General features: G+C 37.6%; 2 protein-coding genes and 1 pseudogene across 3 annotated transcripts; all 3 read left to right on the forward strand.

The window, feature by feature from the left end:
• The first annotated feature begins 62,738 nt into the window (after positions 1–62,738).
• Positions 62,739–63,588, forward strand: LOC114693950 (annotated as a pseudogene).
• A 115,701-nt stretch (positions 63,589–179,289) lies between these two features.
• On the forward strand, positions 179,290–763,721 carry Malrd1 (MAM and LDL receptor class A domain containing 1). 2 transcript variants are annotated; one of them, XM_037205982.1, is made up of 40 exons: positions 179,290–179,597; positions 197,447–197,584; positions 218,425–218,519; positions 218,607–218,768; positions 226,588–226,684; positions 241,859–241,966; positions 242,721–242,867; positions 246,300–246,466; positions 253,241–253,333; positions 256,195–256,402; positions 263,735–263,875; positions 268,524–268,621; positions 278,297–278,470; positions 285,822–285,942; positions 314,120–314,272; positions 314,652–314,757; positions 315,210–315,577; positions 322,426–322,838; positions 358,981–359,068; positions 380,948–381,124; positions 383,998–384,160; positions 409,246–409,402; positions 414,709–414,819; positions 417,536–417,749; positions 448,729–448,976; positions 452,229–452,520; positions 509,554–509,799; positions 511,342–511,499; positions 558,039–558,222; positions 581,497–581,625; positions 597,014–597,175; positions 629,503–629,660; positions 644,484–644,685; positions 659,281–659,544; positions 672,494–672,619; positions 680,609–680,675; positions 734,014–734,093; positions 734,182–734,278; positions 761,238–761,313; positions 763,428–763,721. In XM_037205982.1, exons 1-40 carry the CDS (start codon positions 179,420–179,422, stop codon positions 763,509–763,511), a joined length of 6,450 nt encoding a protein of 2,149 aa, XP_037061877.1. In that variant the 5' UTR covers positions 179,290–179,419; the 3' UTR covers positions 763,512–763,721. The 2 variants fall into 2 exon arrangements, with proteins under 2 accessions (XP_037061877.1, XP_037061876.1); XM_037205981.1 differs by lacking the exon at positions 241,859–241,966 and having other exon boundaries at positions 179,391–179,597.
• A 43,482-nt stretch (positions 763,722–807,203) lies between these two features.
• On the forward strand, positions 807,204–811,059 carry LOC114693949 (the record flags this gene model as incomplete). Its single annotated transcript, XM_028870534.2, is given in 4 exon segments — positions 807,204–808,223; positions 808,267–808,408; positions 808,411–809,813; positions 809,815–811,059. Coding segments are annotated over 4 exon segments (3,810 nt in total), but the record flags the coding sequence as incomplete, so codon positions are not given.
• Positions 811,060–838,926: the final 27,867 nt, after the last annotated feature.

The following is an 838,926-nucleotide window of genomic DNA, read 5'->3' on the forward strand; positions in this document are numbered from 1 at the left end:
ATTGAATGATCTAAGTGCAATCAAATGAGAGCTGGATGGACTCCAGAAGTTTTAAAAGAATGTTTTGAAGTGTTAGTTTTCATTATATTTCTGGAGTATTATTATGTTTCTTTTTTGTAGTGCTGGGAACTGAACACAGTGTCTCGTCTAAGCCTGCTGTGAACTTTTTTCTGAGGAGATGGGGAGCAAATGCCTACTCACCCCCAAATGACACCAGTGACAGACTAAAGGGCCAATTCCAAAAACACAAATGGGTGAATCAAGTTTCCTGGATTTACTTACAGAACATAGGTGGGTGACCCCAAAGTATCTGCACCATTGAAAAATCTCACTCCATCATGTGTTGACGACCTCATGATAGCTGCACAAGCTAATTCTCTCACTTCTGTGACCCTTTCTCCCTCCTTATGTATGCTCTCCTTCCTGAGATTTCTAGACCATGCAAAACTTAGGGAGAATTATAGAAACTGGGAGGAGCTGTGAGCAGGCATGCCTGGAATCTCAGCTGAGGATCTACTGATCCTCCTTACTCAATATTTCTGTGAGGGAAACATCAGTGGGATGGACCGTGAAGGGTGGACCATTGCTGGGAAATGTGCATAACATCTTTAGATTTTAATACAAGTATACTGCAAGCCCTTTGTCAGAAACAGTTCACTTAGGAGCTCCTAGAATATTTTCACCAAGTCCCAAAGCATCTCCATCTATACTGCAAGAGCATTTCTGCTACATAATTCATTTATTTGCCAGTATAGTTGACTGGAACTAATCTGCATCCTTCTATGCCCAGAGACACATTTATTAGGCATGTATGTTCTTGTATTCTTACCTTAGTGGACATAACTTTCTTTTACAATGTAGTATTGTTTATAGTGTTTTTGAAGAATGAAATACAATGAGATTTATGCTGGTCATGTGTACTTACTTTTAAAGATATTTCTACTCAGATAGACTTACATTTACATTTTTTGTTATTGCTCTAAGACTTCTTGCATTTTCTTCAATTTAAATGTATAGCACATGTTTTCTCTCTAGTGTTTGTGGTTATTGATTTATTTTCTATACAAAGCTTCAGTAAACATTGTTAATATTCTCAGTGAATATACTTGAGTATGTTTTGATTGTTGCTATAATTTCCCATTTTCTAGAAAATTCCCATTTATATTTCATATAAACTGAGTTATAGGCAACTTAGGAAATTTGCCTATATCAAATCAAATGCAAAATCATTGTGTCAAACCAGCACAAGTATCATTGGACATTTTTTATACATCATAACACAAACAAGTGCTGCAATGGTAGAAATGAATGCACAGAGTCGAGAGATACTTAGCTAGTCAAAGTGTTAGGGTTTGGTGTGCCATTTTATCACTTTAAATGTAATTAATGACTTTTTAGTGTATTTCTTTTTTCCCCTCAAAGCTTGGTCCTCAGTCCCTATGTCCTGAAGAACATGATGCCAGTGATTCCATGTCTCTGATGCCAAGTGTTATAACAAGTTGTCAGTTACATAAGAAGTGTAAACATATGAGATACTGTTTGCCCAGCATTTACAGTGTGCTGTGCCTGTAAACATGTTATGTCATAGGTTTCAAACTGCTTTGCAAGAAGGCTGTTACTACTATTATTTTTATTTAAAGATTTTATTTTGTCTGTACATGTATGTAAGTATATGTTTGTGCATCTTGTGTGTGCAGGTGCCTATGGAAGTGAGAAAGGGGCATTGGGTCTCCTAGAACTGAGCTGCAGGTTGTTTGAGCCACCTGATGTGTGTGCTGGGGATGGAATCTGGGTCTTCTTCAAGAGCAGCACATGCTCTTAACTAATGAGCTATCTCTCCAGCCCTTTGCTGTTATTATTTTATAAGTGGATAAAATAAATAAGATAATCCTATTTGTTTGTTTGGTTTGTTTGTTTGTTTAAATTTTACTATGGAAATATTCAATGATACAGAAAATAAAATGGAGAAAAGAAATAGTTTGGAATCAAACTAGAGAGTGACCCTTTGGCAGTCTTGTTTCATCCATGCTCCCCATCCCCTGTCCTTCTCTAATACACACTGTTATTTCTCATAGTCTTGAGGAATTTAAATGTCCTGCTCAAGACCACACAGCTAACAGGCTTTTAAACTGTCACCTGATACCATGTGAATACTGATAGCAGAAGTGTCAGAGGCCATGGGGGTATACAGCAGGTGACAACTAGTGTTCAGCAAGTTGAGCTACCAGAAGAAGGGCTCTCTGATGGGGAGCCCCACTTGGCAAGGCCGTGGGGTCACTGACTCTAAATGACTGGTTGCTTCTATCGGTAGTTTTTCTCATATGCCACTACATTTCTTCCCTAAAAACAGCTATGGGTATTCTTTCCTCTGCTTGTGTGTTTATCTCATGAATATATTCCATCTATTGGGCACACATGTAGCTGGGGACAGTCAGGAAGATGATTTCTACTTAGGCTGTATAATTTTGATGAATAGAATATATTAGGACATGCTTCGTAACTGGATCTATTGTTCTACGGAGACCGTAAGACACTTAGAACCCTGCTTTGTTCCTTTAACTCAGCCTAACATAAGAAAACAACAGTTTCTCCCCAGTCTAAGACAACCTCCACACAATTAGCTCATTTTTACCTCAGAGCAAGTTCAAACTGGACTGAGTGTCTCAGGAATTGGATCGTAAGTTAAAACTTGACAGATATGCACCAGGACAGAGTTGCAGATGTCTAACCAAGGTTATTAGCACAAAGCAACCGAAGATACTATGCCAATTTGATCCTTGCTAAAGTCTAGCTGATAAAGACCTGACTCTCTGTGTAGATCTCTGGGCAGCTTGTCTCATTGGGCACTGTGCCCCTGCCTCTGGTCACAGTCTTACACCAGGAACCTTAAAACCTTGCGTTGCCATGGTAAATGGCTCTGCCCCTTATCATTTACTCAAGGAATATGCTGTGACCTTCAGAGGTAGCTTTGCACCTCTTCTTATTATTGAAAAAGCCTCCTGTAAAATACGTATATAGCTGTGTAGAACAGAGGAGAACTAGAAGGAATTAGAGCTTAGAAGGAATTAGAAACTTGTAGAAATTGTAACTTAGGTAGAATTGAAGCTGTAGAGGTAGAATCAGAGCTATAACAGAAGAATATAGCACAGAAGAATAAAAGAGCATGACCGGAACAGTTCGTGTGTGCATTTATTCTATTTCCAGAAATAACCCTCAGATGAAAAAGATCCTAAGTTTCACTATGCTGTGGCCCTTTTCTCTGAACCCTGTTTTGTAGCCTTTGGAGCTGGTCTCCACGGGCTACATTAAGAAAGAATATCTGATCCATTTTAATACCAACACCAATATCAACAATGATTTGCTACCCTGTTTTTGTTTTTGTTTTTTTTTTTTGGTGTGTGTGTGTGTGTGTGTGTGTGTGTGTGTGTGTTTTAAATAAGAAATGACTCAGTCATTACAAAAATCCTACATGATTAATAAGTTCAACCCCATTTTCCAATTTGGAAACTGAGTCACAGAGAGGGTTGAAGAACTTGCCTGAGAGTGGTAAAACTAGAATTCCGATCCAAATAGATGGGCCCCAGAGGCAGGGAGAACAACCTCAAAGTAATTTGTGGTGGCAAAACCAATATCTCCAAAGTAAAGCCCTTTGGTCTCATTGGTCAGCCAGCAGCCCTCTCTGCTGACATTTTGATGTCCTTTTCCAGTTTTAATACTTCTCAAGGAGAGTGAACATTTGAGTGACAGCACACTTATCAGCAGTGTGGCCCGACCGGGAGCCTTTATGATGCTTTGCATGATCAAGTTAAAAAGAGAATTCAGACGTTAATGGTTGCATTCAGCCTGCTTATGTTTAAAAGTCCGCTACCAGAATTATGTGTCTGATTGAACACATTTAGTATGAATCCACAGGGTCAGCCTCTAAAAAGTCTACAGGGAACTAAGATTTGTTTTAAATGCCAGCCAGACTTTGTTTCAGCCACACTGAGTTAGTTTCAGCATGTTGGACTTTTATCTGGAGTATGTTCACCATGTCACCACGTTATTTTAAATGTTATCACACTCATTAATACACATTGTTCTTTTATCAGTAGCAGTGAAGAGGAGGCATTTGTATCAGGAAGGAGACCTTTTCTTTAGAGTCACCTTTTTTTTTTTTTTTTTTTAAAGCTCCCTAAGGATATTCAGGGAGCATGTGACATACACTCAGATTAACTGCTATGTGATTAGCAGAGATTTTCTTCCCTGCTCTTGGGCCTGAAATGGCATCTCTGTTACCTACAATTCAAGTGCATCAGAATGCAAATGTGTAGCCACAGTATTGGTAGAATACAGAAAGGAGAAAAATGACAGGAAATAGCGTGAGTCAGGAATAGAATACATTTCCCCCATTTGTTAAGAGTCAAGATACTGTGAGTTAAGATATTGAACATGCTTCAGTAAAAACTCAGAAAAGATTCTGTAGTGCAGAATTGTGAAGTTGCTGCATTTTTATTTTGTCCTGAATGTCTTTTCTTAGAAACCCAAGTAAAACTGTTCCTGCCTAAGAGCAAAGGTCCGTAGCTCTGGCTGGCATTCTGTGTGTACTAGGGGGTGCAGGTTGTTTGGACTGACGAAGTATGGTGGAGTGGTATAGTGTTCTCAATGGCTTCTGAGTTTATTTTGTAAACTGCTTTTGAAGGTTGTGTTTTCTGGATGCTTGGCAAGCTGTTGGATAGCTCCTGTTCAGTCGTGAACCTTTTACTTAGTCATCAAAGCAATCTCCCACTCCCACTCGCCTTGTAAACTCTCACTGAGCTTTTGATGGACAGAAACCATGACGCCCACTGAGCTCACTTTCCTTTTAAAAGAAGGAAGGAAAGCAGACTCTGTGGCAATGATTCATTAGATGCAACCACACATATCTCAGTTTGTCTAAAGTTCATCAAGTCCCAGTTCCTCCCAAATGCCAACTTCCAACAACGGTGTAATCCAGGAGGCAAAGGAACAATTTATTCCATCGGGTTCTAAACGTGTAAATGCCTTGCTAGATTTGTGACACCGGCCATTGTGTAGGGTTCATTAGTGTGCCTGACAAGTTTAAGTGTTAACTTTTGACAAATAGAAATTTTTACATTATCATCAATTGGTCATATAATGACTAGCCAGCTATATGAATTTTACGTTGTTTTGCACAATTGCAAGGTTCGAAGTTATTTTTCAAGGCCGCTCACAACACTTTTAGAAATATTCAGAGTCAATTTGAAGAGCTAAGTGCAACTTTTACCCCCCTGCTTTGCATGCTTCTTTAAAAAAAGCACATTGAAGTGTGATTGACACATAGAAGCTGTACATGTTTAATATATACAACTCGATGAGTTTGAAGTACATGGCTCTCAATTATTTTAAAGAGAAATTAGGCATCCTTATGTATCTAATGAAGATGAGAAGACAGCACAGTGAAGGATTCACATTTGTTTTTCTATATCATGGTTATTAAGGAGCACAGGAAAAGGTAAGTTGATCTTGAGGCAAAATAAATTACATTATTGATGAGGTTTAATTTATATCCTAGGAAATTTAATAAATAAGTGCTATCAATTATGTAAAATGTTTTGTTTCTGTTGAGTACTAAATTTGAGAGAGAACTACTCTTGAATTTGTATTTGTTTGAGATGTTGAAATTGTTTTTATTTTTCTGACATTAATATAGAGTCAGTTTTTATAGAGGATTAACTTTTTCAGATTGGAACTCTGAGATCATAACTGAGCAGATCGCTACAAATATTAGTTGTTTTCTGAGAGAGAAAAGAATTATATTACAGTATGGTAGAGTTTTTCAATAAAGCAGAAGTTTTCACAGATAGGCAGATAGAAATAAAATATGGAAGTTTATGTATGTAATTATAGGAGGAGAATTCTGGGAGGTGGAAGGCTGAGGCAGGAGATGCTGCCAGCTGCCACGAGGAAAAGCATGATGTAAGATACCGGTAAGCCACGAGCCACGTGGCAACTTATAGATTAATAAAAATGGGTTAATTTAAGATATAAGAACAGATAGCAAGAAGCCTGCCATGGCCATACAGTTTATAAGTAATATAAGTGTCTGAGTGTTTACTTGGGGGACTCCTCAAGTGGGAGAGATTTGTCCCGACTGCCGGCAGGCCGGGACATAGGAAAACTTCAGCTACAAATGGTGCCCAACCACAAGCTGTTTGCAAGTTGATGTGTGTGATTCACCCCAGAATAAAGACCTGGAGATAGGAGATAGGAAGCCAGTCCTCAAATTTCTAGTCTGAGGCTGGTGGCTTATATACAGTGATGGGCATGAGGTAGCCAGAGGGTTGAGAGAAGGTGGTCTAAGAACAACAGCACAGATATTCATGAAGAGAAGCAGGAGGGACTCCTAGACATGATTCCTTCTCCTTCTAGGCTCAAGTCTTCCTTACATAGGAGGGACAGGCCCTGCCTTGAAGGGCATGCATCCTGCCCTTGTAGGACATCAGATATCCCAGGTCCTCCTGGTCCTTTGAGATGGGATGCTCTGTGAGTCTCAGTTTTGGTATCTTTGCTTCTTTCCTAACCTTACTTAGAGATCCCTCAAACAGGGCTGTTTGCAGCTGCAGGTGATTCAAGCATTAGGTCTGACATGGCTACTTGGGAAAGAGTTGTAGCCAGAGCTATGAATGCCCATGTAAAGAACATGCCAACTTCTCAAAAATTAGGTAATTAAAATTAGATGTTTAAGCTACTCTGATGCGGGATCCCCTGACCAGAGTCCTGTGGAATATGAGGGAGCAATTTGCAGAATACCTAAAAGAGCATGTTCTAGGCAGAGGAGCAGACCTTGAGATGGAAGTGGGTTCAGCGTGCTTGAGGGCCATGAAGGCCGTTAATGCACTACAAAGGAACAGCAGTTGAAAGGGCAAGGGCCACAGAGGATCAGGAAGGCTTATTATACAGGATCCTAGGGCTTTTGAAAGGCTTAGGTTTTTATGTGGGAAAAGATAAGAGGATATGAGACTTTTGTTCAGGCATGACATGTTTTATATTTTAATAGGATTGTTTTTTATTGCACCATAGAAATAGGGTATAAGGTAAAATAAATCAAGGCATATACCTGTTTAAAAAACAAACTACTGCAATAATGCACTTGACAGACATGGGTGGATAAGAGGAAGGTGGTAAGGAAAAGAAAAGTATTCCTTCTTGATGCTTGTTGGGTCCTCTGCAGCATTCAGGCTTTCTGAAGCCTTTGTATGTTCTGTCCTCTGGACATACCCCTCAGGGTGCAGAGGCGCTGTTCACTGCTTGTCCTCAGGCATTGCTATGGGACGCTGGGCAAGATGTTCCTTTCCTCTTCCTAGACTCTGATGGTGGCCAGCATCCTTGCTGTGTGTGCGGCTCTGCACTTGTTTGTTTCACACAGTCATGTTCTCATGTGTCTCTATCCTTTCCTTTTCTAAAAGGGACATTGATCACTCACATTGGATTAGGGACTCACCCTAGTCCAGAAGGGCCTCATCTTAGCTGGTAACGTCGGAAGCCACTGTATTCCAAGTGTGGTCACAGTCTGAAGTGCGGGGACTTGTGTTTAAACATATCATGTGATGGTGGCAGGACCTTTTTCCTCCCAGAAGTTTTTGTTTTAGTTATTTTATTTTTGAAGTTTTATAAGTATCCATCTTTCTACCCCAAAAGATTCTTTTCAGAATGAAAGTAATAATAAAAAAAGTAATACTATCTTAAAAATTATTATTTTTACTATTTCTAACTTTGTATGTGCAGTATCAGTGAAGGCCAGAAGAGGGCATCAGATCCCCTGGAACTGGAGTTAGCAGGTTGTTGTGAGGTGCCTGACTTCAGTGTTAGAAACTGATCAAACGTCCTCTGCAAGACCTGTACACAGAGTTAACAGGGGGTCATCTCCTTCTCCCTAGTCTCAATATTCACCCTCCCCCAAATCTCCAGAACATTTTCTTAGAGCTGTTTCAAACTTAATATGCAAGATCTTGGGAAGAAGTCCAGTCAGTGACTGTTCCTTAGAAACTGACAATGGTACAGTTGTGTGTGAGCCTCAGAGAAACCACAGCAGAGAGCATTTCCAGGAAACACATGTCTGTCACTGTTTTGTTTTTAGAAATTTGATATGGAAAATAAATTGTCATCACTTCATCCCTGGAAACAGTCTATTAGCTGATGAAATTGTTGGGCTATAGCCATCAGTAAATGGGAACTCTAAATTTATATATTAAATTAACCTCGTTCTCATCTGCCAGAACAGGATGCAAAAAAGGGACAGAGAGGGGCATTCTTTTTTGCTTTCCTAATCAGAAGGTAGGAAGCTCCCTAGTTCTTTGGCTTCATGTAGGGGTGAGCAAGGCTCAGGTGTTTTGGTTGAGCATATACATGAGATTTACAGACTGTATCTATTTCTCCTTTGTGGCCTTGACTTTGTCAAGTTTTTCTAATTTTTTTCCATTGGGCATTTTCTCCTCCTCCTCCCCCTCTTTTCCCTCCTCCTCCTCCTCCTCCTCCTCCTCCTCCTCCTCCTTTTCCTTCAGTTTATGTTGAGTATGGATGAAATGTGAGCTTTGAAGAAAATGTACATTGCATAGGATTCCTCCCATGTCAGTTTTCTATAGAGATGGAAAAAAAATCAAATGGTCACTTCTAGGATACCAAGTGGTTATTTCTTACTTGAATTGTAAAGGTGGCTCAGAATATTCTCAGGTTTATATCCAGTTAGAGCCTGTTCATGTTGCTCAACTTTAAAACTTCAGTTTGGTTGACTGTTATTTTATGTGTTTATGGGTGTTTATGTTGCCCAGCTCTCTTTGCTTAATGGTATAATTGATGGTACTACCCAGATGTTGGATAGAGTGTGGTTGCCAGTAATTAATAAATACTGTTCCTTAAGGCTATGGAAGGAACTTTGATCATAAAATAAATGTTTACACTGGGGACATGCATTTGCCTTCCACTGTGATGTGAGTTTCCTTTGCCTTGATTAGCACTGGAATTACTGTTTGAAGAATGCCAATTAGGTACAGACCTTCTCAAGAAGACAAATGCCTTTCAAACACAGGCTGTGTATAAGGGGGCACAGGCTACTGGCAAACCATCCAAGTCAGCAGCTGGAGGACTGCATTTGAATCTTAATGCCACTCCTCATTAAAGCCCTTATTGTGGGAAAATCTTTTAACTTCCTGATGGCCATCTTATGCACAAGAATAACTCAGAAGCATTTCAAAATTGAGCTCTGCATATGATTACATCTGTTACTTATTACTATTATTTATGTTTAACATTTATGTATGGTTTAAGTTTACATTAAATTATTTTACAAAATTCTGTGTTTATGTTTCCACTGGCATAAACAAAACATATATATAATTTGTTGTGGACCTACAAACTGGATTGAACTTGACAGTACAGTGCTTACCTGTCCTCAGGGCAGCTGGGACTGCTAAGGTGGTAACTAGTGGGTCAGTTTTCAAGATGTTCATTTGCAAGGGGGTGTCTGTCATGACTGGAAACTCAGCTGCGGAGCTGGGGTTTGGCTGCTTGCTCTTTCTTCCCTTGGAAGTCTTCATGTACAGCTCATAGTTGCTTGCAGCTTAGCATCATAGTTATAGACCAAGTGCCCAAGTGTCCTAAAAGAATGGCAGGAGAAGCTGGCAGTTTCTTGAAGACTATGTTCAGAGACACTCAGAAAGAGTGCTATCTTGTTATAAGTTTTTAAGCACTTGCAGAGCCTAAATTTAAAGGAAGGAAACATATCCTTCAGTGATAGATGTGTCAAAAGTTTAAGTGAAATTTAAAAGCCATTTAAGTCCATAGTTCATTCCCAAATAGCAGACAACATATCATGGATCATTTAAACATTATTTTCAATATTTGATTAAGTATTTTCCTTAAATTAAGTATTTCATTAAATATGTATTTAAATTAAGTATTTCTCCCCTGATTGCCTATATCTTTCGTCACCACTCTAGCCACTCTTCATGTATTTATATCATAATTGGAGTAATTATGTTTATTTATTTGTGTATGTGTGTCAGGGGCCTAGGCATGCCATGCTGGTTGGGTTCCAAGGGTCCAACTCTGGTCATTATGCTTGACAGCAAGCTCCTTTACTCTCTAAGCCACCTTGCCAGTTCTGCATTATATATATATTCTGCATTATATATATATATATATATAAAACAGATGCACAAAGACCTAGACCACATGAAAAAAATCCCATTTGCTGTCACTTGCCTCTAAAAGTGCTGGTGAAAATATGTGCTAAACAACTTGAATTAAGGGGAAAAAACCCCACATAACGGAGGAATTCTCAATGGACACCCGCATAGTGTCAAAAAGAATGCCTGTTATACAGCTAGAGGTGCATGTCTGGTGATGTGTAAGCATAACGACATGATGCATGGGGACTCACCACTCTTTTCAGTGTCACTCATGGAGGAGTAGGGAGCAGGGTGGTGAAATCAGTAACAGAGAGGAGGGGAGGCAGCACGATGTGTTAGCAGCACCGGTTAGAGGGTGCAAAGAAAGTCTCCTCCAGCAGCCCGCGCAGCACCTTCTGCTACCATGAAAACTAGTCATCGAGGAAAAAGCTTTCCAGCATCGTCCAACTCTCTTCCTCTTTGTCCTACGGCCAAAGTGTGTGGTGTCTTCAGTGAAGAGTTCTTTCCATCAAGTTCTGGTGGGCAACAAAGAGCAATGGGGCCCGTCAAAACACAAAGTCCTGCAACAGGTCCACAGCAAGCTCCTCTGCTTCTTAAACCGTGGGATTCAGCACGTCCAATGGGGACTCGGATTGTTAGTGGGGATAGGGATTCTGCGTGTATCTTTAAGTGAATCATAAGACTTCTAACATTTAGAAGGGATGTCCTGCTTTCCTCTGTGTATGACTCATCTTTTGCGAGGCAGTTCTCTATCTGCTATTGGACATGAAGGGCTGAATTCTTAGCCACAGGCAAGCCAATTACAGTGTATCCCGAGATATTCATCATGAACTAGGCATTGTATCATCTACCATTGGATGTGTGTGGAGCACTCTGTCACAGCAGAAAGTGGTTGCATGTTTATGAAGTAGACCCTGAAGGCTGAAGCAAATTACATGAAAAAGGTACCCAAATGCCTTTGGTCTCCACTGCAGCTGGGCCCCCTTTTCTCTCTAAGGCTGCACCTGTGGCTGTGAGGAGCTCACTCTGATCAGCTGACAGAGAGTTTACAGATGGCTGCGCACGATATATAGGCACTAACCACAAGTGCACAGCTGCAACCGCTTCTTCCTGGAACTCACCTGAAGGACAACAGTGAAGGAAAATCCTTCCTGGGCAGAAAGTCAAGCAGCACATCTGGTTGTTCCATTTTCTTGGAAGGAGAAAGGACCAGACATGTAATTATATGCTGATTAATGGGCCGTGGCCAATGGCTTAGCCAGATGGTCAGGGATTTAGGAGGAACATAAATGAAACGATGACAGGCAAGAAGTAGGTAAGTTAGACTTCTCTAATTGGTAAATGAAGATTTCTGTGCTGCATATGAATACTCACTATAGACTAAATCTAATAGAAGGGGATTTTAATAATTAAGTGAAGAGTATGGTTCATTCTGTGGTCACTAGTCATTCTTCCCTTTTAGGCTTTCTTGTTATTGCCCATTGGGCTTGTGAACAGAGTGGCCAGCATGGCAGGATAGAATTAGCTATGACTTCAGCAACACACCCATATTCACCTACCAAGACCAAACTGAATTATATCCACTATTAAGTGTCCAATATGCTGACAGCAAAGACAAATGCTCAGTTCCTGATAAGGCATCATCCCCTGAAATGATCAACCAGCTACCTGAGGACAGTTTATTACAATGGACTGCTTCTGTCATTGGAGAAGACCTTCTGTAAGGGGACTGGCCTCCCATGCGTACAATTGTATTTGCCAAATCCAGTACCTGTGGATTTAAAAAATGCCTTCTTTAGTATCATGGAAGTCTACATAGCTCTGTTTCTGATCAAGAAGAAGACCACATTCCTGACAATGAAATATGGCAATGGGTCTGTGATCATAGTCTTCACTGGTCCTACCAGATTTTTTTTCACCCTGAACCAGTTATCTACATAGAATTGTGAATAAGGCCTTTTGAAGACTCACTGTATCAATGAGGTGGCGATACCTTGCAGGGCTGAAGTTGTTCAGAAAGTCAGTTAGCATTTGAGATATGGTGCTATTTTTCCCAGAGTCAAGATTGACAGGTTCAAGAAACCAGAAGTGGAAATGAGAGTCATATCATTAATGATCTCCTCATGACCTACTAACAGAAATTTTGCTTTATAGTACCATGACTTTATTTTCTGTTGATCTTGGAGTCTTAGGTCCAGAGGGAAAAATGCTTTTACCAGGACATCAACCAATAAAATTTCATTGATTTAGGACTGCTACTGTGACATTTTGGGTTCCTTACCCACCCGAGTCAATTGCCCAAGAAGGAACTTTTGGCTGGGGTTACTAATTCTAACTTCCCAATGGAAATTGTGTACTAGGAAGTAAAGAAGAATGTCTGAAATATAAACAGATTATTTATGCATCTCTCAGTGTTACTCTATTATGCAAATGGGACAAAGGAAATAGAATGGGTGACAGAAACAGTATCATCTAGGATCATGTGACATGCACAGCCAAGAGAACTGCAATGCTTTTGGCAGTGCAGAACTCAGGGCCTCATACATACCAGGTAAGTGATTTTATGCTGAACTGTGTCGCAAGACCATGAAGACTGTGTGATTCTATTATTCTTGCTCATTTGTTGTCAACATATATGCATGTATGCAGTATCTGTTTTATTCTATTACCTACCTATCATTAAGCCTGGGATATATTGACTTTATATTATAGCATTTAAGTACTCTTAAATCTACTACTTAATATTTAATTTGTAATATATTAAAATATTGATACCACTCATGAACCTTGCGTCTTTTTCAGAGAAGAGGGTGTCAGTGTGATTTTGGTTGTGTATAGGTTAATTGCATTGTGTTAAGAGGAGATGTAGGCTTATTAAAATTTAGAGATTAATGTACTCAAGAAGGATGTACATTGGTATAAAATATAAAGGGGTAAGTGTAGTGATTACTGTGACTTGAGTATGAAATGAGCCCCCATAAGCCCATTATTTGAGTTCTTGGCCCTTAGCTGTTAATGTTTTGGGAAGTTTGTGGAACCTTTCACATGTAAAGTCTAGTTCATTAATGTAACACACAAGGAGAATCCTTGAGGGTTATAGCTGTTCTCAGCTGTGTTTCTGCTTGGCCTTGTGCTCTGTTTCCTGCTTGCACAAGATGTGAACAAGCCATGTTGCAAACTTGTCACCACAGACAGCCACTTTAGCCACCACACCATTATACACCGTTGTTTCTGTTATTAGCTATTTTGCTGAGAGTTGATTGCATATGTCCAGTTGGCTGGGCCATGGGTTGCTTAGATGCATGCACAACCAATCTGGATCTTTAGAAGCTTTTGCCTGAGATTAACATTAACATTAACATTAGACATGTGAATAAAGTTGAGTGTTCTCCATAAAGCAGATACATCCCATACAATCAACTGATGGGCTCAGTAGAGTAGAAGATCGACCTCCCTTAAGTAAGAGTGAATATTGCCAGCTAATGGTCTTAAAAGTGGCTGAACATCAGCTTTTCCTGTGACTCTGGCCCTCAGTCTCCAGGGGTCCAACCAGAAAGCCTTCAAACTTGAAGTAAAGCCTGGCTGTCTCCTTGTCTCCTGCATGATGGCTGCTGAGATGGACATGCCATACTCTATAATCATCTGAACCAATTCCTTCAGTCTCTATACAAACTTCATTTGGTTCTTTTCTTTTGAAAACTCTAGTTTGCCTTCTAACCTCTTCTCTAAGGCAGCAGCAGTGGATGAGGAGGAAGAAGTGGAAGAGGAGGAGTTTACTATTGACTAATAGTTTGATGCATATCACAACAATTCTCTACACTGTAAAGACAAAAACGAACCCCCTCTCTTTTTATAGCCCTATAGCTATAGCTTTCTCTTTAAAAACATTATGTAAAGGAGAAACAAACTTCTCATATCTTCATGACGGGTAGTTATGAATTGAGGTGCACACCTAAGTTGACATCCCACTCTTCCTCTGAGACCAGAAATCAGGGTGCTGCCTTTTTCATATTTCCATTTCAGATAGATGGCTCTCAGCTCCCTAAGAAACTCATTAAGTTGCAGAGTTGACAGCAGTTTATTTAGGGTTTAAGAAGATTTACATACATTTCAGAGAGACATGGCAAGAATTTACAATAAGTTTATTAAATAAAATGATCTAAAACAAAAAGGCAGGTGTCTCCTTTGCTGTTGGAAGGCAGGAAAATAAACCTTTTCTCTCCTGACTTGAATTTACATTTGGAATACTCATCATTGTGTTTGTAGATTAATTTTTGATCGTAGGAAGATGCAATCCCTTTGTTTTCACAACTCACAGTTCATTTTGTAGCTAGCACACTTTATATTATGTGTCTCTCCTCTGGACATGGGGCTCACTTGCAGGTTTTTTTCATGTGTGGCTGTTGAAAGTAACCTTCTGTTATAAATGTAAAAGGAGGAACTCAAAGTTATTCACACATAAGTGGAATAACATGATAGAAGAGACATTTTATAACAATGACAATTTTTTTCTTACTTTTAACTCATTTCCCTTACTCTAAAATTTATTTTTGCTATATACTTTGCCAATACTTGCTAAAGTTTGAGTTTCAAATGACCATCAATCTGATGTACATAGAAAATCTTAAATTTTTATGTTTCTGATTACAATTGAGAAGGGATATGCTTTCATTTACTTATTATACATTCATGCTTTTCTTTTTGCTCATTTAGTTATTTGTCTCTTTATTTATTTATTTATTTATTTATTTATTTATTTATTTATTGCATTGTAAGAATTGTTTATTTTTATGTTTTATCTCAATTACAAAATATGTTCTAGGTTTGGTATTTGGTTTTACATTTTCTTTAAATTAAAATTGTGATGTGACAATATCACATATCACAATATGGTGTGTGTGTGTGTATGCTTACGCTTGTGCCACAGCATGTTTGTGGTGGCCAGAATTCATCTTGCAGGAGTTGACTCTCTCCTTCCCTCACATGGAGCCTGGGGATTGAATGAAGGACATCAGTCAGGGGATCAAGCATCTTCACTGTTGAGCTATGTTGCTGTCCCATTTTTGCATTTTATTTTCTTTAAACATATTTTTGGATGAATAAACCTTAAATTTCAAGGAGTCAAGTTTATTTACATTTTTCTGTCATGATTCATGTTTGAGAAAGGCTTCTTAACAAGGTGTACAGCTGGTTTTGTGTGTCAACTTGACACAAGCCAGAGTCATCAGAGAGGAAGGTGCCTCAGTGAGGAAGTGCCTTCATGAGATCGATCTCATGATTGCTAATTATCTTAGTGATCAGTGTGGGAGGACTCAGCCCATGGTGGGTGGGCCAATGTTTGGGCTGGTGGTCCTGTGTTCTATAACAAAGCAGACTGAGCAAGCCAAGTGAAGCAAGCCAGTAAGCAGCACCCTTCATGGCCTCTGCATCAGCTCCTGCCTCCAGAATCCTGCCCGGTTTGAGTTCTTGTCCTGACTTCCTTCAGTGATGAATAGAAATATGGAAGTGTAAGCCAAATAAACCTCTTTCTCCCCAACTTGAGTTTTGGTCATGTTTTGTCACAGCAATAGAAACCCTAACTAAGATTCAAGGTATTGAAGACAACATATACTTAAATATATATATATATATATATATATATATATATATATATATATATATATATATGTCTTTAATCTCATAGACATGATTGCCACGTGATGGCATTTTACTTGTTTTTTTAACATTATAAGTATTTATTTTTTTATTTTCTTTTTATTAATTAAATTTTTTCATTTACTTTACATCCCTCCTCTCCTTCCATTCCCTCCCCTTTGTTCCTACCCCCACTCCCATCCACTCCTCCTCTGTCTCCATTCAGTAAGAGGCAGGCCTCCCATGGGCATAAACAAAGCATGGCACACCAAGTTGAGGCAGGACCAAGCTCCTCCCCCTGCATCAAGGCTGGGCAAGACAACCCAGCATGGGGAACAGGTTCCTAAAAGCCAGTTCAAGCACCAGGGACAGACCCTGATTCCACTGCTAGGAGCCCCACAAACAGACCAAGCTACACAAACACCCAGAAGCAGAGGACCTAGATCAGTCCCATGCAGGCTCCCTAGCTGTCAGTCCAGAGTCCCTGAGTTCCTAGGAGCCCAAGTCAGCTGTCCCTGCAGGTTCCTGTGTAATGACCTTGAACTCCTTCCCGCATCCCTACAATTCCTCTTCCCTCTCTTCCATAGGACTCCTGGAGCTTATCCAGTGCTTGGCTGTGGATATCTGCATCTACTTCCTTCAGTTACTGAATAAAGGCTCTCTGATGACAATTAGGGTAGTCACCAATCTGATTGCAGAGGATGGCCAGTCTCTGCTATTGCTAGGAGTCTTAGCTGGGGTCATCCTTATGGATTCCTGGGGGTTTCCCTGGCACCAGGTTTTCCCCTAACCATGAAATGCCCTCCCCACATCAAGACGTCTTTTTCATTACATTCACTTTCTGTCCCACTCCAACCTGACTCCTGCACTCAGCCTACCCAACCTGCTCCCTAAAGTTCTCTCCATCCCTGACCCCCAGTTTACTCAGGAGATCTCTTCTATTTCCCCTTCCCAGGGCATCCCTCTTTGGGGCCTCCTTGTTACCTAGCCTCACTGGGGCTGTGGATTGTAGCCTGGTTATCCTTTATAGCTAATATCCGCTTATGAGTGAGTAGACACCATGTTTGTCTTTCTGGGTCTGGGTTACCTCATGCAATGATTTTTTTTTCCTAGTTCCATCCATTTGTCTGCAAATTTTATGATGTCATTTTTTTAACACCTGAGTGATACTGCATTGTGTAAATGTACCACATTTTCTTTATGCAGAGGGGCATCTAGTTTGTTTACAGATTCTGGCTATTATGAATAAAGCTGCCATGGACATAGTTGAGCAAGTGTCCTTCTGGTATGATTGAGCATCCTTTGGGTATATGCTCAAGATGGCATGGCTGGGTCTTGAGGAAGATTAATTCCCAATTTTCTGAGAAACTGCCATATCAATTTCCAAAGTGGCAGTACAGGTTTGTACTCCCATCAGCAATGGAGGAGTGTTTCCCCTACTCCACATTCTCTCCAACATAAGCTGTCATCAGTATTTTTGATCTTAGCCATTCTGACAGGTGTAAGATGGTATTTCAGAGTCATTTTGATTTGCATTTTCCTGATGGCTAAGGATGTTGAACAATTCTTTAAGTGTATCTTGGCCATTTGAGATTCTTCTGTTGAGAATTCTCTGTTTAGATCAGTACCCCAATTTTTAAAATTGAATTAGTTGATATTTTGATGTCTAGTTTCTTTAGTTCCTTATGTATTTTGAAGATCAGCCCTCTGTCAGATTCACTTCTTTGTTTTTAAAGTATGCTTAAACAGTTAGTCTAAATAATTATTTTGTTAATCCATTCTCTTACATTGCTAATTATTTTCATTGCCTTTCCTGTCCTGTGCCATATTTACATTTGTGCAAGTCTATTTCACCCTCTTTATTCCAGAGTGTGGCTGTTTTGAGTCACTGATGTGACAGTTGACACATTGTATTTCTACTTTGATACCACTGTTTAATCCTGCTCTTGATTCTCTTTGATCTTTCTCTTTGTTTTATTCTTTTGACCTTTCATGATTTCCTAAAGAATCTGACCTGTGTCTTTACTTTTCAAATATTTTACTGTTGTTTACATAGTTTGCAGTTTTTCTGTTTTTTTAAAAGTCTGCTTGAGTATTTCCATGTTTTATTATCTAAATGAAATTCTTAGATATTCTTTTGTATGATGTTTCATACATTTATTCATCTATTTAGTGTTGTGTGTGTGTGTGTGTGTGTGTGTGTGTGTGTGTGTGTGCATGAGCCATGGGTTGCATCTGGTGGTCAGAGGACAACTTGTATGAAGCAGTTCTCTCCTTCACTGTGGGTCCTGGGGATTGAACTTTGGCTGTTAGGTTTGGCAGCAGGTACCTTCACTGACTGAGCCATCTTTCCAGCATGAGGTAGTCTTTAGCTATTGTCTATGCCCTCATCTTTGGTATTTTCATCTGGAGCAATAGTTGGGCATGTAAATCTTCTCATTCTATTCTCTGGAGTTAAACATTATCTCAATTATTCATTCTGTACTTGTCTAATTTCTCTGCATGCCTTTTATTCAGTTTCTCTCTGGTTTTGTTTCTTGTACTATTTATCTCACCCCCTGAGTTTTGAGCTTCAGTTTCGGCACTTCTTTTCAAGACTTCTGGCTTTCTAGACATTGATTCTTTGTTAAGTCTTCTCAGTTATTTTCAATATTCCCTTGATCCTTGCCTGCCTGTGACTTGATCTTTATTCTTTAAACATTGGATTCCTTGGCTAACTTACATACTATGCATTTTAGTGTTAGAATCCTTTGAGATCTAAATACATTGTTTATAATTCTCCACAGATTCCCACACAAGATGGCTTGTTTTCTCATGCATTTGATCATTATTTGGGCTGATACGTGACTGTGAGGAAACTATGTGCCAGTTTAGTATAAGACATATTCTTCTCAAGAGGTTGTATTGTTATGGGAAGTTCACCGGTATCTGCATCTCCCTTCATCCCTGTGTAGTATGATGTTCAGCCCCAGATGCATATGGCAATAGTACTATACTTAGGCTTTCAAATAAGAGATTGTTTTCCTTTGCTGTATCTCTGCCATCCTGGAACAGAGGGCTGGCTCAGGCAGGTGTTTCATTAGCTCTCTCAGCTTCCTGTATGCAGGACTGGGTTGCATGCTGTGTTCATACTCTAGGGGTCCTATATCCAGCAATTTCTCTCTTGGCAATCCCTACAACCTTATCCTAAGTGTCCAATATCACAAGAGTTTAGTTTTCAAAGGTCGCACTCCTGTGATTGACATTTGCCCAGCATACATTGGCAACTTCATCTCTTTTTGGCCAAATTGTAATTTTTTTTTTTAATTATCTTTGTCATCATCGTTAGGGTGATGCCTTTAGGGTTCTTCCCAGATATTTTTACATTAGCATTGCTTTAAAAATATGGGGTTTGGGGAGATGATTTAGTTAGTGTCTGCTTTTAAAAACACTATGCACTGGTAGAGGAAATTTGGAGTACTAATTCCCAAATGGCTAGATGCAAAAGTTCAACACAATTTCAGAAAAACAAATGCCCAATATTTAAACTACTTTGCACTTATAATGGAAAATGAAATACATGATGTGAGAAGTTCTATTGAAACAACTGCAAGTTTGGATGGGCAGAGGTGTGGAGTGTGATAAATATTACTAACAGGTTATACTTTAGTGATAGCTTCTGCAGGATAGAGGAAAACTGATTTATCAACTTGATTCTCTAAGTGTGAAGATTCTATTATGTTTTAAATTTTTATTTGTAAAAATTGTGGGTATGTGTATGTGTCTGTGTGTAGGTATGTGCATGTGAAACCAGAAGTAGGCAACTGATTCAATGGAGTTTGATTTCCAGGATGCTGTGAGTTCCTGGATGCTGGGAACTGGGCGCAGGTCCTCAGCAAGAGCAATCCACACTCCTAACTTCTGAAGCATTTCTCCAGCCACTCTATGTTTTAAAAGCTGTATATCATGGCCAATCTACATACAAGGGTTTAAGAGAAAAATATCTTCCATAGATTTCCTAGTCCAACTTTCTCACCAAAGTTTCTGTTCTAAGACTCTTCAATGCAACTGTATCTACAGTGAGATTCTTAGATATAACTTCAGTATTTGCTGATGAATTCATAGTTACAATGTACTAATTTCATTTTAGTAATGAACCAAGTAAGCCCACTCTGGTAGTGGAAATGAAGTATTTTCTATAAGTCTTGTTAAGTATTTAATACTCAAGGGAAGTTGAAAAGATTTTTTCTAGTGAAATTTCTTCATAACACTGGAAAATTTAGATGGTCTCCTATTCTTTTGTTCAATTTTTCCTACTGGCAACTGTTAGAATATTTTCTTGAAGAAAATAAATGTCAGTATCTGGTCCTTTTTCTACTAAAGAAGCTTGAGTTAATTGCTGTTTTCACTATTTGGTAGACGTTCTTTCCTGTCTGGATGTTCAGCTTGAGATCAATTGTTCCCAATCTGGATCTAGAGCTCTTTGCCATCATTAAGCCTGATTATGGAAGCCTTCCTTTATCACTGTATTTTGTATATAGCAAGATGAAGATGAAGTAGCAATGATTCTAACATTTCTAGTGCTGTTCAGTCAGTGGAATGAGGGAAACAGAAAGGAGGGAGCAAAAATTATGTGAAAAAAATCATATGATAATTAATATAAGGACCATAACAGAAGCTTAGGCATATAATCAATTCTCTTTCTAATTTTCAAAAACACTTTATATGTCTTATATGACATTATTATTGCATAACTTCAGTACACTTCTCCTTGGATAGCAAAAATTTTGAAAGGTAAGCCATGAATGTTGTGTTTGTAATGTCTCTTTCTGATCCTCTAGCACATTTAGCAGAGTGCCATGCCGGGAAAATCCAGGAAGGCATGGTAAAGACAACATAAACAGTAACAAGAGATGGTATAATCCACTTAAATGTTATTAATCAGTTGCTTGTCTTTGGTCTGGAGTTCTATATTTGACCTACAATGACCTGTGAGGACAGTATGTATCATTTCTGATTTCCATGATACTCTCTCAGAGTAAATGGCTTAAAGAGGGAAAGCTTTTGGCTGAGGGTGTTGTGGATTTCAGTCCATTATGGTGAAGGTGCAGAGGAAAATGTGAGCCTTCCATCATGGCAGTATAAGAAGGCAGCTGCTTCTTTACGCGATGACAGGCAGAAACAAGCATAGAAGCCAGAACTGGAAGTGGGTTCGGTCTTCAAAGGCATACTTCAAGTAGACTATGTCTGCCAGCTAGACCCCTGAGCCCCATACCCCAAAAGTTCCTTAACTTCCCCAAACTCCATTACCAGATGGGAAGTGAGTGTCTAAACATGATCCCAGGGAGGACTTTTCAGACTGAGAGCACGGCACGGAGGGAACTGACCACAAAGACATCCAATCAGTAATTCAAGTTTACATAGGTAGTCATAGAACCCAGAGGTGGGTATAGGGGGAACCCAGGAAATATAGATTGAAGTCATAATGAACTAATTTCAGGTAGCTTTCCAAAGAAAGAACTTAAATACAATAGTCTTGGGAACTCTACATCTAATACTAACACGCTTCTTTTTGTTTTTCAGACTGCATCACTGATGGAGACTACAAAATTCTGTCTGCATTAGAAGACTTTCTTTATGTCTGGTAAGAAGCCCTTTAATGTCCTTACCTTAAGACATAAAAGATTGACATATTTTACCTCCAGCAATTTGTGGTTTTGTTGTCTTGTTTTTTTTTCTTCAAGCTAGGCAGGCCTCAAAGGACAGAAACTTCATTGGTATGCTAGCTATTTCTTATGTTTTACAGGGAATTTTCCCCAATGCTCAGAATATGAATACGTTTTACCTGCAATGCATAACAACCACTTTATAGCTTGCATATTAATAGAATGCACTGATTGAAAGCCATTTGGAAACTTGGACTCCACTCTCCCCTTTATCTACACCGTCCCTTTTACCTTCGGGCCTTGAGATAATCTCCACTAACCAGAGTTAGAAAGGACTTTAGTATAATCACACGGTCCAAGGAAACTTCAATTTAGAGATGCTCTGAGTCACTCTGTGCCACGGGAGAAAGTGAAGGAGATAGAGATGAGAATAGTTCTGCTCAGAGATGAAACTGTCAGACACCAAGTAATCAGACGCATGATTAGAGGATGGCATGGGTTACTGCAGTGGAAAGAAAGTCGCATAAACTGTTCCCTGCGTTCCAGTCAAATGTAGTGAGCAGAGAACAAAGGGGCACAAGTAGGTCCCGCAGTGTTCTGGTGGGGCCTAAGCTGTGACACAGACTGGACGATGGGGGCCGCAGAGGAGCAGAGGGCGGGCAGGAGCATGCTGACTGCTGTCTTCAGGAACGCCGCTTGTTTATTTATTCATGTGGTACCTCTCTGTCTGGTACATCTTCCAGGATGATGGAGCAGAATTCAGATTTAATAGAGACCCTGTGGTCTGGGGATAGGGTAAATCAACAATAGGGAAAATAATCTAGGGAAAATGGCAAAAAAAAAATGTAGCTTTTTAACCTTTTTTTAAAATTGAAAATAGTTTTTTTTTTCATACAATATATTCTGCTTATGGTTTCTCCTCCCTCTACTCCTCCCAGTTCCTCCCCACCTCCCCTCCCATTCAGATCCACACCCTTGCTGTCTCTCATTAAAAAGCAAAGAGGCATCTAAGGAATAACAATAAATAAAATAAAACGAAATAAAGATGTGGCTTTACTAATTAAGAAGTAGGCATCTGTTAGGAGAATAACTAAATTAAATGCTTGGTCTATTTCTTCATTGGTCCACAATGGGCAAGGGAGGTAGAATGTCTCAGCTAGTAACCACTGTGCTAAAGTACTTCCAAAGACATTGTCGGAATGGTGAAATGGAAGTCATTGGGTCGAAGCGGTGGCTTTTATTGTAGATCCAAGACTTCTGAGACTGAAGAGATTATTTTAGCACAGGGAATAAATTCAAGCTCATACATTTTGGCACACTTTTATAGTAGCAAACAGCTTTGAACACTAGTGGTTATCATAGGACCATGCATAGAAACCAACAATGAGCAATGAGATTCTGGACGATGAAGCAAGTCTTTCAGGAACATTCAGCTCAGTAGAATCAATGCCCCTGCCTAAAGCAAGGAAGATCTAAGATACTTTATGTGTCCTACAGGAGAAACTGTATGGGAAGGCATAGGTCACTTTTCAAAGGACATTTTTACTTCTGTTATATTCACTGTTCATTTTTAAACAATGAGGTTTGACTGTGGATTGAAATTGGATTCTTATTCATTAGGATATGTTAGGATTATTTTTGAGGCATAAAATCTCCCAGTAAGTATGTTTTAAAGTCGTATTCTTATTTTTATATGTCACCTCTTTGTTAAAACTTCAAATTACTCCTTCAGGATATTCTAAGTATTTTTGTTCCTAACAGCTCACAAGTTACCCTTGAGAATGGAGGAAACCCTAGAGGTGTGTGTGTGGGGTCTTTGGTATTTCTTTAGGGTGCAAATGTGAGAAGTTTCATGGACTATAGAAACACAGTCATGACTGACAGACTGACTGACAGACTGACATGACAGTTACCATTTGAGTGACTAATGGCTAATATTAGAGTTTTTATGTCTTATCAAGTGTAAGTTTTCAGGCAGTTGTGAAATACTTTGCCCTTTGCAAATGTGGAAACTGAGGCTGTGAACATCAGCCCACAGTCTTCCAACTCCTGTGTTTGACTTCTTAGGATCTGTTTTTAATCTGGTGAGACAAATAAGTCAAAGCAATAACCTGCCTGGATAGACCCACGGCTCTCCTGACTAAGGGTTTCCTTCTGCCTGTGGAAGGAACTATTCCTTAACCTTAAAACACCCCTTGCAACTTTGCTTTCAGTTTTAACTATTCTACTCCAACTGTTTACCTCAGTTTCCTTGTCATTCTCTACAACTGTCTTCTACCTTTGAGGGCATTAACATCAAGAATACTAACAGTGTCGCTGGACTCTGGTGCAGTATATCTAAGATAGATTAACTCACCATATACAATTATCCCTCAGAACCCACAGTGGATTGTTTTCAGAACCTCCTCCTCCTTCTGTAAAAACAAGAATCCGAACATGGTCAAGTAACTTACAAAAATGCTGTAGCTTTCACACTGCCCAGGGAGGGGATCACACAACATTGTTTTTGATTCTCCTTGGGACTCAAAAGTAAAAATTCACATGAAGTTCAGAGCTTTTGATGTCTTGCAAATGACAGGAGAGGATATCCCTATATTCCTTGCAGCACCTAGTTGATACCAACCCCCCATTTCCAGATGACATGGAACACTGACAAAAGGAGAAGTGACATAAACCTGAAGAAGATCTGGGAGAAGCAGCTGCTGACAGTCACAGTCATCATCGCCATTGGAAGTCCCGCTGAGATCAGCATCTGGGACACTGGCCATTTGCCTGTGTGACTAGAGCCACTCCACTTGCTGTCCACATGATTCTTGAGGTCTTCACTGACCAGCATGCAGCCTTATGAGAACTATATCTTCTGCTGGTGCCTGACTCTATGGGTGACCACTAATGCCTCACTGAGGCATCTTATTTCATCCTGCCTACCATTGTTCTGAGTGACACAAATTCTCCTATGTACTATGTGGATATTGTCACCCCATGCAACAAGAAGAGAACTCACTCATTACATCTGATGTGGTGGATGCTGGGCAGGAAGCTCTTTATATGTGTGTGACACCATCTCCTTAAGCATCCATGGAAAGCCATGCCTAATTTTTGCTTCTATAAACATCCTGAAACAGTGGAGAAGGAAGAGAAAGCCACTGGTGTCTGTAACCAAGGAGGATTTTAGAGCAAATAGAGTGTGCCAGTTCCTGAGTTCACTGCTGCTCAATCTGGGGGACAGACTGATTCAAAGGTTTGCAGGTCCCACTCTGTGCCTATTCAGTAGCTCCTAACCAAAGAATGGAGTACCCTGTTTGCCCATTGAGGACTACTCTGTAGCCCCCATTGTTCAGGCCAATGAATGGGCAAGAATAACACTCAGTTGTCACAGGCCATTGAGCAGACACTGATGCAAAATGGAAAGAATGCTGATGAAACAGAGTTTAAAGGAAAAGCTGCAACATTGCATACATCCCACTCAGATCCTCATGTGCTTGCAATGATCCTTAGATTCCTTAAAACCTCTAATAGTATGTCAATACTCTGGAAACAATTACACTATATTGTGAGAAAAGCCTGTGCACGTTTAGTACAGCCACATTTGCTTTTTCCTTAAAAGAGTTTCTTGATTCATTTGGTTGGATACATGGCTGTTGAACCTATGGATAGTTTTGAAGAAATAATTTTGTTATCATCATAAAGCTACACATCCAGAAGACCTTAGGGATTAAGCTTTCTCCTAATGATCTTGGCAAACTTTTTGTCTCTAGATATGCCTTCATCTCCCTCTTTCCACTTGGTACTCTCCACAGCTGTGGAACTGTGGATTCTAATCTGAAGGTCTGCCCCAAGGTTAGCACAACTTGTTTCTTAGAAGCTTCTGAGAAACTGAGCAACAAACAATTCCCAGAACAGAATTTAACGGGGCTTGCTTTTCTTCATAAAAGATTTTTCTGAAGATATTGTAAGGACATACACAGCTTGAAGCTTAGTTTATCTGCTTGGCATTGAAGTGACTTGTGTTAGGGACACATTAGATAATTAGGGATTATGTGACTTTATCTCTCAATAGCCACATAAAATGATAGTGAAGTAGTTTTCTTTTCAAAAACTAGTTGTGAAATTTAACTGTCTCATGACAGTATTGTAAGATAAATCCTTGGAGAGATGATTAGAATGTGAAACTTTTGCCTTGATAATCAGATTAAGGCTGTTAATCACAGGGGTGAGTTAGTTATAAAAGAGGGAAGTTGAGCTACTTTTCTTTCTCATCATGTTGTTTGCCACATGATGCTTTTCATTGTATGATACTGTAGGCAGAATGTCTCTATGTCTTGGCAGCCACTCCCAAACCACCACGAAGAGTCTTAATATTAATTATAAATACTCAGTCAGTAGCTCAGGCTTATTACTAGCTAACTCTTACATTTTCACTTAATTCATATTTCTTATCTATGCTCTGCCATGTGGCTTGATACTTTTTCTCAGTACAACAGGTTCATCTTCTCTCCATGTCTCCTCCAGATTCTGAGAGACTCCTCTTCTTCCTCACACTTTCTTTTTTCTGCAAGTCCCACCTAATCTCTACCCATCAAGCTATTGGCCAGTCAGCTTCTTTATTAACCTAGTCACAGTGACACCTATTCACACAGTGTAAAGGAATATGCCATACGATACAGCAACTGAAAGGTCACTAGACGTACCCCTTCATCTTTGGACTTCTCCAGCTTTAGAACCAAGGCATGTAAATATTGTTTGTAATTTTTCTAATGTGTTTTATTGTAGTAGCCAAACATAGACAAAGACACTGACTGATTAATATCATGCTTTGAGCAGTGTATATACACTAGGCCATCCATTTCTCAGAGGAAAAGCATGGAGTGTAGCTATAGTCCCATTTGAAAATTACTGAAATCACAGTTTAGTGTAGGTCACTTTTAAGGTTACAAGCATTAAATGTTAGAGCTCAGTTTGGAATTCAAGTGTACTTACTTCTAAAGCGTGGTATTCTAACCTCTACAGAGCATATTCATGCAACCCATTCCTTAAAAACACAACAACCACAGCCACAATAAGCTGTTCACACCAAAGGCATAATCCATTCACTAAACCATTATGCAACCAAGTGTCATCATGTGTAGCAAAATTTCTTATTCTATCACAAATATAATTATGGTTCAAATAGTTTTTTTCATCAGTTCTCCTGAGTTTTAGAAGTTTTTAAAACAAGACAAATGTGAATATCGCTTATTTCTACAAATAACAGGGACAAGGAGATCTGAACTAGACTTAAAATCCTGTTAATTTGTGCTTCTCTTTTGCTATCAGAGGCAAAAAAGAAAAAAAATCAGGGTTCAAACATATCTCTTTTGTAGTCATGAAAGCATGAGATAACGTTGCTTATTTAAATTTAAAGAAGATATTCAAGATGGCTTGACAGTGGATTTGTCTAAATGTCTCCCCTTTTCTCGATAATTCTTACTGAAAGATCATTTTCTTGATACTCTCTATAAATGTCACCATTAAGCAGTTACTGGCCATTTGTTTCACTATTTATTTATAATGCTACCGGGACTGAGGGAAACATCAGCAAAGGCTTCACTGGTGAAGAAGATGACAACCCCTGCATTTCTGCTGCCTATCAAGTCTTCAGGATCTGAAGGGGAGCATTTACATGCCACCTTTGTTGTCCAGTGATAACTGGATAACCCTGCGACGTCTGCTAAGGAGAAAACTAATTACCCGTTAGAGCATAAGTCGTTCAGCAAGTCCGTCTTAGTCACATCATTTGGTCCCATTATCCTGCATGTTAGGTCACTGTTATTAAAGTTCACAACATCACCACAATCCTAATAATTTGTGGCCATCATTCCAGGGGTGGGTTTGTATGAAAGACTTTTGAATACCAGTAAACATTTAAAACAGGGAAGGAGCAAAAATGCTGGCATGAGTTCAGAATGCAGAGGGTTTACCTTGCCTGGGAGTCCGTTTCTTCAAAGCTCTTTTCATTATAGCCTTTTAAATTAATGGATATACCCTTTCACTCATATTATAGATACTTCATAATACATCACACTGCTAATATTTCCAGACCCCTCAGATCCATGTGTGGTGAAAACACATTTTTACTGTGTTTACAGAGTCAGAATCAATGAAATACTTTAGTTTTGTGCAAAAAGCTCTAGTCTGAATATATGAGTGACATTTTTCAATGAAGATATGTTCCACACTTTTTAGTTTACTTAATTCCAGTGAGGAGGAAGGGGAACATTTATGTTTATAGTTTTCACACACCCCCATTTATTAATGTACTACAGAAAAGAAATGCTTTCTATAAACATAAAAGAAGCCTAGAGATGAGGTCAGATTAGAAAGCTGGTGTTTAGACTCCTAGACCAGTGTAACATTTGTCATATTGTGCTATACACAGTAATTGGCAGAAGAAAACTAATCTCTTCTAAGGCTTTTCCTAAGTCCATGAAATAAGTTTAATTAGATGGTTGGTTTAAAAATAAAAAAATTATTTTTTGAGATTATAATACAATTACATCATTCTCCACTCCTTTTCCTCCCTCCAAACCCTCCCATTTACCCCTCCTTTGCTCTCCTTCAAACTCATGGCCTTGTTTGCTTACTCTTGTTCCATATTTGTGTATGTGTATATATATACATATATTCCTAAATGCACAAGTGATTAGTCTGTATAATGTTGTAACTCATGTTTTCAGGGCCGACCGTTTGGTATTGGATAACTAATTGGTGTGCTCTGTTCTTCGTAGGGAAAACTATTTCTTCTGCTTTCAGCATTCCTTCATTGGCTAAGTAGTTTTTTTTTTGTGGACAGTTGGGGGTCTTGTGGGCATTCCTCTTCCCACTTTAATAAAGCAAAATTTCATGTCAGGGAAGAAACTAAACACAGCCCACATCTCCAGGCTCACGTCTTAGATGTCTTAGAAGTCTGGTAATTTATTTCAAGGAGAACCTTTCCTTGTTCCCCCTGAGAGAAGCATTATCCTCCATGTAGTCATGTCAGGTAATTCCATGTACTCTCATTCATTTTTTTAAATGTATTTATGTATGAATGTATGTCTATCTCTCTGAGTGTATATGTATATATGAAAGTTTATAAAATAGTAGGTTTCTGCACAGTTTTTACAAACATCCTTCGTCTTAGCTATCCTTCCCCCAGCCTCGCCTCCTCCCCACTCTTCCACTTCCTCCCCTTCATGATTTCCCTTGTGGCTTTCTACCAACTGTGTTCTCCTCTCCCTTCTCCCTTTCAGGAGCATCTTGAGAGTGTGCTTGAAGCAAGCTTACTTTTTTGCAGTATTGACAACCAAGTGCATTTTGGCTTGTAGAGAACCACTTGACCTCCACTCCCTTGTTTGTGTCTAGCATCAGACTGTGGAGACACCTTGTGAGTACATCACTACCACTCCAGTTCCCTCCAGCCACAAGTCTTCACTTAGGAATACTGAAAGTTCTTCTAGTTTACATTCCTCACTTCCGAGACTGTGATGCAGCAAGCCTGGACAAGCTTAGACAAACCAGATCTTGGCCTGCAGCTGAAATTAGCTCATGTCCTAGGGGGATGGCTGTGTGGTGCAGATCTGGGTATTATTAGCTTCCCTCAGGATGTCTCCCCCTTTACATATGTCTCCTTAATTTTTTCTTATTTTTTATCTCATTTTGCTTATTTATTATTTTGATTTCCAGTGCCTAGAGAACATGATTTGATTCATTTACTTATCTTTTTTTTTTGTAGTCACTGATGTAGGAGTAGTGGTCCTCTACAAATTAGTATCCCAGACATAGATCTCAAGTTTGTGTGAATTGGATATCTTTAATGCTGTCTTTTTTCCCATTAGCTTTTTAATGATATAGCCATTCTCCTTTCATTTAGAGGTGACCTAAGATGTTACAACACACATTTGTATTCTTGTTACTTAGGAAACACAAGATATTTCTGCTATCGATTTTTGCACAAAAAATTGCCACCAAATTTAATGCCATAAGCCAGTATTTTTGGGTTCCTTACATTTCTGAGGTGACTGTGGCTTATGTGGCCATTCTATTGTGGCCTCTCATTCGTGACTCTGGTAGATGAGTGGAGCTCATGCCACCCAAAGACTCAGCTGGGCTGAACTTTTGTTTGTATTTGACAAGTACATTTTTTAAATATTTTAATTCATTTTCCAATTTTCTTTTTTTCTAGGTTTGCTTAAATCACTTTTGATATTCTCACTCTGAGGGATAGTAATTAAGGGTATTTCTCTCTTGGTGTTTATAGCTTTATCAGGATATAATTGACAAATAAAAATTACACGTACTTGTAGATTATAGCATTACCCATTCATACATTATGAAGGATAATCACCACATTTATCACTTAGCATAGGGCTCATTATTTATTAGCAATACTGAGCAAACAATCCATTATTGTTAACTACTGTCACCTTGTTGTACAAGAGATCTTGAGTTAATTTGTTATAGCTGAAGCTTTGTCCTTCTTGACCAATGTTTCCCCATTCTCAGCTGTCTCCACTTGGGCTGAATCTTCTTGGTGGCTCTCTCGTGTATTCCCTCTTCTGAAGTTGATCTGACCTCACTAGGACCGATCTTCCCCAGGAGAATATGGAAAACATCATACTGCATAGCTGTTGAAGTGGAGCTGCAAGGAGACTTCCGGTATTTTCCTGGACTTCTTACTGTGTTTACTCCACAGCCGCCTCCTTTTGGGGTGCAATTGATGTGACATGCCAGGTGGGAAGTCACGGAGAAGCTCCCAGCTTTATAGTCTTTTTTACTTGCCTTTTATGTCTGAGTTTTTGTTTTCTAGTCCCATGAACCTTCATCATGCTCTGCTCAATGAGGCTGCTTCTTATAGTTTGCCTCTCCTGGGCCACCAAGTGTCTCCAGGGAAAAGGGGAAAAGTAACCTCAAGTATGAGGTCCCCCTCTTTGGATAACTTTCCTTTTCAAGTCTCAGCAATGCAATCTGTTATTGGCTTAGTGTTTGTTTTTGTGTACTGGCCTATTTTTTGTTGTTAAAGACACAGTACCATAGATCGTGTGATCTGAAAAAAAACTAAGTTTATTTTTGGCCCACAGTTCTGGACCAACGCTAAACGGGCTACACCTGAGTGTGGTGTTCTTGCTGGCAGAGCCCTGCTGTAGCACCAGAAATCATGCGTCAAGAGATTAGGGAGCCTACCTCTCTCTCTCCTGGTTTGTCCTCCTCTTACTTGTCAAAATTCTCTAATCACATCTCAAGGAACTGTAGTCTAAATTTCCACCCTCATAATGCCTCACCATGATGGTTCAACTCAAAAATGGCTTTTGGAGAAGATGGAGCACATCAGACCATACAAGCTGCTGATGCAGATCTTAGGGATATGTGTGTGTGGTCTTGTTTCTCTTATTCAGATAGATTTGGATTGTCAGTATATAAGGTAACATTTCTACCTGTCTGGTTGTTTGATTTACAATGCTGAACCAACAAATCTAAATAAGGGATTTTTCTCAACCTAATTTAATATCATCAGCCATTTCATGGGCTGTATGGGCCTTCCATGCTGTGCAGAGATAGGACTTGGTGGGGGGTGGGAGTACAGTAACAGGAAAATAACTGTGAATTTTTTACTTCTAATTTCGTTCTGAAATTAGCTCATCTTGAATATATATATTCTTGAATATATACAGAATATATGTATTTATTCTCCATATATATATATATATATTCTGATGTAGAATACATCAGCTTATATTGGCAAAGTGGTATATTTTTAATACCAAGAGGATCATATGGAAATATTTCTGATAAGTCCCAGAAAACCAATCTATCCTCTATAGATGTTCCCTATAATGTAAGCACTAAATCATTGTAGTTGTGTCTTCTGCTTTCTTGTACTGTAATATTTATATCGGAATGATTCGCTTAAGTGTGTGTCCAAGCTCCTTATGAGTATGTACTAGCTCACAGTGCAGATGCAGTTTCAAGGACAATGACCACTCCCATTTATCCTCTATCCTCAGTACCTAAATATGATCATTCCATAGTCAGAACTCAATATATGGATATTGATCTGGTCAGAAATGAAGCACAAGCTGAAAATTTAAGATAGTATATTTTCTAAGGTTATATATATTTAACAGTTTATGTCTCGTGGATTTCAGTTATTAAAAAACCATGTATGAGGAGAATCATTCTAGTTTGCTTGTTATCTTTAGGATAAAATGCTGTGAACAAAAGCACCTTAGAGAGGAAAAGGTTTATTTGGCTTACACTTCCGTGTCACTGTCCATCATTGAGGGAGGTTGAGGCAGGCACCTGGAGGCAGGAACTTGAGCAGGGATCACGGCAGAATATTGCTTATTCTCTTATCCTCATGCTCACATTCAGCTGCCTTCCTTAATCCATGACCACATGCCCAGGGATCACACTACCCAGAGTGGATTGGGCCCTCCAACATCCATCATTAATTAATAAAATGTCTCACAGACTTGCCTACAGGCCAGTATGGTAAAGGTATTTTCTTAATCTAAGTATTTTCTTCCAAAGAAGTTCTACTTTGTGTCACACTGAGAAAAGTAACCAATTAATCAGTACAAGTTTAAATATTGAGCTTGAATATTTTGTTCAACTATAACTACAAATTAGATAGTATTATCTCATATAAATCAGGGTTTATTTTAATATGAAATTATTACAATAGTCATCAGGTAAAAGGAAAAAATCTGTCACTGTGTGTCACTGAAAATATCAGATTTTTTGCTATATCTTCTTCTTTTCCATTTTTTTCTTTTTCTAATCATTATCATATGAAGATGATGCCACTTGATTTCTATCAAGGCTTATGTTTTAGAAATAGCAAGGAAGGCTATATTTGGAGTCAAATATTAATTTATAGCTTGCTGTTTTTCAGGTATTATTTGTGACCCCTGTGATATTTTAGTGAGCCCACACAGACCATGTTTTTGTTTTCACAGCAGCTAGGAGGTCAACCTTATTCTTGGTGGGGTATGTAATTGGAAATGATTACTATTAAGCTGTATGGATTCAAGGTAAGTCATCACAACTAATGACAATTTGAGCCAGTCTCCGGGTAGAGGTATTTGAAGAGTGGCATGGGGAATATCCTGTTTATTAGAATCCTTGGATTTGTGATCTCTTGTGTGAGAAGTATAGTCTGAATGGAGCAGAAATTTTAGCATAGATTGAATGGTGAAAAGACTGAAAGATAGAGATTAGATCGTTAAAGATAAGCAACTGTTTGTAGCCCTCCACCCCCACACAAAATGTTATACAATGTTATACAATTAAATTAACATGCTAAAGTAGAACCATGTATGTGTGGACACAGGATTTTCTACAAAGATCAAGCCTCCTATTGCTCTCTAGCCATTCCATACCTAAATACCTACCCACGACAAACTCGCATCTGTCTACACAATTCCTTTCACTGTCAGAGCACTTTGCTTTGCAATAGTCTCTAAATTGAAGCAACCTATCACAGACGGGTAAATCATGATATATCTGCATAATAGAATATCACAGGTAGTAAAAAGAATTACTGGTATACTCAACAGCACAGATGAATCACAAATTTAAATTGACTGAAAGTTCCTAGAGGAAAGGAATACAAGCTTGTGTTCCCTTTTATATAACATTCTAGAAACACAAAATAATACATGGTACCATATTAGTGCATACTTGGTATTAGTTAGGGTTTTTTCAAAGAAAGAGAATCACTAGGGCAGATAAATACTGACTGGTAAATAGATTCATTGGAAGGACTAGCTTATGCAATTTTGAAGGCTGAGGAATGTCACAATCTGTAGTTGTAAAATTGAAGACCCAAGAAAACTGATAACTTAAGTTTTCTCTCTAAGGAAATCACTAATGCTCCAGTTCAGCAATCATGGAGAGAGCTAGAAGGCCAGAGAGCAGTGAGAATGATGGAATTCTTTCTCTGTCTTTTGCTCTACTCAGGTACTAAAAAATCTGTTGATGCCTACCACCCCCCCTAATACTGGGGAGTACAATCTGTTTGACTTAGTCTCCCAGGTAAATTCTAATGTTATATGCAAAGATATACTTCAAATGAAATATTCTTTTTAGATAAAACTATTAATAAGTTTATGCTTAATGTGACCGTATCTTGTGTTTGACTGAACATATGCTAATTCCTAAAAGTGGAAATAAGGTCTTCAATAATGTTTACTCTTGCTTTTGACCTGTCATAACTGAAACATGGTGATATAGAGTCAATGTCTTAGATTACTTGGTGAAACAATGAGTGGAAAGAACACAAGGTAACTGGCCATTGTACTTGAATGCAATTCCTAACAAAACAAGGAGGAGATGATCATGGCCACTACAGTCCTTTTTTCTAACTACTGGTTAGATGTTGCTGAAATTTACCATTATCTTCTTTCACTCTCAATGCTATGTTTATTTGCTTTCAGCAAATGCCTAAGCTGAGGATAATTGTTTGCCCAGGTGGCAGACCCAAAGTTTGACTTTTGAAGAGCCTATATTGACTTGAATGAGTTGTTGCCATTTTTTTACTGGCTTTAATCACCTCTTAATGTTGCCTTTTCCTCTTAATAGTTGATCTAGTTTTAAACAGGTGATTATTGGGGTCCAAAATCCAAAATAAATGTGGTGATACTCAGAGGCGCCCTAAGAACCTCTGGCATTTGAGACATGATTTTTCTTATGTCCCTTGAAAAGGATTCTGATTTTCATTGGAAATTAAGGGTTAGTCACCTTAGCAAGTTCAATTACTCCTTGACTTGCCTGTTGATTCCGAGTCATGAAGACCCACACGGAAAGTGGTCTAGTGGCAACTTTCCCTTTTAGTTCAGTGGAATCATTGTTATATGTTTTAGTTTAAACATATCAAAGTCTGCAACAAAGACCAGTAGACCAGCAGAACACATGGGTGTGGGAACAGGAAATAAATGTTTGTTAATGAGTCACTGGGGGAGATAGAGGGAGGTGTGTTGTTTCCCTCTCATTCTGTGTGTTGGACCTGTGAATCATGGCTCTAGGAGGAACAGGAGCACATATTAGACATTGAGTCAGAGCACCTACAAGATTTTCCCTTTGGAGAATCCTGCCCTGGCCCAGAGGTTTCATGACTTAGTTGGTGCTGTAACTCAATATTCAAAAGCCCCACCCCCAATTAAATATTCATATCTGGTATATTAGTTTGCTATTGCTGTTGCTATGTAACACATTACTCAAATCAGCTGCTTACATAGCACACATTTATTATGTTACAGTTTCCATGGGTTAATAATTAGGGTAGATTTGACATGGGTCCTTTGAAAGACTTTAAGGTGTTGGCAAGAGCAGGGTCTTCATCTGAAGAATAACTTTGGTGTCCTGTAGTCCCCAGGAGGATACAGTTTCATGAGAGTTGCTGCACTCTTGGTATGGTTTTATTTTGTTTGCTCATGACTTGCTCAAGATGGCCACTTACATAGTCATAGTTAACTTTCTCAAAATAAGCAAAATAAAGATTCTTCTGACAAGACTGACATTGCAATATATGTAGCCAAGTATATACTGCTGCCTTTGCTGTATTCTTTTGGTGATCACCAATCAGAAGTTGAGCTCACACTTATCTGGGGATAGTGATACAAAGGCATGGTCAATAAGATCCTCTTCAGAGTCCTTCTGCCACATTTGGAGATGTAATGGGACCAAAATGGATAAAAGATGGATAGTTATAAAGGAGATCAAGGATGCTGTTGAGGATGATAGATACATTCACTGTCATGACCATAGTGATAATTTCAAGAGCAGCTTCATGACTGTAAACATGTTCCAACGTTTCAAGCAGCTCAGTTAGTAGAAAGCTTTCCTAACTTGCATGAGATCCTGGGTTCGATCCCCAATATTACAAATACTGGGTGTAATGGACACACCTATAATCTCAGCATTTGGTAGGTAGACACAGGTGAATCAACAATTCAAGATTATTCTTGGCTACGTAATGAGTTTAAGGACAACCTAGGATATAGAAGACTGTCTCAGTTAACAAATCAGAAATGCAAAACACATTAAATAATAGCCATCCTCCAATATCCATTGAAGTTAAATTCAGGACTCCTGATGTCTTTCCAAATTTAAGGATGCTCAAGAGCATCATGTAATATATGAACACAACATATAAATTCCTCTTGTATTGTGTATGTATTATAAATCACCCCCATGTTCCTTATAAAATCCAATTAAATGTAACTGACATGTAAATAGGTGTTTTATCAATTTGTTCAGGGAATTATGATAAGGAGGAAATTCCTCACAAGTTCAGATGTAATTTTTATCTTCAAATATTTTAAATACATGGTTAGTTAAACATTTACACATGATACCCATAGATATGTAGGGAAAATTATATGGAGTCAAATTGTGAAATTTATTGTATATCAGTGATATACCAATAAAGCTATCTTTTAAAAAAGAATCACACTTCATTATGTAGTTAGACTAAAATCGATGCCAAGCAAGGACCAGGGAGAAAAATGATTGGCATTTCCTCAGCAGTAGCCAAGGAGCCCACCAACATACTTTTCATGCTTTCCATATGAAAGTGTGGTAATGATGCTGCAATTGCCAGCTTTATGTAAACAAATACAAGGTGCACAAGCATTAATGCACCTGACATCAATTCAATTGTTATACAGTTATGAGATGCTATAGTTTATGTCTTCTCAGGAATAACAAAGAACAATGCAACTTGTGTATTTTTCAACTGGCAAGTTAATTCCCTGCATAAAGCATGAACAGAATTTGAAAATCATCTGTCACATTTGTTAAAGCGGAGGTAGAGCTGCTAGACAAGTACATTATTTTAATGGCAGAATGCAAGTTCTTTTTACAGTTTTTCATGATAGTGGAATTACAAAAATTTGTTTTATAACATGGGCAAACATGGTGTAATGACAGAAATATGGATATTAAACTAAATTGTTGCTATGTTCCCTACTAAGTCTGAATGTACATGGAATATCTATCAGATAAAGTCAATGAGAGAGACACCATAATCTTATATTACCTTCTGATAAAGATAACTTTTGGTAGATTAACATAGTCCATACATAAGGAAACAGAATCCATAAAAAAATTTTCTCTTTCTTCTCCTCTGCCTCCTCCTTCTTCCTTCTTTTCCCTCTCCCTTCTCTTGGGATTGAATCTAAGGCTTTGCACATACTCTGTATACATTATACCACTGAGTTATATCTGCAGCCCTCAGGGAATTTGCATCAATAACGAGAAAATGATGAACCAATTGTTGAGTAGTAGCTGTGTGGTAAGAAAGAATGGTAGGGCTGGGGAGATGGCTCAGTGGTTAAGAGCATTACCTGCTCTTCCAGAGGATCTAGGTTCAATTCTTAGTTTTCTTTCTTCTTAGGTTTCAGCTACTTTCAATATCATGTCAATACACTTTTTATTTCTTTATTTCTTTTCTTTTCTTTTTTTTTCTTTTTTTTTTTTGGTTTTTCGAGACAGGGTTTCTCTGTGTAGCTTTGCGCCTTTCCTGGAACTCACTTGGTAGCCCAGGCTGGCCTCGAACTCACAGAGATCCGCCTGCCTCTGCCTCCCGAGTGCTGGGATTAAAGGCGTGCGCCACCACCGCCCAGCTTATTTCTTTATTTCTAACTCTTAAATTTGCAATCAATTTATTGGGTTCCAATGCTTTGTTTTCCTCCTCTTTGTTCCTCCTTTCTAGTTTTATGACCTATACATCAACACCCCCCACCCCCACCCCACCCCCCACACCATACTCTCCACACCCCATCACTTACGCGCACATATAACACACCAATACACTCCCAACAATATCCCTGCACATGTGTAATTGTTACCTACATTAATAATATTTTCAAGATCCACCCTTTTCCTGAAAATGTCATAACTACATCTTTTTCTTCATTGCTGAATGATATTGTACTGTGTCTGTACCATAATTATTTCATTATCATGTACTGCTACATTTGTAGCTCCCTGGATGTACTCTACTTCATCATACGTTGCCATGTGTGTCCCTTGCTTCTTCCATTCTTTACCTGCTTCCCCTTTGCCCACCCTTGCTTGTTCTTCAAATCTCCCCAGGGGGCAAATTCTTTGGTATGGGTAGCATGTGTCTCGTGACAGGCATGAGACATGTAAGTGACATAGTCTCTATTCTATGTGGCCTACCGGTTAAGAATAATTTTTATATGTTCAAATAGTTGAAAAAAAAATCAAAAGTAAAGTAACATTGCAGCACCTGAGAATTGTGTGAAAGTTGAGTATCAGTGACCTTGAATATGATTTGATTGAATGCAGCCACACCCATTGTTTATGCCTCATAGTTGTGACAGAGATCATAGTCTTATAAAGACTGAGATATTTACGTTCTGACCTTTTATAGACACATCATGCTGATCCCTCTCTAGGGCAATGCTTTCTAATGAACAGTTCTGTGTTGACAGAAATGTTAAGAATTACACTTTTAATATAAGATCAACTGGCATCTTATAGTGATTTAAATTTAAATTTACATTAAAGTAAAATGAAAAATGTTTTTTATTCACATTACTCATATATAGCTGATGGCTGTGCTATGTGTGGGGGTGCATTTAGAAATTGAGGGTTTTTTATGCTGGTAACTTCTATAGTTGCATAGCACCCTGAACGTAATTATCTGTGCATGATTGAATGTAATATATTATTTAATGACTTCCCATTCCTCCATTTTTTTTTCTGGCTTACAGTGAATGTTTTGGAGACAGTGATTTTTATTTTATTTGAATTTGGGTTTTAGAACTTTTGTGGCACTTGCCAGAGGGCAAGACCTTAATGAGGTCTGCTTTAGCATGTCGTCAATCATCCTTATGCTTGAAGTCCACATCCACATGTTTACCAGTGATGAGTTAAAAACACTAAGAAAGTTTTCATTTGTTGAACACATACAGACTTAGTTTTTTGTAATTATTTCTTAAACAGTACAGTACAACAACCATTTACATATCACTTAAATTGTATTAGATATATGTAATCTACAAATGATTTTGTTGGAGGATAGGTGTACGTTATCTCAAAACCATGTAATTTTATTTTTTATTAATAAAATAAAATATAATAAAACAAAAACTACCACATCAGAATTGGACAAAACAAACAGAGGAAAAAGAGGTTGAGAGAAGGTACCAGAAACAGAGAGCCACTCATTTGCATATTCAGGATCCCATAAAAACATTAAGCTGGAAGCCATAATATATATGTAAAGGACCTATAGCATAAAAAGACAAGAAAAATATACATAAATAAAATTAAATTAAAATAAAAGCACAACAAAAATAGTAAGATAAATTTTTTTAAAAGGAGGAGTCCTGCCTCAACATTAAGAGACAAGGAACCCCTTAAGGTGTCATTGAGTTTGCTCTCTGTTGGCTGCCTACTGCTGATCATACCGCCTACCCTTAAGAGTGGTTTGTTTTTCCAGTGAGACTCCCTTGGAGGAAACTACATTTTCGTCTGCAAGTGCTTATCAACTGGAGATAGTTTATGTCTTGTGGATGAATGGGACATGTGTAAACTTCTCCTTTCAGCTCTAAGACCCCAATCTGGTGCAGAACCATGCAGGCCCTGTGCATGCTGCCTCCATCTTTGTGAGCTCATATGAGCTTGCTCATGTTGATCAGAAGGTTTTGTTTTCTTGGTGTCATCCACCCTCTGAGGCTCTTACACTCTTTCCATCTCCTCTTCTGCAGTGTTCTCCAAGCCTTTACGGGAGGGATTTGATGGAGACATCCCCTTTAAGGTTGAATGTTCCAAGTTCTCTCACTCTATCCATAACGTCTACTGTGGGTCTCTGTATTTGTTCCCATCTGCTGTAGAAGGAAGCTTCTCTGATGATAGCTGAGCAAGGCGTTGATTTATGAGTATAGCAAAATGTCACAAGGAATGATTTTATTGATACACACACACACACACACACACACACACACACACACACACACACACACATTTTTTTTTTTAAAGAATGGTAGTATTTGGTATAACCCTAGGTCCCTGGGCTGTCTAGTATCAGGTTCTTGGTAACCCAAGCTGTGTCCAGTATGGGTTCTATCTCGTGGAGTGGGCCTTAATCAAATCAGTTATTGTTTGCTTACTCCCACAAGCTTTGTGCCACCATTGCACTAGCATATCTTCCAGATAGGTCACTATGGTATATCAAAGGCTTTGAGGCTGGGTTGGTGTTTACATTTCTCCTTTGGTAGCATGCAGAGTACCTTCCTGTACCAAATGCTAGAATGTAGGAGTGAAGAATCAATGCAGGCATCAGCTTAACTTCTCCAAGTTCAGTGAGTTGTGTAGGTGTCTTCAGCAATGGGGCCTTGCTATCAGTTTGTGGAGAATAACCTATAGTCTTGGCAACAGCTTGGCTTGTTTAGAGATTCCCATAGGACCCCATTGGCCAACAACTCAATAAGATGTAACCCAGTGCTTCTGGTACTGCAAGCTTCATTTGGTGACAAGAGATGTCCAGTTGGGACTCTGTTTCCCCCATTATTTAGCACTCTCATTTAGATCCTGTTCATATATGTATATACTTTAGGAAACTTCTATTGTGTTAGATTTCCATACTACCACTCAAATGGCCCAAAATTGCCTGAAAATTTTATGGTTTTATTTTTAATTGTTGAATAATGCTATATTGTATAAACTTACATTAAAAATCCATTCTTCTTCTGTTGAAGGACATCTAGGTTGTTTCCAATTTCTGGATATTATGAATAGAGCAGCAATGAACATGGTTGAACAAGTGTCTCTCTGGTAGGATGAAGCAATCTTTGGGTATATGCCCATCTAAGGATTTCTATTGCTGTGAAGAGACACCATTACCATGGCAACTTTTATAAAGGAAAAAATTTGATTGGGGTGGATTGCAGTTTCAGAGATTTAGTCCATTATCATCATATCATGGTGGAATTCAGCAGCATGCAGACAGATATGGTGCTGGAGAAATATCTGAGAGTTCTACATTGACCTGCAGGCAAAAGGAAGTGAATTATGTCACTAGGCATGGCTTAAGTATAGAAGACCTCAAAGTCCACCCCCACTGTGACACATATCCTTTAACTAGACCATACCTACCCCAACAAAGCCACCTAATAGTACTCCTAATAGTACCACTCCTATGAGCTTATGGGTGCCAATTACATTCAAACTACCATAATGCCCAAGAGTGGTATAGCTGGATTTTGAGGTAGACTGATTCCCATCTTCCTGAGGAGCTGCCACACAGATTTCCATAGTGGCTGTTCAAATGTATACTCCTACCAGTAAGGGATGAGTGTTCTTTTTGCTCCACATTCTTACTAGCATGAGCTGTCACTTGTTTATTGATAAGCCATTCTGTTGGGTGTAGATCTCAAAGTAGTTTTGATTTCCATATCCCTCATGATCAAGGATGTTGAATATTTTTAAGGGTTTCTCAACCATTTGATAATCTTCTTTTGAGAATTCTCTGTTTAGATCCATACCCCATGTTTTAATTGGGTTATATGGGGGGTTGATATCAAGTTTTGAGTTCTTTATATTTATATTTATATATTTTTGCATATTAGCCCTTTAAAAGATGTATAGCTGATAAAAATCTTTTCTCATTCTATAGGCTACTGCTTTTTCTGAATGACAATATCCTTTGCCATGCAGAAGCTTTTCGATTTCATTAAGTCCCATTATTACTTGTTGAACTTAGTGCCTATGCTAATAGTGTTCTGTTCAGAAAGTCTTCTCTTATGCCAATGGATTAAACTATCCACCGCTTTCTCTTCTATGAGGTTCAGTCCATCTGATTTTGTGGTCTTTTATCCATTTGGAGTTGAGTTTTGTGCAGGATGATAAGTATAGATCTATTTTTATTCTTTTACATGCAGCCCATCCAATTTGAACAACACCATTTGCTGAAAATACTCTTTATTTCTGGCTTCTTTATTAAAAAACAGATATCCATATGTGTATGGATTTATTTCTGGGTCTTCAATTTGATTTCCTTGATCAATGTTCTATTAATACCAGGCTGTTTTTATTACTGTACCTCTGCAGTATAACTTGAAATCAGGGATGGTGATATCTCCAGTAGTTATTTTATTATACAGGATTGTTTTAGCTATCCTGTTTTGTTGTTGTTGTTTTCATATGAAGTTGAAGATTGTCCTTTCAATATTTGTAAAGAATTGTTGGATGGGGATTGTGTTGAATCTGTAGATTGCTTTTGGTAGGATGGTCTTTTTTAGTATATTAATTTTACTGATCTATGAGCCTGGGAGATCTTTACATTTTCTGATATCTTCTTCAATTTATTTCTTCAATATGGTAGAGGTTTTTTTTTTATCATACAAGTACTTCATTTGTTTGGTTAGAGTTATGCTCAAATAATTTATGTTATTTGAGGCTATTGTGAAAGGTATTGTTTTCCAGATTTCTTTCTCAGTCTATTTGTCACTTGTATACAGGATGGCTACTGATTTTTCTGAGTTAAATTTTGTATTCAGCTACTTTGCTGAAAGTGTTTATCAACTGTAGGAGTTTCCTGGTGGGTTTTTTTTTTGGCTCCCTTATGCATACTATCACATTGCCTATCAATAATGGTACTTAGCTTTCTTTCTTTCTTTCCAATTTGTATCCCCTGATCTCATTAAGTTGTCTTATTGCTGTAGCTAAGACTTTAAATATTATATTACAAAGATATGGAGAGTGGAAAACCTTGTCTTATTCCTTGTTTTAGTGAAATTGCCTTGAGTTCTCTCCATTTAAGTTGATGTCTGTGAGAATGCTATAAACACATTTTATTATGTTTAGGTATACCCCTTGCATCCCTAATCTCTCCAGGTCTTTTATTATGAAAGGGTGTTGGATTTTGTTAAAGGCATTTTCTGCATCTAAAAGATAATCATGTGGGTTTTTTTATTTCAGTTTGTTTAGATGATGGATTACATTTATCAATGTATACATATTGACTGTCCCTGAATCCCTGAGATGAAGCCTACATGATCACAGGGTGGTGGTGGTGGTGGTGATATTTTTTGATGTGTTCTTGTATTTGCAATGAGTATGGCAAGTATTTTATTGAAAAATTTTACCTCCATGTTCATAAAGAAAATTGGTCTGTAATTTTCTTTCTTCGATGGGTTGTTATACGGTTTGGGTATCAGATAACTCTGGTCTCGCTATACAAATTGGACAATGTTCCCTCTGTTTATATTTGTGGAATAATTTGAGAAGTATTGGAATTAACTCTTCTTTAAAAATCTGGTAGAATTCTAGGCTAAAACCATCTGACTCTGGGCTTTTTTTTGGTTTGTAGACTGTTAACTACTACTTCTATTTCACTAGTGATTATAAGTCTGTTTAAATTGCTTGTCTAAGTTTGATTTAACTTTGGTAAGTAGAATATATTGAGAAAATCATCCCTTTCTTTTAGATCTGATAGGAACTGGAAGGGAGGAAGAAGGGTAAAAATCTACAGTAATACTACCTGTTTCCCTGGCCAGAGTGGCTTTTGGGTTCCAAAGGAATGTCTGCTGGAGTTGAGGACTCGGACAAAGTAGTGAGTAGGATTGGGGTGGGGTAGGGTGGGGTGAGGTTTGAGGGGTTGACCTGTGTGTTTCACAAATTTTCTGCTCTAATAACTAGAGATACTATGCATATAAATCCCAATGTTCTAACTTTTATTGTTGGAAAAAATGATATAATTAAAATGAAGTGTTATGTTCACAGACTATGGTGGATAATCTTGGTTATCAACTTTATATATACCTGGGAAGAAGGAACTTTAATTGAAGGAATTTCTTTCCCCTACATTGGTCTGTGGGCAGCCATTGGATACATTTTCTTGATTTTTAATTGTTGTAGTGGTCCCAGCCCACTGTGAGTGGTACCATCCCTAGGCAGATGATCCTGGACTGTATAAGAAAAGTAGCTGAATGTAAGCTTGGAGGCAGGCCAGTAAATAGCCTTTCTCCTTGGTCTCTGCTTTAGTTTCTGCCACCAGGTTCCTGCCTTGAGCTCCTGCCCTGGCTTCCTTGGAGGTATATTGGGACCTAGAAGTTTAATATGAAATAGACCCTTCCTTCCACAAGTTGCTTTTGGCCATCAGGTTTATCATACCAACAGTAAACAAAACTAGGACACAGATCTAATGAAGAGGTTAGTATAAAGCATCATATACATCATATAATAGTGGATGCTAGATCTGCATTGCTTTGAAGTCGTGTAGATAAAGGCTAACCTGCTATATATTCTCTCTCTTGTATTTACATCTTATGAACCTAAAAACACTTAATAGATACCTTTAAAAATAGTTTTAAAAAGCCCAGGAGAGTCAGAGTTATGGTTTTCAGTACCAAAACATCCTGATCTCTAGGATTTTGTTGCCATGGACATGACAAAATGGAATTATAATTATGGTTACAAAGAATGCCAAACAGCCATCTTTCATATGTCACTATTTTGGGTTGTTTGGACTAACTAAGCTGATCTCATTTAGGCTTCCAAGTAATAGAAAAACTGCTGTGGGATGTTCTGTATGGCAAATGTGTTAATAAATAAAACACTGATTGGCCAGTAGCCAGACAGGAAGTATAGGCAGGACTAACAGAGAGGAGAATTGAGGGAACAGGAAGGGAAGGGAGAGACTGCCTGCAGCTGCTGCCAGGACAAGCAAGATATAAGGTACCAGTAAGCCATGAGCCACGTGGCAAAGTATAGATTAATAGAAATGGGCTGAATATAAGAGTAAGAGCTAGACAATGATAGGCCTGAACTAATGGCCAAGCAGTTTAAATAATATAAGCATCTGCATGTTTATTTTATAAGTGGGCTAAGGGACTGCCAGGGTTTGGCGGGACTCAGAAAGAAAACTCCAGCTACAAATGTCAGATGTCAGAAGGATGCAAGCAAGATGTGACCCACAGATGCTTTCATTGAAGATGGAGTAAAATATTCTGAGCCAAACAATGAGATGGCCTCTAACATCTGAATGGTCAATATAGAAATCCTTCAGATAGAAAATTAGTCTAACCCAACACCTTGACATTAGCCTGAAATAGAAGTGACATACATCTGACCTATGGAAGTATAAAGTACTGAATTTATGCTGTCTCAAGGAACCAAAAAAATAACGTGAGCAAGACTTCATGCTATGCATGGTTATTTTCAGTGTTATATCTGGTTCCTACAATTGTGCAGGGGAATTTTTCATTTCATTAAATTGTCATTATTACTAGATACTTCCTAAAGGTCAGCATCTCTAGTTTTACATGAAGATTTGAATTATTCCAGGGGATTTTTAGAATAGAACAGATTTTAAGCAAAGTGAATGCTTCTTTGATGCAAAATGTCAGCAATCCAAGATAAATGAAAAGGATATGTATTTAGAGTGAAGAAAATAATCCCAGGCTTTCTTGAAATCTTGCTCCATGGGTGGTCATGTGTTGCACACCTTATTGGTTAACTTCCAAGGTGTTTAAGCAACACAACTTCATTTACTTATATGGTATGGAAGGACTCTTACTTAGTTATAATTATTCTTTGTTGTTAGTGTAGAACAACACTAACACTTAGCTGAATTAACAACATTGATTTCCTAACTCAAAAGTGGTAAGTGTCAATCAATGGCTGCTGGGAGAATGAGTTTTCAAGGATGAGCTCCTGATAGGTTTTCCAATCCCAAGTGCTCATCCCCAAACACATGCACATACAAAGACGACTAAATGGAGTCAGTAGGGGTGTGTGTGTGTGTGTGTGTGTGTGTGTGTGTGTGTGTGTGTGTGTGTAAAACAATAATTATTACAGTCTCAAAGATCATGAATTTGAGAGGAAGTGGTGGGGCAAGAGGGAGTGATGGAAATGATGTAAAATACAGTACTGACATATGGAATGCTCAACAAAAATAAACTTTAATTTAAAAATGTGATGACTTCTTAATCAGAATGTGTTCAACAAAGATGCTTTCGAATTAAGTTCTCCTAAATGATGCATTTCCAGGTGAAGGTCAGTGACCAATTCTGGGATCAGGGAAATAGTATTTATACCTGAAATGTAGCAGGGTGGAGCCTCTTCAGGGCTTCAACAAGATTCTGATGTGGTTCTTTTCTCTGTGCCATTAGTAGTAACACATTTAATAGCATCAAGAATGCAGTAAGACAGGGATCTACTTTTAGGCTCACTGTGTTTGCATTTATCTTATTTCCACTTTCTAAAGGGCCTAGAATTCCAAAGTGTTTTTGCAAGTCAGATAACTTTTCACCCAAGTATTTATCATCCACAGCATAATGTCCTTTTAGCAAATGAGTGGAACAGAGAGAAAATATATTTTGTTGCAGTAATTTCCTATAGCTATGTTCTAATTTGAAGATGTTCTTTATATTATATGAGTAACATTGAGGAAAAAATTAATTGCTGAGATTATGTACGTCTAGAGTGCAAAATCTACCATAGCATCTATATTAAATCTACTCTCTCCCTTGACACAAATATTATAAATGTGCTACATGTAGCATGAATTTCTGAAGGCCTTTAATAAAAAACCCAGAACCAGATATTGAGGTAAATGCTAAAAGAGCAGAGGGACAATGGAACAAGCCACTGCCATGTCTCACCTCTCCAATTCCACAAATCTCTGTTTGAATGTCTCTGAGTTCTCAGCCAAAAGGGGTCCTCTCAGCTGAAAGGCTTCAGCCCAAAGAGCATAGTCAAAAGGCCTCTAGCCAAAAGGGCTTCCTCAGTTGAAAAGTCTTTAGTTCCTGTCTCCTCAGGCCTTATATATCTCTCCCTGCCCAGCCATATTACTTCCTTCTTAGTTCTAGGGTTAAAGGTGTGCATTCCCAAGTAGTTGGGATTAAAGGTGTGTGCCAACCCAGCCTGGCTCTGTTTCTCTCCTAGACAGAGTTAATATCATGTAGCCCAGTGTGGCCTTGAACTCACAGAGATCCAGACAGATCTCTGCCTCCCGAGTGCTAGGATTAAAGGTGTATGCCACCACTGCCTGGCTTCTATGTTTGATTTAGTGGCTTGTTCTGTCCTCTGATCTTCAGGCAAGCTTTATTTGACACACAATATATCACCACAGCTATACACCTTCTAGAAAAGTTCTTTTATTTCTACACATGTTGGACACAGTTTTAATGTAGTGTGATCATTCTGTAATCATTTCCCTGTGATGTGCTTTTATGACAATGAAAGATTAAATATGCTTCATGTTACCACACCTTGATTTTCTATTACCAGCTTAATTCTGTGCAATAATTTGTATTTTGTATTCCACACATGAGGGGATCAGCTTTTCTAGGGCACCCCCTCTTGCTGTGACTTGCTGCCTTACCCGACCCATGGCCTAAAGTCAAAGGTCTCATCACCTCAGTAACCAACTAGGACCTTGTCACTGTGGGTCAAAACAAGCTTTTCCTTTTATTTACCTGCTTCATCTCAGACATTTGTTGTAGCATTAGACAGTAAACTAACACACAGTATGTAACGAAATACCTCTAAATTTGATGACTTTAAATGATAACGACTTACTTTTTATTTTAAAGATATTTTAATTATTATTTTATGTATACTGAGGTTTTGTCTGCATGTATGTCTTGCACTGACTACATTTGTGCCTGGTATGTATGGAGGCCAGAAGAGAGCATCAGATTCCCCCAGAACAAGAGTTACAGACAGATGTAAGACACCATGTGGGTGTTTAGAATCAAACCTGGGTTTTCTGGAAGAGTAGCCAGCACTCTTAACATCTCTCCAGCCCTCATTCCTTATTTCTTATGAGTGGATAGTCAGTTGGAGATTCTTTGGATAGTTTGCTCATTTGTTTATTTTTTTAATATGTATCTATTGGCATGTTGGTAACAAGATGGCAGACCTATGATCCCACAGCTGGAAAACTTGGCTATGTCTCTTTCACATCTCCTGTGCACAGTGTTATAAAGGCATGTTGCAATGATTCAGGAAGGGCTCCAGGGGTTCATATAGATATATACAAGAAGTTCATCAAGCTTGTATGACCGTAAAATTTACTACAGTACTATCATATCACTAGGTCAAGCCCAGACCAGCAGGAACATATAGGAATAAAGTGTGTTAATAATGGAAATGTGAAAAAGGGGTCTGTAGTGGATACCTGTTCCACCTATGATCTTGAGGTACCAGCCCCTAGGGCGTGGCCTTGGGGCTAGCTTAAGACCTGAGGGGCACATATTCCTCAGTCTCTTTTCTCCCTCTTGGGCTTGGATGGTGCAGATTGATTCAGGCAGCCTGAGCAGTGTGGGGCAGAACATCAGCCTTCCAGGACTCTGCATGACTTTGCTTTATCTGTTTAGTGGGTTGTTCTCCTCAAAATAATTTCTAAATAAATAAATCCTTTATCAGTATCTGCAATAGCAGTCATCAATACAGTTTATCATAGTGGCATGTTATTGATTCCATGTAGCATAATCCAGTAGTGTCATACCCAACTTGATTAATTCAGAAACCCTGGTTAGACATTTAGGGTACCACTAGCTTCTACTGAGGCAGACACTACTTCAAAAAGCATCTGGTAGCATGAAACTTATGTTCATGTTTAATTTTGGAATAGTAATGCATTTTTAAAAAAATCTGGTATTTTTTTTTCATTGAAAGAAAAATAAAGTGTGAAATATAGTCTTTCTTTTTTTTCTCCCAAAATGTGACAAGAAAGCTGTCCCCTCAAACTCACTCACTGCTCTCTGTCTTTGGAACTAATACTTTATGCCCCACAGTTAAGGGTTTGTCTTGTTGTGAAGGGCAAAGGGCAAAGGGCAAAGGGCAAAAGGCATGCTTCTGTTACTTCTTATCTAACCCTTTTAGTGATTTGAAGTAGGTCCAGTAAGAAGGGGTTAAGGAGCTACTGATCTATAATTTTAGGTGAATGTTTTTGTGTGATGTTTTTGTTTTCTCTATTCACCTAGAATCTTAGGGGGATGGAGAGACATAGCCCCGAGGCACCTTGAGAGGATGAAGATTCAAATCCTAACACCCACATGGCAGCTCACAATCTTCTATAACCCAAGTCTCAGGGGATCTGATACCTTCTTCTGGCCTCTGTGGGCACTGCATGCATGTGGTGCACAGACATACATGTAGACAAATCCCCATACACATAGAATAAATGGTTAAGGTATTTTTTAGTTATCATAGGTAGTTATTTCCTTTGAATCAAGTAAATATGACATTGGGGCATTCAGAATCAATAAAAATCCTACATATCCTGTTCATGCCCTAAACAGAGGGTTTGGATCACTTCTTACCATACAGTAGGTATTTAATACATTTTTGCTCAATTAATATTGAAAATTTGTTGTACCATATGCAGTTAGTTCTGAGCATAAGGGAGATTATGTGACAAAAAAAAAAAGTGAACTGATACCCTAGATCTAGAAAATTCTGACATTTTGGCTTCTTGGGATAGTATTCCATAGACAAGGATTCTGTTTTTCTTGGTCATCTAGTCAGCGCTTAAAATGCTAGAATAATAATTCTCTGCCATTCCATAGTTCCATTCATGCTCAGCTATGAATCTGTCACATGACTGAAACATTGTAAATGGATTTGTAAAGAGCTCAAGGCCTTGTGTGTGTGGTCACACAATTCAAGAAAATTTTCCTAGCTATAAATGAGAATCACTGATGCCTAAAAGCGAAGAATTTAAAGGGAACAGACTTATGCAAGGGTGATAAACATCATCATTCCGTGAAGAATATACTTTCCCCCTACTTTCAAATTGAATTTACTAATAAGTCAAGGATCAATTTCTTTGACTTATTCCTAAATAGACACTTGTGCCCTGCCTTCTCCTTCTTTTATTGTCAAATTTGGTTCAAGGAATAGAGAAAAAATAAAGTCCCATTTTTCCTTAGAGGAGTGATGATTATACAATCACCAAACTTAATTAGGACTGTAGAAAACATCTCTTTAAATCTGTCATCTGTAAAAGCAGCATGCTTTCATTGTAACTGGAAAGAAAAAAATCTAAAACAAGATAACATATTAGCACTTTTTTTTTACATCCTGGAAAAATTGTTAAAATAAAGCTGATTTTTCTATTAGCTATAAACATTACCACTAGCAACATATAAATCATTCTACTAGATTTGTGCTTTCCAGTGGACAAATTGGTTAAATTCATAGAAACTCCTTTCTTCCAGAAATTTAGAAGCTGCTGCTGAGAAATAATGACTTAGTTGCATTTAGGCAGTGTTTAGAAGAACTCCTTTTCCTAAGAAATGCTGCATAGTAATATATTTCTCCAGGTATCACAAGGTCCAAGAGGTAGCATTTGAGAATCACTGGTCCATATTGGCCTATTCAACACCATCTGTTCATGAGGAGCCCAGGGCCCGCTGCTGGTACTTTGGCAAAATCCCACACATGTCTGGAAACTAAGGTTTTCCTCCTCTGATGCACAACTGTTGTTCTTCCATATTCCCAGCACTTCTTCCTTGACGCTGGCTGCTTAAATGTTACCCAGGGCTGTCAGAGCAGCCACTGGTACAGGGGCACTGACAACCAATGCCCTGTGCAGGTAGCCTGATGATCCTTCCTCCCAGTGGATGCTCTTTTTATTTTATAGTATTTTTATTTTATAATTAACTTAGTTTCACATATCAGCCATGGATTCCTCTGTCCTCCCTCCTACCACCACCCATTCCATGCCCCCCTAATCCACACCCCACTCCCACCTCCTCCAAGGCAAGGTCTCCCCTGGGGAGTCAACCCAGTCTGGCAGACTCAGCCAAGGCAGGTCCAGTTCCCTCCTCCCTACACCAAGGCTGAGCAAAGTGTCTCAGCATAGGCCCCAGGCTCCAAAAAGCCAGCCCATGTACCAAGGACAGGTCCTGGCTCCACTGCCTGGGGCCCTCCCAAACAGTTCAAGCTAATCAACTGTCTCACTTATCCAGAGGGCCTGGTCCAGTTCCATGGGGGTTCCTCCACCATTGGTTCATAGTTCATGTGTGCTTCCACTAGTTTGGCTATTTGTCCCTGTGCTTCCTCCATCCATGGTCTCGACATCTCTCACTCATACAATCCTTCCTCTCTCTGGGGAGAGGGAGGTCCCAGCTGGATCAGGAGCAGAGTGGGAAAACGGGAAGGGAGATACCATGATGAATGAAGACCCCAGGGTAATAGGAAGAAGCAAAGTGCTAGAGAGGTCCCCAGAAATCCACAAAGATACTTCCACTGCAGACTACTGGCAATGGTCGAAAGAGTGCCTGAGCTGACCTGCTCTGGTGATCAGATAGCCAAACACCCTGGCTGTCATGATAGAACTCTCATCCAGTGTCTGATGGAAGTGGATGCAGAGATCCATGGCAGAGATCCATGGCCGAGCCCCAGGTGGAGCTCCTGGAGTCCAGTGGATGCTCTTACAAGTCACCTGATGACATTACGGGCTGGAGAGATGGCTCAGAGGTTAAGAGCACTGCTTGCTCTTCCAAAGGTCCTGAGTTCAATTCCCAGCAACCATATGGTGGCTCACAACCATCTGTAATTAGATCTGGTGCCCTCTTCTGGCCTGCAGGCATATGTGCAGACAGAACACTGTATACATATAAATAAATAAATCTTAAAAACAACAACAACAACAAAACAATACTCAGCTCCATGCAGAATCTAAATACAGCCTTTCTCTTTGTTCTGACGTTTTGCCACCCAGAAGCAAAGCCACTCTACTTGTGTACTGTTGTGCTTGCCCCTAGGGTACCCAGTGGCTGGAACTGTGGCTTTGACTGAAAGTTCTCTCCTTAGCAGTTAGAAATACGTCTGTAGGCCTTTGCAGGCTACAGCAAGCAGCTGCTGAGTCCTTTTCGCCTTAGTTCCTTATCTGAATCCACCACACACACTGTGTACGTGGACACGCACCGTCTTCAGACTTTATTCACGAAGGATTCCTTCAAATTGTTTCAGGAAAACCAGCTTCTGGCGTGTCCTTCCCATAGGTCAGGCATTAATGCTCAGATGCGTGGCATGTAACCTTCCACAACATGGCTTAGGCATCTTTTCACACTTTAGTACACAAAAGAACCATCCAGGGAATCTAGTCAGAATGCAGACTCTTCCGTCCTCACGGGTTCTTAATTGCTGCTGATACTGCTGCTTCATGGATCATGAGATGGGGACCAAGACCACCAAGGCAATGGAAACTTTCGCTCTGTCAGCAGTTGGTCAATGCAGGGTGACACCTGCTGTTTATAGTGATATGTGGAAAATGTGTCAGTCTTTATTATTCTTGATTTTTCATGCTTATTTAAATAGACAAGAAAGCAGTCTTTATGCAGAATCATAAAATAATACCTGCTTAGTATTTTGCTGCATAATTACTATGATCAAATATAAATGGTGAGTACAGACCTTTTTGAAGAAATATAGGCTGGCCTAGATTGGTAGGCTATGATAATAATGGTGATGGCTACAGGGAAACTTTATAATAAATTAAATCTACTCATGCAGTTAAGATTTTTACCATTCTTCTCCATTTTGGCCTTACTTTGAAATAATGAATAATTTCTGCATAGTGCTAATGTGAATGGCTTATGGAAAGTCAGAATAAAGTATATAATTCATGACACTAATTATAAGACAACAATAACAATAGTTGTGTGCTGTGAATTTTATAATCTGTTAAAATTTAATGCATGTTCTAGACTTTAACCCTGGTAGCAATCCTGTGAAAGTAGACGACTTTGCACTTTATAAATGAAGAGAAAGAGGCTCAGGACAGTTACTAACTTGTGCAAAATTGCACAGTTAGTAATTGGTGAAGGGAAAATTCAAGAGTTGGTCACTGAGCTTAATTAAAATGAAACCATTTCCCAGTTAACCACAATGACTTAATGAACTAATTGTTGTCTGAAAAGTGGTTCAAATGGTCCTTGTTGTCTAATGGTTAGATTCTACACATAATAGACACATGCCTACATCCTGCAAATTTATATTATCATAGTATGCATTCTCCATTCTTTATTATAATTGGACATTTCCTGTCCCTATTGTCTGCTCCCCATCCTGGCAGCCACTTCCAAATTACCACACAGATGCTTCATATTATTTATAAATGCCCAGCCAATAGCTCAGGCTTGTTACTAGCTAGCTCTTACACTTAAATTAACCCATATTTGTGTTTATGCTTTGCCATGTGGCTCATGGCTTGTTATCTCATTTTCTACATGTCTTGCTTGGTTGGTGGATGCCTGGTGTCTCCTCTGACTCTGCTCTTCTCCTTCCCATCATCCTCAGTTTGGTCACTCTGCTATACTTCCCAGCAGCATTTTATTAAACCAATTCGAGTGACGAATCTTTACAGTATACAAGAGGATTATTTCACAGCAGTTTATGCCTAGCTTCTTCCCTCTTCTATCAAATTGCCTTGATCCTTTGGTTTTGTTTTCTTTTGGTTTCATGCTAAATCACACAAAATATATGCATACTGTTTGTGGGAATGGTTAAACATTTTATATACATTTCTGCATTTTGTTTTCTTTTTTCACTTAACAGTTTCAAATGTCGAAACTCAAAGGTTTAATTCTTACTCATTCTTTCGATTAGCCATGAACTGTACCATGGTCATGTACAACCTTAAGTTGTCCAGAATTTCTATGATAGTGGCCCCCTATTTGTTTGCAATTTAAGTCATTCTGAGCAATGCTTTAATTAACTTGCTTTGAGACAAGGTTTCATTGTGGGGTCTAGACTAAGCTTAGGAATTTCTATGTAGCCTATGCTGCTCTTGAACTTGTGACTTTGCTTCTTCTGCCTCCCTTGGGCCACTGCTGTAATGTGAGCCACCATGCTGAGAACTGATTATTTTTGTATGTTTATCTTTTCATGGCTGTTGCTTTGGAAGGGTGCAGAAATACATTATTTTGAATAATTATTGATGGAGTCCTTTCCAAAGGATTGCAATAAGCCTATTTCCCATAGGAGGTGTATATGAGTGCTCTTTGCCTCTCATTCTATGTGTAAAGAATGATAAAATAATGTTTTATTTTCACCTTTGGGAATAATATTATATCTCTCAGCATATTTAGTATGGACTTCTATCCCTGCTATTATATTTGGCTTTTTATAATATATGAACATATATATTTTATATAAATAAATATTTTTGGTAGAGTTTTCTGAAGATTGCCTTTCCATATTCTTACTGTAGTTTATATCAGCCTTAGCTATTTAAGTCTCCTAGCATATTATCATATCCTTTTATAATATAGTTGTAGTTTTGTTTACATGAAATATTTTCAGACTCATTCTGTTGGTTGGATTATGATATCTCTGTCTTTCATATAAAATATTTAGCTTCAAATAATTTTTATAGTATCCGTTTTCTACCTTCATTAAAATGTTTCTCACATTTTATGTGATATACAAATCTTACATTTTTGTTCTCAAATTTATTTTTGTTCCTGGTGAAAGAATGGATTGGCTTTAGTTTTCTTCCAGATGAAGAGCTGGTAATTGGATACCACTTTAAGTTTTTTATTTATTTAAATTTAGTTATTTAAATTTATTCATTTATGTTTATGAGAAAAAAATCTCTTGTAACCCGTGATGGCATTGAACTTGCTATGTAGCATCAGAAGTAATCAAATTCATAGAATCAGAAGTATAAAGATGATTACCATGGGCCAGACAGATAAATAACTAGTAATTAATGTTCAACGGAGATAAAATTTAATTACCAAATGATAAAAATGTTGTAGAGATTGTTGTATGAAACTTGAAAGTCCTCAACAGTACACTTTAAAAAGGTTTAGATGGCAAGTTAAATGTTACATGCTGTTAACAGAACAAAGCAAAGCAGAAAGTGTCAGAAAAATAAGGAACTTAAAAAATAAGGGTTTCATAAATGAGATGACAATGATTGTCATTTGCTAGCTTTGCCAGAATTGAGTAGTATTAACTTGTTTGTTATTGGTTTTATGTCTCTGTATGCCATTTTCTTAATTTTGGGGTTATTGTAATTTTCACAAATTTTCTTCTATTTCAGCTATAACTGTTTCAAAGTTTATTTTCTTCCTCTTTCTGACCCCTTTTTGGTGGGCTGATTCTAGCTGTTTTGCATGACTTAGTGCTGTTTGATTTGTTCCCAAAAATCATTTTCATCTTTTTTTTTGTTCTCTGTTCCTTACATTAGAGCTTACTCATGTAGTTCATGTTTTTTCATCATTTTCACCACTCTGGGATTTCAGACCCCTTCTTCTGAATATATATGCATATACATATATTTGTTTTTTCTTCTTTTCTTTCTTTTTTTAAACTCTTTACTTTTTTGGGTTCTACCACCAAGCTCTCATATAAATACACTGAGACTTATTCTTACTTATGAATGCCTGGCCTTAGCTTGGCTTATTTATAACCAGCTCTTCTTAAATTATCATGTTTAGCTTTTGCCTCTGGGCACTTATCTTTCTCTATTTCTGCATATGTTTTCTTTCCTTCTTATTCTGTGTCTGACTGTGTGGCTGGCCCTGGTGTCCTCTTTCCTTCTCCTTCCTCACTCTTCCCTGTTTTCTTTTTTTCTACTTCTATTTACTCTCTCTGCCTGGCAGCTTTGTCTATCCCTCTCCTGTCTTGTTATTGGCCATTCATCTCTTTATTAGACCAATCAGATGTTTTAGACAGGCAAAGTAACAGTTTCACAGACTTAAACAAATATGACATAAAAGAATGCAACATATCTTTGCATAAGTAAACCAATGTTCCACAGCATAAATGAATGCAACACATCTGCAACTAATATTCCACAACACACACACACACACACACACACACACACACACACACGCACGCACACACGCACGCACGCACGCACGCACGCGCGCACACACACACACACACACACACACATTCTGAGTGTGTGTATGTCCTATTGAGTCCATTTAGTGTTCTTTGCATGTCCATGTATTAAGGGCCGAGCACTTGGGATTAGAGTAGGGCTATCTGGGGACTCGTGCCTGGAATTGACCAATTCTCCCTCTCTAGCTGCCCTTGACCTAGTTCTTCATCTTGAGGTTGGACCCTGTAGATTTCTCTCTATTCCCATTGGCACACTAGCTGGGCTGGTCATTATTTGGGTCTTATTTAGGCAAACATATTGTTGAAGTTTCATTGGTGCAGCTTCCCTGTCTTGAAGATGCTATCACATAGCAGGCATCCTGGTCCTCTGACTCTAGCAATCTTTCTGTACCCTCTTCTGTGATGTTCCTTGAGGCCTGGGTATAGGGCTTGTAGTCTTTTGGGGGGCAGGGAGAAAATCAGATCTACTAATTATGGTGGTATTATATTTGTACTGAAATGTGATTTTCATTGTATGTTAATAAATAAAGTTGCCTGGGGGTCAGAGCTATTAGAGCCATAGCAAGAGTGTGGTGGTGGTGGTGGTGGTGCATGCCTTTAATCCCAGCACTTGGTAGAAGAGCTAGGTAGATCTCTGTGTGTTCAGGGATACAGCCAGCATTGGAGACATATGCCATTAAGACCTGGAGGGCGGTACTTACAGGCAGTGACGAGGCAGTCATGTGTTTGGGTTTACAACCAATGAGAAGGCAGAACAGAAAGACTATTTAAAGACAGACACACAGGAAGTAGCTCTCTTTCAGGGAAGCTAGGAGCACTGCAGGAGGTAAGATTTTAGCTCTGAGCTCTGACCTCTCGGCTTTCTCTTTTACATTGGTTCGGTGTTTTTTATTTTAATAAGATGGTTGGTTACATCTACAACTAATGGTCTATGTTTTCAGATGTAACACATGTAGAAAACAATTTTCATACATATGTACACCATCATCACTTGTAGTCAAAAATACCATGTCTTAAGCTTAGCGCATATTTTAAGCTTCCTGTGACTAGTCACATTCAAAATACAAAGGTAACAGGAAGGAAAAAAAAGGAGTGTTTATTAGTTAGGATGGCTGTAACCAAACTAGAAGAAAAACAATAGAAATTTATGTTTTTGCAAGTCCATGATCAAGTTATCCGCAGTTGTCTTCTTCTGAGCCCATCTTCATAACTTCTGCATGGCCATGTTTAGCATGTCTTCTTCACTGAGTCTTCTCTCTGTACTTGACAGTACCCAAATATCTTTTTCTTATGGGAACACACACCACACTGGATATGGACCCACTTTAATGACATCTTTTAACTCATTCACTGTTTCAACAACCTATCTGTAAATTCAGTCAAATTCTGAGTCATGACTACTGGGGAGAAACTACCCAACCTACACAGAAAGGAACATGACAAATGATATCCAAATATGAGGTTGCCTATGCCCACTGATGACTTGTTAGGGAATGATGTAGAACTTATTGAACCATTGAGAAATGGGAAGTTAGCACCTAAGGTAAAATATTCAAGGATATTACCATGGTTACATAAACAAATATTAAAAACATCCTTAGAGGGGTCTGAACAGTGGTGGAACACTGATCTAACATGGGAAAAGCCCTGAGTTCAATGGCCAGTACCACAAAAATGAATCAGTAACTACATCATTTAAATTTGGTAACGGTTTGCTGTCCATTTCATAGACAGGAAGATAAGTTTAAGAAAGCACATATGATTTATTTAGGGCTTGTATTGTGTATGCATCAGTTGGTATTGGGAAATTCACAGCCCCTCATTCTCTGCATTTTGGCCAGTTGTAAATCTCTGTAGTAGCCTCCATCTGCAGCAGAAAGAAGTATCTTTGATGAGGGGTGAGAGTTACACTTATTTATGGGTATAATATTGGTGAGCAAAGTTGACTAGTTGGGTCTCTGCTGCCCATGTTTATAAGTATAATATTGTGCTAAACATAATTATGTAAAATTCACATTCTTCTTTTGTGTTCAAATGTTTGTAGATGGGGTATTATAAAATTCTACATTTTAGAGACATGGTGCTTTGTGGAATTATTTTTTTTAAAAAGTATTTGAAAACCATTTTCACTTACTGAAAGTTTTTAAGCTTTTAGGGAAGCAGGGAAAATAATATGAAATCTTAGTATCTACTATCTAATTTACTTCAGAATTTGAAAATAATTTTGAAGATAAGAACAAAACAAAATGAGTAGTAACTCTTAGTATGTAATTAGATGACTTTTTTAAAAAACAAATTTTCTTGAATTGATACTTTAATCCTACATCTGGTCTAGAAATAGTGAATGTTAGTTTTTTAAACAATTTCCCAAGGGCACCATGTATTGTCATTTCATTCTCATTAACTCAGTCTTGTTTGTGGAAAATTCAAGTTTTCAGGAAGAACTATATGTAAAACCCTAAAACAGCACTTCTCAACCTGAGGGTCATGATCCCTTAGGGGTTGAATGACCCTTTCACAGGGGTCACCTAAGATCATCGGAAAACACAGATATTTACATTATGAGTCATAACAGTAGCAAAATTGCAGCTATAAAGTAACAATGAAAATAATTTTATGGATGAGGGGTCACGACAACATGAGGAACTGTATTAAAGGGTTGCAGCATTAGGAAGGTTGAGGACTGCTGCCCTAGAACCATTACTTAAATGAAAGTTAAAACAAGTGCATCTTTGTGCACATAATATTTACACGGAAAATAAGCATGTTTTCCAGCATGTGGCTGAGGCATTTTCAGATGCCACAGAATTGTGTCATTGGAATAAAGCTATAAATCTTTATTCAGATGAGTGAAGGATTATATGGTTCTTTATGCAGAAAATACCCCCAGTTTCTCTTGCTCTGTTCTCTCGTTCTGTTTGAGATGAAGGATGTCAGGGTGTATAATGAGGAAGTCGGTTCTCATTTTCACCAAGACTGCCCAAATTTAATACATGTGCTTCAGGCTTCAGTGTCCTTCTAAGTAATAAGCTGCTGGGTGTCTTACTTTGTATTTGTCAAATGTGTGCAAGGGCATTATGAGGCTTATATTTGCTTTGTTCAACCACCTGTAATAATATTAATTGAAGGGGCAATTATTTACTACGATCATTAAAAAGTTTTAATGTTCGGCTGTTCTTGTGTGATTTTATAAGATTTTTCATATTTATTGGAGTTATTAGAGTCAGCACCCCAAGACACTTCTGAGAATATTTCTAACATATTCATAAATTGTAAAATTCATAATCAGGAGTTAAATTCTAGAATGAACTATGTCTAGGCTAGGGTTATGAAGGCCTTCTCTCTCCAACAGAATCACTTCAAAGTAAATTATTTACTATCTACACTTTAAATGCTTTTGTAGGTTATTCTACATCTGTTTGGATTTCAGTCAAAGAAGAAGGATAACTTAAGGCTATTGTAGAATTATATTTTATGTCCTTCCCAAATAGTGCATACACAGTCATGCCCACATGCGCGCGCGCGCGCGCGCGTGCGCACACACACACACACACACACACACACACCTGCATAAGCACACAGATACATAGGCATACACAACAACACATAGGTGTTCATGAGCTGTCTCATCGGCTAGTCTGCATTTTACATCTGAGAAGAATAGAGTAATACTGATAAATGTGAAAAAAGTAGCTTTATCTCATTGACCATTTCTGGGAATAAAAAGAGCAGAGGCATTTTGAATAGTTTTCAATAGAAGTAGAATTGAAATTCCTTTATTTCATAATACGTTAACAAAGATATTTAAAATTTTATTTCTTAGAAAGAGTAACATAATTTGATTCACATATTTAATTAAATTAGGCCACCATTTACCTGGATATGCATGCAGGAAATAAAATGGCTTCAAGAAGGAATTATCGTGAGAGAGTATCAGTCACAAGGGATTTCTCAATTGTCCATTTCCAGGTGAGGCATTCAGACATGCAAATGAGATGAAGGATTCAATTGTAAAGGTGAGGGACTATGGAAATTATAAAATAATGTGTACTTTGGGACCACGGTCTGATATCATTAGAAGACTTGACATTTATCTGCAGGATAAGCCTTGTGCTAAGAGCAGCAGGTGGAGAGTTATGAAGGAGGCAGGTGGGGGAAAATGGGTGGAAATGAGAGTTAGGAGTGAGTGAACCGTATAAGGAAAAGGCCTGGTGACACCCAAGTCCTCAGTATTTGCTTTTGATCTGATTTATAGGAAAAGTTCATTCAAGAGATAAAGGTTAAAAACAGAGGCAGGGCTGACCCACCAGCTGTTGGGGAGACAGGCTATTCGCTGAGAAATCACTGAGCAAAATTATCAGAACCTCAGAACATCGCGGTGATAAAGACAAGGGCTGAAAAGCTGAAACTGAAACCAGACTGTGACATTTACAAGGATCGACTTATGCATGTATTTATTGTCCTCTTTTATTCTCCAATCAATCTGTTTGCTACTTTAGTCTCTGGAAGACATAAAAAGATTACTTAAAATTGGCAAAGATGAAGACTTTTTCCCCTTCATTTAAGAAGATTTATTTAATTTATTTTATATGTATGAGTGTTTTACCTGTGTGTGTGTGTGTGTGTGTGTGTGTGTGTGTGTGTGTGTGTATCATGTATGTACCAGTAACCACGCAGGTCAGAAGAGGGCATTGGATCCCCTGAAACTGGAGTTACCGATGGTTGTGAGCCACTATGTGGGTTCTGGGAACTGGACTCAGGTCCTGTGCAAGAACAAGTCCTCTTAACTCCCGAGCCATCCCTCCAGCTCTGAGAAGACATTTCTTAGGAATGGAAAAGTCCACTCCCCACCCCTGGTAGAGTATAGTGGAAATGAACTCTTTCCGTATGCACTACTTTCAAACTTTCTCATTATGTGCCCCCGTGATCCTTCTGCCTGGACCTAGGAGTCCTTATGTGTAAGAGAGAGGAAGTCCTGGGCAGCAGAACCCAGTTCTCTGATTTCCTGTGATCAATCTTTGTATTAAAATGAGTAGAATTTAGTAGTTTTTGTTCTTTGTGTTTTATATAGTTTTGATCCTTTTGAAATTCTCATTCTTTCATTTTCTTCTTTTCAAATATTCCTGACAAAAAATTATAGAAAGCAAAAATCTAGTGATCTCCAAAGTGAGAATTAAATGGCCGAGGGTAAATTTCTTTTTAAATGAGTAGGAGGCCGCATTCTTGATGTCTCTATATTAACACAGTTGTTAAATAGTCGGATGTGCCTTATGCAAGACCCTTGAAGGTGGTGGACATTGGTATCTTCACTTGGAATGACGATAACTTTGCTGAATAAAAATTAAAAGACGCCATCGTTTTGGGATGAATTTAAAACCAGGCTAAAACTAAAGTGTGGTCACTCATAAAACAGTTCCCCAGGAAGCTGAAACTAAATGTCTTATTTGACATTCTAAGAAATTAGGTTAGAGTAGCAGCTCCCAGTTCCCCACCTGGCATGACAGGGAAGTTCCTCCTGTCTCTGTCCGGTCACACAGAAAACTGAGCAGCCTGGTGCTGACCAGTCAGTTGCTTTTCTGTTGCTCTGCCTTCCTGCTCTGGACACATGAGGAAAATAACATTTTTGCTTCCATATTCTTTTTGGTTCTCTTCAGGTTATTGGAATATTTATTTATTCGGTTTTATGAATGTATAGCCTGATTCTAGAATAAAAAATAAAGCCAATCAGATTGTTAACTCAGTGATAATTTTGTTCTTTGACATTTGTGTTACTTTATATGCCAATTACCAGACTAGAACATAATAGAGCCCGCTAAAGCCATGCTGAGTTTTTATCTGTATTTGCACACAGTGGACTCTGCAAGTGACAAGGACTCGTAAAATGGATATATGGGATAGATTTTTCCTGTATCATTGGCTACTGTTATAGGACCATAAATAGATACTATTACCTTTCTATACTAATAGCTCTTTTGCTCACTGATGTATTTTCATAATCTTTCCTATTCAATTTATTTTCACCTCAAAGTATCAATACTTCATTATTTTACTGCTGTCAAGAAATTTGAAAAAAACGAGAAAAAAGATCTTATTGTAAGACTTTTCATTTGATGCATAGGTAAATCTAATGGGCAAAACTAATTACAGGTAAAATGATATCACCATGTTTTTCAAATTAACTCTTCAGCTATAACCAGGGATGGTAAAGTTTAGAAATCAACAGAGATTGTTGGAAGGGATAGTGTATCAGTAAAATGGGAAATTTTAATAGAAACCACTTTCCAAAATCTCTTCTAGTGATTGTTGTAATTGGAGATGCTGGATTGAAAATGTGATAAAAATGTTGAACAACAGGCAGTGTGCCAGCCTTCAGAATGAATTTATCCAGGCACTTTACGACATTAGCTCTTTTGAATGGTCTGTCTCTTCGTTATTTGTTCATGAGCTCATTATTTTCTTTATACAGTAATGCTGACAAAAATTTGATCTGACCATCTCATACTGCAAATTCCCTTAAATACATAGCTACTGGCAATATTGCTGCATGCATATTGAGCAAGTTGACAATAAAACTGTATTTGAGTAATGCAGCAGCTTCCAATTTTCAGTAAGAAAGAATTGTAGTCATTGGAGCATGAAGATGATATGCCCACCAGTGCAGAATGTTAGTGTCTTGCATGTTAAAAGTTTAAATCTTCAGTTAAAATAGTTACAAATGCTTCCAAGTGAACAGAACACATTCTCATGTAGTTCCTCAAATTCAGTCCCAGTAGCTCTCCTGGAGGTATTTGTATTCCGAAAAGGCTTAAGTGATGGCATGGTGATAGCATGCTTTCCCATTTTGTGCTTTTATTTTTTTAAAGATTTATTTATTTATTATGTATACAGTATTCTGCCTCCATGTATGTCTATAGGCCAGAAGAGGGCACCAGATCTCATTACAGATGGTTGTGAGCCACCATGTGGTTGCTAGGAATTGAACTCAGGACCTCTGGAAGAGCAGTCAGTGCTCTTATCCTCTGAGCCATCCCTCCAGCCCCCATTTTGTGCTTTTGTGGGGTTTGTGTGTGTGTGTGTGTGTGTGTGTGTGTGTGTGTGTGTGTGTGTGTGTATGTGTGGTGGTGGTTGGGGGGTTGTATTATTTTTCCCTGCTTGTTTTATGGAGAGAGAGAGAGAGAGAGAGACAGAGAGAGAGACAGAGAGAGAGACAGAGAGAGAGACAGAGAGAGTTGGGTGGGTGAGAAGTATCTGGGAGGAATTAGAGCAGAGGAGAACATGATCAGAATGTACTATATGAAATTTTTTTTTAAGCTGCTATTTTTCTGGAAAGGAAAAACTCGATAGAAAGGAAGATTAAATTCAGGTTTCTTAGTTTGTTCAAAACATCTCTCTTTATCTGTTATTTAAGGTTGTGATGGTGAAGGTAGAATTTCAGAAGGCCAGGCCTCCCCAGTTGCTGTATGAGAACAAACTGTATATGATTCTTCACATTGGGGTTGGCATCTCTCACATATGGTGTTCCTCACATATGTGTTCATCATGGATCTTCTTGGGACACGCTCTGCAGATCTCTTCAGTTTCTGTTTAAGAAGGTTCACAATGAAGACTACTTTTGTTAGCTGACCAGATGATCAGTAGAATTGAACACGTGCATACAAATAATCTTCTACACAGAGGCATTAAACCAGATAATTTCTTAATGGGTATTGGGCATCACTGTAAGTTTACTTACTTCTTACTGATTTTGGTTTGACCAAAAAGTACAGAAGCCACAGTACAAGGCTACACATCCCATTCAGACAAGATAAAAAAACCTCGATGGCACTGCTCAATATGCTAGCATCAATACACATTTTGGTCTTGAGCAGAGTCACCAAGATGACATGGAATCTTTAGGGTATGTCTTGATGTATTTTAATAGGACCAGTCTGCCAGTCAAGGGCTAAAGGCTGCAACAAAGGAACAAAAATATGAAAAGATTAGTGAAAAGTCCACTGGTGTTGAAGTTTTGTGTATGTGGTTTCCTGCAGAATTTGGCATGTACTTAAACTACTGTTGTGGGTTGTGCTTTGAGGAAGCTCCAGATTGCATGTATCTAAGACAGTATTCAGCATCCTCCTCAGGACCCTGAACTACCAATATTTGATTGGACAGTGTTAAAGCAGAAAGCGGCACAGCAGACAATCTCTTCCAGGAGGTGGGGTCAGCAGGCTCAACCCAGCCAAGCAAACTGTCAGTCAGGCAAGCAATCTGACAAGCTAAGAGTAACATGAACATTGTCTGGGTGTAAATTGAGGGGGAGAAGCAGCAGCGTAGGTGATTAAAGCAGCATTTGTTTCTCCTCAAACCTAGAACTTTTAGTTCATATGTACAGTGCTGGTGGTTGTGGACAACCATTTACTAGGAGTAAAGAACTTAATTTCCATATAAACTGGCTCCAGGCAGCATTGCTGATGCTGGTCCTGAGCTGTAGTTGCAGTAATAATGAATACTAAGTGAGCTATCGAAATATGGTGTCTGATGTTCTATAGCATTTATTTTCCCCAAGTGGAAAAGTTAACTAAATGTTTGACATGGGAATTGGTGGAGAAATTGTGAATATGCCAGTTTTTTTGGGGTGGTTGTTGTTAAAAGCTTTTTTTTTTTTTTTTTGAACCATACTGCTTTGAGATATCAGCCACAGTTGTGATGGTTGTTCATGTGCAAAACTGTGCATTCTTAGACTTTTTCCATGCCTGGGGTTCCTAAGTTGTCCACTTAGAACATCCTTTAAATAGCTGGCTTCTTGTTTGCAAGCCAAAGATTCCAGTGTTTGAGCATTAGAAAGACTGTGCCTGCTTATCTGTGCTAGAAATAACGACATCTAAAGTGAAGACCACAAGAAAAAAAATGTGGAGACTACTAGATTCTACTGAGGACTTGGCATTAACTCTATAATGTTCTTGGTATTAAAAAACAAAAGCATATTTGTCACAGGAATTTAGTTACCATATTACAAGTGAACATGTATTTGTGTTGCCTAGATAAATGTAGTCACTGTAAACATTAAAAAAAAGAAAAAATTCAATTAAAAAAAAAGAAAAAGAAGAGATAGTATGGTAAATACCTGTAATCCAATCACTCCGAGTGTTGAGGCAGTGGTATCACTGTGAGTTCAAAGCTAACATGGTGAGTAAATTGAAGGTCAGCCTGGTCTACCATTGAGAACATGTCTCAAATCTCCAAAATAAATAAATGTTAATGCTAATAGTTTCTCATGTGTCTCCTTGTCTGTTTGTGTCTTGATAGTTCATTTCTCTGTATTACTGGATCATATGCCACTGTATGATGTTTGCCTATTCACTTACTGAAGGGTACTGTTGTTTACAGTGATTGAAAATGATGAATGAAACTGCTATAAATATTCATGTGTGAGTTTAGTGTGGATTAAGTTTTCAACACATTGGGCTAAACACATACACATGTGCTTGATGGATAATTTCAATGAGGTTGAATTTAATTTTTCTCTTCACGGATTGTGCTTTGGTTATCTTAGCTAAAGAGCCATCACCAACTTACGACTATCATTTGAGTTTCTCCCTGTGCCTTATTTTATGGAAAAATTTATAGTGTTTTTTTATTTAGGCTTCTGATCTCTTTTGAGTTAATATTTTTGAAACTGGTAGAAATTGTTTTGTATAGTTTTATGTAGAAACTGCTGATATATTTTTGTGCATGCCCCGGTGTCATTTGTTGGAAACACCACCCTTTGGCTCTGGAGTTGGTTTGGTTCCTTTGCAGAAGCTCAGTTGGTCATATTTGTCAAGGCTAGTGTGGGCTGTTTATTTTCTGTTGATCTATTTGCCTTTTCCTGTCTGCTCCCTGCTGTCTTGATAGCTGTAGCCTTACACTACCTTGATGCCAGGCCGTACCAGTTCCCCACCTATATTCTCCCCTTCAGCAATGTGTTTTTACTCAAGTTCTTTGTACAATTTTGCTGCTTTAAAGTCTGGCTTGATCTATATCTCTGCCTTGTCTGCAGTGTGTTTCATTACCAGTCTGTGTTTTCACCGTTCAGTATGTCTTGACATGTTTGGTTGATAGAGAGCGTATAATAAATGGAAGTTAAACAGGCCTCTAGTTCCAACGTCTCTGCTGATTGGACTGGAAGTTCCATGTCTGCTGTTGGCTGAGATGCAAATATTCCCTCCGCTAAGGCAGAACCCAGGGCTTCACGAATGCAGGTGAGGACTCTTTTGCTGAGCCTACTTCAGTCCTTGTCCCTCTGCCTGCCTGGGATAAGGGTCTGAACAGAGAATCATGTGTTTGGTGCTTTCAGCTGCAGTTCCTGTTGCACAGGAGGCTGGTTGATGTGGTTACCTGTGAGGTAAGCGGAACATCTTGATGTCTTTGGAATAGGTCTGGGGCTTTTGGGGAGCCCACTCATCTGGGAAGCAAAGTTCTCAAGTGCTTCTCAGCCTTCCATACTTCTTCACCCAAGACATGACTGATGTTGAGGGTCCTCACCCCCTTGCTATGAATGATAGACTGGGCGGGGCCTGGGGATTGGTTAGACTCTGGGGCAAAGCCCCATTGGATAGAATCTGGAAAAAACAGTTCTTGCTGAGGACAGAACCTGAGGAGGGTAGGGAGGATAGACTTTAGGGATCTATTAGAAGCTTACTTTTCTCCTTCCTGTTCCTGTGAAGTGTGAGGATTTTCCTCCAGTCTTCCCTTTGTGACCTGACCATCTCCCAGGGGAACACTTACAAAAGTGCCAGTCTCCCACAGGACCAGTTCCAAGTGTATACATGGCTTTCTCTCTGACTTGTTCTTGCATCCTCATAATTGCCTTTTCAGTTTCCCTGCCAGCCCCCTGCCTCAGATAGTTCTGGTCCTAGAATCCTCTGCTTCTCTGTGCTTGCTCGTCCCTCCCATTTTTAAATGACAACTTCAACTGAGGGTTTTGAGTTCATTGGATCTAAAGTTAATATTCAGATTTTTTTTTTTACTTATAAACTGTATGGCTGTGGCTCAGGCTTCTTGCTAGCTAGATCTTACAACTTAAATTAACCCATTTCTATAAATCTATACTTTGCCACATGGCTCGTGGCTTACCAGTGTCTTTACATCATGCTTCCTCTGTGTCTGGCTGGCAGCATCTCCTGACTCAACCTTCCTGTTCCCAGCATTCTCCTCTCTCTTTGTCCTGCCTATACTTCCTGCCTGGATACTGGCCAATCAGCATTTTATTTATTAACCAATCAAAGCAACACATTCCCAGCACACAGAGCGATATCCACAGCACTTCCCCTTTTCTTTTTTTATTCAAAAAGGAAGGTTTTAACTTTAACATAGTAAAATTATATATAACAAAACAATTATCAAGCAAGAATCAGTTATAATATCTAGTCTATTTGTATTTGGCAAAATTAAAGAAGATATTTTATTTATCCTATATTTGTGAGTCTAAAGTTTCATATCTCACTTATCTTTTATCATAATTAAGCAAAATTATAACTATCTAGTCTTCAACTATATCAAAGACCTCAGAAGGATATACTATTACCTAAAAAACAGGAGAAGGATGCAAGCAACTTTCGGGAGTCCTGTGAGAGTAGACAGAACAGCTGGCAGCCTGGACAGTCATCCAAAAATTAGTTTGTTGATACAAGTTTAAACTTAAATTTATTATACTGTATGTATATTGCTACTCTCATTTGAGGTATTATGTTTATGTAACTCATTTAGATTGTAATGGGTAAATAAAATACACAGATTAATAATTAGTCTTCTATGATAGTCAAACTTATAGTCATGTTAAGTTTTCTAGGTTTACATAGATATAATTCAATTAGGTATGTAATCTTCAAACACTTCAAAGACCTACAGAATATGGCATTTAAAATATTTTAACAATTTAGACTTTCTGGAGCCTGAGACATGTCTGCTCCTGGAAGCACTCATTTACTTCAGAGAGGAGGATGGGCATCAAAGACACCCTATATGGAGTGTATCTTCTTCTTGGCAAAAATAGCCATTTGGGCAAGAAACTATTCCTGCCTGGACTGCTTGAAAAACTGTATCACCTGGAAATGCAGGACCCATAAGAAGGTGACCACTGAACTTTGTAAGCCGAAATGGTCCTTCAGGTTCCTGCTTCGCAGAGGAAACTGCCAGACATTCTACAGAACACAGAGAGAAGTGAATATTCAGATATTTTAGATGACTTTGTAAGTATTGTTCCCAGCATGCATTTGACAATTTTGTCAGTGTTTTTCAAGATCCCCTAGGTTGTTGGCTGAATGAACAGTCATTCAAAATAAAAGTCACTATTCATAAAACTAATGTACGTGGTCTATTAATTATATTTACATCTGATCTACATAGAAGAAAAGATAACTTTCAGAATCCACAGAAGAATATATGGTTTTAATAAACTGAAGCATGTGGGGGAGAGATGAGGAAGATCATGAATCTGTTTAATATAGTTGCTACCTCCATACACATTTTGAAACCTCTAAATTGTAGAATTTCCTTGTATCATAACCTTTAGCCTAATAACACTTCCTTCCCTTTGTGGTTGTTTGCAATACAAACATACTGTTCCTTGTTCTACTCATTCCACACCCACCACACCTCATAACTGCTGACCCTCACAACATCGAAGGCTCAGCACTGAGGTCAGGTACATAAATCCCCCCTTTGCATATATTGCTTTTAAAACAGTCCTCAGCCCCTTGGGAAAAGCTAAGAAAAATGCCTATGGACTTTTAATAAGAGTGCATCCCCACAGTATTCTCTGTCCTTGTCTGCTGGCAAAGCTGTCACTACCAGACTTCCAATTGGCAGGCTCTTCTCTGCAATTTCTAAGTATTGCATTGTTCTGTTTCATGCTGTTTGGTTTCATCGTTTCCTTATCCCATCCAACTCACCATACAAAAAGCCCTCAAGATTGGATTAGGATGAATCCCTAACAACACAAAACCCTAACAGCTGTGCTGATTCATCAAGTTTCTGTGTAGCATGAATCTTAAAAGTTCTTATTAATAAAATCAAACCTGAGGCCAGTTATTGGGGTGAATGCTGGAAGAACAGAGAACCAGAGCAAGCCACAGCTACCTCACCTCACCAACTTCTCAGCTGGTCTGGTTTCCTCAGACTGGAGGCTTCTGTGTCCTCATCCCAATGGCTCTCACCTGAATTGCTGCTTGAAAGCCTGAAGCTTGACCAGCTAAAAGCTTAACCAGGCCAAATGCTTCTAATTTCTGGTCCTCACACCTTATATACCTTTCTGCTTTCTACCATCACTCCCTAGAATTAAAGGCTTGCTTCCTGGGATTAAAGGCGTGAGTCACCATCTTGGCTGTATCCTTGAACACATGGATTTCTGCCTCTGGAATGCTAGGATTAAAGGCGTGTGCTACCACTGCCTATCCTCTTTGTTTAATATTGTGGCTGTTCTGTCTCTGACCCCAGATAAGTTTATTAGAGTACACAATATTTTGGGGAACACAATACCACCATATTCCTGTGTAGCTGCCTGTCACACTTACTCTGTTTTTCACCTACTGTTTCAGTTACAGAGTATCTGCAGCCATGCCAGGACCTGCACTCACAGCTGAGCACAGCATGATGTTTCCTTTCTCAGTGTGTCTCTTGTCTCCAGGCCTTCCTGATGGTGATCCAGTGCTTTACTGGGGAAGGGGAAGTTGAAATAGATATTTTCACCGAAATCTTCAGAACCTCTTTCTCACTCTTCTATTTTTCAGTGTATGAGAAATGCCTATAGGTTTAAAAATAACAAAATCAGTCAATGTAATATTAACTTCTTAAAACATATTTTCCCCCATCCTAACCACCCCAGCAACTACTGGCACAGTATTCCATCTAGACTAACCCAATTACCATCCTTCCCTAGGCTTGTGGTTCAAGTGATGAGTTTTGTCAAATAAAATCAGACAGACTTAAATCACAAATGCCACTCTTATGGGTTGATTTAGGAAGCAAGTTTTAGTCTTCAGTTTGTTCCAGGTGTCAGCAGCTGCCACGCTACTGCTTACTGCACCCTTTAATGTTTTTATTATTAGTGTGTGTGTGTGTGTGTGTGTGTGTGTGTGTGTGTGTGTGTGCACATTTGCATGCAACGTCACAGGTGATGGGAGGTCAGAGAACAACTTTTGAGAGTAGGTTTCCTTATACTATGTGAGTCCTGGGGAAATCAATCCCTGGTCCTCAGGTGTGGCAGCGATGACCTTTAACCTCTCACTAGTTTGACATTTTTGAAGTCACTTCTTTGAAGTGACTTTGAAGATCTTCTGAGATCCATGCAGTCTTTTCTTACTTTACCACCCACTCCTCAGTTGTCTTTTCTTTTTCTTTGTTTTGCTAAATATCACTCTGTATGCTATGAATGTGTTGCACTGATTAGTTAATAAATAAAATGCTGCTTGGCCAGTAGCCAGGCAGGAAATATAGGCAGGACAAGCAGAGAAGAGAATTCTGGGAACAGGAAGGCTGGGTCAGAAGTCACCAGCCAGACACAGAGGAAGCAAGATGTAAAAGTACCAGTAAGCCACAAGACATGTGGCAATTTATAGATTAATATAAATGGGTTAATTTAATATATAAGAACTAGATAACAAGAAGCCTGCCAGGGCCATACAGTTTATAAGTAATATAAGGCTCTGTGTGTTTACTTGGGTCTGAGTGGCTGCAGGAACCAGGTGAACACAGGAAAATTCCAGCTACATTGTTTTATTATTTATTTAGTGTGTGTTTGTGTGGATGTGCCATAGTGCATATGAAGAGGTCAGAGGACAACTTGCTAGAGTGAGTTCTTACATTCTACTGTGTGGGTCCAGGGATCAAAGTCAGCTTATCAGGCTTGATGGCAAGTATCTTACCATACTGAGCCACCTCACCAGCCCTCCCCAGTTTCCCATATTGCTCATTCACAGCATTTTCCCTGAGTATTAAGTAGAGAATCCTGTGCTGCTGGGTCCCAAGTCATCTGCCATTTTCCTTGTCTTACTATAGAATAGAAATTTCTAGGCTATCTTCTGTATCTTCTGAGTTCCAGATGAATACATCCTCTTACCTGCATTGCATCTCATTGGTTGATATATGCCATTCATCACGTCATTATAGGAGTGTGGTCTGAGAAATACAGTATTATGTGCTTTTGTTACTGTGTGAACAGCATGGAGTCCAATTACCTGAACAACACTAGCAGTGATACCACTAGGCAGCATAAATCTTAAGAGGCCAGAATTATATAATGCAATTCCCCCATCAACTGAAAAGTATTATGTGGTACATATCTGCATTCAAATATGAACTCATCATATTGAATCACCTCATCTCCTCTTGCTTCTTATTATCTTCTTATGTATTCAGCAATGAATAGCAGTTTCTCTGAACTTTTTTGTTCAGGAAACATGAGCACCCAATAACTCCTTCTCCTTTCAAGTGTACAAATGTCCCCAGTGCCTTCTAGGTGTGACACACAGATTGCTGTAATCTGCTCCATAATCATTTTAGAATTCCATATATGAGATGTTGGAGGGAAAGGCTGCTTCATTGGTTATTTATAACCAGAGAAATGATTTGTTTATTCCAAATGATCTGTAGTTTGAAGTCACATATGTACTTACAAGCATGTCCCCTGGGAAAAGGAGCCACCCATGAACATTACTTCATTAAGGAACCTGTGAGATGGAGTCCAGAAATATTCTAAAACTTGGCTTCTTAACCTGTCTCCTTTGTCTTGAGTCCCACACTGGGGTGAGAGAGGGCGTTAGATAGAAAGCGTGTGTGAGAAAATAGCTAAGAAAGAAAGAAGCCGACCACACACCCATACAGTTGGATTTACTGAATGTAAACAGAGAAGGTCCTACCTTGTATCCTGTTAAGTAATCACATGCCAGAATACTGAAAAATACCTAGAGATTTCCCACATAAAACATTTTAAAATTTTCTCTCTGTAAACTCCATTTCTTTTACTCTAGTTCAAACCAGTAATATTTTCTCTTGGATACTGCAGTAATATTTTCTACTGTTATTTTTATCAAGTGTTTGAAAGAACTGTCAAGTTCCTCATCTGTGGTCTTTACTCATTTATGTTTTCTGGTTGGTTACACTGAGCAGAGAATTTCTTCCATAGAATGTCCCCACAATGAAGCTACCAGGTAAGGACAGGGCACAAATGTACTGAAGGTCTTGCAAAAGTCATAGTGTTGCGTTCTTGTCATGTGTATGCAAAAGGCAGACTTGCAGACTTAGCTGATGTTATATACCTTGAGGTAATGTTGCATAAACAATCATTTGAGTCATGAAATCATCTTTAGCATGTAGGGGTAAATGTTTCCTTTGTTGTGAATATATTTCTTTTCCTTTTTTTAAATAATAGTCTCTTCCTGTCTTCCTGTGTCTTCTCATATCAATTAGTGTTTTCTAGTCCCCATGTTGCCATGGTTTCAGTTATCATTTGGAAAGTGTCCTGAATATTGTGATTTCCTTGAAGAAATTCTGAAGTGTTTTCCCATTGATGTTAGAGTATAGAGATCCGTAACATGTCACACAAATGCTGCATGTACTTGCCTTGCACCTACTTGACCAGCCACGTGGAGCAGCCTTTCTCTGCACTTGGTATGTTTCAGATTACATGTGTTAGTTTTCCAATTTGGATCCTTTGCACAGATTTCTTTTTTGCCCTTTGGTGGACTCTGATAAATCATTCAGTACATTCATGAAACCTAACATTACCTACCCCTACATTCCTTTCTCTTACCCTCCCCCACAAATTTACAGTAAGGCTTCTTATTTTTTTTTAAAATATATTCCTTCATTCCTTGAGCTTATACTTCATGGAATTACAGACTCACCGATGTTCATTACATCTCTTGCCATTCCAATGAGGATAGAGGCAGGGTCTTCCCTTGTGTTCTGGGACAGACTCTAGGAGAGAATACAGTACACACTTGCTTCAGGAAAGGACCTTATGAATAAATCATCAAAGAACTGATGAGAGATATTTGTATGTATACAATCAAAATTTCCTAACTAGAAAGAAAAAACATTGGCAATAGGCATTAAAAAATACAACTGAAATAGAGTTCTCACCACATATTAACATGCTAAGAGAAGAATTCAGTAGCATTTAATGCTTTTGCATTAGTTTTAATTTACCATCTCTGTCTAGTTCTATTTTGTTCATTACCTCCTGCCCCACAAAGACATGAATCCTATTATGTACTTGTTTCCTATTTGGCTCTATGGTAGTCATTGATATGATTTGTGTCTTGACATATTTTTGTCTGATTGTTTGTTTGCTGTTCTTCTGAATATCTCCATGATACTCCTATCATAGGTAATACATAACATTGTGTAAGGTGTGACCTTTAGAGTTGACCACTCTGATTTGGAATAGTATCTTCAAGGTTCATCTAAGTTGTCACATTTATCTGTACTAAATTTCTTTGAAAGGCTGAATAATATTCCATTGATATGTAGGTCTATCTCATCTATATTTATTCTACAGCATCTTTATCTTTATCTATATCACCTATGTATGTATTTTTTCAATCTGTGCCACAATTATTTCTTCCATAAGACTTAACATTAGGACAGATATATTTTCTTAGTTTATTTTGAGTAGCAGTATATCTGTTTACAGTTTACAGAGAATTGAGAGCTATCTAGCCTAAGAAGCTAAAGTTCCTGTCTGATGCAAAAAATAAGTAAAATTATCAAACATTATATTCTGTGGTTCTTAAAGAAATATGAAAACTCATATTCAATTCATTTAAGCTTCAAATAGCCAACTTAAATTGGTTTAATGAGTGCTACAGTACTGTAATAACTCTAGGGAAAATATTGGCACACGAATCTCGTTTATTTTCTGTGTTTGTAAATAAATTTAGAAAACAGCTCTATCCATTTATTCCCATGTTGCCTGTGATATTTTCATATTGCAACAGAATAGAGTAGCTCTGACAGAGACTGATAGCCCACATAGCAGAAAGTCATCCTATCTGACCCTACATAGAACGAGCTGGCTACCTTGTTCTGGATTACTCAAATGCCCACGGAATTCCCTTTCAGACAGGATCTCATTGGCTTGGATTTCTTCCAGAGAAAAGCTCAACACAAATGATATGTTTCTTCTTCTGCTGTGGGAGCTATGGATGAATAATAGTAAAAATAAGAATGTAGAATTTTGGTCTGGTGAGAACATCCAAACCATGAGAGCTGCATAACGCTTTGGGGATGATTCCAAAGCATGGGGAGCCAGGAGAATTGAGATTGGCCACCATAAATTTTTGAATTAAAAAAATGTGCCCCAAATATGTCCTTGTAAAGTTAAGAATAATGACTTCATATTTGGAGAGAGAAACTAGGTGTTTCTCTGAATAAAAAGAGCATATTGGGGGTTGGTTATTGAACAATATCTTTGAGTTATCACTTCAATTATCATTGACTCTCACCTCACCTTCTGCTACAATCAGTTTTGGAGGGAATAGCTATGAAATAAAACTCTTCGACTTTCTGAACCATTTTGTCCAATTAGTTTTCAACACACTGTCTAAATGTCACCATGCTGACATCAGAGGCAAACAGTCCTCATCTGTTCTTTGACTTGGATAAAATTGCTTTTCTTCCCAATATTATTTTCAAGGTCCTGTTGTTTCAGAAGAAAATGGATTTCAGCTGAAGGTAGATGACATGATATCTCGGAAGAAACTTGCTTTGGGTCTGCAAGTCTAAGATAGTATAGAAATTGAATTTCTTATCCTGAATTGAGTCTATAAATTAATAATAGTTTTCAGAGTCTTTTAACTTCACAAATATATACTCTAAAAGCCCAAAAGACAATAACAGTATTTCCATCAGGCCATAGTGATGATGCAGTTTCCATTATTTTCCTTTAGTGTGTATTGTGTGGTGTATGCACATGTATATATGTAAATACATGCCTGTGTTCACATGGAAGCCAGGGGAAGATGTCAGGTGTCCTGCTCTGTCATTTCTCTGCCTTATTCCTTTGAGACAGGGGATCACACTGAACATGGGGCTAGGCTGGCAGTTGGTAAGACCAAGCAACCTTCCTGTCTCAGTCCCTGACAGTGCTGGGGTTATAAACCCAAGCTGTCATGCCTCAAAGTTTTTGAATGTGGCTGCTTGGGACTGAACTCAGGTTCCTATGTTTTTGCAGCAAGTCTCTCTCTCTCTCTCTCTCTCTCTCTCTCTCTCTCTCTCAAGTAGATTCTTTTCTCAAGTAGTATATCCTGATTACAGTTTTCCCTTTCTCTATTCCTTTCAGTTCCTTCCCACCTCTCCTCGCATCCAGATCTATGCCCTTTCTGCCTCTCATTAGAAAAGAACAGGCTTCAAGAAGATAACAACCAAACATGACAAAATAAAATATAAGATGAAGCAAAAACTTTCACATTGGAGTTGGACATGACAAACCAACAGGAGGATGAATCCTAAGAGCAGACAAATGTGTCAGAGATCTCTTGTTCTCACAGTCAGGAGTCCCATAAAAATACTGAGCTGATAGCTATGATATATATGCAAAGAACCCGGTGCTTGCCTCTTCAGTCTCTGAGCACGTATTCACCTTGCTTAGTTGATTCAGAGGGCCTTGTTCTTCTGTTTTTTTTTCCATGTCCTCTGACTCTTCCAATCTTTACACCTCCTCTTCTGTAGGGTTCTCTGAGCTCTTAGGGAAGGGATTTGATGGAGACCTTCCACTTAAACTCTTTCTCTGCATAATGTCTGGCTGTGGGTCTCTGCATCTGTTCCCATCTCAGCAAGTAATTTTACCCACTAAGCCATATACCTGGACCCAGGATGTTGTTTTCAAACAGGCTGATTCAGTTGCATTGTTTGTTTTTCAGGGTTCCAGGATTAGAAAAAAATAACACTATTCAGTTCTTTGCTTATTTTTTTTTCTGTGTAAGCAACTAGAGCAATTGTAGGCAAACTTTTGCTTTGCCCGAGATGATTACACAGTCTGAATTTCTTATGATTCTCTCATCTGGTTGCTCCTTTTAAAAATGTTTCTTGGTCCCTGTAGTCGTTTGAATCAGAACTGCCCCCCACAAAGGTTCATATATTTGAATTCTTGGTCTCCTGGTGGTGGTGTCCATTTAGGGAGGTCCTGGAATGGAAGTGTGTCACTGGGCATGGGCTTTGGAGCTCACAGCCTCTCCTCACTCCCCCTTTGGTTCCTCTGCTTTCTGTGTGTGTTGTTGGAGATGTGTTTGCTCAGCTTCTGGCTCCGACTGCTGCTGCCATGCTTCCTTCCCTCTCCAGAATGGACTCTCCTGAAATCATAGCACAACGAAAACCTTTCTTCCATAAGTTGCTTTGGTCACGGAATTGAATCACAGCAACAAAAAGTAACCAGTCTCTTTATTAAAAACTGGAAAATAAGGAAAAATTAAATTATATTTATTGCTATTACTAAGACTACTTAAGAAAAACAGATTGGAAGGTTACTGTGCCTATGCTATCAGAGTTTTTAGAAAGACATTTTCAGGTTTTTAGAGGCTGATATGTTACAATGAAGGTGAATTTACAAAAGGCATACTTTAGTTTTCCTAATAAACAATTCAAAATGACATTTGCCACTTTTTAAAATTCATAAGACAATTGTTCTTAAACTCAAAAAATTAAAATGTGTTGTCTCTGAAGATTAGTGTTAATGGACTTAGAAATGATCCATTGATAATGGGTTTATACTATGTGGCATGCATAGGTAATTTCTGTTTCCTTGGACTCAGGCTGAGTTCCTGTGGCTGCAGAATTCCCTGTCTTAAATCACTTCCTTCCTGTTACGTAGGGTTGATTTTCTCAGTGAAGAAACAATTGTCCCTCTTTCTAGAGTCAGTTTAACCTCCCCAGCCAATACCTAATGTTTTTCACAGTGGGAATATAAGATTTTTCTGATTAATTTTTATATTTCATCTCGGTAATTCACGATTTTATGATCAACAGTATTGGGATTCATAGGAGTATATGTTTTAAGTGTTATTTCACACAATAATATTTCACTTGCAATCAATAGAAACTAATCTGGAAAACCTAAAAAATTGGGACATTCATGGGAAGGATAACGGGTATGAAAGAGTTCACAGACTAATGAAAAGTTTCGACACCAGGGCTTGGCGAGGGATGGAGGCTGCAATGGCTAGGTGGGTGGAGCATCTGTTCATCAGATGAAGTAGCACCAGACCCTGCTTTGCCTCGGCTGGAATGAATAAGCTTTGTCTGGTCCAGTCTTCAGAACACTGCTAAGTTCACAGTCTGGGATGGAATCTCGATTACGCCTTGGATTCACAGTCTCACCCGTAGGTTACAGGAGAGAGTGATTCAGTGTTTTAAAATCCCTTTTTGACTATCTCCAAACAGTAGAAGTTAATTCTGTAATGAAAAGTAAGTTGCTTTTGTTAAGAATAGAGAATGATTGTAACTGGGGGAAGACTTAGTATAGATCCGCTTTAGACTCTGTAGTTGTAAAAACAGTGCAGTTTTTTTTTTCAACTTACTTCCACCTTTAAACTTTGGTATTTTTGTTAGATTTTTGTAATTTGGTTAATTTTATTGATTTTTAAGATTATATGACTTGATACTTCTCACATTTACATCTTTGGAAATATGAGAAATATTGTATGATTACAGTTGCTATAAGAATGAATATGAAGGCTTGTGTTAATTGTTTTTAAATTATACTTAAAATTAAATATTTCAGGGACTATTCTAATACAAAATGACATTTTTTAAATGTCTAGATTTTCATTTTATTTTTATCTAAGAAGAAGTTGCAGCTAAATTAATAATTTCACAGTTGAAACTGTGAAAATTTCAAACCAAACTGCAATTACCATGTTGAAACGCCCCCAAAATATCATCCTTGCTTTCAGATGTTGCTCCATTAACTTCCTGGAAGTATCTTTAGTATCACTATTGCTGTTCAGGGCTTGGACAGCTCCTGCTCTCCACACACTTGCTTCTAACATGGCTGGTCTATGTCCTTAGCATTGTTAACTGCTTGCTGAGATAGCTTCAATTTCAGTGTCCACAAAAACCTGTGCAGGTATCTGCAATCTTCTCTCTTTGTGAGGACAGAGGGGATGCCCTTAGATTTCTGATAAGTGATGCTAGAACCCTCTCTAGTTTTCTTAAGAACACAGTTTAGATAGAGCCTCCCACTTCTTTCCTTTTTTTTTTTTTTTCTATCAACTTTGCCACTGGCTTTTCTTCTTCTTTTTTTTTTTTTAGCTGGATCTTGGGGGAGATTGATTCCCAATTTTCTAAGAAAGCGCCATATTGATTTCCAAAGTGGTTGTACAAGCTTGCATTCCCACCAGCAATGGAGGAGAGTTCCCCTAGTTCCACATCCTCTCCAGCATAAAGTGTCTTCAGTTTTTTTTTAAATTGCTTTCTTAATTTAATTTTTTTATTAAGGAATTTTTTATTCATTTTACATACCAACCACAGATCCCCCTCTCTTCCCTCCTCCCACCCCTCCAGTCACCTCCCCTGCAACCTACTCCCCATTCCCTCTTCCAACAAGTTATGGCCTCCCATGGGGAGTCAGCAGAGCCTGGTACATTCAGCAGAGGCAGGTCCAAGCCCCTCCCCCTGCATCAAAGCTGCACAAGGTGTCCTACTATAGGTAATGGGCTCCAAAAAGCCAGCTCATGTACCAGGGATGGAACCTGATCAAACTGCCAGAGGGATCCTTAAGCAGATCAAGCTATACAACTGTCTTACTATGCAGAGGGCCTAGTCCAGTCACATGGACTAGTTTGGGTATGTTGTAATTTCATTTTCATTGAATTCTAGGAAGTCTTTAATTTCTTTATTTCTTCATTGGCCCATTGGTGAGTCAGTTGAGCATTGTTCAGTTTCCATGAGATTGTAAGCTTTCTGTATTTCTTGTTGTTGTCTGACAAAATACAGGAGGTTATTCCATTTTTTTGGTAGCTTTTGATATTTGCTTGTGACCAAGTATGTGGTCGGATTTTAGAGAAGATTCCATGGGGTGCTGAGAAGAAGGTATATTCTTTTCTGTTAGGGTGGAATATTCTGTAGCTATCTATTAAGTCCATTTGATTTATAACATCTGTTAGATCCCTTATTTATCCATTAAGTTTCTATCTGGCAAATCTGTCCATTGGTCAGAGTGGAGTGTTGAAGTCTCCTACTACTAGTGTGTGGGGTTTGAGGTGTGATTTAAGCTTTAGTAATGTTTCTTTTACATATGTGGGTGCCCTTATCTTTGGGGAATAAATGTTCAGAATTGAGACTTCATCTTGGTGGATTTTTCCTGTGATGAATATGTAATGTCCTTCCTGATCTCTTTTGATTGATTTTAGTTTGAAGTCTATTTTGTTAGATATTAGGATAGCTACACCAGCTTGCTTCTTAAGTCCATTTGATTGGAAAGTATTTCCTAGCCTTTTACTCTGGGGTAGTGTATGTCTTGGAAGTTGAGGTGTGTTTCTTGTATGCAGCAGAAAGCTGGATTCTTTGTCTTTTTATGGGTGAACTGAGTCCATTGATATTAAGGGATATTAATGACCAGTGATAGTTGATTCCTGTTATCTTTTGGTGGCAGTGTGTGTGGATTTTACTTCTTTGGAATTTGCAGCTGTGGGGTTATCTATTGCCTGTGTTTTCATGTGTGCATCTAACTTCCTTAGATTGGAGTTTTCCTTCAAGTGCTTTCTGTAGGGCTGGATTTGCGGATAGGCATAGTTTAAATCTGGTCTTGTCTTGGAATGTCTCATTCACTCCATCTCTGGTTATTGAAAGTTTTTCTAGGTATAGTAGTCTGGGTTGGCATCCATGATCTCTTAATGTCTGCATTATGTCTGTCCAGTTCCTTCTGGCTTTCAGAGTCTCCATTGAGAAGTAGGGTGTTATTCTGATGGGTCTGCCTTTGTAAGTCACTTGGTCTTTTTCCTTTGCTGCTCTTAATATTCTTTCTTTATTCTGTATGTTTAGTGGTTTAATTATTATATGGTGAGGGGACTTTTTGGGGGGAGTCTAGTCTATTTGGTGTTCTATAAGCTTCTTGTATCTTCATAGGTATTTCTTTCTTTAAGTTGGGAATGTTTTCTTCTATGATTTTGTTGAATATATTTTCTGTGCTTTTGAGTTGGTACTCTCCTTCTTCTACTTATTCTTAGGTTTGGCCTTTTCATGGTATCCTAGATTTACTGGATGTTTTGTGTCATGACTTTTTTGGTTTTAGTGTTTTCTTTGACTGACAAATCTATTTCCTCTATTGTATCATCCATGCCCAAAATTCTCTCCTCCATCTCTTGTACTCTGTTGGTTGTACTTGCATTTGTAGTTCCTGTTTGTTTACACAGAATTTCTATTTCCAGCATTCCCTCAGTTTTTGTCTTCATTGATTCTATTTCAATTTTTCAGGTCTTGAACTGTTTCCTTCACCTGTTTAATTGCTTTTTCTTGGTGTTCTTAGCTTTCTTCAAGGGATTTATCCATTTTTTGTTTGTCTTTTCCTCAATTTCTTTAATGGAATTTTTCATTTCCTCTTTAAAGACTTCTGTCATCTTTGTAAAGTTATTTTTAAGGTTGCTTTCTTCTGCTTCTTCTATGTTGTGATGTTCAGGTCTTGCTGTTGTAGGTTCTGGTGGTGCCATCCTGCTCTTTATGCTGTTGTATGTATTTTCCACTGGTGTCTACCCATCTCTTCTTTCAAAAGGTGCAAGAGGTGCCTGTGTTTAGCAAGCTGCTCTTGGTCCAATCTGTGCTCACGGTGTCTGTGTCTCAGAGGGCCACTCTTGAGCCAGTTGTATATCTGGTCTAATTGGAGCGGGCAGATTCTGTGTTTCAGAGAGCTGCTCTTGGTCCAATCTGAGCTGGTGGTTCTCTGTCTTAGGGAACTGCTCTTGGTCCAGTCAGGGTTGGTGGATTTTGTGTCTCAAGAAGCCACTGAGGTTGCAGGGGAATTGGTGGATTTGGGGTAGGGAGTGGGTCTTGTAGATTGCAGGGTCCAATGGGGGTGTTGGTAGAGAAGCCTGCTCAAAGGAGTCTTCCCTGCTGGCTGGCAACTTGGGCAGCAAGGGGTGGGGGTTCCTGGGCATGGGTTGTGTCCGCCAACTTGTCTTTCATTGATTTCAGTTGCTGCTGCCAGCTGGGTTTGTTGAGCTGTTGCTTGTGTGAAATCATGATCCTTGACTTCTTGTACTCATTCATCACTATCTGGTTCTGTTCCACACTTGTGTGGAGAACCCAGAACCAAGATCCTGACAGCAAGAGTTTAATACTCTCCTTAGAAATTATTATGTTCTTCATATCTTACAGATATTCTGAAGGTTTTTCTGCTGGTACTCTCAGCAAATGTGACCAGAGACATTATTGTATAGGAAGACAGTCACTGTAGTTGCCTAGAAGAATGGTAGACAGTCGTTTGTCTATTGAATGCTGCTTATCCAGAGAATAAAGTAAAGTGCAGTGTCATGAGGTCGTCCTATACTAGAAAAAAGTATTTAAAAAACCATGACAAACATAACATTTAAACTTCTTTTGTTATTCTGAAATGAGTAAACTTTAACAAATAAACTGCATGTGTATAAACTACAGCTTCAAGAATGTAAGAAAGGTAGAAAAACTCTAGCAAATGTGAGCAAACTAAGGGCAGGCATAAGGAGAAGGCTGTCTTTCTGTTTTTGGAACCCCATAAACAAACCACTGTGTCTTTTTCATTGTTTCTGATCCTAAATCTATATGGCATCCTTTGAGTCTTTTCTCATGTCTGCATTTCAGATTAAACCCAATTAGTCTTAGAAATCACTCCGTTGTTCCAATAGTTCCTTAAACATATAGTCACAAGCCTCATACATCTCCTCTTTGTGAATAGCTTGTCTTATCTTTTCAAATTTCTTTCTGTCACCTTGAAATAGGTCCAAAATTTTTTTGTCCTTGACCTTTGAGCTACTACCAGTGTTGCAAATCTCTCCTGTCATCGCCCTATCGACCCAGCCACTCCTGGGAAGTCTATTTATATGTCAAGTTATTTCGTATCTGAGCCCTAAGGTGGCCATCATCAATCAGTTTGTCAAGTATTTATCAACTTCACAATAAAACATCAAATTTTAGGGCCCCAGTCCCATGCCACACTTTCTTAATATGTGCAGAACCTCAGTAGATTTCTTCTGAGAACTGCCAGCTAGTTAATTTTATCCAACCTCTTATAATGCTTCCTGAGTTAAGCTAAGATTGGCTCTTGCTACTCATGTATGTTGACTCTTATTTTTCTCAGGGATGTACCAACTCTCTAAGGACTCATGGCTATAAGAGTTTATTGTCTTAAAAAAATCTGTTGATGCAGATACCCTCCAGGGCAGGGATGGGAGCAAGGATTAAGAGAGTGTAACTGAAATTGAAAAGGAAGAAGCAATCTGCTCTGTACTGCTCTTGGCTCTGTAGAAATGAAAAAATGATGCACACTCCCAGGATGAATTCTTTGGCACCAAATGCATCTATCACAAATACTATAGGCTAGACTTTACCTTGTATACATTCAGGAAAATTTGATTGCGAAGTCTATTTTGCTTTAAATGTAATTTGTAATCTAGTGAGATGTTTAATGTTTAAAGGTGTCGAATGGGGGAAACTGAAATATCATTAGCACCAGAAAGTCGTGAAAAGTCTCAGTCATGGTGTTTTGGGTCACAGAGCAGTCACAGAGACTTCTGGATACTTACAGTGATTCCCTCAGAGAAATTTATGACTTTTTTTTTTAAATGTAAGAACTTTGTAGTGTCAGGTGTAAAATACCCTTAAATTGTTGTTTCTTTGACTGATACTGCTTTCTTGCCTGGAAGCTCTTCTTTATAAAGTATAAACAGCTTAAACTGGTGCTATTTGGCTTTATTTTCTGATTTTATATCTGACCACTGCTTGCCAAATGGAAGAAATCATTTCTATCTTCTGTACTGAGTGAAGAATTCTGGGTCCTGCAGGAGTGTATGTGCTTCTTGGGTACCTTTGATTTTGAGGCAAATATTAATTCAAAATGCTAAATTAGTAACTATATGAAGTTCAGTTCAGTTTGCAAGCAACCAGGTTTGTGGTTTTTCCTGGTTTTGTATCTCTTTGGATTTGGTTACCTTTTGCAATGGTTGTTTTTTGACATCAACCTTAGATGTCCATGCTTTCAAGAAACGTTTTGCCTCCCTCCATACCCCATCCTCTCATTTTTTTTTTCCTTCCACAAGAGCCTTTGTGGAGTACCTAGTCTATCCCAGGCCACACCCAGTGTACAGTGATGAGCAAAAACATCTCCACTTTTCATTATCTCTTTCAAATGAAACACATAAATTGACAAATAGTGTCAACAGTTTATAGCTCTCTAAAATAAAACAACCCCAAAATAAGGACAGGATGAGGAAGGTAGAAGAGCATGTGAGGGTTCTATGCTGGGTTCCCTCAAGGCACCAGAGACCCCCAACTCTGGCTCCTACTCTGGTAAGTCCCTGGACCAGAGAACTTTACCTTAGAACAACACAGTGCAATAGTGCTAACAATTCACACCAGAGGGATTCTTTTTATTTCAAACCATTTATTGTTTTGTCTCCATGGTGTTGCCATTTATAAATTGATCAGTTGGGTTTTAGGACTGATGCGTTTTCTATAAAGCCTTCTTTGCCATACTTGTTATTGACATCTCTTAAACGTTTCCCCTTATTTCTACATCTTTTCCTTTTCCACTGTTCCTTTTGCTCCCTAAATAAATGTCCACAACTTTAATGATCTCTACAATCTGAGAGTATAACAGTATCTCAACTTGCTTTCTCCTAGCAACTTTCCCCACATTGGCTTTTTTCTTTTCAAAGATAATCTCTTTATCTCTATCCTTACCCATCCTACTTCTCTCTCATTCTTAATTTTATTAAATGAAATCCGAGTATACAACATACTATCCTTTGTTACTTATCCTTCAGTAGTTATTTAAGTTAAGTCGAAGAGGTCACTGTTGTAAATAGATTAGCACAACATTGGTATGGTGGTAATATATAGCCAGGGGTGGTTAATGGTTAATATTTACTCAGAGAATAATGTAGTCAGCACCAGGTACTCTGAGTTACTAGACTTAGAAACTGCTGAACTATAAGCCTCAACTCGACCATATCCATATCCCACTTGAACACTGCAAATACTTCAACTGAAAAAAATACAGCTATTAAAAATTCAAGCAAAGAAATAACTCCAATTCATAAATCCAATGTAGTAAAGTAAATATGAAAATCCATAACTCCTCCAAAAACTAAGCCTACAGTAGTGACATCCATTGAGAATGATATAGACAAAATCCCAGACAAAACTACAAAAAATGATTATAAGTGTGTTCAAGGAAGTCAGGGAAAACAAAAAGCTCCTGATGGAAAACACAGACAGCTAAATGGACTAAAGAAGGTGATATAAGATATAAAAGATGAATTTATGTAATAGAAATACTGAAGAAAAATAAATTTGAAATGCTGGAAATGAAAAATATAATACACAAAATAAAAAGCTTTGTAGAAAATTTTAACAATAACTTGGATCTAGGAGAACACAGAATAGCTGATCTTTTTAAGTTGTAGGAGTTGGAAAAATTCAACAAGGACAAAGGTAGAATAAGAAGGTATGAGTAAGAATTCTCATATATTCACAAACATTATGAAAATACCAATCTATGGGTTATGGGATTAGAAGGGGAAGAATCTTTCTAAAGGCATAGAGAATATTTTTGTACGAGTCATAGTGGGAAATTTCCCAGAGTTAGGAAAAGAGATGTCAATCTAGATCATGGAGATATTTAGGGTACCAAACAGACAAAACCATAAAAAAAACTCTTATAAGAAAACAGCAAAAACAAAAACAAAAATAGTATACCGAAAGTGGCAAGAGAGAAACCCCAGGTCACCCACAAAGGCAGGCTCATCAGAATGATAGTAGGTTTTTTTCAACATAAACTTTAAAGTATAGAAAGGCCTAAAAACTATATTTTAACTTCTGAAAGATAATTGCCAACCCAGACTACTACACATAGCAAAGATATCTGTCAGAATATTAATGCTTTCAAACTTTGCCCCCCAAAGACACAGAGTAATAAATTGGATTAGGAATCAGAAACTATATACTTGTTGCCTCCAAGGAATTACATCACTATAAAAGACAGACAGTGCTTTAGGGTGAAAGGATAGAAAATGGTCTTTTAAGAAAATGAACCTTAAAATCAAGCAAGGGTCACTATTATAATATCTGACAAAAAAGACTTTAAAATAAAAACCATTGAGAAAATCTCATAGTGACAATGTCACCAATCTGCACATCCCTGAAACAGGGACAGGTACACACACACATTCTTGTAGAGCTTATCAAAGTGCCAGTGCTTTTGGATGTGGTTATACAGTCCCTGTGGAAAACAGTGGTCCTCTGCATCTTCATCTTGGTCATGACACCAGACAGGATCTGACCTCTGATGGAGACATTGGCAGTGAAGGGGCATTTCTTGTCTATGCAGCACCCTCAGTGGCTGCTTGCGACATCTCCATGCTTAGACGGATGTTCTGGTAGTACTGAGGGAGCTTCTCCTTGCCAGTTTCTTCCAGCAGAACTCCCTTCTTGTTTTTAAAGATTGTGGGCTGCTTTTAGCATGCATACTTGGTCTGAACGTCTGCCATTTTCCTGCCAGCCTGAGAAAAAAGAGACAAACCTATTATTGTCAGGGCAGAAATTAATGAAATAGAAAGAAAACCAAACAAATAATTCAAAATATAAATGAAATAAAGATTTTTTAAAAGATTCCATGTTTGTAGCCAAACTAACCTAAAGAGAGAAGACCTACATTGATAAAATCAGAAATGAAAAGAGAGTTGTGCTGCTAGTCTTAATGTCAACTTGATACATGGAATATAGTTATCTGAAAGGAGGGATCCTCATCTGAGTGAATGCCTCCATAAAGATCCAGCTTTAAGGCATTTCTTACTTAGTGATTGATGGGGGAAGGTCCTGGGTTCTATAAGTAAGCCAGTAAGCAGCATGCCTCTATGGCCTCTGTATCAGCTCCTGCCTCCAGTTTCTTGCCCTGCTTGAGTTCCTGCTCTGACTTCCTTAGGTGATAAACACCAATGTGGAAGTATAGACCAAATAAACCCTTTCCGTCCCAAACTGCATTTTGGTCATGGTGTTTCATTGCAGCAATAGAAACCCTAACTAAGGCGGGAGTCATTATGACAGATATGATATCTCCTAATCCTTTCAGATAATGCCACTCCCTTGATCACTCCCTTGCGATCAAGGATTTAGATCTATGAGTCTGTGGGGGACTATTCTCATTCAAACCGTTACATTTCAATCCCTGGTCCCCATTAGATTGGGGCCATATCATAATACAAAATACAGTTAGTTCACCTTCAAAATTCCCCATAATCTATCACAATCTCAACACTGTTTAAAAGTTCAAAGTTCAAATTATTTTCCAAGACACATGGGAATCTCTTAGCTGTAAACCCCTGTAAAATCAAAAGAAAAAAGCAGATTCCATACTTCTAACACATAATGGTACAGAATTTACTTTACCATTCCAAAAAAAGGGAGAAAAGGGCACATAGTGAGGAAATAATAGACCAAAGCAAGACCAAAAGTCAGTAGGGCAAATTCTAATTCCTGCATTTCCATGTTTGATGTTAAAGCATTCTTCAGCTCTCCAACTCCTTTCAGCTTTGTTCACTGAAATCACTTCCCTCCTCTCCTTGACAGGTATCTCATGACTCTGGCTTCTCCAGCATCCTGGGGTCTTCAGTGAAATCCCAGCCTCACTTTCACAGCTTCACAGAATGGCCTCTCTGGGCCTCCATGCAGGGACACCTCTGACATACACCTGGCCTCAGTGGCTTTCTTTAGCTGCAGGTAGATTCCACAACCCTTTCCTTGTACCCTTGACTCTAAATCTAGAAGCAAGTGGCTGGAGCCGCCATGTTCTGCTGCTTGCTGCCACTGGAACTTGCCCCCCACTCTTTCAATTACATTTGCATCAGCTTTCTGTTAGTGGTTTACTTCATTGCTTAAGTTTTTTTTTTTTTCTTGCCCTCAGTTACCACTCCCTTTATTCCATCTAGCATCAGGCTTTTCTTTAACATTTTATCTCTTTGAGTACTAAACTTAGTTCCAATACACTTCCTGGTACTCCTCTTATCCTCAAACTGTACATTTTTGTATATTTCCTTTCTCAGTTTACTCCTCTTCATTATAGATCTGCATAAGCATGACCACTAATAACCACACGACAAAGTAAATATTAGGCTGTCTTGAAATCTCTTCTGCCAACACCAGTAATCCAGAACTCTTCAATTTAACTAAAGGCAGAGTTTTTGGACAAGGCAGAAAGCAGCCACGTTCTTCACCAAAATGTCACAAGAATAGTCTCTAGGCTACTTCTCCTCTGAAACCTCTTGATGTGGGACACCATAATCTATATTGCTCTCAGCACTACTGCTTTCCATGCTCCTTCTGTTGTCACCCACTAAGCCCTGCTTAAAGTCTTTAACTTTTTCTTGTCCAAAGTCCCAAAGTCCACATTCTGCCAACAAACAACACAGTTAGTCCCGTCACAGCAATACCCAAGTCCCTGGTAGCAACTTCTGTCTTAGTCACTGTTCTATTGCTGTGAAGAGACACCATGACCAAGACAACTCTTATAAATAAAGCATTTAATTGGTGCTCCTTTACAGTTTCAGAGGTTTACTGCATTATCATTATGGTGGCAAACAGAAAGACACTATGCTGGAGAAGAAGCTGAGAACTACATCCTGATCCATTGTCTGAGAAAGATTTTGGGCTTGGCATGGGCTTTTCAAACCTCAAAACTCACCTCCAGTGACACACTTCCTCCAACAAGACCACATCTTCTAATCCTTTCAAACAGTGTTATTTCCCATCGACAAAACCTCCAAATCTATAAGCCTCTGGGTACCGTTCTCATTCAAGCCACCACAATACATAAATGAACACATGTTATGAATTACATAAATGGACTCAAGGTCAGAAATCACTCAGTCATCTCTGCAGATACAGAAGAGGCTTTTGACAAATCCATCATCTTTCATAACAACCCTGAAGAAACTTGGAATAGAAGATATGTGTATCAACAAAGTAAAGGCTAGACACAACAAATCTCTCACCACATTATATCAGCTGGAGAAAAGCGTGAAATCATTTCCACTAAAATGAAGAACAAAAGATGGTGTCCACTGCCTCTATTTTTATTCAATATGATGTTTGAAGATTTTTGCTGGGGCAGTAGAACAAGAGAAGTAACCAAAATGATATGACTAGGAAAAGAGCTGAAAGTACCATTATGTTAAGATATGATTCTATACACAAAAGACTTTAGAGGCCACCAGAAGACCCTTAGAACCAACAAATGGCAGGTTATAAAACTAGCATACATTAGTCAGTAGCCTCCAATAGACCAATGACAGCAGAATGGAAAAGAAATCAGGGAAATAATTCCATTGATAATAAACTCAAAACTACCTTGGCTGAAACCTAGGTAAGGAAATGGAAGACCTCTATGATAAAAGGAATGAAAAAACAACAACTGGAGAACAAAGTTGGGGAAGACACTAAAAGATGGGAAGCACCATCCTCATGGATCAGAAGAATTAATGTTGTGAAAGTGGTCATTCTAACAAAAGGAATCTACAGATCTATTCATTACCAACCAAAAGTTCAGAGCCATTCTTCATAGGAACAACAAAAAATTAACAAATTCATATGGTAGGAAAAAAGACCCCAGATAGCAAATGAATAAATAAATAAATAAATAAATAAATAAATAAATAAATAAATAAATCCTGAACAAAAAGGGAAACTGGAGGTGTGACCACACCTGATTTTAAGATAGACTATAGAGCAATGTTAGAAAAACAGCATGGTGTTTGCCTAAAAACAGACACACAGATGAATGGAATAGAATAGAGGACCCACATATAAGTATCTACAGCTATAGCCACTGTTTTTGACAAAGAGACCCAAAATCTTCAACAAATGGTACTGATCAAACTGGATGGCAGCACGTGTAGAAGAATGGAACAAAGTCCTTCTCTCTCTGCAAGAGAGGCTGCTTTCCAGGGAAGGCCCCACTCCCGGGGCTAGCTGGGCAACATAAATGGGGCTTGAAGTTTTTTTTTTTTTTTTTTGAAAAAACTTGAATTTGGTTGGTAGGATTGACATCGGAGGAACTGGATGAGTTAGGTGCTGAATATGATCACAGTACTTTGTATGAAATTCTCAAAGAATTAATAAAATTTCAGTAAAAACATTGACTTTTATGTCACCCAGAGTTCCATGTGGCTTGCAATAGCAAGACCAATTCTACCCATCTCAGTTGTAGTCTATGTTGTAGTTATTGATGATGGTTTAGAGATACTTCCTTGCAGAGGCTATTCACCACCATGCTGTGAATCATCATTCCAGATACCAACTTGGCTCCCTCTTAACTTTTTATATCATTTCCCATCAATTTTTAAAGGGATTTATTCTTTAGAACATATTTAGGCTTACAGCAATCATGAACAGAAGTGAGATAAATAGAATTTGTCCTTATCCTTCCAACTCCCCACAGGTACTGCTGCCCCAACTGTCAACATCCCCTATCTGGCAATGCATTTTTTTTTCATATTTGATTAAACTCCATGGAGAAACTGTAAATGATGTATATAAGGGCTCACTGTTGGTGTTGAATATTTTATATGTTTGGACAAATGTATAAATATGCATCAGCCATTGTAGTAATGGGCAGAGTAGTTCAATGTGCCTTAAGAGTCTATGCTCTTTCTATTTTTCATCTCTTTTCTCCTCACACTTGAAAATTTTGACAACTTTAGTCAAAGCTGCTGTAACTATCCACATACAAGCTTTTTTTGGGGGGTGGGGTGGGTGGGTTTCAAGCAGGGTTTCTCTGTACAGCTTTGCGCCTTTCCTGGAGCTCACTTGGTAGCCCAGGCTGGCCTCGAACTCACAGAGATCCACCTGGCTCTGCCTCCCGAGTGCTGGGATTAAAGGTGTGCACCACCAACGCCCGGCAACAAGCTTTTATATTAGCATAATTTTTCAATTACTTTTGTTACCAAAAAGCATAATTGCTGGATTATATGGCAGAAGTGTATCTAGTTTTGTAAGAAACTATCAAATTGTCTTCCAAATTAGCTATGAAATTTTGCAATCCCACTAGTACTGTAGGAGCTATGGCTGTTCCTCATTCTTGCCAGCATCCTTGTCCTTGGTGTTCGGAGTTTGGCCACTCTCATTGTTATTTTAATTAGCATTTCTCAGGTGGCATATGAGCCAAAATTGTTTCATAGGCTATTTACTATTTGTATGTATCTTCATTGGTGAGATATCTGCTATGCTTCTGGTTCATTTTTTCTACTTGTTGAGTATTAAGGATTCTTGTTCATTCTGATAACAGTAACCTCGAAAATAATTTCACATACTTTTTCTCTCATTGGTGACTTGTCCTCTCATTCTGACAGTGTTCTCTATTACAAACACTGTTATGATTTTAAAGAAATTGCTTGATGATTCATTCATGGATTGTGCTGTTAGTATACTAGCCAAAGAGTCATTATCAAACCAATGTCATCTATATTCTCTCCTGTGTTATCCTCTTTGGTTTAGGTCCACAGCCCAACCTGTGTCTAGATTCATTTATTTGAAGGTAGCTGTTCAGTAGTTTTGGCACAGGTGGTTGAAAAAACTGTCTTTCCTGGGGCTGTAAATTTGCAGCTGAGTTGTAAAATGGTTGCCCAGTATATGAGTACATGGGTTTAGCCTGCTGTACAGACAAAAAGACCAGTTGATCATATTACTATGCATTCCTTTCTAGGGTCTTTAGTCTGTCTCACTGACTTTGTGTAGCAAGCATATGGCTCACTGTACTATCTCCCCAGCTCTTCATTTTTTAAATTCTTTTATGTTTTCGTGATTACCCTTGAGTTTACAAACTACATTTATGATTAATCTAAGTTTATTCTTAAATAAATGTACTGCTTCATGGACATGAATAAGTATGAGTCTTATTAATAACAAAATAATCCTAATTTTGTTTCCCATCCTTGTATAATTTTATTGCATTTATCTACAATAATATGTATACATAGTCCTATAACCACAGATATTTATATAAAGTCAGATCATTTGTATAACATAGAGTCATATTCATAACATATTTGAATTTACCATAATTCAAATGAATATTTGAGTATATTGCTATTTTAAATAATTTGTTCTGTCAACTCGATAAAAAATAAGAAAGCTAAATTTATATTTTATCTTCACTTATTCTTTCATTGTTTCCCCCTTTTCCATGTATATATGAGTTTATGAATTGTATCATTTTTTTTTTCTCTTAAAGTACGTCAGCCGGGCGGTGGTGGCGCACGCCTTTAATCCCAGCACTCGGGAGGCAGAGCCAGGCGGATCTCTGTGAGTTCGAGGCCAGCCTGGGCTACCAAGTGAGTTCCAGGAAAGGCGCAAAGCTACACAGAGAAACCCTGTCTCGAAAAAACCAAAAAAAAAAAAAAAAAAAAAAAAGTACTTCTAATACTTCTTGTAACTCAGGTTTACAGGCTACTGAGTTTCTGCTTGTCTGGAGTGTCTTACATTCTGTTTAAAATTTTAGAGACCATTTCACAGGTTTTAGAATTCTACATTGGTGGGCTTTAATTGTCTTGGATTTTTTGTTTGTTTTTTATTGTCTTATAATGTTTTAGATAGTCCTTTTGCTTGCATGGGGATTTGAGGAAGTTAATGTTGTTGTTGGTATTTTACTCTTTTGGGGGGCCTGCCACCCAGTTCCCAAATAAATCACACACAGAGGCTTATTCTTACTTATCAATGTGTGACCTTAGCTTGGCTTAGCTTTCATTAACTTACTATCTTGTCAATCTTTTGCCTTCTGGGCTTTCATGTAAATCTTACTCTTACTCTGTGGCTTGCTGTGTAGTTGGATGGCTGGCCCCTGGAGTCCTTCTCCTTTTCTGACTCCTAGCTCTCTCTTCTCCTCCCAGATTTCTCCTTCTATACATTCTCTCTGCCTTCCAGCCCTGCCTATCCTTTCTTTTGCCTTGCCATTGGCCATTCAGTTCTTTATTAGATGATCAGGTGTTTTAGTCAGACACAGTAACACAGCTTCACAGAGTTAAACAAATGCAACATAAACAAAAATAACTCACCTTAAAATAATATTCTCTAACAAGTTAACTGTAATTCCTCTCTATAGATCAGTTTTTTTCCTCACCTCTGGTTCATTTCAAGATTTACTTACAGAACACTAAATAAAACCAAAATAAAAACAGGATACTAGGTTTGTTCTTTTTTAAAAATTAAGTGAATTATGTAACTTCCTAAAAATTGTATTTGGAAGAAGTCAATGAGGTCCTATTTCCCCATTAAAACTTATATTTGACTGATCTTGTTGATCAGGTCTTCCTGCAGTGGAAGAATTTGGGAGAGGATTATACACCCTTTAAGACATAAGTTTTTAGGTTGTAGTTACATGGAGAACTAGACTTTTCTGGCTGTGACAAATATCTGAGAGAAGCAGGAGTGATATATTTTGCTCAGTTTTAGAGGTTTCCATCAATGGTTACCTGATTGCATTGCTGTGGGCCTGAGGCAAGGTTGGACATCATGGCTCAAGAGCTAGTCCAATGCTGCAACTCACTGGGTAGACAGGAAGCAGAAAAAAATAGAGGCATACGGTAAAGGGTCCAAGATCATTCCTAAGAACATGTCCCCAATGACTCATTTCTTCCATCTAGGCTCTGTCTTCTAAACTTTTACCACCTTCTATGCTTTAGTAAAGAATATATTCAGTCACAATGTCTCTTTTTTTCTCCTTCCTGCTTTAGTTAGTTTTTTTGTTTGTTTGCTTTTTTGAGACAGGGTCTCTCTGTGTAGTCCTGAATGTTCTGGGGCTCAGTTATGTAGACCAAGCTACCCTTGAACTCAAACCAAGCTGCCTCTACTTCCAGAGTACTGGGACTAAAGGTGTGGGCCACCATGACTAGCTCTCAGTTAGGTTTCTATTACTGTGATAAAACACCATGACCAAAAGCAATGTGGGGAGGAAAAAGTTCATGTCAGCTTATATTTTATGGTTCATTATGATGTTTCAATAAGAATATCCACCATATGGATATGTTTGAATACTTGGTCCCCAGTTGGGAAACTCTTTGGGAAAGATTAGGAGATGTGGCCTTGTTGGAGGAGGTGTGTCACTGGGGGTGAGTTTTAAGGTTTCAGAAGTCCATGCCATTCCCAGTTTGTTCTCTCTGCCTGGTGGTTGTATCTCAATATGTTTTAGCTACTGCTCCAACACAATTCCTCCCTGCTCACCAGATTCACTCTGTGAAACTGTAAGCCCCCAATAAACTCTTTCTTTTGTAAGTTTCTCTGATCATGATATCTTGTCACAGAAATAGAAAAGTAACTAAGGCATCTGTTATAGGAGGAAGTCAGGACAGGAACTTAGGGCAAGAATATGGAGTCAGAAAATTAAAGAGAGGCCATGGGGAAACCCTGTTTCCTGTCTTTCCCCACCCCTGACTTGCTTAGTTCTTTATTATATACCCAGGACCACCTGTCCATGGATAGCTCCACCTACAATGGAGTGGGCCTTCCCATATGAATCATTAATGAAGAAAATTCCTCATAAGCTTTCCTATAGGCCATTCTTTGGTGTGGGATGACTCAGCCCTAACAAGACCAAGGGCCAGATGGCCCAAACCAGTAATGAGAGCATAGGCATATGATACTTCCTAATAGCCAACCTGGGTCTGCCTAAGGGCCTTAGCAACAGCAGCTGAGCCATGATGTGAGATGACCTGGACCAATGAAAGGCAGCCATGTCCCAACAGCAGATGCATATTTATCAGACCTCCCCTCCCACCTCTACCGGCCTCCCCTGAGGTAGGGTAGAGGGTATAGAAGGCTTGCCTCTTCCTGAATAAACTGAACATGTTGTTTTGATATCTTCCCAGAGTCTGGGCCAGTTGACTCTGTACCTACTCACCCCCTCCCCAAAAGGGAACTTCACAGGACCCTGCCACACATATGGATGCATCTTCTCAGTTGAGACTTTCCTTGGATGACTCTAGCTTGTGTCAAGTTGATCCAAAAGCTAATAAACACAACTACTCTTCACCAAATGTGTCAATTAATTGTAATTTTTACTAATTTAAATAAATCTAGAGAGGATATGCTGTGGTTTAAAGAGAATTATATGGCATTTAAAATTGCCTAGTACACTTGTTTAAGTGCTGGGTAAAGGAAATCAATGCACTTTTTAACAGTTTCTCTAGTGTGACTATTAACACTGATGTCAACTCTAGGTTTTTCTTCCTTTCTGCCATTGTTTGCAACTTCTAGATTGTTTTAAAAAGGACTTATTTGTTTAGTTTTAATTATGTGTAAATGTGTGTGTGTGAGTTTATGTGAACCACATTTTTACAGACAGAAGAGGAGGTCAGAAGAGGATATTGGAGTTACAGAAGGTTGTGAACTGCCTAATGCCAGTCCTGGAAACTGAACTGGGGTCCTACACAAGAGCAATCAGCACTCTTAACTACAGAACTATTTTTCCAGCCTTCCTAATTTCTATTCATGTGTATTAACTGTACAGGGTTATGAATTTTGCTGATGTTTCCCATCTGCATATAATATACTTTTATCACATTCACACATCTTTTATTCTTTCCTAATTATGAACAAATTACTAAAAGGTAAATGATAACATTTGCACTTAACAAGTCATATAAGTTACTATGCTATTGACCTTGGCTTTTCTTTCGACATTGGCATTAACATACACTGTAAATGGTAATGTATTTTCAGAAGACTTTGGATGTGGCAGAGGTTTGGGGGCCACATGAGTCCTTTGGTGAGTTAAGTAAGATCATTTTAAAATAGGTAAAATACAAATACATTTAGAGGAATTGTTTATAAGGAGTGAAACTCAAAATGAATGACCATGATCAGGTTCACTACTCGGGGAGAGAAATAAGATTACAATGATAAAGAATACTCAAGAATACTATCTATCAAAATATTGCATGTATGTCTATGCATTTAGATACTGGGAACTATGTCCTATGAGAAATAGTCTCTGAAACTCACATATCTGTTAAAGGACATCATACATAATAGATATGAATCCATGCTTACTAATCTGATAAATTAAAGGAAGAGCTTGTGGATGACATTGAAATGCAACTTTATTGTTTTTATAAACTTATGTGCAGCATATATAATCAAATGCTGTTTGTGATAGTGTGTCAACTTTATAGAGTCTAGAATTACATGGGAAGCAAACCTCTGGACATGTAAGTAGGGGATTATATTAAATTATTATTTTGATTATATTAATGGATGTGAGAAGAACTATCTTAATTGTGGATGGGACCATTTCGTAGAAGTCCTGGATTGTGTTAGTAGAGAAACAGATTGAGTAGAGGCTGCATTCAATCGATGCCCTCTATTTCTTCATTGTGGATTGAAAGTCATTAGCCACTTCAAGCTCTGGCTGCCATAAGTTTTCTACTGTGATAGACTGTATCCTGGAATTGTGAGCTCAACCACTTCTCTCTTAAGTTGCTTTGGCAGACTATCTTATGATGGCAGCAGGAAAGAAGCTAAGATAGTGTTAGAAACTAGAACACTGACGTAGAGTTTTACTCTAGGAAAAATTGATCATCATGCATCTAAATTTGAAACTCATTTTCTTTCTAGTAAGGACTCACTGGAGTCTTTTTACATCCCAACTAAATAATCCAAACACAGAACAATAGGTCTTCCTCATTTTTTTTATCAGTGATTTTGCCAAATTATCTGAAAAGTTGTCATAATTTTAAATGCAGTTTAACCTCAGTTTAGTTTTTTCTTATTGTGAGAAAATACTAAGGCAAAAAGTATTAATGGGGAAAGAACTTCTTCACGTTCCCCCCACCATTATCAGTAAATATTTATTGTTGTTATTATTGTGTACAAAGCAATTCAGACTCTGGAGTGGAGTGTAGAAAACACCTTTCCCTGGAAAGTTAACCTTGGGACGATTCAATTAAAACAGAAGCTATTTGCATGGACCAACTTTTGGTAGATTTAATTATAATTTTTGAAAAAAAAAACTAATTTAGGGACGAAGAAAATGACACATTAATTGTTTAAAAACCCTAGTGGGGTATCTAAAGATGTGAAAGGATTTGACAACATAAAATTACATTTAAGCAATTATGATAGAAATAGAACTGTAATATGGAGGATAGTGTTTAATGGCAGATGGAAAAATATGGACAGTGTTATCTTGGTTGAAGTAAGATTGGCCATTGTTTATTCTTAGTTGCTATAATGCTGAATTATTACTCAGTTTCAAAAATGAAAGGTATGTCCTGCTGAGATATGGCCTCAATCATCCAGGGGCCTGGCTGATAACTTGATTGCAGGTAGAGAGTACATTTACGTGTGGAATGCTAACAGATGCCCTTGGCTTCTTGTGGTAAGAGTGAAATTAATAGCATGGACAATATGAATTTCTCTCCAAGCATTTCTCTTTATGCTGGCATTTCTATTGAATGAAATATTGACAGGGTGGCCAATTCAATCCTCTCTATCAGACACTTGAAACAGTATATGAAGAATCGTATCCCTAGTGCATTTCTCCCTCATTTCCAGCTCATTTAGTTTCCATCTACAAATCCATTTGGTGCCTCTATTACACAGTGAATGATTTTCCAATTTAAACCATATTCATTCATATTTTACTGAGTTTTGTTTTGTTCCAAAAGAAATATTCTTTAGAATATGACTTAATGATCACTGCTAATTAAAATTTTACAAAAATTCCACTTAATTCTTTTGAAGTTTACATTTGCTTGGGGAATCAGGGATTTTGTACTTTTGCAATATTCTTGAAGAAACATGACTTCAATCACTATAGAGAGGGATAATATTCAAGTCTGTCCTTGATACAAAGGTTGAGGTCTTAGGGCTTTGTATGGCTAAACAAGAAGGTTAATGAACTGAGATAATGGTCTGTTCCTTTGCATAATTATGTTTGGTTGGGGTCTTATTACTATGATGTACTAACTTGGGTCCTAAGATTTATATATTAAAGACCTGAGCCCCAGTGTGATAGTATTTAGAGATGAAATCTCTGGGAAATAATTAGCTTTAGATAAGTTCATGAGGGTAGATCTCTCATGACATAGGATTTAAGAAAAGACACCAAAAAGCTTTCGTTCTCTCCATTTTCTAGCCATGTGAGGACACATAGCCAGAAGGTGGCCACTGTTTATGTGAATCATCTGTTAGTACACAGCTACACTTTAGAACCAGTAACTAAGAAGTTGCTTTCTTAATAGTCTTAGTCTTCAGTGTCTTTTATATCTCTTCCTTCTAACTGAAGAGCTATTTAGATAGTATTATCTCCTAGTATGACAACTGAAAATTTATGCTATGTACTGCTTTAAATTTTAGCCCCATAGATAATTCAAGATGAAATAACTCTTATTTTTAAAGATTAATTTAGTATTTATGTGTATGTGTACACATGAAGGTACGTGTACATGTGTCTGCTGGTGCCGTTTGAGAACAGACAAGAGCATCAGATTTTGTGGAGCTGGTATTATGGCTGGTTGTAAGCCACTCAGAGTGTGTGCTAGGAACTGAACTGTGGACCTGTGGAAGAGCAACAAGTATTCTTAACTGCTGAGCTCTTGATCCATCTCTCCAGCTCCAAATACGGAAACTTAAAGACAATCTAATGATTAGCCAAATGACTGAGCTTAGCCAATGAAATAAGATCTATTCATTTTTGCTTATAATTACTTTATTACTGTCAGCCATCTAATTGAAAATTGCATATATATATATCACATTCATATACACAGACATGCATATAAATATACACATACAAATCATATCCACCAATTCATACATACACACACTCTGTTTAGCATATTTGTTGTTATCATGGATGACTCAGTATTGTGTACTCTGGCCCCATTTTTCTAGTCCTGATTTTGTGCCATCCATCTCTGATCCTCTTTTTTATTCCATATAGTCCCAAATTTTTGTCTATTTTTAGTAGATAGGAAATATGTGCTAAAATATATACTTGTAGGAAATATCAACTTTGGCTCATTTTTTCAGATGCTAGGATCCACATGCCTGGGTACCTGTAGCAGTGTGGTGGAGTTGTCCCCTTGCCAGCTAGACACGTGCCTTCTTAGTTCTGATGACTCCTGTCAATCCATGAGCAAATGCAGGTCATTATCAGAATCTTCCTCCTTATTAAAGTTCCTGACCTACTCCTGGAGTCTGTTGCCTAGGAACACTTTCCATATACTCCAGAGGTTTTAATCTCTAGCCTGTGAACTCTCTGACTGTTGCTGTGCCTGGGGATGCAGGGGTGGGGGAGTCTATGGGATTTGGAGAAGAAAAGGGCAAGTTCTGGGGTTGACAGTAATCAAGGAAATGTCTGTTTTGGTATGCAGACTTTATGACACTACTTTTCCATAGAAAATAAGTTTCTTGACTTAGTGACCCCATTGCTTTCTCTCTTTATTTATAGCAAGCTTAGAGTACAACATATGCTCTATTTTCAAATGTATCATCTTATTTGATTTCTCTAGCATCAAGGTAAGTTAAGATGCCAGAGAGTCTACATTTTTACATTTACAGATGAGGGCAGTCAGGTACAGACTAAATATACCCTCAACAATATAAATACACAGCATAATAACAGCAACAGCAAGAGCAGTGTCAGCTCTCTTTAGTGTCCTACCATAAATGCAAATCCCTGGAGCTGTAGCCAAAGGCAGGAGATTTTCTGAGTGGGGAAATATGGAGATTCTGATCTTAGAAATTATTGACTGTTGTGAGGTGTGTTTCAGCAGTGTTTCTGATCACGAAGCATCCAGTCCAGCCCTGATTGCATGCTTCTGACTTTCCTCATCTCTGTTTATTTTACCTCTTCCTTGCATCATTTTTACTTATTTTTTCTTGCTGTTGCTTTTCCTCTGTTTTCCTACTTTCCTCAGATATCATTTTGTACCTGCAGAACTATTCTTTGGGTTTTTAGAGAGCCAGAAATTCCCATTCTTTCCCTCCCTTGCACTTATTTACATGACTTGCTCAGAAGACATCTGGAGTGCATTGATAAGACCTTGGGGTAGAAGACATCTGGAGTGCATTGATAAGATCTTGGAGTAATTTTTCAGTGGTGGCAACTGTGCCATTTTGAGCCTCCTTAGCATCTAGCGAGTCTTTACTTGGACACAAGTATATGCTTGTTCATGCTCAAAGGGGAGAAGAAGAGGAACAATTGGGGCTTATACCCTTCAACAATAGCAACATCAATGAAGAAAATGAAAAAAAAATAGAAGTAACAGTCATAAAACAACAGAAAGCACTCAGGAACATATCCTTATCATTACTGTATTATGCATAAAATATTAAGTAGTCAAAAGACATTAGAATAGAATGGGAAGATCTATCATTTTTACTCCGTTAAAAAGAAATACCATTTTTACTTACTTAGTCTATTCATTGATTCAGTAAACAGTGAATTGCTATTCTATGAATGTCATTTTGATGGATACTAGGGATGTTACTTTGAGTGACAAACAGATACAGCTTTTGCATTTATAGTGTGTGGACTACTGGGATATAAAAATAATGAGGAACAGCAGTATGATAGAATGCTTCAGATTGTGCTATGGTTTGCAGTTTGAGTGCCCCACCCCAACAAGAGCTCATATATTGAAGACTTAGTCACCCATGGAGTACTATTAGTAGATTGGGAAGCTTCTAAAATATGACTTCATTTTTAGTCAGTAGGGTCAATGGGATATATCCTTGAAAAGGTTACTGACTTTGATTCCTTCTCTCTTTGCTGCTTCCTGGCCACCACAAGGGAAGCAGTTCCCTTTTTGATGTGCTCCTATCATGATGTTCTGTTCTGCACCAAGTCCAAAGCAACAGAGCCAAGTGACCATGGACTGAAAGCTGGGGAGATGTGAACTGTTTATTTCCTCCTTTAAACGTGATTGTCTCAGTATTCTTAACAGTGAAGCAAAGCTGATCAACTTGGTGATGGTACAAGCAGGAGAGAGGTAGGAATATTGAGTACCAGTTACTTAAATAAGGAGGTTAATTCTTAGGCATGGCATGTGTAGGGAGCTCAGGAGCTTCCACCCTCTAGTTCCTGCTTTTGCATTCCTGTTGGAGAGCTGATTCTCATGCAGGCTTCATCCTCTTCTTGGTAAAAGTGGCTCATTTTAATTTTAGGCTTACATGCACCTAAAGTGTATGGTATAATTTTACAAAAAAAAGATTTATTAGTTTTTTTATGTGTATGAGTGTTTTATCTATATGTATATGTGTATGTATATGTATATGTCCAAGTGCACCACATGCATGCAGTGCTTGCAAAGGCCCGAAGAGGGTGTCAGATTTCATGGAACTGGAGTATCAGTCACTATGTGGGTCCTGGAAACTGAACCCTGATCCTCTACAAAAGCAACAGGTGCTCTTAATCCTTGAACTGTCTTTCTAGTCCCACTATCTCAGTTTTTGCAGTTAGTGTGATTTCCTTATGTGTTTGGTATGGCTTGGAAATAACTGGACAGATTTTCAGGTCTCTGCTTTTGTGGATATTTTTGCGTATGTGTGTTGGTTGGGTTTTTGTTTCTTTTCTTTTTTCCTTTTTGGGAGAGAGGTAAAGTTGTTTCTTTTTTGGGAGAGAGGTAAAGTTGTGTGGACAGAGAGATGAAGTGAATCTGGGAGGAATTGAGGGGAGGGGAAAACATGACCAAAATATACTGTATGATTTTTTTCAATAAAAAGATCATTTAAATAGTTCTATTAGTTAATATACAAATACAAATGCAGTGAGTGTCTCTCTGTCCCACCAGCCAGTTCTCAAATAACTACATGAAGACTTATTATTAATTTTAAAAGCTTGACCAATAGCTTAGGCTTGTTTTGAACTATCTCTTGTAACTTAAATTAACCCATTTCTATTAATTTGCATGCTGCCACATGGCTCATGGTTTACTACTTCATCTCCAGCATGTCATGCTTCCTATATGTCTCCTTGTGACTCCTCCTTTCTTCTTTCCCGTGTCCTATCTGCCTAGAAATTATACCTAGGTCATCTAGCTTTTGGTTATACCTATTGGTCATTTAGCTTTTTATTAAACCAATCATAGTGACATATCTTCACACAGTGCAAAGGAATAGTCTACAACATTTCCCCCTTTTGTCTAAATAAAAAGGAAGGGCTTTGATTGTAACATAATTAACTATGAACAATGAGAATAATTATCAGGTAAGAATTACATCACATTTACAATGTCCAGTCCATTTGCATTTGGCATATTTGGAGAAAATACTCCATTATTTATCCTATCTTGGTGAGTCCAAAGTTTTTTACCCAATTTACCTTCTATCATAACTAAAGAAAACTGTAACTATAATTATCTAGTCTACAACTTCATCAAAGGCCCAAGAAGAATATAATATTACTTGACTAAACAGGAAGTACAGTGAAAGCTACTTCCAAACCTATAGAAATAACAGATACATCTGGTTGCCTGGACAGTCACCCAAGGTTCCTCTGAAATATTGGAGAATCCATCTACAGCCTAAGCACCTAGAATAAATGACAGACATTTCTATGAACCAGAATTTTTTGAAGGACTGTCCTACCCTGTCTTGGCAAAGTTTAGCAGTTGCTTTCTTTTGTGTCCTGCTTGTCCAGTTTGGACAGTGTACTGTCAGCAGTTGAAGCAAGGGCAGTTTCTTGGCCAAATGGCTAGTTTTTGCCACAAAGAAAGCAAACTCCATATGGAGGTTCTTCAATGCCCATCATCCTTTTATGGAGTAGATTGGTGCTGCCAGGAGCAGAGGTATCTCACCATCATCAAAAGCCCTATGTTATTAAAACATTAAAATGCCATATTCTGTGGGTCTCTGAAGTGTTTGAAGACCATTTATCTATTTAAACTATGTCTCTGATTGACCTTGAAAATATACCTAACATGAGTATAAGTTTGATTGTTATAGATGACTAACTACTAATCTGTATTACTTTATTATCCTAAATAGCTTTTAAGAACTAAAGCTCTATATTACATTTTTAAATGAGCTGTATAGGTACAATATCTTAAACAAGAATACAAACATATATACAGTATAACAAAAATAAGCTTAAATTTGTATCAATATACAAAAATCCATACCAGTGTAAAATATTTGAGACTAGTGGTCGTTTAAAAGTAGACTCAACAATCTACCCTTTCATCCCATAATTTTTATACTAGATCCCCCTTTTTTCAGAAAGAGATCCTTGAATCCGATCTCCTTTTTTTTAGATTTTTTTTCCTGATCATGACCATTAACAACTTCTAACCAACCCCTCTAAATAATGACAAACATTCATAACACCATGACTGACTGAAAACTGTCTACCCTACCTCTTGGGAATGTGAGCATTGTAGTCTTTAGACTGCTTCTTATTGTCTGGGGTTCTGGTGTCTTTGGAGAACCCTGAGAAAATTGAGATAATGGTCAAGTCCTAGGTGAGTTAGCTGTATTATTTGTTGTTCAGTCTCTGTGTAATGGGAAAGTTCAAGGCTTATCTGAAGTCCTGCCTTGAATAGTATGTGAAGTTGGACTATCTCAGCCAGCAGCCTTGAAGCTGTTCTGGGTGCAGAACTCTGAGGAAACTGCAACAGAGGCACTCTGAGAGGCTGGATCACCTAGGCCACCAGTTTTTATTGGTTGTCTGGTCCCCTTGCTCTGAAAACACCTAAACTTTCAAAGGTAACATACACATCTGCATTAACACAAGTATATACTGTATGTTGTACATAAGACAGCCAAAGTTGATACTTTAATTATGTTTGAGCAGGTAAAATATACATCACCTGTCTTGTAGTTTTTCTAGGTTTATTTCTTTATGTCTGTAGCCAGGATTTTCAGGGGGGGTTCTTCCCCAATCAAATCTGATCTCCAACAACCTTGAATGAATCCACATCCTTTTATTTTCTGTGGAAACAAACTAAATTCTTCCCTAACATAGCCAATTTTTTGACTTCCATTTTGAAGTGTGAAGACATTTTAAAATATATAGGTTGGTTTAGTTTAGTAGTTTTTATATTCCAATGTCTCTCATCAGCTGTTGTTTGTTTATCAGCAATAAAAAAATTTAAAGTCAATACAATACCATACAGGATTCAGACTCACTGTGTATTTCCCGTCTCTACATGGCTTATCCTTTTTATATATTATTTTAAATTCTGTTTAAAGTTTTTATCTTATTACTTATAAACTTTTTTCTATGACTGTCTATCCCCATTTTCTTTTCTTTTTTAAGCCTACACATATTTTTTTAAACACACTGTAACTTGTTTAGAGTTTTCCATCTGGCTCTCTCTTTACTGATCATCTGCAGCATTCTCTGTCAGCCATTGCACAGTTCAGTTTAGTGCATGGCACTGTCATATGGTACCATGTGTAGGTAGACTTTTCTTTGGGCCACCAGCTCACAAATAATGACATGGAGACTTACTATTAATTATGAAAGTTTGGCTGATAAGTTATGTTTGTTTCTAACTAACTCATAACTTAAATTAACACATAACCATTAATTTGCATGGTACCACATGACTCATGGGTTGTTACCTCATTTCCTATACATCATGCTTCCTCTGTGTCTCCTTGTGACTCCTCCTTTCTTCCTCCCAGCATCCTTTGTTCCTGGAAATACTGCCTAGCTATTGGCCATTTAGCTTTTTATTAAACCAATCACAATGACATATCTTCACACAGTGTAAAGGAACATTTCACAACATATAAATATTGAAACATCATAGACAGAGACACTCCTGCTGTCCACAATCAACTATAGCACTAAGTTGTGGACAACTGCACCCTCTATATATTGAAAAGCAATGATGATCTAAACACTCAGTCAAAGCATTCACAAAATGCTATTGAGAAAAGGCAAACACCAAGACATTAGCATAGAAGTGACATCAAATGCTACAGGAAGTTCTTCTGATGGAGGATCCAAACTAAGCTTTGAAGGTAACTTTTAGTGCAGAGGAGGCAGATCATCTGGAATCTCGGGGAAGGAAGGGCTAGCCTATGTGCTTGCTGATATACCTCTGAGACAGGATGCTAGGTTCCTACACACTTCATTAAAGGTAACCTGATAATTAAAATGATTACAAAACACACAATGAAGGAACCGTTATACAAATAGAGTTAGCATATATAATAATGGGAGAATGGATACTCTGAAAATTGGAAATAAAAAATAATCTGGTAATTTAGCTGAGCAGAAGAGTACCTCTTTAGCAGCCATTCAGTTCTTGGTTAGATTTCTACCACCACTAACACACACACACACACACACACACACACACACACACACACACACAACCTAAGTGTATGCATGGTAAGTCATATTATTCAAGGAATAAAAATGAAATTGAAGGAATAAATTAAAAACTGAGAAGGAAAAACAGAGCTGGCATTGTTTGTTAACATTGTCCATCTAATAGAATGACAGAAAGATGGTTAGACACAGCCATAAAGAAATAGTGGATTGAGGTACATGAAGAAATCTAGATGCGGTACAGGCATAGTCAAGTGTAGCACATTAGAAGCCCAGGAAGAGAAAGTAGAGGGTAGAGGTGAGACAAAACTCAGAGGTAATGGATAGAGAATATTTTTTAAAAAAATGACAAGAGTCAGAACTGAAGATACTCATTGATTCTTCAGCTGGATACATGGAACAGATCCCACATAGCCACAAATGCACACACAGAACATTTGGCACAGGAGAAACTTTTAATACAAGCAGAGAGAAAAGATAACTATCGAAAAAGACTGACAGTTGTGCTGGTAGCACACTTTTATCTCAAGCCTCTCCAAACGAAGACTATATTTAGAAGCTATAACCTAAAATTCAAAACTCTGCCAGACTTTCATTTGCAAGTGAAGTTTAAGTAAAAGGATAAGCAGATCCTAGGCTGGTTTCGTTTTTATCTCAAATCACTGCTGAAAGTGCTGCTGGAGGATGCATGTCGAGAATCAGGGTCTTACATCTAGAAGAAGGGTATTCAGGAAGCAAATAAGTGAGCTGATGGAGGTGTGAGGAATTCTATGTAACCACCAACTATGACAGTCAGCAATAGCAAAACTCTCACAGCAACAATAATATAGAAATGGCCACTTCTCCCCCTTTTATTAACGTATCTTGCAAGTGTTCATTGCAAAGAGTGACTGGACTTGTTTGAGGCCTCCAATTGCTGCTATACTATCAATACTGGGCCCTCACTGGGACTCCTCTTGGTTATTATGCTATTGCCCTGCGTTATGGAAATCCTACAGCTTTGGGTCTGCAGGACTTGTCCCTTCAAGTGCTCCAGCAGATCATAGATGGGGTGGATGTTGGAGTCGGCCAACACATAACTGTGGTTCTGGATCTGGGTAGTTGCAGGATTGGTGTAGGGGCCACTTTCCTGATTGCTGCAGCTGCTAAGGGGCTGGGACAGGTCTTCTGGTCTTATGACCTCAGGCCAGCTCACCTACCTGCTTCAGGCATTGATGGGTGGGGTTGGTGGCTGGGGAAGTAGGGGAGGTCATCTCCCCCACCCATGCCACCATGTGACAGATGAGTAATAGGGATAGTTCTCCCCTGCTCACAACTTTAGAACTGGCTCACTATTATGTCCACCAGTGGGGTTGGGTCTAAGAATATTTTTAAAACATGTGAATAATACATAAACATATAAATTTCTGTTTAATTTCAAAATGTAGGCTGGTGAGATGGTTCACTGGGCAAGAATATTTGCTCTTCAAGCATAGAGGACATAGATATGGATCTTCTGCATCCATGTAAAAAGTTGGGAGTGGCTATGCAGGTCGTTACTTAGACACTGGGGTGAGGTAGCTGAGATAGGAGAATCACTGAAGCTTACTGAGCACCACTCTAGCTGAAATATGTTCAAGTGCACTGATACACAACAAATGAACACACACACACACACACACACACACACACACACTTAAATATCAAAATGTCATTGTTTTCCAACCCAATGTGCAGTCTAGCCAGAATGGTATTAAGCCAGAAGAAAGTGCTTTTTATTACAATATGATTGTAAACAGTAAGATCATTTAACTAATAAAAAAGTGAGATGCTATCAAGAGTTATCAGAAAATGAGAGAAGTTACAAGCAAAATTGTACAGAATTAAAAAGTGATCATACATATAGACATTTTGGAAATTTCAAAAATAATAAAATATCAAGTAGATTTTTTTCTGAAATTTAATAAAAAAATTAAATACAGAAAAATATCAATTACAAATTTCTTTCAAGGAGAAAGAAAAAACATAATCTAATACCATTTTTGGTAAAGCTTTGATATTTAACATCTTCTTAACAATTTGTATAAACTACTCCAAAGTTTGAAACCTCCTCAACAGTCAGGTGTCCCATGTTCAAGGAAAGAGAAGGAAACAGGGCATCTTGATTTGTATGTGCTCATCTGCAGGGCATGAATTCTGCCTAGGTCATTTTCCAGGTAGCAACAGAAAGTCACCAGAGTTGGGTTTGGGAGGAAATGTGTCCTTTGAATGTCTGCTGAGTCAGTAGGAGCCAACCCTAGTACACCAGTGCTTGTGTTTCTATTGTTTTCATCTGAAATGATCATCAAAGGCCCAAATGCTAAAGGTTTGGGCACCTGCCAGAGCATTACTGGGATCCGTCGGATCCTTTAAAAAGTGAAGCCCATGAGAAGGAAGTCAGGTTACTGGGAGCATACCCTGGAAGGATGCTTAGGGCCCTTCTGATCTTTTTGCTTCCTGACCACAGTGAGGGGAATATGTTGGTCCAACACACGGGCCATGCTATTATAGATAGCTCAGGACTAAAGCAACACAGCCGAGCAATTATAGGCTAATACACTGAAATGCTGGGCACCTTCCTTCCTGATAAGCTGATTTGCTCAGGTAGTACTGTCACAGCAGAAGGAAGGTGACCAACACACCTGGTCTTTGAGGGTAGAAGGGTTGACTGACTGGAGGCTGAGAGATGAAGGACTTCTTTAGATTTGCTGTCCTTCTAGTTTATGGAGTAAATACTACAGATGAACATACATTCTTAATTGAAATACTTGTCTTTTTTTCTCTCTACTACTAAAGTATAAGGAATAATTACATAGTAATTTCAAGACTTTGCTGTCAGCAGCCAAGAGGACAATTAATTTCCTCAGGGAGGGAAATCATATGGGTTCAGAAAACTCTAGTTTAATAAGCAGCCAAGGATAGACGTGATAAGAACCACCTACAGAGGACAACGGGAAAAGCTGCTATCAATGTTGTTTGGGATTCTTTTATCTTTAACAACACCAATTGAAGCCTTATCTGGAAATTGATCTTCCCTGTGATTTACAGCTGTGCTGGGGATTATTAGGCCAAAGTGCAGACCCAAGGAACAAAGAACAAACAGCACACATTTGAACTTTGATGTGGGGCTGCTTCCCCTGTAGTTTCAAGTGGCAAGCGCAGTGACACCAGGCGGAAAAGCCATGTGTGGGAGGCAGGAAGAAAGGCAAAGGAAAGCTATGCCATAGCCAGGAGCTGCAGAGAAAATTCCGGAGCACGTCAGCAGCATTTCAGCCTAAGGATTCTTTCTTCACATCTTGTAGACGTTAATATTTCAAGGAATCTATACTATCCCCAAATTAACTATTTCCATCCTTTAAACATAAATAGTTTGGTAATTAGGAAGGTATATCACCTGCATTTCTAGTTTATCTTTTACTGAAACTTAGTGTGAAAACTATTTTCTCATTTTACCCTGTATACTTAGTTAAGCCAGAAAAGAGTTATTCCAGATGCTTAAGTGGATTTTTTTTAACCTAATCTAAGGCTTTTAATAGCTTAATGGTACTCCCTCATCTACAGTTAAGAAAAAAAATATCTTTAATATAAGGAGACTTGAGATAATTCAAAGCCATCATTGGGCACATATTTTAATTTTAGGTATTTACTGACTGTCTTTCACCTGGACTGAGAAGGAGACAGCAATATGGAAGCTTGTTTACAAATATACTTTCCACTCCAGATTGGGCTCCAAGCCGTAAGTGTGAGTTCCTAGAATATTATTGGGTTTGAGGCATCAGAAGTGCTTTAGAGAGGATTGAACTTTTCACCTAATTGTTGTAGAGCTTGCAATTTGTCAATGAACTGGGAAAAAATCAAATTAGATGGCTTCCAAAGACTAGAGTATGACAAGACGTCACATACTGACCTCTGATGTATTTTCCTAAATCCTCCAAAATAGAGTTGAGACATAAGACAATGGAAAATAAAGCACATTTTGTTCAAATCTTTAAAATAAACCATCAGATGGAAAGATGACAATGAAAGTTTTGAAAAAAAATAAATTCAGAAAATGTTGGTTTACATTGTGTAGAGAATGTAAAAACACTATAAAATGTTAAAGATAGATTTTAGTAGTCAGAGAGGAGATATGGTCTTCCCCCTCCTCTCCCTCTTCTGTCTCTGTATTCTCTTTTTGCTTTTCCTCTGCTTCTTCTACCTCCTCCTCTTCTCCCCCTCTTCCCCTCTTTTCTGCTCTTCCCCTTCTCTTCCTCCTCCTCCTTTTCCTTGTCTTCACAGTTTCTTTTCTTTCTTTCTTTTTTTTTTTTTGAGTCACAGTCTTACTCTGTTGTCCAGGGTGTCCTCTTCTGTCTCCAAGTACTGAGATGATAAGCATATACCACAAATAGCCAACTGATTTATGTGTACTTGAAAAGTAATACTTTCAGTGTTTTGTAGCCATTCACAGACATGTAGTATTAGGAAATTTGAATTGCCCAGTACATGTATTTCTGGGTAAGGTAGGATTAGGCAACATTCTGATTTCTTGTTTCAGTGTCTATAAGCAAGTGATTTTGTGAGTTGTATTTAGTATTACTTTTTTTGTTTTGTTTTTTATTTCTGTCATCTTCATTGTTTTCATCAGAAGAAGAAACTGCACATTAGATAAATTTCCTTCAGGGGTGAGTTACCATGTGAATGGTTATATTTTCAATGCTAATCAGTCAACTCTATATATGCAAGCACATATATAAGGAAGCAAGAGGAATTTGAAAGCATCTGAACAGAAAGACAAGAACAAGGCTATCTCTGAATTAGTTGAGTGTGGTGGTATTATGTTCCCCAAAATATTGTGCACCCTAATAAACTTATCTAGGGTCAGAGACAGAACAGCCACTAGAAAGTAGTGGCACACACACCTTTAATCCTAGCATTCCAGAGGCAGAGATCCACCTGGATCTCTGTGAGTTCAAGGCCACACTGGAAACAGCTAGGCATGGTGACTCACGCCTTTAATCCCAGGAAGTGATGGCAGCAAGCAGAAAAGTATATAAGGCATGAGGACCAGGAACTAGCCTGGTTAAGCTTTTAGGCTTTTGAGTAGCACAGTTCAGCTGAGAGGCATCCAGTCTGAGGAAACAAGATCAGCTGAGAAGTTGGCCAGGTGAGGTTAGCTGTGGCCTGTTCTGTCTCTCTGATCTTCCAGTGTTCACCCCAATACTTGGCTATGGGTTTGTTTTATTAATAAGACCTTTTAAGATTCGTACTACAGTTGAGTGAAGGAAGTTGTGATTAGAGATTCACATGAATTTATTGCTGTGTCTCTTTCAGGTATCTTCACTATTTTCTAATTATTGGCTTTCTAGAACACAACTACAGAGAACAATGAGACTAAACTGAATATACAGAGTGATGTGGGGAAAGCTTGTGCATTTAGATGTGTCTGTAAAGTTTTCAGGTTGTTTTAGGGGGTTGTGCCATATGAAAATCAGTTGGAATTATGGAATAAAAAAAGACTGAATTCCTAGATAGTTGCAGGGGGCAAAATTGTTGTTTTTAAAGAATTAATTTGAAAGAAGGAGGTAGCCAAAAATCCAGAGTCCTATTTGAATAATGGCAATCCATGGAAGTCATCTCTTTGGGAGCATGGATGGATCCTAAGGTTGGAAAGGCCATTGGAATCTACTTTGTAAAGGGATCTGAGAACAAAATATGGATACTATTTGCCCTTCCCAAGTTATCATTGATTAGATAGAAATAAAAAAATTAATGGTTAATAAACAAATAAAGTAATATTTACAATTATGAGGGCACCAGTACTGTAGTTTATGGTAGAATAGTTGCCGAGCATGCACAAAGCCCTGGATTAATTCTTGCTCATTACCCAAAATTAGCAAGCTCAGGCAATCATACAGAACCTTAGACCAAAACCAACCCAACAAACAAACAAATGAGAATAACAAACCAACCTAAAATCAAACCAAGGGAATATTTTCAGTAATTTGAATTACCTTTTCAAGATACTTCTAAAGTATCTTTGAAACTCTGAAAGAGGGAACTGCTGATTACCTCTGTCAAAGGTACTCTGGCTGTTTTCAGGAGATGCACCTCATCCACCTGTTTTCCATCCATGTGGCGCCCCAGCTGAGCCTGGGACACTCCAAAGTACCACTTTCGCCTGGCCATAGGAATTAGCTTACTAATGGATTTGATCTCATGTGGAGCCAAGGGCATATGTCCAGAGACTATTGAAAAAGGGAAACATGTCTTCCTAGACCTATTAACTCCCTGTCACCAAGAATGAGGCATGCCTGCTCTGTGCACAACTTTTGATAAAATCTGATAATGAGGCCAGAGCAAGGGCCAGCAGAGCTGAGTGAAGGAGAAAGGAGCCTAGGACTGGCTGACATCTGGTTAGGCAGCTCAGCTGTGTAAGCAATACTTTCCTTATATTTTTGGTTTCATTGTAAAATGCCAATTTGAAATAAGGTTTTTTTTCTCTTATGGCTAACGATGTTCTAAAGGGCAGATGCTCTATCATTTAAAGTTCTGAGGTTCTGGACTGATGAGAGTACTCAGCTTCAAATCTTGTTTCTCATATGCCAATCATGATGTGAAAGTAAGAGCTGTAATCTTTTTAATTATACTTTTATTATTTAAAACAATTTCAAATTTAAATGTATTTTGATCATATTCTTCTATTCCCCCAAGTACCAGATTTTATCCTTGTCTCTTCCCACCCATGTTAAGTTCTTTCTCAACTAACAAAACCTTAATATAACAACACCCCCAAACCAGAAAAACAAAATAAAATACCTCTACCCCACAAAAAACAAAGAAACACCAATTGTAACCACACACACACACACACACACACACACACACACACGCACACACACACACAACAAATGAACAAAAAAGCTGTGGAGTCCATTGTACATTGGTCCACTACTCCTGAACATGAGGCCTGCCCTGGAGTGGTTGATAATCAACTACTCCAGCAGGTGTATACTTGAGACAGGATCTCATGTAACCCAGCCTAAATAATACTTATTTTTAAACAAGGTATATAATAGGTATTTCCGTTTTTGACAGGTTTCCCATGGCCCAGTAGAGGCTTGCTAAATAGAACATGCCAAAGAGTTGCTCAAATAGAGTTTTCATTACCTAAATTTTTACTTGTGACTGAAAGCACTTAAAATAATATGCCATGGATTATTTTGATAACAAAAATACAGTAGTTACATTTTCATCATGCTTTTAAACTTATTTTTTATTTTAGGGAAAATATTGTATTCATTGTGTTAAAAATAACTTGATTGAATTAGAAATAAAATGTGGGAAAACTCAAATGACCATCTCCATATTACACACTTGTTACAACAGGAAGGTCAAGATGTAATTGGTCTGTTTCTATGATGCTCCATATAAAAAGAAAGTTTATAGACTATAAAAGATTTTATGCTTATCTTTGCCAAATCAGTTCTGCCTTTTAAGCTTTACTGTCTGTTAGGAGAATGTAATTTAGTGTTAGCTAATACTCCTTGTAGGGGAATATACTACCTAGATGACCTGCCAATCAAAGTACAGAATCTGTACATTTAGCTCTTATCTGGTCAAGTCCAGAGGGAGAACTGTGGCTTCAGGAAACATTTTGTAAATTTGGCCTTATCATGAAAAAACAGATTTTTGTCACTTTGATTTCAGAATTCTTTTTATGACAAGGAAGGCTCCCTTGTACTATACCAGAAAAGGCTACCTGTACTATATACAGTTCTGCCCAAAAGTTATTTTAAAAAATATAGCTTTGTAATACATTCAGGAAAAAAAACATTTAGAAAATCATCTAGAGAGAATATGGGCAAGTTCAGGGATGGGCACTGCTAAGTGTTGGGGGCCAAATCCTTAAAAAGTCAGTTTATCATAAAATCCACTGGGCACTCACGAGCTTTTACATTATGCTGATTTTGAAGGCCTGAGGTGCAAAAATGGACACCAGTTAAATTACACTAGCTATTAATTTAGTAAACATGATATTTGAGGAATAGTGAAAAATATGAATCATAGTGCTTATAATTCTTTACAAACAATAATCCATAATTCCATCGTTTTTAACCAGCATAACAAAATAGATAATATCTACAGACATATAGATTCAAAGAAAAAGTAAATTAAGAGGTAACATAGAAAACTGGGCTAAGTTAATTTTATTATTTATTTGCATGTGTGTGTGTGTGTGTTGTGTGTTGTGTGTGTGTGTGTTGTGTGTTGTGTATGTGTGTTGTGTGTGTGTGTATGTGTGTGTGTGTTGTGTGTGTATGTGTGTGTGTTGTGTGTGTTGTGTGTGTGTGTGTGTGTGTGCGTGTATGTGTGTGTGTGGGGGGGGTACATTCATGCCAGGGAGCTCATGGACAGGTCAGAACACAACTTTCTGGAATTGCTTCTCTCCTCTGACCATGTGGTTACTGGGCATTAAACTTAGATTGTCAGGCTTGGTTCACCTTCAACTTGCTGACAATATTAATAATGATAATAATAACAATAATTCCATATTCATGTGTACATGTTTGTGTGTACATGCATATGTGGGTGGATAGTTGTGCACATGTGTGAAGACCAGAGGTTAAGTTTAAGTGTTGTTCTCATCAACTGTTTTTTATTTTTTATTTTTATTTTGAGACAGAGTTTCCCCATATCCCTCATTCTTGTCTTTGGGTCTTCCTTTTTCCCCCTGAGTCTTAAGAGTCTCATGTTCTACATCTTTACAGAGTGACCTTTCCTCCCTTCAGGATTAGAGGTGTTAGAAATATGGACTGTGTCTTTAACAAGTCATCATTCAGTCATATGCAGCCTCCCTCTTTCTAAGTCTCCACTGCTCTGCTTTGTGATGGAAATTGGTTTTCGTACTATTGGACTCTTGTAGGAGGTTGATTTACCTCCTGCTGTCAATTACTGCTTTTCCATCTGCTGTCCATCTCCAATGTTATGTGGACCTATCCCATGTGCTATAATTCCCGTTTCTCCTCTTTTAAATTTTTATTTTCAAATTTTCTTTTATTGAAAATAGATTCTTTTCTCATATGATCTATTCTGATCATTTTTCCCCTCCCAGTTATGTGGTGGTAATCTAATTGTACTGAAATGTGATTTTGATTGTATGTTAATAAATAAAGTTGCCCGGGGGTCAGAGCTATTAGAGCCATAGCAAGAGTGTGGCAGTGGTGGTACACGCCTTTAATCCCATAGATTTCTGTGTGTTCAGGGATATAGCCAGCATTGGAGACATATGCCTTTAAGACCTAGGGGGCTGTACATTCAGACAGTGACAAGGCAGTCACGTGTTTGGGTTTGCAACCAATGAGAAGGCAGAACAAAATACTTTATTTATTTATTTATTTATTTATTTATTTATTTATTTATTTATTTATTTTTTGGTTTTTCGAGACAGGGTCTCTCTGTGTAGCTTTGTGCCTTTCCTGGAACTCACTTGGTAGCCCAGGCTGGCCTCGAACTCACAGAGATCCACCTGGCTCTGCCTCCCGAGTGCTGGGATTAAAGGCGTGCGCCACCACCACCCGGCCAAAATACTTTAAATAGACAAACCGACAGGAAATAGAGTCTCCTTCGGGAAGCTGGGACACCGCAGGCGGAAGGGTGAGATTTTAGCTCTGAGCTCTGACCTCTCGGCTTTCTCTTTTGCATTATTTCTGTGTTTCTTATTTAATAAGACGGTTGGTTACATCTATACAGTTATTCCTCTTAGTTCCTCCCCTTCTCCCCTCTGATCTGGATCCACTCCCTTTCTGTCTCTCATTAGAAAAGAACAGGCTTCCAAGGGATAATAATAAAATGTAACCAAAGAAAATATTACAAGAAAAACCAAAAACTTTCACATTGGTTTTGGGTAAGACAAACAGAAGAAAAAGAGCCCAAGAGAAGGCACGAGGAGGCACAAGGGACCCACATGTTTGCCCACTCAGGAATCCCATAAAAAACATTAAACCAGACGCCATAACACATATGCAGAGAATCTAGTGTAGACTTGTGCAGGCCCAGTGTGTACTGCTGCAGTCTCTGTGATTTCACACGAGCTTTACTCAGCTGACTTAGAGGGCTTTGTTTTACATCCCCTTTAGCCCTTACACTCTTTCTCCCTCCTCTTCCACAGGTTTCCCTGAACCCTGAGGAGAAGGATTTGATTAAGACATCCCATTTAGGGGTGAGTCTTCATTATCTGCATAATGTCTGGCTGCGGGTCTCTGTATTTGTTTCTATCTGCTGCAGGAGGAAGCTTCTCTGGTGATGGCCAAGCAAAACACTGATCTGTGAGTAGAGCAGAATGCCATTAGAAGTCTGTTTTTTTTCCCCACTACAGTTTTTGTTTTCTTTTAGACCAGAAGTGTTTGAGTTTTTATTATTATTTTATTTTACAATATAATTTAATTCTACATACCAGCCACGGATTCCCTTGTTCTCCCCCCTCCCGAACCCTCTCCTTCACCCCAGCCTACCCCCCCATTCCCATCTCCTCCAGGGCAAAGACTCCCCCAAGGATTGAGATCAACCTGGTAGACTCAGTCCAGTCCCCTCCTCCCAGGCCGAGCCAACCATCCCTGCATAAGCCCCAGGTTTCAAACAGCCAACTCATGCACTGAGCACAGGACCAGGTCCCACTGCCTGGATGCCTCCCAAACAGATCAAGACAATCAACTGTCTCACCTATTCAGAGGGCCTGATCTAGTTGGGGGCCCTTCAGCCATTGGTTCATGTGTTTCCATTTATTTGGCTATTTGTCCCGTGCTTTATCCAACCTTGGTTTCAACAATTCTCGCTCATATAAACCCTCCTCTTTCTCGAAAATTGGACTCCCGGAGCTCCACCTGGGGCCTGGCCATGGATCTCTGCATCCAGTTCCTCAGTCGTTGGATGGGGTTTCTAGCACGACAATTAGGGTACTTGGCCATCCTATCACCAAAGTAGGTCAGTTCAGCCTGTCACTCGACCATTGCCAGCAGTCTATTGTGGCGGCATCTTTGTGGATTTCTGTGGGCCTCTCTAGCACTTTGCTTCTTCCTATTCTCATGTGGTCTTCATTTACCATGGTCTCCTATTCCTTGTTCTCCCTCTCTGTTCTTGATCCAGGTGGGATCTCCCGCTCCCCCAAGCTCTCTTTCCCTCAACCCTCGTCCTTCATTACCCCCACTCACGTCCAGGCTGTTCATGTAGATCTCATCCATTTCTCTGTCATTGGGCCATCCCCGTGCCTTTCTTGGGGTCCTGTTTTCCAGGTAGCCTCCCTGGTGTTGTGAGTAGCAGTCCAGTCATCCTTGTTCCACATCTAGTATCCTCCTATGAGTGAGTACATACCATGTTTGTCTTTCTGAGTCTGGGTTACCTCACTCAGGATGATTTTTTTCTAGATCCATCCATTTGCCTGCAAAACTCATGATGTCATTGTTTTTCTCTGCTGAGTAGTATTCCATTGTGTATATGTACCACATTTTATTTATCCATTCTTCAGTTGAAGGGCATCTAGGTTCTGGCTATTACAAACAATGCTGATATGAACATAGCTGAGCAAGTGCCCTTGTGCTATGATTGAGCATTCCTTGGGTATATGCCCAAGAGTGGTATCGCTGGATTTTGGGGGAGATTGATTCTCAATCTTCTAAGAAAGCACCATATTGATTTCCAAAGTGGTTGTACAAGCTTGCATTCCCACCAGCAGTGGAGGAGAGTTCCCCTAGCTCCACATCCTCTCCAGCATAAGGTGTCTTAAGTGTTTTTGATCTTAGCCATTCTGACAGGCATAAGGTGGTATGTTTTGATTTGTATTTTCCTGATAATTAGGGATAATTCCTTAAATGTCTTTCAGCCATTTGAGTTTCCTCTGTGAGAATTCTCTGTTTACTTCTATAGCCCATTTCTTAATTGGACTGTTGGTCATTTTGATGTCTAATTTCTTGAGTTCCTTATATATTCTGGATATCAGTCCTCTGTCAGATGTGGGGTTGGTAATGACCTTTTCCCATTCTGTAGCAGAAAGATGGGTCCTGCTTTCGTATCCATTCTGTATGCCTGTATCTTTTTATAAGTGAATTAAGTCCATTGATATTAAGGGATATTAATGGCCAGTGATTGTTCATTCCTGTTATTTTTTTGGTGGTAATGTGTGTGCACTTCTCTTCTTTGGGGTTTACTGTTGTGGCTTTATCTATTGCCTGTGTTTTTGAGGGTATATCTGAATTCCTTAGGTTGGAATTTTCCTTCTAGTGCTTTCTGTAGGCCTGGGTTTGGGGATAAGTATTGTTTAAATCTGGCTTTGTCTTGGAATGTCTTGTTCCCTCCATCTATGATGATTGAAAGTTTTACTGGGTATATTAGCCTAGGCTGGCATCCATGGTCTCTTAGTGTCTGCATTACATCTGTCCAGGTCCTTCTGGCTTTCAAAGTCTCCATTGAGAAATTGGGTGTTATTCTGATGGATTTGCCTTTATAAGTCACTTGACCTTTTTCCTTTGCTGCTCTTAATATTCTTTCTTTATTCTGTACATTTAGTTGTTTAATTATTATGTGGCAAGAGGACTTTTGGGGGGGGTCTAGTCTGTTTGGTGTTCTATAGGCTTCTTGTATCTTTATAGGTATTTCCTCCTTTACGTTGGGAAAGTTTTCTTCTATGATCTTGTTGAGTATATTTTCTGTGCCTTTGAGTTGGTATACTTCTCCTTCCTCTATCCCTATTATTTGTAGATTTGGTCTTTCATGGTGTCCCAAATTTCTTGGACATTTTGGGTCATGACTTTGTTGGCTTTAGTGTTTTCTTTGACTGATCAATCTATTTCTTCTACTGTATCTTCAATGCTAGAGATCCTTTCTTCCATCTCTTGCATTCTTTTGGTTATACTTGCATCTGAAGTTCCCATTCATTAACTCAGATTTTCTATTTCCAGCATTCCTTCTGTTTCTGTTTGTGTCTTCTTCATTTTTTCTATTTCCCTTTTCAGATCTTGGACTGTTTCCTTCATCTGTTTCATTGTTTTTTTTCATAATTTTCTTTCAGGGCTTTATTATTTTCTTCCAGGACTTTATTGTTTTCTCCTGCTTTATTTGTCCTTTCCTCTAGTTTTTTTTTTTTTTATAGCGTTCTTCCTATTTTTTGTTTGTCTTTTCCTCTATATAAGCCTCTACCTTCTTCATGATGTTATTCTGCTTCTTCCAATTTTTGATGTTCAGGTCTAGATTTTGGAGGAGGGCTAGGTTCTGGTGATGCTGTATTGATCTTCATTTTGTTGTATGAACTTCTGCCTTGACATCTGCCCATCTCCTTGTGGTTTTGTTCTTGGTCTTATCAGCCCACTTGGTCCAGACAGAGCTGACAGATCCAGGAAGTCTCGCTCTCTTGTCCAGATGGGAAGTCCGGGGCAGGATGGGAGCTCTTTTCCAGATGGGAAGTCTGGGGCAGAATGGGAGCTGGGTGCCAGTCTATAAGTCTCAGGAGGTGGCTGGGGTCTTGGGCGATGATGGGCGTGTGGGCAGGGCTTGGAGATTGCAGGATCTGCTGGGGGTCTTGGAGAAGGGGAGCCTTCCTGGTGGGGGTAGAAGGGATCTTGCCCAATGGCCCAAACCTCTTGTCCAGATGAGAAGTCCGGGGCAGGATGGGAGCTGGGTGCAAGTCTCTAAGTCTCAGGAAGTGCCTGGGGTATCGGGTGATGATGGGCATGGGGGCAGGGCTTGGAGATTGCAGGGTGTGCCGGGGGTCTTGGAGAAGGGGAGCCTTCCCGGGGTAGTGGGGGTAGAAGGGATCCTGCCCGATGGCCAGAATCTGGGGCCAAGTTGGGTAGGTCTTCCTGGATTGGCTGGTGCCCAGGGATGGGATCTAGACTGAGCCCAGGCACTCACCTCTTGTCCAGATGGGAAGTGTAGGGTAGGATGAGAGCTGGGGGCCTGTCTCTTAAGTCTCAGGAAGTGGCTGGGGTCTCAGGCAGATGGGCATGAGGGCAGGGCATGGAGATTGCAGGGTCTGCTGGGGGTCTTGGAGAAGGGGAGCCTTCCCGGTGGGGATAGGGGTAGAAGGGATCCTGCCTGATGGCCAGAACCTGGTGTCAAGTTGGGCAGGTCTTCCTGGAGTGGCTGGTGCCCAGGGATGTGATCTAGGCTGATCCCAGGCACTCACCCCTTGTCCAGAAGGGAAGTCCGGGGCAACCAGAAGTGTTTGGTTTTATCTTAGGTACCTGTGCTCTCTAGTCTGTGGTTCTTGGTCACCCAAGCCATGTTAGGAATAGGTTTCATCTCATGGAGTGGTCCTTAAGTCAAATCAGATATTGACTGGTTACTCCCACAAGCTTTGTACCACTGTTGCCCTTCCATAACTTGCAGGAAAGCCACTGTTGTAGGTCAAAGGGGTTGTGTCTGGGTTGGTGTTTATGTTTCTCTTTTGGTAGTATGCTGAGTACTATACTGTACTAAAGATGCTAGAACATATGGGTAAAGGCTCTATATAGGAACCAGTTGGACTTCTCCATGTTCAATAGGTTGTGTAGGTGCTGTCTTCAGTAATGTGGCCTTGCTGTCTCTTTGTGGAGAGCAACTTCTTTGTCCTGGCAACAGCCTGGTTTGTTTGGGGATTCCTGTGGGGCCACTTTGGCCAACAACTCAATTAGATGTAACCCAGTGCCAGTACTGGAAGCTTCATTTGGTGACAATAGATGGCCAGTTGGGATTCTGACTCCTTCTTTATTTGGAAATTTAATTTAGATCTTATTAATATATGTATATATATTAGGAAGCTTCTACTGTATTAGGTTTTCATACTACTCCTCAAATGGCCCTTAATTGTAGTTGTCACTTCCCTTGTTCCCTCCCTCATGCCACTCCCTCCACCTCTCACCTCCCTCTCACCTCTTGATCTTCCTGTTCCATCACTCCCCTCTCCATCCATAATTATCTATTCTGTTTTCCTCTCCTAACATGATCTATCTGTACCCTCTACTCCATTATTCCATACCTATCCTCTGGGTTCTATGGATTGTTACTTAGTTATCACTGTCTTAACACCTAATATCTACATATAAGCAAATTACCATATTTGTCTTTCTGTGTCTGAGATACCTCACTCAGTCAGAATGTTTTATTTCTAGTTCCATCCAATTACCTGCAAATTTCACAATGCCTTGTTTTTAATGGCTGAGTAATGCTCCATTTTTGAGTAATGCTCCACATTTTCTTTAGCCATTATTTTGTTGTGGTACATCTAGGTTGTTTCCAGTTTCTGGCTATTATGACTAGAGCAGCAATAAACATAGTTGAGCAAGGTTCTCTGTGGTAGGATGAAGCTTCTTTTTGGATATATGCCTGAGTTGTATAGCTGGATCTTGAGGGAGAGTGATTCCTATCTTCCTGAGGAATTGCCACACTGATTTCCTAGCGACTATAAAAGCTTGTAGTCCCACCAGCAAAAGATGAGCATTCCACTTATTCCATATCCTTGCTGGCATGAGCTGTCAATTGTTTTTTATTGACTTTAGCCATTCTGATGGGTGTAAGATGAGGTCTCAAAGTAGTTTTGATTTGCATTTCTCTGATGGCTAAGGAGTTGAATATTTCTTTAAGTGTTTCTCAGCCACTCGAGTTTCCTTTATCCTGATCTAAACTTTGTTTAGATCTATACCCCATTTTTTTGTTTTTCGAGACAGGGTTTCTCTGTGTAGCTTTGTGCCTTTCCTGGAGCTCACTTGGTAGCCCAGGCTGGCCTCGAACTCACAGAGATCTGCCTGCCTCTGCCTCCTGAGTGCTGGGATTAAAGGCGTGTGCCACCAACGCCCAGCTTTTACCCCATTTTTTAATTGGGTTGTTTTCTTGTTATGTAATTTATTGAGTTCTTTATATATTTTGGATATTAGACCTCTATTGGACATGTAGCTGGTAAAAAATTTTCCCACCAGGAGGTGGTGGTACATGCCTTTAATCCCAGCACTCAGGAGGCAGAGGCAGGCAGATTTCTGTGAGTTTGAGGCCAGCCTGGTTTGCAGAGTGAGTTCTAGGACAGGCTCCAAAGCTACATAGAGAAACCCTGTCTCAAAAAAAAAATAACAACAAAAAAATCTTTTCCCATTATGAAGACTGTGAATTTGTCCAAATGATAGTGTCCTTTGCTGTGCAAAAGCTCCTAGGTTTTATAAAGTCCCCTTTATTAATTGTTGACCTCAGTGCCTATGCCGTGTTCTGTTCAGAATGTTTCCTGTGCCAATGAGTTCAAGGCTATTCCCTACTTCTCTTCTATTAGGTTCAATGTAGCCGGCTTTATGTTGAGGTTTTTGGTCCATTTGGAGTTGAGTTTCATACAGGGTGATAATTATGGTTCTATTTGGATTCTTCTACATGCAGCTATCCAGTTTGGTCAGCACCATTTGTTTAAGATGCTGCCTTTTTTTCCAGCATGTATTTCTGGCTTCTTTATCAAAACTCAGATGTTCATAGGCATACAGATTTATGTCTGGGTCAAGTCAATTCCAATGATCAATATGTCTCTGTTTGTGTCAATACCATGCTGTTTTTATTAATATAGCTCTGTAGTACAACTTGAAATTGGAAATAGTGATACCTTCTCAGTTCTTTAATTATTCAGGATTATTTTAACTATCATTTTTTTGTTGTTGTTATGGTTTGTTTTGGTTTTGTTTCCATTTGAAGCTAAAAATTGTCCTTTCATAGTCTTGAAGAATTGTATTGAATCTTAATGTAAATAGCATTGAATTTGTAGACTGCTTTTGGTGAGATGGGCAATTTTTAAAATAAAGATTATCTATCTATCTATCTATCTATCATCTATCTAGCTAGCTATCATCTATCTATTTATTTATTATGCATGCGGAGTTCTGCCTACATGTATGCTTGCATGCCAGAAGAGGCCATCTGATCTCATTATAGATGGCTGGGAGCCTCCATGTTGCTGGTAATTGAACTCAGGACCTCTGGAATAACAACCAGTGCTCTTAACCACTGAGCCACCTCTCCAGCCTTAGGATGGGTATTATTATGGCATGTTTGAATTTTCTTTTTGAAAAGTTCTTTAGCTTCATGCTAATATATACTAGGACAAGATAGAGGTGACTAACACCTCAGTTTAGCTGTAGGAGTCTTCTCTCCCTCATTATTGGAGGAGGAGTTATTTTGTACTACCTGAAACAGATCTCCAAATCCTAAATCTACAGTGTTCTCAGGAGCAATTTCTGCCTCTCAAATCCTTCGCCAAGTGATTTTAGACTGAGTTCATAATTCTTAGGTTTATAATAAGCTAGCCAAGGGAATAGTAACAGAGATTTTTCTTTATGTGTTTCCACAGTGCTGTTGGTCCCATTTTTCATTTTTATATTAAAATGATGTATAGTTCTTGGAGATTTCTAGTTCAAGGTGAGATGGGAATCCAGAAAACAACAGCATCGTTTTCTTGTTCTATCTAAACAAAAGGCTAGAAAAGAAGAAGTTTCAACAAATAAGCCTCAAACAAAAATTATTCTATTTAGAGTTTATAATTATGCATTAATGTGGATTACACATTAATAAATATTGGTATAAATTATTTCTGATTAGAAAACACCTTTCTAATTCATAAAATATGTCTTCTTTGAACAGATGATAAAATTTGATTTAAAAAGTACTTTGACCTTATCTACTCCTTTGCTTTTCCTTTTCAAATGATAAATACATGTTCATTCTCTCAGCTACCACATGAAATAAAGGATATTTTAGTGCTAATCCCCTTACTTATCTTATGCTAAGAAATTAAGACACCAACATGGAATAGAATTTGAAGTTACATTTATATTGGAAAATGAACTATTTTCACATTTCTCAGTTTTTCCTTTATATCTCAAAGTTTTCCTACTAAAATTTTCCAGAAAAAAATTCCACCATTCAGAATAGTAGATAGTGATTTCCTTCATTAGCATTCTGGCCAGCTTAACACAGTAAACTCAGTTGGCATACTTATTTCAGAAAGCAAGAAAACTTGCTCTCACTAAAATGATAGTTATTTGTTAGGGCAAACACACTACCCTTATTTGCATTTAGAACTCGATAGCTATCTTTTGTTAACTTTTGATTGCTTCAGAAGTGAACTTTCTACACCTTGGTAGAAAGACTTAAAAATGCAGAACATTTGGAATGAGTCGGTTATCCAGGCAGAGAGAAGAATATTAAGTTTTCAATAAAGAATTCAGATTTGATTTTAGTTAGAAAGCATTGGGAATTCACATGTGAACAATAATACCCAGAATGCTGTCACAAAAGCAAACTCTAAAATTGATGGACAGCCTAGGAAAACCAATTTACTCATGTGTGTTCCACTGACTATTGCTGTGTAACACCTCCCCTCATACTGAGCAACTTAAAACATCAAGCAGCTTATCCTATCTCATGCATTATATAGTTAAGGCCATCATGCAGAGCTCAATTATGTAATTCTTCTGCACTGTGTGCTGGCAGCTGAACCTCTGATACTGAACTGATTGACCGGTTGATCTAAAGTCTCCAAGTTGGCTTTTTTTTTTTCACTCTTGGCTCTTGACACCTGTTCCTGATAAGATGGGTTAACTGGGGAGGTCAGGATGTTGCCATAACCTCTCCAGTAGAGTTTCAGAGTATTTCAAGTTCTTACATGGTAGCAGAATTCCCTTAATAAAGCTCTCAGAATAACCAAACAGTAGCTATGTTGCCTGGTAAATTTCATCTCAGAAGTCATAGGCATCCACTTTGCCATATTCTCTGGGTTTTAGTGGACCCACATGCCAAATCCAAGTTCATGTATTAATGAGAAACTTGTCAAATCATGTTGTTAATGTGTCGTGGGATATGTTTCTGTGGTCAGATTTGGAAAACCTAAGCTGCCACAATATCCTAAAGGGTGATTAGTTTTATTTATCTTGGTAGCTATGTGACTTTGGCTGACTTAATCTTTCATTCTTCATTTTATTATCTCTAAAGTAGTATGTACTTTAGAGATGGAATGGGAAATAAAATAGAAGTGTGTACAGAACTATTAGTTTCCAAATGCTCAAAAGAATGGCTAATGCTATTGTTGGTGTAAGCCTAAAAATGTTCACTGAAGGGAAAGACTACAATTTGGGCAATTATCAAAAGAGAGAACTCTCTTATTAGTACGAAAGTTAAGAAATAGTATTACTTTAGATTCATCTTTATTCAATACTACCACTTTAATGAATGCTAACTCTATCAATGATGTTTGTCTCATGCTTTTACAAATGTTATACATGTTTTACATTTTTCCTACCATATCCTAATAATGTAGGTCCTGTTATTATTCTTGCTTTACACTGAAGAAACAGAGGCAAAGGAGTTGAAGTCACTAGCCTAAAGTGTGCTGAGAACAAGCAGAGAAATGGCTTGAGTTTGATTTCAGAACCCATGTTCTATGTACCTACTCTTAATCCTTTATTATTGATATTCACAATGCTATTCCAATTTTCTAGAGACTAGAGGAAATACTGCTCATATAAGTTACTTGACTTGCATATAAAGAAATTAGAGAACTTGTGACTTTACCTAATTATTGAGTTAATCTTGTTTCTTACACAGTTTATAATCATCACAGACTCAACATCCAGAGTATAAACAAAAAACATATAGTGTAAATTTGATGGACTTTGTCTATACAAAATATTTGATATATCATTAGCAATTAGCTTAGTTTAGATTTTTGATCTTCCTCCTATTTCTGGGGTATGGGGTAAATGCTTCCTAATGATTAAAATGAGGCATACTCCAAGGAAAGGAGAAAGTTGTAAATATTCTTCATTAATAAAATATAATTGATGTATTTAATCAAGTAATGTTTTGATATAATTATATCCTTAAATATATTTAGGAAATTTTTAACATTTAAAAAATCATTGTAATTGTTATGCGAGCATAATTCTTTTGTCTACATTCTGTTTTATCCCTGTTGATGGTACATTGATTGTTTTATGGAGATTTTAATTCACTTTATAACATTGACTTTGTTATACTACCAAGAAAATCATTTTCAAATGTATGTTTTTAGCACTACCTCTAGTTCCTGAGTTGTTAGCAGGTATTTAATGAAAGAAAAATATGCTGCTCAAAAATCTTTGGAAAGTGAACTACTACATCCATTTCTCCTGGAGATGTCCTAAGGCCTTCAAGCATGACACAGCTTGGAATCTGTGGCGTGCTCTGGCTGCTGTAGTGTTCCTTGCACTAACACAAACATGTTTTAAGTGGGCACTTGTTGGTACCCACCTCATGAGCTATATAAGCATGAGAAGAAGTGCTCTGCACCTCAGGGCAAAGAGGCTCCAGGATTTCATTAGTTTCAGATTTGAAAGCTTGGCATGACTCCAAGCAATGTTTTCCTTTTACATTTTGTTCAGAGTTTATAGTTGTTTATGGAAGAACTGGTCAATAAATGACTAGACTATCATCCTAAAAATAGAATTCCCCCAGAGTTTATTTCTGGTGAACTCTGAAAACAACTTTATATGCTGTGATTGACATTTATAAAGTTGTACACATTTAATACAGACAACTTGATGAGTTTGGCAACAATATACATCCATAAAACCATCTCCTCCATAAACATATCCAGCATCTCTAAAATTCGTTATCCCCTTTTTTCACATGTGACAAGATTATTTTGGTGCCAAGTAAGCATTTAAATAAACCTTAACAAAATTTTGGATACTACTAACTATAGACACTAAGCTAGATATCAGATCTATATAATATATTTATGTTCTACAGTTGAAACATTTTCCCTTCAGTCGTTTCCTCTTTCCCTACCCCTTAATCCCAAGTCTTGGTAGCTAACACTCCTACTCATACTTCTATCATGTTGAGAGTTTTAGAATCCTCATACAAATGTGTCCATGGCAATTTTGTCTATAGAAAGAAATTGAAATGAGCACATTGCAGTTATCTTCCTTCCCTGTGTTCACTGTAGCATTATTCATAATATTTAATGTCATAAATACATTCTCAGTTCATTGATGAATGAATGAATAATTAAAAGTATAGTAGTTACAAACAATGAAAGCTAAGTTCACAAAGAAGAAAATGCTAATTCTACCAGTTATGATAAGTACATGAACCTAGGGGACATCATAGTAACATTTGTAATTGATGGATAGCTTCACTAGAGATAGCGTCTTAGCTCATCAATTATCGTCTTTCATCTATTGAAAGATATTACTCCATTGTCTTCTTAGTTTCATTATTTGATAATTTTAAGATAATTCATTTCAATTTGTCTTTTCTTGGACAGTGACATTTGGTAGGGCATATGACATCATCTAATATTGTTTTGCAATTATTTATATGCCTTCCCTTGACTACACATGTGACATCAGGCTTGCCTACATGACTTGTTCTGGCTAGTGAAATTTCGGGGGACTTTCTCCATGGATGTTACATATACAATTTTGTTTTTGTTTTTTCAAGACAGGGTTTCTCTGTGTAGCTTTGCGCCTTTCCTGGAACTCACTCTGTAGTCCAGGCTGGCCTTGAACTCACAGAGATCCCTCTGCCTCTGCCTCCTGAGTGCTGGGATTAAAGGCGTGTGCCACTACTGCCTGGCCACATATACAATTTTAAGAGTAGTTGTGTGGCTTTCTTATTTTTGCTCTAATAATGCTCATAGAATGAGGTAACCACAGAGAAGACACAGAATGGGTATGCAACACAAATGAGAGGTGATCTTGTGTTGTCACAAGCTGGGAGAACTGGGCGTACATAGTTTTGTTTCCATTGTAAATCTTACCAAAGCTGAGTAATGCCAGGTTCCTCTTCTTTTACTGAGTGGATATGGTATACACCTATGAATTTTTATTTTTATTTTTATAAATTTTTGTTGTTTTTGTAAAAGTAGACACTAAATATTTTGGGTTAAAATGAGAATGTCATTTTTGAGTGGATTTAGTTCTGTTATAAAAATTGCCATTTCTGTTTGGCCTGCACAAGCAGGAAGTTAAAGGTGAAAAGTTTCCTTGGCCCTGGTCTGTTGTAGAGCTTAATTTAGTTCATCAAAGACAGAGTGTGTCTTCCTAATATGTCTTTGACAGTACCAACTTTATTATTTCCCCACAGTTACTTAATGATGCTGCCAGGTATTCCCAAGGCTCCTTGCTCTCTTGTCCACACCATGAAGGAGAAAAATCTTTCTATAAACTTTTCAGGAGAATGGGAACACTTCTTTCTAAGATTTTCCAATATGCTCTTTCTTATATTGTAATTTTAGAAATTTAGTTAATCACTTATTCAAGCTCTAATAACTCTAACAAATCAGGCTAGAGCCCAGACATCTAATGAACCTCCATACAGGGGTGGTTAAGCCACTCCCAAGACACATAGGAAAGATAATTTTCCCAAGAAAACAACAGTCGATATTTACATGTATTGGGCAAAATTATAGTGCTCATCATATATGAATATGACTTTCATCCTCTCCAATATATGAGCATGTGACACATTTATAAGCATCAGTTAACTTATCATATTTTTAAACAAACCTATACACTTCATAACATGAGGGGAATTATAATCAAAGAAGTATGGTCTGGGTAACTCATAACCCATTCCATATCACTGTATTCAACTAATGGGTTTATGACATATCATTTAGCATATTCACATATGGTAGACTTTATGGTCTTCTTTCATTCACCCATCCATCCATCCATTCATCCACAAATCTATACATTTAAAATGTTTCTATCTGTAACTCTATGAAATGTCTATCTATGTGTCTGTGGATATGTTATATGTCTGACCGTCATCCATCTGTCGTCTATCTCTATCTATCTATCTATCTATCTATCTATCTATCTATCTATCTGTCAATCATCACTCATCTATCAATGTTGAGAAGAGAATAGAAGTAGAATAGGAAAGAATGAGGGAGAGAGAATATTAAGGAATTAACTGATTGAAATCTGTTGGGATTTTTTTTTCCTTTTTTCATAAATACCATTTGTGCTTTTTAAAAAAAATATATCTTTAGGTATATCAAAGTTCACCCTAATATGCTATATATTAGTTTCCTGAGAAGGTGATTTATTTTAACATAAAATCCTCAGAATAAATCATTTTTCAGGCTTTTTCCAGATAACCTCAGAATTCCTTTTCTTCAATCAAATATAAGAAAATTAATATAAACACCCGGGCTTGTTTCAATATTGTTTTTATTGAGCACTAACCCCTAACCAGGTGTCCAAAATATTGTACAAACCCAACCACGACAAATTCACTTAAAACCTTGATTTTTCTTCTTTCTTATTTACTTAATTCTTAGAGATGATCTAAAGATTTTTTTTTTTTGCTGAGACACTATTTCATTTTGAATAATTTATAATCAATGTGGTTTTTCTGGTTGTGCTAGGTGGCTGATCATTTATTTATTACTTGTTGGAGTGTTTTATATTTCAAAATAGAATTTTAATAGACATTAAATCAATTGGAGCACTTTTGACAATTATTGCAGATTAACTCTATGTGGGCACCTACACTTTTTATTTTGAATGGATGTGCATTGATAAACACTGTACTGAGAACTGGGGAGAATCTTATTAAGATGAAGGAAATGTTGTAACAAAAATTTCACATCTTGATATATGAAGTAGACTTTTCAATACATCCTAGAATTTCAGAAGTTCCAGTTTGTAAGGGAAAGAAAGGATGGTATGCAATTTAGTAGTTTCTTCATAAAAACATACATATGATACTTAAAGTTGGCCAATTTGTAATTAATATTCTGATTTAATACATATATGTAAAAGGGAGTCACAGTTAACTTCCCAATCATAATAATGCAAACATCTTTGGTGGATTGTTTTCTTTTCTAACCTTAGTCATTCACAGTGCATCTGTCAGGGAAGATGCCCAGGGGAAATTAACACCGGGAAAACTCAACCACGGAGTTCTGTAGCAGAGAGATAGGGGAGGCATAGGAGTAAAAGTGCTTAGCTAAAAATGGAGTCTTCAAGTGATGCAGTATGTATTTTTCACTATAAATAGGAACCAAAGGAAGCATTTGTCTACAGCATGGGGATTGGGAGGTTCTATATTGCCTGAGATTCTATATGAGGATCCTGCCCCCCCCAGGAATATGGAGGAGGCAGTAAATATATCCTGAAATTATGCCAGGAAAAGCAATTGCTTTGGATCAAGCAAAAATGAATTTTAATTCCAATTGCACCTAAATAGTCCTGCAACCTGTAGGTAAATTACCTCACCAGCCTGACTCAGAGTCATCCCTGGGACAAATATCTGCTTCTCCTTGCTGTTGGGAGAATGATAGGTATTGGAATAATGTGTAAGAATGATTTAGTGCTTCTCTACTGTGTGTAAAAGACTGGTTGAATCCTTGTCCTCCTCTAGCCCCCTCTGCCCATTAAAGGAAGTGGGAGGATTCTTGAGGGTAATGAAACCATTTATGGTTTGGTTGAGCACTGGCCTGCAGTTATATTACACCTTCTAAAACTTAGAGTGGAATGTGGCAGATGTGTTTATTTCTTCTTCCACATTGGGATGTAGGCTTATCACCCAACTCTTTCAAGAATTAGGTAAATCATTTATATGTAACCATAAATATGCTCTGCCAGGAAGAAACTTTGGAGTCAGAGAGTTGAATACACTTCATTCTAAAGCTCTGAGAAAACACTTTGTCCTCTCTGAGTTCTAGTTGCCTCTTTTCGAAGTTGTAGGAGATGAAGTATATAAATTGATGTAGTTCAGAGCCTGGCACTGGGTGGGCTCTCAATGGATTTTACACCCTGGGGCTCCATTATAAGACATAAAGGAGAGCTGCCTCAACTGTGTCCAATTTTATTCCCATCCCTGTCAGCCCAGAGTTGACGCTGTGCAGGTCTTGCTTGGTGTATCCCCGAAGCTCCAGCTGTCACAGGTAATTGTATAATCACTCAGTCTGCACACTTCAGTTGTGCTTCCAGACAACTTGTATATTTGGGAAAAGACTTCAAATCATTTTAGAGAAGGTGCCTGCATTTCAATTAATTCTAAAAGGTGTCTGAAGCACTCTGATGACCTTGGGTTTGAATTTTTATTTAAAGTATCTGACAGAAGCTGCTCCCTTTTCAAAAAAAAGTTTTATATATAGTATATAATGAATCCATTTTGACACCAGAATATACAGGGGTAATTGTATTACATGTTCCATCAGTCAGGAAAGCAATAAGAGTTTATTGCTGCATTTAAAAATCTGATGCTAGACATAACCATTAAATTAGTTTCAAATGTTTTAAATTCAGAGTATTATGGAATGTGATTGGCCATGCTTAACCACCCTAGCTGCTGCTGGCACCTGATATATAAATTTAGCAGTAGGGGCCCAGTTTGAGGATTATAGATAAAGTAGTTAAAAAAATATGAATATAGAAATGGTATTAGCAATGGCTGTGAAATTAGCTTTGACTGTGATGTGGGATGTTGAGGGATGGGGTTGTTCTCCAGCCTATAGCAGGGTAACAAGCCTCCCTCTGCCCTCAATAACTGAGTTTTCTGCATTACTCATGAATAATTAGTCATAAGATGCTGAAGCAGTGGTGAAGGCCAAATAGAGGCTTCAAACTTTTTGTGATCACGAGCATAGATTTACTTTCTGAGATGTTAGCATACGTCTTTTAAATTGAAGCTGATTCTCACTGATCTCAGAGCATCTGCTTCTGGTAGTCAGAGTTTAGGGGGATCAAGAGAAAAATTTTGAGTACATTTTTCTCCTGTTTATTAAGGTACAAAAGCAGTGGTTCTCAAACTATACTATACCATACCATACCATACTATACTATACTATACCACAGCATATAACATATATGCTAATATTACTAGCATCTAGCTGCCACAAAGAGACTCAATGATACATGGGAAATGCTTCCAATGGGATGTGTTATGTGTCAAGTAATAGGACAGCTGACTTGGGTGATTTAACACAAAAATAATCTCTCACAGACTCCAGAACCTGTAAAGAAAGGTCCAAGAGCATCCAATGGCACAATGGGTCATTAAGTGTCTTCTGACATGTTTTTTAAACATCTTCATTGCCATTTATGACTGCATCACTTTTAGCCAAGAATGGTGAGGAGAAGCAACTGGAATGTTGCCTTTAGGAACTCAACAAACATCAGAGACAAACCTGCATGTAATATTAGGAAAAGGTCCTTTGGCTCTTGTTTCACCCAAAGTGTTTGAAATAGCACAAAATATATCCATTACTCCTTTCATCCTGGTTCCTTCCCTCCCCCTGGACCTTCTGTCCACCATTCCTCCTGCTCATCCTTTTAATCATTTGCACAGTATACTCTTGTTTCCACCACCTCTTCATACTAATTGCTTTCGCCCACCTTCTTTCTCCCCATCTACACAGAATTTGGAGTTACATTTAGGACATAGATAATTGTAGTTCTGTTTTCAGAGTCACCTGCCTCTTCTTTTCCTTCTATGGGACAGAGGTGCTGTTTCTCTCTTCTTTGTTCCATTCTGAATTTCCCATGGTTACTCTTTTGGGAAACAAGGTTTGGGTAAGGCAGGAAAGCTTGGTGCATCTTGCAGAGATCCACTTGTAAGAAATGGAATGCTTCACTGACTACCAGATCAGGTGCCCAGTCTTCAGAAGAACAAATGTTTAGAACTCCCAGACTTCCCCCTGACCTGCTGGATTATGCCTCCACAAGGCTCTCCTTCTTGCACTCTTCCCATTTCTGCAAAGACAGTCTCATATTTGACTCGTTTCTATTTCCTCCCTACTCTCATATTCCTGAAATAATTTGCAACTTTGACTTCAGAACATGCTGCAAATCTGATTATTTCTCACACTTCACAGCCATGACAGTGGTCCAATCCAACGTTCTCTTATCTGGTTTCCCTCTTATCTAAGTGTTCTCCCTGCTCTCACCTTGGACTTCTTAAATTTATGCTCAACACAGGAGCCAGAGCAATTCTATTAAAATGTAAATAAGACCAAGCCACTACTCTGTTTATAATCCCTCAGTGGCTTCATATCTTATTACAATTAAGAGGCAAAGTTGTGACACTGGCCTCCAGGGTTCATCAGTGATCTGTGCTCTTTCTTCCTCACCTCTTTGCTTCCTCGTGCCAGGAGTGCCATCACCTTGGGGGCCTTGCTCCTGCTGCTACCTACCTACTGTGATCTATCCTTTACTCTCTTCAGGCTTCACCTAATATACTGCCTTCTCAGGGAGTCTTTCTTCACTCTGTTTACAATTGCATACTTTACCTCTGTCCCTCACCTGTTCTCACTACTGTCTCTTTTTCTGTTAAAGGTGTTATGAGCATCTGCCATGCTTTATTTTTTATATTGCCACATATTTATCTACTATTTAATTAATTCATTCTTCTATTCTTCCACAAGAATGCAAGTTCTGTGCATCTTATTATCATTAGAAATGAGAAGAGTACTTCGTACAGAGAAATCATGAGGGAAATGAGCCAACTACATAAATGATCATCATATGGTAACATAAAATTCATAACAAACACATGTGATATAAAAATACGAATTCTATGCCACTTACTTGACTCATCTAAGGTTTCTCCCTTCCTCCTTCACCATAGGTCAACCTGGGTTCAAACTCAGGCTATCAGGTTGACAGAAAGTGGCTTTGGTCACTGTGCCATCTAGCTGGCCTTGTACAGTTTTTATATATGGAGTGAAATACCATTGCTTATTAGCATTTAGACGCCATTTTCAAATATTATTAATTGAATTATATTTTTCCCATTTCAAATGTAACTAATGTCATCAGCTGACTTACGCTGAACATTTCATCTGCCTAGACATTTCTCTCAGATTTCATGCAAGGCAAGCATTTCTGGCCCCCTCACCCCACCAGGCCAAGTAGTAATTATTCCAATGTCTCTTCACCACAACTTAGCTTTCCCTGCTCTGGAGCATTATGTAAGGTGAATCCTACCACAGGTCTCTTCATTTCTTTCTGTCTCCATTTATGCAAATAATACCTGTGATATTCACTCATGCTTCTCTATGTGTTAGAAATTAGTTCCTTTACACTGAAAAATAGTATTTTATTATATCAGTATAAGGTGATTTATCATTCTATTTTATCAGTGATGGACATCTGACATGTTTCATGACCCAGAAAATGGCCTGTCCAGCTGAATTATTAATGATAAGTTGAAAACAAATTATTTTCAACTGTTATCCAAAAGCCAGCATAAATGTTTTTGTACAAGTCCTTTGGGGAGGCATGTGTTTTCATTTTTCCTTCGATAAATACTTGGAAGTGTAATAACTGTTAGGCCCAAGTGTGTGTTTAGCTGTACAACAAATACTAAACGTATTTACAAAGTAGTTGTAGCATTTTTACATTTCCATTAGCAATGCTTTATGGCTTTAATTTATTTCCCTGCTGGAAAATGATATTGAGCATTTTTTTCAAGTGTTACCACTTGCTCCCTTGTTAAGTGTCTTTGTAAAAGTACCCATTGTGTTCTGTTTATAAGACTTTCATTAACTGTGTGGTCACAAGTATTTGTCTCCTTTGTGGCCTGTGGTGAACTTTCTAAATGACATCTCTTAATGAGGATTTTCTAAATTTGAGAGAGTATAGCCTGCAATTTTGCCTAATATTTCTGTTTCCTAAGAAAGTTTTTTCTAACCATACTCTGCAAAGAAATTTCTTTGTTTTCTCTTAAATGTATTAGGATGAGATCCTTCATATTTTGGCTTCTGCTTTATCTATGCATTATTTCAAGTTAAAAATTACATTTTGTCAGCAGAAAGTGTGCCCAAGCCCACTTATGGAGGCCAGAAGACAAACTGTGGAAGTTGATTTTGTCTTTCTAACATGGGGATACAAGGGGTCAATCTCAGGTCATCAGGTTTGGCCACGAGTAAGTTTACCCCTGAGCCATTTTGCTAGTCCTATATGATTTTATGTATGGCATGAAATTGGGATAGAGATTACTTATTATCATTTAGATACCCATATTCCAAAATTACTGGTTGAGTGACATTTTCCCCTTTCAGGTATACCTTTGTCAATGATCAATTATCCATAAATTTGGGTCTGTTTCTGGGCTTCTTATTGTCTTCAACAATCCATTTCTTTTCCTAATTCATGTGAAGTCCTTGAGTATCATTGTAAATCATGAAGTCAGGTTATACATGCTTTCCCACTTTTTTTGCTAAATTATTATTTTTTACACAATTTGCATTTCTATATATCTTATCAATTCCTATGAAAATTCTTTTGTGGATATATGATTGATAATTCTTATACGGCTCAATACATGGCTTACTTAGCACAGAGCTGAAAATAAATATGTCCGTCTGACTCCAGCATACTGCCTTCGGGCAGCAATTCCTACTCTCACAGAGCCCCCAGCCCTGCTGCCTAGTGACTGCCCTGTGGACCTCCTCTACATAGCAATCTCCTTTACAAACACAATCCCAGTCCTGATGCCTGAGGACTGCTTTCCTCTCTTCTCTTTTCTTACCTTATGTTTTCTTCTCGACTTCTTCACCAATTTTAGGGCTAGCAGATTTCCCTGTGACTTCCCTGAGTGAGCTGGGAAGAGACATTGACTTTTTCATTCATTCCGCTTTTAATTGGTTGCAAGTGATGATCATCGCGCTCTGTTCATGATAGTCTGGAAATCAGTAGTCAGCCAACAACTGAAAGAGGCACCAACAACTCAACTGATAGAGCCTTTGTGGGCAGCATGGCTTTGCCAGCACCTTGACTTTGGAACGTTAGCCCATGGAGCTGTTGGACAAAGATTTCTATGGCTTAAGCCACTCAGCTTGTGATACATGAAGTTTATTCACACATAAATGCAAGGTTATGTTGAGTATTGTGTAACTTTTTTCTGTATCCTGTTGGGTCCAAGGAAACACTAAAGGAAGAGCCCACCCTCAAATAGTGTATAAAAATGAAGGGCATTTATCGCAGCATGCATATGGGATTGTTTGCCTGTACAAAATGGTGACAGCCCTGAGAGGAACATGTAGGCTCCCTTTTCGCACAGCTAAGGGGAGTTTCAGGGTCAACTACATAGTGGGTTTAAGCAAACAGCAGTTATATTAGTATGTTTTTAATTGGCTGAGGTTTAGTCTTACCATTTTTGGACACAGCTGCACAAGCTTGGACGGGACTCAGAAAGGGGCTGCTGGGTTTGTCCTTGAGATACTGTGAGGCTGACTTAGACCCTCTGTGTTCGTTCTCTCCTTCGACCCTGAATGTAAGGGCCTTGTAGATAAATGGCCCTTTGTTGGAAAAGACATCTATTTGTCCTTCTCAGAGAACTGGAACCTAAATTCAGTTGTGAAAGTGAGAGAGTTTTAACCCCTTCATTTCTAACATAGGCAACATTCATCTGACCAAACTATTCTGATATCACTCTGCATTAATATAGAAGAACTCTTCAGACACCCTATTTTTTCTGAAAGAGTATTAGCTCTTAGAAATTGTGCTAAAATTATATTTACAGAGATGATTATTTTTATAATTCTATCACTTTCAGCCCTAGCAATTTCTCACTGTGTGATGACTGTTTTCCTACAATTGCTTATCTTAGATATTTGGAAACATTTGGGACAAACTTGACCTTTCTTTTCTAGTTGGCACAATATCTACATTCCTTTTATGAGAAAAAGTTTTGTTTATTATATTATGAATGGACTATGTATAATAGGATTGAGAGAAATAAGCCCATGCTGTATTTGTTGATTCATCTAAGAAATAGTAAACAGTATGTATAGCATGACCTCATACTTCTGGGTAAAGTAAGGTAATCTGAGCTTGTTTCCAAACCAAAGAGCTAAACAATGAGTGCTCAGAGCAGAAAATAAGACAAGACCACATTGTAATACAGGACATGATGAAAGCAAAATGAGGAATATGGTAGAGAGTTAGTGCAGGGACTTTATATGTGTCTGCTCAGATTGCATGTTGGAGAGTTTAGTGTATTGCTCACATAGCCTTCAGTGTCAAGGGTACTTACTGTTGGGTAATTCAGCAGGCCCAGCTGGTCATCATGTTCTCTTGGGTCAGATACAATGTCTCTAGAAAGTATATCTTAGTCAGCTTTGCAGAGATTTATGGAAATGGACACATTTATGGAAATGGACTCACAGCATCAGGAAGAGCTGATAAAATGGTCTTTGTGAACTGAAATAGAGTGAGTGTCAGAAGTGTTGCCCAGGTCCAGTTTACAGAGGAACTGTAATTTTGTTCTATGCACCACTGAAAGCCTTTAAAAGGGTTAAAGCAGAAGCAACTGATTGTGATTTGTAACTTAAATAGATTATTATTTTTCAGGTTCCATATATAACTGAGTAATATAGTATTTGTATCTCTGCATCTGGCTTATTTCACTTATCATGATGTTTCCCAGGCTCACTTTGAAGATTCCGCTCACGGAAATCGAGGATAGAATGGGAGCTCCCAGAGTTTAGGAGCTGCAAGAGGTAAGGGGTAATGGTGGCCACATGGAACACAGTTTTGTCAGAAGGAATACATTTTCTTTGTAGTTGTCTTGTATTAGCCATCTCCTGTGACCATGGCAGACTATCTGAGATAATGAACATATGGGTCACAGATTTAGTCCACACTGTGGTGACTCCATTGTGTTTAGTCATGTGGCGGGAAAGAACATTATGAGAAGCAGTTAGTGGTTGAACAAAGTTGCTTACCTCATGGTGCCTGGGAAGGAGAAAGAGAGAGGGGGAAGGGGGACATGGAAAAGGAGAGAGAAAGGAAGAATAGAGAAAGGCCCAGAGTCCCACAATTACCCCCTCCAAATGCATATCTTCAATGACTCAAGTTTCTTCTAGTACAGCCCAGCTTTGGAAACATTCTACCACATCCTAATGGCATCAAGCCAGAGATTAAGCCTTTAATACAGAAGCCTTTGGTGATATTCAAGAAACAAACTATAACAGAATTATGGCATAATGTGGTGGCTGTAGTTAACATAGATTATGAAATTATTAAAAGGGTATATTTCAAGTATTCTCACTGCACATACAAAAGGGATTAGCAATTGAGGCTATAGATATGCTAATTAGCTAGATTTAGTAGATAGAAAGTTACACGTAGGTCAAAACAACTCCAATCAATGTGCAACTATTATCTGTCAGTTGAAGAGACTCTTTTCACCATCTCATGGATAGAATGTAGGATGGTAGGTAGAACAGACATAGAAGTTGTCACGTAAATGGCAGTCATGTAAATGAGTGCTGAGACTCTGCTAGGCAACCACTTTGTTTTAGAATTAGAGTATTTACAAAAAGAGACAGAAATGACTTTCTGCTTGTCCATGGGTATTGAAGCAATCGATCCTTAGTGCTCCAACACAGTTCCTTGGAATGAATGCAGCAAGGCAGTCAGCAACACCATTACATTTGGCTTCATTTTCATCAACTCTGCAGTCCAGCTAAAAGAAATGCCACCTCCTGAACTTGATACTTAGTTTTCAAGTTTCTGTTTTTTTTTTTTTCTTGCATAAAAGTCATTTTTCTTAACAGTTAAGTATTTGTTTTTGGGATCTTATCCAAACACTACTAAGATCATTTCCCCCCCAAGCATGTGTGATGACCTGCTGTCTGTTATATTTCTCATGAACTGTATTCTGTGCTGTTCTATACATTAATGGCTATTTCTTATTGTCGAGTATGAGCAGATTGACAATTTATCTTAATTTCAAGATAACATTTGTGATTCTCAATTTCACGCATGCTGATCTGCAATTCCCAAAGCCCAGGAGACAGCTGACACTTAGGTTTGAGACATGGCCTTAGTGATTCATGGATTCTTTGTTTCCTTGGGACCTGAAGAGCCTGGGTGAATACAGTGTGTCCAATAGCTTTATCACAATGGTGAGAAAACTCAAAACTTAAAAAACTGAATCTATTGTAATGGGCTAGATGTCTTTCAAAGAGTTTTTAGATAAAGGGAGGTATTATATTTTTAATACTGGATAGTTAACAAACCTCATTTCTGTTCTCACTAATGGTTACTGTTTACTCTGAAAACTTCCTCAGAGAAAGTAGGTGACAGCAAGAACTTGCCTAGTTTAGTGGCTTTAGTGCAACGATCAAGTCTCATTTATGATTGTGTTACACATGTTCCTATTCTAGTGCACATACAGGCTTCAGAGATAAATACAAAATATTTATTAAGTGAAAGTAGGTAATTACATTGCATCTGCCCGAGTGCTATCAAACTGGATTAGTGCCGATTTAGTATATTTGTTTCAAAAACTTATTTAAGAAACTAAGTTGTCCATTTTGTCATCTTAATTGCTTTGGAGGTCAGTTGATATGGGTAAACTTGATTTGTCAGTTATTACATATTGTTGTGTACTTAAATGCATCAGATATACAATGTTTCTTAAGCAAAAATAATCAGTGGTAAGAAAGGAAACATTTTTCATTTGAATATAAACTTAGAAGCAGAGGAAAGAGAATCCCTAGCTAGACAGTAAACAGATAAGTTGTTTCAGAATGGGAGCCCATGTTCTCAGACTCCCAGCAGAGTATGCCCTGAAGATAAGCCCTGTAGTGTCTCTGCTGTAAACTTTTACTCAGTGATATTCTTCACTGTGAAGGATATTCTTCATTTTCCCAGTGCATTTCAGAGCATCTAGAATCTCTCATTCTCAGGCCCATGAGCCAACCAAACTCTCTAGATACTATTCTCTCTCTCTCTCTCTCTCTCTCTCTCTCTCTCTATATATATATATATATATATATATATATATATATATATGTGTGTGTGTGTGTGTGTGTGTGTGTGTGTGTGTGTGTGTGTTTGTCAAAACATACCCTACGGCCCAAACAAAATATAATGAAAAAATATGCCCAAAGGGGTCATATTGTCCCTGGTTAGGAACTACTGGGTCAGATGAAAAAGTTTCTAGGTTGATGAACCGTCTGTCATGATCAAGATAAATTCTAATGATGCATGGGGAGCAGCTAGTAGATTTGAGGGCACAAGAATCCTAGACAGAATATTATTCTCCTTAAAATGAACTCCACAGATTGCAATCCATGTAGATGCAAACTTCCCTATGAAACAATTTATTCTATGTATTTTACTTATACTTTTAAAATACAATAGCATTTAATCATTCATTTGTCCAAACTGTTTCCCAAGTTGCAGCTGGATTATAGATACCATTTTTTTCCTGGGTATTAGAATGAGACACTAGATGAAGAAATATCTTGAGTCTGGGAGTTGTTTATTAGGAGGTTGTGCTGGTTAGCTTTTTCAACTTGACACAAACTGGAGTCCTCTGGGAAGAGAAAACCTCTATTGAAGAATTGATACCCCAGATTGTCCTTTGGACATGTCTGTGGGGAGATTTGCTTGATTGATGATTTATTTAGGAGGGCCCAGCCTTCTGGGGTGGTACCATCCCTGGACAGGTGGTCCTAAGCTGTATAAGAAAGCAAGCCAATTGAGTCATGGAGAGCAAGTCCAGAAGCTGTGTTCTTCCAAGGTCTTTGCTTCAGTTCTTTTCTCCTGTGTTGACTTCCTACCTTGATTTCCCTTACTGATGAACTATAGCCACTGAGTCTTATGAACCCTTTCTTCTCTAAGTTTCTTTTGGTCATGATGGTTATTTGAATAATAAAAGCCAAGTAGGACAGAGGAGATACGTTGTGGAATATTACTTTAACTATGTAAAGATGTGTTACATTTGTTTATGTTGTGGAATGTTACTTTAACTATGTAAAGGTGTGTTACATTTGATTATACTGTATTTGTTTTATGATATAAAGATGTGTTACATTTGTTTAATTATGTAAATATGTGTTGCTGTTTTACCTTGTGTGATTAAGGCACCTGATTGTCTAATAAACAGCTGAATGGTGAAGAGCTAGGTGGAAAAGGGATAGGTGGGGTTGGTGGGTAGAAAGAATAAGTAGTAGGAGAAATCTAGGCTCAAGAGAGAGGAAAGAATTAGGGAGAAAAAAAGGGAGATATCCTGGGCCAGCCAGCCAGTAGCCAGCCAGATAGACATGGAAGAAGCAGGAAAAGTAGAACATACAGAATGAAAGAAAGGTAAAAGGCCCTGAGACAAAACATAGATGAAGGGAAAGAGGTTAAAATAAACTATGAGAGCTAGTGGGGACAAGCATAAGATAAGGCTGAGCATTCATAATTAATAATACATCTCAGTGTCATGATTGGTAGCCGGTGGTCCGAGAAAGCCTGCTACAGAGATAGGTAATAAAATTATGCAAGTAATAAAACAAGTTCATTAGTACCAAGTCCCTAGATGCTGGCGCCTATGACACTAGGGAATGTAGCTCAACAGAATTTCTCGAGTCTAAGCCACCCGGTCTATGGCATTTTGTCATAATTATTTAATACGTTATTTTTAGATTATACTTAGAAGGCAAGATAAGAGCACAAAACAAATTAATAATCCAAAAACATATAGAATCCCAGTGAAAAGCAGGAACTGCTGCCCAAGTGGCCTGATGGAATTTTATAATCTTGGAGGTGACTAAACCTGTCCATGACAGTATCATATCTTTGATTGGAAATTAGAGAATCATACTCAGTTTACAGAGTGTTGCGTGAATTGATGCAATAATGAATATGTAGTCCTTTTAAAGGCTCAGGAAATGACATGTAGGATGGTGAGATTTTATGTTAGATGCTCAACAATAGAATTAGACCACTACCACCACCTCTACCGCCACTGCCACCACTATTACCACCACCAAATGCTTGGTAAAATTACAATTGAAGATGGATAAAAATCTTATTTAGATTCCCAGTAGTTGAGGAATACACTCAGTGACAAATAAATAAAGATCTAAATATCCAAAGAGATTGGGCCTGGGAACTGCTGGTGCTCCAGAAGAAGGCAGAGCAAAGATGCTGAAGAAGAAATTGAATGTGTTTCTTACATCAGCTGATCATTGGCTAGGTAGCTTTGTGATAAGGTAATAACTTTCATCATCGTGAAAGTAATGACTCATTTTCTGAGCCTTTAAAAGGACTACATATGTCTTATTGCACTCAGTTCACACAACACTCTGTAAAATGTGTATGATTCTATGATTTCCAAACAAAAATATAATACTGTCATGGAGAATTTTAGTCACTTCCAAGATTATAACATTCAACCAGGCCATTTGGACAGCAGCCCCTGTTCCTCACTGGGATTCTACATATTTTTGAATTATTCATTTTTTTGTGGTCTCATCTTGTCTTCTAAGTAGGATCTTAAAAATGTATTAGTAAATTACAACAAAATGCAAATAAGCTGGGTGGTTTAAATCAGGATTTTTAAATGTTTTTTGGCTGTGACTTCTTTTCATCCATGGATTATTACAGAGCTCCCAGTCATATAGGTCTGTAAAGCAGGTATACAGACAAAATATTTGCTATAACAAATTATAAGTAAATTAATTTTAAAACAATTCTCTGGTCTACATATTTACCATCTATAACAAACAAAAGTTCACTTTCATAAAAACAAGATGGATGTGTTTATTTTCACATAAAGAATTAAGTCTAGTTACATATTTGATACCACAATAAATAGCATTTTCAATTACTTTAGAGTTTAACAGTACTTCAATTATATAACCACCTATGCTGAGAATTTTCCTTCACATAAACACATAGTAGTACTCTTTTGGAAATTGTTAGATATCTTTCTCACTACCAAGCTAAATTTAGCATTTTCTATGAAACTGAAGTCAGTGGCACAAATATCAATGTTTAGTTTTGAATTAGTTTTTGATCATTGGGCACTTGGAAACTCTTTACTGTTCCTGAATATTTTTTGCAATCCTTGCGATCCACAGTTTAAGAAACTGGGGCTTAAACAAGTATTCCCACAGTTCTGGAGGTGGAGGCTCCAAGATCATTGGTGCTGACTGGTTTGGTTTGGGTTAAGTTCCTCTTGTTCCTCCTACCCTGTAGGCCTTACCTGCATGACTTCATTTTAACCCAGTTACCTCTTAAAACTTCACCTCCAAAGAACATCTTCACCTGGGAGGGTAGGGCCCTTGATTCCCCAAAATGGGAACCATGTATTGTATATAGTAGGAGTTCCTAAAAAATAATTATCATTAAATGCTGTTGGGTGCAATAGTGATGGCAATTTAACTTAAAGTAAGACCTGGATCCTCAAGTGAGGTTAACTGTGGCTTTTGATATCTTCCATTTCCTCCTCTGAAATCTCCTAAATTGGCTTACTCTACCTTTCCCCTTTCCTTTTACTGCAGGTTTCCTCTTATCTACCAGCTTTCCTGGGGAAGAATACCCTGGCTATTCTCTCAGTTGCTTCCTTAGCATATTGGATATCCATTTCTTTTGATTTTCTTTCATGTTCTTCTGACATAGAAGCTCCTGGAAAACCACCACATCTGTATTCTTATTGTTTTGTGGTGTGGTATCTGTTATACAGCCATTGCTTAATAAATGTTAATTTAATTGTTCTTTTAAATTGATGTGTGACTCTCGAGTAGTGTGGGTAATCCCTTACTGATAAGAGAACACAATAAACTGATAGTTATAAAAGTCTCCTTTCATTTATCCCCCTTGCCTCATGTCCATCATTTATTTATTCTTCTTTAAAGCTGTTTACCTTACTTGCAATACACCTCATGATTTCGTTATGAAAAGGTTAAGCAAATGGTGGCTAGTGATCTCAAGGCAGATCTAGATCTACAGTTCTAGGATGGTAGCTGTAATTTCTTTAAATGCTAACGATAAAGCAACACAGTGATTGTTTTGTCTGACGATGACCTTTTACTGCACAGAAGATGTAGGCAATAGACTTTTCTGTATCCCATATACAATAGCATAGTAACATAGAATTTGGTCTTTGATTTGCCTAAGTTCAGTTACAATAGATTACAGACATGGTTAGAATAACAATGCATTTCAGTCAGAAAGTTAGGTCATTTTGTGTGCCAAGTTTAAACATGGTTATTAGATGAGGAAATTAACTTTGATAAAATTCTGTTGTCTAGTTGGCATATACTTTCTTTTTTAGCAAATAAGAAAACAATTTCTGACCCGAAGATCGTACACTGTAAATTGCTTCTTACACTGCATTTATCACCAGTTGTTTATTTATTCTAGAAGAGTTCCAAATACTGAAATTCCACAGTGATGTCTGGGCTACTTTGGTGTCTTTTTGTTCTGGAAGTTTGTGTGTTCAGATGAAGATCTTTAAGTTAATGTCTTCATGCATTCCTCTGATGATTTATCTCCCCATGCCGAGTTTTTTCTCTTTGAGATACCTACTAAAGGGAGGCTGGATGTCATGAATCCATGCTCAAATTTCCTTATTTTTCACCCTTCCACTTCCCTAGTTTTTGTCATTCTCATATATATTCTAGAAGGTTCTTTTGCTCTGCTTTCTATCATCTCTATTAGATTTTATTTCAATTAATTAGTCTTTTAATGTCTGCTTTCTTGGGTCTCTGGCTTTCTCTTCTTACTGAAATTAGTTAGATTTACTACATTTTTCTTTTTGATATAGTTTTTGCAAATTTTGTTCATATGTCTGTTTTCTTCTTCTTCCTATTTTATCTGTCTCTTTCTAGTCAGAGGCAGATAGACTAGACTGGGCAGGTAGGTAATAATAGTCACACTAAAGCAAAAGGATAGGCAAGTTTCTCTGTTTACAGGGTTAGGTCAATGGAATGTCATTGTGAGAAACTAGAAGCAAACAGTAATGAAGAGTTTCAGTGGCCAGGAGATGGGGAAGGAAAAGGAGAAATTAAATGAATGGAATTGGAAGCAACACTAATTATAGAAGCCACTGGAAGAGAGGGCCAGCTCACACTAACTACAACTGTTTGTAAACTGTTATTACATTGCTTAGTAACGAGATGTAGCCCCACTAACCTATACCCCAGCAAGAAGAGAGACTTTAATGGGGACCCGTGTCTTCTGCTGCGGCTTCCTTTTCATCCCAGACACCTGGGAGTCTGGCAGAACATCCCTTAGGGCACAGTCTCCTGGCTCATGGGACAGAGTGGAGAAGGAAAGGAGGTAATTCTAATGAGACAAATTTAGGAAAAGCTTAGACCTTCTTTAAACACTAGTGACCTTTGACTATCTCCTCACTCATTACCAATCCAATTGGAAGTGAGTGGGGACATCTAGGACTTTTTGGAGGCCAATCTTAGGTCTCCTATAGAGTGGGTAGAGGATGTTGCTAGGATGAGGGGTACCGAGGCTTTAAGTAATTGTTATTTTTATTTCTAAAATTCAGAGCTAGCTTCTGGCACTGGATAATCTCAGGATCTCTGAAGGGTAATTTATTTTTAATCATTCCCCCTTTCTGCCAAGTTATCTTCGAATTTTCCATCTATTGCCCATAGTTACATTTTTTTTTTGAGATCTGATTTTTTCACTTTCACTTTTATTTTCTTACTCTCTTTGTTTTTGGCAAATATATATATATATATATATATATATATATATTTCATTTTTTTATTCTGCTATCAGACTTAGGGTATCAATGAATATCTGTGATATGTAACTAATAGTATTAGGCATTTTTATAAATTGATTCAGAATGAATTTTTATATATTGACTAGCAAGTGAATATATTAGGAAACTTATGAATATCAATTTCATTAATTATACAGGCCTTGTTATAGAAATTCATGCATCTGAAAACTATATGTTACAATAAACATTTACCATATAGGGTAATGGTTCATATAGTCACTTCTTGTTTGAAAGAACCCAGAGAAGGAGTGGTATTGGTGGTTTTAACCTTGGAGTCTCACGGGTGCTTGTGTGTGTGTGTGTGTGTGTGTGTGTGTGTGTATGTGTGTGTGTGTTACTTCTCAGTTTACTCATTCTCTGGCAAGAGTGTAAATACATTGACATAGCAAAATACAAGGAAGGAAGTAGCAGAGAGACTGAGGCAATCTACTTGGAATGAGTTTAAACTGGTGCAACAGTCACTACCAAAAAGAAAAATCTTCCTGTGGCCCATTTTAATCAAACACATTTATAACTCAGTCCTCACATTTGTAATTTAACAATTGAATTAATTTCACTTAACTGGCAGCAGATGGTGTGTGATTATTGCCTTCTTAATATGAAAATGCCTGTCAATACTTGTTAAATATGGATTAAGCCAAGGGTTACTGCAACTGCTTGGATTTTCATTAATATAGTTCTTTCCACTTGAATTTGGCAATCAAAATGCGTAGAAATCCCGTAGATTGCATTGTGCATGTTTGAGCCTCAACCTCAAAATGAAGTAGTTTATGTGAATTCTTCTGGAAACAGCACTTCTCTTTGCTGTTTTAAATTAGAATATGAAATTGTCCCTATGTCCACAGAGGCAGAAGCTTGCATGTTTTTAACTTGATTATGCTTCTGAAATGCTACCGGCGAGTTCAGAGCCCAGGGAAGTCTGTAGCGGGCTCTGCCTCTGTGCTCTTTGCTTGGAAGGCGGTAGCATAGGGATTCTGCACATACAGGCTCCCTGACAATGCAAGCGATGGATTGAATTTAAATGGTATTTTCACTCTTCAGAAACTGTGCCCGTGTTTTAAAAAGTAAATTATTATCCAGCAAGTACATAAACCTGTTCCCAAGAGTCCAGGTTCATTTTTAAATCTGCTCCTTTAACTGCACCTGGATGGAGTAGCCGCACTACCTGGAGATTTGGGGCTGGAGAGGATGTGTGATTTATAGAACCCATCACGTTACGCATTGCAGGGGAACAATGCAAGTCATTTTGTCACAGATTGGAGAGGGATTTTCTTGGTGGTTGTTTTGTTTTTGTTTTTAACCGAGAGTTGACTGTGTCAGGGTTTTTGGTTGGTTTGTTTTCAAGTCTTTGCCTCTCTGAGGTTCATTGTTCAGCCTGCAGCTCACGGCTCATTTTTCAGGGAAATCTCTGGTTCAGGCAGGCCTGGGGGTGGTCTCTGCTGTGTTCCCTTTCTCCCTCCGGGGCACCATTGATCTTTCTCAGCAGTGGATCCATCACTTTCCTCTCAGCTTCTGACACTTCATCTCTCATTCGTCTCCTGACTAACTTAGATGCCTCTTTTTTCAGTTAAGAAAAATACTCTCTGCCAAAGATATTTTTCTCTTAAAGAAAGTTTTTGAAACTTTTTTTTATGCATGCCTGTTTGAATGTCATGAAGTGCTAGGAAACACATGAGAAAAGACACAAACAGAAAAAGTCATGCAAATGCTGTGGAGATAGCCGAACACTGGTCTCTAAAGAAGCCATCAAAGCACCATGTAAATGCTAGTTAGGGCCTGGGTCCCTCAGCAATAATTGGGGACATAATAAAGAGAACTGTGTACACATATTTTTGTAGCGCAGCAATTGACTATAATCAATTTTAGATGATCCAATTTTATATCTGAAAAAAGTTTTTATAAAATGAGTAGTATTTGATAATTATTAGGTGACCAAAAGGAGTTAAGCAACTTTGATAAATTATAGTCTTTGGGGTTTATCTTATATTTAAATTCACAGTCTCTAATATTAATGTAGATAATAGCCACTGCATGCAAAACCCTGTTTCAAGTTCAATTTTGGTTGTGAAACATATAGACATTTGTGTCTGTATGAGGAATGAGACAGTAAGTACAATATATTGAAGAATAATATATGTACATGAAGAATAGATAGATATACATAACATATATTCTCTATTATATGAAAAATACATTATCTCTATTTCATAGACATGTACAGGAATGATAACTCATTTGTGTAGGTAATACAGTTCAAAGCTGGTCATAATTAGGACTTCTACTCCATTCAGTTGTATAAGCTTTGCTTCAACTCTTGTGGGCTCTTAATGTATAACATTGTCAAATGACTGTCCGTGGTACCCATCCTTCCCCTCATCTCCTGTAGGACTACTATTCCATCCATCTCTTTTCACTGCAAGCTTACAGGGTTTGTGTATAGGTTAGCCCTTACTTCACTTTTTATACCTCAAGGAAAATTAAAGCAATCCAGAGGCAGTCTTTAAACACCCATCTCCCTGCCTAAATTGATATGTCTGTACTCAGCCTTGTTTCCAGAGAATGTGGTAAGCTGCCCTGTGACTCCTTTCTTGGGCAACAGAGTATATCTCTTTGTGCCCACATAAGGATGATCTTCTAGGATTATCTCTCTTTTATTCGCTTTTTTTCTTTCCATGAATCCTCTCACAAACACACAAACATGATGTTACATCGTTATTCTTAAAAGAATCTGCTCAGGCTGGAAAATGGTTCAGTGGTTAAGAGCCTATATTCTACTTGCCAAGTACCCAAGTTTGGTTCCTAGTACCAGATTTGGCTGGCTCACAACTCCTGTAACTTCAAGTTCAGGGGATTTGTTACCCTTTTCCGGCCTCTGCAAACACTGCATTCATGTGAATATACATCCACACCTCTATACAAAATTAAAAAAATAAAATAAGTCTTTTAAAAAAAATCTCTTCCATTCACTCACACTTTTCTTCTGTTTTCAATTAGTGTTCCATCTTTTTATTTTTCTCCCACTGAGATAAAACTCTTGGGGAAAGTTATTTCCCTGAACTCCTCTCTTCTCAGTAGGGCTTAGACTTCACACATGGGTTCTCCAGTATGTGCTCTTGACAAATCCATTAATAATCTCCATATCATATGTTTGTCCAGTGGTCATGCTATGATCTCTCAGCTTCAGTTGACTTCACTGGTGAGTTTCTTCACTCCATTCTTGAGAATCTCACAATCTCCCAGCTTTCATTTATTAACCCCAGCTGTTAGCTCTCCACTACTTTTGGTTTATACTTTTTCTGGATTCTGAACACTAAAGGACACAGAGTAGAATTTCTATCTCCCCTCACCATGTCCCAGCTGTAAATTTTGTGCCATAGCTTGAAAACTGAAGCCTGATTTGTATCAGCTTATCCTGTAGATCTCTTACGTGCCATAACTCTCGGGTATGTTCCACTTGCTGGCCACAGCTGAAGGTACCTGTGTATGGCGCCCAACACAAAAAAGTGACTTTATTTCAAACGTGATGGGTTTCTTGTCATTCTTTTGTGGCTCAAATGTGTGGTTATTGAATGTAGACCTTGTAGACAACAATGTTTTGTCACAGTATCAAAGGTTACTCATGCTTGGCTGTTTTTCTATTTTTGTCATTGTTTTTTTTGTTTGCTCTTAAAACCAAAATGACTGTAATTTTAATTTTAGAAGAAATGTTTTAGGTAAACATTACTCAAGTGTTTAAAATAAAGTAAAAAATGTGTTAAGTATTGTGGTCTCTAGTCTTTTAAAATATTCCAAAATCTTTGGAAATATTTGGTTGAGCTGATGATACTGACAGAATACATCTAACACCAAGTTTTGAAAATTTCTACCGATAGCTCCATTTTTTAAAAAATTATATTTTATTTACTTATTTTGGTTAGGGAAGAGGACCATGCCATGACTTCCAAGTTCTCTTCCAAGGTCAGAGAAGAACCTGTGGGACAGGGTTCTCTCTTTCCCCCACAGGGGTCCTGTACACCAAACTCAGGTTGTCAGGCTCAGCAGTGGAGGCCTTTACCCACTGAGCTGTCTCCCTGGCCCTCCTGCAGTAACATTTATAATAATGTGGTTTCTTCCCCATGATTTGAATAAAGATGTCAATATGGTCTACACAGTTTGCGTATTCTATTTTAATTGGCAATTTTATATAATGACTTTTTGGTTGTTTTCACCCCCGTTACTCTCTCACTGCATTTCAAACACACTGGAAGAAAGATTTTTTTTTTTTATTCCAGCCTCTGACATTTGAGGTCTTTTCAGTTTTTGCTATTCATGAAGCCAGGTAATCTCCCTTCATAAGCAGGTAAGATGCAGCTGGTTAACTCTTCCCTTCTCCCACTTGTTGCCTCTCCCCTTTCTGTTGATGTAAACCTCCCATCCTCTGATTTCAATCTTTTTTGCTCCTCCATACTTCTTCCATGAGTGAGAGTGGATGATAATACCATACACACTTTTCTGTAAAGTAACCTATACAAAAAGGATTTCTCCATTAAAAACAGACTTACAAACACATTGTATATTACCAGATTGCAGACTTGTCCACAACAATCATCTTCTGTGATCTTTTCCCCCATTTGTTGAAGATAGATTCTTTTCTCATACAATATATCCTGATTATAGTTTCCCCTCCCTCTACTCATCCCAGTTCTTCTCCATGTTCCCTCCCTTCCAGATGCACTGCTGTTCTGTCTCTTATTAGAAGAGAACAGGCTTCCAAGAGGTAACAACTGAAAATTGTATCCTGAAGTTTTCTCCAGTCCTGCCTGACTTCACAGTCCCACAGCTGCTTATAAAATAATCACTCAGAGGCCTAATGTTATTTACAAACTGTATGGCCTATGGTAGGCTTCTTGCTAGCTAGCTCTTATATCTTAAATTAACCCATTCCTATTAATCTATATTTTACCATGTGGCCCTGGCATTACCCATCTGCTGACATCTTGTTGCTCCCTCAGTGGTGGACTTGCATCTCTTGACCCTGCCTTTCTCTTTCCTGTCTCTTTCCTTGGATTTCCCACCCGCCTCTAAGCTGCCTTGCCATAGGCCAAAGCAGCTTATGTATTTACCAATGGGAACAACATATTCACAACATACAGAAAGACATCCCCCAGGACTAAGGAGCAGTAAGAAGTCATCAGACCGGTAATGTCACAGCCACATGGCAACTCATAGATTAATAGAAATGGGTTAAGTTATAAGAGATAGCTAGCAAGAAGCTTGCCATAGTCCATGCAATTGGTAATTAATATTAAGCCTCTGAAAGATTATTTTATAAGTGGCTGAGGGACTGTGGGGCTGGGAAGGACTGGAGAAACTTTCAACTACAAAACATGACAAAATAAAATCTAAGATAAAGCAAATACCCTCACATGGAGGCTGGACCAGGCAACCCAACAGAAGTAAAGGAGTCCCAAGAGCAGGCATGAGAACCTGAGACCCACTCACTGGATTTGAGTTTTGTGTGACATTTTGGTCTTCAGTTTGATTCTATTGATCAATATGTCTGTTTTTATGCCAATATCATGCAGTTTTTCATTACTATATCCCTGTAGTACAACTTGAAATCAGGAGTGGTGAGACCTCCAGCAGTTTCTTTATTGTTCAGGATTGTTGTATCTTATCTCTTGCTGGCTGCTCTATATTTGTTTTCTGTGTGAAATTTCACTAACTGTATGCCTTTGGGTTATTTCATAAATAATGTCTCTACATTACTACACAACACATAATAAATGAAACAGTACATTAAGTATTATTTTCTTCCCTAATTATACTGTCTAGGAAGAATATCATGGATATCTGGCCTCCACTGCAGATGCAATGCCCACTTCTTGGTTACTCATTTCAACTTTAGCTTTTTTTTGTGCCAGTCCCACACAAAATTTGAATTCTCCTTTGTTCAAATTTTTCTTTATATCTGTTTTGTGTCTCAAGCCCAGACTTTCTCACCTCAAGCCTACAAGTCTGTTGAGCTCCAATTGTCAAATCTCCAAACATCTAGGCCTTTAAAAAGCTAAAGGAAAAATTGTTAAGGGAAAAGCAAGATGGTAAATCAAGGAAGAAAGACCAGACATATCTTTCTTTGTTACAATAGAAGACCAATAGTAATAATAATAATAATAATAATAATAATAATAATTTCTTTATTGTTCACCAGGATCTTCTTTTACTCCCTGAAGCCTTTGATGCTGAATTCTGTGCAGTTTTACAATAATAAGGCGAGTCAAGACTCGCTCTGCTCTCTCTTCCCTTGGTTTTACCTCTGCATGCTTGCCAGAGAACACATGGTAAAGGGTGAGTAGAAAGAAAATGTCAAGGATTACACATCACCAAGATTTCATTTTAGCACTTGACATATTCCATCGCTGATGTATTTATGTGCTTAGACCCTGAGCCTACAATGCTAGGTCTTCCATATGTCACACGGAGGGGTGAGCGTTTTAGGCATTTGTTAAATAACAAAATCAGCATGATCCTAATTGCACATTTCCAAATACAATTGCATATTTTGTTTATTAAAAACCGTGTTTCCTGAACTGACCTTCTAGATGAGAAGGGTTTGTCTTTTTTGTGTGTTGCTTCCAACTCTTTCATAGCACACTGCTCTTTCTTCATATATTAATTTCTAAGTCTTTCCCTCTACAGTTCTCCAGAGGCCTTTAGTCATCTGACTTCTAAACACAATAGCAAAACCCAATGATGGGTTGGGGAGGTGGCTCCATGCATAATGTGCTTGTCGTGCAAGCATGAGAAGACATGTTTAAAGTCCCAGCAACTGTGTAAAAAGCCGGGTGTGACAGTATACACCTCTAACTCCATTGTTGGGAGATAGAGATAAGAGCATCCCAGGAGTTCAGTGGTCAGCCAGTCTCACCAGACAGGAAGTGCCAGAATAGAAGAGGAATACATCTAACATTGACTTCTGGCCTCTACTTGTACATGTGTGAGTAAATACACATATATGCACATATACACATATACCATTTACTACATCACATACACACCCACAACTGGGATAGGACAAAGATGAATATATTGTTTCCCATGGAAAGGGAGCTTTGGAAACAGGGCAAAAGGAAAAGTACAATTAGACAAATCTAGAACTGGAAATTTTGCTTAGCTAAAGAAGTCTTTCAATGTGGTGACTTGAAGTGGAATTGGGTAAGAATCATGACTTAATAACTCAGGCTTGATAGAAGAGGAAGTTGAAGATTCAGAATACCTTATGGTACACACCCATGAGTAGTCTATGAAGAGTAAAGCAATGATAACGAAATGAATGTTTTTTGTTTCAGTTTCTAGGCTGAGGGTTGGGGTTAATAATTTGATTATTTTCTTTTTCTACTTCTTCTACATTTTTTGCATAATTATAGTATCTAAAACCAGGACACCTTTTCTGACATCCTCATCATGCACAGAGAAATGATGATTTCTTTCTGATGATGGGTGTTTTCCAGTATGAAGTTCCCCCAAACACTCATCTTTATTGTTGACTTTCTGTGTTGTCCAACTTTATCTAGTGTGTAAAGCAATCTCACATTACTGCCACATTTACTATGTCACATGCGGCTGCCATCTAAAGGTTAGCACACACTATCTCCATGGAGGAATTTCCAGACATTTCATTTCACACTTTGGAGAAGTGGTCCAGTATGGAAGTAAGCAATCCATATCCTGTATTGTGATTGTTAAGAAGAAAAAAAATACCTTACATAAGTTAGGAAGAGAGCGGCTTCTGCAGGACTCTCACTCTCTCTCATAAACATTCTTCAAAGATTTAAGGCAATTAGAGGTTTTCATTAGTTTATCTTTTCATCTCTTGGCTACTTTTGAACAAACACTTATGCTATTTTTTTAAATCATTTTTATTATTCATTCCTAAAGCAGTTCTGGAATCTGGATTGGGAGGGGAACTGCAACCTCTGTGGTTCTACAGATTGTGAAATAAAAAGGTCAAATTATCTCCCTCTAAACATCAAATCACACATTACATTTTAGAAATGTTGGCATCAAAAGAGACCTTCTGTGAGGCTATGTGTGATCTTTATGAGGTAATGCATTGCTGTGGCTGAATATATAGGTCTAGTAGGGTTAAGACCTTACCTTGAGTCTCAACTGCTATGGGATGTGAATTTAGTGAACTAACTCACTTGATTCTGTTTTGAACTTTGAAAATAAGATTTAAAGATTACCTATTTCTTTGGCTATTGTGAGAATTCATGTGAACAAATGCATGCCTGAGTCTTGTGCCTAGTATGTAACAGAAGCCTGACCAAAGCATTAGCATTGATTACATTTTAAGTAGTTCTATTTTTAAAAATGAAAATGACCTTTGATTATAAAAATGATGTATCACCATTGTTTTAAGCATCAATATATAATTGAATAAAAATAATTTTTTTAAAAGTACAGTTTCTACCCTGGGCAGCAACCATGGCCTGATCAGAAAGGTACCCAGTATCTTTTTCAACATTTTATGAGGTAAACCACTTCACATATTCTTTTGTACACTAACCATTAGGCAAATGTCTTTCCATATTGATTTTTTCATATTTGTAGCAAAAGTCAACAAACTTTTTTCCTGTAAAGATCTAGGCAGGATATATTTTTCTTTAGCTTTGAAAGTAGCATGTAGTCTATGTTGTATTGTTTTCTTATTATTGTTTTATACTTTAAATATATGTAAAGACAGTGTTTACCTAGGAAGATATTAAAAAGTAGGCTGCAGCCAATATTTGATCTGTATCTTGAAAATATTGTTTTGAGACTGAATTTTGCTGTTTAGGTCAAGCTGAACTCACACTCACTATGTAGTCTAGGATAATATCAAAATCATAGATCTCCTGCCTCAACTTCTGTGCCTGGCCTTGATTTTTCTAAGTGATGGCATTTATAAATGTATTGTGCTTATTAAATTTTTCACATTTATTGCTATGGTAAGAAATCTAGGCTGAAATTCCTATATAAAATTTTTCAGGATAGTTCGTTTTTCCGTAGAGAAATTTTTAGATGTGGAATTGCTTGTCTGTTTTTTTTTTTTTTCATGTACACTGAAAATATCTTTTAAGCCAAATACAATATGTTAAGTCAGAAGTGTAACTCTGCCATATAAATTACTAGCTTCTGTTCATGACCTATAGCTACTGGAGAATGCATCTAGAAACCCCTCAGCTCATGATCAGGAAGGACAGTACAAGGTAGTACCATGGGACCAACTGTCTACTGCTTTCACATCATGTGCTGTAGAGTTATTTGGGACCTTTGAAACACTCAGTTCTCAATAGCTGTGGTTTTCTTAAGAAAATATTTTCCTATTTAGTTCCAATTATATCAGAGTTTATGAAAGATTAGCTAAAGTCAGACTGCTTCCTTCCTTAAGGATTAATATCCTTGCTTTGAACTATTATGAACATTTTTCTCCATTGATATCAACTCTTGGTCTGCAGTTGTGGGATCCCTATTGTTTATTTGTTTTGACCTTATTTTTTTCCTGGGTTATATAACTATGAACTGTGGATACAGTAATCTAGAAGGTCTCAGGGCCTGGGAAGATGGCTTGGTAGAGAAAGTGCTTTTTGCGTAAGCTTGAAGACCTGAATTTGATACCCAGAACTCACATAAAAAGTTGGTGATGCTGCACACATATGGTATCCCAGTACTTGGAAGATGTAGACAAAAGGTTGCTTGGGCTTGGTGGCCAGTCAGTCTAACCAACCAGTAGCTTTAGGTCCAGTGAGAGATCCTGTCTCAAAAGTAAAGTGGAAAACAATTGAGAAAGACACAGTGTGACCTCTGGCCTCCAAGCACATTCTCACAGATGTATATACAGCCTCCTTCACACACACACACACACACACACACACACACACACACACACACACACACAACCATCTCAGTCACCTTCTTAGTTCTAGTAGGAGCAGACAGGAGTGCCATTGTAATACACTCTAGTAATGACCTTGAACTTTTCAGAATTCGAGATGTTCTTTGTATAGCAACCACATTTAAACACATATGAGCTTTAACACTGCAAAAACTCAGTACTTGGCCGGGCGGTGGTGGCGCACACCTTTAATCCCAACACTCGGGAGGCAGAGGCAGGCGGATCTCTGTGAGTTCGAGGCCTGCTGTGGGACAGTCTATATGTCAAATTGCCAGGCAGGAAGTAGGTGGGGCAAGGAGAGAGGGGAATGCTGGGAAGGAGAAGGCTGAGGCGGGGAGACACTGCAGCCGCCGCCATGACCAGCAGCATGTGAAGACGCCGGTAAGCCACCAGCCACGTGGCAAGGTATAGATTTATGGAAATGGATTAATTTAAGCTAAAAGAACAGTTAGCAAGAAGCCTGCCACGGCCATACAGTTTGTAAGCAATATAAGTCTCTGTGTTTACTTGGTTGGGTCTGAGCGGCTGTGGGACTGGCGGGTGACAAAGATTTGTCCTGACTGTGGGCAAGGCAGAAAAACTCTAGCTACAGAGGCCAGCTTGGTCTCCAAAGTGAGTTCTAGGAAAGGCGCAAAGCTACACTGCTGTGGATATCACTCTATGTAAATAAAACACTGATGGCCAATGACCAGGCAGGAGGTAGGTGGGACAAGGAGAGAGGAGAATTCTGGGAAGCGGAAGGCTGGGAGAGACACTGCAGCCACCGCCAGGAGAAGAGCATGTAGAGACGCCGGTAAGCCACCAGCCACGTGGCAAGGTATAGATTTATAGAAATGGGTTAAATTAAGATAAAAGAGCAGTTAGCAAGAAGCCTGCCACGGCCATACAGTTTATAAGTGATATAAGCGTCTGAGTGATTATTTTATAAGTGGATTGTGGGACTGCGGGGCTTGGGGAACCTGGAGAGAAGCCCTCCAGCAACAAATGGCGCCCAACGGCTCGAGTTTCCACCTTAAACCTGAGAATATTTAATAACCAATTCTAAACAGAGCCAAAACCAGGTTCCTGCTTCTTGTCTCATACGGACAGCTAGATGCGGCAAAACGCAAGTTTGAACACTGGCGGGTTCCTGGTGGGTTCCTGGCGGGTGTGTTTGACTGGCAGTATGGAGGAAATGAGGCATCTACCAGCGGCAAATTAAGCTGTATGGTAGATTTAGTCTTTACTAGTATTTAAAAAAAAAAAAAAAAAAAAAAAAGAGGTTTCTGGGCTACACGCTGCTTTGATAAAAGCTTAGACCCACTATTTCTGAGACTTGATGACTCCCAGAGCTGGCGAAAACGTACCACTGCCATGTTGGGAAGCTGAAGTGGGCGGAGCCAGCAGCCACAGCGCCGTTTCAGGCTTACAATGGTACAGTTTAAAGCAATAGGCTCAAGGCTCAAGGTAATATAAAAAATAAGCCACGTAACGATGGCTACCACACAGAGAATCTGGATTATGTTGTCTTTGATATTCGTAACTGAAGAAAAACATTTGATTACAAAAGCTGTTGAGTTATGCCAAAATGTATATTTTAAAAGTACCTTGACTTCAAAATTTGGATATAAGGATATGTTACTTTGGAAAAGAAGTTCTGCTTTTGTCTCCACAGAAAGCCAGAGGCTGTGGATTTGTTCCAGATTAAGATACATCAGGTTTCACCAGCCAAGACCCCCTGAAAGGACTCCGATGACACCATGGCCCAGATGATCCAACATCCAGACTGGTTTCAAGGCAACTGGTTCACACAATACAGCCTCACGGACTACCCCATAGGTCTAAAATTTTCTTTGTATCCCCATAAGATACAGTGCCCGCCTCCAGCAGGAAGTAGTAAGAGATGCTACGCCCAAATTCCCAAATATACCAAGCTGGCTTTAGAGGTGGAATTGGCTCACTCCCCCTCTAAACCCAGACATATTGCTTTAAAAAAAAAATGGTTAAAAGATTCTTGTGTCCCAAATCAGAAGAGCCCTCTGGTGTGGGACAGAGAAAAACCAATATTTTTATTTAAAACAGGTTGATTATAAATGTGATCTCTTTCTAAAAAAGAAAAGGGGATATGATATATAGGAGGATATGGAGATGATAAGATAAAAGGGTAGATTAATGAACCTACTTTTAAAGAATAACTTGTTTAAAATGTTTTACATTGGTATAGATTTTAGTTTATGTTTAAAATGTTTTACATTGGTATAAATTTTGGTTCATTGATACAAACTTGAAGTTAATTTTGCTATACTCTCTCTATATATGTATATATTTCTATTCTTGTTTGAGGTGTTGTGTTTATATAACTCATTTAAAATTGTAATGGATAATTAAAAAATAGATTAATAATTAGTCATCTATGATAATCATATCTGTAGCCATGTTAGTTAAGTCTTCTAGGTATACATAGATATATTTCAGATAGATAGGTAATCTTCAAACACTTCATAGACCTGGAGAATATGGCATTTAAATAACTTAAAATTCTGTTGATGTGAGACACAATTGCTCCTGGCTGCACCAATTGATCCCGAGAGAATGTTGGGCTTCTAAGACATTTCCATTTGGAAGTTTGTCTTTTTGGCACAAAATGGCCTACTGGGCAAAGAACTGCCCTTGCCTTGATGGCTGACAGTACAAATGCAATGCTGTCCTTTCTGGACAAGCGGGACACAAGGAAAGCGACCACTGTACTCTGCCAAGACAGGGTAAGATGGTCTCTTAAAATTCCTGCTTCTAAAAATGGTCTGTCAGATACTCTAGGCCTGTAGCCAATTTGAATGCACCAACAATGCTGAGAAACATTAGGTGACTGTCCAGGCTGCCAGCTGTCTTGGTCTACTCTTGCAAGATTCCCGAAAGTTGCTTGCATCCATCTACCATTTCTCAGGTACCATTATGTTCCTTCTCAGGTCTTTGATGTGGTTGAAGACTAGATAGTCGTAATTTCCTCAGTTATGATAAAAAATAAGTTAGCTATAAAACCTTAAACTCACAAATATAAGATAGATAGGACATCTTCTTTAATATTGTAACTATAATTCTTGCTTGGTAATTGTTTTGTTATATGTAATTTTACCATGTTAAAGTTAAACCTTCCTTTTTAAAAAAAAGAAGAAAGGGAAAGTGCTGTGGATATCACTCTATGTAAATAAAACACTGATGGCCAATGACCAGGCAGGAGGTAGGTGGGACAAGGAGAGAGGAGAATTCTGGGAAGCGGAAGGCTGGGAGAGACACTGCAGCCACCGCCAGGAGAAGAGCATGTAAAGACGCCGGGAAGCCACCAGCCACGTGGCAAGGTATAGATTTATAGAAATGGGTTAATTTAAGATAAAAGAGCAGTTAGCAAGAAGCCTGCCACGGCCATACAGTTTATAAGTGATATAAGCGTCTGAGTGATTATTTTATAAGTGGATTGTGGGACTGCGGGGCTTGGGGAACCTGGAGAGAAGCCCTCCAGCAACACTACACAGAGAAACCCTGTCTCGAAAAAAACCAAAAAAAACCAGAAAACAAAAAACAAACAAACAAACAAAAAAACCAACTCAGTATTTGTGTGTTTTACATTCTGGGAGGTCTAAACTGATTTGGAGGCACCAATTATAGCCCTGCTACTTCCAAATGGATGTAAAGCTAATTTTATAGATGGAAAGAAATCCTAGACTGATATGGAAGGAGTAGGAAAGTAAGAATATAGACTGACCCTTTAAACAAACTCCCATCAATAGTGGTTCTCAATCCTAAGTACCAGAGTATGAATTTTCTACTTAAGAGTTAAATAAATTAGAAAGAAAAAGCAAATTGGAGCATTTCGTTGTAAAGGGAGATATTTATGAATCCTATTTATGCTGAGTGGTGGTGGTACATGCCTTTAATTCCAATACTCAGGAGGCAGAGGGAGGCGGATCTCTGTGAGTTCAAGGCCAGCCCAGGCTACAGAGTGAGTTCCAGGAAAGGTGCAAAGCTACACAGAGAAAGCCTGTCTTGAAAAACCAAAAAATAAAAATAAATAAATAAACAAAAAGCAAAAAAAAAAATTCTTATTTAAGAACATTTTCAAAGCATCCATACCTTTGAAAACTCTGGTTATTTTGGTTTAGTGTAGTGAATTCTTGGTGTCAATAGCTGTCCATGTTCTGTGTACAGAGTCCCATTTATGTCAGTCAGTAGAGCTAAAGCTTTCAAAAGGTTTTAAAAATCCTGCCCTGGGCATATTGTTATAACTGAATACATCAGCCCTCATTTCAAGGAGACAAAGTGAGGTCTGGACTTAAACAGATGGATTATGTAGGAGCCTTGATGGTGATGAAGCCAGACCTCCTTCCTATGATTGATTTGTGGTTTTGAGACTATATTTCATCACTGAAAAGTAAGTCAAATGCCATACGTATATCTCTTTAGGGCCAGAACTGATTCTTAGTCACTCCAACTCTTTATTGCTATAATCATCATTTTATAGGGGGTTTGACTTCAGGTTTTTCTTTAAATTGTATCAGGTAATATAAATCTTTAAATCTTTATTTTTAAATTTTAAATGTGTTTATTCATACTTGATATAATAAAGGAGCATGTAATGCTGTGGGATGGTCTGTATGTCAAATTGCTCTGATTGGTCAATAAATAAAACACTGATTGGCCAGTGGCTAGGCAGGAAGTATAAGCAGGACTAACAGAGAGGAGAAAAGAAAGAACAAGAAGGCAGAAGGAGTCATTGCCAGCCGCCACCATGACAAGAAGTATGTGAAGACACTGGTAAGCCACGAGCCACATGGCAAGGTATAGATTTATGGAAATGGATTAATTTAAGCTATAAGAACAGTTAGCAAGAAGCCTGCCATGGCCATACAGTTTGTGAGCAATATAAGTCTCTGTGTTTACTTGGTTGGGTCTGAGCGGCTGTGGGACTGGTGGGTGACAAAGATTTGTCCTGACTGTGGGCAAGGCAGGAAAACTCTAGCTACAATGTAAGTTAAAAGTTATTCATAATCCCCAACTTGGGAATTATTTTTGATATGTTATTTATTCTTTGAGAATGTCATACATACATACAATGCATTTCAGTAATATTACCCCCTCACTCTCCACCTCAACTCATCTCAAACCCCACTATGTTTCTAGCAATTTCATATTCTATTTTGGGGGAAGTTTTGGAAGATAAACAGCAGCTCATCATCTGCCCTATAATGGTACCTACAGATATGACCCCTGTAGCCAATGTTGTTTATATTCTTTAACCCTTCAACATAGTTGCATGTAAATTCTAAAAATAGATTATTGTCGTTTGTATCTGGAATGTCTCTTCACAAGACCTGTATTTCAGGCATGCTCCTCAGCTTGTTGGAGCTCTTAGCAGATAGTGGAGACATTTAAAGGTGGTGCCTAGCAGGTTTGTGGTCATTTGGAGTGGGCCTTTGAGGGAACTGTTGGATTGTAATCTCTTACTCTATTTCTATTTGTTTTCTGGCTTCCATAAACCCAGCAGTTTCCTGTACCATGAACTTCCCACATGACATATTTTTCCTTCACAGAAAAGCAAAGGACCAATCAGTCAGAGACTGGAACCTTCAAAGCTGTGATCCAGAGTGAACCTTTTCTCCTAAGAAGTTGATTGTCTTGGGTATTTTTCAGAGTAATGGAAAACTGGCTAACAAAAGATTCAATCCATTAGTACATATTTTGGGATAGATAGGCATGCAGCTATTGAGAATTTATAATTTCCATTCATAAGGAATAACACCATTTGCTATATGCCCAACACTCTGTGGAGACCTTGACAAACAGTAGATGTTCAGTAATTGTCACACAGATGAATGCAGCTCTAGTTGAGGTGTGAATGTGTAATTTCAGCTCAAAAATGAGAGAAGACTGATATGATTGTCTTGTAAATTATTTAAAATATCTGAGTGAATATTTTGTAAATGTACTTTGCTTTTGGATGAGGTTTCTTCTTTATTTTCAAAATTATTTTTTTAATTTACACTAAAGCTTGAAAATAGTATATTTAATAAGGTACTGAGCATAATTTTTCAATAATTCATACGTTGTGTAATGTTTAAATGAGATTACATATATCTATATCAAGTGTGTCTCATTTCTCCATGGTGACAGCATTCACCAGTTTTTCTTTTGACTTTATGAATTGAGTAGTGGATTATTGTCTATCGCCAGTGAAGCCACACCTTCCATTGAACATTCTGATTAAATATTAGAACTTCAAGATGGCAGAAAGGTTGGGATGTTGCAGTTATAAAGCTTAATAAGATTATCGAGCTATTTTTAGCTCCTTTAGTGGCCATTCTTTGAACATCTCTGATCTAACTTGGAACTATCAGGTGAAATCTTTTGAAATGTATTAACTGAGCAGACAACTGATTTCCACTAACCCCAAAGATAAGAATGTCATCAGGTAGCAATGGAGGCCTATAACAAGGACTTTCCAAAATTTCTGGAACTTGCAGGTCTGATATTTTCAATGTATTTGAAAAGTGTCTTGATTACTTACCTTCTTTTTTAAAATAACTTCATGAAATTGCTACTTCATTAGAATATGGCATTTAGGGGAACTTGAGTCTATGATTCTGAGCCATCGTCATCCACCTTGGCTCCAGGATAAACCTTCTTTCATAGATACCATGATATATTGGATTAAAAGTTCCTCCATCAAATTAGTCTATTACTTTCAAATTAAGTTTCACAGTTCTTGAATATGGTCAGGATGTTGCCAGATTCTTTCTTGGATGTCATGAGTGGTTTCTAGCTCAGTTCACTGTAGAGTCCTTGTTCCCATTTTTGTTGGTTTTTTTTTTTGTTTTGTTTTTGTTTTTGTTTTTTGAGACAGGGTTTCTCTGTGTAGCTTTGCGCCTTTCCTGGAACTCACTTGGTAGCCCAGGCTGGCCTGGAACTCACAAAGATCCGCCTGCCTCTGCCTCCCGAGTGCTGGGATTAAAGGCGTCCGCCACCACCGCCCGGCTCCTTGTTCCCATTTGAAGCCTTTTGAGTAGTCTTTATTTACTGTCCACATTTCTAATCCCATTCTAAATGTCCATCAGAAGGACCATTTAGGTTTCTTTCTAACACTCTGGAAGTTCCCTGCAGTACAGCTCCAAACTCCCATTTTCCTGCAAACCGATTTCGAGACCTACAAACCACATGGGAAGATTTAGCTACCATAGAGACATGGAACTGTGTCCAAATGCCTGATAAAAGCCCTCAAGAGAGGGAAGATTTAGTTTGGCTCAGGGTTTCAGGGTAGGAGGAGTGGAGGTTCATGGTGGGAGGAGCATGGGTCTGATGTGCCTTCCACTGCAGTGGCAAGGAGGGAGCAGCCAGAAACAGTATACCTCTAAGGCCCTATCTCCAATGACCTAATTTGCTAACCTGCTGTATTTTTTAAAACTCATAATATACCACTATCCACTGGAGACAGGGATCTTGACAACATGAGACTGTGGGAGGCATTTCAGATTCAAATCATAACAGCTGTGTCCTCACCTGGGGGAGGTCTAGCTGAGTCATATAGTCATAAAATCTACTCTTAGGTTTTGGGATACCTCTGTATTGACTTCTATAGTGGCTGGACTACTTTACATCCTCACAAGGCACATAGAAGGGGTCGTTTCTCTCCACACCCTTGACAGCATGTGTTTTTTCACCCTGTTTTGTTTTGTTGAGGATATTCTTTTTTTTTTTTTTTTTTTTTTTTTTTTTTTTTTTGGAGGGGGTAGTTTTTCGAGACAGGGTTTCTCTGTGTAGCTTTGCGCCTTTCCTGGAACTCACTTGGTAGCCCAGGCTGGCCTTGAACTCACAGAGATCCGCCTGCCTCTGCCTCCCGAGTGCTGGGATTAAAGGCGTGCGCCACCACTGCCCGGCGAGGATATATATTCTAAACAGTGTGAATGGGATCTCACACTTGATTTTGCTTGCATTTCCCTTGTGTTGAAAGGTATTTAGCATTTTAAATATCTTCATGGTCAGTTTTATTTTTCTTTTTGTTCCTCAAGTATGTTTTACATCAACCATCTGTGGATGATTGACTAGAAAGCGGGGGAGAGCAAATTTTACACATCTTCATTCCTGGGCTCGGCTTGTCCCTGTCTTGCTGCCACTCTGGGAGAGAATCTTATCATGTTGTGTTCACTATGGTGCATCCTCTTCTTCCTGCTCTCCTTTCTCTTTTTTCTCTTGCCAGATCTTTCTTTCCCTCATTCTGTCCTTTCTCCCTTCCTTCTCCACTCTCTTCTCTCCTTTCTTGTTTTCATGTGTCTACATCATTATTTAATCTGTTATTGTTCAATTCATCTATTGAAACATCACACTTATCCACCTTCTTTGCCACTGTGTTCAGCATTCAGCTAAAAGCTGGAACAATTCTAGTCCTAACACACCTTTCCAATAACACACATTTCATACCCTCACTCATTTTGGCAGACAGTTGAATGAAACCCTTTTTTAGCATCAAAGGAAAAGAGAGCAATGTAGCTTTTATGTTACTGATATTAATATTATAACAAGTTCTTCATTCATTCTGAACCTTGACTAAGTCCAGTTTGCAAGACAAGACCATTTAGAAGGAAATTAACCACCAGAAGTAGGTAGAAATCCTGAAATCCTATACATTAAATTGTAACAGTTTGTTAGTAAACTACCTTAATTAGTAAAATTTCCAGGAACTCACTGGTTTTTATTGTGAATAATTAATCAGAAAGTGCACTAAATGGAATTTAAGAATTAGCAAACGATATACCTGATGAAATAAGGGCTTGGAAGATATCTTGGAGGTCAATGGTACTTGCCATACAAACACGAGGGCCTGAATTTGAGAACTCAGAATCCACATAGAATCCAGGAGTAGAATCATGTGTCCCGTGAAAGGAGAGGCAGAGACTATGAAATCCCTAGGAGCCATAGGTCAGCTTGTCTGTCATAAGCAGCAGTCAATAACAAAAGAGACCATCTCAAACATGGTGGAAGGTGAGGACAAAGACCCAAAGTTGTCTTCAAGTTCCACACCTACACCATGGCATGCTTGTGCCCACACTCACACACATGAATGTGCTCATATGCACACATGTGTGTGTGTGCACATCTGAGTGTGTGTGTACACACATTCATGCACACGCACAAGCAATATGCCCAGGAAATGAAGGGATGGTTGGGCACTTTAATGGTAAGAGATTGTATAGCTAAAAGACGGGATGGAGGAGCAGCATGGAAAAAAGAACACTAAATTCTGAACAAACCTGACACCACAAAACACATGTGTTCACGTGTTTTATTTTGGGACAATGAAAGAGATGGAAGGTTCTAGAGAGAGAAGACAATCAGAAGATCAACAAAACTTACAGACTGAACCAACATGTAAATCAATTTAGTGTGTCTCTGTCCTTTTCTAATCAGCGATACATGGTGTAATGGCACCAGATGGTTCTTGAAACTCATCTTTGTGGAGTCCATTCATTCCAAACCAAAGTGGTCCAAGAGACCTGAAACAGCTCACAACAAGCATTTACCCTTCCTAGTAGCTGCTCAGGTGCAGTCTGTTGTACTTCTCTCTCTCTCTCTCTCTCTCTCTCTCTCTCTCTCTCTCTCTCTCTCTCTCTCTTTTCCTTCAAAAAAAAAAAAAAAAGGATGTAGTGTAAGTATGTAGGGGCCAAACAGCCTGGCCCTGGGTTCGCAGTTATCTTGAAAAGAAGGACACTAGTATTTATTGACAATCTGACCTCTCTTATGCTCTCTTCACATCTGCACAGCTAGCTCTCCATGGGGTGTTATTTTTTTATGGCAGTAACCAATAATAATGAACACCCTCCCTACTGTGGAGAAAAGCAATAGAACCCAGCAGTTTGAGTGATCATACAATTTTGATTACTCCAGAGCCTCCGGATGCCTCTTCTTCAAATAGGAATAGGAGCCTCACACTGTATGCTCTATGCCTGGGGGAATAAAATTGTCAGCAATGTTTTCAAGTCTTCAAGGTAAAAATTATGTTTAGCTTAGGAAAGAATTATGGGTATTATAAAACAAAATTGTTTCTAATGTAGTTTCATTATCTTGGTTAGAATATCTAAATGGTGAACAGAGTGTTTCTGGAAAGTGATCTCATATTCTCATATCCAATGCTTTCTTCAACCCCAGATTTTTCTCACAGGTTTGGAATGAGAATTAGAAATTAGGAGGTTTTCTCCTTTCTAATTTTGAGCTCTTTCCCACTTTCACATCTACAGTCTGATAACCCAAATCTCAAAGGGTATTGAGCTTTTCTTCATAAACAACTGGTAAGATAGAGCTAGGGGACTGATACCCTTATCACTTGTCAGGGAAATCATATCTATCCTGAAGAGTATGTCGAAAAACCTAGACACTGGTGGAAGGTGTTGTCTTGGTCACTAAAGGTTTTATCTGTAGTGTTATGGGCAGTAAATGCCCTTTAGGGTACAATGGGTAAAGCATTTAAGATGTAGGAACAGGGAAAATGAGGCTTTTAAGGACAGTAGAGCTGGCCATCAGGGGTCTCTAGCTCCTGGGCCACTACACAGCAACAGCTTCCCTCCATGCTATGCGGCTGGTACAGGCAGGTCTCAACCAAGTGCCCCCCACCCCCCACCCAGTGCCTACAGTATCAGACATTCAGACACCATTGTGGTGAGTGAGTGGGTACAGAGTGAGGAGGTGGAAAAGAGAGAGGTAGAACGATTCATGGCAGAGGAGAGAGACAGATCTGAAGAGGTGAGGGTGGTGAGGAACAGGCTAATGTGAATGGCCTGATAGCTACCCGAGTCCATGGTCATTTCTGGGCCTGGGCTACTGCTAAGGGTCAATCTTGATCTGAGGCCCTGAGGCCCTGAAGCAGCCTAGAGGGCATGAGGTGATGTCTGTGGCTCCTGTTGCCACTGAGGGCCATACAGAGACTATAAAATAATCTAGGCCACCACCTGGAGCCAGGTTGGTGTTAGAGGGCCATGCTGCTGTGGGGGTCTTCCTAATCTGAATGGCCTGCACTGCCATCTGGGGTCATGGTGATATCCAAGCCCAGGCTGTGGCCTAGAACAATGTCTGGGACCATGGTCCTGTCACCGCCAGGGTCTGTGTTTGATGTCAATGGTCCATGTTGCCACCAGAAGCCACAGGATGCCTGGTGTCTAGGCCTCAGCCTGTAGTCATGTGGGTGTCCAGGGGGCCTTGCTACTGCTGGAGCCATGCTGATCTGAGTGGCCTGCACTGTTGCCCATGACCACGGTGTCATCTGGGCCAGGGCTGCTACTGAGGACCATGTGTGGGTTTATGGCTCTACAACAGCCCGGGTCTGAGCTGATGTCTGTGGCCTCTGTAACCACCAAGGGCCCTGAGAATACCCAGGGTCTAGTCAGTCACCTGGGATCATATTGGTGTCCGAGGGCCAGGCTGCTACCAGGGCCATACTTATCTGGTTGGCCTGTGCTGCCACCAGGGCCATGATGATGCCCTGGTCCCAGCTGCTGCCAAGGGCCATGTCTGGGTCTATGTCTGGGTCTATGGTCCTGCTTTGGCTGAGGTCTGTGTTGATGTCCATGGCCTGTGTTACCATGGAGGATCATAGGAATCAAGTGTGTTGAAATCCAAGAGTCCTGCTGAGCTGGCACTGCCCTCACCTGCCCTGGGATAGCTGGCCCTCCCTGTCAATGGATACTGCAGCAAGAGAGCAGCTTTCCCCTCCACACAGCTGTAATCAAGAAAGATGGCTCCACCCTTCACCATGGGCGAGCACCTCACCTTGGCAGCACCCTAGAGCTGGCCCTGAGGGTATGAGAACAGCAGAGCTGACCTCCTCCCCACCTTGTCTGCCATGTGGTGGTATGTGTGAAGATAAGATGCCCATCCCCTCCCACCGCCTGCTACCTGTAGCAGGTGAAAGAGCTGGCCCTGGGGCCAGAAGAGTGGGAGAATTAGCCTAGCCCCTCACCAGCTGCAGCACACAAGAGAGTGAACCCTGCCCCCTGCCAGGGAAGCACACTAGAGCTAACCCTGTTGTCAGGGATGCAGGTTAGCCAGCCCTGAGGTCATGAGAGCAGGAGAGCTGACTTAACCCCCCTTATATGTTCCCTACAGCAATCGAGGGAGAGGACCTTGCACCTTGCTTGGGCAATACAGTGGAGCTGTCCCTGGTGGTGTGAGTGTGGGTGAGCTGGACCCGAGGACCTGAACGCAAGAGAACTGACCCCGTTCCTTGCTGCAGGCTCCGTTGGGTGAGCTGGCCAAGGCAGTGCTGGAGAACTCACCTAGGTAGTGACAATTGGGTAAAGCTGGCCATCTGATCAGCCCAGCTACCATTCAGGCCCAGAACCTCACCCACACCAATGTAAACCAATGTCAACAATGTAAACCACTAGAGTAGACTTGAGTCTGAGTGAGCCAAGGCAGGGAGTTAAATAGTTACTCCTGAAGAGCTCAAGAGACATTTAATTTTTTATTTCATGTATATTGATATTTTGCTTGGATGTATGTATGTGCATCATATGTGTGCAGTTCCCACAGAGGCTGGAAGAGGGTATTGGGTCCCTTAGAACTGGAGTTACAGACCTTTGTGCTTCTCTTCTGCTCCTCTAGAGACATTAAATGTCTAAGCGAGACAGATATGCTGTGCTAAGTTAAGGGCCCTATCCATGAATGCTTTATAGCCTGAAACCTAGGGGAAAAAACAAAACAAAACAAAACAAAATAGATGCATGAGACTCAAGATCTTTGCTCTGCAGAATGCTTGGAAGCATCTGAACTTCATGAGATACTGTAAAGAAATATGGAAATGTTCACTCTGGTGTGTGTGTGTGTGTGTGTGTGTGTGTGTGTGTGTGTGTGTACATGTGTGTTCTAGAGTGCGATGTGGGTAGGATACTGGATGGGACTTGGAATGGGTTGAATATCTATTCTTGGTGACTGTGATGACTGTTATGGTGTGAATTTGTACTACTATCCCTTCTACCGTCCCCTATCTTCTATAGAGTTATTTTTATTTTGAGAGGTTTATACGTGGGTACTGCATTTACATCATTTCCATGCTAACTGCAACTCCTCCCATGTTTTCCTAATTCACTTTCAAATTCATGACTTACTCTTCTTTATTATTGTTACACCCGAATATACATACATACATACATACATACATACATATGTGTCTATAGATACAACGCTGATTCCACTTAGTGTTATTCATATGTCTTTGTATTTAGGGACAATCACTTGGGATTGGATAACTTATCAGGGCCTCATCCCTGGGGAAGCATGAATGGCCGGCTGCTCAGCAGCTGTTATTTTTTCTCTAAAGAGATGAAGACCAGTGAAGTGCTTGGAAGCGGGAGTATCCTTTCAGGAATGATCCATTGCCCCTTGCTGTAGGATACCCAGAGACCTTTTCTTCACAAACCAGTGGGTACCTGCCCGTCTTAGGAGTTATCCCTACTTCTGCTCTCTATGCTGTCAGGTGTTTAGTGGGAAATCAGCCTAACTTGACTGTAGGCATGTTGGGCCTGATTGTGGAAGAACACCAGAAGTTGTAAGAATTAGCTAGTAGGTACTATCTAGAGGTTAAAGAGAACTGTGTATCTGGATTTTGAAGGTAATAAATGCTATGCAATCCCACATCCACTAACTTCAGAGAAGTAAGTCTTTTGCTACATAGGATTTAAAACTCTAGCTAAAAGACCGGGGAGTTGAGGGGATAAGCAACACTGACTATAAAGAAATACTTGAGGTTCCCTGACAAGGGGAGATATGGAGGGATGTAGGAAAGCCCAGAGGATATACCTTTGCTAGAAGCACAACAACAGGGCCTGTGAATGGGACATCAGCATTGCCATGCTTAGTTTTGACTGTTGTAGGCTGGAGGTGTGATCACGGGGCTAGGCTCATTATTAGTGATGAGGACAACAGGTCACTCCGGGAAAGAGATTGGGTGATAGATTCCACTACTCAGAAGCTAAAAGGCTCAACTCCACAGTGACTCTGAGTAGCTCCATAATGACTGAAGGACAGCCAAGAGGGATGGATGCAACAAATAGCAGCAGCAGCAGCAGCAGCAGCAGCAGCAGCAGCAGCAGCAGCAAGAGCAACAACAAAACAGCACACCAAACACACAAAAGATTGAGGATGAGGACATAGGGCGTGTTGTGTGGGCTGAGTGCCATTTTTAAAAAAAGAAAATGACACATTCAAACTGTTAAATTCTTGTGCTGAGGCATGGTCAAAGGACCAGCAAATTTTATGGCTCCCTAAAACAACCCAATTTTACTTGTAGATTGAGTCTGCTTTTGCAAGTTGTTGATTTTTAAAAATAGTTTGAATTTAAAGACTCATTAAAACTCCGTGCAGAAGTTAGAGAATTGCTCATGAAAGTGTGGGAGTCTGAGGTCTGAATAAAGAGTTTGGGTGGTGGATGGCATTTCTGACCTCCAAATGCCCTCCCGAGCTTCCCTTGTGAAGACAGCGGTCAGTTCTCTCTTCAGTGAGTTTGTTATCTCCCTCATGACCCAGCTTTTCTCAGGACTCACACCATCAACCTTATTACTCCAGAGCAGGTGAAGCTGTGAAGAGCAGAGTGATAAAGCTAAGAATATTTCAACATCTGCCAGATCACATCAGTTACAAACATGGGAATGGGGATGGGGATGGCTAGTGTGGTTCTGGTAGTGAGAACACAATTCTGGATTTAGGGAATATTTTAGTTTTGGCCATGTAGGATTGTGATGACTACTGAGCTGAGTTTTAGACTCTCTGGAGCCTGGCATCCAGCATATTTGAAATGCTTATAATGAAGAGGTCAAAGGACCAGCAAATTTTATGGCTCAAGACATAGTAAATAGGACTATTATAGTAGAAGGTTTAGTAGTTAATGCCAAGTAGTAACCATGGAATTATTGTTATTGTTTGTTTCCTTGAACCCTATGTGCTATAAAATTAGACAGTCTAGAAGAGCCTGTTTGCCAAACATTTATAAATTCCCTCAAGAAGAGACCTTCAGGATTCTTACAAAATGCTCTTGTGAATGATCTATTTGAACTTTGTAGTATGTCAAAATGATACCAACTTAGTAACAAAGTAACAATAGCAGGCAAGGTTAATATGGTTACCATGGTATACTATTCAACAAAGCCAGGTGTACATAGGATCTGAGCAGTGGCTAATGGACCTTGAAGGGCACAGCACTAAAATGGGTGGGTCACTCTTTAAATACACTGTACTTTGATACAGAACAGCAAATGATTTTCCTGGTGAATAGCTGTGCTTTTGAAAAGAGGTTTATTGGAATATAGAAAATACTTAGTAGTTTCTTGAATTATTAAGCTGGTTCTAATTGATATTAAACCCTTCATATCTAGAAGGACACCATTGCTCATTGATCAGTGATGGGAGGTAAGAACACTGGTTTATAAGTGGACTTCAGGACCAAGTTTATTTCCCAGTGCATTCAATAATTCTGTAAAGCCATCACATAGTTACTTTCCCACATTGATAAGTGTGTAGTTGGCACAGATTTATTGTGCAATAGGAACTATCATAACATTAATTAGTTAATTAATTAATTAATACACAAATGTAATGAATAAGCTCAATTTCTGTCAAGAGATCCACAAGGCCATCTTCAGATCTAATAAAATTTTAGGAAATATGACTGTGTGTCCGAATTGTCTCAGACTCCTACGCTGTAGCCTAATCCTAATGTGACGGTATTTGGAGGCAGGAAATTTGGGAAGGAATTAGTTCATGATGAGATTAATGCCCTTATAACAGGATTCATAGAGACAGGATCTGTTTCTACCACTGTCTTCCTTTCTAAAGTCACGAGGGACACTTGAATCATCATAAGGTACCATTATTTTTAGGAGACTGAAATTGTCTCTAAATCAAGAAATGGATTCCATTCGTTAGCACCTTGGTCTTGGACTTCTCATCCCCTAGAGCTGTGAGAATAATGGTGGTGTTTGTTGGTTATAGCACTGCCAACTGACAAATAGAGGAGTTATAGAACATAGCACACCACTGCAAGCACCATTAAGCTTTATTATTATTAAAGAATGCAGAGCAAGATTAGAGAAAGGAAAGGAAACATGAGGCAAAATCTAGGGGAAACCAGGAACAAACTTGTACAGTCCTGGCTAACTGGAGTCATGCAGGACAGCCTCAATTTGCCCAGGAAGGAGTCATGACAATACAGGTGAAATGTTACAACCAGTAATACCCCGTAGAAACCCCATGCCCATAGTGTCAGTAGGATTTATTCATGTAGTCAGATTCTGTTTGGTGTGCACTCAAAACCGAGCCTCCCATAAGGAAAACAAACATTTGGCATAATCCATATTGCTTACACTAAGACTAGGAACGGTAATTCACCCTAATTCCTGACAGAATAGTAGGAGACCTTTTGAAATGGAAGACTCCAGATGCTAGCAAAGAAACAATGCTGCAAACAAGTTTTTCTAAGAGGCATACTCAGATCTGCTATGTATGCACTCTTTCCTGTGCATATAGAAATCCACAAAGGGAAGGCGCACTCCTAGGGCAGTGGAGAAATGAGACCTGCCATTGGCACTCATCCTTGTCCCTGCTAATTTAACCTGCCTTTTTGTCCTTTGAAGAAGATGGATGAGCCTTGGAAAATAATGGAGAGTTATTGAAAATATAATCAGATTGAGACTCTTGTAACAGCTGCGCCTCCAGATGCAGGTTTTGTACCAAAACAAATAATCAAGTTTTTATACAAATATCAGCATGGAAAAATGCATTGCTTTCTTTACCTCATCAAGCAGGCAACTCTAGAAATATTTTGTTTTCAATTAAGATGATACTCCCTTACGATCTCTCTCTCTCTCTCTCTCTCTCTCTCTGTGTGTGTGTGTGTTTCTATGTTGGTATATGTGTGGCATATGTGTCTTCAAGTGTTCATATATTTGTACTCATACATGTATTTTTGTGTACCTGGGTATGTGAAGTTCAGAGATGGATGTTAGGAGCGTTCTTCAAAAGCTCTTCACTTTACTTTTTGAGACATGGATCTTGCTGTCTCTGTCTCTTTGATGCCTGAATTACAGAAGAATTCTACCATGCTTGGCTTTTCTATGAGAGCTAGAAATTTGAACTAAGGTTCTGAAGCTTTTGAGGCAAACACTTTACTAAGTAAATCATCTCTCCAGCCCTAATTCTTACTTTAAGGCACAGTCACTCCATTTGTAGTTTGCAGGGGTTCAATGATCTCATTATTGGACAAGGTACTGTGTGCATCCATGACCAACGTGACATTGTTCTGTCAGAGTCTGGGCACCATGAACTAGCAGGTTGCCCAGAGCCTTTGCTGAGGTCTACATGTACAAAAATTGAGTGATAAACCACACACACACACACACACACACACATCTGACATTTTCATGAAGTTATGGAGAGTTGAGCTAAGCCAAACCAGAAGACAATTTGCACCATCTGTACCTCATATCTCTAAGGAAGAGGTAGAAAACTCAGTTGGGTCCTTTGAAGTTTTAAAGAAAGATGTGAACAAGGGGAAATGCACTGCTGTGTGGTAACTAAATAAGGCAATGCTCTTGAGCATAAGACTAAAACATAAACATCTGTGGAAGATGAATTAAACCACCTTACAAGACTATCTGTAATGTAATACCATCACATTGGCAGGCTGTATTATTTTGGATCAGAGCCAGAAAACACAATCTTTTATTCTTGAGAAATGGCTACTAGGGACAGATAGAGACTAAATACCTGGGAGACAACAAGGACCCTGCCACTGGAGCTGCTCAAAATAAATGGCATGCAATCTGATCCCCCACACCGTGCACCGAAGACTGCAAGCATCCAATCAGCAAACGGGGAAGAATGCACAAGACTAGACTTAAAGAGGTCCCCAAGTCTCAAGTACATCCCAGACGCAGATTGTTCACACTTGTATTGTGTCTGTCCAAAGCCATATGACTAATTTGTTTTTTCTTTCTGTTTTTCTAAATGTTCACATTTATTTATTTATTTGTTTGTTTGTGTGTTTGTTTATTTATTCAGTTTTTTTGAGACAGGGTTTCTCTGTGTAGCTTTGGAGCCTTTCCTGGAACTCACTCTGTAGTCCAGGCTGGCCTTGAACTCATAGAGATCCGCCTGGCTCTGCCTCCGAGTGCTGGGATTAAAGGCGTGCACCACCATGGCCTGACAATTTTCACTTTTAAATGAGTTGTTTTCACTTCTCACTTGGCACTGAACGGCATTACTACCAGTAGTCATCTGTGATACACTGAGGTTTTGAAGTAGATAGAAGCTTGTTCGATGAGCTAGTATTTTATTTCTATGTATTCTCCCAGGGGTTCTAATTTTATGTATTCGTTATTTTGAAGCTCTTGGGGATAAGCTCTCAAGTTGTTAATTCATTCATTGAGATTTTCATACATGTATACAGTGTATTTCTATCACATAGATCCTGCATTTCTCCCCCAACTATTCTTAGATCCACCCTCATCACATCTCCCTTCCAACTCAATGCCTTTTTTTCATAGCTCACTGAAGCTAATCATTGCTATCCTTATAGGTGTAGGGCCATTCACTGGAAGCTGGGCATTATAACTAGGGACACTTCCCTGGAGGAAACAAACTACTCACCTTACCCAGGTAGCCTTCAACTGCCAAAGCTCCTCAGTTGTGGGGGCTGAGGGTCAATGGTGTGAGCCCCTCCTGCATCTTTGACTGGCTTGATCTTTTGTAGGTCTTGTATAGGCAGCCCATCTGCTGTGAGCTCTTGAGTGCAGAGGCCCTGTCATGTCTAAAAGTTACAGTTTGGCAACGCTTTTCCTAAGTCATTAGTTATCCTGACTAAAGATTGGAATTACTAGTCAGTGTTGGTCCGGTGATATTTTTTTTCTTCTCACTATGAAACATTATTCCACTGTCCTTTTAAACTGTGTGTGTTCACATCAACGATGTTGAAATGTTGACAGTACTGCTTTGTACCTGATGTGTATTGTCTCTTTTTGTTTTAAAGATATTCTCATGTCTTTACAATGTGCCTGCCTACACAGAATCAAGCTTAATTTAATTATTTATATTTATCATGTGCCCCTGATCTGTCAAGTTTGTATTTTTCCTCACTTTGGGAAATATATATTCAAAATATTAACTTGCCTCCTTGTCTCGCATAGCACTTCTGTCAACTTCTTTCAGTCACATGTTGAATCATGTCATCCTGTGTTTCAGTTTCTTAAACTATATAATTTCATGTTTCTCATGTAAGTTTATGCTGCATTTTGCGTCATTTATGCATATCTATATTTGCTTCACTATATTCTGTGTCCATTTTTATTATGCTCTGTTTATACCATCTGCTTCGTTTTTCTTTGCAATAATTGTATTTTTAATGATTACTCACAAAGTCAGGTCCAGTTATCTGTCAGCCTCTTATTTATTGTGTCTGTTTTTAGGATTTAATCTTCCCATTATTTTATATGTAGTTGTTTTATTTTCTTTATCATACAGGGTCTATGTATCAAACAATTGGTTTGTTGATTTTCCTGCCTCTGTAATCAACTTGCTTTGCCCATAGTTGATGTCTCGTGGTAAGCTCTGATTTGAATGGTCATAATCTGTAAAAATCTTGAACTGGATTTTTAAACAGACCAGAAATTTTTCTTCTAACATATTCTTTTTCTTCCTTTGTTAAGCAATATCACTACCAACTTTCAGTCTTCTCAGATTGAAATCCTTTAACACACATTCTGTTTCAATGTCTAATATTAAGGGTTTGTTTCTTTTTAAATACAATGTATCATTGGTCTTTGATGCTATTTCTCCTCATCAGACTTTCTTTCAGTGATTATTTTAGCATTAGTTAATGGAGTTTCTCCTAAAGTATTATTTTAATAATAAACTAGTTCATTAACTCTACTTTCATTACTTTTTTGTTCTTAACATTTGATTTTCATTTTTCAAGTTTAGCACTTAGAACTGCATTTAAAAGTCATATTCTATTCCACCTCACATAGAACTTTTTGAGTAATTTTAGAGTTGGCTTATTCTTTTGTCTGTTATTTTTTAGTATTGGTGTATGTGTTTGTATTGGGGGTGGATGGGTGTAGGTATCCATGTGCTTGCATGTAGGACTGCACATGGCATGGCGTGAGTGTGGAATTTAGAGAACAACTTTTGGAAGTTGGTTCTCTCCCTCCACATTGAATCCTAGGGATAAAACTCGGGTAATTAGGTTTTTGCATCAGGCAGCTTTACCTGCTGAGCCATCCAGTTAGACCACAGAGTAGCTTTAAAAAAAAAAAAAACATAAAATACAATCCACAATTTTTAAACCCAAAGTAGAAGCAGTGTGTATACATTCTTATAAATATCTGTAAATACATTTCTACAGGTTGTATGTTCTCTTAAAGTGAGAATCATTGAATTATACTTCATTTTACCTATCTATCACATCTCTCTTTTGTCTAGTTCCAATGGTTAGCAAAGAATATGTGCTTTATTTTTTATAAGACTGGAAATATACATTTAAGATGTTTATCGACTATTTCACACTTGGCATCTTTCCTAGGACTTCATAATCCATGATGAGATCACTGGTAATAAAATTCAAGACATTTACATAGGTCTCAATGAATGTTTTTACTTAGAGTTTATGTCTAGAATCTCTTTTTAATTGTTTTGTGATCCTGGACAGGTGCCTACTATATCTGAGTTACAGTTCTTAAAGATGAAATAGAAAATAATTTTTTTTTGATGTGATGAGAAGACAAAAAAAAAAAAAGCCTTTAGTGAGGGTTAGAACACAGGGTTGCATCCCTCACCTTCTTAGGATCCTGGATAGACACAACCCACATGGTGTCTATATTCTCTGATTTCTCACCCACTCTGGTACCTAAAGATAAAATGTGACAAAGTGTAATCAGTTGAAATTGATTTTATCTTTTTGAAACCAAAGTTAAAGTTGTCTTATCAAATGTTGCCCTACTGAGCTGCAGTGATTTACTTTGGTTTTCGTCATCCTTCTTTATATCTTTCTAAATTAAGAATGGCACTTAAAAAGACACGGGATCCTGTTAATTTTAGTAGGTTGCAATAGTTAATAAAGAGGTCTACCATCTGAAACTAGGTAAGAAACAACCATGACAGCAACAACACGTGACTTTCCTCAAAATGAAATATTGGTTAATATAGTAAAATATTATGAGACCTGAATTTAGGATCAGGATATAAAATTGAAATACTCCTGTCGTTTCCTGCCATTTCATGCTGTTTTGGGTTTTCTTCTCTCATTTTAAAAAAATTCTTTTCTTCCTTATTTATTCATTTTTCCCTTATCTTTCTTCTTTCCACCTTCTCAAATTCCTTTTCTTTTAAAGAGGAAAATCTAAAATGAGCTTTGCACATCATGACCCTCTACTGACTTTATACATTACGATCCTCTACTGACTTTGTGTTGTGAAATGTGATAGTTCCTGTTATGAAATTGAAACTTCAGAAGCAATAAGGTCTTGAAAACTAACAAAAGATTTAAAAATAGAAAAGCAACACTGAAAACAACCAACACAAACACTTTATCTGGTGGTGGTTAAAAGTTGTATCTTCAGCAACATTGTTTGTACACTCCCACAAATGGCAAAATAATTATAATCGCTCATTAATTTCATTCAGGTAACAATTGAAATGAGGTGTTTGAGCAAACAGAATTTTTCAGGACCTGTGCTCCCAAATTGAGAAACAAGGATGAGAAAGTCACAGCCATGCCCTGTTTCATGTGTGGACACAGACAACATTTAATTCCATAGCAACCATGTGTTAAAGGGGAAATTAGCTCCAGTGTAAATAAGGTCCTTCTTTTTCTTCCTCATGTGCATTTATCACATTTTAGATTTTTCTTGTTTATTCATTCACTTGCATGTATGGGGTCATGTGTGTGTGTGTGTGTGTGTGTGTGTGTGTGTGTGTGTGTGTGTGTGTATGCATGTGCTACATCTGCTTGTGCAGGTCAGAACACAACTTGCAGGACCTGATCCTCTCCTTCCACTTTGTGGATTCTAGGGACAGAACTCCGAAGTGCTCAGTGTTTGTGTTGAGCACCCTTACCTGCTCAGCTATCATGCCAGTACCACAGGATGGGTTTTTTTGTTCATTTTAATATTGTTTCTCCTGCTTTTGTGGGCTCTGGAGATGGAACACAGGCTGGCAGGCTTGTACAGAAAGCATCTTTCCCTGCAGTGCCATCTTGCCAGCCTTGGTCTTTACTTTTTTCTTTTAAAATTCCATTTATTGTGTATATTCAGGGTATTCAATGACATATCAGGAAAATAAAAGGGGAATTAAGCATGAAGCAAGATAGCATACCCATCAGCTCATATAACTTACACATTTGTCAATTTATATGTATGACAGGAACAGTTAAAATTGACTACTTCAGTGATACTCTCTCTGTCTTGCAGATGAATTTCTAAATGGTCTTATTAAATAAAAAACACGGAGCCAAATATAGGGGTGAAAGCCTTAGAGATCAGGGAAATAAGAAAAGCCACCAGCCAACCTTACCTCACCAACTCTACAGCTTCCAAATGCGAGACACTTCTTGTCTACCCACACCTTAAGTGCCTTGCTTTTCTGCCCTTTCATTGGCTCTTAGCCCAGCTACCTCACTTCCTTGTCACTGTCTGTCTGTACAGACTTCCAGGTCTCTATGGTTGGTACTGGGGTTAAAGGCATGTGTCACCACGCTTGGCTCTGTTCCCTAGTATGGCCTTGAACACACAGAGACCCTGCCTGCTAAGTGATCGGATTAAGGGCATGTGCTACCTGACTTTGTTTACTTAAAATGGCTGGCCTTTCCCCCTTGATCTCCAGGCAAGTTTTATTTATCAAAGCACAAATAAAATATCACCACATTTCAGCACAAATAAAATATCACTACACTGTTTCTATCATCTCTCTGTCTCTGTCTCTCTTTTTCTAACACACACACACACACACACACACACACACACACACACACACACACACACCGTAATGGTTTCTTTAAAAGGCCATTCCATATTTCTATAAGGCCAGCTGCTACAGGATGGTAGGGAACACCAGTAGATTCCACAATTGTGTGCCCACTATCACACTTCTATGGCTGAGAAATGAGTTCCTTGTTTCTGAAGCAATACTGAGTGGCATACCATGATGGTAGATAAGTCATTCTGTAAATACATGAATGGCAGTTTTGGCATAATTCCTATTATGTATAGGAAAGGTAAATCCATAAGCAGAATAAGTATCTATTCCAGTAAGGACAAAGTGTTGTCCTTTCCTTGGAGGAAGTGGTCCACTATAGTAAACCTGCCATCAGGTTGCTGCCTGATCACCCCAGGGAATGGTGTCACATTTGGGGCTCAGTGTTGGTCTCTGCTACTGGCAAATCTGGCCCTCAGGAACAGCTATAGTCAGGTCAGTCTTAATGAGTGGAAATACATATTATCAAGCCCATGCATAACCTCCATCTCTGCTGCCATGGCCACTTTATTCATGAGTCCATTGGACAATGACAGGGATGGCTGTGGAAAGAGGCTGATTTTTCCCATAATTAGTCATCTTATCTACTTGATACCTCAGTGGAAGTCACCTTCTGATGAGCTTTTATGCAGGGCACAACTATCTTCATATCATTCTCTTATTTGAAGAGACCTATCCACATACTTCTTCCCCAGATGTCTTTTCACCAATTATCCTATCATGATCTTTCCAAGTCCCTGGCCATTCAGCCAATCTATTGGCTCTAGCCTATTTATAAGTGAACAGCTGTTCATTTTCCTTTCCAAACAAAATCTATGACCATGTGTACTGCCCCAAGTTCTGCTCACTGTGAAGATTTCCCTTTGCTCATATCTTTCAGGATTGTCTCCGGAAGGGGTAATAATGCTGCACTGTCCATTTCTGGGAGGTGCCTGGATATCACGCAGAACCATCATTAAACCAGACTCTAGTCTTCTCTTCCTCAATTATCATAGGGCATACCCATGAGGCTGTAAGTGCATGCTTGGCAGCAGACAGCATTGAAACAGGAGTAGAAACCATAGACATTTGGGCAACTTCTTCATGTAACTTGCTTGTGCTTTCTGGACCTGCTTAGACCTAGTCTCTCTCTCTCTCTCTCTCTCTCTCTCTCTCTCTCTCTCTCTCTCTCTCTCTCTCTCTCTCTCACACACACACACACACACACACATATTACTTGTATTTGATAATGGAATGCTGCTATGTACATCCTATATTATAGCTTAGTGGGTCAGATAATACTCAAGCTTATGATTAGCAATCCCACTCTTGTACCAAGATCTGTATTAGTCAGGGTTCTCTAGGGGAATAGAACTGATAGAATTTCTCTCTCTCTCTCTCTCTCTCTCTCTCTCTCTCTCTCTCTCTCCTCTCTTTCTCTCTCTCTCTCTCTCTCTCTCACACACACACACACACACACACACACACACACACACACACAAAGAAGATTCATTAGAATGGTTTACAGACTGTGATCCAACTATTACAGCAATGGCTGTCTACCAATGGAAGGTCCACAAATCCAGTAACTGTTCAGTCCCCAAGGCTTGGTGTCTTGGCTGGTGTTCAGTACATGCCAGGATCCCAGAGAAGTAGGCTCTAACACTAGTGAAGGAACAGACTTACCAGTGAGAGTGAGAGCAAGCAAGCAAAGAGAACTTCCTTCTTCCATAGCCTTTATATAAGCTGCCAGCAGAAAGTGTATACCAGATCAAAGGTGGATTGTCCCACATCCAAAGATCTGGATTAAAAGTAGATCTTCCCACATCAACTGATTTAATTAAGAAAAATCCCTCACAGGTGTCACCAGACATTTGGGTTTTACTCAGTTCCAGATGTAGTCAGTTGACAACCAAGAATAGCCATCATGAGTCCACCCCTTGTCAACTTGACACACAATTGTGTCTCTCTCCATGTGACTGTACTGGACAGAGTGATGTTAAAGTGAATGAGTATCAAAAGTTGTGAGATCAACTAGAAATGAAACTTAATCCACTCTTGGAAAATTGCAGAAATTACAAAATACCTCTAAGAGCCAGACATGGAGGCATATACCTCTAAATCCCACATTTAGGAGATAGAGGCAGGATAGTCAATTCAAGGCCAAACTTGGCAACATATTGAGTTCAAAACCATCCTGATTAAATGAGATGATTTCCTCTGGCTCCTGCTAATAAAAAAAAAGAAAAGTTAAGAACCCCAAGCAATTATATGTGAAGTGATATGTAAATAGAAATGACGTGACCCTTCTTGGTATTCTTTATTTAATGTCTCTGTATTAGCTATTTCAGTACACTGTTAATTCTGAGTGTGCGTCCCAAGTCATATGCTTTCTCTTTAAAAGCCAGTTAAGGTGCATGGACTGGTGAGCTGGTACATGTTAGAAGACTGTTATGCTCATCGGCAGGGTATCTGAATTCAAGTTCCTGACACCAAACTTACCTTTATTTTCTCTTTTACTTGTACCATATTCTTAGTGTTCGGGAGGCTAAGGCAGTCAGATTGCAAATGCAAGGCCAGCCTAGGCTATGTGGGGAGAACATCTTTTGAAAAAAACAAAGCAAATCAAAACACAAAGATTAGTGGTAGAACATGTGTTTAGTATGCCCAAAGCATGAATTGTTTACAACCCCCAAAAGAAAATAAGCATTTTATTCAGGAATTCTAACAATCTAGTCTGATAATAATGCCCTAAATTAACATAAAAGGGGTTAAATGAACATAATAATGAAGACAGAAAATCTTCCTGTAAGTTTACAACTTTATTATAGTCTCCCAGTTTATGTATTTGCTCTTTGTTAAGTTTTTCTTTCAGTAGATAGCAAGGTCATAAAACTCTACATGGGGTTATAAACAGCCATGTTCAGCTAAGTTCAGATGTGGTGTAATTACTCAAGTTAAATATTTTCCAAAGTCCTTCCCCTGAAAGAGTGAGTTACTGCCGGAAGAGGCATCTGTTAAGAATTGTGTCAGAGAATTAGAGTTACACTCACTGGAGACAAATCTGGAAAACTGAGAAGGAAAAGAAAGGCTTCCAGTTATGAGCTCTCTTCTTGTAAGTGACTGACTTTGCATCCCCCAACACCAAGGGCCGTTCCTCTCCCAGGCTGCCATGTCCGGATTCCCAATGAATGGACCTTTGCGTTTCCTTTGGACTATCTGTCTTCTCATTTCTCTACTGGGTCAACAAGGAGCCCAAGCCTTCTGGTGCAGTAATGGAGTCTTTTTGTCTTCTGATCATGTGTGTGACTTCACAGACCATTGTGGGGACAACAGCGATGAGCAGCAATGTAAGTATCGTGTTCCTTCCTCCAATTCCAGTTCCCTGTCTCTTCTCAGACAGAGGCTCACAGGAGCCCTGGGGATCCAGCTAGATTCCTGCACTGTGGATGGTTTTATTTCAGAGGCTCTCAGGGTGAAGATATATTGTTCAATAAATATGATTCATGTATAAAAATGTTATAATGTCACATCACTACAACTTTAACTAGATGGAAAGGGTTTTAAAATAGTTTTTGCTGATTGTAAAGAAGTAGTAAACAGAAATTTAGCTTTAATGTTTGACTAGTGAAGCAAAATTTCAAAGAAACTCATTAATTCGGATACAGAATGCTACGATGGAAATTATGAGCTAAAGTGTAGATTTAATATGGAAATTAATTTTGGTTTGGATGAGAGATTTTATTTTCACTTATGGGACACTACTGCCAAATGACTTAATATGCATAGCACAATGTCAGCTTGTATATTTTACCACAGAACAGTAGAGAGTATGATGAGCATTAAAGTTTGGGGTGAACTATTTGTTGATTGTGTGAACTTGAATCTTCTTTTTATTATAAACGATTGTGAGATGAGAGAAATCTCTGAACAGGTGGGAACATGTTCCATTGCTTATTGGAATAGTGTTAATTATGGGAAGTCACTTACCAAAAGAGGGTGGGGAAGGTGACATGTATGTATCTGACATTTCCACTACAACATACCATCTTGAAGGTACACCATACTGTGCACATGGAGACTGATATCATTCTTTTATGCTGCCTCCTTTTGCAAATGACATTTTTTCAAAATTGCTCCAATTTTGTTGTTGGTTTATACAACCATTGATGCAATTATCAGAACCACTGATTTTTACTATTGCCTATTACATGATTCAAATTGCCATTTTCTAATTTTATTCAGATAAAGTTGCAATAGGTGCTTATAGAATTTATCACTTCCTTTTGTGAAAATACAGCTCTATATTTCTTTTTGCCATTGCAGTTCTTTTATATAGTCATAATTACATCAAAAAGTAAGAAAAAGATTATTGAACACTTTTTTCTAGAAGAAGAGATAATGATTTTCCTCCCAGTTTGGGATTTTCATTTGGTTCAGATCTAGTAACTATTAAATACAGAGAATAACCAAGGACAAAGATCCATTTGAATCTGTCCATTTTTCCCAGTGAGGCTAACTATGGATAAGTTGGCCCATGCTCAGGTCAGTCTGCAAAGTGCTTCTTGTCCTCAGTGGGCAGCAGAGAGGAACCACTCTGTTGGCTTGACAGGAAGTGCAATGTCCCTCTAGGATTAGTCTCTGTGAAGCCTCCTTTAGCACTGTGATACCATGTATGGTCTTGCTTTGGGGAAAAGGTTAATGTGGCAAAAAGAGGGAGAAAGTTGCTGAGTGGGAAAGGTCTCTGCTGTAGGAAGAAATTAAATAAGCCGGTGTCCAAGGAAGGCAAAGTCCAAGTCATGGATCTGATGAATAAACACATTTCATTTTAAATGTTTAAATTGGGAAGCTGCCTCTTGGCTTTTTCACTTTCGTTGTCATTTTCTGAAAACTTTCTGCTATTTTATTTAAAATGTGGACAAGAACTTCGAAATAAAAACGAGAGACACATTAAAGTGTTTGTTTGTTTTTTTTTTTTTTGTTTTGTTTTTGGTTTTGTACACAGCACCAGGGAGAGAGTATTGTGAAGGGATGATGAACAAGCAATTTCACTCACAAAAACTTGTGATGATAAGCTTAGTTTGTCTTAAAAAATATTAATTACATCGTGATGGTACAATAACTATGTTGAAATAAAAATCAGTCTATGCTCTTATAACATCCAAATCATGGTGACCTTTAAAGAAATAGATCAGCATGTAAGTCTTGAGACTTTTCTTAATAAAATTGGCAGAACTGAGGTTCTGAATATCATTTGCCACTGATGTTATTTATATGTTTTGAAAATGTTCTTGTTTTCATTTTACCTCATAGACTTATTTTTTTTAATTTAAATTGTTTCAGAATTTCATAGGTAAGTATATGGTATTTTCATTATTTCTCCTCCTCCTCTCATCTCTAACTTCTCATGTTTCCTTCTTCATTTTTCTCTAATTATTGTTGTTCTATCACACACACACACACATACACCAAAGCCCCCACATACATAATACACACACACACACACACACATACACACACACACATGCACACACACACATACACACACACATGCACACACACACACACACACACACACACACACACACACACACACACACAAACACTTTCCAGAGTTCAGTTAGTGTTGCCCTTGTGTACATGTATTTAGGGCTGACTGCTTAGGATTGGGAAAACTGTCAGCAAGCTGGTCACTAGAGAAAACCGTTTCTCCCTTCCTCAGTAGTGATGAACTATTATAGCTCATTGTCTAGGGCTGGGGCCTTGTAAGTTTCCCCTTTGATATGCTGACAAGTTCACTGGTGTGATCTCATGAGATCTAGTGAAAACCATCATATTGTTGAGTGTTCATGGTTGCAACATCCCAGTGTGTGTTGACAGCAATGTTATATGTATATAGTGGAATATGGTTACATCAATAAATTGGCATACCTAATTGTCATTCTTTTTGTTATAAAACACTTGATTTTCCCTTTTCATTATTTTGAAATATGTGTTATTGATTACAGTCATCTTACTATGCAATAGATCTCAAATTTACTCCTTCCTTATCTGAAGCTTTGTACCCTTTGAGTAATAACGTCCCATCCTATTCCTAGATTCTAGAAACATCAGTCTACTCTCAGGGTACAAAATGTTTACTTTATATATTCCATATATAAGTGACTTCATGAGCTACTTCTCTTCCTATGGTTGGCATAGTTCAGTTAGCACAATGTTCTCCAGTTTAAGAATGCTGTTGCAAATGACATAATTCTCTTCTTTTGTAAGTCTGAGTAGAATTTCATAGTGTACACATCATATTTTCTTCATCTATTCAGCCATGATTAGGTGTCTATCTTGATTAATGTGCAATAATGGTGAGATGGGGACATTCTTTTGACACATTAATTTAAATTATTTATATACATACTAAGAGCGGCATTTCCAGATGATATAGTAGTTGTACTTTTAGTTACATAGTAATTTTAACAATGGTTGTAGTAATTTACATTCCCATTAGAAATGTACAGATTTTTACCCCCTTCTTCCTGTTTATCCTAACACTCTTTTACCTGTTTATTTTCTCTTCTGTGGTAATAAGAACTGAATCTTGGGACATGATAGACAAGTACTCTATCACTGAGCTACACCCCCTGCCCCTTTTTATGTTTTAATTATGAGAAAGGATCTCCATCAGCTTTCCAGGCTGGCCTAGAAATTTACAAATTGGATTTCTCTTTTGCCACTGAGTTATTTGAGTTCCTTATGTATTTTGGATATTCTTTTTACAAGTCCTATGATGGGTACCTTTTATTCCCCCTGTGAAGATTGTTTCTTCACTTCGTTAATTGCTTCATTTGCCACAGAGAAACTTTTTAGTTTGAAGCAATCCTTTTTGTACGTTATTGCTTTTGTTGTTCGTGCCTTGGGGGCCATATCCCCATAAATCGTTTGAAATCATCTTTCTAGTGTCTTCTGCTAATTTGGGTTTATTTTGTTGTTCTTTCCTTTTAGCTCCTTGATATATAATGGTAGTAAATGGTATTTACTTGAAATCAATAGTGTGTGCACACTCATGTGTGTGTGTATGTGTGTGTACATGTGCATGCATATCTGTGTGATGGTGCTTATGATGTGTATATGCATGGATGTCAAGGCCAGAGGTTGATGTCATGTGTCTTCCTCAATTTTCTACATCCTATTTTTTGAGACTGTAATTCTCACTGAACCTGAAATTCACCAATTGGTTGAACTGACTGGTCAGTGAACCCCAGAGACCCTCTTGAGTCTTCCAGTGCTGGGGCTGTAAGCACTCACTGCTGTGCCTGGCTTTTTATTTGGGTATTGGGGATATGATACACATCTCCATACTTGCCCAGCAAGCATTTTATCCATCAAGCTATCTCCCCAGCTGCACATCTGGAATATTTATAAGCAGTCTCCATTTTCAAATATTTGTAAGCTTTCCAAGATCTCTCTTGCTGTTCATTTCAAGATTTATGCCGCTGTGACTAAAAAAAGATACTTGAACTGATTTTCCATAGATTTAAGTTTAATGAAATTTATTTTGTAACATAATGTAGGACCTTTCTAAGAGCTTGTTTTGCAGGTACTTGACAGGTTTTGTAACACTGTGTCCTTACAGTGATGCTGAGTATGTAGGAAAGTGCCATTTAGGTGGTGTTGGAGGATGGCGATAGGTTTTCATTATTGAGTCTAGTCCAGGATTTTGCTAGTGCATGGTCTGACTTTGGTGTATTATTGAGTTCAGCCACTTCCTGTGCACTAATGTTGAATAGAACTGACCCAGTAAGACCCCCTGGCTGGATTCTGTCTCCTGCAGCAATACCAACTAGGTTCTGTTATATCCTTTGGCAGAGTGGAATTTTAAGTTATTTTCCCTGGTTGTACAACAATACACCTTGTAATTTGTAGTTAAGCAAAAAAAGTTCTGTGTTGGGCAATGAATATGTGCAAGGCTTTCAGAGTCACTGCTTAGCCACCTGGGTGAGGTAAGTCCAGAGAACATTGCTCCGCACTTATTTATTTTTATTTTTATTCTACTTTTGTGATTATAATATAATTACATCATTTCCCCTTCCCTTTCATCTCTTCAAACCCTTTTATATACCCCCTTTTATTCTCTTATAAATTAATGGCCTTTTTCATTAATTGATGTTATATTCATATATATATATATATATATGTGTGTGTGTGTGTGTGTGTGTACATACATACATACACACACATCTATATATATTCATATAGATGAATATATATATATATATATATGTAGGTTTAGATATGCCCTTGCCTTTAGGCCTGTGGTGGTCTTAATCAGAACACCAAGATTTCGAGCAGTCATATTGCTGACTGAGTGGGATGACAAAGTCTCTGATACTTGCACACTTATGCTGGGCTTTTGATCTTGAAATACCTGAAGGAAAGGATGGGGTAGGGCAAGAAATGTGACTGGGGACTCAAGTCTAGCAGACATACAGACTTGCTAACTGCAGTCTCAATAGTGAGACTTTGCAGCATGGTGCCTTTGTTGGATGGAAGGGAGGGCAGCCTCTAGATCTGCACACTGGTTACTGTGAGCCCCACCACTGTTTCTATTCTTTCTATCTAACTGATGATTGGTGATCTAGTTGAGAAGATGCACCATTGCTTCCCATGTAGTAAGACAAGAATGACCCTTCTATGAAAGATCCCAAAAGTTTGGAAAAATGGGCTTCCCAGTCTCTTTCCTATTGGGTCTAAGGAAATCTTCTGTTGAGGTGCTATGCTGGCCTGGGTAAAGGGCAACAAAGTGAAACCAGTCCTCTTATCCTTCGAATGTGGCACTTCTCAGTTGGACATTTGAAAAATATGTCTCAGCCTCACTCCAACATTCTGCCATATCATATTGTAGCTGGAAGTTTTCCTGTGTCTCGCCTGGTCCTGCAGCCACTCAGACCCAAGTAAACACATAGAGGCTTATATCAATCACAAATTGCATGGCCATGGTCTATGGCTCAAATTTCTTGCTAGCTAGCTCTTATAACTAAACTCAGCCCATTTCTATTAATCTATATGTCACTACGTGTTTCATGGCTTTACCTGTGTGCCATTACATACTGTTCCCTGGATGGCAGAATGGCATCTCCTCCACCTCTGCCTTTCTTCTTCCTGTCTCTCTCCTGGATTTCCTGCCTGCCTCTAAGCTGCCTTGCCATAAGCCAAACAGCTTTATTTATCAACCAATTAGAGCAAAACATATTCACAGTGTACAGAAAGACATCCCACAGCATCATATATGTATTTGTGGATTGTTACTGGAAAGATGCTGTGAGGAATGTTGGAGTTTGATGTTGTCTAATCTACCACCTTCCTAACAACACTTTGGCACATTCCTTTCCCTTCTATATTAATTGGTTTATTTCTTTTAATGGGAGGAACATTTGAATACACACAAAAATGCCATAGTTTCTTTACTAGCAATTACTTAAAGTTATTTCCTGTACAAAGGCTTTAGTTTGCTTACTTTTTCTCAGCAATAAATTCTGTAGAATTATTTTATTACTATAACTTACATCTAAATCAACCTAAAGGTAATAATAGAGTTGACTCTTAAGGGGGAGTAGATAAGGGCCTTTGCAATGGGCCATTCTAACTGGAAAATTGTCAGTTAACTTAAAGTTCAAGAAAAACTTTTTACACGATGTCTTCATATATCTGCAGTGACATTAACATTTACTGCATACACAGTCATCTTTAGTTACATTTTCATGATTCAGAAGAGAAAGATGTATTCAGTTCATCAGGAATTTTATTTTCTTTCCTATTATGTGTTATACTAAGAACATTTCTATTCATGCAAGTTTTTTAGAGTAGGAATTTATTTTCAGATTTATGACTTAACATGAGTTGTCATGATATTTTGAGGTTATAAGTACTGTATTTTGCATTTTTGCATCAAAGAGCAAGTTTTCAAAACATAATTACTGTGCAAAATTATAAATGTATATGCAAAAAGTAGAAATTGTCTTAGAAGTGCAATTTTAAATCTAAAAGGTTTAACCAGATAAGGTTAAGTACAAAAGTGTTTCTTCAATAGGATCAGAGCTAATTACTTTTAAGACTAATTGATTCTTTGAAATATTGTAGAAACAGATGAAATATGAGGTGATTCATGTGTAGAATTTCCTTTGCTATTGCTTCAAATGCAAAGTGTTTCATGAAGTGACTACCAGAAATATTTAACAATCTAACTGGCCCTGGTGACATGTCTCAGTCTGTCAGGATGCTGCAATGAACACATGGACTGAGTGGCTTAAATAACAGACATTTATTTGTCACAGACCTGGATTCAGGGGAGCCATATGGAAATGTTAGGTTCACTGTCAAGTGAGGACTTTCTTCTTGGTTTGCAGACAGTTGTTGAATCTACATAGGCATGCTTCTAATGTCTCTTCTTGTTAGAGCATATTCCTCCTGTCAGTTACCTCCCATAATTTCTGATTCCACCCAATGCATTAAGATCCAGCACCTCAGTTTGAAATGGAAGGCACACACAAGTGTAGAGCACAACAGCGTTCCACAACTAAACCATCTAATATTAAGCATTAGAGGCTTGTGTGAAGCAAATGAGAAAAATTACATAGTTTTCAGAGTCCTCTGAATGGGATGTTTCAGTCACATGATCAGGTATATTTTCATGAAATCAATTTATATGTTAATTACATTCTAGCAGAAAACCCAACCAAGGGAAATTTTGGAACATGTCAAAGTATCTTCCAAGGTCACCTAGAAAATGACTAATAATAGCTAGAAAGGTAATAAGCAAAAAGACTAATGGAAAATACACCTTTTGTTTTAGATGGAAAATAATTCCTTGAATAGGCTCACAGCAATGCATTCTACAAATTACCCCAATATTATGAAAGTTAATAATTAGAAGTATGATTGTTAGAAATAAGAATGGGAGGTGAGATAGCTGAATGGGTAAAGCACTGGCCACTAAGCCTGGTGACCAGAGTTCACTTCTGGAGCTCACATGGAGGAAGGTTTCAAACCAGCTTTGGCAGGTTTCTCACTGATCTCTATACATATGCTATGGCAAGCACATGTCCACACATATGCACACATATAAATAAATTAATGTTTACAAAATTTAAAGAAGTAGAAATCATGTCTGTAATGCATTTAATGCAGAATGGTGGCATCCCAGATCAGCTGAGAAATTGTCATAGTTAATAATTCCAGCTGCTATGTGCTCAGTACTTATGAATACCAAGTGCCTCTTAGCACCTTTCATTCAGTAATTGTGTCCAAATAGTAGGAGGTACTATGTTTCCCATTTTACAGACTGAAAAAGGGCAGCTGAAATAAGGAAAAATAAAACACCAAAATACACAGCGCTGTGCAGCAACAAATCTGGTTTCACACCAAATTAGAGTTCTGTAGCCTTTGACACTAAATACTATCCAACACTGACTACAGACTGTATGTAGACCATAGATGTGTATGGGGCTGTTTTGTGACCTTGATTTATTTATCTGTTCTATTCATAAAAATACTGCTAAAATTTAAACACTAAATGTTAAAAATGAAGCTATAATCTTTGTTGCTTTGAATAATCCATTTTAATACTTTGAAATTATACTTCATTTATTTATTGTTTGTGCGTGTATCTGTGTGTGTTTATGTGTATGTGTGTGTGCACACACACACATACACATGTACATGCATCAGAATGTGTGTGTGAAGGCCAGAGGACAACTTTCTACAATCAGTTCCTTACACCACATGAGGTTCAGAAATGAACCTCAAGTTATCAGACTTGGGCAGCAAGGGCTCAACACACAAAAACATCTTGTCAGCTTTAATGATCAGTTTAGAAAGTGAAGGAAAACTTTTCCTTCATTATTCTGGGTAATAAATCCTCACGATGTGTTTGCTGAAGTTCAGTGACACATAAATAGATCGGGGAAGGCCTTCTATGTGTAAAGTAAGAAGATGAAAATCACAATAAGTTAGAACATTTAATTCAAATGTTGAGAGTATCGAAACATCACAAGTAAAATGAAAGAAGAAATATGTCTGCAACATATCTGACAAATAATTATGATCCAGGTCCATAAATTAAAAAGCACAAAAGCATTCCATTACAGAATTCCTACAGAGTAAATGCTCTGAAAATGCAGGTCATGAGCAAAGAGAAATGACCACATGTAATGAAGCGATCAATCTCACAGGAAGCATAAATAAGAATTGAAAGCACAAAGCTGTCAATAGCTTTTAAATGAAATAAATATACATAATTCATAGGGAATATATTGTTGGCAAAGGTGTGAGAAAACATTACATTATTAGCGCAGGGATATTTTGAACTTTTACTTCTTAGAGTGACACTTTTGTAATAGTAAAAAGAATTATAAAAATATACTTTCCACATAGTGATTTCATTTTTAGTAATTTGTTGTAAGAAACAAAGTTTATATAAACATTATTATCTTCTTTATAACATTATCAGTTATGATAAAGGTGGTGATAACCAACTTATAGGTTAATTAAGTAACATTAGGTTATTAATTAAATTAACATTAGGTTAATGTTTAAACAAGTCATGGTATATCTATGTTGTAGGCATTTGTGAATACATTTGTCATTTTTATGCTGTTTAAAATGAGCAAATGCATGTTATATAATTACAAAACAATTATAATTAATAAGTGTACCTAAAATATGGAACACAACTGCATGGAAATAATATGTGGAGATGTCTATACAATGGGATTACATTTGAATTTTTTCCTTTTCACATATTTATGTTTCTAAAATGCATTTTTATAACCAGAATCAAACAGTATTTTTAAATTATTGAATAAGGAGCATTTTTATTAGCATTGTATTTATTCTAAAAATGAGAACAAGGCATTGTTAGGCACATCAGCCCAATGACAGGACATGCTTTCTCTCATATGTTTCCATTTGTTTTCCTAAAAAATACTGAAAAGAGGTTTCGTTTTCCTTTTTGTTGAAGAATCTATGTGGGAACCAGCATATAAAATCATAGAATTTGGTAGTAAAGTAGTGTGTAAGATTTTTGTTAGAAAAAGAGTCAGTATAAGAAGAAACACATTAGTGTAACAGAAGCACACCCTGCCCTTGTCCATTCCTGCCTGCACTTAGGACCTGGCAATTATCCTTTGCCATACCTGCATATATGGGTGAAAAGAAGTCTGCATTTTCCACTCTATTTGGGAGTAGAATGCTAGGATGGTCTCTTCGTGGGCTACAGCTCAAGGCTACCATGCCTGTGTGTCTTCCAGCACTCACAGCTTCTCCTGTCTGTGAGCTTTCTGTCCCATGAATGGTTGTCACTAACGGACTTCATCTCTCAGCAGTGATCACAGCCCAAAGGTTCTTCTGTGCTGGTGTTCCTTTGAATACGAGAACTCATCTATGGACTTGAGCTAGGCTCCCCTTTGACCTCTGTCAGTGGATAAGAGGTGGCTTGCTCATCACACAGCCTAACATGGTTCCCAAAGACCAAGTCTTTTGTCTTCTCAAGCCTGAATGTCCAATGTACCTCCTTCATCCCTGTTCCCATCTCTCTTGGCTTTTCTCCCCATTGCAAGTTTTTTTTCCAAATCTAGTCATATGGCATTAAGCCTACATCTGCATCCTGCAGACTTTCCTTTGCTATTGGCAAAATATTTATGCAGTCATATTTGAACAATGCCCATTTCTTCTTACATTTCTAATATAATTCTTCTAACTTTCCCAGAGGCAATGCTCTGAACAGGGTGATACTAGGAGATGAAGAAAATAAAAAGATAGTTTTTAAGTTTTCAAGATTCACTGCTAATATCAGCTTCTGTGAATATTCTTAGAGAATCTGTCAGGTGAGACTCAGATGATAGGCAGGAAGACTGAGATTCCATCTTCAATGTCTTTGGAGGGTCATAGAGAGCTTCAGAATACAAACCCAGGTTTGATCATGTGCACAATGGGATTAAGTGACTTGAGGGAGAGAAAAATCTAGTAGATCTAAATGATAGGCTCTGAAGGTCTGCAAGACCATTTGATGAAAACAGTCATTACTTTTAAAATTGTTTATTTTTATTTTATGTGCATAAGTGTTTTGCCTATATGCATATGTGTGTGTGTGTGTGTGTGTGTGTGTGTGTGTGTGTGTGTACCACATGAATGCTTGATATCAGAAGAATCCAAAAGAGGACATCAGAGCCCCTGTTACAGATGGCTGCGAGCTACCACTTCGATGCTGGGAACTGAACCTGGGTCCTCTGCAAGAACAGTAGGTACTTTTAACCCTGAGCCATTTCTCCAGCCCCAAAGTCTCTAGCCTCTGCCTCTGCCCCCCCTCTCCTCTCCCCCCCACACATACGGGGTGGGGGGACTAAGCCTGTAATTCTTTCAACCAACACAGGTATAACCATGGAGTCCACTGGAATATGGAGTGGAATGGTATGGTAGAACCACATCATGGAAATATTTCTGTTTGGTTTCACTGGAGGCCACAAACAGAGGCTATGCAGAATCATTTCCTTAATTTTGAAACTTTGAATTTCTCTTTGCTAGACAAAATATTTAACTGATTCTCATTCCTGGATTTCAGAACCAAATGACCAAAGAGAGTTTTAGTTTTTAGATTCATAGGGCTTTTCTAAAAACATTTCCATAGAAAACAATCCTTAGAAAACACTTTAAAATTCAATCAGTATTTGACTCACTCTCTGTCTCTCTCTGCATTTTATATATATATATATATATATATATATATATATATATATATATATATATATTATATATATATCAAACTTATCACATAATTTTATGCAACATAATTGGCCATTCCATGACAAAACAAAATCAACTGTAACATGAATCTTAAAAGGTCTTATTAATAAAAACAAACCTAGAGCCAGGTATTGGGGTGAATGCTGGAAGATCAGAGAAGCAGAACAAGCTACAGCTACCTCACCTCGCCAATTCCTCAGCTGGTATTATTTCCTCAGACTGAAAGCCTCTGAGTCCTCAACCAGAATGAATCTCAGCTGAAGTGCTGCTAAAAGCCCAAAAGCTTAATTCGCCTAGTTCCTGGTCCTCAGGCCTTATATACCTTTCTGCTTTCTGCCATCACTTGCTGGGATTAAAGGCGTGAGTCACCATGCCTGGCTGTTTCCAGTGTGGCTTTAAACTCACAAAGATCCAGATGGATCTCTGCCTCCAGAAGGCTAGGATTAAAAGTGTGTATGGCACCATTTTCTGGCCTCTAAGTCTGTCTAGTGGCTGTTCTGTTCTCTGACCCCAGATAAATTTATTAAGGTGTACAATATTTTGGGGAACACAATATCACCACAATCAACTATCTTTTGTCTTAGTGCAAAGATATTGTCAATGTCATCCAGAATTAATATCTCTGCAGACCCTTTGGATTTTAGGAGTGAGTGATAATAATCTTAAAGCTGTTGTCATAGAGGAATAATCTAAGTCAGTTGGCTCCTATTATCAATGTGAAGAAAGTAAAATATAAGGTCAGCAACCTGTATGTATAGAAACTTAATGACAACCCAGAAATCTAAACTGGAGTTCTAACTTCTACTATTTTACAAACATGAATTGCTCCTTTTGTTTAAATGCTTATTAAATTTCATGTGTCAGCAAACCTCAGAGGATATCATAAAATATAGCAAATTTTCTAAATAAAATTACCCACCAGTTATAGCTGTTAGAATACGCTCAGAAATCTGTCTTAACCTATGTTTCCTTTCCATAAAATTCAAGTCAATTTTCTTTATTATGTGCCAACTCCCAAATAATTTATTATGTGCCAACTCCCAAATAATTTCTCCAATTTTCTTTCAAATAATTCCAGATTTGTTATATATAAATTACAGAAACTCTAAGATGTTTCTTTTAAGGTGAATTAGAATTGGAGGTGACAAACTGATACAGATTCTGAAAAATTTCCAGACATCCAAGAATTACAAGTGGATAGGGATAACTTTACCTTGGTTAATGTTTCGTTGCTGTGTAGAGACACAATGGCCCAGGAAACTTATGAAAGAAAGCATTTAGTTGAGGGCTTGCTTATAGTTGCAGAGGGTGATCCTATGACAATTATGTCAGGAGCATAGCTGCAGGTAGGCAGTCATGGTGCTATCACAGTAGCTGAGAGCTTACATCTTATCTGAAAGGCAGAGAGGGAAAGAAAGAGAGAGGGAGAGAGAGAGGGGGGAGGGGGAGGGGGAGGGGGAGGGAGAGGGAGAGGGAGAGGGAGAGGGAGAGGGAGAGAGAGAGACTGCACTTGGCATAGGCTTTTGAAAACTCAGTGACCCACCTACTCTGACAAGGATTCACCTTCTAATCCTTCTCAAAGCAGTTCTGACCAATAGGATTAAGTATTCAAATATATGAGCCTATGGGACCCATTCTCATTTAAACTACCATACACATCAACTAGTAATAAATATATCAATATCTGTTTCATTTGTGCTGTTTGTTGTAGCTAAACAAGTATTTCAACATGAACTTTTATTATTTCTATGCTAGTTTATCTTTCTTCCAAATCTCTTTTTCTTGAAAGAGAGTTGAATCAAATCTTGCTCCCCGCAAATCAACTTTAGAGTGCACTTAACTTTGGCATGACTTACTTCCTTTTTGTTTTTGTAAATATGTCTATTAAAGCCCATCTGTTGTTAGTCAACAATATTCACAAAATCTTTCTCACATTAAGTAGCACACTCAGGGACTTCTCATTCTGGGCAACTTTTGAATGACTGGATGTTGATCCATAAATTTGTAGGACATAAATCATTCTGTTGAATATAGTTTGATAGTTAGAATTGTTTCAGAGTGGTGAAATAGACAGTAGAAACATGAAGAACATTTTGAACATATGAAATTAGCACTGGATTAGCGTTTCATCTCTGAGTATGATTTGTTCAAACTGGTCATGCTTCTTGCCTGTGAGGACACTGAAATAAAAACTATTCTTAGCACATTTGAATATTGGCAGTGCAATAATTTTTTCCCCAGAGAGAAAATAAACCTAATCAGAATTTTTATTTTCCTCCTTCTGCAAAATAACATAATCTGAACAGAAGAGACCTTATAATGAAAAATTACCAATTTGGTGGGCCCAATAACCTTGTAGAAAATTTTTAGCTAGGAAATATTTCAACATGCCTCCATGAAATGATACCACTCTTTCCAACCTGTTAACAGCTTCTCTAATATTTTGAAATAAGTTACAAAAATAAAAATATTTTCTGTATTAGGGCAAGAAACTTAGGTTGCTCTATTTCTAGAAGAGTGCTTCCTTAGAATCAGTTACTACTAGGAAGATTTAACAACTACCAGTTTACTGATTGGCTGGGTGAGTGATAACAGAATGTTAACTCAAAATGGATTGATTAAAGCTTTACAATAGGGCTTAGTTTATTAATCTTGGAAGAAACAGAGACAAAGTTTTGGTTATGGGGGTGCAAATTTTTACAAAAATAAACGTCAATTTCTTAAAACGGTAGAAGCACAATTGCCACGATTTAAGAATTTCACTTCTGGGTACATAGCCAAGAAAAACAATAATGGGAAATTGAATGTGAATTTGTTTCTCCAAGTTCATGACACTATTATTCATAACAGCCCAAAGCTGAAAGCTACTCAGTGTCCTTGGACAGTTGATTTAAATATGATGTGGTGTGTGTATGTGTGTGTGTGTGTGTGTGTGTGTGTGTGTGTGTGTGTGTGTGTGTATCCCATTGATATTTAGCCTCTGATAAAAAGTGACTCTGATACATGTTATAATATAAGTCAATCTTGAAGACATTATGCTGCATGAAATAAGCTAGTTACAGAATATGTGTTGTGTGATTCCATACATATATAGTCAAATTAACAGAAACAAAAAGTAGATTGACAACTTCCAGGAACTTATGGTGATAAGAAACGGGCAGAGTTAGATGAATCTAATGTTTCAGTGTGGTAAAATGAACAGCATTCTAACCTGTATGATGATGTAACAAAGAAAAAAATAAACACCTCAGGCTCATATGCTTAAAATGATAAATTTTAGGCAATGCATATTTTCCATAATACAAACTCATTGAATTGTGCTTCCAAGAACTTTTAGGGAGAGAAAAATGAGCTTTACTGACTTAAGCTTTGAAAAAATGTAAAATGTGATTTGCTTTTGATATATTCTACCTTATCTCTTTCTTTGCTAGAGCTATCCTCATTCTTACAGTGTGTTCTTTTCTCTGAGAACATTATAATTTAATGATTTATCCAGACAATACTTTCCTGAATTCATCCTGAGTTCTGGGTTATCTGACTGTCCTTGCTTTGGTCACAGTTAAAAACTTATTTCTTCCCATTTTTCTCAGAAGCATGACTGAAACAACTTTGATAATTTGATATTTTTTATTATGCTGTAAAATACCGACTCTGTGAGATTCTTCAGAAATTCCTTAATGATCAAGTCTGGTATTGTGGAAGCTGATTCAACCGATAATTAGGGATTCCAAGAAATCTTTAAAACATAACATGGAAGCTTTCTCCCTCTCTCACTAGTGAAGGTCTGACCTTTGGGTTCATAAAAGTAAAAGCAAGAAAATGAGTTTCATAAGTTGAAAAGAATAGACAGGAGTTCTACAAAACGCCTGTGTACTTTGCTGCTCATTATGTTGTCCAAATGTGATTTAATCCACACAATGTATTGGTAGCTGTATTAGCGGCAGTCTACATAGTGGCAGATTTTAATAGAGCAAATAGTTTAAGATTTGAATGCTGAGTCACATATTGAATTAAAAAACAAGCAGCCACAATTTTATGAAATTCACAAAAATGGTTTAAAATGTGCAGGCCTATACTGGTGGGAAAATGAATACTTATGAAAATGTTGGATGCCTTTGAATAATCCAGTAGCTTATGATTGCTTTTTCAAACAAAATTAGTTGAAAATGTGTGCTGATTAGATTCATTTTATAACAAAAGAACTCCCATTGAGACTATTCAGAGGGAGAAGATGTTTTGTTTAGCTATTTTTCTCTGGTTATAACATGCCCAGAAATCATCATTACCTCTGTGTGACAAAGAACAAAGAACTTGGCAAACAGAACATCAACTCAGCAGTGGTATTGAAGGGTGAAGGTAATCTCTTGGTATTAAAACAATGTTTGCCACCTCTGTGAGAATGTGTGCACATTTATACACATAACTGCTGAAATGTGGAGACTAAAAGAACAGTTTTTAATTATGGATTGTTGTAAAAATTGTTGGAAACCAAAATAAAATTTGAAAAATGGAAACATATTTATGCAAATACGTTCAAAGTTGAGTGGATAACGCAGAATTTTGTGCTCATTAATGACAAGGATATGTTTTGAGAAACGTCCTCATAGATGATTTCATAGTTCTGTGAATATCCTAGCATCTAGTTGCATAAACCAAGATGTGATAGTCTATTGTCTGTATATAATGTGCTAATTGAAATAACCACATTATATTGCCCTCAGTCCTCCCCTGAGTAGTGGGAATGTGGAGTATGCCTGGGCAGTCACACAACTGACTGTACAATTTAGTTCGGTGTTTGTACAACCAGATAACTTACATTATTTCAAAGGCTTTGTAAAATCATGGCTTTAGCTTGGCATAATACATAGACATAATTTTTTGCTTTTGGATAGAATGGTGTCAACTGTCTATAAAAGTTTCCTATGGTTTCCTAAGGTTGGCTAGAATTAGTGACTTTTTCCTATAACTTTAATAAAAATGACATAAGAACTAAACTAATTAGGCTGCAGAGTAGCGCTTTAGGAACTGGAAGCAGCAAGATAGAGTTCCAATCTTGGCCCATCTCAGCAACTGTCCTAATTTATTAAAGTTACTTAATATCTAGAAGATATCATCTCAGATTTCTCTTCAGAGAATGCCAGTTAACTGAGGCTGCTAAAATCTGAACGGTTGTAAGGGCATGCTTAGTGCAGAGCAGATGGCATCAGTGAGCACTGAGGATTCTTGCTAGTGCAACAACACTGCTCTTTAGCAGAGTCTTCCATAGTAAGGGAGCCAGGAGGAGAAGCAGTGAAACACAGCATTGGTAAAAGGGACCCTTCTGCATTACCTTCTCATTCTCATAAGTGATGTCAAGAAAATGCACCATGTACATGGTTATGACCAAATCATATTTACATCTGAGAAAAGTGATTAAATGAAAATCATTGTTCTGTCACTGAACTCAGTTGTCAGGCATACCTGAAATCCAGCAAGCATATACACTACTGTTAATGCAGCTAGGGAAGAGAGGCATTCAGCAAAGAGTTGCAGTTGTCTGATGGTAGCAGTTTGAAGATAAGCGTGACTGTGAAGCTGACAGCCAGGGAAGGGGCTATTTACATTCAAGAACCTTAAACTTTTAGGACATGACATTTCCTGATGCTGCATAGCAGAATAAAGAATACTAACCTACTCATTTTTTTAGGAAAACAAACAACAACAACCAAAACCCAGTCCTTAAATCTTTCTCTTTCTCCCAAGCTTCTTCAATCAGTTGTATCTGAAGGGGAAGGGGACCCAGAAGTGCCTCTGCAATGATAAAAGCACCAATATTTACCCAATGCTGAGATTGAACCAAAAGGCTATGATTAATTTCAAAGGTACATACCATAGCCAGTTGACTTTTAATCAGGGAGGCTTTTTATGATTGCTCTTTGAAACCTGAAATTCTGCTGTCACCAGGTGTCAGGCAAATCAATACTTAGATGAAGGTGTATATGTAATAGTAACCTTTATGTTTTATGGTATCCCAAGACTGTAAAATATTGTTTACATATAATGTTATTTGATCCTCACAGTAGTAATTTGAGGGAGACAAGGTAAGCTGTTGATATCCTAATCTTACAAGTGAAGGAAAAGGCTGTGTCTGTGGCTGAAGGATTTGGTAAAGTCACTTGGTTAACGGTACCTCTAATTCATAGTATAGCCCAAGTTCTATGGCTCTGTGAAACATTCTTCTCTCTGAGTGCATGAAGGTTTGTGTTTTGGTCATTTATTAGAATGTCATGTGCAAGAGGGTTTGCAGGAGCAGAGTTAGAGTTGTGAAACACAGTTCTTTTTTGTTAACCTTTGAAATCTGAATCTGATGTATTCTTCAATACGAGAGAAAGGAAGTTGTGAAAAGTAATTTCCTTTCATTGTTCATTAGGCCAAAGTTATGAAAGATGTGACTTTGAGGATGGGCTCGGCAGCTTGACACAAGATCAGAGTCTACTACCTTGGAAAAGAAGAAGTGGGGTGATTAGTTCTTCACCTCCATTCTGGGACCACAATGGCAACAAATCTGGTAAATGCTTTGAACTTTATTTTTGTTTCAGTTGCATGATATGCTTTGCAGTCCACACCACTATTTTGCTATCATATATCAATTACTCTGAGTTAATTAACTCAAGAAAGATTCAATTATGATATTTCTATGCACCAAATAATGCACTTTGATCACATTCACCACTCTGTTACCCTTCCTTCTACACTCCTTTTCCTCCCCACTTGTCCTTCATATTCCATCCCTCACCCAATATTCTGCACATGACTGAAAGCATGACTTCCTTCACTTTGAGAATTTGGCTTATTTCACTTAAGATATCTCAAATTCTACTTATTTTCCTGAATATGGGATGATTTTCTACTCTATGGTCAAATCAAATTTCACTGTGCATATATACCACATTTTAAAATCAATTTACCCAAATATGTATTCTTGGGCCCATTTCACAGCTTGTCTGTTTTTTAGTAGTGCCTCAGTAAGCACAGATATTTACATAGGCATCCATAGCTATCTAAACTCTGCTCCTTTGAGTATATGTGCTTGAGTAGAAAAGCTGTATAATATGACAGTTCCACTTTTAACTTCTTCTAGAACCCTCATACTGATTTCCATAATGACCAGACTACTTAGTGTGGTTGAATATACTGTTTCCCTTTTATTTATATTTCTATATTGATTGAACCTGTATTTTATTCTGTAATTGATTAGAGAAGTAGAATCTTTGTTGACATTTTTACATGAAATTTATATATTATTTAATCCCTTAAAATATTTCTGACTCTTAATGTAACACAAGAAAATTTCATGATCCAAATTCTTGGCACCCAAACAGGTCTATTTAGCTTATTCAGTTGGGAAGCTACAAGACCTTTGGACACCTTGGGAAAATTATGAATCTGAACATGTTAAAACTACACATTAGGTCGTTGAATGTCTTTACTTTGGGCTGGACTAATTTCAACTCTGTCTGGTAGTACTTTCTTGCAAGAATTTCTCTGTCCCACCAGCCAGCTCCCAAATCACAACATGGAGACATATTATTAATTATGAAAGCTCAGTCTATAGCTTAGGCTAGTTCCTAACTAGTTCTTATAACTTAAATAAATCCATTTCTATTAATATATGTGCTGCCATGTGGTTCAAGGCCTTTACTTCTCCTCCTGCAAGGCTTGCTTGTTCTCCATCTCTTAGTTTCTCTGCCTTCTTCCCAGCATCCTCCCTGCACCAAAAATCCTGCCTAGCTCTTGGCTGTTCAGCTTTTTGTTAAACAAACCCAAATGACACATCTTCACAGTGTTCAAAAAATTATTTTACAACAGTGCTTGCCTAGTCAGAATTACTAGAAAGCTCTGTGAACTGTCCCTTAGCTTTCAGGGTATCTCTGGGGACTGGACTTTCATTCAGTTCTTTATTCATTATTTAAACAACTTCATTCATCCAACATTGTGTGTTTACCTTATATTAAGTAATTAAGTGATTATCTTACATTAGAATGGGCAAAGTTCAACTCCATATATGCATTCAATTGCTCTGTTTCCACACAATATGAAGAAAGCTAACACATTTTCTGGTGTTACTAAAACCTGCTTTTTAAAAGAAATAGGTGATACTTTCATTAAATAAAAACAATAAAATATCCAGTTATGGATATTGCTATGGAGTTCATTTAAAGCTAGCAAATACTCAAGATTTACATAAATATAAACATTAGACTTGTGGATTATAATGGGCATCTCATTTCCTAGCTATTTTTATGTCTCAGTTCTCTGAACATTAAGAGCAGGAATAATGATACTAAATTCATAGAATTAATTTAAGAGCAGTGTGGACTTAAGAGCTAAGTGATGCATTGTTGTTAAAAGTTTATCATAGATGATCTGGTACTCAATGAAAGGCAGATGTTTCCACTTCTGGATGACGTTAGTGTTATTACAAGATGCAATTTTGTAAATTTTGGGTATGATGCAAAAATATTTTTGTTTAGAATCTTTAATTATTGTTAGGGACAAACCAACTTTATTGCAAGAAGGAAGCATTTTCACAAATAGGACCAACTGTTACTACAGTACAGTAACCTCACTAGGTTGTGATGGGTTTAGTCATGGCAGAGCTTGATACTCACTGACTTGGCTGCTGAGGGTGTTTTATTGCAATGTCATACAAATTATTTATTCAGAACATTTCTCTTTGGGTGCTTTCCCCTTAATCTTTATTGTACTCATGGACTCTCTCGTGTGTGTGTTTATTCTTCCCAGCCTTATTCACAGGCACAGTGGCTGCTCTTTCTTCAGTAGTAAATTATTTATTCTTACATTAGCCCTCTCTGGATCTTGAGCTAGGTAACTTGAGATGCTCTAAACCTGTGTTTCTCTCTTTTTGTTTTTTACTTGTACTTCTTTTTCTGTGTATTTTTTTTTCAGTGTTAATGTTTTTATAGTCTAGTGGAAGAGAGAAAATGGGACAGTTTTCCCAAAAAAATGGTGCTCTTAAATACATCATATAAATTGGTTTAAAATTCTAGGGAGTCAGAGTAGATAGAATCTTGACCCTGTCCACCAGCTGGCTGTACAGGCTCAGCCTTTTCCATTTTGCAATGAAATGATAATACTACAAGAGACTCAGTGAAAAGAGGCTAGTTAGTCCCTGGCATAACTGCCTGAAGGATGATGATCTTAATGGTTGTCATGAATCATTTATAAGTACAATTAATATCAAATTGTGAATAGTCCCTCGTAGTAATTTTAAGTAAAGAATGGTTTTGACTTTAGATATTAACTCCTTGAAAATATTTATTAAAAATAGTCTTAGAATCTTGTCTCCATTTCAAAATCTCTGGTTCATAAGTACTAATGATATTTTTTATTAACTTACTCTTAAAATAATTTGACAGTTCTTCAAAATAAGATTTTCATCATGCAAACAACATCTTGAGTTTTTAGAGTTGGGCTTGAAAACCAACTAGGGCATTAAAATATCACCCTAGCCAGGATTTGAAATCCAATGAGGTTCAGCGGCAGAGGTGGGAGTGCAGTATTTAGTTTTTAAAGCATACAGCATTACATTGGATAAAGTAATATCACTATAAGAAATTCAAATACATCTTTTAAATGGCAGAGTGACTTAAAAAAAGAGTAAGCATATAGTCATAAGAGTCAGAGGATCAGGAAGCTTGCTGTGAGACTGTGTCTTCTAGAAATCTCAGAATCTAGAAATCTCTCCTACATGATGCATAATCTGAACAAGAACAAAAACACTAAGCACTACAAAGTAGACAAGAAAATCCCTTGAGGCCTCAACCCGATACAAAGAACTACACACAACTAAGGAATGTAGCAAGTGGTAGAAATGGTTACGCCAACTGGTTACTTGGTACCAAAGATCATCTCTGAAAGCATACATACAAATAACATTATACAGGCTGAGTAAGTTATATTTAGAAATACATATGCATATAAACATATGCATATAACAACAATTAATGAACAAATAAGGCAATGGATTAAAAAGAGAGCAAGGAAGGATATATGAGAAGGTTTAGAGGGGGAAAAGGAAAGGGGAAATGATGTAATTATAATGTAATCTCAAAAAAATAAAAAAAAAGAGAGTTTCAACTGATTCTGAAATTTGGTGATATTTAATGTATTTCACACAGATGCTTTTAAGAGGTGGAATCCAGGGCCTAGGAGATCTCCTGCAGTTAACTGTGCTTGTTGCTTTTCCAGAGGGCTTGAATTCTATTCCCAGTACCCACACCAGGCATCTCACGACTCACCTGCTTCTCTAGCTCTAAGGGATCTGATGCCCTCTTCTGGTTTTCATGAGCATCACAAAAACAAAAAAAAGGGAGGCATACTTAGATAAACACAAATACACATAAATTTAAAAAGATATTTAAAAATGCATAATCCACTACAAGTCTAAAAGACACAGGCTATCAAAGTATAAACAATCGCTTTTTAATTCTAATATTTTTAGTCATGTCACAGATTATGGTTTTCTCATTTAGAAATGTCTTTATGTAATGACATTAGATATCTTGTTACTATGTTCAATTCTTACATGACATAAATCCATAAATTATGAAATGTGCAATATTAAACAAGTTAGTATTAAAATATTTCTGTAGTTGACACATATATTACATCTGTAATCAAAATATATGGTAACTGCAACAGATAGTTTATTTGTTTTAAATGCTATTAAAGTTATTCTTAATTAGAATTACTTTCTAAAGTATTTCTACCCTTCTAAGTACTCAATTGTCTCTATTGTTACCTTTAAGTTGATACATTATACATTATTTAGTATAGCATGTAAGGGACTTCTGCTGGTGACAAATTATTTTGTTTTTCTCTTTTGAAAATATTTTAAGTTGAGTTAATTGACTTTTGAAATATATATTATTAATGGATTTAGAATTTTTCATGCTCTTTAAAAGTATCTTAGTGCCTCAAACATATTCTGCACTTCCATTTTTCACGTTGATGTCCACATATTCAAATAATTCCTTTGACTGCATATTGCATACCTTTTTATTTCAACATGAGACTAAACTTTTAGCCTACGTCTGCTAATTAGGCTCCTTTAATATGCAGTACATACCTTTTGCCACTTTGGGAGAGTGTTCATTTATTGTTTATTCAGATATACTTTGTACCCACTCTTTCTCCCCTTCCTTCTTATGCTTTGGTCATGAATAGTTAGTACACATATCTCATCATTAGATGACATTGCTCTTGCCTCTTCTCTAAATTGGATGCTTTCCATAAATCTAACTTCAGCTTTGTGATTATGCTTTTATAGTCATCTCCAATGTATTGATAAAACCACCCAGTAGTTTTTAAATTAAATATGTTTTGAATTCTAGAATTGATCCCACATTGTCTTTCTTTATCTCATTTTACTTGACTATGACAGCAATTAAAGTTGCCATCTATTGACAGCATTTTCTATGATATTATCACATATTCCCGAATTGTTCTTAAATAACTATAGATCATTCTCTAGGGCACTAGAGATATCAATAGTAAGGAGATTATAGACGTGGCATTCTCATAGTATTCAGAAAATGGTTGTGATTTTTAAGTTGATGAACAGCTTACACAGATGCAAATAGTCATATTGTCCTGATTCTTGAGGGCAGCAATTTAATAACATTTTAGTTTTTTGGTCCTGGTAGTTGGAACTGTCCCGTACACAAGGAGATTGACATTTTAGCCAGACAGATGACCAGAATTTATTTTTGATTGTGTTTTATTATTTGACTATTACATATATGTACACAATGACATGTATATATACATATCTACCCCATTTCACCTCCAACTCCCTGTGTATCATCAACATATCCTTTTTTCAACTTCATGTCTTCTTTGTGTGTGTGTGATATTCCACTAAGTTCAAATTGTGCAGCTCATACGTATTATTGTAAGGCCATCTCTTTCCCAGAGCACTATCAACAGCCAGCTCCTCAGTTAGGAATGGGCCTGAACAGCACCTTCTCAATCTGTGCTGGAATTTTGGTTGACTTGATCTTTTGTAGGTCTTATCCAAGTAACTACAGCTGTATGTGTTTATGAGTGCAAATAACCATGTTATGTACAGAAGACAGCATTTCATAGCACCCTTCCACATCCTTCAGCTTTTTTCATCTCTCTTGTGATGTTCCTGGAGGCTTGGTGGAGGATGGGGTCATGGCTACAGATGTTATATTTAAGGCTTAGCACTTGCAATCTCTTATTAGCATTTTGGTCAGTTATTAGCCTCTGCAATGATGGTTGCCCAATACAAAAGAAGCTTCTCTGACTAAACTGGAGAGTACCCCAGGTATTTAAAAGTTGGTTTGGCAACATGACCATTTAGCAAAATAACGGTAGCAGATTCTATCATAGAGCCTATGACCTCCTCAGCTATGGACTTTTGACCACGATTACAGTACCAGGCATGACTTTCCTTCATGTAGAACAAGCCTCAAATCTAATCAGAAAGTGACTAGTTACTTTTGCACTACTGGACACATCCTGCCTGGCTGGCTGGTATTGTAGCATGTAGGGTTCAGTTCTGGATATGACTATTGATGCTCTTTCTCTGCTTGTATCCTACATAGCACTCCCCAGCACTGTAAAAGTTATCCAGAAGTGAGCAAGTTTCTTGGTTGGTTTGATTTATCTGTGTCCTATAGTCACAGTATGTGGTGTGTTATCTCACCATCTAGTTGGGGTAGGCAATAGTCTATGATGTTTTGGATACTTCTGGGGCCTCCCTGCCTGTTTTAGTTAGGGTTTCTATTGCTGTGAAGAGATACCATGACCACAGCAACTCTTATAAAGGAAACATTTAATAGGGGCTGGATTACAGTTTCAGAGGTTTATTCCATTATCGTCATGACAGAACATGGTAGCATACAGGCAGACATAGTGTTGGAGAAGGAGCTGAGAGTTCTACACTTTGATCTGTAGGCAACAGGAAGTAAAATTTTCCACACTGGAAATAGTTTGAGCATATGAGACCTCTACATTCTCCTCCACAATAACACACTTTTGCCAACAAGGCCACATCTACTCCAACAAAGCCACACCTTCTAATAGCGCCACTCCTTATGGGCCAAGCATTCAAACACATAGGGCTATGGGGGCCATACCTATTCAAACCACCACAATGCCCAATAACTTGTATCCCAAGAAGCTATTCCATGCCTTGCACTGTGATTTTCATTTAATAACCCATGTCTTCTGGGAGCCACATTGTCCACCTATGCAGGGTACATCCAGTCAAACTGTTTAATTTCTTGAAATTATATGCTGAAATTTTCTTACTAACTAATAAGTTTCTATAAATGATTTGCACATATCCTTAGTTTTGTTTAACCCACCAACTGTCTCCTCCTCCATTATTCCCAACTTCATATCCATGCTTAAATTTTAACCTCTAGTATTCCCCACACATCTTTCATGTCACATGCATTCTACAATCTCTCCCATTATATTTTGCACTGTGAGATAGCAGACATTGTGTGGCCTTTGCATGCATTCTTCATTTGGGTTACCCCTCCCTCCACCATGCAATCTTCTTGATAACCCCATCTTCCTTACCATTTAAGCCTATCTACACCTACTATTCCACATCTCTAATTTCATTTTTACCCATAATCTACTATTCCCCTCCCTTAAGCCATCTATTCCTCAATAGCTCTTTCTAGTTTGCTGGGTTCCACTTGCTCTTCATACACCATAAGTCATCTTTATTGCTGCTCTCTTTCTAGATTTCTTTCTTTGTGTCACACAGGGTTATCCTAGTGCCCTTTCTCAGTTTCAAGCCAGCAGCCTCTCTATCAGAGTTTTAGCCACACAAACTACCAGAAAGTACAACCTATCTTTAAGCTAGTGTCTGGAGGATTTTCATTTGTTCTCAGTGTTTTCTCTTTGTTTCCACTCCTTAAAAAAAAAAAACTATATCTTTGTTGTTTATGTTTAGAGATTTGAGCTTTCAGATTTTTCTTTCTTTTTTAAAATTCCTTATATTCTTTTTTAAATTCTTCTCTCATACAATACATTCTGACCACAGCTTCCCCTCTCTCCACTCTTCCCAGCACTATCCCACCTCCCCTCTCCCCCAGATCCACCCCTCCTCCCTTTCCCTTCAGAAAAGAGCAGGCCTCCCAGGGATATCAACCAAACACTGCATAACAAAAGTCGGAACAAACTTTGTCCTTTGGTGTAATCATGTTGTTTATCTCTGGGTTTTTCATTTTAGTGAATCTCAGCATCTCCAAGTCTGCTTCATGTTGTTTTTTTCCAGAGTGTGAAAACAAACATCCATGCTTTAAGACTAGGCAGTCTGCATGATAGGGGGAGTGGGTTGGATTATTTTATCATGAAGACTCCATGGAAGAATGGGGAGAAATCCCTCAAGATCACTATATAAATCATGTTTTTTTCCAGCTTTATGGTTGGAATAGCTATTTATATAGAAATCAGGGGAAATGAATGTTGATTTATTAGTTTCCATGTTATTTCAAAAGGTCTTTTTTGAGCATCTGTATTATGTTAATACTGCTCTGGGGCCTAACAATACAGTAGAAAAGAGCATAGTTCTTCTCCCCAGAGAACATTCAATCTTCTGACAAAAACAAACCTTATGTTTGTGCTTATGAGACAAGAGTAAAATATCCCATTCAACATCCATTCTACTGGCTTTATGTGCATATTTAAAAATCTCACAATGGGGCAAAGATAAAGTCTGTTTGTACATATATGTGCCTGGCAGATTTTGTTTGGTAGTATCTACATTGCTTTTACCCAAAGAAATTTCAAAAGAATGATTCATCTGCTCTAGGCTTCTGCGTGCTTTTTGTTTAAGGGTTCTATTTCTCAGGCTGTACTACCTATGGCCCAGTTAGTTTGCTTCACACTGCAGAAATAGACCTAACTAACACAGAAGGATTTAGCATAACTATGTCCCACTAAGAACTTAAGAACTTAGGTAGTGGGGTCAGTGAGATGATTCAGTGGGTAAGAACAATTGTTATTCAAGCCTGAAAATTTGAGTTTGATCTTCAGAACCTAAAATGAAAGGAGGGAATTGAATGACATTCTGTGACCTCCACACATGTGCCATGGCATGCAAGCACTTGCCCACATATACACAATAAATAAATAAATAAATAAATAAAACAGAATTTAGTCAATCTGTAGGCTTTGTCAGTAGGCCATAGTTTTTCATCCACTAGTATGTTCCATAAACAATGAAGATTCTTATGTCTGATAGAATGGCATTTTAGTAATAGAGGAGTGTGGTGGTTTAAAAGAAAATGGCCCCCAAAGGGAGTGGCACTATTAGGAGGTGTGGCCTTGTTGGAGTAGGTGTGGTCTTGTTGGAAGAAGTATGTCACTATGGAGTCGGGCTTTGAGGTCTCATATATGCTCAAGATACCACCCAGTGGCTGCACACCACCATGTCGCACCATGATGATAATGGACAACTTTTGAAAATATAAGCCACCCCAATTAAATGTTTTTCCTTTATAGGAGTTGCTATGGTCATGGTGTCTCTTCACAGCAAAAGAAACCCTAATGAAGACAAGGAGTAAATGTTGTATCTATTCTTCTAGAAATACATTGATAATAATTACAATGAAATTAAGAAAGCAATTCAGTATAATTAGTATATAGTATCAAAATATGTTCCCATTATGTTAGTTAAAAATGTGAACTGTAGCCATCAATATAAATGAATTACATCCTAATTCTGTATAACAATCACCTTTATTATGCTATTTTTAATGACTCACCTGGACATTGCATAAAAGAAGGTATTTGATTATTTAGTAGTTCTTTCTTATCAATGGTGTATATATTCCAATATCTCAGAGGGTGACTGAGACTGAGAATATTATACATTTCCCATATATACAGATTTTTTTTTATTCTATTTATTATGTATACAGTGAGTGTTTCACCTGCAGGCCAGAAGAGGGCGCCAGATCTCATTACAGATGGTTGTGAGCCACCATGTGGTTGCTGGGAATTGAACTCAGGACCTCTGGAAGAGCAGTCAGTGCTCTTAACCTCTGAGCCATCTCTCCAGCCCCCAGATTTTTGATAGATTAACAATAATAATAAAACAGAATCTTATACTATTTTTTTTCCTGGTCCTGTGATAAAATACTCTTGTAGTGGGGAAGTCAGGGGAGCAGGAACCTAAGGCAATTGACTCTCCTATATCCATGGCCAGGAGGAGACAGCAGTGAATGTTTGTCTGTCTCCTTTTCATCAAGTCCAGAACTCAGGCCGTGGTACGGTGCAACTCACCTAGGGTGCCTCTTCCTGCCTCCACTAGTGCAATCAAGACAACCTTGCAGGCATGTTCCCAGGGCAATCTCTGAGATCATCTCAGAGATTCTTATTGACTTGGCAATTCACATTGACCATCATAATAAATGTTGTCTAAAATTACAGTCATTGGATTTTGGAATTTTCTTTTTTCTAATATTACTTTTTCTGCAGTTTGCCACAGATAACTAAAGCTATAGATTGAAAATCTTGGCTAAGGGAAATGAACATTGGAATCACAACTTTTCCTTAGAATAAATGTACAAATAGGATGTGTTTGTATGGTAAAAATGAATGTTTTTCCACCAGTACAGTTCCTAGTATGATACTGCACTATTTTCAGAGTTAAAAATCTAAAATAAATATTGTATATTATGTACATTCAAGTGTACTTATATTAATACATGGTGATTATTCTTGCAACAACTGAGAACCTTCTATTCTTCAAGTCTATTATGTAAGACATCATGGTCAATACTACGACCTGTAGACCTGTAAAAAGGTTGTTATTGTATGCCACCATATCATGTTTTAAAAATTTTTAGAAACCGTGTGTGTGTGTGTGTGTGTGTGTGTGTGTGTGTTGTGTGTGTGTGTGTAGGTGCCCATGGAGGCCAGAAGAGGACAGGAGGCTCCCTGGAACTTGAGTTATAGGTGGTTTGTGAGCTAGGAATGGAACCCATATTCTCTGAGCAAGCAGGAGATAGATACTCTAGACCACTGAGCCATATCTTTGTTGCCCCATACATTTGTTGTTGAATTGTTTTTGGTATGTATGTGTAGTAATGATGCAAATATTTATATAAAAGTGAGGTATACTATGGATTACAGCAAATTGCTCTTGGACTAGAATCAAATCTGATTCTAAAAGGGGGAGTGCCTTAGAGAAAAAACTTTAAAGTCATATATCAACAGGCAAAGAGGGGACAGAAATGACATGTATAGTGAAGAACCACATGAAGGCCTGGTGGAGGTAGTTGATCTATTCAAGGAATGACTTACAAGTCAGCTATAAAAAATGTATTTTTCTTGAAAATGAAGATTAGGCTATGTATGTATGTTGAGGATGTCCTCTCTTATGTCACATGAATGTTTCTGATTTTCTCACTGCTACTGTATCTCTCTCATTTTCTCTTCTGGACCTGAGCACCCTCACCGTTGACTGTCTCATGTGTGTCCTGTATCTCTCTCTCATTTTCTCTTCTGGACCTGAGCATCCTCACCGTTGACTGTCTCCTGTGTGTCCTATTAGCGAGCAACAGTGAGTGATGAAGGTATGGTGGGAGCTAAAGAGTACCAAAGTATTTCAAGAGCATGCATATTTAGAATTTAACAACTCCTTTTGCTTCAAGTAGTACTTTTAGGAAAGCTCAAATTTTTACCATAAATTCTGATTGGCAAGCTAATGATATATATGTGTGCACATGGTGTACGTTTATGCATTTGAAGAGAATAAACTTCACGAGGTTTTCATATATTCCCCAATAATCTTGACAGCTATTGAATATCAGATAATAGAATATCATTTCATTTTTCCATTTATTTTATTTCAAATTGATGTATATGTCAATGAGGGGATTAGATATGACAGCTTAGATACGTAAATTAGCTGATATAACATCAATGTAATGTCACCATATAACCTTAGTAATGAAGCTGTCAAATAACTTACATATGAGAGCTAAAAATGATGCTTGCTCTTGAGTCTTTATTGCAATGTAGAAATAGTGCTCTGTATAACTTGCTTGATTTTGGTAGGAATTGTAAACTTAGGTGGATCTCTATTATTCAAATGAATTGAGCCATAAGTGAAAAACAATCATATTCAGTGGAAATATATGAACTCAGTATATTGTAGTGAATATAATGGAAAATTTAAAAGGTTTACATTTGAATGACAACCAGCAGTAAATTAGGATGAAACTGTGTCAAACAGAGAAGTTTGCCAGTTGGATTGATTGGAAGAATTCAGCAGCTGTCAGTTGTCTGCCTGTGCTTTTAGAGCATAGTCATAAATACTCCCTTGAATTTTCTACATTCTATTAGTGAAGAAAACATAACAGTAATCCACACTACATTTATCCTTTGTAAACTCTGGCCAGTACCTTAAGATGTTGCATAAGGAGTAAGAGAAGCATATTAGTACCCACCTGGTCCTAGTCAGCAGAATTTTAAAGATTGCTACCTTAGCAATATTCCTATGCCCCACTTATTAAGTAAGACACAGGTACTGCTGTGAAAGGAATTTGTAAACATAGCTAAGGTCACCAATTAACTGACCTTAAAATCATCTCCTTCTGTTGAGGGACATCTGAGTTGTTTGTAGTTTTGGACTATTATGAATAGAGCAGCAATGAACATGGTTGATCAAGTGTCTCTGTAGTAGGATGAAGCATCTTTTGGGTGATACAGATGAATCTTTTTGAGTGATATATATGGATTTCCCATTTTCCCAAAGAACCACCACCCTGACTTTCATAGTGACTGTACAAGTTTCTAGTCCCACCAGCAATGGATGAGTGTGTCCCTTATTCATAACTTCTCCAGCATGAGCTGTCATTTTAAAAAAAAGTTATAAATTAAAAGTTCTCCAACCTACCACAAGCACTCCTTTCTGTAGGCTGCCCCTTTGTCTAAATGATGGTGTCCTTTGCTGTGTAGAAGCTTTTCAGTTTCATGAGGTACCATTCTATTGATTTTAGTGCCTATGTTATCAGTGTTCTGTTCAGAAAGTCTTTTCCTGTGCCATTGAGTTCAAGGTTATTCCCCACTCCTTCGCTATCAGGTTCAGTGTATCTGGCTTAATGTTGAGGTTTTCGGTCCATTTGCACTTAAGTTTCCTGCTGGGTGAGAAGTATGGATCTGTTTGGATTCTTCTACATTCAGCCATCCTGTTTGACCAGTTTGAAGATGCTGTCTTTTTTCCAGTGTGTGTTGTGTTTCTGGATTCTCCTTCTCCTTCTCCTTCTCCTTCTCCTTCTCCTTCTCCTTCTCCTTCTCCTTCTCCTTCTCCTTCTCCTTCTCTTTCTCCTTCTTCTCCCCCTCCTCCTCCTTCCCCTTTCCCTTCCCCCCTCCTCCTCCTTCTTTTTAACAAAAATCAAGTGTTCATATGTCTGTGGATTTACATCTGGGTCATCATTTTGATTCCTTTGACTGACATGTCTGTTTTTGTGCCAATACCATGATGTTTTTATTAGCATAGTTATGTAGTACAACTTGAAATCATGGATAGTGATACTTCCTGCAGTTCTTTTATTATTCAGGATTGTTTTAGCTATCATTTTTGTTGTTGTTTATTTCCACATGAAGCTGAAAATTGTTCTTTCAAGCTCTGAAAAGAATTGTGCTTGAATTTTGATGGGGATAGCTGAATCTGTAGATTGCTTTTGGTAGGATGGTCATTTTTTGCATTAATCTCACTGATGCATGAGCATAGGAGATCTTTTCATTTTCTGATACCATCTTCAATTTCTTTCTTCAATGACTTGAAGTTTTTTTTTTTTTCATCATACAAGTCTTTAATTTGCTTGGTTAGAGTTACCCCAATATAACATATTATTTGAGGCTATTTTGAAAGATATTATTTTCCTGATCTCTTTCTCAGACTGTCATTCATACATATGAAGGCTACTGATTTTTGTGAGTAAATTTTATATCAGGCAATATTGTTGAAAGTGTTTATCAGATGTAGGAATTTCCTGGTAGAACTTTTCCAGTGATTTATGTAATAATCATATTGTCTACAAATAAAGATGATTTGATTTTGCTCTTCTTGTCTTATTGCTGTAGCTAAGACATCATGAACTATATTGAATACATATGGAAAGAGTGGACAGCCTTGTCTTGTTCCTAATTTTGGTGGAATTGCTCTTAGTTTGTCTGCACTTAAGTTGATATTAGCTCTGGGATTTCTGTAAACTGCATTATTATGTTGAGTCATATCCCTTGTTTCCTAATTCTTAGGACTTTTTATCATAAGGGGTTGTTATATTTTGTTAAAGGCCTTTTACACATCTAATGAAATGATCACATGTTTTTATCTTTCAGTCTGTTTATATGATAGATTATGTTTATTGATTTATGTATATTGATCTATTCCTGCATCTCTGGGATAAAGTCTACTTAATCAGGTGGGATGATGTTTTTAATGTGTTCTTGGATTCAGTATGCAAGTATTTTATTGAGAATTTTAGCATCTGTGTTCATATGGGAAAATGGCTTCTAATTTTCTTTCTTTTTTTAAATTTTATTTTATAATTTAATTTAATTTTACATATCAGCCATGGATTCCCTTGTTCTCCCCCCTCCCATGTACCCTACCCCCCACTTTCCCCCCAGTCCACCCCCCATTCCCATCTCCTCCAGGGCAAAGACTTCCCTGAGGATTGAGTTCAACTTGGTAGATTCAGTCCAGGCAGGTCCAGTCCCCTCCTCCCAGGCTGAGCCAAGTGTCCCTGTATGAGCCCCAGGTTCCAAACAGCCAGCACATGCACTGAGGACAGGTCCCATTCCCACTGTCTGGATGCCTCCCAAACAGATCAAGCTAACAACTGTCTCACTTATCCAGAGGGCCTTATACAGTTGGGGGATCCTCAGCCATTGGTTCATAGTTCATGTGTATCCATTCGTTTGCCTATTTGTCCCTGTGTGTTTTCCAACCTTGGTCTCAACAATTCTCGCTCATACAAACCCTCCCAGAGCTCTACCTGGGACTTGGCCACGGATCTCTGCATCTGGTTCCCTCAGTCATTGCATGAGGTGGTGGTGGTGGTGGTGGTGGTGGTGGTGGTGGTGGTGCACACCTTTAATTCCAGCACTCGGGAAGCAGAGGCAGGTGGATCTCTGTGAGTTCAAGGCCAGCCTGGACTACAGAGTGAGTTCTAGGAAAGGGGCAAAGCTACACAGAGAAACCCTGTCTCGGCGGAAAAAAAAATTGTTTTCAAGGGCTGGAGAGACAGCCCAGCCATTAAAGGCTAGGCTCACAACCAAAATAATTTTCTTTCTTTGTTGAGTCTTTATGTGGCTTGGGTATCAGGGTAATTTTGGCCTCATAAAACAAATATGATGGTATTTCTTTTGTTTCTATTTTGTAAAATAATTTATGGAGTACTGGCATTAACTTTTCTTTGAAAGTCTGCTAGAATTCTACACTAAAATAATTTGATTGTGTGCTTTTTTGTTTGGTAGACTTTTAATTACTGCTTCTATTTCACTAGGGGTTGTAGTTCTGTATAATTTGCCTATCTGATCTTGATTTAACTTTGGTAGATAATATATATTGAAAAATTATCTATTATTTTTAGCTACTCCAATTTGGTGGCATAGAGGTTCTTAAAGTATGTCCTTATGATTCTCAGTATTCCCTTGGTGTCTATTGTTGTGTCCTCCCTTTCATCTCTAATTTTGTTAATTTGGATCTTCTCTTCACCTTTTAGTTAATTTGGATAAGGGTTTGTCAATCCTATTGGTTTCCTCAAAGAACTGACTCTTTGTTTCATTCTTTATTGTTTTCTATTGTTGTTATTTTTTGTTGTTGCTATTTTATTGATTTCAGCCCTGAGTTGGATTATTTCTTGCCATCGACTTCTTTTGGATCTGACTCTTTCTTTTTGTTCTAGAACTTAAAGGTGAGCTGTCTCTCCATTTTTCTTTTTAATGTAGGCTCTTAGTGCTATGAACTTGACTCTCAGATATGCCTTTACCATGTTCCATATGTTTGGGTATATTATGTATTAATTTATATTGCATTATATACAAAGTCTTTAATTTATTTCTTAATTTCTGTCTTGACTCATTTTTCATTTAGTAGTGAGATGTTTAGTTTCCAAGAGTTTGTAAGCTTTCTGTTGTTGTTGATATGCAACTTTAATATCTGGTGATTAGATAGGGTGCAGGTGTTATTTCAATTTTCTTATATCTATTGAGACTTGCTTTGTATCAGAGTATGTGGTCAATATTGGAAAAAGTTCCTTTGGTGCTAAGAAGGTATATTCTTTTGTGTTTGGGTGAAATGTTCTATAAATATCTGTTAGGTTTTTTTTTTGGTTTATGACTTCTGTAATCTTTTTTGTCTGGATGACCTGTCTATTGGTTAGAGTGCTGTACTGAAGTCTCCCACTATCAATGGGTGAAGGTCAATATGTAATTTAAGGTATAGTAGTGTTTCCTTTATGAACTTGGGTGTCCTTGTATTTGGTACATAGATGTTAAAAATTCAGTGTTATCTTGGTGAATTTTTCTTTTGATGAGTGTGTAATGTCCTTTCCTACTTCTGATTAGTCTTGGTTTGAAGTCTATTTTGTCAGATATTATGGCTAAACAAGCTTGTTTCTTAGGTTCATTTGCTTGGAATACCATTTTCCAAACTTTACCCTTAGGTGATGTCTATCCTTAATGTTAAGGGGTGTTACTTTGTAGTTGATATATTGTGTTGATCACACCTAACAGTGACTTTGAAATCTTCAAAAAGATGACGGGATCCCACAATGACAATTCCACATGGATTATGATAAAGCTGATTAACACCACCAAAAGATCTGCCTGTGGCCTTGTAGGCCCCAGCTCAGGCCCGAGCTGCATGTGGCCAGTTGTGGTGGCGCATGCTTGGAAGGATTTGCTAAAGGAAACAGAAGCAGGAGGATCTCGAGTTCAAGGTCAGCCTGGGAGTCTTGCTGAGGAGAAGCTGCAGCCAGGGCTAGGCCACAAATGGTGGCGGCTTTGGACTACAAACTGCTCAGGACAATTTCGAGATCATAGTTGAGATGATCCAGCCTCACAGACTACTGGAACAAGGACTTGAGATAAGCCCTGCACTTTTGTATTATGCAGAGACTGTACAACAAATGTTACAACTAACTCTCTCAGGACTTGACAATTAACCCCCAAATTTTATTTTCAGGATCCTCTAAAGACACCTTTGCCCTGAGAGAGCAAGAAGTAATTTTAAGAAAATGATGCCCACATTCCCAAAAGGTCGAGTGGGTAGTTTTTGGTCATTTGAGTCACAGATATTGTCATTGTTTATGATGGTTGGTTACACGTTGTTAATTGTTAATGGTAAAAAAACAAAAACAAAAACAAAAACAGGCTAAACAAAGGAGATTAGATATAGGGTTCTTGTTTAAAAAAAAGAAAAAGAAAAAAGAGGATATAGATAAGAGGTAGATTATTGAATCTATGCTGAAAAAAAAAAGAAATAGTAGGATAAAAGGGTAGATTATTGAATCTACTCTGCAAAGAAAAAAGGGAAGCTATAGAAATAATAAGATAAAAGATAGATTTTTTTTAAAGGGAAGATATAGAAATGACAAGATAAAAGGTAGACTTTTGAATCTACTCAGAGAAGAAAAAAGAGAGATTATGATAAAAATAAAAGGTAGATTATTGAATTTACTTTATTTATTGATTTTTTTAATTTAAAAATTAATTTAATTTTACATATTAGCCACGGATTCCCCTGTCCTCCCCTCCCACCCCCTAGCCTTTTCCCCCCAATCCACCCCTGATTCCCACTTCCTCCAAGGCAAGGTTTCCCCTGGGGAGTCAGCCCAGCCTGGTAGATTCAGTTGAGGCAGGTCCAGTCCTCTCCTCCCTACACCAAGGCTGAGCAAAGTGTCTCAGCTTAGGACCTAGGTTCCAAAAAGCCAGCTCTTGCACCAAGGACAGGTCCTGGTTCCACTGCCTGGGGGCCTCCTAAACAGTTCAAGCTAATCAACTGTCTCACCTATCCAGAGGGCCTGGTCTAGTTTCATGGGGGCTCCTAAAGCTATTGGTTCACAGTTCATGTGTTTCCACTAGTTTGGCTATTTGTCCCTGTGCTTTATCTAATCATGGTCTCAATATCTCTTGCTCATATAATCCCTCCTCTCTCTCACTGATTGGACTGATGGAGCTCTACCTGAGGCTTGGCAGTGGATCTCTGCATCCGGTTCCATCAGTCACTGGATGAGAGTTCTATCATGACAGTTAGGGTGTTCGGCCATCTGATCACCAGAGTAGGTCAGCTCAGGCACTCTCTCGACCATTGCCAGTAGTCTATAGTGGAGGTATCTTTGTGGATTTCTGGGGACCTCTTTAGTACTCTGCTTCTTCCTATTCATATGGGGTCTTCATTTATCATGAATCTACTTTTTAAAAGGAACTATTTGTTTTAAATATTTTATATTGGATTGGACTTTTGTATATTGCATACACATTTTGGACTCACCAAAATAGGATAAGTAATGAAAATTTTTGTCTGAATTTGTCAAATGTTAATGGACTGGACATTGGTAATATATACAATGGAAGGTTTTTTTTGTCTGAATCTGTCAAATGTGAATGGATTAGACACTGTTAAAGTAATTCTTGACTGTATATATTGTATATACTATTTCTTATATTTGTTATAACTTTTTTTATTCTAAACAAAAAAGGGGAAATGTGGTTGATATATTGTGCACCCCAATAAACTTATCGGGTGTCAGAGAACAGAACAGCCACTATATTAAACATATAGGTTAGACAGTGGTAGCACATGCCTTTAATCCTGGCATTCTGGAAGCAGAGATCCATCCGAATCTCTGTGAGTTCAAGGCCATATTGGAAACAGAGCCAGGTGTGGTGGCACACACCTTTAATCCCAGCACTTGAGATCTCATATCTTGCTTGGGAAAGACATATGCCTTTCATCCCAGGAAGTGATGGCAGGAAGCAGAAAGGTATATAAGGCTTAAGGACCAGGAACTAGAGGCCGTTTTAAGCTTTTAGCTTTTACCAGCAGTTCAGCTGAGATCCATTTGAATGAGGATTCAGAGGCTTCCAGTCTGAGGAAACAAGATCAGCTGAGGAATTGGCAAGGTGAGGTTGGATGTGGCTTGTTCTGTTTCTCTGATCTTTCAGTGTTCACTCCAGTATCTAGCTCTGGGTTTGTTTTTATTAATAAGACCTTTTAAGATTCATGCTACATTTCTTGGATAGTGCAGATGGACAGATTATGTTTTTGCATCCAGTCTTTTAGTCTGTGTGTTTTTATTTGGTAATTGAGATTGTGATGTTGAGAGTTATTCATGAGCAGTGTTTGTTGATTCTTGCTATTTTTTTGTTGTTATAGTGGTGGTGGTGATGGTGGTGGTGGTTGTGTATGTGTGTGTAGTATGTGTTGGTGTGTATGTTTCCCCTTTTTTGATATGCTGGTCTGGGAAAAATATATATATTATTTGTATGTAATAATTTAAATCCCATTGAATTTCATTCATAGAGCTAATACTTTGTTTAAAACTAACACTATATCCACATTGCTTACGTGTGGTTCTCCTTCTTGGGATCATCTGCTGGCGATCATTGAGGTGGTGAGGGAACAGAAGCTGGGGGAGCAGGATCCAGCTGGCTGTGGATATGACAGAGATAGTCCTCCAGGAGATGACTTCAGTGAGACAACTCAATTCTATTTTATAATATAGGAAATACATAGGATTGGGAAGTCTGGGGACAAACCCTTATTTTTGTTAAACAGCATGTTCCTATCATAAGCTTTCATATATGGCAGTAGGGTCCTATAGCAAAGCTCATAGTATGTCTTAGTTACCATATAAGCAACAGGGAGAAAGCCTCTAGCAGAGAACTATGCCAAGCGTCATGCTAGAGATAAGTCTGGCATCTGGGCCTAGAGACATCCTTCAAATCAGGGCAGATAGAGGGCAGGAAGCCTCACTGGAGAAGAGGTCCTTCATGTTGTTGAGCTTGGAGAAAGTTCCAGGCCATGATAGACTGCAACCTCTGACCAGCAGGGTCTCCCAACACTTATGCTTGCTAATTAGTAATTTTCTCAACATCAATTTATTGCTCTAAGAGCAAGCTAATGGCTGTCCAATTGTTCCACCAGAATACCAGAAAAGATGAGGTTTGCTAGAGTTCATAATATTAGTATTGATTGACTCAATGATGTGACAATTAGATTTGACTTACAGTCTGGCTTTAAAATACCACTGAGTGACTTGGATAGATAGGTCATCATAATCACTGTCAACACTGTTTTTCCTCTCTTTTGACCAAACAGAGTGTCACATAACAGATACTTCCATATCAATTGTGATGACCCTGGAAAAGCACATCAGGGACTCTGGCAGTCTAGGGAATACCAATGTTTTAATTTTATTAGTTGTAGCTAGAGTTTTCCTGCCTTGCCCACAGTCAGGACAAATCTTTGTCACCTGCCAGTCCCACAGCCGCTCAGACCCAACCAAGTAAACATAGAGACTTATATTGCTTACAAACTGTATGGCCATGGCAGGCTTCTTGCTAACTGTTCTTATGACTTAAATTAATCCATTTCCACAAATCTATACCCTGCCATGTGGCTCATGGCTTACCGGCATCTTCACATGTGGCTTGTCATGGTGGTGGCTGGCAGTGTCTCTGACTCAGCCTTCCATTTCCCAGAATTCTTCTCCTCCTTATCCCGCCTATACTTCCTCCTGCCTGACTACTGGCCAATTAGTGTTTTATTTACTAACCAATCAGAGCAACACATTTGACATACAGAACATCCCACAGCAATTAGTAGTTTCCAAACAGTGGTATATTTATTATTACCACAATAAGTGAGAAAATATTAGGGCTCAGTGCTGTTCCTTGTGTTTCTGCAAAAAGCTAGGAGCATGTCACCCTTTGAAACAAAGGCATTAAAAACCAATGTTCTCATTGCATTTTCTGCCGGGGTGCTTATTTTAGTAGGCATTCCCAGAATTGTCTTTTTCCTAGATAACTTCTTTATGGAGTTTTTTACTTCCTATGCCAAATATGACTACATTATATTTTGGACTGTTGCTCATAGTAATATTATAAAGCATACAATCATGATTATCTCTTTAAATGGACAATATAGAATGTAAAAATGTCAGTCAGTTCACTAGTGTGTTTTAATCTTTAATCCTTTAAACACAGTTATATTGACTCCATGAGTATATGTACCAGAATCACCTCTAGTTCTTAAAATAAGGTTGCCAGTGATCAGCTTAAGTCTAATTTGGTAATTCTTGTTTATCACAGCCAATTTTCTCACATTGGTCTCCAGAGTGAATTCCATCTCCTCAGACTTAAGAAGCAGAATTTTCCTTCCAACTAATGACCAGCAAGTTTGTCAGGTATCTGAAAACACAAAGCATTTCAAGTTCTGACACACGTGGTGATTCATTTATTGCAATTATTTGGATATCAATTATTTCTTACAGATTACATTTTATGACTTCTCCAGTCACCAGGATGACAAATTGACAGCAGGCCTTCAAACCACATGTGACAGTCCTATTCAGCATGTATGGCAGAAAACAGAGGTACTCCAGAGTCAATGGGAGAGAAATGTCATCACAATCCAGAGCTCACAGCGGTTTCAGGTAAACTTCTATCTCCAAATATGGCTTTGGAGGAAAATTCCTAAGAACCCAGATTTAAGAACAGGTCAATTAAAAAGGTCACATGGCCAATTTATCTTCCAGAGACGGGATTCCCATAATTTTCAAGACTTGGGCAAATCAGAATGGCCAGTCATGATAACAGACATTCTTATTATGAAGTTTTGACTTTGTGTTTTGATTTAAAATTGATATATTTTAAGATACAGTTATGTAAAGGTTAACTATAATTCTATAAAATCCTGTGAAATTAGCTCCTCAATTTCTTAAATCTCATATTTTCATCTTTTTACTCCTCTTTCTTTACACTACTTCCTCCCAAGAATTACTTTTCTCTCCAACTTTTCCCATGCATTTGAGAGGATAATTTTGAATAATGAATGAAGAAATTTTAATTTACATACTAATTCCAAATGCTGTTGAAGTAGAATAATTCTCATATTCATCTCATGGTTAAGCTCATTTCAACACATCTTTTATTTTCCTAAATAATTTTATGAATTAAATCCAGTGCAAGCCTATAAAAGACAAGCTTACTTATGCAGCCTATTAAAACTTATACATGACAGAAATTATAATATAATGGTTATTATAAGACTTTTTGGGAAATCATTACATGTTTTAGCATTTAGGATGGCCAAGCAAAATTTTTCAGTTAAAGATGAGAGGTATTTTAAAGCATTTTTTTTTTTTAAAGAAAATGACCTACTAAACCTGTTTTATGGACAAATTTAGCAATCAATTATTTTATTTTTAGTTTTGCTTTTTTATTTCTTGAGAATTCCACACGTGCATATAATGTCTTTTGATCAAACATAATCCCCTATTTCCTCCTTGCTAATTCCTCCAGTATCCCTGCCACACTTTTTCCTCTCAACTTCTTGTGCTTAAAAAAATTGAGACTACTAATGCTGACTGTATGTCCTTGTGTGTAGGACCATCTGCTGGAGTATGGGTAGCCTCTTAGGGGCTGGATCCCTGAAGAAAAATGGCTCCTCCTTCCCTAGCAGCCATAAATTGCCAATAGTCTCTCAGGTAGGGGTGGTATTCCTGGAGTCCTTTCCCCATCCATGCTGGTATTTTGGCTGACTTGATCTTGTGAAGATCTTGTGAAGTCACTGCTGCTGTGAGCTGATGTATGCAAAAGCCCTGTCATACCCAGCAAAAACACTTGCTGAAGATATCCACTATTTTTGGCTCTTAAAATCCTTCCACCTGCTATTCCACGATGGTACCTTAGTCTTGGGGGAAGTAGATTGATATACACGGCCCATTTAGAGATAAACACTCAACAGTCCCTTGGTCTCTGCACATTGACCATTTGTAGGTGTTTGTGTTAATGGCAATCTACTGTAAACAGAAGCCTCTTTGATGAAGGTTCAGAGATGTAAACTGCCCCTAATTTCTTATCAATAATTATCATTTAAAATAAACTTTATATAAAAATATCTTATTTGATATATGCTATATATGTAGTTGTTTAGGTCTAAGGAATGAATTAGCTTCAATTTAACCCTTAGCTAATTTAGAATGACTAAGAGGAAAGGCATGGATAAATGATAGGTATCTATGCCTGTTATAAATGTGAATGACATTTACATAAGTGAGATATTTTCTTGGTTGATGCCATGAAATCATTGTACTTGAAATTTTTACTCATTGTTAAACTAAAAGACTATCTAAAGTAGATATCAAAATAACTTAGTATCTGGTTAAATGCCGCATAGATTTAATAGTTCTATGGTTGGACATAGTTATATAGTTTTATAATTTATAACCTATTGAAATCAAAGGTCCATATTTATGTGGGGGAGAGACATCTTACATCTTTACACAGTAAAGTTTTTCTGCTGGTTAGTTTACTTATTTAAATATGACTTACTTGGAGTGCTTGGGGAGTGCTAGGCATAACGCAGGAAAGGTTTCAAGTACCAATTTGCGAGATGTTTGGCATCTACAGGGAGAAGATATTTGGTGTTTCAGTGGCCTTAGCTGTGTGTGGTGTGCAATGAGTTCCCCTGGAGATCAGTGTTTGCTGTGATGGTTGAGATGAGATTCAATGCTAGAGGAGGTTCTAGTATATTTCCTATGCACTTTTCATTCCTCTGTGTCTGCCTAAGCAACATAGCAAAGCCAACATTGATTTTGTTAAGAATGAGCCACCTCAACTGGATGCAATTTGTAACTTGCCCCATTACCTTCTCTCTGGTGTTAATTTTAATGACAGATGAGAATCTTATTTTGGTTCATGTTTTAATCATTACTTACTCATTTTTCTTAACTATAAAACCATGAGTACTAAGAAAGTCTTAAATGATCTTTGCCAAGTTAATACTCATTTAGTATCTAGTTGTCCATATCTTTAGGTCAATGTTTCTCTTAGTAGGGTAACAGAGATTTGGATGCTTGGCAAAGGTGATACTTGCTGGACCTTGTCAATAAAACCTTTCAAAATGAGTTCCTTGGTTACCTCATGTGCCCATTTCCAAAAACTATAGATTTTGTTGCTCAAATTGTGTATCTGATAAATATAAAACTTAAAATTTCAGAATATATCATCTCTAGGGCAATTCAGATGTGGCTGGGACATAGGTTATTCATGAAATTTTTAAAAATGCAGCAGCAAACTTCAATTAATTATCATAGATGCTTCCTCAGTATATTAATGTGTTTCCCTAAATACTTTAAATTGATGGAAAAAATAGTGCTTGTAACTTAAAAAGCTTTGTAAAAAGAAGTAGGCTGCATGGCCGCTGAGATGCTGAGGCTGTACCCAAGCTTTAAAGCTATAGAAACCTTTAATCTCTCCTGTTAGCAAGTGAGCAGATGTCCATTCACTGCTGTGTGGTGGGCTGCAGAGATGTGTTGTGCTTGCAATGTTGAACATCTTCATCCACTATCTTGTTCCTGTAGAGATTTTGTGAGAAGACTATTTCAGGAATTTTGTAATCAGCACCTCTACATTATATCTGCTGCCTCTGCAACTTAGAAAGCTTTGGGAATTATTTCACTCTCTGCAATTTCCCCTCCATGCTGACTTCTGATAGCTTAAAGCCATATATGATTTCTTTAGAAAAACCTAGATAGGTTATTTCAGTCAATGACAGCTACATCCTAGGTGAATGTGTTTGGGAAATCCCCTGAAGCTGGTTGTCACCCAGGGTACTTTATCTACCTTTATCCCTTAATAAAATTGAAGTGTTTTAATTTCCCAGGATGTACTGATCCATAAACAAGGACTTGACATTATGAACAAAGATGGTAGAATTTCATAGACATTTTGAAAACATTTAAGGCATAGTATCAACTAATACTGAAGAACATTTACTAAAGTTAAGGAATTAGGCTTAGAACTTTGTGCCACTAAGTGACCCTTCAAGGGAACCCTCTCATGACTTGTCCCCATTTTAACATTGGGGCTTTGAGCTTTACATAGTTTTATAACCTATCTCATCATCACACTATGTTAGAACACTTGAAAGTTTGATTTCATCTATCAATCACTTAGTCACTGAACTATAGTAATTTTCTAAACTATGTCTAACTATAGAATTTGAGAAGATGTGGATAAAAATCCAAACTTCCAAAAGCAGTCAATTCTGTTGCATAGAAATCAGTAAATATTCTTTCATATGGTAAAAAAAAAAAATGACAGCTAGGTATGCTGACATGTGCTTATAAACCCAGCATTTGGGAAGCTGAGGCAGGAGAATCTAAATTCTAGGCCAGCCTGGTCTATATAAGGAGGCAGTGTCTGAAAACACAAGAAAAAGAAAAGGGCTTGATTGGAAAATAATTGAATATATACTATGAATTAGCTCTAATGACATGCGTCTTTCTATCATTTGTCTATATATCATTTATCTATATAATTACATAATTGTAAGAGTTTCTGGTCATGAATTTGTTGTTAATTCTGGTCTATTATTGATCTGTTAACACAGCTTCCACCAACATTTAACTTAAGCGTCCTGGTAATAGATCTCTTATTTCCATTCCAAGGTTATTTTTCTCTGAAATGTCTGAGAAAAAAGAAATTTGTCTCATTTTATTGTTGACTCAGTTCAGGGTATGCCTTCCTCCTGAGATGCTGTAAACCCCTAACCCATTATCTCTCTTATCTGCTGGTTCCCCCACCCCTTTGTTCCTTTTTTGGGGCTGGGGCTGGTTTGTTCCCTTAAAAAATTCCCAATACCATCCAAATAATATACATGTTTAGAAAAAAAAATCTTTGAGAAAGCTTTGGATAAAGCAAGGAGTATTATACATCACTTTTTGTAGAAATAGCACTACCACTACCACAAGCCAGGATAGCTTCTGGCATTGGTCTTTCATGGGACCTGGCTCTTTCTCATTAGCCTGGGGTTTTATTTGCTTTAGGTGTGTTTTCAGATTATAACCAACATCCCTGGTGAAAAAAAATCTTTTGTTTAAATCTATTTAGTGGGGCCATTTAGTTAAGCCTGATGGGCTCTGTGTTTTGTAGCCTCACAGACCCGTTAGTAAATTTCCCTTAGAGAAACTCTCCCTTAAAAAAGAAAGAAAGAAAGAAAGAAAGAAAGAAAGAGAGAGAGAAAGAAAGAAAAAAGAAAAATGCCCCCATGGCTGAGCAAGGTGGCTTAAATGGCAGCCAGTTTTCACAATAACTTTTCTTCAGTTATACCAAGTTAACCTGTGATTTAGCTGAGCCAAATAAACATATAATATCTATTGCAAACTCTAATGAGGAGAGGATTAAGGCAGGAAGGTAATTTAAAGGCTGCTTCAATAGACCGGGCATGAGGAAATAAGAATGGAAACACGGCTAGAAGGGAAATAGACTTAATAGGTCTTGGCTGATTAGACGTGAGACCTGAAGAGAAAATGATTCTAAAGGTCATTTTGGAGTTTTGAGCATCGCCGAGTCTCAGCATGATTCATTGTCAGCAGATGAGTGAAGAGAGGCTCAATTTTGGGAGAAAATGCAGCGTATTATGAATTAGAAGTAACTTTTCTCATTTGAGGGGAAATGCCTGGCTGGCAGCAGGGACGTCGGCAGAGAGCTTGGGAGAGTGGCAGATATTTGTGAAGTAAAATACGTGTTTCTTCAGGCGAGATACCAGCTCAGCTCTGATGATGGGTGGTCCTTTGGGGAGAGAAAGTGGGGAGAAGCAGAAATGAGACCAGTGATGAAACACATTTATTTCTACTTCTCACTTTAAAGATGGCGACTTTGGGATTATGCTTAACTTTGGCATTCACTAGAAAGCAGAGACATCTGGAACATTCTCAGAAAAATAAAAGAGCAATTTATAGAAATGTTGAAGTTTGTATTCTCAAGCATAGTTCTTAGAATAGCTTTTATAACTTAATATCTGCTATAGTAACAGTAGCTAACAATATTTAATGTTAATTATGTATTAAGTCTTGTATTTTATTTCTTCAGTTTATTTATTTATTTACTATGAGTGCCTGCATGCATGTCTATATATCACATGCATGCCTAATATCTGTGGAAAGTTAATAGGTTAAGGAAAAGAGGTTGTTACTGATGGAGTTACTGATGGATCTGTGCTAGCTACCATCAGGGTTCTGGGAATCAACCCCAGGTGCTTCAGAAGATCAGCAGTTGCTCCTGTCTATCCAGCACATACTTTTCTTTTGATATAAAACTCAGGATGGCCTCCAACTCTTTATAAAACAGAGGATGATCTTGAACTACTAATCCTCCAGTGCCTCCCTCCCGAAATCTAGGATTAAAGGTATAAGCCATATGCCCAGCATGGCATTGAATGAGCTTTGAGGGGAGTAAATAGGTACTGAGGCTCACAAGGCAGGTACTCTCACACTGAACTGCATCTCAGTTACTGTCTTAGGTATAACTCGTTTTCCTTGTATAAATCATATCATATGGGTTATTTATTGATTTTTATGTTTAGTTTTATTTTATGTGTATGAGTGTTTTGGGTGAATGCATGTCTGTAAACCACTTGCATGCTCAATGCCTGTGGGGACCAGAAAAGGTGTTGGATCCCCTGGAACTGGGTATACAGCAATGTTTGTGAACTGCTATGTGGGTGCTGGCAACCAAACCAGGGTCCTTGGAAGAGTAACCATTGTGCTTAACCACTGAGCCATTGCCCTAGCCCTTATATGGGTCATTTTTATACTTATTATTTTACATACTCATATGAGGAGCATGCTTCTTTTCTTAGAAATAATTTTTATTTAACAATGTTTTCTGTGTCTTTCCAACATGATTTTTCTTTCTATACCATCCTTCAGTTTTTCTATTTTGTGTGAGGGATAATACTTTCCTAGACTTACATTTTATGTTACTTAAGGTGGGGCACATATTTTTGGATATTTAATGCAGAAATCCACAAAGATACCCCCACAAAAGACTGCTGGCAATGGTCGAGAGACAGCCGGGACTGACCTACTCTGGTGATGAGATGGCCAAACACCCTAACAGTAGTGCCAGAAAACCCATCCAAGGACTGAGGAATCTGGATGCAGAGATCCACAGCTCAGCCCCGGGTGGAGCGCCGGGAGTCTAATTAGCGAGAAAGAGGAGGGTTTATATGAACCAAAGGCTGAGGGGCCCCCAGCTAGAGCAGGCCCTCTAAATAGGTGAGACAGTTGATTAGCTTGATCTGTTTGGGAGGCATCCAGGCAGTGGTACCAGGTCCTGGGCTCATTGCATGAGTTAGCTGTTTGAAATCTGGGACTTATGCAGGGACGCTTGGCTCGGCCTGGGAGGAGGGGACCGGACCTGCCTGGACTGAGTCTACCAGGTTGATGTCAATCCTCAGGGGAGGCTTTGCCCTGGAGAAGGTGGGAATGGGGGTGGGCTGGGGGGAAGGGGAGGGGGCAGGAAGAGGGAGAACAAGGGAATCTGTGGTTGTTATGTAGAACTGAATGGTATTGTAAAATAATATATATATATATATATATAATATATATATATATATATATATGAAAAAAGAATGGTAGAAACCATTTTCCCTGCAAGGAATCATACTAGCAAAGCGTGTTATATAGGATCAAAAGTGAATGCAACTCAGGACAGGAATTTGCTCTGGTAGATTAATACTAAACATTAACCCGAGAAGGAATACTCATTTTCTAAAGTGATAGTGTTCATATAATGAAAAAAGGCTGAACAATCTACGCATGTTTAATACACACTTGAATAAAGCCACAAGCACCATTGGCACTCCTTGGTAAACTTGAGATAATTAATGCACTGACTTTTTACTGATTTAGGTAGTTAGAAAATGAAGTGGTTTATCTCTGGATTTCAAAAATTCATCACAGCAGGATATTTCCTGTTATGTAGACTTGGGTTGTCTACACGTCATAACATAAAACTCACTCACAGTAAGTCAGTTTTCCAAGCGTGATTCTATCAATGACTAACAATGTGCAAGAGGATAACACAAAGACAATTCAGGCAAGACTGTGAATAAAATGTGAGGAATTAGAAGCAAAAATGGGACAAGTTGCCAAGGTCCAGAGATCAAGATGAAACTTATGTGAACACATATAGCATGTATGGGAACTCAAAATGTAAAGGTGGATGTAGGAGAGAAGCCACATGAGTTCATGGACAAGGCCCCTAGCCCACACCAGATAGCTGTAGCACAGTGGTGGCTACATTGTTTTGTTCTTGAAAACATTTGCTTTGATCCCCTTTCCTTGGAATTTGTGTGGTACCCCTGTACTTCCAGGAAGTGGCATGCATCTTATTTCTATAGCATTATGATGGAATGATGCTCCTTGCTTTGTGTTCTTAAGTTGTTCTGTGTTTCTTGTGCAGGTTGTTTTTCAGGCTCAAATACTTGCCACCCATGGACAAGAGGAAGTTATAGCTATCGATGACATATCTTTCAGTTCAGGTTGCTTGCCTGCAGAGGGTAAGAACTTTTTGTTTCATCTTGATTCTTATTCTCTGAAAATTTAGGCATTGCAATGACTTTCCTCTGCTCTGTTTGTCTGTGACGTTTTAAGAGTGGCTATTTTTCATTGCTCTAATATACTGTTTAACTGTGACTTGCCTACACTAGAAGTGAAGGTAGGCTCATTCACAAACTCTGACACTATAAAGGATTAAGTGGGATGATTTAGTATCAGCTTTTAATCTCTTAGTGATGTTTACACTGGCTAGTTAAATCTAAACTTAGAGAGCTCTATGCCTTTCAGAGGGCTGTTAGGAAACTGGCTTCCACACCCTTGAAATGGCCTCATTAGAGAACACATTTGAAAATCCACTGCAAAGCATCAGTGGGAAGAAAATAGTAGTTGTAATCTATCCTCCATTTGGAATAAAACAAAATACATTGATAAACTCCATATGTCAAATCTAAGATGGCATCAATATTGACTTCTTAATTATATTAATCAGATAACATTCAATTCCCTATTTATATTTTTCCAATGGAAATTTCAGTATTAAAATTATAGTTTGATTAGAATAAAAAAATAATCAAATAAGCAAGGATTACATATACATACACATATATTATTTTACATTACCTTTTTATTGCATTGTGCTTTAATATAATGTATCTGAACATAATAGCTATTTTAGTAGTCAATTTTCTGTTACTGCAATGAAGTGCTTGAGACTAGGTACAATATAATTGCAACAAGTTAATTTAGCTCATAATTCTAGAGGTTTTAGGGTATATGCTTGGCTGTGGCGATGATTTCATGGCAGAAATACATCATTGTGGATGACATCATAGAAAAGAGTATTCAAGAGGAAGAAAGCATGCGATGGGACAGGAAACGAGGGAAGGAAAGTAGTTTTCCGCTTTTTCATAATAACCTTTCATGAGAACTAACTGGGATCCCACAAGAACTATATTAGATCCTTTTAAAAATTCTGTACCATTTGTTCTAATGGCTCTGTGAATGAGATCTCCCACTTAATAGCCTCAAGAGCTGTTAATGTTACACAGAGGATCAAACTGCAAACACACAAACCTCTGGGGGACTCAACTTATATATAAACCATAGAAGTGATTTTTGCCAAAAGGGATTCCATATTTTAACTTAGTTCAAATATATGGAAATTATGATAATAATTCAGGATCCAAGGAGATATGTTGGTTTTCCTAAGATAGAACAAGGGTCTTATTAATGGATGTTTGTATTGTGTGTGAAATTTGACCACTGTTATTTCTGGTATGGTAGAAGTTGCAGATATGTAGGATTTATGGAATCTGTAACAGTCCTAACACTGAAACACATGAAGGTCTGTATCAGCAATGCTCACAGTCTGTCAAATAAGAAATCCCCATAGGATTCATGAAACAGATAATTCAGGGGGATAGATTTCACTCTATCAAGCTCTAGAAGTAAATAATCAGATTATAAACCTCAAGGATGTTTCAGGAAAAGAGGGTGGCATTGGTTAGACCAGAAGGATGCAGCCAATGGAACTGTAGACTAAGGTACCCCACTGCTGACTGTGCTTCAGCTCAAAGCTCCCTTCATACTCTCACTTTCTGTTACCTGGTGTGTTATCCCTAAATTAAGAATGTAGCCAGGGTTCAGTCTTTTAAATGAGACATTTATTTCCGACCCCGTCCACTTCAGTGTTCTTTTCATTTTCTGAAGAAATTTGGGTCTGTCAAAAGTGATCTCTAACTAGATGTATTTATTGGTCCATCTAGTTAATCATCCTCAAAGAGAAACAGACAAGGAGGCCAGCCATTGGATAGAATTTTTCCTTGCCATAGGGCTTCTGCCATTGATATTATGCTTACATTACATATTTCTACTGGGACACCATTGGATGTATCTTGGGAGTGAAATTTGCCTATAATAAGACCTTACGATTATTTCAGATGTGAATGTTCTCTCCATTGCTAGTTGTAGAAACTAAAGCAAACTTCCTAAATATCTGAGATCACCATTTTGGGATGGAGGCCAAGGTAGAGGGGGCATAATATATATTCAAAAGAAAAACACAAGATTTTATAGTGACAGCTTCAAATACCTCTGGAAAGAGGTAAAAAACAAAACAAAAATGAGAGTAAATAGATGATAACATTCAATAAACATTCCAGAGAAACCTGAGGTCACATAGAAATACACCAAACTCTATACTTTTTTTAAACACAATAAAGCATTCTACTTATAATGTACATCAGATTCTGTGGAAGTGAAAGTTACTAAGCACAAGCCATCAAGCACACATTTCAAGGTTTTTTTTTTTTTTTTTAAACTATGCCTTTGTGTGTTAAATTCCTACACCATTTCTGGGTTTGGTATTAGAGAAAATGACTTTAGAATTCAAGATCTAGGTCTTTAATAAATGTGAATGTCAGACATGCAGGGGTTGTTGTGATAAGGTAGATGAGATGTCATGGAATAAAGCATTTTATACACAGAGGGACAAATGATTATGAAATGGCAAGATTTGGGAATTAAAAGTATGTAGGCTTACTGTAGACCTTATAACTCATGGGGTGTTAAAAAAAAGATGTCACCTTCAGGAAAGCTGTAAAAGACATGGGCTTCTTAAGAAGACATTGGAGAGTCAGGTAAAGATACCTATTGTGTTCTTTGAAGATGAAGGCCCAGAGGGTTTTAATGTTTTGTTTACAAATGAAGTAAAATGACAACAACAACAAAATTTTTCTCTCTGTCATAGTTAAAAGTTTGGAAGGAAAAACCAGCAGGATGAGGGTGAGTTGAGAGTGGAGACAGAGGGTAGCTTGTCACTGCTGAGGACCAGCATTGGGGTGCAGCTCCCTTTGTAAATGGCAGGAATGTGAAAGGTGGTTAAATTAAGAAGCATTAAATTTCCAGTGGGGTTAAACAGCCAACTCCAGGCAGTAATGGAACAGACTGAACATAGTTAATCATCAGAACCACATGTGGGAGTGATCGGTGCTGGGCTCCCCTCCAGACCTAGTAGATGAGGATCACTGAAGATGGGGCTTGCATTTTAAATTAGGTTATCGGGACAGTTTCTGTGAAATGAGCAAGGCCACGCTTAAAAATAGACCTGGCATTTACAAAATGTGGGTTTGGGTTATTCCCTGATTCTTGGACAAGAAGCAGAATTCCAATTAAAGAGAGTCAGTGATTTAGTTTCCTGAAGTCCTGAGGGTGGGATTGAGTGGGAACATCAGGGACATGGAGGCAAAGCCAAATGGATGTCTTCTGGGCATTTCCATCAGAAAATCCTTTCAGATGAGAGCCAGGCTTAGGCATGCGTTTAGTTGATGTAAACAGAAAAGTAAGGTTCAATTACTTTATAAAATAAAGAAAGGTCTAAGTACTTAACTTGTTCCTCTCCTTGGGAAATTCAAGGATAAAGAGATGTTTTTGATGTTTCGCTTGTGCCCTTTGGCTCAGGGATGAACTCTGTACATCTCAATTTGGGAACCAGAAAAAGAGAGACAGGGATGCTATTTTTGACTGTGTTATTGGTCAGGCAATGCTTATATGGATGACCTTCATTGCTAGGGAGCACAAAATTCTTCTGAATATTTACTTTTGTTTCTGGGATAAGGATAGGCAGTGGGAACCAGTTTATGAGTTAAGTAAGTAGTTTAGCCTTAGAAACTGAAAATCCATCTGTTTATAGGAGTAAATTTCAATTTTCTATTGTCTTTCAAAATCTATTTTGTCTCTTTATTCCCTATTTTTATCATCAGTGTATTCATCACTGGAAGGACATCTCTAAAAGGAAATGCTGATGACTTTTCCTGCTGTAACCAAAACCATAAAATCAAAACTAGAACAAAACTAATAACTCCAAAAATAAATGAAGAAGAATCATCTTAAAAATATCCAGATATAGAGAAATTTTCTCCCTTAAAAACATATAGGATAGTATATGAGATAAATGGTTATGTTTACCTCTCTCTCTCTCTCTCTCTCTCTCTCTCTCTCTCTCTCTCTCTCGCTCTTTGTCTGTCTCTCTGTCTCTCTCTCTCTATCTCTCTCACACACATACACACACACGTTGGAATATCTCTGTACTATCTTGTACCTTCAATGAAAGGAGATTAACAAATCTAATGACTGCATGAAGTGGCTAATGCACAATTTCTAGGGCTGTAAGATTTCTGCAATTTACTGGAAGTACTAACAAACAAAGAAAATGTTAAAGTATGCATATCATCAGAGTCACAATGAATATATGACAACAGGCATATGGAAAATGAATGTATCAAAATAGTCAACTTTTGAAATAATACACTCAAAGGCCAAGAGAAATAGATAGTGGAGATAAAAATATGGTAAGGGATGCTATAAACAAACACAGAGTAATAAATGCAGAGTAGACAAACAAAAATAATAAAATTGCCAATTTTATTGGAATCAAAGAGCAATTACTATTAGAAGTCAGAGACTGTCAGTTAGGATAAAAAGGTGAACCAATTTTATCCTATGAAATCTCATTTTAACTATAATTACATATATTAATCAAAAGCAAGGGGAGGTGACAGCTGGGCATGGTGGGATACTCCTGTGGTCACTGCTCTCCCAAGATTGAGGCAGGAGGATCACAGTTCAAGGTTACTCTACACAAGGCTCTTCTCAATAAATAAAACAGAACAACTGCAAAAGAAAAAGATGGAGAAAGATACATTGCACATCTCTAACCAAAGTGGAGTGGCTATATCAGTGTCAAAATGTGCCTCCATACTATGGAAATTAACAGTGCTAAGCAGGAACACTGTATTACATAATGGTTAAAGGTAAGTTCACCAAAAACAAAATAAGACAAGCAACAAACAAACAAACAAAACACCCACAATCTAACATACATGGCTTCAATGACAGTATTTCAAAACAACAAGAAAATATTGTTGGATCTCTACATCTGCTTCCATCAGTTCCTGGAGAAAGGCTCTATGATGAGAGTTAGGGTATTCACCAATCTGATTACCAGGGTAGGCCAGCTCAGGCACCCTCTCTACTATTGCTAGTAATCTAAGCCAAGCACCAGGCCAACTCCAGGAAGACAGTCAAAGAGAGGGAAGAGAGATTTTATGAGCAAGGAGCATCAAGAACATGATGGGAAAACCTACAGAGACAACAGAACCAAAATGGTGGGAACTCATGAACTTTAGACCAACAGCTGTGGGGCTTCAGGACTGGACTAGGCCCTCTGCATAGCTGAGACAGTTGTGTAACTTGGTCTACTTAAGAAGCATCTGTCAGTAGGAACAGAATCTATTATTCCTGGTGCATGGGCTGGCTTTTTGGAGCCCATTACATATGGTGGGACACCTTGCATAGATTTGATGCAGGGGGAGGAGCTTGGACCTGCCTCAACTGAATGTACCAGGCTTTGATGACTTCCCATGGGAGGCCTTACCTTTTCAGAGGATGGAATGGAGAGGTGGTTGTGGGGAGGTAAGGCTCGGGGGAGCAGGAGGAGAAAGAGAGGGGATCTTTGGTTGGTATGAAAAATGAATAAAATTTTTTTAATAAAGAAAATAATAAAATATTATTGGAATTAAAAGCAATGAATGGTTACACCAGGAGACTTCATTGTTGCTGGTCCTAATGGCTCCTTCAGGGGAGGGGGTGAGAAGGTGTGGCATCAATGACACAGACACCGGGAGTCAGGTGAAAGGCAAACAACAGATTTGTTTATTCAGTAACTGGGAAAGCCTAATATACCCTCTTCCCAGCACCCAGGTTGTGTCCCAATCTGGTGACATTGTGTGGTCATTGCTCATTGACTGGGCATGATCAGAAACTCTGTACAGCACCTGTTGCTAGGTCCTTAGGCAGACTCTATGTTGGCTCATAAGGAAGTACATTATGTGCATTTCTTAGCATCTGGTTTGAGCCAATTTCCTTGACCCTATGGGCCTGTCCTACCACATATCCACCCTTTTTATTTTATTATATGGGTGCTCAGTGGGATCAGAGTTCTTTGCTCCAGACTTCTTGACCCCACGTCAGGGGGTGCTCAGCAACTGGATTATGCCTGTCTTAGGATGGCTTGCCAAACAAGCTCTTACCCATTATTGACTATTAGCCCTTAAAGAGTGTCCATCGCTGGGGAGTCACCCTGGGTGGGGAGGATCAAGCAGTAGCCTTTTGAAATTCAGAAAGCCAGACATGCATAATTTCCTGTGGAGGGCTATGATTTGGATGTTGAAGAGCCATTAGCACCTGTAAAGTTGCCTTAGTGGCCACCCGTTGTTGCCAGATGTGCTATGGGAGACACTTAAAAAGGAGAAAGATTAAAAGCACCATCTGCCAATCAAAACATAAATGAGAATCAAAAAGGGATCAAACAGCCTTTTTATATTGTGCCAAACTTTTTCAAAAAAATAAAGGGTCAACAGCCATAACCTCTGCCCTTGTCTGATTCAATTGGAAAATTTTATATGTTAGCTGTAATGAATAATATAGAAACTTAGCTGACCATGAGCCCTTAATATATTTAGCTAGCTCCCAGTGTGCTAAACTAATGTTCCTCATCTCAAAAGGTATCAAACAAAATGAGGGAAAAGTCTTCAGCCTTTAGAGGGGCAATAGAAGCAAGAAAGGGGAGTATACACATTACCCATCCTGAGTTATTTCCTCCTTTGGTGGAAGCAGGCTGATCTGTGGTCAGGTGCACATCTCTTGCTGGGACCCATATTGGCATAATGGCATTCTGAGGAAAAACACAAGCATATTCTCTCCCATGGGTCAGCTGGCAGTTGCCATTGGAAGGAGATAGGATCTCTCCATCTCACCAGGGGCAGGGGTGTGTTCCTTGGCAGAGATGCCTAGTGCTTGTAGTCTGGACTGAGCCCCTTGTCGTCAAAACTGAGAAAGTTCATATGGAAAATTGTGATGGACCTTCACGTCTTGTGCTTAGTGGGGGACTTCTGTGGTTTTTAGGCCATAGCCATATGCTCACATGGTGTCTCTGGATGAGGGATGGTGCTCAGGAGCCAAGCCTCGGCTCCACCTCCTAGGGGGTTAGCCCTTATGTGAAGGTGTCAGGTAAACAGAAAGAGAAAAACTGTGCCAAAGGAACCAAAAGCACACAACATTGAAGGGCCTTCTCACTAAAACACACCATCTTGGGGGCGCTGTCCAGCACTGCCAGTGAAGGGAGGGAGGTGATGGGACCTGCGTCAGGAAAGTGAAAGTAACAGAAGTCCCACATTAAGGCACCAGATGTTGCTAGATCCTAAAGGCTCCCTTGGAGGAGGGTGTGAGAAGGTGCAGCATCAGTGACCTTGACACTGGGAGTCAGGTAAAAGGCAAACAGCAGATTTATTTATTCAGTAATGGGGAAAGCCTTATATACCCTCCTCCCAGTACTCAGGCTGTGTCCCGATCTGGTGACACTGTGTGGCCATTGCTCATTGGCTGGGTGTAGCTATGATCAGAAACTCTGGATAGCACCTGTTGCTAGGCCCTCCGTTGGCTCATAAGGAAGGATATTATGTGCATGTCTTGGCAACTGGTTTATGTAGTGGGTAGCTGTTCCACTTTGTCCTTGAAGTACTACCCCCATTGAGGCTTCAAGTAACTGTCATGACTATGAGGTGGGGCCGAGACAGGAGCACTTAAGACTTGACATCCGGATGTGCCAGCTCTCTTAGTTCCTGGATCCTGGACACTGGAGGTAGACCAAGCAGAGTTCTTCAGAGAACACCGCTGGACTGGGCTTCATCTTTCCCAGACCCTGTAACCTATCCCTTCACTTGTTAGTTACCCCACAAAATAAACCTCCCTTTTAACTATGTGGAGTCGTCTTAATATTTCAACCAATAGGTTTGAGCCAATTTTCTTGACCCTATGGGCCTGTCCTATTACTACACTTCATTACATGTCTTCCAATGAGAATAGAAGGCATACACAGAAAGTCATCAAAAACACCATATAATGTACTTGAACAAAATAACCTATGAATGTTTAACAATTGACGTTTATTAAAAATATTTTTAAACAATATAGTGGTTAAACTACAAAAACAGTAGAAAGCAATGTTTGTATGAAACAGTCTCATCTCAGGGCCACAACAATAGAAAGCAAGCAAAGTCTTCAATCTGGGGCAAGAAAATTATGAAAGGACTAAAATTTCACAGCTAAATGCTAATTTGACTCCTCCTCCACTCAGTCATATGATGAAATCCTAACCACTACCAGAAGACTGGGACTTTAGTAATCAGGTTGAGTAGAAACACAATTTCTCCTTTGTCTTAGTCACTGTACTAGTTGGATGAAGAGACATCACAACCAAGGCAACTCTTATAAGAGAAAGCATTTAGTTGGGAGCTTGCTTTAGTTTCAGAGGCTTAGTCCATTATCGTCACAGCAGGGAGCATTGTGGCAGACATGACAGGCTTGGTGCTGGAGATGTAGATGAGAGCCACATCCTGATCCATAGGCAGAGATAAGGAGACAGGTCTTGAATGGGAGTTTGATACCTCAAAGCCCAGCTCCAGTGACAAACTTCCTCCAAGAAGGCCATATCTCCAAATCCTTCTAACCCTACCAAACATTTCTACTCCTTGGTGATTAAGCATTCAAATGCATGAGTCTATGGGGCCATTCTTATTTAAACTATCACAGCCGTTTTTGGTAACACTGTAGTCTGTGACAGGCAAATATATTCTCTGTCTCTCTCTGACTCTGTCTCTGTCTCTCTCTCAATACAGACAGAAGCTAAAATATCATATGTAGGGGAAGTAAATGATGACATTGATAATGATTTGGAATAAGAAATAAACAAAACAATTACAGAAACAAAGGACAATTATTATAAAAGGTAATAAAACTAATGGTTTTGTTAGATTGGCCAAAATAAAAATACAGAAGACATAGATTACCAATATCATCAGTGAAATGGAAGCTAACAAAAAAGATCTTTAGATATTACACTAATAACACAGAATACTACAAATAACTGTATGTAACATTCATTTGTGGTAGATTCTTTCAAAGACATACTATTAAAATTCATTAATAAGGAAGTAATAACCTAAAGAATTTTATGTTTAGTAAAAAATTCATAATGAACCTTTTTCATGGAAGAAAATTCTAAGACAACATTATTTCACTTGCAGATCATGTTGAAAAATTTCAAAAATAAAATTGTATTTGTTCTTTTCAGTATAGCAAATAGAAATGAGAACATGTTCTACTTCATTCTGAAAGGCCTATGCTGCACAACACAAATCCAGACAAAATCCACAAAATATTATTCTCCTTTAATGGTTAGTGTTCATACAGAACCACAGAAGTTTTCAGTAAAATGTTATAAAATACAGTCAATCGAAATGCAAGACTGGCTTAATATTTGTAAAGCAATCAATTTGTGACACCATGTAAACAAACTAAAGAAGAAATGACTATGCACTTGCCTCTATTGACCCAGAATAATTGTTTGACAAAATTCAAAATACTAGGAAGACCTATGAACTTATGTAACATGATAAATGCCCTCAAATCCTAAAGCTAACATTAAACTTAATGATGAAAGAATGATGCTTTGCCCTAAAACTGGACCCAGGAAAGGTTGTCCATTCATCACTCTTACTCAACAACATACCAAAAATCCTAAGTGATACAATAGAGCAATACACATAAGCAGGGCACACAATGGTAATAGGATAAAGTATACTTCCCTATTTGGATAATATATTCAAACAGTCTCATGGAATCTAGTTTTTAAAAATCTTTAGAACTGGAAAATTAACTTGACATAATAGCAGATGACAAGGTCGAAGAAGAATCAAATTTGTCTTCATGTAATAGCAATGAGCCACTGAAAATCAACATCAGAAAAATGGCTCCACATACATTAGAGTAAAAAGAATTCTTAAATATACATGTAACAAATATGAGTTTGATCTGTACTTAGAAAGCTACAAAACACTGACAAAAGATATCAAGAAGAAATAAATATTGAATTTACTAGAGGTTAAGTTAAAAAAATTATAAAACAATGGTAGCTTTTCAAATTTGAAAAATACAGATGGTGTGGTTTATGCATCTTAGTAATAATATGTTTAGAGTTAACCCTATTTTTTAGTAAGAGTATATTCAATTTTACTGTAAAATAACTTTATAGAAATAAATAATTATACTTTTATCATTTCTTAATTCTTTACTGAGACAGCAAAAGTAAGTTCTTTTTATAGTATTAGGGAAATCTTTCAGACGTTTCCTCTACTTCTAAGAAGAACATTCTATAGAGCTGCTGCTCTTCCCAAGATACTAAGTTCATTGTACATTTATTGGGAGAAATATCTTTAGACTCTCCCAAACGTAGTGAGTACAAAATAGAAATCAAGGCTCGTGACTATCCTGAAATAAAATATATTTAATCAGTGATTCTTGAATAACACTGATTGATTCTTGAATAAATTGATGATTATAATTTTTATAATGATTGCATGCTGTGGCTCATAATCAGAATATTGTGAAATTCCGTGAATATTTTTGATTGGGTTTTCAGGACTTTACTTCAGTGTCATTTGTAAAATGACGCCAATGTACAAATCATTGCTTAATTAGAATCTTCATGATGCATAAATATTATCCAGTTAAGCAACTAAAATCCTACTTACCATCTTAAAATGTTAGTTTTCCAGTAACCTTTTAAGAACCAATAATTATTAATTTAAATCCATTATTAATTAAAGAAAACTGAGAAAAATTATCTAAAACCTTTAGGGTCAAAATTGGATGTCATTGTAACTTTCACTGCAACAGACCTGGAATTCATTATCTAATGCTTAAGAATTACTGGCCAATTGCACACAACCTGTTTTTGTAAGATAAGCTTTGAAGGATGGCTCTCTTTAGACATGTGACTTCATCAGTCTAGATGCCTTGAGGTGGTTGGCAAACCTCGCTTCTATTGAAGATGAGAGATTTTAATGACCTCGCTTAAGAATTTCTGTAAATTCAGATGGCAGTACAATGTAAGACAAAGAGTTAGGAAAAGAGGAGGGAGGGAGAGAGAGGAGAAAAAGAGAAGGGGGAAGGAGAGAATGAATGTATTTCTATGAATGATCGTGAGCAATTGTATTGAATAAACTAAAATAAAATGAGCTTCCTGGAGATTTATTGATTGAAAATGTATGCAAACCATATCCAAACATAAATCTACTTGTGATTATAAATTTGGTTGGGAAAACACTAAAAGTTATTAAACTGAAAAAGAATAAAAGAAATGTTTAATACCTATCCATACAAAATATATCTCAATTAAATGAAATTTACACTTAAATATTTTGCTAGTTTTGTGTATAGTACTTGTAAACTCTTGTATAAATCAGAGATAATATATAACATTTCATTGAATTATGCCCAATGATGGTAGCTCTAAAGGGTGGATTTGTGGCACTGATATGAATCCACAAAATTACCATTTTAATTATTTCATGGTAATTGTTATTGTTGAATCCTAGCTTCACTTATTGTCATCATTTTCTAAATTGCATGTGCAATTTTATTTCCAGTGTATCTTATTTTCAGGATGATTTGCATATTCATCATTTTCAAATGCTCATTATGAAAAACCAGACCATGTAGGTATCGGTAATAACTGCTATTACCAATTGATCTACTTTATCACAAATAAAATAAAAGATGATTTCTAGAGATCCCCAAATACTTTCAATCTTAGTCACTTACTCATTTGTTAAAGAAATAAATATGTATTTAACTCTACATTTTTCCAAGATATATTTCTAGGTATTGAGGTAAACAATAGCAAAAAGAAAAGTAATACTCATTACATTTAGGGAACTTGTATTTTTATTTGAGGTAAAAAGACAGCAAGCAAATTAATAAATGTACTTTCTATCAAATGATGAGTAAGAGGACTAAGAAGAAGTGCCAGAGGTGAGGGTGAGAGAGTAAACTTTTAAACAGCACACTCAGCATGTTGACCTTAAATTCACAGATAGTAATTGAACAGAAAGGCTGAGGGGTCCAGAGAACAAGACATGTGCACATTAGCAAGGTATGTAAATGCAAAAGCCTGCAGGAGCAAGCTTGGTTTACTAGATGAAGGTCATGGCAAGGACTTTACTGTCCCCCTCATAGAAGTACATCTTTTGAAAAGATTCCCCTCTCTCCTCAGGAGCAATGCTAAAGTAGGAGGGTCAGGAATTCAAGGTCATCTTTGCTTCTACTATTAGAGCAGATCATGGAAGCACATGCCTGTACTTCTAGAACTTGAGGGGGGGGGGTTGATAGAGACAGGAAAACCCGGTATTTATGATCAGTGTGGGTTACATAATACCATGACTCAAGCAAAAATGTTACTAAAATCCGGAATAAGATGGCTGTCCTTTGAGCCAGAACTGATAATATTAATGGAGTCTTGCATGTGTTTTGCAGATAAAGTAGAAAATTTTCTGATGGAGAGTATGCCAAGAGAGAGGTCAAGAAAGGGAGAGAAGAGGAAGTAGGGTTGAGGAAGAGAGGAGGGGAGAGGAAGGGAGAGAATAGGAGAAAACAGAGAGATGACAGATTGCAAACTTCATTCGTGAAGCACAAGGACAAGTTGGATATTATTTATGATGGAAAAGACATCTGTAGAGAGAAAGTTTGGGCAGAGGAAAATAAATTTTATATTATGGCCTAGTTTTTGTATGTACTTTTTAATCATTCTAGGGAAAAAACCAAGACAGCAGGACAATGTCATAGTTGGAGTCCATATAAGGTCTGAAAGAGTTCAGTGTGAAAATCTGATCACATAAGAGAAAACTGAGCTTAGAGAATACTCCATTTTGCATCTTCCATCCTTCACTCCAATGAAGCTGCAGAAATCAAGACTAGGGAGCAATCAAGTATGCCCAATATTATTGAACAGTTTGTTGAGGATTGAAAAGTGAATAGAAACCATACCTTAGAAGTCAGCCTTGATAGATAGTTTCCATTGAAACTGGGAACGTTGGGAAGAAAAGGTTGAGAAATATGACTCATGGAGAAATATGACTGCATGAGAAATATGAAGCATGGAGGCAGTATGAACACATGCTAAGCAAAAGAAGCTACATCCAGAAGACTGTGTGCCACATCACTTCATTTGTATCAGTAGTACAGAGTGAGTAAATCCACAGTGACAGAAGGCAGCGTCTGAGACTGTGGAGAGAATGGAGCCTTACCAGCAATGGATGTGGAATTTTATTTAATGTGACGAAATGTTTTGGAAATACATAGTGATTTTTAATTGCATAATGCTGCAGATGTAGAAAACGACACTGAGCAGTTTCAAGTGGCCTAAGTAGTGGATTTTATATAATAGGAATCTTACATTAAGGAAAAAAATTCACTAAGACAAGTTCAAGAGTAAGCATTAAAAAAGTCTGAATTCATGAGAATCTGCAGTGCTTATAGAAGTAAGTTGAAGTTTTGAGTCTTTTGAAGATGGGTGAAATGCTGTTGTATGGGTACCAAAGGGAACGATCTCATAAGGAAAGAGAACATGTGGCTGTAGAGAAAAGAGCATGAAATTACTGGAGTGAGTCCTTAAGTAGAATATGCAATTTCTGAAAAGGGTGTCCAGAGGAGAGCTTGGGCAACCGATGAGAGAAGATGTGGAGCACACAGCAGGAAGAGGTGGGATTGTGCAAGTCTCTTCTGGTTTCTCTCATTTTCCCAGTGAAGTGTGAAGAACGATGACTAACTGAAATGATGGAGTGAGAAAGAATGAGGAGGATATGAATAGTTGTCTAAGACTGAAGAAAAGAGAATTGGGGTGTCTTGCTATAATGAACTGGACAGACACAAAAAATGAACTTATTTCAGTCTGCATGATTGTGTCCGCTCTTTATGCCCATCAGCTGTATAAATACAGGGCAGACTGGGTAGAGGGTTATATTTAGTTTTTCGTTGAGAGATTAGAAGTGCATGAGAAGATAAAGGGAAAGGCATCCTGTCTTCACAACTGTAAGAAAAGAAATGAAGGTATGACAGATTACAAAAGGAATGGAAGGTACTGTAGGACCATAGGCTGACAGGTGCTGGTCTGATAAAGCTGTCATTGAACAAACACCATGGAATGTTCTCAATAAACTAAGATGATTCCAGGGTCAGTATGTGGTATGATCTTAAGGGATTACCATCATATACGCAGCCCATTTTCATTGGTGCCACTAAGAAACATGACTGTCTTTCGAGAGTTGAGGTGCCAAACAGAGGGAGCTATACATGTTAGGTGGCCATTGCAGAGTGACCACTTGAGTGATAAGAAAATAATTCAGTATCATCAGAAGTTATCACGCTGCAATGAAGAAATGGAGTTGTGTCTCTTCATCACTAGGACAAGTTCACGAGTGAGTTAGGAAACAAGTTGGGATCTGTGAGAATTGGTAGCACTTACAGAAGTAAGTTGAAGGTTCAATAGAGTTTACGTTTTCATCAAAGTTATTTTCCAGGAACAAAAAAAAAAAGAAAGAAAGAAAAGAAATATAAAAAGAAAGGAGAAGAAGAAATCGTGAAACTGAGAAATAACATGAAAGTGAATGTTGAAACAGCTAGAGCCCAAATTCTCAAAGACTACACCGTTTGCTGTTGAGTATGGAAACCTGGCCCAGTGAGAGATATCAGTATCAAGCGAGTCAAATTTGGTATTTCCTACTCAGAGAGTAAGAATATTCTGCAAGTAGCAGTATGAGCAGCGGGGAGAGCAAGTCTACTTCCAAGTATAATCTCTACCACAAAACTAGCCATAATGTGAAAGGGCTTCAGAGAAGCTAGTTCAAGAGTAGAGCTCATTTCCAGTGGCAGGAATGCCATCTACCATGTTAGTTCCCTGAACAAGTTACAGTCCTAGACTCTTCATTTCAGTGTTAGTGTAGGTGGCTTCTGCAAAGACATTGATGGTTTGCTTTGGAGGCTTCATTGATACTACCACAATCTGATTAGACTATAGATCCAGTTGCATGTTTGCTTTATTCTCTCTGTCTCTCTGTCTCTCTGTCTTTGTCTCCCTATCTCTTTTTTTTTTTCTGAGTATGACTTTGTAATCTGGCTATGCAAGTGTTCAAGAACATATTTATTGAATGTTAACGTTCTGAGAGAGATGTGTTTCCAAGGGCTCCTGCATCTCACTTGTGACCATTCTCTAAATTTAACAGATAAGATTTTACCATGCCAAGAAGAGTCAAAATCCAAGCAGGACTTGTATTGTTCAGATATGGAGTTCTACCAATTTGATTCTGCAGATGAAGGCTTGAAACATAAGTGTCAAATTGAGATGCCCATCTTGTTGCTATGGACACAATTTATAAAACCCAGAAACTAGAGATAGGAGCATATACGTGCCAACCTTTGTTGGCATTGATGTCTTAGTTTTAGCTGGATGACAAAGTCTGCTGTTAAGTAGAACAGTGAACAAGATTAAAACCATCTATTTAAGGTGATATTTTATAAAGTCACACCATTAAAGATTATCTTATAATCATATACAATATTTGGCTTTTAAAATTCAGGTTTGATGATGAATGGTAAATTAAACTAATGGATGTAATTCCATGAAGTAGCTAAGGGGAAATATTATGAAACTTTACAATTTATTCTAAAGCTATGATGCAAGAAAAACTAGAAATCTAATTTTTAAGCCAATGGTTCTTATTAGAGAAGATCCACATTTTTATCAAATAAAAAGCTTTTGCAAAATAGAGTGGCTTAGGTATTCTTGCAACTGTGTCTGGCCTGTGGGTCAGATGTACCCCAGGATAGCTATGAATTTGGCCAAACAAACATTACTTAAAATAGTATGTAGTGTCTTTTTGTAGATGAAAGAATCATGTCCAAGTTGTAGAAGGTTGGATACACCTGCCTGGGTCCAAGTCTTTACTGAACCAAAAGTTCAGGATAGTAATGTGCCCTTGTATTTCAGCAGAAGCCCTCTTAGTTTGTTATAACATACAACTGTGGTTGAGCAGACGCTCTAGGAGACTGTAATAATCCACTAAGGCCCTTTGCTCTCTTCTCTAGTGTACCAGACCTGTGGATTTGACTTTGACATGTGTGCCTGGGTTACCGAGGCAACTGCTGAGCAAACTTCTTGGATGTGCACAAAAGCAAGTGATGTCCCTCCACTGGACTCTGCACCCCGGCAAGATCAAAGTGGCAATGATGAAGGTACCAATAAAATGTAATGTAGTTTATATCTCAGTGTTAGAATTCTGCTTTATGTGATGAACAGTAAGTCTTTAAGCCAGAGGTGTTGATAAGCATACATATTAATAAAGGTACATTACATCATAGATACTGAAAGCGGAAAAACAATGTTTTTAACCCTGTAAAAGAAAAAAAAATATGCTATATTAGCTGTTGGCCCTTTTAATTTTATTATTTTCTTTTTGTCTAGATGAATTAGTTTAAATAAATTAAAAACAAAGCCTTTTATCAAGTCTAGTTGCTCTTTTTTTGTTAATTTTTTTATGTATTTTACATACCAAGCGCAGTTTCCCCTCCCTTGTCTCCTCCTGTTCCTTTCCCCTCCCTTATACTCCCCCTCACCCAGTTATTCTCATCACTGCAGTGTGGAGTGTCCTTCTGTTATTCTAATGTAGTTATTAGGATCTGCGTATGTGTCTCTCCACCATTCCCACCCTGCCCTCTTTCTCAGTTATTACTTGCTTTTTATTTTTATTTTTTTCTACTGATTTGGAAACGTTACCTGACATGTTCTTAAATATATATTCTTAATTCAAAATTTTATTTATTTATCACTGTATGCAGTGTGTGTGTGTGTGTGTGTGTGTGTGTGTGATAGAATTTATGTGAGGGTTTGCTTTTCTCCCTCTACCATGTAGCTTTGGGAATCAAAGGGAGGTCCTCAGGCTCGTGTTTTCCATATAAACAGTTACTTGCTAAGCCATCCAACTGGCTAAATAGTCTTAATTTAAATACACACATATGAATACTAATTTATTTGCTAAAACCTAAAGTGGGGGCTGGTGAGAATGACTCAGTTGTGAAGAGCATCTGCTTTCTTACAAGGAACCTGGGCTCAGATCGCAGCACCCACATGTGCTGCTTCCCAGCAGCCTGAACTCCAGCTCCGGGGGACTTGACTTCACCTTTTGGCCTCTCTGGGCACCTAATCACACACTGCACACACAAACACACACACCTGTGTAAACACTGAATTTTTTTTATTAAAAAATTAAAATTCCTTAGTATTTATTTCTGTCTTATTTTATGGAAATAAAATTTTTAGATATATAATCTGATTATGGTTTCCTCTCACCCTATAGCTTCCAGTTCCTTTCCATCTCCCCTCAAATCTGAATCCACCTTCTTTCTGTTTCTCACTAGGAAACAGACATCTAAGAAATAATAAAATAAAATAAAATAAAAACAAGCAAACTAGAATAGGATAAAACAAACAGAAGAGACAGAGCCAAAATAAAATAAAATCAGCCAAGACACAAAGACACACACACAATCACACACAGGAATCCCATAAAGACATCCTTGAGTACTGTTACATTGATTTGTGCACTGGTGTTACTTTCTGGTCCCTAAATTTTCCATCTCTCTGCCTGTGCTCTCTGTTATAGCTTTCTTTTCTGCTGCCGTGACAAGACACCATGACCAGAAGCAACCTGGGAAGGAAAGGATTTATTTAGATTTTAGGTTACAGTCTGTTATGAAGGGAAGCTGGGGCAGGACCAGGCAGGAACCTGTACGGAGGAGGAGACTTGCCCACATGGCTTGCTCAGCTACCTTTCTTACTCATTTCAAGCCCACTTACCTAAGGATGGCTCTGCCCACAGTAGACTGGGACCTCCTGCATCACTTATCAATCAAGAAAAAGCTCCATAGACATGCCCCAGGCCAGTCTGATGGAGGCAATTTTAATTGAGAATCTCTTTTCCCAGGGGCGCGTAAGTTTGTTGCAAGATGACATGAGCTAACCAACACATTACTGTAACAGGACTACCTTTGCATCCCCAGATCCTGAACAATGACACAGAGATTTCTTATCAAGTATAAAAGCTTGGCCTTAGCTTTAGCTTGTTCCCAAGTAGCTCTTATAACTTAAATAAACCCATTTGTATTAATCTACATTCTGCCACATGGCTTGTTACCTCTCCTCCATACTGTATGCCAAACTGCCTTCATATCTTACTGGTGAGTTCCCTGCCTCTCAGATCCCCCCTCTCAGTTCCTCTTTCTCCCCAGAAGTCCCACCTATCCTCTACTCCCTAGCTATTGGTCTTCAGAAGGCGCCTTAGGCAGGTGAGATAAAACAGATAAATCTTCACAGTCTCATCATTCCAAGGTTTCCTGACTTATGTGTGTTCGATTCTGGTACTTGATTTTTCTTTTCAAACCAGCTCTGGTCTTACACTATGCCTTATACAATTTTCCAAATAGCAAATTTAAAAAGTCATTATTTTTTATATTAAAGAGAGTTGCACATTGATTAGTGATTTTTGTCATGGCATCACTTAGCTCTTCAAGACCTTTCTGGAGTGCTGACACTGATTCAAGGCTTTACTCCTCATGGACATTCTTGGCGTTTCTGCATCTCTTTGGTAAATGCATTCTTAATAGTCTGCCTTAAGTCTGTCTGTCAAGAGCAACAGCCATAGACTATACTATGTGGAGCCACCTAGGGGACCCCAGTGACCAACAACTTAAAAAGAAATAGGCCATGCTTGATACAGGGCTTTTATTTGATAGTTTATTTTATTTTATTTTAGAAGCTATAGGAATATGTCCTAACCTTCACAGTACTGAAGATTTCAGATTTTATTTTTGCAAAATATATCACAAAATTTGGGCTGTAATAGGTTATATAACAGCCCAAATTAGTTGTAAATACTTGAAAATAAGTTAATGATAATTAACTTATAATATTTTTGTTTACTACAAAATATATAGATGTAGTTAATAAGACTATAGATAAATATTGCTTCCATGTGATTTATAAGAAAGACAGCATTTTAAATTGTACACACTTGAAACTATGAAGATCTTTATGTGAAAACTAGAAAAATAACATAAAAGAGGATTAATTCTGGGAGAAAATATATTGGATTTTTTATTAAAGAAAAAAATGCATTGTGACATTTAAAAGAGAATGCTGGGCTGGTGCCTCAGAATAGATCCTGTCTCAAGAAAGAAGGTGACAGTGAATGAGGAAGATGACTGACATTGACCTCTGGCCTCCATTTGTGCACACACTTGTCTCCATGCCACAAACAGGCACACGCGGGCACACACACATATCTACAGCACACAAAGAAAATAATAGGGTATTAGTTTAATGGTGTAGAATATTTATATCACAGATTTCTTTTATAGAAATATTGAATTTCAACAATGAAGGTACCATTACACATTGACTTGAAGAATTAGGAATGATTTGATGTGTAAAATTAAAACTTATCAATTGTTGTTGGTATAATCATTTTCGGGCATCATATCCTTTAAAGTAAAATATTTTGAGCCTGGGCTTGAAAACTCCATAAAAAGTCTTGTTCAAAAACAAACAAAAACAAAAACAAAACCCACATAATTGTTTCCCTAAATTGCTTCTTTTGTCTTCACTTTTAGGTTACTTTGTGTGGATAAAGAACAATCATGCTTCTACTTTTGGACATGTAGAGAGCAGTGCATATTTAAACAGCTCTGTATGTCATTGCACAGACAGGAACTGCCATCTTCAATTCTATTACACTATGGAAAACAGTGTACTGAAAGTAAGATTGTACTCTAATGAGGTAAGAAAAAAATTAGCATTTATTTCAAATCCATTAAATATATGACATTTCTGTTCTTAAATACTTATTTTTCTGTTTCTCAGTCACATATAGACTTCATACACTGTTTCTTAAATTCTATTTATTCTTACTCATGTGCATGTGTGTACCCACTTGTTTTCATGTGCACTGCATGTGGACAGTGCCCTCAGGGGTCAGAAGAGGTGTTGGGTCACCTGTAGCTGAAGTTACAATGGTTGTCAGACCTTTCTCTTCTACATGTGTATTGGTAACCAAACCCAGGTCTTCTGCAAGAGCAAAAAGTATTCTTTTTTCTATAGTAGATGAAAACTACTTTTATTAAAGGTGAAGAAACATATGTACCAGGGCACACAGAGAGAAATCTCCCTACAAGACAGAGGAAGGGCAGAGTTGAGCTTTTCCTGGAGGAAATGGTCTTTGGTAGGCTAGAATGGTGGTCTTCTTTCTCCAGTTTAGGGTCAACCTAAGGAGCAATGATAAAACTTAAGCAATGGCGAGGATTGTAGGAGACTGGCTCCCACCTTTGAAGGGTTCTTAGGTGGAAAAGAAAGGAATGAGGAAATATCAGATAGAATAAGAGACCTAGCCAATGAGAAGAAAGATAGAAACACAGGCTAGCTTTGGGAGGGCCTAGGTCAATACCCAACAGCTCCTTTGTTTATTCAAAAGGGAATTTTATAATATGCCAAGGGAGAGACAAAAGGCCTCCCCATTGCAAGATCAAAGCACATCGTACAGCCAAGTTTAGACCCTTCTAAACACCTGGTAAACATGCCTGTGGTCAAATCATTTCCTTAGGCAGCCCTGCTGGGTAAAGCAAGCTTAGATTCTTTGACTCTGAGTAATTTCTCACAAGGAAGCCTCTGTGGGCTCCCACAGAAGATCCAGAATATAGACAATCATTTAACAACAGTGTGCATCCTCAGAGTATGCTGTGTGAGACAGAGTTTCCAGCATACACAGACTGAGCCTGTTGGTGTTTTTGGTTTTCTTGCCTGCCATCTTTCTCTAAAAAAGGCAATACTGCCTCTCAATAATTTTCTCAATACAGCCTCAGTAAGAACTATTGAAAGAGTTCTTAGCCACTAAGCTACTTATACAGCATTAGATTTAGATATTCCTTATCCTAACTTTATTTGTTATATATTGTAAGAATGTTTAAGAAGTGTCCTCAGTGCATGTGCTGGCTGTTTGGAACCTGGGGTTTATACAGGGACACTTGGCTCAGCCTGGGAGGAGGGGACTGGACCTGCCTGGACTGAATCTACCAAGTTGAACTCAGTCCTCAGGGGAGTCTTTGCCATGGAGGAGATGGGAATGGGGGGTGGGCTGGGGGAAAGGCGGCGGGGGGGGGGGGAGAACAAGGGAATCCCTGGCTGATATGTAAAATTAAATTAAATTATAAAATAAAATAAAATAAAAAGAAAGCAAAGGGAAGGTTTAGAGGAAGGAAAGGGAAGGGAGAAATGATACAAAAATTATATAATAATCTAAAAATTTGTGTTATATTATTTGCATTAAATAAATATTAAATCTTATATTATTAAAATCTGAAAAAATATAATATGAAAAATGTTTAAACACACAATAACCAAATCAAGATGCAATTATTTTTAATGTCTTTAATTACATCAATGTTACTTTTTTATGCTTCTTCTTTTCCATTATTTAACTTGATGATAAAATTTCACTGTTTCTAAAAAACTTGAAACATAGATAATTTGATAAAGTTTCATTTACCTTAAATTTACTTATCTTCAGCTACTTTTAAACTCAGGAGTGATTATTTTCCTTGTAAATATTAGTTGGATTATAACATACTATGTTTGAATTACAAAAAAAAGGAAGTCAATTTAGTAGATACCATCAGATTCAAAAATACTTGTGACATGTACATAAAAAACCATAACCCTATATTTAAGAAATTATGGGCCTGATAGAAACAAGATTATTTGGGATTGTACATTGTTAGCTATGTTTTAGAGTTCTGATATAATCTGTGTGAGATTTTTACATCTATATTAATTTATTAAAAGCATAAATATGATGGAAATAAATTCTTTGTTCTGATCAGTAAGTAAAGATTTGTGAACTCACAGTTGCTAATTAAACACAAATGAGTCATTTGGATTGAATTAAAATGCATGCTATTGTGTAGAGTGAATATTGTGGTTATGCCAGTAACTTAAGCAAATCCATAACTTTCCAGCCTAAATGTAATAGAATTAAATTAGCTACAATTCATATTTTCGTGATTCACAAAAATCTCCACTGCTATGAAGAGTCTACTTATTGATAGGAATAAAAAAAAAAATCCACAGGGACCAATTACCATCATCTAAGAAATGGAAAACAATTTGCAGAAACTCCAATACTGGAGAGACAGTAAGATTATCCAAATGAGTTTCTATTGTTTCAGGATGCTTTGGATAAATCCAGTTGAAGTTTCCTCGTAGCTTTTTCCTGATTCATTTATAAGAAAAGTGTATTTGTCACCTGTGCCTGTCCGGTAGCACAGAACACCACCTGTCACCAGCATTTTATTTGCTCTTTTTCCTTCTGAAGTTTTAAGTGTCAAGATAAATAATCCTGAAAGATAAGAAGGCTTTTTAGAAAGATGCTTGAGACCCGGGAAGGAATCCATCTGGTTTACCTTTTCTTTTGCTTTTTGTACTGTTCCACTTGTACCTGGTCTTTTTCCTTCTGTTTACTCCTTGAAGAAATAAGCACAGAGTTCTAACACATTAATTTGAATCAGTATGTTACAGCACAGGGCAATGTGTTCTCCTTTGTTACTGAGATGAGATATAAAGCTTAGTATTTTTTTAAGTATGATACTCTTATTAATTCTTAGAGAATTTCATACAACATATCTTGATCATTTGATCTCAATTATCCACCTGCTGCCCTACCCAACTTTTCCCCAAACCCCACTTCATGTCCTTTTTTTTTTTTGTCTAAATAAAGAAACATCTCCCAGCAGATATTTGGTCCTCTATTTCTTTTTTATATTTCTTATATTGTTGCATATTTTTATTATTTAAAAGTAAATTTTAACTCAATCTCTTATAATCACACCCCACTGTCTTTTTGATGTTCTGTGAGTTGTAGGTCTAGGGATTGTGTTGTAAGTGTCTTATTTGAGGGCAGGCACCACATAGCCAGTTGACCTCTGCTTTTTGTTCATTGTAGCTTTCTGTAATTATCTCTTTCTGCTAGAAAAAGAAGCTTCTTTGATGGGGGGGAGGGTGAGATCTGACCTTTCTGTGGCTATGATAACATGTGTTTAGGATGCAATTAGAAATTATATTGGTTAAGGACAGAGGTAGTAGGCTCTCCTGTAGGTTCTATGGCCTTACAGCTGCAGGTTCTTGGCTACATTTACAGAGCCAGACAAGAGTTACCTCCTATTGAATTAGCCTTAAGTCCTGTTAGGTTATTGGTGGTTACACTGAGGATATAAGTACCACCATTTCACTTTTTAGACTATCTTAACATTATGGTTATAATTGTGGTTCATTGGCATTATAGCTGGATAGGATTATTGGTTTCTTTTCTCCATTGGCAGCTTGCATAATTCCTTTTTAAATATGTTATTGGGACATATTTGCAGTAATGTTAGCATCCAATACCACTACATTTGTCTAATGTATTTCATTCAATTTAATAAGCTGTTTGGGAGATTGGAATAAATTATTTTCTTACATTTCTGTCACATTGGCAACTTTCCCTATGCATGGAAGAAACCACACAAACAATGCCTTACAAACTCCAAACCAAGTTAGTCTTTATATGCATATGCTATGGTACCATTCATGCCTTAGTAATCTTTCAGGTTTTCAATTATCTCCTTTGATCAAGGAATAGTACAAATTCTAAAATGATTTTGTTGAGTTCAGATTATGATTGCAAATGCTTTAAAAATATAGTCCAATTATATTATATGGCAAATAACTTATTAATCCTTATTTACATATCCAGTAAGATATTATCATTCATTTACACAATATATACTTTATTTCGTAGGATTATTTTAATACACTCAAAACATAACTGATGAATTTCCAGTCTCAGTATATATAATATCAAAAATGAATGGTATCTTTCTGTTGGTGGCCTTAAAGCTATGCAAGAAGACTCAAAAATTGCCTGCAGCTGCCACATAATTATCTAATTAGAGTAGATTACATTGAGGCATACAGGAGGGGCTTATCCTACGGAATGGAAATTTGTGTATCAGCTCAAACCACTTGAGTGTTTTGAGTATTGCACATCGATCCCTCAGAATATCCTTATTCTGAAAGTGTTCATGTTTTCTCTGCCTTTCTTTTTACCATTTGCTGATCATGAATGAAGATTCTCTCTCAGAGTACATTTAAGTCACAAGAAGATGCCTTCTCCAACACTTAAAGAGATTTTCAACTACCTTTACAATGTGTCTTGATGAAAAGCACCATTTGTCTTGTGTGGAAACAATTGTGTTCTTCCTTTTGGAAATCCACTTCCCATTTGTATTGTCTATCTATGCAGGGTCTAGAACTCCCCCCTCCATCTATAAAACAATGGCCATAGCAACACACTCCCTTCTTGAGATTTTTTTAGTGCTAGTAAGTTAGAGATAATAGGAACTGGACTTGTAAATTTTATAGTTTTTAAAAAAATTTCCACTACCAAATACAATGAATATAAAGGTTGAATCAAAATGAAATGTCTTAGAAATTATTGATGTTCTCGTATAATACCATTTTGAGGCTATAATAAGCTCTATTAAAATAACATATTTTTCAAGTTCCATGATTTTATCATAGGATGTATTCAAAAGCACTTACTTAAAAAGTTAACTTTGAGGTGATACATCTGATTTCTTCACTGGGAGGGAGGGAGAATCTTGCATCTCTGAGAAGAGCAGTAATGAATAGTGTTTGACAGGTGAGCCTGAATTTTTTTAACCTGATCTGGAACAGCAAAGGTTTTTAAATTATTGATTGATCAACTGATTCGTGACTGGTTTTTAAGGTAACAGGAAATTAGAACATGCAGCTGGGGGTTTATTGTTTTCTTAATATTGACAGTTGTTCAAACTAACTAGAAAGTCTGAAATTAAGAACAGAACTCAAAAGTTACCTTCAACTAGCCAGGGGTAAATTATTTTTCTTTATCATCTCCACTGTTTTCAAACAGAAAAGTATAGTAGAAAAATCTCAATCTCATTCATCATATACCATTAAGTTAGAGGGAAAGGATTTTCAAAGACCTCTGTTCAGTTTAAAGGGGTTGGTAAATGAATTCATCTTCAGATAGAGGAAAATCAATTAGTCATTATGGAAAAAGGCAAATTGCTTAAAATTATTCTTCTAAAATGATCATTGTGGGAATTGGTGGATGTAATTTGCTACAAAATGTTATTAAAAAGCATTTTTAGAAGTGTCTTCATGCTGAACAACTGAAGTTATGTGGAAATAATTAGTGAGGAAATTTGTTGTAGTTCTTAATTTCTTAAAACTAATTCATCTCAGTGCAACATGACAGATTTCACCTCCAATCACACGTGAGCTTCTCTCTCCTGTGGAAATCTCAGGAGTAAATAGGGATGAAAAGGACAGGTAGTACACTTTAGTAGATCTGAAAGACCTTAAGTGTTTGAGGTTTGGGAATAGGCTTCAGAGGGTACACCACTCAGTTGCAGATAGAGTCATTTTAAGAAGATTTTGAATGTGAATGAGATAAGTAGAACTGAGTGAGGAGGGAGAAGCCGAGAGCCTGGGAACATATGCCTTCCATCATAAGACTCAGAAGTAGATGTTTCCCGATTTTTTCCATTTCATACTAGAAGCCAGCAAGGCTTGTCAGAGCTCAGCCGGAGGCAGTTCTGTCACCCCCATATTTTCACTACAGGATTTCACAAAAAGCAATGGCTCCCTATATTACGAACAATTTGGTTTATTTTCTCTGGGGAAATGTCAAAATAATTTGAATGCTTGCTAATATCTGAAGAAGCATAGGGGTTAATTCAGAGTATGGAAGCGTGGTCCTAGAACACAATGACCGAAACTATTAGCTCTGATATACAGCACAGTATAGACTTTGTCTTAAGATCTTAGCTCATATCACATAGTAATAATTTTACCCATTATTGACTCTCAGGACTACTATAAATGATCATCATGGATGTCTAAAATTTCAGAAATGCAGTTGCTTATTTCCTCTTGATAGGAGGGAAAATGCATACAGCAGACATGGACCACATCCAATCACATATCTTCCATTTTTTTCCTCCTATAAAGAAAATTCAAAAAAAAAAAAAAATGCTGGGCGGTGGTGGCGCACGCCTTTAATCCCAGCACTCGGGAGGCAGAGCCAGGCGGATCTCTATGAGTTCAAGGCCAGCCTGGGCTACCAAGTGAGTCCCAGGAAAGGCGCAAAGCTACACAGAGAAACCCTGTCTCGAAAAACCAAAAAAAAAAAAAAAAAAAAAAAAAGAAAATTCCATGCAAAATCCTGTTAGTGTGCACAATTAACATTGATTAATAAAAAGAAATATTTAAAAATAGTTTTAGTATGCAGATATGATAACATCTATATTTTCCTTCAAAATTATTATCCATCTCATTATTACATAAGTACTTTAGAGTTCCCAGTACTTAAGAGCATAAGGATACATAAATCTCAACCAAACATAATTAGGAGAGCACATATATAAACATGAGAGTAACATTTGGGAGATTATTAACATGTTTCTATTTCAAATCAAAGGAAGAAAAAACGACTTGGACATTCAATACATCAACTCACAACACATGGGTGAAAGCAGATGTATTAATACCAGAAGGTCTGAAGATATTTAAGGTATAAAAGTAAGATTTCGTTATAACTTACACATTTACTTTGCTAATATGTAATTTATCATCTACTGTTAAATTTAAATCTGAAAAATAGACTTGTATCTTTGGGGATAATAATTTGATTGTCTTTTCTTTATATTGGATCTTTAACAGGACAAGTTTTCTGTGAGCAGAGGAACTGCTAGTTCAGTGTTTCTCAACCTTCCTAATGTTGTGGCCCTTTAATACAGTTCCTCATGTTGTGGGGACCCCTAACCTTAAAATTATTTTCATTGCTACTTCATAACTGTAATCCTGCTACTGTTATGAATCATAATATAAATATCTGTGCTTTCCAATGGTCTTAGGTGACCCCTGTGAAAGGTCACCATTTGACCCCAAAGGGTTGTGGCCCACAGGTTGAGAACCAGTGTGCTAGAGGGGCACTTTTACTCAAACCTTGCTCATTCTTATATTCTTGCCTAGTGCTTCCCAGCTCCCAGCATTGCTCCAGGCAAACACTTTTCTTCACAATGCAGATACTTAGTAAGCTTCTGCTGAAACTCAGGTGATGAAATTACTATTTATACTATTATATACCTGAAACATATAAAAGGCTTGATGGATGACCTCTTTAAATAATTGACTTGAGATTCTTTGCTATATAGAGTACATAGACCAATGTAGAGTGTGAGTAAAAAAGATGAGATTGATTGTATGTAACTTACAAAACTGGCATCATTGTTTTATGGTCTTACTGTGGTTTATACATCTCTTCCCAAACACTGAGTATAACCGTGTGGACTTTCAGAATTCCATATGCTCTAAGCCTGGACTTTTCAAAGCATAGTATTTTTATATCAGTCTTATAAATTGAAGTTTATATTATACTCTTTTGGATTAACATCTTGACACTACCATTTTATAAGCTGATATTTACAACCTTTGAAGGACATATTCAGTAAGTTTATATTTCTGTAAAGTGAAGTTGGCCTTGTGATTTGGCAAAATGATAAAACAAAGCAACATTTAAAGACAGTACATTTTGGAGTTATAAGTATCTACGTGTGTAGGAGATGGAATTAAAATATGAATATGAGATGGCAGAGTGTGGAGATCAAAGTTTAAACTCATCCATTGTGAGACCTGAAATAAATCATGTATCAGGTCTCTTGATGCCCTGAAAAGACACAGCTGCTTGCCCATCAATGCATGTGCACATGCACTATTGATTATGGAAGAATGATGTAGCAGCATGCATACTTTTCTCATCACACAGGATTTGAATTGAATACTATCTTCTGAAGCAAAACTTTAAATGTATTTGCCATCTGATCCAAAGTATTTTTAAACAAGAAATGTGTACTTTTTTATCCTTGGAAAGATGAAATCTACACAGAACCCTTAAATTGGATGAGGCTGAATGGGGCCAATTTTTATTTAGTATTTTGATAGATCTTTTGTATGACATTCACTGATGTTATATTGAAATAGTAACAGAGATATTCTCTAGAGTAATAGAGAAATTCTTTTTTGTTGTGTGACTTCCCTGGTGAGAAAAATCAACTTTTCCCAGAAAGTGTTTCAATGATAGGACATACCAGAGTAAGGATTCTACCAAAGTAAACTTAATGGACCAGTGAGTATTGGACAGATTTATAGGAGTGTGGAGGAAGTCTATCTCACAGGGATAAGGATATCTCAAACGCAGCCTGCTGTATCATTGAACGCCAAGCCCAGCCAGGGTGATAACACACAAAAGATTGAATTCTAGATCCGCTGTAAACGGCAGGCAGATGAACAAGTCAGTCTCTTACAGGCAACTCTGTAGGCAGAAGGGTCTCTTCTGCCAGAGGCTGATCACCGATTTTATAATCTCATAGGAGGAAAGTTTGATAATCTTGTGACTCTTATGTCAGCTCTTCCAGCTTGTGAGGTTTACTTCCTGAGTCTTTTGAGCCTCCTTCCTCCCTCCAAAAGAGAAGGCTCCAGTTCCAAAGACATTGCTGCATAACTTTTCAATACCTGTGAGTGTATGAACACTTGAAATGGAGCTAATGTGATTCAGAAATTGAATTCTCATATGATTTCCATCCACTTAAATTACTCATAAGTAGCTATTGGCTACTGAATTGGCAGAAGGAAATTGGTTGCCATCTAGTGAGCTGTTTCTGCTACATCTTTCTGCAGTTCATTAACCATTATTCTCTGTAGAACCTCAAGGACTCCTAATGCATTGGCATTGTCCTGCATTTGGCTGGCAATGAAAGACTGGGTCACTTACTAACATTGTGTATCTCCATAAAAGTCAGGAAATTGATTAGACAAAATAGGATTCATTTCCTTTAATTGGTGATACTTTGCTTATTGGAAAACTATCTCTTTTCTGTGGGTATAATTTTCTTTTTAATGTTGGTTCTTTTCAAGTTTTTAATCTTAAACTATACTTCTTTATCCTTTCCTGATATTTCCCTTCAGGTTTTCAAGCATTAATTTTAGTAGATTATGAAACAGACATAGTTATAGCTCTATGGAATCAATGAAAATATTTTTCTCTTTTTTGAAAATAAAAGAAAGAAGAGTATAAAAATGATACTCGAATAATGAGTTTTCAGGAAAAGGATATCTGCATGGTTACATGGCTCTTTGGTTCTTCTTGAATGGCTTCCCAGGAACCTGCATGAAGCCCCTGTGTTTATCAGTCTCAGGAACATAGTTCAGATTTGTCAACCAGTAATCAGATTTTGCCATCAGTTGCATTTGGCTGTATTTTAAGCAGGCGTTTTCCTCAGTGAGTTATCTCTGTGATCCTTCTTCATTTTTTTTCCTAATCTTTTTGTATTTTAAGAGTATATATTCATAAAGTAATCATATTTTTCCATAAAGGTTGTTTTTGAAGGCACAGTTTTAAGGCAGAGAAGCTTCATTGGGCTTGATCAGCTGTTGGTCTACACCTATGGACAGACCCACTCCCGGCAGCTTTGTTCTATAAATGAATCCACTTGCACAAGTGGCCAGTGCCTTAGCCACGCTTCAGTCTGTGAGTCTGAAGGGGCCTGCTCCAGTGGGAATGATGAAGACTCAGAGGCTTCTGGTAAGTCAGCTCCTCAGGGTGGTTTGCCTGCTCTCATTTGTGACTGTGGGATTTTGAATAGCCTTTGCTATAACGGGGGGAAAGCTCATTTCTTTGAGATAAAATGAAAGTGCTTTCTCACTCTGAAACTGTGAGCATTATTCCTTTGTGGGCCTCTCTGTTAATTTAATGCTTGGTGTCTGCTGCTAGAATTACTAAATAGCCTTCTTTGTTCTTTAAATAAATTGTGATTAGTGTGTGTGTGTGTGTGTGTGTGTGTGTGTGTGTGTGTGAGCGCGTGCGCACGCGCATGTCTGCATGCATGCATATATATCTACTTTGATTAAAGAAGGAAAAGACTGAGAAAAGAGCTTTCTTTATGGATATATTATAGGTTGATAACTTTTTAAATACATTGTGTTTTCCCCTCTTAGTAATTATCTTGGAAACTGAGGAGGGAAAATAAAGAGGACATGCATTGCCACTGCTCCCCTCCCTTAGCCATGGTGACTGTAGAAGTTCCCTCCAGCTGTCTGCGGTCTTAAAGGCCAAACTTGGCCAATACCTTCCCTGTGGACCTTGTATGAAGTGTTTCTGCTAAGAGCAGAGAAGAAATACTTTAATGATTCAAACATCATCATCCTTCCATGAAAATAGAATTTACATAAAATGCACGTGGCAGTTCTCATGTGAGGTGGCTTAGCAACTCCATGGGCTGTTTTTAGAAACCACGAGTTCCAATAAATGAATTTGTTTATTGTATCACAAATAAAGAGCTTTTTTAAAAAATTAAAATTTTGACTTTTATTTTTGTGAGATATTATTATATATGGGAAAATATTGCAATAGAATAAATGCCACCTGTAATGAAATGGTCTTTTGTACAACATGCTTCTCTTGATGGCCCAGTGAAGACTTTATTAAAGGCATTTGAGACACTGGGAGAAGAAAATGGGCAAATAAAAGAATACTCCCAGGTGGGCCTGTTTATAAATAGAGTTCAATTAATTCTTCCAGCCATATAATCTTCTAACCAGTGTGATCTCAGTGGGCTTTGCACTTACTTTTCTTTTGCTTTCAAAGAGAATTTATTTTCTCTAATGTATATGAAATGTATTTCTATGCTTTATTTAAATATTTTATAGATGATTTATTTCATTTATTTTGGGGAAGTGCGCATTTCTAAGAGCTTCTATTATTTTTAATTTCAAATACTAAGAGAAAATGTGTTCCTTTTCAATCATTCATTTGGAAGCTTGTCTTCTATTTTTTCCCTGTGGTAAATGATTCTTTGCCTACTCTCGACTTTAGGTGGGGTCCTAAATCAAATGCAATTCTGGAACATTAGCTAATACTTTACTATTAATTTTGTACATTTTTTGTTTATTGAAATGTCACAAATTACTTGTCTGTCATTTTTCCTAATGCAGTCAGTCTCAGAACTATTCTGTCAGTTCCTCTGGGTGAATGGAGGGACAGAGTATCTGTGCCTATGAACAAATTCTGCTGTTTACTTGCTTTAATTTTTCCAAATACTTTAAGCTTACTCATCCAATAAAAAATGTTATACCTGATTGAGAGTCACTTGATAGTGATATGTCAAATGTATAGCCATATTACACATGCCACAAATATGCATATATATGTGTATCTATACATATTCATATGTGTTTATGACAAACTATCTCATGTAAACATTCTTATGGCTACTTTTTGGTTAATCTTCATTGTCAACTTGGCTAGATTTAGAATCCCATGGGAGATTGGTGAGGTTTACCTGTGATGGTGTTACCAGAGCAAGTAAACTGAGGGCCAAGATTTACTTTGGATGTAAATGGACCATCCCATGGGAAGAGGGAGGAGTGATTAGAGAGAGAGAGAGAGAGAGAGAGAGAGAGAGAGAGAGAGAGAGAGAGAGAGAGAGAACCAAGCAACTATCAGAATCTCTCTCTGTCCTCACCCACTGCTGCTGTGTGAGACAGGCTGGAGAATCTTTACTCTTCCCTGTGACATGGTCTTCTGGCCAGGTATATGGGACCAAGAAACCATCTGAAACCTTCTGCAGTCCTGAGTTAAAATCACACTTCCTTTTTTATTTTCATCAGGTATTTTGTCATAGTGACCATAAAACTAATACAATTACATTTGCTCTTGGGAAACCATTTACAGTAAATTAGTAGCATTGTTGTAAGTCCAGGGTTTTCTTCATTAAAGCATAATATATTTGTGCACATAAATATACATTTTTAGAATATGAGAAGTTGTCCTTAATTTTTTAAAATATAATTTCATTTTACACATATTTTAAGTTTCTGTTTTGTAAGTTTTGAGTTTTAATTCAGATTTTAAAATAAAATTCCAATTTGGAACAGAAGTAAAATGCCTTTATATGCTTTTAAACTTGTACAGACACTTTCCCTTTCTTCTTCTGTTGTGTGTGTGTGTGTCTGTGTGTGTGTGTGTGTGTGTGTGTGGTGTTTGAGTACATATGTTCATGTAGGAGGGAGAGACAAGAGGTTGGAGTCTGATGTCTCCCTCTATTGCTCTACTCCATATGAGACATCTCTCAGTGAACCCATATCTCAATTTGGTTGAACTAGCTGGCCAACAACCTCAAGGAGCCTCCTGTCTCTACCTCCCCAGCCTTGAGACTACAGTTGCATACTGCCTCACCTAATTTTGTACATGATGCTGGGATCTGAATGCAGTTCCTCAAGCAAACACATTATTGACCAAGCCATTTCCCTTAGCATGGTGTATGTAACAGCTGCAGAAATATGTATGATATCCCAGAGACTTGGCAAATACTAATTTATGGGAATTTCCATTTGATAATCTATGCACAGAAAGTGTGCCTTTCTGGAAAGACACCCTCACATAGATGCTCTTTAGAGCCACTGTTTTCAGGTGCTTTTTTAGTGAAAGAACATATTGAAACATAAAGAACATAATGAAAAAACTGAGCTTGTGCTCAGTAGACTGTCAGAAGCAGGTGAATGGAAAACATCACTGGGTTTGCTGGTGTTTTGCTTTTGTCTTATACTCTGTGGACTTGAGCAGCAGATTCGCCTTGGACCTGGTTAAAGGAGACAAAGCTGTGGGCCCTGTACCAACCCTACTGAACCAAATGCTGCATTGTAACATAGCCCCTAATAATTCATCTATAGCTTAAACTGGATGAACCACCTTGACAAAGGCTTCTAAAAGTGAAGACAGCTCAGGGGAGAGAAACAGACGTCGTATTAAAACTCCCATAAAAACTAAGGGCAAAGTGTTTGTGGCCTCCAACAATAGAGATCCCCAAGTTCTCATTATTTCACCTAAAAACATCATTATAATACCAAAGCAGAAGTTCTGTCATTTATTATGATCTTGTAGAAAACAAACATAGTTAATATTCAAATATATTTTCCCCATGTTCATTGCAACCTTCTGCACAATAGCCAAATAAAACAACTTAATCCACTGCCAGTGGATAAAACAGATTGAAAGTAATGTGAGATTTACGTAAAGTTTATTGAGGAATGAAAACAAAGGAACAGCTAGTATGTGTAACAAGAATGACTAGAGTGGATACTGCTAAGTGAAAGAAGCCAGAACAGGAAGGTGCACACTGTGTGATTGTATCTGCGCATGCAATGGAAAAATGTCAAACTCAGAGAAAGAGGAAGACAGTGTTTACAAGGGGTGAGGACAAGGACACCGACTCCATTGATAAGATCATCCAAACACAGAATGGTCACTACACCTAATGATAATGAAGATGTGAGATTCACTAAAACAACAATGAGAGTAGATTTAAGGGTTCGGATCGCTCATACAATGTCACAAATGATGTGTTATCTACTTTTTTCATCATAAGCACTTGGCAATACATACATATAACAATCAATATGTTGCACATCTTTAAATATTTAAGTATATTTATCAATTATGCATCAATACACTTGGCATGCATATTTAACTACTGTAGCATCATATAGGGACAAGAAAAGGATTTTATTGTGACAGATGAGAAAAAAATCTTAATCATTTATCTTCTCCCCTCCCTTCTCCCCCACTATTTTCCTTTCTCCCTCTCTCTCCACCTTCCTTTTTCCTTCTTTTCCCTTTCATTTTCTTTTCACTATTTCTAATTTATATTGACTATTTTAAATATTTCTATCAAAATTATTGAAATATGATATGTGACAAGCATATCTGAAGATACTCGCTGTATGCCTAAGCAGCTGTCACACAAAAACATCTAATTTTGACATACAATGCAGCACAGATAAACCTTGGATATGCTATGCAATGTGAAATAAGTCACACATAGAACAGTCAGTTTTACATAATTCCACTTTGATGAGAGGCCTAGACTTGTGAGATTCATAGGTGTAGAAAGTAGAATGGTAGTTACTGAGCTGGGGTGGAGAAGGGACAGTTGAAGTTGCTGTTAAATGGACATGAAGCCTTAGCTGCAGGAGGTGGGAAGCTCTAGAGATGTATGGTAGTGATGCTTTCTCAACAGTGGCCACATAATTAATGCTGCCTAACTTTGTGGCTGAAAATTATGAAGAAAGTAGATTGTCAGGTATATTTTATATGATCTTTTCCACTGTGTTCTCAAAATGATAAAAGGATAGACAGATTTGTGTTGAAACAAAAATAACATGGGGAGTTTGGTTGGGTGGAAGTTTTCTTGTTTCATTTGTATGTAGGCTGCTTGAAATAATCTAGAGCGCTAATGTGCCTGCCTGTAATTCTGTGACTAGGGAGGCTGCGGCAGGAGAGTGGCAATTTTGAGGTGAACCTGTTCTTCCAGTAAAAATCACTAGAATGCTAATACGAATTATAAACATTTGAGGAGCTAAGTATACTTATGTGAAAGACACATGGACCAAGGATCTTGAGCAATGCATTTTATTTTACTATTGTATTGTCTCTAGAGGTTTTGTCAACCTTAAAATATTTCTGGATACTGAGATACCCCTGTGATGAAAAGATATTCTTTATTTAATTGTACATGAGGAACAGAACTGTGGTCCCTGTGGGCTTCATAAATACCAACTTCATATTTATGGTCTATCCTTATTAGAACCTAATGTACACTCACTAAATACGATGTCTCTATCATCTACCATACAAGATTTCCTTTTATATCGTGAAGCCAAAGATTCGTAAATATTTTACTTTTATGAGCCACATTCCTATTAATTAAATTCTTTTTCTTGTGCCTATATTATACTACAGTTAAATATTTAAGAGAAAGTTTCATGACCATCTAAAAACATTACTCTAACAAATTAACTTGTAGAGAAATTTCTTTGACACTGTAAACAGTGTCACACACTCTGTTTAGTAGTAGTGAAATGTACCCTACAGTTACAGCAAGCTGAAAGTGACCACATAGTCAAAATTACTGCTTATAATTAATGTACTTTATTCATGGCAGAGATGTATCATTTAGATTTTTACACGTGTAGCATTTGTCACCACACTTAGTGTGACAAGTTGTCATATCTTTGACCTTACGTTTTTCTGATATTTACTATTTCACCTGAAACTTCTTGAAATATGTAGGGAAAATATTATTAATGAAAAGCTTCAATATAAGGGACTACAATTAGATTTTTATACTATACAGCAACTAAGGTGTAAAATATTTGTTTTTTAAAAAATCATTCCTTGTAAATGTACCAGAACAAATGTCATCAATAAAAACACCTGAGTGGTTCACTACATGTTCACAGAGATTACAGCATCATGTTGCTTTCCCAAATTTTATGGTGATCGATTCTGAAAATTTAATTTTCAAAGCATAGTGAATGTTTACTGTTCTGTGGAAAGCATAATAGTTGACATTTATTTTTATTTATGCATTTATTTTGTTTGTCTGTGGTGTATGTATATGTGAGTGTGTGCCTGTGCCTGCAGTTGCTTGGCATGTGTGGAAACTGGAGATTCATATGGTGTGTTTTCCTCTATTGCTGTATACCTTGTTTCCTTGTTTTGTTTGTCTAAAAACTTGATTCAAGAGAAAGTGTAACATTGACCTCCAGTTGGAATCTGGAAGGCATGTTGTTGAGGTGCTCTGACTTCTTCTATCAGCATCCTGATGCTATCAAAACAGAAAATACTACTCGTTTAGGGTGCAGTGTCTCTTCCCTGAATCTGGAGCTCACTGAGTGGTTAGACTGGCCAGCCAGCTCCATGGATCTGCCTTCTTCCACCTGGCTAGGGCTGGGATTGCAGAGTCATGTGGGCTGGAAATACAGAGACATACTGCCTTGTCTGCTTTTTCATGTGGTCTAGGATCCAAACTAAAGCCCTCATGCTTGTATCACAAGCACATTAGCTGCTTCCCTAGTACAACTTTTTAACTGATAAAACATTGGGATGAGAATATACCTGATTCCAAATTTTGTTCTGTACACAATGTCAACATTTGTAAAACTCATTGTCATTTTTATCCTGAAAAGTTTTGCACCTTTTTAGCTGCCCAAAGGTTTGGGATGCAGAGATCATGTGGTACATTACACTCTGTTTTTCACACATTGCCTTGAGAGCAATTAATATGATTGCATCAGTATCAGCTAGCTGCTACTATGATAAGAATTATTTACATGGACTTTCTTCCTCTGGACAACACTGTATAACTTATAGTCCTCAAATGGTAATATTGAGCATATTACCCAATTAGGGAAGGTAAGAGAGAAAATGAGAAGTTTTAATTATGCTCAGACAGCAGGGTTAAAATGCAGGCAATTTTGGACCAAGCCAGAAATGTTGTCACTTTATAGTAGAGGATTTTTATTTTAGGGATGTATCTCTATGAACTGGGAGATCCCTTGGGAATAAGTGGAAAGATTCAGGACCTTAGAACTTTAAAGCACATTTTGGAGATGAAGTATATATTTAATGTCATATTTTTATACTTCACTTCCTGACTTAAAAGAGATGTGAGGTGGTCTACAGTAAGTAAGCTCTACAGTAAGAAGATGACCAAAGAACATTTTGTGAATGACCAAGAGTACAACCATAGCTAGTATATAGGTCTTTATGATTGTGTCAATCGCAGAATAGACACCCTTTGGGGGAGTTAGTTCTTGTCAACAACCACACCTTCTAAACTGTCTGTCCAGAGTTCAGCAAAGAATATCCAGAAGTAATAGGTTTCAGACGAGGGAGGGAGTGAACTACACTCCCATTATACTCCCATTACATTAGTTCATGTAAGTTTTTATTTTTTAACTTCTTTGTAGTTGATTTGTCTTTATTTAGGGAGAATTCCATTGAAAAGTGAAAATATCTGCTTGTAAAGACAAACCTGTCATCACATATCCATGCTTCCTTCCCTACACATTACAGCAAATCTCCTCACCTGGGACTTCGAGTCTGGTTTCTGTGGCTGGGAACCATTCCCCACAGAAGATTCCCACTGGGAGGTGACGGAAGGGTTGCACAGTGGAGGACACCCTGAGGCTGGTCACACAGGGAGCACAAACCACGGTAGGGGATTCTCTTTTAAAGGAGTTTTCATTCATGTTGAAGTGCTGATGCTATGCATTTTTGTTTCTAATTAAAGAATAAATGGAGCTTTTGTCTGTCTTGTCTTAACTCCTTCTGACCTGATTAATAATTAATTGCTAGTTAATTGGGTGCCCTGAAAGGAGCATTCTTAAGACAACTGTCAATTTTGTTGTTGCATTTTTTAAAGAATATTATAGTGATGATGTAAAGAGGGAGATAACATTTTTTGATAAATTGTACAGTAGGCTTGCTTCCTTCCTTTAAGCATTCCAAGTCTTGCAAAACAGAAAGAAAAAAACTAGTCTCATCTTCTATCTGGAGGCAGAGAACAAGGATTTAGCACTATCTATAAAATCTGAAAATACTTTAGACTATATACTACAAAATATCATTACAACTTTTACATATCCTTGTGAAGTCAAGGAACCATAACTACCTACAATGTTCTGAAAATGCTCTATGACACTCTTAGGCACACATAACGGCTTTGCTCTCTAGTTCTTTGTTTTGTTTACATTTCTATGGCATAGCACACACACACCTAATATTACATTAACTCTGTAATCACACAGTTGGGGGTCTAGATCATTTTCATGCTCACTGGGCATCATTCTGCTACTCCTTTGAGATCTATAAAGAAGTATGCCAAACACAAATCTTGGCATAATTTTTAATTATAGTCTTTGGAAACTGGGGTTGATGGAGCATTGGAAGGGATTATGGAGGAAGTTTGTTGATTACAACTATACAACTGGTTCATGGACTGGTACAGTAAGTTCTTGCCTTTTTGCTTATTGGGTCAGTAAGCCTTACCTTTCCTTTAATGTTCTGTTCCACAGTGACTTAAACTTAAAGTTTAAAATAGATATGAGTAGCAATTTTCTTTGTAAGATGATATGGATTGTTCCTTTGTTCTGTACCCAGGCCAATCATTAAGCCAATAGCATGTATCAGAGCTGGTTTATGGTAGGTCTCTGTGTTTGAGGCAGGCAGAGTCTGGTAGCTAAAGCTGGTAAGCAAGGGATCGCATTCATACATGCTGAAAGTTGTAAGGGCTGGAGGGTGGTGGTTAAAGTGAGGCAGAGGGCCTTAACTGAGAATGACCCCCAGTACAGCATTCCTGAAGGGAAACAAGGAGCCAGGAAGGAAGACAGAGGGAACCGTAAGGAGATGGCAAAACTGAGGAGGGGTACAAGAAACGTGTTCCAATTAGGGAAACGTCATTGCTGGAATGTCTGTTTGAGCCTTGCTTATGATTAGACATCACAGAGGAGAGGGTACTCAGAGCTTTGAAATTCGTCTAGAGGACAATAGAGGTCCTATTAGGCAAACTGAAGCCTGTGACCAATCATATTTGTTGGAGAAGGCTATCTGAGTGAGATTTGGGGACAGAAGAGGATGAAAAAACTGGAGTAGGGCAGACAGATATGTAGTAGCAGTAGAAACATGAGGACCTGAGCAGAGGCTGAAATTCCCAAGGGAATCTGTGCACAGCTTTGTTGTGGTAATTTGATATGAACTTCATCATGACTAGGTTTGTGAGACTGCACTGTCAAGGGCTGGGCCATAGCAATGACATTGTGTAAAAGTACTTCAGCTTTGTTAGCTATAGAATATGGAAAATAAAATCCTCCCATGTGTAGTCATGAAAGATTTTTATGAGGCATTAAGTACAATTATACTTGCTAAGGATTTTTTCATATAGTAAGAGCTCAAAAGTCTGTTCCAATAGGAATGCTGGAATAGCACCAATGATGGGCCTGAGGACTAGTGTCATTGCATATTTGTGGTAGTGCTGTAGTTTTTTTTTTTTTTTTTTTTTTTTACTTTTTGGAGACCTGCTACCCCAGCTCCCAAATAAATATAGAGAGACTTATTCTTATTTATGAATGCCCAGCCTTAGCTTGGCTTGTTTCTAGCCAGATTTTCTAACTGAAATTAACACATTTCTATTGTTCTGTTTTGCCTCTGGGCTTTTTACCTTTCTTTATTCAATATGTCTTTCTTTACTTCTTACTCTGTGGCTGGCTGTGTGGCTGGGTGACTGGCCCCTAGTGTCCTCCTCTTCACCTTTTTTTGCTCCTTGGTCTTCCTCTCAGTCCTAGATTTCTCCTCTTATTTGTTCTCTCTGCCTGGCAGCCACACCTGTTTCTCTCTCCTGCCTAGCTATTGGATATTCAGCTGTTTATTAGACCAATCTGGTGTTTGAGACAGGCAAATTAATATAGCTTCACAGAGTTAAACAAATGCAACATAAAAAATATGCAACACATCTTTGCATCATTAAACAACTATTCCACAGGGTAAATGAATGTAACACATTTGAAACTAATATTCAACAACATAGTGGCATTAAAATGAATGTGTGTGTGTGTGTGTGTGTGTGTGTGTGTGTGTGTGTGAGAGAGAGAGAGAGAGAGAGAGAGAGAGAGAGAGAGAGAGAGAGAGAGAGAAAGAGAGAGAGAGAGATGCACTTGTAAAGGTCAGAGGTCAGAGAACAACTTTTGGGAATCAGTTCTTTCCTTGTACCATGTGGGTCCCAGGAATCCTACTCAGGTCTGGCACCTGTTGATACCAATCTCAAATTTATTGTCTATGTAAAGAGTGGCAGGTAAATAGGTCATACAGTATATATGCTCTGGATTCTGGCCTCCTTAAATTAGCACTATGGATTTAATAATTACACTGATTTTCCTCCCCTCACATTTTTTAACTCAAGTAATACTCCATTGTGTGGACAAACCACACTTTATTTATTCACTTATCAACTGAAGAGATTTTAACTGTACATGTCTCAGTCCTGAGTGATACACATTTTCACTTCTCCTGTATTCTGTGTCCAATGCTTGTAATATAGTTCATGTTCGTTGGTTAGGAACTCTATTTTGAGTCCTTTGTCACGTGTGGGAAATAAGTGTTCAGCCACCCCTATTTATGTGCTTATTCTCATGGAGTTTCCTCCATCAGTGCCTAGGTCAGTACATAGGAATTGTTTTAAAAATGTAAACCCTGAAATCAATGTCTTTAGCAATTATGTTTTCTCTATAGATCTACTATTATTCTGTCTGTAAATAATGACAATTTTATATTCTTCCTTCCCAGTTTTAAACTTTTGTTAGCACATGTTAGTGGATGTAAGTGTGTGTGTGTGTGTGTGTGTGTGTGTGTGTATGTGTGTGTGTGTGTGTGTTTGTGTAGAGATTTTTATTGTCCTGTTTCTTTATCAAGCATGGGATAAGGCCTCTGGGAATTGCTGAATAGAAGTAGTGGTAGCTGCTGGGCTTGTGTGATTCTTATCTCAAGGAAAACATCAAAAAATCAACCTTGAGTACCATGTTTGTACTGTAACATTCCTTTTGACTCATAGTATACTCATTATTTTTTTTTTATAAAAAAACCCCATGAACATGAGTTTAAATTTGTCAAATAACTTCTTCAGCTTTTTTTGTGACAGCCATGTGATCATCAGATTATCCTTCTTCTTTATTGTAGAGACTGATTTTTAAAACCTACAGCAGCTCTAGCCATGCCTGAAGCAAACTTGTTTGGTTTGCTTTTGTTTTGCTCACTCTTTACATATGTATTCACATATATATGTTTGCTTAGGATTTTTGCCTATATTCATGAACAGACTGGTCCTTCTGTTCTTAGGACAAATTAGACATGCACAGTCTAATTTCCAGGCTATTGCCTGAAACAGGTACATGGTTTGCAAAAGTAAAATGAGGAGAATGCTTGCATAAACATGTGAAGGAATCTATGAAATAGTACATTTTGATTATGACAACCCCCCCCTTTTTTTTCATATAGTCAGTGTTGACCTGAATCCAGGAAAATTACTGTTTGGATGAGGTGTTTTCCCAGTCAAATCAGTTGGCTTTCTAAGTTGCCTAGAGACCGTTTGTGTTATATTCTGCCTGTCACTTTGTGCTTATCAAAGGGCAGGATCAGACACCGACATTGTTTGGCATAGCTTTCCTTGTGTGTGTTCAGTATTCAAGGAAGCTCTCCCTGATGCAGCTCAGAGTGTATGATCTTCCAAGCTGCTAAAAGATGCCATCCCCTGCGCATTTGCTGTGAGTACATCCACGTCAGTTAAAATCTAAAAGCAGTTATTTTGTTAATGTTCAGATTAGATCTTTAATTAAGCTCCCATCCCCTCCAGCACAGACAACAATGTCAAACATGTAAGCCTCAAGAGGAACCACAGTCACTGCACGCACTCATCTCCTTCAGTACATTTGGAAGAGACTTAAAAATAAAACTCCCAAGAGAATTTCCTAAGGGCATGTTGAATATCTAATTGTAAACTTAGAAGCTTCATTTAATTTTATTTCAAACTCTATGATAGGATTTAAAGCAATAAAAATGTTTGTTTGGGTAATTTGGATTCAGAGTTTATCTTTTATCAATTAAATTTTATTTTAGATATTTAACGTCATACATATGAAATTCTCTGTTTTTTTTTTTTTTTTTTTTTTACAGAGCCTAATGGTAAACAGAGGAAAATGGGATTTTCTTTACCTGAGTTATAGTTGAGTAAGGCCAAGGGGACAAAGACCTATGTGTACACCACAACCGACAACTTACTATGTGACTTTGCATTTGTTTCTGTTTCCTTTTCCAGGATCGTTTATTTATTTTGGGCCACAGCAGTCTACTGGGGTGGCCAGGCTTGGAAGTCCTATCCTTACCAAATCACTTACCACCTCTACTCCGTGCCAGGTAACCAGCTCTTCTGAGCCTCCGTTCTGTGGTTACAGCTACTGAGCTCAGAGTAAATTGATAGCAAATGCTTGTGTGTTTTCTTTTTCATGATGCTTTAAGAGGTTTACAGGAGCTGCTTCAGCATGAAATGCTGCATCCTTCTGAAAGGCTTTGCCAGGCATCGCCTCCATTATTCTCTTATAGGGACTGCTATAGTCTTCAGTGCTTTACATTCTTTTCACACGGGCCTTTCAATAATCTAAAGTAGATATATTTTGCCTAGTTTACTACCTGCTTTGCTCACGAGTGCAAAGTGAGTAGAATAAAATCAGTTAAGCAAGTGCCTGTTGAGAGAAAGCTAAAATTGTGAGAAAGGCTGAATATATGCAGAAAAAATTACATTTGTTGAAATTTTATTTTCAGTGAGTCAGTGAGTTTGTTAACGCTGCCAAACACAGACCACCAGCAGTAAAAATTTCATTCCATTTCAGTACAACAGAGAAGAAAGCAGATCTCAGCAGGGGTTTAAGTCTCTGGTTTGCCACTTGCAATTGTGGTACATGTTGTTTGACCACAACTTTGGAGATAGCGTCTCCACTGAGATGACAAGCATTAAGTATACTTCCTTCACATGACCATAAGGGTGAAATTTAGTTAAATAACGTCCTATATTTGGCACTTAGTAGGTGTGATGGTTAAGCTTCGTAGTCAGCTTGATAGGATTAAGAACCGGCATGGAAATGCAGTTCTGGATTCGTCTATGATAGTGCTTCCAGAAAGGCTTAACAGAGATGGGAAGACCTACTTCAAATGGGGAAGGCCCCATCCCATAAGCTTGGCTTCCGAAAGAACGCAAAAGTGAAAGCAAGCCGAGCAGCATCTTTCTCTGTTTCCTCACTACACAAGCGATATACTCAGACACTACACACTCCTCCAAAATGACAGTACCATGGAATATTCTTTAAGGAAAGCTGCCCACAAGGAGTGGATCTGGCCCTAAAGAGAGGCTGTGTACATTGTGTGATATTCCTGTGATGATGGATAATACTGAAACCATGAAACAAAATAAACCCTTTCTAAACTTAAGTTGCATTTATCATGTACTTGGGCATGGCAAGGAGAAAGATAACCACCACAGTAGGTATTTACTCAGCAGTCCTGTGGCTTTCTCTAACACCTAACTCTTACATCCAGAAGGGTCTGCTCACCTTGTATATTTTGCCATCCTTTGCAGAGGTTGAGCATGCAAGTCTCAAGATTTCAGTTCATTTTTAAGCCTGTACAGATCAGAAAGTAATGATTAGGTCAATGCTGAAGCATGCAGTAAATTCAGGCCTCTAAATACAGGAGTGTAGCCATTTACTCAAACTCCTTGATGATGAATTGCTTATCATCCAGAGGTATAAATCTAATTATGTTTCAGTTTACGATAGGTCTGAGTGTAGTGTCTGGAGCTCTTAATACCTTGTCAGTTTCCTTTTGTTTTGTTTTTTAACTTTGCCCCCCCCCCATATCTTTGTGGGAATGAAAATGAAAGTCACTGCTTATCTCCCCTCCATTTCGACCTCACCCAAATGCCCTCAGCATGTTTCTACCTTTCCTTTATTTTAATTAAACCCCATGTGATAGAATGTTATAGATTTTTTTAGAAACCTCAGGAGCAATTCTACACACTTTAAAATGTACTTTACAAGCTAGCCTGGCTTTAATTCAAGGGCATACACTAAGTTATACACACAAAAGTCATTAAGGGAATGGGATGTATTCACTTTGCCTCATTCCATGTATTTGGAAACAAGTATTAAGAATGCATGACATTCTTAGGACTCACTGAGTGTCACTGAAAAACCCAGGTGTGTGTGTGTGTGTGTGTGTGTGTGTGTGTGTGTGTGTGTGTTTTCTTTTTGAAGATGTCCTGTATTTTTCATCACTATATGCTCGTTGAAGACCATTAATTATTGTTAGTCATTGGGATGTCAGGTTTTCATCAATTCCTGTTGAGGAAACTTTTCCGTGTTTTGGTAAAATGTGTAGCTTTGCTGTGGGTGTTTTGCAGATAGATCTCAGTGCAAACATCATTCCTGGTGTTTAATGTTGACCTCAGAACTAAGGCTTTATTCTCCAGTGGCTTCCGATACTGAGTTAATGGTTCCCCATTTTAAGTGGAAAATTAAAGTGCTTCAAAGACCCACTGCAGACTTGTAGAAGTATTTGGCTTTCGTTTTTGTATCCATCTGCTTCAACTTTCTCCATCTTTGTGTTCGAGAGGAGTTTGGGCTACTTGATAGCACATTCTAGCTTGGAAAGTAGTAGTAGACTGCATGGGAGGCCATTTGTGGCCAGAGATACAAATATTTAATGCTCTCACTCAAAGGATTTTTCTCAGTATATAAAATTTTCTTATTTATAAGCGCAGAGTAATATATGATACTTTTATAAAAGTTACAGAGTAAGCAACCAAACCAAATTCCTGTCTTCTTAGGTAATTGGAGAATCTGGCTGATTCTCTGATTCAGAACATATTGATAACAGTTCTGTTTATGGAACAAATGTTCTTCATTATAAAATAATGCAGGAAAGCAATAAAATCACCCAAGTTGGGCACTTTGATATGATTAAAGCCTCCATCTTATGAAATTATGTGATTATTTTCTCCCTACACTGTCATATCAGGCTGATACCATTAAGGCTAGTTTTTGAAAAGACTTTGAAGAAACATGAGCTTTCTTCTGAGTCACCTTTTTCTAATAGCACATTTTAGGGTCATTTTGTATGAATTACCTTGTTCTTTATATATAGTCAACACATGGCTCCAACATGCGCATTGTTCCTGCAGCTTGTCATTGTTCACAATGTGAGCTTTAATTTTGAAGCTTCAAAAGTCACTTCAGCCACTGGTGGAAACTTGGCCCATTTCCTCCAAATAGGAGATAGGACAAACAGAACACATGCAGACCAGAAGCCATCATTTCTCATTGATGTTGAAGTGTAGTTACTGGTTATAATTAGCTGGGAAATATGAAATATGAAGGAGATTAATGTGAGCATTAATATTTTCTGAGTTCACATTTATTGCTGCACAAAACCCACAGTGTTTTACTTTTAGGATTTTGCCATTAAATACAGAAAGCTCCATAATATGAACCTTGAGCTTTCAGTGTTTTTAATTACTTCTACAACTGTTATGCAATTATTTTAATGTGGCTTTGTTTGAACATAATTCACCATGTTCTTTTTCAAAAAACACAGAGGAGAAAACCAGGACAAAGGTGAATATGAGGGAGGGTTATCTTATATGAGGGAGGGTTATCTTTTACATGAAAGTTTTGAAGGAGCAGACTCTCTATATTTGAACCTAAGTTTCTCAGCCAATGCAAGGGGAGACATATGTGCATTAGAATCAAAGATGTCAAGAGGGGAAAAAACAAAACCAAAACCAAAACCTTCAAAGTGGCTCTTCTCCCCTCAGAACTCATGGCTAAAATGATGCAAGCGTTCTCCCTGTGGTTTAGTACGTAGATGATCACTACGTGAGAATCACAGTTCTTGAGGCTGCAATTTAATAGCAGTAAACTGAACGCATGTTTGCCCTGATGATATGTGAGGTTGGTCAGGGACATTGTATTAGCTACTTTTCTTAGTACTGTGACAAAGAGCTGACCAAGCAACTTAAAGGAGCAAGGGACTTAATTATTTATTTTAACTCATGGTTTATAAGAGTTCAGCACCATGGTTACCTGGATTTATGCTCTTCAGCTAGGAATAATGGCAGAAGTATGGCTGAGTTGCTGAACTGACTCTCACCTTGTGGTGGACAGGAAGCAGAGAGGTAAAGAACCCACCACCAGTGATGCAACTTCTCTGGCTAGGCTCCACCTCCTAGAGTTTGCTCCTACATACCACAAATTGGTACTAGCTGAGAATCAAATTTCCCAAACATAAAGGGAGAATATTCTCTATACCCAAACTATAACTGATATAGTGATTCAATGTACATGAAAGTGAGTATGATATAGTAATAGTTACAAAATTCACCCTCACTGACAATTTTGAAATTTCCCCAAAAGTAAGGTGATGAACACATATCAAGGAACAGTTCATGAATAAGTGATTCTGGGGTGTGTCAGTAATGGTGCTCTCACATGTTTCCCCACAGTTGCAATGCTTAGATATTTTCTGATGGGTTCTGGGTGAGGCCAGTCTGTGGAGAAAAGGTTGAGCAAGTACATGTTCATATCACTTAAAGATTTCAGTGACTAAAAGATGTTCTGCTCTACTGGTGATGCTAAACTTCCACTTAAGCCTGTTCAGAGAATGAATACTAGGAATAAATACAATTACACTAAGACTCATACAAGTACCATGGGATAGGGAGGGGTGTGCACATGTGTAAGTATGGAGTAATCCTCTCCAGAGTACTTATTCCTATTTACATTGTTGAGACCTACAAATGTCTTCACTTTTTTTCCCTGTTTTTGCATGTTAATTGTTATCCTTGTCATTATAGATATTCTTATTCTAAATGCTAAAATATGTAGCAAGTGTGGCAAAAACAGAAATAAATAATATATATTATATATATTAATAATAAATTATATATCAGACATATATATATATATATATATATATATATATATATATATATAGTCTGATGCAAAACAAGAAAAGCAGAGGTAGCTGAGGGCAGGGGATACACCTGAGAAAGGACAAGATGACCATGCTGAGGAGTTCTGAGATAGGGAGGTATGTTGGTTACTTTTCTGTTGGTATGATAACATGACACACCAAGGCAACTTACAGAAGAAAGACTTTATTTGGGCTTCCGGTTCTGGAGGAATAAGAGCCCATCATGGAGGAGAGGCAGGGCAGCAAGCAAAGCTCATGGAAGCTGCATCAGGAAGCTCCCATCTTTAACCACAAGCGTGAAGCAGAGAGCAAACAGGAAGTGGTGTGAGGCTTTCAACTCTCAAACCCTTCCCCTCTCCCAACACACTTCTTCCTACAAGGCCACACTCCTACACCTCCGCAAACAGCACCACTAACTGGCCACCAAATGTTCAAATGCCGGAGCTCATGGGGATATTTTCTTTTTATTAAGAGATTTTTCTATTCCTTTTACACATCAACCATGGATTCCCCTGTCCTCCCTCCTCCCACCCCCCAGCTTTCCCCCACCAACCCACCTCCCATTCCTACCTCCTCCAAGGCAAGGTCTCCCCTGGGGAGTCAGCTCAGCCTGGTACATTCAGTTGAGGCAGGCCCAGTCCCCTCCTCCCTGCACCAAGGCTGAGCAAAGTGTCCCAGCATAGGCCCTAGGTTCCAAAAAGCCAGCTCATGCACTAAGGACAGGTCCCAATCTCACTGTCTCGGGGCCCCCTAAACAGTTCAAGCTAAACAACTGTCTCACTTATCCAGAGATCCTAGTCCAGTTCCATGGGTGCTCCTCGGCTATTGGATTACAGTTCAGAGACAGACATTGGGATAAAGGCTGTAAGAGGTAGAAGGAAAGAAATCGATAATTTGAGCCAAGTTTTTGAATGAAGATAGATCAAAACTCAATGAAAAAGAAAACATAGATATGGAGGAAATGGCTTTCAATTCTAAGGAACATGCTAGTGTGTTGTTTATTGACTTAAGTAGCAGAGTCACTAGATCTAGCTTACTGGCTTACTGATGATGTCAGTCACCTGAGAAGGAGCCTTCCACTTGTACTAAATTGCATATGTGTGTGTGTGCTTGTATATGTTTGTTTGTCTATAAACTTTTATGCATTAAGAAAACTATGTATGAGTAGTTTGCCTGCGTGACTATCGTAACACATGCCTGCCTGATTCCCATGGAGGCCAAAAGAAGGCATCAGGTCCCCTGGAACTGGAATCACAGGTGTTTGTAGGCTGCCATGTGTGTGCTGGTAATCAAACCCAGGTTCTCTGGAATAGCAAACAGTGTTCTTACTACTAAGCCATCTTTCCATCCCCCTCCCCCTGTTTGGAAACATTGTCTCATGTAGACCAGCCTGACTTTGACCTCACTCTATAGTTGAGGATAACCCTGAACTCTTGATCTTCCTGCGTTCTGAGTGCTAGGATATTAGGTATTTTCTATAGTACCTAGCTTTTCAAATCCATGTTAAAATAAATACCACAATGTAATTAGAGAATAAAATAAGCTGAATTTAAGTTTCTACTCTAATTTTCAGTTAAGTAATTGTTCCATAGGAACAATTTTTTAAAGGCTCTCTGTGTAGTGTGAGCTGGCCTCAAAATTGCTTTTTCTATATCTCAGTATTCCAAGTGCTTTGAATACAAGTATCCACCAATCATCTGCTCTTTGGGAGTTTTATTATCAAATGGAGGTTTCTTGATAACAATAACTCAGTCTTGAATGGTTATATTCAATAAAAATTATACCTTAGTGAAAACCAAATGTAAAAAATTCAGGTATATATATTAATATTGTATTTTACTGTATATAATGGTATAATTTTAAGCATTCTGAAGCTCTGTTTAAAGCAATATGCTACAATGATGGGCAATTTCCTGTGGTGGGCTCAGTACTGTGATCAGTAGGTCTTTGTGGCTCTTGAGCACTTAGGAAACTGAATGTCACTGAGACAATGAAGTTTTCTCTTGCTGTGTTTTAATTTATGTTTAAACATCTACACCATTTTATGCCTTTGTTATTACACTAGAGTTCCTAATCTTCCTCCACTCCCACTGAATATTCTAGATTCCTAAGGGCATCCAAGACATTATGCATTATCTGATATAAATTCTTTCCTTCCCTCCCTCTTTCCTTATTCCCTCCTCCTTCTTCTTGCCTCCCCTTTCTATCTAAATGTTTATAGAAACTAAACCCCTATGCAGTCCATGTATTCCTTTTTTTTCCCCTTCAGTGTATTAGTGGAATACCTACTACACACAAATTGCTGTAATGGGTCTGCAAGGAATTTAAAAGATGCCTCATGAATTTGAGTTTAAAGCGTAATGATTTAACACTGAGTGTATACCAGACCCTTGATGAGTATCTACTTGAAATCCCAGTTGTATTAAGTTCGTTCAATGACTTCTCCCTTAACTTTGGAAGGTTGGTTGGTTTGTACTAAGCTGAAAGATTTATGTCTCTACAATGCAAATTCTCTTAAATATAACTTGTAAGCTCCTCTGCTGTTGAATATGGATCTCCTTGGCACTTATGTTTAGTAACTATTAAAATGACTTCACACTAGTGAAGAGCTGAGTGACAGTTTGACAGCTCAAAATACTGATGGGGTGTGAGCGTCCCCTGCACAGCCAGGTTTAAAGCTCTCTTTTGCATATTCACAAGCTGGGAACATGGTGAGACTTACTGCAGGGATCAAAAATTTAATTGCTGTTGAGGAACAAGGCCTCACTTTTCATGACATTTAATGAAATGCTTCCCTTTGGCTTTACATGTCTAATTTACCTGTCAAGATCTGAATGTAGGTAAGCAAGGTAACAAACTCTAAGATGAAATGGACAATCAGAAAGGATGTTTTGATCAGGTCATGGCAATCATATCTACACAGGAAAATAATGACAAATTGAGACACAGAGTGGCTAGTATTTTTAACTGAAGAACAAAAGAAAAAAAAAAACACATCTTTTTCTTACCAGCTAAAAAAACTCCCTCTCTGAATGTTTCATTTTTCTTACAATGTCTCTACAGCTCTGGTGCTCTCTATATGATAATGGGTAGGATGAAAAATCACTGTGTATCTGAACCTCATTTTGTGGAAGTTTTGAAAAAATATTATGCAGAATGAATCATCCCCAGACTGAAAGGATTAATCTTTTCCTTACACAGTACCAGGTCCTGAGAAAGTGCCTGCTTAGTGTTGGGGAACAAATTAGAGCTCCTGATGCTAAGAGCAAACTGAGAACTCTCTTTATTCTATTCAGTGTACAGTTAAGCCGCCATCCCCTTAGACGCCGTCATCCCTAATGATGACGAAGGGGTAAAATGATTAAAATTTTCCAACCTCCTAAAGAATATTTTATGTGCCTTAAGTTATTGATGAATAATATCCCATCAGCATTCAAGTTCATCAGTAAAATCATAATGGAAAAATTAATGAACTTATTTGTTATAATTTTTGCTGTATTGAAAATAAACCCTAATTTTCAGAGAATGCTTTTACTGGTTTGGGGTTTGAATAGAAATAGCATATATAATTATTCCCAATGTTGTAATGTTGAGTCATGATTTGCACAACCCAGACTTACAAGAATCCATAGGGTAGGAACCAAGGAAACTTCTCTGGGAGTAGAATTGGAGGACCCATGGTAATGCTGGCAACGACTTATCCTCAAACTTATTTTTATCTGATTTATTGATGCAATTTTGACAAATGTTAAAAATAACAACTTACACAGATGCCGAATCTTTTTCAAAGGGGAGAAATAAAGACAGGTTCAGTGGAAGTAATTAGCATTTTGTGGAATTTCACATTTTAAGGACAGAGCAAAACAAAGTCATGTTTATTATTAAAATATTCTGTGATATTTTAATTTTATTTTTATAAGAAATTATTTTGTGTACTTAGGGGGGTATGTATGTCAATGTATGAAGATCAGAGGACAACTTACATGAGTTGGTCATGGGTAATGAACATGGTATTGGCAGCAGCAAGAGCCTCTGCCCTCTAAGTCATCCTGCTGGCCTGCTATTTTCTTTTTTCCCTTTATTGAAAATATTTTTTTCTTATATGATATATCCTGATTATGATATATCCTCTCTCTACTCTTCACAGTTCCTCCCTATTCCTCTCCCCTCCTATCCAGATCCACCCTCTTTTCTTTCTCTCATAAAAAATCTAAGGGATTATAACATAACATAACATAACATAACATAACATAACATAACATAACATAACATATAACATAACATAACATAACATAACATAACATAATACGATAAAGCAAAAACTAACACATTGAAATAGGACAAAACAGAGGGAAAAAGGCACAACAAACAGATATGCAGTCAGAGACCCACTCATCCACACACTCTAGAATCCTATAAAAACATTAAACTGGGAAACCATAATATATTCCCAAAGGACATATAGGGTAAAATGAGAGATAAATCCATAAATAAAATATGGCAAAGTAAAAATAAAGAATAAGACTAAAATTAAAACAAAAAGCAGCCCTGATACAACATTATGAGACAAGGAACCTCCAAAGAGGTTCAGTTTGTTTTCTCTTGGCCATCTACTGCTGAGCATGTGGCTTACCCTGAAGAGTAGTTTCCCTAGTGAGACTCCCTTAGGGAAAACTAAACTTTCTTTTACAGTTGGCTATCAGTTGGAGATAGCTTCTGGGTTAGGGCTGGAGGCATGTGTCCATTTCTTTTAGCTCTCAGACCCCATCTGGTGCAGAACTGTGCAGGCCCTGGGAAGGCTGCTTCAGTCTCTATGAGTTCATATGTACTTTGATCATGTTGATTTAGAAGGCCATGTTTTCTCTATCTCCTGTGGTTCTTTTTTTCCCCCTCACCCAGGTTCCTTTGAGCCCCAACGGGAAGGATTTGACAGCGACATCCCATTTAAGACTGAGTGTGAGGGCAATCTAGTTGCATCTATCATCCAGTTGATGGCCTGCTATTTTAAATGACTGACAGACTACACTAGATAGGTAAATATATATAATTCTGAACTTTTCTCTGCAGGTTCTGTTTTGGTATCATCTATCTGAGCATTCCCGTCTCTCTGTTTTCACAAGAACATCATTAGATGGCAGTTTGCTAAAGCAGAGTGAAGTGACCGGGTTCCCTGAATCTCAGTGGAGCCAAGCAAAAGTCAATCTTCATGCAAAAGCTGGAGAGTCTACTTTTCCTTTCCAGGTAAGCATATAAGCAATTAGTGCGGCTCATCAGAAGGTGTATGTTTCATACTAATCATTTCAGACAACAAGATAACATAGCCAATGAATATTTGCAGTATTAATAAGATATTAATGTTCAGAGACAAGTAGACAGCTACCTTGGCCTAAATGCTCAGAATTATATATGGAAGTGTAGCAACTATCAGAAATAAAAGTTACGTCAGATGGCTGAGAGAAGAGAAATTTGGAAAGAATTTCAGGGATGCAAGGTGGGGAAGACTGTCATGAAACAGTGCCACTTAGTTATGACACAGTAGTTGCCACTGTGGACACATAGTAGCACACACCATGGACACATGGATACCTGCACAAGGCTGGGACCACCAGCATCCATCATGCATAGAAGGGGTGCCCATGATGGAACAATTTTTCTTGGGGAGCTAATGAATTAGGTTGCTGGAAAGGAAGAGATTTCATTTCCTCTAAATGAGGTACCCAGGTGATAAGATGGGGTTCATAGGGAAAGGAAGAGGGATAACACAGGGCGAGGAGGATGAATATAATCACAGTTCATTCAATATGTGTATGAAAATGTCAAAAATGAAGAAAAAGAATGTTTTCCTAAGTGAGTACGGCATATCTGGGGTAGACAAAAGTGATTTGGATTGTGCCTACATTTTCATCCTACTGCACAAGGACATTTGTTAACCTTTAATATAGTTGTCTTGCTCAATAATAAAAGCAGGTGACTATAGCTCACTCACTAGGTGGATACAGCTTTTCCCACCATCCCAGACTGTGACTTTCTTCTAGACGATGCAATTATAGAAACTAGATCAAATTATGTGGTGTTGAAAATACATTATCCCAGAGTCAGGGGCCATGAAATTCCTTTCATTCACCTCAGTGATTGCAAATATTGTCCTATATCTTTTTGTTTCCTAATCTGAGAGAATATAGTGGTCATAAACAAAGGACTTTGAGGGAGGCTGAGTACTAAAGAGATCATGGTGAAAATGGTGGCTGTGTTTGTGGGTTCTGGAACTTTGATTTCAAGCCCAGATATATGATTATAAGGAAGTTGCTTAAGCCTTCCATGCTTCTGTTTCTCCTATTGGTATGGTACAGGAGATTGACTGTTGGGACTGGAGTTGATAAATAACACACATTCATCCAATGTTTGCTTCAGAATCAGTTGAGATACATGCAGACATCAAACAGAAAGCAAAATATTTTGGAGCAGACGCTATTAGAATCTAAAGTAATATGTTTAGTACAGGACATGCACTCAGACTGCGTAGTACCCAGATAGCAACTGACTGCTGTAGAAATACTGGGCTCTCACTGTAGGAAAAGCCTTTTGTCCTTGGTAATAAATAGTAACAGTATGCGTGTATCTTAGTTTCGTTCCCTGTTGCTGTGATAAAATACTCTGACAAAAGCAATTTAAGGGAGAAATAAATTATTTTGATTCACTGCTCCAGATTACACTCAACTGGCAGGGAAGCCACAATAGCAGGAGTCTGAAGGAGCTGGTCACATGGCTTCTGCAATCAAAAAGGAGAGAGAGATAAATGCAAGCTACTGATTAGATTGCTTTCTCCATTTTACACTGCTCAGAATCCCTGCCCAGGTAATGGTTTTATCCACTTGGACATAGGTATTCCAAGATTAATCAATTTAATCAAGATAATCCCCACACAGGCATGCCCAGGAGACTTTCTCCCAAGTTATTCTCGATCCTGTCAAGTTGAAGGTTAACACTGGCCACGTGTCTCCTGGAAACCAGCAGCCTCCCCTGAAATAGGAAGCTGGAATGGAAAAGGGGGATAAGTTGAGCCTGCTCAGTGCCCTCTTCTACCATCCCCCATTAGTTAACCATTGTTCCCTTCATCAGAAAGAGTGGCAGCAGGCGGCAGGATTGTTACTACATGTCACTTCCTTCCAGTAAACATAGAAATATGTAACAAACATTAACTTTATGACTATTCACTTTATAGAAGCATTATATGGTATATGTAAAATATACCTGTAAATATACATGTAAAATACAGAGAATCTAGCATGAAGTAACTAACACACAAGGAAGCTATTATTGCTCCTGTGGTGGTTATTATTTCCATATTGTTCAGGAATAGTGGATATAAAATCAGTGGTAAGATTCCTTCGTATTTTGAAAGGAGGAGTCCTTTTGATCAAAATTTTGGATTCAATAATTAGATACTTCCCTCGTTAGAGAAATCTCCTGATTCAATGGCAACATTAGTGGATAAAACAGTGCTGATGGCCTCTGCTGGGAGAAGTGTTTGACACAAAGCCCCCCATCAATTCATCTCAGTGTTAGTCTCCATTGCCTAGAATGGGACAAGAAAATGGAGTTAATTTATTCTTCGTCTCTAGTGTTTGTATTCTACATTCGACTGCTTCAATATATTCATTTTTATTTAGACAGAAGCTCATCGAAATAATCTATCAAAGTTTGTTATTGACTGACATTGAGAAGAAAAGAGAATAACTGTTGAGAGGTCTAGCTATCTGAGAAATATTATGAACTGAAATGCCTGCCCTCCACTGCTCCTGGAGAATTTCAACAAAGTGGAGACTTTATTCTCTCTGATATTACTTGTTTGGGGTTTGAGTTTTGGATTTGCTTTTCTATGCAAATTGAGACTACCGGTCCCTATCTGAGACCATACCAACTAGGTTGTAGATTGGTTGGCCATTTTGTGTTGTTTTGTGACGAGGTGACCTCAGATGGTGATAGTTTCAAACATGACTCTGACTACTGATCCCATGTTCTCTGTCCCACACCTGTGAGACTTGGCACCATGTTTTGGCTTTTCTTTCTAACAATCCTTGATATTGGTCTTTTGCTGAGCCTTATCCATGTTTAATTCACCCAAGAACAGGCTATAATTATCCTCTGCCTTTCTTTAATCCTTTTATATACTCACTGTAGCACACATTTGTTTTGGAAAATACAGACAAGTGAAAAGAATCAAAGGGAGGAATCCCTTAATCTTTACCACCAAATTTTATCATTATAAGTCTATAATCTGAAGTCAGAAACTTCTGAAATTAACCTGGAAAGCAGTATCCTTTGGAATATTGAGAGTTAAAAAAAACATACCTGACATGAATCAATGTGAGGTCTTCAGACAATTTATTTAACTCTGGATTTGTTTTTACTATGTTGTGCACATTTCCTATAGTACAAACAGTAAGAAATGTTACTCAGGTTACACTAACCACTCTTAATCCAAAACTATTCAGATCCTGAACCCATCTGTCCCTCATAGACTTTGGATACAAATTGTGGACTTACAATAACTTTGATATATAGTTCACTTCAGATTTGTATATTTGTACATATGCATATAATATATAAAATATGTATACTTATATGCTATAAACAATTTACTACAATAGGATATACATTTATAAGGTGTTTATAGCAAGTAATAAATAGAGAAATAAATATACATGTAGTCATACCTTGAAAAAATATCAACAGGTTGCTCATATATTAACATTAATTATTCAAAAAGATACAATCTTGGTCTGGTTTGTACCTTTTGTCACCTATACCAGAAAATGCTGATATTATATTGGTTTCATTCTGATTTCTCTAACTATGTATTTTAAATCCTGAAATTATATATGAAGCTTCTAGCTACATACAAGCTCATGTATCAACAACAAATAAAGATGATATTGTACCCACAGATATTCTATCTGGTACTCAAATCTGAAGATATTTAAAGTGAGTAGTTTTGAAACACTCTAAGGTTTGGACACTTAAGTTTAGTGGGCTGCATCATTTAAGGTGGCCTTGGTCTTAGCTCCATATGGTTAAGCTCTGAACTTATTTGTTTAGGGTAATCCAATCCAGTCTAAACATGGGAAAGAAGAAAGGCCCTGGATTATGAGACCTATGTATTTCATTTGAAGCATGAAATTTGGATGCAGTGTGGTGCTTTGATGTGAATCGGAGACCATAATAGGGAACAAATTGCTTTGAGTTTCCTAGGAAATAATCACCCTTACTTGCTAGGACTTTCATTCTCCTGCTGGGAAAGGATTAGACTTCTTGTTGATTCTATAAGAAAATTAATTTAACAGCCTTTCAGAAATCTCTCCATCACCTAGGTAGAAGAATTGGAAGAATTTTAGTCAAATAGTTCAATATATTCTTTCCAATCTGTTTAAACTTGGTCTGTTCCTGTTCAGCTGTTATGCTGAGCTTTTCACAAAAAATATTTTTGCAGTTTGCAGTTTCATTCTTTTGTAACTTTACTTCCAAATTCTAATATCTAAAGGTTTTTTTTGGTCTGAGTACTGTCCCATGATTTCTTATTGAGCTAATGTACATGCTACTATTTAAACATAGTTGTGTCATATTTTAGGTTTTATCTGAAAATGATGTTCATATTTTCTACAATGATTGATTTGATGTTCGTTCTCTATCAGTTATTATTATTAATCAATAACAATTTTATAGACTTATTTGAAGAGTCAGGGAAGGGTAAGATTTGTAACACAGAAGTAAATATCATCTGCATAAAGTTGCTATGTGCTCAGTCTTCTCTGGGACCTCAGGAAATCTTGAGTTAATCAGTAGTTTTGGTGTGAATCATATGCTAAGGAACAGAGATCTCTTTATTTCACTAAATGATGTAATACTGTATAATTACAACTAACAATATCTTAAGCTAGACATTCTTCACAGTGACTCTGTGATATTTAGCCAGTTACTTTTCTAAACTTTTTTTAACTTTAAAATGAGTACAAAAGCTATGCCATGTTCACAAGATTAAAGTTGTGGACTGTATATTGCAAGTTCTACAGAAGAAATGGCTGTTCCTCTTATTATTGATACAGTCAATATTTTCAAAAGCTACCACGTTCTAGTTTCTTTCTAATTCTAACAGATTCTATTTTCTGTTTGTTCAATAATTAATTTTCTTTAGGTTGTTTTATATAACAAGGTAAGAAGATGTTATTTTTTTTTCTGAGAAAGTTCCTAGTTTTGCTGATGTATTAAGTAATCACTTTAATGTTAACAACATTATGAGCTATAATTTCTGAAAGCAAGAAATTTTGTGGTTTTCAAAATAATTTTAATTGGATTAAACAAAACTAACAAGGTCTTAAAAGTAATTTTCAAAGGGAAATGCAGCTCTATTTAATTAGAAAATCGAGTTTTCATGTTACTGGAGGATCTTATCAAAGGAATATTTTAGCTTCCCTTTTCCATTGTTGAAACATTTCTTCTAAATAAACTGTTCCACATTTGTTAATCCTTGATCCTCTAGTTCCAAAAGGCAACAGCTTTTAGTCACAACACAAAAGACCTGTTTGATAAAAACAGTGATTAAAAATAATGGTTTGGTGAGATGGCACATCTCAGTGGATCAGTGGAAAAGTCACACCCTGGCAAGTCTGGGGACTTGAGTTTAATTCCCACAGATTGGAAGTTGAAAATTGACTCATACACATTATTCTTTCACTTCCACAGATATGTCATGACAAACTTATACCTGCACACACAGGCACACAGACATGTGCACTCACATGTACATAAACACTAAATGCCATTTTTTTAATAAAAATAGAAATAGACATGAGCTGATAATTATTTACAGTTATGTATTGTAAGATTGACGAACCATTTTTTTAAAAGTGGGTGATTTTTAATTAATAATATCATTGTAATCTTTCAATATGTGGTCATGAATTTAATTGCATAAAAGTAAAACCAGTGGAGTTGGAAATGACTGAATATCAGTTATCTTTGTCTTTTGAGTTATGTTTAAAAGTACAATTTAATAGTATTAGTGAATCACCTGGTATTTCTGTTTAGCCAAAATGAAATATGCAAATCTTCATGGTCTATATCATTTTTCTACTTCATCTTTAGTCAGGATCCATCAGTTACATATATAGAGTAAAAACACATTTCTCTTCAAGAACAGAGTGGTATCTCCAACATTCTTCCTTTTCTCTTTGATAAATGTCTCCTTTCTGGATCTGAGGAATTACACATATTATTTTAATTGACATTATCATTGCATACTATCAATATATATGCATATTATCAATGATATATAGCAATGAGATATAAAAGGGGATTTTTAGAGCTTAAAGTTACCACAAATAAATTGTAACCTAATGATTAGGTTTAATGAGAATGGACAGATAAGCAGAAATATGATTGAACAAAAAATATTATCTAAAGGTACTATATTAAAAGGAGCTTCACCAAGGCACTTTCTTCAGATTTCCTTCGGCTCCTCCATGTAGGAATTTCCTTTGATTATGGGTCAGGTCACCTTCTACATTGCAATCATGTGACCTAATTTTAGGAGAGGTAACTCAGAGATTTCTATACAGCTAGCTATTTGTACAAAAACAACACAAAAACACAGTCAGAATGATGTCTTAAATGCCAGATGTGGAGAAGCATGTTCTAAGCCTCAACGTAAGTAAGCCATTAGCTTCTTGATATTAGATGCTAAGATGCAGCTATAACTACCAAGTCTGTCTAAAGATTGTGTCATTTGGTCCCCTCCTCAGGGCTCTAGAACTAATCTACCTCTGTCTCTCTCTCCTCCATTCTCTTCTGCCCTCCCCCGCCACGTTTCCTTATCTTGCTCCCTTCCTCTCCCCTTCATCCTTTCTCCAGCCATCTTCTCCCTATCCTTACTTTCCCACCTTCTCTGTTTTCCTCCCTCAATCTTTTCTTCCCTTTTGCAATAGAAGAATCATGTAAGAGTGTGAGTGATTAACAGGAGAGAAAACAAAATTATGTCAAGTCACCATTCAGAGTTTTGGAATAAAATTAGATAAATGCCTTCTATTGCTTTAGTAAATGAATACAACTAATGGCTATACATGGTTAATGATTGTAATCTTTATCACACAAAAGTATGTTTCTAAATTTATACATAATATATATGCATATTAAAATATTCAGATGTGGAAATGAATCACTCCAGACAAACCATTACAATGAATTCATATCTCAATTAAATTGAGTTGTAAACCACACAGTTGATTACCCCAAAGAGCTCATTTTAAATGCATATGACGCTTAATGGCTCCAATGGGAAGCATGCCCTTCACTAGTGATGAATGCTGCAACTTTTAACTGAAACAAGGTTACCTAACATATCAAGGTTATATAAGAGGCTGTCAAAGCAGTTATGACTACATAACTTTATAATTTGAATGCTCAGGTCACAACAGTTTTCTAAAATTAGATTGAAAAATGGAACAGGTGTAAATGAGTTTCTTTATTGAAGTGAAATGATCTTGAAATTTTATTTCTATGGTATGTTTTTAATAACTTTATCTTTCTGCAATAACAGTTAATTTTGGAAGCTACTGTTTTGTCATCAAATGCCACTGTTGCTGTAGACAACATCAGTATATCCCGGGAATGTGAAATTTCCTATAAGTCACTTCGAAGTATCAGCTTACAAAACAAAGGTAAGATTTATTTTCTTGTGATTATTGAAATTTTAAACATTCAAGCAATTTGACTTTATTTATTAAAATGTATTATAGTCACTAGTATTTAATACAGGGTGTGGATATGCTGGATTTACAGAACAATTTTTTTTTTTCATTTTTCAAGACAGGGTTTCTCTGTGTAACAGTTCTGGCTGTCCTGGATCTCAATCTGTAGACCAAGCTGGCCTCAAACTCACTGAGATCCATCTGCCTCAGCCTCCCAAGTGCTGAGACTAAAAGCATGCACCACCACCGCCCAGTCTAGAACAATTTTTTTTTTGTTGTTGTTTTAAAGCTATCTTTCCCTTTCATACGTTTCCCCACTTTATTATTCTCCCTCACCCCCTGCTTTCTATTCTCCACTAGCCCCTTCTCAATGAGTCACTCCTCCTCCATTCATACCTTCTTTTTGTGTGTGTGTGACCCAGTGAGTATAGAGCTACTTGTTTAAGTGTGGTCACAGGCCATAGAACACCCAGACTAGAACTGAGTTGAAAGCTCCTTCCACACTGGCTAAACTACATAGACCCATAAAATGCTATGCAGGCTCCTTGTGGGGGGAATTCATCAGTAGTATTACTCAGCTCTGAGCCCTGCATGGCAGAATTTGTGTGTGTGGTTTCCTGGCTACTTAGGAAGCTGAGATAAGACAACTACTGGAAATCATTGACTTCAGGACCAGCTTGGGCAGACACACACATACACATACACACACACACACACACACACACACACACACACACACACACACACACAGACAGTAGAATATACATTTCTCTGTTGAGATCTTGACTAGAGAGCTAATTTTTAAAGTTAATATTTTTACTTGAAATCAAATTTATAGATTTTACTTTCAAAATTTGATAGATACATATACTGGATAAAAATCAGATTTGGTGGGTTAGCTTTTTTATCTTCTTAATATTTAAATTTTTAATTAACACTTAATAAATGCACATATTTATGGGTGAGAGTATGATATTTCAATACATGGATACAATGTATACTGAACAAATCAGGACAACTAATACATCTATCTCCTCATTATTGGAGCTCTTGAATTCTTATAATAGGTTATTTTCAACTATAATCACTCCACTGTTCTGTAGAAACATTGTAACTTGCTGCTTTTATCTAAGTATATCTTAGTTGTCATTATCTAACCAGTCTCTATATTCCTTTGGTCAGCCTTCTCAGCCTATAGCAATCTGTACCATGTACTTTAATTGGCTTATTTTAAATATCCACATATTGGAGAAAATATACCGTATTTGATTGTCTGTCTTATTCACTTAGCTTAATCATAACCATGTCTATCCATTTGATACAAATAATGGCTAACCATTTTTTTTTAATCTATGATTTAAAATTCTTTTCTTCCTTTATCGAAAATAGACTTTTTTTTTTTCCCTCATGTAATATATCCTGATTACAGTTTCCCTTCCCCCCTGCTCCTATCAGTTCTCCCCCTCTCTTCCCATCTGGATCTATTTTTTTCTCTTTCCCATTAGAAAATAGACAGAACTCTAAAGGATAATAATAAGATAACAATAACTAACGTGTCAGAATTGGACAAACCAAAGAGAAGGAAAAGAGCCCAAGAGAAGGCACAAGAATTAGAGACTCACTTGTTCACACATTTAGGAATTCCATAAAAATGTTAAACTAGAAGCCATAATATATATGCAGAGCACCTGGTTGCAGACCTGTGCAGGTCCTGTGCAGGCTGCCTCAGCCTCCATGAGTTCTTACAAGCTTTGATCTTGTTGTTAGGAGGGCTTTGTTTTCTTGGCATCTCCTATCCCTTCTGGCTTTTACAGTCCTCCTGCCTCCTCTTCTGCAGAGTTCTCTGAGTCCTAGGAAAAGAATTTGATGGAGACATCCCACTTAGGGCTGAGTCTTCCAATGTCTCTTATTTGCTGTGTAATATCTATCTGTGTATTTGTAAGGATATTTGTTACATCCCTGTATTTGTTCTCATCTGCTGCAGGAGAGGGCCTTTCTGATGACGGATGAGCAAGGCATTGATTTATGGGTATGGCAGAATGTCATTAAGAGTCATTTTATTGCTACACTCTTTTAGCAGGACAGTAAAATTTGTTTTCCCCCTAGGTCCCTGGGCTAGCTGGTCTCAGGTTCCGGGTCACCCAAGCAGTGTCACATACGGATTCCATCTTGTTGAGTGGTCTTTAAGCCAAATTGGTTGGTTGCTCCCAGAAGCTTTATGTCACCATTGCCCTAGCATATCTTATAATCTGGACAGCTTTGTAGATCAAAGGCTTTGTGGCTGCATTGGTGTTTATGGTTCTATTTTGGTAGCATACAGAATACCTTCCAGTACCAAAGATGCTAGAACACAGTGGTGAAGGCTCTATGTAGGCACCAAGTTGATTTCTCCATGTTCATTGAGTTGTGTAGATTTTGTCTTCAGTAATGAGGCCTTGCTATCACTTGTGAAAATCCACCTATAGTATTTACACTCACCTGTATTGTTTAGGAATTCCCATGGGGCCAACAACTCTATTATATGCAACCCAATCCTTGTACTGGAAGCTTTATTTTGGTGAGAAGAGATATCCACTTGGGAGTTCTATCTTCCCTTTATTTTGTGATTCCATTTAGATTGCCTTTATGTATGTATATATGTTAGGAAGCATCTACTGCATTAGGTTTCTATACAACTCCTCACATAGCTCTTAATTTAAGCTATTGCTACCCATCCTTGCTTCCTTGAACCACATTTCTCTCCCCCTCCCCATTTGATCCTCCCCTTCCAGAACTCCCCCATCCATCCATAACTATTCTATTTCCTGTTCCTAACAAGATGTATCTGCCCACCCCTCCCCAGTCTCTTATACTGTAGCTAACGTCAGTAGAGTTTAGTTTGGTTACCACTGAATTAACAGCTAATATCCACATATAAGTGAATACATATCATATTTATCTGTGTCTGAGATACCTCACTCAGGATGTTTTTTTCTAGTTCCATATAATTACCTATGAAATTTCTTGTACAATACCATTATTATTAATGGCTAAATGTGTGCATCTCAAATTTTCTTTACCCATCCATTCATGATTGGCACATAGTAACTACATATATTAGGTATTGTGAATACTATTTTTAAGTATAAATTCTGTATTGAAGATGGCTTTAATATTTTCAAGTTATTTATTACTTTGTGTGTATGAGTGTTTTGCCAGCATGTATATCTGTGCATTGTGTGTGTAGTGCCTTCAGAGTCCAGAACAGAGAGATGGCTCTCCTGTAACTAGAGTTGCAGATGATTGTGAGCTGACATGTGGGTGCTGGGGATCAAACCTGGATCTTCTAGAAAAGCAGCCAGTGTTCTTTACTGATGATCCATTTCTCTAACCCACTTGAAAATATCCTTCATTCTACAGAATATATAATTCCCTGTGTTAACATTATATGCATGAGAATGTATATCATACATGCATAATAAACCTTTCCAAGTACATCTGTGTGTGAATGTTTCTTATAAATAATGAAGAATACAAAGAAGTAGATGTAATCATGCATTTAATAATTGATGAGTTTTTAAAAGTTACTTAGTATCGCCTTATTTTTGTTAATTAATCATTTTAATTATAGACCATATTAAAGAAAATTGAATAATATGCAAGTTTTAAAGTTGATATTGAATGCAGTATATTTGAAGGTGTAGGAGAAGGAAGGTTTCATACTTTTCTCCACTTACAAAGACCACACCTTACATTCCTTTATATAAAAGATAGGTTAACAAGAGAAAAGCATAGCAAATTTATTTAAACAAAGTTTAATGTAACATAGGAAAGTTCAGGAATAAACCGAAATTCCCAAGAAAAATTGTCCATGGTTGAGCTTAGGTTCCATAAAGGATGAGCAGCTATGTAGAAATGTGACTGGACAAAAGAGCATATGATGGAATGGTAATAGATCAATGGCGGATGGGGAGGGGTCTGAGCAAGGTCCACAAGTTCAGTTTCATTTGGTCTCTGTGTAGCATTCATTCTTCTTATGGGTTAGACTCTGGGTAGACTGAGGTTATTAGGACCTGTTACCAGCAAGTATGTCAAAGAAATTGTTAAGGTCAACTTTCACACAGGGAGGTGCAAAAGGCCATGCAGTAACCTTGCTTCTGATACCTTTCTGTCTTTCTTGGCTTAGGTACTTTGTTATTTTTTTGGCCTTGACAAGCAAGAGTGTTGAAAAACTTTAAATATAAATGAAGTTAACCTTAGCAGGTCTGTGAGAAAACTTGATCACATGTATGAATAACTCTTCTTGTGACATAAGACAGAATTATTTTTGTATGTCAAACCCAGTTATTTCAACCATAAATCTAGCTGGGCTGATTTTAAATGTATGATTCATAAAGTACTAATGATTTTACATAAAGAAAATACCCTCAGTTCTACTAGTTCACATTATGTCTGCCATGTTACTGTATGATCTGCTTATGAGTAAAGACTTCACCTGGGCAGAAGCTGAATGAGACCCTGGACAAAGGAACTTGAAAATGTGCCCATTGCAAACTGGTAGTTTCATATTTGTGGGGCAGATTGGCTAGGCCTTTGAAAAACACTGTATTTGAACTGAAGCTTCTGGAAAGTTTTTATAGCACACAGAGAATTGCACTACTTCAGATAACTCTGGTCCACTTACCTCTCCTTTGTATTCCACGTATAATGCAAACACCAAGTGGAACCGTAAACCATGACTAACTTATTATATTTGAAATCTCAAAACTTTTCCTTTGAATTTCTCCTTTTATTAATTTTCTTTCCCATTGGCTCTTATAGAAATGAGTGTTGTTGAGACAGTTAAACATTCCATTTAATTGGAGATAGAAGATAGCATGCTATTGATCTTAAGTTGAAGCTCAGTTTGCATCTCCAGAGGATACAAAACTGTATTTCATTTAGCAAGGTCTGTGATTTCATACCCAAGTGGTCAGACAATGTGTGAAGGCCAACATGACTGAAAGTATGACTCATTCTGCCAGGATTTATGTGTCTATATTTATCCTCTGAATGTGTAAACTATACTAGTCTAGTGAGAACTGTATAATGAAGATGATCAGATCTGTAAAAGTCCTAAACAGAAGATCTAAAACCATAAAACCAGAAGATAATGATATAAGCTACAAACATTAGAAAGAATTAGTGTGACTACATTATCCTGAAATGCCCATGCATAGGAAAAGAACAACCTGATGACTGGAGAATATGTTTGTAAATTTTCTATATTATGGGGGTTGGCACTCAAAAATTATGAAGAATACATTTAACTTAATAACAGAGAAAAACCCTGATTTAAAATTAGACAAAGGACTTGAGTGGCATTTCTCAAGGTATAATATAGCTAACTGGTATATGAAATTGCTTAGTGCCATTAATCATTACCATAAGACAATGTCATGTATACTGATGCATACTATTGAGTACTGTTGATAGAAATATAGTATGTCAGAGTTATGGAGAACAATGTGGAGATGCCTAAAGAAATTAAAAAGAGAAGCATCATGTGGCTTGGTTATTCCCATTCTGGGAAACTGCTCAGAGAAAATGAAATTACCATCATATAAGGCTGGATATTCCCAGGTATGCTGCATCATTGTTTATAAAGGCCAACATCAGAAAATAACCCGTGTCCATTAACAGATAAAATGACAAAGAAGGGAGTATATGTTTAAAAAAATGACGTAATACTGAACTTTATAATGAGATCCTGTCATTTGCCTTAACAAGGATGGACTATATGATATTGTAATAAATTAGAAAAGAAACAAAGATATTACATTGTTTGGCTGATATATAAGAAGGCCAAGAGAAATAATATAACTGTGGATATGAGGATCTGGGGAGAAGTTGGGAGATGTTGTAAAGGCACACAATGTAGGAAGCCTGTAAGATATGCAAATCTATCTAAGATTGTATATAGTGATGATTTCTAACAAATGAGTAAATTTAATTGATCTTACAATTACTTATATAAACACACACACACACAAACACACACACACACACACACACACACACACACACACACACACACACACACCACCCAAACTCCAAATGCAAAGAGTATGAGATGGTAGACATGATAATGTGGTTTATTGGAACAATAGTTCTATCATCAAAATCCCATGAAGTCAGATTGTATACTTTGAGTATACCTAATGGTATGACTATACAAAGCTGACTAGGTAGAAGTGTACACAAATAACTACTGCAAATAACTACTCAAGAGAGTTGGAAAATGCAGTCTATACAGATAGAAATATTCTAAGCAGGAATTTTACAATGTGCTGTTTATTTTTCTTACTACATAATATATATGTATATGTACATATATATATATAGAAACTTTTGTTATAAATTAATGCTTCTATAGTTGCGTTATTATAACTGACATAATTAATTCTGACCAAATGTACTTAGTTTCAAAACTTTGTATAAAATCTTTTTAATGAAATAATTTCATACAATATATTCTGACCATGCTTTTCCCTTCCCTCAACTCCTCCCAGATCTTCTTGACCACTCCACCCACCCAACTCTATGCCTGTTCTTTTTCTGTCTCTAAAAAAAAAAAAAAAAGAACCAGCCAACCAACCAAACAAGAAACTCATGTAAAAGAAACCCTCCACAAAAAACACAAAACCAGAAACCAAAATATACAAGCAAAAGAGCAAAATCCCCAAAGAACTATGAGACCAATAAACCTGTAAAATTATCATCGAGTTTGTTTTGTATTGGCCATCTACTGATGCACATGAAGCCTACCCTGAAGTGTGATTATAAAATCTTTTACAGCAAAACAAATCCAAGAGGTAGGCACTATTACTTTCCTCATTTTATAGATGTTATCATCAGTGGTGTCTCTTCAGAAAATAGAAAACGACACAAGTAATTTAAAGAGTCAAAATCTACTGTAAAGAATTATTATGTGCTACAAAGTAGATAGCTACAAAAAGAAATAAAAGAGAACAACAGAGAAAAAAGAAATAGTTTCTAGGGCTGAGACAGAATGCAAAGAAGGAACAAGTAGGTGATCTCACTATCCTCACACAGGAGCTGACTCTGAAAGAGCCATTAGACGAAGATCTTCGCTGGGTTTACTTTGTCATAGCCAGTGTATCACTGACAGTGTTATTTTCAGGATGCCCATGTTAATAAAGGACATAATATCTCAATATGTTCATGACAGAAGAGAACTATAATTGGTTTCTTTCAATGCGTGCAGTTATGGGGCAGGTACCTAGACAAACAGCAAAACCCTACTAGAACCCCCATCCTAAAAGGAAAGAAACTACTTCCACTGCAAAGTCTGACACTGAGCCATTCAAAAGAGAAATTTTTGCAATTTCAAAGCAGGGTGGTTTTGAAGTCAATGTAATAAATTTGTGGCCATCATACTTACCTGGTGCTGCATAGCCTATAGCTGGTAGACTCTAAACATAGTCTACCTTTAAAACCTGCTCCCCTAGGCACACATTGTACAGTCCTTCTGACTTTTCAAGGTCATCCTAGCCCCAGACTGAGATTTTCCAGTCACTCTTGTGGTTGATTTGAGTAATATTAAGTTTTAACCAGTTGATGAGACTCATTCTTGGAAGAGAAACAACTCTCTAAGTCTTCTAGAATGCCACATGGAAGCACAGTGCATGCTGTCTGGAGTGTCAAGGACTTATGTCCTCAAAATAACAACTGACGCTTTTCCTTTAGTAATATACATTTTTTCATATGATATGTTTTGATCATATTCACATCCCTCTCCCAACTCCTCCCAGATCCAGTACCCTTTCTACCTACCCACCACTATGTTCTTTCTATCTCTTATAAAACCCCAAACCTTTATTATATATCACAAATATGTAAAAAGATAGATTTATAGACATAAGAGGGATACTATTCAGGCAATAATCATAGTGAATTGAGTTTAAAATTAGCAAATGAACTCTCAACCTCCAAAGGTTTAATTTGTTTTCTTTGCTTGCTATATTTTGGAGTGTTGATTTTCTCCTGTGAATCTGTTTATTCATAGAAATGCTAATGCTTCATTTCTTTTTAAAAATGGATCTTTCATTAAAGATTCTGAGTTAAGATGAGGTGACGGTTCAGTGAAGATTGAGAGGATCTGATTTTCTCATGCTTTTGTAAAGATGTTAGAGGGACTGGTGTGGATTTTAGGCTGGGATTCTAGCTTTGAACTAGCTAGCATAAAGATTTTCCCATAGAGAACCCAAGTTCCTTAGAGCATGGGACTTCCCTGCCCAGAGGAAAAGATATCATGTCCCCCAGGTGCTCAATCATAAACAGAAATCTTACTGGGAATGGAACTATGGTTCTGTTCAAATGTTTAATGTTTTAGTTGAATTTTAATATAATTTTCTCACTTTTATGGCTATCACTAACCTAAGTTAACTTTTTTTTTTTAGGACCTACTTCAAAAATTATTATGCATATTAAAGATTTAGAATTCTAGTACTTCTAGATTATGTTCAGATTTTAGAAGCATGGTGAATTTATTTTATATATTCAGTTTTTATAAGTGAGAGAGAATTATTTTTTAAAAATGTATGAAATATGTAGAAACTGTGAAGTTCTATAGAATGTTGGTAGCTTTGGATAATTTAATTCAATATTTTATATTCACTTTTAGTATAATTAAGTTGCAACTTAAGTATACAGGTTTTCAAGAATCTTCCCCCTCCCTCCTTCCCCACTACTTTCTTTCCTTATTCTCTTCTCCCTCCACACCTCTCAGTTAAACACCACACTGACTAAGGTGTTTTCTTAAATTCATTCCGTATATTTTTATCCTTGTTGAGGTACAGTCATATGCCAATTAGCCATTGGAAGTATTTACACAATATGTTAAGGGCAGTGTCACAGTGTTCTTATAACACACAAAAACTAAAAGGCTCCAGCATCTCCAGGTGATGTAATTTAATGAAACCACTGTAATGTAAGTGGTCTGTCATTGAAGAAAATGCTGTGATGTAGTGCATAACTGCACCTACATAACTGGGCACACATGACCCATCTCTGCAGGACTTTTTGGTCATCAGAAAGCATGAAGCAGCTGGCTGAGGAATGAAGCTTTGTTGCATATGGTGAGCATGGTAAAATCACATGCCATGAGGTTCGTGTCAGAGTATTTTATACATAGGCTGTGCTGCCATTTGTGAAGAAGATACCTGTCTGTGTATTTCTGTTGAAGGCAATGTTTACAGCCCTTCTCCTTGTCTTGTTACTCACACCAAACTGAAGCTCAGTAGGACAATCTGTGACAAGTGGGTGAATGGGTGGCAGTGGCAGAAAATAGTCAGCACCCAGTTTTGTCCAACTAACTCTATAGAGTTCTGTAAGGTCCATTCCTTCTGTGCAGGTTGTTTGACGATAGACCAGTGACAATAAACTCATGATTACGGCCATTTCTGAAGGAATCTAGTCATTTGTTTATGTCAACATGTTCCTTGGGATCAAATTGTGGCTTAATATTTAGTGGCACTCAGTAATTGTTACTAGCACCCCTCCACTGTGTTATGCCAATAAGCAGCCATGTCATAAAAGAGGAGGAAGGAGTCAATTTTTTACTGTTTAAAGCCAAACTTTAAATGTGCTTTCACTTTTCACTGTTATCAAGATACTGTTCAGAAGTTCTTTTGTCAAGAAAGAGTTTTACTAAACCTTGGGGTAGTGGGGTTGGTTCAATAATCAAGGGCTCATACTGCTCACACAGAATAATCTGTGTTTGGGTCTCAGCACCCATATTGGGTGGCTAACAATAGCATGTGACTTCAGCTTCAAGGGTTCTGATGCCTCTGACCTTTGCAGGTACCTACACACACTTGCATAGACACCCATACAGACAGACACATACACAAAATAAATGTTAAAAAAATCTCTTAAGCCAGTCTACATTTTAGCATGGTGGGGAGAGGTCATGAGCTCCCACTCCTATCCAAGGAACTGCTAAGGAATGATGGCTTCTAGGGAGGGAGAGTCAATTGTTTTTAAGGTGGTGGCCCCTGGTACTGGTATGCAGATCAGGCTCCCCATGGGCAGCACAAACTGGAGAAGATGGGCTATTAAGAAAAATAAAGAGAGGACACAAGTAGGGAGGGAATGGACCTGTGAGGGTGAATCTGGAGGGAGTTAGGAGGGTTACAATAAAAATGCACTGTACGAAATTCTCAACGAATTACCAAAATATTATATTACAACAGATACTGTAACTTTACATAGTACTGCTCAGAAAATATTTTCACACGAATGAAGACTTCATGTGTCAAAAAACATCAATAGATGGTTTTATCATGTCTATATTGGGTGAAAAGATGTGTATGTTATTATGTTTTGGTCTATGGAATAAGATGTAGATGAAAAAATTAAAATTTACTTGACATTTCTGCATGACAGAAAGACATTTTGTATTTCAGACCATTTTATGAGTACTACAATTTGTTTCTGTCTAAAGATAGTCTTCTAAAATTGGTGAAATTAAAAATACATACATGTTTTCTTATTCTCTCTGTTTCATATAAAAAAATAAACAGTCTGTTTAGCGTAGAATTCAATGAAGTAGTAAAGCTATTAGCCCTCAAAATGGAACAATCTCTTTTCCTGATATACATAGTCACTTTTAGATGCTGATTGTATGTTTCTCCAGACCATAACCAAACAGCAGCCATACTGTGAGTTCCTTTCATTAAATAAATGCATTGAGAGAAAGCTTGCACTCCCTGCATTAGAAACACTAAGGGCCACATTTTAATTTTTTTCATGCATATTTTCTGAAAAAAAAATTGTTCTGAGAGCTCTCTTGGTAAGATGAGGGATATTTTAACTTAATTACCAACTTACAGGCTTTATGCAAAGTATTTCTATATAAAACTATAGCTTTTACCCCAATAAATGTTAGAAAATTAATTACCATTTTCTAGCCTCTATTTTATTTTGTTTTCTGTAAAAAATAAAAAAGGTGGTGGTAGGGAATCTCAACATAAATTTGCTAACTATTCAGCAACTTGCTTTTTAAATTAAACCATGTTGGAAATGAATTCTGGTAGAAGAAAACCTGTCAAAGTTTTTCTGAGTAAAAAGGATTCTCATTTTCTTCTTCTTGTCTTGAAGTTTAAAATCTGCACACCATTTTCTACTCTGAAAACCTCCACAGAAGGATAGAATTAAAAAATGCCCTAATAGCAAGTTGCTATTGGTGAAGGCTCTCCGTTCCTGTGACCTAAAACCAAGAAATGGGAGACAGCCCATTAATTCTCACTTATCAAAATCATTGATCACAAAGGAAAAACTGTATTTCCACAGACAGGTAAAATCTGCTGAGTCGCTTGTGGTATTTTGATCAATCAGAAGATAATGTTGTTAAATCAGGAAAATCAAAGTTAGAAGAGAAAGTGAGTGATTGCCCTTTTTTGAAAATTTTACTGAGGTTAAATCAAGATATTTATTAAAAAGCTTTTCTATGAGTATATGAATTATATTTTAATTAATTCTTAATGCTGTCTTGAGAATATTTTTTTTCTGTATCATTACTTTGAGTTCATATGAGATTTTTTTTTTTCCGTCAAGACAATTTTTCTTCACCCTTAAAGCTTACAGACTAGAATTATAAGTAGTTTATTGTAGTGGGTATCTGTTCTATCTATGACCTGGAAGCACAGCTCCTAGAGATACATCAGGTAACTTTCCTACCTATGACCTTGAAGTACCTGCCCCTGGGGTGTGACTCAGGGCCACCCTTCAGACCTGAGACTCACCTATGCTGCCCTCTTCTCTCACTTCTGGGCTTGGATGCTGGGATGGACTCATGTAGAAAAACAGCATTCAACTGTACCTTGGCCTTCCAGGACCTGAGGATAAATCTCCTGCTCTGTAGTGAGTCTTCTTTCCTAATAAATTCCTTTACCCTTTAAGCAGATTCCATGGATTTCTCATAAGAGTGTATTTGTTCTTGCTACTATAAACTTTATCCATTTTGATCATTTTCTTCCCCGTCTACTGTTCCTGCCCATCTGATTTTCATATTCGAGTTAGTAATGTGCACAGAAGGTAGAGAAAACATATTAATCCTTTCCTATTTAACGTCAGTTTTTCTAAACTTTTACCAGCAGAGATAATGATGCATTTGCTTCTTTGGTTCATCTGAACCTGCCTTTGGGGTCGCCAGGTGAACAAACTTTTGAAAAGATAATTTAATAACTGAGTATTCTTATGTTCTTTTCAGTACTGACTTTGTACCCGACTGCCCTGCAGTGTGCTTGTATTTATTACTCTCTTTGTAGCTAAGTAGAGTTCAGAGAGAGTGATGGTCAGAGTTGTTCCCACTTAAAGGGGTTCAAGACAGAGATGGACTCCAAAGTGTGATTCAGATTCTCCACTGCGTCTTCAGGATAATTAAATTTGCAAGAATCTCAAATAATGTTAATTTATTTGTTTTACACACCTGAGGCATTTAACTAAAAAGTCTGAAAATAGCCTCATTGCTTCGTAAATTGTAGTCAATTTATTTTGATTATTTTCATCATTTTGCTGAATTTACATGGCAAGTGCAGAAGGAATTTACTCTTTTAGTGAGGAGTCCAAGTGTTTCTCAACCTTCTTAATGCTGTGACCCCTTAATACAGTTCCTCATGTTGTGGTGACTCCCAACCATAAAATTATTTTATCATTATTTTATCATTGCTTCATAACTGTAATTTTGCTACTGTTATTAACCATAATGTAAATATCTGATATGCAGAATATCTTATATACAACCCCCAAAGGGGTCTTGACTCATAGGTTGAGAAACAGTGCTCTAGGTTTGTGACTAACAGAGACTACAACTACTTTATTGCTGAGCAAATAACAGTAACTAGTAATGATGATCAATGCCTGCTGCAGGAAATGGTACAAAAGAAGGAAAATTGTTTAGTTATTCTACAGTGGAAAGTAGTTTATAATTTGTTGGACAGTAGAAAATACCTATGAAAATTACAATAATATAAAAAATTGTGGGATTTCCCCATTGGCAACAAGGAAGAGTCAGGATGGTCAGAAATCAGTGATTTATTTTTTAGTTTTTTTTTTTATCTGCAATGACAAATCAAATTTTTATTCATCGGGTATTTGTAAAATAAATTATCTCTTTATCATACTCAGTAAATGATCTCTGATATTTTGTCCTTCTTGGTGAAAACCCAATTATCCAGATAATTAGAAGAGGGATAGGTTAATTTGGCCCTGAGGTTATTTAACTAAAATTCCTGGGATCCTTGATTACCCAATATGGTGTGTCCTTCAGCTCCTTCCAGACCACTTATTTTGAACTTAACCATTTTTAAGGTCCAGTTCTATGGTGGTATTTTATTTGTACTGAAATGTGATTTTAATTGTATGTTAATAAATAAAGTTGCCCAGGGGTCAGCGCTATTAGCAAGACATAGGAAAGCAGGGCGGTGGTGGCATATGCTTATAATCCCAGCACTTGGTAGGCAGAGCTAGGTAAGTCTCTGTGTGTTCAGGGATACAGCCAGCATTGGAGACACATGCCTTTAAGACCTGGAGGGCTGTACTTACAGGCAGTGACGAGGCAGTCACATGTTTGGGTTTACAACCAATGAGAAGGCAGAACAGAAAGACTATATAAAGACAAACACACAGGAAGTAGGTCTCTTTTGGAAATGTAGGACCACTGCAGGAGGAAGGGTAAGGTTTTAGCTCTGAGCTCTGAGCTCTGACCTCTTGGTTTTCTCTTTTACATTGGTTCTGTGTTTCTTATTTAATAAGACGGTTGGTTACATCTACACAGTTCCAGTCTAACCCAATTAGTACTTTCATATCTTTAGTGTCATTTAATGGTTCACTTTTATTTTATGATATATTTTATGATATATTTTACATGCCTCCATATTGAAAAATGATTTTATTACTGAATTCTATTTCCTTTCCCAATTTTATATTGTGGATTATTTTTATCAAGTAGCACTGGCCTTCTCTTTTATTTCTTTAAGAGAATTGCCATATATCTAGGGACTAAAGAAACATTTGGTGTATATTTCTGAGAATTTAGGAAACTAAAAGGATATAAATTCTGATTTCAAGTAGTACCAGGAACACTGAAGGACTTGAAGGAAGTCCTATATAGGCACACCATACTGTACTGGCTAGAAATCTTTAAAAAAAAAAAAAGAGTCATTCAAATATTTAGGATAAAGTAAAATTTGCCTGCAAAGAATCATTTCTAGTCCTCTTTAAGTTGGGAAAGTTTTCTTCTATGATTTTGTTGAATATATTTTCTGTGCCTTTGAGTTGGTATTCTTCTCCTTCTTCTATCCCTGTTATTTGTAGGTTTGGTTTTTTCATGGTGTCCCAAATTTCTTGGACATTTTGGTTCATGACTTTGTTGGCTTTAGTGTTTTCTTTGACTGATGAATCTATTTCTTCTACTATATCTTCAATGCCAGAGATCCTCTCTTCCATCTCTTGCATTCTGTTGGTTATACTTACATCTGAAGTTCCCGATCTTTTACTCAGGTTTTTTATTTCCAGCATTCCCTCTGTTTGTGTCTTCTTCATTTTTTCTATTTCCCTTTTCAGGTCTTGGACTGTTTCCTTTATTTGTTTCATTGCTTTTTCATGATTTTTTTTCAGTACTTCATTGTTTTCTTCCAGGACTTTATTGTTTCTTCTAATTTGTTTGCCCTTTCCTCTAGTTGTTTATAGCGTTCTTCCCATTTTTTTGTCTTTTCCTCTACACAAGCCTCTACCTTCTTCATGATGTTATTCATAAGGCTGTTTTCTTCTGCTTCTTCCAATTTTTGATGTTCAGGTCTAGATGTTGGAGGCAGGCTAGGTTCTGGTGATGCTGTATTGCTCTTCATTTTGTTGTATGTACTTCTGCCTTGACATCTGCCCATCTCCTTGTGGTTCGTTCTTGGTCTTATCAGGGTATTTGGTTCAGACATAGCTGACAGATTTAGGAAGTCTCTCTCTCTTGTCCAGATGGGAGCTCTCTTGTCCAAATGGGAACTCCGGGGCAGGATGGAAGCTCTTATCTAGACGGGAAGTCTGGGGCAGGATGGGCGCTCTTGTCTAGAAGGGAAGTCTGGGGCAGGATGATTTCTAGTCCTCTTTAATTGAAAGAATAGGGATCAGATAAAAATGAGGTGTTATCTTTAGAATTTGGAAGACAGCACCTGCCAATTCTTTTTGCCATTGTTACCAGAGTGTTTATTTTCTATTAATCTATAAGCTTTTCATTGTATGTAACTGCTACAAATGTAATGACTGGAAATAATGCTCATTTACAAAACTGACTCTTTCATCCACTGGTCCAGCATCTACTGATTCAACTAAATGCAGATCAATAATATTTGAATCAAAATTTTATGCTTGCACTAAAACTATATAGAGGTTGCTTTTATTCCCTAAACTCTGTGACTACTTACAGATTGTTTCTGTTTTGTTTGTATTAGAATTACACATGACTCAAAGCATGTTGGAGGATGTATTCAGGTTTCAGGGAAATATCCATGCCATTTTATATTGGTGACTTGAACACTCAAAGATATTGGAATGAACAGGTGAGAAGTGAGGAATGTATTCTGGAAATAGCTCACCTACCCAATAGGACAGCTCAGTCCCATAGTGCTGGACACCAGAAGCCCAGGGGGGTGTGACTTACTTCTCTGCTTAGTGCCTAAAATGTTCATAATCAAAATGTGTGTTGATATGAATTTCATCTTGAGACTTAAAATATAACAGCTTCTCGTTGTCTTCAGGTTGTTAGCATAACAGGGTTCCTTGAGGCTGCAAGACCAAGGCCCTTGTTTCATATGTTTACTCTCTGTTTAGGGCTTCTTTACTCTTCCTGAGTCATCTATATTCCTTCTCATGTAGCCTCTGGCTTTAATCCACAGTGTAATCTCAAGACTTTATTTTTTTTCTTCCTCTCATGTTTTTCTTTATGACGATAGAATATATATCACATAAAATTTAATAGCTGATGGTGTGAGTGAGTATATCAGTATACTCAACCTTTTTATACCAGCACTGTATAAAACCAGGCATGATTGTTCAGTTATAATCCCAGCACTAAGATGGTAGAGGCAGGACAATTACAAAGTCAAGGTCATCCTCAGCTACAGTCAGCCTCGGTTAAGTTATTCTTGGTCTCAAAAATAAATTATAGTCTTATACATCTTTATTGTGTTGTTAAGCAGTGTTAACTTATCCACACTATTCCAGAACCATCACCACCACCCATCTTCAATACCCACCAATCTCTCTGAAACTTTATCTATTACACAATAACTCTTCATTCTATTTTCTTTCATCCACAGGCAACTACTATTCTGTTGTCTCTCATAGAAGTTGCACTACTCTTAGCCCCTTATATAAATGAACTATATGGTATTTTTCTATTTCAATTGGCCTATTTCCCATAAGATAATGGCCTGAAGCTTTATGTATATTATATCATATGCCAGAACTTCCTTTTATTAAAGAGTGTATAATATCCTTCATGTATATTCAACCTTTTGTTTATTCATTCTTCTTTGTGTGAATACTTGAGTCATTCTTACCTTCAGGTCATTGTGAATAGAACTTCTGTGAGAATTAGTGTACGAATAACTGTCCATGACGTCCTTTGAAATCTTTCTAGTTTATAGCCCAAACTGGAATTACTGCTTCAGCTGTATTGATTCAAATTGTCCTCAGTCTTTTAAGGACTTGCTATCTTTTCCATAGGAGCTATGCCATTTTCCATCTCTATTAATAGTAAATGAACATTAGATTTCTTTTAAAATATGTTTATTAGAGCATACTAATTGCACAAAGTGGACTTCATTACAGTGTTTGCATCATTCAAGTACTGTACTTTGTTTATACCTGACCTCCTTTTAGCCTCTGTTATATTCCCTTTCTTCTCCCTCCGGCCTCCTCTGTCTTTCCTAGTGGCTCCCTTCAGCTTTCAGATTGCTTCTGCTGGGTTCAACCTGTAATGTGTCTTTTCTGACTCTGATCTTTACGTCTATTCATTTTTTTTAGTAAATAACATGATTTCTTTCCTTATTACTGCTGAATAATGGTTTATGGTATGGGGGGCACATTTGTTTTATCCGTTCATCTATTGATGTGACTTCATAACTTGGCTATTTAACCGTGATGTAAACATCTTGGGTGGCAGGTGTCTATGTTGTATGTGGACTTTAATCCTTCAGGTATGTACCTAGGACTGTTGTAGCAGGATCATTTGGTAGTTTTCATTTTCTTTCTTTCTGAGCTCTTCAAGTCCTATCCAGAGCTCTTTTGCCTGTGTCTACATTTTGAAAGGTTCCCTTGTGTGTTTCTCTAGTATGCTAAGGAGTTGAATCCCTTAGAGTTGTTCTTTATACTGGTGAGGAATAGGGATCTAGTTTCAGTGTTGTATATGTAGTTAAACAGTTTCCTAATCACAATTGTTGAAGTTGTGTTTCTAATAAGTTGTTTTGGAACTTTGGCCGAGGATCCCATCTTAAAGCTATGCAGGCTTATTTCTGGGTCTTCTACTCTATTCCACAAGCTCATATGCCAGAATTGGAGCCAACGTCATGCTGCTTTAGTTATTGTAGATCTGTTGGATAATTTAAAATTGGACATTGTAATAATCCTAGAATTTCATTGCTCAGTACTGCTCTTCAGGGTATTTTATACTCCAATATACATTTTAGTTTTGTTTATTTTGTCTCTTTGAAAAATATCATTTGTATTTTGTAGTGGGTAGCCATTCCAGCCCAATAGTATTCTGATAAAGATTGCACTGAATCTGTGGAACACTTTGGTAAATGACAGTTTTAAAAAATATTGATTATGCACAGTCATGGATATGGGAATGTAACTATTTTTGTGTCATCTTTAATTTTTCTCTTTGGTATTTTATAATTTTCTATGTAGAGGTCTTTCATCACCATGGTTTGAATAGCTGTTCTGCTTTCTTTGAGGCTATTGTAAATGGGATTGTTTCCTTGATTTCTTTCTCATCAGATTGATATTGGTAAACAAGGAAAACAATTGGTTTGTGTTTTTGACTTTGTATCATGGTGTAATGCTTAATTTGTTTTTTTCAAGCTGAAAGTCTTTCAGTGGTCTTTAGAGTCTTATAGTAGGATCATTTTGTCTGAAAAGAGGGTCACATTTGACTTCTTCCTCACCTAATTTCTATTCCTTATTATTTTCTCTTGTCCTGCTGCTCTGGCTAAAGTATCAGTACTAAATTAAAATAGGAGCAGTAAGAGTAGATATTCTTGTCTTATTCCTGATTTTAAAACTTATAATGCCATTTTTTTTTGTGTGTGTATTCTTTAATCTGTTGAGGTGTGAGCCTTCCATCACCTAATTTTTCTTCAGGGTATTCATCATGAGAAAATTCTAACTTTTGCCAAATGTCTTTTCCATATCTATTAAGATGGTTGTGTAGTTTTTGTTTGTGGTTTTATTTATATTTGTTAATTTATTTCTGTTTAATTTTCTTTATATCCCTGGACTAAAACCAATTTGATAATAGTATAGGATTTTTTTAGGTGCTGTTAAATTGAACTTGAAAATAATTTGTGGAAGAACTTTACATCTATGTTTATCTCTCCTCTCTGTCTCTGTCTCTCTCTGTGTGTGTGTGTATGTGTACTTGTGTGTGTTTGTGTGTGTCCCCTTGTCCTTACCAAGTTTTAGCATCAGGATAATACTAGCTTTATTGAATATATTTGAAAACGCCCCTTCTATTATTTTATGCAATAATTTTTTGAAAACTGACATTGGGCCTTTAAAGTCTGTCAGGTCCTGGGTTTTTCATTTTGGGAGACTTCCTTTTGTTTCATTAAATTCCATTTTCATATTTGAATAATTTCTTGTTTCTAGTTTAGTATATAATATAAGCCTAGGAATTTATCAATTTTCATTTCTTATTTTTGATAATTTTAAACATGTTTACAATTATGTTGATCTCTTTATTATCCCCCTTTATTCTTTTATTCTCTTCCTGCTGACTCCCTTCTCCTTAATTAGTTCCCTACTTTCATGTCAGTATGTGTGTCTGTGTCTGTGTGGCTATCTGTGTGGGTCTGTGTGTCAGTGTGTGTTGTGCATGTGTATATGCAGAGAGCCACAGCTCCTAAGAATTCACTATTGCAACATCCATATCATAATCCTAAAGACAGCATTTCATAACATTCCTCTCCCTGTCCTCTAGCTCTTACAGTGTTTTCACCTCCTTTCCCATGATGTTTCCTGGGCCCTGCAGGAGGTTGACATAGATACCCATTTAGCACTGAGTACTTGACAGTCACTTATTCTCAGAAACTTGTCCATCCACGAGTCTCTGCATTAACTGCTGTTGGCTGTAAAAATTATCTCATTTGACCAAGGCTAGAACAGCACTAGTCCATATATATACAAATATAAATATTTAGAAGCAGAGTGACTACATGTCCATTTAGCAAAACATTAGTAATGGTAATAGATCCCCTCTAGGGCCTGTGATGTACCTAGATATAGGTTTTTGGCTAGGTTTACAGTTCCAAGCATGTATTCCCTCCTTGTCTAGATTTTTGCAATATCCTTAATTATAGGTTATATTATACATTTATAATTCATATATTCATTTATGGGATTAATATATAACAATATATGAAATGTGTTCATAAATATAATTTATTTCATATTTATTTAGCATATAAAATAAAATATATAGTTTTTAATGTAGATTTTGTTATACTACTAAAACATCTCACTTGTTTCTCCTCTCATTGAAAATTATAGCTGAATGTTGAAGAGATCTCTAATTTCATCATCTATAATTTTTTTCTATATTTTTCTCCTCCTTGCTTTCCTGCCTTCTTCCTGTTCTTTCAGTATTTATAAAGTAGAGACATTCATTCTCTTAAGGCTCTTGAGGCTCTTTCTATTCCCCTGTGTGAGTGCTCGGTGCACAGCTGTAGGCTTGCTTCCTCACCCACGTCTCCAGATGTTTCCTTCCCCACCCACTTCCCCCCAAAGGCATTCTTCATTGTGTTTCTTAAGACTGCAGCACTTCTCTCTAGACAAACTTACTAGACATTTTATTGTTCTGGTGATGATCTATCCATCTCTCTATCACCTATCTGTTTATTTATCTATCTACTTATCTGTCATCTATCCATCAACTATTTCCTGTCTATCTCTGCTAATGCTACCTTCTACAGCCCCCCTGTATAAAAGGTAGGGTTTTTTTTCTCTTTTTAATTTTTTGGGTATTTTCCCTTTATGAATGTCTGTGTACCATGCACATACTTAGTGCCAACATAGGCCAGACAGAGTGTCTAATTCCCCAGAACTGGAATTAGAAAAGGTTTTGAGCCATCATGTGGGTGCTGGAAATGGAACTCAGATCCTCTTGAAGAGCAACAAATGCTCTTAATCACTGAGCCATCTCTCCAGCCATTATTATTTTCACCCTTTCTGTTACAGCTGTGGTCTTATTCCTTACATCTTTACAGATATGTCACATGTTCTCTATCAGTTTTTTTCAAATGAATGGATAATGAATGATTGAGGAAATGAATGAAAACATATTAATTGTTATTTTGTCATAATTACCTACTCACTTATAAATTCTAGATTCCTAATTGATAGAATATGAATATGTATAATATGCTTAATATGCTATGTGTCAAGAATTGTGAATGTTATAGAATTTTTCCCTCTCTATTAACTAACACCTTCACATGCTGTAATTCCTGGTTATGGGATTTTTTCCTTTGTTAACTAACAACTTTATGTGCTGTAATTTCTTTGGATTCTGGTGGAAGAGGGCAATTCCTACCTGACACAGATGGCCTTGAAATTTAAGGACACGATGCTCAGAGTGACTGTTATGTCTGAGCCGGTCTTCCTTGCCCCTTTAAGTAGAGAACACAGAACTGCAGGGGGATATGGGATATGCATATGAAGTAGATTTGCATAGCAGTTGAGGATCCTATGCTTATGTAACCCACATCTTTTACAATGAACTGCAAACCAACCTGTTTATTATTGAGTTTTATGAAAACCTTGCCTTTATTGTGTAGGATAGTCGTGTGCTCTGTGCAGAATGAAGCTATTTGCTATTTACTTATCCTTACAAGAATAGTTCTGGACAAAGGGTAGTCAATGATTGGATCCCATCATGGGTGGGTGCCAAAGCATGAGAGATGTGTGGATACTTCTCTATTAACAGAGTCTGTGTTAGATGTATCACAGGATTCTTTTAAAATCATATTGTAAGTTTTTTAATAGGATCATTTGTATTTTAAATTTATTTTCACTGATAAATAAACATACATTTATAGATATCAAAATATATGCATGATAATACAATGAATCATTATTGTTTAAAATGCAGTAATCTTGAAGCTCAAATGCTGTTTGGTTGTTTATGCATTGGCTTTACTTTAGAATGTTTAATTCTTTCTATTCATTTGCACAGACTTCTTTTTTATTTCATAGTTCATTGCAAATCTTTTCTCCCTCTTATATATTACATTTTAAATAGTTAATGAATATTAACTATTGATGAAGTCCAGAGCTCAATTATTTCAACCTTATCTTAACTTCAAGCATATAATGACCTGAAAGCATGATAAAAGCTGAAATGAAATAATTACAGAAGTATTGAACATACTCTAAAAGTGGGGGATACAGTATTAATGAACTTAAAGTTTAAAATAATAACTGTCTAATCAAAGCTTGGCGTCAGTGAACATAATCCCCCACACTGGAATACTCAACTTTTATCCTTTGTGCAACTTTCAAGAAGCTCAGGAAAGCTAGAAGACTAGTGTGTGACTGTGTGTGTGTGTGTGTGTGTGTGTGTGTGTGTGTGTGTATGTAAGGCTGTGACTCGGTGTGTGAGACTGTGGTGTGTATGAGACTGTGTGTGACAGTGAGTATGTGCCAGTGTGTGTGTGTGTGAGAGAGAGAGACTGTGTGAGACGTGTGTGTGTGTGTGTGTGTGCGCGCGCGCGTGCGTGTGTGTGTATGTATGGTTATATTTATGTGTGTGGGACAGTGTGTGTGTGTATGTGTGTGTGTGTGTGTGTGTGCATGTGTGTGTGTGGTTATATTTATGTGTGTGGGACAGTGTGTGTGTGTGTATGTGTGTGTGTGTGTGTGGTGTATATACATGTGTGTGTTGTATATACATGTGGGTGTGTACATATATGTATGCAGGTCGGAGATCATTGTCAGGTGTCTTTCTTGGCTAGTATCTACCTTATATTTTTGTGACAGGGTCTCTCTCCGAACTCTACCTTGTTTTAGCTATGCTGGCTGACCAGGGCCTTACCGGGATCCACCATCTCCCCTGTCCTCTTCCTAGCATTGAGGTTAGAAATACTTACTTCCATTCTCATATTTTTATGTAGGTGCTAAGAATCAAACTCAGGCACTTTATGACAGGCACTTTGCTGAGCCATCTCTGCAGTCCTTAGAAGGAAAAAAAATCTTAAAAGAAGCATAGAATCAATCTTTTAGACTTACACTTATCAATGTTTATGTAATTTACAATCTGGCATGTTATAATTGTTAAAAACTGTTATTTTAAATAATATTTTGTTAATTATTTGAGAATATATATATATATATTTATCATATACACTATCTTTTTCTCCCAGTTCCTTCCAAATCTACTCCAACCTCCCTACCAACCCAACTGTGTGAACACTCACTATCTCTCTTAAAAACATTGAGTCCAGTTTCTGTTGCCCATCTACCCTTGGGTAGGGGGCTTGCCCTGGAGTGGTGCCACTATACAAGAGGTCACACTACTAAAGAAAACAGATTCTCCCTGTCCCAGAGCTGTCAAATCCCCCAACAATTCTTCAGCTAGTGGTGTATTTTTGTGTTCACCTTCCCCACTCCATGTTGGGATTTTGTGTGACTATAGAGTGTGCACAGGTCTTGTGCATGCTGTCACAATCACTGTGAGCTCATATGTGCATCTGCCCTGTAGAGTCCAGACACACTGTTTTCTTAGAAGGACCTTCCACTTCTGGCTCTGACAATTTTTCTGTCCCCTCTTCCCTGAAGATCCCTGAGCTTTAAGGGGCAGATATGTGGTATAAACATTCCGTGCAGGCTTAAGAACTCAGAAGACTTATTCTCTGCATGCTGACTAGTTGTAGGTCTCTGTGTTCATTGACATCTATTGCCAGAAAGAGGAGAAAGGACTCTTGCTACATGCAGGCAGCATGTGCCCGCTTATCCCCTCACATGATTCAATGCCAGAAAACACTTTTAAAGTACAGAAATATTTCTGGTGTACTTCTTGGGGATTAAAGAAGATGGCAGGTGTTTCAAGATGTTTTCGACAGACTCAATGGCTGTTGGCTCAGATATCTGTGATCTACAGTGGTGGCATTTGACGAGCATTAGATCCTAATTTTTATTATAAATGTATTTTATTTCATTTTTTATGTTTATGTGTGTTTTTTTCCTTCAGGAATGTTTGTGCACTGCATGTTTGTCTGGTACCCAGGGATTCCAGAAGAGGGTTAGATCCCCTGAAATTGGATTAAAGGACAGTTGTGAGCTACCATGTGGGTGCTAGGAATCAACCCAGGGTCCGCAGGAAGAGCAGCAATTGCTCTTAACCCCTGAGCCATGACTCCAGTCCCAGATCCTAACTTCTAAAAACCATTGTTCACAAGCTCTGCCAACCATCTTTTAAACTCAGCATGGGAATATGCCTATATGACTTAAATGAAAGAATTTGTATTCCACCTCGTTATACATTAGGGTATATTTCCTCCTAAGTTTTTTTTTATATATATATATACTTTTATTTTACAATACTATTCAGTTCTACATAACAGCCACAGATTCCCTTGTTCTCCCACTTCCTGTCCCCCCTCCTCCCCCCCAGCCCACCCCCCCATTCCCACCACCTCCAGATCAAGGCCACCCCCGAGGACTGAGATCGACCTGATAGGCTCAGTCTGGGCAGGTCCAGTCCCCTCCTCCCAGATTGAGCTAAGCATCCCTGTATAAGTCCCAAGTTTCAAACAGCTATCTCATGCAGTGAGCCCAGGACTTGGTACCACTGCCTAGATGCCTCCCAAACTATACCACTCTTGGGCATATACCCAAGAAATGCTCAATCATACCACAAGAGCACTTGCTCAGCTATGTTTATATCAGCATTGCTTGTAATAACCAAAACCTGGAAACAACCTAGATGCCCTTCAACTGAAGAATGGATAAATAAATTGTGGCACATATACACAATGGAATACTACTCAGCAGAGAAAAACAATGACATCATGAGATTGGCAGGCAAATGGATGGATCTAGAAAAAATCATCCTGAGTGAAGTAACCCAGACTTAGAAAGACAAATATGGTATGTACTCACTCATAGGAGGATACTAAATGTGGAACAAGGATGACTGGACTGCTACTCACATCACCAGTGAGGCTACCTGTAAAACAGGACCCCAAGAAAGACACGGGGATCACCCAATGACGGAGAAATGGCTGAGATCTACATGAACAGCCTGGACATGAGTGGGAACAATGAACGGCGAGGGTTGAGGGAAAGAGAGCGGGAGATCCCACCTGGATCGAGAACAGAGAGAGAGAACAAGGAATAGGAGACCATGGTAAATGAAGACCACACGAGAAAAGGAAGAAACAAAGTGCTAAAGAGGCCCACAGAAATCCACAAAAATACCCCCACAAAAGACTGCTGGCAATGGCCGAGAGACAGCCGGGACTGACCTACTCTGGTGATGGGATGGCCAAACACCCTAATAGTTGTGCCAGAAACCCCATCCAAGGACGGAGGAATTGGGATGCAGATATCTACGGCTAGGCCCCGGGTGGAGCTTTGGGAGTCTAATTAGCGAGAAAGAGGAGGGTTTATATGAGCGAGAATTGTTGAAACCAAGGTTGGATAAAGCACAGGGACAAGGGACAAATAGGTTTTTTTTTTTTTTTAAGTTTTGTGTGATGCCCAAATTATTCATTCAGAATTCTCTTTTTTTCTATTTTGTGTTTATTCCTTTCATTAAATTCAAATGGGATCATTCAAACCACCAAAGATGCTCCAGATAGTGAATTCAAAAAGAGACAGGGTCTGAGGCTGGATATTTACTCTCAGAAGTGTTCTTGGATTCCATACCAGTTTGATTTCTTACTCAGCAAATGGCTGCAAAACTGACAGTGATGAACCTATTTGTCAGCCCACCACGTGTCTCCTAACACCTTCTCCCCAGAGGCAACGAATGTAATTATAATTAACATAATTAATATTGGCCACTCAGGTCATTTTTTTTTCACAATAATTAAAAGCCATTGTAGAGTCATTAGCTTTCTACCCATAGTCATAGCAAAGACAAGCGTAAGTTTCAGAAATTCCGTGCCAACAGGCATTCTGTTAAAAATGGAACCGCCCCTGACATAAAGCTTCCTGCATGGGAACTCTGAGTAAATGGCGGCTGCAATTTTGTTTTTGCATACATTGATTAGAGTGGAGACAATTGAGGAAGTCAATAATGCTCCAGAAGCAGTGACAAATCCTTGAACCTCAATTATTCAAATGCACTGAGAGTATTACATTTCTCAATCAGAAATGGTTATGGCATGTATAATTGTTCATGGCTATTCCAGTAAGGTGGAATGATGCAATTAATGGCTAGTTTAGAGACTAATTTTATTTTAATAATAATTTTATTATTATATTTATAAGTAAGCTTTTTAAATGTGCATAAGAACCTGGGAATGAGGAATAGTAGAAAAGCACATTTGAGTTTTAATAGCATCTTCCTATTAAAATTGCTTTCTTTTAAAATTATTTTTTATTGAAACATAAAAATTATATATATTTATGTGGTGCCATTTCGTGTTTTAATACATATGTGCATTGAATGGTATTAAAGTAATTGAAATCATATCTCTCTCAAATATTTTCATTTCTTGTGGTAAAGTATTCAAAACCCTCTTTTATCTTTTTGAACTGTGGAGCATAGTATCATGTTGCTTGATCAACACACTGTGCAATAGCTCACCAAGGCTTCTTGCCTCATCCCACCCATGGCTTACTAAACATTGGCCAACCTTCACCCATCCCTTTCTCATCTTCCATTTCTGGTAGCCATAGTCTCCTCTCAACTTCTGTGAAATCAACTGTTTGGGATTCTACACAGGAGCCAAGGGCATGAGGTGTTTGCTCTCCCTGCCTGCCTCACAATTTTTGGATCCTGGGAATAATGCTGCTAATGTTCCTGGAAAGATAATTCCTTTTGCTGAGTTTGTTGAAGGGGCCAACTCTAAGAGAACTAAAGGGTCATCTCAGTGGTGCTTCCAGCCCTACTGTCATTCACCACGTCTACAGCATCATGTTCCTTGTTATCAGAAAATCAGGCTTCCTCTCTAGGTATTATACAGTAACAACACAATGTGTTTCCTCCTGTATTTCTGTAGCAAGAATTCTTAGATCTTTTTCTGAGGTGTGTTTAAAGCAGGAATCAGAGCATTTGCTTCACAGGGATTAACATGACATCTACATATTTTGGAGCTTTTCGAGTCTATGTATATTTATGTTTTATTTGTGTATTATATGGTTGAAATAGAGATAGATTTTAAAGTGCAAAGATTTAAACTTGATTTTCATTTTATTCTTAGCTCATAGTTATTATTCCTTTTCAATTTTGAGTACCATTTAATTTTGCTTCACAGCAGTTCTAACTTTGAGAAATCATTATTCTAAGTATGAAATGCATTCTTCAAGATGCATATTTCTAGTTGGGTCTGCTAATTGAAATAAGGCTTTTATTTACTAAAGTACTCAGTATTTAAAGTCATTTTAGATGCCTTTACACACTCCATTGATTTTGGTAAGAGTTGAAGTGATATGCTGGTCAAATTTGGGGCAGGAAATTTAATAGAAAACAAATATATTTTTGAAATTATATGTTTTAGAGAAACTATCAGCCATTAGATGTGACATTCATGTTCTTGCCGTACATTAATAGTGTTTTCAAAATTGAAGATGCTGTCTCGCTAGCTTAAATACCCTAAGCAAAATTTGTAATTTCTTTCACTTCATATGTTCATCCATAAAATGTTTGCTTCTTCCAGCACATCTCTTACAATGGAGACACAGCTCCTATGCTTGGCCAAAATAGCCAGTGGTGAGGGATCTCCATGGATCAATCACAAATGGGGATCCTTTTTACTGGCTGCACATTGTACTAAGTAAATTAGGACCAGACCTTTTGGCTTATCTTTTTCCAATGTACTAAGCACAGGTTTTTTTGTTTGTTTGTTTGTTTGTTTTTCAACTGTTGCATAAAAGTATATTCCATGTACAGTCTAATCCCATTCTACAACTTGACCATATGTGGCTTTAGTGAAATTATATACGGTATCCTAAGCTCCCTTTCCTTCTTCACAAAGAAACGATCTTCATCACCTGTGGCATAGGGCTACAGTGTACACAGTGTGCAGCAGCACAGAGTCTTTCGTGCAGCTATTAGTGATTGTGAGTCCTGGTGCTACATTCTTGTGGCTCATACCTTCTATTACTTTCCCAACCCCTTCCCTCTTCCTCTTGAAGGCCTTGTGAAAGTTAATGGACCACATCTCCTAGAAAAACCTTCTCTATTATACACAAACCGGGTGATGCACGTAACAATATTTGAAATAGCAGCCCCTGTAAAAATCAGAAAGGAGATGAAGGAAGTATACAGGAAGTAGATCTGGAGCTTTTCTAGGATCAGTGTCTGGACAGTGACTGTTGTTCATGATTTAATATGAAATGCTCTGTGGAAACAAACTCCCCACTGGTGTTGATGGAGTGGAAATGACACATTACTAGAGCGAAGTAGCAAGTGTTAGCAATTCCTCAAGCAATGTGGCTGAGGAACGCTGTGTGTCAGAAAGAATACTTGGAAGCAGTAATTTCTAAAATCTGTCTCCTCTGTTTCTAGTATGCAAAACATGTCCTGCTTTCACCAGGAAAAATCTTTTCCTTCTGTGACTCTTTGTACCTCAAGGAGCACTGTGAGGCCATAAGGACTCGAGTACTCCCTTCCTAAAGGGGCTCTGTGGAAGCCATCTAAGAAAGCCTCGTTTCTCTTCTCCAGTTGCTGATTGTGACTTTGAAGTGAACAGCTGCGGGTGGTTTGAGGCCAGTGGCGGTGACCATTTTGACTGGGTGTGGAACTCCCAAAGTGGTCTATCTGCTGACGTTGAGCAACAAGCCCCACCTGGAGATCACACTCATGGTACAGCTCAAGGTAAAACTCTAGGGACACTTTACACACTTCTATAGACTGCTGGTTGGACCTCAGGGGAGGAAGACCACAGCATATAGGATGACACCGACAGTCAGTTGTGCTGTCTGCAAGAAATGGTTTCTTTGTGGGTCATAGGATCAGAACTGATATATTTTTGCCTGCATAAACTGAAATTATCAATTGGCTATTGACATCATTTAAATGTAGATGGATATACAAAGGGAAATTTTGCTATCAGTATTGACTTTTTATTGTGGTATAACTTTAATTTTAATTGGACATGAAACTTACTTGGGATAGCATTAAGAGACAGATGAACTCTTGTTGCCTCACAGGATCCAGTAGGTAAACCTAATGCTTTGTTTTTACATCCCTACAGGGCATTTCATGTTCATTTTGAAGAACAGCAGCAGCTTGTTTCAAACTGCTAAACTTCAGAGCCCAACGTTCAGTCAGACAGGGCCCGGGTGCACGCTGTCATTCTGGTAACTATAATATGATGGTAAATTATCCTAGCAGGATGATGGCTGCAGGCATACCCCTGCACTTGGTAGCTATTCAAGTTTTACTCATGGCTACACTTTATAGTGACTACTGCATTAAATTAAAATAATTTTAACTTCAGAGGATATTATCAGCATTGGTTATTTTATTTCTTAAGATGAAAGGAAGGCTTCTCTTCTACCACTGGAGTTTAATTTAATTAGGAGTCTTCCTGTGTTTAGCAAAAGGTTCCAGGGTTGTGAGAGCCTCCATTCCGTGTGCATCTCAGCAGATCAATTCTTGCAAATGGGCAGCTACAGTTACTGAAGGAAAGAAATATATCCATTACCATGATTCATAGTAATTTGTGTAAATGGAATTTCAAGGTTGTATAAAGTTCAACTGTTTAGTCTACCCTACAATATTTTCATTTCTTACGTTGATTTTCTTTCAGGTTTTATAACTATGGACTGTCAGTGGGGGCAGCTGAGTTGCAGCTACATCTAGAAAATTCCAGGGATGCCACAGCCCTCTGGAGAGTGCTATATAACCAAGGCAACCAGTGGTCAGAGGCGACTGTCCAGCTTGGACGTCTCACTCAGCCCTTCTACCTGTCACTAGAGAAAGTCAGCCTGGCAGTTTATGGTGGGGTCTCTGCTGTTGATGACATCCGTTTTGAAAATTGTGCTCTTCCTCCTGCTGTTGAGATCTGTGAAGAGCCAGATCAGTTCTGGTGTAGACAGACAAAGGCTTGTGTGGGAAGGCATCAACTCTGTGACCTGGTTGATGATTGTGGAGATCGCACAGATGAGATTGACTGTGGTAAGTTGTTTGAGGTTGACATTTTTTTTCCCCAGGGGAAGGGCACTATGTTTTTTCCCTCATATAGTTTGGAAGTATTGGTCTTAATTAGTTCACTACTTTTTAGGCAACTAGCCAGTGACTCAAATATAATTGAAAAGTAGATGAATACTGTATGGTCAATTAATCAAATTAACCAAACATATTAGTCCTTTTCATTACTGAAGATTTTTCAGTTTATTTTTATTTGTGTTTCTATGTTATGTACGCAAATGATTATACATGCCATAGCGTATGTGTGTTGGTCAGAGCACAGCTTTCATGCATGAGTCATCTCCTTCCACCATGTGGGTGCTGGGGATCAGACTCAAGTTGTCAGGCCTCATGGCAAGTGCCTTTACTGGCTGAGTTGTCTTGGCAGCCCCTTGCCATTCTCCAATAGATAGGTTTACTAACTAGCTCCTAGAGATACACTAGTAAAAATGAGTATAGAATTCTTGCCTTCATGTGCTTCCAAGTCTAACTGGAGAGATAGATGTTCACCTATTTATTAATGAAATGTATGATAGCGATTCTAACAGGAACTGTGAAGAAAGATATGGTGTGGCTTTATAGAATAATAAAATTTGATTTTCTGCAGGTGATGATTTAGCCAAGATCTGAAATGTGGCAAGTGAAGCTTATGTCCAAAAGCCAAGAAGTAAAAGACAGATGCAATTTAGAATGTGTGAAGGGAGCACAAATCAGGGCCAGGATGTTGGGGAGACCGAGGGCGGACATCTTTGATGTGATCCACACTGAAGAAGCAGTCTTTATTTCAAAGATTTTTTAGGGCAGTGAGAGCACTGAAATTTGACATATGTAAATGTCACTGTGGGTGTTATATAACTAGTGGACTCGAGAACAGATTTAGGGGATCGATAGGGAGCATTGCAGCAGCCCATTGGAGAACCGCCGACTGTGAGGCCTGAGCCAGGGAGGAAGTCTAGAGGAAGGACCTGTGTGGGGTTCTTTTGTTTGCTTGTTTGGTTGTTTGTTTATTCAGGAGCAGATAGTTAAAAGCCATGGCTCAGATTTGTTTTTCTACTTTCAAACTGCAAAAAGTTTATGATATCTTGTGATGGTTTGGCCCCCCAGTTTGCTGAACCTGGTTTCCACAGATCCTGTGCTTGCATCTGCGAATGATTATTTTTGTTACATATTTTTGATAAGTATTATTTTGTTTATGAAAGTCTGTTACAAAAATGTTTCAGTCATTCTTGGTCTCATATCTTGTCTCAAGATAATTTATAAATTTCAAGCTGATGCGTTTCATAAATTAGAAAACTCATTGGAAACCAAAGTGAAACCATGGAATGCTCAGTACCTGCATATGAAACATTCAGATAGGGATTTCTGTATAAGTTACTGTGGAAAGTTTTCTGTGCATATGATCTTTGATATCCATGTTCATAAAAATGTATTAAAGTCCAAATTAACATCTAGCTCATGGAATTTACACAACGCTTATTTGAGGGGATAGCGTTAACATTGATTTTGACAGTGGTAATCATATGATATATAACTTGTTTTAAAATCTAATTTAGTCTTCTGCACATTTTGAAAGTTTTTTTTAGCTTTCTAAAATTCTCTAAATTGTTCTTCAAACATCCTGATATTAGTAGAATTAAGCATGGTGTATTATAGTACAAATAAATGTAATCATATATCAGTTAATCATATATCTTGCTTATTCGATGATGCAAAGAAATAATAGTGGCATCCATTGGGACATTGCCTTTTTGAATATAGTGTGTATTACACATCCCAACATTCAAATTGTGTTTCCTGCAGGGTGCTTGGAGATGTGGTCCTCCACTGAAGGGTGGAGCTCCCCATGCTCTCCTTGGGAGTGGAGATTGACAAGTATAAAAACTTGTTGGCTTTTGTGTCAGTTTTATGTTAAAACTCGCAATTTGACATCCCCCTTCTGCTTCCCAGCTAAAGACTGACACCTGGGGAGTACCTGGAATGTCCCCAGTTCACATCACAGCTGGCTTGATTAGTCACGATTGAGGAGCCACCAGATGAACACCCGTCTTCCTGCTGACATCTGCTCACTGGCTCCCTTCATTAGGTCTGAGCTTCTCTTCAGGGCTGTCCATTCAGATGACTGGTTCTCACCCAGTTGCTCTGATTCACCTGCACTTCTATTTATTGTTCAGGGTGCTTACTCACCTTTGGCACCAAGAGCCATCACTAAGATGAATAGTTGAATGACAGCTAACATTTATATTTTAAATATTAACATATAAATGGAGCTAAAATGTGAAACTACCTGTAAACTCTAAATCTCCTCTCCTCAGCCCAGTTTTCCCAAATGTGTATTTTTATCTCATTATTTTCCCAAAGCAAATACCTGGCGTCAATAAAATCTTCATGTTTTGAAAAATGAACATGCTCCAATACTACCCTAAAAAATAGAGTATTTGATTGATGAGGTCCTAGTCAATTATTTTTAGGTTTGACTGAGTGATTTCAGAAGTGTAAAAGCCCAAGCTCCCTTTGTGTAATGTAATGGGAATATTAATTAGTGTAGTTACTATGGAAATCAGTGGAGATTTGTCAACATACCCCCAAATAGAGCTACCACATGATTCAGCTATACTGCTACTGGGCATATACACGAGGGAGTCCAAGGTAGTAGATAACGGGCGTTTCTATATATCTGGCTATGTTTATTCATGAGAACCAACTTAGGGGATCAGCCTTAATGCTCTTCAGTGGAATAAACGGATGCATTAAATCTTATGCACATAGCCAATGCTGTATAGTTCAGGCACAAAGAACAAAATCTATGCCGTATGCAGGAAAAGTGATAGAATGAGAGGTCATCATGTTGAGTGACAAGTATGTCATCCTGTCCATGATAACTCACAGCTGTTTGTAACTCCAGTTACAGAGGATTCAATACTTTTTCTAATCTGCACAGGCTACTGCATGAATGTGTACATATATGTACACTTAGGCCTACAATACATGTAAGCCAATATTAAAAATAAATAATGGCATGTAATGGGGATTATTAGAAAAGAGGAAGAAAATCAGGGAGAGGGCAAAGCTCTTTGATTTCTGTGGCAAGGCACCATGACCAAGGCAACTTATATGAGAAATAGTTTATTGCAGGCTTTCAGTTTCAGATCAGAGTTCATGACCATCATGGTAGGGAGCATGGGAACACACAGGTAGTCATGGCATCAGAGTAGTATCTGAGAGCTTGCGTACTTACCTACAAGAAGGAGGTTGAGCAAGCTAACTGGGGTGGCATGAGTCTTTTCAAATCTCAAAGCCTCCCACACCTCCAGTGACATACCTGCTCCAACAAGGCCATATATCCTAATCTTTCTCAAAGAGTTCCATCAACTAGGGAGTAAGAATTCAAATATATGAGCCTATATTCTCATTCTCATTTAAACTACCACATTCCACTTCATAACCCCCACAGGCTTATGGTCATATTATAATATAGAATGCATTTAGTCCAACTTCAAAAGCTTTTATAGTCTTTCACAGACCCAATGCAATTTGAAAGTCCAAAGTCTCTTCTGAGACTCAAGGTACTCTTCTAATTGTAACTAACCCCCTTTAAAAATCAAAAAACAAATTACATACCTCTAACCTACAATGTTCCAGAATACACATTACCATTCTAAAAGCAAGGAATGGGGTCATAATGAGGATATGCTGGATGAAAGCAAGAATGAAACCCAGCAGGACAAACTCCAAATCCTGTAGTTCTATATCTGATGTCAGAGGGCTTAGATGGCTCTGCAATTCCACCTTTATGACTATAACACACTTCTCTCTCTTGGACTTGTTCCACTCTTCATCTGCAACTCTCCTGGGCTGACATTTTCTGGCTCTAGCACCTCTTACATCTTGGGGTCTTGAACCCAATCCAGGCTTCACTTTCACAGCTTTAGTCTCCAGGCCTCTGTTCAGGGACACCCCCCCCCCTTCCCTATGCCTGGCCTCAGCAGCTTTCTTTAACTGCAGAGGGAGATTCCATAACACGTTTACTCCTATGTCTTTCATAACTATAACTATAAAGCCAGAATTACATGGCTAAGGCTGCCAAATTGGACTGCAGGCTTGGGATTTTACCTGACCCTATCTCTGAATTACATTTGCATAAGATTTCCTGTAGTAGGACAGGCCCATAGGGTCAATGAAGTTGGCTCAGACTAGTTGCCAAGGCATGCGCACAATGTACTCCTTAAGAGCCAACCTGGAGCATGCCTAAAGACCTAGCAACAGTCGCTGTCAGAGTTCCTAGTTGATGTCAGAGTTCCTGATTGATGTCAGAGTTCCTGATCATGCCCAGCCAATGAGGAATGACCACACATACTGGGTGCTGGGAGGAGGGTATATAAGGCCTTCCCTGTTATTGAATAAAGGAGTTCATTATTTGCCTTCAACAGACTCAAGGTGTCTGTGTTGTTGACACTGACACCGTGCCTTCTCACCCCCTACCCTGAGGGAGCCATTAGGATCCAGGAACAATTTCTTTTGTTGCATAAACTTTCATTTTTATGAGTTGGAACGTTGGCTGTATGGGGTTTTGTCCCCATTCCCTTTATTCCCTTTCACATATGGCCTCATTATCTCTTTCAGCCTAGGCCTTGGCTCCAACATTATATTTACTTAGGCTCCTTTTCGCCTCAAAATGTACATTTTGTATTTCTTTTTGCCGTGCTTGCTCCTTTTTACTATAGATATGCATAAGCATGATTATTAATAACCACAAGACAGAGTCAATATAGGCTGTCTTAAAATCTCAGCCAACAAAATTAATCTCAAATTCTTCAATTTAGCTTCAGGCAGATTCTTAGGACAAGAGCAAAAAGCAGACCCATTGTTTATAAAATATCAAAAGAGTGATCTCTAGCTCAGTTGCTAATATTGTTTCCCTATGAAACCTCTTGAGTTGGGTCACCATATTATCTTCTAAGCTCTTACTGGGATGACCCATTAATCTCTGCTTATGGTGTTTAACAACTTTCCTAGTCTAAAGTCCCCAAATCTTCCACATTCCTCCAAAACCCAGCATGGTCAGATCTGTCACAGCAATACCTATTTCCTGGTACCAACTTCTGCCTTAGCTGCTTTTCCATTGCTGTGATAAGACACCATGACCAAGTAATTTATAGAAGAAGGAGTTTATTGAGGACTTACTTTTAAGAGCATGAGAGTTTATTACCATATAGGAAAGATAATATATGATGAGGAGAAATATGAATGAGGAAGAAATGTAAGCCATTATAATTGGATCTGAGATGAAACAGTTTAGATTATGGGAATATGGGAATGTGCCAAGTGGTTTTACATAGAGAAAGAAACGGTACTGTTGCCATTGGGGGATCATGATTTGGGCATGACTGAGTAGAGACATTTGAAGCTGTGTGAGAAGGAATAAAAAATACTCTCTTAGAGTGAGATTTTGGGAATCCCTCATCAGAACCCTCTTGAATATCTGGAAATGTGTGGGTTTTGACTGATAGACTGGGATTTACTTGAGACTTTTCATTTTGATGCAAGCAATGTATGATCCATGATACCTGTGTGATCCTTAAATATTTAGAATTGTTAGAGAATAACAACTCCTAGCTCTATTAATCACTGAGAGAGCCTATTAAAAAATCCTGATGTAGCAAGGGGGCCGATGGCTCACAGGGAGAGAGCTTACCTGAGGACCTGAGTTCAAATCCCAGAACCTATATTAAAAGCCATCCGGAACCATAGCAGTGAGATTGAGGGTGGAGGAGCAGAAATGGAAGTCCTTGGTCAATCAGTATAGCTCATCAGTGAGTGCCAGAAGGCGCTGAAGAGAAGGCTCAGAAATGGAGTGCTTGCTGTATATGCATAAGAATAGGAGTTTGGATCCCAGCACCTACATAACAATCCTGTTGCTGGTGTGACCCCCTGCATATCAATAACCCCAGCATAGAAAGAGCCAGAGAAAGGAGAATCACTGGGGCTTATTAGCTGCCAGCCTAGCCTGCAACAATAAGCCCACAGGTTTCATGTTCAGCCAGAAAGATTCCACCTTAAAAGATCGAGGCAAGGAATAACAGAGGGAGACACTGATGTCTTCCTCTACCTTCCACATCCACATGAGGGATGAGTACCTTTATGCACACATGTGAACGTTGAGCACACATATATGCAACACACACACACACACACACACACACACACACCACAATAATTAGGTCGAGGTTGATAGAATAGTGGATATCTGACAGCTATCTCTGGCCTCCACACTCACACATGTACCCTCATGATGCACGTGTGCATACAAAACAGGAACACATACAAGCATATACACTAAACACAAGTGCACATACCAAAGTCAATATAAGAATCCCAATGCATAGTTTTAAAACTATTTAGGCCAACTAAATCAACAATTTATATGTGACTTCTAAGCTTTAGTGGTTTTGTTTGTCTTTTAATGTTCCCTAGTTGGCAACTTTAGCTAAGTTTGAAATGCACCCAGTCAAAAATGTGTTACAATGAAACAGCCATGATCGCCTGAGGTTATGGTAATTGTTGCAGTGGGGATTAAACCTAGGTCCTTGTGCATGCTAGACCAGTGCTCTACCTCTAAGCTATACCACAAGCCCAGGGTTAGATTATCAGAAATGAAGATGAATGAACATTAAAAATATTTAAAAGATAATGGTCTAAACATTTCATCTTCATGCCATGAGATATTATTTGATGTCTAGGATTTACTCTTTTCATAACTGTGTTTTGTGTCACATTTAAAAACTATTACAGCTTTCCTTTTATGATCCAAGTATCAATGTGTGTTCTTAATCCCTCAGCACCTGAACTCCAGTGTGATTTTGAAAATGGATTCTGTAACTGGGAGCAAAGTTTGGAAGATGATTTCAACTGGACCAGAAACCAGGGTCCTACTTCAACACTGAACACAGGCCCGATGAAGGATAACACCCTGGGCACAGCCAAGGGCCACTACCTTTACATAGAAACATCAGGGCCACAGATTTTTCAAGACAAAGCTGTTTTACTCAGCCCGATCCTAAACGCCACGGAAACAAATAGCTGCACCTTCCGCCTATACTACCACATGTTTGGAAAGCATATTTATCAGCTGGCTGTCTACCAGAGAATCTGGAGCAATTCCAGGGGACAGCTGCTGTGGCAGATATTTGGGGATCAAGGCAACAGATGGATAAGGAAACACCTCAGCATTTCCAGCAGACAGCCCTTTCAGGTAGGATAATGGGTTTCATAATATATATTTGAAATGCTTCCTACTGTCTAAGCAATGTGAAATATCACCGTAGTCTTGATTTAAAAGCCAGTGGAATTGGATCAAAGATACTTTGAAACACATTCATCATTTACTGGAGGGTGTGCTAAGGCTCTTTGAGTTGCTTTGCTCCAGGACTACCTCAGTAATGTATATTTAACATCTCCTCAGATGAGTGCTTGACACGGGAAACAGCTGCAGGTCCCCCAATGTTAAGTGCTTGTTCTACTGAAATTAAAACATCAGAAGAAAGAAGAGTTTGGCATAATCTGTGAGTTCTGCAGACTGCAAACTCATAAATACATGCTTTTGAATACATCATTTGACATTTTAACTTGTTATAGGTGAGCAGCTGAAATCCAGGCAGAGTATACTCTCTATTTTCACATTTTATTTATCTTTAACTGCAATGTATGCATTGCACATAGGTCTGGGCTTCATACAGGCACTTTAAGTATGCCATATACTTTGACCACATTCACTCCTTGTACCCTGTTGTTTCTCCTCCTTCATATTTAGTTTATCTTATGTATATAAAATCTGGAATTTATAAATGTGAGAATGCATGCAATATTTGGCTCTTTCAGTCTGGCTTATTTCAGTTAATATAATTATCTCTAGTTGCATCAGTTTTCCTATGAATGACACAATTTATTTTTTTGTAGAACTGAAGAAAGCTGCATTATGTATATGCCATGTTTTTTGATCATTCTGTTAATTAACTGATATCTAAATTGATGCCATTACTTGGCTATCATGAATTGTACTATAGTAAACATGGATGAGCAGGTACCTCTATGGTATGTTGACTTAGAATCCTTTGGTTACCAGTCCTGTGGTCGTTTATTTGTGTCCTGTGATCTCTTGGTCCAGGAGTAGGACAGCTGGGATGGAATGACCGTAAAGAAACCGGATAACAAATGTGAGGATGTGGGAAAAGGGAATTCTTATACACTGCTGGTTAAAAAGTCATTTCATCTAGCCACTATGGAAATCAGCATGAAGGAGCCTACAGAACTCTAATCTGAAACTGTACTGGAAAGAGTACATGCTTTATTAAATAACACATGGCGTCTCTCAGGAAGAACTCAAGTTTGACTGCACATTGCCTTATTCCTGGTGGAATGGTTTTTTAATTCCAAGTCTGACATGTCTTCAAAAAGCCAAACTAGCAAGTTCAAATGCACATGTCTTTTACAAATTTGTAGAAGACTTTTTATAAGTTTTACATTCGCTTTTCTTATCAATTCCCTGAAGTTAAATCAGAGGACTCCCTTTTTGGCAGTTCTGTAGATGCAAGGGAGAACATTTCTGAAAAATTGTCATCATTTGTCCTTGGTATAAAAGCTTGTAAGTAGCAGAAACAGGACTTAGACCAGCTAGGGTTTGTAAATGGTCGCTGTTCCTCCTCTCACCATACTTCATGAAGCCTGTAGCATGTAGGGGCTTTAGTATTCGTTCCTTCTCCTGCGTGTCAGAGATCCACACATAAGATGGATCTGTAAGAAACATCATATCCATCCATGACTCAAAGCTCTGTTTTTATTTTTTCATGTGCCTAAATCATGTTAACTATTTCATAGACACAAACGTAGCTCCAGAGCCACTAATAATCACAGATGTACATTGACTATGACTCAGGTGGTAAAGAGAATGTGGGGATTAGTAATTTGTCCAGAGACATACAAAGTGAAAGCATGAGATCTAATCTGCCATGGGTAGGGTGATATATTTCTGTTCTTGCCACAAAGGAATGGTACAATGCAGTCATCGACATTAGATAATCAATTCTTAATGTCTAGCTAGGTCATTTGTAATTTAGACCAAACTCTTATTCAAGGCATTAACTCTTCTTGTGAAGGTTACTTAATAATTGGTTTCCATGAGAAAACAACTTCATAGGAAGGCAGCTTCACAGCCAGGTGAACATGGAGCTTAATAAAGCACCCTTTGTTATGAATCCAAACATGAAAGTTGGGTATTGAAATTCACTGCAGATCACATAGAAAGAATTCTTCTTGATTTCAACCAGCTTATCATCTAATAAAAGAACTTCTAAATGAAAAGTTCTTTTAGACTTTTATTTTTAATGAAATACACCCAAGAAATGATAAAAGTGCATTATTTTGCATGATGTATTGATAGGTCAAGGTAGCTAAAGTGGAATCCAATTTAATCAAGAAGGGATTTTTCTCCATTGCATAGCAGCTAGTCCCGGTTTCTCTTCTGAGAAACAGTGGAAGAACCAATGCTTTCATTAACTGTAATATCATAAGGAAAATTACTTAACTTGGTTCCCAGCAGATGGCAGGTTCTCATGAAGTATTTGCTTAAAAGAAAATTTCACAGACATTTCTGGATCACTCACTTGAAATGAAATGAATAGGATAGAACTGGGCTGTAGGTGTGGGAGTTCTTGTTTTGTTTGCCTGTGTTGGTTGAAATAAACAGAGCGCTATGTGTAGCATGGCCAGTGAAGACAAATCTTTACAGATAATTTATTGAAATTTTAATTTGAATTTTATCATGACTAATTGCCACATAATTGACCATATATGTTGAACACTCCAGTCAATATAACAATCAAGATAATGAACTTATACCCCATGTCTCAGAATTGCCTCCTGCCCTTATATGAAACATGTTTCAGATCTCTTTTAGCATCTACCAACCATCAACTGCTTTCTGCGAATCTTAAATTTGTATATAAAGGGAATCAGAGTGCATGAAATCTTCAATTGCCTGGCTCATTTGGTATAATTATTTTAAGATTTATTTTTGAATTGGCATATATCAATAATTCATTTTGATGAAGCACAATGTATGCATTAAATTGTTGATTGCAGGATGGACTATTATAAATAAATCTTATTTGAGCAGATGTGTACATGTGTTTATATAAACAATTAGTCATTTCCACAGGTAAATAACCTGGAGATGAATGGCTGATTTATCTACATTTGAGAGATGTATGCTTATTATTTTAGGAAATTTACTTGGTTTTAAAGTTCATGAATTTTCATTCCTATCAAAAGTATATGGGTGTTCCAGGTCCAAGCCAATGCCTATTACATTATTAATCTTTTAATTTAGCTCTTTTAAAGACATAGGAACATCTAATTGTAGTTTTAACTGGCATTGCTGTTGCACTATGTTGAACACGTTTTCATGAGATTAGTTGCCTAGTGAATATATGTTTAGGATGTATTTTACAATCCTTTGTAAAATTTTGAGAATTAGGTTATTATTGAGGTTTTATAGATTAGAGATATGATTTACACTACAAGTTTTTTTTTTCCCCTTCAAGACAGAGATTCTCTGTGTAGTTTTGATGTCTGTCCTGGATCTTGTTCTTGTAGACCAGGCTGGCCTCAAACTCCCAGAGATCCACCTGGCTCTGCCTCCCTGAGTGCTGGGATTAAAGGCGTGCACCACTGCCACCTGTGGTTACTCTAGTGCAGTGCCTGTAACTGAGATGTGTAGTAACTGTTTATTGGATGATTGTTTGATTGGATAATGAATTTGAATTTAGTGAGTAGGATGTACATTAGATTGATTTTTATCCGCTCATATGCAAATAATTTATTAGCAATTTCAAATTGCCAAACTCACTACTTAGATCATGGCAACAATGGTCAGCTTTTATAAGAAGATGATTTAGCAACTCTGATAACTTTGAAAGATCTGGGGAGATGGCTGAATATGCAAAGTGCTTGCTGAGTTCAAATCTCCAGAAACTAACTAAAAGCCAGATACAGTAGTAAACATCGATATTCCCAATTCTATTATACTGAGATCAGAGGCAGGCACATGAGAATCCTCAAAGGTTTATGGGACAGTTAACTAGGCCTTTGCAGTGGTGAACAAGATTCATTGTCCCAAACAGGATGGAAGAGAAAAACCCGAGGCTGTCCTCTGCCTCCACACATAAGCTGTAGTTCAAGAGTGCCCCCACACACACAAACAGCGCGCGTGCGCAAGAGCGAGCGCGCGCAAGAGCGAATCTAAAAATTATTATATTTTGATGTTTGGGTAATATTTTCATTTGTATTTTAAATTCAATACTTATGAATTTTTACCTTAAATATTCCCATTTTTATTTTAACAGGCTTGTGTCATTTTAGATTTACATTAAAGCAATAGTTTTAGTTAATCTCTAAATACTTACAAGTAGTATGTCTTCCTCTTTTCTTGTGATCAAACTACTGTTTTCATATAACCTACATAAATGTTCTTTGGAAAGTAAAGATTTGGGGAGCTGGTGAGATGGCTCAGTGAGTAGGAGTTTGTGCCTTCAAGGCTAACTACTCAAATTCTACCCCTGGAACACATATAAGTAAAAAGAAAGATAACTTGAGCAAGCTGTCCTCTTACCACCCTACGTGTGTAAGTACAGACACATAGAGTAGGGAAATAAATGAAAGAAGTAGTAGGAAGTCAAAAGAAAGGAAACATGAAGATTTTTATGTTTGTTAGTTTTCATTCTAAAATAACTTCAAAATCCCTCAGCGGCAAGCATCCTTCGTCCCCCAGATCAGCTGGCATTAATATTTATTGGGATTTTTTTTCTCCTGTTAGTTCTGTCCTTTGTTTCTATTTTTTATATTTTATTATTATTCTTTAGAAGCATGTTTTCTTCCTTAGAAGAGACAGAAATGGGTTGATTCAGGTGGGAAGAAAGATGGGAATGATCCCAGAGGAGTTGGGCAAGGGAAAACTATAATCAGAATATATTATATGAAAATTTTGTTGAAAAAAATATTCATATGGCTAATTACACAAGGCAGAGCAGTCTTCATCTGCATCATCAATCTGTACAGGAGATGGACTTTGTTTCTCAGTGGAAGCCTGTTCATAGAATTAGAATATTAATAAACAGTGAGGTGTCATTTGGCCCCTGGTCACTCAGTCTGCTGAAGGAAATGAAGCAATTGTCTTTAAAGTCTTACAGGCATTCAGGAAGAAAGGCTGGATTTTAGGTCTTCTCAATTCTTCCTCAGTGATTTTGATATTGTAGTGTATTTTTCCTTATTACCCACATGATTAAATAATTACACATTAGATATGAAAATCAAAATACTAAAGAGCTATACATTGAAAATATAACATTGTCTTGAACAATTTGATGTCTTTATTCAATATACAGTAACTCAAACAATAATTCCACTAACTAATAGAGGAAACTAGTTACTTTGTCTGATTCAATCACTATCCTAACTGTCAAAAATTTTTTATTCATGAGCCATGGAAAATGACACATTCATCCCAAAAGTATAACTTTAAAAATGAATGGCTTGTGTAAATCTGCACATATTTTCCATGGAACATCCTTTGCAGAGTATTCTCAGATTTTCTGAGGCATAAAAATTATGATATAAAAACCTGAGAGAGCACTGATGTTTGTGTATTGTAACTTCTGAACATTCCAGTACATTTTGGAATGTGACTAAATGTTGCAGGACTTGAAATACAATTTTATAATAATATGCTATACTAGTGTTCTTATTATACTAATTATTAAACCCTATATGATACTGCAGAAGGAATGATTTATCTAAAGACACTACAGTGTAGTTGAGGGCTTTTTTGTTTGTTTGTTTTTCACTCTTACTCTTAACTCTGGGGGACTCTCCACCCAGATCCCAAATAAATACATGGAGGCTTGTTCTTTCTTATGAATGCCCAGCCTTAGCTTGGCTTATTTCTAGCCAGATTTTTTTAACTTAAAATTTCCCATCTATCTTTTGCCTCTGGGCTTTTACCTTTCTCTATTTCTGTATATCTTTTCTTTCCTTCTTATTTCGTGTCTGGCTGTGTCTAGGTGGCTGGTCCTTTCTTTTCTCGCTCCTTGATCTCTTCTTCCCAGATTTCTCCTATTTATTCTCTCTGCCAGCCCCACCTGACCTTTCTCCTGCCTTGCTATTGGCTGTCCAGCTCTTTATTAGACCAATCAGGTGTTTTAGACAGGCAAAGTAACACAGGCCCACAGAGTTAAACGAATGCACCATAAAAGAGTGCAACACATCTTTACATCATTAAAGAAATGTTCCACAGCATAAACAAATGTAACACATCTTTAACTAATATTATACAACATTGCAGGTTATGCAATGCCATTATGCAAATGCCATTCCCAGGAGTAATTTTCTCTTTTAACTGATGCAGGCTTAGAGATATCTCTAGGCATGACGTGGTGATTACAAACCTGTTATTTCCTATTTAATGTTGTCATGTGTTCTGTTTATTCTGGAACATTGCCACCAAACCAACATAATAATCTGTGGCCCTAGAACTTGACAACTAAGTACTGTCCTTCTTGATGGAGCTATGTTGACAGACTTAAACATCAGCTTAACCATGGTTTGTTGTTTTCCTTCAGGGAATTCTCGCTACTCTAAGTTCTTGGTAACTAATGTGTTCAATAAGGTTTGTTGCATTAATCCAAAGTTATTCAATATTTCTCAGAACTCATAGTTTCCAGCATGCTTTTGAGGTGAGACACCTCACTTTCTCCTAGTACTGAACCATCAGCATATTTCCATGAAAAATCAATTCAGCAAAATGACATCTCATGGGAAAGGCCTGAGGGATTCACATGTCAGAAAGAAAAGGCCTTTGAGATAGATTCAATTGCAGAGGCTGTTGAGTTAAATGAGAGAGAAAGGAAACTTTATCACAACTGTTTTGAAAAGCATCCCAAAGTTTAACTTCTAAAGATGTTTCAACTCGTACATTCAGCATGCTACTGACATTATGAAAGGAAAATTTCCAGCCACAAATTCTTTATTGCATATATAATCATTTACATGTTGTGGTGTTATTCACATTGATAGTATAGGTATATAAATGAAAAGTAACTTTCTCATGTATTTACTATATGATATTTTTAGCTACATTTGTGTTTGGCTCACCAAAAATGTTTTTCAAAATACTAGAACATGATACTTTAATTTATTTAACTTTAAAATTAATCTGAGGGATAGAGTAATGGTTCAGCTCTTTAAAGCACTTTTTGCCTTTGTGGATGATCAAAGCTTGAATTTTAGCATTCATCTCGGGTGTCTCACAATGACATGTAATTCCAGTTCTAGGGGATATAAGGCCCTTTTCTGGCTTCTATAGAATCCTCATATCCCACAGCCCATAGATAGAAAGGAAAGAAGAAGGAAACAAGCAAGGAAGGAGGGAGATAAATTTGTCCAAAAAAAAAAAAATTCTCGCCAGGGATTCAACCCAGGTGTGTTCTGGTACCACCAGGTGTGGGAATCTTTGCTTGATGTAGTTTTCCATCCTGTCTGTAGACAAAACATGCCTTCTTATATTAAACTCTTCTTCTCTTTGCTTTTCTCCCGTAGAAATGAATCCTTTGTGTGGATTCCATGTTCATGGCATTCAGTGAGAAGTGTTATATAACCCAGTTTATTCCAATTTATTGATTGTTTGACAATATAGAACTGGTGATCTTTACTGACAGCTCATTTTATCACCAACTCCCCCCTCCTCTTACTCTGAAGAATGTAATTATGTACATGGTAGACCTAGGACAGGAACATGGGCCTTGGAAGAAAAGGTGCCCTAACCTTTTGGCATTGTAATGTAACATTGTTATCTATGAAGTTCACACTGGAGAACCACAACTACAGAAAAGGGGCAAAATAAGTTCATGATTTTGTGCTGGACCACATCCATAGCTATCCTTGGCTGTAGAGAAATTTCTGATTAAGTTAGAAAGTCTCCTGTTGCATTCTCAAAGCCTGCATGAATAGTAATAACAGAGAGATATTTTCAGGTAAATTTTACAGTGAAAGATAGAATACTTTAATTAATTTATAATATTTTGATATTGCATGTGTGGAATATGCCTATAAAGAAAACCAATGGTGCATCATTTTCAATACTGCCAAGTGAAAAAAAAATGCTTAAGTTATGTTGTAAATAAAGTAGTTTCGTCCCACTTTCCCTGAAATTATCTACAGAAGTGCTGACTGCATAAATTTTAGGTCACTTTGCATAACATTTTTCTTCCAAGTGTGGATAGTTTGAGAGAATGTACATAGGAAGATTTTAGGTGGAATTTGCTGACATGAGCTCTCTGTTAATAGCACTCAAGGATGTGTTGCTGTGCACTGCTCCCTCAGTCTTGGGATACCATCTTCAATTTCTCATAGGTTTTCCAGCTTCAACATGTTACCACAGTCTTTTGTATCTATAAAAAAACAAAAAACCCAAACAAACAAAAACAATGCAAAGAACAGTGAGAAGGGAGGGAGAGGAGTCAGTCGGGTCTGACCAGTTAGCTAGACATTGTGACAACATACTATCCCATGGGAGGTAGTGGCAGGAATGTCATGAGTTTGAGGCCATCCTGGGCTATCTAGTGAGAGTCTGTCTCAAAAACAGACAATAAATAAATAAATAAATAAATAAATAAATAAATAAATAAATAAATAAAAGCAAAGATATAAAAGGCCAGTTGTGCTTCAGAAAGCAAGTCTAATATCTTAAATCAATTCATTTAATCCTCCTGAACTTGTTAGGACTTCTGTAACATGAAATGTGACATATTTATAAAACACTCTGTAATTATAGTAGGACATTGCTAAGGGTTATCTTCATTGGAGATATGCAGGGAAATTTGAAATTAATATATACCCATGATAGTACCCAGATGTTTGTATAGTAAGAGACAGAAGGGAAAGAATATTGCAGTATCAGGAATGATTCTTTGATAATTTGACAATTGATAGACAACAAATAAAAAATAAAGTAAAAAACCCTGTAAGATACATACTAAGTATGAACATTAATAAGCTTATTATACAATGTTTTTAAATCTTGTCAATTTGTGGCATTATTTTGAACTTGAAGCTATCTAATTTCCCTTTCTGCTTCCCTTCCTTCCTCTGTTCACCCCTGCACCATCCCTTCCTGCCTCTTTCCTTTCACCCCCTTCCTACCTCCTTCCTTTCTTCCCATCCCTCTTCCCCTTTCTTCTTTCACATACACCAGCATTTCCTTTCTACCGAGGAATCTTGCAAAATCCCTTTGCCCAGATCTCTCACTAGATTTAGGAGAACAAAGAGAGCGGTGCCTCTTGCATCTGGGACAGTCCTGTGTGAACTGGCAGATTCTGTCAGGTTGAGGCTGCAGAGCTGGCAGACAGCTGTGTTGACATCTCCTCTGTGGGATTTACTTGCCCTTTGGAGACTTGTGTACACATGCTGGGTCCGTCAGCACCTGCTCCCCTCCCCTCCACATTACAAGGACTGTTTAAATGCACTGTGTAAAGGTGTGTCAAATCATCGTGACTGGATTATCTCATTGAAAATTCTACATACCATCCCATATCTGATACAAGTAATCCTAACCAGACAGACGTACTCTCTAGATACACACCCCAAAACGCAGCTCCTCTCTGATGTATTGCTCAGTCTCTGTGAATAAGAGGATGGAATACATCCTGAATGGTTTGTCTCTGCAGAGTCACATTATTTTCATCACACGAAATTTGTCAGATTTACCTTTTCTCTGCATTTTTAGAGAATTATAACACATTGAACCAAAACCTCTTGCTGAAACTGGTGACATGTGAATGTGGCTTTTATCTTCAGTGGAAATCAATGTGTCACATGGTGTTCACTGAGGAAAGGGTCTGGGGCTCTTTTGAAATTCTTTGTCAGATGATTGCTTTATCTTGATTTGCACCTTCAGCCTTTTTCTCATTCAACAGAAACTATTGTGTTGCTATCTGTTAGAGCATCACGATCTATACCAATTTACACCCTGAGTCCAGCCCCCTTCTTAAACTGGAACACAATGGATCACTATAAAGGAGCGACACGATGCATTCTTATTTCTCATAGTGTCAGATTTGAGATTTGGGTTTTAGCACAAATGTTTGTTAGTTGAGGAGAACTACAGGCAAGTACTGACTACTGGGCAAAGGAGAATTTGTTGCTCTTGGGACAAACCCCTTATTAGTTGTTCAGTGTTGCCCTGAAACTACATATTTATAAATAACAAACAAAGGCTCAGCAACTGAGCAGGTTTTTTGTTTTTTTGTTTTTTGTTTTCTCTCTCTCTCTCTCTCTCTCTCTCTCTCTCTCTCTCTCTCTCTGTGTGTGTGTGTGTGTGTACATATGTGTCTATTAATAGTCAAATAGAGGTTATCAAGGGAGAGTGAGAGTTGAAGGGAGGGATTCAGGGGAGGTAGCTGGGTGGGGCTGGAGGGAGTAATAGAAGGGGGTATAATGTAATTCTATTTCAATTAAATGTTATTTTAATAAAGATTTTAGTAAAATACTCCTTTACATGTACACAATAAAAGAAAATTACAGGAAACTATTATTCTAATGCCTTTCATGGAATGTCCATGTCTAAAGGAAACACCTTGACTACCTGGTAAGAACAACACTCTTCTTCTCACAGCTTGCATGTGAGATGCTCTAGGGACTGTTTTTAAAACTGTTTTTGGAGCAGTGTTATCAGCTTTTGTTAAACTGAAATTGGATTGGGAATGCTACAAGATGAGTTTCTTGGGATGGAAGTGAATATTTTGAAAGACTATTTTTTCCTTTCCTAAACACATACGCCATTTTTCTTTATTATGTCATTATTTGGTTTGGAAACATGTTCTTTCATTATTACCATCTTGAAGTCTTTAACTTGAACTTGAAAGTGGTAGGCCTATATTGCACTTGCCTAGGAAATCCATTATATGTGCTGTGATGTAAAATCTTCTGCCAGCAGGAGAGGGGACCTAATAATAGGTGCAAATGTAATTCTGAAGTAGTCAAGGCGACTACTTAATCACCCTGAATCATTTTCCAGGAGTATTGAGAACAGAGAAGGAATGTAGAGAGATATTTAAAATTTGATTAAAACAAATACAGGGCTGAGCCTGCCTAACTCTAAACTTCTCAGTTGTGGGAAATCTGTGGTATGTCTACAGTTGCTGTTTTCTCTGAATATCTGATAGAATGATCTTTTTCTCACAGTTTCTGAGTTAGTTTCTGTCTATGAAAATTTCATATGCATATAACCTGGCTTTAATAACCCCATTCAAACCTTGCAAACTCAATCACCAGCATGACATTGAGGTGGCAACCTTTGCAAGATGAGTAAGTTCCAAATTCATACAGGAATGGATATCCTACTCAAAGGAGTGGATTAGTTATCTTGGTAGTGGCTAGGTTTAAAGTTTGTCTGGTTTTTTTTTTTTCTTTCACACAGATGATGAGGTGGACATTTGTACTCTGGCTGCTGTACAGGCTCCACACACAGCATATGTGCTCTTATGATGTGATGACCTATTATGTTGACATAGGAAGAAGGCAACTAAAAACTTTTGAGTTGAGAAGGTGTGGTAGTTTGAATAGGTATGGCTTCTAGAGACTCATGTGTTTGAATGCTTGGTCATAGAGAGCAGCATTAGTAGGAGGTGTGGCCTTGTTGGAGGACGTGCGTCACTGTGGAGGCAGGCTTTATGCCCAGTGTGGCACACAGACTCCCTGTTGCCTGTGAATCAAGATGTAGAACTCGCTTCTTCTCTAGTACCATTTCTGCCTTACACTGCCATGCTTCCAGCTATGAGAATAATGGACCAATGCGGTTGATATATTGTTCACACTAATAAACTTATCTGGGGTCAGAGAACAGAACAGCCACTAGATAGACATACAGGCCAGAAAATGGTGGCCCACATGCCTTTAATCCTATCGCTTGGGAGGCAGAGATTCATCTGGATCTCTGTGAGTTCAAGGCCACACTGGAAACAGCCAGGTATGGTGACACACACATTTAATCACAGGAAGTGATGGCAGGAAGCAGAAAGGTATATAAAGCATGAGGACACAAAACTAGAGGATTTTTAAGATTTTAGGCTTTTAGCAGAAGTTCAGCTGAGATTCATTCTAGTGAGGACTCAGAAGCTTTCAGTCTGAAGATTCATGGAAACAGGATCTGATAAGGAGTTGTCGAGGTGAGGTTAGCTCTGGCTTGTTCTGCTTCTCTGATCTTTGGTAATTTACCCCAATAGCTGGCACTGAGTTTTTTAATTAATAAGACCTTTTAAGATTTGTGTTACAGACTAAATCTCTGAAACTGTAAGCCAGCCCCAATTAAATGTTTTCCTTTATAAGAGTCTCTGTTGTCTTTTTGCAGCAATAGAAACCCCAACTAAGAAAGAACTACAGGCAACTAATGACAGCTGAGAGAAGGAGAATTAGCTTCTTTCAGGGATGAGCCTTTTATTAGTTGTCCAACATAAAGTGGTCAATTATGATTCCATATTCAGATAACTTGACCTGGAATTTCACAGCTTCCAAAACTATGAGGCAAATGTCTCTGTTCTATAAAACTGTGGCATTCTGCTTGATCCACAGAAAGCAGATGGAAAACCATAGTAACAGTTATAATTTAGGATATTTGAGATGTTCATTGAGTTAGGGCTGTGAGACGCTGTCTTAAACACAAAAACAAAAATCCACAAACACTTTGTATAATAGTTAGGTTATCTATTATAACATTAAAGAAAAACTTCTTTGTGTGAAAGGAATTCCATTCTGTCCCAAAAGAAATAAAGATTTCTGCCTGAAGTTCACAGAGGATAATGTCCATTCAAATGGATAAACTCATTGTGAAAAATCAGTAAATGAAATGGCACTCGGCAAGAAAAGGAAGGATAGATCTGAAACAATAGCAGTATGGAACACTCTCGAAAGTACTTATGCTCAGTGATAGACATGGACATCAAAGACATCAGTTTATGATTCTACTATAATATTATACTTCAAAACCATAAAAGTGAGTGGTAGCCTTGGTGGCTTATGCACAAGGAGATCAAATGCAAAGAGGTGAGAGCATCTTGTGATGAAGTTTCTGTATATTTATTATAGCTATAGCTACATGATGATATTCATCTGATACACTAAACTGTATGTTTGATATGGATAGATTTTATCAACTATATATTACACTTATGAGTATAAAAGTGTATGTACATTTTGAATGAACATATTATGCAGTATGGCAGTTATTTTTAGATAGTAAAAATGTGCTTATTTGTAGAATTGGTAGAAAGATTAGTGTGATGACTAGTTTTATAGCCAAGCTAGACACAGGCTAGAGTCATTTGGGGGGGAAAACTCTCAGTTGAGAAGATGCTCCCAACTAGATTGGTCTGTGTTCAAGCAGTTAGTGCATTTTCTTGACTCATGTGTTGATCTACTATTACCTGGAAGTGTAAGATGAAATAAATCCTCTCCTTCCCAAGTTGCTTTTGATCAAGGTAGTGTTATCACAGCAATAAAAACTATAACTAACACATGTTCCAATGAATTCTAGTTAACACTCTCTTAGGATGTTCTTATGGTTCTCTATGCTGCGGTCCCTAATTAAATGACTTCATAGCTATAACACTCACAGAATAGTTTTAAATACCCAGGATATATACACAGTAATTTTTGTTATTTTTAAAAAATATGAAAGATTTTAAACAGACCTGCTTAGGGAATGAGTGTGTGTATATTTGGAATTTAAGTGTTTGAGTGAGGTTGTTTACAATCCCTTGTTGGTATTGTCGAATTTTATTGTTTTTAAATAAAAATCAAGCATGAGTGTAGTAAGGGAATTGAAAAGAACGCAGCTTGCCAGAGTCAGGTAGAATTTCCATATTGGGGTGAATTTGAAAGTTCTTCTATCTGTATCACTAGATATCGTAGAGTATTAAGCAAAGGGAAAAGAAAGTGTTCTAATAAAGCTGTAGTTCTATGGAAGGGAAACAATTATATGTAATTTTCTTTAATGGCTTAAGAAGTTAGTAGCAAAATATGTATAAATAATAGATCAACTTACCTTAAAGTTTGCTTACATGCCACACATTTAATAGCATATTGCTTCCTTGGGTCCTGTTTCAGTCATCTAGCTTTGGTATTAGCTATTGCAGCTTCTTCCATGCTTGCCCAGCCTCTCTCCCTCTCATTATTCTTCTGGGTGACCTCTCCTTGAAAGATGGCCTTATCCTCAGTTTTACTGGGTCTCTAAACTGATTTGCAAATAATGCTTGTAAATTCATTCTCTGATTTAGTAGCTTTCTCCCACATGAGCCTTTATTCTTTCTCAGTGACTATCACTGCCATTTTATGGTTTTCATATGACAGAAAATCTAGTCAAACAATGAGATATGTTTCCTTGTGATCACCAATGTGTTCTATCACCACACCTTATCTAAACCTCCCTATTCATCGTTCATGTCTGTTACTGGTGGTTTTCTGATATGTCCTTATTACTGCTAGTATCCACTGAGAGAAAGCTTGTCCATTTTCCACCTGAAAAGAGTCTTACCTGTTGATGAATGCTAGAGCTTATGATGCCCTTATAGGGCATCCTATATCTGAAGAATGCAGGGTATAAAAGTGAGGGATTAGCCAGGCAGTGGTGGTGGCGCACGCCTTTAATCCCAGCACTCGGGAGGCAGAGCCAGGCGGATCTCTGTGAGTTCGAGTCCAGCCTGGTCTACAGAGGGAGATCCAGGACAGGCACCAAAATGACACAGAGAAACCCTGTCTTGAAACCCCCCCCCCAAAAAAAAAAGTTAGGGATTCTTCTTCAATTTTAGGGCAACTCTGAGGGACCATCTAAGAGTTGGGACTAAGGACATTTATTCTGAATACATCATAGCTCAATTTCTCCAGTTCTGCATTTCATTTTAGCCTCCAATGTGGTGATATTTTGTTTGCGTTCTAACAAATAAAGCTTGCCTGGAGATCAGAGTGCGGAGTTAGCCACTAGAGGCCAGGCAGTGGTGGCACACACCTTTAATCCCAGCACTTGGGATCTCACGCCTCTGTGCCCAGCACTTGGAAGGCACATGCCTTTAATCCCAACTCTTGGGAGGAGGAAACAGGAAGTGATATGGCTTAGTGGAGAGAGAAAGTGATAAGGTGGGGTGGAGACAAGAGCTAGACCCCTTTCAGTCTAAGGATTCCTAGAGGCAAGAAGTCTTTCTGGTGGCTGGCTGTTCTGCTTCTCTGATCTTTCAGCTTTCACCCTGATTGATATCTGACTCCAGGTTTTTATTATTAAGGCCAATTAGAATCCATGCTACACTCCATTGTTTTGGTCCCTAACATTTTCTTTTTGCTATTGTTGTTTTTTGTTTTTGTTTTTGCTTTTTTTGGGGGGGTGGGGGGACATGTCTTTTGTTTCTCATGTTTTCACAGCCAGTGTTTGTGTGTATATTGTGTGTGTGTGTGTGTGTGTGTGTGTGTGTGTGTTCACATCTATGCACCTGTATGCAGGTATGTGTGCACATGTGTGGAATACAGAGCTGAATATCAGACATCTTCCTTTATTAATCTACATTTTATATATTGAGGCAGTTTCTTGAATGAATATAGGGTTTGCCAGTTAGGATTGTCTTAACTTGCTATCTTTCTCTGGTCAATCCTCATTATTGCCTCCCAAGTACTGGCAGGAAGGACACTCCATCAGGCCAGCACTTATGTGAGTATTGGATATCCAAATTCTGGTCCTCATATTTGCACAGCAAGTATTTTACTGCTGAGCCATAGCCGAGCCATATCCCTCTCAGATCTTTCTTAGAAAATATCTTACACCCCAATCTCCATATCAAATGTTTCCAGGGAACCTTAGCTGAGGGAGAATTTTTCATGAAGTTCTGACCATAACCCTGATGGGTCACAGGAGCCAAGATCAAATCATACAGCTTTTCTCAATCTTTTTCCTTTGAACTCATTTTCTACCACTGTTTTACTTGTGTAGATATAAAATAGAAAATCATGACTAATGCTCACTTAGTGCTTTTTGCATGTCAGATGCTGTATATTGATATGGTCTTAACATACATTCTCTACACCTCTGAGAGGAAGATTTTATTCTCTCACAGAAAAAGTGAGATTTATGTGAAAAAATCTCAACACTGGGGGATGTAGTGTGAGGAACGTGGGCAATACTGAGCACTATTTTTATAACTTTCCTCCAATGTAAGGTCAAAATAAAAATGTTAAATCAATGAATAGTACAATGAGGCCATGGAGAATTTTCCCCACGACTCTTGTTTAATTAATTAATTATTAACCAAGATTTCCTTAGAAACAAAAGTCTCTTTGTCACAAACTACAGCAAAGTAGCGTGCATGTGTCTTTTCATTCATGGTGAAGTAGCATCTTCAGACTACAGTCAGTTCAAATGTTGTTATATGTGCCAGTGCATTACCTGAAGTAACAGTCTAATGTCAGTAGACAGATCATGATTGCTTAAGAAGTGTGGAATGATTTCACATAGCTTTTGCTGTATCAGGTAAAATCAAAAGCCGTAAGCCAGCATGCAGATAAATTTCAGTGATGTACTGACACTGCCCAGATCCATGATGTGGGCTTCCCATTTTACTTCACTCTTACAATTTTCTAAAAATAGAAAAAATGCTTTCCATAGTTGGTTTGTGCCCTCCTAAAACTTTTAACTAATAACATCTTATCTTGAACATGTTGCCATTTTTTTATGTCCCATAAAGTTATTTTTTTTTCCTATTGGCTTCAATGCTGTATATTAAGGAGAATCATTAAAATTTTTAAATTGAAATTAGTAGTATTTAAAATATTCTATAAAATATTAGGTGATTTAGAAAAAATTAGAAAGTAGTGATTAGTAGGAAGCAAATATTCTTTCTTCTGACTTCCAATATTAGTAACTTTTTGTACTTCCAGCATGTGTTAAAATGAAATTTTGATTCTATATTCAGTATGAAGAATAGCATAATGTAGTTACAGTCATGAGAATAAGAATTCTGAAGTCAGTTTCCTTCAGTTTGAAGCATTAAATAATGATGAACCCATTTCTGAACCGTTACATTTACATAGAATTTCTTTTTTCAATTTATTCCTTTTTGGATGGTGGTAGAGATTTGCTTTCTAAGATTTTCTTTGAAATTATTATTTACATTCAGCTGTTATGAGATGTGTTTCCTAAGTATTTTATTATTACACAATTCTTCATGTGGGAAAGGAGGAATAGAGGGGAGTGATAGGGATCGGAAGGAGATAAAAGAGGAAATATGGGGAGTAACTAGAATGTAGATGTTGTCAAAGAAGTAACTTAATTTTTTTAATTAAAAGATATAAATATTAGTTTCTTCTCATAAAGCTTCATATGCAGACATGATTTCTACCTTTTATCATGCCTACTCTTTAGGTACAACCACCGTAGACTCCACAGGATTGCAATTTGCTTTGGGGGTCACAGTGGAAACAATGTTCCTTCCATTGTTGCTATTGACCTTGGAAAGCTTATATTGTCTTCCAGGTCATTCGGTAGAGTTATTCCTGTGCATGTGGCCTTATAGAGCTACCAGTTATCAATGTGACTGGAATTTTTAAACACTTTTTTAAAACTTTCTTTTTATTTATTCTTTGTGTTTTTCACATCATACATCTCCATCCTATTTATTTCCCTGTCCCTTTGTATCCTCCCTCTGCCCTTACAACCCCCCCCAAAAATAAAAAAAAAATAAAATTTAAGAGAAAAAAAGAAGAAAAAGAGATAGAAGGAAAAATCGATCTTGTCATAAAAGCTGTAGTGATCAAGATACAGTGAGTCACTCAGTAAGCCCTTTTTTTCCATCTATCTTTACTTGCAAGTGTTCATTGCAGAGTCATTGGTCTGGTTTCGAGGCTTCTGGTCTCGGCTATACTATGGATGTTGGGCCCTCACTGGAACTCCTCTTGGTTATCCTGGTGTTGCTCTGTGTTGTGGAGATCCTGCAGTTTTGCGTCTACAGGACCGATCCGTTTACATGCTCTAGCAGAACACAGGTGGGATGGATATTGGAGTGGGCCAACACATAACCCTGGTTCTGAGCCTGTGTACTTGCAGGATTCGTCAGCCTGCCAGCTCTCCCTTGTCCTCACGACCAGGGTGGTTTCTCCTGGCATTGCCCTGGCTAGTTCACTCCTTGTAGCAATGAGCAAGGGGCGGGGCCAGTTCTCCTGCTTTCATGTCCCCAGGGTCTGTTCTCCCACACCTTTACCTTCAGAGCCTGCTCTGCTCCATTGCCAGGGATACCATAGGGCCACTGTCCCTCCTGCAGCAGCTGATGAAGGGCAGGCACAGCTCTCCCACTCTTATGACCTCACGGTCAGCTCTCCCTCCTGCCTCAGGCATTGATGGGTGGTGGTGATGGGGGGAGGGACATTTCCCACCCACGCCACCACTTGACAGATGAGTGATAGGCACAGCTCTCCCGTGCTTGAAACTTCAAGGGACAGCTCTGCGAACAAGATTGGCTCTGTTGTGCTGGTCAGGCCAAGTGCAGGGCCTGCTCTCTCAAGTGTTGCAGCTTGTGGGAGACAGGGATCACTCTTCCTGTCTTAGGATCTCAGGGCCAGTCCTCCCACCTGCCCCAGACATTGATGGATGGGGTGGGGACCATCTCTCCCCTGCCCATGCCATTACAGATGAAGGGCAGGGCGATGCCTCCCATGATCGTATTCCTGGGCCAGCTCACCTATGCTCTTCTTAACAATGTCAGCCCCTCTGTGCTGCCCTGACAAGGTGTGGGGCCCACTGCTTTTTATGTATATGAGTGCTCTGTCTGCACGTACAACTTTATGTCAGAAGAAGGCATCAGATCCCACTATAAGATAGTTATGAGCCACCATGTGGTTGCTGGGACTTGAACTCAGGACAGCAGCCAGTACTCTTAACCGCTGAGCCATCTCCCGAGCCTTTAAACACTTCTAAGCCTTAAGATTTGCCCACGTTTGTTTAAATGTCTGTACAAGTGGACAACGGATACTCTCCAGTCTTTGCCCTCTTTATTTGTTGCCAGAACATTCTGATTGTTAAATGAAAGTAAAATGGAAATCACAGGAATTATTCCTAGTTTTATGATTATCTAGTACAAGTAGACTTTTGTCTGCTGCCACAGAAAGCTGAGAGATGAGGGCAGTTCTCTGGTAAGGTTAAATCAGTTCTTTCTAAATGGCTCAATAGAATAGACTGGGCAACAGTCTTAATGCAAGGATGAAGGAGAAGCAGAAGAATATGAATGTGGGGGTTTAAGAGTTAAGGCCCAATTTTACCTCTAGCATCTTGTGAAATAATGCAGATGAGTGTTTTACCCTTCAAATTGACTGAACAAACCCAACAATAAGCAGCATGACCTTTCTTTCTCTTATGTAAAACTGTGTGGTGAACTACATCTTATATCAGCAAGAATGGCCTACTTCTATCCTTTAAGAACTGTTAGGTGTTATTGGTGTCGGCTTGTTGTACCATATGGTTGACATACATGCACTACTATATTTTCTCTTCCATTGGCTTCTTCCTCAAATTGCTTTATCTTTTCTTGCATGCTTACCTAATTTTATGTAAAATTCATTTTTAAGGATTTAAAGCTTTGGTTTATTATAATTGATATACAGCGGAGCTCCAGCCACTTAAAAAGAAGTAGTTATTGGTGTTTGCATTTCCTAGAGAGGAAGTACACATGGTAACATGTTCCTCTAAACCAAGCTGTACTTGCATACTTGGTTGTATACTTAAGTGTCAGAGTGGCTTTGAATTTAGTTGTTACTGAGATTCTTTGCTAAATGAAATCTAGACTAGTCATTTCATATTTAATTTCTTTAAAACATCTCAGTTTTGGGTTTCAGTTAAAAGCAAGTACAGCACATTCTGAGAGTACAGCACATTCTGGGCCTGTAGATTAAACCATAGTCATAGAAAATAATTTGGGGAAATCATTCTTATTGAACAAATAAAGAATTATTTCTTGTCATTATTGTCAAAAAGATACCATATAAAGGCTATGCACATTAACATTGTATATAAGATTACAAATAATCTAGAGATGATTTAAAGTATGTAGGAGAATATTTGCATGTAAGACTATGCCACTTTGTACCCGAGACTTGTGCATCTACTGAGTTTTGGTATCTTCAGGGAGAGGTGGGGTTTCAGAACCAATCTACCATATATACCAAAGGACATTTGAGGGGCCAGTCTGTTCAGATGGTGTCACTAAAAGACAGGGAACAATAGAACACGAGAAGCGCCAACCCCTCCTGTGTCAGTTTGAGCAGGCCTGAGTCTCTGGAACACTAGGTGACTCATAATGGAGTCCAAGCTAATTGGAGACTCTCTAATTTGGCACCAGAGCCCAGGATATTGCCTACTTCCTGCCCCTTGTCTATAGACACACTGCCTAGACAAACTACCCCCCTTCCCTGTAGATCCTCACATAACACAGGTTATGTGCCATTTGACTCATTGGGCAGTAACTTGTTATGACCTTAGCTGATTGGATAATGTATGTATGTATGCCAGTGAACATACACATTAAACCAGATTTGCACCTCGATGCTGGTCTCTGGAGTCTGCTTCCCAGGAAACTCCTCTGGATTGTGTCTCTCTTCCCCCTCCCTCACAGAGCTCTGATGAGAGGGAGCAAAACCCCTACAGACATCTGGGCAGCTGTTCCTGACAGTTGAGTGTCTTGTGTCTCTGCGCCTCCTGCAGAGGGTGGGTGATCTGGGAACATCTGGGAAGAGGTGCTGAGAATGGTACCTGAGTTGATTTACTATAACTCACGATTTCTGTCATGTCATCCTAGAATACCTTTAAGATTTTGGGGATGAGAAGCAGCTTTAAATACACATTATATTAAACTTCCCATATTCTTCTAATTATGTTTCAACATGAAACGCAGTACTGGAGTCTTAGGTTTCTTAAGTATTGAGAGTTCAGAGTGAGATGAAGCATGATATCCATCTACAGCTCAGTGTATGGGATCTAGAAGAAACAGAACAGTTAGAGCCTTATGAGAGTAGAAACAGATGGAAACTCACCAAATTAAAAATCATTTTCTGTCACAGCTTTCTATACTTACAACAGGTTACTACACACCACTATGTAGTAGGCATCTTAAAGAGTCTTATTAATAAAATCAAACATGTGGCCAGTTATTGGGGTGAATGCTAGAAGGTCAGAGAAGCAGAACAAGCCACAGCTAACCTCACCTGGCCAACTTCTCAGCTGGTCTTGTTTCCTCAGACTGGAAGCTTCTGTGTCCTCATCCCAGTGGCTCTCAGCTGAACTGCTGCTCGAAAGCCTGAAGCTTAACCAGCTAAAAGCTTCTAGTCTCTGGTCCTCATGCCTTATAGACCTTTCTGCTTTCTACCACCACTCCCTGGGATTAAAGGCGTGAGTCACCATGCTTGACTGTATCCGTGAACAGATGGATTTCTGCCTCTGAAATGCTAGAATTAAAGGTGTGTGCTACTACTGCCTATCCTAAGTATCTAGTGGCTTCTCTGTTCTCTGACCCCAGATAAGTTTATTAGGGTACACAATATTTCGGGGAACACAATATCACCACATCCACTAGGAGAGTCTAGAACAATGCCAAACATAGTTTTCTTTGGAGGAATGAAATTAATAACAAATCAGTGCATAATATATGTTTTTCCATATAGCAGGGTTGAATGGTTGCAAAGGTGATTTAAGACGTATTTGTATCCTCTCCCACATCAGTTACTGTCAGAACTAATTTATATTCGAGAGCTTCTGTGAGAGCAAACACAAATGTATACACAGCTGTCTTAGCTGCCAGGCAGAGGGCCCTGTACTTCCTTCCCTGCCTTGTCCTTTCAGTCAAAGGATCTGTGTTTGATTCACAAATCAGACGTTTTCCTAACTAATAAACTGCTCAGAGACTTAAAAACTATATAGTCTCAATCTCTATGTGTTCCATATTTGGAAGTTTAAGACAGTGCCTTAACACTTGATTAAAAAAAAAAAAAAGACCTTGGTAAGTCTGATGAAAAAATGTTGCGAACTATTAGATTAAATGATGTCTAAATTGAGTGTCACAGTTAGTGTGGGAATCCTCTTTTCATATACTGTGGGAAGGATTGGAAATGTGACAGTTCATTCAACCCTATCTCTTAAACAGCATTAGTAAGTCTATATTCCATCTTTAAATGGCATCTTAAAAGATGTCAGCTTAAACGTACTGAATGAGAAACAGCTAAATTGCAACAAAGCCTAAGGTATTCCAGTCTTAATCAAAGCTTTTCTTAATGGGATTTTGTCTGGGTCTAGTTCTATGTAAAAGAGAGGACTCAGTGGACTTTTCCTTTCTGCTGGGTAGACAACTGTCCAGCTCAGCTTGCAGCTGCCAGTGCCAGAAACATTGCACACTTTCTCCCTTGCTGCATCTTACCATAAATTACACTGTGATCCAAATCTGTTCAAGTAGATTTCTTTTTTTCAATAGCCATAATTTGATAAGTATGTGAATAACATTTACAATTGCTACTCATTTAAAATAGGTAAGGTAAGGTAAGCTTACATTTTTGTCTTATACTCAGTTTCTGGAGAAACTTCTGGGTCCTGGAATGCCAAGGATAGCATACCTGGGAGCCGTTGTTCCAAAGGCAGAATGAGGCAGAAGCACTGATTTCCTGTGTAGGGGGAATGCATGGGTTTGTGTGCTGGAATCCCAGATGTAATTGATCTGGGGTTTCTCATTTAGTGCTGTAAAAGCTGATTTTAGGTACTGCCTGAAGCTGATTGGACCTCAATAGGCAGTGCTAAAATAAAAACAGGCTTATGTTGTATCAGGTGAGGATGGAATGACTGTGGCTTCTACGGTTAACTCAGTAGAACCAGAGCCAAGGACTGGCCTGCTTTGCTTCAGGAACTGTGGGGGAGGTCTGGATGAGGATGGCTTTGCTTTCTTAATTTATAAAACATTCATTTGTCAGAATATTTGAGGTTTGTATTTGCACATATGCACACACACACACACAGACGGAGAGACACACACATGTGTGTACTCACATATACAAAGCTTGAGTTTAGAGAAAGCACTAGTGAGCAATTTCATTGGCTAGGTAGGGAGGGGCAGTCTCTATCACTTGGTCAGTGTGAAGATGTGACTCTGACCTATAACCAGTTGACAAACAGTTTGTCTTTCTACTCTATTATTTTTTAATTTGATGTAGGTTGATACCAGCATCAGCTGTTCTTTTATACAAATGGGATTAACCAGAAGATCTACCACCTTGTTTGGTGAAATTTTGTGAAAGAGTTGAGGTCAAACACTGAGCAATTATAATGAAAATTTAATTTGTGTAAGAAGTTTAGATGCTTCCAGTTTCCAGCCTCAAGATTCAGAAATTTCATTCTGAAATGACATAGAGAACAATGATTTCGATTTTCGTAAGAAGCCAAAAACTTCTATATGGGAAAACTTCCATATGGGAGTATAGATATACTGGATCCTACACATTTTCTTAAACTTATTTTTTGAGAATTTCATGCATGAGTACTGTATTTACATCATGTATATACCTCCTTCTGCTTCTAATTCCTCCGTAACCCTTCCTAGACTCCCTATCAAACTTTTGACCTCTTGCATAATTCCTATTGTTACATATGTTTTATACATATATTTTATACATTTTTGTGTACATATACGTATATCCTCCTCAGTTCTCTTAGTGTTACTTGTATGTACATGGGTTTAGGACTATAACCACTCGGGGGACTTGTATCTACAGAGCTGAGTCTTTCTTTCAGACTGGATGCTACATCTTGCAATTTTATAAAAACACAAAAACTTAAATAAAACAAAACAAAAAGCTTTAAGAAATTAATGACCCTCAAAACAGAATAAAAACTTTAACAATTTTACTAACAATATTCTCTTAATATTGTATGAAAATATAAAATAATCAAATATGAGTTTTATTTAAAAAGCTTTCTATTGTATAAAATGTTTAGTACATTTTACTATTGACTTTTTTTTAAAGTTTTTTTTTTAAATGTATTGAGTGTCTTGCTTACATTGATGTATGTTTGTGCAATACTCCTATAGTCCAGAAGAAGGCGATGGATTCCATGAACTGGGGTTACAGAGCTGCCTGTGTGTGCTAAGATCCCAGATCCTTTACAAGAGCAACCAGCGCTTAATGTCTGAGTCGTCTCTCTGGCCCTGCTTTTCTTGTAGATTTCTATGTTAAAATGATCCGTTTTCCCCAATGTAATTTAAAGAAGAATTTTAGTTACTGGTTAAAGGATCTCCAAATTTTGTGCCTAGTTCCTCAGGCCATCCTGATAACTTTGGACTCTGCTAGTCTCTATTTTGTATTTTAGCCTATCTTAAGCAACAACATATGTTGAATCAGGGATTTTGATGACTTAGTTTCTCCCCACAAACCGTGTTATGTTAAAATTAATGACCAAATAACCGTAAAATGCCACTCTAGGGATCAATGGTTTAGCTGGCAATAAAGCATTTCAACATTTATAGTTAAATTTATAGTAAATGGACAAGAAGGTTAAAAATCAGATTTTTTTTACTCTAAGGAAGTAAAACTCTCAAAGGGACGGGATGGTGATGATGGATTCTTTCAAGACACATTTCAAATGGCAAGCCAGAACGTTTTTATGACCATAGTGTCATTAAAAGCCTTAGTTTCAAGAGCAACTGTTGTTTTAATTAGGGTGGTTTTTTAAAATTTAAACTGCAAATGACTATACTGGGAGAACGTCTAGTCTAGCATACAGGGCACTCTAGTCTATGCTAGCAGTCTGAGGTACAATTACATGACCAGTAATAAAGTACCATCAATGATAGAAGTGTGACAAGCATAGATGTGGTGTTATTCATCATACTGAAGTGCTAACATGAGAGATGTCACGTTTTCATAGTAGAAATTAATCATTTTCTAAATACAAGTTACCTTCTGGAGCTATCCCAGAACTCAGAAGGCTGAGCCAGGAGGATTAGGAATCAGAGGACATTCTGGATGATGTAGTAAGTTCCAGAATAGCCTGGGTGGTCTAGTGAGAACTCGTCTCAACACTTCCCCCACAAAAACAAAAACAAGGAGTTAAAAAAAAAAGCAAAACCAAGTAAAAGTAAACTTCTCTTTAAATATTGAAATGATTTGTACCATTGTGTAACTCCCCTGTCACTTACTCATTTAGTCCTTAGTCACACTGGTGAGTTCAAGTGTTGAATCCACTAAAAGTAAAAAAAGAAGAACAGAAATTTGGTTGGAAGGACTTGGGTTTTTAAATCATCAGCCAGGAAGCTTCTTGGAGTGTGTCAGGGATCATTTTACATTTTCTAGATGCCATTCAAATACAATGCAAGGATTGTATAGTCTACATGTTCCTCCTGCTGTTCCAGAGCTAAAGAAATTTCCATTAGTTCTCCTGGCACACACTTGGACTCTCAGCAGACACAGAAGAGGAATTGTAAAGTTAAGACCAGAAGATGGATAAGTTACTTTTTCCTTGCTGTGACAAAATATTTTATGAAAGCAACCTCAAGAAAAGCATGTTTATTCTGGCTCACAGTGCAAGGGGTCAAGTCATCCTGAGGAACTTAGTGAGACCAGGAACATGAGGAGAATGGCCCTACTGCTCTGCACTCAGGAAACAGAGGGGCAGGAACGCTGGTACTCAAGTTGCTTTTGGCTTTTGGTTCAGTTCTGGATCCCAGTCCATGGAATGGTACTTCTCACATTTGAAGTCATCTCCGTGTTCTGTTAATGTTGTCTAGAAACACCCTCACTTTTATACCCAGTACTGTGTTTCTGTGTTGATTATAAATCCCATCAAGTTGACTGGAAGATTACTATCAGTCCAAATGGCAAAATACATCTCAAAAGGAAGAAAAATAAAATTATAGGTTTTTAAAACAGAACTTTATATACATATATAATTATATATTATATAATTATATATTATATAATAATAATTATAATTATTAATTTATTTTAACATATTCTGATGTTTATCTAACAAATAAAGACATTATTCTGAGTAGAAAGTAATAGTTGAAGAATAGCCAAAAAGTAAAAGGGAGGATCTGGAAGCACACATCCAAGTGGATTTAGGAATGGAGAGAAAAGAAAACACATGGAAAAACTATATAGAAACAGGTATAAATTAAATTACAATCTAGCAGCAAAGCTGTGTAAGAAGAAAAGAAAGATACATGAGAGTTGTAGAAGCAAAAGACAGAGCGTTTGTCAAAGTTAGATAATAGCATAATGGGTTAGGAAGAATTAGCACTGTGTGTTTGGTCTTTGCATGTCATGTAAATAAAACCTGTTTGGATTGAAATACAGTGCCTGCCATGTAAATGTGGGGAATAAGCCACATCACCATGAGTGATGTAAATTGCTTATTTAGAAATAATCCCTCCCCTCAAAGTATGTAAACACATACAGTGTGCTAGCCTCAGGGCTTGGGATTGCTCTACACAATGCTATGTAGGGAGAGTTTTTTTGTTCGGACCCCTGGCTCCCCAAATAATGGCATTGAGACTTATTATTAATTATAAATACTCAGCTGATAGCTTAGGCTTGTTACTAACTATCTCTTTGAACTAAATTAACTCATATTTCTCATCTATGATCTACCACATGGCAGTACCTTTTTTCCAGCACAGCATGTTCATCTCCTACTTCCTTTGTGTCTGGCTGGCAACTCCACCCTCTTTTACCCCATGCTCTCTTTTTGTCCAAGTCCTGCCTAATCTCTATCTGCCTAGGTATTTTATTGGACCTTTATTAAACCAATGAGAGCAACAAATATTCACAGTGTACAAAAACATTGTTCCACAGCAATGCTATGTGGTCCTCTGAGCCTATCTGAAGCTTGTCCTTCACTGTTAGAGAAGAGGCCGGTACCTCAATGTAGAAATACACGTGGAATTCAAAACCATAAGCAGTATGGATGAGAAACACAGCTTCAGCTCAAGTGGCCCAAGGGACTTTTCTGAGTAAAGTCTGTGCTGCAATGCTCAGTGGACTTTTAACTCACAATAACTGATGCTGTGAGTATTATGGGACATTGCCAGTGCCAAGGACAAATATTGGAGTGGTGGCTATTCTTGACTGTCAACTTGACAAGTGGGAACAATTCTCCAGTGAAGAATTGCCTCCATCAGATTGGCCTGTGGGTATGTTTGTGGTAGTTTCATGAATACTGATTGATGTGGGAAGGCCTAGTCTACTGTGGGTAGTATCCATCCCCTCCAAAGGTGGGCCTGGCGTATATAAAAAGCTGAGCATAATTCAGGAGGAGCAAGACAGTAAATCTGGGGTACTTCATGGTTCCTGCCACCAGTTTCCTGAATTGAGTTCCTGCCTGATTTTCCTTGATGATGGACTGTGACCTAGGGGTCTAAGATGAAAGAAACCATTTCCTACACAAGTTAGTTTTGATCATGACGATTATCAAAGCAGCCAAAAAAGCAAACTAAAACAGTTAATTAAAGGAAGGATTTAGACTTATGTCCTATTTTTTTCTGTACTTAAGTCTAGGTTAATTTTAAATTGCTAAGTAGAAAGGCTTATTAGTTACGTTTCCATTACGGTGATAAAATGCCATGACTAATGTAACTTATAGAAGGAGGAGGATTATGGTTCCAGAGTCCATCACCACCATAGGCAAGCAGCATATTAGCAGGCTGGCATGGTGACTGGAGACTGGAGCAGGAAGCTGAGAGCTCACATTCCATTAATTATAAGCAGAAAGTAAACAGTACACTGGTAATGGCAAGAGGTTTTTAAACCTCAAAGCCTGTCCCCAGGGATATGCAGCCTCCAGCAAGGCCATATACCATCTAAACCTACCCAAAGAGTCCTAAAAACTGGGGACCAAGTATTTAAACATCTGACCTATGGGAACATTTTCATTCAGACCATCACAAAGGGTAGTTAGATGCCCCCTACACAAGGAGATTGAAAGCGTGTAGTATTTTAGTAAAAAGGACTTATTTTGTATTTATAATAATAAACTAGAATTCTACTCACTTTTCTTTAAATATTTCTTTAATTGTGTAGAAGATTGGCTCTGTTGATTGAAAAAATATTGAAAGATAAGATTGGAAAGGAACTTTAAGGGAAGGAAGTAATGGTTGGGGTGGGAGAGAGACAGAAGAATAATAACAATGCATTAAATACATACATGAGATTGTGAAAGAACAAATTTAATAGATGAAAAATATGGTTCTTAAAGGAGAATTCATTTCTGTTATTTGTTGACAATCATTTAAACAATAGTACATTATACTAGATTGTATACTTCGTTATGCCATTCTTCATAATAAAAGCACAACTTTCTGAACTTTTTAGTCAATAGCTTTCAACCTCCTTTTCATTTCTTTTCCTGTTATCGACCGGGCTTTTTTCAATTAAATGCTTCATTGTAACCAGCAATCAAATATGCTTTGTATAAATTCTTAGGCCTTAGAGAAACTGAGTGTTATTTGTCTTCATTCACGTAACGGATGGGATGTGAGAAAGCTTCCTCAAAACCGGTCCCCAGAGGATGCTTTCAAATAGCATGTGGGTTTGCAGAGTTTCAAGTAGCAAATTAGTTTCAAATTGATCAACGTTTATCCCTTTCAAAACCCACTTAGGAAGTTTCAGAAAGGCATTGTAATATAAGGAGAGTGAAAGAATAAAAAGTAAAATCAAAGCAAACCACAGGTTTCTTTTTTTTTTCCCTTTACCCTTTGAGTACGTTTAAAGCGACAGAGGAAGCTGAAATAAACTGGATTTTTTGATTCTTTAAAATCATCAAAAGTAAATGCATTTCCTAGGATTTAGAAGGAAGATTGCATGTTTAGGTGTGCGCATGTCACTTAGCATTTGTGATACGTTTTGTATATAAAGAGGCATGTCTAAGTTTTATATGACCTTGTCTCTTCCACCAAGCTCCAAGCTCTACATTTTTTTTTCTCTCTGCCTTTAACACAGCAGAAACCCTGATGGGAAGAGGTTTTGTGGCTGAAGAGAAACTCTGTAAACTGCAGCTGTGTGCAGTCCCTGACATCCTGACAAAAGAAAATCCTTTGGTCCTAAATAAAATAATAGAGAAGGCAAGCTTATTTTCAGGGTTCTCTAGAGTCACTGAACTTGTGGAATTAATTCTCCCCCCCTCTCTCTCTGTGTGTGTGTGTGTGTGTGTGTGTGTGTGTGTTTGTGTTTGTGTATGTGTATGTATATGTATGTATGTATAATATTAGTTTATTGGAATGACTTACAGGCTGCAGTCCAACAATGGCTACTTGTGAATGCAAAATCCAGAAGTCTAGTAGCTGCTTAGTCCCACGAGGCTGAGTGTCTCAGCTGGATGTGCTGAGAAGGCCAGGACCATTGTCCTTCTATAGGCTTCCAGCAGAAGGTGTGGTCCAGATTAAAGGTGTGCCTTCCAGCCTCAGGGGCTGGATTAAAGTCATGTTGTCTTCCTGTCTCAAGGTCTGGATCACAAGTGTGCCCTCCATTTCTGGGTTATGGTTTATTCCAGATACAGTCAAGTTCACAACTAAGAATAGTCATCACAGCAAGAAACAGTGCATTGACTTAAACATTTCAGTTATAGATATAGTGAGGAAGAATTAAAGGCACCTCATGAGTGGTCTTGCTCTTATGATGTTTGCATCCCTTACATAGAAAAATAACTCCCCCACTTAGTCCTTTCCTCTTCTCTCCTTTCCTTCCACAATGGGCAGTTATAACAAGAGTCTCCATGTCATGTTTCTCCTAACGTATGACTCAGTACTTGTGTACACTTGTCTCTCATCACATTACCTTGTGGGAATGGAAAAGCGGTGGAAAACACTTCTCTGGCTATAGCTTTTTACTACATAATCTGCATTTTTTAAAAAGCATTTGTATGTGGCATATGGCAGACTGGCTTATTGCCTGAGGAGTAGGGGAAATCTCAGACATTTTGTTTCTGACTTAACATGCTGAAGGAATTTACAGACTCAGATGTGTTTAAGACCAGACAAAGTACATGAATGATGGACATGTCTCAAGTATAAGACAATTGGTGGTATGCAACATAGAGTAATAGAGTCTGTGACAGCCAAGGGGCAGTGTCTTCCTGAGAAATATCCTACTTTAAAACATTGGTGACCTATTTGACTTTGGAAAAACTTTTTACTAAACCTTGATGATGTGGGTTTAGCCCAGGAGCCACTATCCAGTCTTTTGTGTATTACATATAAGATATTCAAAGTCAAGCCTAGATTTTGTTTTTCATTCTTGTTACCATGGGAAGACCACAATACCAATATGGACAATTTTTTTTTCCTGAGTCAAAAACCAGTAAAAAGCCATATTCTACATAGCTTAACATTACCTAAGAAGGATTTCAATCTGAATACTGAAGAGTAACAAGGTATTTACCATTTTCCTAACCCATTTAAGGAGTCAGACAGACTATGTAGAAATAATATTTTTCTTTGAAGCAATCTTCTTATTTTTACTTGGTCTACTTACCTGTGTTAGTTCACTTAATCCTTTGGTATCACAATCGTATTTTTATTATTCTTAAACAATTTATTGCACTTCTGTGGTCCATATTTAATGATAATATTTTCATATCCAGTGTAATAATTGAAAGCTTCAATTATCTGTGGTGGTTTGTGTGTACAATAAAACCAACCAGAGATAGATTTATAAATATAAAGTTTGTCAGATCAAATCTGAGTTTTATTTTATAGGGATTGCTATAGGGTTATGTAAGCAGTTCTAAGGATGATTAAAAGCCCTCTTATGTTAATCTCAACAGATCTTTTCCTGTGTATTAGACGGTGAATTTTCATATTCTACACCAAACTTTAAGGATCCCACAAGAATTACAGATTATGTGATACATATTAAATAGTTCTCTGAATGTTTTTTTTCGGAATTGACAACAATTCCTCACAAATCCTTAGTGAAATAGGACTTATGGGGGCTTAGTTTTCTGGGAGAGCAAAATGAAAAATCAGTGGAATCTATTAAGAAATACAATGGTAATATAAATATTTGTTCATTAAAAATTATTAGTAACTAGTAAGTGGTGGTTTTTATACATGACTTGAACAATTAGATGACATGCTTTGGAAATACCATATGCTAGAGATGATAAGAACATATGATGTCTCTTCCATCATTAAAACATTGCATTTCTATAAGAGCAAAAAAGCTCCAGTGTGTGTTAGTACAAAACACCACAACTTGTGGCATACAGTAGTCTTGTATTGTTCTGCTTTCTATGGGGCCGCGTTGGAATGCAAAAATATTGTTTGTTGTTTTCTTTACTCTTTTGCTCTTTGGTTGGGGTGAGCTTCCACCCAGCTCCCAAATAAATCACATGGAGGTTTATTATTACTTATAAATGCTTGGCCTTAGCTTAGCTTGTTTCTTGCCAGCTTTTCTTAACTTAAGTTATCCTGTCTATCTTTTGCCTCTGGGCTTTTTCCTCTTGTTAGTTCTGTATATCTTACTTTCATTCTTACTCTGTGGCTGGCTGTGTGGCTGGCCCATAGCATCCTCCTCTCCTTGTTCTTTTGCTCTTTCTTCTCCTTCCAGATCTCCCATTCTGTTTATTCTCTCTGCCTGCCAGCCCTGCCTATTCTTTCTCCTGCCTCGCTATTTGCCATTCAGTTCTTTATTAGACTTTCAGGTGTTTTAGATAGGCAAAGTAACACATCTTCATCTTCAGAATTAAACAAATATAATATAAAAACAATGCAACACACCTTTGCATCATTAAACTAATGTTCCACAGCATAAGCAAATGTAACACAACTTAAAATAATATTCCACAACAGTCTTCCATCTAAACTGTGGTGTTTCAGGCAGTATTTATAGGAAACACATGGTACCAGGATATGTGTAAACAAGAAATGCATGCTGTTTATTTAGAATCAGGGATGTAGGAAGGCATATGATATAACATAGGTGATTGATACCAAACATCTCAATAATAGCACATGTTAGTTTTTTAATTAATTTATAGTTATATACATCAAGAATATTTTTTGCCAAATTCTTTCTTAATTCATTGTAACTCCCACATTTGTGACCTGTAAGTTAAGGAAGCCATAGTTTTCACTGAACTGGGTTTTCAATTGCATCTTAAGTCATTTAATAAAGTGCAATGGGATATAGGCATAAAATGTGGTTTCCCTAATTTCCAGAATATAATACTATCTTGTATATAACATTTAATATTTTATTGTATTTCCATTCACTCTAGAAGTAACACTAAATATAAAGAGGGATTTTTCAGAACAGAAATATTTTGTCTCTACGTGTGATTGTGTACATGCCAATGCGTGCAGAGACATACTAACTTCCAGATTACTCATAATAATTTAAGAATTTTTTATATGCTTAAATATAGGGCAAAAGTAGTTTTTATCAATATTTGAAAATTAGTTCCAAGGCTATGTTGTGTTAGTAAGTAGTGTTTTATTTATTCATTTATTTATTTATTATATGTATTTCCTGGATTGGGGGAGTGTTCACTATGGTATGTTTGTGGAGGTCAGGGTACAACTAGCAGGAGCGGGTTCTCTTCTTCCACAGTGTGGGTCAAAGGGAGCAAATTCAGGTTCTCATGCTTGGTGGTAAGAACCTTGGCTTGCTGAGGCATCTGACCATCCCCTAAGAGTATTTTTAAATGATTTATTTGACCAGTTATTGAGAAAGACTACCCATAAGACATAGAATTTGACATTTTTTCTACCAGAACTTGAAACTACTGTCCATTAGTTCTCAAGAATGCTCATGTTTAAGTCCTTGACATATTGATATTTTGACAAATGTTTTAATACAATTCAATTATGTGTTAAAGTAGTATCTGCCTGTCTTCTTTGAGAGACAACACCAACATGCTTGTCAGGTTATATAGAGTGAGCTCTAATAGAAATAAGTCATGTAAGCAGCAGTCTTCCAAACATGATGTTTACCTACTGTGGCATACTCTGGGTCACATGACATTCCTATAATTTTCAATTCAAATGGCTGGTTCCTTAATTTATGACTATACAAAGATAACAGATGAGTGTGTATTCTAGAATGAAGTCATATATATAAATAAAGTTACTGTACAGATGTTTCTATGGGTTACAACTGTATTTTTCCATTAAATATTGGACCCTGGTATTAATTTTCTCTCCATGCACATTACTACACTAATGACAACCATGAGCTGTGTGTATGAAACATAGTGTGTCTCTCTTTGCCGGATTTCCCCTCTCCTTACTTCTGAGCTGAGCTGGTTAATGGCTCACTTTGCTGCATTGTACTATATTGTATACACATTGAGCTAAGCACCGCATTATTAGTAATTAATTTATCTTTTGCTATTTTCAGCTAGCCATAGGCTTTTCTTCAATATACAATTTTTATAGTAATTTTTGCCAAATTCCTTGGTTGATTTCTGTTTATTAGTATTTGTAGGATTTGGTCCTAAATGTTTTCTGCATTTTGTTTTCTCTTCCAATCGTATTTCTTTTAAAAACCTTCCAATTTGTTCTTTGACACTTATATACATGTTTACAGTACATTATGATTATTCTCCCCTTGTCCATGGACTCCTTATCATCCTTCCACCCCTCTCCTTCCCTCCTCCTCTAAGCGTGTCCCTTTCCCACATTTGTGTCTTTTTGTTTTATTTTGGGACCCACTGGCTTTAACTAGTATTGTCTGTGTGATTATGATTGGGAACTGCCTATTGGTGTGAGGGTAGGCCCCCCTGGGTGGGTACACAACTGAATTGAAAACAGTTAAGAATTACTACCCCTCCACCAGAATCTGTGGGTAGCCAATTTGAGTCCTCTTTGATCTATGATTGACACTTGACAGACCTAATCGCCTAGTGCAGGTGGCCTAAGTTGTGTAAACACGGTGCAATGCTTATGCCATGCCCTGAAGTGCATTTGAAAGTCTTTCTCCTAATGTTCTAGCTATCCTGTTTTCCACAGTGTTCCCTGAACCCAAGAGGGGTTGGTATAAATGCTTTTTACAGGGCTGAGCATTCAGCTGCTACCTTCTTTCAGCCCCTTGACCAGCCACAGTCTCTACATTTATGATAATCATTGCAAAGAGAAGTTTCTCTGTTTAGGCTGAGAGTAGTGCTTGTCTGAGGCCATAAACATGAGTTGTCACTCTGTCAATTTAGTTAAACAATAGCATGCGCTCCTGCCTAGGGCCTAAGACCTCCTCAGTCATGGATTTTTTACTGAGTTTAACAATACCAGGCATGGATTTCCTCGTTGGAGAAACTCCTCGAAATATTTTGTTCCATAATGATGGTAATAAAAATTATGCATTCTATCAGTTATATAGGTTCTTCTCAGGTAATATCAGGTGAACTATCTTTGCCCAGTATTTGAGTCCTTGAATCTTTATCATGTTGACAAAACTTTATGATGTCCTGGCCTAAAAATATTAAACAAACAAACAAAAAAACAAAATAAAAAAAAGGTTTAGGGAAGTTACCAAGATGTTTAAGGTCAACAAATTTGATCTTCCAAACCTCCCTTCTTGGATGGGCTTATCAATAAATGAGGGGCATGACAGCATTCAGTACAGGATAGAATTTGACAATTGAAGTGAAATAAAAATTCAGCTTCCACACTCAGCAATTGTGAAGGACAAATGAAATGGAAATGTGTTTCCCTTCATGGTAGAAAAGAGAATGTTTTTTCTCTTAAAACTTTGGATTTGTCACAAGCAATTTTTTATTAAACTATGGCAAGATGCCGAGTAAGTATAGCACACATTTACATAAGTATTAAAGTAATTCATCATGATTAATTCTATTACACTAGGTCTCAGTTTTAGTCACAATCTGCCATATACTGAAGTGATTTGCCAGTATTTCCCTTCTTTTCCTGGGATTTTGGTGGAATTCCATATTCATGTGAGTTGCTGTGTTTAATTCGGTTCCAAAGAGGATCAATATAGATTCATCAGTTTCAGATACATGTCGAAAAATGCATAAAATCACATTTGGAAGGGTGAGGACATCTAACCTCAGAAGTAGACAAACTTGATTAAAGACAAAAGAGGAAAATTGGAAGAAGGGAGAATGGGCAAACTTCAGATACAAAAGGTCAGAAGGGAACAAGACAACCCCATTGTCTTAGGGCCACATTGGACATTTATGGGAAAGTGGGTGGATCCGCATGGTGAGAGTTCAGACAATTGAACGTCATGAGATGCAGTGTGGGGAATTGTGGAAGCTCCAAATAAGTATGTGTGACTGAGAAGGACCAAAGCAGCCTCAGACCCGGGGAAACTGACAAAGCCTTTCTTCCAAGTCAGGATTAGAGGATGGGAAAGCCTTCTTCAGGTCTCAGTGGGAATGTTTATGGAGTGTTAATCATTTACAAACGGATTAGCCAGTGTTTGCAAAACTATCAACAACAGCTTCCTTTTTCAGGATGTTTACAGTCTGATACTGCTGCCACCAGAGACCTCCTGCAGAGGCTAGCTAACTCCTCCCCTTCTGCTACACATAACAAATGCACAGGGATTCCTGATGCTGAGGATTTGGTGCTGCTTTGTCAGAGAGTACACGGTTGCCCTGACCCCAGCTTTTCCGTTCTTGTGTTTGTATGTCTGTCCTTTCTTCATTCCCTCAGTGCCCCCACTCAGCTCGCTCGCTCTCTCTCTCTCTCTCTCTCTCTCTCTCTCTCTCTCTCTCTCTCTCTGTGTGTCTGTATACATATGTATGTACATATATGGATATATATGTGGTTTCATATTTATGCATGTATATATGTGTGTAGGAAGATGCATGGGAATGGTGGTACAAGTGCCCTTATGTCTGTATGTGGTATGTACACGTGTGTGTGTGTGTGTGTGTGTGTGTGTGTGTGTGTGTGTGGCTTTGCACACTGATGCATGTGTATATTGTGTAGGAAAGTGTATGTGATTGATGGTACAAGTGCACTTGTGTGTGCATGTGGAGATCAGACTACAAGCTCAGGTGTCATCCTCATGAACCATAGCTATCTCTGTGAGCTAGGGTCTTTCACTGAGATCTGGAGTTTACCAATCAAGCTAGACTTTCTGTCACCTCCCCAATGCTGAGATTAAAGTCTCCCAACACCACCCATCATTTTTATGTGACTATGAGGAATCAAACTCACAACCTCATACTTCCTTACTGAACGAGCCATCTCCCAGCCTTGTGAATTCTTTTTCAGCCATGGGTTTCTATGACTTCATTCACAATTCAACACCTTTCTTTTATACCTCAGATCTTGATAGTGGCTTCAGTGGGAGATGGCTTCACTGGTGATATTGCAATTGATGATCTGTCATTCATGGATTGTACCCTTTACCCAGGTAAGAGAGAACATTTCAAATACATAAGAATTTCCAAATCTGTTTATTTGGAAGAATTATCGAGGAAATCTATAATTCATATTCAGGAATACCCTACAGTGTCCCGTTTTTACAATTCCTTAAATGTATTGATACTGGAAAAAGATATTGTAAATCTCTGCTAGTAAGTAATCTTAAAACTGAAACATAGAAAAGATATTTGATCTATCATTTTAATCATTATCATATATGAAATACCAGAAAGTCATATCTGAAGTTACACTGCAGCTTCATGATCTTTGTGAGACCTAAGTGATGGTAAAAATAATTATTTCAATATAGTATTTACTGAGTTAATCACGTTGTGGTTTTTAAACTTCATTAGCATCTCATTTATCTTTAGTGACACTGATGTTTTAAATTTAGGCTATACTTTTAACTATTCGTAGGAATTGTTTACAACCTATTCGTTACACATTTTTTATTTATATCTATTGAAAATAGACTATTTACAAGACATGTATTTCCACCTGCAACCTTTCTCCTAAACTCCATACTTATGCTCTGTTCAACATCTAATAAAAGTCCCCGTGATAATGAGGGAAGCCACTAAAAATTACAACAGCCCAGGCTTGCAACATGGTGTGGAGGAGGGGATGCTCCTCCTATGCAATGCACAGTGGTTCAGTAAAACTGGAAATGAAATTCATAAATATCACCCTGGCACTCAGCCTGGAGGCTCTTAAATCAAATGACATGGGAGACCAGTGTCATTTGCTGAGTATACTCGAACCCAAGTGTACCTAATTTGCTGATCTTTTTGTTGTTGTCTGTCTTTTGAAACAGAGTTTCTCTGTGTAATCCTCACTATCCTGGACCTTGCTCTGTAGACCAGGTTGGCCTTGAACTCAGAGATCACCTCTGCCTCTGAGTGCTGCGTTTAAAGGCATGAAACCACCCCCACCCCAGATCACAGATATCTCAGCTCATTGTCCCATCACCTTCACAGCCCTGTGTGGCAGAGCTTAAAACATGTTCAGGGGCTCCACCCCACTTCTCTGTAGTTAGGATCCTTCTCCACCTCATCATTCCAGCAACACTGACTCATGTCAGTAGTGTCCAGCTATTCTGTAGAACACTATACAAAGCAGGATTGTAGCTGAAGTTTTCCTGTGTTCACCCAGCTCCTGCAGCCACACAGACCCAAGTAAACACACAGAGACTTATATTACTTATAAATTGTATGGTCATGGCAGGCTTCTTGCTATCTAGATCTTATATCTTAACCCATTTCTATTATTCTATACTTTGCCACGTGGCTTGTGGCTTACTTGTACTTTACTCTTGCTTCTCATGGTGGCAGCTGGCAGCATCTCCTGACTCAGCTTTCCACTTCCCAGAATTCTCCTCTCTGCTTGTCCTGCCTATGCTATACTTCCTGCCTGGTTACTGGCCAATCAGCGTTTTATTTATCTGTCAACCAGAGCAACACATTCACAGCATACAGAAAGACATCCCCAGCACACAATCCTTTTCTGGAAGGTCAGTAAGAAGGAAGATTCATCACCCACTCATATTTTAATAAATGTGCCCATTCTTATTCATACACTTGATCTTTTACCACAGATCTTTCCAGAGACAACTCACTCATTTGTTCTGGCCTGAAGCCACCATAGTCCCACAGATGATTATTCTATTTGTTTTGTAAATTATCTATTATGGCTTTTTATTGTTTTACTAAAAAATAATGATCAGGAGTCAGATGTTAGGGTATAAATCTGATAGGTCCACAGAGTGATGGAGAAAAAGATCGCCCTCCTCTCTACTTTCTCAGATTGAAAGGGCCCACAGATATTTCCAACCCCCCTCCTTATGCCTCTTTGAGTCTCTCTATCTTTTTCTGAGTTTACCAGAAAACTCTGGTTCATTCTAGCCAGCTGAATGTAGACTCCACCCTCTAGTCTCAAAGCCCAACTCCATTGGTGGTCTTGAAGTGACAATACAAACAAGTCTCCTGTAACATATCCACCTTTTTGTCTAAATAAAAAGGAAAGATTTTAACAAGCATGCTTAGGTTTAGAGGAGAGAGCTGTGCTATAACTCCAAAGGCCACTTTAATTTTTAATTGAGTTGGACTACAAAAGACCATTTGCCTTATATAACTGCAGAGAACAGAAGAAACAAACATTTGGGAAGATTTATGATTTTTTTTTCTGTTGGAAATGTGCTATATCATTAAACCAATTTACTCTTTTTCTTGGGACATTTTCTCTGGATGATTCATCCTTCTCTTCAATTGTCTTATTTGTCCAGTGGTCTTTAAATTCTTTAGTTGGATGTTTTTATTCTCCTAGAAAGAAACAAACAAATCCTGTGCCAGCCCCAACATTGGAAAGTTTCCCTTTTTGGCAGGTTATGTCTGATCAAATGAAAGACATTTGTTAGTCTTATAAGTTAATTTAAAAGGAATGGACATATAATTTCATGAACTATCACCTCTCTTAATCAAGGGGGTCTCTCCTGTTTGAATCTACTCTTTATCAATCTGGATATTATTCAGAGCTTTTCTTCTGTTGAAACAAAAGCAAAACCTCTTCCCCAATGTAATACTTATCTTGGTTCCCATTCTGAGGTCAATACATCTTTAATGTATACAGGCTGATTTAATTCAGAAAATTTTTTTCTACTATTCAATGTCTCTCCTGAACTTTTTGTTATATCTATTAGAAGTTGTTCTGGTTTTGGTCATATCCAGAGTGGTGTGGTTTTTAACAACAAGTATTATGTCTTTTAATTGCTCTGTGGATGAGTTTTTCTGATGCTGACAGGGACTAAATGAGCCAAATTTGATATTAGGGCCCACAGGAGACCCCTTAGAATATTTCCTAATGGCAAAGGCTTACCTTGCCTGTCCCTTGTTGTTCTGTATTCATTAGTCCTATGCTGGTCTCTGTCACTCCTTCTGAATACTCCAGAAAGCTGTGGCCCTCTTCTTGAATTCTCTCTAGAAAGGACACTGTTTTTAGGTTTCAGGTGACCTTGTTCACCACAATTAAAACATCTGACATTCTGATTTTTCTTAAAATTTTTGGAAATTACTTCTCCTATAAAAGCAGTATCATAAGCATGAGATTCATTATCAGCTGTCTTTCTAATCCATTCATCTATTGGTGCTGATTTTGCCTTTAAAGGTCTAATCACCTTTTTGCATTCTAAATTAGCATTTTTAAAAGCCAAATATTCAATTAATATTTGTCTAACTTCTGGATCTGATACAATTCTATTTACATCTGATGGCAACCTTTGTGAAAAATCAGTGGAGGCTTCTTTTGGGCCTTGTATAATTTTAGTAAATAACTCAGTCCTTTTTCCTAATTCTTCAACCCTGCCCCAAACACCCAAAGCCTCCATATGACATAGCACCAGGGTGTAAGCATCAAATCTAAACTGTGTTTGCAAATTAGCATACTGACCTTCACTGAGAAGCTGATCTTGGGAGATTTCAAATCCTCCAGCTCTATTTCATTGTTCTATGACCCTTGCTTCCTCTTTCCACCATGTTTCCCATTGTAACTGAGGACCAACTTTCAACAGTGCTGTAGCTATATCTTTCCAGTCTTATGGGATAATTCTGTTCTGAATTGCGCATGAATTTAACATGTGCTTCACAAAAGGTGAATATATACCCTATGAAATGACTGTTTCTTTGAATCTCTTTCAATCTAAGACTTCTACAGGATTCCAGTCAAATTCTGCATAACCTTGGGGATGTCTATCATTTGGTGGTCATTCTTGTGTGGTAACTGAATAAACTAAGGTTGGTTTTTTGAAAACCTTGGGCCATCCTTTTTCAGTTTCATCATGCATTGGTATGGCAGGTTCTTTTCTAAATTTTTCTGTCTGTGTCTGAGTACTTTTCTCATTTTCATTAGCAGTTCTTTCTAAGGCCTGTATCTTATCAGTCAAATTTTTATTATTTTCACTAGTAAGTCTTTCTAAAGATTGTATCTTATCAATACCAACTCTTTCTAAGGCTTATATCTTATCAGCCAAAATTTCATATTTGGCACAGTTATCAAACCATTATTAAAGGATAAAATATGAATTACCAAACTGATGGTAGTTACATTTGGCATTATATCAATTCAAGCTAAGGGGATTATACCGTCATTTATCCATTTATCTGTTTCCATTTGCAAGCTATCCATAATAACACTGTACAGGTCCTAACTCTCTGTAATGTGATATTTCCAATTTTTGACATGGGGAAGAATTTTTTTTTTATATAACCCAGTTCTTTTTTTAAGAATTCCCAAGTATCTCACTGTGTTTTCTGACAATTACAGTGAAGGCTGATCTGTGCAAGGGTAACCAGCTTCAGTGACAATATTTGGCAGTGTAAGGAGAGAGGATGCAGTGGGGTACCCAGAGCCAGGTTAATCACATGCCTGGGCTGGGGTCCACTGCAACTGCTCATGTGCCATGTGGGGAGGGAGAGTGAGCCACATGATGAGAGGGAAATGGACAGGGAAAGCCTGTGTGGCTAGAACACAGCATGGGAGGGGACTGTGTGTCCTGATATGAGTGGAGGTGGGTGGCTGCCCAGGGAGGGCAAGGAAACTGCTGCTGGCTGTTGCTGCTATACTGCATGGCTGGTGATACATGGCCTGGCTGAAGATACCTGCACATGCAGCAGAGGGCTGAGGGGTAATGGTGTGTGAGTGTACAGCACAGCCTGAATGACAAAGCTGCCTTATGGTGGTGGTAGTAGTGCAGTTGTGACAGGTCTACAGCCCAGGCATGGTCTAAGACTCCACATTGGGTACCAGATATTGCAGCTTTTTTTTTTTTCATTTTTCTTTATTAAGAAATTGTCTACTCACTCCACATGCTATCCACAGACCCCCTCCCTCCTCCCAGCCCTCTTTCCCAAATCACCCCACATCCCCACATCCCCCAAATCGAGGTCTCCCATGGGAAGTCAGCAGAGCCCAGCACATTGAGATTTTTTTGTTTTATTAATAAATAATGCTCAGGAGCTAGATATTAGGGTATAAACATGATAGATCCATAGAGCAAGGTAGTAAAAGATCAGATGCTTTCTTCTCTACCTTCTCAGATTGAAAGGGCCCACAAATATTTCCAAGCCCCTCCTTGTACTTCTCTGGGTCTTTTTATCTTCCTCTAAGTCTACCAGAAAATTCTATGCTTCATTCCAGCCAGCTGAAGATGGATTCCACACTGACTCTAGGCCCAACTCCATTGGCAGTCTCAGAGCGACAATATAACCAAACCTCCCAAACAATGATCTCTCTGCTTCTATCCTTGAACCTCACATCTTATTCTCACAACAGTAGCCCAACGGGTCCTTTAAAACATAGATAATAAGATCATGCCCCCACCATCATCAAATCTTCTTAAGATTCCTGTCTCATTCAGATCAAAATCAGGAAGAATAAATGTTTGGCTCACTTAGACTTCATGATTTCCCTTTCTATGGAGAGATTTTATGTTCCTCAACTATACACAAAGGCCTCCTACTTAGTTTTTATTCACTCTATCCAATTCAGTTCACAGTCTGGACTTTTCCACATGATTTTAACTCTTCCTGGCATATGCTTCCTCTGGGTGTCCATTTACTTCCCTCCGGTGATTTTTTTCCTGTTCTTTTCTCAAAGTCTGCTTATTCAATAAATCCTGAGAACACCACCTACATAGATTCTTTTCTGTCATTTTCTATCTTTGGTCAATAAATTAGAAAAAATATTTTCTACACACTACCTGTTGCCCTTATAGTGAAATTTTCTTTTCCCCAATAGTAATTGTAGTTGCAAGAAAGCAGGCATATTATTTGTTGGCTGTTTTGTCTCTAGCAACTAGTCAAGTAGCAGAATGTTTAAGAATAATAATAAATATTTGCTAAAGGGATAGATAGATAGAGCAGTATTCATCTTTTTGGTGTTTAAATATCTTATGTATTCTATTTTATTATTTCTTAAATATTAAATGCTTCCACATAAAAATACCCTATTGTATATCAGGCAAATTTCTTGAAAGACTATTTTCATTTACATATAACCACAAATTCTACTTCTAGATCCCAAGTATGTGACTTAACTGAGAATAAGAATAGCAATGGTATCAATTTCTGACTCAGAGCTCTGCAAAACTACCTGAAGTCCTAAGCTGTGGATCTACATTCCACATGCTCTGCCTCTATGGAACCAGAGCTCAAGGGCTTCATCCCTGTCTAGGATGTCTGCTGTTAAATCAGAGGACAGAGAAAGAAAGCACAGTTAGAGCCCATATTAGTATATGATGTACATACATTTACCCACATCTGTGGAGTTAAGCCTGGCAGTGGGTTAGTAGTAAGTATCATCAACCTACCAGGAGACTGGTAATGGCAGAGAATATATAACTTCCTATCCAGATAGGGAGCTTGTAAATAGGCTTTGTAATGTAGCACAAGAATGTGTGTTTTGTATAATCTTGCATCATTTTTTGTAGTTTAGGGATGGGATGGGAGCCCAATGCATGCTAGGCAAGTATGTCAGTACTGAACTACAGTCCCAGAACAATCCTATAGTGTTTTCAGCGTTGAGAATGATTTTGCTCCTTCTGAGGTGGCTAGATGTTAACTGCTGAGCAGAACTCTTAAGTTTACTGTCTAGCCTTATCTTGAGAAATGAAGAGACAAGTTACTCAGATGGATCTAGCTCTTGAGCCCATGATATGAAACACTAGCATACTGATAATCAGATACACTAACCCTGCAGAAAAGAGGCAATGATTTCTATTTTACAATTGTAAAATATTAATTCACAGAACACAAGTGACCCAGATGAGAGTCAAACTTCAGCGCAGGAATGGCATTGCAGTCTAAATTTATCTGATTTTAATGGCCAGGGTTTTCCCTACTTGACTTCCTGGTTTGGACTTAGAATCTTTGCGGCTTTGGGGACACTGAAGAAGAAAAAAGAACACAGAAAAGTAGAATGAATCGTCGCTGAAACTCTAGATTCCCCAATTATTCTGCTAAATTCATTCTGTGGCTAACGGTGCCAAGGTAGCCAGAGTGGAGTGGCTGGAGGTAGAAGCAGAGATAGGAAGTATCTGTTACAGACCATTAGTCCCAATTTTCTGGTTCAAGTTTGGGGAAAAAAATATGAAACTTTAAAAACTGTCTGAACTGTTTGGCTCTGTGATAGTTTCATAACAAATGAGAGTTTTGGTTCAAACCACAAAGCTCCTTGAAGCTGAATGTTCCGTAAAAGAATATCATACAGTCTTTTGTTCAATGAACACACACAAAAATAAGACTTAATAATATATTTCTATTCATACTTCTCAGCCGTTTTTTCTTCTGTTATCATGTTAAATAAGGTAGGATGAATGCTTGTAGGTTCATGTTTAGTCATCATTTTGCTTTCTGAACTAACTAAACTATCATTTTTTTGTTTAGTGATACATTGATGTAGAATTAAAATTAAAATTCATGAAAATACAAGTGCAAGTCATTGAACTAATTTCCAAAGTGCCTATGCTTTCTGTATCACCTATTAATTTGTAGAATGGCTAAAAGGGTAATTATTCTTTTCTCTTGCCTCAGTTCCAGCTTTTCTTTCTCCATATTTTTCTTTCTACTTTTCATGATAACATTTTTATCCAACAACCCCAGGCTGAAATTCAGCTGTAACTTAGACTTCCCTTTATACCTGTCCATTAGCAAATTCTGCCGACTGCCACTTAGAATAGTTCTCACCTCTCTTCTGTCTGTTCCCTTATCTCTACCATGACCCTCCTCCAAGACAGCAAAATTACATTGCAGATTTCTCAGCTCCAAGCATTCTCATTTGTTTTTCCTCAGTAGGGTTCTCATTAGCTTAATACTTCGTTTTTTTTTTTAATACTTTGTTCTGTATTATCATCATTTGGACCCTTTTATTTTCTAATTTCTTAGATGTATAACACTTTATTTTATGCTAGTAACAGTTAACTCCAATTCTACACAAATCAACCATTTTTACTCAATATTTGTTTTTATATCAATGTGTCCATTCTAATTATCAGTTAGTAAAACTGCCAGAATACTGATAATATGTGATTATCAGTAGTTAAGGCATTTATTAGCCCTTCATTTTCCCCTAGAAATCATTACTAAATAAATTTCGTGTTTCACAATTCATGTGTAAAATTGATAATATATACTAGCTATTAATAATTAGTAATTTTCATAATGTTCACTATCCCTTCATACATATCATCATGCTACACAATCAATAGGCTGTTTTGTTGTTGTTTTTGCAATGGTTTGGTGTGATTCTTGGCATCCATACTCATTAGCATCAATATTTCACCAACTACATTTGTAAGTGTTGAAGTCTCACATCTTTCGGCAGATATGTGTGTGTTTCCGTGTGAACAAATGCACAGGGAGAATATCAGTGTCTCTGCCTTCACTTGAGGAAGTTGTCTGTTGCTTTCTGCCTCATTGACATGGAAGTATCTGCCATATTTGTCTTAGATTAACAATAGTTATTATAATAAAATAAATTAAGTCAAACAGTGCCTTTGTATTATTTCTTTCATAATTTGTAGTAGTGTAGAGAACTCAAAAGAATATATATTGTTATGAAGGTTTACAATTAAATATAGAATTCCTAAGTAAAAATCAGGACACTTGTGATAGTGATTATAGGTTCAAATATTCTAGTTTTATCTTCTTTAGTATAAGCTACAGCCCTATAAAGTAATATATTTTGTTATATTAATATGATACATAATATATAATATCCTTATTTTGTATATATATGCAAAAAAGGACCCAACACAGATGTTCAATTTAGCAATTAAATTGATTTCCAAGATAAATTGGTTAAATAACAACTTTCTTTAAAGGTAAAACCTTTAAATTTGTTTATCTCTAGTTGAAAGAAATGCTAAATACTTTTGGATAGATATGACTGTTTCAAAGTTTAGAATCTCCAATCTACACATGTACAAGCAACCTCTGTACTTAAGACTCAAGAAACTACATGGGAAATAGAGACAGAAAGATTGTAAGAACCAGAGGACCAGGGCATCTGTGATGAGATAGTATCTCCTTTATATAATAGAAAGTTGCACCCATGAAATCCTGACTGTGTGGTCATCTAAACAAGACTTTCACAATGACAATACCAGCTGACATCCCAGGGTGGCTTGCGAAATCTCACGAGGCCCCACCCCTAGTTTAAGAGCTACAGCCAAGTAATCTAAGAGAGAGATTCAGTCTTCTCCTGAGATGAGTCCCTGATATGTTATCTAATCCCAAGAGGTCAGCCTTAAACACATATACATATAAACAACATAAGTAGACTCGTGTGTGTGTGTGTGTGTGTGTGTGTGTGTGTGTGTGTGTGTGTGTGAAAGAATACTAATTAAAGAGGTCATGAAGTTGAGAAGGAGCAGAGGGTATGGAAGAAGTTGGGGAGGGGAAAGTGTGTGGTGGAAATGAAGCAAACACAGCACTCATACCATTCACAAAAAATAATAAAACGAATGTAAATGCTTAGATTTCAGGTGGAACTCTTGTCAGCCGCTACTTCTTTTTCTTCACATTCATAATCATGTTCATTGCAGTAATATTCTGCTGTGGGATGTTCTGTAAGTCCTGTGGGAGCCCTTCTTGGGTTCTTTGTGGCGTTACCCAGCAGGTCCGTATAGAGGATGATTAGGACCATGGGCCTGAGTGCAGGTGTTTGAGATGGTCTGCACTTGGCTGTGCTGGGGGATGGTCTGTATGTCAAGTTGTTCTGATTGGTTAATAAATAAAACCTGATCGGCCGTGGCTAGGCAGGAAGGATAGGCGGGACTAACAGAGAGGAGAAATAAAAGGTCAGGAAAGCAGAAGGTTGAAGCAGAGAGATGCTGCAGCCGCCGCCATGACCAGCAGCATGTGAAGACGCTGATAAGCCACCAGCCACGTGGCGAGGTATAGATTTGTAGAAATGCGTTACTTTAAGATATAAGAATAGTTAGCAAGAAGCCTGCCACGGTCAGACAGTTTGTAAGTTAAATAAGTCTCTGTGTTTACTTGGTTGGGTTTGAGCGGCTGTGGGACTGGCGGGTGGCAGAGATTTGTCCTGAATGTGGGCAAGGCAGGAAAACTCAAGCTACAATATTCACAATAGGTAAGATATGGAATCAGCCTAGATACCCATCAGCACATGAGTAGATAAAGAAAATTGGTATCTGTGTGCAAATGGATTATCATAATCTGTAAAACAAAAAGATGGAAATTCTATTATTTTTAGGAAAATAAATGGAGATGAATGAGATCATATGGAGCAAAATATGCCAGATACAAGTCAAGTATTGTATGTTTTCCATAAATTATGTGAGCACCCTCCTGGCCTTATTGCCTTCTTATATCTCATGCTAAAACAGATATGCAGTATTAAAACAAAAACTATTTTAAATTGCTAGAGGGAAAAAGCATCCATGGGGGTGGGGGGTTGTTTATAGATGGCGGAGATTTCACTTCACTGAGCGACCAAATTTATCCTCAGAATCATCCATGTCCCATTCCTTGGAGATCTCCAGAAATATCTGCTGAAGGGTCATTGTGAGAAGCTGCACTACACTTTGTTAAACTTCATCAACTGTCTCTAGTTTGAAGAAGGCTTCTGTTCTGGTCTTAAAGGGGATTTAGTTCAGTGGTAGAGAGCTTGCCTAGCAAGCGCACAGCCCTGGGTTTGGTCCTCAGTTCTGGAAAAAAAGAAAAAAAAAAACCAATAAAATAAAAAAAAATTGTTTAAAGAAGTGCCAGGAAAATGCACAACCTTTATCCCAAACACTCTTTCTACTTCTGATCACACTTCAATATAACAGAATGCCTACAGATATGAAATTTTCATTTGATTCATGTTATAAAGCAAACAAATTTTGGAAGACTAGATTTTTCTATCAATCACAGGAAAATAAACTACATGATATGTCATACTATGTAGCAAAGATCTATATTGTGATTGTTATGAATCAGTTCCAAACAGTAACTGTAGTAGGATTTTGTTGTTGTCGTTGATATTGTTGTTTGAGACAGGGTCTCTATACACTCTGGCTGGCCTGGGACTTGCTATGTAGAGAGAGGCTGGACTCAAAGTTATGCGTTTGCCTGCCCTGACTTCCCCAGTACTGGGATTAAAGGTTTGTACTACCAGAGAGTTCACACACACACACACACACACACACACACACACACACACACACACACTTTATTATTTCGATCATACTAAATGGAGCTTTTTTATTCCGAGTCTATTCTGATTGTATTTAGTGCCATAGGAAATACCTGTGCCCTGACCCTGGAGGTGTAGATAGTTCCACGTTCTCAATTGTGTGAATATTGATTAAATTTAAGCTCAAGTGAACTTCTAGAATTTTAAATGAAAGTCATTTCATAATATGAAAGGTCACAAGCAATGCATATACATTGTTATCTCTAGAGAGACACAAATAACAGCTCTGCAAATAAAGTCACCAGTTATATCTAAAGCTGGTAAACTTTATCAAGGACTAAGGGTGATATTCTAGTCCTTCTGTTTACTTAATGATCAATGTGGGAATGGCTGCAGGGAAAGAATTTTAGCATGAAACAAGCTAGAAAATCTGTTTTATCAAAAAGAATTTATTAGTGTAGCCTGCAGTTTATTGTATTTGTTGCAAGGAATTCGCAGAGCAAGGAGTTAGAACACTGAGTCCATCTGGAGCCTGAGCCATCAATTTAGGAAATCTTCCACATGACAGATGTGCAGGTGGTTTGGTTTCCCTGTGGCTTAGCGATGCGGAAGAAGATCAGATCAAACCAAACTAATCTCTGCTTCGCGGTGGGGTTGGAAAACAGCCATTTGTATGATGCCTCTGCAATTTTTGTTTCAGCTGAGAATCTCCTATTGTGTCTGTTTATTTCTTTAAAGAAACAAACCTATTTTTACTACCAATTTAGACTTATTCTTCGCAGTTATAGTTCAAAACACAAAATCATAAAATTTTCAATGAACTGAGTGCTTGTGTCCATTGTAAATTAGTAGACTGAAATCATCATCCCCTGTCTGATGTTATTTAGAGATGAGACCTTGGGGATACAGTTCAGATTAGATTAACCCATAAGGCAGGACTGCAGATGGGATTCATAGCCTTATAAAGAGAAGAAGGGAAGATAAGATTGCTGTAATCTATGTGAGAACTCTATGTTGACACTACTCAGGACAAAGGTCTCCTCCCAAATGAGACTAAAGAACAAAGCAGAGAATGGACATGACTGAACTTGAAGATATACCATTGAACAGCAGTGTTCAAGACTAGCTGGTGCCAGTGAAAGAACAAAGAATAAACAATATAGAATAGAGAGCTATAAATAAATGAAATATGGAGGAAAGTCTCTCTTCACACAAATTCTGTTGCTTGGAATCAGTGAACATCTCATGTGAAAGATTGAGTGTCTGCAGTGAGAGACTCCACAGAGCCCTCTCATCTGGCTTGATGCAGTGCACCTAGGTTTTGAACTATCTTTTGTTTAAAGACAGTGATTTGTTACCTTTTGTTTAAAGTCAGTGATTGATAACTTTTGTTTAAAGTTGGTGAATCTTATCTGAGTTTTTCCAGAAGGATTTTTAGAGCCTTTGCAAAACTTAATCTTAAGAGAACCTGGCAAACCAGGAGGTCTTCTGGATGAGAAATGCTTAGGCAAATGATTCCTTCAAACAATCCAAATAAGAGGTTTTGGTATATCCAGATTGACTTGCTAGGGGCATAATTTGTGTAACAATAAAGGGAGGCTTTTGCAAAGTCAGGAAAGGCCAGTCCATTGGAGCTGATTCCCCCTGCTATTTTTGCTAAACCTGAAATTACATTCTGGAGTGACCCTCTTTCTTCAAAGGACCTGTGCAAAACAGAACACCAAGCCTCCACATAGATATACGTCCTTCACAGAAAATTAACTCGAAATGGATTGAAAACCTACATGTAAAAGTCGCTGAACTACAAAACTCATAGAAGATGAAATAAAATCTGAAGGACATTGGATTTAAAGATAATTTTAAATACAGTAACAAAAGGCATGAACTGTTAAATAATGTATTACTTACCTGGATTTTATTAAAATTAAAACCTCTTTATCTTTGAAAGATACTGAAGAATGAAAAATAAAATAAATTACATGTTGGGAAAGGCATTTGTGATAAAGGAGTGTTATTGAAAACACCCAGGGAACTTTCATATCTCAGGATTAGGTAATGAAACTCTCACTTTAAATTAGCGAGGGGGAAGGGGGCAATGGTTGAAAAACACGTATGTGTATTAAAATGTCATAAAGAAACCTATTTTTTATAATTAATATATGCTAATAAAAACAGTTAAAATTTTAAAATAAACAAGAGATCTGAACAGATCCTTCCTCACAGTTATAAATGGGACAAATATGCAAATGAAAATATGTTTATCATACATCATTAGGGAATTACAAATCAGAATACTGATGTATACCACACAGATTTTAGACTATCCAAAATCAAAATACAAATGATATCACATACCAGTAAGGATGCAGATAAACAGATACTCTCATTCTTACAGTGAGAATATCAAATAGTATGACCATTTGGTAGCTGTTTGGATTTTCTCATAAAAGAAAATATCTCTACCACAGATTCACTAATAAAACCCTAACAAAACAGCATTTACCAAAAAGAATACTTATATGCATATAAGAACTATACATGGATAGTTGAAAATGTATCCATAATTGATAAAAATCTGAAGTGATCAAGATGCCTTCTGTCAGAGAGTGGCCCACTCCACTTTTTCCTCATATGTATTCTGTTACTCTTGTTTCCACTCCAAGCCTTCCTCAGGATGTCTTTTTCCATCTTCTTTGCCTCTTCTAATTTCATGACCTAAATCATCACCAGCCATTACACACATCTACACATACATAAAAGTGAAAATAAGAAATCATGTTATTACTAGTTTTCTATACTAATTACTTCTCATTGTGATTAAAATATCCTGACAGAAACCACCTAAGAAAGGGAGGGTTTATTGGAGTTCACAGTTTAGTTGACACACCATGCCTGCAATCAGTCCACCTCTGGTGTCAGAAGCTTGTAGCTGCAGCTTCTTTCATGGCACTGGCCAGGAAGCATTGAAACTCTGCTGGAGCATAAGTGCATTTGCCCTACAAGGTTTGCTGCCATTGACTGGGCCACCTCTGCCAGCTACACCATGCATCTCGAAGGTTCTACGATCTTCCAATATGGCATCGTCAATCAACCAAGGAATAAAAGTTCAGAGACGTGAGCTTGTGAGGACATTTCACACTGAAGCCATAACCATCTTCAGAGTGATGACATAAAAAAATGTGGGGCCTTTGGGTCATAATTAGAACGTAAAAATCTACAAGAATGCACAGCACCTCTATGAAAAGACAAAAGGGAGTTGGCTACTTCTTTTCATCGTTTGAGGACACAAAGAGAAAGTGTTCATATGTAAACCAGGAAGTTAGTTCTTTCTAGATTCTAATCTATTGACACCATGATCTTGAATTCCCCATCTTCCTGAACTGACAGTTAAATGGTGGTTGTTTATGCCTGCAGACCATGATATTGTTTTATAACAACCTTCCTCAGACAGAAGACGAAACTCAACGATATTGTGTGAAGCTGTTCTAGGTAGTCACAAAGAGCCAAATACTTCATACCTCTACTCATAAAAACTATGTTTTGTATGTGGTTGTGTGGTTTCCTTGGAGGCATTTCGGAAGGAGTAGATATAAAAATAGGATATGGGTTTTCCTGTGTCTCTCCCTCCCTGATTCTTCTTCCTCTTTCCCGCCTTGTCTTTCTCCTTTTCTCTGAGCATAAAGATCTGAAGCTATTATTTAGTAACTATTCCTTTAGTGTTGTTTGTGGGATGATGCATATTTTATATTATTTTCTTAACATATTTTAATGTTTAAAATGGTTCATTATTAAAAATAATTTTGAAAAAGAGAAAAAATGAGGATGCCATTCAAGTTGAAGCAACTACATTGTGGTCTTTTATACCTGGAGTTTCTAAATCTCTGAACTTGTACAAAGTTCATAGCATGACACTTAACCAATTATGCTTCTGTCTTGCCATGAAATACCCATAATATTAGTAAATCAAAAGCAATGGTTAAATGTACATTCTATAGCAAATACTAATGTAGTAGTCAAGGATAGATTGTCTGAGTTTAAATTTAGCTTCTATATATGAATCCAAGATGATTAATTGTAAATAGTTTCCTATAAGTATGTATAATGCAAAGCTATGCTAAGAAAAAGAAAGCATTTATGATCCACTGCCATCTAAGCTTTTATTCTTCTAGGATATCCTGAGTTTGGAACACAAATTAAGGGTCTCTCTTGAAATTAACGTATTTTCAAATGGATGCCCAGCACATTCCACAGTGTAAATGATACGGATGTCTGTGGTAATTGGCTCCACAGCCTAGGTCTTAAAATAAAGCCATATTATCTAGCATGTGGACCATCATGTACTAGAGAACAGGATCATGCCATCACATCCTGATTTAAATGAAGGCAAATGCTGATAGGACCCTAACCAAGTATGTTGCCTTATGGATAACATTCTTGATACAGAATATACAACTCAGAATTTTCAATGTCTCTTCCTCCATGAATTTTAATTGTATTGTGTTTTCAACAAAACCGCAGGAATGAAACATTCTCAGGAAGGTCATGACCCATTTCATGGTTAAATTCATTTGAGGTTGGAGTTTGTTTTAAATACTTTAGGAAGATGATCTACAAAAGAATTTTCCTTGATATTCCAGTGAAGCATATGAAATCAATCTGGGCATGAAATGCTTTGTAACATTCAGTAAATTATTTCATATACCACAGCAATCTCTCCATACCCACAAGTAATATGTTCCAGGGTCTCAGTGAATGCCTGAAGCTTCAGGAAATATTGAATCACATAGAGAGACAGATAATTACATAGAGTGTGCTGGTTAATTTTTTTTCAACTTGACACAAACTATCACTTAGGAAGTGGGAATTCTATTGTTAAATTGACTCCACCAGTCTGGGTACTGGGCATGCCTATGGCAGATTTTCTTGATTGATGATTGATATGAGAGGGTCCAGTCCTCTGTGGGTGGTGCCACCCCTGAATAGGTGGTCCTGAATTCTACAGAGACGTTAACTGAGCAAGTCAGAGGAAGCAAGCCAGTAAGCATCATTCATCTATAGCCTCTGCTCCAGTTCCTGGCTCCAGATTTCTGTCTTGACTTCCCCTGACAATGGGTAGGAACCTGTAACCAATAAACTCTTTCTTTACCAAGTTGCTCATAATCATGGTGTTTATAACAACAGCAGAGAAGCAAACCAATTGATATAGATAGATGTGGTATTGTATTCCCCCAAATATTGTACATGCTAATAAACTTATCTGGGGTCAGAGACAGAACATCCACAATATTAAACATAAAGGATAGGCAGTGGTAGCACACACGTTTAATCCTAGCATTCCAGAGGCAGAAATCCACGTGTTAAAGGATACAGACAGGCATGGTGACTCATCATGCCTTTAATCCCAGAAAGCAAGCCTTTAATCCCAGGGAGTGGTGATAGAAAGCAGAAAGATATATAAGGCGTGAGGACCAGAAACTAGAAGCATTTGGCCTGGTTAAGCATTCAGGCTTTTGAGCAGCAATTCAGTTGAGACCCATTCTGGATGAGGACTCATAAGCCTCCAGTCTGAGGAAACAAGACCACCTGAGGATCCTGCGAGGTGAGGTAGCTGTGGCTTGTTCTGGCTCTTTGATTTTCCAGTGTTCACCCCAATAACTGGCCTCAGGTTTGATCTTATTAATAAGAACTTTTTAAGATTCATGCTACAGATAGATATAATGATATAAGTATGAACATAGGTAATACAGATTTACACGACATTTTCTGATATGCTATATACCTATGATACATTTTATTTTATTTTTTGAGATTATAATATAATTGCATAATTTACTTCTTCCCCTTTCTCCTTATACCCCTTATGTATAAACCTTTCAAACCTCCATATACCCCTATGTTCTCTGTCAAATTCATGGTTTCTTTCTTATTGTTTATATATATACACATATGTATATGTAATATTGTATATACACATGCATATATATATATGAAAATACAGCCTACTCATTCTGTATAATGTTACTTGTATCTAAGATTAATTTTAATTTATAAATTGGGTATGGGAAGAGATTAATAACTTAAAATAGAAAAATTTAACAGTATATTACGTGGTTATATGAAAATGATAGCTTTTTTCCCCCTTCAAAACACCTATGACACTGTACTAACCCTCCTCATGTGACAATATGGATGACACAATGGATATGGGAGGAAGTGAAAGATGTGATCACTAGGACACTGTCATTTGCTGACTTGCATCTGTTTCCAGTGATCCTGGGTCACTGAACCTCAGCTGATAGCTATTGTATGCCAAGCTCAGATGACTGACGGCTCAGATCTATATAGATGAAAAAATTTCTTTCTTTTTTGTTTGTTTCTCACAGTCTTTGGAAGAGCAGGGCTGTCAGAAGTTACTGTTTTTCATTTATTCATACTTGTTTGATTGTGTATGTGCACATGTATGTGTACCTATGTACATGGAGCCCAGATATCAGTGTCACGTGTCTTTCCCAATCACCCACTACCTTATCTTTGGAAACAGGGTCCATCGCTGAACCTAGAGTTCACCAGTACAGCTAAACTAGCTGGCTAGTGGGCCCCAGGGAAGGAATCGGCCTGTCTCTACCTGTCCATTTCTGGAATCCCAGGCAAACACTGCCATGCCAGGCATTTTAAAATGAAGGTTCTGGGGAATTGAACTCTGGTCTTCAAGCCTGTGTAAGCACATTACACATAAGCTCTCTTTCCAGCCCCATCTCTTTCTTTCTTTCTTTCTTTTTTTTTTTTTTTTGGTTTTTTCAAGACAGGGTTTCTCTGTGTAGCTTTGTGCCTTTCCTGGAACTCACTTGGTAGCCCAGGCTGGCCTCGAACTCACAGAGATCCACCTGCCTCTGCCTCCCGAGTGCTGGGATTAAAGGCGTGCGCCACCACCGCCCGGCTGATTCTTTTTAATTCATCTAAGTGATGCAGAGGGTCTTCGTCTTCATCTGCGAATGATGCTACACACATTTTCTAGTCTTCATTTAACATGTTTTTTTTTTTAATATCTTTGAAAACTCCTGTCACACATGCTTGTGATTTGAATGGTCAGCTACTGGTTCCTTTATATTTTCATGGCCAGTAGACTCTGGATAACCAGATACATTATCTAATAAAGTTTTCAATTCCATTCCTTCTTGTTTCAAATAGCATTCCACTTTTGGAATAGGATCTTAGTGGAACCTTTCCATAAATGAAATGGCTGTCACCATGATTTCTAATAATGTAGTCAGGATCTTGGCAGATGATTCTCATTTTTTGTTTGAGAACATGTGGGCTCTTCACTCCACACCCTTTCTGGTTTAACTATGTATCTTTCACTGTTGCCACAGTATAGCAAGGTCATTTCTCCTGTGTTTTATGCCTAAGTCCTTCCTGTGCACCCTAATCAACATAGACCTATTAGAAAGCTTCTAAAAAGCATGATTTTATTAAAGTTGAGAAATTGCTTTGGGTTTATTCTTTCTCTATAATCAACCTCGTCAGCTCAACCACAAATGTGTCAGCAGCTTCTCTATTGTCAAGCATAGCTTCTCCAGTGATTTGCAGGGTATCAGTCCACACCTATCCCTGAATCTGTATAACCATCTCTTTCTTACAGTAAAGGGCTTGTTTCCCTTCACTTCAGAGAATCCTTTTGTCAGGTTTAGTGCTTGATAACATAACAGTGTTTTCAATGGGAACACAATTTTCTGTTCATTTCTTCTCCTTGCAAATTTGATACCATTTCCATATTAACTGAACAATTATCATGCATTCCAATCATTACTATTTCAATTTTGGATGTGACAGCAAAATTAAACAGGTTTTTCCTTCCTTATTATAACTTCAAAAATAGAAAATTTGTTCTCAGCATAGATCTTAGCAAATTAAGCATACATTTTAATTTTTCATTATTAGGTTAGTAACTTGGATATTTTCACCTTGAAGGATAGCTCTACGTGTTTACCTTGGAGAAGCTGAACACAAGTGCTACTGTGATGTAATTGATATTGTGACTGTCAGTTTGATAACTGAGATGGCTACTAACATGACTAAAAAGATTATATGGTATAGATAGGCTGGACAAAGTGTGATTCATGTCCAAAATAAAATAATGCATGATTTCATCATGCTTTTCAGAATCATATGCAATTTAAAACTTACAGATTGTTTCTGGAATTTTCTATTTAGTGTTTTCAGACTACAGTTACCTGGAGGCAACAGAAACCAAGACTGCAGATAATTTGGGGGTTAGGAATGCTACAGCAATCCTCATTAACTTTACCTCAAAGTAATTTTTCGTGACTGTTCTTTTTGATTCAAACTGTCTTTTAACCCCTTTAAAGTAATCAACATTTCAAACACTAAATCATTTTATTGTTTTATTTTTCTCAAATTTTACGATGATACTGGGTTCATCTATGTTTAATGGTAGATGATAATTTTTGTTTTCTAATTTTGTGTGACGTTGACACAGGTATATCCATCTGCAGGAGGCTGAACTTGCTGCCTGATACAACTTTTCTTCTTCATCCATTAATATTGAATTCCTGTCTTGAGAGAGAAAATTCTTTTTATTTCATTATAAACCTTTCCCTCTCCTTTACATATCTTCTATATTTTAGCTCACAGCATAACAGTCTCCCAAGTATTAATGATACTGCTAATCTCTACTCTATTAAGCTAGAATGCATTTCCTTTAACTGTCATCTCTCTTCACGTGCAGCCTGAGTTCAGCTGCCTAATGTTCCTGCTCTTCCTCCGCTCTTATGTACACTTCCTGGAGAAACAGCAGCAATGGATCAGTGAGTTTGTGAAGAGAACTTGAATGTGTGCTCCTGGCTCCCCAGTTATTCTTTTCTTTTAGGAAGTGAATTGTGATAAGAAGCATAAGATTACTCAGTACTTTCTGGCTATATTTTCATGCAGGGTAGTTATGTTTCCAGGAACAGGTTTTAACTTTGGGATGCTCTTGTTTCCATGTTTTTCACTGTGGACCTTATCTTTTTATATGCATAATTTTCTCCAGCATTGAGTTCACGTCTAAAACTTTGGGATTGTACTCTGACATCTGCCATATACTCAGATAGTTCTTTGTCTCAGAACTTCAGCTGTGAAATGAAGTACTGTTGTTAGACTGTCCTGAAAATGTCAACAATGCCCATAATACCCAGTCTCGTTGATCCTAGCTGTGTAATATAGATCAGGCTCTTGTTTACTGTTCCCTAGCATCTTTGCTTTGGTTTACTACTTTCCCATATAGCAGAAACCCTGGGACTCTTTGGGTTCCTCCATGTCAAAGTTAGCTCCAGTACATCCTTTATAGCAATGCTAAGAAGGAATACATCTTGAAATAGAAATTTCCTACCTTGTTATTTCTCCACAGCTTATTGAAATTATTCCAGACATAATTTTGTCTCAAGTGACTCTTTTTCAACTGGTATCTACTATTGTCAACTTCTATTGTTAGTGACTCAACAGTGTACATTCTTACCATTTGAAAATGTACTCATGCCAAACTTTCATAGTATTTAAAACAAGGAGAAACAAAACAGTCCAGTCTACCCCTCTTCCACCACATAGATAATCCTTTCATTGCCTATAAAGACCTTCTATCCTTCATTCATTGGATTGATGAACTTATCATTCTCAAAGAGCTAATTTGGGCCCCACTTTGCCAAGAATTCTTTCTTAATTTCCATATCTTATATGTGATTTTTTCCCCATGTTTTTCTAATAAACAGTGAAACATTCCACTTACTTATTTGTTTCTGCATTCTATTTTTTGTTCATTCTTCCACTCATTTGCTCATCCATCCCTATACTTGCCTACGATAGTGAGCATGTCTACCATACACCACAATTTGGGAATTGTGCTGTGGATGCAGGTTAAATGGACAGGTATTCAGAGTCATCCCTTACATCATCAGTGCACCCTATGGAATTAATGCAATGCACGTTTGATGTCATTGCCCCGTAATGGAATTTCTTTTGTACCATATTTTGCTTTAGACTTTGCTGTATCTACCACTGCATGATACAGAGTTGTCACTAGGAGGTTTTATCAAACAACTTAATACAAAATTAATAAACTTCTATAAATTCGTTCTAGTTTCTATAATTTAAGAAGATAGAAACTTACTTGTTTAAAGCTTTTTAAAAAAGACTTCTGGTTGGGATCTGTCCTGAAAGCTTGAACTGACAAAAATAACAAAGATAAGATTCATGGGGACTGTGAAAGAATAAAGCTGTGTGTAGATTTTTTGGTTTTGTTTTTGTGTATTATACTTGAAGTTCCACTAAGACATTGGCTCTGGCTCTAGGTGCTAGCACCTACCACTGTCTCAGCTCCTACTCAGTTTCCAAGACGTTTTATTGGATTTCCCTTTAACTTGAATTTGAGTCATCTTTCCTTTTTAATCATTGAAATCTATCAAATCTTTCACCTACTTTTGTGATTAAAAAATATTCAGGCTTTCTGCCTTTGCTAAGAAAAGGTCCCAAAATTTAAGTTCTGAAATGATTTTAACACAGTAATAAGTACTATCAAATATCCCTCATAAAATTGCATAACATAATTAGAAATACCAAGCTTGCAAAACATTTAAGAAAACTACAAGGCATGCTATATGATGCTTCTGTGTTATTTCTCCTCAAGGTAATTTGCCAATGGACATTCCAAGTCCACCAGAAACTTCAGTTCCGGTGACCTTGCCTCCAAACAACTGCACAGATGATGAATTTGTCTGTAGGTCCAATGGTCACTGTGTTGGAAAAATTCAGAAATGTGACTTCAGATATGACTGCCCTGACAAATCAGATGAGTCATCTTGTGGTAGGTGAATTCCTAACTTCTGCATGTTTTATATGTAAAACTTCTATTTTTATGAATTATACCTCTTCTGCATTACCCCCCCTCCAGGTAATTCTATATATTCAAGTGAGAAGCATTTAGGAATGGGCCACTATAATACACTTAAATGATTAACTATTTGATTTTTCCCCCAGGAAAATGCACACAAAAATAAAGAATACTATAATGAAAATGTTGATAGATCTAAAACAGAGAAAAATACATGCTAGCCTAATCTCAGCATTTTATAGGCGTATGTCACAGTTTTCAAAATGTCTTATGGAAGTTTCTTCATGTAAGAATTATTTATATAAAAATTATGCTACAATATTCAACATATATTTTTCTATTTATCTGAATAGGCAAATGTCTTCATTGAATGTTTTAGATATAAACCTGCTGTTTTCATGAACTGTACTGTACCTCTTCTGAATCCATCCTTCCCTTAGGTATTCCTATATTATCAAGTGAGAAGGATTTAGGAATGAGGCATTATAATACACTTGAATTAGATTAACTATTTCAAATTTTTCCCTAGGCAAATGCACACAAAATAAAGAATACTGTAGAAAATATGTTGAGTTCACAAGAAGAGTAATTTTTGTATATGTGAGATGTGTTCCTATGTCTTGGTAAAATACAGTTCTCATTTATTGGTACCTGCCAATTCATGCCTCTTCTTAAATGGATCAGCGACAGAGTATTTAATTTAAAATTGAACTTTACAGCCAAAGATACAGATGGAGGAACCAAAATTAACGGATGCCTGGGAGGTGAAACACAGAGTCATACAGAACAAATACTTTGCAGTATCTTTTTCTTGTATGCTTTAAGTGACTGGTATATACATTTACAACACTACAGTCTTCATAATAAGGATTACAAACATGCCAATGGCCCGAAGCATAGTGAAATCCTCATCTATCTTTGTCAGTGTGTCAAGAAGTTTAGGGTTTAAGAATTCTAGTGAAAGCAAATTTTTTTCACTTAACTTAGAAAAAATTCTTAATGTGTAGCTATCCCACAAATCTAGACTAAACATTGTAAATTCAAAGCTGGTGCATGTCACAAATGAGATGGCTGTAACTCCTTCAAGGTGTCCTGGGATTTATAGTATATTACGTATCACAAATGGAAGATACTGAGATGGAAGATGTGGTACCCGGACTTCCTCATGGGAAGCAACAAAATATGTGTGATCAGTAACAGCTCTAAAGGTTTGCAAAAGAACCCAACCTATTACACATAGTGAATGTTCTTATAAATACAGTCTGCAGTCTTCAACTTGGCCAGTTTAGTATTGCCATTTCTTATTACATGATATCTAACAGATTATTCAAAAGTAATAATAAGTATTTTCTCATTTTTGATGTCACAGAGTCTCTTTGATTTGAATACCTAAGATTTTCAAATACACTGTATGACCTTCATTGTCTGTATCTCTGTATTATTGTTAACTGTAGGTACCATGACATATAGTAGATTTCTACATTCTATGATTGTTGGTTGCTGTTTTATGTGAATTATTTTACAAGTGAACAGTTCTTAGCATTTCAGCAATGTAAAGAACTATTATTGAGTCTTAATCTCTTCACAAGATAAATATACACAACCAATATTAATATCAGAGTTTAACACCCAAATGCCATGTATCACTGCACATTTTGAAAAGGGTTATATTATACTTATCATGATAATAAATATATAAATTTATATATTTAAGGTTTTCAACTGTGAAATACCATGACTGTTAATGAATTCAGAAAAATGAGTCGATGTCAGGTTTTTAATCAAGCAATAGTGATTTTAACATAGATGGATACATGTACACATTTAGCAAGAGAAGGAAGAGAAAAAGGAGGGAGAGAGAATTTAGAAAGCATTTTCGTATGAAATTCATTGGAGTTCTAATTTTTTTTTTTACATCAGAACACAATCATTACAAGAGTCTTAAAATCTTTAAAGGTAATAAGACCAATATAAATGTTATTGTAAATCACATTGCTTTGAAATCAAATGCTTTTTAATTTACACTGACATCTTCGAGATTAAGGCAAAGTTAAGCAGGATATTACCATGGACAGAGAAGAGCCAAGAGGTCAGAGCTTGAAGGTCATTCAGGCAGCAGAAATGCTGACTGTGAAGAGATGGGAAATAGATGCTCTAGGAGCTAATTAACATCTCACCTCCTAGAGTGAGCACAATATTAATATATGCATTCATTCCCGCATGTTACTTTCTATGGAGATTCAAATAAAATGAACCTCAATTTTTAAATACTTTTCTTGTGGTTATATAAAACATTTGCCTAAATATTTTATTAGTGCTTAAAACTTACAGTATGGGAACTAGGGAGATGGTCCAGTGGTAAAGTGCTTGCTGAGTAAGCATAAGAGCCTGTGTTTGATGCCCAGAACCCACATAAAAGTCAGGTGTGACAGCTTAGTCTTGTAAGCCCAGAGATCCCGAGATCGGAAAGTTAAGATTCACTGAGGCATGCTGGCCAGCTGTCCTCATCTAATTGATAAATAGCAGGATAAATGCAAGATCCTGTCTCAAGCAAGTAAGTTGAACAGCATCTGAGAAGCAACACCCAAGGGTGATATGTGCCATGCACCCACAGGAACACACGGACACACACAAATACATAGACACATAAACACACAGACACACACAGACATATACACACACAGACACAGACACACATAGACACACACACACACAAACACACGCATACACACTTTGTAGTATGAATTTTAAAACAAGTATAAGAAAGTACTGCAGAGTGTAAGTTTCCCCTTCCTGACATGTTCATTGTTATTAGCTCATCTTGTCTTTGTTCTGTTTTATTCAAGTGCTGGAGGTTTGTACATTTGAAGAGAGAGACCTATGTAAATGGTACCAGCCAAAGCCAGCAAATTCACCCCATGATTCAAATACATTCAGGTGGGGACTTGGTAATGGGATCAGTATTCATCATGGGGAAGAAAACCACAGACCATCAGTAGATCATACAAAGTAAGTGGCTACATATTTTCAAAGTGTTTCTTGAGAAATATTGTTCTGACCCACCTCATCCTAGGTCAGTGTTATTGTAGGGGTTAATGTAGTGTCCAAGAACAAGAGGTTTGAATGCATTCTTTCACACTATACCAGTAAAAACAAAACAAACAAACAAACAAACAAAAAACCAAAACAACACTGAAAGCAAATGTGACTGGCAAGATGCCTCAGTGGGTAGGTAAAGGCACTGGCTGACAACCATGAGGGCCTGAGTCCAATCTCCAGGACACAAATGGTGGAAAGAGAGACCAATTCCCACAAGCTGTGCTCCGACTTCCATAGATACACGTTTTATACAAGCATCTATGTGCAGACATGCGCATGTGCATACATAGAATCACAGACACACACACATACAGATGCACACATATACAATTAAAAGCAAGGAATGATTCTGAGATTGCCACAGAAACTAGACACAAACATAGCATTAAAGTAAAAATGTGTACCATTTTAATAACTCCTCTCTGTGAAAAGCTCAGGAATTTGTTGTTATTTATTATTTATTCATTTATTTATTTATTTTTGCCTCTGCCTATGGCCTTTAATATTCTAGTCAAACATTCTGCAGCTGAGCTACATTTCTACCATAAATACTACTGCTATATATTTTTTTAAGTATTGAGGCTGATGAGATATCTCACTCAGTAAAAATGCTGAGGAAGTAGAGACAGGCAGAATTTTTTGTCTCCTTGGCCTACTTGGAAAGTTCCAAGCTAGGGAAGGACTCATCTCAAAAATGAAATAGATGATGTCCTGAGAAAGGACATGGAGTTGACCTCTGGAATCCAAATACATATACACACAGTTGCATGTATAATCTCATACATGCACCTGTTGTTCACACAAAAATGCACACATACCTGAACACACACACACACACACACACACACACACACACACACACAGTAAAATCCACTCATCATTCTTCTCTCTGAATGCTATCCATTTCTTTCTACATCTATCTTTCCTTTTTCAATTAATTTCATTTCCTCCCAATTTCTCCTTTTTCTCATTCTTTGTGTGTTTCATACACACATGAACACAGGCAAACATACAGAAGTTCTTCATAGACCTCTGAATATATTTTGTCCAGTATTTGGTAAACCATGTGATTAAATACTATCTACAACGTAACTTGCATTTTACTATAGGGACATTCCATAATTTATTAATTTGTACCCATTCTTGGACTCCCCAATTAATTTAATTTTCTACAATGATATTAGCTAAGAAAAGGTAAGCAGATATAGTGTATGTAGTCTGAGATACATTGTCTTAATGGGGAATTGACAAAGGAATGAACTATGAGTCTAGTTCTCAGTGAGGCAAAGATGTAAAGCATAGCCTGTGAACTACAGAGAAAGTGGAAATGGATTAGTAAATGTCGGGCGGGCTCTTTCTGCATGCAGGACAAATGAAACAGCACTGAGCTGGGGATGCTCAGAAAGAGAGCTCTCTCTCTCAGACAGACAGTGTAAGAGCAAAGCAGATGGCAATGTCATTTTTTCTTTATTGGATTCACCTTTAAGCCATTTGTTCACTGCAATATTTCTCATTTTTAGAACTATGTGAATGTTTCATACCTTTGAAGGTAAGCTTTATGGCTAGTATAGCAACCACTCTGTCTCTTGGCTTCCTTTTTACTTTATATATTACATTTTACAAATTAATTTTACCATAGTGACTACGTGTACAAAGTAAAAAATACAAAAGAAAATTGACAGTCTCATGATGACAAAGATTTTCCATTTGCAGTAACCCCAACCCAATTTGCTGGAGCGACCTTAATTTGTTCTAAGATAGTAGAAATGTTCATCTGCACATTTATTAGGCACTGGTTAGTTCATAAAATAGTATGTTCGCATATTCTATAATCATGCCTTCTATTCTAAAAGGATATTAATTTTTCTTAACAGAAATGGAGATTCTTTTTCCCCAAGTCTCCTGCTCCTCTTCCCCAACTTCCTGGTATATTTGTCTATGATTTCATTTGATTTTGTTTTTTATGTCTTTTGTCTTATATGGGAGGTGCAGGGTCTTACTTTGTAGTTTTGCATGGTCTGGAAATTGCTATAAAAATAGGCTGACCACAAGTCATAGAAGTCTACCTACTTCTGTCTCCTGAGTGCTTGAATTATAGGGATGTGCCCTATATCTGGCGATTCCACTTAATTATTATAGTTCAGCAATATTGTATCTTTTTTTTTTCAATCTATAGCTATGTGTGAAGTGATTTATACATTTTTCTTTACAGGGAAATTAATAGTTACCTCATCTTTTATTTCCTTTGTGTGTTTTGCCTAATCCACTCTTTTAAGTATGTAAGATAACTCATCCTCCCAGACTCTTTTTTTCTAGAAACGTTGTCACTGCAGCTCTTTGCCAGATAGTCCTCTGAATTCCCTCTGACCTGCCAGAGTTCTTTTTGTAGGCTCCATCTTCATCTACCAAAGGAGTACAAAATCCCTACAACTCTAAACCCTGTGACTTCCTATCCTTGGCTGGGCCTGCACTTCCTGTATCATCTGGTTTCTTTATGCTCCCTTACTGTTTGTGTATCTCTTTAAATATTAGGGATTTTTCACATGTGATGCCCTTTGGGTTTCTAGTAATGTTAAAGTGTAAGATGTTAAACGTTAACTAGAGAACTGAATCAAACTCTGATATGGAACTCTTAAGTGTCATGTGATGAATTTATCACTTGCTAGTACATGTCTCCATGGTGATTTTAAAAATATGTATTGTGAGATATTTGATCATACTATGAAACCTGAGTCTGTGTTTGTGTTAATTAAATAAAATCAACATTGGGTCATGAGGGAGAACCACCAGCTAGTTGAAAGAAAGCGATCATGGAGAGTCAGAGGGAGTCTGGACAGAGAGACACAGGGGAGTAATAGGGAGGACTTTGAGTGTTATGGTCCTGTTTGGTTTGGAGCAGCAGAAGAGATGCTGTCTTTCTGAGATGCTGGGGAAAAGAGAAGGTTGGCTAGTTGCTCCTCAACCTTTCTGAGCTATCAGGTTCTCATCCCAGCCTCTGGCCCCTGATTCTTATTGATAAATAAAATGATAGCATTTAGTTAAAAACTACATTTGGTGGCAGTGGCAGGAGGTAGATCCCATGGGAATGTATGCTTTCTAATTTTAAATGGTTAAATGCGACTTTCCCTAATGTTTTATTCCTCATGTCCTATACTTAGTAAAAAACAAAACCTTTCCAACCTTAAAATTATATAATTATTCTATTTATGTACAATTATTCCGGCTAGTTTGAATCAGGGCCTGTTTATAGCAGTCAGAACCTTACATACTATTTGAAATATTAATTTGGCCTGGGAGGAAAGAAGCCTTATAATTTAAAAAAGCAGAGGAGGAATGTTTTGTTTTGACTCAGGTAAGCATATAAATTTTTTTTAAAGTGACAATGTAATTCAACATTAATTATGACCATATTTTCCCATCTTAACAGGCCCTTTCCTGATTCTCTAGTTTCCATCCTAATTATTATTTTAATTGAGCTTTTGCTGTGTCATTTTCTCATGTCATACTTCTCATCATTTATTTTGTTCTGTTTTTCCAGAGCCCAGTAGCTAACACCTGTCTTCTTTTGTACTCCACAACTGTACCCTGTGTTCACAACCCACAAGCTCTCCTCTTCCTCCTTTTCTAAATCTGATTTCAGGGGAACTTTGCTGAATTCCACAAAGGGAACCTCTGTTTACATTACAGTTTCTACAGGTAAGGCTGAAAGACCCCTCAGCTTCTATGACTGTTGCTTCAAGAAAATATGTTACTCCATCCTTGATCACTTTTGTCAAAGTGGTCTTGTACTCAAGGGAAGTCATCATATCTTCAGCATCTAGTCATTTTCACTGGGTTAAATTTATCCCTTGTTTTCCGAGCTCTCGTTCACAGTTTTTCTTCTGGTAAATGATTTGTTTTACCATCATTTCACTCAAATAATAACAGCAGAGCTTCCCAAAGTTGACAAGTGACACACAATAATAATGTGTTGTTTTAATCATATTTATTAGTTATCAAGTAATGAATTGAAATTTCCATATACTACATGGTGCTGGGCTGCTTCTGATTTAAAGTCAATGGAGATTCCCAGATGCTTCTCTTGTGTGTGTAAATAGACTCTGTGAAATGGTTAAAGAAAATTTATACAAAGGAAAAATAAAGACCAAACTAGAACTGTACACAGGAGAAGTGAAAGTGTAAGTGGAATATGTCAATACATTATATAAGCCAGCAGCTGGTTTCTATCTATCCCCACCCTCCCACTTCCAATAAGCTACAAAATCCTGGAGGATTCCCAGGGACTCCATTTCCCAATCTGTTGCATTGTTTTCCGCTGCCTGGCCAAAGTAAGTCTCCACAAGGAGATAAAGCACAAAATTAAATTCATTTTAAATAAGAACACTTAACAGATGTTGTTAAATTTCTATACCCACATGACAATGAGCCTTGAAGAAGGCAATGGCCTCAAGCTGACACCTCTCCTTGTGTGTCTCTCTCTCTCTTTTCTACAGGCTCCATCCTCAGCCAAGGGAGGCTGTCTCTCCCATTCTATGACCTGTGGCAAGCTTCAAGCTCCATTTTTCAAATTTTGTTTTTTATTGAAGAGAAGCTCTGCCCATTCAGAAAATGCTTCTTTTTCCTCCTTTCTCTAGTGTGTGGCTCTAGAAACACAAAGGCAGTTTTCAAAGCCATTATCTCAAAAGAATTTTCAAGACCCATATTGAGAATTTAAAAAGATTGTGCCAATTATCCTTTCCTTACACCCCGCTCCCCAAGCTCTACACAAGGCAAAGATCACTTCTGGCTCAGTGCAGGAGAGATCATTTTCAGGCAAGCACAAGAGGAAAAAGACATGTTCATATATTTCAAAATATTCTTCCACTTTAAACACTTAATGAGGCAATAAAATGTCCAGATAATTCAAACTATGGTAGGAATATGTAGGGAACTTTTCACCGTGTATTGGAGTCCCACACAAGGTCTAAAAATGTGTGTTTTTGACATGAAAATAAAATGACAGGATTAAAAGACTGATATTTCAAAGTCAATTTTGCTTTTTTTAAAAAAAATATGCAGACACTTTGTCCATCTGAAATGAATTCTATGATGTAAAATTAAGGTTGCATTCTTATTTTTCATTTGTTTTCAGGAGCATGTCACCAGTTGATACAACCAGTTCATTTGCTTCAAATAAATTTGACAGCCCTTGCCCCTTTTAAGGCTAAGCCAATACAGCAGGAAGCTGATAAGGGCTTTTATCCCACACACAGCTTCACAGCTGGCAGGGTGTCTCCCAAGATTGCAACAAGGTAGAAAGCAAGCACTATTCTTAGTTACAATTCAACAAAATAATACAATAAAAAAAAATCACATAAAATCACCTGAAATTTGCCTATTTTCTTTAAATTGGGGTTGGGTAGAATCTCATTTTCCTTTATAGTATGAAAATAGAGAGAACATTTAGAAGAAAGTTATTTTCATAGTATTTTGAGAAGGTAAAATAATCTGGTGAGGAGGAGGAAGAAGAGAAGAATGACAAGGGCAAGAGAAAGAAAAGGAAGGAGGAGAGGAGGAGGAGGAGGTGGAGAGGAGGAGGGGAATGAGCAATATGGGATGAAACTATACCCTTTAATTCTCCAGAAACCACTAGGGAATTTGTCTGGAACCTTTTTCTTCCAGTGAATTTGTTTTGATTACTATGATTTTAGTAGTAGGACACTCACTGGGCCTATGCAGGGCTTGAATATCATGGAATGCTCTGGAGTTTGAACATGCTTGGAATGGTGTATGTAGATTTGGAGGTGTTGTGGAATGGTTTCTCCCAGCTTGCAGTTTCCTCTGGTCCCAGAACCCTGTTCTGAGACCCACATAATCAATGTAATTAGTCAGTCCATTAGCTCAGAAGGTGTTACTATAGTATGTGTACTGGTTCATAGCTAAGCACTGGAAGTGTTACATATCATAAAGTATGGCATCCAAGTCTGTTAGGTTTGGCTTAATGCCCATCACATGGTTAACTAAACTAAACTAAACTAAATAAATAAATAATTAGGAATTTTCCATGAGCATGGACTCATGGCCATAGGCAAAATTAAGTTCTTCATGCTTCCTCATTACACAGAATGATGTTCACTAAAAACAAAAAACAAAAAATAACCTTTAGCTAGAGTTTTCCTGCCTTGCTCACAGTCAGGACAAATCTGTCACCTGCCAGTCCCACAGGTGCTCAGACCCAACCAAGTAAACACAGAGACTTATAGTGCTTCAAACTGTATGGGCGTGGCAGGCTTCTTGCTAACTGTTCTTATAGCTTAAATTAATCCATTTCTATAAATCTATACCTTGCCACGTAGCTTGAGGCTTACCAGCATCTTCACATGCTGTTTGCCATGGCTGTGGCTGGCAGTGACTCCCTTTCCCTTCCTGTTCCCTTAATTCTCTCTGTTAGTCCCGCCTATACTTCCTGCCTGGCCATCAGTGTTTTATTTATTGACCAATCAGAGCAACAGATGTGACATACAGACCATCCCACAGCACTAACCAAATGATGAGAGGTAGAGGTTAGGAATATATATTTGTATTTTATATCCAAAGGCAAGTATATCTCCATGGACTAACACCATAACATTTTAATATTAAAAATATTTATTCAAATATTTTTATTAAAAGAAATATATATTGAATACTTTTGTAAAATAAGAGTGCAGTCCTCCCAAACCTGGTGGTACAGGGCTATAATCCCAGCTACTCAGGAGGCTGAGGCAAGGTAATATAATTTTAAGACCTGCCTAGGCTACAGACTAAGTTGAAGGTCAGCTTATTCAACTTCATGAGACCTAGTCTTAAAAACCATCAGGTCTGGAAAATCTCTCTTCCATGTCTTTTAATATGTTGGGAAGACTTACCACCAAGGTTTTTGTTTGACATCCTAAGTTTTTTTTTTATGTCTAGTTTTGCTTCACTTTGTGTTTTCTTTAGTGATTCTTACTTTCATGAAATTCTTTCAATGTTTCCCACTGTTTGTGTTTTCATTAAGGCATGTGTTCATATCCTCCTTAGGACCCTTGAGCATTTTGATAATTGATATTCTGAAGGCCTTCTTCTGTACTCAGCAAAGTTGCATTTCCCAGCACCTACTACAGTAGGGCTACTGGACTCTGGAGGAGGCACACTATCTTTGCAGTTCATATCCTTGATTTTGTGCTGGGATCTGGGCATCTGGAACTATGAGATTTCAGATGTTTCTTGGTGTAGATATGCCACCTGCTCTTGTCTTAGTTGAGTGGATGGTCTATTCTTTGGTTGCTGTTGTCCACTCTTGATACTAGGCTAGTGTGGTGGCCATGGTAGAGTGTTTCTTCAGGTTGACAGGTGGCACGAAGGAGTGGAATTGGACTAGGAGGAAATTTGGAAAGGAACCTTGGGAAAGAGCTAAGAGGACAAGAGTCTACACCAAGAGTTGGAGTTCACAGGGAGTAGAGGTAGGAAAAGGGGAGGGGCTCCTGCAAGCAGGATGCTTCAAGACCAGCTCAGTGCTAAATAAGATGTTTTCATCAAGCCTCTCACCTCAAGGCTCAGGGAAGAAGAAAGACTCCATGGATATGGTTTATTCCAGAGACAAAAGTATGGATGCACATATGAACTTACAGAGCCTGTGGTAGCATGCACAAGACCTGTGCAGGTTCAAGTCAGGCAGAATCCCAGCAATGAGAGTGGGTAATGGACACATGGTCCTATCCCTAAATCAAAGTTGTCTGTAATTGATACTCATTTGATACTGGCAAGGGGAAATACATTTTCTGCAATGGGATCTCACTGGGTGTATCAACCATACTTCAGGGCAGGCTCCGTGCTCAGGAATAATTGATCAACACAAAACAAATTCAATGATATTTTGTGGACTTTCTGTTTCATTTTGCTTTTTTGCTTCTTTATGGCAGTTTTGTTGCTTTTGTTCTTTTGCTTGTTTGTTTTGACTTTTGCTTTTATGTTTTTTTTTAAATTTACCTTTTGATTCGTGTGTGTGTGTGTGTGTGTGTGTGTGTGTGTGTGTGTGTGTGAAAAAGTGAAATAGAGAGAAAAAGGACAAAGCTGGGTGTGTAGAGAGGTGGTGAGGATCTGTGAGGGAGGGGAAAAACATCAAAATACATTATTTTTTCAAAACAAAATGTTATAAGTTTTTAAAATTAAAAATGGCTGGGCATACTGCTCAGCAAGTATCTTGTGGAAGAAGTGCCAAAGCCAACTAACTGATCAGTTGTCATGGGATTTAAATGTGTCTGTAGTGCAGATATATTACAGCAGTTCTGTTACCTTAGCCTTTGTTTTCTGTGAATTATGTACCAGAAAATGTCAATAGAAATAAAATACATTATTTTAGTACTTAAAATCCATATTTAATGCCAATTTAGAGGAATAACTGAACAAGCAATATTGGGAAAATTAACCTAGTGGTTTCTGCAAGCAGAACAAAAACAGATATAGGATCAGTCAGCTGTCTTAGAATGGAATGGTTCTGTGGACTCCTTACCAATGAGATCTGACAGCATTTACAGGAAAATAAAGCATAGGCAGCAATTTGTTCTCCTCTAACTCAGTTAATTCATTTGTTACATCTTGGTTTATTGGTACAGGGTATCCTACATGCAGCTGAGTTCCATGGCTTTGAGGAAGCTGTATGTGGATATGTAGCTGGAGAGTTTTTTCTCCAGGTCCCGCCAAGCCCCAGCAGCCCGACAGCCCACTTATAAAATAAACACACAGATGTTTATATTATTTAAACTGTTTGGCCTAATGGCTCAGGCTTCTAGCTATCTAGTTTTTACATATTAAATTAATCCATTTCTATAAATCTATACCTTGCCACGTGGCTCGTGGCTTCCTGGCATCTTCACGTGCTGCTTGTCATGGTGGCGGCTGGCAGTGTCTCTCTCTGCCTTCCTGTTCTCTCAATTCTCCTCTCTGTTAGTCCCGCCTATACTTCCTGCCTGGCTACTGGCCAATCAGTGTTTTATTTATTGACCAATCAGAGCAACACATTTGACATACAGACCTTCCCACAGCATGGATATGTCTGTTGGCCCAGTACATGGGACCCATCCTAATTCATGGCTTCCCCAGGAACTTCTAACAGTAATGAATGGTTTAAAAAACTTTTTGAAATTTTAGGACAGTTTTCAATGTATAAATTGACTCTGATGTATGTGTAGATAGCTGTTCTCCAATATTGTCCTCCTAGGCTAAACAAAATGACAAATAACAATAACTAAATATTAGCTGTTTTCATATTATGGAACCTTCTAGAAATGAAGTGATACTACTTGAGGGTTGACTATATGCTAGAATTTGTATGGTGCCTTTCATATGTAATCACAAGTAATCACAATTAACTTTTCAGTGATATTATTCTTGATTTACAGTCAAATACAAGAAGACTGAAACCTATTAGGCTACTGTCTCTGATCCTGATCCTTCCTTTGATAAAGTGGGAGCTACAATCTTTATATCTGGTTCTCCTTGATATGAAAGTATGCTCTTAAACATATTCCTGCATCTTTTTCTGAGTTTTATTTTCTGAAAGCCAAGCATTTGGAAGATTTATAGCATGCCTTAATTGCAGTTAACTAACTCTGGCCCAAAAGGAAAAGAATGTAGGTAAAGACAGAGCGATGGTAAGCTGGAGAGAGAACAGGATCTCTGAAATATCCAATGGTTGCAACTTCCTTGCCTTCTTTCTTCTTCACATCCAAAAGTTTATTTTTGTTCATAGAGATTTGTTTTGTTGCTGAAGGACAGTTGAGACAAGCTCACTGTTTGAGGCCACAGGCTGGGGTGCTTGCACCCCCACCCCAACTCTAGTTTTCTATTTTGTTTTTTTGGTATAGGATTCATTAGGTATCCAATGCCTGGCTAGAACTTGAGGTCCTCCCTTTCTCAGTCACCGATGCTGGTACTAAAGATCGTCAAGCCCAGTTTTGCAGTGGTTCTTAGCTGTGCTGTAGATTTACTTGCAGGCCTGGTTAAAACATCATGAAGTTTCTTGTTAAATAGGTCTGGGTTGGACCAAGGGATTCACATTTTGCACTGTAGGTAAGGGTTCTACTGGCGGGGGAAATTTTACTTTTTTAAACAAGAATTTCTTACATGAGTCCTTTATTGACATCATTCCCAACTCCCCTTTCTTTCCCAACCAAGTCCTTTCATTCCCCCCATTCCCTCTCAATATCATGACCTCTTGTTTTATTATTATTCACACACACACACACACACACACACACACACACACACACGCTTGACTCTATTTAGTGCTGCTTATATGTACATGAGTTTATGGGTTACCACTTGGGACTAGATAACCAGTATCATTTTAACTGCATTCTACATATTTATCGATATATATATATATATATATATATATATATATATATATCCATATATATTCTTATAGCTCAAGGACACCTAGTCAGATAGACCAGCAAGTCCAATTGCATTCAGCTAAATAAAAATTTTGGTGGTAGAAATATTGGTATTTTTGTAATCATATTGGAAAAATACCTAGCCACCTCAATCAGATAATGCACCAATAACTGCTTGTCTCATGTCCACACAAGAATGGCTGCAAAAATTGTGTGGCTTACCTTGACAACGTTTTCATGTTTCCTCACTATTCACCTTCCATATGTATACTCCTATTATTTCCTCAATTTTACATCTCTGCTGAATCCCCATGGGTAATTATTCCTTTTAATTATCTTTGTTTATGTGCTATTTATATATTTTCTTGTTTGTTTATTGGTTGGTGGCTTTTTTTTCTGATAATCTGACTTCTCCATTTTGAAGTCTTTTATTACCATTATCTTGTGCAAAATTCTTCCCCCAAAATTTAGTTTCATTTGGAGCTTTTATTGGCTTTTCCTCAACATTTAAATATTAAAAAGGACTAAAAATTTAAATGATTTAAGGAATATACTCTATAAAGGTATGCCAGAATATAATATCAAGATAATTTGGAATTGTCTAATAAAAAGTAGACAATTATTTTACTAGTTACATGTCTACTAATTCATAAATTGGTATTTATGATGTTTGCTAACTAAAACAGTCTTTGGAAATCTTTCATTGTTATTTATAAAATAATTTTATTGTTCTTTGTTTATTTTAGAAATGTGACTGAATAATTGTTAACAAATTTATTCTTGTTCTCTCAATGAAGGCATATGTAAGAAATTCTTTTTATGAGCATGTGATCTTTTTACTAAACAATGTGTTAGCCTTTGTGCTCACTGATAGATGTTTCTTGTTCTGCTTTCCTTCTTGCACTAATATGGAAAGGTTAGAGCCAAACCATTATTATTGTTATTATTGTTTGTTAAAAAAAAGTAATGAGTTTTGTTATAACATTTTATATGGCACATAGGTAGATAGATATGTCACCTATCTATCTATGAAATGTAAATTCTCATATTTACATATATAGGTGGATGTAGATTTGATATGTGGGAGAAAACATACTTTACTAGTCAATATTTTCCCCTCCATTAACGTTTTTTCTTCTTCCCTCAGCCTGCCTTTAAACTGATGCTTTTCCTCACATTTTCCCTATGTCTTATTTCCTTTTCTGCTCTCTCTCTCTCTCTCTCTCTCTCTCTCTCCATAAATATATGTGTGTGTGTGTACATACAGACAAATGTATTCTTCATTTGAGAGAAAGCATGTCTTAGTCTTTTCAACTCATTAATTTCATTAGATTAATGATTCATTTTTCATTGTGATCAAACTTCTATTGTGTATGTATGTGAGTACATGTGTGTATCACATTATTTTCCATTCATCTGTTGATGGACCTTTAGGTTGTAGAACAAAATTTTTATTGTAATGATAATAAAGTTGTCAACTCTTGACTTTCCATAGTATCTGTGTCTATTTTTCTTAGTGGTCACTGTATTGAATATTTGTTCATATGTGTATATGTATATCACATATACAAAATACATGTTTTTTTTTAAATTCATATGTAGTTTTAATGGACACAGAGGATCAATGATACACAAAGAGAGAAAGTATAAGAAAGGTAATTTTTGTTCCAGTTAAAAAGGGTTTCATCTTGCCGGGCGGTGGTGGCGCACGCCTTTAATCCCAGCACTCGGGAGGCAGAGCCAGGCGGATCTCTGTGAGTTCAAGGCCAGCCTGGGCTACCAAGTGAGCTCCAGGAAAGGCGCAAAGCTACACAGAGAAACCCTGTCTCGAAAAAACAAAAAACAAAAAACAAAAAAAAAAGGGTTTCATCTCTGTGATTTCGAGGCCAGCCTAATCTGCAGAGTGAGATCCAGGACAGGAACCAAAACTACACTGAGAAACTCTGTCTCTAAAAAACAAAAACAAAAACAAAACAAAAAAAGGGTTGTGTAAAATTTTACTAGGTAAATTTAAAGTGATTTTTATACCATAATAGAGGAATAATAGAGTGTCTTATAAACTATATACATATAACAAGTATTTGTGTGTGCATCTCTTAGCTTCTGATACTATACTGTATATTTGCAAGTAATATTATAATTTTGGAGTGAAATGAGATTTAAATATGATAATTAATAAAAATAAAATGAGCAACATTAGTGATTTTATTAGAAACATACTGATTTGTGAGCCTTGTTTTAATTGGGATAGTTTATTATTTATTGATAATTGTTTTCATTTTATGCAATAGTCACAATTTTCTCATTATAATTATTCATTATAGGATAATTAGAGTTATTAAAATTCTACAATTATCATATTAAAGTAGGGAGTTTATATAGATGATATTTTCCTTATGTATCAACAATATTTAGACATTTTATTTGTGCATGATGATAAAAATGATCTAGTTTCTGGAATAGCAAAATCTGTGGCCAAAAAAAATTCTAGATTTTGATTATGGTGTCATTACTGATATTTTTTAAAGGATTTTTTTGGGCTATGTGTTGTGCCACATGCCTTTACTCTCAACATTCTAAAGGCAGAGGCAGACAGATATCTATCAGTTCAAGGCAACCCTTGCCTACATAGCAAGTTCCAGGCCAGGCAGGGCCATACAGTAAAAAACTGTGTCAAAATAAATAAAAAATTGTTATTTAGCTCTTTAGTTATATTCTGTATGAACATTGTTACTGCATATGCAGTCTTATAATGTATCAACTATATTTATAAAATTTAGTCTTCAAATATTGCTTTTGAAAACATTAAAATGTCATTTAATAGCTACAGTTTGTACACTGATTTATAGAAATAACTTGTACAAGTAACCAAATTATAGAGACTAATATTTAGATATCACAAACGAGACATTAGATGCCATTTAAAACAGAATATAGGAAATAAAATGGACGCAGCTGTTCATTAAGGACAAGGTTAGAAGCTAGATGGCTAACAAAGCAAAAGAGATTTATGGCAGGCTGAACTTTAGAGCTGACTGTAAGTAGCTGTGAAAAATTTTACTTCTCAAACCCAAAGTGATATTTATAGCAGTAGAGAGGAATGACAAATGACAGTTATCTTGTGCGAGAGTAAAATAGGAGCAAGTGCTTAGGAAGGAAATAGACTTGGTGTCGGAAGAGAAGCTACTGAAATCAGAATAAAGATTTCACCAAAAGTATTTATCTTACATGAGAGCTGATAGGGCAAGAATGAAAACATACCCATAAGACAAATAGATATCTAAGAGGGAGGGGAGAGGAGTGGTGGGAGGGGGGAGGCAGGAGAGAGAGAGAGAGAGAGAGAGAGAGAGAGAGAGAGAGAGAGAGAGAGAGAGAGAGAGAGAGAGAGAATATTGATAGATTTTAGGAGTCCTTGATGTTAGAATAATAGAAATACTCAAAGAGAAGTGGGACTGATACCCGCTGAAAGTATGTTTTTAGAGTCAGGCAAACTAGAAAAGAAGCTCAGAATTAAATTGTCTTGGTGGAGAACATGACATGTCCTGAGAGTATGAATAAGTGAGAGGCCGAGATCATGATGCAGAGCAAGATGACCAGAAGCCCTGCTTCATCCAATTCTTTGCACATTTGAGAGCTGTGTCTTGTTGCTTGGCTTTTTGCTGGTCCGATTCAAACATTTATCGTCTTGGATAAGTTACCCATGTTGGGGTGGAATGCTAAATGCTATACTTCTCAAAACTACTCTCAAAATTTTAAGGCAAAACAGAGATTATTTTCAAGCAAATGAAACAATGAATTTGTTATCAGAGACTCCCATTAAAGGAAACTTTACTAAAAAGAGAAAATTTAGATGGAAGTAAGCAATTGTGTTAGTGTGTGAATTGCTGACAGATAGGTAATGTGAATGGATACAAGCGAATACTGACTCTATGCAACAATCTTTTGAGATTTAAAACAAACATGTAATTTCCATTTTAAAATATTTTAAATTAGTAAACCCCCCCCCGACAAAATGGAAATCTTTGTATAACATTTGTATTCTAAATGTTTCATAAAAATAGCAAAAATTGCAAACAAACCTCCCAGAACTCTGTCTGTAACATAGTGTAATGCTTGAAACAGCCCCTGAGTGGTGGCAGATGCTCTTTCTTCCAATTTCTTGCCCCATTCCAACCCATGTTCTTTCAGTTTTGCAATCAACTTGAAAACCAAAATCCATGTTTTCTCAACTGAAAATAACAACCAGCTAACCAAACAAAACATAGAAACAAAAACCCCTACCAGCTTGGTGGACACTGATAACAAGGGAGGTTTAGATCTTCTCTGACATGCTGTCATAGAATACCAACTTTGTTAGCCTGCTGAGAAGTTCCCTTGGAGTAGACATAAATGAAGTAAATACCACAGTAAGAGGGGTAATCAAAACTCAAAACTTAGGCCATTGGTAAGACAAATAAACAGGTCTTCGAAAAGACTTACTGAGAACAATGAGAAAAAACCAAAGGTTTTAAAAGAGGGAGGTCATTACTAACAAACATGAAAAATGTTGTTAAAGTTTTATTGTGTCTGATGCTATGAACCTGAGAACTTGGGAACAATGAATTCAAAGGTTATGGTTTAAAATGATATGTTTGTGTTGACAAGGTAGGGTGTCCTATTTAGCTTTAATTGCCAACTTGACAGAGCCTAGTGTCAACTAACAGGAAGGCCTTGATTGAGAAATTGCCTCAAGCAGATCAGATATGCCTGTGTCTGATGCAGAAAGGTCCAGTTTGCTCCTGCCACTATTATACCTAGGCATATGGCCGTGTGTCATATAAGAAAAAAAGATAGTGTATGGAGTTTTTAGTAAAGTCTACATCAGAGAGCTGAGCAATATATTTCAGTGTCATACAATGAAATGAGTTTAATGTGTAAGAATCCAACACAGACGATAAAAATAAACTTTTAAGCCTAAAGTTTACTTACAAAACACAGACATTGTAAGAGTGTTTACTTATGATAGTAGAACCCATTTTTACTCTTTCATGGTTTCAGTTACTCCTAGCTATTCAAGATTTAAATAAATTGAATGGAAAATTTTAGAATCCAACTATTCATAAATTTTAAATATGTGTCATTGTGGGTAGTGGACAGCTTTGGGCCATATAACGCCAGCTTTTCTGGGGCCAAGAGTCATCCCATCATTGAAACTAAACACACTACATGCTATCTGCCTGGTAATCACATAATAGTCATCTTGACTACCAGGATGACTGGCCAGATAATAGTGCTTGTGCTTAAGCAGTCCTTTTGTTCTTACCCACATTGTTCTTGTTAGCCAGGGTAACTAATTCCTATACTGAGTTTACAAATTAAATGTTAGATGTACACATAAGGCAAATGTAAAATATAGGTTGTCTTCTGCCATGTCAGGCATCCACTGGGGATCTTACAAAGTATGAATTACTGTGTAAACTTTGGAAGAGCAGAACTATTCATAGCTACCGAAATATCAAACTCTCGTGTGAAGAAATTGATTTTCATCTATATTCTGTTAATGTTTAATTAAGAGTGATCCTTGATAATTATTTCTGTCCAAATCTAACACTTGGCTATAGACTGTGCTCTGATCCCACTGGAGCATAATTTCTATGTGTCATTCAACAGGGAGAATATATCAGACATGTAAGAGCAATTCTGAACACACCTAGTAGCCATAACTTTTAACTGAGGAGATGGGAAAAATTAATGGAAATTTGACACATTCTCTCAGAAAATACAATTTCACTGATACATTAATAACTAATGGGATGGATCAGGTATTGCTGTGGCAGATGAAAATTTCTTAAGGGAACCAACTGAGGAATATTTTTACTGTAAAGTAAATGGCACAGTTTTTTATTATATAAAATATATTCATTTATATAATGAATGAATGGAATAATATGTTGAGGTTTATGGTATAGTTTTAATTAATCTTGACAGTTTTATGCTGGGGAAGAAAAATATTTATTGGATGGAGAAATGGTTTTAAAATGCAAAAGAACGGAATTAGAATTTGTTCACCAGGCTAGTCTGAAATTCAGATTGTTCAGATAAGAAATGAGGAAAACTTTACCTCATTTCTGTGTGAGTGGGATGATTAAAAACACATTCATTGTTTATTATAATTGCTGGTAAATGGCATATTCTCTGTATTCTCATTTTTACACAGAATTACTTCTGATTGTTTTTGAACATCAAAGACATTTGGTCACAACTCAATAAATGTCAGTAACAAGTTTCCAGAATACACTATATATATTTCACTTTTAAATGGCAATAGCTAGTATTCTAGATGTTTCCTTGATTTAGTAAAGCTACAGTTAAGAAAAATACTGGAGAATGGTTAGAACTGGACAGAATTAGTAGATGTGGGATGCTTTGTTTATTTGTTCTTCTAGACAAGATCTTCCTCTATCGTTCTTTTTTTTCTTTTTCTGTAGTAAAATAAATCCTCCCCTTTTCCTCCCTCTAGCTACATCTCTGAGGTGTTCTTTTAAAAACCATTTTTTTTTTGTTGGTCAAAATGTAGCTTATGTCATTTTTTTTTTCTTTCTTCATGAAGACCATAATTATTTTAATATTTTTTTATAGGGAAGCTTGCTGGTAAATTATTCCAATTAAGGAAATCTGAGCATGTCTCCAATTCTTCCTTAACTTTGAAAGCTATGGGACATTCTTGTTTAGTCTGTTTAAGACACTTTCAACATGTTATTCTGATGTCTTAGATGGTTTTAGATGAGACATTTATTTTTATTTCTATTGATTTTCTCTGGCCCCTTTCTTTGTCTGTATACAAGGCTTTTCTCGGTTGTCTTTGATGGAGCGTGCTTTGACAATGCTGTACACATGCTGTTAAGTTTCTCTAATATGTACCTTGTTGTCATGAAGCTAGGAATTTTTCAGCCATTAGCTCAACAGACATTTTCTTTTCTGCTCTTTTCCCATCTTCTAGACTTCTAATTACTTCACTCTTGGTGTTTTTTGTGTCTTCCATATCTCTGAGCCAGTGATTTTGCTTGTCAATCTTTTTATGATTGTAAAGCTAACAGTGTACTGACATATTTCCATGCTCACTCATTCCTCCTTTGATCTTACACAATCATTGCTTTAATCTCACCTATGCTTTAAAACATCCAATTAATATACTTATTAATAACTGAATTTCATTTAGTTAGTTATGCTAGAATTTACATCTTCCTCTCAAGACTATTTATGTATTCAGTAATACCAAAAAAATTTCCCTTGGCTTCTTCTGTAATTTTTTAATGGTTCTTTAGTAGGTGCTGTAGAATTTTTGTCTGATTTATCTAAATCAATGTCTCACTTGTGAGTTTCTATTTATTACTCATTTTTGGCATGTAATCGTCACATTTTATATCGTACTGCCTGTCTAATGGCTTTTGATTTAAAAACCAAATATTGTCATGTGTTTCCATTCGTTTGGCTATTTGTTCCTGTGCTTTTTCCAATCTTGGCCTCAAAAGTTCTTGCTCATACAAACCCTCCTCTTTCTCACCAATTGGACTCCTGGAGCTCCACCTGGGGCCTGGCCATGGATCTCTGCATCCGGTTCTCTCAGTCATTGGATGAGGTTTCTAGCACGACAATTAGGGTGTTTGGCCATCCTATCACCAGAGTAGGTCAGTTCGGGCACTCTATCAACCATTGTCAGCAGTCTATTGTGGAGGTATCTTTGTGGATTTCTGTGGACCTCTCTAGCACTTTGCTTCTTCCTATTCTTATGTGGTCTTCATTTATCATGGAAACACATGAACTATGAACCAATAGCTGAGGAGCCCCCAAATGGATCAGACCCTCTGGATAAGTGAGACAGTTGATTAGCTTGATCTGTTTGGGAGGCATCCAGGCAGTGGAATTGGGACCTGTCCTCAGTGCATGAGCTGGCTGTTTGGAACCTGGGGCTTATACAGGGACACTTGGCTCAGCCTCGGAGGAGGGGACTGGACCTGCCTGGACTGAATCTACCAGGTTGAACTCAATCCCCAGGGGAGTCTTTGCTATGAAGGAGATGGGAATGTAGGGTGGGCTGGGGGGAAGGTGGTGGTGGTGGTGGCAGGAGGGGAGAGAACAAGGGAATCCGTGGCTGATATGTAAAATTAAATTAAATTATAAAATTAAAAAAATAAAAAAAACCCAAATATTGTCAACAATATGTTGTGTAACTCTCATGTTCATCTCAGATGCACTGCTGTTCTTTTAAGGGGTTAACATTCTTGGATCTGAAGAGTAAACCTCATCCCCTCTACAGTGTGCAGCTGCTCACATCTCTGCAATGTTTATGTGGCTTTCCAGTGTTGTTTAGCGCTCCATTTGGTGGTCAGCCAAGGCTTCAGGCAGAGACAAACTCATCTCTGCACTTCACTGTCTTCTAGGAATTTCCTTATTTATCTCCATCTTCTCAGTTTCGGACTCTGTTTTCTGAAACATCCTGAAGGCATTTGTTTATGCCCTGTTTTGTGTCTCTGTTACAAGCACTGGCAATTATCACAGCAGCTGCTGATATGATAGAGTTGGAATCAACATTTCAGTAAAAACCAGCCCATAGGTTACATCTAACCCACTGCCTGACTTTTGGAAATATTTATTGGAATGCAGTGTATACTGCCCCCTCATTTGTATATTGTCTATGGTCACTTTTGCCTGAAAAAAGGAAAGTTAAGTAGTTGGGATAATATCCTGCATAGAGTAAAAGATAACCCCCTGTCTTTTCACAGAGAAATGCCCAGCCTCTGAAATAGAATGCTATTGAACTGTTTTTCTGTGTTTTTCCTCAAAAGTGTAGTTCAGTAATCCCATAGAAGGTAGGAACAATGTTTTAGTTATTACCAGCAACGACTGTATCAACAGTAAGATGAAGTCTTTGTCTCTGACTAAAAGAAAATGGGACATTTTTATGTCTTTGATTCAAACTAAATTAAATAACAGATTAAATTGAAAGAAGACAGTTTAGTAAATTTCCAGTTTCATCTTATGGTACTTTTCATGTTTGGTTTGAAAGATAAAATCTCACTATTTTTCAAATTGAATTTAGTACTATTTTTTTTAAACATAAATATATTATACATGCTCTTATGTGTGCGTTTTCTGAAGGAGAAATGTCTAGGTGGCTCTGCAATCTTGCTACAGTGACCCTCCTGAACCTTTCCTCCTGTGGCACTTGGAAAGCAGGCTCCTGTTTTCTTTCTGTGCTTGGAATGGCTTTGATAAATGCTCCGTGAGTAACAGAGAAGAGACTGTAAGTGAGTACAAGTTCACCTCTTGGCTTTGACTCCCCCCAGTTCCCCCACACAGAAACATTTAATTAGTGTTTCACTGAAATTTTCATAGACATTTTACCAGCTTTGACATCTGGATGTCTGCCCAGTAAGCATCTATTTTATGTCATGTTTCCTTGGAGAAGATTTTTTTCCTCAGATTTTTGGTTAACTGTTTATTTCTGGTCGTTTATGAAGATTTGTGATTGTGAGGGTTATCAAGTATCTTCTTGTACAAGGTTGGGTGCTGTTGTCATTTTGTTTCTGGTTGCTACAATAAAATACCCTGACAAGAGCAACTAATGGGAGGAATGGTCTCTTACTTATAGTCCAACATTGCAGGGAAGTCAAGGCAGCAGGCACTTGATAAATATAGTCAGTCAGTTCCTTCATCAGTCAAGAGTAGCAACAGTGATTGAATGCATTCATGTGTGTTGGTGTTCAGATCACTTAGGCTTTTGTATTAGGTAGAGGACCTAGCCTGTGACATATAGTTCTACCCACATTCAAGGTGGAGCTTCTCATTTCAGTGAACCCAAGAAAATCCCTCACAAACATGCTTGCTGACCAGCCTAGAAAATTCCTCATTGAAACTCCCTCAAGATCGTGTCAAGCTGATGACTAAAACTAATTCTGCTGGCTAGTCTTTGTCAACTTGACATGAGTCAGAATCATTTTTGAAAGAGAGAATCTCAATTGAGAAAATTTCCCACACCAGATTAGCTTGTGAGCAAGCCTGTGATACATTTTCTTGAATAATTGTTGGGGGGATGGGTCCACAGTGGTCTTAGGTGTTATAAGAAAATGGGCTCAACAAGCCACAAGGAATAAACCAGTGAGCAGCTCTTCTCTAGTGTCTCTGCATCAGCTTGTAGATGAATTTCTAAACAGTCTTATTAAAAAAGAAACAGAGCCAAATACAGAGGTACAAGCCATAGAGAGCAGAGTAATAGCCTCCAACTAACCTTAGCTTACTACCTCGCCATAGCTTTCCAAGAGAGCTTCTTCCTGTCTTTAACCTATGCCTTTATTGCCTTCCTGTTATGCCTTCTCTTTGCCATTAGCCCAGTCACATCACTCCTTCATCACTGCCTGTCTGTACAGACCTCCATGTCTCTACGGTTGGTACTGGGATTAAAGGCATGTGTCACCATGCTTGGCTTTGACCATGAACACACAGAGACTCTGCCTGTCATGTGATTGGATTAAGGGTATGTGCTGCCACCACCTGACTTCTGTTTATGGCTATGACCTCTGATCTCCAGGCAAACTTTATTTATTGACATACAAATAAAATATCACATTTCAGCACAAATAAAATGTCACCACATCAGCCCTTGCCTCAAGGTTGCTGTCGGTTTGGGTTTCTGCAATGACTCCCTCAGCTGTGATGTGGAACTGTAAGATGCAGTATCAGCCTTCCCCACCCCCACCCCACCACTACTACCAATTACTTTAGGTCACTGTGTTTTGTCACAGTAATAGAAACTCTAAGAGAATAACCACCACAATTCTTTCTTTGTCAACACACACACACACACACACACACACAGAGAGAGAGAGAGAGAGAGAGACAGAGACAGAGAGACAGAAAGACAGAGACAGAGGCAGAGAAAGAAAGAGAGAGATATCACTTTAAAGTGTAACTTTCCACCTCTTGTCCCCAAAGTCTCATTTTTATCTTATAAAGTAAGTATAGTGCTGTGTCCAAGTTTAAAAGATCCATGGGCATTAAAAATTCCAATACTTTAAAAGTTCAAATTCTCTTAACTCCGAGCTCCTATAAACTTCCAAAAAGTAGGACACAGAAAATGTTCTCATTTCAAAATGGAAGAATCAAGGCATTACAAAGGATAATGACACCAAAGTGGAGCCAGTAACTATAAGGGAAAAAAAGGAAAGCCTACAGCTCCATGTCCTATATATGGGGTTTGTAATGTTATCAACTGAGCCCATTATATGCCTTTAATCCCAGCACTTGGGAGGCAGAGACAACCAGATCTCTGTGAGTTTGAGGCCAGCCTGGTCTACAAATAGAGTTCCATGACAGCTAGGACTATACAGAGAAACCCTGTTTCAAAAAAGAAAGAAAGAAGGAAAGAAAGAAAGAAAGAAAGAAAAGAAAGAAAGAAAAGAAAAGAAAGAAAAGAAAGGAAGGAAGAAAGGAAAAGAAAAGTATTTGTGGACATAATAATGATTCCATTTTATACTTATGAAAGATTATTTTAGGTGACATGTGAAGCCTATGTGGAGTGAGTCAACAATGGAAGTAGGTAAAGCAATTAGGAGGCATATTATACTGTGAAAGAAATCTCAAGAATTTGACTTACAGTGGTAGCAATAACTTAAAGAAGAATGGTCATTTCAAGCCTTATCTTAACAGTAGTACTAAGTTTCAGAGAAGGCTTGAGAAACTTTTAGATTATTCTATGATAAAATGCTATAAAATTAAACTACTCCAGACAGCTGTTTAAACAAAGTTCACATATTAAATAAGTCACATATAGTCCATTTGTTGGTAGTCATGGGTAGAAAAGCATAAGGTATTTTTTCTTGGTTGTTTTGGTGCTTCTTTTGTATATCTTAATGTATGTAGCTACACTCAATTCTTGGTAGTGCTGGTACACTGGGGTATTAAGCATACAAAGATTAATATAATATATATTAATCTGAGATATAATTCAGACAAATACATATAATGGTCTTACCTCTTATAAACTGCCTTAACTAATACCATCTGTATCTGTCAGGTTTCCTTCACTATAACAGAGTATCTGTTATAAACAATTTAAAAGAAGATACTATATTGTGATTTATGATAAAAATGGTTTTATAATAGTCAAGGCAGAGCATTTTGGCAGGGAGCTTGTACATGGTCATGTTAGACCAAAGCTGGTCATCTTACTATAATCAGGAAGCGAGAGACTCAAGGTCATGAACAAAATGTATTCTTCAGTCCTATACAGCTAGCGACATACCTCCTTCAGCTAATCCCTACTTATTTTTTTTTAATTAAGAAAAAAATTTCATTCATTTTACAGACCAATCAAGATCCCCCTCTTCCCTCCTTCTGGCCCCCTAGCCTCACCCTCCCAAATCACCCCCCACTTTCCCTCACAAGAAGGCAAGGCCTCCCATGAGGAGGCACATCCAGTAGAGGCAAGTCCAATCCCTTCCCCCTGCCTCAAGGCTGTTTGAGGTGTCCCATCATAGGTAGTGGGCTCCAAAGAGCCCCTTCATGCACCAAGAATAGATTCTGATTCTACCACCAGGGGACCCCCCAGCAGATCAGGCTACACAATTGTCTCACCATGGCCTAGTCCAGTCCCATGCGGGCTCCACAGCTGTTGATCTAACTTTCATGAGTTCAAAATGACTCTGAGATACCATCTTATACCTGTTAGAATGGCTAAGATTAAAAGCACTGCAGACAGCTTATGTTGGAGAGAATGTGGAGCAAGGGGAACACTCTTCCACTGTTGATGGGAGTGCAAACTTGTACAGCCACTTTGGAAATCAGTGTGGCAGTTTCTCAGAAAATTGGGAATCAATCTTCTTCAAGACCCAGCTATACCATTCTTGAGCACATGCCCAAAGGAATGCTCAATCATACCACAGAGACACATGCTCATTTATATTCATAGCAGCATTATTCATGTAGCCAGAACTTGGAAACAACCTAGATGCCCCTCAACTGAAGAATGGATTAAGAAAATGTGGTACATATACACAATGAAGTACTACTCAGCAGAGAAAAACAATGACATTATGAGGTTTGCAGGCAAATGGATGGAACTAGAAAATATCATCCTGAGTGAGGTAACCCTGACTTAAAAGGACAAACAGTGTATGTACCTAGTCCCTAGTTCTTAAAATTCCAATCCCTCCCAGTGATCATTAAACAGTAAATCCGTAAATGAATTATTCCACAGATGAGGCTAGAGCCCATCACCTCCCAGAAGCTCTACTTCTAAACTTAGGTGCCTGGTGGACTGCACCTTCAATATATGTAAGTAAATATTTCTGACTGAAACTCTATCACCCCTGGAAGGTGGAATACAAAGTTGCTTACTTCATCAACAGAAACTATGACAGAAACAAAAACATGAATTATAGCTGCTAGTTGCTGCTTATCTAAAGTGGGCAAGGTGCTGTGAGGTTCCACTTACTGATTTCTAGTTCTTATTCAGAGTGCAAAGGGAGCCAGCTATTGTATAAAATGCAGAGCCTATGTTCAGACAGGTTAAATAGCCTGTTCAAAGTTGTGTACCTTGTAAAAGATGAGGCCAGAGGCCAAACCCCATCAAGGCTTTTGCAGGCAATTCTATTTCTAGTTCCCTTGAGAGCCAATGGCATGTCTGACAAGACTGAGCACTCGGTAACGATGCAGCCACTGAGTGAAAGAATCTGTCTTCCTCTCCATCTATTCCCTGTTAGCTTTCCTTTCTAAAACAAAGGATGATAACTCACAATGAAAATGGTTTTAGTAAGCAATGAGCTTAATTTCTACATTATCAAATAACTCTACCTAAGGTAGGAAGGATCAAGGAAATAAATACTTTTTAAGGAGATCTTGTCTTCAAAAGTTGAAGAATCACTTCTTTACATAGTGCTTCAAATAGCTGTATAATAACCTAGCCTATGTTTTGTATTTTTATATCTCTTTATTGAATTTTTAATGATAAGACCATGAACTTTGTCTTTTATGGGTAAAGAGCATTAGTAGTTAATTATTTCTACCATTTCTTTTGAACCTGGGTATGTGAAAGAAAAGACACATTTTTAAATTAGCTATAAGCTTATTAAATATGTTGACATGAAACCTAACTAAATTAATGAAGAGGGACTAAATTTGAACCGAAACCTTTCCAGACCTGGGAGTTGTGCTCCAGGCTAGCTGTTTTTCTGTTATTTAGTGTGTGTATTTGTGTGTTTGCCCTTTCTTCCTCATTTCATTGTGCTCAGTGATTTAGGGCTGCATCTTACCCAACTGAAGATAATTTCTACAAAGAGATCAGGATATTTGTTATATCATTATATAAAAGCAAACCAACCATACTCTTACAGAATTGGTCAGTTTGATGTTAACAATAATTTATACTCGTGTGTCAATAGATAATACAAGGCTCATAAATTCAGAATGACAACCCAGGAATATTCCAGGTGGAGGTTACAGAACCTAACTCTGTCATAAAACAGAGTTTTATAAAAAATAGAAAATAATTATGTAACTATAAAATGTGAACATTTTCAAATTATGTTTCATGATTTTGTATATGATGAACATTTTTCCTAGAAATACCACAGATGGTTGGTACCTGTATGCTGATAGTTCATATGGGAAGTTTGATGATCTGGCTGATATTCTCACTCCTGTCATCTCCCTCATGGGACCGAGGTGTACTTTGGTGTTCTGGACGTATATGAATGGTGCCACAGTTGGTTCTCTCCAGGTACTGTGTAATCAATATTGTTTTTGGAAATTTATATATAAAAATGCCTACATCATAATTTATAGTGTCATTAAAATAAGTGGAAACTACATTAGCATCACAATGCTATATGAAAAGCTGTTCCAGAGTTGGACATTTTTCTGCATACTATTTTCTGTCCTGAACTTGAAGCTCTTGTGAGATATTATTTTGTACTAGGGCATGCTATGTTGATTTCAGCATCAATGTTGAGAGTATAACATAATCAAGTGGATGTGCTATGTGTGGTTTGACAATCTATGATCTAGTGTCTTGTGTGAGATTGTAGTAATGCTACCTTCTCCAATAGATTTTTTTCAATTTATTTCTTTAAGGAAAAATACTTAAATTATTAAGCTCAATAACTATTTCACAAATTTCAGTTATACTTTATTATGTCCATCAATTAGAGACCCAATTTTTGGTTAATTGAACACTATAACTCTTGCAATAAGTCTTTTTTAAATTATCTATTATTATTAATACTTAGTAATGTCCATAGAAAGCAATCAAGGCAAATAGACACCATGCATCATTTAGTTGTCATTGTCCAGCCCATCAGTCATCCATGTGGTATGATGAATTTGTGAGCTCAGTGCTTCCTGAGGCAGAGATGAAAGCTATGTACAGGTTGGTAGTGTGACTTTCACTTATAAAGGCTAATCTATGGAGTCAGGCTTGTTCATCTACTCTGAATTTCCAATCTTCCATTAAGACCAAATTTTGTATATCTGTGCCTGAGTTGATATTTTTCAAAAACTGACTTCTTATACACATATTTAAGGAATAAAATATGTCATTAATATTTATCTGTTACTTCTTACATTGGATGAGTCACAAGAATAGCTTCTGGATGCTAGTACAAATACATATGGAAACTTAGAAGGAAATACAATAGTGACCTTTTCTTTTCTTTTGTATTAACATATTTTTTTATGAATTCTTTGGGAATTTCACACCATGCACCCCAATTCCACTCATTTCCCAGTCTTCCAATGTCTGCCCTCCACCCTTGTATCTCCCAAAATAAAAAACAAAACAAAACAATACACTTCGCTCCTCCATCTTTCCTACCTCTCCATCAACAATCAGTTTTAATACCAACCACACAATAGCCATCATTTCTCAGTGCCTTTCACATGACTATTTCCTTACTCTTCCGCAGACTTCTAGGAACTTGGTATTTTCAAAGACCACAGTCAAGCCATTTTTTTTAAATGTCCTCAGGTTGAATTTGCTATGTGTATCTTTTACTATGGTTTCATCTCACATCATGTTATACCATTACATGCCACTGGTTTATGGTTATTGGCTTTGTTTCTTTTATCTACTTTATATTAATGAATATTTTTGTCTTGATACTCAAGGCATTGCAAAATTTTAATCTGGCACAATTTTATTTACCAGTATTGTTCGAATCTTAAATGGTCTTTTAATAAAAAAAAAATAAAAAAAGAAAGAAACCTGGAACCAGCTATTAGGGTGAAAGCTGAAAGATCAGAGAAGCAGAGCAGCCAGTCACTAGTTCTTATCTCTATGGAATTCTCAGCCTAAAGAGAGTGAGTTCCCCTTTCTTCAAGCTTCATATACCTTTCTCTCCCTTGCCATATTACTTCCTGGGATTAAAGGTGTGAATGTGTTTCCCAAGAAAAGGTATGAGATCTCAAATGCTGGGATTAAAGGTGTGTGCCACCACTGCGTGACTTCTATGTCTAATCTAGTGGCTGGCTCTGTCTTCTGATCCTATGGCAAGTTTATTAGAGTACACAGTCTATCAGCACACACCAGTATTGGCCTCTGGTAGTTTTTATTTTTGCCTCAATTAATCATACTATGACTGTTTAATTGTTATTTAACTCCATTATTTATCTACATTGCTAGTTTCTTTTTCTGTTTTAAATCAAAACATTCTCGAACCTCTTTTTCTCAGTTTACTATTTTTGTACAGGTGCAAAATACATGATAATAAACATGTTATATTTATATTGGTGTAAATAACACATACCTATGTTTTTCAATGTGTGAGTCTATTACGTTATTATTCCTTAGATCCCTACATTGCCTATAATAGTTGTCCAAGAGCCTGAGAACTGATCCCTTCTCTTTGACAAGCCTCATCATTTTGTGATTTTTCTTTTCTTTTCTCTTTCTTGACAAAGTGGTCGACCAACGCTTCTTTTGTCCAGACAAATATCTGGGATTTATTTCTGCTTCATGTCTAGTTTATTTGAAAGACCAAAATCCATATCCCAAACAGAGAGATTCTAGACTGTCATGCCCACCCTCTGTCCTGGCTCCATCTTTGGCTGTTCTGTGATAGAGAACCATATGTAAGATCATGTGCCATTATACCATGGAGCCACTTGAATTTGGTAGCATTACCATTTACAGTATACAAATTTTCATTGCTTATTTGTTACTGCTCATTTGTTATTTTGCAGGTAGCCATGTCCTAGCATTAACTCTTAAATATCTGGCTTGGTTACAATGACTAGTTCTTAATTAGTCCTAAATTAGTGTGAAGTAATATATTGATGAAGGCTATCCTTTTAAATACTGCTAAATTTATCTTGCTAAGGAGCCCGTGTTCATCATACTTACAATAAGATGAAGTTGGGCTATTTGCCTTTTTTCCCACAAGAGAAAGAAGTAGGTTGTGGCAAGCTTCACAACTTCTTTTTCAATAGTCATTAAATTATTTTATATTTGTTATGAGTATGATTACCTCACACTTTAGGACTGTTTTATTCTAGAATTTTCCTGGAAAGTATTAAACCTTTTCCCTGAAAGTTGTATAAACTGTCTTACTTTAAAAATGCTCTTCTTAGTGGTTTTCATTATGGAAAAATTACAAGGTTATCTTTATAAGGCTCACCTATTTATGGCAGATTATTCTTCTAATTAACATTATTTGAAAGTGCATTTGTGTGCATATATTTAGTAATGCATTTGTTTAATAACCTAAAATGCCTAAACAATCTCATGAAGTTATGGTTTATAGTTGCTTGACATTGGTATTAAAACTGGTTTTTGGGTCTGGGTCAATGCTGAGTGAACAAAATTTATGCCATGGAAGCAGAAGGAATTGACTTCAGACCCCTAGAATGACTAGAAAGCCCATGGTTGGCAAGTCTCCTGTAACAGCAGCTGTGGGCTTAGCCAGTCAAATTTATAAAATCCGTGAACTTGGGGTTTAGTGAGAAACCCGTTTCAGAAAAAAAACAAAAAACAAAAAAACAAACAAAGGTAGAGAGGAAAGGCAGACTCCACAAGCTTTTATACACATGTAGTCACACACATGTACACACATTCACACACTTTTTTGTCAAAATATTCACTATAATATACTTAATGTTTTCATTAATAGCATAAACATCATCAATTTAGTATATTCTGTGGTTGTAATTAATAAGTATCTAATTACTAAATAGTTAAACAGTATTACATATGCTTTTTATATTTGTTCATGGTTATACAAAGTACCATTAACTATTTTGTTATTAGTATATCAATTTACAGATTACGCCTACTTGTTAAACCTACTATATGTGTGGCGTTCATACAAAGATCTTCCTGTGCATTCTTTTAACATGCTTCAGAAATGGCTTTATTTTACTAATAATTATGATTTTTGATTTTACTGTGTTGAATTAGATATATAGTAACAGACCAAGAATTTGATACTATTTTTTCTAGCAATATTTTACTCTGAAAACTCCAGTTGTGTAAAATAAATTTATGTGAATTTAATCTAAGAAGCACAACACCCTAAAATGCTAATTTAAATTATATTATTTATTTATTATTATTGTTTGCGTGTATGGTGTGAGAGTGCAGTGGTCTGATGTGGACATCAGAAGATGTCTTTCAGACCTTGGCTGTTTCTGCTCTGGACAGTGGCAACAGAAATATGGTTGTCATTCTTATGGAACAAGCACTTTTATCCTTTTAATCATCTCACAAGCCTGTTTCTCTTTTAAAAGTTAAACATAAATTCTTTCTAAATATTTTTCAGTTGTATGAATTATATTTTAAAAAGCAATGTTACAAAATAAAGCATCTTACTTATTTTAACAGAGGAATTGTACCACTGTTCCTAATGATCTCTCTCTCTCTCTCTCTCTCTCTCTCTCTCTCTCTCTCTGTATGCATGTTTGTTTTGAGATGAGTCCTCACTATATTGTCCATGGTAGCCTCAAACATTTTTCCATAGTTTGGGTTTGTCTTAGTCTCCTAAGTACTGGAATAACAGATGTTTGCTAGCATGTATGGTGAGTTATACTCTAGGTGGCATATTTTGCATCATTCTAGAAGAAGAGTCACAATAATTATAACAACTGCCTGATAAGAGTGATCCAAGTTCTCATTTACAGCGAGCACAGAACTATGTTATCACTATAACAAAGGCTTCAGTTCACCTATAAAGAAAAAAGGTTATTTGATGTTGTGCTTTGAAGTCTGTCGTCTTGCTGACTAGCTTCAGTGCTTTGGGGGCTTGTGGTAAGGCAATACATCATGAGAAGACTTTACTGTGGGGCAAAATCCTTTACAACCTGAACAGAAAAGAGGAGGAGGGAAATTGGTACTGTGTTTTATGATCTTCATTAGGCCACAAACTCAGTGATCTAAAAGGTACTGCTAGGATGACCCTCAAGAATTTCACTCCTTCCTCATGATACCACTTATGAATCAACATGAACCAACCCATTTCCCATGGACCTTTAGGAGACAGTAAAGTACAAACGATATCAAATACAATCGTCTTTGTTTACTTCAAGACCCTTGAGCATGGATCTCATATAGTGTGGTTAGTGTTTGCACATATATTTCGTCTATGCTATTGTGATGGAAGCATATTATGACATAACTGTCTGCTAAAACCAATTGGCTGAAGAAGCCATTCTCAAAAGAATGTTCCACTAAGCAATTTAATACTTTTCCTTTCAATCACCTGTATATTACTTAATATATAAAATATCAGCTGCTGCTGCTGCTGTCACATTTTTCATAAAACCAGTAGAGTTGAATTCCTAATGAAATGGTGCCTGGGTACATTAGTACTTGACTGACAGATACTCATGCACACCTTTATCACACCATCACACAGAACTTGTGAGATACCCCTGCGGCATGGTGTATATGATCACAGTAGAAAACAAAGATGTCTAATGAAAAATGTCTTAGATTTTTTTTCTCTCAGGGACTACATGTAAGTATTAAAAACCTAAAAATCCCACATGTTTAAAGTCTAAATATTTAAAAGCTTATTACTTGATTTATCTCTGCAGGTGCTTATCAAAAAAGGCAATGTTACCTCCAAAGTGTGGGCTCAGAGTGGGCAGCAGGGGTCACAGTGGAAGAAAGTGGAAGTGTTCTTAGGCAGCCACTCACACTCAGAGGTTTGTAACCCACGGGGTTCTGTAAAGACAGAACTTTGTTAACTTTTGTCTTGAATACTAATTTCTTTCTTTCTTGCATTATCCTCATCTCCTTCCATTCCTAATTTGATGTGCTGTGTGAATGCTGAACATTTAACACCCCATATGGCATTTTCCATAAAGAATTTACCATTTTAGAAAGCCATAACTTTCCCCAATTAGACAGTTACACTTCTAGGTACACTTAATTTGAGTGATAATGGTATTTTACTCTCAGCAAGCTTCTCACATTCAAAGAACACCTCCCCCAATTCTGAGATTTGACTCCTAGACATTATAATACAGTTTTTGGAAATGTACCTGCAAAAACCTTCCCTTGAAACTTCATTTAATGGTTGGACATCCTTATATTCAATAGATTTATGTAATTAAAATATTTTGGAAGAACATTAGTATATGATGGTGACCATGTCTTTATTTAAATTTTATTATGTATAAAATAACACATAACCAACAATTAAATTTCAAGTAGTACAAATATTACAATGTTGAAAATGAATATCACAATGTGATAAGATATTTGGTATTTATTTCCACTGGGGAGCTTATGAAGAACTGGGATATTCGTACTTTGCATGGGAATTGAGTTTAAAGAGGAATCTTGGCTCTTAAGATAAATGGAGCAAGAAACTCCTACCATTATGTAGGAGAATGTTTCCTTCTTAGTCTTAATTATGTGGAATTGAGTTGCATGAATTTGAAAACAATCAATAATAGTATAGTTAAATATTACCTTTGGTCTCTAGTTTGTATAGCACAAGTGGCTTGGTGCTTGTGAATACATAGCAGATATATCTCTATGATCCTTTTTGTGATAGTCCAGCCTCTTTCAACATTAGAAGCTCTACCTGATCTATTTGTAGAAGGGCTTGATAGATACTACACTGTGCCCAGTTTCCTGGAATGCCATACAGATAAAAGTCATATATTTTTTTGCCCTCTATTTGACTATCTAGTTTTTTTGTTAAGCTTTTGGAGATAGTTTAGTATATGGGCAGGAAGTTTAACCTGAAGGAATAAAGGCTTGAGAATAAATTAATGACTTTACATAATAGAAAACATCTTTAGAAGGAAGCTAGATATTCAACTTGTATGGATGTCCAATGGAGACAAAAAAAAAATCTCAGTGAGACTACTTGAATGGATTTGCTTCTGTCAGACATAGGAAAATGCCAGGTAGCAAATTCCTTACCTGTTCTATGAATATAAAATATTAATATGGAGAAATTATGTTCAAAATTATATTAAGTGAGATTTCAGCATGTGGAAAAACTTATTAATTTAGTTTTTTCTAAGATTCAAAAATATACATATTGAAATTTGACTAAAATGTCTGTTCATATTGATTGAATCTTAAAATTATGGATAGCATGTAAACATTTGCTTTTTCTTATGAATTACCCACCCCAAGAGGAAAGTATATAACCCATGACATATAGAGTGAAACAGCACTGAGAAATCTGCATAATCTTATTTGAGAGAACCCTATATTTAAACACAATGTTTTATTATAATAACCAGGGCAATCATAAACACACACACACACATACACACACACACACACACACATTGCTCTGTGTATATGTGTGTATTGAGGACTTTACCATGTATGCAAAAAATATCTACTCACTTAGCCTTTTCAGCAGTTTAGTCCTATGAATAATATAATGGGTACATATATCTTCAGTCTATAGATACACAAAAGTACCTTGGCTTTCTCTCTTTCTCTCTCTCTCTCTCTCTCTCTCTCTCTCTCTCTCTCTCTCTCTCTCTCTCTCTCTCTCTTTCTCTCTCTGTGTGTGTGTGTGTGTGTGTTTGTGTGTGTGTGATGAATTTTAAAAGTTCTTATTAATAATATCAAACGCAGAGCCAGGTATTGGGGTGAACACTGGAAGATCAGAGAAGCAGAACAAGCCTCAGCTAACCTCATCTCGCTAACTTCTCAGCTGATCCTGTTTACTCAGACTGGAAGTCTCTCAGTCCTCATCCAGAATGCATCTCAGCTGAACTTTTGCTCAACAGCCTAAAAGCTTATCCAGCCTAGTTCCTGGTCCTCATGCCTTATATACCTTTTTGCTTTCTGCCATCACTTCCTGGGATTAAAGGCTTACTTCCTGGGATTAAAGGTGTTAGTCACTATGCCTGGCTGTTTCCAGTGTGGCTTTAAACTCACAGAGATCCAGGTGGATCTCTGCCTCCCAAGTGATAGGATTAAAGGCATGTGTGCCACTATATTCTGGCTTCTGTATCTAGTGGCTGTTCTGTTCTCTGACCCCAGATAAGTTTATTAGGGTGTACAATATTTTGGGGAACACAATATCACCGTGTGTGTGTGTGTGTATGTGTGTGTGTCTAAGAAGTAAGCAGTATTGTTTTGGATTTGAGAGCCAGCACAGGAAGTAGAAGTAGGTGCATGGCTTCTGCCTGGAGTCTGGGCTATGTGCTAATTATATGTATATTAGGTAGTGGTGTTGTTTTTTCATATTCTTACACACTGAGTATAGTACAGATTCTAATGATCCTCAGTCTTTCTGAGTCATTATCATTATGGAGGTTACTTTCATTTGGGGGTATTTGTCATGAAAGTCAATCTAAATGTTCTTGATAGTATGTTTGTGTGTGTTCTGGACTTCCTGACAGGAAAATGCTAATTGGCTTTTCTTCTTTATCTTTTTAGATTATCTTTAGGGCAAAACGTGGTATCAGTTACATAGGAGATGTGGCAGTAGATGATGTTTCGTTTCAAAATTGCTCCCCATTACTTAGCACAAACAGAAAGTGTACTGCTGACGAATTCATGTGTGCTAACAAGCACTGCATTTCAAAGGACAAGCTATGTGACTTTGTGAATGACTGTGCAGATAATTCAGATGAGACCGTGTTCATCTGTGGTAAGTGAAAGTGTTTTTCAGGTCCTTACTTGCCATTCATCACTGAAATATAAATTTTAGGTAGATTGCAGTGGCAGATGCAGCCATAGTGATTTAACTATTTAGGTGATCTCCTTTCTCCTTCTCAGTACTTAACTTTGAACACAATCTATGGAAAATTGATGAATGGCATTTTCATTTTACATGAAGATATAAGGTAATTGGAGTTAAATTGGAAAGTAGGTAGGGAAACAGCTATTTACCCTTTCAAACAATGTGTTTGGAAAACAGGCCAAGCTCCCATCAAAGTCAGTTTATGTTGATTGATAAATATGTGCACATTGATTTTAAAAGGCTGACATTTATTAACATGAATAATCAGGTGTGATATCTTAATAAATAAAACAAAATAATGCTTTGAAAATGTATTTAAAAAACAGTGTTTTAGCATAATAGATACAGATTAACTCTGTAGAGCTGCTGTTTGGGTTCAAGTCATACTAGACAGTACCTATTAAAAAGCCCTTTGCTAAATGGGCCATATGTGCTCATTCAGGTAATCTTCTAACATTGTGTGGCATAATCCAAGGTTGCTTTATTTCACTGTAAATGAGGTGAATACAGATTGTCAAAATGAAGGTTGATAGGTCATTCTACTGTTATCAGTTCTGAGCTAGAATGTTCTAGTTAGGTATTATTTGCTTCTTGAAACCAAATTGCACGTTCAATAGCAACTTTAGTATGAGAACTGTAACTTGCATAGAACTTTTAATGTTTAAAGCCTCTACTTACTCATTTCCATTTGATCTTTCCTTAAACCCTTAGAAGAAAATGGGACAAAAATTATTAGTGCTTATTATAGGTGAAGCTACCAACAAGACTAGTTTACGTTTCATCAAAATTCATACAGCTGGTACTAAGTTGGTTCTAATACCGGAGTACTTTGATTTATGGTCCATTACTCTGCTCAAGCTACCAAAACTCTATATTAAAAACAGATTCATTCTGAGAAGTGATTGAGCTGAGAGATTGCCTGATTTGTAAAGTGTGTGCCATGCACACGTGAGAACCTGAGTTAGGATCGCCAGCATACATGTAAAACCCTGGAAGATAGCACAGATCTGGAGACCTAGCACTGGAAGATGGAGGCAAGTGAATCTATGGAGCTCATTGTTCAGCCAGCCTAACCTGATAGCGCACCCCAGGCTCGATGGGAAAGCCTGCATTGAAAAAAATGCTGTGAAGACTGATTGAGGAAGATGCCTAATATTGACTTCCAGCCTCTCCATTCATGCAGACATGTGCAGGCAGATTTCTACACATGTGTACACATCTGCATGAACATGAACATACACTATGCACATACATACATATATCTATAAAATAGTTATTGATATACATAAAAGTGCATAAACCAAGCAAAATAATTGGGTAATCATAAGTGCTGTATTTATTAATATGTAACTATTAGTATTTATATTTACCTTTGAATATTTGCTGCTACATTTCAGTTAAAATTTGTATCAAATGATTGTAAAGCTTCTTTAATGGCAGTTTCATTTGAATAACATCCTAATTAATCAAGTTATTATTTAAATAATGCAGAAATTTTTTGAAAATCAATTGTAATGTATCCTTTGTCATTTAAAAAGATATAATTTAATATATTTTTCAGTACTCAAAACATCAATTTACTACTGAATAAACTTTTCCTAATGGCATTTATGCTATAATATTTTTAATATTTTAGGATTTTGGTACTTAAGAAATTCAGTAATGTACTATGGGATATATATTGAAAACTTTCTCTATTGAACATTCTTTTATATGAAACAGCCATAGGGGGGTAATCCTTCCTAAAGGTTCTCATTTCTCTCTTCTCCTCCCTCTTTTCCTCTCTTTTCCTTTTCTCCCTCCCTCCCTCCCTTCCTTTCCACACTCATAATGGCTGAGATTGCCTGCACTAGACCTGTTTGCTCTCTTGAGATACAGTTTCATGGAGCCAAACTGTTCTCAAAGTCACTGTGTAGCCAAGACTGGCTATCAACTTGTGATCTTTCCTGCACCTCTCAAGTGCTGAGATTATAGGCAAGATATATCGTGCCTGCCTTTCAGGATATGTTTTGGGATGATCACATTCAGAAATCTCTTGAAAGTTTTAGTGGGCCTGTGAATATCAGAAATAGAGGTATGGAAGTTAAATTTGTTCCAGAGACTGCACAGAAAAGGGGCAATGTTTTCAACTCCTTAGTAAAAATGGCCACCAAAAAGTTAAGATCACCAAAAGTAATCATATTTGACCTGGTTCTAATTACAGAAATGCAATCCCTTTTTCCATAGCCTTGCTTACTTCTATCTTGCAGTTTAAACATTCTAATGCATTCCCAGTCTTCAACATTCTGTTTTAATTACAGAGTAGCTCAAACCTGCTGAAGGAATTATGAGTGCAGTTACTATCCTACATATGCTATAAACTTTGATGTTCTAATTAGATCTGGAAGAATAGGAAGAAACAATTAGAAGAATCACTATAGCAACTGACTTCAGAACTTTGGCTGGCAACCAATTAAAGCTTTGGGCTTAAAAGTCTACCTTTTTATTGAGAATTCTAAGCACACCTTGAACATGTATCACAACTAAAGAAAATTACAACTCCTGAAGCGTCATCATTAGTAAGAAGTGCACCATCTACAAATAGCATAAAAATGATGATGTTGACTCTGGCATGCAGTATGTCTGGTTTTTGGAGTACAAAATAACAAATTATAATACAAATTTATCTATTGCTTAATTTAATGTAAATATGAACTGTGAAATCACAACCTATCAGAAAATGAAAACCACATGTTGCTTTAGCATTTGAATAACATCTCTAAAATGTTGGAAACAGTCCCTCAATTGGATTTGTATATCTAAAATCTTCAAATCCTTATCTTAATATAATTGATATAAAGGCTCCTAAGAAAAATCATTGTAATTTCTGTTCTTTGTAATTTTATTGTATTTCATTAATCATTTCCAATAAAGGATTGCTGAGATTGTTGCTGTACAGCCCAGGCTGGCACCAAACTCAGGATCCTTCAGCCTCAAACACCACAAAAGTGCTGGGATTTTAGGCATGAAATACCCTGCTGGACTTCCTCTTAATATTTGAATTGGAAATTTATTAATGGTATTTAACAGATGGTATAGCAGACATCATCGAAATACTTGAATTCTGCCATGTGATAAGTGAATCGTGTAACACAACTGAGCAGCTTCAGCTTCCTCTTCATTTTAAATACCCAGAGAATGTGCATATAAAGACAATGGAAATCACATATTTAAACATTAAGTTAATTTCAAAACTTTAGTTATGTTAAAGATACATTAATATGTGCTTGGAAATAGGCTGGACTCCGTCAGAAGACAGGAAAATTCCTACTGGATAGGATTTGAAAGATATTTTAGTAACCCATGCCCTTCCCTCAGAAAACACAATAAAATTAGAAAATATTTCCAGACAAAGGGGAATACAACAATTTTTAACAAGGCTTATGGGCCTTGTTAAGATAATACTCAGCTAATTTGAAAAGATTGGTAAAGTTTTCACAACTCAGCTAAAATATCAAGAAAAATAGTGAAAACTGGAGTGTAAAAACAATTTTATCAATGTTTATGAGTCAGTCATATGTCAGGCAATGTATGAATTTTGTAAGAATACACAATAAGTAAAACAAAAATTTTTCTCATGGGCATATACCACATACTTCTGTTAAATAGAAAACATTTTCTCTGTGTTGGCAGGTAGATGCATAGGACACACATCAACACACACAAATGCATACACAAGTACGTGTTATGTTTGTAAATAGTATGGCAGAGATAAGCCTTTATGAAAAGGGATATAAGCAAATCTTGAAGCACTGGATTGACTTGTTTTCATTTAAAGTGTGTCTGTGTTTGAGTGGAATCTCACTGTGGTTTGAATTTAGATTTTCCAAATCACTAATGATGCTGAGCATCTTTTGTTTTTAAACTCCACTGAAACCCTTTAGCTACAAAGTAACTTTATGCATTTATTAGTTTTCTGTATGTATGTTCATGCATGTGTGTATGCACGAGTCATGGTGTACATCTGAAAATCAGAGGACAACTTACAGGATTCAGTTCTGCTCTTCTACTGTGTGCGTGGGTTCTAGACACAGAACTCCAGTTGTTACATTTGGCAGCAAATGCCTTTGTCTGCCTAGCCATCCTTTAGATTTGCTTTTCTTCATTAAAAATAGAATTATTTATATTTTATTGAGTCCTAGGTCTTAATATATATTTCTAGATTAAGTCATTGCTAAATGTGTAAAGTTTTTTTTTCAAAAGTGTGTTATTGTTCTCTATGTTGTCTTAACTCTTTTTTATTATAACTGTGTATACGTTTTGGGTGAAGGCAGGCATATACGTGCCACAGCTCACGTGGAAGTTTGAGAATAGCTTTTAGGAATTCGTTTTCCTCTCCCACCTTGAGATAGTCTCTCTTCTGTCTCTGTCTCTCTGTCTCCCCCCCTCTGTTCTTCTTTGAATACTCAAAAAAATGAGTTCTGGCTCATTCTCCTCTCAAATGCCTATCTCACAGTAGGAGTGCCAGAATTACAAATATCTGGTTTATAGATATTTCTCCAAGGCTTGGAATATCTTAGAGATCACTAGATAAAAAATAAATTTCAATTGAAATAAAGTTCATCTCATCAATGACTTCTTTCGTGGGTTATACTTTCATATTGTGTCTTAATTTTTCTTTTTTGCCTTAACAAAAGGTCTTCTAGATGTTTCTCATGTAGTTTGGTAGGATTTTTATATTTAGTTCTTAAATTTTCTCCTGCAGTTCATTATGCATTTGTGTGTGTGTGTGTGTGTGTGTGTGTGTGTGTGTATGTGTGTGTGCGTGAAGGAAATGCCATCCATGTACACTTCCTTTGTTTTCATGTGAATGTCCACTTCTCTGCTGTGATTTATTGAAAAATGGGCTTTTATTGATGTACTTGTGTCTTAACTTTCTAGATACGGTGAACATATTTTTATGCATTATATACTTTAAAAATATTTATCTTATTTTTTTATGTGTTCTATGTGTGTCTGTGTATCTGTCTGCTGTATGTTTATACATGGAGCCCACAAGTAGGCATCTAATCATTTGGAGCTGGAGTCTTGGAATGTATAAGTTGCCCAATGTGGGTTCTGGGATCCATACTCTGGTTCTATGAGAAATAATTAAGAAATCTTACCACTGGTCATTTAATGAACCTTGTACACACACACACACACACACACACACACACACACACACACACACATTTTGTTTATTTCCATTTTTAAAATATTGTAATGATTTTTTTTTCATATCAGCTGCAGATTCCTCTCCCTTGTCTCCTTCAAGTCCCTCCTCCCACCTCCCCTCTTCACCACCCCCATCCGCTCCTCCTCTGTTTCTATTCAGGAAAAGAGCAGCCCTCCTATGAATAATGACAAAACATGGTATATCAAGCTGAGTAATATTATGTTCCTTGCCTTGTACTAAGGCTGGGAAAGGCAACCCAGTATGAGGAGTAGGGTCTTCAGAGCCAGCACAAGAGTCAGCAACAGTCTTGCTCCCACTGTTTGGACTCCCTCAAGAAGACCAAGCTAAGCCGGGCGGTGGTGGCGCACGCCTTTAATCCCAGCACTCGGGAGGCAGAGGCAGGCGGATCTTTGTGAGTTCGAGGCCAGCCTGGGCTACCAAGTGAGCTCCAGGAAAGGCACAAAGCTACACAGAGAAACCCTGTCTCGAAAAACCAAAAAAAAAAAAAAAAAAAAAAAGAAGACCAAGCTATACAACTGTCACATATATGCAGAGGGCCTAGGTCAGTACCATGGTAGGGTCCTTGGTTGTCAGTTCAGTCTCGGTGAGCTCCTTTGAACCCAGGTTAGTTGATTCTCTTGGTTTCCTTGTGGTGTCCCTGACCCCTCTGGCTCTTACAATCCTTCTCCCTCTTCTTCAGCAGGATTCCCCAAGCTTGGTCTAATGTTTGGCTGTGGGTCTTTGTATCTGATTCCACCAACTGCTGGATGAAGCCTCTCTGATGACTATTGGGCTAGGACCAGAATATGAGTATAATAGAATATCTTTAGGCATCATTAAATTGATATTTTTTCCCCTGCAGTTGTGTTTGGTTCTATCCTAGGTTCATCTAGTCCATGGGACCCAGAGCTCTAGGCAGTGTCGGTGTAGGCTCACTCTCATGGCATGGGTCTCAGGCTGGGACAGTCATTAGTTGGCCACTGCCACAATCTCTGTGTTACCCTTTCCACAGCATATCCCATAGCAGGACAGATTGTAGGTCACATATTATGGGGCTGGGTTTATGTCCCAATCGGTCCACTGGTTGTCTTGCCTGGTCCCAGGAGATGGCCAGTTCAGGCTAAATAGCCTCCTTTGCTTGGAGTCTTAGCTGGTTTTATCTTTGTAGATTCCTGGGAGTTTCCCTTGCAGTATGTTTCTGCCTGACCCTGAAATGACCCACTTTCTAGTTGGCTCTTTCAGTATTCTCCCCTCTCCCCAGCCACACCTAATCCCTCATGTTCCCATCCCCACCCACCCCAAGTCCACCCACGAAATCTGTTCTAGTTCCTCTTCCCAGGGAGATCTGAGTGTCTCCCTTGCCTTATTACCTAGCCTTTCTGGGACTGTGGAATGTAGCATGGTTATCCTTTCCTTTACAGCTAATATCCACTTATACGTGTGTATATACCATGTTTGTCTTTCTGGGTCTGTGCTACCTCACTCAGGATGATCTTTTCTAGTTCTGTCATTTGCCTTTGAATTTCATGATGTCATTGTTTTTAATAGCTGAGTAATATACTCCATTGTGTAGATGTACCATGTTTTCTTTATCCATTCTTCAGTTGAAGGAAATCTAGGTTGTTTCCAGGTTCTGGCTATTATGAATTAAAGCAGCTACTAACATAGTTGAACATGTGTCCTTGTGGTGTGATTGAGCATCCTTTGAGTATATACCCAAGAGTGGTATAGATCTTGAGCTTGATTGATTCCTCATTTTCTGAGAAAATGCAAAGTGGCTGTAAAGTTGGCATGCCCATCAGTAATGAAAGGATATTTGCTCCATATCCTCTGTAGCATATGCTGTCAATTGTGTTTTTGATTTTAGCCATTCTAACAGGTGTAAGGTGGAATCTCAGAGTCCTTTTGATTTGCATTTCCCCGATGGCTAAAGATGATGAACATTTCTTTAAGTGTTTATCAGCAATTTGAGATTCTTCTGTTGAAAATTCCGTTTAGATTTGTACCCTATTATTAAATTGGATTATTTGGTTTTTTAATGTCTAGTTTCCTGAGTTGTTTATATCTTTTGGAAACCAGCCATCTCTCAGATGTGGGGATGGTGAAGACCTTTTCCCATTCTGTAAGCTTCGGTTTTGTTCCATTGATGGTGCTTTTTGCCTTAGAGAAGCTTTTCAGTTTCTTGAAGTCCCATTTATTAAATGTTGATCTTAGTGTCTGCATTATTGCTGTTCTATTCAGGAAGTTGTCTCCTGTTTCAATGCATTCAAGGCTATTCTCCACTTTCTCTTCTATCAGGTTCAGTGTATCTGGATTAATGTTGAAGTCTTTGAGCTCTTGAATTTGAGTTTTGTACAGGGTGATAGATATGGATCAATTTGCATTCTTCTACATTCTAACATCCAGTTATACCAATACCATTTGTTAAAGATACTTTCTTTTTTCCACTGTATAATTTTGGCCTCTTTGTCAAAAATCGGGTGTCTATAGATGTGTGCATTTAAGTCTGTGTCTTCAATTCAATTCCATTGATACACTATCTGTTTTTAGGCTATTACCATGAGATTTTTATTACTATAGCCCTGTAGTGGAGCTTGAAATCTGGGATGTTGATACCTCTTGAAATTCTTTTATTGTACAGGATTGTTTTGGATATGCTGGTTTTTTTCCCCATATGAAGTTGAGTATTGTTCCTTCAAGGTCTGTAAAAAAGTGTGTTGAAATTTAAATGGGGATTGTGCTGAATCTGTATGCTGCTTTTGATAAGATGGCCATTTTACTACCAATCCAAGAATGTGGGAGATCTTTCTATCTTCTGTTATTTTCTCCAATTTCATTTTTCAAAGATTCAAAGTTCTTGTCTTCATTTTCTTGGTTAGAATTACAACATATTTTATATTATTTGTGGCAATTGTGAAGGCTGTTGTTTCCCTGATTTCTATCTTAGCCCATTTATCATTTGTATATGGGGGGGGGCTCCGATTTTATTGAGCTAATCTTGTATTTAGCCACTTCATTAAAGGTGCTTATGAGCTGTAGAAGTTCCCTAGTACAATTTTTGGGGTACTTCTGTATACTAGCATATCATCTACAAATAATGATACTTTGACTTCTTCCTTCCCAAATTGTATCCTGTTGATGTCCTTTAGTTGCCTTATTGCTCTAGCTAGAACTTCGAGTACTATATTGAATAGATATGGAGAGAGAGGACAACTTTGTCCTGTTCCCTATTTTAGTGGAATTGCTTCGAGTTTCTCTTCATTTAATTTGATGTTGGCTATAGGTTTTCTGTATATTACTTTTATTATATTTAGGTTATATCCCTTGTATTCCTGATCTCTCCAAAACTTTTTATTATGAAGGGGTGTTGGATTTTTGTCAAAGGCTTTTTTAGCATCTAATGAGATGATCATGTGGTATGTTTTTTTTTTCCTTTCAGTTTGTTCATATGGTGGATTACATTGACAGATTTTCGTATGTGGATCCATCCCTGCATCTCTGGGATGAAGACCACTTGATTGAAGTGGATGTATTTTTAATGTATTTTTTTATGTATTCTTGGATATGGTTTGTGAGTACTTTATTATTTTTGCATGTGCGTTCATGAGGGAGATTGGTCTGTAATTCTCTTTCCTTGTTGAGTCTTTGTGTGGTTTGTGTTTCAGGGTAACTATGGCCTCATAAAATGAATTTATCAATGTTCTTTCTGTTTCTATTTTTGGAATAATTTGAGGCATATTGGTATTAGTTCTTTTTTTGAAGGTCTTGTACAATTCTACACAGAAACCATCATCTGACCCTTGCCTTCTTTTCCTGGCAAGACTTTTAAGGATTGCTTATATTTCCTTGGGTGATATAAATCTATTTAAATTGTTTATCTGATCTTGATTTAATTTGGTAAGTGGTATCTATTGAGGAAATTGTCCACTTCTTTTAAATTTTCCAATTTGGGGGAGTACTGGTTTTTGAATTATGACCTAATGATTCTTCAGATTTCCTCATTGTCTGTTAATATGTCCCACTTTTTGTTCCTGATTTTGTTAATTTAGATATTCTCTCTCTGCCCTTTAGTTGGTTTGAAAAAAGGTTTGTCTATCTTGTTGATTTTCTCAAAGAATTAACTCCTTATCTCATTGATTCTTGGTACTGTTCCCTTTGTTTCTATTTTATTGATTTCGGCCTTCAGTTTGATTATTTCCTGACATCTACTCTTTTTGAGTGTTTATGCATTTTAGATTTTAGATCTTTCATCTGTGCTGTTAAGTCCCTGGTGTGAAATTCTCTAGTTTCTTTATGTAGGCACTATGTGCTATGAACTATCCTCATGGCACTGCTTTCATTGTGTCCCACAAGTTTGGGTATGTTGTGCATTCATTTTCATTGAATTCTAGAAAGTCTTTAATTTCTTCCTTGACCCAATGGTAGTTGAGTAGAAAGTTGTTCATTTTCCATAAGTTTGTAGGCTTTCTGTTGTTTCTCTTGTTGATATCCAGCTTTAATCCACATTGGTCTGATAGGATACAGAGAGTTATCTCAATTTTCTTGTATCTGTTGAGACTTGTCATTAATTTTGGAGATGGTTCAATGATGTGCTGAGAAGCAGGTATATTCTTTTGTGTTTAGGTAAAATGTTCTGTAGGTACCTATTAGGTCTATTTGAGTCAAAACATCTATTATTTCCATTATTTCTCTGTTCAGTTTTTGTCTAGACAACCTGTCAATCAGTGGGAGTGCAGTGTTGAAGTCTCCCACTATTAATGTGTAGGGTTAGATGTGTGATTTAAGCTTTAGTAATGTTTCTTTTACAAATGTGGATGCCTTTGCATTTGGGCCATAGTTGTTCAGAATTGAGACATCATCTTGGTTGATATTTCCTTTAACAAGTAAGAAATGTATTTCTCCATCTCTTTTGATTAATTTTCATTTGAAATCTATTTGTTAGAAATTACCATAGCTATACCCGCTTGCTTTTTAGGGCCATTTGATTGGAAAATCTTTTTCCAACCCTTTACTCTGAGATAACATCTATCTTTGATGTTGAGCTGTATTTCTTGTATGCCACAGAAGGATGGATCCTGTTTTTGTATCCTTCCTGTTAGCCTGTGTCTTTTTATTAGTGAATTGTGTCCACTGATATCTAGAGATACTAATTACTACTTGTAGCATGAATCTTAAAAGGTCTTATTAATGAAAACAAACCTGATGCCAGTTATTGGGGTGAATGCTGGAAGATCAGAGAAGCAGAACAAGCCATGGCTTCCTTACCTTGCCAATTCCTCAGCTGATACTGTTTCCTCAGACTGGATGCCTTTAAGTCCTCATCCAAATGCATCTCAACTGAATTGCTGCTCAAAAGCCTAAAAGCTTAACCAGGCTCTTGTTCCTGCTCCTCACGCCTTAGATAGCTTTCTGCTTCCTGCCATCATTTCCTGGGATTAAAGGCATGTGTCACTATGCCTGGCTGTTTTCAGTGCAGCTGTTCTGTTCTCTGAAACCAGATAAGTTTATTAGTATGCACAATATATTGGGGAACACAATATCACCACAACTACTGATTGTTCCTGTTATATTATTATTGTTTTTTGGGATGGTTGTGTGTGTGAGTTTGTGTGTGTGTGTGTGTGTGTGTGTGTGTGTGTGTGTGTTTCTCTTCTTTGGATTTTGTTGGTGTGAGATTATCTATTGTCTGTGTTTATGTGGATGTAGTGAACTTCCTTGGGTTGGAGTTTTCCTTCTAGTACCTTCTATAGGGTTGGATTTGTGGATAGATATTGTTTACATTTGACTTTGTCATGAAATATCTCGTTTTCTCCAGCTATGGTGATTGAGAATTTCGCTGGATATATTAGTTTAGGCTAGCATTCATGGTCTATTAGAGTCTGCAGGACATCTGTCCAGGCTTTTAGAGTCTCAGTTGAGAAGTCAGATGTATTTCTTATGAGTTTGCCTTTATATGTTACTTTGTCTTTTTACCTTGCAGCTTTTAATATTCTTTCTTTGTTCTATACATTTAGGGTTTTGATTATTATGTGACACAGGGAATTTCTTTTCTGATCCAATCTGTTTGGTGTACTGTGAGCTTCTGTGCCTTTATAGGTATGTCCATCTTTAGGTTAGGGCAATTTTGTTCTATGATTTTTTAAAATGTATTTTCTGGATTTTTAGCTAGGATTCTATTCCTTCTTATATTTATATTATTCTTAGGTTTGGTCTTTTCATGGTATTTTAGATTTCCTGGATGTTTTGTGTTAAGTGTTTTTTAGATTTAACATTTTCTTTGACCAATGAATCTATTTCTTCTATTGTATCTTCAGTGCCTGAGATTCTCTCTTCCATCTTTTAATGCTGTTGGTGATACTTGCATCTGTAGTTCCTGTATGCTTACCCAGATTTTCCATTTCCCTAATTCCCTCAGTTTGTGTTTTCTTAATTTCTTCTATATCAATATTCTTATCTTCAATAGTTAGCTCCAACTGTTTGTTCTCTCTTGGCTTTCTTGGTATTCATTAAGGGATCTGTAGATTTCCTCCAATTTTTTTTTGGGGGGGTTATCTTTTCCTTGATTTCTTTAAGGGAGCATTTCATTTCCTCTTTAAGGACCTCTATCTTCATTATAAAGTTGGTTTTAGGATTGTTCTCTTGTGATTCTGCTGTGTTAGAATATTCAGGGTTTGCTGTAGTGGGATGACTGGGCTCTGGTGGTAACATATTGCCCTGGATGTTGTTGCTTGTATTCTTACACTTACATTTTGGCATCTGAATTTGGATTGATTATAGGTCTAGGTGCCAAATTTTGGATTTGTTTTTGTTGGATGGATGTTTTCTTCCTTGGTTTCTAATTCTTCTCTGGTCTTCTGGCTGCTATGGTCTATGATTAAGTGAGGGTCTTAGTCTGCATTGGGGGCTGGACTTCTGATGGTCTCCAAGGTTTCTTGTCCAGTAGGGCATTGCTGCCCAAGTTCAGGGCTGAAGTTCTGGCTATGCATGTACATAGCCTCTGATCTGGCTGATGGTCCTCTGGGGTTCAGATGCTGGACTGGCTTCTGTTGGGGTAGGAGGCTTCTGCCTGTTTTTAGGGAGTTGGCCTGGTCTCTGTGGTTCAGGATGCTGGTTTGGCCTCTGATAGGGTAGAAGGTTTTTGTCAGAGGTGTGGGCTAGGATATGGTGATGAGGTGAGGAGGGGCAGTTGGAGTTATGCTGTAGAAGTTCAGGCAGGGTGGTGGGCAGTCTTACCTGGGGTTCAGGATGCTGGCCTGGCCTCAGTGGTGTGGGAGGATTCCATAGAGGTGTAGGCCACGCACAAAACTATAATGTGTTGATGACTATTTCATTGCAAAGCTTAAAACCACTGGTCTTGGTTCTCCTTTACTGGGCTTTTCCCCTTCTTCTTGTAAACTTACGATCAATTTGTTAGCAGCCATGAAATATTTCATTGGGGATTTCATTGACTGTAAAGATAGAACTAGTTATGAGTTGTCATTGTGGCAACATTCAATATTCTTCATGATTATGGAAAATAACCACCTGTGTTTAGTTATTGTTTGATCTGTCATACATTTTATAGTTTTCCTCATATAAATCTGGTATATATTTTGCTACACTCACACATTAGTATTTTCTTATATTACTATTTTCAAACTTTAGTTGGTTCCTGCTAATGTATAGGAGAGCAACTGACTTGTTTACATTAATCTGAATCTCACAACTTTATTGCAATTGCTTATTAACTTCATGACTCTATTGATGTTTATTCTTTTGGATTTCTTTTACATATTCTATTATGTCATATGTCATAATGGCAATTTTATTTGTTCCTTTACTTTGACTTCCTTTTCTAGTTTCATTGCCCTATTACACCCTGTCTAACATTCAAAGGGAATGAGAGTCTTGTTTCTGATGGCAGCAGTAGAACATATATTTTTCTCATTAAATATACTATCTGTAATATTCTGTTGATGCAGTTTATATAAAGTTGAAGAACTCTCCATTTATGTCTAGTTTGCTGACAGTTTTTCAGTGGACTTTGACAAATGCTTTTTCCCTATCTGTCGATATTAAAAGACTTTACCACTTCAGCCTATTTTGATGAACTGTATTGCATGGTTGTTGAGTGCTGAATCAGGCTTACAAGCATATAAGTGATGTCATTTGGTTATGATGTACAATTATTTTTTTATACAGTGTTGTGTTGGACATGGTAATAATTATATTGAGGATTTTTGTATCTTTGTTATCAAAGAGATTGTGGAGAACCTTCCTAGTTTGGTAGGGTTCTGTTTTCTTCTTACTATTTTCCTGCTAAGAAAACTTTTGCTTGCTCGTCAAAGTTGACAAAATTGATTATAACATTCTTGCCTAACACTGACAGCTGTGGGTAGTATCCGGGACTACTTCATATCTTTCTGATCTTCCTTAGACCAGAAGCTCCCTGAAGCATAAGGCCAAAATAAGCAGAAAAACAGGAGCCAAACTTCACTAAGTGCATGTTTATTAGCAATATGGGTCTATTTATTATTTTTTATCAAAGTTATTACATAAGAACATTTATTTATTTCTTCAGAAAATATTTATTGATTATCTGTTATGTACCATGCTTTTTCCTGTTTCCGTGGGATAATGCAGTGTAACATAGAAATGCATTTTCTATTCTTACAGAATTTCAATTGTAAATGGTTGTTTTTATAGTGAGGTACACAAACAAATAAAATAAGTAAAATAACACTATTTAGAAAATAACAAAATAACTATAGTTCCGCATATGTATTTATGTTATAGTAATAGTGCTATTGTAATGGGAAAATTAGGAATAGATGTTTAGAGTGGTAGATAATGGCATTGAATGTGGGTAGTCATATTAGTTCTTATTGATAAACTATGTGTAAATTAAAATGGGAAGCACTGTTGGTTCAAGCCAAGTGATATATAGTATATTTGAAAGCAATAATTAAAACAGCCCTTTTTATACTATTATGCTGTCAACAATCATATAATTTTTACATTTATTTATTTATTATTTTGTGCATTCATGTATATTTGCAAAACACATATGTGTGCACACATGTATGTTGCAAAGTCCACATGGCGATCAGAGGACACCTTGATGGAGTTTGTTCTCTCATTTTACCAATTGGTTCCCGTGGATCAAACTCACACAGGTTGCCATGCTTGGTAACAAGCACCTTTACCAGCTGAGTCTTCATCCTTCCTTCCTTTGGTTTTTATGAAAACACTAGGACAGTTTCACTAGACAGTTGGCATGTATGATTTTACTAACTTATTGGGTTGTTTTCACCTTGACTCCCATTTAGAAATTAGAATTCTCTAATTTTCTAGTGAAAACATCAATCTGGGGGGAGAAGGAGATAAGATTAAATGATATAGCTATTTTTAAAGTTTTATCTGTATAGTATTTTGCCTACAAGTGTATCTGTGCACCATGTGTGTACCTGGTGCCCACAGAAGCCAGAGGAGGACATCAGATCCTATCCCCTGGAACAGGAGTTACAGATGATTGTAAGCCACTGTATTGGTTCTGGGAATTGAACCCGTGTCCTCTGGAAGAGTGGCCAGTTATCTCAGCTGCTGAGCCATCCAACCCTGTTAAGTTGGTAGTCAAAGTAGATTATATTCCTCTCTCCATTATCCCTCTGTTACACCCAGTTCCATGCTCCATCTAAAACACTGCATTGAAATTTGTGTTATTTGTGGCAAAAGTGAATATGGTACTACTGAGTGCCCCCTGTGAATGTCTTTGTGCACTAGCCTGGGTACTGAAAATTGTTGATGATTTTAAGACACTCCTAAATGTATACTGGATTGTGCTCTATCAATCACTGTAAACTGAAAATATAATTAAGCAAAGTGTATTTAATATATCTTAGCTATGAGCCATCATAGTTTAATAGTGCAGTATACTATACTCTAGAATATTATCTGTGTGCCCTAGAGACTGAATGAATGACTTGGAGCTGTCCGGCATCATAAGAGAGACTCTTACAGCATACATCCAGTCCATTATAATCTAAATTCAGTATCTGAAGTTTGGTTCTTACTCAACATGTGTCTCTTTGCATGTTACAAAGTAAAAAAAAAAAAAAAAAAAAACAACTAAGCCAAACCATCAAGTGTTAGAAACCTGATGTTTAACTCAATCAAATTCATGTAAAAATCTAAGCAAATAATTTGTAATTAACATACATCACCTGACATACTAGAACCAAGCTTCTCTTGCCTCCGTTTGTGTGGTATACACTGGTGACTCCAATATAACTGGCCTTAGCAGAGTCAAAGAAAAGAAGATAAGGCATGAATGATTTTGGAGGTTCTTGTCTAGTAAAGGAAAAGGATGTATGAACATCCACATTTTGAGAGAGAGAAAGAGAGAGAGAGAGAGAGAGAGAGAGAGAGAGAGAGAGAGAGAGAGAGAGAGAGAGAGAGAGAGGAGTTTTAGTTAAGTGCAAATTGCTTCTGGGGAGAAGAGAGAGAGAAATAATGAAGTCATGTTTAAACACTAATCCCAACATTGGCTTGCATAAAGGTGAAACATCACCCTGCAAACAACTGGTGTGTTTTCAGAAACTTTATTAATCATGAGCTGGGAATTTTTTGCTTTCTTTGAGAGATTATGTTAGAAAGTAGGTCAGGTATCATAATGTTAATAAGCCAAGTTTCCTGTGAAGGATCGGCTACCCTAAGCTTTAGGAAGTCATTACTGAAGGCTGCTGCTGAGTGCCTTAAAGATTAGAAACCTTTCATTTTCTACTCATAATTATCAGAACTGATCCCTGCTCTTCCTTATGCAGTATTTTGCATACACAGTAGGGTATTATTGTCCAAATTTTGCACTTAGATTGTCAATAGAGAAGAAGAATTTATGTATGATGTGCTTTTATTGATCACTCAAATGCTTTATGTATGTAAAATTAATTTTAAGTTTTCAGAAGTTTGGCATTATCAGGGGAAGTCTTTCAAAATACTATTCTGTAAAATATTTTCATATGCTAACAACTATACTTCATGCAGAAGATATTTTTAAAGACTTAATTATTTTAATTTATTTGTTTTGAGTGCTTTGTATGTCTATATGTGTATTACCTGTATGCATTGCCCACAAAGGCCAGAAGAAGGCTTTGGATCCCCTGGAACATCAGTTATATACAGTTGTCAATCTCTTTGTGGATACAGGGAACAGAATTCCAGTCTTCTGCCAGAGAAGCCTGTGCTCCAAACTACTAAGACATCTCTTTAACCCTAGTACAAACTTTTTAAACATTGTTAGCAAAAGTATTAGTTTTTTTATGTTATTATTATTGTTTGATAAAATGATAAGGAAATAAGGAACTACAAATGAAATAATTATATCACAAATTTTTACTGAGATCTCTCTGTAATATTTGCAAAATTATATTAATTTTCTTTTAATTTTGAGATAGTATGAATTTACTGGGATCTATGTGTAGATAGTACAGAAGTCTTCTATGTTCTTCATGTAGTCAAAGCATTGATAACAAAACAGAACAGCAGTAAAGTGTCAACTAACACAGTAATTTTTGGCATAACCTGTGTGTTTAGCTTTTTTGTATCTTGTTATATGCTCATTTTGTAATAATTACCACAGCTAGTAGTTTCTGTCTTAATAAATATATCTTCTGGCCCACCCCATACATTTATGCTTATTTCCACCATTCTTAGCTTTGGGAAACTATGGGTTCTATTTTGATATCTAGTTTATATCATTTTTCAATGTAGCTAGCCTCCTCAGACTGACTCCTTTCTCTCAGGATAATACAATCGAGATATATTGACATCAGGATACATTGACATTCTCTATATAAATGATTTATTTTTTTTAAATATCTTACTCATGTTATATGATATTGATATTATATTCAATGTTGTTATTTCCAATATTAAGTATATCATCTTGCATGAACACTAGCACTGAGTAGAGAGGTGCCGTTTCTCCAACACCTAATCATTGGTGTTGTAACTACTTTTTATTTTTGCTGTTCTCACTATGACTGTAATCAGTATTACCCTTAGTTATAATAATATTGAATATCATTTTCTTGTTTTTGACAAGAGCTCCCACAATGTAGCTTTGACGTAGTATCTCATTATGAATCTCTGGCTGGCTGGGAACTCAGTATGTGACCAGGGTGGCCTTGAACAGAGATTCACCTGCCACTGCCTCCCAAATGCTGGGGTTTATCATGCATGTGTGCTTTTAAAATTTGTATTTCCTTTTTATTAAAATGATTTTTTATTCTTTTGCTGTTTTCTAAGTGATATTTTTACGAAACAATTTTAAGACCATTTTATACATTATTGATATATAGGTAAAAAGTATTGGCTCTTAAATCCCAGATCGTGTTTCTATTCCTTCAACAGAGATTTGGGCAGCAAACAGTTTTAATTTTTATGAAGTCCAATGTATAAATATTTCCTCTTCAGGATTGTGGTTTTGAAGTAACATCTAGGAAAATTTTGGAAGAAGTCCTAGCCTCTAAAATTTTCTTCTGTTTTTCTAAAAGTTTTATAATATATATTTTATATTTAAGTCAATGACCCAATTTGTTTATTTTTGTAAAATGTGTAAAGTTCAAGCTAAGATCTTTTATTTTCCTATAGCTACCCATTACTCTCACAGTATCAAGACTGCCCTCCATTTAATTGCTTTTCTCATTATTACTTTGTCAGGTACATCCATGTCAAAAATAATTGATTACGATGACTAAAGGTACATTGTGCTCCATCTGGTCTGTTGAGTTTTACATGTTCTTTTGTTTGGATCCAGCATGTCCCACAAAGACTCATAAATTCAATATTTGGTCCACAGCAAGGCACTATGGGAATGTAGTAGACCACCAATGACATAAGCCTAGAGGGAATTCTGAGTCACTGGATGACATTCTCCTAGAACATTGTAGAGTGTTCTTTATCTTTGCCTCTCTCTTTCTCCTATGCCTGCTTCCTGATAATCATTAATTACATGGCTTTTTCTGCTACATGCCACCATCATGATGGACTTACTCATTGAAGGTGGGCTAAATAAAGCTCAGCTAACTGAGCATGGACTCTTACCTTCAGATCCACATAACAAAATTAACTGTCCAGTTTTAAGAGTTGCTTTATATCAGATTGGTGACAGTCATGCAAACCTAACTATCACAAAGTATCTACCCTTGTACTAGCATAACACAATGTTCATTATTACAGTTATATAATAACTAAAAAATGTCTAGTGACATCTCCTAATTTGTTATGCCTTAACTATGTAATGGTATCCTTTCCTTTGTTATCCTTTAATACATATTTTTTATCATGGTGCTCCTAACTTTAAATTTATAGTTTAGAAAGATATCATTTATATAAAATATTAATTTGTTCAGAATTATATTAAATAAGGAAAAGGATCTGGGAGAAGTAACATCTTCATGTGTTTTATCTTGTGATTCATGAGTGTAGTTCTCTCCATTACTTAATTTTTTGTCTCCTGTCTTCAGTGATTACTAGTTTCAGCATACAAATCTTATCTGTATTTAATAGATTGATACCTAATAATTACACTTTTGAAATATTATAAGTGGTATACAGTATTTCATAATGCCAGGTTTCACAAAATGAAATTAATTTTATATATCTGTCTTACGTGTTATTTTCTGTTAATGCACAGAATTTCTGAGTTATGTCATGCATTCTAGAGTTTCTGTGTAGACAATAATGTCATCTGAACGTAAGGACATTTGTCTTTCCTTACAATATGTCTGAACTGAATATTTCCTGGAAATCTCCAGTAAGACCAATTGAGCCTTGAAATATCACTTTTAGGGAAAAAAATGATTAGTTGCATTTTCTTATTAGTAACAAAACCAAATCAAAATATCTGTTGTTAATGTATACCTATATGCTTTTCAAGTAACTGGCTTATTTATATATTTATATATGTTCTTAGAATCTACATATAGTAATTTTGATAGCCATAACTTCTTGATTATCTCCTGGTTTAGTCCTACTGGTGATTTCTGTTTCTTCTCTTTTTCTTTCATGTCAGTTTTTAAATACATAAAATCAATTAATTAAATAATGAAAACACGAAGACATAATAGAAAACCTATTAACCCTTAATATAAGTAAGAAAGATGTCAAGGTTAAAGTGATTAAATTATGAATAATTATAGAATTGTATGAAACTTAAAAATTACTTCAAGCCCTTTAAAACTGGATATGACATGAAGATTATTCTGAAGGATTCATTTTTACTATATCACAATCAACCTTACTTTTTAAACTATCCATTCTAGCACTTATTCCATTCTATTAAAATGTGAGAACTTCTCTGGGACAAGTGTATTGATCAACCAGCCCGAGTATTTCAAATTGTTTTTAAATATATTGACAAATGTAGTCCTAGCCAATAAAGAGATCATTTCTATAACTTCTGTGACTTGGGAGACAGTGCAGAAGAGTCAATTAAGTCCCACGTGAATGCTTTCCTAGGGAGAGCACACTGTCTCACATTCAAAAGCTTTCTTGGCTTTCAGGTATCCCTTGGTATAGTAATAGTTTTCTAATACTAAATCAGTGCTTGCATATTTTTTTACTATGGCCTTTTGATAGTAACATTTCTTGAAGGTTCTACTTCTTAATAGCAAAACCTAAATATTAAAAAAATTGGTAAAGTTGAGTTTATATGTCTGTAGTACCCCTTATCATATTCTGAATAAATCAGTTAAGGTATTCTTGAATTCTTTGAGTATATCTTACATGCACCACCTTAATCCTCTTTAATTCACTATTTCTTCCATTGGTTGTTTAAAAATTTCCTTAACTATCCAAGAAATGCTGAAGTAAGTTAACAATAACTATACCATCACAATGATTTTTCTAATTCTTGACTATCTAGAAAACTCAAACAGCCTAAGAATTTTAACAGTTTATATATCTTTAATTGGTCTTGGGTTAATTGTGTCTAAGAATGAGTATGAGGTGGCATATAAAAAAAATAGGTGAAGATAATTCCAGATGGCTTGAATTACAGAGTGGCTTACACAGATGCAAAAGTGAAAATGATTATCATGAACTGATATGGTTAGCCTGGGACATTCCATTTCAGACAGAATACAGCTAGACATAAATCAAAGGAGATAAACAGGTGGTGTGAACCAATGCAAAGAAATGGACGCTTTAAAAGCTACTTAAACAACATAAACAAAAGAGTAGTGCCATCAAAGGTGAGTTTGAGGGACAGTACTCTGACAGTATATGGTGTGGACAACTTTAGAAATTGAGGGTCACAGAAAGACACATGAGTATTCTATTAAAGACACAAGTGTGTCAAGTACTTTCGATGAAAATAAAGTTAATTTATATTGGGAGGAAGACCTTATATATCTGAGAATTACTTAACTGTGGAGAATATCTAGGTTTAGTGAGTGGATTGCTGGCAATTTCATCCACTATCCTTAGTTAAAAAAAGGACAAAAAAGCTTTAAAGTTCACATCTTCATGTATTGATTTATAGCTTGACAAGTATCCAATACTGTTAGAAATGTTACCATTCAGCCGGGCGGTGGTGGCGCACGCCTTTAATCCCAGCACTCGGGAGGCAGAGCCAGGCGGATCTCTGTGAGTTCGAGGCCAGCCTGGGCTACCAAGTGAGCTCCAGGAAAGGCGCAAAGCTACGCAGAGAAACCCTGTCTCGAAAAACCAAAAAAAACAAAACAAAACAAAAAAAAAAAAGAAATGTTACCATTCAAAAGCTGGCCACAAACATCTTGGGCTTGAGAAAGACATTTCTATAGTTTTTATAATGCCAAGAACATACATACACATACTATTATATATTATATGTAGTTGTATTATATCCATACATGATGGTAATAAAAATAGAATATGTATTATATATGTATTATATTATAGCCATAATTGTGATGATATTTTATTTGTGCTGAAATGTGGTGATATTTTATTTGTATGTTAATAAATAAAGTTTGCCTGTCAATCAGAGGAAATAGCAAGCCATTTTAGGTAAACACAAAAATCAGCCAGTGGCAGCACATGCCCTTAATCCTATCATTTAGCAGGCAGGGTATCTGTGTGTTCAAGACCATACAAGGGAACAGAGCCAAGTGTGGTGACACATACCTTTAATCTCAGTATCATAGAGACCTGGAGGTCTGTACAGACAGGCAGTAACAAGGAAGTGAGGTTGCTGGGCTAAGAGCCAATGAAAGGGCAGAACAGCAAGGCCATAAAGTCATGGGTAGACAGGAAGTAGCTCACTTTGGGAGCTGTGGCTTGGTGAGGTAAGATTAGCTGGTGGCTATTCTTATTTCCTTTATCTCTAAGGCTTTCACCCCTATATGTGGCTTTGTATTTTTTATTTAATAAGACTGCTTAGAAATTCATGAACACATAATGGTAATAAAAAATACAATCAGTAGATAAATAGCATAGAGAGTATAGACAACAGGAACAGCATGAATAATCCCAGATACCAGCAAGAGTTAATAGGAGAATGCTTACAAAAGTGACAGAATCAGAGGCAGCAGAAGGGAAATGGGAAAACACCCAATCCTGGTGATTACCAAAGGCAAGTGATGCTCTTCTATAAATGTCCATTGCTGACTGTGCATAGAGTAAGAACATGAGGAGTCAGAAACCTCTGCTGAGTTAAAATCAAGGAAGGAAATTGGTAATTACTGTATGTTAGTTCTATAAACTTATATATAGAAACTACAGTTGGAATTTTTCGTATTTAATGGTGTCAAATCTATTTCTTCCTATAGATACCCTGGCATACACCTAGCTCAGGCATTAATATTTTAAATTAGAAATATGATTTGACATTCACTCATAATGAACTATTTCTATGTTATGTTTTCTATAAGTTATCAATCTTATCAAACTACTCTGCTCAGTATGAAAATTTTATTTGTGTTTACATATTCTCCAAACATCCTCTTCTAATGCATTTTAAAGTCAAATGTACTCTATCTTTCTTAGTCAGGGTTTGTATTACTGTGATAAAACATCATCACTAAAATCAGCTTGGAGAGGAAAGGGTTTATTTCAGCTTTCAACGATCAGGCCATAGTCCATTACTAAGAGAAGTCAGGACAGAGGCTCATGACAGTCTGGGTAGTAGGAATTGATGCAGAAGCCATAGAGGAGCATGGCTTACTGACTGCTCTTTATGGCTTGCCCAGAATGTTTTCTTGAGTAACTCAGTACCACCTGCCCATGTGTGACACTACCTCCCTGTGGACTGGGACCAACAAAATCAATCTTTAATCCAGAAAGTGTCCTACAGAGTTGCCTACAGTTTTTTCAACTGAGGATCTTCTTCTGATATTAATCTAGCTTGTGTCAAGTTGATGGAAAACTAAGGAACTCACTATCCATACAAAAATACTGTTACATGTGAGTGTATAGTTGCTGAATTCCAATGGTCAATATAAAATAACTTTTCTTTTTTAATAGCTTAAATAAATGTTTAACATTTCAAGGGTCAGTTTTCTCTTTACAATTTTAACAAAATGAGTTGCATATACTTTTCCTTAGGTAATTACTTTCTTGAAGTAAAAAAGAATATTATATAAACTAAAGAGAGAGCTTTGTTTTCAGTCATGGGCACAGGGGGGGTTGGGTTATATCTAGAAAGACAATAGGAGTTGGGATATAATAATGAGCAGTGTCCTGGATTGTTGCTGTTGAAATTGTTTAAATATTGTAGTGATTGGAGAGTGAGAGTCACAGCACCAAAAGTAGGGTGAGAAGGAATTCCACCTCATTATAAAAGCTCACAGTAATAATGTTCTATTAATGCACTAGAAATTGCAGTGTGGACAGCACAGGACCTCAATAAAAGAGCTTCTACAATGAACAATATTGAGAGAATCAAAGAGTAGCCACACAAACTTTCTAAAACTACTTCTGTACTATTACCCAGACACTTCTGAAGTAGCAAGGATAAAGATTATTGGGGTGATTTCATTCTCCTAAAACTAGTTGTTGCAATTTCATTGGACAAATCAAGTTAATATATACCATGCATATTAAATATGTAGAAAGAGGATTTGTGTGAAATAGGAGTAAAAGGCAATAGGAGAATAAGGAGGCAGATGGGAATGGAGTTAGACAAGACAAGGAAGAATTATAAAAATAGCAGTTATATTTAATAGTGAAATTTTAAGCAGGAATTATGTATAAAAGATTAATTCCATAATCAAGAAGTACAAATCTTTCTTAAGACAAAAATATTAAGATGCAAAAATTGAGATAATAGGTATCACAAAAGACAAAAATAGAAATGACAATGAATAAAAATTATATGTCTAATTTGTGATGGATTAGACATCAGGTTACACAATGTAAAATAAATTAACAAATGATGGTATGGAAATATGCCTAGTAGTAGTGTAGGTAATGGCATATAGATAATTAAAATATGGACTAAGATTTAAGGTTAGCTGAACGAGTAACCAATCAATTTAGCATGAACTTCTGAGTCAAAATAATTGCATGCTTAAAGGAAAAAGATACAATGAAGACATGATTTAGTACTTTTCTCCTACATAACATAACCTACTATTTTAAAAGATATTTCTATATGAAACAAACAAAAATGAAAACTCAATTATAGATTCATTTTTTTCAAGATACTTCTGTTAGGTTTTGATTCTTAGGTTAAAAAAAGGCATAGGATATTTGAAAATTGAATGCAACATTTGCCACAAATTTATATTATAAATTTATGTATTAATATTGAATGGGCCTTATGACTTGATGAACATTCAATAAAACTGTTAATTTAAATGTTGAAAACGCTGAGCTGAGATAATCACATATATTCTCTAAAGTACTTTTCCAATGAGTATTGAACAAAAGTATATTTAATTTCACAAAATCAGAACCATCTCTAAAGGGTAGTTAAAGAGTCTGAGAAAATGGCTCTTACTTTGCAGCCTGACATTCTGTGGACAGGTTGACAGACCCTCACATAGGACTAAGGCTGTTCTCTCTAGAAATGTCTCTTGATAACATTATAAGGCTTCAAAAGGCAGGAAATACCTAAGCTGAAGATAAGAGTGGGAAAGAAGAGGTATAGCAAAGGGAACTGGGAGAAGTGGAGGGAGGGGAGGCTGTGGTGATGTATTGTGTTCCCCAATATACTGTCTCCAAATATAATTTGCCTGGAGATCAGAGGAAAAAGCCAGCCACTGTATAGAAGTCAGGCAATGGTTGCACACACCTTTAATCCTATCACTCGGCAGGACGGGATCTGTCTGGATCTCTGTGAGTTCAAGGCCATACTTGGAACAGAGCCAGGCATGGTGGCACATGCCTTAAATTCCAACTCTAGTTAACCATGGAGGTCCGGAGGTCTGTACAGACAGGAAGTGACAGAACTGGGCAGGAAGAGGAGGTGATGTAGCTGGACAAGGAGAGCAAATCAGGTGGCAGAACAGCAAAGCATATAGGCATGGGTAGTCAGGAAGTAGCTTGTCAAGGGAAGCTGTGGTGTTGGTGAGGTAAGGTAGCTGTGGCTTTCCTCCCTATTTCCCTGATCTCTCAGGTTTTCACCCCTATACCTGGCTCCATGTTTTTTATTTAATAAGACCATTTAGAAATTTGTCTACAGGAGGCTGCTGTTGAGATATATTTTATGAGAGAAGAAAAAGAAAAGAGAACACAGCTTATAAGCCTAGCCGTTAGAACCCATACCATCAACTTTGGATTCAAGTCTGGACCCACACTATAAAAAATTGTTTTTAATTAAGGAGAGCATGACAATCTTAAGACGTAAACAGAGTAGGATAGAGTATAATCCACAGAGATATAATGTGATATAGAAGGATAAAGAGGCAAGTATTCAGAAGTTATCTTAAGGTACTATAACCATTCAGAGAAATCTAAAATATATGCTCCCCCAGGCAATTCCTTCTATGAAGTAACAGTATTATATAACATAAGGGAAAAGTTTTAATTTTGATAATAAGAAAGAAATCTCATGGGTCCCAGAAATATCTCAAGGTCAATGAGACAGACCTCACAGTCATTCAGAGTGACCTTTGATCATGTGGAAACAGTCCCTGACCAATCAGAGGGAGATCATGGCCAGCCAAAAAAATTTTAGAGCCGGGCGGTGGTGGTGCACGCCTTTAATCCCAGCACTCTGGAGGCAGAGCCAGGTGGATCTCTGTGAGTTTGAGGCCAGCCTGGGCTACCAAGTGAGTTCCAGGAAAGATGCAAAGCTACACAGAGAAACCCTGTCTCAAAACTTTTTTTAAAGATATTTACAAGCAGAATGTTAAAAACATTACCCCAAACTGAGTCCAAATTTGACCAATCTTTTGTTATAATAAAAAAAAGGTGGGGTTGGGAATTTAGCACAGTGGTAAAGCATGTATCTAGGAATAATATTTTACCCAGGGTATATGTGTGTGTTTGAATTATAAATATTTTGTGTATCACAATTCTGTTTTTTATGGAAACATATTAACAAAACAAGACAGTTTAAGAAATCAGATTATGGAGTGATATTAGGGACACTTCTGCTTCCAACTGGGAACAAGAAAATGGTACTGGGTTTGTGCTTTGTCAAAACAGCCACAGGATAAGACAACCCAAAGTGTCTTCAGATATTCAACAGCTACCATAAAATTGTGTGTTTAATGTGGTGAGAGGAAAGATCTAAAAATCACTAATCTGACTCCAAAATGATAAAAAGTAACAACAAAATTTATAACATTCCAAATGATACAATAATTATAAAACCTATGTATTTCAAATTCTTTACATCATAACCTATAGAAACAGTTTCTTAATTTAAGCTTTATCTGATTAGTGATGAGAATATGTCCATAAATAAAATATATTCCTTTGATGGTATATGGAAAGAATTTAGAAAAAAACGCTTTTGAAGGGTATTGTGCAGTAAGTTCTTTATCTGGAAATTGCTGCCCCTTCTACATGCTTTTATTAGTTTTTCTTTGGCCAGTATGCTAGAGAGGATGGCTCCTGGTGTTTTGATGATAAAATCATTCACATTCTCATTTAGATAAAATTGCCTCAGGATAACTCAATCAGTTGTCCAAGTAAGCTTTCTTCGCAGGAGTGCTATTTGTTTGAATGCAGGTGGACATGCTGCAAAGGATTTCTCAAGTGCTTTTGGCGTCTGGATACTGCCTCACATATATTTATGCCTTCATTTCATTTCTTCATTAATATTTAAGTATAAATTAATCAGACATTATTGTTTGAAAATAATTATAAATGGTATATATTGCTACACTAGAGCAAATTATTCATACTCTGGTTCTACTCAAGCTAAAATATGTCTTTAAAATGGCCATAGGTATACATATATACATATGTAGGTAACAATAATTAATGAAAAAGAGCAAGGAGGGGTATATGGATGAGTTTGGAAGGAGGGAAGTAAAGGGGAAATAATAAATAATAGAATCATCAAAAATTTTTAAAGGTTTTTTTTTTTAATAAGTGTCCTAAGCAAATAATTTACAAGTTATGACTGATTGTAGGATATGACTTAATTCTGAAACATCTTCATCATCACTGTTGGGTTTATAGCTTATTATGTAACTATTAAGAGATGTCTGTGTAACCGCTACAAACATAGAAATGAAAGAAAAATATCTTAAACAATACAAGTAATAAAATACTCAAGAAGAGAACATCTGGGAGATAGTTTGGCATTCAATGCAACTTAACCTTTAATTTCTGCAACTTACTGTCATAACTAATTCAAGTTATTACATATTTTACTTTTTATGTAAAATTCCACAAATTTTCCATGTCTAGATTAAACAAAGTGATGAATTATGGGAGCGGGAGGTTTGAGCTGGAATAGGAACAGAGTGGGAGAGCAAGGAAAAATATACCATGATAAATGAAGACACCATGGGAATAGACAGAAACAGAATGCTAAGGAGGTTCCCAGGAATCCACAAGGATGACTCCACCATAGACTACTGGCAATAGTCAACAGGGTACCTGAGCTGGAGTACTCTGGTGAATGGATGGCTGAATACCCTAACTGTCATCATAGAACCCTCATCCAGTGACTGATGGAAGCAGATGCAGAGATCCATATCCAGGTCCCAGGCAGAGCTCTAGGAGTCCAATCTATTGGGGACTATGGGGGTCCAGCCCCTCGATAGTCCCCTCCCAGGGTCCGGGAAGAATCTACAATCAGCTGCTAATTAATCTTTGATGAAAAGAAATGAATCTATATACACGAGACTCCTTAGTTCATACACTTTATTATTTTTTGGTAGTTCTCTCTCTACACAGCTTCTATTCTGCTCTCATGTCTAGCTTCTTTCTTGCCTGATTTCTCTATATTTATCTACTGTCCCCTCTAGGTTCTATCTTAATTCCTTCATCTAGTTCTGTTCCTCCTAGGTTCTCATCTATCTAGTTCTTTCCCCTATCAGCTCCTCTCCCATCTCCTTCTCTCTCATCTGGCTCTTCCTCATCTTGTTCTTCCCCATCTGGCTCTTCCTCATCTTCCTCTAGTCCTCTCTTTTAGCCCTTCAATCTAGTTCTTCACCATCTCAGTTTGTTCCTCTCAAGTTCTTACCCATCTAGTTCTTCCATTCTCTTTTCTCTTCTCCGACCTGTGCCCTGGAAGTCCCGGTATATAAAGGGAGGATCCGAGCTAAATTGTGTAAAGCTATTACTTAACGTCCACCTCTCCTAGGTGGTGTCTCCTTGTGGAATTTACCTTAAGTCAGGAGACTTGCCTGTGGGCTGCTGTCATTGTTGGTCCTCAGAAGTTGGGCGCCCCCCTGGGCGGTGTCTCCTTGTGGAATTTAAGTCAGGAGACTTGCAGGTGGGCTGTTATCATTGTTATCCTCCTCAGAAGTTGGGCGCCCACCTGGGTGGTGTTTCCTGTAGTCCTTGAAAGTGGCTAAGGGAGACAATCTGATTCCTGAGAAAGCCTTTCCTGAGGCTGTTCTCCTGGAATGTGTATGTCCAGAGAGTGATCAGTCCACACTGTTAGCCCTTCTTAGGGAAAAGTCAATTGGGAAAACAATGAAGGCACACATGATTTTTCATAACAGAATACAGCTGATATATAACAAGCCAAGTAACACCAAAAACTCCTTGGGATTTGGCTTCCTCTGGAGGAATTCCCTGATTCCTCCAGGTAGTGACTTTGCCATAACCAGCTGAGTTCTTATGATATATTCCTGCGGCCTGCAGCACCAATCAATGAGAGAGAGGAGGGGTTCAATGAGCAAGGGATATAGAGACCATGACTGGAAAAAGTACAGAGACAACTAGCCAAACTAGTGGAAACACATGAACTGTGGACCAATAGCAGAGGAGCCTCCATGGTACTAGACTAGCTCCTCTGGATAGGTGAGACAGTTGTTAAGCTTGAACTGTTTAGGGGTCCCCCAGGCAGTAGGATCAGCACCTGCACCTAGTGCATGAGTCGGCTTTTTGGAGCCTAATGCCTATGGCGAGTCACTCTGTGCAGCCTTGGTGCAGAGGGGAGGGCCTTGGATCTGCCTAAACTGAATGTATTAGGCTCTGCTGACTCCCCAGGGGAGACCTTGCCTTGGAGGAAGCACGAAGTGAGGGGTGCGTTGGGGGAGGATGGTGGGGGGTGGGAGGACAGGGGAATCTGTGGTTGGTATGTAAAATGAATAGAAAATCTCTTAATAAAAAATATTTATTTGAATAAAAATAAAGTGATGAATTATAATTTTTGTTTCAGGCAATATTTCTCAAGTTAAATTCTATTACTTAATAATAGCATTCCTAATGTTCTTACTGAGGCACAAGAAACAAAGATGAAAGAAAAGAAATAGTTAATTTCACTGATTGAAGACATATTTCAAGGACAAAAGGTGTACAACATTACAACTTTTTTCATTTTTTTATAGTATTTTTATTTTATAACATATCTTGACACTTTTATGTAATGTGTTTTGATCATATTCAGTCTCTTTCTCCAACTCCTCCCAGATCCTTCTCTCTCCCTCTGCATTCATCTTTGTCCTTTACTTCTGTTCTTAAATCCTTCAAGACCAATTTGTGATGCCCAGATATTCTTGGGTGTGTGGCCTTCCACTGGAGAGTGGTCTACTTATCAAGGGCTACACTCTCAGAGAAAACTGTCTCTTCCTCTCCTAGAAGCTGACAATTGCCAAGTGCTCCATGGCTGGTGGTGGGATTGTATGCCCACCCCTCACTCCCCACCCCTGAGTTACTGGGTGTAGAAAAAATTGCTAAACAGTCTTATTAATAAAAAACACAGAACCAGAAATTGAGGTTAAGACTGAGAGATCAGAGGAATAGGACAAGCCACAAGCCAACCTCACCTCACCCCATTGATCTTTCACTTCCAAACAGACCTACTTCCTGTATACTCAAGCCTATATACCTTTCTGTTCTGCTAACTCATTTCCTCTCTCTGCCCAGCTACATTACTTCCTCTTCCTGCCCAGCTCCGTCACTTCCTATCTGTCTGTACAGACCTCCAGACCTTTATGGTTAACTACTGTTGGAATTTAAGGTGTGTGCTACCACACCTGGCTCTGTTCCCAGTGTAGCCTTGAGCTCACAGAGATCCAGACAGATCCCTGCCTCCCAAGTGACAGGATTAAAGGTGTGTGCTATCATTGCCTGACTTCTATGTCTAATATAGTGGCTGGCTTTTTCCTCTGATCCTCAGATAAAATATCACCACAAGTGGGATTTGGTTTCCCTTTGCCTTGCATATGTTCTGTGCATGCTGTTACAACTGCTACAAGTCCATATGTGTAGGTCCCTGCTTTGTACAGAGATAATGTTTCCTAGCAGTCATCTACTGTCTCAGGATCTTACACTCCTTCAGCCTTATCTTCCACAATAATCCTTGAGCCTATTCGGGGGATGAAGTATATTTTCCCTTTTGGTCTGAGCCCTCTGAAATCTCTTGTTCTCTGCACCATGGCTAGTTGTGTTATGACTTTTTGTGTTAAACATTATCAACTGCAAATAGAAAAATCACAGATAAGGTTGAATGATTCATTGATCTTTGGGTATGATGATAAGTCATTAGAAGGAGTTCTCTATCAGATCCCTCTCCATACAGCTCTGGGAATCCTGAAGAAGAGGAGGCAGAAAGATTGTAAGGGCCAGCAGAACAAGTCCCTGAATCAACTGAGCAAGGCACATATGAGCTCATAGAGACTGAAACAGCAAGCACAGGGCCAACACAGCTCTGCGCTAGGTCCTTTGCATATATTATAGCTTTCAGCTTAGTATTTTAGTGGAAGCTTGACCGTGAGAAAGAGCAGGTCTCAGAAAGAGCAGGTCTCAGACTCTTGGGACTCTTTTCCTCATGTTGGTTTGGTTGCTGGTCCAACTTTGATATGATAATGTTTGCTTCATCTTATTATATTTTATTTTGTCATGTTGGATTGTCATCTCTTAGAAGCCTGTTCTTTTCTAATAAGAGACAGAATGGGAGTGGATTCAGAGGGGAGGGGAGATGGGGAAGAATTGAGAGAAGTGGAGTGAGGGGAAACTATAATCAGGATATATTGTATGAGAAAAGAATATATTTTCAGTAAAATGGGAAAAAATTAGGGAAAATAAAAGAAAAAAAAGTTGATTTAAAGATAGCTTTTCTTCCCTCCCAACCTGAGTTTGCAATTTTTCCAGGTGCCTCTAGCGAAAGATGTGACTTCGAATTTGACCTTTGTGCCTGGAAGCAGGATCAGGATGAGGACATCGACTGGAATCTGAAAGCAAGCAACATCCCAACTACAGGCATAGAGCCAGCTGTGGACCATACCCTCGGAAATTCTTCTGGTCATTACATCCTCCTCAAAAGCCTTTTTGCACAGCAACCCATGAAAGCAGCTATAATTTCAAGCCCAGTTATAAGCAAGAGAAGCAAAGACTGCAAGGTATGAGGGACAAATTCAGGAATCTTAAAACAACTACTGAAAAAGGTCATGTACAGAAAAAAAGAGTGCCTAAGACTAGAGAAGATGTGTATTCACATTTACTCAGCGTGACACTTCTGAGGGGAAAAGGAATAAATAGGAATGATTATTAGAATTATTAGAGAAATTCTCTTATGAATATACTATACAGATTTCAGAATTTTAGAAATGACTGGAAAAATGCCATGGTTAACTACTCATGGTTATATATAATACAAAGTAAGCAAAATACCAGTTTTGCTTCTTCTAGGAGTTTTGTGATTATGGAAACATGAGAATTTCATGATCACCACTAAGAAAAATAAATAATAGGCAATATATAAATAATATATCCAAGACTCTGAGGTAGTTAAAGCTATCTATAAAAGAGATAAGTCTTTTCAGAGAGGGAAAGAGTAGATTTGGTCCTTAAAACAAGAAAGTAAAATTATCGGTGAGAAAAAACGTGACTTCATAACCTATAAAAATTTGAATAAATGTCTAAGGTTTCTCAGCTAAAGGACTCAACATAATTAAATGTAATTTAAGGTAAAAGTAAGTAAGCTTACTATAAAGTAAGCTCTTAGAAGTGATTGCCCTGTTCCTTGGCTTACAAGAGACTTTTAAATAAATATGCTACTTATTTGTAGTATGAGATACATAACATTAAAATTATGTGACAGCATACATAATGCTGGGTTGGATATTCCCCAATATTTGAACACTGACAGGAAGTAAATTACATTCAAAGAGGTTTTTGCCTAACACTTCCGGTTAGATGAAAGTTACACAATCTAAACTGTTATGAACTTCCTAACCATGCTCTTTGTTGTACCATGTGCACAGTAGAGGTAGCTGTAACCCAAGGAGAACTGTGGATCAACCTTCATCATCTCCATCAGTCTTAATCCTTGGCAAACCTTTAGTTCATTGAAGGGGATTTTCTGTCTCATCCTAAGCTGACTTCACAATTGGACTCTCTCAGAGCAATCTCTGCTCTCAGCTGGGAAGTGAGGTTTTACAAAAGAGGAATTGGTTGAGAGTTTTAGAGAAGAACGTGGTCATATGGTTAGAATGGAAGTGAGAAATCATACAACAAGATTACGCTTTTATTTGGTACCAAATTGAAATTTAATAAAGCATCCTTTTTATATGCATTTTCTGTCTTGCAAAGAACTGACACTTTCTCAGAATTAAAAGCCTGACATACCAGATTTTGTATATGTTAAGTCTATGTCTATAAATTTAGATCTATCCCTAGAAAATAAAATCTCAAATTGCAAATTAGTTTACACATTTAATTAAATAGTAAAGCATGAAATACATAAAATTATAGTTTGACTTACAAGCTTTTCTATTTCAGTATTTTCTATGAATGCTTAAAATAATTATTTTGTCATAGTAACTAAAAAAAAAAAAATCTCATCCATCTCTATGTCCCTTTGGTCACCAAACTGCAGTTGCTCCTATTTAAAGCACATGTCTGAGAATATTAAAGGATATCTGAAAATGTCAAAATTTTAAGAGAAATGGCTGATTTTGTTAATATTCATGATATAGATTGAATACAAATAGGCAAGAAAAGGTCATCCTGAGAATTATTGGATCTCTAGGATGAAAAGTATTTGTATGAGGTAAGCAGAATGACCAGAAATTTTTGATAAAATTATCTGTGTTCTTTCACCTTATAGAATATCTTTAATCAAAGAAAATTAAATTGTTTTTTTCTCTTTTATTTATGAAAGACAGGTAGCATGAAAAATATAAAAATTGTTGGGAAAATGGAGATTTTATATAAAAATGTTTAGAAGACTTAATATTTTGCAGATGTTAATTCCTTCTTATTGCCCTGGGGATAGTTTATGTTTTCATCAATAATCTCCCTGGAAACAAAGATGAGGGTGTTGTTTCCATATTAGCCTATTGGTGTGACTCAAAAACACCTTGAGATGGAGATATAAAATATGTGTGTCATAGTTTTTATATAAGTGAGAAGAATGCAAAGCAGAACATTGGGTGGGGATGCCTCTGGCTGCCTGGGATCCACACAGCAGTAGGTCACAAAGCTGATCCTTAATTCCTAGTATCTGTTGATGCTTCATGAGGTTGGTCCAAGCCTTTATATTCATCATTAAAATAAATAATCTAGGAAGGCTTTAGTGTTCCAAGAAAACCATCATAAAATCATCTTGGAAGATAATTTTATAAAGAAAACCACTTAGCGATTTCATTAGCTAGGATATTTGAATATTCATGTGACATGGCTCTCCTTAGTCCAGGCTTTTGTAATAATCCACTACACATATTAGTTAATCATATCTTTCACTCTGTAAGCACATCCATTCTATTTCTCCTGTGTATTATATGCACAATTGTTGCTGTTTCAACAGTGTATTCTCCTTATATAAAGAATACCTTCTATGACCATTTTCTCTCAGGCACCTGGCATAATAAAAGCTTTAAAAAGCTCTGAATCACTATCGTTTATAAGCTGTTTTCTTCTTTTTCCCAGAATTTTTCTTCACTCTTTTCCACTGTGTCATAATGGCTGATATTTTAGTAAACTCCATCCCTGACATGTTGGAATATGAATCCCTTGAAATAGTAGTTTCAATAGTTTTGGAATTTCCAGGGTCTGTTAGGCTGGTGCCTCTTTCTAGCATTCCAAGTAAAATCTGGTAAGAGCAACTCTGCAGAACTTACTATATGGCATCCCATGGATCTTATAGAACAAAAAAATGTGCTTCTAGTATAAGAATGTGGTAGACTAAACAAAATATTCCTCTGTCATTTAACATAAAAACACCAATTTGGGCTATAATGAAGCCACTCTCATAGTGTCATTGATCCATCAATGAAGACAGAGCCCTTGTGAACTGATCGCTTCATAAAGTTTCCATTTCTCTGTACTTTGGCATTTAAGGTTAATTGCCAACATGGGGATTTTAGAGAAAATATGAAATCTTTAACCTTGAAGAATCTTGCTTTAGAAATAGAAAAATAAACTCTCTTCATTTTTCTACTGAATTTCTATTCATCTTTATTATACTATCTTCCCTGGATATAATTCAAAACCTATCTGTCCTTCCTTCATTCAGTGCTAACATGCTTAGGCATCAATAGAATGTGCACATTTAATTTGCCTTCCAGATCTGTTAATGAAAAGAGGATATTGAAATATTTTTTGAAGTGGAAATTATACTCATCATATGTTACTTTCTGTTCTTGCTACAGATCATTTTTAATTATCACATGTATGGCGCTGGCATTGGGGCCCTCATCTTGCTCCAGGTGACAGTCACAAACCACACAAAGATACTCCTTAATCTCACTGAGGAACAAGGCAATTTCTGGCAGAGAAAAGAATTATCATTGTCTAGTGATGAAGACTTTCAACTCAAATTTGAAGGCAGAGTTGGGGAAGGCTACCCTGGTACTATCGCACTTGACGACATTGTACTCACAAAGAGTTGTCTGCCATCCCACTGCTCCACAAGTGAAGACTTGGCTCTTCCCCTCCCAACAGGTGTGTTCTCAGCTGTGTTTTCTTTGTGTTTTTATAGGGTGTAAGGCTGAAGGTAAGGAAATGGGTGCAAATGAAGCAAATTCCTAAGAATGCATTGTTTCACAATGAAAAAATGTTTTTAAACTAAAATGTATTTTCCAAGCCTTTACTTACAAAATGTTTTCCAAATTTTCTCCAAGCCCTGTTGTATTTATCAGTTCCTGAGTTCTCTGTCTAGACAGCTGTGTCTTAGATAAGTCAAGCAGTGGAAGACTCTATTGAAAGGAATCTGATTTCAAGTCAGATCAGTCTTAAGCAAATATTCCCATATATTTTAACAAAATACAAAGAAAATCAAGAGCAGAGGTAATCTGTTTTAATTAAACATTATTCTGATTATATGCTTTTCCAGGCACAAGAAGCTTACCCTCTAATAAAACTACCAGTAAGTTAAAAATAATACAAGCAAATAGTGCATTTAATACAGCTAAGCTGCTGAATATCATAGTTTAACCACAGGTGCACTGCAGTGAACCAGATGTTTTACCTCGTATTTCACAGCCGATGAGATCTACTGCTTCCAACACCAGGAGAGTGCCCACACATTGATATCCCAGGTTAAGTTCAAACAGTGAAAGTTTGGAATAGTTTTCATAGAATGCTAGTTATATTCTCCCATCATAAAAAGGGAAAAAATATTATTGAACCAAGACAAATCATGAACAGTCTGTAATTGCTTAGTCTTTGTAGACCAATGGGTGTATCTATTTGAATAGCTGAATGTATATTTTGAAATACTTTAAATATTAAAACATCCACATGTTCTTTTATCCTGAAATATCTAGTGATTTCTTGAAAGTAATATTGGAATTCATTGAGTTAGCAATTTTCAATATATATGTACAGTGTCAATGTTATGAGAATACAGTGGACACCATGAATCTACACACTGTTGATATGACATAAAAACAACATATATTTTTTAAACAATAAAAAAATTTTTGCAAATTTAAATTGTGACAGATGTTATGTAACCACATGTTTAATGTAGAAACTGGACATGTTTTCTGCTATTTTCTAAATCTCTCTTATACTTAAGAAAAACAAATGTCTTCCATACAGGATAAGTTCAATTATTAGTCTGGATTTTTCTGCTGATCAAAAAAGAAAACTCCATTACTTTTGCTTTTCTTTTTCTGTTCATCACAAAGGTGCTATTTAAATGTGATTGAAAGAAAGCTTTAGTCTAGTTTTCAATAGATAGTATTACCCACGCCTCATCTGCAATAGTCCTAACACTGTGTAGAATAGCATAGAAAAACGTAAGGATACCGAGATTATATTGAGTGGTAAGTCTGCTTAGATGGATTATCTGAATTGTCATTTGGATTCCTCAGTTAATCTACCTCCTACTAAAGCATAGCCTTTCTTTGTGATTGGAGTATAAGAATGCTGTCTATGCTGATATTATACAAGTCCGTTCTATAAGAAAGTGAGTTCTTGAACTTACTGAAAAATAACAGAAAATATTCAAGGGATAGGAGATCACATATTTTTTGTGGGCCCATTTTTATTTTAAACTTGCAACTACTAAATGGAATACATGATAAGTAAATTAAATTTTATTGGAGTATATTGAGACCTTAAACTTATAAAATATTTCTAAAAATCATTTCTTTCTTTTTTTTATTTTATAATTTGATTTAATTTTACATATCAGCCACAGATTCCCCTGTCCTCCCTCCTCCCGCAGCCCCCCTCTCCCCACCCACCCCCACCCCCCATTTCCATCTCCTCCAGGGCAAGGACTCCCCTGGGGATTCAGCTCAACCTGGTAGATTCAATCCAGGCAGGTCCAGTCCCCTCCTCTCAGGCTGAGCAAAGTGTCCCTGCATAGAGTAAACAATTATTACAAAATAATACTAATTATATATTTATTCTGAAGTTAATGGCATATGTAAATAATGTCAAATTCTTTGTTTATCCTTACCATATTTGATGTGTGTTAAGATTTGTGATTAATGAGTCACAGAGAGGATAGAACAGTTGCTGATTCAACAGTACTTGGTTCAAACTGTGAGGGACTGAGCTTTATGTCTAGAAGAAGTGGTGGTATGCAGGTGTAATCCCATGGCTGGCAATCCCATGCTGAGGAGACAGAAATCGACTGGTTACTTGCCAGTTGGGTTAGCCTGATCAATGAGGCCTAGGAACAGTGAGAGACCATATCTCAAGAAACACCAAACTAAATAGACAAAATATACAAGGTAGGTAGTTCCTGGGGAACAACACCTGATATTGACTTCTGGCCCCCATACATGTACAAATTTACATAAACACATGTGTGTCCCTACATACAGATTCGTACCAACACACATACCCACACATTTACACACTCACCATTCACACATACATATAAGTTAGTATTGATTAATGGAAAATAAAAGAATCTACATTCAGAGGCTGTGGAAATGACTCAGCAGTTAAAAGCATTTGCTGATCTTGCATAGGACCCAGGTTCAGCTCTCAGCACCCACATGATTCACAACTATATATAACTCTGGTTTCTGGAGGTCTGGCACAAGTTTCTGGCCTCTGCAGATACCAGACACACATGTGGTACATACCTATGCACAAGCACACATTCATAATTAAAAAAAAAACATTTAGAAAAGAAACTGTGTTCTTCATAACAAGTCAGTGAGACAAAGGAAAATAGAGAAAGAACCATAGTATCTGGTGGGCTATGATTAAATACCAAGGATGTATAACAAATCCTCAGAGTATGTTTATAGGATGCTTAATTTGAGACATTTATTAGATGTGTGGGAATTTGAAACCACGGTTCTGCTCATCTGAAAAAATGATCCCTTCAGCTTAAGGTCCACATGGCACAGTAGAATTAAAGGAGGAATGTGGTAGAGAGGTGGCAAGGGCAGGCCAGACATCACGAGAAAGAAGAGACGGTGTCATGCAGACTGTGGAGGTGGGCTGTGGATATTCAGCAGGAATGAACAGCCACACAGGGATCCCAATAACTGAGGATTACGGGACAAGTTGGAATTGCCTTGGGTATTTTTCCCCCAAAGTGAACACACATAGGAAGTATTTTGAATGATGTTAGAAAATAAACACATGAGAAAGGATATGGAACATAAGAAAAATATTAATACATCGATGGAAAACATATTAAATCATATTAAGTTAGATAAAGCATATCACTGCTATAAATTGATAAGATGGTTACAGAAGAGAGTCTATGCCCAAAGGAGCATTCTGAAAATAGAGATGAAATAGCTGAACATTTTAATAGCTATCCGGATTGTGATATGTACATGTAAGTGAAGAAGATAAAATGAATGGGCATGTTATTTACTTTCTTATAATTTATTAGCATATGCTTAACTACATTCAGAAATTAGACCAATGCATTCATAAGCACACCTATTAAGAGTGAAATTCTGGAAGTTTAAAGTGAAATTGATATGAAATATTAACTTCATTTTAGAGGATCTTTATGAGTTTAGAGGATCTTTCAGGATCCTGATATTTTAAGAGAAGTTGGTATCTTAACCAAATGAAAATCTGAATGGATTCTTTTGATCCTAATGAAAGTTGTGTTAAGAGAGTTATGGGGTATCATTCCTGGCACTGGAGGCTTTACTTGATAACATAGATGTTTAATCAGGGCATTGTCTCTCTCATTATATGGTGACTCCATTTAAATTCTTCTCATCTTCTTGTGTATTTTAGGAAGCTTCTACAGTAGTAGGTTTCCCTATGGTTCTTCAAAATGCCTCTAGTGTTAGTTGTCCACCCCATATTCCCCTTTACCCTTCTCTCACCTCCCCCCCACTTAATCCTCCTATTCTAGTTTCCTGATTATATCTCCATAACACTATATTCACTTCATTGGAAGATCCTGTCTTCCCCATTGGTCACTTACTAGGTACCAACAGCTATAATTGTTCAGATTGTAGCATACATATCAAAAGTTTAAAATCAAACATCCACATATAAGAGAAAATGTTCAAATTTTTCTTTAGAGGTCTTAGTTACCTCAGTCAGTATGTTTTTTTTCCAGCTCCATCCATTTACTTGTAAATTGAATAATTTCTTGCAATAATTACTTGCCATTTGAATAATTTAATTTTAAACAGTTAAATAATATCCTATTGTGTAAATATAACACATCTTCATTATCCATTCAGCAGTTGATGGACATCTAGGCTCTTTCTGATTTCTGCTTATTATGAATAGAGCAGCAATGAAAATGGATGAACAAGTATCTCTGTAACAGGATATAGATTCTTTGAGTATATGTCTAAGAGTGGTATAGCAGCATCTTAAGCTAGATCAGTTCTCAGCTTCCAGGGGATTCTTCACACTGAATTCTATAATGGCTGTACCAGTTTGTATTCCCACCAGTAATGAATGAGTGTTCCCCTTCCCATCATTCTTGCCAGCATGTGTTGTCATTTTTTTTTTGATCTTCCATTCTTACTAGAGTAAGAGGAACTCAGAGAGTAGTTCAAATTTTCGTTTCCGTGATTTAAAAAAAAAAAAAAAAAAAGAAAAAAAGATAAAGAAGAAAGAAAGGAGGTAACCAAGCAAGCTAAGCACTCATAGGCAGCAAGTCAGTAACAGTGCCCTCCCTGGCTGTGTTTCAGTCCCTGCATCCAGGGAGCTTCTCTGAGGACCTGTCTTGTCTTCCTTTGAGGATGGACTATAACTTGTAAGTCAAAGGAACCACCTCCCCCCTTGCAAAAAATTAAATAAAACAAAACAAAAGTATAAAGATAGCAAATTTCTTTATGAAGATGCATTTGGACCAAATCAGGAAAGCGATCAAAAAAGACCAAAGACTTTATTAGCAAAGTGATGTTATTATTGATCCCTTGAAGATTTGAAGTCTTATTTGAGAGCTTTATTTAATAGCAGTTTTATTAATTGTTAAATGAAGTATGAAAATAGATGTTAAATGAAATTTAATGAGAAAAAGGCAACCACTGTTCTTCTTTGAAATGCTCTGATGCAGATTGAGCCACTATTATATTTCATCTTTGTGATAGATATTTTATAAAGTCTCATATAATGAAAGCAGGGGAAAAGTTTTGAGTACATATTTATGGTTTTGGGTTTCATCACTTTTGCTTTTCCCAAATAAAGTTCAACAATAAATTTATTTTAGGATATACACATTACAAACAGATTTTGTTTTAAAATAAGTGTAAAGTAGATTTAGGTAAATCACATATTTGACATGAATAGAGCTATGTTTTGATTTTGACTTTTCTGTATATATTGAAAACCCTTATTTTTCTCTTTTTTTTGATGTGGTTGTTTATATTAATTCATAGTAAAAGAGCTTATGTTTTTGCATAAACATGGTTACAAAATATTATACCTATTGCTCATTTCCTTGAAATATTTTCCTATAGTTAAAAATGCTGCTTCTCCCTGATAAGGATTCAGGCAGCAATTCATTCAAAATTTTGATTTCATGTGGCATGATAATCTCTTTTTCACTGCACATGATGCTTAGTGCAAAGTGAATATGTCCTGAGATACAGACATGTCCTTGGATCTTGGCACAGCTTGTTAGCTGTGTGGGATGCCAATCCCACTTTTCTAATTCTAATTTTCCTCTTCTGTAAACTGTAGGACTGAAAGAATCTGAGTGAGCCACATGAAAACTAATCGAGGAAATAGTATACAGTGTCTTCAGCAGTGTTTAGATGTCAGCGTTTTGTGCTCTGTTTCTCTTTTCCATCCGTTTGTTAATATTATGAAATTAAACTGTATATAAGAGAACTTTCTTAAAAGCAAAGTATACCTGCTTTTCTTTCTACTTTCATAAAAGCAGAAGTCAGATCTTTGAACATCTTGTCCTTTGCAAAGAAACAATTCTCATCAAAGCTCCAAAATATGTGTTTACTGACTTTAGTGACTTAATTTATTGTCTGTATTTAAATGGAGGAAAAGTCATAATAAAGCTCTAGAGCTAGATTGACATGATAATCACTGAAGGATGGAAGAGACAGAAAAGAGACCAGAGACTGCAGGATTCAAACTTAGGAACATTCTAAAAGATTCTTGAGAGTCACAGATGTTAATGGAATACTCAGCTGTGTATGGTGTGGATAGGGTTGATGAAAGATTTTTTTCCCTTTATAACGTATTTATTTATTTTACATGCTGACTGCAGTTTCTTCTCCCTCCTCTCCTTCCACTCCAACCCCCCTCCCAATTCTACTCTGTCCCTCACATCCACTACTCTGCCTTTTCTATTCAGAAAATGGCAGGTAGGCCATGGTTATCTACAAAACATAGCATATCAAGTTGTAGTAAAACTAAGCACCTTCTCTAGTGTTAAGCAAGGCGACCCAGTATGAGGAATAGTGTCCCAAAAGCCAGCAAAAAGAGTCAGAGAGAACCACTGCTCTCACAGTTAGGAGTCCCTCAAGAAGAGCAAGCTACACAACTGTAACATATATGCAGGGGCCTATGTCAGTCTCATACAGATTCTCTGGTGGTCAGTTCAGTCTCTGTGAGCTCCTTTGAGCCCAGGTTAGTTGGTTCTATGGGCTTTCTTGTGGTGTCCTTGATACTTCTGGCTCCTACAATCCTTCTTCTCTCTCTTCAGTAAGATTCCCTGAACTCAGCCTAATGTTTGACTGTGGGTCTCTGCATCTGTTTCCTCCAGTTGCTCCATGAAGCCTATCTGATGACTCCTGGGCTGGGCACTAATCTATGAATATAGCAGGATATCTTTAGGCATTTACATTGCCTTTTTTTTTTCTCCAGTTGTATTTGGTTCTATTCTAGGTCTCTGGGGCTTCCCGCCTCTGGGTCCTGGTGCTTCAGGAAGTGTCTGCGTGGACTCACTCTCATGGCATATGTCTCGGGCTGGACAAGTCATTGAGTGGCCACTGCCAGAATCTCAATGTCACCCTTACTCCAGCACATCCCATAGGCAGGACCTACACCCCTTGCCTAGCTATTGGCCTTCATCTCTTTATTAAACCAATAATAACAATATATCTTCACACAGTGTGCAAATATCCCACAACAGTGATGCTTGCATCTGTAGTTCCTGTTTGCTTACCCAGATTTTGCATTTCCTGAATTCCCTCAGTTTGTGTTTTCTTTATTGCTTCTATTTCAATATTCATGTTTTGAATAGTTTTCTTCAACTGTTTGCTTGTTTTTTCTTGACATTTTTTGGCATTCTTTAAGGGATTGTTGATTTCCTCCATTTTTTTTTTTTTTTTTGTTGTTGTCTTTTCCTTGATTTCTTTAAGGGAGTTTTTCATTTCCTGTTTAAGGACCTCTACCATCATCATAAAGTTGGCTTTAAGATTGTTTTCTGGTGCTTTGGCATATTTGAAAGTTGGAATATTCAGGGCTTGCTGTAGTGGGATGGTTGGGCTTTAGTGGTGACATATTGCCCTGGCTATTGTTAATTGCCTTCTTACACTTGTGTTTTGCTGCCTAAATTTGGATTGATTATAGGTCTAAGTGCTCATTTCTGGATTTGTCTCTGTTAGATGAGTATTTTCTTCTTTAGTTTCTGTTTCCTCTCTGGCCTTCTAGATTCTGTGGCCTGTGGCTGAGTAGAGGGTCTCTGCCCGTGTTGGGGGCTAGACTTCTGAAGGCCTAGATGGCTTGTAGTTCAGCAGGGGTTTGCTGCCCAAATTTGGACCTGAAGTTCTAGCTATGGATGTCTCTGGCCTCTGATATGGCTGAGGGTCCTCTGGAGTTCAGATGTTGCCCTGGCTTGTGGTGTAATAGGAGGCTTCTGCCTGGTTTTCAGGGAGTGGGCCTGGTCTCTGTGGTTCAGGATGCTGGCCTGGCCTCACTTCTGGTTTTCAGGGAGCTAGCTTGGCCAGAGGAGTGGGCAGGGATATAGTGATGAGGAAAGGAGATGCAGTTGGATTTATACTGGGTGAGGATGGGGATGGTGGGGCACAGTCTTTCCTGGGGTTCAGGATGCTGGACTGGCCTCTGCCAGAGGTGTGGGCCAGGACATGGTGACATGGAAACGAGGTGTGGTTAAAATTTGTTGGGGAGGCATGGGTGGGACAATGCAAGGGAGTAGCTTACCTGGTTTTCAGGGAGCTGCCTGGCCCTTGATGGGATGGATGGCCTCTTTGAGAGCATGGATTGGTATATGGTGATGAAGAGAGTCAGGACAGCCAGAGTTATGCTGGGCCAGTGCAGGTGGGGTGAGGGGAGTTACGCTGGCTAGCCTCGGTGGAGTTGGGGGCTTCCTCCAGAGGTGTGCTGAAAGATGTTTATTTTATACATACAGACACATTGTGGAATGACTTTTGAATTAATGTTTGCCTGATAGAACACATCATACTTTTAATACTCAAGCTTCATAAAACATCTTATTTTACTTTTTTTCTGTGTTTTGGTTATATTATTTAGACTGCAACCAAAAAACCCACTAGGATACTTTTTATTGCAATATTTACTATGCAGTAACATAGAGACCTTTTAACGGTCATCGCATTTGTACTTGGTAGGCAGAGGTGTTCTGCAATTTCACGGAGGGGAAAGGAGGTTGTTCCTCATGGATGCTATCATAGCAGTTTCACACTGTTTAGCAGATATAACCTAGAATTTAGAGTGAAAATAGAGGTCAGTTTGGAAATTGAAGACTGGACTATTCTATTGGTTAGATTTCCACAGAACATGCAAGAGCACACCCTTGTCAAGTCAAAACGATTGGTAACTAGTCTGCTTCCCCTCACCCTGGATAGTGAAAAAGCAATTGAACTGAGTGGAATTCAGTATGTTACTGTTCACTTAGCATAAATTACTGTTTGTCCTGGGAAATTGCTTGAGCAGCTATTTCGAAAGGACTATAGTTTTGCCATCTTTATTGCCTTTCCAAAGAAAGCTCATTTTAATATGTCCATGTACTAGCTACTATTTAAATGTTTTCAACGACTCCAATTGTATATATAAATGCATTACTGCTTTTTAAATGCCTTAGTAATTTAGGCAGCATGCATAATCCAGTAAAGTAAAGGTCCAGAAACTCAGAGTTTTGTAATACAGAATGTATTTTAATATCCTAGATATAATATTATATAACTTGCCAGTGTATATAGTTTAAATTCAATTTATGTTAATGCTATAACCCATGTCAGATAAATTAAAATTTTGAATGTAATGGTCTACTTGATAAATGTACACATTAAAATTTTGGTAATTGGTATGAATCCCAGTAGTACAATTGCTACAGTAAGCTGCTCTGTGTTATGAAAAACCTAGGGATTATATTTCCTGAAGTTTTTGTGTAGAGTTAAGACAGTTATATTTTAATTTACTATTATATAAGCAGTTTTTGTTATCTCCTATGTAACTTATCAATAGAACCAGGCACATATGTATACCATAGGAATGTGTGTGTGTGTGTGTGTGTGTGTGTGTGTGTGTGTGTGTGTGTGTTGTGTAGATGTTGCTAACTGGTAGATTATGGCATCAAAACTCAGCTAACTCAATAGTCCTTTACAGTCCATCATCTTTATGGTCCAAGATAGCAGTGTATACCCTCCAGATAGCGATAGATGTGAATTGGTTTTTGAAAGTGCCTTGTGGCTGAGCATCAGCTATAATCTAAGGCATAGCTACTTAAACTGTGGATCATAACCCTGTATGAGATCATATAAATGAAAGTGGATGTCATGAAAGAAATTGGCAACAGTAAAAGGTTTCTGAATACACATGACCAAAAATTAAATGAAATCAAACAGATAATTAATATAAGGTATTTCCAGCATTCTTGGTCATGATCATATAGGACTCCCCTGCATCTTTGATTCAGAACACATAACTGAGTTGAGTTTCACTTTGCATGATCTAACAGCATACAACACCAACAAATTACCAGAACCTCTTAATTCAGATCCCTAACTATTATATGTTATAACTAACAGAGACTTCAGTATATTTAAAATAGTTTTAGCTATGAAAAAGAATAATAGTTTAATGACAAAATACAAAATTTTAATATATTTTCTATCATCTTTTCTGAAGTACTAAGTAGGAAGTTAGTATTACAATGGGTTGTAGTATGTTCAAGTATTTTAATAGTTGTTTGAGTTTCTGACTTGAGTTTTATTTTAAAAAATCATTAAACAAAACTGGTCTTGGTATTAGGACAAATTTCTAACAATCTCTGACATGGCCTTAAACATACTTTTTTATATTATGTATTTTTTGAAAGTGGCTTTCTAAACATTGATGACTATAAAGTCAAAATATCAACTGAGTGTGAAAAGTGTTGACAGTTCCCTAAACCCTGAAGGTATCAAAATTTCAACCAAGACTTATTTCCTTATGAAAAATTGAATCTCAATACAATAAACATCGATTATGTTAAGTGATTTCTATCTGGATGCTCATGACCATTGTGGCTATGAATTTTCTTTTAGACGTTTTTACCATGAACTTCAGCAGGTAGAGCTCAGAGTCCCATGGGAAAATCATTTTCACTAGACAACGTATGTCTGTATTTTCCCTGAATTCTGTCTCAGGTGTTAGAGACCGATTGTGATACCTGCGCACAGTCCTGTGTAGGCTCCTAAGTAGAACATGACAAAGGATCTGCAGTGTCAGTGCCCCCTGGGGTTGGATGGGGTCAAATGAATGTCACAGTGACCCTGCCTGCCAAGGGCAGGGGTGAGCTTGGCTCCCTGATGCCTTCTGTCTGGGCAGACCAAGGTGCTGTCCGACAGTGTCACTATGTCACTGAGTTTTAGACAAGTTACAGTTGTGACTTGTATTTCTGTATTTTTCTCAAGTGGAATAAAATATTTCTTTTGTGAAGGAAAATAAAAGAAAAAATAGATAATCATATCCACCTAGTGAGTATCAAAATGTGCTTTGTCTTTAATAACTACATGCATTAACACACTGCCGGGTGGTGGTGGTACACGCCTTTAATCCCAGCACTCGGGAGGCAGAGGCACGTGGATCTTTGTGAGTTCGAGGCCAGCCTTGGTTACAGAGTGGGATCCGGGAAAGGCGCAGAGCTACACAGAGAAACCCTGTCTCGAAACACACACACACACACACACACACACACACACACACACACACACAAAATAAATTTCCTTATGGTTATCAGTAAATATTTTATTTTATATCTATTTTATATGCCTGAATACCTAGGCTCATGTAAGATTGTTTTTCAAGTGAGATATGGTCAGGATTGGAAAAAATTCATGAAGCTCTTGTAGAAGAATTGTTTCTGGAGGTTATCAAAAGATGATTGGAATTAGAAATTAGCCAGAATCAAGTCACAAGATCACAGTAGAGCATTTTGGGAAATAGTATATGTTTTGAGCAGCTTTGAATTCAGCTGAAAATTGTAAGTCAAAACCAGCAGACACATACAGAGGGCAGTTAACAGCCCCTGTCCTGGTATGAAAACAATCCACTATGGAAGACTCACAAGGGGAAATACATGCACTCTGATACCACACACTTCCTTTTGGAAGATCAGAATTGTGCTCATAACACCACTGACTAGAAGAAATATTGTCATGAGATATCATGCATTCACAGTTACTATTAATTAAATATCAATAAAGAATAATTACACTAATTGACCTTCTATCCATGAAACACAAAATTACCCCCAAAAGATAATGTATTTAGCTTTCTGAGTTTGTAGATTTATTTATACTCTAAGTTCAAATTCATAAGAGCTCAGTGACTAGATTTTATATTGCTTGAAGTCACCTCTGTATCTTGAACTAGACCATGTTAATGAAAAAAAAAATAGGGGTGTGGATTAATGGGGAAGGAAATAATTTTTAATTTCCCACTTGAAGATAAGAAATTCTCTTATGTAAAATATGAGATGTATTTTTATTCAGATTCTGATGATGAACTTGATTCTGTTGATTAAAGTGGAGTTTTTGATTATATGTGCTTTCAATCCTCAATATAACTATTCACCATACAATGTTCTGTATTCAAATGTCATAGTTCCAGATTCCAAGTTGGCATAGTACTAGACTACAAAAACTCATAAAACATGGGCACATATGGTTTTCTAATGTGATTGAAGGAATGCAGGACCCTTAATTAGCACATATAGTCTATTTTTTTCCTGATATATTTCCATTGCAAATGATAGTTTTGTTATAATTTTGGTCTTTATCTTTCCTTTATTATTATTTTTTTTATTCATTTTATATACCAACAACAGATTCCCCCTCTCATCTCTCCTTCACCTTCCCCCCGTCCCAGCCCCTCCTCCAAAAGGGTAAGGCCTCTCATGAGGAGTCAGCAAAGCCTGATACATTCAGTTGAGGCAGGACCAAGCCCCTCCCCCCCCCAACCCTGCATCAAGGGAGAGCAAGGCATCCAACCATAGGAAATGGGCTCCAGAAAGCCAGCTCATGTACCAGGGATAGATCCTGATCACACTGCAAGGGGCCCCTTAAACAGACCAAGCTATGCAACTGTCTCCCTTATACAGAGAGCCTAGTCCAGTCCTATGCAGGTTCCACAGTTGTTGGTCTAAAGTTCATGAGTTCCTGTGAGCTTGGTTCAGTTGTCTCTGTAGATTTCCCCATCATGATCTTGACCCCCACCTTGCTCATATAATCCCTCTTTCCTCCCTTTGACTGGACTCCCAGAGCTCAGCCTGATGCTTGGCTGTGGATCTTTGCATCTGCTTCCATCAGTTACTGGATGAAGGCTCTAGGACGACAGTTAGGATATTCACCAATCTGATTACTGGGGCAGGCCAGTTCAGGCACCCTCCTCACTATTGCTAGTAGTCTAATCTGGGGTTGTCTCTGTGAATTCCTGGGAATTTTTCTAGCATCAGGTTTCTCCCTTACCCTATAACGTGCTTTGGGAAGGGGAAAGAGAAGAGATGAGTAAACTGGTGATGGGGGACAATAGAGAGGAGGGGATGAGGATTAAGAATATGAGGTAAGGGGATGGTCAAGCTAGGGGGGATGGAGTGGTAGAATAATGAAAGATTTCTTGATAGAGGGAGACACTATGCAGTAAGAAAAATTTTGGTCTTTTTCTACATCTAGTAAAACACTTGTTTTTCTGTTTGTTTGTTTGTTTGTTTATGTAGTTATTTATATTCATAGGCTTTGAACAAAGTCTCTACATTTTTATATAAAAATGGTCAAACACTGTCTATCTTATATCTTTATATTCTGTTTGTAAGTTAGTGAAGGATTTTACGCCTTAGATTCTGGGAAACATTGGCCTATAGGTTTGTTTATTTGCACTGTCTTTTCTTCCTAGAGTTAATATTGGTATTAACTCCATAGACTATATCTCAAAATCCTCTGTTTCATAGAAGAGTATATTCCTGTTCTTTTTTCTTAAATATCAGATAGAAACCGAAAGCTAAATTTGGCCCTAAAATCCTCATTGTGGAAAAATTATTGATTATGGATTGAATTTGTATAAAGTATATACATCATCAACCTTTCTGTTTCCTTTTGAAGTACAAGTAGAAATCTGTTTGGGAAAAAATGTATTAATTCTACCAAAGTTTTCAAATTTATGTTCATTTTATAAGCATACTGAACATAGTTATTTATTGTTCTTTTAAGATTTATAGACTCTGCAATGATATTTTGTATTACTACTGATTTGGCTCTCATTTACATTTTTTTTAGCTATTAAACTCTATAGTCAAAGTTTTGAAATTTTATTAATATTTTAATAGAATTCATTTTATTGATTTTTTACTTATCTTCTTTTGTACATATCTCATCTTTATTATTATCTCCTGTCTATTAATTTTGATAGATTTATAATTATCAATCTATTTAAGATAGATTGATAATTTGGGGATTAAAGTTGTTTTTAGTGTTAGGAATTTATCTTCGTTGTTTTACCTGAACTAGGTTTCCTGTCTCTTTAACAACAAGATCATTCATGAATTCATATACTGATTTCTTTTTTAAATTTTTTTTATTTTATAATTTAATTTGATTTTACATATCAGCCACGGATTCCCCTGTGATCCTCCCTCCCGCCTCCCTTCCCCCAACCCACCCACCATTCCCATCTCCTCAAGGGCAAAGATTCCCCTGGGGATTCAGCTCAACTTGGTAGATTCAATCCAGGCAGGTCCAGTCCCTCCTCCCAGCTGAGCAAAGTATCCCTGCATAAGCCCCAGGTTCCAAACAGCCAGCTCATGCACTGAGGACAGGTCCTGGTCCCACTGCCTGGGTACCTCCCAAACAGTTCAAGCTAATCAACTGTCTCAATTATCCAGAGGGCCTGATCCAGTTGGGGGCTCCTCAGCTATTGGTTCATAGTTCATGTGTTTCCATTAGTTTGGCTATTTGTCCCTGTGCTTTTTCCAACTTTGGTCTCAACAATTCTCGCTCATACAATCCCTCCTCTTTCTTGCCAATTGGACTCCTGGAGCTCCACCTGGGGCCTGGCCATGGATCTTTGCATCTGGTTCCCTCAGTCATTGGATGAGATTTCTAGCAAGAGAGTTAGGGTGTTTGGCCATCCTATCACCAGAGTAGGTCAGTTCGTACTGTCTCTCGACCATTGTCAGTAGTCTATTGTGCAGATATCTTTGTGGATTTCTGGGGACCTCTCTAGCACTCTGCTTCTTCCTATTCCCATATGGTCTTCATTTATCATTGTCTCTTATTCCGTGTTCTCCCTCTCTGTTCTTGATCCAGCTGGGATCTCCCACTCCCCTAAGCTCTCTTTCCCTTGAACCTTGCCCTTCATTACCTCCACTCACATCCAGGTTGTTCATGTAGATATTATCCATTTCTCTGTCATTAGGCGATCCCTGTGTCTTTCTTAAGGTCCTGTTTTCTAGGTAGCCTCCTTGGAGTTGTGAATAGTAGTCTAGTCATCTTTGTTTTACATCTATTATCCTCCTATGAGTGAGTACATACTATGTTTGTCTTTCTGAGTCTGAGTTACCTCACTCAGGATGATTTTTTTCTAGATCCATCCATTTGCCTGCAAACCTTATGATGTCATTGTTTTTCTCTGCTGAATAGTACTCCATTGTGTATATGTAACACATTTTATTTATCCATTCTTCAGTTGAAGGGCATCTAGGTTGTTTCCAGGTTCTGGCTATTGCAAACAATGCTGATATGAACATAGCTGAGCAAGTGTCTTTGTGGTATGATTGAGCATTCCTTGGGTATATGCCCAAGAGTGGTATAGCTGGATTGTGGGGGAGATTGATTCCCAGTTTTCTAAGAAAGTGCCATATTGATTTCCAAAGTGGTTGTACAAGCTTGCATTCCCACCAGCAGTAAAGGAGAGTTCCCCTTGCTCTACATCCTCTCCAGCATAAGCTGTCTTTAGTGTTTTTGATCTTAGCCATTCTGACAGATGTAAGGTGGTATCTCAGAGTTGTTTTGATTTGCATTTCCCTGATGATTAGGGATGTTGAACAATTCCTTAAATGTCTTTCAGCCATTTGAGCTTCCTCTGTTGAGAATTCTCTGTTTAGCTCTATAGCCCATTTCTTAATTATACTGTTGGGCATTTTGATGTCTAATTTCTTGAGTTCTTTCTAGACATCAGCCTTCTGTCAGATGTGGGGTTGGTGAAGACCTTTTCCCATTCTGTAGGCTGTTGCCATTCTGTTGCTTTGTCTTGTTGACTGTGTCTTTTGCTCTACAAAAGCTTCTCAGTTTCAAGAGGTCCCATTGATTGATTGTTTCTCTCAGTGTCTGTGCTACTGATGTTATATTTAGGAAGTGATCTCCTATGCCAATGTGTTCAAGACTACTTTCTACTTTCTCTTCTGTCAGGTTCAGAGTAACTGGATTTATGTTGAGGTTTTTGATCTACTTGGACTTATATATGGATCTCTTTGTAGCCTTGTAGCTAGAGTTTTCCTGCCTTGCCCACAGTTAGGACAAATCTCTGTCACCTGCCAGTCCCACAGCCGCTCAGACCCAACCAAGTAAACACAGAGACTTATATTGCTTACAAACTGTATGGCCGTGGCAGGCTTCTTGCTAACTGTCCTTATAGCTTAAATTAATCCATTTCCATAAATCTATGCCTTGCCATGTGGCTGGTGGCTTACCGGCATCTTCACATGCTGCTGGTCATGGCGGTGGCTGCAGTGTCTCTCCGCCTCAGCCTTCTGCTTTCCTGTTCTTTTATATCTCCTCTCTGTTAGTCCCGCCTATACATCCTGCCTAGCCACGACCAATCAGGTTTTATTTATTGACCAATCAGAGCAACTTGACATACAGACCATCCCCCAGCACAGCCAAGTGCAGACCATCTCAGACACCTGCACTCAGGCCCATGGTCCTAATCATCCTCCATGCGGACCTGCTGGGCAAAGCCACGAGGAACCCAAGAAGGGCTCCCACAGGACATACAGAACATCCCACAGCATAGCCTTTTACATGTTTACATCCAGTTATTCCAGCACCATTTGTTGAAGATGCTTTCTTTTTTCCACTGTACAGTTTTGGCTTCTTTGTCAAAAATTATATGCTATGTTCATGGTGTGCGGATTTATGTCAGGGTCTTCAATTTGATTCCATTGGTCCACATGTCGGTTTTTATGCCAGTACCAAGCTATTTTTATTACTGTAGCTCTATAGTAGAGCTTGAGGTCAGGGGTCATGATGCCTTCAGAGGTTATTTTATTGTACAGGATTCTTTTGGCTATCCTGGGCTTTTTGTTTTTCCATATGAAGTTGAGTATTATTCTTTCTAGGTCTGTGAAGAATTTTGTTGGTATTTTGATGGGGATTGCATTGAATCTATAGATTGCTTGTGGTAAAATTGCCATTTTTACTATGTTAATCCTGCCTATCCATGAGCATGGGAGATCTTTCATTTTCTGACATATTCTTCAATTTCTTTTTTCAGGGACTTAAAGTTCTTGTCATATAGGTCCTTCACTTGCTTAGTTAGTGTTACCCCAAGGTATGTTATATCATTTGTGGCTATTGTAAAAGGTGATATATCTCTGATTTCCTTCTCAGCCTGTTTGTCAATTGTATATAGGAGGGCTGCTGATTTTTTTGAGTTGATCTTTTATCCTGCTATGTTGCTGAAGGTGTTTATAAGCTGTATCAGTTCGTTGGTTGAATCATTGGGGTCACTCAAGTATACTATCATGTCATCTGCAAATAGGGAAAGCTTGACTTCTTCCTTCCCAATTTGTATCCCCTTAATCTCCTTATGTTGCTTTATTGCTCTGGATAGAACTTCAAGTACTATATTGAGTAAGTATGGGGAGAGCCGACAGCCTTGCCTTGTTCCTGATTTTAGTGGAATTGCTTTGAGTTTCTCTCCATTTAATTTGATGTTGGCTGTTGGCTTGCTGTAAATTGCCTCTATTATGTTTAGGTATGTTCCCTGTATTTCTGATTGCTCCAAGACCTTTATCATGAAGGGGTGTTAGATTTTGTCAAATGCCTTTTCTGCATCTAGTTATCTGATCCTGTGGTTTTTTTCTTTTAGTTTGTTTATATGGTGTGTTACATTGATGAACTTTTCTATGTTGAACCACCCTTGCGTCCCTGGGATGAAGCCTACTTGATCATGGTGGATAATTGTTTTGATGTGTTCTTGGAGTCTGTTTGCCAGTATTTTATTGAGTATTTTTGCATCAATGTTCATGAGGGAGATTGGTCTGTAGTTCTCTTTCTTTGTTGTATTCTTGTTTGGTTTAGGAATCAGGGTAATTGTAGCATCATAGAAGGAGTGTGGTAATGTCCCTTCTGTTTCTATTGTGTGGAACAATTTAAAGAGTATTGGTATTAACTCTTCCTTAAAGATCTGGTAGAATTCTGCACTGAAACCATCTGGTCCTGGGCTTTTTTTGGTTGGGAGACTTTTAATGACTGATTCTATTTCCTTAGGGGTTATTGGACTATTTAAATAGTTTATCTGGTCTTGATTTAACTTAGGTATGTGGTACCTATCCAGAAAATTATCCATTTCTTTTAGATTTTCCAGTTTTGTAGAGTAGAGTTTTTTGAAGTATGACCTGCTGATTCTCTGGATTTTTTTCATTGTCTGTTGTTATGCCCCCCTTTTCATTTCTGATTTTGTTAATTTGGATGCTCTCTCTCTCTGTCTTTTGGTTAGTTTGGATAAGGGCTTGTCTATCTTGTTGATTTTCTCAAAGAACCAACTCTTTGTTTCATTAATTTTTTGTATTATTCTCTTAGTTTCTAATTTATTAATTTCACCTCTCACTTTGATAATTTCCTGGCGTCTATTCTTCCTGGGAGACTTTGCTTCTTCTTGTTCTAGAGCTTTCAGGTGTGCTGTTAAGTCACTAGTGTGAGATTTCTCTAACTTCTTTATGTGGCCATTTAGTGCTATGAATTTCCCTCTTAACACTGCTTTCATTGTTTCCCATAAGTTTGGGTATGTGGTGTCTTCATTTTCACTGATCTCTAGGAAGTCTTTAATTTCTTTCTTTCTTTCTTCCCTAACCCATTGGTGATTCAGTTGAGCATTATTCAGTTTCCATGAGATTGTAGGTTTTCTGTAGTTTTTGTTGTTGTTGAAATCTAACTTTAAACCACGGTTTAAAGTTATTCCAATAACAGGAGGTTATTCCAATTGTTTTGTATCTGTTGAGACTTGCTTTGTGGCCATGTATGTGGTTGATTTTAGAGAAGGTTCCATAGGCTGCTGAGAAGAAGGTATATTCTTTTTTGTTAGGATGGAATGTTCTGTAGATATTTATTAAGTCCATTTGAGTCATAACATCAGTTAAGTCTTTTATTTCTCTGTTAAGTTTCGATTTGGAAGATCTGTCCAGTGGTGAAAGTGGGGTGTTGAAGTCTCCCACTATTAATATGTGGGGTTTTATATGTGGTTTAAGCTTTAGTAATATTTCTTTTACATATGTGGGTGTTTGGGGCATAAATGTTCAGAATTGAAACTTCATCTTGGTGGATCTTTCCTGTGATAAGTATGTAATGCCTTTCTTGATCTCTTTTGATTGATTTTAGTTTGAAGTCTATTTTGCTAGATATCAGGATGGTTACACCTGCTTGCTTCTTAAGACTATTTGATTGGAAAGTCTTTTCCCAGCCTTTTATTCTTAGGTAGTGTCTATCTTTGAATTTGAGGTGTGTTTCTTGTATACAGCAGAAAGATGGTCCTGCTTTAGTATCCATGGGTGTGGGGGCAGGGCGTGAAGATTGCAGGGTCTGCGGGTGGTCTTGGAGAGGGGGAACTTTCCTGGTGGGGGTGGGGTTGGTTCCTGCCCAATGGCCAGAACCTGGGGCCAAGTTGGGCAGGTCTTCCCAGGAATGGCTGGTGCCCAGGGATGGGACCTAGGGACAGGCCTCTCTGGGTATGAACCCAGGCTCTTACCTCTTGTCCAGATTCATATACTGATTTCTTTGTTTACTTATTTAAAAACATGCACAACACATATGAAGTAATGACAATTAGAAGTACTTAAAATCAAGCTGGGTGGTGGTGGGAGACAGAGCCAGGTGGATCTCTGTGAGTTTGAGGTTGGCCTGGTCTACAGAGCGAGATCCAACACAGGCACCAAAACTACACAGAGAAACCCTGTCTCAAAAAAAAAGTCTCTGGACCAAAAAAAAAAAAAGTATTTAAAGTAACTAATTTCATTCCCCAATGTTTATTGCAATAGTAGTTATAAGAGAGTGTAGCATCTGTCATTAGACAGAGAATAGAAGAAATATCTTTCTCTCTGTGACAGTAAAGTGTCACAGAAGTCAATATACTATTGCAGTTGAATTTGAAAACAATGGTTGGAAAAAGCAGGAAGAGGCCACTCCATAATGAAATGAATATGTGGAGAGTTAAATGTAGAAAAATCTGTAAAGTTTAGGAAATGGTGGATTTTCTCCTGTGGGCCTTTTGATTTTGTAAGGATAGCATAAGTATCTGCTGTGGAAGGTCTTAAATGCCATCTTTAAAGAATATGAGCTTTTATCTTTGGGATCTGTGGAGTGTTGTGACTCTGGAGAATAGTAAAGCACTCAAGTCATTGAAAGTGATAGAATTTATCTGTTAATTAGAAAGATAATAGGAACTGGTAGCATGTGGAATTAATTAGAAGAAGGGCATATGATGGTGAACTATTCCAGATAATTGATGATGTCTGTCTTAATGGAGGCAATATAGGGGGATGAAGTGCATTATTTGAAAAATAATAGGCAGAAGTAGTATGCATTGGCAGCTATGCGATAGAGATAGAGACAGAGAGAAGGAGGTGGGGTATAGGGGGAGAGGGAGAGGGAAAGGAGAGAGACTGGGTAGTCATAATGAACATAAGATATCCCTGGGCTCATAGGAGGAGTTCCTAGGTTATTAAGACCCCAAATTTCTGTGTGTGTTGAATTTTATGTATCACCCGAGGGACTGTATGGTAACTTATAAGTTTAACATTGGAAATAGAAAGCTGTAACTGAGGAAACAAAAGGTTTCTATGGGTTTTGATTAGATGACAGGCTATATTTGAAGCTACTTGAAGCCACAAGTGAAAGAAATGAGTCCATTTACAGTGAAAGTTGGGATTAACAAAAAGACCTAGAGAAATACTATTTTAGTTTGGTTTTGATATTATTAAAGGATTAATTTTAATCATTCTGTATTGTCCAGAATGTTACTGGGAATGTTAAACCAATGCTAACATAGGACAGACATTTTTATAACCAATGAGGACCATGTATGAGTATATCATGTCATAAGTATGTCAGTCATCTTGCCAATTATGTACTTGGCCTGCTCCCTCTTCCTGACATCACACAGACCATGCTAAGGACAGAGTTCTTCACATCTACAGAGCACCCTTCACTTTCAAGAGAAATTGCCCCTTGCCCCAATATATTTCTAAGTTTACATGACCTCCATGTCTTTGGAAATTTTTTTTTTTTTGGCTTGATTAGCTTCTTGCTACCATTCACCTGTAACACAGATGCAACCACCTAACTCTGCCCTGTTCTACATCTGAACCTTTGTACTGGCCCCACCTCTTGAAATTTTACATTAGAGTATATCCCTTGCACAAAATGACATGCTTCATTATCACATTTCCACACAACTCTTTCATATGGATTGATTGATAGTTATTGAATGGAGTAAAGTATGACCTTTCAGTAAACATGTAATGAACAGGTAAGATAATTGGCATATCGATCTCCTCAGATTATTATCTTTTTGTGTTCTGAACATTTCAAGTCCTCTCCAGTAATTATTTTTAATATTCATCTATTTTTTTGTAAACCACAATATTAGGTTGTATTGAATTTCTTGGACTCATTTTATGTCTCAATTTATGTCTCAAACTCTATGAACCACACAATTGAATTTCTAGTATATACACATACAGTTGCTCCTACAACTCACTGTTTTCTATCAATTTGACCATATGCTCCAAATGGACTTTCCTTTAGTTACTTTTCTAATCATTCCATCACAATGCATAATGAAAGCAGCTTAAGAAAGGAAAAAAAAAAATTTTTGAGACAGGATTTCTCTGTGTAGCTTTGTAGACCAGGCTAGCCTCGAACTCCCAGCGATCCGCCTACCTCTGGAGGGATAGCTCAGCCATTAAAGGCTAGGCTCACAACCAAAAATATAGGAAAGGAAATTTTAAATATGACTCATAGTTTGGTGTGTTCAGTCCATGGTCGCCTGGCATCTGTTTCCGGACTCATGAGGTGAGAAGGAGAATTTCTCCACAGCACCACATGTGCTGAAGGCTTTTAATGTGCAAAAAAGCAGAGCGAGAGAACACAAAGGAACAGGGCAGGGCATGGACCCTGAAGAAATACCCCCAGAAATCTAACTCTTGCAGCAAGGCCCCATCTTTGCTCCTAATTCTTCATGTTATGAATCCCTAGGGGAAGATGCCACTGATTTGGCCAGAGCACTCAGGATCTAATTCTGTTCAGAAACCCCCTAATACGCATGCTTTGAATTGTGTGCTGCCAATCTCCTAGGACTATTGGTTCAGTCAAATTTATAATCACTATTCACCATCACAGCTCTCCTGATTTGTCCACTGGGAAGAAACTCCTTGTGAAGCAATTTTTACTTGAGAAAGAGCAGATTTTCCACAGCATTTTCATCTATTACTGACAAGCAGAAAAATTTTCTCCTTGTATTTTCATGTTTTCCTGTCCACTGTTACTGACCTTCATATTGACTAAGTGTCGATAAAAAAAAACCTACATCACTGCAATTTTGTAAATAATTACATATATTTGCTATCATTTGTTACATAAATTCCACTATCATTTATAACACTATATTTTGGTTCCTGTAATTTAAAGTGTTATAATTTCTTGTTTCCCGAAATTCGTTTTAAATTATTGTTCAGTAGTATTTTTCCATTGTTGATTGTTTTAAAAAGAGGAATAGAGAAAAAAATTTAAAAAGGACTCTAATTCCAATGAATTTTACTTTATACAATTCCTTTCATTTTTATAGCAAGAGCTAATGTGTATGAAATCAGAGACATAAAAACTAATGTCAGGTATGCATTAGAAGGCATGGCTACTTTATCTTAATAAAATATTCATAAAATTCAAACTAGTTTGTATTGTAACTGTGTTGCTTCAACACTGTAACGTTAAAGATTGAAAGCACATAAATATCATTTGCATATATTACAAGGCTTGCAGTGCTTCTAATCTGAAGAAAAAATGCTTAGCAAATCCCTGCAGTGCATTCCATTTTCCAGTAGTGAATTAGGCCAAGTTTGCTGCAAGCACATTAGCCAAATGCTTCACCTATAAATAGCTCTCCTCACAAAGTACAGTATATTTCATTCTCTGCTATATTCTTGATTACATAATCATAAATGAGGCTATTGTTAATGTTTTGCATCAAGAGACAACATGAGCATTCAGGATAAATATACTTAGAATCTAGAAACATTTTGCTGAAATGTCTGGTACCTATTACATATTATTTTTCCAAAGTTATAAAACTTCTATGTGAATATATTTTGGTGTGTTTATTTGACAATTAACTTGTAGAAACTGAAGCTCAAAACCGCTCTTCCATTTCTTCCCTGAACACAAAAATTTGTCACTATTCTTAAGTTTCTTTTGTCTCAAATAACTGAGGACTATTTCAGTAATTTCAGAATGGTACACTTATTAGTGTTTAAAAAAAACAACAAACTTGAGATAGTTTGATATTCAAAGCAAGACTGATCTGTTTGCACTATTGTCTGTTACATTTTATGGTACCCATTGGTTAACAAGTGAAAGCAATGGCATTTAGGTGGGTACATGTGTCTGTCTTGCGATCAATACAATAAAAGGTACATTTGGTTATTATTTGTTATATGAACACAAACAAATTGGTATATTTTCTATTGGTTATTTTTATTTTATGTGTGTGAGTGTTTTTCCTCCTGTATGTCTGTGTGTCTACCATGTGTACAGTGCCCCTGGTGGCCAGAAGAGGGTGTTGGATCCCTTTTAACTGGAGTTATAGATAGATGATTATTAGATTTTGTAGATAGTGGGAGTTGAACTGATGTCCTCTGCAACAGCATCAAGTGCTATTAACTACAGAACCAGTTTTCTAACTCCCGACATATTTTATTAATTGCATTTCTTCTTAATTATCCAGCTTATATAATAGGTGTTTAAGTTTATATAACACAGAATGAAGTAAAAACTTGAGAAAAAATGCTTTTAAATTCAGATGAAGGTCTTCATTCCAATTTTTTCTGTTTATATACTTTTTGTTTTCCTTTAGTTGTCCAGATCTGCTTTGAAAGTTATGATATATACTAGTAACTTCAACACTCAATTGTCCAGAAGGTTCAGCAAGTAAGCTATCAATTAGATTTGACAAATTCCCACCAGATACAAACATCTCATCCTATTTACTAAAGATATTCAGTGCTTCTGCAGACATTGAAAGAGTGCCTGAACATTTCAGTTATGTTCAAAAATAATGTTCTTACCTTCCTCTAGGGAGAAATTTGTTTCTGTTACCTACTATATATTATTAAAGCTTTTAATGCGGAGTATTGATATCAGAATAAGATAGTGACACAATCAAATAATACTATCAACAAATTTGTTTTCCCCATCAGATATTCTAGGTGAAGTGAATCTATTTTTTGAAAGACAGCCTGTCAGAAGAAAGGAAAGGATAATACTGAATAAGTTTGTACTATTAAAGAAATTAAGTCAAATCACTAGTTAATGCCTTTCCAAAACAAAAAAGTATTAGGTCTATTGCAGATCCTGGTGAATTACACAAAGCATTAAGAAAAAAATCATGTCATTGTTTTTACACATACTTTGTCAGAAAATAGAACCAGAGGGGATTGTCATAGTTCATTCTATGTGGCCAACCAGCATATAAAATCAAAACCAGATATAGATGAAATAAATAAAGGCCAAAATTGCTCGGGACATAAATACATATATCCTCAATAAACATAAACAACAACAAAACTAAACATTGTATATTAAAAATAGAATCATTCACTATGACCAAAGGCAGTTTAACCCATGTCTATAAATCAGTGCAACAATAGAGAAATAAAGTACGTAAGTAATCATACCAATAGACTACAAATAAAAACGTAAATACTGTCCGGGCGGTGGTGGTGCACGCCTTTTATCCCAGTACTTGGGAGGCAGAGGCCAGATGGATCTTTGTGAGTTTGAGGCCAGCCTGGTCTACAGAGCGAGATCCAGGAAAGGCAGAAAGCTACACAGAGAAACCCTGTCTCAACCCCTTCCCCCCCCCCCAAAAAAAAGAGAGAAAGAAAACTTAAATACTGATATCAATAAAATCATAATAATAATCATGGCAAAAACTGTGAGCAAGTTGGAAATAGAACTTATCCAATTTGACAAAACCTATCTATAACTCGGTTGGAAACAGCATGCTTAACTGAGTCTCTCATCTACTACTACTTTTCTTTTCTTTTTTTTTTTATAAGCCATTAAAAATTTTTTAAATCTTATGTTATAATTTAATTTAATTTTACATATCAGCCATGGATTCCCTTGTTCTCCCCCCTCCCACCTTCCCCCCAACACACCCCCCATTCCCATCTCCTCCAGGGCAAAGACTCCCCTGAGGATTGAGTTCAACTTGGTAGATTCAGTCCAGGCAGGTCCAGTCACCTCCTCCCAGGCTGAGACAAGTGTCCCTGTATAAGTGTCAGGTTCCAAACAGCAAGCACATGCACTGAGGAGAGGTCCCGGTCCCACTGCCTGGATGCCTCCCAAACAGTTCAAGCTAATCAACTGTCTCAATTATCCAGAGGGCCTGATCCAGTTGGGGGCTCCTCAGCTATTTGTTCATAGTTCTTGTGTTTCCATCCATTTGGCTATTTGTCCCTGTGCTTTTTCCAACTTTGGTCTCAACAATTCTCGCTCATACAAACCCCCCTCTTTCTTGCCAATTGGACTCCTGGTGCTCCACCTGGGGCCTGGCCATGGATCTTTGCATCCGGTTCCCTCAGTCATTGGATGAGGTTTCTAGCATGACAATTAGGGTGTTTGGCCATCTTAAAACCAGAGTAGGTCAGTTCGTGCTGTCTCTCGACCATTGTCAGTAGTCTATTGTGGAGGTATCTTTGTGGATTCCTGTGGACCTCTCTAGCACTTTGCTTCTTTTTATTCTCATGTGGTATTCAAGGACTGATATCCAGAATATATAAAGAACTCAAGAAATTAGACATCAAAATGCCCAACAGTGTAATTAAGAAATGGGCTATAGAACTAAACAGAGAATTCTCAACAGAGGAAGCTCAAATGGCTGAAAGACATTTAAGGAATTGCTCAACATCCCTAATCATCAGGGAAATGCAAATCAAAACAACTCTGAGATACCACCTTACACCTGTCAGAATGGCTAAGATCAAAAACACTAAAGACAGCTTATGCTGGAGAGGATACAGAGCAAGGGGAACTCTCCTTTACTGCTGGTGGGAATGCAAGCTTGTACAACCACTTTGGAAATCAATATGGCACTTTCTTAGAAAATTGGGAATCAATCTCCCCCAAGGTCCAGCTATACCACTCTTGGGCATATACCCAAGGAATGCTCAATCATAGCACAAGGGCACTTGCTCAGCTATGTTCATATTAGCATTGTTTGTAATAGCCAGAACCTGGAAACAACCTAGATGCCCTTCAACTGAAGAATGGATAAATAAAATGTGTTACATATACACAATGGAGTACTACTCAGCAAAGAAAAACAATGACATCATGAGGTTTGCAGGCGAATGGATAGATCTAGAAAAAAAAAATCATCCTGAGTGAGGTAACTCAGACTCAGAAAGACAAACATGGTATGTACTCACTCATAGGAGGATACTAGATGTAAAACAAAGATGACTAGACTGCTACTCACAACTCCAGGGAGGCTACCTAGAAAACAGGACCTCAAGAAAGACACAGGGATCGCCCAATGACAGAAATGGATGAGATCTACATGAACAATGTGGATGTGAGTGGGGGTAATGAAGGGCAAGGGTCGAGGGAAAGAGAGCTTAGGGGAGCAAGAGATCCCTGCTGGATCAAGAACAGAGGGAGAACAATGAATGAGATACTACTGCTTTTCAAAAAAATACTCAAAAGTCTAAGATAACTCAGTAAGACAAGGAAATGGACAATTATTGGTTGAGAAAGCATTAAGAAATTTTCTTAATTGATGTAGTTGAACAAGTGCATAGAAGTCAAATGTTAAACCATGATATCTTAAAGGTGATGATAAAGGCCATTTAAATGTCTTAATGAACAACTGGCGGAGTGAAATTCGTCCATCTAGCAACAGCGTAAAACAAGGTTAAAATCTATGGGGAACATCAACTGTTTCAATCACTACAAAAATATTTGCAACAGTGAAAAAGTTGATTTTCTTGGAAATATTAATGAAAGAATATCAAAATTATCTAGTGGTAAACATAAGACATTAAACTGTATCTAGCTCACATTGGGAAAGTTGAATGTCTGTTTTTCATAGCTAGTCACAATTGTGATTAATATTCTACAGAGCAATAAACTCCAACTTTTGAAAGTAATATTGTGTTTTGCTTTTTCTGGACAAAAGCGATTTGTATTTTTGCTGATGGGTACACCATAAATTAATGTCATTTTATCAAGTAACATCCATTATGAGCAAATAAATCCTGAATAATACACTTTTCTAGAAAGTCAAATTATCTCTTTATCAGCCTGTCGGGGCCCCGGCATGACACAGAAAGGAGGAAGAGACAAAAGTCTCGTTCTACTTTGCACTATAGGCCAAGGTGTAGTTTATTGTTGGTCAGTGTGGTGAAGAATTGATTAAAGAAATACTTAATTTCTAGAGTAATATTTAAGTTATAGTGTTTGACAAAACATTGAATATATTCAAAGCAATTCTTAGATTTTGTAGATTAAGCACAGTATAGTAAGTGTTATTATACCACCAGGTATCAGAACAGGTTGATGTTTTACATATGTAGAAACACTAATTATATGTGCTTATAATCCAACAAGGTCCTCAAGATTTATGAAATTAGAGGCACCAACTTTTGAAGAAATATATATTTATATTTGGTGATCTTTTTGTTAATATATAGTGATGTTTGTATTTGGAGGTATTTTTATTTAATTTCTTGTTTGTTGAATATAAGAATGGCTATGTACACATATTTCCTGCTTTTATTCTCTTGATATATAGTATTATATTCTGTAATCTTAAGTCTGTTTAATTGTTTGCCAGTGAAGTCTCTTTGTGGAAATCAATAACAGCTGAATCTTGGTTTTGGGGGGAACTGATGATTAGTCTCTGTTCTTTAATTGGTGAGTCAAGATCATTAACGTTTATATTTGTAATTTGGAAATATTTGCTGAATCCTGTAATTTCATGTTTTCCTAGTTAGTTCACATACTATTTGGTCTTTCTTCTCTACCTTATTTGTCTTAGAACTTTAATTATTTACTGAATGGGATGATTAATACTTTTCTAGATTTATTAATCTGTTTCTATAATGTTATTTACCCTTTCCTATGTCTTGTTTCAATAATAATTTACTTTCAGGTCTTCAGATATACTTTTTTATTCATTCATAGTTTCAAGTCTGATGTTTCTCTGATGAATTTACATTTGTAAGTTAGCCTTTTTCTCTTTTTGTTTTTAATTTTGTATCTTCATTCCATAGCGTTAGCATTTTATGTATCTTGCCTTCAATTTGGGAGATTTTGTTATATTTCATTACAGCTTTTTTTTTTTAATCTCAGTTTCATCTCTACTCTGTAGATCCTTAGCAAAGGACTAAGAATTAAAAGAATACCTCTTTTATTTTTTGTTGTGAGCCTAGCCTTTAATGGCTGGGCCATATTTATCCTGTTTGTTTTATACAAGAGATACAGAAAGAAAGCATGTAAGATTGGATGAAATCTTTGATTAGAATATATTTTGAAACAATATTTTCAATAAATATGTATTAAATTAATTAAATAAATTCAATTGATCATGTATGTACCTGTAATCTGGTAGAATGGTGCAGAATAGCCTAAAGTTTGGTTTCAGCCTGAGAGTTACTTAATGTTGCCAAAGAGAAAGGCTAAGAGAAGATTAAAATAATCTGTTTTCTATGTCTTAACCACCTACAAAAAGCTACAGGATGAGAGAAGGATTAACTGGAAAAGGCTCAAGAACTGTTTATTTAGGACAATGATCAGAACATGGCCTCAAGGTGTTTCTCCATTAACACAGGTTGAAGGTATTGTAGAAGATATTAAACATTCAATTTTATTTAAAGTGAGTATCACTTTCTGCTGTCTCCTACTCATTTTTATTCATAAAACATTGATTGTTTAAAATGAAAAAAAAAAAAAGAATACCTCATACCCCAGGATATTTGAAGGCTTTGGTTATACTCAACTATTGTTTTCTTTATTGGCATCTGAATGCACTAGTTTCTTGAGCTTGTCTTCCATTCATGATACTCTTTCTTCTGCATGATCATTTCCGTTGATAATATTTTCCAGTGTTTTTAATTAGCAGACTTACTTGCTGAGATGTTTTTGTGTTTCTATGTTACAATTTTAAGTTTGTTGGGATGGTTGTGTGTTGAAGGTCTTACTGTTTATCTTTCCTACACAATTTTAGTTAGTTTTATGTCTAACTTTTTAATGAGTGGTCTCCACTTGGACTTATGCTCCCTTGACTAGTTGGGAGGGAGAAGCAGACAGCAGTAACAGAAGCAATGATTTGACAACTGATTTTATATATATATATATATATATATATGAATATGAGAACGAGCAAGGAAGCAAGCAGGCCTCTTGGGAACATTCTTTCTCTCTGCTCTTGACTATGTATGCATTGTTACTAGCTGTTGTCAGTTCCTGCCTTCACTTCCCTCAATGATAGACTGTAACCTGAAACTTTATGCCAAGTATACCTTCCCCCATTATGTTGTTTTGGTCAGGATATTTTATTGCAGAAACAGAAATGAAACTTGGACACCTGCAAATTATAATCCCACCCTTTTAAGTGAAATCAACTATCAGAGAAGAAATCACAAAGGAAACTCAGGAAAAAAAATACTGAAATGTGTTGAAATGAAATTGTACCACGTGAAAACCACAACAGTTGTTCCTGAGACCCTCTCAAGTTGAACTACAAGCTTCCATTTTACCTAGATTCTGTAAACTCCAAATAGAATGCTTCCAGCCATCTTTCTACAAACCACTGCTGTGAGCAAAGCACTTACCTTGTGCTATAAATAGGCAAGAAAGCTTTACATCAAGGGAACAGTTCCCCCTCTGCCTTTATGAAACAGTCAGGAGCTCTTTTCTTCACACTTAGCACAGGGTAGTCTGTCTTCTGTACTTAACCCACCAATAGCCTTCCAGATAAATACCTGGTTGGAGCTTTACTGCTATTCATTTCCTCCTCTGAAAGAACCCTTAAGTGATGGACATGTTTATGGTGGAGAAATATTTCTCTTTAGTGAGTACATAACAGAAAGTAGCAGTAAGCCTCCTGAGTTTGAAAAATGAGGATCCATAGAAATGCTCAATACCAAAACTATAACTGAAGCAGCTGAAGAAACTGAGTGGGTTGGAAGCCTGCAACTGATGTGAGCACCATTCTGTGTCATGGCAACATTATTCTTAATGTTTAATATTATTTGTTTCAGCAGTAAAAAGCTAGGCATAAACTTCTCTTTAACCCACCTCTTGCTTATATACTCTCCTCTCCTCTCTGTCTCTGTCTCTGTCTCTGTCTCTGTCTCTCTCTCTCTCTCTCTCTCTCTCTCTCTCTCTCTCTCTCTCACACACACACACACACACACACACATATGCACACCTCTTAGGATATGTGCTTTATGTAGATAGTAAACTGAGAATCATGGCACTTACCCACTTAGGGAATTATACACTTAGATACACTTAGGGAAGCATATCTAAATAAATCATGAAGTCCCCCAGGCTTCTTCAGCTGTAGAGCCAATGCAAAGTGCTGCTCACAAAGTAGATTTCTTAGTGCCTATGGGCACTAGTAAGATGTTTTGTGATACAGTAATATTTATTATGTTTCATTTTACTTACTTTCTACATATATTCCGTTTGCTCCAAAGACAACCTCTTCCTATACTAACACTTTTCCTAAAACCTATGAATGATTTTAGGACTAAACTAAGCATAAGAATGACCAGTTCATATTTAGTCTGAGGCATTTGTGAGCCATAATCACTATCTAAATCTTAATACATAACCTAAAAATATGTGATGTTTGATTTAATTGATTATACTAGTCATGATTCTCTAGAAAACAGAACAGAGGGCATCAATGCATGAATCAAAATGAACTTAACTAAATAGCTTATAAGATGCAAGCTGGTTATTTCAACAGTGACTTATCTGCATATTAGAGAGACTGGCAACCAGACATCTACTCATTCCTCAAGGCTGGATGCCTTAGCACCTCCAATTCATGAATGCCTGGAGAGCCACTGGTTTTCAATCCATGATGGAAATCTGAAGAATCCAGGTTCTGATTGGTAGTAAAAAATGGTCACAAGAATAACCACCAAGGACAAGATGCATTTACCAGTGAGGAGTTAAGGCCAGTAAGCAGTCATTACTGCTGTTCTCTCCAACCTCTGTAAATCTGGCTACTTTCTCAAAGTACCACCCACTCTTAGAAGGAGGTGTCCCCATTCAGTTGTGCCTTCTGGAAATACCCTAGATGATAGCCATCTAGAAGTGTGTCTCTTTGTTGTTTCCAGATCCAAGTTTATTCTGTCATAGTGATCTATCAAAAATACATCATGTATACTTGATCCTTCTTTAGACTGAATAGTTAGTGGTTCAGTAATTCCAGTATTAATATATCAAGCCTATAGAGTATTGCACAAGATACTATGAACACAAGAAGGCTATAATAGCTATGCTTAAACTATTGTATTATTAAATTAATATGGAAAAGGAAGAAGATGCTTTTTGTGTTATATTTATGTTGGTTAGTAGCAAGTAAAGTGTTGAGATGCCATGTGAAGAACAAATCGAATAAGTACATTTCACAAACAGATTAGTCACTCTTTTGGTGAAAGAAAATTATTATATTCTTAGGTCTTTGAGATAACTTTGTGTCCTATATTAAATAATACTACTAAATCACCTGGGTATTAACTGTGAGTTAGGTCTCTAAATTTTCAGATATCCATTTATATTGGTTTATGTTAACCTCTCAAAGCCTTTTCAAAATTCTGTCCATCATTATATGAAATCATAAAAATAGAATGTGATAGGATATATCAAAGAATAATAATTTACTTTATTTGTTAAGGTTTAAGTATAAAATGTTCTCCACATGCCCATTTGTTCAATACAATGTCCTGAGCAGGTAGCATTATTTGGGGAGTTGTGTACAATTTATATAGATCCTAGGAAGTTAAAGTAGGTTTTGGAGCAACCTCTGAAGGTTAAACCTGGTCCCCATCTGACTCCTTTGACTATTAAGTGAACAGCTCTTCTACCCTACATGCCCTACCTTCGTCATGTTCTGTCCAAGCACAGGAGAGCAAGAAACCATGGCAGGAAACTACCCTCTGAAATCAAAAGCCAAAGTAAATCTTTCCATGTTGCTTTTTTGTTGTTTTGTTTTTCTGTCAGACATTTGGCCCCAGGGGATGCAAAAGTAGCTAATGCAGTTTTGTACCATGATTTCTATGAAGAAATCAACCATCACCAAATTTAAACAAATTCTAGGTAGGATCTGGAGCACTGAAATTACAGTAGTTTTGTTAAATATGCAAAACTGTTGCTTGGTATTGAACACTTTCTAGACCTAGTCATCCAGGCAGTTGAATGTATTAGGGTGATAAGAGAAAGTGTCACATGACTGTGAGAGAGGAGTGACTTTTTGTGACTTCCTAAAAGAGATGAAACATTCAATCCTCAGCAACATGAAGGCCACTTCTGGGTATCAAATACTTTTGGGTATCAAATGTCTCTGTACTGCTGAGATTCTGAGGTATAAAAAATGGAGATCTGTGAATACTTAGACCAGTGGTCCTCAACCTTCCTCATGCTGCAACCCCCTAATACAGTTCCTTATGTTGTGATGACCTCCAGCTATAAAATTAAACCAGAAAACTCCAAGTCACAAATTGTCTCAAGTCACAATTTTCTCCATTTTTGTCAACCTCAACAGGATCAGAAATTTTATACCAAAGTAACTTCATCTTATATTTAAAAAATAATTACACTGATAGACCTTCTGTCCATGAAATACAAGATTACCCAAAAAATATATAACTGAAATGTTGCTGCTGTTGTGAATGGCAATGTGAATATCTGATATGCAAGATATCTAATATGTAGACCCTGTGAAAGGGTCAGTTAATAACCAAAGGGTTATGGCCTACAATTGAGAACTGCTGACTCAGACCAAAAAGTGAAGAGACTTTGCCCGTGCCTCTGTGAGAAGAGTAAGACTTTACTGCTAGGTACATAGCAGCACCTAAGCCATGTCACATGTAGCTTATTGTTACCAGCCACTATGATGCTGTTGGGAATGGGCTCTTCCACACAAGGCAGCTTAATGCTTTGGATTTGTCTTTCTAGGACTCCATTGCAACCATGGAGATGGTTCCTCAGGTTCAGTAAATTCTGTACAATCCATGGAGCATCTTAGCAAAGCTGCTTCATGCTTTTTCTATGATTTGGACAAAATCCCTAATGATCTGTCTTTCATGGAAAAAACTGACTAAATTTGGTATATGCTTTGCCAGTACCACTCTGTAATGTGGAGGAGGAGGAGGAGACCACTAAATTTAGTATTAGGTTTTAAAGACTGTGAGCTAAAAGGTTTCTGGGATAATGACAGGCCTTCCCTAAATCAAGCAAAAATCTACATGCGGAGCAAGTAGACAGCTTTCCATATTGTTTAAAACAAATGTGCCTAAAGTGAAGCAGGCCAGGGACAGTAGGGAGCATTAGGGAAATATTTCTTTTGAAAATGGGTCTTTCCTGAAGTGTAAGTGGCAATCAGAGGATTAGGAAATGTAAATGAGTAAAAGAAAGTCACTCTGTCATTTAGAGAGGAACCATTCAGACTCTAGTTCTGTACCATTGTAGATGCTGCTGAACCTGCAGTTGGTATAAGTTTACCTGTAAGTACCCTGAATATTCATAGAAAGTTGAGGCCTTTTTGATCATGGAGAGCATCTTGTAGCTCTTGGTGAACATGCAATTAGCATAGAAACTTTCCCTGGGCACACTGAGTATTCAAAAAAAAAATCACAGGGTTTTTCTGATTGTGGAGAGCATCTTGAAGATGCTGACAAACAAGTGATTGATATAGACAGTTTACCTTGGTAAACTGAGTATTCATCAAATGTCACAGGGGCTTCCCTGATTGTAGAGAGCATCTTCAAGGGGAGCTGTAGTGGGACTGGTGCTTGACAAAACATCAATGAGGTTTCTCATACTTATCACAGAAATGTTTAATGTTCAAGGAAGAGGAAAGAAAATCACAGTTTACCTGAAGGCTTTCAAGGCAGTCGAGCTATTGTTTTAAATGATGGAATTTCTTAACATATCAACCCAATGTATCCAGTTAAAAGTGCACAGTTAATAGTCACCAACTAAATTTAGTGCTGATGTGTATAGTTATGAGTGTTTGAGATCCTGTAACTCCCATAGTGTACCACCAGCAGACCTTGGTTTGTCATCATAGTCATTGGTAATGCTCCTGTCTTGCTTACTTTTACAACAGACAAGACCCATTTGCCATTGTCACCCTGGACTCTCACAAACATTGCTGTACAGTAATAATCTACTAATACCACAGTGGCACCTTATTCTTTTAAGGAAGTATTCCCAATGTAGTGACATATTGATAAGCTCTGGGAAAGAAAGACAGGTTCTTTGGAGGAGAGATTCAAATATGACTCCAAGAATAACTTATTAATTCTAATAAGTATTGAGTCTAGCTATCCAGTATGGGTAGAGAGTTCTCCATGTGTCTCTTGAATATCTTCATAATTTTCTGAGCAAGTTACTAACCGCTCTGTTTGGAACTATCTTCATGCCAACTTCTGCAGAAAAGCAGAACTAGAAAATTTAGACTTGTCTACCATCCATAAAAGTGCAAGTTTATAACAACTTTGGAACGTAGAGGTCATTTCTACTTCTGGCAAAATTTTAGCAACTACCATCCTTAATGCCCCAATTAATCTTAAAAAGATTAGAGACTGAAGCTCAAAGATTGATCCCAGATACAAGAAAGGAAAATTTAATAATTCTGTGGCCCCTACTACAAAAAAAAAGAAAATTCATTACTTAATCACTCTGTCTGGGATACCATCCAGGTTATTTTATTCAAGTGGATGTGAAAATCTGCTCAATTTACCTGATGCCTTCAAAAGTACACCATGTTATAGGCCATGCAAGAGCTGTCCCATAGGCACTATGCTTGGAGCTAAAAAAAATTCCCATTTCTGACTGAATTCCAAGCATCTGTTACTGATCACTAGTGATAGGAGACTCTGGCAAAAGGAGACTTTCTGCCTGGAGAATTCTGGGTACTCAACTTACTGCCTCCTCAGGAGCTTTACTAAGTGTATCTCCTTTGACAAAGACTGGGAGGATTGGTATAAGAAACCTGCAGAGATTAATGGCTTCTACATGGTTGCCAGGGAACTCTGTCTCAAGATACTCTCATCTTCCATAAACTGTAGTAGAGTTCTCAAGGTGTGCAAAAGATGATAGATGTTGATCGACTCTGACTAATCAGCTGCTGTTTAGCGGGGAGGGTGTCTTTGCTATTCTGTATTCCAAGGTCCTAGAGAGCAGAGTTGGGAACACAGCCTATCATTGTTTCTGCAGAATTCACCATTTTGATATTTTCTTTCTCCAAAGAATGAGTGAAACTGGTAAGGTTTAGTCAGAAAGAATTGGTAAGGCTTAATTAGACAGAACCAGTAATGTTTAGTTAAACCCAACACGAGGGTGAATGTCACCAAGTGGCTCAGGTGTGGAAAGATCAGTGTGAACTTAGGGGAACTGAGACACATTTGTGTGAACAGACACATAATGCAGTGAGAACCTGAAGGAAACAGATACCACAGAGATAGGCGGGGATTTGTTCATGCTTTGATGGCTGTTAATGAGTGTTGTATTTCTTTTTTAATGGAGCACCTCTTCATATAAATTTATTTTGATATAGTAAATTAAATACTGATACATTCTTTTGCAAAAATCTGTTAAATCATTCATATTTCAGAACAGGCTTGAAAGTGATACATTACTTAGATTAATAACTATTTTCATAATGGAAAATATTACATGGAAAGGTTAAGGGAACAGACCAAAGCCAGACTTTGGGTCACTCAAGAACTGTGAATTGAATTTAATATGGCAACTTTTGGTCCTAAAAAAAAAGTTAACAAGACAGAATTGCTTCCTGCAATTAACCTTGTATTATTACCAAAAGTATACTGAACTACTTGACATTCCTATGTATCCATCAAAATCATTTGGCCTTTTAATTATACAGTTTTATATATATACCATCTTAAATCATGCAGGATCTTTTACAATTAATTTTTTCTGTCTGTTATTCCTGAATTTTGTGCTCTTAATCATCAAATACTTCAAGAGAAACTTTAATTTCAAACTAAGTTGTCACTACTGCATTAAAACAGTCTTTGGTCCATTTTTCAACATTTTCTAGGACATTGGGAGGTATTTTTGACTCTCTAAAAACACCAGATATATGGCTAGTCATCAGTAAACTTAAAGGAAATTTCAGCATTATTTTTCTTCAGAGAGAACACTTGAATACAGCAGGATAGTCAATACTTGCCAATGTGTGATTTGCTGTGATAATATATCTTGGCTGACTTATATAGGCTTGGAGATTATTTAGACTCCTCTCAAGTTCAATTTTGCAATCTGTCCAAGAAGATTCTAGGCTCTGCAACTCTCAGAGAATTGTGTAGATAAACATATAAAATAATACAAGTCAATACCCTGCAAAAACAACATATTTTTATTATTTGATAAGATACTTTTCTTTCTTTTGCAAATAAAATACATTTTGATTCAGCCTCAGACTTCGCTCTACCCATTTAAGTAAATGATTGGTTCATTCAGCCTGTCTCATGACAAAACTCTAAATGTAGTTCCGGACCGCTTTCACTTTCTATTTATCCATCTTGAATCTACTATCAATTTACCCAGACTATATTATAAAAATATTTTGGATCTGGGAGAAACTGGAGGAGACGCAAACATTATCAAAACATATTGTATGAATGCTTTTTTCTTTCTTTTTTTTTGGTTTTTCAAGACAGGGTTTCTCTGTGTAGCTTTGTGCCTTTCTTGGGACTCACTTGGTAGCCCAGGTTGGCCTTGAACTCACAGAGATCCGCCTGGCTCTGCCTCCCAAGTGCTGGGATTAAAGGTGTGCACCACCACCGTCTGGCTGTATGAATGCTTTTTTACAATACTTGAGAACAAAATTCCAATTTCACTACTTTTCACCGTCCAGGCTACAATTCTGATGGGATCCGCTTACACTTCTTGGGTGTTCACTACATTACTAGTGCTCCTTGTTCAGCACCTGACCACCCTGGGTCTGAACCTGCTTCACTCTCCAACTAGGTTATTCAAACAGTCTATTCCTGTATGCAAGTCTCCACTGATTCCCTTCTGTGTGTCTGCCAAAGATTGATTTTTAACATCATCTGTTTCCCTATGGTCCTTAACAAGACAGACCAGTGACCCCTCCTGTCAGAGTAAGACTGAAATCATTCCAGGGTCCAGTAGAACCAGGAGAGCCTGTCCGCTGCCTTACTCTTCTCTCCCACAACACCCACATTGCTCACTGAGTCCAGCAACATGGAGTTCTCTAGTGTCTCCCAAACTCCATTCTCTCCTCTCTAAGAGTTTTCACTTTGAAAATGGATCACTCAACTCTGAACACTGTTTCCTGTAGTGTATTCAGTCCCTACTTAAATGCCACTCTCTTAGCCATACCATAGGAAGACCTTTTGCTCTCTACCTAATCTCACCTTGGCTGCCATGGTCTCTGATCATTATACCTTTTCTCTACTAGAGGACAACCCACATAAGAAGAAATGTCTGCCTTCTCTGCTGTACTCCTCCCCTTACAGCAGAGCACAGAAACTGGTACAACAGAAGTAAGCATTAGTTGTTAGGCAAAAAATAAACCAAGTAATAGCATGGATCTTCTTGATATTTTTGGTCTTACTCAAAGCTGTAAATTGAATTTTCTTCTTTTTAGAATATGTAATTTAAGCTCTCTTTCCATAGACCCTTGTCCTCCATGATCCCCCATCATGTCCAGTTTGCTCATGTATATCTCATCCATTTCTCTATTGTTGGGCGATCCCCGTGTCTTTCTTAGGGTCCTGTTTACCAGGTAGCCTTCCTGGAATTATGAGTTGCAGTCTGGTTATTCTTTGCTTCACATCTAGTATTCACTTATGAGTGAGTACATACCATGTTTGTCTTTCTAAGTCTGGGATACCTCACTCAGGATGATTTTTTTTTGTTCCATCCATTTGCCTGCAAACCTCATGATGTCATTGTTTTTCTTTGCTGAGTAGTACTCCATTATGTATATGTACCACATTTTATTTATCCATTCTTCAGTTGAAGGGCAACTAGGTTGTTTCTAGGTTCTGGCTATTATAAATAATGCTGCTATGAACATAGCTGAGCATGTGTCTTTGTAGTATGATTAAGCATTCCTTGGGTATATGCCCGAGTGGTATAGCTGGGTCTTGAGGGAGATTGATTCCCAATTTTCTAAGTAAGTGCCATATTGATTTCCAAAGTGGCTGTACAAGTTTGCTGCTGGATCGGGAACAGAGTGGGAGAACAAGGAAAGAGATACCATGATAAATGAAGACCCCATGGGAATAGGAAGAAGCAGAGTGCTAGTGAAGTCCCCAGAAATCCATAAAGATACCTCCACAATAGACTACTGGAAATGGTTGAGAGAAAGCCCGAGCTGACCTACTCTGGTGATCAGATGGCCAAACACCCTAACTGCCATGATAGAACTCTCATTCAATGACTGATGGAAGTAGATGCAGAGATCTGTGGGCAAGCTCCAGGTGGAGCTCCAGGAATCCAACTGGCATGAAAGAGGAGGGATTATATGAGCAAGAGATATTGAGACCATGATTGGAAAAAGCACAGGGATAAATAGCCAAACTAGTGGAAACACATGAACTGTGAGCCAATAGCTGAGGTTCCCCCAGGGAACTGGACCAGGCTCTCTGGATAAGTGAGACAGTTGATTAGCTTGAACTGTTTGGGAGGCCCCCAAGCAGTGGGACTGAGACTTGTCCTTGGTGCATGAGCTTGCTTTTTGGAACCTAGGGCCTATGCTGAGACATTTTGCTCAGCTATGGTGTAGGGAGGAGGGGACTGGACCTGCCTCAACTGAATCTACCAGGCTGAGTTGAATCCCCAGGGGAGACCTTGCCTTGGAGGAGGTAGGAATAGGGAGTGGATTGGGGGGGAAGTCTGAGGGGTGGGAGGAGGGAGGACAGGGGAATCTGTGGCTGATATGTAAAATTAAATTAATTACAAAATAAAAAATAAAAAAAACTACTTTAAATTATTGATGATTATAGGAGAAACTTCTTTGTAACATAGCATCAGGAATACTTGGTTGTCTTGTACAAATGGTGTGACTATTTTTAATCTTACAGCAACTAACTTTTATAATTATTTAGGCTTTATCTTACAGTACATCAAGCATGATTTTATGGTCTAATTAGGTTAATTTCAGACTCACTTTTCTGTTATATTCTGGTATCTAAAGTCGCTGAAGTTATGTGCTAGTACATCTGATTTGGGACATGGGAAAGGTGACACTCTAATTAGGGAGGGTGAATGGATTTAAATAAATGCAGAAGGAGGCAGGTAATGGTAAAATAACAGTGGCTGTTTCTTTAAAAATCATCAGGAATCATACTACTATCTACCTTAGAAAAACCCTACAATACACATAAGTTTCTATATAAATATACATATATAGTTTAAGTGAAATTTTCTCAATTGGGCTGACAGTACTCCCTCCAAGAGCCAAAGACCTAGAAAAATTCAACAGCAGGCAGGAGAAACCCTTTTTTGGCTTTTTGGTCAGGGTAGTCTAATAGACTCTCAAAAGATTCCCAATGCATTGCAGGCTACTGCAAGTTGCTGTCCAGAGATAGAAAGTAAGTCTCTCCTGCTGAAGACACCATGCTCCTGGTGTAAGGACACCAGAGGCTCCTGAGCTGGAATTGACCTGAATTTCCCCTCCATAAGAACTAACCTTCATGGTACCAGAAGAAGCTATGTAAGCTTTCAAAGGAGGGACACTACCAACATTTCTAACTATCTATGATGATCATAAACCACAACAAAGACCAACATGTCATGAAAACTACAGGATGCAGTAGTGACATGCATACTTCAGCCATAAACAATAACTCACAAATTGTAGTTAAGATCTGCTCAACAAGAGGGAAGTCATAACTGCTACCTAGTCAAAAATACAAGGCAAGTGAAGCCATGGGTCTTGGAGGAGAACCTATAGCCCTGCTTTATTAAAGCAGCATAATTCCTAACTGTACTTTACATATTTGGCCTTATACCCACAGATAAGTGTAGCCCTCACATCTCATTATGGAAGCTTATCTTTGCAACAAATAAAGAGGTCATTACAGAAAATGACAACTCAAAATGCAGAAGTGTGAAGTCTAGTTCTAGCAGAACAAAAGAACTTCCATACATAAGGCCCAGGAAACAGTGCATAGGAGAGGGTGAAAAGATTGTGAGATCCAGAGGATTGGGAAGTTTGTGTGAAACTGGCTCCTAGGCATGTCTGAAGCTCCATCCCCAAAGTCCTACCAGTGTGACTTCATAAACAAGTCATAACTGAATAAGAACAGCGACAATAGACGTTCTGAAGTTGACAAGGGAAAGCTCAATAGGCCTTAAGCCTACACAAAGAACTATAGGTAAACTAGAGAATGCAGATCATGTAGAACCAGTTTTCTCCCAGGAAGAAGCACAAAATTATCTGATGACAAATGGTCATTCCTGAAAACCTACATACAAGTAATATTCTACAGACAATACAGGTTGCATTTCTTTATTAAGAAATATGTATGTGTAATATATATCTGCTGAGCCACTTCTCCTGGCCCCAGGAGTTTATTATGACCTAGCTATTGATCCTTGAAGACTTTAAATTAGTGTTTGTAACTGTAACTATTACTGGCGTTATAAGGGTATTTTAGTTACTTCTTTTATTTTTCAATTTGTTATCACAAAGATGTGTATTCTCAGTTTGTGGCTTGCAGTTATGCATTCTTAGTTTTCAGTTGTTTCTGACTAGGACAGTTCTTAATTTTAAAATTCAGCCTTAGCTGGGCAGTGGTGGTGCATGCCTTTATCCCAGCACTCGGGAGGCAGAGTCAAGCAGGTCTCCGTGAGTTTAAAGCCAGCATGGGCTACAGAGTGAGTTCCAGGAAAGGCGCCAAAGCTACGCAGCGAAACCCAGTCTCAAAAACAAAACAAGAACAAACAAACAAACAAAAAAGATTCAGCTTAATTTTTAGTATGTGGTGTGTGTGTGGGGGGGTGTGTGTGGCTGTAAGCCCAGGTTTGATCTCCTAGACCTGGACTTACAGGCAGTTGTGGCTCCTGAACCCACCTCTGAAAGAGCAGGAAGTCCACTTTCCTGCTGAGGCATCTCTTCAGTCCTTAGCGCTTCATTTTAGTTCACCCCAATTTTAGGATTATTTTGTGTGGTATCAAAGGCTTGTTTCAAACTTTTAAGTAATTTCAGACCTTCTCAAGTCAAAAAGGAATATTCTCTTGGTTTAGTTTTCAGGAGCTACTGTTTTATTATTTCTCACCTTTGGATCTGGAATTCACCTAGAAGTGACTTTTATGTATGATATTGTGAAAGTTGTCAAAATTAAAATGGAATGATTGTGTCTACATTCAGAGAAAGAAATGAGAAAAAATATTCCATTTAAAGTAACTCCAAAAATTAAATATTTAGGAATGTTCTTAACCAAATAAGTGAAAGAGCTCTACAAGAAAAACTTCAATGTATTGAACATGGAAATTACAGAAGATACTCTGTATTGGAAAGACATTCCATGATCGCAGATGAACAATTCTTCTAGAAACAAATGAAACGTAACAATATTAATGAATTTAACCTAATCTATCTTCCAGGAATGCTGTTTATCATTCTCTGAAATATGTATGACCTCTGTTCATGTTTTAAATGAAGATGCACAGTAGTTCATTCTTGATTTAAGAGGCCAGAGTGTTCTGCATTAAGCATTTAGTTGTGCTATTCATGTTGTCCCTGACATGCTCATCCTCACATATAGAAGATTCTCCCTGGCAAAGCCTGGCCAAGGATCCTCTGTTCATGAAGGTTTCTGGCTGTTCAGGCTTGAACCAGTACTTTCAAATCATTTCTCTCTTCTTCTCAGACTGTTACCCAAATACAATGGGACAAGAAATCATGAGAATGAGAATTGTAGCTTTGTCCTAGCATATTTTGGATAAGAGTGGATTTTTCACATTATCTATATAGTAACATAAAATCAACGCTGCAGCTTTAGAACAATATGATAATAAAATATTTGGGATGTCAGTGGTCCTAACTCATAAAATGATTTTAACAACCACTTGGAATGACTTATAGTATGTTCTAGTAGAAGGCTGGCTTGACAGAATAAACACTCAACAGATGTTTGTTCCTCTTATTTTGTTTTGTGCATGTTTGATAAATATAATAATGCTAGGAATTTTGAAGTTAGAGATCGTTTGCTTTCCTTCCTTTCCTTTCTGCCACCCCTTTTCATTACCCACTTCCCTTGTTCCTTCCTTCCTCCCTTCCTCCCTCCCTCCCTCCCTCCCTCCCTCCTCCCTCCCTCCCTCCCTCCCTTCCTTTTTCTTTCTTTCTTTCTTTCTTTCTTTCTTTCTTTCTTTCTTTCTTTCTTTCTTTCTTTCTTTCTTTCTTTCTTTCTTTCTTTCTTTCTTTCTTCCTTTCAAGGTGGAGTCTTGATTTATAACCAACTTTGGCTTGGAAGGCATTCCTCTTCATTGCCCTGCATCACCACCACAAAGAGCCATTTTAGTTTGCTTGTCCTTAATTTCCATAGCCCCAAATAAAGATAATGAACATTCTTACAATGGTTATATTTATCATAGGTAATATTCCTAAGAGCCTCATGTAACTAACTCATGCTATATACTTACAAAATTATGACTAGTTTTACCAGTCACTTTAACTGTATTTTGTATTTCTTTGTAATAAACTTGCAATGCTTGTTGTATACATTCCTCACAAAGCAAATATTGAAAAAATTCTTTACCTAGATAATAAACATTCAAAGGGAAAGAAGCATATGATCTAACTCTGCTATAAAAATTTTATACCACTACCAATCAAGCACACAAAGTCACAAACTCTTCAACTGAAATTAATTTAAGCATAGTTTATTTAGTTTAAAATATACTGAACAAATGGAAATGGTATTAATGAATAAAATAACATAATCTTGATTCCTACTTATAGTAATTAGCTTAAACAGTGTCATTTCTTTTCTTTCCCCACATTTGTATTATATATGCCTTTATATATTATTTATTATTATTACATATATTTATATTATTTCCTCATATATATTTATGTGTGATAAATGCCTCAGTATCATTAAGTAAAATTTTTTAACTGGGCCAGCAAGGCTTACAAATGGACATTGCTTTATTATAGAATCAAATTCTATAAAAACATTTTGAATTGAAATTGAGACTGTAGAATTTTCTCTATTGACACAATGAAAAAATTTGCTTAAATAATTGGAAATGTATATTTTGAACAAACTGGATAGCTGCTATAAATTTTTCATAATATTTGTTATTTTCCTATGGCAAATGATTGTTGAAGATTGTGTGCCTGTCTAGTCCTTAGTTTTGCTATCTAGAAATTCTTCAATCCAGCTGAGCTGCAAGGCTGTCATTTTTGTCAAACAACAAAATATGCTGACTCCCTGTCTAGTCAGCCCTCTTTCAGAATGCTGTTGCTTGCTTACTTGGCTGTCTCTTCAGATTTAGGCAGTTCCTTCATTTTTTTAATGCTTCTTATTTGTCCAGCAAATATATAGCATCAGTACAAGCAAGTTTCTCTCACCCAAGAGCTTGCTGGCATAGGGCCATTCTGAAAAATCATGTAACACCTGTCTCACTGTGCTCACTATAGCCCTATGGCACTGTAGTTGCTTAAACCAGAAGATATAGGAGATGGAATTGACCAGGGAAGATGTAGCTAAACTCTGTAAGAGTTTCAGGGATTCCTGGAGGCAGGTGGCCCAGAATGTATATGATTAGAGGAATTATAGGAAATCAAAGATATTGGGTCAGGGAGCTAAGAAGCAACATACTAAGAGATGAGGCTGTGGCCAGTGGACAGCTCAGGTATGTTAAACTGATCCTAAGCCATGCTACTGAAGTTGCTTAACCTAAATGTGACGATGCAGTCTCTCTCTCCCTCCCTTAACAAGACAGTGAGAAAAGAGGATATGAGTGAGACTTTTAGCTTTTAATGACTTTTAAGCATGGGGGTGATCTAGTTTGCATTTTGAAACTTTAGTAACAGAGGACAGAAATAGGAGCAAGATAAAAAGGAACATGCAGAAATCAACCTCAGAGCCCTGATATTAGTTGGAGAGGTTAAGTGTTTCATGTGGCCCCTTGAGAGAAATTGTCTAAGGGATGTTTAAACAGCATAATAAATATTTGTGAGTAATTGATTGGGTATAAGGAAGGAGGGAGCCTTCTGAATTTCACTACTGAAATTTTTTTAATTATCTTTTATTACATATAGATTCTAGATACAGGTATAGAGCATTCCAGTTCTTATTTCTTTTTCTAGACTTAAAGTTGATAGTGTAAGTTGGATATTCTCCCACAACTGTCCAGAATAGAAATAATCTTCCATTCCTCCCAAACCATGGCATGCAAAAAAAAAAGTTGTCAACTTTCTTGTCATCTAATCTAGACTATCATTCTTCAGTGACATTCGGCCTGTCCTGGGTTCGTGAGTGAGAGCTTTCTGTTCTTCAATCCCTTTTCTTGCAGTGTTTCTAGTATAGCCCACCCCCCTTTTTTCTTTTCTGTCTAGCCTTGTCTTATTGTTTTTAAATAAGGCAAATATTTATTTAATGAGTGCAGATAGTATTAGCATAACACCAATTGATTTAAAATGTTTTCCTGATCTATATTATTGTTCTGAGGTTTAGAGAAATCATTCAGTTCTTATGTATCTATTCAGGACTTTAACCAAATAAATGTACCCAGCATAAGTGTATACAGCGTATATGGGAATGCATGTGCTCTTTTTGTGTATGTGTATACATCCCTCCTCTTGGATGTAAATGTGCTAACATCATCTCTTCCTTTCCAGCTCTCATTTTTCACTTTGAGAATCCTTTTCTTCCATATTCCTGAATTCCAAAGTACACTTAAGTTGAATAAAATGTTTAAATGTTTTTTAAAAGGAGATAGGAAATCATAAAGTAGTAGAAAAAGCATGGGGGAAATATATTTAATGTTGGATGACAAAAAAACCATGAAAGGGAAAAATTGATAAATTTTCTTCTGTAAAATCACAAGATTTACAGATTTAGCAAAATCACAATTTTGCTAAAATGATTTTTATTTTGGGCTTTATGCTTAAATCAGGCTCAAGGTCTATCTGCTAGCAGTTGCTCTATTTTCAGTATCTATGGCAAAAGCAATTCTCCTTAAATACACTAAGCCTCTGTCAGGGAGCATGAAACACCATGAAAGATTATTATATGTTTTTTAGTTATTTGAAAAGAAAGAAAAGCTGGAGCATCTTCTTGTTATTCTGGATGAGTTTCAGATTTCACAAACCCATCCTTATTTACTTACTTTTGTAAGTGTAACAAGCTATAAACTCTGTGTGTATAAATTATTTAAAATTGAAGTATTAGAACTTCACTCCAGGTTAGATTACCAAGGAACATTCATTTTTTGCAGGCATCTTTGGATTTCTAGTTTCAGTTTTCTTCAAATATAGAATTAAAATTAGAATTTTACTATCATATAAAGACTTGTTATATTATTATACCATATAACGACTTGTTAAACATCAGGTACACAAATTGGGTCTTTAAAAGTGGTAGAATCAGGAATGGAAAGATTCTACAGTGGTTCAGAGCACTCACTGCTCTTCCAGGGGACCACTACGATTCTACAATTTCTATGTGGCTCACAATCACCTCTATCTCCATCTGCAGGGGTCCAATGCCCTTCTCTAACCTCCACAAACACACATATGTAGCTTACACACATCTAGATAGATATACATGTACACATATAAATAAAAACGTCTTTAGAAATGGTATAATAAATCATTCTTCATAAATAAACTTTATATATGTGTGTGTGTGTGTGTGTGTGTGTGTGTGCGTGCGTGCGTGCGTGCGTGTGTGTGTGTGTGAGTGTCTTCATGTATGTCTGCACCATTTGTGTGCCTGGTGCCCTTGGAAGCCAGAAGATAGCATTCAGATTCTGTGGAACTGTAGTTACACTCAGCTGTGTTGAGATACCTCATGAATGCTGGGAGCCAAACCCACTCCAAGTCCACTGCAAGAGGAAAGAGTGCTTAACTGCTGAGCCATCTCTCTAGCCCTGAAAATATCTTTGTAAATGACTATGAGCAGTAACTGTTAGCATATACTTTGCCATGTTGGTCAAGACTATGGAAGTACTCTGATAATTTAGATGGTTGTTATTCAGAATGAAGAGAATAGAGGTTACAGAAAGAATATCGAAAGTCATTTACTTTTTGTTTATGGAGGAGAATGAGCCCAAGACTAGAAAACAATGCCCAGAGAACCTAAGACAAAAGAAACCTACTGGTCCTTAACGCAAGTATCAGCCATATTACAATTGTAAGTAAGGATGAGGGTTGGAAGAGCACATTGGTCCTTTCTCATTTGAAGCTCATAACATTCTATCTTGTCCAGATTTTCTTTTCTTTTGTTGAATGCAAATTACAATTTTTCTTCCTTTTAGAAAACCAGTCTCTCAAGATTGTGATCATATGGGCTTTCTTTTTGTATATCATCATCTATGCTAAAGATTATTCTTCACACTTTCATAATTTAATTTGCTCAAATCCTCCCATTTCTTTTCTTATTCTCCTCCTCTTCCCACTGAACTCCTTTATCCCATCAAGTCTCCTTCCAGTTTCATGTCTGTATAGCCCATTCATTTGATCATGGTTGCCTGTTTGAGCACCAGATTTAAGTGTTAGTAACTTGACCATGAGCAACTTACCATTGGTTACACCACCGAGGAATATCACTGACCTTTCCCAGTAACCATTAACTGATATATGTGTTCTCAGGGAAGAGTGGGACCCAATGGCCTCCTCCCATAACCTGATAAAATGTTGATGGGCTGGGTCTTTCACAGTTCTCGAATAAGTAGCCGCTGCTGCTATGAAATTATTAGAACAGTAGTTTAAGGCAGCTTTTCACAGTACTTCTTTCCGTCCTCCAGCTCCCGTGTTCCTTTTGCTCCCTCTTGTGCAAGGATTCCAGAGCCTGGGAAGGGAAATATAGATGACTTGTTTGGGGAGGGAGAGAGCTAATACCTAAGCAGGCACACATTCTCATCACTTTGACCAGTTGAGTCTCAGCATTAAGTATTGCCCATTGCAAACAGAAGTTTCTCTGACCAAGGTTGGAAGTGATACTAATCTATGGGCATAAATATTATAGGTAATTGTACATTGTATCCATATAGCAAAACTACAATAGTAGCTTCCGTGGTAAAGTCTATGACCACCATCCTCTCTCCACATTATAGACTTTGGATGAGGTTTCTAGTACCAGACATGAATTGCTCCTGTGTGGCAAACCTGAAATCCTGTCAGAGGGGTTTGGTTACTCCTGTGGTAGGCCAGCATCACTGCAGCACTGGGAATATATTGCCTGACAGGTCAGTCTTGTAGCTCGTAGGGTGCAAAGTTGGGTAAGATTGTTGATGACATTGCTCCCTCAGCACACTGCATAACACCTTCTGGCACTGTGAATGCTAGCCAGTGGGGAGGAAGCTCCCAGCCCATGCCAGCTTGACTTTTCTTTGTATTGCAACCAAAAATGTGCTGTGTCTTCAGTAATAGAGTCTTAGCCTCTCTCTCTCTGTCTCTCTCTATCTCTGTCTCTCTCTCTATATATATACATATATATACATACATATATATAGTTGTACAACATCTAAGGAGAGTAAATGAAAGGTATTTTTAAAATCACAAATATGAAGACCTTTAATATACTTATGAGTCTTTAAAAGTAATAATTCAGTCTGCAGTGACTAGTTGGCTTTCAAAAGGGAATCTGATGTCCTGACTGGTTGTTTCTGTTCTCCTATTCCATGAAGAATATGTTGCTCTATCCATCTCTCTAAGCAAATAAATGTAACAGCAACATTTGAAAAGGAAAAGTGATCCTTAATATCCAGGACCTGGTCTGGAATGATTAGAGAACCTACTTGTTGTTTTTAAATTACATGACATGCATCGCATATCTTTCATGTTCTTTGATTCAGTGTGAACAGTCTCCCAGGATATCAGCATCAAACAACACCACATCAAGATTCAGGTGTTAAAATTAATAAAACACACACACACACACACACACACACACACACACACACATACCTTCATACCTTGCAGATATAATCTAAGGATAAACTGAATAAGAACATTTTATTGACCAAAAGAATGGTGAAACATCTTCCTGTCTTGACCTGGGAAAAGGAGAAATGAAGCCTAACCCATTACAACTTTAGTCTTTTCTAGTTCTGCTCCTGTTGGATAAGTTTTGAACACCTAGTCATTGACTTCTCCATAGTATCTAATACAAGCAAAACTTCTTGTCTGTACCTTCCGTTAATTAACTTAACCAAAGTCCCCTTTGAACACCTTTCTGTTTAAATATTCCATAGTGTCCCAGGACTATGTTATCTCTGCTGCAACAACTGGTAAACCTAGGTTGTCCAACTCCAATGATCATTGGCTGGAAACAACAATAAAAAAGAAAGCGAGGAAGATCATATGGGGCCTGTGAACTGTTTTAATAACTTGTGGATGAAATTCACAAAGTTTTCTGACCTTTAAAATTTTATATTTTTCAAATGTAAAGGTTTTTCAAATATCAAAGTACTTTCAAATTCACAAAGTATTATTTCAAACACAAAAACAAAACTCACACTTTTTTTTTAGTTCATAGAGATTAACAGATACTGTAAGTCTGCCAGATTTTGAGCCGAGCTAAGAATACAAGTTTTAGAAACATTTTTCTAACTCCTCAAAACACCTACTAACAATTTTATTGGGATATTAAACTGTGGATTCATTTAGAGAAATTAAGTTTCTAATAATTCTGAATTATTTTATTATATACTTGGCTTTTAATCGATATTTATTTGGAAGAGCTTTTTGTTAACTTAAATGATTCTTTTCTAGTTTCTGGTGTTTACTCTTGGAAATTAAGTATTCTTTTAAATTAAAATAAAATTTTATATTTCTAGTTGCTATTTGAAAATATTTTGTTTTTATTCTTTAATTTATTTTAACTAATTTTATTAGTTCTTCGTGAGTTTTATGCATGTTATAGTTATATTTAGTACTCTTCCCACGACTGCTCCAAGGTATACCTCTCCTTTCTATTTACTCAACTTTGTGTCTTATTAATAAATTTTAATTCTTCAAGACCAATTTGTGCTATACAACTATTCTTGGACATGGTGTTCCACTGGAAAGGACTATACTCTTAGAGAAAACTGTCTCTTCATCTCCCAGCAGCTACAGTTTTAAATATCTTCACAACTAGGTAGGGTTGTATAAACCCTGTGAAATGAGGTATGGTTTTGGATTACCCAGGTTTGCACAAATGTTCTAGATTTCATATGTATGTACAGCTGCCATGCTGTTTCCAGAATATGACGTTTCCTCATAGTTGTCCACTGCCTCTGGATCTTACACTCTTCCTATCCCCTTTTCTAAAATAATCCCAGAACCTTGGCAGGAATGGTAGATATGTCTAAGCATTCTGTAGTCTCTTTTAATCACTATCAATTACAAATAGAAGCTTCTACACTGAGGCTTGAAAGATGCATTGATATATGGGTACATCATTAGAAGCAAATTTAATACTGTGTCACTTAGCAGCATAATAGTTGCATATTCTCCCCTATGGCCTATGACCTGCGTAGTCATAAATTCTTGGCTCAGGAACATTGCCATGTACGGGTTTCATCCTGTGGAGCAGGACTTAGATCCAGTCAGAAATCGATTGGTGACTCCATGATGTTCATGCTATTATTGCACCACTGGGTATGTCTTACAATGCCAGTCATTATTGTAGCTCCTATAGTTCATAGCTAGATATGATTGATCTTTACTCTTCTCCTCCAATAGCTCACATAACACTTTTCGGCAGTATGAATATTAGCCAGTTGGGATAAATCTTCCAGGTACATATTAGCTTGATTTTGCAATATTCTGTGACTCAAGTATGTGGTATTTTCAGCATTAGGGTAAATGTGCATTGAAAGTACATAAAATGTCATTTATTTCTTTTAACATGGATGATATTAGTCTTTTCCTAAATTTACTTAGCATTAGGAGTTTTTTGTGGTTGTTATATAATTGAAAATGAGCACAATGAGCTTATTTGTAAAATGTTGCTTTGACTTCACTAATAACTCCATCATATCTATCGTATCCTGATCATAAAATTATTCTTTCAGTTGTGTTGCTGCTAAAGTTGTATATATGCTTGTGTAAAATTTGATGTATTAAATTGTGCATATATTGTGGAATGGCAAATTTGAACTAGTAAGGAAGTCTGTGTGCATTGCTTCACATATATGTGATTTTTCATAGTGAGGACACTTTAATCTCTGCTATTTTAAAGAATATTTTATAGTATTTTTAACTATAGTCACCATAAAATCACAGGATTTTTGAAAGTATATCTCCTGTCTGAAATGTTTTACCTTTTGAACATTTCCCAGAGTTTCTACAGTGCCTTCCCATGTCTGTGTTTGCTTCTCCTGACTGATTTTTCTCCTAGCTATATATAGATCACATATTCCTAGTTATTCATGGACTGTGAGGACTGGACTGCTGAGTGCTGAAGTGTGGTATATATTTTAAAATCCAGCAAACTTTGTCCTTGATAGATGTTAACTTGCTTACTCTTCTGATTTGCCTAAATAATGACTATTTTAAAGGCTTATTATGAGGATTAAAGCAGAACAGATTTCAGGAAATTTTATTCTGTGAGTTACCAAAAACTATTTTTTTTTTTAACATTACAGGTTACATAGTTATATACAGGTTGCAATTGTTCAACTCTATCACTACTGTATAAAATTAGCTATAATTTAATATGTAATCAACTGGGTGTGTCTGTCTCAATAAAATTCTATTTATAGATACTGGTGGTTTTGGATTGAGGATTATAATTTGCTCATCTATAATGTGAAGGATACTTCTTCCTCAAGTTACTTTGTCCTCTACTGGCTCATAATCTTTCTATAGTTCCCACTGAATACCTCTATTTGTCAAGAACATTTTGCTCTAGTCAGTAGAAGCCTAATGATGTTGGCCTTTCTGTGAACACTTGAAATACTTCTATTTATAGCTGCAAGTTTATTGTTGTCTTAGATGTTACCTTTCTTCTTTATGAATTCTGCCCTATCCATCTGCAAACTGAAATTCAACCAAAGACTTCAGCACATTTTTGCATCTCTTTATCTATACCAGTCCTTTTACTCTATATTCCTGTCTTGCAAATTTGGAATGCTTCTACCCCTGTGTCTTCAGTCACAAAGACCTCATTTTCTGTTTACTTACACTTCTAGAATTCAGCCCAGGAAAGCACTACAGAGCAGAAACTTGGAGTGATAATAAGATGCTCCCTTTTGTTCCTTTAAAGGACCACAGTCCTCTGATTCCTAATTTCAGTATTTGATAAAAAATAGTTTAATAATAATGCCTAGTGTTCTATTTGCTTATGTTTGAAGACAATTTCATACCTCCTTTCTCTTTCTAGCTATAAGCAGAAGTTATCTCATTACTTACTTTTGATGTCTATGATTTAGCCAGAAAATTATCTTAAAACTCTGTAAGTCAGTATCATATTTTCTTAATTACCATAACATACTAAACCTTTTTAAGCCTTTCATCATTGTGCTGGCTAGTCCTATGTCAACTTGACACACAAACTACAGTTATGTGAAAGAAAGGAATATCGATTGAGAAAAAGCCTCTATTTTCTTAATTAGTGATTGACATGGAAGGGCCCAGCCCATTGTGGGTGGTGCTATTCCTGGCTTGGTGGTATGGTACTAGGCTCTGTAAGAAATCAGGCTGAGCAGGCCACAGGGAGCAAGCCAGTAAGCAACACCCATCACCCCCCAGTCTCTGCATCAGCTCCTGCCTCCAGGTTCCTGCCCTGTTTGTATTCTTGTCCTGATTTCCTTTTGATGATAAACAGTGATGTTGAAGCATAAGCCAAATAAAGCCTTTCCTACTCAACTTGCTTTTTGGTCACGGTGCTTCATTGCAGCAACAGAAACCCTACTAAGACAATCATAATGCTACATGTTTTGGATAATTTTTAAATTTTCTAGTGCACACACATAAATTTGAGGCTCATCTTCAACTTTATTCTTCCTTGTCCCCAATAGTCTATTTTGAAGACTTTGTTTTCCATAATGGAGACTACTATGGAAATAGTTGTAATGCTTAAGTCAGATATGACCTTCGTCTCATATTGAAAAATCCATGGTTCTAGATCACTTGGGGTAAGGTTAGAGATGCAGTGATCAGATAGGAAATGGTGATAAAAATCCATAAAACAATACTGACTTTTACCAAAATAGTGACAGTAGACATGATGCAATATATTTTAATGGTAGGTCCAACAGTTGACTGAGTTTGCTGAAATATTTTTTGATTGATGAGATTAAAATAGTATATGTATGAAGACCACTGCTCCTAGAACTTTGGGATCATCCATAGATAATTTGGCCCTATTCCAGATGTGGCCAAATGCTGAAACAGATGACACTGTATATAAACCAAGAACTCCTTGAAAAGTTGTATATTTTGCATAATGGAGCTTTGTGGGAAGAATGCATGTCTCAAGAGTAGTCAGAAATGACAAAATAGGGGAAGAGACTGCTTTGGGGTTTTTGTACTGTTTAGGGAGAAAGCTAGATGAGATTTTTCTGTGTGCACATACATTCTTATATATGCCCTCATTCTTGCCCCTTTGCCAAAATGATGCACAATAAACAGCCTGCCTCCATCTTAGGCTTGAAAGCTAACTTGAAGCAAAAACAAACTAAGATCACTCCTATTTATGATTAACTCTCTGTTTCTCAAAAGATCAGGTTCTGCCCACCTTTAACCTTAACTACAAATGATTCTGTATCCCTGTTCCAGGAAATGGCAACCATTATGTCCACCCTGTTATGACAATGTTGTTATGACCAACTTGCAACCATGCCTTTGTTTTAGAAGATTATTATGACCACCTTGTTATGCTTATGTTCTGCTTCTGCAACCCTGCTTTTTTGCCTTCCAAGTCATCCATTTGAAAACCCCCAACTCCTGAGCTATAAAACTCTTTTCTTCCCCATATCTAGTGCTGATCTCTTAAACCCTGCCTTAGGGAGAGAGAGCCCATTTACATGAATAAAAAAGTTTGTTTTAATTTATTTGTACATGATTCGAGTCAGTGATCTTTCTTCTTGAACCTATGGGACTAACAGGGCACTCCAAGCTCTAGATGTGAAAGACAAATGGGGTGAAACTTAAAGACTGTAAGCAGTCAAGTTGAATACCAAAATGTATTTCTTAACTACATAGAGTTCTTTCAGTATCATTGCATGAGTAACTAGAAGCATAGAATCACTGTTAATAGAGAGGGAAGACTGTCCTTCAAATTGGCACATTTGGAAAAGAAGGTCTTCAAGGTTCAGATGCCTGAGATGCATACAGAAGGATTTAGGGTGTTGTAATTTATTCTCTTTAACAAAATAAACTCCTGGTAAATGAATAAATGTGTGTGTGTGTATGTGTGTGTGTGTGTGTGTGTGTGTGTGTGTGTGTGTGTGTGTGTGTGTATGGAAATATATGTGTAAAAATCAGAGAAGCACAAATTTATGACTTTAATGATCAAAGCTGTTAACAACCAATGGTCTATGATTACATTACTTACATTGCTGTTTTTTGTTTTATTTTGCTTTGTCTTGCTTTTTGCAAAGCAACAATCACATGAAATAACTTGGAAATAGGTAAATAATATTAGTTGATGATTTCTCTTGTCCTTTATCAAATCCAGATCGCAGTGGGCTACCAAACTAGTTATGCCATCTCATGAAAGTATTCCTAAGCCTCCTTCAATTGCTAAACCTATCTTAGGAAAACTATTCTTTGATCACAGAGACATAAAACTGGTCTCTGGCTACAGCCATAAATTCCTATAGAAAATGTTCCTGACATAAAGGTTATGAGAACTGCCTGACCATTTAAATGCTGAGCTCCCAGAATTTGGAACCCTGTGGGGGAAGCCATTGGTTGCTAACAGCTTTGATGGTTAAACTCATAAAAATGTGCTTCTTTGAGTTTTCACAAATGTATATTTCTATATATGTGCTTTGTAGGTATAAATTGTGTTTATTTGTTAAATTAGTAATTCACCATCCTGGCAGGGAACTTTATTTTGTTAAAGAGAATAAATTAAAATACCATGGATCCTTTAGTATGCATCTTAGGCATCTGAAGCTTCATGTTTTGTCAAGACTCTGGACCTTCTTTTCTGAATGTGCCAATGGTCTATGTCTTTCCCCAAATATCATATATAGTCATCATATGATACATATATATCAACTGAAAAGCATCTCTTGTCGCTTGCGGTTGTTCGGCCCTTGCATAAACTGGCCACTTCCATTTATAAGAAGAGTCAACACAGTTAAGGTTAACTTTACAGACCTCAAAGGCTCAATATCAACCGATGTGAATGTGACTCAGCAGTCTGATTCACAGGGGTCAGAGTCAGTGGAGGATGTAGCTGATGAGGACTCCATTTTGATGAAAGCAACCATCTTAGAGGACTGAGGCCAGCCCTCAGCCACCTGAGGCTTTTAAGACAATTCCAGGAATTTTATGACCTTTAAATTATTCCAGGAATGCAAAAGACCCTGGCAGTTATCCCACACCTGCAAAAGTGTGTGTCTGAAGCAATGAATTGTGGTATTTGCCCTTAAGGTTCTTCTCCCCTTTTAGATAGGCTACAGTCCCACCAAAGGGGATGTGGTCAGTTGTAGCTTAAATAAAATTTGGCTGATTAAAATCTTGAGACTCTAGGTAGTCTTTTGGTGGTCTTGAACTCCACAACAAGATCACTATGTATCATCTTATGAATGGAATGGATTATATTGTAACAGTGATATTTTCTTTATTAACGTAGAGATTGTATTCAAATATAGTTTTGTATAGTTACAGGACTGTACTTTTATGTAGTTACCTTGTTTTAAAAATTGAAAAATGTATTACTATCTCAAAATATTAGCGCTACTGAGTTTGTATGATGTATTAAAAATTTAATATTTTCCTATTCAGAACTATGTCTCTATTTTCTTCTTTAACTTGGAAGCGTTCAGTTGTGGTTTGATTCAGTTACTTTGGAGAAAATCATCTCTTAAATTCTTAACTGGTTCTCTAAATAAATTGGAATGGGCAGAATCAATATAAGTGCCAGCTTTTGTAAAATGAAGTAATGTTTTAATTTCTCAGCTTCTCATTAGCCCTTCAGAAATAATGTTTCTACCGGCCTCAACTCTACTAGTTCTCAGTAGAGTTGCTCTGTGATGGGCAGCTTGGTCCTTTTTAAGTCAGTGAGTTTAAAACAGTTTAGAAGACTTAAGTGCTGGACTGAAATAGCAACTCTGTTTTTGAAAAATTCACAAATCTTTTGACATCTGTAACCTTTGATTTTCTCTCAATATAATAAAAGTATTTTTGCTTTCTTTGTACCCTGAAGGTGTTTTGGCATGTGGTTCTTAGTGGAGTTCCATAATTTAAATATTAAAAATCTTTTGTCTTATCATCAATCTACTAAAATGAACCAAATAAAAACTCTTTAATTCATTACTGCCAACAAGAAAAACAATTCAGAAATTAATTCATGGAAGGAAGGTCTGTTGGAAGCAGAATGCATAGTTGAAGTTTATCTTTGCGGGCTTTACAGAGTGAAGCCCATTGACTTGGGCATCATTTGACACTGGTGTTTCAGGAATGTTCACAGCAGGAAGTGGCTGGAAGCCTTCAGGACAAGGTTTTTATCCCAGTAAATTCTATGTCACTTTCCATCCATCGTCGACTTCTTTTCTCATGCACATCAATGTCGCCATATGAAATTGTTGTAGCACAGTCCTGGTCATTATAAAAATACCTAAGATAATCAATTATAAAGAGAAAACATTAATTTTGACATGGAGTTTTGGAGGATACAGTTTATGATTCATTGGCTCCATTGCTTTCATGCCTGGGGTGAGGCAGGTCATAACTGGGAGCACATAACTATTTATCTCTTGGTCAAGAAATGAAAAAGTGACAGAAGAAGGGATAGCATTCCATAGTCCTTCAAGATCACCCTTCTAGTGACTTAAACTTCCTACTAAATTCTGACTCTTCAAGTTTCTGCAACAGTCCAGTAGGACCTTTCTGGGGACCAAGTTTCTAAAACAAGTTGTTGGAAAATATTTAAGATTCAGGCTACAACAGGCATATCTGCAGGAATTTCCAGATTATCTTTCAGTACATGCCTGAAACATCACCACCTTTTATCCACACCAACTCTCAATCATTATGCAATTCCCTTCTAGCCATGGGAGTCCCCATCATAGAAATAAGCAAGGAATGATCTTAATAGCTTCTCTTTCAGGCATCTAGGAGCTTATGAAGGAAGAGACAAGTATAACAACTTCTGCTGGTAATCCTAGTACTCAAGATGTTGAGGCCTGCGGATTGCTTTGAGTTTTTCAGGTCAGCCTGGGCAACGTAGTTAGTTCCAGGCTAGACTACAGAGAGAGTCTTTGTCTTAAAAAACAATACCAAGAACATCAGAACAAAACAAAAGTCAGAAAGGAAGATCCTTTCTGATTTTATATTATAATGTCAGAGATCAAATTTGAGGCCAAGTTACAAAGGGGATTTTTCTTCTGAAATTTCATACACATTTTTTTCACTTGTGAATGAATCTGACCTCTGAAACAAAGTAGAAGAGAGAAATGGGGGTCAGATACCTCAAATTCTTAAGGAAACCGTAGTCCTTGGTACATTATAATTAATTCATTCTTGTGGCCTTTGGACTATTGGTGGACTAATCTATTATTCCCTTTTGCTTTATTCCAGGTTTTTGCCCACATGGCTATGAGGAGTGTCAGAATGGCCAATGCTACGGTCCAGAGCAGAGGTGCAATTTTGCAGATGACTGTGGGGATAACACTGATGAAGATGAATGTGGTGTTTCCTGCACTTTTGAGAAAGGTTGGTGTGGCTGGAAGAACTCCCTCGCTGAAAACTCAGACTGGGTTTCAGGAATTGGCTCTCATAAAAGCCAACGACCTCCAAAAGACCACACACTTGGAAATGAACATGGTAAGTTACTAGGTTGTTGTTATTGACCTGTTCATGTTCATAAAGTCTACCTCATTATCAGCAGCAGCAGCAGCTAAAGAGACTATGGCAGAGAGACTGTTGTTCAACCAAACATTTAGCATGTACGTTCATATCTTGGGACAAATATACCAAAGCACCTAGAACAGGTAGCTGAGACCATGGACACTAATCCTGTCTCAGTTTTGGGAGTCATAAAGCCAATATGAAGCTAGTGGCAGCACTGGTTCCTTCTAAGGGTGGTCAGGAAGAAACCAGTCTTCCATGCCTCTACCTTAGCCTCTGGTAGCCTCACAAGTCCCCCACTTATAGATGGTAGTTTGCCCTACATTATCACATAAGCTCCTCTTATTTATGGCATAGTAGTTTCCACAGTTCTTTTTTTGTTAAATCCCAGGTGTATTGGCTAGGGTCCACTTTAATAACATCATCTTTACTTACCTTCAACAGATAAGTAAACAATAATAATGATGACAATAGATAATTGAATCAGGGACTAGGAGATGGCAGAGGCAAATCAGCCCATAGTGACAGTCACAATCTAGCATTCATTTCAGTTTCAGTAACTGTAAATGAGTGATAGTACTCGCTTCTATCAGACAACTTTCCTAAGTGAAACATACTCATCTGAAATCGATTACTCTAAATTTGGACACTCCTTTGAGCATTAGCAAGTCATTTGATTTTGATTTTTCACAAGCTCAGCTTCATAGTTTGCTCAGTGTAAGTAGCTGAGGTTGTGAGATTGAATGAGCTGAAGCCTATAGGTGATGAGATTGAACCTTTTTGAGAAACTGTGAAAATATAACCACAAGACTGCATCTGTGAGAGTGCTGGACATGGACTATATTTTTATAGTGAGTATTTACAGTCAAAAGTCAGATGCAACACTCAAGGAGCAAAGGACATTAGTAGCATAACAAAAGGACTATAAAGTCCTGAACAGTACAAATAGCAGAATAGTATCTCAATATTGAGATTTCACTGGCACATAAAATGGATCTGATAAGTTAGGCTGCAGACTTAAAGATCTAAATACTCATCTGACATGCTAACATACATGATATGCTTTTGACATTTTCATAATAAGAATAAAACTCAATAGCCTTCTTTGCACACAACACATTAAAACTCCTAGCATTTTATTTACATGTTCAACAGGTAACTGGATATTCCCTTACTTTGATTTCATGGAAATCTTTGAACTCTTTTATAATAACTGGGCAGTTTATGGAGTCCATTAAATGATTCCTATGACTATCTTGTTGATGTGATGGCATAAATACCCTGTCAGATCATTTAGTCTGTGGGCACTTTGCTCAAAGCACAGGCAGTTGGGAGTTTTTCTGCCAGTGAACTAGAGACAAGGCTATTAGATTTATTCTCCATTTTAGATGAAAATGTCGATGGCAGCTAGATCACATGAAATGTAGTTAAAAAAAAAAACCTCAACTAAGATGAAAAAGCTAGAATAATCCCCTTATTGTTCCTTTGGTCCTATTTAAATTCCATCCTTATTCCTAGGTCACTTCATGTATCTAGAGACAACCCCAGCAGGCCTTTGCGGTGACAAAGCCCACTTCAAGAGTGCCATTTGGCAAGAATCCAGTGCTGCCTGCACTCTGAGCTTCTGGTACTTCATATCTGAGAAAGCCACAGGATCCATTCAGATTCTCATCAAGGTAGGCTCTTGGCTAAGGTTTCTAAGCTTTCTGAGGCTCCGGCCAGAAGGACAGATTTCTGGTCTGGCCAGCAGAAACCTCATTCCTCACAAGGAGTGGCTCCTGTGGCCACACATCCTATGAAACTTGATTAGCCGGGACATGGGAACAGGGAGTGCAGTGGCACCCCACAATTCCAGGGCCTCCTTTTATCAGAGTTAATCTAAGTTCTCTCATTTCACTGTTTCCTTTCCTGTCCTTTTCAATGAGAGGAAAGTGGTTATTTGTACATTTGAAAAGAGACCAACTATTCATTTTCTCTTATTCCCGTAATTATTGAGTGCTAATAATAGACATTCTGGCTTCATGAATACATTACAAAGGACTGAGCTCATGAGTGTGATCAAGGTATGATTACAATGAACTGCTTATTAAATGTGACATGTGAATGCATTTCCTTCCTGGTTATTAATTGGATGTTTCCATCAGAGTTTTAATTTAATATAATAAAGTGACAGAGTTTAGGGACAAAACAAAAAGGTAACTAAATATTAATATTAATAAGACCTAATTAAAACACCTCTACTTTTAACAAGTTAAAGCAGCAGTTAAAAGGAAGTGTGTGTGTGTGTGTGTGTGTGTGTGTGTGTGTGTGTCTGCATCTTGTTTATGTGTTTTAAGAATCTAGTTATCATTCCAAGAAGTCTTGGTTTAAAGCATGCTCTAGCAGCCACTGCTGTTTCTTAACACATGAGCTTTGCTCAAGGGCCCCAGGGCTGATGGAAAAGACCTGACCTGAATGTCAAAGACCTCATCTATTTGAATCATTTACAGCTGTGTGGCTCATGTTTCACTGGAAACCTGAACTGACTTAGGAACTTTAGACCATGCTATAATGAGGTGTAAAAGGCATCCTAGGAAGACACATACAGCAAATAACCACAGTGTTATTCTTATATTTGAATGTAGAAATTTATATGAAACTTCAAAGTTCTCACAGGAGTATTTCTTAGTACTCCTTTGAATGTGGTACTGTATTATTTGGTGTCCAACTTGTGAGGGATTTTGTTCTTTGTGGATTTGCTTTTATTATTTACTTAAGAAAAACTTACTTTCAACTATGTTGCATTATAGGAACAAACTTCACAATATACTATTTTTGAAATTTAAGCTTTTTAGAGATATCGGTCTCCTTATTAAATAATCAAAACCTCCTATGTCTCCTCTAACTGATTCCTATGAAGATTTAACAGCATTTTAAAAGACCAGTGTCTCAAAACAAATATAATATAATATAGTCTTATTGAGCTGGACTCTGGGGAGAAAGCCTGTGAAACTCTACTTTATGGGCATGATATGGCTGTGACACTTAGGAGCTCACAAGACTTGACTGCACAGAGCCTGTACAGGACTGGGCCCTTAAACATTCAGTCATCATCTGGGGAGGGGGGCTCATGATACTTCACCCCACTAAAGGAGCTAAAGGAGGTTGAGGGACACTGGGGCAGAGGACACTATTGTAGCCATTGGTAAGTTATTCCTGCTCATGTCCATCCCTATCCAAGTGGACATGGTTAAATCCAATTGGCCAGAAACCAAAAACAAACAAACAAACTGTGTAAAAGAGATATGAAAACAGGATGGGGTCTTAGTGGGAAGAGGGGAGAATTGGAAGGGGAAAGAGGATAAGAGAGAGTACAGGGATGAGTATGACGAGAATGTATTAAATACATGTAATCAATTGTCAAACAATTAATTGATGAACAAGATTTAAATCAGAAATACTTTTAGACATAGTGAAACTGCCACCCATACTGAGGGGGGATTGTCTGGGCATTGGAGTTGTGACTCCATGCCCAAGCACTTGCAAGACGCTGGGTTTGACACTTGCATCTGAAATAAACAAACAGTAAATAAATAAGAAAATGATAATCAAATAAATATTACATACTTATTTTGTGAAACCTCAAGGATGATGAAGGGGAGAAATCTTTCATGGCATGTATTTATTTTATATTCAGAATTTTTTGGGAAATCACTTCACTTTGGTAAATAATATGAATGTTTTTGATCCTGTTTACAAAGTACTTCTTAGACTTCCCGGTGTGGGGAACCATGCTGGATTTTTACCCTCTCAGGAGTCTGAAAACATGCTAGGCAGATGGCAAACTCAACAGGGGGAAGATTCTACTTTTTCTTTCTTTCTTTTCTCCTCACAAAAACAACAATATTCGCAGTTCATGAATGTGCCCCCCTCTGGCTCAGTCTCCTCTTCTGATCCTCAGAAATGGCACCTCCACCCAGTGTTTTTGCTCCACACCAAGTTAATACAACTGGAAGCTACAGCATTTTGAAAAGAAAAAGCTTCCTTATCTCTTTTGATTTCCACAATTCCTCTCCTGAGTGTTCATCTGGACTCTAGGACCGAGTTCTGCTCACTAGCTGGTGATTGGTGATTATTCTCTTTCTACAAATAGTTTGTCAGTTCTTGAAACCAAGGTATTGAAATTTGGGATTTTGCTTGCCACCTAAGATCTCCAGGGAGTGATTGATGAAGCAGTTATAAAGGGGTGCTTTACTAGGTCCTTGTTAAGGCTTATCCCTGTGGAAGGAAGGGTTACAATATGTTTCATACAAGGCAGTTGCGTTTGGTCTGAAGAACTTACAATCTAAACCTGAAGTACAGAATTCAGTCAGACATAAAGGCATCTGAGGGTTGCACAATGATTTAATGGTGACACAATTTATGTAGAGTTGTACTTATTTCAGATAGCAACAATGACAACACATACTAGCATGGGCCGTTCACTGAGCATGAACACCTGTATTGTTTCTTACGCTTGCTAATACAACATTCTAAAACATGTAGTGTGAGTCCTGTTGTAGTAATGGGCTAAAGAAAGGAATTTTACAGTAATAGCACGGTGAGGGTGTGCTCGTCCTATTATTATTTTCATGGAGCAGGGATTTAAACCTGGGCATGTCCATATTAAAAAAAAAAGTATGTTTACTTCCTCTTTCCATAGCTAAGTGTTCTACATGGAGAAAAGTGAAATGAAAGTTTCATTTAATTGAGTTCTATATTGGTTGCATGGACTTTGTTTTGAAAAATAAAAAATAATGGTGCTTAAAATAGAATTACACAATTCTTACAATATTCCTGTAATAATGACATGAACACAGGGAAACCCCAACAAAGCTACTGCCTTAGAGAGCATTTAATGAATATCCGTACCATTTTATAGATGATATATTTTATACTTTCCCCTAATATGTCTTGCTACCAGTTACATGACAGCTATATACATATAGCAGAGGAGAGAGGGGGAAGGGGAGAGGGAGAGAGAGAGGGGGGAGGGGAGGGGGAGAGGGAGAGGGAGAGGGAGAGGGAGAGGGAGAGGGCAGGAGGGAGAGGGAGGGAGGGAGAGGGAGGGAGAGGGAGGGAGAGGGAGGGAGAGGGAGGGAGAGGGAGGGAGAGAGAGACAGAGACACAGAGAGGTGCAATTTGTTACTGAAACTGTAATTTTTGTGTCTTAAATCATGGCAATGTGTCTCTAACAAGAATACAAAGAGCTAGTCTGCTGAGAAACTAATACCAGTTATTATATTATTATCTTTGTTTTTTTGTCTTGTGTTTAGATAGTAAAACAAACTAACAAACAAACCTCTAAAATAATGTAATTAAAATTTTCCAAGAGTATTAATGCTGTTTAAAATAAAATCACATAGTGTTAAACAGTTAACTGGGTGGGAAGATCATTAGCTTTTTGTCCCTCAGTGCTTGGACCAAAACAAATCCTCTGTGAGAGAGATTCAGCCTATGGAAAGTGGTGGAAATGTGTTGTTACACAACCTTTATTTTTACCAAGTGAGGTCCATGTGAATTAAATGCAACGTCTAAAATCACAAGTAAGGGTATGAACAAAGGCTTGAACTCAGGTAATTTGAAATAACATTAGAGTGTTACATGGTCAGTTTGCTTTCTGTCTTTCCAAGGAGGCTATCAGAAGTGAAGTGTGTTCAGTGTCTGCCATTATGCTCAGTTATTCAGTGATGAGGGAATCCAAGGTCTCATGTATCTTAAATAAGCACAACATCAACAGTGCTTTGTACCCATCTCAATAATAAATTTGGTTTAAAAATATATTTAGTTCTTTTTTCATAATTAGACTTATTATTCCCGTCATTTTTTCTTCTGGTGAGATTAGCCCAGGACAATTGGAATATGAGTATGAACACTCTTCAAACTTGGAGCGGGAAATTCTTCAATGTGCTTTGCTCTTCATAAATCACGTATACAGTGAAATCTGCCCAGCCTCTAATGAAACAAACAGCCTTGTGCGTCCTTTCAACTAGTCATCTGAATAGAATGCACCTGCTCTCTGAAGAACATTATTGCCTTCTGAAAGTGCTCCATCCATAATAAACTGTTGATTTTTTTTAATCAAGATTACTGTGTGCTTTAGGGAATTTAAATATATTTAATTGAAAGCATTCAGGACTATCCATTATGCAGTCATGATAGATCACATAATATATTCAAATCAGAAGTGGAGAAAAATAATGTATTTCAGGAGAGCTCTCCTGATAGGGCAACCCTGTAACGCTGAAAGATCATAATTAAACTACTTTGTTGCTTTGTCTTGCTTAGTGGAACAGAGAAATTTTAGAGCTGGCAAGTCCTTCAATCTTCTCTAGTGTAAGCTATTCATTTCAAAGGTGAAGAACTAAAAGTGAGACATATTTCTTAAGTCCATTCACATGGCATTTTACGAAAAAAAGATTGTATTCAATTTTCTGATTTCTAATTGGATTATTCAATTTCTTAGAAATCGTTTGATGATTCCTACATTAAAAAAATAGAAATAGAGTCAGCCTTTCCTCTCTATGAGTTCCTCATCTGTAGATTTCACAATAAATCTTTAAAAAAAAATAGTATATATCTACTCAGGTTTCTTTTCAGATTATATGAAACCACTGCATCTATATTAAACACACATAAATCTTTAGTTTTTAGCACATATTTATTTTATTTAATTTGTATGAACTTTTTGGCTACATGTATGAATGTGCACCACATGTGTTCCTGGTCCCCATGAAGGTCAGAAGAAGGTATTAGATTCCCTGGAACTGGAGTTAGGGATGGTTGTAAGCTAGCATGTGGGTACTGAGCACCAAACCTGGGGCCCTCTGCAAGGCCAACAGTGCTCTTAATAGCTCAGCCATCTCTTCAGTCTATTCAAAGACTTTTTTAAAACAAAATTTTTGTTAACAGGTCTTAAATATGTATGGGTTTTAGTATCTCAGTGTTCCTAGAACAAGTCCCTCAAGGACAGTGAAGAATAACTATAGTGATTTTGTTCACTAGGTTGTAGAAAATATCAAATGATCAAGTGAAAAGGCCACTGTCCTTTAATTAGTAAATAGCTCATCATCCTTTCTTCTTTGACTCTGTCTAGTCAACAAAAGCTTCAGTTGTACATGGTTCAAATGGTTAAAATGTAAACACTACTTTGCCTAAAGACCTCCAACTACCTCATCTCCTATATACTCAACACCACCCTAATCTTAGAAGATCTACACACACACACATTTCTACCGGTGAGGTTGTCACACTGTGTGTGTTCTAATCTCTTCATCTCACTGAATAGTTAACGCAGCTTCATTTATCCCATAGTTTTAAAAGGGGGTGTATAGGATGTAGATATAAAGGAGATATAGAACCTAGAGAAAGGAAAATTGGTTTTGCAATTATTGGATTTGCAATCACATGAATTTTGGAACATAAACAAGTCAAATTAAATTTTCTTATACTTCTGCTATTTTTTAAGATTATACTATCATTACATCATTTCCCCTTCTATTTCTCCATCCAAACCCTCTCATAAACCCTTCTGTCTTAGTTAGGGTTTCTATTGCTGTGATGAAACAGCATGACCAAAAAGGAAATTTGGGAGAAAAGGCTTGATTTGGCTTATATTTCCATATTACTGTTCATCATAAAAGGAAGTAAGGATAGGAACTCAAGGCAAGGACCTGGAAGCAAGAGTTGATGCAGAGGCCATTTGAGGGGCGCTTATATAGTCAGACTTTCCTTTGGGCCACCAGCTCACAAATGATGACACAAAGGCTTATTATTAATTATGAAATCTTGGCGTTAGCTTAGGCTTTTCCCCAACTAGCTCTTATAACTTACATTAACCTGGTTTTTATTAATCTACACTGTACCATGCATCTTGGTTACCTCTCTTCTGTACCATATGCCCAACTTCTTCAGTGTTTCACTGCTGTCTCCTGCCACACGAGATTGTAACCTTCAGTTCTTCCCTCTCTGGAAGTCCTGCCTAGTCTCTCCTGCCTGGCTATTGGCCATTTAACTATTTATTAAAACACTCACAGTGACACATCTTCACACAGTGTAAACAAATATTCTGCAACAGGGCTGCTTACTGACTTGCTCCTCATGGCTTGTTCAGCTGCTTTCTTATAGAATTCAAGACCATCAGCCCAGGGATACCACCACCCACAACAGGCTCGGCCCTCCCACATCAAACACTAATTAAAAAAATGTCCTACAGCCCAATCTTATGGAGGCATCTTTTTTTAATTGAGGTTCCCTCCTCTCAAATGACTTCTAAAATTGAACAGAGGTTTACACAATAAGATATAATGAATGATGATACAATTATTTCCCCCGGTGACAAACATGGATGATAGTTTTAGATATTCACTGTACTGTCTTGTGATAAAATATCTGCTTTTATTACAATGATAGAGTCATATAGCATTAATACCAATTATCTGTTGCCTATGCTCACTGATTGAAAACGCATACAAAATTTAGCTTAAGTTAATGAAAAGATCTATATTCTGTATTTTATGTTGCCAAACTCTTGAAAATTGATATTTTCTATACAAGAATCTCAGTAAGGTTTTTAATTTTCTAAAGAAATTTGCCTTCTGAATTGATAATTGTCATTTCTTAAGTGACGTCTCAAACATGCAAAGGGGTAAGGGAATGAAGAGAAGGACCAGGGGGTAAAATCTGAATTGAAATAAGGAAAGATAATTTCTATTATTTTATTTTACAGTAAGCTGATTATACTGTACTTTTACTTTGAAACAGTTAGTGAGTATTTAAAATAATGTCATCACAAAGAAATATTGACAGTGATGGACGTGCTAACTACTTTCACTTTCTGATTGTGTAATGTATTCATGTGTCCAAACATCATAACCAATGCTGTACTGTAGAAGCAGTGGATGCATCAGTTAAAAACAAAACACAAAATATCTGAAAGTAAAAAGAAATGAATGAGCCATGGGATTTGTATATGCCACACAATCTGCATGAAAGGAAGAAAAACAGTATTCCAGGTTGTCCATTTCCCATGCATTTATCCATTTGAAATTCACGGATACCACTATTGTACAGAGCTGTTCTCTGGGAATGCTAAGAACCATTTAATTCAAATTTTGTTTCTTTACTGATAATAGTTGTATATTTTTAAAAATCATTATGGGAAGACATTTATTTATTATCCTTTTTCAGTTTTTTTTGGACACTGCCTAAAAAATTAAAGTACTTTTTCTACAGAACAATACTTTTATATAATTTATCTATTCTCATCAATTATATTTCAGTGTCTATTCAGCTCATTTTCTATATAGTTTACAATACATGTTTTAGCCAAAATAGACCATCTTATCATTGTAATTGTTTCATATCCTGCCTCAGATGAGGCTACATGACCAGTGATATGACGAATTATAGATGATAGTATTGGTGTAGAAAGGCTCTGTGACTCTCTTGCTCTGGTTTATCAGAGTAAGCAGTTAACATGAGAGAAATCTAATTATCAATTCTTGTAAAGGATGAAGAAACAAAACCCTCCTATTCATACTCTTAGACTAATCTTAATTAAAATGAATGATCAGAACCCAGATTTCAGTGATGAAGGAATATTCACAAGTAAATGCATATTCCTTTGAGTTCTCTATCTATCCACTTATGAAGAAGTCATGATTATTATCTAATTTCTCATCATTTATGTCCACAGAATGCTTTGTCAAGGTCTTCTGTCATTCCACAAAAAGCATGTAGAATAAGATAAAAAGTAAAAAGTTCAAAAAATTTGAAAAGCTGTGAAGCTTGGGATATTAGTCTCAACTTGGATTCTCTTTCTGAAGACCAATCCTTCATTTAAGAGGGCTATCCTCTGAAAGGAAGTTTCAAGTTTGTTCCCATTCTTACATTCAAACAAATATTCAATGAGTTTCACCCCTTCTGCAGGTTAGATGGGATTCTAAGTTTAGAGCAGGCCCTCCTTCAAAGGGTAGTGGTGTGGTACCTAGTCTTTCTATGAGAAGCTATAAGGACTCTGCTGGTATAAACTGAGTGTTGATTTATAGTTCTCGTCTGTTTTCTGAAGCAAAATGTGGCTCATGACTTCCTGTACTTCAGTCAATCATGGAACCTAAATAAATTCCAATGATAGGTCCAGATTGTCAACATATGCTTGTACAATGGAGTCTTTGTTTCCCAATATAACTATGCTACCTGACCTCTGCCTATGAAGAAGATGCTCTTCATTGATTAGTGACTTGCAAGACACAAGCATGGTATACACCTTGTCTACTGTTCAATCTTGAAAATGCGCCATAGCACATAATTAAACACCACATATAGAAGGAAACATTTAACATACTATGGCTGAAGAAATGGTTAAAATGTTTATAGAGTTAAGTGGATCAGGAGAAATAACTTAGTTGGATCTTGAAAGATATGTAGAATTTGGATAAATTGGAGAAAGAAGAAATGGTTTAAATAAAAGATTTAGAAATATCTAAAATGAATCCACTAAACTCAGAATTTTCTAATATCAGAGAAATATTAAGGATATAAAATATTATATAATAATAATTAATGATAATAAGAAAGCAAGCATTCATCTTACAGTTGAGTTAGTTACATGTATTGAGCAACTTTTAAAGCATTGTTTTTATGTTAGATTGTAAGGCATCAAATTATACATGCAAATTAGCAGTTTGTATAACAATGAACAATAAAGTCATCAACTTAAAAAGTCTAAAATGGCTTTTGAAACCACAAAAGAAAAAATAAAATATTAAATCCTTAATGACATTTTAATGGAGTTAACTTTGAACTTTTGCTTGATATGAGAGACAAATTTCAGCTTCTCTGCTATTTTCTCAACTATTCTCCCCCCCCCTCCCCCCCCCGCCCGAAATTTGGATGGTGATAGGTTAAGTAATTTTGGAGAGTAACATAACAAAGCATTAACATTTTATTTAATTTCCAACTTACACAAAATAAATCATGCAGATCAAACATAAACAGCACTGATGAGATGGCCATTAGCAGCCAATACACTATACTCCTTTATGGGAAAGTTGTAAGATAGAGCAGGTCAATCAAGAGATGGCCCTCCAGTCAAATCCTTTACTCAACATCTTGTACTGCACTCATTTTACCTATTGTTCAAGAACTCCATATCAGCATTCATTATGGGACATCCATAAAAACCAGATAAGATTAATTGGATATTAATAAAAACAGTTTTGCAGGGGTGAGATTGATTTCTAAAAGACCTCAAATGAAGTGGCCACACTGATTCCCCAAGAAGCAGTGTTTTCTCCATATTCTTCCTGTCACATGCTTATTTCCATGTCCCATACATAGTTCTTTCTTTTGTGAGAGATGTAATTCTTCACGTTTTCAGAGAGCAATGTGTCTAATCCTATGGCCCCACCTAACTTGGTACTTCCCTTCAATTGTTTTTCATCAAGCAAATGTGATCACCTGTAACCAAGCAGATTTATCAATTGTGCTCCTATATGCACCATTTCCCCATCTATGGCTTTAAAAATATTTGTGCTTTCTGACAACTTTACTCTATTCTTCTCTCCACCAATACATATCCACACATAACCTAGAATAGGCAAATCTTGGGTGTCCTCATTTTATTTCTGTTACAATGATAAAACACCCTGATAAAAATCAATGTATGGGAGAAAGATCTTATTTTAACTCACGATTTTAGGTTACAGTCTAGTGATAAATTGTGTACCCTAATAAACTTGCCTAAAGATCAGAGGACAGATCCAGCCACCAGATTAGACATAGAGGCCAGACAGTGGTGGCACACACCCTTAATCCTATCACTCAGGATAGGATTAGTCTAGAACTCTGTGAGTTCAAAGCCACACTGGAAACAGAGCCAGGCAGTGGTGGCACATACCTTTAATCCCAATACTGGGAAGCACACAGGCCTTTAATCCCAGGAAAAGATGTCTGGGCAGAGAAAGGTATATAACGCATGAGGAAACAGGAACTCACTCTTTTTAGGCTGAAGATTTTGTAGAGGTAAGAACTAGTGGTTGACTGCTCTGCTTCTCTAATCTTTCAGCTTTCACCTTGATATCAGGCTCCAGGATTTTTATTGAAAGACCATCTAAGATTTGAACAAGAACAGTCCATCATAATGGGGAAGTCAATGTGGTAGGAACTTAAAATGCCTAGTCACATCACATCCATACTCAAGAGAAGAGAAAGGAATGTGCGCATGCATACTTGTGCTTAGCCTCTTTTTTTTGTGCTTACATATTCTAGGACCTAAACTCAATTAATTCTGCCATCCATAATTACCAATTCTTCCCAATTCAATGCAGTTAAGACAATCCCCTATAGACATCCCCACAAGTCCCCCCTCTTTGAGACTTTCCTCGGGTGATTTTAATGTGTCAAGTTAACAATTAGAACTAACTACCACACTGGGCATCTTTCTAAATCCAGTTTAAATATTCTCTCTGTCTCTTGATTTTCTTCCACCATCTTGAAGGCAGGAAAAATGTGTGATCTATTTGTGTGTGCCTAATTATGAGTTGCTTATCAAAGGCATTTAGTTATTAGAAAAACAATGAGGTATATTTTCAATACTTAAAGATGTAAATACAGATATTAACAAAATTAAGTGAATGTATCATAAAATAATTTATAAAGTGGAGGAAGATTGTATGTAGGAGAAACTGTGGAATTGCCTGTGCAGTCTAGAAAGAATCTACATTCTATATAACTACATTGTAGTGCTAATTTAAAACCCTGTATCATTTTATGATCAACATTTCCCATTCAAGAATTAAAAAATGAAAACCACTAAAAATGGAACTCTTTGAATTATTCTTTGAAGTGTTAGGACCTATAGTAAGTTTTGGTGACATCCTTCTGTGGGCCCTGAGTACTAGCATTCATCCCTCTCCACTTCAGGACACTGGATACAATGTGACCAGCTGCCTCATGCTGCTACCTACAATGACAGACTGTATTCAAACTGTGAGGCAAAAATAAACTCTTCTTTCCTAAACTTGCCTTTGGAAGTAAGTTTGTTTAAGCACTACAAGAAAAGTAGTCAATATAACTCTATTGATGAATTAATTTCCTTAATAGTCCAGATCAAGTGTATGAAGATTTTATTATTAGACATTCAGTGAATGTATCTTTGAAGCCTTGGCACAGATTTTCAATACTGATGAAGTTGATTTGCCATTCGGTGTGTGCACACAGGCCATGGTGCTAATTTCACCTTTGGTACTAATTTGTGATAGTCAGGAGGCTTAGGAAGTACTTCAGGTTTATGAACTGGAGTATTACTTTGACTATAAGTGATTGAAAAGATAAAGAGTCTCAAGATTAAAAAGAAGAGGAAAGATACTTTGTGTGAATTCAGGGATTTCCTTTAATAGAAATCATAGAGTACAAGGATGTATAGGGGTGATTTTTACTGAGTTGTTTTGACACTTTACTTGACTGGGGGCTCATTCAACCCCCACCCCAGTATTGTAGAAACAACCCAAGTTACAGAAAAATTTTATTCTGGGATGGTGAGATAAAGTTCAGAAAATGTGTTACTCTCTTCTGGGCTTTTTTTTTTTTTTTTTTTTAAATTTTCAAGCCAGGAGGTACAGTCTTGACATGAACACATGATTGGCCTCTTTCAAACTGAAGATCATTTTCTATTGTACTGATATTAATATACATGTGCACACACTGAAAATCATAAAGTATGACATCGAATGGCCTTTTATAATCAAAACTATGCAAAGGAGCTCTGTTTTTTATTGTCTCAGCAGTTAAATGAAGAGCATAAATAACCAAAAGTAAAGGAAGTATTTTTCACTCTAATTTCATGTATCCATTTGCAAACAAAATATGATTGGAGCATATTTATATGAAGCTTTGGCAATTACAGTGTTTGCTTAGATGTGGAGAGATTGTGAACAGTTTTATTTTTGCAGATGCACAGCAGCAATTTCAGGATGTATTTCTACTTCCTTATTATGACTCTACCCATGTCATACTAATAAACTTTATTTGGAAAAACTCACAGGATACGTTTAAACAGATAGCTCAGAACTAGAAAAAATTTCACAGTTTGTAAAATGATTAAGACCAGAGTTTTGACCAACATAATTTATCTTGGATTAATATATCATACATTCTGTTTCTTATTAGACTACCTGATGTATTTTGCTTTTTGAAATTAACATTTTTTTTCAAACTTTCCAGCTAAAAACATGTGATCATTTTTCTTAAGTGGCTTTTGATAACATGAAAATCTGAGCTGGGTGGTGGTGGCACATGCCTTTAATCACAGCAATCAGGAGGCAGAGCCAGGAGGATCTCTATGAGTTTGAGGCCAGCCTGGGCTACCAAGTGAGTTCCAGGAAAGGTGCAAAACTACACAGAGAAAGAAACCCTATCTCGAAAAATAAAAAAAAAAGAAAATCTGAGAATATTTTTATGAAAGCAAACATAGATATTAAGAAGAAGTAAAAACCAGTAAATGGTAAATGCATCATTCAAAATGATTGACAAACTTCACCACAAAGACATTTTATGTTCCTAAATCTCTGGAAGAATTATTTTTATTTTTATTCATGTGTGTCTGCTCATGTGGAATCATGCACATGTGTGTGCAGGTTCAAGTGTGTGTTTGTCCATACACATGTGGAGGTCAGAGGTCAAAATGTGATTATATCTATCATTCTCTATTTTATATTTCTGAGATAGATTCTTTACTGTCCTGGAACTCACTGATTAAGTTAACATAGATGACCAGTTAATACCAGACATCTGCTTGTCTCTACCTTCCCAGTGCTGGGATTGTGAACTTAAGCCAGCACCCATGACTTATTCACACGGGTCCAGGGATTAAACTCAAATTCCTGTGATTGTATGGCAAACATTTTATCCACAAAGCTGTCTTTCAGCCCACTTTATTTTCAAAAACAGCATTTCAGAAAATGTATGTCAACAATGACAACTTCAGCATGAGTGTTTGGGCCATGATATAAACTGCTGTACTTTGTCATCTATACATTCTGATATGATTATCTTCTTGAAAATATATGGCCTCCCATACACAGAGGAAACAACCCAAACCTACTGATTCCTTGGTCTTCTATTTCTTGTGAATATAACTGGTACCAGGTAAGGGTTTCTCTTTTTTTTAATGAAGGAAAATATTCATGCAGGAGAAACAATTTAAACAGTGCTTATAACATTAAGTGGAGAAGAATTTGCCTTCCTTATGAAATATGGCTTTTCAAATACTGTGGCTGAGTGCCTTATTTCCCAAGACCAGAAGTATTTAGTTGACAGAAGGACAGAAGGCTCCTAGATATGAGAAAAGGTCACTGGACAGCTCGCTGGAGAGAGACATGGGTTTGAATCCCAGCTACGCTGCTTCCCACTTACTACTTTGGCTGAAATTAGTTGCATCTACACACTACCTCCTCTGTATATGAAAAATAATGCTCATAATATAAACTACAAATAATTCCCTTTTTATGTTTTGAAATTTCATACAATATATTTTTATCATACTCTTACCCTTCATACAAATAGTTTTCAGGATCGCCAAATGCCACATTAATGTGCAAAGACATATAAATCATTAAGAAACCATAATTTTAATTTTATTTCTCACAGAAGGTGAACATACAAAATTATGCAAGTAAACCAGACTATTTGATACTTCTGTTCAAATAAATGAGACACTATCAATATATGTATCATTCAAAATATGTGCCTTACTACTTTCTAAATAGTAATTTTATTGTTTTTCCACCAAAATGACCTTCCCTTTGAGGCCATTGCATGGCCCATGTTTGTTCTTACATTATGCCTGCTTAGATGGGTGTGCATGGACCTTAGGGTCTGCATTCACTGATAACTGAGCCACAATGTAATTTGTTAGTTGTTGAGCTTAGAGCACAAGCTGTTATTGTTTATTTTCTGCAACCTGGCTAAAGGTGTCATTACAAGATGATGTTGGAAAAGCAGGATGTTATCAGAAGTCAGTTATTTGTGATGAATGAATATCCAGGTAAAACAAAATGAGTGTTTTAAAGGAAAGGAAGAGTGGGCTATAGACATTTTCCATCAGAAAAAGTCATTACCCTCCTCCTCACATATGACAAATGTTCAAATCATCACCATATCTCATAGGCAGAATGGCATTAATATGACATGGTGCTGCACCCAGTTCATTTAGGAGCTCTGTTGTAGGGAAAAAAAATGATTGTCCTTACTTTGCTGTTATTCTGCCAATCTCAACAGAAGCACCAAATGTAAGAGGATAATCAAATGCTTGGTATGACATTAGATGATTTTTTTTCTAGGGTTGGTTTTTTGCTTTTTTTGTATGACCTTGGTTTTCACTTGCCTCTTCCACTCATACATGTTGTTTTTAATGTGTAAATGGGGGAAGGATTTACCATCCTTATGAAGAATGACTCTTCAAACTCTGGCCTTCATTCTTACCTCTGTTGATTTTTATCCTAATACCCAGATTTAAGTGAGCCAATTTAAATCACAATATTTAAGCTCCACAAGCTATATTCAACTGTCATATACTACTGCATCTTTAAATGAGTCCTACAGATTCCTAAAGTGTGAAGACAAATGGACCAAAGACATAATAGACAGCACACAAAGTAAAGATGACAATATCCACTAAGCTTATAAAATGTTGTTCTACCATTACAGGGATTATAGTAACGGAGACCAAAGCCACAACAAGAAATTATTTAGATGTTATTCACTGTTGAACAAAAATTAAACAGACAGTACTGTGTACGGTCATGGTTGTCTGAACATCCTGCTCATGATATAATGGAAAATACTCTATCTACTGAAATGATAGTGCATGTGATTCCTTCAAAAGCAGCAAAGGAGTGATAACTTAAATTCAAAACAAGAGCTGGGAATTCATATGGACTTCTCAAGAATATTCATACCTATACATTTCATCTATTACTCCCTCCTTGTATAGTATTAATTAAAAATATTCCAATAAGAATATGAGGAAAATACATCCCACATTGAAGAATACAGATGTTAGATACAAGCAAAAACATTAAAGAATTGTCAGTGTTATTAACCATAAGAAATATCATGTAATTTATTAAAGATCACTAAAATGCTCTCAGTGTCTAAGTAAATAAAGTCAGCATCAAATTGTCAGTAGGCTGCAGAGATTCTGTATCAATACTGCACTGCTAGTGAGAATATAAATTGAGAATATCTTAAAAAAATAAGCACTAAATATTCTACCATCATATGAGCTAGTGATTATACTCCTAGTTTGCCCTGAAGAAATATTTACCCAGTATTTTACATGTATGTGTATATTATAATTTTCAGAAACATCCCAAATTAAAAATGAGCCCTGTGTACTTCAGTGAGTGAATGGCCAAACTGGTTTAAGTTCATTCCATGATGTATAATTTGGTAACATAGTGGAAAAAATTATTGACACCTACCAAAATAGGATTTTCAAAGAATTATGCTGAGCCAAAATGATTCCCCAGAGGTTGCAATTGTATTTCGCCATTAATATCCCATTTTGGAAGTGACAATGCTGTAACAAATGATGACAGATGAGAGACATTACTTAGGAAAAGGGCATGTGCTTTAGGAGAAGTGAGGGTAGATGTGTGTAGTTAGACTTTCTTGTCAGACTTTCTTTTGGGTCACCAGCTCCCAAATAATGATGCTGAGACTTATTATTAATTATGAAAGCTTGGCCTTAGCTTAGGCTTGTCCCACTAGCTCTTATAATTTATAATAACCTATTTAATTTCCTCTAATCTATGTTCTACCAAGTGTCTTTTTTACCTCCTCTATATTCTGTATGTCCAACTTCCTCAGTGTCTCACTAGTATCTCCTGTATGCCTAGATGCATACCCCTGAGTTCTTCTCTCTGCCATGAAGTCCTGCCTAACCTTTCCTGCCTAGCTATTGACCTTTCATCTTTTTATTAAACCAACCAGAGTAAACCAGCTACACATTTTCACACAGTGTGATCAAATATCCCACAACATTTTCCCCTTTTTGTCTAAGTAAAAAGGAAATCTTTTAACTCTAACACAGTAAAACTGTATACAATAACAATTATCAGATAATAATTACATTAACAATGTCCACTCCATTTATATTTGGCAACAGTCTATTATAAATCCTATCTTGATGCATCCAAAGTTTTATACCTAAACCACTTTCTGTCATAACTTGTGTTACCATCTTAAAATGATCTTTTTATATCTTAAAACATTTTCTTAGATAAAAAACTTTAGCTTATGTCTCTCAACCTTATAAATTTTAAATCTCTTTTGTAAGCTTCTTTTCTAAATTTTCTAACAAAGAAAATTGTGTGGTATGACTATCTAGTCTTCAAATCCATCAGACACCAAGAAAGATATAATATTACCTGAGTAAACAGTAAGTACAGAGAAAACAACTTCCCAAACGATACAAATTTCAGAGACATCTGGCTTCCTGAAAAGTCACCCAAGGTTCTTCTGCAATATTGGGGCATCCATCTCCAGCCTGTAAGCCTAGACTATATGACAGACTTTTCTGTGCATCAGAAATTTTGAAGGACTGTCCTTCTTTGTCTCGGCAATGTTTGGCAGTTACCTTCTATTGTGTCTTCTTTGTCCAATTTGGGCAGCATACTGTCAGTAGTCCAGGCAAGGTCAGATTCTTGTCCAATGCCTAGGTTTACCACATAGAAATCAAGCTCCATATGGTGGTTCTTCAATACCATCATCTTCTCTACAATAAATTGGTGTTGCCAGGAGCAGACATATCTCACTGTGATAAATGCCTCATGTTATTAGAACACCTTAAATGCCATATTCTGTAGGTATCTAAAGTGTTTGTAGAACATCTTTTTATTTAAACTGTATCTGTTTGACCTTGAAAACATATCTAACCACAGAATTGATTGTTTTAGTTGACTAAATATTAACCTGTGTTTCTTAGTTATCCTGAGCAGTTTGTAATGATAGCTTTCAAGGACTATAACTTTACATTTAAATTTTAAATTAGTTGCATAGATACAATCCCTTAAAATGTATTGTAACAAAAATAACCTTACATTTGTATCAATATACAAAAAATACCTTACACAAGAGTAGAAATATATATATATATATATATATATATATATATATAGCATAACAAAATAACCTTAAATTTGTATCAATATACATAAAGCCATACCAATGTAAAATATTTGAGACTAGTAGTTGGTTTTTAGTTTAAAAGTAGATTCAATAATCTACCCTCTTATCCTATCATTCTTATATCCCCCCCACTTTTTTTCAGAATGAGATCCCTGAATTTAATCTCCTTTGCTTAGTTTCCTCCCTGACCATGACCAATAACAAATTGCAACCAATCCCTCTAAATGATAATAAACATCCATAATCCACCAAATGACCAAAATGCATCCACCTCACCTCTTGTGAATTTGGGTACTTGTTCTTAAAATTATTTCCTGTTATCTAGGGAATGACATCTTTAGGGGACTTTGAGAAAACTGAGATAATGATCAAATTCTGGAAAGGCTAGCTGTTGTCCAATCTTGGTGTGATGGGAAAATGCAGGACTTATCTATAGTCCTGGCTAGAGTAGTATGTAAGGTTGGACCATCTCAACTAAGAGCTTTGAAGTTGTTCTGGTTGCAGAATTGTTAGTAAGCGACAACAGAAGCATTCTGAGATGCTGGATCACCTGGACTATTTGTCTCCATTAGTGTCTCGTTCTTTTTTTCTGAAAACATATAAACTTTTAAAGGTAACATACATATCTGCATTAAGACAAGACTGGGATGTGTGGGGTGCACAAATCAGCCAAAGATGATTCTTTGCTCTGTTTGAGTAGGTAAAAGACATCTGTCAACTTTGCAAGTCCGTTTGGACTGCATAATCAAACTGTAATATGTCTCCATCCATGCCATGTGAAAGGATGGCATGTAATAATGTCCTGAGGACTCTGGAGCCAACAAGATTTATCATGTCTCATCAAGTCTCAGAACTGTTTCCATAATGGTATCCTGTGCTCTCCCTCCAGCTGGCCCCTGACAGACCTATTCCAACCACTGGGGTCTGAAGCCTCTGTTGCACTCTGGCCAGTGCCACTGTTGGCTATTTGCCTTGGGCATGTCCACTTGGCTAGTCAAGGTCCCAGAGCACAGCGTCTAGCCATGTCAGTCTGGTTCTCGCAAACACCTTGGCTGATTGCATTCTCACCGCAGATCCTCATAGCAGAACCCCGCTGCTTGCGCTGGCTCTTGGTGTCTGCCAGCTGTGACTCTGTGAAGCTCCGTGGGCCTCAGCCGCCAATACCTGGCTGAGGCAGCCACTCATAGTGCTGCTGCTTGCAGTGGGGGCTTCTGAAGCCACTCTCGGACCGCAAGATCCGCAGCAGCTGCTCAGTCCCAGGTGCTGCTTTGTGCGTCCTAGGGAAAATCTACTGTACTCTAGGAGAAACTTTCATCATATCCCTAGACCTAAAGCCTATATTCTCTAAACTTCGCCAAAACATTTATAGCTTTAAATCTAACAGTAAATAGATATATAGAGAGAAACAGAGACAGAGAGAGATACTTGCTACAGCCTTACTTGAACTACTCTGCTTTATATTTACAATTTTATTCCCAAAGAATAGAATTTTACCACCTCTAATTAATTAATTCCTGGCATGCCACCTTAACCTGTGGTGCTTCTTCTCTTTTATCCTCTGTACTCAGGTCCCTGTTCAGGCACCATATATGGTAATGTGCCTGAGTCCAGCTCCTATCTGCTCCCACCTTATGAAGGGTTCTTGGGTAGAGGAGAGAGGAATGAGGAAATGATAGATAGAAAGATAGAATGAGATGATAAGAAAGACAGAGACACAGGATAGCTTTAGGGGTGGCCTGGGTCAATACCCAGCCACCCAGAAGTTTATTCAAATGTGTGGTGATATATTGTGTCCCCAATATATTGTGTACCCTAATAAAGTTTATCTGAGCATCAGAGGAAAAAGCTAGCCACGATAGTAAACACAGAGGTCAGGCAATTGTAGCACACGCCTTTAATCCTATCACTTGGAAAGCAGAGATCCATCTAGATCTCTTTGAGTTCAAGGCCACACTGGGAATAGAGCCAGGCATGGTGGCACACACCTTTAGTCTCAGTACTAACCATACAGGTCTGGAGGTCTGTACAGACAGACAAGACATGCTGGGCAAGAAGAGGAAGTGATATAGCTGGGTGGAGAGAGGAAATGAGATGGCAGAACAGAAAGGCATATAGGCATGGATATACAGGAAATAGTTCTCTTTGGCTGAGGATTCCCAAGTGGTGAGAACATGGCTGGCTTCTTTCTGCTTTTCTGGTCTCTCATTTTTAACCCCAATATCTGGCTCTGGGTTTTTATTAATAAGACCATTTAGCAATTTGTCCTGCACAAAAGGGCATTTCAAATATGCCAAGGGAGAGGCAAAAGACCTCCACCTAACAAGATGAAAGCACACCATACAGCCAAGTGTAGACCCTTCCAAACACCTGGTAAACATGCCCATGGCCAAATTATCTCCTGATGCAGCCCTGCTGGGTAAAACAAGCTCAAGTTCTATGACCCTGAGTAATTTGAGTTTCCACATCAAATCTGATCTTTATTAATTTTGAAGAAATCCATAGCTTTTTGTTCCCTGTGGAAACAAAGGCATAATCTCTTCCTCAATGCAACACATTTCCTGACTTTCATTCTAAATGAAGATGTCCTAAAATATATATGGTGGTTTAATGCAGTAGATTTTTTTCCATAATCCAATATCTCTAAGCAGCTGTTGATTTTTGTTCACTTTATTTAAAAAATTCAAAATCAACAAAGCACCATAGAGAATCTCAGATGCTCTGTGCATTTCCCATCTTTATGTAGTTTATTTTTTAATATTACTTTACTCTTTCTTTATGACCTTGACTTTATTATTTTTAGAGATTTTTTCTATGACTATTTATTTTCTATGACTATTTATGATCCATTTTCTTTTCTTCCTTCAGCACCTAAGCACATTTTTAAACATTCTGTACCTTTTCAGAATTTTTTTTTCAGTTTAGACCTGGCTTTGTGTGTGTGTGTGTGTGTGTGTGTGTGTGTGTGTGTGTGTGTACACAATATTTCTTTGACTATATGAGCCAAACTTTACCTAGCTAGGTGGTGGCTAGGCTACCCACTGTGTGGCTCCATGTATCACATGGCAATGGCTGCTGGCTTTGCCCCCTTTGGGTTGGTGAGAGCAGAGCTTCATGCCTGTGGCCCTGTCTGGAGATGCATCTATCTGCACCAGCGCTGTGAAGTGCCTGGGTTCTGTGCTGTGGCAGGTGTTTCTACCTAGTCTTCCATTCTATCTGGTAACATGTCATTAAAATGCAGCTGCATAACAGGGCCTCTTAAAGGAGCCACATCTCTGTATACCAAAAGCACCAGGACTGTACGAGAGACTGCCATTACTGGGAAGCCCTGTGTTGCTGGAGGGCTTCTCTCCAGGTTCCCCAAGCCCCGCAGTCTCACAATCTACATATAAAATAATCACTCAGATGCTTATATTACTTATAAGTTGTATGGCCGTGGCAGGCTTCTTGTTAACTTTTCTTTTATCTTAAATTAACCCATTTTTATAAATCTTTACATGCTGCTTGTCCTGGAGGTGGCTGCAGTGTCTCTCCCCCCCCCCCCCTTCTTCCTGTTTCCCCAATTCTCCTCTCTCCTTGTCCCGCCTATACTTCCTGTCTGGTCACTGGCCATCAGTGTTTTATTTATATAGAGCGATATCCACAGCAGCCCTATCCAGCTCTGTGTTGAGACCTTTTTTTTTTTTTTCAGCTTTCTGAGACACTATGTGGATTTGCATACCTCCACACTGGGCACCAAATATAGTTGAACTTTCTTGATGTACTCTCTTTAGGGCCACCAGCCCCCAAATAATGACACTGAGACTTATTATTAATTATGAAAGCTTAGCCTTATCTTAGGCTTGTTCCACTAGCTCTTATAACTTAAATTAATCCATTTCTATTAATCTGTGTTCTACCATGTTGCTTTTTTTAGCTCTCCTCCATTCTGCATGTCTGACTTCCCCAGTGTCTCCCTGGCATCTTCCCCGTGCCTAGATTCATTCCCCCACTCCAATTCCTCTCCCTGCCCAGAAGTTCTACCTAACCTTTCTTTCCTAACTATTGGCTGTTCAGCTTTTTATGAAACCAATAAAAATAAAACAGTGACATATTTTCATACAGTGTGATCAAATAATTCTGCAACAGGTGTGAAAAGATAACGTATGGGCTATAAGAAATTATATAGTAATGAAAAGGTTCTACCTGTTGATTCAGTATTCTCAGTTCAGGAAGCTGCTATAATTTCATGACCTGGAGAATGGCTGTCCTGATGTTCCTCTGTTGTATGTTCTTCAAACACCATGAGCATCCACAGTTATACATCAAAAGTGCTGAATTAAAATGAATTATATGTTTTTAACTTAATTATTTTGGGGGAAGGATAATTATTCACTTTGTAAAGAAAATTATGAACAAAATACTCATTTCATTACTTACTTTTAAGGAAAAGAGCAGAGATGGAGAGAATGGAGAATGAAAGGTATATCATAGACACAACAGATAAAATGTAATAAGATCCTTCAGCAGAACAGAGACAATTGTGTGTTTAAAGTACAAAGATTGCCACACACAAAAAACCATCATATGTACAGCTAAGCTGGATATGTTTTATAATCTGAAAGTAGTTCTGTTCATTTAAGTACCACATTTAGAGAACTATGGATTCCATAGTTCAGGATATTATCTTGAAATGGACATAAACAATTTGAGTTTATGATAATACTGGTATTAATTAGTAATTTGGGTGGTTGATGTATAGAAAGCAATAGCATGCATATTTAAGCTTCTATTTTATTTCATTGCCTTTTAAATAATCCTTTATAATTATTTCCAAATGTAATATTTTTAGGCCTCGTCCATACAAATATGTATATATATATGTATATATATATATATTTGATAGATAAATAAATAGATAGATGGATAAATTGATAGATAGACAGTGCTTTGCATTTTATCTAGTAGTATAGTGAAGGTTTTTTGAGATTTTTGTACCCAAGATAAATTTGGATTTTTAGGCTCATTATAGACTTCTCTAGATGGACTTTGTAGCAGTTCTTATGAATGCCAGATCTAGAAAACATATATCTAAAAAATTATTTTAACTTTTACTGATTCTTTGTGGATTTCACATCATGCATTCTGACCCACTTATTTCCCTGTCTCCTCACATCCTCCCTCTGCCCTTGTGACACCCTCCCCCAAATAAAACAAAATTTAAAAGAAAAACCAAAGACCAAAAACATAACAAACAAAAACAAAACAAAAATGGAGAAGAATCTCACTGCAGAAGCTGTATTGTGGTCTATTGAGTCACACAATTTACCCTTTAATCCATTTATCTTTATTACAAGTGTCCCTTGCCAGGAGTCATTGGAGTCATTGGTCTGGCTTGAGACTTCTGGTTTCTGCTACATGCCTGACAATGGGCTTTCACTTGGCGTCCTCTTGGTTGTTCTGTTGTTGTCCTGTGTCATGGAGATCCTGCTGTTTTGGATCTGTATATTTTTTAAAAAATTACTTTTAATATGAAAGTTAAAATAGCTTTCACTTTGAAATGAAGATACAACCCTAACAAACTAGAAGACTTGATTAGCATAAGCCCAGTTCTTGGACTCTGAAAAATCAAAGTTTACTCTCTCAGCTCAGTGTGAACATTGTGCATTTAAGGCTAAACCCTGGTAATATACAGTGAGTACGCAGACAGAGTAGCGAGTTTCCTGATAGTCTTTCCTTCCCTCTCCCCTTTCCTCCATTCCTTTCCCTTCTCTTGTGTACTCCACTCTATTCCTCTCTTTATTCCTGCCTCCCCCTCCTTTATCTCATTCCCTCCATGGTTCCTTCTCTTTGCCTCCTTCCTTCATCTTTGATGATGTCCTGTGAATTGTAAATCTGACTGATAAAAGAAAGCAAATTACTATCCTACAAATTCCAACCAGATTGTGGGGTAGTTCCAAGAGTCCTAAACATCTGCTATAGCAAAAATATAAATTTTGTATGAGAACCTAAAAGAACAAAAAAGAAGAATCTTCTTGTTGCAGAGAAAGGTATATAAGGCATGAAGAGATAGGAACTAAAGGCTTTTTTGGCTGGAGCCTTTTGAGTGAGGACACAGAAAATTCGTAGAGTTGGTGAGGTGAGTCATGGCAGTGGCTTGTCTCTTTGTCTCTCTGATCTTTCAGCATTTACCCTAATATCTGGCTCTGGGTTTTTTTTTTTTTATTAAAAGACCTTTTAGATTTTGTAGCATACACACCTATTCCATCAATTCCACACCTCCTAATATTTGTCAAGTAGCACCATTCCCTAATGACCAAGCATTAAAATATATGAGCCTATGGGGGCCAATCTTATCCAAACCACTACAATCCCAAACATTAAAAATGAACATTGTGGGCTGAAGAGAAGGCTCATGGGTATGAGCACTTGCTGCTCTTTTAGAGGATCTGAGTTCAGTTCCCAGCACCTATGTCCAGAGTCACAACCTTCTACAACTCTGCCTCCAGAGAATCTATATCTCTGTGTCTCTATCTCTCTGTCTCTGTTTCTCTGTATGTCTTGCTCTGTCTCTGCCTCTGCCCCCCCTCTCTCACACACACAAATGTGAAAGAACAGAACTAATGTGAAGAAATAATGTATAATAGAGAAATAAATATTCATTTGCTGACTAATTACTGAATTTTTAAAGAATATATAAATGAAAGAAGAATGTAGAAAGTTTCCAGCCATAAACAATGTATAAAAAATGAATAATTATCCTTCCCCCAAAAGGGAAATAAGTGGGTCAGAATGCATGATGTGAAATCCACAAAGAATCAGTGTGTGAGAAAGTAGTAGTTGTTCATCAATTACTTTCGCTAAGTCCCAGAGGAAATGGAAATTATCACTACATTCTTTTAATATTTGGCAATTCTGTTGAATCTTCTGGATGCATGAGCTCAATAAAGAAAAGAAAAAAGTGCTATTCCAGGTAAATTAAATGCAATTGATGGAAAGACAATCTGCCCCGACTCAATCTTCTGAGTGTATTCTATGTCCCAGCCATTCCCATCTAGTCACACCCATAGTTTCTCTAACAGTGCATCTTCCTTTATACCTTCTTGGTTTTTTTCATAGTCTTTTAGAATTATCTGGCTTCCTTTGTATGAAACTCTATTCTAAGAACTGACTTTATAATTCTGGGTTGAGAGATTAGTGAGGAAAGTCATTAATTTATATAGTTAGTATCACGTAATACAATTCATTCAGGGTCATTGTAAAAAAAGTTGGGGAATCTTCAGAGAGCATTTTAAATTCTTGGTTAGATGCCTTAATGAAATTAGCATGAAGATTTATAAATATCAAGTCCTAAAATTACTGTCTCTATAAATGATTTCTGTAGAGTTCCAGAATGTTAAAAAGCTTTCCATGGTCTAGTATATGAGATACATAGTTTACTACTGTCAATATGACTAGCTGAAACAAATGACTAATTGCTGTTGTGGTCAGAGTATCCTATGTATTGCAGTCATATTGATAGGCTTAAACTATAATTGTGTTTCCCACTCTCAGAATATTGTACTACCCATAGCTCACAAAGAAGATATTGAAAGTTTATCATTTTATTCTCCTTCTCAAAGGCAGACTGATACCGCCTTTGTCTTTCCCCCTTTCACTTGTTCATTATTTGACCAGTATTGGGTTAAAATATTTGACATGAACAATATTTTTAAAGCTTGGCTTGGGTACACGGCTTTATAAGATCAGAGCCAACATCAGTCTGTCCCTGCCAGGAAGAAAGCTGGAAGGTACATGTGACTGGGTCCATCTGTAGAAACTGCTTTTGCTGATGCAACAAAAATAAAACACAATAAAGGATGGCGAATGGTCCCAGTGATGAGCACAGCCCTCAGGAAGACGGGCAAAGACACTCCTGCAGAAAAATAGCACTGCTTCCCAGAAGGGATGTTGAGAGGCAAACCCATTTAGAGAATGCTCATAGCTTCTGTGTTTGCTCTGTCCCCTTTATGCTTTTATTTCTCTACTTCATGTTAGCATTAATAATATTTAGTGGAATCAACTCTGAAGCCCTGAGATGGAGTGCCACTGTGTAATATCTTTGCAACTTTATGATCAATAAAATAACTTTGTTGCATTATACAGTAGTCAGTGCATGAGAAATGATTTTTTTCCCTGCCAAACAATAACTAAGACATCAGCAAAATAAATAAGTTCTGTTAAAATTTCTCATGTAGAAAACAAACATAGCAACCCAGACACTTAAGCCATATCAGCGATATTTGTAGAAAAGATGGTAGAAATGCATGAAGGCTAATTAGAGACAATGTTAAATAAGTTTTAAGTATAAGCAAGGGGAAGCCTCTCCCTACAGTATTTTTACATACTGTAGGAATTGTATTCTGGATTTAGAGATACAGATGTGCATCATATCGAACAAATGAGAATTGCACTTTTGTACTTGAAGATGGGATGTGCCCTGGATCCATAGGTTACTGTGACAATGTAAGATAATTACTCATTATATAATCTTTTAAGATAGATTTCATTTTCTGCCTGGAATTTTTTCTTGAAGTTTATCTTACATTTTCATTTTTTCTTCACTATGAATCTCCACTAATTGGGCTGAAATTTAAAAAAAAAAATAGAGCAAAGTAAAGAATAATGAGACCATTTGCTTTCATTCTCCACTTTTGTGCTCAAGTGTGCCCCAAGAGAAGCAGTTAGAGTCTGTACATTCTGTTCATTTGAGGACAATGCCACCAGGAAGCTGTCTGCTCTCACATATGATTATAATTGCTGTCCTCACCAGGCAAGAAGTCCCTAGTATGTGTCTTAGAGCCACAGTGTGTTCATCATGGCCTCACTGATTTCTAGTTCATACTGTACCCTAGAAGGTGACTCACAGAACTGGAGGATGGAGCTCAACATAAACATTGTGCTCATTCCTATCAGGGAGTTCTGTGAATCTCAATATTGCCATCTGAGCTTAAGCTCAAGATTGTATCCAAAATTTTTGAAGTTTCTAATTGTGTTATTCCTATAAGCACAAATATAGGGTACTGTGTACACTTACAGCATTCTTCAATAAAATACAATCATTCTTTCTCAATTTTACTCAAACTATGTCTGCCTGGTGTTAACATTATTACTATTCTGTGAGCATATATAAATTCATGATTTTTCTGTAGGCAAAACTGTTCATTTTTATACAAAGTGACATAATATTGGAATTATGGGTGTTAAAGTTTTGTGATTCAGAAATAACTCTCTCTATATATAAATAACCTACAATGATACTCTATAGAAATGACACTGGTAATATTAAGTCCAATAGAGTAAGTCCCAAGTCATCTTGTTTTAAGAAGCATAGAGTATGAGGTATTCTGAGTGTTCAAAGGAGACAAGGGTTATATTGAGGACACAGTAGTGGGCTATCATGTATCCAGAGAGGAGACATCCCATTCAGATGCTGAGCATGGATAGAACAGAAATCAGTAGAAGTAAGCCCTGGAAGAAGGTTGCGTGTCTGTTCCCCACCTGATGCCCAGGGCATGATTGTTAGCAAAGTGGAAAAGAAGACTATCAAACTTAATAGCTGCATGTCACCCCAAAGCACATCTTTCTGCCGTTCACAGAGGCCAGGTGGCAACAGACAATCTGATTTCCCTAACAATAAGGATAGCCATCCTCACAACAAATGTGGGTTGGCCTAAGAAGAGGTTGAGTCAAACATAATGATAAGAAAATGAGCGATTGAGTAGGTCATATGGCTCATTTGTGTTGAATGGGGTATAGTTCATACAGAATGACATGTAAAATACAGATGAAAACAATCAGGGGAAAGATTGATTTAACAGGTAGTTTACAATAAGGTAAGAAGGAAAAAATGCTGAATTAGTTTGTCTACATAAGTTAATGAATTAATCTAAGAACTTGGAAATCTAACTTGTGTTTCTGGAACTATGCTAATAAATGTAACTGTAATATTGTAATTTCTGTTGTAAAAAATTAATGAATGCTTCCTATACAAAACACACAGATAAAATCTGCTTCATTCCATGAAATACTTAAAAATATTCCAGTAAAGCAATGTTTATGCTAAAAGGAACGCATTCCAAAATTTGTTTATTTGTTTATTTGTTATTTGGTTTTAGTTTGTTTTCAATGAAATATAACGTTTAGTTTGTGTCAATGAAATATAACGTTCTGTGGCATTAAGAAACTCATCCAAATCTGTTTGATGTTAAGCCTAAAAATTTTCTTTAAATATAACAGCTGATTTTTATTCTCTCTCTGACTCTTGGAGTGGCCTCTATCCAAAAGCAATAAAATCCTGACCCAGGTCGGCTTGGCAGCCACACAAGTGAGCAGATCCAATATCAGGTACCTGAAAATGGTTGAGTATCTAGCAGACAGAGGATAACTCTTCAAAACTGAGCATCAGGGGAATCAAAGGGGGAAATCAAAAGAAAAATGGTTCAAAGAAGAAATTTAACTAGAAACTGAGATCATTTAAAAAACACACCTCATATTAATGGTTTAACATGAATTACCTTTTGGAATTATCATTTAGAATGTTTATAGTTGTACAGTTAATTATATTATTTAAAGGGTGCAGGATTAGAGAAGTGAAGGACTTCCTGCTTCCTGCCTTTCCATCTGCCAGAATGGCAATCTCCCTTTAACAGCTATTAAATGACAACATAAAAAGTTCACCCAACCACTCATTTCTATATTGACATAAATAATGCAGTGTTTTTTTTCTTTCTTTGTTTTTTTTTTTTTTAATCTCACTTTGGTCTTTCTGTGTTGCTCACAATTTTCTTTCCTTTTTTTCATCAATAAAGATGTCATTCCATGTGGAAAAATAGGGTACTGTTGACTCATGGGAAACAGCATTTGAATGGATAACGGTGTATGTGTGTGTACATCTGTATGTGTATGTGTGGGTGAGAGAGGGGGTGATTGTATATCAATTGTAGGGTGATTGGTATCGATTGGAAGAAGGACGTGCCTGCCCAGAGGGTTGTAGCAAAGTGCAATGTTGGATCAAAAGTCCTTGGGCAGTGACTGCTCACCTTGCTGTGTGAAATGGATCTGTGCAGTTTTCTTAGATGATTAGGACTGGAGAGGGAAGTCAAGGTGAAATACTTCTAGCTCCATTTTTTTTTTTATAGCACAGATGATTTGAGCATGAAGACTTGCATGGTCCAGGACATTGTAGGATAAGGTGATCCTAGGGTAACTATTTGTCCTTCTGGTCTCTGTCAAGCCATAGTCTATCAGCTCACTTGTCTCACCATTTTTTCTAAATGCCAGAACTTATCTCAATCATAAGAAAGTAAGATGCATCTGTTACTATCGGGTTTGTTTCTTCATTGATTTTCAACTATTTGTTATTCAAATGATTAAGACTTATGTCTTAAAATTCATTTATTTTAGAAATATATCTTTTTTCCCTTTTATTGAAAATAGATTCCTTTATTTATTTATTTTATTTTATTTTGCAATATAATTTAATTCTACATATCAGCCACAGATTCCCTTGTTTTCCCTTCTCCCGCCCCCCCCCCTTCCCCCCATCCCATCACCCATTCTTATCTTCTCCAGGGCAAAGACTCCCTTTCATATAACATATACTGATTATAGTGCCCCCCTCCCAGTACCTCTCCACCTCCTCTCCCATCCAGGTCCACACCTTTGTGTTTCTCCATAGAAAGCATACAGTAATATAAATAGTAAAATAAACTAAGATAAAACAAAACAAACAAATCAGAATAGGACAAAACAAACAGAGGAAAAAGCACAAGAAACATAGATGCAGAGACAAACACGTTCACACATGTTCTTACTGTTAGAAAGCCCATATAAATACAAAACTGAAAGCCATAATATACATACAAAGTACCCGAAAACTTATATATATCTTACTCAACATTAGGAGACAAAGAACCTCCAAATATGCTGTTAAGTTCCATTTGTGTTGGCCATCTATTGCTGCACATGGGGCCTACCCTTAAGAGTGGTTTGTTTCCTCACTGAGATTCCCTTGGTGAAAACTAATTTTTTGTTTCCAAGTAGTTATCAACTAGAGGTAGCATCTTTAATTTTTCATGATGTTAATGAATTTTATGATTAAGCATATGTAAGTAGACCATTCTTTTCATCTATGTGTTTGGTTTCATATTGGAAACTATGAGCAACTGACTTCCAATCTCTGCAAAGTTTGCAAGATCAATTTAACAATTGCAATTCCTGCTGAGGTAAATGAAGCTCATGGTGTTTAAAATCATGCCAGAATTGTAAATGGATGGCTGTTTCACTTTACTGAGCTCAAAATACAGTACATATTGATGGATTAAGTTGGGAAATCATGAAAGAGTTTAATTCATTTGTCATTCTCATGCAATGTCAGGGTAGGAAATACTTACTGCAGAATGCAGTTATGTCTCCAATCCAGCTTTCATGACTAATCGTGACATTTTCCCTCTGAGTCCCCATACACTGTTGGAGTTGTCAAGTCCCTGATAAACTCGGGCAACTCATGGCTATGGATAGGATCTTGTTTTATTTCAATATTTCCTCCTAATTATAATTACCTTATGCTTTCCAGTTACCCCAATGCACATGTGTGGGTGTGAGTAGATGTGAAGTTTGTAGTCAACAGGTAGGCCCTGTATAAGGGTAGGATACATCTATTTTAACCAAATGAGCTTCCTTCTAACCTTCTATACTTCTGACTTCACATATTTCTACCTTGCTATACTCCAATATCTTCATTGTCAATCTTTGTGACAGCACTGAGTTAATAAATTCAATAGTTATTCTTTTCCCATGTGTTCTGGTCCCCTGAAAACATCTTGCTATTCGTTGCTAAGCAATTCACTACACGTGGGTGTTTGAATCTCATTGTTTTTGCTTAAGGCTTTAATGGAAAACCACAGTTCATTTCTTACATTAAACCTTAATGAGCCTGGATCTCATAATTTTTATATACATAATAAATTGAAAGGCTGAACCAAATCTAAGCTTCATTTTCAATTCTTACTATGGCATCACAATAGTTAAAATGTCCAAATGACAAATGCAGAGTGAGTGCTGTCAATGCCTTTTTAAAGAGAAGTCTATTTTACTATTGGCCCAGAAGGACATCAGTCAGGCCTTGCTAGTGGCCTGTTATATAGTTCTCCACTTCCACATAGTGGCAACAGTGTGCATTCAAGTGAATGTAGCTTCCAGTTCTGCTCTACCTTTATGCTCCTTCTTGTGTGCTCTCAATTCCAAGTGTCTTATCTACTCAGAACCTCAGCTTATCTGTTGGTAATTACTGATACATCATTTCAGGTGTGCTATTAGCGTTAACAATGCTGTATCTGAAACCCTTCTCTGATTGTATTTATTCCTAGTGCACACACACACACTAAAGCAAAACAAGTTTCAAGTATATCATAAGTTTATTGAGCATCCTCTGTATTGGATGTCTGCATTATGCATATTTGATAGCACATTAGAGAGAAATAAGACATAGACTGTGTCATGGAGGAACTCAATCCAGTGAGATACTTGTGAAATACTACATATGTGCAAAAACAATCAGGCAAAATATCAAATTGGCTACAGTTATTTCCTGAACTTTAGACATCAGGAACTAGTAAATACTTGACCCTTTCCTCCTCTACTGTCTAAAAATTCTGACCCAGAATCAACAGTTCTAGATCAACCTCCCAACATTGATGACAGAATGAAAAACAATCTGGCCCATGATCGTTTTCCACTGCCATCATTTATTCTTGGTGTCAGAATGGCACTGAAGACCACACATTGCAATTAGGATATACGTTTACTGCATGTGACACTTCTACTGGGTGATCTGTGTGGGCTGGTTTCATCAAGCTGGGTCCTTCATTATAAAGATTATAACTACGATTATTTGTCTTCCCCTTTGTCTTGTCTCACCTCTAATTCTGAGCAAACATTCCCTCACAGGAAATCACTCTGAGTCTGATTTCTATCACTCCAAAACATTAATCACTGACAAAAACCTACCACTTTACTTCTCAAATTACTACTTTTTTCTTTCTATTTTTATCAATTCCTTCATGTTCTTTTCATCTCTGTCTCTTCTCCATCTTCATCACCATCATCAGAAGCTTCACAGAAACTTAAATCCTTTATGTGAATTACCTGTTTTAATTACCACATTTGTATTAGATGGTATAGCCTATACTCTTCCTTATCCATAAAATTAAATTCTAAAAAGACCTTAAACATTTTTAAGATTATAACTCACTTTAAATCAAAACTAACAAAACTCTCATGAGACATTGAATATAAATAGTCACAGGTAACACTGAAATTATTACTATAATTTCTTATGAATTACTATTATAAGTGTATGGGAACATTATCTTGAAAATATGGTATGAATAGTATTACACAATTCTAAAATTTGAATTAAAAATATCTAAGATTGGAGAGGTGATTTAGCACTTAAGATCACTTGCTGCTTAACCAAGGAACCCATGTTCAATTAACAGCACCTACATGGGTCACTCACAACCATGGCACTGGGTGGGCTTGGACTTTGTACATAGTCTCACTAGTTAATGTTTCTAATTCACTTGTTATATTTTCTTTATGGTGCTTCTGGTGATTTCCAAAATACTAAAACATTTAAATATTCTATAATCCTTGATAATGTGGTTCTCTTTGCTTAGGATAGCCCTTGTGATAACCCTTTCTTTCCTTGTGAAGAGGTTAATTATGCCCTTTTCTGAGTATATACAAAGAAATATTAGTTTTAATTTTATGTTCTTTTATAATATTGTATCAACATGTAGGAGGGCTACTTGCAACAAATTTAATGTTCAATCCATGAGTTTTAAAGTAGAAAATGAATACATTTATCATGTTAGAGTTCTAGGATTTAAATAATAAATGTTTATCAAATTTAGTTTCCATTCTGTATTAATTAATGTGTGAATTTATCTCTTTTATTATTGTTCTATTTTATTTTGTACTTTACTCTCACATTTTAATCTTATAGTACTTTTTTAGCCTACCTATTTCTATTTCATTATTAGTTAAAAGTAAAGTGGTAGACATTTTGATTTACCTATTGCCAAGAAAACACAAGACAATGCCTGCTTTTATGTGCCCAGTGAATTATCAAAGCATGAAAACTTGTCTTTACTGTTCTGAATAGACAAACAGTTTTGTACATTTTATTCCGTTAAATAGCATTGATTTACAGCTACTTTGAGATTTTACTTTTATACTTGGTAAAAGAATTATATTCCAACATAGCAATAGTATATACAGTTGATACTTGTGAAGAGAAATTTGGGAAAGATTCACACTGATGCCATCAGTTTCCTGCAATTACTGCCTTACATGAATGCATTTGTTGTACTTTCTCTCTCATTATTCCTCCCTCCTTTCCTAGAATAGGAGTGAGCTGATTTATGTGCCATCATTTCATCATAAAGTGCTGTTCTTCTGTTTGCATTGACTGGTTATCAACCTTCATCAGTGACAATGTGCCAAGGGACATACACCATCATTCATAACTGACATCTTGCTTTTGACCTTGCTGCCTTTTCTGATTATTCTTCCTGTCTTGTGCTTTCTAGGGACCTTTCATTCTCATTTTTCCATTGTTCTACATTCATCGAATTTTTTTTCTTTTTCTCCTTCAGAAACCAAATGTAGTGTGAAAGACGAGGTAATCGGTCATTGAGCACTAAGTAGGAAATCATCTTGAATATCATAGATTGAGATTTTAATTGGGTTAGTGATCCTTTTCTACCAAGAATACAGCAAAGATCTTGCAAGAGTCATTCTGAAGGGCACTCTGTCAGAACAGCAGCTCCATGGCATATTCCATATAACCATATATCTTTAGTAAACTCCTGAATTACCTTAGACTTTGATCAATTACTGCATGTTCTAAGAAAAATAACCTTTAGTGATGCTTTCTGTAGGTGGACTTTTCTGTCCTGCCAGCTGCTCCCCAAATAACCACACAGAGACTTAATAATTATAAATGCTCTGCTGATAGCATAGACTTACTTTTAGCTAGCTCTTATAACTTAAATTAATCCATTTCTATTAATCTATGTGCTCCTCCAAGGCTCCTTTACCTCATGTACATACTTCCCATCCAGCTCGCTCTGCATCTCATGGTATCTCCTCCAACTCTCCTCTTCTTCTCCCCAGCATTTTCTCTGCCCTGAAAATCCTGCCTAACCACCTGCCAATCAGCTTTTATTAACAATGAGAGCAGCATGTCTTCACAGTGTACAAAAGGATTATTTCACAGCACTTTGTTAATTACCATTCATTCAATTTACCTATGCAATTTAAATCCATTAAAATTAGTAAGTATAAGAATATTAAATGAGATGAAACAATATATATATATATATATATATATATATATATATATATATATATATACATATATATGAAATCCAAAAGTTGCTCAAAGAAATTCTTAGGCAAACTTTAGCCAATGGTAACAATGATGTTAGTTCAGAAAACTGAAATTAAACATTGAAGAATTCCTTAAACAAATGACTACTTAGTGTGTAAATTAAGTCATATTGTATTTTAAGTGTAAGAGATCAAGATGTGAGAAAGATGGCAAAAGCTCTCATCTTTTTTTCATTTTTTTCTTTTATTGAAAATAAATTCTTTTCTAATAAAACGTATACTGATTATAGTTTCCCCTTCCTCTCCTCCTCCCCGATCCTCCCCATCTCTCCCCTCACTTCCATATCTACTCCCTTTCTGTCTTTCATTAGAAAAGAACATGCTTTTAAGAGATAACAACCAAACATGGCAAAATAAAATATAATAAGATGAAGTTAAAAACTATCCTATTGAGGCTGGACAGAACAACCAACAGGAGAAAAAGAGTTTCAGGGGCAAGCACAAGTCTCAGGGACCCACTTGTTCTCAGTCAGTAGTCCTATAAAAATACTGACTTAGTAGCTATAATAGATACATAGAGTACACACATAGACATAGACATAGACATATACTGGTGCAGACCCATGAAGGCCCTGTGCTTTCTGCTTCAGTCTCTGTGAGCTCATATACATATTGCTTACTTGATAAAGAGGTCATTGTTATCTTGGTGTCTTTCATCCTCTGGTTCTTATAATCTTTCCACCTTCTCTCCTGTGGGATTCCCTGGGATATGAGGAGAAGGATTTAATAAATACCTTCCATTTAGACTCTCTCTCTCTGCTATAATGTCTGGCTGTGGGTCTCTGAATATGTTCCCATACTAGAGGAAGCCTCTCTAATGATGAGTGGATAAAGGACTGATCTACAAATATAGAAGAATATCGTTAGGAGTCATTTTATTGATATTTTATTTTTTTAGACCAGCAGTGTTTGGTTTTACCCTAGGTCTCTGGGCTATCTAGTATCTGGTTGTTGGTTATCCAAGCAGTGTCAGGCATGAGTTCCCTTTCATGGGGTGGGAAGGTGCTTGTCTTGTAGTTCATAAACTGTCCTGATGAAATCAACCAGTTTAATTTTGGAAAATACAAAATGAAGGGAGTTTTAAAGATTAAAGCAAATGGGTGCAACATGATTGAGACAGAGCCAACTCTAAACATTCCAAAAACAGGTTTCTCAAAGGGATGACATTAAAAAAAGAAAAAGGTCAATCATTAAATACAGATTTCTAGTCATTGCATTCCTATTATCCTTCTCTTTTTACCTTAAACTTAACCTAAAACTCATCAAATATTTGAAAAGGAAACTAAAATAATTTAGATAATTTTTATAAATAGTTTGACACCTACTTTATAGTCTACACATTCATTTATAAATGCAGTTGTTGTCCCTTTTCAGACACACATGCATGCTAGATATATTCACTCTACACATCATTATTTGCTGAATACCTACTGTGTACAAGCCACTATGCTTAGTTCTATTTATCAGTTTCTCCCCATCATTTCATGTTTGCCTAATGATAGTAGAGCTATCTGTTAGTTAATCATGGCAGGGAAGATTTATTTTTTTCACACTATAATGAAAAAGGAAATATAGTGTAGTCTTGAATTATGTGTTAGGTAGTTATGTCCTTGTTGAGGCCACCAGTGAAGGCTGCCAAGAGAAAGTATTGAGTAAGCTGAAACATAAGTAGGAACTAACTAGGTTTCCTTTTGTCAAACCCAATAGCATTTTGTATAAATGTCCCAAGTTAGTAGTGGGACATTAAAAGACTGATAAAGTGTGGCTTTAAGAGGAACAACAACAATAACAACAACAAAAAAAAATAAGGAAGCTGGGTAGAGAATGAGGCTAGGGCACAGTTTGAGCTTTTTATGTTTTAAATGATTTGTTGTGAAAGTTATAGTTGAGCATTGCATCTACATCACTCCCAACCATCTGTCCCCTTCTATTCCCTCCTGTATCCCATGCAGCCCTGCCAAATACATGATCTCTTTTACTTATTATTGTTACATCTATGAACGTATTCATATGTATGCACACATTTACATACAACTCAGTGAGTCAGTTTAGCATGGCAAGTATATATCTATGTCCATGGATAGTCACTTTGGTTTGGATAACCTATGTGGAAACTCATCCCTGAAGGAAACTGGTTCTAGCTCTTTAAGTAGTCGTTGACCACTTGTTGAAGGTGAACCTGCAGATGTCAAGGCAGGCAGTGATCTTCAAAGAGGTGAGAATAAAAACTCGGTTTAGACTGACTTAGTCAACCTAGATCAGACTGGGGAGTCTGATGATAGGTGGTTTATTGTCAAAGTATTTAAAGCATAGAACAATTAGAGAAAAATTTCTAGGAAAGAATTATTCCTATTCTAGGTCCACAGTAAAGGTTAATGTGTGACTACTTAGAAACTCATTTGCAAAGTACATGTGACCTTAAGAGTAGGTTCTATAGTTAAAAGGCCTAAAATCTAGTGTGGCCTCTGACCAAAATAACATAAAGGCCAGCAGGTCATAAAGTACATGTGACATCTCCCCTAAGGATAGGTTCCATCAACTGGGATCTAAAGATAATAATGGTCTAAGGAGGCAGAGTCTGGAAGATTTGGGTGAGGTCTGCCTTTATAGCAAAAGGTGGGTGAGGTCTGTCTCTAAGATAGAAAAGAGTCTATCAGGTCATTAACAATATGCACTTCCAGACTTCTGGGTGGAAAACAGGTGATTCTTCCTTTGAGGAGAGGCCCTTGCATGTTTAATAGTGCTGGTCCTCTAGTGCTCTATGGGCAACAAGGACCTTTGTGCCCCAACCATCTGTAGCTCTTCTTCATGTATGGATAAGCCCATGTGGAAAACCCTCTGAACATGTTGGCGTGTAAACTGATGCTGTCATTATGGTGATCTTAATCAGGCAACCATAACAGTTGATATTTCATGGGTAATTTTCCCTGTGGTGTCTAAGAGACAGTACCAACTCAGACAGCATTCTGAGTCTTGGGCTCTAACAGTCTTTAAGGTCCTTTTCAGTGATTTTCCCTGAGCCTTCAGTTTAGGGATTGCACTGAAGATGTATCAGTTGGGGTTGGAAACCCTACCATTTCTTATTCTCTACATTTTGAGCAGCTGTGACTCTCTGTAGGAGTTTCCATCTGTTGCCAGTTACTGTAAGAATAAGTGTTTGGAATACAGTAATAATTGACTTCGGAAAATGACAGCAGTAATTTCTCCTGTTAGATGTATGGCCCCTCCAGCCATGGTGAGTTGACTAGGTTTACAGGATCAGGTATGAGTTCCCTCTTATCAAGAAGACCTTAAGTTCAACTATATAATGTACAATAAATGGAAGAAATACTTTCAAACCCCTATGAAACCAGTACTACTCTAAACCCAAAACCATGTAAAGACACAATAACAACAAAGTTGCAAACTGAATAGGAACATAAATTGAAAACATAATCCATTATAGGCAAATTGGCTTTATCCTAGAGATGCAGGGATGATTCAGCATACATAAGTCAATAAAATCTAAAAAAACCATATAAATGGATTTAAAAATAGCTATTACAAGATCATCTCAATAGATGCAGAAGAGATCTTTGACAAATCCTCACATGTCTCATGATAAAAAGTCCCAAAGAGAACAGGATTTGAGGTAGCATAGCTTGACATAGTAAAACACAGATAAAACAAATCATAGTCAACATCAACCTAAGAGAAGAAAACCACAAAGCATTCCCCTAAAATCTAGGTCATGTTAGGAATGTTCTTCTTAATGCCAAAGTAAGACCCTTTGAGGGATATTTTTCAGCTTTGAAATGACAAATCCACATATTTGTGTAAGTATGGGGATATGTATTTATATTTATCCTTGTGTGAATAGGAGAAAATATAAATGTCTTCATATAATATGCGAAGCTATGATGCTATATTTAGAAGTCCTCAATAACACAGCAAGTTGGGTTAAAATAAGCATGATCTACAGAAATTATTTGTACAACTCCAGCTTCATTAATTTTTATATTTTTCATTAAACTACCCATTTTACCTGAGAGTCTTATTTTGCTTGCATGAACCTGTGAAGCATATTTTCAACAAATAAATTTGGATTTTATAGGCTTGCCATTCCAGCAAGAAAGTGAAAATATTCTGTCTAAAATAACTTCATAACAAACATAAAATGAATATTTCAAAAAGTGTCTGTGGCCACACATCCAAACAATGGGTGCACTGCTTTGCCTCTCATTTCTTAAAAAGACAGGAGGTGCTAACTGCAGATTTACCTCCAGATATTTGCTAGGAGTTTGCGAGATGCTTCTGTGCAGATTATCTCATAACATTTTTAGGTTCGTTAATTGCTCTTGGTGTCCATTTTATCTTTTAATGTAGAATGTCATTAACTTATATATAAACATTAAACATGATTATGCCTATAGTTTAACAAATGAGTGTGAATTCTAACTTTCCATATTAGTCAGTTTACTTCAGTTGATTGATACCATTTATTTGTTTAAGATTTATTCATTTTTATGTTATGTACATGTGAGTATGCCTGAATGCATGTATGTACACCACACACATGCAGGTACCCATGGAGGCAAGAAAAAGGCATCAGAGTCCCTGGAACTGGAGTTACAGGTGGTTGTGTGTTGCCTTGTGTGGCTGCTGGGAACCAAACTCTGTCCTCTGCAAGAGTAGTAATTGCTGTTATACACTGAGCCATCTTTCCAGCCCTGTTCTCATCTTAAATGATTTGAAGAATGTTTTCTGTTTAATAAACATCTTACTATAAATACTAATCATTTTTTTCTTGTAGATTTTTAAAAGATATTTTATCATAACTGTAGAGGATTTTCATGCTAATAAAAATGATCGACATAAGTTGAATCATGTTATGGTCTAGTCTTCCTCTGAGAAACAAGGATCAATCTTGGCTTCTATGAGATGATTTAGTTTGCATATTTATGAAGTGATTTTTTTTGCTGTCATTTAAATTCAACATAATTTCTGCATAGTGTCCAATCTCCTGGGCGTATCATTGATTTCATTATCCTCTTGTCATCATCATGCTTGTTTAAAAACATTTAATGTTTTCCCAGTTGATGAATTTATAAAAGGTTAAGTCAAAAAGAGTTTATGAACACACTAGATATACAAAATACATTTTATTTAATTGGAATATTTAGAGGCTATTCCCTCTGTGTTTATTATGTTAAATAGAATGAAGGTCAGTAGTTCTAATAATTATTACTTTCCTAGCTTTACAGATTTGACTTCATAGATCATAGCTATAGTTTTGTCTCTTTCCCCCACTCATTTATTCAATGTATAGTTCATTTATACCTGTTGACCTTATTTATATTTGTTACTATCATATATTCATTACAAAGCAATTTTATGATTTATTTTGTTCATTTTTTTATACTCTGGAGATTATAACTCTTCTACTTTGCTTTTCTAAACCTTTGACACATCTCCCATCTATTTGGGTCTTTTTTTTTTTTTTTTTGTTTTTCCGAGACAGGGTTTCTCTGCGTAGCTTTGCGCCTTTCCTGGAGCTCACTTGGTAGCCCAGGCTGGCCTCGAACTCACAGAGATTCGCCTGGCTCTGCCTCCCGAGTGCTGGGATTAAAGGCGTGCGCCACCACCGCCCGGCTATTTGGGTCTTTATTTTGCTACTTTCTCACTTAATGGCAACATAAGACACATCAAATTCAGGTATGCACTTGGTCTAGGTCTAGTCTCTTCTGTCCCACTAAGATATGGTATCCTTGATGGTCTGATCTCATTTGCATGACTTCTCATCTGATAGTGATATAAAATATATATGATTTTGTAATCTAGACAGTTCTATGCATACATTCACACACACATATATATAACCATAATTACTTCTGTGTCATTATCACTTATTATTAATATATAATTATATTATATAATATTATATAAAAGTAAGTTCATAGTATCTCTAAATGTGGTCCATTATCTCACAAGTCCTTCAGATCTTCTCCTCTATCTTGTTTAAAATCTTATATTCAAATAGCAAGAAATTTCCCCTACCATTTCTTACCTATGCTTTTAAAATTTTCATATGAATTTTCCATACTAAGCCATGCCTCTTTTATGTTCTTTACTAATTATAGTACATTGCTGATGTGCAATTATTTTTCTTTTTTTTACAAATCTTTTGTTTACAGATTTATTATGTCTGTGAGTTTGTTATACACATCATTCATGCATTAAGACTGATTTGTCAGATTGTAAATCATTTGGACCATTCAACCTCCTGAGCAATACATTAAGGTTTTTTTTTAATACTGTAGTATTACTTGGGTCTTGATAGAATCTCAGTGTCATATGCTTACCATTGCATTTAGTGTTATATAAAAACTTAGTATTGTATAAGAACGTATTTATTGGAAAGTTTCCTGTCATAAAAAATACCCACTGTAATTCACCTATACAGTCACCTTCCTATATTCCCAAATCACTGCCTATCACAATATCTTTGTTACCAGTGCAGTTTTGAACCATCTAATATCTTGGCAGTTGCATTTGAGAGTGTTTACGAGGTAGAACAATGGTTCTTCAAATATTTTAAATGTTATATAGGCCAGCGACACAAGTCATGGAAGGAACATGTGTTTAAAATAGTCAAGGTTCTGTGTTCAATTCCCACCACCAAAATATACAATAACTATTTGCAATGAACGTGTGATTGTTTTTCCTCAATGTTCTGTTCCACAGAGAAATGACATCAAAAAAGACAAGACCACAACTTGGTGACAAATTCTCTCAGTTTTCCTTCATTTAAGAAAGTCTTTGGGAGGGGGGAGAATAGGGGAACCCGTGGCTGATATGTAGAACTGAGTGGTATTGTAAAATAAAATAAATAAAAAAATAAATAAATAAAAATTAAAAAAAAGAAAGTCTTAAGGGGACCTTGTTGCAACCTAGTGTAAACAAAAATGTAGGGTCTCTGCTCAGGTGGAGTGAAGACAAGATTTGTTTTCAGAAGTGTTTAGCTGTGGTAGAGTGGTTACTAACCAAGTACTGTCTTTCTTGTTAAACTTGCTCCCTTTGCAATATTTTGACGTCAATGACCAATCAGTGATCTTGGATTATCCAAGCAATTTGTTTTTCATATTTAATTTGTATAAACGATGACAAATGGACACTGTCATCCTACTACTTTGTAACTTCTTATTGCCTGATATTCCTAGTTAGTCTGCCACCTACTATTACTCCATTTTCCAAGTCTTCTAATAGTTTATACCCAGGAAATTTAATATTTATTAGCAGGAAATAAGACATTGCTAAAATATTTCCTGAAGAAAAAAAAAGTGACTCAATGGGTATATCATTGATGGATAATTAAACAAGTGATTTAGAATCTAGGAAAACCTTTCAAATATGATGAAGACGTCAGTGAAGAAAAAGTGGTATTTCTCAAATGGTTTGGGATAAAGTATCCAATTATCTCATAAAATTTTGTATATTTATATCAAACATTAGACTGAACTGATGAACTAATTTCTCATTAACACAGCTTTAAAATGGGAAGTGGCTTTATCTTCTTAGTATTTCCCATTGCCTTTCCTCATGAAGAGGGAAGATTCAAGTGAGTCACAGAGGCAAACACCTTGTGATGCCTCAGGGGCAGTGCACATGACAAGGTAATCTACTCAAAGCTTAAGAAAAGCTTAAAATATGGCGAGTAAGCATTTCTCCCGTTTTTGAAATTTAACCTATTAATGAACATAAATTTACTTTTCTTTATTTATTTCCTCAGGAATCTTGAATTAAAATCCATGTGAGTAGAATTGTTATGCCCCTGGCCAATTAGTGGCAAAATTATAGGATGGATGTCAGTGACATTTATCATACAGCCTTAGAAAGAATTGAAGTCAAGGCATTAATAAATGAGTAGATAAATAAGGAACTTGGAATTGATTGCATATCTACCTTGTAAAAATGTATGTGTGAGAGAGGAAGTCAATATAGTAATTTGTTTTTATGAACTCTATATTAGACTACTCAACTTCCACAGGGTAGGCTCCATTTTCTCTCCATTTGATTCAAGAAAATAACATTGAAATTGTCAATATATGAACATTGTATGCTTTCTGAATAAACAAATGAATAGATAGGCATGTAAAAATAAATGTATATTAAGAATAAATTAGGCAACTATAGGAATAAAAATTGATGCTATAGTCAAAGATTTTATATATATTAGACTATAAAAAGTGCTGGAATATATTAGAGTGATGTTTTATGATAGATACCACAATATGGAAGATTCTCAACATAATTAACTCTCATTTTCTTTTATTTTTTTATCCTTGTAAAAATCAAAGTGAACACTTTGTTCAAGTCTCTCAATCTTTTTATTTTTAATAGAAGCCTCATTATAAGATTTAAGAAATGATTCATATTTTATTGATTAAAGGGATCACATGACTTTCTTTGATGTTATTTGTTGAAAACTCTTTTCAGGCTTAGCACATCTCAAGGGTATTGTATGAGTTACAGAAGTGGATGCCTGGGAAAATGTTACAATTTATGAATTAAGACAGGCTTTCATCAACATCCTTGTCTCTGATATTCTTAAGTGTCAGACAGATCCCCTCGGTTTAATCTTTAATTTAATTTATCATCCTTTTGATTCTCAATCACTAAAACATCACTGAGAGTCAAAGACTAACCTTGAAAAGAACTTCTTTTTTTTTTTTTTTTTTTTTTTTTTTTTGGTTTTTCGAGACAGGGTTTCTCTGTGTAGTTTTGCGCCTTTCCTGGAGCTCACTTGGTAGCCCAGGCTGGCCTCGAACTCACAGCGATCCGCCTGGTGGCGCACGCCTTTAATCCCAGCACTCGGGAGGCAGAGCCAGAAAAGAACTTCTTTAACCATAAGAAAGATATGAAATTCCTAATAGAATTTCTGTGTGAATACCACCCCCTTTTACGCAGATATTTCACAGGTCTCTGGGGATGAGTATATATTAGGAAATAGTATTAAAAGCTTTACCTATAAATTGCTAGTTGTTTCGCAAAATTAATTTTACATCAATGGATACATAGTTTCACCTTCTGTTTGTTGCCTCTAATACAAATCAATAGAACAAACTATCTAATACAAATAAACAGAAAAAGAACAAAAAGAACAATTAGACCAAGTATCTATTTAGTCTCCACAGAATGAGGCATTGGGCACATGCCCTAATTCTCCAAAGCAGGAAATTACAAATGTATAACTCCTTTGGATCCTTTCTTCAGACATTTCTTTTTGTAAATTTCCATATATCCTTAAAATACAAAAAAGTTATATATTTCATGGCTGTTGCATTATAACTTCATGTGAACATCATACCTTATTTTCTAGATGCTATTCAATTAAACACTCGCCTGTTTCATTATTTGATTACCTTTTTTTTTTTTTTTTTTTTTGAGACCAGGTTTCTCTGTGTAGCTTTGCAGCCTGTCCTGGAACTCACTCTGTAGACCAGGCTGGCCTCGAGCTCACAAAGATCTGCCCGCCTCTGCCTCCCAAGTGCTGGGATTAAAGGCATGCGCCGCCACCACCCGGCTGATTACTGCCCTCTGAGATCAAATTCTTATTGTGAATTCATCCAGGAAAAACAATGGAACAGCAGCAAGTAGTATTGGTGATTTGGATCCTAACCATAAGGGCAATGTGATGCTAATGTTTTCTCTTTTGGTAAATAGCCATTATCATGATCTCTTAAACCATCCTGTCCTTGTTTTTCTGCTGTTGTTATGATAAAAAATAACCTGAAAATAGCAGCATATAGAGAAAAGGTTTATTCTGCTTCACATTTCAAGGATACAGTTCATCCTGCAGGGGAAGTTGAGGCAACAGGAGCGTGAACCCACTCCTTACATTCACAATCCCAAGCAGAGTGGGGTCGAACCCATGCAGCTCTGTGTCTTTGTTTTTTACAGTCCAGGATGCAAACAAGGAGCAGTGGGCAGGTCTTTTAGCTAGAGTTTTCCTTCCTGGCCCACAGTCAGGACAAATCTCTCTCACCCGCCAGTCCCACAGCCGCTCAGACCCAACCAAGTAAACACAGAAACTTATATTGCTTACAAACTGTATGGCCATGGCAGGCTTCTTGCTAACTGTTCTTATATCTTAAATTAACCCATTTCTATTAATCTATAAGTTGCCACATGGCTTGTGGCTTACCGGTGGTACCTTAACATCTTCTCATGGAGGCTGGCAGTGTCTCTCCGCCTCAGCCTACCACTTCGCAGAATTCTCTTCTCTGCTTGTCCTGCCTATACTTCCTGCCTGGCTACTGGCCAATCAGTATTTTATTTATTAACCAATCAGAGCACATTTAACATACAGAACATCCCACAGCACAGGTCTTCCCATCTCAGGACAGTCAAGGTAACTCCCGGTAGGCATGCCTGGAAGCCAGTATCCTGTTGATTCCATCCAGTTCTTGGGAAAAGCTAGAACCAAAACACCACAAAGCACTGTGCACAAGCAAAGTCAGATGAGTGTCAACTGGCTTTTCTGATGCCTTAATGTAGGTGTCATTTTTTTACTTGCCTGTTAGGGTTATGGCATATGTCAGATCATGTTACAATCCTAGAAGCATTCACATATTTTCATGTTATAGTACTTCTTGAACCCTCACTATTCTGAGGAAATTGTAGATGAATTGCTAAATGGTCTTATAGATGAAATACATGGGAGCCAGGTATTGGGGTGAAAGATCAGAGAAGCAGAACATCCACAGTTAGCCTTACTTCACCAACTTCTCAACCAATCCTATTTCCTCAAACTGGAAGCCTCTGAGTCCTCACATAAATGAATCTCAGCTGAACTGCTGCTAAAAGCCTAAAAGCTTAACCAGCTCTAGTTCCTGGTCCTCACACCTTATATACCTTTCTGCTTCCTGCCATCACTTCCTGGGATTAAAGGTATGTGGCACCATGCCTGACTGTTTCCACTGTGGCCTTGAACTCACAGAGATCCAGATGGATCTCTGCCTCCCAAGTGACAGGATTAAAGATGTGTGTGTGTGTGTGTGTGTGTGTGTGTGTGTGTGTGTGTGTGTGCTACCATTTTCTGGCCTCTATGTCTATCTAGTGGCTTTTCTGTTCTCTGACCCCAGATAAGTTTATTAGGGTGCACAATATGTTGGGGGATACAATATCACCATAGGAAATATTTGCATATGTCATTTCTAAATTAACTTTTAGTTTGAAGAATTATATCCTGAAACTGATATAGCTGGTTCACAGATTTTATAGTTTTGAAAAATAAAAATATTGTGATTATGTAGTAATAGAATATTTGAAATCTGACTGACTTGGAAGCGTATCATATTTGTTCCATGTTCAACTCGATGCATAGAGATAACTGATTTCCCATTAATCCTTTTGCCTTTTGTTTCCTTCTCTGTGTTAGTGAACAAAGCTCTTTAGGAGGAATGTGTAACCAGAATAATTAGATACAATGTTTAAAAAGTAGGGAAGTGGTGTCCAGAACTATAAACTCAGTAATCCCTTAATTTCTTTCAGATTCTTATAAATACTAAGAATTTTGGCTGTTGCAGGAATAGGTGGATTTAACTGATGAGTACACTGTCATGATACTACCCCTGCAAATGCTAAAAGCATGTTCACTGCTAATCCCACCAGTATTGCTTTAGGAAGATGTGCAGGTGGGTTAACATGTCTGTTTTGGTGAGATAAAAAACAGCATGGATGTTAGCAGAGCTCCGCTGGTTTTTGGTTTTTTTTTTTTTTATTGATTCTTTAGGAATTTCACATCCCAATCCCACTCATCTCCCAGTCCCTCCGTACCCACTCCTTCCTCTTGCAGTGCTCCCCACAAAGGAAAGCTAAACAAGAATAAAAATAAACAATTTTTTTTTTTTAAAAAAAAAGGAAAACAACTTGCTCCTCCATCTTTCCCACCTCTCCATCGCTCGCTTCTTCATTCATTTTAGTGGCGTTGGGAGCTGCTGTGTATCATGCAGTGTACTCTTTTGCCCAAACAGTCTTACTTGCAAATGTTCATTGTGTAATGAGTTGTTTGTCGGGTTCAAGGCCTCTGGCTTTGGTATATCATCAAAACTGGAACTTCACCGAAACTCCTCTCGGATATCCTGTGGACCCCAGTCATGGTGGTCTTGTGGCTGTGGTTTTGCAGGATCAGTCCCTTCACACACTCCAGCAGGTCATAGATGGGTTAGATATTGGGGTTTTCCTGCTCCAAGTATTGGATGTGTGCCTGGAGGGCAGCTGAGAGTAGCCGCTGGGTTAATCAGTCCAGGCCCTTGGGACAGCTCCTCTCAACTGAGGGGTACAGCCAGCTCTCTCAGGGTGTGATGAGGTGGTAGGGCAAGCTTTCCCATCAGGGTCCCTTATCTCAGGGATGTGGAGGTTCTGGATCAGCTCTCCTATGGGGTGGGGCAGATCACTGGAACCTTCGTTGGTTAAGAGCTCCTGTACCATGCAATATTTCTTATTATTAAGTGCTTTAGTGATTCCACTAATGTGAACCTCTTTAATTTCAGACAGACAAAGGACTGTCAGAAGTATGGCAACAAAGCAAGCCAGACCCTGATAATCACTGGCAAAAGGCCACCATCCTGCTGGGAAAATTAAGAAATTTTGAGGTCATATTTCAGGGCATCAGAACAAAGGATCTAGGAGGTGGAGCTGCAATTGATGATATTGAATTCGAGAACTGCACAACCGGTGAGTCTCTGGGCAGCCCTCCCATCCAAACCACACTTAGATTGTCACTGTTTGTGTCTTTGCTATGTGTTTATAAAATGTTCTCATTCTATGAATTTTGTCTGTATAATAAACCAGTTGAAAATGGCAGCTTAATAACTGTAAACTTTAAAATACCTATTAAAAAGTAATATCAGTCCATAACCATTTGGGTTACTATACCAACTTGTGTCATAAACTTTGTGGCTAAGAAAGAGAGAAACTTACTGCACGTTGGTCTAGATGCCAGAAACCGAAACCATTATTCCAGTTCATGGGAGGTTTAGAGACAGCAGCTTTCTGCTGAGTCATATGGTAGAAGGAAAAATTCACTCCTTAAGGCTATGTTTGTATATTAATTACATGTTGTCAGCTCTATCCTCATGACCCACTCATATCCTCAAATATTCTACCTTCTAATAACATCATTGGAAGTTAGGATCTCAACAGTGAATTTGAACAGGATTAAAACAGTTTAAAAGTTGCAATACTTTTTCATTGTTCAATTGCAAAAGTAATTCCACTTCCATATTATGACTTTTCTACCATGCAGAAGTTTTTCCTCTTAAATTTGTTTTCAATACAGTATAAAATGTAAAGCCTGAGATTTATATTCATATCTTTACCTTACAGTAGCAAAAAATAAGCCAAAAAGAAAACAGACTAGAAACTGGTGGCTAGTGCATGCATGAGAAATAAATTTAAGTCCACATCAAGCAGAATCTGAATTGGGAGCTATGCTTAGATTTTAAAATGCTGCTCCAAGACTAGACTTGCATTCAGACAACAATGTGAAATAATTCTGCAATCTTTTCTGACACTTCTAAGTGTGAAGTCTAGCTACAGATTTTCTTCACAGAACTACCTAGTAAATGTCAAAAATAATTATAAATAAGTTTGTACCATTTTAGTTTGTAAGATTCTTTCAGAGGAATGCTTTGGTTTAAGTTCCAAAACAGTCCTGTGTAATACATGCTGCCAACGAAAGACACTCCTGTGGGTTTCTGCTCTGACCCACTTGGAAGCAAGCCTCTGGGAAAGAAGAACTAATCCTTATGTGAATTAATTTTTCTGTTGCTCTCCTATTAAAATATCATTTCACCAAGGGAGTTCAAAAATGCAACTTTGGCATGAGTGATGTTATCGGTCCACTTTATGAGCAGTGCTGCTTCAAAGTATTCTGGTTCATTAGAAACAAACGTTTTGAAACTTTGTCCCTCTCCCCATTATTTCTAGAAAAGGCAGGTGCTCCTCAGTTGCCTGACACATGTACATGAAGTGAGGTTCCTTTATGAGTCCCCTATGACCTATGGCCCATATAGTTCTGGATATCTAAGACTTGCCTGATAGGACTTGGAGATGTTTAGGACCTGATGCTTCAATAAATAAAAGTACAGTTATGCAAATAATAATAATAATAATAATAATAATAATAATAATAATAATAAAGAGAAGGTGTTTTTTAATTGTGCTTTATTAAATAATTTCTCAGTAAATTCCCTAGCAATACATTGATTATGGATCAAATTCATTTTTTTAAATAAGCCCAAAGAATGGCCCTTTTACAGAGTTTGTTTTAGCTTACAACATGATATATGTGTCTTTTTGGACAAGTTAATATAGAAGCATATGCTTGCACATAGCAAAAGAGAATGCTATCATAGCCCCATTTTTATTACAGTTGCTTTAAAAAAAGACCCATATACAAATCTTAGTTAAACACCCATTCAATAATAAAGGGAAAAGGAAACGAATATATAATGAAAAAGAAAGATCCATCTATTTGCCTGCAAACCTCATGATGTCATTGTTTTTCTCTGCTGAGTAGTACTCCATTGTGTATATGTGCCACAATTTATTTATCCATTCTTCAGTTGAAGGGCATCTAGGTTGTTTCCAGGTTTTGGCTATTACAAACAATGCTGATATGAACATAGCTGAGCAAGTGCTCTTGTGGTATGATTGAGCATTTCTTGGGTATATGCCCAAGAGTGGTATAGCTGGATCTTGGGGGAGATTGATTCCCAATTTTCTAAGAAAGTGCCATATTGATTTCCAAAGTGGTTGTACAAGCTTGCATTCCCACCAGCAGTGGAGGAGAGTTCCCCTAGTTCCACACCCTTTCCAGCATAAAGTGTCTTCAGTGTTTTTGATCTTAGCCATTTTTAAAGGTGTAAGGTGATATCTCAGAGTTGTTTTGATTTGCATTTCCCTGATGATTAGGGATGTTGAGCAATTCCTTAAATGTCTTTCAGCCTTTTGAGTTTCCTCTGTTGAGAATTCTGTTTAGTTCTATAGCCCATTTCTTAATTAGACTGTTGGTCGTTTTAATGTCTAATTTCTTGAGTTCCTTATATATTCTGGAAATCAGTCCTCTGTCAGATGTGGGGTTGGTGAAGACCTTTTCCCATTCTGTAGGCTGTCACTTTGCCTTGTTGACTGTATCCTTTGCTCTACAAAAGCTTCTCAGTTTCAAGAGGTCCCATTGATTGATTGTTTCTCTCAGTGTCTGTGCTACTGTTATATTTAGATGTGATCTCCTATGCCAATGTGTTCAAGACTACTTCCTACTTTCTCTTCTAGCAGGTTCAGAGTAGCTGGATTTATGTTGAGGTCCTTGATCCACTTGGACTTAAGTTTTGTGCACGGTGACAGATATGGATCTATTTGCAGCCTTCTACATGTTGATACCCAGTTATGCCAGCACCATTTGTTGAAGATTCTTTCTTTTTTCCATCATACACTTTTGGCTTCTGGCAATGGCCGAGAGACAGCCGGGACTGACCTACTCTGGTGATGGGATGGCCAAACACACTAATAGTTGTGCCAGAAACCCCATCCAAGGACTGAGGAATCTGGATGCAGACATCCATGGCTAGGCCCCCGGTGGAGCGCTGGGAGTCTAATTAGTGAGAAAGAGGAGGGTTTATATGAGCGAGAATTGTTGAAACCAAGGTTGGATAAAGCACAGGGACCAATAGCCAAATGAATGGAAACACATAAACTATGAATCAAAGGCTGAGGGGCCCCCAACTGGATCAGGCCCTCTGAATAGGTGAGACAGTTGATTGGCTTGATCTGTTTGTGAGGCATCTAGGTATCAGGTCCTGGGCTCATTACATGAGTTAGCTGTTTGAAACCTGGGACTTATGCAGGGATGCTTGGCTCAATCTGGGAGGAGGGGACTGGACCTGCCTGGACTGAGTCTATCAGGTCAATCTCAGTCCTCGGGGGAGACCTTGATCTGGAGGAGGTGGGAATGGGGGGTGGGCTGGGGGGAAGGGGAGGCGGGCAGGAAGGGGGAGAACAAGGGAAACTGTGGCTGTTATGTAGAACTGAATAGTATTGTAAAATAAAATAAAATAATAAAAAAATAAAAAAAAGAAAAAAAGAAATGTCCATCTTTATAGTTATAAAAGTTCTTAATTTACAGGAATGTCCATTTCAACCAATTACAATTTAGGTACAACCATTTCCTAATTGAAAACATTCACCTGATACAGACCTTAGTGTTAATGCTAAATAGCATTTGCACCCAGTTCTGCAACAAGACCCCTGGGTACTCACTTGCTCTCTGTTTCTTAACTGAAAGCAAGTGACATAATATTTTTTTGCCTTAGTTTTCTTACCTATAAATTACCAATGATGATTCTCCTATCTCATAGTGTGCACATGAGGATTCAATTACTAATTCTCAACAAACCATAAAAGGCTTATTTGATGACTTAATAGTTGTTAGCTGAAAATGGTATACAAACAACAGCAAAAGGCTAAGAATTGTTTTAGTAGTGAAAAATTCTATATCAACACTCACAGTCTGCTTCTCCTCAAACCACCAATTTCCACATGCTTAGCAAATATCTCTTGATTACTGAGGTTGAAGAAAGTTCTGCAAGATTCAGTATGTATCTCTTCATAGCAGGGTTGAATGTGTGTTCCTTAATGTTCCGGCAACTGGATTTTTAAATTTCCCATTTTATTGTATCATTCTTGATTCTTACCACCACCACCACCAACACACACACACACACACACACACACACACACACACACACACACACACATTCCTAGTGTGTTATCTCTGGATAGTTTATTTCTAGAACCTCTCTGTAACCTGCCTCCAAGACACCAATTAACCTAGGTTCTCAGGGTAAAAATCCAACAGTTCTATAAATTATTCCATTTTCTTCAGAAAATATAAAAATCCAAGTGAGTCATTCCCAGTTTCCGTTCAGGAAAAAGGAAAGAGAATATTTAGGGAACAGAAAATATTTCCTGACTATTCCTGGAAAAGCAACTGATCTGAAGTGAAAACAGGTGGCATGATGATCATCCCTGCATCATCCTTGATTAACCCTGAAATTGGGAGATCATAAAGCAGTGATTGCTGCATAAAAGCTTCACAAATAAATAATTCTATATACAGAACCCAGTAGAATTTGATGTTGAAACATAATTTGTATATTCTCTTTAAGTGGTAAGTTCTGTTTCTGCTCAATGTATGAGCTGCATTATTTTAAAATAAATATTAGAGTAGAGGAAAATGATGCCTAGCGGAAAAAGTAAATATCTCACCCCATTAAAAGAATTAGAAATGACTTTTACTTTTAATAATGAACAGCTACAGAGTTTATGACTTTATAATATAAGGATAAACAAAGTGAGGTTTATAAGTGGAAGGTGGAGGAGTGGAAGAACAAATGAAAATGTATCTACAGAGACTATTTGTACAAATTTTGATAAAGTATGAAAATTAAGAATTGACCAAATTCCTTTTTTCAAGGATTTTTATTCTGGTGGCAGATCAAAGTACTTAAAGTAACGTCCAGTGTTGTGCCATTCAGTGATGACAGGTATCATAAATGACATAAAAAAGTGATAAAGAATTACTACCCTGACAAGAGTAGTAAGAAACACTCAATTTGAAGGTTGCAGTTGGTCAAAGCCTAAATAAAATTAGAAGTCAACCATGAAGACATTTAGGGATGTCTTGAGATGGGCAGATTTAACTAAATACCTTGCTAGAGCAGAATAATGGTAGAGATTAGTTATGGTCCATGGTGTACAAAATTTTGTCCTTCAAAATCAATGCTTGCTGTGTACAAATATACTCTTCCAGCAATGGGAATAAACAAAGAGATGCTAGAGGGAAATGTCTTAAGTGTAATTTTGGCTCTGTAGAAGGCTGATCAAATCTCATAAAGTTTGTCCTCATTTAACTGTTGGAAATAAAGATAGGACATACTCTATAGGCTAGATTTGAGAATATAACAAATCAATATATACCATGTGCATTCAGCATTAATATTTCATGTTAACTACTACAACAATGTTAAATGATTGACAACATTACCATTATTATCACCATAAGTTTAAATTAATCCCCACAAACTCTAAAAGCAAAGTTACATATAAATTACCCTATTAGCCAGATTGGTTATCCTTCAAATACTTAATTGTAGCTTCCCTTTCTTAGGCTACTCCTAAAAAATCACATTGATTACCTGGAGATAAAAAGCCACTACCTAGCAGGTGATATGTAGATGGAGAGTTTCTCTCCAGCTCGTGCCAAGTCCTGGCAGTCCCACAGCCCACTTATAAAATAAACACACAGACTCTTATTTAAACTGTTTGGCCTAATGGCTCAGACTTATAGCTATCTAGTTCTTACATCTTAAATTAACCCATTTCTATTCATCTATACCTTGACACATGGTTCGTGGCTTACCAGTATCTTATATGTTGGTAATCATGGCAGTGGCTGGCAGCATCTCCTGACTCAGCCTTCCACCTTCCCGAATTCTCCTCTCTCCTTGTCCCGCCTATACTTCCTGCCTGGCTACTGGCCAATCAGTGTTTTATCTATTAACCAATCAGAGCAACACATTTAACATACAAAACATCCCACAGCAGTGTATATCTGGTGGCCAGTATGAAATGATTACAAAGTTTTCTGAGTCCAGTAAAACAGGAGAGTCAACCATGTAATGGGTTCCAGGAAATGAATATATTACAACCTAAGGTGATGAGGAACAATCCAAGCCTAGGATTCATGGCAAACTGGACCACCACTGCCAGGGAAAGCTGTCTAGCACTGATGGAGACTCATTCTAATTGCACATTCACAAATTGTCCCACAACTGGCAGTCAGGGGAGTAGAGTCTACCTTTGGCTTTATTTTCTGGGGAAAAGGACACACTTGGACAACAGTATACCAGAATACTTGAGAAACCAGAGATGAAGCATGGGAAGTTCCAGCCCCTTCTCTCCTAACTTAGCATGATGCATTCTCAGCACCTTCTTCAGTTATCAGAGCTGAAAGCAAGGGAGTGGGGAGAACAGGGATGCCCTATGGCCACCAAGAATAATCTACAAAAAAATTGTCCAAGACTGCAAAAGCTCTCAAAGGAAAATCTGGTATCAGATATATCAGTGTTTCTTGAAGAGGCATGATTTGTAGTATTAGCTCAAGTCTTCTAAGATGATGCAAATCCAAGCTTTTTTTTAAGAAATTTTTTTATTCATTTTATGTACCATCCATAGATCCCCCTCTCATTCCCCTTCCCACCCCCACAGCCTTTCCACCTGACCCACCCCCATCCCAACTTTCAAAAGGGAAGAGCTCCCATGGGGAGTCAGCAAAGCCTGGTACATTCAATTGAGGCAGGTCTAAGTCACTCCCCGCTGCATCAAGGCTGAGCAAGACGTCCCACCATAGGTAATGGGCTCCAGAAAGCCAGAGACAGATCCTGATCCCCTGTTTCAGGGGCTCCTCAAACAGACCAAGCTATACAACTGTCTCTCCTATGCAGAGGGCCTAGTCCAGGCCTATGCAGGTTCCACAGTTGTTGGTCTAAAGTTCATGAGTTCCTACAAACTTGGTTCAGTTGTCTCTGTAGATTTCCCCATAATGATCTTGACCCTCCTTGATCATATAATCCATCTTTCCTATCTTTGACTGGACCCCCTGAGCTTGGCCTGGTGCTTGGCTATGGATCTCTGCCTCTGCTTCCATCAGTTACTAGATGAAGGCTCTATGATGACAGTTAGGTAACTCACCAATCCGATTACTGGGCCAGGCTTAATTTTTCAACATTCAAGTAATCTTCCTTGTTAGAGTTGCCTTATCTTTAGACTAAGAAAACAATCTAGTAAGAGGATGGATGCAAAAATTTAACTCGAGCCAAATCCAGGTCCTAAACGTTTTGGTTTTGCTAGTGGTGGTGATGATGGAATTGCTTTTCTTGAAACAGTGTTTCAATATGTAGCACAAGCTGGTCTTGAACATAGTGCTACTGATTAATGAATACCATATTATTTAGAGTTTATTACTATATATGACAGAGATATTTATTGTTCAGAAAATACTTTCAACCATATCTCATCTTCAGTTAGAGGACTCCCTATGAGTAAAATCTTGTAAGCTTGCTGTAACAACTAGTATATGTTAATGGAGAAATGAAACTTTGAAATCTTGGCTGTGAACCCCATTGCTATCAATTCATTTTACTCAAGTTGTTTTATTCAAATATAGCTATCTTTCTAGATCTTGCCTGTGTATCAAGAAGACCTCATGACAAGTTCAAGGTCTACTGGTACTAGTCTCCTTCAGTTTACAGAACTTCCTTAGAGTTTTTGGATATTGAAAAGATTAGTGAATAAAACTGGTTTTCAAAACTTGTGCATTATATTTAAGTAAAATATAACTTAACCGATCCTGTCAAAAATGCAATGCTATTTCTTGTATAATATAGGGGGACATTATTTATGGTTAAAACAGTTACAAAGCCATTTTGTACAAAGAGCTGTGTTTGATAGTGAGCTGTCAAGCATTGCGATCTGGATGTGCAAGCACAATTACTGCCTGCAAGGTCCCATTCTAAGGACTGTTGTTGCTTAATGAATGAATGAAGAAATGGCATATGAGTAATTAATCCTTTATAGTTTTATTCAGTGTAAAGATGTCAGCAGAGAGTAAGTTATCTTCAGATTTAATCATCTGTGTTAATAAAGGGCTTTTAGCACCCTCAGTTCTACACTGTGAGGAAAGATTTGGGGTGCACACAGTTGACTCTAATGTAATTCTGAACTAAGAGGTGGGGCTAGACTTTGTGGCATCTACCTTCTGTCCCAGTCACTGGCAGCTGTGCCCTCACCTGCCTTTACTGCTGGATTTTGTTTGAGACTGGAAGCAGGAGGCCACGTGGTTAGCATCAAACTTCCTCATTGTTCATCTGAAGACTTAGAGTCGTACTTTTTACTTTCTCTAAAATCAGAAAATCATTCTTAATCCTGGCCCAGAGCCATATTGTAAACAGAGGACTATTTGATTGAGTCCAGGGTATCTTTAATCAGCTATTTTAAATTAAAACAAAATCAAGACCATGGATGGGTCTAATTAGTTTAATATTGTATTCAAGTCAACCATTTGTAGCATACTGAGACAATATCAGATATTACTTTATCTTTCAATTGAGAAAAATTAGCATTTTAATGTTAAAAGATCTACATTTGAAGATGTAATTTATGGATATCATAATCACAAATGAAATATTATAATTAATGTTATTATATTTGATTATAATCAAAGCCCAGTGATATGACTTAGTTCATTTGTAATATTAAGAAAAAATAATTACTTGAGCAGATATTTTAGTAAGACTTAAACAGCCCTTGAAACAGCCCTAGGTTCAAATGAAGGCACTGTAAATCTGAATGCTAACATTAGCCTCAGTCTGTGTAATTTCTAATTAGAAACTGTTTCAGTTCTAATGAACTACTCCACACACTATTGAATCAGTCTGACCATAGACAACACCATGCTTCAATGTTTGTTGGACTGTATTTTATTCAAAATAAGACTGATGTTTTCAGTAAAATTTTCACTTTATGCTCGTGCATTTTTTTTCATTTCTCATTATTCAATTGTAAGATGTGCTCCCCAGTCCTGAAATATTTGTGTGGATGTTTACACTATAGAAGAAATTTAAACTCGGGGTGTACATCAAAACTAATGTGAAATCCTAGAAGACTATGTCACAAGACCACACATGGTGAAACAAGTTACAATAAAATCTCTTTGTATTTCTTTATATGCATATATTAAGCCAGATCTACCATTCACATTTTATTTTGCTATTTTTCTATTACTATTGTATTTTATAGAATATACATACACACAGCATCTTTATAATTACAAATACTTTGTTTTTTTTGATTAATATGAGAAGTCGGCTTATGGGAATACAGGTTTGGGACAAGTTTCTATAGTCAAAGGAAGAAAAGTCATGCGACACAATTGCTAAACCATCATTTAAAATATGAAGATGACTAAAGTACTAAAATAACCAGTGCATAGAAGAACTTCAGAAAATTTATTACTCTAAAAAGCATGGTGTATGAGAAACACAGACTTTGTTGAGGAGTAATATAAATATGGGTAAAGGCTGTGGAATTATAGACTATGGGTTTGTAGTCTCCCAAAGCCTAGAGAGATGGGACTAGAGATTGACTCAGTTGATAAAAGCATTGACGACCCAAGCTTATATTTCCAGAACCTACAAAGAGCCAGTACAGCTCAAGCATCTGTCATCTAGTAGACCCTCAGGCAATGGGAGGCAGACCTAGGAGAACCTCCAGAAGCTCACAGACCAGCCTCCTGGGTTGTATGATAGCAAAGAGACCCTATCTTCAATGAAGTGGACAGACAAGGGCAGACATACAGAGGCTATCCTTTGACCTCCACATATGTGCTGCCACACATGCATGCCTTCATTAATACTCATATCCCCCCCCAACACACACACGTGTACATACTAAAAATATGACTAGGGAGAGCATCTGGCAATGAAATAGTACTTCTGTAAGTTGGTGTGTGGAGTAAGAGAGCAAAGGATGCAGGTAAGGGCTGAACTGAACAGTTCTGGATTCCTTTGTGAGAACTTAATCATGTGCTTTATTTCAGTGCGGTGCCTCAGAACTACTCACATCACAGTGAGACTGAGTAATGCTCGAATCAACACAGACTCTGAGCTCTGCTACACTGACACAGTTTTCTTATTGGTTTGTGGGATATGAGTTTTGTTGTTTTATAAAAATGTGTATTGTATAAATACCATTGAAGCCAACAAAGGAAACTATTAATACTACATACTGAACAATAAATAGGTACCAAGAGCAGATTAGCTCTAGTGCATATGTGATCTCATTTATAGAGGCTGAATACAGAACGGTGTCTTTGAAGGGTTTGAACCAAATGAATCACACAAATTGCCTCGAGAATTGCCTCAAAGGAGCTGGAGAATGAAGTGTTTTAGATTGTTGATTAAAAGGTCAGAGAGAAGCTCAGGGAAAGGAAAGGAAAGAAAGAAAGAAAGGAAGGAAGGAAGGAAGGAAGGAAGGAAGGAAGGAAGGAAGGAAGGAAGGAAGGAAGGAAGAAAGAAAGAAACTAAATGTGGTTTATATTTCTTTCCACTAGCTTAATCTTATGTTTGGAGTCTTTCTGCACTTTCACAATAATTGCGGGAATCTTGATTTTAATTAGGTCTACTCTAATTACAAATAACATCAAGCATGAGGACAGTTTACTTAAGGACACAGGGAATCTCAAGAACCCGAGATCAGAAATGAAGACCAGCTTCAGGATGATATTAAAATCAGACACCAAAAAGTGAGACTGAAGTAAACTGTAGTTTTTAGGTGCATCTTGTCTCTTTGGGCCACATTATCCTGCCCATCTACTGTGTGGCCACTTTCTGAAAGCAGATGTCTGCTTTACCATTTACATACCGAAAAGATGACTGAACAGAATTAAAGTGCTGGACATATTGCTTCAGCCTGCTTCCCTTATAGTTATACATTCAAATGGACCTATCTTGGGTTCGAGAAATCTCACAGTAGTTAACTGGAGTTAGCTAACAGTAAACATGCCTGCTCGAACTCCATCCTATCAATGACAGGATGCAAGGTGTGCAAGCAGCTTGTGTTTTGTTGCAGTATCCTGATGCTTCCTATGGGGTATTTTTCAAATACAGACTTACCAATTGTGACTCCAAAACCTCTGTCACCTTCATTGTAGATTGAGGTGATGCACTTCAGAGTGTTATCTATCTGCTCTGCTTAGCCAGGCACCAACATCAGGAATGGCTACTATACCATGGAGATTACTAACATCACCCAACTGGCAAATCATAAATCTATTTTTTACAGAATCTACAATAAATGCTGTTTCCCACATCCCCACATCTCCTATTTTTTCTTACTAAACCTAGGAATTCCCCCTGTGGTTGCCCATGAGTGTATTGTCTCCCTTCTCTTGGGATCGGTGAGCATGATAAACCATCTTCAGTGGCAGTCAGTCACTCCCCCCACCTGCTGCCCTCACTGAATCTTCCAAAACTGATGTTAAAATGCAAGCCAAAATAAGCTCATTGAAAATGTCTTCTTAGCATGTTGCATCATGCATTCAAACAAATATTATCGCAAGGCATTTTATAAATAAGTGGTGAAGGATGTTTTCCAGATATGCTGATTATTCTAGTAGCTGGTCAGCACAATGTTTATCTAAAAAAAATATTGAAAGGAACTTGAACAGCAAAGTGGGACTAGAGTGTGGATGAGAACATGAAATATGGTGGGAGCGATGATTAATCGGAATAAATGCTTAGCTCAATCATACGGATCCTCTCTAGCTATCTGGACAGACTAAGGTGGGAAAAGAATCAAAAAGACTGTGTCAGCAGCCTCTGAAACTGGTTTGTTAAAGCTGTTGCATATCCATTATACTTACACTGAATGAACCAAAGTTTACTTGCTTGACCAAACCATAAGTAAATATGTTTATTTAAAATCACTTTTGTTACTAGGGAAGAGAAAACAGATGTTTTCATTAAACACCAAGTAGCACCACAGCTTTCCAGAAGGCAATCTGTGAGGTTGAGAATATGTAACAGTCTAACATATCCAGCTATCCCTGGTTAGCCACTAGATTTTGGTTCCAGGAACCCCCAGGGATACCAAAATCCATGTATGCTCATGCCTTTCATTCAAGATGGCACAGTGTGTTCACACTACCTGGATATGTCTTCCATGCACTGTAAATCACCTCTAGATTACCTGTTCTTAATGCAATGCAAATGCTATGTAAACGATTACATGACATTGTTTAGGAAATGATGACAAAACAGCAAGTCCTATACATGTTCAGTACAGATGTGGATATTTTCCAAGACTGAATATGTGGATCTAGAGCATGTAGGGATGGAAAACCAACTGTATTGTCTAAGAAAGAAAATCTCCAATCTGCTCCATTTCTGTCTGTCTATGAGGATTGATTACTTCTTGCTTCTCCACAGACTTTGGGGATTATCATATCTCTATAGCTCCAAGTAAACATCTTTCTTATAGTTTTGCCACTTCTAGAAGGACATCTTTTTTATTTCAAAAAAATAATTTATTTCTTTCAATCCTTACAAACAGTGGTATTTGTGCACTTTATAACAAGACGTTTTCCTAATAGCCTAGACAAAATAGATCATTGTTTTATCCCTCTATGATTAACACTGAGATTAGATCATGTCATTAAAAATTCTATCCCTGTTATGGGCCATTTTTTTCATGAGATTTGCTAATTCATCCTTTACTGAACATTTCTGTGATGCTATTGGTCTTTTTGCACTTGAGTTACCCAGGGGTGGGTGGTCCTGAGTGCTATATAAGCAGGTTTATAAGCATGCATGAAAGCAAGCCATGAGAAACAAGCCCATAACTAGTGATTCTTTATGGCCTCTGCTCCTATTCATGCCTCCAGGTGTCTGGTCCAAGTTCCTGTCCTGGGTTCCCTCATTGATGGACTAATAAATAAATCCTTCCCTTCCCAAGCTATTTTTGGTCATGATGTTTTTACCATAGCAATAACTATGGCAGCTAATTAATATACTTATCTTCATGTTTAAATGTGTGTATTAGTTTACTATGATTGCTATAATAAAAACAAAAATAAAAACAAAAACTCAGTCTAGTCAGCTTAAACTCTAGAAATATATTTTCTTAGTTCAACAGGCTGACAGCCCAAGATAACAGCACATTTGTATCTTTTTGAGACCTCTCCCCACAGTTACTGTTATCCACCTCTATCCACTTTCCCATCCCCTTTCCCCTTGCACACTTCTTGGCATTTCTTCCCTCCTCTGATGAGGGTACAGGCCAGCCTGCATCAGAGTCCTAACCTAATGTCCTCAGCTTAACCTAATCACGTCTCTGAAATCTCAACCTCCAAACAGAGGTGCATGAATTGCAGCCTTCTCGTGTGATCTCATTCACCCCACAGGAGACTCTTACTAATCACTCCCATTGTGCTGTTTATTACCCACAACCCACTGCAGGATCTCAGCTCTTTGATTACAGCAATCTTTTGCTTACCAAAGGCCTAAAATACAAGAGGACTGCTGCAGGCAGTGTGGGTGTGCCAAAGAGAAGTCATGAGTGCTTCTTAAATATGAAAAACAGAAAGAAAGAAAAAAATCACATGTTGAGGTTACTGAGATCTACAGTGTAATACTATGAAGGATGGCACAGCAAGATTATCTTTATTAAAAAATATGTTTTTTATTTTATGTATCATTAGCTATTGTTAATCTCTTAATATGCCAAAAACATTGATTAAAAACATCATACAGATTTCTGCATAAGAAAGACATAGTATATTTAGAGTTTCCATACCTTCAAATATTCATTATGGATCTTGGAATATATATTTTCAAGTAAGGGGACATTAGTGTAATTATTCATTTTAAGGTATTGTACCTAAATATTGAACTATTTGCTGTATAAAGTGGTTGAGACATCAAAATATAAATTTTTAAGAAGAAACACAATCCAGTTGTCAATAATGGTACAATGCTCAAATTTAGATTAATTACTTGTATTTGTCTGATTTTAATTATGTTCTTATTATCTATATTGTGATGATGATGATGATGATGATGATGATGATGATGATTAGAGATAGGGTCTCAATGCACAGCCCTGGTGACCTGGAACCCACTATGAAGACCAGGCTGACCTCAGGTTTATAGAGTTTCACCTGCTTTTGCTTTCCAGAATCCTGGGATTAAAGGTGTGCACCACCATGTCTTTATTATGCATATATTTTAGTTACTTGCTTTCTCAAACCTCCTATTTAAATATGGACTACATGTAATTTTTTTCTTTTTCAAATTTAAAAAAAAATTATTATTTGAAAATTTCATACAAATGTGCAGTATATCTTGATCTTGATCTGGCCTCCTCTCCCCCCGTTCAGGAATCTATCCCAAACATACTTCCTTCCAATTTCATTTCTTCTCCTCCTCCTCCTGAAACTCTTCCTCCTTCTCTTCCTCCTCCTTCTCTTCATTCTCCTCCTTCTTCTTTTTTCTTTGTATCTCACTGAGTCCAATTAGTACTGCCATATGTAAATGTATGTGGGGACATTCATTGTGGCATGGATAACCTACCAGTGGCCATTGGCCAAAAAAGTATACTCCCTCCTCTAACATTAACTAACATTAGCTCTTCAGTTAGGAGTGGGACCTAACACACACACACACACACACACACACACACACACACACACACACACACACTGCTGGAGTTTTTAGCTGGCTTACTCTTCTGCAGTTCTTGTGAATGCCCACAGCTACTATGCATTCATGTGTACAACAGCCATGCCGAGTCAAGAGGACAGCATCACAGACCTCCCCTTCACCCCACTGCTCTTACTTTCTCTCAACCATCTCTTCTGTAATTTTTTTTTTCTGAGCCTCGGGAGGAGAGATGTAGATAACCTTTCTCTGGTTAACTATGCATTGTCACTTATTCTTAACACTTAGAACAGCTCTGAGCCTCTGTATTAACTATTGCCCACTGTAAAAAGGAACTTCTCTGACTCATACAAATATATGGTTATAAAATAAAATAAATATTTAGAAGGCATTTTGACACTATGACTATTAAAAGCAAAGAACAGCAATAAAGTTTTCTTTGGACTTACGACTTCCCTATCCATGGTGTTTACATTATCAGATATGAATTCCCTCTAGTAGAGATGCCTCCTATCCAATTAAGAGAGTGGTTAGTTCCTTCCATAAACAATCCTCTCACTATTGTACCAGTGAGTCCATTTGTCTGGCAAGTTGGTAATGTATTGGTAATGGTCCAGAATTAAGTAAGACCATGGATGTCTTCCCCTCCCATTTTGAGTAACTTGCAAAGCACCTACTAGTACTATGAAAGCCATCCAACAGGGAGAGAGTTTCCTGGTCAGTTCAAGATTTATTCTGCTATATCCTACAACCAATATGTGTGGTGTCTTCAACAATAGGATCTTACCAGCTACTTATAGTTGGCAATAAGGAGCAATGGCAATAGCCTGTGTTATTTTGGATGCCTCTGGAGCCTCCCTGACATATAACTCATAGGGCAATAACCATAACCTATACTTGCCACTGAGATTTTCATTACTATTCTAAGTTTCTGGGAGCAGCATTGTTCACCCATGTAGGGTATTCCTCTTTAAGTCTGCTTTGTAAATTATATTTTAAATAATTTTATAAAGTAGTGAGTTTCATAAAGCTTCTTCACATGATGTTAGTTTAACTTAATTCACTCCCTATTCTTCTGTTCCTCATCTCTTCTGCTCCCATCCCTGCTTAAACCATCAGCCCCCAGAATGTCCCCCAAACTGATAGTCTTTCATTTCATATTTGTTCTACTCAACCCTCTCATTATATGATTTCCTTGAATTTCAAGATCACAGGTTCCCAAGTCAGTTCTGTATGTACATTTCTGTTTGGTTGACCTTCCCCCGCCCCTTCATTCTCCCATCTCCATCATTCTACTACCTGATTGAACCTTTCTTTCTCCAGTACTCCAGTCACGATTTCCATTTTATCTATATTCTGCAAGCCCCAGCCCTAGATATTTACCCTTCAGTCCATTTATAGTTTACTACATTCCACAAGTTAAACACACAACGCAAAGAGTTGAAGCCAGAGAATATCTATGAGAAAGCATGTGCCACATTTGTATTTTTTGGCCTGGTGACCTCATCCAGTCTTTTGAGAGTTTTTCTCTTGTGTTTCTTTAATTTTTTCCCTTACAAAGCTCTGATACATTTTGCTTCCCTAGCTGCATCATCTACATATTTCTTTCTTAATCCATTGTGCTCTGCTCAAGGGAATACCCTGGATTTATTTTCGTTGCTGATTTCTCAGTGGTTAATTAGAATTCTCTTAATTGTCCCATTCTGGTGGAAGCTCAAACGTGGAATTAGGTGATTATCCTGATTATCTGAGACTCACAGGAATTCATCTGGCTAGATGATGCTTTCAGTCTTTTAATTGCTTTAAGTAGAAGCATCATCCAAAGTATTAAAAAGGTTCTTTTAATCTATAGTAAGATTAATATGTAATTTGAACGATTAAAAATGGAAAAAGAAATGGAAGTATTAAAAAATTAGTAATTTTATCCCCAACTAATTTCTTTTTAAATCTTGTTAATGTATCTCTAGATCATCCTTATGTAAATTAACTTAAGCTTGCATATATTTTGGGGAGTAGAATCAGAGATTGAAAGTTATCTCCTATATATTTAAAACTACAAACACATTGAAATGAAGTTTGATTAGTTCAGCTTTCTCCGATCGCCACATGTGGTTTTCCAATAAGGAGGGGAGTATACGAAAGAGGGAAAAGATCTTCCCTCATCAGAACCACTGAAGACCTCAACAGGGTACCAAGGCCTTGACATTCAGAAGTCTGCCACTTCCCTGAGTCTCTGGCATCCTGTGAAGGCAGTAACCTGATTTCCAGGAAAGTGCTCCCTATGTAACAAGTCTTGTTTCACCACAATCACATTAGTAACAGTATTGCTTACTGTAGAGCACTTCTCTGTTTTCAACCTGCTGATGCTGACATTCTGACCATCAGTGCTTTCTGTCATGATGAACATTCACCAAGTACAGTAATGCCATTCCCTGAAGTCATCACCAAGAATCTGGCTACTATTATTGAAAAATAATGTGAAGACTAAGTGTAGATGTAACCAACTGTCTTAAATAAGAACCACAGAGCCAATGTAAAAGAGAAAGCCAAGAAGAGATCAGAGCTCAGAGCTAAAACCTTACCCTTCCTCCTGCGGTGGTCCTACCTCTCCGAAAGAGACCTACTTCCTGTGTGTTTGTCTTTAATATAGTCTTTCTGTTCTGCCTTCTCATTGGTTGTAAACCCAAACACATGACTGTCTCGTCACAGCCTGTAAGTACAGTCCTCCAGGTCTTAAAGGCATATGTCTCCAATGCTGGCTGTATCCCTGAACACACAGAGACTTACCTAGCTCTGCCTACCAAGTGCTGGGATTATAAGTGTATGCCACACCGCCATGCTCTTGCTATGGCTCTAATAACTCTGACCCCAGGGCAACTTTATTTATTAACATATAATTAAAATCACATTTTAGTACAAATAAAATACCATCATAACCAAGTATTTGTAAGCCCCCAAAGTAAAGGGGGATTTAAAAAATTTTTGGAAACAATGTTTTGTGCTGGGAATTATGATGGAGGTAAAATGATCAGGACATTCAGGATAATTTTTTTTAAAGTTATGCAGTTGTTTTATAAGCCCTGCATTTTCACCTTAGTTAAATCGTACAGGAAGTAATTTTTAAGATATAAAGACTAAAGTTAAGTGGAAGACAGGAATAAAAATTCATAAGTAAATGTAGAAAAATAGTAGTGATAAAACATTTATCAGACCTGAAACATAAACTGAAGCTTGCTTATGCATTGGATCATTTGATGCCCACCTACCTGTTCCATTCACATATGAATTACAGAATGTCCATTTGTCTGATGAGAAAACTGAGGCTCAAGAAGATTAATTAAATTATAAAATTTGGGTAGATTATATTCACGGAGGTTAAAAGATTTAATTAAATGTTTTTTTTCCCCAAAATTTCTTTTTTGTTTATAATATATTTGTTACTAGTTATAAAGTTAAAATGAAACATAATATATGCCAGTGTCCCAGTTTCAAAACTTATCCTCATTCCTCAGTAAGCCTAGTAATATCTGGGGATCTGATTGAAATATGATATCAAATAATTCTTTCAGATAAAAATTTTATGCATATTCCAAATATAAAAAAGTTCATTGAAAGGGTCAAAACAATATTGTACTTTGAAGAGAAGTGTTTATATCCATTTTATTCAGGAAAAACTCTAAGTTGATCATGGTTTGACCCTGAAATTTGCATGTAAATTGAAAACTACGTACTATTATGTTGAAGTAATCTCACTACAAAAATAATATACAAACCAGACTAATTAAAAGTTTTGAATCAGAGTTTGAAAAGCCTTTTACTTCATGAAAGCCCAGTAGTGGCATAAAAGTCTGAGGGATCCTAGAATCATACATTTTTGGAAAAGCCATCAATTTCCTTGAATATGAGATTGTTTTTATTTTATTACATGTTGTTGATTATTAATATAGTCCTTTCCCACTTTTCAAGCAAGACTAACTAACATGGAGGTGAACAGTTTGATGTTGTAGCTGTTAGAACATTTTCATTTTATTTATCTGAATATAATTATGGATAAAATCTCCTCAAGAACTGGCTGCTCAATAATAAAATACCTGGATATAAACAAAGATATCAATTTAATGGATTTGCCAGTCACAGTACATAGCAAAAATGAATAAAGCAGGAAACAGGATGCCTTCAAATGATTCTATGACTGGTCGAGTCACAGCCCCTAGGTGAGAACTTAGTGCAGTCATTTTGCTAAATGGACATGGTAATAAACTGCCTCTAAGTTATTATCTTTAGACTATGAGTAGTCCAACTCTCAGCCCACACTAGAGAAGCTATTCTTTGCAGTGCACAGCTATTAATATAAAGACTCACAAATAATTCACTGGGGTTGGGAACCCATTATCAATTATTCTCTCCATTTGATCAGTTGTAGACTAAATGACACATCTACATGACAAACCCTACACATAAGTCTCAGGGAACATCATGCAAGAAGGGGAAGACAGTTTGCAAGAGCCAGAGGACCATGGTGACTGTTGTGAGATAGTATCGGCTATTTATTATAAGGAGCTGCACCCATGAAAATGACCTCAACAAGACCCACACAATGCCAACAGGAGTTGGCATGGCAATATGGATGGGAGAAATCTCACAATGCTCTACCAAGATGAAGAGCTATAGGCAGTGAATGGCTGCCGAGAGAAGGAGAATGAATCTTCTGGAATAGCTCCAGATAGGTTATCTAATAGCAAATGGTTAGGCCTAAAATATGAACAACACTAAATGAACTCTGTCAAGCTATTATATTAGTTGGATAACTACCAAGTCTTGTTTTATTTAGATGCCATGTGCTGCTACTCAGATCATTTTAAATTTTATTCTGAGCAATGATGATCTTCCATTTCTGTTATTATCAACTGTAGGATATGTGAGAATATCTTTCATTTCACACATTTGTAACCCAAATCAATAGCTTTTTTAAATCATATTGGTTGAAAAAAATAAGCCTTATTCAAAGATTTAGTGCACTTGTTGTATTTTAAATAATTAAAGCAACAGTTATTTACAGTTCAAAGTCAAAACACATTTACCCCATGGAGTAATTATATAGATTCATATCCTATGGCATAGAAAAAAAAGAATCCCAATGGCATAGACTTGCATACTAAAGAGTGTTCATATTCTGTGCTGGGTTCACTATAAATTCTCACTAGAGTTAATTAGGTAATGTAACAAAGTTTCTAGAGTTAACATGACCTCTGAGCACATAGTTGAATTGTTGACTGTAGGACTAGCCTGCCTCCCCTTCCTTCTTCATCTTTGCACCATCTTATTTCATTAGTAGTTATTTGTGGAAGTGGTACAGGGGTTAGCTATTGCAGCAGAAAGATGGCTCAAAGGGAATAGGAATGCACTAAAATGGAGTCTACAAATTTTTGTCTTTTCACTCACAGAAATCCAACCTAAAATTAAGTAAATCAACCTAGCCTCAGGCATACCAGTCCATAATCATCTACGTCATTGGTTCTCAACCTGTGGGTTGCAAACCCATTGGGGGTGAAATGACCCATTCACAGGGGTCACATATCATATATCCTATATATCAGATATTTACATTACTATTCATAACAGTGGCAAAATTACTGTTATAAAGTAGCAACAAAATAATTTTATGGTTGGAAGGTACCACAACATGAGAAACTGTATTAAAGGGCCTCAGCATTAGGAAGGTTGAGAACCATTGGTCTATGCAATAAAGACATTTCTAGGTTTCGTTATGTTGTTGATGACCATTTAAAAAATAATTTTAAAACTTAAAGCTATTATTAAGCTGTGAAATGTCATTTGTCTATGTATCTATAACAATGGAATTTTAAAAATATAAATACTTTGATGATTCTATGAATATCTATTAACTCCCCTTTAATGAAAGCAGTATGAGTTCAGTTATTATAACCTGTACTTATTAGTTACCAATTATATATTAAAGGATGTGTTAGGCCCAGTAGACTATAACGAGCTTAGAGTGTAGAGAAGGAACTATGAACATTGCTTAGAGAAGTGGAAATAATTCAAATACAGGAATCAAACTGCTCTTACATGAGATGAAATCAAGGGTGTCAGACCTAGGAGAAAGATGACCCAGACAAGTGAACAAGAAACAAATTGTTTCTTTGATTTTGTGCTTGAGCAGCAAACGATTCAGGACCCCGCATGGGAACATCACACTAGGAGAGGAGATAGCATGTGAAAAGGAATGGGGACATAAAAAGTATGTGAAACCTTCAGGTAAAAGACACAATTTCTGGTTGTGAGCCTAGCCTTTAATGGCTGAGCTATCTCTTCATATCAGCATTGTTTGTAATAGCCAAAACCTGGAAACAACCTAGATGCCCTTCAACTGAAGAATGGATTGTAGCAGAAATCTTAAAAGTTCTTATTAATAAAGTCAAACCTGAGGCCAGTTATTGGGGTCAATGCTGGTAGATCAGAGAGACAGAACAAGCCACAGCTAACCTCACCTGGCCAGATCCTCAGCTGGTCTTGTTTCCTCAGACTGGAAGCTTCTGTGTCCTCAATCCAGAATGAATCTCAGCTGAACTGTGCTGCTCGAAAGCCTGAAGCTTAACCAGCCACATGCTTAACCAGCCAAATGCTGCTAGTTTCTGGTCCTCACGCCTTATATATCTTTCTGCTTTCTACCACCACTCTCTGGGATTAAAGGCTGGCTTTCTGGGATTAAAGGCGTGTGTCACCATGCTTGGCTGTTTCCAATGTGGCCTTGAACTCACAGAGATCCTGAGGGATTTCTGTCTCTGGAATGCTAGGATTAAAGGCGTGTGCTATCACAGCCTAACTAGTGGCTTTTTTGTTCTCTGACCCCAGATAAGTTTATTAAGGTACACGATATTTTGGGGAACACAATACCACCACAATGGATAAATAAATTGTGGCACATATACACAATAGAATACTACTCAGCAGAGAAAAACAATGACATCATGAGGTTTGCAGGCATATGGATGGATGTAGAAAAAATCATCCTGAGTGAGGTAACCCAGACTCAGAAAGACAAATATGGTATGTACTCACTCATAGGAGGATGCTAGATGTGGAACAAGGATGACTGGACTGCTACTCACATCACCAGTGAGGCTACCTGGAAAACAGGACCCCAAGAAAGACACGGAGAAATGGATGAGATCTACATGAACAGCCTGGACATGAGTGGGAGCAATAAAGGGCGAGGGTCCAGGGAAAGGGAGAGGGAGATCATAGCTGGATCAAAAAAAGAGAGGGAGAACAAGGAATAGGAGACCATGGTAAATGAAGACCACATGAGAAAAAGGAAGAAACAAACAGTTAAAGAGGCCCACAGGAATCCACAAAGATACCCCCACAAAAGACTGCTGGCAATGGTCGAGAGACAGCCGGGACTGACCTACTCTGGTGATGGGATGGCCAAACACACTAATAGTTGTGCCATAAACCCCATCCAAGGACTGAGGAATCTGGATGCAGACATCCACGGCTAGGCCCCGGGTGGAGCACTGGGAGTCTAATTAGTGAGAAAGAGGAGGGTTTATATGAGCGAGAATTGTTGAAACCAAGGTTGGATAAAGCACAGGGACAAATAACCAAATGAATGGAAACACATGAACTATGAATCAAAGGCTGAGGGGCCCCCAACTGGATCAGGCCCCCTGAATAGGTGAGACAGTCAATGGGCTTGATCTGTTTGGGAGGCATCTAGGCAGTGGTACCAGGTCCTGGGCTTGTTGCATGAGTTAGCTGTTTGAAACCTGGGACTTATGCAGGGACACTTGGCTCAATCTGGGAGGAGGGGACTGGACCTGCCTGGACTGAGTCTATCAGGTCGATCCCAGTCCTCGGGGGAGACCTTGATCTGGAGGAGGTGGGAATGGGGGGTGGGCTGGGGGAAGGGGAGGGGAGCAGGAAGGGAGAGAACACGGGAATCTGTGGCTATTATGTAGAACTGAATAGTATTGTAAAATAAAAAAAAAATTAAAAAATTAAAAAAAAAAAAGAAAAATACCATCAACCAATGGGGGAAAAAAGACACAATTTAACTGCAGAGCTTAGGAGAAAGGTTCTATGAAATGAAACTGATCCCACAACAACAATGGATATTTGACACTTAAAATAGATGTTCAGTCTATTTAAAGGGAAATAATCAGTCTTTAAAAGGCTGAAAGATACATCCTACCCCTGTCCTCTGAACCACTGGTTATTGATAGTTCTAGGAGAAAAGGAGCCACTGTTCCCAGTTCTGTACCCACTGCTGAGTCCACTCGGCTCCTATGGATAGTTTCAAACCTATTCTTGTGAGGACTGCCCTGGTGAATAGCAGCAGGTCACAAACAGGTTTAAAATAATTGGTATAGGCAGGGTGGGAGGGAGGTGGGTGGTGACAGTGGTCTGCATGTGTTGACTACCTATGCCGAACTTCTTTGAAGCAAATGTATTTCCTGAAAATACATGTGTTGTATAATGGTATGAATAACTGGAGGTATAAGGAAAGGTAGGAGGTTGTCCAGAAGTCAACACTGGGCAGTTACCAAAAGTCACTAATTTTACAATGGTAAATCTATGTACCAACCAACCATCTTTAACTGGAATGACAATATTGAGTCAATGCTGATTTTGTTTCTGTTTTCTATAGTTGGAGAAACCACTGAGATTTGCTCAGAAGTCACAGACTTCTTGTGCCAGGACAAGAAATGCATTGCATCCCACCTCGTTTGTGACTACAAGCCTGATTGCTCTGACGGGTCTGATGAAGCTCATTGCGGTGAGTGCATCTGCCTGCCACTGTGTGGTCTGGTCAGCTCAGTGTTTCTCTAGTGGCATGGATGGATCAGAACAAATTTTCTTTTGGGGGACTAGAGGGATGGCTCATAAATCATTTCCCTTAAGTGTGAAGACCTGAGTTTGAATCCTTAGAATTCACATAAACTTAGCCATTGACCATTGTAGTATGTTTATGTCTCTACTCTTAGTGCTCATAAGGGAAGATGAGAGGCAAAGAAGAATTTTCAGAAACAGGTATGCTAGTCAGCCAGAAATACATAGGGGAAAAGAGCAAGACACCCTGTTTTGAATGTGTAAAATGAAATCCATGGACACCCGAGCTTACCCTTTGACCTTTCACACTGGTCCCATGGAACATGCACAATATATTCACACATGGGAATAGGTCCACCTCTCATCAATATGCACACAAAGATTAGTAATACTAATACTAATAATAGTACTCTTTTCATTCATAAAACTAAATTTAGATTGTCAAATACCACCCCAACTTCTCTACAAGAATATCCAAACAGCAGCCTTCTCATCCCTTTTACTTCTGTACAGGAAACTCCATGGAATCACACTCCAAAATGTCACCATCATATGTTTGTGCAGAACTATAGGATAGGTCAGAACTACAAGACAATAAACAAGCTATATCCATTGCGCATTTGCTTTTATCAACTGCATTTCTTTCAGAATTCTTCTCTCAAAAATGGTTTATTTATAGATCAGATAGAAAAAAGTAAATATAATTTTCATCAATTATATTGTATTAGCACTAAAAGTTCCCCTTCATTTTTTAAATTAAAGTTTAAGTGCAAAAAATAAAAAGTTCGTAGCTTGAAAGTACCAGACATTAAATTCAGTTTTTTCTGTGCATATTACTGCCAAACTTCCATACCAAATCCTACTGGAAAATTGCCCAACTTGATCCTCTGTTAGTTATTCTCATGCCTTTACTTTTTGGTGTTCTAAAATGTCAGGCCTGTGCATCTATGCCTGCCTCCAAATAGAATCTTTTCATTGTTGTCTGTTTCACATTTATTAGTTAAAATCAGGGCCTTGTACATAATAGGTAGATATTCCACCATTGAAGTGGAGCTCTGAACAGCTCATCAACATGGAGTCTTGATACTACACAGGGTGTCTATTGTGATTATAGTTTGCCATAAATAAGCTACCCCAAAAGCTAGTGGTCCTGATAACAGTAGCTGGAGTTTTTTCCAGTCCCGCTCGGGCCCACAGCCGCTCAGACCCAAGTAAACACACAGTGACTGATACTACTTATAAACTGTATGGCCATGGCAGGCTCCTTGCTATCTCGTTCTTATATCTTAAATTAACATATTTCTATTAATTATAAGTTGCCACATGGCTTGTGCCTTACTGGTACTTTACATCTTGCTTCCCATGATGGTGGCTGGCAGTGTCTCCTCACTCAGCCTTCCACTTTCAAGAATTCTCCTCTCTACTTATCCCACCTATACTATACTTCCTGCCTGGCTACTGGCCAGTGTTTTATTTGTTAATCTGTCAGAGCAACATATTCACAACAAACAGAAAGATATCTCCAGCAGACAACAGCTTCAGATTTGGTCACTTTGTGAGTTGATAATTCACTTTGGAAGATAGATTGAATGAAAACTGGACAATAAGCTCTGTGACAGTTTCTTCTTCTCTCAACTTGGACAACTAATACTCTGGTCTCTGTGCCTTACCTTGTATAGAATCTTATCCACTATGTGTAAGACATATGATTGTACTCACATACTATGGCCACCACATAGGACAGAAAAGTCATCTTATAGGGTACTGGCTTCTATTAGAATTGATCCTCATAGAACCCCCATTCAAGAGACACAAGAGATCTAACCAAAGCTCATTTCACTTAACTGTAGATGTTCCAAATGTCACAGGCAACCCATGGTGATTGCCAAGTAAATTAACAGTCTAGCCTAGATTTAAAGAGATAAAAGCACTGTACTTGCAAATATACCCTATACCACAGGGAGATGAGAACTAATGATATTATTGAAGACAGGATGCCACATAAACAAATTTCTTTCTAGCTTTCTCTCTTAAAAAAATAACAAAATAAAATATAAGTTAAATAAAAAGCATCACATCAAAGTTTGAAAGAACAAGCCAACAGAAAAATAAAAGATCCAAAGAGAAGGCACAAGAATCAAAGACCCACTCATTTACACATCCAGGAGTCCCATAATAGTGTTGAGCTATAAGCTACAGTATATATACATATATATACTGTATAATATATATATATATATATATATATATATATATATATATATATATATATATATATATATATTTTACAGAGGACCTGGTGCAGACTTGTGAAGGCCCTGTGCTTTCTGCTTCAGTCTGTGAATTTGTAAGAACTTTGCTCCTTGAGGGCCTTGTTCTCCTGGTGTCCTCTATTCCCTCAGTCTCCTTGACTCTTTCTGCCTCCTCTTCTGAGGGGTTCTCTAAGCTCTGAAGGGAAGCATTTAATGGAAAAATCTCATTTAGAGCTGTGTGTTCCAAAGTCTGTGTAATGTCTGGCTGTGGGTCTCTGTATTTGTTCCCATCTGCTGCAGGAGGAAGCTTCTCTGATGATGGATGGATAAGACACCGATCTATGAGCATAAATAAATATCATTAGAAGTCATTTTGTTGCTACTATTTTCTCCAGACCAGTAGTTTTGTTTGTTTAACTCGGAATATTTTTCATTCCTGAGATCTAATAGTGACAATGATTCTGCAGCACTTATTTCCCCCCACTTTTATGGTTGTGTTTATTTCTTAATTCTTTTTTTAAAAAGAACATAAAAGAAAATTTTGCATTTAAGTCATTATAAATATAGATTATAGTGAAATTAGTCATATTTATACTGCTGTCCAATCATCACCAATATCCATTTCTAGAATCTTTAGAAACTTGGAAATTATCTATTAAACATAAACTCCCTAAAATCACAGCCCAGGACAACCAGCATTCATTAACTGTCTGTGAACTGGTGTGTTCTATGTGCCTTATTTAAGAACTTCATGTAAAGCGTATCTTGTTGTTGCTGGCTTATTTCACTTAACATGATGGTTTCAATATTTAGCTAATGTTTCTCTCTCTCTCTCTCTCTCTCTCTCTCTCTCTCTCTCTCTCTCTCTGTGTGTGTGTGTGTGTGTGTGTGTGTGTGTGTGTGTGTGTGCATGTGCATGTATGTGGTTTTTCAAGACAGGGTTCTCTGTAGCCTGGCTGCCCTGGAATTCACTTTGTAGACCAGCCTGGCTTTGAACTCACAGAGATCCATCTGCCTCTACCTCCCAAGTGCTAGGATTAAAGAAGTGTGCCACCATGCTTGGCTATGCAAATGTTTTAATTTTAAATTAAAGTGCAAAAAGTGAAAAGAATTCTCATAAATTACATATTGAATTACAAATGCTGTAGAATTACAATATTGATATCATATAAATTATATTAACCAAGGAGTTCTTTTATGTAAATTTTAAACTTTTACTGAATATTAGCTTCTTGAACTATTTCTAACTACTTTTAGTGAGCAAAAAGTATTTTTGGCAGTATTTGCAAGGAAATAATTCCAATAAGGTTCTAAAAGAATGCTCTAAGACATTTGTAAATTCACATTTTTTTCTCCAAAAGACGTAATGAGTAGAGAATTTAGGAATCACCAGTATTCAATAGAAAGGTGGATTAATTTGTGTAAAATCTAAAAGAACAATAATTTGAACACAGTACCTTTGACATATGTAATTGAGTAGAAATAAATGCCATTGTCGTGTTAATATAAAGGACTCTACATTGTTCTAATTTCATGTCTGTTGCTATTACAAAATACTTGGGAAGGCATGGCATCGAGAACTTGAGGCAGTTTGTCACATTACATCCTCAGTGAGGAGCAGAAAGAGAATGAAAGTATGTGTGCTTAGTGCTCAGCTCATTTTCTCTATCTTATAAGTTTAGAATGCCCCTGCCTAGGGACGGATTCTACCCGCACTGGGCTGGCTCCTCTCAATTTAACTAAATTGGAGTCAGCTAACTTCTCAATTTAACTAAATTAGGATAATCTTCCACAGATGTCCTATAGGTCAACCTAATGTGGACAACCTTTCATTGAGACTGCCTTCTCAAGTGACTCTAGATTATATCAAGAAGACAATCTAATCTAAACACCACTAATATTAAGTTGCCTTTCTTTAATTTAGCATATGTATTAAAATATTTATATAAACATTAAATTCTTATATGAATTTCTGTTCATAGTATGTGTTAGAAATAAAAAAACCCAAATATCTAAATATAAATAAGGCATCTTAGGCTTCTAAACATCAATTTCTATTATGAAAAAAAATCAGGTGGAAACAATATTACATTGAATTATAATGTTCTTTGATTTTTATGATTAAAGTTTTTCATAATGAAGTTTCCTAGTTTAACTTTAAATTGTAACAAATACTATCAATGAGTTTACTACTATTTATTTGTACAATACAAATGGAGAATGTGTGTGTATGTATGCATACACATGCATGCATGATGTAAGATGCACAAATTTGCATATGCAATATACATCTAGACTTATAAACAAGAGATAATACTTAATATTTTGATTATTCAAATATAAATTGCGACTATTTTCTTTTTGCTTTACTGTCAGACTGACTACATAATTTTACTTTTCCCATAGTTGAGGTATTGATTTGATAATATATGGATGTGATCTTGGTTTTCAGAAACTAAATGAACTATATACTCATATGACAAATGTTATTTACAATTTTGTTGATCTACTGAAAGGAGTATTTACATTTTTGCATAAAAGCAATGTGTTATCAATGACACAGGTGATTTGCTCAAAAAACTTGAAAGATTTTGTTCACATCCTTAAAGAGCACTCATGCAGATAGGTGTTATACTTATTTTCAAAGTTTAATTCACTGATATTTGTTTCAATTTTTTTATAGATGCATTGTAGGTATGAAATGTGGATTCTTTCATTTAACTACATATCTTACTATGAATAACATAAATGATATTTAGACAAATAAACAGAATGAATTGAATTTGGAGTTATTAAAATGAAGTCTTTATTTTGACTAAGACCCTCAGTTATTTAGGTTAAATTAACTAAATTAAATTAAAACCAAGAGCTACAATTATTTACATTCTCAGAGATTCATTTTCCTCATCTGTGTAGTAAACATGTCATTCATCCTATAGAGGTCTATAAGAATTAACTCAATATATTAAATAAATCTTTGCATTGAATATATTGAATTGAATGGTAAGTTGGTTTAATATTCTGAGAGTGGTCATATGAGCATCTTCTGTTTCATTGTTTGCCCTCATTTGAATTTTTCTTTTTTCTTTTCTTATTACTGAAAATAGATTTTTTTCCTCACATAGTATATTCTGATTACAGTTTTCACCTCCTCTACTAGTTCCTCCCACCTCCACACCCATCCAATTCTGCTCCTTTTCTTTCTCTTATTAGAAAACAGACTTCTAATAAATAAATAAAATAAAATAAAAAGATAAAACAAATACACACTGAAATTGGAAAAAAAACAGAAAGATAACAAAGTTCAAGAGAATTTACAAAAAAAATGGAGACCCATTAGGATACATACTCATGAATTGCACAAAAAACACTAAACTGGAAGCCATAATATATATGCAAAGGACTAGTGCAGCCTCTGTGCATATGGCCTCAGTTTCTGTAAGTGTTTTCTTGGTGTCCTCCATCCCTCCCCCATCCCTCCACCCTCCAGCTCTTAGACTCTGTGGTCTCTTCTGTGGGGTTCCCTGAACCCTGAGGGGGAGGATTTGTTGAAAATATTCGATTTAGGGATGGGTGTTCTGAGATCTCTTTCTTTGCATAACGTCTGGCTGTGGGTCTCTATATTAGTTCCCATCTTTTATAGGAGGAAGTTCTCTGATGATTGCTGAGAAAGGCCCTGATCTATGAGTAGAGCAGAATGTTTTTAGGAATCATTTTATTGCTATGTCTTTTTTTTTTTTTTTGGTCTATTTTAGAAGAGTAGTATTTGGTTTTCTCCTAGGTCCCTAGGCTATCTATTTTCACATTCTTGATCACCCAAGCAGTATCAGGTATGGATTCCATCTCTTGGAGTGGGCCTTAAGTCAAATAAGATATTGGGTGATTACTCCCACAAGCTTTGTTCACCTTGCCTGCCAGGCAGCAGTGTGACAATGCATTGTGGATGATGAACTTGTTAGACTTGGCGCTGGGTTCTTTGTACAGCCAGGGACCTGTGTACTCAAGCACTGACGCTGGGGAGGACGCTCCCGTTCTCCCAGTCCCGCTCTCGACTGCCAGGCAGGCGGCTTGGAGACATGAGGCCTGATGGAGAAGGAGCTCGAGATGTGGGTCTCTTCACACCAAGGTTATTGGGAGCCTCATTGGTCCCAGTATATCTTGCAGGCAGGACAACATTGTCGTTTACAGTGTTTGTGGCTGGCTTGGTGTTTATGCTTCTTGTTTAGCAGTGTGCAGTGTACCTTCCTGTTCCAAAGATACTAGCATGTAGTGGTGAAGGCTCTCTGTGGGCACTAGCTCAATTCTTCCATGTTCAATGAGCTGTATAGGTGTCGTCTATGGCAATGGGGCCTTTATGTCAGTTTATGGAGAGCAATCTATAGTCTTGGTAGCAGCCTGGTTTAGTATAGATTGCCATGGGACCCCTTTGGCCAACAACTCAATTAGCTATAACCCAATCCTGGTACTGAAAGCTTTGTTTAGTCACAAGAGGTTGCAAGTTTGGGATTCTGTCTCCTCCATTATTTTGCAGTTTCATTAGATTCCCTTCATATATGCATATATTTTAGGAAGCCTCTACTGTATTAGGTTTCTATACTACCCCTCGAATGCCCCTTAATTTTAGTCATCTCTCCCTGTATTCCCCCCTTGAGCTCCTTTTCATCCCCATCCCCCTTGATCCACCAGTTATAAACCCATTCATCCATCCATAACTATCTAGTCTACTTCCCTTTCCTAATGAGACTTTTATGTTCTGCATAGTCCCTTACTCTATACATGTGTCTCTATGGATTGTTGCTGGTGTTCAATCATATTTTGCACCTCATGGTCTTTTTTTACTACAACGAAGAAATGTTCTTCATGACTCAGTCTTACTATAGGTTGTGAACAGATATAAAACTCTGTTTCTGTCCCTCCTGTTGAAGAAATACATATTTTGTAAGAAGGGAGGCAATTAATTTAAAAGAATCAATAATTAATTTTAAAATGTTTCTTTTAGTTTACTACCCATATTCATTGTAATAATATCTAAACTAGGGATGTGCAGTGTTGTGATGGACAGATACATTCTCACCTCCTTTACAGCAGGTACACACAGAATTGTTCAGCCATGGTATTATTTCTCACTTCATCCAGATTATTTAAAATACTTCTCAACGTAAGTTGACAAGAATTAAAAGTACTATTCACCTCAAGTAACACAAATATTCCTGTACTTTGCATTGTGATGTGATTAAATCAGGTGACTATGTGAAGATAAGTTATAAAAATAATTTACTATGGACATATTTCTGTGTTAATAAGCATTTACACTGATCATACTGCCATGTGGCTAAATAATATACCACTGAGAATACGGCTGTTGCTTAAAAGAATATCATTAATGTGTTAAATTCATTCAAAGATCATCTGAACAGAGATCTTCTAAAGTAACTGCTATTTTGAAAAACATGATATATATCCATTATGTGGAAATATAAAATCCTTCATATCTCCTATCTTAAAGTAAAATTTTTCTGAACTAATTACCACAGATACACTGAAGCTCAGAAATACTAGCTCATCACTTAGGAATGTTTACAATAACTCAAGTTATAAAACAATTAAAGCAACAATGCAAAATAATGAATAGCCTTTAAAATACAGGATAACAGCTATACTTTCCACCAAGTGACCCATATGTAACCCATCCTGAGAATTAGTATGCTCTGGGTCAAAAGACCTGAGATTTAAATTCCTTGCTCAAGGATGAATTTGATGTGATATAAAATGGGAAAACATGATTCATGAAAGATGCTCGGAGCAGAAATTCCTCAAACATCCTGGCAGTACTGAGAAGGTTTCTTTTTCACTCAAAGTACTGTGTTCACTTTATTTGTGGTACCACTGTGACAGCAGTAGCTAAAACCCATCCAAAAATTCTACATAGCTGGAAGAGGTCAGTGAAACCAACATAACAAGTTGGGAAAGGAATCTGCTTCATGAGGAAAATGTCCACACCAGGAAAACATACCTCTCTCCTTAGCTCCTCCTTCTTTCTACGTGGTGAGTGTGTGTGATACCAGAAAGAATGTGGTTCTCTTGTAAGTGTGAATGAGAAGGAAGAAGAAGAAAGGATAGCCCTAAGGGAAGACTCAAGTTACATCAGTCTAGCCTGAAGTTGCCTAAAACTGGAAACTTCCACGCTTATTATTTGAGATAGCCCATTGATATGGTTTAAAACTACTGTAAGTTTGTTTTTGGTGCTTGGAGAAGTATGCATCAAATTTTAAATTTCTGTCTCATATTGCATTAAATCTAAGAGCTAGTAGCTGTAATTCTAATAGTAAGTCTAGCTTAATAATGCCATCATCATCTATAAATAGTATGAATTCCATCTTTTAGTTGGCTTCTTACAGAACTAGCCACTGATGGAACATTTTAGAACATTGCTGCCACATCCTGAAGATGAAAATATTTTTTTTCAAGAATAATGATAGAAAGATGAAGATTTCCAAGGTTAACATTTAAAACTTCCAGATGAATCTTCCCTGGTAGGAAGGGTACAGACCAATACAGCCCCTCATACCTGCAGATTCCATTTCCATTCCTGGGCTATGTAACAAATGACCTTGATATAGGCCCAGAGCCACCAGAAGTTCACATGAGAAAAACCTCCAGTCCTTACCTCCCTTGCAAGAATGCCTCCAAACAATACGCTTTGGAACTTACCAGTCTTATTCTGAACTCTCTGCCCTGAGTTCAATTTAACATGTGTTCAGCTACTATCTGCTTCCATGTCAAAGGTCCTATGATCCTAAAAATATATCTGCCTTTGTGTCTTTTGTCATAAAAATAAGTAACTCCTTTAATGCAGCTAAAGCTACAACTGAGTCTAAAATGTCTGCTTCCCAGTTTAGAAATTTCCACGCCCAAGCTTCAGTCTCTGGTACAGAACCTGAGCTTGTAAACTGTAAGACACAAAAGCAAGTAAGTGGAGGTCACAGCACAGGTAACCAGACAAGTGCTGTGTTTTTATCACAGATAAAACACCAAAGAAACTAAGGGACAACTGGTCTGGCCTCATTACCGATTTTTTTTTTAAGTAGTTGTTATGTATATGTTGAGATCTGTGTATCCCAGCTGACACAATAGGATCAGTTGGTACAGCAAGGATGTTGACACTCATCTCAACATGAACAGCATAGGAAGTGTTTTAATAGAAGCCACCAAGCAAGTAACTTTGGACTCACCACATGGCAGATTGAAAACTCCTGTGTAATATCAGACAGCCCACAAAGGGATTTCTCACTGCCTTCAACATCTGCATCTCTCCATGAGCAACTAGTACAAAGGCCTAAGAAAATCATCTCCCTAGGACAGTGATCTCTGAAGTATGTCAGTATGTAAAATAATACAAGTAAAATAAACAAAAACAAAATGCACCTATAAAGTATAAATATGGAATTATTTTTAAATATAAAGATAGAACTCTATTTTTTTATAAAAAGAAAAGGAAACTAATTTTTCATTCTTCTGGTTTAAGAAACTGTTCTTAGCTGTCTATCTCTTTCACAATAGTTGTCATTGTCTGTATTTCCTATTTGTTTTGTTTTATTGATTTTCCCCTTTTATTGCAAATAAATTTTCTTTTCACACATAATTTACCCTGATTATGATTTTTCCCCTCCCTTTACTCCTCCATTTTCTCCACATCTCCCCTTCCATTATACCCACTCCTTTTCTGTCTCTCAATTGAATATAAACGTGCTTCTAGGGTTAGTAATAAAATAAAATAAATTATAATAACATAAAACAAAAACTAACATGTCAGAATTAGACAAAACAGACACAGAATTGGACAAAACATACATACAGAAGGAAAAGAGTCCTATAGAAGGCACAAGAAACAGACCCACTTGTTCACACACTCAGGAGTCCTGTGAAAGCACACACATATAATGGAAGCCATAAAATAAAACTGAAGTTATCCTGTTCCTGCCTGGCTCCCGCGGCCCTCAGACCCAAGCAAACACACAGAGATACATTATTTATAAACTGTATGGCCTAATAGCTCAGGCTTCTTGCTAGCTGTTCTTATATCTTAAATTAACCCATTTCTATAAACCTATACTTCTCCATGTGGCTCGTGGCTTACCAGTACTTTACATCCTGCTCCCCATGGCAGCAGCAGCTGGCAGTGTCTCTCTGACTCAGCCTTCCACTTCCCAGCATTCTTCTCTCTCCTTGTCCCGCCTACACTATCCTTCCTACCTGGCTACTGGCCAATCAGCATTTTATTTATCAATCAATCATAGCAACATATATTTACAGCATATAGGACATCCCACAGCAATAAAATGCATGCAACAGACCTGGTACAGACCCATGCAGGCCCTGTGCATACAATCTCAGTCTCTCTGAGTTCAGATTAGTTTTAATCATATTGTTTCAGAGGGCCTTATTTTCCTGGTGTATTCCATACTTTCTGGCTTTTACAATTTTTCTCTATCCTCTTCTGCTGAGTTCCCTATGCCCCGAGGAATGGTATTTGTGTTCCAAAGTCTTTCACTCTTGGCATAATATCTGGCTATGTGTCTCTGTATTTGTTCCCATCTTTTACAGTAGGAAGAATATCTGATGATGGTTGAATAAGGCACTGATTTATGAGTATAGCAGAATGTTATTAGGAGTCATTTTATTGCTATAGTTTTTGTGTTTTGTTTGATTGGTGTTTGCTTATTTGTTTGTTTGCTTGTTTGTTTTTTAGAACAGTAGTATTTGGTTTTACCCTAGGTCTCTGAGTTATCTAGTCTCAGCTTCTTGGTCACCCAAGCAGGGTTGGGTATGGGTTCCATCTCATGGAGTAGGCCTTAAGTCAGTTAAATTTGGTTGGTTACTCCCACAAGCTTTGTGCCACCATTGTCCTAGCATATCGTTTCAGCAGGACACCAATGTAAATCAAATAATTGTGGCTGGCTTAGTGTCTAAATTTTTTTTTGGTAGAATGCAGAATACCTTCCTGTACCAAAGATGATAGAACTAATGGGTGAAGGGCCTATGTAGGCAAGCTTGCCTTATCTATGTTCAATGAATTGTGTATGTGTCATCAGCAATGGGACCTTGCAATCAGTTTGTGGAGAGTAACCTATAATCTTGGCAACAATTTGGGTTTATTGGGGATTGTCATGAGATCTCTTTGGCCAACTCAATTAGATACAATCCAGTTTCTGTACTGGAAGACTGATTTGGTGACAAGAAATGGTCCATTGGGACCATTTGGCAATTTCATTTAAATTGCTTTCATATGTGTATATATTTTAAGATGTTTCTACTATATTAGGTTCCCATACTACCCCTCAAATGCCCCTTAATTTTAGCTGTCTCTCCCTGTATCCCTTCCCTTCCTCTTTCCATTGTATCTTCCCGTTCCAGCTGGTCTTCCATATTTCATAACTATCTATTCTACTTCCCTTTCCTAACAAGAACTATCTGTCCCCTCTACTCGCTTACTCTATGTCTAACCTCAGTGCCACTTGGTTATCATTGACTTAACAGCTAATATCCACATATAAGCAAATACAAACCACATTTGTCTATTGGGTCTGGGATATCTCGTTCAGGATGATTTTTTTCTAGTTCCAACAATTTACCTGTGAATTCCTTGAAGTAATTTTTTAAATGCCTGAGTAATACGCCATTGTATAAATGTAGCACATTTTCTTTATCCATTCTTGGGTTGAGGGACATGTAGGTTGTTTTCATTTACTGGCTATTATGAATAAAGCAGCAATGAAAATAGTTGAGCATATGTCTCTAGGGTAGAACAAAGCATCCTTTGGGTATATGACCAAGAGTGGTATAGCTGGATCTTGAGGTAGATCGATTCCCATCTTCCTAAACACCCACCACACTGATACTCATTGGGACTGTAAAAGTTTGCACTACCACCAGCAGTGAATGAGTGTTCCCCTTGTTCCACATTGTTAACAGCATGAACTGTCATCTGTTTTGTTGATTTTACCCATTATGACAAGTGTAAGATAGAATCTCAAAGTAGTTTTGGTTTGCATTTCCCTGATGACTATGGATGTTGAACATTTAAGTGCTTCTCAGCCATTTGAATTTCTTCTGTTGAGAATTCTCTGTTTAGATTTGTACCCCATATTTCAATTTGGTTTTTTGATATCTAGTTTCTCGAGTTCTTTATATACTTTGGATATTAGCTCTATATTGAATGTGTCATTAGTAAAACTATTTCCCCATTCTATAGGCTGCTGTTTGTTCAAATGCTGGTATCTTTTGCCTTACAGAAGCTTTTCAGTTTCATGAGGTCCTGTTTATTAATTGTTGATCTTTGTGTCTCTTCTAACAGTATTCTGTTCAGAAAGCTTCTCCTGTTAACAATGAGTTCAAGGCTGTTCCCCACTTCTCTTCTATCATGTTTAGTATATCTGGTTTTATGCTAAGATATTTGATCCATTTAGAGTTGATGCTTGTGCAGGGTGATAAATATGAATTCTTGTACATGCAGCCATCCAGTTTTACCATTTTTTGAAGATGCTCTTGTCCATATTTTCATTTCAAACTATTCCTGAACTAGCAAAGAAAAGAAAAAAAAGGTTCACATCACATTTAACTGGTTAAATCATGAGCCACCTGGGGAGGATCCTGTTTCAGCTTGACACAAATCCTTTAGTGAAGAAAGGTGATTACTTAGATTAAAATGTTCCGTCTTACTGCACACATGCAATACACTGATATTCATGCAGGCAAACACCCACACACACAATAAAAATAAAGGAAAAGTTTTATATTAAGAAAGCCATAGAAAGAATGGTTAAGAAAAGAGTAACCAACTGCTGGCGAAGTATTTTTAAAAATATACTTATAGGTCTAAGCATAAATGTTTTATAAAGTCAGTTTATTTTAGAGAGCTGATATTCAAACACATGGCCAGAGTTGAGACAATTGTAAAGATGAGACAGATTCATCCAAGTAAAGGTTATCGCATTCAAAACTAGGTTTTGTAAGAGTAGTTTCACACTGTGTAAAAAAATGGACAATTTTAACCAAGATAAAATAACACAAGAACAGTGTTAAGGATGATTAATGTGGTAACATCTTGGGTATTATAAATACAGGTATAGAACCAATAGTGACTCTACAGATTTGAACCTTTACAAAAAGAGGCAAGATTCATGTTAAATGGAAATCTCACAAGGACCTCCTTGGCGAGAACACTGAAATGGTTTGGAAGTGATGGTTGCATATTCCAAGTGGAATATTCCAGAAGCGTTTGAATATGTTAGTCTGTTTTTCATCATGTGTGAATATTTGCAGGAAACCTATTTAAAAGTGTAGGACAAGTGAGTGTATACTGAGTTAAAAACCTACATAAGAACATGCATTTAAAAATGAAGATGGAAGACTGGTGGAAGTTATGATAGAGAAATGGGCATGGAATGTGCCACTGGAAGACGAGAAAACATGGATGACCTTAAATGAGCTGTAAGAGCATTAGGTTAACAGGTCAGAGAGTGAGGTACATGGAAATAGGAAATACAGATAGCACAGAAACTATGTGTGAAAGTATAACAGCAGTCCTGAGTGTACACAAGAAGGTTTTTAATGTTTGATAATAGGTCGACTAAATGCTGGTATTGGTGAGTTTACATCTTTGCATAATAGAATCCTATTCTGTATTATGGAATGCTAGCATGACATGCATAAGAAACAAAGTCCATGACTAAGCACATAAAATAAAGAGATTATGTCGTCATTAAAATGAGTTAAATAATGTATTAAAAGAAGAAAAGAATGATTTAAATTCTTGTTTTTTAGGGATAAAATGAAACAATTCTTAAAGAATTAAAACAATTGTTTATGGAAATTCTCTTAGGAACTCAATAGGGTGAAAGAGAACATGAGTTCTGTGTGTTCTGTCTTTGGTATCCATTTAGCATGGAGCTTTTTGCTGATTAACCTTAAATGAGCTAAGATTTGTGTTTTATTAAGAAAAGGATATGGGCAAGAAGAAATGTAAGGGATAACAGAAACTATCCTTTTAAAAGAAAAGAAATGCTAATGGCTATCTCAGTTGATGCATATTAATTAAGTAACATAAGAAGAATTCATTCTGTCTGTGTAACATCCAGATTTTACAGTGTGCTCAAAAATTACTAACTCCTGTGCCATAATTAAGACCAGATGAAAGTCTGGCTCCAGGAACATTTTTTTAGAGCACTTCACAAGTGACTAGTTGACTTTCTTACCTACTAATTTTTCTCATTGTGAAAAAACTTAATTTAATTTTGAATGAATTATCAACCAATAGTTTTAGAGGATAACTGCTTTCATGGTTCTGTGGCTAGCCTAGATATGTGTTCTGATGACCCAGATGGTTTGTGGACAGCATGGTCTACTGCTTTGCTAAAAAGCACCTTTCCTGTCATAAGCAACTTTGCCTTGCTAATGGCCTATCCTGGTCAAACACCAGAACAAATCTCAATACTCTGAGCATCTAGACAATGGATTGCGTTTGTTTATTCATCTAAAATGTTCCAAATCATCATAATGTTATACACATTTTTTGAGCATAGACCCGGTTTTATATGTCATCTCTAAACATTATTAGTTAATTCGCATAATTAAGTAATAATTATCCTACATGTAATGACACCACGCAGACAAGGCATCTAGATCTCTTGAGAGAACATTACAGAATATATATCAGACATTACCCTCAAGGCTCCCAGCCCACTAACCTGGCATAGGAAATGGCAAATAGAAAGAGATGATGTCTCAGACAACAGGTGGACAAGCACTGACACATGAGTTTGTCCTCTGACATCCACACACTTCATGGCATGAGCACATTCCATGCAAACACACACTCATATGTATCTCTTTCACACACAGGCACACACACACACACACACACACACACACACACACACACACACACGCACACCATGCATAACAAAATATTTCAAACTTAAAAGTAAAACAATTATAAAATGATTTGAAACATCAAAAAATATAGTGGGGCATGGGATGTTGTAGACATTTTGTGAAGCTCATATGAATATCTTGTTTCTCTAGGATATTACATAAGCACAGCAGGAAGCTGCAATTTTGAAACAGCATCAGGAGACTGGACTGCAGGTTGTGGTCTCACTCAAGATCCTGAAGATGACCTGGATTGGGCCATCGGCAGCACAATTCCCACTGAAGCCTTGAACCAAGATTCTGATCACACACCGGGTAAGTCCTGCAGCCATAGGGAAGCCTAGCAAAGGGTGTGGATGTTCCTATAGTGTAGAACTTGGAAAGCTAAGTGAAAGAGCTGTCCCTCCTGTTTTAATTACTGAAGTCTTAAACAGACTCAGCTGTCACCATTACAAGGAAGCCCATGACTCTATTTCTTAATTTAGAAATAAAATATGAAAGAAAGGCACCTTTTTAAACATTGTTTTCTCTTCTTTTTTATTTCTTCTTTTCTCTCACAATATATCCTGACTGCAGAGTCCCCTCCCTCCACTCCTCCCAGTTCCTCCCCTTCCCATCAGGTCCACTACTCCTCTGCTTCCCTTCAAAAAAGAGCAGGCCTCCCAGAGATAGCAACCAAACCTGGCATCACAAGTTACAATAAGACTAAGCACAAACCCTCATATCAAAGCTGGGCAAGGCAACATGGTAGGAAGAAGAGGATCCCAAAGGCAATGAAGTCAGAGACACTCCCACTCCCTCTATTAGGAGTCCCACAAAAACCTCAAGCTAAACAATCACAACGTATATGCAGAGGGCTTAACAAAGACCCACATGGGCTCTGTGGTTGTAGCTTCACTCTCTGTGAGCCTCTAGGAGCACTGTTTAGTTGATCCATGGGCCATGTTCTCCGGGTGTTCTCCACTCCCTGGTTACTACAGTCCTTCTTCCCCTCTTCTGTGGGTTCCCCAAGGTTTTGGCTCCATCTAATATTTAGCTGTGGGTCTCTTCATTGTAGAAGTAACTGTCTTATTAAATAAGAAACACAGAGCCAATACAGAGATGAAAGCCAAGAGGTCAGAGCAATAGCTAAGAGCTAAATACCTTACCCTTCACTGTCACTGTTGTCTTACCTCTCCGAAAGAGACCTACTTCCTGTGTGTCTGTCTTTTTATAGTGTTTCTGTTCTGCCTTCTCATTGGTTGTAAACCCAACCACATGACAGCCTCATCACTGCTTGTCTGTACAGACATCCAGGTCTTCTATGGTTGGTATTGGCTTGTGTTTCCAATGCTGGTTGTATCCTTGAACACACAGAGATCCCAAGAGCTGGGATTAAAGGCGTGTACCACCACCACCCAGTTTCTGTGATGGCTTGCTGTTAGCTCTGGCCCCCAGGCAACTTTATTTATTAACATATAAATAAAATCACATTTCAGTACAAATAAAAATAAAATATCACCATACTGCATCTGTTTCCATCAGTTGTTGGATGAAGCCTCTCTGATGACAACAGGGCTAGGTGCCAATATGTGAATATTGCTAGGAATGATCTCACTGATTTTCTTTTCTTTTTTCTTTTTCTCTTTTCTTTTCTTTCTTTTTTTTTTTTTTTTTTTGTGTGGGGGGTGTTGAGCAGTCCTAATTTGTTCTACTGTAGATCTATGGGCCATTCGGCTTCCAGTTCCTAGCTAGGCAGTGTTGGACATGAAGTGTTAGTCACTTCCACAAGCTCTGCGCCACTATTGTCCCAGCGAATCTTGCAAACAGGACAGGTCATAGGTTGAAGTTTATGTGGCTGGGTTGGTCTCCCAGTACCCCTCCTGTCAGCTTTGCCTTGTTAGAGAAGACGGCCAGTTCTAGCTCTGTATCCCCCATTACTAGGAGTCTTCGCTAGGGTCACCCGCATATGTTCCAGGAAGGATCCACTGCACTAGTTTTCCATATCGCCCCTCAAATGCCCCTCCCCCAATTCCATCATCTCTCCTTCTGTCCCTCCCTCCCCCACTAGATCCCTTCTGTACCCATCTCTACCCATCCTACAAAATCTATTCTATTTCCCTTTCCCAGGCAGTTTAGTCTGTCCCCTCTTGAGTCCTCCTTGTCACTTAGCCTTTCTGGGTCTGTGGACTGTAGTGTGATTATCCTTTACTTAACAGCTAATATCTACTTATAAGTGAGTCCATACCACGTTTGTCTTTATGAGTCTGGATTGCCTTGCTCAGAATGAATTTTTCTAGTTCCATCCATTTTCCTGCAAATTTCACGATGTCATTTTTAATAGTTGAGGAATACCCCATTGTGTAAATGTACCACATTTTCTTTATCTGTTTTTCAGTGTAGGTACATGTAATTAACTCCTGACAGAATCACATTTCTCAATGAAATTAGAGGGTGTGAGGTGATAAAACTACACAAAGACAGGAGGTGGGGAAGGAACTGGACAGAGAGGAGGGAGGGGGAACTGTGGTTGCAATGTGAAAACAGAAAACAAATAAATACAAAAAAAAAAGAAAAATTATAATAGAAAGGTCAAATTACAATCAACCCACAGTGACTGTACCACACACTTCACCAGACATTTTGGTTCTAAAGATAGCACGGGATGACTTGTTAAATAGTAAAAACCACTGACCCTTGTTGAAAAAATACTTAGAATCTTTTGTTACAATTTATAATTTAAGAATACAACCTTTCCCCCTTATTTCTTCCTCCAACCCCTCCCATATAACTCACATTTCTTGCTCTCTCTCAAAGTCATGACCTCCATTCCCTTAACTTTTGTTTTAAGTATATATACATTTTTCTCCTATAAAATGTATTTTTTAAGGTTAAGAAGTAGCCTGAAATATTTAATGTGGTTCATTTCATTTGTCAGCATGAGATAGGTTGACATTAAATTGCTGAATCTGAAGGAATGAGATTGCCCACTATAATGTAGTCTCACGTGGGTTGGCAGGCTGAGTAGAACAAAAATGACCGCTCCGTCAGTAAGTTAAGGAATCCTCACTGGACTGGCTTTGGACTTCATCTATGCCATAAGCTTTTCTGGGACTCCAGGCTGGGAGCCCCTTCTGAGAACTACAGATTCAACACTCTCCTGATTTCTCAAGCCAATTCCTTAAAAAACCTCTGTCTCATCTCTGTCTCTTTTGTCTCTCTGTCTCTCTGCCACTTCTTATATATTTAAGTTTGCATGTTTTATACATATGCAGGATTTGGGGTTCTGTTTTACTGGAGAAGTCTAATGCAGTAGTCCCCTCAAATAATTGGGGCATAAGAACAGTAGCAAAGCATAGGATAATATGGTAATAAAAATAACATTTCAAAGGAAATATGTAAATTGGATTAGCCAGTATATGATCAGAAAAAAGAATACATTGTTTTATTTGTATAGATTCTAAGCAGATTGAATGTTCATGAAGTTACTTATAGTACAACTTCTTTCCTTGTCTCCATCAATGTGTTCCAAGCCATATGCTTTACTAATCATGTATTTTGTCTGTTTTGTTTTTTAAATTAATCTCTACTTCAAATATTTTTACCTTTTGACTAAGTTCTATTCCATCCTTTTTTCACCCTAAGATTCATTTCCATTATAAAAATAAGAAATCAGTGTACACTAGATCATAGGTTAAACAGGGTAGAGAATCAAGAACCTAAGATCAGTTGGGATTTAATATATTTAATATATCAACAAGGGTGGATAGTTTAATTCAATAGAGGAGTGTGTTCTTTAATACAGTGGCATATCTGGTCATCTATTCAAATGGAAATTAATTTCAACCATGTACTATATCATATGTAGACTTACATTCCAGGTAGAACAAATGTTTAAGTACAAGAAGAAAATAATAAAACCTTACAAGGAAACAGTCAACTATGTGAAATTGAGAAGCAGAACCTGCTTACTAATTTCCAATCAATATTTTAAAATCAATTTAGAAAGCATTCTGGCTGAAGTGTTATATAAAAAGAGCACTTAAGGACATATGTATAATGTTATATGCTTTAGTACTGTTTATAGACAAAATGAAAAGTAAGTGACTACCTATCCCATATCATTTATGTCCTTTTGTATATTCATATTTTCAAGTATTAAATATCAGGAACATCTCCAGCTCCTGTTGATATGTCAGTGATTAAATAAGAGAACCCTGCCATAATGGAGCTTACATTCTAGAAAGAGGGAAAAGGCAATAGATGGACATGGTTAATAAAACATATGACTTTGTTACAAGTTGGATGAGATAAGGGAAAAAGTCATAGCTAGTAGGATTAGGAAGGACGGTGGATGATGTGTAGAGTACTAACTAGTTCTAGAAAAAAAGGCTTCTTCTAGCTTGTTGGACAAATAAGCTTTATTGGGATACACAGTATATCACCAGGTGTGTGCCTGGATACCAAGGTAGGATCACAGGACACACTGACGGTTGAAAATAGACCACCAAGAAAATCCTGTTTGAAACAAGGCTGTAAGGAGGAGAGTCAGTGAACCAAATAGCTAAGCTTGTGTTTCTAACTTTGAATATTTCATTTCCTCAATTTTTCATTTTATAAATATTATATCAATAAGAAATATACTACTTGAATTTTGTTAGCATCACTAAGCAGGATAAATGACAGTTTTTCCTCTAATTCTAGTACATTGATAAATCCTAATACAAACTTTGCTAAGCATGTGGTTTTATATACTATCATTTTCCTATTGTTTTATCATGGTTTCTTTCTTGCACACTGTGCTCCAGACAAGCATAGAACTTACTATGTAGCTCCAGTTGGTTTCAAAGTCTTGGTAATTCTTCTGCTCTGCTTCCCAAGGTGTGCTTGTTTAATCTTCATTGTCAAACTATTGGATTCATAACCATCATGCAAACATTTCAAAGTGTTTCCAGAAATGTTATCTGAGTAAGAATAACTCACTCTGAATTTGAGTGATACCATCCAATGGGTGTGGGTACCAGACTGAAAATTGTGAGCTGAACACTACCATCCATCTCTCTGCTTCCTAATGTAATGTGACAAACCACCATGGTTTCTCCACCATGATTGATTATGTTCTTTCTTAAACCTTGAGCTAGAGTGGACTATTTCTTAAGTTGTTTTTACCAGGTATTCTTGTTACAGGAATATGAAAAGTAACTAACGAACAGTATGAGCCATTTATAGCTACTTTCATGTTCTTAATGTATTGGGCTCTCAAACTATTTTATGTTGGTTGTGGTGGTACATACTAATGATTTCAGCTATTGTGGTGCAGAGGCTGATGGATCTCTCTGAGTCCAGGCCTACTTGATCTACATACAGAGTTCCACAATAGCCTGGACTACATAGTGAGACCTTGTCTCAAAAAAAAAAAAAAAAAAAAACAAAGTCCAAAACTGTTTTATTATGTTAATATGATTTTATTATATTTGTTTATTTAAAGATATGGTACACATCTGTTTATATGTTGGGAAGTATTTTACCAATATAGTTCAGATGGCAGTATCCTGAACCAGATGATAATTTCTGAGTTTGGATACACGTTACTTTTCCGTGAGTTGATGTGAAAAATAAGCTGATGTTCATTTGTTGTGCTGTAACCCAGACAATAACCTGGACATAGAAATTTCTGAGTTCTTTAGACTCAACTTCAGATATCTTTCCTTATCTTGCGAAGGTACTGAAATGCTGCTGTGCATTTCCAGTGATCTATTATTATGGATAGTTCTAAACTATGGTAAGATTAACTATGAAAGGAGGGCTGGTCAATAGATATGAGAAAGGCCACACCAGAGTTCAAGAAGTCCCAGATGAGTGATCAATGATCCCTTTTAATGAAATAAGTAAGGGCTATTAATGGGAGTAATTTTTTCCTTTATTGAACTTCCACAGTTTGTGTAAGTTCATTTGAGTACATGGGAAAATGTTCAATCCGGCTGTTTGTGCAATTTTGTCTGTAACTATGTTATCCACAGATGAAGAAATGTAATCTTTCTGACAGGGTACTTGATTATCCTCTGTGCTAATCAATACTTGAGATAGTGTATTTTTCAGAGTGCTCTTCTCAAAGTACCCTGATTATATCATCTTGATACAAGAATACAGCTCAGTAAATTTGTTTAGGCATCTCAGAGACAATGGGCTGGCAAATAACTATTAAGAACCTTAATTAATTTTGACCCTTTGGCAGATACAATTTTTTAAAAGACAACACATTTCAAAAGGCCTATAGCCTTTTTAAAGCATTTCAGTGTTGCTGTTAATTAAAGTTATATTTACAGACCTTTTCACCTACTGGATTAGAATCATAAGGAAGACAGTTCCAATATTCATCACAGGCTTACTCATAAACCATTTTAGAGACATTTCTTAATTGTAAAGAGGATCTATGAGCTTAAGTCTACCCTCTCATCTACAGAAGATTAGTGTTTAGTCTCAATATATATTCAGTTGAATTTGCATGACTGGAATTAATGTAGGAATAACACACAGCACTACTTTCTTTCCATTCCTTTTCTTCATAGTTTCATTTTCATTTTAATGATATCATTAATCATCTCCACAACTGGACTGTAAACTCTAGTGACAGAAAAATCACATCTTCTGTAGTTTATACATTCTTTCTAGCATTTTATCATTCTTGATAACTGTATGTATAGGCCGTACGTTACTGGATTTATCCTCTTTTGTCTTGTTGCAGCACTGTCCTTTGGTTAATTTATAAAACAAGAAATCCATAGTTCTAATAAATACCGTGAATGGTCTTCAGGTGCAGAGAATGTTTATTGTTATTCAGCTCTATTTTCAACACCCATTATTATGACTATCACCTGCTAATCTTAGGACTGACATGTTGTCACCTAGACCTCAACATATTTGTTGAGAAGGAGTCCCATGTATCCAAGATAAGCTTAAAACTCACTATATAGCTAAGGATGATAATAACCTCCAAAGTACTGGGATAAGAGTCATACAACATCATGCCTGGCTTTATAGCAACAATTTAAAATATAAATAGACATTATTTAATTTCATATTTTAGAGGATCATGCAGTTTATGTACATGATAACTATTTTCTGTTAGAAGGATAAATGCTTTTCTTCCTACTCCCAGAGGTGAAGGAACATGTATAATAAATTATTTGTATAAATATGTATCATGAATTAACAAAGACTGAACAGTAAAACCAGATCATAAAGCTTAATCCAAGCCCTCTCCAGGGTATCACCATGCTATTTCTTGTTTTTATGCTTCTATACCTGGCTTCCCTTAAACTTGTTATTCAAGGTCACTGTGCTTTAATTAGTTGTGGGCTTTCATCTTTATTCTCTGGAAAGGAACAGAGAGACTTCAATACTCATTTACTTAAGAATGTTGGCAGATAGCATGTAATTTGATGTAGAAAAGCTAGTTCTTCATACATGTAGTATATCATTCTGATTCGGTTTATCCTGCTTTATACACATGCATACATATCTACACATGTATGTACACAAAACAGATGCCTATGTTATTACACAGTTTTAGAAATTTCTATCTATCTTAGACTCAGAAATATTGAAACAATTTTAAGGGTTCATGAAGAGGAGGAGGAAGAGGAAAAACTTAGGAAGGGGAATAGAAGGAGGTGATATAAAAGGAAGAGAAAAAGAAAGAAAGAAAGAAAGAAAGAAAGAAAGAAAGAAAGAAAGAAAGAAAGAAAGAAAGAAAGAAAGAAAGAAAGAGTTAGGAGATGGTGATAGAGTGGTCCAATTGGATGAAGCAGACACAGTAGAAATCTAAGCTCTGGGAAGCTTTCAAAGAAGCATAGATATCTTAAAATCAAATTTGAAATTGCTATTAAAGACTGGATTGTGTTACTCCCCCAAGTGTTTGCTTGTGTGTCTTTAAGTCTCTAGTTCCTATCCTGACTCTATTTAGAAAGAGAGACTTGGAAACGGTAATTCAAGTTAAATTAACTGAAAAAAAAAATGGGACCCTATTTCAATATGATTGGGGTCCTTGTGAGGAAAGACAATAGAAATGAGCTCTTACAGAATAAGTCATGTGAGGGCAGAGATAGAGGTAGCCATCTCTAATCCAATGAAAGAATCCAGTAGAAACTGCATATTACGCTTTGATTTTCATCTTCTTGTCTTAGGTATTGTGAGAACATACATTTCTGATGTTAGAGCCACTCAGTAAATGATATTTAACTGTGACAGCCCTAGCAGATTCATAGAAATACCAAGAAAGTTTCAAGGAATTCACTGAGAAACAACACTTAGAATGCCTAGAAGAACTGGGTCATGGCCTCTTCCTACATATGTCTACCAGTAAACACTGTTTCAATCTAGCTAATTACACATGAAAGTTGACTCTTCTATTAGGTTAATGATAAAAAAAATGTTGTACAGAAAATTGAACACCTGCCTAGGAATGAATGAGCTTGACATAATTACATTCTGGACTAGAGAAAAGTGTATGCTTGATGTCACGCATGAGCAACACAACATGCTGTCAAAGGGAAATAAAGATAACTTTGTCATGACTAATAAGTTAGTACATTTTAGTTTGCTAACAAGACTACCTTTTAGACCCAAGATTGAGACAGATAGTATATATTATTCATATACAATAAATTTATAGAATGTATAACTATCCCAATATATATGTTCTGGAACACAGAAAACCTTACCAGGTACTGATATTTTAAAAACTAGTGTTTTAAAAGTTAGTAAGTGTTATTTGGGGGAAAAAGGAAATACATATGTAGATGTGGGGTATAAATGGAATATAATTTAGCATCATTTTAAAAAAGGTCTCATTTGTAAAAATATTGACTAACATATAGGATATTAAGCAGACATAGGAAGTAACTTATTGCATAGTATCACTGATATGTAGGATCTAAAAAGACAAAAATAAGCAAAACAAATACTTAGAAACGCACCATAGAAGAGGTATCCACAGTAGTAGAATGGGGGACAGGACATGGAATTCCAAAGTGCACACAATTACATATGATAAATAGATGGAAACATCTTATGAGCAAATGACAAGTGCAATTTAATATTGTTCTATTCAGTGTACATTTTACAAGGATCAAAGGCTATAGTTATCTTTATGAAACAAACATTAAAGATAACGATATAAGTTATACATTAATTTCATTGAGTATAGTAAGCATTTCACTGTGTATGTACTTGCACATCAAGTCATCTAAGTATTATATTGTATAAAATAAAAAAGAGTAAAATCTATGGATAATAGGAATATACAGAGAAGAACCCAAGTAAAAGGCACAGAAAATGTTTTCAACAAAATCATAGAAGAAATTTTTACCAACTTAAAGATGGAGATGCCCACCAAGGTACAAGAACCATAGCAGACACCAAACTGACTGGACAAAAAAATAAGTTTTCCCAAATCACATAATAATCAAAACACTAAACATACAGAACAAAGAAAGAATATTAAAACTGCAAGGGAAAAAGACCCTACAACATATAAAGTTAGACCTATTAAAATAGCATCTGATTTGCATTTCCCTGATGATTAGGGATGTTGAGCAGTTCCTTAAATGTCTTTCAGCCATTTGAGTTTCCTCTGTTGAGAATTCTCTGTTTAGTTCTAAAGCCCATTTCTCAATTGGACTGTTGGTCATTTTGATGTCTAATTTCTTCAGTTCCTTATATATTCTGGATATCAGTCCTCTGTCACATGTGGGGATGGGGAAGATCTTTTCTCATTCTGTAGGCTGTCGCTTTGCCTTGTTGACCGTATCCTTTGCTCTACAAAAGCTTCTCAGTTTCAAGAGGTCCCATTGATTGATTGTTTCTCTCAGTGTCTGTGCTACTGGTGCTATGTTTAGGAAGTGATCTCCTATGCCAATGAGTTCAAGACTACTTCCTACTTTCTCTTCTAGCAGGTTCAGAGTAGCTGGATTTATGTTGAGGTCCTTGATCCACTTGGACTTAAGTTTTGTGCATGGTGACAGATATGGATCTATTTGCAGCCTTCTACACGTTGATATCCAGTTATGCCAGCATCATTTGTTGAAGATGCTTTCTTTTTTCCATTGTACACTTTTGGCTTCTTTGTCAAAAATTATATGTTCATAGGTGTGTGGGTTAATGTCAGGGTTTTCAATTCAACCACCTTACACCTGTCAGAATGGCTGAGATCAAAAACACTGATGACACTTTATGCTGGAGAGGATGTGGAACTAGGGGAACTCTCCTCCACTGCTGGTGGGAATGCAAGCTTGTACAACCACTTTGGAAATCAATATGGCGTTTACTTAGAAAATTCGGAATCAATCTCCCCCAAGATCCAGCTATACCTGTCTTGGGCATATACCCAAGAAATGCTCAATCATACCACAAGAGCACTTGCTCAGCTATGTTCATATCAGCATTGTTTGTAATAGCCAAAACCTGGAAACAACATAGATGCCCTTCAACTGAAGAATGGATAAATAAATTGTGGCACATATACACAATGGAATACTACTCAGCAGAGAAAAACAATGCCATCATGAGGTTTGCAGGCAAATGGATGGATCTAGAAAAAATCATCCTGAGTGAGGTAACCCAGACTCAGAAAGACAAATATGTTATGTACTCACTCATATGAGGATACTAGATGTGGAACAAGGATGACTGGACTGCTCCTCACATTACCAGTGAGGTTACCTGGAAAACAGGACCCCCAAAAAGATACGGAGATCACCGAATGACGGAGAAATGGATGAGATCTACATGAACAGCCTGGACATGAGTGGGAGCAATGAAGGGCAAGGGTCGAGGGAAAGAGAGCGGGAGATCCTAGCTGGATCAAGAAAAGAGAGGGAGAACAAGGAATAGGAGACCATGGTAAATGAAGACCACATGAGAAAAGGAAGAAACAAAGTGCTAAAGAGGCTAACAGAAATCCACAAAGATACCCCCACAAAAGACTGCTGGCAATGGTCGAGAGACAGCCAGGACTGACCTACTCTGGTGATGGGATGGCCAAACACCCTAATAGTTGTTCCAGAAACCCCATCCAAGGACTGAGGAATCTGGATGCAGACATCCACGGCTAGGCCCCGGGTGGAGCACTGGGAGTCTAATTAGTGAGAAAGAGGAGGGTTTATATGAGCGAGAATTGATGAAACCAAGGTTGGATAAAGCACAGGAACAAATAGCCAAACGCATGGAAACACATAAACTATGAACCAAAGGCTGAGGGGCCCCCAACTGGATCAGGGCCTCTGAATAGGTGAGACAGTCGATTGGCTTGATCTGTTTGGGAGGCATCTAGGCAGTGGTACCAGGTCCTGGGCTCGTTGCATGAGTTAGCTGTTTGAAACCTGGGACTTATGCAGGGACACTTGGCTCAATCTGGGAGGAGGGGACTGGACCTGCCTGGACTGAGTCTATCAGGTCGATCCCAGTCCTCGGGGGAGACCTTGATCTGGAGGAGGTGGGAATGGGGGGTGGCCTGGGGGGAAGGGGAGGGGAGCAGGAAGGGAGAGAACACGGGAATCTGTGGCTATTATGTAGGACTGAATAGTATTGTAAAATAAAAAGAAAAAGAAAAAAAGAAAAATACCATCAACCAATGGGGGAAAAAAGACACAATTTAACTGCAGATCTTAGGAGAAAGGTTCTATGAAATGAAACTGAATAGTATTGTAAAATAAAATAATAACATCTGACTTTTCAATGGAGACTCTAAAAGCCAGAAAGGCCTGGATAGATGTTGTATAAACTCAAAGAGAACACAGATACCAGCCCAGACTACTATACTCACTAAAACTTTCAATGACAATGGATGGAGAAAGAAATACATTCCATGATAAAACCAAATTTAAGCATTATCTATCTACAAATCTCACCCTACAGAAGGCACTAGAAGGAAAACTTCAACCTGAAGGAGCTAACCAGGTCCAAAGAAGATAGAGAATAAATAATAACAGACAGCAAATCAAAAGATGAGGAAGAACAAAACAGCAACAACAAAAAAACCACACCACCACAACAAAATAACAAGAATCAACACACATTTCGCATAGATAACTCTTAACATCAATGATCTCAAATCATTGATCCCAAATAAAAAGACACAGAATAAAAGCAAATAATGTGAAAAGTGTATCCACTTTCTGCTACATTCAAGAATCACACCTTTACTTCAAGGATGACAGCACCTCAGGGTAAAAGGATGGAAAGAGATATCTGAGACAAATGAACCTAAGAGGCAGGCTCATGTAGTGATTTTACTATCAGACAAAATAACTTTCAAACAAAACCTAATCAGGAGAGATAGAGAAGGTCAGTACATAATCATCAAAAGAAAATTGACTAAGAAGATATTGCAATTCTTAACATCTATATATCAATCGCTAGGGCACCAAAGTTATAAAATAAATGCTACTACAGCTTAAACCATATGTCAACACTCACACAGTGATAGGAGACTTCAATACACAATTTTCACCAATAGACAGGTCATCTGGACAGGAAATAGAGAAATTCTGGAGCTAACTGAAGTCATAAAGCAGATGGGCCTAACAGATGTATATAGAACATTTCAACCAAATACAAAAGAATATACCTTCTTCACAATACCTCATACAACTTTCTCCAAACTTGACAACAAAGGAAGTCTCAACAGAAAAAACTGAAACAACACACTGAATCCTATCTAACCACAACAGATTAAAACTGAATATCAACAACAACAGAATCAACAGAAAGCTTACCAACTTATAGAAACTTAATAACTCATAACTGAAAGAAAAATGGGTCAAGACAGAAATTAGAAAAGAAATTAAAACTTCCTAGAATGAATAAAAATAAAAGCCCAACATATCAAAATTTCCCAGACACGATGAAGGCATTTTTAATATGTGAGTTCTTAGCACTAAGTAGCTATATGAAAAAAATTGGAGAGCTTCCATGTAAGTAATTTAACAGTACACTTGAAATCTATAGAACAAAAGAGAAGAAATCATTCCCCAAAGCAATAGATGAAACACACACACACACACACACACACACACACACACACACACACACACTCATGGCTATAATAAATAAAATAGAAACAAACAAAATTAATACAAAGAATCAATGAAATAAAGACTTGGTTCTTTAAGAAAATCAATAAATCTGAGAAACTCTTAGCCAAATTAACTAAAAGGTCCAGAGAGAAGATCTAAATTAACAAAATTAGAGACAGACAGGGGGGCATAACAACAAACACCAAGGAAATCCAGAAAATCATAAGGATTTCCTTTAATAACCCCATACTCCATCAAATTGGAAAATCTAAAAGAGATGGATAATTTTATCAATATATGCCACCTACCAAGTTAATAAAGATCAGATAAACAATGTGAACAAACCTATAAACCCTAGTAAAATAGAAACAGCTATTAAAAGTCTCCCAACCAATAAAAGCCTAAGGCCAGATGGTTTTGGTACAGAATTCTACTAGGCTTTCAAAGAAAAGTTAAACCTAGTACTCTTCAAATTATTCCACAAAATTGAAACAGAAGGAACATTGCCTACTTCCTTTTTTTTATGGTATGCATTTTTATCCTGGTGGAATCATATATATATATATATATATATATATATATATATATATATATATATATATAATTTTACAATACAATTCAATTCTACTTATCAGCCACAGATTCCCTTGTTCTCCCCTCTCCCACCCAGGTCCCCTTCCCCCCAGCCCACCCCCCATTCCTACCTTTTCCAGGGCAAAGCATCCCCAGAGGACTGAGATCAACCTGGTAGACTCAGTCCAGGCAGGTCCAGTCCCCTCCTCCCAAGCCGAGCCAAGCAACCCTGCATAAGCCCCAGGTTTCAAACAGCCAACTTATGCACTGAGCACAGGACCCAGTCCCACTGCCTGGATGCCTCCCAAACAGATCAAGCCAATTAACTGTCTCACCCATTCAGAGGGCCTGATCCAGTTGGGGACCCCTCAGTCATTGGTTCATAGTTCATGTGTTTCCATTCATTTGGCTATTTGTCCCTGTGCTTTATCCAACCTTGGTCTCAACAATTCTCGCTCATATAAACTCTCCTCTTTCTCACTAATTGGACTCCCGGAGCTCCACCTGGGCCTACTTCTTTTTATGATGCAACAGTTACTCTGATACCTAAACCACATAAAGACACATAAAGAAAGATAATTACAGATTAATCTCCCTTATGATCATAGAAGCATAAGTTCTCAATAAATACTGACAAATTTAATTCCAGAACCTATCAAAATGATCATCCACCATGATCAAGTAGGAATTATCCAGAAATGCAGGAATGGTTCAATATATGTATATCAATAAATGTAATTCACCACATTAAAAGACAAAACCACATGATCATCTCATTAGATGTGGAAAAAAAAAAAAAAACTTTGACAAAATCCAACACCCCTTCATGATAAGATTACTGGAGAGTTTAGGAATATAAGGGTTATACCTCAACATTAAAAAAGTTGATTTATAGCAAAAGCAATCTATAGATTCCATGCAACCCCCAACAAAACTCCAACACAGTTTTCGCAGACCATGAAAGGACAGTTTTCAGCTTCATATGAAAACAGGAATAAAAATTTAACAGGCTAGCTAAAATAATTCTGAACAATGAAAGAACTGTTAGAGGTATCACCATCCCTTATCTCAAATTGTACTACATAGCTATAGTAATAAAAACAGCATGGTATTGGCACAAAAATAGATTATCTGGTCAATGAAATCTAATTAGAGACCTAGATATAAATCTACACACATATGGACACCTGGTTTTTAATACTGAAGCAAGAAAAACACAATTGAAAAAAGACAATATCTTCAACAAATGGTGCTGTATAGCATGGCTACATGTATAGGAATGCAAATAGATCCACACCTATCACTCGGCACAAAACTCAACTATAAATGAATCAAAGAGCTTAACATAAGATAAGATAATTGAATCTGATAGAAGAGAGTGTGGAAATAGTCTTGAAACTTATTGGCATAGGAAAGGACTTTCTGAACAGAACATCAATAGCACAGGCACTAAGAATGACAATAAATAAGACCTCATGAAACTTAAAAGCTTCTGTATGATAAATGACACCATCATTTGGACAAAGCTGTAACCTACAGAATGGACAAAGTTTTTTTTACAACTATTCATGCAGTAGAGGGAAAATATCCAATTATTAAGAACTCGAAAAAATGGACATCAAGAAAAATAACACAATTAAAATATGGGGTACAGATCTAAACAGCGAATTCTTGAAATGGAAATTCAAATGGCTGAGAAGCACTTAAAGAAATGTTCAATACCCTTAGTAATCAGGGAAATGCAAATCAAAAATACTTTCAGATTTCATCTTATCCCTATCAGGATGGCCAAAATCAATAAAACAAAAGATAGCTCATGTTGGCAAGGATATGCAGTAAAGAGAACACTCATCCATTGCTTTTGGGAGTGTAAACTTGTTCAGCCACTATGAAAATAAGTTTGGCATTTCATCAGAAATATGGGAATAGATTTACCTCAAGATCCATACCACACTCGGGCAAATACCCAAAAGATACTCTATCCTACTAAAGAGACACTTGCTCAACCATGTTCATAGCTAATTCTATTTATAATAGCCAGATATTGGAAACAACCTAGATGTCTACCAATAGATGAATGGATAAAAAATGTAGTACATTTATATAATGGAGTATTAATCAGGTGAAAAAATGAAATTTCTAGGTAAATGGATGGATGGAACTAGAAAAAAATTATCCTGAGAGAGGTAACTCTGATGAAGAGAAGAAAAATATGGTATTTGCACATGTGTGGATATTAGCTATTAAGTCACTGAGAAGCAAGCTACAATCCACATAACCACAGGGGGTAGACAGTAAGGGACTTGTGTGGGAGGGATAGATTTCTTCAGGAAGTATAATTAGAAAAGATAGCTATGGATGGGCAGTAACAGGCCTAAGAATGGGAGGACCAAATAAGGAAGAGGAGAGAACAGGATGCAGAAGGAAATATGGGGAGAGACAAATAAAACTAAGGGCGATTTGATAGGCCAAATGGAAACTTAATCCAGTAGGAGCTTCTGATATCATATACATGAAATTTCCAAATAATGAGTGATACAGGGCTCAAACTGGACATTTCTAATCCCCAAATTAAGCTTACACTGTTGGATATAGATTACATATAAATCGAAGTACTGGCCAAAAGGGTTCCATGGGAACCTCCAAACAACCCAAACTGTTGCCTTAGCTATTGGTGCTTCTCCACAAACTGATGGTAGGCTCTATAGCTGAAGATAGCTCCTATATAACTCATTGAACATAGAAAAGTTGAACTGGTGCCTACCTGGAACCTTCACTCCTGTGGACTAGTATTCATGATACTGGAAGGTACCCTGCACACAACCAAAGATAAAGGTAAAAACACCAACCCAGTTACAAACACATCAATCTACAATTGTGAACTAACTACAAGATATGCTGCTGGAATCAATAGTAGTACAAAGCTTATGGGAGTAATCAATCAGTATCTGATTTGAATTAAGGCCCACTTAGGTCCAATGCAGCTTGGGTGACCAAGAACCTAAGACTAGATAGACCAGGGACAACATGGGAAAAATACCACTGGTCTGCTAGCTAAAGGAATATAGCAATTAAGTGACTCCTAATGACGTTCTGTGATACTCGTAGATCATTGCCTTGCTTAACCATCACAAGAGCAGCTTCCTCCTGTAGTAGATGGGAACAAATATAGAGACCCGCATAAAGAAAATATGCAGAGAGTAAGAGACTTTGGAACACTCAGTCCTATAAAAGATGTCTCATTCAAATCACTTCACTCAGGGCTCAGAGAACTGGGTGGAAGATGGCCAGAAAGATTCTCAGAGCCAGGGTTGGTATCTTAGGAACCCAGGACACCAAGGAATCAAGGCCTGCTAAACAAAACAGAGCCAGTGTACTCAGAGACTGAGGGAGCATGCACAGCACCTCCGTGCGTCTACACCAAATGTAGTCCTAGAGCTAAAAAAATTGGACACACATCCCCAACTCAGAAGCTATATCCAATTGATAGCCACTTGAAAACAAAAGCAAACCAAAAAAAAAAAAAAATTACCTTTCTCCAAGGGATTCTTACTGAGGAAACAAACTACTCTTTTTTTTTAATTAAGAATTTTTTTTATTCATTTTACACACCAATCAAAAACTCCCCCTCTTCCCTCCTCCTGCCCGCCCCCAGCCTCCTCCTCCCAACCCACCCTCCACTCCCCACTACAAGAAGGCAAGGCCTCCCATGGTGAGGCAGATCCAGTAGAGGCAAGTCCAAGCCCTTCACTCTCCCTCAAGGCTACACGTGGTGTCCCATCATAGGTAGTGGGCTCCAAAAAGCCCACTTATGCACTAGGGATGGATTCTGATTCTAGCGCCAGAAGGCTCCCCAAGCTGATCAAACTACATAATTGTCTCACCATGCAGACGGCCTAGTCTAGTCCCATGCAGGTCCACAGTCACTGATCGAACTTTCATGAGTTCCCACTAGTTTGGTTTGGTCATCTCTGCAGGTTTCCCCATCATGATCCTGATGCACTTGTTCATAGAATCTCTCTTCTCTCTCTTTGACTGGATTCCTGGAGCTCTGCCTGGTGTTTGGCTGTGGATCTCTGCATCTGCTTCCATTGGTCATCAGAGAAAAGCTCTGTGATGACAGTTAGGGTATTCAAATTGTCAGCCACATACCCAACAGTAGATGGCCAACAAAAATGAACTTAATGGAATCCTTGGAGGTTCTTTGTCTCATAACCCTGTTAAGGCATTTCTTTTTTGTATTGTGGTTGTTGTTTTGTTTGCTTGTTTGTTTGTTTGATTGTTTTCCTATTGTAAAAACCTTTAAGTATGAATTGTGGCCTCCAGTTTGTTTTTTAATGGGATTCCTGTGTGTGCCAATGTATGCATCTCTGTGCTTCTTTTGCTTACTCTTTTGCTCTTTTTCTTGTTTGGTTGTTTTGTCATATTCTGATTTTTTGTTTTATCGTTATTCCTTAGATGCTTGTTTGATTTTTAATGATACACAAAAGGGATGTGGATTGGATTGGATGGGGGGGAAGTGGGGAAGAACTGGGAGGAGAGGTGTGTGTGGGGGGGCTAATCAGAATATACTGCATGAAAAAGTCTATTTTCAATAAAAGAAAAAGTATTTTTAAAAAGTTTACATTTTTGGCAGTGCATCCTAAAAAAGACTGACATTTTTTTAACCAACATGAACTAGATTCCCTAAAAACCATTCTCCCTTTGAGCAGCAGATTAAGAGCAGTATGGGAAAAGAATGGGGAACTTTGTCTTATTCCATTTTGGAAAGAGTTTCATAAGAGAAGTTCACTTTATGATGATACTGACAGAGAATAGGAAGTGAAATTCAGACTCTTAGGGACCATACTCAGTCATTTCAATGTCGCTGGCTCCAATCAAGTACTTGGATCTAGATGCCATATTTCTCTCACACATGCTTTTTTCTGAGTCAGGGCTGTTGAGGTGTTACAAAGAAGAATAGAAAGATGTAATTTAAGATTAAAGCTATGTGTTGAGCTTAGCTTGTCACAATTGACTACATGGAGAGTCTAAGACATAGTATGAGTTACTACGATGTTTTCCTTAAAGATGAATGAAATTTTAAAAAGCTGAGTACATAGTGCATCATTTTAAATAATCTCAAAGCATATGATTAACTTGGCTTACAGGTTACACCAAAATTCAATCTGTAAAGGCAAACTACAGGAAAAATTCAAAGGAAAATTGTTGTCACAAAAAATGAAAATGAAACTTGGTAGGTAACAAAAACTGAATATTCAGAAAACCCAAAGGAGGTGAACCTAAGGTAGAATCAGACCCACAAAATCAATAGTAGCAAAATACACCCAAGTAAGTTTTCTGATGTTATGGCTGAGATGTGAAAATGTAGGCATTTATGGCTGAAGTGATGTTCCTATCCTGTATAGAAATATTGACTAAGTAGAAAAGTATCCACAGATAACTCTGAATAAAATTATAACCATTGGGATGTTGAGATGTTTTGTTCACTGATTTGACAAGTATTTATTGAAGCTCCCTTTTCCAGAACTCCTTCTAGAACTTGGAATATGTGCTGGACAAATCAGGAAATGCTCTGCTGTCGTGTGGCTAATTGTGTAGTAGAGGGAAGTAGAAAATAAATATCAAGCAGTATGAATCTACAAATCTGGAACCGTCTGTTTGAAGGGGTTAAATTCAATGGAAAGAAAGGGCAAGTAGGAGTTTCTGGAGAGGAAGAGAAGGGTTGTGGCCAGTTCCATATGCGGCCACTGGAATGAGGGTGCCATCACCACATTCTTGTAGTTAGCAAAGAGTTATGTGTTGATGTTGACTAGGTGTTCTCTTATTCATTCATGTAAGTAAAATAATTTTTCAGACAAAATAAATAGAGATTAAGGAGGAGAGAGCTAACATCACTAAAACTTTACTAGAAGCCAGAAATTGTAAGGAAATTGGAGCATGTCACTCATTTAACCCTTTCAACTGTGGTGTAGAAAATCTGCTCTATATTGGAAATGTTGAAAATCTTACCAGAGTAACATAGATGGATAAGCACCATTAGGAATGCCGAATTGTTGCTCAAAACACTTCCCTGTAGCTTATATTGTCATGTGGTAATGCTAGACACAGGAAACTTTTTAGTTCATGAAATATGACCAGTCCAAACTGAGATGTCTTACACTTGTAAAAGACACACTGGGATCCAAAGTCATCATGTGAAAAATATAAAATATCTTGTTAATGATTTGTATACTGATCATGTGGGTAAATGATAACATTTTTATGTATTGAATTAAATGGAATCACTCATGGTTTCTTTTCCTTTTTGAAATTGTGACTAGAAAAATGTCTGTCATTCCATCAGAGGTTCATGTTTTGTTTTTGTTTTTTTCTGTTATATAACCCTAACCCTAACACTTCTTGAAGTGCATACATAGGGAAGCCTCTTTTACAGAGAAGGTGTTTTGTGCCAAGTGAATAGAACAGTGGATTGTAAATGAAGAGTGGAGCATATTCCTCTCTAGATCCATTTGCACATCACCAAGCTCTTGCTCATGACTTCATATAAGAGCAGTTAGATACTAGAAAGATGACATATTTAACTGCCAATAAGCCAAAAGTTCTATAAAGGGCCGACAGACAAAACTCATATTTTGAAATTATATTTATCACCAGGGTATATCATATAGGTAAATTAATATATTCATTTTCTCATAATACCAGGACTGTATCCACAAATACTGATTTCTGAACTTTCTCAGAATACAAGACTTTGTTATCTCAACATTTTAAATATCTAGCATCATTATTTTATTTTACATGTCATGTTTTTCTTTCCTAAAGCCAAAGTTGTTAGGCAATTCTTTTTAATGAAATTACAGAATTTCTACTAACCAATTAAATGTGTGCTTACTGCTATATAATGGAACATCTCATCTTATAATTAATTATGTAGAATTATTCAATATCTATATTTTAATTTTTATATTTTTTCAGGCTCTACATTTTAAAGTAATATTCTGAAAACATTTTTAAGTACTAAAATGAAATAACACTTGCTGGCAGAATGAGTTTTCCCTATTAAAATGTTAGTTGTTTCACTAGTGGTCATATTCTGAATCCACTTACACAGGCAGAACTTTGCCTTCCCTTGTAATGGGGCTGGGTTGGAGTGGAAATCACCTTATGTGACTCCCACACCTGTGTCTGGTCTGGCTGGTCCATCTTTAGTCCATAGTCTTGATCATCTTTAAGTGTTTTCTTTTAGTGAATTACATAACACTTTCCTATAATTTGTCCAAGATCACAGGAAACCACATTTTAACTCCATGTGAATATATCTCAGATTATTATAAAAGATTCATCTTGTCTATGTCATTTTTAGAGCTACTCATGTCTTTACTCTACCCTGGAAAGATGCTTTTTATCATTAGTAGAACTGCTATTTCATTTTCTCTTGTTGCCAGTATTTGTATCCAGCATGCTGAGTTATATGATAGCATTTGTATACATTATCTACATTAAAACTCTACAGTGTTTTCTTTCTTTTTCTCCTGTTTATATTTCCTTATTTTCTTGTCCTCTGACTTCCTTCCTTTATTTCATTGAAATATGTAAAAATTAGCCAGGCGTTGGTGGCACACGCCTTTAATCCCAGCACTCGGGAGGCAGAGTGGATCTCTGTGAGTTCAAGGCCAGCCTGGTCTACAAAGCAAGTTCCAGGAAAGGTGCAAAGCTACACAGAGAAACCCTGTCTAGAAAAAAACAAACAAACAAAAAGAAATATGTAAAAGTTAGAAAAAGGACCAATTATAGATATCATAATAAAATATGTAATAAAGGATAGTCTATTTGTTGGATACTAAGTATTTTTATCTTGATTTTTATTATTTGACAACATTTGATGTGAAATTATAAAATTAAATTGCTTCTAATATTTAAGAATCCACTAATTTGCCGGGCGTTGGTGGCTCACACCTTTAATCCCAGCACTCGGGAGGCAGAGCCAGGTGGATCTCTGTGAGTTCGAGGCCAGCCTGGGCTACCAAGTGAGCTCCAGGAAAGGCGCAAAGCTACACAGAGAAACCCTGTCTTGAAAAATAAAAAAAAAAAAAAAAAAAAAAAAAAAAAAAAAAAAAAAGAATCCACTAATTCAATGATTTCTTTTTAAATGAATCTTAATAGTGGTCTGGTTTCATACACACAAAAAAATGGAAAATAGATTTTTTTAAGTGGATATTGTTTTTTTCTTCTTAAAGAACAGTATACAACTAAAATAAGAATTACTGAGTTAGCAGGACGGCTCAGCACACAAAGGTACTGGCTGCCAAGCATAACAACCTGACTTCAGTCCTAGCCCCCACATGGTAGAATGGTTGAACTGACTCCTGAAACTCGTCCTCTGACTACCATATGCAAGCTGTGGCACATGAATCCCTACATGAATACACAAGTATGCATACATGCACACACACACACACACACACACACACACAGACAGACACACACACACACACACACACACACACACACAAATAAATGAGCAAACAGTATAGTAATTATAGAAAGTATTGTTGCATCTGTCCAACTAGATCATGCCAACATGCCTCTGCAGCTGCTGTTCAGTGTACTACTCACACTCTAATTTAATCCAGCTTTCTTGTTTTAATCCTTAGGGAGGGAGTGAATGTATAGAAAGGGTTGATAACCCCTGTCCCAGTCAGAACACAGAAGCTTCTGGTTGTCTCTAACACTGAGAACCACACAGAAAGAAGCAGTCTGCACGTCTAGCCACAGTCCCCTAGATCTTCATGTGACTTTCTCAGCCTTTAGTGATATGCCCTGCTGTCAGGATTGGACTTCACTAGAGGTTTTCCCTTAAATAAGTCCACAAGATGATGGTGTGTACGTTATAACTCCTTATGATGAGTTAGTGGGGCCTGTCCTTTTTCTGTTTATTTATTCTTTTCTCATACAAAACATGCCAAGCACATTCTCCCCTCCCTCCACTCTTCCCAACACCCTCCACACCTCCCCCTCCCCCAGATCCACCGCTCTCCATTTTTCTTCAGAAAAAATTAGGCCTCCCAGTGATATCAACTGAACATGGCATAAGAATATGCAATAAGACTAGGCACAAACCCAATGAGACCTGCTTTTATCTACCATCTTCCACTTATTGAACTACCTAGCATTTCCAATCGTTATCAATATGTTGTTTCCTACTCACACTAATCCTGCATAATTCCTCTGCATTCTTAGTATTACCACTCACTGTGAGGTAATTACTATGCAACATACTCGGGATGGAGACAGTGTCCCAAGGTTACAGAGTTAGAAATATTTGGATTGAAATCCAGTTTGCATGGTCCTGTACTCATTCTAAAAATAATCTAGTGTTACTTTAATTGTAGAATTCCTTGGTTTGTGCCTAATACTTTGCTTATTAGATCTTATTGATCTCTCTAGTAAAAATGGAAGATTTACCACGTGCTCGTAGTAGCTGTCTAATCAGTAATGCATGGTTTATGAACTTATTCCCACTGCTAGAATCACTTTATATCTTTTCTCTAAATTTCCCAAGAGAAAAATCTCCAATTTGCAACTGTGTTCTAAGCACTTTGCCTGTAGTATAGCATTTAATTTTTTTCACAACCTCATGAGAGAAAAGTACCTATGGTAATTATCTCTTATTGCTTCTGAGTCTTAGAGAATTTAAATAGGGCTGCTCAGGATTACACACCCAATGATTAGTAGAGTCAGGGTTTAAATCAGACCTGTGGCTCAAGTGCCAATGGATAAGTGATCAATCTTCCACAAAATGTCCGCTGACTCTGAAGTCACTACAAGAATATGATATCATGTTCAGATTGAAAGGGAATGGTGAGCCCATTCTTGTTTTCCACACTCTTTCAGGGACAATCCATCTGAAATAACAAATGAAGGTGGGCTCTTCTACAAGTTACTGTTTCATTTACGTAAAGAAACAGGTTCTCATTCATTTTACTACTGTTTCCTTGTGTGACTACAAGAAGTTTTCTTCATATTCTCAAGTTGGAAAATGACATCAAGTTGCAGAAATATATTAGGTCAGTGCATCATGCCCAAGACATTTTGATAAATAAGTGGCGTTCATCCCTTCAATACGAGGACTAAAATTCAGAATCCTGCTTCTGCTTAAATTTGTTGGAAGTGCCAGCTCACACCATCTGTTTATTATCTTCATGTGATTGAACTATCTTTTCCACCTATTAAATCAATATGTTTAGAAATGAGATGAAACTGCCTTTCATTAACATGCCTCTATGGGAAGCTTTGTTTTCATACCTGATTTAAAACATGCCATAATGAAAATTTTATAGAACCAAATATTGTATAAGTCAAAGCATTAAAAATATTATGTTGAAAGTGTACTATATCTTAGTAGTCATTCTCAAGAAAGAATGACTAAAGGAAAATCAGAAATAAATGACTTTAGGAAAATCAGAAATAAAGAAATCCCAAATCTAGTCATTGTATTGCTCAAAAAAAGTGGAAATAAGATAATGACAGCCATTGTTTCCTACCAGTACCAAATTTTGCTTGATTTACAAGATGCTTTAAGACTTCCAGTTTGACAACTTTGATGAAACTTTTGTGCTCCACATATGTTTACATTTTGCACCCTTGAAATATTGCAGACACAAATTTCCAGTAGCTCAGAAATCCAGCAGGAGAATGGAAATACAAAGAGTGGTTGAGGGCATTTTAAGTGAGAGTCCTTATACACCCTTTTGTTTTAGAGGAAGGGACAGGCAGAAATTATACAGGATGTTGGACCAGACATCTTACTGTGAAGCAGCGAGAATTCACTGTTTTGATGGAGAGGCATATTACAGACCCAGACCACTTTTAAAAAACCATTAGGCAGCTTTATATTATAAGCAGAAAAAAAAGAGGAAAATTACCTCCAATTTAAACCAAGGAGCAAATTCAGATCATTTAATGTGGGAAATTGTCTGTTATGATTTGACTTGGAAGCAAATGAGCATGCTTTTTCTTATGGCAGAGGGTTTATAAAAATAGAGTTTCCTTTATGAGTATTAACTGTCCTTTTAAAAAGAGAAAATGTCAAATTTATTGCCATTTAACACAATAATTCAATGAGACACTTTCAAATATAAGATGGTAGCTTCTTACATCTAAAAGACCAATTTAGACTCTTTAGTTTCTGCCCATACAAGAATGGCCATGAAGTGTGAAGTATCTAATATACTGTTTCCCTTAAAATAGAAAATTATCATTGTCTCTGAACAAAGCACACTTCAATGCTGAATGCATATTGTGTACATTGGATATTAAGTGATCACTAATTTTCAAAACTGTGCTCAATTCTTTAAATACTGGTTAAAGTGAAAGTTAAATATTACTGGGAAAGTTGTCTTCATTTCCCATGGTAACTAATTACTTGTTAAATTTAAGAATCTTTACACTAGGAATCTTAGGGGCTTTAAATCATAAAGCAAAGGTCAAGTCCTAAATTTAAATTGTGCAAAAAATGTTTGGGAAGAATGAAAAGAGTAAAATTTAGAAATATTTACTGAAATAACTTCATTGAACTATGACAGATTTTATAAGATCAGCTGAGAGTCTTGCGATCTGATGTATGAGTAGTAAGGAGATTTTAAGATGACAGGAAGCTGTTAGACATCTCCAAGTCAAATAATCAAAGAATTTTGCTTCTGCAATTACTGCCTCCTTGGATGTTATTGATCATCCCATACAGCTTCATGTAAGTAATGGAAATGAACTGGTTTAATGATTTCCCATTAAATTATAAATATGTTCTGGCACTTGAGACTTTAGGACTTTATTTTTTTTCTGTAATGAATTCTTAACTGTTTAGGGAGTCTGTGCTGACCTTTCCATGAGGGTTTTCACTAGATATTAATGTTTAGTTTTCAGTAAGCAACTAAATGTTGGTAAATGTTTGAAAGTGAGGGTATCCAAAGCTTGCTAAATAAAGGATGGCTCTCTATCTGAATATATATTCAGTGTAAAGTATTATCACTTTGTGATACAGTACTTGTTCTGGACAACTCATATTTTTGTTAATAATTTTGGGAGTCTAAGCAATTTTATGCCTTTTAATTTTTTTTAAAAAATTTCTTTATTCATGCCACATACCAACCAAAGATTCCCCTCCCCATCCCTCCTCCCGCTCCCCCCCAGCCTTGCTCCCCAGCCCACCCCCCATCTCCTCCTCTGAAAAGACATGGCCTTCAATGGGGAATCAGCAAAGCCCAGCACATTTAGCAGGTCCAAGCCCCTCCCACTGCATCAAGGCTGTGCAAGGAGTCCCACCATAGGCAATGGGCTCCAAAAAGCCAGCCCATGCACCACGAGTAGATCCTATTCCCACTGTCAGTGGCACCTCAAATAGATGAAGCTACACAACAACTGTCTTGCCCATGCAGAGGGCCCAGTATAGTCCTATGCACACTCCATAGCTGTTGGTCCAAAGTTCATGAGTTCCTACTAGCTTCATTCTGTTGTATCTCTAAGTTTTCTCATCATTATCTTGATGGCCCTTGCCCATAGAATCTCTCTTCCCTCTCTTTGACTAGACTTCCAGAGCTCAGCCTGGTGCTTGGCTGTGGATCTCTGCATCTGCTTTCATCAGTTACTAGATGAAGGTTCTATGATGACAGTTAGGGCATTCACCAATCTGATTATCAGGGTAGGCAGCTCAGGTACCCCCTCTGCCACTGCTAGTAGTCTGAGCTGGGTCATCCCTTTGGATTCCTGGGAACTTACTTCCCACCAGGTTTTTCCCTATCCCCATGATGTGTCTCTATCAAGATATCTGCCTTATCACTCTCCCACTCTGTCCCTGTTCCAGCTCAACCATCCCATTCCTCCATACTCCCATCTTCCATCCCCTACTCTCCATTAGCTCCCCTCACCCCCAATTTACTCAGGAGATCTCATATATTTCCCCTTCCCAGGACATTCCATGTGTCTGGTCCTCCTTTTTACCTAGCTTCTCTGGAGCTGTGGATTGTAGTCTGCTTATCCTTTGCTTTACTCTTAGTATCCTCTTATGAATGAGTTCATACCATGTTTGGCAAACAACACTGTAAATAAGACAAAACAACAGCCTACAGAATGGGAAAAGATCTTCACCAACCCCATATCTGACAGAGGGCTGATCTCCCAAATACATAAAGAACTCAAGAAATGAGACATCAAAATACCAAACAATCCAATTAAAAAACATGGGCTACAGATCTAAACAATGAATTCTCAACAGAAGAATCTCAAATGGCTGAAAGACATTCAAGAAATTGTTCAACATCCTTAGTCATCAGGGAAATACAAATCAAAATGACTCTGACATACCATCTTACACCTGTTAGAATGGCTAAGATAAAAAAAAAACATTAATGCTAGCTTAAGTTGGAGAGGATGAGGAGCAAGGGGAACACTCTTCCACTGTTGGTGGAAGTGCAAACTTGTACACCCACTTTGGAAATCAGTATGGCAGTTTCTCAGATAATTGGAAACCAATCTACCTCAAGACCCAATGATACCACTCTTGGGCATATGCTCAATATGCTCAATCATACTACAACTCAATCAGCTATGTTCATAGCAGCATTATTTGTAATAGCCAGAATCTGGAAACAACATAGATGCCCTTCAAAATATGGTACATATACACAATGGAGTACTACTAGCAGTAAAAAAACAACGACATCATGAAATTTGCAGGCAAATGGATGGAACTAGAAAATATCATCCTGAGTGAGGTAACCCATACTCAGAAATACCTTTTAATTTTTGGAACAAAAAGGTGTCAATGCAACAAGTTGTCTCTTTGCTTGATCAAATATAGGTATGGACAAGTCTTACAATAACAGTTTGTCAAAAACACAAGCTGCTTTATCATTTTAAACTGGGTTCGCCTTCACATAGACCTGCATCAATACCTCAGCCAGTAGTCACCTTTTTTTGATTTCTGTGTTCTCCTATAGGACTTTGTAAAACCCATACTGAGCATGTAAATTAGAACAGACTATTCAGATTATACTTTGAAAACTTAGCCCAGAGTCCCCTAACTCGTAATTGGAATTGCCTACAGGTTTTGCTGTTAAATCTCACAAAAGTGATTATCTTGTGGTGTGGTAAAACCCCATCCCTTACCCTCTTCTCTTCCTAGCCCACCTATCCCCAAGTAAAACTTTAATCTTTACTATTTCCACCTCCCTTTATTTACAGATGTTAATGTTCTGCTGTCCTCTCTAATTGTGTGTGTGTGTGTGTGTGTGTGTGTGTGTGTGTTAGAAAACCATATTACTGAGGGCATTGATCACTTTGGTGCTTTAATACAGGATATAGAGAATTCAACCTTAAATTGACAGGAATACTCTCTATATTGACTAGCTTACATTGTGGCAGAAGAGGCTCATTTAGACTGATGAGAAATAAAGACATCAATGACTTACTCATGCCCCCTGAATGCTACAATACTGACCTGTTTCACAGGATGTGCCCACTGATACAATAGTGGCATGGCAATGTTATGGAAGTAACCAACTACTTTCTGATTGGATATGAGGCCTGATTTGCATAGATTTCATGTCTGGCACTATTAATCTGGTCAAAAGCCCATGTCTGTTATGATGTTGCTAAAGGTGCTACTAAACCACATTCTAAATACCTGTGTACCCTCAACTTTGGTCAGAGAAGCTTCTTTTTGCAAGGGGTAGTGGTTAATGCAGAGACTCCTAATAGGTAAAGTATAGCCCAAAAGTAACTCATTGCTCTGCTGTGGATGGGTCATCTATACCAACACCCCCCCCCCTTATGCAAGATTTAGGGAATTTTGTGAAATGGGTCTGGAAGAATATAAGAACCAAATAGAACTTTGAAATGCTGACTTCTAAATTTGACATGGCTGTTGTACACAACAGCTCACCACAGCTGTGGTTGCTTGCACAACATGACAAGAAGAAGCCAGTCAGAATTTTAGCATGAATGCAAGAGGGGCTTAGGAGTTCTCAAGCACAGCAGAAGAACTATTGGCAATTGATGGACCACTCTCCATTGGGGACACAGCTACCAGTAGGTTATCCAAGACCCATGGGATGGCTCCATACATAGACTCTTCTATGTATAGGGTGAAGAATAAATACACTGAAATGCAATATTTTAAATCAGAATTCAATTCCTATCTGTAAACTTGATTACATTTGCATCAGTGAATGTAATTGCTACTTTTCTATGGCTCTAAATATTTGATTGTCAATGTCAGGTTAGAACTTAGGGCAGAAAAAACTTGAAATTGAAGTATATTAATTTCTATTTTACATGTATACTAATTAGGAGCTAAACTATAAAAACGATTACATTATCCAAACACATTACCTAGTTATTTCTTCACACCTAAGATAAGACAATGTGGTTATAATGCACTAGAAATCCTCATGTATGTAAAAGGAACAAGATGAGAGGCAGATTATATGTTTCTATTTGGTTAAAGACAGCATGGAATTAAAGTACATTTTCAAAGAATAAGCCACTGTCCTTTACAAAAGTTATAAGGGGGGGGAGTCAAGTTATATCTTAGCTGTGTGAGCCAAATAAAACTTTTGTTTCCAAATGATGCAACAAAATATTTTCAAATCTAGAAATATTTTCTTGTGACTTAAAGAAAACACTCTGGTTATTTTTCCCAATCTAGCAGCATGTGAGATACCCTTCAGGGGACTTTGGGAAGGAAGACAACTTCCAAGTTGACTCAACTCCTACACTATTTATCCTGAAGAAACTTCATTAAGATGATTCTTGAGTCATATCCCTTAGCTCTTTTTTCCTTTTTGTTTTGTTTTGCTTTTGTATGTGTGTTGTTTTGTTTGCAGTGGCAGTTTTATAATTTTTAATTTGTTCACGGTGGACGTCCTTTTGTTTTTGCCAAATTTATTCCCTGATAATGTCACACTTTGACACAATGCATTTTGGTTACTCTCACCCTTGCCCTGCCCTCTCCTATCTCATTCTGAACACTGTTAGCCACCTTCCCTTCATACATATCTATTTATTGTGCTGTTGTCTCTCTGTTCTGTCTTGTGACCCAAGACTTAATAGGTTTGAATTTTTGAGACAAGATCACACTGAAGCCAAGGCTGGTCTCAAAAGTGTTATATTTCTCCTGTTTCAACCTCCCAAGGCTAAAATAGCAGGTGTGTGCCACCTTACCTTGCTAGAGATTTTTCTTGACGGATATTTTTAAAAAAAATAAGCTTTCAGAAAAGCATCGTGAGCGATTTTCAGTAAGGAACATTTAAAAATAGATGCAAGTTATTTCCAGTTCTTACCCAGCATGTCAGAAGGTTTGAGGAAAACTGCCCATCCTCTTAACAATGAACAAGCCATGCAGCTGAAAAGCCTTCACATTTCATGGATCCACTAGAGAGCCGAGGTCACAGGAACAGCCGCTGCTTCTGTAAGAGACAAACAAATGCACACAGGGTCACAAATGCTAAGACAGAAAACCTTGGGCCAGAATCTCTGTGGCAAATGGGTAGGACATTCAAGCTGGGATTGTCCAGTAGGTGTGGGCTCAATATGGAAACCTTCAGGAGATGAAACTCAGAAAGGAGCAGTCTTAGGGAAACATCTACTCTGAAATCCTCACCGGCTTTTTACATAGAATAGGAGTTTTCTCAGCTTTCACAGGGGGAGGGGAATACAGTCATGGGAACACCCATGAACATTCTTCTCTGAAGAAGGTCTGACCTCAAAATAAACTGTTTCACTAAAACTAAACTGACACAGGGGAAGATAAATGTTCAACAATGTAAGAAAGTTGAATTGATTTAAACGGGAGTATGGTGTTGGACAGTACTCCCCTTTGTGACCCATGAAGAGATATGCAGGCATTTGAAGGAGTGCTAGAGTTAATTGTAATGTATTTTTCAAGCTCAAGGTCGTTCACTAGCAAAGGTGCTTTTTACAAGATATATAACTAGTATACAGAAAAATGAAAATTTGAACCCTATAAAAATTTTAATTAAAGCTACAAAATAGAGATAATGAATGAAGGACAAAAGAAACAAACAATAATGAGTATAATATGTTAAAAATTATTATAGATATTGAAATATCTTTATCAGTAGTATAGCTATATCAATAGAGATAAATAGTACAAATTCATCAATTAAAAGAAAGCCATTGTCAGTGTAGAAAAAAAGACCATAATACTATCTGTGCAGAATTTATGCTTAATATAAAGACAGAGAGATTAAAACTGAAGATAAGACACTCATCAAAAGAACATTAGGAGTTCAGACAAAGACTCATAAGCAGCATTAGTACACATTCTACAACTTCGCTTAGGGAGAACTGATATTTCACATAAAATCAGAGGCATTCTTTGCTTTCTTTATATGGTTGCCTAACTTAAGAAGAACCCCATTTCTTCCAGTGATTAAAATTGATAAGTCTTTCAAATCTTTCCCAATTTTTCCACATTTCTCCTTATAATGCAAGAACTCAGCAATAGGAATATGATTACAAAACTCCCAACCACATACAGATTCAAATACAGCTTCTAAATAAGTCATGGGTCACGGAAGTTGCAATACATATCTTGACATATTTTAACTCAAAAGAGAACAGAGCATCAAAATCTGTGTATTTCACTGAATACATTGTAATACATAAGAAAAATTTTGAACATTTGAAGGGGAAAAAAGCTGCAAAATTAATCTAAGAAAAATTAAAGGCTGTTTAAAATCAAAGGAAGAAGAAAATGGAAGTGTTTACTAGGAGTAACTATTAATGCAATATGTAAAAGAAATAAAATAAGTAAAGCTAGGAGATAATTGTGAAAGGATAAATAAAGAAGAAAGAACTCTGACCAAGTTACTTGGAACGACAAAAGAGAGCAGGAGGTGCTACTCTCAGAAGTGAAGGCGGGACATTGGTGCTGATCCTTGAATACTGATAAGCCACAGAGAAATATTGTATTAAGTTGAAAATAATTTATTAGTCTTGTTTGGAACTATATAAGTAACTTATCTGCTACCCTAGAAAAAGCAAGGAAGAGAAAAGTAGCTTGTTAAGTTTTGACAATGTTGTCAAACAGAACACAAATCCAATTGTCTTGAATACAGAGACCTTTGACCAACAAATGCATCTGAGGAGCACAGACACTATTTATTTATAGCTCAGTGGAACAAAATATAATGGGGCTTTGGACTAAGTGAGTAAAGCCAGTATTGTGCAAGCACAAGGACCTGAGTTCAGGTCCCCAGCACTCATTTAAAAGCCAGACTGTGTAGCATGTATCTGTAACCTATTGGTCATGGAGACATGAGGATCCTTAGTGCTTGCTGGCCAGAAAGATTAGCATAATGGAGAAACTCCAGATTCACTGAGAAGCCTTGTGTCAACGTGTAAGGTGGAGAGTGACAGAAGGATCCATATATTATTAACCTGTACCTTTCACATATGCTTACAAGGGCAAGAACCCCCCGCCCCCCACCGCTCCACAGACGCATACATGCATCAACAAACAAACTATGTAATGATTCTCAGAATCACATTCTGCTGGAACTGTAGCCAGGTCTTACTACTCTTTCTAGTGTAGATCAACTGAAAATAAGGTGCAATCACTCCCCAGTGCACACCTTGTACCTGTTTACTATGCATAACATACAAGATACTATGGCTTAAAACAGACAGGTTTGAACGAGTTGGAAGAAAGTACTATGCCTTCAGAGTCAACAGAGTTGAGTCTGTGTAAAATAAATCCTACCCACCACATGACCAAAGCAACATCTTTTTCTTCAGAAGAATTAATTGCTGTTTTGAGATGACTTGTAAAGGATAAATTCTATTTAAGTGTGTGTGCAGGGGGGAGAGGGTGGGAAAGGGAGAATATTTGAGGTGATAGTGATATTTGTACATGGTTGAAACACATTCTGTATTGCTCAGTAAAATATATTGCTGCACTGAAAAGCAAAATTATTTCTCAATCTGTTCTAGGTAGTGGCCGGCATTTCCTGTATGTCAACTCTTCTGTCTCCAAAGAAGGGTCTACTGCAAGAATCATTACCTCTCAATTTTTCCCAGCAAGTCTTGGAATGTGTAATGTTCGTTTCTGGTTCTACATGGTGGATCCCTGGATTATGGGGATATTAAAGGTATGGAAGGAGATATATTTGTGTCCATGGAAATATTCACCACTAAAGTTTCACCCAACACCCCCTTTTGTAATCATGCTGCCGAGAGCGGCATCATTAATTTCTCATCTCTACCTGGGGCTCTGGGATTTGGGCATAAGGTACTGTGTCATTCATCTCCATCTGAGTCAAGATTAAACTCATTGATGACTGCCACCTGAACTCAATTACAGTGTCTGCTATTTAAAGAGTACCTGGAGAGAAAGGAGTCTGAGTAGATTATACATGTACTTTACAAATAAGGACTTGCCAAAAGACAATGAAGAAATGTGATATAAGAGATAATGATAGAGAAATCTCTACCTCAAGCAAAAAAGGTAAAGCAGCCTTGAAATTTTAAATTTAGATCTGCCCCAAGTATAAAACATCAGTCTTTAATAGAAGTCACAGTATTTATGTTTCTAGTTTTATGAAAGACTAATGAGGTATTTTTTTAACCAGGATGAATCAATTTTGAGCTCTCCTTTTAATTAAAAGTGTGTATTAGAATACAACTCCCAGTGTTATGACATAGCAATCAATTGTTTAGACCACCATGACTGGTTTTATTGCCTTTAACTCAAACACTGTCTCTGGAAAATGGTGACAACTGTTGTAACTGCTTCCTGTGTTTTGGTAGATATTTTATACACATTGTATGTACTATTAATTTTAGTTCAAACATTCACCTAATGGGGGAGGTATTTCTTTCAAACTCTAAAGTAAGGAAATCCAGACCTAAAAATGCTTAGCAACTTTTCCTTCTAGATTACACAATTAGCAGAAAATCTTATGTAAAAAAATCTAGCATCCATTACTTATCAACCTGTGGTCTATCCAAGAAGCCTGAAAGAGAAAACAAAAGAAGAAAAGTCATATCAGTTCTAAGCACCGACAAACAGAGTCTCTCAAGCATGCAAAGAAAATGGAGTACTTATCCCAACTCTATGAGAGTATCTATTTTCAAATGGAAACCAGTAGAAATGAAAGTCCATTCTAACAGTTGAGGGACATGTGAGTCAGTCCAACACCTGATACTGTGGATTTTTTACATAAAGTATATAGTAATTTGGGATCCTAACTTATGATTGTAATAAATTCCATGTAGTCTAACTTCCTGGCCACCCTGCAGTATAAGTCTTTTGATTCCATGGTGCTTTGTTGCTCACAAAAGCAAGCAGATTTTACTTACTTACTAGCATGATTCTCTATCCTCCTCCGTTCAGAACAAACGCCCAACCATACTGTTGTGAGTAGTTGGTTAGTCATCTGCTTGTGGTACCCAACTATATAGCACCTAGCTCTTAATCATGTGTCTATAAATAGTCTCTAAATTACAAATGTTTGTCTCAGTCATGATTTGTGATTCCTTGCTGTGGGGGTGATTCATGGTTTTACTAATTAGAGGGCAGCAGTATAGAAAAAAAACTATTTCTGTATTCTGGGTAGTCTTCAAGTAATTTTAGAAAGAATATTGGGGAGGAATTGGCAGTCAACATGACAGGCAATAGTGATGATGATAATGATAATATGATGATGGTGTGCTCCCTTCTACTCCGAACTGTCTTGGGGAGGTTGGTTAATTCAGTGACTTTTGTTCAGTATTTCTTGTCTTTTCTATTTGATTTGGCATGTGAAGTTTCTTCTAGTTCTGAAGTTGTAAGGTGTATGATAGGCTTGGGGTTGTTTGATATCTTTGAGAGCATCTTTCCCACTTGAAAAGAGAGAATTGAGGGCTGGAGAGATGGCTCAGCCGTTAAAGGCTAGGCTCACAACCAGAAATATAAGAGAGAATTGAGAGACAAATAAGCTGCTATGCATGTGTGTTCATTCATGCACGCACATGCACACACACGTGCAAGCATATGCTATACAGAAAGAAAGATACAGAGAGACCTGCTTTGTCTAATTTCTGGATCGTTCTCTACTTGAGCCAGTAACTCTCAGAGTAGTTAGCTACTGGAAGGGTTGTGGCCAGCACTAAACCCTGGGAGTATGGTGATTTTTATGTGATGATATGGTGATGTTGATCTCCACAAATCCTACTTCTTAATAACATTTCCCATGGGAAGAATCAACATATGAACTGGGGAGAGCCATTAGCATTCACTCTGTATCAAAGGAACAAGTTAGATGATATCAGAAGTCATGTCAAGAGACTGCCTAGCGTGATTTAACATCGACTATCAGTCTGCTATGGAAAAAATTCCTACAAATAGCAAATAGGACATTTTTTCACCAGTGTATTGAGATTATTTTCAAATAAAGCATGCTTAAGTTGTATCACCATGCTAATAAGATTCATCATATAAAACTAAAGCAATCAATATAAATTTATACAGTTGATAAGTTCAGGTAAAATTAAACATGATTTTCATGCTAAATTATAGAGTACAAACAAAATTACTCTGACTTATTTTATCCTTTGAAGTAGAAGGGTGCATGATAAAAACAAATACTTTGAAGGACTAGGAACTCTTCAATACTGTTTTATAGTAAGTGGATAATAATAAGAATATTGAAATGTTTATAAAGCCATCAGCATGATTTGATACAAAGACAAGAAATTATAGGAAAATACTAGTATCTATTTAACTGATTATTGTCTATTTTCTGGCAGTTGATATAGAAGAACTTAATCATGTTAGTTTCTTTCTGTCTTTCAGCTACATGCCCACATATGAAATTTAACTCTCTTGTTAAAATAATAGTGGTCTTCTTTTCATCCATATTGCCTAAGAGACCTAAAGGAAGCCAAATTACTTTTTCCTGAGAATATTGGTCTTTAGTAGTTCTGATTCCTAGCCTCTGACTTGTTCAGATTTTAAATGTAATATCAGTAAAAAAAAGAAGTGAATACCTTTATTTCTTCAAATTCATCTTAATGAGATCAAAGGAAATTAATACATACATTTCAAAATTTATACTCTTTGTGACATTTTGTGTAATCCATAGAAACTTCATTTTGTATTGTTTTGCCATGTTTTTGTCTTACTGGGTTTGGGTTTTTTTCTTTTGATTCTTCTTTTTTTGAGAGAAAGAGAAAAAGAACGTGAAGGTGGATGTTTAGGGAGGTAAAAAGGATCTGGGAGGAGTTGGATGGAAGAATATGATCAAAATGTACTATATGAAAAATTTAATAAAACCTAGTTTCATAAGGTTTTGTGCAATATATAGGTTTTTATAGTTGCTCGGGGAGGGGGGGAATTAAAACTTCCTTTTTTGATGACAGATGGCTTGACAAATATGGATGGAACATTAGAGGTCTAATTTCACATTTAAGAATAATTACACTGCCATTCTGAAATAGCTCTTATTTTAAAGATGAGTTCATAGATCTAAATAATTTCTATTAAAGCCTATAGAATCCAAATTCACTTAGCATGTAAATATTCTTATTTAAGAAGCCATGGATATTGTTGTTATGATGACTGTTAAAATTTCATGGGTTTACTCGTGCACATCATTAGCCCTGAGACTTGCTCAATGAACTTTCTTTCTGTATTCTTCATGGTGATAAAGTTAACTTTTCTGAGAAACCTTTGGATGAGTACTTGCTTTATCAATCTGGTTGTGTGTGTGCATTTTCCAAGCTTCATTGACCTATAATAAATGTGTTTATAATGTACAGGGAGATAGTTCCATATATGCATGTACTTACTGAAATTTTTTCCATACAATATAGTCTGATAATGATTTCCCCTTCAGGAAAATAGGAGTGGCCCTGGGGAAAAACAAGAACAATACAAAACATAAGAATATCAGCTTGTTTTACAAATCAAAACTAAAAGTTTTATATGAATTAATTAATCTATTCCTTATCCAATGGTGTTTTTGTATGTTATAATAGATGACAATGAGGGAGAAGAAGCTTCCAGAATCTGCTCAATATCATAAAATTATGGGGTGATAAACTTTAGTTTCCCCACATCTGCTGGCTCTGTTGCCTGCTCTTCACTCTTGTGTCTTCCTATCTCTCATATCAAGAGAGCTGTTTTCAAAGCCTATTTAATGCTTACATACTCATTACTAAAAAATTGCCTTTATATTCTATAAATAGTTATTGAAATGTAGTTCTTTAGAAAAAGATTTGTATATTTTGTATATGACATATTATAGTTTTTAATACAAATTTGCTTTACATCATAAATTTCACAAAAATGTAGTGGTAAGTCAAATAATCTTATGTCCCTACAAATGCAAAATGTATAGAAAGTGGTGAAAGGTATGATGAATATATATGTTCTCCCTAGTTTCCTATGAAACAACACATTTATTTCATTTGTTCAGTAGCTTCATATAATCATCTATTGGATAAATGCTTGAAGGACAAGAGACAAGATGGCATCTTCTTTGTCAAACTGAGATCTGACTTCAGTGACTTTCTAAAGTATGTCATGTTGACCACTACTTAGAGAAAAGTCAGACTTTCAAATGTTTCCACTGTGAACTAGTTCAAGTAGATCTCTGCTCTTGGTGACACTCTAGCCTCATAAACCTCAAAATAGAAAATAATAGAAGGATGAGACTCATTCCAATTCATCTTGTGTCTTAAAACCCAGATGACTGTGGACCAGAGACAACAGCCATGGGCAGAGAGCATCTAATTCACAACTCACAACTCTCTTCACTAACTATATATAAGGTGATAGTATGAATGATGACCCAAAGAAATACAATGAGGAAGTCTGCTTAGTAATGGAAGAAATACATCTTGGATTTATATTCACATATTAATCAGGCACTAGGTTAGAATTTAGTGCAGCAAGGCTATAATTTATAAAGTGACTGTGCAAATGTTCTTTTCCACAGGCCCTGACTGTTCCCATAGACTTGTGTAGATGCAAGGAGCCAACCCTTTTTTACAACTATCAGTATTGCTGCAGAAATCTCCAGTCATGGGGATAGACAAGTGAGGAGAAATAGAGATTAAAAGCAAGCAAGCAAGCAAACAAACAAACAAAAACCAAAACAAGAACAACAACAAAATTCTAAAACTGCTCAGAGGAAAATATGCTGAATTGAAAATATACTTGTATTTATAAGGGATGTATATTCAAAATTAAATAGACAACAGTTCATGTGAGATAGACCTAGGTCAACATACATATCAGAGTTTAAATTACTTTTATTATTGCTGTTTAGGATAAAAGTGAATTTGTGTTATGATGAAAGTTGTGGAGATTTGTTATCAGTGCTCTTTTCAGAGAGCTTGTTTTTAAAAGTAGGTTTTAATTGACTTCTCTGACCCAGCAGTTTTCTTTCATCCTTGCTTAAACTTGATATCTGTTGCTTTCACAAGCTGTGTGGCACTGCTCATTACAACCAGCTTTGGGGAATAATACTAGTAAGCATTTAAGAGAGGAAACAATGATACGTGTAAATGGCCCCATAGCGTGTTATACATAGGAATGGCTGAAAATACATAGCAGATATCTGCCCTTTAAACAGACCTGCAAGAAAGCCAGATTATATTGGTCAATAAAATTCATCAATTCTCACTAATTTAAGCATAAGTAAAAGTAATATAGCATGGCTGTAGTTACCAATATACCTATTCCTATGTTGTGGACATTTCTGTACTGCAATGTAAATAATATTGCTGTAGCAATAGTTAAAATGAGATAAGATGTTTTTATTGTTATTTGGTTAATTCTTTGAGAAATGCATGCATTGTACTTTGATTATATTAACCTTCTCTTCCATTTCCTCCCAGATCTATATCCTCTTCCATATCCACCCATCATTGCATTATCATTCTTTTTGTTTAATTTATGGAGTTGAATTATTGTTGCCAATATACTCTTGGATATGTGATTATCCATTGGCACATGGTAGACCTACCAGAGGTTTTACCTTTAAAAAAAACTGACTCTCCCTCTCCAGCAGTTATCAATTACCAATATCTCCTTGGCTAGGGGTGAGACTTCATGCCCAGGACACCCCTCCATGTTGAGATTTTTGTCTGGCTTGAACTTGTATAGGTCTTGTGGGTGTTGTCACAATCACTGTGAATTCATATGTGCAACTGCTCTGCTGTGATCATAAAATATTGTTTGTTTGGGTTTTTTGTTTTTTGTTTTGTTTGTTTGGTGTGTGTGTGTGTGTGTGTGTGGTCATCCACCACCTCTGGATCTTACAGTCTTTCCACCTCATCATTCACAATGGTTCCTGAGCTTTAGAAGATATTTTTTTAGCCAGATGTTTACCCAACTTGCTACAATAAAGACCTCTTTGGCAAGATATGCATACTGGGGTAATAGTGGCACAGATATCATGGAAATAATTAATGACTTTCTGCTTGGATTTAAGTAAGGCCAACTCCACAATATAGAACCCACTGCTAGCACAGTATCGAGGCCAAGAACCTGTGAGTAGACAGGCCATAGGTCCTATGAAAGAACTTATTACTATTCCTCTGCTAATGCATATAGTACTCTAATGACCCACGTTAACTTCTCGTAATGATTCACGTGTCTCTCAATCTTCATCTCATTATTTTCTCTGTGCAATAGATGCTAACTAACATAGACTCACAGAGAATAAGTGACCATGGAGTCCTCAGTCCTAAATGGGACATCCAACGTGGTGGGGTTTTTTGTTTGTTTGGTTTTTTTTTTTTTTTTTGCTTTTTTTTTGGGTAAATTGCCCATTTTGAAAATAGATTCTAAATCTCCCTGTATAATATGAATGTCCCATGTATTAATTTGGCATGTTTTGTTAAACCAATGTTTGACAGAGATGCACAGGATATGGATAGGATAAATCTGTGAATGTATGTGCACACACTCATCATCTACCACATGACAAGAATCATGGGCCCATATTAACAGATTGGTAAAATTGGGTATATAGGATTTGACAACAAGGATATACTCTGACATCTGACATAGAGAAAAAGATGCTAGAATAGTCTGTGTATCTTCCCTTGCAGATAATAGAAAAAAAAACCTTAGAGAAAAAATTGCTGTAAAACACTATAAATTATAAATTACACAAGACAGTGGGGCACTACACAAATGCAGAGAGGTTGACACTCAAGAGGAGGGAGCTAATCTAATGTGACCTTCTGCACAGACTTCCCCTTCACGGTGTCATAAAGAGAGAAAAGTCACCTCCAGCTGAAGAGCATTCCTCCTGGAAATTAAAATCAAGTCACATTGTTAAGACATAGAAGTGGGAATTTGCAAAAGAAAGTATTTCTTACACCTGACTATAAATGGACTAGGTACAAAGTCACCTTGAGAAATAACCTAAATCAGCTTTGCTTAGAAGTCTGGGTCCCAGGCTGAGTAAGACTTCTTCAAAGAACTGTTTAACATATTGGAAACTAAAGAAACTTTTCTTTAACATTTTTTAGTTGGTGAACTTTACCAGTCTTTATATTCTGTATAGATTCTGGATTTGATATCTTACTTACCCTTTCCCAACATAAAAAAGTAAAATGTTCTCATTTAATATTCTATAATTTGGAGTTGTAGATTTAGCTAATTACTTGTTTTTTCCTTGCATAGAAATGGTGTTAGATATTGAAGTAAGTTGACCAGTGTGATCCCAAAAGTTTTACATTTCTAGTGTAATGTATGAAATGTCGTTCAATTACTTTGTAGATTGACAGTTCCTGGTCAGTACGCATTAACTGTAATTAAATCAATGGAATGCTTCATGACAGACATAACATTGCATATTTTCTCATTAAAAGACACTCATAAAGAAAAAAATGGTGTTAGATTAGAATCTTAAGATATTTTTCCCACATAGCAGCCATTTTTTTCAATACCATTGATTGAATCCTTTGCCCTACTTCGTTTGATTTTATAGGACCCTATTATCATATGTTGAATCTGTATATACACACACACATTTTCTTTAAAATGTGTGAAGGAATGATCACACCTAGTTCATTGCTAATATGGGTAGATACATAGATGAGTGAAAAAAACAGAGCTAATCAAACCATTTCATCCACTCTTCCTCTTTACTATCCTGTTTTGCCTACTTAGGAAAAAGGCATGTCAAGTTCCTTAACTGTACTGAGTATCTATTTTTGTTGTTGTTTGTTTTGTTTTGTGTATGTGTTTATCAGTCTCAGCTCTTACATGTCAAAGCTATGTTGGTACAATCTTATAAGACTCAAGACAATGACACTCATCTGCTTTGCAACTCTTCTTTCTTCAGAATAATAGGGCATTTTCTTGGATTTCTGTTTGCCTTTTGCTTTGTCATTTATTGCCATCACTTGTGATTTATTGGAGTCCCTTGATTTCAGCTGTCCTTCCTCATTCCCATGGATTTAACTGTAATTGTTGCTTTGTGTGAATTAGATATTTTTATTAAATTAGCTGAAAAATTCCATCTATTATGATTAACAATGAATTTCATACTTTGAATCTAACTCCCACCCCCAAAATAAGGCCTTTGGCAAGATTTTACTGGCCAAGCTCTGTGGTTTCTTGTAATTGGCTGTGATATTAGATGTGCTCCATAAAGAACACACATACTTCTTGATAATCATATTAATAAAAATACCTGACATTCATAGCATGTTAACTTGATTAAAACTACTTTACAGCTAACTTTTTCACCACTCTATTAATTCTATGCAACCCACAATCATGGGCTGTTTTGTCATTTGATATGTATATTTATTTGCTAGGGACCATAGTAAAAAACAAAAACAAAAACAAAAAACTATAAATTAGGTGGCTTAAACACTAGCAATGCATTCTCTCACAGTCCTGTCCAAAGGCCCAAGATCGGTGTGTGGACAGATGTGGTTTCTTCTGAGGCCCCTGTCACTAACGAACTTGTATCCTCACCTGGGCTTTCTTCTATTTGAAGCCCACCTTTCTTTCCTGTGTTCACCTGCCCTGCCTATGAGGAAACCGTTCACATTCCAGTGTTAGAATTCATAAGTTCTCTTGGAAACCTGGTGGCTCCTTTTCCCTTCTAACCTCAGGGAGAGTCTCCATGACATTCTATAATCTTTAAAATTTAGCATTTCCATTTTATGAATTTCCAGAAGTATTTGGTTACAGCTCTGTATGTAGGTGGAACTTTTATGAATAATATTAGTACGTATGTGCCAGTTCCTCAGGCAAAGCAATAAATACCTTTCTTCTGGTAGTGACTGTACATTCTGAATGACCTACAGCTCTATGTCACTCGAATGTCAAAGAGGAACTATGACTTTGGTGGCCTTATCTTTCTGATGAAATATTTTTATTATTTATTTGATGGAGGAGTTACATGCTGTTTGTAGAAGTCCCAAGAATCATTGCCTCATATGTTTGATTCTGTTGCTCAACTTTGAAACTCCTGAGCCTAATCATCTCCACAGGATTTACCTGCCCAGTACATTCTGGGTACAAATGCTATTCTCATCAGCCCCTCGGACAAGTTACTGAATCATCATGCTTGGAGCCCCTTGATTCATTATTAGCTTGTACCTAAGGCACTATCTCCTTGAGGGATTCCATAATTCTGCTAGAAAAGTTTACCCCCTTTTTTGTTGTTGTTGTTGTTGATAATGGAGATTGTTCCTCTCACCTCAAAAGTGCCTCGGTTCTCTTTGTGTGTTTTCATCAGTTTCTTTTTTGATTTTAAATTCCCAGAAAGTCCTTATTATTTGTGTGTATTAGTAGCTGTTTCTGATTCTCCAGAAATCTTGAGGATTTATGTCAGCATTTTCTACCCCATATATGTGTCTACATGTATAAACATAAGATTTTTGTCTATTCCTTATTGATTTGACACACTATAATGAATTATTATTGAATTTTTACTGGCCTAACATGCTTGGAATAAAACCATTTTGCTCATGGCATTGAATTATTCTTAATACATTGTTAGATTTGATATGTTTACAATTTTGAGTTATTTTTCCTTTTAATGTTCATGAGAGATATTAATATGCAGTTTGCATTTCTAATACTGGCTTGGGTTTGTGTATTGTTTGGAAAGTTATCAGTCTATTCAAACTCTTTAGCAGGTAAATTCCTGTTGTAGAATATTATGTTAAGGTGTGTTACTTTTTTTTATGTTGCATTTGCTTAACTCTGTGAAGCTGTGTTACTTTGCTTGTCTAAAACATCTGATTCTCTAATAAAGAGCTGAATGACCAATAGTGAGACAGGAGAAAGGATAGGTGGGGATGGAAAGCAGAGAGAATATATAGAAGGAGAAATCTGGGAGGAGAAAAAAAAGTAACTAGAGAAGGAGTAGGACTCCAGGGACCAACCACCCAGCTACACAGCAAGCCACAGAGTAAGAGTAAGATTTACATTAGTAAGAAAATGGGAAAAGTCCAGATGCAAAAAACAGACAAGTTAATTAAAGTTAGGAAAAGCTGGCTAGAAATAAGCCAAGCTAAGGCCAGACATTCTTAATTAAGAATAAGCCTCCACGTGTGATTTATTTGGAAGGTAGGTGGCAGGGCTCCCAAAAGAGCAAAAACAAACAGCAACAAATTCCTATTTTGATGACTAATTCTTCTGTTTGTTAGTGCTGATTTGTGTATGTTTCAAGGAATTGATCCATTCGTTACATTTAGATTGTCAAACATGGAGCATAGACTTATCCCTAATATCCCGTAAATATAAAATACACCCCTGCCCCACATACCACACACTTCTATACTTTATCCTGCAAACACCGATGGCTGCAGTTTGAGTTATTTTGAAATGTAATTTAGTTTCCTCTGAGACATCTTTGGTCCACATGTTATCTTCCCATCATGATCCTCTAGTTTAATTCTACTGTGGTCTGAGAGCCATATCACTTCCTACAGTGTGATATGGCTCTCTTCCTTTCACTTGGCTACAATGTGTTTTGTTTTCCAGAATACTGTCAATTTCCATGATTTTCATGTATAAGTTGAGAAGACTATTCTTCCTCTGTTGCTAAATGAAGCATTGTAGAAATGTAAATGAGACCCAGCTGATTGATGTTTTTCCCTTCAAACATGTCTTGACTGTTTTGTTCCTCTCTGATCTGTCTATCACTGGTAAAGAAAGGTTGAAGCCTTCAACTATAATCATAGCATCATTTATTTTCTCCTTGCAGATATATGCACTTTTGCCTCAAGTCTTTGATACAATGTTGTTATGTACACATACATTAAGGATAGGTATGTCATTTAGGAAACTTTTCTGATATAATTCTGTCTTAATTCAGTAGGGCCAGAGTAGCAAAAGACTCTAGAATGAGTAATTTGTAAGCAGACAAAAATTATTTTTAGTCCGTCCTTACATAAGAACAACTCCCAGCAAACTCCCTCAGGTTTCCATCGTTCAGGCACTAATCAAATTGAGGAGGGTAGGCCTTGAAATCTCATCACTTCCCAAAGGTTGCACATTTTAATAACATCACCTGTGGTCTTCAAAAGGCTTGTTTATAGGAAGGACAAAACATTGAGTCTACAGTAATGACTTCATTATCCCTGTTAGTTTTTCTTTCTCTGAAATTTGTTTTGCCCAACATTAATATAGCTTCTCTATAGTTCTTTCAACTACTGTTATCATTGTATACATTTCTTCATTCTGTTAGTTTTCATCTATCTATGCCCTGATATTTAATTGGATTCCTTCAAAGCATCACATACTTGGATATTAAATTTTTATTGGCTCTGAAAATACCTTTCAGTTGGAATATTTGTATTTAAAGCAGGCATTGATACTTAGATAAATAGCTACCATAATTGTTGCTTGCCTCCCCATCCCACCCCCACTATTTTATTTTCACTTATGGTTTACTTTAGCATTTTGCTAGGTTGAAATGCTCTGCTCTTTTAGTCTATCAATGGTTCTAATATTCAAACTATATTTAGTTTTCTCATGAGTTGTCAATGTACACTTAAAACTAATCCAAGACCACTTTCAAATAATGCTTTACAGTTTCCTGGGCAATCCAAATACTTTAGAATAGAATACTCTGAACTTTACCTACATTTACTTTGTAACAGTCATTATTTTCTCATATCCAAAAGCTAAAACTACAGAGAAAAATAACATTATTATTATTTGCATCAAATTATCTGAATGACTAACTTAAGAGGAACAACAACAGCAAAACAATTCAAGTTTTAAATTTGTTTCTTCTATAACAGTCTTACTTTACATTAATCTGAGATTTTGGCCTATATTATTTCCCCTGGATCTGAAAAAAAATCCTCCTAGCTTTATTTGAAAATTAAGTCTACAAAGATTTTCCTCAATATTTTACTTATCTGAACAAGGCTTTATTACTCTTTGATAATATTTGGCTTAAGAATTTTAAGTAAAAATATTTTCTTTTAGCACTTAAAAATCCTTCATCCTCCATGTTACAGCATACTTCTGGCTTGCATAGTCAAATCTCTGAAAAGGAGGCCCATGTATTCTTCTACTTCCTCATCTAAAATTGAGGGTTATTTTTTTCCCAGTAGGGTTTCTTCAAGTTTTTTCTCTTTGTTTCTTTGCATCTCTAGAGTTTAAATGTTAGGTTAGATAAACACCTGTACTGCTCCTTGTCTTACTGGATGCTCTCAGGTAATCCCAAATCTTTGCTTTGTTGTCCATCATTAGAGAAATTCTTGTAGTTGGTCCACAGGCCTCAAATAGCCTGTTCTATTATTTTTTCTTTGGTTGATGTTCTTGTAGGTGGTTCCACTTGAAGTTTTGAAGTTTCTATTGACATTTTTTTTCATGTTCCCTGATTCTTTCCTCTATTATGTTGAGTCTATCAACTCCACTAAGCACATTATTCATTCCTCTTATACTCTTTATTTGTATCAGTCTCTTTTTGTCTTTATTGGAGATTTCATCTGATATTGTACATCTTTTCTTGCTTGCAAATGCTGCTTAAATTCTTTAGCTAAAACAGCAAGTCCCCTACCAGCCTCTTTCCCATCTCTAAGTCTGATTGAGGTTTGTTCCAGTTCTTTAGATTATGCTGTCTTTTACCTTGTTTACTTCATGTAAATGTTTTGTTGTTGTTAACAGCTTGTTATATAAGGAAATAGAAGCAACTGGATGCATAGCCCTTTAGTATGAGGTTTTATAACCAGAGATTAGTCTGTTTATTATTTGCTATGGGTACATGCTATCTTTGAGTTTCCAAAGAAATTTCTTCTTAAATAAGGGCTTTTGTTGCGGTGTAGCCTCCTGTTATTACACAGAAACCCCATTTGTTTGGTTAATAGTAACAGAGATTTCTGTAATCCTCTGGCTTAAAATTCAGTTTGTTGTTCTTCTTATTAGTTTATACTTATTCAGGTACATGCCTGTGGGGTGTGTGTGTGTGTGTGTGTGTGTGTGTGTGTGTGTGTGTGTGTGTGTTCAGTGTAGCACATTCCTGATTCCTGACACTTAATATATATTGGTTAAAGGACAACTTTTGGTAGTGACTTTTTGCTTGCACCGTGGGTCCCATAAAGGATGGAAGTAGGCATTCAAATAGGTGATTTTGTCCATAAACCATCTCCTGGCCCCCAAATTCAGGTTCTTTGAATTAAGGTTCAGTCTTCTTCGCATGAGACTGTGTCCTGGGATGTGTCATTTACAATTGTTTCTCAAGTTCTATTTTGTCCTTGAGCTCTGTGCCCATAAATTGCTATTCAGCCATTCTCCCTCTTCCTCCCACCTCACTCCCTGTCTTTCTTTCATTTTAGAAGTGGTTTTCTCTGTATCTCCAGGGATCTGTGAAGAGTTTTTCAGTTTCACTACATTCAGATGACTTTCTTGTTTGTAAGGAGTGTGATGGTGATTTCCAAGCCCCTTGCATATTACACCCAACCAACAGTATATTTTTGTGCTTTGTTCCTTTTTAATTATTAGATTTCCATTTCTGCAACTACAGAGTTCAAGATGGCAGTTAATAGTCCTACCTTATACCCATATACCAATTGAAGGTCATCAAATAAAATTTTTAAATGGGTTAAACTTTTATTAATATTGACAGCATTGCTGTTATTTTTATATTTTGTTAACTTAGATTGTCCTCTATTAAGCTCTTATTCTGAAAAGAAATCTACATGTTTGCTATTCTGGATATTTCCTTTCTGTGAATTAGATTGGAGTATTTTTTTTAAGTTAAACTATGTTAAACCATGCACTTCTAAAGATGACGCTGAATCTCGGTTTTGTCCTTTGACCCCTCTGTAGTAATTAATACAGAACTACTGAGAACTGCTGTGGCTAAGACAAGTCGCAACCCCTTCTCACTCATCCCTTTTCTACACTACTTTTAATGAGCTAAATACTTAATGAAGAAGGAGAAGTGTTTCTGATGTCCCAGGGTATCCACTCCAGGAATCCAAGTCAACACAGAAAACTTCCTTCCCTGCTACAGGAGTATGGAGCTTCTGTGAGATACAGCATTGGAGTTCAGAAAAGCTAAGCAGTTTGTTTCTGCCTTTACCTGTGTATCCTGGATGCATAATCGCTGCTAAAGCAGCCTGTTCTTCTGTAGTCTAACCATGAATGCTCATACACACCCCCATTCATATTCCCATCTCCTCCAAGGCAAGGTCTCCCCTGGGGAGTCAGCCCAGGCTGGTAGACTCATCAAAAATCTTGACCATAATATTATAATAAAAAAATGTTATGTCTTTATTACACATGTCAGTCTTTTTGCTTTTATCTTTAAAAATGAATATTGATGTAATTAATCCAGGGAGATTTTATATTGTAATGTTAAAGATTTTTTTACATATTACTCTGATTACTAAATGACTTGAATAATCCAAATCAGTTATGTTGAGGATGTTCAAATATGCCTCTAACCTCCAAGCATAAAAAGTTATTTTCTCTGGTTATTTTTTTTTAGGTGTATATCATTGAGGAATCAGGACTAAACATCCTGATGTGGTCCATGATCCAAAATAAAAACACTGGATGGACATATGCACATGTACCTCTCTCTAGTTACAGTCCATTCAAGGTGGCATTTGAGGCTGACTTGGGTGGAAAGGAAGACATCTTTATTGCTCTTGATGACATCACTTTTACCCCTGAGTGTGCTTCTGGAGGTAAGTGATACCTTCAGAAAAGAGGAATAAACAATAGTTTCACATCTAAATATACAGTAATTGGGAGAGTCAGATGAATTGCATTTACTTCTGAATGAAGTCCTACTCCTAAGTGATAAATATATATTGCATATATTAAGAGGTAGTCTCTCTGTCCATGAACTTTGCCATGAAATTTTCATGACAATGAAATTTAACACATTTCAATGCACTAAATTAACAATGCACTAAAGTAGTTTCAGAAAGGCCAAGAGAACATGCTTCGATTGATACAGTTTTGCTGCCTACCTTTCTATTCCAGACTTTACCGTAACTGCCCAAGGCAAAGGTGCCTCAGGTGCTGTCATCCTGCAAACTATCTTTTCCACACATGTTGTGTCAGCCTTTTGCTTCCCCTGGCTGCTTCCTTCTTTCTGTCTCAAACAACCTAGAATAGTCTCTGTATTTCAGCAGGACAGCAAAAATCCTGTCAGGAGCCCCTTTAACTGATGCCTGAATCTCTGCTATTTAGAATGTTTCCAGTTCAGTGGGGCTATTTGTTCTTTTGTAAATCTTCAATTATTAGTAGACAGGAGTCATGTTCTTTTAAAATGTGTTCTTTGGCTGGGAAGTCGCCTCAGTTGTAACATGAATCTTAAAAGGTCATAATAATAAAAACAAACCCAGAGCCAGGTATTGGGGTGAACACTGAATGATCAGAGAAACAGAACAAGCCACAGCCACCTCACCTTGCCAATTCCTCAGCTGATCCTGTTTCCTCAGACTGGAAGCATCTGAGTATTCATCCAAAATAAATCTCAGCTGAACTGCTGCTCAAAAGCCTAAAAGCTTAACCAGCTCAAGTTTCTGGTTTTCATGCCTTATATACCTTTCTGCTTTCTGCCATCACTTCCTGGGATTAAAGGCATGAGTCACCATGCCTGGCTGTTTCCAGTGTGGCTTTGGACTCACAGAGATCCAGATGGATCTCTGCCTCCCAAGTGATAGGATTAAAGGCATGTGTGCCACCATTTTCTGGCCTCTATGTCTGTCTAGTGGCTGTTCTCTCCTCTGACCCCAATAAGTTTATTAGGATATACAACATATTGGGGGACACAGTATCACCATATCTCGGTGGTTAAATACTTGCTGTACAATCATGAAGACTGGAGTTTAGATCGCTAGAGCAAATGCATTTGCAAGGTGGGCGTGGTAATCCACCTGCAATTGTAGTCTAGGAAGCAGAGACAGGAAACCCCCAGAGAAAAGCTGGCTTGTAAAACTAACCATATCGGTGATCTCAGGGTTTGCTCTCTGTCACTGAAGAAGCAGGAGTTCTACCTCATGGTATCAGGCAGAAGAGTAACAGGGGGTGACTTTTGAGATCAACCCCTGGTCTTCAAATGTACAGGCACCCATGTGTACCTATACACACAACCATGCTCACATAGATACAAACATGCATACATATACATACATGCACATCTCATACATAAAACTAAAAAAGAAAAACATTGTGTTCTTAACCTTGGAGTTTTACTCCAGATGCTAACTCTAATAAGGCAATTATTCCTTCCAAATGAAACACTGGACTACCTCAATTGTAATCACTTCCATCAATGTTGTTCAATTCTCTTGGTTATATTTTCTTAATAGTTATATTTGTAAATATTTTGGCAATAGAACACACATTGCTGTTCAGTTCCATGGCCTATCACAATGACTTTATAGCTCTTCAAAATTGAGGATATATAGCTTTGTGATTTTCAAAGAATTCTCCTGGGCATGCAGATTAGGGCCACAGAAAGTGTTTTCCTACTACCTCTACTGGGCACTGCAGGGACCCAGGCACATGTGGTTCCCTGTTCCCTGACCCTGCTCCTCTGAAGCAGTCTTTGAGTCCATCTCCTTTGTTTCTCTGGCTTTTTGCACTCTGTAGATGTTCTTGTAACATTTGTGTAAGAAGCAGAACAAATTATTTCAATTTTCTTCTTTTCGTTTCTAAATATACTCTTTTTCTTACCATTGTTTTTCTAAAGGTACCTCTCTTGCCATTTGAGAGTAAATGTACAGCCCTGGTAATTTCCTTTCTCAACATCTCCTAGCGGCTGTTGCCTAAACATGTTCTCTGGCAATCTCACATACATATACATACATACAATACATATATTGTATATATACATATACACAATAAGAGCTAAGAATGACTGGAAGATACATGAGTGTGTGTAGTGTGTGTGCATATATGTGTGTATATATGAATATGTGCATGTGTGTGTGTTACACTGATTTTTGTATCTTCAGGAATCAAAGGATATAGTTCATATCTTAAACTTAATGAAGAAACTATATTTGGCCTGAAAATTGCTACTTATTTTTACTTTATAATAGCAATTATCATATCATATTCCCTAAATAAAATTATTCATTGGAATTAACACCAGGGAATATGTGAACAACTGATTGATGCTGATGGAGTGATAGTTCTTTCTAGATATATTATATAGTAGACTTACCACCAAGAGGCTTATAAACAACTAACACCTGGGCTGGGAAACCTTGGACATCTTCTTTGTTACCTTGTGGATTACATGTGCCTCTCCCCAGATCCATTCACATACACCACGTACAGAGCCTCCTGGCAGGGGGAGTCTTTGCTGATGGGTCAGAAGCTTTAGAAAGGAATAAACTAAAATAGTAATTCTGAAGGACTAGCTGTCAAATCCCACAGAAACGTGACAGAGAGTCTAAAGACTCTACCAGTAAACCTGAAACAGCTTCATTGGAAGATCTGGGGAGAAAACACAGATAAAATAAATAACATTTGAAATAAATGTAACTATAATGCCAATGGAATACTAGAGTTATATTTTAAAATCTTTAAAGCAATGTTCTTTTAGTGCTGGCACAAATGTCCTTTCATGTGATTTTAGAGTTATGATGAAAATTTTGGAGACATATTGAATAGGTAAATTATCCATTGAAAATATCATAGGAGAAAATATTCATAATATGTTGGTGAAATGAAGGACATAACTAATATCAATGGAAAACTGTGTTTCTTTTTAATAAATATAGAAAATGACAAAAAATATAAAACCATATTAATAAGCTGCAGATACCATCTGTGCTGTCTGAAAGAGCACACAAAACAATTTATGACTCTGAGAAAAGGAAATATGATTATTATTTATTTTTCTTAGTATTTTTGCTATATTGTTAAATGTCTACATGAAGAATTCTATATGAAACAAAGTTATATGAAGATCATCAATTTATTTATTTTTATTACCATTATTGTGTGTGTGTGTGTGTGTGTGTGTGTGTGTGTGTGTGTTGGTGTGTGTGCGTGTTGCTGAGGATTACACCCAGATTCTCAAATTTTCTTATCTCTAGGCTATACCTCAAGCTTTATATCATTGTTTTAATCTTTTCCCCAAAAAATTATTTATTGGAACTAATATAAGAAGCTATTGCATAAATGGGTTTACTTTCATTCCTTTGAGTCATGTTTTCTCATTGTTATTTCAAACAATAAAAATCCAGCTTTTTGAAACTTTGAGAAATACAAAATTTCATTAAGCCTAAGCTATTTACTATCTCAGGAATCATTAGACATAAGTCATCTGATCCTTCTACACTGTGTGGCAGAAATATCTATGCCATGTAAGAGTAGGTCACCTTGAGTTTCTTCGAACCAATAACATTCCTCCAGTTGTGTTAAATTTCCAGGAAGCAGCCAAAAACTCAGAATTTTTAGACTTTCAAAAAGAGAACAGGAATTTTAATTCCTGAGAAATATTTACTAAGACAACTCAGCAGCAGTTGGTATGAAGAAAGTAAACCTTCTTTCCTACCAGGTCCAGTGGTGCATGTCTGTGGCATTTAGCACCATGGAGGTTAAGACAAGAGGATTTTTGATTTTAGAACATCTTTGGCTAAAGAATGAGATTCTGTCAAAAAAAGTATCAAAGAGGGAGAGAAGGGGTAGGAAGAAATGAGGGAAGGGAGACAGAAGAGGGAAGCAAGGAAAACTATTTACCAGTTCTGCTGAGTAAAGATGAATGCTTTATGTAAGATTTTAAAACTGGTGATTTTTAATAAATTCCACTCTAAAATATATATTTTGTTGACTCGAAATCCTGAGAGTGGGACACAGTTTTGCACTGAAATATCCTTATAATACGGAACCCTGTACAATGAGTGCTTGCCGTGTGAAGTGGGAGATAGATATTTCTATAATTTCTTCCAGTATTAATTCATCACTCAGCCCTCCACAAAGGAAAAATGAAAACTGTTCTGAAGCCTAGACTGCTTGCTCTGTTCATCTTCCCTCAGCTGGCACAATTCAAACATCAGTAAGACATGACATTAACTTGGATGATTTTCTGATGACCATCTAACAAATCCTACAAATTCTGAATCAACAGGGGGAATGCATTCATTTTCATAGAATACATTTTCTTTTTTTAATTCTTTTTTTAAATGGATTATTTGTGGATTTCTCAACATGCATCCCAATTCCACTTATCTCCCCATCCCTTCACATCGACCACTGACCCCTGCAACCTTCCTCTCTCCCCTCCCCCCAAAAAAATAAAAGAAAAACTAAACACCAAACCAGAAGAAAAAGAAGAGGAGGAGGAAGAGGAAGAAGAAGAGGAAGAGGAAGAGGAAGACTACGATAAAGGAGAAGGACTCAAGGACTGCTTCAGAGAAGTAGGGTCAGGGGACAGGGAGCCACATGTGCTTGGATTCCTGTAGTGGGTAGCTGTTCCAGCTTTGACCTGGAAGTACTACCCCTAGTGAGGCATCATCATCATCATCATCATTTATTCTAGTCATCTTTACTTGTAAGTGTTCACTGCTGTGAGCCATTGGTCTGGTTGAGGCCTGTGGCTTCTGCTACTCTATAGATAATGAGCTCTCACTGGGACTCCTGGATATCCTGTTGTTGCTTTGTTTTCATAGAGATCCTACAACTTTGTATCTGCAGGCCTGGCCTCTTCACATGCTCCAATAGTTCATAGATGAGGTGGATGTTGGGGCGGGCTAACTCATAGCCCTGATTCTGGGTCTGGGTGGTAGCTTTCCCTCGTTGTCACCACCTGGGTAAGCACCCCAGCACTACCTTGGCCAGCTTGCCCAATGTTGCCTGCAGCAAGGAGCTGGGCCAGTTCTTCTACTCTTAGGTTCTCAGATTTGACTCACCTGCACACACACCAGAAGGCCTGTCTTAGTCCTAAGGGTCCCCAAGCAAGACAGCACCTGGTGTCCTGGCCTGCTGGGAGTTCAACACCACTCAGTGATGACTGCCAAGTGTGGCATCACCAGGTTCCCTCTGGTCTGGTCCAGCTTCATTTGGGGTGGAGGCTGTCATCCATAGAGTATTCATGTTTCCCACCTGGGTTTGAAGACTCAGCCCTTCCCCAGCCTAGAAAGCAGCTGCCTTGGGTGGCAGAGGTAACAAGGATAGGGGTGACATAGAGACTTCAGAATACTGCATCCAAGTGGGCCATGGAAAAGGCATGGGGTGCTTGGCTCTCAGCACGCTCCTCCCCTCATCCATTACTGAAGGAGGTAAGAGAGCTGGTCCTGGAATCACAAGAATGGGAGAACTAGCCTTGCCTCTCATCAGCTGCAGCATGCAAGAGAGTGGGGCCCTGCACCCACCCTGGGCAGCACACTAGAGCTGACCCTGTTGTCTGTGGTGGTGCAGGTGAGTCAGCCTCGAGGGCATGAAAGGAGAACTAATCCTGCCCTCCTTAGCAATTGAGAGACAGAGAGAGAGACAGAGGAGAGATAGAGAGAGAGACAGAGGAGAGAGAGAGAGAGAGAAACCCTGCACCTCACCTGGGCAAAACAGTAGAGTATGATTTCTTTATGTGAGTTTCCAGGAGTGGAAAGTGGTTTCTGTTTTTCTTCTCCTTCCTTTGAATAAAGAGGATCTCATTTTTCTCCATGATGAAGAAACTTTTTAGAAGGTTGTGAGGACACAGATGTTTTCAAAACTGCAGGAGAGGTTGCATGGTATTGAACAATGGAATATCTCATGATATTTATGATATAGTTTTATACAGTTTCACTAGGAGTCAATGCGTATTTGGACACCAGGGCATACCAATGCATGTTGAGGCACAGGTAGGAAACACATGTTTTCACACCAGAGTTCACTGCTCTGCTAGGCTAAAAATGTCTTCCCACAAGTCCTAGCAAGCCTTTATTGTCAATGTGACACAGTCCAGAGTCATCTGAGTAACGAAGCCATAATAGCATGGTATGATGACACATGGTATGATGTAATCAGAACACTTGATAGGCCAAGGCAGGAAGATCATGAGTTCAAGGCCTGATAGGGTACCATTGTAAAATGCAATAAAAAAAAAAAACCCACAAATCCATAGATCTTTATTTACCAATAGTCCCAGAGGCCAGACATTTGAGTTCCAGGCCTCCTTAGAGGTAGGCTCTCTTTGAAAGCTTCATTTAAAGAATTGCATAGATCAAAGTCCATGGGCATCTCCATAAAGGACAGTCTTGACTACTAATGGATGCATCAAGGCACAGCTTCCTCAGTGTTTGCTCCTAGGTTGTAAAAGAAACCTGGCTGAATATAAGCCACTGAGCCAGCATGCAGTATTCTCTATGAGTCTTGCCCTCAGGTTCCTGCCTTGAGTTCCAGTTCTGACTTCTCTCAGTGATGGGTTGTGACCTAGAAGTATAAGTTAAATAAATGCTCCCTACCCCCAAGTCATTTTTGGTTAGATTTTTGTTTTTGTTTTGTCATTCTCAGAACCTCAGAATGTAATAATACTTAGAAATGAAGTTTTTGAAGACATAATTAAAGTGAGACTTTGGATGATCTCAAACTGGAGTAGGGGAGACACTTTAAACTGATGTGGCCAGTGTCCTTATAAGAAAAGTCACATGGAAATGGACAAACAGAATTCTATATGCTGAACTAAATAAACAGAGATTAAAAGTAACCCATCTGCAAGCTATAATTTGCCTGGATTCTTAGCAAAACAAGAATCTATGAAAAAAGAATGGACCAGTTCTTCCATGGAGCCTTCAAAGGGAAACTACCTGTAAGAAAGACTTGAACTCAAATGTCTGGCCTCTGGAACTATTGGTAAATAAAGATCTGTGGATTTTTGTTGTTTTGCTTTTGGCAGGGTTTTACAATGGAGCCTTAGCAGGCCTTGAACTCAATCTTCCTGTCTTGGCCTCTCAGGTGTTCTAATTACAGATATGTGTCTATGCAATATCTGTTATTTAAGCCACCCAGGCTGTGCTACTTTGGTATACGAACCTTAGGAACCCAGCACCATTAGATTCTATGGAAGTACACATTAAAAACCAAGCACTGCATTCAAATCTTTAGTGCCCCAATTTACTGCCCATTTGGCTTGATTTTTCTCATCCTTGAAAAGATCACATTCAAGACTTAAGACATTGCCCTTCTGAAACATTTACATTAACCATTTCAATAGGCGAATGAGAAATGATATTTTTAAGCCCAAGAATAACTCTTATATGACCACACATACTTAGTCACCCACTGATTAATATCCTCACCAGAATATGCTGTCTGATGTCCTGTCCACTACGTAAGCACAGTAGACATCTAGCTTTGCTGGTGGCTTCCAAAAGTTCAGAAGGCTCTCTTGGGTGACTCACATGGACATTTAATTCTACATCTTTTTTTTTTTTGTTAAATGGAAAGAAAATAAACCTCAAATACCTAAGACAGATTCCAAAGGAAAGAAATATTCACCCAGGTTATCCCTTTTATCTTGACTTGCTAAATATAAATTGCCAGTAACTATCAAGGTGCTAACAGTATAAAAGAGAATTTGGGGTAATTCAAAACAACAGGAAGCTAGGGAATCTTGTGGAGGGGTATTCATTTATTTGTTTTGGTATATTATGACTGCTGAAAAATAACTTTCTTTCTCATTCCTGAATGGAGGCCACATTCTTGTTTCCTATCTCTGGACCTACACAGCAAGCCCAAGGAATAATTCCAGCTCAGATGTAATCCCAAAGTTTAAGTTATTTATATTTTTATGTGGTCAATACCATTGGCCATTTTAAACCATTCACCTCTAAGAGGAAGGCAGATAGATTTCTCTGTGATTTATGTCTTACCTCTAGGCCTACTCTGAGGTCTTTGTCTCATTTGGGTGATAGAATACAGTTCACACTGGGGGTGGCTGTTCCATGGTTGTCCTTTGGATTTCTTCCCCTTATCTGTCTGAATTCCTTCCTATCTAATGCTTTCTAATGGCAGGTGGAGTCCCCAAAGGAAGTTGAACAAAGGATGTAGGTTTGGCCCCTGAAACCTGCATAACTCTCACTTTTTTTTTTTTTTTTTTTTTTTTTTGGTTTTTCGAGACAGGGTTTCTCTGTGTAGCTTTGTGCCTTTCCTGGAACTCACTTGGTAGCCAAGGCTGGCCTCGAACTCACAGAGATCCACCTGGCTCTGCCTCCCGAGTGCTGGGATTAAAGGCGTGCGCCACCACCGCCCGGCATAACTCTCACTTCTAATGAAAGATTCTGGTTCTTATTTTCTTACCTTCATTTCTAAGGAATCCATTTGAAAAGGAAAGCAGAACAATGCCATCTTCTAATAGACAGCAAGAGCTTTATGACTCTCACAACAGCTTTAAAACCTAGTAATCCTCCATAATCCAATAAATGAATTAAGATTGATTGATAATTTTTTTCTTTGAGCATTTTTTTTCATTCATTGCTATTCACCTTGAAAATGAGGTCAATTTATGAGCCACTAGTTGATGCCAAACCAATAAAATTGATTCATGCATTCAAACTATTATAATAAATAAAATTTTGTCTACAACTCCTACCACATACATGTTCTGTGTACTGACTTGTACTTTATATGATTCCCAATCAGTCTTAAAGTTAAAGATCACTTGTTACTGCTATATTGAAAACAAAATGGGGTAATGGCAATGGGGATACTTTAATATAGCAAAACCAAACTGTCCAACAACAAACTATGAATGTCTTAAATTGCACAGTAACACACAAGGGAATTGCAAACTTTAAAGCTAGGGGTTCTAAAATAGAGTGAACTTCCTGTGGAGAGGATTAAGGATACTTCTTGAAGAAGCCAGCTTTGGCTTTGCCCTTGAAATCAAAGAAGGATTTTCACAAGAGGAGATAAAGGGCAGGAAGTTCTTAGCCAGACATTCAACAGGACTGGAATTACGGAGATAGGAGCACTAGAAAAAAACAAGAGGTCTACTTTGAAGGGATCATTTTTATAGACTTCCATAACAAACTGTTTGTGTTAAAGGGTAAAAAAACTAATTTAGGAGTTGGCTGGAATCTTTCAGTAATTTTCTTCTACGATGTATTATATGAATTTATATATTTGACTGCTTTTACCGTGACTCGTTCTCCCCATTTGTCATTAGAATATAGTGTGTTTCATCATTTGATGTAAATGTTGCATCATTTTCAAGAGTGATTACGAAAATAAGAAGACAAGATGCATAGCCTAAAGTAAAGTAGTGTGAAAATAAATAAGCTATTTTGACTGAAGAGACTCTCATAGATGACTACTGATTTAAGATTGGCCAAAGTATGCTTCCAATTGGCACTTTTTTATTATGACATTGTAAATAGAGACAACTAGAGAATACTCATAGTGATGCCAAGTGAAACCCATGCTCCAGAGGTCAAACTCAAAGGCAACAGTATTAGTCATATTTATCTTCATATAATCCATACTTTTTTTTGACTTGGATTTCCTTTTGTTGTATAAAATATTCTTTTAGTTATTGTGGTAATAATGATAAGAGTTTTACCTTTCTGAAACTTAAAATATAATTAGCACTGGGAAATGTGTGTGTGTGTGTGTGTGTGTGTGTGTGTGTGTGTGTGTGTGCGTGTTTACATAAATAGTTCCAGAGAATCTAATGAGTCATGATAAGGCAATGAAATGGAACCAAGTGGCATTAAATAAAAACCTAAAGAATTTGTTCAGCAATATGTTCAGAATAAATGGAGAGTAAAAACCAAAATAATAGGTCTTAAAATGGGTACTTAGATAAACATAGAAAGGCATTGAAAAGTTGATGGCATTTCCTTGTAGTTATTAATTGTCAAAAGATGTTTGAGTATAATTAATACCCTTACTCTGGAATAAGGTTTCATTGTCAATCTCTCAATCTATAATAGCAGACAGGTGAATACTCTGAAAAATTAAGTTAGTATTTATATACATTATGAATGGATCTTGAGGAAATACTAACACACACCCAAAAATCCAAAGTTATCTCAAGCCAAGAGTTTTTATGAATTATGGTTAAAAATTATGATATTTCTGCATAACTTTATACAATATTTTTAATGTTGGTATAATATCCCCAATATAATAACAATTTATAACTGATACATTGTATGTTACAATAAGTATCCATACTGAGTCACCAAGAATGGTCCTATTTACAAATAGATTAATTTTTGACTTTTGGAACTAAAATTTCTTGTGTCCATTTTCCTTTCAACTCAATCAATGTTGCTCTCACTAGGCATATTCATCATATAGATAACACTTATCAGGTTATCTATGGCAATCATGAGCTTGCAATGAACATCTATGGAATTCATTATGCAATCATTTTGCAGTAAAGAATATGCTTCTACTTCTCTCTCGACATGAGTGAACACCGTGTTCTAAGGAGGACAAAGAGACAGTCACAATGTCAGGCACTGGAACAGTCTGCAGAGCACAAAATGAAGTGGAATGTGGGGGTCAGAGGGAAGTTTGTTTACTAGAGAAGCTGAAGTGACAGTTATTAAACCTGTTTCCACGGGAATATTGTTTTATTCTAAAAGATGTCTTTCTTCCCTTCTAAAACCTTTTAGAAAACAAATCTGTTATATAAAAGAACCCTCACATGTAGGTGACTGGAGAGATGGTTCAATGGTTAGGATCACTGGCTATTCTTTCAGAGGACCCAGGTTCAATTCCCAGCACATACATGGCAGCTCACAACTGTCAGTAACCTCATTTCCAGAGGATTTACTTCCCTCTTAAGCCCTCCATGAGCACTAGACATGCATGTGGTGCATAGACATACATGTAGGCAGATACACTCATACACATAAAAATCATAAATTAAAAACCTTATGTATGACATTGTTTGTCAAAGCTGTTTATGGATAAATCCAAATAGTTCTGAAACAATTGGTAGAGTCCCCAGCATCTAGATACAAATTATCACTATAGGTGAGAAAGACTAGATTTATTTAAGTATAAGGGGAGGACAGTGTTAAAAGAACTTTCTGATATAGATACAGATATAGATATTGCTTCTCTGTTCATTATTATATTCAGTCAATGGGAATAGTCAATTAGGCAATGCATAATTAATATTTAAGACATTGAAATAGAGAAATATATATATTGAACTCATGCCCTCAACTGTACCTGGGTAATGAGATGCCACTATTTTCTCAAAGGAAAGGAAAATGTTTCCCCTCTTAAACTTGGAATTTCCAAATTCTATGTGAAATCAAAGCTCTGATGGAACAAAGGTGCTGTTCAGGTGCTAATGTAGGAGAGCAATTGAAGTTTCCTGATGATCCTATATAGTTTTTAGGAGATTTTATCTTGCTTCAGAATGCCGATTCTGAACTCTAGCTTGTGCAGCAAAGAACTAAAGTCTACATTGGCATTTCCGAACCCGTTTGCTGTTGAAGCACACGATAGCTGATAGTCATGTACTTGCAACAGATCAAGGGAATGACCCCTTATATACAGTTTCAAGATAACCCTTGTCATCTTCCACCTTTACTCTCCACTGCCAAAAACATATTTGCTAGGAACATAAATAAAGGAAAATAAACTCATTTGCTACACTCATGAATCAGCTCTAATATACAAAGAATAATCAACTGCAACCTAGATAAGATGTTTGTATAATTATAATTTCAGATTTCAAAGCACTAGAAACTTGTGATCCTTCTTTTGAGAAATATCATAGCTTATAAGATGTGAGTTTTGTTGGATTAATTCTATTCTCCTTCCCTGCCAGCAGGACTATATGATACCTTTGAAGTATCATAGCTTGAGAACACCCCTAATTCACATAATGTGTAGCATCATGCCAAATTAAATCACTATTCCTCAGTTCTCTCTCTCTCTCTCTCTCTCTCTCTCTCTATATATATATATATATATATATATATATATATATATATGTGTGTGTGTGTGTGTGTGTGTGTGTGTGTGTGCCTCTCTATGTCTCTGTATCTCTGTCTCTCTCTCTTTCGCTCTCTCTTTACTCTGTCACATGCTCATATATACACATACCCACAAATATTTCTTAGCATCTCTCTTTGTTTATGACTCTTGAACCTCTCTATTTAAATTGTACTCCGTGGGGTACAACAGGACACTGTCAACATAGAATATGCTGTTTTCCTAATGTAAGACCAAGTTTTCACTGTAAGAGCATGGCATACTCTCTTATGAAGTAGCTCTCTAATGCAATGCATTTTCAAGGAAGCTCATTATAGTTAAAATTGATCTGACATGGTTTCCCTTCTGCTTACACTGTCCCTGAACCTCAATGCCATTAGTTTAAATCATCTAACTAAGCAAAATTTTGGACAGAGTGAGACATGGAACAATACCAGAGTACACTACATTTACCTGCTTGTAAAATGGATCTCTAGATTTCATGAACTTGCAGAGGTTCATAAGTAGAAATTTTAAGAGTAAGTTATTAGGCATGAATAACAGGCTAAATATAGGTCCTATTTTGGTAATTGTGCATGCAAATACACACATAAAGCTTAACACTAGTGTTGGCATTTATACTGACATCAGTATATATAGAATGTTTGTGTCAGATACATAACCATACATATACATGATTTATGAAGTATGGACATTGAAATATTCACAGCAAAAGCAAGTAGAATGCATAGGGATTTACTATACTCGCCATATATAAATCTGTTCTTCAGTCAGTCATCAGCATCTTAACAAGAATGATACATTTGCTACAGTCAAGAAGATTGCTCTACAGTGACACCTCATTATAACCCAAAGTTCATACTTTACATTAAGGTTCACCCTGGCATGGCATTGCTTGGTGTTGACAATTCAGTGTATTTTGACAATTGACTGATCATTAGATGATATGGAGTGGTTTCCCTGCTGTAAAAGCCCAGTTTTCTGCTTCTCCCTTCCTTCTTATTCTACCACCTCTGGCACACCCAGAACTTATTGTCTCCATGGTCTTACCTTTTCCTGAATATCATGTAGTTGAAATGGTACAGTGCACAGCTTCATGAAACTGTCTTCTTTCATTTGCAGTAAGAACTCAAGATCGGATTTAGGGTGTTCAATGTGTAAAAATGGAACAGTTGTCATAAAGTGCAATGAAAAATGTTAAGCTAAATAATTGTATGATTCCGTAAATCATACCACATAATCAATCATTAAAATTTCAATTTTAGAAAAATTTCCAAATAGTAAAAATTTCTTAAAATATGCATGCAAAATACCACACTCAGGTCTAAAGGTAAACAAAATGTTTCTTATGGGAATTTTAATTTTATTTGACCACTGATAAAACTCATTTATCTCAAGAGCAGGGTGGAGATATTCTGTACTAAAATGCAGAGTTGACATGAGGATAAAACAAGAGACTTAAAAGAAATATTGAGCTAACAGAAAATTGCCTCTAGCCGACCCGAGCCTACCTAGACTCCCATGAGAAGCGAAACTTCATGTTCTTCTTGGATAAAAAATATTTCAGTGGAAAAGTTGAGAAGGAATTCAGAGGAGGTTTAATTTTAAACAAGAAATGTGTTGGTAGTTGGCTCTGCTTTAGATCAGGGTCCCCAGGAGGCCAACTCAGAAGGCATATTCCTGCTGAGAAAGTTCATTGGAGAAATCTCCTGGGAAATTCTCCCCACAGATAAGCAAAAGAAAGAAAACTGATTGTGAGAGGAAGTGATTGGGTCCAGCTGAGTTTGTGTTTGGCAGGTGACTAGTGACAATGCTTTGGTGAGCTCTAGGGTTGCATTAGCTCTTCAAGACGCCCAGCATAATTCTGTGTTTCAGGGTAAGACACCACCAAGTTTCCTCTTTCTACATTACATGTCCATTGTTCCAGCACATCATTAACACCCTTTAACTATTTTTGTTACATTTATTTATTCTTTGTGTATCTGCGCACATGTACATGTATGAGCATGCCCCAATAAACACATGGAGATCAAAACACAGCCTGAAAGATTTGTTCCCTTCCTTCTTCTCTGTGGGTCTGTTGATCAAACTCAGGTCAGCAGGCTTGGCAGCAAGTACCCATATCTGCTGAACTATTTTACCAGTCTCCAGAAATGCCCCTTTTAAATACTATAGCTCTGAGGGTAGATAAGGCATATTTTTTATCACGTTTATATATTTTATACAATTGATATTTCATGATTAGAAGTTAATTTATTTAAATTTTGAACTGTTTTATAATTATACGACAGTTAGTATGCACTGGGATGATTCACTACTGGACATAGACATAGACAAAGCATCTCATCATCAACATGCCTTGCTCTCTTTTTCAGGTCTGGTCTTACCTCAGCCATCACTGTGTGAAGAAGGCCAGTTTGCTTGTATGTACACAGTCCAGTGTGTCCCTGCCTCAGAGAAGTGTGATGGACAGGAAGATTGCGTAGACGGATCTGATGAAATAGATTGCTCTCTCAGACCCTCTCCTCAGCTCTGCAGTGATACAGAATTCCAATGCTCTGAAAGCCAGTGTATCCCATCTCTCCTGCTATGTGATGGAGTGGCTGACTGCCACTTTAATGAAGATGAATCCAGCTGTGGTGAGTTGTTTTACTAACTCGGTGTTCCAGGAAGAAATTCTGTCTAGAAATGATGGAGTTCCACAGATGAAGTCAAGGTCTCTAGAATATCCCCATAACCATATCATCAATAACAGTATGTTTGTGTCTTTTCTTGCTAAACAAACCATGTGGTTCTTGCTTTCCATTTCTGTAAAGACTCCATTTGAGGTTATACTAACTTCTGTTAACCTTATTTTCTTGTCCATTTGACTCTAGTTCATTTTTCTAGTTATCTTTTTAACACATTTGTGGAAATGTATTAAAGTAGAGCAGTTATAATTTATTTCTATCATAAGTGCTAAGAAAGGTAGTCCAAATTAAGACCTATAGACAAATAATTGATTATAACACACACACACACACACACACACACACACACACACACACACACACACACACATGGGTTTAGGACTGGAAAATTATATTAGCAGATTTTCTATCATTAAGGGTTCATGGTGTTTTCATATGACTCCTCAAACGGCCCTTCCTGTTAGCTGTCCCTCCCTGTATTCCCTTCCTTACCCCTAATCTTCCCTCCCCCTTCTTATTTTATTCTCTGGCTTTATTCTCACTCATTTCTCTACAACTGTATATTACATTTCCCCTCCCCTGGGAGAGTGTCACTGGGTACAGTAGCCTCATGTAAGGATATGCCCAAGGACAAACAAGAGATGGCAAAAACAAAATGAGCTCAATGTTATTTGTGGACTTTTTGTCTCATAACACTTTGCTTGGCCTCTTTTGTCTTGATGGTTTTTTATTTTATTACCATGGCTTCATATTTTGTGTCTTTTTGGTTCTGTGTAGTCTCTCTGTGTGTCTTTTTTGTGATTTCTCTCTTTTTTTTTAATAATTCTGATTTGTTTGCTTGTTTGTTTTCTATAAAGAGAGAGAATAAAGTCATACAGTTGTGTGGATGAGGAGATGGGGAAGATCTAGGAAGAGTTGGGGGAGATGAAAACATGATAAGAATACATTGTATGAAGAAAGTTATTTTCAATATAAGAGGGCTTATATTATGTTAAATACTAAGAATACAGATTAATTTTAAAATCCAAGGAAAATATCTTAGTGTTGCCAATGTCATTCCTATCCATATAGCAAAGTCAGTAATACCTAACCTACCAGACTAATAGAATTTGAGTCAGTGCATATAAACCCAAAACTCTGCACTCAACACTTGCCATTTTTGCTTTGTGTAGTCTATTTCAGACAGAGAGGGGGAAACTGTTGAGAAATAATTGTATATAGTTAAAAGTGATTAGCCAATCATGGTGAAGTTCAAAAGTCATTAACATCCTATTTGTTTATTTGCTTGGTTCTTTTTCAATTCCATAAAACATAATAGAGATTATAGTTTTTACATGAAGAAAAGTCATTTAGGGATAGAGCCATATGAAAGAATCAAGGACCAAAGTGCAGGGGATTTAGTAATCAGGTAGGTATCTAGAAATAAGATTATTGGAAAAGGAGTAAAGCAAATGAAAAGGTGAGGGACAGCCTCTGGGAATTAAAATTCTTAGTCTCACATTAGTAAAACCTTTTATCTGCCTTAGACTTGAGGATTGTTCTGCTTCTGGTTATTTCCTTGCTTTTCTTGCTGCGGTTAAAAAAAATAAAAAGTCAGGTCTTACAATATTTTATTAGTGAAGTAAGCAAAGGGAGATGATTCCAGATAAACGTTGCCAAATTATTTATTGCTGTTCCCATCATAGCTCTAATGTAATTTGGCTGACAGAAATAATATTATGGTCAATATAGTCATCTGATATTTGAGTTTAAGGTAAAATGCTAGTTAAAGAGAAGCTTAGCAGACTGATATGTCCTTATGATTTCAAGTATTCATTGGAAACATAGCATCTGAATATTTTCTTAAATGAAGTTCCGTTCCTAAACAAAATCCACATGAGGAGTGGATGAAAGGTAAAATGCTACAGCAAAAGCACAGAAGTGGTTAATGAACACAGTTCTTCAAATATTTCAAGGCATTATATTTTATTTCTAGGCTCTGTTATTCAGTTACAATGTCTTGTGTAAATTATAATTCAATCATTTATTCACAGACCTTCAGTAGAACCCCCATTGGCACTATATCTTGTTCTGGGCATTGTGCTCACAAGTTTTATGTCAACTTGACACAAGCTAAAGTCATCTGAGAGGAGGGAATTTCAATTAAGAAAATTCCTGAGATCAGGATGTAGGCAAGCCTGTAGGATATTTTCTTAATTAGTGATTGATGGGGGAGGGCCCAGCCCATTGTGGGTAGTGCTATCCCTGGGTTGGTGGCCCTGGGTTCATAGCAAAGCAGGTTGAGCAAGCTACGGGGAACAAGCCAATAAGCAGCATGCTTTCATGGCCTACATCAGCTCCTGTCTCCAGGTTCCTGCCTTGTTTGTGTTCCTATCTTTACTGCTTTTGATGTTGAACAATTATACTGAACTGTGAGTGACATATACCCTTTCCTCTCCCAATTACTTTTGGTCATGGTGTTTCATCAATAGTAACCCTAACTAAGACAGGTATCACTGATACAGATGGATGCACTTGTCTCAGTATGTAGATGCATACTATACTGATGCAGAAGACTAATGAATAAAGAAATGTAATACTGTGTGATGAGTGACAGGATAGGGATAGACACTATATTATAGAGCATGAGGCACTTTCCAACTGTGGTGCTACATCTATGCCAGAGTTAATCGAGAGTGTGATCAATGTGGATCAGTATTGATCAGGCTGGAGGGAGAGAGATTGGTTAGATTTCACAGTTTCACTATACAGAGATTAATTAAAATGTGGTGTGTGACAAATATGATTTATGATACTATTGCATAAGGAGAATAATAAAGGACTTTAGGATGATTGAAATTCCCTATTTAGCCATCAGGGTAGCTCGTGTGCCATGTTGACAGCTGTGAAAATAGGGGAAGCAGACAACTCCAGAGAAGCTAGCTAACAAAGAATACCCAAAAAGGGACACATGGATCACCCTGGGAAAGGGAAATAGATGAGATATTCATGAGTGAACTGGGGGTAAGGGGTGGGCAATGGGGGGGTGGCAGATGGGGGATAAGAACATAGGGGAATGGGATGATCTAGCTGGAACAGGGCTGGAGTGGAAAATCAATGAGAGAGATACCATGATGGAGGGGGGGATATCATGGGGATAGAGAGAAACCCAGTGCTAGGGAAGTTGCCAGGAATGCCCAAGGATGACCCCAGCTTGAACTACTAGAAATAGTGGAGAGGGTGCCTGAACTGAACTAGCTTGCCCCAGTGATCAGATTGGTGAATACCCTAACTGTCATCATAGAACTTTTCTCTGGTGACTGATAGAGGCAGATGCAGAGATGTACAACCAAACAACAGGCAGAGCTCCAGGAGTTCTGTAGGAGAGAGGAGGGATTCTATGAGTAAGTACATCAGGATCATGATGGAGAAACCTGTAGAGATGACCAAACCAAACTAGTGGGAACTCATGAAAGTTGGATCAACACGGGAAACCTCACCCGGCCCAGATACGGACAGGATTGACAGATTGATAGCTCTTTCTCGATTCAGTGGAGCCTACATGGGACTGGACTAATCCCTCTGCATGGCGAGACAATTGTGTAGCTTTATCTGTTTGGGGGGGATGGGGCCCTGGCGGTAGAATCAGAATCCATCCCTGGTGTATGAGTGGGCTTTTTGGAGCCTACTACATATGAATGGACACCTTGTGCAGTCTTGAGGGAGGGGGAAGGGCTTAGACTTGCCTCTACTGGAATGCCTCCCCATGAGAGGCCTTGCCTTCTTGTAGGGAGGGAGATGGGGTGAGTTGGGGAGGAGGCTAAGGGAGGTGGGAGGGGGAAGAGGAAGATCTTTGATTGGTGTCTAAAATGCATGAAAAAAATTTCTTAATAAAAAAAAGACTCAAGGACAAGAAAAAGATATAACACAATTAGAAGGTTAAAAAAAAGAAAATAGGGGAAACAGAAGGTTCTCTGGGAAGATCATGACTTCACATTAGATGTTATTTGTGAAACCTGTGGTATATCCTAATGGAGATAAATGTTCAGAACGTGGTTGGAAATGTGTACCCAGAGATCAAAAGAGAAACATAAGACATAGAAAGATTCTTGGCATCAGCTGCAGGTATAGATGAGATAAAATAACCTTAAAAAAAGCTAGATAAAATCCAAAGGAACACCTGAAGTGTAAATAAGGAAACAATAAATAAAAACAAGCATTGATTACATGAAAGCAGAAGGGGTATTGTTGGGGGTGACCATGAAGGGGCCCAACAACAAAGAGTGTGGCAAGAGGAGGAGGCTGGGAGAGGGGAACAATTAATAACAAATACATACAAAATGTTATAGTAAAGCCCAAGCCTTGGGACTAGAGGTATGGTTCAGTAGTTAGGGAGTGTAACACTCGTACACAGAACCTGAGTTTGGTTCCTGGCACTCCCACGGGGCAGCTCACAATGGCCGCTAATTCCAGATGCTCTCTCATGGGTACCTGCATTCACAAGTGCACAGAGCCACAGAGGCAAATGAATGTAGATGATTTAAAGGAGTGTTTTAAATACGCATTACTTTGTCTGCTAGCTTAAAAATTAATTTAACAAAGCAAATATTGAAAGCTACTGAGAGGACATTGTTGTAGGGACAGAAAACCCTCACTTCTGTCCTCTTAAGATCCAACTGGCTCCAAGAATTAAACTGTAACATGGGTTAGCAAAGTGAAAAGTGGGTTAGCAGAAGGAAAAGGGTCTGCCTGGCAGAGATGCCCCCATACAAACTCAAAACCACAAGGAGCAGTCTGGGCAGTGTTTATAGACAGGAGTGAACACACCATAGTAAACTGTGAAGATGGAAGATGCACGAGAGACCAGACATGTTCTTAAAAGGTCTCTGTAGCATTATTTTGCTCTCAGCTTCTTGCCCTAGAAGATAACATTGTTGCTTTTTTCTTCTATTATGGAGAGTGGCTTTCATATGGGACTTTTATCTAATGCTATTAAAAAGGTCGAAGTGATATCCCAACTGTCGCTTTCCAAGTGTCTTCCCTTAAAAAAGTCAAGATACAAAAGAGATATATTTTACATCCCAGAGACAAAGGAGAGCCACAAAAACAGAGTGATGAGCTTAGATAGAGGTTGTGGTGTCCTTGGAGAAAGCCAATGGGAGTAGACCAAACTACAAATAAACCTAATAGTTCTGGAAAGTAGTCTATTCCCTGGTATGCAACTCTGTATATTATGTGTGTTAGGAAAAACAGTTCTCAGCACGAAAACTAATTTTGATATTCTTACTTCCCTTCTCTAAATTCCTTATGTGAATGGCTTTCTGTAAACCAGTGAGCCTTGGTTTAGAATGGCTTTATGAGTAATGGCTGAAGAGGAAACTCTCATTCCAGGCTGCTGTCAAATGTAAAACAGCATTTATTCTTCTTACTTTTAGGACATGGAACCCACCAGCTTTGGGCTCTTTGGTCTTACCTCTATTTTCTGGCCCTACTTTAATTCAGGTCCTTGCTGGTGTTCATGCTGATCTTTTCTGTGAGTCATTTTTTGGGGGCTTCTCTTCTGTTTGGTAGTGTTGCATGCCTAGAGTGTTGGGAATATGTTAAACTATGACCTACGGCACCATTTTGCTAGAAAGCTTGTATATTATTCCAAAGCATCAATTAGAACTGATATTGATCTAAATTTCTTTCTCACCCTGCTCCTTTGAGTTTTAAGGTTCTTAAAAAGATGCATCAAAGGCAATATTGGTCATTCAGAGCTTTTTTAAAATGTAATTTAGTTCTAAAAAAAAGTTTCATTTTTATCTGATGTAATTAATACAGTCTTACACAGTATCTTTTGGAATACCTTAGTCAAACTCTTATGTTAAAACTTTAAAAAAGAATAGAGTGGGAAATTCATTGCATACAATCAAATACAATTAACTCACAGTCTATTCAAAGCAAATTGTTAATCTTTGCGATCCAGGAATAAAGATCAGTATACATGGCTCTTATAGAGATTTTGTCAACTATATCACATAATATTCCCTTCTGGAATTACAATCCAGCAAGAAGAATTATTTGGGGTGCTTCATCCAATTTAGTTTTGAGATTTATTATCAAATTTTAATGTGAACTTGGACATGAAAAATGGTGTTTTTAAATCTATGTATCTCCATTGACTGAATTGCTGGCTCTGAAAAATTGAAGCAGTACTTTGTATTGAGCAATCCTTCCTAAGGTGCTGAAATATCAGTTCACACCAATATCTGTTATTGAGTTTCCAGTAATGTAAGATGTTCTACTTAGCACTTCCATAAAGAGCAGAGGGAAGGATTTGTTTTAGATGAGAGAACAGAACTGAATTAGGAAGAAAATAGTAACACTACAGCTCAGAATAATAACAAAGGGAATGTATGACAAAATTTACTCAATATAACATCAGTATCAGGAATATACATCCAAGGCAGTATTGGACATAGAAAGCTTTCCAGAACATAATCCGGACTGAAAAATAGGAAGTTTCCTTATGAAGAAGGTGTTGAGTCAATGGTTAGGCTGAGCTATGTAGATAGACTGTCTCAAAATACAAAACATGATTCTTTCCATGTAAGTATGTCTAAAAGAGTGAAATATTAAAATATGTTTTAAAATTTTAATTTACAAACAATCATTTAACTGAGTAGGCGTAAAACCTATACAATCAATTAGTATAAGTTAAGGGATAGTTCAGATAAGCTAAAAGTTATCAAGACTTGAACCATACATAGACAGGGATAACTAAACACCCAGGGTGAAGGATGTAATATGTGTTCCAGAGAGTTAAATCATTATATAATATACAATAGTAAATAAATCATACTTCAAACTAAATAAAACAGAAAATATAGTATTTTCTTCCTCCTTTAAAAGACAGAGATGTTTATAAATAATGAGTATATGTGAATGGGTCTATATGTTTATCTTTATGTATAAATATATACACACAGTATTTTTAAGTATACATTTTTAGTTTCTATGTATTTTTATATGCTGCCACATTATATTTAATGAATGCTCACAAATATAATTTTAGAAGTAGGCAATAAAAAGCAAGTGCAGTTAGTATTTATCAGCATTTATAAAACAAAGGATTTGTATTGAATATAGGAAATGACATAAGATATTGATTTTTCTATAACCTCTACTATAAATATTTTTGCAATGAAAAAACACTCCAAAATCAGTCCAAAAAAGGCCATGAAATATATAGAAAAATTGGGCTTCTAAATGTTTCCTGAGAAAAATCTATCTTTCGCCATATTGTTTTTCAAACATCATGCTTTAAAGTCTGTAGGCATATTTATTCTAGTCTATCATTGTCTTAGAGATTGCTATTATTTCTTACTAAAGTAATCCTAAATAACACAAATCATTTTGTAGTTATAAACTCATTCACTTTGTAGATATTATTTTAAAACTAAATAATACATGAGTGGTTCATCAGAATGGTTTTTCTGAAAGTAGATCCATTTGTAGGCTATAATAGTTATATAAGAAACATGAAAAAGGTAGCCTCCCTGGAGTTGTGAGTAGCAGTCTAGTCATCCTTTGTTTTACATCTAGTATCCACCTATGATCGAGTACATACCATGTTTGTCTTTCTGAGTCTGGGTTACCTCACTCAGGATGATTTTTTCTAGATCCATCCATTTGCCTACAAACCTCATGATGCCATTGTTTTTCTCTGCTGAATAGTACTCCATTGTGTATATGTACCACATTTTATTTATCCATTCTTCAGTTGAAGGGCATCTAGGTTGTTTCCAGGTTCTGGCTATTATAAATAATGCTGCTATGAACATAGCTGAGCATGTGCCTTTGTGGTATGATTGAGCATTCCTTGGGTATATGCCCAAGAGTGGTATAGCTGGGTCTTGGGGGAGATTGATTCCCAGTTTTCTAAGAAAGTGCCATATTGATTTCCAAAGTGGCTGTACAAGCTTGCATTCCCACCAGCAGTGGAGGAGAGTTCCCCTTGCTCCACATCCTCTCCAGCATAAGCTGTCTTCAGCGTTTTTGATCTTAGCCATTTTGACAGGTGTAAGGTGATATCTCAGAGTCATTTTGATTTGCATTTCCCTGATGATTAAGGATGTTGAGCAATTCCTTAAATGTCTTTCAGCCATTTGTAAAGAGGACCCTAAGAAAGACACAGGGATCATCCAACAACAGAGAAATGGATGAGATCTACATGAGCAAACTGGGCATGGGGAGGGGGTAATGAAGGGCAAGGGTCAGGGGAAAGAGCTTATGGGGAGCGGGAGATCCCAGCTGCATCAAGAACAGAGAGGGAGAACAAGGAAAGAGAGACCATGATAAATGAAGACCCCATGGAAATAGGAAGAAGCAAAGTGCTAGAGAGGTCCCCAGAAATCCACAAAGATACCTCCACAATAGACTACTGGCAATGGTTGAGAGAAAGCCCAAACTGACCTACTCTAGTGATAGGATGGCCAAACACCCTAACTGTCGTGCTAGAAATCTCATGCAATGACTGATGGAAGCGGATGCAGAGATCCATGGCCAGGCCCTAGGTGTAGCTCCCGGAATCCAATCAGCGAGAGGGAGGAGGGATTGTATGAGCGAGAATTGTTGAGACCACGATTGAAAAAAGCACAGGGACAAATAGCCAAATTAGTGGAAACACATGAACTATGAACCAATAGCTGAGGAGCCCCATGGAACTGGATCAGGCCCTCTGGATAAGTGAGACAGTTGATTAGCTTGAACTGTTTGGGAGGCCCCCCAGACAGTGGGACCAGGACCTGTCCTTAGTGCATGAGCTGGCTTTTTTTGAGCCTGGAGCCTATGCTGGGACATTTACTCAGCCTGGATTAAGGGAGGAGAGGACTGGACCTGCCTCCACTAAATCTACCAGGCTGAGTTGAATCCCCAGGGGAGTCCTTGCCCTGGAGGAGATGGGAACGGGGGTGAATGGGGATAGGGTCGGTGGTGGGTGGGAGGAGGGAGACCAGGGGAATCCATGGCTGATATGTAAAATTAAATTAAATTATAAAATAAAAAAGAAACATGAATAAAGGTACTGAGGACATAGCTCAGTGGAGGAATGTGCACTTCAGAATGTGCACTTAGTTTATGGGATTCCCTGGGTTCAGAAGAGTGGGCTGGTAGAAGGAAAGGGAAAAGGGGAGGGGCAGAGTAGAGGAACTCAGTATCTCTCTTCTTAACTACGGTTTATTAACTCTTTGAAAATTTCATACAGTCTATTTGAACATGGTTACTATCTTCCACCAACTTCTCCCATAACTACCCTCTCCTCTACTCTCACAACTTTGAGTTTTCTTCTTTATCCCCACCCCTACTCCCAGAAAGTGCAGTTTGTATTTTGCAACTAATCTTGGAGGTGTTCTTTGCCCTGGAGTGTGGTTGACCCACCAGGGGATCTGTAATTAACGAAAACTGATTCTCCCTCTCTTAGAAGCTATCAAATGCCAATCATGGTGGGGTTCATGCTTCCTCCATCTCTTGATGCTGAGATTTTGTCTAGCTTGAGCTTGCACAGGTCTTGTGCATATGTTCAAATTGCTTTGAATTCACATATGCAACTCCTATGTTGTGTTCTAGAATTCAGCATTTTTAACAGCAAAGTGACACTGGGCTGTTAGAATGAAAACTACATGACTCAGTTTACATGCAAATCTAGCTCAGGCAGTACAAATGTGTATTTTTTCCTTGAATTAAATCTAATCAGAACTCTCATTGAAATGTCTTAACAGTTCAATGTTCAGTGAAACTTTAAAATAAGGTAATGATGAAAGAATAATAATTTATTATGTGTGCATTATGTACTTAACCATATTCATTTCATCTGATCTTCCCAGACCTCTATAAAGTGGATTTAGTTACCATTATTTTAATGTAGAATAACCAATTGTGACTATTATAAGAAGAGCTAACTAATTCAGACTATAATTCAGATTGTCAGTGGCAAGTACTAAGAATATTGATATCATAGCTGATATAACAGCCAATTATAAATAATATTGATAAGGGATGATCTTAGGAAAGAGATTCATTTCACATCACCAAAAGTATCATTAACTTTCATGGGGCACATCAACTACTAATGAGAGAAAGGTCAACTCCCTGTGCCCATGTCTGCTTCTCATGTTTCTGTCTAACATGGGTAGGTTGTAGATACATATATAACAAGTTTCTTTAACTTATATCCCAGTGTATGGCTGAGTTTGGCTAATGGGTAGGATCAGCAGAAATTCAACACACTGGGAAGAAAACATCTAGAATGATCACCTTACCTCAGGCCACATCATATCCCTATCTATCTATCTATCTATCTATCTATCTATCTATCTATCTACTTATTTTTCAGTTGTTACATAGTATCCATGCCTATTTATGGGCTATAGCGTGACATTTCAACACATATACTCGACATGCAATGATCAGGTTAGGATATTTGGCAAATCTTTCACTTGGGATATATAATACTTATTAGTACTGAGCCAGCTATTCTGAAATAATCATTGCCATCCCTAGTTATCTTACTGTGCTATAGAAGACAAGTCATTGTTCCCACTCATCTGTTCACTAACATTTTCTCACCATCCTCCCTCCCCTCCACCAAGTCCCTTATCTAATGTATTCCTAAACTCCAGCTTCAGGTAACTGTTCTCACAGTCTTTGGCCAGCCCCACTGTTACCAACTTTCGTAGCTTTTTGTGCATGTTGTTTATCTGGGAAACAGCTCCTTATGACTTTTTTGTCATGTCATGCAGTATCAGTGGACCACCTATTTGGAGGGAGGTGAGTAGAAACTGACTAATGGAACAAATGCTGGAATCACGAAAGCTTCTTGAAACATAGATGACTGTCAGCAGAGTGCCAACAATCTTCCTACTTTTCTTTTATCCTGCTGTATAATTAAAGTCATGTTGAGCTAGACAGGGTGGATCACCCCTGCAATCCCAGTATTCAGGAGGCTGAGGCAGAAGGACCATAAGTTCTAAGCTAGCCTCGGCCTCACAGCAAGACCCTGTTCGCACAGGTTAACTGTATTTCTTTTTTCCATTAGTTTTTGAGGGAATAAAAGGATTCTTGATAAAAAATACATACCACTTTAGTTTATTAAAAGTTACATTTTCATTGGCAGGATGGTACTTTATGTGAATTATTTTTAAACATTGATCTCACCACAAATTCATAAAAGCACTCCATATTCTTGCAACATTTAAACGTGTGCAAAGCACTGAAAACAAATAACCCTATCCATTAATCCTATATCCCTCTTCAGTGCCAATGTTTTGGAAGAAGTGTCTGTCAGTTATGTCTTTGTGCCATTTTATTCATTTCTCAAAATGATTGTATCTTATAGTCCTGCTCTCATTCACAGGAAATATTCTCTCTGAGACTGGAAAGAATCTCTGCTTTTCACATTTCAGAGTGTTCTGATGAGGTTCAATAAATACATTCTTTCCATGACAATGTAGGATTTTGTGAGCATAACACCTCTAAACTATCTATATACTCTAAAGTTGTGCCAACCTCTCCTTAGAAATCCTAACAAGGGAGTTCTCTGCATCCATAATGCTGAGACCAGGGAACTAGAGGCCCGTGAGTGCTACATACTAAGTGTTAGTAAACAGTTATGGTCGAACAGATACACAGTGACCACTCATATCTTCTAAGCTTTTTGGAAATTGAAAATCCAAAGAGATTTTGGTATTTATCATCTTCTGGCAGAATCTAGAGAACAGGACCTTACCTCTGATCATGCAAACCCTGATCTGATCTTCCTTCTCTTGTCCTCTGTCTCTGTCTGTCTGTCTCTCTCTCTGTCTCTGTCTTTCTCGCTCTCTTGCTCTCTCGCTCTCCCCCTTCCCCTCCCCTTCTCCCTCCTCGTTTCTTCTCATAAGGACATTGTTAACATTTGATTAGGGTCTTACCCTGATAGCTTCACTTATCTCTAATTCCTTTCTTTAAATCTCTATGTAGAAATATAGCCTTGTTATGGGGTCTCAATATCAGTTTTGGGGGGACATGAAATTGAGTCCCTGGCAATATCTGAGAAATAATTCCATCCATGTTTTCTTCCTTTGCTGAAAATTATAAGTTAATTTAAATTATATTTAAAAAGAAGGGTTTTCTCATGACATAAGTGGTATTCTCATGGACTCACAGCAGCAGCAGCACAATTACCCGCACAATACCAACACCAGATCAAGCCATTTGAAATGTGGCATAGATAGGGTAGATGATCTCAAGGCCCCTCCCTTTACTGAGAAGCTATTGACAGTTGATAATTGCTGGGAGAGGAAAAATCACTCTTCTGTGAGGATGTGGGCTCTGAGAGAGGATTCTCACATTCCATTAGAAGCCCCACTCCCATAGAGGCAGCACTGGGCAGACTTAGTGGATCCTTAAAAAGGCTTGAAGTTGGGAGGGGCATGTATCAAATGGGATATGGTGAAAGTTGGGCAGGAAATATGATTATAACATGATTATATTTCACTCTACACATGTATGATATTTCAAGAAAAAACACTTTTTAAAAATTATTTTATTTTATGAATATGAGCGCTTTGTCTGCAAGTTTGTCTGTGTACCACCTGGGTGCCTGGTGCCTTTAGAGGCCAGAAAAGCACATAAAATTCCCTAGAACTGGAGTCATGGATAGTTTTAAACTGCCATGAAAATGCTGGGAATCAAATCTGGGTCCTCTGGAAGAGCAGCTAGTACTTATAACTGCTGAGGCATCTCTCAGCTCAGAATAAAGAAAAAATAACAAATAACTTTTCTAAAATGTAATATGAAAAAAAAAGGTTAAAACGACAATCATTTCATTATGAGAAACTCATTCAAAAACAGATGAACTTGCTATCCTTTCTCATCTTCACCATCGTTGCTTTTTGTTCAGCCAATCAGAGCTGCCCTGATGGAGCTTTGGTGTGCAACTCATCCGGCAGCTGTGTCCCCTATCACCAGCGCTGTGATGGTAAGGCCCATTGTGAGCACTTCCAACTTGATGAGTCCAGCTGCTCAGGTACTTTTCCTTTCAACTTTTCTTTGCAATACGAACTATTAACCAAATCTGCAGGTGATAAAATATTCAAAGTGGATTTTCTAAATAACATTAGACATGAAATTATGGTATTGGTTTGGAGGCATGAAGAATGTTGATATCCTAGATTTGTTAAAAGCTTATAAATGAATAATGGGTTCTTTATTATTCACTAAATAATGAAAACTGGAAATCAGGCAGATGTTTCAGTTCATGTAGCATTACTCCTGCAGACATGAGGACCTGAGTTCAGATCCCCAGCATCCAGGTAAGAATCTAGGCATGGCATGGCAGTTGAATGTAATTCCTGCATTGAGGAAGTGGAATCAAGGTGATCACTGGGACTTGAATCAGTAAGTAGCTGGCTTCATTGAGCTCCTAGCTGAAAAAAGTAAGTTGGAGAGAGAAAATGGGAGACACACAACATCAGTATGTGGCCTCTACACACACATATATGTATCCACCCATACACACATGAACACACAATAAAACACCACTCATACAGAACAACACAAAGAAAAAATGTACAATTTTAATGCAATATAATTTGTAGTCCTTAGTATTTAATAATATATGAAAATTGGTTTTGTTCTACAATAAGGACAGCCCACAATATAATCTTAGTATCTTTATAAAATTGCAAACTTTTCCTACATTTGATGAGAGTATTACATAATTTAATGATACATTCTTCCATAAGTATATTAAATCTTAGGTTGCTTTTGAAACATTCTTTATTTTTCTGTCCTTGGAGCATTCATACAGCATAAGAGCTGATAATATACAGCAGTTGTCCTATGTGTATAGTAACGGCTCTAAAAATTCCTATTATATATTATATAAAATCCCATGGTATAGGCCATTGTTATCTTCTCTCCTGAGTAATCGAATTTTTATTTTGTACAGGGGATTTGTAAGGTAATAGAGAGCTAGAGGCAATATAATTCTGTTGAAACTAAAAAATAATACAAATCAATAATGAAAGATATATTTGATCATATTTCTTAATAAGTTGCAAATATTTTATGTCAAATGTAGGTAAGAGTATATTTTATATCTTTAAAGATACTCATGGAATTATGAAATATGTGACACAAGCATGAACCAATTGTAGTTCACAAAAGGCTCATTTATCACTTCTGATTTTGTTGAGTATAAAAGGAAATGAATAAATCATTAGATCTAGTCCCAATTTCAAATATATATATTCCCATGTACAAAATATACAAGGATAATCTACAAAAGCATTGCTGTTTCCCTTTATTCCTTTACTGAGCATCTTAGACTCCAAAGATAAGTGGCCCCAAAGGAAGACCTCTTACTCCTTTGAAAGATAGTGAGAATGAAGCTGGTGGTAGAGACATATGGATACTCAAGTCTCATCACTCAGGAGCTGAGAGTAAGAAGATTGTGTGTTAGAGTCCACCCTGAGCTACACAGTGAGACTTGGTAATAAAAAGCAAATAAAGAGATTAATAATGTGATAATAACACAGTTCTGTCCTTTGAGACTCTTAACACTTTGCTTATGTCTATGTGAAGGTGAGATTTTCTTCAGGACATCCTTGAATGAGCACAAATCAAACTGTGTTATGATTTATTGCCTGCTCTGACATGAAATAAGGTCAGAGAAACAGAAGACTTGCCACTCAGGCGGTGTGATAGATACCCTGTTTATTTCAGTCAAGTACCCATCAGTTACCGTCCATTCACAAAATGCAGGTCACATTGACATAGCTACTGAATTAGAGTGTCACAAACAGCTAGTGAAGCCATTGTCACAAATGAAATCCATATCTTGCTTTCTCTATTTGCGTTTTGTATACTTTGGGCTCTTCTATCAGATACATAAATTTAATACTTGTATTTTGAAGAAAGCCTTTAAGATAGATCTATGATACAGATTTGGCAATATACACCACACATTTCTGCTTTTCCAAACATCAGCTGCTATTAGGGTCAGCATTACATAGGTTTGGGGGAGCTCTATCCTTCGTGTCTAGTACTCCTCATAGTGGCCTTGCAGCAGATGGTAAGCATCTGGCCTCACATGTCTCAGGGTTTAAGTTGGTCATTAAGAACATTAAACTCAGGCACAGTGAGAATGTTTCAATGAATTTTGTCTGTCCCAAAATCACATCAGAAGGCCATGGTATTTTCAGGTTTTGATTGCCGATGCAACAGAAAAATAATATCAAGATTCCTCCAGCTGAAATTATGCTGGAAGTGATTTTTCTAATTATGTACAGTGGTAGTAGTTTGTGCTAAAGTAATACTACAACTATGGTGATATTCTACTGCAAAGATAATTAGAAAATGACATCAAAATATTAACTTGTAGGATGAGACATCACAATATACAATATCATATGTAATATATGATGATGATATAGCTTCATATAATTTCAGATGGTTGTAAACAAAACCAAAGCACTAACAATTCCCAGCAAGGATCTTGAGCCATTTCAAGTCTCTGAGACACAGTAATCCCTCCTTCCAATACTCCTTGCAGTATGTCTTCAAGATATAGAAAACAGAGGATCCAGAGACAAGTGCAGTGTTTCATGAAAGTATGAGAATCTGAGTTCAAATCCACAGTACCAGTGTAAAAATAAATCCAGGCATTGTGGTGCATGCTTATAATTCAAGTGCTTGGAAACATAGACAGACATTTATCTGGGTCTAACTGACCAGATTTCTTAGCAGATTATGGTGAGACCTAGGTACCTGTGAACTATCCCATCTTAAAAGCAGGATGGATGGACTGGACAGTGCCTCCTGAGAAACACAAGGATATTATATGGCTTCTTCAAAGTCATACCACATAAACAAGCACCTGCACACACATACACACTTGTATGTATATGAAAAAGTATCTATCATTGGTGTTTTGCATGCTGCATAAGTTCTAGGATCCAAACATCTCTTTAAACCACACACATATTGTACATATATTTCTGATCTTCACAGTACATAAATATCACATATTGAAGCTGAACTAAATAAGAAAATATTTGAGATTTTTAGACAAGCAGCTCTTTGAGTTAGATGACCAAGATTTAGTTATAGTTTACATGTTTCTTTACTAATAACTAAAATAAATTTGGCTAATCCCGTGAAGCTTCCATTTCCACACAATGTTCTGGGGTCCCAGAAGAGCAATATATGCCAAACTGTTTAGATTGCACTTGTCTCACAGAAGGCCTTCAGATACCAATGATAGTGATTATAACAATAGAAGAAGGGATGAGGAGAAGCTGGAAATGCAGAGTGATGGAAATTAGTTTAGTTTCCTGGCCATCATAAACCTCCTCTAATAAATACAGAGATGAGTGAGAACAATTATTTAATTCCTTATATGTACAACTCACTAGTGTAAAAATGATAGAATTACACTTTCATCTTTCCAACTCTCATATATCTATCTGTATTTATATCTATATCTACCTCTCTACAGATAGATGATATGTAGGTTGATAGATGATAGATAGACAGACAGACTGATGATAGATACTATAGATAAAAAATATTCACTTAAAGTCCCAAATTCACAGATGTCATAAGTACCTGACCCCAGGTAGCACAGAGCTAAAATCAGAGTTTTGTAGCTATCCATTGTAGATGAAAGCTTTTCAAGGTCCGGCCTACCAGTTCTCAATCCCACAGTCGCTTGTAAATTATCATCCAGAGGCTTAATATTAATTACAAACTGTTTGGTCTATGGCCCAGGCTTACTGCTAACTAGCTCGTTTATCTTAAATTAACCAATTTCTATTTATCTATGTTTTGCCACATAGCCATGGTGTTACCAGTCTGCTGGCATATTACTCCTTGGGCATCAGGCCGGCATCTGCACTGACTTCACCATTCTTCCTGTATCTCTCTTGGATTTCCTGCCTGGCTCTTATCCTGCCTTACCATAGGCCAAAACAGCTTCCTTATTAACCAACAGTAGCAACATATTCACAGTGTGCAGAAAGACCACCCCACAGCAATCCATCTTTCCAGAAAAATTCCATATAGCAAATAACAGATTCCAACCTCTATTTTATTCAGAGAAAAAATAGGTACCTAGTTGCACTTAAGAGTAAAGGTTGTATCTGTGCTTGTGTGTGTGCCTTACTTTGTCCAAATTAATACATCAGAACAGGATTAAATGTAAATTCTCCCACAAATGTTGTATACATGGACTGTGTTAGCCTCCATACACAGGATCACAATAAACAAGGCCAGAGGGTTAGGGCAGTGAGAGGTCACTGTGTCCAAAGAACAAGGGCCTTGTGCTCACTATAATGTACTCTCACGTATTCTTCTATTATGTACTAGGAATAATGGGCTTCTTCATTCCTAACAAGTCATATCTGTCCCCTTTCTCATTTAATTTAGTGTTCAAAATTGCTTTGAGAAGATTAAAAATGGAAATAGTCTGTATTTCAATTTCATGATCTGAGATGAATTTGTAAAACCTTCACAGAAAAAAAAAACAAACATCTGCAGCTCTGTGAAAACACCAGCATTGAGGCTAGGGAAGTAGCTCAGTCTATAAAGTGCTTGCTGTGAACACTCACGGAGAAGAGATGGATCCACAGAAACCACACAAAAATAAATAAATAAAATGCAAAATACCTGGCATGTAGATAACTTCTAATCTAAGTCCTGTGGAGGCAGAAACAGGTGGGTGCCTTGTTGGTGAGTTGAAGGCCATTTAGAGTCACTGTGTCAAACAGAGTTAAACAATAAACAACAATGGAGCCATTGAAGAGATACTTGTGGAAGAACACCCGACCTTATCCTTTGGCCTCCACGTGTATCTTTCTCTAGTCAGCACCCATGTTCTTTCCCCAGCACTTCATTGGCTACCACAAGGAAACATGTACCAAGGTTTCTATAGCATCATGGTGATATGCAAGGCTGCCTTATTCATTGTGATCACAGTGAATGTTAGTGACTCCAGAAGGAACTGGGCAATGGTTGTCCTGTGGATCATGATGTGATACCTGAGAGCATCACACTTGGATGTTGTTTTTGTTGTTGTTCTTGTTTGTTTTGGTTTTGGTTTGGGTTGGTTGGTTGGTTTTACTTTTTGTAATAGTACAAAATCATTACTTGAGAAAGACTAAAACTGTACTTAGGAGAAATAGGTAGTGTAGTCAGAAGATTTCTCTGGTCCCTCCCAGCCCCGTGGTTCCTCAGTCCCTTATAAAACAATCACTCAGAGGCTTAATATTATTTACAAACTATATGGTTTATGGCAGGCCTCTTGCTAGCTAGCTCTTATATCTTAAATTAACCCATTTCTATTCATCTATGTTTTGCCACATGTGCTGTGGCTTACCGGTCTGCTGGCATGTTGTTCCTTGGTGGACAGACTGGTGTCTCCCCAGACTCTACCTTTTTCCTTCCTATCTCTCTCCTTTCCTGCCTGCCTCTAAGCTGCTTTGTCATGGGCCAAAGCAGCTTATTTATTAAACAATGGGAACATATATTCACAGCATACAGAAAGACATCCCCCAGCAAAGGAGAAAATGATTGTGTCTCATTGTGTCCTGTTGATTATTGGGCTCCTTTTCTCAGAGCATCTGCTTTCTTGTTTCTGAAGGAAATTTCAAATATGGTCTGTTCAAGGAGGCACATCACTATAAGGAAAGATGGCTTTTTACTCTCCTTGCCAATTCTATAGCCTCTATTTAGTTAAATCAGACCAAGGGAGGCCAAAATGGAAAGATACTACTAGGAAAGCAAATTATTGCAATATTTGGAAACCCCAAATGGCACTTGATACTACATACTAAACACATGGTATTTTCAGACACCCTTCCCCCAACCCCCCCACACACACTTTCTCCTTCCCTAATGCTTTTGGAATGTTCTTTGACCGGCAGGACAATCTTTCCTTCAGTGTTCTACTTTAACCCACAGTGTCTGCATGAAATTTCTATTTCTTTATTTTTTCTTCATAAATAATCTTTTCTGTTCCCAAGTAAAAGTTTATTCCCCCCTCTCCTCATTAAGCTTTGGTAAGTCCTATTGGTATGCTTTCTTGGCATCTATATCAATGACCATAAAGAAAGCTTCAAATTTGTGTCTCTAAGCCATATTTCATATGGGTCAGAGCTGCAGATTTCAGTGCCATAGAGAATCATGGAGTACATCCCTTTGCATGCCCATTAACCAGATCAACACAGCATCATCTCTCCTTGTCTAATTTTCCTTCCTCATCAGTCATTCAACTATGTGAATGGAACCAACAGCTTGCCAGTGGCCCAGCCAGAAACTGGAACATCATTCTCTACTCTTCTGAATAATCATGAAACTACTTCAACTTCTGAATCTTAATTGCTAATAAATTTGTACAGTTCTCACCCCTCTGTCCCAACCCTAGCCTTTAGGGAGCAGCTACTTCTTTGCAGATTATTACAAAGGACTCTTAACTGGGTCAGCTTTATTCTTGATCTGCCTCTTTACTGGATAGACTGCCGCCAATGTTTTCTTTCTAAGCAAGAAGGTGCCAGGTCCCTTCTTAAAGGCCTAGCTTCCATAAATCTATATGCTTTGAACTCCTGTACACCCGACCCTCATATTATCACAAATCCAACCAGGATAAACTCCCCAGCCCCATTCTTCAAACACACTGAATTCATTTTTGCAAGACTAGTGGTCTCTACACTTACCTTCACACAAGTGTATGATTGCCAATATAAGTGGGTCCTGTGTGAAATGCACAGAACATGCCCTGATTTAACTAAGGTCCCATCCTTGTTACTCCTGTCAATTTTCTGTACCCATCTAAGATGCTGCATTGTTTTGCACAGTGTTTTGATGCCTCACTTACTCTTTTGCCTCCTCTGTAAGCCTGAAACATCAATGACAGCAGGCGCCATACCTGCATGTCTTTATGAAGTCATCATGACGCGTTCTCAAACATCCTCAACACAACCTAAAGAGGGTTCTGTTTTAACTCTCTTTAGTAGAGAGGAAACACACAGAGAATTTAACAGCCTTCCCCAGTATCACACAGCTACTTAGTTGAGCTGAGATTCTAACTCAGGCAACTGACTCCAGTAACAAAGGCCTCAGCAAGTATGTTAAGTTGCCAGTATCATTACTGACCACATTCTCAGGGCCTAGCTCAATGTCAGCATTTAATAGGTGGCCAGGATAAACACTGTATTATTGTATTGAAACTTAAAGGTGATAGAGGTTTTCATTAAGTATTGCAGCTATAATAGCCCAGCAGAGGAGAATAGTATCCTGAGAGAATGGCTGTGTTAAAAGAAAGCTGGGAGGAGCAAGCTTGAAACTTTGGGGAACAGAAACACTGGTCACCCTTGGTGCATCAAGGAGACAGGGTCAATCCATGCACCACTGAGAGCGAAAGCACAAAGTGCTTCTGCAGTAGAAAGTATGGGGAAAATATATGAGCTGTTTTGAAATATTTAACCTGTAAGCAGACCATCTTTGGAAATTCTAGAGGTAAACAAGGGAGTGACACCTGCAATGTAGTGCCTGGGTAAGTGGGACAAAATGGACTGTGTCAGTATCTCTCACAGACACAAAGGCAGGCCACAGGCATGCGCAGGAATGCAAGACCACCCGTGCAGAACGTTAATCCCCCATCATTCCATGGCTTCTGTGACATGTAAGAAATGTTTCAGTAAACACAAACTTAAAGTATGGTCCAAAACATCTGCAGACATCTAAGAAATAAATAGGTCGTGCCTAATCTAGGGGGAAACATCTTCTCTTTCAATAAGTCACTTGGGCACACAAAGGGCAAGAAGTATCCAGACCACCTGGGACCACTGGTCAAATTGGGAGTGAGAGGTGTGCACAGGAGGCATTTTTTGCTTTTAGTAACTAAGAAGCTGGTTATCCTCAGATATACTTTAATGCAATAACTAATACAAGTACATTCCTTTTCCTTGTAAGAATGTTGTAATCGACTGTGGCCTTTGTGATGTTTCTTTTTCAGAGTGTCCAATACATTATTGCAGAAATGGTGGCATTTGTGTGGTAGAGAATATTGGTCCCATGTGTAGGTAAGAACATTACTTAATTGCTTTTAACATTTAAGTCAGCTAACTTACTTACCAATCTTGAGGTTTGAGATGATAGAACCGTAAACCAATATATGACTAGCCAGGTGAAAATAGCGGGTTATGAAACTAATATACAACTTTCTGCACTTGTGAGATAAAAAAAAAGTGACTATATTTCAAAAAATATTGGATGCTTGATGCAATTTTGCATATTTTTTGACATTTTCTAGCATGTGGAATGTAGCATTTTAAAATTTGTGATTACCTGCTCTTGATGTTTATATGAATTTCAGAAGATTTTTGTGTTTTTGAGTTTCATTCTGTAGCCCAGGGTGATCTTGAACTTGCTGTGCTCTACTCCCCTGCCTTAGCCTCCAAGGGCTGTGTTCAGTGGAGTGAGCTACCACACTTGGCGCAGAGGATGTTTTCCTGATACAGTTCACCGGTTTCATATGTAGCTAGTGTCTGCAATTTTATTCTTTATTTTTTATTTCAAATCCCATATTTCTCTTTCACAATAATAAAGGATAGAATTAATTCTTAAGTAAGGCTATCTTCTGACTTGTCAATGAGTGTTTGTGAAAAGATTAAAGGTTGAAATAAGAGGCCATTTGCATACTCAGAGCAAAAATAAACAAAAACAGGCCTTGTGAGTTCTTTTGGGAATTACTCATATTGCATATCAAAGTTTCTTGATTTTTTTTTTTTTTTTTACTCAGCCTGTAGGGAATTGTGCAAAAAGTTTCATAAACTCCAAAGGAAATGATGCATATTGCATTATATTTGTGTTTATGACTTTTTAATTTAGCACAGCACTGTATATATTACTTTGCTTATTGCAAAATCTTTTGAAGGTTGATATTCAAATTATAATGAAACACACAAATATCTAGAAAACACTCATTAATATCTATTTACATTCTTAAAGTCTTTCGAGTTGGCACTCCTATCTTAGAATAGGTAGCTTGTTTCTGTCTGCTGGAGAAGACTGGGGGCCCTACCCTTCCTTTTTGACCTACTAGCTACTGAGGCATTCTAGAGGCAGGGCAGTCGCTGTTTTTAGTTGTGTGTGCATTAGTGATCCCACCAGGCTCCAGTGGGTAGTTTCAATCTTATGGTAACAGAGATGACCCTGATTAAACTCACTAAGCTTCTAGATAACAACAAGAACAACAACAAAAGTCATGAATGTAGGGGGTGGGGGGAGAGAGAGAGAGAGAAAGAGAGAGAGAGAGAGAGAGAGAGAGAGAGAGAGAGAGAGAGAGAGAGAATGCGCACTTGTGTGGTGTGTGCTGGGGATGGGGTAACAGAATGGTAGGGAGATTAGTGGAGTGATTATCATCAAGATGTGCATTATACATGTATGAAATTGTCAAAGAACAAATGCAGTAAAAGCTTTAAAAACAAACAAATACAATCCTCCAGGCAATGAGAGAGCTCAAAGAGTAAAGGCACTTTACAGCCAGGACTAAGAACCTGAGTTCAGACCTGAACCCTGGGACCTACATGGTGAAAGGAGAGAACTGATTCTCTGAAGTGGTCCTCTGACCTCCACAGGCATGCAGCAGCATACATGAGCCCACTCAGAGGCTTGTGCACATACACACACACACACACACACACACACACACACACACACACACACACACATTCTCTCTCCTGTGTGTGTGTGTGTGTGTGTGTGTGTGTGTGTGATCTTAATATTGATAAAACTGAATTTCAAGTGAGTTTCTTAAAGTGGGTTTTTTTGCTTAAATGTAATTGATTTCACATCTCAGAATTATACTTTTTCTCATATTATTTAGCATATAAGTTTATCACAATTATTTGATCCAGAGATGGGATGCATATTATTAATTGCTAAAATCTCCCCAAAGGGACTGAGAAAGCTGCCATATGATGCTTATTAGACGTCAGCTAAATGGATGATGCTATTTAATGTCAACTGTTTACAGTAAGGCTGTTTGTCCTGTTGTCCTCTTCAACCCTGTTGAACTGGAAAGCTCCCGGACTTTAGATAGTCTCAGCTGAGCAAGCAAGAGCTTTGCATTCTTGGCAACCTTCTCAAGTACTTAAATAAACTTTAGCAATTGAAATCCAGATGGAGAAGAACTAAATTTATTTCTCTCAAATGCAAAGCTCAAAGGTGGAGGACAAGATATGACAAAGGACCGAGAGGCAGATGGGATTTCAGGGAGGAAATAGGTAGAGCAAAGTGTAAATGTACTACTGCCAAGGAGGTCCAAAGAGTATATTAACACATTGTTTGTAAATCAAGTACTATTTCAAAGAAAGTAACTTCAATAACAATGACTATATTTTTGGTTGTGAGTCTAGCCTTTAATGACTGAGCCATCTCTCCAGCCCAAACCATGTCTCAAAAAACCAAAATAATAATAATAATAATAATAATAATAACAATGATTATGAGCAATTTCTTATAATGGTCCCACATGGTTATAGAAACATAGATGTGTAAAAAAGAAAGCTAGGAATCGGCATCTAATGAAAAACTCAGTGGAAAGAAACCAGAAATAATACATTCAAATCTGTCAGCAATTATTATAAATATAAATATTACAGTCAACTAAAACACCAACTATGTCAAATTTGGAGATGCATACATAATATACACTTATACCCATAAAGAATGATACATATATACTATATATGTATATATAAATATAATATATGTTTTTATCTAACTTATATTTTAAATAAAAAACATGCCAAGAAGAAAACTGAAAAATCAGGGAAAACAATTGGGCAAAAAGAAATGAAGAAAATTGGTGTAATCTTATATATACGAAAGCAAATACTCAAACTATATTGTAAACATATTTTAATGAGAACATATAGTGAAATTAAAATTAATACTCTAAAATGCTAAAACAGGCAAAAGTTCTTATGTATCAAACACTATAAGAACCAAATAAAGAAGGCAAAAATTTCCATTCTCAAAGGAAAAACAAAAAACTCTACAGACACAGCAAATACATTCATGCAATTTTCATTGTTTTGTCATAACAGCAAAGTCCCATGGATAGTGTGACCAAAGTAATCACTTACTTGACTAAATAAGAAAGTTTAATAAAATGCTAGAAGTTATTTCTTGACCTATTTATGTCTTTTTTAAAATAAAATAGCATCAATGGAAATAAAAAGAGAAAAATAGCCTTTGGGCATTATAAGTATCATTCCTAGATAATCCTACACTAAATGTCTATCTTACAACTTACATAAAAAGAGCCAGTGAGATCAGTGGGTAAAGAGTTTCATGTATCCTGACCACCTGAGTCCAATCCCAGGAAGAAGAGATAATCCACACCATCCATGCCATAAGACTGTCTGACCTCCACACCTCCAAATGCACTATGCACCCACCCACACCCTACCCACCTACCCACACATACACACACACACACAAACTAGACTTGCTAAAAATGAAACAGAACATAGTAACTCCTCCTCTGTCATCTTTAAAATTGGCAATATTTTAGGGTAGATCATATTTTCTTACTGATAATAAAGATCATAATTTTCATTATCTTTCCATTATAGGCACACAACACTTGATGTGTCAACAGATATTTGAATAATGTACTAACCAAAGAATAAATGAAGCAATGAATGAATGAATTGCATTTATGCAAATGAGCTATTTGCAATTTCACAGAAAATATCATTTTGCTAAAGTATGTTCTTTAATGTACTAAGATATAAATTCATTATGTCATCATAAGGCCAATTAGCAGTCACAAGTGAATGATTAGGGAATTTCCAAGTCAGTAGAAACAACATATTGAGAAGCACATGATGTGTTTATTATGTGATCAGAAATTAGGACTTTCTGACAATGACAGAAGAGGGTGCTCTTAAACTAGGAATATCTTTCTGACTCAGCTGCCTGACCTTGCCACATGAGAACACAAATTTTATTTACAAAGCCACTGTTTAAAAAACTCAGTTTATGAACACTTTCCCTTTCCTTCTTTTACCCTTCTTTTATTGAAAAAAAAGGGGGGAATAAAATAAAAATAACTCTTAATTCCAAAGAGAATAAGTACTTTTAAACATTTGGGATTGTTTAAACCTAACCCTGTACAACACTTTAAGACATTCAAAGTCTATGTATAAAAATAGACAACAAAATACTAAGAATCAACTGATATAAAACAAAATTCCTTGAATTAATTCAATTGTTAGAAATTTGGAAAAAACAAATTAAAAAAGAGAAATAAAAATGATCAGTTCTCAAGTGAATATAGATTTTAAATGCAAAAATATTATGACTGCTTGGGAAAGGTGAGAAAATAATCAGAAGCAACTGAGATAAAGTGAAAAAAGAAAAGAGTCAGAGGAAGTAGCAGAGGTGGAAGATAATATTTGCATCCTTGAAGTCCCTGCTGAGGAAGCAGAACATGCAGAACTAATGTCTAAAAATGGAGTCGCTAGCCTTTGTATCAAGACTGAAAGCCATGGGACCAGGAGCTGTTGGTGGAAGTGCACGTCTTGGCTAGAGAACCAAGAGCTCTGATAGCAAGATCTGGTGAAGATGGCACTCTCAAGATGAGAGGGACGTATTTTCCTCCAGCGTTTTCTTCCTTCTCTTCAGGCCTTCAATAGCTCTGATGATGCCAAGCTCCCATGATAAGGATAGGTCTTTGTTACTCAGTCCACTGATCCAAACACTCTTGTAGACACAGCCAGTTTGTTGTTGTTGGGTTTTTTTTTTTAAGCCAGTTATCTGGGCATTCCTCAACTCTGTGTATTAGTGTCAGCTTGAAGTCCATTATTTTCCATGATAACTAAAAAATAATATTTAAAAATGCTACACATTCATTTACATGTTAATGAAACAATTCCATTCCTAGAAATATTTCTATTGATGAATGAGAATAACATTGCCCAACTGACTATTCATTGCAGATTTATAATAACATAAATATTGGAAATAGCATAGCTGCCTGCCTAGAGCAAAGCTATTTCATAAGCTATGACACATACCCACTAGAGTACAGTGGGAATGGGGAGTTGTTGAAGATAACCTACTGGGCCAGGTATAGGAAAGATCTCACCCAAAGAAAGTTAAAGAACAAAGAACAAATTGACTAATAGTCACAAAAATTATTATGCAGCCATTTTTTCCTTTTTAAAAGAATGAAAATAATAATCTAGAGAGTGTATTGTGAATAATTACATATAAGTATCACTTAAGTGTTTTGATATGCCTGTGGAGTTATGATGCAAACATAATATAAGTCTATAAGATAGCTGTATCTAATACGAAAATTAAAAAGTTGAGACGGTGACAGGACTGGAAAAATGTCTCAGCTGTTAAGAGTGCTTGCTGCTCTTACAGTGGACCTAGGTTGGATTCCCAGCATTCACATACACATGGTATATAGACATGCATACAGATAAAACACTCATATGCATAAAATAAAAATAGGTCTTTAAAGAGGATGAGATAGTGCAGTTAGTAATTTTTTTCTGAGACAAAACCCAAATGTCACCTAGGTCTTTGAGGCAGAATCTATGCTTGTATGGCTTTAATTGTATGGTACCTTGCCTCTTTGGAGTTTGACTCTGTGACTTCTGATTCTAGAACTGCAAGATCCCATGAGTGTAGATTTTCATCAAATGTCTAAAGTCAGCTAAGATTTATTTTCTTTCAGTTGTCTGCTGCTCTTGAACACAGTCTACCTTCTTACTTGTAGGCTTTCATGTCACTTTATTAGCTAAGAACATGCTGAAGATTGTTGTATCTACATGGTGGCTGTGTGTGTAGGTAGATCCACAGTTTGTGAATTGTTTATCTACTATTGCCTTAATTATCTCCATAGTAACAAACTATATTTCTTTACAAGGTGCCATATAGAACAAGTCAACAAAATGTAAGACCGTTGCCTCTTGATATTTTCTGAAACTCAGTGTACAAGTGCTTAAAGACTAAAGTATAGAGCCATAGCCATATGAGAGAATTACAAATGAAAATGATTGTACATTCCAAAGGTCCATTTGAAGAAGCCAACATTAGACATTCTTAAGTAAGTTTGGAGGCCATGTAGTTGAACTTTTTTCAAATCCAATAAATGGAAGAAATGGCTTCATAGAGTAATAAAAATTAACAAGATGAGCCCAAATAAGAATAAAAGTTTATTATATTTATTGATACAGGAGAATTTAAGTCAAAGGTATCCTTCTCTCTCAATTTACTTGTATTTTTAATTTCAAAAATTTGGAAAACATGACTGTCATTAAAAATATATTGTATTACTGAAAGGTGATGAAAACGTTATCCCCATAAATGGGATAATCATGTTAGGTAATGTACATTTTAAATAGCTGGATTTAGTCACTCCACAATGTAAATATACATAAAAATATCATGTTAAATAAATACATGCAAGTTAATTTTTCAACTTGAAGACTAATATTTTATTGAAAACTTTTTTTTCTGAAAAAAAAAAACATAATGAAGGAATAGCTTTCAGGCATTTAGATTATTACCTTTACTCAAGAGATTTTACCCAAAGGGGCAAGCAAGAAAGACATAGATCCTAACCATATTGACAAAAAGAAAACACAGAGAGAGAGAGAGAGAGAGAGAGAGAGAGAGAGAGAGAGAAATACTTTGCAGACATTGACAGCCTAGACAAATTAATTAGAATGAGAAAAGAGTTTGACATTGTAGCTAGACACAAGATAAATATACAAGACTGGGCTGGCTTTTTAAAAATAATAGCAATGATTGAACAAGGAAGCTGTCAGTCTATTTAGAAACAGGAACAATATCACAATATTTACTATATGCAAGGCTGATAAATAACAGCATAATTAACCAAACAAAGCTGAAACGTTCAAAGAGAGGAACTTCAAAGATGACTTCAAAGACAGATGGGGGGAAAGTATGCAAACCACTCTCTAATTCTCTCAGTGTTCAGTTCCTTATGACAGTGAGCGAAAGAAAATCAACGAACTCGTCTAGCTAATCAATCCAATTAGCATGCTGTCTCTGCATTCAATTTTTAAAACAAGTAAAGGGATATAAAGGTTCACCTGGAAACATAAGCATAAAGCTGAAAGCCATAATAAGAGTTAGGAAAGACTCCAAAGCCAGAAGATTACATTAAATACTGGAAAGCTGAAAAGAAATAGACAAAAAAATATTGGAACAAAATAATCTATTTATATAGGTAATATAATTGCATGAGAAGTAAAATTCTAAGTTAATGTAAATGAGTAGGTTGAACTATCCATTCATTAGTATTGGGACAAATAGCCAACTACGATTTATTTTTTAAATTTATATACAAGCATTGCTTATAATTATTTCTGACATCATATACAAGAATTACTTTAAAACTTTTTAAAGGTATAAAGAGGGAAACAAAATTCTTAGGGAAATAATGGAAGATTTTGTAAAATTTTGTTTGTCTTTTTCAAAGCAGACATATAAACAATTAACAGCTGTAAGAATGAGTTATCATGGAAACCTCTTGAACAAAATTAAAACTGCAATACAGTGATAGACACCAGGAACAGAGTTTAAGAGCAAAAGTTACCAGCCAAGAAAAAAAATAGATTACTCTCTCAAAACAAAAATAAAAGATATAATAACTAGACAATGATTATTCTCAAAAATAATATATAAATGGTTAATGTGTGTTTGAAAGCAGTTCAACAAGTAATAAACAATGTTAGTAAATGAAACTACTAAATTGCTAGTTTTATGTGCTGTTGAAATACCATATACAAACCCAGTGTATAGTGATAGCCACCATTAATCAAAATATATCCACACTAGCTTGTATATAAAGCTTGTGGGCATGCAACTTTGAAATATCCTTAAGAAACTGAATACACAGTAGGAAGAAAAACAGAATTGCCTAGAAAAACAAAGTGCTAACATCAATTTGAAAATTTAAGATAGAGTATATACTAACTCAAGAAACTCAATCTTGGAAATTAAAACAAACATGTTATTGAGATATATAAACACAACTCTGTTGATTGTCCCTATTAAGTCATAGGGCCCCACTGAAGACAGATGGAAGTGATCAATGTAGTATTCTGAAACACTGTGTAACATTTTAAATGTAGAAAGCACAAATTTTGTCATAGAGAAGTTTCAATATTATTAGAGCAAATATAGAAATTCCAAATAGTAGATTTTTTTTAAAGTCCTATTCCTTGAAGGAGAAAGTGTATAAGTATGTACATATTGAACTATAATGAGTAGTTGGTGATCTCAAAAGAAATTTGCTGTAAAGAAGAGAGAGTCCACATTTTAATCTCTATAAATTAATTTTAACAGGCTCTGAATTTGTTACTTACAAAAGTGATTTTTCAAAATTTTACTTACAAAAAAGCAGAATCAGATGTACATGTCTATCCCTCATTTTTCTTCCTGTTGTCAGAGAGCATTACACACTTTCTACCCCAGGCCTGGCCAGCCAATCCTGGCCTGTTAGGAATGCTGTTACCATTAAAGCAAAAGTCTGTTCTCAGCAAGCTCTTTGAGTCTCCTCCATGCCTCACTCCAGAGCTGAGGTCTGATTTTTATCATACGCACCACTAGCCATGATCATAGAAAGCACAAGTGGCTGGAGAGATGGCTCAGCTGTTGGCCTTCCAGAGGACCCAGGTTCATTTCCCAGCACCCACATGGCACTCATAACTGTCTGTAACTCCAGCTTCAGGGGATCTGACACCCTTACACCTATTTACATAAATAAAAATTTTTAAAAAGCACAATTACCTAGTTTTCTTTTGCTGTGCCTTTCTTGATTGAGTCTCACAGGGTGCTTATAGACTTAGTCTAGTCTCCAAAATTGCATTCAGGTTTCCCATGCAGGCTCAGTGAGCTTTCAAGCAGAAAGCTGAGTTGCTTTGGCAATTGGGTGTCTGCCCCTCTTGCGTGACCCATCACCTTTCAAGGAAAGCATTCTCCTAGGAAGGACATGACCCAGATTCCACTCACTGGTCATGGCTGACAGGGATTTTTAATCTAGATGTTTTCCAAGGTCTCTGCTAGGACCTGACTATTAAGTAGATATTTCTGTTTTCTGAGAAGAAAAGTAGTGGGTTATTTCTGGGACAGTATCTACAGCCAAACAACTTGCTTTAAAAGACAGAAAAATCAGAGTTCACACAGCTCCTTCATCCATCTTCAGACAGCTGCATAGGGGATGCTTCATAACCAACACTATTCTTACCAGTTTCCTCACATGAGCACAAGGAAGCTTTAATGGATGCATTTTATTGATAATGATATCTTTTCTTTCAGTGTTGTGGTGTGTGTATGTTTGCATGTGCACGTGTATAAATGTGTGTGTGCGTGTGCATGTGTGTGTGTGCATTCATGTGTGTGTGTGTGTGTGTGTGTGTGTGTGTGTGTGTGTGTGTGTTTATGTGTGTCCAAGCACTCTAGTCCATGGAATTGGGGAGAAATCCCCAGGAGAGACACTTAAGAGACCTGAATGTCTAAGAGTCTGACAACAAGTTATTCCTCCATTTCAATTACACAGTTTCCCAAAACAGGCTCCCTGGTGGCTGTGGGATGGCAGGCCATCCTGCTATGTCCTGATTCTACATAGCTTTTCTTCCTGATCAGCCAGCATGAGTTTAGCTATGTCACAGTGGAGTCCTTTGTGCAGTTGCTAGGTGGACGAGCTCAGCCTTACAGAAGAAAAACCTAGCAAATGGGTGAGATGTTTTGAACTTACCCTCTGACCAGTGAAATGTTGACAGACTTGAGTAGCTCAATGCATTTTAGTTTTGAAACTCCTCTGGAACTCTTCTTAGCCCCTGAAAGCACTGGTCTGTGTTTGCCATTGCACTAAATCTATTGTCTGCCTGCAACCCTGAGATGGAGGAGGGTCCCTGTGCATTCTTCAAGGAAAGACTTATTTTTCTGCTTTCCCCAGGAGAGTAAAGGAGGTAATGAAACTGGTGTACATCCCCGAGTTTAAGATGAAATAATGACTGTGATTAATAGTCAAAAATTTAAACTATGTTTATATGAACATACAACTTGGTATTAAGTTCCCAAATGCATGTCTTGACTTTATCATTTGGGACACAGAGTTAAAGCACACAGTTGATCACTTCCTAGGAAGACTTTTCTTGACATCACCACTGTCCTGCCATTCTGAGGACAGCCGTGGCATGCTTTCTGACTGTACTTGGGGAAATCAAATTTTACAGTAACAACAGCTTCCTCATAAAACACCATTTGGTAGATATAATTAAGAAACACCTTTCTTATTCTAGTGTCAGAATGAGAATTTGTTTAGCTCAAATAAAGACTCCAGTAATTGAAAAGAAGGATTTACCTATGTTGTGCTTTTCCATTTGTTGGAATTTAAAATGATATGTTAATAACTTTCCCCATAGCCACGTAAATTGTAATAATGATCTTTTGCTGTTGTTTATGTATTTAACTGAGCTGAATAAACATGAGTTATAGATATAAAAGAAGAGATGTGTTGATAAATGTGAGGAGTATATTACTTTTGCCTTTCATAATACACTGGAAAAAAATCACCCTAGTACACACACACGCACGCACGCACGCACGCACGCACGCACGCACGCACGCACGCATGCACGCACGCACACGCACACTTTATTTTATGAAAAATATCACAATGTGTGAATCTTAGTCTTGCTGATGCAATGATATACAGGGAGGAAGATTGCACTTAGGGTTGGAATCTGCTTCAGCATTATTTGATAAACATATAATAGCATTAATGATAAACATAAACATAATGCAGGCAGGGACCAGCATGATGAGGATATACCTAAAACGCCTCAAATCACAAAGTTGTCAGGAAATGATTTATTGAAAGAACTCTAAGGACAAAAAGAGATACTGAGGCTTCTAGGGACTGACAGCTATAGAAAAAACAAGGGGAGGAGCTTGGCTAAGCAGCCTCTCAGGAGATGTGATTGGGATTCGAACCAGCTACTGCTCTGAAGAACATGCTGAAAGAAGACAAGGTGCATCTTAAAGTTGATCTTGATAGAGGCAAACATTCAAAGTGTTCCTCTGGCCTCTGTGTACATATGCACACACACGCATGCACGCACGCACGCACGCACGCACGCATGCACGCACGCACATATATGTATACACATAAACCATGTTTTATTCAGCTTTCTGTTTTTTGGGTGTTTGTGCATGTGGATGCATGTGTGCATGCCTGTGTGTGTGTATGTGTGTGTGTGTGTGTGTGTGTGTGTGTGTGTGTGTGTGTGTATAACATGACAAAATACCTAAGTTGAATCAACACACAGAAGGAAAGTTTCATCTAGGTCAGTTTCTGGTGTTGGTCCATGTTGCCTTGGCCCAGTTGCTTGTGTTTGAAGATCATGGTGGAGGCGTTGACAGAGGGGAGGTGGTCAGCACATGTTGTCATGAAGCAAGAGGGAAAAAGAAGGGAGTAATATCCTCATACACCTTCCAAAGTTGGCCACAATGGCTTAGTCTCCCTAACTAGGCAGTACCCATGAAGTTCCCACTTTTTCTCAGTGGTGCTATCAATTGGGGACCAAACTATCAACACATGAGCTTTTAGGGAACATTTAAGATCCAATACACAGTATGACATTAACAAGAAAAAATAATTAAAATAGAAATGTTAAAACATCAGAAATATTAAAATGTAACACCTTACAATAGACAAAATATATGTTTCATTAATTCTTTTGTTTGAGACACTAAGGGTTGCAGCCTGGGTCTTGTGCATGCTAAACAAGCACTCCACCACTGAGATGTATCCCTAGTCCTTGAAAACTATTTGTGTGTGTGCGTTCGTGTGTGTGTGTGTGTGTGTGTGTGTGTGTGTGTGTGTGTGTTTGTGATGTGGGGGGTCACATGTATCACAATACATATGTGAAGTTCAGCAGACAAATCCCTGAGGTCTTTTATTTCTTTCTCCATCATTTGGATATTGGGAGTCAAACTTAGGTTATCAGACTTACACAGCAAATACCTTCACCCACTGACTCTTCTTGCTGGCCCCAAAATCACTTTTCTAATAAATGAATTGTATTATTGGTTTTAGACAGTTCAGCTATGTGCTTCTTAAATTGATAGATACAAAAAGTTTGAGAAAAGTAAAAGAAAAATGATAAAAGCAAAACTAATTAAAATAAAGTTGATAAGAGTGTTGAACAATAGAAAGTAAGTCCAATATCCTTTTAACAGAGCTGGAATAGAAAAGGACAATATAGAGATAAAAGTAGTTTCTAAAACAATTTCTCACAAACTTAATATAAACATATAACCTCAAAATAAATATATATAGAAAAATTGATCAAGTCATAGGAAAAATAAATTTCCAAGATTTAGATAATAGTATCTAATTTAGGAGATATGTGTATATGTATGAATATATAAATATTTGCATATATAATCAGATATTACTATATGACTTTCCCAATAAATTTAAAATGTTTCCAAGGTGTGGTAATTCATGCCTGGATTCCCAGCAGTTCTATGCAGGCTGCAGTAGAATTGGGATTTTGAGGCTAGCAGAGCTACATGATACACTGTCTCAAATAAATGGTGAAAAATGAAAGAATAAAATTAGTAATTATCTAGAACATTTCAAAAACATGTTTTTAATTTAAATTGAATTATATCACTTTACCCCCTTCCTTTCTCCCCACCAGCACCTCCCAGGTACCCTCCCTTCAAACCTCCTACTCCCCTACTCTCAAATTTATAACCTCTTTTTCTTGTATAATCATTGAGAAACATACACATGCATGCATGCACACTCATGTGCATATGTGTGTGTGTGTGTGTGTATACACAAATAATGGCAAAATAAAAATAAATCAATCATCTTGGATGGATTAAATTGCTAACTACAATTTCTATCAAATGGCTATTAAAACCTGATAGCCTTTTCTCCTTTATTATTTAAAGTGAATTATGTATTTATACAATTGAGGAAAATATATACATTTATCTCATGAAATTGCAAAATAAACTCCTATATTGTTGGTGTTAAAAATGCTTTACCAAGCTGGTTGGTGGTGGTGATGGTGGTGGTGGTGGCGGCGGCGGCGGCGGCGGCGGCGGCGGCGGCGGCGGCGGCGGCGGCGGCGGCAGCGGCGCACGCCTTTAATCCCAGCACTTGGTAGGCACAGCCAGGCAGATCTTTGTGAATTTGAGGCCACCGTAGTCTACAGAGCAAGATCCAGGACAGGCACCAAAACTACACAGAGAAACCCTGTCTCAAAAAAACAAAAAAAAAATGCTTTACCAATTTTTTTTTTATGAATTAAATCTTATTTTATACTAACCACTTCAGAAACAGAAAAGGAAATAGAGCAACCCATACCCCTTTGTGAGGCAGGCTAGACTTCACATTAGCTGTGGATAAGGAACAAAAGTAGTCTAGCCCAGTGCTTCTTAATGAACCTAAGTACACAAGTCCAAAGGAAGCATAACTGAACACAGTTGTCACTGGTTACCAGAAGTGCTCAGTATTGTAGAATATTATTTTAAGATGTGTTACATTTGATTATGCTGTGGAACATTTTCAATGAATCAAAGGTGGGTTGCCATCTTTCATGTTGCATTTGTTTAACTCTGTGAAGCTATGTTACTTTGCCTGTCTAAACACCTATTTGGTTGGTATAATGAAGAGCTGAATGGCTGATAGCTGGGGAGAGAACAGATAGGTGGGTCTGGCAGGCAGAGAGAATAAACTGAAGGAGAAAAAGGAGGATCAAGGAGAAGAAACAAGGAAAAGAGGAAAGATGGACTCCAGGGGCCAGCCACCCAGGCACACAGCCAGACATGGAATAAGAAGAAAAAAAAATTACACAGAAAGACAGAAAGGTAAAAACCCAGAGGCAAAGGGTAGATGGGATAATTTAAAGTTAAGAAAAGCTGACAAGAAAGAATCCAAGCTAAGGCCAGGCATTTATAAGTAATAATAAGTCTCCATATATGATTTATTTCGGAGCTGGGTGTCAGGCCCCCCAAGAGAGCAAAGAATGAAAAGCAACCAACTGCAGCTCAACATCCTTAGTCATCAGGGAAATGCAAATCCATAACAGACTCTGAGATACCAAGTTATGACTGTCAGAATGGCTAAAATAAAAAACACTGAGGACAGCTTATGTTGGAGAAGATGTGGAGTAAGGGGAACACTCCTGCACTGCTGGTGGGAGTGCAAACTTGTACAGGCACTTTGGAGATCAATATGGTGGTTTCTCAGCAAAATTGGGAATCTCAAGACCTAGCTATACTACTCTTGGGCATATACCCATATATCATACCACAAGGACACTTGCTCAAGTATGTTCTTGGCAGCATTTTCATAATAAGCAGAACCTGGAAACAATCTAGATGTCCCTCAACCGAAGAATGAATAAGGAAAATGTAGCACATTCACACAATGGAGTATTACTTAGCTGTAAAAAAAAAAAAAAAAAAAAAAAAAAAAAAAAAAAAAAAAAAAAACCAAAAAACAATGACATCGTGAAATTTGCTGGCAAATGCATGGAAATCAAAAAAAAAAAAAAATCATTCTGAGTGCAGTAACCCAGACCCAGATAGACAAACATGGTATGTACTCATTCTTAAGTAGATAAGAGTAAAGTATAGGCTAACCAACCTACACAGTCCAAAGAGGCTGGACAACAAGGAAGGCCCAAAAAGGAATGCATGAATTTCCCTGGAAAGGTGAAATTGAAGAGATCTCCTGAATAAACTGGAGGTGGAGGGGGGGATGGAGGGATGGGAACTTGAGGGAGAAGGTTGGGCGGACTGGGTTCAGGCATTGGTAGTGGGACAGAGGGGGAGAGTAATGAAAGAGACATCTTGATGCTGGATGTATTTTGGGTTTATGGAGAAACCTGGTGCCAGTGAAACTACCAGGAATCCATAAGGATGACCCCAGGTAAGACTCCTAGCAGTAGTGAAGGGTGCCTGAACTGGCTGCCTACTGTAATCAGATTCATGACAACCCTAATTGTCATCAGAGATATTCTATCCAATAACTGACGGAAGCAGATGGAGAGATATACAGTCAAGCACTAGGCTGATCTCTGAGAGTCTTGCTGAAGAAAGCAAGGAGGGATTATACCAGCCAGGAGACTCAGAGACAGCTGATCCGAGCCTCCATGGGAGCTAATGGACTCTGGACTAATAGTTAGGGAGCCTGCATGGGACTGACTTAGGCTCTCTACATGTGTGTGATGCTTGTGTAGCTTGGTCTCTTTGTAAGTCGACTAGCAGTGAGATCACAATCTGTCCCTGGCACTTAGCTGGCTTTTGGGAACCTGTTTCCCATGCTGCTGAATTACCTTGCCCAGACTTGAGGCAAGGGGAGGAGCTCGGTTCTGCCTCAACTTGATGTGCCATGCTTTGTTGATGCCCATGGGAGTCCTGCCCGCTTGTGAATGGAGATGGAGGAGGTGTGGATGGGGAGGAGGGTAAATGGCAAGCGGGGAGCAGAGGAGTTGGGAGGGGGACTGAGGTCGGTATGTAAAATAAATGAAAAAAAATGTTATTCGAGTAAATAAAAAACATCAGGTAAAGATTCTGTTGGTGGAAATGCCTTATCCCAAAAAGCCATACAGTGATGTAACAGACAGGAGTCTTGCCTTACTGTGCACTGTGCTATCCTGGCGCAATGACCAGATAGTTAAGGAAAAGATCTCTATGGTACCCAAGAGGAAGAGGCACTATTCCACTATATTTACATAATAAATATAAAGAAATATATTTGTACAATACATTTTCTAAGCAACATAAAAATAATAGCCTAGTCAAAGAAAGGTTTGCCCCATGTTAATGACAGTCCTGGATGCATGTCTACATGATTGAGAATCACAGTCCAAGTAGGGCCCTTGACGGTTTACCACCGTCTCAAATCCATTACCAAAATTCTGGTAAATTTGGTAATGCTCTTTTCACTTTCTAAAATGAGCAAAATAGTAACCATAACAGGCATGTGTGGAGCCACCTGTGGCTGACTCAGAGAACTGCTATGCTGCCCTGGCAGGAGCTGCGGGGCCCCAAACAAGTTTGAGGTCATTCTCTGGAGGAGGAGTCAAGAAATCCCATGACTGACGCAAGAATTCAGGAGAGAGGCCAAAGCCCCTTGTCCTAATTAGTCAACAAAAGGAATACCAAGCTTTCCTAAGGTACAAGTTAAACAGAGGCTGTAAGGTCACATGCTAAAGGCCACTTATTTCTTTCCTTATTGGTTTCTCTCCAAGGTTTGTAAAATTATGTTGTCACTTAAAGGCACAGGACACAATAAATAAGATGGGAGTGAAGGTAGAATGTGCTGGCTGGAAATGGTAAGGAAAATTCTAGGCAGTGTTAGAAAGGCAGTGCCAGAGAGATGCTGCTTCAGGGAGCAGCAGAGGATTAACCATGAAAATGAAATTAATTAACTGAACATTCCTAAAGATGATGGACAAGAATTAAAAATCAAAGTAGCATAAGTCGTTTTACCACCACAGAAAATGCTGGTATTGGAGGTAGGGGCTTGAATGTAAGGACAGAGTGTTGACTTGGAGAGAGACCTACTATCCTATTAAACTCTCCAACAGGCATGTTTCCAGCCGCTTCCAGAATTCTACCAACCAGTCTTGCACCAAAGCAAGAGTTCGTTTGCAATTATTATGGTGTATTTTTTAGTCTTTGCTCTCAGATTCCAATGAGGTCACCACCCACAGATTGTCTGCACAAGCCATTTGGCAAGAGTCCTGGTGGAGGAAGCTCAGACTCAAACCATGAGAGGCATGTCAGCAAACAGCTTGCCTTGGATTCCTGGCTGTCATGCTGGTGACCCGAAGAATGGCAAAGGCTTTTTTTTTTTTCTTTTTGTTTTCTTCTTTTAATTTGAAGCCTCCTGAATGTTCAGCTTTCGAATTGCTTCATTTAGGGGGAAAAAAATAAAACAAAATTAAAAAAAAAAGGAAATAAGCCAGGGCTCCATAAAACATACAAAATGAATAAATGAATAAAAAATAAATAAAATCAGAAATAGAGTGAAAAATGTTCCAAATGTTCAGATATACAAACATATAAGAAAGTTTAAAAAAAATGAGCAGTTTATTTCTCCTTTAAAAAGTTATACAGTGAAGAAAATCAGCCGTGGCACCCTGACTTTATTTCACAAGTGATATCAGTCACAGCCTCAAGGAAGACAACACTATATGTGCATAAAAGAAACTTATATCTACATTTGTCCCTGGAGCATGTTAGATGGTGCGGCCATCTCTGAATGGTCCTGAAGAGAAAGTGGCTCGGAGGTGAAGAAGTTGCAATACAACAGACGTGCCTGCAATGCCTGTACAGTTCCATCAGATAACGTCTCAGACAGCATATGAAAATGGCCTAGCCTCACAGGCACCTTGTATTCAGATTGCTGCATCCATTTTGAGAAATCAGTGAATCGCACTAACTCTTCCCAATTAGAGTTTCCCCTGTATGGTGTTAGAGGAGTCATGTGACTCTCACTGGGTCATTCTTTCAGTGCTTGAGGTCATTAACAGGCAATGCCACTCTTTTTCCTTTGTTATTATCATAAAAAGAAATACAAATTATTCCATGGAGAATAGGTACTAAATAAGATAACGTAAATGTACACTGATTGGTCCTTGATATTTTCTCTCATCACATTTCTAATATGTCCCTGGGCAGCAGCTAAACACTTTTTATTTTCAAGAGTTACATGATTTGAATGCTTTTTAACTCACCAGGACAGGTTAGTTGGTCTCCATTAACTAAACTTTGAGTCAATGTCGTCCTACTAGTCACGGTATGGTTTGTGTATGTATCATATATGTCAGAACATATGCGGTGTTTTAGAGCAGCGATAGTGTTGACAGCAGACCTCTATAGATTAAACTGAATTAGTTACAGCTCACCTCTCCTCCCTCCAACGCATAGGCTTGCAGTTATTCTCCATGCTCTACGAAGCCCCACCCCCACCCCCGACACTTCCCAGGGAGAGTCTCAACTATATCCTGTTCCTGGTGGTTCCTGCAGTCCCATATCCCATACCAAAGCCCACTTTCCCTAGACTCCTTCCAAAGGAGAAGGACAAAGAAAAGAACGTTTGAGTGTTTTAAAAAATAAGTAAACATCAACAGGTCCCCACTAAAGCATTGTAAGAGGAGCTAACTGTTGCAAACACACCTTTCACTTGGCCTCATTCTCGATATCAAGTATTTGAGGCAGTCTCCTAACATTACACTGTTTTTGGAATATGTGGTGTCAACAGCATCTACTTCTAGTTTGTATATCTCTGGGTCGTTGTTACACTGTGGGTAAAGTGTCAGTTTTATTTTGTTTCTTGAACTACCTAGCTTCCTCCTTTCTCTAGAATCTAGAAATAGCTGTATCTTAGGTATTACATAGAAAAGGGAGGAAATGTGAAAATTATTATATGTTTTGCTTTCCATGTGAATTTTAAAGATAAAAAATAATTTAGAATAATAGAATTCAGAGGCCTGTTTTTGAAGAAACATCTGTGTTTTTCATTGTGTTTATGCATCCAATATGAAGTTCTCTGATAATTGTTTCCTACCCATATATTTAGCATCTTAATTCCATCTGTACTTATTTAATTCTAGAAGCTAAGTTTTATTAATGATGTCAAAGAAGAAAGTAATAATTTACATAAAACATAAAAGGCCATTGAATAATTTTAAATGTCCCATAGTTATATTGCGTATTTCTCAATCTCTATGTAAGGGGACATGTCAGCATACATAGTTTAATGAATAACATGATAAATAATAATGCATTGTCACATTCTGGAATTAATAGTCAAAAATCTCATCAAACCTCCATAACATCTAAAATCTCATCTCAGATCAAACTGCTGAATGAATATTAATAGTAAAGCTATTATAAACATACATTCAGTACAAAGAAGTAATTGAATGTATAGTCATTGTCCTTTGTATATCACACTGATGCTTTTACCGCAACAACAAAATGTACAGCATTTTGAAGTCTTAAAAAAGATAATTCACAATACTATAAAAGAATGTGGCTCTTTAAAGCAAAATAATTCACCGTGAGACATTTAAACTTTTATTAAGTATTTTTCCACTGTACAGTCTTATAATTTGTATGACACAGTCACACCCTGCTTTTCCATTGCATAGTATAGGATTCAATATATAAATTAGGCAAAAGAATGGTATCAAAGAATGTCAAAAACTACGATATTCTTTTGTCTAGATTTGTCATATATGTGTGGTGATATATTGTGTACCCTAATCAATTTGCCAGAAGATCAGAGAACAGAACAAGCCACTAGATTAAACATAAAAGCCAGGCAGTGGTGGCACACACCTTGAATCCTAGCACTCCAGAGGCAGAGATCCATTTGGACCTCTGTGAGTTCAAAGCTACCCTGGACTACATGAGATTGACTCAGTCTAGGAGAGAAACAGAGCCAGGCAGTAGTGGCACACACCTTTAATCCCAGTACTTGTGAATCACATGCCTTTAATCCCAGCACTAGGAAAGTTGAGACAGGAAATGATATGGTTGGGTGGAGAAAGGTATATAAGGAATGAGGAGACAGGAACTAAAGTCTTTTGGCTAGAGGCTCTTTCAGGCTGAGGAGTTGGTGAGGTAAGAGGTGGTGGCTATCTATGGCTGTTATGCTTCTCTGATCTTTCAGCTTTCACCCCAATATCTGGTTCTGGGTTTCTTATTATAAGACCAATTTAAGATTTGAGCAACATGTATATTCTTGAGGGTCAAAGGTATTTATTAACAGAGAATTAGCATTGTAGCTAAGTTTCTCCATTTACTAACTGATAAGATTTGGCCTCTCCCTTATCCAAGATCATTATCTGAATTTTAATGACTGGAACAAGCAGCCTAATTTAATTGAAAGTCATTTCACAAAATATTTTCTACTCATTAGACATGACTGTTATACTATGAATTCCACACTTATCTATGCTAAATGACCAAGTTGTGTTAAAACCCACAGACCTAAGTCTTGTCCTTTTATTAATAGTAATAACGACTAAACTTGTGATACAAGAATTTTAGACATATGTAATTTTCCTTAAAATTAAACCCAACTGTGGCTTTTTCGGTACTGTTTCCAAAAGATACTTTTCAAGATTTTTTTTTTGGGGGGGGGAGATAAGTTTGTAATTATATTTATGTATAGAAAACATAAGCAGTTTACATTTAACTAAATTTTAGTGGCAAGTTTTTTTGGCCTTTGCCTTTTCCAGCTTGGCAATTGAAAACACAGATTTAGGACCCAGGACATTGCCTCCGCAGTGGCGACAGATCTCATCATATCTGTCATTGTAATTGGTCCTAATAGCTTCCACCATCTTAGTTGCTTTCACAGGTTAATTTGGAAGTCACAATGTTTTTTAAAGTTAGAAGTAAAGTGAATTTATCAAAATGCTGCTCTATACTTTTCTTAAGGATTATGTCTACAACAGTTTTTTTTATTTTGTTTTGTTGAATTTTTTTTAATGTATTGCCTTATGTTGGCTTTAATTACTGTAGAAACAAGATGTCAAGGTATTCCAGAAAATACATTAAGCCATCTAACACTTACTTTCACTGTGTATCTGTGAGTGCAGCTGGGCTCTCCAGTACCCAGAGCTAGCAAGTAGAAACCATTTTGATCCATTTGATCAAGACTTTGTGTAGTAGTATTCTGTTCCCCAAAATATTGTGCACTCTAATAAACTTATCAGGGATCAGAGACAGAACAGCCACAATATTAAACATAGAAGTTAGGCAGTGGTAGCACACACCTTTAATCCTAGCATTGCAGAGGCAGAAATCCCTCTGGATCTCTGAGTTCAAGGCCACATTGGAAACAGCCAGGCATGGTGACTCACGCCTTTAATCCCAGGGAGTGATGGCAGAAAGCAGAAAGATATGCATGATATATGCATGAGGACCAGAAACTAGAAGCATTTGGCTGGTTAAGCATTCAGGCTTTCGAGCAGCAGTTCAGCTGAGAGCCATTGGGATGAGGACACAGAAGCTTCCAGTCTGAGGAAACAGGATCAGCTGAGGAACTGGCGAGGTGAGGTAGCTGTGGCTTGTTCTGCTTCTCTGATCTTCCAGCATTCACCCCAATAACTGGCCTCAGGTTTGATTTTATTAATAAGAACCTTTTAAGATTCGTGCTACAACTTTGTATCTCTGATTTTGCAGTTTGATTAGCAAGAGACTATAATTATGAAGCATAGCCTGCATAGCATTAACTGTCAACTTGACACAGTCTAGAATCACCTTTTAAAAAAAGAGTTTTAATTGAGCAATTGCCTTTATCCAGAGTAGCCCATGGCATCTGTGAGGAATTAATTATTAATTGATGCAGAAGGGCCTAGCCTACTGAAGGCAGCAGCATCTCTGGGCTGTGTAAGGAAGTTGATGATCTTAGTGACAACATTCCTTTGTGTTTTCTGCTTTTACTTATTGCTTTGCGTTCTTGCCCTGATTTCCCACATAATGGATTATAACCTGGAAGTGAAGCTGAATGATTCCTTTCTTCTCCTAAGATACTTTTAATCAGAGTGTTTTTATCACAGCACCAGGAAGAAAACAAAACCAATGGCTAACCTAAGCAGCAAAGAATATAGTCTTTTGTATTTGAAATTCAGTCTACCTGAATAGTTGACTATCTTACACTGCTACTTAGTAAGACTGGCAAAGAAGAGAAAAGAAAAATGAATGATGTGAGAGGCAAACCAGAAATTTCAAAATTCTTTCACCAGAAGTGACCATAGAGAAAAATGAAAAATAAATTATATTAACTGCCATCTTGACACATTAACTTCACATACATATATTCACACACACACACACACACACACACACACACACACACACACACTTCGTTCTGGACAAACCTGTTTCTGAGGGAAGATACAACACTCTAAAGAAATTAAAAAAGGTTTAAGAACTCAACATTCTAAGTAGAAATTATTAAGTTCAATTTAGGTAACAACTCTAGAAGTGCTAATGCTAGGAAAAGTTGAAGTTGCGGGTTACTTCCTCCAACTTTAGAGCCCCAAATGAAAGTGCTCAAGGTTGCTGTCCTCCATACATTGCCAGTAGAAATGGACTAGAGCAACCTTCCTAATGCTGCAACCCTTTAATACAGTTCCTCGTGTTGCGGTGACCCCTAACCATGAAACTATTTCATTGCTACCTCATAACTCTAATTTTGCTACTAGGAAGAATCATAATGCAAATATCTGATATGCAGGATATCTTATATTTGACCCCCCAAATGGGTGGTGACCCACAGGTTGAAAACCATTGGATTAGCAGGAGAGTGTGAGAAAAATGGCCATAAAAAGATCACACAGACTTATGTGTACATGACATTTCTCTAAACTATAGACAACTTCCTGTCTTCATGTTCTTGTTAAAGTTGACTTACAGTGTGACTTAATCATTCTGGTAATTATGTACTTTTTTGAACATTGCTGTCTTATCACCTCTCATAGGCAGAAATAAATATTCAGCTTAGTTTTAGAGTTTTTTTGGTATATGCCTTGATAGAGGAAAACAATGTTGCCTATCAACTAATAAGGTAATTACTAGTAATTTGGGTAAAATACAAATTATTTAAGCATACGTAAGTAAGACTGTGCATATTATACATTCAATTATCCAGATTTAATTATCTGACTAAATCATCTAATAATTTTAACACATTATAATGAGAAGTTATTTATTCGAACATTAGAAGGAAAAGTCAGTACTCTTTCTGACTTCTAAGTTTAGCCTCCCACTCTATGCACTAATAGATCAAATTAAATGATAGACTAGACTGCTTTAAATAAAAGTTTATTAATGTGCAGAATTGCCACATATTCTGTTCCCTTCCAGGGGCATACAACCCCTTTGCCCTTCACGTTTATGTCTCTACCTTTGTGTTCCCACATTCTATACCTAGACCGCTGTCCTTTCTGGCCTCTATTGACAGGCCTCTTGCCCTCTGACTTCTAGTGGGATGCAGTCTGTGGTGCACAGTGGTAGAGTTCTGAGGTCAAAGGAGGATGAGGTTATTTCCAGCTGGCTCCTTCCTAAGCCTCTGCAAGCTGACTCTCCCTTGAACTGCGTATCTCTTCTGCTACAAGTCTGGCTCTGGAAAGCGCCCCCTCCTGCTGTTCTTTCATGATCCCTCTGTTGTTTACCTTGGCACAGGACTCCAGTCTCTGCACCTCGAGCTACCTAAGATGATGCATTTTTTAATTAAGAAAATTTCTATTCATTTTACATACCAACCAAAGATCCCCTCCCCTCCCTTCTCCCACCCTTCAGCCTTTCCCCACCATCCTACCCCCCATACCCACCTCCTCCAGGGCAAGGCCTCCCATGGGGAGTCAGCAGAGCCTGATACACTCAGTTGAGGCAGGTCCAAGCACCTTTCCCTGCACCAAGGTTACGTGAGGTGTCCCACCATAAGCAGTGGGCTCCAAAAAGACTGTTCATGCCCTAGGGATGGGTCCTGATCCCACTGCCAGGGGGCCCCTTAAGCAAATCAAGCTACATAACTGTCTCACCTATGCAGAGAGCCTAATCCAGTCCCATGGACGCTCCATCGCTATTGGTCCATAGTTCATGATTCCCCACTAGTTTGGTTTGGTTGTCTCATGATTTCTCCATCATGGTCTTGATGCCCCTTGCTCATAGAATCCCTCTTCTTTCTCTTCAACTGGACTCCTGGAGCTCGGCCTGGTGCTTGGCTGTGGATCTCTGCATCTGCTTCCATCAGTTACTGGATGAAGGCTCTATGATGACAGTTAGGGTATTCACTAATCTGATTGCCAGGGTAGGTAGTAAAGGCACTCTCTCCACTATTGCTAGTAGTCTAAGGTGGGATCATCCTTGTGGATTCCTAGGAACTTCCCTAGCACCCTAGTTTCTCCCTGTCCCCATAATGTCTCCCTTTATAATGGTATCTCTTTCACTGCTCTTCCACTCATTTTAAGCTTACATGTTCACGAAATCCAGGACCCAGGGATCCTTCAGGATGATATTTTCATGAACTCATTGGAATTAATCACGATTCATTTGAAAAAACACATGAAATTTCTCTCAAGTCTCTGGAGATGTTAACCCCAGTGCATAGCTCTGTGCTCTATTAAGAGGGGTATATGCCCACAAATGCTTTGCTTGTCACCATTAGAAATAAATAAGAAGGGGCAGTTCATTCAAACAAATCACAAGAAAATGATGCTTTTGTAAGAACTAACTCATATGATTATACGTTCATTGGCAAGCCAGCGCCTGAGTATAAGCTATGGAAAATGAGGCTTGAGAACATGTTCTAGGGAAACTTAACTCATTAGATCTCATAACAAGAGCAGAATAATTGTGTTAACAGTAGCATGTCATCTAATAAATGGTCACTATGGCTGAATAGTCAGGTTAAACTACTATTTTCTTATTTAATCTTCAGAAAAAGAATGAGTGGGAATACTATTTTCCCATTGTATTGAACATTTGTAACTTTCCTAAAATTAGACCCCTAATAAACTGCAAAGCAGAGATATCAGTCCAATCTAACTAACTATAAATAACATCCTTTTAATTCTTAACCATCATCATTAGCTTCTTGGTTAATATAAGAAGCAAGAATTTATACAATTATTTATAATCGCTGTGTGTGATTAACATTACACAGCCCATTAAATAGTTCTTTTGATATTACCTGTAAACATTTAGAGCTTTAAGTATGCCATGTTTCTTTTATAGTTTGCTAGAGATTCTCTCTCTCTCTCTCTCTCTCTCTCTCTCTCTCTCTCTCTCTCTCTCTCTCTCTCTCTCTAGGTCAGGCTGGCCTAGAACTTGAAGTCTAGCATTGGAATTGTAGGCATGGGTTGCCATAACTAGCTTTAGTCATGTAATAAGTCTAATTTCAGGACCTCATTAAATAGCTTTCATTATTTTCTCATGTTAATGGTGTCATTTTTGTCTTATAAAAATCATAAATGGTTATCTATAAATTCAGTATACAAGACAGGAATAGTATTAAAGTTATTTCTGTAACTCCTACATAATACAATAAACCACTTGGCTTTTTGACTACACAAACAAATTCCAATATTCTTCATTTCATTCTCCTTGTCAGTGACTTATGATTGTTATTGTCCATATAAATGAGGAGAAGCAGTTTTGCAATCTTAAACATAGACATAGCTTTCCCCAAACTTTCTTTGCTTTAAAAATATGATACCATTTCTTCCTTTGTTTATTGTCTCTGAGACTACCCAAAGCTTAACATTTCCATTTTCAGCAGTTCATTAGGGAAAATGCTGGCATGTGGTGTTGGATGAGATTAACAGGAAAACTGATTCTGTTGTCTAATCTACATTGTTTGCAATTTTTTGGTTAACCAATGGCCCAGAATATTTGTAGAAAATGAAATATTTTAGGTTCAAAGTAGCTCCTAAATGTTTTTCTGCTAGCCTCTTGGTTTCTCAATGACAGTGACTAAATGCTGTTTACTTCTTTGTCCATGGCTTTCAGAACAATGCTAAGCAAACAGACCTTTAAAAAATTATACTGAAAATAGTAATTATTTTCATAAAGTTGATCTGTATATTGAATGCAATTTACATCTGTAGACTTTCCCTCACTGGGCTGGGAAGTAAAGGGGGCAGAAAAACACATTTTGTTGTTGTTTTGGAGGCAAAAAAAATGTGCTGAGCATGTCATTCATACCACTGCCATCTATTGCACACTGAGTAACCTAAGAGCTACTCAGGCAAAGAAAGCCTTGTAGAGTCATTTCAGAAGCTGAATGAAATTTAGGAAATATCCTCAGGTGATCTAAAAGTATGCATTAAACAAGTTGTGGTATTGTTAGTCAAAAGAAACAAGTAGCAGTAAGAAATAAATTCATATCACTGAAGAATTTGGGGGTAGGGTCTGAAGTCACACTCTGCATGTAGAACATTAATTTTAATTTCTGTAACTTCTTGACCATCTCTTGCTTTGTCAGAGAGAAGGTAGCAACACCTTCAGTGTGCAATTGGATTACATTTGCATTTCTTTTTATATAGCAATGTTTCTCAAACTCTCTTGATATGAGATATTGACCTAATATTGATCTAATTTTTGTATCTTAAGATAAGATATGCCATCTCTACTGTGTCTTAAGTCTCCTTGAAACTTCCCACTTTTCCACCAACCTATGAGAGTGAAATCAGTCTAGAGGTGTTTCAGATGCCCAGTCTCTTTGGAAGTTTGGGGCAATAAAGCTTTCCACAGAAAGCAATTAATATGGATTGTGTGGCCTGAGTGAGACTAGGCAGGTAAATGAAGCCAGTGACAATTTAATTTCTAAACCAGCACATGTTTGCAATGAAAGGAGGTACATTTAGCCGGAACCAACTAGGCAATACTGCCCAAATAAACCAGAACATATGGTCATCTAATTTACATATGTAATTTTTCAGTAAATCGTGCAACTGTTGGAGCAAGCAGGATTTAGCATGATATATAAATATCCTGTGCAATAAAAAGATCAGCATGAGGAAGGGTGATTGCAGTATTTTATTGAAGAGTACAAAGTATTAGAATGTTTTTCTTATTTTTAATATTATTTTTGAGATTATAATTACGTTTCTCCCTTCCATTTCCTCCCTCAAAACCCTCCCGTATACTAAACCTGATCTCCTTCAAATTCACGGCCCTTTTTCCCCACCAATTGTTATGGTGTACATATATGTATAGACATAAATAGAGAGAACTTCTGCTCCCAGCTGCAATAGTCTCTCTTTATCTGCAGGTTATTCATTCCAACAGCCCTATGAATGCTTGAAACCATGAATAATACTGAAGATTATACAGACTTTCTTCCATATAGGCATGTACCTATATTGAAGGTTGTTTGTAGATAATATACTATAGAATCAACAATTACTAAGGACATACTTTAAGAAATAGTTTGGTCTTTCATCTTGCAGTAAGATAGTTACCCCTCTGATGATGATGTGATATGATGCAATGCTAATGTCATGAAACAAAGTAAAGAGGATGATATGGGCCTTGTGGGACAGTGTTTAGGTTGCTACTAGTGGTTGACTGAACTGACCATTACAACATCCAGACAGATGATTTGATAACTAAGATGGCAAGTTTGTGGCCTACAAGTTGGCTACATATGCACTTTGGATTCAGTAAAAAAAAAAAAAAAAAAAAAAAAAAAAAAAAAAAAAAAAAAGTCCAAATCACATTGTGGGAGACACAGAGCCTGGGAGTCCATCACACTACTCAGAATCATCTAAGATTTATAATCGGTGAATGACTTGTTTCTGTAGTTTTCCATTTAATGTTTTTTCCATGGTTGATAATATGTAAATGAAACTTTGGAAAGCAGAACCACAGATAATGGTAGACTGGCATGTTATAACATAACCACCACAACTTACTGTCTCTGGAAACAGTCAGGAGACTGGCCATGCTGTATGGTGCAATCATTCCGTGACATTAGACTCTGGGCAGCACAATACTGTAATGTCTAAGAAAGAGGAAATGCCAAGTGCCCCCTTTCCAATATCTTGCAGAGTTTCTGGGTAGTGATTATTTCCCAATTGTGATGTACAAAGTATATGTTCATGCAGAGGACAACTTAGAGCAAGTGAAATTTCTGGAATTTGCAAAGCTGATAACAGATAGAAAGAATTATTATTTAAAGGAAAGATCTAGAAGTCTGTGGCTAAGGCTCTACAGATACAATGTAAAGCTATTCAAATATCACCCAAGAACTATTATTATGAGATCAAAAATTATGAAGACTAAGTGTTACTTGGGGATGTTGAAAGCCCACCACAAATACTGTAGAAATATCTTGTAACTGGGCAAGGTGGCTCATGCTTGTAGTTTCAACATTTAGAATTCTCAAACAGGAGGATTGCTGACTAGAAGTTCTAGGTCAGTCTGGGCTACAGAGTGAGGTGCTGTCTCAAAATTAATTAATTTATTTAGTTCATTAATTAAAACATAAGGATCTTGCTAATACCTTTTTCATTCCAACAGCATGCACCTGTAAATAGGAAATATCTAAGATCATATGTAAGATAATACCTAACTTTAGGGTGAAGGACTATATTTCAGAATAAAGCCTATACTAGACCATTCAAACAAAGCTGAAAACTAAACCTTGAAATTTTTTTCTAGAGATATAAGATGGGAGACAGACTGTTGCTAAGTCGGAAGAGCTTGGAGAAGTTATACTCCTTTTTACAGGTTAACTCCCATACAGCTTTAAACTACAGCTTCATAGATTTTAATGTAAGTGAGCAGACATTAAATTCTTAGACAGAAAAAAAAACTACATTCCTCAGAGGAAGGTGACTGGTGTGTATTAGCACACACTCTTCAGGGCCAAGTAGATAAACTTGCAGAGATGTAGAAAAAGACGACCCCTAGCCAAGGGGGGTGGGGGAAAGAGGTCAATATAAGGAAAATACCTCATTGTTATATTTAGCAAAGATTTCAGTGCATGGGTCAGAAATGAAGAACTAAACAAAAGTCTGGTCTTTCATAAAGTCATTCAGAATCTCAGCAGAGATAGAAACTATGGAGGTCTGGAACTGAAAAGTAACTGCCAGGAAATAGTGAAGTGAAGATAAGAAGAGAGATGTATAAAAAATTCTCTGTGGCATTGGATAGAAATTACCCTCTCTGAAAAACCAAAGGGAAAAATACTGACAAATTAAAATGGGTGGAGCTTCTAGAATTTGTAAATTTGACACCAGATAGAAAAAATTATGTAAAGGAAAGACCTAGAAGTCTGAGGAGGTAATGTTAGGGGACATGGGGACATGTTAGATAATAATGATGGCATATAAATCCATTTAAATATTTCTAATAAGTCCTGGTTAATTAAGAACATAGTACCAAAATTGATCAAATTTCATAAAACATACCTACTCATAAATTGAAGAGACACAGAAAACATCAAGCAAGATAAATACAAAGGAAACCATATCTGGACAGATCACAGGAAAACTGCTCAAGTACAAACATGAAAAGAAAACCAGGCTTAGAAGCTGCTGGAGAGTAAAACAATACACTGTAGATAGAGATGCACAATATAAATGAAGGTTGGCCTCCCACCAAAAGTGATAGAAGCCAAAAGACAATCAACTAGCACCTCAAGTAAAGAAAGGAGAAGAATCTGTCCAACAAAAACCCCATTCAAAGCACATGCCAAATGCAAGACATTTGCAGCTAAACAAAACCCAGAGAAATTATTCATCAAGGCCATGTATTCTAGAATTGCAGAAGATTAATATTAAAAATAAAAAGTAATATGTGAAAGAAACTTGGATCTGTGTGGATAAGACAAAGGCATCAGGATAGGAGACTAGGGAATATATAAAAGATTGTGTCAGTTTTCCCCTCATTTTTGCCTAAAAGAAAACTGAATTGCTTATGGGAAACATGTAGAATGAGAGATAAAAATAATAGAAAAATGATAGGTTCAGCTAGGAGGATGTAATAACACAGTTAAAAGTTTATTGGGCTTGGGAAGCAACAGAAGGGAAATTTGAATAAGGAGTTAAAAGAATGATCCCTAATCAGTAGTTGGTAAGATAAGGCTGTGCAGTTGCCTCCTTAGCACAAGTAGGAGTCAATGAAAACAATAATAGAAGTGATGTCAAAGAGTATTCAGAGGAAGTATTTTTAGCACTCTCAAAAACACCCCACCCAGAGAACTCAGACATGAGGCATTAGAAAAATAAGTTGTTGGTGTTGTTAATCAACAAATGAAAATAAATAGCAAGACAATCTCAATCATATCTATGAGTTACTCACTAAATTTAAAAGTACAAACTGATTGGAAGTAGCAAGAAGTAAGAGTGTCATCTCTGCAGACAGTAAGAAAGAATGAGAAAGTTGATGTGACACTGCTGATATCACATAAACTAGTATAGGAAGTTAACAGGGACATTTATAATGACAATTTATAATAGACAATTTAGGTAAAAGAAGTTGTGTTGTCATGGATCTCAGGCTGTACAAGTGGCCACTACTTCAATCTCTGCACCACCCTTACCCGAGTACATCCCATAGGGAGGACAGACTGTACATCAAAGTTTATGTGGTTGGGTTGCTATTCCAAGGCCTCCACTGGAAATCTTGCCCGGTCATAGGAGATGACCAGTTCAGGCTCCATATCTGTTATTGCTAGGAGTCTTAGCTAGGGTTATCCTTGTAGATTTCTGGAACTTTCTCTTGCACCAGGTTTGTACTTGGCCAGCGCTGATTAAAATTATAATCTTGTTTATGTCTGTCAGAAAGCATAATCATGGTGCTGTTAATCTTAAACATGTTGGATGAACCTGGTGCCATGATCATGTAATCCCAAGTGAAGAAGCTGAAGTAGGAGAATCAAGTTCAAGGCCAAACTGGGTTATGGAGTGAGTGCCAGGCTAACTAGACAATGTAGACCCTCTATCAAAATCAAAGAGTGAAAAAGTAGGTGAGGCTATAACTTACAACTCTTTTATATTTAAACATGTTGCAAAGCAAAAACAAATTATTATTCAGCATTTCTTAAAAGTAAAACAGAAACTAACTGAAAAGATTATTGGAAAGAATAAGGTAGAGGGAATTGAATGGTCTCTTTTACCCATCAAATAAGTAGTAGAAATAAATTGCCAAAGGAGACTTGTAGAAAGCAACTTTTAAGCTACCTGATAAGTATTAATGAACTTTGTTATAGCTTAATTACTTCTTAAAGCATACACATATTGTGTATATTCTTAAAGATGTCCATATCCTTAATAAAAGTATATTTCCTCCTCAGCCCCTCTCTCTGTGTTTTTTTAAAAAAAATATTTCCTAACATTCCAGATTTCTAGCCAGGTTTCACACATTTTCCAATGCAGCTCCACCTCTAAAGTCAACCTTATTTGCCTCCTATTAAGTTAAATTTGCAGTCACCATTGATGCTGGGTAGGGATTGGTTAATTCATCCTGTCAGTCCTGACAGTAGTGATGGAGGTAAACAGAAACTGTAATAGGGATGGTTTCCCAGGCCAGTGGGTGGGCACTAGAAAGCCAAACTCTCCATTATTTCTAGATAATTTATCCAAATTGAAGGATAATTTGCGTTCCTGTTTCAAATATTTTAAGTCAATAATGGAACATTTCATATAACACCATTTCACTTACTTTCCTCTGTTGAAACATAAACAAATGGTTACAAGTTTAAAGAATTTAGATACCACTTTAGTAACAAGTTTGTTAATCCATTATCATGGGTAGGAAATTAACATGTCCTATTTCCTGATGATCAGATCAGTGAGTAAAGTGACTGGGACTGGCATACCATGAAGATGCCGAGATGCTGGAATGACTTACACCTTACTGCCACCAAAAATGTTTCTTCTGAGACTGAGGAGAGGACTATTTGCCTGCTCAAAAGTGCATCTATAGGAAGCACTCTAAATCAGCAAGTTCCTTTAGTGGCATTATTTTAAGAAGAAAAACTAAAATGTAGAAAAAAGCTTAGTTCAAAAAGACAACTATTTATTTACTCCTTAAGCAAATCCTTCATGAAAAATAAACACTTTCTGCTTTCTGAATACTTTACCACAATGTCTGATAGATATGGGGAGAACATAAAGAAGGCAATTATTATAGCTTCAAGATGATTAATATAGCCAGAGAGACAGATGAGCGACAGAGCCACAATATAATGAGATGTGTGCATAATAGACTATTGTAAAAAGCGATGAGATCAGAGAATAGGTATTGCCTGGCAAGGCAATCAGTGTTTTCAGGTACAAACAAAGGAAATGGGTTTAGGTGGAAAGGATTTATTTTAAAATAAACTTTTTGCACAGTCCCGAGAAGGCTATAGAACAAGACTGGGGGATTATGAATCCAGGAACGAGGGCCAAAACCATGGCACAGAATTGGCAGGGAGGCACACTGGTGTTGTTACTACTTGACATAGCATTACAATTTTGGCAATACTGCCTACCAACTGACAACTGATGATAGGGCCAAAGTGGCCAGTGGGGTTGGCCATGATGTATCACTTCCTCCAGCTTCATAGTCAAGGTTGCCGACTGTCTCTGGCAGAGTATCACACTAAGATAGCCCAGCTGCCATGGGAACTGGGAAAGCAAGCATCTGGTGTGCTCTATTAGGTAGGATCTACCTACTTTTTTTGTCTAAAGTTATCGGAGGACTAAACTTGAACAATAAATGAAAGGTTACTAAATATTGTAACCTATTCTCAGGAGGAAGGAAGCAAGTGTACAAAAATGTGTTTGCTAAATTTTCAGTAAGTAGCCTGGTGCTGACTATGTGGTTCCTGTAAGAGCACATGGAAGGACAATATCAAAGCATTCAGAATCTAGACCATGAACGGTCATTTGTATCCCCATGAGCACTTTGAGTTTTATCCTGGAGCAAGTGTGGAGAAACATCACTGGAATCTCATTTAAAAAAAAAAAATCACTGTGCACCGTGGAAGGTGCTTTGTAATGTTTGGATGTGTAATGTCTCCACTGGCTCATGTGTTGGAAACACTGGTCTCCAGTTGGTGATACTATATGAGAGGTTGTGGATTTTCTCGGAGGTGGAAGCTAGTTGAATGAAGCAGATATGCGGTGAGGGTGTCCTTGAAAGTTATAGTATGCCCATGCTTACTGCCTGCTCTCTGTTTCCTGATTCAGCAAAATGTGGAAAAGCAGAGTCAGGTCAGCACTGGCATAGCCAAGAACAGCCTCACCCACCATGCGTTATATACCACGATGGACTCCACCCCAAAGGAAAAGTTATTGATACAATGATGAGGAGGAGAGAATACACATTTTTCCATAACCATTCCTGAGTTCATAGCCAGGACAGAATCCTGTAACCAAACACAGACTAACAAGAGTAAAATAAATCGGCTTATTTAATTTATATAATGAAAGTCATGTGAGAGAAAAGTAACTGAAGTCTATTGTCTGGAAGCCTGCTTTAAATAGTCTTTCAGCTCAAATAATTTTAGGAAAGTGATAAGTAAGTACCTTCTATAGACATAGACATTTAGAAAGGTGTAGTAGAAAATCCTTAGGAAAATTTAAAGTTCATTTTTTTTTCAATTTGAATATTCATTTGCTTATGCAAGCACCCCCATGATTGTGTATGTGTCTGTGTGTACTCCTAGAAGAAAACTAAACTCAAGTTGGTATATACTCTAGGAAGCTGTTCATTTTTGATGCTCGTGGAGTTGCTTTAAGGGTTGCTTTTCATCAGTAGTTCATTTTTCCCCTATTCTATATATTTTGAATCCTTGATGGAGATGTTGGTACTTAATGATAAAAAGAAAATCTGGCCAGAGCTTTGCGACTGAGAAACAACGCTAGATTTCATCAAAGAGTAATTCACATGAGTAACCTAGTAAAGCTATAATCACAAGTGTTTGCTTTGTAATCTGGCCCTGTGTTACCTATGAGCAGGCTTCTCATTAATGAGTGCCTTCTCACACACTCAACACTCAAAGTACTCAGCCATGTCTGTGTAGCACGATATTGTCTTCTGTTGGATCAAATGTATTTGTGATGTTCTTGAAGTAACGAAGTGATTTATCACCTCCTAAATGCACTGCCATTTTCCTGGCAGGACTAACACTTCCCTGGCAAGCTTCCTCCACTGGGAACAGGAACATCTGATGGATAAAAGACTAATCTAAGATTAAGAGAAAGGAGAGGAGTTTTTTTTTCTAAAGTGTGAGTTTTTAGTGCATTTTATGAATAAGATATATGGAGAACATATTTAATCAACCACAGTCATTTTTCAAACCCGTGAGTGAGTAAAGGCCCATTTTATTTTGTCAGCACCTCACTAATGTTCAAGTTATGCACTCATAGAAATAGATATAAAGATTGGCTTTGACTGGGACTAATGTCATTATCCACATTTCTTCAGTCAACTCTCAACCCAGGAGGAAAATTACATTGAGTTATGCATTTTCTTCTCACCTGATTTTGAAATAGAAAACTTTGGCATGATACATGGCTTCCTTGTTTGCTTTTACTTAGGCTCAGTTGCAAAGAAATTAACTTTCAGCTGAAATTTAAAATGTCTATCTCTTAATATAAAAGCTAGTTAGGAAACTAAGTTCCCCTAAGAACCTCCCTGTGCTGATAAGAAGCACAGTTCTAGACAATGTGAAGATGAGAATCACCAGGCATGGAGTGGGATCAGAAGTGATTACCAAGAAACTCAGATGCCTTAAAGAAATGTCAGAGACATAGTAGCCTGTGCTCGGACTGGATTCATGAATACTTGCATGCTGTTTCAGCTTCTTGCCCCTCCTGCTGCATTCAAAACCTTGTGATGACTGAAGATAGCTGGATTTAGTGAAGACTAGAGAATTGCAGCCCACCCCGCACACACACCATTTGACAAAAAGGACTCAGTCTTTCTTCTCTAGTAATACATTTCAATTAATCACAAAATGTATTTAAATCAAAAGAGAAATTTTAAAGATTGACAGATGTGGAAATCTGTTTTCAAACTAAATCTGTGAAAGTTGCTGAGCTACATTCAAGAAGAAAAAAAAAATAGAAGCAACCAGTGGTCATACCTGGATGTGATGACTAAAAACCACAACAAAGGCCACTATTAGCAAAATAGCCCCCCAAATGCAAAAGAAACACTCACACTATGGCAGTAACAAACGGCTGTCTAATTGGACGTAAGGCTCACTCAACAGGAGGATACCCGATTCTGGAAACCATGTCATGTTTTTAACAGCTGACTAATACTCTGTTGTGTAAACATAAAACATCTTTTTAAATCTATTCTGTTGAGGGACATCTAGGTTGTTTCCAATTTCTAACTATTATGAATACAGCAGCCATGAATATGGTTTGGCAAGTGTTTTCCATAGTGACTACAAATTCATACTCCCAACAGCAACGGATGAGTGTTCCTCTTATTCCACATCCTCACCAGCATGAGCTGTCACTTGTATTACTAATCTTAGCCATTCTGACAGGTGTAAGATGAAATCTCAAAGTAGTTTTGATTTGCAATTCCCTGATGGCTAATGATGTTGAATATTTCTTTAATTATTTGATTTTCCTCTACTGAGAATTCTCTGTTTAGATATGTACTCCTTATTTTAATTGGATTATTTAATTTTTTGATATCGTTTCTTAAGTTCCTTTATATTTTAGATATTAGTTTATTAATAGATGTGTGATGAATATTGTTTTTTTTTTTTGCTGTTTGGTTTCATTTTTTATATATAAATTTATTTATTTATTTTACATCTAGGTCACAGTTTCTTCTCCCTCCTTTCCTGGCAGTCCCTCCCCGCACCCACTTCTGTTCCCAATCCCCAATCCACTCCTCCTCTGTTTCTGTTTAGGAAAGGGCAAGTCTCCCATGAGTGTCAACAAAACATGACATATCAAATTGCAGTAAGACTAAGCACCTTGCCATGTATTAAGGCTGGGCAAGGCAACATAGTATGAGGAGTAGGATACCAAAAGCCAGTCGAAGAGTTGAAGAAAGCTCTGTTTCCACTGTTAGGGGTCCAACAAGAGGACCAAGCTACATAACTGTAACATATATGCAAAATGCCTAAGGTGATATGATAGTATATATAAGAAACCCCAAAACGCTACCAGGGAACTCCTACTGCTGATAAAAACCTATAGTTAATTTACTAGATACAAGATTAACTAAAAAAAAAAAAAAAGCATCCATCCTATATATAAATAATAAACAGACTGAGAAAGAAATCAGAGAATCAACATCCTTTACAATAGCCTCAAATAATATAAAACATCTTGGTGTAACTCTAACCAAGCAAATGTCAGGCCTATATGACAAGAACAACAAGTCTCTGAATAAAGAAATTGTAGAAGATATCAGTAGGTGGAAAGACCTCCCATGCTCATGACTCCATAGGATTGACATAGCAAAAATGGCCATCTTACCAAAAGCAATCTACAGATACAATGCAATCCCTACACAGTTCTTTACAGACTTTGAAAGAACACTATTCAACTTCATATTGAAAAAAAAGACAGGATATGGAAAACAATCCTGTACAATAAAAGAATTCCCAAAGGCATCATCATCCCTGATTTCAAGCTCTACTATAAACCTACTGTAATAAAAATCACATGGAATTGGCATAAAAACAGACAGGTAAATCAATGAAATTGAATAGAAGATCCAGATGTCAATTCACACACTTATGGACACTTGATTTTTGATAAAGAAACCAAAGTTATACAATGGGGGAAAAAGGATCTCCAACTAATGATGATGAGCTAACTAGATATAAGCATATAGGATGCAAATAGACCCATATCTATCAGCCTGCAAAAACTCAAGTTGAGGCAGATCAAAGACCTCAACATAAATCCAGATACACAGAATCTGATAAAAGAGAAAGTGGAAAACAACTTTGAATGCATTAGCAAAGGAGACAACTTCCTGTTGAACAGAACACCAATAACACAGACACTAAGATCAACAATTAATAAATGGGACCTCATTAAAAAAAGTTTCTATGAGACAAAGGACATCATCAATAGGACAAAATGGCAGCCTACAGAATAGAAAAAGATATTCACCAACCCCATATTGGATAGAGGGCCGATTTCCAAAATATATAAAGAACTCAAAAAACTAGATAACAACAAACTAAATAATCCAATTTTAAAATGGGGTACAGATCTAATCAGCGAATTCTCAACAGAAGATCTCAAAGACACTAGTCCTCTAATCCAATCCTTTCTCTGACAACACTTCATATTTTACTTTAATGACTTGTCCATCCTTTAAATTTATTGAATTTTTATTTTCATTAAACTGAATTGAAGACCCAGAAAAAAAAATCACATACCTATGAAAAAGAAGGCAGAAATACACACTGGAAAAACAGTGACCAATTACACCATTAGCACAGGTGCAAAGATCAACATTACAAAATGGGACCTCATGAAACCAAAAAAGCAAAGAACACCATCATTTGGACAAAGTGGAAGCCAAGAGAATGGTGAAAGATCAACCCTGTTTTTAACAGCTGAGTAATACCCCATTATGTAAATGTACCACATTTTCTTTCTTTCAATTCAATTCCATTGATTGACATGTCTGTTTTTATAACAATACTATGCTGGTTTTAGCTTTGTAGTACAAATTGAAGTTGGTAATAGTGATACCTTAGCAGTGTGTGTGTGTGTGTGTGTGTGTGTGTGTCCATATGAAGCTGGGTATTGTCCTTTGGAGATTTGTGAAGAATTTTGTTGAGGATTGCATTGAATATGTATATTGGTTTTGGTAGGATGGCTCTTTTACTTTGCTAATCCTACTGATTCATGAGCATGGGAGCTCTTTCCATCTCACACAAGTATCCCAAGTTGATGGAAATTTGACATTCTACAAAGTGGTTCTAAGATACACACCTGATTTGCTAGTAGTAAGATGATTTTAGAATAAAGAAAAAATTATCCATTAGTGTCTTCCATTCAATTGTGCAATAATATTCTTGATCTTGTTCTCAGGAAGCTTTTGTTTCTCTCAGAGATTTGACTTTATAACAGTCTATCTGGTTTGCTGTAATGGATTTCCTCCATTGTTGAGTAACATCTAATGTTACATTATCATCTATCTACTATTATCTATCTATCTATCTATCTATCTATCTATCTATCTATCTATCTATCTGTCTGTCTGTCTGTCTGTCTGTCTGTCAGTCTGTCTATCTATCTATCTATCTACACATAAACGCTTTTATAACCTAGAGGATCTAAAAACATTTACTACCACATTAATATATAATATCCATGTAGATAAGCATTAGAAATTTTTTTCCAAAATTCATAGTAATATTTTGTATCCTTGTTTATTTCCTTCACCAAATTTCTCAATCTATTTGACTCTCCACTCTTTCAGTCTCCTTCTCTTTTTCTTCTCTGTCCCCCTCTTTTTTTTTCTCTTCATACTCCTCTTCTTCCTGATTTTGTTGTTTTGAGATAGGTTTCTACTCTGTAGCCCTGCTTAACCTAAAAAAAAAAAATCACAATATAGATAAAGCTGGCTATGAACTTGCTTCAGTCCTTCTACCTCTGCCTCCCAAGTGTTAGGAATGAGCCATCATGCACAGCCTCTTATTCATTTTCTATTTTTGATGTTTGGTATGCCATAATAGGTGATCAATGACCAAGCCCCAAAACACTAGTCCTCTAATACAATCCTTTCTCTGACAACACTTTATATTTTACTTTAATGACTTGTCTATCCTTTAAATTTATTGAATTTTTATTTTCATTAAGCTGAAAGAAGATAATTTACATTCTTTTCTACCATAATCAATCCTCTAGCTATTTCTTTTCTCTCTCTCTCTTTTTTTTTTAAGAATTCAGAGTATCTTCTGAAGAACACAAAGAAAACACTTTCCACCTGAACTGTCCATCTCAGTGGTCTCCACACCTGTATCTTGCAGGCAGTATCAAGAGAATGCCTACAAGGTACCAGGTGTGGGGAGCTACATCTAAAGAATTAGGAAATTAAGAAAGAAGATTCAATGGTTTTGAGGTATGGCTCTGTCATAAAGTGCATACTTAGCATGCATAAGGCCCTCAGTTCCATCCCCAATGACAAGAGAGATAGGAGTGAGGGGAAGAAGAAAGAGGAAGAAGAAAAGGAGGAATTATACATCCTAATCCAAAAATGTAGACATTCTGGGTCAGTTGGAATCTATATGATTTTTAAATTCTCACCAAGAGCTTGTGTTACATTACTGTTTTCATTATTGCTTATAAGACTTTCATAAACACTGAGACCTTCATATTTGTAATGTAATATCAATATTTTCCTTATCTGCTCTATAGGCCGTTCCAAGACCTGAATGAAATAAGTTTAAAAGGTCCTTAAACATTTCTACAGGACTGGATATATTGGTAACTGGTAAAAGGCTAGCCAGCCTAGCATACAAAATATCATAGGTTATATCCTGGAATAGTAACACAATTTTGTAATCCAGCATTTAGAATGTAGAAACAGAAGTATCAGAAGCTCAAGGTCATCTTCAGATACATAAAGACTCAAGGACAGCCTAGGGTATGTAAGATCTATCTCAAAAAAATAAATAAAAAAAATAAAGTTGAGTGATTTTAAGTAGATATCATCACATAGATTTCATATTTGGGTAGAAGATGTATTTCTTATACCTTTTGGAAGGTACCCTGCTCTTCTCAAGTACTTTGGTGATATGTGTTCACTGAATTCACACTATTAGTGACTATTGTATTTTGATAGCCAAGTAAGGTATAAGTTACTATATTTTTTAACAGAAAATCAGAACAGTTTTGAGAATCATATAATCAGGGTCAATTAGCAAGGATATTTTGAATATTTTGTTGATTTCCTTATCAGCTCACAGCAGAACTTGACAGATTTGGCTGGCATGAATAACAGAGAAATAGGGACACAATGAGTTGCAGTAACAGGCAGAAAGGGCCACTGAGAATGTCCTCTATTTGCATTCCATGGAGGCATACAGTGTGTGATGTACTTGATGGTAACGGTAAAGAGCAGTGACTACTGTACCACAAGTTGAATCATTTCTCCCCAGTTCATTCTCCTCCCTGATCCTGAACTTTCTTACATATATTGAGGGAAGATGGGGACAGAGAATTGGACTAGAAACTCATATAAAGACATGTTCAGCTTGCATTTTTATTACACTTTACCAACAGGATGCTTGGCATACACTCTAATTTCCTATCATTTACTTTTAACTATGATGTCAGCCATAGTGAAAAATCACTCTGTGGTATTCTTGGTGGTGTGCCTCTAATAACATTCTGATTACTGCATGGGAATCTCCAGGACAAAGCCACTGAAAACAATCGGGGTCTTATTTAAAAGAAAGAAATGAAGAATCAATGGAGCCAGTGATTTACTTTGGAAGGCAAATGGTTTGTTATCTTGTGAATATTTTAACTGGCAAAGTGTAAAGCTGCCTGTCTACTGACCTGCCACAACCAAGTCACTAGTCTATGTTTTTTTCCGCCCTTTGATATTCAGCCATCAAGGTTATTTTAGGACACGGCTTTTTCCCAGTCTATTTCAGTCTGCTAACATTTACTCTGCCAGTTATCTGAAACACTTTTAAAAAAATCAAAATGTCAGTCACTTTAGGTATGAGAAGTCTAATAATAAGCACTATACATTGAATAAGTTAGGAGCTTATTAAATATATATGATAATAATAATTGATCATAATAGGAAGCTAACAATACACCCGTCTCATTCTAAGCACCTACAGGTATTTCATGAGTGGGCACTTGCAATATCACTGTGACACTGATGCTTTTATCTCTGTGTGTTAATAGATGAGGAAACTGAGGTACTTGAAGGCTGAGTAATTATGTTTGCCTTCCTCACAGCTAAGTGAGGGAAAAGATTCAGTTCATGCAATTGTTTTAAAGACTCCTGTGTTCTTACTGTATTAAAAATTAGTATTTTACTATTTTTTAGAAAAATTCAGATGCACATCAAGACTAATACCTAAAATCTCCAAAGTAGTCCAAATTCGTATGCTGATGTATCTTTAAAAATAAAACAAACAAACAAAACAATGCATAACATTGGGAAGCTTCTTTTTGTACTTTCTTTATAATTTTTATATTTTATTACAAAAGTTATTTTAAATTAACATTATTTATGTATCATTAAGCATTTAAATTTAAGGCAAACACCAGTAACCAATGGTCTTGGTTAATAAAGAGATACACCATAGAATTACTTGTATTTACTCCCTTTATATCAGGAAGACAACTTTTCCTACCCATCCTAGGTTACTGGCTGACATCCTGGAATTAGGTTCCTTCCCTACTCTCTTTCCCTGTCCTTATTCACTCTGACTGGTTTCCCTTCCTTCCTCTGAGAGTACATGCCCTGCCTTAACATTATGTGTATTCCCTTGCCCTCTTCTATTCCTATTCCTTGAGGGCATCTGTGATATAACCTTTTCTACAGAAAATACGGTGAGCAATCAGAGAATCTTTGGAAGGTAGACTAAAATGGAGATATATAGACACTGAAAGAAAACAGGGAGAAGTAAAAATGAGAATATGGTGGATAGCATTAGATGTACAAGTTTTGAACCTGATTTCCAAAGCCTGATTTAAAACTGACCATGAACATGGTAACCTCTCATGCATGCTGTAGAGTACCAAAATCAGGGAGGGAACTAAGGCAGAGGAAGAAATAGAGTCAGGGATGCTAGGCTGACCTTTGACAAAAGACCTCCAAGTTCTTAAAGAGCCACTCCATGGTGGCATTCAGGGAAAGGTGCAATGGAAATCCTTTTCTAAAATTCTTTGGTAGTTTCTCTGCCCAGAGGAAAAAGAATGCTATTAGTTTACTTGACATTTTACTATGGTAGAACATTGCAATCAGGATTTGTCGGCAAGCTCCAAAATCAGACAACTAAGCAACTAAGAAGCTAATATAAATTGGGTAATTAACTCCAGAAAATTGAAAATAAACAAATATTAATGCATGTGTTGTTGGCTTGGTACTGGATAAGACTTCATGTAGTAATTGTGTGTGTGTGTGTGTGTGTGTGTGTGTGTGTGTGCAGAGCTCAGTATGAATTTGGACACATAGAAATGGAGAAGACAGCTGTTGGGGGGCAGTAAGAAGGTGCTGGCTGTGAAATATAGATAAATTATCTATAACAGTAAAATAAATAAAAATTATACATAATACTTCAAAATAGAGGTTCAGAATCCAACTGTGGTGACTCATGCCTATTATCTAAGCATTTGAGAAGTGGAAGCAGAAAGATTAGGAGTTTGAGGTTATCTTTGGCTATCTAGCAAGTTCCAAATTTACATCACAATAAACAGCTGAAGATATTGCTACCATTTATCTTTAGAGCTTCACTTCTAGTGCAAGTCGCATATGTTATACCATAGTCATGTAATGCTCTAATAAAATATGAGAAGTACAAAATGCTACCCACAGAGTGGTAACCTTACACATGTATTGACGTGGTAACCTTATACACACATTCACGTAGTAACCTTACACATACATTCACATTTCTAGTTTTATTCTTGTCTAAGAGTTAGAAATTGTCCCTATGCTTTTATCACACTGGGCATGCCTCCCATCCCACAGGCCACTTCTGCCAATCACTTTTCTTCAAATTCCCCTAAGATATTCATTACCAGAGAACTGACAAGTAGTTCTATCAGGAACCTACACACCAGCCATCATCTGTCATGTTCCACATCATCTTTCTGAAAAGACCCTGTCCACCAAGGGCTCTGGGACCCATTCATCTTTTCCCAAGGATTACTTTTGTGCTGGTTTTGTCTGTCAGGAACCAGCCTCCCCACTGAATTAAAAACATTCTCTTGAAGCCAGCTCCTTAAAGAGACAAGGTAGCCCCCACTTCCCCACTTCCCCATGTAACCCACTTTCTGAGCTGGTCCTCCACAGATTCGTCTCCATTTAATGCTAAAACATCTTGGTTAATAACATTTACTTCTCTTGCAGACCTGGGTGGGTTTGATTCCCATAACCCAGATGAAAACTGAAGTTTTCTCCAGTCCTGCCCAGTCCCATGGACCCTGCAGCTGCTTATAAGATAATCACTCAGAAGCTTATATTAATTAAAATTGCTTGGCCATTAGCTCAGGCTAACTATTGACTAGCTCTTATGCTTAAACTCAGCCCATTTCTGTTAATCTATATGTTGCCACATGTTCCGTGCCTTTACCAGTATGCCATTACATGCTGCTTCCTGGATGGTGGGCTAGCGTCTCCTCCTCAGTTCTGTTTTTCCTTCCCAGAATTCTCCTTGTCTGCTTATTCCACCTATACTTCCTGCCTGGCTACTGGCCAATCAGCGTTTTATTTATCAGCCAACCAGAGCAACACATTCACAACATACAGAACATCCCACAGCAGGTTACTCCAGTTCATGTGGATCGATACCCTCTTCTGACCTCTAAGGGCACTGAACACACATACATACAGGGATACATACAGGAAAAACACCACTACTCATAAAAAAAAAATCCCTTTAAATTAATAAATCTTGAAAAAAATGGAAAAAGCCATCTATTCTATGCTCAAGGTCTCGTCTAATGTTTGGTTGTGCCCTGATTCTGTCAATACATATTCACTTGTATATTTGCTCATTGTATACTCTCACCCATACCCATATTCCCTTCAATAAAATGTAAATTTCATGAGCTCAGGGGAGTTCTTATTTGTGCTTCTATTCCAACACTCAGGGAACAGCCTTAGGTCATCCAAAATATTTCTGAACACATAACTACAAAATCTTAATTTCAAAACATCACAATTATTTTAAAAGATATTGTAGTACATATTTATGGGATACACATTCTGATAACTATTTGAATTACCCAATGCAAGCTTTAAAAATCTCGCACTGATAGAAATATGCAAATCAAATGTGTGAAACAAATGCAAATATATTTCACTATTTATACCAGTATGCTTGTATGTTATAAATACACCAACATAACATGCTATAAAAATAGTTAAATATTTAGCAATACAAACAAAAGGAATATCTGCTAAATATCAGTTGTCGTTGCCTACAAATTTTAATCTGCATCCTGATAAATGTGTAAAACCCTCAGGAAATACAAGTACATGAAGTTTTAGTTGAACAGGAAGTGCTTGTTTTTCTGTATATGGGATGTGGTAAGATCATTATCAGGGCTCATCATGACAGAAATGACACAAACTGAAAACGACTTAATGACAAAGTCTGTTTGTGACAGGAGTCTCATACTTTCTCTGTCTCTGTTTTTTTCTTTGCTTTTTTTTTTAATTCTTTTCCACCTTCATCACTTAGAGTATTTCCAGCAAAGAGTCAAATGACATATTGTCCTTAAAGTTTATAAGAGCTTCAGAAAACAAAATAGCACTTAAGAGGGTGATTTTTCTTCCATCATTACCCTAGCCATTGTAATCTTATCCCAGAGACCCCAACCTATGTGCTAACTGCACATGGTTAACAACAGTGATCTTTTTCCAGTTACTGCATATTAAAGACTGTTATTCTTTCCTTCATGTAATCATGTGAAGTTGAAGAGGTCATCAGTTAATCTGACCATGGCCAACGCATAAATAATGGTAGTACCACCCTGTGAATGATGTGAGTGTATATAGATATATACACAGAATATATATTTGACCATAGTGTGTACACCCTTCAATAGAAGTGCGATGTACATGTTTTTTCATTTGTCCTTAGTTGTAGATTTTTCACTGTGCTAGCAGCCTTCAATATCCACAGGAGACTGATTCTAGGGCCCTGTGTGTTTTGCAGATTCTATTGATGTTTAAGCCTTTTGTATAAAATGGTTTAGTATTTGCATATATACTGTGTATATTGGCTATGCATCTTAAACCATCTCTATATCACTAAAAATACTTGGGACAATGTAAATACCACATAAATGATTATCATACTATATTGTTTAGGGAATAATGACAAAAATATTTATGTAAGTTCAGATGGATTTTTCCCAGATATTTTCTGTCTGAATATTGTTGAAACCACAAGTGCAGGAAGCACACATGTTGAAAGCCAACATATTTAATATGGAATTTCTACACATCTGAGACTTTGAGTGGCCAAGATGCCTGATTTGAAACATGTTTAAGCCTCTTTCAGTACCGCAGTTGTCATGAAACCACTCCGTGTATGTTCTGCTTAAATTACTGTCATAAATTGTATTATCTCTGTAAAAACCACCCCAATCAGGTCTTCAGATTTCTGTTCATACACTGTAGTATAAATTAAACACGGTGTGTGCATATAATGTGTAAATATTTTTATTTTACATAAAGATATATATATATATATATATATATATATATATATATAATAAAGTCATATGTTCATATATAGTATATGGACAAATGTAAGAAAGAAAAATAATGGGGTTAAGGAGATTACTAGAAACTAGGGGAAAGACCATGGAAGGGATTGCATCTTTGTTCCTTGATTAAGGCCTTTCTCAGAGATCAGCATTTGTGCCAAAACAAATTATATGGAAGTGAAAATATCTCAAGATCTGGATATAGTACACCTGTTACAGGAGACATATGAGACACGAATAAGATAATTATGTGTCGTGCATGGCATCGTTGATATCCTGTGTGAGTTTGGAGGCCAGAGAGAGCATAATCTGCTGATTAGGTTGCCTGGAACTTATAGAAAAGCTTGGTATGCCAGACTTTGTTGACTACCCAAGGGAGGCCTGAATTCACTGAGGAGTGAATGGGAGATAGTATGGCCGGGGAGGTGGAGGAACTGGGGTTGGTATGTAAAAGAAAAAAATTAAATGGGGGAGAGGACTGGGGAGTGGGAGGAGGGAGGATGGGGGAATCCATGGCTGATAGGTGAAAATAAGTTAATTATAAAATAAAAATACCATAAAAAATAAAGTGTCAAAAAATAATAATAATAAACAGAAAGGCAGCAATTTCTCCAAAAAGCAGTGTTGAGCCTGGAATTTTTCCTCAGCTTGGTGTACAGCCATGGGAAATATTCAAGTTTTGTTCAGGTTTTACAAGTAAAACCTCCCTTTCTTTACCAAAGGTCAGAGCAAGCTGGAGACTCCTACAGTTCTTAGCCCAATGCAGCTAGTGAAAACTCCTTCCAGAACCCAGCAGCTCATGGCTCATTCTTTAATTTTAACTTCCCCTATTGTGTTTGTGTGTTCATGTATATTTCAGTGTGTAGGACAGAAAGTATGAATAAAAGGCCTTGCTGGAACTAAGAGCTCAAAATATGTGTTTTCAAGAAAAATTCTTTTTGGACTTTATGAAGAGAAGAAAAACTAAAAAAAAAATAATACCCACAAATTCTTTCATATTAGAATATCTTCACCTTATTCAGTATTAAAAGTGTCTAGTTTCTACCATTAGTCCATTTTTCAATTGTCCAGTTAGTTAATTATTTAGTTGCATTGCTATTTCTTCTTTTCTTCATTTTTCTTTTTGTTTTTTTGTTTTGTTTTGTTTTTTGTTTCCCATAAAGCTCCAGGTACTTACTACTCTGTAACAGCAAAAGAAAACAGGGGAAACACAAAGTGTAAACCATCAACTTCAGGATTATTTTTAACTTAAAAATACCTTACACTATTACTTCAACATTGCCAGCTCACCACACAACTATTTGAACATAGGTTCCATGTCTGGCTTTTTACAGGGGTGCTGGGAATTGAACTCCAGTCTTCATGCTTCTGAGCAAGCACTTTACCAACTCAGACTGTCTTCCCAGCCCCAAAATTTTTTTAAAACATAGAACTCTTATTTAATTTTTTCCTGAGGGGATGTGACATTTTAAAGTAAGTTGAAGATTCGTTTTAATTCATATTTATTAGAAGTCACACAAATAAATGTGTTCTCCTCAATTTTCCTGGATCTATGGCAAGTATTGGATGACACCTCATTGTTATGCACACTCTCTTCTAAATTTTTAATATTCAGGTAACAACATTTTATGAGGTAACCCTGCCTCTGGACTCCCTTTGCTTTCTTCAAATCTGTTAGAACAATTATAAATATAATACAATTAATACAATATAATACAATTATAATTATAATAAATTATAAATAATTATAAATAAGCTAAACTTGATTTTATTGCTTGAAACAACAATTCAATTCATTTAAACAACCAGAGTCCCACTGCATTAGTCCATGAATGTAAGCTTAGTAAGTGTGTAGCTGCTCCTTATTTGTCCTGGCCCTGTGACAAATAGCTGGGGTATGTTCACAAATGACAAGAAGGACAAGATGAGTTTGTGTTCCAGGTGTGGGAAAGTAATGAATGGGTGTTGCCAAGCACACCCAGAAATGAGTTATTCCAGTGACACCTCAGTCAAAGCCTGCTGACAGCAGAAGACCTACTACAATTTAAGGAAGATTAGGGTGTTGGCTGCAGCTGAAAGAATCTAAGTAGATTTTATTTCTCCCTTCCTCCTCTTTGTCTAAGAAAACAGACCCACATGCATGAATGCAACAGGATATTTATCTTTTTCTTTCAGGTGGGCTCCGCCTAATACTTATAAATTTTGGAAAACGTGCTGGAGCTAATTAGTCATGGGGGAAATTAGTCCAAGCAAATTAATGACTGGAATTCACTGTGCAGTTGCAGCATTCTGTGGCTCTGAGATTATTCGGTGGCTCCTCCTGCTTTCTCGTTTTCTATTACAGTAAATTCATCCACGGTGCTAAGGTGCCTTGCTAAGCAATTAGCTCTATTTCCCTACACCCACTTTCTTGATACAGACCCAGCCCATCATCCAGGAAACACCTTGAGAAAAAAAACTCCAGATTTCTCCATTGTCTCTGGAGGAGAATTTGCAGTGTAGTGTGTAGAAATACATCCAACACCTGCCTTTCTTCCTTGCCTGTGTACCTGCATCAAGACTCTTAAAGTTTGTTACTATGTCATACTGTTTGCAATAAGAAAATGTGACAATGGCTTTAGTTCCTCTTCCATTTTCATTAAATATCTCTGAAGGGATTAGAGTCAACACTTGTCAGAGTTTGTTAAAGACCAGACTGTTAGGACAAGGAATAGTAGTCCAGTGGAGAAGAGTCATGACTAGAATGAATATGAAAAAGCAAATACCATATATGCCCCAGCTTGGTGAAGTATGCAACAGTAGACTTTCATATGTCTTTTCTGTGTATAATTCACCAACAAATTCACCAATAAGTTCTCATTATGGATTTTTACAAATGAGCCCAATGTGTCTGAGTTTCATAAAGCCATAGAGCTAGAAAACAGATTTATACTTGGGATCCAGGGGTCTGCTATGTCCTCATCTTCCCAGCCCTACACTTTCCTTTATTCCTGTATTTCCAGATGTTCCAGGTAAGTTTTAATGTGACCAATGGGCATGTTCAGACCATCCAAACCAGAAATTTCTCCTAATCATGATTTTTTTTAACAAATACAAAGTACAATACCAAGCACTACTATATCAACTACAATCTATATTTTAACTTGAGAAAGACTATGGGAAGAAAGCATGTGTGGAAGCTACAGTGGAAAGTTTTTCAGCATGCTTTCCTTAGGGACTTAGAACTCAGTTTCTCCATGCTTTCATTTTATGAAAGATGAAATGGAGAAATATGTCCTAGTTTGCAATATGCTAACTGTGGACTATAAATGTGGAATGATTCTGGATCCTCCTAGCAAAAGTCACAGGTGTGCATTTAATAGATTTAACTTGTTAGTATAAAAACACTTAATAAAAGCAAACAAGCCTGCCTTCCACAATGCTAAATCATAGATCTAATTAGCAATATATTGAAAATGCATAATGCTCCTGCCCTTTCCCAGAGGACAGAGGTTGGATCACAATGGTCATGACTCCAGCTCCAGAGAACTCAATGCCCTCTTCTGGCTTCTGTGGGTTCAGAACACATACATAAATAATAAGTAAAAAATAAATCTTCAATCATAGTAGTCAAAATGATAAATTTATTGACTCAAAGCCAAAATCCTAGCCATGGAGAATAGAACCTTGAGCGGAAAGGAGACACCATTTCTCCATCTCTTAGCGATTTCAGACTGCCTCCTATTAGTCAATCCCATCCTCAGAATGACCTTTCCAGATAAACAATACCAAAAGGGACTCCCTGAGCTTTCAACATGGTTTCAAACATGCTTCCTGTTTCACATCAGAGATGAGAAAGAAAGTCTTTAAGGATAAGTAGTCATCAGAGTGTAACCCTTTGTGACCAAGCACTTGCATAGACTTTATGTCATTGTCTATCTATACACTCACCTCTGCTGCCTGGAAACCTGTATGCTGATACCTGTATCATTGTAAGGAAGACAAAGCATTGCTAGAGATCAAATGTGTCCCACTCCACCCAAACCCAAGGAAAGGTAGAGAGTTTAATGTTGGGGGATTGGTGGAATGAATCTGGGGAAACACCTACAGTCCTCTCTGTAAGTGTGTCATAGTTTGAACATTAAGAGTTGTAAGAAGAAGATTAAAATGTAGGACATATATACATACATATAAATATATATGTGCAAAGTAACTGTTAAAACAGATGTATAAGAGCCAGGCGGTGGTGGCGCACACCTTTAATCCCAGCACTTGGGAGGCAGAGGCAGGCGGATCTCTGTGAGTTCGAGGCCAGCCTGGGCTACCAAGTGAGTTCCAGGAAAGGCGCAAAGCTACATAGAGAAACCCTGTCTCAAAAAAAAAACAAAAAAAAAAAAAAAAACAAAAAACAGATGTATAAAACTAAATAAATCAGATTTCTGTATGTATTTTTCATATGGGCACCTTTATTCAAAGTAAATGAATGTAAAATGACTGCATTTAAAAATAAAATAATTAACAATTCAAACTTTTTAGACCTATTTTTTTTCTTCTTGGCATGAAAAATAGGGAGATACTCACACATGCACAGAGGAAGGGAAGGACAGAGCAGAGAAAGGGAGAGACAGATGTCAAGATCCATGCACTCTAAATTAGAATGATATATATTAGGTTAATATAGCTCATGGTCTTTATAAATACATGGGCAATTCACAGGAGGTAAAACCACGCTTGCTTTCAGCCTTGCCTAGACATAAAGTGGCTAAATAATTTCCTATGAGGAACATTTTGGTCTTTACTTGTCAAGGTGTATGATGAATCTTTGTCCTATTCCCTGTTGGAACAAGCCTCTAGCCTTAGGCAATTATGCAACAGTCCCAAAGCTGCCAAGCTGCTGGACCACACACCCAGATTCTACCTCTGTGACTAGACTGTCCCTGTCTGGATGGTTCTTCTTTGTTGCTCAGCCATATAAAGAAGCACACTGGTTCCAGTCCCACAGCCCATCCACTTTCCCTGCCTCATTTCTCTCACACAAGCCTCAACCCTTTACCTCTGACAAGTATATAATCACCCCGAACACTGCTAAATTTGCAAACAGTCTTTATCCTGGGGTATTAGACATTTTTTCATTTTTCATTTGTTATTCTCATATTACTGACTCTGTAATGAGAAAGACTCCTATAAAAAATGATGATGAAAGCGATACTAGTATTTTCTTTTTTAAACATCTCCATAATATTTAATAGGGATTTATGGTAAGCTTGGAGGAAATGAGTCCACTGGCTGTATTTAGAACAGAGGAAATGTTCTTCTTTCACTTCCTGACTGCAGTTCTCCTGGAGAGACAACAGAAAAACTTATTTCAGTGCTGTTGCTGGAAGGCTGGGCAGATACCATCCTGGCATGGTATTGATGCTGTCCTCAGAATCTGGTTCAAAAGTGGAGGACCACCCTGCCATGGAAAAGTTACAAAAGTCTAGGGATCAAATTGCCATAATTATTTCAAGCACTGTGTTTTCCGTAGAGGAGGTTCCCTTTGAGAAACAGAGATGAAAACACATTAAATATTCTGAATTCTTTTGGCAATCCTGTAAATGTTTCTCCTTTTTTCTCCCTCCCTATTCACTTCTCCAAGTTTTATGTAAATATCACTATCTAAATATATAGGTACATGGACAACAAACACACACACATGATGAACTGATACATGGACATTCAGACAGCTAATGAGAATCATCCATACTATGTCTCCATATGCTTTGGTTTTCCCCCATTATTTTTTAAAGTGGCATTCTCAGCTATTTCCACAGAATTTAACTCAGTAGGCATATTCAAATGTGTAGCATCTGCTTAAAGCAAAGATTTTGTACTGTCGCAAGGATTATGGCACTTTCAAAATCTGAAGGGACCCAGTTAATGTACAATGAACTCAGAATTGACAGAATATAAAAGTGTCTATAAGTCATACCAGCATGTATGTGTGCAAGATTGCCATGTAGCACTCCTATTGTCGAATGGGGACCAAGAAGGAAACATAAAAGACTCACAATCTTATGTATTATGAGAATAGAAACTAAATACTCCAAATTCAATAAGTCTATTTTCATCTGAATTTTAGAAACTTCAAAATTATCAAATTGTGTTTGATTGTTTCTTTTAAAGGAACAGTAACTTAACAAAGGAGAAAACTCTAATGACTTTCTAGAACCTGTAAATGGGGCTTTTTAATTTAATTAATTCAATTAATGCAACTTTTCAAATTTAAAAGAAAACATGTGCTTACAGAGTGTTCTAGTTGGATTACTGTTGCTGTAATAAAACATCATGACCACAGCAACTAGAGGAGAAAGAGTTTACTTGACTTACTCTTCCATGTCACTGTTCATCATCAATGGAAGTCAGGACAGGAACCCAAACAGGACAGGAGCCCAGAGACAGAGGTCATGGAGGAGTGCTGCTTACTGGCTTGCTCAGCCTGCTTTCATATAGAACCAGGGACCTCCAGCTCAGGTGTGGCCTCACTCACGGTGGGCGGGACCCTCTCGTCAGTGCCCTACAGTCTGATCTTATGGAGGCATTTCTCCAAAGACTCTAACTTGTGCCAAGTTGACATAAAACTAGCCAACCCAATAAGCAATGCTTCTGATACATGGGTTTAAACACATATTCCAAAGTTAATTTTAAAATTATTTTGTAACGCATACAGTGAACTTGAAGGAAATCCAGCTCAAATCACCTTAGTTTGTGTCACACCGTTTCTGCTAAATAAGAACATAGATATTAACTTTCACACTCATTTGGGGATTCATTGTACCAGAAAAAAAAATTAACTTAGAAATAAAAATCTTTGCCTAGGCATGGTGGCACTGACCTTTATCCCAACGCTTGAGAGACAAAGGCAGGCATGTCTCTGTGAGATGAAGGCCAGCAAGGTCTAAATAATGACCTGTGCTACATAGAGAGAGACCATGTCACAAACAAATATGTCTCTTAGAAGAGCAATCTGTTTACATATTCTGATGTTCTAAGGATAATCTATTCCAGTGTGGCCAGTTTTATTATTTATATTCCTGAATAAAGTAGAAGTCTGGTGGGATCTGAATATTTTTTGTTAAAGTACAAATGATATTATTAATCTAAATTAATTTTAAATCTAAGCGATTGAAGAAACATCTGTTTGTGATGAGAAATAACATTTGTATTCATTTATATGTATGCTAACCTATATACTTTAAATTGCTGTATTATCTGAAAGAACTCAATCTATTCACTATCAAAAATATGAAGACTTGAGGAGTTTGGGTGATAATGTGTTTACCTCTCAAACATAATGACCTGTGTTCAATACCTCAAGTTCATCTTTTAAAAAAAAAATAGAGCTTGATGATGTATTTAGAATCCTGGCCCTGAGGAGGCAGAGACAGGTGAATCCTGAATCCCCCTGGCCATCCAGCTGAGCTTATTTGTCAAGTTCCAGGCCAGTGAGAGACTCCAATTCAAAAACAGGTGGATGAAACCATAGGGATACCCACGTTTGTCTACTGGTCCCCATCCTCATGTACAGACATGCACACATAAAGACAGACACACAGTATAAGAACTTTTGAGCCGGGTGGTGGTGGCACACGCCCCTAATCCCAGCACTTGGGAGGCAGAGGCAGGTGGATCTCTGTGAGTTTGAGGCCAGCCTGGGCTACCAAGTGAGTTCCAGGAAAGGCGCAAAACTACACAAAGAAACCCAGTCTCAAAAAACCAAAATAAATAAATAAATAAATAAATAAAAATTGAATTTGAGACAAATGAGAAATAAGATAAAATGAGAATGGATACTAGTGAGTGAAAAAAAAAAGAGTCAATATTTGCAAACAAAAAGTGAAATATGTGGAAGCCAAGAAACACTTTGCAAAATCCACAAGGGGATAGATTACAACAAAATCTTATTATACAAAAACAATAAAATGGAATGTTTTAATTTGGCTTAACATTTTGTTTTCTTAGCCACTTCTCTCACATTCCTGGTATCTCCATATGTCTTGACCATCATCAATGTAAGCATTGCAGCTCAGATGGAAAGTTATCCTGGCAGCTGGAAGCTGAAGAATACCACAGTTACACTGCACAACAAACCACACACAAGAGATATATTGGGAGGGAAAAAACCAGGAGGGTGGCTGCCTCTGCTCCATCAGTAGAAAACCGAACAGAATATAGGGCAACTTTTCAGGGTGGAGCTTTCCAGAGTGGAGATTGGTGGGATTTCATGTCCAGAGACTGGGTTTTTTGCTCTGCAGGGTGGGGGCAGGGTCCAGCAGTTAGAGGTCCTCGGGGGAGGGGCTTACAATCAGTCCTGCTCAAGTAGTCTTCTCCTTTTTGTTTTTGTCTTGTTTTCAACTCTTACATGGTTTTTCTTTTCCAGATGTAGACAAGGATGGACAGGAAATCGATGCCACATCAGGTCTAACCCTTCTACTGCAGGATTCATGTACACACAGAATTGTAGGTAACATTATACATGAAGAAACAGCTTGGGAAATTTAATATATTTTGAATCATGTTTACCTTTTTCATGGGTTTGAAATTCCAGACATATGGACTCTGCTGGGTATCGGATTCGGTTTCCTTGTGACCCATATCGCAGTGGCCATCTTGTGTTGTCTTACAAACAGAAGAAGACCGACGAGGTAAGTCATCCTTCTAGCTCTGACATGAACAGCAGGAAACTTCCTGAAACGTTTCATCTCTCATGCTTTCCTTTCACCCTTTGTCATGTGCAAGGAATTTTTATGTTTCCATGTTTGGGGGCTTCTTTCCTGGGTAGAAACAGTAACTACTTTCCAATCAAGAGCTTACTTTTTTACTTATATTGGGTCCTTTCTGATGGTACAAAAGAAAGAAAACAGTATATCCTTCAAGACTGCAAAGATCTGGTTATATTGTATCCTGATGGTGACCAGAGAAGGCCTCAGATCTGCAGGGGAGACCCTTTTCTAGCTTACACAGAGAGTCTGGCCTCTTGGCATCTATAATCCAGGCCAATACTCCCATCCCCAAAGCAGCACATAGGCTGGAGACTGAGATCTGCTGGACCCGAAAAGGTGGGTCCATGCCTAACTTAGAACCTCTTACAATGCACAGAGCTATTAAGAATACTTTGAGTTTCCAACCTATGACACCTCTTTCCTTCACTGGTATAAGCTACATGGCACACAAATAGCAAGTGAAGCTGATTTCACAAACTCATCAAGATAAGGGCTCATTTTTAAGAGACATAGCTTGTTCTGAATGCCTGAGTTAGTGGTCATTTAGACATGTGACACCAATATGTCACAGAACAATGGATGACAAGCCATTTCCTTGAATTATTCCTGTGTCCTGATTAATGAAATCCTCTCAGGTTTCCAACTCTAATCATATTGGTTAGCAAATATTCACCTTCACGTCATGAATTAAGGGGAATCTGTTATAAAACTATGGTGTGCATTATCAAAAAAACAAACAAACAAACAAACCACATTTTAAATCTATTCCCATCAATCGATTTGTATTCATGAAGCATTTTTTCAATTGTTTTCTATGTTCTTAAAAATATTACTAGGCAATATTTGTAGACAGATATGAATGAGAAGCATTTTTGACTTAAAAGAGCTTTTAACATAAAAGAAGAAGCAGACTCATAAATCTAAGTGAGCCCTTGGTTGTGTGTAGGAATACATACATACATACATACATACATATATACATACATACATACATGAATTGAGATTCTCCAGTCGTGTATGTGTGTGTGTGTTGGGGGGGGGTGCGGTGATGGGGTAGGGTGTTGGCCTAGCAAACTAGAAACCTGTAGAGCAAGCTGACAAACTGGAATTCCAAGTCTGAGTTGAAGGTGCAACCTTGAATCCCAAATCCACAGCATAAGCCATCAAGCTGGAAACTCAGGCAGGCTTTCTAAGTTGTTGTCTTAAGGGATATTTCTTTTCCTTCTTGAGAAAGTTCAGTCAATGTCTTTGAGGGCCACCCACATTGTGAGTGAGTAAATAAGTTTTTTAAAAAAGTTCCTTTATTTTACCTAAAGTAAATGGCTTTACCTAAAGTCAATTGACATTGAATTTTCAATATATCTAAACAATGCTTTCCCAGGAACATCTAGATCAGTATTTAATCAAACAACTGGTGGGACACCCTAACCTGACTACAAGACACATCAAGTTAATGTAGCAAAATCCTAAATTCGTACTTTCTCCTGATTACGTCAGACAGTCTATAACCTGAGGCTACTTACAGATTTGCAAGTGAATTTTGGTGTCCCTATGCTACAGTATGACAGTCACCTGTTCTTTCTCTTTCCTGTTTATTTGTGTCTTGTGTGTGTGTGTGTGTGTTCATGTAAGTGCACATGTACATGCATGTGGTGTGTGCATGTGTGTAAATGACATAAGTAAACATTGGATATTTACCTTGATGGTTCTCTACCTGATTTATTAAGACAGGCTCTCTCACTGAATCTGGAGCTGAACTCATCAGTTCAGGCAAGTTTGACTGCCTACCTCCCCACATTCCCACCACTTCACGCAGGGATTAATATCACATTTTACATGGCTACTGAGACGGGAACTTGGGTCCCCAAGCTTTTGTCACAGGAACTTTTACTCCCTCCCTTTCATCGCCATTTGGCATTCAATTGCACACACCCCTTTCTTATGCTCCTCACCTCCATTCTTTGTTAGAGTCTGCTTCTATTTTCTGTCTTCTATTTTCTCACCCAACTTATTTTAATTTTCTCTCTGTTTGTTAGAAGGTATGTAGTATTTAAAATGACTCATGAAAAATTCATTTATGCACATAGGTGGAATCTAAATATTATCACCATGGAGTCCGTAGCCAGAGAAAAATCTACCAACAAGCAACACCACCAAAATACCAAAATAACAGATTTACAATAACCCCTTATGCAGGAGGGGGTACCTCCCAACCTTCCATAGGGTGGTTAGTTTCATAAGACCTAGCTTCTGCTTCTGCCTACAGCATGGAAACGAGCCTAACAGAAGAGTGTGGTGGTGTTTCAAAACTCCAAAATTCACCACCCCCTAACCCCCCCACCCTGAGGAGAAGCCTGGGCCAGATGTGAATTAAGGCTGTTGTGAGGAAAGGAGAAATGAGGGTTGCTATGGGCTTCAAAGAGGATTTGATTAAGTGTTGAACATTGAAAGTGGACACAAAGTTATGGCCACGATGAGTGATGATAGGCCAAGATCTGAGAAGTGGGCTGAGAAGGAAGGCAGTTAATAGAAGATGGAGGAAATGAAAGATTTAGCAATCAGATTGCCAAATATAACAGAAGACCACATTCATGGTATCTGACTCAGTGTTCCTTTCTTTGTGGCTTTCTTTGTGACACAGTGGACTGTGCATATTCTAGAGTACAGTCCTTTCCCAACTCTTGTGGGTTTTTTTTTTCCTGCTTTTATTTTTTTTAATCACCTTCAAAGTAGGAGGTTTCTTTAGTTTGTGTTGGCCCTCACTCCCCTCTCCCAGCTCCTTCCCCCCCCCCAATCACTCTTAAACCCTTCTTACCCAATATTGCCCCTCCCACTTTCAGGTCACATGAGTTCTATCTTCCCACTTCTCCCTGAAAGTCTCATTTTCCCTCTATCATGGGCATAGGCCACTTTCTAGTCTTTGTTTTCATGGTACCTACACACACGCATGCCCACATAAATAAAATACACATGAAAATGAGAAGCTAGAATCCTCAAATGAGAAAGAAGGCATGTTGTTTGTCTTTTTGAGCATGTGTTACTTTGCTTAATAAAATATTTTCCAGGAAGTTTAAGGACTTCCACTTTTCCTTAGCTCAGCTGACTTGGGCTCCACGTTTACCGCTCTAGAGGCTGGCGCTGAGTTGAAGAGAATGACCTTCCCTTATATAGCAGGACTACTCTCTGGTGATCAAGGATATTGGAGGATATCTAGCTACACTCCCTGCTAGAACTTTCAAACAAGACCTTCTGTGTTTTTCAAGAACTACCCATTCTCTTCCTTCTCTAGGTGTTTCCTATTTCTGGTTTCCAATATTTACCCCAAAAGTTCTTAGTCCACTTTACTACCAAGTCCCAAACCATTCAAGACAGTATTCTCAGTTTGTTAGTGATCTCAGCCAACCACTTAAGAGCCCACACTGGAGGCCAACAAAGGTCTTCCTCTCCCACTGAAGGGCGGAGTCCTCAAAGGAACCAGTGTTAGTCTAGTGGCATGGCTCAGTAGGGAAATGAGCTGGCCACCAAGACTGACGACCTGAGTTTGATCCCTGGAAGCCACATGGGAAATGAGAAAACTGACTCCTTCCAGTTTTCCTCTGACCACAGGCTCCCTCACCCCAACACACATAAAATTATAAAGGAGCTAGTTTAACCCAGTCTGTATTGAACCAGAGGAACCATGGACATTCTCTACTGGAGATTTCTCAGGGAAATTTCTCAAGGGAATGCAGCAAAATAGTTTCAGGGGAGTCAGTCTACAGATAAACACATTTCATATAAACTCTTCCAGAAGAAAACTGATGTAACAGGCATCTGGCATGCTATATTTCCACTCTCATTCATTTTTCTCAAATAACGCCCCCCTTCATCTTGTATATAACTTAACTATGATTAAAATAAATTAGGAAGATGAGGCAATACCCCACTGGGGGATCACAAAGAAGGGTGATCTGAAAATGGAGCCACCAACCCCCAAGATGATTTGTTTAAAATATTTGAGACAAGCTAGGATGAAAGAGGAGAATAAAATATATCTTTACCAATGTTTTCCCCTCTCCTTCTCTCCCTCCCTTTCTCCCTTCATGTTTCCCTCCCTCCCCCTCTTCTTCTCTCCCATTACCCCTTATCTCCCCTCCATTTCCTTTCTCCTTCCATCTCTTCCTCCTTTATTTTCTCCCTTACTCACTAGGTGTTCCACCTCTCCTTTCCTGGCTAGAGGACAGGACTGTATTTTTACTGAGGCCAGATGATCTTATAATTTCTATAATTTTAACTAGTTTGACATTTTTGCTATTTCATGACATTGCTATTTTTGTGTGTACTACATGTATATGTTCACATGGGTTTGGGCCCCTGTATGTATCTGTTCATATGGGTGTGTAGGTGTGCCTTGCATATATGGCCACATGTGTAGAGAAGCCATAGTTCCTTCCATGTCAGATGTCTTCTTTGATAACTCTGCACTTATTTTTAAAAGTTATTGTTTAAAAATTTCATACATGAATATAATATGTTTTTAAAAATAACATCCACCTACCATTGCCCTCCTTTCAACTCCTCTCGTACAGCAGTACCGCTTTTCCTACACAACTTTGTGTATTCTTTTTAGAATCTACTGAATTAATCCAGTGCTGCCAGTGCAAGTATTGTATAGAGCCATCCACTGTGACATGGACAGCCTATCAGGGACAACACCCAAGGAAAGCAGACTCTCTCCTCCAGGGGACATCAATGGCCAGCAGTTTTTCAGTGAGGGGAAGAACTTTGCTTTGGCAATCCCTCCTTCACCCATCCTAGACTTTGGACTGGCTTGATCATGCACAGATCTAGTCCTTTCAGTCACAGCTGCTGTGAGTTCACATGTACAAGGACATGTGAACTCACATGTCTGGAGAAGACTTTCACAGCAATCACCTACTACCCTCAGCTCTTTCAATCTTTCAGTCGCTCTTCTAGGATGACTCCTGAATCCTTGGGGTGGGGGAATAGGATATAGATCACCAACTGGCTACTCCACGGTCTCTTAGTCTCTTCACATTTACTAGTTGTGTGTATCTGTATTAAACACCATCTCATACAAAAAGAAACTTCTCTGATGAGAGCTGCACTCATCTAGGGTTAAAGGATGGGTATTTAGGGAAGCTTAGGGGCAGTTTGATACTGTGTCTCTTTAACAGAGCAATGGCAGTAGACTCTGATCTAGGGCCTACACAATCAAGGATTTGGGACCCAGCTAATAGTATTCTATCTTAATTACCATATATGAGGTTGATGATGCCTATCTCTGACATCATAGGCTATCAAAAATAGAAATACATTTCCAGGTAAGGGTTGACTCCCTTCAAGTTGCTGGTCAATAAGGTCTCAATGAACCCCAGTAAATACAAGCTATTGCAGTTGCTATAGACTACCCATCAGAAATTGTTATTAAGATTTTGTTATCGAAGATACCATATACTTACTTGAGTTGTAGGAAATAAAGAAATCAAGCTGGAACTGACCTGGAAGCTTCATCCTTGCTTGTTATTTTTCATAATGCCAGAAGGTACTAAGCACAACACTACTAGGGAAGAAAGCAAAGTATTCAATAGTCTTACTTAGCCTTGAACCATTCAAGTTACCTTAACAACCACCCAATCAAGATTAGCTCATTGGATGAATAATTGCATAAATTGATTAGTTTCTGATCGGATTGAAGACTTGCCCCCACAATACCTTATCTTTTGAGACATGGTCTCTCACTTATCCTGGATCTCATCAATTCAGCTAATGTGGCTATCGAATAAGCATTAGGAATCCATCTGTCTTCCATCCATCTTTTATGTGGGTATTGAGGATTTGAACTCAGTTTTTTGCATGTTTGCATGGCAGGCACTTTACCAAGTGAGACATGGCACCAGGTCCTCATGGAATTATTTTTAAGGAACCTGCATAATATCAAATATTTTATGCATTAAACTTACAAAAGTTTTAAATCTAGACATTAACTTAAAATATAGAGAGTGCTGAAGTGTAGAGCAATAACTCACTCAGAAGCATGCTCACCACATAAGCTGTAGCGCCTGAGCTTGTTTCCCAGAATTCATATTAAAGACTCCAGTGTGACAGTCTTTGCAGTTCTAGAGCTGGAGAATCAGAGCCAGGCAGATCTCTCAGCTCACTGTCGAGTCCTAGCCCATGTGGTGGGTTTGAGAGCAGTGCCAGAGGCAAGCTATTCAATCCTATTTGGTTTTGATATCATGCCAATATGTTCTTCCATCATGTCAATATTAGTCACTCAAAACGTCCTCACCAATGCTGTTACAGAACTTATTACATGGTTTTGTAACAGCTATTTCTATATTAATGCATGTCTTTATATCATAACAGATAACATTGCATGCATAATTGATACCCAATATGTGATAATAGATGATTATTTATGCTTTACTGGGTAGTACCACAACCAAAAAAGTTACTTAGATACAATCAAAAAAATATTGCTATGGAATTTCACAAGCTGTTTTGGCCTGAAGTTATATGAAATATTTGGTCAAGAGATGATTAAGCAAAATAACAATGGCTTACTCAAAAACAATGCCAAAATCCAATGTACACAAAAATTAATTTAAGCAAGGAAATATCACCCTCTACAAGTAAGCCTTGACTTAAGGTTTTTATTAAATGTTATAAAAAGAATCTGTGGCACAAGAGACCCTTCAGTCACTTGAAAGAAAAATTTAATTAATTTCTTTTAAAATATATTATGGAGACTCTGTGCTCAGACAATGTTAAGGACAGGGAAAGGCTCTTAAAGTTGCTGTTAGAAATTTCATTTCCTGGAATTTGTTATAGGTTCCATGACCTTTGTATTAGCTACTTGCCATTTTGATTGCAGGGAAAAGACAACAGAACTAGCTATCTTAATCAAAATGAAGAATTTAGTATAAGAGCCAGGGTGTTTGCTGGAGTTCAAGGATAAAAATAAATGAGGTGGAGCCTCAGCAAGACTGGGAACAAGGAGAACTCCTCATTGCCTCTCGTTTCTGCCTCTCTTTGCTTGCTAGCTTTGTGATTGAATCTCTAGATATATTCTATTCTCTGTCCAATAACAAAACTGTCCACTAGAGTATGAATGCTATTTATTTGTTTTCTCCCCGGACATGGAAAGAGATGAAACCTTTTTTTTTTTTTTTTTTTTTAATTGCTTCAAAGTATGCATTCCAAATGAAAAGCTTCCACTTAGCCATCTTGAGTAGGCTCCTATGTCTGGTCAAATCACATATGGTTAAGATGTGGAGCATACCAATAATACATAAATGCCCTACAGAGCAGTCAGGGTCCCACGGTGGTGAGAATGGGCAAGAAGGTAGTCACCAGGCCTTCAATAGTTATTCATAGAGGCGGGTGAGATGTCTCAGCAGGTACACAAACCTGTGTTAAATTTGATCCCCAAATACATGTCAGAAAGAGAAACCGACTGCTGAAATAATTAAAAAGTGGCTCACATTAAGAGAAAGTAGATGGTGGTATCAAATCTGTACCAATAGATCAAGGTCAAAAAGTACATGTACACAGAGAGCGGCTGGTCCTTTCTTTAGCTATAGCCAGGTTGTGTCTACTCTTTTTCTATTTGTGACTGTATTGTCTTTGGTTGGGGAAAATTTGGTTAAAAAAAAGTTTATTATCCCACCTCAGGGTATATAACCCACAAATATTGTATTAATTTAGTAACAAAATTATATTAATTTAGAACAAAATTAAAAAATAAAGAAACATATTTCATTTACATATACAGGGAAATAAATAAGTCCATGAAAATTGCTACAAAGTTTAGATATAAAATATTTCTTGAAACATTTACAGGATTATAATTAACTCAAACTGGAGTCTTGGGAGTCCAAGATCAAAGTGTAGTAGATTCCCATGAGACCTATGCTGTCTTCCTTGCAGATGGCCACCAACTTCCTGTGTCCTCACAGGACCTACAGTAGAAAGTCAAGTGTTTCTTCCTCTTATAAAAGGACTCTAATCCCTTAATTTAAGGAGGTTCAGCTCTTCTGACCTCACATAAACCTGATTACTTCCTAATCCTATCAATTTAAAGACAACAACTTCAGCATATAAATTAGAGGAGTTAAAACATTCAGCATATAACAGCATGAACAACAGCAGAATGATCACTGAGTAGCAATGATGTTGCTCTTAGAAATGTGATCTTAGACAAGTTTCATAACTCAAATGCACAAACATTTATGAAGAGTTCTCAGGGCTGGAGAGATTGCTCAACCATGAAAGGCACTTGTTTTATTCTGTTGAGTGTAATGATAAAATACAGACCAAGAGTGACATGGGGAGAAAGAATGGGGAAGATAATTATGTCTGTTTACATTTCATGTAAGAAAAAACAAACAGGAATGTTCAGGATGCCCTATCACAGACCAGATATATTTGCCTATCAGCCTATCAATAAATGATACAGAGAGTTCCTTGAGATTCTTGAATGAATGGCACAGGTTCTAAAATAAAATATCCATTCCTATCATATTAAACTTTCTTTTAATCTTAAAAGCAGGAATCTTAAAAGTTCTTATTAATAAAATCAAACCCTCGTCCAGTTATTGGGGTGAATACTGGAAGGTCAGAGAGATAGAACAAGCCACAGCTAACCTCACCTGGCCAACTTCTCAGCTGGTCTTGTTTCCTCAGACTGGAAGCTTCTGTGTCCTCATCCCAATGGCTCTCAGCTGAACTGCTGCTCGAAAGCCTGAAAGCTTAACCAGCCACATGCTTAACCAGCCAAATGCTTCTAGTTCCTGGTCCTCACGCCTTATATACCTTTCTGCTTTCTACCATCACTCCCTAGGATTAAAGGCTTGCTTCCTGGGATTAAAGGCGAGTCACCATGCCTGGCTCTTTCCAATGTGGCCTTGAACTCACAGAGATCCCAGATGGATTTCTGCCTCTGGAATACTAGGATTAAAGGCATGTGCTATCACTGCCTAACTAGTGGCTTTTCTGTTCTCTGACCCCAGATAAGTTTATTAAGGTACACGATATTTTGGGGAACATAATACCACCACACACAAAGCCCATTCTCACATCGTGAGGGCAGGAAAAACAAACTGCCAAACTCAGGGCCCTGTGCATGTCTTGGTTATTCTCAGACATGCCTGCTCAATGTTGATTTTCCAAAGGAGAACAGGGTTTTTAAGAAAGGATTGGGGTATAAATGCTATTTTCCTAGTCTCCCTATTCTTTTTACTAATCCCTACTTAAAGAGGATACTTAAGCATCCTGTTCCTTTTCCCTTAATTCTAACTCTAGCTTTTTTTTAATTGTTGTACAATGGTAGAAAAGATATAAAATAGATACTCTAAAGGAAAGAAAACATATTCTCACAGCTCATAAGATGTTCTTATTTTACACCCTATTTACACTAGAGAGAGAGGTACCCAAGGCAAATCTTGATGTATGAGTTGAAGGTGGTGCAATCTGGGGAGCTGGCAACTCAAATGCATGAAGAGGGCTATAAAGAGGAGGTAGCATTTGTGTTGAGATTTGAAGGAAGAATAAATCATGTTGTTCAAAAAAAGACAAGAAAATATGGAAACTTGTGGGCTCAAAAATGGCACAATGGATTGTAGCATGTGGGGAAGGTAACTGAATAAATTACTCTCTAAAAATGTATGTGGCAGAGACATAAAGGCCTCAAATGCCTACTAAAGAGATTCTAATTTACTTTGTTCTTAAAAGAAAAAAAGATGCTATCTTCTGTCTATTCTAAGAGGTCTACTCTCTACCGCCAAATGTTAGATTTTTAATTAATTAATTAATGTGTGTGTGTGTGTGTGTGTGTGTGTGTGTGTGTGTGTGTTTAGAGGCTGACCCCAATAGATTTCACTAAGGAGATTTCACCCCTGTTACCTGCAAGTACATTGTATGTGGTTAATTGGGGGCATTTGAGGGGAGGAATGAGAGGAGGGTTAGGTATTTGTAGTCTGATAGTTATGTAGGTAGCCCTCCTCCCCATATACCACCACTGCTGTATCTGACTTCCAATGGCCCTTTACTCTTCCTCCTCCTTTCTCTGCTTGGTAAAACATTGCTTACACAAATGGTATGATCAGACTACAGAGAGGTGAGACAACCTAATGTTCCTAGCCCAGCATTCTGTGCCATCCCTCACAGTTTCTCTGTAGTCTTCTTGACTTTAAGAAGCAGGGGTTTATATAATACAGGATGTGAGGGGACAATGAATAAGAATTAAAGCAGATTGCAGAGTATCAGACTTTGGTGACAGTATGACAGACAGTGCTGGTGACATCGTTCCTAAACCAGGAAGAAAGTGGCCTTGAGCAATAGAGAAATAAACTACTTTGATATTTGGCATTTTCTTATATGTTAAATGATGAAGTTGGACTAGCCTACCATGTATAAGATATCCTCAAAATGTAGGCTACTGTTGCATATTTTTAGTATTTTTTTCTAGTAGGTTAATGTCATTTTTTACTTAGTCATCTCTTGAACAAAAATATTTATAAGATCATAGAACTGATATTCAGCTTACAACATTTTGTAGTATACTTTAGTGTGAAATGGAATCATATAGTTACAGTGTTTGTGCTGCTCAAATTAATTCTTTATAGAACTGGTGTTACAACAGCTGCAAAGTGAATTAAATCATTTTAAAGTTCTCTTCTGACTTTGAAATTGCCTAGTTTAAATCAGATATTAAGCTTAGCTCTTTGGGGGCCTAAGTATTCCCTGGTTGACATGTAACTGCATTAATCCTGTCAACTCTTAAGGTGGCTTTTATTCAACACAGTACTGTCCTACTTTTAACTTTGTTTTGTGAGTCCCTGAAGGAGTTGTGTTCTGTTTAAAAACTTAAAAAGTAACATAACATATAGATTAGGATTAATTAAGATACCTGGCAAATTTTTCTGTAAGGACTCAATTGTTTAGTTCTGTTGGCTGACAAAATTCTGGGGAAAAAAAAAGTAGGGAGAACAATGTTTAATTGTCTCACATCTTGCTTAACACAAGACAAATATTTCATTAAAATGGTTAAGGCAAATATATATATATATATATAGATAGATAGATAGATAGATATAGATAGATAGATATAGATATATAGATAGATATAGATAGATAGATAGATAGATAGATAGATAGATAGATAGATAGATAGATAGATAGGGCATGAAGAATTGCCAAAAAATAAAACAAAACAAAAACATTGAAGTGTAGACAGATTTTTCTCTCCTGTCTGCCAGCTCACAAATAACCACATGGAGAGTTATTATTAATTACAGAAGTTCAGTGGATAGCTTAGGTTCATTTTTAACTAGCTCTTATAACTTAAATTAACCCATTTCTATTCATTTGCATGCTGCCACATGGCTTATTACCTCATCTCCTACATGTAGTACTTCCTCCTCATCTCCTGATGAATCTACCTATCTTCTTCCCAGTGCCTTCTGTGCTGGGAAATCCTGCCTAGCTATTGGTCATTCAGCTTTTTATTAAACCAATCACTGTGACCTATCTTTACACAGTGTAATCAAATATCTCGCAACATTGAAATCTTGTGACCTGGGCTCTATGGCCTAAATAAGACCAAGACATAGGATGAGCTGTGAGCACAATGGACTTATTGATCAAATGGAGATAGAATAAATTTTCTGATATGCTGGGACAAAGAACAAATTTTCAGAAAGCTTTTTATTTAATTATTTCTTCAATGTAAAAATAAAAGCTGAAAAATGAACACTTTCATCAAGGCCAAATCCAAAAGTAGTATCTTCTACCATCATTCCAAGAGCACCATGAGAAAAAGGAACCACTGTCCTGGAGCATGATTTTACTTGGCTCATTGACTTACTTCTTTGTCTCCTATAACGGATACTAACCATCATGATAACTGAATCTCCCACACACTTATATTTATACCTCTAAGCTCCACAAATGGCAAAGGGGTTCAAATGTTTATTATATCTAATTTTCCATCCTGTCTATCCTCAGGTATTGGAGCTCAGATTTTATATTATAAATACTAAACTTTTTCTGTAATTATTCATCTAATAATTTCAGCAGATGATTGAAAAGGCTTGGATATCTTTGTATTCCTGAAGAATTTTCTTTAAACTTGGCTGACTTTCATTTTATTCTGTAGAAGTCAAAAGGACATCTAAAGAAATGCCAGCTGATGTTTACCTATGTGGCCTTTGGCATAGCCATTCCTGTGGTCATTGGTGGGCTTCAGATTCAATCCTTGATTGGAGTTGTAAATACTAGAATTTTAATGGAGAGAGTATCAAAAATTACAAGTCCAAATATTCATAATCTATGAAAAAAACCCAAGCAACAAAAAAAAACTTGGCGTTTTAGGAAAGCAGGAAATCAACTGAATTTGTTGGTCAGAGTAACACAGTCTTCATGCTAAACTATTTAATTTGGATCGTTATATGTGTAACAGATTTTGCCCTGAAGTTACACTGGCATATGAAAACTTAATTTCTACTGTTATTTATAAAAATATTATCCTCGTTTTGTTTTTCCTAGGTCAAAAGGTCATTTCTTAAAGATTTTATAATGAAGTTGTTTCAAGAATATAAGACATATTTATAAAAAATAGAATTTTTTCATGATTTCAAAATGACTTCTCATTTTAACTCCCTATCTCTCATTTGTTTAAACAATCCTCAAATCATTTAAGATATTATTGGACTATGTAAAATCAGTCTGATATCAGTATAGAATAAACCAAGCTTCAGAGTGTGTACACATGTTAGTATATTATTGTTAAGAATCTAAAACTGCTAACTAATATATTATCATTGGTATGACTACAGATAGACAAGTAAGCATTTGTGATAAAATATGAAAACCGTTTTACTGTTTAGTAGCTCTGTATTCTAATCAGTCATTCTAAAGATAACCAAGCATGGTTGGGTCGAGGTAGTCCCTGGACAGGATTTATTTTTCAGCACTTTTGACTGTCTTGTGCTTGTCATTGTAAGTCTTCCAAATAAGAAAGATGGTGTCTTAGAGCCTGTCGTATTTCTAGGTTGCATTTGTTTCACCTTGACCTAGCAATTGGGGTAGACAAATGTGCTATAAATGAATCAGAAACACTCCTATTAAGTAATGAGACTCAGGAAGGCAGAGAGGAAAAGTGAGCTATTTTGTCAGTAGTACAGTATATGGTATTATTATTATGTGTAGCGAGTACATCCAGTACCCTTGAGTAGACATCAGAATTTAACTGAGATTTATTTATGTCGCTAGAAAGTAGAGTAGGAAGGCTGAGGCTTTTTTTTTTCTTCTCAGTAGCTACTTTGTTATCCTTCCAATGAACTTATTTTTGTCTTGCAAATTTTCATTCACATGATTTCTCTTGAGAAGCATCCTTGAAGACACTCCTACAATGTCAGCAGTCTGTTTTCTGGGTTGGAATTTCAATCACACTGATGAATCAAAGGATAGAAAGACAACAGCCCTTCTGAGGTCAGCTTACTTTCATCTTTGTGGGGAGGAAGAATCACAAAATCATAACTCTCAGAATGTTCTCTCATGTACTATTAGCAACCATTTACTATGGACCTAATATGAGTTTAAGTATGTTAGAAGCTGAGAATATAAAAAACAAATAATAGGCCTGGGGAGATCAGTGGTTGGAAATACTTGCCGTGTAAGCATGAGAACCTGAATTTAAATTTTAGCACTTAAAGAAAGGTAGTCTTGGTAACTTAGGCTTAGAATGCTCAGACTGGTGGGAAAAGGCAGATCCAAGGAGTGTGCTGGTTAGCCAGCATAGCCAAAATTGTGAGCTTTAGCTTCTGTGAGAGATCCTATCAAAAATAGATAGATGGATAGATAGATAGATAGACAGACAGACAGACAGACAGACAGATAGATAGATGGATGGATAGATAGATAGATAAAGCAAGCAAACAGAGGGCAGCAGAGGATATTGACAAGTTCTTATGTCCCCTGCCCACGTGCACGTGTGCGAGCGCACACACACACACAAACACAAGCACTATGCATGGCCTGCATACACTATTCACAAACACTACACACACCCAAATTAAATAAGTAAATAACATTTTATACGCTAGTGAGGGAGGTATATGTAAATCAAACAATCCCAGTACTGCAATAAATATATATCAACTGCAAAGAGCTATTTCCTAGGATGCACTGAAAAGGCATAGGAAGGCATAGTGCTCTGAAGGGGATGGCAATACGACAGGAAGTTTGACTAAGAATTTGGTGAGGAGGTTACATCACCGAAGATGAGATGACAAAGGAGAGCATCTCAGGAAAACAGGACCTGTCTAATTACAGAAGTTACACGGATGATCAGTGCGAGGAATTCACAGGTCAGATAGGAAAAGAAATTGCTGCAATTAACTGGGAATTATATGTGCACAGATCAATTTAGAGCAATCTACATAGATTGCTAACTGTGTGCTGCTGCTCTGTCTATGACTCCTCTATGTTTCTTGTAAAGTAATAGTTTCAAAATAACTATAAATAAATGCTACTTTATTTTTTTTTCATTTTTTCTAGTAAGTGTTACAAACTGAAATTAGATATAGATGTAAGAACATTCTAACTAAATACATTAATAAATTTAAACTGACATACTTTTAAAGGAATTTGAGGATATTCAGAATTAAAATAAAACTGATTTTCTCAACAGATCCCTTACTTATAGTTGTCAACTTGAAGTTAATTGTCTGCAAACTTTTCAAAGAAAGAAGTTCCTGGGTAATTGCTGAGGGAAATCACAGAGGCCGATAATTAACTTCAACATTGCAATCAGTTTTCAATCAAACAGATTGTATGACTAAAAAAATTGAATAAGGACATTACAATGCGTTTTCATACTCAATAATTTACAGGGAAAAACACTTCATTCTGATGACAGAAAGCAACACAGTAAATGGTCTTCTCCAAGTGTGGGACTTCAAGATATCAAAAGAAGGGGAGGGAGGAGTATTTGCAGAATAGATAGCTAGCAAAAAAGCTGAATGAAGAGAAGAAGTCAGCCAGGACAATGACCACACTGATATTTGACAACACATGCTGTAAAATAGAGCTGTTCAAACTGTGTGTGCAGAAGAACCAGCTACGATTTGGTTTTAATTCCCAAACTATCACAGGTTAATGTCTTTATAAGGCAAATGATCATTAGAAAAATGAAATGAAAACACAAAATATTAGTAGAAATTGATATGAGATGAATGGAATATGTCTCCTTTTCTTTGAATAATGTCTTTTTTAAATTATATTTTTCTTTATTTTTGAGAATTCCATACAGATATATAATGAAATATGATCATATTCAGCTCCAATATCTCCCCCTCCAACTCTCCCATTTCTCTTCATCTCCTCCAACATGTCTTCATGACCTTTAAAAAACACTGTGTCCAATTACTGATGCCCATATCAGGTCAGGGGATCATCTATGAAGCCTAGCAAACCTACAAGGAGCCATAACCTCAGAAAGAATGCGTTTCTCTCCTTCAGCAGCAATCAACTTATAATAGTGCCTCAGAAAGCACCGGGCCTAGAGAGTGCTTCCACCATTTATGCAAGAATTTTGCTCAACTTGATCTTCTTCAGGTCTTCTGCAGGTAACCCAAGGTGTTGTGAGAGGATAAGTTCAACAGCCATATCGTGTCTAGAAGATAGCATTTCACAGCACTCTTCCTCACTCTTCCACTTAGGTCTTTCTACCTCCTTTGTGATGTGCCCCAGGCATGGCAGGGAGCAGGGGTTTGAGGAAGATGTCCCATTTAAGGCTGAGCACTCAGTCTCTTTTTCTCGAGACTTTGTCTAATTATGCTACTATGCATTAACTGTTGCTCACTAAAAAAAAAGCTTTTCTGCCCATGATTGAAACAGCCCAATGTGTGTGTGTGTGTGTGTGTGTGTGTGTGTGTGTGTGTGTATCTGAGACAATTTGACCATGATCCTAGAGCAAATTAATGAAAGTGAGTAATATTCCAGAATCTATGACCTCTTCAACTATGTGGGGTTTTTGTTGTTGTTGTTGTTTTCTTTTTCTTTTCTTTCTTTAAGTTTTATGAAGCAGTGCTCAAATCGAGTCAAAAAGTGGCCCAGAACAGAACAACCCAGAACAGCCATGCCACTATTGTGCAAGTAGACACACTTATTCTAATGTGCAGAGTCCGGTGCTGTGAGACAATTGTTGTAGCATCCTGCAGTGTACTGCCCAGCACTGTGGAAGCTAATCACCCAGAAGGAAGTTTCCCACTTTGTCTGAGATTGATTTCTGCATGTCCCACAGCTAAAGTGTGTGCTGTCTTCAGCAACAGGACCTTATAATGTAGTCATGATGGAGAACCAAGAGCAATAGCAGAATTCTGGGTCCTCCATTACCACTAGGGAGAGATCCAGTGCCTTCCACTGCAGCTCCTGTTCAGTAACCCTTGCCTTCCAGGGGCACCATTATCCACCCATGGAGGTAATTACATTTAAACTCTTCTTTAATGATGTATTTTATTTAGCCTACTAACTAATAGGCTTTCTTCAACTTTTTGGATGGTATTTATAAACACATCCTTCTGTGTGTGTGTGTGTGTGTGTGTGTGTGTGTGTGTGTGTGTGTTACATGTTAAGGCCATAACTCTACTGCTGTCACATCACCAGCTCCAAACATTTACTGTTGGTTTTCTATTATCTCATAATGAAACAAAGATTAATGAAACAGAAGCTATATGTAAACTGCTCCCTGAGTTTACAGCAGATAGTTGATTAATGGGTTCTTTTCCACATAAATTGAAAAGGCCTCTGACCATGGGAAGTTAATCTTGAAGTTGTATATAAGAAAACAAATGCCACAATGTCCAATTTTTCTTAAAATTTCTTACATAAGTTGTTGACTTTTCATTGTCTAAACAATTATAAAAAAACCTCTAGGTAATAAATAACTAATGACAGTCACAAACAAGGCAACATGTCAACCAAAGAGACTTACTGTCCATGGGAGGTCAGAAAGGAAAACTGTCCATGGGAGGTCGGAAAGGAAAACTGTCCATGGGAGGTCAGAAAGGAAATTATGTGAAATTTCATGTAGAGCAGTACAGCTGGGAAACCCGTGTATGTTAAAAAGAGAAGATACTGTAAGGCCTGATAGGAGGGTGAATAACAAATACAGAGTAAAGTACAGAAGCCATCAGTCAGACTCTGAAGTTGGCAATGTTTCCAGCCAATGAGGAAGGCATTGAAAACAAACTGAGGAGTCTGGGATTTCTAACATATTTATAAATTAAGCAGTGCAGCAGGGTTAGCAGGTAGTTTGATAAGACATGATAAAGGGAGGATTATGGGAGTGGGTTAGGGGGAAATGGGTACGTCAATCATGAACAGTGAGATTTTATTTGCTGTTTAAATGCTGTGGAGCTCATATGCAAGAATAACCGTGAGACCCTTTCTGAGCTCTACTAACATCACCCGACTCAGAGATTCTGGTTCACAACCACCCTGGGAATCATACTTAGGAACCAACACCAAAGGCAAGAAAGAATTTTACATTTACATAATCTTCCCCCCATAATACTAACATCATGATGTGTCTTCTGAGCTTTATACACACCTGTCACCTCTAAATAATTATTAGTACAAATGAACTTTTTCTGTTTTTTCCTTTTTTAATGTTAAAAATGTTTATTAAAAACCCTATATTAATCAATACAAGTGAATTATAGATTATAAAATAATTCAACACTGATATGTGTATCTGACTTTTTTCTATTTTGTCCATTCTTGATTTTTTTTTTAAGATTTTTTTACCCTTTCAAATGTTATTGAGGACTCCCAAGAGCTTTCATTAACGTGGTTTATATTTACCAAAATGTGCTATAGTAGAAATTAAAACTAAGAAATACTTGACTATATTTTATTTACTTTAACAATATCTTATATACTACCAAAAGAAGCATTAAAACGTACAGTATAATATATGATGTATAGATAAAAACAGCAGCATTTTCTGAGAACTGAATTTTAAACACTGTGTAGCTTTAAATTATCACATTCATAGAGGGAAAAGATGAGAAAAAATATTCTCAGAAGATATAGCTTAGCAAAAATCTACTGAAAAGCTAGTGATATAGTCCCGCACTTGTAATTACAGCACTCAGGAATCTGAGAAAGGAAGATGATGGTGAGTTTGAGGCCAAGCTTGACTACATGGAAAATTCACATTTTTCTGTCAGTCATTCTTTCAAAATAAGCATTGTTCTGCAAAAATAAGTTGTTAGTTTAGCATGCAACTCAATCTTACAATTCCTTCCCAAGATGTAACATATGCCTGTATTCTGTACTTGCATATTTCCCTTCCATGTGCCTATCATACATATTTTCAACAACATAGCAAGGCATGTAGCTAAGAGTTGAGAGTTAATATGATTAATAATAGTTACTGCTTTATTAAAATCAAGATGACTTCTTAAAAATTATCACATGCTTGTGGTGGTAAGAAAAGAATGTACATTTCCATACCATGGCCCTGAGCAGTGCTTAGAGATGGTCAGGGTATCTATCCATTACAGTCACTGTTAGTGAAAAAAAAAACAATAAAAAGTCTGTCATAATAAAAAATAATAATAAATTACCCTTGTATTCTGTCATTACTGTGGAAGTAGTTTTGAATTGAGAGATCACTGGAAGGGGTCTTCAGACACAGTGCTTCGTAGACCATATTTAAGAAATTTTGCTTAATTTGTCTAAATATTTTTAAAGTATTGACAGGGCTATACAATGCTGTCATCATTTAATCAAGCTTGTATTGTTAGATGTGGGAGTTGCAGCTAATATTTTGATAACTTGTGATGACACCTTTCTTCATAAATCTTTATCTCCCCCTCAAATTATCATCTAAATACTATCCTCTAGTAATTTTACCTGGTCAGGAAATATTTAAGGTGTGCTTTTAAATTCATGTCCATGGGAAGTCCCCTGCCCTGCATCTGGTTTAAGTTAGGTGTCTGTGAATTCGCTAACACTGCACTTGAGAAGTAGAGTGATGACCAAGCTCTCACTGACAGCCCCACTTTACTCAAGGTTCGGTTACAGGAACTCGGGTCAGCTGTATGCTTATAATTGCATCCATATTCCTGGGCATGTTCCCATGAAAGTGCTCCATCGTGGCTAGCTTACTTTTAAGCAGTCACAGGTTTTGTGGTCAACATATTAATTTCCTGCATGAAAAGATGAGAGAGAAGCATGGCAGCTGCTATCTCATTTGAGCAAGTTCAGCAAAATTTGGTGTCTTAGTGTGTTTTTGGTTCCATGACCCTAGTGATGAATCTTTTCCTTTCCATATTTTGGCATTTCTAGTTGTTTTTGCAAATCTAGCTCACTCTGAACTACTTCTAACAAATGTTTTGCCTTAAGAACTTGGAAATGAAAACGTCTAGCTCATTGATATTTCCCCCCATTTATCTCTGTGTTTTCAAACTGGCCCTCTTCCTTCCCTTCTCTTCTGTGTAGTCTAGCTTTACTCCTCCCATTTCTGCCCTTCCCTCTTTCCCTTTCTCTCCAACTCTCTCTCTTTTCACTTTCTTCTTTCTCACACAGGTTATTTCTTTAAAGAAAAAAAAACCACTGTATTTCCAAATAATTGATATTGGATTATTTCATTCTCCTCCTAACCCTTTCTCATTTTCCTTTATCCAATCTCAGATCACTAGATCTTTTATAGATCAGTGAGAAAATGTATCTCTACTAGATTCTATTCTTTTTTTTAATATCTTAGTGCATCATGCAATTTTATTCTATCTTTGGAATTGCATTTTTGATATTGACTTTGTTTTACCTTTGAGTGTATATGTATATATGTGTGAATGCCAGTGCACATACACCACAGCATGTATGTGGATGTCAGAGGACAACCTTGCATATGGTCTTCACTTTCTAACATACTTGAGTCAAGGTCTCTTATTGTTCACCACTGCTTATACCAGCCTCTTGGTATCCTGTCTCTGCCTCCTGTCTCATAATAGGAGTGTTCTGATTACAGTGAAGTACCACATCCAGCTTTACGTGCATTCTGAGGATTTGAACTCAGGTCCTCATACTTTCTATCCAGCACAAGCACTGAGACATTGCTCCAGCCCCTGATATTTAGTTTTTAAATATATACAAACATGAACAGATGAAAATGTCTCCTGAATTAACTTTTCTCTGTCCCTTCCAAGCTTCCAGACCTCTAAAGAACCTCCTCTCATCCTTTGTCAAATGTTTTTTTCTGCATAGCTTTTTACCTAAACGTATCTTGGCATAGTCTCAGCATTGTAGTTTCAAAGACATTAAAGCACTGTGCCACACCTCCTGCTGCCTTCTTAAAATAATGTTTTGAACTTGTTGCTCATTTGTGCTAGACGACAGTAGCAGATTTCACATGTAAATGCCGCTTGTGCTTCTGAGTACCTGGCTTGTTTCCCTTTGAAAGTGTGGCTGTGGAACTGACGGTCCTGCTTACATCTGACTTCTAGCATCTTCATGACCTGCTCCTGTCACACGGTGAATAAATATATGATCTCATTCCCATGTGCTATTTCATTCCTTCCGGTTCTTTCCACTTTCTCCCACTGTCCATATATTTGTACTATGCAGAAAAGAAGGTAATTTAAAAAAAAAAAGTGTCAAAAGAAGAAAAAAATAATAAAGAGAATAGTTTTCAATCATTGTCAGGTATCAATGTGTAGTAGGCACTGGTAACAAGTGCATCTAAGAAAGTTTAGCATATCTACAAAAAGCCCTCTAAAGAGAAATTCTAGAGGGATGAACCATGCACTGATCAACACTGTAAGAGAATTTACTCTTGTAGAGAATTTAACATATGCTGTATGATTTATAAGCATTGGATGCATTTCATTAAGTGAAAAGAAATAATAATAATAAAAAAATACCATAGTCAGCACCATCATCCCAGCATCCCCCTTCCACCTGGGAACTAACAGCATTCATGTCTGGGAACTTGAAATATTATCTGGATTCTCAGAAACAATATATAGAAGTTATCTTATTAATGGAAGCCAGTTCTACCACACTATGTACACAGGCAATATCTTTTAATAGAAAAATCACTATGGTAATTGCTTCAAATTATTTTCATGTCTGCACTGCAAGTATATCAATTCCTGAAAGTATGATTCTCCTTGTTCACTGCTGGCAAAATATAAACTTGTGCAGTCACTATGTAAGTCAGCATGGAGAGTCTCCAGAAAACTAAACAGAGAACCATCATGTGACACAACTATATAAGTCATGATTATGTGTCAAATGCCTGTAAATCATCATCCCACAGAGATAATTCTTATCTGTGTTTAGAGCTGTACTATTCATTGTATCCAGGAACTAGAACCAGCCTAGATGTCCATCAATAGATAACTAGATAAAGAAAATGTGGTTAATATGTACAATGGAATCTTATGCATCCATAAAGAAAAATGAAACCATGACATTTGCAGGAAAATAGATGAAACTAAAAACCATTAAGTCAAATGAAACAAGGCAGCCTAATGTTTTCTATTATATGAAAAGCCTCGATTTAAAGTGTGTGTGTGTGTGTGTGTGTGTGTGTGTGTGTGTGTGTGTGTGTGTGTGTGTGTAGTGTTTATATATGTGTTTGTAGATCACAAAATGAGACAGGGAATCATAAGGGGAAATGAGTATCTTAATGGAAATGGGAAGGAGAGGGCAACGGAAATGTAATAGGAAACAAGGGGAGGTAACCAACTAGATGGAGAGAGAGATAGGGGAGATGGAAAGGGGAAGATGAGATCAAAGTATAAAAGCATATTTACAAAGATGCCTGAATGACCCTCATTACTTACATGTTAACCTAAAAATAAATTAAAGATTGAAATGAATAACAAGAAAGTATGGTTCTGCATGCTTTCAGGAGGACAGGGAAAGTCTGGTAATAATGTCTCCTTGGAGATTAACAGAAAAGACCATCCATGTTCCTGAAATGCTGTTCCCTTTTGTTTTAAATTTTATACTGACATTTTGAGCTAGGTTCTCCCTAACCATCTTCTAAACCTGCTTTCAGGAGATGCACTCCTGCATATATCTCTGTGTGTGCATATGTCTCTGTGTGCATGTCAGTGCATGCATGAATGCACATGGAGGCCACAGAAGACCATTCACATCTTTCTTTCCTTTGGAGTCAGGTTCCTTCATTGCATGGAACTCATCAAGTTGCCTAAGATGGTTGTTCTGTTAGCTCAGGAATCCACTTGGCTCTACCTCCCCTGCTCTGGGATTATAAGCATCTACATAAGCCCTTATCACATGCATTGTAGGAACTGAATTCAGGTTCTCATATTTACGTGACAAGCTTTTTTCCAACTAAGCTGTCTTCCTAGCCCCTAAGTGTATTTTTAATGTAAATATATTATGACATCTTTGCTTAAATGGAATAGTAAAAGGGCTAGGTGTTCAGTGGGTTTGACCTAGAAGTCAGTCCGTTTTCACCAGCATGTAAAATGGCAGACAGATGAAATGAGACAACCAAGGCTAACAAAGATATTAAGCCACATCTGATAAAAGTGGCAATTATGTATATAAATTTTATAAGTGAGACTCTTGCTAATCATAAAGGTAATTAAACAAATTATGAAAGTACAACAGTGTATCAAATATTAATTGATAAATTTACAGTGCGTGAGGGTTTAACTGGCCTTTTCCTATCACTCCTGCCCAGTCACCTGCCAAAAGCCAGTCTTCAATACTTAGAGTGACAGTTGTGTCACTGTCTCCTTTCTGTTCCTTTCAGCCTGGTCAAAGATTTATTTATTTGATACCCTAATGTTTTATCATAGCAGGATAATTTCTCCAAAGCACCAGCAATTAGTTGTGCATTACTGCTTAATGATTATGGAGTTTCTATTTGGAGTGATGAAAACATTTTGGAGACAGATAATACTGACAGTCGCATAACATTAGGAATGTAATTGATAAGAGTGAAGTGTACAATTCAAATTGGTTACATTGGCAAATTTATGTTAGCTACATTGACCATAATCTTATGGTAGTATGTAGATGTAACCAACAGTCTTATTAAATAAGAAACACAGAAACAATGTAAAAGAGAAAGCCGAGAGGTCAGAGCTCAGAGCTAAAATCTCACCCTTCCTCCTGCGGTGTCCCAGCTTCCCGAAAGAGACCTATATCCTGTCTGTTCATCTTTTTATAGTATTTTGTTCTGCCTTCTCATTGGTTGTAAACCCAAACACGTGATTGCCTCGTCACTGTCTTGAATGTACAGCCCCCTAGGTCTTAAAGGCATATGTCTCCAATGCTGGCTGTATCCCTGAACACACAGAGACCTATGGGATTAAAGGCGTGTGTCACCACCGCCACACTCTTGCTATGGCTCTAATAGCTCTGACCCCCGGGCAACTTTATTTATTAACATACAATCAAAATCACATTTCAGTACAATTAGATTACCACCACATTAGTAACTAAAATTTAATACAAATTAATATTATCGTATGACATTGAAGCGTGTGTATATTTTATACATATGATTGTGTGAATCGGGGACTAGAAAAATGGCTCAGTGGGTAAATGCTTACTGATCAAGGATAAAGATTTATATTCAGATCCCCAGAACCCATGTAAAGCCAGGCATGTGTAGTAGCCTATGTCTGCAATCCCAGCATTCATACAGTGAAATTAGAGGTGGAACAGGAGAATCCCTAAAGCTGTGTGCCAGCTAGCCTAGTTTACACAACAGTGAATAACAGACTCTCTTAGACATACATGAGCACCTACATTTACATAAGTGAACATATATATACATATGTATTCCCCCACACACAGACACAAAGATTTTAAATGTGTGAATTATATGGCATAAGAATTATATCCTAATAATGCTGTTCAAAACAATATAAACATTCACCACAAAGTCATGTTGATTGCTATAACATAGATGAGTTTTGATTTTATTCTTTTTCATTTTCCTCATTGCTCCTTTACAATATTTGTGGATTAATATTACAAGTAACTCCGTGTTTAGATTACTGTTGGGGCTACCAACATTAAAAAGTTTTGTACAGTGTGTGAAGTAATATATTAACTTAATGGTGTTATCTGTAGGGCATGTGTGATGTTTAATATATATAGATAGGAAAGATATTAACATTTAACCAAAGGAACCAAGAATTCTCAAGAATAGGAGCCATACCTTTGGTTGAAAAACAAACAAAATGGCTTGAGGCTGTGAAGAAACACCAACTTTGAAGTAGGAGGATTTGCAACCACTTGCCCTTCGCCACTCCTTACGGATGCCCTTTTATTACAACGCCATACCCCTAGAGCACACATTACCATCTTTGCAGGCAGTCATCAAACCCCTGAAATGCAGACCCCACCTGTATATTTCACTTTAGCAGAAAAAAAAATTTAAATTATTTAAGACTTAAGAATCTTTTCAGGAGAATAATTGCTTCCTTCCACATATTTAGATGATGGGGGATTTTTATCAACTTCTGCCTGGCATCTCTGAGTTGCCTGGGGCTCCATCAGTCCCAAGCCAAAAGCCATTGTCTTAGAGAAACATCTTTTGTGTCACCCTGCCTGGTCCATCAGGTTCTAGTCACCTGTCCAGTCCCTGGACTATCTGTCCTGCCTAGCACTAGAGTTAAGCGGCTTCTACTCCCTGGTTTTATTCCCAATTTGAGCTTAGACCGCATTGCTGTTTTCAGGGTCTGCTGTCTGTGACTGCCTCACATTTCCTACTTCCTAGCTTTACTCTGTTTTGATACTTGCTAAGTCATGTTCAATCTGTACTGGACCAGCTCTTGCTTTGGCATTTTGACACATTTCAAAACAACCTTTATTCTCTTGCCAGTCACCAGTTAGAGAGTGGTCCTGCCTAGGTGCATGCCCGGAAGTTACTGCTCTGACAGTGTAACATGGACTGGTTTGGGAAGACTGAAACAAACATGAAGATTGAAAATGAATTTATTCAGGTCAAATGGAGAAATTCCTAATATTCCATTAGTGGGTTAAGGAATTAACCAATAGATGGTTGAATTATTTAAAGTTAGATATATAGCTGTTTTTCAAATTATGTTCCACAAAAATCTGTACTAGGTATATTTGTCATTTACCCAAATGCAGTCTTAATGACAGTAAACTATATTATTCTTGACAGATTTAATCCAATGGTTTAAAAAGCAATAGCAGTAGCATGCTTAGACAATATTGACACTGTGTGGAAATGTGTTTCCAAGGAAACATCATTACCCAAGTTAGATTCTGCAATGCTTCTACTTCTGCTGCTTAGGAAAGGACTGTGTGGTTTGGGTAGATGGTAATAGGAGGTCTAGCCTCTAGAAACTTTAAACAGAATATCATTAAGAGATTAGTCTTTTTCTTTAGTGTTTATGGGCGTATACTGACAAACTTACTAATTAACATTGTACCCTGATAAGGCAAAAAATATTAAAGCATATACTTTTTCCCTCTTGGTTGCTGTTAAGACAATGGTAATCATCCCAGGATTGCCACCCATCTCTGTCTCTCTCTCTGCCCACCCCCACCCCTGTGTATGTGTGCAAGTATTTGGGATTTTTACTTTATTTTAACTGAGCAGTCCTTGGTTGTATTATTTTTGTTCCTGTTGTGAGTGTCGTTTTTTTAATCAGCTGTTCCAGAGTTGCTTGTCTTCCAATGAGAATAGAAAGTATAAAAAGAAAGCAATCGTTTAAGAGTTCAGTTATGCTAAATTGTTCAGATCTAGTCCATGACATGAAAAGAAATACTCACATGAAAAACTCCTCAAGAGACTGAACAGATGACTCAGTTGGTAAAGGACTTGCCATGCAAAGTAGAGAACTAGAGTTCAGATCCCCCAATTCATGTAAATGCTGGGTGAGCATTGCAACCTTCTTATAATTGTAGCCTGGAAGGTAGGGAGACAGGGAACCACAGGGACAAGCTGCTTACTTAGCTAAACTAGACAAAATAGTGAGCTCCAGAGCCAAGAAAGAGGCCCTGCCTCAATGAAGAAAGAGAAGAGTCATCAAAAGAGACTTCCTCTATCAATTTTAGGTTTCCATACAAGATTCAAATAAGTGCATGGGTATCATTCACACATTCCCACACACATGTGAACACACACACACACACACACACACCAGATACATGCAAAAATAATTAAAGCAAAACTCTCAAACACTCAAATATAAGATTATTGATTAAACTACTAGATATTTTGACTGATGGTCTACAGATTTCTACAGGAGATACTGTCATAAGGCATGGTCTCGGGATGTGGTTTGGCACTTCCAGTCTAAGAGAGTCCAAGGCAAGCTTTCTATATTACAGTGTCACATTACATTGTTCCTTCTGATATTGCATTGTTAGAAAGTCTTGAGCAATATTTAGGAAGTCAACATTGAAATCAACTTACACCCCTTTTATTTGCCAGAGTCTATTTGGATCTAAATATTCAAGAGCTCAAATTATATTTGTTTTCAAGAATGTGGTTTCCTTGGTGTCCTGCAGAGAAAAAAATATATTTTATGGTAATATTGATGAAAATAAGTGTGCTGGCGAGACACTGTGTCTCTCAAAAATTTCTAACAGTGACCTGAACAAGTACTGTGAAGCACTTGATACTATTTATTGCCAGGTAAGGCGATACACGCCTATAGTTCCTTCACCTAAAGGTTAAGGCAGAAGGAAGGACAGTTTGAGGCTGCACTGGGCAACATAGCAAGACTCTGTTTAAAAAATGAATAAGGAAGTAAAACAACCAGTGCTCTTTCACTAGCGTTTGAGTATTCGTGAGCCTGTTTTGTCCTTTTGTTATTTTGTTTTGTTTTGTTTTAAGGAAATCTGAAGGGGGAAGCAACTGTGCCTTTGTCAATCCGCTTTATGGAAATTTCATCAACCCAGAGAAAACAGAGGTAAGTGGAGAGGCAAATCACATTGATTCAGAAGCAAATGTGTATATGTGCACGTGCGCGCACACACACACACACACACACACACACACACACACACACACAAATACATCTTACCCACCACCAACTAGTTTTGTTTGGAACCATTTCTACATCATGGCTAAGAGAAATATTCTAATGGACTGTTTCTATTTCAATTGAGGGTTAAAAATCATTTAAAGCTCTAAAAGTGAGTGATATTTTCCATTTAGGACAGTTTGATTCTTCTTGTAAAATCAGTTCACTGTTAAATGGCTTTGTGGTCACTGTACCCCCTCCAAGAGAGCTGGTAAATCTGGAAAATATCAACTTAACCCATGAGGAGCATTAGTCAGCTATTCCCAGTAACTGCTCCTTGAGCGTCTTGTTTGCTTTTGTAGCCTCAATAATAAGTATATAGAAAGCTTGGGGGTTTTTTCTTATTACATTTTAAAATATTTATTTTATATGTGTTACATGTCTGCATGTTTGTGTGGGGAATACACACACACCTGAGTGCAGGGGTAGGCGGGATGAAGTGCACTCAGAGCTGGATGACAAGTGGTTTTGAGGAACAGACATGAGGCTGAAGCCAAGTCTGGGTTCTCTCCAAGAGCTGCACATGCTTTGAAGACCTGAGCCATCTCTCCAGCCCTCCTCCTGCTTAATGTTTGTAAAATTATCTATCAACTGTTTCTTATTTTTTTTTTTTTTTGGTCTTGATATTGAAAATGAGCACCAAAGGGTCAAGCCAGACGGTTTCTAACATTTCAGAACCTTTGTATGATGTGGTTGAAGACTTATAAGTGTGGGCTTTTTACATTTCCATGTTTTCTTCAACAAATATGTCATATACACTTTTAGTTTTGTTTAGGTGGAAACAAACAAACAAACAAACAAAACAGTGGAAGAAGAAGCAGGAAATTTCCCTGATTGTGAAGGAATTTATGTGAATGATTCAGTGAAAACATCAAACATATCCCTACTCAATTGATAATATATACCTACAGACATGCAATACTTAATCAATTGAATAAGAAAGACATAACAAAATATATGTATATTTTTACTGAAGATAAGAAAATTTGGTCTTTTTATCTGCAACTTAAATAAGCTTTTGGTGTCTGGTAAATGGTAATTCTAAAAAGAATTAAAATGAAAAGCTTTAGATGTGAAAATCTGTATGTTAGTATCTCAGCAAATCGGCAGTCAGTAAATAGTAGCTAAGAAGGTGCCCTACATTTCTTGCTTTCCCTAAGAAGACAGCCATTATAGAATTTGGGTGTGTGCCTCCCAGAATGCACAGGGAGAGGTGTAGATCAAAGGCCCACTTTTCAACATGCTCTCATGCAGGTTTCCCTGCAGTTTCCTATTGATCCCTCAAAGCCAAACTTCAGAATTTCATTTTCTTTTCTTTTCACATTCTTTTAAAATTCAATTTTCAATTCATTAAATATGACTAAAGAAGAAATCCTGTCACATCTGTTTCTTTTGTTTTGGAAAATGAATTAAATATATTTTAACTTATTTGACAGGAAAGAAAATAGACTTATCTAAAAAAATATTCAAAACTACTGCAGAAAATGCCTTATAATGATATTTATTTGGGAAGCATAGTAAAACAAAACAAACAACAAAACTCAATCACCCATCAGCCACCATCAAATACGTTCAACCTTTAGCCATTTTTGTAATTTTTCTTACCACATGTGCTCCCCAACCCACTCATGATCTCCTAAACAAATCACAGCTATTATTTAATTTAACTATGAAACTTCAGTTGTAAGAACACATTGATATCTTGCCTAAAGATGTAGCAGTATTTTCTTGATACTATCAAAATATATTCAGTGTTCAACCTACTCCAGTTGTCTTCCATGTAAATAAGGCTTTTGTAGTTCTGTCCAGCTCTTGTTGGTACTGTATTTTTAAATCAGAATTTCTATAAAGAACAGTGTGAGCTGGAGCAAGGCTCAGGGCACTCTAGTCATCATTACTGTGATATTAATTAGAAATAAGCTTCATTCTTCATGATCCTTTCAGAAGCTTCCTATCTTACTCTAGAAAATACTAAACTTCTAAATGTGTTTCCTCCTTAGAATTCCATCTATTCTTTCTCAAATCCATTTTATGGTGCAACATCAGGAAGCCTGGAAACGGCGTCTCATCATATCAAATCATAACATCAAAACTGTTTCATTCAATGTGTGTTTATAGAAAATTTCATTCACTAAACTGATTCTATATGAGGTTAAAAAAATCAAATGTTAGTGTGATTACAACATACTGAAGTAGAGCTCCTTGCAGATTAGTTGAATGTGTCCATGGAATCACATAAAGGTCCTTAATTTTCACTGTATATCTGAGTACTTCAATAAAACATTCTGCCTAATCAATGTTTGTTCCTTTTATTTTATCCTCATCATTTACTTTTAAGGGACTAAAAGATAGTTTATTTTAGAGCCAAATTTGAGTGGCCATGGCCTGAGAACAAAGATTTAGGTTACCCTAAATTTTGTGTTATTGGAAGTGGTTGCACAATTTTGCAAAACAAAGAAAGTCATAAATCAAGGCAAGTTTAAAATACATTGGTGAGTACATCAGGGAGGTGGTTATAGTAAGATAGGGCAAAGCTTTTCTATAGGCCTCAGAGGTTATCTCTGAAACTTATGATCACATTGTTTCACATCTAGAATATAAAAGAGTATTAAATGTTTCTTTTTGCTAAGACTTTAAAACAAAGGTAAGCTCACTCCCTTTGCAACCTCATGAGAATGGGCAAATGATGGTAACCCTAATCAATACTTATTTGTGCATTTTGAAAAGCATCTGATAATTAATCCCAAACCCATGTTTTTCAGATAATCATGACACTTTACATAGACATGAAATGCCAAAGTGTAAACTAAGAGGCATCAAATGGTATAAGTGTAACATCTCCACTTTAATAAATATGTGTATCAGGAAATTAAATGTGCACAATGTACATAAGTTTGGTTTTTCATTGTTCAACTATCTCAGCAAAAACCCCAGTTGTTTACAACTTTCATTACTCTCTTCTAGGGCTAGTTCCACTACAGATGAGATGATGGCTTCATTGTGTGTAAAGAATAAAGTTTAAGACAGGAAAGGATAACTTTTATCCTGTGTGTCATATTTTAATACCTAGAAAATCCTCAGCTTGCACTTCAGATCTAGTTTCCAGAATGCATGTCCTGCAAACATTTTCCATCAATGACTTCTTATTTGTCAGAGTAGACATGTTGCCCATGCTAAACCAGACACCCTAAAATAATGGAAGTTACCAAGATTTACTAAAAGCCTTTACTATACAAGATAAGCCTAAAAATAGATCTTTGTAGCACATCTTCAAATAGATGGAATCTGTTTGAAAGAAACTGGATTTAGAAAGTGTGATAGTTAATCGTAATTGCCAGCTCAACAGAATCAAGACCCACCTAGGAGATGCATCTTAGACATGGCTTTGGGGGTCATATCTATTGTGTTTACTGAGATGGTAAGTCCTACTCACTGTGGGAGTTGTGCCATTCCCTAGCAAGGATGTCAGACTGCATACAATGGAGGAAAAACAAAACTGAGTATGCAATTTTTCTCTCTTTAGTAGGAATCTTAAAAGGTCTTATTAATTAAATCAAATCTGAGCCAGGTATTGGGGTGAACACTGGAAGATCAGAGAGACAGAACAGGCCACAGCTACCTCACCTCACCAGTTCCTCAGCTGATCCTGTTTCCTCAGACTGGAAGCTTCTGAGTCCTCATTCAGAATGAATCTCAGCTGAACTGTGTTGCTTGAAAGCCTGAATGCTTAACCAGCCAAAATGTTTCTAGTTTCTGGTCCTCACGCCTTATATACCTTTCTCCTTTCTACCACCACTCCCTGGGATTAAAGGCTTGCTTTCTGGGATTAAAGGCGTGAGTCACAATGCTTGGCTGTATCCTTGAACACATGGATTTCTGCCTCTGGAATGCTAGGATTAAAGGCGTGTGCTATCACTGCCTATCCTCTATGTTTAATATTGTGGCTGTTCTGTCTCTGACCCCAGATAAGTTTATTAGGGTGCACAATATTTTGGGGAACACAATACCACCACATCTCTCTATCTCCTGATTGTGGGTGTGATATGACCAATAGCTTCCCTGCCAAGATGGACTGTGCCCTTGAATTGCTTGCTTCAATAAGTCCTTTTTCCTTTGGCTGCAATTGTCAGAGAATTTTATCATCTCAACAGAAAAGTAACTGAGACAGGTAGGATGAATTTGTACATAAATTTTACTAACATTTTTGAGATTACAGCCTGGCCAAAAATTATCATTTTTCATTAACCTTTCAATAACTGAATCTTACATTTTACTTTACTCAACTTTTAAAGGCTCATTTTTATTTTTATTTATGTATGTGTGTTGGGGGGCATATATGTAATATGTGTGCATGTACCCACACTGCCAGAAGAGGGCATTGGATCCAGTGCATCTGAATTACAGGGCATTGTGAACTAAACTTGGGGTCTCTGGCATAGAAGCAAGCAGTCCTAGCTGTAGAGACATTCACCATCCCTTGAGTCATCTTTTGCAATCCCTTGTATAGTTTAGCTCTCTATTAATTACTTTTTCTAAATTTTTCTTCTGTTTCAACAATAAAATTACTGACCCCAGAAAAATTAATACAGGGAACATAAGGAGTTGTTATTAGTTAAGTGTGGCCCCATTATTGTGGGACACATGTATACTTTAAAAGTTGTATTCGTGGATTCAGCAAAGAATTTAAGGCTGCTACATGAAAAATGTATTAAACATACAGTTATTTTCAAAAGAAAATGATTATCTGACCTAAACTCATCTATTTTGTATAAATACTAAGAGAATTCATGACACATAGAGCATCGATGACAAAATCAGCACAAAATAGAAATAATGAGACTACAATTAATAATATTAATTTGTTCGTGCAGGGAGTTGCTACATACACGCTAAAATATTTTAACATTTTTGTCTGACATTCTAAACATACATGGAAATTATGTTAAGCTGAATGAATAAAATTGGTAGTTACTCATGCTCATTTTTTTTCGGAAATTATTGTGAGATTGAGATAATTCACTTTTCTGTGCAGGCATCTTCTTCTGAAAACTTTCTTGTCTAAGACAATGCTTGCACCACTGTGATCGAAAAACTGGGTCAAGGAAGAAGAGCTGACAAGCCAGTTAGAGAGTGGACAATTTGTCTATCTCAGCTTCAGGTCAGGGAAGCAGCTGAACCAACTGCTCTCGTAGCTTGGACTGGGTTACGTTTTTCTAATCTAGGACATATCAGGAGAAAGGATCACAATGATTAACCTCTTTTATGTAATTAACATATTCATCAAATGTATTTTAAGCAAACGATAATATAATAATAATAATAATAGCAATTGCAAACTCTAAACATAATGAAAATATGCACAAAATAGTGTTCTATGTAGTTTACATATTTTAGTTCATAGATATAAATAATGTTCTGTGTACTGTGTTGTAGTGTCACTATTTATATGTAGCTATTGTATATGAAGGTTGATTTAATTTAAACTAATAAAAAATAAAAATATAGTGCCTTATTTGAACTAACAACACTGCAAGAGTTCAGTAGCCACATGTGCTAAAGACATCTATACTGGATAATAGAAAGGACATTTCTATCATTCCAGTGGTTTTTCTTGAATGACACTGGCTTAGATCATTGTTTGAAATAGTTTCCTATAAAGAATTTTGTTATAATATCTGTAAGTCTAAAATGTACTAAAGAGTTTTATCATGTGTGCACTTTGACTAGAAACAGCCAATTTCCACAGAAAAAAAGATAGATTATAAATAAGACAAAGTGTATTTATCTGGAAGAAAACTATCAGGTACCTATAATGAAGTGCTTTTTAATAACACTTTCTTGCCATATAAATGTTACATAGAATTCAAACAGAGCCACATCATCTTTGCCCATTTCATTCTTTTGTGTTTAGATGGCACTTTGAAAACATTACAATTATTTGTTTTCTTTTTTCATCTTCTTGAGCTTCAATCATTTCTGGATGTTTATTACACCATAAAGTAAGATTCAAGTTTGCCTCTAAATAACAACCACTTTGTGCTTCCCACGTAAGAGCCTTCTGCATTTAGGAAAGAAAAACACAATAAACCAAAACTACTGTATTCAGAGTAATGTCTTTCACAGTTCAGTGTATCAAACTTAATTCTTATAAATAAAACTCAGAGGAAATTTATATTGAAATATAAGAGAACCAAGGATTTTCTTTCCCAAAAGGCTTCTTAAACAGAAAAGAGAAAACTTCAACTATGCACTTCATTGACAAATCAATGCCAGGCTTTGTCAACTTCAAAGTGTTTTGAAGTTCATTGCTAATGTATCTAGGAAACCACTGCAGGGGGTTAATACCTAGGACAAAGAAAATGAAGGTACCTGCTCTTCCTTACCAGTGGAAAGACATCACTTCTGTAAGCCACATTCTGAAATTTCAGTGAAATGAAGTTCCTGACACATCTTGAATTAAAGAACTATATAACAATGGATCACTTAAAGTACGCATAAAATAAATAATGCTAATCCCAAAGTAGCTACTTAAATATTCACACTGAAACACACTGTTAAACACTCTGGCAGAGTTAAGTGCTTTGAATAACTATTTTTCCCTTTGAATATGGAAGCAATATGAATGAACCTTCTATTTTTTTGACACTTAAAAATATTTGATTACTTACATATGCCTCCAGAAATTTTAGAAATAACTTCCTGAGCTGTTCAAAATGTTTGTAGAAAGATTTGTTTCTAAGAAGTCATCACAGGAAGTGGGAGTAATTATCATATATCAATATAATAAAACATTGAGTCAATAAATGCAGCCTATAAGACTATGAACAGCAGATCCATTTTTACTTTCCAGTTTTTTGTTTGTTTTCTTTGAATTCTTAACTTTTATTTTTACTTTGTATGAACATTTGCTTACATGTATGTATGTGCACTCTGCATGTCTGGTGCCTGAGGAAACCAGAAGAGAGTGTTAGACTCTCTAGAAATGGAGTTACAAACAGGTGATATGCTTGGAATCAAACCCAGGCCTCTAGAAGAGCAGCCAGTGCTCTTCACTAATAAGCCTTCTCTTCAGCACTGTGCTTTGATTTTTGAGACAGGGTCTCATACTGTAACTCATGCTAGAATCCTTGACAGTCCTGCCTCAGCCTCCAAAGCATGCCTATGAAGACATGAGCTATCACCCGTCTAAGAAAGATATTATAAAGAAGGCAAACATGAAATGAATGTCATTTATGAACAGATGGGAAGTACTAAACATATATGCTATGTCACCACAAATATATGTATGTTATAGGTTTGTGTGTGTGTATTATGGTTTGGTAATAAAGTATTACCTTATTGAAGGCAAATAGTGTTTAGAAGTGGGGCATCCCTAGGCATAATGCCTTTAAGAAGCCAGATCTCATTTGAACTCAGAAATTACTGGCAAGTCATTGGATCATGAGCCATTTATTTTCATCGACTGCACTGATAAAGGTAGGTATAGTTAGAAGAAATGGATCGCTGAGTATAGTGGAATGCAAAATGTCTCCCATAGCATCACATATTTGAACATTTGGCCTCCTCCACTAGTCAGCACTGCCTTGTTGGAGGAAGTAAGTCACTTGGGGGTAGGCTGAGAGCTAAGGGTTCACCCTGCTTAGTCTGCTGTTTTTTTCTTCCTCCATGTGGTTGGAGATGGGTGTGATTCCTCAGTTTCTTCCTCTGGTAGCATGCTACCATGCCTTCCTCACCATTGTGGACTTCTCTTCTAGAACTGTGACTCAAAATAAACTCTTCTGTAAGTTGCCTTTGGTCATAGCACTTTGTTCTAGCAACAACAACAACAAATAACTAGAGAATTTAGTTAATTCTCTGTCTCATAAAACAAATAATAAAACAAATAAGTTAACTAGTAAGCTGGAGATATGTCTTGAAGGGTTTACCTTTTCCTAAGTACTTCCTGTCTTGTTTCTTGCTGCTCCACAGCTGCCATGAAATGGTGGTTCTGGCCCTCTATACCCTCTATATGCTCTGCATGACAATATCTTACAGCAAGCTCTCTGATCCTCTCCTGGAGGGCAGTAAGATGGCTTTGCAGGTAAAGGCACTTGTTGCCTAGCCTGACCACTAGATTTCCATCCCAAGACTGAAACGGGGGAAGGAGAGAACTGATTTCTACAAGTGGTGATCTGATTTTTATATTTGAACCATGATATAGGAAAACTCACACACAAACATATACACGCACATGAACACACATGCACATACACACAGAGACACACACACACCACAGAGACAGAGTAAAATAAAAATGAAGTGGTGTTATAAGCAATATAAAAAAACTAAAAAAATCTAACCTTGAATTAAAAAACTTCCTGTTCAATTAAAGAAACCAGTAAGCTATGGAAGAATAAATTATAGAGTGGGAAATTTTGTTTGAAACCAATGAGTGAATTTTATTTGAAACTAATGAATTTTAACACTACAAACACATGAGAAAGAATAAACAAAAGTTAATAACGATCATGGAATTTGCAAAAGTAAGGAGCTAAAATATATGAATAAATCTTCAAACTTTGAAGTTTTTAGCAACATCTAAATTAAATTTACAACTAGATACCAGTGGATATTAGCCTAATTTATATATTAATATAAGCCAAAGAATGTCCCTATATTGATAAAAAGCTGTTGTTCTAGACTGAATGTTCATGTATACTCAATATGGGGAAGCTATAAAAACCAATGAGTAGTGTTTAAAAGTCCACTGTTGAGAAGTAATTAAGTTCCTGAGAGTGTTGTCCTTACACAAAATGACATCAAAGAGTTTAATCCCTTTCCCAGAGCACACAATGGAAAGAAAAGATGGTGGCCACATGCAAAATGAGAAGAGTCTTCAAAATAAAACCTACCATTTTAGGCATTTTGATTTTGTAATTCTCAGGCTCCAGAACCCAGTCTCTCTGTCTATGGCATTTTGTAGTTAATGGTATAAGTTGACAAATACATTCAGCAAATTCCAAGGAATTCACGTATAGAAAATGCTGACAAGACCAAGAAAAAGAAGCAACCAAGCTGTTTCTTGGTTGACAGTGAGCATGTGCATATGCTCATGAGCCAGCCATTACTTCTTTCAGGAAACAGATACATACTTGAATCCATTGAACCAACCACACATCTGAAAGTTAGCTTCATGTATATTAAGAAAAAAGCTGTAAATCAAATATAATAATGCATGAAAAGGAAAACAGATACAGTGCAGCTACATTCAATAACACTGGTCAATCTCATAACAAAATATTGAATGAAGAGGATGCAAAAGCATCTCGCATCGCCTGAATGCTTTATTCAGAGTTGCAGACTTAGGGACTGAAACTTTAAAAAAAAAAAAAAAAAACTTGAAAGATGTAGTGGCAATGCACTATTTTTTCCAACTTAGGTGCTTTTACACAAATATTATTTTTATAATTTTTAAAGATTTTCTTTTCAAATTGAAAAATAATCACATACTGAAAAATTTAACATTTCAATGATGGAAATAAAGGCTTACAAGAAAGCTCAGTCTATCCATCTTTGAGGTAGTTTGAAAGAAAATGGCTCACAAAAAAGAGTGTGGCACTATTAGGAGATGTGGTTTTGTTGGAGTAGGTATGTCACTGTGAGGGTGGGTTTTGAGATCTCCTATGTTCAGGCTGTGCACAGTGTGGCACTCAGTTCACTTCCTGTTGCCGGTGGATCAAGATGTAGAACTCTCAGCTCCTTCTCTGCAGCACCATATCTGCCTGCATGCTGCCATGAAGATAACAGGCTAAACCTCTGAAACTGTAAGCCAGCCTGAATCAAATGTTTTCTTTTATAAGAGTTGCCATGGTTATAACGTCTCTTCACCACAATAGAAACCCTAACTAAGACAGAAGTTGGTGCAGGGATTGGGGTGTTGGTTTTATACTAAATCTGAATCTTATGATTTTACCAAATAAGATTCAGGAGTCAGATTCTGGGGTGAAAATGTGCTAGTTCAGAGAGGCAGAGAAGCACCCTGCTGACCTCGCTCCTTAGCCAGCATCTCAAGAGCGTTTCCCTCCTACTGTCACAAACCACAAAAAGACTGCCAAAGTGAGAAGTCCCTCCTCATTACTTCCTGTGCATTTCTTTACCATTTTCCAGACTCCCTCTAATTCTCTGTAGCTACTTCAACTAGTTGCTGGCTTCACCTCTTGACCCAAAGGTGATTTTATTTAATTAACACAATGTCTGGATTCACAGTGTGATCAAATATCCCACAACACTGGGGTATTGCTGTGATAGGTCTGACCATGCTTTTGTTTGGAGGAATTTGGGCTTTGGGTTAGAAAAGCAGTTGAATGCTTTGAGTGGGGCTGAATGGGCCATACTAGTAGGAGCATGGAAGACCGTGGTGCTGAGGGTGATTTGAGCTGTGGGGTCCTGCCTCAAGAGGTTTCAGAGGAGAAGAATTTTAGTATGTGGCCTAGAGATTGTTCCTGTGATATTTTGGTGAAGAATGTGACTGCTTTTTACCCTTGTCCAAAGAGTCTCCTAAGGCTAAAGTGGAAAGATTTGGATTATTAATTTGATTGGCAGAGGAAATCTCAAAACAGCCTTGTATAGACTCTGTCATGTGGTTATTAGTGTTCACACTTACATAGATTTATAATGAAAAGAAGCAAGCTGAACATGGAAAGTTACAAAATATACAGACTGAGGACAAAAGGGGCACCAGGAAGTGGTATGAAGCTATATTCTTTGTTCAAGGAGATAAACAGATTAAGAAATGGCATAAATGGAGTGATGATCTCAGGGTATGATCCCATTCAGCTAAGCTTCCAACTAGTGAAAAGGAATTAAAGAAAAGCTTAGAGCCAGGTGTGGTGGTGCATGCCTTTAACCCCAGCATTCATAAAACAGAGGCTGGTGGCTCTCTGAATTTGAGGCCAGCCTGGTCTACAGAGCAAGTTCAAGGACAGCCAAGCTTAGGCAGTAAAGGACACCATCGAAAAAAGGAAGCTGGTGAAGATTTAATTGAATGAGAGGGCTGTGCTCCAGCCCCAGAAAGTAGAAAACTTTGGCAACATAGCTCAGGTTTTAGAGCTAAGGATAGAAAAAATAAAAGGTTACAGAATTTGCCTCCATGCCTAAAGAAAGCTGCTGAGGACAGGCATTCGTCAGGGGTGTCCCTGAATGGAGCCCTAGAGAGGCCATTCTGCGAAGCTTTGCAGATGAAGTCTGAATTGCCTTGGAGATCCCAAGATGTTGGAGCTTGCTGAGCCATGGGATACCTGCCAAGGAGAGCTGCTGAGAAGGAGTGAAAACAGCCCAGGAGAAAGTATGTTTCAGTCAATAAGTTCAAAGAAGTTGGAGATCTGAAGAACATTTTGACATCAGACATGGAGAAACAGAGTTTGGAGTTTGCCCAGCTGGTTTTCAGTCTTGCTTTGAAGGTACAGTATTTCCTCACTATGCTCCCTGTCCCCCATTGTGGAATGGTAATGTATATTCTGCGTTGGAAGTTTGTGATCTGCTTTTTGACTTTTTATTTTTTATGAGATTACAGTTAAGAAAATGCATGAATATCAGAAGAGCCTTTGAAATTTAGACTTTTAAATAAGTTTGAGACTGGGACTTTTGAAGTTGGACTGAATTCACTTCTGCACAATGAAATGGCTACAAGGTTTTGGGGGCCAGGTAGTGGAATGCAGTGGTTTGAAAGAAAATGACCCACAAAAAAAAAAAAAAAAAGGTGGCACTATTAGGAGGTATGACTTTGTTGGAGTAGGTGAGGCCTTTTTGGAGGAAGTATGTCACTGTGCAGATTGGCTTTGAGGTCTCCTATGCTCAAGCTATGCACAGTGTGGCACTCAGTTTATTTTTTGTTACCTGCAGATCAAGATGTAGAACTCTCAGCTCCTTCTGCAGCACCATGTCTGCCAGCATGCCACCATAAAGATCATGGACTAAACTTCTGAAACTATAAGCCAAACTGAATTAAATGTTTTCCTTGTAAGAATTGCCACAGTCATCGTGTCTCTTCACAGCAATGGAAACCCTAACTAAGACAGTGTGTAAGAGCACTTTCTGTTAGGAGTGTGTGGACCAGATTTCTGCTACTTAAACTGTTTTCTGCCACCATCTCTCCTTCCAGTTAAAAGGCCTGAGCCATGCTGTAAATAAAACTAAAAGACAGCAAAGTTAAGTACAATTCCGTCTGAAAGTCCTTTTGAAATTGATTTTAGCAAATCCTGAAGTATATATAACATGCAGTTGAACTCAAAGAACAATTAATTTTTTTCTGAAAAGGACTAGCATCATAGGCAAAGATCCACGAGACTGGAGAGTGGCTGGGCATTTAATGGAAATTCCAGGAAGGCTGATGACCCAATTTTAATTGCATGTTTGACACAGAGTAAATATGAGAAACTTTTACAGGTTCTGGTCATTCTGCCTTCTTAATTCTGTGAACTTTTTGGTCTCCTTTTAGTATGTCCCCTTTCATCAGTGAGTGGGGTCAAAGGCAGCTTCTGCTTTCAGAAACCAAAAATATCATCTGAAACACAAACTGGTACTTTCCTCAGCTCCAGTTTTCATAACAAAATACCACAGACTTCATGACTTTAACAAGAGAAAAACTATTTCTTGTTGTTTAAAGGTTGTTGAGTCGATTGTTAAGAGAATGAACAGGTTTGCTTCATACTCAGGGATCCTGGCTTTCAGGTGGCCTCCATTCCACATGACATCTTTTTTGCAATCTCAGATTGAGGAATTGATGTCTTCTATTATGAGAGAACAAATATGACCATGAGGGACCCATCCTAATAAACTTACTTGTGGTAAAATTACTACCAAAAGCCTCAATTTCTGAGTGCCTCCACACTGGGGTCTAGAAAGAAATTCAATATGTAGAGTTGGATAAAGATTCAATCTATAAAGATTTGCTATATGATAACTGCTGTGGGATGATCTGTATGTCAAATGCTCCGATTGGTCAATAAATAAAACACTGATTGGCCAGTGGCCAGGCAGGAAGTATAGGCGGGACTAACAGAGAGGAGAATTGAGAGAACAGGAAGGTGGGAGGAGACACTGCCAGCTGCCACCATGACAAGCAGCGTGTGAAGACTCTGGTAAGCCACGAGCCACATGGCAAGGTATAGATTTATGGAAATGGATTAATTTAAGCTATAAGAACAGTTAGCAAGAAGCCTGCCACAGCCATACAGTTTGTAAGCAATATAAGTCTCTGTGTTTACTTGGTTGGGTCTGAGCAGCTATGGGACTGGCGGGTGACACAGATTTGTCCTGACTGTGGGCCAGGAAGGAAAACTCTAGCTACAGAAAACTGCCATTCCATTGTTTGCCTTTAAGAGTTTATGTATTATATACATTGGAGATAAGTTTTGAAATGCTTAGACTATTATAAAGGATGCAAACTTAAGATGTTGGTACTAGCAGGGACTACAATTGCAGAGGAAGAATGTGACAGGTAAATGTAGTTTTTATGCTTTCTAAAAATTCTTTCAGCCCTTCTTCACAGATATATTTTCTTTATTTTTCCTTATGAAGGATTAAACATACTAAGTCAAGGGAAGCTTGTGGTGGAAAGCTCATGTGACTAACTTTGCTAATAACTACTCTGCAGTGAGCATTCAGAAATGGAATATATTTCATATGTGTTCCTCACAATTTTTGTTTCAGGTACATATGTTCATACTACTGGATATATAAAATGTGAGATTATGTCATTATAGAGGTCTCTTAATAGTATTCATTATTAACCCGCTTATGAAACCTGTTTTCTAAAAGAAACAATTTTATGCCAAATTAAAGCAGACTTATGAAAATTTAACATTATTATCATATTAGTATCAGAAATGTTAATAGTTTATTTCAGTATGACTAAAAAGAAGTAACCATTTCCAGCTGAAACAATATAAATGTATATTTATATAAACAGCTATGGAGAAGAATCTGTGACTAAAATGCTTGCTGAGCAAGTATGAGGACAGGAGATTGTATGAGCACCCACAAATGACAGGTGGACATGGAAGTCTACATGGAATTTCAGTGTTCAGAAGACAAAGAGATCCCTGAAGCAAGCTGGCAAGCCAGATTAGCCATATTGATGATCTTTAGGTTCCAAGGAGACCCTATTTCAATGAATGAAGAAGATAGTGATTGAGGATGGCATCTTACATCAACCTCATACCTCCACACACATATGCACACATTTTTGCCCACACACATGTAAATGTACACACATATAATATATATCACATAGGAAAAGTTCACATTATATCTATTATGTCCATTTAGGTAAATAGCATATTCAAGATCATATAAAAATGCTATACTACACATACAGAATAAAGGCTAAACCAGGGGAAATTTTAGAACAATGATGGAAAATTATTACTAATAGACAAAGAATGATAATAAAGATAGTAATAGAGATGATAGAGAAGGATGAAATAAAACCTCGTTACTAGAAAAATGCCTGGGAGTTTCACTTTTTGAGAAAATTTGACAATTTATGTCATACTCAGAAATGTTATTTTTATATAATTAAGTAGAATTAAATATTTAGCATGTTCATCTAAAACTGTAGTTGTTCATAAAAGAAAATGATAGAGAGTAAGGTATGCCCTAAGAATGAGGACAACACAAATTAGAGATTTCTCCAAACACATTTCCTTAATTTACAAGAGCACTGGACGTTCAGCTTTTGGCAACTGCCTATTTGGTAGACTTCTCTGTAGCCTCTGAAGCCTTTGTATTTCTACACACTTAGCTTTTTGCCTGATAACTATAAAATATCCAATGTCTTGTTCACAGGACAGCTGTTTCAGTGCATGGTATCCTGTATTTCAAGATCTTGTAGTTTAATCCCCACTTGAGGCACCGTGCCTTAACTGCAGACTCACCTAATACATTGGACATGCACATCACAGAGAGGGTCTCTGCCTAGGAAAGCCTGGCTCCAAATGATTATTTCTATCTGACATCACAAAGAAACCTTCCACAATGGGTACATATCCTTCCCACACAACTCAGATCTTGTCTGTGATTGATGCATAATAGATACTATTATAGCTGCTTCACACATTCGTGTTTCTCTTCATCAGCCTCCATCACACCATGACTGGAAAGACAGTGAGAAAGCTGCAGCTTTGGAGGCGCTTTGATCTACTTCAACATCAAGAGGCTGAACCCAAAACAAAGAAAGGAGGATGAGCAGAGGTCTCAGAAACCAGCTTTGTGTCTGCTTACTACCCTGCAGAGGATGATACCCCCATGGGGTTAAGAGTGGAATGAATGTAGACAGACCATTTCACGTAAGGGAAGGGTCAGTGGTCAGTGTGTTTCTTTGAATCCTCTCAGAGCACTCAGGGAACACATGGAGGGTGAAAACAGCAAAGTTGATAGACATGAAAAGCTCAGCTTTCCTTCATTGGAATTAAATATGGCCATGGTCACCGAAAGGACAAGAGTGGTTTCCTTCTGTCCTTTAGATTCAAGGCATCATTAAAAAATGAAGTTATTTTTTCAAGAACAATAGTAGGAACAAAGTAACAATGGTGTATTTTTCTCATTGAAACTAGTACATAGACTTTTTTTTTTGGCCAGGAGCTCTTTAGTTCTTTACATTGTCTGTAGATTTTTGATGGTATGTTTGAAAGATGATACCCTGAGAAGTGATTTTATAATGCAAGTTTATTACTTTGCTGCCAGAATGGGGAGTAATAAGATGAGAGAATTCATCTTACTGCTTTCTGTTTAAACTGAAGGACTCCTAAGCTTCCAGTCTGGTGCTTGAAAGGGCTGGGAGCATACACAGAGATATGGAATATTTTCCACACAATTCTTTAATATATTAATCTTAGGCTGAGTTACTGTTTGTGTCCTCAGAGAGCTTACAGCATGAAAAGATGAGTAAATTTTTTTAAAATTAGCGATGTACATAAAAATCTTGCATTTTGCAAGGATGCCAGATATCTTGTAATGGCAATAGATCTTCACTAATTGTGTACTAGTACCCTGTATTTAAAGATTTTTATATATTTTAGTAAATTGTTATATTGTTTCGAGTGATGTTTGTAGAGTCTAAAATGTGCTTTGTCTAATTTCTACAACTTTCAAATGGCATTTCATGGGTGAGAACCTTAAAATAGCCTTTCTTCCCTTGTATATGCTGTTTTGTAATATTTTATAAATCTCTATGTTGTCAAAACTCTATATTTGCATTATTCTTTAGAGCAATTCAAAATATGAAAACAATATTATATGTTTTCATGATTTTGCCCCTTTATTTTTTGGAGAGTTCCTAATTTCAGTTTTGTACCATAGCCCTCCTTCTGTCTACAGATACAAGCATGCATCTAAAGGCAACACATTTTCTAGACTTTTGCTTGAAAGAGTCTTTATTTTGTATTTATTTTAATAAACAACTCAATGAGTTTTGTTGAAATATCTTTCTCAACTAAAGATATCACTCCAAGTTATTCTGAGTTACAGGTTTTGGAGTGAGTCTGATGGGAGTATTATCTTTGCTCCTCAACTCATCACAGAGAGTGCTCATGTCTTCCTCCCTGCAGAAATGCCCATTATGATTAGATTCCCATGTCCCACACCCTTTCTAACAAGATATTCAAATAACTGACAATTCAATGTCTGTGTTATTTTGATAGTAGAACACCTGGGTGATCTGCTCATGACAGACTTGTTCCCCTAGCTTTTATGTCTGATAGTTTGGTGGTGGTGGTGAATAGTGATATCATGTAAGGACTAATACAAACTGAAGTTAATAGTATTTATGATTAAAAATGGATATCTCTTTTCTTTTGCTACGATTTCAGAATGTGAAATTAAGGTATTGATACCAGCACAGAAAACAATACTAAGGCACCATTAAAGACAGAGAGAGAGAGAGAGAGAGAGAGAGAGAGAGAGAGAGAGAGAGAGAGAGAGAGAGAGAAAGGAGCAATCAATGACTGCAGAGAGAAGAAGGATCAGTTTTCTTCAAGAATGAGCACCCTTAGTGTGCTATGCAACTCCAAATGGCCAACCCTAAACACAAGTACACATGAGTACACTAAATGGACTCATTGGGTTGTTTGTGTGTATGTGTGTGAGTGTGAGTGAGTGTGTGTATGTGTGTGTGTGTGTATCAATAATAAAGAAGAGATGAGAAATCCAAGCAGGAGGAGAAAGGGGCATGGGAAGTGGAAGAGGGAGATGTTAAAATTATGTAACTACAGCACTCTTACATAACATTCTCAAAATAATAAAAAGTATTTTGTAAAAATAATTTAAAGTTGCCAGTCCACCGAAAAGGAAACAGCAGGCAGGTCCCAAATTGTCTCCCCAACCAGTGAAGAAATTGAAGCAACTTGAGCTAAGGCAATCTTGGTGGCATGTACATCGTGCTGGTGAAAAGTTCAGGTGAATCTTGTGATGCATTATAAGTTGGGGGTTTCCAGTCTCTCCATAATTCTGGTTCATCCTGCAAAGGGTTTACTTCTTTACTTGTAGTCCAGGTCTGTGGGTTCCTAGTTTCTCAGGTACCTTTGCCTATTTAGGGGGCTTTTGTTTTCTCCGGGCTCTTCAGGCCATATTAAGACAAGTCCTAGGATTCTACACCTGTGTGTCAAAAACAAGCCCAGCAGATTTGAAGAATTGGAGAAGCATTGCACCATAGGGAATGGGATCTAAAAAGCCAGTTCATGTACCCAGGATAGGTCCTGGTTCCATTGCCAGGGGACCCAAAAACAAATCAAGCCACACAACTGTCACCCTCCTTCAGAGGGCCTAGTTTGGTCCCATGCAGGCTCCCCAGCTTTCAGCCCAGAGTCTGGGAGCTCCCACTAGCTTGGGTCAGCTGTCTCTGTGATCTTGATCTTGAATCCCACCCCTTGTTCCTATAATCCCTCCTCCCTCTCTTCAACTGAACTCCAGGAGCTTGTCCAAGTGTTTGGCTGTGGGTCTCTGCATCTGCTTCGATCAGTCACTGGATGTAGGTTCTATGAAGACAGTTAGGGTAGTCACCAATCTGTGTACAGGGGAAGGCTAGTTCAAGCACTCTCTCCACTACTGCTGTGAGTCTTATCGGGGGACATCCTTGTGGGTTCCTGGACATTTCTCTAGCACCAGATTTCTCCCTAACCCCATAATGGCCCACTCTGTCAAGATATGTCTTTCATTGCTCTCCCTTTCTGTCCCTCCTTCAACTTAGTCATCTTGAACCCTCATGTCCCCACCCCCATCCCCTGTCTTCCTCTTCCCGCTCCCAGTTTACCCAGGAGATCTTAACCCTTACCCCTTCCTGGGGCAATCCATGTGTCCCTCTTAGGGTCCTCCTCTTTACCTAGCTTCTCTGGGGTTGTGGATTGTAGCCTGTTTATCTTTTGCTTTGCATCTAATGTTCACTTATGAGTGGGTACATACCATGTTTGTCTTTCCATGTCTGGGTTACCTCACTCAGGATGATTTCCCTACAGTACAATGCCTTACTCAGCCTTAATGCAGGGGAGGGGCTTGGTCCTGCCCTACCAGCCTATGTTGACTATTCTCTATGAGGAGTGGAGGGGGGATGGGATGGGGGAAAATAAGGGGGGTGGGAGAAGGGGAGGGAGGGGGAACACTGGTTGATATGTAAAGTGAAAAAATTTAAATAAATATAAAAATAAAGAATTGGAGAAGCTTCCACTTTGTACTTGGCTTCAGTTTTTCCATCAATGTTTTCCATTTATTGCTGGTGTACCAAGGATTTCCAGTGCCTCCCACAGCAGCCTGCATTTTCCTTGGGCTTTGACTGGGACCAGTTGCAGAAGATCTTTCTCAGTATTCATGTCCCCCACCCTCACATTAAGTCTGTCAACTTTTGTGTCCCATTTGGTACAAGATTCAGTGAGAGAGTGTTCAACACACACACACCCCACCCCGGCTCAGAGTTCTTTAGCCACCTGGACAGAAATACCGAGAAGGCAAGATGCCCTTCAGATGCCGGTCTCTGGAAGCTGTTATGTTTCCTCAGTGCCTGACAGTGCCAAGGAAACAGGCACAAAGAAGCAGCAGTAAGTGTCACTTTCAACTGCTAGAGACCCTAGGTTTATCTGAGTACAGGGACTTTGTCCCTCTGTGGGCCTCAGGTATGGAGACACTTGGCCATTGGAAGCAGTCAGTGTAAGAGTGCCAGCTCTAGCATTTGAGGGTCTTGAAGTCTTGACAGGAATCCTCCTGGCAACCGTGGCCTGCACGTTCTCTCACTGTCTCCATTCATCTTTATAGCTCTGCACTCGTCACTTCTGCTTCCACTTCAAGCCTTCTCCTACCCCCAGTCATTGTGTGGGCTGTTCGGCTGCTCTTGTAACTTCCTAAATGCTGACTAATCATAGCTATTTGCTTGACCAATGATAGCCATTTATTTTAGATCAATTAACCATTTCCATTAATCTATGTGCTACCCCGAGGCTATTTTACCTCATCTATGTACTTCCCATCCTGCTCCCTCTGCTTCTCATGACATCTCCTCCGACTCCACCCTTCTTCTTTCCAGCATTTTCTCTGCCCCCAAAATCCTGCCTACCCATCAACCAGTCAGCTCTTTATTAACCAATGAGAATAACACATATTTACAGTGTACAAAGATTGTTTTGCAGCACTTGCCTCCAGTCATAGTGGTCTCTTCAGCAGAGGTTGTACCTCTAACTAAGGTGGAAATGGATTATTGAGAGTTGTGACTATAAAAAAAGCTGGTTGTAAACAATTTCAAACAGTCCTCTGAAGCCTCCAGCTGAGATTTCCCCACTTTACTGTAACCTGCCTGTTGTATTAGTCAGGGCTCTCTAGAGGAACATAACTCATTGAATGAATATGTATGTTAGAAAGACTTATAGGCTGTGGTCCAGCTAGTCTAACAATGGCTTTCTATGAATAAAACGTCCAAGAATCCAGTGTTCAGTCCACAAGGGTGGATGTCTCAGCTCGTCTTCAGTACACACCAGAATCCTAAAGCAGTAGTCTCTAATGCCAGTGAAGGACTAGACTTGCCAGTAATTGTGAGAACAAGCAGGCAATGACAGCAAGCTTCCCTCTTCCATGTCCTTCCTAGAGGCTGCCAGCAGAAGGTGCATCCAAGATCAAAGGTAGATCGTCTCACTTAAAAGATCTGGATTAAAGGTATATCTTCCTACTCGAAGATCCAGGTTAGAAGTTGATCTTCCCACTTCAAATGGTTAAGAAGAATTTAAGAATAAATTTAAGAAAAATCCCTTAAAAGGTGTGCCAAGCCATTTGGGTTTCAGTTTATTTCAGCTATAGTCAAGTTGACAACTATCACACCGTCTAAGTTACCCACCAATGTATTTGAAAGAGTAGTGATCTGTGGTTTTCTTTTTTGTTATTGCTCTTCTGTCATTACAAAGACCTCATCAAGCTGTCAACACACTGGAAAACAGAAACCAGGGTGACTTGAATCTGTGCTCCTAGACCACAGTCACTAATATTTAGCTCCATAATAAACTTACTCTTACCACACCCCAACCCCCAAAACAGTCCTAGCTGGGGCTCTGTTTTCTGATTCAGGAAGATCACCTTCAATATTTGGAATGTTGAGGACAGTAGATGCAGGGATGAAGGTGCTCCAGCAGACTCTTTGAGAGGCATCTTTTTTCTCTATGCAGCAAAGAAATCACAAGAGAGCCCAATAGCTAAGTAAGGAGTCCAATCACTCCATTCCCAGGGTCTTTATTCAGAGCAGAATAAACATCAGTTTACTAGGGAAGGAAGTGCTTATAGACTTGAAGAACTGACATTAACACTAACAGTGGTTGACACAGTTCTGTAGCTGGAGGGCTTCTCTCCAGGTTCCTCAAGCCCCGCAGTCCCACAATCCACTTATAAAATAATCACTCAGACGCTTATATCACTTATAAACTGTATGGCCGTGGCAGGCTTCCTGCTAACTGTTCTTTTATCTTAAATTAACCCATTTTTATAAATCTATACCTTGCCACGTGGCTGGTGGCTTACCAGCGTCTTCATATGCTGCTTCTCATGGCGGTGGCTGCAGTGTCTCTCCCCTCAGCCTTCTGCTTCCCAATATTCTCCTCTCTCCTTGTCCCACCTACTTCCTTCCTGGCAACCTACTTCCTGCCTGATCACTGGCCATCAGTGTTTTATTTATATAGAATGATATCCACAGCATTTCCCCTTTTTTTCTTTTTTTTAAAAAGTAAGGTTTTAACTTTAACATGGTAAAATTACATATAACAAAACAATTATCGAGCAAGAATTACAGTTACAATATTAAAGATGTCCTATCTATCTTATATTTGTGAGTTTAAGGTTTTATATCTAACTTATCTTTTATCATAACTGAGGAAATTACAACTATCTAGTTTTCAACCACATCAAAGACCTGAGAAGGAACATAATGGTACCTGAGAAATGGTAGATGGATGCAAGCAACTTTCGGGAATCTTGCAAGAGTAGACCAAGACAGCTGGCAGCCTGGACAGTCACCTAATGTTTCTCAGCATTGTTGGTGCATTTAAATTGGCTACAGGCCTAGAGTATCTGACAGACCATTTTCAGAAGCAGGATTCTGAAAGACCATCTTACCCTGTCTTGGCAGAGTACAGTGGTCGCTTTCCTTGTGTCCCGCTTGTCCAGAAAGGACAGCATTGCATTTGTACTGTCAGCCATCAAGGCAAGGGCAGTTCTTTGCCCAGTAGGCCATTTTGTGCCAAAAAGACAAACTTCCAAATGGAAATGTCTTAGAAGCCCAACATTCTCTCTGGATCAATTGGTGCAGCCAGGAGCAATTGTGTCTCATATCAACAGAATTTTAAGTTATTTAAATGCCATATTCTCTAGGTCTATGAAGTGTTTGAAGATTACCTATCTATCTGAAATATATCTATGTATACCTAGAAGACTTAACTAACATGGCTACAAATATGATTATCATAGATGACTGATTATTAATCTATTTTTAAATTATCCATTACAATTTTAAATGAGTTACATAAACATAATACCTCAAACAAGAATAGAAATACATATATACAGTATAACAAAATTAACTTCAAGTTTGTATCAATAAACTAAAATCTATACCAATGTAAAACATTTTAAACAAGTTGTTCTTTAAAAGTAGATTCATTAATCTACCCTTTTATCTTATCATCTCTATATCTTCCTATATATTTATATCATATCCCCTTTTCTTTTTTAGAAAGAGATCACATTTATAATCAACCTGTTTTAAATAAAAATATTGGTTTTTCTCTGTCCCACACCAGAGGGCTCTTCTGATTTGGGACGCAAGAATCTCTTAACCATTTATTTTTTTAATATGTCTGGGTTTAGAGGGGGAGTGAGCCAATTCCACCTCTAAAGCCAGCTTGGTATATTTGGGAATTTGGGCGTAGCATGTCTTACTACTTCCTGCTGGAGGGGGGCGCTGTATCTTATGGGGATACAAAGAAAATTTTAGGCCTATGGGGTAGTCCTTGAGGCTGTATTGTATGAACCAGTTGCCTTGAAACCGCTCTGGATGTTGGATCATCTGGGCCATGGTGTCATCGGAGACCTTTCAGGGGGTCTTGGCTGGTGAAACCTGATGTATCTTAATCTGGAACAAATCCACAGCCTTTGGCTTTCTGTGGAAACAAAAGCAGAATCTCTTTTCCAAAGCAACATATCCTTAAATCCAAATTTTGAAGTCAAGTTACCTTTAAAATATATATATTGGTTTAATTCAACATCTTTTTTGATTAAATGTTTTTTTGCAGTTAAAAATACCAAAGACAACACAATCCAGATTGTCTGTGTAATATTCATCTTTACGTGTCTTTTTAAATTAATTTTTTGTCTCTTTCAAGCCTACGTATATTTTACACATATTGTAAACGATGTTATCTGAATCAGTCTTTTTGTGAGCCTATTGCTTTAAACTGCATCCTTCTAAGCCTGAAACAGCGCTGTGGCTGTTGGCTCCGCCCACTTTAGCTTCCCAACATGGCAGTGGTACGTTTTCCGCCAGCTCTGGGAGTCATCAAGTCTCAGAAATAGTGGGTCTAAGCTTTTATCAAAGCAGCATGTAGCCCAGAAACCTTTTTTTTAAAAAAAATACTAGTAAAGACTAAATCTACTACACAGCATAATGTGCCTCTGGCAGACCCCTCATTCCCGCCATACTGCCGGTCAAACACACTCGCCAGGAACCCGCCAGTGTTCAAACCTGTGTTTTGCGGCGTCTAGCTGCTCATATGAGACAAGAAGCAGGAACCTGGTTTTGGCTCTGTTTAGAATTGGTTATTAAATATTCTCAGGTTTAAGGTGGAAACTCGAGCCGTTGGGCGCCATTTGTAGCTGGAGGGCTTCTCTCCAGGTTCCCCAAGCCCCGCAGTCCCACAATCCACTTATAAAATAATCACTCAGACGCTTATATCACTTATAAACTGTATGGCCGTGGCAGGCTTCCTGCTAACTGTTCTTTTATCTTAAATTAACCCATTTTTATAAATCTATACCTTGCCACGTGGCTGGTGGCTTACCAGCGTCTTCATATGCTGCTTCTCATGGCGGTGGCTGCAGTGTCTCTCCCCTCAGCCTTCTGCTTCCCAATATTCTCCTCTCTCCTTGTCCCACCTACTTCCTGCCTGGCAACCTACTTCCTGCCTGATCACTGGCCATCAGTGTTTTATTTATATAGAATGATATCCACAGCACAGTTCAACAATGCTTTATACCTGCCTAGAACTTAGAGAGAAGTCGGTCCCCCTGCTGCATCTCATAAACAGTGGTAGAGAGTTTAATGTCTTGTTGTGGCTCTCAGAGCTGTGGTTAATGCTTTAGGCTTAAGGAGGACAGTTTCTTAAGCCCATTCTAGCATTTCCTGATCATTTCTGAAGCTCCAGTTGAGATCCTAGATGACAGTTTTCTGATCTCTCCAGTGATCAGAGATTTTAACTTCTACCCTGTTGTGAATTCAACTGTGTCCTCTTAAAACACTAAATGCCAAAGCTATAATATTTTTATTATTTTTAGCTGGGCGGTGGTGGAACACACCTTTAATCCCAGCACTTGGGAGGCAGAGGCAGGCAGATCTCTGTGAGTTTGAGGCCAGCCTGGTCTACAGAGCGAATTCCAGGACTGGCTCTAAAGCTACAAAGAGAAACCCTGTCTTGAAAAACCAAAAAAAAAAAAAAAAAAGATATTTAAGATATTTATTATTTTTAACTATGGTGGGGGGTGGTGCGTGTGTGCATGTGGGTATGTGGCCATGAGATCTGGAATCCTCCTAGAGCTAGAGTTACATGCAATTGTGAGCTGCTAGACATGGATGCTAGGAAATGAACTCAGTCTTCTGCAAGAGCAGAATATATACTCTTTATTGACTGAGCTCTCTCTCCAGTCCCCGAATATCAAAGTTTACAACCCCAACACTTCCAAATGCAACTGTATCTGAGTTCAGGATCTTTACAGAGGTGATTAAATAAAAATGAGGTTACTTAGAAGGGGCTCTAATCTAATCTGTCTTACAGAGGGATACCATGGATGTCATGCACACTGGCATGAAGAAAGACCATGTGACAACAACCTTGGCCAGGGAATCAGGCCTCAAAAGAAGTCAAACCTCACCAGACTCCAGTTCTGGGCTTCAAGCATACAACATGAAAAAAATAAACTTCTGTGGTTTATGGCACCCATCTAGCAAACCAGAGCATAGCATTCTTCCTTCCCCAGCAGTGGGTTTTGCTTGTATCCTGAGACACAAGAGGACTACTTTTCTCCTAAGGCAAGTGAGTTGTATGCCTCCCCTTCCAAGAAGATAAGGATTTTTCAGATAACTTCTTGGACTGGGGAGTATCCTTGCCACACTGACAGTGAAAACTTGTACATCACAGGATAGACAAGTCCATGACAATGGAAAGACACCAAGAATTAATTGCCTCAGCAGTCAAAAATCACCACCATTACCACTAAAGAAATTACACCAAGCATGACGGTGCACACCTTTAGTCCCAGCACTCCGGAGGGAGAGGCAAGAGGATGTCTGTGAGTTCGAAGCCAGCTTGGGCTACACAGCAAGTTCTAGGTCAACCAGAACCTAGTAGTGTGACCCTGCCTCAAAACAAAGCAAGCAACAAATCCCCCTTCTCTCTACCTACAGACTTCCTAATGGACACCTGATGGAGGCTGGAGAAGAGTCCCTGAGTGATAACTGTAATTCACCCCTATGTTCAGGGATTGAAAACTGGTATGTTAGTTCAGGAATCAAACAGTTAACTCAATAACAATAAAAATGTCATTTTAAAAGGGAGCTGAGCATCTCTATAAAAAATTCTCCAAGGAAGACATCCAAATGGTGAATAAACACATAAAGAGACTCTTGACATAATTATTCAGCAGAAAAAGGCAAAGCAAAACCAGGGGCTACTACTCCTTATAAATTAGACTGACTAGAACTTAAAAAATAATCCTGAAATACTAAATATTGTTTAGAGTATCAAGAAGTAAGAACCCTCTCACACATTACTGAAAAGGACATAATATACTATCTGCTTTGAAAAATGCTGTCAGTTACTCATATTACTAAATATGAAGTTATTAGATGACTTGTCAACTCTACTCCTAGTTATATACCCAAGAGAATGAGAACACATAGGCACACAGAAATAAGATCAGAAGTAAGACTCAAAGCAATTTACTGAAGGACAGTGTGTCTTTATAAGGAACATGTAATGTAGCCTGCATTTCCCAGAAACCCAGAAAGGTTATTTTAGCAAGGAAGTTGCATGACCACACAGTTTTCATTATGCTTATTTTACAAAAAGAACTCGGGTTACAAAGTTACAAATGGTTTGGGCTAGGGGACCATTGGTAGCAATGAGACCACAGTTAGGGGTATAACATGAACTGGTCATTATTTGGATTTAGATTAAAATTAAAGGTGTGTTAAAAAGGTTCTAAGACTTTTTGACAATTTCTTGATTATAATAATCCAGACTTTAATGTCTAGAACACATTAAGGAAAACGAAAAATGTAAAACAACCCTCAATTTAGAGCCTTTTCACTTACGCTAGTGTTCTTCAACTTTCCACAACAATAAGAAAATAGCTCTATGAATTACTTTATCTGCAGGACATCTCTGATGTACTTCTGAGGTCATCGATCACCTTTCATTAGAAAAAGTTTTCCAGGAAGATGACATGGCACCAAAACTACCAGGCAAATTAGGTGTTAAATGTATCACTCAATTAAAGAATTTGAACATTTTGGTAATAATGCTTTCTTTTGTGCAAGTTTATAATGAAAGTCTAATGCCATCACACAGGAAGGCAATCAAATTATAAAATGTTGCTATTGTCTCTAAAAACAATTACTCCTACAGAAAAGCTAGCATGTCTTGTAAGTTTTATGCGAACGTTGTAAAGTTCAAGATAGAGCAAAAGTTATGTTTTTCATGTTTCTCCTTTTTATCCTTTTATATCTTCAGTAGTCTATTTTTCCACGGGGCTAAGAGATAAATATTCGTGTCTCACAAGGTTGGCTGTAGCACATAAACAGCATTTTGTTTCCAAGACCTTGAAGCATTTCTTAAAAACTTACTCCTGTGTCGCCTGTTACCTATCATCAGACAGACTGTCAGTTTCGCCATCTGTGAAATGGAATTTAGTGTTTATAGCTGCTCATGGTGTCACTTGACAGTTTTCTCCCTTTTAAGGACCTCACAGCACCTTTCCTACTATTAAAAGAATGCATTCTCTTCAGGCTGCTTCCCACTACTCTCTCCTCATCCATGAAGCAATACCTCCTGCCACAGGATGATGGGACGGAATTCTGTTCAGGCACAAAACAGCAGCAGCCCATGGAAAATCACAGCGGTAGATCTGAGCTTCATCTAAAAGGTGTAATTATACATTAAATGACCCAGTTTATGCTGGACATCTGCAGCACATAGCTATAATTAATCAAGAATGGCTAGGTGTAAAAGTATTAAGTGTTAGGATGAGCATCCTTTGCCTTTTTCCCTCCCATGAAAACAGAAAACAAATACATAAAATCATGAAAAAATGCAAAAAGGTTCAAGTGACAACATTGGAATCATCATTTCTTAAGGAAATTTTCAAGCATCAGAGACTGTTGGTCAAATTGTTTCCACAGAAAAGAGAACAACGAGTATGATGCTCATCTCTCTCTTTTATTCACCTTTTAAAAAATATAAAGAACCCTTAAAATATTGGCTCTTGGTACCACAAGATAAATCAGGGACGAAGGCAGCTGCGGCCACACCTGACAACTAGAGTTGCTGCAGACTCAGTGCTGGGATTACACGAGAATGTAGTGTACCTGTTGTAAAAATTTCTTTCTGGGGGACACAAGTGATGTCTACACTTCCTTCTAAATTCCCAATGAGAAACTGAGGCACGATTCCACACAAGTTCATGCTGGTGAACCAGATTTAGTTTATTGGGCTTATTTACAGGACATAGGTAAGGTGTAACTTACAAGAGTGTAGGCGCTCCCCACAAAAGGCTGCACAGGAAAGTCCACCCCGCAGGGTTGATGGCTTTCCCATGGCTGCATAGAAAACACTCCATTCTGTAGTTTTCCCCAGCCTATACACTCTAGCCCCAAGGTTCCCAGGACAATTCCCACCCCTTTCTGAGGGAATGTAAACAGACAACAAGCCCAGCTGGGATGATCCTTTTGCAAGTGGGCACAGCTGACCTCCCAAAGGTGGCAGCTGTTTGTCTCAGAGAATAATAATTAGGTCTAACAATCCCAACTCCTGGAGCCTTTTACTTTGGGGATTAGAACTCAGATTCTGTGCTTACCTGGCAGATACTTCACTGAGACATTTTTCTTAGCCCCTGAAATGGCTCTTTTAAAAATAAATCCTTTATTGATGAGTTCAAATGTAAAACACCAAGAAAATATTTTACTATGCTCAAGAGAAGTAGAAAAGAAGAACAAAGTGGAGAAGTAGAGAAGAAAATCTGGGAAATTTCAGCTTAGGCATTCCTTCATGAGAAGTTAAATGATTGGATATGTTTCTGCTACACTAGGGCTTATGCAGTCCTAAGACAATTAAAGTATGCAAAAGGATCCAGAAAAAGCAGTATGCTTTCCAAGATTAAATGCATCTAAGCATAAATTTAAAAAAAAAAATGGCACTATACTGAAGAATTTTAGGTCCTGAACCGAAAAGAAGTTTCGTTCATCAAACTTCCACAGGACACCCACTATCTTACCTAGCCTGGCCCCATTTCTGTAAATACAAAAATGAAGAATACTGAAGAACAAGCAAAACAGAAAACTCTAACTCTTTTCATGACTAAATTATCAGCAGAACCATGAGAAACGAACGCTAACTGCTTAGCCTGGAGGAAACAGAAAAGCAGAGCAGCAGTCAACCTCACTGGGAAGTGGCATTTGACACATGAATAGTTGTCTCTAGGTGGGATGGGGGAAGAGATGGGAGTTTTAAGGTCGCTTATAGCCATTTGGAAGTGTTTAATATCACATCAAACACATTTAAAATGTGCCTGGCCCTGATATTGAAGTTTACTTTATAGTTCATGAATAATGCTATTAACTAAGCTACATTTGACAAGATGCTAAAATGCTACACTTTATGGATATGGGATTAAAAATTTATCAATTTGATTTCATGGATCTTTCATCCAGTTAATGCAGTGCTGTAGCATCCAGTGTTCTGTCTCTCTGAAAAATACCTAAGACAGTTAGCCTAAAGGAAAGAAAGGGATATTTGGGCTCATGGCTGGGTTGTGGACATTCCAGTCCATGGTTGGCTCCCCTTAATAGCCAACTGTCACAATAGCCACACTTGAGCCTGTGGTGACAGCACCTAACTGCCAACGTAGTTGACAAAGGAAGTTTATTCCTGGTGGTGGGGGGTAAGTAAAAGTGGGGGACAGAAAGAGGTTGGGGGTAGCCATAGCCTCTTCTGGAGCATACCCACAGTAACCTTACTTCCTCTCATGAGATTCTACTCTCAAAGGTTCTACTGCCACCCAATAGTGCCACACGCTGACAACCAAGACTTTGATATAGGTTCTTTGGGGGACATAGCCAACCAGGGGAAAAGTGCATTTCCCCCTATGCTCTCATGTTTTCTTAAACTTCCGGAAAACCACAATTTCTGTGGTGTCTACAGGAAAATGTCTGGTGGAAAGGCATTCCAGCCACAGGATTTGACTTAAGCATAGACTCTGGAATGATCTATATTTTAACAGGGCAGGATCCTAGTCCCAGTAGGCTGAGTGGCTTCTACAAACAGAACTGTATTTCACACAGTCCGGGAAACTGGTAAGTCTGTGATGAAGACACTGGCAGATAGGCTTCATAGATGGCTGTCCTCTTACTGTGTCTTCACACAGAGGGAGCATTGAAGACTCTTGCTCTCTGGCCTCTGAGGTTCTACCCTGTGAAGGAACAGCTCCCAAAGGCTTCACCTCCTACCACCATCACGTTGAGGTTTAGTAGATGTCTAAACTGCATGGGTTTGGGAAGAGCAGAAATACTTAGCTTTGTATCAGTCACTTTTGTGTTGCTGTGGACTGTAGAGGTAACCAACCGTCTTATTAAGTAGGAAACACAGAACCAATGTAAAAGAGAAAGCCGAGAGGTCAGAGCTCAGAGTTAAAATCTTACCCTTCCTCCTGCGGTGCTCCTAGCTCCCCGAAAGAGACCTACTTCCTGTGTGTATGTCTTTAAATAGTCTTTCTGTTCTGCCTTCTCATTGGTTGTAAACCCAAACACATGACTGCTTCGTCACTGCCTGTAAGTACAGCCCTCCAGGTCTTAAAGGCGTATGTCTCCAATGCTGGCTGTATCCCTGAACACACAGAGATCTATGGGATTAAAGGCGTGCACCACCACCGCCATGCTCTTTCTATGGCTCTAATAGCTCTGAACCCCAGGCAACTTTATTTATTAACATACAATTAAAATCACATTTCAGTACAAATAGAATACCACCATAGTGGACAGACTCCCCAACAGAAGCAGCCTAAAGGAAGAAAGGTTTTTTGGGCATATGTTTTCAGGAGGTGTAAGTTCATTGTGGTGGGGAAGACTTGCCAGAATAGCTCGGCTTGTGCCAGGCACAGTATGTTTGAGGCTGTTCTCTGGTGATCAGGAAGCAGAGAGATTGAGATAGGAAGTGGGAGCCAGTATCATCTTCAAAGGCCTTCCTTTACTGAGCTACTGCTGCCAGTGAAGCCCCATCATCTAAAGGTTCTGTAGTCTCCCAAATCGCGTCAGTACCTGGGGACTAAGCGTTCCCAGTGTAAGCCTGTGGCAGTCTGGATTCAAAGGAAAACAGTTGTGTACCATAAGAAATAAAACAATTGATTAACCTTCTGTAAACATACACATTTCCATATTTGAATATGACATTATCTCTACCCTGTAGTCAGGTCAGCAAAAAAACTTGCATGACAGGCCACTCTGAGACTGTATTTCCTCTGAGTCTTTAATTATAGGTAAATCCCTGACTGTCTTCCTTTTTTTCTTATTTATAACATAAAGAGCAAACTGTAGTGCTATGAATATGATGACTTTGAAGTGTCACATGGAAGACTTTCTAGAGATGTAATACACTGTGGCAGCTTCGATAACCCAGTTTCATCTGATATTTTCCTTTGACTCCAAAAATGGCAAATGTTCTTAAAATGTTTTCTTTACCAAGCTGACATTAGGACAAGAAAAGATGATAAAGACCCTTTGCTTCTTTGCTTTTGGAATGCATCAAATGATACGTCTTCCTTTTAGTACCCAGCACTTAAGAAAGTTTCATTTTCTTTGTGAATTGTCACATGCAAAAAAAAAAATCACAACTTGATTGATACAATGCAGCATACATCTTCAGATCAGACTGTGAGGGATTATGCAGAACACCTTCCTGCAAATATGGAGTGTCCACAGGTTCCCAGGCATTTGGGTTCAGAAAAGATGGCTGGTAGGGACAGATGGCCCAGCAGTTAAGAGTGCTTGTTGCTCTTGCAGAGGACTGCGGTTTGGATTCTCAGTACCCACGTGGTGATGCTCACAACCATTTGTAGTAACTCCAGTTCCAGGGGATCCAAGACCTTCCTCTGACTTCTGCAGGCACCAGGCATAAATGTGATACACATGCATAAATGCAAGTAACCCCCCAAATACATACAATAAGATAAATAAATCTTGTTCAAAAAATTTAAAAAGATGGCTGGTGGCCCAAATGTGAAAAGTAAGTAAATTTTTTAAAGCAAGAGTAGCAGACAATTTTAAATGCCAAATAAGATATAAATATTAAATCTGAAAAAGTCATGATTGAAATCCCCTTTTGACTTCCATTAGCATCAATTTTTGCCACACACTGTGCTTTCATAGTTCCACATCAGTAGTCCTCAAAAAGAGTAATAACTACTGTGCTTTCTCATTTTGATATGACTGTTCCTGTAAAGAACTGATTCTTTCATTGTGCTTGTTAAATATTTATTCAGGCTTTTGTTATGAAGTTAAAATTATGTTCTTCAAATACTAGAATGAGAAATCTCTTCTCTGCCCATGAACCCCAAGCATCCAGTAAGTCTCCTCTCCTCCCAGTCATCTGTCTCCCCTGTCTTACCCACATCTCACACTCTCCCAAAGAACCATTGTCATTGAGACCCACAATAAATATTTGTGTTAAAAATTTCTAAGTGCATTGATATTCTTATCCTTATATCCACAGGGAATTGTACCTCTCACCCCTCATCAAAAATTCTTCTTTTTGCATCAGGAAGGGGGTTATTACGGAAATCCACAACTGGTCAAAATGAAGAGATCAACTAGGAATGAATCAAATGATACATCTTCCTTTAGTACCCAGCACTTAAGATAATCCAGATAAGCCATCTGTCCACCCCACTCCCTACCAGGAAGGACCACTGTGATCTTTGTGTAAACTCCACTCTCGCCCTGATACCCCCCTTGAGGTTTCAGGAAGAATGTACAAGCAGATATGACTGTACCCACTCTGTGATCAGACCACGATCTTGTGAAACGAAATTGTATGGGAATTGTAATCTTATGGCTTTTGTGGGTTTCCTTTAAAAGTACCTATGTGACTACAGTACGATGCGACTCTTGCTCTTTGGAGCTGAGTTTGCCCAACTGTACAGCCACATTAATAAACACCTCTTGCTGTTGCATCAACTGGATCAGAGTCTGGGTTCTTGGGGCGCCCCCTTGAGAAGGTAGTACTCTGGGTCTGGGGCCTATCATATACATCTATCAAATGAAAGTAATGCTTATATATCAGGACAGATTTGATATTCATAAATTAGAGTATAATGTTTCTATATTTCTTTAGGATAGATTGTATATAAATTGCAACAGTATCAGGAAGATTTATTTATTGATTTGTATTATTGATTGAGGTATTCTCAGGTTTGAAGCCAAGAGTAATCAAACTTCTTGTTACAAAGCATACATAGAGAGCTCCTTCTCTTGAACTCCCATAACCATGACAGCACTCCACACACAGTTCATCTCCTCTCTATTTTAAAATTATTCATTAAGCCTCTTCTGCATGTGATTGATCATTGTGGCTGGGGTGATTTCAAATTTGTGTAGCAATAGCCTCAGAGGTACATTGATTTAATCATGTTGTATGATCGTGGAAAATGAAGACCACAGGGAATTTCCCAAGTACCCAAGTTTACGAAGCACTTAGGAATTCATCTCTTATGCCTTTGTGTTTTGCTACATTGCTGTGTGTCTAGGGAAGAGAGTTTTCATTCCAATGATTTTGATTCCTGTTTTAGTCAGGGTTTCTACTGCTGCAACAAAACACCATGACCAAAAAGCAACTTGGGGATGGAAAGGATCTATTTGGCTTACACTTCCATATTGCTGTTCATTTTGAAGGAAGTCAGGACAGGAACTCACACAGGACAGGATCCTGGAGGCAGAAACTGATGCAGAGGCCACAGAGGGGTGCTGCTCACTGGCTTGCTCAACATGTCTTGCTCAGCCTGCTTTCTTATAGAACCCCGGACCACCAGCTCAGGGATAGCATCACCCACAATGGACTGGGACCTCCCCCATCAATTACTAATTAAGGAAATGCTCTACATGCATACAACCTGATCTTATGGAGGCATTTTTTTTTAATTGAGATTCCCTCCTCAGATGACTTTGCTTGTGTCAAATTGACATAAAACTGTCCAGCACAGTGACTCTATATGTTGTGTTATGGGTTCTTTCTTGTAGATTTTATGTAAACATCCATCCCACTATGTGTTTCAGGAAATTCTGCTTTGTAGATTTTGAGGGGGCGGTGTTTGCACCAGTGTGTATGTGTATCCTCTAAGAATTGGCTTTGCTGATGGTGTTTGGCAACAGTCTGTCCCTGTGCTTCATAGTTCCATGCCAACAGTCCCAGTGACAAAACATGTTAAGAGAGAAAAGAGGGTGAGCCTTAGAAAAGATACATTTTAGCCCACACACCCCTCTCTACTCTACCAAGGTAATGATAATCTATATATACTTAGATGAACTTAATAGAGTACACACACACACACACACACACACACACACATCTTTGGCCTTAGGGATCATTAGATTTAGATGAAGTTGATAAATTCATGAGGGTGGGATCACATGATAGGGATAGTGGTATCTTAAAGGACATAACCAGAGACATAAACTGCTGTTCATTCTCTCTCTCTCTCTCTCTCTCTCTCTCTCTCTCTCTCTCTCTCTCTCTCTCTCTCTCTCTCCCTCCCTCCCTCCCTCCCTCCCTCCCTCTCTCTCCTTTCTTCTCAACCCCTCACTCTCCCCACCCCTCTTCCCACTCACCCCCCTCTATTTCTCCATCTCAAGAGTACAAAGCAGAAAAGGAGCTGTCACTGATCAGCAGTTAGGAAGAAATAGTTGCCACTGAAACCACTGCATCTGAGTTTTTCTTACAGCAGCCCTTACTAATGACAATACACACAGCTGTGACACCAAATCAACCACACACCAAAGAACTTGGAAACGTGGGACATATGCAGAGCAGAAGAGGCAGAGGATCCTGCCAAAGAAGAGTTCACAGCTGTATAATAAGCTCATTTATATGAACATGCATTTTTAAAAAACAAGATATTTTGTTTTAAATATGCGAAAGACATCTGACATTTAAAACCAAAAAATGGAGCTCACTGGATGATGCTGGGTTATGGCCAGGCCCTCTCCCTCGCTTTTGCCTTTCACCCTCTTGCTGATTGTAAATATAGCAGAAATATATATTCAAGGAGAATATTGTGCCCTAAGTGCTTAAAAATAAATTGTCCAAGTTTCCACAGTTTGTCACAAGCTTCAGTGAAAACCAAAGCTCATTAAATCTAGATACTTGTACTTTCTCCCTTGGTGGGAACTTTTTCTACCATAGGTCCATTACTCTTTGGTAGAAGCTGAACCATGGAAGCAAGAGCTGAGTCAATAATAAGATTGGACCTCAAATTCCAAGACTTCCAATGGAGAGCCTGAGGTACCTGCTGTGACCTTGGAGGATTACCCTAGTCTGGCAAGTGTTGTTAAAACTTCTTATCCTTGTAACAATTGCCAGCTTTAAAGTGCATGATGGGGATTTACTTCCCTAGCTTCACCTGGGTTCACTACTGTGTCTTAGTCACCCCCGGGACCTCAAATCACCAGGGCTCAAAGCCTCATCCCCAGAATCTCACATCACCAGGGCTCAAAGCCTCATCCCCAGAACCTCACATCACCAGGGTTCAAAGCCTCATCCCCAGAATCTCACATCACCAGGGCTCAAAGCCTCATCCCCAGAACCTCATATCACCAAGGCACAAAGACTCACAGTATATTCAACCCCCTTCAGATGCCTGGCAGAATGTCCACTATCTTTTTCCATCTCACCAAGAATGGCTGAGATTGCCCCAATGCTGTTGAGGCACCTTGCCATCCCGGAAGGGTCAGTGATGAAGGCCTTTCCAGATAACAAGCCTGTCTTTCATGCTCAACCAGGATTAGCACCCCCAAGGTTAGTTTTGACTTGTTGAATGCAGTTATGACCTGTCCATTCATCTTTCTTAGGGCCAAGTTTGGAAGTGTTTGAGCTTTTCTACTCTTCATTACATGGAAGCAATAATATAGTCACGATTGTAGCCAACATGTATCAAACTTACCAGCGATCAGTATGAAGCCCTTGTTACTTGTACTAATTCAATATCCTCCATGGTTCTGAGGTATATTCCTATTCTTATGTTACTGTTAATGACTTTGAATCAGCAAGAGTTGAACAGTTTCCCATGAATCACAGCTTGCAAATGCTATGGAGGCAGGACTCAACCCAGTCTGCCTCTAGAAGTTGTATAGACTAGGATGGCTTGGAGCCTCTCACAATGTGTATTCAGAAGTAACAATCACACATGGAACATTCTGTTGGTTATTCCTCAATAAGTTAAGTAGGTTGTGTTGAACTAATAACTAAATCATCTATCCCTCTGCCTGGGAGATGCTCTTGGGAGTAGTTCTACCTGGAGCTAAAAAAGTAGTCTATAGTAAGAGAACACTAGGAATCTCCATTGTTAAGTATAACAATGTCTTATAGCCTTTGTGAGATGTGTAACGAAATTTACATAGTATTAATATCAGAATATATTTCAAAGTATATTTCAAAATTTAAGCATATTCCTTTTTGCTCGACCTTACCAGAGAAAAGGCAACCCATTCCTTTCCTACAAACAGAAAACCTGACATTTAATTGTTGAAGAAAAGAATGTAGAAGTGGAAATTTATTTTCTCCCTTTTCCCATTGAAACCCACCCTGTCCTTTAAAAATAGTATTGGGAACCCTTTTTGTTTCTATCTGCAATACTTCCTGGCTTTCACATCTCAGAAATTTGAAATTTAAAGTGTTCTGAATTTTTATGGCTTACTGAATCTTAGGGAAGTGTTTATCTTTGCTGTTTGTTTGTTTTTCTGAATGCATTAAGATACAGGAAATGTTTTAGCTCTCATTTGCTGTGTTGTAACAGTAGCCAAGCATTCCAATTACTTCCTTAGGATCTATTGCTGTGCATTCAGAAGCCTTGTTCTTTTAGGAACATTTTTAAGCTCTCCTATTTTTCTTGTATGGCACCTCCTAAAACTTTCAGAGTTAACTTTATTGCTGCCTTTTTGAAATACAAGGACAATCATTTCCCATCTTGGTAAATACCACATAAAATCAAGTGTACTCAATTTTACTATCACTACCTAATTAATTATTGTTAGGAAAGTAATATGCTGAATAAAATTTTTCCAGAAATTAAGATCTACTGATTTAATTATTTAAAATTTAGAAAATACCTATGGCTAACAAACACTTCCTTACATTAAAGAAGATATACAACACACAGTGTAACCGCTTGTCTTCTCTTCTCAGAGAACTAGAGATTATTATGCATGACTGTAATAACACAACAGCCATGTTCTCCTAGCAGAACTCTTCCTTCTTGACTTGAACTACATTCCACTTGGTTTATGCAACAAACTATTGAACGAATACCTGTTCTATCTGATAAATGCTGAAAGTGCAAAAATGAGTACTGAAACCCATATCACAACAGTCACATCAAGCCATGGAACCTTCCCAGCATCCCAGACCCATCACTGGGCTTCTTCATCATTGTCCCTTCCTTCCTGTAGGGCTAACTGTTGTCTCATTTCCCAGACCACATGTCAGTTATGGAAATTTGTTATAAATTGAATTGTGAGTATTATCCTACATTTTGTTCTATGTTCAACAACATTCTTAGGAATAAATTCATTAAGTCAGCACATTTTACTTTTATAATGTACTGATTGGGGGAAGTATTAAGGCAACTCTACATAGTTAAAAGGGAGGTTTATTTTGTGGGGTAACTTACAAATAAAGGGATAGGTTACAGAGTCTGGGAAAGGTTTAGTGCAGTCCAGCAGTGTTCTCTGAAGAACTCTACTCAGTCAACCTCCAGCGTCCAGGATCCAGGAACCAAGAGAGCCGGCACATCCAGATCTCAAGTCTTAAGGGTTCCCTCTCGGCCCAGCCTCATAGGCGTAACAGTTACCAGAAGCCTCAATGGGGGTAGTACTTACAGGTCAAAGCTGGAACAGCCACCCACTACCGACTATATGATACGCAAAAGGTTGTTTGTCAATTCTCCTGTTCATGAGCATATCAGTCTTTATCTAATTTTTAATTTTTGAGAATGCTGTTTTAATCAACTTTGGACATGCCTTTAGGTAAACACAAATCTACATTTTTGTAAGTATGCATATGAGTATAGGAGGATAAATATTTGCTCAACTTTAAAGACAAAGAAAGCACAAGTTACCTTCAAATCTTATGTAGCATTTGCAACAATATCTCGTTGTCCACAATCCCTTCTCCATTTACACTCAGAGCTATAAGAAGGAGCAGACAAAGATAGACTTTGACTGTATGGAATAGCATTTTTAATAAAAATCGTCTGCAACCAAGAAAGAAAGGGAGAGAGGAGAGACCCTGTGTGACTGGCAGTGGTCTCTGTCATTGGCTTAGCTCTTTCTCACAGGAAACAACCTTTGGTCACCTAGGAACTCATAAAATCCCTGGGTAATTCTTTTGTCCTCTTCACATGTAACTCAACAGGGAGTCCTGCAGTTCTAATCATAAATTCACCTCAATGCATTATCTTATCTTCTGCTGAACCCTCACTACAACCATCATCAGGTCTTGGAAAGATATACTCTACCATGACCCCTGTTCTCTCTGTTCTTCCAGTTTTATGGCCTTGTAGCATTTACACTTTTTTATTTGGATTTGATTGTTTCCATTGATTGACTCTGCTCTTCAACCTTCTTAATTGTTACCCATATAAAGGTTCTGCAAACAAAAAGCAAAAAAAACAAAACAAAACAAACAAAAAAAAAAACACTCCAGGTGGTGGTGGCGGCACACACCTTTAATCTCAGCACTGGGGAGGCAGAGCCAGGCAGATCTCTGTAAGTTCTAAGGCCAGCCTGGTCTACAGAGCGAGATCCAGGACAGGCACCAAAGCTACACAGAGAAACCCTGTCTCCAAAAAAACAAAAAAATATGAAGGAAAAAAAAAAACCCAAATATGTTTTTCTACAATGGCCTGCATGACCATCTACACATTTACATGACTCCACCTTCTGTTTCCTCTGCTGCAGCCACAAAGTCTCAAGTGTTCCTTCTACTTCAAGATCATTGTGCCAAAGTACAGGTCTACCTTTGGGGGTTTGGGGTTGTGATCTGGAATAGGGCCTGTCTAACCCATGGTGGTGATCAATGCCATTAAAGGAACAAGGACAAAAAATTGTGAGACCCTTTGATGGCTTGTCTAGGTTGGCAACTTGACTACATCTGGAATTAACTAAAATTCAAACAGCTGGGTACACCTGTGACAGAGTTTGTCTTAACTAAATCACTTGAAGTGGAAGAACTGCTTTTAATCCAGATCTTTGGAGGTGGGACGATCCACTTTTAATCTGGCCATTCCTTCTGTTGGCAGCTCCCCCCTCTCTGTGCCTGCTTGCCCTTACTCGAAAGCAAGTCCATTAAGTCCACTCCTTCACTGGCATCAGAGCCTATTTCTTCCATATTCTGCCATATACCGAAAACCAGCTGAGATTACCAGCCTCATGAACCAAACAACTACTGGATTCTTGAACTTTACATTGCTAGGGAGCTATTGTTGTACGAGCTTGACCACAGTGTGTGAGCCATTCTAATAAATTTCCTTCACACACATACACATGCACACACTCCATCAGTTCTATTTCTCTAGAGAACCCTAATATAGACTTGAAGCACATTCTATGGCCCAAAGCACGTTCTATTTCCTATGTGACTTGAAATCAATTCTAAACATTCATAACGTTTATCAGACAGGATTGCCTTTGAATGTTAAAAAGGGTTATTTGGTGATTATATTAAATAATTTTTATTGTGCAATTATGAAGTCTGAAGTTAACTAATTAGTTAAACATCACTAAATCTTTTGCTGCAGCACCTATAATATAAAAGAAGCGGGATTATTACTATCTGGTAACAAATGAATCTGATGCACTGTATAACCTCAAGTTGATGACTCTGAAATAGGAATGATGAATTGAGCACAGCTTTGTGTATTTGAATCTAAACTCTGGTAGATAATAGAGAAGATTAATAAATCAGAGGGTAATTGTCACTGTACAGCCCCATGCCCCACCCCATGCAATTTGTTGTTTAACTGTTATATTGAGGGATAAAAACTGATGCTTGTTCATACAACAAAATACTTTTTCCATCCTAATTCATGTTTTGTCATTATCTACTCTCCAAAAAATCCAAATCAAACGTGACAAAGGAACCAGAAGAGAAAGGAATAAAAGAAGAAAGGAAGGACGGAGGAAGGAGAGAGAAAGATATGGAAGAAAGGAAGGAAACACACACACACACACACACACACACACACACACAAAACCATACACACACAAAGAAAGCAGATGATTGGCCAAGGAAACCAGCACACTCTGAAGCAAGCTCCCAAGGACGGCTGATGTCATAGTCCAAATATTGGGAAAACACTTTCTCAGCACTTGGCCAAACCTCGGGATGCTGCTAAGCTTATTTCAGGGACAGTGAGCAGCTTGATTAGTCTGCCTTTGTTAAAGGATGTCAACCTTAGGGAAAAGCACCATTAGAAAACCAAAGCAGAAAAACTTAATGCCTTCAAAGAACACTAGAGATAAGACATTTCTGAGTTTTTGGAAGAAGCATTTGGAGGTCTTAGTTTATCTTAAAGAGTAAGTGCCTGGTGACATTAGGAAATTCTCAATAAGCAGCTTATTTATAAGAACCAAGACTAATATCATATAATGCAGTACAAACTTTAGCAATATTATGGTCCTATTTAAGTCCACTTTCATCATTCCTATTTCTTTTATTCTCCACTTCTGGAAGATACTTGTCACCTTAGGGTTTTTGTTTGTTTGTTTTTTAGTATGAATCAATCCCAAGAGTCTATATCTACTTAATAAATAATTAGTACTTATAATGTACCACATAAAATTACATTTTTCAAAATCTTTTGTACTAAATTTGATTCTGCATGAGTGCATCAGAGGTACTTAATATATATTTGTTTACTATATTATTGAGAAAACACTGCAAGTATCAATATAGGAAGAATTCAAGTATTTCTCTCAACCTTTTATTTTAAATTTTTGGTTGTAGGCCTAGCCTTTACCAACCGAGCCATATCTCTAGCCAGATCAGCTCTATCACTTAATAAACAGAGTGCTAGAGATTAGAATTTTAGACTCTGTAATTGTTAGGGTTCCCCAATTGTTGATCCTCTGATTTTATTATTCATTTCCCGGATTTATCCTTTCTTTCTTTCTCATTTCCTTACTTATTTTATAATCTATTTTTGTTACTTATTTTATGATCCCCCACTTGTAGACTGTGATCAACCACATTTGCTGAAAGTCTGATGATATGGTAGTACCCACTGTGCAAAGTGAAACAGCAAACACAAACACATCCCTGCCACATCATCCCTCCCGGGAGTGTGATTACTTGAGAATGACTCCCTGAGTGTTTCTTTGATGTTTGTTTGTTGAGATGGGGCTCTCACTCTGCAGTCTAGGCCAGCTTCACACTTGAGATAGCCTGAGACTCCCAAGAACTGGGATTATAGGTGTCTGTCAGCATACCTGGTTTAAATATTCTTATCTTTTCCCCCAAGGTGTCTAGAGAAGACATATGCTTTGTAGGGATTTTACGTGTGCTTGTATGTGCATATTTGATGCTATAACTGCACAAAGACTAGAACAGCAGCAGAATAAGTAGACAGAGTAAAACGTGAACACCCACAGGTTTGAAAGTTGTTGCAGTCTTGATAAGATGTGCTTTAAAGGAACTCCAGATGGCCTCAGAGAAATTGAAGCAAGGAGCCAAAAGTAGGTAGTCACATAAGGCTTCTCTTTTTTCATGTGTCCATCTCCTATGGAAGCTTAATTTTCATAAATTATCCATCAGTGTCCTTAAGCAACCTTGAGGACACTGAATTCAGACTTCCACAATGAGAAGGTAAGCACTTTCAATGATCACGCAAAGGAACGAAAGTTCGGTTGTCCTGAACCCACCTCAAGTTCAGTTTCTCTACCGTTACTGCTCATTTGCATCATTGCTCCAATATCCTTTAAACTTTATTCCAAATTGTCCTTATCACTTTGTGAGGAATACAAGAAATGAAAATCAAAACGTGATTCTGCTGCCAAGAATATGATTGTTGTGAATTTAAAACATTTGGAGAGTTTTGAAAATAATTCAAGTTTTAAAAAATTGAAATCTTAATCAGACCACTTATAGAGTTAGACAGGTTTGTATTTGACTGTTAATGTTTTTTAAAGCATTTTTAAGCACAGGCACAGAACATGGGGATTTTGTCATTGGAACTAACAAAAGAAATCTTTCTTTTTTTAAACTTCTCTGGGGAAAGGGGAGAAATATATTTGGCTACTGTGTACACAGCTTTTATACATAGCCTCATAAATAGGGTAAGTATGAAAGTAAGCTCACCCAGTGGGAGTCTCTGGTCATTTGTAACAAAAATCCCTCTTCTTTTCTCTATTGTTTTACCTTCATTCTTGGGTGCCTTTTTCTCTGCTATGCATTTGGCCTGCTAGTGCCACCTAGAGGTATCTTCAGGCATTGCATGCCTCAGGATAGACCTAAAGATACTGAGTTGACCTCCACCATAAATTTTGAGTATTCAGAGGTCTAAAGAGTGTATGTTTTTCACAATGGTTATTTAAGTCTGCTGAGGTTTCTAGGGGCTTCGTTGATTTTAAAAATGGTTGACTTCACAAAATAGCATGGTGAAAAATGTGTATGTCTGTTTGTGTGGATTAAAATCTTGGCTCTCATTGATGAACCTTGAGCAAGTTGCTTATCCACTCAGGAAGTGTGTTTCCTCATTTATAAAGTGTATGTGAACACGTGGCTGCTAAGATTGTGGTGAGGATTAGGAACACTTCTGCCGTGTGCTAGATAAGGTTCACTATATAAAAGAGAGCATACACAAAGCATCTGGTCTGTACTAGATAAGGGATGAGTTTATTGTAAGTATTGCTCTGGTGCTAATTAAAATTATATTATGTCATATTGAACTAAACTGTTGTCTTTAAAACAAGAAAACAATTAAATGGAATCTAAAATGCTTTTTTCACAAACCTTAAAAATGAAAAGCAAACTTAAGTATCCTTCCATATACATCTGTGACCCTCGAGGAGATGTTGATATTTCCTTACATTTCATCAGTGCATCTTTAGGAAGTAATAACAGAAGTTCATCTCATGAAGACTATTGACATTAGCTGTGGAAGATGAACTTTCCTTAAACACAGGGCAGTAAACACGTTTCTAACAGAGAAATTCCAACATGCTGCTGAAAGCTGTGGATTCTTATTGTCCTTAATTAGGGCAAAGCCATGGGAAGAACAGAATTCAAGAGTGTTCATCTAAAACTTAAGCTTCAGGAAATGTTACGTGTCTATTTCTCTCCCTCTTCCATCACTGTAAAAACCTGAAAATACTCAAGGGCACACACAGGGCAGCCATTGAACCACACAAAAGTCAACAGCAATGGGAAGGATGTGAATCTTTCGATTTCTATCTGGTTTAGTTTGGCTTTTTAAAGTCTATTTTCCTTCATCCTCCCCTAATTGTTTCTTCCCTTCTCTGACCCAGACAGTGACTTCTCTTTCTTTAATATTTCAAAATGCTCATTTCTCTCCCTTTTTCTTCCCGAATCTATTCATTTGTACCAGTCTGTGAGACTAGCCTGAGCTCTGGCACCAGCAGTATGGGACAGATAAAATGTGAGGCTGAAAATCAACTTACAGTGGTGTCCTCTTTATCTTTGGGGGACACACTGAAAAAAGCCCAGTAGATGCCTAAAACTGCAGACAGCATTGTACCATATGTGTGGGCATATGCAAGCTTATGCATGCACATACAAGTGTGTTATGTTTTTACATATGCATACATACAAGAGTTTAATGTTGATTTGGGTACAGCAAGAAATTAACAATAAAACTTCATTGTCAATAGATAGAACATGACAATCTACTCTAGCAGAAGTTCTGATTTCTTCCTATATCTCTCAAATGTCTCATTACATTGTAGAGCATCTTTCAACTTCTGTTGACTGTGGGGAGCTGAGACCATAGAAAGCAAATCTCAAATGATGGGGAACTATTGTGAGGGCATGAAAACAACTAGTGCAGGGAAAGCAATGGTTATACTCAGGAAAGTTCACATTCTTCACTAGACCTTCTCTCACAGACATGATGGGTTCTGTTTCCAGTAATGGATGGTTAACAAGCAAAGATGCTGAAGGAATTGATTGCACATTTCCAGTAAAATCAAAAGAAAAGCATGAATGAGTTCAAAGAGACAGGAAAAAAAATCAGATTTTTGGGAAGATGAGTAAGTTGTTGGCATTCATGGCTAGAGAAGAAAGGCCTAGGTAGTTGGGAGAGGTGCTTTGGGTGAGTCTGAGTAGAAAACTTACTGACATTTGGTGAAAAGAAACGGTATAATGGCTTGAAGATAATTATCAGAGCTATCATGAACAAAGGTATAGTTCATCAATAATTCTTAACAGCACATACCAAGGTTTTAAACATCTGAAATAAAAATGTAGGATCCTTACCCAAGCCTATCTTAAATAGAAAATGGCACTATCCCAATTGCCTCAGATGCAGTATGATGTGCTATATGTAATGTATAATGTGTATCTGAAGTTGAGTGGGAATTAAAACCTACACTTTACATACAAACAAGGTCATGTTCAGAGGGTAGGTGTGACACACTCCCAGACACATTGCCAACAAAGTAGACATGATTGCAGCTTTTTTAGTTGAAATTAGTAATTTAAGAAATAACAAAAATCACTATGATTCATCAATTACTTAAAATATCAGTGATGGTGGATAATATCTCTGACTTCGTGAATGACATAATTTCTCTATGAAATTATAAAATCATCCTAAGTAGAACTGACCTATTCGGTGAGAGATTAATTGTGCTTTATTAAGTCCTATTTTGTTGGTTTGGCAATATCATCAGACACGATGAGAAAACAGTAAAGCTGCAGGTGATGTCATCAGCCCAATTCCTGCAACAAATGTCTCTCCAAACCTATTTGAAAGTAATCCAAATAACTTCTAAAATGTTGATGGTTGTCCCCAGCTACAGTGCCAAAGTCCTGGTGAAAGACCCCAGCATACTAGTTTAGCCTAACACCATTTCGAGTAAGGTCTGAAAAGCACAGGGTGTCTGCGGTCGGCCACCTGGCCCCAGAAAAAGGGTACTAAAGGTCAGAAAAACAACTTGGAGCCGAGACAGCAGGTGTGTCGAGCTCGGGGAAAAACCACAAGCTGTCCTGAGTTTGAACCTGGCCTCATTTGAATCGTCCAATCAGAACCCTGTAAACTGAGCTCCTCGTGCTTCTGCTGCCCGACCCTATAAAAACCCTCCACTCCAGCCCGTCGGCGCGCCAGTCTCTTGAGCCTCTTGAGGGACTGTGTTGCCCCGGGTACCTGTGTTCCTGAATAAAGCCTCTTGCTGTTTGCATCTGACTTGTGGTCTCAGTGTGATCTCTGGGCGAGGGTCTCTCCAGAGGGAAGACTGCCTTCGGGGGTCTTTCATTTGGGGGCTCGTCCGGGATCAGAGACCCCCTGCCTCGGGACCACCGACCCACTGTCAGGAGGTAAGCCGGCCGGCCTTGGTGTATGTCATCTCTGTCCTGTCTGAGTGTTGTTGGTTTGTCTGAATGTTGAATGTTGTCTGTTTGCGCGCCTGAATCGGTCTGGAGTCAGTGGGGCTGAAGGAGCTGACGAGCTCGGACTTCGCCACTGCGACCCTGGAAGATGTTCCACGGGTCTCTGAAGTCCCCTCTGGGGCACGGGAAGTCCCCTCTGGGGCACGGTCTGAAGTCCCCTCTTCTGGGGCACGGTCTGAAGTCCCCTCTTCTGGGGCACGGTCTGAAGTCCCCTCTTCTGGGGCACGGTTTGAAGTCCCCTCTGGGGCACGGTTGGAAGTCCCCTCTGGGGCATGGTTTTTCGGGGCCACCCCCGAATCAGAAGAATACGTGGTGCTGGTAGGGGACGGAGAATTCAAACACTCCGTGACCCCATCTGAGTTTTTGCTTTCGGTTTTACACTGGAGCCGCGCAGCGTGTGTTAGTCTCATTTGTATTTGTCTGTCGTTTTTTGTTTTCTGTTTAACCGTTTTCCTCCTAGAAACAGTCATAGGAAGCCGGATCAGCGGATCTCTCCCGCTCCCCATTCCTCCTGACCCCTCCACCAGCGTGTTGTTTCCTCTCCCCGCGTTCCGCCGCTCCGGCGGCGGCGGGCGCCGGTGCGCCCCTCGCCTCCTCCCGTCCCTGCGGCCGCGCTGCGGCCGCGGGGGTCCGGGGCGGCGCTGGGGGGCCTCCCCTCCTCGCTCCCCGCTCTCCCCGGCCATCCGCATCTCCCGCGCGGGCGGAGGGTCGGGGCTGCGCCGGTCTTTCCCCACCGGGTCCGCCCGCCGGGCCGCGGTTTTCCGTGCGCGGCGGCTGCACCCGGAGCGGCTGTGCTCACGGCGGCCCCTGCCGCGGCGCCGGCCGCGACCCCGGCGGCTGTGCCCGCGGTGGCCCTAGTCGCGACGCCGGCTGTGACCTCCCCGGCGGCCGCCACCCCCCCCCCCCCCCGTGATGACCCCGCTCGCTGGGGACTCGGAGGAAGAAAAAGAAACAGTCCAGTCCCCCATCGTGGGCCGCCTCAGGGGCCGCCGAGCCGGCCCCCCCACTGAGTCCAAAGCTTTCCCGCTTCGGGAAGGACCCAACCATCAGTTACAATATTGGCCCTTTTCTGCCTCAGACCTTTATAATTGGAAACAACATAATCCCCCTTTCTCCAGGGATCCTGTTGCCCTGACCGGCCTAATTGAGTCCATCCTAGTGACTCACAGGCCGACTTGGGATGACTGTCAGCAGCTCCTGCAGACCCTCTTAACAGTAGAGGAGAAGCAGAGAGTTTTCCTGGAGGCCCGGAAGCAGGTTCCGGGCGATGACAGGAGGCCAACCCAACTCCCAAATATCATCGATGCAGCTTTTCCCTTGACCCGCCCAGACTGGGACTTCAATACACCTGAAGGTAGGGAGCATCTACGTCTCTATCGCCAGTTGCTCTTAGCGGGTCTCCGAGTGGCCGCCAGAAGGCCTACCAATTTGGTTCAAGTAAGGAACGTGATACAGGGAAAGGAAGAAACACCCGCTGCATTTTTAGAGAGGCTGAAGGAGGCTTATAGGATGTATACTCCATATGATCCAGAAGACCCAGGGCAAGCACCAGGTGTCATCCTGTCATTTATCTACCAGTCTAGCTCAGATATCCGAACCAAATTGCAGCGGTTGGAAAGTTTGCAGGCGCTAGGTTTGCCAGATTTATTGAAGGAAGCAGAAAAAGTGTTCAATAAGAGAGAAACTCCTGAGGAGCGTGAGGAAAGGAGATGGCAGAAACAAGAGGAAAGGGACAAGAAACAGCATAGGGAAATGAAAAAGGTTTTGGCCGCCGTTGTGTCTAAGGGACAGCGGAGAGAGGAAGATAGGTCGGGAGAGCGAAGGAGGCCACCCCTTGATAAAGATCAATGTGCTTACTGTAAGGAGAAGGGACACTGGGCCCGAGACTGCCCCAAGAAGCCACAAGGACTCCACCGACCCAAGCCCAAAACCGTGGACCTCCTTAATCTAGAGGACTAGGGGCAACTGGAAAAAGAGGTATTACTGGACTGCTGAGAGAAAGGTCCAACTGGCATCAGGGCAAGTAACTCACTCCTTCCTGCATATACCTGAATGCCCCCATCCGCTGTTAGGACGGGACCTATTAACCAAATTGAAAGCACAAATCTACTTTGATGAGAAGGAGACCCCCTACAAATCCTTGCCCTCAGTTTAGAGGAAGAATATCGTTTGTTTGAGGCAGAACCCCTGGAGAAATCACCTGAGGAGCTACAGAATTGGCTGAGAGAGTTTCCTCAGGCCTGGGCAGAGACTGGGGGCTTAGGGCTGGCACGCGATCAGCCGCCGCTGATGATCTCACTAAAGGCCTCCGCGACTCCCGTTTCAATCAGACAATACCCAATGTCACGGGAAGCTCATGAGGGGATCAAGCCCCATATTCGGAGGCTCCTGGACCAAGGGGTGTTAAAGCCCTGCCAATCACCTTGGAACACCCCTCTCTTGCCTGTTAAGAAACCGGGGACAGGAGACTACAGGCCGGTCCAGGACTTGAGAGAGGTCAATAAGCGGGTGGAGGACATACACCCCACGGTGCCTAATCCCTGTAACCTTCTGAGCACCCTACCACCGACCCACATCTGGTACACTGTGCTAGACCTGAAGGATGCCTTCTTTTGTTTAAAACTGCACCCTCAAAGTCAACTGCTATTCGCTTTTGAATGGAGGGACCCAGAAAAAGGGCTCTCGGGACAATTAACCTGGACCCGGCTCCCTCAGGGCTTCAAGAATAGCCCAACCCTCTTTGATGAGGCCCTACATGCAGATCTGGCCGGATTCCGGGTCGAACACCCAACCCTGACTCTGCTCCAGTACGTGGATGATCTACTCCTGGCAGCCAGGAGTCGAACCGAGTGCATGGAGGGCACTCGAGCCTTACTGGCCAGACTTGGGCAGAAGGGCTATAGAGCCTCAGCCAAAAAGGCCCAAATATGCCGAGACAAGGTCACCTACCTAGGCTACACCCTGAGCGGGGGGCAAAGATGGTTAACAGAAGCAAGGAAGGAGACGATAATCTCCATCCCCCCTCCTCGGAACCCCCGCCAAGTTCGAGAGTTCCTGGGTACGGCTGGGTACTGCCGCCTTTGGATTCCTGGCTTTGCCGAACTGGCAGCCCCATTATACCCCCTCACTAAACCAGGGACCATGTTCCAATGGGGGGAGAAGCATCAAAAAGCGTTCCAACAGATCAAGAAGGCCTTACTCGAGGCCCCGGCTCTGGGTCTGCCAGCTCTAACCAAGCCCTTTGAGCTGTTTGTGGATGAGAACTCAGGTCTTGCCAAAGGGGTACTGGTGCAAAGACTGGGACCTTGGAGGAGACCTGTAGCGTACTTGTCCAAGAAATTGGACCCGGTGGCTACAGGATGGCCTCCATGCCTCCGCATGGTGGCAGCCATTGCCGTATTACTCAAGGATGCCGGAAAGCTGACTCTGGGACAGCCGTTGACTGTGCTGGCCACCCATGCAGTGGAGGCCTTGGTCCGACAACCACCGGACAGATGGCTTTCTAACACCAGAATGACTTACTATCTATCAGGCCTTACTACTGGACTCAGACAGGGTAAATTTTGGGCCGATAGTTTCCCTTAACCCTGCTACCTTGCTGCCACTGCCTAGCTCCTCCGAGGAGCATGACTGTCTCTAGATTCTAGCCGAAGCACATGGCACCCGCCCCGATCTGACAGATCAGCCGCTTAAGGATCCAGACGCTGTCTGGTACACCGACGGGAGCAGTTTCCTGGAGGAGGGGGAACGCAGAGCCGGGGCGGCTATAACCACCGAATCGGAAGTGGTATGTGCATCGTCACTCCCGCCCAGGACATCGGCCCAAGCTCTCCGGATGGCAGAAGGTAAGAAGCTCACAGTTTATACTGACAGCAGATATGCCTTCGCCACTGCGCATGTCCACGGGGAAATCTACAGACGGAGAGGCCTGCTGACGTCCGCGGGTAAGGAAATCAAAAACAAAAAAGAGATCCTAGACCTCCTAAAGGCCCTGTTCCTCCCGCTCCAACTCAGTATTGTCCACTGCCCAGGGCATCAAAAGGATGACTCTGCGGTAGCCAGAGGGAATCGGCTGGCAGATCTGACTGCCCGAACAGCGGCTTCCCAGCCAGCAGGAAACAGCCAGATGATGGCTATACAAGAACCACAGCCTGAGAGAGACCCCGTGCCCTATAGCCCAGAAGACCATGAGCTAGCAAAGAAAATGGGGGCGGACTGGGAACAAAGAAGACAGGCATATATACTAGGGGACCGGATGGTCATGCCAACCTCCCATACCCGATATATGCTGAGATTCCTCCATGCATTGACCCATTTGAGCAAAAACAAGATGAAGACCCTATTAGACAGAGAAAACACCGGGGCAGTGCTGCTGAACCAGGATCAGGTACTCCAGCAGGTAACTTCTACCTGCCCAGCCTGTGCTCAAGTCAATGCAGGAAAGGTTCATCTAAACAAGGGGGCCCGCCAAAGAGGCCATCGTCCTGGTGTTCATTGGGAAATAGACTTTACAGAAGTAAAACCCGGACTCTACGGGTACCGGTACCTCCTGGTCTTCGTGGACACCTTTTCTGGATGGATCGAGGCATTTCCAACCAAGAATGAGACGGCTAACGTGGTAACAAAGAAACTGTTGGAAGAAGTCTTCCCCAGGTATGGGATGCCTCAAATATTGGGGTCGGATAACGGGCCTGCCTTCGTCTCTCAGGTAAGTCAGAAGGTGGCCAAACTATTGGGGGTTGATTGGAAACTCCATTGTGCATACCGCCCCAGAGCTCAGGACAGGTAGAACGAGCTAATAGAACAATCAAGGAGACTTTAACCAAATTAACGCTTGCAACTGGCACTAGAGATTGGGTGCTCCTACTTCCCTTGGCTCTCTACCGAGTCCGAAATACTCCTGGCCCACACGGCCTAACTCCTTTTGAGATCTTGTATGGGGCCCCACCTCCTGTTGTAAACTTTCTCCATCCTGATATTTCATCTTTTGCCACCACCCCTACTTTAGTGGCACATCTTCAAGCCCTCCAACTGGTGCAGAGGGAGATCTGGAAGCCCCTGGCCAAGGCTTATCAGGAGCAGCTGGACAAGCCGGTGGTGCCTCACCCCTTCCAGATCGGGGACTCCGTTTGGGTCCGACGACACCAGACCAAGAGGCTCACTTGGCAGGTCATCTCACAACCTGGGGAGACGGTCTGGCAAACGACCGCCCTTCACACCCCCTTTACATGGTGGCCTAACTTGCACCCAGATCTCTGCCACCTAGCAGCAGGGTCAGAGGACTGGGACATCCCTACCACTGACCCCATGAACCCCAGAGCACCAGACGTCTGTCAGAATGGTAAGGGAACTTGCAAATGTAGTGACGGGAGATATGGATGTGGTCACCCTGAAACCAGGGCAGCCCTGTCACAACTATCCTTCTACGTCTGCCCCCGGGATGGTAGGGACAGAAAGATGATTAGACAATGTGGGGGTTATGAAAGTTACTTCTGTAAAGCATGGGGATGTGAAACAACTGGTAATACCTATTGGAAGCCTTCATCCACTTGGGACCTCATTAGGGTAAAGAGGACTACCCAAGGAGAAAGCCACTCATGGCGTCCCCTTACCCAAGGACATTGTTGGGGAACTGTCACGCCAGGAAGAGATAACACTTACTGGAAAGGGGGGGCCCCTGTGTAAATTTCACCTGCAACCCCCTGAATATATCTTTTACTCAGAAGGGAAGGGAGATAACACAAGACTGGATTAAAGGTAAAACATGGGGACTTAGACTTTACATGACGGGACGGGACCAGGGAGTCGTATTTACGATTAAGCTTAAAATCACGGAGCCCTCCGCCTCTATAGGTCCCAACCAGGTTCTCTCTGACCAAAAGCGCCCCTCTCTACCCGCTCCGGCACCCCCGAGGGCTACCCCCCGACCCAATTCGGCCATTCGCCCAAGCACGGCTCCGAATGCTACTGTAACCCCAGTCACCCTCCAGCCACCCAGGCCTGGTACGGGAGACCGGCTATTGAATCTTATAGAGGGCGCTTACTCAGCCCTCAATGTTACCAACCCAAATCGGACTCAGGAGTGCTGGTTATGCCTAGTCTCCACACCTCCCTATTATGAGGGGGTGGCCGTAGTCGGAAGCTTCACCAATTCTTCTTCACCCCATCAGGATGTGCCTCGACACCTCAGCATAAGCTCACAATCTCCGAGGTGTCAGGACAAGGACTATGTCTGGGGACAGTACCCTACACCCACCAACACCTGTGTAATCGCACCCAGGCACTTGTTCCAGGACCCCACTATCTCGTGGCTCCCAACGGGACTTACTGGGCCTGTAGCACTGGACTTACACCATGCATCTCCCCCTCAATACTAGCCAACACGGCCGATTATTGTGTGCTCATAGAACTGTACCCCAAGATAGTCTACCGTATACCTGAAGATATCTATGCCCGGTATGAAACAGGGGTCCCCCGCATAAAAAGAGAGCCAGTCTCGCTAACCCTGGCCCTGATACTAGGTGGATTAACTATGGAAGGAGTCGCCGCCGGAATAGGCACAGGTACCACTGCCCTCATGGAAACCAACCAGTTCAGACACCTCCAGGCTGCCATGCATACCAATATCCAGGCACTGGAGGAATCCGTGAGTGCCTTGGAAAAGTCACTCACCTCCCTGTCTGAGGTAGTTCTGCAGAACCGGAGGGATTAGACCTCCTCTTCCTGCAGGAGGGGGGGTTATGTGCTGCCCTTAGAGAAGAATGTTGCTTCTATGCGGATCATACTGGGGTGGTGAGAGATAGCATGGCTAAATTAAGAAAGAGATTAGAACAAAGACAAAAACTCTTTGAAAAACAGCAGGGATGGTTTGAGGGATGGTTCGGAAGGTCCCCCTGGCTCACCACCCTTATCTCCACCCTTATGGGACCCCTTCTGATTTTATTGCTCCTTCTGACGCTCGGGCCCTGTATCCTAAACAGACTTGTCCAATTTATCAGGGAACGTGTTTCTATTGTTCAGACCTTGGTATTGACCCAACAATACCAACGACTCAACCAGGTGGAAATGGAGCCACATCCCTATTCTTCCCCATGAATGGAGGATTCCATTCCCTGAGATAAGAAAATGGGGGAATGAAAGACCCCAGCATACTAGCTTAGCCTAACACCATTTCGAGTAAGGTCTGAAAAGCACGGGGTGTCTGCGTTCGGCCACCTGGCCCCAGAAAAAGGGTACTAAAGGTCAGAAAAACAACTTGGAGCCGAGACAGTAGGCGTGTCGAGCTCGGGGAAAAACCACGAGCTGTCCTGAGTTTGAACCTGGCCTCATTTGAATCGTCCAATCAGAACCCTGTAAACTGAGCTCCTCGTGCTTCTGCTGCCCGACCCTATAAAAACCCTCCACTCCAGCCCGTCGGCGCGCCAGTCTCTTGAGCCTCTTGAGGGACTGTGTTGCCCCGGGTACCTGTGTTCCTGAATAAAGCCTCTTGCTGTTTGCATCTGACTTGTGGTCTCGGTGTGATCTCTGGGCGAGGGTCTCTCCAGAGGGAAGACTGCCTTCGGGGGTCTTTCACTGGGACGGTTAATTGTGATTAAGAAATCAAAATTAGTTAGGGGTACCTTTAAATATACATGTAAGGGTGTTTCCACCGAGGTTCATTGAGAAGGGATGACCTTCCAGTCATGGGGGGGGGGGGGAGGCGATGTTCTAGACTAAGAAAGAAGAGCAACCACAAGTAATTCTTCCTGGTTAGCACCAAAGATCAAGCTGCTTTGCCCACAAGGCCTTCTCCAACATGATGGACTGCATCTGTCTGAATTGTGAAGTGAAATAGACATTTCCTCTCATCAACTGCTTTTTGTCAACTATTTTGTCTCCGTAAGCAAAGCAGCAAATACAGACCCCTGGTAACAAGAAATAGGGCCAGTTCTGCCAGTACCTGACCAGACTACTTGTGAGCCTTTGGAGCTGATTTGTGAGAAAGAAATTTAGAAGAATTTGGATTTGTGGGCTCATGAGGCCACAGAGTGCTATAAACAGAGCGTAATAGGCCATTCTGGTAGGAGTTGATACGACCAGAATGTCTAGAGTACTGTGAACAATGAAGGCCTCTCTCCTCACAGAGGAACAAAGATTCAGTTGGGAACGGGGCTGAAGGAGATTCGTATTATATTCTGTTAAAGATCCTAACTGTGTTTTGCCCATGCCCTGAACATTTGAATGAGGTTAAATTCAAAGTGATAAACTAATTTGTTTGTTTCATGACGGTAAAGCACCAAGGCTCTGATCTTGTGATGCTTAACGCTCTTACTCAGGTTAACCAAAAAGACCAGAATAATGAACAGAGACATTAAAAGTGGGCAATTGGTTGAGGAAGAAGGGCCTGTGAAACTGAATACACTTGCAGACATAAGAGTGCAATTTGATAAGAAAAGCTCATACCTGGTTTAAGTGGAGGAGAGGGCAGGCACAAAGGAAGTGGCTATAATATTTAAGGGGAAAAAAGGGGGCCATAAAGGAGAAAGATGCCTTGAGTGCAAGATCCCTATCCGTGGAGAGTCCCAGAGTACAAATCCATTCCATTTGGAAGGAGAGAAAACAAATGGGGTTTCCTGCTGGAGAATACTGCCTGGGGACATTTTCCCTGTACCCTGAAGCCACCAAGTTACAAGGGAGACATTGCAGCCGTGGCAGAAAAGAGCCAGGCTACATGTGAATCTGATAGCAGAACTGGGAGGCCACCAGTGTCCACATTAATAGTACTGTTTTTGCAGGCATAGGCACTCCAAGAATTAGGTCGCAAAGACTTGCATCAAGATTCCAGAAAGCCATTGTGTAACAGGGCTGGATTCCATGAAAGGAGAAACTGGAAGGCAGATGTGTAAAGCTGTTAAGGGTGAACCTAAATTGCAGTAAAGATACTAGACCATAAAAACCCCTAGATCCCAGGCATGGAGCTGCAGGATTTGGTGTTTGCCTTACAGGGCTTCAGTCTTGCTTTGATCTGAGGTTTGCTATGTCCCCCTTCTTCTGTTTTGGCATAGGAACGTATCTTCTGTGACATTGGACATTGGAAATATGCAACTTGTTTATTGTGTTCCAAGGATTCACAGTTAAGAGATTGTGTAAGTCTTAGAACAGATCTGTATTTTTAAAGAGCGTTGAAATTGTTAAGTCTATGGATAGTTTTGAAATTGTAATTAACACATTTTGCAATATGGGGATGCAATAATCCTATGGAGGCCAAGAGTAGATTTTTCAGGTCAAAGGGGTGTGTCAGGTCTCAAAATGATAAATTCTGTACCTGTGATTGTGACTTTTTAGTGTTACCCTGAATGCATTAAGATAGACCTAGGGGTGTAGAGAGATGGCTCAGCAGTTTTGAACACTGGCTGCTCTTTTAGAGGATCTGGGTTCAGTTCCCAGCAACCATGTGGCTGCTAACAATCTTCTGTCACTCTGTGGATCCAGAGCATGCAGCATCCTCTTCTGGCCTCAATAGGCACTGTACACAAGCAGTCCATGTAAATACATGCAGGCAAACACTCATACACATATAATAAAAATAAACAAATCTTAAAAATATAGAAATCTAGGCCACTGATTTTGCACACGTCTGGGTGGCCCTGTGTAGCATGAATCTTAAATTATCTTATTAATAAAAACAAACCTGAAGCCAGGTATTGCGGTGAATGCTGAAAGTTCAGAGAAGCAGAACAAGCCACAGCTATCTCACCTTGCCAAATCCTCAGCTGATCCTGTTTCCTCTGACTGGAAGCTTCTGAATCCTCATGCAGAGTGAATCTCAGCTGAACTGCTGCTAAAAGCCTAAAAGCTTAACTAGCTCTAGTTCCTGGTCCTCATGCCTTATATACCTTTCTGCTTTCTACCATCACTTCCTGAGATTAAAGGCTCACTTCCTGGGACTAAAGGCGTGAGTCACTATGCCTGGCTGTTTCCAGTGTGGCTTTAAACTCACAGAGATCTGGATGGATCTCTGCCTCCCAAGTGATAGGATTAAAGGCCACCATTTTCTGGCCTCTATATCTAGTGGCTGTTCTGTTCTCTGACCCCAGATAAGTTTATTAGGGTGCACAAAATTTGGGGGAACATACTATCATCACAGCTCTGTATGGGTTTTAATTGACTGAGGAAGATCTACTCTGAATATGGCACCACCATCCTATGGGCTGGGGTCTCAAATCAAACAAAAAAGAAAAAGTGAAGCCAGGGAATGATCACAGTCCCTTTTCTCTGCCACATCCTGAGGGCAGTTCTACTTACGAACCATTCCTGCCTCGATTCCTTTCCAATCCTCATGTGAGCTAAATAGACCCTCTTCTATTACATTTGCTTTTCTAGCAGATTAGGTCACAGTGAGCAGAGGAAAAAAAAAAAAACACCAATATAATGAATGTCCTTGAAAGATTTGCTTTCTCCAAGTGTTTGTTTAGGTTTGGTTTTTTTTTTTTTTTTTTTTTTTTGTTTTGTTTTGTTTTGTTTTGTTTTGTTTTTTTTGATTTTTTTCAAGACAGGATTTGTTTAGTGTTTAAAGAGAGAATGTTACATATAATGAAAAGGGAGGTTCTCTTCTAAGATTTAAACCACAGTTGTGTAGCCATTTCTTCTGAACTGAAACATTCTTTCCTTGCAAGAGGCTGAATGTAAACAAGTATCAAGTATCAAGACCAACAAGGCCTCCTTCCAGTCAGAAAAGCAGTAGAGACTGATTGGCCGAGGTACCCCAGGATGCTCCTGTTGAACTGCCTGCAGAATGGGCAGAGCCAGGGTTGGCGCTTCATCGACTTACCACTAAGCTAAGATGGGTTTTTCAGCTGCCATTGTGTCCTCATGCTTCACTCTTGACTTTAAGGACCCCAGTAATGTCACTGATTCTCCAGGGAGGTTTTTTTTATTTTTATTTTTTGGATTCCTTGTTTTGGCCTGTCCTTGGTTCTCTATCTGGGGTGAGCAGGATTTTGTTTACATCTCCCCAGTAAAAATCACATAAGAAAACACCAATAAGCATGATTAGGTGTTACATTTATGTGACTACATTTCTTTAATTTTTTGATTTCTAATGAATCTTTAAATCAGGAGTTCTCAACATTCCTAATGCTGTGACCCTTTAATACATTTCCTCATGTTTTGGTGACTCCCAACCATAAAATTATTTTGTTGCTACTTCATAACTGTAATTTTGCTATGGTTATGAATCATAATGTAAATATCTGATATGCAGGATATCTGATACGTGACCTTCAAAGGGGTCACAACCCACAGGTTAAGAAATCCTGCTTTAAAGTGTAGTTTACTTGGCTGGGGCTATCATCCAGGGTTAGAGTGTTTACATGCAAAGTCTTGGGTTTAATCCTTTGCACGCACGTGTGCACACACACACATGGATGTTTTTGTATATGTCTATGTATGTACATATAACACACACACACATATATATATAGTCTTCTTCAGTATTCTGGTAATATCAATAATAAATCCAGTAGGACAGGAAAAAAGGTAAAACAGTAAACTAGGACACTAAATAATAAATTGCCCTGTCTTTGTTAATCCATGTATGAGATCAGAAAGTTGCATGCCATCCATATGCTCTCTGATTTCACAAAATGTCCAGATATATGCTCTCTGATTTCACAAAATGTCCAGATATATGCTCTCTGATTTCACAAAATGTCCAGATATATGCTCTCTGATTTCACAAAATGTCCAGAATCATACAATGTCAATGTCTCTTCTAACACATGCATGGGAACTACAGAAAGTACATTGGAGATTGTGATTCACTGGAGTGAGACTTTTGTTCCTTTATAGCATTGTTCCACAACTTGCTGAGCCACACTGTACAGCATCCTGGCTGAGATGCCCATGCTCCTCTGCTCAATGCCAAGCATGGGACCGTGCTGTTTACATTTCATAGGTTTGCTGTATCTAACGCAAATTATTGAAGGATGATAGTACTTATGGAAATGGAGTTTTAAGATTTGAAAAATGGGTGCGGGGGTGTTCTTTGGCCATCAAAAACACATAGAGCAGCATTAAAAGCATGCACCAAGTTACTTTTCCATAACTCGTTATTACTTCTTTTTCATAATCACAGGACTCATCACTGCATGTAATGACTGTTATAAGTGCACATACAACAGACAACCAGGAAGGATGCAGAAGTGGGCCATTATTCCCCCACTGATAAGAGGTCTCTCAAAGGATCTCTAGGAATGTGCCCGATAACTGCCCCATGTCATATTTTATGAGCAGACCAAGACTCTTAGAAGCTATACACATAAAAACCAAGTCTCACTTGATAAGTAGAGAGAGAAAAATTAATTAAACAGATAAGCTTTTGACTTTTACATCATTTGCATCCTGTTGCAAACAACAAAATAATAAATAAAAGACTGTTTATAAATAAACTCTTTTATTCTAATAATAGTCACCAGAACCTTAACTTACAAATGGTTGATTTCTATGTTTCCTTAACTTCCAAAATCATATTTTGAGCCAAGGTGGTGGCAAGGGCCAGTAATTCTAGAACTTCGATGCAAGAAGGAGGAGAATCAGGAATTCCTCCTTTGTCACATAATGAGTTGATGACAGACTGGGTGAATGAGACCCTGTCTCAAAAGTAAATAACAATGAAAAAAGTAGATATTTGAATGCTACTCAACAAAATGGTGTGTGTGGTGGGCATAGCCTTGCGTGGATGGGGTATCTGCCTGAGTGATATCACCCAATAATTTCAACATGTCAGAAATTCATGGTACACACTAAAGGGTACACTTTGGATGGAATTTTACATCCATATATTTAAAAAAAATAACAGCCAACAAGGAAGTTAAAATAGTTGTCACTAAGAAAATAGCATTTCTGACAAGTGTCTTTGCTTTGTAAACACTGTAGCCAAATATGTCTTTATGGCTCTCTTATGGAAATGTAAAGTGATATAAATGGAAATACAGCCTAATTTCCCACTGCTTTATTCTATGTCATGATGCTCTTTGATTGTTTTACACAGTGCCCTAATTTAACCACTGCATCTACTGAATTAATTTTCAAATATCAGTGAGACAGTGCCCAGTAATTGGGCAGAACATAGGCATTGTAAGGATATAGATTGTGTGTCAGAAAAATAAAACTAAATAACTTATTCCAATTTACTTCTCGCCTAGTGTTTTCCTCTATTTCGGTTAAATAATATTTTCACTTAAGAAATATTGTCAGTATAATGAATAAATAAAGCATTTAGTATACAGATAATTGAAGGCTATGGAAAAATAACAAAACTGGGTTAGAAGGATTGAAGACAAAAAAATGGAGTTTCTGAGACTTCAGATGGAACAGAAAGAGCAGGTATTAGAGAGCTGATATGTGTGCAAGGATTTCAAGAAAGGGGGATGAGAGCTCAATGAAAATCAGGGAAATGAATCTGCAAAGGCTAAGATCATGAGTTCATGACTAGAGAAATGTGTGGGGAAGCAAATAGTAAAGGGCCAGAGGGACTGGAGCAGGGCAGAAATACAGAAGAGTGCTTGGAATGTAACATTGAAAGGAAAGAGTATAAGCATTCGGGGCCTTCCACTGTTGGAACTGTGCTCCCTCTAACATGGGTACAGGACGGATCGTCTAAAGCAGAAGAGGAGGCATGGTCTGATGTGTGTATTAAACAGATGTCTCTGGCTGCCCTGTAGATAATAGGCTGTGGCAAGACTAGTGTAGGGCAGCTTGTGAAGACACTTGGAATAAGGCCACAGGGAGACATGAAAGAAGAAGACAGGGCTGTTGGAAGCAGAGTGGAGGCATATGCTTTTAATCCCAGCACTTGGGAGATGGAGGCAAGTGGATCTCAGTGAGTTTGAGGCCAATTTGGTCTACAGAGTGAGTTCCAGGACAGGCAGAGTGTTACACAGAGAAAGCCTGTCTCAAAAAACCAAATAAATAAGTAAGTAAATAAATAATAAATAAACAAACAAATGAATAAGTAAATAAAATAAAATAAAATGAGTCTTCTTGAGCAAAGCTGAGTTATTAGTAGGTACAGGATCCTAGTGGGAAGGATGCTGCCCCCTTTCTGAATGCCTGCTTCCTTTAGCTCATGAATAATTTCTTTTATGAACCTATCCTCTCACTTCCAACTGTCAGCATCCTGCTACGGACCCTAGCCCTGCTCCCTCTTCTAACAACCATTGTGATTATCCACCCAAATAATTCAGGTAATCAATTTAAGGGGCTTAAAATAATCATATCTTTGAAGGTATTATTAGCTATTAATCTAATAATATATTTGAGAGACTATTATCCAGTCTACCATATCAATCAACCAACCAAGAACATGGGGATATTTGAGTGGTTAAGATCATGCTAGTGGTGAACTTTGCTATCGTGAGCAAAGCCCTGGTTAACTCCTGGTACCTCAAAGTTGTGTTGTATAAAACAGAATAAAGAAAACATTGTAATGGAAGTCAAAGACATCTATGTCCTATTTTTCATCCTGCATCCTTATGCCTAACTTCAGAGATGAGGAAAACTCTCCGGGGAATCACAACTGCTCACACTACTTTCATATTGACTGCCATTGACCTTTCCCAGCCAATATCACTGCTGTGTACTTGTTGACTGCCAAGGTTTCATTTTTTGCTTTTAAAATTAAAGAGACACATAGCTGAGGTAATAAGTAATAGGTTCTTTGTGACAATAACCCTTTTGTGTTCAGAATATGAATTTTCACAAAATATATGCATATTAAGAGAAAGAACAAGAGTGAACGACAGAGTCTAACAGTGCACTAACCAGAGGTGTGTTTTTCTAGAGTTGCATTCCCTTTCGCTCTGCTGATTTTGCCCAACATTCAGGGTGTCAAAACACAGCCTAAAAACATAAAATCCTCACACATTTATAAGCCATTACTAATTTTGTCACTGTTCCCAAATTAGGCAGATTGGCCTGTGAGTTGAACTGTGAAGGGGAGGCGGTCAAAAGGGATATTGTTTCCTTTACTGTAACTCTATTGTTTTATTAGAGTGTGATGGTGGATACTTCACAATGTAGCTTCAGAATAGTTCCCTCTCTCAAGCCCAGGCAGAATTTGGGCAAACACAATGTGCCTGAGGATTCCTTCTTCTTCTACAGTTCAAAACTAAGGATTCAACTTAATGTAAATCCCCAAACAAAAATGGCTCAAAAATAAGATTCTCAAAATTTGTAATGCTTAAATAGATTTATCTTACAGCCCATGTCTATGATACTTTCAGTTTTTATTCAGACAATCATTTTGGCTGATTTGAAAGAACAATTCTTCCTCCCTTGTCAATCAAAATGGTTTAACACTTAAATTTTTAGGTAATATAACTTACCCAAGCATGATAAAATGTAAATTACTACAATTTGAATAGTACATGTTTTATGTTAATTCCTATAATATTTTAAATAAACAAATATAAAGTAAGGATGAAACCACTATAATTTACATAATATATGTTTTGTATTAATTCCTGTAAAAATATTTTAAGTAAACAAATCTACAGCAAGTGTAAAAAAGAGCATTCGTGAAAACAAGACATTTATTTCATTTCTTGCATTACACTGGAAATGCAATCATAGTAGTTTCTTAGATAAAGCTGTAAATAATGCACTAATTACTTTTCATAATTAAATCTTAAGCTAAAATGTTAATAATTCATATCTGTGTGTATATTTTATCTTTTAATATAATATATGTAAGATATAATGAGAGATTGTATCTATAATTAAAGGGCTAGTCTTTTCCTATGGTAGGAATATTATTCTCCTTAAAATAATAGGGGTACATGAGTAATGCATCATTATATGTAATAATTATTTTTGCTTATTCTTATAAAGTAGGGTGTAAGAAAAGTTCCCACAAACATCTCTAAAAACATCTATGACAGAAATTATAGTTTTTAAACCAAAATAGCTAATAGTGTAATGTACAAATGTAATTGAGGAGTCATTTAAGGAGAAGGAGAATAGCTGGTCCCAACTCAGCTATTATTTTCATAACTCCAAACAGCAACACCTCCTCATATAGGTGGATTTAAACTCAGAGGAATGTGCTTTGTATTCCATTTTTTAATTTATGCTTCTTACTTGGTAATCCACATTAAACCCACCACAGACACAACCATAGGGGGGGTTGATATCTTTTAATATAAAGCAGAATTATTTTATAAGGTAGATTTTCATTTAAAATCATTATCATTTATCATTGGCATTTGAGAGAGAGTTTTTGAAAACATTGAATTTATATACATGCATGATATGTATGCTTGGCCTTAGGCTAACTTGCATCATGTAATCTCCTAAAGAGCTTATTAAGAAATTAGTTTCCCACATCCCACCCAGCTCAGCATCATCGAAGCAGAATCCTGAGGCAGGGTGTGGCTCAGAAATCTGTGTTTGAAACAAGTTCAGCTGGTGAGACTGGTGGAGAAAGTTCCAGGCAGTTATATTGTAGAGGGTTAGTGTCATGTTTTCTGTGTTTTGCTCTATCAAGTGTCTTTAATGAACAGTACATTCTGAGAACAGATGTACATATATATTATGCATTTTGTGAGGCTTCTTTTTTCAAATTTTTATGTATATGAGGGTCTTGTCTGCACATATGTTTGTATAGCACATGTGTACCCAGTGCTCACAGAAGCCAAAGACAGAGACAGTTATACACAGTAGCGAGCTGCCATGTGGTTGCTGGGAATAGAAATCCCAGCCTCTGTAAGAGCAGCAAGTGTTCTTAACCACTGAGCCATCTCTCAGGCTCCATGAGGCCCCTTTTTAAAACCAATGATTGATAACGTGTGAAACTCAAAATGTTAGCAATTAATATCCGTTCTTATATACTATACCTTAGTCTAATTCCCAGTCTGATACCAGGCCATTGAAAGCTCCTTAAAAGCTAGCAGCTGAGTGGCAGTGCTTTTTCCTGTGCTGTTTCAAGGCTTCCTTGGACAAATATGAAAATATTTGTTCTTTTTCCTAAACATTCTTGAAGGCTCATTTGACAAGGTATGCCAAATTCATTATACCCCATCTATTTATTTGTTTTCTATATTCTAAGTGGCTGAGAATGTATAAGATAAGATAGGCTATAAGGTTAGTGCAAGACACTAGACCTCTGGAACATCATTTAGAAAAGAGGGAGCAATCATTACGGAGTTATTATTTTGACAATACTTTAATCACATTTGATCTGTATATCTCTATTTCCTGTCTCTGGAATTATCTTTTCAAGCTGTCTCCAGAAACTCTACAAAATTTTTCCACATGTTGTCTACACATAATAATCCATAATTAATGCAGTCATCAGGGAATTGATCCAGGACCTCCCCATCCCAAGATATCAAAGTCTACTTATGCTGAAGTCCTAGGTATAAAGCGATTTGGTATTTGCATAAAGCCTATGTACATCTTCACATCTAATTTAAATAAACTGTAGTTGACTTATACCTAATATAAACGTTACATAAATGTCTATTATACCATACATCTTCAAGAATAATGTTAAGTATAGACACATTTATTTTCCTTTTTGCAAGGACACTTAATTGGTTGAAATCATAGATGCAGTGTGGTGAATGTATACATTCGTATCCAGAATATACTCTATCGTCACTACTTCTCAGAGATCTTGTGACACTTCAGAATGCAACATCTAGATTTCTGTGTTTCCATAAACATTCCTCTGACACTCTTCAGCATGACGTTCCTCAGCTCCTTCTACCTTCACATTCAATCTACACGGATAGATGCTACCAAAGTAACTGCTGCCCACGTCCTCTGTACCATGGTGCAAGCATGTCCTCATAGGACTTTGGTATCAGCTATCCTTCACACATTTTATTCTAAAGCTATTCCAAGTCCCAGAAAATGATTTCTCTAATTTTCATGCAGCATAACACAAAAACAATAAGTTACCTTTTGGTTAATCCTAAATACAGAAATCATGAAATGCAACCTCATATGATCAAATAAGCACAAAACACTTGGAAACCTGTACCCAAGGTACAGAATTGAAAGGCTGTAGAGTGACAGTTATGACAGATTAAGGTTAACACTGGCTACGTGGGGGAGTGTCTTGTTTGACTGAAGATCCCAAATACACGTAAAAACGCAAATTTTAGAAATCGAAGTGATATTTCCTGTAAAAAAAAAAAGATGGGAAAAGCATAAAAAATAAGAAATGATGAAGTGAAGTAAAATGACAGCTGAAATACAGTTAGAGGACTTCATTTTAAAATGTCACTGGGATATTTCTAAAGTGACACATCGGGAAGAAAGAACAGTGAGAAGCTGTGATAGTATTTCAAATCAACAAGGAGGAAAATCTCCCTAAAATGATGACTGATTCAATCCAGACAACTAGAATTAAATCACAAGTAGAGAACATATCCAGGTACGAAAATGGGTCACACTACATTCCTTAGCCTGGACAAAAGCATATACTAAATGGAATGTTCCAAGTGTCAAAAGATGAACAAACTTCTTGGGTCATGTGAAGAAGACATTTATTCACAGTGTATCAGCGTTCATTAAAATTGTTGGATGCTGTAAGAGATTCTGAACCTTTCATTCTCCTGTTAGTATACAATTTGCTCTGCAATTTGTCTATCATTTTATGTATGTTATAGAATAACCTAGCTTAAATGTTTTTCCATCTTTTGCTGAATTTTGACAAATAATGTGTATTTCAATGAACCAGATATGATTTAAATAATACTTTTTGTGTTCCACCAAAAACCACAACAACCAAAATTTTAGAAATTACTGGTATCTAGTCTTGCCAAGCCCAAATAGGAATCTGTAAAAAAAAAAAGGTCATGTGTTACTTTTGTTTTTCACTCAGTGTTTAGTCATAATATTATGAGACCAATGTAATATTGGCCCTATTAGTTACTTTTCCATTGCTGTGAAAAGTCATCATGTTTAGGACATTTATAAAAGAAAGCATTTAATTGTGGTCACACGTACAGTTTCAATGGCTGTGTCCATGACAATCATGATGTAGGAGCACAGCAGCAAGCAGGCAGGCATGGCAGGGGAGCAGCAGCTGAGAGCCTACATATCATCCACAAGTTGGAGGAAGGGCGGGGAGGGAGGAAGAGAAGGAGGAAGAGAGGGGGGGCTTTTGAAACTTCGAAGCACACCTCCAGTGGCTCACCTCCTCCAACAAGGCCACATCTCCTAATGCTCCCAAAATAGTCCCACCAATTTGGGAGCAAGTATTCAAATAGCTCCTGGGACTCATTCTCATTCAAACCAACATAGTTCCTATCAATCTCTCTGAAATTTTCTTTAGTCTCTTCTGGGTTTTGTTAAGTAATGGGGTATTGTAAGAGATTCCTTCTACATACAGTACTACATATGTACGCATTTTTTGCTAATATTTTTTTATGAAATAAATATAATTTCAGTAGTATAATGAACAATACCAACAAGAAAAATCTATTTAGTCAGTCCTGACAGCACACTCTGGTGGTGGCAATCCTCATAACATATTATGACACATTTGCATGGGAATGTTTGTTCCAAGATAATTAAAATTTCAACTTTGGCCGGGCGGTGGTGGCGCACGCCTTTAATCCCAGCACTTGGGAGGCAGAGACAGGCAGATCTCTGTGAGTTCGAGGCCAGCCTGGACTACCAAGTGAGTTCCAGGAAAGGCACAAAGCTACACAGAGAAACCCTGTCTCGAAAAACCAAAAGAAAAAAAATAATTTCAAGTTTGGACCTATGGGACAGAATGATCTCAAAACCAAGACTTTGAATCTTCTCCTGAAAGATGATAGCTTTTTCTCCATGCTTTTGACAGGTGAAAGGGAGTCTTACACTTAATTTGCCTGTACCATCTCTATGGACTATACTTGAAAGACATTTGTGACTTTTTCCATTGAAACGGGGAGTGGCCCAGTAGATTCCTTCAACCTGATTGTCTGTATACTTGTCTGTTAATTCTTCTTCTGGTATAATAGAGTCTCTCTAATATTTGTGTCACAGGCCTAGAAGGAACAGCCATCTGTTTTTTGATATTAAAGATAATTAACTCAGACCTTCAAATCACCAGTCATTATGAGCCCTTACACAATTTGAATTTATTCTGCCATGCTGATCAAAACAGAGACAGAGTTAAGAACACCTGAGATGACTGTCGGTGGCTCTCGCCTTACCATCTTCGTGTGGGTGGGTGGAAACTTGCTGTGGCCATCAAGTTTCAGTTGGTTGCATGTACAGTTTGAGTTTTCACCACACCCATGTCTTGTCTTTGCATGACATCGGGCAAACAATCCTGTCTGTCCCACACATTTAGTTTAGTCATCTTCACTCTCAGTGAGGTTTGGTCTTCAATTCTTAATAGAGCTCATTGCAGCTGTGATAATTTAATAACATTTTATAAAATCTAAATTGCCCATGGTTGTAATTACATTGATGTTACATTTCCTCCTTAGCATTAAAATGTTGGTATTAAATTAACTATATGATATTTTATTACATCATTAGCAATCAAAAAGAAAATGAGAATGGACATTTGATCCTTGAGGGTTTGTTTTGTTTTGGTTGTTTTTGTTTTGTTTTTAAAATAACAATACTTAAGCAACAAAAGATAAGTTTAGGGCAAAACTAGTTTGATATTAGAATTTTAGAAGTGAAAATGAAAGCCTAAGTTAAAATAAATAAATAGTGAAACCAAATTACCAATTTGGAAAACATTGGATTTCTCTCTGAAATTAAGATTGCAAAATTTGAGCAATAAAGGACATGTTACCAAATATTGCTTAAGACTTTTGATGTTTATATGAGTCTTAGTGTTGAGAGTCATTAAAAATTTGTACCTAGGAGGTACACATATATATATATATATACACTTAGGGTAATATTTATGTATTTTCTTCCATATATATGTAAGAAAAAAAGAAAATTAATGACAGTTTTTCAACTATAATTAGTAGTGTATCTATACGTAGGTTAAAAAGGTGGAAAACTCAATCTAAACTACATAAAAATGTTAATGTGGTATTATAATACCTTCATGTATGTGGGGTGACTCATCCCTAACGGACTTGAGGGCCAGACGGCCCAAACAAGCAAAATAGATACTTTCTGAGAGCCAGGATGGGTCTGCCTGATGGTCTTAGCAATAGCCCCTGAAACATGACCTGGAGATGACCTGGACCAGTGAGAGACAGCCAAGTCACACCAACTGATGCATATTCATCAGACCTCCCCCCAGGGTGGGGTGGAGGGTATATAAGGCTTACCTCTTCCTGAATAAACTGAGCTTGTTGTTTCAACATCCTCCCAGAGTCTGTGTGGTTTGACTCTGTGCCTACTTGGCCCCCACCCATAAAGGAACAACAGCAAAGGACCCTGCTACACATGTATTCTGAGATGTATATTGAATGTTTTGTTTTTTGTATACTGGCATAATTTTCCATTTTCCCACTTCAATTCTTAATGTACCGACCATGTGTCATTGACTTTGTTGAAGAAATCTCAGGAAAGGAGATTAGACAAGTCTCTATGGCTGAATGATGAACAATGTATATTATAAAACAATATATATATATATTTGTTATATATATTGTTTTATAATATATATAACTATACATACATATATATATATATATATATATATATATATATATATATATATATATATGACAAAGCATTGCTCTGTAGCAGGAATCTTAAAAGTTCTTATTAATAAAATCAAACCCGAGGCCAGTTATCGGGGTCAATGCTGGTAGATCAGAGAGACAGAGCAAGCCACAGCTATATCACCTTGCCGGATCCTCAGCTGGTTTTGTCTCCTCAGACTGGAAGCTTCTGTGTCCTCATCCCAATGGCTCTCAGCTGATTGCTGCTCAAAAGCCTGAAGCTTAACCAGCCACATGCTTAACCAGCCAAAATGCCTAACCAGCCAAAATGCCGCTAGTTTCTGGTCCTCACGCCTTATATATCTTCCTGTTTTCTACCACCACTCCCTGGGATTAAAGGCTGGCTTTCTGGGATTAAAGGCGTGTGTGGTGGTATTGTGTATTCTAATAAATTTATCTGGGGTCAGAGAACAGACAGCCACTAGATACAGAGGCTAGAAAATGGTGGCACTCACACCTTTAATCCTAGCATTCCAGAGATAGAAATCCCTCTGGATCTCTGTGAGTTCAAGGCCACATTGGAAATAGCCAAGCATGGTGACACGCCTTTAATCCCAGAAAGCCAGCCTTTAATCCCAGGGAGTGGTGGTAGAAAACAGGAAGATATATAAGGCGTGAGGACCAGAAACTAGCGGCATTTTGGCTGGTTAGGCATTTTGGCTGGTTAAGCATGTGGCTGGTTAAGTTTCAGGCTTTTGAGCAGCAATCAGCTGAGAGCCATTGGGATGAGGACACAGAAGCTTCCAGTCTGAGGAGACAAAACCAGCTGAGGATCCGGCAAGGTGATATAGCTGTGGCTTGCTCTGTCTCTCTGATCTACCAGCATTGACCCCGATAACTGGCCTCGGGTTTGATTTTATTAATAAGAACTTTTAAGATTCCTGCTACATCTGGCGCCCAACGTTCGTGTTACGAATTCATGAAAAAGCTGTTTGCCTGTGGCCTTGTGAGACCCAGCTCAGGCCCAAGCTACACTCAGCCGGTCATGGTGGCGCACACCGGTAGGATTTGCTGAAGGAGACAGAGGCAGTAGGATCCCGAGTTTGAGCCAGCCTAGGAGGTTTGGGAGAAGCTTTGGTCCGGACTGAGCCACAAACAGTGGTGGGACCATGGAAGCAGTGGCTACTGCTCCACGTTGCCAGCTCCTTCTCATCATATTGGTGACTGCGGTGATGCTGCTACCTGGGACAAAGGGTTTACTGCTGCTGGTTCAGAGAAGAATTGCCAGGACCATCGTGTTACAAGAAAGCATCGGCAAAGGTCAGTTTGGAAAAGTTTGGCAAGACAAATGGTGGGGAGAAATTGTTGTGAAGATTTTCTGTTCTAGGGAAGAATGTTCATGGTTCCAAGAGACAGACATTTATCAGACTATGATTGCTCCAAACCACAGAGGAGGCAAAAAAAAAAAAAAAAAAAAAGTCTGCAGGAAACCATGACCATGCCTAACAGTGACTTTGAAATCTTCAAAAAGATGACAGGATCCTACAACGATGATTCCACATGGACTATGATAAAGTCATTAAGCTGATTAACACCATGGAAAAATCGACTTTGGACTACAAACTGGTCAGGACAATTTCGAGAGGACTAGCTAATATGATCCAGCCTGACAGACTACTTGAACAAGGACTTGAAACAAGCCCTGAACTTTCCTTTTATGCAGAGAATGGACAAATGATACAGGACTTGACAATTAACCCAAAAATTTTCTTTTCAAGATTCCCTAAAGATATCTTCACCCCTAGAAAGCAAAAAGAAAAAGAGAATATGGATATGAGATAGATCATCGAATCTACTCTGAGAAAAAAGATAAAAAGAGAATATAGATATGAGATAGATCATCGAATCTACTCTGAGAAAAAAGATAAAGAAATAATAGGATAAATAGGTAGATCATTGAATCTACACTGAAGAAAAAGGGGAAGATATAAAAATAACAAAAGGTAGACTACTGAATCTATTATGAAAAGAAAAAAGAGAGAATATGGATATGATAAGATAAAAAGGGAGATTATGGAATCCACTTTTAAAAAGTAACTACTTGTTTTAAATAAGATAAGTAATGAAAACTTTTTGGTCTGAGTTTATCAGATGTTACTGGACTGGACATTGTTACTATATATAATGGAGTTTTTATCTGAATCTGTCAAATGTTAATGGACTAGACATCATTAATGTAATTTTTGGCTGTATATATTGTATATACTTATTGGATAGTTTTTTCTTGTATTAGTTATAAGCTTTTTTTAATTTTAGACAAAAAGAGAGGAGATGTGGTGGTATTGTGTATTCTAATAAATTTATCTGGGGTCAGAGAACAGACAGCCACTAGATACAAAGGCTAGAAAATGGTGGCACTCACACCTTTAATCCTAGCATTCCAGAGATAGAAATCCCTCTGGATCTCTGTGAGTTCAAGGCCACATTGGAAATAGCCAAGCATGGTGACACGCCTTTAATCCCAGAAAGCCAGCCTTTAATCCCAGGGAGTGGTGGTAGAAAACAGGAAGATATATAAGGCGTGAGGACCAGAAACTAGCGGCATTTTGGCTGGTTAGGCATTTTGGCTGGTTAAGCATGTGGCTGGTTAAGCTTCAGGCTTTTGAGCAGCAATCAGCTGAGAGCCATTGGGATGAGGACACAGAAGCTTCCAGTCTGAGGAGACAAAACCAGCTGAGGATCCGGCAAGGTGATATAGCTGTGGCTTGCTCTGTCTCTCTGATCTACCAGCATTGACCCCGATAACTGGCCTCGGGTTTGATTTTATTAATAAGAACTTTTAAGATTCCTGCTACAGAGCAATGCTTTGTCATATATATATATATATATATATATATATATATATATATATATATGACAAAGCATTGCTCAGTCTGAAAAATGAAAGAATTAATTTGGGAGATGGACCAGTCAGTAAAGTGCTAGCATCACAAGCACGTGGACCTGAGTTTGGATCCTCAACTACATGTTAAAGATCTCAGCTTGGTGGTACATGGTTTTAATCCCAGTGCTGGGGAGGCAGAGACGGGAGCCACTAGTTAGTTAGTCTTGCTGAATCCATTTGCTCCATGTTCAGTGAGAGATGCTGTCTCATAATAATAAGATGGAGAGTGATTGTGGAAGATATCTGATGTTGATTTCTGATGAACATGCACACACATGTGCACACATATACATATATACACAAATGAATGAAATTCTTCTATATGCTACAGCATGAGTAGACACCAAGAACTAGGAAGCCAGATTCCAAGTGACAAGTGTTACATGATTTCACTTATTTTTGGTTCTGTACAACAGTCAACTACACAAAATGTGAAAACAAAGTAGTCGTTGCCTGGGAACACTGAAAATGGAGGCTGTGTGATGAATAGAGGTTTACTCTGAGTTATAGATATGGATGACAGTGTCAGTTGCTTCATGATATCAATGTTCCTTTGTTGTAGAATATTAGTTTAAGATGTGTTACATAAACTTATGCTGTGGAATATTTGTTTAATGCAAAGATATGTTTCATTCTTTTATTTTGCACTTGTTTAACTCTGTAAAGCTGTGTTACTGTGCCTGTTTAAAACACCTGATTGGTATAATAAAGAGCTGAACAGCCAATAGCTAGGCAGGAGAGAGAAATAGGTGGGGCTGTCAGACAGAAGGAATAAATAGGAAGAGAAATATAGGCTCTAGAGAAGAGGGAGGAGCAAGAAAAGGAGGAGAGGAGGACACCAGGGACCAGCCACCCAGCAAACCACAGAGTAAGAAGTAAAGAAAGGTACACAGACTAGAGAAAGATAAAAGCCTAGAGGCAAAAGGTAGATGGGATAATTTAAGAAAAACTGACTAGAAACAAGCCAACAAGGCTGGGCATTCATAGGTAAGAATAAGTCTCTGCATATTTATTTGGAATCTGGGTGGTGGGCCTCCAAAGAGAAAAAACAAAAACAAAAACAAATCCATTTTTTTTTTCTGTTTTTTCAAGATATGGGTTCTCTGAGTACCAGCCCTGGCTTCCTTGAACTAGCTCTGTAGACCAGGCTGGCCCCAAACTCACAGAGATCTGCCTGCCTCTGCCTCCTAAGTGCTAGGATTAAAGGTGTGTGCCACCACTACCCAGCTGATACCAATTTTCTTATGGCAACTAAATTATTTCATTAAAATTGGCTAGGATGGTAAATTTTATGATGTGTATTTTTTAACATAAAGAAGCAAGAAGTAGCCGGGCGGTGGTGGCGCACGCCTTTAATCCCAGCACTCGGGAGGTAGAGGCAGGCGGATCTCTGTGAGTTCGAGGCCAGCCTGATCTCCAAAGCGAGTTCCAGGAAAGGCGCAAAGCTACACAGAGAAACCCTGTCTCGGAAAAAAAAAAAAAAAAAAAAAAAAAAAAAAGAAGCAAGAAGTAGGTAGAGAACTTCAACACTGTTGTTTCATTTGGGATATTTAATGGTTTGGTTATAAAATGTCCCTCAAAGGCTTATGTGCTTTACAGTTATTTATGGCATTTTTTTTTTTGAGGTATTAGAGACATTAGGAGATGAAGACTACTTGGAGGAAGTAAGTTACACCATGAGGTGGTGTCATTTTATTTCATCCTCTTATTCCCGCTGCTGTGAGATTAGATACCTTACTCCAGCCTTATCTGCTGTGATATTATTCTGCCTTCCTGTGGCTGGTAAGTACAAGGCCCAGCTGAACATGGATGACTTTGTTATAACAAGGGGAATGGTGATTAACAAGGGATCTTGGGGGCACTCAGGAACGTTGTGAAATTCAACTAAAAAGGAGTATGAGGAACCACAGAAGAAGGAGCTTAGGTCAAAAAAGGTCAGTATTATCATATCTTTTATCTAATAAGATTAATCACTTTAATGAATCATTTTTGTGAATGTATATAAATTCACATGTAAAAACTCTTTAAGGTGGTTCTGCTGCCAATTATAAATGTTCAGATTGATTTGATATGTCCTTTATCTATTTACTTACTGAAAACTGCTAATCAATAACATTTTAATGTTTTATAAGGACACTTTCTTCAAAAGTCAAGTTATAAAATAAAGCTATTAAATTTAAGTTAACTTATTTGCTAAGATATCTAAGAATCTAAAATTCAACATCTATTTTGGAACTTACCTTTATTTTATAAATTAAAAAGTAACAACTATTTAAAATTATGCACAGGGGGCTGAGTAGTAGCTGGCAGTCTGATGGTTTTATGAGAGCCAGTATATGTGAGGTTAATCAGCTCAAACATAGATATACATTTTGCTATCATATATATTAAAATCTTAAACACAGTCACACAAGATCTAGAAAAGAATAAGCATTTCTTCTTAAGTCACAACACATTTCCTTAAATGCAAAGGTTATACCCATGTAATATAATTTTCTTCTCCCATATTTTTAAAACAAGATGTTTAGAAATTTATAAAATATATATTTTACCTTGTCAAGCTAATCCTTCTAACTGCCTTTATTGTAGGTACAAACAAGATTTGTATGAAAGTGGGGAGAATTCAGGAAAAAAATGTAGTTGCTCAAAACTGTTACAAGTCAGACTACACACACTTCCTTATTCATGCACTTACTAAAATGCTAAAATAACCAGAATAGGGTGGCACTATATATGAAGAAGCTAGAACTGAGAATCCAGCAACAAGTTTGTGTCTCTCATCAGTTCATTGCCATCCACGCCCAGATCATTCATTGAGAAAGATATTTTCTTCAAAACATGGGTGAAACAACTTATCCTATGCAAAAAGTAATTTTGATCTCTTCCTTTATATCTCATTGAAAACTGCATATTTGTCTAAATGGAAAAGATAAATTTAGGAAATAGTAGAAATGAGTGTAAATCTGACCGAGCACAAATTTCTTTTTTTTTCTGTTTCTCATAGGTATGTGTGTGTGTGGTGTATGTACATGTGTTTGCACTTGCACACGTGTGCATGTGTGTGCGCGCACTGTGTTGGTGCAGATGTATATGGAGGCACTGAAGTTAACTCTGAGTCTTCCTTAGCACTGTACCTTTTCTAATCAGACAGAGGCCCTGCTTAGAATACAGAGATTGCCAATAAAACAGCTAAAATTGCTAGTCTAACTATCTAACTTGCTCTAGAGATTCCCCAGTCTCTGAAATACGAGCCAGCCATCACATATTCCTTTCATGTAAATGTGGTCTGGAGACCCAAACTTTTATCCAGATCCTCCCTTTTGTGGATCAAACATTTTAACCACTGAACTATTTTTCCATCCCTATGGATTTCAAATGTATGATATCCAAAGTAGAATCAAGAATAACAACATATATATTAATTTCACCAACATAAAAAGTGTGTATCAAAAACACTACAAATAAGTGTAGTGACATGCTGAGAGAAAATGCTTACAGATCATATAATTGATAAAGGCCTTTCTTCTAGAACATATGCTAAACTTATAACAACACAGAGAAGATAGTACAAAGGGAAAGACAGACATGGACTACTCTTCACAAAAAAATAAAACCATGCCTAGGAAGCAGAGAATAAGATGTTCAGCATCATTTGTCATAAGAGAGATACCAATCAAAACAACAGTGAATTCCATATCACACATTCTGGGATGCCACCAACTTAAAAAGTGGAATTGAAAAACGGATCAGTAGGTAAAGTCATCTACCATGCAAGCCTGGTAAAATGAGTTTAATCCTTGTAACTCAAGTAAAGAAGAGAACAGATTCCACTAAATCATCTTCTGACCCGCAAACACGCACACCTCATATTCATCATGCAAATTACACAACAAAACAAAGAAACAAACATACAAATAAATTAAATTAGGGATATAACAAGGAGAAATTATAGTTCCTCCATGCTATTTAGAATGTGAAAAGTTGTCACTGCTTTGGAAAAGAGTTTGTCATTTGCTTACAAAGTTAAATGTGAGATAGCCAAAGTGCCTAGTGCCTTATACCCACACAAATTATGTAATTGTAAAAACTGTGATCCAAATAACTGGTGTATGTAAATGTTATCCAATTTCCATTCCATGGAATACGATTTTGAAATCAAAAGCAATAAATAAACTCAGATACATGCATACCACATGTAGCTGGACCATGAAAACATTATGCTAAGTGGAAGAATTCCTATACAAAAGTTCATAGATGGTTCTGTTCACAGAATTGTCCCCAGACATCTGTCCACAACACCCCAGAGACAGTAGACTAGTGTTCTCTAGGGCTGGGTTTTGGGGGAGGAGAATGCAATTGACTATTAATGGGCACTGGGTGATGAAAACCATCTGGAATTAGATGATAGTTTTGGTTCTACAACCTTGGAATAAGTTAAAACCCACTGATTTGTGTGTTGTAAAGAGGATAATTCTTAAGCTATGTGAATTAGGCCTTAAAAATTCATAGACATGAAAGCGAAAATAAAAATTGGAAGAAAGGAAATAAAAATGAGAAAAGAAATACAGGGTGAGCCACAGGGCTGAGTTCTGTCAGAGACTCTGCTTCTGTGACTCACAGCACACTAGGGGCAAGTGCAGAGCCCTGTGACATGTAGTGGCAGTTGAGACTTCCATTAGGGCTTCTGTAGGAGTGCAGCTTCCCAGAGGTTAACACTCAAGAAACAAGTTTCCCATACTGCAGATATTTGTCATTAGTTCAGAAAAATCCAGACAACTGGATAACAGTGAACTTGTTGGCCCCTCTCACTGTTGTTATTTATGCACTATGCATAACTCTGTAACATGGTTAGTTCATTTCATTACTCACTAAGTATTTGACAGGCATTTTTTTCCACAAATGCAATCACTATTTCATCTTTGATTCTAATAATTTTAAATAAGGTGTATGTTTCCATTTTGTACTATTTTCCACCCTACACCTTCAAACAGTGGACTATTCCATTTTGTTCATTTCCTTATTGCTATTTAAGTTGCTCATTTTGTATACTGCTACTTATTGGCCAATAAATCTTAAATTTTTAAGATTCAGAAAGCTATAAATGTATGCTATGTTAATATATTATTTCACAAAAATGTGCTAAATATAAGTATGTTGTTAATTTCATCTAAATAGTAAAGGTAACATGTATATAAATAAGGCTCGGCATGTAGTGAGTATTCTGGTATGGTAAATGTTCTATCAACAAAGAGTAAGTTTCAGCTTCTAGGTAAATTTTTATATGCTTGTTGAATTTAAAACGCTCCATTAATAAAATTTACTGCTTAAAACTATAAAAAAACAGAAAGCTGAAACACCACCAAACTGTACAATAAAAGTCAAGTTGACTTTGAGAGCAGGTCAGCCAAGATGAACACATGAGTCTTGTAATTGGGGAGCAGAGGTCAGAAAATTGGCCCTATCAAGTAGGAGGAAGAGGAAATGCCACTGACCTAAGGGGAGGTCATAGCATAAGACTGCATAAATACTCGCTAGCTGTGTCCCTTCATCAGAAGGCAATTGTAGGACCTTTCAACAAATAATGTTAAATGGACACAAATTATTTCCTGAGAATGGTTTTTAAGGAGTGCAATAAATGCGGATAGTCCTTAGCCTATACTGCATCTCAAGTTTTGTTTTTAAACCATATGTGTATGATGTTTCCTTAGGGATTCTTTCAGCCAAATTTCAACTTAGGACAACTCTTAGGGAAAAAAGCTAGAATTGGGGAAAGGATAGGAGATTAACTGAAAGTGTCCTTATTCAGATATAGTCTGATCATAACTGTAACTATAACTATATGTATACATACACATACTGTAACTATAACACACACACATACATATATATATATATATATATATATATATATATATATATATATATATATATATATATAAATGTTTCAGGGGCTAGGGATGTAGCTCAGTTGATGGGATGCTTTGCATTGTGTGCACCAAGTCCTAGACTTTATCTATACAACCATAAAAGCCTGCGGGTACTCTGGAGACAGAAGCAGTTGGATCATAAGTTCAAGGCCATTCTCAGCTACATAGGGAATTCATGGTCAGCTGCAAGAAAACCTTTCTAAAAACGAAAACAAAATAAACAATCCCTGAAGGTTAATGGAGATAAGGTGTTTTCAAAGGTTTGAAATCTGGAGAGATGATATCTCAGTTCTATCTGGTGTCTAGTCAAAGTTCCATGTGGTTAATGATGCCAATGTATCATCTTCAAGGAGAAAGTGACCTGTGGATTCTAGGTCTGAGCCTTATACAAAAACAAGGACTAATCATTTGTACTTTCTAATTTGTCTGTCCCTTGGGAAATTAGCTTCAAGTAACCCAATGGGTAAGAGATGGTTGTCTTCTCTGTAACTTTAGTGGTTAGAAACAAGCTTCAATATTACAACACCTCTCATGTCTGTGGAAGATAATGAAACTTTTCCTACAAAGGAAAAGTTTGTTTCTTAGTTGGTTACCAAAAAGTGAAACTCACACTTGTACAGTGGTGAAACATTTAGGGCAGATCCAACAACCAAGGACAAACAGTATATCTCCTTTAATTAGCCAGAATTATATGTGGAGTCAGCTCTTGCCATTCCACCCCCAAATTATTGTGTGACATATATTTTCTTCATTTGATATTGCTACAATGTGAAGGCAAAATACATTTTTACAAATAATTTTTGATAGAGATTTAAAGTAAAGTACCACAACCTAGATATATTACAACGGTCTCCCTTTTGATTTAGTTCCTAGCAGAATATCATCACGGATGCTAATGTCTTACTCATTTGGAAATTCTTCTCTAGCTGTTGGTTAAGGGAGAACTAAACTGGGTAACATTTTTTTTTTATTGCATTCAAGGTTCACCAGCTGGTTCTTGCTCAAGTGATTCCATGCTCTGAAGATGTCATGGATGCTATCATATCAATAGACTCAGCGGGTCACAAACCTACTGGAGGTGGACATAGATATGTGCAACTTTGCAAAATAAGATTCAGATAGGAATAAAGTATTGTGAGTAAACAGCTTACCCAATAGAGACCAACAGATTCAAATTGATTGAATTATTCTTAAACTGACATTTGATTCCTTTCGGTTTGTAGCAAACAATTTTAACCGGTAAGTGTATATTTATAGCTGCCATCAAGAGGGCAAAGCATGGCCAAGGACAGCAAACAATAAGAAAAATAAATACTACCAATTTGCAGAAGCAATAAGAGATAAAAGAATGAAAATGATAGAGACAAAAGCTTTTATTTTTTTCCCAGAGAAGGAGGAAACCCATCTTTGTTTGTTTGGTTTGGTTTTTTGTATTGTGACCCAAGACCTAACCCTTTCTGATCTTGCTGGGTTGCCTACAGCTGTGGACATTATGAGAAGTGGAGTTGTGCAAAGGGTTGAGGAAACTTTCTCTCTGGGTTTCTGTCCTAGTTGTTGGCCTGGATTTTTGGTGTCGGTGGTCAAGGTGGAAAGTGTCAGCTGTTCCAAGTGCAGGAAGCAAAATCAACATCAATTAATGCCCAATGAATTTTCCATTAGAAGACTACACTTTTAAACTTCATGTAAATATTCTAGGTACTCAGACTGAGATGTAATCTAGAACTCAAACACTCTTGGTAGAGCAGAAATAAGAGAATTATAAGCTCCTAAGTGTGGTTGGCAGGGGCGACATCAGCCCACTCAGGAGAAAGCTTGTGATTTGTCAAGCATCTTGGGGTAACAAAAGGTGTAGGCGTGGCATACTTAAACATTCACAAGTATATGTTATTCTGTAATGGAGAAATGAGTTTTATTTTAGGGAAAACATATTTGCTTATGCTTCTCAGGGGAAAGGCAAACTCTCTGTATCAAATTTTGCAATGATCTCAGCCCACTTCCAGTAGGTTTTGTGACAAGTTGAGGAATCTATCCATGACATCCATGAGTCTTCAGAGCATGGAAAGGCAAAGACAAGAAACGGCTACAAGGCTAGATTCATCCGGGACCACTTTCAAGAGTGTTAATTTAGCTCTTCTATTGTCTTC

This window comes from Peromyscus leucopus, chromosome 5 (genome assembly GCF_004664715.2).
Source record: "Peromyscus leucopus breed LL Stock chromosome 5, UCI_PerLeu_2.1, whole genome shotgun sequence".
NCBI classification, from domain to species: Eukaryota; Metazoa; Chordata; class Mammalia; order Rodentia; family Cricetidae; genus Peromyscus; species Peromyscus leucopus.

Coding starts and splice junctions, on each gene's coding strand:
- Malrd1 (XM_037205982.1), top strand. CDS start 179,420: ATGTCCGGATTCCCAATGAATGGACCTTTGCGTTTCCTTTGGACTATC. Junction 218,520..218,606: donor ATGACCAGCAAGTTTGTCAG/GTATCTGAAAAC, acceptor TATTTCTTACAG/ATTACATTTTATGACTTCTC. Junction 680,676..734,013: donor AATATTGGTCCCATGTGTAG/GTAAGAACATTA, acceptor TTTCTTTTCCAG/ATGTAGACAAGGATGGACAG.